At 39.0% G+C, this 1095005-nt stretch overlaps 22 protein-coding genes across 38 annotated transcripts in view; 13 read left to right on the forward strand and 9 right to left on the reverse strand.

Moving 5' to 3' along the window:
• Positions 1–59149, reverse strand: part of LOC307171056 (uncharacterized protein) — a 67823-nt gene extending 8674 nt beyond the window's left edge. Inside the window, exons 1-5 of the mRNA XM_079892432.1 lie at positions 58907–59149; positions 56438–56866; positions 55123–55539; positions 10840–11256; positions 9420–9836 (exon numbers count right to left, since the gene is read on the reverse strand). Coding sequence (XP_079748558.1) covers positions 9420–9836; positions 10840–11256; positions 55123–55539; positions 56438–56841 — 1655 coding nt within the window. The 5' untranslated portion in view covers positions 56842–56866; positions 58907–59149. The remainder of the gene's footprint in view (positions 1–9419; positions 9837–10839; positions 11257–55122; positions 55540–56437; positions 56867–58906) is intronic.
• Positions 59150–68553: 9404 nt separating this feature from the next.
• On the reverse strand, positions 68554–84485 carry LOC307171066 (nucleotide-binding oligomerization domain-containing protein 1-like; the record flags this gene model as incomplete). The annotated part of the gene is made up of 5 exons (XM_079892440.1): positions 84392–84485; positions 76357–76708; positions 74643–76269; positions 71471–71845; positions 68554–68974 (listed from the first exon to the last, which is right to left on the reverse strand). The coding sequence occupies exons 2-5, from the start codon at positions 76688–76690 to the stop codon at positions 68554–68556; spliced, it is 2757 nt and encodes a 918-aa protein (XP_079748566.1). The 5' UTR covers positions 76691–76708; positions 84392–84485.
• A 40855-nt stretch (positions 84486–125340) lies between these two features.
• Positions 125341–203305, reverse strand: LOC307163360 (uncharacterized protein). The gene is made up of 10 exons (XM_079879390.1): positions 202817–203305; positions 130523–131200; positions 129706–130032; positions 129250–129609; positions 129057–129149; positions 128483–128557; positions 126498–126526; positions 126332–126406; positions 126114–126182; positions 125341–125995 (listed from the first exon to the last, which is right to left on the reverse strand). The coding sequence occupies exons 2-10, from the start codon at positions 130581–130583 to the stop codon at positions 125939–125941; spliced, it is 1146 nt and encodes a 381-aa protein (XP_079735516.1). The 5' UTR covers positions 130584–131200; positions 202817–203305; the 3' UTR covers positions 125341–125938.
• LOC307163122 (uncharacterized protein) lies at positions 142923–189132 on the forward strand. Its single transcript, XM_079879012.1, has 3 exons — positions 142923–143165; positions 182313–183564; positions 188823–189132. Exons 2-3 carry the CDS (start codon positions 182318–182320, stop codon positions 188863–188865), a joined length of 1290 nt encoding a protein of 429 aa, XP_079735138.1. The 5' UTR covers positions 142923–143165; positions 182313–182317; the 3' UTR covers positions 188866–189132.
• On the forward strand, positions 192063–211359 carry LOC307171075 (uncharacterized protein; the record flags this gene model as incomplete). Its single annotated transcript, XM_079892454.1, has 10 exons — positions 192063–192089; positions 195750–195978; positions 196177–196435; positions 202956–202985; positions 205518–205617; positions 207817–207831; positions 208184–208297; positions 208354–208407; positions 211144–211167; positions 211348–211359. 10 exons carry the CDS (start codon positions 192063–192065, stop codon positions 211357–211359), a joined length of 864 nt encoding a protein of 287 aa, XP_079748580.1.
• Positions 194139–584912, reverse strand: LOC307162199 (uncharacterized protein). Its single transcript, XM_079877380.1, has 5 exons — positions 584783–584912; positions 584219–584457; positions 581783–583736; positions 562044–562140; positions 194139–194499 (listed from the first exon to the last, which is right to left on the reverse strand). The coding sequence occupies exons 2-4, from the start codon at positions 584274–584276 to the stop codon at positions 562071–562073; spliced, it is 2082 nt and encodes a 693-aa protein (XP_079733506.1). The 5' UTR covers positions 584277–584457; positions 584783–584912; the 3' UTR covers positions 194139–194499; positions 562044–562070.
• On the forward strand, positions 370209–386946 carry LOC307163250 (uncharacterized protein). The gene is made up of 3 exons (XM_079879261.1): positions 370209–370317; positions 380801–381089; positions 381830–386946. The coding sequence occupies exons 2-3, from the start codon at positions 381056–381058 to the stop codon at positions 382978–382980; spliced, it is 1185 nt and encodes a 394-aa protein (XP_079735387.1). The 5' UTR covers positions 370209–370317; positions 380801–381055; the 3' UTR covers positions 382981–386946.
• On the forward strand, positions 389135–715127 carry LOC307163209 (uncharacterized protein). Of its 2 annotated transcripts, none has more exons than XM_079879202.1 (3): positions 389135–389304; positions 702315–702569; positions 713428–715127. In XM_079879202.1, the coding sequence occupies exons 2-3, from the start codon at positions 702536–702538 to the stop codon at positions 714603–714605; spliced, it is 1212 nt and encodes a 403-aa protein (XP_079735328.1). In that variant the 5' UTR covers positions 389135–389304; positions 702315–702535; the 3' UTR covers positions 714606–715127. The 2 variants fall into 2 exon arrangements, with proteins under 2 accessions (XP_079735328.1, XP_079735327.1); XM_079879201.1 differs by lacking the exon at positions 389135–389304 and adding an exon at positions 689326–689395 and having other exon boundaries at positions 702311–702569.
• On the forward strand, positions 396467–411233 carry LOC307166514 (uncharacterized protein). 2 transcript variants are annotated; one of them, XM_079884932.1, is made up of 3 exons: positions 396467–396562; positions 397827–397929; positions 406914–411233. In XM_079884932.1, the coding sequence occupies exon 3, from the start codon at positions 406919–406921 to the stop codon at positions 409091–409093; it is 2175 nt and encodes a 724-aa protein (XP_079741058.1). In that variant the 5' UTR covers positions 396467–396562; positions 397827–397929; positions 406914–406918; the 3' UTR covers positions 409094–411233. The 2 variants fall into 2 exon arrangements, with proteins under 2 accessions (XP_079741058.1, XP_079741059.1); XM_079884933.1 differs by lacking the exons at positions 396467–396562; positions 397827–397929 and adding an exon at positions 406462–406572.
• LOC307162314 (uncharacterized protein) lies at positions 425689–438350 on the forward strand. Of its 2 annotated transcripts, none has more exons than XM_079877551.1 (3): positions 425689–425801; positions 426401–426507; positions 434732–438350. In XM_079877551.1, the coding sequence occupies exon 3, from the start codon at positions 434737–434739 to the stop codon at positions 436633–436635; it is 1899 nt and encodes a 632-aa protein (XP_079733677.1). In that variant the 5' UTR covers positions 425689–425801; positions 426401–426507; positions 434732–434736; the 3' UTR covers positions 436636–438350. The 2 variants fall into 2 exon arrangements, with proteins under 2 accessions (XP_079733677.1, XP_079733678.1); XM_079877552.1 differs by having other exon boundaries at positions 425698–425801; positions 426401–426511; positions 434800–438350.
• On the reverse strand, positions 442188–467927 carry LOC307162136 (uncharacterized protein). Its single transcript, XM_079877234.1, has 6 exons — positions 467730–467927; positions 466796–466963; positions 455900–457096; positions 455331–455444; positions 444408–445610; positions 442188–443948 (listed from the first exon to the last, which is right to left on the reverse strand). The coding sequence occupies exons 2-6, from the start codon at positions 466851–466853 to the stop codon at positions 443908–443910; spliced, it is 2613 nt and encodes an 870-aa protein (XP_079733360.1). The 5' UTR covers positions 466854–466963; positions 467730–467927; the 3' UTR covers positions 442188–443907.
• Positions 501077–505478, reverse strand: LOC307163292 (uncharacterized protein). The gene is made up of 4 exons (XM_079879332.1): positions 505233–505478; positions 502478–503646; positions 501919–502040; positions 501077–501775 (listed from the first exon to the last, which is right to left on the reverse strand). Exons 1-2 carry the CDS (start codon positions 505288–505290, stop codon positions 502529–502531), a joined length of 1176 nt encoding a protein of 391 aa, XP_079735458.1. The 5' UTR covers positions 505291–505478; the 3' UTR covers positions 501077–501775; positions 501919–502040; positions 502478–502528.
• Positions 587906–626112, reverse strand: LOC307171082 (sucrase-isomaltase, intestinal-like; the record flags this gene model as incomplete). The annotated part of the gene is made up of 47 exons (XM_079892466.1): positions 587906–588070; positions 588949–589110; positions 590582–590631; positions 590832–590920; positions 591585–591709; positions 591812–591868; positions 592080–592164; positions 593404–593552; positions 593818–593934; positions 594111–594145; positions 594266–594399; positions 594714–594852; positions 595496–595586; positions 595953–596069; positions 597703–597765; positions 598612–598731; positions 598903–599034; positions 599119–599244; positions 599440–599552; positions 601617–601713; positions 602041–602209; positions 602956–603110; positions 603707–603910; positions 604029–604178; positions 606020–606193; positions 606331–606380; positions 607181–607269; positions 607720–607844; positions 608058–608114; positions 611536–611620; positions 611748–611902; positions 612112–612228; positions 612435–612606; positions 614543–614660; positions 614755–614839; positions 615416–615529; positions 615734–615850; positions 615988–616119; positions 616736–616861; positions 618309–618421; positions 618617–618716; positions 619386–619557; positions 620458–620609; positions 620691–620800; positions 620932–621052; positions 621134–621228; positions 626085–626112. The coding sequence occupies 47 exons, from the start codon at positions 626110–626112 to the stop codon at positions 587996–587998; spliced, it is 5361 nt and encodes a 1786-aa protein (XP_079748592.1). The 3' UTR covers positions 587906–587995.
• Positions 638727–653134, forward strand: LOC307172178 (uncharacterized protein). 3 transcript variants are annotated; one of them, XR_013823673.1, is made up of 3 exons: positions 638727–638785; positions 640048–640303; positions 645742–649296. XR_013823673.1 is itself a non-coding variant. In XM_079894284.1 (3 exons), exons 2-3 carry the CDS (start codon positions 640246–640248, stop codon positions 652269–652271), a joined length of 1278 nt encoding a protein of 425 aa, XP_079750410.1. In that variant the 5' UTR covers positions 638766–638804; positions 640048–640245; the 3' UTR covers positions 652272–653134. The 3 variants fall into 3 exon arrangements, 1 of the variants encoding a protein (XP_079750410.1); XR_013823674.1 differs by having other exon boundaries at positions 638764–638804; XM_079894284.1 differs by lacking the exon at positions 645742–649296 and adding an exon at positions 651052–653134 and having other exon boundaries at positions 638766–638804.
• LOC307163435 (uncharacterized protein) lies at positions 659194–666586 on the forward strand. Its single transcript, XM_079879467.1, has 3 exons — positions 659194–659242; positions 661382–661637; positions 665318–666586. The coding sequence occupies exons 2-3, from the start codon at positions 661580–661582 to the stop codon at positions 666373–666375; spliced, it is 1116 nt and encodes a 371-aa protein (XP_079735593.1). The 5' UTR covers positions 659194–659242; positions 661382–661579; the 3' UTR covers positions 666376–666586.
• A 29917-nt stretch (positions 715128–745044) lies between the features above and the next one.
• Positions 745045–757508, reverse strand: LOC307163505 (uncharacterized protein). The gene is made up of 4 exons (XM_079879557.1): positions 757467–757508; positions 756882–756961; positions 748016–748334; positions 745045–747378 (listed from the first exon to the last, which is right to left on the reverse strand). Exons 3-4 carry the CDS (start codon positions 748071–748073, stop codon positions 746354–746356), a joined length of 1083 nt encoding a protein of 360 aa, XP_079735683.1. The 5' UTR covers positions 748074–748334; positions 756882–756961; positions 757467–757508; the 3' UTR covers positions 745045–746353.
• Positions 757509–769507: 11999 nt separating this feature from the next.
• Positions 769508–781330, forward strand: LOC307162981 (uncharacterized protein). Of its 2 annotated transcripts, none has more exons than XM_079878772.1 (3): positions 769508–769569; positions 776426–776653; positions 779880–781330. In XM_079878772.1, exons 2-3 carry the CDS (start codon positions 776491–776493, stop codon positions 781109–781111), a joined length of 1395 nt encoding a protein of 464 aa, XP_079734898.1. In that variant the 5' UTR covers positions 769508–769569; positions 776426–776490; the 3' UTR covers positions 781112–781330. The 2 variants fall into 2 exon arrangements, with proteins under 2 accessions (XP_079734898.1, XP_079734899.1); XM_079878773.1 differs by having other exon boundaries at positions 769522–769550.
• A 12175-nt stretch (positions 781331–793505) lies between these two features.
• LOC307163167 (uncharacterized protein) lies at positions 793506–810823 on the forward strand. 2 transcript variants are annotated; one of them, XM_079879113.1, is made up of 4 exons: positions 793506–793533; positions 800416–800561; positions 808088–808342; positions 809171–810823. In XM_079879113.1, the coding sequence occupies exons 3-4, from the start codon at positions 808285–808287 to the stop codon at positions 810349–810351; spliced, it is 1239 nt and encodes a 412-aa protein (XP_079735239.1). In that variant the 5' UTR covers positions 793506–793533; positions 800416–800561; positions 808088–808284; the 3' UTR covers positions 810352–810823. The 2 variants fall into 2 exon arrangements, with proteins under 2 accessions (XP_079735239.1, XP_079735240.1); XM_079879114.1 differs by lacking the exon at positions 800416–800561 and having other exon boundaries at positions 793513–793533.
• Positions 810824–817128: 6305 nt separating this feature from the next.
• On the forward strand, positions 817129–848743 carry LOC307162909 (uncharacterized protein). Of its 9 annotated transcripts, XM_079878654.1 has the most exons (5): positions 817131–817173; positions 819183–819439; positions 820401–820497; positions 821822–821870; positions 827256–829222. In XM_079878654.1, exon 5 carries the CDS (start codon positions 827261–827263, stop codon positions 828608–828610), a length of 1350 nt encoding a protein of 449 aa, XP_079734780.1. In that variant the 5' UTR covers positions 817131–817173; positions 819183–819439; positions 820401–820497; positions 821822–821870; positions 827256–827260; the 3' UTR covers positions 828611–829222. The 9 variants fall into 9 exon arrangements, 6 of the variants coding, with proteins under 6 accessions (XP_079734777.1, XP_079734778.1, XP_079734780.1 ...); XR_013821990.1 differs by lacking the exons at positions 820401–820497; positions 821822–821870; positions 827256–829222 and adding exons at positions 830697–830834; positions 839524–841288 and having other exon boundaries at positions 817129–817154; XM_079878655.1 differs by lacking the exon at positions 821822–821870 and having other exon boundaries at positions 827256–829216.
• Positions 848744–859432: 10689 nt separating this feature from the next.
• Positions 859433–873019, forward strand: LOC307162730 (uncharacterized protein). The gene is made up of 2 exons (XM_079878268.1): positions 859433–859466; positions 870976–873019. Exon 2 carries the CDS (start codon positions 870981–870983, stop codon positions 872535–872537), a length of 1557 nt encoding a protein of 518 aa, XP_079734394.1. The 5' UTR covers positions 859433–859466; positions 870976–870980; the 3' UTR covers positions 872538–873019.
• A 148186-nt stretch (positions 873020–1021205) lies between these two features.
• LOC307162170 (uncharacterized protein) lies at positions 1021206–1042124 on the reverse strand. Of its 2 annotated transcripts, XM_079877333.1 has the most exons (9): positions 1042071–1042124; positions 1040710–1040996; positions 1027659–1028826; positions 1025032–1025263; positions 1023260–1023355; positions 1022822–1023052; positions 1022729–1022751; positions 1022529–1022647; positions 1021208–1022189 (listed from the first exon to the last, which is right to left on the reverse strand). In XM_079877333.1, the coding sequence occupies exons 2-9, from the start codon at positions 1040765–1040767 to the stop codon at positions 1021954–1021956; spliced, it is 2163 nt and encodes a 720-aa protein (XP_079733459.1). In that variant the 5' UTR covers positions 1040768–1040996; positions 1042071–1042124; the 3' UTR covers positions 1021208–1021953. The 2 variants fall into 2 exon arrangements, 1 of the variants encoding a protein (XP_079733459.1); XR_013821871.1 differs by lacking the exon at positions 1022729–1022751 and having other exon boundaries at positions 1021206–1022189; positions 1022803–1023052.
• A 17365-nt stretch (positions 1042125–1059489) lies between these two features.
• LOC307162123 (sucrase-isomaltase, intestinal-like) lies at positions 1059490–1080271 on the forward strand. Its single transcript, XM_079877214.1, has 26 exons — positions 1059490–1059525; positions 1059610–1059691; positions 1061872–1061993; positions 1062112–1062315; positions 1064028–1064182; positions 1065370–1065538; positions 1065863–1065959; positions 1067603–1067715; positions 1067869–1067994; positions 1068079–1068210; positions 1068370–1068489; positions 1069004–1069066; positions 1069463–1069579; positions 1069950–1070040; positions 1071012–1071150; positions 1071470–1071603; positions 1071724–1071758; positions 1071940–1072056; positions 1072339–1072487; positions 1076660–1076744; positions 1076944–1077000; positions 1077103–1077227; positions 1078436–1078524; positions 1078692–1078741; positions 1079069–1079230; positions 1080102–1080271. Exons 2-26 carry the CDS (start codon positions 1059634–1059636, stop codon positions 1080174–1080176), a joined length of 2784 nt encoding a protein of 927 aa, XP_079733340.1. The 5' UTR covers positions 1059490–1059525; positions 1059610–1059633; the 3' UTR covers positions 1080177–1080271.
• The last annotated feature ends 14734 nt before the right edge of the window (positions 1080272–1095005 follow it).

A 1095005-nucleotide genomic window follows, 5' to 3' on the forward strand; every position in this document is an offset into this window, starting at 1 on the left:
TGTGTGCTGGTCTTAAAGTGTAAAGTAACCTATAGTTAACATGCTGTCGCTTGTCCTTAAAGGGATAGTTCACCAAAAAATATAAATTATGTCATTATTTACTCACTCTAATGTTTTTCCAAACCTGTATTCATTTATTTCTTGTGCTGAACAAAATATAATAATAATAATAATAATAATAATAATAATAATAATAATAATACATTTTATTTATAATGCGCCTTTCACATACTCAAAGCCTACAGGATACATAACAAAATAGTCAAACAATCAAACAAACATTGCAGTAAAAAAATAAGTATCAAAAATACACAATTTATAAATTAAAAGCTTAACTAAAAAGATGTGTCTTAAGAAGTCTCTTAAAACAATCCACAGAAGCAGCATCCCTGATAGACGCAGGTAATGTATTCCATAACTTTGGCGCATTACAGGAAAAGGCCCTTCCCCCCATAGTTTTTAACCCTCTGATGGTCCGCGGGGTCTTTTTGACCCGCAAATGACTTTTGCTCAAATTAAAAAAAAAAATTCCCTTTGTCCAAATGGTATGAAACCTTCTACGGCTCTCAACACTTTCTAGATCTACAAAAAAAAAAAAAAAAATTGGAATGATATCTGTTTTTATGTTAGCGTGACAAAATTTGTGACACTCGAGGTCCTCGCAATCAAAATAGACAAAATTCATCATCAAAATCAGAAACAACGCAGAACACATCGACAGAAATGACAGAAATAAAGTGGCACACTTCCACCAATTCAAAAAGCATCCACAATGCTGAATTATTTTGCTCACAACAAGCGCACACACACACACACACACACACACACACACACACACACACACACACAGAGGAATACATTTTTGAGACTATAAAAACTGTTCTCTTATCATTTGTAAAATAAAATCATCCAAAATGCAGTACCACCACAAAAATAAATTGGTGACAGACACATTGAAAATGTAAACACACACACACACACACACACACACACACACACACACACACACACACACGCATACACACACGCATACACACACAGGAACATTTGTAAGGCTATAATTTGTCAAATAAAATCATCCAAAATGCAGAACCACTACAAATATAAAGTGGTGTGGTGACACTGCACATCGACAATGTGTACTCACACACTCTCTCTCTCTTTATCTCTCAGACACACATACACAGACACACACACACACACACACACACACACACACACACAAACACACACACACACAATTGTGTGTGTCTAGAATCTAGAATTAGATTAAAAATAAATGATTGAAATAAATGATAAAATCTTAAGACTCCAACATTTCTTTTTGTAACATTTTGTTCAGGTTTGATTCTAATCATAATGTAACATTATTGAAAAACTGGGTTTTTTTTGGTACAAAAAAATGCTAAACTTTGACAAAAATATTTTATTTTTGTTATAATTGTGATTTTATAATATTTAGATATGAATCCAACTGAATCCAACTTGTGAAAAGATATCTTTCAGGTAGTCTAATAGCAAATAGCATATACTGGAGCTCTATAGCCATCTAGTGGTTAAAATTATAATTTGTTATTTTAAAACTGCATTTTCCAAAAAATGGGCAAAAATGTTAGCCTGACGTCGTCATACTCAGATTCTAGTCAGAATGTGAGTCTGATACTTCTCCATAGAGATTTGATTATGGGGTGTGTCTCAACCGAACCAGGAAAAAAAAAAAAAACTCTGCACTCAATTGGATAGACCTACAACCAATCAGAGCAACGGAGTAAATGACGCATGTTCTTCATTCATATTTTCAACCAACAAAATGTCGCGGCTCTCTGTTCCTCTTTTAAAATGAATGCGCTGCCGATATCTTCTATAACAGACGCGATGGTGGAATCTACACATGATATTTCATAAACAAAGTTCGGTAGGAGCACGTACAAATAATCAATCCAATATCAACTTGTCATCAAACAATACCATGTCTAACGTTACCCTATCTATCAGCATGAGGAAGCATATTCACTCTGTAAACTTACCTAACACTCCTTGACAGTTTTTCAGCATCCCTCCACCACCCCGAATCCTCACTCTTGTCTTGTTCTCTCACAACCAGGAATACGGGGGAGTATGCCACCGAGCCCACAGCCCTCTCCTCGGACAGCACGTCATATACGCATTTATTCTATCGACTTATTTGTGTGAAATCTTATATACGCATTTATTTTATCTGACTTATTTGTAAATGTGAACTCGTGAAATCTCAATTCTCCAGCAGCAGTCGTCTTTGTTGTAAACTAATTCAAATCAAGCGCTCTTTGGTGACGTGGATGATTACGTTACCGTTGCTCATCTGTCCATCATCGTATAAAGCCCACCCTGACAATTTGATTGGTCCGAACAATTTTTGTTCGGGCATAATAGCTCCTCAACGGAGCGAGTCCAGACCGAACTTCCCGACCAAAAAATGTTGTGGGCGGGGTTCGGGCTGGCACCCAGGCTACAAAAATGTTACATTAAACCATTTAAAATTATCCATGTTATCCCCATGAATGAAAGTTAGAAATCTGGGTCTTTTATAAAGTGAATTTTACATCAAATGCTGTTTGATATTGTAAATATTTATTTATTTATTTATTTATTTATAGAAATTTAAAAAATATCATAAATTCTCCAAAAACTGCACAAATGTAGAGTAAAAACATTAACAAACAGAATAAAATTACATTTGTAAAAAAAAAAAACTATTATCTTGTTACAAAATTAAATGTTATTGTCTGGGGTCTCTAGAGACCCCAAAAACCTCAAGTGTAGACATAAATAAAGACCATCAGAGGGTTAATTTACAACGAGGCTGACACAGACAGAGAGAGAGCCAGCAGAGCGGAGAGAGCGAGCAGGAATGGATGGAGTAACCAAATCACAGATGTAATCTGGAGCCAGCCCATGTACTGCTTTATAAGTTAAAATCAGAACTTTAAAATCAATACGTGACTGAACTGGAAGCCAATGCAGTTGCTGGAGCACAGGTGTAATGTGATGGCGTGATGATGTGTGAGTCAAACACGTGCGGCAGAGTTCTGTATATATTGCACCCTCTTAATAGAGTTTGCTGGTAAACCCGCAAAGATAGAGTTACAATAATCAAGCCTTGACGTGATGAAGGCATGGATAAGCCTCTCTGCATCAGGCCTAGAGAGAAACGGTCTAATGCGCGCAATGTTCCTCAAATGGAAAAAAGCAACCTTCGTTATGTTTTTAAAATGAAAATTAAAAGTTAGCTGGGCATCAAGAATAACGCCCAAGTTACAAGAAGGGGACAATTAGGTGTTGTCTACTGAGATTCTAAAATCCTTACATTTACTGACATTCAAAGGAGTGCCAATTAACAAGACTTCAGTTTTGGAGCAGTTTAGAAAGTTGAGTTTCATCCACCCTTTAATTTCCATCAAGCAGTCAGACAGGTTTGAAGAGGAAAAATGAAGATCAGGCTGAGAGCTGATATAAATCTGGGTGTCGTCCGCATTGCAGTGATAGCTCAGGCCATATTTCTGAATGATCTGCCCGAGAGGCAACATATAAACACTAAATAAAGTAGGACCCAAGATTGACCCCTGAGGGACACCCTGACACAGAGAACCAGTCTGAGATCTGTTTGAACCCAGATAAACAAACTGTGAACGACCTGAGAGATAAGATTCAAACCAGTTTAACACCGTTCCAGACAGACCGTCCACTTATGCAATCTGTCCAATAATATATTGTGACAAAGTATCGAATGCAGCAGTAAGGTCTAACATGACCAAAATGCCACATGCCCCAGAGTCAGCTATAACGAGGAGGTCATTCAGAACCCTGACCAGAGCAGTCTCTGTACTGTGTCCAGATAAACCCGGATTGAAATCTTTCTAATAGGCTATTCGTACGGAGATGAGTATGGAGTTGCCCAACAACCACACGCTCAAGCACTTTTGCCAGGAAAGGTAAATCAGAAATGGGTGGATAATTTGACATGTCAGTGATATCGCTACCAGCTTTTTTAAGAACTGGCGTAACTGCAGCCATTTTTAGAGCAGAAGAGACATTCCCAGTAATGAGTGAGGCATTTACAATGGTAGTGATGTGGGGTAAAATGACAGGCAGACAATTTTTTAAAACAGTCGTAGGGAGTGGATCAAATATGCAAGTAGTAGAGTTCATAGACAAGACAAGTTTAGAAATAAAATCAGAGTCAACAGCACTTAAACTTGAAAAAACAAGACCAGAGAGATTAGGAGGATGCAACTCAACAACCTCAGGAGCAACCTCACAAGCAATAGCGTTATGGATATTCTCAATTTTAGCTGTAAAATAATTGAGAAATGCATTACACTGCTCAATGGTGGAACAGTTAAAGTCACTCGGAGGTTTGATTAGATTATTGACTGTTCTAAACAGAACACGGGGATTAGAGATGTTGCTACTAATAATAGTAGAATAATATGCCCCTTTTGCAGCTTTGAGAGCATTTTGATACTCAATCTGATGCTGATTAAACAGTAATCTATGAACTGTTAGACCAGATTTGTTATATTTCCGCTCCAACTGCCTGCCTAACGCCTTCAATTTGCGCAACTCAGATGTGTACCAGGAAGATGATCTCTTAAAAGACACAACACGTTTCTTCAGAGGAGCAAACTCACCCAGAATAGATGTAAGAGCAACATTATACTGGTCAATAGAGGCTGCAACTGGTAAATCACCCATAGTATGACTAAGGAGATCAAGATCAATATCACTGATTTTCCTGAAACAGATAACATGTTCTTTTACAGTCTGCAAAGAAGGGGGAGTCAGATTGAACGTGAGGAGCTTGTGATCACTTATACATACATCAGTACACTCAAGTTGTTCTCCTGATAAATAAATACTATATAATAAATATATACTATATGACAATACTATAATAAATAAATATAAATAAATACTCCTGAAGTGCAGACCAGATCTAATATATGTCCGTGTTTGTGTGTCGGAAAGTCAACATGCTGAGTGAAGTTAAAACATTCGAGTGCATCCATCAGGCACACAGCATTATTGCAAGCCAAATTGTCAACATGAAAATTAAGATCACCAGTTAAAAGAATAACTGCACAGAGTGCACTGGCAAGTGTCAAACACTCAGTAAATTCAGAGAAAAATGCAGAGATAAGTTTGGGAGGACGGTAGATATTCAACACAAGAGCTGGTGAGAGACCAGTCAGCTTGAAAGCCAAGCATTCAAATGATGAAAAGCAAGGCAATGAAACCTCAGAAACCGCAACATCAGATCTATAAATGACAGCAAGTCCGCCACCGCGGCCGGTGGAGCGCGGCCGGTCAAGATAAGTGTAGCCAGGCAAAGTACACATATTTAGATTGAGATAGTCATTAGGCTGATGCCATGTTTCACAGAGGCAGAAGAAGTCAAGTTTTTTTTCCAAAACAATGTCACAAAGTGAAGCCGCTTTGTTGTTAATAGAGCGAGTGTTCAGATGTGCAAACCTGATTGTGTCAAGGCGGACACCACAGCTGGATGGAGTAGACTTCTGGAGGTAGGAGAAATTAGCCGAACAGACATGACGCAAAGATAAATGGCGACGATCCAGACGCCTCTGAGACCAAACTGTGTTTATATCTGCTCCGCTTGAATGCAGATTCCGGAGATGCAGATCTTGAATATTAAGATTCTTTCTTCTGTTAAAAAAAAAAGTTATTTTGAAGAATGTGGGTAACCAAACAGTTGCTGGTTCCCAATGACTTAATAAAAACTATACACTGGGGACCAGCAACTGTTTGGTTACCAACATTCTTCAAAATAACTTATTTTCAACAGAAGAAAGAAACTTATTCGGGTTTATAAGAGCTTGAGGGAGTATATTATGACAATTTTAATTTTTGCAAGCATGTAACCACTGACATCATAGATGGAAAAGACCATGTTCAAGCATGATTTACCATAGTTTATCATGGTTTACCATGATTTACCCTGTTCTAGCATAGTTTACCATGATTTACCATGTTCTAGCATGATTTACCATGACATACCACGTTCTAGAATGATTTATCAGGATTTTAGCATGATTTACCTTGATACACCACATTCTAGTATTATTTACTAAGATTTACCATGTTTCTAGCGTAATTTACTATGATTTACCACATTACTAGCAATTATGTGAAGTGTCAGTGAAAATGAAGTGATAAACACTGTCAAAATATGATTGTGTTATAATAGTTTTTCAATGTTAACTCAATAATGCATGCTTACACACACACACACACACACACACATACAAATACAAATATGTTTTCAATGTTTTTGGGATATGTTATTGAGAAAATATATTTAATTGTCTATAGGCATTTCTTTGTGATCTAATAATATAAAACTTCATCATAATCATAATAAAAAAATAAAAAATTAAATATATACAAATATCATACTAAAATAAAAAAAACATCATAATAAAAAAGTTGCTTTTTAAAGCATTTGTTTGTTTCCCAATACTGAAAGCAAATAAAAAGATCATGTGTAATCCTGCTGCTCCCTCTAGAGGACAACAGTGGATTTACAGCTTTCATCTTATAGTTGAAGTGATTGAATGAATGAATGGGAATTTGTTTTTTCATAGATAGTGCTCGAGGAGCCCTGTTGAATGAGACCATCAAGGTGTTTTTGGGCGATTGGGGCCGGGAGTTATGACCGTTCAAAGGCATATATTTCGGGGCTTTTATCTCTGGAATGCCCAGGGCAAATTACACCACATTTGAATAGAAGCTAGCCAAGGACGGGCCCTTTCCAACGAGCTCTCACACAAGGTTCGGGGTGCTCTGGGTCGGGAGTAATGGTCGTTCAAAGTCGGGGGTCCCGCGGACTAGCGATCCGCGGGGGGCGCGCTCCCGAGGCCCACGACGACACGTTTCTATCAAGAGCCCGGAGAGGTCCTTGCCATCAAAATTTGAGCGCGCAACGACTTTCCGTTTTCGAGTTATGAATGAATTTGTATTCGGGGGTGTGGCTTAAATGCCGTTTTACTTTCGTTTTCAGGATTCCATTTCTTAATGTGACACAATTGTCAGTAGTAATACTCCAATAGATGAGTTTTGACAAAATGTGATTTTGTCAAACCAAAAGCAAAATTTCAACTTTTTTTTTTGATAATTATTGATCTAGAGAGTCCAGAGAATTGTCCTAGACTAGTCTGGTTCCGATCGGGCGAAAAACCAGGGACTAGTTCGCAAAAGTAGGTTTTGGACAAAATTCGACATAGCAGAAATTTTTTCCTGCCTAAATCGAATTTGGAGATAGCCATTTTGTCCGCCTAGGTCAAACGGCCTAAGAGTTATGAGCGATTTTGTACTTTTGGTTGCTGTAGCGCCACCTATGGGCCAATCGGGGTCATACTCTGATAGGTTGTCCCCAAATTGAGGCCTACCATCTGGCCAGGTTTCAAGTCTCTATGCCTTACGGTTTGTCCTGCATGATGCGTTTTACGAATCCTTACAATTACAATAGGGTTTCAGCATTTCGTGCTTGAACCCCTAATAAGGTTTTTAAGAGTTTAGGGATAACTGGCACACAAGGCGGGGTTGGTCTCTAGACAAATGGTCTCCTACACCCAAAATGTGTCAACTCTGAATGTAAATTCCCATTCTTAGCAGATGTTTCCATGTGAAAATAGATGTTTCTATATAATGGAATGCAGCAGGGGATTCGGGCCTTTCTGTATTTCAGATTAGCCCTTGAGGCTGAGAGTAACGCCCGTTTCACACATACTCCGTGTGCAGTGCGTGTGCGGTGCGTGTTGCAGTGCGTATGCGGTGCAGGAGCAGCACGCGCTAAAGTGCTTTCACATAAGCTGCGTTTGCAGTGCGTAACTGATCCGCGGCTGTACCATAAACACATACTCACTATTTGTATTTCAAATCCAGAAGTTATCAGCACATTTTATTTAAAAAAAAAGTATTTTGTCAGCATTGCGATTCTCTTTGTACACATACACACTTTAATAGACGTATTCACATTTAAACACAATTTAAACAAACTATTATTCAATGCATTACTTCTATATAATTATATATTAAGTTGCTCAAGCAAGTGGTAAAATATTTAACCATGTAATTATATTAAAATCGCATACATTTTAAATTAAAACTTAAAATTGACAAAAACAGCAGACTCATACCCTTTCTTTTGCATAATTTAAATCTTTATACAATAAATATTGCATGACACAAAGAACTTGTTTTTCCACCTCCACGAATGAGACGAGTGTTGTTCATTATGTCGCCTTGTTGAAGTAAATTATAGTTTTCCTTGATTTACCAACGCTTTAAGTAAAAAGATGACTGTGAAAAATAGTAGTATTTCATTAAATGCAAAGTGAGATTATTACATTTTATTTAATTAAATGCATGCATTTATTATGAAATTACTACATTTTCATGTCAATCTGGTCAATCTGTATTAATTTTGACCACGAACCATGTGCTGTAACTTTAATTCAGCGCATGCAGCACAGCAAAAATAGACTCGGTGTGGAAACGATCTCTGCACTGCTGTATACGCACCGCATCTGGAACGGATCGACGGACTGCAACTGCGTGTAGTGTGAAACCTGTAACCTGTTAACATGGGTATGGAAAAAAATACGCACCGAATACGCACTGCAAACGGAGTATGTGTGAAACGGGCGTAAGACTCTCAGCTTCATGTATAATGTTGGGTTCGCATCTCTTCTAGATAAATCAACATGACCCAATACAATTGGGAAAAGAAATGAACAATGCATTGTATTTCATGTGTAAAAAATCTAAAGTCTCGTACAGAACGTGTTTTTCCATTCACTGCGCTACTTGTCCGTTGTTTTTCAATTTAATCATGCACTAGAGACGGACGTGTTTGACCGCTGCGCTCGCGTCTCGCACAGGCCCCGGGGCGTTCTAGGAGTGGGTGACTCGGGGGGCATTTTAAAAACTTATGTAATGTTAGTTGGTCACACTTGAAGTCCAGTGTTCATTTCTGAAGTCCACAGTGATTTGTTGAATTATGTGCTGAATTGTGTGATTCAATTTATGAATCTTTTTTTTTTCTTGCAGATTTTTTCTAATGGAATTGTATAAAATACTAGATACATTTTTTTTGCAATTTCTTTTAATGCCTTCTTTGTCTTTTTAATGCTTTCTATGAAAAATAAACTACTTAGTATCTTTTTATTCTATTTCTGACTCAAAGAACAAATTTGCAAAGGTTGCTTTGTCCAGTGTAGACAGCTTTGAGCTGTGACAGCGCGGCATGACAACGTAGTGTCCAGTGTTGAAACATTATGAGTGTCAGGGTCCTGTCCCCAAACTAAGAATAAGATCAACCTGAGAAAACTGACACTGTAAGTTGTTGTAGATTCTCTCACCTCAGCTGTGAGATGTAGGACAGACACTGAAGGAAACTCTTCACTTCACTCTCTTCCTCTGAACATCCTCTCAGCTCTACTGGTTTCTTCTCTGTCTGGAGTTTCAGCACTTCCAGGAGGACGGAGGTCTTTCTCTGTGAGAGATCTATGATCCAGACATCAGGTAACTGGAAAACTGACTGTAATGCTGGAAGGAAACTCCTGCCTGTTTGAGTCTCATAGTTCTTCACATGTGAGTAAAGATCCAGCAGGAAATCACTCTGTTTAATTCTGTTAGTCTCTTGATAAGGTAAAGATGTGCAGACTGATGATAACAGTTTCAGCATCTGCTCTCCTGTCTGTGTCTCAGTCTCTGCTGCTTTAGTCAAGAGTCTCAGAAGAAACCTGTTTTGAACACTTTCATTCAGATAAGAGAATCTGTAACAAAATGGAAAAGAGAAATGTGAATAAACAGAAATATTACAGAACTTATTATAGCTATGACGTGACTAAATAATACAAATTAAAATAATGTGTTGTTTGTCTCCTGTTTTCAGCTCACATTGTTGTAAACACTTGAAAAAAGCACATTAAATTAGTCATTATACTGACAGAGTAATTAACACTTTATAATTAATACATTTTTCCCCAAATATATTTAAAAAGTATTTACCATCTCACTTTTTCTTAATTCCTAAAGTGTTTAATTAATGGACAACATTATGTGTCCTGAAATGATCAACTTACATTTGAGACTATTTTTCTAAGCTCAGCAAAACAATGAACTCTATTCAAATGATCCATTATAAACTATTCCAAATCATTTTCATCTGTTTTCTTTGCTGTGTAAAGTTGTTAATGTCTCAATGATTTGTATTAAAATATTACATAACAGCCTACAGTTATATTCAAAGAAGAACATTTCTATTATTTTGATTATGACAATGGAAAAAACTGCTAAAACCAAACAATTAATGGAGGAAAATGTACTTTCAGAATGTAAGTGACAAAAGGAGAAAGACGCTATTTGGTTCAACAGTCGTGGACAGATTCTTCACCTTTTATTTTGTTCAACTTGATTATTTTTTATTGCAGTTTTTTTTACATTGTTCTTGGTTTTAATAGTAAAATTTCTAAACTTTTTAAGGACTGAATTTGTCCTTAATGATTGTAATATAGTATTTTATATGATGTGTGCATTGAATTGTGTTATGAATCTAAAACTTTCCCTTGCTGTATTAAAAATCAATATAGTAAATTAGCAATGTATTTCCAAATTACACCCCAATCCAAAACATGCATAAACAAAATACATTTTCTCATCAATGCCTTCCTAAAACATGTTTAATGATGAAAAAAATAAAATAAATAACATCATGAATATCAATGCCTGAGTCTCTGAGAGTTAAATCAACAATCAAAAGCATGTAAGATCAGGTACCTGAGCTGTGAGATGTAGGACAGACACTGAAGGAAACTCTTCATTTCACTCTCTTCCTCTGAACATCCTCTCAGCTCTACTGGTTTCTTCTCTGTCTGGAGTTTCAGCACATCCAGGAGGACGGAGGTCTTTCTCTGTGAGAGATCTATGATCCAGACATCAGGTGACTGGAAAACTGACTGTAATGCTGGAAGGAAACTCCTGCCTGTTTGAGTCTCATAGTTCTTCACATGTGAGTAAAGATCCAGCAGGAAATCACTCTGTTTAATTCTGTTAGTCTCTTGATAAGGTAAAGATGTGCAGACTGATGATAACAGTTTCAGCTTCTGCTCTCCTGTCTGTGTCTCAGTCTCTGCTGCTTTAGTCAAGAGTCTCAGAAGAAACTTCACTTCATCGCTGATATTCCTAAATTGAAACCTGTTTCCAAAAGAAAATTAAGATGTTTTATGTATAGCAATTTATCTTAAGGGACATTTTAATATTTAAATATGAATTAAATATAATGAATAATTGTGTGTCTGATTGGTCCAGTCGGCACATATGAATAGACATTTCACAAAAGTCTGAAAGAGGTCACACACACACACACACACACACACCAAACGAGAAGCGCAGCGATGGGTCTATTAAAATTGAAACACAGTTTTCTATGAGTGTACGAACACCGGCAGCATCACTCGACGTCTGTCCGCGGCGCACAGATACAACACTGTTCATAATCCTACCGCACCACTGAACATAGTTATTAATTCAAATACATTAAATTTGCCCAGAATTGTTGTTAATGTACATACTGACTTTACTCTGTGCTGCAAGATACATTTAGTTTTACAACTTGAATAAAGTCTAAACATGAATAAAGTCTAAACATATTGGAAAAATGTATAATAAATAAAGCCCTATCTAATCTTTTTTATTTTGCCCTGTTGAACCATTGCTATTACTAAACTAATGTATAGTACATTAATTTAATTGAAAGAAAAATAGAAAAAAGTTTGTTCACTTTTACAATCTTGTACTGTACATCACGTAAATATGTTATAGTTTTGTTGACTTTTAAAATTGAGCTTGTAGGTGTAACCCCTTTGAATTGTACATTCACATTTTTTCTTTATTTTTAGTCCTAAAGTAAATTTATTCGTAACTACTTTTGATTTATATACCACAAAGAAACTCCTATAATTTTGGTGCAGTACTATGATTAACCACTAGAGGGTGGTTAACTCTGCGGTATGTTGAGCGAGTCGATTTATATCGAATTCAGACGAAGAAGCCAGCTGAACATGCACGCACGAGGTTGCCAGTTCATCCTGTTACTGAGAGAAAAGGAACGGTCAATGCTTTTGAGTAGTGATGGTGAAATGAAGCTTTGTGAAGCACTGGGGATTTCCCCCTCGACTGTTTCGTAAAATGGTTCATTACTCGAAACTTTTCAACACGTTGCACATTAACGACATCTTGTGGTCAAAAGGTGGAAAAGCTGCCTTCCTGTCCCAGAAGACCTTTTTATTTTTTTTATTTAATAAATCACTTTGTGCTGTGTTAAAGGGATACTCCACCGTTTTTTCATATTAAACTATGTTATTCTTAACTAAGATGAGTCCACTCTTTCCAGTTAATATTAGTATGTTTAAAAAGTGCTCATTCGGTTAAAGTTCATTGAATAATAAGCACAATGTGTTACTGAATCGATTATACATGTTGTGTATTGTGAGTTTTCTGTGAGTTTTCTGTGACGCACGTGGAGCTAACTAGTGATTTGTGCACAGTGTATAATGTGGAAAGAGGTCTGCGCAACGGATAGTATTCTGATCAAATTGTCCCATGTGTTTCCAGGTATGTTCAACTCTTCAACTTAACCTGTATAAAGTGATCTAATTTATGTAATTTGGGTCTATAATGTATATTTGGATTGTACTTTTGAACATGTATCCTATCTTTATTTCTCATATTCTGTAATACATTCTATCGTTTTACTTCCAACTATTACGCTGTTATTATGCGGTTCTAAAGAGTATAATGTGACTGTGCATGATGTTTTGAGGGAATATTTGTTTGATTCGTACAAACATTCTTATGTTATTACTGATATGTTTGAAGAATACACATCCAGCCATTTTATTATTTTCTTTATTTTTCCTTTAACAACAGTAATGGATTGTTATTACTTTAATGTGTAGGCTACTACATAATGTTAAACATGTATACAAAGTGAGCCTCAGATCGCAAATGGACGCTGACGAGGCAAGACGCACTTGTTTTCTTCACTCTTTCCAGTTAATATTGTGTATAACGTGGAAAGAGGTCTGCGCAACGGATAGTATTCTGATCAAATTGTCCCATGCATTTCCAGGGTCAATAAATACAGTCATTTTGAAGCCATCCCACTGTCTGCTGTGTGGAATATTTTATGTACAGAACTGGATCTGCTACATAAAACTGGTGCCGTGACCTTGGATACAGCTGATCAGCCACAGCCGATCGCCGGGTGTTGTTCGTTTACGTGGAACTGTTGCTGTGTCTTCCCTGGATTTAGAAAGCCGGCCACAGTCGTCTGCCAGGTGTCAAGCCGTGGATTGAGTCCTGCCTTCCAGTGTCAGCTAATTAACTTTCCTTGTTTCAGTTATTTTCAAGTTCTCTTACATTCTTAACATTGACTTTTGAATCAGACGTTGAATCACTAAGACATTGAATCAAATAATTTTTTTTTGCTAGTGACCTGTATGGACAAGTATGATGTACAATTTGTCTACACCAGTCTTGGGGAGGGGTAGAGGTTTCATCAGCACTGATGGTGTCGTGAGACGTAAAGAAAACGATCAAATTTGCGATATCAATTTAGGCTTTTCACAAACGGCAGGAAAAGTCAACACTGGTGCTTCAGCCTTTACACCTGCCCCAATCTGTGATGATTCTCATTTGCAGATAACAGAGCTACTTGAGGAGCTTGGTAGCCAAATTTGCGATTGTATTTTGGACCGGCTCTTAGCTGATCATAGTCCTTCTGCTCTGGGGCATCAGACTATCCCTGAGACAGTTAAAAGCGAGCAAGCTAGCACTACACTTGATTTATCCAGGTTGAATCTGATTGTACGATCGGACAATAGGGGCCCTCGTATTTTCCGTGGTGATGGCACGGATAAACATACTGTTCATGAGTGGATAGAGTTAATGGAGGTTTACTTACAAAAGTGTGATCGGCTGAAAGCAGAGCATGACAATGAGGTTCTGAACCACCTTTTGGGTAGAGCTAAAAACATTGTAAAAGTAGGCCTAAAAAGTAATCCCTCACCTGACATGGTTATTACCCCTGAAACCATTTACAAAATGGTTTTACGTTATTTCAGTGAGAGCCCAGAGTCTTGCCTTCCACTGGCAGACTTCTGCTCTACAATGCCATGTGCCAAAGAAAGCCCTGTTGACTATTGGGTCCGTCTGAAAAATGCTGCTGAAGTCGCTGATAATTACCTGCAGAAACAGGGTAGTCAAATGAAGAACATTTCACAGGAGATTGCAATGATCTTCATTAGAAACTGCCCTAATGTTGAACTTTCTAGTGTGTTCAGGTACAAGCCTATCACAAAGTGGTCATCGGCAGAGGTGCAGGAAGCAATTGATGAGCATCAAAGAGAGCTGAGAATGAAGAAACCACATCTTCACTCTCTCACTGGCCATTCATTCCAAGTAGCAACTGCCGCCGTCAGCCATACAGAGACCACTACTGTGGACAACACTGCAGTTACCTCAGCAGCGTGCATCCCTAGTATCCATACCACAAAGCCTGAGATCGCCACAGTGCCTCCAAACACGGCCTTGACCGACACAGGTACATTAGAGCGAGTGCTCAGCATGCTGGAAAGGGTGCTTGACCGCACTAATGCACAGGCTGCTCCTGATAGACCGCAAATGCCTCCTTGGTCTCGTCCATCCAGGTGTCGTGTTTGTGGTGAAAGAACCCATTCCACACGGTCACACTGCATGTCGGAGAAAATATGTCTAAACTGCTTAGAAGTCGGTCACCAACGCAGGGATTGCCCTAAGAGAAGTGCCGAGTCTGGGAGTCGCTCCCAGATTCAGGGAAACTGACACACCTGCATTCGGGAGGGGATGGTGTGGGTGAAGAAGTTCAGACCCTCCAAGATGATGCGTCAAACATTTATGAGTCGTCTTGTAAGACTGTTACAAGTGATAATGTGGTTCTGTTTCAGAATGTGACACAGTTGGCACGGGCAGACAGCCTTTTCTATACTGACGTTCTAGTCAATGACAGCGTTCCTCTGAGAGCATTGTTAGACAGTGTCCCTATGTCTTGCACCATCAGTGAAGTTGCGGTATCTCGCTTACTGGATGCAGGTATGTCTTTGGATCAGTGTGAGATGCAGACCAGTATTATGCTGGTTGGATGCGGTGGTGTTCAGGTTGCACCAAAATGTATATATCAGCTGAAGATGAGAGTGTACAAGTATGATGTCAGTGTACCCACGCTGGTTGTTACAGGACAGCGGGATGATTTGATACTGGGCACCAACGTCCTTAAATTCATCTTGAGCCAGTTTAAGCAGAAACCCACATACTGGCGTGTCGTGAATAGGGCTGAATCAACAAAAGATGCTGAGGTTGAGCAGTTCCTTAATGTACTTTCTGGTCTTAACAGATGGAGAGGTGATGAGATGCCTGACATCATTGGCACAGCCAAACTGGTTCAAGCTTTCACGTTGCTGCCAAGGCAGGAGCACCTGGTGTGGGCCAAGCTCCCTCCTACAACACCTATTTCGGAGGGTAGTGCAGTGTTGATTGAGCCAACTAAGTCACCAACCCATAAGAAGGATGTCATCGTGGGACGCGTGGTGGTTTCTATGACTGCTGACAGGTGGGTGCCAGATAGGATGCTTAACCCAACCGACAAGCCAATCACTTTGAAGAAAAATTCTAAAGTAGTCAAAGTTTCTCCATGTGTGGCTTTGGAAGATTTGGAAATGGATGGGGAGCGACCCTTTGATACTGTTAAAGCTCAGAGTCAAACTGTGCATGACGGATCTCACAACCCAGACTTCCAGCATATCTTACAGAAAATGGGATTGAGTGACTTGGACATTGATTCTTGCGAAGCGTCACTTCAATGGAAATTTCAGTTATTGCGCTTGGTCCAGAAGTATGAACATGTATTCTCAAAGCACAAGCTAGACTGCGGGAGAGCTAAAGACTTTGTGCATTGCATCCATCTGTCTGACCACCGGCCTTTCCGTTTGCCCTATCGGCGTGTGCCGCCAGGGCACTATCAGAAGTTACGGCAAGTACTGTCAGAGATGGAAGAGCGTGATCTCATTCGTAAATCCAGCAGCAAGTGGGCCTCCCCCTTGGTTCTCGCGTGGAAGAAGAGTGGAGACCTACGTATCTGCGTTGATTACCGTTGGCTAAATTCACGCACTATTAAGGATGCACACCCTCTTCCTCATCAAGCCGATTGCCTCGCTGCTTTGGGAGGGAATGCATTGTTCAGCGCAATGGACCTTACGTCCGGCTTCTACAACATCTCCATGTGTGAGGAAGACAAGAAACTTACAGCCTTTACCACACCTCTAGGGCTCTACGAGTTCAATCGTCTTCCACAGGGACTATGCAACAGCCCAGCGAGTTTCATGCGGCTTATGATGAGTAGATTTGGCGACCAAAACTTCCTTACCCTGCTTTGTTATTTGGATGATCTTCTGGTTGTAGCTCCCACTGAAGAAAAGGCCTTGGAAAGGTTGGAGATGGTCTTCGAGAGATTGAGTGCTCACGGGTTGAAGTTGGCGCTAAAGAAATGCTACTTCCTTAGAAGGAGCGTCAGGTTCCTCGGCCATGTTGTGAATGAGAATGGAGTCGCGACTGATCCTGACAAAGTTGCTGCCATTACAGCTGTCACTGAAAAGGATCTCATGATGGATGATGGGGTCTCACCTTCCCAAAGAAAGATCAAGTCCTTTTTGGGTATGGTCATGTATTACCAACGGTTCATCCCCACCTGTTCCAGCATCGCCAAACCGCTCTTCACGCTAACCGCTGCAACCAAAGGGAAAAAGGGATTCTCAAGGGGTGGTGCTGTTTTTAGGAAACTCAGCTCGTCAGATTGGACTAGAGAATGTGTCATATCCTTTGAACAGCTTAAGTCGGCTCTTGTGGACTCTGTAGTGTTGGCGCACCCCGATTTCTAAGTTTACATGTTACCAGTTCATAGTTCCTGATTCACTGGTCAGTGAAGTCTTGCGAGAAGATTCTATCCACGATGAGGCAGGCCATCAAGGTCAAAGGAGGACGTTATCTTTGGCTAGACAGAGATTTTCTTGGGTTGGATTGGAGAGTGACACCCGTGACTATGTGAGACGCTGTCAACGTTGTGTGGTCAGCAAAACCCCTGAACCAGAGGGAAGGGCCCCTTTATAAAGCATCCGAACTATCCGTCCACTAGAATTAGTCTGTATATACTTCTGGTCTGCTGAGGATTCTTCTGGCAAGAGCGTTGATGTACTTGTGGTAACGGACCACTTCGCGAAAATAGCTGATGCGTTTCCGTGCAGGAACCAGTCAGAATCTCAAGTCGCTCGTCAATTATGGGACAAATTATTCTAGGTTTATGGATTTCCACTAAGAATCCACTCAGACCAAGGAGCAAACTTTGAAAGCAGGTTGATTAAGGAACTGTTGCAGATTTCTGGCATACAGATGTCACGAACCACGGCATATCACCCGATGGGCAACGGCCAAGTCGAGAGGTTCAATCGCACCTTGGGTAATATGATCAGGGCATTGCCTCCGAGAGCCAAACAGGACTGGCCGCAAATGCTGCAAACCCTGACGTTCGCTTACAACTGTACTGCCCATAAGTCAACTGGCTTTGCCCCATTTTTCCTTATGTATGGTCAAATTCCCAGGCCGCATCAGAGCCCTCTGATGTGAATGTTGAGGAAGTTGAATGTGGCATGGAAGAGTCAATACCACCAGACGGAGAAGTAGTTCAGCCTTCATTTGAAATGGCTCACACAGTCAGAACAAGGGCTGGCAGATTGATAAAACCAGTTTATAGACTGATTCAAATTATGACCCAGAAAACCCTCCTACATAGCCCTTCGCTCAGCCTTCTAAAGTTTAAAGCTTTTTAAGTGGGAGTTGAGTTCCCCTGTCAGAATTATTCATCTGGGGTACAATATTAGTGGTGTTCATTCGAGTATCTTTTACACACATAGACATTTGAGTATCACACACACACACACACACACACACACACACACAAGGGATCCAGAAGGACTATTGAGATATTGTTTTATTTTATTTGATTCCTGGACTTCACATTCAACTTTGGACTCCATATGAACCATTTTTTTTGTTGGTTCATGGTGTTGAGTGGAAACCAGTTAATTGTTATTAATCTAAGCGCTGCGTTCGACACTATCGATCACAAAATACTCTTAGATAGACTACAAAACTACACTGGTGTTCATGGACAGGCATTAACCCTCTGGGGACCAAAAACGCGCCCGCCATTTTTTTTTTAGCAATGCAAAATAAACACTTAATTTTCTTTCATTTTCGAGTAATACATCAATCGATCCTGTTCAGTTTCTATTTTTTTTCTGTATACTCACAATAAAAATAAAGTGTTTTGCTTTTTGACAAATAAAGAAAAATTAAACTGATGCGATTTCTGCCTTCTCTCTGTCAGTAAACTCCCATTTGAAACGCGTTCGAAAATGATCTATAACTCCGCGAAAATTCAGTCAAACAGGCAAACAGACCCACGGGCATAAAGCTTGAGATCGCATCTTTTAAATTAAGTAATTTATATAAAAAACAAATATTCTCAGCTTCTGTAATCTGTATAAAAAGAGAGCGACTCCAGTCGAGCTCATTACGAGCCATTCAAAAGTAATTTGACCACTCCCCGGAGAGCGCGTGCTATTCAAATGCAAATTCTGAGAACCATTTCAGTCTGTGAAACGCCCCCACATCAGCTGTAAACAAAGCGTCGCGATCGAGTGAGGCATACTATAACCTACCTTATGGAGAAAAGATTCCTCAGAACAGTGCTGATATGAGGAGCAATATCTCCTGATATGAGGAGCAGATCCCGCTGAGGAGTGAGGTAGGCTGTTTTCTTTTCTCAAGTGTTGATGTGGAATAACGTTATGGAATAACGTTAGTGTAGGCCTATGTAAACCGCAAAAAGATGAATCGCATTTCTATAATATGACTCGCATTTCTGTGAGATGAATGAAGGTGTAAGATTAATAAGGGAATATGATCAATATAACTCAAAGGGGATTGAATTACAGGGAATAAGAATCGAATTATTATGCAAATTATTCAGAATTAATATTTAACACTTTACCAACTATTCGTCCACCGATAAGTTGAGATTAGGGTATTTTATCAATTCTGGACAGAATATTATCCCGTGGCCTACGGTAATAATATCACAAAGTTATGATAACTGATTAATATGAGCAAGGTAGCAAAATCTACAGTTTAAGGCAGTAACTTGTAAGCACACAGCACAAGACGCTTGTATGTAAAATCAACCAAGACTTTATTGAACTACTCTAATACACACAAACTAAACTAATGAGAACACACAAACATTCATTCAAATAGTGACAGATAGTGATGTTATTAACGGAGTGTGAATGGAGTCCCAAATGTCTAGCGTTAGACACTATTTCTTGACCGCAACCTGAGAGAATCAACCTACTAGCACTTTAATCTTAGTTCGTTTTCTTAATAAGATTTGCACCAGTTCAGCCAGAATTAGGAGATATTGTGTACTTGCGTTTAGATGCTCCTGAGCGCGTGCGTTCCCTGTGACGAAGTTGCCGGAGAGGGAATCTCTTCGGCGCTGATTGGCTGGCAGTCGGTCGATGATGCGTTCTGAGGGACAACACTCGATGGTGAGTGGTTGGTTGGCATTGCCGGGTGGCGCTTCGTTTCGCGGGATTTCCTGGATTGCGGGTTGCTATGCAACGGAGTTTCCTCTGAATCTGGAGCGACTCTGAGAGGGGTTTCTTTGACGAAGTTCAACGAAGGATCTTACGGAAGAGTTGATGAGTTTTGCGTGAGCTCTTGGTGGTTTGAAGAGTATGTAAACATACACGCTGGACGATGGAAAGGTCAGCAAGAGCAAAAGTCACTGCAAAAGCGAGGCACAAGGCAGGCAAAAAGCAAGGCAAAAAGCAACGCATAGCTGCTTGTCATTGGGTTATAAGCGTGTCCATCTGACCCGTCCTTCCTAGTGCGACAGCCAATCAGATATTGTCTTGGGCGGGACCTACGCCCCGTTCTCCGGTTCTTGCATGTAATTAGCGTAATGTCCACGTGATCGTGTGTGCCCAAACTCCTCAGAGTTTATTTAAACGCTTTAATAAGCAAACTTAATAGTTTAAATATGGTGCATCCTACACACATCTACTTTATATCAAAATTCTAGAAATCATTTACCCATCAAGTAGGTACCAAAATACATATTCTTCCCATAGTTGAGGTGGGAGTAAATAAGGATTTAGCTGTGATAAGTGTTTAACACACAAAATTAACTTGAGTAATATAAAGCATACATACTACAGAGAATACACATGTATGAGGCAACTTCTGGTGATTAGTTCCTATAACTGAGGTAGAAAACCTTACAAATAGACTGTAATGAAAGTTAAACACACAGAAAGAACTCCACAGGTTACATAAAATATACATGATACTTAAGATATATGTGAGGTAAATACTGGTGATCAGTTCAGCTTATTGGAAGCAATTTTGAGACCGTTGTTTGTATTAAACCATAAGTGGGTTAATTTCGGTCTATTGGTTTTGGAGGCAAAAGTCTCTGGAATTTACGACTGCAGAAAGGGGGGTGTCCCCTGGTTTAGGGTTTGTGGTGATTCTGGGCCATAAGAATGCTTTAGCATCCTTCGTTTCCTGATAAGGCTGTGGATTTATGCATTGGGGTCACCACAGGGTTCTTGGCCATTTGGTCTTAAGTTTGTGGAACAAAGAGGAATCTTTTCCTGCTGTCCTGGCATCGCTGGTTTGAGATTAGACACGCACAACAAGGGAAAGGGGGGTGACATCTCCTTTAGCCATCTTGGCACCATGACTGTGTTTTATGACTTACTAATGGTTCACTGGGGAATCGTTCCGAACTGTGGAATGTGGTGTTGGGTTCATTTGAAATGGACTGTTCAAGGATAATCCTAAATATTCCCCCTTTCGGTCGGTGATGTTCCAGGTGAGGACATCGGCGAGCGCTGGATAAAATAGGCAGAGAGAGAGAAACAACCACACATACAAACACAACACAACACTCCATCACTTAGCTGAGTTCTGGTGCAAGATTTCGCTTTTGAGAATATTGTGGGCCTATGGCGCGACAGGTTAACAATTATGATGATGATGGTGGCTTTTCTTGATTACCCTAGTTTTGGTTGTGCGACGCACGGGTAGACGCGTAATCTCAATTGAATTGGTCGAGTTTTCAGATTCGGGATCTGGTTCTGCTCGCTCTTGGTTGCCAGCGTTTTTGCTCATTGAGTCTTGTTCTACATTAACCCTTTGGTAGAGGTAGGGATGGCTCGATACCACAATTTTGGTTTCGGTACGGTACCAGAACCTAATACCTCGGTATCGATACTAAATCGATACCACAGGTGACAAATAACCAGCCTCAAAATTTAAGTGAATTGAAACAGTTTTATTAAAAAACACTGCTTGAAACTCTGCTGCACCGAATGTGCAAACAAAAAGTTATCCAAATGTTTAAAAAAAAAAATGTATAAATAAAAAACAGTCAGGGAACTTACAGTAGGTTAAATTTTGATTTAAAAAAAAAAAAGAAAAAAAAGAAAAGGACACCTGAAATGATACAATTAAAATAAGTTAATATCTATTATCTATAATAATTGATTAATATAGAATAATAATAGAATAATGAAATGAAATGTAAACCATTAGCTGTCATGCATCAACAGAATTATCAACATTTATAGCATTTATTCATCTTGGTTTGATTACTGTTTGGTTTGGGTTCATATTAGTTTAATGCATAAAGTAATGTTAACATGCTAAACATGTATTAGTATATTTAAATAATAATTACGGATTGATCTATTCTAGATTAATAAATGCTATAATACTGTCAGGTCAGGTTACCTAATGAATGTTGACAAATGTAGCTTAAATGTAAAGTGTTACTCTAACATTCATATTAGTAATATCCATATTACTACTATTACTCTCTCTCAGCTGATTCCTCAGTCGGTCGCCACAGCAGCAGTGATAGATATGCCTTTCATTTTACGATCACCAATACTAAAATTAATATCACTTATCTCTTTATTCATTCAAATTCAATTAATATATGATTGTTTGAAAGGGCAAAAAAATTATGAGAACTAAACTTCATTGGTTCTAGCGTGTCATGAAAGCACATTTGAGCTTTCGTGTTTACCGTGTCATATTTAATTGATAAGCTCTGTGTGCGCTGTGAATAAAAGTCTAAATTAAATCAGTTGAATGATGGACTCACGTGTCGATCTCTGAACTCTTTGAACAAGTCAGGATGATCAAGTGACAAGTGGTCAACGTTAGCCAGATTTGATGTGTTGCGTCCCGTGGCAAATTTAAAGCAGCGTTTGTACAGTGGTGCATTGAGGTCTGTTGCTTCACCTTTCTCATTACTTTTGTAGGCAAAGTAATGCCATATTTCACTCCTATTGCTCTCTTTATTTATTAATTTCGGGCGTGTAGAATGAGCTTCATCTGTTTGATCCATCGTGTTCCTCCGTTGTCACCGTTTGCCGGTTTTGCGTGACCCGCGTCAGTTTGGGTAGCGCACTGCCGCCTAGCGGTGAACTTCGAAACAGCAGCGCATCAAATACCGAAGTGAGCAAAATTATGATATTGTACCGTTTGAAATATAATATATACCGGTATTTTTGCAGTACCGGTATACCGCGCATCCCTAGGTAGAGGAGGAAGGACCATAAGCATTTATGATGTAGCTAACGACAGTAGAGGTGCACAGAGCGGTGTCTGTGGCCGACCAAGTCCGAACTATGGGAGAACTGACTGGCGGAAGACAAGCGTTTACCTTTAAGGCCGTGTTGATGGGGGTCAAATTAATCAGCTGAGTTCCATCCTCCTTGATCCTTTGTTTCGACTCGGGATCAAGGTTAACGGAGTGCTGTTTGAAATTTTTCCTAGATTTCCGCGTTCCGTATGAGATTCGTTGCCTGATAGGTGATCGAAAGCTAAATCATCGGTATGGAGGATCTACGTACAACTGCATTGTTATAATTCCTTAATCGGTTGCGAGAGTGCCATAACGGGTAGTTCACGGGACACTGCAATCCACGTTTTTGCACAGTGGACGTAGTGAGTCAATCCTATCGGCAGGCCCTAGGCAAGTTTCTGTAGGTTTAAGATTGTTTAGGTGAGAGGAGTGGAGAGTGGAAGAGAAGGAAGGGAATAAAGAAAGTGAGCATTAGTAGTGACTTCTAGTAATTACTTCTTGTTAGTGAGGCAATCTCAAAAGAGTGGGTGCATATCATTTGAACAACTCTGAGTAAGGTGTTTATGAAGACAATTGAGTGTTTCATTAAATGGGGTGTAGTGTGTGGTGTAATTGATCTGTGTCAGTCACTTTTGGTTTCCCCCTTTTCTTGTCTGTTGGAGCCCAAGTGCCCTTTTATCTGGTTTCGGTGGACCCAACGTAGGACTGGCTCATTGCGCTTTTGGCTCATCTTGATTCGGTATGCGACAGGTGAGAGCTTGTCCACGATTTCATGGGGTCCTGTCCAGCGAGGCAGGAACTTCTTTGACAGGCGATGGGGACCCGATTGTTGTGACTGCACAAAACTGTAGTACCACACTTTGTCTCCGATGTTGAATTCTTGGTGAGAGGCCTTCTGGTCGTAATAGGCTTTGCGACCTTCTGCACTTTTCTGTAGTTGTTGTTGCGTAAAGGCAAAGGCGGTTCTTAGATGGCGATGCAACTCTTCAAGATACTGGTGGGTGGTATATGCCGTGACAAGGCTCATGTCACCTGACTGGTAGAGCAGGTGGAGCGGCAGTGTCATTTGCCGTCCTGTCATTAGCTCAAAGGGTGGCACCCCGGTGGACTTGTTAGGAGTTGCTCTGATAGCCATTAGCACTAGCGGGAGCTTGATATCCCAATCCTTTTGGTTCGCAGACACATACTTCTTTAGCATGCTGACCACGGTTCGGTTGGAACGCTCCACTTGCCCAGAGGCGATAGGGTGGTGGCTGATATGAAGCTTGGCCTGTATGCCCAGGAGTTTCCAGACTTCCTGCATGATTTCGGCAGTGAAATGTGTTCCGCGGTCAGAGTTCACTCTCAGCGGCAGTCCAAATCTTGAAAAGATATGGTTCATTAGGAGGCAGGCCGTGGTTTGAGCTGTATCATTGGGAGCGGGAAGGCACTCTACCCATTTGGTAAATTCACAGACGACGGTGAGGAAATATTTGTTACCCCTTGTTGACCTTGGTAGGGGTCCGACCCAGTCGATTTGGAGGTCCGACCATGGGAAGGACATTCCTTTTCGCTGTAGTGGTGCTCTGTGGTTCGGGTTCGCAGGTTGGAATTGACAACACACCAGGCACCCTTTTACATACTCTGCTACATCCTGCTGCATGCCAGGCCAGTATGCCACTTGTCTTAGCGTTTCATAAGTGGCTTTGGCGCCGTGGTGTCCGGCACATGGTGCATCGTGGGAATGTGTGAGCATCACCCCCCTTTGGCACTGAGGGACAACAAGCTTGGGCGTAGTGAGTTCATCAGGGGCATATACCAGTATGCCATGTTTCAGATGTAGCATGTGCAGGAGTGCATTAAGATGCCGGAGGTCAGAGGAAGCAGCAAGGTCAGAGGTGGTTATGGGGTTTGATTGTGGGTCAGAGAGGTGATTAACCTGTTAAGCTGCAACCCCACTTTTGAAAAATCCCCAGAAATGACATACCCAAACTGAAACAGATACAGTTCATGAACCCTTTGCATTAAAAGCACAAGTATGATCTCATTTGAAAGCTGACACCTGGCAGTTTATTGTAAATGTAGAATTAATTATTGTCATAATGACAAAAATTGTTATAAATAGCTTCAAAGTTTTGTAAAATTATTAGAAATTAATTTTTATGAAACATCCTCATGAAAATAAAATTGAAGTTGGCACTGGAGCAATCTAGAAATGCACTACAGCTAAAGCCATATGTCTAAACATTCTATGTTTAAAATCTGAAGATAATAAGTCCAAAACTCTGTATTTAGTTAAATGTTTTTCAAGACCATGTCAAATGACTTTATTTTGATTTGACGCTAAAATGCTACTGATGTTTATTGTCATCTTCTAACCATCTATCCAGTATATTGTCTCTATTGTTTTGTGGTGCAGACGATCCCCATTCAGTCTCAGTCTCCCCCTGCACACATTCACACCTCTCCAGCCTGGTTATGGCTCGAAATATGCATTTCTTTTGTCTGCATTATAGCTACTAACGACTGGCTATTCACAGGCTATTCATAGGGTTTCAGTCCCTAATTTCTTTTCTCAAAGTTTATCTCACATTTTAAACTGTATCAAATGCATTTCTTGAATAAAGACACATTTCAGGTAGCATTCAAAAAATAATAAAAGTATAACTTCTAGGTAGCAGGTGCACCTAGGGCTAGCTAGCATGTTAGCTTAGCACACCATCAATACACGACAATTTATGAGATTAAAACCATGTTTGTGCTCTAAACTTACTTTTTAACGCACGTTGAGTATTTTAAATAATCTTCTGTGATCTAATTTGGCTTCAGATAAAAAAAATCAGACAGAAAATATACTATTGGATAGTGTTCTGCACAATGATAGTCTATATAGATTAGCATTACATTATAAATATAATCTATTATTATGAAAATACCTGGCATGGCTTGAAAAACACAGGTAACTCAAATATCAGTGCAATCATGTTTATTGTCTTCAAAACATCTGTATCTGCATGTTACAGCGCGATCTCTTGTTAGCTTTGTGTGTATCAGTGACGTCCTGGAATGTCACATGGTCATGGCTCTTCTTCATGTTCCATATATGGACTATTATTGTGCATGTAGCGCCCTCAGGCTATTGGTATGAATTAAAAAACACAGTATCGGAATACCAAATGCTCATAAAGATTACATCGACGCATTTGGGTATAAATTCAATAAATATTATTCCTGTCTATAGAAATATGATGTAAATCTATGAGAATCTATCAATATTTCTCCAAATCTGCACATTTTTGAGCTAAAGCCCTGAGGGACGTTGTTTTGTGTATCGCTGTCATGACGACAGCACGGAGTTTTTTATGAATGAAAGCGGCTGACGCGCATAATTCATATTAAAGGTATCGACTCATTTTTTCATTTCATAACTCCTGACACAAATTAAGACATAACTGTCACTATGAGTTTCTCAGAATACAATAGTGGTCAAATACTGAAACTTGAGTATTAATATAACATTAAATCTGATAGTAATTTTGAATTAAATAAATAAATAACGCTTCAGTGCGCGGGCGCACTGGCAACGGTTAACAGGTTAACAATAGTTTGGATTGCTGCATCAGAAGTTTGGAGAGTTATTATGTCGTCATTGGAAATTTGGGGTGAGATGCTGATTTGGGAGGAGGCGGGGTTTTGCACGGCTTGTGTGTGCTGGTGGCGTGTGATGACAGAAACACATGGGCTGGGTGGGAGGGGCTTAAAAGTCCAAGGATCACCATGTAGCGCGCCAGCTTTGGCAAGGGCATCAGTTTGGTCGTTGTAGTCTTTGTCTTGCCCTGGTTGCCGTGAGTGACCGCGGACCTTTTTCCAATAGACGAGCATGTCGTGTTTCGTGACTATGTCGTCGCATGCTTGGAAGAGATCTTGATGCTTGACAGGTTTGTTGTTGGATGTTTTGAACCCATTCTGTTTCCATATTGGTATGTGGCATGTGAAGCTCAGTCGAGCATAGTTTGAGTCAGTACAGATGAGGAGTTCTTTGATGTCGTGAGACACAGCAATTTGGAGGGTGATGAGGATGGCTGCTATTTCTGCATATTGTGATGTGTGAGGGCCCAGTTGGAGCCGTTGTGGTGGGCAGGGGTTGTCGTTGAGCCAGACCACACCTGCTCCCGCCTTGAGGTTACCCTGGTGATTATATGAGCAGCCGTCAACATATGCTGTGGGCATCCCTTGACATACGTTCTCCTCAAAGTATCTGTGGTTGGTTTGTGCTGGTTGTGGAGGTTCTTTAGGTTCAGGTAATACGTTTGGGGTGTCGTCGGAGCAGTTTTGACAGGCTGCCAGTCCATTGCCTAAGGATGATTTGTGGTTTTGGGCATAGCGTGCTTCGACGTCACGTCCTTGGAGTGTCATCAGCCATGTGGCTATTCGAGCGTTGGTGACCACACCGTCTCTGATTCGCTGGCTGTTAAGGAAAGTTACAGGTTGGTGGCATGTCTCTATGATGACCTTTTGGGCACCAATGTAGTTTGAGAAACGTTGAATGGCCCACACCGTGCAGAGCAAAGCCTTTTCACAGTCTGAGTATTTGGACTCTGGTGGAAGCAGCGTCTTGCTAGCATAGGCGACCACTCGCTTATCTCTGTCGTGGAGCTGGTATAGGCCCGCACTGAGACATTGGCTGGAGAATCCAGCTTCCAGGTGAAATTCTTTCCCTGGGTCAGGGTAGGCCAGACATGGGGCAGAGCAGAGGCGTTGTTTTAGCTCACTCATGGCCTGGTCTTGAGCTTCTGACCACACGAATGGTTGGTCCTTCTTGAGAAGGGAAGTGAGTGGACGTGCAATGTCTGAGTAGTTCTCTATGAATTGTCGTGAGTAATTGCATACGCCTAAGAAGCTGCGAAGTTCTGATACATTAGTGGGCGTTTTGATGTTCTGAATTGCTTGGGTGCGGCTCGACTGTGGCTCGATACCTTGAGGTCCGATGCGCAAGCCCACATAGTTTACTTTGGTTTTACACCACTGTCCTTTGTGGAGAGCAATCTTCGCACCTGCATTTGTTAGTTGGTTCAGCACATGATCTATCTCCTTCAGATGATCAGCGACATTGGTACTCTTCATGAGTACATCATCCACGTAGATAAGGTTGCCTCTGGTTCGTGCATCAGGGCATGCTTTGTTGAGGAAGATATTGAATTCTGCTGGTGAATTGGCATACCCAAAGGGGCACCGGGTGAAGGTGTATTGTCGGTTCCCAAAGGTGAATGCCAGTTTGTGTTGGTCCTCTGGGTGCACAGGAATTGTCCAGAATCCTGAAGCGACGTCCAGAGTTGAAAGAATTGTTGCACCTTTGATTTTTGGAATTTCTTGGTCCAGCTGTGTCATGGGCCATCGTGATAAGGGCACCTGTTGGTTCAACTTACGATAGTCTATGGTGGGCCTCCATTTGCCGTTGGGTTTCAGGACTGGCCATATGGGGGCTGAATAGGTGCTGTTGCAAGGACGGATGACTCCGTTTTTCAACATTGAGTCGATGATTTCCTGCACAGGCTCATATGATGCAATGGGAATTTTGTACTGCCGTACAAAAGTTGGTGGTGCACTTGGGTGCGTCGGTATGCGTACCGTGTGGATGTTGGTGAGTCCACAGTCCAAAGAGTCTTTTGCAAAGGAGTCTTTGTACTTATACAGGACTTTGTGAAGTCCCTGTCGGTCAGTGTCATTGTGGAGGGCGTCTGCCTCGTTCAGAATTTGTTGGAGCTGAGCGTTGAACCCTGCATACGGCTCTTCCACTGTAGGGTCGTCGGAGAGGCCCTTGACTGTGGTGATTACCGGTTTGTTTGGTTCTGTCACAGGTTGTGTTGAGATGGTGTACACAGCGAGGTGTGCGTCATCTGTAAGTTCTGATCTGCAGACGTTTTCTTGAGACACTGGCAGGATGGAGGTGATGGCAATGGTTTTGAGGGGTGCAGTGAAAACTCTGTGGTCAATGCTTTCTTCTGGCAGTAAGTGGGCTGGTATGTGGCCTATGACAGGTACAGAGAGCTCAAAGTCATGGAATGTTTGGCTGATGAGCCATCCGAGGTGACTTGCTCTGGGGATCTTGATGTCGTTGGCGGTACAGTTTGTTGAGGGTTTTGAGCAAGGTCCATCTGCGGGTGACATTTCACTCACTTCACCTACACTTCAAACTCGACGACAGAGAAGGAAGGGTCACAATAAGAGGCCTATAACTAAGGGTATTCCCAGCGAACTAGCTGGTTTGTTAAAACACATGACTATCTAAAAATATGATCTTGAATAAAGAGTCTTGTCCATAGCTGGTTTTCTCAAGTCACATGAGGGAACAGTGACAAGGGTCTTTGTCCACCAATACAAAGGAACTGTTGTATCTTCGGAGAGCAAGCTGATGACTGGACAGTAATCACAGGACCCATGCAGTCATGTGCCTTATAGTGAATATGACGAAGATTTCTCAATTCGGACTATAAAAAGAGACTAGGACGAAATCAAATTGCTCTTCCTTGCAATCTACAATCCAGAACCCCTGCAATCTGGACAGCAAGAAGCTGTTAAGCCTAGCTAGCATTTCTCTGTTAGTTCAGTACTCTATGGTAATCTGTAACAAGTGTTCTTTTCAATTTTGATTCTTTTTAATAAATATTGTTAAACATTTATTCTAAATCATCTTGTCTGGACCTTGGATTCTTGAGTACTTGCCTCCTTCTTTCCTCTGGATCAGCGAGATCCTAACTTAAAGACACGACAGGAGGGTAAGCATTATTTCTGATATATGAATAATCAGTGTGTGCTTTTGATTGATTGATTGCCTAGCCAAAGAGGCAGCTTACAATAGGGTTATTGTTGTAGAGCGAACACGGTTGAAGAGTACCTAAAAAGGTAGATTTATACTACGAAGGGTAAATTTATTATATTTATAATCCTTATTATCTTTATAATAAAATACGAATTTGTAGAGACTATTCGCTTAACTCTTAATAGCATGACTAAAGGATAGGCTCTTTAGTTACCGCGGGATTATTTATATATCCAGGTAGGACGTAAAATAATTTGGAACGGTATTAATCATGATATGATCGTGATATGATCGTAAACTATTACATGGGGGCTCGCCGGTCTTTAATATAATAAAACCCGGAGCAAAAAAAGATATTAAATCAATCACTTGAGTGACCCAGAAGAAAATTCGCAAATAAAATAGAGGATGCTCTATTAAATAGAAAAAGCGAAACCGCGCGGCAGAACCAGTGAGTATCTGTAAAACATAGAGAGAATTCCTTAATAAAGGGAGACAGTTTTCCTAGTCTGCATTTCCAATAAAAAAAAAGAGACCCAAATGACTCAAATGGCTCAACTACCAAATGATTTAAATGTATGTCAAGCTCCTCAACAAGCATCCGTATACCAAATCACTATAACTAAACGTGATAATTTTCAAAGGCAAAAAGCTGCTAAAGAAAAAAATGAAGAATGGTATATAGGAGACTATGAGATAAATAATGGACAGGAATTCATCTGCACTTCAGCAGCAGATGTGAGGGCTATAATCGAAAGAATTAATGGCACTAGGTTGAAAGGAGACAAAATTAAAGTTTATTTTGAACTTGGTTTGGAAGTAACATATAAGCCAACCACAGACCCTAGTATAGAAGTATACTATGGTAAGACAAGAGTGATGTATGATGGTACTGTGATGCCTCAGAGAAAGCGCAGGGATTCTCATGATACAGAAATTTATTTTTCTGATGTAGAAAAACCTGGCCCTAGCGCTCAAAAAAGATTGGACTTTCAGGAACCTAGTCCTGGCCTTCAATACATACCGCTGGCAAATGAATTAGTTCATACTTTAAATAGTATGAATAAAACTGTCCACATTAAAAATAGAGGTGGGGATACAACCACCGAGGGTGAAGAAACTGAGTGGGATGGTGAAGAAAGTGTAGTGTATCAGTGGGATGAACCGATTCCACAAAGAAGTAGAGTTAATCTAAAAAATTCTAGACCATTGTAGAGTAGTAGTTATGCTCGGGAACATATAGATCTAGCAGGAAGAAAAACTCTAACGAAACCAGGGCATAATCTGAAAGAAAAAATCAAAAGAGAAGAGCCCGAATACATGCAGATAATTTTCCTAGCTGCGACAGGCCCAACATCTGATGAAATTTTGGATATGCCTGACACGAGCATAAAAGCTAAGCAGGATATGATCGCAGAACAAAAAGACTCTTGTCAAAAAGCTCTGTCTTTATTACTCCGCTTGACCCTGTCAGAGAACAGAGGAAGAAGTGGAAGGGACCCCATTATGGGTGATATATTTGAACTCAGAAGAGAGGTTTTAAATGAATCAAAAAACCCTATATATTATAGGAGACCATTACCTGAATTTCCAACAAGAAATAAAATAACAGGAGATGATAACCTATACTGTGAGGAAGAAAAGGAAAAGCATAGGCCCTGAGGGGGTCTAGGCATAGATTTAGCCGAGATAGCAGCCTCCTCTGTGATGAAAATAAAACAAGAAGAAAGAAGCCCTCAGATGAGGGGGACTTATAGAGAACAATGTGACTATTATGACGAATCTGTGTCCAGTGAGTCTGTTTGCTTGGAAGATGATTATGACCAGGGGCATGAAAGAAGAAATAGGGCCAGAGCTAAACATACAATAACAGCCACGGAAATAGGGATGTTCAATGGAATGAAACTAGATCCGAAAGATAACATGAGAAGTTGTCAGAAGATAGTGGACCTAGGCAAGAGGCTTAATATTCATGATGAGGATATAGAGCTGATGATTAATCAGCTATTGAGTTTAAATATAAGAATTAATGATGTTTCCTTACACAAGAGAAACATTTCAGGGGAAACTAAAAAAGAAACGTATGACAAAAGACTGAGAGAAATAAAAAGCACAGGACTATTAATATTCTGCAAAAATAGAGCTCATGACGGAAAGGACCCAGCGCAAACTGTGGAAGAATTGCTGCAGTTTGAAAAAGATCAACACTTGAAATTTTGTGGACATGAGACTAAATGGGAGGAATTACAGACTTTTGCGGTAAGGTATGATAGGAGGTCCAAACATGAGGCAGAGAAAAAAGGTAATCAAGATTCTAATTACCAAGGAGAAAGTAAACAGCAAGGTCTGAGACGGTCTGAGAGACTCAAAGCCCAAGGCCATTATGCTCAACAAGGGCCTAAATATGTAGCGCAGCCCAAAAGTTTCAGGGAACAAAGGGACCAGTTCAGACCTAATGACTTCCAGAGAAGAGGCAGATCTCAGAGCAGAGGAGTGCAGAGAAAGCCTAACTTGGAACAAAGGCCACCATTCGTTAAGAATGCCAGTAAGCAAACTAGCTCCACATATGTCTCCAAAGAAGAATGGGACAGGTTGACTCCAGAACAACAAAACAAAATCAGAGAACAGAGAGCCAAACAAAAAGCGACTGTAGAAAAATCATACAGTACTGGACAGTCTAAACCTAAATATGTGAGAAACAACAAGCTTGAAAAAGCACAAAAATAGGACCTCCCTGAAGGAAAAGCGACCATCCAATCTGATCTAGTTAAAGAACATGAAGGTTTCTTTTATATAGATTACAATGGTAGGACATTCATTCTCGATACAGGTGCTGAGATCAGTTGCCTTACTGACTTACCTGAGGATGCCATTAAACAAAAAGGCATGATGAGGGTATACAGTTTTAATAAAGCACAAGGTCCAATTGATACTGACTGGTATATGTGGAAAGACATAGCCATTATTCCTAATCAATCAGAGAATCTGATGACATTACAAGATGCAACTAAAATTGTAGGTAAAATTAATAAAGAATTAACAGTCAGATGGATGAAAATGGTCGACCTCAAAGGGGAAATAGACAGAATGGTGCGAGAAACCATGCTTGATAAAAACAAATTGAGAGAAATCCTTGAAAAACATAAAGGAGGAGCAGCTAAATTTAAGAATGATGTAGGCCTTTTAGGTAAAGAATATGAGTATGAAATCAAGGGAGGTGTGCATAAACCACAAAGACAATACCCAATTAATAAAAAAGCTTTACCTGAAATTGAAGAAACTATCAAAGAATTCGAAAAATTAGGAGTAATTAAAGAAATAGAAAACCCGATCACTAATTCACCGCTTCAGGCCGTGATTAAACCAGATAATTCTTACCGCGTCGTTAATAATTTCAAATCTTTGAATAAAGTATCAGAACCAGACAGGAGATACTTAATTAATGCAAAAGATGTAACTAATGGTTTACCTAAGGGTATAATTTTGACTAAAATTGACCTAGCCAACGGTTTCTGGACAGTTCCATTAACTGAAAATAGTATGGCTAAAACTGCGTTTACCTGCCGATCAAAAGCCTATTGTTACACAAGGCTCCCGCAGGGCTATTTAAATTCCGCAAATGCTTTCCAGTCTATAGTCGTCACGCTAATGACAGGTTTGCCGGTAACAGTTTATATTGACGACCTTTTAATTATAAACGATGATCCAGGTGAACACCTGAAAATATTAGATGAAGTGTTTACTAGATTGATAAATGCAGGTTTTAAGCCCAGTTACAAAAAGATCGAAATAGGTAAAGAGGAAGTGGATTTTTTTAGGCTTTGCTACGACAGGGATGGATAGAGGACTCTCAAAAACTACCAAAGAAAAATTGGAGGATTTGAGACAAAACAGCCCGAAAAGCCTAAAAAGTTTACAGAGTTTCATGGGACACATGAATTTTATCAGGGATCTGATACCAGGATACGCTAAACTAGCTAAATCTCTTTATGGAGCCACAAAAGGAAATGAATTTAATTGGAGCAATGAATTAGAAAACATTAGGCTACAATTAATTGATTTAGCATTGACCTCAGGTAAGATAGCGAGACGAGAACCAGATCAAAAATTAGTAGTAAGTGTTGAAAATACTGCGGATGAAATAGAACTGGTATTGTATAATGAAAAAGATAGGAAAAATCCAATACAGTTCATGTCATACCCAAAACCTGCTAATCAGCTGAAACAAGAACCAAAATCAGCAGCTGACATCTTAGCTAGTATTGCTAAATGCTTGATACCAATAAAAACACTAGCCCTTGAGCAACAAATAATTGTAGAATCAAAAGGTGAGGGCATCACTCAGCTAGTGAGGGAATCTAAAAACCTAGTGAGCGAAGCACCTAAAATTCATCAATTTACATGGGCAAAGTGGAGTAAATTGCTGCAGGATACTCAAATAATCTTTGGACAAAGTAAACTTAACAAAAAAGACAAAATAACAGAAATCCCTAAAGGGGCTAATATTTGTTATTTTACAGATGGCTCTAAAGAAAATGAGGAAGTTTGGTGGGGCTTCATTAGAAAAGAAAAAGGAAAAATAGTTTTCAGACAAAAGGGGCAATTGTCTAATGAAGACTCAGCACAACTGGCTGAAGTAAAAGCCGTGGTGGAAGCCCTAAGGCATATGAAAGCAACAGAAACAGAAGGAGCCATTATTGTATCGGACAGTCATTATGTTTACAAAGCACTGACAGAATATGTTGCCACTTGGAAACTGAATGGCTTTTGCACTGCTAAGGGAAAGCCATTAAAACAGGACAGTTTATGGAAGGAAATAGCAATATTATTGGAGGAGGTTAAACCGCAGGTGCTGCACCAAAGCAGTCACACAGTGCAAACTACATCGGCTGCAAAAGGTAATGCTGAGGTGGATAAGTACATTAGACATAAGACAGTTAGAACAACAAAAATTATTAAAGCTATCACTAAGATAAGTGAAAATAATATTGTTGAAAAACTGCATATAGATTTAATGCATCCCAGCTTAGCTTATATGGCGAAGTATTGTAAAGCCACAGGACTTAACATACAAAATCTAAAAACGACCTACCTGAAAATCAGGAAAAAATGTCCTGAATGTAGAAAAGTCATGACCAGCAGGTTTAATGATTATGGAACAATAAAAACAAATAAAGAGAACGAGGAAGTGTCTCTAGACTGGACCGGACCACTCAGACCAATGACGAAGCTAAAAAACTGTTATTTCCTAGTAATTGTAGATAGTTGTTCTAACTTTTTGCAGATTTATCCATGCAAACAAGCTACTAGTTCCGTAGTTGTACAAGCACTAAGAGAATGGATAAGGTTCAGAGGACCACCAAATAAAATTAAGGGTGACAATGCTCCAAATCTGACAGGAAAGGAAGTGGAAGAATATTGCGATAAAATCGGAGTAAAATTAATTAAAAGTGTGAAGTACACACCGGAATCTAACGGGATAGCGGAAAACGCTGTTAAACAAATTAAACAATTTTTCATCAAGAACGAACACGTGGGAGAATGGGATACTTTGATTGATCAATGTACACATTTTCTAAATTACAGAATCAAACCGAGTGAACTCAAAATTGAAGATCAGCCTGAGCAGGAAAATTATAGCGCCAATTCATTTAAGGTAGGCGACCAAGTAATAATACTGCATAAAATCAGAGGTAAAAGATTTAGACATAAAACTGGAACCGTGGATACGGTTACAAAAGTCACTTCAAACACAACTGTACAATTAGAAAATAACGGAATTTGGTCTTTGAGGGACTTAATTAAGGCATAATCATGAAGAAGGTAGTATTTGAGTCCATTATTGAATCCAAAACAGGATGGGTCAGGTGCCAAAATGAAGCATATGCACTGCTAAGAGTTAAAAAATGGCATGAAAAATGTCCTGATGGTACCATTAGTAGATTGATACCATTCACAAGCTGTTGTATTTGTGAAGCAACAGATGTAGCAGAATTACTCTGGGAAGGTCCGAATGAGTCTCGACCAACCAAAATGAGCTTAAAAACACTCCCTAGCATGGGAGAACATAACCTTTTTTCCTGGTACAATCCGGAAAAAAGAATCGGCCACTGCGCCTTGGGCGAGATTTCAGTGTGCGGAAACTGCAGACTAGGTAAACAAAGATGGGTCATTCAAAAGATACAACGTGGAGAAACCAATTGTGTCTGTTGAACCTGTAATTTATGTGAAGAAAAACTTATTTTACTAGGCTCGAAATGTTCATGTACGTTTAGAGATTCTAAACTAGAACTATGCGAGAGATGTGAAAAGCTAGAAGAACGGAAATGGGTCCAGACTGTCAGTAAGAAAGAAGTCTGGTTAACCCGGAAATCGAAATTAGCTATGGGATGTGTTTCCCAGGGTAAGATAATGACCTCATGGGTTAGCAATCCACTCCAATTAATGGAAGTGGATGAACAAGCATGGCTATATCGATATTGTGAATTGTCAGGACTTGGTAATCCTTATTATACAGACACCCTGGAGATTGGATCCGTAATTAGGCCAAATACTGGGACAAATCACTTGTTTAGATGCGTGGGAAAGAGTTATCTCACATAATCTAAATGAACCAAAGCGAACCATCTTTGTAAAAAGACAGGGACAGTATGAACGCAGCTCAGCCGAACAATTGATTATTACGGAAATTAAAAATATGAACTTCCTAATTGAACAACATAACTGGGAAACCAGAGCATGGGAAGTGGGAGTAAGGGAGACTGACATAACTAGGATGTCCAGAAGTCAAATTATCATGACTGGGCAAGCCCGTTATAAAATTAAATATGGAGAAAACGATGCATCTATGATTAAAAAACTGATGGTAAATCTCTGTTGTACCAGGAGTTATATGGGCATTGGATTTGCCATACAGGGTCTTAATATTAATTGGGTGACAGAAGTTAAACCTATTAAACAAAAACTTCAAGACTGGCTGCGCAAAAAACACTTCTAGGGTCAGACAGGCAATTCTTTGTTCTCTCACCAACAGCAACATGGCTAGAGGGGGAAAGGGCCGGAGGCTGAAATCCATATACAGACGAGTCCACGAGGAAAAGACTGAGAAATTTCAGGAAGTCATGGCAGGAATAAGTATGGCTTTCATTCTCCTTATATCCATATTGGCTGGATTCGGAACAAAGGAAGGGTCACAATAAGAGGCCTATAACTAAGGGTATTCCCAGCGAACTAGCTGGTTTGTTAAAACACATGACTATCTAAAAATATGATCTTGAATAAAGAGTCTTGTCCATAGCTGGTTTTCTCAAGTCACATGAGGGAACAGTGACAAGGGTCTTTGTCCACCAATACAAAGGAACTGTTGTATCTTCGGAGAGCAAGCTGATGACTGGACAGTAATCACAGGACCCATGCAGTCATGTGCCTTATAGTGAATATGACGAAGATTTCTCAATTCGGACTATAAAAAGAGACTAGGACGAAATCAAATTGCTCTTCCTTGCAATCTACAATCCAGAACCCCTGCAATCTGGACAGCAAGAAGCTGTTAAGCCTAGCTAGCATTTCTCTGTTAGTTCAGTACTCTATGGTAATCTGTAACAAGTGTTCTTTTCAATTTTGATTCTTTTTAATAAATATTGTTAAACATTTATTCTAAATCATCTTGTCTGGACCTTGGATTCTTGAGTACTTGCCTCCTTCTTTCCTCTGGATCAGCGAGAATCCTAACTTAAAGACACGACAGGAGGGTAAGCATTATTTCTGATATATGAATAATCAGTGTGTGCTTTTGATTGATTGATTGCCTAGCCAAAGAGGCAGCTTACAATAGGGTTATTGTTGTAGAGCGAACACGGTTGAAGAGTACCTAAAAAGGTAGATTTATACTACGAAGGGTAAATTTATTATATTTATAATCCTTATTATCTTTATAATAAAATACAAATTTGTAGAGACTATTCGCCTAACTCTTAATAGCATGACTAAAGGATAGGCTCTTTAGTTACCGCGGGATTATTTATATATCCAGGTAGGACGTAAAATAATTTGGAACGGTATTAATCATGATATGATCGTGATATGATCGTAAACTATTACAAGTTGTTGAACAGTACATACACAGCACGAGATGACACTTCCATGAGAGGTGTGGCTTCTAGAGTTAGTCCCAGTTTTAAGCAGTTACGGGAAGGCTCGAAGAAGCCCAGATTGTGGTTGAGGTTTTGGCCAGGTCGCATGTTGAGGCGGACACTGACACTCTTGGTGTAGGCAGGTATCGTTACCTCCTGTTCATTGGTCGTGGCACATACTTCTGGTATGGTTTGCCCAGATTGGAGATTCTTGAGGTTGACTGAAGTGCTTATTTGGCGAGACAAGGGAGCCCATATAACTTCATTCAATGTGTCCACATAGGCATTGATTCTGACCATAATGTCTGCTCCGATGTAGATATCGTGTGGCAGGTCGGGGACAACGAGGAAGTAGTGACTTAGGTGTCTGTCGTGTCAGGTACTGACATGCCTTGAATGTCTATAGCTGTCATCTGTTGAAAGCCATTTGAGCCTGGTTCTGTGGTTTTGAATGCGCACAGAAGAGAAGTTTGACTCTTGCCATGTGGCACCAAGTTTGAGACTTGCCTTGGTCTTGGGCTTGCGTTTTCGCTCAGTGAGCTGGAACCAGTGTCTGTGACTTGACAATGCGCTTCTGTGGAGCATTGTGAGTGAAAGGGAAGGGGCTCCCGAACTTGGGCCCATATCTTTAGTTGCTTAAAGTCTATTAAGGGCTCAAAGCGATTCAGCAGGTCTTTGCCGATGAGAAGAGGGTATGTGTCCAACGGCGAGATGTACACAGGGTGTATAAGGCTCATTGGTCCGACGGTCAGGTGGATTGGGGCCACCTGCTCCAACCGCAGTCCCGTGTGGGAATAGGCTTGAACGTTGAGTGCACACTTTTGAAGTCTGAGGGTTCCACTGGTTCTTTTGGTTCTTTCTTGAATTTCTTCTAAGAGCTGAGTGGACATTAGGGTGATGTCGGCTCCCGTGTCTACTAGGGCCTCTAGTTTGACATGGTGTTCTAGTGTGATGGAGAGGTAGAACTTCCTTGCCACACCTTTCTCGATGAGGTCACCCAGAAGTTGAGGAACTGGAGTTTGGGTTGAGACAGGTAGAGTGTTGTGGTTTGTTTGCTGTTGCTCGCAGGGGTGACAGACAACCAAGATGGCGCTTTCTGGTACTTGAGTGGTTCCATCCTCCTCTGGTTGTTGGAAGTTTCCGTGGTATGAGTTGACATGTGTCGGATCAGGTTCTGAATCGGTTGCTAGGCATTCAGGTTCAGTCTCTTGTTTCCTTGACAATGGGGTTATGGCAGCTTGACTTGTCATGTTTTGAGGGTGGTGAGTGTGAGAGAGGTGGTTATTGCTCTGGTTGATGTGTACCAGGTGGTCGCTGTTCCCTTGCTTCGCCTCTAGTCACGCTGAATCTGACTTGTCTTTCTTTTCCCATTTCCTGTCCTCTTCATTGCGTTTGAAGAATTCTTTCATGAACATCTGCATCATTTCTTGTGAACTGATACCTGGTGCAGTCTGCTGTTCTTGTGTGGACTCAGTGTGGGCTTGGTCTGATTGATGCCTGGGTGGATTTCGTCGTCGACCCCTTGGGCTAGTTGTTCCTGGGGGCGTGTGTCGCTTTCCTTTAGACGTCCAGTTGGCCTCCCATGAACCTTTTCCTTTTGAGTTTCCATATGACCGTGTCTGGTTCCATGAATTATCCCAGCGGTTTTCGTGCGGCCATGACTGGTCCCATGATTTCTCCCAGTGGTGTCCAGACGTGTGTGGCGGGTCTCGTTGCTTGTGCCAGTGATTGTTTGGTTGTTTGGGTCTGACACTGTCATGAGAGTCCCGTTCTTTTCTGAAAGAGGATTGTCTCTGTTCTTTAGATGGCAGCTTGGTGCTTTCGTGATGCTGGGTGCCCTCTAGGGCTAATCCTTGATGTTGAGTGTTGAAATCACAAACTGCTGGTGGTTTGGTTCCCTTTTCTGAGGCCATCTTTTGTTTGCCATAGGCTTTGTGGGCCAAATCCCTCAACTGTTGTGTAGTCATTGTGCGAGGACAGGCCATGACGCCTAGGTGGTGGCTTACTCCAGGGTGGAGGTTTCTCAGAAAGAGGGTTTTAAAGTTCAAGTCCTCTTCCATGTCAGGTTCATTACGTGCACCAAAATACGCTCGTCTGAGTCTGTTGTAAAAGGCTTGGGGTGTCTCATGCCGACCTTGTTTGGTTTCTAGGGCGGCCACCAGTCCTTGGTCTGCCTCTGGGTCTGCAAATTCTTTAATTAGGGCTTCTCGGAGGAGGTGGAAGTCTGACTTGGTGTGTGTAGGCTGTCTATCCAAGAAACTTCGCACCTCAGGACTGGATGTTGTTCGAAGCAAATAAAGTCTGTCTCTGTCTGTCACATTGGATCTCATTTCCAAGTGGAATTCAATATCTTGCAGGTAGGCCTGGACATCTTGATTTCCTGCCACATTTGGGGTGAATTTGTTGATGTTCCTGGCCAGTTTGTCAAGGTCCTTGAGTTCCAGGCCATGTGCAGCTTCGTAGTCGGTTCGGAGAGGCCCCCTTCTCTTGTCAGCAGGGTAGCGCTCCTCCATGACAGCTGGATAGGGCTTTGGTGGTGATTCTTCACTTTTCCTTTGATGTGGCAGTCCCAGGATAGGGGACGCAGCTCTGCTGGGCAGGGGTGAGACCAGAGGACGCCTTGTCCTGGTTGGCTCAGGGTGCAGCTCATACGCATGCTTGAGTTCCTCTCTGATTGAGTCGGATTCTTCTTTTACATAGTCGAGCTGTTGAGTCAAGTCGCTGATCTGATTTCGTGACCTTTCAAGATGGTTTTCAAGGGCCTTTATTCGGCTGTTCTTGTCTCTGAAGTCAGCCTTGGCTTTTTCCAGTAGCTGCTCTGCATACTGTAACTTGTTGGCCAGATCATCTTGGGCAGCCTTAGCTTGTTCTAATTCTCTGTTGGTGGTTGTCAATGTTTCTTGAAGCCTTTCGATTTCCTCTTTGGCGCCTGGCTCCACCTCATCGGACCCTTCCTGTTGGTCCTGTGCTTCCAGTTCTAACTGCTTGATGCGTTGTTTTGCGCGAGTCAGCTGCTCCTGGAGGTGAGCTTCTTGCTCATCGCTCAGCTTGAGTGAGGCTATCAGCGTGTGACTTAGGGAGCCAGTGATCTTTGCTATCTCTTTGTGGTTGTAGCTGCGAGTTGGATCCTGTGTTGTGATGTCAGAGATGTTGGCATCCAGTTGTTCTTGCGTGTGCTGTCGTAGGTTGTTGGCAGCCTGGGGCAAGAAGTTGCATGTCACGATACTTAACCAGTTCTCTAAGTCTTCCCAGTGGGTGGTGTGATCATCAGTGCGAGACATGTTGGCACAAGGTAGGGAAAACCTGGAAAAGAGACTGGCACAGATCTTCTGAAAGTGTGTGTGAGCTAAGTATGTGATGGGTGGTTAAGTGTGGTTTGCTGGAACTGTGGGCCTCCGTTGACATGTACTGCTACTTGTAGTCTCTGTGGGAGAAAAGAGTGCATACAGCTTGGAGGATACAGCTGAGAGGAGGGAGAGTGAGCAAAGACCAGACAAAGCAAGGTGATACTCAAAGACAGATAGCAATCAGGGCTGTGAAACAAAGAACTAAAACTAAAATAATAGTAATATTCTCAAGGAAGGGAAGAATATATTTTTTTTTTTGTAAATAATTCAATAGAGATACTTCAATGAAGGTCAAATTGAAAGGTACCTGGAATCTCTTAATTCTGTGTATTATTGTTGTTATAACTTCCTCCTGGTAGAAAGAAAGTGTTAACGACAATAATCGTGCTCCTTCTTATAGGATCGACACCATACACCTGTTACATGCTCTTTTTTTTTTTTTGGAATGCGTTAAGTGAGCGGTAGTCGTTTATTGTTCCTCCTATCAATTTATTTATTAATTTATTTACTTATTCGGCAATTTATTCGACTGTGTAGGATGCCAAAAATGTAGGGTAGCGTGCGGTGCAAGGAGGGTGAATTCACACGACTGTTAAAACTGAACAGAATGTTTGCAAACAATTTCTTTCGAAAACTTCCTGTAATTACTCATTGATTCTCACAGGTTCAGTTCCAGAAATATCATGGGTAGAAGAGAGAAGAGCAGAAAAGACAAGGAAGGAGTTAAATGCAAGTGAGGGAAGGGATACTGACTCAATTAGCATGTGGATCTAGTTGACCAATAGTTATGCTATGGTAATATGCTAATCCACTAAACCTTACTGCGATTAAAGGCTGCTTTTATTTGGTGCACACCTAAATAAAACAATGTAAAAAGGGAGTTGTTTCCACTTTATCATTAAACTCGCAGAGTGTTTTATCTATACATTTATGTCAATAAATATATACATTACTGCTCCCACTGAAGATAGGAGAAGGGAAAATGGAGCGGAAGGGAAAACAATACTGGCAATAGGAGATTTTGAAAACAAAATTAATCAAAAAGAAAATAAAAATAAAAGAAAATAAAAATAAAAGAAAATTAATGTAAAATTAAAAGTAAATAAACAAAATTTTAATTATTGTCGTCTCTTTATTTAAAACAAATGAACGATGAAGTTCCTCGTTATTTATTTAAAAGAAATGAGACTAACAGTGTAATCCAAGCGTTAATAATAATTAACATGCAAAGGAACCGCTTATGACGGTATAGAATGAGAGAGAAAACAAATGAAAGTGGGAAATAAACAAAGCAGAGTAAATAAATAAAATAAAATAAAGGGGAAAAAAAATGAAGGAAAAATAAAATAATAATAATAATAAAATAATACAAAAATGAAGAAAAATAAAATGGCTGATCTAATTGGTAACTGGTTTACTTCAACTTTGAAGGTCAAGATTTCCTATTACACAATTGAAGAGCTATTGCCAATGTAATGCTTAGGGTATTGGTGATTACGATTAGCCTAGATTTAACTCTAGTTAATTGTAGATTCGTCACAAATTCAATACTTTTGAGTCAATATTCCTTTAATGGGGAGAGGGAGGTGAAAAAGAGTAAAACATAAAATGGTGTAGTAGAATTAATTAGATAAGATTAATTATGTTACTAACCATGAAAATCTGAACTTAGATTTTCATCTTATGATAAGCTTTTTATTACACTTCCCATTTCTATGTCTGATGGTGACTAACTTTCCATTCCAGATCTAACAATAAAACAGGATAACTTTTACTTCCTTTTATTTAGGATGTAGCCACCAGACGAACTTTCGATATGATCTAACCTTCTAACAAACTTTTGACTCAATGTAACCTGGGTCGAATGGAACTTTTAGAAAGGACTCAATGTTCTGTTTATTTTGACTGTATTGTGAAATGATTGACTGAAATATTAACCCCTTACAATGTTTTTGATATTTTGCTGATGTAGCTAACAAAGGGTAATGACAAGGGGGGGCTTGCTTTAAACAATTCAACCAATCATATTGATAGCGCATGACATGTTAGTCATGATGATTCTATTTTGATATGTCTGGCTTTACCCTATAAAGCCTATTGTATTTTTATGTTGGGCCGAGAATCTCTGAGTATTGCTCGAGAAATCTCCCGGCCGTTTTGAATAAACCATCTGAGGGGCATTTACTGAAGTCTGTCTCATTTGTTTTTATGCTGCGCAGCAAAGAAGTTAGGTTAGTGAACTCAGCCAGATGTCGATTGAAGACGCAAGAGCTAGAGTATAAAGGGTATTAAGTGTCGATTGTAGACGCTCTGTGTCGATGAGTAGACGCAACAGTTTTATTTATTAAGTGTCGATTAGTAGACGCTCTGTGTCGATCAGTAGACGCAACAGTTTTATTTTAGGTAGTCAGATTTAAGAATTTTCCATCACAATGGGAATGTTCACAGATTGTTAGAGTGGAGATGTGAAAAGGTTAAATCATTTCAACATTGCTACACAACACACTGCATCCAGCTTCAGCGAGCCACACCAATGCTTGCGCTAACCTACGAGGCTAATGGCTTTAGCATAGACTTCCGTGAACACCTGAGTTGTTTACAACAGTGCGCGCATGCGCACTTGAGGGTCAACCCGAAAATCTTTTAAGACTTCCGTGTCACGGCTGTTACTATGGTGACGCACAGCCATACAGTTCAAGACGCACGTGGGTATGTCTGCATGCAGACAAAGTTCAAAACATTACATGAAATGGCGGCGCATTTCTGTATTACACAGACACTGGGCGCTTATTCTTTACGATATAGCGCTCAATAAATCTCAGCTCTTTGTGAGTGAGGCAAAATATTTCGTGCACTGCAGATGCACTGTTAAAACAATAACGTTATTGCGATCTCGGCGGATCGGAATTCTTCGTGTCAGTTTCTGTGGACACGCAACACAGCATGCAGGATTTACTGCATCAATTTACTTGATCAAGATTAACAAAACTCCCATTCAAATCAGACTCGGACACATAGTGTTTCACGAGTAACAGTATCTACTTCACCAAGTGAGTCAATACAAACAGGTACATTAGTTAGCTACTCTAATGTCAACCTAGGGAGACAGCTTAGTTGATTTAATATTGGAACACGCAATAATTAATCAATCTAGCTATAACAAGGCCTTTTAGGAAGAAAGTAAGGAACACGCTTACTTCTGCCCTGGTGCGCTGTAAGGCGACTTTCTTTTGTCTCAACAGACAATCTTAAATTCATTTACTGCAGTTTCAACAATAACAACAAAACACTTATACAAACTAAACGTGAGTTTAGATTTCCATTCATTCACACAACGCCCTGTTATGCGCTCTTAACGTCAACAATAAAATACTCGTTTTCCTGTGTCTCTAATCTATCTTTCCGGACCAATAGATTAGATACAATCACAAATGACTTGTTTTGTGCTTACAATTTAGTTTAAACTGCCAGCATTTTTCTCCACCATAAATATGTAAGATTAATAAGGGAATAGGATCAATATAACTCAAAGGGGATTGAATTACAGGGAATAAGAATCGAATTATTATGCAAATTATTCAGAATTAATATTTAACACTTTACCAACTATTCGTCCACCGATAAGTTGAGATTAGGGTATTTTATCAATTCTGGACAGAATATTATCCCGTGGCCTACGGTAATAATATCACAAAGTTATGATAACTGATTAATATGAGCAAGGTAGCAAAATCTACAGTTTAAGGCAGTAACTTGTAAGCACACAGCACAAGACGCTTGTATGTAAAATCAACCAAGACTTTATTGAACTACTCTAATACACACAAACTAAACTAACGAGAACACACAAACATTCATTCAAATAGTGACAGATAGTGATGTTATTAACGGAGTGTGAATGGAGTCCCAAATGTCTAGCGTTAGACACTATTTCTTGACCGCAACCTGAGAGAATCAACCTACTAGCACTTTAATCTTAGTTCGTTTTCTTAATAAGATTTGCACCAGTTCAGCCAGAATTAGGAGATATTGTGTACTTGCGTTTAGATGCTCCTGAGCGCGTGCGTTCCCTGTGACGAAGTTGCCGGAGAGGGAATCTCTTCGGCGCTGATTGGCTGGCAGTCGGTCGATGATGCGTTCTGAGGGACAACACTCGATGGTGAGTGGTTGGTTGGCTTTGCCGGGTGGCGCTTCGTTCGCGGGATTTCCTGGATTGCGGGTTGCTATGCAACGGAGTTTCCTCTGAATCTGGAGCGACTCTGAGAGGGGTTTCTTTGACGAAGTTCAACGAAGGATCTTACGGAAGAGTTGATGAGTTTTGCGTGAGCTCTTGGTGGTTTGAAGAGTATGTAAACATACACGCTGGACGATGGAAAGGTCAGCAAGAGCAAAAGTCACTGCAAAAGCGAGGCACAAGGCAGGCAAAAAGCAAGGCAAAAAGCAACGCATAGCTGCTTGCCATTGGGTTATAAGCGTGTCCATCTGACCCGTCCTTCCTAGTGCGACAGCCAATCAGATATTGTCTTGGGCGGGACCTACGCCCCGTTCTCCGGTTCTTGCATGTAATTAGCGTAATGTCCACGTGATCGTGTGTGCCCAAACTCCTCAGAGTTTATTTAAACGCTTTAATAAGCAAACTTAATAGTTTAAATATGGTGCATCCTACACACATCTACTTTATATCAAAATTCTAGAAATCATTTACCCATCAAGTAGGTACCAAAATACATATTCTTCCCATAGTTGAGGTGGGAGTAAATAAGGATTTAGCTGTGATAAGTGTTTAACACACAAAATTAACTTGAGTAATATAAAGCATACATACTACAGAGAATACACATGTATGAGGCAACTTCTGGTGATTAGTTCCTATAACTGAGGTAGAAAACCTTACAAATAGACTGTAATGAAAGTTAAACACACAGAAAGAACTCCACAGGTTACATAAAATATACATGATACTTAAGATATATGTGAGGTAAATACTGGTGATCAGTTCAGCTTATTGGAAGCAATTTTGAGACCGTTGTTTGTATTAAACCATAAGTGGGTTAATTTCGGTCTATTGGTTTTGGAGGCAAAAGTCTCTGGAATTTACGACTGCAGAAAGGGGGGTGTCCCCTGGTTTAGGGTTTGTGGTGATTCTGGGCCATAAGAATGCTTTAGCATCCTTCGTTTCCTGATAAGGCTGTGGATTTATGCATTGGGGTCACCACAGGGTTCTTGGCCATTTGGTCTTAAGTTTGTGGAACAAAGAGGAATCTTTTCCTGCTGTCCTGGCATCGCTGGTTTGAGATTAGACACGCACAACAAGGGAAAGGGGGGTGACATCTCCTTTAGCCATCTCGGCACCATGACTGTGTTTTATGACTTACTAATGGTTCACTGGGGAATCGTTCCGAACTGTGGAATGTGGTGTTGGGTTCATTTGAAATGGACTGTTCAAGGATAATCCTACAAAGGGTACATATTTGTAAAGACTGTTTAGCCTAAATATGAATCGCGCGTCTGTGTGTGAAAGAATAAACTGCTTTGCTATAGCCTACTGAGATGAGTAAAAATCGACTGAAATATGTTGAAATAAAATATATTTGTATAAGCAACGTATTAAACAGTTTTTAGGCTACTGTAGAATATACTGCCACATCAAATAAGCTTTTGTTTAGCAATTTCTGCTCATATCTAACGTTTTATATATATATATATATATATATATATATATATATATATATATATATAATAGCCTACTATTTTTGTCAAAAATAAAGTCATAGACTAAGATGTTAGATGTTCCAATGTTGGCTGTATTCAAACTAATGAATACATATGATAAAATGTAGGCCTATAATCTATATATTATTTTTTTTTACAAAGAAAGAGTACACTTGAAATATTGTTGAAATTGTAATTATTGTTGTAATTGTAACATTTTTAATAAAATAGCAAAACATATTTACAAGAGAGATGTAAGCGAAATCTTAAATGGTCAATGTAAGTCTAAATACATCTTTTGTCCTTGCATTGTGGCTCAGTCAGTGTCACACCTGGCTCATTAGGCAGAGTCATTATGCAGAGTGGGTGGGACATTGTAATCTAAGGTGTAAACTATTCCTCCCCCTCGCATATTGGCTTTCCAAGCAAAACCTGTTTTACACCATTTAAATCAATGTATTTTTTTTTTTGTGAACGATAAAGCAAGACTATTTTCACATCATTTTGAAGCTAGAACTCAAAGGGACAACATCCATTAGTCAAAAGTCTTGTGGACACATATTTAGTATGTGTTTTGTGGTCTTAATTCAGCAACTTTCATTTTTATTTTATCCAATAACCACGCATAAACATTATTCTCTAAAAAAAATACAAACATCTACATACACGTTGCTCGCATATTATGGTAGCCCTGTTTGTGCTATATAGAGTGAATTTACACCTTAGCCATTAACATGTTTATAAATAACTGAAAAAAGCACAAATGTCAAGGCATGTCAGAACATCTCAAGGACCCCAAAAACAGCTTGGTCCCCAGAGGGTTAAGCTAGTTTAGATGGTACTTATCAGACCGCTACCATTTTGTCTGTTTAAATGGGGAAAAATCGAAGGTAACATCAGTAAACTGGAGTGCCGCAAGGATCTGTGTTAGGCCCTCTGCTATATGCTGCCACTTGGTAATATTATAAGAAAACATGGAATTAGTTTCCACTGTTATGCTGATGACATTCAATTATATATTTCATCACGACCAGATGAAAACAATAAATGATCTAAATTGACAGAGTGTGTTAAAGATATAAAATACTGGATGACGTGTAATTTTCTGCTATTAAATTCAGATAAACCGGAGGTATTACTTATTGGTCAAAAAAACTGCCCACAAAACCTCTTACAATACAACTTTAATTTAGAAGGATGTCCTGTTACTTTATCCACTACAGTAAAAGACCTGGGTGTTATATTAGACTGCAACTTGTCTTTCGAAAATCATATTTCATATGTTACAAGAACAGCCTTTTTCTACCTTAGAAACATTGCTAAGCTACGTAATATGCTATCAGTTTCTGATGCAGAAAAGTTAGTTCATGCATTCATGACCTCAAGACTACATTACTGTAATGCTTTATTAGCTGGTTGTCCTGCATACTCAATAAACAAGCTACAGTTAGTCCAAAATGCAGCTGCTAGAGTTCTTACTAGGTCAAGAAAATATGATCATATAACACCAATTCTATCATCTCTACATTGGTTACCTATAAAGTTCCGTATCAATTACAAAGTATTACTAATGACCTATAAAGCCCTAAATGGTTTAGCTCCTGGGTATTTAACGGAACTTCTATTGCCCTACAATCCATCGCGCTCTTTAAGATCACTAAATTCAAGGCTTCTGGTCATTCCTAGGATATCTAAGTCCACTAAAGGAGGGAGGGCGTTTTCACATTTAGCTCCTAAACTCTGGAATGGCCTTCCTGATATTGTTTGAGGCTCAGACTCGCTGTCCCAGTTTAAAACTAGATTAAAGATGCATCTCTTTAGCCAAACATTCACATAATACTTACCTTTTATACTACAGTTGAATCAGATTGAATGCATTAATATTATAAACAGCAGCTATGCTAATTATTTCCCATCTGCTTTTCTGTTGTTATCTCGGGACGCTAGTCCCGAGATAAATAGAGATTGTCAGCTCCAGTTTGTATCCAGCCTCCCATGGAAACTACAGATGCCCCAACACCAGTGCAGAGACGACTCGAAGCCTGTGAAGAGACGACTCGACGCCTGTGAAGAGACGACTCGACGCCTGTGAAGAGACGACTCGACGCTGGCGATATGTTTATGCCCTAAATTAATACATGATTAACTAACTGTATTTTTCTATCTACTTTAAAATCCTCCTAGAGCCGAACCCAGGCCTTATTTAACCTCTGTTGGGTAAATTACACTTAATACTTATTCTGTTGTCCCCGTTACATAGGCATAAAATGTGCGCAGATTCAAACGGATTCAAAATACAGTGAAGTGAAACTGATCGAGAAGTAGGTACAGTAAGTGAATATCTTTAGGTTACTTACGTAACCCGGTTCTCTGATAACATTCGCTCGGTATCTCACTATGGGAAACGTCGCTGGGCGTGACAGACCTGGAAGCACCAATCACACCACGTCTGTCAGTTGACAGACCAATCACGATCACAGTGATGTGGGAGTCCAGCCTCCCTTATATATATACCACTGCCGATGGTCCCTACTCCATTCTCTGCATATCTCTTCCCCGTGCACTGCAATGAGGGAAGTGTGGCGAGATACCTCACTCATGTTATCAGAGAACCGGGGTTACGCAAGTAACCTAAAGTTCTCTTTCAAACATTCGCTCGGTATCTCACTATGGGATATAGACAACTCCCGTATTGCAGATATGCTGTCTGAAGCAGGCCGTTCAACCAACTCAGTGATGTATGTAACATAAACACCATAACGAGCGTATATTTTTTTTTTTACACACTTAGGACGGAATGAGCCAGTGATGGCTCAGTGACATCCAGTCTATAAAATCGGACAAATGTGTGAGGCGAAGCCCAACTTTCTGCAGCACATATGTCCTGAACTGAAACACCCTTAAACAGTGCCCATAAGGTAGCCAAACCTCTGGTAGAATGAGCCCTCAGCCCTTCCAGAGGACAGAGACCCATGCCATTATAACTTGATATAATAGCTTCCACTACCCAGTGGGACAGGCACTGATGCAAAATAGGATAGTGACGTAACGCACGGACAGGGCACAAGCAATGAAGCCGCGCATCCTCTGACAAGGAAAAAGGTTGCGGATGGAAAGCCAGTAAATCCACATGTTTACAGGCGAGAGCTGACTCACTAACTTTTGGCACAAACGCTGGATTCGTTTTGAGAGTTACTCTCGAGTAATCCATAGCGAACTGCATACAGGAGTTCACTAACCCGCTTTGCGGTCGAAAGAGCCTATAATAAAGCAGCCTTTAGTGAAAGGAGCTTTAATTCAACACTCTCTATAGGCTCAAAAGGGTGCTTAGATAGTGCGTTAAGGACCACAGACAGATCCCACGGCGGAATCAATGGCTTTGAAACCCTGTTCAAATGTTGTGCACCTCTCATAAACCTGCATACAAGCGGGTGTTGACCTATAGTGTTTCTGTCAATCCCCACATGACACGCAGAAATTGCGGCAAGATAAACCTTAACAGTTGAAAAGGCTCTGCCCTTATCCAAAAGTTCCTGCAGAAAACATAACACATCCGCGATAGAACAGAGAAAAGGGACTTTGTGTGCACCATCGCTTAAACACACTCCATTTCCGATCATATGCAGAGCGCGTTGAAGCTGCTCGTGCGTTCTGAATTGTTTCATTCACCATCGGAGGCAAACCCTTCACACTCAAGTTTAACCTCTCACGGGCCAGGCCCAAATAGCCACTTTGTTTGGGGCTGGGTGAAAAATCTCCCCGCGCGCTTGTGAGAAAAGGTCTCTGCGCAACGGGAGAGGCCATGGCTGGTCGTAAACGAGCTGAATTATCTCCGTCAACCACAACTTCCCTGGCCAGTTCGGGGCAATCATTATTACTGAGTGACCGTACTCCCTTACCCTTCTTAAAGTTGGAACGATCAGACTCAGTGGAGGAAATGCGTACAGTAGTGCGTTTGGCCACAGGTGCACCAGAGCATCCACACCCATAGGCGCACCGTCTCTCGCCAGAGAGAAGAATAGAGGGCACTGAGTGTTTTCGTGTGAGGCGAAGAGAACTACCGCAGCTCGGCCGAACCTCTCCCACAACTGGCTCACTACCTGAGGGTGGAGAGTCCATTCTCCATACAGAGGATTTCCTCTGGACAGGAGATCCGCCCCCACATTCATTATTCCTGGGACATGGGTTGCCCGTAGTGAATGAAAATGCTTCACGCCCCACACGATTAGTTTCCGTGCCAGACTGTGAAGCAGATGGGAACGTGTGCCTCCCTGGTGATTTATGTATGCCACCGCCATTGTGTTGTCTGATCTGATCAAAATGTAGTGATTCCTTAGAAACCGCACAAAATGTTTCAGTGCCAGAAACACGTTAACAGTTCCAGGAAGTTTATGTGTGCGTTTTGTAGCGAGACGGGCCATTTCCCCTTCGCACACTGCACCCCAACCTGTGAGCGACGCATCCGTTGTAACCACTTTTCTCAGAGAAACTGCTCCCAGCGGAGTCCCTGACTCGAGAAAAGAGTGATCTCTCCACTGACGAAGCGCGCGCATGCAGAATGACGTCACTATCACTTTGCGGTTGAGGTGGCGTTTTGGACACAAGCCCTGTGCCGCCGTCCAGTTCTGAAACTCCCTCATTCGCAACAGACCCAGTGGAATGACAGAAACTGTTGAGGCCATTAGCCCCAGAAGACGTAAACACAGTCTGAATGAAACTCCGTTTCCTTTCTGAAAAAGGGATAGACAGCCGCGAATTAACCTGATGCGCTCCTCGGACAGAAACGCTTGATATAGGTCCGAGTTCAGTCTGAGACCCAGGTAAATTATCTCTTGCGTGGGCACCAAGCAGATTTTTGTCTCGTTTATCTTGAAGCCTAAGCTCTCCAAATGAGACACGAGCATTTTTGTCTCTTTATCTGCCTGTTGCCATGACAGCGCGCACAGCAGCAGATTGTCCAAATATGCTGACACTCTTAGACCCATTATTCTCAGCGGTGTGAGCGCTGCTTCCACACATTTGCTGAAAACCCTTGGAGCTAAAGACAAGCCGAACGGAACTGTCAAAAACTCGAGGAATTTTCTGTGTGCCGGGTAGATGCTTATGTGAAAATATGCATCCTTCAGATCGACTGACGTAAGCCAGTCCTTGGGATGAATAATTTGAGATGACGTCTTTAAGGCGAGACACGGCAGGCAAAAACATCGTTTTTTTTTCACTGGTCAATTTTGAGATTTTGGGTTATTTGTCTTCAATAACATGTATTCTTTCAGATTTGGGCTGAAAAAAAGGCAAAAAACACATTTAGGTCTTTATTTTACTACACTTTGTATGTTTGAGTGTGCAGATTTCGCCTAAATTCATCAAAAGTTGGCGTTCTAAATCATCCCGCTGCTCCGCAATCGCTCTCTGTACCCCTTCATCTCGTATACCATTGGAAAGCTCTCTTTCTTCTGTACAATGCTGTTGGATCCAAATATGGTCATTTTCTGTCTATCAGCAACCAATCATGAAAGTAAAACAGGTGATTTAACTCGAAATGCGCAATCTCATTGGCTGATGCCTATTTCTGACAACGTGATTCGTCCAGAATCGTCACGTGACGCGCTCTGACATTTCCGCGGTAGTTCAAAATGTCGAAAGATATGCGTGTAAAATTCTCTCCGAGAAGTCGAAAACAGTTGTCATTAGCTAGAAGATACAAGGGATTACCAACAAAGACAAAAGATGATGAAATGCCATATGGGTCTTCACAATTTTTTTCATGAGAGCCGCACTGATAGGACAAGTCAGTAGGAGAGCCATACGTCGTCCTTTCAGTTTCGGTTCTCAATTGTTCTCAAACAAGTGTTTACATGTTCTCTCGATAAATCACCTCTTTCAATCCGATCGAAATTATTTGTAATAGAGCTGACACTTTGAGTTTGTAATGGGTTATGTTATAGCCCTACTTATTTTTAATGTTTTTAAGAAATATCTGCAGTGAGTGGCTGCATGATAAAAAATATTTTTTACAGCCATGCAAGCCACAAATTAAAACTTGGCGGGCCGCACGAGGCTCGCGAGCTGCGCAATGAGTAACCATAGTGCGTCGATGCGTTACGAACAAGCTGTAACATTTTGAACACATCTAAATGTAAGTCAAAAAGACACATTACATTTCAAAGCACTTAAAACCCACAAGCCAAATCCTGAAAACAGTCCACTCAGTCAGCTGATGGTGAAGGTAACCAACCAGGCTCCCTTCAGCACTGGTTCAAAACAACTCAACAGAACAAAACTAATTATGAATCATTCAAAATATCAATATTTAGAACATTGGAGAAAGCAAACAAAGTAGACTAAATTGATATTTGACAGAGTATCTGCACACTGTCAGAGAAGAAGAGACAGATCCTGACTAAATGCAGGCTCAGTGACCACCAACTGGGTCAGACAGAGATGCACTTCCTCCTCCACTGGGAAAAAATATCTTCACTAAGTGATTTACACCTTGGACAAATAGCCAAAAGAATAAAACTTCCCAAAGTTAGCACCAGAAAAGAAGCTGGAAGTTCTAGAGGGTACAGCAGCTCCACTGACATATGATATGTATCTGCCTGAGGGACTGTGATATACCGGTATTTAGTTTTTCCATTCCACCTGTGTGATGGACTGTTGATGTGTTGTTTTGGATGTTATGATCAGTGATGGATGAAGCAGTAATGAGTTTTGGATGTTAAAAAGTGTGATACATGGATTTTACTTGAACCTAAAGCATATTTTGTCTGTAATTCATGGCTTTCAATAGAAATTAGTGGAGTTTTGCCATAAAAATCTTTAAAGGCCGTTTTCTCAAAATGAGTTTTTTCTTGCACTCCTAGTGACGATTTTCCACTTCTGTAGCACCTACGTACACCAAACTTTACAGTCGTATTCCTAACTATATTGTGAAGATTTGTTCAGAGGGATTTGTTGATATATCATTCTTGGCCTGATTTATATGACATTTTATGCCTAAAAAGAGGGCGGAAATAAATTTTTTAAGGCTATTGGCAGTATTTTCTGATTTACAGGGTAACAAAAGGAGATATTCATAATCCCCTCTGAAAATGTCTTTTCATTGAATATATCAACAAAATGCAAAAATAATTTTGAACCTTGTTTTTTTTCAATGGTCAGATTCGTCACTTCAAAATATATGCAAATTAGCGCATATTTAATTAGATATGGCCTCATTAGCATATTTAAAAATAAAATTACAGAAAACTTGCAATGCATTTTTTTCGTCTGCTGTGACGGCCAGTCTATGGAGAGTTTAGTTGCCGCCCTCCGGCACATTTCCAGTAGGTCGAGCTCCGCCTGAGTTGGGGAGGGTGAACCTTCGCTTAACGTGCTGCCTAGCCGGGAGGGATTCGGCGGGAGGATTGAGTCGTCGTCATCCTCCTCACCATCGTCCTCCAACAGACGAACGATGGCCTCGTCATCATCATCGTCTTCCTCTCTTACCTTCGTAAAGGATCCAAAGAGGGGAGGAAGTTGGGGGGAGACTTCGTCCATAAACTCGCCCCAGCTGCATGACGCAGGGGGCTGTTTAGTCTCCAACGCAGGCGGCGGAGAAAAGCAGGGATCTCCCTTGTTAGTGGCCGCGAAGAGAGAACAGTGAGGACAGCCCTCGGGGTTCGCGAGGGCTGCCTGAGCGTGTCTCACCCCCAGGCATGCGATGCACAAAGGATGATTATCCTTGCCTGATATCATTGAACCGCATGCACACGGACGTGAAGTTTCTGCTTTCGGTCCGCCGCTTGCAGAACTAGTAGTTGCCATAGCAAAAATAGTAGGCTATCCAAGCTCACCACAACGTGCAACTCAGAAAAGGAATATCTAAGAGAATTTGCCGTAACACTTTAATTCTCTTAGTAGACCAGAATCAAATCAAATCACTGTTATAGTGAAAAAGACCCGCTAACAAAAACAGCTGCGTTCGGTGACGTACCTTGATGGCTCGTCTCAGAACAGTTAAACAACTATTTTGAAAAACAGGTCCTGCTGAAAATAGCTTCCAATTTTTGATCTTCACGGGGAAGAGAACGAGAATGGAGTAGGGACCATCGGCAGTGGTATATATAAGGGAGGCCGGACTCCCGCATCACTGTCGTGATTGGTCTGTCAACTGACAGACGTGGTGTGATTGGTGCTTCCAGGTCTGTCACGCCCAGAGGCGTTTCCCATAGTGAGATACCGAGCGAATGTTTGAAAGGGAACCAAAAGATCAGGTACCTGAGCTGTGAGATGTAGGACAGACACTGAAGGAAACTCTTCACTTCACTCTCTTCCTCTGAACATCCTCTCAGCTCTACTGGTTTCTTCTCTGTCTGGAGTTTCAGCACATCCAGGAGGACGGAGGTCTTTCTCTGTGAGAGATCTATGATCCAGACATCAGGTGACTGGAAAACTGACTGTAATGCTGGAAGGAAACTCCTGCCTGTTTGAGTCTCATAGTTCTTCACATGTGAGTAAAGATCCAGCAGGAAATCACTCTGTTTAATTCTGTTAGTCTCTTGATAAGGTAAAGATGTGCAGACTGATGATAACAGTTTCAGCTTCTGCTCTCCTGTCTGTGTCTCAGTCTCTGCTGCTTTACTGAAGAGTCTCAGAAGAAACCTGTTTTTAACACTTTCATTCAGATTAGAGAATCTGTAACAAAATGGAAAAGAGAAATGTGAATAAATAGAAATATTACAGAACTTATTATAGCTATGATGTGACTAAATAATACAAATTAAAATAATGTGTTGTTTGTCTCCTGTTTTCAGCTCACATTGTTGTAAACACTTGAGACAGAGCATCAAATTAGTCATTAAATACTGACAGAGTAATAAACACTTTATAATTAATACATTTTTCCCCAAATATATTTTAAAAGTATTTACCATCTCACTTTTTTACTTAATTCTTAAAGTGTTTAATTAATGGACAACATTATGTGTCCTGAAATGATCAACTTACATTTGAGACTATTTTTCTAAGCTCAGCAAAACAATGAACTCTATTCAAATGATCCATTATAAACTATTCCAAATCATTTTCATCTGTTTTCTTTGCTGTGTAAAGTTGTTAATGTCTCAATGATTTGTATTAAAATACTACCTTATAGCCTACAGTTATATTCAGAGAAGAGCATTTATATTATTTTGATTATGACAATGGAAAAAACTGCTAAAACCAAACAATTAATGGAGGAAAATGTACTTTCAGAATGTAAGTGACAAAAGGAGAAAGACGCTATTTGGTTCAACAGTCGTGGACAGATTCTTCACCTTTTATTTTGTTCAACTTGATTATTTTTTATTGCAGTTTTTTTTTTTTTACATGGTTCTTGGTTTTAATAGTAAAATTTCTAAACTTTTTAAGGACTGAATTTGTCCTTAATGATTGTAATATATTATTTTACATATAGATGTGTGCATTGAATTGTGTTATGAATCCAAAACTTTCCCTTGCTGTATTAAAAATCAATATAGTAAATTAGCAATGCATTTGCATGAGTCTCTGAGAGTTAAATCAACAATCAAAAGCATGTAAGATCAGGTACCTCAGCTGTGAGATGTAGGACAGACACTGAAGGAAACTCTTCATTTTACTCTCTTCCTCTGAACATCCTCTCAGCTCTACTGGTTTCTTCTCTGTCTGGAGTTTCAGCACTTCCAGGAGGACGGAGGTCTTTCTCTGTGAGAGATCTATGATCCAGACATCAGGTAACTGGAAAACTGACTGTAATGCTGGAAGGAAACTCCTGCCTGTTTGAGTCTCATAGTTCTTCACATGTGAGTAAAGATCCAGCAGGAAATCACTCTGAACAACAGGATCACCAAAAGGGAAGGTTTTGTAACTGCACACAGACGACAGCAGAGTAGAGAATCTTGTTCCTGTAACTGTGATATTTTCTACAGCAGCAACACTGAGATTCAGCAGGAATTTCACTGCAGTCTCCTTCATTTCTTTATTATAAGAGAACCAAAACCTGATAAAATACAGAGAACCAAAAATCTCATTAATTTATCACAACATACAGCATTTATAAATCAACTATATAATACACAAAAACAAGTATAAGAAGAAACATAAGCACAACATTTCTATAAGAGGACAGAATCTAATGACATTTATTACACTTTTTTCCAAGGTCCATTTACAGTATAACGTGTAGCGTCTGGACTGAATCACGATGACCGATTCAGTTCTAAACTTCAGAAAGCTTTTAACCTTTTTGGACTTCCTGTAAATCACAGGCCTAGCGCTGATGCGTCTGGATCAACTTGCCCCCATTGTCACTTTAGTGTCCTGGCAGAGGCTGAACAGAAACACCTTCGTGAGCTTCAAAAAGATCTGAATCAACTCAACTTCCCTCTCACGCCTAGCCTGATTAAAACCAGACCATTCTCAGTAGTCATCCCAGAATGTATATGATATATTCCTGTGTGTATGAATGTCCCCAGCTTATATTAGCCTAGTTACAACTGTCTAGTTGTGTTAGTTAAACTCTAAGTGCTTATAGTCAAGTGTAAGAATGTTTCTCTGCTTTGATATCTTCCAGAAATATCTTTCTAGGTATTGAAATATTCCTCTGGTTACGCCTTAATTAACGATATTTAGTGTGTTACAATAAAATGTATAATACTATTTTTACCATCCTTTGGAGTAAAAATGAGCAATTCTGACATCATCACTAAACATGCAGATTAGACTGTCAGAAGGAGACGAAGAAACTCTCTCCCGCTAAACGTTCCTAACTACTATTGGTAATTTCAGCCAAAATAGGTGAGGACTGATTTATCTTTAAAGGACGATGACAATAGCTCATTTTCACTCATTCCTTCTTCCCTGTCCGTTCTTTTTCCTGTCCTTCAGATGAGACAACATCTTCTTGATTTTCAGCAACTTTGCTTTCAAGTTAATCTTTTAAACTTCCTGTGAACGACGCGCCCTCAAGAAGAACCCAAAGAACACTTCAAGCTCACGAACCACACACCGAGGATCCACACACACACACACACACACACACACACACACACACACACACACACACTATGCACCAAAGAATAAGTGCAAGTATTATTTCCATCGATATTTAGATGCATTTAAGATTGTTTGCTCCTGTCTTAAGGAGATTTGATTCTTTGCTGGCTCTCATAGATGAACTGTTTGTGATATTTGCCATTCCTTGATCTCCTCTCTCTTTCTGTCTTTACTTTTCATTATTCTGTATATATGTATTCTTTGTTTAAGTGTAGTCATTTGTATTGATACCTTCATTAATTATAATCCCTTGTAATGAATTATCCATATACATGCATACTGTGTGTGTGTGTGTGTGTGTATATATATATATATATATGTATGTATGTATGTATGTATGCATGCATGTACAAATACATAAATATTATAAATATGTAAGTATAATTTGCTTTGAGGTTTCTAGAACCAGTTTAATTTTCCTGACTATTTTCAGCTTCTCTGTGACCCTTACGGCGCTGATCCACTTGTCCGTGCGACACTTCTGTCGCGCCGCGCTCCACTATATTCCTATGGGTGACGTCAAGCGACTTTGTCGCGCCCGCAAAGCATTCCGGGAAGGCGGCGCTTCATTTGAAAAAATGCTGCGCGTCAAAAAGCTGGCCGATGCCCATCTTTATGCAAATGAATTCCGTCAGACGCGACGCGTCTATCCAATAGAAGTAGAGCATATGGAGACGGAGGGAAGTCTCTCGCAGGTCCTCTGTTCTGATACGCTACATTTCCCGCTGGGTCAAAACCACGCCCATAGCGGTAAACCCCCATCAACGTACCAATGTGGGGAGGCGTCGCGACACCACGCGACAGTCGTGTCGGACAAGTGGATCAGCGCCGTTAGAATAACAGTTTTTTTCAATCAATTTGACACATTTCTGCACCCAAAGATAAATACAAAGCAATTCATATTTTCTAATGATCCATAATAGTACACAAAGACCTACTCCAGCTTTTTTAAACGTGTTGAGCAAAAGGCTGTACAATATCTCACCTCAGCTGTGAGATGTAGGACAGACACTGAAGGAAACTCTTCACTTCACTCTCTTCCTCTGAACATCCTCTCAGCTTTACTGGTTTCTTCTCTGTCTGGAGTTTCAGCACTTCCAGGAGGACGGAGGTCTTTCTCTGTGAGAGATCTATGATCCAGACATCAGGTGACTGGAAAACTGACTGTAATGCTGGAAGGAAACTCCTGCCTGTTTGAGTCTCATAGTTCTTCACATGTGAGTAAAGATCCAGCAGGAAATCACTCTGAACAACAGAATAATAATAATAATTATACCGCTTTTGATCAAAAGGGAAGGTTTTGTAACTGCACACAGACGACAGCAGAGTAGAGAATCTTGTTCCTGTAACTGTGATATTTTCTACAGCAGCAACACTGAGATTCAGCAGGAATTTCACTGCAGTCTTCTTCATTTCTTCATCATCATAGAAGCTAAACCTTAAAAAATACAGAGAACCAAAAATCTCATTAATTTATCACAACATACAGCATTTATAAATCAACTAAATAATACACAAAAACAAGTATAAGAAGAAACATAAGCACAACATTTATATAAGAGGACAGAATCTAATGACATTTATTACACTTTTTTCCAAGGTCCATTTACAGTATAACGTGTAGCGTCTGGACTGAATCACGATGACCGATTCAGTTCTAAACTTCAGAAAGCTTTTAACCTTTTTGGACTTCCTGTAAATCACAGGCCTAGCGCTGATGCGTCTGGATCAACTTGCCCCCATTGTCACTTTAGTGTCCTGGCAGAGGCTGAACAGAAACACCTTCGTGAGCTTCAAAAAGATCTGAATCAACTCAACTTCCCTCTCACGCCTAGCCTGATTAAAACCAGACCATTCTCAGTAGTCATCCCAGAATGTATATGATATATTCCTGTGTGTATGAATGTCCCCAGCTTATATTAGCCTAGTTACAACTGTCTAGTTGTGTTAGTTAAACTCTAAGTGCTTATAGTCAAGTGTAAGAATGTTTCTCTGCTTTGATATCTTCCAGAAATATCTTTCTAGGTATTGAAATATTCCTCTCGTTACGCCTTAATTAACGATATTTAGTGTGTTACAATAAAATGTATAATACTATTTTTACCATCCTTTGGAGTAAAAATGAGCAATTCTGACATCATCACTAAACATGCAGATTAGACTGTCAGAAGGAGACGAAGAAACTCTCTCCCGCTAAACGTTCCTAACTACTATTGGTAATTTCAGCCAAAATAGGTGAGGACTGATTTATCTTTAAAGGACGATGACAATAGCTCATTTTCACTCATTCCTTCTTCCCTGTCCGTTCTTTTTCCTGTCCTTCAGATGAGACAACATCTTCTTGATTTTCAGCAAATGTGCTTTCAAGTTAATCTTTTAAACTTCCCATGAACGACGCGCCCTCAAGAAGAACCCAAAGAACACTTCAAGCTCACGAACCACGCACCGAGGATCCACACACACACACACACACACACACACACACACACACACACACACACACACCACTCTTGCTCACCACCAAAGAATAAGTGCAAGTATTATTTCCATCGATATTTAGATGCGTCTGAGATTGTTTGCTCCTGTCTAAAGGAGATTTGATTCTTTGCTGGCTCTCATAGATGAACTGTTTGTGATATTTGCCATTCCTTGATCTCCTCTCTCTTTCTGTCTTTACTTTTCATTATTCTGTATATATGTATTCTTTGTTTAAGTGTAGTCATATGTATTGATACCTTCATTAATTATAATCCCTTGTAATGAATTATCCATATACATGCATACTGTGTGTGTGTGTGTGTGTGTATATAGTGTGTATATATATATATATATATATATATATATATATATATATATATATATATGTATGTATGTATGTATGTATGTATGTACAAATACATTAATAGTATAAATATGTAAATATGTAAGTATAATTTGCTTTGAGGTTTCTAGGAGCAGTTTAATTTTCCTGACTATTTTCAGCTTCTCTGTGACCCTTAGAATAACAGTTTCTTTCAATCAATTTTACACATTTCTGCACCCAAAGGTAAATACAAAGCAATTCATATTTTCTAATGATCCATAATAGTACACAAAGACCTACTCCAGCTTTTTTAAACATGTTGAGCAAAAGGCTGTACAATATCTTACGTCAGCTGTGAGATGTAGGACAGACACTGAAGGAAACTCTTCACTTCACTCTCTTCCTCTGAACATCCTCTCAGATCTACTGGTTTCTTCTCTGTCTGGAGTTTCAGCACTTCCAGGAGGACGGAGGTCTTTCTCTGTGAGAGATCTATGATCCAGACATCAGGTAACTGGAAAACTGACTGTAATGCTGGAAGGAAACTCCTGCCTGTTTGAGTCTCATAGTTCTTCACATGTGAGTAAAGATCCAGCAGGAAATCACTCTGATAATCATAATAATATGAATTATCATCATAAACATCCCACTCTTCATGTGGGAAGGTTTTGTAACTGCACACAGACGACAGCAGAGTAGAGAATCTTGTTCCTGTGACTGTGACATTTTCTACAGCAGCAACACTGAGATTCAGCAGGAATTTCACTGCAGACTTCTTCATTTCTTCATTCTCATCATAATTACCAAACCAAAACCTGAAAAAATAAAGAGAACCAAAAATCTCATTAATTAACATTTCTATAAGAGGACAGAATCTAATGACATTTATTACACTTTTTTCCAAGGTCCATTTACAGTATAACGTGTAGCGTCTGGACTGAATCACGATGACCGATTCAGTTCTAAACTTCAGAAAGCTTTTAACCTTTTTGGACTTCCTGTAAATCACAGGCCTAGCGCTGATGCGTCTGGATCAACTTGCCCCCATTGTCACTTTAGTGTCCTGGCAGAGGCTGAACAGAAACACCTTCGTGAGCTTCAAAAAGATCTGAATCAACTCAACTTCCCTCTCACGCCTAGCCTGATTAAAACCAGACCATTCTCAGTAGTCATCCCAGAATGTATATGATATATTCCTGTGTGTATGAATGTCCCCAGCTTATATTAGCCTAGTTACAACTGTCTAGTTGTGTTAGTTAAACTCTAAGTGCTTATAGTCAAGTGTAAGAATGTTTCTCTGCTTTGATATCTTCCAGAAATATCTTTCTTGGTATCAAAATATTATTAACAAAATATAAACGAACAAAATAATTTAAAACTCCGTACTATGGAGCCCCTGAGGGGACCTTTCAGGGAAACTTTTGCGTTACAATTTCCGGTTTGCGTTCAATTTGCATCACTGCCATCTACTGTAAATAAGAAAACAAGAGCATGGATGTGGATGCACATGAATGAATCGAAATCTATTTTAAATTAGGACTTCAATATAAAGACATATATAAGATAAGATATAATATAAGATATAAGGCCCACTACCCCATCACACCTTTTCTGACATGTTTTGTAAACATTATAAACATTATAAAATACATTAAAATCAACACATTTACTCAAAGGCTAAAATTTGTTGTTGTTTGACATGTTAAGTGTCTATTTTAGCAAAAGTCCCCCAAGCAAGGTGCTACTAAAGACAAGACTTAGAGACATATTTTAGTCACAATTCAAATAATTGTATTAACTTTGAATAGACTTTTAATAAACTTTGTAGTGTATTGATAAAAAAAATTAAACAAGTAATAATCTTCTGCTACTGAGATGAAAGAAACATTTTTTTTTAAGAAGTAAAGTTCACAAGATTGCTATTTATCTTGATCAAACTGTTCCGTCATCAGCTATAATAAAATAGAATAAAATAGTCATCCTCTGCTGCAGTTGTACGGATTCTTAACGCAAATTGTGTCATGTAATTGTGTCATGTAGCTTGAGGCTACCTGTTGTGCTAATGCACCTGCTGCAGGAGCTTTCTATTGCATACAATCATTTTTTAAAAATAATTCGCATTTAGAGTTCCAAGAATAGTTTTTTATTGTTTGTTTTCTAACAAGACTTAAGATAATAACTGGATTATTCATGTATAGTGGCATGAGAGAGGTTTACATGGCCAAGCATTATGCCAGAAGAAAGGCTATAATGGCTGATTTCAAACAAAAGAATAAGGATAAAAGAATAATGAAGATTAAGTCTCATACCGGCAGAGCTGTGAAAGGTTGGTCGATTTAAATGAAAAGAACATGAATGGGTCCAGTTCTCCTTGCCAGACATTAGTCAGAGACTGCAAATGGGTGTTGTAACAACAATGACTTATGTTAGGGAATTAATTAGCTCAAATTAGCCTTAATATGAATATGCATATGTTGCTTACATGAATTAAAGAATTACCAAATAGGGAATTGGTCAAAACTTCGGCTTATATCAGAGGTTACACAATTACTTGTAGTACTCACTGATATAGACGGGTAGAATATGTTCAATTTGGGGAAATTTTAGATATAAGTTGAAGAATGTTCATTTATTGTACGAACTGTATGTCCAGCACACAAAATGTACAATATCTGAACGGAAATCTCACGTCTTTAACACTGATAGACAATTTATTTTCTGTGGCCACAAGAAAACAACTATCTTAGTGCTTTAGACCATTTGAGATGTCTTTCAATAGTAAAATTTATCGTAGAGCGTTGAGAGGTAAAGATCTGCACTACTCAGGGACTCAGTATTGAAACAAACAGGCAAACTTAATTCAAATGATTTAACAAAGTTTATTCAAACGAGCTACTGGTTACATGTACTAATTTTAAATCACACAGGAGTAAATATGCATAAACAAAAACAATATACGATCGCAAATAAGGGATACAACAAAATAAACGTAGAATAAAAGGTTAGAGTAGGGGAAGGAAAAAGGAGAATATAAGAGAGAGAGAGAGAATTTTAAGAAAGGGTTTTGTGTGTGTACACTGAGAGCGTGGTAAGGAGAGGTGTGTGTGTGTGTGTGTGTGTAGGAGCACGCCTTTAGCAGCACGTGGCCGTGTGTTTATGTCTAGGAAACACGTGAAAAGGTGGGCGTGTATGTGTGTGTGTAGGTGCAGATGTGTGCGTCGAAGAGTGTGTAAAAGAGAAATGAGAGATAGGTAGAGACAGTTCAGTCAGTCACAACAAGACCCCAATAGGCACAGCAATATTAGACACTTTAAACAGCACTTCAGGTTGGAAATTAAGGTCTACGTTACGTCTGAGTTGTAGATCGACCCTCTTTGTGTGGTCTCGTCTGTGTTGGACGGAAGCGGAGTCACGTGATTACAGCGTCTAGTTGCTATAGCGACTTGAAGCGAGCGGAACTCAGCAAAATGATCTTTAGCTTTAAGTTGGTATCTTGGGTTGGTTGAAGGAGACTATCAAAACTGAAGTAAGGTAGTTTGAAGAAAATAAAACTTGGAAGAAAAATGAAAATAAACGCGAACGAAGCTTCCAAGGATGGAAGAAGGCGTGTCGTCTCTCTCTCTCTGGCGATGTGCACTGAGATCAGAGAAGCGCGGCATTTTGAAAGGGGTTAAGCCCAGCCTCTTTAGGTGCATGACCCAATCGCCTGGAAGGGCGATTGTGACTACCTCCTGACGTTTTGTGGAGGCTCACGCCCCTTCCTAATAGTTAAGGAGAAGCTAAATTTGTTCCTATCGTTAATAACACTGGATTTAATAAAATAATGCGTCTTCGGAGATTTTGGGTTAAAGATTCCACACCGTTGGGATTTATGGAACACAATGATACCACGAATGGTATCTCTATGACATAGTCACCCGCGGACACATGATTTTTCGCGATTATAGTCACATCAAATGGATTACAAATCAATAAAACTATATAGGCATAATATTTGGGACAAGGGATCATGCATACATCAAGAGAATACATTTTAAACATTTCACAAGATGATTTTGATTCACACGTGGTAGGATCTGTGTGTGTTTCCTTGCGTGTGTGTGCTGGAAGAGTCACTGAAGGTTCATCCTGCTGCGTTGAACTTTTGTCCCCGAGCACGGGGTGAGAGAGTCTATGTGTGTGGTGTTACTAGGTCTGATTAGATTAGCGGTCGAACAGAGTCTGGTTGTTTTCTTACGTGTTGCCTGAGGGTCTACATGTAAATGAATGTCTGACAGAGAGTCCCTAGGGTCCTCTTGAGATTGCTTTTATTGGTCAGGGGGGGTTGCTCTTGTTGATCAGCGGATGTTCGCGGAGCCATAAACTAGAAGTCAGCAGTAAGGGATCTCTGTTCTCAGCTAGATAGTTAATGATTTAGGTCATTCGTAGGCGCCGTTGGGTCTGGGGTCCAGGAAGGAAGGATCTTAAGACAATAGAGGTGTTTGTGGATTAGGACACCAATGATTTAATTTAGGTCTCAGAGCAAAAGGGGATTTGAAGACAGGCTAATTTCAGTAAATTAACATATAGAGAGATAGAGCTGGTGATCTGACCATCTGATGTGCGTTACAGTGTTTACAGGGCAATAAAATATTTGATGAGAATCTTGTTTGCCTTCTCTGAAACTTCTCCAAATTCTCCCCTGACATGGTCTCACAATAGGCTTCATAAAATGCATAATTTTAGAGATATCATTCTCAGATTTGAAATGTAGCATGACCACAGTTGTGGCTAAACTTTAGTTGTGGTTATAAGTTGCTATCCTAAATTCACATAATATTTTTATACATTTAATACATATATTCTTAATATTTGTTGTTTTTGTTTTTATGTTTGAGCTTATATATCTCAATATTAATAACTGTCTGGTTAATTTTGAGTATTGAACTGTAAACTCTCAAGGGTTTGCTTTCTAAATATATGTTGGTTATGTGTCTATTCAGAATGACTTATGAGCAGCAACCTTTTTATTTTGGGTATGTCATGTATGCCTCACTAGCCAAAATTGGGGGTGAGAGGTAACATATAGGCTATGCGTATTTTACTTCCCCTTACTAGCCAAATCCTTAAATGAATGGTATCAGAAAACAACAAGAAATGAAAAATAAGTAACCACTTATAATAAAAAAAATACATAGTAGCCTATAAAAAAAGCCCATTGTGCCCTTTATTACAAACAACCTTTAGCCTATTTTAAATGTCAAGCCTAAACAAATTTATTTGAATCGAAACTGAAACTATACCGCAAAGTTGGGTTTGCGCATCTTTCGTTCTGTCAAAAGTTTAATAATGAACAGGAATTAATAATAATTTAATAATGAACAGGCTGCGATGTCAAGTTAATGCCAGAAGTGAACCGATGTTGTCGTCATACATACATCATCCATATTTCCACATTTGTATTAATGACGCTATAATGCAAACCAGAAATTGTAACGCGTGCGCACGCGAAAGTTTCGCCGTCCGTATTTTTTTATTTTTTTTTCAAAGGTCCCCTCAGGGGCTCCGTACTAATCATTGTAAAAACTATAATTTTAAATTAATATAACGCATATCTTTCCATAGATACAGTGAAGTGAAATTGATGGAGAAGTAGGTACAGTAAGTGAATATCCAAAAGTTCAGGTACCTCAGCTGTGAGATGTAGGACAGACACTGACAAACTCTCTCCCGCTAAACGTTCCTAACTACTATTGGTAATTTCAGCCAAAATAGGTGTGGACTGATTTATCCTTAAAGGACGATGACAACAGCTCATTTTCACTCATTCCTTCTTCCCTGTCCGTTCTTTTTCCTGTCCTTCAGATGAGACAACATCTTCTTGATTTTCAGCAACTTTGCTTTCAAGTTAATCTTTTAAACTTCCCGTGAACGACGCGCCCTCAAGAAGAACCCAAAGAACACTTCAAGCTCACGAACCACACACCGAGGATCCACACACACACACACACACACACACACACACACACACACACACACACACACACACACACACTATGCACCAAAGAATCAATGCAAGTATTATTTCTATCGATATTTAGATGCGTCTAAGATTGTTTGCTCCTGTCTTAAGGAGATTTGATTCTTTGCTGGCTCTCATAGATGAACTGTTTGTGATATTTGCCATTCCTTGATCTCCTCTCTCTTTCTGTCTTTACTTTTCATTATTCATTATTCATTTAAAGGTGCCATATAATGGAAAACTGTATTTATCTTGGCATAGTTGAATAATAAGAGTTCTGTCCATGACACTGACATAACGTGAGCCTCAAACACAATTGTTTCCTCCTTCATATGTACATCTCATGTTTGCAAAAGACCGCTGAAAAACGGGCGAATCCCAACATAACACCGACTGTGATGTTGCAGTCGGGATCATTAATATTTATGCCTCCAAAATCTGTATATACCAGCCCATGTTCTAGGCCAGGCAGTGTTAACGTGGACCTGCACAGCCGAATCATCAGAAGTTCTGCAGGTATTGTGAAGAAGTGAGCAATGACATTAGTGAAAATGGCAGATCATGGATATATACTGTATGTTATGTTGCAGGCTGTGCAGGGGATGTGAGCACTTTTCACACTCTTCCCACAGAACAGAACTGTCAACAGGCATGGTTGATGTTTATCTACAACCGCACCATTTTAATTCACAGTTGTTAGTTTGCTCTGACCATTTCACCGCTGACAGTTTTTCTAACCTGGGACAATATCAAGCAGCCTTCATTCAGCCTTTGATACTGAAGGCAATTCCAACTATACTGCCATTACAAACTCCACCGCAAGCAGTAACGTTAGTGATTTTATTCACTTCTTGACTGTCAAGTAATTTGTTTAAATCGAAAGTTTCTTAGTAAGCTAATAACATTAACAATAATTTACCCTGTGTTGTTGAGATTGAACGCAAGATGCTAGTACAGTAAAGTTAACCTTAGCTAACTAGCAAGCTCCAAGTAACGAGCATAGATAACTAAACAGTATGACGACCTATTTACACAGAGGTTAATATTATTTCAGGCCTGTGTTATCAAGAAAATCTACAAAATACAACTGTAGACACATCTATGTCAATCCTTTTGTTAAGTAGCCTATATTTCATCAACAACACATAACTCAGGAGCTAACTAGGTTAGATTGGTTTCTTACAGATAGCTCACTCGCTTCTAGCTAACGTGACCTTCTCCACCACTTAAGTTGAAACGATTGTCATTTAACAATGCATCTAGTCAATTTGTTAAAATATTTTTTGTTTGAGAACTTAAGTACGATTATTTTTCATGTTTGTATTTCAGAGTACATCACAGCTCCTGCGTACAAATCTGTGAAACAGCCAATCAGAGCAAAGCTCAACATTATTATTCATGACCCATCCAAATAAGGTAATAACAGCCCATTTCATTCTAGGGACAAATCCTAGGGTTATAAATGGACATGTAAAACCGTATCTGGAGAATTGTTGCCCTTACCTAAGCCACATACATTCTATGGTATATATATATTTATATATTATATATAACCTAACCCCTAAATATATATAAATATTTCCTTTTTGAGCTCATTTGGTACAAATGTTAGTTGAGGTTTCTAGAACCAGTCACTTTAATTTTCCTGACTATTTTTCAGCCACTCTGTGACCCTTAGAATAAGTTTTTGTTTTGTTTTTTAATCAATTTTACACATTTCTACATCCAAAGGTATACAAAACATTTTTTTTTTTTAATGATCCATAATAGTACACAAAGACCTACTCCAGCTTTTTTAAACGTGTTGAGCAAAAGGCTGTACAATATCTTACCTCAGCTGTGAGATGTAGGGCAGACACTGAAGGAAACTCTTCATTTTACTCTCTTTCTTTGAACATCCTCTCAGCTTTACTGGTTTCTTCTCTGTCTGGAGTTTCAGCACTTCCAGGAGGACGGAGGTCTTTCTCTGTGAGAGATCTATGATCCAGACACCAGGTAACTGGAAAACTGACTGTAATGCTGGAAGGAAACTCCTGCCTGTTTGAGTCTCATAGTTCTTCACATGTGAGTAAAGATCCAGCAGGAAATCACTCTGTTTAATTCTGTTAGTCTCTTGATAAGGTAAAGATGTGCAGACTGATGATAACAGTTTCAGCTTCTGCTCTCCTGTCTGTGTCTCAGTCTCTGCTGCTTTACTGAAGAGTCTCAGAAGAAACCTGTTTTGAACACTTTCATTCAGATTAGAGAATCTGTAACAAAATGGAAAAGAGAAATGTGAATAAATAGAAATATTACAGAACTTATTATAGCTATGATGTGACTAAATAATACAAATTAAAATAATGTGTTGTTTGTCTCCTGTTTTCAGCTCACATTGTTGTAAACACTTGAGACAGAGCATCAAATTAGTCATTACTGACAGAGTAATAAACACTTTATAATTAATACATTTTTCCCCAAATATATTTTAAAAGTATTTACCATCTCACTTTTTCTTAATTCCTAAAGTGTTTAATTAATGGACAACATTATGTGTCCTGAAATGATCAACTTACATTTGAGACTATTTTTCTAAGCTCAGCAAAACAATGAACTCTATTCAAATGATCCATTATAAACTATTCCAAATCATTTTCATCTGTTTTCTTTGCTGTGTAAAGTTGTTAATGTCTCAATGATTTGTATTAAAATACTACATTATAGCATACAGTTATATTCAGAGAAGAACATTTCTATTATTTTGATTATGACAATGGAAAAAAAACTGCTAAAACCAAACAATTAATGGAGGAAAATGTACTTTCAGAATGTAAGTGACAAAAGGAGAAAGACGCTATTTGGTTCAACAGTCGTGGACAGATTCTTCACCTTTTATTTTGTTCAACTTGATTATTTTTTATTGCAGTTTTTTTTTTTTTACATTGTTCTTGGTTTTAATAGTAAAATTTCTAAACTTTTTAAGGACTGAATTTGTCCGTATAATAAATATATTTTTTAAGTATTTACCATTTTACTTTTTACTTCATTCATAAAGTGTTTAATTATGGAACAACATTATTATGTGCCCTGAAATGATCAACTTACATTTAAGACAAATTATCTAAGCTCAGCAAAACAGCGGACTCTATTCAAATACTGTCACAGTTCGCAGGTTTGCCTGTTCTTTCTGACTGTGACTGTGTCTGTGTGTGTGTGTGTGTGTGTGCGCGTGCGTGCGTGCGTGTGTGTGCGCTGTCTTTGGTCTGATTGCCTGTCAACGTTGCCTAGCTACCAACTGAGCTGACGAGCTAATCAGATCGTTATCGTGTCCTATTTATAGTCTTGTGTTTTCCGTGTTCATTGTCAGATCGTTTCTGGTGTTCACGACTTGTCACCTTTGTGTTTGATTCCTACTCCAGTTTGGATTCTCTCCGCTCTGATCGTTCTGGGATTCTTCTCTGCGTTGATCAGCGGGTTCCAGCCCATTGCTGTCTCCTCGCTGCTAAAACCTGATACCATTCCTGCATCACTGCATCTGACCATCCTGCCTTGCTTATTTTTCCCTGTTTACCCAATAAACTGTCTATTGCATTCGCAACTGGATCTTGTGTTCTCTCACCTGACAATTATAAACTACTCCAAATCATTTTCATCTATTTTCTATGCGGTGTAAACTAGTCATTAATGTCTCGATGATTTGTAGGCTACTCATCCTTCCCTCGGGTAATTTTGACCCGGAAATTGTGTTTGAATTATTATATATATATATATTTTTTAATTGAGTGTTCATCGGATGCACTTGAACCATGAATACAAAAATAAATAAATAAATAAATAAATAAATAAATAAATACATTTTATAGATTTGAGGAGTTTTGTGGTTAAAAAAAAAAAATAATCCTTATACTCGCCGCGTCCGCACGAGCGCATAGGTGCGCACGGCAAAAATGATGTCATTGCGGTGTGTGCGGTCGTGCGCGTTTGGTGCGCAAGACACCCTTTCGCTTGGCGGTGTGCACAGCTTTTTTTGTAACAGCGCTCGTGGCTCCGCATCTGAAGATGCACGACTTTGAGCCGAATCTGGCCGAGCATGTACGTCTCTTTATCGCCAGAAGAACTTTAGAGGCTGGACTCGATTTATGAGACGAAGAGAACAGGAATTCAAAGGTGGGTTTTATGTTTAACCAAATAGAAACATCAGCAACATGACAAAAGCGAGTGTAAATAGCTTAATTAGGTACGAATCCAGTCAGTGAAATTAGCCGTCTGCAAATATATTTTAAAGCAATTGAGTTTCTGTGTTGTAAGTAGGCTTTTAAAAAATAAAAGTTTTTCTAAAAATTCCTTGTGAAACATTAAAGTAGACTAGTGCGATCAACAGTGCCAATTTTCTTCAGATTTTATTTAATATTTCCAAAATTATTCAAAAATAATGTTTTTTTTTTTACTCAAAAAATGAGATGCCTACTCTCAAATAAACGAGGCCTACGATTTATCAGATGCAAATAGAAATATAAAACCAGTCCTAATTGAAAGAGAACAAGTTGACAAAAAGATTGAATCCAATATTGGGTGATAATATAGCATAAGTGATTTATAAGCTATTTTTTGCAGTCCGGTCATTTTTGACCGGGAAAACCACAGGGGAAATTGGGTTGTGAACACCACACAAGGGTTAATGATGAAAAAAGAAATAACATCATTAATATCAATGTCTGAGTCTCTGAGAGTTAAATCAACAATCAAAAGCATGTAAGTTCAGGTACCTCAGCTGTGAGATGTAGGACAGACACTGAAGGAAACTCTTCATTTCACTCTCTTTCTTTGAACATCCTCTCAGCTCTACTGGTTTCTTCTCTGTCTGGAGTTTCAGCACTTCCAGGAGGACGGAGGTCTTTCTCTGTGAGAGATCTATGATCCAGACATCAGGTAACTGGAAAACTGACTGTAATGCTGGAAGGAAACTCCTGCCTGTTTGAGTCTCATAGTTCTTCACATGTGAGCAAAGATCCAGCAGGAAATCACACTGTTCTGGGTTATTATGTCTCGCGTCAAAAAAGGAGCAATTGCACTGAGATACTTTATGGAAGAATTCTCGAAAGATTGTGATTTGCTTCAGTGGTTCTTTCCAAATCTTTAATCTGCAACACAGAAATCATATATCAATAACAATAATAATAATTTTTAATTATAACAATTAAGCAAATTAATAAAGAAATACATTACTATGGCAATAATTCTATTGTGCTATAAAATAAAGGCATTTAATAATAATAATAATAATAATAATAATACAATTTAAATGTACATCAGTAAAATTATAATACTAATATTTATGTCCTAATTTCTTTGCTTTCAAATGTTAAACTTTTATTTTGGTGGAGACCTTAGAGCTTCTCTTTAGTTCATAACAAATCTCATTGCAGAAAGTTTCAACATGTTGCCTTTTTAAAAGCATGATACAAGCGACCCAAACTTACAGCACTAGCAGAGAAGAGTTAGTGTGAAGACGATTTTTACTGACAATAGACTCTTGGCAAGTATTAAAAGTCGGCAAGTGTTAAAAGTAAGCAAGAAATGGAAGTTGTGACCGTTTTTTTCCCCATATTGTGACATATTTCCAAGTGAAACGGGAATTGCTTGTTGGATTGTTGTTGTTTGCTACTGCTTTTACCTCGTGTGAGTGACAGAAGTTTATTTTCCCGTCCTCAACACTGCAATGTTCCATTTTGATTTCATGGTGACTTAAACTTTGGACCCTGGCTGAGATGCTAAGCGTGTTCTGCACACAATCGCTGATGGCACCGTCCGCTAGCTTGTGCAGTCCTGACGTTTTTCTTGCATTTTGCTTTGTAGGCTGTACCATAGCACATGGGGTGGCCGCAGACTGTTTTACATTGTTTCTAGCCTCCTGCGTGGATGTCGAAAAGTAAAAGGCTTTAAGAGGGCCACCTTTATTCGTAATTGTTTTTGTGCTAAATTTAAAGTCCTTAAAAATACAATAATGTGAACCTTAATTCAGCGAATGACCTCTCGTTGCATCTATCCCCCCACTTAATGGTTAAAAGGAATAGTCAAACATTCGCTCACTTTTAGTGAGGCACAGCAAATTATTACCATAAATTCATTTATGGAGTCAGATGAAATAACGAGTAAATATATATATGATTAATGTATTTAACCAACCAATACTTTGCATGAGTGAGGACAGAACACGTGAACCTTCCCCGTGTATTGGCGAACCGGCATTGGACCAATATATCGGGCCTTACAGCCTTTTAAACTATATAGACTACTTCTGAATGAGCACGTAGTCAGCTATAAATGATAACGGCAGCCCCCCCACCCATCATTTAATTGTGACTTAAGAAATGATCTTTTGTATAATATATTTCCTTTTTTCTTGCATTTTGCGCTGTACCATAGCACAGGGGGTGGGGGGTGGCTGTTATCATTTATATCCTCTTGCATGGACGTTGATAAGTATATAAAAGGCTAACACAGCACAAAATGTAAGAAAAAAAAGGAAAAATATTCAATATTATTAAAAAGATAATGTCTTAAGTCACAATTTAGCAAAAGTAAAATTGAAAAAAAAAAGGAGAGGAAATGGCAATTATCCATTGATAAAGTAACTGGGGGGAGAAAAAACTATTTTTTAATGGACAATAGCCCAATAATAAACCATTAATCCGCTCTAGTTTGGACTGCAACGCTATTATTTACCTCATCTCGGATAAAGGGCTTCTGCATGCAATAGAAAAACCTTACATGCACTTTCCCAACATTTGTTTTAATATTCTTAAAAGTAATGTAAATTAAGTTTACAAGTTGCAACAAGTGTGTTTTTTGCTGTGGGTTTATGGGGTGGCCTAGAATAGATGAGCATTAAACATTGAAATAGGAAATACATTTCAGATTTCAATATTAATAAAAAAAAAAGAATCTTACACCATTAATTAATTAATTAATTAATTAATTAATTGTAACTGCAGTGTAAATACATTCATGAACTGAATTAAACAGTCTGTGATAAATTCAAATTTAGATGCAGCTTTTAGGAGTAAAAGCCATGGCCATTGTATCTCAAGTGAAAGAAATGACTGGAGTAAAGTTTGTCAGTTAGTCTGTGGAGTCAGTCTCTTGGCAGGCTAAAAATCTGAGATACTGTGTCTCTAAATGTAGTCCAAGAGTTGTTGGTTGACTAGTCGAATATCATGATCCTTCCTTACTAAAGTAGGGGTGTAAAGATACACTCATATCGCGATTTGGTAAAATACACAATACTGTAATCACAATACCAGTTAAATGTCGCTCTGTTACTGAAACTTAGCTTTTTTTCTCACGCAGTATAAACGCTTTCAATGCAGGCATTCATTGGATCTCTTAAAAGTCATGCCAACAACAACTCTTGCGCTGCTCACTGTTTCCCTTTTCTCCCTCTATAAATACACTTACATAAGAATAAACCATCTAAAAAGCTTTGAATCATCATAATAAAACTACAAATCTGATATGGTGATTTAAATGATGTTTGTGCTTTCACTGTGAGGAGTATGTGCTTCAGATGAACAATGCAATCAATCATCACAGTTTTAACGTGTCAAAATAAATGTTTCCAAACGTTAAGAGGTTAGTTAATACAAGTTAGGAAAATGGACTTTAAATAGAGGGACAGAAATCTCTCAGGTTTCATAAAAAATTTTGATGAATGAAAATCTTATGGGTTTAAAACGACACAGGGGCGAGTGCATGATGAAAGAATAAATATTTAAAATATATTATAATAAATAAATATTAAAAAAGTTATTTATAATACCTTATAAATAAGGTAAGCTCAGTCTTAACTATATTGCGAATGATTTTCACATCCACGATACTTTGTCACATTTTTTTTTAAATATTGCTATATATCATTTCACCCCTATTCCCTAGTACCTGATCTTGGGTGAGCAGCTGAGCATCACGTTCATTCCTGTGTCAGTCACGTTACAGTCCTCCAGATTCAGATAAACCTCTTTATCTCTGGACTGAGTGATCACGTAAGCCAAAGCACAACACTGATGAGGGTCGAGGTCCTCTTCAGGCTCAAGCTGATGGTCCATCTTCTCCAGGAACATTGAACATGCTTTAGGAGACTGGAGCTCATACAAGCACTGACACACATAGAGAAGATCAAACTCTTCACTTTCACTCTGAGGTTGGAGGAACGTTTCCAAAAACTTCTCAATGAACCAGTCAGATGTTTTCTTTATCTGATCCTCTGGGAAGAGGCATTTGATGAATTTAATGTTGTGTTCTCCCAGAAGTCCACATAGGAAGGGAAGAACATGTTTCATGTGTTTATCCTCTTCAGTCTGACAGAGTTGTAGGACTTTCTCAATTTCATCTGGATGTAGAAGAAGCCACAAAGCTGAGAAGAATTCCTGCATTGTGTTGTGGAGAAAAGCACAGTACGTTGTTGCAGATGTAGGCGAGTCTCTTGTTGTGATCATCTTCAGAAAAGCACAAAATATGTCTGTCTCATCACGAGTAATAAGGTTCAGGGTTTTCTGCATAGTTGCATTGAATGCATTTTCCATCAAGAGATGAACCTGATCTTTGATCTCTCTCAGGTATTTATCTATTTGCTTAATTGTTTTCTTTCCATGTGTCATCACAGCAACACGGAAAATGTGGATGTACATTTCTGTGACTGTGCGTGGATGGTTGAAAATTTTGTCATTTTTAAATTGAATCAAGTCTACAATCATGAATGCATACATTGGCACATGGCTGAGACTGAACAGCTCTTGATTCTTCAAAACAACATCTAGAAATACAGGATCGTGACCCAACATCTTCTGATAGTAAGCGTTGATAGACTCTTCACTGAATCCTTGGACATACACTTTCCGTGTCGGCCAGTCGAAGAAAAGTGGATCATATTCCACCTCTGATCTGCATGTTATTATAATCTTGGCATCAGGCAGGAGCTCGTGGTTCATGATCTTCCATAAGGTGGAATTTTCTTCTAAATCGACGACACCATCAAATACAATGACAACTTTCTCAGAGTTTTCCTCAATATCTTGAAACACGTCCTTTCTGTCTTTTTCCATTGGTTTTAAATATGCATCAAAGAAAAAAGACTCCAAATTGACAATGCTAGAACTGTGAGCCAAAACACTTTCATCAAAGTAAAACATGTAGTCCAGCTCTCGGTCATCTTTCTCTGCCCACAGACGCAACATTTCCTGGACAACTGTAGTCTTTCCTATTCCAGGTTTGCCTATGAGGAGGATGTTCTTATCTTGGCATCTCAGCAGATTCACAAGTGAAAGCGCTTGTTGCTCAGTAGGAATGTAAGAGATCAGCTTTTTGGGCCGTAGCTTTTTGCATTTTTTGTTTTTCCATTTTATTTTGCATTGAGGAGTTTTCACCACAGAGTCTGTCTCTAAAACAACAGGTATAAAATGGAAATTGACTTGTGCCTTGTCATTCGGATATTTACAGCAATCCCTTTTCAGAATCCTTTTTGCTTTCTTCTTGAGCGCTGTCTGGTAGTTTTGACAGGGCTTTGTTCCTAAAACAGCAACAAAAACAAAGATTTATATTGAGATGTGTTCACTTACTGTCTTTTTATTGAAATGTTTTTCATTTATCTACTCACCAAATGAATAGCTGACCTCTTCATCTTCCCATCTGAAGGGAAAACAGCTGATCCAGGAGTGCAAATCAGGATGTAATGTCCTCTTCTTAGTGACATCCAAAACCCTGAGTAATTCATAGCATGCCATTTGCCCTTTGTTAATGACCCAATCCAATATACATCTAGCTTTATCAAACTCTGTCCTCTCGGCTTTGAGAGCATCGACCTCATGGTCATTGAAAACACTCTGCTGATAAAGATTCTCAATGATCAGAGGAAGGTTCTTCATATGGGTCACCAGATTTCTCCTGGCGTTTTTGAGGAACTCAATTGCAGATTGCCGTGCACATGCCATGCTGCAGGCATTTCAAACCTGAGGTACAAGACAGAAGTTTAAGCATTTTCATGCAACAGTATTACAAGTCTCAATAATATTTATTAGCCAAGAACTGGAGAAATTGGATCCACCAATTTTAACTGTATCTTATCGCAAACGGAATCTCGTGAAAAAAATAAGTTTGACACTTTTCAGCACGTTGCTGTCAGTAGTGATGTGACATTTGAACCGAGGCGTCGGAGCGTGTGTCGAGAAAAAGTGGGCGTGCCAGATGAAGCCGCGATTCGAGGCTTGTGTTGTTAACGTGAAAATCACGTGACTAATGACAAACGAGGCCTCGGTTTGTGTGGATACGTCATCGGTTCGGTCTGAGTTTCGCTTCAGGATAAAAGGCGGTTCGAAACTCGCGCCACCTTGTGGGTGTTGCAGGAGTAGTAGAAGCAGTTGTAGTAGTGTCAGAGAGTCAGAGAGTTAGATGATAACTGTTGTGTCATATGTGAGGGCTGTATATTATTAGCCTACATTATCAGGTTAGAATAGTTAAAGTAGGCCTATATTATTATTATAGTAGGCCTAGCTATATTATAGTCTTGTTATATTAATTAGATAAGATTATTTGGATTGCTCTGGATTTTTGCATCTGGACTGGACTGCTTTTTGATTTGGATTGCCTTTTTGGATGTGTTTGCTTTTTGTGACTCTTCTTTTTCCTGGTAATGGACAAGCAAGAAAGAGGAGATCCTCCCCTGTCTGGGCTCAACAGAAGCATCAGTGTCCTCATTTGTACCACTGCCATTTTTACGTTCCCCTGCATCCCCTGTTCCTTGTGAAAGGATATTTTCCAAGGCTAGAGAGATTTTGTCCAAGAAGAGGAATCGTCTAAACCCCAACACACTTGAAATATTTCTGTTTCTCAATAAAAAATCTATTGTAATCCTTCCTTCCGGACCATTCTGTTGCAGTTTACTTTAATCTGTTATCTATAATCTGCTAAATGAATAAATGTACTTTATTACACCCCCTCTAACATAAGCACTGCACTCAACACAGTGTCACTGTTGTTGTTCATACTGTCACTATCCAAACAATTTATGAATAATTAATAAACTGTGTGTGTGACTCTGCACAAGTAAATTCAGACAGAGAAAGATACATATTTTATAATATACACAGTAATGGACAAATGTCTGATCATGTCTTTTTATTATTGCAAATGAAAGGTTACAGACATCAACAGTGAGTAGCCTACAAAATAAATAAATAAATAAATATTTGTATTTATAAAAATATTTTTATAAAATATACATTTAAATAAAAATATACAAATAAATATAAATAATTATTTGTATATTTACATTACAAATAAATATTTGTATTTCTAAAAGTATTTTATAAAATATACATTTTTTTATTAAAAAAAATATATTTTTTTATAGAGGGAGGGAGGGAGGGAGGGAGGGAGGGAGGGGGGGCGTGGCTCTGAACACTGGTTCAGAATGAATGAATTTGTCTGCTATTTCTTTGCACAGTAGCTAGGTGTCACTAGTGAGCAATGCTGAATGAAGCTTCGAGTAATGAGCCTTTGGCTGAAGCAATGGACTGCGAGGTCTCAGTGGTTCAGGAAGCCTCATTTTGCCATCACTAGCTGTCAGGGTTCTGGTAGATGAAAGTAACAAGGACTCAAGTACAGGACAATGGGTATTAATTAGGTAAAAATTTAACACAAAAACTACCCCATGGGGAAAAACAAGACAGGTGGCAAGACTTCAACTAGAATCGGCATGGACAGGAAACATCAGACAAGATTTAGACGATAAACCAGCACAGGACTGGAAACACAAGGAGAATAAATAGGGAGAGCAAACAAGGAGGTAACGAGGGAGGAAAGGTGGGGCAAATTAATCAATAATCAGGTAACAAGATGGGAGGGGCTAGACAATCACAGGAGAGCACATGGCACACGGAAACATACATGACAAGCCATGTGCTCACACTAAACATGACAAAAACACAAGCACATGGCCAGTAAAACAAATCACAAGCCATGTGCTCACACAAAACGAGACATGAACACGCAGCCAATGGGAACACTCATAAGTTCACACAAAACATGACATGAAAGCACCCGGCCGATGTAAGCTACACAAAACACAACACATGTGGACAGAAGAGCGTACGGTTCGATCGAACTTGAAACCGCACGCTCACACGACAATACAGAGCACACGAGAACGAGCAAAAGCTCATCCTGTGCGCTCATAACAGAATACAAACACGCGGAGCATGAATGTCTGAATTCCCACAACACAACACAGGAGTGTCAGGGCTCTGTCACAAAACCAAGAAATAGACTAGACAGAAGTGACAGAACCCTGACAGTTGCAGGAGACGATTAAATCAAGGTATTCAGCACGTTTACGTTTGATGATGTTGACAACTTCACGACATTAAAAGAGCTGTTTGCCAAATACTGCAAACCACGGAAAAACCTGACATACCCGAGATATTTGTTCTTTATTAAAGCACAAGGTCGATTGATGCTTATGCGACGGACTTAAAGAATAAAGTGAAGGATTGTGAATTTGGAGAACTTACAGATTATACTTATACCGGACCGGATTGTTTGTGGTATTACAAATGACCAGATCAGATGCAGGAAAAAAAATACTATGGAAGTCAATGGGGTCCATCAACTGTCTGGTTAACGACATTCTTAAAAATATCAATATTGTCTTCAGCAGCAGAAGAAAAAATTCATGCAGGTTTGAAACTACTTGAGGGTGAGTAAATGACGACAATATTTTAATTTTTAAGTGAACTATTCCTTTAACCCTACAGAGGGAAGTGGATATTTGCCGTTCCAGTGAAGTGAGTCAAAACCTATTAAAATCACTGCAAGAATAAACAGAAATTCCCATGCACAAAATTCACAAGCAGAAGAATGTGAAAAAGGAAAAAGAATGTGTTCAGCCAAAGAAAGATTAAACCTTAGGAGAATGCACAAGAAGTGGATATAAACACAAGCCAAAAAATGCCCTGCATACAGACAGATATGCAAAGCCTGCATATAAGCGCACAAACAGAGAAACAATGTACTGTAGAATTCATGGATTCGGAGTTATCAAGCAGGGAAAAGCAGGATGTCCAAAAACAGGCTAATCGTGGTGATCTTTCGTAGTGCACTTTTTATTATTTTACTGATTTGGTGTTATCACTTATCAGCTACTAACGCAATATGAAGAAACTTATGAGCATCATATGATACAGTATCATTGAAACAAAGTATGTTGTTATGGGAAGGAGGCGGGAACCGTCGAACATTTAAACAAATTAGTAATAAAACAAACACAAAACGAAAGTAAAAATGGCAGCCCCTCACGGACGACTGCCGCACACACATAAACAAAACAGAACTAAAAAGTCCAGGACTGGTCCTCTCTCGTCCTTCACTGTCGTCGCTCTCTTCTTTTTATGGTTTCGTAGCTCCTGGTTCTGTGAGAGATACGAGACCGTGTCGGGCGCGCAGGTGACGCTCATTCTCTCACGGCCCTCATCCTGCTTGCCCAGTCATCTATACAATGTCATGATTAGGATTTTGCGAAGATGATGACGGTTGCGGCGGAGAGAGCATGCTCTTATGTGCGCCGTACCAGAGTTTGTTTGGAACCAGACCGAGACCAGTTGTTTGGTCCGCACCCGAGTGCGATTGCTGTATTCACACATGGCCAAAAGATCCGCACCAAGGGAGAAACAAACTTGAGTTCGATTCAATCGAACCAAACAAGACAGGTGTTAATACACCCTTAGACACAGGTGCAGATTGTAATGTCATATCAGCGCGAGAACTGGATGCACTAAAGATCGACAGAAGTTACATGAGAGAATCACGATGGAGACTAGTGACGTATCCGGGTCAAAAGATCAGGCCCTTGGGCCAGCAATGCCTTGAATGCCAGTACAAAGTCATGGGCTGTGTCCGAAATCACACTCTCTTGAGTGGGTACTTATTTTAAATAAGTAATTACTTCACGACTGTTAATAAAGTATATTCTATATAGTAAGAATGTGTGTAGTATGAATGTAATATAGACGTACTACATCTACCATGTTGTCATTATCATGTGACCTACCAGCGTCGGTTGCGTCACTTCACTGCCGCCATCAAGTCCTCTACCGTGGCCTCATGGGATAGTAAAGTTTCCATCGTATGCACACTTCAGAATCTTGCTGGAAGTAGTAGGTCATCCGGGAACTTTTTGCCTACTCTTTTATGAGTACTGTGAATTCGGACATACTTCTTTTGTCACATACTGTTTTTCACCTGCTATATAGTAGGGAAGTATGTGATTTCGAATGCAGCCAAGCTGTACACTCTTGAATTTCAGGTCATAGAGCAAAATGCCAGTGCAACTCTGGAAGAGAAGAAAATCATGCAACACATTGTGAGTAATAAAAAGGATGTATGAAATAAAAAGTGACACCTCAAAAGGTATTCTCAGTGAATTTGAAGATTTGTTCACAGGACTGGGTTGTGTTCCACATTCAGACAAAGCCTGGGGTCATGCCAGTGATTCACAGTGGCCTTAAAAAAGGACACTGAAAGAGAACTGAAACTTATAAAAGAGATGGGTGTCATTAAAAACAAAATAGACTGAGCCCACAGATTGGGTAAATAGTATGGTAACATTAGTAAAACCCAACAAGATTAGGGTCTGTATAGAACCTCAAGATCTAAACAGAGCAATATGAAGGGAACACTATCCTCCTAAAATGCTTGAGGAACTTGTTGCAGAAATGCCAAGAGCCAAGATGTTCTCTGTGGTGGATGCAAATCAGTAATTTTACAGATCCGGCTGGATGATGACAGTTCTAAACTCTGTACATTTAACACACCATAAGAGAGGTACAGGTTTTACAAGGCTTCCTTTTGGGATTTCATCAGCTCCAGAGCGGTTCCAAAGGTGTTTGACTCAGCATCTGGAAGGAGTTGTTAATGTAATGGATGACATTCTTGTGTGGGGAGAAGACAAAGCCTCATATGACAGCAGACTGAGGAGGCTGTTAGAGAAACTGAGAAGCATAAACCTAAAACTGAACAAAGACAAATGCAAGATTGGCCAAAGTGAAATATTCTAAACACATAAGTCATGTGCAGAGCAAAGACGGACTGAAACCTGACAAGGAAAAAGTGAGAGCTATTCTTGAGATGCTGGAGCCACAGGACAAGTCAGCCCTGCAGAGGTTCTTAGGCATGTTGCATTACTTAGCAAAGTTCATCCCAAATCTTTCAGAAGTGATTGCACCTCTCAGAAAGCTGCTGGAAGGAGAAACTCTGGCACTGGGAGAGTGAACAACAAGACAACTTCAATCTCCTGAAAGTGCTAGTGAGCTAAGCAACAGTGTTGAAATGTTATGATGTGAGCCAGCCAGTTACCTTGTCTGAGGATGCCAGCTCAGAAGGCCTAGCTGTGATTCTTCTATTCTGTGAAGAAGAATACAGTCACTTTTCCACTGTCACTTCTGGGGCTTCCTCTGGGCCAACGGCCAGGTTTTTTTGGCCCGCCAACTGGAGCTTGAGCAGTAGTTACGAAGTCAGAGACAGAAGCACCACAGATGATCTCATATACCAGCTAACATCAGCATTAAAGATTTTTAAAATCATTTTAGCTTAAAACTCACAGACAGCAGCGAGTGCTTGAAATAACTTCTGTTTATGATACGATGTGATTCTGATCACCGCATAAGGCAGAAATATTTATGTGTGATGCTGAAGAGAATACTTTACACGCTAACCATTACCATAGTAAACATGGTAATTGCGATCGCTTGAAGAAATCAGACAAATCATATAGGCTATCACAATCGTGTATTTATTTTATCTGTCAGTACGTCTCGTCTCTTTATACCGAACAGTGTGATCCATATGGTCTCCTCTTTCTTTTGTGAAATAACGGTAAATACCACTTTATTTCTGTGTGAGTAATGTGCAGACATGACAAATTTATTCATTATGTGTCACTTTCTTATTCTAAAACTATGGTAAAACATTTTAAATATTTAAGTAAGCAACAAAAATCCCAACAAACAGCCGCTTTTATCATGTTCGTTTTGCAAACTCTCTAGTTTCCAGTGATTTCTTGACAGGTGAAATGACCTGTACTGAACTGTGTACTAAACTGGAACAACTTCAAGTATACTTGAAAAAAAGGTTTGGAGAGAGAGGGAGGACGGGATTGGGAAAGGTCCACGAGCCGGGACTCAGATTCGGGATCCATAGACACTTGCCCACGAGGCTATCAGTGCCAACCATAAGTGTATACCAAAGTGCACACTTTGTCTTCAATAACAAATGCACATTAATAGACAAATAATAGGCTACTAAGCTATACTTTGTACAAAATGCTATTGTATACTATAATGTATTTTGAAAGTATACTTTCAATGCATTGTTACAATGATCATTTCCAGCACACAGTTAAAATATACCTCAAATATATTTTTAATAAAGTGCAAAAAATAAACTGAATTTTCACTTCAAGTATATTTTTCTAAAATGTCTATTTAGAAAATATACTAAAGTACAATTATTTTAAAGTGTGTCAAAAGTTGTATTGTGAAAATGGGTAAAAGCATGATGCTAATATACTTTTAATATATGTAAAGATAGCACAAAGATTATTGTACAAAAGTATTGTACTATTTAAAGATAGTACAATCAGTACAATAAAGATACTAATGTACAATAGTACAATAAAGATACTAATGTACAATAGTACAATATAGTATATTTGCAACGTACTATTGAAAAGGGGAAACTATTTCAAATACAATAAAGTATACTTTTATTATAAAGTATACTTTTATACAATAAAGTATAAGTTTATTGTTACATACAAGTTTTGTTAACGTTTAAAAAGAAAAAAATGGGAGATGTCTTCACATGTATGATGTGTAGCCTCCATGTTGTAATGTAATGCAGTGAACGCTGTGAGGCGCTATTGCATCACCATCTTCATTATAGGCAAACACGAGTAACAGCCACTTCCGTTCAACCACGTGCGATCTCCTGTCATCAATACATTACAGTAGTATTTATTATTATGAAATTATATTTAATTATTAAATGATCATGCAACTGTTGTAAATTGAATCTTTAACTCAACGTTGTCATGTAAAAAAGTCATACTTCTAGATTAAGTTCCATAACCCTCAAATACACAAGATCGCCTCGAGATCAGTCTCCGATTCACAAACAAAAACGAAACCGAAACCAAAACACAATTGGTCTCAATGAGGACTAGATTAGTTCGTATTTCATGTTGTTTAATTCGCGTAATTTCTTAGTTTCACAGTATATTCTCAAAAGGCTCTGATGGTGAACAGACGAAGACAATAATATGGTTAAGCCATGCGACGCGATTATAGAGACTATGTTAAACATGCCTTCAAAGACACAGGCTATAGTTCGGCAATCCATGAAAGCATACAGAGAAATAAATTAAACGAACTTTCATGAATAAACTAAAGATGCGATCTATGCAGTACAAGCAATGTGCGGATTACCAATAATACACTTGGAAGAGTTTTTAAGTGTTCATTGATCAGACAAATGAAATCGAGTTATGAAATAGAACTGATTAAATTAGATTCCAGCGACACATGGTCCATTTAAAACATCAAACGAAGCAATGCTAACAATTTGGACTGAATATTAATTACCTGCCATGCACCTCTACAGCAACTTAGGGGTACCAAAACTGTACAGGAAACTCCACCAGAGTCTCTGCAGCGTTTGTTCTTCTTCTTCTTGCGTGTTTATGGCGGTTGGCATTCAACTTTTATCTGCTTTACCGCCATCTGCTAGTTAGGAGTGTGGGTCAAGAAGATGGCAAATATATTCAAATATTAGGCATAAAAAATATTGAGTTGTGTTGAATGACTCTTGAATTTCCAAAAATATATGTGGTCTTTTAGATTTTGTATTGGAAATTGGATTTATTCACCAATTTGTTGCATTCGTGCTAAAATTTATGGAAGCATTTGGGTGAAAAGTGTTCAATTTGAAATGTAATATGCTAAATGACAATGCAATATGTAAAATGGGAATGCATTTCTGTATTTAAATTTACATTTTCCATTACATTTGTGCAAAGTTTGGTGCAAAATGAAAATTTAATTATATAATTGCATACACTAGTTTTAATATGTAAATTGAATACATGTTAACGCTTTATAAGTTGCAAAATGAAAATGTATTGAAATGATTAGATATGTATAACATGTTCAAGCAAAAAATGTAGCAAAATGATCATTTAAATGTTATTTTTTTTAAATTGCATTTACACTATACGATTTTCATTAAATATCCCGAAATGAAAGTCGCAAAATTCAATGTGCAAACTGAAAATGCATTCCGAGCCGATCACGTCCCCCTCCCACCCAGTCAATCACTATTATAATCACTAATGCATCACCATCTTCATTATAGGCAAACAGTTTGTAAGTTTGTTAGTGTTCTTTAATCAGACTGGCTTTAATATACCTCTGATATAAAATATAACCTCTGTTATGAAATAAAACAGAAATATGGAAATAATGTTGTGCCTGTTACAGTAGCTGTAAGGTGAGCTAGTACATGGCTACATGACTCCTAACCCTAACATCTTACACACACCTTACATTTTATTATGGCCATACATGGCCTAACATGCTTACACACAAACAATGTTTGTGATCAAGTTCAATTTATAATGGCAAATTACTATGACTGAGAGTGACAAACACACTGAGACTGAGAGTGACACACACACAGACACACACATTAGTTATATTGAAAAGTCAGTGTTGAATTAAAAGCTTTCAAAATCCTTTTTTCCTTATTTCATAATGTTACATCTCACCCTAGGGTATGTTACAGGGTATGTTATTTCACTCATCGTGTTTGAAACTAAACCATGCATTCCCTGTTTGTGTTGCAAAGATAATAGCATGTCATTTGATAGCAGACTAGTTTGAATCACATTTTGAGCACACAGACTTAAAATTACTTCAAGATATAGACAGAATGGTCAAAAATGTTACAACCACCCCTGGTCTCCCCTACAGGAAACTGTTTCTGCAGCGCTTCCTTTCTCACAGTATTATTAATGATTCCTTATCTTTCACGAAACTGCAAATTACCAATAACTTTTCCTGAATCATCAACATTTATTTTCTGCAGATGCTGATAATAGCAGGACATTTAATCATAAGCAGGCCCATACATAATCTATGGACTTTTTCCTTATTTATTTGAAGACAATCTGAAGAATGGCTCTATATGGTAATATGTGTTAAACTGAACTAAGAGGACCTGAAGGGTAATAATAATGTTCAGCATGACACATTATTGCCCAAACAGTGAATTTTTACATGCATCTACACACACACACACACTCACGGTTCAGTGCCAGGCAGTGCTTGTCCATTTCTCACAGGTAACAGGTAAGTCAATCTCTTCATTCATTTAATTATGGGTTACTTCTTTATCCTGAAATAAAACTTTTTAGACAGATCAGTAATGAGTATATACATAAACTCAGACGGTTCTAGAGAGGGACACTGTAACCTTCACTTATTGTTTTTTCTCATTTTAAATTAAACAGAGAGGAGTAAAAACAAGAGTTTGCAATATTATACGCAAGCGTTCAAAGCATATTCATTAATGTTAAGACTCTTAAAAAGAAACTTCTGTGTCAAAATCACTTTATTGTAAATGATCTGCTTAGTGTAGAGTAGTTCTTATGATGTAAACAAAACCAAATGATGCAAGATATATCATAATGATGTCAGGAGACGCTAAAGGTGCAAGACCTAAACAAAAACAATTGGATAACCCTTTATTTGTTTACATCAGTATAGCCTACACATAAAAAAAAACACATGTTTATTTTATGTATATTAATGTACACAAATATTGACCTTTAATAGAATATCGTTTATCTTTTTTTTCTATCTGTAAATAGCATTAAATAAAAATACAATACTCTGAATACCTTAGATTTCATTTGTATCGTATTTAATGAATTGCAAAGAGCACTTTGTATGTTAGTGCAAATTTATCTCCATGACATTGACTCAATATATTATTAAAAACGACAGCATCATGTAAGTTAAATATTATGTTTTGCAGCTGCAATGTGGGGATGAGGATGATAGATGAAGGATGAAGGAACTTTGCGCAATGAAAAGAGTAGAATAATCTGATCTGGGAACTAATGCAAAGTTTAAGATATTACATCCCAGTCCCATTTTCAAAAAAACGACGACTGCCTTATTCATTCTAGAGGCAGAACTAATATTTTCATTACCAACCTTAGCTCCTACAGCACGGAGAACATCCTCAGTAGAGGTATTCGCCTCCGACGCACACCTGAAACCATTCCGGAGGGTGAGAGGCGACGCTCCCCCCGCTGCCTCACACACACACACACACACACCACGTGATATAACCTTAAAACTACCCTAAAACCTAGAACCGTGCTCGGAGATGTGAAAGAAAAGAAAAACACTTCATAAGAGAAAGAAAAAAAATAGTAATAATAAAGAAGGAAAACAAAAAAAAATCAGCTTGAAAAAAAGCAAACACTCTCCTACAGAGACAACAGCAAGTGATGAGAGAGAGAGAGACAACAGCAAGTGATGAGAGAGAGAGAGACAACAGCAAGTGATGAGAGAGAGACAACAGCAAGTGATGAGAGAGAGACAACAGCAAGTGATGAGAGAGAGACAACAGCAAGTGAAGAGAGAGAGACAACAGCAAGTGATGAGAGAGAGACAACAGCAAGTGAAGAGAGAGAGAGACAACAGCAAGTGATGAGAGAGAAAAACAACAGCAAGTGATGAGAGAGAGACAACAGCAAGTGATGAGAGAGAAAAACAACAGCAAGTGATGAGAGAGAGAGACAACAGCAAGTGATGAGAGAGAGACAACAGCAAGTGATGAGAGAGAGAGACAACAGCAAGTGATGAGAGAGAGACAACAGCAAGTGAAGAGAGAGAGAGAGAGAGAGACAACAGCAAGTGATGAGAGAGAGAAACAACAGCAAGTGATGAGAGAGAGAGACAACAGCAAGTGATGAGAGAGAGAAACAACAGCAAGTGATGAGAGAGAGAGACACAACAGCAAGTGATGAGAGAGAGAGACAACAGCAAGTGATGAGAGAGAGAGACACAACAGCAAGTGATGAGAGAGAGAGACAACAGCAAGTGATGAGAGAGAGAAACAACAGCAAGTGATGAGAGAGAGAGACACAACAGCAAGTGATGAGAGAGAGAGACAACAGCAAGTGAAGAGAGAGAGAGAGAGAGAGAGACAACAGCAAGTGATGAGAGAGAAAAACAACCGCAAGTGATGAGAGAGAGACAACAGCAAGTGATGAGAGAGAGAGACAACAGCAAGTGATGAGAGAGAGACAACAGCAAGTGAAGAGAGAGAGAGAGAGAGAGAGAGAGAGAGAGAGAGAGAGAGAGAGAGAGAGAGAGACAACAGCAAGTGATGAGAGAGAGAGAGAGATTTTTTTGTTTGTTTTAGCCCACACTTTTATTAAGTCAGTGACAAAGACCCATCATTGCATCATCACAAAAACAATCAACACAGCAAAAAGCTCAAAGTTAAATCCCCCTCAAACACAGCACAACAAACCTCATTGAAACACCACTGCAATATAAAGGTTCCCAAATCTTGCATCTCCTTATAATACTTAAACTCAACTGAGATCCTAGATCTAAGGAATGCCTTAAACAACAGTACACTATCCTGGCAATGCATATTTTGAATCATGTTTTTCCTTGAAATATATATTGCCATTTTTGCTTGGCCAACTATAAAGTTTATCAACTGCCATTTGAATCTCTGCTTGCGGTTGTATCCTGCCCCATAGATGAAAACCTTTGGTGTGAAACTTTCCTTAAAACCCAAAAACAATTTTCCTAGTAAATCAAAAAGTGGTTTCAGCCTGTTACATTCCAGAAAACAATGATAAATTGTTTCTCTGAGCCCACAAAAACCACAACCTTCATTGACATTTGGCTTAATGACTGAGACAAAAGCATTCACAGCAACAGCCCCCTTCAGGATTCTCCATTGTAGATCTCCTGATTTTTTCATCAATGGTGGTTTATACAAGGCCCTCCAATGTGTTTTAACTTCATTTCCCACATCAAATTTCTCTCTCCAGACATTATCCATTTTCTCACACAGTGTTGACTTGTACAATATTGTAACAAAACATTTATACATCACTTTTCCACTTAATTCATCTAATAGTAAGTCCTGAAGTCCATTCAAATTTAACCAAATACCAGACATCTCCTTTAAATCTGGTGTAATCCGGTGTTTGGGAAATGGGTCTCTCATATCAGGAAGCAAAAGTCCTTTCTTATATCTTTCAAGAAGTAACAACTCCTCTGCTGTCAGTTTCTTTCTCCATAACTCCATTAATGTTGAGGTTTGTCGCATAGATTTTTGTCCTAATAACGATGCTACAGCCGTAACGTCTTTTAATTCAGATCCAGCCACTTTAATTATATGACTCATCTTTACCGTCTGGGTGTCACACAGCCTCTGAGAAAGATTCGGCACTTGATCTGTTATGTCCAAACGGGCCCCCTTAACTAGAGGCTCCTCCAACAACCAGAACAGGGAAATTGCATTTTCTGGTCTTTTAATGATGAAAGATCCCCAAACTTTGAACAAACCAAGATAAAAATAAGATAATCCACTCAAATGTAGCTTTTTGGTATCCGTGAGGAACAAGGCAGTATCTAGTCCAAGTCCATCCACTCAATAAAAAATAAAAACGCAGTCTTACCTTTTCAATTTCTGGCAAGTCCCTGATGGTTGGGATGGCACCTTTTCCCAAACGGAGCTTCGAGGCCAAGTTCGCCTGATATTGCCCCAAATTTGTAAAAGATTCCGGTGTAAAATGTTTAGCACACACACCTAACGATACGCCACTTGAAAGAGTTGTTGGGACAGCTTCATTAAAAATGAATTTCATCCACTGTTCCCTGATAGTTTCGTCCGTTTTTGGTAGATAAAACACATTTGCATGTTGTTTGTGGCAGTCACCCACAGAGCATCTCAGGTGTGCACTCGATTTCTCCATCTTTCTCGAGTCGACTAAACTGAATCTGAGGGGGAGAGGGGGAGAGGGGCGGGCTTCCCGCGGCATAGGTTTGCGGTGTCCATATTTGGTATATCCTCCCCCGTCTTGACGTCAAGAGGGGAAGAATCTCGTTTTTTCGTGCGCGTGCACGTGGCCTATTTTACAAACCCCGAGGTAAACAAACGCTTCACTTTTAAATATCGGCTTCCCGGCCAGTGTATAATCATTATGCAATCATAACATACATTGATTCTCGTGGAAAAGTGAAATTTCTACATTATGACTCCTTTAATTACAGAGGTCCAGGGGTAATACTAATCCCGTGCGGATAGGGCTTTAGTCTACAGCTTTCCTGGTAACCTTGAGTAAATTAACTTGTCTAAGAAAATGATTCATAAAACATAAATATCTGTTGAGCCTGTTTACTTTCTTCACTGACACAAGAAAAGAGAAACACAAGAACTGCAACTGACTTCCAGCATTAATCTTCATTTCTGTCCGCGCACACACTCTCTCCCGAGTATTTATGGTGGCATCATAACTAACAGTTAACTGGTTTTTCCTAAACTTCTGACACCATGTTATGTGAGTGGAAAGCATGAGACGGACACAGGGAGTAACATATCATAACAAGCTTTACTTCATGTCTGTTCATCATTTGTGAACAAATGTGTCCGGGTAACACCAGAGCTTAAACAATTATTTCCTTTCCAGAACACTCCTGAGGTATTGGAGTCTCGACCGTAACACAGATGATCATCTTCCCACAGTGAGAACATCACTGAACCACGAACTCTACCTCAGTGAGCTTAATGCCCAAACATATGAGGCAACGATCGTGACCATCAGCCGGCGCCAGGAAACACACGGGTGGAACGACATCTTGAAAAAGACGCAGTGTCACACGTGTATAACGCTCTTTCAGGGAACTGTATCTCTCTTTATAGTGCTGAAGCGCACAGGGGGAATGGCAGCAGCACTCACTCTTTCAAGCTGAATAAACAGCAGAATCTCTCAGGCCAGATCCCAATTCATCGGTGCATCTGATGTGACGTCGAACTTTACAGTCTGAAAGAGACTCATTCTTTAGCGGATGCTCTCATGTGAAGTGTCACTGTATACAGCAAACTGAAGATGCTCTGTACACTTCACCTCTATTGAAGACAATAGTGTCATTATCCAGCTCAAATCAATTCAATTATTCTGTGTTCTCATATAAAAGGGTCGAGTACAGTTTGATTGATAGTATTTTCAGAATATTAATTAACTGAGCAAGCCGAATGTGACAGTGGCAAGAAACCAAAGCTCATATATTTTTATATATTTTTGAACATTGTTCATGTTGCAAGTGATTTACAGTAAATATATATGTATATAATATATAATATGCAAATATACCGTATAACTGTTGAGCTAAGTGAACCTGAAGGTAGTTATGGTGAGATTAAGCTTCAGCCTGATGTGTGTGAAAGTGTTTGATTTCTCGAGGTTTTGAATGCACACAGCGACACCTGCTGGTCAATGCTAATATTGTGCAGAACAAAAATCCTCAGGAGTCTGACAGCACCAAAATGTGTTACATGGTTCATGATATTTTAACATATACACGCATAAACACATGTATAAATAAATAAACAAATGAGTTATTTGCAAACATCCTTTGCACTAAAGCTATTTGTTTATGTAATAAATATGAGTGTGTTTTTTTTTACCCTTTTATTTTAGTATTTAAATGTATTGTGTTGTCTATGAATGTGAACCACCAAAGTAGCCGAAACTAATTTAAATTTAAATAAATAAAACTTTAAACTTGAAGTGAATGGAGAGTCAAATGCAGAAACTCACAGAAGGGACTATGAGCAGAAATGGACAGAGATCACCACACCTGATCTTGAGTGATGAAACATCTTCATATACCCATACGCTCATGTAATATATGTACATAATATTACATTTCCATGCATGAGAAATAGGAACAATTTCATTTTGGAAATATTTCACATAATGTGAGGGGGAAAAACATGCAGAAAACCCTTTCGCGCCCGACAGAAATCTGCCAGTGAGATATTTAAGCCTTTAAAACTATTGTCTGTATCTTTCCACATGTGCAATTCTTCTTCTGTAATTCCTAGAGTAAATATGTGATTCTCTCCATAGGATGACAAGGACTCTTGTGCTCCTGAGAATTATGAAAGAAGAGGAAACATGTGAAACTAATGCCATTCACATGAATTCTGCAGGGATCAGATAAATTCAGAAGTGTTTTCTTACTGATAAATGAGTATTCATGATTACATTATTTACAAAAGGATGTTTGTGCAAAAGAAACCATTCAAAATACACCACATATAAAGTATAACTATACAGGCTTCTGTCTAACATTGTTCACACTGCTCAGTTCACAAACAGGACAGAATGTAATGATACATTTATGGTATATTATGTGGGTATATTATCAGTAATAAAATACTGATTAAAAAATGTAAAACATCAGCCATTTAAATCAATGCGATTCATAGAAGAAGGCCATAATACTAATGTTGTCCAATAGAGGGAGACACAGGATAACACATCCTTTAAGATCTCAGTTTAAAGACTGAAAATTGCTCAATAAATTGACTTGTAGTAAAAATTTGCATATAAGTTCATTATCGTTTCATAAAGTTGAATAACGCCCAATATAATAAGTTAGCAAAAACTGTCATTTCCAAAATACTTGCAGACCATTCATTTATCTTAATGATATTGACAACATATTTGTCAAGTTGCCATGAATGAATGAATGTCCAATTGAAGAAGAGACACTATATTATTTGTCTATTTTAATATAGTATAATGCATATAATAAAACTGAAACTTAAGGACTGTAATAAATGTTGGAGAACAATTGATTATTAATTTTTCTGATAAATCTTCTTCTTCTGAAAATGCTTCTCCTGAAAACTCCCCAGAAATTGAACATGTTGAAGACGGATGGTTGAATGCATTGAGTGTAACGAATGATGATGAAACAGAAAACAGAAATGTTAATGTGACAGACAAAGTTGAGATTTTTATGGACGATCTTGTAGTTGAACACCTCCAGAGGAACCATGCAAAGAGAGCTCGCAAGACGGAGAAGAAGGAGAGAAAGACGCTGGCGAAGGTCTTCCACTAAGACTCAACCCCCTCGAGACGAACTGATTCACCGTGCACAGCAGTTAATAAAAATTATCAGACAAGTTGAAAGATTAAATAAGAAAAATAATAGACATTGCATACAGTTTTATGGTTGAAAATGAAATAAAATGGATGTGTTGAATTTGCAGGGCGAGCTCAAACTAAAGCCTAGTCTGAGCTTGGCCTGCGAACTTTAGGGTCATAGGAAGGGAGTGTATGTGTGTAGCTATAGGTACATGACATGTTTAAGGGTGTTAAAACCACATGTGTTTTTGAAGAGAACTTGGAGCATCTCTTGCTTCACAGATAGAAAAGGTGTGAAGCCGAACAGGGGAACTTTCCATACAGAGATTTTGGTGTGTGTGCTGCATAAGATAAGGGTGATAAGATCTGTAGATAATCTGAATATGTGCTTTCACAAGCTCACGTTAATGAAGGGACTCGGATAAGTCCCAAGCATTACCTTATAAGGGAATTAACTGTACTAAGATGACAGCCCATAGATAGAAGGCGGCCCAAAAAAGAGTTAGTATAAAAAGCCTTTGTAAGGGTTTTTTTCGGGTCCGCAATTCGGGTGAAGACACTCACATGTTTATGTTATTTTTGCCTTTAGAATTTTTGTCTTTGTATTTTTCTGATTCTTTTTAATAAAACAAGGTCATGTTGTGGTGATTCGTAAAACTTGTTAAACAAGTCTCAGAATAATTTTTCCTATTATTATCTCATGAATTTAGTAATGAAATATTAATGCTAGCAAACGCCCAGTGCATTCGAACTCAAGATTGATCTGGTTAGAGGCTCCGCCGAGGACCCTGAATCGACATCAGACATCCCTAATCTGAAAGGTAAGGGCAATGTTTAATTGCAACAGATTATGATTATGTCCGAGAATGATTTATATGTTACAGCGGTATAAAAATTCAACAGGACTCATATTGTATTTGAAAAGAGACATGTCCATTGTATAACTATATCATCTACACAAGCCATTGTTTGGATCTCGATGATCGGATCAAGTTAAACTGCATCATCTCATTTTCCCTCTGTGTCGTTGCCCACAACGCTTCCCTGACAGGGCTTTAAAATAGCAAACAGAGAAAACAAAAGGCATGACTTATATCGCATCCAGCTAACCAACTCCGTTCAGCTCCATGATCCTTGTTTTTTCTTCATTTGAGCGCCTTGAAAATTTTTTTTTTTAAAGCGACTGTGGTGAAACAAATACGGTGAGTCATGTCTCCTGTTATTGTCGAGCCCGATCTCACGGGAAAACGTACAAATTCTACGAGGTGGCTTATTCGTACGAATTCATACGACCTGACTCGTACGAATTAGTACGAATTTTGCAAAATCTTACATATTTTACGAATTGGCCAATTCGTATGAATTCATACGAATGACCTACCCCTGACCCCGCCCCTAAACCTACCCATCACATGGGTTTAGACAAATCGTACAAATTCGTATGAGTGAGGTCGTACAAATTAGTACGAATTAGCCAACTTTTTATCATTCGTACGAATTCGTACGAATTGGTCGTGAGATAGCGTTGTATTGTCACTTGCACTGCCTGCTACATGTACAGTGTAGACTTCTCTGTCTGCGAAGAAAGCTTCACATGTCATAAATGCAGGGAGATAGTCAGGCTGACGGAGAAGATTTCAGAACTAGAGACACACACCCAATCCTTTAATCGAGGATAGTAAGAGTGCAAGGGCTTTAGATACTGCTTTGGTTGCGACTATCTTAGTGAACTGTGTACATTAAAATTAATTAAAATTAACATTAAAGAGGTGTGTGAACTCGCAAGTACGATGTCAGGCACTGTAATTTGCTCTGGCCCCCTTCCTGTTCGCAGGAGTGATGAGACACTTAGTAGATTGTCCTCACTCAATGGCTGGCTGTCTAAGTGGTGTCCGCAAAATAATATGGAATTCATTGACAATTGGAAAAGTTTTTGGGGCAGACCTGTTGACCTATTGAAAGAGATGCTTCCAGAGGTCATAGATCCTCTTCTTAATATCATTAAGGGTGTATTCACACCTGTCTTGTTTGGTTCGATTGAATTGAACTCAAGTTCGTTTCGCCCCTTGGTGCAGATCTTTTGGGCAGGTGTGAATACAGCAATCGCACTCGGGTGCGGACCAAACAACCGTACCGAGACTCAGCTGAAGAGGTAGTCTCGGTCCGGATCCAAACAAACTCTGTGATGGTCTAAGATGTGAACATGACCCGACCCAATTGCAGAAAGCACTACACCTTTTTTGACAGGGTCAGATTTTTACTATGTAATTTGGGGTGATGAAATGCCTATATATTAGGGGAGCAAATGGATCGCAGTTGATCCGTGATCCGTATGGACCAGCTGGCCCACCGTTCGGCACGCATGTGATTCGCGGATTAACTGCTGAATTTAACCTGTTAACCGTTGCCAGAGCGCGAGCGCACTGAAGCGTTTTTTTTCATAAATAGTTCAAAGTTACTATCAGATTTAATGTTATACCTTGACAAACTATACATCATTACAAAGATATAAGACTCAAGTTTCAGAATTTGACCACTATTGTATTCTGAGAAACTTATAGCGACAGTTATTTCTTAATTTGTGTCAGGAGTTATGAAATGAAAAAATGAGTCGATACCTTTGATATGAATTATGCGCGTCAGCCGCTTTCATTCATAAAAAAACTCCCGTGCCGTCGTCATGACAGCGATACACAAAACAACGTCCTTCCGGGCTTTTAGCTAAAAAATGTGCAGATTTGGAGAAATATTGATATATTCTCATAGGTTTACATAGGGCTGGGCGATATGGCTGAAAACTGTATCACGATATAAGTGTTTCATATCGGTCGATATCGATAATTATTGAATTTTTTTATAACATATTTAAAATAAGGACCAGTCCAGGAGACAAATATATTACATTTAAAGATTTATTATTTTAAACTTAACCTACCTCTGATTATAATCCCATCAGTTATAAAGGCAGAAATGTCAACACGACCATGGAAAACTCAAAAGTCTAAAATCACAATGAACACTTAACAATTATCTCTTAACATTACGGTGCAAAATTAAAGAATACGTAAGAAATGCTTTATAAAGGGGTGGGCGATATGGCAAAAATATAATATTACGATTTCTTTCTATAAATTCTATAAATCTATTTCTTTCTAATTTTCTATAAATTATACATTGATACTTATTAAAGCTATTAATAAAGTTATTAATCAAGAGCAGTGAGTGATTTTCTCTTTACATTTTGTTGTTTTATTAACATTAAAGGGATAGTTCTCCTAAAAATTATAATTTTCATAATTTACTCTCTCACGTTGTTTTAAACTCGAATAAGTTTCTTTCTTCTGTTGAAAATAAAAGTTATTTGGAAGAATGACCAACAGTTGATATACCCCAGTGACTTCCATAGTATATTTTTTCTCCTATGGAAGTCAATGGGGACCAGCTACTGTTTGGATAGCCACATTCTTCAAAATATTAATATTAGAAAATATTAGAAGGCAATTAATACAGGTTTGGAACAACATTAGAGTGCGTAAATAATGAGAACATTTTTATTTTTGGGTGAACTATCCCTTTAAGGACAAGCGGCAGCGTGTTTACTATTACTACTGTCTCTTTAAGAGCTGCGCGCAACGCGTCTATTATACACGCATTTGACAAGCAGATTTTCTCTCAATTTTCTCAAGTTTGCTTTCACTTTAGACATATCCGACTAGTTTATGTAAACCTTGTGTGTATATAACAGTATTAGCAAAATAAGACTCGAAAGATAACTTAGTATTCAGGCGCTGGTAAGACAGGCTTTTAGTGCATGTGAGCTTCACATGTGTGCGCTGAGAAACGCACACGCTAGAACAGCATCAGCACGCGAGTAACAGAGAAACTGACGACGGTCTTGCATAATCTGCAGATGACATTGGTCTGACCACGGTCAGACTTTAAGTCAGGCGAGCTGACTTTTCCTGTTTTATCTAGTTACTAGAGTGAGTGCCTTTGTTCATGCAATCAAACTTGCTTTGCTGGTTTCTTCAGACGGAAAAAAATAAATAAAAAATTATCGAACGTTTTATCGAACGCATTTTTTATTGATATTGATTACGTGTCTATCGCGATACATATCGTTATCGTTTTATCGCCCAGCCCTAGGTTTACATCAGATTTCTATAGACAGGAATAATATTTATTGAATTTATACCCAAATGCGTCGATGTAATCATTATGAGCGTTTGTATACTCTGTTAATGCGTTTTCAATTCATACCAATAGCCTGAGGGCGCCCTCGCCGCCCTGTGCACAGTATTAGAACATGAAGAAGTGCCATAATCATGTGACAATCCAGGAAGCCTCGAACACACACACAGCTAACAACAGATCGCGCTGTAACTATGGCTGTAACATGGAGATACAGTCGTTTTGAAGACAATAAACATGTTTGCTATGATATTTGAGTTACCTGTGTTTTTCAATCCATGCCAGGTATTTCCTTAATAATAGATTATATTTATAATGTAATGCTAATCTATATAGACTATCATTGTGCAGAACAGTATACAATAGTATATTTTCTGTCTGATTTTTTTATCTGAAGCCAAATTAGATCACAGAAAATTATTTAAAATACTCGATTTGCTTTATAAAGTAAGTTTTTAAGCACAAACATGGTTTTAATCTCATAAATTGTCGTGTATTGATGGTGTGCTAAGCTAACATGCTAGCTAGCCCTAGGTGCACCTGCCACCTAGAAGTTATATTTTTATTATTTTTTGAATGCTTACTGAAATGTTTCTTTATTCAAGAAATGCATTTAAAACAGTTTAGAATGTAAGGGTGAACTTTGAGAAAAGAAATTAGTGACTGAAAACATATGAATAGCATGTGAATAGCCAGTCATTAGTAACTATAATGCAGACAAAAGAAATGCATATTTACAGCCATAACCAGGCTGGAGAGGTGTGAATGTGTGCAGGGGGAGACTGAGACTGAATGGGGCTCGTTTGCACCACAAAACAATAAAGACAATATACTACATAGATGGTAAGAAGATGGCAATAAACATCAGTAGCATTTTAGCATCAAATCAAAATAAAGTCACATGACATGGTCTTGAAAAACATTTCACTAAATACAGAGTTTTGGACTTATTATCTTAAGATTTTAAACATAAAATGTTTAGACATGTGGCATTAGCTGTAGTGCATTTCTAGATTGCTCCAGGGCCAACTTCAATTTTATTTTCATGAGGATGTTTCATAAAAAATAATTTCTAATAACTTTACAAAACTTTGAAGCTATTTATAACAATTTTTGTCATTATGACAATAATTAATTCTACATTACAATAAACTGCCAGGTGTCAGCTTTCAAATGAGATCATACTTGTGCTTTTAGTACAAAGGGTTCATGAACTGTATCTGTTTCAGTTTGGGTATGTCATTTCTGGGGATTTTTCAAAAGTGGGGTTGCAGCTTAACAGGTTAACCATCATAGAGTGAAAGTTTACAATTTGGACATGTTTTGTCTTGCCAATTTACATATTCAAACAATTTTAAACGCAGAAGAAGAGGTGAAGATCGGGACTCGCACCCGAAGCACGAGCATTCAGAGAGAGAGAGTGAGAAAGGCGGGTTTCAGATAGCGCTCAAACACCGAAATTGATTCCTCTTTTGCATTTCCTAAAGCTGATTTATCTAATGGCTTGGACCATTATTCATCAGCACAGCCTGTATATCATTATAAGACAAAGTGGACAGAGCATTAAACATAGGGCTGGGCGATAAAACGATAACGATATGTATCGCGATAGACACGTAATCAATATCAATAAAAAATGCGTTCGATAAAACGTTCGATAATTTTTTATTTATTTTTTTCCGTCTGAAGAAACCAGCAAAGCAAGTTTGATTGCATGAACAAAGGCACTCACTCTAGTAACTAGATAAAACAGGAAAAGTCAGCTCGCCTGACTTAAAGTCTGACCGTGGTCAGACCAATGTCATCTGCAGATTATGCAAGACCGTCGTCAGTTTCTCTGTTACTCGCGTGCTGATGCTGTTCTAGCGTGTGCGTTTCTCAGCGCACACATGTGAAGCTCACATGCACTAAAAGCCTGTCTTACCAGCGCCTGAATACTAAGTTATCTTTCGAGTCTTATTTTGCTAATACTGTTATATACACACAAGGTTTACATAAACTAGTCGGATATGTCTAAAGTGAAAGCAAACTTGAGAAAATTGAGAGAAAATCTGCTTGTCAAATGCGTGTATAATAGACGCGTTGCGCGCAGCTCTTAAAGAGACAGTAGTAATAGTAAACACGCTGCCGCTTGTCCTTAAAGGGATAGTTCACCCAAAAATAAAAATGTTCTCATTATTTACGCACTCTAATGTTGTTCCAAACCTGTATTAATTGCCTTCTAATATTTTCTAATATTAATATTTTGAAGAATGTGGCTATCCAAACAGTAGCTGGTCCCCATTGACTTCCATAGGAGAAAAAATATACTATGGAAGTCACTGGGGTATATCAACTGTTGGTCATTCTTCCAAATAACTTTTATTTTCAACAGAAGAAAGAAACTTATTCGAGTTTAAAACAACGTGAGAGAGTAAATTATGAAAATTATAATTTTTAGGAGAACTATCCCTTTAATGTTAATAAAACAACAAAATGTAAAGAGAAAATCACTCACTGCTCTTGATTAATAACTTTATTAATAGCTTTAATAAGTATCAATGTATAATTTATAGAAAATTAGAAAGAAATAGATTTATAGAATTTATAGAAAGAAATCGTAATATTATATTTTTGCCATATCGCCCACCCCTTTATAAAGCATTTCTTACGTATTCTTTAATTTTGCACCGTAATGTTAAGAGATAATTGTTAAGTGTTCATTGTGATTTTAGACTTTTGAGTTTTCCATGGTCGTGTTGACATTTCTGCCTTTATAACTGATGGGATTATAATCAGAGGTAGGTTAAGTTTAAAATAATAAATCTTTAAATGTAATATATTTGTCTCCTGGACTGGTCCTTATTTTAAATATGTTATAAAAAAATTCAATAATTATCGATATCGACCGATATGAAACACTTATATCGTGATACAGTTTTCAGCCATATCGCCCAGCCCTAATTAAACATCAAACAAAAACGGATTGTGAAAGTTAACAAACCAGGCACTATGAAAAACAGATTATTCTGATTTGACACAGACTGTGTTTTTGCAAACAGCTGTTAAACATGAAGAATGCCTATTTTCCACTTTCCCGACTGAAGGACTCGGGATGACAGATAAAGACTTTGCTGTGAACAGTGTATCTAGCAGGTCAAGATGACACAGGTTTCAGTCTTCTAGTGTCCGACTGTTGAAGATATATGCATTTCAGGAGTAGCATTTCAGTAACAAACCCATTTTCTCAGAACTGCAGAGACTTAAGCCACTTTCAAGAAACGACTGAAACGCTTCTTTTTAACCCTTAAACAGGCAAGAGTAGAAAATGATAAGCAAAAAATGATTTCATGTAATTTTTTATATCATCTGGACTTAAGTAAAACATATCCAAAAGAATTTTTGAAATATTTGATATATTTTGGATTTTATGAGTTGTGACTCCCAGGTCACGTTGCCTGCTTAGGGTATAAAAAAAGGACCAAATCTATAACTGTAACTGCCATTGCATGTTTAAAACAATTATATCCTATACTTCTCCTGATCTAATGTTGACAAATTATATATCACTCGAAAGCTTACGAACTCAAGATTCAGCCTGTGAAAACTGTTTTGAAATCTGACCCTGCGTTACCATAAAAATGGTACTTTAACCCCTTAACTGTCACCCCCTTTTTGAGAATGGACATTAAAATGCACTATTCAAACTTAAATGGTTGTAATTTAAGAATGCTTTTGGGTGTAGACCTAAGTTTGGTCTTGTTTTAAAGAAAACACTCTGCAGATTATTGCTGAAGTGAAAGCACTTAAAAAAAATGAAAGTATGAAAAAGTTATGGAAGTTTAAATTTACAGTAAATCAAATATACTGTACTTAATATTCTTTTATATGAAATATCTATTTTACAAAATATTTTTTACTCTAAAATTAATATAAAATCAAAGCCATATATCTAACCATGTTTTGTTCCAAATTTGAAATCACAAAATTTTAAGTTCCTATGAGATTCTGTTTAGGCGTAATACCAGAAATAGCCACCGGGTGACATACATTCCATTGAATTTAATTGTATGCATTCTGCTGTAACAAATTAATACATTTCTGTCCAAATATCACTTCTGTCACAAAATATCAAACCTTGAGACTCAGACCTTTCTGACAATATTTTGTCAAGATTAGAAAAGGTTTTGATCATAAATTATGAAACATGATTACGCCCAAAAGGGGTGGAGCCAGAGAAAATAATTTAGACTACCGTTTCTATGGTAACGCATCGTCCAATTTCAAAGCGGTTTTCACAGGATGAATTCTGAGTTTGTAAGCTTTCAAATGATACCTAATTTATCATAACTACTAAAATATGTGATGTAATAAAAAAGTGATAAAAAGATATTATATTTTAGAGGATAATATATATATTATACTTTTTAGAGGATAATATTATTTTATCATTTTTTATTGACAAATACTAGATTATATGTTTTATTATGAACTTTTAGCATGAAAACCAAAGTTTCAATTATTAAAAGTGTGTGCATCGACTTTTTGTGACAAACGCCAGAACTCCTGTTATGATGTAGATTTTTTGAGGTGCACTCTTGTCATAAATCCATCTATTACTGTTCCTACATAATTCGTAACAAAAAACAGAGCTAGAATATCTATTTAGGAGTCATAGACCTTTCCAACGATATATAGTTTGTCATGATTAGATTAGGATTTAATTGTAATATAGTTAATTAAAAACTCAAAATACACAGATAGTCAAAATTAGAGTTAATCCCTTTTTTATACCCTAATCAGGCAACGTGACTCAGGAGTCACATATATTTCAAAACGTGCTAAATAACAACATGAACAACATATTAATTAATTTTCTTCTTCAGCACTTTAAGACAATGTTCACAATTAATGTTAGCAGTATTATTATTATTTTTCCAGAAGAAAAGTAAGTTTAATATATATTTACTTTCCTCAAAATCTGAATGTCCTGCACCACCGGTAGCCATGTTGGATTTAGGTCAGGCTGACTAATTTATCACAAAAAACTTGAAGCAAATCATGTGACAAGCATACTCAAGACAGACCAGGCTGTGATAAATGATAAAAGGATTTGATGAAAAAATCGGTTCTTATGCCCCAAAAAAGACAATAAAAACTATGTGACTCGTGAGTCACGTTGCCTGTTTTAGGGTTAAGGGTGTCACGATCGAAATTAATGCTCAATCTCGATTATCGAATCAAAAAATGGAATCGTCGATGCTGCCACGCCCCCATGTCACGTCAGCTCGGCTTGCCAAGCGAAAAAACAAAACAAAAAAAAACACACGTGTTGAAGTGCTGCGAGTCAGCTGCCAACTCTCACGCATTCACCGTGAGACTCACGCAATTGACACTTTTCACACACTCTCACGCCACACATCCATTTTCTCACGCACAGAAAAATCGCGAAGCAAAGAGGACACGGAGACCGACAGACTAGACAGAGCAGGTTACTTATGATATAAAAAAAATCTCAGCTCTCAGATTCTGTCAATTTTAGTAAGAAATTCAAACAATAAATACCGTTTTGGCGCTTGTAAATGTTACGTGACAGATCCCTAGCGGTACATGAACCCATCATCTCTACTAGCTGATAGTAAAAAAGCACGAACACTGTTGAAAGATAGATACAGTACAACTTACCGAAATGTATATTCCTCATACATAATATCGATCAATCTGTGTTTTTCATCAGCGTGAAGAGGTCAATAATATAGCTGGAGAACAATTATGTCACATTTACCTCAGGAAAGCCATTAGAGAGTATTTTGCTAAATATGTGTTCTATATTACATATTTATTATATTTTTTACTTATATCATTAAATAAAGTTGTTATTATAATAAAAAAAAGCATTATATTTAATTATTTTTAACCTTAAATAATAGCCTACCAGCTGATAGGGCTCTCTGTATGTTTACAGCATTAGGTGAGTTGTTTTTTTTCTTGACACAAATGAACGCCTATCTTGTGTAGCCTACCTAATATTTATCCAAATGAGTTGTAGCGTCTGGACCAATCGGACACACACAATTCATTTATTTGACGAATAATCCAGCAAACTCACTGTGAAACTTTCACCAAAACTTAACATCCCAAATGATGCTAACACACTGGCAGGATGGTGTCTTATTACAGGAAACACAGGGGGGTTTACGACCAAAAGGTATGTGGCTGCATGTGTAAGAGAGAGACAATGGGGGGACAGAAACAATCTTCCATGCAAACTTCGCTGCATTAATCAGAAACTAACTGATCTAGAAATGAACGTGGATCCCAGAAACTGTGTGAATGATTGTGATGTTTTGTGTCCTATAATGTATACACCATGGTATGTATTTTATTATACAACATTGTAACTTTACCTGTATCATGGCTCCTATCAAATTAATCCTCATTTGATAACTCACGCTTTGATGTACATCACCTTCTCTTAGAATGCAGTGTGGATTTGTTATATCTAGCTGAGTATTAATGAACAGAAAAAGAGGGCTTGAGACAGCGTTGTAAATCTTTCCCACAAAGGAAACTCCCGCCAGAAATTCCCTGTTTCTGATTGGTTCAAGGCGTGCCTTTTGGTTAAGCTTTAAAAGGCCCTTCCGTTAGTCCTGCCTCTCTCTCTTCTCAACGCTTCTCATCCGACAACAAGGCAGCTTCTGCTGTTACTGGGGGAGGGGCTGGACCCCTTCCCCCCCCACTTGGGCCCAGCTCCCTGGGCCCAAACAGGCCTGAGCAATGCCTGCCATGCTTTCATACTCCAAAAAGGGAGTCAGACTTTTCTTCAATCTAAAAAACAACTGCAACTTTACCATCACTGACTCAACGATCCACTCCTGGTCTTCAAGCCAGGACAGCAGGCTTCGACTCACAACAGCCATGTGCTCGAAGCCACCATGCTTTTCTTCAAGGCCATAGACCCAATCAACGAATCCAATCCAATCCAAGAATTTTCCACGATTGCAACTGCCATGCAAGTATTCTTTGATGAGATTGCTATGAAATAAGCTGATGGTTCTTTCATTTCTTTCCATACTGAAATAGGTCGTATTCCATAGTTCTATTTCCTGTTTCCGGTTCCACATCACTCACGCATTTACCTATGCATGTATGTATGGATGTATGAATGTATTTATGTTTGTTTAGTGTTAGTTATGTTTGTGATTTAGTTAATAAAACTTGTGCACAATTATGAATTTGGTTTCTGATCCTCTGTTTGCATACAAAGTCCCTTTTACGATTTTGATCTTGCTACATGCTAATTGCTGTACATAAGGAATAATTATTTTTCAGTGACCATGAACAATACATTTTCCTTAGAATAAATGAATAATCAAAGAGTTCGTTGGAACTGATTAATTGATTGTAATATTAATTTGGCTTACCTCAAAGTTAATCTAATTAACTGACCAAAATATTAATAATTAATCATAATTGGTAATTATGGATTATTATTAATATTTCCCCTTTGAGCTAATATTATTACAGAGTCAATATTAAATCACAATAATTGAATTGAAATAATCAAAAAGCGTAGCTTACCAGAAATTGTACTATGTAAACATTGTAACATGTTGTCACTAAACCTAATAAAATTCAGTTTAGTTACTAAAATGTTAGTGACAATCACAATACACTTATTGTGATGCATTTTTTTTTACAATCAAACAAATTGAGAATCGAATCGAACGGTGACTTTAGAATCGAAAATGTAATCGAATCGAGGACTTGGAGAATCGTGACACCCTTACTTCTTTTACATCAACACTTGACCCATTAATACTCACACTTACTATTCTATATTACAATACACATTATGAGCTCATGAGAGGGAATCACCATATTTGTAACAAACATCTCAGGAAAGGAGACATATTAAACAATTGCAGAGGTTTTATTAAGAAAATTAGCATTAATTAGATTAGATTAGATTAGATTAGATTCAACTTTATTGTCATTACACAAGTACAGGTACAAGGCAACGTACAAGGTACAGGTAATCATTAAAAATAAAATAAAAAGATGCTAAAAACAGGAATGAACAGACAAGATATCAGACTAACCAAATCAGCTCCATCACACAGAACAGAGAGAGATTATACAGTCTGTCTATTAAAGCAGTTTATATATGAAGCACAAGAAAATTTAATCTAAACTTGGTGTCACTCTTTCTTCAGGGTGATCAGAGTTTTTCTTTGTTTCCTGAGAAGAAGAGAATAAAACGATGAACAATCCTCTGTAAGTTTTTGCTATTGTAAATATTGCTGCAGATTGGCTCTAAACTCACCAGTATTTTATTCTAAAATTGTCGGCATCTCTATTTCCTCTGGGTGCTTCGAGTCCTTCCTCCCTGCAAAATAAAAGCATTGACTGACCTCTCGTATGTGTTTTTATCATGATTGCAGATTGTTCCAGATCAGATGAGTGTGAATCATCAGATTGTGTGCGGCTCAAAACTCACCAGCTCTTCTTGCACAGATGATCTGAAGAAGAATCACAGTAGGAGCAGCAAACACTGCCATCTCAACAATAGTCACAATCACTGCAGGAAACATGAGAGGAAGAAGAGAAACTGTACATGACTGAAGTCAAGGGTATTCAACTATCAACAGTTATTGATGAAGCTTTTACAGACTGACTGATAGTTTTAATGTTATAAAGCTGTCAGTATAAATGAACGTGTCGTACCTCTGTATAATGATCCAGCATTCACACAGACTTCAGTTTCTCCTGGATCTGTGGATCACGTCTGTTAGTTCAGTTTAACACATAATGCCACATATACACAACATCATCATCACATAATACTCAAGCTTCACACGGGATTTTCATTTTAGCGGGGCTCAGCTCCCAATGAGTGTATGATTTAAAAACGGTAACACTTTAGTTTAGGATCTAATTCTCACTATTAACTACTTGCTTATTAACATGCATATTACTGGGATATCGGCTGTTTATTAGTATAAAGGCAGAGTTTTATAATCACTGAGGTCCCAAATGTGAGGCAGTTCGGGGGGTTCGGTTTAGATTTCTCTGATCTACATATGTGCAGTGTAAGATGTTTTGAAGGCCAAAAAATTGGATAACAATAGCTTTAAAATCATTTCAGTGTGAATTAGATTTTTTTCTCTCCTCATCTCCATCACTCTCTTTTTCTCTTTGTTTTTTATCTTGCCCTGTCTCTTCCCCTCTGTAATAAATGTTGGAACTGGAGAACAAATGATTATGAATTCTTCTGATAAATCTCCAGAAATGGTATATATTAAACACTATCTGCTTTGAATGTAACGGATGGAGATGACCCAGAAATAAGAAAAATAAAAAAATAAAAATTATCAAGACGAGTTGGATGATTAAATGATGATTGGATGATTAAATAAAAAAATAATCCACATTAAGAACAGTTTTATGGTTGAAAATTAAATAGATGGCTCAAAAGAGGATGTATTGAATTTGCAGGACAAGCTCAAATTACTTAAAGCCCAGTATGAGCTTGACCTGCAAACTTAAGGGTCATTGTTAGAGGTGTTGTGTGTGTGTGTGTGTGTGTGTGTGTGTGTGTGTGTGTGTGTGTGTGTGTGTGTGTGTGTGTGACATGTTTAGGTTGTTAGGGCCACATGTATTTTTAAAGGGGAACTGTGAACATCATTTGTGTAACGATGCAGGTTGAAACAAAGAAGGAATCAGGATCCACGTGCAGCAGCTTTATTAGATTAACTCAAAACTTGACAGACTTCGACTAGAGAACAGGACTCAGGAACAGAACAAACAACATTACAAAGTCAAGAACCCACCAACACTGAAACAAAACACAGGGTTTAAATATAGTGGCAAACAAGATAACAAGGGGGCGTGTCTAATCAGAAACACCTGGGGAGACTAATGAACAAGAAAAACTACAAGGGACTACAAAACATGGCACAGGACAGGAGATGACAAAAGTCCACACAAGACAAGGGGAACCGTTACGGTGCGTGTCCACTACAGCGGCAAATCTCCGCTCAGTGCCGCTGGCAACGCTATAACGTCTCCGCTTTGGGGTGTGTCTGTTGCGAGTGTGTTTAATCTAAGTTTTTTACAACACACACACAGTATAATCATCAGCGATGCACGCGATTACATTTAGAAATAGACAAGCTTTGTTTCCAAATGCCCCAAGCAAAGATATCCTTTCAGTTTTATAAACTTTTATAAAACCAGCCAATATAATCACAATAAACACATCCAAAATAAAATCTTTAACATATATAACAACTGCAAAGCGTCTAATTTGTAAACAAAATGATTTACGCACTAAATGCAGCATAAACTCCGTCACAATTTGCATATTTTTTAAATCTCAAGACAGACACAGTCACATCCCGAACCTCACAGCAATTGGCTGTCGACCGCGTTTTTCGCTTGATATTTGCATAAAGTCGAGAACTGCCCAACCTTTTGACGCTCTCGGTCGCTCTCAACGCTTTCTCCGGTCCGCTGTCAATCCCAAAATGCACTGCGCGAGCGTAAAGCTCAACTTCCATAGGAATGAATTGAAAACGCTTGCTCCGCTCCGCTCGCACCGCGCCAGTGGACACGCACCGTAATTCACAAGGTTTCCTACATGTGCGTTCTGTGTGCATGTGTGATGCTGATGTTGCGCGATGTTATTCATGCGGCGGCCGAGTGCATTTGAATCGGCATGTCAGACTGAAAATCACGTGAAAATCAGCCAATTCTTGTCACTAGCCGATCAATCAGTTTATCTCTAAAAGATTAGCATTAAAAGTATAATGTTCAGATAGGCTATGCAACAAATTATTATAATGTTATTTCATAACAATACTCATATTAGCAAATATTTAATATTTTATATAAATATTTTTTTTAAACTTTTTTTCCGCTTTTTTTCCCAACTTGCTGCGGCCCCCACTTTGAAAACCCCTGTATTAGCCTACTCCATAACAAACCAAAATATGGTAGGCCTACAACTAATTGGAATACCTTTACCAATCACCACGAGGTTCACTCGTCACACGTGTGATCCAAATACATCAAGAAAGACGATAGTATAAAGCAGTGAATCAGATCGATGCACACACAACAACATGGAGCTCTTCTGTACAGTGAAAATGCGTCTCTGGTCGCGCGCACGCATCCAAAACCAGTGAATAGTATCGCGAGAAGACAGAGATTTCTTAAAGGAGTCACAAACATTTTTAATACAAAATAGAAACAATGTATATTTATACTACTTCGCCACATTTAATTTCTACACCATGTTTAGGCTATTGTATTATGGCCTATTATTACTGCTTTCATATTCTCATTCCATTTATATTAAGCCTACTATCCACTTTAAAAAAAATAAGTTTCAGGACATTTTATCTTTTTTTCTTCTTATAATTCACTCCATCCGTATTTTTTATGTTTGAATTCTAGATGTATATTCATGTAAATTCGGCATAACTTGTTTTAATGGGCGCGCGCGCTGAACATTCGAGTAGCATTTAAACAGGAGCGGCGGGAGTTACCATGGAAACGGGGCGGAAACTCAACTGACAAGCTGCAAAAACTCTTTTCACGGCTTTCAGGCAAGTCTATTCCCTAAAGTTACACAAATAATACACACAACTGTTCCTGACACTTTCTTATCTGTTGAATATTTCGTTTACAGAAATAGTTTAGTGTCTTCGAAAAAGTCTGTTAGCATCTTAGCCGTTAGGCTAGCTATAACCCACATAGCAACATTGTGAGGTCCCAGATCCGGCCCACGCCTGGCACATGTGGAAAGATGATCTGGTCCACATGCAGCGTGGAATGATGGCCCTTGGGCGGACCGCTCCTGTTTGCCAGATCTGGGCCACAAGCAGGCCATAGCAATGCCACATGTCAGCCAAAAGCAAAGAAATAAACCAGAACTGGACCTTATCTGAGCCACAAAACCTGTGTATATTAAATATGGAGTCATATCAGCCTTAATAAGCCTGTTAACAAGCAGAATCACTGAAGGAAAGAAGAGAACAGAAAAAGAGACGAGCAGAAACACAAGAACTACAACTGACTTCAGACACAGTCTCAGATGAAATCAACTGAAGAGAAAAGAAGACATTAAATCTGTGAAGATCTCAGCAGAGGAGGATTAAACAACTCCACAAACAGCATTACCAGCTTCACTTATTACTATTTTGCAAACAGGAGCGGATCTGGCAAACAGGAGCGGTCCGCCCAAGGGCCGTCATCGCTGCATGAGGGCCAGATCATCTTTCCACATGTGCCAGATGTGGGCCGGATCTGGGCCGAAACAATGTTGCTATCTGGGATATGACGTGATAGTATATCCCAAAGTTTGTCTACTCTTCTGCTACACACTCAAATAGGCATAGCTAGCTATAGGCAGAGCAGGCGATTGCCTAGGGCCTCGGGCTTTGAGGAGGGGCCTCTATAACCGTAACATCCCTTATAGTCCACCAGTCAAGACGGGCAGAAATACTAGCCTCATTGTTCACTGGATATTGTTGAATTGTCACTCATCTGCAGTTAAACCAATTAATGTTTCCGTTTCAAACTAGCGGATGCCGGCTTCTGAAAGTTTGCGTAACGAACGCATCCATCAGCTGCTGCGAAGCAAAAGCCTAAATAGGCACGCAAGGAAGCACAGCTCGTAATGCAGGTGTGTGAGTTGTCGTCATCTATTTTTGAGTGATTGCAATGTATTCTAAATATAAACTTGTGCTGTAGATCAGCGTAATTTCTGGAAAAATCATTCACCGCTTTATTACGAGTTTAAAAGAGCTAAACTCCACACCAGCTTCACTTATCACTATTTTGCAAACAGGAGCGGATCTGGCAAACAGGAGCAGTCCGCCCAAGGGCCGTCATTCCTCGCTGCATGAGGGCCAGATCATCTTTCCACATGTGGGCCAGATCTGGGCCGAAACAATGTTGCTATCTACTTTTTCCTCACAAAAAGAGTACATACTTTTAGGGCGTAGTATAAGTAGGTGAATTGAGCATTAGAGTAAAAATAGGTGAAGTCGGCCATTTTCTCTTCAGTTTCATCTGAGCTGTTGAGGTGAATGGCAGGACAAACTTTCTCCGGTCAGACAGAAACTAAATGTTGGCAGAGATAACTATTTTTCTTTAAGGCCAAAAATATATATATTTTAAAAAGATATTTGAATCAGTTTATTTCATATTGGGGTCATAAGACACCCAGACTTGATGAATAACTTAAGTTTTATATGTTAAACTTGTTGCCGAGCATTACGAGTGTACGGCTTATTTTGTGTTTCTCTCTTTTGTTGTATATTTGTTTTGTTTACTTTTACATGTATGTTTTTTGATAATTTTGTGAGTGGATGAGCAGTGTTTTATGTCTGTTTGGTGTTTTTCATGGATCTACAGTGAATGCGCTGCATGGATGAGCTCAACATATCGTCTTCATGTGACGCTTTCTGGGAGAATCGAGTGAAAGAACCGGATGTCATGATTCTGCCTTCTTGTCTTTGATTTTCTCTTGTCTTGCGGCAGAATCATGACAGGCCCATGTTTCATGTGCTTGCGTTGTCTCGTCCCCTAGCCCCGCCCCCCTTGTTATCCTCGTTTTGTCATTATTGCTTTACCCATTATCACATGTGTTCCTGATTATTTGTTCCCTATTTAATCCCCTCATGTCTGCTGTCTTGTGTCGGTTCATTGTCGATCAATTTCATACTTTGTGTGATCACTTTGTGAGTATTCCTGTCCAGTGAAGTTCTGATCCTGTATTTGTTGTTAATTTGTAGTCTAGTTACGTCAAGTCTATGTCATAGTCTAGTTAGTATTCATAGTCCTGTCTTGTCCTGTTTTGCCCCCTCGTGGGCTTTGTTTTCCCTGTTATTTGTACAATAAACTGTTCCTGTGACTACTGTCTGCAATTGGGTTCATCTCCACATCATCCACATAACACCGGAGTGTTATATGAACACACTACTCTCACTGTTTATACTAAACATGTCCTAGAATATGCATAAGTACGCTAATTGGGACACACCATAAAAGTCCATGAAATGAAATAATAATTATACTCTTCAGCCACTATTAGATTGTCTAAACGAACTTAAGTCATGGCTTTCAAGCAATTTTTTAAACTTAAATGAAAATAAATCTGAGTTTATTATTTTCGGCCCCAAGGAAAACTGTGTTTTTGATTTTGATCTGGGCTTTCTCTCCCCTTATAACACAAAGTGTGCCAGAAATTTGGGTTTCCTTTTTGACTCCAGTTTAAAGTTTGATAAACAGATTTCAGCTGTTGTCAAGTCATGCTTTTACCAACTTCGCCTTCTCAGTAAAGTAAAGCCGATTTTATCTAGGAGAAATTTGGAAACAGCTATTCATGCATTTGTTACATCTAGGCTAGATTACTGTAATTCTCTGTATTATGGTATCTCTCAGGCTTCCATCGCTCGTCTACAGTTGGTCCAAAATGCTGCTGCTAGACAACTTGAAGGGAAGCGAAAGTATGACCACATAACACCCATCTTAATGTCGTTGCACTGGCTTCCAGTAAAATATAGGATTGAGTTTAAAATTTTATTGTTTGTCTATAAATCTCAGAATAATTTGGCTCCTCAATATTTAACGGATCTTTTGACTCCGTACACTCCATCCAGAAACCTGAGATCCTCCGACCTTGGCCATCTTACAGTCCCTAAAGTTAAACTTAAAAAACGTGGTGAGCGTGCTTTTGCCGCTGCTGGGCCGAAGCTCTGGAACTGCCTTCCTCCTTCTATTAGGCATGCTCCATCTATCTGTAGTTTTAAATCTCAGCTCAAGACTCATTTATTCACCTTGGCTTTTAACACTCTGTAGTTTGTCTTCCTGGATTTTTCTTTTATTCTATTGAGTGCCTTTTTGTCTTGTCAGGTATTTATGTATGTATAGTGGTTTTATTTTTGTGTCTCTTTTATTCCTTGTAAAGCACTTTGGTCAACTTCGGTTGTGTTTTAAATGTGCTCTATAAATAAATGATTGATTGAAAATGATTGATAAACATGTCCTAGAATATGCATAAGTACGCTAATTGAGACACACCATAAAAGTCCATGAAATGAAACTAAAACAACAACTCAATGTGACAATCATACTGTAGAATATGACAGTCATATTTTGATGAGTTAACACTGAAGATAGCTCTAGCATTATGCACTGGAAAGCACTGATGTGAGAAAGACAGTGATGATGTACCTTTAGAAACGTGTGTGTTTCTAGATGAGGGATCCTGAGAGTGTGTGATGTGGACTGGATTCACTGCAGTCGTTGAATCAGCTTGAGCTGTGAAGATGAATGTTAGTTCAGATCATTAATACTGTACAATATGACCATCATATTATAACTTTGATCATCACTTTACATAAAAAGTTAATATTTTTGCTGTCAAGTTTCAATTCCTGTATTATTTCCAGCCTCACGTTTTGGACTGTTACTTCACTGCAGTTCATTAGTTTGAAGCAATGCTTTGAGTTACTCTTCTGTGAGAGTCAAAGAAGCTTTTGTTCCCTCAGTTTGTTCTGGTTCAGTGATACTGATAGACCTTAGTGTTACTGACATTATGAGGGTCTTCTAACACTGTTTTCTCACCTGAATACTTGACAGTGTATCTGACTGAAGTCTTGAGTTGATTTCTCTGAGTAAGCTGACATCTCCACTCTCTGTTGTTATCTTCATTCAGGAGTGTTGTAGTCAGAGTGATGATGATACAGCGATATTGATCTGATGATGATAATATCTGATATCTGGAGTCTGTCTTCAGATCAACACCAGTCTGATTCACCCACAACAGCTCAACTCCCTCAGAATGGACCAGATCATCACAGGGAGATCCAGTATATGAATACAACTGACAGGAGAGAGTCACAGAGCGGCCTGGACTGATCTCAGTCTGTGGTGATGAAGATGATGATGATGATGATGATGATGATGATGATGGAGACACTGAAACTGAACACAAGACACAAATCACAGACTCTTCAATCATCATCTGAGTTTAAAGGGAGAATTTTAAATTGACCACATAATCATAAACTTACCATGAAGAACATGCAGAAAAACAAGTGCATCAGGTCCTTGTTGTCTGTCGTTCACATATTGTCTGCAGCTGTAAAATCCATAATCTTCTTCTGTGACGTTCTTGATGTTCAGAGAGCAGTCAGACTCCAGACTCAGTCTCTCATGTCTCTCTGTGTCTTTCTTCTTTATGCCTTTAGTAATCAGTTCAACTGCTGCTGAATGTCTGAATCTGTTATAGTAGGTCCATGTAGTTTTAGATTTGCAGTCAGAAAGAGCAGTATTACAGGACAGACGCACATTTTCACCAGAACTGATGAACACATGATCATCATCCAGTCCACTGATACCTGAAACACAGTATATATCAGAGATCATTATATGTTAATAAATGAAAACTTATAAAACGGTTAGTTCCAATCCTTGATTCTGATTGGTCAATAGCTGTGCTTTATTCACGATAAAACACGGCTATGACCGCTTCACCCATTGGTTCCCTTAGCAACACCCTTAGCAACCACACGTATCAACATAAACATAGAAGTAATACATTTTTTTACTTTAATATTGTGTGGTCACTGTTTTATAAAAGCAATAAGGCAGGAGAGGCTGTGCTGTATCGTGAATAAGTAATGGCTGAAGGGCGTTGTTAGGCACGACGCGAAGCTTTCTACTTTCACGGTACAGCACTTGCCTCGAGTACCTTATTGTTTTTATAAAACAGTTACCACACAATATAAAAAAAAAATGTATTAGTGCAACTTTCATGAACTTAAATCAATAAAACCATTCCTTCCACTATTCCTTCCACTTGAAAAAAAAATAGTCTACTAAAATTAAAGGAGAACTCCGGTCAATTTTAACATTGAGCTCATTTTTTTGTAAATTTGGAGTGCTGTCAATACAGATAACAACGACAAAAATCGGTGTTGCCTACACAGTGTTATCCTCTTTTTAAAATTTGCACCCTGTTGACTTCAATGGGGCAAGTTTTAAACCTGCTTTTAGGCTCTTAACATCCTTGATGTGTCATTACAAGTGCACAGGTCATGTGAGTGATTCCTTCAGAGTGAACACGGTGAATCTGACTGCAGTAGATGTGAAAGATATGTATAAAAATGATGTTATTTCAGCCAGCGCACATACCTGTATTTTCCTGTATTAGGGCAGAATAGTCTTTATCAGAGAGCTGTTCAAATCACTGACACACTCTTAATATGAAGATAATTCTTCATCATCAGATGTTTGAGTGACACTATGTCCAGTATCAGGAATAATACAGTATGATCTGTGTGTATCAATACACAACTCTGAGATCACAACGTGAATGTGTGCAAGAATAAACTGAGCATGTTCAAATGAACTCTTTCCAGACTAATTCCACTAAATGTCTTTAGAGAAAATACAGATTTCTTTACCTGTGAGAAGTGAAGAGAGAATGATCAGTCCCAGCAGACACAGATCTCACTTATCAGCCATTTTGTGTTTCTGTCAGTCTTTCTCTTCATTATATATAGTTACAGCTCTTCCTTTAAACATCATCAGCTCCTCCTCTGGTTATTCACTTCCTATGATCTCATCAAATGAGTGTTGAAATTCTGCTAGAGTTGCTGTTTAGTGACACGATGCCACAGTGAAGTGTTGCTTTAAGTTAGGGCTGTAGTCAAGACCACCTTTGTCGAGTCCAAGACCAAAGAGGTTCTAGACCAAGACAAGACCGAGTCCAAAAAGGTTCGAGTCCGAGTCAAGGCCGAGTCCAGGACAGGAAAAAAAAGTCTGCTAAAAATATAGCCTATAGAAATTAAATCATTATATACTAATGAAATAATGAATGATTTTAATTTTATTTAAAATAATTGACTAATTCAAAGAACAACAAAAAAATAATTATATAGGCCTAAAGGCGCACACACATTCGTTTCGACTGTCTGATCAGACTCACATTCGGTTCTGTCAATCATACACACGATGTCAACCAATCAAACTGCATGTGGAAGGCCGAGCCAACTCACACACACAGACACACACTAGAGATGCAGATAAACCGCGGATCGGGCGGATGACGTGATGAAAAATAATATTTTAATTAAATTCGGGCGGGTGGCAGTTGAACCAGTCAAATGAAAAAAGCCACTAAGCCAGTGGTTCTCAATTCCAGTCGACCCACTGCTCTGCACATTTTGTATGTCTCTCTTATCTGAAACACTCAGTTTAGTTCATGGAGTCTTTCCTAATGAGCTGATGATCTGGTTCAGGTGTGTTAAATAAGGGAGACATACAAAATGTGCAGAGCAGTGGGTCACGAGGACTGGAATTGAGAACCACTGCACTAAGCAAACCTGCAAGCTATGAGCCCAGCTGTCAGTACTATTGGAGGAGGCCTAAACATCTCGTAGATGAGACTGCCTGGGTTATTTTGTTTCGATATTAGCTATATTTTAAAACAGTCAGTCATTGGAGTGGAATAGGCATTTAAAAGAAGACAGATTATGGAGTGATATGACTCAGAAATTACATCGGGCAATGTTCAGATGTCATTCAGCGAGATATTCAGAAGAACGCAAGAGCTAAACTTCTACAAGCTCAATAACATCCACACACACACACACACACACACAGACACACACAGACACACACACAAAAAGGTAAGAAAAAAAAGTTGGAAAACTTTGCCCATTAATTAGGCTGCGTTCACACTGCAGGGCTTAATGCTCAATTCCGATTTTTTGAAAAAAATTGATTTTTATGCAAGGCTGTTCACATTTCCAATTAAATGCGACCTTTTGTGATCTCCTGTGTGAACGTGAAATGACCCAGAACTGACCCGCATGCGCAGAAGAGTACTCAACGGTCAAAGACGTCACTTGTTTGCAGAAGTAGCTAAACTTCAACTAAATGTGATTCACTCACACACACACACGCACAAAACACACGAGCGCGCACAGCGACCGTTACACAAGAGCCAGACAGCAGCCGCTGACCTATCTAATATCAGCACAAATAAGTTAACATAACGTTACTCTACTCTTAAGGTGATGATACACAGGGCAACTTTTTGAGCAATGTTGCTGGGCAATCTTGTCGAGCGATTGTTGCTTGGGCACTTTCCCACTGAAAATGGGCAATACATTTCTATCTGGATAATTTAGATTGGGTGTGGGTCCTGTGTCTCATCTGGTTGCCCGTTGATGGCAACATTGCCCAGCAACATTGCTCAAAAAGTTGCTCTGTGTATCATCACCTTTATTCACATTGGATATATCATGATGGTGGCCTTGGGCTTTTATTTATCTTTTTAATTAACGGGCTCATCGAGGTCGACCCGTTCGGCAGATTTACCTCAGCTTGACGAATATGCAGACCGTTTTCAAACCGACGACTACTTCAACGCAGAATTATGACGTTTGTCGCGTATCAATGACGTGCGGGTCGGATACATGCGACTTGGCCGTTTAGACTGAAGTCGCTTTTCAAAAGATCGGATACGTATCGGATTTGGATCACATACCCAAGTGGCCTGGGTCGCATTTGAAAAGATCAGATCTGTGTCGTTCAGACTGCCATGAAAAGATCAGATACAGGTCACATAGGGGCAAAGAAATCGGAATTGGGTCGTTTCAGCCTGCAGTGTGAACGTAGCCTTAGATGTGCAAGGCAAGCAGGCTAGTTTTCGGGTTGTTATTAAACAATTAAAAATGTGAATATTCACGTTGCTCTAGCGGTGGACTTTCAGCGAGTTTATTTAAACATTTATTTTTTAAAGAGCCGTTTGTGAGGCAAACGAGCCGGCTCACGAAAAAGAGCCGAAATGGCCATCGCTAGTTATTGGGTCGGTGGCCAGTGTTTCACTTTCCCTCCAATAATATTTTGTTTTAATATCGCGGCGACGTATGTGTGCTTACTGGGAACATAATAAAGACACCTGGACTCGGTCGAGACCAAAAGCCATATTTGGCAAGACCAGCGGCCGAGACCGAGACAAGTCCGAGACCATAGAAAAACGGTCTCAAGTCCGGACTCGAGTACTACAGCCCTGCTTTAAGTGTGTGTGAAACGTGAGAAGTGCATATACTGGGAACCACACTGTCTCAACACACATCTGCTCTGAACAGTTTATTGGCTACTTTTGCACACGAGAGAATTACTGTTAGTCTCACTTCTTTCTTTTAGCAGTTTCCCACATCTATCTATCTATCTATCTATCTATCTATCTATCTATAGCAAGGTAAAAGTGACATGGCCCCTTTAAGAGCGTTTCTTTGTGGGCGGAGTTGTGCACGCGATTAGATTTCCGTGTGCTGTTTAAAACCGGAAGAGCAGTTGTTTGCGTGGGCTACTGGCTTTGCTTTCCGTTTGAGACTTTAAAGAAGGTAATGGTTGTTGCTACTTTCACTCCACATTCTGTATTTATTGTTGCCCCTAAGTAGTGATTAGAATTAGCATCGAAGCTTCAGTGTCATATGTAACATCACTAGTAGTGATGGTGAAATGAATCTTTGTGAAGCAATGGGGCTTTCCCCCTTGAATGTATAGTAAAATGGTTCATTACTTGAAGCTTTTCAACACATTGCACGCTAATGACATCTTGTGGTCAAAAGGTGGAAACGTCTCTGTCAGCTGAGAGAGCCAGTGGGGGCAGCCCTGGCCTCTCTAAAGAGTGACGTCACCCCTCCTACAGCCCTGGAGTATGAGGCAGTCCAGGACGCTTTAGATGTTCTTGCCCCTTTCCGCCAGGATACAGTAGAGCTTTCGGGAGAGAAAAGGGTGTCTGCCTCCAAAGTGATACCTCTGATGAAGATGCTTAATCACGCTGTAACGAGCAAGCTAGAAGGCCTTAATTCAGATTTAACAAGGCATCTGGGTGACAGCCTTGTGCGGAGGGTCAGGGAACATGCAGTACCTTTAGAATCAGTAAGTGTGATGACCATACCCACGTTATTGGATCCCAGATTCAAAACACTGGAATTCTTAAGTCAAGGAAAATCTTATCAAGATTAAAATCTGAATGCGCTTCTGTAATCAGAAGTTCTGGTCTCCATTCTGCTTCCACCAACACACCCCCAGCTCGGCTGCCAGCCTCTTCAGAAGCAGGGCAATCTTCACACCACAGCAAGTAGTGTATGCCTTTGTTGTGTGAATTTTCACATTAGTGATTAGTACTGTGAACCATTGTTAATGGATTTTTTTTTACTTTGTACCTTTATTATTAGGTGACCTTTGGCCTCTGCTGGATAGCACGGTTGATCACAGTAGAAGGAGCTCAAGTGCAACAGCAGATGCTACTGTAGAAGTGGACCGATATTTATCAGAAGTGAATCTCACAAGATCTGAGGATCCACTAGTATATTGGGCTCAACATAAGCATCAGTCTCCTCATTTATATCAGCTGGCACTGGCGTTTTTATGTTCCCCTGCATCCTCTGTTCCATGATCTTTTCCAAGGCTGGAGAGGTTTTGTCCAAGAAGAGGAATCGTCTAAACCCCAACACACTTGAAACAACTCTGTTCCTCAATAAAAATCATTTATAATCCTTCCTTCACCCACCCCAACCTGCAGTGTTGCAGGTTGCTCCTCTATATCCCCAGTCCCATTTTATACCCAGACAAATGTCTGCTCAGGTCAATTGGTTCAGTATTGATTTATCTGTCTGCTGTTTCTTTGCACAGTCGCTATGTGTCACTAGTGAGCAATGCTGAATGAAGCTTTGAGTAATGACCCTTTTAGTGAAGCAATGGGCTGCGAGGTCTCAGTGGTTCAGGAAGCCTCTTTTTGCCATCACTAGGGAAGTGTCTCTTTATAGTGTGAGTCGGTGATGATGTGATAATTTTTTTTTACCCTCAACATAGCATAGCCTAACCCCATCGCTGCTAGCTTACCTCTTCTCTGCTCTGCGTCAATAACAAGCTCTGTTCTCAGAATAGGTTAAACCAGATTTGAGGAAGTGAAACATGGTGTCGAAATGTTCAGCGTTTCCTTGTAGCTCAGAGTGTGGTAATGGACTCTCTTGTCTAGTGTTTAGTAATGTTATCATCCTATGTCCCCCCTATTTTTTATTTTTCTTTATTTAAAAATCATAAAAAAAAAAATAATTCCTTAAAATAGCAGTTACTGCCAAACGTACGTTTTCTGTAATATTGACCAAGACATAGTCCTGTTCTGAATCGTCTGTTTCCACATCGACAGTCTGGTTCAGAGTCATCCTGATAGAAATCACTCTTAGTAAAAACGGTACAAAAGCTGTCACTGGGCCAGAACCTTTTCAAAAGGTACCTTTGTACACAGATACTAATATGTACCTTTAAGGTGCCAATCAAGCGGCAACCTTCCGGTCTCTCTTGTGAAGCCGATACAGAAGTAACTAGAACTGCAGTTCATCGTCTGGCCACTAGAGACAGGCTGCAAAAGAGAGTCAATGCCATATATCCCCCATGTTAAAATGCCCAACTTCACAGCAGAAAAAAATATGTTTACAGCCTGGAACAAAAATTGGTTTTGGTCTAAATAACTAATCTTGCCCTTCATGAAAACTGTGAGGGGGGTGAATTTATTTATAACTTATCCATTTAAATGATATTAAGCCTTAAAGTTCTGCTTAATTAAGGGCGTGGCCACTTGAGTGACAGGTGGATTGCCGCTGATGTCAGCCTGTTACTATCAGCAGTTTGTCTGCTGTACGGATGGACGATATTACTTATTTTGTTTTCGATACGATACCGATACTTTCAAGGCCAGTATACCCACTTAATTATATTTGAAAGGCATTTTAACATTCAATACGCCTTAATTGGAATTTATTAGATTTTATTTTGATTTACACATGGTTAAATGTTTACTTGTAGTGGTAACCATGGAAATCTACTAAATATTATAGGCCTATTTGAACTATGGTCACTGTAATGTTCATTTTCATAAGGGACTGCCAGGGACAGGCTTGCACCCATAAAATGCAACCTTTTTATTCTGACAGTGTATGTTTATATTAAAATTAGTTACAGAATAGAACATCAGTATGAACTTTTAACATTTAATTAAAAAAAATGTAATTGCACAAACTGTGTAGGCTACAATTTGTTTATTGTGAAATAGCTCAAACATAGTTTTTTCAGTCTTCTTTTAAGCATTGTTCTGGGAAACACAGCCCTGTTTGAATGCAATATCGTCAGTGTGTGAACGCTCTCTGTGTTTGATTGGTTCTGACTGCGTGTGTTCAGTTCAGATGAGCAGGGAAGTGGTTCTCCTACACAATTATTCACTAACATAGGTTATTCATCCAGTTCAATGCATATTGTACACGTTAGCTTTATTGTCAAATAAACAAAATCACTGGCAAAAAATAAACAAAAAAAACATTGTAGTATCGATATATATATATTTGTGTATCGATACTTTTGATACTCAACGTCAGTATCGATATATTGATACTTCATATCGATACGCCATGCCTAGTCTGCTGTCTGTTAGCGTCACGTCACCTCAGCTAATTCCAGCCGCTGAACTCAGCATCTCTGCCGTGTTTGTGCTTTTTTCGGGATTATTTCATACAATTTAATACACCCATTACTTCGCCCACACCTTTGGACTCCGTTGGACTTCCAGTTGTAATATATTTGGAGAAGGCATTCGACTGTGTTCCTCGCGGCGTCCTGTGGAGGGTGCTCTGGGAGTGTGGGGTCCGGGGCTCTTTGCAAAGGGCTATCCGGTCCCTGTATGACTGGAGCAGGAGCTTGGTTCACATTGCTGGCAGTAAGTCAGACTTGTTCCCGGTGCATGTTGGACTCCGGCAGGGCTGCCCTTTGTCGCCGGTTCTGTTCATAATTTTTATGGACAGAATTTCTAGGCGCAGCCAGGGGCCGGAGGGGGTCAGGTTTGGGGACCACATGATTTCATCTCTGCTCTTTGTGGATGATTTTGTCGTGCTGGTCCCTTCAGACCAGGACCTTCAGCATGCACTGGGACGGTTTGCAGCCAAGTGTGAAGTGGCCGGGATGAGAATCAGCACCTCCAAATCCGAGGCCATGGTTCTCAGTCGGAAAAGGTTGGCTTGCCCACTTCAGGTTGGTGGAGAGTTTCTGCCTCGAGTGGAGGAGTTCAAGTATCTTGGGGTTTTGTTCACGAGTGAGGGAAGGATGGAACGGGAGATTGACAGACGGATCGGTGCAGCTTCTGCAGTAATGCGGCGATGTACCGGTCAATCTACGTTCCTACTCTCACTTATGGTCATGAGCTGTGGGTCATGACCGAAAGGACAAGATCCCGGATACAGGCGGCCGAAATGAGCTTTCTCCGCAGGGTGGCTGGGCGATCCCTTAGAGATAGGGTGAGAAGCTCGGCCACTCGGGAGGAGCTCAGAGTAGAGCCGCTGCTCCTCCACATCGAGAGGGGTCAGCTGAGGTGGCTCGGGCATCTGTTCCGGATGCCTCCTGGACGCCTTTCCGCTGGAGGGATTATGTCTCCCGGCTGGCCTGGGAATGCCTCGGTGTCCCCCTGGAAGAGCTGGAGGAAGTGTCTATGGAGAGGGAAGTCAGGGCATCTTTGCTTAGACTGCTGCCCCAGCGACCCGGCCCCGGATAAGCGGAAGAAGATGGATGGATGAATGGATGGATGGGTTTTCCAGTTGTTTTCCTCTGTGAATATGCACTCATGGATGTCTGACAACGTTGTTGCTTTTTGGAGTTCAGATTTAAAAGTGTCTATAGATATAGAGGCTACACTCGTTCTGCGGTACCGTTGCTCTCATGGGACAGATAGACTACATATGCTTATTTATATTTTTAGTGTTAAATAAAAAGTACCGTCAGATGAAATCCTGCAGGTGTCAGTTCATCCATTCAGTAGATGCACATCCTTGAATGAGTGCGGATTTCTAGCGTATTTACTTGAACTTCTGAGGTTATCTATGGTTTGACCCATTAGAGAGAAGGCCAAAATCAGAATTAAAAGTGGACTGAATAATAAAGCTCTCAACGAACTTGATGAGTGATGCCGAGCTGACGGACCATAGACTGTAAAAAAAGAGTGACTGACATGTACGCACATAAATCACTGTCACACACACACAAGCTCAGATTAATATTTTAAGTTACTGCATAATACATTTTCAACTAGCAGAATAGTACAGAATCACGATACACAGTCTCACTTGTAGCTATGTCTTTTAACTATTATAATATTTCGAAGGGCAAAAACAGGAACTTTAACTATTGGCTTTACATCATCAGCTGTCACTTTAGTGCGAGGCCTTTGGCACATAGCATTAGCTCCTTAGCCTGAGCTAACTCGATCACGTTGAGCTAGGCGGGCGTGGTTTCAGCAACAGGTCAATACCAATAGTCTCAGCTCACCCACGTCCCGCCTCTTTGTCCATTTTCTGTTATCCGGGAGTGACGCGCTGCCAAGATGGCGACGGCCCACTTTAGGCTTCAAAAACACTCTTCAGAAACCTACGGGTGACGTCACACACACTACACACATATTTTTTTTTTTACAGTCTGTGGTGACAGTATGCATGCTTTAGGCATAAAGATGTACCTTTTGAAGAAAAAAAAAAAACTTTTTTCTGAGAGTTATTAACATTGTCTTGATCAGAGTCAGTGTTGATATATTCATGATCTCCATCATCCATATATCTCATCATTATGGTCATTATGGAGATTATAACAGAAGTAAGTGCTGTTTCTCATCCAGAGGTGGACAGTAATGATTTACTAGAGGACTGTACTTAAGTACACTTTTTGAGTGTCTGTACTTTACTTAAGTATTATTTTTTCTGGAAACGTGTTACTTTAACTTCACTACATTTCACTACATTAACTTAACATTAACTTAAACCTTCACTACAAAGGTTTCATTCATCATACATTTGAAAGACAAATATCACACTTTTTACTCCATTACATTTCTGTCAAGGTCCTTGAATATAAAGTAGTTATGTTAGTCAGGGCATGATTTTTTTCATCTCTAAAACGTGATTGGATTTTTGCGGGTTACAGACAGCCTATCAGTGATCACTCATAGGGTCATATGTCGTGAAGTTCAGGGATTGGTACGATTTCCCTCTACTAGTGATCTTTTAATGTTCCCTTGTACATTAAACAGTCTGTATACAAGTAACTTTTTGTGATATATATATATATATATATATATATATATGAATAGAGTCCAGAAGTATAGCCTGAAATGTGTCTTTTTAAAAGAGTGCCTGAACCTCACTGTTTTCCTCTGGGATTGGGTCAGGAATTGACTGAATAATCTCATCAACCCTCTGCTGGTAGATGCTGGAACAACACCATCATGGCAGTAACATCATTTATTCATCAGCAGCAAATGTGATAAAGGCAATGCTTCATGTACATTTTTAGTGTTTATGTGTGTTTAAAATCTGCAAAATAAAGAGAAATAGGACTATCACATATGCAAAACCTCAGATGATCTCTTATAGATCATTTAACTGAGAGAGTTACTCAGGAGAATAGAGAAAGCTCAGATATGCAAGACTCTGAAATGGACTTCAAGTGCAGCATTCAGTGTGATTTCCAGATGATGGTGATTTTGCAGGATGATTTGAACACGTTCAGAGAATAGCTCTGTTCTCAGAACAGGTTAAAGCGCTGATAAAGCTGTGAAGCAGATTTGAGGAAGTGAAACATGGTGTCCAAATGTTCAGCGTTTCCTTGTAGCTCAGAGTGTGGTAATGGACTCTCTTGTCTAGTGTTTAGTGCTGTTATCATCCTAGGTCCCCCCTATATTTTTTTCTTTCTTTTTAAAAAAATATAAAATCAATAATATTCTTTCTTTCTTTCTTAAATTAGCAGTTACTGCCAAACATACTCCTGTTTTCTGTAATATTGACCAAGACATAGTCCTGCTATGAATCGTCTGTTTCCACATTGTCTGGTTCAGAGTCATCCTGATAGAAATCACTCTCCGAAAAAAAAAAAGTACCTTTAAGGCGGCAACCTTCCGGTCTCTCTTGTGAAGCCGATACAGAAGTACCTTAAACTGCAGTTCATCGACTGGCCACTAGAGACAGGCTGCAAAAGAGAGTCAATTCCACATTGAGGAAGTGTCTAAAGCAGAGGTCTTCAATCCTGCTCCTGGAGGGCCACTGTCCTGCAAAGTTTAGTTCCAACCCTAATCAAACACACCTGAATCTCTTCAGAATCGCTTGAATATTCAAAGAAAGGTGTGCTGAAGCAGGTTGGAACTAAACTCTGCAGGACAGTGGCCCTCCAGTAGCAGGATTGAAGACCTCTGGTCTAGAGACTGTGAAACATGGTGTCTAAATGTTCAGCGTTTCCTTGTAGCTCAGAGTGTGGTAATGGACTCTTGTCTAGTGTTTAGTGCTGTTATCATTAAGAACGTGCTAGGTCAGTCTTTTTTTTGTCTTTATTTATTTTATTTTTTTTGAAAATAAGTAATATTTTTTTTCTTCAAATAGCTTTGTAGACGTACTTCTGTTATCCAGTGGCGGCTGGTGGGTTTTAAAATAGAGGAGGCACACACAATTTTACCGGTCGGATGTTTTAACTACTTTAAAATGGCTTTTTTGGTCACTTATATCTGAATATTTATAGAAAACGACACAGACATCAAGACAATATGTCAGCTAGTCCTGTCACTTGAAGCAAAAATCCATCCTTCTGTCCTTTTAAATGTCCGTGTTAAAGAGCACTTTCAGTGGTTTAGTGAAGCTGATTGCTGTAGCTTATATCCGACTTAGGCATGGGGTCAGAGATGAGGAACGATCCCAGCTTTTTCCCTCTCAACTTCCAGCACTTAGCCATCTCGGCACCATGACTGTGTTTTATGACTTACTAATGGTTCACTGGGGAATCGTTCCGAACTGTGGAATGTGGTGTTGGTTTCATATGACATGGACTGTTCAAGGATAATCCTACAGGACTATGAGGGTACATTTCAGCTTACAAATATGAATATTTTGTTCTCAAATTCAAATCTACAAGCTCTTGAATTTTGCTACTCTTTTACCTTCATACAAGTATTAATTTAAAACATGAATTCTAACTTTGAAACTTTCCAGCAAGAGCAAGTTTAGTTTCGTCTGTTTTTACAGGAATGCAAGAGACAAAAACTTTTCTTTTAACTCATGATTTTTCATGCTCTTTATTGTCACATGTGAAAAAAAGAAAGGAATAACTGACATTTAATAGCGTGACATATACACACTGCAAAGTAAAATTTTAGGATATGTTATGACAATATAATGTGAGCAGAAACTGATGTAATTCTCAGACGGACGTCTCTCTGTAGAAGAAACAGCTGATATACAAGCTGAAGCAAGAGGATCATTTCAGCATGAGCTTCTGCATGAAGATGAAGGTTTTCAGACAGAAATCCAGCGGATAAACAGACTCCAGTCATGGAAGAGGCTTGTGAGACACTAGATTGAGTCTGGCCTGTATGAAAACACATCAGGGCTTCAGTCTCTAACTTTACTGTAGCTGTGATGATATAGATGAGATCCTGTGCTCTGACCAGATGATGATTCACAATAAATCTCATTCATATTCACAGGACATTCAACAAATATCTGCTCGTTCACACACAAATATATAATTCCTCCAAACACCAGAGAGATGAAATCTTCCCGTCTGCTCCTGATATGATGAGCTCATGATCTGTATCATTAATGTTTATGTGTGAAGGTCTTGTTCTTGTTCACAGAGGCATAAAGTTCATCTACGGTTGATCTTCTCTTCCTCTGATGGCAGCATAAGTCACTGTATCATCATGATCCTGAAAGAACAGATTCTGTCCATCAATGTTTGAACCCCAGCGATTATTATTATTATTATTATTAGAGCATGAGCTTCATTTATCTGAGAGTCAAACTCATGTGCTGGTATCTACTCACATTGAGTGATTTTACTGGCTTTGTATTGGAAGAAGTGACCTCAGAATAAGTCACATCATCTGTCTGCTCCTAAACATCAATGCAAACGTGCAGAGAGTCAAGTTTAACACACAGAACAGACATATCTCTCACTATAATATGTAGAATAACACAAAAGCTTTTAAATCACATTATTGAACAGACAGTGAACGTAATGTTGGATGATTTAGTGGACTCACATTGGCTCTTGCAGCGGGAGGAATGGACATGTTGATCGTCTCATACGTCCCTTTATGATCATTCTCATCTTTGACCTTCAGAACAAACAGTTAAACTGCATGAATGACACTTTATTGAGCTTTAAAGACAGTAATCAAATCTAAATCACTGCATTACTGAACTCACCACAGAGTCGCCAGTCCCTCTTTTATTATCTGAAAACAAGTGCCTCATGAAATATGAGTATGATAAAACACATATGTACAAACACACAGAATGTTAACAATAAATTTTTATTCAATCATTTAAGTGAGTGATAAAAACGTCTCAGTTCTTTACGTAACCTCGGTTCGCTGAGATAACAGGAACGACTATTGCATCTTTGCTAGATGCTATGGGGGAAACTCCTTTTCTCCGAGTTTTGAAGCCTTTAATTCAAAAACAAAGTGCCACTGCACATCTATAACAGTGCAGCGATCTGAGCGTGTCTATTGGCTGGTCAGTGGGAACTGCAGTAACCTATGGCAAAGCAGCGTGTCTGTGCGAGCCAATCACGGCACATCCTGCGAAGAGAGCACAGAGCCTGTCGAAAGAGGTGGGGCATCTGCCTATAAAAGCAGCTCATATTCACCATAGGAATCAGATTTAATTTGACTGAAGCGAGGAACGCCAGTCATGTAGCGACATAGCATGGCTGTCTACGTAATACTCGTTCCCGTTATCTCAGAGAACTGAGGTTACATAAGTAACCGAGACGTTCCCTTTCTAAATGTTTAACCGTATTGCGTCTTTTATTAGACACTATAGGGATCCAATGGTTCAATCTACCACTGTCACAGAGCGCAGGTTGTGTTGTGCCCATAATAGAAGGCGTTGGGCTAGTCTGTACAGAGGCTGTGACCTGAGTCCACCTTGGTGGTTTATGTAGGATATTGCCGTCATGTTGTCTGACGGGACTAAGACGTGGTGTCCTATTAGGTCTGATAGGAAGGTTTTGAGGGCCAGAAAAAAATGCATAATTTTCAGGCAGCTGATATTTGTTAGAAATTAATTGTTCCTCCGACTGGGCCGAGATGAGCCAGTCATCGAGGTAATTCAGGATGCGTATCCCCTTTTGTCCCGGGGGGAAAACGGTCTGTGATGGGGGCTATCCGGATATGAAAGTATGCTGAGAAAAACCAATCCCCTGGGAGTACTTGGGAGGGGATATGTTTTAAAGTTAGCAACTTGAACGGCCGTCCTTGGCATTTAGGAGGGAAACACTTAGGCTGGTGGGGGCGCTGTCGATGCTCAGGCGATACTTGGAGGACTGCCATTGGTATGAAGAGCTGAACTCACTAAGCCAGAGTACGTGTAAGCCCGCCCGGCGAGGGCTGAAGGGGCCTTTGGGCCGGTGTGAGCTCGCTTGTGTCCGATCGTCCAGTCCTCTGACCCTGCCGTTTCTTTCTCCGAGTTTCCTGGAAACAGGAGAGCGTGAGGGTCGGGATCTCTGAAAAGAGATCGGAGAGACACACTCTCGCAGTGAGAGCAGCTTGTCTCGGTGAGCGTGGGATTTTCCCAGACTGGCAACGCACTCACTGTGCTCAGTGAAGGGCTCTGCACGTGCCGCAACCACCACGCGACATTTGGGAAATTTCTAAACTTGTTCTTTTAATATGCTCGCCGGATAGCCGCATGGGAGACGTTTAAGTCCTTTGGCGAATATGAGCTGCTTTTATAGGCAGATGCCCCACCACGTTTGGCAGGCTCTGTGCTCTTGCATTAAAATGACACGCTGCTTCGCCATAGATTCATGCAGTTCCCACTGACCAGCCAATAGACTCTACATTTTCAGACTGTACCATCTTCCTAAATATTCTTAAAAATATATATTTTGTTATATGTTATGTCTGTGCAGTGGCACTGTGTTTTTGAATTAAAGACTTAAAAATACAGAGAAAAGGAGTTTCCTCCATAGCGTCTAGCAAAGGTTTCGAAAGGTAATGATTGTTGTTTCACTTGATAACTCTGTGATATTGACTTTACAGGAATTCTCAGCAGGAATAAACTTCTGTTTGAGAATTTCATATAATCCACATGTTTCTATGATACTTACAGTCTGAACATGATGTGTTTGTTTGCTCATCTGAACTGTTTTTAATTGTTGTAAAGGAGTAAATCTGAAAACTCACCAGCTCTTTTTCTGCAGATCAGCCAGAGAAGAGCAAGAAGGAGAACAGCGACTGCAGCGACAGAAATCACTATGACTGAAGAAGAGATCGAGCACAGAGTCAGAGACGGACAGGGCAGATTGGGGACAATTATAGACAAAGACAAAAGCCATCGGCACCAATGCAACAGGAATGTGATTTCAAATGATTCTGACTGTAGATTTGTGCCCTATGATTGATTTGTTTATTTACATTTATGCATTTGGCAGACGTTTTTTATCTAAAGCGATTTAGATTGCATTTCATAGTACACATTTTTACATTCTATCAGTTCTTGCTTTCCCTGGGAATCAAACCCATGACCTTGGTGTTGCAAGCACCAGCGCTCTACAATTTGAGCTACAAGAAAGCTAGGAGAGCTAGGAGTGCTCAAACAAAAGAAAAAAGACATTTCATAAATTCTTACATATTTCATTATATATATTGTGGTAGAGTGTCTATATGGTAACATTCAAATTTTCTATAGAATTATGTTAGACAAAGCTGCTCTGTGAATAACATCATCAATGGCTTAAAAGCATCAGCATCATTCTACCTTTTGTTGAGGTTTTGGATGTGTTTATAGTTGAGGGATCCTGAGAGTTTGTGCTGTGAACTGGAAGCACTGCTGTCGTTGAATCAGCTTGAGCTGTGAACGATTAATGTTTATTCATACTGTACAATATTACCATTATATTTTAACTACACAGGATAACTTCTGACACTGATTCATGAGACAGTTTTCTCACCTGAATACTTGACAGTGTATCTGACTGAGGTCTTGACTTGATTTTCGTGAGTAAGAAGACATCTCCACTCTCTGTTGTTATCTTCATTCAGGAGTGTTGTAGTCAGAGTGATGATGATACAGCGATATTGATCTGATGATGATAATAATATCTGATATCTGGAGTCTGACTTCAGATCAAAACCAGCCTGATTCACCCACAACAGCCTAAATCCCTCAGAACTGACCCGATCAACACAGGAGGATCCAGTATATGAATACAACTGACAGGAGAGAGTCACAGAGCGGCCTGGACTGATCTCAGTCTGTGAGGATGAAGATGATGAAGATGATGAAGATGAAGATGATGTAGACACTGACACTGAACACAAGACACAAATCACAGACTCTTCAATCATCATCTGAGTTTAATGAAGAATTTGCCCTTTTTAAATTGACCACATAATCATAAACTTACCATGAAGAACATGCAGATAAACATTTACATCAGGTCCTTGTTGTTTGTCATTCACATATTGTTGGCAGGTGTATAATCCATAATCTTCTTCTGTGACGTTCTTGATGTTCAGAGAGCAGTCAGACTCCAGACTCAGTCTCTCATGTCTCTCTGTGTCTTTCTTCTTTATCCCTTTAGTAATCATTTCAACTGCTGAATGACTGAATCTGTTATAGTAGATCCATGTAGTTTTAGATTTGCAGTCAGAAAGAGCATTGTTACAGGGCAGATGCACATTTTCACCAGAACTGATGAACACATGATCATCGTCATCCACTCCACTGGTACCTGAAACACAACACTGTAAAAAATTTGCTGTAGTTTTGCAGCTGTTTGCCAGTAACTTACTGTAGATTTAAATTTATGTTATTTACTGGCAACAGTTTGTTCAAAGTTAAATGAACATTAAACATTAACAAGTCTTTGTCTTTAAAGAATAAAATTATAAAATAACAATCTAATGCAAAGCATTCTGGGAACCAGAAATCTTCATCAACCTTTTTCTGTTTTTTTCCTTCAGATTTTGGTTCCCAGAATGCTTTGCATAAGGATGTTTTTTTAGTTTTATTCTGTAAAGATAAAGACTTGTTAATGTTTAATGTTCATTTAATTTTGAACAAATTGTTGCCAGTAAATAACATAATTTTAAATCTACAGTAAGTTACTGGCAAGTAGCTGCCAGTAATACTGTAATTTCTACAGATTTTTCTAACAGTGAAGTAAAAAGCATAAGCATAACTCCACTAAATGTCTTTAGAGAAAATACAGATTTCTGTACCTGTGAGAAGTGAAGAGAGAATGATCAGTCCCAGCAGACACAGATCACACTTATCAGCCATTTTGTGTTTCTGTCAGTCTTCCTCTTCATTATATATAGTTACAGCTCTTTCTCTTCATTATATATAGTTACAGCTCTTCCTTTAAACATCATCAGCTCCTCCTCTGGTTGGTAACTTCCTCTCATCTGACAGACTGAGTGATGAAACTCTGAGAAGTGTTGCTTCACTAGAATTCAAGTGGATTTCAGTACAAATGTATTTTTCATTATTGCTTATGTAGCAAGTGGCTCGATTTTTAGAGACTACACCAGCTCAAAATAACGAGGAAAACCGATCCAAATAAAGACACACAAGTAAGTTTCCTTTCAAAAAAATAATATTTTATTAAAGCTAAAATAGTTGGCCAACAATCTTTTAAAACTGGAAGTGAACAATCAAATCGGTCATTGGTTGAATAAAACAGAAAATAGGAAAATTAACAATCATTGCGGGGTCTGAGGCTTCTTATGTGAGAGTGGGCGAGTTTGACAGCACCAGATACACAAAAAGACCCCGCTTATCACAATCACACCCACAAAGTTCACTGCAAATAATGACACAGCAATAATGCCAAGCCTTGGTGAAGTAAAGCCCAATGTGGAGCAAAGAACCAGCTCGCTTCAGGAAGTGCTCAGCGCCTACACACAAAAAAAAGAAACAAAGAGAGGTCACATTAGAAAGAGAATAAATCAAACTAAATAATCAAATGTAACAAAACAAAAACCAATAACACAAATTACAACATACTCAACATACAAAAGAACCGTAAACTTTAAAGACAGAAACAAAAAATGATACTGACACAAAAGTATAACGATCACACCAAACTCTTTCTTAATATTGCACAATGGCCGAAAACACCGCATGGCGTGGCGGTAATCGATGCAATTGATGGAGACTGTTACAAAACAGTAAGAATCACTACACAGCGATCGGTGACAGTAGTAAAAAACATAAATACACAAACATAAACACACAACGAAATAATATCAACCCGACCAAAGAAAGTCCTTCAAGTCCACATGGCCATTAGACTGTGACGGGACACAAAGCATCAGCGTGACTCAAAGAACAAAGGTTTGGGCAAGAGCTGTGTTAAGGAGACTGCTCTCACTCAGCCTGTCTAAACACATGCAAAAAGGCAACACAACAGACATCTATTAAAATATATTAAAACACAGAGACCAAACAATGCACCACACACCACCAGCCTTAGAGCCCAACGTCACACTAAACGTCACGTAAAATCACATAATGTCACTGAATAACACTGAGATCAAACAGCTAAGCTACATGCTAAAAGCAAACACCTCCAGCCACGAAAGGAAGAGGTGGGCTTTCCACCGTAACTGAACACAATGAACAGGCTCTACTTTTGCACACGAGAGCATTACTGTTAGTTTCACTTCCTTATTTTAGAATTTCCTGCATGCAGTTCAATTCTATAAATAAAATTATTAGTAATAAAATTGGTTTACCACTGAAACGTTATCCAATATCCATGACTCCTCAATTCTTAAACATTTTTTAAAGTATTTTAAAGTAATTATTAACATCAGCTCCAGTTTGGTGAAACAGAAAGTATGTGCACATGAGCGTCTCTAAAGCAGATATCATGTCTTCTGGAAGAGTTTCTACACATGGATTATAATGTTCTGCTTTACTCTCTCCAGTCATGAGAAAATATATCAGATCCAGACTCTTTTATTAACAAAAGTACCTAAAAGGGACAAATTAGTACCTAAAAGGAACAAAAGTGTACCTTTTGAAAAGGTACAGCCCCAGTGACAGCTTTCATACCTTTTTTTCTGAGAGTGTATTTAGCTAATTTTTTAATCTATAGTATTCTATACTCTCTGCTCGTCTTCACATTTATAAATGTAGTAGCCTAAAACATGTTTTTTTTTAGGGCTTTAGGGCTTTAGCCCTTTAGAGCTAAAGAAGCCCTGAAACCCTGTATATCTATATTATCTGTATTAGTATTATGGTTGTTATTAATAGTGAAAAAATCTAAAGCTTTTGAGACTATTATTTTGTGTATAATAGTCTACTAACCTGTCTTCAGAACGGCTGCTCGATTTAAGAATATGTGAGGGAGTTTCTAGATATGTCACACCAGCTCACCTGGACAGATGACGTCCTAAAGAAAGTGTTTGGGCTTGGAATGGATGATCCTCTGTACCAGCCAACTTCAGCCGCTAAACCTTGTTCATTCACACAATACTTGGATCATGTGCTGTTGTTGAATGTTTCAGCTTTCACCGTGGGTGATGCTGATAATTACACAGCCACTCAACCACCATCACCAGCCATCTTCCTCGCCACACCGCCTGAATGTCTTCACGTCATACCTGCCCAGCCTGAGCTTCATGTCATGCCCTCGTCTTCAGCCAAGATGGCTGCCAATGCCACACCACCTGAGCCCTCAGCCAGGATGGCCGCCACCACGCCAATACCTGTTCTCCGTTCTGTCCCTAGACCTGTTCCTGCCCCAAGGACTGTCCATCTTCCCAGATCTGTTCCTGAGCTTGAATCAGTTCCTGAGCCTATTCCCAAGCCGGAATCTGTTCCAGAACCTGAGCCTGTTTCTGAACTACCACCCAGCCTCCCTCTCCCACCTCGTCCTATCATCCATCTCTCATCCCTGCCTCCACTGCTTCCTGTCAGCCCCTCAGCTCACCCTCAGTCCATCTTCGGTTAGGTGGGTTCGCCACAGGTCTGCCAGTCGGCCACTCCATCAGGGTCGGTGGATCGCCGGTCTCCGACCTCCGTGATCAGGACTCCACTTTGGCCCATCAGTCCACCAGCTCCGTCGGGCTCCCTCATCCCCCCGGCGTCAACTTGGTCGTTCGTCAGCCTGCCCTCGCCTCGGGACAACACTCCTCTGGATTCGTCTCGTCCCTTTGTCCCCCTGGCTCAGTTGGGCTCCTCTTTCCCTCCAGCTCCACCTTGGTCCTCTGTCGCTCCGGCTCCACCACAACCTTCTGGATCCCCACCTGTCCCTCAGTCGCCAGAGCCATCGGCATCAACATGTCCCTCCAGATCCTCAGCATCGCTTTGGCTCATCGGCTCTCCGGCTCCATCCGGGTGTCCTCTTTCACCTGCTCCGCCTCCGTCAGTCAGCCCCCTGGAGTCGCCAGCTCTGCCTCCTCCATGGCTCATCCCTCCGTCTGCTCCTCCCTGGCCACCTGCACACCCTGCTCCACCTGGTCCCACCTGCACACCCTGCTCCACCTGGTCCAGCCTGCTCCGCCCTGGTCCCACCTGCCTTCTGTCTGCCCTGCTCTTCGTCTTCCTGAGCCCGGTCACGCCTTCTGGGAGGAAGGTTTCAATATGAGGTTTCATATTGTCACACACCTCAGCGGCACTACACTTCCCAGCATCCCTCATGTTTCCCACCTGCACACTATCAGCCATCACCTGATCACCCGCACTTCATCAATCACCGTGGACTCTAGGGGTGTGAACCGACACTGGTCTCACGGTTCGGTTCGATTACGATTATCATGTCATCGATTCAGTTCAATTCGATATCACAATGCATCGCAATGCACCGCATCCTCCATTTTAAATTTTTCTTCAAAAGTAATGTGCGGGCGTGTGTGTGCTCGCCTGTTCAAACAGTGACATTCCAGTTTAAGTTTCAAGGGAGTAAAGCTTGTTTATGCCATTAAGAAAAGGAAAATCTGTCAAATAAATTTTGTTTTAAAGAAATGTTCATTTAAAAGCAGCGCTCATTAATCAGTGTATTTTGTTACCATTAAAGATGCACGCATCAACCGTCGCCGAATCCGCTGTTGAAGGTGATGATCATCCATTTATAATCACGCATAACAACACAGAATAATTGTAATGTGACCATCGGGAGCAGATACTTAAATCAGAGAAAGTTATTGGGGCGGGTCAGGGCGGATGATTTATTTTTGGCTGCGGATTCGGCGTTGGAGCTCATCCGCGCATCCAGGCATTAAAAGCTCGGGGTGAAAACGGCTAACGTGGTTTATCAAGTTAGTGGTATTACCACCTGCATATTCTATTTGTGTGTGACATGAGCGCACACAGCGCGTCTTCTGCAGGTCGTGCTTACCAGGTTGTTCATAAAAGCCGAAATGTGCCCAGATGTAGGCTTTTAAAGTAGTTGGAGCATTTTTAATTACTCGCACTCTCGTCTCACCTCCCTCTGCCATTGTATGCTACCACGACAAAGCTCGTACGCGACAAATGACGTCAGAAAAGCGTTAGTACATAATAATCGGTTATGGTCTATTACTGAACCGATACCGAATCGTCCTCGTCTGCATCGCGATGCATCGTAGAAACGATTAATTTTGACACCCCTAGTGGACTCTATTATCATCACAGCTGTCTGTCATTGTCTCGTTATCATCTGTGTATTTAGTTCCTGCTTGTCTTCAGTTCAGTGTCCGGTATTGTTTGTGCATAGCACACTGTTTCGTGTTGTTGGATCTTTTTGTTAGTTGTTTAATAAACCTTTATTAAATTATCTTCATCTTCGTCTTCAGTGAATTTCAGCGTTACACATATGAGCAGTGTGCCGATGCTAAAATCCAGAATCACAGGAGCTGATGATGCACAACCAACAGATGCTTTTATTCTGATCGTCATATAATGATCAAGAGTGAACCCAACACAGATTATGAATTATGACACTCGTCCTGTTGATCAAACACATCAGACATATTTTATGAATTGCTTATGAATATATTACATATTAAACAGAATTATGGGCCGCTGGTGCTTGAGTCATTATTGGTGTTTCTGTATAAAAGACGGACAGTAATGAGGTTGGAGTATTTGGATGTGTTGTCAAGGACACAGTGAGCTTCCCCCCTCCCATCTTTCACTTTAAATCACTTTAAATCACAGGTCTGGTGTCTATAAGTCTACAGATGGCATTGGCTATCAGACCGTTGTCTCCTCTGTTGTCTCTACACACACACACACACCAGCGGCTGCGATCTCTTCTCCAGCTTCAGACTCTTTCAGGGTGAAGGGACACAGGAGAGGACACTGACTCCATTAACACACACTGTCCCAGACAGGGCCGGCCCGAGGCATAAGCGAACTAAGCGGCTGCTTGGGGCCCCCTCGCCACCAGGGGGCCCCCAAGCGAGTTTTTTTTTTTTTTTTTACATATTAATTAAATTAAACAAGTGACATAAATTAATGAATGGATTAATAATTCAAGACAAGAAAATTCTGATTTCCTGATCAATATACCTGCCTACAACTGCTGCTGTGTCTGCAGTGTTTGAGTCATATGCGCATAACCTCGCGTGCATAGAAAATTTGTGCGCAAAGTCACGGTAATGTTAAGCCATTTCACACAAATTTGATTTGATCAATGATTTATCCTTTAAATTTAATGATATTCAGAACAGAACAAGAATAAAAAAATAACTATAAACAAGCCAAAACGAAATAATTTAAAGCGAAAGTGAAAGCGGATCATTAGAATCAAACTGTTTCAACATTCGCGATGGATTTGGATGGTAAACTATTCTTTATTATAGGCTTCTTTGTACTTCACCCACGTTCCAATATCGAGGGAAAAAATCATCCTCTTCACAAGCGCAAAAATGTGCTTGAAATCCAATATCGAGGGAAAAAATCATTCTCTTCACATGCGTAAAAATGTGCTTGGAAACATCACAGTGGAGCGGTGCTTAGGATACGCAGCGCTGAATGGTACGAATTGTAGGCTACTACTGACTATTTAAAAAGAGCAGTGTAATTTTTATATGTTAGTTTTGTTAGACTATTTTATTATTATATTTTATTACGGCTATAACGAACAGGCTGCGATGTCAAGATTGCAGTGCTGGAATATGTTGTGTGTGTGTGTGTGTGTGTGTGTGTGTGTGTGTGAGGCGCAGGCGCGAACAGTGGAAACATAAACACATACTCCGTCATGTTCATATAAGACATCATTCAAACTGCAAAGGGTTGCGAAACGGTGGAGGATATTTTGCAAATAATTTTTTTTTATATATATATATATGTTTTTTGACAGTTTGTTTTCAGAAGTTTCAAAGAGTTAGTAAAAGAGTAAAGAAAAAGTTAAAACATTTTTATTGAAGTATCTATTTTTTATTAAGTAGGCTATTTATTTTGTATTAATACATAACCTCATTGTATTAATTTATAATGTGGCATTATAGAGTGACATTGTGTCAATAATCGTCAAGCACAGGTGACTCCGCGTGGTGGGAGGGGGCCCCCAAATCAAATTCTGCTTAGGGCCCCCAAAAGGCTCGGGCCGGCACTGGTCCCAGACTCTATATATTGTCCTCTGTGTGGGATAATGTCCCTATGTCACATTAGCTCAGATATGCCCCTGTAGTTGTGTTAGTTTTAACTTAAAACTTCTTGTCAAGACAACCAAAGTATGTGTAGCGATTTTCATCTCCATGTTTCATTTTCAAAGTTAACTACTAACATTTGACTCTTTAAACTAGAGACAGTTTCACCCGGGCAAATAAATTACAAAAGTTGCAATGAGAAGAACATAAATCTCAACATACAAATATCAAACATAAAAAAATGTACTTGATTCTACAATGTTAAGTGGGTGAAAAAAAAACCTCCTTAATCTCGCCTTCGTGGACATAAATGGGCACCCACAGGAATGAATGGGAAAAATTGTAATTCAGAGCTTTTTTTTTTTTGTCAAATAAAAATCAATAGATCCAAAACAAGGCATATCATACATACACACGAATGAAGGGGTGGTCCTGTACAACATTCTTAATGTGGCAAACACTCAACACACAAACAAAGCATTCAATGAGCCGGTTTTTTTTTTTTTTTTTTTTTCAAATAAAAAGTCACTCACAGATGCAAAAACAAAGAATTTGATGAGCCAATGACTGACCTTTTTTTTATGTTCCAATCAACCACCAGTGCACGCGCACATGCAAACACACACATGCGCACAAGTGCATACACATAATAACTATGATTATTGTTTGTTCTTACCTGTTTATTCTTACCTGTTTGGTACCAATTAGTTTTTTGAGTTATTGAAATTTGATGTGTTTTGTTTGAAATAAATTATAAATGATCTACTACTTTGTCTTTTCCTTAATTTGTCTAAGCATATTTTGGCATCTTTGTATAGTCTCACCTAACACAGATTTATTTATTTTTTAAATTACAGTTTTAACTTGTGATAAAGTCAAAAACTTACCAGGTCAAATTAGTTAGAACAGTGGTTTATAGAGTTCAGCCTATATGCAGCCATTGAGCCATCTAGTGGCTATTGATATTATTGCTTTTTTTTTTGTTAATTTTATACCAACATAAGACACCAGATTTCACCAGTCACCACATTTTTAGGTTTTAGTTATCTGAATTTACTGGAATGATTTTTTTAATTTACTGAAGTTAAAGAAATATTAAATATAACATAAAAATATGGTACATTTAGAGGTTAATAAATTCAAAAATACCCCCAAAATAAATTAAAAACACCATAAATTGATATTGTTTTTATTTTATCGAAGATAGTGATATAACATTTTTATTTATTTTTTTAATGTTTGGATCACACCTGAGACTTCTGTGCCCACATTTGTCTACAAACACGGATTTAAGGGCTGTAATGTGAAGAGTGTTCATGTCTAGTTCACTCAAGATAATAATCATAGTCATCCCTAATAATCTTTGTTCAAGATCGTTTTACATTCACATAAATTGCATCACACTGTTTTTACTTTACTTTACTTTGGATAATCAGACTAAATACTAAAAGCTGATTTAAATATATTTAATTAATTATACATATTGCCCATGTTGATACATGAATCTATACATAAATGTTAACACAGATACATATGAATGCAGTTTGCCACTGGAAACATAATTGCCACTGATCATTGTCAGTTTCAGCACATAAAAACTGTTACATGTTAAAGATCTGATTACTTTATGACAATGAGTTATCATAAAACCAAACCATGTATCAATTCAGTACTTAATTAACTTTTAACTTAAACTTTTAACTTAAAACAAAAGTTTTTATTTTGTATTATTGAGGTTTTATCCGGTTATATTGTGAGAAGCAACAGTATTATCTTTCAATAGAGCAGTTTAACAGGCTTTTTATCATGTATCCTGACTCAAAAAAAGAACACCTTATATAAAGAATTTATAAAACACAGAACAAAAGAAGCTGACAATAAATACAAAAGATATAAAAATAAATTAACCACTATCATGAGGATAAGTAAGAAAGATTATTATAATAAAATATTAAATGATAATAAAAATGATATCAAGGGTATATGGAAAGTGCTAAATAATATTATAAGGAATGGACCAATGAATAAAAAATACCCTCAGAATTTTATAGATAATGAGAGGACTTTAAGCAACATGAAAGATGTAGTCAATGGGTTTAATAATTTCTTTGTAAGTGTGGGAGCAAAGCTGGCCGATGTAATTAAAAATCCACAGACTGAAGGTGATGTGGAGGCAGTGGATTATTTAGACAGTAACCCTAACTCTATGTTTTTGAAACCAGCTGAGGAAATTGAGATTATTGAAATTGTTAACAATTGTAAGAATAAAAAATCAACAGACATGAATGATATTGATATGGTTTTAATTAAGGATGTTATTGGTGCAATTGTTAAACCGTTAACTCATATTTATAATTTGTCTTTCAAAACAGGTGTATTCCCAAGCAAAATGAAAATTGCTAAAATCATTCCTCTATATAAATCTGGAGAGAGAAATTAGTTCACGAATTATAGGCCATTGTCTTTACTCTCTCAGTTCTCTAAAATATTAGAAAAATTGTATGTAATTAGATTGGATAATTTTATTGAGAAGCATGAATTATTGGTTGATAGTCAGTATGGATTTAGGTCAAACAGATCTACATCAATGGCATTAATGGAGTTAATTGAAGACATTACCAGTGCTATAGATAACAAACAATATGCAGTGGGAGTATTTATTGATTTAAAAAAAGCTTTCGATACAATTGATCATCGTTTGTTAATCAATAAACTGGAAAAGTATGGCATCAGAGGAGTTGCATTAGATTGGATGATAAGTTACATAACTAACAGACTACAATTTGTTCAAATGGGGGATTACAGATCGGAGTGCTTGGGTATCACCTGTGGAGTACCACAGGGGTCAATATTGGGTCCAAAATTATTTATTATGTACATAAATGACATATGTAGGGTGACTAACCTCTTAAAATTTGTGATTTTTGCTGATGATACTAATATATTCTGTTCAGGGGAAAATCTAAATCAGCTTTTGGAGGTGGTCACATCAGAAATTAATAAGTTAAAAATATGGTTTGACTTAAATAAATTATCATTAAATCTAGATAAAACCAAATTTATGCTGTTTGGTAATCGTAAAACCGACACACAAGTAAAAGTTATGATTAATAATGTTGAAATAGAAAGAGTGTATGAAAATAAATTTTTGGGTGTGATTCTTGATCATAAAATTTGTTGGAAACCACATATCAAATATGTTAGAACAAAAGTAGCGCAGAGTATTGGAGTAATGGGGAAAGCAAGGCATGTATTGAGTAAAAAAGCACTTTTTATTTTGTATTGTTCACTTGTGTTGCCTTATTTAAATTATTGTGTTGAAGTATGGGGCAACACCTACAAAACCACCTTACAAACATTAAGCACAATACAAAAAAGAGCAATTAGGATAGTAAATAAGGTAGGATATCATGAGCATACTAATTTGCTATATTTAAAATTGCACACTCTAAAGTTTAATGATCTTGTTAAATTTAAGACCGCTCAATTAATTTATAAAGCAATAAATAAACAGTTGCCTGGAAACATACAACAGTTATTTACAGATAGGATTGGGGGTTATAACTTGAGAGGGGATTTAAATTTGAGTCAACATATGACTCGGACAAAACTCAAAAGTATGTGTATTTCGATTAGTGGGGTGATTTTGTGGAATGGTCTGAGCAGTTCGATCAAACAAAGTGTTAATATGTTGCAATTTAAAAAAAGGTACAAAAGTTTTATTTTTGATAAATACAGAAGTGGAGAGGGTGAATGATAATTCATTATGGTTGTAAATACAGCTTGAAATGGTATTTGTTTATGTTTTTTTTATATATATATATATATTAAGATAAAGCATTATTTAAATTTATGTTTAATTGTTTTATTATTTAAAACGTTATGTTTGATTTTTCTTGTTTAAATGTGAATTGGTATGTGTAGTTACTGGGGGTAGGTCTTGATAAGCCTAGGGCTTCTACCTATCCCTTTTCGAACAGGTTGATTATCATGCTAAAACTTGTTTATTTATTTGTATGGATATTGCATACGCATTGCTGTCTTTTTTTAATTTTATTATTATTATTATTTTATTAATTGTTCGAAATAAAGATTTCATTCATTCATTCATTCATTCATTTCATTCATTCATTCAAATAATGTGTTTCTAACAGCCAACTGTAAATTGACACTTAAAGCTCATTTCATTGCTGTCAGCAGACTGAGGGGATTTGTTGCCTACTATATACGTTTATTTCTGTCTTTATGTTTTCATATGTTTTTCTTGCAGTTCTTTTCTACTTTTCTGGATATCTGCCGTTATTTTAATGAAGAAACAAAATAATGTTATAATTATGAATTAGCATCAGTCGATTTACAATAGACAGACAGATTGATATAAATGCTTAAATGCCTCAATTAGTATATCAAAGACAATATTTGCTCAAAACCTTTTCAGGCATATTTAGAGTAATAATTATTTGATGACATATTCAAAGACTGTATTTAAAGATCATAGTGCAGACCCAAAATACTCATTCATTGTAAATTTAAATCCTTATTCTTTGCCACTATCCTTCAAACCACTAGGTTTTACCCATTTGTCAGCAAGAAGTTTTTAATAAATTATATAAAAGTGCAGGTCAGAATAACTATGTTGTTTCATTTTTACAAATATATCTCTACGTTGAATGACGATGGGACATTATTTCTCCCATATGTTGTCATTTTGTTTTCACAAAAGCTATTTGAAACAATACAGTTTACGACACAAATGCATCACAGTGTCAAATGTGTTTTAGCGAGTGAGAATGTGTTTAGAGGTTTGCAAAAAGAGTGCAGGATATTTGCAAACAGCGTCGAACCGCCTGAACTTGTTTAAGGTCTTGCAGAAAGAGTGATTTATTCAACAAATTGGTTTAGGCTATTGAGAATTTTGCTCAGGGAATGGAGTCTATTGTCTTAGCAATTGTGAAAAATTGAAAAATAGACACTTTACATTTAAGGTGTTTTCAAGGTTTATACATTTTTTTAAATATATTTTTACATGCTTGTACTGTGTTAATGTTATTAGATTAGATTAGATCAACCTTTATTTGTCTCACAGGTGAGAAATTTCAGCATTTACAGCAGAAAGTAGATAGCATGGAATACAGTAAAATAATAAGTGACATTAACATAATACTAACAATATCAAAATTCAAAATAAATTATACAATGCTAAAATTAAAAAAAGACTATGTTTTTACACCTATAAAACAAGTGACCAAATATAAAAACAGTGCAAGTGAATATATGCATAGATGGCGTGCTTTTCCTTAAGACTTAAAACAGATAAAAACAAATAAAAAACAAATTAACAACGCAAAGTGACATTGTGCATTGATTTCCACCCAGTCTCTGAGTTGTGGTTTCTGTTTAATGCTTAACAGTGCTCGGCCGCAGGAAGAAAAGATCTTCTAAATCTCTCCTTCACACAGCGTGGGTGTATCAGTCTGCCACTAAAGGAGCTGCTCAGTGATGGTATGGCGCTTTTCCATTACCAGGACCAGCGCAACTCGACTCGGCTCAACCCAGTACCAGCTCAACTCAGCTCCACAATAGTACCTGGTCGTCATAGTGACGCCGCAGGAAACGTAGTCAGTAAAATGATCATATTGCAGTAGGCGAAATTGAAAAAATAAGCACTCGTTTCCCATATATGGAAATATATTATGTAATTGCAATATATTCCCATATATTTTTGTTCCATAAGGGTGAAATGACAAGATCGGAGCTTTTTTGTTGAATGTTGTACACCTCCCCATCTCAACACACTTTCAAGATTATCAAGTTTATAAATGACCTAAAAACAAATTGCTAGGTGCCTTTGTAAAGACATGCTCGCTTATTGCTGCAGTGAGGCTGTAAACGCTTCCACTGTGAATACTCTCGCGAGGCTGACGCGGAGCTCAAGCTTGCGGTGTGAAACTGCCGTTAGGAAGTGCTTTCTCTTCCCCTTTAAGCATTCGCGCTTCACTGTGAAAGCAGACGGGAAGCACGGGATCTTTCACTCTCTCATACACATTTGCTATTTACTGTGTCTTTGTAACATTATCACAGTGTAAATCGTGTTAAAACTTTGTTGGTAAATACTTCATGACGTGTATCCGTGTAATTAGCGATCTCTCGTTGAAAGTGGCGCTTTTAATCGTGATACGCCTATCTCTTCATTCGCGCGTGTGTTTGTCCATTCAGGAGTGAGAGAGCAGGACTTCCGGTGTGTTTTGCTCATTTCGCCTGTTACTACTCTTCTTTAAAGGTATGTTTGTACTCTTAAAGGTTATAGAATTTGTTTTAGTTTTAAGTTTCAATGTGATTGAATAACAGTCTAAGATATAATATTTGTTTGACTAACATCATCAGTTAGGGGAGAGTGGGGCTGGATGGCACACTTTTCACTCTCTGTCATATTTCTCAGTCATGCTGTATGTTAAAATAGCCGAACCAGTAACAACTGAAAGGTTAAGATCTCAGCGTATGTGTATGTGTGTATGGTGAGTGGCACTGAAGCTAACTTCCCCTGGCCGGATTCTCTTAAGGCATCTCAGACAGTTGTTATATTTATAAAAATACAACATATACTAGTATTATTATAATATGATGATATATTAGGGGTGGAACGGTACACAGAAGTCACGGTTCGGTACGAGTTAGGTACAATGGAGGGAAAAGCAAAACAAAAATGCAGAAGGCCATTTTTTTTTTTTTTATTGTGTAGGCTATGTCTCAGGCTGTACCTCCAAAGGAAAATAAATGTCTTAAGCCTTGTATTTTTTTAAATACATTGTATTAATAAAGTAAAGGCATAGAACCAGTTTGTTTGTAGTGCATTGACAATAGTTTTATATAATTAGTTTATTAATTCAATTAATAAAAAGACAAAAAGACCTTGAGATATGTTTGGTAATTGTACCTGAATGAATTTAAAATTAATTAGCTATTTTTCAGATCAATATATTTGTTTTCCTTAAAAAAAAATATTCTCATCTTAATTATAAATAATTTATTTCTGTATAAAATAATACTACCATTAAAAACACATTTGATTTTATTTTTTAATCAATGTAGAATGTGTAACTTAAAAATAAACAGATTAGTGCTCTGTTTGAGGACAAGAAATGAAAACCAATGCAATATGATGAAAGTCCAAAAGATAGGACCCACAGACTGTTTTTAAATGGGGTTGGATAAATATTTTTTGCTTTTAAACTGTGTGTGTGTGTGTGAGAGAGAGAGAGAGAGAGAGAGAGATTTTGGTTGGGTGACAGTTGTAGGTTACAGTTTGACAAAAGCACAATGTTGTGTTTTATTGCGGGTGTGCACAAATATAAGCAAACACATTGCAGTTTGAATGATGTCCTGTATGAACAAAATGACGGAGTATGTTTTTGTTTCCACTGTTCGATCGCGCCCGCGCCTCTCTCTCTCACACACACGCACGCACGCAACATATTCCAGCATTGCAATCTTGACATTGCAGCCTGTTCATGCCACAGAGCTTCAGAGCTAAGGTGGAGCTACAGATTAGGTGTCCCTAAAGAACCCGCGTATCTAACAGTAGTTCCGCATTACATAAATTAATTTGCACATGAGTTATATTTATTTTTATACCATGTATTCTCCGTGTATATTCATGCACCTAACCGTGACGCCCGTACCGTTTCGGTTCAATACGAATACATGTACCGTTCCACCCCTAATATACAGTTGGGCAAAAAGTATTTAGTCAGCCACCAATTGTGCAAGTTCTCCCAGTTATAAAGATGAGAGGCCTGTAATTTTCATCATAGGTTTACCTCAACTCTGAGAGACAAAATGAGAAAAAAAATCCAGAAAATCACATTGTCTGATTTTTAAAGAATTTATTTGCAAATTATGGTGGAAAATAAGTATTTGGTCAATAACAAAAGTTAATCTCAATACTTTGTTATATACCCTTTGTTGGCAATGACAGAGGTCAAACGTTTTCTTTAAGTCTTCACAAGGTTTTCACTAGGGTTGTTCCGGTTCCGATACCAGTATCGGAAATACCGCCGATACCAATAAAAATTCTGGCATCGGTATCGGCGAGTACTTGTACCCATGTACCTATCCGATACCAATTTCTTAAACAATACCTAGTTATGCACGCTAGCTTTGCTTAACGCGGCAAATCGGAGATCAATTCTTCTTCGCTGCTCTAAACAGTGGTTGCTTGTGGCAACACAAGAAGTTGTGCTGTTGCCACAAGCAACCACTGTTTTTAGAGCAGCGAAGAAGAAATGAAAACGCGCGCTAGCAGTATGTCCGCTGTTTGGCAGTATTTCAGACTGGACTGTGGAACATATACATATTCATATACATATACACATACACACATAAACATATTTTTCCTCAATTTAAGTTGAGAACAGTGATTCAATATAAACTCTTGAGTCTTAATTTAAATATATCTTAAATGCAAAATGTTATAATCGAATTATCACCTATCAGTATCAATTGTTATCAAGTGATAGCCTGTACATTGGTTTATTGAGGCATGTAGAATGTACACTGTTATCATTAAAGTTGAAATAATTTTGTTTTCAGACACATTCCTATTTTTATTCCAATTTATACACATCAGTAATTACCTTTGACCAGGTGCAATAATTACATAGGCTACTGACTGAGTCCCAGTTACCAGTTTTGAGAATATATACTTATATCAAAAATAAATCACATTGTCACAATCATTTCATTAGAAGAGGTAAAAAATATACATTTTATTCCAACTTTATGGGCAACAGTGTATAAGAATACGAATCATTACACTGACTTAGCTATTATTAGAGCTGAAAAATTAATGTTGGCATAAGTCTTTCCTTTGATAGATATCATCATGAACTTTTTTTAATATATATATATCATCATGAACTTACCAATGGCAAGGTGCAGCCGATGACCAAAGAACTGCAGCCGAGACCAGCCTTTGAGGGAAACAGCCTTGACAATGTTTGCCCCATTGTCTGTTGTGATGCACACCTGTCGGTCTTCCCTAAGGCCCCAGGATTTGAGTGCATCCTCCAGCCCCTGGCTGATGATTTCCCCAGTATGGTCCTCTGGAAAGTACACTGTCTGTAAACATTTGCTGTGTAGAGCCCACTCCTCGTCAATGAAATGAATTGTGAGACTCATATACGGCTCCGATGTGCGGCTAGACCAAAGATCGGTGGTAGTGGCAAAGTATTTTACATCCTTCAGATGAATTTCCAGCTTACGACGGCATTCATCATAAAGCTGTGGCAGCGCCGTCTGAGAAAAGTATTTTCTACCAGGGAGCTTGTACCTGGGGTCTAACACTTTGATCAGTTTCCTGAAGCCGTCTTTTTCCACTGTGCTCAGGGGCATCATATCTTTAGCGAGGCAATAATTACTAGCGCTCGTTATATTTTTGCTCCACTTTGATTGTTTTTCATACGGGGCAATGGCTGCAAAGCACAACTGGTTGGATTGTTGTTTAACAGAGCCGCTCCCGCTAGCGATGCTAACTGGCGACGTAGTGGTCTTGCTTGGCTGTGTGTGTGGTGTCGTGCCAGCTTGAGCCCGCAGAGTCACACTCTGAGTAATTACTGGGGTGGTGCCGTCTCAGGTGATGGAAAAGATTTGTTTTATTCCCCGTCCTGGCTGGTACCAACCGCCGGCATATTTTGCAGACCGGCTTCGCCTGCTCCTGGTCGCTTTTGCCATATCCAAACCACATCCACACAATTGACGTCGTGTTACCTTTTTTTTTCAACAATGTCTTCGGTCTCGAGTGATGTAGTGATGTCGCCTTCACGTTCGGCATTATTTTCGCTGTCCTCAACTTCAGTTTCGCTCATTTTTTCTCTGTCTCCTTCTGTTTACTGTAGCCACGCTGCTCACTGAGAAGTGGGCGTGTCCTACCGGCATATGGCAGCCGGCAGACTGATACTGTTGTTGTTGCGCTTACTTTTTCATGTGATATCGAATAATATGTCCCAAGCATATTATCGAAATCGTTCAAAATTTTATCGCGATCCCGTATCGAGATCGAATTATCGCCCAGCCCTATGCACACTAGAGTTTTGTTTATTAAACAATTAGACTATAACATTTATATGTTTGAAAACTGCTGAACTGACCCCAAACCAGCCCAATTTTTGTCCAAAACGGGCCAATCTGGGGCCCAGATGATGTCACTTCCTGGGTGTCACAATTAATAAATTGTTTAGAGGAAAATCAGTCCAGAAGTTAACAGGGTTGAGTGAAACAGGTTGGACACAGATAATGCTAATAAAAACTGTTTGTTTAAAACCAGTTAAAGCTGTGGTCAGTCTACACTTTGAGCATGTTGCAAACACTGCAACGGTGTGTTTCCGGTGTCCCACATTCACATGCGTAAGAATGGATGTCAGTGGAAGGAAACATTTATTGCAGGGTTTCTCAAACTCGGTCCTGGAGGGCCACTGTCCTGCACAGTTTAGCTCCAACCCTGATCAAACACACCTAGCTGTGAGTTTCTAGTGATCCTGAAGACATTGATTAGCTTGCTCAGGTTTGTTTGATCAGGGCTGGAGCTAAACTGTGCAGGACAGTGGTCCGAGTTTGAGAAACCCTGGTTTATTGTAACCGGGCCATAATAATTACGTTTTTAGTTTAATAAATTTAATATCAATCTAAATGTTGGTGTCAAAATTATTACACTTTTGTAAATTTTTTATGTATTAATATTACATTAGATAATTGTTGTTGATCAAATATATTTAACATTTCTCACGACTGAAATATGGTATTTGTGTATAATGTTTTAAAAATAATAATTGAAGATCATTGTACCTCATTCATGTACATTTTCAGGGATGTATAATTTATAAAAGGCCATAAAGATGATTGTAATATTTATAGAAGTTGTTTACTTTGCTACATTATGGTTCACTGTTATGTCCATTCACTTCATATCTCTTGGAATTGTTTTGATGTACTAAAAATGAAATAATTTTTTCTCTTTGATTTTAGACCTGATGGAAAAGAGCGAGGAGAGTGAAGAACTGAGTGAAGTAGAGGAGAAACATCATGTCAAACCTGGAGGAAAACCTTTGAGTCGCTCAAAGACTAAACAGACATTTTTTAAGAAAAGAAAAGACAAGAAATATTTCACCTGCACTCAGTGTGGAAAGAGTTACACATGCAAACAATCTCTTAAGATTCACATGAGAATTCATACAGGAGAGAAGCCACATGTATGCCATCAATGTGGGAAGAGTTTCAGTCAATTATCACACCTTAATGTTCACTTGAGGATCCACACCGGAGAGAAGCCGTACACATGTGATCAGTGTGGAAAGAGATTCACACGCAAATTTAGTTTTGAGATTCACATGAGGATCCACACCGGAGAGAAGCCGTTCTCATGTGATCAGTGTGGAAAGAGTTTCAGCCAATCAGCATACCTTAAAGGACACACAAAAATCCACACAGGAGAGAAGCCATTCTCATGTGATCAGTGTGGAAAGAGTTGCAGTAAATCAGCATACCTAAAAGAACACATGAGGATCCACACCGGAGAGAAGCCGTTCTCATGTGATCAATGCGGCAAAACATTTATTAGGGCATCAGAGCTGAAGTCACACCTGAGAGTTCATACGAAGGAGAAGCCGCATTCATGTTCTGTGTGTGGAAAGAGTTTTTCACAGCGGCAATCTTTGTATACACATCAGAAAATGCATACTGGTGTGAGAGAGTACATGTGCTTTGAGTGTGAGAAGACTTTTATTTCAGCAAACAAGTTAAAACAGCACCAGAGAATTCACACTGGAGAAAAACCTTACAAGTGTTCACACTGTGACAAGAGATTCAGTCAGTCATCAAATCTGAAATCACATGAGAGGATCCACACTGGAGAAAAACCTTATAAGTGTTCACACTGTGACAAGAGATTCATTCTGTCAGGCGATCTGAAAAAACATGAGAGGATCCACAGCAGAGAGAAGCCGCACACGTGTGATCAGTGTGGAAAGAGTTTCTCATTTAAAACTCACTTGAAGCGACACATGAAGATCCATACAGTGGAGAAACCACATCAACACAGACTAAAATCACGGTGAGTAGTTCATCTTTATGTGCTGAGAAACAAAACCTGGAATCTTGAAGTCAGTTTGGCTTGTGTGCTTTTCCTGCAGCAGCTTCAACATTAAAGCAACACTAAGGAAGAATTTTTACCTTAAAGGTGTACTGTGTAAGAAATTCTCCCATCTGGCGTTGAGATAATATATCGCAATCAACTCTCTCTCGCGCCACGCAGTTCAAAGTACGTATTACAGGTACGGTAGCCTTCACAAAAGGCGAAAACGTGAAAGGCAGAGCAGTAGGCAGTATATCCTGTATGTCCCTTACCGGCTAACGTATTTCAAGATGGCGAATGAATATGGAGCATCTTCCACCGTTTATGCATTTATAAATGTAAAATTTCAAGCCTACAGGAATACTTCGAATTGATGGTGGTGGTAAATATTCATGAAGAAGGACACGTTTGTGAACGGTCAACACATATTTTGATAATGAACTACTAAAAAAGTTACACACTGGACCTTTAAAATAATTTTTCCAAAATCGTTTCAGTGGTTCATCAAGTCGTAACGGTGAAAGGCACTTATGCCTCCGCTTTGCGGTCCTTTATCTGCTATAACCACGCTATGTAAGATTGCCAGATGGGGTCGTGTTTCTGTAGTTCCAATGAGACAATTCCGCTTCCAACCTGTAGGGTGACCGCAGAGGAAAAGTTCCATAGTGTTACTTTAACCCTCTGGGGTCTGGGGTGTTTTTGGGTTTTAATTTTTGAGAGAATAATGTTTATGCATGGTTATCGAAAAAACTAAAAATTAAAGTTTCTGAAATAAGGCCACAAAACACATACTAAATATGTGGCAATAAGACTTTTGACTAATGGATGTCATCACCTAGTGTTTTTTCTTCAAAATGATATGAAAATCATCCTGCCTAATCATTCACATAAAACGATACATTGATTTTAGTTTTGTGAAACACTTTTAGTTTGGAAAGCCAATATGCGGATGGGGCGTAAACGCTCCAACAGCATCATGCATATTTAGTAGTTCACACCTGGTGAGACTACGCCCTTGCATACTTAATGAGCCATTCATTCAGGTGTGTCACCTATAGCTAACTTAAATATACAAGCTTCATAAAAATGATCATTCTAGAAGAAAATTTCAGATGGCATTTAGAGGCTTTTGCATCTGAACTCTTCATATATACACACACACACATATATATATATGCATGCACATACATACTTTATAATCTTTTCAAAACTAGTCAACGTCTTTCAAAACTAAAGTATACATTTTATCATACGTATTTCAAAGTAAAGGATTCATTAGTTAGTTGATGACTTTATTTTTGACAAAACACATACAGTATATATTCCTCATCTCAGTATAGCAATAGAGTTTGCTAAAAGCTGTTCATTCAATACAGCAGTATTTGAAAATCGATCATATTTTGTAAAATTACATTTATATTTGCATTTATGTCAAAACCTAGACACTTTTAAACATCAAAAGGACATTTATTAATATGTATTCGTGTCAAAATGACAAATAAACAGATTTTCCTATTCAATTTTGCATGGAAACGCTTCCAAGACGCTTGCGTATCGCGTGAAAAATAGGCGTCGGTTCTATTTCTAGCATGCACGCGTTTTCCACGCGGCTCGTGCCGCGCCTGAGACGCGCGTCTCACACAGGCAGTGTGCAAACTCTAAACTGTTAACATGGGAGCCGAAATAAAAACGGACACGCCACGCAGCTGAGACGCTTACGCCATGCATCCAGTGTTTCACCGGCCTTATCCAGCGGATCTGGGCGTTTCACAGGTTTGTATGGATCGCCTCACATTTGCGTTTGAATAGCGCGGTCTCCGTAGGCGGAGTCACATTAAAACTTAATTAGCTGAGATGAGAACGACTGACATCTCTCTCTTTGCATACATATTACATAAACTGTGAATATTTGTTTTTTATAAAAATTACTTCATTTAAAAGAAGATAATTCAAGCTTCATGCCTGTGTGACTGTATGCCTGTTTGACTGAGCATTCGCTGAGTTACAGTTCATTTACGGACGCGTTTCAGAATTGACTTCACTGACGGAGAGTAGGCAGAACTCGCATCATGTTTATTTTTCTTTATTTGGCGAAAAGCACAACACTTTGTTTTTATTATGAGCATACACAAAAAAAATACACACTAAACAGGATCGATTGATGTATAACACAAGCATATAAGATAAAAATTAATATATATATATATATATTTTTTGCACTCATACGGAAAAAAACGAGCCTATCGCGCCGGCGCGATAGCCGACCCCAGGGGGTTAAGGTTTAGGCTTTATTTTTCATGTGCACTTAGTCCATAGAAATTTTATTTACTGCTATAAATTGACACGTTTGGTAGATGTTTTCACACAGTTGCCCTCATTTACAAAACGAGCGTACTACAGAAAATTGGGCGCACGGTTTCCATGCAAAAAATCGCCATTTATTGATCAATATGGACGTGAGCATAGGCTATGTTTAAATCTCACATCAGGTCTGAGATTGTGTTATTGTAAATGCAGTCTGGTGAGGAATTGTTATGGGAGCATTTACTGTAGATTACTGTGACCCATTAAAATACCACAATATTTTTTTGTTTGGCTTTGCATGCACAAATAGCAACATCAACAAAACATTAGGATTCACACACACACACATCGATTCTAGCATTGCTAAATTGACATTTCAGCCATTCATCAGCAAACTAAAATACAGGCTACCAAACTTAAGTTACACAAAAATTATGTTTATTCAGCCAGCGCTCATACCTGTATTTACATCCTGTTTTCTGTCGAAGTCCAAAGTAATCGATTGTCGATTTAGTACCTATGATCACGCGCGTGAACTCGACAATCGATTACTTTGGACTTCGACCGAAAACAGGATGTAAATAGAGGTATGAGCGCTGGCTGAATAAACATAATTTTTATTCATATCTTTCACATCTACTGCAGTCAGATTCACCCGTGTTCACGCTGAAGGAATCACTCACATTGGCTGTGCACTTGTAATGACACATCAAGGATGTTAAGAGGCTAAAAGCAGGTTTAAAACTGGCCCCATTTAAGTCAACAGGGTGCAAATTTTAAAAAGAGGATAACACGGTGTAGGCAACACCGATTTTTGTCGTTGTTCTCTGTATTGACAGCACTCCAAATGTACAAAAAAATTAGCTCAATGTTAAAATTGACCGGAGTTCTCCTTTAAGGTAACAGAGATTGAATACCAGAAATTTTACCATGTAAACATTGTAACATGTTGTCACTAAACCTAATAAAATTCAGTTTAGTTACTAAAATGTTAGTGACAATCACAATACACTTATTGTGATGCAATTTTTTTTTACAATCAAACAAATCGAGAATCAAATCGAACCGTGACTTTAGAATCGAAAATGTAATCGAATCGAGGATTTGGAGAATCGTGACACCCTTAGTACACGTACCGAGTTTCAGCTCCCTAGGACCTATGGAACTCGAGATATTGGGGGGCTCACCTCAGGGGAGTGGCACTCCAACAACTCATCTGTATCTTTCCAACAACTCACCCGGCCATATTTTGGTGCCTAGTGGCGCTAGAGACACGGTACCAAGTCCAATCGACCAGCTGCGGCACAATTGCTATGCCCACAATACTTGAGCTCATTAGGGGAAAAAATAAGTCAAGTCATCTTCATTTATATGGCACTTTTAACAATGGAGATTGTTTCAAAGCAGCTTAACAGAGATAAACGTATAATTTATGGTAACAGATATTGTTTTGGCTTTATAGCGGTTCTTTAATAAAGTTATTTTCCAGCTTAAGTTAATTTTGATTGATTCGCTTCTGTCGCAACGATCATTTGTTATTAATTTAGGGGCCGCTAAGATGACACCATTCTCTCTACAAAGACTTTAAACGGGAACCTGTGATAAACGTTGATGGCGTTCACATGCGCATTTAGAATTGGTTCAATAGTTATGTGCGTTTGAATATATGTGTGCAGGGTTGTAATTCCCTACAAACCAAGCCTAAACAAAGTACTGGTCTTTCCTTATAAATTTTGATTCAGAATTTTATTTTATTTTATCACTTCGGGGTAGGTACGCGAAACAAATTTTCCGACAACGCTTTATCTGTAGAGTGGTAAAGGGATCCTCCATAGGGAGAGACTAGTTGGCACTTCAGCAGTTGGTTTGTCATCGGGTCCAGGCGAAGGTCCTTCATCAGATCTTGATATGGCCTGGATCTGTCAGGCTGCGGGAAAACCTCGGGATAAACAAAGACACTAAAATTAGCATAGATGCCATTCTTCTTATAATGTAACGAGTACATCAGGATTTATGGGAAGTGTTCCCGGTTCCAGCTGACCTAATCTATGCAGCCTAACATTGAATTATAGAAGTCTATAATGTATTATGTGAATGCTAGGTCAAAGAGATGTGTCTTTAATCTTGCTTTGAACTGTCAGAGTGTGTCTGCTTCCCGGACAATGTTAGGAAGACTGTTCCAAAGTTTTGGTGAGCGCATATGGCGTAATTTAGATATATTTTTAAGATGGAAAAATGCGGTTTTACAGATAGTAGACGCGTGACTTTCAACTGAAAGATTGGTATCAAAGAGCACACCCAGGTTCCTAACCGACAACGAAGACTTAACAGAGCAGCCATCAAGTGTTAGACAGTATTCTAGGTTATTATGTGAGCAAGTTTTTTGTCCAATAATTAGAATCTCTGTTTTTTCAGAATTTAGAAGTAGGAAATTACAAGTCATCCAATTTTTTATATCAGCTATGCATTCCGTTAATTTTGTGAATTGATAAGTTTCGTTAGGTTTTGAAGAAATATAGAGCTGAGTATCATCGGCATAACAGTGAAAGCTAATGCCATGTTTCCTAATGATATCTCCTAATGGTAGCATGTACAGAGTGAACAGCAGCGGTCCTAGTACTGAGCCTTGTGGTACGCCATACTGAACTTGTGATCGATAAGACATCTCTTTATTTACTGCTACAAACTGATAACAGTCAGATAAGTATGATTTAAACCATGCTAGTGCAATTCCACTAATGCCAACATAATTTTCTAGTCTATTTAAAAGAATGTTGTGGTCAATGGTGTCAAACGCAGCACTAAGATCGAGTAACACTAATAGAGAGAGATACAACCACGATCGGATGATAAGAGTAAATCATTTTTGACTCTAAAGAAAGCTGTCTCAGTACTATGGTACGGTCTAAATCCTGACTGGAAATCCTTGCAGATATCATTTCTTTCAAGAAAGGAACACAGTTGTGAAGATACTGCTTTTCAATTGACAGAAAAAGCAGATTCGAGTTAGGCCTGTAATTGACTAATTCTGTATGATCAAGTTGCGTTTTTTTAACTAGTGGTTTAATCATAGCCAGCTTAAAGGTTTTTGGTACGTATCCTAGAGACAAAGATGAATTAATGATATTAAGAAGAGGATCTATGACTTCTGGGAATATCTCTTTCAGTAGCTTAGTCGGTATAGGGTATAACATACATGTTGTCGATTTAGATAAATTAACGAGTTTGCAAAATTCTTCCTCTCCTATAGCAATAAATGAATCAAATTTTTCCTCAGGGAGACTAAAATGCACTTCCTGATGCGATACTGGTCGCAAAGTTATAATTTTGTCCCTGATATTATCAATCTTATAAGTGAAGAAATTCATCAAGTCATTAACTTCTTGGGTTTAGGCTTTCTTTTTCGTTAGTTTAGCCACTGTTTCAAATAAATACCTATGATTATGTTTATTTTCTTCTAATAGGTTTGAAAAATAAGCAGATCTAGCAGCTTTTAAAGCCTCTATGTAAGTAATCGAGCTCTCCTTCCATGAAATCCGAAATACCTTTAGTTTTGTTTTCTTCCTGTTACGCTCCATTTTTCTGGCTGCTCTCTTAAGCATGATTAGCAAGATAATTGTGTAAAATAGTCCATTGAAAGTAACTTTTGCCATGTGAGACATTTACATTTATGCCCCTGGCAGACGCTTTTATGCTCTCTATTGTACAGGCATGAATTTGATTTTCCTTCAGTACAACACTTGCAAAAATATAAGAATTTGTTGACAGACGGCCTTTTCACAACAAACGTCAAACAAATAAGCTCAGAGGCCAATCAGCTTGTGTCGTGTAGGAAACTATGGGATTTCTTACAGATCATATGTCAAGCCTGCATCATCTAGAGTTTCATGACCAAACAAGTGATTTATAACACAAATCATCTTCATGACATTAAAATAGATCATAATCGTGCATAGCAGTTGTTGGCCAGATTTGATGGGATTAAAATAACTATTATACTCCGTGATCTTGACTTTGAGCTTCACTTTTCATTTTACGTTTGTCTCTCATTTGAAATTTCACATGATTTAATGTTTCTTTTAGACCTGATGGATGTGAACAAGAAAGAAAAAAACAGAAGCCAAAGAATCTGTCTCCTGCCCTCAGTGTAAAAAACGCTTCAATGTAAATCAAGTCTGAAGATTCACATGAGAGTTCACACTGGGAAGAAGCGGCTCAGGCTTTCGCTCTGAAATCACATCTTCTCATTCTGAAGAAAGATCATTTAACTCTGATCAGTGCGGTAAACAGTTTCATTGGGCTTCAGTCCTGAAGAAACACCAACATGGCGATTCACACAAAGAAGAAGATTAATTCGTAATATTACACCAGAAAAGACACGGCAGAAGATGAACTGAAAGACCACCAGAAAATTCACACTGGAAAACTCATTTGAATTTCAGGGTTCTGAAGAAGAGACCATAACATTTTTGAGAGAGAAATTGTTCTGATATTAATAACTCGTTCTTTGTTGTTTTTTATCAGAACATCTAGTTTATCTTCCACTTCTACTCTTCCATGCAAATACAACATACACTTTCATGTATCTTTGAAACTGGACACTTTTCTTCTAGGGGTGTGCATTGGCACTGCCCTCACGATTCGATTCGATTACGATTCACCAGGTAACGATTCGATTCAATTCGATTCTACGATGCATTGTGATGCATCAAAATTCTACTGCACACAACAAGGCAAAATTTTCATCAGTCATGAGGCAATACAAGCAGTCAGATATTGAACAACAGATTTTATTGGCTGCTATGTGTGTATTATCACTCTCCTGTATCTTTGACATAAATGTCATTAAATAAAATAAAATTGAATGGTATACAGGGTATTGGATATGGCATTTTCAAACCTGAAAAAGAAAGCATAAATCACTGCTTTCAGTGCTTTGAATGAGAAATGTTTCTCTTCTCTCTGCTTGAGAACCATTTGAAATTAAATTTCAACTTTATTGTCCAACTCAAGGCCAGAAAATAAACAGTGTAGGGTGTAACGGTTCACAAAATTCATGGTTCGGTTCAATACGATACACTTGTGTCACGGTTCGGTACGTTTTCGATACAGCAAATTTCCTTGATTTTTTTTTTTATTCTTTTTTTATTAGAACTAACATCATAAAGTATGACATTTTTTTTCTTTGAGCAATGATGGAGCAATAATTGACTCTCCGACATAACGTTACTTGAAAGCATTATAGCCTACTATTCCTGCCAAACTTCCAAAGTTGCAGTTAGTGTTACTACAGTAAATCCATGGTGAATATTGCAGATCTGTGGACACTGGATAGTTCATTCATGTCACAATGTTTCTTCCTGGTTTCCATGTCAGCGCTGTTTGATCCGTTAATAACGGAGAAATGTGAATGTTTCTCACTAGATCTCGCAGCGGTTATTACTTTAGTGGCGAGTTCAAATGCTTTCTTTACTGGATCTCTTAGCGCTGTGTAGTATAAGATCGGCTCGCGCTGCGTTGGTCCAAACTGATAAACAGTCCGTCACGAGTAGGTCAGTTTCGTTCCGCTTACATTGCGTTTGCCATTTGATGTTGTGGTCGCGCCAGCGTCTACATTATGAGCATGCTAGCGACGCGCTTACATTTGAAATAACCTTTCGGTTTGAAAATGCGTGCCTTGTACCGAACGGTTTAGTACGAATACGCGTACCATTACACCCCTAAAACAGTGACATAATCGATTATGGCACTTTGCCACATCGATGCTGAATCGTGCATGCCCCGCATTGCGATGCATCGCCGAATCGATTATTGTTGACACCATTATTTTCTTCTCTTCTTCTCTTGAGATGCTCTGGCTCTTATAAGTCAGTAAAGAGAGAGATCTGTTTCATCCACTTTCACTTTTACTTGAATCAGGATACATTTTAGTTCTGAAAGCCATGAAATATTGTTTCAATTTTGTCAATAGAGCTTTTAAATGCCTAATGTAGTGAACAGCAGACATGATGGCACCAGAGGTCCATACTTCACAACAGGAGTCTCTTTGTCTTACTGTGATTAAGAAGACATAAGGATGTGATAGGACCCTCAAAGACAACTAAAGGATTATGCTAATCTCAGGACTGCCAGAGGTGACAACATCAACGACCCGTTGATCGCTAATCTAATCACCGGTTGCCCATTGTTCATGGATCTTCACCTCAACTCCATTCCTGAGACCTAGGTGTGAACAACCATGGACTGCCCAAGGCCCCCAAACTGGCTAGAACACGGTAGGAACAAAGAACCCTAAGAAAAAGACAAATCTTTTTACACATTGGTTTAGAACCACAAAAAGGGATAGGAAACTGTAAGGAAGATGTCCTACATATCTCCTTATTCATCCAGGGAACTGTGCGCTCACAGTGGAAACTGCACCTGGAATAACAGCCAATGTAATCTCACCCACTAACACAGTAATGGACATCTGGATACATCAACCAATTTACATCACGTTTGGACTTCAAACACATCAGTTTACATCACTTGGAATGCAACGACCCAATCACACCACTACAGTAGTAGAGTTTCTGACCTAAAGAGGGAAGGAACAACAGCACAACCAAGGTTTTACTCTTGCAAGTAAACCTTCCCCCGCATGGACCTTCAAGCAGCTCAACCGCTTCAGTTGAGGACTCCAGCATTCAACACCTGAGCTGCACGACTCTTGCCTTTGTAACCTCTAGACTGCAAAGGATCCTGCGGATCGACCACCGCCTGACCTACAGTTCTCCGGATTACACAAGGAACCGCAGCGAACCTCCAGCACTCTGGAAAGGGATCCAGTTTACCCCCACTGCGAATGGAAAGACGTAGCCCATTGCCGGACTGATCACCCGATCACGTGGAAAATAAATACAAGCTAACCAAACCTCTTCCCAAAGGCCTGGGCTTTAGGTTGTTGCTACATTTACATTTACGCATTTGGCAGACGCTTTTATCCATACATTGGATTGCAAGGCACACATTTACATTTACATACATGGGAAAACAAACCCATGACCTTGGCGTTGCAAGCGCCAACGCTCTACTGTTTGAGCTACAGGATAGCTTGGTACTATATTAGGTTTTTTCTTTTGTAGAGACTGTATCTAGGGTCTGCATATACAGATAGATACATCAGACACATTATCTGTATTCATAGTAAATGCTTGTTTACTATTTTCATACCAGCATCTAGAAAGACCTCAATTGACTTCATCCAATCCATTGCTCATCTACTTAACATTCATTGTGAACATCCATTTGTGTAGTTGTTTGTAGTTTCTGTTTGATTATTGATTACATTTTCTTAGTAGTTTAGTCATTTTTCGTTAGTAGTATTTAGTTAGTGTGATATTTTACTCTTGTGTATCTCTTTGTCAATAAATTCATCTTTATTGCAAACTGTGTCATTCTTGTGTTGATAATCAGAGGCTCTACAAGCTCGCCAGAATCTCACTAAATCCTTCAGATTGATCAAATGATGAACTTCCTATAATTTATATAATTCTAATTATTTCAACAATCTTCCATGATTGTTTTTTTATTGTCAAGGTAAAATTCCTTGGTGGGTGCCCCGTAATATAGGAAGGAATCATCTGACACTCTCACACTCGCCTTAGGTGATACGTGACCAAAAACTCTCAATGATAATATTTAAGACCATAAACCACTACACTAACACATAATATTTCACTGCACACATGACTGACAGTGAATGAGATTGCTGTCTGTCTACATTGTTTCACCCTTGATATCCAGTATCAACAGAGAATTTTTGTTTTACCATACAATGAGAACATCATAAAAAGTGAAGTGTTCTGAATACTTTCTGAATGCACAATATCATTTTTTATTTTATTTTTTTTTATGCATAAATCTGTTAACTTTGTGTTTAGCAGGCAGAGAACCCAGATGTGGATAGTGCAGCACAGAGCATCATCTCTGCTCTAACACAGACTCTTAATCAGAGTCCTGTAACACCACGTTCATAAATTCAAGTGCAGGTTCAGGGGCAGCAGCCAGCGGTACAAGAACAAAGACAGACAACTAGTTTCCTGTTGATCAGGAAATGTCCAGGTGCATGTTGCTGGCCATACAGAGCATGGAAACCCTTACCAATATTTTTAAAGCTTTCATTTTCAGTCATGTACATAGTCAAACCCCTACACAATTCAAATTTGTTACCAAGTTAAACAAAATTATTTGTATGACTATGTACCTACTTATTTTATGTTGAAAAAAAAAAAATGCAATTATTAAATAAAATAATTTTCCTTGTAGGTCCTTTCCTAGCATTTTCCAAAGACATGCAATCTACGGGGAAAAAAAAGAATAAATGTAGCAGAACACTTACCAATACTTCAAAAGGGTTTAAACCTTTTGATTTAAATGTATATCTTCTGGATAAACATTCAGAGACTACCCCTCCACCTGTACACAAACTCAAGCTTGTTCAAGCAGGGCTTGGAAAAAGGACTATCTCAATTACAATGGACATGAAACATTCAGAGGTAATGTAGTCTGTCTTTTTGTACAACTGGAAAATATATAAAGTTTATACTAGAATCATTAACACTTTACAATAAGGTTCATTAGTTAACATGAACTAATCATGAACTGCCCTTATAAAGCATTTATTAATCTTTGTTAATGTTAATTTCAACATTTACTAATGCATTATTAAAATGTTGTTAACATTAGTTAATGCACTGTGAACTAAAATGAACAAACAGCTGTATTTGTATTAACTAATGTTAACAAAGATTAGTACATATAGTAACACGTGTACTGCTCATGGTTAATTCATGTTAGTTAATACGTTAACTAATCTTTAACTAATGAACCTTACTGTAAAGTGTTACCCTAGAATCATGAGTTCTTGTACAAATATTATAAAATACATTTAGTTTCTTGACATTTTCCAATAGTTTTCCAGCATGCTGTATGAAGCATTCCCAAAAATGGAGGGTTTGAGGGGAGGATGGATGCTTTACAAGGCTACTGGTGACTAATTACCACTTGAGTAATTATGTTTTGGGTTATAAAAAATTAGTCATGTTAATTTGATCTTTGTTTTTAGGGGATGCGGTGTAAGACATTATTCCTCCATACTCAGAAGGTTATACTGGGTCCCAAATCAAATCTGCTTCTGCATCTGGAAAAACTATGCTGTACGTAGTTCCTCTACAAGAGGAAATTGACCTTAATCCTCTCCCTACTGATGCCAGAGAATTAAAAAAAAAATGCCTAAGGCTACTTGTCAAATGTGCAACAAAAGCATGCCCCTGCAGGTGCTGGCGCTCCACATTCAGGTTTGCAAGTCGCATGATTCAACATCTTCAAATGAAGAGGTACTGGATTAATGCTGTTTAATTATTTGCTGGTTTCATGATGGTTTTGGTGCATGCATTTTGACTAAATGTTTAATTTGTGGTTATTAATTTAACATTCCATGTTGACTTAATAATATATATATATATATATATTACTTTGTTCAGCTTCAAAAGGATACCAAAAGATTTTAGTGTATCTTTATGTCAGCAGATTGCTGATCACATGCTTATGATGAACTACTTTGTTTTAATTTCTCTGTTATTGGAGCAGACAGATGTTCAGTTTGTCTCAGAAAGCAATTTGGATGAGATGAAACTAGAAAATTCTCCATCTGAGGTAATCTAGCCCAAATACATTTTTTCTCTAACCCATGCTTTTATATTATTTAACTTTATTGTTGTTGTTTTTGTTTGTAGTCTGTTTTACCATGCCCAGTATGTCAACTGAAGTTTCATGTGGACAGTCTTGAACTACATGCCAGCCTATGTGGAGAACAAAATTTATGTGAGTAACACAATCTTTAAGAAACATATTTCTTGAAAAAATATATGTTATAAACCAACCACAAATGCTTTAATGCTGCACATGCCACTGGTGAAAAACAAATTAACAATTTATTCTGTCCACATTACAGTGGAGTCTCCAGATCACAGCTCTTTTATGCATGATGATTCTTCTTGTATTACTGACAATACAGGCAATTCAAGCTCTCAACAAGTATTATGGTAAACTCTTCATTTAGTACAGACTCAAAAAAAGTTTCATTGAGTGTTACAGTGTATATGTTGGTTACCATCTCAGTATCTCCTGACACAGTCTAGATGATCCTCTGAAGCTGCTTGCTAGCCGAGTAAATTCAGAAAACCAGTTCCGCATTTGTGTTTCACGGGACAATCTTCTAGAGAGGGGGCTCAAGCAGTGGCAAAGACAAAAGAAAGGAAATCCTGTCAACCAACTAAAGATAACCTTCATGTGGATTACTGACCAGGGGCATAAGCCACTACTGCTTTCAGAGCAGAACGCGTTTCAGATTGTTTTTAAATTTGACCATGATTGTCAAGAGCGAATGCCACAGCACATATGCTACCCAATAGTGAGCGCTTGCACTCAAACAATTACTTTTCCGGTAGCGCACATGACTACGTATGAAGACTTTAAATGCATAATTGTACAAGCCGTAAAATCAGGGGAAGCATTTAGCAGGGTTTAAATATCCTGTAGTGCTGGATTTGAGTTGTTTCATAAAGCATATATTTTAGTGTTAGTTTTTTTTTTACTTTTCCAATCTCAACCTGTTGGAGGTCTGCACAACTTTTATATGTTGTATTTTCAATTTTTTTTTTTCTTTATTCTGAAATGTTTTAAAAGTGAGCCTTTTAAGAGTTCTGTATCTGAAATTATTATGCAACTTGCAATTGCAGTTTAATATTTTTTGTTGGAGCTATTTTGCACTTTGTTTATTTTAGGCTTAAGTTATAGTCTAATTTATTTCTTTTCTTTTCTTGCTAAAGGTTAACTTGCTTTATTTTGCATTTATGCTTATTTTCTTGTTTATTTACATTGTCGTTTATTGGTCACGTGGTGCTATGTTAATTTGCATAAATAGGTCAAGGTGGGAGGAACCAGGAGGGCTGCGAGGGCATATGGTTTTTTACCACAGCGTGAGAGAGGCAGCAGGAAATGTCTGTGAGCTTGCTTATATGTGTGAATAAACCTCCTCGAACTCATCTTTTGCTATGGACATTAGTTTATTTTGGTACCTCTAACCATGCGTAAAGCCTAACCCATGACGTAGCCTCAGTGGCCATTTGAGAAGTTTGGCATTATTAGTTTTGTTTAAGTTTATGGACAAATAGCCACTACATTAAGTAAAAAACCCGCCCCTGGATGTATATCGTTGGTTTACCTGGAAATTGGACTCGTTGTTTGCTGGATTATCCTTTTGAAAGTGGATTACTCACCTGGATGCTTGAGACAACGCTGGGCCTAGGAGTGGCGGAGGCGCGGGCTAGATACAGCGCAAACGTCAAGTAATCCGACCCATCCGACAGTGTAAAGCTTCCTGGACACCGTACTGGATAACGGTGACGCTACTGGAGCGCTGGAGCTGCATTTACGGAGTGGAGGATTGATGTTTGTTGCAATTGGATTCGCAAAAGCTGGCCCAAAGCCTTCACAGGTGACGCGCACGGCCGCGCGCAACAACAATCACTGCGCGCATTCAACTCCGTGCGCAAAGGCAACCACCGCTGCAAACAAAGTTCCGCAAGGTACGTGCTTTATTCAACCTTTGCAAATAACTGTGTGTGCACCTGGCCAACATCAATAGAAAGTGAAAATGTCTGACGTTGCATCCAAAGCCACAAGTGACACGGCGCTTTCGATAAGGAGGCGCACAAGTTTTACTGCTAAAGGAATGATGTTTTTCATGCAAACGTGTCAGGAAAAGAGATCGACGAAATGCAGACAAGCCAAATTGTGCATGAATCAAATGGATAAATTGATGCATTCTGCAGACAATATTGATGCAGTCAAGTCTCTTTTGGATCAAATGATAACATGTGTTAATGAGGCAAAACAACATCATTTGTCATTTGTGTCACTGAACATACCTCAGGATGAAAAGGAAAAACAAGATAAATATTTTGAACAAAAGGAAAATCTGTTTTCAAACTTTATTGATGATGTCAAAGGGTGGTTATCAAATGCAGGCCATTCATATGAACTTTCAATCAAACCACCTGATAATCAAACTGATATTAGGCCTGAGGACAGTGTATCCAATAAAGGTTCTGCAGCGCGCTCAAAAGCTGGCTCTAAACTGTCAAGAACTTCATCCAGTGCATCTGCAAAAATATTAGCGCAAGCAGATAAAGCAGCATTACAGGAGCGCATGGCTGCTCTAAAACAAAAGCACATTTTGGAGGCGCAGGAGGAACAAATAAGACTTGAACAAGAGGAATCAAGAAGGAAACAGGAAAAGGACCAAGAGGAATTACGGAAGAAACGGGAATGTTTAAGGAGAGAAAAGGAACAACTTGCTCTGGAGGCAGAATTAAAGGTGACAAATGCAAAATTGAAGGTTCTGGAAATAAATTCAAAGTGTGGCTCTAAAGTGTCAAAATGTGCATCTACAACATCAGATGGCATGAACTCTTACTTGGAAAGGTCAGAAATTCCAGGAAAATATGAACTAAATCCAAATGCTGAACGTTTTGTGCCCACCAATGAAAACTCTGAACCTTCCTCCAGTCGTTTATTAAATTCTGTCCCTGTTGGTGTTAAACCCAAACATGTTGTAATACAACCACCCATACCTAATGTCATTCCTGTTTCTCAAAGACAAAGTACACGACCACTGGTTTTGCAAAATGCTCATGATAATAATCAATCCACCAACTCTCTGGACATTTTGAACATCATGCAGCGTCAAAATGAAATTACTGCCCTGTTGGTCCAACAAAACACAGCCTCTGCTCTGCCTATGAGAAATATACCTGTATTTGATGGTGATCCCCTGTATTTCAAATCTTTTCTCAGAGCCTTTGAAAATTGTATTGAGGATAAAACTCAATTTCAGTGATTGTTTGTACTTCCTAGAACAGTACACTAGGGGGCAACCAAGAGACATTGTAAGAAGTTGTCAGCATCTGCCCTCTGAACCGGGTTACCAAAGAGCAAAAACACTTTTGATTGAACATTTTGGCAGTGAACACAAAATCTCTTCTGCTTATATGGACAAAATCAACAACTGGCCCTCAATAAAACCTGAGGATGTTAACGCTCTGCAGTCATTTGCTTTGTTCCTTCGAGGTTGCTCCAATATAGTACATCATATAAAGTACATGAAGGAGTTGGACATGCCAGCTAACCTCAGGACAATCCTAATGAAACTCCCATACAAACTGAGGGAAAAGTGGAGAAATGTGGCATGTGACATACTGGAACAAACTGGAAGCAGAGCAGTGTTTGTTGATTTTGTAAATTTTATTGAAAAACAAGTCAAAATTGTTTCAGACCCGCTGTTTGGAAATATTAATGATGTTTCCCCAGCCAGCCACACAAAGCTATCCACTCAAGTTAAGCAGAAAAGGAAAAGTGGTACCTTTGCCACCAGCATCAATGCAATAAAGGACGGACATAAAGAAAAGGAAAACTTAACAGCTCACAGTAACCAGCTCAAATGTCTGTTCTGCCATTTCACCAATCACACTCTGGAAAAATGCTTTCAGTTTAGAAGAAAGACACAACAGGACAAGATTCACTTTCTAAAGGAGAAAGGTGTTTGTTTTGGGTGCTTGAAATATGGACACACAAGCAAAGACTGTAGGAGTCGTCTGGATTGTGAAGTGTGTCACAGGAAACACCCATCTGTCCTGCATGTGGAGAAGGAGGATACTTCAAGGATAACCTCCAAAGAAACTGTGAGCATTGTACCCGAGCAGCAGCAGACGTGTGGTCATATTGGGGCTGGTGAAGAGGATACTGCTGTTCTCTCCATTGTGGCTGTGCAGGTGAAAAGTCAGAAAAGTAATAAAGTTGTGCACACTTACGCTTTCTTGGACCCTGGGAGCTCTGGTACCTTCTGCACTGCAAGTCTGGCTGAAAGGCTGGGAGTATCAGGTAAAAACTGTAACATACTATTAAGGACAATGGGACAGACTAAAACCATTAATACCACTGTGATAATTGGTCTGGAGGTGTCTGGTTTTGACACCGAGGATTTTATTGAGCTGCCATCTGTTCTGACACAAACAGAAATGCCTGTATCCAAAGTCAATGTGCCATGTCAGGATGATGTTGCCAAGTGGGCGTATTTGAGTAGCATTAGGCTACATGAAGTAGATGCAGATGTGGACTTGCTCATTGGAACTGACTCTCCCAAAGTTTTGGAGCCATGGGAACTAATAAACAGTCAATGTGGTGGACCGTATGCAGTGAGGACCAGAGTTGGCTGGGTCATAAACGGGCCTCTTCGTGTTGGAGACTCTGGAGGTGCTGGTGTCAAATCAGGATGCACTGTTGTAACTGCTAATCATATATCTGTGGAGCACTTGGAAAATATGTTGATGCAGCAGTACAATCATGGCTTTGTTGAAAGAACATATGATGAACAACTTGAGATGTCAAGAGAAGACATTAAATTCATGAAAATTGTGAAGGATACAACAGTGCTTAACAATGAACATTATTGCATTGACTTACCTTTCAGAGTTGAAGATCCTGTTTTGCCAAATAATCGCTGCATTGCATTACAAAGACTCCAAAGCCTGAAGAGGAGATTTAACAGAGATATTTTATTCAAAGCTCAATACATTGATTTCCTCAACAACATGTTGGAGCAAGGATATGCAGAAAAGGTTCCCACAAATGAGCCCACTCCAAAACAAGGAAAGGTGTGGTACATTCCCCACCATGGTGTACATCACCCAACCAAAGGTAAATTGCATGTTGTGTTCGATTGCGGCTGTACTTACAAAGGTACATCATTAAACAGCCAGCTCCTGCAGGGCCCAGACTTCACTAACACGCTTATTGGTGTCCTCCTCCGGTTTAGAGAAGAGCCCATCGCTGTTATGGCTGACATCAACGCCATGTTCCATCAGGTCCGGGTCCCACACAAGCATGTCAACTTCTTGCGCTTTTTATGGTGGCCCAATGGAGACGCTACAACGGAGCCAGAGGAATACAGGATGTGCGTGCATTTGTTTGGAGCTGTATCCTCTCCAAGCTGTTCAAACTATGCACTGAGAAGAACTGCTGAGGATAATGCACTGCAATACTCACCCGACGTCCTCAGCACAGTCAAAACAAATTTCTATGTGGATGACTGTCTCAAGTCCACTGTGACAGAGGAAGATGCAGTGAAGCTCATACATGGACTAACATCTCTCTGTAAAAAAGGTGGCTTCCATCTCCAAAAGTGGGTCACAAATAGCCAAAATGTGTTTGCACTTATTCCCATCAATATCAGAGCAGTGGGTTTGGAGAACATGGATTTGGACAGGGACCAACTCCCTGTGGAAAGAGCTCTGGGGATGCAATGGTGTGTTCAAGGAGACACGTTCAGCTTCAGGACGGCAGTGCAGGAACGTCCACACACCAGGAGGGGCATCCTTTCTGTGGTGAGCTCTCTCTATGATCCACTGGGTTTTCTGTCTCCTTTCATAATCCCTGCCAAGTTACTGTTACAGGAGTTGTGTAGAATGAACTTCAAATGGGATGAGCCAGTCCCCAGTGCCGTCTCCAGACATTGGTCTGAGTGGCTCTCTGAACTTCAGCATATGAGTGGATTTAAAGTGGAACGGTGCATTAAACCCAAGAACTTTGGAACACAAGTGAAAGCAGAACTGCATAATTTTTCAGATGCCAGTCAATCAGGATACGGCACTGTTTCATACTTGAGATTGGAGAGTACTGACAGTGTGCATGTTTCATTCATCACAGGCAAGGCTCGTGTTGCTCCTCTAAAGCAACTAACCATCCCACGCCTTGAGCTTGCTGCAGCTGTGCTTGCGGTTCGAGTGAACACAATGCTGTTGAAGGAGCTACAGTTGCCATTGCAAAGGTCATTTTTCTGGACTGATAGCACTACTGTTCTCAAGTACATCTTCAATGAAACAAAGCGCTTTCACACATATGTTGCCAACCGTGTCAGCACTATAAGAGAAGCCACGGACAAAGATCAGTGGAGGTATGTAAACACCAAAGATAATCCTGCAGATGAAGCATCTCGAGGACTAAGAGCTCAGGAGTTTGGGAAAGGAAAATGGCTAAAAGGACCAGACTTTTTGCATTTGTCTTCCACCGAATGGCCAAAACTCGACTTGGACTCCTCCTCCATCCCATCTGATGATCCAGAGGTAAAAAGGGAACTTAAAGTGAATGCTGTTACAACACACAGTGACAATCCCCTCAGTCGGCTCATTCACTATTTCTCATCCTGGAGAAAGCTTAAAACATCAGTGGCCTGGTTGTTGGAGCTGAAAGAAAGACTTTTACTTTTGAGCCGAAAGAGGAAAGAATATGTGGTCAAGCAGAATGAAAATGTGGAAAAGGAGCTTAAAAAATTCAAAGCCGCACTTGGAAGATCCAGCTTGACACCAGAGCGCTTGGAGGAAGCCGAAAAGGCAATAATTCAGTTTGCACAAAACCAAAGATTCAGCACTGAAATTTCCTCACTAAAACACGACCCAAAGACTGTTTCCAAAGACAGCCCTCTGTATCGCCTCGACCCCTTCATCAAAGATGGCATTCTCAGAGTTGGTGGACGCCTGTCTAAATCTGCCCTGCCGTTGGAGGTAAAACATCCTGTGATTCTGTCGAAGGATCTGCATGTTTCCCAGCTCATATTACGTTACATCCATTACCAACTTGGACATGCTGGACGCAATCACATGCTGCACAGATTGAGACAGAAGTATTGGATTATTAATGCCAACTCTGCGGCCAGGAAGATTCTCTCACAATGTACAGTGTGCAGAAGGTACAGAGGAAAACTTGGAGAACAGAAGATGTCCGATTTACCAGAGGAACGAGTTGTGCCTGATAACGCACCCTTTACAAATGCGGGAGTGGACTATTTTGGACCACTGGATGTGAGGAGAGGGAGAACTCTGCTGAAGCGATATGGAGTGATATTTACCTGTCTGAGCAGCCGCGCAATACATCTGGAGGTGGCGAACTCCCTCGACACAGACTCCTGCATCAATGCTGTGCGAAGATTTATCTGCAGAAGAGGACCTGTGACAAGTATGAGGTCAGATAACGGCACAAATTTTGTTGGTGCGAAGAAGGAGCTGAGGCAGGCTCTGGCTGCTTTAAATCACTCTAAAATTGAAAGGACTTTTGTGCAGGAAGGAGTGACGTGGAGTTTTAACACCCCAGCTGCATCTCACCAAGGTGGCGTTTGGGAGCGTCTGATTCGCTCTGTGCGCAGCGTACTTACCTCTGTCGTTGGACATCAACTGCTGGACGAGGAAGGCCTGCAAACACTATTTTGTGAGGTAGAAGCAATACTCAATGACCGGCCAATAACTAAGGTCTCAGAAGATCCCAATGACTTGGAAGCGCTCACTCCAAATCACATTCTCCTGCTGAAAGGCAAGCCCATTCTGCCACCAGGTCTGTTCGAAAAATCTGACCTGTACATTAAGAGGAGATGGAGGCAAGTGCAGTACGTTGCGGAGCTTTTCTGGAAAAGGTGGATATCAGAGTATTTGCTTGTAATGCAAGAAAGACAAAAATGGACAAAGCAAAAAAGAAACTTCATCCCAGGAGATATTGTTGTAATCGCTGATGCTACAGCTCCAAGAGGCTCATGGATGATGGGCAGAGTTTTAAGTACCACAGCTGACTCAAGAGGACTGGTCCGCTCTGTGAAGGTCCAAACGAAGACCAGCATCCTGGACAGACCAATAACCAAGCTCTGTCTTCTCTTGGAGGCTGACAATTGACTATGCATCTCATTCTCTCTCCTATCTCTGTTTTCTATCTATTTGTTTTTTGCTGGCATGGAAAATCTGAAGATGCAAGATTCAAGCTTAGTGCTTAGGTTATAATCAGGAAATAGCTCTTTGTGCTAAAAGCTAAGGTTAATTGTGGGTAAATTACCGTCACAATTAGGGGCTGGGTTGTTGGAGCTATTTTGCACTTTGTTTATTTTAGGCTTAAGTTATAGTCTAATTTATTTCTTTTCTTTTCTTGCTAAAGGTTAACTTGCTTTATTTTGCATTTATGCTTATTTTCTTGTTTATTTACATTGTCGTTTATTGGTCACGTGGTGCTATGTTAATTTGCATAAATAGGTCAAGGTGGGAGGAACCAGGAGGGCTGCGAGGGCATATGGTTTTTTACCACAGCGTGAGAGAGGCAGCAGGAAATGTCTGTGAGCTTGCTTATATGTGTGAATAAACCTCCTCGAACTCATCTTTTGCTATGGACATTAGTTTATTTTGGTACCTCTAACCATGCGTAAAGCCTAACCCATGACGTAGCCTCAGTGGCCATTTGAGAAGTTTGGCATTATTAGTTTTGTTTAAGTTTATGGACAAATAGCCACTACATTTTTGTTCAAATTGAACCCACTCTGTTATAGAGCTCTCCTTAAATAATGCTATATCTGTTTTAAGGTGCTAATGTTACATTTCATTAAGTTACAGGTTTTCAAAGGGAACCTTTGCCTCTACAGTAGGTATCTGCATGTTAATTCAAATAAAAGTATTTTAAAAGTCTTTGCTTTTGTTTTATTTGTGCACCTCACTTATCACATTACTTTTTTTATTTACAAAAATTCTACAGTGTGCTATGGACAGTTTAATACTTAGATATTACAGTCTGATACTTTAAGCTTCAAAGTGCTATTCAACAAGCTGCTGCACAAAATGTAACACCGATAAGTAGATATCTTGGCCAAAGTCTCTGGACTCTGAGACTGGATTAATGGTTGTCCTGAGACGTGCCATTTCATACTCTGATAGCAGAGACTCAGTCTGAGGGACCACTACTCCAGTGTTCTCCAGTGGGTAAGTCTCATCTTGCAGCAAAATGTCAAGGTCCTGGATAAAAAAAAAAACACACTAGACAAAACATACATTGTATTTTGTATATTGATTTTTTTTTTTTTAAAAACAATTATTCACTACTATCATACCTCTATGTTTGATGAAACATCGACTGCATTCTGTGCAATTCCTATTTCCCACAACTGATTGGTCGAAAGATTTTGCTCCATTCTGATCGAATGGTCATTTCATGCATCTGTAAAAGTATTCAGGTCTTTTTGGAGGCGTGGAAGAAACACATAATGGGCACAAAAAAGGTGAATGGAATTGGATGGATAAAGAGAGCCACTGTCTTCCAAACCATGTAGAACGTCACAATACACGTCTGAAACAGACATCCAAACGTCTTTCCACAACCGTTCAATCCTAAAAGCAAGCCAAAAACAACCTTTTATAAATTAAAAAAAATATATTAAATGAAGTTAATTACCCATCCTAAAAAAATAAATAAAACACCTTTGATTATGAACGATTTTGCCTGAAATGAAGCTTCCCCTGCCACAGCCTTTAACTGTGAACATCCACCTTGCAATGTCCACATTTTCTACTCCTTGGTATGCTCCTACCCTACATGTTAAGACAGATAGTAAAAAAACGACAAGAACATCTCTGATGTTGGCTTGAGAAAGCCTGGCCAAAAAGTTCAGTAAATTTAATGTTTAAGTTTAAATGCTTGATGAGGGTTTTAAGACGATGCTAGATATATTAGATAGATACATACCGTGAGGGAACTCTGTGCTTCCCTACTGCCTCAAGGAAGAAACCTAGAGCAGTCTCTGCCCTGTTGTTGGTTGCAGCCCCCAGATACATGACCTGATGAATAACACATTTTGTAAAGTTATTAGCATCTACAAAATTGTATGACTACAACATATTTACACTTATTTAATGACTATAGAATCTACCACTTACCTTTCTTGAGTAGCCATCTATGCCCCCAAATATTACTAAGCCATATCTGAATTTAACAAAAGAACATCTTATCCACACAGGTACCTAAACAGTTTTTAAAACATTATAAAATATATTGATGTACAAGTAACATCTACAAAAACAATTTAACCTACCTGATCAGCTTGTGGTTGGTGTCCAAATGCACGAGGGACAGAGGTGCCTGAACCGAATAGGATCTTCTCACAACATGTCCAAGTTGTGACATCCTAGCAAGGACTCCAGCTGAATCAACTATTCATAGGGTCCAGACTCTGCTCCACTAGACCCCGAAGCCGCCGCCAGGCGCCACCAGCCAATAATTTCGTAAGCCAAATTGAGCCGCTATCTGATAAAGTTTGGCTGAGCCGGCTAGAATTATTTGCATCAAATAATAATTCTATCACATAGAGACATACACACACGAAATATATAAATGTCACAGGTCGGGGTGGGCCAAACCAGACTGCCCCCACCCCTAACCCACTATCACCCAGAGGAGCGTATCAAAGGAGGAGGCAGGAGGCAGGAGTAAAAGGAATAACAACTTTATTTTGTATTAAAAAGCAATTAAGAAGTCCTAGTCTAAAATTCCTTGTCCTCTCCTTCCCAGGGACCCAGCAGCACCGCCGCGGGTGTGAACCGGCGAGACTCCCAATGGGAGAACGTTGGACAGGGGGGTATCACGGGTGAGTAGGGAGGACGGAGATCACTTCCTTCACAGACTGGCGTCAGACTCACAGTGGGAGAGCGTTAGACAGGTGAATATCACAGGTGAGTATCACAGGTGAGTAGAGAGAACGAAAACCACTTCCTTCACAGACTGGCGTCGGACTCACAGTGGGAGAGCGTTGGACAGGTGAGTATCACAGGTGAGTAGAGAAACGGAGATCACTTCCTTCACAGACTGGCGTCAGACTCACAGTGGGAGAGCGTTAGACAGGTGAACATCACAGGTGAGTATCACAGGTGAGTAGAGAGAACGGAGATCACTTCCTTCACAGACTGGCGTCAGACTCACAGTGGGAGAGCGTTGGAGAGGTGAGTATCACAGGTGAGTAAAGAGAACGGAGATCACTTCCTTCACAGACTGGCGTCGGACTCACAGTGGGAGAGCGTTGGAGAGGTGAGTATCACAGGTGAGTGGAAAGAAAGGAGACCACTTCCTTCACAGACTGGCGTCGGACTCAAAGTAGGAGAGCGTTGGACAGGTGAGTGGAGGGATCAAGGCTCGGCTGCAGCAGACTCCAAGTCGCACGCGGAACGGGGCTTCACTAGGACAGACAGAATCAACTTCAACGGCAGTGTACAGTTCTCACGTGTGTTGCAGGGGACAGATAACTTCACACCATGCAGGTAGGCTTAAGGTTGCAGCAGACTCACAGTCGCAGGCTGAACGGGGCTTCTCTAGGACGGACGGAATCAACTTCAACAGCAGTATACAGTTCTCACGTGTGTTGCAGGGGACAGATAACTTCACACCATGCAGGTAGGCTTAAGGTTGCAGCAGACTCACAGTCGCAGGCTGAACGGGGCTTCTCTAGGACAGACAGAATCAACTTCAACAGCAGTGTACAGTTCTCAAATGAGGTGATGTTGTCTCGCAGAGGTTCTTCTTTCTAGGCACCGCACGTAGATGTAAGCAATCTCACTCAGCTCTCATGGTAAATAGTAGATCCCCAGGGCACATGGGCAGTAGCGGGGCAATAACAGGTATTCTTCCACACACACACACTGCAATCCAACTCTAAACATGTATTCGTGAGGGGAAACGTCAATTTACACACTGCAATTCCACTCTTCTAGTGCACATAAGGCCAGCACTCACACACAGATCCTGGTCTACCGGACTGATGATCGCCAGGGGCGGACAGAACACTCGAGAGATTGGTCTTCACGGTCACAGACGGACTTCACTCTGCTGGACTCCAATCGGGAAGAGGAGATGAGGAAATCAACAGGAATCAATATTTCACTCGGTGAAGGGTGTACACATGCTCCAAACACTTCAATCCAATACCCAATTTAGTGTAAAACACATGCAGTTATGAGATTCAGTCTGATAACTACTCATCTCTCTCTTCCCCAGCTCAGTCAGCGAATTTCATTCCTCTTGACCGTCCCCGAGTCCTCTCAAATAACACTCCTTTTCCTTCAAGACAACCCCTCAACTGCAGTTCCATAAACAAATCCCCACGGGAGAGAAGCCACCAACAATCAGGGGGAAGAACAATCCAGATCAACGGGGCAGAAGAACAGCGCAACACCACACAGCACCACCAGCCTTCTCTTCCTTGTGTGTTTTTATCCTGTCAAGAAGCGGGAGTGGTCTCAATCAAACACTCAGCGTGAAGTCCTTACACCTGTCACCAATCTGCCGTTTAGTTGTCATGACGACAAACACTCATACAGGTCCGGGGACGGTGTTGCGCTGAAGACGTCCCAACGGGAACAATTCTCCAGAGGGGAATTGTTCCGGGGCTGTTTGTCACCCCGTGACATAAACAATACACAAGATCTATTTTCCCACTGGATTCATCACAGCACAGTCTTGTGCTCGTTGCTACGATACACAGACTCACAGTGAATTGACGACCAATTAAAATTGCTCGTTTTCCGTACAGAAGAAGCGATGCATTTTTTTCTCGCACTGAGGTGAAATGGCGGAAAGCAGCAAGCAAGGTAATTTTGATCTCACTTCTCACATAATTTCCTAATTCCTACTTACTTTTTTTTTTAACTTAGGGACTGTTCGTTTTTTATTTAAGGGGCTACCGGAGGAGTTTTGAGATCTGTAGTAAAAAAAATACATGACCCTCCCTTCGCCAGCAATAATTTTTTCTATGACCCTCCAAAATGATTGTGAAAAAAGGCATGACCCTCCCCGATAATTTATTGATTAGCCTACTTCTGGTTTGCGCTTGTGTAACGGGTGTTTGAGACGGTTAACCGATATTAATATGTCTTAGGCTAGTAAAATAACAGAAGTCTAAATTCGTCTACAGGAGCTGGTGGTCAGTAACAACACAGAAACATAAGTTTAAATTTGGTGCAGGTACCATATATTGCAAAATAATTAAACAAAATATTTACAAATAGAAATAATGAAAGGAAAGAAAAAGAAAAGAATCCCAAAATATTTACAGACTGCAGTTGAACCGGTTTGTAGTTAAGTGCACTTGGTAGTTGTTGTTCAAGTATATACTAATATAAATTACAGCAAATACACACACACACAAAACCCAAAAAGAAAAAGAACTGTCCCAGCAATAGATGGTATACAAGACCAGCGCGACAACCCACAAGGGTTTTATGGAAGTTTGTAGTGATAAGTCCATAAGTTATTGTTCATCATGTGAAGGATGTGTATGTGGGGTTGAAGCACTAGTCTATGGAGAAGTGTGTGGGGGACAGGCTGTGGACAACCTTCCTACCAGACCAGTAGGATGGCTATTCAGTGGATGCTACACGGATGGCATCACCCCGCAAGAACAATTACAGTGCTTTACAACTATAGAACAAAAAGAGTTAAATAAACTTTTTAAATAAACTAGATCAAGAAAATATGATCATATAACACCGATTTTATCATCCCTACATTGGTTACCTATAAAGTCCCGTATTAATTACAAGGTATTGCTACTGACTTATAAAGCCCTAAACGGCTTAGCTCCAGTCTATTTAACGGATCTTCTATCGCCCTATAATCCATCGCGCTCTTTAAGGTCACTAAATTCGAGGCTTTTGGTCATACCTAGGATATCTAGGTCCACCAAAGGAGGGAGAGCATTTTCACATTTAGCACCAAAACTCTGGAATAGTCTTCCGGATACTGTTCGTTGCTCAGACTCGCTCTCCCAGTTTAAAACTAGATTAAAGACGCATCTCTTCAGCCAGGCATTCATATAATACTTTTAATCCTACAGTTAAATCCGACCTCTAGTTCATAAACGCCAGAGGAGAACTGGCCCCCGACTGAGCCCTGGTTCTCCCAAGGTTTTTTTTTTCTCCATTAGGTCACCTGATGGAGTTTTTCGGTTCCTTGCCACTGTTGCCTTTGGCTTGCTCAGTTGGGGATATTTGGGGATATTTAATTTAATTAATCAATCAACGATACTATTGATCAGCATTACCAAACGTAGACGTTCCACTAGAAACAAACATTGATGTATTGTTCTAATTTATTACTGTGAAGCTGCTTTGATACAACCTATGTTGTGAAAAGCGCTATATAAATAAACTTGACTTGACTTGATGGTAGGCTCCCAGCAATAGAAATTCGGCTCGCCATCATTCGTCTCCAGACAGAGAGAAAAAACCTGGCCTGTAGTACAACAACAGGACCAGTAAATAACAGGGCTAAGTTGAAACTAAGCATCAGCTCATTCCACACTCAGATATCATTTTCATGTGCACACAATTCTAAATTATTACAAAATGAATCAAATGTACAAACTACAAATAATAAACATTAAGGGCATGACAACACAATAAACAGTACAATGTTAAAGTTGTATTGGCTGCACAAAGTTCAAATAAATTCAACAGTACTATAATCAGATTTCCTTACTACATATAAACACACTTACTGAAAACAAATATATTTGTAACCCACAAATGCAAATGTCACAAAAGCATAAAATTAATCAAAACCAGTTGGTGAATATTTGGCTAATATGTTAGCTTTCAGCATATAGTTCATTCATTCAGAGTACTCACCAGTTCCTCTAAGTAAACATATGGCAATCTGGTGACGGTGACAATCCCCTGCAGCCACTAAGTTATTCTAAAAGTTACAATGATGTGTTTAACTTAAAAGAATAAATCAAGCAAAAGAGTGAATTGTTTGTTGAACACAAACCTGTCCACAGCTGCCGATCAGCTTCCCCACACCTCTGAATGAGGAAGAAGCTGCAGCCTAATTAAACTTGTGCTCTACTGCGCGATTGGCCAAGCACAGTCACATGACTGGGGTGGCATGAGATCACTTCTTAAAGGGGCAGCAGAACTAATAATATATTACCAGATTTCAACCTGGGTTACACTTGGCAAAGATGTCCAGATAGCCATTGTTTTTTTACAACCATAAACTCCTGCTTTCTCATCTTACTAGGGCTGTAACGATAGACCAAACCTACGATTCGGTTCGTATCACGATTTTTGATTTTAGATTAGAAAAAAATCTTGTTTTCGCTGCTGATGCGGTGGTGACACGTTCAACATGTGGGTGGCGCTGCCAATAAAGCATCTAAAAGCTGTCACAAAGAACCAGCAAAAGTAATGATTATGAATATGTCAAATATAGCAAGGAGACATTTTAATTGTTTATTAATAAACAAGTGTTTTCTGTGTCAACTGCAAAGATGAAGAACGATGCTGACTCGCGATCTTCGCAGTAGTGAACGCGCCAGAGAGAAATGTACATTTCATACGGATTAAGTAGAGAGCAGTCTGTTTTCTTTCGTTTTGAATTGTTCTGTTTAAAAGTAGACATTTCAAGCTTTCTATATATTTCTCAGGTCTATGAGGCAAGTACCTTACGCTGAGTTTTGGTTCATTTATGAGACGAGAGTCCAGTTCACTCTCCGGCGCCTCCGTGTCATGATTATCTATTTTCTACTATATTTACTTAAATCCAGGCAATTGATTGATGAAACATTGATTAAAATTCAGATACAATTAATAAAAAAACGAAATTCACTTTAAAGAAAGGCTTTGTGCTTTCTGTTTGAGGTCTCTGTGAAAGTTTTAAAGTCGCTCTCAGAGCGGTCATGACCGTAACGGAGAACTGTCACGCCCATAACATTGTTTTTTTCCTCATAAAAGCTAACACAAAAAATAATATAAAAAGAATATTTTATGTTCTGTGGAGGCCGACCCTTCTTCATCCGGTGGGTATATTACTATTATTATTTGCGCAGTGTAATTCATAGAATTACTAAAAAATATTTTGCCACCTAAAAGTTAAAGATTTTTTGTGTCACGTCACATGTGTATTTCTCTCATATTAAATATAAAACGCATGTGTAGACTGATATTTTTCTAATGTCTTGACTCCTTTATTAAGGGAGTATGATATAAACAGACGTTTCAATATATTGGTATTAAATGCATTTTCTGAGAATTCATATTTCAAGTTTTGACTGCAAATGTCACGTCCATAACGCTGGAATTGCCCAATTTTATCGAATTTATCCTCAACTAGTTTTTTGGTCTAGGTCTACATATTTTATTATTTAATTAAAATATAACCTATTTGAGGTTCCTAAAACAATTAATATGCCAAGCCTAGTCAAAGTTTAGAGGTAATATTAAATAGTCATTCAAATACAATACAGGATATGATCTATCAGCATAATTTATACTAATCAACTAATTAATTAATTACTGTAATTTAATTACTTTTTATTCTAAAAGTAAAATAAAGAATTACTCTTTAAAAATAGTACAGTAATCTAATTACGCAGTTGAAGATGTAATTAGTAGCTTGTAAAAGTTACGAGAATACAGTCTTTTGTAGAAGTATTTTTATTTCAGTGTTTTTTCTTTAGTAAGGAAATGTCGAACTGCCTCATGGATCTAAACATAATAGAAGCTTTCTACTTTTATCTGGGGTTTCAACAAAAGGAAATTCTACAGGTGCTAATCTACCCCGACATGCCTTCACTATTTGTCTTAGGACGCTACAGAATAAACTGAGCCGGACTTTACAGGCCAAAACACTTTTCAGACTGGATGGAGGTGATCCTCCTCTGCTTATTCTGACTATTTTGTGCTTCACTTGAAAAAGTTCCTTTCACCTTTAGTAAGGGGGGGTGAAATGCTCATTTGGGGGGGGGGGGGGGGGGGGGGGGGAATGCTCATTTTCACTCAATCTCCTGTTAATCATGAGTACCTATAGAGTAGTATTGCATCCTTCATATCTCCAAAAAGTATTTAGTTTTATTATATTTATAAAAGAAAGATAGGCTGTACCGAGTCTTTCCGGAAAAAACGAGCGGCTGGAGGCGGGCAGTGTGGGCGAAGCTAAAGCTGTGCTAACGCGCCGAGCTAACAACACACAGAGACATTTGTTCAACAGTTTTACTCACCGCCTGCGACCGTGAACCTTTATCATTGTGACTGCTCCATCCTTAAGCATTAGACGATCTGCAAATCCGTCGATCTGGGCTTTGTTTATAAAACAATCATCGTCGAAATGCAGGGAACAAACAGTCTCTGAAAAAACAAACTACATCCACTGGTCCCTTAACGCTGGGTTCTTTAGGAATCTGTGCAGGGTTGTCTTGCCCTGGCAACCAAAAACCCACTTCTTTGGTGACATTGACTTCCAAAAGCTGAGCAGAGCGCTTTGATGAGGTACTGCTTTCGCTCTCTTCTCTCTCTGTCTGGTCTACGAGTGCGCGCGCGCCCGCGGAGAAGTGCCCTTAGGACCCATATAAGGAAATTCCGCCCCAGCTGACGTCACGAAGACCCATACTCGAAAAAAACTTTCCGAAACTTGTGACAAACCGGAAGGACAATTTTTGGCACAGAAATACTCCTTCAAACGTACAATTTAGTTTTTGAAACTTTGTCCATGTTTAGCATGGGAATCCAACTCTTTAACAGTGTAAAAAACTCAGTATGCATGAAATAGCATTTCACCCCCCCCCCTTTAATGTTTGATATCTGTGAGTGGAATTGATAGGAATCGATCCCAAGTGTTGCTGTTGCCGTTTTCATGTTTACCTTTATTTCTTTGTCGACATTTATCTTTGGCAGATTACATTTACTTATTAAAATTGATGTAGACACTTTATATTGCCCCTGTATGAGTAATGAACGTGGGAAATATCAAATCATGGTAATATAGATAAATATGAATTAAGTTTGTCACAGGAAACGTTACATTTTCTTTATTTTTTTGAGTTTTATGACCATTGTCAGTTTCTGTACAAACGAATATGTAGGCTAACATGTTAATGATGGAATTACTTTATTGCAATTAATAGTTATTATAAAGTCAAACTATATTTAGATTCACATATTATGGTGTTGTAGTTATTTACATGAAGAGGTTCATAAAGAGAGGTTATTTAATTATTTTGTTTTATTATTGATGATTTATGTTACACTGTGAGATATCTTTCAATAGAGCAGTTTTACAGGCTTTTATCATGTATCCTGACTCAAATAATGTGTTTCTAACAGCAAACACTCAGAATAAAGTGAGATGATCTGCTGATGATCCTGAATGGCTTGTTGAATGAGTGTTGATAGTCTGAGGCTCATCAATATTAACAGATCTGCTGAAAACACTCTATATTTCATGACAATAGTTCCTGTTTTCACCTCATTTATTATGCTGATGTCTTCAGATCTCCTGTAAATTGTCACTTAAAGCTCATTTCATTGGTGTCAACGGACTGAGGGGATTTGTTGCCTACACTATGTAGCTTTAATAAATTCTAGTATGGTAGTCTCAGCAAAAGCGTATAACAGAGGGATTTATTTGTTCTGTAAGGCACTGTCTCCTATTCTCTCTACTATGAACACAGTATAAGGGTCCTCCAGGCTACAAATGTAGGCCTACATGTGGTAGGATTGCCAGAAACTGACCATATGGCCTTGTTATTCAGTGTATCATATTAATATATGATGTAAGGTATACACTATCTTATTGGTTAACTCACTGTAACTCCCCTCATATTTTTGCTATATCTTCTGAGACAAAGATGCTAATAAACTTGAGAGATACCTTTTCTCCCTCAGCGCTGGGTTTGGCATTGTTAATTCAATCTAACAGTAGCCTATGTTTATTTCTGTTTATGCTTTCAACTGTTTTTCTTACCATTATTTATATTTGGAAGAATTTAATTAAACCAACTCAGTAACTTATATATGTTTTATTTTGGCAGATCAACTCCTCCCACTGTAATTCATCATCAGTGAAGCTCCTCCCACAGCAATCACATCATCAGTGAAGCTCCTCCCACTGCAATTCCCCAATAAATGCTGTAAATTCCCATCAGCTACAAGTGAAGACGAGCATCAGAGCATCAGGAAGAGCTGAAATCTGCAAAGACTGAGTTTATTAAAGAGGACAGTGAGAACACGAGTGATCCAGAACCCTGCAGAATGAAACACACTGAAGATCCTGAAGAACAAAGAGGTTGGTGTTTATTCTTCATTCATTCAAATGATCTCCGGCTAGTTTGCAAAATTGGTCTAGATATGATGTCAATACTCCTAAGTAAAGCGCGTGGTTAAAAATACCTGAAACACTTTCATGATTAAGAAAAATTAAAAAGCGCGATCACTACCTTTTTCAGCTTTTTTGTACTATGGGCCGTCGATTGTTGATGACGCGCAACGGTCCTGAGCGCTAAACTAAAAAGAACAAATCAGAGGCAAGCGTTCTCGGGCAGTTCGACACACTCTTCTACAGTTCATCATCGGACCCACCTAGAAAGCTAAAATGCCACCTTGCTTTTAAACGGTGTGTGTGTGAGAGAGAGAGATTTTGGTTGGGTGACAGTTGTAGGTTACAGTTTGACAAGAGTTTACAGTTTGACAAAAGCACAATGTTGTGTTTTATTGCGAGTGTACACACATATAAGCAAACTCTTTGCAGTTTGAATGATGTCCTGTATGAACAAAATGACGGAGTATGTTTTTATGTTTCCACTGTTCGATCGCGCCCGCGCCTCTCTCTCTCACACACACACACGACATATCCCAGCACTGCAATCTTGACATCGCAGCCCGTTTATTATAGCCCTAAAGAACCCACGTATCTAACAGTAGTTCCTCATTACATTACATTAATTTGCACGCAAGTTTTATTTATTTTTATACGTGTATATTCATGCACCGAACCGTGACGCCCGTACCGTTTCGGTTCAATACGAATACATGTACCGTTTCACCCCTAATAGCTACCCTAGCTACCTTACCCTGGACTGCTGCTGATATGAAGTGGAGTTCCTTACAGCAAACACTCTACCTTTCAGTAAGAATTGGTAAACAATTGCCACAGCCACACCAATGCGTGTGCCCTACTCTCTCCTCCTTCTCCTCCTCACCTACGGCTACGAGATGACTATCATCATGTGAACCTTCCTCCGTATTTACGACACGTTCAGGCTCGAACTGCAAAGGGTGAACGGCTGACATTTTGCTCGCTAATTGAGGTAATACTTTAGCTTGATAACGTTAGTGTTTACGCGCCTTGTGTTTGTAGCGGCACTGGGAGACCAGTCTACGTCACGGCCCAGAATGCAATGGGTAAAAACAACAATGGCGACTTACAGGTAAAAACTTTATTTTAAAATATCTCGCTAAACGAAAACATTGTGTGTTATTATATCACGTTTGTGGCGCAAATGGTATCTCTAACCCAATAAGGCTAAGTTGTCAAACTAGCCGGAGATCCTTTTCATGATGCTGAAGAACATTCATGTTAGAAACATTCAAGCACATTATCACTTTTAAATAAACAGTTAAACTGTGACATGGCTGCAAAAGTTTATTTTTGAACAAATGGTCAGTAACGGAAGTTTTTTTTGTGTGTGTGTGTGTATTTTTACTAACATGTATAACACATAATCATCATTTCAAAATATAATACAAATTTACAATCTCCTCTGCTTTACTGCAAAACATGTACCGGTATGTTCTTTCTCGCAGTGAAATTCACTTGAGCTTGTGTTTTTTGTGTCCCACTTTCACATGCATGTAAAGTCAACGGAAGGAGAAGTTCAGTGTGAACGGCCCTTAATTAAAACATTTTAGTAGTTTTTAACATAATTAAATGTCTAAAAGTTGGTGTTAAAATATGTCAGTATTGTGTATTTTAATGTTCATATCATGTTAGATAATTGTGTCATTGATCAAACATATTTAATAGTTCTCACTACAGAAACATGGGATTTGTGCCTATAATGTTTTAAAAATATAACTGGAAGATCAGTGTAGCTCATTCAGGGAAAGTTTCAGGGATGTATAATTAATTAATAAAAAATATAGAAATTATTGTAATATTTTATTGCAGTTGTCTGTTACATCTGAGATAATTTTAATCTTCATTCACTCCATATTTCTCTCTTTGAACTATTTTGATTATTTCGAAAATTTTACAATAATAGTTTTTCTGTCATATCAGACCCGATGGAAGAGAGCGAGGAGAGTGAAGAACTGAGTGAAGTGGAGGAGGAACATCATGACAAACCTGGAGAAAAACCTTTGAGTCGCTCAAAGACTAAACAGACATTTTTAAAGAAAAGAAAAGACAAGAAATCTTTCACCTGCACTCAGTGTGGAAAGAGTTACACAACCAAACAAAATCGTGATGCTCACATGAGAGTTCACACTGGAGAGAAGCCGTTCTCATGTGATCAGTGTGGGAAAAGTTTCAGTCATTCTTCACACCTTAATGTTCACATGAGGATCCACACCGGAGAGAAGCCATTTAGATGTGATCAATGTGGAAAAACATTTCTCTGTGCATCACACCTGAAGTCACACCTGACAGTTCATATGAAGGAGAAGCCACATTCATGTTCTGTGTGTGGAAAGAGTTTTTCAGGGTTTCAAAATTTACATAAACATGAGAAAATACACACTGGTGTGAGAGAGTACATGTGCTTTGAGTGTGGGAAGACTTTTATTACAAGGATACATTTAAAACTGCACCAGAGAATTCACACTGGAGAAAAACCTTACATGTGTTCACACTGTGACAAGAGATTCAATCAGCCAGCGCATCTGAAAAGCCATGAGAGGATCCACACTGGAGAAAAACCTTACAAGTGTTCACACTGTGACAAGAGATTCAGTGTGTCAGCAAATCTGAAAACACATGAGAGGATCCACACTGGAGAAAAACCTTACAAGTGTTCACACTGTGACGAGAGATTCAATCAGCCAGCGCATCTGAAAACCCATGAGATGAACCACACTGGAGAAAAACCTTATAAGTGTTCACACTGTGACAAGAGATTCAGTGTGGCATCAGCTCTGAAAAGACATGAGAGGATCCACTCTGGAGAAAAACCTTTCAAGTGTTCAGACTGTGACAAGAGATTCAGTCGGTCAGGAGATCTGAAAAAACATGAGAGGATCCACACTGGAGAAAAATCTTATAAGTGTTCACACTGTGACAAGAGATTCAGTGTGTCAGCAAATCTGAAAAGACATGAGATGATCCACACTGGAGAAAAACCTTACAAGTGTTCACACTGTGACAAGAGATTCAGTCTGTCAGCTAATCTAAAAAGACATGAGAGGATCCACACCGGAGGGAAGTCGCACACGTGTGATCAGTGTGGAAACAGTTTCTCTTTTAAAACTCACCTGAACCTACACTTGAAGAGCCATTCAGCGGAGAAACCACATCACCGCAGTCTGAGATCACGGTAAGTAGTTCATCTTTATGTGTTTGTTAAAAGCTGCTTTTCCACTTTTGGAAAAGGTTCCAGTTGTGTTTCCACTTGAGCCTGGTACGGCACAGCACAATTACAAACCCTGAACTCTCAGCACACTTGGCTAACTGTGCCGAACCGTGATGGTTGAATGTGTGTAGTAGTGGTGGAAATTTGGATTCTTTCCAGAGATTCGTTCATTTTCAGTTCGTTCACCAAAATGAATCGTTCATTGATTTGTTCACTGACAATTTCTTCATATTACATAAATACACCAGCAGGGGGCGAAAAAGAGTGTCTTATGTGTTATGTCTTAAGTCAACAAACGTAAATTTACTTGACAAAAAAAAAATTATTTGGCTTTATTAAAATGTTTCTCATTTACTTATTAAATTGATAAAATAAGTCAAAATCATCATAAATCTGGGATTATGTTAAACGTTGAGTTATGTTCTATGTTAAATATGAATATATAAACAATCGTATGTGCCTATGCATTTATACAGTTTTGCATCCGCTTTCTGCCGATTGCTGAATGAGATTGACTCGCATGCTAATGACCGACCTACCCGGTACTCTCCCGGTATTAAGTATTATCTCCTCAATATTATTAACTCATCTTTATCTTTAGGTCATGTTCCAAGAACATTTAAATTGGCAGTTATAAAACCACTCATTAAGAAACCACAATTAGATCATAATAACCTAGCAAATTATAGACCCATTTCAAATCTTCCATTTATGTCTAAAATATTAGAAAAAGTTGTGTCCGCCCAACTTGGCTCTTTCTTGCAAGAAAATGACACCTATGAAAAGTTTCAGTCAGCATTCAGACCGCATCATAGCACAGAAACTGCGCTCGTTAAAATCACAAATGATTTACTTTTAGCTTCTGACCAAGGCTGTATCTCAATACTAGTTTTACTTGATCTTAGTGCTGCGTTCGATACTATAGATCACACAATACTCTTAGATCGACTACAAAATTATACTGATGTTCAAGGACAAGCATTAAGCTGGTTCAGATCATACTTATCTGACCGATACCATTTTGTCTATTTGAATGGAGAAAAATCGATCATAACTCCAGTAAACTATGGAGTGCCGCAAGGATCTGTGTTAGGCCCTCTGTTATTCTCAGTATATATGCTGCCACTTGGAAATATTATAAGGAAACATGGAATTAGTTTCCATTGTTATGCTGATGACACTCAATTATATTTCATCACGGCCGGATGAAAATGCTAAATTATCCAAATTGACAGAGTGTGTTAAAGATATAAAAGACTGGATGATGCGTAATTTTCTTTTATTAAATCCAGACAAGACAGAGGTACTACTTATCGGTTCAAAAAACCACCCACAAAACCTCTCACAATACAACTTTAACATAGTAGGATGTCCTGTTACTTTATCCTCTACAGTAGAAGACCTGGGTGTTATACTAGATTGCAACCTGTCTTTTGAAAATCATATTTCATATGTTACAAAAACAGCCTTTTTCCACCTTAGAAACATTGCTAAGCTACGTAATATGCTATCAGTTTCTGATGCAGAAAAGCTAGTTCATGCATTCATGACCTCGAGACTAGATTACTGTAATGCTTTATTAGCTGGTTGTCCTGCATCCTCAATAAACAAGCTACAGTTAGTCCAAAATGCCGCCGCTAGAGTTCTTACTAGATCAAGAAAATATGATCATATAACACCAATTTTAACATCACTACATTGGTTACCTATAAAGTTCCGTATTAATTACAAGGTATTGCTACTGACTTATAAAGCCCTAAACGGCTTAGCTCCAGTCTATTTAACGGATCTTCTATCACCCTACAATCCATTGCGCTCTTTAAGATCACTAAATTCGAGGCTTTTGGTCATACCTAGGATATCCAGATCAACCAAAGGAGGGAGATCATTTTCACATTTAGCTCCAAAACTCTGGAATAGCTCAGCCTTGCTCAGACTCGCTCTCCCAGTTTAAAACTATATTAAAGTCGCATCTCTTCAGCCAGGCATTCGTATAATACTTTTAATCTTACAGTTAAATCCGGTCTCTAGTTCATAAACGCCAGAGGAGAACTGGCCCCCGACTGAGCCTGGGTTCTCCCAAGGTTTTTTTTTTTTCTCCATTAAGTCACCTGATGGAGTTTTAGGACACCATTAGGTCACTTGATGGAGTTTTTCGGTTCCTTGCCACTGTTGCCTTTGGCTTACTCTGTTGGGGATATTTTGGGGATATTTAATTATATTTTATCAATCAATAAATTCCACTAGAAACAAACCTTGTTGTATTATTTTAATTTAATACTGTGAAGCTGCTTTGATACAATCTGTATTGTGAAAAGCGCTATACAAATATACTTGACTTGACTATTACACGCCCCTTCACAGCCTGAACTGGAATGCTATTGGCTGACACTACACAAATGAGACCTAACCAATACTGCCATTTTTTTGTTTATTTTACAGTTTTTAGAGAAGTGCATGACATGAATCAAACGTAATAAATTCATTTTTGATAAATAATACAAAATAGGGGTGTACATGGTTAACTGATTAACCGATTAACCGTTAAAAATTGCGTAACCGAGTGAAACATTTTGCTCGGTTAAGTGGCGTCAATGGCGTGCATTGAATTTAGTTGTAATACATTTTTGCACCACCAGAGACCGCTAGACCAGTTTTCTAATATGAAGCGGTCAAAGAAAGCGCGCGTCCGAGAGTGAAGGCTGTGCGCGAGCCAGAAACATAGTATCCGCGCCACTGATCGCAGCACAATAATATCTGTCTGCAGAGCCGCAGAGCCACAGCTTTACCCCAGCAGTTTTACCCCGCGCATGCGCAGTTTCATCACAACAGTTTTACCTGCAGAGTCCGTTTACCGTTACATTAACCCATACAATTTGTATTATGCATTTCCTAAACATGTACTTGCTAATCAAACACTTTATATGAACAAACTACTAATCTATAAAACACAATCGGTCTTCCGACCTTTTACTATTGTGTTGATATGCGCGAGGGAGAGAGAGCAATACAGCGCTCGTGTTGTTTGAAGGCGGTGAGAGTGCGCGCACGCGGCCGGGGCTCTCTCTCTCTCTGTTTGTTCTTGCGCCCTGTCCACTGATCTAAATAATTAGTTGTTACGACGACTTATTTGTTCCCTTGTTTTAATAAATCGTGGACACGTTGAACTAATTCCCTCCCTCATTTTGATTTAACGAATTACAACGTGGCCAAAAACAGTTTGATACTATTAGTGAATGCTAAAGACCTATTTTTGTGAATTGGTGAATATTCAGGTGAATTATTTCGTGGCCACGAATTAATAATAATTATTAAACTGTTTTTCTTACCTGTGAAGATAGCTCTTCAGTGAAGGCCGACTATTCTCGTACAGCTTTTTATTCCTTTTTTTTGGTGAATTGTTTCGTGGCCACAAATTAATAATACCTCAGCACGTTTTACAAGACCCTTCTCGATCGCAGCGGCAACGAGCACTTTGATCACTTGATTTAAAAAACAAAACATTTCAGCGCTTTCAACATATTAACCGCTAAGGGCCTCGGTTAACGGTTAATGAAAAACTTGAAAACGTGCAGCCCTAATACAAAATGAACACAAAACACCAGTGCTTACAGTCAGAGCCGATCCCGACCTCCCTGGGGCCCTAAGCAAAATTCTGTTAAGGGGCCGTCTTACTGTGAGCCAAAACCATTTGCCATTGCTACACAGTCACACCTGACACCCCAGTGCTCCCACTACATCCCTCCTTTAACTAGGACTAATGAAAATGTAATTCCTTATATCAGAAATAGACATTGTTACTAGGAAAAGTACATTCTTAATATCAAGGATTCACATTTTAAATAGTGCAAATTTAATTATTCATATCAAAAATGTGAATGAATAAAAGCTAAAATGTCTTGCCATAGCATGTCACTGTGTTTAAATGATAAAAACAATACTTGATACTTGATGGTTAATTTTTTACTGAGGGTTGTGCATCCATATTGACCAGTAGGCCTATGTCCAGCCAATCAACATTTTAAATGCAATATAGCCTATAAATCAGTAGTCAGTGTCAATACATTGCTTTCCATCTTGCTTTATTGCAGAGTTGTAACTAAACTGACTTGGAGACTGGATAATCATTGTCTTGTTTTAAAGGTCCCGTATTATGCCCCTTTTCACAAGATGTAAAATAAGTCTCTGATGTCCCCAGAGTGTGTATGTGAAGTTTGAGCTCAAAATACCCAACAGATCATTTTTTACAGCATGTTTAAATTGTCATTTTTTGGGGCTCAGAAAAACGCGCTGTTTTAGTGTGCGCCCTTTAAATGCAAATGAGCTGCTGCTGGACGACACAGGGGGCGGAGCTTCATGAGCTCGCGCTCAGTCTCTCAGGACAATTTCATCTCACGGAATGATGATAATATCAGAAACTCTCAGTAACGGTGTTCCTTTCGAGTCGGACAATAATGCCTACAGAGTCAGAGTGCTGTAGCCTATAGAGATGAAACGGGTATAGTTTAGTAGTTTAATTACGGTTATTATAACGTATTTGTCATCTGCTTGTAGGCTATGTATCCATTATTTATTAATAGCCTACAAGTCTGCTGTCTGAACGATGATCAAACATGTACTGATGAGTTTAATAAAGTTTATTGTACATCACACAAAAGATGAAGCGTCAGTTTTACTTCAGAAAATCACTGTAAGAGCTGAGTAAACACAGTAAGTTATTAGAAGTGCGCAAGTACATAAACGAATTTCGGTAGAGTTGAGGGAGCATTCCTGTGGGCGGAGGTTAGTCAAAAAACGGTTTTAATGACGTCATTAAAGAAGGAAGTAGAGGGATGTAGTCCAAACGGGCCGTTCGATGTAGTCGACTTCTGTTAAATAAAATATCTCGCTTGGCATTGAACTTTGAGCTTTATAATTTTACAGATATTATTTATACTCTAACAACAACATTACACACTAACTAAAGTTTGAAACATGGGATCACGAAGAACGGGACCTTTAAAAGTATGTGCACCCATAATGAGGAGTGCCATCACGCCCATATACTGTACTGGTCCCCACAGATGTGTTGCTGGAAAGGGCGCGTTTCATTTCGTGCACGCGCATATGAACGCGCGGCGCGGATATTTTTTCCGAGCTGCAGTTTATAAACACACCGTTGCCCTTTGTCGTATATCAAACGTATTAAATAGTTGTATTTCACTCTCACTTTTTTTCGTCAGGTACAAAGTCAAAGAACACACCCCTGGAAGTGGCCGGCGTTAGCAAGCAGGACACAGAAAGACCAGAAGATACACTGCCCAGCTGGGTTAGACAGACAGAGACTAGAGAGAGATGCATATCAACTTAACTTTACTGTTCACTGCTGACATCAAACTTGGAGAGGAGAGAACACAAGTCTGCCTGATCGCTGTTCCCGCAATTCACTCTCATGGTGTTTTTTTTTTTCTCTCTTTTTGTGAACAGAAGGATACTGCTTCATTTTCTCAACGATGTTTCTCAACGATTTTGAATTGAATATTCTGTTTTTCCAAAAAAAAACAACAAAAAAAAACAACTTATGGTGACTACAGCCACATAAATGTAAATAGTTTTTTTGTTTCTTTATATTTTTTCACCGACTTTTATTACAGGTGTTCTAAAGCCTTTGAGGAATCAATATTTGATGTAAAATCCCTTATTCATTATGGTTCACTCTTTTTATATAATAAAAAACAAAACATTCAAACTTCCGTTTTTGTATTTTTTTGGTGATATATCACATCAGAACACATACAAGTGTCTCAAGAAGTGTATTGACACTGCATCCACCTTGTAGCTGAGAGTCTATAGAATCCAGAAATATGACTTTCTTCACTCTGCTATGAAAATTGACCCTTCCAGAAGCCACAATATTAACATAGTGCCAGGCGGACTTAAAACCCCTTAGACCTTGAAGGGTTAAACCATGACTTCTGACAAGTTTTGTGGATAGAAATGGACATTTAGAGACATACAAATACGTTAATGCTGCACGCAATGCTGACACTACAAGGCCAGATGCTGTCCTTGTAGCCTATTTCTCAGGTCTGTCTTCAGAAATAAATGTTGACAGTAAAATGTCCATCATTTAACGAATTTTAAAAACAGATGTATAATACAAATTTTCTTTCTGACATTTTGACAGAAAAAAAAAAAACACAAGCAAGAACAAAATTTAAACGTGTCAATTTTCATTTTACAATTATCTTCTCTCTCTGTGCGCACATCTGTGTTTGTGAGAGAGAGAGAGAGCTCACGCAGCACTGATACAACGGTACTTTTAAATCCATAAGTAACTAACTCGCTAGTTTTAGTACAAAATAAACATGTAACATAATTAGGTACTTTAGTTATTATTAACACAACAACACAACACACGCAGGCTACGTTTCTCAAAACTGAGAATTAATAAATTAATTAAATGCCTGTTCCTCCAGACTCGCGCTTATCAGTCATCCACAAATCACAGCACTTTCATAATCTCTTAGCCTTAGCGATTTCAATTTTATTTTAGATTTATTGTTCAGCAATACTTGAGCATTTTATAATTTGCATGGCTGAATGATATCTTCCTCTTATCAAGTGACCATGAATGACGGAGTATTTTAAGTTAATCCATGCGATCAGTCCTGTGTGATCATCGAATCCAGAGGATTTCACTCAATATAATATTTCAACTTTCCACATCCACCCCAGGCCGTTTAACTTCAGGAGTCAGAAGAACCGTGACTACTGTACTGTCCTCGCTTAAAGGTCCCATTGCATGGATTATTTTTATTATTTTATAATGTTTCCTGGGGTGCCCTTATAATGTTAGTATGATTTTTAAATCAAAATTCGTTATAATTTAGAAATAAAAGGCCTATTTCCTAGCCTGATTTTAGCCTCTGATTTGAACGCTCTGTTTGAAGGGGCGTGTCTGCTGTGAGACTTCAGTGTAAACGCCCACTGCTGTGATTGGCTGCTGTGAGACTTCAGTGTAAACGTCCACTGCTGTGATTGGCTGCTGTGAGACTTCAGTGTAAACGCCCACTGCTGTGATTGGCTGCTGTGAGACTTCAGTGTAAACGCCCTCTGCTGTGATTGGCTGCTGAGAGACTTCAGTGTAAACGCCCACTGCTGTGATTGGCTGGCATGCTTGCATGTGAAATATCTTGCATTACATGTGGAACTCTCTCGAAAACTTTTACTATTACAGTTATTATACGTTTTTACTATTAAAGCTATCGGGATTATCAGATCGTGAGAAGTTTAAGTATTTAGATCTATTCCCATCACATAAAAGGTTGCAGTGATGAGCATTGAGCAGATGACAGCCTGTTGATCGCGTGAAAAAAGATCTTATCATTGCAACGCAGTTTCTGCACTCTCACTAATGATTTCACCAATGCAAACATGAGGTAAGTACAGTAGCTTCGTTGTGCAGTGTAAAAGCGTCATTGATTTCATAACGAGTTGTCCAGATAAACTCACGCTGTGTGATTGACAGCTTGGGTGACTGGAAAGGGATTGTTCTTTGATCGCTTTCTCTATATATATTAATCACAGTTTAAGTGAGATTATTTAGATAAGTTAAAGTTAAGATTAGTTATAAGATAAGAGAAACGACGTGAAGTTGATCGTTTAGTCACTGGCTTGATTTACTGATGCATAAACAGTATTGAACGACTTTGAGAGAAAGATTATCTGTCTGAACTTGAACAATTACACATCAGAAATTCACATAACCCACTGGATCTTCAGAGGCTCGGATGAAGGAACTAAAAAAAATCCTTTGTTTTCATTTGTACATCCAAACACTGAGCAACTGCCATGCTTCGCTCCTTTGCAAGCCATGAAGTCTCGAGGAAAAACCAATATCGCGCTCGCGCAGTTCAAAATTATTTTTGTGAGCAAAGAAGAGAAAGGGGAGGTGACCTTTCCCCTTATGACGACATAAGGGAATATTTCTAGATTTGCCCGTCTGAGCTTTCATTTTCTCAAAAATAACCAGGGCTTGGTTTCCACCAATCAAAACGTTTAGCCACTGGGGGACCATAGGCAGGCTAGGGAAACTCATATTAAAGGATTAGTTCACCTCAAAGTTGAAAATTGTGTCATCATTTACTCACCCTCAAGTTGTTTCAAACCTGTATGAATTTCTTTCTTCTGCTGAACACAAAGAAAGATATTTTGAACCATGGCAGGAGAGGGGGGTGACACCACTTTATTTCCAGCAATATGAATGTTTAGGCCAGAAACTAAGTCCATGCCCAGTAAAGGGGTGCCGTTCTCAACAACATAGATGCTAGTACTGGCCACCGCATCTCCGTAATATACATGTGCACACAAGCATCCAAGAACAGGCAGTGCTGCTTTAGAGTAAGTCACCAGTTTCACACGGGGGGGGGGGTCGTAAAGAAGATGTACTGAAATGACGCTTATAAAGGTGATGAGGGAGGATGGAAACAGCAGAACCCGTGTCGACTGTGAGCTCAAACGGGACAGGGCTCACTCCCTCAGTTCCAATGGCCACAGTGCATTTTATTTTCTCACACAGCGGTTTCCCTTCCACTTCAAGCACATGCACAATTTCGGGGACCTCCATTTCAGGGGCATCAAGTACTTGCACTTTTTTTTTTCTGAACGGCAAACCCTTGCAAAATGTCCCACTTTTCCGCAACTCTTACATTTAACTTTGGCAGCAGGGCAATTTGGAGCATTAGCCAAGTGAGAGCCAGACCCACAACGAAAGCAACTGCGATTTGTCTGTGCAGTATACTGTGATCGTGTTTTACTCACATGATTTCCGTGGTATTTCTGGTTTCGTTGTGGCTTGCCACGCTGAGCAGATTTAATCTCGTGCACTGGTGCCACATCGAACATTTGCGCGTCTCCGTTTGGCCAGCTAACAGCAGCGCATCCTTCAGTGTTAACTGTGGCTGTAGCAAGAGACGCTCCCGAATACGTACAGAGGACACTTTTTCCACTAATTGATCCCGGATCATCTCCTCCGTACGATCGCCGAAGTCACAGTGTACACTGAGTTCACGTAAAGCAGCTACAGAATCCTTTACTGATTCATCCGGCCATTGGGCGCGTTGTCTGAATTTGTGTCGTTCGACTACTACATTCGTAGCCGGCTGGAAATGTTCTTCTAAAGCTTTGAAAGCATCGGCAACAGTCCGACCTGTATCAGGCAGCGTGTAGAAAACTTTTAACCCCTCGGCTCCCAGGCATTGTATTAAAACGGCGCGCTTCCTCTCCTCCGGCCACCGATTTCCTGTAGCATCGATGGTGACAAGATAGTTTTCAAACATCTTCCGCCAAGTATGAATTGGTACCGAGGGATGACCTGGGCATGGCAAGAACAAAGCAGGCGTAGGTAAACTGAGAGCTGCCATCCTCGTCGCCAAAAATGTTGTATTTTATACTAGTACTAATAAAAGGAAAACGCAGCTGAACAAGTGTGCAGAAGCTCAACACTCCATCCTTTTACTCTGCTTCTTTTTTTACATCAACACTCCAAGTTAATACCGACCCCTAGAGGCAGAGCATATTAACCCAGCATAACATTTTAAGCCAACACAACAGCTCTTAACTACAGACCCTTTCCAAAAAATTTGAATATGATGGAAAAGTTTATTTATTTCCATAATTCCATTCAAAACATTAAACTTCCATAGATTATAGATTCAGGGCCCACAACTTAAATGATTTCAAGTATTTAGTTGTTTATTTGTACATAATTTGGGCTTCCAGCTCATAAAACCCACGAAAACAGGATTTAAAAAAAATTGAATAGTGTGAAGAAATCAGCCCAAATTTTACAGGGCATGAATGTTTTAAACTGAGTGTCACACACTATTCCTCTACTAAACTCAAAGCACCTGCACAGGTTTTCCCAGGTGTCATTAAATTGCTTCACTTTGGTTCAATTGTCTCAGTCGAACTAAAAGATTTGGTGATGCTGCTTTTAGCCGCTACGCTCCTCGCCTCTGGAATAATCTTCCAGAAGAAATAAGACGTGCTAGAAATATAAATTGTCTAAATTAAAACTCTAAATTAAAGTCATATCTCTTTAGCCTGGCCTTTCTATAATATTTCTTCTTCCTCTTCTTCTTTTCTTTATTTTTATACATTTTCATACATTTTTATTTCATTCTTGTATTTTACTTGTACTTGTATTTTTTATTTTATTTTATTTTTGTGCCTGTAAAGCACTTTGAACTAAATTGACTTGTTTGGAAAAATGCTATATAAATCAAATGTGCTTGCTTGCTTATAAGAGCCAAAGCATCTCAAGAGAAGAAGAGAAGAAAAGTGTCCAGTTTCAAAGATACATGAAAGTATATCTTGCATTTCCATGGAGGAGTAGAAGTGGAAGATAAACTAGATGTTCTGATGAAAAACAATGAAGAACGAGTTAAACATTTATATCAGATTCATGTCTCTCTTTAAAGTGTTATTGCCTCTTCTTCAGCTCCTGAACTTTCCCTTCAAAAGGTTTTTTTTCCAGTGTGAATTTTCTGGCACTCTTTCAGTTCATCTTCTGTAGTAAAGGACTTCAGCACTGAAACACACACCGCCGTGTCTTTTCTGCTGTAATATTACTAATGAATCTTCTCCTTTGTGTGAATCTTCAGGTGTTTCTTCAGGGCTGACGCCCAATGAAACAGTTTACCGCACTGATCACAGTTAAATGGTCTTTCTTCAGAATGAGAAGCAGAAGTGATTTCAGAGCGAAAGCCTGATCCGCTTCTTCCCAGTGTGAACTCTCATGTGAATCTTCAGACTTGATTTACATGTGAAGCGTTTTTTACACTGAGGGCAGGAGACCTGAAGCGGTGACAGATTTTTTGCCTTCTGTTTTTCCTTTCTTGTTCGCGTCCAACAGGTCTAAAAGAAACATTAAATCAAGTGAGATTTCAAATGAAGCTCAAAGTCAAGATCACTGATGAGTTCAACAGTCATTTTAATCTCATCAAATCTGGTGAACAACTGCTGTGCACGATTATGATCTATTTTAATGTCATGAAGATGATTTGTGTCATAAAACACTAGTTTGGTAATGAAACAATGTAAATCTGGTGAGCATCAGCATGTTAAAATTCTAATATATGTGATGAGAGATGATCAATAAATATTTCAGATTCTACAGAGATTCTAGTCCTCAGAAGGACTAGATTCTTGTCTCAGATCATTTCCTCATTACTTTCAGTCTACATCTCTCTACCCCTGCAACACCAACCCCCCCACCAGTCACTTTCAGGTGAAACCTGCGCTCACTTTCTCCCTCCCATCTTTCCTCTGCCGTGCCATCTTCTTCTTCTCATCTCTAGATGTGAAAACCGCAACGGATACCCTATGCTCCACTCTAACCTCTTCTCTAGACAATATCTGCCCTCTCTCCTCCAGGCCAGCACGCGCTACTCCCTCTAACCCCTGGTTATCTGAGGTTCTTCGTGAACACCGGACCGAACTCAGGGCAGCGGAGAGGAAATGGCGCAAATCAAAAGACACATCTGACCTGAGTATGTATAAATCTCTCCTCTCTTCCTTTTCTGGTGATGTTCATGCTGCAAACTCTTCCTACTTCCACAACAAGATCAACAGCTCCTCCAACACACGATCACTCTTCAAGACATTCAACTCTCTCCTCTGTCCACCTCCACCACCACCCACCTCCTCTTTAACTGCTGACGACTTTGCGAACTTCTTCACCAACAAAACAACAACTATCAGCAGTCAGTTCTCAGCTCCACACACACAGGAACCCAGACTGACCCCTTCCACAGCCAATAACCCTCTGTCCACCTTTTCTCAGCTATCCGAGGAAGAAGTATCTACACTTCTCCTCTCCAGTCATCCTACCACCTGTCCTCTAGACCCCATCCCCTCACACTTTCTACAAGCCATCTCTCCCACACTTCTACCAGCACTCACACACATCATCAACTCATCCCTCCATACTGGCACTGTCCCTACTGCATTCAAGCAGGCTCGGGTTACTCCACTGCTTAAAAAACCAACACTAAACACATCATTTGTAGAGAATTACAGACATATCTCTCTCCTACCATTCATTGCGAAAACACTTGAAAGAGCTGTTTAACCAAGTAACATCCTTCTTGTCTCTGAACAACAAGCTGGATGTCAACCAATCTGGCTTCAAGAAAGGGCATTCTACTGAGACTGCACTACTGTCGGTCACAGAAGCCCTACGGATCGCAAAAGCTGCTTCCAAATCTTCAGTCCTCATTCTCCTGGATCTGTCTGCTGCCTTCGACACTGTGAATCATCAGATCCTCATGTCCACCCTCTCAACACTGGGCATCACAGGAACTTCACTCCACTGGTTTGAGTCCTATCTCACAGGTAGGTCCTTCAGGGTCGCATGGAGAGGCGAGGTATCCAGAACTCATCAACTGACCACAGGTGTTCCTCAGGGTTCAGTTCTTGGTCCCCTCCTCTTCTCCATCTACACCACATCACTGGGACACATCATACAGGCACACGGCTTCTCCTACCACTGCTATGCTGATGACACACAGCTCTTCCTCTCATTTCAATCAGATGATCCCACAGTAGCTGCACGGGTCTCAAGCTGTCTGGCGGACATCTCCACATGGATGAAGGAACATCACCTGCAGCTCAACCTGGCAAAGACTGAGCTTCTCGTCCTCCCTGCCAATCCGTCTCTACAGCACGACTTCACTATCCAGCTAGAATCATCATCAATCACCCCATCAAGGTCGGTCAGAAACCTTGGAGTAACGTTTGATGACCAGCTGACCTTCACAGATCACATTTCAAAGACAGCTCGATCATGCAAGTTTGCACTGCACAACATCAGGAAGATCAGGCCTTTCCTAACTGAGCATGCAACACAACTTCACGTCCAGGCCCTGGTCATTTCTAGGCTTGACTACTGCAATGCTCTTCTGGTTAGACTTCCAGCATGTGCAACCAAACCTCTACAGATGATCCAGAACGCTGCAGCTCGTCTTGTCTTCAACGAGCCCAAGAGGGCCCACGTCACTCCTCTGTTCATCTCTCTGCACTGGCTACCTCTCGCTGCTCGCATCAAGTTCAAGGCATTGACGCTTGCTTACAGATCTATCACAGGCTCAGCTCCCTCCTACTTTCACTCACTCCTACGAGTCTACATCCCTACCAGAAGCCTACGATCGGTCAAAGAGCGACGTCTCGTGGTTCCATCACAGAGAGCCACAAAATCACTTTCCAGAACATTCTCATTCACAGTTCCATGCTGGTGGAACGCTCTCCTCACCCTCATCCGGAATACAGAATCCCTGACAACCTTCAAAAGACAGCTGAAAACCCATCTCTTCTGTGAGCACCTAACCGCATAGATAAAAAAATGTTAAATTTTTTTAAAAACACTCCCCTTTCCCTCTAAAACCTCACTTATCGGGCTTATGCTACTCTGAATAATGCCTGAACTTCGTATCTTGAGCACTTCTTGCGTTGTTTTTGTTTTTGCTTTTGCCTCTTCATGATGACTCGCTTAATCTAGTCCTAATTTGTAAGTCGCTTTGGATAAAAGCGTCTGCTAAATGACTAAATGTAAATGTACAATAAGTACTAAGTACTAATAAATAACAATAATAATTGTGACATTGATCCTCTGTCAACAATGGTTGCAAGGAACACACGATGAAGATGAAGATCAGGTATAACGTCTTTAATAATCCACTCAGAAGGTAATACAAACAAGATAGGCAAATGAAACCAAACACTCTGCAGAAAAGTGACTTGACAAATGAGAACTGAAAAGACTGCCACTTAAATACAAGGCAAATGAGGGTAAAATGACAAACACCTGTGCAGAACAAATGAATGACCACGACGGCAGATAAGTGGCGGGAAAACTAAGACAAAGGTGAACATGTGACAGAGAAAACAAACTAAAAGTCCATGAAAATGAAACTAACTGAACAGAACTGTGACATCTGTAACTCAAGATCTTCAGATCGCGCAGTATAACATGATAATCAGTTTTTGTCGAAGTCACAGCAACAAACAATTCTTCTTCAAATGTTTTTAATGATCAAAACCAACTTAAATGAACAAGGGCTGCAACTAATTCATGAAATTAATAATAACCAGCAGATGTCAGAAACAGAAAGCTGATTTACATTCATCTGTTTAGTCACATGATGTCCGGTGGACAAAGTATGGAAGCCTGTTTCCATCACAGCTGCGCAAATAATGTAAATATGAAAGTCACAATAATGAGAAATGTTGTTCAATAATTATGACTTAGTATCTAATAATAATTAGAAACTTTCTCGTAATAACTTAGCATTGCATAATAACGAGATGCTTTCTCATATTAAGGACTAAACATCTCATAATGAAAATTGTACGTAATAATGAGATAATTTCTTATAATTATAACTCAGTATCTCATAATAATGTAAAAAATGTGAAGCAGATAGCAAGCAACCACCAAGATGTCCTGTTGCTCATCATGGCTGTTAGGAAACTAACTTACACAGGAGAGACTTTAATGCTCAGCACATAAAGATGAACTACTTACTGTGATCTCAGACTGTGATTGTTTTCCATTTGAGTGAGTAACTGAAGATAACTGAAGGAAACTCTCTCCACATGGATCATGGTGATCCGGTTTCTCCACTGTGTGGATCTTCATGTGTCGCTTCAGTTCACTTTTAAAAGAGAAAATCTCTCCACACTGATCACACGTGTGCGGCTTCTCTCTGCTGTGGATCCTCTCATGTTTTTTCAGAGATGATGACCGACTGAATCTCTTGTCACAGTGTGAACACTTGTAAGGTTTTTCTCCAGTGTGAATAATCTGGTGCTCTTTTAAATGTTCAGCTGTAATAAAAGTCTTCTCACACTCAAAGCACATGTACTCTCTCACACCAGTGTGGATTTTCTGATGTGCATGAAAATATTGCAGCCGTGAAAAACTCTTTCCACACACAGAACATGAATGCGGCTTCTCCTTCGTATGAACTCTCAGGTGTGACTTCAGGTGTGAAGCCCTAAGAAATGTTTTTTCACATTGATCACATGTGAACGGCTTCTCTCCGGTGTGGATCCTCATGTGAATATTAAGTGATGATGATTGTGTGAAACTCGTCCCGCATTGATCACATGTGAACGGCTTCTATCCAGTGTGAACTCTCATGTGGCACTCAAGACTTTTTTTGGTTGATAAACTCTTTCCACACTGAGTGCAGGTGAAAGATTTCTTGGCTCTTCTTTTCTTTAAAAATGTCTTTTTAGTCTTTGAGCGACTCAAAGGTTTTTCTCCAGGTTTGACATGATGTTCCTCCTTCACTTCACTCAGTTCTTCTCTCTCCTCCTTCACTTCACTCAGTTCTTCACTCTCCTCCTTCACTTCCATCAGGGCTGAAATCAAAGAGAAAAAGTTATTTAATTTTCAGTACAACAAAAATAATTCAAAGAGAGGAATATGAAGTGAAAGGACATAAAAAGAGCTCTGATGTAATAACAAAAACTACTTTCCATAAATGAGGTACATTGATCTTCTAATAATATATTTTTTAAACATTATAGACACAAATCCCATGTTTCTGTAGAAAGAACTATTAAATATATTTGATCAATGACACAATTATTTATTGTAAAATGTAATTTATTTTACTTAAAGCTTTTTAATTATTACAGTCCAGTCACACTAGACTTTTAATTCCAATGACTCCCATTCATTCGCATGTGAACGTGGGAAACCAGAAACACAAGTTTCAGTTCAAGTTGGAACGCCAATTCATTATTGGTCATTTATATCATAGTTTAAATAGACTCTTGATTACTCTATATAACTCTTTACATTATATTTTACTGGTTCTTTTGGATTCCAGTGTCACTTAGAGTTTCACCCCGGCCAATAATGCTGATCTCACGGTCACAAACTCATAAGTCTGATTATTAGTCGAAGGTTATGACTAATATTGGGCGGTAAACCGGTTTCAGTTTCGAGACGATATGTATTTTTCATAAACTGATACCGGTGCGTTGCTGAAACAGCTGCTGTCTCTATTCAATGGCCATGAAGAGCGCTATGTAGAGTGTGTAGAGACCGGACCGCTATTAAATACATACCCTTCTTACACTAACATTAACAACTTTATAACACAACAATAAATAACACAAAAACGAACTCTCTTTAATACTGCAAATACCATGTAGAGCATTTGATTCCCGAGATGCAGAATCACAGAATCCAGTCACTAATGAACTTACTGTATAAAACAGAACGTCACAGAATTGTGGGATGAATAAATCAAAAGTGGGTCTGTACAAATAATCAGATATAGATACAGACTAGTGACTGTGAATATTTAAGCTCAAAAAGACTGCTAATGAAATATGAAGTGTGTATGTTCTGCCGTGTGTGTGTGTGTGTGTGTGTGTGTGTGTGTGTGTGTGAAAGAGCGCTGCAGTTTCTTCTTCTACACACACTGAAGCACGCGTGACACTCGCGGTGATTTCAGCGTCTGCTATCTCCTTATACATGAACTTCATCCGCAGAGTCACTTCATGAACATTTCACCATTTAATTACTTAAAGGGGGGGTGAAATGCTATTTCATGCATACTGAGTTTTTTACACTGTTAAAGAGTTGGATTCCCATGCTAAACATGGACAAAGTTTCACAAATAAAATTTGTACGTTTGAAGCAGTATTTCTGTGCCAAAAATTGTCCTTCCGGTTTGTCACAAGTTTCAGAAAGTTTTTTTCGAGTATGGGTCTTCGTGACGTCAGCTGGGGCGGAATTTCCTTATATGGGTCCTAAGGGCACTTCTTAGCGCGGGCGCGCGCGCACTCGTAGACTAGAGCAAGAGAGCGAAAGCAGTTCGCCCATCAAAGCGCTCTGCTCGGCTTTAGGGAAGTCAATGTCACCAAGGAAGTGTGTTTTTAGTTGCCAGGGCAAGACAACCCTGCACAGATTCCCAAAGAACCCTGGGTTAAGGGACCAGTGGATGGAGTTTGTTTTTCCTGAGCATCAACGGACTGTTTGTTCCCTGCATTTCGACGATGATTGTTTTACAAACAAAGCCCAGATCGATGGATTTGCAGATCGTCTAATGCTTAAAGGGGGGGTGAAATGCTATTTCATGCATACTGAGTTTTTTACACTGGTAAAGAGTTGGATTCCCATGCTAAACATGGACAAAGTTTCAAAAACTAAGTTGTACATTTGAAGGAGTATTTTTGTTCCAAAAATACTCCTTCCGGTTTGTCACAAGTTTCGGAAAGTTTTTTTCGAGTATGGCTCTGTCTTACGTAAGATAGGGCGGAATTTCCTTATATGGGTTCTAAGGGCACTTCTCCGGTAAGATCGCGGCCGCGCGCGCACTCGTAGACTAGAGCAAGAGAGTGAAAGCAGTTCGCCATCAAAGCGCCCTGCCCGGCTTTTGGGAAGTCAATGTCACCAAAGAAGTGTGTTTTTGGTTGCCAGAGCAAGACAACCCTGCACATATTCCCAAAGAACCCAGCGTTAAGGAACCCGTGGATGGAGTTTGTTTTCCTGAGCATAAACGGAGTTGTGTAACTGTTAGACTGTTTGTTCCCTGCATTTCGACGATGATTGTTTTATAAACAAAGCCCAGATCGACGGATTTGCAGATCGTCTAATGCTTAAGGATCGAGCAGTCACAATGATAAAGGTTCGCGGTCGTGCGTTGGAACCGGACGGTGAGTAAAACTGTTTGTTGAACAAATGTCTCTGTGTGTTGTCACTAGCTTGGCGCAGCACAGCTAAGCTTCGCCCACAGGGCCCGCCCCCAGCCGCTCGTTTTTTTCCGGAAAGACTCGGTACAGTCTATCTTTCTGTTAAAAATTTAATAAAACAAAAGACTTTTTGGAGATATGAAGGATGCAATATTACTCTATAGGTACTCAAGATTAACAGGAGATTGAGTGAAAATGAGCATTTCACCCCCCCTTTAAGGATCGAGCAGTCGCAATGATAAAGGTTCGCGGTCGTGGTTGGAACCGGGCGGTGAGTAAAACTGTTGAACAAATGTCTCTGTGTGTTGTTAGCTCGGCGTGTTAGCACAGCTTTAGCTTCGCCCACACGGCCCGCCTCCAGCCACTCGTTTTTTTCCGGAAAGACTCGGTACAGCCTATCTTTCTTTTATAAATATAATAAAACTAAAGACTTTTTGGAGATATGAAGGATGCAATACTACTCTATAGGTACTCAAGATTAACATGAGATTGAGTGAAAATGAGCATTTCACCCCCCCTTTAAAACTATAGACATTTGTCGTATCATATACAGACAGGAACTCAAAAGTCTTTACGACACCCTGTCAAAATAAAAGTTCGGTTTAACTTGAAATAACAGAATAGAGGCTTACTATCGTACATTAGAGTGTACTTCGATTAATAGTGATGATGATAATAATAATAATAATACAAACTCAAAGGTCTTCATTGAAATTACAGAAATTGCACACAGTAAAAACATACTTTATAATGTAGAGATCAGTTAGTCTATGATTAAAACCGCAAAGACTGTATTAAAGATTGTTTCTGTCTTCCCATTGTCTCTCTCTTGCGCATGTGGCCACATTCCTTTGCCCCATAAAACCAACTTATCTGATCATGGTAGGACCTTCTTGCCCTGTTTGGGGGATGGGACCACAGATCCCAGAGTGAAGTTTAAAGATTATTTTGTACATATACCAAATAGTTGTGTCTGAGTCGTTACAGATTCCTTTATCCATGAAGCTCTTCCCGAATTGATCACATGTGTAAGGTTTCTTTCTGGTTCTTCCATCAGGTCTAAAAGAATCATGTGACATTTCAAATGAGAGAAAAAATGTGAAATAAAAAGTGAAGCCACAAGTCAAGACCACTAACGAGTTCAATAGTCATTTTAAACCAGTCGAATCTGGTTTGAGGATGGTTCCAAACATGACAGAATGTTTCAGGAACATCATACTAACCTTTAAATAACATTATATTAACATTCAGGAAACTGGACATTTGTATGTTCTTGGAATGTTACAAATCAACGTTCCTGGAATGTTGAATTTTAAATTAAGTTGAAAGGAACATGTTTGAGGAACATTTCACATTTTAAAACACATACCTCTAACATTAAAAAACTGGCCATTTTTTACGTTCCCAGAACCAACATTTGGTTCTGAATATTTGGAGAATGTTCTTATAAAAAACTACTTACCGTGACTGTGGTGATGTGGTTTCTCCACTGCATGGATCTTCATGTGTAGCTTCAGGTGACTTTTAAGAGTGAAACTCTTCCCAGACTGATCACACGTGTGTGGTTTTTCTCCAGTGTGAATTCTCTCATGTGTTTTCAGATCTCCTGACCGACTGAATCTCTTGTCACAGTGTGAACACTTGTAAGGTTTTTCTCCAGTGTGAATTCTCTTGTGTCGTTTTAAACTGTCCGCTGAAGTAAAAGTCTTCTCACACTCAAAGCAAATGTACTCTCTCACACCAGTGTGAATTTTCTGATGTGTATATAAATTACACCGCTGTGAAAAACTCTTTCCACACACAGAACATGAATGTGGCTTCTCCTTCGTATGAACTCTCAGGTGTTTCTTCAGGTCTGATGCCCTAATAAATGTTTTGCCGCATTGATCACATGTGAACGGTCTCTCTCCAGTGTGGATCATCATGTGAATCTCAAGGCTTGATGATTGTGTGAAACTCTTCCCACACTGATCACATGTGAACGGCTTCTTTCCAGTGTGGATCATCATGTGAACATCAAGGTTTGCTGATTGTGTGAATCTCTTCCCACACTGATCACATGTGAACGGTCTCTCTCCGGTGTGGATCATCATGTGACATTTAAGATATTGTTTGCTTGTGAAACTCTTTTCACACTGATCACAAATGAATGGTTTCTCTCCAGTGTGAACTCTCATGTGAACATCAAGACTTTGTTTGCTTGATAGACTCTTTCCACACTGAGTGCAGGTGAAAGATTTCTTGGCTCTTGTTTTCTTTAAAAATGTCTTTTTAGTCTTTGAGCGACTCAAAGGTTTTTCTCCAGGTTTGACATGATGTTCCTCCTCCACTTCACTCAGTTCTTCACTCTCCTCCTTCACTTCACTCAGTTCTTCTCTCTCCTCCTTCACTTCACTCAGTTCTTCACTCTCCTCCTTCACTTCACTCAGTTCTTCTCTCTCCTCCTTCATTTCACTAAGTTCTTCACTCTCCTCCTTCATTTCACTAAGTTCTTCACTTTCCACCTTCACTTCACTCAGTTCTTCACTCTCCTCCTTCACTTCCATCAGGTCTGAAATCAAAGAGAAAAAGTTATTTCATTTTCAGTACAACAGAAATAATTCAAAGAGAGGAATATGAAGTGAAAGGACAGATATTAGTTTTATGTGTTAGAATAATCAATAAAGTTTGTTTGAATTTTAAAGGAACCGTATGTAAGAAATGTATTTCAATTAATCACAAAATGGCCCTGATATGTCACTAGACATTAAGAAATCATGTTCATTTCAAATACTTATATCACTGACAACAGTAGTACGGCCATGATATTGTCATTTAAAAAGTGAAGTTGGAGCCCTCAACTGATGTTGATGTTGTCATTTTGTGTTTTGGCCTGATGCCACACCCTCCACCTATCTACCAATCACGAAGTCAGTAGTGTTTCGGCATCCGGGTTGCCAGCTCTGCTCTAGTTACCACAGCTGCAGCTACAAACGTGTCGGATAAAAAATGTCTAACATTACGAAGTCTTTTAGGTTTCGTAATGTTAGACATTTTTTATCCGACATGTTTGTAGCTGCAGCTGTAAAAATAAAACAAGGATTTGTATAGGATATGCCTTTGAAAGATGGAGACGGCTGAAAACAGAGAAGAATTGTTGGTTTGGAAGCACTAGGAGCAATTCTAAGTAAAATAACTTTTTGTAACGTCCATAACACCAATGAAAAGCACATTGTAGCTGATGATGTGAATAATTTGGCCCACTTGGAACGTTTTGTAGCCTACTTGTTTTTCATGCAATTTCTACAGCCAAAAATAGTAGAATGTCATGTAATCTTTCACATCACATATTTTACACCGCTCTACAATAATTTGAAAGTGATTGCAGTACCAGTTTTGGCCACAATCTTACATACGGTTCCTTTAAGTGTTTAGAGAACGCATGTTAAGCTAAATTCTTCATTTAGACCTAGAGGTTCTATTGATAATATCACCACCTCTGGGTGGGGGTGTGATTTTCTCAATTCCCCAAAACTTCAATGATGCAGGGGAACCATGATTGGCCTGCTTATAGTGCCTCGCCATGGCATATGTTAAGTTCTGAGTATGAATTGCTGTTTTGTGTTGAGCTATCCTTAGTTTAAGTTGACATTTTGTTTGACCTATGTAAACCAGTCCACAGGGACACTTTAGAAGGTATAATATGTGTACTGTTACAATTGATAAATGAAGAAATAGAATATTTCTTACCGGTGCGGGGATGTGAAAAATCTTTCGCATTGGTCCAATTGGAGCATTGTGCACAGTTGCCACGTTTATAGAAACCCAGGGGTGGGCTGAGGAGCCAAGTAGTCGAGGGTGGGGTAGTCATATCTGAGTGGACCAATCGGTCGCGAATGTTACGAGAGCGTCTGAAAATGAACCTGGGCGGCTCAGCGCAGATGTCTTTAAGTGTCGGGTCACTGTTAAGAACATGCCAATGCTTGCGAATAATGTTTTTTATTCTTCCTGCTGCTGGAGTGTAGCTAGTGGAAAAAAAATATTTTGATGTCGTGTGTGGCTTAAGTTTTTTCTTTAACAATGAAGCGCGGTCTGTATTTAGAGCCGTATCCCATTGTGACGTCCTTGTTGGTCCTTCCTTGTTTTGTATGTGTGCGTGTGTTTTGTGTGATTATGGTTTGCAGGTGGATGGCTGATTGCGGCGTGATTGGGAGCACCGGTGCGCAGGTTCTTCGTGCTCTACAAAAGCTGTCGGGTTCTTTTGGCAAGGAGGCTTCTATTCTGGTTCGGCGTGGGACCTGGTGGGGGTTCCTGGTGTTTCACGTCGTTATTGATGGCTGTGGACGGCCGAATTTCGGTTTAAGTCTAATAGTGTGAAATAAAGCGTAGCTTTGAGCAAATTAAATGCATTCGTTCCCTCCTTATTTGTGGTGATTCGTTAGAATCATAACAAATGGGGGCTCGTCCGAAATCTTTATTTGGTCGTTTTTTTTTTCTTTTTTCTCCTCTTCGTTAACGTTAAGTTTGGTAAGTAGACAACAGTGTGTTGTTGATTTGTTTTTGGAGTTGTATTGATTGGGATTGGTTTTGTCGAGATTATTTGATATTTCTAATTTGTGTGTTCCTTGTTATAATATGGTTTGGTTAGTGGATTGGTGAATTTATTTAGTTTTGTTAAAATTAGTAGGAGAGACGAGTGCATTTATTTTTGAGTATTATCTTTTGTCCACAGCTGTATGGGATTTAGTGGGAGGCCTGGGGACTGACTTCACTGTTAGGATTTAGTGACATTTCCTTTCGGGGTATGTCTGTTTTTTTTTTTAGTTTGTTATTTTTGGGCAGATCAGTGGTTAGAGCATAGTCTCGGGAGCACGCCGAGGTTGGAGGGAATCGCCGATTTAATTGGTTGTTCTGCTCGACTTGCGGTATCAGGTGCATAAAAACCCGCCACTGTAAGCTTGAAGTTTAGGGTCTACTTAGTTTTTTTTTTTTTTTTTAGGGAGGGTGTGAAGTTGGATCTCCAGGGTACTTTTTTTTTTTTTTTGTGGTTGTGGAAGTACAGTAAATGTCATTTTTTAAAAGAGTTTTTTGTATGGAATTATTGATTTTAAGGAATCAATAAATATGGCATCTATTGAAATAAGTGGATTTATTGAAAGTCCCTCTGAGCAGGGTTTAAATTTATTAACGAAAGATCAGTTGATTGAAGTTGCAGCGCATTATGATATTAGTCTTTCCACGAATGATAAAAAATTAAAAGAGAGTATTCGAACGGTTTTAAAAAGTGCACTTATAAATGAAGGGTTTATGTCGTCTGTAGCGGGGTTGGTAGGGTCACCGGTAACTATGTCTCCGTCTGTAACGCTGTCGTTTGAACAACAAAGAGAATTAGTTCTTCTCCAAATGGAACAGCGTAAAATGGAATTTCAGATGGAAATTGAGAGGAGAAAATTAGAGCAGGAGACCGTGTTGGCACAGCAGGTTTTAGAAAGAAGAAAATTAGACATGGAACAACAGCGTCTTGATCTTATGAAAGAAGGTAAGGTAAAAATGTGGCGTGAAGGTGATCTACATGAGGTAGTAGAGAGTGGTCCATCTTCTAATTTTAATGTGGCAGCGAATTTGCGGTTGATGCCTTTGTTTGAGGAGGAAGATGTAGATACTTTTTTTGTGTTATTTGAACGTGTTGCGGACAAACAAAAATGGCCTGAAACCGAGCGCACCTTAATGTTACAATGTGTTCTGATGGGTAAGGCGCAGAGAGCGTATTCTGCTTTGAGCTGGTCTGATAGTCAGAATTATGAGAAGGTTAAAAGTGCGGTTCTTAAAGCATATGAAATGGTTCCAGAGGCATATCGTCAGAAATTTCGTGGGTTGAGGAAACGTTCTGGTCAGACGCACGTAGAACTGGCACGGGAATTAGGATTATATTTTACACGTTGGTGTAATTCATCTGCGGTTGAGTCGTATGAGGAGCTTGTTAATTTGCTTGTGTTGGAGCAGTTTAAGAACGTACTGCCAAGTCAGACGGCTGTTTATATTGCAGAGCGTAAGGTGTCTACCGCGGCTGAAGCAGCAGTTTTAGCAGATGAATATTCGCTGATACATAGAACCTGCGTTGATGTTGGCCGCTTGGGAAATGAATACACCGGGAAAAATTTTGCGCCGTTGAATCTGACTTCAAATATGTCTACATCCTCACGTTATGTGGATACGAGATTGGTTGCTAAACCCGACTTGGTTCTAAGTTGTAACTATTGTCTCGGTCAGGGTCACTGGAAAAAAGATTGCCCTGTACTTAAAGCTAAAGATCGAAATCGTTATGGTGTGACCAAGCCGTCAGCATTGGCTGCTGTAGTACCCATGATTGGTGGTTCAGTTCCCTCTTGTTTTACGTCGGATGTGGGAGAAGTTGACAAAACTGGTTGTTCAAATCTGGAGTTTTTACCTTTTGTTTCTGATGGTTTTGTGTCCCTTCCACAGGGTGAGAAAATTCCGGTGAAGATTTTGCGAGACACTGGCGCTTCTGTTTCGTTTATTCTGGGATCTGTATTGCCTTTCTCAGATGAGACGTTTACTGGTGATTCACTGTTGATTCGTGGAATAGGCATGACTAAAATGTCTGTACCTTTACATAAGGTTGTTCTGTATTCCCATTTAATTCAAGGTGAAGTTGTATTGGGTGTGAGACCAGCTCTTCCAGTGCAAGGAATTTCAGTGATTCTGGGCAACAATCTGGCTGGGGGGCGGGTTTGGAGTGATGTGTCCTTACCTTTAATTGTTTCATCTAAACCTGTTTCTACTGGGGATATTAATGTAAGTGTGCAGAGTTTATGTGATGTGTTTCCAGCATGTGTGGTTACGCGTGCGGCTACGCAAGCAGCTGCGACTACGAAGAGTGCGGAACCGTCTCGGGCTGATGACGGCATCTTGTGGCCACATACTCTTCTCTCTGTGTCTCAGGGTGAGTTGATTAAAGAACAAAAGGCAGATTCTACTCTGGATGTTCTATTCTCACAGGTAATAACCGACGACAGTGCCGCACAGGGGTATTTTGTTCGTGGGGGAATTTTGGTAAGAAAATGGACACCTCAAGCCAGGGCGTTCCTGGAGGAATCTGTGGTCCAAGTAGTAATTCCAACGCTGTTTCGTTCGATGGTACTGAAACTCGCGCATGATGACTTATCTGGACATCTTGGAGTGAAGAAGACTTACAATCGTGTTATGCATAATTTCTTTTGGCCTCGACTGAAACGCGATGTGTCCAAATATATACGAACGTGTCATACATGTCAGGTGATGGGTAAGCCCAATCAAAATCCGAAGCCGATTCCTTTACGGCCGATTTCTGCTGTGTGTGAACCATTTAATCACCTCATAATGGATTGTGTTGGACCTTTGCCTCGGTCTAAATCAGGCAGTGAATATTTGCTGACTATTATGTGTCAGGTTACGCGGTACCCTGCTGCCTTCGTGTTAAGGTCAATCACGGCAAAATCCGTGATTAAAGCATTGTCTCAATTCATGTCGGTTTTCGGAATACCTAAAATCATACAGTCAGATCAGGGTACTAATTTCACTTCTGGTGTGTTCGAGGAAGTTTTATGTCAACTTAATATTAAACATAATATATCAACGTCGTATCATCCGCAAAGTCAGGGCGCGTTAGAACGCTTTCATCAATCTCTTAAGTCCTTATTACGTGCGTACTGTACGGAATTGGATCGAGATTGGGAGGAAGGCTTACCCTGGCTTATGTTAGCGGCAAGAGAAGTGACTCAGGAGAGTACTGGGTTTAGCCCTAATGAACTCGTTTTTGGGCATACCGTTCGTGGGCCGTTAGCGGTTTTGCGAGATGGCTGGGTACCTAAGGAACCACCGAAAAAGTTGACCGAATATGTGGATGGTTTCAAAAGGCGACTTTTTGAAGCGGTTAAAGTGGCGAAGGTGAACCTGGAGCAGGCACAATCTAAAATGAAACGCTTGTATGATCGTAGGACGGAATCTCGTTCTTTTTGTGTTGGTGATCAGGTATTGGCCTTGTTGCCTGTTGTTTCATCTCCGTTTAAAGCTAAGTTTGCCGGTCCTTACGTAATTTTACGACGGGAATCTGATGAAAATTATGTTATTAGTACACCAGAAAGAAGGACTAAAACCCGCTTATGTCATGTGAATTTGCTAAAATCTTATTATGTGCGGGAAGAACAGGCATCATCTCATGAAACCGATTTGGTTGCTTTGTCGGTGGATCTGAGCTCATCAATGGACGGGTCGCTTTTGACCGATTATGAGGAGGCCGTAGAACCTGAAGACTGTGTTCTGTGTCCTCGGTTAAGTAACTCGGAGACTTTGGAAGATTTGTCAACATTCCTAGAACATCTTCCTACTGAAAGGGGTCTTGAGTTGGCTAAGTTAATTCAGGAATATTCGTCCTTGTTTTCCGACGTTCCTTCGCAGACGCATGTTGTACAGCATGATATTGATGTGGGTGATTCCCCTCCGATACGTCAGCGCTTTTATAGAGTACCGTGGGAGAAAAGGAAACAACTGGAGTCAGAGGTTAAGTATTTGCTTGATAATAATCTAGCCGTTCCATCACTCTCAAGTTGGTCATCTCCTTGTTTGTTAGTTAAGAAAAAGGATGGGACATCTAGGTTCTGTACAGACTATAGGAAATTAAATGCAATTACTAAACCAGATTCGTTTCCGCTCCCACGTATAGAGGACTGCGTGGATCGGGTGGGTACAGCGAAATATCTTAGCAAGTTTGACTTGTTAAAAGGATATTGGCAGGTCCCGTTGACTGAACGCGCTCGTGAAATCGCTTCTTTTATTACCCCAGATGGGGCATATTCCTATAATGTTATGAGTTTCGGACTGCGAAATGCCCCAGCCACCTTTCAACGGTTAATGAACCGCGTGGTGGCTGGGCTTGAGGGGTGTGCGGTTTACTTGGACGACTTAGTCGTGTATAGTGATTCTTGGGAGGAACATTTATTCCGAATTCAGGCTTTGTTTGATCGCCTGAAAGAGGCTCGGCTAACTGTAAACCTAGCGAAGTGTGAGTTCGCTCAGGCTACAGTGACATATCTTGGCAAGGTCGTCGGTCATGGTATGGTTCGACCAGTAGATGCAAAGATTGAGGCCATTAATAAGTATCCACCACCCTGTACGAAGCGGGAGTTGATGCGTTTCTTGGGGATGGTGGGGTTCTACCGAAATTTTTGCAGGAATTTTTCGGATGTCGTTGCTCCATTGACTGATCTGTTGAAAGCGTCACGTACATTTGTTTGGAGTTCAATCTGTCAAAATGTGTTTGAGAATGTTAAAGCGTTACTTACTAGTGATCCAGTCCTGGCCGCTCCCCAGTGGGATAGATCGTTTAAAATGCATGTAGATGCTAGCAAGGTAGGGGCGGGAGCTGTCCTTTTACAGGATGATGATGAGGGAGTTGAACGCCCAGTATGTTTCTTTTCGAGAAAATTTTTGTCTTATCAGCTGAATTATTCAGTTATTGAAAAAGAAGCATTGGCGCTGGTTTGGGCACTTCAGCATTTTGACGTGTATGTGGGAGGGGGTGGGACGTCCGTTGTGATTTATTGTGATCATAACCCTCTTACGTTTTTGACGACTCTTCAAAATCCTAATCAGAGGTTGATGCGCTGGTCATTATTTTTACAGCCTTATAATTTGGAGATACGCCATATAAAAGGAACCGAAAATGTTTTGGCGGACGCATTGTCCCGGGCACCTGTGTCTTAAGAGTTAATGTACTACTCTGTCTTTGTTTATTATTGTGCTCTTTTCTAGGTTCCAGGTTGGGGAATGTTGATGGTACGGAAGCGAAGGAGAAGTGTTCTGATACAGGATCCTCAATATGCTTGGATACATAGAAGTTCCTGTGGGGTTTACAATATAAGTACAGAGTTTTTTTAAGGGGGAAGGTGTGACGTCCTTGTTGGTCCTTCCTTGTTTTGTATGTGTGCGTGTGTTTTGTGTGATTATGGTTTGCAGGTGGATGGCTGATTGCGGCGTGATTGGGAGCACCGGTGCGCAGGTTCTTCGTGCTCTACAAAAGCTGTCGGGTTCTTTTGGCAAGGAGGCTTCTATTCTGGTTCGGCGTGGGACCTGGTGGGGGTTCCTGGTGTTTCACGTCGTTATTGATGGCTGTGGACGGCCGAATTTCGGTTTAAGTCTAATAGTGTGAAATAAAGCGCAGCTTTGAGCAAATTAAATGCATTCGTTCCCTCCTTATTTGTGGTGATTCGTTAGAATCATAACACCCATGCTTTAGTAATGTCAGAGTTATCATAACCTCGTTGTTCGAAAAGACACGCTAGATGGGCTGCCCTATTCGGACGGGACTAGTTTTCCAAACGACGTTTGAGTTACAATTGTGTTTATTACCGAGGTAGGAGTGTCTGTGTTTTACATGTGGGCGTTGCAGAAGATCACGTGTTCAGAATGCGTGGATTGCGTATGGTCATATGACCAATCAATGGCAAGATGGCGGCGAAAAAGAAAGTGACGCGACACTGGAGTAGGGAGGAAACATTATCTTTAATTTCTGTTTTATTTCTTCACAGTGAACCGAACACATCTACAATCATTATCGGTGCGCAAAAAGCAGAAACTTGAACACTGGCGCGATAGCGAGAGATTGTACGGTAGTTCATGTTGACCAAAACACACAAGAAAAAGCGTTTTGGAAAAAAACAGACATTCGTATTCGGACGGGATTAGATTTCTCTGAGGACCGCCGAGTTTGACGAAAAACAGTAGGTAATTTGCTCTGGAATTTTTACAGAGGTCGTGTGAGAAAAAGACATACATGGCAGATTTGGACAGGATTAAAATCTCAAAGTACGTCTGTGAAACAGAAATTTCTCTAACATCCCCCTGTGAAACTAGTCCCGTCCGAATCAGCCCGGTCTCACCCCAAAACGTCACATACTGACGCGTCTTGACCATAGGGCAACATACGACGAAAAGGGTACCCCTAAAACGTCCATATGAGACGAAGACATAAGCGCACCAGCAGCGCCTCTTAGCGGTACCCTAACGCATACCTAAACCTACCCATAACCCGAATCGTCACATATGGACGTTTTAGGGGTACCCTTTTCGTCGTATGTTGCCATATGGTCAAGACGCGTCAGTATGTGACGTTTGGGGGTGAGACTGTGTTGTCCGAATAGGGCTTTAGACATAAATTCACTTGTGGTACTACAATTTCTTCTGCCTCGCAGGAACTGGCCCACTGGTATATTGCAAACCAGATGAAGCGAGTGATTACTGTCAGCTCTTAACAGGGTGTTCCTGCTGAGAGGTTTGCAGAGAGATTGTAGGATATTATTTGCATCCTTAGAAATGGTAAGGTCTAAGAAATCAATGGACTGCTTGTTAAATTCAATAGTAAAAGACAAATAATCTGTAGTGGAATGTACATGAGTCAAAAAATGATTTAACTCATTAGGTGTGCCCTTCCATATTAAAAGAACATCGTCTATGTATCTGCGCCAGAGTGATATTTTGGAATGGAACGGGTTATTTTCAGTATTCTGTATTTTTTTCTTCCCATAGACCCATCACCAAACAGGCATATGAGGGTGCAAATGAGGACCCCATTGCAGTCCCCTGAAGTTGTAAATAGAATTTGTCATAGTATTTAAAAAAAAAAAAAAAAAAAAGAATAATCTCGACAATATTTACAAGAAATTACTGAATTATATTAAATTAAATATTAAATTATAACATTAAATTATACTTGGTTTGATGTTGACAATCAATATTAAAGTTTCTCAAACCTCCCTCTACTGAACATTTGTTGAAATGTTCCCTGTACCCATTTCATAGTTGAACTGCTTATCTAAATGTGCTTGAATGTTTCTAACATGAATGTTCTTCAGCATCATGAATGAATGAAGAATAAACACCAACCTCTTTGTTCTTCAGGATCTTCAGTGTGTTTCATTCTGCAGGGTTCTGGATCACTCATGTTCTCACTGTCCTCTTTAATAAACTCAGTCTTTGCAGATTTCAGCTCTTCCTGATGCTCTGATGCTCGTCTTCACTTGTAGCTGATGGGAATATACAGCATTTATTTGGGAATTGCTGTGGGAGGAGCTTCACTGATGATGTGACTGCAATGGGAGGAGCTTCACTGATGATGTGACTGCAGGGGGAGGAGCTTCACTGATGATGTGACTGATATGGGAGGAGCTTCACTGATGATGAATTACAGTGTGTGAGCTGTTCTAGCAAAATCAAAAATATATCAGTTTGTTTTTATACTCATGGACAACAGAATATAAATAGTGTAAAATCGTCCATGTATAAACAATGGTAAGAAAAACAGTTATAAGCATAAACAAAGGTAAATCTACAGATTTGTCTCCAACAAATCCCCTCAGTCAGCTGACACCAATGAAATGAGCTTTAAGTGTCAATTTACAGGAGATCTGAAGACATCAGCATAATAAATGAGGTGAGAACAGGAACTATTGTCATGAAATAAAGAGTGTTTTCAGCAGATCTGTTAATATTGATGAGCCTCAGACTATCAACACTCATTCAACAAGCCATTCAGGATCATCAGCAGATCATCTCACTTTATTCTGAGTGTTTGCTGTTAGAAACACTTTGAGTCAGGATACATAATAAAAGTCTGTAAAACAACTCTATTGAAAGACAATACTGTTATTTTTCACAATATGACATGGATAATACATAAATAATACAAAACAAACACTGTTGATATCTGCAAAAAAATGTCTTACCAATCGCTTTTTTTACCATGTGTTCCTATAGGTGTCTAGTAGCAGCACCTCCCAATTTATCCACGGCCAAATCCTCGGGGAAACGCCTGGAGAGGCTATCAAAGTCGGGGTGCCCAGACGGCCTGGAAAAAAATAATTACTTTTTTTATTTCAATATTACCTTTTGAGATGTCTAACTAGGTGTTTTTAGGGGTGCTGAATCTATCCCAGCCATTAGTTTTGAGTAAAAATGACTCCAAGTCCATACAAAAACCACATAAAAAATGGTTTTATTGAACAATTACAAAACAAAACTTACTAAATCAGTTTAAAATTTAACAAACCTCATCCAACTCCTCTTAATGGGTGGGCTTTTGATAAATGGCATTATGGTTTTGAAATTTTAGTTCAAAAGCCTGGTTATAGTGTTTCAGCAATCGAGAAAAACTGTAAAAAGACTGTTTTTATTAAAGCACAGTACCTTGACTTCTCCAGTAGGGGAAGTATGTTTGCAATATACTTTTAGTCCATTTCACACCGGTCAATATACTTTTGGTCCATTTCACATTCTCCTTTAATACAATTGCACTCTAGCTTATACTGGGAGTCCACCTGACTTTTTCAGTCTTTTAAAATTAGAATGAGATTGAGCAGGCCAAATCTCACTCATTGTGGTTAGACGGAGTTAGTTTTCAGCACAAACAATTGAGTTGTCAGGGTTTTAATGTCATAATTGGTATCATACAGGGCTGTACAGTGCAACATATTTGTCGCACATGCTACAGAAGAAATCAGTCTGTGTTGACAACTTTCAGGCTACTGGTGCTACAAATCTTTTAACCTCTGTAGCACCAGTGCTACGTGCAAAAAAGTTAACGTACAACTCTTCTCGCCTGCTCATGCACTATTTCTTGCCTCCGGTACCCTAACGTCTGGGCCATCTTCTCTTTAACAGTTTGCCTGTTATTTATTATCTGAAGTTCAGACAAAAGAGAAACTCTTTCCAGTTCCAGGCTTTTCTGGTGTCTCACCATTTGGTAAGGGTGGGAAATAGTTCAACTCTTCTCTTCTAGGCCTCTTCAAATTCTTTGCAGGGTAGGAGTCCTCCCGAGATTTGGGTTTAAAAGAATTCAGGAAGAGCTCAGCTGCTGTACCATGTGCCTTAAGTAGAGTGCGGTAGTTTGCTATCTTAACCCTGATTCTTTGTTACCAGTCACAACCCTCCCCAAAGGGCCCTTGTTGAGTTAAGGAAGGGTGTTTTCTAATCAATGCATCTGCAACATCTTTGCAGTCGGAACCGGCTTTGTAGCTGTAAATTGCCTCAGCTACAGTAGCTTTTCTAAAATGTCTGAAAGCATTTTGGTGCCAACTGTAAGTGTAGTTTGGCTGTTTGCAAACTCAATGTTTGCCCTCTGCAATTGACACTCAGTGTCGTACGAAAAGAGTGGGATTTGGAAGCTCACTGCTCTTTTCTTAAACAGTCTTTGTGGCTAGGCAGAGCAGTGTCATTTCAGCAATTCTGTTACTTAATTAACTTTTTTTAAAAGTTTTTATTTTGTATTATTGAGGTTTTATCCGGTTATATTGTGAAAAATGACAGTATTGTCTTTCAATGGAGCAGTTTTATGGGCTTTTATCATGTATCCTGACTCAAATAATGTGTTTCTAACAGCAAACACTCAGAATAAAGTGAGATGATTTGCTGATGATCCTGAATGGCTTGTTGAATGAGTGTTGATAGTCTGAGGCTCATCAATATTAACAGATCTGCTGAAAACACTCTTTATTTCATGACAATAGTTCCTGTTTTCACCTCATTTATTATGCTGATGTCTTCAGATCTCCTGTAAATTGACACTTAAAGCTCATTTCATTGGTGTCAGCAGACTGAGGGGATTTGATGATTGTGAATATGTACATTTATTTCTGTCTTTATGTTTTCATAGGTTGTTCTCACAGTTTTTACCACTTTTCTGGATATCTGCTGTTATTTTAATTGTGAATTAGCATCAGTTGCTTTACAATAGACAGACAGATTGATATAAATGTTTAAATGTGTCAAACAGTAGGCTACATGGGTCAAAGACAAATATTGCTAAAAACCTTTTCAGGCATATTTAGGAGAATAATTATTTGATTACATATTTAAAGACTATTTTAAAGGCTGTATTTAAGGATCATAGTGCAGCCCCAAAATACTCATTCATTGTACATTTAAATCTTTATACTTTCATTCAAACCATTAGGTTTTACTGCAAGAAGTTTTTAATAATTTAAAATCTAAAAAAAAGAGTATGATCACTTAATCTTTTATATATTTCAATATATAAAAGTAAAGGTCAGAATAACTATGTTGTTTCATTTTTTTTTTTTTCATTTTTACATAAATATATCTCTAAATTGAATGATGATAAAACATTATTTCTCCCACATGTTGTCATTTTGTTTTCACAAAAGCTATTTGAAACATTACAGTTTACGACACAAATGCATCACAGTGTCAAATGTGTTTTAGCGAGTGAGAATGTGTTTAGAGGTTTGCTAAAAGAGTGCAGGATATTTGCAAACAGCGTCGAACTGTCTGAACTTGTTTAAGGTTTTGCAGAAAGAGTGATTTATTCAACAAATTGGTTTAGGCTATTGAGAATGTGGTTCTCTTAGAACTTAGCAATTGTGAAAAACTGTAAAATAGACACTTTACTTGCATTTAATGGGTTTTCTGTGTTTATAAAAAACCTATTTGATTTAAAAAGTGTATTAGATACAGACACTAAAACTTGACATCAGGTATTTGATCTAATTAAAACAAACTCAGTAACTGATTTATTTTAGATTTTGGCAGATCAGCTCCTCCCACTAAAATTTACCATAATTGAAGCCCCTCCCATGTATATCACATCATCTGTGAAGCTCCTCCCACATCAGTCACATCATCAGTGAAGCTCCTCCCACAGCAATTCTCCAATAAATGCTGTAAATTCCCATCAGCTACAAGTGAAGACGAGCATCAGAGCATCAGGAAGAGCTGAAATCTGCAAAGACTGAGTTTATTAAAGAGGACAGTGAGAACATGAGTGATCCAGAACCCTGCAGAATGAAACACACTGAAGATCCTGAAGAACAAAGAGGTTGGTGTTTATTCTTCATTCATTCATGATGCTGAAGAACATTCATGTTAGAAACTTTCAAGCACTTCATCACATTTAGATAATCTCAGGAGCTGTGAGAGTTTTATTTACTATAATAAAGAAACTTTTTTGTTTTCAACAAATGGTCAGTAAAGCGAGGTTTGAGAAATGTTCATATTGAGTGTCAACATCAGGTCAAACTGAATAATATTATAGCCTTTTTATTTCACATTTATATCACTATTTTCTGCAACCATGTTACCAAAATGTCAGAGATTTCTCATTATAGTTTATAACATTGTGTTTTTTGATCTGTATGTATGTATGTAAGTGTAATGAACTGTAAACAACAAATTATATCAAGTAAATTAATTGGAATTATCTGGAAGAATGGCTGACAGTGTTGCAAATTAAACATAAATTAATAAAAATAAAATAAAATCTCATTGATAATTACTGATGAAGTTGTATTTCTCATAAATTAGAGAAATTATACATAGATTCTTCTCACAATAACTTTGGTAACAGGGTTGATGATTATGACCAACAAGACATTTTCTGTAAAAACTGAGGGTGCTGTTATGCTTTTGCCAATCCAAAGGGAGATTTTATTTAACAGAATTCAGAGAACTACAACAAACTGTTCATTTGGACTGCAACACGTTTTTTTTTAAGTCATAATGTTACTCATGCAAATAATCTCTGCCCACGGAATACGAAAAAAGAGGACAAGGCATGGTTGAGCTGCGCTAGAGACAATTAAGAGTGTTGTCGCTATTCTTTTCCTTTTATAACCTCAACGTTTGTCTGTGCGCTGCACATTTCATGAAGGATGAGAGTAAAATGCAGACTACACACAAAAACTTCTCCCGAAATAGAGAAGTTCCCACTTTGTCATGACAATCTGTTATTTATCGAACACAACTTGTAAGTATGTCTTATTATTTGGTGTTGTGTTTTCTATTAACTGTTCCAGTTATAAGTTTTATGTAGTTGTTATGCTGTAAGCAAAGCTTTGCCTCTGCTAGCCTAACTAACTTTACAGTATTGATGTAGTGTTTACTGGAGCTTTTGTAAGACTTTATTGAAATTACATTAAATTATCTGTGATTTTGTGATTGATTAGAGCAAATTTAGACAAATATCGCAGGGGTAGGACATTTCCCGAACATGCTATAAGTGGTGCTAATCACAACACAGTGGGCCAGCTGACCAATCACAGCACATTTCATTTTTCAGAAAGAGGGGCTTCATCGAATACAGAATAAACTGTTCATTACAGACAGTTTGGGGAGAAGAGGAGCTGCAAGAATGTAAAATACAACACATTCTCATACCTAAGGCGTCACTTTTTGTCACTTTCAACCATGCTTCAATATCTGACGCTCAAAGCACCCTTTAGCGTCCATATGTGACGCTTCGGTTATGGGTAGGTTTAGGCGTCATGTAACTGACGCTTTCGGAAGCGTCAATATCTGACGCTCAAAGCACCCTTTAGCGTCAATATGTGACGCTTCGGTTGGGTAGGTTTAGGTCTGTGGTAGGGTTATGCGTCTCATATGGACGCTAAAGGGTGCTTTGAGCGTCAGATATTGAAGCATGGTTGAAAGTGACGCCTTGGGTATGAGAACGGGTTGTAAAATATGTGTTTTTTGAGCAAACAAGCAATCAAACTTATTTTTGTAGACCCCAAAAAACGAAATCTGGACTCCCAAGATGTATTTTTGTTTGTTTTTTGGCAAATTGAGTGACGTCCTCGATAATGTCTGCTCACACATCGTTAAAACAACAGTTATGATATTATGGTAAATATTCTACACCCTATATGTGAATTAACTTCTATTTGTCACACTTCTTAAAGGGATACTTCAGGATTTAGCATTAAGCTTTGTATTAGTAGAAAACCTGTAGTATTTTCGAATTACCATGCTTTCTACCCTCATATCCCCCTGAGACAAGAGATTTATGTATTTTTTGTCTGGAAAAAATCCTCCGATGACACAAAATGACGATTTTTGTGTCATCGGAGGATTTTTTCCAGACAAAAAATACATAAATCTCTTGTCTGATTTAGGTGTTGCCGACTTTATACTTTATTTTTTACATTTCTTCTACATAAATGACCTATTTTAAATACACATTCATCTTTCCAGAGGTGAAGTATCCCTTTAACTTGATAAGAATTTGCAGGTCAAACTTTCCTGGCACCAGAAATCAATGGAATGAAACGCTGTGTGACCGCCCACTAATAATTACAAAGTTTTTAGTAAAATTAAGTAAATATCAATCTAAAAGCTGGTGCCAAATTTATGGCAATGCTGCATAATTGTTAAAGGGCACCTATTATGCAAAATTCACCTTTACATGGTGTTTGAACATAAATGTGTGTTGGCAGTGTGTGTACACAACCACCCTATATTGATAGAAATCCACCCAGTGCTTTATTTTTAAAATTCCCATAAATCATAAGCAATGTCTCAGAACAAGCCGTTCTCAGATTCAGGGCAAGGTGACATAGATTTGCACAAGCTCCTCCCACGACTTTTGACGGACACTGCAGTTTTAGCATAGACCCGCCCTGAGTGAGCTGTACACGGTTTAACGCTGTTTCAAAGCCGGAGAGTATGTCTCCTATAAGTGATTGAGGTGTTTTGTTACTCAGGGTATAGTGTCATATAGTATAGTATCATATATCATATCATATAGGGTATAGTATAGTATCATGTGTAGATTCCGCCATCGCGTCTGTTATTGACAGCGCATTCATTTTAAAAGAGGAACAGAGAACCGCGATCAAGGCATTTGTCGATCGGAAACATGAATAAAAAATTACTACGTTGCTCTGATTGGTTGTAGATCTATCCAATTGAGTGCAGAGGCATTTTCTTTCCTGGTTCGGTTAAAACACGCCCCATAATCAAACCTCAATGGACCAGTATCAGACTCACATTCTGACTAGAATCTGAGTATGACGACGTCAGGCTAGTGGTTTTGCTCACACACTGCCAACACACATTTATGTTCAAACACCATGTAAAAGTGAATTTTGCATAATAGGTGTCCTTTAATAACGTTCAACCAAGGGGAAAAAGGCTTCTGGGGGGCGTTTGGCTCAAGGTCATGGAGCAAAGGACCCTAGGTTGATTTTACTCCAAACCATCCCTTTAAGGGGGACGTTTTCCCCCACTCTATCCTATTGTAGAAAGAGATGGGAGATTATAATTAACATTCTGCAACAATAAAACATAGACCATTAAAAATGTCATGGCAGTAGGTTTGAGCAGCTCTTCATTTAGATCTCATTACTGATTTACACCGGCATTGCTGACGATGACCTCATTAAGATAATGTTGCACAATTGAAATGTAAGATGATAACGCATAAGAAAGATAATGCAGCCTCGGTTGTTTTTGATTCTTTCGGAAGTCTACCGGAAGTTAAGTTGTTTTTTTTTTTTATCTCTTTTTGAATTATTTTGATGAACTGAAAATGCAATTAACTTGTTTTTCCCTTTCATGTCAGACCCGATGGAAGAGAGCGAGGAGAGTGAAGAACTGAGTGAAGTGGAGGAGGAACATCATGTCAAACTTGGAGAAAAACCTTTGAGTCGCTCAAAGACTAAAAAGACATTTTTAAAGAAAAGAAGAGTCAAGAAATCTTTCACCTGCACTCAGTGTGGAAAGAGTTACACACGCAAAGATGGTCTTGATGTTCATATGAGAATCCACACGGGAGAAAAGCCACATAAGTGTGTTCAGTGTGGAAAGAGTTTCACAACCAAAACAAATCTTAATGAACACAAGAGGATCCACACTGGAGAGAAACCATACACATGTGATCAGTGTGGGAAGTGTTTCAGTCAATCAGGATCCCTTAATAGTCACATGAGAATCCACACTGGAGAAAAGCCACATATGTGTGTTCAGTGTGGAAACAGTTTCCCATTTAAACAAAATCTTGATGTTCACATGAGAGTTCACACTGGAGAGAAGCCGTACGCATGTGATCAATGCGGCAAAACGTTTATCTGTGCATCACACCTGAAGAAACACCTGACAGTTCATACGAAGGAGAAGCCACATTCATGTTCTGTGTGTGGAAAGAGTTTTTCACGGCTGCCATATTTACATGCACATGAGAAAATTCATGGTGTAAGAGCTTATATGTGCTTCGAGTGTGAGAAGACTTTTACTTCAGCCAGCAGTTTAAAACTGCACCAAAGGAACCACACTGGAGAAAAACCTTACAAGTGTTCACACTGTGACAAGAGATTCAGTCAGTCAACAAATCTGAAAAAACATGAGAGGATCCACACTGGAGAAAAACCTTACAAGTGTTCACACTGTGACAAGAGATTCAGTCTGTCATCAAATCTGAAAACGCATGAGAGGATCCACACTGGAGAGAAGCCACACACGTGTGATCAGTGCGGGAAGAGATTCACACTAAAAACAAATCTCAGCGAACACATGAGGATCCACACAGGAGATAAACCTTACAAGTGTTCACACTGTGACAAGAGATTCAGTCGATCAGCAGATCTGAAAACACATGAGAGGATCCACACTGGAGAGAAGCCGTTCTCATGTGATCAATGTGGCAAAACATTTCTTAGGGCATCAGACCTGAAGAAACACCTGAGAGTTCATATGAAGGAGAAGCCGCATTCATGTTCTGTGTGTGGAAAGAGTTTTTCAGTGCTGCTATATTTACATGCACATCAGAAAATCCACACTGGTGTGAGAGAGTACATGTGCTTTGAGTGTGAGAAGACTTTTACTACAGCGAACTGTTTAAAACGACACGAGATTATTCACACAGGAGAGAAACCTTACAAGTGTTCACACTGTGACAAGAGATTCAGTCACTCATCATCTCTGAAAAGACATGAGAGGATCCACACTGGAGAGAAACCTTACAAGTGTTCACACTGTGACAAGAGATTCAGTCACTCATCATCTCTGAAAAGACATGAGATGATCCACACTGGAGAGAAACCGCACACGTGTGGTTGATGGTGAGATCAGATCATCCTGGCTGTTGTCAGACTCTTTGTGCATACAGAAATCTCACTGGATTATTACAATTAATGGCAAAAAGAATGTTTGGAAATGTAAACTGATATTTCCTACTGACACACTACAGCAAAAGATATAAATAACTGACTTAAAACCTTTGGTGGTATTAACATGCCTAAGACTTTTGCACAGTACTATATATATACACATTTCCTAAGTTTGCCACCTGAACATAAACACAAAAATTGACTCGATTCTACAATGTTAAGTGGGTGAAAAAAAACCTCCTTAATCTCGCCTTCGTGGACAAAAATGGGCACCCATAGGAATGAATCGGAAAAATTGTAATTCAGAGTTTTTTTTTTTTTTTTTGTCAAATAAAAAATCACAATGCATATCATACATACACACAAATGAAGGGGTGATCCTGTACAATATTCTCAATGTGGCAAACTCACACACAAATGCACAGACACACACACAAACAAAGCATTCAATGAGCCTATAGCTGTTTTTCTTTCAAATAAAAAGTCACTCACATACAAAAACAAAGAATTGAATGAGCTAATGACTGACCTTTTTTTTAATGTTCCAATCAACCACCAGTGCACACGCGCACACACACGCGCGCGCACAAGTGCATGTAAACATTATAACTATGATTATTGTTTGTTCTTACCTGTTTATTCTTACCTAACACTTACTTTTTTTGAGTTATTGTTATGTTTATTCTTACCTGTTTGGTACCAATTAGTTTTTTGAGTTATTGAAATTTGATGTTTTTTGTTTGAAATAAATGGTAAATTATCTACTACTTTGTCTTTTCCTTATAGCATGGTCATATTTGTCTAAGCATATTTTGGCATCTTTGTATATTCTCACCTAACACAGATTATTTTTTTTATTTTTTTAAATTACAATTTTAACTTGTGATAAAGTAAAAAACTTACGAGGTTAAATTAGGTATAACAGTGTTTTATAGAGTTCAGCCTATATGCAGCCATTGAGTGCTACAGCCATCTAGTGGCTATTGATATTATACCAACATAAGACACCAGATGTCACCAAAGTCACCACATTTTTAGGTTTTAGCTATCTGAATTTACTGGAATGATTTTTTGTTTATATACTGAAGTTAAAGAAATATTAAATATAATATCAAAATAAGCATACTTTACAAAGAAAAATGTGGTACTTTTATAGGTTAATAAATTAAAAAATCCCCCCCCCCCCAAAAAAAAAAACACCATAAATTTATCATTTTTATTTTATCGAAGATAGTGATATAACCTTTATTTTAAAAAAAAGTGTGGATCACACCTGATACTTCTGTGCCCACATTTGTCTACAAACACGGATTTAAGGGCTGTAATGTGAAGAGCATTCATGTCTAGTTCCCTTTCAAGGGGACTCGCGATGCGTCAATGACGCTTTGGGAACGCTTCTGCGTGATTGCGTCTGAAGCACTTGTATCAACTAGTCCAGTGGCGAGAGTGGGCGTCACGGGCGGGTGACATGACGACCAGGAAAGGATAAAGGACATCCGGTTTAAAACCGCGCTAGCTTCTGTGCCTCAGCAAGCGCTCTGTGTTATACTGTCTGTGTTATTGTTGTCTGTCACAAGCATAGATATTATGGCGAACAAAAAAACCTTAGATTGTGTGTTCCTCCCTGCCCTCTGTCTTTACGGGTGGAGATACACACGATGTATGTGTTGTTTGTTTGGAACGGAGCATGTTCTGTCAGCGCTCAAGGGTGCTGACTACGAGCATTGCGAGTTACTATCGTACTCGCTCCGTCACTTGTCACTCTTTGAGGAGGGTGTTCAGGGTGTTCAGGTTCCTCGCAGTACCGACCCCGTGTTGCAGAGGCAGCACGGAAGTTGGTCTTGTGGGTTCGCAAACGGATCTTGCTGAGAGGTTAGAGACAGGCTCCACCTTTTCTCTGCTTTTTATCTGGGGGATCCAGCGTTCTCTCTCTGGGATGGAATCCCGTGGCGCGGCTTCTTCCGTCCTGGTTAGAGAGCCCGGTGTCTCAGCAGTCTATCTCTGAGGAGGTAGAGTGCTGAGCATCGATGCATGTCCACAACCACAAGCATATAATATATATCTAGACAGGAGTATGGGGAGCAAACAGCTTTGGATTGTGTGTTCCTCCCTGCCCTCGCTTCATTACGAGTGGGGACACACGCGATTCATGTGTTGTTTGTTTGGGAGTGGAGCATGCACGGTCAGCTCTAGTAAAATAAGGGGACTGACAGTGTTCATTCATAAATTCCCGACGTGTAACATTTGCCCTATCGAGAGTTTAGCTCTGCTCCCGATGGCTTTCTTCTCGAGGGAAGAAAGTCAATAAAGATTATTTGGCTCGGATCTCGCGTTTGCTGAGGCAGCGCGTAGATTACGGGTCTGCAATAAAGATTCTGTTACTCGATCTCGCGTGTGCTGAGGCAGCGCGTAGATTACGGGGTCTGCAATAACAATAATAGTGGACTGGCTACGTTAATTCATGAACATTACCGACGTGTGTTCACTATCAAGAGTTTCCCCATGCTACTGCTTATTTAAAGACTGTAATAAAAATCCAGTGGTTATACAAATGCAATGCATTGATTAAAGAGATACATAGTGTATTGCAAGCTACGAATTTAGGATTATTTTATTGTATGTTGAAACTATTTTTATATATAAGCTTATATATAAATATATATTCAGCCACAGACTATATTAACTTGTCTGTTTGATCCTTTGCTGTTTGATTCTGAGGAATTACATAAGTGGGCTGCATTTAAATGAGCTTATCTGACTTTCATTAGTTAGATTCATGTATAAGTTCAGCATTTCATCCAGACAATGGTAAAATTATGTGCTGAGCGTCGAGTTAAGGGAATTGAAGATTCTCCATCTCAATCTCCTGTGTATAATGAGTTTGGTGTTTATAACTTCGTAAATGGGGCTGCTGGGCGGAGCAGCACTAGCCATTAACAAACTCCTTGTACAGGCAGAGTGTCATTTCCTGTGCTCCTCCTCAGAAAGATTGGGGACCAGAATGGCATTCTCAACAGAAGCCTTTAAAGCAGAAGATGGATCTGAGGACTGTTTTTCTGTAAAAAAGGCTTTGGCCAAGGTCCTGATGCCACTGGTGTCAGACCTCTGGGGGCAACCCCGACCGGGGTGGAGCGGTGTACACCTCAGTATACGGTGCCTGCCACCCTTGGTGCCTTGGGGCGCAGCGGTCTCCAGCGAGCACATGGCTCAGTGTCACCACGACACCGTGTCAAACTCGCACCCTCTTAGGGGGGTTCAAAAACAGTAAGTTTGGTTGTTTCCTGCCAGGATGCTTCAGGTCACCGAAGTTGCTGTTACAATAACATCAGAGGGCACCCACTGATGTATAAACCCACTTCGTACGATCAAGATCACGCGGCGGTGTCTCCGCGCCTTGGTTATATGGAGGAAATACTGGTTCCTATCTCACATGAGCAGTCATGCACTGTGAAACAGTTCGAGAAACTGTTGGGCCTCATGGCAGCAGGTCCATTGTGATACCCTTTGGCCTACGGTACATGAGACCCTTGCAGTGGTGGCTCAGAACCAGAGGGTTCTCCCCGAGGGGGAAACCCACTTAGTACGATCAAGATCACGCAGCGGTGTCTCCGCGCCTTGGTTATATGGAGGAAATACTGGTTCATTTCCCAGGTTCCGGTGTTGGGAGCTCTTTGCCATCAAGTTGCTATCTCGACAGATGTTTATCCCACCGGCTGGGAAGCGGTAATGGGAGGCCGCTCATCCCAGGGCCTGTGGAGGAGTCATCTTTTTTGGCACATAAATTGCCTGGAGATGATGGCAGTCTTCAATGCGTTGAGACATTCCTCCCAGACCTGAGGGACCTTAATGTGCTTGTCCATACAGACAACACATTGGTGGTCTCTTACATAAATATGTTGGAGCAGATATCCTGTTGAGGTAGGGGCTGAGGCCCGGGGAATGGAGGCTCCACACCGAGGTGGTGGAGCACATTTGGGGGGTTTATGGTCAGGCACAAGTGGATCTCTTCGCGTCTCAGGATACGACGCACGGTCCACTTTGGTTCTCCCTCACACACCCAGCTCCCTTGGGGCTGGACGTTGTGGTATGGACATGGCCGAGGCTACGTCTGTACATCTTTCCCCGATTACTCTGCTCCCAGGAGTTCTGGAGAAGGTCCGCCGGGGTGGATAATTATACTACTAGTAGAACCGTACTGGCCGAGCCTACTGGTTCTCGGACCCGGTGTCTATCCTCGACGGCTCTCCCTTGGAGATTCCAGTCAGGAGGGACCTTCAGGTTCTCAAATGCTCTTGTCTTAGTTGTGCAGTATTCACACAGACAGGTTCTGTTTCGTATGGCGTATTGGGCATTCTCGTTCCCAAAGCGTCATTGATGCATCGCGAGTTCCTTCGAAAGGGAACGTCTCAGGTTACGACTGCAACCCTAGTTCCCTGAGAAGGGAACGAGACGATGCGTCACTTTGCCATACTTCCTACATCCCTGTGATCGACTTGCTTCGGCCCTTTTCGAAGCTAGCGTGGTTCTAAACCGGATGTCCTTTATCCTTTCCTGGTTGTCACGTCACCCGCCCGTGATGCCCACTCTCGTCATTGGACTAGTTGATACAAGTGCTTCAGACGCAATCACGCAGAAGCGTTCCCAAAGCGTCATTGACGCATTGTCTCGTTCCCTTCTCAGGGAACTAGGGTTACAGTCGTAACCTGAGACGTTCACTCAATATAATAAACATACTCTTCCCTAATAATCTTTGTTAACGCCTCGTGACTAAACAAAGGGCGCCAATGTGAGTGTGTACACCGATGCGAAAAATGCCACGCGTAAAAGCGCCATTTTTTAAAAAACGCCTCGGGTTTGTTTTTTTGGTTTGACGCGCCGTGTCAAAAACTATCCAACCAATGAGATTGCCGCTTTTGCTCACGTGTCTGGAGCTTCTGAAGTTACAATAAAACACAACTTGGGGGCGCTCAAACACAAAACGGTCTTGCCGAGCACACATACGTAACGGTGAAGAAGATATACGCCAATAAATACGCCTACACTGCCAGGAAGAAATAAGACGAGGAAGATGCAAGGCAAGATGATTGTAGAGCTGCTGGTCTTGATGGTGTTAGAACATAAAGAACTATATGACAAACGCGACAGCGACTACAAAAATCTTGATAAAAGAGAACTATTATGGAGTGGTATTGCAGAGCAAATGGGCCTTGATGGCGAGTTTCATTTCACTTAATTGTCTTTCATGTACCTAGGCTTTACATTAAGCACCATCTAATGTCAGGGAATGAATTTGCATGTTCACTCAGCTCATCGTCAGCGAAAATCGCTTGGGTGTGAACACAAAAAACGTGTTGAAAAATGCTGGCGAATAACGCGTGCCAATATTCGTCCCGGTGTGTACAGCCCTTTACGTTCAAATAAATTGCATCATACTGTTTTCACTTTACTTTACTTTACTTTGGACAAACAGACTAAATAATTGTAACTGTTACAGTTGATGCTGAAAGCTGATTTAAATATATTTAATTAATTATACATATTGCCCTATGTTGATCTATACATAAATGTTAACACAGATACATATGAATGCAGTTTGCCACTGGAAACATAATTGCCACTGATCATTGTCAGTTTCTGCACATAAAAACTGTTACATGTTAAAGATCTGATTACTTTATGACAATGAGTTATCATAAAACCAAACCATGTTTCAATTCAGTTACTTATCTGCAGTGGTTGATGAAGATGAGTGTCAATAGTTTGATTTTGTATTATTGAGGTTTTATCCGGTTATATTGTGAGAAATGACAGTTTTGTCTTTCAATAGGGCAGTTTAACAGGCTTTTATCATGTATCCTGATTCAAATAATGTGTTTCTAACAGCAAACACTCAGAATAAAGTGAGATGATCTGCTGATGATCCTGAAGGGCTTGTTGAATGAGTGTTGATAGTCTGAGGCTCATCAATATTAACAGATCTGCTGAAAACACTCTTTATTTCATGACAATAGTTCCTGTTTTCACCTCATTTATTATGTTGATGTCTTCAGATCTCCTGTAAATTGACACTTAAAGCTCATTTCATTGGTGTCAGCAGACTGAGGGGATTTGATGATTGTGAATATGTACATTTATTTCTGACTTTATGTTTTCATTGGTTTTCCTTGCAGGTTTTTTTTTTTTTTTTTACCACTTTTAGATATCTACCGTTATTTTAATGAAGAAAGAGAATAATTGTTAAAATTAGAGATAAAGAATTGTGAATTAGCATCAGTTGCTTTACAATAGACAGACAGATTGATATAAATGATTAAATGTGTAAAACAGTACATGGGTCAAAGACAAATATTGCTAAAAACCTTTTCAGGCATATTTAAGAGAATAATAATTTGATGACATATTCAAAGACTGTATTTAAGGATCATAGTGCAGCCCCAAAATACTCATTCATTGTAAATTTAAATCTTTATACTTTCATTCAAACCATTAGGTTTTACTGCAAGAAGTTATTAATAATTTAAAATCTAAAAAAAATAGTATGATCACTTAATCTTTTATTTATTTCAATATATAAAAGTAAAGGTCAGAATAACTATGTTGTTTCATTTTTACATAAATATATCTCTAAATTGAATGATGATAAAACATTATTTCACCCACATTTTTACATTTTGTTTTCACAAAAGCTATTTGAAACATTACAGTTTACGACACAAATGCATCACAGTGTCAAATGTGTTTTAGCGAGTGAGAATGTGTTTAGAGGTTTGCTAAAAGAGTGCAGGATATCTGCAAACAGCGTCGAACTGTCTGAACTTGTTTAAGGTCTTGCAGAAAGAGTGATTTATTCAACAAATTGGTTTAGGCTATTGAGAATGTGGTTCTCTTAGAACTTAGCAATTGTGAAAAACTGTAAAATAGACACTTTACTTGCATTTAATGGGTTTTCTGTGTTTATAAAAAACAATTTGATTAAAAATTTTCTTAGATACAGACACTAAAACTTGACATCAGGTATTTGATCTGAAACTCAGTAACTGATTTATTTTAGATTTTGGCAGATCAGCTCCTCCCACTCAAATTTACTTAAATTGAAGCCCCTCCCACATCAGTCACATCATCAGTGAAGCTCCTCCCACATCAGTCACATCATCAGGGAAGCTCCTCCCACAGCAATTGTCCAATAAATGCTGTAAATTCCCATCAGCTACAAGTGAAGACGAGCATCAGAGCATCAGGAAGAGCTGAAATCTGCAAAGACTGAGTTTATTAAAGAGGACAGTGAGAACATGAGTGATCCAGAACCCTGCAGAATGAAACACACTGAAGATCATGAAGAACAAAGAGGTTGGTGTTTATTCTTCATTCATTCATGATGCTGAAGAACATTCATGTTAGAAACATTCAAGCACTTCATCACATTTAGATAATCTCAGGAGCTGTGAGAGTTTTATTTACTATAATAAATAACCTTTTTGGTTTACAACAAATGTTCAGTAAAGCGAGGTTTGAGAAATGTTCATATTGAGGGTCAACATCAGGTCAAACTGAATAATATTATAGCCTTTTTATTTCACATTTATATCACTATTTTCTGCAACCATGTTACCAAAATGTCAGAGATTTCTCATTATAGTTTATAACATTGTGTTTTTTGATATGTACTGTATGTATGTATGTATCTAGCAGTGTGTTGTACATGCCATGTTCCTCCGGGCCTCTGAAAGGCCGTGTAAGGGTCAGTCTGCTGTATATCATGTTGAGATGTGCTGGTATCTCCAGTCTCTAGTTCTCTGCATCTGTTATTAGACACACAATGCTTTGTACAGTCTCACAACATCTACTCTTTTAGATGAAGGTCTTACCGAACGTAAGTTAATGTCATAGGCTTTATTCACACCCCATTTTACATTTATTTAATAATTTACATATTCCAGGAAAAAAAAAAAATCTGAAAATCCTTCCTAAACCAGACAACTCAAGAATAATCAAAACACTATTGTGACTATATTTAATTTCATTCGAATATTATTTACCACTCACTTCAGTGTCCCATATGTGTTTTTTCTTTAATTATAACGATTGATATCATTCCTTCTAATATTACTGTCCAATGTCTGATTCAAACATGCCCATCCTGCATATATGCTTGGACTCATTCCTTTAAAATACTATACAGTCCAGAACTTACTCAAATTGAACAATTCTTCATCCTCTGCCAAATTACCAATAAAATCTCATGTTATTTTATAAGCTTGTTATGGCAGATCTTTTGTCTTATAAAATACTCTGGAATTTCTTTAGGAATCTCCCAGGTAATTATTACTTCATCGTTTTTACTTCATCTTATCAAGACTAAAGGTATAGGATCATATTTTACCCATTCTGTGTCATTTACTGTACTCTTACTATAACGCCCTAATTATGAGCCTTTTATCAGACCCTTGATTTTACATCTTCCAGCACACCACACAGTCCAAACTGTATTATCATCTGATCAGTTACTGTATTTTTATCCGTTATCTCTCTATCTTTGAGTCTTAATTTCATTTCATCGAAAATTTTAGCCTTAAACATTCATCTTTGTATTTGTTTTTTCATCATAGTTATTTTCACATTTCCAATTTCCTACACGTTCAGCCTCTCCAGTTCATCTCTCCAGCTTTTCAAGTCTGATTCCGAACTTGATTGCTTAATTCTCTTAATATCTTACTACATATTATATGTAATTTCCAATTGTATTTCATTTAGCACTCTCATACGATTGTCATCTAGACATTCTTCCCAAAACTTATCTGTTTTAGTTCTAACTTAATACAACTTATTTTTTCTTTACTGAATACTTTTCACCTCCTAAAGTTACTTCAGCTTTGTATTGGATTCACTATACCATTTTAAACTAGGAATTGGATTTCTTAATTTCTGCAAAGTTTCATATAACGTATACTTTTCTTTTGTATACTACTCCTTGCAATCTTCATTAAATGTCTTACATTTGCATTTTTTCCACCTATCATAATGATTTATTAGGTTGTAAATCAATTGTTTTTTTTCTTTTAGATCCTCCATATTAATATCTTTGTCTATCACAAAAGTTGCATGCATTTTCTAGTCACACTGTAAAAAATGAATCATTAAAAATATTATGTATATTTTATTAAGAAAATTGTGGTTAGGGTTTTATTGAAAATATTGAGAAAATTTCACTAATAACACCAAGAGATGCATTTTCCTATTTTTTTTTTAAGGAAACATACACAATTTTAAGGCTTGAATTGAGGAACTGATAAACCTCATAAAATTAAGGAAAAGGGGCTACCTATTTATTTTAAGAGAATTAGCTCATTTATGCGGTTTTATTTAGAGACACCATTGTTTGTTCCCAGCATGCTTTGCACATGGCTGGAAATGGAGAGTAAATCTTGAAATTAAGTGTTATTTCATGTGTTTTTGAGTAAAGGGAAACATCTGTTAATGTTTAATGTTCAGGTATGTTTGACATTTGAAAGAGTTTCTATTATGTTAAAGTTTTGATCGTTACCATTGTGCAGAAGAGTAGGGCTTATGGTTAGGTTGTGAATAACTGCTTTTTTTAAATATTCTGAAGCAAATTGTTACATACATGTAGCAATAACTCTGCTAATGATAGTGCAGTAACACGTTTGATTCTGTGCGGTTCTAGCAGTATACGGTCTTTTTATAAAACAATATATCTCAAAGTTAAATATAAACAGGTCATATCCATTCACTTGACTTCACACAATTTTGAGAATAAAAAATACTTCAAATAAAAAAGCACATTTTCACTAAAAAATTGTGTGTCATAGACTAAATAAATTAGGGTGTTTTACATGATTTATTCAGGTAGATTCCATGAATGAAATCAAGCTTTAACTACTCAAAAATATTATGTGTAATATTGTTACCATAATTTAGTAAATAGAAGTAACATTTTTTTACAGTGCAGGATCTATATTTCTCACCTTTTTTCCACAGTGTCTTGATTTTTTATAGTCAAATTCTTATTAAAATTTTGACTACAACCCAGAGCACCACCATGACTACTTCTATGTTTATCAGTGTTACCACAATAATTGACTCAAACAAGCCTTTCTCTTGTCACTGTGTTATTCTGGGACACCTCTGTTAGCCCAACATCTCGATTCAGACTCTATCTCCTGAAAGATATAACAAAGTTGAGCTCTCTGTAAGACATCTCTTAGTCATTAATCATTCGGCTCCTTCTTAAACACTCTTCAGTATTTGCTTCTGAAGCTCCAAGTTCTTGTTTTCTGTGTTAGAAGTTTTTTCTCTCTTTAAACTGGGCTTTATTCCCCTTCTAAAACTCCACTAACACATATTCCCCTTCCGTCAAGGGTTTTCTTAATTCGTATACTTACAGTGTTAGATATCCAAGCCATTGCCAACAAATTTACATTATTTGTTTACAGCCTCATTTGCTTTCTCTGCCATGTCCAGTCTCATTTCATATTTAGCTTTGTATAATATATGAGTGGTATTGAACACTTTTACTCACGTTCAACTTTGCTTATTTTATTCTCTTTAACTTTGCTCCATCCAGAGACACACTATCAGTAGATTTATTACCCCATAAGTCTGCATTCCTGCTGTCACACACACACACACACACACACACGCTAGAATGAGTTTGTTCTGCTCCATTCTAGGATCTTTAACGCAGTTATCACAAATATAGGTAAGAGATTTCTTTATATCGTTTTACTTTTTTTAATTAAAAGAGCATGTTAGAAGTATTTTATACTCTTTAATTAGTTATTTTACACTGTTTGTAAGATGCAATGTTTTTTTTTCCCCAAAGGTAATTCTACCTTCCTTCCTTTCTTATTCCACTAATATCAAATTCTTCTTACTCCAAAGCTCATTTTCTAATAACCACTGTATGTTTATCAACTCTTTTTTATATACTTTATCTTTCTTAGTAATTAAATCCTTAAAAGGTTTAGTTGATAATAATAATATGTCTAATTAACATTGTGCCTTTCTCAAGCTCAAGGACGCTTCACGATAACAGTAAAGAACAAACAATCAGTTCATACTTAGATGGACAATATACATTTGCCCAGTCTAAGAAATGAGCGATTGCAGTTGCATATCATATTACAATTAAAATACAAACAGAAATAATTACAAAATAATAACAGAAACAAAAACAACACTATTTACAGTTATATTAGTAATACTATTAGTAACACTATTTAGTAGTTAACTTCTTATCTTTCTCTTTTTGATTTACATTAGTTATCTCAATCTTTTCATCCCATCTTATGTCCTTATGATTTGCTCTAAAGAAACTTTTTAAAGTTCCTACTGCACATTTTCCAATTACATTACTTTCTGGTACATATACCGCAAATCTTTGTGCAAAACAGTTTGTTTTCCAGATAACCTCTAACTTTCCTCTAACAAAGTATGTTATATTATCAAGTCTAATATTCACGGGTCTAACCCATTCTGTCAGTAACTCCTGTAAGGTGGGTACAGTTGCCAGATATGACGAAAGAAGACCAGGAGTCGTGAAGTTCAATCAAATAAGTAAAAATTTACTGAAGAATAGTTTGCAGTTAAATTTGTAGAGCCAGCGTCAAAGTCTCACGAGGAGGTCGCAAGCTAACTCTACCTTACACAAAAATCATACACCAATACCTTTTCCAAAGATATGCATTCCATAAACATTCACTTCTGATTGGCTAAGAGAACATTAAGTCTAAACAATAATCTGTAGCAGATAGAGAAGTGGGCATATCGTCATTAATCAGCACAGTTGTCGCCCAACTCCAAGATACAAGTCCACAGTGACCTCTCCAGGGGCCTCAATCTATCAATCCAGCTTTCACGCTCACGGTCGGATGTACTAACAGTGAAATTAACGTGAGAATGTGCGTTCCTCCACGCCAATTTCATGTCTGGCATACGTACATTTCTCATTGTTTTTGTCCGTTGGCGACTCTTACAAGCAATGAAGTGAAGTTGCAAACATTACACAACGAATTGTTCTACAAGTGTATCGCACCACCACCTGTGGGAAGCATTGCTATTAATTTGCAATTTATAAAATAATTGACATATAATGTCACACGAGCCTTATGGGAATATTCTATCAATTACGCAATTAAGTAAGAACATATAAAAGCATATGCAGATTATACAACCCTTAGTCTATGGCAATGTCAGCTTTGGTTTAAAGGGTCATGAAACCCCCCTCTTTCAGCTCAAGTCTAGCTCACAATCTTTTTGAAAAATGCAACTTAAATGGGCGTGGTGGCTGTGAGAAGAAGGGAGGGGAGTGGGTGTGGTCAAAGTCACTAAAAATCAGTGGTAAAACGTGAGGAAATGCTAGATTTTTTATAGCTGGCAAAGTTAAAGTCTAATGAAATACACTGACACCTTATTTTTGTCCTTTCAAAAGTAACTGAATGCCCTGCTACACATAATAACCTACTACAGTAATCATAATTCTATTTAAAACATATAAATGTACATTAATGTGTATAATTATGCCATTATAACATATATATTTGTTTATATACACACTATAAATGCATATATTTGAAATAATAAATTTTCCGCTTAAAAAAAAAAAAAAAAAAAACGTTCCGTAGCCTACAGATCTACGCGCCCCCTAAACCCACATAATAAAGATGGACAGTGTCATAGAAATTTGCACAAACTAAGCATACGTTCCATACAATTGAGGTATTATCGAAATATCAAAATTTTAATAACGAGTGATTATTTAACAAAAGGCAAGTAAAACGGTCAGGGTTACATTTTAGACACACACACACACACACACACACACACACACACACACACACACACACACACACACACACACACCTCTGAAGCGATAGGAAAAGTCCTCGGAACCGCATCACTCGCAAGACCGAAACCTGCATTGGTGTAGACAAGGTCGAAGTCCACCTTCACTATTTATTAGCAAGGTAACTTAGATCAGCAGTTTAAGACATTAAATTCCTAAGCACATAACACAAGTAACACTTCCCTTTAAAATACAAACAAGACTTTATTGATTATTCTAACACATAAAACTAATATCTAACACAAATATCAGCTCTTTTTATGTCCTTTCACTTCATATTCCTCTCTTTGAATTATTTCTGTTGTACTGAAAATGAAATAACTTTTTCTCTTTGATTTCAGACCTGATGGAAGTGAAGGAGGAGAGAGAAGAACTGAGTGAAGTGAAGGAGGAGAGAGAAGAACTGAGTGAAGTGAAGGAGGAGAGTGAAGAACTGAGTGAAGTGAAGGAGGAGAGAGAAGAACTGAGTGAAGTGAAGGAGGAGAGTGAAGAACTGAGAGAAGTGAAGGAGGAGAGTGAAGAACTGAGAGAAGTGAAGGAGGAGAGTGAAGAACTGAGTGAAGTGAAGGAGGAGAGTGAAGAACTGAGTGAAGTGAAGGAGGAGAGTGAAGAACTGAGTGAAGTGAAGAAGGAGAGAGAAGAACTGAGTGAAGTGAAGGAGGAGAGTGAAGAACTGAGTGAAGTGGAGGAGGAACATCATGTCAAACCTGGAGAAAAACCTTTGAGTCGCTCAAAGACTAAAAAGACACTTTTAAAGAAAAGAAGAGCCAATACATCTTTCACCTGCACTCAGTGTGGAAAGAGTTTCACAACCAAACAGCGTCTTCATGTTCACATGAGAGTTCATACAGGCGAGAAGCCGCACACGTGTGATCAGTGTGGGAAGAGTTTCACACAAAAACAACACTTTCAAAGACACATGAGGATCCACACCGGAGAAAAGCCATATGCATGTAATCAGTGTGGAAAGAGATTTACACACAAAGACAGTCTTGAGATTCACAAGAGAGTTCATACAGGCGAGAAACCATTCATGTGTGATCAGTGTGAAAAGAGATTCTCAGACAAACAAAATCTTAAGTGTCACATGAGAATTCATACCGGAGAGAGACCGTTCACATGTGATCAGTGTGGAAAAAGCTTCATAAAATCATCAAACCTTGATGTTCACATGAGGATCCACACTGGAGAGAAGCCGTTCACATGTGATCAATGCGGCAAAAAAATTCTTAGGGCATCAGAGCTGAAGACGCACCTGACAGTTCATACGAAGGAGAATCCGCATTCCTGTTCTGTGTGTGGAAAGATTTTTTCACGGCGGTGTCATTTACATGCACATCAGAAAATCCACACTGGTGTGAGAGAGTACATGTGCTTTGAGTGTGAGAAGACTTTTATTACAGCTGAACATTTAAAACTGCACCAGAGAATTCACACTGGAGAAAAACCTTACAAGTGTTCACACTGTGACAAGAGATTCAGTCAATCAGGACATCTGAAAAGACATGAGAGGATCCACAGCAGAGAGTTCCCTAGCTAACATACGTTTTTTAAAGGGAACTTTCTCCATATATTCAGAACAAAAAATATTCTCCAAATATTCAGAACCAAATGTTCGTTCTGGGAACGTAAGAGGAATGTGTTTTAACCCTCTGGGGTCTGAGGTGTTTTTGGGGCCCTTGGGATGTTTTGACATGCCCTGACATTTGTGCTTTTTTCAGTTATTTATAAACATGATTATGGCAAAGGTGTAAATTCACTCTATATAGCACAAACAGGGCTACCATAATATGTGAGCAACAAGAATGTAGATGTTTGTATTTTTAAGAGAATAATGTTTATGCGTTGTTATTGAAAAAAATAAAAATGAAAGTTGCTGAAATAAGACCACAAAACTCATACTAAATATGTGTCCACAAGACTTTTGACTAATGGATGTTGTCGCTTCGAGTTCTGGCTTCAAAATTATGTGAAAATAGTCTTGCTTTATCGTTCACATAAAACAATACATTGATTTAAATTGTGTAAGACAGGTTTTGCTTGGAAAGCCAATATGCGAGGGGGGCGTGAAGGAGGAGTAGTTTACACCTGTGAATACAATGTCCCACCCACTCTGCATAATGAGCCATTCATTCAGGTGTGACACTGACTGAGCCACAATGCAAGGACAAAAGATATATTTAGAAGAAGACTTATATTGACCATTTAAGATTTTGCTTACATCTATCTTGTAAATATGTTTTGCTATTTTATTAAAAAGGTTACAATTACAACAATAATTACAATTTCAACAATATTTCAAGTGTACTCTAGACCCATGCACCTCATTTATGCAAAGTTTAAATTAATTCATAGACGGTTTCATCGAACGCTTGCGCGTTGGCTCGTTGGCTCGAGGTCATGGTGCAAAGGACCCTAGGTTGATTTTTACTCCGAACCATCCCTTTAAGGGGGACGTTTTCCCCCACTCTATCCTATTGTAGACAGAGATAGGAGATTATAATTAGCATTCTGCAACAATAAAACATAGACCATTAAACATTTCATGGCAGTAGGTCTGAGCAGCTCTTCATTTAGATCTCACTACTGATTTACACTGGCACTGCTGACGATGACCTCATTAAGATAATGTTGTAATTGAAATGTAAGATGATAACGCATAAGAAAGATAACACAGCCTCTGTTGTTATTGATTCTTCCGAAAGTCTACCGGAAGTTAAGTTTTTTTTCTCTCTTTGAATTGCTTTGATGTACTGAAAATGCAATTAACTTTTTTTTCCCTTTCATGTCAGACCTGATGGAAGAGAGCGAGGAGAGTGAAGAACTGAGCGAAGTGGAGGAGGAACATCATGTCAAACCTGGAGAAAAACCTTTGAGTCGCTCAAAGACTAACAAGACATTTTTAAAGAAAAGAGCCAAGAAATCTTTCACCTGCTCTCAGTGTGGACAGAGTTTCACAACCAAACAGCGTCTTCATGTTCACATGAGAATCCACACTGGTGAGTAGCCGTTCACATGTGATCAATGCGGGACGGGTTTCACAATCAAACAACATCTTAAGTATCACATGAGAGTTCACACAGGAGAGAAGCCGTTCACATGTGATCAGTGCGGTAAGAGTTTCACAATCAAAAAAAATCTTAACGAACACCAGAGGATCCACCCTGGTGAGAAGCCGTTCACATGTGATCAGTGTGAGAAGAGTTTCACAATAAAAAAAAATCTTAACGAACACAAAAGGATCCACACTGGAGAGAAACCATTCACGTGTGATCAGTGTGGGAAGTGTATCAGGCAATCAAGATCCCTTAAGATACACATGAGAATCCACACAGGAGAAAAGCCACATATGTGTGTTCAGTGTGGAAACAGTTTCCCATACAAAGCAAGTCTTAATGTTCACATGAGAGTTCACACTGGAGTGAAGCCGTACGCATGTGATCAGTGCGGCAAAACATTTCTTAGTGCATCAAACCTGAAGTCACACCTGACAATTCATATGAAGGAGAAGCCGCATTCAAGTTCTGTGTGTGGAAAGAGTTTTTCACAGTCTCAAACTTTACATGCACATCAGAAAATATTAACATGCCTAAGACTTTAGCACAGTACTATATATATATACACAAATCTTTTTGAATGATTTATTATCAAGTTATTAATCAATAAATAGTTTTTCCTCTACACATTACACTATAACTAAGTTAAATCTCACTTGAAGAAGACAATTTGCCAGTGTGATTACTGAAATGTTCTTTTCATGTACTCTCTGTATCATGGTTCCTTGTTGTGGACTCTTATTTTGAAATGTAATTTCTGTTCTCCTTAAATCATTACTTCCCTTTTCCTGTTTAGTTCCTGTTTGTCTTGTTTGTTACCATAGTGATTAATCATTTCCAGGTGTGCCTTGTTAACCGCTTGTTATCCTGTGTATATATTCTCCAGTGTTTCAGTCCCGGGGCCTATACCATGAAGCCGGTTTAGGTGGCTAGCCAGCTGTGTTTCAGTTTAGTTTCCGCCAACCCTGGGTTTTAGGTACTATGAAAGTAGCTTGACTTTAATCGGTGTTCGTCGCCATGGTATCTTACGCTGCACGGCTAACCTGCTCCGGGGCAGGTTATGTTCTGGATTCAAGATCTCAGACTGAAGTTTGACCAATCAGCTGAGAGCAAAGAAACATATAGGTGACGTAACTTATTCCCAGTGTCCTGGGATCCTGTGGACATCTCAGCGCAAATTGTTAGACGAGCACTTCGTAGAGAGAGTTTTTAGCCAGACAAAATCCCCTTGCCTTTCCTGATAGTTACTTGTATGAAAGATAAAGATTTTCCGTGGAAGGAATGTCTTATCTTTGCGAACTTCTTGAGCCGCACATAAATAATTTAACACGTCGAATTCATGCACTTACTGTACCGCAAATGGTATTGCGTCGTGTGTTTTTGCAAGTGGTTCATAGCCTACTTGCACGGTGGGTGACGCACAGAAGCTAGGGGAAAACACGGTTTGTCGAACCATTCGCAGTGGTCCTCTCTCTGCAGGAGTACATGAATAGTTTAATTAATAGTGTTCCCCGGACATTTATCGACCATGTCCATAAAAGAGGGCTTTTATAAAATTGCCGGTAAGATATATTGATAGGGTGACATCACATGAACAATTTTTATTTATTTTTTCAAAAAGCTAATTTCACAAATGTACTATACAATATAATACATATTAAGAATTATTTTAAATCTTTTTTTATTATTATTCTGTTAATCTTATGATTAACAGAGTCATTGCAACATGTATGCAGTCTATTGCTCCAATCTCCACTGCTCTAGGGGAACATGAGGCAGATTATGTTAATAGGAAGTCCTATCACAGCCTTAATGTTCAGGTAGAGATGATGTGAATATGTGAGATGATTATTTTCTGTGAGATGAATCTTTAAATTAATAGTAACATTAACATATATAACAATGATCTACTAAACATTTCATCTGCAGACGACTTCACAAGTTTGGATGCCAAATGGCCTGGCTCCAGTGCTTGTCTCACAAATTTTCCCGTGAGTCTGTGTTGTCAGCGCTTTGAGGAAAGCAAGTTAAATTTGGTATAATACAAAACTGTTAATTTGAATTGAAATAGAAAAACCTACACAAAAACCCCCTATCATGACCCTCAGACCGGGCCACAGCACCGCTTCAATGTGGCCCTCAGTAAAACCAGAGTGAAGATAGAGATGACCTTTGGCATCCTAACGGCACGTTTCAACTGTGTTCGGCGCTTAAGAGTCACCAGAGCGGGCATCACAGATAGTGGCTGCATGTGCCATTCTGCACAATATAGCCACCAGTAGAAAGGAGCGAGAAACACCACAAAACCAACTTCTCCCCGATGAAACTGACCAGATCACACTTGACCACCCAGCTGGTGCAGATGTAGATGCAATCACCATACAATATTACACTTAGTAAAAGCACAATGAAACTGCAGATAGGTATCAAACTGTTTTATTGGTTTTGTGGGATGGGAGGGAGAAAGAAAGAGAGCAAGAGAAAGTTGCATTAATAAATATTCATACTAAAGTGTTACTTGGTTAAATAAGTTCACATACTGAGATCAGTTTTATCCAGCTGTTTGATCTCCAATTTTTTTTCATCTCACAGTCCAGCTCCTTTAGTGAACAGTCTAGTTCAAGACTCCTTTAGTGTGCAGTCTAGTTCAAGTCTCCTTTAGTGAACAGTCTAGTTCAAGTCTCCTTTAGTGAACAGTCTAGTTAGAGTCTCCTTTAGTGAACAGTCTAGTTCAAGACTCCTTTAGTGTGCAGTCTAGTTCAAGTCTCCTTTAGTGTGCAGTCTAGTTCAAGACCCCTTTAGTGAACAGTCTAGTTCAAGTCTCCTTTAGTGTGCAGTCTAGTTCAAGACCCCTTTAGTGTGCAGTCTAGTTCAAGACTCCTTTTGTACAGGGCCCTGACTGAGTCTGTTTCCACCTGAAACATAATTCCACCACAAACATGATCATTACAAGTTTTCTGGAGGCTCATCAAATCACAAAAAGTTCCTTGACTTCCTACAAACACAGGACTGACTGTAATTTATGTCAAGGGTTTAAAGCACTACCTTGTTCACATTTCTTCTGAAGCTCATTGAGGTAGAGGCCTCAGTTTCTGGGGCAGGTTGTGAAAAATCCTACAATAAAAGAGATGTGTAAGAGCCAGTCCCTTTTTTATGCCACACATTCAAATGTTTGCCATAATAAAAAGCCCAGTTCATTCACATCAGCAACTGTCTGAGAACACACAGACAGAGTGTCTTCATTTCCTCCACCCTAATAAATAAAAATAGGCCAATGTAAAGCATAACTATTGTAAACTCATCGTCTTAATCATACACTCGATTTAATTCTATCATATGGAACCGATCCAACCGATATAGATATCATTCCACAAAGTGATGATGTTACTGACCATTACATGGTAACTTGCATATTACGTACTGCTGTAATATGTCATGCTGCGCCGCGTTATCGACCAGGCAGAACAATCCTTCCATCCACCATAGATCATTTCTCAAATTGCTTATCTGATCTATCTCAGCTGCTGCCTGAACCCAAACAAACAGATGAACTAGAAGAACTAACTAACACTATGAGCACCATTCTCTCCAGAACATTGGATATTGTCGCACCCATTAAATTAAAAAAGTTAAACATTAAAGCACCATGGTACAACAATACTACTCATGTTCTAAAGAGAGAAACCCGTAATTTAGAGTGTAAATGGAAACAAACTAATTTAGAGGTATTTAGAATCGCGTGGAAAGACAGTATGTCACGTTATAAAAAGGCGCTAAAAGCGGCCAGGGCTGAGCATCTCCGCAAACTAATTGAAAACAACCCAAGGTTTTTATTTAACACCGTGGCTAGACTAACAAATAAACAAGCGTCACCTGATCAAAATATCCCGTTACAGTTTAGTAGTAATGATTTCATGAACTTCTTCACCGAGAAAATAGAAAGCATCAGAACCACAATTGTAAAGGTTCAATCTTCAATCGCGCCTTATAATTCAGCCTCAATTATCACCCCGCAAGAACAATTACAGTGCTTTACAACTATAGAACAAAAAGAGTTAAATAAACTTATCACTTCATCTAAAACAACAACATGTTTATTAGATCCTATACCAACTAAACTACTGAAAGAAGTGTTACCTGTAGTGGAAGAGCCTCTCCTCAATATTATTAACTCATCTCTATCTTTAGGTCATGTTCCAAGAACATTTAAATTGGCAGTTCTAAAACCACTCATTAAGAAATCACAATTAGATCATAATAACCTAGCAAATTATAGACCCATTTCAAATCTTCCATTTATGTCTAAAATATTAGAAAAAGTTGTGTCCGCTCAACTGGGCTATTTCAGTCAGGTTTCAGTCAGGATTCAGGCCGCACCATAGCACTGAAACTGCGCTCGTTAAAATCACAAATGATTTACTTTTAGCTTCTGACCAAGGCTGTATCTTAGTTAGGCTGTATATTAGTTTTACTTGATCTTAGTGCTGCGTTCGATACTATAGATCACACAATACTCTTAGATCGACTACAAAATTATACTGGTGTTCAAGGACAAGCATTAAGCTGGTTCAGATCATACTTATCTGACCGATACCATTTTGTCTGTTTAAACGGAGAAAAATCGATCATAACTTCAGTAAACTATGGAGTGCCGCAGGGATCTGTGTTAGGCCCGCTATTATTCTCAATATATATGCTGCCACTTGGAAATATTATAAGGAAACATGGAATTAGTTTCCATTGTTATGCTGATGACACTCAAATATATATATCATCACGGCCGGATGAAAACGATAAATTATCCAAATTGACAGAGTGTGTTAAAGATATAAAAGACTGGATGACGCGTAATTTTCTTTTATTAAATCCAGACAAGACAGAGGTACTACTTATCGGTTCAAAAAACCGCCCACAAAACCTCTCACAATATAATTTTAACATAGTAGGATGCCCTGTTACTATATCCTCTGCAGTAAAAGACCTGGGAGTTATACTAGATTGCAACCTGTCTTTTGAAAATCATATTTCATATGTTACAAAAACAGCCTTTTTCCACCTTAGAAACATTGCTAAGCTACGTAATATGCTATCAGTTTCTGATGCAGAAAAGTTAGTTCATGCGTTCATTACCTCGAGACTAGATTACTGTAATGCTTTGTTAGCTGGTTGTCCTGCATCCTCAGTAAACAAGCTACAGTTAGTCCAAAATGCAGCCGCTAGAGTTCTTACTAGATCAAGAAAATATGATCATATAACACCGATTTTAACATCACTACATTGGTTACCTATAAAGTCCCGTATTAATTACAAGGTATTGCTACTGACTTATAAAGCCCTAAACGGCTTAGCTCCAGTCTATTTAACGGATCTTCTATCGCCCTATAATCCATCGCGCTCTTTAAGATCCCTAAATTCGAGGCTTTTGGTCATACCTAGGATATCCAGATCCACCAAAGGAGGGAGAGCATTTTCATATTTAGCTCCAAAACTCTGGAATATCAGTATCTTCCTGATACTGTTCGTTGCTCAGACTCGCTCTCCCAGTTTAAAACTAGATTAAAGACGCATCTCTTCAGCCAGGCATTCATATAATTTTTTATCTTATAGTTAAATCCGGTCACTAGTTCATAAACGCCAGAGGAGAACTGGCCCCCGACTGAGCCTGGGTTCTCCCAAGGTTTTCTTTTCTCCATTAGGTCACTTGATGGAGTTTTTTGGTTCCTGTCACTGTTGCCTTTGGCTTGCTCAGTTGGGGATATTTTGGGGATATTTAATTAAATTTTATCAATCAATAAATTCAACTAGAAACAAACCTTGTATTATTTTAATTTAATACTGTGAAGCTGCTTTGATACAATCTGTATTGTGAAAAGCGCTATACAAATATACTTGACTTGACTTGACTTGTAAAGCAGGTTATGTTTGGTGTTGTCTGCAGCATACTAACCTCTGTGTGGGAGACTGTGTGTATGTGTGCTGGCTTCAACAGGGACACTGTATTTCCCTCTACTGCAGAACATACAGTCAGTCATATTTAAAACTTAAAAGTAGTAATGTATTGCACACGTACCCAGTGTTACTTGCTTAGAGGAGCCAGCACCAGGGTCAGATTGTACAGCACCTGTAATCCCATCCATAATCGGCCGTCCCTTATTGCCTATACTAAGAGCCAACTCCTCCGCCAGTGTATTCTGGTTTTCTGAATTTAACTCTTTATTTCTGTTTGCTGCAAACAAGTGTTTGTGATAAAATGTTCACAAAAGTAATAAAAGGTTGTGGTAAATACTCACCACTTTGAATTATATTTTTATATTTTGTCTTTATCTGTTGCCAAGAACATTTGGAGTTGGGGTTGCATCTAAAAATCAATGAATATTAATCTTAGTACATACATGCACATTTTTAATATATTATAAAAATAGGCTATAGGCTATATATTACACATATAGGCTACACATACACATACATAAGTTTACATAAATATAGAACGTATTTGTTTAACTTACACATTAACAATCAGCAATCTTTCTCCAACAGTCTTCTCTTGCTTTGGCAGCAGAGACCGTATTGTTTCGAGCTTGAAATACATATTTAAATTCATCGTAATTCTGAATGATTATCTCTTGCTCCTCCACGGAAAAATATATCGCTCTCGCTTTACTACCCGCGATTGGTTGTTCAGTGTCGACGTCACTCTTTTATGTGCACGCGCGCGTGGAGTAATCATAGCTTAAGGATCAAAGCCTGAGTTGACAGAGAAAGTTGATGAGCTGCGTCATGGTACCAATAAAGTCTGATTGCATTGGTTTGGTTTTGTCAACTCAAAACTAATCCTGTAACCCCGAGTTTGTTCAACTACCATCATGGTACAGGCCCCTGACCTATTCCTCAGCTGGATCTGTTGCTCCTCGAATTGAAACTTCCAGAATTTCTGAGGTAAATTTTCCAGGATTATTATCATCAAGTAGGGCTGAACGATTAATCGCACTTTCCATGTAATCGCACTTAAATCGAGATGGCTTATCGCGATTTTAAAATCACAAAGGCTGCAATTATTTTTTATGTGCAGTTTGTCATTGATGTACAGTAGTGATGCGCGGGTTGGCTTTTTTTCCAACCCGCGGGTCCCGCTTTTATGAAATTATTTGGCCCGCCCCAACCCGCCCCAACCCGCCCCGCCCCGCCCCCCACTGTATCTATTTTTACAACCCGCCCCGCCCCGCGACCATTAAATAGACATACTAGGCATTGTAATGTACAAAAAAACAGCCTTTATTTCAGCCTGAAAGTGCTTGGAAACATCGCCATGTAAACTGGCAATAACAGACGATTCTGAATATGAACCATAAATCAGGTCATATTAATAAGATAATGATTTAAACATTTTCAATATTTACAAAGCAGCGTTTGTATTCATCTAATTCATCATTCACCTTATTTTCTTTTAATTATGTAAAATCCCGACCTCAATTTCTCCCGCACCTCATCTTCCATCTTCACTTTTATTTCTCCGTCTTTGTTGTTGTGGCTGGCGGCGGGAGTTGCTTGGTGCGAGCTGTGTCACGTGACGCCAAAGGTTTGGGGAAATCACGCAAGTTGCATTGCTACGGCCTTATCAAAGAACCTAAAATTATTTAATATAGGCTGGACATTGCATGCAACATATATGGATTTTTATTTTATTTTGTTTTTAATGACCCGCCCTGCAAATAAAGTGACAATTTCTTTACCCGCCCCAAGCCGACCCGCGCATCACTAATGTACGGCTCTGTAAACGCTGCTCCATCACTGTGAGTTTGAGTCACTTATAACGTGCATTTGAAAAAAAAAACAACACGCATCAAACATCTTTCCAAAACATGAGAATCATTTATGAACCTCTTGTCCAACAACAGACAACATTTAATAACATGCATTTACTCCAAACTCATTTCATAACGACAGCTGAGCTCCTCCTTCTGTGAGATGATGTGCCTTCTTACACAGAATAAGGCAGTCGTGTATTTATAAGTCATGTTTAATCAAAGTGTTTCAATCTTCTGTTTATTCAGCTACAGCGATAAGGATTTCCTGGAATGATGCGCATTATTGTACTTCTGTGGCAGGGCATATTTAGCGTGTTTGCGTGAGAGTGCCCTCTGGCATTCAAATGGGGCAGTATTTCCTACCAATCAGCCGCACTCCACTGACAAGCTGCGCATAAAATAATCGCAAATCGCGTGTGATTTTGTTGCAATTAATCGTTCAGCCCTATCATCAAGATAGTATTATTACTCACAGCGTCTTAACCCTTTAGGCGCCAAGTTTTTTTTTGAAAAAATGCTGGATTTTGACATAAAAATTTCAAAAGCTTGTGGCTTGAAAGGGCTTAAATATAGAGATCTACTGTAAATTAGAAAAATGTTGGGGATGACTGAAAGTTTATATGGGGTGTAAATATACTAATCTAATTTGCATATTATGACGTCATCAGGGGGCGGCCCTCTTCAATTTCATAATATTCAGGAAATAGTAGATATTGAACTGATGTTTGAACTTATTTGCATGTTTTATTTTTATTTATCCTCATTCCAAATGATGAGAAAAGAGGAAACCAACAATAACAGGAGAAAGTACTAAATTATTACTATACTATATAGTAAAACGCATGTGAACAGTAGCCTACTTTTTGATCAGTTCATCAGTAATATTCAGGAAATAGTAGATATTGAATTGATGTTGGAATTTATTTACATAAGAGGAAACCAACAATACAATAGGAGAAAGTACTAAATTATTACTATATTACAATACTTTAGTAGTAAAACACATGTGAACAGTAGCCTACTTTTGGATCAGTTCATCAGTAATATTCAGGAATAAATATATATAGAGTGTTTTTTTTTTTTTTTTTTTTTTTTTTTTGTCTTTTTATCCTCATTCCAAATGATCAGGAAAAGAGTACACTAAGCTTACGTCCACCCCTGCCACCCCCATCCCCGTTGGGCAAATGGTCAAAATGATCTGTTTGTGCTTCGTGAACACTCGCACCTTGCACGGCGGCACCATTGCGCGGCAAAGATGTACCGGGAGATGCGCGCGCGTGCGGCACGTTGCGCGGCAAAGATGTACCGGGAGATGCACGCGCGGCAAAGATGTACTGGGAGAAGCGCGGGCAGCACCATTGCGCGGCAAAGATGTACCGGGAGAAGCGCGGGCGGCACCATTGCGCGGCAAAGATGTACCGGGAGAAGCGCGATCATTAGACGGCCGATCGTCATTTCCAAAAGGCAAATATTCCTCTTCAGAGTCAGAATCGGCGAATAACATTTGAACACATCCTCACGGACCACAGTACAAGTTTTTATTAGCCATTTTCTCTCACAAATCTCACAATTTACTCAGACGCTCTGAACTGAACTGCTTCCGCATCAATGACACGATCGCTCACTTGCTCTGCTGTTTCCTCCAACACTTTGAATAGGAACATGACGTCATTTTGGTCTTGAATCGAAGTATTACATGTCTGCCATCTAGTGGTAGGGAATACAAATGAGATATTACACCATATTAGGATCTACAGCCTGTTTTATTAAGTATGACGTCTTGTCGCAATTTTGCGACTTTGGCGCTTAGAGGGTTAAAGTACACAAGTCTGAAAGTGTACTCACGGTGTGTGTAAGCTGATGAGGGCGTTTCACAGGTTCGCATGGATCGCCTCAGATCATTTGTGTTTGAATAGCGCGCACTCTCCGTGGGCGGGGTCACATTAAAACATAATGAGCTGAGATGAGAACGACTGACATCTCTCTCTTTTCGTACATATTACATAAACTGAGAATATTTGTTTTTTATAAAAAATACTTTACTTAAAAGAAGAGAATTCAAGCTTCATGCCTGCGTGTCTGTATGCCTGTTTGACTGAGTATTCGCTGAGTTACAGTTCATTTTCAGACACGTTTCAGAATGGACTTCACTGACAGAGAGAAAGCAGAACTCGCTTCATGTTTATTTTTCTTTATTTGGCAAAAAGCACACCACTTTGTTTTTATTGTGAGTATACACAAAAAAATACACACTTAACAGGATTGATTGATGTATAACAAAAGTATGTCAAAATCAAAATCAGGGTCTCTTTTGCACTGATAAGGAAAAAAGTGAGCAGATCACACCAGCGTGACTGCCGACCTCAGGTGGTTTAAAATCAATCCTAAATCTAACTGGGAGCCAGTGTAAAGACCTGAGGACTGGTGTGATATGTTCATATTTTCTGGTTCTGCTCAGAATCCTGGCGGCAGCGTTCTGTATGAGCTGCAACAGTCTTGTGGTCTTTTTTGGGAAGGCCAGTGAGGAGTCCATTACAATAATCCACCCTGCTGGTGATGAAAGCATGAACAAGTTTCTCTAAGTCTTGTCTGGAAACAAAGCATCTAATTCGTGCAATATTTTTCAGATGATAGTATGCTGATTTAGTTATTGATTTGACATGACTATTGAAACTAAGGTCTGACTCTAGTGTCACACCAAGATTCCTTGATTTTTAGTTGTTTGACCCCTAGAGTGAAGGTATGCGTTCACCTTGAGAACTTCATCTTTGTTTCCAAACACAATGACTTCAGTTTTGTCTTTGTTGAAACTTCCACTCTTCTTCCTGACTTTCACAGGAGCAATATCATCAATTACACTTTTAACTTTTGAGTTAAAAGAATCAAGGAGAAAATCAACAGAGTCTGCAGATATGCTTGGTGTTAAGGACATAGCCTTCATAAATAGTACACTAGTGTTCTCATTTAAGCATCTCTTCTTGACAGACACAGATCTAGCTTCAATGGCAGGAGAGATCAATATATCAAAGAAAATACAGAAATGATCAGACAATGCTACATCCTTAATAACAATCAATGAAATGTTTAGACCCTTACTGATAAGTAAATCTATAGTGTGTCCACGATTGTGTGTGGGTTCATGTACATGCTGAGTCAGATAAAAAGTTTTTAAAACAGTTTTGATTTCTTTTGCCATATTGTTTTTAAAAGGTATCTATGTGAATGTTAAAATCTCCAGCAATGGCAAAACAGTCAAACTCTGAGGTAATTGTTGATAACAGTTCTGTAAAGTCCTCAGCAAAGGCTGGAGAGTATTTTGGAGGCCTGTAAATAATTTTGGAGGCCTGTAAATAAGTAAAATGTGTGGAGCACCTTTTAACACAGTACCCAGATATTCGAAAGACGGATAATTCCCAAATGATGGGGGCAAAAGAGTGGGATAGTTTGGTTCCAGCATACACCAGTTCTTCCATTCTCCCTGAGAAGCACAGAAGTGGAGATGCTGGAGAGAGGGATAAAGTGTCTGGTGAGAGGGGCTGTTGCTCAGGTGTTATCAGAGGCTGTGATATGCTGTCCTGGCTTCCCTGGCTGTTTTCCAGGAAGTCGTCCTTGGGTGCTGAATCTTGGAGCATTTCTAATATGTCTGTCTGTGGTGAGCTCTGTGGGCAGGGCTCAGCTGAGATTGTGTCCGTGAGCAGAAGTTGTTGTTGCTGAGTGGTGTTATCGTTGTCCTTGTGTGATATGTCAACCGCATGTCCATTTTGTTGCTGAAGTGAAGTCCTGTGGTCATTCATACTGTGTCCAGGTGTGTGTGTGCGCCAGTCAGATTGAGTGGATTGGCACACACTGCAGAAGGATGATTGAGGGAGAAGTAGATATTGTCCTTTAGCACTCTTGAACCAACTTTGTTTGGGTGGTGGCCATCTTGATTAAACAGTTGTCTCCGACTCCAGAAAAGATTGAAGTTATCAATGAAGTTCACTCCTTTTATATTGCAGGTTTTTTGCAGCCATGTATTAAGCCCAAGCAACTGTGAAAACCTGTTTGTTCCTCTTGCTGGGAGTGGTCCACTGATGAATGTTTGAACTTTCGGTCTTTAAAATGTTTCAAAAAGTTCATTGGAATCCTTCTGACTGCTCTTTACGAATATTATTCTTCCCCACATGAATGATGAGTCGATTTGCAGTCTTATGTTTCATCAGAATGTTCTGAAGTTCCCTGTTTACATCAGAAGTTGTTGCTTGTGGAAGTAAAATGAAACCATTCTTTGTTGATTCGAAAAAACTTTCAAAACCAAGAAATATCTTTATTTTATTGTAGTTTAGATGTTTATACTTGCAAACGCCCAGTGAAACGGATCCAGGACTGAGCTGGTTTAAGGACACCGCCGAGGACCCTGAATTAACGTCTAGCATCTTTAACCTGTAGGTAAGGGCAATTTATAATTGTAACAGGTTATGGGAATGTTTTAGAATGATTTATAAGGTTACAGCGGTATACAAATACAACAATCCTCATAAGATTCCTAAGTTTGAGTTTACTTGTGAAACTGTTCCCACACTCACCACATGTGTATGGTCTTTCTCCAGTGTGGATCATCATGTGTCTCTTAAGGTTTCCTTTATCCGTGAAGCTCTTCCCGAATTGATCACATGTATAAGGTTTCTCTCTGGTTCTCCCATCAGGTCTAAAAGAATCATTAAATCATGTGACATTTCAAATGAGAGAAAAAATGTGAAATAAAAAGTAAAGCCACAAGTCAAGATCACTCATGAGTTCAATAGTCATTTTAAACCAGTCGAATCTGGTTTGAGGATGGTTCCAAACATGACAGAATGTTTCAGGAACATCATGCTAACCTTTAAATAACATTCTATTAACATTCAGAAAACTGGACATTTGTATGTTCTTGGAATGTTACAAATCAACGTTCCTGGAATGTTAAATTTTAAATCGAAAGAACGTTTGAGGAACATTTTACCTTTTAAAACACATTCCTCTAGCTTCAAGAAAACTGGACATTTTTATGTTCCCAGAACCAACATTTGGGTCTGAATATTTGGAGAATATTTGTTCTGAATATATGGAGAACGTTCTTATAAAAAGCGTCTGTTAGCTGGGGAACTACTTACCGTGACTGTGGTGATGTGGTTTCTCCACTGTATGGATCTTCATGTGTCGCTTCAGGCGAGTTTTAATAGTGAAACTCTTCCCACACTGATCACACATGTGTGGCTTCTCTCCAGTGTGGATCCTCTCATGTATTTTCAGATGTCCTGACTGACTGAATCTCTTGTCACAGTGTGAACACTTGTAGGGTTTTTCTCCAGTGTGAATTCTCTGGTGCTGTTTTAAATTGCCCGCTGTAATAAAAGTCTTCCCACACTCAAAGCACATGTACTCTCTCACACCAGTGTGGATTTTCTCATGTGTGTATAAATGTTGCAGCTGTGAAAAACTCTTTCCACACACAGAACATGAATGTGGCTTCTCCTTCGTATGAACTGCCAGGTGTGTCTTCAGGTCTGATGCCCTAAGAAATGTTTTGGCGCATTGATCACATGTGAATGGCTTCTCTCCGGTGTGGATCCTCATGTGTATCTCAAGGCTTGATGATCGTGTGAAACTCTTCCCACATTGATCACATGTGAACGGCTTCTCTCCGGTGTGGATTATCATGTGAACATCAAGGTTAGATGATTGTGTGAAACTCTTCCCACACTGATTACATGTGTGTGGTTTTTCTCCAGTGTGGATCATCTCATGTGTTTTCAGATTTGAAGAGTGACTGAATCCTTTGTCACAGTGTGAACACTTGTAAGGTTTCTCTCCAGTGTGGATCCTCTCATGTCTTTTCAAATCTGCTGACTGACTGAATCTCTTGTCACAGTGTGAACACTTGTAAGGTTTTTCTCCAGTGTGAATAATCTGGTGCAGTTTTAAACTGTCTGCTGTAGTACAAGTCTTCTCACACTCAAAGCACATGTACTCTCTCACACCAGTGTGGATTTTTTGATGTCTATGTAAAGTTTGCAGCAGTGAAAAACTCTTTCCACACACAGAACATGAATGTGGCCTCTCCTTCGTATGAACTGTCAGGTGTGTCTTCAGATTTGATGCACTAAGAAATGTTTTGCCGCATTGATCACATGTGAACGGCTTCTCTCCAGTATGAACTCTCATGTGAACATCAAGACTTTCTTTGTATGTGAAACTGTTTCCACACTGAACACACATTTGCGGCTTTTCACCAGTGTGGATTCTCATGTGTCTCTTAAGGGATCTTGATTGACTGAAACTCTTCCCACATTGATCACATGTGAACGGCTTCTCAACAGTATGAACTCTCATGTGAACAACAAGATTTCGTTTTGATGTGAAACCTTTTCCACACTGATCACATGTGAACAGCTCTCTGGTGTGGATTCTCAGGTGACGCTCAAGACTTTGTTTGGTTGTGTAACTCTTTCCACACTGAGTGCAGGTGAAAGATTTATTGGCTCTTCTTTTCTTTAATAATGTCTGTTTAGTCTTTGAGCAACTCAAAGGTTTTTCTCCAGGTTTGACATGATGTTCCTCCTCCACTTCACTCAGTTCTTCACTCTCCTCCTTCACTTCACTCAGTTCTTCACTCTCCTCCTTCACTTCACTCAGTTCTTCACTCTCCTCCTTCACTTCACTCAGTTCTTCACTCTCCTCCTTCACTTCACTCAGTTCTTCTCTCTCCTCCTTCACTTGACTCAGTTCTTCACTCTCCTCCTTCACTTCACTCAGTTCTTCTCTCTCCTCCTTCACTTCACTCAGTTCTTCTCTCTCCTCCTTCACTTCACTCAGTTCTTCACTCTCCTCCTTCACTTCACTCAGTTCTTCTCTCTCCTCCTTCACGTCACTCAGTTCTTCTCTCTCCTCCTTCACTTCACTCAGTTCTTCTCTCTCCTCCTTCACTTCACTCAGTTCTTCTCTCTCCTCCTTCACTTCACTCAGTTCTTCACTCTCCTCCTTCACTTCACTCAGTTCTTCTCTCTCCTCCTTCACTTCACTCAGTTCTTCACTCTCCTCCTTCACTTCACTCAGTTCTTCACTCTTCTCCTTCACTTCACTCAGTTCTTCTCTCTCCTCCTTCACGTCACTCAGTTCTTCTCTCTCCTCCTTCACTTCCATCAGGTCTGACATGAAAGAGAAAATTTTATTTTTTTTTAATTAGCATGACAGAGGTTGCCTATAAAACATGGAATGAACCAAGAAAAGCTTAAAATTGAATGGAACTGAGAAGCAAATCCAAGGAAACAATGAAATCAGAGAAAGACTGCAATCAAAAAAATGTACTAAAGAGCAAACTGCACACACCAGCTATGGAATAAAATAACATACACACATACACACATACCCGTTCAAAAGGTTTGTGGTTTTTTAATGTTTTTAAAAGTAGTATCTTCTGCTTGACAAGGCTGCATTTATTTGATTTAAAAAAAAAAAGTAATATTGTGAAATATTATGACGATTTAAAATGACTGTTTTCTTTTTTAATATATTTTAAACTAATTTATTCCAGTGATCAAAGCTGAATTGTCAGCATCATTACTCCAGTCTTCAGTGTCACATGATCCTTCAGAAATCATTCTAATATGATGATTTTATGCTCAAGAAACATTCATTATTATTATCAGTTGAATTACAACAGTTAGTTATGTTTACATTTTTTTTCAAAATTATTTGATAAATAGAAAGTTCAAAGAACAGCATTTATTTAAAATAGAATATTTTCTAACATTATAAATGTCTTTACTGTCACTTTTGATCAGTTTAACTCATCCTTGATGAATAAAAGTATTGATTTATTTTATTTCTTTCCCCCAAAAATAAAACTTTTGAACGGTAGTGTTTAATGTTACAAAAGCTTTAGATTTCAGATAAATGCTGTTCTTTTGAACTTTCTATTTAATCAAAGAATTTTGAAAAAAAAAAAAAAAAAAGTAAAAAACTGTTTTCAACATTGATAATAAACATATGTTTCTTGAGCATCAAATCATCATATTCGCATGATTTCTGAAGGATCATGTGACACTGAAGACTGGAGTAATGATGTCCAGGAAGCAGACACACTCTGTCAGTTCAAAGCTAGATTAAAGACACATCTCTTTGACATAGCATTCACATAATACATTATAGACTTCTATAATTCAATGTTTGGCTGCATAGATTAGGTCAGCCGGAACCGGGAACACTTCCCATAAATCCTGATGTACTCGTTACATCATGAGAAGAATGGCATCTACGCTAATTTTAGTGTCTTTGTTTATCCCGAGGTTTTCCCGCAGCCTGTCGGATCCAGGCCGTATCAAGATCTGATGAAGGACCTTCGCCTGGACCCGATGACAACGCAGTGCTGAAGTGCCAACTAGTCTCTCCCTATGGAGGATCCCTTTACTACTCTACAGATAAAGCGTTGTCGGGAAAATTCAATTTGCATACCTACCCCGAAGTGACAAAATAAAATAAAATTCTGAATCAAAGTTTATAAGGAAACACCAGTACTTTGTTTAGGCTTGGTCTGTAGGGAATTCCAACCCTGCGTACATATATTCAAACGCACTTAACTATAGAACCAATTCTAAATGCGCATGTGAACATCAACGTTTATCACAGGTTCCCGTTTAAAGTCTGTGTAGAGGGAATGGTGTCGTCTTAGCGGCCCCTAATTTAATAACAAATGATCGTTGCGACAGAAGCGAATCAATCAAAACTAACTTTAGCTGGAAAATAACTTTATTAAAGAACCAGTATAAAGCCAAAACAATCTCAATCCATTGTCTCAGTTTTTACTGAAAAATAGTGTGTTAACCACATTCATCAACCCTGTTACCAAAGTTATTTTTAAGAAATATAATTAGAATAACGTCTATAATTTTTCAGATTAGTTAAAAAGTTAATTTACTTGATACTTGTTAATTTACTCTCACTATACTGAGAAATATCCAACATTCTGGTAATTCATTTGATTTTTGGAATTCATAAAACATTTGGTATATTCCAACATGGTTGCAAAAAAAACATGTGAACCATAAACCAGGGCTAAAATTATACTTAGTTTGACCTCATGTTGATAATCAATATGAAAGTTTCGCAAACCTCCCTCTACTGAACATTTCTTGAAAATTCAGTACATATTCAATAGTTAAACTGCATATCTAAATGTGATGAAGTGCTTGAATGTTTCTAACATGAATGTTCTTCAGCATCATGAATGAATGAAGAATAAACACCAACCTCTTTGTTCTTCAGGATCTTCAGTGTGTTTCATTCTGCAGGGTTCTGGATCACTCATGTTCTCACTGTCCTCTTTAATAAACTCAGTCTTTGCAGATTTCAGCTCTTCCTGATGCTCTGATGCTCGTCTTCACTTGTAGCTGATGGGAATTTACTAGCCTGGTTAAAAACAGACAATTCTCAGTAGTAACTGAGTTATGGTCTGGCAAAGCTTCTTTAATAACTCATTTCCAAAGGGGCGTCACCAACGGACGTCGCTCAAATGCCTCTGGGCACAATTGGATAGACCTAAAACTCCTAAAACCAATCAGAGATTGTCATGTGTAAAGCCATATGCTGCGTCCCAATTCACCTATGTTACACTACGCCATAAAAGTATGTACTCTTTTTGTGAAGAAAATGTATTTACTTTTGAATGAGTAGCAAAAAAGTAGGCAACTTTGGGACATACTACTTCGTCACCTTTATTGGACGGATCTGTCACGTGCATCCTGTCACTTAAACTGCCCTGTCAATCATCTAGTCACAGTTAAAATCCTCTATTAAATCTAATTTAATTTCCTACCGTTTCGGAGAGAAATGTAGTAGCACGTTCATCTGCCAGTGGGTCTTTCATGGAGACTGTCCTCATGTGTTTGCAATTTGAATATAATAATGCATTTAAAAGTTGGTGCGCTTCACCAACGGACGTGGACGTCGCTCAAATGCCTCTGGGCGCAATTGGATAGGCTAGACCTAAAACCAATCAGAGCGATCGTCATGTGTAAAGCCCGCCTCAACGTTTCTCGGCATGGGGAAATGGACTTGAATGAGCTCTTTGCCAGACTACTTACAGAGCAAATCTAAATTTGCCAGAAGTTGTCAGGGTTTTCCCAGGCTAGGAATTTACAGCATTTTTTGGAGAAATGCTGTGGGAGGAGCTTCACTGACCATGTGACTGATGTGGGAGGAGCTTCACTGATGATGTAATTGCTGTGGGAGGAGCTTCACTGTCCATGTGACTGCTGTGGGCGGAGCTTCACTGACTGAACTGCAGATTGGTTCCAGGAGATGATCTGCAAAAATCTAAAATATATCAGTAACTAAGTTTGCTTTTATACGGTCAAAGAGCAGATGTCAAATGCTGTGATTTGAAAATACCAAAAGATTTAGCTTGCCTAATCTCAACCAGTAGAGAAATCCAAAGTTTTGGAGCTAATGAAGAAAAAGCCCTGTCTCCCATTAATTTTAAACGAGTTGAGGGAACAGTTAAAAGACCAGATTCCGAAGAACGAAGATCACGTTTTGGAGTATATGGAGTTAAAAGCTCGGTCAAGTATTGAGGTGCTAAACCATGCAGTGCCTTGTAAGTAAGCATCAAAATTTTGAAGTCCACCCTAAACCTAACGGGAAGCCAGTGCAGAGACTCCAAAACGGGAGTAATATGGTCTCGTATATTAGTTCTAGTAAGGATTCTGGCAGCCGAATTTTGTAAAACCTGCATTCTGTTTAAGGTAGCTTTTGACACGCCAGCTAACAAGGCATTACAGTAATCAATACGGGAGAACACAAAAGTTTTTATCAATCTCTCAGCAACAGTAAACGACAGCATTGGACTGTACGCAATCTGGCAATATTTCTAAGATGGAAGAATGAAATTTTAACAGTATTCAGAACATGTGGCTCAAACGTTAGATTGGCATCAAAAATTACTCCTAGATTCCTCAATTTTGTTTGCAACTCCACATTTGAGCCATCAAGAGCTAGAGCGACCGACTCTGCTTTGCGTAGATGGTAGGGTGAACCAACAAGCATAATCTCATTCTTTTCACTGTTAAGACAAAGAAATTTATCCGTCATCCATTCCTTCATCTTAGAAATACACTCAGAAAGAAAATTAACAGGCACAATTTCATTAGGTCTAAAATGAATATAGATCTGGGTATCATCTGCATAAAAGTGAAATTTTAGACCAAGTGATCTCAAAAGCTGGCCAAGAGGATAAACATAAATTAAAAAGAAGAGGGCCCAAAATTGACCCCTGGGGGACGCCAGACTGCACAACATTAACCTCAGATCTAAATCCACCCATGGCAACGAACTGCTTCCGATCAAAAAGGTAAGACTTAAACCAATTAAGAACAGTATTTGAAACCCCAAAAACAGTTTCAAGACGAGTAATTAAAATTGAGTGATCAACAGTGTCAAAAGCGGCACTGAGATCATCAAGTAGGATCAAAACTGAAAGACAGCCAGAATCTGAGGCGATTAACGGGTCATTGGTGACCCTAACCAGAGCTGTTTCAGTACTATGTAATTTACGAAAGCCTGATTGCAGAGGCTCAAAGAGATTGTTCTCAGTTAAATGAGAAATCATATCCCATGGGATAAGTCACATTTGGGAAAGAGAAAAAAAATAAATTTAAATAAAAAAGATCCAAATAAATTAAACTCAAATAACCTCAATTCGCACCTTCATGCAAATTTATAACCAAAAATCACAATCCACACAATAAACAAACAAAAGTGGATTAAATAAATCCTCCCAATCCCAGCAGTTGGTGGTTGTAAAGGAATTGACAGTAGATAAGAGTGGTGGCAATAACCACCCACAGTACTCAAGAACACAATTAACTAGCCTAAAAAAAAAATACAATTAAAGAAAATACAATTAAATCAACCAATATAACAAATAAACAATTCAATACCCAATCATCTCAGCACACGCACACACTTCCATACACACAAACACGTGTTCACAAAGAGCTCACTCAAACACGCGCTCGATCGCCTCAACTCACACTCATATGACTCGTTCCCACAAAACGTGCTCACACAAACATGCGCTCACATCAACGCACACTCATATAAAGACTCGTTCACATAAAACCTGCTCACACAAACACGCGCTCGCATAAAGCCCCGCTCACACTACCGTGCGCGTCTAAATCACGGTAGTCCGTGGGAGTTGAGCGCGCACCCTCGCCAGTCTCCACAGCACCACCGGTCGCAGTAACGAGCCGCTACACAGCAGCAAAACAACAGCGGGCAGATTTCTATAAAATATATGATTGCAGCAACATATCAATGCGGTAACATACCTTGAAATATGTTAATGCAGTTGAACATCCACAGGCCCACCGCCCACGGCAAAAGTTAAAAGGGGATTTCCAACTTATGCAGGTCTACGACACTTCATACGCGCTCAATGCTTGATGCATTATTATGCGACACAAAAGAATGCAGTCTCTGCATACCATGCCGGAGGGAAAACGGAAGTAAAAGGAAATCTCCGTGTTTTTAAAGGGGCCGTGAGCTTAACTTCCGCCCAGCTCCATCCACTCACACAGAACGGTAAAACCCTAAGAGAGTCACCCCATTACATTCGCATGATCCTTACAATGTTTGAATATGTCATCAAGTGTCAATTTACAGGAGATCCAGGGCCGCCGGAAGTAATTTTGAACAGGGGGTGCTGTGAAATTTTTTATTTATTTATTTATTTTTTGACAAAAAAAAAACTATGAGCCTATAGGCCTATTTAAAATACATTTTAAAAATAAATACATTGAGATTTACTACTTTATTGTCATATACACTTCAGTGCACACAGCCAGGGTCTGAAACACACAGACATCAGTTCTCAGGTGAATATATGCGCTATTAATCTGAAGCAGAAGCAGAATCAGAATCAGAAATAATACTTTAATAATCGAAAGAAATAATCAAAATAATCAAAAGAAAACTAAATAATTACTTTCGTTACAACTCCAGATACATAGCCTATACATAAATGCAACATATTTAGATACAACAAATAATATTACAGCAACATATAATATTAATCAAACTTAACAATAACACTATAACAATGCAATCGATTTGGTCAGCGGGCATGAGTCCTGCACGTTTATGTCACACGCAACTCTATTAACTCCAAAATCCTTTTACGCACACCACAAGGAAATAATCTAGAACTTAGCAATTGTGAAAAACTGTCAAATAGACACTTTACTTGCATTTAATGGGTTTTCTGTGTTTATAAAAAAAAACTATTTGATTTAAAAATTGTATTAGATACTGAAACTAAAACTTGACATCAGGTATTTGATCTTATTAAAACAAACTCAGTTACTGATTTATTTTAGATTTTAGATTGAAGCCCCTCCCATGTCAATCACGTCATCAGTGAAGCTCCTCCCACAGCAGTCACATCATCAATGAAGCTCCTCCCACAGCAATTCTCCAATAAATGCTGTAAATTCCCATCAGCTACAAGTGAAGACGAGCATCAGAGCATCAGGAAGAGCTGAAATCTGCAAAGACTGAGTTTATTAAAGAGGACAGTGAGAACATGAGTGATCCAGAACCCTGCAGAATGAAACACACTGAAGATCCTGAAGAACAAAGAGGTTGGTGTTTATTCTTCATTCATTCATGATGCTGAAGAACACTCATGTTAGAAACATTCAAACACTTCATCACATTTAGATCTTCTCAGGAGCTGTGAGAGTTTTATTTACTATAATAAAGAAACTTTTTTGTTTTCAACAAATGTTCAGTAAAGCGAGGTTTGAGAAATGTTCATATTGAGTGTCAACATCAGGTCAAACTGAATAATATTATAGCCTTTTTATTTCACATTTATATCACTACTTTCTGCAACCATGTTACCAAAATGTCAGAGATTTCTCAATATAGTTTATAATATTGTGTTTTTTGGTATGTATGTATGTATGTATCTAGCAGTGTGTTGTACATGCCATGTTCCTCCGGGCCTCTGAAAGGTCGTGTAAGGGTCAGTCTGCTGTATATCATGTTGAGATGTGCTGGTCTCTCCAGTCTCTAGTTCTCTGCGTCTATGTTATTAGACACACAATGCTTTGTACAGTCTCACAACATATACTCTCTTAGATGAAGGTCTTACCGAACGTTAGTCAATGTCATAGGCTTTATTCACGACCCCTTTTACATTGCTTTAATAATTTACATATTCCAGGAAAAAAAATATTCTGAAAATCCTTCCTAAACCAGACAACTCAGAATAATCAAAACACTATTGTGACTATATTTCATTTCATTCGAATATTATTTACCACTCACTTCAGTGTCCCATATGTGTTTTTTTCTTCAATTAGCAAAAAGCTTTTTTTTTTTTTTTTTTTTGCTTGATTTGTATCATTCCTTCTAATATTACTGTCCAATGTCTGATTCAAACATGCCCATCCTGCATATATGCTTGGACTCATTCCTTAAAAATACTTTACAGTCCAGAACTTACTCAAATTGAACAATTCTTCATCCTCTGCCAAATTATCAATAAAATCTCATGTTATTTTATATGCTTGTCATGGCAGATCTTTTGTCTTATAAAATACTCTGGAATTATTTCCCCATACTTGTGCATTGCCACATCTTCCAGCACATCACACAGTCTAAACTGTATTATCATCTGATCAGTTATTGTATTATTCTCTATTATCTCTCAATATTTGAGTCTTAATTTCATTTTCATCTGAAAATCTTAGCCTTAAACATTCATCTTTGTATTTGTTTTTTCATTATAGTTATTTTCACCTTTCCAATTTCCTACACGTTCAGCCTCTCCAGTTCATCTCTCCAGCTTTTCAAGTCTGATTCCGAACTTGATTGCTTAATTCTCTTAATATCTTACTACATATTATATGTAATTTCCAATTGTATTTCATTTAGCACTCTCATTACGAGTGTCATCTAGACATTTTTCCCAAAACTTATCTGTTTTAGTTCTAACTTAATACAACTTATTTTTTCTTTACTGAATACTTTTCACCTCCTAAAGTTACTTCAGCTTTGTATTGGATTCACTATACCATTTTAAACTAGGAATTGGATTTCTTAATTTCTGCAAAGTTTCATATAACGTATACTTTTCTTTTGTAAACTACTCCTTGCAATCTTCATTAAATGTCTTACATTTGCATTTTTTTCCACCTATCATAATGATTCATTAGGTTGTAAATCAATTGTTTTTTCTTTTAGATCCTCTATATCAATCTCTTTGTCTATCACAAAAGTTGCATCCATTTCCTAGTCAGGATCTATATTTCTCACCTTTTTTCCACAGTGTCTTGATTTTTTTATAGTCAAATTCTTATTAAAATTTGACTACAACCCAGAACACCACCATGACTACTTCTATGTTTATCAGTGTTACCACAACCATTGACTCAAACAAGCCTTTCTCTTGTCATTGTGTTATTCTGGGACACCTCTGTTAGCCCAACATCTCGATTCAGACTCTATCTCCTGAAAGATATAACAAAGTTGAGCTCTCCGTAAGACATCTCTTAGTCATTAATCATCCGACTCCTTCTTAAACACTCTTCAGTATTTGCTTCTGAAGCTCCAAGTTCTTGTTTTCTGTTTTAGAAGATGTTTTCTCTTTAACTTGGGCTTTATTCCCCTTCTAAAACTCCACTAACACATATTCCCCTTCTGTTAAGGGTTTTCTTAACTCGTATACTTAGTGTTAGATATCCAAGCCATTGCCAACAAATTTACATTATTTGTTTACAGCCTCATTTACTTGCTCTGCCATGCCCAGTCTCGTTTCATATTTAGCTTTGTATAATATATGAGTGTTATTGAACACTTTTACTCACATTCAACTTTGCTTATTTTATTCTCTTTAAATTTGCTCCATCCAGAGACACGCTATCAGTGGTTTTATTACCCCATAAATTTGCATTCCTGCTGTCACACACACACACACACACACACACACACACACACACACACACACACACACACACGCTAGAATGAGTTTGTTCTGCTCCATTCTAGGATCTTTAACGCAGTTATCACAAATATAGGTAAGAGATTTCTTTATATCGTTTTACTCTTTTTAATTAAAAGAGCATGTTAGAAGTATTTTATACTCTTTAATTAGTTATTTTACACTGTTTGTAAGATACTGTTTTTTTCTTCCAGTTGCATATTATATTACAATTAAAATACAAACAGAAATAATTACAAAATAATAACAGAAACAAAAACAACACTATTAACAATTATATTAGTAACACTATTTAGTAGTTAACTTCTTATCATCTTTCTCTTTTTGATTTACATTAGTTATCTCCTCAACCTTTTCATCCCATCTTATGTCCTTATGATTTGCTCTAAAGAAACTTTTTAAAGTTCCTACTGCACATTTTCCAATTAAATTACTTTCTGGTGCATATACCGCAAATCTTTGTGCAAAACAGTTTGTTTTCCAGATAACCTCTAACTTTCCTCTAACAAAGTATGTTATATTATCAAGTCTAATATTCAGTCAGTAACTGCTGTAAGAGTTGTCAGACCCAGGACCAGATATGATGAAAGAAGACCAGGAGTCGTGAAGTTCAATCAAATAAGTAGAATTTTACTGAAGAATAGTTTGCAGTTAAATTGGTAGAGCCAGCGTCAAAGTCTCACGAGGAGGTCGCAAGCTAACTCTACCTTACACAAAAATCATACACCAATTATACCTTTTCCAAAGATATGCATTCCATAAACATTCACTTCTGATTGGCTAAGAGAACATTAAGTCTAAACAATAATCTGTAGCAGATAGAGAAGTGGGCATATCGTCATTAATCAGCACAGTTGTCGCCCAACTCCAAGATAAGTCCACAGTGACCTCTCCAGGGGCCTCATGTATCAATCCAGCTTCCACGCTCACGGTCGGATGTACTAACAGTGAAATTAACGTGAGAATGTGCGTTCCTCCACGCCAATTTCATGTCTGGCAAACGTACATTTCTCATTGTTTTTGTCCGTTGACGACTCTTACAGGCAATAAAGTGAAGTTGCAAACATTACACAACGAATTGTTCTACAAGTCTATCGCACCACCACCTGTGGGAAGCATTGCTATTAATGTGCAATTTATAAAATAATTGACATATAATGTCACACGAGCCTTATGGGAATATTCTATCAATTACGCAATTAAGTAAGAACATATAAAAGCATATGCAGATTATACAACCCTTAGTCTATGGCAATGTTAGCTTTGGTTTAACGTCCATCTTTATATCAGACCATTTCTTTTTAAGGTCATTTACTTTCAGATCCCACCGCATTGACGGCATCAGCCAAACTCTCCCACTCATATTTTTTCCTTTTGTTATTAATTCCAGAGGACAAAGTTCCAAATAAAATATTTTTTCTCGTTTCTCGTTTTTCTCGACTGGGTGGGGCGTTGTGCTTGTGCATGTGCACTCAATTTTACGTTAACTGGGATGTACAAAGAGAATATGTGTGGGATCCTTCGTACGCAGAGATTCATACATCTGTTTTTTTTTTTTTTGTGCGTACACACATTTACAGCTTTGTCCATACGCAATGTTTTAGTATGAATTCAACCCAAGTCTTTGTACATGAGGCCCCAGGTCTGAGAGTGGTGTCTTCGAGTCCATAGATCTTCCATCACAGGGTTAAGAACCTGCAAAGAATGTCAAACACTACCGAGCAACAGTCCTCTTCAAGGCTGAAGAAGGCCTGAGTTCATTATCAGAAAAGCAGCACACCATAACAAACTGATAACACATTTCACTCCTTAGGAAAGCAGGAAGGACATTAATCCCTTTTACTCCCTCGAGAAATGCACATGAGGAAATGCACTTAACAGACATGCTGAGTTCCTGACTCTTCACACTATCTTCTCCCCTCCAGGTCTCATTCAGTCATGCAAAACACACACACCTACTGTCTCCAGTTGTTTTATGAGAGGTCAAAGAAAATACTTCTGGTGCGAATGGTGAAGGAGTTTCATTCCCGCAGCAGCAGAACAGTCAGAATAAAGAAAACAATGCCTGTTCTTCTGATGTGGGAAGATGCCCCAATAAAGATCGTTGATAACATTTATCTTTATCCCCCAAACCCAGGCGTGACCACTGGGCACGAGAAAGGGTCCAGCAAAAGCTGAATAAATATTTGGGTGCTAGATGTTTATTGTTCTTTTGTTCCACTTGGGTATTTAAAGGGAATTGGCAAACCACTCAAGGAAGCAACTTCCCACACTGTTGCTGTGTGTCTCTATTGCCAGGTATGCTGACTCTTTTAAACTATTTCTGATATTGCTTTTTGAATGATGTCTCTATTATATGCTGATCAGTTGTGTATTATGTACTCTTTTTAATTCTTTTTATTGGATGTTTAATTCTGCCTGGCAAAAATAAATGTTAACCTTGACTTATTCTGCATTCTTCTGAAATCATTATTTCTAGTAGATTAAAAGTGTAGTCTGGTGTTTCCGCAAATCTTTGTCCAGGATAGATCAAACTGAAGGCACTTTGAATGGACCATGGGGCACATCTTAAGACCTTCCGATTTCTGACTATTCCCTGCTGATTTAGCATGTTGTACGCTGCAAATATTATAAAAAGTTACACCTATGAGTCTGCAGTGAGTGGCCGCATAGAGTAAAATAGTTGCACTGCACCCTCTGACTCCGACGTGACGTCTCAAAGTGACACTAGGTCCGTAATGAACGAATATTTGAAATTATGAGATGCCCAGAATAATCCTTGGTCTAAATTAAATCACAACTAATCCGAGGATCAGCTGTTAAGATAGAAAATTTGAAAAACAAAACAAAGAGTCACTTAAATTTGGAGTCAGATTAAATTATTCATGGAGTCAGAATTAAAATTGGAAATCAACTGTTTAATAAATTAAAGTGATTTTTCCAGAAGCGCCCGTAAAGACATACACGCTGAATTCCCTTCGAACCAAGACACCGGACACTGTCTTTGGGCCGGTGATTGGAGCTTACACATTTTACGCTCTTTATTTAATATCCTCACATTTGGATATAAGAGTGTATTATCCTATTGTTGCTCAAATAAGTTTGGGTTTTTGCATTTTATACTTATCTTTAGTTTAATGCCCCTTTATTGTTTTATCAGTATTAATTCGTCTATTCCTTTATTTATTTATTTATCTAATTTATTTTCTCTTGCAACCTGGTAATTATCTTTTACTCATAGCTGCCAGTTTCTTCACTACAGAAAGAAATGTATTTTCTGGATTTCCCCAGCTTTAACACTTTATACGTATTGGTATATTGCTCTTCTTATTCCTTGCTTTTAATTGATAACCAGTTACATCTACATCTATAGCTCAACCTCAAGAAAGAGCCTTCTCCTCATCTCTTCCTTGAAGTGTTTTTTTTTTTCTGCCTATTCACTACAACACAATTTATTAGTCTTTTATTGTAGCATGCATTAGTCCATCTTTCTGACTAAATTCAGGAATTATATCGCTCATAATTCATAAGCCCATTTACTTTTGTATCTTTCTAACTCTCTGCTATCCGCTCTTTCATGGATTGTTAATTCCTTTGTTTCCTACAGATACCTAAGATCCTATCTCTTTTCTGGCCGCATCTGTGAACTACGGCTCCAATCATTTTTCTTTGGGTTTCCTAACTCCAGCTTTCTGACTGGATTCCTCTCCTAACAGAAGTCAAAGGTCTCCTTCTATCATCCTTCCTCTGCTTTGCTTCTACACTCTCCTAGTTCTCAGATATCTCTGAGTTTAAGAGCTTTATTGCTCGCTGACCTTTGTATTATTTCCAGCATTCTCTTTATTGCAGATGTTTAATGGTTTTATTTTTATTTTGTCTCTCTCTATTCTTCTCTTAAATTCATAACCTACTTAAAATACGATTGTTTCATATTATTCAGTTTTCCTGACTTTAACCATCCCTCTTTTCTTGAGCTATTTTTGAAGCAGGAGTGATCGGCTGTTTTCACTTGCCCATAAGTCTAGTCTCTGTCAGGAACTTTCTCCTTATCCCAGTTTCTTATCAGCGCTCTTTTCACTAATAGGATTCCTATGTAGTTCCTTTAACTTCTACTTTTGAATTTTCTATTCTTTTCAACTGCAATTTTTCCCCTTTTTTATTCCGTAGTGTTTTTCATATCCCTAACTTTATTTTCACCTTCTGTATTTATTATAGATGAATATAACTCATCATTTTCCTGCTCTCCGTCTGAGCTGTTTTCAGAAGTCCTAGACCTGTGTCTGTCTCTCTATAACTTAGAGACTGCTGTTACGGCAGTCATTGTTACTTTTATTTTATTATACGTATGTTTAAACTCCTCTCTATTTCTGTTATTCAACAGGTTTATTTTAAAAGATTCCTCTTCTGAATTCTCTATTATTCCTGTTATTATTCCATTAATCACAGTTGTTACTGAATGTTCAAACTTTCATGTCCCCATTAAGGTTAAATTCATTATTATAACCTTTCTACTAATTTCATTTTGAATTGAGGACGACATTATTAATTCAGCTTTAGACCCAGAGCATTTAGTTATGCTACACAATTCCAGTGGGGAATTACACCAGAATTATTCTTACTGTCCCCAGGGATTTCACTTTTAATCTCCCTTTTTCATTTTCTATCTCTTTTAACGCCTGTGCTCCTAACAGGTTAAAACTGCACTGCAGTCACTTTAATTAAAACCTTATTTTAATTATTCTCAGGTTAGGTTAAGTAAGTCAAATCTGTCCTAAATAATAAGCATTTTGAATTTCCATACTTACAATATTTAGATCACAGAAGACTTCTCTGTGGTCAGTTCAGCTCAATCTTTTGTAAAACAGAGACTTATGGCAGGCGAGCTTCTTAATTGTATTCATCGAATACAGAAATAAACTGTGTGTTAAAGACAGATTGGGGAGAAGAGGAGCTGTAAGAATGTAAAATATGTGTTTTTTGAGCAAACAAGCATGAAAACTTATTTTAGTACACCCCAAAAACTAAATCAAGACTTCATTTGGACTCCCAAGATGTATTTTTGTTTGTTTTTGGCAAAGTGAGTGACGTCCTCGATAATGTCTGCTCACACATCGTTAAAACAATAGTTACGACATTATGGTAAATATTCTACACCCTATATGTGAATTAACTTCTATTGGTCACACTTCTTAACTTGATAAGAATTTGCAAGTCGAACTTTCCTGGCACCAGAAATCAATGGAATGAAACGCTGTGCGACCGCCCACTAATGATTACAAAGTTTTTAGTAAAATTAAGTAAATATCAATCTAAAAACTGGTGCCAAATTGATGGCAATGCTGCATAATTGTTAAAGGGCACCTATTATGCAAAATTCACCTTTACATGGTGTTTGAACCCTATATTGATAGAAATCCACACAGTGCTTTTTTTTAATTCCCATAAATCATAAGCAATGTCTCAGAACAAGCCGTTCTCAGATTCAGGGCAAAGTGACATAGATTTGCACAAGCTCCTCCCACGACTGTTGACGGACACTGCAGTTTTAGCATAGACCCGCCCTGAGTGAACTGCACACAGTTTAAAGGGATACTTCAGGATTTAGCATTAAGCTTTTTTTTTATCAGTAGAAAACCTGTAGTATTTTCGAATTACCATGCTTTCCCCCCTCATATCCCCCTGAGATGAGAGATTTATGTATTTTTTGTCTGGAAAAAATCCTCCGATGACGCAAAAATCGTCATTTTGCGTCATCGGAAGATTTTTTGTCCAGAGGCTAAAGACTCCAGCCAGTAGGAGGAGCTGTCCCGCATGTTCTCAACCCGACCATAGAGGGATCTCACTCACAGAATGTACAAGCAGTGTCAGCCATCTTTTATTTGGAAGCTAAGCTATCGGGTTCTTATTCTGTGGAGAAAGCTGAGTAGTAGGGTTTACCATACATTTTTCCCAGACATGTCCGGCCGTTGAGATCGTCCAAAATGTCCGGGATTCAGCTTTTGCTTTCTGTGGTCGCCATTCATTGTTTACATGCACACCTTTTGTTTCAATCTAACTGAATTCATTCTGATTGGTGAATCTGAATGTAGTGTTTACATGAACGCTAAACAAGTGATCGGTTGATGTGCGTTTTACCATTGCTAAGAAAATTCCCGCTCCTCCGTGAGAGACCGGTGCGTCTCACAGGTGCCCTCAGCCTCGTCCTCCTCGCCACAGTAAACATGAGGACTGGCGACTATAGAACGCAAAACCCGAAACCTGGACATTTTGGGCGATCTCAAAAACCCGAGGAGACTCACGGAGATTAGTAGCTTAGCTTTGTTGTTTACAACTGCTCTCTAACCGGTAGGCGTGGCTTGGGAGTGGCCTCCTAGGGCAGTGAAGCAAGTGCATTCTGGGAGTTGTTGTCTTTCATCCACATGAGCCAAAAATACATTTTCTGGGTTTTCTCAGTCTAGAAGGCTCCAAATTCATCTTTCCAGAGGTGAAGTATCCCTTTAACGTTGTTTCAATGCCGGAGAGAATGTCTCCTATAAGTGACTGAGGTGTTTTGTTATAAGATGTAGGAATGAACATAGCCGTCTTCATTTACTTTTGTTGTTACTCGAGGATGGTTACTGGTCACAGGATTAATGCAAGGGAGAGCAAGCACTTTATTACAGTTCATCTGAGTCATTTAACGGGTACAAAGTTTCAAAGTTTATTAAACACCCCCTGAAAATGTGTGAATATATTTGTTTACTGTTAGATGTAACGACTGTTTTTGTGTAATTCTCCATGCAGCAAATATTCTCTGGCTCTGTGGGCATTATTGTCCGACTCCGTGTCGAAATGAACACCGCTACTGAACCGCTATTATCATTCCATGAGATGAGATTGTCCTGGCTCTGAGCGTGAGCTCGTGAGGCTCCGCCTCTCTGTGCTGGCAGCAGCAGCTCATTTGCATTTAAAGGGATACACACTAAAATAGCATGTTCATGTATCATGGCAGTAGGTCTGAGCAGCTCTTCAATTAGATCTCACTACTAATTTACACCGGCATTGCTGACGATGACCTCATTAAGATATTGTTGCACAATTGAAATGTAAGATGATAACGCATAAGAAAGATAACGCAGCCTCGGTTGTTATTGATTCTTCCGGAAGTCTACCGGAAGTTAAGGTTTTTTTCTCTCTTTGAATTGTTTTGATGAACTGAAAATGCAATTAACTTTTTTTTATCCTTTTCATGTCAGACCTGATGGAAGAGAGCGAGGAGAGTGAAGAACTGAGTGAAGAGAGTGAGGAGAGTGAAGAACTGAGTGAAGTGGAGGAGGAACATCATGTCAAACCTGGAGAAAAACCTTTGAGTCGCTCAGAGAGTAAAAATAAATTTTTAAAGAAAAGAAGAGCCAAGAAATCTACAACCTGCACTCAGTGTGGAAAGAGTTTCACACTCAAACAAAGTCTTAAGCGTCACATGAGAATCCACACCAGAGAGCAGTTCACATGTGATCAGTGTGGAAAGAGTTTCACAACCAAACAGCGTCTTGATGTTCATATAAGAATCCACACTGGAGAAAAGGCACATACGTGTGTTCAGTGTGGAAACGGTTTCACATCAAAACAAAATCTTGTTGTTCACATGAGAGTTCATACTGGAGAGAAACCGTTCACATGTGATCAGTGTGAGAGGAGTTTCACAATCAAAAAAAATCTTAACGAACACAAGAGGATCCACACTGGAGAGAAGCCATTCACATGTGATCAGTGTGGGAAGTGTTTCGGGCTATCAAGATCCCTTAAGAAACACATGAGAATCCACACTGGAGAAAAGCCACATATCTGTGTTCAGTGTGGAAACAGTTTCCCATACAAAGCAAGTCTTGATGTTCACATGAGAGTTCACACTGGAGTGAAGCCGTACGCATGTGATCAGTGCAGCAAAACATTTGTTAGTGCATCAAACCTGAAGACACACTTGAAAACTCATACGAAGGAGAAGCCGCATTCATGTTCTGTGTGTGGAAAGAGTTTTTCAGTGCTGCTATATTTACATGCACATCAGAAAATTCATGGTGTAAGAGAGTACATGTGCTTTGAGTGTGAGAAGACTTTTACTACAGCGGGCAGTTTAAAACTGCACCAGAGGAACCACACTGGAGAAAAGCCTTACATGTGTTCACACTGTGACAAGAGATTCAGTCACTCAGAACATCTGAAAATACATGAGAGGCTCCACACTGGAGAAAAGCCTTACAAGTGTTCACACTGTGACAAGAGATTCAGTCGGTCAGGACATCTGAAAAGACATGAGATGATCCACACTGGATAGAAACAGCACACGTGTGGTTGATGGTGAGATCAGATCATCCTGGTTGTTGTCAGATTCCTTGTGAATACAGAAATCTCATTGGATTATTACAATTAATGGCAAAAGTAATGTTTGGAAATGTAAACTGATATTGTATAACATAAAGTAATGTTCTTCTTAAATCATTACTTCCCTTTTCCTGTTTAGTTCCTGTTTGTCTTGTTTGTTACCATAGTGATTAATCAGTTTCAGGTGTGCCTTGTTAAACTCTTGTTATCCTGTGTATATATTCTCCAGTGTTTCAGGCCTGGTTTGTCGGTTGTTGTCTTTGCAAGCAGTTGTGTTCCTGCTCTTTTAATTATGTTTCATGTTTCATGCGTCTGCGCCTGCATTTGACCCTCTATTTGGATTGGCTTTGTTTTTGTTTTCAATAAATTCTGCTGCAACAGGATCACCTCCCCACTGCGCATAGACACGTCGAAACAACGTTTTTTCCACGTCGTTTTTGCACGTCCAATTTTGCTCCCCTGAAAGTCTTTTTTTCCGACGTCTTCCGCACGTCTAATGTTGACGTCCGTCCACAAAAGTTTGTTTGTGGGAAGAAGGAAGGAGACGGGGTCGGCTTGCTGTGGATCGTGTGTTTTATTAGATACGTCTTTTAATCATGCTCAAACAAAACAGCGGCTTCTTTAGGCTTCTCCTCATGAGACCACACACACACTTCTTGTTCTTGCTTTCCTTGGGAATCAAACTCGTTATCTTAGCGTTACAAGCGCCAATGCTCTACTGTTTGAGCTACATTATCACACCTTTGTATGCGTCTCCAGTTATCACCTGATGCTGAGACAATCAAATGGAGTTTTTGGAAAATTATCTTAAATAATTATCAATAATCTGTAGGCCTATTCATATGTATTAATCATGTTGATAATAACAATGTTGATATTTGAGGAGCACTTTTCCAAAACGCTATAAATCCATTTAAATAGTTTTCAGGAAAATTACATTTTTTACCTAGAGCCACACATTTTGTGAATATTCAATTTATCCTGTTAAAATGTTTTTTTGGCTCAGTCTAAACATGTTGAACAATGATTATTAACTCAAACAACAAAATTGTTGATGATAAATTCAAAGTTTTTTTTTTTTCAAAACGCTATAAATCCATCAATTTTTTCCAAAAATGTATGGTTTGTCTTAAAAAATCATCTGGAGGTCCTGCGGCGCGAATGAGGTGTTTGGCGCGGCGCAGACAAGCGAATGAGGCGAAATGAGCGTCTGGCGCGATATGCGCGAGTGATTTGAGGGTGAGAGAGCGAGAGAGAGTGAGATAATTCTGTTTAGTCCAGAGGATATATCGCGTTTAGGCTAAATATAGGTTCGGCGCTAATCGCGGTTTGGAAAGAAACTGCATCTTGCAGTACATTTTAAACAAGGAAATAGCGATTTGGCATGAAACGTGGATGGAGCGAATAGGTTCAGTTCACAGCAAAATTACATGACAAATTCTTTTTTTTAAATGCCGTTTATCGCGTTAAAAAAAATAGTACATAGTAATAATCATGTAAATTTCCTGCACCTGTCATAGACGTCCAAAAAAATTACCCAGTTCAAAGGTCCAATGTTGAACGTCAATATGACGTCCAAGTTGGGTCATGGTTGGACGTCCAAATACTGGACCTAGTTTGGACATCGAAAAGATGTCCAGAATTGGTCATGGACCGACGGACCCAATATAGACATGATCTGCACGTCTATCCGACGTCCAATGTTTAGTGGGTCTCTTCGTCCCTGCCTAAACCTAACATCTGTATTTGATATCTGAGAGGCGACTGAAGGGTCTGGCTCATGCCAGGAATGCAGTAACAGTGCTTGCTCATTTAGCCCGGCCTCCAGAGATGACAACGTTATCTCATGACAATACGTGTGTATTTTTATGTAAAGTGTAGTTCTACCACACGTACATTTACTTATGTTTTATACACACAGAAACGTATAATACTGACGTATTTACAACACTAAAACGTAAAATATTTAAGCATTGACAGCACAGAAATGTAAATTATTATATGAACAACTCCAGACGTACAAATTTGTACGTATTCCTATTTATGCATATTCAAATCGTGGCATTAATGTTTTGACTCGATTGAAGTCAATTGTCTTATCAATTAGGTTTTCAGTCGCATTTATTAAATGCAATTAACTCAAGAAATAATAACATTTCGTGCCTTCTGCTGCAAACTCGTTTCGCAGAATTAGCCTACATGGTGTTAAACAAGAATACACTTTAAAACCTTAAAAATACCTTCTTTAATCGTTTAACCTTTTTGTAATATTTCGTTTATTTACCGTGAGAGACAAAAGGCGTTTTCTCCTATAGAAACATAATACACCAAACCACAACATAAATTCATAAAAGACATACATTTTATTATTATACATTATTTTATTAGCTTGATGTAATCCAAATCTTTAAAATACATTTGTTTACAAGAAACAGATCCAAATTCAGGCCAAATTCAAAAATTGTGCCCTCAAGAAGCGTTACGACATGTTTTACAGTGATATCGACCGCTCATTGGCTCTCGCCTGCTTCGTCACAGATTGCGACATGCTGCATTTCAGTCGGTGAACTACATTTGAAATGGAGAAGCATGCGCGCCTTCACACAGAGCGAAGCAGGATTAACATTTGGAATTACTTAATTTAAATTCTGCTCTCATACAAAACTATTATATTCTGCCAGAGAGGACTGCGACTGCAGCACATCGTCATGTGAACGACTTTTTGTACCGGTTCTGACATTTTCGCAGTAAATAAATGACTGTGATTACACGGCTGTTGTTTTTCCTCATAATTGTAGCCTACGTAGTTTTAAGAAATGGTTATGGGTAGGAGTAGTGGCTCAAAATATATTTTAATGCTATATTGTTAATAAAGCTCCATTTCCCTACATGTCTTTGTCTATTACATTTTATCCTTTTTATATTCTGTACAAAATGGGTTGGCCTATGTTTAGGTTTGGGAGTAGGGTTGTTCTTCAAAATGTAAAATGTGCGGCAGCATGCGAGTTATGATTAACTAAAATAAAAGTATAACTCGATTTCAGACGCATTCTGAGTCTGACAATGTCATTCGGTTCATTTGTTTATTATTCATGGATGAACTAACATGAACTAACCATGAGAAACACATTTGTTACTGTATTTGTTAATAATAATACACCTGTTAATTGTTTGTTCATGTTACAGTCAGTGCATTAACTAATGTTAACAAATACAACTTTTGATTTTAATAAGTTTAGTAAATGCTGAAATTAATATTAGGCTAACTAAGATTAATAAATGCTGAAGAAGTGCAGTTAATTATTAGTTCATGTTAACAAATTTAACTAATAAAATCTTACTGTAAAGTTTCATGATGGCTAACACTTTAATGCATACATACAATTTACAACATCAACATAACTAAACATGAATTCCTCATAATTACCTTCTTGATTCTCACTGTTTTGTTTGGAAAAGTAAATAATATTTAGTAATATTATATAATAATTTCCCTGTTTTCATTTGATGTGTTATGCATTCTAATTGTATCAAAGGAAATAAAGGATAAAAAAACAAACAAAAAAACAATGAACTCTTCTTCTTTTTTTGTGTGTGTTTGTGTGTGTGCCCTTTTTGGTCCCTCTGCCCCGGCCCCTGAGGAGGTCTGTGCACGCCACTGTTCATTGGTGAATAATGTGAAGAGGACTGTGGTCTCCAATAGACTTGGGATTAAACACCATCTCCACTGTTTTCTTCATATTAATGCTAAGAAAATGGGTGTCACACCACTGGACAAAATTCTGAACCTCACATTTATATTTAACTACATCTGATGTATCTAATATGAGCAGGGCCGGAGTGGGGCCACTTTTCAGCCCGGGAGTTTCAGGCCTCAAGACCGGCCCACTTTTTCCATGGTGGAATTCCAAATTAGCACTTTTTCCAAATTGGATCAATTAAGCAACAGTTCAGCTCTTACTATTGTGTAGTTTGTAATGGTTAAACATGTAAAGGTTAAATAATAATTCACTTAGACTTTATAAGAAGCAATTGCGACTTTGTTTCACACAATTCTGACTTTATATTTAGCAATTCTGACTTTATAACATGCAATTGCGACTTTATATCACACAATTCTGACTATCTCGCAATTCTGACTTTGTATTTCGCAATTCTGACTTTATATGTCGCAATTCTGACTTTATAACACGCAATTGAGACTTTATTTCACGCAATTCTGACTTTATAACACGCAATTGAGACTTTATTTCACGCAATTCTGACTGTATGATGTAAACTCGCAATTGTGAGATAAAAAGTCGCAATTATCTTTTAAAATGTTTTATTCTGTGGCGGAAACAAGCTTCCATACCTCCTGGCCTCTTCCTCCCATCCATCCTCCCTGACGCGTACAGTTACTGTAGGGCCGGCCCAGCTATCGGTCGGCGCCGGCGGTGCCGCGGTAGCCCAATATTTACCTGAGAAAACGTTTTGGAAAAGACGGGCTATATGGACCCAACCAACTCTATAGGAGGGGAGGGGAGAACTCACTCACATGGTACAACCCATGCAGAGGCTGCGCGCTGCTGTGTCAGAATGCGAAACGTGTAATGTAGCCTAACTAACGTGACATTGAAATGTGAAAAGAAAAAAAAAATCCCTCGACCGGCCCAAAAGTGAAGCGGCCCACCGGGATTTCTCCCGATTCTCCCGATTACACACTCCGGGCCTGAATATGAGACACAGGATAGCTGTATCATCAGAGAACTGAATCATATAATTATCAACAGTACTGCATGTACAGTCATTGGTGAATAATGTGAAGAGGACTGGAGAACTGACTCATCAGTACTGATGGTTAAAGGTTCAGACAACGTTCTGTTCACCCTAACCGGTTGACTAAAGTCTGGTCAGAAATGAGTGAATGAATCTCTTATTAACAATGGGGTTGACATTCATCTGGTGCAGCGTTTTCAAACGAATGTGAGGCTGCAGAGTGATAAAGGCCTAACTAAAATATACAACAGTCTAGCATAGACCCTCGAATTCTCAAGATGTTTAGGTGAACTAAACTGTTGATTGCATCATCAGTGCCTCTCCGATGTTTGTATGTGAACTGATAAGGATCTAACTGTGGGCCTACATCTAGCTTTACTTTGCTCATAATGAGCTTTTCCATGCACTTCATCAAAAAATGGTAAGTGGGTCATATTTGTAGTTGAAATGTAACATAAATTTTGAATTTGGTGCCTTCTTGACCGAGGAAAGACAGAAAGTAACTTTAGGGTGCATTTGTATGGAAGACAACAACTCCCACAATGCACCACATTGCACAGCTCCGCAAGCCACTCCCACTAATCCAGAACATGTCTCCAGGTGTCCATATGCGGTGCGAAACTAGGATGGTTCCCAACACAAACGTCCGTGTCCTTGTCTGATTCAGAGATTTCGTCCAGGAGAAATAGGCATCGTTGAAATTCTTTGTAGCAGACGGACTCTATCTCTGTGAGAGCACAGGCACCACCAGTCCGCCCCAGCTCGAGCCAGTCCGGGCTCCTCATCCGCGACAGGTCTTCTGCCTCCTGTTCCTCCATCAGCATCCACTGCTCTTTGCTATATCGCGGCTCGTTAAAGTAGACACGAACACCTGATTCGAGCATCAGACTTTCAAAATCCTCTTCTTCCATATCATATTGAGTACCCTCCCCCATATTCATAACTTCACATCTGGCTCCATAGCGCCTGTTAGCTTAGCTTCCAAACAAGATGGCGGATATTGATTTTATGGAGCCAGATGTGAAGTTACGACAATGGCGGAGGGTACTCAATATGATATGGAAGAACATTATAAGCAGGAACTGCAACACTGAAATCCGTATTTCTCCCGTCTCAGGGGAAAATGAGGGAATAATCCACGACTATTCAAAAATATGACTGGGTTTCTAACGATACAAAGCTTAATGCAAATGGGTGAAGTGTCCCTTTAAGTTTTAAGTGGTCAATAATCCTAAATGCCTGATTGTTTTTTGCTCTTAATACAACCCTTTACCTCCTTTGTAATATAAGGCTTATTATTGGGAAGACTTTTATATTCCGTTTTGGGATCACAGCGTCAGAACAGAATTGTATGTAATCTGTGGGAACTTCTGAGGAAAAACTAAAGAAATGTCCCAGTCTGTGCATAAAACACAGTCTTTCAGTGCTTCTACACTGTCTTCTGACCATACATTGATAGATTTAACCAGAGGTTTGCAGCTCTTTAGGGCTGTCTTCGAAATAGGGATCAAGTATGGTCAGAATTTGACAGAGGTGATAATATTATGTCATTTTGTGAGAAATTACACTATTGTCTTTCAATATAGCAGTTTTACAGGCTTTTATCATGTATCCTGACTCAAATAATGTGTTTCTAACAGCAAACACTCAGAATAAAGTGAGATGATCTGCTGATGATCCTGAATGGCTTGTTGAATGAGTGTTGATAGTCTGAGGCTCATCAATATTAACAGATCTGCTGAAAACACTCTTTATTTCATGACAATAGTTCCTGTTTTCACCTCATTTATTATGCTGATGTCTTCAGATCTCCAGTAAATTGACGCTTAAAGCTCATTTCATTGGTGTCAGCAGACTGAGGGTAATTGTTGGTTACAAATATTACTTTTATTTATTTGTTCAAATGCTTTTCTTACAGTTCTTTACTACTTTCTATATATTTGCCCTTATTTAAATAAAGAAACAGAATAATGTTAGAAATAGAAAAATAAAAAAATATTTAGGCATATTTAGAACAAAAATCATTTGATGACATATTCAAACATTGTATTTAAGGATAATAGTGCAGACCCAAAAATACTCATTGTCATTTTAAATCTTTACACTTTCCCACTATCCTTCAAAACACTAGGTTTTACCCACTTGTCAGCTAGAAGCTTTTAATAATTTAAATCATTTTAGTATGAACTCTTAATCTTTTATGTTTTATATAAGCACAGGTCAGAATAAATATGTTGCTTAATTTTTACTTAAAGGAGCTGTATGTAAGAAATGTATTTCAATTAATCATAAAATGGCCCTGATATGTCACTAGACATTAAGAAATCATGTTCATTTCAAATACTTATATCACTGACAACAGTAGTACGGCCAGGATATTGTCATTTAAAAAGTGAACTTGCAGCCCTCAACTGATGTTGATGTTGTCATTTTGTGTTTTGGCCTGAAGCCCCACCCTCCACCTATCTACCAATCACGAAGTCAGAAGTGTTTCGGCATCCGGGTTGCCAGCTCTGCTGCTCTTACCACAGCTGCAGCTCCTTGTAGCAGCCTACGTTCCTGCTGGATCCTGCAGCTTATCTGGCAACCTCGAGTCAGGGGGGAGGGGGAGCGGATACACTGCTCTACAGTAATTTGAAAGTGATTGCAGTACCAGTTTTGGCCACAATCTTACATACAGCTCCTTTAAGTATATCTGTTATGCTAACATTATTTAACCTATGTTTTGACTTTTTTTACAAAAGATATTTTAAACATTAAAATGGACAGTTTACTTGCATTTAATGTGTTTTCCTATGTGTCCTAACATATTTAGTATTTTGTAAACATTTAATAAAAATTGTAGAATAAAAAACTATACATACATTTATCATCATGATTTTATAGAACTGGGTTCTTATAATAAACCCACTGGAATAAAAAAGTTTTAACTTATATAATTTACACGTTATGTAATTAAGTGCAGAAATGAAAGTAATCTTACCTGAAACTGATATTACAGTAGCCAGTCTTAACAGTTTACGTGATTTGGATCTTCTTGTTGATTTCATTTTTTTATTTCTTCGCAGTGTACCGAACACATCTACATCCATTATCGGTGCGCAAAAAGCAGAAACTTGAATATCGATGCGATAGCGAGAGATTGTACGGTAGTTCATGTTGACCAAAACACACAAGAAAAATCACAGACATTCGCATTTGGACTGGATTAGATTTCTCTGAGGACCGCAGAGTTTGAGAAGCTCCACCCACAGCAATCACATCATCAGTGAAGCCCCTCCCACTGTAATTCCCCAATAAATGCTGCAAATTCCCATCAGCTACAAGTGAACGTGAAGACGAGCATCAGAGCATCAGGAAGAGCTGAAATCTGCAAAGACTGAGTTTATTAAAGAGGACAGTGAGAACATGAGTGATCCAGAACCCTGCAGAATGAAACACACTGAAGATCCTGAAGAACAAAGAGGTTGGTGTTTATTCTTCATTCATTCATGATGCTGAAGAACATTCATGTTAGAAACATTCAAGCACTTCATCACATTTAGATAAACAGTTCAACTATGAAATAGGTACAGAATTTTCAACAAATCTTCAGTAGAGGGAGGTTTGAGAAACTTTCATATCGTCGCTGTCCGATGAAAACCGCGTATGTCCATTTTGCCAATTTTGAGATTTTTCGACGGATAGAATGTCCAGGTTCATTTCCGTATACAGTATGCTTCACATGTCTAAATGACCAATGAAAAGTTGTGAAATCATGTCATCTGATTTTCACGTATATCCATTTGGTGTCAAAGCTGTCAATCATGCCGCGTATCTCCCGCCCAGTGGCGGCATCTCGCCGGTCTAAGCGTCTCTGGAAGCTCAGCATTGGATAGCCGAATAACTCTGTGAGGTAAAGTATCAGCAAACGTTTGTTTTGACAACTGTTCAAGTTTATTATATATTCGCAATATATTTACAACTGTTATTTACCGGTAAATGGTCTAGACGAAGTAATTGTCACTGTTTATTGTGGAGATGTAAACGCACGGGCCTGTTAACTTAAGCAATACTTTTAAGGTAGGCTAGTCTAATATTTCTCTGACTAATAAATTACTGACACAGTAAAGGGTAGATTTAAATAAAGAGTAACTAATTTTAAATAAAGAAAAACAAAATTTAAATAAAGAAGAAACTAAATTTTTAAAAAGAACAAATGAAATTTAAATAAAGAAAAATGACATTTTAAGAAAGAAAAAACGAAAATTAAATAAAGAAAAAAACGAAATTTAAATAAAGAAAAACGAAATTTAAATAAAGAAAAACGAAATTAAGTTAAATTAAAAAAAAGATTAATTTAGACTTATAACGGGTAAAAAGGCTAATAGCCTACATGTTGGGTCCGTGTACTTTTTCGTTCATTCATTATTCTATTTCGGAATGAATGATGAAATGTAAAAAAAAAGGGTGCAGCTTGTTTTTTTGTTTAAAAGAAAAAAACAGAAATGGCTATTTTTTTTTTGTACATAGCATAGCCTACTTTGTTATGATTTTAGTATCATAATGATTAATAAATGCACGCACAATTATCCGTGAACTTGATTTGAAGCCTTTCAACTTGTGTGTGCAAAATTCAGAATTAAATGAATGTGCAGCAATTTGTACAAATAGAGTCTGTAGGTCTACTATATTGTTGAAAGTATGAAAAGTGAACAGCACGAGTAATAGGATACACAATTTGAGACGGATCAGACATGATTTTGACCACTTCATTAAGTTTGGTTTTGTAGAAAGCCTTTCTTTAAAGTGAATTTCGTTTTGTATAAATTGTATCTTAATTTTAATACATTTTTCATCAACCAATTACCTGGAGTGGATTTAATAAATAAGAAGCAAATATATAGCAGACAATATAATCATGGAGGCGCCCGCGCGGCCACTTGCATTGCACGTTAACTGGAGCTCATCTCATCCTAACTTAACGAAACTCAGTGTATGCCTCACACAGACATGAGAAAGACATCAAATACACAAAGCTTGAAAAGTCTTTTAACGAAATAATTCAAAACGAAAAGAAAAAGGCTACTCTCTGATTATGTATGATTGATCATATAGCCTAGCCTATTTTGTGAATTGTTCATTCCCGGTTGGCACACATTTTGCCTTTACAAAAGTGCCGCTCTAGGCAATTGCCTAGTTCGCCTAAATGGACGCGCCGGCCCTGAGCAATGAGTGTATTGATTCATTGTCCCTTCATAGTTTGCAAGAGACATTTAATAAACTGAGCGTATTTAATAAACTGAGACGTAGGCTATTTAATAAACTGAGCGTAGCCTATTCATCTGTCAATATGAAACGCGACTTGGCCATTCTAATTAATGATCGGAAGAACGCGTATCGACCACCGTTACTGTAAAATATGCACGTATGTCCATTTAAACTCGATTTTGGTCAAATGTCGATTATATCATTACACTGGCAAGAATATGGTTACATTTAAAGATGCCGTACCAAGTATGACAACGCTACGTTCAACTGATTTTGAAATTAGGTGTTTTTTTCACTTCCTGAAAAGTAACCGTTTTGGACATACGTGAGTTTCATCGGGCAGCGACGATATTGATTATCAACATGAGGTCAAACTAAGTATAATTTTAGCTCTGGTTCACATTTTTTATTTATTTTTTGCAACCATGTTGGAATATACCAAATGTTATTATGAATTCCAAAAACCAAATGAATTACCAAAATGTTGGATATTTCTATAGTATACTTCAGTATAGTGAGAGTAAACTGTATCAAGTAAATGAACTTTCCATGGGTTGTAAGTGTAACTTAAGCAAAATATGATTCATAGTTACTGATAAAGTTGTATTTTACATATAGACGTTATTCTAATTATATTTCTTAATAATAACTTTGATAACAGGGTTGATGAATGTGGTCAACACGCTACATTTTCTGTCAAAACTGAGACAATGGACTGAAATTATTTTCTTGTCCTCCCATCATGCAGCAGAAAGAGTCCAGATGATGTCACTTCCTGAGTGTCACAGTTTTAAGAAATACTCTGTTTTTAAAAGAGGAAAATCATTTTTTTAATAATTTTTTTATTTATCCTTTATTTCACCAGGATAGTCCCATTGAGATATTAAATCTCTTCTTCCAGGGAGTCCTGGCCAAAATGTTGCACAAAAAGTTTAATTTGGTAACGCTTTAGATTACAGCCCGCAAAGTACACGTATTTATGACAAATTTACAAACGAATTCTGTAATTATAGAGTACCTATAAAGTCCTTACTTGTAAGTATAAGCAAACAATATGTAAAGTTTTGGTAATAAAGGGGGAACAACCAGGAGATTTGATAAATTATTTATACTGTAAGTATTTTACAACTTTTTAGAATCTAAAACGCTCCCGATAATTCTAATAAAACATTTCAATTCAACACTAGTTAAAGTCAGTCTAGACTTTCAGTATGTGAAGTTTCTACGGACACTTTAAACTTGAACTATAACAGAGAAATTCACTTGATCTTGAGTTTCTGGTGTCCCACATTCACATTAAAAAAGTCTTTAGTAAAATAAATACGGAAGCATGAAATATATTTATGTTTTAAAAGTAATAATTGGAAGATCAATGTACCTCATTCATGGAAGGTTTCAGGGATAAAAATTTATAAAAATGCATCAAAATGATCATAATATTTAATAGCAGTTGTCTATTAGTGAATTATTTTGATGTACTGAAAATAAAAATTAATTTCTTTCATGCCAGACCCGATGGAAGAGAGCGAGGAGAGTGAAGAACTGAGTGAAGTGAAGGAGGAACATCATGTCAAACCTGGAGAAAAACCTTTGAGTCGCTCAAAGACTAAACAGACATTTTTAAAGAAAAGAAGAGCCAAGAAATCTTTCACCTGCACTCAGTGTGGAAAGAGTTTATCAACCAAACAAAGTCTTGAGATTCACATGAGAGTTCATACTGGAGAGAAGCCATTCTCATGTGATCAGTGCGGGAAGAGTTTCACACAAAAAGAACATCTTAATGTTCACATGAGGATCCACACTGGAGAAAAGCCGTACGCATGTGATCAGTGCGGGAAGAGTTTCTCAGATTCATCATCCCTTAAGATGCACATGAGGATCCACACCGGAGAGAAACCGTTCACATGTGATCAATGTGGAAAAACATTTCATAGGGCATCACACCTGAAGACACACCTGACAGTTCATATGAAGGAGAAGCCGCATTCATGTTCTGTGTGTGGAAAGAGTTTTTCACTGCTGCTATATTTACATGCACATCAGAAAATCCACACTGGTGTGAGAGAGTACATGTGCTTTGAGTGTGATAAGACTTTTACTAGAGCGGAGAATTTAAAAGAGCACCAGAGAATTCACACTGGAGAAAAACCTTACAAATGTTCACACTGTGACAAGAAATTCAGTCACTCATCACATCTGAAAAGACATGAGAGGATCCACACTGGAGAAAAACCTTACAAGTGTTCACACTGTGACAAGAGATTCAGTCGATCAGAACATCTGAAAACACATGAGAGGATCCACAGCAGAGAGAAGCCGCACACGTGTGATCAGTGTGGAAAGAGTTTTGCTTTCAAACACTACCTGCAGAAACACATGAAGATCCATGCAGTGGAGAAACCACTTAGGCTGCTTTTACACTGCAAGTCTTAATGCACAGATCAGATGTTTTGACCATATCTTTTTTTTTTTTTTTTACCTTTTTCATTCACTATGTTTAATTCACAAAATTTGCAACAAGGTTTTATTTGTTAACATTAGTTGAAATATTGACACGCAATAAACAATATATTTCTTACATAATTGTTATAATTGACACTCTTATGATTGTAGCCATGTGTATCTAAGCTTCTCTGTTGGACAGTTGGACAGAACATTTCTCTGTGGTCTGATTTTGTTATAAAAATAGAAGTCAATTTATTGATTATAAAGCCTTTGACACAAAACGACCAATTATTTCCAAGTTTGTTGCCACAAAATTTTATTTTATTATGTATTATGCATGTATCAGTTATTATGGAAAAGAATATCTTATTCTCGTGTGCTCTCTTCCACTCAAACGCATAAACACACAGTTCAGATACACTCGCGTGTTGTCAGCGCTGCTCTGATGATTTTATCAGTAAAATATTTAAGCAACTTAAAAAGCCATGACGTTTCTCACTAGCGATGTGAAGATAATTATAGTTTTGTTATTAGTTGACGCTGCTGCCGAACATGAAGAAAGTCCAGTGTGGCTGTTTGCTTCTGTTAGGAGAAAGTCAGCAGTAAAAGACACTTAGAGTTGAAAAGTTTTGGCCGAGGCCAGAAGATAGTGTTCAGATCCAGCTGTGAAGGGCTGCAAAATGGCAACAAGGAGGCAAAATGAAATAAACTATAATAAAAATATGAATATTTATCTTCTAATATGCATGAGACTGAAAGTCAGAGAAAGGAAAAAGTTTGTTTAAAAGGTACAGTAGAGCTTAATGTCAGGGAGAGTCACGGATTCAGTTACGGGTAACAGAAAAGTTTATTTTGCTCTCAATGAGCCCAGAAAAAAATAACAGGAACACAAAAGAAAAGAGGAAGTCCAAATAAATGTCCACTGGGCCAGGAGAGAACTTCTCAAAAAGGACCAATTAAAGCGTCACCAGTGACGCAGTGGCCAAGTCAAACTGAGATCCCTGATGAGAGTGATGAGCGTACAGAGAGGGTCTGGGGTGGTACATCCGAGTCCCAAAAGAACAGAGAACGCCTGGGCAGGCAGTCGAGGAAACCAGGCCTGGCAGGACAAGAGGGAGAGAGTGGAAGCAGGACAAAAATAAAGATGCAAACAAACAAAACAGCACTTGGAGTCAGGCAAGACAAGGCGATTATTAAAGAGAGATTATTAAATTAGAGATAATTAAAGCTGCAGTCGGCAAGTCTGGCAGATTGAGTGGACTTAGCCAAAAGTTTGAATGTTTACAACTCTCATGCCCCTCCCCCACTACCAACGAGCACCCGCCCATCGTCAGTGCGTGTGTAACGTTACCTGATTTTCTGTGAACGCGTCTGTCTCTTCAGCATCGATCAACACCATGGACACGGAGGTAGGCTGCCCTGGCTAATCTATCCATAGATAGCAATAACTGAGGAATTGGAAGCTTGTTAGTAGATTTTCTCTCCGCCATCACGCTTCGTACAATCTTCAGGCAAACTTCAGGTGTGTCGTGTGCATGTGATATATTGTTTATGTGTGCGAACCGCGAGCAGCGAGGGAGAGGGGATCTGTGGCGTGTGCATGACCTGTGATTGACAGTCAGATCTCACACCCCCCTGCGCTGATTGGACCCGATGATCCGGGAGCGGTGGATTTTTGCAAAACAAATAACACGCTCCAGGTGGAGTTAGAAGCTCAGGTTTTTTTCTAAAACCACCTTATTTATGTTGTTCTGTCGGATTATAGTGTCAATTTCACTGAATTTGATCAAAAAAATGTTGCTGACATCAGCTTTAAGGAAAACAAGTGGGGGGGGGGGGGGGGGACACCACAATGACAGCGGAGCACATGGCGAGCTGTCAAAACAAAGCACATGTACTCAAAGACAACAAGGCACACAGGCACAGAGAAAAGACAAAAACACAGCAGATCAGACTCAAGTCATGACACTTAAGACAGTGAACAAGCAGGTTAGAGATAAGGACGTCAGTTGCAGGATCAGTTTCAATGGCATCAAAAACAGGAGGAACAAGGAATTTACCAGACATCCTAACAGACAACTAAATGATGTTTTATTAACAAGGTTCGGGAGGAGCAGGTGCAGATTATTAACCCAATTAGCACAAGTGGAGATCAATCAGTAATCAACTCAGGACAATATAAATAACAGCAGAACCCACCTCTGTTCCTTGACAGTTTATCAGCATCCCACCTCCACCCCATCTCCTCACTTTTAGTTCCATCTCCTCACTTCTAGTTCCATCTACTCTTACCAACGGGGGGCGTACTCTGGGTTCGGGCAGAAATTCCGAGCTCGGAGCCCTCCACCCGGACAGCATGCCAAATACGCATAACCTTTACCGTAATAATTATATGTAGATGTGAACTCGTGAAATGCAGAAACAGCTTTTGATATTGAATGTTATAATAAACTGAAAGATAAACCAAATGACATAGTGATTAAGGGAAAAATATTCAGGAAATATTGAGGGCCCAGACTGTCCCAGGTACAGAAATGATTAGTTCCCCTCTCGGGTCTTTGAGTCTGAGTCGTTTGATCATCACGTGGACATCATCAACGAAGAGTCAACCGAAGACTCGAGAGGTGAACTTATCATTTCTGAAACTATAGGATGTGCAGTCAACATAAAAAGAACAAATCGTTCATGATCGAGCCATCACTATTCACAATGACAAAACATCTATAAACCAACATAATTACACAAAAATAACAAGGATTACACGCCGCTTCTCTTTATTCCAGCTGCTCTCTTTATAAGCTATGGTGAGATGGGGACACTAATAATTTCAGTTTATTTAGTAAAAACTGTGTTGTTTAAAGGGGAGGTATAATGCCCTTTCCACAAGATGTAAAATAAGTCTTTGATGTCCCCAGAGTGTGTATGTGAAGTTTTAGCTCAAAATACCTCACAGATATTTTTATATAACATGTTAAAATTGTCACTTTTTGAGGGTGAGCAAAAACACAGAGTTTTTGTGTCTGTCCCTTTAAATGCAAATGAGCTGCTGCTCCCGGCACAGGGGGCGGAGCTTCAACAGCTTGTGTCCTTGTACCTCACACACACACACAGAAAATTAAAAAAAAAACTTTCAGCCTTATATGTTCAAACCGCTGTCAGACAAAGATGGAGAGACTCAAGAAGAAGTGACAACATGAAGAAGCAACAGGTGTGGGTGAAATATTATTTATTAGGCAAAAGCTATTTTGAGAAAATTAATGGAAAAACATGGAAAGCTCAAAAAGCAATCATATCAGGCTACTTCACGGCTTTCAGAACTAAAATTATTCCTGATTCAAGTAGAATCAGCAGAAAATAAAAGTGAACTATAACAATACGCAGTTGATAAAATGCGTAATGAGTCTCTGATGTTTGTATGCGAACTGATGAGGATCTAACTGTGGGCCTACATCTAGATTTACTTTGCTCATAATGAGCTTTTCCATGCACTCATCCCAACAGAAGTGAAGGCAATAGGCCTAAGATCATTATTCTCCTGTGGGCAGGGCTTCTAAGGGACAGGTATAATAATGGCCTTTCTCCATTGTGTTGGTACAGTGTGAGACTGTAGGGACCTCTGGATAATGGGACATCAGTTTGTAACGGTGGCAGCCCCAGATCAAATTTGACTCAATAAATTTAAATTGTTCGGGCGCCAGACAAGTAAAACTTGTCAAGTAAAAAAAAAATATAATGAAGTTCAATTTCCCCGAAGATAACTCAAACCACTGTTACACAAAAAACGAAAATAAATTCCTTCAAATACCCACAATAATGTAGAATAGGGCTTAAATGACACAGCACAGTCAGAGATTGAAGGGTTTGGTCAAAAATATGTATATTTTAAGAAAACATTTTTGCAAAGAAATAAAATAAAATAAACTACACAAAGTAAAATTTTCACAGAGTTTGTATTTTTTTTCTTTACCTCACATGACAAATAACAAAAGATTGTAAGGCAAACAGACAGTAAGTAGGTTGCTGTTCAAGTTCAGTTCAAGATTTCACAAACAACAACAAAATCACGAGTCTCCTTGATTCACCATAATGTCTTAAAGTTCGTTCTTTTTTTTCAAACTCAGTTTTTCGTGTTCAGTTTTCCAACAAAAAGAAAAAACATGAAAAAAACAAAGAAAAATAAATAATCCAAACGAGTGTTTGGGTATGGGTGTGTGCGTGTGCAATGAGCGTGTATGTGTGTGTGGTGGGGGCTGCGTGAAGCAGTCTGTGTAGCGGCCGCAAATCCCGGGCCGGAGAAAGAGTTTGGAGACTTGGCGTGAGTTTGGAAACTTGGCGTGAGGTTAAAAGATGATGGACATCATCACTAGTACCTGAGGCAGGCGAGCGAACCAGGCTGGATTGTGTTGCACCAGGCAGGCGAACGAACCATGCAGACGCAGTAGAGCAATTTCTCCGTCACTTTAGCGATCGCACCCAGTCAGCGCATGCACAGAGATTCCAGCAAAGAATATCGACGACCTTCAGGTAGCGTGTGTCCCACTCCGATAACAACCTACACGTTTGTTTTGTTTTTACTCGCTCCTCCTCTTCCGTTTCTAGCTCTCTTTTATATTAAATTTCCTTATTGGTTTCCGCCCATTAGAAAAAATGAAAAGCTGATATGGATTTCTTCCATATCGCCACACTCTCCCTCCCTGGAGAAGACAACCCATGGTTGTGGAAATGTGAATCATATTTAAAATCCAATGAATTCCTCTTCATCAGAAGATTCATTGAATATCTGGCGGAGCCTTTTCTTCTCTTGGCATTCCAGCTCTTCAGCCGTGGGAAAGAATGGTTTCAGGTTGCACACATGCACTATGCGAACATCTTCGCCAGTGGACTCTAGCGCTATTCGATAGTTCAATGGACCCACCTGCTTTACGACACGGTAAGGGCCTTTCCATTTTTGAGCCAATTTTGCAGTGAAGTGGTGTTGTGCACTAGACTGGGGAAAGGTTCTCATCCACACACGATCCTTTTCCTTGTATGTGACATCTCGTCTTCTTTTATTATAATTCCGAAGCTGTCTCTTTTGTGCTTTTTTACAGCATTCCATGGCCTTGGTCTGAAGCTCAGCTAGGTGGTGGACTGTATCGTAGGATGTGCAGTCTGGAGTTAGATTCTTGCCATGTAACACCTTGTCCATGGGACTTTGCAGTTTCCTCCCCAAATGAAGCTCTGCCGGGGTCATCCCAATCGTTTCCTGGACAGCTGAATTAATAGCGAAACGGAGTTCCGGTAAGTATTGGTCCCATTTTCTGTGATTGTTGTCCACATAGGCAGAAATCATGCATTTGAGCGTACGATTAACCCTCTCTGTCATATTTGTTTGTGGATGGTATGATGTTGTCAATTTAGGTTTGATACTCCACTTTTGACAGAGTTCTCTGAACAGTGATGACACAAATTGTGTACCTCTATCCGACAGAATGAAGTCTGGCACCCCCCAACGGGTTAGAATTTCCTTCCGAAGAAGTAATGCAACAGTCTCAGCTTTAGCGTTGCGCATGGGGAAAAATTCCACCCACCGGGAGTAATAATCTACAAAGACTAAGAGGTACTCATTTTGCTGTGTGCTGCGTGGCATTGGCCCCATAATGTCCACTCCAAGCATCTCGTTGGGACGGGTGGTGGTGACTTGTTGTAGTTTGCCCACAGGTTTCTGATTTTCTCCCTTAAGAGTCTGGCATTTGACACACTTTTTAACGTGGTGTTTTATGTCAGTCCACATTCCAGGCCAGAATGCAACATCATGGATACGCTTGTAGGTCTTATAAATACCTACATGACCGCTCCAGGGATTAGAGTGGTAGTGGTGTAGAATGGACGACACAAGGCTGGTAGGAATGTAGACTCTGTAATGAACTTGATTGTTCGGCAGGTGAGTTTTGTGATAGAGTTTATCTTCCACTATCTCATACTGATCTTTAAAAGAGGAATCATTTTCTGCTAGTGCTTTAAGTGTGTTGGTGATGACAGGGTCTTTGTGCTGTTCCTCCCAGATTGTGGCTGGAGATATCGGAAACTCAGCATTCTCCTGTTGGTGTTGGTTGGTGTACAGGTTACAACTGATGTGAATCCGAGACAGAGCATCAGGTGCCATATTTAGTTTTCCTTTGCGATATTCAATGATAAAATCAAATCTCTGAAGTTGCAAGGCCCACCGGATGAGGCGACTCGTGGTTTTTGTGGAAGACATTACCCATTGTAACGCTGAGTGGTAACAGTGAACAGTTTGTGCTCTAGGTAGTGCTGCCATTTTTCCAGGGCCCAAATTACAGCCAAACACTCTTTTTCGGTGGCTGTGTAATTGGTCTCTGCTTTGTTCAGGGTTCTGCTGGCATAAGCAATAACTTGCTCCAATCCCTGTTCCTTGCGCTGGGTCAGCACAGCACCCAAACCAGTGTTACTGGCATCCGTGTAGACAGTAAAAGGTAGTTGAAGGTCAGGATGGCCAAGAATGGGTGGAGAGGTAAGACAGCATTTTAAATGTTCAAAGGCTTGCTGACATTGTTGTGACCAGAGGAATGAATGCCCCTTTTTTTTTAGTGCATTGATGGGTTCAGCGATCCTGGAGAAGTTTGGTACAAACCGGTGGTACCACCCGGCTAACCCCAGGAAGCTCTGGACCTCCTTGATGTTGGTGGGCACAGGGTATTCCCGTATAGCCTCCACTTTACTTGGGTCTGCAGCTATGCCTTGGACGCTGACAACATGCCCCAGAAAAGTTATTTTCTGAAGACAGAACTTGCTTTTTTTAAGTTAATGGTGAGGCCAGCCATTTGCAGCTTGTGAAGAACAGCCTGGAGGTCAGAGAAGTGCTGGGCTACAGATGGTGAGTAAATAATTATGTCGTCAATGTAGACAAAGCAGATGTTTCCACGCAATTCTCCTAGAACATTCTCCATTAGTCTTTGGAAGGTTGCTGGGGCATTTTTTAACCCAAACGGCATAACGTTAAACTGAAACAGTCCTGATGAAGTTGTGAAAGCAGTTTTTGGTTTACTTTCCTGATCCATGTTTACTTGCCAGTAGCCACTGTTAACCCTCTGAGGTCTGAGCTGTTTTCTGGGCCCTGGAGGTGTTCTGACATGCTCTGACATTTCTGGTTATTTCTGTTACTTGTGACATTTTCATGGATAAAGTCTGATTACACTGTATTCAGCACAAACTCTGCTACAATAATATATCAACAGCATGTATGTAAAAGTTTGTAGTTTTGAGATAATGACATTTATGCGTGGTTTGTGAAAATACAAAAAAAAATTCTCACTGAAATAAGGCCATGAAACCCATACTGATTATTTCTTCACAAGACTTTTGAAAATTGTATCACGTAGCCTAGAATATTTGCTCCAAAACAATGTGAAAATCACCCTGACTGCTCATTCAGAGAAGACAATATATTGATTTAAAAATTTTACGACGTGTTTTGTGTTAGAAAGCCTTATGCGGCAGCTCATTAATATGTAAGCTTTTCTCACCTGAGAAAGACAAAGAACCTCCCCAACGGCCCTATTAGGAGCTATCCTAATATAGCTCCTAATAGCCCTGTCATTCTGAGCAACCTTGCACAATACTGTAAATGAGGAGATTTAAAAAAGAATGGCTTTTAAATTGTTTGGATTTATTTACAACACAACATAACCCAAAGATACACAACAAATGCCAAAAAAACACTTCAAAGACAGACCTTTGTGCCATTCCTAAAAACATTGTAGGCTACATACCTTTAATTTCCAAGGTGTTTGATTTTCACTTTACCATGTTCATGTTCCAGAGACTCATGTGAATGTTGAAGTCGGCAGGACTCAGTGGCATCTGGGCCCTGAAAAAAATGAACATACTGATATCAAGAGAAAGGCCTGCACGATTTTGGAAATAAATATTAGATTTTTCTGGTTAAAATTGCTTTTTAAAGTTCACAAAATACACACACACACACACACAAATGTTTCCAACAATATATAATATAATGAACACAAGGTTTGTTGTGCCTTGTAGGCATAAGCTATGCGCAGTGCTGGGTAAAATAATAATAACAATAGATAGCAGTATAAATCTTCCAAAATATTTCAGTAACAACCAAGCTAGAGAAAAATATATTGATTATCATGTTACTTCAAATGTTTCCATTCGTTATAATGATATGAAATGAGATAATAGTAAAAACATGAAGCCGTTTGGTGCGTTTTGCTTTTCAAATGTTCAAATGATACATTCAAACGCGATCGCGCTGCAAAATCTGATACATTCAAACGCGATCGCGCTCAAATATAAAACATTATGGTTACCATACATATCTACGTTTGACCAGATATCCACAAACACAGTAGGCTTAACAGTAAACATGGGTCTAAATATTATAATATTCCCCATATATCTAGCAACAGTTCAACTGCAATGTGACATTTATGCAACAATAACAAACTAATATGTAAAAATTTCTTACCTTAAATCTTTCTTGTCTACAAATCGCGTTCTTCTTCTTCTGAGGTAGCCTAAATCCAATGTAAGCTCTGGCGCGTCTTTCAAACACAGTAAGGAGTAAGTTACGAAGTCTCTGCTTCTTTGTTTTGAGGTGATGAGGGCGTTTTACAGGTCTGCGTTTCTCCGCATGGATCATTTGCATGTCAATCGCTCGTGCGCTCGTAGGCGTGTTCAAATTAAATTTAATGAGGACGCGTTTGAGAAACTGTACATGCCGCTGCTTTCGTATGGATTACTTAAAAATAGAATATTTGTTTTTTATATTATTTACATACTTTAAAAATAGAGATTCCAAGCGTTGTATAGACATGCGTTTCAAGTCTGTGTGACAAACATTCGCTGAGTTACAGGTCATTTTCTGTCGCGTTTCAGAATGAGTTTCACATTGAGAGAGACGGCAGAACGCGCATCATGTTTATTTTCTTTGTTTTACGGAAAACACAACATTTTGTTTTTATTATGAGTGTACACAAATAAAAGACGAGATTTAACAGCTTTGAATGATGTACAACACAAGTATGTAAAATCAAAATCAACAGAGTATTTTGCACTGAAAAAAAAAAAAAAACGAGTAGATCACGCCGGCGTGATTGCCGACCTCAGGGGGTTAAGGTCAATGGTGGAAAAGATGGCTGCTCCAGATAGTGACTCCAAGATCTCAGTGATGTTGGGTAATGGGTAAGCATCATTCTCTGTAATGGCATTAACTTTTCTGTAGTCCACACAAAACCTAAGGCTTCCGTCTTTTTTAGGGACCAAGACAACAGGTGAGGCCCATCCAGAGTGTGATGGTTCTACGATGCCGGCAGTCAACATCTCTTCCAGTTGCTCTGTAATGACAGCTTGTTTGGCAGGTGTTGTGCGGTACGGTCTTTGTTTTATAGGTACTTGGTGGGTAGTATATATGTGATGCTGTGTAACTTCAGTACGTCCCGGATGAAGGGTACAAACTTGAGGGTTTGACTCGAGGATCTGCCGTAGCTGTTGCTTGCCTTCCGGAGGTAAGTGGGCATCCTGTACAGCAGTGTCAATTAGTGTCTTTTCATCCAGGTAGGCTGGTTGAAACACGTTAAGTTGAGGAGGAGGAACAGAAGATAGTAAGGAGAGGCTGTTGGGATTTTTATTTCCCATCTTTCCCCTTGGATGTTGGGAGCTGATAACTGGTACACTGGCATTGGTTGGCTGGAAAGGATAATACTCTTTAGGATTGGACTGAAATGAATACTTTTGATCTGCCACATTGATCTGCATCCCACTGGATGATTGGCATGTTTATCCAACCTAAAGGAATTTCTGCTTCCCCATTGGCTAGGTAGAGCGGACCCTGGGTCCATGGATGGAGTTTTTGTGAAGTGAGTTCCTTCCAGAGATTCTCATGTAGAAGGGTGTAGCTAGCCCCAGTATCAACAATGGCTTTTCCCTTCCAGGTACCAATGCAAAGTGGTATCACTAATTGTTGTGGAACAATTGCAGTAGGTGGTGGTTTCTTACCAGTTGTTGGTGACTTGTGGGGAAAGGTGGCAGACACAGAGCGATTGCCAGATGGACCAGTACCTTTAGAAGCTGGAAATGTTGTCCGCTTGCTATTGGAGGAAGAGTGTTGGCTGGTGGACTGAGGTGACTGGGACTGAGAAGAAACAAAGTGAGGACAGCTGCCAGGTGAGTGATGGCCTTTACATCGCCAGCATTGCACTAAAGGCTTCTCCGCCGGGCGGTTGGAAATAGGTCTTTGAGGCATGGATAGGGGTTGCTTAGAGCTCAGACGTTTTTCATATTGCAGTTGTTGTTCGTAGTCTTTTTCCAGCTGTTGGCCCAATTTCACAAGTTCGTCAACTGTGTTCACCCGACTGCGAATCTGACTTGCAAGGTAGGGGTTCATATTTTTCAAAATCATTTTCACCAATTCACTGTCCGTCAAGGTGGGCTTCCACCTTTTGCAGAGAGCTCTGTATGTAAATGCAAAGTCTCTAATGCTCTCTCTTTCTCCCTGTGTTCTTGTCCTTACCCTTTCAGCCAGCTCGTCTTCATAATCCTCTGAGAGGAAAGCAGAGAGGAAAGCAGCTTCAAACTCTTCCCATGTGGTTATTGAGGATCGTACAACTTCCCACCAGTCCCTGGCAGTACCGTAAAGGACAGTGCGGAAAGTGGCCAGGATGTCAGCATTAGTAAGAGGATGTAACGCCAAGAAATCCTGACATCGAGTTAGATAGAGCAAGGGGTCCACATCATCTGACTGTCTCCCAAAAGTAGGAAATGTAATCTTAAGATGGTCACTCTTTACAACAGGAGCAGGAAGCATTGGAGGTGTCACTGGTGATGTAGGTGAAACTGCAGTGGTCAGAGGCAATGGAGCAGTAACTGGTGATACTGCAGATGAAACTGGACTGGTCAGAGGTAAAGGTGAGTAATCTCTTGTCTGCAGGTCAGTCAGTTGTTTCTCTTGTTTTTCGAGTCTTTTCTCAAGTTCAGTTTGCAAGCTTTTTACAGTTGCACACAGTGTGTTGGTGGTTTGGGTGCACTGGGTGAGCTCTGTAGACAACTGGTCATAATTTCTTTGATGGGTTACCAGGTAGGATTTGATGTCTTGCTGAAGCTCCACTTGAAGTTGGTCAATCATGAACCGTACTTCAGACACATATGTAGTCTTAGCTTTGTGAAGTTCATCAGAAATCATAACTTTAAGTGATTTAGTGAGTTGATCAGTCTCTTCCTTCACATGCTTCTTACTTTCAGAAATGTGGGTGAGCACTTCTTGTTGGTTGTGCTTGAGTTTATCAGCAAGGTTAGAAATCAGGCTGTTGTGATGTGCAGACATGGTTTTAAGTTCTTTGGCAAGTTCACCAATGGTTTTCTCATGGGTTTGCATATGTTGTGTCAACGTGTCCCAGTTTCCTTTAACTTGAGTGAGTTGATGCATTCCTGTTCCAGGAGTTGATAGGATGCCAGGCAAGTCCTGCTGTGCCACTGAAGATAAAGATGAAGGCTCAGGTGATGTACATATCTGCATGGAGTCGCCATTCGGTTCCTGCTCCCAGGTGAAGGGTTGAACAGGAGTACTGCCAGCTAGTGGTGAAGTTGCAAACCTCACATGGGTTCCTGGGAAGTCAGTGGTGCTGGCTTGAGTAGGAGTGAAGTGGAGAGGAGCACGAAAGAGTCCAGGTGAAGAAAGTAGAGGACGGGGTGCTGGAGGCCAGACTGGGGTAGCAACATCTGGTGCCGGTGGTTCCATCTCCACAAAAGTGGATGGAGAGAGAGGAGTGGCAGCCATGTTGATTGTCAGTGTATGTGTAGTTAATGTAAAAATGTAGTGAAATGCAAGTTGAGTGGGAAAAAAAACAATGTTGTTTGAAAAATAAATTGCAACAGAATACTCTAATAGTTCAGTGTGAAATGTCTGTCCAATTGTCCAATTCACACTACAATTCACTTAATTTCACAAATCAATAATTAGATTTCAAATAACAAAATTGTTTCCACAGCTTTCACATTATCGGATCAATCAGTTTGACAGCATTTCAACTAAGGAGTAACACGAGTTATATTTAACAATGTGCAAGTTCACAAACAAGTAGTATTTCCCCCACAAAACAGTTTCAGTTCAGTATATAGCCTATATATATATATTCCACAATTTCACAAACACAAAAATAGACAGTTTCAAGTGACAATAACCACCCTTTAATAAGTAATCCTTTAGGGAAACTCAAATTCAAAGCTCAAGTGACCAGTTTAAGTGGTCACGGTTAACGTGTTTAAATGCTTAAGTTTCAATTCGTCAAGTGCTTATGTTTCAAGTCCCTGTTCGGGCGCCACTTATGTAACGGTGGCAGCCCCAGATCAAATTTGACTCAATAAATTTAAATTGTTCGGGCGCCAGACAAGTAAAACTTGTCAAGTAAAAAAATATATAATGAAGTTCAATTTCCCCGAAGATAACTCAAACCACTGTTACACAAAAAACGAAAATAAATTCCTTCAAATACCCACAATAATGTAGAATAGGGCTTAAATGACACAGCACAGTCAGAGATTGAAGGGTTTGGTCAAAAATATGTATATTTTAAGAAAACATTTTTGCAAAGAAATAAAATAAAATAAACTACACAAAGTTAAATTTTCACAGAGTTTGTATTTTTTTTCTTTACCTCACATGACAAATAACAAAAGATTGTAAGGCAAACAGACAGTAAGTAGGTTGCTGTTCAAGTTCAGTTCAAGATTTCACAAACAACAACAAAATCACGAGTCTCCTTGATTCACCATAATGTCTTAAAGTTCGTTCTTTTTTTTCAAACTCAGTTTTTCGTGTTCAGTTTTCCAACAAAAAGAAAAAACATGAAAAAAAAACAAAGAAAAATAAATAATCCAAACGAGTGTTTGGGTATGGGTGTGTGCGTGTGCAATGAGCGTGTATGTGTGTGTGGTGGGGGCTGCGTGAAGCAGTCTGTGTAGCGGCCGCAAATCCCGGGCCGGAGAAAGAGTTTGGAGACTTGGCGTGAGTTTGGAAACTTGGCGTGAGGTTAAAAGATGATGGACATCATCACTAGTACCTGAGGCAGGCGAGCGAACCAGGCTGGATTGTGTTGCACCAGGCAGGCGAACGAACCATGCAGACGCAGTAGAGCAATTTCTCCGTCACTTTAGCGATCGCACCCAGTCAGCGCATGCACAGAGATTCCAGCAAAGAATATCGACGACCTTCAGGTAGCGTGTGTCCCACTCCGATAACAACCTACACGTTTGTTTTGTTTTTACTCGCTCCTCCTCTTCCGTTTCTAGCTCTCTTTTATATTAAATTTCCTTATTGGTTTCCGCCCATTAGAAAAAATGAAAAGCTGATATGGATTTCTTCCATATCGCCACAAGTTCATCTGCACATGTTTTTAGTAGAAAAGCAGAGATGCCACCTGGACCTGTGGCCTTGTTTACACTGATTTGCTTGAAGACCTTGTTGATGGATTTAGGGTCAATCTCAAACCTATCAGCATCATCAGTAACAATACTGTCAAGCACCATATCACATTCAACCGAGAAATCACGATTGTCAAACCTCTTGTAAAAATAATTCAACTCATTTGCTTTTGTCAGTTCATCTATGACATGCAAGGGTTTCCCTGTCGGTTTCATATGTGTTGCTATCCTCATTGAGTCCCAAAGTTTTTTAGAGTTCATAGTTTTGAAGTTTTTCTCTATCAACTCCCTATGATGTTCCTTTGCTTCTTTGAGCTTTTGGGTCAACTCCTTTTGTACAGTTTTAAAGGAGCATTTCACCCGTGGGAACATTAATCTTTATTGAAAGTGGGTCATATATGTAGTTGAAATGTAACATAAATTTGGAATTTGGTGCCTTCTTGACAGAGGAAAGACAGAAAGTAACTTTAGGGTGCATTTGTATGGAAGACAACAACTCCCACAATGCACCACATTGCACAGCTCCGCAAGCCACTCCCACTAATCCAGAACATGTCTCCAGGACGCCGCTGTCCATATGCGGTGCGAAACTAGGATAGTTCTCAACACAAACGTCCGTGTCCTCGTCTGATCCAGAGATTTCGTCCAGGAGAAATAGGCAGCTTTGAAATTCTTTGTAGCAGACGGACTCTATCTCTGTGAGAGCACAGGCACCACCAGTCCGCCTCAGCTCGAGCCAGTCCGGGCTCCTCATCCGTGACAGGTCTTCTGCCTCCTGTTCCTCCATCAGCATCCGCTGCTCTTCACTATATTGCAGCTCGTAAAAGTAGACACGAACACCTGATTCGAGCATCAGACTTTCAAAATCCTCTTCTTCCATATCATATTGAGTACCCTCCCCCATATTCATAACTTCACATCTGGCTCCATAAAAGCAATATCCGCCATCTTGTTTGGAAGCTAAGCTAACAGGCACTATGGAGCCAGATGTGAAGTTACGACAATGGCGGAGGGTACTCAATATGATATGGAAGAACATTATAAGCAGGAACTGCAACACTGAAATCCGTATTTCTCCCGTCTCAGGGGAAAATGAGGGAATAATCCACGACTATTCAAAAATATGACAGGGTTTCTAACGATACAAAGCTTAATGCAAATGAGTGAAGTGTCCCTTTAAGTTTTAAAGGAGAACTTGGTAACTTTTTTAACTTAATAAAACTGTCTAGAATTCATTTGGATGGTTAAACAACCTGTTCTGGTGATATTGGTGACTTTCCCCGCTCCCCCCAGCGTTCCCAGGCGGAAAACCAACCTTGCAACTTAGGGACTACCGTCCCGGCAAGATAGAAATGGGAAGTCTCGTGACAAGCGAGAACGAGAACGAGCGCGAAACACGAATTGCTTTACGGCAATTCGACATAAACACACACGCATGTATGATGTATTACCAGATTACTCACCTCGGTAGACATAGCTCCACACGATACAGTTGGCTTGCTCCGATCAAAACAAACGCACATGAGCAGCGGTAGAGAGGGGGAGGAGGCCGCCGCAAGTGAGTTTTTTACGACCGTGTTGTGAAATATACGCCCCCCCACAGCTGTAGGGGGAGCTCGTGGGGAAAACATGCGACAACAAAAGGAAAAATCAGCGAAGAAGTGACTAGAGTTCGCTAGAGTTGCCGAGTTCTCCTTTAAGTGGTCAATAATCCTAAATGCCTGATTGTTTTTTGCTCTTAATATAACCCTTTACCTCCTTTGTAATATAAGGCTTATTATTAGGATGACTCTTATATTCCGTTTTGGGATCACAGCGTCAGAACAGAATTATATGTAATCTGTGGGAACTTCTGAGGAAAAACTAAAGAAATGTCCCAGTCTGTGCATAAAACACAGTCTTTCAGTGCTTCTACACTGTCTTCTGACCATACATTGATAGATTTAACCAGAGGTTTGCAGCTCTTTAGGGCTGTCTTCGAAATAGGGATCAAGTATGGTCAGAATTTGACAGAGGTGATAATATTATGTCATTTTGTGAGAAATGACAATATTGTATTTCAATGGAGCAGTTTTACAGGCTTTTATCATGTATCCTGACTCAAATAATGTGTTTCTAACAGCAAACACTCAGAATAAAGTGAGATGATCTGCTGATGATCCTGAATGGCTTGTTGAATGAGTGTTGATAGTCTGAGGCTCATCAATATTAACAGATCTGCTGAAAACACTCTTTATTTCATGACAATAGTTCCTGTTTTCACCTCATTTATTATGCTGATGTCTTCAGATCTCCTGTAAATTGACACTTAAAGCTCATTTCATTGGTGTCAGCAGACTGAGGGTAATTGTTGGTTACAAATATTACTTTTATTTATTTGTTCAAATGCTTTTCTTACAGTTCTTTACTACTTTCTAGATGTTTGCCCTTATTTAAATAAAGAAACAGAATAATGCTAGAAATAGAAATAAAAATGTGTGAAATTGCATTAATTGATTTATGATAGACAGACAAATTATTAAATGTGTCAATTAGCATATAGATAAAAGACAAAAAGGGTTTACAGCAAAAATAAATAAATCAGGAATATTTCGAACAAAAATTATTTGATGACATATTCAAACATTGTATTTAAGGATCATAGTGCAGACCCAAAAATACTCATTGTCGTTTTAAATCTTTATACTTTCCCACTATCCTTCAAAACACTAGGTTTTACCCACTTGTCAGCTATTTGTTTTTAATAATTTAAATCATTTTAGTAAGAACTCTTAATCTTGTATATATATATTTTATATAAGCACAGGTCAGAATAAATATGTTGCTTGATTTTTACACAATCTGTTATGCGAATGTAATGGGGTGACTCTCTCTTAGGGTTTTACCATTCTGTGTGAGTTGATGGAGCTGGGCGGAAGTTAAGCTCACGGCCCCTTTAAAAACGCAGCATGGTATGCAGAGACTATGGGATCAAATTCCCGCCAAATATATAGCGGTCACGTATAAAAAATAATAAGCGTGAATCAAAAATTTAAAAACACATGTAAAAATATATTGCACAAACTGAAAAAAAGAATGCAAAATGATCAGAATAGCAAACAACGTGGTCACGGATGAAAATATAATAAGCGTGAATAAAGAAATAACAAGCATGAATAAAAACTTTAAACACATTAAAAGTTATTTTGCACAAAACTTAAACTTATGGTCATGCTTTGTTAAAAAGTATGGTTTTATTACTGTGTACTTTGTGCTTTCTTGCATTTTCTGCTCATATTTTACTCTTTTGTACGCTTGTGATGTTTTTCTCTTCGCTCTTCTTTCTATGTTCTGCGCTTGCTCTTCCAAATGTTGCAGTTCGAGTTTCATGTAAATTAGGGCGGGCTTAAGCGTCACCATTGGTCCACTAGTTCTAGATTGACAGATACTCCTCTAGCCAATCAATCGAAGAGGGGAGTTGACGTCACACTAATGCGACTCGTGGTACAAGCTGTTTATGTTTGTACAATTTCTTCAATTCCATTATAATATACTAAAATGTTATTTTTCTAATACTTTTATATACTGTTCAATTTCTTATTTGTGCTTTGATATGTGCATTTATTAAATTAATTATTTTCGCTTGGCATACCAGCGTGATTGCGTCACCGCCATAGACTGTAAAAAAAATAGGTCACCGCACACTTCAGTGGGTGGTGCGCGCCCGTGAAGCACTTCATTCTGAGTAAATATAACAACAAAGAAGCACTGCTGCACTCTCTTTTATTTCATTTTTACATTTTTATTTCATTTTTATTTTTACAGGAGTGCTACACTTACAAGGGAAGACGGCAGTTCAATTTAACTTTACAAAGACTTTCAAGCAGTAAAGCTATCTGAACTCTGGACATAAATAATTAAATTCATTTTTTTTTAGATACATGAGAATGTTAATGTGCACACTGGTAATTGGTGTTAAACAATAGGTATTACTTGGCTCATGATGTCAATATGTTAAGGCTGCTGTAAGCGAAACATCCTGCAATTATGAAACACTACAATTCGTCGCAAAAACGAAGTTAAAAACGGCCATTGTCTGAAGACTTTAGGACTTTGACCTGTCGCCGCTACGCATTGCCTACCTTTTTTTTATTAACCTCGCCAAATTTGACAAGATTATTGAAAATGATTGTGTTACAGAGAAGATATAGAGAAACCAGTTGAATTTAATACAGTGATTTATTACAAACTTACTGTGTTTACTTACATAGCTACATAATTGCATATTACTTTAGAATTAATGTTTTAAATATAGCTTAAAATTTGAATACAGCAACATCTCCATCAGCGATAGGTAACGTTGTTTCTAGAGTGCCGCTGTCCTGCAGAGTTTAGCGTCAACTCCGATTAAAAACCTCACCTGTCTTAAATATCCTAAAGACGATGATTAGCTGGTTCAGGTGTGTTTGATTAGGGTTGAAGAAGCTAAACTCTGCACCCAGGACCGACATTACACATCCTTGTTATTGATTAAATATGAAAGTAAAACGGCCAGTAGGTGGTGGCTGCTCGGAGAAGATCGACGCTCGCGGTGCCAGGTCAAGTGCATTAGAGGTGAATGATGGATCATCAGACAGGCATAACTGTAACAGGTCGTTGTTAGGATGACGAATTTAACTATACCATATTGCCAGGTATACGTATACCGGCAACAGTTTGAGTTGCAGGCACACATGCAGTTTAAAGGTGTCCTGTTGATGGTCGTCTTCCCCTGTATAACATAGACTGTAAAAAATAGCTGTATAACAAGTAAGCATCAGTAGCCACGAGTCGCATTGGTGTGACGTCAACTCCCCTCTTCGACTGATTGGCTAGAGGAGTATCTGTCAATCTAGAACTAGTGGACCAATGGTGACGCTTAAGCCCACCCTAATTTACATGAAACTCGAACTGCAACATTTGGAAGAGCAAGCGCAGAACATAGAAAGAAGAGCGAAGAGAAAAACATCACAAGCGTACAAAAGAGTAAAATATGAGCAGAAAATGCAAGAAAGCACAAAGTACACAGTAATAAAACCATACTTTTTAACAAAGCATGACCATAAGTTTAAGTTTTGTGCAAAATAACTTTTAATGTGTTTAAAGTTTTTATTCATGCTTGTTATTTCTTTATTCACGCTTATTATATTTTGATCCGTGACCACGTTGTTTGCTATTCTGATCATTTTGATCAGTTTGTGCAATATATTTTTACATGTGTTTTTAAATTTTTGATTCACGCTTATTATTTTTTTATACGCGACCGCTATATATTTGGCGGGAATTTGATCCCATAAGAGACTGCATTCTTTTGTGTCGCAAGAGCAATCTATTATGCATCAAGCATTGAGCGCGTATTAAGTGTCGTAGACCTGCATAAGTTGGAAATCCCTTTTAACTTTTGCCGTGGGCCTGTGGATGTTCAACTGCATTAACATATTTCAAGGTATGTGATTGATATGTTGCTGCAATCATTCTTTAATAGTGCCGTTTTTTAATGATGACTCGTTTACATAGTGTGATCAAGGCAGTATTGGTGGTTTGTTCACCGTTCTCACCGAGGGCCAGTCAATTGTGCTGCAGGTAAGTTTATATGCTATTTTGTAAGTTGTTTGCTAACCAGAGATTTAATTTTAGATAGTGTGAATGCGTGGTTAATGACCAAATTGAGTAGTTATTTTACAGACATCTGCCCGCTGTTGTTTTGCTGCTGTGTGGCGGCTCGTTACTGCGACCGGTGGTGCTGTGGAGACTGGCGAGGGTGCGCGCTCAAGTCCCACGGACTACCGTGATTTAGACGCGCACGGTAGTGTGAGCGGGGCTTTAGGCGAGTGTGTGTGTTGATGCGAGCGCGTGTTTGTGTGAACGCGTGTTTGTGGTGGTGTTTGTGTGTATGGAAGTGTGTGCGTGTGCTGATCATGATTGGGTATTGAGTTATTTATTTGTTATATTGGTTGATTTAAAAAAAAAAAATTTTTTTTTTTTTGAGGCTATTAATCGTGTTCTTGAGTAGCCTACTGTGGGTGGTTATTGCCACCACTCTTATCTACTGTCAATTCCTTTACAACTACCATGGGCTATAAACTGCTGGGATTGGGAGGATTTATTTAATCCATTTATACTTTTGTTTGGATTGTGATTTTTGGTTATACATTTGCATGAAGGTGTGAAATGAGGTTGTTTGAATTTAATTTATTTGGATCTTTGTTTTTCTTTTCTTTTTTCTTTCTCTTTCCCCAAATGTGACTTATCCAATGGAATATTGATATCGACTGTTCAAGATCTGATTTTACAGGTGGCCACTTTATGACATCAGTATTCTTTTCTTTTTGTGTGAAAGTTATTGTATTTCTAACTTGTACATTTTTTTTTCTAGAATAATTTTTGTATAATTATATTTTTACATCTCATTGAGTGTCAAATAAAGATTGTACACATCTCTGCTTGTTCTTTCCATTTATTTGGAAACCCTGTAGTTGGGAGCATTTGCTAAACATTCTGTATCTAAGGTGGCAATTGCCTCTTGCATTAAATGGACAGTTTACTTGCATTTAATGTGTTTTCTATGTATATAAAATCACTTTTAAACTGTATTTGATGCAGACTAACATTTGACATCTGCTCTTTGACACTATAAAAATAAACTTAGTTACTGATATATTTTTGATTTTGGCAGATCATCTCCTCCAACCAATCTGCTGTTCAGTCAGAGAAGCTCCACCCACAGCAGTCATATAGACAGTGAAGCTCCTCCCACAGCAATTACATCATCGATGAAGCTCCTCCCACTGCAATTCCCCAATAAATGCTGTAAATTCCCATCAGCTACAAGTGAAGACGAGCATCAGAGCATCAGGAAGAGCTGAAATCTGCAAAGACTGAGTTTATTAAAGAGGACAGTGAGAACATGAGTGATCCAGAACCCTGCAGAATGAAACACACTGAAGATCCTGAAGAACAAAGAGGTTGGTGTTTATTCTTCATTCATTCATGATGCTGAAGAACTATGGGATCAAATTCCCGTCAAATATATAGCGGTCGCGTATAAAAAAATAATAAGCGTGAATCAAAAATTTAAAAACACATGTAAAAATATATTGCACAAACTGAAAAAAAGAATGCAAAATGATCAGAATAGCAAACAACGTGGTCACGGATCAAAATATAATAAGCGTGAATAAAGAAATAACAAGCATGAATAAAAACTTTAAACACATTAAAAGTTATTTTGCACAAAACTTAAACTTATGGTCATGCTTTGTTAAAAAGTATGGTTTTATTACTGTGTACTTTGTGCTTTCTTGCATTTTCTGCTCATATTTTACTCTTTTGTACGCTTGTGATGTTTTTCTCTTCGCTCTTCTTTCTATGTTCTGCACTTGCTCTTCCAAATGTTGCAGTTCGAGTTTCATGTAAATTAGGGCGGGCTTAAGCGTCACCATTGGTCCACTAGTTCTAGATTGACAGATACTCCTCTAGCCAATCAATCGAAGAGGGGAGTTGACGTCACACCAATGCGACTCGTGGCTACTGATGCTTACTTGTTATAGCCTACAGGGGAAGACGACCATCAACAGGACACCTTTAAACTGCATGTGTGCCTGCAACTCAAACTGTTGCCGGTATACGTATACCTGGCAATATGGTATAGTTAAATTCGTCATCCTAACAACGACCTGTTACAGTTATGCCTGTCTGATGATCCATCATTCACCTCTAATGCACTTGACCTGGCACCGCGAGCGTCGATCTTCTCCGAGCAGCCACCACCTACTGGCCGTTTTACTTTCATATTTAATCAATAACAAGGATGTGTAATGTCGGTCCTGAGTGCAGAGTTTAGCTCCTTCAACCCTAATCAAACACGCCTGAACCAGCTAATCATCGTCTTTAGGATATTTAAGACAGGTGAGGTTTTATCGGAGTTGACGCTAAACTCTGCAGGACAGCGGCACTCTAGAAACAACGTTACCTATCGCTGATGGAGATGTTGCTGTATTCAAATTTTAAGCTATATTTAAAACATTAATTCTAAAGTAATATGCAATTATGTAGCTATGTAAGTAAACACAGTAAGTTTGTAATAAATCACTGTATTAAATTCAACTGGTTTCTCTATATCTTCTCTGTAACACAATCATTTTCAATAATCTTGTCAAATTTGGCGAGGTTAATAAAAAAAAGGTAGGCAATGCGTAGCGGCGACAGGTGTCAAAGTCCTAAAGTCTTCAGACAATGGCCGTTTTTAACTTAGTTTTTGCGACGAATTGTAGTGTTTCATAATTGCAGGATGTTTCGCTTACAGCAGCCTTAACATATTGACATCATGAGCCAAGTAATACTTGTTTAACACCAATTACCAGTGTGCACATTATTCTCATGTATCTAAAAAAAAAATGAATTTAATTATTTATGTCCAGAGTTCAGATAGCTTTACTGCTTGAAAGTCTTTGTAAAGTTAAATTGAACTGCCGTCTTCCCTTGTAAGGGTAGCACTCCTGTAAAAATAAAAATGAAATAAAAATGTAAAAATGAAATAAAAGAGAGTGCAGCAGTGCTTCTTTGTTGTTATATTTACTCAATGAAGTGCTTCACGGGCGCGCACCACCCACTGAAGTGTGCGGTGACCTATTTTTTTACAGTCTATGGCGGTGACGCAATCACGCTGGTATGCCAAGCGAAAATAATTAATTTAATAAATGCACATATCAAAGCACAAATAAGAAATTGAACAGTAGCCTATATAAAAGTATTAGAAAAATAACATTTTAGTATATTATAATGGAATTGAAGAAATTGTACAAACATAAACAGCTTGTACCACGAGTCGCATTAGTGTGACGTCAACTCCCCTCTTCGATTGATTGGCTAGAGGAGTATCTGTCAATCTAGAACTAGTGGACCAATGGTGACGCTTAAGCCCGCCCTAATTTACATGAAACTCGAACTGCAACATTTGGAAGAGCAAGCGCAGAACATAGAAAGAAGAGCGAAGAGAAAAACATCACAAGCGTACAAAAGAGTAAAATATGAGCAGAAAATGCAAGAAAGCACAAAGTACACAGTAATAAAACCATACTTTTTAACAAAGCATGACCATAAGTTTAAGTTTTGTGCAAAATAACTTTTAATGTGTTTAAAGTTTTTATTCATGCTTGTTATTTCTTTATTCACGCTTATTATATTTTCATCCGTGACCACGTTGTTTGCTATTCTGATCATTTTGCATTCTTTTTTTCAGTTTGTGCAATATATTTTTACATGTGTTTTTAAATTTTTGATTCACGCTTATTATTTTTTATACGTGACCGCTATATATTTGGCGGGAATTTGATCCCATAAAGAACATTCATGTTAGAAACATTCAAGCACTTCAGCACATTTAGATAAACAGTTCAAGTATCGAATATGTACTGAATTTTCAAGAAATGTTCAGTAAAGGGAGGTTTGAAAAACTTTCATATTGATAGTCAACATGAGGTCAAACTAAGTATAATTTTAGCTCTGGTTAATGGTTCACTTTTTTTTTTTTTTTCTTGCAACCATGTTGGAATATACTAAATGTTATTATGAATTCCAAAAACCAAATGAATTACCAAAATGTTGGATATTTCTCAGTATAGTGAGAGTAAACTGTATCAAGTAAATTAACTTTCCATGGTTGACAGGGTTGTAAGTGTAACTTAAGCAAAATATGATTCATAGTTACTGATAAAGTTGTATTTTACATATAGACGTTATTCTAAATATATTTCTTTTTTTTATGATTTGTACTTTATTGATTTTCTCATTTGCAAACAAGAAATTATATAAACCTGCATGTACTTGACATATAAACAAACAAACAAAAAATCTGATATATGCATAAAACAACACAGTTAACCAATAAATGGTAACAATATAATAGCAACAACATAAATAATAAATAAATAAATAATAATAATTAGAACAGTTTGAAAACAAAAACAAAACAAACAAACAAAAAAAAAAAAAAAGAAGAGAAAGGGGTGTTGCCAACATAATAAGTTCCCACTATAATCTAAATCATATTTACCATGACCGTTATTTTTTTTATTTTTGTCCTGCCACTTGTTGCTACTACTGTGGGTTACAGAAATGCAAAAACTTCCCCCATTTATCAAAATATACATCAATCCTCCCGTGCACACTATAGGAGAGTTTTTCAAAGGCTGCGACCTGCCCTAAATCTGAAAGCCACTCAAAAATCGGAGGCCTTTCCGGAAGATTTCCAGTTTTTTACAATAACACGTCTGCCCAGCATAATGCAGCTCTGTATCCACTGTGATTAATTTTTTTTTAACATGACTTAAAGGCCTAGGGTCACCAAGAATGTATAAACTAGGACAGAAATCATACTGAGTCTGTGATATCTTTAAAATATAGTCATGTATCTCTCTCCAGAAATACTGGACTTCTGAGCATTGCCATAAGACATGAAATAGGTTGCCTTCCTCTCTCTGGCATCGCCAACATTCAGGATCATCCTTAAAACCTGCTATAAACAACCTTCTGGGTGTCCAGTAGAATCTGTGTAAAATTTTGAATTGTATGAGACGCGTTCTAATATCTCTAGACATCAATTTTAAATTACCAATGATCCTCCCCCATTCCTCATCTTCAAATGAGCATCCCAAGTCTTTTTCCCAATTTATCTTAACCGCAGAGCTAATATTTTGGCCCATCTGACTAATAAGTAATGAATAATATTTAGATGCCTCGTGACCAGTGCCCACAATATTCCGGATCATCTTGAGAATGTTTTTATCCCTGGGAACATAAGAGGGGGAGGCAAAAATGCTTTGGAGAATATGTCTCATCTGAAGATATCTCCAGAATTGATCATTAGACAAGATGAATTTTTGTTTAAGTCTTCCAAAAGACATCAATGCATCATCCTCAAAAAGATCTTCCAGAACATTGATATTTTTATCTACCCATTCCTTCCAAAACACAGGTGTTCCACTTATTAACAACTTTGGATTGGCCCAAATAGCAGACGAAGGGCTTAGAAAGGGTTCAACCCCTAAAATACAAGAAGTTTTCTTCCAGACTGTTTGTAGATGGGAAATAATTGGATGATTGCGCACTGATAGTGGTAGTTTTGTTATCAGCAAGGACTCAAATGGTAAATGTGGACAAACAGATTTTTCCATGGCTAGCCATGGGGGAGCTCGCTCTGGAGGTAACATCCATTGTCCCAGGTGCCTCAAACCAAATGCAAAATGATACCTTGGGGAGACCTAGTCCTCCTCTCTCAACTGGTAGCTGCAATTTCTCTAGCCGCATTCGAGGCTTCTTCCCATTCCACAAAAACTGTTTGCATATCCTATCAAATATACTAAAATATTTTGAATGGACACAGATGGGCAGTGAGCTTAAAACATAATTCATTTTAGGTATGGAGTTCATTTTTAGTACATTCACCTTGCCCAAAAGGGAAAGAAAAAGTGGTGCCCATCTCGCTGTGTCAGCTGAAATTTTTTCTACAAGGGGGTCAAGATTGACTTTAGCAATATCCTTCAACTGATGGGGGAAAGTAATTCCTAAATATAGAATGCCCTTGTCAGGCCATTTAAATGCACAGGTCTGAAACAATGACTTTGGACAATAAGCAGTCAGGGGTAAAGCCTCTGACTTGGACCAATTGACCTTGTACCCAGAAATCTTTGAGACTAATTATATTTCTTAATAATAACTTTGGTAACAGGGTTGATGAATGTGGTAAACACGCTATATTTTCTGTCAAAACTGAGACAATGGATTGAGATTATTTTCTTGTCTATTTTCTTGTCGTGTCATCATGCAGCAGAAAGAGTCCGGATGATGTCACTTCCTGAGTGTCACCGTTTTAAGAAATACTCTGTTTTTAATCATTTTTTTTTTATTAATTTTTTATTTATCCTTTATTTCACCAGGATAGTCCCATTGAGATATTAAATCTCTTCCAGGGAGTCCTGGCCAAAATGTTGCACAAAAAGTTTAATTTGGTAACGCTTTAGATTACAGCCCGCAAAGTACACGCATTTATGACAAATTTACAAACGAATTCTGTAATTATAGAGTACCTATAAAGTCCTTACTTGTAAGTATAAGCAAACAATATGTAACGTTTTGGGAATAAAGGGGGAACAACCAGGAGATTTGATAAATTATTTATACTGTAAGTATTTTACAACTTTTTAGAATCTAAATCCCGATAATTCTAATAAAACATTTCAATTCAACACTAGTTAAAGTCAGTCTAGACTTTCAGTATGTGAAGTTTCTACGGACACTTTAAACTTGAACTATAACAGAGAAATTCACTTGATCTTGAGTTTCTGGTGTCCCACATTCACATTAAAAAAGTCTTTAGTAAAATAAACACAGACGCATGAAATATATTTACGTTTTAAAAGTAATAATTGGAAGATCAATGTACATCTTTCATGGAAGGTTTCAGGGACAAAAATTTATAAAAATGCTTCAACGTGATCATCATATTTAATATCAAGTGTCTATTACTTATTTTTGATGTACTGAAAATAAAAATTAATTTCTTTCATGTCAGACCTGATTGAAGAGAGTGAGGAGAGAGAAGAACTGAGTGAAGTGAAGGAGGAGAGTGAAGAACTGAGTGAAGTGGAGGAGGAGAGAGAAGAACTGAGTGAAGTGAAGGAGGAGCGTGAAGAACTGAGTGAAGTGAAGGAGGAGAGAGAAGAACTGAGTGAAGTGAAGGAGGAGAGTGAAGAACTGAGTGAAGTGAAGGAGGAGAGAGAAGAACTGAGTGAAGTGGAGGAGGAACATCATGTCAAACCTGGAGGAAAACCTTTGAGTCGCTCAAAGACTAAACAGACATTTTTAAAGAAAAGAAGAGCCAAGAAATCTGTCACCTGCACTCAGTGTGGAAAGAGTTTATTAAGCAAACAAAGACTTGAGCGTCACATGAGAGTTCATACTGGAGAGAAGCCGTTCACATGTGATCAATGCGGGACGAGTTTCACACAAAAAGAACATCTTAATGTTCACATGAGGATCCACACCGGAGAGAAGCCATTCACATGTGATCAATGTGGAAAAACATTTCTTAGGGCATCACCTGAAGTCACACCTGAGAGTTCATATGAAGGAGAAGCCGCATTCATGTTCTGTGTGTGGAAAGAGTTTTTCACTGCTGTCATATTTACATGCACATCAGAAAATACACACTGATGTGAGAGAGTACATGTGCTTTGAGTGTGAGAAGACTTTTATTACAGCGGGCAGTTTAAAACAGCACCAGAGAATTCACACTGGAGAAAAACCTTTCATGTGTTCACACTGTGACAAGAGATTCAGTCAGTCAGGACATCTGAAAACACATGAGAGGATCCACACTGGAGAAAAACCTTACAAGTGTTCACACTGTGACAAGAGATTCAGTCAGTCAACAGAACTGAAAAGACATGAGAGGATCCACAGCAGAGAGAAGCCGCATGTGTGATCAGTGTGGAAAGAGTTTTGCTTTGAAACGCTACCTGGAGAAACACATGAAGATCCATGCAGTGGAGAAACCACTTAGGCTGCGTTTACACTGCACGTCTTAATGCACAGATCAGATGTTCTGACCATATCTTTTCTTTTTTGCCTACCTTTTTACATGCACTATGTTTGTAATTCACAAAATTTGCAATAAGGTTTCATTTGTTAACATTAGTTGAAATATTAACACACAATGAACAATATATTTCTTTCATAATTGTATCTTTGGTAAAGTTATTTAATACAAATACAGTTTTGTTCATTGTTTGTTAATACACAGTTTTTCATGTATCATCAGTTTTTCAGAGAGTTTTACTGTCCTCTAGTGGAAAACGCCAGCACAAACACACACTTCATTCATTCTTTTTATGACTCTTAATTCATTTTTTTTCTGACATAAATAAATATCAAAGTGAATAAAGTGTATTGAACGAACACTCTAATGATTCTAGCCATGTGTATCTAAGCTTCTCTGTTGGACAGTTGGACAGAACATTTCTCTGTGGTCTGATTTTGTTAAAAATAGAAGTCAATTTATTGATTATAAAGCCTTTGACACAAAACGACCAATTATTTCCAAGTTTGTTGCTACAAAATTAAATTGTATTATGTATTATACATGTATCAGTTATTATGGAAAAGAATATCTCATTCTCGTTTACTCTCTTCCACTCAGCACTGCTCTGACGATTTTATCTGTAAAATATTTTAGCAACTTAAAAAGCCATGACGTTTCTCACTAGCAAGATGAAGATAAACATAGTTTTGTTATTAGTTGACGCTGCTGCCGAACATGAAGAAAGTCCAGTGTGGCTGTTTGCTTCTGTTAGGAGAAAGTCAGCAGTTCTTTGTAAAAGACACTCAGAGTTGAAAAGTTTTGGGCCGAGGCCAGAAGATGAAGTGTTCAGATCCAGCTGTAAAGGGCTGCAAAATGGCAACAAGGAGGAAACAAATATGATAATATTTTAAACAAAAGAAAAACTCCAAGGCACTCTCCTGGAATATTAAAAATGCCTTTATTTTATGGCATAGTCAAAAAAGACTTTTAAAATGACTCCAACGCGTTTCAGCACACTGGCCTTCGTCAGGGAATCAAACAGCTGTAAAGGGTTACAAGTGTCTTTATAGTGGAAAAACCCCAATGATCAACTCCTCCCACTAGAAACAAAGCTACAAAAAAAACTACAAACATGGATGTCTGATACAACATGTCACCATAATAGCATTTAAAAAAAAAAAATAAATAAATAAATAAATAAATGTCATCACTGTAATCACTGTACTAATGTTGTCCAGACCAAAACTTTTAAAGACTGTATCTCTCAGAAAGAGTACACTATCAATCATTTTATAAACTGCAAAACCACATTTGTTATTTACAAGTTGGAATGCACAGAATGTAAAGTCTTTTACATTGGTAGAACAAAAAGACGCTTTCAGGATAGATTGGCAGAACACAAATATGCTATTCGTATGAGTAATCTCAACTATCCTATGGCCAAGCATTTTCTACAGCATAATAGTAACCCATCAATTTTACAAGCCTATGGAATTGATCATATCCCCATTTCGATAAGAAAAGGTGATAGACAGTACCAACTCAATCAAAGGGAGGCTTTCTGGATTTTTAAATTACAGGCCACTAAATATCCGGGTTTAAATGATGAGCTAGATTTAACGGTTTTTCTGTAAAGCCTTTTGTAGATTTGACATTATTTACTTTCACCAATGTTTTTTTTTTTTTTTTTTTTTTTTTTTTTTTTTTAAATGCTATTATGGTGACATGTTGTATCAGACATCCATGTTTGTAGTTTTTTTGTAGCTTTGTTTCTAGTGGGAGGAGTTGATCATTGGGGTTTTTCCACTATAAAGACACTTGTAACCCTTTACAGCTGTTTGATTCCCTGACGAAGGCCAGTGTGCTGAAACGCGTTGGAGTCATTTTAAAAGTCTTTTTTGACTATGCCATAAAATAAAGGCATTTTTAATATTCCAGGAGAGTGCCTTGGAGTTTTTCTTTTGTTTAAAATCTACTCTACCTCTTCCAAAGAGCACCTCTACCAAGATAAGTGAATCCGGGAAGCGCTCCTGATCTACATGTTTTAAATATGATAATATGCATGAGACTGAAAATCAGAGAAATTAAAAAGGTTTGTTTAAAAGGTACAGTTGCGCTTAACCCTTTCGCATGTACGATCACACCGGTGTGATCAGTCTAGGCTGCTCCCTGGAGCGTACGATCACACCAATGTGCTTTCGTGCGTTGGCTGGCACTGAGCCAGAGACAGGCGCGCTCAGAGCTGTCATAAATCACAACTTTTCAGTGTTTTCATCCACATAATGTTTGTTTTAGGTTTCAGACATATAAGTAGTAAAAAAACAATACATTTAGAGTTTGTAAAATACACACTGATGTCAAAGGAAGAGGCAATAATAATCCTTTCCATTATAATTAGTTTTATTCATATCAGATACACATTGTGTAAGTAACTTTAAAGTTTACTCTATTCTTCTCCCAGTTCACCAGCCACTTACTTTTATGTATTTCGGGAGAAGTGGATGAATTCACGTGTTGTAAATCCAACAGATCCAATTCTCTGAACTGCGTCTTCCTAAAAAAGGAAAAATGACATAAAAGCAGATCATCATTCTTTCAACTCTGTTGTTGTTGCGGTGTGTCACGTGACACGCAATGACGCGTCACCATGGAAACCATAAAGTGACACATTCTAAATAATGGTCGCCTTGAAAAACTCACGCTGGAGGGTCAGCCAGAATATTTTAAACTTACGTGTGAAAGGGTTAATGTCAGGGAGAGATACAGATTCAGTTACAGGTAACAGAAAAGTTTATTTTGCTCTCAATGAGCCCAGAAAAAAATAACAGGAACACAAAAGAAAAGAGGAAGTCCAAATAAATGTCCACTGGGCCAGGAGAGAACTTCTCAAAAAGGACCAATTATAGCGTCACCAGTGACGCAGTGGCCAAGTCAAACTGAGATCCTTGATGAGAGTGATGAGCGTACAGAGAGGTTCTGGGGTGGTACATCCGAGTCCCAAAAGAACAGAGAACGCCTGGGCAGGCAGTCGAGGAAACCAGGCCTGAGAGAGAGTGGAAGCAGGACAAAAATAAAGATGCAAACAAACAAAACAAAACTGCACTTGGAGTCAGGCAAGGAAGGCAATTGCAGTACATACAACAACAGTCTGACAAAATCATAGACAGTATATAAACTGGACACAGCGACCCCATTGGATTCAACATAGACAAGTGAAGTCAATTAGAAGCGCTCACTTCCTGATGGTCGAGCGACTGCGCAAACTGAGCTTGACGACGTAGATGTGACGTGAGCAACCCGTCTGTCTTCTAGTAGCTGTGTCAAGAGAAATCTGAATCATTCCCTTCCGAATCTTGCAGAGACGGAGAGTGTGAGTAGGAGGTGTCCATGAGCTAGGAGCAGGAGAAACTTTTGCTAAGTATTCTGATTAATTACTTTGCCATTTTGCCTCCACGTCCCCCCGATTGCCCGCGAGCTTCTCTCCTGTCCATACGGTAATCTCTCTACTGTGCGACAGAGAGTCACGTGGTTATGACGCAATCGTTAGCCTACTTTTACAAAAACTGCTTCTACAGGGCCATAACGTAAGATACAAGGTAATGGAGCCTTTTATACATTTTCGTGTTTCTTTAGAAATAAATAATGGACAAATGGAGTCTTTAAACGCCTCAGATGTAAAGTTATTCGCTGTCAAAGTGACGCCAAAATGAATGGGAGTCAATGGGATGCTAACAGCAGGTGATGGTCTGATAGCCAATGGCGGCGCCCGGGGAAACTTCAAAATAATATGAAACGCTGCCCCCCTGGACAAAATACTTATTTTCTTCTTCTTTCAGAGTTTTATGGCGGTTGGGAAACCAGCTAAGGTGCATTTACCGTCACCAACTGGACAGGAGTGTGAAGCATTAACCGAGTGAATAATCAAATAATTCTGATTAAAAAAATAAAATAAAATAAATTATATGTTAAACTTTATTCTGTTAACCAATCCCGTTTCCCTTAGATACCTCATTAAGGCACTATAAACCCTTGTCTCTTTATGTGCGTTTTGAAATATGCTATTTACTGACAATGTATTCCAGGGGTCGGCAATTAACTTTGGCCGCGGGCCAATTTTTCTTTTAGCCAGTAGATGGCGGGCCAGCTACACGGAGTAGCCCTATGGGTACAAATTAAATACTCTTAACTATTAATTATTAATTATTATACTCTTAACGTCTACATTGCATATCAATGAAATCATTTTAAACAGATCAAGTACTATTGTGTAAACATATTACAGCTATTTTAATAAAGGTGTGAATAGCAATGCCTAATTTGCTTACAGTCCGACTTTTGAACTTTATTCCTTTTTTATTATTATTATTTATTCGGGACACACACATACACACCTATGGTTTAAGGAGGTCTGCGTGGGACTATTTTTTTTTTCTCTCTTCTTTTCGTCCCGCTCCCACAAGGTTCAATTCAGCAATTAAAATACACTCTGTGTTCACCCGCATTATTTCCCGACCTGACGAGTCCGCAAAATTTAGATCTAGTTTCCAGAATCTCACATTCAAATGTCTCTAATGGAAATTTGAGAGATTAAGTAGCCTATAACAGTTATAAATGCTTTGTGTTCGTGTCAACATAAAATATTATTTTAACATTGTAGGCTACTGTCAGCAGAGGAAAAAAATGTCACAGAAAAAAATAATGAAATATAAATAACATAAATTAAATAGGACAAAGCCTATCACTCAAATTGTTAAGCAACATAAACGAAAACCATATTGCCCTACTGACAAATGAAGCATGCTATTTTCTGCCAACTATTTCAAACATCCTTGCAAAAAAAGAATGTTGTTTATTATTTATTAACAATGGTTTCAGTACCAAACAGCCTGGTGGTCAGAATGAAGTGCGGATACGCTGTCAAAAGATGTCGGGAGTGGGCTATTGTCAGTCAGGCCGCCCGCTCCGTCCTAAGTATAGGTAGGCTACAGAGTTCCGACCGCTACCGTCTTTATATTTTAAAATTGAATCCCGCGCCGCATGATTCATGCGCGTTTTACACAATATGCGGCGGTGAAATCGCCGTGCGGCTATGGCTTTTCTCAAGTTTTCTCAGTTTTGTGCAGCATTTAGTGCAAATATTTTTTTATCAGGTAGGCTAATACATATTATTTATCAGTGTGTTATAGGCTACCCGAGTAAATAATAAGTAGAATCCGGCGTGCCAGAAAATATTGCTGGCGGGCCAGTTTTGGCCCGCGGGCCGCCTATTGCCGACCCCTGATGTATTCTGACAAAAGACTGAACACATGTGGATCTAAAATAGGGGAGATTAATGAGGGTTTAATTGGCAACAGGTGTGACTTAAAATCAATAGATAATTAAGTAAAAACAAGTGGGAGGGGAAAACGCCACAATGACAGCGAGCTGTCAAAAGAAAGCACATGTACTCAAAGACAACAAGGCACACAGACACAGAGGAAAGACAAAAACACAGCAGATCAGACTCAAGTCATGACACTTAAGACAGAGGCACATTTTGATGCAAGAGAAACAAGCAGGTTAGAGATAAGGACATCAGTTGCAGGATCAGTTTCAATGGCATCAAAAACAGGAGGAACAAGGAAATTACCAGACATCCTAACAGACAACTAAATGCAGAAACAGCTTTTGATAATGAATGTTATAATGAACTGAAAGATAAACAAAATGACATAAGTGATTAAGGGAAAAATATTCAGGAAATATTGAGGGCCCAGACTGTACCAGGTACAGACATGATTAGTTCCCCTCTCGGGTCTTTGGGTCTGAGTCGTTTGATCATCACGTGGACATCATCAACGAAGAGTCAAACGAAGACTCGAGAGGTGAACTTATCATTTCTGAAACTATAGGATGTGCAGTCAACATAAAAAGAACAAGTCGTTCATGATCGAGCCATCACTATTCACAACGACAAAACATCTATAAACCAACATAACCGCCGCTTCTCTTTATTCCAGCTGCTCTCTTTCTAAGCTATGGTGAGATGGGGACACTAATAATTTCAGTTTATTTTGTAAAGACTGTGTGTTGTTTAAAGTGGAGGTATAATGCCCTTTCCACAAGATGTAAAATAAGTATTTGTATGTGAAGTTTTAGCTCAAAATACCTCACAGATATGTTTATATAACATGTTAAAATTGTCACTTTTTGAGGGTGAGCAAAAACACAGTTTTTGTGTCTGTCCCTTTAAATGCAAATGAGCTGCTGCTCCCGGCACAGGGGGCGGAGCTTCAACAGCTTGTGTCCTTGTACCTCACACACACACATGCACAGAAAATGTAAAAAACTTTCAGCCTTATATGTTCAAACCGCAGTCAGACAGAGATGGAGAGACTCAAGAAGAAGTGACAACATGAAGAAGCAACAGGTGTGGGTGAAATATTATTTATTAGGCAAAAGCTATTTTGAGAAAATTAATGGAAAAACATGGAAAGCTCAAAAAGCAATCATATCAGGCTACTTCACGGCTTTCAGAACTAAAATTATTCCTGATTCAAGTAGAATCAGCAGAAAATAAAAGTGAACTATAACAATACGCAGTTGATAAAATGAGTAATGAGTCTCTGATGTTTGTATGCGAACTGATGAGGATCTAACTGTGGGCCTACATCTAGATTTACTTTGCTCATAATGAGCTTTTCCATGCACTCATCCTAACAGAATCACAATAGGCCTAAGATCATTATTCTCCTGTGGGCAGGGCTTCTAAGGGAAAGGTATAATAATGGCCTTTCTCCATTGTGTTGGTACAGTGTGAGACTGTAGGGACCTCTGGATAATGGGGCATCAGTTCATCTGCACATGTTTTAGTAGACAAGCAGAGATGCCGTCTGGACCTGTGGCCTTGTTTACATTGATTTGCTTGAAGACCTTGTTGATGGATTTAGGGTCAATCTCAAACCTATCAGCATCATCAGTAACAATACTGTCAAGCACCATATCACATTCAACCGAGAAATCATGATTGTCAAACCTCTTGTAAAAATAATTCAACTCATTTGCTTTTGTCAGTTCATCTATGACATACAAGGGTTTCCCTGTCGGTTTCATATTTGTTGCTATCCTCAATGAGTCCCAAAGTTTTTTAGAGTTCATAGTTTAGAAGTTTTTCTCTATCAACTCCCTATGATGTTCCTTTGCTTCTTTGAGCTTTTGGGTCAACTCCTTTTGTACAGTTTTAAAGGAGTATTTCACCCGTGGGAACATTAATCTTTATTGATAGTGGGTCATATATGTAGTTGAAATGTAACATAAATTTGGAATTTGGTGCCTTCTTGACCTGTGTTTTTTCGACTTCCTGCTCAGCTACTGTTCGGACGCTCTTGCTTACTGCTCTGCGCTTTGCTCTATCACTTTTACATTTTATCTCCTATATTTTATATTTTATTTCCTTTTATCATCTAATTTTAACTTCAGCAAACAGCACAGTGCTCAGACAACAAAGTTTGGATTACTACAAAAACGCAGAATTCTTTTACCCGACCAGCTTACATTCCGGGAAAGGAAAACACAACTGCCTACATTCATACATTCAAGAATCTACTTGCTGCACTAACTGCCACAGACTTTTACAAAGGATTGCAGTTCTCGAAACAAAGTTACTTACGGGACCACCAAACCAGACGGAGCACACAACAGAGCTTCGTCATGGACACCCTCAGCATACCGGTGAGTCCCATGAAACTAGTGCTCCTCGACAGGTAGAGAAACAAGCCGATCGACTTACTAATCGATGGCACAAACAGGGAGCGAGACCCAAAGGCACTCGAGACACCAGATTGTCACGAGCATCACATATTGCCGCAGTAGCATCCTCTACCCCAGATACAGCTCTGACAAGGATTGCAAACATTGGTCTTCTTCCACCGCCTATACATCTTGAGAACAGATTTGAAGTACTAATGAATGTAAATGAGGAATCCCCAAATGTGATGAATATGATCGAACACAGACTGAATGGGCCAGTAGCTAACACTGATGCTAACTGGCACTCAAGGTCGAGCAGACAGCGGCACTCAGCTCAGAGCGCTGCCGAGCCCAGGACTCTGATAGTGGGGGACTCGATAATCAGAAACATTAGCGGCAGGGATACAACTACATGCTGCCTTCCACAAGCAACAACTTCTGATGTAAACAGGGAACTTCAGAACATTCTGATGAAACATAAGACTGCAAATCGACTCATCATACATGTGGGGAAGAATGATATTCATAAAGAGCAGTCAGAACTCCTTAAGAAGGATTTCAATGAACTTTTTGAAACACTTAAAAGACTGAAAGTTCAAACATTCATCAGTGGACCACTCCCAGCAAGAGGAACAAACAGGTTTTCACGGTTGCTTGGGCTAAATACATGGCTGCAAAAAACCTGCAATATAAAAGGAGTGAACTTCATTGACAATTTCAATCTTTTCTGGAGTCAGAGACAACTTTTTCATCGGGATGGCCATCACCCAAACAAACTTGGTTCAAGAGTGTTAAAGGACAATTTCTACTTCTCCCTCAATCATCCTTCTGCAGTTTGTGCCAATCCACTCAATCTGAACGGCACACACACACATGGACACAGTATGAATGACCACGGGACTTCACTTCAGCAGCAAAATGGACATGCGGTTGACATATCACACAAGGACAATGATAACACCACTCCGCCACAACAACCTCTGCTCACGGACACAATCTCAGCTGAGCCCTGCCCACAGAGAGACATATCAGAACTGCTTGAAGATTCAGCACCCAAGGACGACTTACTGGAAAACAGCCAGGGAAGCCAGGACAGCATATCACAACCTCATATAACACCAGAGCAACAGCCCCTTTCACCAGACACGCTATCCCTCTCTCCAGCATCGCCACTACTGTGTTTCTCACAGAAAATGGAAGAACTGGTGTATGCTGGAACCAGACTATCCCACTCTTTTGCTGCAAGCCCCCAGATACCAACCAAAAAACGACAGGCACCATTACCACCCGCACCAAAGCCTGCGGGCCCAGCTCGCTCCCCCTCCTACTGTGAGAGCTCTTCGGCCTCTGCCACAACGCCAGGGCCCACACCCTCCTCCATCTGCTCGAGGTGAACCAAAAACAACCGATACCAGCTCTCAGTGATGTGTTTTGGGTCCCCGCTCTGATAACAGTAACTTTCTCAAATGTTTACAGAACAAGCGGGAACCCAGTGTGCCTGTATCTTTCTCTATTGCTGTTCTATTACAAGATAGAAAGTCTAAGGCCGTTCACTTAAAAATAAATCACTTCTAGTCAACGATTTAATAACCACAAACAACCTGGATTTTATGCTTCTAAATGAAATCTGGCTAGAAGACAGCTGCAGTGCAACAGTCCTCAATGAAGCAGCCCCTCCGAACTTTACTTTTATGAGTGTCTGCAGAGCTGTTAAGAGAGGTGGGGGTCTAGCTGCTCTTTTTAAAGATATCTATCAATGTAAGCAAATATCATTTGGGAATTACCCTTCTTTCGAATATCTGGGTATTGTGTTGAAAGGTGCTCCACGCATTTTACTTATCATTATTTACAGGCCTCCAAAATACTCTCCAGCCTTTGCTGAGGACTTTACAGAACTGTTATCAGCAATTACCTCAGAGTTTGACTGTTTTGCCATTGCAGGAGATTTTAACATTCACATAGATAATGCAGAAAACAATATGGCAAAAGAAATCAAAACTGTTTTAAAAACTTTTGATCTGACTCAGCATGTACATGGACCCACACACAATCGTGGACACACTCTAGACTTACTTATCAGTAAGGGTCTAAACATTTCATTGATTGTTATTAAGGATGTAGCACTGTCTGATCATTTCTGTATTTTCTTTGATATATTGATCTCTCCTGCCACTGAAGCTAGATCTGTGTCTGTCAAGAAGAGATGCTTTAATGAGAACACCAGTGTACTATTTATGAAGGCTATATCCTTAACACCAAGCATATCTGCAGACTCTGTTGATTTTCTCCTTGATTATTTTAACTCAAAAGTTAAAGGTATAATTGATGATATTGCTCCTGTTAAAGTCAGGAAGAAGAGTGGCAGACAAAAAGCACCTTGGAGAAACTCAACAGCAGTGCAAAATATGAAAAGACAATGCAGAAAAGCAGAGCGCATGTGGCGGAAGACTAAACTTGTAGTCCATTATAACATCTACAAAGACAGCCTTCATGCTTTCAATATGGAACTAGGCAAAGCTAGACAGACTTTCTTCTCAAATATTATAAACAGCAATTTAAACAACACACGCACTCTTTTTGCTACTGTAGAGAGACTGACAAACCCTCCAAGCCAGATTCCCAGTGAAATGCTCTCAGAGAACAAGTGTAGTGAGTTTGCTTCTTTCTTCTCTGAGAAAATCAGTAATATCAGAAAGATGATCAGCACATCCTTGAGTTGCACTGAGGTCAGACAGATCAAACCACCTGAGAAAGTAGTTACTATGTCTGATTTCAAAGAAATTGATGGCAAAATTTTGGAAGAAACTGTACAGCACCTTAAAACATCAACATGCGCTCTTGACACACTTCCCACATCATTTTTCAAAAGTGTGTTAAACAGTTTAGAAGCAGATCTCCTAGAAGTGGTAAATGTCTCACTTCGCTCTGGGAGTTTTCCATACACCCTGAAAACTGCAGTTGTCAAGCCCCTCCTGAAAAAGAGCAATCTGGATAAGACCATATTAAGCAACTATAGACCGATCTCAAATCTTCCTTTTATAGGCAAGATCATTGAAAAAGTTGTCTTCAATCAGCTGAACAAATTCTTAAGCTCGAATGGATACTTTGACAATTTTCAATCTGGTTTCCGACCGCACCACAGCACAGAGACAGCGCTCATAAAGATAATAAACGATATTCGCTTAAATACTGATTCAGGCAAATTATCAGTGCTGATACTACTCGACCTCAGTGCTGCATTTGACACTGTCGATCACAACATACTTCTTGACAGGCTGGAAAACTGGGTGGGGCTTTCTGGGATAGTCCTAAAATGGTTCAGGTCATACTTAGATGGGAGAGGTTATTATGTGAGTATAGGAGATCATAAGTCTGAGTGGACATCCATGACATGCGGAGTACCTCAAGGCTCAATTCTTGCACCACTCCTGTTCAACCTGTATATGCTCCCAATGAGCCAAATAATGAGAAAGAACCAAATTGCTTACCACAGCTATGCAGACGACACACAGCTCTACTTAGCCCTATCGCCTAACGATTACAGCCCCATTGACTGCCTGTGCCAATGCATTGATGAAGTCAACAGTTGGATGTGTCAAAACTTTCTTCAGTTAAACAAAGACAAAACTGAAGTCATTGCGTTTGGAAACAAAGATGAAGTTCTCAAGGTGAACGCATACCTTCACTCTAGGTGTCAAACAACTAAAAATCAAGTCAGGAATCTTGGTGTGACACTAGAGTCAGACCTTAGTTTCAGTAGTCATGTCAAAGCAATAACTAAATCAGCATACTATCATCTGAAAAATATTGCCAGAATTAGATGCTTTGTTTCCAGACAAGACTTAGAGAAACTTGTGCATGCTTTCATCACCAGCAGGGTGGATTATTGTAATGGACTCCTCACTGGCCTTCCCAAAAAGACCATAAAACAGTTGCAGCTCATACAGAACGCTGCCGCCAGGATTCTGAGCAGAACCAGAAAACATGAACACATCACACCAGTCCTCAGGTCTTTACACTGGCTCCCAGTTACATTTAGGATTGATTTTAAAGTATTATTACTGGTATATAAATCATTCAATGGCCTAGGACCTCAATACATTGCAGATATGCTCACTGAATATAAACCCAACAGATCACTCAGATCACTAGGATCATATCAGCTAGAAATACCAAGGGTTCACTCTAAGCATGGCGAGTCCGCTTTTAGCTATTATGCCAGCCGCAGCTGGAACCAGCTTCCAGAGGAGATCAGACGTGCTCTTACAGTAGTCACATTCAAATCCAGACTCAAAACACTTCTGTTTAGCTTTGCATTTACTGAATGAGTACTGTGCCAATATTCGTCCGACTGTTTGTACTGTATTTTATTTTATTTTTCTAAACTGTTTTAATTATTCTTATTTCTTTTATTATTTTAATTTCTTCTATGTAAAGCACTTTGAATTGCCATTGTGTATGAAATGTGCTATATAAATAAACTTGCCTTGCCTTGCCTTGCCTTGAGGAAAGACAGAAAGTAACTTTAGGGTGCATTTGTATGGAAGACAACAACTCCCACAATGCACCACATTGCACAGCTCCGCAAGCCACTCCCACTAATCCAGAACATGTCTCCAGGACGCCGCTGTCCATATGCGGTGCGAAACTAGGATGTTTCCCAACACAAACGTCCGTGTCCTCGTCTGATTCAGAGATTTCGTCCAGGAGAAATAGGCATCGTTGAAATTCTTTGTAGCAGACGGACTCTATCTCTGTGAGAGCACAGGCACCACCAGTCCGCCCCAGCTCAAGCCAGTCAGGGGCTCCTCATCCGTGACAGGTCTTCTGCCTCCTGTTCCTCCATCAGCATCCGCTGCTCTTCGCTATATCGCGGCTCGTTAAAGTAGACACGAACACCTGATTCGAGCATCAGACTTTCGAAATCCTCTTCTTCCATATCATATTGAGTACCCTCCCCCATATTCATAACTTCACATCTGGCTCCATAAAAACAATATCCGCCATCTTGTTTGGAAGCTAAGCTAACAGGCACTATGGAGCCAGATGTGAAGTTACGACAATGGCGGAGGGTACTCAATATGATATGGAAGAACATTATAAGCAGGAACTGCAACACTGAAATCCGTATTTCTCCTGTCTCAGGGGAAAATGAGGCAATAATGCACAACCATTCAAAAATATGACTGGGTTTCTAACGATACAAAGCTTAATGCAAATGAGTGAAGTGTCCCTTTAAGTTTTAAGTGGTCAATAATCCTAAATGCCTGATTGTTTTTTGCTCTTAATATAATCCTTTACCTCCTTTGTAATATAAGGCTTATTATTGGGAAGACTTTTAGATTCCGTTTTGGGATCACAGCGTCAGAACAGAATTATATGTAACATGTGGTATCTTCTGAGGAAAGGTCCAGGCTTCGCTCACTAGAGAAATGTCCCAGTCTGTGCATAAAAACAGTCTTTCAGTGCTTCTACACTGTCTTCTGACCATACATTGATAGATTTAACCAGGGGTTTGCGGCTCTTTAGGACGGTCTTCGAAATAGGGATCAAGTGAACAGTATTATGGTCAGAATTTGACAGAGGTGATAATATGCCACTGTAGTTATTTTGCTGTAGTGGAGGATAAAGATGAGTGTCATTAGTGTGTTTTTGACTTTTTTTGACAAGAAATTACAGTATTTTCTTTCATTAGAGCAGTTTAACAGGCTTTTATCATGTATCCTGACTCAAATAATGTGTTTCTATCAGCAAACACTCAGAATAAAGTGAGATGATCTGCTAATGATCCTGAATGGCTTGTTGAATGAGTGTTGATAGTCTGAGGCTCATCAATATTAACAGATCTGCTGAAAACACTCTTTATTTCATGACAATAGTTCCTGTTTTCACCTCATTTATTATGCTGATGTCTTCAGATCTCCTGTAAATTGACACTTAAAGCTCATTTCATTGGTGTCAGCAGACTGAGGGTAATTGTTGGTTACAAATATTACTTTTATTTATTTGTTCAAATGCTTTTCTTACAGTTCTTTACTACTTTCTATATATTTGCCCTTATTTAAATAAAGAAACATAATAATGTTAGAAATAGAAAAATAAAATAAAAATAGGAATATTTAGAACAAACATCATTTGATGACATATTCAAACATTGTATTTAAGGATCATAGTGCAGACCCAAAAATACTCATTGTCATTTTAAATCTTTACACTTTCCCACTATCCTTAAAAACACTAGGTTTTACCCACTTGGCAGCTAGAAGCTTTTAATACTTTAAATAATTTTAGTATGAACTCTTAATCTTTTATATATTTTATATAAGCACAGGTCAGAATAAATATGTTGCTTAATTTTTACTCTGTTATGCTAACATTATTTAACCAATGTTTTGACTTTTTTTTACAAAATATATTTTAAACATTAAAATGGACAGCTTACTTGCATTTAATGTGTTTTCCTATGTGTCCTAACATATTTAGTGTTTTGTAAACATTTAATAAAAATTGTAGTATAAAAAAACTATACATACATTTATCATCATGATTTTATAGAACTGGGTTCTTAGCATAAACCCACTGGAATAAAAAGTTTTAACTTATATAATTTACACGTTATGTAATTAAGTGCAGAAATGAAAGTAATCTTACCTGAAACTGATATTACAGTAGCCAATCTTAACAGTTTACGTGATTTTGCTCTTCTTGTTGATTTCATTTTTTTATTTCTTCGCAGTGTACCGAACACATCTACATCCATTATCGGTGCGCAAAAAGCTGAAACTTGAATACCGACGCGATAGCGAGAGATTGTACGGTAGTTCATGTTGACCAAAACACACAAGAAAAATCACAGACATTCGCATTCAGACGGGATTAGATTTCTCTGAGGGCCGCCGAGTTTGACGAAAAACAGTAGGTAATTTGCTCTGGAATATTTACAGAGGTCGTGTGAGAAAATGACAGACATGGCAGATTCGGACAGGAATAAAATCTCAAAGTACGTCTGTGAAACAGAAATTTCTGTAACGTCCCCCTGTGAAACTAGTCCCGTCCGAATAGGGCTTTAGTTACTGATATATTTTTGATTTTGGCAGATCATCTCCTCCAACCAATCTGCAGTTCAGTCAGAGAAGCTCCACCCACAGCAGTCATATGGACAGTGAAGCTCCTCCCACAGCAATTACATCATCAATGAAGCTCCTCCCACTGTAATTCCCCAATAAATGCTGTAAATTCCCATCAGCTACAAGTGAAGACGAGCATCAGAGCATCAGGAAGAGCTGAAATCTGCAAAGACTGAGTTTATTAAAGAGGACAGTGAGAACATGAGTGATCCAGAACCCTGCAGAATGAAACACACTGAAGATCCTGAAGAACAAAGAGGTTGGTGTTTATTCTTCATTCATTCATGATGCTGAAGAACATTCATGTTAGAAACATTCAAGCACTTCATCACTTTTAGATAAACAGTTCAACTATGAAATCGTACTGAATTTTCAACAAATGTTCAGTTGAGGGAGGTTTGAGAAACTTTCATATTGATTATCAACATGAGGTCAAACTAAGTATAATTTTAGCCCTGGTTTATGGTTCACATTTTTTATTTATTTTTTTGCAACCATGTTGGAATATACCAAATGTTATTATGAATTCCAAAAACCAAATGAATTACCAAAATGTTGGATATTTCTATAGTATACTTCAGTATAGTGAGAGTAAACAGTATCAAGTAAATGAACTTTCCATGGGTTGTAAGTGTAACTAATTATATTTCTTAATAATAACTTTGGTAACAGGGTTGATGAATGTGGTCAACACGCTACATTTTCTGTCAAAACTGAGACAATGGATTGAGATTATTTTCTTGTCGTGTCATCATGCAGCAGAAAGAGTCCAGATGATGTCACTTCCTGAGTGTCACAGTTTTAAGAAATACTCTGTTTTTAATCATTTTTTATTTATCTTTTATTTCACCAGGATAGTCCCATTGAGATATTAAATCTCTTCCAGGGAGTCCTGGCCAAAATGTTGCACAAAAAGTTCAATTTGGTAACGCTTTAGATTACAGCCCGCAAAGTACACGTATTTATGACAAATTTACAAATGAATTCTGTAATTATAGAGTACCTATAAAGTCCTTACTTGTAAGTATAAGCAAACATTATGTAAAGTTTTGGGAATAAAGGGGGAACAACCAGGAGATTTGATAAATTATATAAGTATATTAGAACATTTTAGAATCTAAAACGCTCCCGATAATTCTAATAAAACATTTCAATTCAACACTAGTTAAAGTCAGTCTAGACTTTCAGTATGTGAAGTTTCTACGGACACTTTAAACTTAAACTACAACACAGAGAAATTGTGATGTGTGAACTCACTTGATCTTGAGTTTCTGGTGTCCCACATTGACATTAAAAAAGTCTTCAGTAAAATAAACACAGACGCATGAAATATATTTATGTTTTAAAAGTAATAATTGGAAGATCAATGTACCTCATTCATGGAAGGTTTCAGGGATAATAATTTATAAAAATGCATCAAAATGATCATAATATTTAATAGCAGTGGTCTGTTACTGAATTATTTTGATGTACTGAAAATAAAAATGTATTTCTTTCATGTCAGACCCGATTGAAGAAAGCGGGGAGAGTGAAGAGAAGGAGGAGAGTGAAGAACTGAGTGAAGTGAAGGAGGAGAGTGAAGAACTGAGTGAAGTGAAGGAGGAGAGAGAAGAACTGAGTGAAGTGAAGGAGGAGAGTGAAGAACTGAGTGAAGTGAAGGAGGAGAGTGAAGAACTGAGTGAAGTGAAGGAGGAGAGAGAAGAACTGAGTGAAGTGGAGGAGGAGAGTGAAGAACTGAGTGAAGTGAAGGAGGAGAGTGAAGAACCGAGTGAAGTGAAGGAGGAACATCATGTCAAACCTGGAGAAAAACCTTTGAGTCGCTCAAAGACTAAAACGATATTTTTAAAGAAAAGAAGAGCCAAGAAATCTTTCACCTGCACTCAGTGTGGAAAGAGTCTATCAAGCAAACAAAGTCTTGATGTTCACATGAGAGTTCACACTGGAGAGAAGTCGTTCACATGTGATCAATGCGGGAAGAGTTTCACACAAAAAGAACATCTTAATGTTCACATGAGGATCCACACCGGAGAGAAGCCGTTCACATGTGATCAGTGTGGAAAAACATTTCTTAGAACATCAGACCTGAAGACACACCTGAGAGTTCATACAAAGGAGAAGCCGCATTCATGTTCTGTGTGTGGAAAGAGTTTTTCACAGCGGTGTAATTTACATACACATCAGAAAACACACACTGGTGTGAGAGAGTACGTGTGCTTTGAGTGTGAGAAGACTTTTATTACAGCGGGCAGTTTAAAACTGCACCAGAGAATTCACACTGGAGAAAAACCTTACAAGTGTTCACACTGTGACAAGAGATTCAGTCAGTCAGGAGATCTGAAAACACATGAGATGATCCACACCGGAGAGAAACCTTATAAGTGTTCACACTGTGACAAGAGATTCAATCAGTTAGCAAATCTGAAAACACATGAGAGGATCCACACTGGAGAAAAACCTTACAAGTGTTCACACTGTGACAAGAGATTCAGTCGGTCATCATCTCTGAAAAGTCATGAGAGGATCCACACTGGAGAGAAGCCGCACACGTGTGATCAGTGTGGAAAGAGTTTTGCTTTCAAACACTACCTGGAGAAACACATGAAGATCCATGCAGTGGAGAAACCACTTAGGCTGCGTTTACACTGCAAGTCTTAAAGCTGCCGTCGGCAACATTTTTTTGATCATATTCAGTGAAATCGACACTATAATCCGACAGAACAACATAAATAAGGTGGTTTTAGAAAAAAACCCGAGCTTCTAACTCCACCTGGAGCGTGTTATTTGTTTTGCAAAAATCCACCGCTCCCGGATCATCGGGTCCAATCAGCGCAGGGGGGTGTGAGATCTGACTGTCAATCACAGTTCGTGCACACGCCACAGATCCCCCCCTCCCTCGCGCAGACGCGCACATTACAATATCACATGCACACACCACGCCTGAAGTTCGCCTGAAGATTGTACGAAGCGTCTAAAATCTACTAACAAGCTTCCAATTCCTCGGTTATTGCTATCTATGGATAGATTTGCCAGGGCAGCCTACCTCCGAGTCCATGGTGTTGATCGATGCTAAAGAGACGGACGCGTTCACAGAAAATCAGGTAACGTTACACACGCACTGACGATGGGCGGGTGCTCGTTGGTAGTGGGGGAGGGGCATGAGAGTTGTAAACATTCAAAATTTTGGCTAAGTCCTAGCCTGGGTGCCAGCCCGAACCCCGCCCACAACATTTTTTGGTCGGGAAGTTCGGTCTGGACTCGATCCGTTGAGGAGTAATTATGCCCGGCTCCCAAAAGGCCGAGCCAATCAAATTGCCAGGGCGGGCTTTAATCGATGATGGACAGATGATCTGCGGTTACGTAATCACTCACGTCACCAAAGAGCGCTTGATTTGAATTAGTTTACAACAAAGACGACTGCAGCTGGAGAATTGAGATTTCACGAGTTCACACTTACAAATAAGTCAGATAGAATAAATGCGTATATGAGATTTCACGAGTTCACACAAATAAGTCAGATATGCGTAGTATATGATGTGCTGTCCGAGGAGAGGGCTGTGGGCTCGGTAGCCATACTCCCCCCGTATTCCTGGTTGTGAGAGAACAAGACAAGAGTGAGGATTCGGGGTGGTGGAGGGACCGAGGGATGCTGAAAAACTGTCAAGGAGTGTTAGGTAAGTTGACAGAGTGAATATGCTTCCTCATGCTGATATAGGGTAACGTTAGACATGGTATTGTTTGATGACAAGTTGATATTGGATTGATTATTTGTACGTGCTCCTCCCGAACTTTGTTTATGAAACATCATGTGTAGATTCCGCCATCGCGTCTGTTATAGAAGATATCCACAGACCACAGTGCATTCATTTTAAAAGAGGAACAGAGAGCTGCGACATTTTGTTGGTTGAAAATATGAATGAAGAACATGCGTCATTTACTCCGTTGCTCTGATTGGTTGTAGGTCTATCCAATTGAGTGCAGAGTTGTTGTTTTTTTCCTGGTTCGGTTGAGACACGCCCCATAATCAAATCTCTATGGAGCAGTATCAGACTCACATTCTGACTAGAATATGAGTATGACGAAGTCAGGCTAGCTAAGTCCACTCAATCTGCCAGACTTGCCGACTGCAGCTTTAATGCACAGATCAGATGTTCTGACCATATCTTTTTTTTTGCCCACCTTTTTACATGCACTATGTTTGTAATTCACAAAATTTGCAATAAGGTTTCATTTGTTAAAATTAGTTGAAATATTAACACACAATTAACAATATATTTCTTACATAATTGTATCTTTGGTAAAGTTATTTAATACAAATACAGTTTTGTTCATTGTTTGTTAATACACAGTTTTTCATGTATCATCAGTTTTTCAGAGAGTTTTACTGTCCTCTAGTGGAAAACGCCAGCACAAACACACACTTCATTCATTCTTTTTATAACTCTTAATTCATTTTTTTTTTCTGACAGAAATATCAAAGTGAATAAAGTGTATTGAACGAACACTCTGATGATTCTAGCCATGTGTATCTAAGCTTCTCTGTTGGACAATTGGACAGAACATTTCTCTGTGGTCTGATTTTGTTAAAAATAGAAGTCAATTTATTGATTATAAAGCCTTTGACACAAAACGACCAATTATTGGAAAAGAATATCTCATTCTCGTGTACTCTCTTCCACTCAGCGCTGCTCTGACGATTTTATCAGTAAAATATTTTAGCTGCTTAAAGGTCCCGTATTATGCCCCTTTTCACAAGATGTAAAATAAGTCTCTGATGTCCCCAGAGTGTGTATGTGAAGTTTGAGCTCAAAATACCCAACAGATCATTTTTTACAGCATGTTTAAATTGTCATTTTTTGGGGCTCAGAAAAACGCGCTGTTTTAGTGTGTGCCCTTTAAATGCAAATGAGCTGCTGCTGGACGGCACAGGGGGCGGAGCTTCATGAGCTCGCGCTCAGTCTCTCAGGACAATTTCATCTCACGGAATGATGATAATATCAGAAACTCTCAGTAATGGTGTTCATTTCGAGTCGGACAATAGTGCCTACAGAGTCAGAGTGCTGTATAGAGATGAAACAGGTATAGTTTAGTAGTTTAATTATGGTTATTATAACGTATTTGTCATCTGCTTGTATGCATCCATTATTTATTAATAGCCTACAAGTCTGCTGTCTGAATGATGATCAAACATATACTGATGAGTTTAATAAAGTTTATTGTACATCACACAAAAGATGAAGCGTCAGTTTTACTTCAGAAAATCACCGTAAGAGCTGAGTAAACACAGCAGGCTAAGTTATTAGAAGTGCGCAAGTACATAAACGAATTTCGGTAGAGTTGAGGGAGCATTCCTGTGGGCGGAGGTTAGTCAAAAACGGTTCTAGTGACGTCATTAAAGAAGGAAGTAGAGGGATGTAGTCCAAACGGTTTTCAGACATAGGTTTCAGACATATAAGTAGTAAAAAAACAATACATTTAGAGTTTGTAAAATACACACTGATGTCAAAGGAAGAGGCAATAATAATCCTTTCCATTATAATTAGTTTTATGCATAAGTTAACTTTAAAGTTTACTCTATTCTTCTCCCAGTTCACCAGCCAGTTACTTTTATGTATTTCGGGAGAAGTGGAGGAATTCACTTGTTGTAAATCCAACAGATCCGATTCTCTGAACTGCGTCTGCGGCACAAACTAAGATGGCGGCGCCCATCGCGCATACAGCTCAACTAACGCGATCGTTATAAAGGTGTTTAAACAACAAAACACTTCCACTTGCATATATTTGACAATCGGAATATCAGATATTTTGTGCCATATCTAACAAATTTGTGAATATTTTGAATAAAAAAGGAAAAATGACATAAAAGCAGATCATCATTCATTCAGCTCGGTTGTTGTTGCGGTGTGTCATGTGACAAGCAATGATGCGTCACCATGGAAACCATAAAGTGACACATTCTAAATAACGGTCGCCTTGAAAAACTCACGCTGGAGGGTCAGCCAGAATATTTTAAACTTACGTGTGAAAGGGTTAATGTCAGGGAGAGATACAGATTCAGTTACAGGTAACAGAAAAGTTTATTTTGCTCTCAATGAGCCCAGAAAAAAATAACAGGAACACAAAAGAAAAGAGGAAGTCCAAATAAATGTCCACTGGGCCAGGAGAGAAATTCTCAAAAAGGACCAATTAAAGCGTCACCAGTGACGCAGTGGCCAAGTCAAACTGAGATCCTTGATGAGAGTGATGAGCATACAGAGAGGGTCTGGGGTGGTACATCCGAGTCCCAAAAGAACAGAGAACGCCTGGGCAGGCAGTCGAGGAAACCAGGCCTGGCAGGACAAGAGAGAGAGAGTGGAAGCAGGACAAAAATAAAGATGCAAACAAACAAAACAAAACTGCACTTGGAGTCAGGCAAGGAAGGCAATTGCAGTACATACAACAACAGTCTGACAAAATCATAGACAGTATATAAACTGGACACAGCGACCCCATTGGATTCAACGGAGACAAGTGAAGTCAATTAGAAGCGCTCACTTCCTGATGGTCGAGCAACTGCACAGACTCAAACTGAGCTTGACGACGTAGATGTGACGTGAGCAACCCGTCTGTCTTCTAGTAGCTGTGTCAAGAGAAATCTGAATCATTCCCTTCCGAATCTTGCAGAGACGGAGAGTGTGAGTAGGAGCTGTCCATGAGCTTGGAGCAGGAGAAACTTTTGCTAAGTATTCTGATTAATTACTTCGTCATTTTGCCTCCACGTCCCCCCGATTGCCCGCGAGCTTCTCTCCTGTCCATACGGTAATCTCTCTACTGTGCAACAGAGAGTCGAGTGGTTATGATGCAATCGTTAGCCTACTTTTACAAAAACTGCTTCTACGGGGCCATAACGTAAGATACAAGGTAATGGAGCCTTTTATACATTTTCGTGTTTCTTTAGAAATAAATAATGGACAAATGGAGTCTTTAAACGCCTCAGATGTAAAGTTATTCGCTGTCAAAGTGACGCCAAAATGAATGGGAGTCAATGGGATGCTAACAGCAGGTGATGGTCTGCTAGCCAATGGCGGCGCCCGGGGAAACTTCAAAATAATATGAAACGCTGCCCCCCTGGACAAAATACTTATTTTCTTCTTCTTTCAGAGTTTTATGGCGGTTGGGAAACCAGCTAAGGTGCATTTACCGCCACCAACTGGACAGGAGTGTGAAGCGTTAACCGAGTGAAGCAAATAATCAAATAATTCTGATAAAAAAAAAAAAATGATATGTTAAACTATATTCTGTTAACCAATCCCGTTTCCCTTAGATACCTCATTAAGGCACTATAAACCCTTGTGTCTTTGTGTCCTTTTACCTCACACAGACATGCACAGAAAATGTAAAAAACTTTCAGCCTTATATGTTCAAACCGCAGTCAGACAGAGATGGAGAGACTCAAGAAGAAGTGACAACATGAAGAAGCAACAGGTGTGGGTGAAATATTATTTATTAGGCAAAAGCTATTTTGAGAAAATTAATGGAAAAACATGGAAAGCTCAAAAAGCAATCATATCAGGCTACTTCACGGCTTTCAGAACTAAAATTATTCCTGATTCAAGTAGAATCAGCAGAAAATAAAAGTGAACAATAACAATACGCAGTTGATAAAATGAGTAATGAGTCTCTGATGTTTGTATGCGAACTGATGAGGATCTAACTGTGGGCCTACATCTAGATTTACTTTGCTCATAATGAGCTTTTCCATGCACTCATCCCAACAGAATCACAATAGGCCTAAGATCATTATTCTCCTGTGGGCAGGGCTTCTAAGGGACAGGTATAATAATGGCCTTTCTCCATTGTGTTGGTACAGTGTGAGACTGTAGGGACCTCTGGATAATGGGGCATCAGTTCATCTGCACATGTTTTTAGTAGAAAAGCAGAGATGCCGTCTGGACCTGTGGCCTTGTTTACACTGATTTGCTTGAAGACCTTGTTGATGGATTTAGGGTCAATCTCAAACCTATCAGCATCATCAGTAACAATACTGTCAAGCACCATATCACATTCAACCAAGAAATCATGATTGTCAAACCTCTTGTAAAAATAATTCAACTCATTTGCTTTTGTCAGTTCATCTATGACATGCAAGGGTTTCCCTGTCGGTTTCATATGTGTTGCTATCCTCATTGAGTCCCAAAGTTTTTTAGAGTTCATAGTTTTGAAGTTTTTCTCTATCAACTCCCTATGATGTTCCTTTGCTTCTTTGAGCTTTTGGGTCAACTCCTTTTGTACAGTTTTAAAGGAGTATTTCACCCGTGGGAACATTAACTTTATTGAAAGTGGGTCATATTTGTAGTTGAAATGTAACATAAATTTTGAATTTGGTGCCTTCTTGACCGAGGAAAGACAGAAAGTAACTTTAGGGTGCATTTGTATGGAAGACAACAACTCCCACAATGCACCACATTGCACAGCTCCGCAAGCCACTCCCACTAATCCAGAACATGTCTCCAGGACGCCGCTGTCCATATGCGGTGCGAAACTAGGATGGTTCCCAACACAAACGTCCGTGTCCTCGTCTGATTCAGAGATTTCGTCCAGGAGAAATAGGCATCGTTGAAATTCTTTGTAGCAGACGGACTCTATCTCTGTGAGAGCACAGGCACCACCAGTCCGCCCCAGCTCGAGCCAGTCCGGGCTCCTCATCCGTGACAGGTCTTCTGCCTCCTGTTCCTCCATCAGCCTCCGCTGCTCTTCGCTATATCGCGGCTCGTGAAAGTAACCACAAACATCTGATTCGAGCATCAGACTTTCGAAATCCTCTTCTTCCATATCATATTGAGTACCCTCCCCCATATTCATAACTTCACATCTGGCTCCATAAAAGCAATATCCGCCATCTTGTTTGGAACCTAAGCTAACAGGCGCTATGGAGCCAGATGTGAAGTTACGACAATGGCGGAGGGTACTCAATATGATATGGAAGAACATTGTAAGCAGGAACTGCAACACTGAAATCCGTATTTCTCCCGTCTCAGGGTAAAATGAGGGAATAATCCACGACCATTCAAAAATATGACTGGGTTTCTAACGATACAAAGCTTAATGCAAATGAGTGAAGTGTCCCTTTAAGTTTTAAGTGGTCAATAATCCTAAATGCCTGATTGTTTTTTGCTCTTAATATAATCCTTTACCTCCTTTATAATATAAGGCTTATTATTGGGAAGACTTTTATATTCCGTTTTGGGATCACAGCGTCAGAACAGAATTATATGTAACATGTGGTATCTTCTGAGGAAAGGTCCAGGCTTCGCTCACTAGAGAAATGTCCCAGTCTGTGCATAAAAACAGTCTTTCAGTGCTTCTACGCTGTCTTCCGACCATACATTGATAGATTTAACCAGGGGTTTGCGGCTCTTTAGGACGGTCTTCGAAATAGAGATCAAGTGAACAGTATTGTGGTCAGAATTTGACAGAGGTGATAATATGCCACTGTAGTTATTTTGCTGTAGTGGAGGATAAAGATGAGTGTCATTAGTGTGTTTTTGACTTTTTTTGACAAGAAATTATAGTATTTTCTTTCATTAGAGCAGTTTAACAGGCTTTTATCATGTATCCTGACTCAAATAATGTGTTTCTATCAGCAAACACTCAGAATAAAGTGAGATGATCTGCTGATGATCCTGAATGGCTTGTTGAATGAGTGTTGATAGTCTGAGGCTCATCAATATTAACAGATCTGCTGAAAACACTCTTTATTTCATGACAATAGTTCCTGTTTTCACCTCATTTATTATGCTGATGTCTTCAGATCTCCTGTAAATTGACACTTAAAGCTCATTTCATTGGTGTCATCAGACTGGGGGGATTTGTTGGTTACAAATATTTCTTTTATTTATTTGTTCAAATGCTTTTCTTACAGTTCTTTACTACTTTCTATATATTTGCCCTTATTTAAATAAAGAAACATAATAATGTTAGAAATAGATAAATAAAAAATATATAGGAATATTTAGAACAAAAATCATTTGATGACATATTCAAACACTGTATTTAAGGATCATAGTGCAGACCCAAAAATACTCATTGTCATTTTAAATCTTTACACTTTCCCACTATCCTTAAAAACACTAGGTTTTACCCACTTGGCAGCTAGAAGCTTTTAATCATTTAAATTATTTTAGTATGAACTCTTAATCTTTTATATATTTTATAAAAGCACAGGTCAGAATAAATATGTTGCTTAATTTTTACTTAAGTATATCATCAAACATTATTTAACCTATGTTTTGATTTTTTTTACAAAAGATATTTTAAACAATAAAATGGACAGTTTACTTGCATTTAATGTGTTTTCATATGTGTCCTAACATATTTAGTGTTTTGTAAACATTTAAAGGGTACATAACATGCACAGTTTCACCTAATCTCATGTTAATCTTGAGTACCTATAGAGTAGTAGTGCATCCTTAATATCTCCAAAAAGTGTTTAGTTTTATTATATTTATAAATGAAAAATTCAGCTTTCCGATTCTCTCCGGAAAAAGCCGAAGTCCTGGAGGCGGTGCTATAGAGTCAAGCGGTAGTGCTTGATTTCCAGCAAAAGACAGAAATCTGATCCAGTTGTACTTACATGAATGGGGTCTTTTATCACTGGGACCACTCCACGTTTTAATGGCAAACGATTTGCAAATCCAGCGTCGACCTGAGCCTTGTTAATAAAACATTCGTCACTGAAATGACCAGAACACACAACCGCACTTCCTACACTCCGTTGCTGCCCCGGAAAAACAAACTGCATCCACTGTTCCTGTAACACTAGGTTCTTTGGAAAGCTGGACACGGTAAGCTTTCCCTCACATCCAAATACACACTTTTTTGGAGACATTCTTGAACAAATCCTATGCAGCGCTGGCGCCGATGATTTCCTGTTGAAGCGCGTTGATGTGCGCGGTCTTGCTCTCCTCTGGTCGACGTGCGCGCGGGCGCGCTTTTCCGAGAGAAATGCTCATATAAGGAGTTCCACTCTGATCTACGTCATTAGATCCACGTTCGAAAAGAACCCAGCCGAAACTTGTACCAACCCGGAAGTAAGATTTTAGGCACAGAAATTCTCCGTTATTCGTCCAAAATATTTTTTTAAAACTTTGCCCATGTTTAACATGAGAATCCATCTCTTTAACACTGTAAACAACTCTGAATACATGAAACACCATGGTACCCCCCCTTTAATAAAAATTGTAGTATAAAAAAACTATACATACTATCATCATGATTTTATAGAACTGGGTTCTTATAATAAACCCACTGGAATAAAAAGTTTTAACTTATATAATTTACACGTTATGTAATTAAAGGAGAACTCCGGTCAATTTTAACATTGAGCTCATTTTTTTGTACATTTGGAGTGCTGTCAATACAGAGAACAACGACAAAAATCGGTGTTGCCTACACCGAGTTATTCTATTTTTAAAATTTGCACCCTGTTGACTTCAATGGGGCAAGTTTTAAACCTGCTTTTAGCCTCTTAACATCCTTGATGTGTCATTACAAGTGCACAGGTCATGTGAGTGATTCCTTCAGAGTGAACACGAGTGAGTCTGACTGCAGTAGATGTGAAAGAAATGTATAAAAATTATGTTATTTAAGCCAGTGCAAATACCTGTTTACATCCTGTTTTTCGGTTGAAGTCCAAAGTAGTCGATTGCCGAGTTCACGCGCGTGATCATAGGTATTAAACCTATGCGTGTGAACTCTGCAATCGACTACTTTGGACTTCAAAAAACAGGATGTAAACAAAGGTATTTGCGCTGGCTTAAATAACATCATTTTTATACATTTCTTTCACATCTACTGCAGTCAGACTCACTCGTGTTCACTCTGAAGGAATCACTCACATTTTCTGTGCACTTGTAATGACACATCAAGGATGTTAAGAGGCTAAAAGCAGGTTTAAAACTTGCCCCATTGAAGTCAACAGGGTGCAGATTTTAAAAATAGAATAACTCGGTGTAGGCAACACTGATTTTTGTCGTTGTTCTCTGTATTGACAGCACTCCAAATGTACAAAAAAATGAGCTCAATGTTAAAATTGACCGGAGTTCTCCTTTAAGTGCAGAAATGAAAGTAATCTTACCTGAAACTGATATCACAGTAGCCAATCTTAACAGTTTACGTGATTTAGCTCTTCTTGTTGATTTCATTTTTTTATTTCTTCGCAGTGTACCGAACACATCTACAATCATTATCGGTGCGCAAAAAGCAGAAACTTGAATACCGACGCGATAGCGAGAGATTGTACGGTAGTTCATGTTGACCAAAACACACAAGAAAAATCACAGACATTCGCATTCAGACGGGATTAGATTTCTCTGAGGACCGCAGAGTTTGACGAAAAACAGTAGGTCATTTGCTCTGGAATATTTACAGAGGTCGTGTGAGAAAAAGACAGACATGGCAGATTCGGAGAGGATTAAAATCTCAAAGTACGTCTGTGAAACAGAAATTTCGTCCCCCCTGTGAAACTAGTCCCGTCCGAATAGGGCTTTAGTTACTGATATATTTTTGATTTTGGCAGATCATCTCCTCCAACCAATCTGCAGTTCAGTCAGAGAAGCTCCGCCCACAGCAGTCATATGGACAGTGAAGCTCCTCCCACAGCAATTACATCATCAATGAAGCTCCTCCCACTGTAATTCCTCAATAAATGCTGCAAATTCCCATCAGCTGTAAGTGAAGACGAGCATCAGAGCATCAGGAAGAGCTGAAATCTGCAAAGACTGAGTTTATTAAAGAGGACAGTGAGAACATGAGTGATCCAGAACCCTGCAGAATGAAACACACTGAAGATCCTGAAGAACAAAGAGGTTGGTGTTTATTCTTCATTCATTCATGATGCTGAAGAACATTCATGTTAGAAACTTTCAAGCACTTCATCACATTTAGATAAACAGTTAAACTATGAAATGAGTACAGAATTTCAACAAAAGGTCAGTAAAGGGAGGTTTGAGAAACTTTCATATTGATTGTCAACATCAGGTCAAACTAAGTATAATTTTAGCTCTGGTTAATGGTTCACTTTTTTTTTTTCAACCATGTTGGAATATACCAAATGTTTTATGAATTATGAATTCCAAAAACCAAATGTATAACCCAAATGTTGGATATTTCTCAGTATAGTCTCAACATTTTAGCAATAAACTTTTTTTTAGAAATCTTTTTTTGTTGTTGTTGTTGTTGTTGCAATAAACAGTAAACTTTATCAAGCAAATTAACTTTCCAGAATGGCTGACAGAGTTGTGAGCATAACTTAAGCAAAATATGATTCATAGTTACTGTTAAAGTTGTATTTTCCATAAATTATAGACGTTATTCTAATTATATTTCCTTAAAAAATAACTTTGATAGAGAGCAGAGCGGGAAATGAGTTTGCCAAACTCGAACTGGAACACAGGGAAACTCACTTTATTTAACTTTATTTAATTAATAAAAAAAAAAAAAACAGCAAAATGGTAATATTTTATAGCAGTTGTCTACTTTAATGTTCTTTCACTTAATTTATTTTCTCTTGTATTATTTTGATGAATAATAATATTTTTGTTTCACTTCAGACCTGATGGAAGAGAGTGAGGAGAGTGAAGAACTGAGTGAAGTGGAGGAGGAACATCATGTCAAACCTGGAGAAAAACCTTTGAGTCGCTCAAAGACTAAAAAGAAAGTTTTTAAGAAAAGAAGAGTCAAGAAATCTTTCACCTGCACTCAGTGTGGGAAGAGATTCCCAAGCAAACAACACATTGAGATTCACATGAGAATCCACACGGGAGAAAAGCCGTTCACATGTGATCAATGCGGGACGAGTTTCGCACAAAAACATCATCTTAATGTTCACATGAGGATCCACACTGGAGAAAAGCCTTGCGCATGCGATCAGTGCGGGAAGAGTTTTACACGATCATCATCCCTTAAGATTCACATGAGGATCCACACCGGAGAAAAGCCGTTCACATGTGATCAATGTGGAAAAACATTTCTCTGTGCATCAGCCCTGAAGACACACCTGAGAGTTCATATGAAGGAGAAGCCGCATTCATGTTCTGTGTGTGGAAAGAGTTTTTCAGTGCTGCAATATTTACATGCACATCAGAAAATCCACACTGGTGTGAGAGAGTACATGTGCTTTGAGTGTGAGAAAACTTTTACTGCAGCAAACAGTTTAAAACGGCACGAGATTATTCACACTGGAGAAAAACCTTACAAGTGTTCACACTGTGACATTAGATTCAGTCAGTCAGCAAATCTGAAAACACATGAGAGGATCCACACTGGAGAAAAACCTTACAAGTGTTCACACTGTGACAAGAGATTCAGACTGTCATCAAATCTGAAAACACATGAGAGGATCCACAGCAGAGAGAAGCCGCACACGTGTGATCAGTGTGGAGAGATTTTCTCTTTTAAAAGTCACCTGAAGCGACACATGAAGATCCATGCAGTGGAGAAACCGGATCACCATGATCCATGTGGAGAGAGGTTCCTTCAGTTATCTTCAGTGACTCACTCAAATGGAAAACATTCACAGTCTGAGATCACAGTAAGTAGTTCATCTTGATGTGCTGAGCATTAAAGTCTCTCCTGTGTAAGTTAGTTTCCTAACAGCCATGATGAGCAACAGGACATATTGGTGGTTGCTTGCTATTGGATTCACATTTTTCACATTATTATGAGACACTGAGTTATAATTATAAGAAAGTATCGGTTTCACTTTATTTTGATGGTCCCTTTAACACATTCTGTTGACTATAAGTAGCGTCGCACCTACATGTCTACTAACTCTCATTAGAGTATTAGTAGAGTATTAGTAGACTGTTAGGGTTAGAATAAGTTGACATGTAGTTGCAAAGTTACTTATAGTCAGTAGAATGTCTGCTGGAGGAGCATCACAATAAAGAGTTAGTAGATATTAAGCAGACACTCTACTAATACTCTAATGAAAGTTAGTTGACATATAGTTACAAAGCTACTTATAGTCAACAGAATGTTCAAAAGGGACCATCAAAATAAAGTGTTACCAAAGTATCTCATCATTACATAAAATTTTCATTATGAGAAAGTATCTCATTATTATGACATGTTGATGCTCACCAGATTTACATTGTTTCATGACCAAACTAGGGACTTATAACACAAATCATCTTCATGACATTAAAGGAACACTTCGACTTTTTGGGACTTTAGCTTATTCACCGTATCCCCCCGAGTTAGATAAGTCCATACATACCTTTTTCATCTCCGTGCGTGCTGTAAGTCTGTTTGACGCACCCACCGCTATCCTAGCTTAGCACAAAGACTGGATGTAAATGGCTACAGCTAGCATACTAATCCCAATAAGTGACAAAATAATGCCAACATTTTCCTATTTACATGATGTGATTTGTATAGTCACAGTGTGTACAAATAACAAGGTCATATGAGACACAGACATTTTTTAAACGTTTAAATACTGGGAACTATATTCTCAGAAGGCGAAGCACTGCTACTTCTGCGGAGTGATTAGCGCAGCACCCGAGAAGTGCTGTGGTGAGGAGCAGAGAGTTCACTCAGAGTTGGAGTAATAGAGTCAGCAATTACTAGATAGTAAATGCAAAGTTTACAATCATGGGTGTTCGCTGTATTGTAAAGAGCTGCGACAATAAACAGGGGAGACCAGGTAATACCATGATGTTTCATAGAATTCCAACCAAAAACGCTGACCTGATGAATCAATGGCTACTTGCTCTGGATTTAACGTTAGATCCAAACACACTTGTAGACATCATAAAGGACTATCGCGTTTGCTCAGAACATTTCACTGAGAGCGACTATTTTGAAAAAATGGAATTTGCCACACGGACCATGAAACGGCTCGTTTCCATGTCGGTTCCACACGGCTCCATGTATCCACTGTAATGTTAGTATTGTGTCGTCACAAACGCGCTCTATCGCCCCAGTAACGTAACAAATAAGCGGCGGGGGGCATGAGCAGTTTTCATTTTTGAGAAACAGTGACCTTGTTTGTGAAATAGTAGGCTACTCCTGTTCTAATTCTCCCCTCGACCTCAGTCTGTTCGGCATCTTGTCTATCAGCTTCCAAAGTTTGTAACTCCTCGTCTGTGTATTCTGGCTCAAAACGATATGGTTCTGGATCTTGGTTTGATACCAAATAAAAATCCTCTGACAATTCCTCAAAGTCAGCCATGATCACGAATCATGTTTGCTAGTTAGTCACGTTGGTTTTGTTGACGGAACGGCGCTTCTCGGGTGCTGCGCTAATCACTCCGCCCAAGTAGCAGTGCTTCACCTTGTGAGAAAATAGTTCCCAGTATTTAAACGCTTAAAAAATGGCTGTCTCATCTGAACTTGTTATTTGTACACACTGTGACTATACAAATCACAGCATATAAATAGGAAAATGTTGGCGTTATTTTGTCACTTATTGGGATTAGTATGCTAGCTGTAGCCATTTACATCCAGTCTTTGTGCTAAGCTAGGCTAGCGGTGGGTGCGTCAAACAGACTTACAGCACGCACAGGGATAAAAAAGGTATGTATGGACTTATCTAACTCTGGGGGATATGGTGAATAAGCTAAAGTCCCAAAAAGTCGAAGTCTTCCTTTAAAATAGATCATAATCGTGCACAGCAGTTGTTGACCAGATTTGATGAGATTAAAATGACTATTGAACTCATCAGTGATCTTGACTTTGAGCTTCACTTTTCATTTCACGTTTGTCTCTCATTTGATTTAATGATTCTTTTAGACGTGATGGACGCGAACAAGAAAGGAAAAACAGAAGCCAAAAAATCTGTCACTGCTTCAGGTCTCCTGCCCTCAGTGTAAAAAACACTTCACATGTAATTCAAGTCTGAAGATTCACATGAGAGTTCACACTGGGAAGAACTTTCGCTCTGAAACCACATCTTCTCATTCTGAAGAAAGACCATTTAACTGTGATCAGTGCGGTAAACTGTTTCATTGGGCGTCAGTCCTGAAGAAACACCTGAAGATTCACACAAAGGAGAAGATTCATTAGTAATATTACAGCAGAAAAGACACAGCAGTGTGTGTTTCAGTGCTGAAGTCCTTTACTACAGATGGTGAACTGAAAGAGTGCCAGAAAATACACACTGGAAAAAAATAAAAAATAAACATTTTGAAGGCAAAAGTTCAGGAGCTGAAGAAGAAGCCATAACACTTTAAAGAGAGACATGAATCATTGTTTTTTATCAGAGCATCTAGTTTCTCTTCCACTTCTACTCTTCCACGCAAACACAAGATATAATTTCATGTATCTTTGAAACTGGACACTTTTCTTCTCTTCTTCTCTTGAGATGCTTTGGCTCCTATAAGTCAGTAAAGAGAGAGATCTGTCTCATTTGCTTTCACTTGTACGTAAATGATGTTTTATTAACAAGGTTCGGGAGGAGCACGTTCAGATAATTAACACAAGTGGAAAGCACTCAGCAATCAATGGTGAGAGGTATAAATACTCAGCAGTCTCACCTCATTCCATTGACAGTTTTTGCAGCATGTAGCCAGACAGTATCGTCCTAACAGGTCCGAATCAAGCAATTCCCGTCCGATGAATAATCTCTCGTCTTTGAAGAACCTCTGCCGCAATCCTCTGACCAACATCGCGGGCGTCAGGCTTAACAAAAGGGATCATAACCGCGGGTGAAACATCCGCGATCTCCTTCCGCGTATTTCTCTACACCGGTCCATACAACAATTCCCGCCATTAGAGAAATGGTTAGTAAGGCAATGCCGCCCTCTTCACGCGAGGGAAAGGGTCTTCCTCCTTCGCCAGGCCGCCACAGCTGGCCCTAAAGTAAGCCGCGCCGTGCCGCGCCGCAGATTGAGTTCCGGCCAGTCCATACTCAACGTTTGCCGGGTCAACTCAGTGAGTGCTCAGCTCGGCCCCTTTTCGTGTCTGTCTTGGTTGAGCTTGACATTGCTTCAGTTGTTTGAGTCACGAGCCAGTCATGCCATCTGTATACAAATTTGATCGGGGGAATGCAGGTTTTAAATTGTTTCCGTACAAATGATTTACTGTCATACAGTAGGTCGCACGTTACGTGCAGATTGTTCACAGAATCATTAAGAACCTATCGTTAACACTGTCCTGCAATTTATCTGCAAAATCTCGTAAAAAAAAAAAAAAAAGGCTATACAAGCAATGTGTTTCATGCCAAGAGATTAGTAATCCTTAATTGAAACACAGTTAAATAAATACAAGATGCCTACATTTATGCAAGCTTCGTCTTTTACCATTAACCGTCTCTTTTGTACTTAACTAAATAAACTTCAGATAATCAAAATTGTTCTAAACGCAAACTATTATCATTGCTCGGTCATTTAAACTTCAATGTGCATTTCATCTCGCCTCCTTTTTCTCGCGTCTTTGATCTAAGCACAAGAAAACGAGCGTCGGTCCGCTAAGCCCCACTCTCCTCCTCCCTTTGTTCAGCCACACACCGCAGGAGCTCAGTTTCTCCAGGTAAGTTTATTCACTGCTGCAGCAGTGATGTCTCCTCTGGTCCTGGAGGAGCTCAATTTCTCTGGTAATTTCTCTAATATTGCAACAGTAATGTCTCCTCCGCTCTCACTAGAGCTCTGTTTCTCTGGCTAATCTTCTCCACTGCCGCAGCAGTGATGTCTCCTATGCTCCCACTGGAGCTCTTTTACTCTGGCTAATGTCTCCACTGTCACAGCAGTGATGTCTCCTATGCTCCCACTGGAGCTCTTTTACTCTGGCTAATGTCTCCACTGTCACAGCAGTGATGTCTCCTATGCTCCCACTGGAGCTCTTTTACTCTGGCTAATCTTCTCCACTGCCACAGCAGTGATGTCTCCTATGCTCCCACTGGAGCTCTTTTACTCTGGCTAATGTCTCCACTGCCACAGCAGTGATGTCTCCTATGCTCCCACTGGAGCTCTTTTACTCTGGCTAATCTTCTCCACTGCCACAGCAGTGATGTCTCCTATGCTCCCACTGGAGCTCTTTTACTCTGGCTAATGTCTCCACTGCCACAGCAGTGATGTCTCATGCTCCCACTGGAGCTCTTTTACTCTGGCTAATCTTCTCCACTGCCACAGCAGTGATGTCTCCTTTGCTCCCACTGGAGCTCTTTTACTCTGGCTAATGTCTCCACTGCCACAGCAGTGATGTCTCCTATGCTCCCACTGGAGCTCTTTTACTCTGGCTAATCTTCTCCACTGCCACAGCAGTGATGTCTCCTATGCTCCCACTGGAGCTCTTTTACTCTGGCTAATGTCTCCACTGCCACAGCAGTGATGTCTCCTATGCTCCCACTGGAGCTCTTTTACTCTGGCTAATCTTCTCCACTGCCACAGCAGTGATGTCTCCTATGCTCCCACTGGAGCTCTTTTACTCTGGCTAATGTCTCCACTGCCACAGCAGTGATGTCTCCTATGCTCCCACTGGAGCTCTTTTACTCTGGCTAATGTCTCCTCTGCCACAGCAGTGATGTCTCCTATAATACTTGATTAAACAAAGTAAGACTGACCAAACCAAAAAAGGTCACTTCATCTACATTTTTAACCTCGCTTCGCAAATCCAACCATACCAGTCAATTCTGGCATATCTGCAATGGAGAAGTTCTCAGGCTAAATCTCCTCTGGAACCCCTGTTCTTAGATGAATCCAAAAAACCCGTGACACGTTTTTGGTTCCAGAAACACCTCAAATCCGTTCTCCAACAGTCAGGCGTTCAAGCAAGAATTTTTCAAGTCACTCATTCCGCATCGGGGCAGCAACTTCAGCAGCCCAAAAAGGCCTCTCCCAACAGCAGATTCAAGCCCTTGGGAGATGGTCCTCCGATGCTTTCCAAAGCTACATCAGGACCAACCGGTTCCATATTTAAAAAGCTCACCAAACCCTCATCGAGTAAAAAAAAAAAAAAAAAAAAAAACCTCTTTCTCTTCTTTACTGTCTCCTCTTTCTGTCCAGCGAGCATTGGTCTCACAGCGGACGGAGTGAGAACTTTCCCAGTGGAGCACTTACGTTTTCTCTTTCATCCAATGATGCAGTGTGAGAAAATCTCCTGGGCAAGCACTCACTTTCCTGTTTCCTTTCCGTCCAGCGAGCATTGGTCTCACAGCGGACGGAGTGAGAACTTTCCCAGTGGAGCACTTACGTTTTCTCTTTCATCCAATGATGCAGTGTGAGAAAATCTCCTGGGCAAGCACTCATTTTCCTGTTTTCCTTTCCGTCCAGCGAGCATTGGTCTCACAGCGGACGGAGTGAGAACTTTCCCAGTGGAGCACTTGCGTTTTCTCTTTCATCCAATGATGCAGTGTGAGAAAATCTCCTGGGCAAGCACTCATTTTCCTGTTTCTTTTCCGTCCAGCGAGCACTGGTCTCACAGCGGACGGAGTGAGAACTTTCCCAGTGGAGCACTTACGTTTTCTCTTTCATCCAATGATGCAGTGTGAGAAAATCTCCTGGGCAAGCACTCACTTTCCTGTTTCCTTTCCGTCCAGCGAGCATTGGTCTCACAGTGGACGGAGTGAGAACTTTCCCAGTAGAGTACTAATGTTTTCTCTTTTCTTCCAGTGACGCAGTGTGAGGAAATCTCAGAGGCAAGCACCCACCTTCCTGTTTCTGTAAACTACAACCGCTCCCCGTTTACAGACCAACAGGGGACGTCAGCCGGGCAGGGAGCCACCATTACGGGCCTTCCCGGTCAAGCATCCAGGCCTTCTTGAGATACCAGCCCGCCAACTCGGCACTCATTTGGGGGATCTTTAGTCCGGCGGCTGTCCTCTGCTTTAGCTTTGGGGGGAGTACTCTGGGTTCGGGCTGAACTCCGAGCTCGGAGCCCTCCCTCCGGACAGCACGCCATATACGCATTAAACTTACCCATTCAATTATATGTAAGTGTGAACTCGTGAAATGATGTTTTATTAACAAGGTTCGGGAGGAGCACGTTCAGATAATTAACACAAGTGGAAAGCACTCAGCAATCAATGGTGAGAGGTATAAATACTCAGCAGTCTCACCTCATTCCATTGACAGTTTTTGCAGCATCCCTCCACCACCCCTTCTCCACACTTCTAGTACTAAACACTTACATACGGGGGGAGTACTCTGGGTTCGGGCTGAACTCCGAGCTCGGAGCCCTCCCTCCGGACAGCACGCCATATACGCATTAAACTTACCCATTCAATTATATGTAAGTGTGAACTCGTGAATGTTTGTAATTGCATCATGTAATGATTGATTAAACTTTATAATTTTTATCCAACACCTCATTTTTATTCTGTTTTTTTTTTTCTTTTTTTCTTTTTTTTCTGGTGATTCTGTTTGAATCAGGAATAATTTTAGATCTGAAAGTCATGAAATATCCTGATATGATTGCTTTTTGAGCTTTCCATGTTTTAATTTTCTCAAAATAGCTTTTAAATGGCTAATTAATTATATTTCACCGGCACATGACTGGGACGTTTCACCCTTGATATCCAGTATCATATATACATTTCAAAGAGTTTGTTCTAGTCAGTTTTATGTTTCATTCACACCATGAGGCTTCATGAAGTCAGAACAATTACTATGAACTTAAAGGTTAAAAAAAAGGTTGGGAACCACTGATCCATGTTAATTTGTGATAAATAACGGTTTTGTCTTTCACTAGAGCCGTTTCACAGGCTTTTATCATGTATCCTGACTAAAATAATGTGTTTCTAACAGCAAACACTCAGAATAAAGTGAGATGATCTGCTGATGATCCTGAATGGCTTGTTGAATGAGTGTTGATAGTCTGAGGCTCATCAATATTAACAGATCTGCTGAAAACACTCTTTATTTCATGACAATAGTTCCTGTTTTCACCTCATTTATTATGCTGATGTCTTCAGATCTCCTGTGAATTGACACTTAAAGCTCATTTCATTGGTGTCAGCAGACTGAGGGGATTTGATAATTACAAATACAAATGTATTTTTTGGTCAAATGCTTTTCTTACAGTTCTTTACTACTTTCTAGATATTTGCTATTCTATATTTAAATAAAGAAACGGAATAATATTAGAAATAGAAATAAAAATGTATGAAATTGCATATATATTAACGACAGACAGACAGATAGATACATTATTAATTGTGCCAATTAGCATATGGATACAAGACAAATAGCCTAGAGTATACAGCAAAAAAAAAAAAAAAAAAAAAAAAATATATATATATATATATATATATATATATATATATACACTCACCTAAAGGATTATTAGGAACACCATACTAATACTGTGTTTGACCCCCTTTCGCCTTCAGAACTGCCTTAATTCTACGTGGCATTGATTCAACAAGGTGCTGAAAGCATTCTTTAGAAATGTTGGCCCATATTGATAGGATAGCATCTTGCAGTTGATGGAGATTTGTGGGATGCACATCCAGGGCACGAAGCTCCCGTTCCACCACATCCCAAAGATGCTCTATTGGGTTGAGATCTGGTGACTGTGGGGGCCATTTTAGTACAGTGTACTCATTGTCATGTTCAAGAAACCAATTTGAAATGATTTGAGCTTTGTGACATGGTGCATTATCCTGCTGGAAGTAGCCATCAGAGGATGGGTACATGGTGGTCATAAAGGGATGGACATGGTCAGAAACAATGCTCAGGTAGGCCGTGGCATTTAAACGATGCCCAATTGGCACTAAGGGGCCTAAAGTGTGCCAAGAAAACATCCCCCACACCATTACACCACCACCACCAGCCTGCACAGTGGTAACAAGGCATGATGGATCCATGTTCTCATTCTGTTTACGCCAAATTCTGACTCTACCATCTGAATGTCTCAACAGAAATCGAGACTCATCAGACCAGGCAACATTTTTCCAGTCTTCAACTGTCCAATTTTGGTGAGCTCGTGCAAATTGTAGCCTCTTTTTCCTATTTGTAGTGGAGATGAGTGGTACCCGGTGGGGTCTTCTGCTGTTGTAGCCCATCCGCCTCAAAGTTGTGCGTGTTGTGGCTTCACAAATGCTTTGCTGCATACCTCGGTTGTAACGAGTGGTTATTTCAGTCAAAGTTGCTCTTCTATCAGCTTGAATCAGTCGGCCCATTCTCCTATGACCTCTAGCATCAACAAGGCATTTTCGCCCACAGGACTGCCGCATACTGGATGTTTTTCCCTTTTCACACCATTCTTTGTAAACCCTAGAAATGGTTGTGCGTGAAAATCCCAGTAACTGAGCAGATTGTGAAATACTCAGACCGGCCCGTCTGGCACCAACAAACATGCCACGCTCAAAATTGCTTAAATCACCTTTTTTTCCCATTCTGACATTCAGTTTGGAGTTCAGGAGATTGTCTTGACCAGGACCACACCCCTAAATGCATTGAAGCAACTGCCATGTGATTGGTTGATTAGATAATTGCATTAATGAGAAATTGAACAGGCGCTCCTAATAATCCTTTAGGTGAGTGTATATATATATATATAAAATGTTCAGCTGCTGCCATGTTCTTTTAATGCCTGCAGGATTGCATCTTAAGGATCATAGTGCAGACCCAAAAATACTCATTGTCATTTTAAATAACATATTGATGTAATGTATGTCCTTGGAAAAGGTATAATTGGTGTATGATTTTTGTGTAAGGTAGAGTTAGCTTGCGACCTCCTCGTGAGACTTTGACGCTGGCTCTACCAATTTAACTGCAAACTATTGAACTTCACGACTCCTGGTCTTCTTTCATCATAGCTGGTCTTGGGTCTTATAACTGTACACTCCTTACAGTACAATGGGATGGTTCCCAACACAAACGTCTGTGTCCTCGTCTGATTCAGAGATTTCGTCCAGGAGAAATAGGCATCGTTGAAATTCTTTGCTGCAGACGGGTCTGTAGCGTGAGTGGGTCCCACCCCCTGGAAAAATTAGGAATGAGTGTATGTTCCTCTACAAAGATATGGGATTTTTACATCATTATAAGCAGGATCTGCAACACTGAAATCCGTATTTCTCCCGTCTCAGGGGAAAATGAGGGAATAATGCATGACCATTCAAAAATATGACTGGGTTTCTAATGATACAAAGCTTAATGCAAATGGGGTAAGTGTCCCTTTAAGTTTTAAGTGGTCATTGATCCTAAATGCCTGATTGTTTTTTTTTTGTTTGTTTTTTTGCTCTTAATACAACCCTTTACCTCCTTTGTAATATAAGGCTTATTATTGGGAAGACTTTTATATTCCGTTTTGGGATCACTGCGTCAGAACAGAATTATATGTAACATGTGGGAACTTCTGAGGCAAGGTCCAGGCTTCGCTCAGTAGAGAAATTTCCCAGTCTGTGCATAAAAAACAGTCTTTCTGTGCTTCTACGCTGTCTTCTGACCATACATTGATAGATTTAACCAGGGGTTTGCAGCTCTTTAGGGCTGTCTTGGAAATAGGGATCAAGTGAACAGTATTATGGTCAGAAATTTGACAGAGGTGATAATATGCCACTGTAGTTATTTAGCTGTAGTGGGATGTGTTTTTGATGTTTTATTTATGTCATTTTGTGAGAAATTACAGTATTTTCTTTCATTAGAGCAGTTTTACAGGCTTTTTTGTCATGTATCCTGACTCAAATAATGTGTTTCTAACAGCAAACACTCAGAATAAAGTGAGATGATCTGCTGATGATCCTGAATGGCTTGTTGAATGAGTGTTGATAGTCTGAGGCTCATCAATATTAACAGATCTGCTGAAAACACTCTTTATTTCATGACAATAGTTCCTGTTTTCACCTCATTTATTATGCTGATGTCTTCAGATCTCCTGTAAATTGACACTTAAAGCTCATTTCATTGGTGTCAGCAGACTGAGGGGATTTGTTGGTTACAAATATTACTTTTATTTTTTGTTCAAATGCTTTTCTTACAGTTCTTTACTACTTTCTAGATATTTGCCCTTATTAAAATAAAGAAACAGAATAATATTAGAAATAAAAATGTGTGAAATTGCATATATTGTTCTTCCAGTTTCACCTCTGATATTATAACAAATAGTTATTACTAACTACAAATGACACATTCAACAGTGTAATTAGATTAATGTAATAATGACTATCTTTAGAAAGTATTGGTCTACTTATTACTAATTACTAAATCCCATAAACCTCAACCACTTGAACAATACAAGGAGAGACAAGAAACTGCACTTTTAATGCTTTCAAATAAACAACATACAATTGCATGAATTATTCTTGAACTGACCAAAGTGTGTAGAGGGAGAAGGCTACATTAAAAATATACCTTTTAAAAATGTATGTTAAATATACAGAATTGTTCTATAGTCTAATGCAATTACATCAGATTTTACTTTAAATTACAGAAGAATTAAGAGTAATCCCTTTAATTAAATGACAGTATCTAGATTACTTGCTAATTAATTACACCTAACACTGTATAACTAATTAAAATGTAAATGTACGCATTGACTCGAGCAACTATTTTCTCCCTAGCTAACTCTCTGTCCTTCGCTGCTGGAGCTGATATTAAAAAAATAATAATAATGTTCGTACTCTCCATATGCTTGCAGAAGCTATATATATGAAGAAGAGAAATATGAAGACCTCTTTTTGTCTGGCGCTGTTGCCATGGTGACTCAATATCTGCGATCCATTGATAATGGCTTTTTATAGTTGAAAAATATATTTTAAACATTAAAATGGACAGTTTACTTGCATTTAATGTGTTTTTTTTTTACATCTGGTCTTTGACCTTATAAAAATAAACTTAGTTACTGATATATTTTTGGTTTTGGCAGATCATCTCCTCCAACCAATCTGCAGTTCAGTCAGTGAAGCTCCGCCCACAGCAGTCACATGGACAATGAAGCTCCTCCCACAGCAATTACATCATCAGTGAAGCTCCTCCCACAGCAATTCTCCAATAAATGCTGTAAATTCCCATCATTCTACAAGTGAAGACGAGCATCAGAGCATCAGGAAGAGCTGAAATCTGCAAAGACTGAGTTTATTAAAGAGGACAGTGAGAACATGAGTGATCCAGAACCCTGCAGAATGAAACACACTGAAGATCCTGAAGAACAAAGAGGTTGGTGTTTATTCTTCATTCATTCATGATGCTGAAGAACATTCATGTTAGAAACATTCAAGCACTTCATCACTTTTAGATAAACAGTTAAACTATGAAATGGTACAGATTTTCAACAAATGTTCAGTAGAGGGAGGTTGATATTGTCAAATGTTCTAAGTTGCACGGGTCCCACACTTGAAAGCGGTTCCTTACTTCTGAATTGAACACAAGAATGAGACGTAAGTTGCCTTTTCTCAATTTATTGTAGAATTTTCAGTAGGTGAAAAACCTTTAAAACCACACACAACAAAGCAGTGTAAATATTTACAGCAATGCACATGAATTAAACCACCACAATTTCACATTGTACATAATTTATACGGGTTTAATTTAGTAAGCGTTAGCACAATACTATTTATTTTTATTAATACTATTTTACACCATAGCAAATATGTTTTCAAAGAGCTAGCTTTTATCACCAGATTTGTATTTCATTTGAAGGGAATTTAACCATGTTTACCATAATAAATATTCTAACAAATGAATTGATTTCACATTAAGACAGTGAATTTTAGACAGAACATTAATTTTAGCAAACTGAATATATTAATAATTTCTTGATAATATACTTTTTTTAATGATTGTTAACAATACTAGGCGTTTAGGTTCAGCAATTTAAACACTAACCTAATCACAGATACCAAAATAACAATGATAAATACCCAAGTCCATAACATGCACATTTACACGAAGCCACCAAACGCAGTTATTACTGCTTAGATAGCGCAACGCAAACATTTCCTCTTACCGGCAGTCTCTTCAGAATCAAAACCATCCCGTTGTCATCAAACCAAGTATAATTTTAGCTCTGTTTTATATTTGGTTTGCAAGTTTTTGAGATTTTTAGTTTCTTTAGAAGAAACTGCAGCGCTCTTTCACACAGACACGGCAGAACATACACACTTCATATTTCAACAGCAGTCTTTTTGAGCTTTAATATTCACAGTCACTAGTCTGTATCTATATCTGATTATTTGTACAGCCCTACTTTTGATTTATTCATCCCACAATTCTGTGACGTTCTGTTTTATACAGTAAGTTCATTAGTGACTGGATTCTGTGATTCTGCATCTCGGGAATCAAATGCTCTACATGGTATTTGCAGTATTAAAGAGAGTTAGTTTTGTGAGTTATTTATTGTTGTGTTATAAAGTTGTTAATATTAGTGTAAGAAGGGTATGTATTTAATAGTGGTCCGCTCTCTACACACTCTACATAGCACTCTTCATGGCCATTGAATTGATACAGCGGCTGTTTCAGCAACGCAACCAGTAAAATATAATGTAAAGAGTTTAATAGTATAATGAAATGTCTATTTAAACTATGATATAAATGACCAATAATGAATTGGCGTTCCAACTTGAACTGGAACGCAGCGAAACTTGTGTTTCTGGTGTCCAACGTTCACATGAGAATGAATGGGAGTCATTGGGATTAAAAGTCTAGTGTGATTGGACTGTAATAATTAAATAGTTTTAAGTAAAATAAATTACATTTTACATTAGATAATTGTGTCATTGATCAAATATATTTAATAGTTCTTTCTACAGAAACATGGGATTTGTGTCTATAATCTTAAAAAAATATATTATTATCAATGTACCTCATTTATGAAAAGTACTTTTTGTTATTACATCAGAGCTCTTTTTTATGTCCTTTCACTTCATATTCCTCTCTTTGAATTATTTTTGTTGTACTGAAAAGGAAATAACTCTTTCTCTTTCATGTCAGACGTGATGGAGAGTGAAGAACTGAGTGAAGTGGAGGAGGAACATCATGTCAAACCTGGAGAAAAACCTTTGAGTCGCTCAAAGACTAAACAGACATTTTTAAAGAAAAGAAGAGCCAAGAAATCTTTCACCTGCACTCAGTGTGGAAAGAGTTACACAACCAAACAAAGTCTTGAGACCCACATGAGGATCCACACTGGAGAGAAGCCATTTAAGTGTGATCAGTGTGGAAAGAGATTCACAGACAAAAAAAATCTTCAGATTCACATGAGAGTTCATACAGGAGAGAGACCGCACACGTGTGATCAGTGCGGAAAGAGCTTTAAACAAAAAGTACATCTTGATGTTCACATGAAGATCCACACTGGAGAGAAGTCATATGCATGCAATCAGTGTGGAAAGAGTTTTACAACCAAACGAAATCTTGAGATCCACATGAGGATCCACACTGGAGAAAAGCCGTACGTATGTGATCAGTGTGGAAAGAGTTACTCAGAAAAACAAACTCTTGACGTTCACATGAGAATTCACACTGGAGAGAAACCATTCATGTGTGATCAGTGTGAAAAGAGATTCTCAGACAAAAAATATCTTAAGCTTCACATGAGAGTTCATACAGGAGAGAGACCGGCCACGTGTGATCAGTGCGGGAAGAGCTTCACACAAAAAACTAACCTTGAGAGACACATGAGGATCCACACTGGAGAAAAGCCGTACGCATGTGATCAATGTGAAAAGAGATTCACAGACAAACAAAAACTTCAGATTCACACGAGAGTTCATACAGGAGAGAAGCCGTTCACTTGTGATCAATGCGCCAAAACATTTCTTTGTGCATCACACCTGAAGTCACACCTGAAGGCAGTTCATACGAAGGAGAAGTCACATTCATGTTCTGTATGTGGAAAGAGTTTTTCAGTGCTTTCATATTTACATAAACATCAGAAAATTCACACTGGTGTGAGAGAGTACATGTGCTTTGAGTGTGAGAAGACTTTTATTACAGCTGCACATTTAAAACTGCATCAGGGGATTCACACTGGAGAAAAACCTTACAAATGTTCACACTGTGACAAGAGATTCAGTCGATCAGCAGATCTGAAAAGACATGAGAAGATCCACAGCAGAGAGAAGCCGCACACGTCTCTCTTGTGTAAGTTAGTTTCCTAACAGCCATGATCAGAGCCGGACAGTAACGGAGTACATTTACTTGAGTACAGTACTTAAGTACAATTTTGAGGGATCTCTACTTTACTCAAGTACATTTGAGAGGCAAATATTGTACTCTTTACTCCGCTACATTTCTATCCTTAACCGTGAGTACCCGTTACTTCTTCTAAAAAAAAAAAAGAAAAATCTCGGAAACCCTCAATTTGTTGTTTCCCTCTCAAACGTGATTGGATTATGCAGGCGCCACTGATTGGGACAGCTTATCAGCAATCACCATCAGCTTTCCGCCAAAGTCAACTCCATGGTCAGATTTAGATGAGAGACGAAACCATGGATGAAACAATGGATGAAGACGCAGCAGGTCCATCCCGGGAATGTGCCAACCTGTGGCCCCACCTCGCCAGACTATTTAAATTTTCTGAACAAGTTAATGATAGTTTTCGCTTCAAGTGTTTACCAAAATTGAACTTGTTTTAGCGCCCGCCAAAGTGTCGCTCGCTCGCGCAGTTCGTTTTGCTTTTGTCCAGTCCGGCGCCTCATACACATGCGCCCTGTCACAAGCGCAGCAGTTCATCTACTTTACTCACCGATCAAATAAGACTTTGGCGGGACAGAAATTCACTTTGGCGGGCGCTAAAACAACCCACTAAACATTGGACGTCGGATAGACGTGCAGATCATGTCTATATTGGGTCCGTCGGTCCATGACCAATTCTGGACATCTATTCGACGTCCAAACTAGGTCCACTATTTGGACGTCCAACCATGACCCAACTTGGAGGTCATATTGACGTTCAACATTGGACCTTTGAACTGGGTTTTTTTTTTTGGACGTCATTTGGACGTCTATGACAGGTGCAGGAAATTTACATGATTATTATTTTTTTAAACGCAATAAACGCCATTTAAAAAAAAAAAAAGAGTTTGTCATGTCATTTTGCTGTGTACTGAACCTATTCGCTCCATCCACGTTTCATGCCAAATCTCTATTTCCTTGTTTAAAATGTGCCGAACCTATTTTTAGCCTAAACGCGATATATCCTCTGGACTAATCAGAATTATCTCACTCTCTCTCGCTCTCTCACCCTCAAATCACTTGCGCATATAGCGCCAAACGCTCAATTCGCCTCATTCGCTCGTCCGCGCCGCGCTGCGCTAAACGCCTCATTCGCGCATTATCAACATGATTAATACATATTCGAATAGGCCTACAGATTATTTATAATTATTTAAGATCATTTTCCAAAAACTCCATTGATCGTCTCAGCATCAGGTGATAACTGGAGAGGTGTACAAAGGTGTGATACTCTAGCTCAAACAGTAGAGCATTGGTGCTTGTAATGCTAAGATCATGACTTTGATTCCCAGGGAAAGCAAGAATCAGAGGTGTGTGTGTGTGTGTGTGTGTGTGTGTGTGTGTGTAGGAGAAGCCGCTTTTTTCTTTTTTTTTTTTTTGAGCGCGTTTTGATTGAGCGCACTGAGCGCGATTGTTGTTTGGAAAAGACGCACAGTATCTAATAAAACACACGATCCACAGCAAGCCAACCCCGTCTCCTTCCTTCTTCCCACAAACGAACTTTGGACGGACGTCAACATTAGACGTGCGGAAGACGTCGGAAAAAGACGTCATCTGGCGTCACAGTCTGCACCTTCAAGGGGAGCAAAATTGGACGTGCAAAAACGACGTAGAAAATACGTCGTTTCGACCTGTCTATGCGCAGTGGGAAGTTCAATGCAGGAAAATTCATTAATTTAACTGAGTAGTAGGCTACATGACCATGCACTCGCACAAATGCGACCACATCAAATTTTAACTCGCACATTCTCAAAAAATGGTCGCAGTCTAGAATCCTGTGATTTGATTGATAAAAAAAAGAGAAACTCACATGTACACACAATTGTTAACTGAATTTTCTTTTCTGACATTACACATTAATGTAAGCTGAGCATTTGCTTTGATGTTCTTGAGTATGCGGTGTGTTTAACACAGTCAGTTTCAAATGTGGGTGCAAAAAATCCATTTGCCATTTGCGTTGCCATTGTGCTATTGCCTTGTGGGCAAGTGAGAAATGTTAAATAAAGCAACATGGTAAAAAGATGAAAATGACTTGATTTTACTTTCAATTCCTTTACATTCTCCAAGGTATTAACATTAACATTTTTCATAACTCCATGTAGGACGTTTCTGTACATAAATGTAAGCACTGTGGCAGTAGTAATGCAATATTTAGAAAATGTACTCTTGTACTCTTGATACTCAAGTACTTTTAAAAACAAGTACCTGCAGTACTTTTACTTAAGTAGACATCTGACTGTAGTACTTTTACTTGTACTTGAGTAAAATTTACCAAGGGGTATATGTACTTTTACTCAAGTAATGAAGCTGTGTACTCTGTCCGCCGGACATCTTGGTGGTTGCTTGCTATTGGATTCACATTTTTTACATTATTATGAGATACTGAGTTATAATTATAAGAAAGTATCTCATGATTATGAGATATTAACAGGGTTCCTACAGGTTTCTTCAAGTTAAATTCAAGTCTTTTTAAGACATTAAGACCATTTATATAAAAAATTAATACCTATTTCACGTCCCTACCAGCAAAGAAAAACAAAATCCTTAAACTTGTGTTCATATATTTTTCAAATGTGGAATGGGTAAAAGATAAGCCAAGCAGGTGTGAAAAATAAAAACATTTCAGTAGGCCACAAGAAAGTTTGCCGAACAATGTTAAGTTGTTTTTTAACATTAGCTAGCTACTTATTCCATGTTGGGAATATGGGGAACTGAGAGACCCCTGAACAATAAACATCGAAAATCAGAACTCAACAATAAATTAAATTAAGAAACACAGTCAACTCCTTAGCTCTTCACTCAGGGCAGCAATCTCTTTATCAAGGACAGCCAGTTCCGTCAACTTCTCCTTATGGCCTCTCCGCAGGAGGTTGGATCTGGAGATCAGGTCAACCATCTTGCTTCCTGCCTTCCTTTTAGCCTCCTCAGCCAGCCTGTCCGCATCCCTAGCCAGACCCTCACACACCTCTTGTATGCGTCTCCTCTTCACCTTTAGCTCCTGAAGACAGTCCTATGACTCTTTACTCTTAAGAGCCTGGGATTTTGCCTCCCTTTTCTTTCTCTCTGTGTCAAGATGGGCACGATATCTGGTCCTAGCTTTTGCTACACTCTCGAGTAGCACTTTACTGAGTGGAACCTAGGTATAGGATTGGGAAAAGAGAACCAGAGACAGTGACAAACTCAAGAAGAATGTTGATTCTGTCAACTTTTAAGTCAACAGCATTTTACTAGTCCAGGCAGGGGTCATTCTTACCTGGGTAACACCTGTTTGTTGTGTGATATCACACACCAGCCTCCGTGTGACCACAGTGTCCTCTTGAATATTTTCTGACTCCACCTCTTTGTTGATAGAGAATCCACGTTCAACCGTAGCTTGGCCGTGGGAAAGGAAGAGCAGCGTCTTGCAGAAGCCCCACAGCTCTAGATAAGGTTCCATGGCACTCCTCAGGAAGATGTCCAGCCTCTTCTGTATGGGAGGAAAGGAGAGGAAGTCCTCACTCCGGCTCTCCAAGGATAGGAAACTGTCAGAGTGCTGCAGTATGACATCCCCTATGACAAAACAGATGAGAAAAAATATGCAGGGGGGGAAAAAAGAAATAATTAGGCTATAGGGCATTACCAGCCAATGATTTGCCTTTCTTATTCCTACCCGCAGAAGTATCAGTTAGCTGTTTGTTCTGGAGAAACCTCTGAACCAGCCCTTTCATGTGCTTCCTGCATCTTTCTGGGTCTCTGTACATTACTGATGGATCCAGGCACACCATCTGCCTAACAGTCAGATACTTGAGGGGGCTCTTGTCCTGCACTTTCCTAATGATGCTACACAGTCCCTGCATGCACTCTCTCCTGAACTCTAGCACCCTGAGCTCTGCACCTTTAATGCTCTAGAGAGAGGTAGCCATGAATATAGAACATGTCTTCAATGACCTGGTTCAGCCTAAACATTTGTAAAATAACCTTTTTAAACCATCACACTACCTTAAGGACTGACTCTGCACCTAGACCAGGGGTCGGCAACCCAAAATGTTGAAAGAGCCATATTGGACCAAAAAAACAAACAAAAAAATCTGTCTGGAGCCGCAAAAAATTAAAAGCCTTATACGCCTTATAATGAAGGCAACACATGCTGTAAGTGTCTATATTAGCTTTATTAGCCCCCTATCAAAATGATAAGTAGGCTACAATGAGCATTCATGATTAAATGTTCGTTGACAGAAATGTTGAAATTAAATATTTATTATACACATTTTTACAACGTTGAAAAACTTTAACCCTTTCACACGTAAGTTTAAAATATTCTGGCTGACCCCCCAGCGTGAGTTTTTCAAGGCGACCGTTATTTAGAATGTGTCACTTTATGGTTTCCATGGTGACGCGTCATTGCGTGTCACGTGACACACCGCAGCAACAACAGAGCTGAATGAATGATGATCTGCTTTTATGTCATTTTTCCTTTTTTATTCAAAATATTCACTAATTTGTTAGATATGGCATGAAATATCTGATATTCCGATTGTCAAATATATGCAAGTGGAAGTGTTTTGTTGTTTAAACACCTTTATAACGATCGAGTTAGTTGAGCTGTATGCGCGATGGGCGCCGCCATCTTAGTTTGTGCCGCAGAGACGCAGTTCAGAGAATCGGATCTGTTGGATTTACAACACGTGAATTCATCCACTTCTCCCGAAATACATAAAAGTAAGTGGCTGGTGAACTGGGAGGAGAATAGAGTAAACTTTAAAGTTACTTACACAATGTGTATCTGATATGAATAAAACGTGTCTAATTATAATGGAAAGGATTATTATTGCCTCTTCCTTTAACATCAGTGTGTATTTTACAAACTCTAAATGTATTATTTTTTTAGTACTTATATGTCTGAAACCTAAAATAAACATTATGTGGTTGAAAACACTGAAAAGTTGTGATATATGACAGCTCCCTCTGAGCGCGCCTGTCTCTGGCTCAGCGCCAGCCAACGCGCGAGAGCATATTTGAATTTAGCAGTTGATCACGTCATGCTATGGTCATGCACTGACCATTCTAATCACACCGGTGCGATCGTAAGTGCGAATGGGTTTTAAGAATGTTTGTCATGTTTTTCCTCCAACAGAAATTATATTAAAACAAAAAATATTTTTTCCATTTTCATATTTTTGAAAAAGTTCCAGGGAGCCACTAGGGCGGCGCTTAAGAGCCGCATGCGGCTCTAGAGCCGCGGGTTGCCGACCCCCGACCTAGACCAATGCTGATGTTTGTGGGCTGAGCCAGATGGTCTTGTCTGTGACATCCAATTTGGTCAGCTGCAGGGCAGTGATATCATGGAGGACTTCTCTCTTTATGAAGCGTCTGAGTAGACTCTGTCAAAAGACAAACACAAAAATGTCCGGTGCGGCACATTAATCACCGACATCAAATTGTCTGATTTTGATGCACAATGTATTGTGAATGAATTTTAATTAATCAACTTTAATTAATCAACTAACATTTGTTTTTTTTGCAGGAATAACATTCATATACTTTTAATGTGTCAAAACTCTTTGGGGAAAAACTTGTGATTTTGAGTATGTGTCTATGGGTAAAAATAACATAGTTATGGGAAGTAAAACTAGACAGTCTGTTAGAACAAATTAAGTCATCTTTAAAACCTTGTGATAAGTAATCACAAGATCAAAGTTTGCTTTACCTAGTAACAGAGGGGTTTGCATATGAAGAACCAATCAAATAGTGGGGAAATTATGTAATGCAGCATGAAATTTATGCCATACCCTGATTCTATAAAAACTGTTGTATATGTATTTTTCGGTGGGATTCTCAATGAAATTTGTCTGAGATCCTCCGGCCTTGCTTCTTGGGAGAGATTCCCTGAGAACTGCTCGGGAAGATCTCCTGGCCGTGATTAAAGCATTTAAAGGACATTTGCAGATCTGTTTGTCAATTTATTCCTGCGCAGGAAGCTAGTTTAGGAAGGAAGCTAGTTTAGGAAAAACAAGTTAGATTAGGTAAGATTCAAAGTGAGGACGTCGCCAGGAGACGATACTCAGAAATCAGCTACCCGAGTAGGGACGTCGCCAGGAGACGAGACTTAGGTAGTTAGGTTAAGTTAGAAAGCTGGTGATCTATAGAGTGGGGACGTGAAGAACGGGAACCAATAAATAGAGCCAGGTAGTCCGGTGATCTATAGAGTGGGGACGTCAGGGACGGGAACCAATAGATAGAGCCGGATAGTTAGGTTTAGGAGAAAAATATCCACGACATTTTGGCGAGCCAGCCAGGAGTCCTCGGAATTCTCCCTCTGTCGGATGGAGGGGAGCGAGGAACCACGTTGTCTTCACTCTGCCAGACTGCAGAACCCTGTTCGACAGAGGGAACCATTCCAGTCGGGCTAAAAGGACCTAAAGTATTAAGGTAGGACAAACAGACTTGACATTTTTCCTTTAAAATGCTTCTAAATTAATTAAAAGGTTTAATTAAATTTTGCCTTTTCTGTTAAGTAAAATTTTGAAGAAAACTGGTAATCACATCTAAAAGATTTAAGTGATTAAAAAAGATATGTTTTTACCTTGTCTATTAAGGGCAATGAATGATTATGGTTAAATTCAACCAAATTAGTATATGTTGAGTATTTTATTCGTTGTTTTTGAGAGTGCGCCTAGAAAGCTGTCAATGAAACTTTGTTCTGCAAATAGCAACTTGTCATGCTGGAAACCAGATCCAGGAGGGGAAAATACCCTGAGATGCTGTAGTAATGGAACTTGCTTTTTGTTTGAAATTTTGTTTGAAAAGACTTTGATTTTGATTGAAATAAAGAAAGATAAAGAGAGAAATGTTGAAATGTGGAAACAAGATAAATAGAATATTGTTATCCTGAGATTTATGAATTTTTACATTTTGAAATCAATTTAGAAATTGTTAAAATTATAAATCATAATAATAGGAATATGCATTCTGTGATAATTAGGAAATTTTGAGTAATGAAGAAACTTTTATGAGTTAGACTTAGATTTATTAAAGTAGATGAGATATATAAAACTGAGCAATAGAATTTAAGCAATTCACTGCTTTTGCTCTTGAAGTGATGAAAAAATAATAAGATAGTAACTGCACGTGTTTAAATGTTATACTTTCTATATGAAGGCGTCTAGAATTTGTATCCCGTTATCCCTGGGAGACAGTGTGAAAAAATGGTTTTGATCTAGGAGAACCTGAGAGTCAATGGTTTATGGTTAACTAAGATAATTTTTGTGCATTGTGCATAGTATGAGAATGAGATTGGGTGACCAACTTTAAATATAATTTGTGATTTGAACAAGCACATAACTGACATCTTAGAGTCATTTTATTTTAGTTTCTGATAAAAGAGAAAAGAAAGAATTATTTTAATTTACATTATACACTGTGTTATAATTAGAGAAGTTTTCCTGCTTTTTCCTGCATCTTTGCAAAGAAGAAGTGCTTGCTTTTTTTCCGCAATGAAGGACTAAGCTTTTTAATAAATTGAAGAATTGCTGTGTTGTAAACCAGAAGAGACTTTTGGAAATGAAGCTGTTTAATTTGATTTTTGCGGTTCTCTGAGTGTTCAAGATTTCAGACAGCTACCTTGAAAACTGGGATGACTGCAGAAAAATAAAAGAGGAAGTGGGGCCTGCAGCCGCCCTCCTGAAAGAGGAAGTTGAGACTTCTGAGAGGGGTCAGCATGGGGAGACTGATTCAGCCTGCAAAGGTGACAGTTCACTTGAGACTTTTCCTAAAGACAATTTTGCCATGCATTATGAAATTTTGTGGCAGGAGATGCAAAAGCCAGACCGATGAGAGAGCCATCACAGCCTGACGATCCAATGTACCAGCCTGAAGTTCAACTGAATGACAGTCCACACAGAAAGACAATCAGCCGTGTGGGCTAGGTGCTGCATTTTCAATGATCACTACAGAGACCGTTTCAAATTTAGTTATTATTTAACTTGATTGTTTTGATTATCCACTGGTTTCAGCAATTCTTCATATTTCTTCATATTCTTCTCTGTTTAAACTAACTCTTTGAATCTGCTTTCAGTAGGTACCAGTCAGTAACAGCCCTTCTGCAGGAAGTTCAATAGCGGAAGTTAACATGAGGCTGGATATGGCAGTAAGAGTTATTTAAAAGATTGACTATGCAGAATTCTATGGAAAAGAAAAATACAATATAGGCCACAAGGCGTCTAAAGAGAAATTATGGCTAGAAAAGCAAAAATATTGGTCACTCCATTTCATTTAAAGGTAATTTTCTAGATTCAATAGAAACAATGTTTTCTAATTCTAAACATTTGAAATCACATGCTGTCATCATCATGGGTACGAGATGGAAATGTTATTTTCTTTTTGTCCATGGATCAAAGATTGTGTGAAGATGTCTAAATCTTCTTTTAAATAGCTTATGAGCAACAACAAAAAGTTTGAAAAATTGAAATTGTGCAAAGAATGACAAATTGCATTTGAGAAATTAAAACTGATTCTCTCAACTGCAATTGTAGATCTATATGATTATTATTAAAAGTGTTTAATCTATTTGATTTTTGAAAAGCTAGGTTTACGTCCACTGTGTAAACTAAAACACATGACGACTGCATCGGACAATTGAAAATTTATATCCTAACGTTCAGACACTGTTGCAAGGGGAATGCCACAGTGTGTCTACGTTCAGTAGTTTCTGTCGTCGTCGAACTTTGTTACCGTTCAGATTTGGTGGTATTCCACTCCTAATAATATATGTTCCCCATTCAGTTCATAAACTGCTATGGCAGACAAGAATGAATGAATGTATGAATCTCTGGCCAGAGAGGGGTGTGTGAAAGTGTGTGAAAGTGAGTGTGTGAAATATGGTGTTCTGAGAAACACAAAGACAAATAAATTATGTCAATCAAAACAGCTGTATCTAAATTTATAAAATACGCCCACAGGTTAAAATATACCCAACAAAATAACGACCATGGATGATTTTGACTAACTATCCTGGTCTGGGTTTATTGTTATGGCAGAAATAAACAATGCCACACCTGTGCAGCGTATAACTTTGGGAAGGCAGAGAGCAAGCTTGCCCTGTCCACCCCATATTTAACTTTTTACTTTTTACAGAATGTCATGATGGATCTCATCGAACAGAACTGATTCCGTTCCAAATGTATAAAAATATTGTCTTGTTACTGTTTAACATGAAATTTTACAGGTCTCATCAAAAAAAAAAAAAGGACGACCGGCCGGATAAGCAGATGAGTCCGGCGACATGATACATGATGTTGTAATTAACCAAAATACTTAAGATCTCCATTCACAGGTTGTTCTTGTGGTTCACTCCACAAACGAGGTCCCATCTGGGGTGCGGTGACACCTCCGTCCAAGCATCTCGACTTAAACTACACCAACCAGCCCTCAGCAACCACACGCCAACGCCAACAGCAACCCCACACAGCAACGACAACGCACAGCGTCAAGTGAGGGACAAAGGAAGTGCTAGTAACTTTCCTCCCTTGCCAACGTTGGATAGACCTTGCAACAACTCGCAAAGAGTTATCAAGGTGAAGATGGAACGTCCATGGGGCAACGAGATGATCAACACATCTGGAGGAAGATGTGAACCAACTGATGGTTTAAGCTTAGCATAATATTTATTTTGTGTGATGTTTATTGATGTTGTATTTGTTTCAATCAGACTGTAGGACTGTATGATTTAGATCTCATGATTTGAACAATTACTGATTAATTAGAAAATATTTCAGGTATATGTAAATTGAGAAGAGGAAAATCTCTTAATTCTGTAGAGTATAAGGACTCTAAATAGGTACATTACTGTAAAGATAAAAATAATCTAGGGACTATTTTTGAAGAAACTTGGAGGTTTTAGAACCCTAATTCAGATATCATAGATGCTAAAAAATTAATAGTTGTAATAGTTGTTCTCTAATAAGAGAGGATAAGTTACTTTGCCGGACTAGGTCCGAATAGATAATTGGGTGAACTTCTATAGCGATTAATTAATGACTACATTAAATATTTTTTAGGTGTTTCCATTTGCTAAAATAGCAAAAGAAAAACTTTCAAAAGGAGATTGATTTTGGGAAACATATTTAATTTCTGAATTATTATTAGTTAGAGAAGTTACCAGTGTGATTATTGAAATGTTCCTTTCATGTATTGTCTAATGTCTGTATTTGATATCTGAGAGGTGACTGCGGGTCTAGTCTATCTAGGAATACAGTAACAGTGCTTGCTTATTTAGCCCGGCTTCCAGAAATGAAATATGAAATTGTTTTGTTGAGGAAGGTCTTCAACGTGTTAAAATTATTATGTAGGGGGCATAAAGTTAAAACCAAGACCAAGAACAATGTAACACAAACATGTTAAATTTAAACTAAAATGAATCTAAACAGTTAAGACATTTCAGTGAAATAGAATATTTGCTCATAAAGCAAAATTCTAAAAAGCTTTCTTAATTCAGAATGAAGTTACAGATTTAATGATCTGGATCAATTGATCCATTTTGAACTATTCCGCATTGCCAACAAACAGAGGCAGGACATGTTATGTCTATCAGTTAATTCTGGAAAAATAGGATTTTAGGATAGGTAATTAATGATTAAATAGCATATCAGCAGCTAAAGCTATTATCATGGCAAGAGCTTGGGTTAATTTTAAAGTAATGACATTGTTTGAAACAAAATAATACAATTATTGATATTTTTGTTAAGGATAAAAATGAAAGATTATAGAACTTGGTTGGTTAGATTTTATTACACAGATCCTTAAATAGATCTTACTAAGTAAAACAATCGCCTGCTTTAATTAAAAGCTAACAAAATAAGGTTAAGAAAAATCAGCAGTTATCAGCCTGTTAAAGGCCTAATAGATCAATGAGATTCAAAATCCAGAGAAAGATGATAATTAAACTTGACTCAAGGTCTACTAGAGTTATAAAGGCAATGTACTATGGTATAGTGTTTTAGTGTTTTACTAAAGATATAATTAGATTGCTTGAAGATAGAATGTTTGGAAGAAGATGAGAAGATGGTATGTGTATGTGGAAGATGGTATGTGTATGTGGTAACATTGGAAATAGGTGGTATTTTAATTACAACTTAGGATGTTGATTGAAGGAATATTTGACAGGTATTATAAAGTAAAAGATGGAACATGGTGTGATTAGAGATATCAGGTGGTATTATAGTCACTGACTTATAATGGGATGATTTGGGAAAGGTAAATTAGATTGCAGGTAAATCATGCAGGTATGGAAAATTGATTAGAAGAATTAAATTTAATATTTGGTCGTAGAGTATGATTACGACCAGAGAGGGGAATGTGAATGAATTTTAATTAATCAACTTTAATTAATCAACTAACATTTGTTTTTTTTGCAGGAATAACATTCATATACTTTTAATGTGTCAAAACTCTTTGGGGAAAAACTTGTGATTTTGAGTATGTGTCTATGGGTAAAAATAACATAGTTATGGGAAGTAAAACTAGACAGTCTGTTAGAACAAATTAAGTCATCTTTAAAACCTTGTGATAAGTAATCACAAGATCAAAGTTTGCTTTACCTAGTAACAGAGGGGTTTGCATATGAAGAACCAATCAAATAGTGGGGAAATTATGTAATGCAGCATGAAATTTATGCCATACCCTGATTCTATAAAAACTGTTGTATATGTATTTTTCGGTGGGATTCTCAATGAAATTTGTCTGAGATCCTCCGGCCTTGCTTCTTGGGAGAGATTCCCTGAGAACTGCTCGGGAAGATCTCCTGGCCGTGATTAAAGCATTTAAAGGACATTTGCAGATCTGTTTGTCAATTTATTCCTGCGCAGGAAGCTAGTTTGGGAAGGAAGCTAGTTTAGGAAAAACAAGTTAGATTAGGTAAGATTCAAAGTGAGGACGTCGCCAGGAGACGATACTCAGAAATCAGCTACCCGAGTAGGGACGTCGCCAGGAGACGAGACCTAGGTAGTTAGGTTAAGTTAGAAAGCTGGTGATCTATAGAGTGGGGACGTGAAGAACGGGAACCAATAAATAGAGCCAGGTAGTCCGGTGATCTATAGAGTGGGGACGTCAGGGACGGGAACCAATAGATAGAGCCGGATAGTTAGGTTTAGGAGAAAAATATCCACGACAGTATCCACTATTTTTTACACATACTAACCACAAACTCCACATTGTCAAAACATATCAATTGAGCCCAATCAGTGGTGATTATAATGTTAGAGAGCAACTCACCCCCCTACCAGAGTCTTACTGCACCTACATTTCCGTTTTGAAAAATGCGGAAAAAGGAGGCGTTTGCTAGCGGACCGAGGGACGCACGGGGGGAGTGGGGGCGTATTTTATACTCCACAGCAGCAGTATGGCTGATGTCAGCCATACTGGCTGAGCCAGTAGCGATGCCTGATTCAAATTCAAGTAAAGTTTTAACCTGAAGAGGGCACCACACTAACGGTATTTGGTAGAAAATGTACTAAAATGTCCTAAAATACCAAAAAATAATTACCAGACATGTAGATATCACTATTAGACACTTATTTATACAGTTTATCAACAAAGAAAAATGATTTGGGGGTGAGTTCCACTTTAAGTAAATTATTACCATCATCAACTCACTCAGGTCCTTCGGAAGGAATGGAAGCACAGGCTCATCTGTCTGTTATTTTTTCAGGAAGGGAGTGAAGGTCCTGGCGAGTGCCGTGTAGAACTGCAATTTGGCCAAGATAGGATAGGATGGATGCTGGATAGGATGCTGACAGAGAGAGGCAGACAGAGAGGCAGGACATTTCAAGTTTCTCTGTGGAGGAGCACGAGACGCGACGCTCTGCTTCTTAGCTGAAGTACTCGGCGGCTGGGACTGCCCTCGCTCAGCAGAGGTCTGACTCAACCATAAATGCCTCTCCGTGGCCACCAGGGCTGCCATAGAACGGCTGATAGATTTTGCCGTCTCCTTAGTGGCCCGGAGAGTGAGATCTGCTGACTGCCTGAGCTCATTGATGGTTTCCATAGAGCTCATCTTCAGCATGAGGCTGGAGTGACGAGTTTCCAGTCTCCTGAGTTCCAACACTTTCAATATCCAGCTCCTCAGAACTGGATAACTGAAGCTGCTGAACCTCATGTGCCTGAGCCTGGGCGGAAGTAACCGCAGTGCGTGCTTCCAAACCCGGGACAGACGCAATGCTCACAATCAGCCCCCTCGAGAGATGACTGGGCATGCTGCATTCCCAAACAAGCAACACATAGTTGGTGTGAATCCCCACCTGTGATGTAACGTGTACAGGGGGGAACACACTTTCTATAATGCTGCTCGCTCGTCACTTTTTCTTTCTCTTGGCTCATTTTTGTTTTTTTTAATATATATGGGGATATATATAGTGAAAACTCCTGCCTAGTAACAACTAGAAACAGACAAACACGAAATAGACAGTTTTCAAACACACACGAGCGCTGCTCAAGTAACAGAAGCTGTTTCGCTTGTGTTTTCAGGGGTACTTTATAGATTCCTGGTCGGTGACGTTCCGTCTCGCCATTGACTGATTTCATTCATGCTTCAGACACACTGCGCTGGAGGCGTTCCCACCGCGTTACCATGCAGCGGTAGTTCCCTGAAGGGGAACTTTGGTTTTCATGGTAATTTTTTTTTACCAAAATATATAAACATATACAAATATACAATTATTTTAAAGTATTTAAATGGTGGCTGTCATTTAACAGATTTATTCAAACATACATTAAATATTGAAGAACAGGTTAAGTAAAAAAATAAAAAAAATAATGATGATAACATTCAATACAGTGCGTGTATTTAGCAAAATGTACTTCTCTAATATGGGATGAAAATAGTATCTAAACAATTAACACGTGCAAGCACACTTATCAATGAACTTGATACATGTTGCAGAAATGTTTACATGTTTGATGCTTGATACATGCTTGATACATGTTTACAAGCAGAATCACTGAAGGAGAAACTGTAATTTTAAAAGCAAAAATTGAAGTCACCATTATGATGATCAGTGTTTGCTTCAGTTGGGCTCTTGCCCCTAAATCATTCACTTTAGATTTTGTTTGGCTGTTGTATCTGAGTTATAACTGACAGATGAACAAGGAGAAAAAGTGATCTGATGGTGTTGGTTGTGATTTTACAATAATTATTTCACAATTATTTGACCTGAATCTTTGAACTCATATAGAGCCACATTTCTGAATTAGGTTTACTTTATGTAAACTTTATGTATTTTATGTTTAGGTTTGCTTTGACTTTTCGGTGTGCACAGTAATTTAAGTCCAATAAGGTATTTATGACTATTTTTCACATCCTTAAAGGGGGGGGGTACAATGGTGTTTCATGTATTCAGAGTTGTTTACACTGTTAAAGAGATGGATTCTCATGCTAAACATGGGCAAAGTTTAAAAAAATATATTTTGGACGAATAACGGAGAATTTCTGTGCCGAAAATCTTACTTCCGGGTTGGTACAAGTTTCTGCTGTTTTTTTTTTCGATCGTGGATCTAATGACGTAGACCAGAGTGGAACTCCTTATATGAGCATTTCTCTCGGAAAAGCGCGCCCGCGCACACGTCGACCAAAGGAGAGCGAGACCGCGCACATCAACGCGCTTCAACAGGAAATCATCGGCAGCGCTGCATAGGATTTGTTCAAGAATGTCTCCAAAAAAGTATGTATTTGGATGTGGGGGAAAGCTTACCGTGTTCAGCTTTCCAAAGAACCCAGTGTTACAGGAACAGTGGATGCAGTTTGTTTTTCCGGGGCAGCAAGTGTAGGAAGTGCGGTTATGTGTTCTGGCCATTTCAGTGACGATGACGAATGTTTTATTAACAAGGCTCAGGTCGACGCTGGATTTGCAAATCGTTTGCCATTAAAACGTGGAGCGGTCCCAGTGATAAAAGACCCCGTTCATGTAAGTACAACTGGATCGGATTTCTGTCTTTTGCTGGAAAGCTACCGCTTGACTCTATAGTTCCGCCTCCAGGATCTCGGCTTTTTCCGGAGAGAATCGGAAAGCTGTATTTTTCTTTTCTAAATATAATAAAACTAAACACTTTTTGGAGATATTAAGGATGCACTACTACTCTATAGGTACTCAAGATTAAAATGAGATTAGGTGAAACTGTGCATGTTATGTACCCTTTACATTTAGGTTCTAAAGCCAATAATTTTAGTAAACATTTGATTATTCTGTTTAACTCTTTATATTTTACTTGTTCGTTCAGAGGTTAATGTCACTTAGAGTTTCCCATTAACGCGGATCTCATGGTCACAAACTCTGACTCAGAGGTTAGGGCAGCTTGATTATGCAAAAATCATAATCACGATTATTCTGGTCAATATTGAAATCACGGTTGTTTAACGCGATTATTGGTGGGGTCCTCAAAACAGTTACAGAAGACAAGTAAACAGTCAGCAATACAATAAGAACAAATAAACTAATTACAAACAAAACCGAAAAAAATACAATAGAACAAAAATACAAATTAAATAAATAGTGCTTTAGGTTTTTCAGAAAGATGAACTCAGATAACATCAAAATCAAAACAAAAATGTGTCACTGAGCACAAAACCAAGTATCTGCAATGACCATCCCAGTCCCAGACCTGAACCCTATAGAAGAGCAGAGGGCTGAACTGAAGAGAAGAAGCGCCAACATGGATCCGGGAATCTGAAGGATCTGGAGAGATCCTGTATGGAGGAATGGTCTCTGATCTCTTGTCAGGTGTTCTTCAAACTCATCAGGCATTATAGGAGAAGACTCAGAGCTGTTCTCTCTGAAAATAGGAGGTTGCAAAATGTATTTAATAAAAGGGGGCAAATAATTGTTCCCAACATGTTTTGGAGAAAATTGAATTACCGTACTTCAGTGAAAGGTTAGATTTTTACTAGCTTTTTTTAATTTTTAAGATTTATTTTTTACAGCCATCTTTCATCATATTTACCAAGGGGGCAAATAATTCTGACCAGCACTGTGTGTATATAATGTGATAATCTGTATGTGTACATATCTCTTTTATAATTATAATTACACAATTACTTTGTTGAAAGAAAAGTTGTGGCAATGTACTGTCAGTTAAACTTCAAACTACTTTATTGGCATTAATGTTTCATAATATATAATACATAAAAAGAACTATCATAGAGGAATGATTAAAATAAGTCATATGTAAGGTGCCATTGATGTTTACAGTAATTTTGCAATATACAGTGAAGTAAAGTGCAGCAGAACGTGAAAATAAACTTTAAATAAAATACTATGTGCAGGACTGAATTTATTTAGATTATTTATCATTGTGTAAATGTGTATTCTAGTGAGGACTTTAATTTTGAAAAGCAGTCACTGACAACCTCTTTGTTCAGCAAGCAGGAAGTACTAGTAGTACTGCAATAGTTCAGCAAAATGTGGTAGCTGTGTGACATCTCTAAACATTACCTTTCTTTTCATCTTTTAGACACAATGTCTGTAAGTACACAGTGTTACATTTATTGTGTGATACATTTGAGAAGGTTATTTGATATTAAGATATATATTTTCTTAGTTTAATTATCCTTGCGTTATTGTCAATCTGTTATTTTCCAATTTCATATTTAGTGATTGTATATTTTGTACATTTATACAGTTGAATACATAAATAATATTGTACATAAGTACATAATTGTATAAGTTGTATGATCGTTTTCAGTTTCAGTTTTCAGGGGGAAATCTGCGTGCATATGGTGACGCAAAAGTGTGTGAAATTCAATGTAGTGTGCACTCCAGGCGGCAATGTGAAGCACTGATCGGTGCCTTCACTGTCTAGCAGACTTTTGCGTTTTTACCGTTTATATGGAAACGCGACGGTGGAGCGTTTTTAACCCTTGTGTTATGTTGCTGGTCAATTTGACCCGTTTAGATTTTATAGTTGCTGGAAATACTGGTTAAACTATGTTTTTTTTTTTTTTTTGATATTTTGTGATATTTTGTGACTTTTTTTGCATTTATCATCATGAACATGCATGCAAAGTTTCAACATGCTGGTGTTTTACTGTTCCTTTCGTGATGTTTGACCCGCATATTTTAATGCTCTAGTCTAAGGCAACTGTACGGACCCAAAATAATAATATTTCTTGGTTATACTTTGTTATTTTATTTTTTTACTACCTTATGAAGCAAAAAAAAAAAAAGGTTTTCCACACTTATTTCAATACAGAAAAATATTTTGTCAGCCACAGATGGTAAAAATGACCTATCATTTCTTTTTTCAAGCTACCTGAAATAATATTAAATCTTTTTTTTTTTTCGATATTTTGTGACTTTTTTGCATTTATCTTCATGAACATGCATGCAAAGTTTCAGCATGCTGATGTTTTTTTTTTTTTTTTTGACATATACAAACAAAATTACTATTACGTTTGTGATGTTCGCAGGTCAATTTGACCCCCATAGGCTATTCAAAAGCAACTGTACAGACACAACATAAAAACATTTATTTTATGTATGTCAGGGCATCAACTCCAGTTCTAAAGTGTAAGTGTATCTAAAAGTGCTCTAACCCAAACCAAACACACTTGAAAAAGCTAAATCATGGTGTTCAGAATTAATTGCAAATTACAAATGAAAATCTTTGACAGACGCAGATAGTAAAATAAGCTCTCATTTATATATTCAATATATCTGAAATATCTTGAGACTTCAAAAATTTGCTTAGATTAATTGATTAATTGTTCAGTTATGATGTTCTAAGCAAAAAAAAAAAAAGTATATTCAAATATATATAAATATAATGTATACTCAAAACAGTTTTAGAAAATGGTTAAAAAACATTTTCATTAAATCATATCTTCAGATATATATTTTTGGGAATATTTGACAAATGTTGATATTAAAAGTTTACAGTTTGTACCTGAATCTTTGTTGTTTTTCATAGTGTGATTTTTGAGGAATTGTATTGAATCCAATGCGGGTCAATTTGACCCGGACCATAAGGGGAGTGCACAGAATTCCAACATAACACAAGGGTTAAGATTTCCACTCTGGAGGGTGGTTTCACTTTTTTGCGTTTTTAAGCCCCAAAAAAACGCCGTCGCCGTCTAAACGAAAGGCATATCTGATAAAATATTTTTACGTTTTCACCCGCAAGCCTTCTCGTGTTCTCCTGATTAATTCGGTCCGAGAGTAGAGATAAAACCCCAAGGCACAAAGGTCAAATGCTTTTCTTACATTTCTTTACTACTTTCTAGCTATTTGCCCTTATTTAAATAAAGAAACAGAATAATATTAGAAATAAATAAAAATGTGTGAAATTGCATATATTGTTTAACGATAGACAGACAGATACATCATTAATTGTGGCAATTAGCATATGGATAAAAGACAAAAAGTATACAGCAAAAAAAAAAAAAAATTAGTAGGGGTGTAACGATTCATCAACTACATCGATGTATCGATTTATATTCTTAATGATCCAACTACATCGATCTGTGCTTCTCGCAAGTTATATCGATCTAGACATACATCGATCTAACATCGTTTTAAAAGGTAATGAATCGATTGTATCGATACTAGGAAATAACGCATTGGATTTAAGCACGTCAGACTTTATAAGGATGTTTTTTTCTTAGCACTTTTAATGATAAAGGCGTTAAAAGTTACTCGATTCAGTCTGCCTATCTGTGACGTGATCGCCATGCGTGACGCATCTTTCCCTCAGAAAAACGGACTTTCCTGTCCTCTCAACCGCTATACTGCAGTAGCGCGCACTCTTCCATTGCACACGCAAATGCAGCGGCGCACGCTGCAGGCTTATATCGTTCACTAGCCTATATATAAAGCACAAAATAAACTACAAGCATGTAACGTCGTTACGTTTTAAATTAGAAAAAAAAACGTGTTGTCCAGATTCAGTATTTGTGGTTAGATGATGTTGTCAGGCTATATGTCCGTGTCATTATTCTATCATTATTTTCATAACTTGTAACGAAATAAAGTCTCTCACCTCAGAAAAACGAAATCCCATGTCCTGTCATCGTTATACTGTGCTCGTAGCGTGCACTCTTTAATTGCACGCGCATAATTAATTGATACCTGATTCCCTTTCAATAATTTTTGGCTAAAAAGTCACTGAATCGATTTCAAGTCACTGAATCGTTTCGGATCGTATCGTTCTAAATGAACCAATATCGTCCTTGAATCGTATCGACAATTATAAATCGCGAAACGAATCGAATCGTTGTTAAAACGAATCGTTACACCCCTAATATTTAGGCATATTTAGAACAAAAATCATTTGATGACATATTCAAACATTGTATTCAGGGCTTGACATTGACACCCGCCAACCCGCCAAATGCGGGTGGATTTTGCTCATGGCGGCTCATGTTGCTTAATTTTTACACAAGTATATCTGTTACGCTAACATTATTTAACCTATGTTTTGAATTTGTTTAAAAAATATTTGTTAAACATTAAAATGGATAGTTTACCTGCATTGAATGTGTTTTTCTATGTATTTAAAATCACTTTTAAATTTTATTTGATATAGACACTAACATTTGACATCTGGTCTTTGACCCTATAAAAATAAACTTGTTTGAGATGCGCCTTGCCTCGCCTAAAATGTATGCGAGAGTAGGAGCGGCTGCAGTGAGAGGAGGAGTGAAAAAAGCGCAGGCAAGCCGGACAGATCTCTCTTCTCGCAGAGGATCTGACACCTGTGAGATCAAAGGCGGATATCACGGGATTCACGCTCGTGCACATATCGTGTTGCTAATAAACTGGATGTAATTCAAGCTCTGTTGCTTTTATATGAAAATAAATAAAATGAACAAGACACCCATAGTACTTATTTAATTCCATTCCAAATACATGTTTATCAATATTTTTTTCTTTAATACAGACATGTGTTTTTATTTATTCTATTTTTTTATAAAAATGTAATTGCATAACCCATAGAGATTGCACTAGTTTGGGAATATTCACACATAACATATGCACATAAAACATGAGATCAGAGTTTTAAAATCAAACATTTTAAAAGAGAACAATACATCACGGTTGTTTAAACCAATGTGTTTTGGTTCCCTCCCGTGGACCCACCACCTGCTGGAGGGGACCGTAAGGGGCCGGTGCTAAGTGGATCGGGCGGCAGTCGAAGGCGGGGGCCTAGACAACCCGATCCCTGGACGCGGAATCTAGTTCTAGGGACATGGAACATCACCTCTCTGGCGGGGAAGGAGCCTGAGATTGTGCGTGAGGTTCAGAGATTCCAACTAGAGATAGTTGGGATCACCTCTACGCACGGCTTGGGCTCTGGAACCACACTCCTCGAGAGAGGATGGACTCTTCACCACTCTGGAGTTGCCCAAGGGGAGAGGCGGCTGGTGTTGGTTTGCTTATAGCCCCCCAGCTCAGCCGCCATGTGATGGAGTTCACCCCGGTGAACGAGAGGGTCGTTTCCCTGCGCCTTCGGGTCGGGGATAGGTCTCTCACTGTCATTTGTGCCTACGGGCCAAACGGCAGTGCAGAGTACCCGGCCTTCTTGGAGTCTCTGGGAGGGGTGCTGGAAAGTGCTCCGACTGGGGACTCCGTCGCTCTACTGGGGGACTTCAACGCCCACGTGGGCAGCGACAGTGGCACCTGGAGGGGCGTGATTGGGAGGAACGGCCCCCCTGATCTGAACCCGAGTGGTGTTCTGTTATTGGACTTCTGTGCTAGTTACAGCTTGTCCATAACGGACACCATGTTCAAGCATAAGGGTGTCCATCAGTGCACAGGGCACCAGGACACCTTAGGCCGGAGGTCGATGATCGACTTTGTGGTCGTTTCATCCGATCTCCGGCCGTATGTCTTGGACACTGGTATTCATCCCTCCTGGGATGGTGCTGCTCTTCTCTCTAGTAATATGGCTCATAATCTTAGAGCTCAAACATGACAAATTGGGCACCAGGTCAGGAAGCAGACAGACTGGCTAAACCAACCGTCTGCTAGCGGCCTCGCGTCACCCAGGTCAGATAAATCCCATCACATAGAGCCTCTTTCACCTAGCTATCATCATATAGAGACTGTGTCTGTTCCCCTAATTTGGAAATCCAAAAAATGTTTAAACCTATCTAAGGTTAACAATTTAATTGATGTTCAACAAATAAATAACAGCTATAATACAGATGAGCAAATGCTACTCATTGTTAATGATATGATTTCAGATAATAACCTAGATGTGCTGTGTTTGACAGAAACCTGGCTAAAACCAAACGATTACATTACTTTAAATGAGTCCACCCTGCAAGATTACTGTTATAAACATGAGCCTCGTCTGAAACGCAAAGGGGGTGGTGTTGCTGTAATTTATAGTAATATTTTCAAAACCACGAAGAAATCAAGTTTCGAATATAATTCTTTTGAAGTGTTAGTGCTTAATGTAAAAATATATAGTATAAATCATAAATCACGTTTGAGATTTGTGCTGGCTACTGTATACAGGCCACCAGGGCACCATACAGACTTTATCAAAGAATTTGCGGACTTTCTATCAGAGTTAGTATTGGCTGCAGATAAAGTACTAATTGTTGGGGATTTTAATATACACATCGATAATGAAAAAGATGCATTGGGTTTGGCATTTAAAGACATTGTAAACTCAATTGGAGTTAGACAACACGTGTCAGGACCTACTCATTGTCGTAATCATACTCTAGATCTAATATTATCATACGGAATAGATGTGGATGCCGTTGAAATTCTGCAGCAGAGCGATGACATCTCAGATCATTATCTAGTCTCGTGTAAATTACATTTAGCCAAGGCTGCAAAGCCGACTCCGTGTTACAAATATGTTAGACCTATCACTTCTGCCACTAAAGATCGCTTTATTAATAATCTTCCTGATCAGTTTCATCATTTTAGCATCCCGGATAGCTTAGAAAAACTTGATATTGCAACAGAAACTTTTAACTCTCTCTTTTCCAGCACTTTAGACACAGTTGCTCCTTTGCGCTTAAAGAAGATTAAAGAAAATAATCCAACGCCGTGGTACAACGAGCACACTCAGGCCCTTAAGAGAGCAGCCAGAAAAATGGAACGAAACTGGAAGAAAACAAAACTAGAGGTATTTCGCATTTCACATTTCATGGAAAGAGAGCTCGATTGCATACAGAGAGGCTTTAAAAGCTGCTAGATCTGCTTATTTTTCAACCCTATTAGAAGAAAATAAACATAATCCTAGGTATTTATTTGAAACAGTGGCTAAACTAACGAAAAAGAAAGCTTCAAACACAGAAGTTTCCAGCACAGCAGTAACGACTTTATGAACTTCTTCACTTATAAGATTGATAATATCAGGGAGAAAATTATAACTATGCAACCGTCTACTACAGTATCGCATCAGGCAGTGCATTGTAGTCTCCCTGAGGAAAAATTTGATTCATTCGTTGCTATAGGAGAGGAAGAATTTACTAAACTCGTTAAATCATCTAAATCGACAACATGTATGTTAGACCCTATACCGACTAAGCTACTGAAAGAGATGCTTCCAGAGGTCATAGATCCTCTTCTTAATATCATTAATTCGTCTTTGTCTCTAGGATACGTACCAAAAAACTTTAAGCTGGCTATGATTAAACCGCTTGTTAAAAAACTGCAACTTGATCTTTCAGAATTAGTCAATTACAGGCCGATCTCGAATCTACCTTTTCTGTCAAAGATACTAGAAAAGGCAGTATCTTCACAACTGTGTTCCTTTCTAGAAAGAAATGATATCTGCGAGGATTTTCAGTCCGGATTCAGACCATACCATAGTACTGAGACTGCACTCGTTAGAGTCACAAATGATTTGCTTTTATCATCCGATCGTGATTGTATCTCGCTATTAGTGTTACTCGATCTTAGTGCTGCGTTTGACACCATCGACCACAACATTCTTTTAAATAGACTAGAAAACTATGTTGGCATTAGTGGAATTGCACTAGCATGGTTTAAATCATACTTATCTGACCGTTATCAGTTTGTAGCAGTAAATGAAGAGATGTCTTATCGATCACAAGTTCAGTATGGCGTACCACAAGGCTCAGTACTAGGACCGCTGCTGTTCACTCTGTACATGCTACCATTAGGAGATATCATTAGGAAACATGGAATTAGCTTCCACTGTTATGCTGACGATACTCAGCTCTATATTTCTTCAAAACCTAACGAAACTTACCAATTCACTAAATTAACAGAATGCATAGCTGATATAAAAAATTGGATGACTCGTAATTTCCTACTTCTAAATTCTGAAAAAACAGAGATTCTAATTATTGGACAAAACACGTCCTCACGTAATAACCTAGAATACTGTCTAACACTTGATGGCTGCTCTGTTAAGTCTTCGTCGTCGGTTAGGAACCTGGGTGTGCTCTTTGATACCAATCTTTCATTTGAAAGTCACGTGTCTAGTATCTGTAAAACTGCATTTTTCCATCTTAAAAATATATCTAAATTACGTCATATGCTCTCATTGCCAAATGCGGAACAATTAGTTCATGCTTTCATGACATCAAGGCTAGATTATTGTAATGCTCTACTGGGTGGTTGCCCTGCACGCTTAATAAACAAACTACAGCTAGTTCAAAACGCAGTAGCCCGAGTTCTTACTAGAACCAGGAAGTATGACCATATTAGCCCAGTTCTGTCAAAACTGCACTGGCTCCCTATTAAACATCGCATCAATTTTAAAATATTGCTGATTACTTACAAAGCACTAAATGGTTTAGCTCCGCAGTACTTGAGCGAGCTCTTAACGCATTATACTCCTTCACGTCTATTGCGATCTCAAAATTCCAGCCAGTTGATAATACCTAGAATATCAAAATCGACTGCTGGCGGTAGATCCTTCTTCTATTTAGCACCAAAACTTTGGAACAGTCTTCCTAACGTTGTCCGGGAAGCAGACACACTCTGTCAGTTCAAATCTAGATTAAAAACACATCTCTTTGACATAGCTTTCACATAATACATTATAGACTTCTATAATTCAATATTAGGCTGCATAGATTAGGTCAGCTGTAACCGGGAACACTTCCCATAAATCCTGATGTACTTGTTACATCATGAGAAGAATGGCATCTACGCTAATTTTAGTGTCTGTGTTTATCCCGAGGTTTTCCCGCAGCCTGCCGGATCCAGGCCGTTTCCAGATCTGACGAAGGCCCTTCGCCTGGACCCGATGACAACGCAGTGCTGAAGTGCCAACTAGTCTCTCCCTATGGAGGATCCCTCTCCCACTCTACAGATAAAGCGTCGTCGGGAAAACTCAATTTGCGTATCTACCCCGAATTGATAAAATAAAATAAAATTCTGAATTAAAACTATAAGGAAACACCAGTAATTTGTTTAGGCTTGGTTTGTAGGGAATTCCAAACCTGCACACATATATTCAAACACACATAACTATTGAACCCGTTCTTAATGCGCATCTGAACGCCATCAGCGTTTCTCACAGGATCGCGTTTAAAGTTTGTGTAGAGAGAATGGTGTCGTCTTGGCGGCCCCTAATTTAATAACAAATGATCGTTGCAACGGAAGCGAATCAATCAAAACCAACTTTAGCTGGAAAATAACTTTATTAAAGAACCGCTATAAAGCCAAAACAATCTTACGTTAAATTATACATTTATCTCTGTAAAGCTGCTTTGAGACAATCTACATTGTTAAAAGCGCTATATAAATGAAGATGACTTGACTTGACTTGACACTCGGGTGAAGAGAGGGGTGGAGCTGTCAGCTGATCACCACCTGGTGGTGAGTTGGATCCGATGGCAGGGGAGGAAGCTGGACAGACTCGGCAGACCCAAACCTACTGTGAGGGTCTGTTGGGAACGTTTGGCCGAATCTCCTGTCAGAGAGATCTTCAACTCCCACCTCCGGCAGAGCTTCGACCAGATCCCGAGGGAGTCTGGAGATATTGAGTCCGAGTGGACCATGTTCTCCACCTCCATTGTCAACGCGGCCACTCGGAGCTGTGGCCGTAAGGTCTCCGGTGCCTGTCGAGGCGGCAATCCCCGAACCCGGTGGTGGACACTGGAAGTAAGGGATGCCGTCAAGCTGAAGAAGGAGTCCTATCGGGCCTGGCTGGCTTGTGGGACTCCTGAGGCAGCTGATGGGTACCGACGGGCCAAGTGGAATGCAGCCCGGGTGGTTGTGGAGGCAAAAACTCGGGCCTGGGAGGAGTTCGGTGAGGCCATGGAGAAGGACTATCGGTCGGCCTCGAAGAGATTCTGGCAAACCGTCTGGCGCCTCAGGAGGGGGAAGCAGTGCCCTACCAACGCTGTTTACAGTGGAGGTGGGCAGCTGTTGACCTCGACTGGGGATATTACCGGACTGTGGAAGGAATACTTCGAGGATCTCCTCAATCCCGCCGTCACGTCTTCCATTGAGGAAGCAGAGGCTGAGGGCTCGGAGGCGGACTCGTCCATCACCCAAGCTGAAGTCCACCCTGAGTACCTCAAGTCTCTGGATGTTGTGGGGCTGTCTTGGCTGACACGCCTGCAGCATCGTGTGGCGGTCGGGGACAGTGCCTTTGGACTGGCAGACCTCTTTTCAAGAAGGGGGACCAGAGGGTGTGCTCCAACTATAGGGGGATCACACTTCTCAGCCTCCCTGGGAAAGTCTATGCCAGGGTACTGGAGAGGAGAATCCGGCCGATAGTAGAACCTCGGATTCAGTAGGAACAGTGTGGTTTTCATCCCGGTCGTGGAACACTGGACCAGCTCTATACCCTCTACAGGGTGCTGGAGGGCTCATGGGAGTTTGCCCAACCAATCCACATGTGCTTTGTGGATTTGGAGAAGGCATTCGACTGTTTCCCTCGCGGCATCTTGTGGAGGGTGCTCTGGGAGTATGGGGTTCGGGGCCCTTTGCTAAGGGCTATCCGGTCCCTGTACGACCGGAGCAGGAGCTTGGTTCGCATTGCCGGCAGTAAGTCAGACTTGATCCCGGTGCATGTTGGACGCCGGCAGGGCTGCCCTTTGTCGCCGGTTCTGTTCATAATTTTTATGGACAGAATTTCTAGGCGCAGCCAGGGGCCGGAGGGGGTCAGGTTTGGGGACCACACGATTTCATCTCTGCTCTTTGCGGATGATGTTGTCGTGCTGGCCTCATCAAACCAGGACCTCCAGCATGCACTGGGACGGTTTGAAGCCGAGTGTGAAGCGGCTGTGATGAGAATCAGCACCTCCAAATCCGAGGCCATGGTTCTCAGTCGGAAAAGGATGGTTTACCCGCTTCAAGGTTGGTGGAGAGCTCCTGCCTCAAGTGGTGGAGTACAAGTATCTTGGGGTCTTGTTCACGAGTGAGGGAAGGATGGAACGGGAGATTGACAGGCGGATCGGTGCAGCTTCTGCAGTAATGCGGTCCCTGTACCGGTCTGTAGTGGTGAAGAAGGAGCTGAGCCGCAAGGCGAAGCTCTCGATTTACCGGTCAATCTACGTTCCTACTCTCACCTATGGTCATGTGCTGTGGGAAAGCGGCCGAAATGAGCTTACTCCGCAGGGTGGCTGGGCGATCCCTTAGAGATATGGTGAGAAGCTCGGTCACTCGGGAGGAGCTCAGAGTAGAGCCGCTGCTCCTCCACATCGAGAGGGGTCAGTTGAGGTGGCTCGGGCATCTTTTCCGGATGCCTCCTGGACGCCTTCCCGGGAAGGTGTTCCGGTCATGTCCCACCGGGAGGAGACCCTGGGGAAGACCTAGGACACGCTGGGGAGACTATGTCTCCCGGCTGGCCTGGGAACGCTTCGGTGTCCCCCAGGAAGAGCTGGAGGAAGTGTCTAGGGAGAGGGAAGTCTGGGCATACGTCAGCATGACATCAGAGCAAGGCGGAACGCACTCTGACACATTTCTAACCGGCATGCATCTCGCGCTGATCACCGGTGATCGGTTCTGCGCAGATTTTGCTCATCTCAAACAAGCCTATTTTTGTTTTGTTTTTTTGCAGATCATCTCCTCCTACCAATCTGCAGTTCAGTCAATGAAGCTCCGCCCACAGCAGTCACATGGACAATGAAGCTCCGCCCACAAAAATTCCATCATCAGTGAAGCTCTTCCCACAACAATTCCCCAATAAATGCTTTAAATTCCCATCAGCTACAAGTGAAGACGAGCATCAGAGCATCAGGAAGAGCTGAAATCTGCAAAGACTGAGTTTATTAAAGAGGACAGTGAGAACATGAGTGATCCAGAACCCTGCTGAATGAAACACACTGAAGATCCTGAAGAACAAAGAGGTTGGTGTTTATTCTTCATTCATTCATGATGCTGAAGAACATTCATGTTAGAAACATTCAAGCACTTCATCACTTTTAGATAAACAGTTCAAGTATTGAATAGGAACTGAATTTTCAACAAATGGTCAGTAGAGGGAGGTTTGAGAAACTTTCATATTGATTGTCAACATGAGGTCAAACTAAGTATAATTTTAGCTCTGGTTCACTTTTTTTTTTTTGCAACTATGTTGGAATATACCAAATGTTTTATGAATTATGAATTTCAAAAACCAAATGTATTACCCAAATGTTGGATATTTTTCAGTATAGTTTCAACATTTTAGCAATAAACTTTTTAGCAATCTTTTTTTTGTTGTTGCAATAAACAGTAAACTTTATCAAGCAAATTAACTTTCCAGAATGGCTGACAGGGTTGTGAGCATAACTTAAGCAAAATATGATTCATAGTTACTGATAAAGTTCTATGTCCCATAAATCATAGACGTTATTCTAATTATATTTCCTTAAAAAATTACTTTGATAGAGAGCAGAGTGGGAAATGAGTTTGCCAAACTCGAACTGGAACACAGGGAAACTTGTATTTTTTTATTTATTTAACTTATTTAATTAATAATAAAAAATAAATAAAAAACAGCAAAATGGTAATATTTTATAGCAGTTGTCTACTTTAATGTTCTTTCACTTAATTTCTTTTCTCTTGTATTATTTTGATGAATAATAATATTCTTGTTTCACTTCAGACCTGATGGAAGTGAAGGAGGAGAGTGAAGAACTGAGTGAAGTGAAGGAGAAGAGTGAAGAACTGAGTGAAGTGGAGGAGGAACATCATGTCAAACCTGGAGAAAAACCTTTGAGTTGCTCAAAGACTAAAAAGACATTTTTAAAGAAAAGAAAAGACAAGAAATCTTTCACCTGCACTCAGTGTGGAAAGAGTTTCACAGTCAAACAAAGACTTGATGTTCACATGAGAGTTCACACTGGAGAGAGGCCGTTCACATGTGATCAGTGTGAAAAGAGTTTCACAAGCAAACAACACATTGAGATTCACATGAGAGTTCACACTGGAGAAAAGCCTTGCACATGCGATCAGTGTGGGAAGAGTTTCACACAATCATCATACCTTAAGATTCACATGAGAATCCACACTAGAGAAAAGCCGTTCACATGTGATCAATGCGGGATGGACTTCACACAAAAACAACATCTTAAGTTTCACATGAGGATCCACACGGGAGAAAAGCCTTGCGTATGCTTTCAGTGCGGGAAGAGTTTCACACAATCATCATCCCTTAATGTTCACATGAGGATCCACACCGGAGAGAAGCCGTTCACATGTAATCAGTGTGGCAAAACATTTCTCTGTGCATCAAACCTGAAGACACACCTGACAGTTCATACGAAGGAGAAGCCGCATTCATGTTCTGTGTGTGGAAAGAGTTTTTCATCGCTGCCATATTTAAAAGTACATCAGAAAATGCACACTGGTGTGAGAGAGTACATGTGCTTTGAGTGTGAGTCGACTTTTATTACAGCGGGCAGTTTAAAACAGCACCAGATTATTCACACTGGAGAAAAACCTTACAAGTGTTCACACTGTGACAAGAGATTCAGTCAGTCAAGAAGTCTGAAAAGACATGAGAGGACCCACAGCAGAGAGAAGCCGCACACGTGTGATCAGTGTGGAGAGATTTTCTCTTTTAAAAGTCACCTGAAGCGACACATGAAGATCCATGCAGTGGAGAAACCGGATCACCATGATCCATGTGGAGAGAGGTTCCTTCAGTTATCTTCAGTTACTCACTCAAATGGAAAACAACGTGACGTGAACAAGAAAGGAAAAACAGAAGCCAAAAAATCTGTCACCTCTTCAGGTCTCCTGCCCTCAGTGTAAAAAACGCACATGAGAGTTCACACTGGGAACTAGTGGCTCAGGCTTTTGCTCTGAAATCACTTCTGCTTCTCTTTATGTAGAAAGACCATTTAACTGTGATCAGTGCAGTAAACAGTTTCATTGGGCGTCAGTCCTGAAGAAACACCTGAAGATTCATACAAAGGAGAAGATTCATTCGTAATATTACAGCAGAAAAGACACGGCAGTGTGTGTTTCAGTGCTGAAGTCCTTTACTACAGAAGATGAACTGAAAGAGTTTAAAAGTTTTAAATAGCCTACATTACTTACAGTTTGCGTCGTCGTTGTTGAGCCCAGAATAGTCCACACGGCCTTATCTTGTACAAAAGTTTTCTGGCAAAGCCAGCATCATACTGCGATTGTTCTCAACTGTCACTCATCCTTGAAATGTGGAGAACACACGCTTGAATTAACACTGCCGTGACTGGGACGTCCGCAAAAAATAAACTGCATCCATCTTCCCCTGACGTCTGGATCTTTCAGCAGCATATATTATTCAAACATGTTGTTTGTCCACAGCCAGGAACAACAGCACATCTGCGTGATATCGCAATCCTCTTGTAAACAGACCCACTCGCTGCACGTCGACTGAACAACACATGTGAAGCGCGTGACAGTTGCGATGATGAAATGAGGCTGCGCTTGAAGCGTAGTTGTCTACGCTGGATGCGATCATATGCAAACGACTGATACGTCACTTCGTACCGTGACGTCACTTCATACCATGGATCCAGAAAAGGCTGTATTTAGAGCTTGATTAAATAAATGATTTGTTTATAATGGGGAGGACGTCTTAAGCTATGAAACTTGCAGGACGTTTTAATGGTACAAAGACCTCTTATATACCAAAAGATCAAGGCAAATTTGGTTTCTCATGTCATGACCCCTTTAAAATCACAAATGATTTACTCTTAGCTTCTGACCAAGGCTGTATCTCAATATTATTTTTACTTGATCTTAGTGCTGCGTTCGATACTATAGATCATACAATACTCTTAGATTGACTGCAAAATTATACTGGTGTTCAAGGACAAGCATTAAGCTGGATCAGATCATACCTATCTGACCGATACCATTTTGTCTATTTAAATGGAGAAAAATCGATCATAACTCCAGTAAACTATGGAGTGCCGCAGGGATCTGTGTTAGGCCCTCTATTATTCTCAATATATATGCTGCCACTTGGAAATATTATAAGGAAACATGGAATTAGTTTCCATTGTTATGCTGATGACACTCAAATCTATATTTCATCTTGGCCGGATGAAAACGCTAAATTATCTAAATTGACAGAGTGTGTTAAAGATATAAAAGATTGGATAAAATTTTCTTTTATTAAATCCAGACAAGACAGAGGTACTACTTATCGGTTAAAAAAAAAACTCCCACAAAACCTCTCACAATACAACTTTAACATAGTAGGATGTCCTGTTACTTTATCCTCTACAGTAAAAGACCTGGGTGTTATACTAGACTGTAACCTGTCTTTTGAAAATCATATTTCGTATGTTACAAAAACTGCCTTTTTCCACCTTAGAAACATTGCTAAGCTACGTAATATGCTATCAGTTTCTGATGCAGAAAAGTTAGTTCATGCGTTCATGACCTCGAGACTAGATTACTGTAATGCTTTATTAGCTGGTTGTCCTGCATCCTCAATAAACAAGCTACAGTTAGTCCAAAATGCCGCCGCTAGAGTTCTTACTAGATCAAGAAAATTTGATCATATAACACACACATTCTATCATCACTACATTGGTTACCTATAAAGTTCCGTATTAATTACAAGGTATTGCTACTGACTTATAAAGCCCTAAACGGCTTAGCTCCAGTTTATTTAACGGATCTTCTATCGCCCTATAATCCATCGCGCTCTTTAAGATCACTAAATTCGAGGCTTTTGGTCATACCTAGGATATCCAGATCCACCAAAGGAGGGAGAGCATTTTCACATTTAGCTCCAAAACTCTGGAATAGCCTTCCTGATACTGTTCGTTGCTCAGACTCGCTCTCCCAGTTTAAAACTAGATTAAAGACGCATCTCTTCAGCCAGGCATTCATATAATACTTTTTATCTTACAGTTAAATCCGGTCTCTAGTTCATAAACGCCAGAGGAGAACTGGCCCCCGACTGAGCCTGGGTTCTCCCAAGGTTTTTTTCTCCATTAGGTCACTTGATGGAGTTTTTCGGTTCCTTGCCACTGTTGCCTTTGGCTTGCTCAGTTGGGGATACTTAATTTAATTTAATTAATCAATCAACAATTGATCAGCATTACCAAACGTGGACGTTTTACACTAGAAACAAACTTTGATGTACTATTTTAATTTAATACTGTGAAGCTGCTTTGATACAATCTGTATTGTGAAAAGCGCTATATAAATAAAGTTGACTTGACTTGACTTGACTATATGACAAACGCGACAGCGACTACAAAAACAGGTATTTCTGTTTTACATTAAGCGGCATCTAATGTCAGGGAATGAATTTGCATGTTCACTCGACTCATCGTCAAAATCGCTTGGGTGTGAACACAAAAAACGCGTTGAAAAACGCTGGTGAATAACGCGCGCCGATATTCGTCCCAGTGTGTACGGCCCTTAAGGGTATCTGTTGGTTACAAATATGTAAATTTTTCAATAGCCTACATTATTTGTGCTATTTTCTGTATTTTCAGAATACTATATTTTAATTAGCGGTGGGAATCTTTAGGCACCTCACGAATCCGATCCGATTCTGAGAGTCACGATCCGATTACTTTTTTTCTTATTAATTAGTTTACCAGCTTTTTATTTATTTAATCACATGTGTAATTATTAGTACTTTTTAAAATAATTACAATTGAAATTTTAATTGAAATTAATTAATTTAGCTTGAAAGCATTAAAGCAAGTAGTAAATAATAAAGAGGAACAAATAAACATATTACGTACTTTTAGTATGCAAGATTATCTAAACGTTTTCCAGTCAAGATCTGTGAGTGATTTTTCTCTTTCTCAGCTTTACTGTTGTTTGATTGTTACTATGACATCATGGACAGCAGGAGATATTCACTAATGCACTAATGCAATATAAGATGTGGTTTGTCTGTTTTATCCCTTAAAGGTATAGCGGAGGATTTTTTCACTTCCGGGTGGAATGCCTATACTATTGGTCCTCCTAATTGAATTAATCAAACTTTTCAAAAAGTGGAGAGGGCGGGTCTTATCTAAAATTCGGAAAGATCCTCAGCTATACCTTTAAGACATAACTGACTGTCTTTCACTAATTTCGCGTCAGAAATCATTTTGAGATTTAGTCGGACACTCTCTGGTTCCCGTAGTAACCGCTCACGTGGTGTTTGCATACTTTATCACAGCTGAAGTGAAATAAATGCAATATTTGCCAAATAATACACGGATGTTTCAGAGACATTTTCATTCAATACTTTATGTACTGCTTCATACAGCGTCTGTTTGAACAAGAATAAAGTTCAACATAAGCTACTCTCAATGAAGTGGAGTCTACGTTTTTTAAGCAGTTTTAATTTGATAACATCTTGTGAAAAGGGGCATAATAGGTCCCCTTTAATAATTAAAGTTTTTTTGTAAAATAAACGAAATATCAGTCTAAAAGTTGGTGTCAGAATTATGACAATGTTGTATTTTTTTATGTTAAAATTACGTAAGATAATTGTGTCGTTGATCAACTATATTTAATAGTTCTCACTATAGAAACATGGTATTTGTGCCTATAATGCTTTGAAAAATAATAATTGGAATATCAATGTAGGCCTACCTCATTTGTCATGAAAATTTTCAGGGATGTATAATTGATTTATAAAAATGCATAAAAGTGGTTGTAATATTTTATAGCAGTTGCTTTCTGCTATTACATCAGATCTCACCTTTATGTCCGTTCCAGGGTTTCATTTTCTTAGGAGTGCCGTCAAGTTTACTCTCTAGTCGGTAGTCGGTTAAAAAAAAAAAAAAAGTGATCTCTAAATTAGGCTATTATAGGCAGTGGACTAAACGCTACTACAGTTAGCCATCTCATTCCAAGATCTTTTTGTGTGAAGTGAACAAATCCCTCACACTCAATTTTTCATAACTGTCACAAAGAACCAGCAAAAGTAATGATTATGAATATGTAAAATATTGCAATGAGACATTTTAGTTGTCTATTAATAAACAAGTGTTTTCTGTGTCGGCTGCAAAGATGAAGTCTGACTCGCGATCTTCGCAGTAGTGAACGCGCCGGAGAGAGATACACATATCATACGGATTACATCGTTTTATTTTGTTTTGAAGGGTTCTGTTTAAAAGTAAAGATTTCTGTAGATAATATATATATATATATATATATATATATATATATATATATATTATTATTTATTTTTTTTAGGTGTGTGAGGCGAGTAGGCTACCTTATACGTTAAATTTCGGTTCATGGATGATAGCTTAACGTTAGCTCCAGTTCAGGCGCTGGCGCCTCCATGTCGTGATTAGGCCTATTTATTGTCTGCTATATTTAATTTTTATTTATTAAATCGAGAAAATTTGATAATGAAACACTGATTAAAATTAAGATACAATTAATACAAAACGAAATTCGTTTTAAAGAAAGGCTTTGTCTGTCATTCTGACAATGTCCAAGGAGGTACCACTGGATATATACGAAGAGTTCAGATGCAAAAGCCTCTAAGTGCCATCTGAAATTTTCTTCTAGAATGATCATTTTTATCAAGCTCGTATATTTAAGTTCAGCAATTTCACTTAAATGGCAATGAAAATAACCTATTAAAGGAAATTCACTGAAAAAAAAAAAAAAAAAACATTTTGAAGGCAAAAGTTCAAGAGCTGAAGAAGAGGACATAACACTTTTAAAAGAGACATGAATCTGATATTATTTTAACTCGTTATTCATTGTTTTTCATCTGAACATCTAGTTTCTCTTCCACTTCTACTCTTCAATGCAAACTCAAGATATACTTTCATGTATCTTTGAAACTGGACGCTTTTCTTCTCTTCTTCTCTTGAGATGCTTTGGCTCTTATAAGTCTGTAAAGAGAGAGATCTGTCTCATTCTCCTTCAGTTTTACTTAATGTTTGTAATTGCATCATGCAATGATTGATTAAACATTATAATTTTTATCAACACCTCATTTTTACCTCTATTTTCTGTTGATTCTGCTTGAATCAGGAATAATTTGAGATCTGAAAGTTATGAAGTAGCCTGATATGATTGCTTTTTGAGCTTTCCATGTTTTAATTTTCTCAAAATAGCTTTTAAATGCATAATAAATTATATTTATATTTATGACTGACACTGAATGAGATTGCTGTCTGTCTACATTATTAACAGTTTCACCCTTGATATCCAGTATCATATATACATTTCTAAGAGTTTGTTCTAGTCAGTTTGATGTTTCATTCACACCATGAGACTTCATGAAGTCAGAACAATCACTATGAACTTAAAGGTAAAAAAAAGGTTGGGAACCACTGATCCATGTGATAAATTGATAATTTGTGATAAATAACGGTTTTGTCTTTCACTAGAGCAGTTTTACAGGCTTTTATCATCTATCCGGAGACAAATTCAGTGGTCCAGGAGCCGAAGGCAAATTGAACTTTTTGCCCGGTTCAAGTAGTTCAGTGAAGTTGGCAATTCACATATTCGAACTTCCCGGATCAATAACTCATAAAACACAAATTTCAGTTATTTACAATCACAGTAACATAGACAATGAGCTACAACCTAAATTTCCTAAAAATGAGCTTTATAATATAAATTGATCTCTATGACCAGGCAGTTGAGAGAGTCTCTGCAAAGTGCAATATAACCCAAAAAACGTTAAATAGTCATTAATTTCAATAAAAATCTCAGGCTTCTTCAGTTGGTGCTGTTGTGGTTTCAATCTTTTTGGGAAATCATTTCTCAGAGATCTTTGATTCCAGAAATATTAGATTTTATTTCACAAACAAAGCCGAACAGGTCCTGCAGAACTCCAGCTCAGTGTCAGCTTCTCACGTATATACCTACAACCCTTCCAAAAATGGTAATACATTCTATAGATATTTTGAGAAATATTTTGTACCATGTGACATTACTGAAATAGAATTCTCTGTTGCATCAACATTCTGGCCGTTCAGGCTTCCAAAGTAAAACCCAAAGACAAACACAGAAAGGAAATAATAGTGTACAAATATATAGCTAAATTACTTATTTTCCCAATAATAAAATCTTCAACAGTGCGCGCCCGTGATGCTTTGGAGGCCGATCGCGCCGTCTCTTCCCTCATTGAGTTTCAGCGTCAAGTCTTCTGAGGTGAGGAGAGCAGTTCACAGTATTTCTCATATTTACACAACCATCACACACACTTTATACAGTTTGATTAAGCGACAGGCTCATTTCTGTATTGTTTTCATCGATCACAGCGATACTTGTGCGTCTTTTCTGGCGTCTTCCTTCTGAAATAAACATTTAGTGCAGCAGCAGCGAGCATGAGGAGAATATGTTGAGTTCATTCAGACCTGAGCGATTTTGTGTTCGTTTGTGTGATTGTCTCGATGTTTGTGTGAGAAATGTTACTGAATGTCAAGTCAAGAGTTACAGTTTGAGATATGAGAGGGGAATTGATAGGAATCGATCCCAAGTGTTGCTGTTGCCATTTTCATGTTTACCTTTATTTCTTTGTCGACATTTATCTTTGGCAGATTACATTTACTGTAATCTAGTAAATATACATCCATGGGAATATAGATACATTTTAATGAAGTTTGACACCAGAAACGTTACATTTTCTTTTATTTTTAAGAGTATTATGATCATTGTCAGTTTCTGTACATACAAATCTGTAACATGTCAATGACTGAATTACTTTATTGCAATTAATAGTTATTATAAAGTCAAACTAATTTTAAATTTACATATTATAGTTTTGTAGTTATTTGCCTGTAGAGGTTCACAAAGATAGGTTATTTAATTATTTTGTTCTATTATTGATGATTTATCCATCTTAACACAGTATTGTTTTTCACTAGTAGTATAGAGCAGTTTAACAGGCTTTTATCATGTATCCTGACTCAAATAATGTGTTTCTAACAGCAAACACTCAGAATAAAGTGAGATGATCTGCTGATGATCCTGAATGGCTTGTTGAATGAGTGTTGATAGTCTGAGGCTCATCAATATTAACAGATCTGCTGAAAACACTCTTTATTTCATGACAATAGTTCCTGTTTTCACCTCATTTATTATGCTGATGTCTTCAGATCTCCTGTAAATTGACACTTAAAGATCATTTCATTGGTGTCAACAGACTGAGGGTAATTGATGATTATACATTTATTTCTGAGTTTAACAGTTTTTCTTATCATTATTTTTTATTTGGATGAATTTACATTAAAATATTAATGTTTTTCTTTATTTCTGCATATTGTAGAATATTTTTATTGATTATTAACTGGATTAAGTGAAATCTATGAGAATATTATCAAAGACATTATACTATTATATCTGGCTCAGGGCAGAAGCATAAGAAAAACAAATGTATTGATTACCTTTGAGTGTATATATATGTTTGATACTGGACTCTGGAGTTGCTTTTGCAAAAGCACTCGACTTAGATTAAATAATTTCTTGGATAGTAACGTTTTTTGGGGGGGGGGCATTTTTAATGAAGTGACAGACTCCACAACAAGATGCCTATATTTGAATGAAGAAGGAGCATCATTTTTGGGTTATGAATTGAATGAGTATCAGTTACTTTATGATAGACAGAAATACTTTTTTACAGATGTGTATTTAGTTTAAAAACACTCACTAACTGATATATTTTTTGTATAATATTATTTTAATTTTAATATAATTTAATTTTTATATTTTGGAAGATAAGCTCCTCCCACATCAGTCACATCATCAATGAAGCTCCTCCCACAGCAATTCTCCAATAAATGCTGTAAATTCCCATCAGCTACAAGTGAAGACGAGCATCAGAGCATCAGGAAGAGCTGAAATCTGCAAAGACTGAGTTTATTAAAGAGGACAGTGAGAACATGAGTGATCCAGAACCCTGCAGAATGAAACACACTGAAGATCCTGAAGAACAAAGAGGTTGGTGTTTATTCTTCATTCATTCATGATGCTGAAGAACATTCATGTTAGAAACATTCAAGCACTTCATCACATTTAGATATGCAGTTAAACTATGAAATGGTACAGATTTTCAACAAATGGTCAGTAGAGGGAGGTTGGATAAATTTGTATATTGATTGTCAACATCAGGTCAAATTATCTCCCTTATTTACACTTATTTTATATCTGGTTCGCTTTTTTTGCTACTATTTTAGCAAAATGTCGTACACCTTCTAATATAGTTTACAACATTGTGTTTAAATACAGTGTATATATTTTAGATTATTATTTTTTAAGCAGAAAACTATCAAGTAAATGAACTTTCCAGAATGGCTGACAGAATTGTAATTAAATTACTTTGTGCACCGATAAGACAGAGCATGCAGAAAACCTCCTTCTACACCATTGGATTCAGACGTTGGGACAATTGTTTTACCTTGTTAAAAAATCCTAACAAATACTGAGAAATAATTTTATTTGAACACCATAGGCACTATTGTATAAATGTTAATATTACATTAAATAGTACACAAAGTAATTGTGTCATTAATCAAATATATTTAATATTTCTCACTTTTGTGTCTATAATGTCTTAAAAATAATAATTGAAATATCAATATACCTCATTCATGCAATTAATTAATGAAACCATATTATTTATCATAATATTTTATAGCAATTGTCTACTGGAACTTTCTGCCATTACATCAGGGCTCACTTTCATATTTTTCTCTTTGAATTATTGATGTGCTGCAAATTTGATTATACCTTTTTCTTTCTTGTCAGACCTGATGGAAGTGAAGGAGGAAAGAGAAGAAATGAGTGAAGTGGAGGAGGAACATCATGTCAAACCTGGAGAAAAACCTTTGAGTCGCTCAAAGACTAAAATGGCCCTTTTAAACAAAAGAAGAGCCAAGAAATCTTTCACCTGCACTCAGTGTGGAAAGAGTTTATCAAGCAAACAAGGTCTTGAGATTCACTTGAGAGTTCACACTGGAGAGAAGCCGTTCACATGTGATCAATGCGGGAAGAGCTTCGCCTTAAAAACAACATCTGAACAAACACAAGAGGATCCACACTGGAGAGAAGTCACATATGTGTGTTCAGTGTGGAAACAGTTTCAGAACCAAACAAAGTCTTGTGCGTCACATGATGATCCACACCGGAGAGAAGCCGTTCTCATGTGATCAATGCGGCAAAACTTTTGTCTGTGTATCAAACCTGAAGACACACCTGACAGTTCATACGAAGGAGAAGCCGCATTCATGTTCTGTGTGTGGGAAGAGTTTTTCACTTCTGCCATATTTACAAAGACATCAGAAAATCCACACTGGTGTGATAGAGTACATGTGCTTTGAGTGTGAGAAGACTTTTACTACAGCGCAGCAAACGCGAATGTCCCGAAAATGGGAGAAATTGAAACTAGCTGTTTGACAGCGCTACACTTAAGTGCAATAAAATTCTAACTTTTACTAGAGTGGACAGTTTAAAACTGCACCAGAGAATTCACACTGGAGAAAAACCTTACATGTATTCACACTGTGACAAGAGATTCAGTCTGTCATCACATCTGAAAACACATGAGAGGATCCACACTGGAGAAAAACCTTACAAGTGTTCACACTGCAGCAAGAGATTTAATGATTTAAAAAGTCTGAAATCACATGCGAGGATTCACACTGGAGAAAAGCCACACATGTGTGTTCACTGCAGAACTAGTTTCAGACACAAATCAACTCTTAAGCGTCACATGAGAGTTCACACTGGGTAGAAGCAGCTCAGGCTTTCGCTCTGAAATCACTTCTGCTTCTCATTATGAAGAAACACCATTTAACTGTGATCAGTGCAGTAAACAGTTTCATTGGGCGTCAGTCCTGAAGAAACACCTGAAGATTCACACAAACGAGAAGATTCATTAGTAATATTACAGCAGAAAAGACACGTCGGTGTGTGTTTCAGTGCAGAAGTCCTTTACTACAGAAGATGAACTGAAAGAGTGCCAGAAAATTCACATTGGAGAAGAAGGTCATAACACTTTTAAGAGAGACATGAATCTGATGTAAATGTTTAACTCGTTCTTCTTTGTTTTTCATCAGAACATCTAGTTTCTCTTCCACTTCTACTCTTCAATACAAATACAAGATAAATTTCCATGTATCTTTGAAATTGGACACTTTTCTTCTCTTTTTCTCTTGAGATGCTTTGGCTCTTATAAGTCAGTAAAGAGAGAGATCTGTCTCATTCTCCTTCACTTTTACTTAATGTTTGTATTTGCTTCATGTAATTATTGATTAAACTCTTTACCCTCTTTACTCGAACGCTGTTTTGCCCAAGTGTACGTCGTATTTATCAATCTTTCACTTCCTCGAGTAATCTGCGCCTTTCTACGCCTTTCTCCGCCCCCTACCACAATTTATGAACGTCCACAACTGAACGGCCTAAGCGCAGCTGAATGAAGTTAACTGATGACAACATTAAAAAGAATCAAACGTTTAGCGATCATGAAATAATACAATAAATACATGATAAGATGTCAACAAGCAGGGAGATAATGAAGATCAGTAGTTCTACTCAAACTACTTGTGCACGTAGGCTATGGAAGATTGGTCAAATCTAGCAAGTAGGAAAGTTTAAGTGGGTGACGTGAAAATTTGTAGTGAACTCACCTAGAGAGAAATGCACATAAATACATAATCAGAGAGTAGCCTTTTTCTTTTCGTTTTGAATTATTTCGTTTGAAGACACTTCAAGCTTTGTGTATTTGATGTATTTATCATGTGTGTGTGAGGCATACGCTGAGTTTCGTTAAGTTAGGAGAATGAGATGCGCTCCAGCTGACGTGCAATGCAAGTGACCGCGTGGGCGCCTCCATGATTAGTGTCTGTTATATTTGCTTCTCTTACTTATTAAATCCAGGCAATTGGTTGATGAAAAATGTAATAAAATTAAGATACAATTTATAGAAAACGAAATTCACTTTAAAGAAAGGTTTTCTACTAAACAAAACTTAATGAAGTGGTCAAAATCATGTCTGACCCACTCCATATCCATCTCTTGATATAATGCATCCTATCTTACTCGTGCTGTTCACTTTTCATATTCAACATAGATGGAAAAAAATAACATTATAATATTTTAACAAATATGATACTAAATGAGATTATTTAATGGCTACAACAGTATAGTAGGCCTATAGACTCTATAGCCAAAATCAGCGGTCAAATTGCTCCCTTGTGATTTGTAAGAGCACTCTTCCCTTTGATTAGCCTAATTTTGATTTTAGTAAAGACAAGAACAGCTTAATAAAAAATATATTGAGGGGCAGCGCTAGGGCTGGTTTTTAGTAAAGCCCCAAATATTTTGTTCAATTGTCTTTCTCACTGAGCAAAGCAATTAATCAGAAAAACAAATGTGAATAAGATTACAGCGGCCGTGATTACCTAATCATGAACAGTGCATATTAGCCTACATTTTTATTTATATTTTTCCCTTTGCATTGAAGGTACTTTTGACGTGCTTTTGCAGCGTTGAGCATTGTAGCCAATCACAGACATGTCTGTTGATCACATCGGCCAATCAGAGGCGTTTAAATGAGTCGCTGTGCTGAAGATGTGTTTTGCGCGAGCTCACCGAGTTCACGTTCGCAAACCTGTCATTATTATTGGCAATAAACTTAAGATGCAAATAAGAGATTCACTTGATATTATTATTGATGCTGCTCTGATGCACTACATTACGCAACGCTCTGTTTGTTGTTAGGAAGACTAAAAGTTCAGCGGTCTAGCTCATCAATGTCAAAATGATTAAATAAGTTAACGAATGCCTGGTAAAATGTAAGTATATATTTTTTTTTATATTTGACTGTTTTACAATAGAAAAGTTCAACTACCGAGTCAAGCAACGTATATTTTGGGCTTCGTGTGCACATCTAAACGATCAAATATGTCAAAATGGCTTAAATGGACGTAAATAGTTAGGAGAAAATATGATGCGTAATAATGATTAGATCTGCATTTGGTCTTAAAGGGGCAGCAGTCTAATAAACCTGCTGACGATTGCTCCATTAATGTGAATCAAAAAACAAAAGGCAAAGAGAAAATCAGTCGCAGCTCTTGAATTAATAATTTTGGCTTTTATAAGCTTTAATCTATCTATGATAAACTATGCAGTGTTATTTTAAATCTGACTTTATTAGATGTCTTTTTAGCCCATATTACTCCTGAACAGTAATGCCGACATTACTGAAATTAAAGCACTGGGTATATAATTTGTATATTTGTTTAATTCTATACTTTTTTTGTTTGTACTTTGTTTTTGATGTCCTATGTCTTCTGAATATAAAACACAAAAGCCTGCACCCTCTTCTGCATAACATGCATGTTTTATTTGTTTTGTTAAAGCATTGCTTTTTCTTTTGCTATAGATATTTATTTTCATTTCAAAATATAAAGCAATATTAAATGTGTTCATAATAGTTTTTTCCCCCTTTTTTTATATAACAAAAAGAACCGATAAGAATACCGTTAAAGTACCGGATCGATAAGGAGTATTGGTAAGAGTAATACCGTTAAAACCTTAACAATACCCATCCCTATTGGCAGCAACGAATCAAAAGTTATGGCCAATTTAACTGTGATTTAAATTCAGTATATATACTTCTGCCATATGTTGCCACCCCTCAAAAATTCCTGCCCCCCTCTCGCCACCCCATAAATATTTTTCTAGATCCGCCCCTGATTATAGGAGAAGACTCAGAGCTGTTCTCTCTGAAAATAGGAGGTTGCAAAATGTATTTAATAAAAGGGGGCAAAAAATTGTTCCCAACGTGTTTTGGAGAAAATTGAATTACCGTACTTCAGTGAAAGGTTCGATTTTTACTAGTTTTTTTTAATAAGATTTATTTTTTACAGCCATCTTTCATCATATTTACCAAGGGGGCAAATAATTCTGACCAGCACTGTGTATAATGTGATAATCTGTATGTGTATATATCTCTTTTATAATTATAATTACACAATTACTTTGTTTTGAAAGAAAAGTTGTGGCAATGTACTGTCAGTTAAACTTCAAACTACTTTATTGGCATTAATATTTCATAATATATAATACACAAAAAGAACTATCACAGAGGAATGATTAAAATAAGTCATATGTAAGGTGCCATTGATGTTTACAGTAATTTTGCAATATACACAGTGAAGTAAAGTGCAGCAGAACGTGAAAATAAACTTTAGATAAAATACCATGTGCAGGACTGAATTTATTTAGATTTTTCAGTGGATTTATCATTGTGTAAATGTGTATTCTAGTGAGGACTTTAATTTTGAAAAGCAGTCACTGACAACCTCTTTGTTCAGCAAGCAGGAAGTACTAGTAGTACTGCAATAGTTCAGCTAAATGTGGTAGCTGTGTGCATTACCTTTCTTTTCATCTGTTAGACGCAATGTCTGTAAGTACACAGTGTTACATTTATTGTGTGATACATTTGAGAAGGTTATTTGATTTTAAGATGTATATTTTCTTAGTTTAATATCCTTGCGTTATTGTCAATCTGTAATTTTCCAATTTCATATTTAGTGATTGTAAATTTTGTACATTTCTACAGTTGAATACATAAAAAATATTGCATAAGTACATAAATGTACATAAGTTGTATGGTCGTTTTCAGTTTCTGCAGATTTTAATGATATAATTACTTTATTGTAATGAATATATTTATCATAAAACCCTTAAATAGGCTATAGCAGTTTAACAGTCTTTTATCATGTATCCTGACTCAAATAATGTGTTTCTAACAGCAAACACTCAGAATAAAGTGAGATGATCTGCTGATGATCCTGAATGGCTTGTTGAATGAGTGTTGATAGTCTGAGGCTCATCAATATTAACAGATCTGCTGAAAACACTCTTTATTTCATGACAATAGTTCCTGTTTTCACCTCATTTATTATGCTGATGTCTTCAGATCTCCTGTAAATTGACACTTAAAGCTCATTGCATTGGTGTCAGCAGACTGAGGGTAATTGTTGGCTTTTAGATGTTTTTTTTTAATTACAGTTCTTTGCTACTTTTCTAGATATCTGCCATTATTTTAACGAATAAACAGAATAATGTTAGAATTAGAAATAAAAATTGCTGTATGATAGACAGACAGATATAAATGCTCTCTCTCGCTCTCTCTCTCTATATATAAATATTTATTTATTTTTTATAATTTTTGTTTTCAGTCATATTTAGAACGAGAATCATTTGATGACATATTCAAACACTGTATATTAGGATCATAGTGCAGCCCCAAAATACTCGTTCATTTTCATTTTAAGTCTTTCTCCCACTATCTTATCCCAATATTCTTCAAACCACTTATTTGTCAGCAAGCTTTTAATCATTTAAAAAATAATGACATTTAGTCTGATCTCTTCAGAAAATAGTCAGAATAATTATGTTGTTATATTTTTACATACAGATGTTACACTGAATGATGATCCAAAATTATTTATACTAAATTCTGACATTTTGTCTCCACAAAAGTTATTTGAACATATACATTACATATACATTACATTGTATACATTACACTTGCATTTACTGTTTTCTATGTATACAAAATCACTTTTGTAAATTTAATATCAATCAGACACTAAAATTAAATATCTGGTCTTTGACCCTATTAAAACAAACTCATTAACTGATTTTTTATTTTATTTTGGCAGATCAGCTCCTCCCACAGCAATTACATCATCAGTGAAGCCCCTCCTACTTCAGTCACGTGATCAGTGAAGCTCCTCCCACAGTAATTCTCCAATAATTGCTGAGGTTGGTCTTTATTCTTCATTCATTGAAACCAGCTTCACCTGCCGTGTTAATTGTCAACATCAAACCAAATATAATTTTAGCTCTGTTTTATATCTGGTTTGCAAGTTTTTGCAGCCATGTTACAGAAATGTTGGACATTTCTTAATATAGTTTACACTTTTTTTATTAATTTTTTTAAGCAATAAACAGTAAACTGTATCAAGTAAATTAAATTTCCAGAATGGTTGACAGGGTTGTAAGCTTAACTTAAGCAATATCTGATTTAAGTTGTATTAAGTCAAGTCAAGTCAAGTTTATTTATATAGCGTTTTTCACAATACAGATTGTATCAAAGCAGCTTCACAGTATTAAATTAAAATAATACATCAATGTTTGTTTCTAGTGGAAAACGTCCACGTTTGGTAATGCTGATCAATAGTATTGTTGATTGATTAATTAAATTAAATATCCCCAAATATCCCCAAATATCCCCAACTGAGCAAGCCAAAGGCAACAGTGGCAAAGAACTGAAAAACTCCATCAGGTGACCTAATGGAGAAAAAAAAACCTTGGGAGAACCCAGGCTCAGTCGGGGGGCAGTTCTCCTCTGGCGTTTATGAACTAGAGACCGGATTTAACTGTAAGATTAAAAGTATTATATGATTATTATATGCCTGGCTGAAGAGATGCGTCTTTAATCTAGTTTTAAACTGGGAGAGCGAGTCTGAGCAACGAACAGTATCAGGAAGACTATTCCAGAGTTTTGGAGCTAAATGTGAAAATGCTCTCCCTCCTTTGGTGGACCTTGAATTTAGTGATCTTAAAGAGCGCGATGGATTATAGGGCGATAGAAGATCGGTTAAATAGACTGGAGCTAAGCCGTTTAGGGCTTTATAAGTCAGTAGCAATACCTTGTAATTAATACGGAACTTTATAGGTAACCAATGTAGTGATGATAAAATTGGTGTTATATGATCATATTTTCGTGATCTAGTAAGAACTCTAGCGGTGGCATTTTGGACTAACTGTAGCTTGTTTATTGAGGATGCAGGACAACCGGCTAATAAAGCATTACAGTAATCTAATCTCGAGGTCATGAATGCATGAACTAGCTTTTCTGTATCAGAAACTGATAGCATGTTACGTAGCTTAGCAATGTTTCTAAGATGGAAAAAGGCTGTTCTTGTAACATATGAAATATGATTTTCAAAAGACAGGTTGCAGTCTAGTATAACACCCAGGTCTTTTACTGTAGAGGATAAAGTAACAGGACATCCTACTATGTTAAAGTTGTAGTGTGAGAGGTTTTGTGGGCGGTTTTTTAAACCGATGATTAGTACCTCTGTCTTGTCTGGATTTAATAAAAGAAAATTACACGTCATCCAATCTTTTATATCTTTAACACACTCTGTCAATTTGGATAATTTAGCGTTTTCATCTGGCCGTGATGAAATTTTAGATTTGAGTGTCATCAGCATAACAATGTAAACTAATTCCATGTTTCTAGGGCTGGTCCGAATACCATTTTTTGAGCTTCGAAGCTTCGGTAGTAATGAACAGCGAATAATCGAAGCTTCGGAGAGAGGGTGCTGAACATATTATTCTCTCTAATAAATGCAGGAACCTCTATGTGTCTGTATGTCCGTTTGAATTTTGATTATTTCGAGAACTGTTCATCAAATCGACTTCACAAGAGAGTGCAGTGTCGCATTTGGTGCAATATAGATGGACACGAGACGTGACACGTTCAGAATTAATAAACAGTAAACTACAGAACAGCGCGAGCGGGAAGCGGCGCACCTCACGCGGGCAGGGCTTATATACTCCGAGAACGGACACTGCACTAGTGGTATAAAACGCATATACACAGGTCTGTTAACTTAAGCAATACTTAAGGTGGTCTAATATTTTTCTGACTAACAAATTACTGACACAGTAAAGGGTAGATTTAAATAAAGAAAAACGAAATTTAAATAAAGAAAAAACGAAATTTAAATAAAGAAAAACGTGTCAAAGCAATGCAGCTTATCCAAAAACACAAGCTCAGGCATGCACTTGGGTCCATGCAAACTCCGCTGTTCTGCGTTCTAGCTGGAGAACAGTCCTGTTGCTGGAACAGGCGTCGGTTCTATTTCTAGCATGCACGCGTTTTCCGCGTGGCTCGCGCCGCACCTGAGTGTCTCACACAGGCAGTGTGCAAACTCCAACCTGTTAACATGGGAGCCGAAAAACGGACACGCCACTCAGCTGAGACGCTCACACCACGCAGCCAGTGTGTCGTCGGCCTTATTCAAGCGCGAATGAGAACCATTTCACGGGGGATCCCAGGTGTGAAAAAAAAAAAAAAAAAAAAAGAATATTTGAATGTCAAATTATCAAATCGAATACCAACCCACCGAACGAATATGCGAATATTCGGGTCCAGCCCTACATGTTTCCAGCAAGTGGCAGCATATATATTGAGAATAACAGAGGGCCTAACACAGATCCCTGCGGCACTCCATAGTTTACTGGAGTTATGATAGATTTTTCTCCATTTAAATAGACAAAATGGTAGCGGTCAGATAAGTACGATCTAAACCAGCTTAATGCCTGTCCATGAACACCAGTGTAGTTTTGTAGTCTATCTAAGAGTATTGTGTGATCTATAGTGTCGAACGCAGCACTAAGATCGAGTTAAACTAATATTGAGATACAGCCTTGGTCAGAAGCTAGAAGTAAATCATTTGTAATTTTAACGAGCACAGTTTCTGTGCTATGATGCGGCCTGAACCCAGACTGAAACTTTTCATAGATGTCATTTTCTTGCAAGAAAGAGCACAATTGAGCGGACACAACTTTTTCTAGTATTTTAGACATAAAAGGTATATTTGAAATGGGTCTGTAATTTGCTAGATTATTATGATCTAATTGTGGTTTCTTAATAAGCGGTTTTATAACTGCCAGTTTAAATGTTCTTGGAACATGACCTAAAGATAAAGACGAGTTAATAATATTTAGAAGAGGTTCTTCCACTAAAGGTAACACTTCTTTCAGTAGTTTAATTGGTATTGGATCTAATAAACATGTTGTTGGTTTAGATGCAATGATAAGTTTATTTAGCTCTTCCTGTCCTATAGTTGTAAAGCGCTGTAGTTTTTCTTGAGGAGCGATAATTGAGGCTGAATCATAAGACACCATTAAAGATTGTACATTTACAATTGTGTTTCTGATGCTTTCTATTTTCTCAGTGAAGAAATTCCTGAAATCATTACTACTAAATAGGGGTGTAACGGTACGTGTATTCGTACCGAACCGTTTCGGTACAGGGCTTTCGGTTCGGTGCACGTGTGTACCGAATGACTGAATGCAATTTTTGTGTGCGGAACATAGGTACATTTTCGTGTTTCCACACGAACATATTAAGTGGCGGAAGTCTCCGCGTTCAGCGCAAATCCCGCCCTGCAGCTGATTCTAATGTTTTTTCCTATAAGACATTCTCTGGTTTTACCAGTGTTTTACCCGTCGTCACTGTAACAATGAAATAGACTGCAGGCCGAAAAAAAGCTTTTCCGCTTCGTGTGCGCCGCCGCACTCTCCGTTCCGTGGCGTGCGCGCGCGCGCGTGTGTGTGTGTGTGTCGACGACCCGCTGCGCTCTCTGCTCAGTGTTCGAGTCCGTGTTTGCGATGCGCGTTCTGCTCTGTGGTTAACGGCCCAAACACTCCAATCATGTACCGATCACGCACTGGAAAAGCAAAGTCCGCTCAAATAAGGTGAAATTTCTCAGTAGTAACTTAGATTTCTGTTTGCTGAGCTGGTATAGTTATGCTGGCAACAATGGTAAAATGACCTGCTCTGATCACATGCTCTGGTAATAATAGCTTTGTACTATAGCTTTGGACTATATTTTATTTAGATAATTATTAAAAAAGTGGAAAAAAAAAATCTTAAATTGATTATGTTGATTGATTATTGAAAAATAATAAAACATTAATATATTTGTTTAATATTATTTTAATATAGGGCTATTTTCTGTTCCTGCACTGTAATCATAGTTATTTATTTATATTTTTCATTATATTTTATTATGTGATATTGGTTTAAGACTGAGAGTATTTTATTTAGTGGAGAACTTTGCAGCAGTATTTTATTTCTTATTCTTTTTTTATTTTATATCTATTTTATTATATTTTATTAAAAAGTGTTTAAAAAAGTGTAAACAAATTGTTAAAAAAAGTTTATAGTAATAAACAACCTGCAATTTAATGTTTGCATTTCTTTCCCTTACTGTACCGAAAATAAACCGAACCGTGACTTTAAAACCGAGGTACGTACCGAACCGTGATTTTTGTGTACCGTTACACCCCTACTACTAAACTGTAACGGAATATTTTGCTCAGGTGACGTCTGTTTATTTGTTAGTCTGTTAGTTAAATAAAAACCTTGGATTATTTTGGTTATTTTCTATTAGTTTGCAGAGATGCTCAGCCCTGGCTGCTTTTAGTGCCTTTTTATAACGTGACATACATATTTATAACGTCTTTCCACGCGATTCTAAAGACCTCTAAATTAGTTTGTTTCCATTTACGCTCTAAATTACGAGTTTCTCTCTTGATAACATGCATAGTATTGTTATACCATGGTGCTTTAGTTTTCTCTCTAACCTTTCTTAATCTAATTGGTGCAACAATGTTTAATGTACTAGAGAAAATGTTGCTCATAGTGCTAGTCATTTCCTCTAGTTCATCTGTTTGTTTGGGTTCACTAATCAGCTGAGTTAGATCAGGTAAGCTATTTGAGAAATGATCTATAGTGGTTGGAAGGATTGTTCTGCCTGGTCGATAACGCGGCGCAACGTGACAAATTTCAGCAGTACGTAGTATGCAAGTGACCATGTAATGATCAGTGACTTCATCACTTTGTGGTATAATATCTATATCGGTTGGATTGGTTCCATGTGATATAATTAAATCCAGCGTATGATTAAGCCGATGAGTGGGACCAGTGACGTTTTGCTTGACCCCAAATGAGTTTAATAAAACTGTAAACGCAGCCCCTAACGCATCATTTGTGTTATCGACGTGTATGTTAAAATCTCCAACAATTAATGCTTTATCGACATTGACCAATAGATCTGACAGAAAGTCTGCAAACTCTTTTAGGAAATCAGCGTAAGGCCCAGGCGGTCTATATACGGTAGCCAAGGCTAGAGATAATAGGGATTTCTTTCTTACATCTAAGAGAGTAACATTTAGCACAATTACTTCAAACGAATTAAACCTGTGACCTGTTTTCTGAGTAACATTAAGAATATCTCTATAGATTGTTGCAACACCGCCGCCAGAATATCTCAGAAAGTGCACTATCGCGCTGCGCTGGACTTCCCGTATCAGCTCTGCTTATGAAGCCGCGGTCTAATCCTGTTAACATGAAATAAGCCTGCTCCCGAGCAGGTTTAAGTTTGCGCACATGTTGCTATGACAGCAAGTCCAGGATGAGCGTCGAAGAACCAAACAATCCAAGATCATGCCAAATCGCCAACAATCAAATCCAGCTAAGTGAGTTAGCGCCGTACGAAGAACGGACCCCAGGAATGTGTGTGGAGTTTGGAGCTTATTTTGAGTCTCTGCTGTTGAATTTGGCAATCAGCATCATCTTAACATTGTCCTCGCTTAGGCTTCGTCTGTGCTGTGTCAGAAGAGAAGAATAGTGGGGAAAAAAGTCTCTCCACATCCACTGAAGTAGTGGGGAGATGTTGGTACAGTGGGGCAAGTGTTGGCATTCGATCTTCCCTTGCAGCCCACCACTCCACTGCACTAACCTCGCCTGCACCACTCTTGTCCATACAGGTGTAGCGATGTCACTCCTCTGCAGACACCTTGCTCAAAGCAGGGACAACTTGGACATAACTCTTCATATCAGGTTTTAAGCCAGATACCTTGGCTGGATCAAAGATTGGGAGGGCTTTAAATAGTTCAGTGGAAGGATGTCTCTCCATCACAGCCTGAAGCTTGGTAGAACATTAGCCGCTTTCCAACCGGAGGAACCTTTTCACAGTTCCTAGAACTATTGGCTGAAGTACCCGGATGTCGGCGTGTTCACACCGCAGGAACTAGGAACGATTTTAGTTCTAGGAACTCCATTTGGAGGAACTAATTTAGGTCCTACTTCAGAGTAGGGTCTAAACCAGCACCAAAGGAACTACCCGTGACGTTAGTGTACACTGATTGACCGAACGCACGTGGAACACCAGCCATTTTTAAAACAGCTATCGTAAACACACAGATTACAGCCTATTTACTCCAGAAACTAGATACAAACATGGAAAACAGTGATAGGTGGGTCTCTAAACCTTTATGCTGAAGTGAAAATCCAACACAACTTTGAGGGGACCAAGTCAAACATGATTATGTATTTCTGCTCAGCTAGCAACATTGGACATCAACCACACGGCATAGGCTAATAACCTTTTTTTCATATACTGTCTACTTTCTATAACAGTTCTATCTAATAACAGATCGCTAACTAATAAACACAGAGAATGCGTTGCATGCTCTGTCGTTCTCAGCGCCACCAAAATAAAGGTCCGTCGCGCCGTCACAATAAAAGTCACCGTGCTTGCGTCATTCCCTTACCCCTCCTACCAGTTCCTATGGCCACTTGGCCAGTGCGAACGCAAACAGCAAAACCGAGTTTCCGGGGAGAGTAGTTTCTAGAACTGTTTAGAAGTGGACAGTTCCTAGAACTAAGTTCCTGTAACTACTTGGTCGGAAAGCGGCTATTGTGCCATTGCTTCTTTAAACATCTCAGAACAAGTGTACCGCTCATCGTCATTTAACTCCTTCATCTGCTCTCTGGTGCGGGGACGCCAGTCCTCAGCCTCTGCGGTGCGCCCATACTCAAACAACATGTTGAGGTCCTCTAGCTGACTGAAGATGGTAGCAGCCACGGGTCTGGAGGTTTCTTCAAGCTTGACCAGGGTGGCAAAGTATATCAGAGCTATGCTCAACAATAGCCGCTTTCCGACCAAGTAGTTACAGGAACTTAGTTATAGGAACTGTCCATTTCTAAACAGTTCTAGGAACTACTCTCCCCCAAACTCGGTTTCACTGCTTGCGTTCGCACTGGCCAAGTGGCCATACTGTAGGAACTGATAGGAGGGGTAAGGGAGTGACGCAAGCACGGCGACTTTTATTTTGACGGAGCGACGCACCTTTATTTTGGCGGCGCTGAGAATGCCAGAGCAAACAATGCTCGCATTCTCTGTGTTCATTAGTTAGCGATCTGTCTAACAGTACTGTTTAACATGTTATTAGATAGAACTGTTATAGAAAGTAGACATTATATGAAAAAAAGGTTATTAGCCTATGCCGTGTGGTTGATGTCCTGTGTTGCTAGCTGAGCAGAAATACATAATAATGTTTGACTTGGTCCCCTCAAAGTTGCGTTGGATTTTCTCTTCAGCATAAAGGTTTAGAGACCCATCTATTACTGTTTTCCATGTTTGTATAGTTAGTTTATGGAGTAAATATATAGGCTATAATCTGTGTGTTTACATTCTAGCTGTTTTAAAAATGGCGGGTGCTGGTGTTCCGCGTGCGTTCGGTCATTTTTATTAATTCAAATAATTATTTGGCGTTCCAACTTGGACTGGAATGCAGCGAAACTTGTGTTTCTGGTTTCCCACATTCACATGCGAATGAATGGGAGTCATTGGAATTAAAAGTCTAGTGTGACTGGACTGTAATAATGAAATAGTTTTAAGTAAAATAAATTACATTTTACATTAGATGATTGTGTCAATAATCAAATATATTTAATAGTTATTTCTACAGAAATTTGTGTCTATAATGTTTTAAAATAATTATCATCAATGTACCTAATTTATGGAAAGTACTTTTTGTTATTACATCAGAGCTCTTTTTTATGTTCTTTTACTTCATTTTTACCCTCAGCACTGGCTCCCCCCAGGGCTGCGTGCTGAGTCCCCTCCTGTACTCTCTTTTTACCCATGACTGTGTAGCTACACACTCCTCCAACACCATCGTTAAGTATGCAGATGACACCACTGTGATAGGCCTGATCTCTGATGACGACGAGTCGGCCTACAGAGATGAGATACATTCACTGTCTCTTTGGTGTCAGGAGAATAATCTACAACTCAACGTCAGTAAGACAAAGGAGATAATTGTGGACTTCAGGAGGAAGCGGCAAGGAGAACATGCTCCCATTTTCATCAATGAGTCTGTAGTGGAGAGAGTCAATAACATAAAGTTCCTTGGGGTTAACATTAGCGATGACCTGACCTGGTCCATCCACTCTAATAAGGTGGTTAAGGAGGCCAGGAAACGGCTCTTTTTCCTCCGACGGTTGAGGAGATTCGGCATGGACGCAAGAATACTGACCAATTTTTACAGATGTACTATTGAGAGTATTCTGACCGGATGTGTCACAGCATGGCACGGCAGCTGTACCTCTCATGACCGTAAGGCACTACAGAGGGTTATTAAAACAGCAGAGCGCATAACAGGGACTGACCTGCCATCCATGCAGGATCTTCATAACGAGAGGTGCAGGAGGAGAACAAAAAGGATAATTTCTGATCCTAGTCACCCGGGCCATCGATTGTTCAGCAAGCTGCCATCGGGCAGGAGGCTCAGAAGCATCCAGACCAAGACCAACAGGTTCAGGGATAGCTTCTTCCCCCTGGCCGTTAGGCTATATAACTCGTAATACACTTCAACTGATATAGACTGTCTTTTATATAGTTTATTATTATTGTATTTACTGTTAGTATATTTATTTATTTATTCATGTGGATGTGATAGGATGTTTTTATTCCAGATAGGTTTTTCAAATTTTATCATTGTATGACAATGTTGGGTGGGGGTGGGATCTAAGCATTTCGTTACATAACTTGTTATTGTAATGACAAATAAACTACCTTGAACCTTGAACCTTGAACCTTGATTTTCATTATTTTTGTTGTGCTCAAAATGAAATAACCGTTTCTCTTTGATTTCAGACCTGATGGAGAGTGAAGAACTGAGTGAAGTGAAGGAGGAGAGTGAAGAACTGAGAGAAGTGAAAGAGGAGAGTGAAGAACTGAGTGAAGTGAAGGAGGAGAGTGAAGAACTGAGTGAAGTGAAGGAGGAGAGTGAAGAACTGAGTGAAGTGAAGGAGGAGAGAGAAGAACTGAGTGAAGTGAAGGAGGAGAGTGAAGAACTGAGTGAAGTGATGGAGGAGAGTGAAGAACTGAGTGAAGTGATGGAGGAGAGTGAAGAACTGAGTGAAGTGAAGGAGGAGAGTGAAGAACTGAGTGAAGTGAAGGAGGAGAGAGAAGAACTGAGTGAAGTGAAGGAGGAGAGTGAAGAACTGAGTGAAGTGAAGGAGGAGAGTGAAGAACTGAGTGAAGAACTGAGAGAAGTGAAGGAGGAGAGAGAAGAACTGAGTGAAGTGAAGGAGGAGAGAGAAGAACTGAGTGAAGTGAAGAAGGAGAGCGAAGAACTGAGTGAAGTGAAGGAGGAGAGCGAAGAACTGAGTGAAGTGAAAGAGGAGAGTGAAGAACTGAGTGAAGTGAAGGAGGAGAGTGAAGAACTGAGTGAAGTGAAGGAGGAGAGTGAAGAACTGAGTGAAGTGAAGGTTGAGAGCGAAGAACTGAGTGAAGTGGAGGAGGAGAGTGAAGAACTGAGTGAAGAACTGAGAGAAGTGAAGGAGGAGAGTGAAGAACTGAGTGAAGCGAAGGAGGAGAGTGAAGAACTGAGTGAAGTGAAGGAGGAGAGTGAAGAACTGAGTGAAGTGATGGAGGAGAGTGAAGAACTGAGTGAAGTGGAGGAGGAGAGTGAAGAACTGAGTGAAGTGAAGGAGGAGAGTGAAGAACTGAGTGAAGTGAAGGAGGAGAGAGAAGAACTGAGTGAAGTGAAGGAGGAGAGCGAAGAACTGAGTGAAGTGAAGGAGGAGAGCGAAGAACTGAGTGAAGTGAAGGAGGAGAGAGAAGAACTGAGTGAAGTGATGGAGGAGAGTGAAGATGTGAGTCGCTCAAGGACTAGAAAGACACTTTTAAAGAAAAGAAGAGCCAATAAATCTTTCACCTGCACTCAGTGTGGAAAGAGTTTATCAACCAAACAAAGTCTTGAGACCCACATGAGGATCCACACTGGAGAGAAGCCGTTTAAGTGTGATCAGTGTGAAAAGAGATTCAGATGCAAAGAAAATCTTCAGATTCACATGAGAGTTCACACTGGCGAAAGGCCACACGCATGTGATCAGTGTGGAAAGAGTTTCAAACAATCATCATCCCTCAATGTTCACATGAGGATCCACACTGGAGAGAAGTCATATGCATGCAATCAGTGTGGAAAGAGTTTTACAACCAAAGGAAATCTTGAGCATCACATGAGGATCCACACTGGAGAAAAGCCGTACGCATGTGATCAATGCAAAAAGAGTTACTCAGATAAACACACTCTTAATCTTCACATGAGAATTCACACTGGAGAGAAACCATTCATGTGTGATCAGTGTGAAAAGAGATTCTCAAACAAAAATTATCTTAAGCTTCACATGAGAGTTCACACCGGAGAGAGACTTATCACGTGTGATCAGTGCGGGAAGAGCTTCACACAAAAAACTAACTTCAAGATCCACATGAGGATCCACACAGGAGAGAAGCCGTTCTCATGTGATCAGTGTGGAAAGAGATTCTCAGGCAAACAAAAACTTCAGATTCACACGAGAGTTCATACAGGAGAGAAGCCGTTCATATGTGATCAATGTGGCAAAACATTTCTTTGTATATCACACCTGAAGACACACCTGACAGTTCATACGAAGGAGAAGCCGCATTCATGTTCTGTGTGTGGAAAGAGTTTTTCAGTGCGGTCAAATTTACATAGACATGAGAAAATTCACACTGGTGTGAGAGAGTACATGTGCTTTGAGTGTGGGAAGTCTTTTATTACAGCTGAACATTTAAAACAGCACCAGGGGATCCACACTGGAGAAAAACCTTATAAGTGTTCACACTGTGACAAGACATTCAGTAACTCATCATATCTGAAAACGCATGGGAGGATTCACACTGGAGAGAAACCTTACAAGTGTTCACACTGTGACAAGAGATTCAGTCGATCAGCAGATTTGAAAAGACATGAGAGGATCCACAGCAGAGAGAAGCCATTCACGTCTTTATGTGCTGAGCATTAAAGTCTCTCCTGTGTAAGTCAGTTTCCTAACAGCCATGATGAGCAACAGGGCATCTTGGTGGTGGCATGCTATCTTATTAAATTTTTTACATTATTATGATATACTGTGTTATAATTATAAGAAAGTATCTCATTACTACGTAAAATTCTTATTACAAGAAAGTATCTCATTATTATTAGAACATTTCTCATTATGATGACTATACTTTGTCCCACGGACATCATGTGACTGAAAGTTTTTAAACACAGGACAAGATGTAAATCTCCTTTATGTGAGAGCACGTTCCAATTACATCCTTGAATCCTTGATCTTGACATTTGCAGATATTTTGATATTGCAGAATAGGAATTATGGGAGGCAGTTTGTCATCAAATATGGGAGAGTAGGCACGTCATCGGAGTCATCCGGTGGGCTCCCTCTTTTTATGTTTCATTGATGAACCCACCACATCACAGGAGGGCTCAACGGTGATACCTGGCGTCCCAGTGATGTTGGCCTGTTCCTGGTAACTTTTACATATCCAACATCGCAATTGCAACTTTATTTCACGCAATTCTGACTTTATATCTCGCAATTCTGAGAAATAAAGTCAGAATTGCGAGATGTAAACTCGCAATTGTGAGATAAAAAGTCACAATTATCTTTTAAAATGTTTTATTCTGTAGCCGAAACAAAGTTTCCATACCTCCTGGCCTCTTCCTCCCATCCATCCTCCCTGACGCGTACCGTTACGGTAGGGCCGGCCCAGCTATCGGTAGGCGCCGGCGGTGCCGCGGTAGCCTATCTGAGAAAACAGCTGTGTCCCAATGTGAAGGCTGCATCCTTCGAAGGACTGAAGACTTCAAGGATGCAGCCTATGCGTCCTCCGAAGGACGCACCATGTAGCCTCCATAGGATTTCCTAATTGCGCAGCCAGGTGTTCCCGATTACCGCTCCTGGCAACAGTGCGAGAGTATGCTGCCATCCTGACAATTCATTTGATATACTATGGAGCCAGAACTGGCTATTGTCATTTTTATGTTTTATATTTTACTGAAGGACATGGCATTAAGGATGTTTCAGGTCATACTTTCGGCTTAGCTGAAGATTCAAATGTTCATTTATATCTTACCTTGATGCGATTTTGTAGGCTAGTGTATTCTTTTTATTATGCACATAAATGGACCATGGTAAATATATTTACACAGGTTTTTAACCCCATTTGAATATAAAAAGTCCAGTGCGAATGTTACTCCCGCTTTTCATCGGGAGCTGTCAGTCACTGTTGCTAGGCGACAAGAACAATCGTTCGTAGGCTAGACCGGTCCGAGTGCTTCAGATGCGCCCTTTGAAATGGGACGGAGCTGTAGTTATCAACAATTTGTTAATATTGTGACAATAAGCCTACATTTTGTTACTTTAATTTTCAAAATAACCAGTGGTGGTATGTAAGGAACTACATACTTCGTTAATACTCAAAGTAATTTTCCCACACGGTATATAGTTATACACACAAAAGTATATAGTTTAAATGTATCAACCTTGAAAATATTCAGAAGTAAAATGCAACATGCAGTAATAGAAAAACATCATGATGCAAAACATCATAAAAATCCTGACAAGGTTTTTTTTTCCTGCAGAATTCCTTTACTTTTACTCTTGATACCTTAAGTACATTAGAGTATGCAAGATAATGAAAATAATAATAATAAAAAAATTGCTTAACTAAGTTTTAAAATATATGACTAGTAGTTTTTCGCCAATGTGGTATTAGTGGTTATTAAAAGTACTTTAGTGTAATAAAGTATCTCAATATTTATTCCATGAGTCAGCCCTGCAAACCTGTTGGTAGACAATTTAGTGGATAGTGAAAATATGCAGTCAAACACTCTGGAGAGCATCCCAGATGATGTCCCACCAGCAGAAGCCTTACCAGGGTCTCTATTGTGGAGCCCATCCCGGTCAAGCAGCAACACCAGGGTCTCCCACTCAGCTGAATAAAAGTCTACATAATTTTTCTTATTTTATGTACTGTAAATTTAAATGTTAATGTTGATTTTGATATGTTTAACGTATGTTGTAAATAGTTGGGTGGAAAAAAAGGTATAGAAGAATTTGTTTAATGTAGAAATTGACTATCATCACAAAAATAAATAATGTCCAGAGCAATGAATTCTCTTTTATTTACACATTTAAAGTTGCATATAAATAAATAAATGTACAGATTTTTTTTCCTTTTAAAAAATATAGGTGAAAAAAAGTTAAACAAGAATATAGATGTATATTTCTCAATAATTCTTTCAAGAAGAGAAAGCCTGTCCATTCTCTCCCTACTCTCCAGTGCTCTCCTCGCCTCTGCAGTCCCATGTCTTCTCTAATCAAGTAAAAAAACTCATCATCTCTGTCTCGCCTTCTTCTGTCACGCTATACCAGGACAGGAGACCAGAATACAATTTAAACTCAAACTTTATTTATACACATGTGCAACCCCAAGAATCCCTGGAGGCAACTGAATATAAAGGCTGGTGATGAGGTAATGATGAGGAGATGGGATTCAGCTGCGGTGATGAGGGAAGTGAGTGCAGGTGTGGATCCAGGGGGATGCTGGGAAATGTAGTACGTGACAGGGCCAGGGAAAACCAGGGAAACCGTGACATTACTCCCCCCTCCCGGAAGGCGCGTCCTCGCGCCTTTTAGCATGAGTGGGGGGGAAGCCAGGGCGGGATCGGGACGGAACCAGAGTGGAGCCAGAGCGGGGTCAGGGTGGAACCAGGGTGGAGCAGGCAGAATAGGGAGCCAGGGCGGAGCAGGCTGTGCAGGCGGCCAGGGCGGATCAGGCTGTGCAGGCGGCCAGGGCGGAGCAGGCTGTGCAGGCGGCCAGGGCGGAGACGAACCCTCAGGTGGCCACGGCGGTGAAGACCCTTCAGGTGGCCATGGCGGAGAAGACCCTTCAGGTGGCCACGGCGGTGAAGACCCTTCAGGTGGCCACGGTGGTGAGGACCCCTCAGGTGGCCATGGCGGTGAGGACCCTTCGGGTGGCCAAGGCGGTGCGGACCCTTCGGGTGGCCAAGGCGGAGAGGACTCCTCGGGCGGCCACGGCACAAGAACAGACACCGGCTCAGGAACAGGAACAGACACTGGATCAGGCTCTGGAACAGACACCACCGGCTCAGGAACTGGAACAGACACCGGCTCAGGAACTGGAACAGACACCGGCTCAGGAACTGGAACAGACACCGGCTCAGGAACTGGAACAGACACCGGCTCAGGAACTGGAACATACACCGGCTCAGCGGCTGCCATCTTGTCAGGGGACACAGGCTCGGCGGCGGCTATCTGGTTTGGAAACGTTGGCTCGGCAGATGTGACCTGAACAGTCTCTGGATCGACAGGCGTGACATGCACAGTCTCTGGATCAGCAGAAGCGACGTGAACAATCTCTGGCTCACTAGAAGTGACGTGAGCAGGTTCTGGCTCTGGATCGGCAGACTTGACGTGCACAGGCTCTGGGTCGGCAGACGTGACGTGAACAGGCTCTGGATTGGAAGACGTGACGTGAACAGGCTCTGGCTGGGCAGACGTGACGTGAACAGTCTCTGGCTCAGCAGAAGCGACGTGAACAGGCTCTGGCTCGGAAGACGTGACGTGAACAGGCTCTGGCTGGGCAGACGTGGACCGTGAAGAGGGCTCGGTGCTGGGCAGATCCAGCGATGAGGGCTCTGTGCTGGGCAGATCCAGCGGTGCAGGCTTTGTGCTGGGCAGGACCAGCGGTGAAGGCTTTGTGCTGGGCAGGACCAGCGGTGAAGAAGGCTCTGAGCTGGGCGGAACCAGCGGCGAAGAGGGCTCTGAGCTGGGCAGGACCAGCGGCGAAGAGGGCTCTGAGCTGGGCAGGACCAGCGGCGAAGAGGGCTCTGAGCTGGGCGGAACCAGCGGCGAAGAGGGCTCTGAGCTGGGCGGAACCAGCGGCGAAGAGGGCTCTGAGCTGGGCGGAACCAGCGGCGAAGAGGGCTCTGAGCTGGGCAGGACCAGCGGCGAAGAGGGCTCTGAGCTGGGCAGGACCAGCGGCGAAGAGGGCTCTGAGCTGGGCGGAACCAGCGATGAAGAGGGCTTTGAGCTGGACGGGACCAGCGGCAAAGGAAGCTCTGAAAACAGGTCAATTAAGTCCTTCTCGTCCGGACTCTGGCTGAGGACAGGAACAGGAGATACTGGGCGGAAAGTCTCTGGCTTGACGGGCACGACGCTGTCAGTCACAGGTGCAGCGGGCATAACGCTCACAGTCTCAGGGGCGGCGGGCACGACGCATACTGCCTTGGTCTCGGCAGCTCTGACGTGAAGTGCGGGCTCGGCTGGACTGGCGTGAAGTGCAGGCTCGGCTGGACTGGCGCGAAGTGCAGGTTCGGCTGGACTGGCGTGAAGTGCAGGCTCGGCTGGACTGGCATGAAGTGCAGGCTCGGCTGGACAGACGTGAAGTGCAGGCTCTGGCTCGGCTGGGCAGACGACTTCTTTACCATGTACTAGACTCGGAACTTGACTTGAATCAAACTTGACTAGGCTGGTGGGATGTGGAGCATACCGGCGAGTTCCCCGAACGGACATCAAAGGGGGGTCGATCAACTTGGATGCCAGATTGGCACTGTTGGAAACCAGCTTGCGTGCTCTGGGCCAAACAATCCCCGCAACAGATGCCAGGTGGACACTGAGCGCCTGCTCGGTGGGTTTAACTGGTTTGCCGAGATGAGTGATTTTGGTGGGAAACGCACACTCAGGGAAAAAACTGTCCCAGCAGACAGATATTGCCTCTCTCCAGTTTAGCCCTGAAAGATCGGGGAGTGGTCGAGGGTCGATGTATCTGGCCCCGATCTTGTAACAAGCTTTTATGGTCTCATCACTCAGGTCACAGTCAACAGCCAGTGAGCAAAACTTATTAGTGAACTCAAAAAGATCACAGCTTTCCTGAGCTATCGCCGCAATCCGATCCCAGCACATTCTGAAGGAAAACGTGAAATGTTGCGATGAGGAGGGAGGTGACCTTCAGTGCCGTTGGAGCTTGCACGGTGTGTGGCCGGGTATTCTGTCACGCTATACCAGGACAGGAGACCAGAATACAATTTAAACTCAAACTTTATTTATACACATGTGCAACCCCAAGAATCCCTGGAGGCAACTGAATATAAAGGCTGGTGATGAGGTAATGATGAGGAGATGGGATTCAGCTGCGGTGATGAGGGAAGTGAGTGCAGGTGTGGATCCAAGGGGATGCTGGGAAATGTAGTACGTGACAGGGCCAGGGAAAACCAGGGAAACCGTGACATCTTCGTGGTGCTGGTGCTGGTGCGGATGCTGCCCCTGGCTCCTCCTCTTCTTGGTCACACACTGCTGAACTTAGCCCTGGTCTGTCCTCAGGGATTGAGGCAATGAGGACAGAGGGGATGGTGCAATGCCTCTGTCCCAACACCTCATCCATGACGACAAACCAGGGCCAAGTTTCAGCAGTGGGTTTCCCACTCACACCCTCTCCTGTCCCAGGACACGTGCAATCTAAGGCAGAGCAAATTAACCATGGCTTGTTAACAACAACAGCACAATACATTTCAGCAAAGATGTGTGTATTATTATATATAATTAGACCCATATAAAAATGGGTCTGGGGTATGTAGCTCCCATACAGGCACAAAATAATATATGTGCCTGTATGGGAGTTACATTCTACAGACCCATTTTTCCCTGAATTGTTCTAAAAAAGCAGAAAAGGGTACTAAACACAGGGGTGCAATCTTAAGTGCATTGTTAACACTGCAAAATATGACACATCAAGACATGCAAAATATGCTTAATATTTCTGTAGGCCTATAGTCAAATTTGGTTAAAAAACAAATTTGGGGGTTGGTTGTTTTAGGCTTTGGGTATGGGTGCACTTAGGTTTTAAAAACAAACCAGGGAGCATGGACTTGGATAAAACAAACGCAATATGCAAGCTTTGTCATGCTGCTATAAAATATTCAGGTAACACAACCAATTTACGAACGCCCCTCGTCAGACGCCATGCAGAAATGACATTGAAAGAGAAGCAACCGAAACCTGGCGACCAGAAGCAGACTACACTGGATAACAAACTTCCATCTAACTCAGCTCGAGCTCTAAAACTAACGGAGTCGTTGGTTTTTTTCATTTGTCATGATTTGCGCCCCTACAGAGTTGTTGAAAACCATGGTTTGAGGTATATGGTAAACACAATGGAGCCTCGCTATGTGATCCCGACTCGCAAATACATTACCGAGGTAGCTGTGCCCAGGATGTATGAAGAGGTGAAGCAAGTTGTAAATACATCTCTTGGCTCAGCAGAAAGAGTGGCCCTTACATGCGACGGCTGGACATCGAGGGCGACTGAATCGTATGTTACGATCACGGCGCACCACATCAATGAGGACTGGGAACTGATTTCTCATGTTTTGCAGATGAGCCATACTAGCAGTAACATCGCTGAGGTGTTGGAAGATGCATTAGAGGAATGGGACATAAAAAGCAAGGACCCCGCCATCGTCACAGACAATGTGTCAAACATGACCGTTGCAGCGCAGCTAGCTGGTATGCTAAATATTTTTAGCCAGCCATGTACTGTGTGAAAAACAAAAACTGCTAAATCTGCCTCACCCACAAACTGCTCACTGACGTAGTTACCAGATGGAATAGTACACATGACATCCTAGAACAGCAGCCAGCCATCCATGCTGACCTCCTCTCAGCTGAGGGGAGGAAGGAACATAACAGCTGCTGAAGAAGTTGTCACTGCTATGAAGCCCATGAAGGTAGCTACACCAGTCATGTCAGAAGAGACCACTCCAACACTTTGATGATCTACAAAACAGTCCAACTAATTCCAACTTGACAAAGGAAATCAAATCTGGCATGTGCCAGGATCTCAACAAGAGGTACTTGAACAAGGAGGCGCTTTATGTGGCCGCAGCTTTGGATCCGAGGTTTAACCCTTAAAGACCGATATAGCCGCCCGCGGCATAAAATAACAATTGTTCTAAAATGCTTATTATCTTTTGAGTCGCTAATCCAATCTGTATGCTTTAAAATGCACCGTAAAGATCTCAGCTGTCCCGTGTTATCACGGTTGTCTCTATTGGTTATTCAGTGGTTATAACCATTGGTTATATATTGGTTATTAGTGCCGGTTATTGTGTCATCAAAATCTGCAGCAGTGATTCGTCAAGGAAACCCATGTGGTTTCTTTCTCTGAGCCAAAAAGGAACGATTGTTGATGCTTAGTCCCACCCCCATGCCCAGATTCGTCCAAACGGTCATCAACTTAACCAATAAACATAGTGATTGGTGTTTTTAACAACCAATCACGTTTCTTTATAAATTTGAACAAACACAATGCATTGAAAACTATACATGAAAACTAACGGATGCAAAGTTTTTGACCATAGCGCAAAACACGAAAGAGCACAAAACACGAAAGAGCATAAAAAACGAGAGAGAATGAGTATGTCAAAACAGCAGTACAAATCGGAGGATGTGTTAGAATTGATTTTTTTAAACGAGTCGTTAGACGATGACCTCGTGGAACCTTCCGATTCAGAAGATTGTTTTAATCATTTGCACTGTTTATTTATCTATTTGTATTTAGTTTGTGAAGATTATTTGCACTGTTTATTTCTTTGTGTATTTAGTTTGTGAAGATTATTTGAACCATTTCTTCATTTGCACTGTTTATTTCTTTTTGTATTCAGTTTGTGAAGATTATTTGAACCATTTGTTCATTTACACTCTGTATATTGTATTGTTAGTATTTATATTGCAAAGTTGTCACTAGTTGTTATATTGTTTGCATTTGTTCATGTTCAAATTATAAAATTGTTTTCTGAAGAAAAATGTTTGCTTCAGTGTTCTGTTGTAATATAATGTCCCGGGTTACGTATGTAACCCTAGTTCCCCAAAGTGACGGACGCTGTGTGTAATCACAGTGGGAACGCCTCCAGCGTAGAGCGTCTGAAGCATGAATGAAATCAGTCCAATGACGAGACTGAGCGTCACAGCAAGTGACGTCATCGACCAGGAAACTATAAAGCACCCCTGAATCCACAAGCAAAACAGCTTCGGATCTTACTGAAGCAAGCGATCCAAGGGGATGCCGGGAGCATGGCAGGACACGCAGCGTCCGTTCCTTTGGGGAACTAGGGACGTTTCCCTTCAGGGACTACCGCTGCGTGTAATCACAGTGGGAACGCAATACCCACGTCCCCATGCGAGCAAGTCTCCGTCTGTGTAATCAGGGCGGACAGGCTGACGAAAGAACTTGCGCCCCAGGAGTGGAGCTAAAATCGAGACTATAAAATCTGACGAATGTGTGCGGTGAGGACCAGCCTGCCGCATCACAAACATCCTGAAGAGAAACTCCTGAAAGGAGAGCTTTAGAAGCAGCCATACTCCGGGTAGAGTGAGCCCATACAGCCAAAGGTGAAGGCTGACCGGCCGACTCATAAGCAAGTGAGATGGCCTCAACCACCCAGTTGCTCATCCTTTGCTTAGATGTGGGGCACCCCCTATTGGGCTCCACAGGGCAGCTCTGTGGACAGAAGCATCTAGAGCCCTAACTGGGCAGAGCAAATTAAGTTTCTCCTGGTCCGACGTCAGAAACGGAGGAGGACAAAAAGCCTGCAGTATGACAGGTCTAACTACAGTAGTTGGAACCTTTGGAACATAACCTGGCCTAGGATAGAGGAAGGCCTTAGCCATGCCAGGTGAAAATTCCAGGCACGAGGGAGCAACCGAGAGTGCTTGAATGTCTCCAATCCTCTTGAGAGACGAAATAGCAAGCAGAAAAACTTAAGTACTTTTGAGAGTAAGGAACTTCTCGGAAACCTCTTCAAGGGGCTCTAAGGGAGCCAGGGAGAGACCCTCTAGAACAGTGGCCAAGTCCCAGGATGGTACCCTCGTGTGTACTGCTGGCCTCAGCCTCAAGGTGCCACGAAGAAAGAGGGATATAAGTGGGTGTCTCCCAAGAGAAACTCCACTCGAAGGAGCGTGGTAAGCAGCCAGGGCCACCACGTACACCTTCAATGTGGAGTGGGATAACCCCGTGGAGAGACGGGCCTGCAGGAACTCCAGCACTGTACCAACCGGGCAGTCAACTGGGTCCTGTTGGCGCTCTCCACACCAAGCGGTGAAAAGTTTCCACCTCGCAGCATATAACTTCTTCGTAGCGGGAGCTCTGGATTGGAGAATGGTCTCAACGACCATCATAACAACGACAGGATGTCTGCCCCCCGATTCAGATACCCCGGGAGATAAATCGCTCTCAAAGACAGAAGTTTCCCCTGGGACCATAGAAGAATCTGGCGAGCTAGCCTTTATAATGGGCCCGACCGCAGACCCCCCTGATGGTTTATGTAAGAGATGTATGCACACCAAAAAATAATTTCACATGGTGGCCCCTCAGGTCTGGGAGGAAGTGTTTCAGAGCCTGAAACACGGCCAACATTTCTAGATGAGAGATGATGGTCCTGCCACAGACCCTGAGCTGGGCGACCACTCATGATCGCCCCCCAACCTGTGAGAGAGGCATCTGTTGTTAGCGTTACACGACGACAAGGAGCTCCCAACACAGGACCTTGGGAAAGGGACCAACGATCTTCCCACATAATCTGGGCGCGAAGACACCGTCGCAAACTCATGATCATGAGGAGCGGATTTCCCCTTGGGGAGAATCCCTTGGTTCTGAGCCACCACTGAAGCAGTCTCATGTGCAATAGGCCAAAAGGAATAACGTTGGACGCTGCTGCCATAAGACCTAACAGTCTCTGGAACTGTTTCACAGTGAGTAACTGGCCTAGCTTGATCTGATTTACTGTAGCGAGAATCGAAGCAATACGAGCAGGGGAAAGTTGTGCCTGCATCGTCGTCGAATCCCACACCACACCGAGAAAAGTGGATCTCTGTACTGGAGAAAGCACACTCTTCTTGGCGTTGAGCCTCAACCCCAATTTCTTGATGTGAGCGAGAACGACATCTCGATGCCGAACCGCCTGAGACTGCGATTGAGCTAAAATCAACCAATCGTCGATGTAATTTAGAATGCAGATGCCCTGTAAGTGCAGAGGAGCTAGAGCTTCATCCATACATTTCGTGAACGTTCGGGTGACAGTGCTAGGCTGAATCGAAGAACCCAATATTGGTACACTTCGCCCCCGAAAGTGAACCTTAGGAACTTCCGATGTTGAGGAAGAATAGACACATGGAAGTAGGCGTCCTTCAGATCTATCGTGACAAACCAGTCCTCGGACATGATTTGTGACACGATCTGTTTGAGAGTGAGCATCTTGAACTTGAGCTTCCCTACAGTGCGATTTAACAGACGCAGATCTAAGGTCGGACACAACCCCCCGTCTTTCTTTGGAAACAATGATGTACTGGCTGTAATAACCCGACTCCCTGCTGGGAGGAGGAACCCGCTCTATAGCTCCTTTTTCCAGAAGAGTCATAACCTCCTGTTCCATTACCAGAGCCTGCTCGGGGCCCACCACAGTTGGAAGAACCCCTCTGAATCGAGGCAGATGAGACCTGAACTGTATAGCGTAACCTCTTTCGATCGTGTGCAGGACCCACTGAGACACATTGGGAAGATTTTTCCACTCCACTAGAAAATCTACTAAGGGTACCAGCCTCTCGAGGCTGACCTCTGGTTGAATATTCTGCGTGACAGACACAGCGCCATTTAACGGAGCACCGGCAGGGAACAACTGGTCTGAGCACTCCAGAGCCCTCCTTGGAGGGGACGAGCATCCCACGGGAAAACACTCGCCGGGCCCTTCTACGCCCTGTTTCGGCAGGGTTAGTAGAACAGACCCCTGAGGGCACTGAGAGAGACGGGGCACCTTTAAAGGAGGTGAACACAAGTCTCTCTCGATGGCGATAATGACTGTCCTCAGATCAGCCCTACCCCGCGAAGGTCGCGTCTGAGAGCGCCCTGACTCGTCCCTCCAGTTTCTTTGTGGAGGAGCACGAGACACGACGCTCTGCTTTTGCTGCGCTCTCTTAGCTGAAGTACTCGGCGGCTAGGACTGCCCTCGTTCAGCATCCCCAGGAATTCTAACTTTAAGGGGAATAAATTTATGAAAAGCAGCCGCATGCTTTTTCTCCTCTTGAAATCTCTCTGTGACAGAATGTAAAGTGTCACCAAAGAGACCTGTAAGCGACATAGGAGCATTTAACAGAAGAGACTTGTCTTTTTCTTTCATAGAGGTCTGACTCAACCATAAATGCCTCTCCGTGGCCACCAGGGCTGCCATAGAATGGCCGATAGATTTTGCCGTCTCCTTAGAGGCCCGGATAGTGAGGTCTGCTGACTGCCTGAGCTCATTTATGGTTTCGATAGAGATCTGCCCCCCCCCCCCCCCCTCCCCTCGCTAGCATCTTTAAGCAGATCGGCCTGATAAGCCTGCATAATAGCCACAGTATGCAGGCAAGCGGCCGCCTGGCCCGCCGCCGAGTAAGCCTTCCCCACCAGCACGGATGTATTTTTTAATGGTCTGGTGGGAAGAGCCGGTGCTTTAAGCGACGATGCCAATTCGAGAGAAAGATAGCTCGCAAGCGTCTCCTCCGCCTTCGGCATCGTCATATAACCATACGCTTTAGCTCCCATAATGTTACCATAAGCGTTAGATTGATTGGTGTAAATTCTGCTAGATACAGGTCTGGCCCAGGTCTTCGACACCTCAGTGTGAAGATTTGGGAAAAAGGGTAAACACCGGCGAGAAGGCTGTGTGCGTGATGGCAGAAATCTTTCATCTAATTTGCTTTTAGGTCTAGACTCCTGCCTATCAACTGGCCAATCGATGCTGAGTTTTTCAACAGCACGGGACAAAACATTGATAAGCTCATCTTCAGCATGAGGCTGGAGTGACGAGTCTCCAGTCTCCTGAGTTCCAACACTTTCAATATCCAGCTCCTCAGAACTGGATAACTGAAGCTTTTGAACCTCATGTGCCTCAGCCTGGGCGGAAGTAACTGCAGTGCGTGCTTCCAAACCCGGGACAGAGGCACTGGATCTCATCGGTGAAAGCTGAGATAGGGCGGGGCCCGTCTCAACATCCTCAGTAAGATCCATCTGCGAACCCCACAACGAGCGTCTCCACTCTGCCTCGACAGAAGCGGGACCCAAGCCGCGGGGAGCGCGCAGCGAACCGCCCTCCTCGAAGAGCAATCGCCGGAGCGCAATGTTCTTAGGGGAAAACGCTCGCAATGAGCCCCCTCGAGAGCTGACTGGGCATGCTGCTTTCCCAAACAAGCAACACATAGTTGGTGTGAATCCCCACCTGTGATGTAACGTGTACAGGGGGGAACACACTTTCTATAATGCTGCTCCCTCGTCACTTTTTCTTTCTCTTGGCTCATTTTTGTTTTTTTTAATATATATGGGGATATATATAGTGAAAACTCCTGCCTAGCAACAACTAGAAACAAACAAACACGAAATAGACAGTTTTCAAACACACACGAGCGCTGCTGAAGTACCAGAGGCTGTTTTGCTTGTGGATTCAGGGGTGCTTTATAGTTTCCTGGTCGGTGACGTTCCGTCTCGCCATTGACTGATTTCATTGATGCTTCAGACGCACTGCGCTGGAGGCGTTCCCACCGCGTTACCATGCAGCGGTAGTTCCCTTCAGGGGAACTTTGGTTTTCATGGTAATTTTTTTTACCAAAATATATAAACATATACAAATATATAATTCTTTTAAAAGTATTTAAATGGTGGCTGTCATTTAACAGATTTATTCAAACATACATTAAAGGGGGGGTACAATGGTGTTTCATGTATTCAGAGTTGTTTACAGTGTTAAAGAGATAGATTCTCATGCTAAACATGGGCAAAGTTTTAAAAAAATATTTTGGACGAATAACGGAGAATTTCTATGCTGAAAATCTTACTTCCGGGTTGGTACAAGTTTCGGCTGGTTTATTTTAGATCGTGGATCTAATGACGTAGATCAGAGTGAAACTCCTTAAATGAGCATTTCTCTCGGAAAAGCGCGGCCGCGAGCACGTCGACCAGAGGAGAGCGAGACCGCGCACATCAACGCGCTTCAACAGGAAATCATCGGCGCCAGCGCTGCATAGGATTTGTTCAAGAATGTCTCCAAAAAAGTGTGTTTTTGGATGTGAGGGAAAGCTTACCGTGTTCAGTTTTCCAAAGAACCCAGTGTTACAGGAACAGTGGATACAGTTTGTTTTTCCGGGGCAGCAACGGAGTGTAGGAAGTGCGGTTGTGTGTTCTGGTCGTTTCAGTGACGAATGTTTTATTAACCAGGCTCAGGTCGACGCTGGATTTGCAAATCGTTTGCTATTAAAACGTGGAGCGGTCCCAGTGATAAAAGACCCCAGTCATGTAAGTACAACTGGATCAGATTTCTGTCTTTTGCTGGAAATCAAGGACTACCGCTTGACTCTATAGCTCCGCCTCCAGGACCTCGGCTTTTTCCGGAGAGAATCGGAAAGCTGTATTTTTCTTTTCTAAATATAATAAAACTAAACACTTTTTTGAGATATTAAAGATGCACTACTACTCTATAGGTACTCAAGATTAACATGAGATTAGGTGAAACTGTGCATGTTATGTACCCTTTAAATATTGAAGAACAGGATAAGTAAAAAATAATAATAATGATGATAATATTGAATACAGTGCGTGTATTTAGCAAAATGTACTTCTCTAATATGGGATGAAAATAGTATCTAAACGATTAACACGTGCAAGCACACTTATCAATGAACTTGGTACATGTTGCAGAAATGTTTTATCCATGCCTTTCAACTTGCGTGTGCAAAATGCAAAATTGAATGAATGTGTAGCAATTTGTACAAATAGAGACATTTTTGTGAATACAAATGTTTTCCTTTGTATTAGTGTATCATAATTTGCGCATTCAACAAAGAAAATGTGCATGTGTGACGCGTGCATTCATTGACGTCTTTTCTGAGTCGATCTCATTTGATTCATTTGGATTTTGAGACTTTCTTTTCGCGGTTTTTAAGCATTTCACAACCCACACACAAACAACTACAAATGAATAGGCCTGGTGCTAATTATTAATGTGTGCACAACTACCCATCTATTTGACAAATTCACAAATGTGCGTCACTACATTTAAACTAATACAATACAACTTGTGTGTGCAAAATCCAAAATCACATGAATGTGCAGCATTTTGTACAAATAGAGACATAGTTGTTAATACAAATCTTCGATTTTGTATTAATGTAGGTCAGAATTTGTGCATGCAACAAGTAAGATGTGTATTTGTGGATGAGGTGACATGCGTGCATTCATTGAATCGTTTCTGAGTCAATCCTCTTTGATTCATTTGGATTTTGAGACTTTCATTTCGCGGGTTTAGCCTTGCATGATCCACACACAGATGTCTGAGAAAACCTGCAACCACTAGATGGCAGTATTCTGCTAAAACAGACAATGGCAGTGTAATCAAGCGTTCTTCCCCATTTAAGACTCTTAATGTGAGTGATATTGAAGCACCAAATTTAGTACACAATATAGGCCTAAACTTATTAATAAAGCATACTTTATAGAGGCAAACAGATTGCATCAGATTATGGACAACACCCATAGAAAACCATTATAAAACGCTTAACGTGCAATAGAGCGTTGCATGTTCAGTAAGGTGTATTGGCTACTGAGTTTAAATATCACCGTCATTACTGCATTGACGTTAAGCTTTTTCTTTATAATATGCTCTATGGGAGGAAAACTATATAGCCTACAGACAAGAGCCTATATGAACGCGACGCGCGACGTTTCACGTTAAGAGGTTAAGATTAAGAGATTCAGGTCAAATGATTGTGACATAATGATTATGAAAAACATAACCAACACCATCAGATCATCTTTTCTCTTTGTTCATCTGGCTGTTATAATTTAGATACAGCAGCCAAACAAAATCTAAAGTAAATGATTTAAGGGTCAAGAGCCCAACTAAAACAAACACTGATCACCATAATGGTGACTTCAATTTTTGCTTTTAAAATGACAATTTTCTCCTTCAGTGATTCTGCTTGTAAACATCAGGAGTCTTCAATGTTGGGCAATAAAAAATAAAGAGTTATTAATTCATCTTTGACGTCTGTCTGTTATTTAGATATTTTTGTTGAAACATTTTTTTTTTGTAAATTTTACTCATTTTAAATGGTTAACTTTTAAGGAATTAATTTGATTAATTATTACTCAATTCTAATTTGTTTAATTTAATTAATAATATTGCTTGTAATCTGTGGCCACAATTTTATTGAGGAAATATAGCGTTATTCATTTTTACAGTGCTTTGACTTTTCGGTGTGCACAGTAATTTAAGTCCAATAAGGTATTTATGACTATTTTTCACATTCTTAAATTTAGGTTCTAAAGCCAATAATTTAAGTAAACATTTTATTATTCTGTTTAACTCTTTATATTTGACTTGTTCGTTCAGAGGTTAATGTCACTTAGAGTTTCCCATTAACGCGGATCTCATGGGCACAAACTCTGACTCAGAGATTAGGGCAGCTTGATTATGCAAAAATCATAATCACAATTATTCTGGTCAATATTGAAATCACGGTTGTTTAACGCGATTATTGGTGGGGTCCTCAAAACAGTTACAGAAGACAAGTAAACAGTCAGCAATACAATAAGAACAAATAAACTAATTACAAACAAAACTGAAAAAAGACAATAGAACAAAAAGACAAATTAAATAAATAGTGCTTTAGGTTTTTCAGAAAGATGAACTCGGATAACATCAAAATCAAAACAAAAATGTGTCACTGAGCACAAAACCAAGTATCTGCAATGACCATCCCAGTCCCTGACCTGAACCCTATAGAAGAGCAGAGGGCTGAACTGAAGAGAAGAAGCGCCAACATGGATCCGGGAATTTGATGGATCTGGAGAGATCCTGTATGGAGGAATGGTCTCTGATCTCTAGTCAGGTGTTCTTCAAACTCATCAGGCATTATAGGAGAAGACTCAGAGCTGTTCTCTCTGAAAATAGGAGGTTGCAAAATGTATTTAATAAAAGGGGGCAAATAATTGTTCCCAACGTGTTTTGGAGAAAATTGAATTACCGTACTTCAGTGAAAGGTTAGATTTTTACTAGTTTTTTTTTTTAATAAGATTTATTTTTTACAGCCATCTTTCATCATATTTACCAAGGGGGCAAATAATTCTGACCAGCACTGTGTATATATAATGTGATAATCTGTATGTGTATATATCTCTTTTATAATTATAATTACACAATTACTTTGTTTTGAAAGAAAAGTTGTGGCAATGTACTGTCAGTTAAACTTCAAACTACTTTATTGGCATTAATGTTTCATAATATATAATACACAAAAATAACTATCACAGAGGAATTATTAAAATAAGTCATATGTAAGGTGCCATTAATGTTTACAGTAATTTTGCAATATACAGTGAAGTAAAGTGCAGCAGAATGTGAAAATAACTTTAAATAAAATACCATGTGCAGGACTGAATTTATTTAGATTTTTCAGTGGATTTATCATTGTGTAAATGTGTGTTCTAGTGAGGACTTTAATTTTGAAAAGCAATCACTGACGACCTCTTAGCTCAGGAAGCAGGAAGTACTAGTAGTACTGCAATAGTTCAGCTAAATGTGGTAGCTGTGTGCATTACCTTTCTTTTCATCTGTTAGACGCAATGTCTGTAAGTACACAGTGTTAAATTTATTGTGTGATACATTTGAGAAGGTTATTTGATATTAAGATGTATATTTTCTTAGTTTAATTATCCTTGCGTTATTGTCAATCTGTAATTTTCCAATTTCATATTTAGTGATTGTAAATTTTGTACAGTTGAATACATAAAAAATATTGTATAAGTTCATAAATGTACATAAGTTGAATGGTCGTTTTCAGTTTCTGCAGATTTTAATGATATAATTACTTTATTTATCATAAAACCCTTAAATATAGCAGTTTAACAGTCTTTTATCATGTATCCTGACTCAAATAATGTGTTTCTAACAGCAAACACTCAGAATAAAGTGAGATGATCTGCTGATGATACTGAATGGCTTGTTGAATGAGTGTTGATAGTCTGAGGCTCATCAATATGAGCTGAAAACACTCTTTATTTCATGACAATAGTTACTGTTTTCACCTCATTTATTATGCTGATGTCTTCAGATCTCCTGTAAATTGACACTTAAAGCTAATTTTTAATATCAATCAGACACTAAAATTAAATATCTGGTCTTTGACCCTATTAAAACAAACTCAGTAACTGATATTTTTTTGATTTAGGCATTTCAGCTCCTCCCACAGCAATTACATCATCAGTGAAGCCCCTCCTACATCAGTCACGTGACCAGTGAAGCTCCTCCAACAGTAATTCTCCAATAATTGCTGAGGTTGGTCTTTATTCTTCATTCATTGAAACCATCTTCACCTGCCGTATTAATTGCCAACATCAAACCAAATATAATTTTAGCTCTGTTTTATATCTGGTTTGCAAGTTTTTGCAGCCATGTTACAGAAATGTTGGATATTTCTTAATATAGTTTACACTTTTTTTTATTATTTTTTTAAGCAATAAACAGTAAAATTTCCAGAATGGCTGACAGGGTTGTAAGCGTAACTTAAAGGGTACATAACATGCACAGTTTCACCTAATCTCATGTTAATCTTGAGTACCTATAGAGTAGTAGTGCATCCTTAATATCTCCAAAAAGTGTTTAGTTTTATTATATTTATAAAAGAAAAATACAGCTTTCCGATTCTCTCCGGAAAAAGCCGAGCTCCTGGAGGCGGAGCTATAGAGTCAAGCGGTAGCTTTCCAGCAAAAGACAGAAATCCGATCCAGTTGTACTTACATGAACGGGGTCTTTTATCACTGGGATCACTCCACGTTTTAGCCTAATAGCAAACGATTTGCAAATCCAGCGTCGACCTGGGCCTTGTTAATAAACATTCGTCACTGAAATGGCCAGAACACATAACCGCACTTCCTACACTCCGTTGCTGCCCCGGAAAAACAAACTGTATCCACTGTTCCTGTAACACTGGGTTCTTTGGAAAGCTGAACACGGTAAGCTTTCCCTCACATCCAAATAGACACTTTGAAGAGACATTCTTGAACAAATCCTATGCAGCGCTGGCTGCCGATGATTTCCTGTTGATGTGCGCGGTCTCGCTGTCCTTTGGTCGACGTGTGCGCGGCCGCGCTTTTCCGAGAGAAATGCTCATATAAGGAGTTCCACTCTGATCTACGTCATTAGATCCACGGTCGGAAAAAAAACAGCCGAAACTTCTACCAACCCGGAAGTAAGATTTTCAGCACAGAAATTCTCTGTTATTCAGCCAAAATATTTTTTTTAAACTTTGCCCATGTTTAGCATGAGAATCTATCTCTTTAACAGTGTAAACAACTCTGAATACATGAAACACCATTGTACCCCCCCTTTAAGCAATATCTGATTTAAGCAATATCTGATCAATAGTATTGTTGATTGATTAATTAAATTAAATATCCCCAAATATCCCCAACTGAGCAAGCCAAAGGCAACAGTGGCAAGGAACCGAAAAACTCCATCAGGTGACCTAATGGAGAAAAAAAAAACCTTGGGAGAACCCAGGCTCAGTCGGGGGCCAGTTCTCCTCTGGCGTTTATGAACTAGAGGTCGGATTTAACTGTAAGATTAAAAGTATTATATGATTATTATATGCCTGGCTGAAGAGATGCGTCTTCAATCTAGTTTTAAACTGGGAGAGCGAGTCTGAGCAACGAACAGTATCAGGAAGACTATTCCAGAGTTTTGGAGCTAAATGTGAAAATGCTCTCCCTCCTTTGGTGGACCTAGATATCCTAGGTATAACCAAAAGCTTTGAATTTAGTGATCTTAAAGAGCGCGATGGATTATAGGGCGATAGAAGATCCGTTAAATAGACTGGAGCTAAGCCGTTTAGGGCTTTATAAGTCAGTAGCAATACCTTGTAATTAATACTGAACCTTATAGGTAACCAATGTAGTGATGATAAAATTGGTGTTATATGATCATATTTTCTTGATCTAGTAAGAACTCTAGCGGCGGCATTTTGGACTAACTGTAGCTTGTTTATTGAGGATGCAGGACAACCGGCTAATAAAGCATTACAGTAATCTAGTCTCGAGGTCATGAATGCATGAACTAACTTTTCTGCATCAGAAACTGATAGCATGTTACGTAGCTTAGCAATGTTTCTAAGGTGGAAAAAGGCTGTAACATACGAAATATGATTTTCAAAAGACAGGTTGCAGTCTAGTATAACACCCAGGTCTTTTACTGTAGAGCAGGGGTCTCCAACCCTGCTCCTGGAGGGCTACTGTCCTGCAGACTTTAGGTCCAACCCTGTTCCAACACACCTGCCTGTAATTATCAAGCAACCCTGAACAGCTTGATTAGCTGGTCCAGGTGTGTTTGATTGGGGTTGGAGCTGAAATCTGCAGGACTGTAGCCCTCCAGGAGCAGGGTTGGAGACACCTGCTGTAGAGGATAAAGTAACAGGACATCCTACTATGTTAAAGTTGTAGTGTGAGAGGTTTTGTGGGTGGTTTTTTAAACCGATGATTAGTACCTCTGTCTTGTCTGGATTTAATAAAAGAAAATTTTTATTAAAAAAATCCAATCTTTTATATCTTTAACACACTCTGTCAATTTGGATAATTTAGCATTTTCATCTGGCCGTGATGAAATGTAGATTTGAGTGTCATCAGCATAACAATGTAAACTAATTCCATGTTTTTAGGGCTGGTCCGAATACCATTTTTTGAGCTTCGAAGCTTCGGTAGTAATGAACATATTCTTCTCTCTAATAAAGGCAGGAATCTCTATGTGTCTGTATGTCCGTTTGAATTTTGATTATTTCGAGAACTGTTCATCAAATCGACTTCACAAGAGAGTGCAGTGTCGCATTTGGTGCAATATAGATGGACATGAGACGTGACACGTTCAGAATTAATAAACAGTAAACTACAGAACAGCGCGAGCGGGAAGCGGCGCACCTCACGCGGGCAGGGCTTATATACTCCGAGAACGGACACTGCACTAGTGGTATAAAACGCATATACACAGGTCTGTTAACTTAAACAATACTTAAGGTGGTCTAATATTTTTCTGACTAACAAATTACTGACACAGTAAAGGGTAGATTTAAATAAAGAAAAACGAAATTTAAATAAAGAAAAACGAAATTAAGTTAAATTATTTTCCACAATGTCAAAGCAACGCAGCTTATCCAAAAACACAAGCTCAGGCATGCACTTGGGTCCATGCAAACTCCGCTGTTCTGCGTTCTAGCTGGAGAACAGTCCTGTTGCTGGAACAGGCGTCGGTTCTATTTCTAGCATGCACGCGTTCACAGGCAGTGTGCAAACTCCAACCTGTTAACATGGGAGCCGAAAAACGGACACGCCACTCAGCTGAGACGCTCACACCACGCAGCCAGTGTGTCGCCGGCCTTATTCAAGCGCGAATGAGAACCATTTCACGGGGGATCCCAGGTGTGCAAAAAAAAAAAAAAAAAAAAAGAATATTTGAATGTCAAATTATCAAATCGAATACCAACCCACCGAACGAATATGCAAATATTCGGGTCCAGCCCTACATGTTTCCAGCAAGTGGCAGCATATATATTGAGATTAACAGAGGGCCTAACACAGATCCCTGCGGCACTCCATAGTTTACTGGAGTTATGATAGATTTTTCTCCATTTAAATAGACAAAATGGTAGCGGTCAGATAAGTACGATCTAAACCAGCTTAATGCCTGTCCATGAACACCAGTGTAGTTTTGTAGTCGATCTAAGAGTATTGTGTGATCTATAGTGTCGAACGCAGCACTAAGATCGAGTTAAACTAGTATTGAGATACAGCCTTGGTCAGAAGCTAGAAGTAAATCATTTGTAATTTTAACGAGCACAGTTTCTGTGCTATGATGCGGCCTGGACTGAAACTTTTCATAGATGTCATTTTCTTGCAAGAAAGAGCACAATTGAGCGGACACAACTTTTTCTAGTATTTTAGACATAAAAGGTATATTTGAAATGGGTCTGTAATTTGCTAGATTATTATGATCTAATTGTGGTTTCTTAATGAGTGGTTTTATAACTGCCAGTTTAAATGTTCTTGGAACATGACCTAAAGATAAAGACGAGTTAATAATATTTAGAAGAGGTTCTTCCACTAAAGGTAACACTTCTTTCAGTAGTTTAGTTGGTATTGGATCTAATAAACATGTTGTTGGTTTAGATGCAATGATAAGTTTATTTAGCTCTTCCTGTCCTATAGTTGTAAAGCGCTGTAGTTTTTCTTGAGGAGCGATAATTGAGGCTGAATCATAAGACACCATTAAAGATTGTACATTTACAATTGTGTTTCTGATGCTTTCTATTTTCTCAGTGAAGAAATTCATGAAATCATTACTACTAAACTGTAACGGAATATTTTGCTCAGGTGACGTCTGTTTATTTGTTAGTCTTGTTAGTTAAATAAAAACCTTGGATTATTTTGGTTATTTTCTATTAGTTTGCGGAGATGCTCAGCCCTGGCTGCTTTTTGTGCCTTTTTATAACGTGACATACTGTCTTTCCACGCGATTCTAAAGACCTCTAAATTAGTTTGTTTCCATTTACGCTCTAAATTACGAGTTTCTCTCTTGATAACATGCATAGTATTGTTATACCATGGTGCTTTAGTTTTCTCTCTAACCTTTCTTAATCTAATTGGTGCAACAATGTTTAATGTACTAGAGAAAATGGTGCTCATAGTGCTAGTCATTTCCTCTAGTTCATCTGTTTGTTTGGGTTCACTAATCAGCTGAGTTAGATCTGGGGTGCGTTTCCCGAAAGCATCGTTGGCCAACTATGGTCGCAAGTTCATCGCAATGTCCATTGAACTCTATTGGTAACGACGGAACTTGCGACCATAGTTGGCCAACGATGCTTTCGGGAAACGCACACCCCAGGTAAGCTATTTGAGAATCTATCTATAGTGGTTGGAAGGATTGTTCTGCCTGGTCGATAACGCGGTGCAACGTGACAAATTTCAGCAGTACGTAGTATGCAAGTGACCATGAAATGATCAGTGACTTCATCACTTTGTGGTATAATATCTATATCGGTTGGATTGGTTCCATGTGATATAATTAAATCCAGCGTATGATTAAGCCGATGAGTGGGACCAGTGACGTTTTGCTTGACCCCAAATGAGTTTAATAAAACTGTAAACGCAGCCCCTAACGCATCATTTGTGTTATCGACGTGTATGTTAAAATCTCCAACAATTAATGCTTTATCGACATTGACCAATAGATCTGACAGAAAGTCTGCAAACTCTTTTAGGAAATCAGCGTAAGGCCCAGGCGGTCTATATACGGTAGCCAAGGCTAGAGATAATAGGGATTTCTTTCTTACATCTAAGAGAGTAACATTTAGCACAATTACTTCAAACGAATTAAACCTGTGACCTGTTTTCTGAGTAACATTAAGAATATCTCTATAGATTGTTGCAACACCGCCGCCACGACCAATCAGACGGGGCTCGTGCTTATAACAATATCCTGGAGGAGTAGACTCATTAAGACCGAAATAATCATTAGGTTTAAGCCAGGTTTCAGTAAGGCAAAGTACATCGAAGCTATTATCTGTGACCATTTCATTTACAATAACCGCCTTAGGTGTGAGCGATCTAATGTTAAGAAGACCTAGCTTTATAAATTGTTTTTGTTCACTAATATTGAGATTTTCTGGTTTAATCACAATTAGATTTTTCCTGGATCCTACAGTAGATTTAAAGTTTGACCTCACTAAACGAGGAATAGACACAGTTTCAATATAATGTTCTACATTGGTACTTATATCAATTAAGTTTGGACAGCAAAGAGTGTGATTTGGACTTTGACTTACTAGTCATATGGTGTGTAACGTCTTGGAGATGGTTGTCCGACAGAAGAGCCGATCCGATTCTGCTGGGGTGAAGGCCATCAGCACGGAAGAGCCTAGGTCGCTCCCAGAACAGATTCCAATTATTTACAAAGAGAAGTCTCTGTTCATTACACCATGACATTAACCATTCATTTAGAGCAAATAATCTACTGAACCTTTCTTGTCCTAGTCGGTACGTGGGAAGCGGTCCAGACACAATGATCGTTGTTTCAGGCGATGTGCTGCGTACCGTCTCGATCAGGCTCCTGTAGTCCTTCTTCAAAACCTCCGTCTGCCGCAACCTGATGTCGTTCGTTCCCGCGTGCAGCACGACAGCTCCGACGCGCTTGTCACTGTTCAGGATCTCGGGGACCTGCGCAGCGACATCAAGAACACGAGCACCAGGAAAGCAGTGAGTGCGCACCTTACCTCTACCTGAGGTAGCGTGGACATGCTGGATGATGGAACTGCCGATGATCACAGCGTTGCGTTCCGTCTCGCGTAGAGGGGAGAAGCGGTTCCGGGTGGAGATCTCGAAGGCCGGGAGGGGCGGAGAGGTCCTAGCTCTGGTCCTTGCTCGCGTCTTCCGCTGTGGAATAACCCAGGGTCTATGGTGTTGTGTCGGTGCCGGAGTGAACGAAACCAGGGATGATCGCGTCCTGGCTGCTCGGGTCCTGTGCAGAGAAACACACGGAGTAGACGAGGTCGGAGTCAAAAGGTTACTAACCACTGACTTGTGAACATCGGTGCGTGATGTTTCAAGCGCGGATTGCCGATCTCGCAGCTCGGCCTGCCTCTCTTGTAGGTCGCGGATCTGTCTCTCCACCGACTCAAGCTCTAACTGCACAGCATGTAGCTCGAGGGTGTCCTCACCTGCACTCAAAGGTAACGTTAGACACACATCCGTTTTTTTTTTTTGTGTAGACACAGTCGATTGCCGAGTTCACGCGCGTGATCATAGGTATTAAACCTATGCGTGTGAACTCGGCAATCGACTACTTTGGACTTCAACCGAAAAACAGGATGTAAACAAAGGTATTTGCGCTGGCTTAAATAACATCATTTTTATACATATCTTTCACATCTACTGCAGTCAGATTCACTCGTGTTCACTCAGAAGGAATCACTCACATTTTCTGTGCACTTGTAATGACACATCAAGGATGTTAAGAGCCTAAAAGCAGGTTTAGTACTTGCCCCATTGAAGTCAACAGGGTGCAAATTTTAAAAATAGAATAACTCAGTGTAGGCAACACCGATTTTTGTAGTTGTTCTCTGTATTGACAGCACTCCAAATGTACAATAAAATGAGCTCAATGTTAAAATTGACCGGAGTTCTCCTTTAAAACGTTTATAATAAATATAGTACTATTAGCCTATCAATATTACTTTGAGAAGTACGTTCGATTGTACAAAAGTACAATAGTAAAACTATTTCTGTGATCATTAATATTCATCAAGTTAAACCAAACTTTTATTTTGACGGGTTTTTGAGTGTATCTGATGATGAAATGCTGAACGTCGTGTAATCAAATCTGCGGCACTCATTTACAGAGACTCGCAAAACTATCAGACTTTATTAGCAGTCTTTAATATTCACAGACACTAGTCAATATAACGTTAGCGATTTGATATTATAATCGGCAGTGAGGCAGAGAAGTTATTTCCGCTTTGCGCTGGTATTGCGGTAGCAATAAACACAAATAAACACCACCCAGCACTGTTCTCATCATGATTACTTTTTATTATTTTTCAACACAAAGAAAATAAAACTTTAAATAAACTTGCCAAGAGCACTCCTCTTTCTATTCGTGTGGCGAGCGGATTTGAGATGTTCCAGTGCCGTCTGTCGTCTCAACGGAGTGTTGACAGGCTTTACAAAACATAACTCCGCCATATTCATAAAAATCGTTTGCAAATTCTTTTCCTTAATTCCTCCGCGTTCAGTTTTATTTTAGATATTTTCAACTTTCACTCTCTCATAAAATGTAAACATCAATCAGCGCAGCCTACTACCCCCTCACAATCACGTGCGCACGCAGGTTGTAGCCTGTCAATGACGGACACTACAATCCAGGGAAAACTGCGTAAATCTGCGGAGGTTTCTGCGGGCGCGGATTCCGTGTGGGCCTGGTCATAACCTCCAACTAATAATCAGACTTATGAGTTTGTGACCGTGAGATCAGCATTATTGGCCGGGGTGAAACTCTAAGTGACAATCCAAATGAAGCAGTAAAATAAAATGTAAAGAGTTAAATTTAATAATCAAATGTCTATTTAAACTATGATATAAATGACTAATAATTATTTGGCGTTCCAATTTGAACTGGAACGCAGCGAAACTTGTGTTTCTGGTTTCCCACGTTCACATGCGAATGAATGGGAGTCATTGGAATTAAGTCTAGTGTGACTGGACTGTAATAATTAAATAGTTTTAAGTAAAATAAATTACATTTTACATTAGATGATTGTGTCAATTATCAAATATATTTAATAGTTATTTCTACAGAAACAAGGGATTTGTGTCTATAATGTTTTAAAATAATTATCATCAATGTACCTCATTTATGGAAAGTACTTTTTGTTATTACATCAGAGCTCTTTTATGTTCTTTCACTTCACATTCATTATTTTTGTTGTGCTCAAAATGAAATAACCTTTTCTCTTTGATTTCAGACCTGATGGAGAGTGAAGAACTGAGTGAAGTGAAGGAGGAGAGTGAAGAACTGAGTGAAGTGAAAGAGGAGAGTGAAGAACTGAGTGAAGTGAAGGAGGAGAGTGAAGAACTGAGTGAAGTGAAGGAGGAGAGTGAAGAACTGAGTGAAGTGAAGGAGGAGAGTGAAGAACTGAGTGAAGTGAAGGAGGAGAGTGAAGAACTGAGAGAAGTGAAGGAGAGAGAAGAACTGAGTGAAGTGATGGAGGAGAGTGAAGAACTGAGTGAAGTGAAGGAGGAGAGTGAAGAACTGAGTGAAGTGAAAGAGGAGAGTGAAGAACTGAGTGAAGTGGAGGAGGAGAGAGAAGAACTGAGTGAAGTGAAGGAGGAGAGAGAAGAACTGAGTGAAGTGAAGGAGGAGAGTGAAGAACTGAGTGAAGTGAAGGAGGAGAGTAATGAACTGAGTGAAGTGAAGGAGGAGAGTGAAGAACTGAGTGAAGTGAAGGAGGAGAGTGAAGAACTGAGTGAAGTGAAGGAGGAGAGTGAAGAACTGAGTGAAGTGAAGGAGGAGAGAGAAGAACTGAGTGAAGTGGAGGAGGAGAGTGAAGAACTGAGTGAAGTGGAGGAGGAGAGTGAAGAACTGAGTGAAGTGGAGGAGAGTGAAGATGTGAGTCGCTCAAGGACTAGAAAGACACTTTTAAAGAAAAGAAGAGCCAATGAATCTTTCACCTGCACTCAGTGTGGAAAGAGTTTATCAACCAAACAAAGTCTTGAGACCCACATGAGGATCCACACTGGAGAGAAGCCGTTTAAGTGTGAACAGTGTGGAAAGAGATTCAGATTCAAAGAAAATCTTCAGATTCACATGAGAGTTCACACTGGCGAAAGGCCACACGCATGTGATCAGTGTGGAAAGAGTTTCAAACAATCATCATCCCTCAATGTTCACATGAGGATCCACACTGGAGAGAAGTCATATGCATGCAATCAGTGTGGAAAGAGTTTTACAACCAAAGGAAATCTTGAGCGTCACATGAGGATCCACACTGGAGAAAAGCCGTACGCATGTGATCAATGCAAAAAGAGTTACTCAGATAAACACACTCTTAATTTTCACATGAGAATTCACACTGGAGAGAAACCATTCATGTGTGATCAGTGTGAAAAGAGATTCTCAAACAAACAATATCTTAAGCTTCACATGAGTGTTCACACCGGAGAGAGACTGATCACGTGTGATCAGTGCGGGAAGAGCTTCACACAAAAAACTAACTTCAAGATCCACATGAGGATCCACACTGGAGAGAAGCCATTTATGTGCGATCAGTGTGGAAAGAGATTCTTAAACAAACAACATCTTGAAATTCACACGAGAGTTCATACAGGAGAGAAGCCGTTCTCATGTGATCAGTGTGGAAAGAGATTCTCAGACAAACAAAAACTTCAGATTCACACGAGAGTTCATACAGGAGAGAAGCTGTTCACATGTGATCAATGCAGCAAAACATTTCTCTATGCATCACACCTGAAGACACACCTGAGAGTTCATACGAAGGAGAAGCCGCATTCATGTTCTGTGTGTGGAAAGAGTTTTTCAGTGCGGTCAAATTTACATAAACATGAGAAAATCCACACTGGTGTGAGAGAGTACGTGTGCTTTGAGTGTGGGAAGTCTTTTATTACAGCTGAACATTTAAAACAGCACCAGGGGATCCACACTGGAGAAAAACCTTATAAGTGTTCACACTGTGACAAGAGATTCAGTAACTCATCATATCTGAAAACGCATGAGATGATCCACACTGGAGAGAAACCTTACAAGTGTTCACACTGTGACAAGAGATTCAGTCGATCAGCAGATTTGAAAAGACATGAGAGGATCCACAGCAGAGAGAAGCCGTTCACGTCTTTATGTGCTGAGCATTAAAGTCTCTCCTGTGTAAGTCAGTTTCCTAACAGCCATGATGAGCAACAGGACATCTTGGTGGTGGCTTGCTATCTTATTACATTTTTTACATTATTATGATATACTGTGTTATAATTATAAGAAAGTATCTCATTACTACATAAAATTCTTATTACAAGAAAGTATCTCATTATTATTAGAACATTTCTCATTATGACTATACTTTGTCCCACGGACATCATGAGACTGAACGTTTTTAAACACAGGACAAGATGTAAATCTTTATGTGAGAGCACGTTCCAATTACATCCTTGAATCCTTGATCTTGACATTTGCAGATATTTTGATGTTGCAGAATAGGAATTATGGGAGGCAGTTTGTCATCAAATATGGGAGAGTAGGCACGTCATCGGAGTCATCCGGTGGGCTCCCTCTTTTTATGTTTCATTGATGAACCCACCACATCACAGGAGGGCTCAACGGTGATACCTGGCGTCCCAGTGATGTTGGCCTGTTCCTGGTAACTTTTACATATCCAACATCGCAATTGCAACTTTATTTCACGCAATTCTGACTTTATATCTCGCAATTCTGAGAAATAAAGTCAGAATTGCGAGATGTAAACTCGCAATTGTGAGATAAAAAGTCGCAATTATCTTTTAAAATGTTTTATTCTGTGGCCGAAACAAAGCTTCCATACCTCCTGGCCTCTTCCTCCCATCCATCCTCCCTGACGCGTACCGTTACGGTAGGGCCGGCCCAGCTATCGGTAGGCGCCGGCGGTAGCCTACCTGAGAAAACAGCTGTGTCCCAATGTGAAGGCTGCATCCTTCGAAGGACTGAAGACTTCAAGGATGCAGCCTATGCGTCCTCCGAAGGACGCACCATGTAGCCTCCGTAGGATTTCCTAATTGCGCAGCCAGGTGTTCCCGATTACCGCTCCTGGCAACGGTGCGAGAGTATGCTGCCATCCTGACAATTCATTTGATATGCTATGGAGCCAGAACTTGCTATTGTCATTTTTATGTTTTATATTTTACTGGAGGACATGGTATTTAGGATGTTTCAGGTCATACTTTCGGCTTAGCTGAAGATTCAAATGTTCATTTATATCTTACCTTGATGCGATTTTGTAAGCTAGTGTATTCTTTTTATTATGCACATAAATGGACCATGGTAAATATATTTACACAGGTTTTTAACCCCATTTGAATATAAAAAGTCCAGTGCGAATGTTACTCCCGCTCTTCATCGGGAGCTGTCAGTCACTGTTGCTAGGCGACAAGAACAATCGTCCGTAGGCTAGACCGGTCCGAGTGCTTCAGATGCGCCCTTTGAAATGGGACGGAGCTGTAGTTATCAACAATTTGTTAATATTGTGACAATAAGCCTACATTTTGTTACTTTAATTTTCAAAATAACCAGTGGTGGTATGTAAGGAACTACATACTTCGTTAATACTCAAAGTAATTTTCCCACACGGGACAGCAACACTACAAAATTGTTATTTTACAATATGATGCATTGTTTTACATTAAACTACACAAAAGTATATCGTTTAAATGTATCAACCTTGAAAATATTCAGAAGTAAAATGCAACATGCAGTAATAGAAATGCAAAACATAAAAACCCTGACAAGGTTTTTTTCCTCCAGAATTCCTTTACTTTTACTCTTGATACCTTAAGTACATTAGAGTATTCAAGATAATGAAAATAATAATAATAAAAAAATTGCTTAACTAAGGTTTAAAATATATGACTAGTAGTTTTTCGCCAATGTGGTATTAGTGGTTATTAAAGGAGAACTCCGGTCAATTTTAACATTGAGCTCATTTTTTTGTACATTTTGTCGATTGCCGAGTTCACGCGCATAGGTTTAGTTACCTATGATCACGCGCGTGAACTCGGCAATCGACTACTTTGGACTTCAACCGAAAAACAGGATGTAAACAGGTATTTGCGCTGGCTTAAATAACATCATTTTTATACATATCTTTCACATCTACTGCAGTCAGATTCACTCGTGTTCACTCTGAAGGAATCACTCACATGACCTGTGCACTTGTAATGACACATCAAGGATGTTAAGAGCCTAAAAGCAGGTTTAGTACTTGCCCCATTGAAGTCAACAGGGTGCAAATTTTAAAAATAGAATAACTCGGTGTAGGCAACACCGATTTTTGTAGTTGTTCTCTGTATTGACAGCACTCCAAATGTACAAAAAAATGAGCTCAATGTTAAAATTGACCGGAGTTCTCCTTTAAAAGTACTTTAGTGTAATAAAGTATCTCAGTATTTATTCCATGAGTCAGCCCTGCAAACCTGTTGGTAGACAATTTAGTGGATAGTGAAAATATGCAGTCAAACACTCTGGAGAGCATCCCAGATGATGTCCCACCAGCAGAAGCCTTACCAGGGTCTCTATTGTGGAGCCCATCCCGGTCCAGCAGCACACCAGGGTCTCCCACTCAGCTGAATAAAAGTCTACATCATTTTTCTTATTTTATGTACTGTAAATTTAAATGTTAATGTTGATTTTGATATGTTTAACGTATGTTGTAAATAGTTGGGGGGAAAAAAAGGTATAGAAGAATTTGTTTCATGTAGAAATTATGACTTATCATTACAAAAATAAACAATGTCCAGAGCAATGAATTCTCTTTTATTTACACATTTAAAGTTGCATAAAAATAAATAAATGTACAGATTTTTTTTTTCCTTTTAAAAAATATAGGTGAAAAAAAGTTAAACACGAATATAGATGTATATTTCTCAATAATTCTTTCAAGAAGAGAAAGCCTGTCCATCCTCTCCCTACTCTCCAGTGCTCTCCTCGCCTCTGCAGTCCCATGTCTTCTCTAATCAAGTCCAAAAACTCGTCCTCTCTGTCTCGCCTTCTTCGTGGTGCTGGTGCTGGTTTGGGTGCTCGTGCTGGTGCTGGTGCGGATGCTGCCCCTGGCTCCTCCTCTTCTTGGTCACACACTGCTGAACTCAGCCCTGATCTGTCCTCAGGTATTGAGGCCATGAGGGCGGGGTTGGTGCAATGCCTCTGTCCCAACACCTCATCCATGAGGACAAACCAGGGCCAAGTTTCAGCAGTGGGTTTCCCACTCAGAGAGCAAATTAACCATGGCTTGTTAACAACAACAGCACAATACAACAGCACAATACATTTCAGCAAAGATGTGTGCATTAATTTTCTTATATATATAAAATTAGACCCACATAAAAATGGGTCTGGGGAATGTAACTCCCATACAGGCACAAAATAATATATGTGCCTGTATGGGAGTTACATTCCCCAGACCCATTTTTCCCTGAATTGTTCTAAAAAAAGCAGAAAAGGGTACTTAACACAGGGGTGCAAGCTTAAGTGCATTGTTAACACTGCAAAATATGACACATCAAGACATGCAAAATATGCTTAATATTTCTGTAGGCCTATAGTCAAATTTGGTTAAAAACCAAATTTGGGGGTTGGTTGTTTTAGGCTTTATAGGGTGAGTGATATTTCTTATAATACACAAGTGAGATAGACTAGTGCAAATATTACAAATAGGTCGTTAAACTAATAACTTTATTACCACAAGTTTTGCCTAAAACTACCTGACAAATGAAGCCATGCAATGATGACGACGGAGTTAAGATGAAGTTTATAATAAACTTTAACTGTGGTTTCGCTAGCTATTTGAGTAAATGAAAACATAATACTTACATTTAAATGTGAATTTGCTGTCCCAGGGTTTCTGCAGGGATCTTCAATTTAAATGTAATGCCTTTTTAATGCCATTTTTTTATTTTTAATGCCATACACGAACCATGACTAACCAAGGATATTATGTATAATATAAATTAACTTGATTAATCACACGTTTTTTCCGCAATTGAAAAACTTACATTTGTTTAGGTTTATATATTTTATAATGTAATCATTTCACAGTTAATCTACAAATGAATGTAGAGACAACATAAAGGCCAGTCTCACTGATACTAATACAGCTATTGATATCTGGATAAAAATGATTTCTCCCCCCTAATTTTAAACATTATAGCCATGTCGGCGCGCTGCACTCTCTGCTCAATGTTCTGCTCTGTCGTTAACGGCCCAAACGCTCCAATCATGTACCGATCACCCACTGGAAAAACAAATTCCGCTCAAATAACGTCAAATTTCTCTGTAGTAGACTTCTGTTTGCAATAGCCCTCAAATTTCAGGAATTCCCCTCGCCGCAGCCTATGCTCAGCTGTCAATCAAGCTGTCAATCAAAGTTAACGCCCTTATTTGTCATACATTTTATATCTAAATACGATCTAAACTAACAAGTTAGAAAAAAATTTACCCCCCCCCCCTCACAGTTGTCAGGCACTCGGAACCTATAGAAATATACAATAAAAGTATTTTATTAACCTGTAAAAACATGAATTTATGCTGTGAAAACGGACATTTTAACATGGGGTCTATGGACATTTGTTCCCTTTTGGGACCTGCCCCTAGCAGATTTTCAATGTATTGCAGTTTTTCGCACTTCTGGGTAGGCTTAATTTTTTCAGATTAGAATGTTGCCTCTTGGGCGAAGCAGATAGTCCGTCGGGTGGCCAGGGCGAAACAGACAGTTCATCAGGCAGCCAGGGCGGATCAGATAGTCCATCGGGCGGCCAGGGCGGAGATGACCCTTCAGGCGGCCAAGGCGGAACCCTTCCCTCAGGTGGCCAGGGCGGAGCGGACAGTTTATCGGGCGGGCGTGACGGAGACGAACCTTCAGGTGGCCAGGGCAGAGCAGATAGTCCATCGGGCGGCCAGGGCGGAGATGACCCTTCAGGCGGCCAGGGCAGAACCCTTCCCTTAGGTGGCCAGGGCGGAGCGGACAGTTCATCGGGCGTCCGTGACAGAGACGAACCTTCAGGCGGACAGGGCAGAGCAGATAGTCCATCGGGCGGCCAGGGCGGAACCCTTCCCTTAGGTGGCCAGGGCGGAGCGGACAGTTCATCGGGCGGCCGTGACGGAGACGATCCTTCGGGCGGCCATGGCGAATACGACCCTTCGGGTGGCCACGACCCCTCGGGCAGCCACGGTGGAGACGACCCATCGGACGGCCACGGCGGAAACAACCCCTCGGGCGGCCATGGCGGAGACGACACCTCGGGTGATCACGGAACAGAAACAGGCACCCGCTCAGGAACCGACACCGGCTGCTCAGGAACAGACATAGACACTGGCTCAGGAACAGACATAGACACTGACTCAGGAACAGACACAGACATCGGCTCAGGAGACGTGACCTGAACAGTCTCTGGATCGGCAGACGTGACCTGAACAGTCTCATGATTAACAGACGGGACCTGAACAGTCTCTGGATCGGCAGACGGGACCTGAACAGTCTCTGGATCGACAGACGGGACCTGAACAGTCTTTGGATCGACAGACGGGACCTGAACAGTCTCTGGATCAGCAGATGTGACCTGAACAGTCTCTGGATCGACAGACGGGACCTGAACAGTCTCTGGATCGTCAGACGTGACCTGAACAGTCTCTGGGTCGGCAGACTTACTGTGTCTCCTCCAAGCATGCAGTACTGCTACAGCATAAAAGAGGAAGACAGCCTTCCTTGCCGTGGCAGGACTAATGGTGGGTATCCCCGGGACGATCTCTGGGATGATCTCTGGGATGACAGCGGACTGCACGGGGACAACCTCCGGAACGACAGTGGGCTGCACGGGGACCACCTCCGGTACCACAGCGGCCTGCATGGGGACGACCTCCGGGACGACAGCGGGCTGCACGGGGATAACCTCCGGTACCACAGGAACCTGTACGGGGACGACCTCTGGGATGACAGCGGGCTTACGGGGTTAACCTCCGGTACCACAGCGACCTGTACGGTGACGACCTCCAGGACAACAGCGAGCTGCACGGGGACAACCTCCGGTACCACAGCGGCCTGTACGGGGACGACCTCTGTGACGTTAGAGAGAAGGGAAGTCTTCCTCCTCCTCCATCGTTTCTTATGGCGAGGTGCAGGCTCTGGGCTGGACAGGACCCGCGGCGAAGGGTGCTCTGGGCTGAGCATCACCGGGCCATTGTTGAAGAAAGACCGGAGCGGAGAGTGGGTCCGGGGCTCACCTCTAGTACTTCCTTCCCTGCGGGTTCCACAAGTCCCTGAAAATCTGGCCAGACGGGTTCCCCTAAAAGACTCTCTGTCATTGATGGAAGGGGGTTTAGGGGATTTGAGCGCCATGGCCTCCTCAATCTGGCGGGCCCATAAAGCAAAGCCCTGCAAAATATTCATGCTACTGGATCCATTTGATGACAGAGTCATTCTGTCACGGGACAATACAGAGAAATGGGTGGATCCAAATGTAGCAATATTATAATCAGGGCAATCCAATTCGTCGTCATCCATGCAAAGGTCAAAATCCAAGTAATCAGAATCGTAGTCATCCATGCAAGGGGGGACGACCTCCGTGACGTTAGATAGAAGGGAAGTCTTCCGCCTCCTCCATGTTTTCTTATGGCGAGGTGCAGGCTCTGGGCTGGACAGGACCCGCGGCGAAGGGTGCTCTGGGCTGAGCATCACCGGGCCATTGTTGAAGAAAGACCGGAGCGGAGAGTGGGTCCGGGGCTCACCTCTAGTACTTCCTCCCCTGCGGGTTCCACAAGTCCCTGAACATCTGGCCAGACGGGTTCCCCTAAAATACTCTCTGTCATTGATGGAAGGGGGTTTAGGGGATTTGAGCGCCATGGCCTCCTCATTCTGGCGGGCCCATAAAGCAAAGCCCTGCAAAATATTCATGCTACTGGATCCATTTGATGACAGAGTCATTCTGTCACGGGACAATACAGAGAAATGGGTGGATCCAAATGTAGCAATATTATAATCAGGGCAATCCAATTCGTCGTCATCCATGCAAAGGTCAAAATCCAAGTAATCAGAATCGTAGTCATCCATGCAAGGGTCGAAATCCATTTTAATCAGTCCAAAAACAAATACACAAAATAAACAAGAAACAAAACAATAACAGACTTATAACAGACCTCAGAAGTGTAGCGTGACATACAACAATTAATCTGTGACATGAACTGAAACAGACAGGGTATTTATACACAGACACTAACAATGTGATAGGGAACAGCTGAGTGCAATCACGAGTGATGGGAACAGACAAAGGATTATGGGAATTGCGGTTCCAGAGTGAATGGTGACAGGAAGGGAAAGAGACCTCTACTGGACACCCGGGGAAACACAAACCAGACACTGTGACACCTTTATCCGTGAAGCTCTTCCCAAATTGATCAAATGTGTAAGGTTTTTCTCTCTGGTTCTCCCATCAGGTCTAAAAGAAAAAGTAAATCATGTGACATTTCAAATGAGAGAAAAAATGTGAAATTAAAAGTGAAGCCACAAGTCAGGATCACTGATGAGTTCAATAGTCATTTTAAACAAGTCAAATCTGGTTTGAGGATGGTTCCAAACATGACAGAATGTTTCAGGAAAATCATACTAACCTTTAAATAACATTCTATTAACATTCAGGAAACTGGACATTTGTATGTTCTTGGAATGTTAAAAATCAACGTTCCTGGAATGTTGAATTTTAAATCGAAATTAAGATGAATGAATGTTTGAGGAACATTTTACCTTTTAAAACACATGACTGTGTTTAACCTAACATCAATTTTTTACGTTCCCAGAACCAACATGAATATAGGTGAATATTTGGTGAATATTTTTTGTTCTGAATATATGGAGAACGTTCTTATAAAAAATATCTGTTAGCTGGGGAACTACTTACCGTGACTGTGGTGATGTGGTTTCTCCACTGTGTGGATCTTCATGTGTCGCTTCAGGTGACTTTTAATAGAGAAACTCTTTCCACACTGATCACACATGTGCGGCTTCTCTCCAGTGTGGATCCTCTCATGTGTTTTCAGACTTGAAGACTGACTGAATCTCTTGTCACAGTGTGAACACTTATAAGGTTTTTCTCCAGTGTGAATTCTCTCATGTTTTTTCAGATGATCTGACTGACTGAATCTCTTGTCACAGTGTGAACACTTGTAAGGTTTTTCTCCAGTGTGAATTCTCTGGTGCCGTTTTAAACAGTTCGCTGTAGTAAAAGTCTTCTCACACTCAAAGCACATGTACTCTCTCACACCAGTGTGTATTTTCTCATGTCTATGTAAATGGCACTGCCGTGAAAAACTCTTTCCACACACAGAACATGAATGCGGCTTCTCCTTCGTATGAACTCTCAGGTGTTTCTTCAGGTCTGATGCACAAATAAATGTTTTGCCGCATTGATCACATGTGAACGGCTTCTCTCCAGTGTGGATCCTCATGTGAACATCAAGGCTTGATGATTTTATGAAGCTTTTTCCACACAGATCACATGTGAACGGCTTCTCTCCGGTGTGGATCCTCATGTGAACATCAAGGCTTGATGATTGTGTGAAACTCTTCCCACACTGATCACATGTGAACGGCTTCTCTCCGGTATGAATTGTCATGTGACACTGAAGATAGTGTTTGCTTGTGAAACTCTTTTCACACTGATTACAAATGAATGGTTTCTCGCATGTATGAACTCTCTTGTGAATCTCAATAAAATGTTTGGTTTTGTAACTGTTTCCACACTGAGTGCAGGTGAAAGATTTCTTGGCTCCTCTTTTCTTTAAAAATGTCTGTTTAGTCTTTGAGCGACTCAAAGGTTTTTCTCCAGGTTTGACATGATGTTCCTCCTCCACTTCACTCAGTTCTTCACTCTCCTCCTTCACTTCACTCGGTTCTTCTCTCTCCTCCTTCACTTCACTCAGTTCTTCTCTCTCCTCCTTCACTTCACTCAGTTCTTCACTCTCCTCCTTCACTTCACTCAGTTCTTCACTCTCCTCCTTCACTTCACTCAGTTCTTCACTCTCCTCCTTCACTTCACTCAGTTCTTCTCTCTCCTCCTTCACTTCACTCAGTTCTTCACTCTCCTCGCTCTCTTCCATCAGGTCTGAAATCAAAGAGAAAGTTATTTCATTTTCAGTTCGAGAGGAATATGAAGTGAAATGACATAAAAAGAGCTGATATGTGTGTTAGATATTAGTTTTATGTGTTAGAATAATGTAATGTAATGTTAGCATTAAAAATTATACAATAGTTTCATAATGCTGATACCAAAGTTTAAAGTTCAAGTTCCGTTTATTTCTAAAGCACATTTACTAAAGGCCGCCGGCCGACCAAAGTGCTATACAATAATTACAATATAGATACACAAGAAAGAAACAATCAATAATCACTTAGAATCGATAAAAACAGGATACATTACATGTTAAAAGCCGAGACAAACAGATGAGTTTTGAGAGCAGCCTTAAACTCAGATAAAGTGGAAGCCATTTTAATTTGGGTCGGGAGATTATTCCACAAAGTGGGGCCAGCCACTTCAAAGGCTCTATTTCCCCTTTTTTTTTCAAGCGGGTTCTGGGAATGTGAAGGAGGAATTTGTTTGAAGTCCTCGCTTAGGAGTGTACAGGTGGAGTAAGTCCGTCAGATAAGATGGTGCAAGATTATTTAAGGATCTGTAGACAAGTAATAGAATTTTATATTCAATTCTATACTGAACAGGTAACCAATGTAGAGATCTCAGAAGGGGTGTAACATGATCACTTTTTTTTATATCCCTTCAGGAATCTAGCTGCTGCATTTTCAAGATTGATATTTAATTTATTTTACATAAAACGTTTGAATTATTACAGTCCATTCACACTAGACTTTTAATTCCAATGACTCCCATTCATTCGCATGTGAACGTGGGAAACCAGAAACACAAGCTTCGCTGCGTTACAGTTCAAGTTGGAACGGCAATTAATTATTGGTCATTTATATCATAATCTAAATAGACATTTGATTACTCTATTTAACTCTTTACATTATATTTTACTGGTTCATTTGGATTCCAGTGTCACTTAGAGTTTCACCTTAGCCAATAATGCTGATCTCACGGTCACAAACTCATAAGTCTGATTATTAGTCGAAGGTTATGACTTATATCAGGGTTCTTTCTGCATAGATAATTATGAGGCTGCCGCCTCCGGCTCTCGACAAAACTCGGACGGTTACCGCTCCGCTTGTGGCCATTCTCAAACCGTATAGTGCTGCGCGGATCGCGGATAATCGGGTAATACAAGTAATACAAACATTCCATTCCAATTAATCGAGGGTGGATGACAGATAAATCATTATAATGTGTTGAGTTTAATAAAGACACGGAACTCTCATCACGGTAAAACGCAATGAACGTGCGTGACTCTTTCACTTTCGTTTTCAACAACGTAATTCTCTTCATGGAAAACCAATCAAGGAAAACATATCAGGCTCGAGTAACGCTTGTCAGGGACCATAGACTGTGTCCGAGATACGTGTGTTTTGTTCTCTTTTTTTTTGTTAAGGGAAAAGTGAGAGAGAATTGTAGGCAATTGTGTATACTGATAAATGATCTGATGTTCTCCTATTAACAGAATGTTTAATGATGGAATACTGAAAGCAAAACCTGTTCTTCCTGTATTAGGATCTTTAGATACATCCCTATACAGTATACTGGGACAAATGCTTGATATACAGTTTGTAGTCTACCTTCAACAATAGCTACAATGTTTCCAGATTCTTTCATTACCTCTAGCATATCAAAATCTATGAGTACTGCAGGAAACAACCAAGGTGGAGTTATTGATAATGTCAACCCTTCTTTTTAGTGTTTTTTATTTTTATACTGTTAACAAAAAAAAGTGTATGTTACAAATACTACAGTATACAAGAAAAGACAACAAATGTAACACTAGGGGGATTCATGTAGAACTACATAAGACACATTTACACATTTTCTAAGTTTTAACTGCTTTTTTCTTCATAGAAAATCGGATTGATCAATATAAAGCTCAATAGGCTATATGCACACGGAGGTGATGACGTACTTCCGCTAAATTCTCAGCCAGCTAAGCCATTTCTGCTACGGCTGAGGTGATTGTTTACCAAGCGATAACGATAGCGATAGCGTAATGTCTAGTAAGAAATCGTTTAAATTTCAGCAAACCAACAGCAGTACAGCTGAGCACTGTTGTGTGCCTCTGTGTCAAGCCTCAAGTAAGTACAACACAGTACTTAGTTTTCACACATTTCCATCTGACGCGGAAATCAGGCGAAAATGGCTTGTCGCTATCCGGAGGGACAACTTCACAGTTTGTCCCCACACCCGAGTATGTAGCCGGCATTTTAAAAAGGAGGATGTTCATGAGCCAGTGTCAGAGACAGGGAGACGGCTATTAATCAAGGGAGCTGTTCCAGCATTGTTTGAGTTGAACAATTAGGCCTACACCCTTCCCACTTCAAGACTGGGGGTATGGGAGAGGAGAGAGCGACCGCCGGTGTCGCGGGATGACGCTGCATGCGGGGAGGCTGACATCCTAATGGACCACGACTACGCTTCGGCTCCAGATCCCGCAGTTGTCGATTTAGCCCTTGATGACAACATGTCTCACAGACAGGAGAACCTCAAGCTGAGGGAACAAGTCGAGAAGCTGACATTGAATCAGCGCTTTGGGATTAATCGTTTTTCTGCCTCAGACAAGGACATACGTTTTTTGTCACACTGTTAATTTGTACAATTAATTTCATTTGTACATTTAAATTTAAGTTATGTTATAATATTTTATTCTTTTGATGTCTTTATAATTATTCTATGTAGGCTATTCCAAACTTTGGCAATATTGCATTATGTAGGCTACAGTCATGCCAATAAAGACATTTTAACTGAATTGAAAGAGAGAAAGGCTAATTGAGTTATATATATTTGAAATGCTTCCTATTAATTTCATAGTATACACTGAGTACGTTTACAAACTGTCAATATCCGGGTTAAGGTCACTATTTGGGTTTCTGAAACATTCTGAATAACCCGTTTACATGCGTGAGCAGAGAGAGTTACTCCTGTATACATGGAATTTGTAATCAATTGGCAATATCCCGATGTAAACGGTGACGCACGGTTAGCGTCTGGACGTACCATAGACAGTATATACGTACAGACAACCTTAAGACGCAATATGCGTCATTTCTGATTCTTCTTTCTGTATCCAAAGACAACAACAACAGCAGCAGCAGCAGGCGGATAATGAATAGTTCGGGGCAGATAGCGATCACCTTTGTTTGCGCTTTCCTCCTCGCTCCAAAAGTGTGGTGCTGTGCTGCGTCTCGCCATGTTTACCTCTACTTCTTGTTTACTTCCGGTATACTGCACGCGGGTTTCTGTATGCGCCGTCTCTACTCAAAAGACAAAGATTCCTTGCGAATAGAACATGTGCAGAACACAATTCAATCTTCCTTTTGATGGGGATATGCCGATACGCGTTTACATGACCAAATATTCGGGTTAGAAAAGGGGTACCCCAGGGATCAAATCCGGGTTTTTTGAAAAACCGGGATATGAGCATATTCGGGTTTTTGCTGGTGTTTATATGGCCATCTCGACCGGGTTATTGCTAATATCCCGGGTTTGAACAGGTTATTGGCTGCATGTAAACGTAGTCACTGATACAAGATTTAAATGCTAATATCTGAATAGTATTTATTTAGATTTGCATCGTATGACCTACTGATGAGATTCTGGGCCTTAATAGAGCCTTCGCTGCCATCTATGGTCAGTGTGACACAAGCACAGAGAGTTGAGTTTACAGAGCCAAGTTCCACTGTAGTAAGTAGTTATTTACATGGACCATACAATACAACTTAACAAAGATCATGGTTAATAGAAGTTGAGAGAAATATAATGTATACTGTATTTCTTTTGAACAGATTCATTCCCTGCAGCCCGTTGATGAGATGTTCTTGTCTCTCAACTACCTTGCACTGGGTTCAAAACAGCGTGACGTTGCTGACCGGTACGGAGTCCACCAGTCCATAGTCAGTCGGACCATCACAATGTGGAGCAACTTTCAGTACACTGTGCTAGGGTCTGTGAGGATCTGGATACCAGAGGAGAAAATAAGGGCACATCTGCCAGCTGATTTTAAGGACTATGCAGACACTACAGTCATCCTGGACTGCACGGAGCTGAGGTGCCAGTGCCCTTCATCACCTCTTCTCCAAAGTGAAATGTTCTCAGCATACAAGTCCCACTGTACTCTCAAAGGGCTGCTTGGAGTGGCTCCTCGTGGGGTGGTCACATTTATCTCTCCACTGTACGCTGGTTCCATCAGTGACAAACAGATCACGCGGGTGTCTGGAATTATCTCCCTTTTGAGACCTGGGATGGCCATCATGGTTGACCGAGGTTTCCTTGTTGATGACCTTGTGCCTTGCAAGATTTATAGGCCAGCATTTCTCTCTGGAAGATCCCAGATTGATGATGTTGAGCGCCTCATACGACGACGGAACACAAGTTCTTTGACACAGAGATTCCACTTCGGCTTTTTGGCAACATTAATCAGCTATATACTGTTGCATGTCTTCTGAAGAACTATGAAAACGGGCCTCTTCTAAAGGCTTGGGCAAAGAAGCCAGAGTAGAGAGCCACTTGTCTGTAAATAGCCATTTATTTTAATTCAATAAAAAAAAAAAATTGTCAATATGTTACAGAAGTTGCAATGTTACAAGAAGTTTTTCAGCCACTTTGTTATAATTGTTCACTTTCAGAAATGTATAAAATTGACCAGAGTGTGTCTATAGAAATCTATCTAATCAGAATCGACACCAGTACTGAGATGTTTATTTTGTTAACTTTGTTAACTAAGGATGTATTTATTGTTTGTTCACCTATATAAATGGTCATACGTAATTTATTTTAAATTTTTGTAAGTACTTTCTTTAAATGTTCCTTTGTAAATTACTGTTTAGAAATTTCATTTTATAGTACCTCATGTTATTTATGAACTCCCTACTGAATTATTTGCATGTTATATGTACTTTAGCTCATCAGTGTTTTTAAGCCATCTGTTATAAAAGAATAATACTTTCATGCACAGTGAATTATATTTACGGAGTAATAACCTTTGTTTAGGGCTACCAAATTACAAACAACAGTTATAAAATACTATTTTTAGGTAATGAATTACCTAAAAAAAATCTTAGGAAGAACATGTACATATGTAATAATCTATTTATTGAATTACATGTTCCATCTCATTACATTAGTATACAAATACAACAAGAAACTTAGTAATAAATATGTACACATTAGTATACAAATACAACAAGAAACATAGTAATAAATATGTACACATTAATATACAATTACAACAAGAAACATAGTAATAAATATGTACAAATATTTTGCAATGGACTGAACTGATAAGAGCTGTAGATTAGAACTGCCAGTAAGAGAAATAGAGAAAAGAGAAATTAACTGCATTCTGTAAAAGAAGTGTGACAGGCTATCAGAATCTAATTATCTAGGCAAGCATAGAGATAACACACACAAAAAAAGAAAGTGTCAATTTTTTTTTCTTTCATTCTTATGGTGATTTCATTGTCTCTGGGAATCCTCTGAATAAACATGTCTTCCTGTGTGTAGACAACAAAGTCACACCAGTCCAAACCAGAAATCAACATCTGGCCCTGGATCTGCCAAAAGTACGGATGAGATTTCCTTAATGTGTGTGTGCCCTCACTGATCTTAATATGTGGGAAGTCAACATAGTGCTGTGCAGGGTCAGAGACGTTCGGATCCATGTGCAGATACTTTATTGAAACACACACCCAAAAAGAACAGAACACAAGCGGTAATATAGAAACAATCAGGGGAAATCCAGAACTCGGGGTCGTTACCAGGCAAGGGTCGGGGCAGGCAGCAAACGTTCATACAATAGTCCTTGGAAACGGGCTAGGATCGAGAAACCAGGAATTCTAGGAAATAACCAGGAGATAGCTCAGAGTTGTACGCCGTGGCAGAAACAAGACCTCGCAGGGAACAAAGGGGAGCAAGGTCCAGATAAAGGAAGCTGAGTGAGAACAGGTGGCAGTGATAATGGGGATCAGACAGGGATGGTAGGTGATGAGTGTGATGAGACCTAGAACTCAGGGGAGAGTGATCTAGAGAGACCAGGAGGAGGCAGCGTGGAGCGCACCGACACACATAGCTTGCTACATTGGGGCATTTAATTTCAACAAGGCCAAACACTGTCTGCCCCTTTGAATCGTACACGATGCCATCAGGTGATGAGCCCATCCAGGGTGTGTCAGGATGGATAAGGAAGCCACAGGGATAGTAGGGAGCCAGTGCAGTGTTGACAAAACTGGGCTAATATGGTCATACTTCCTGGTTCTAGTGAGAACTCGAGTTGCTGCATTTTGGACAAGCTGTAGTTTGTTTATTAAGCGTGCAGGGCAACCACCCAGTAGAGCATTACAATAATCTAGCCTTGAGGTCATGAGCGCATGAACTAATTGTTCCGCATTTGAGAGCATATGGCATAATTTATATATATTTTTAAGATGGAAAAATGCGGTTTTACAGATACTAGACACGTGACTTTCAAATGAAAGATTGGTATCAAAGAGCACACCCAGGTTCCTAACCGACGACGAAGACTTGACAGAGCAGCCATCAAGTGTTAGACAGTATTCTAGGTTATTACGTGAGCAAGTTTTTTATCCAATAATTAAAATTTCTGTTGTTTTAGAATTTAGTATTAAGAAATTACTAGTCATCCAGTTTTTTATATCAGCTATGCATTCCGTTAATTTTGTGAATTGGTACGTTTTGTTAGGTTGTGAAGAAATATAGAGCTGAGTATCATCAGCATAACAGTGAAAGCTAATTCCATGCTTCCTAATGATATCTCCTAATGGTAGCATGTACAGAGTGAACAGCAGCGGTCCTAGTACTGAGCCTTGTGGTACGCCATACTGAACTTGTGATCGATAAGACATCTCTTAATTTACTGCTACAAACTGATAACGGTCAGATAAGTATGATTTAAACCAATTCCACTAATGCCAACATAATTTTCAAGTCTATTTAAAAGAATGTTGTGGTCAATAGTGTCAAATGCAGCACTAAGATCGAGTAACACCAATAGAGAGATAAAACCACAATCGGATGATAAGAGCAAATCATTTGTGACTCTAATGAGAGCAGTCTCAGTACTATGGCACGGTCTAAATCCTGACTGAAAATCCTCGCAGATATAATTTCTTTCATAGTAACATAGTTGTGAAGATACCGCCTTTTCTAGTATCTTTGACAGAAATGGTAGATTCGAGATCGGCCTGTAATTGACTAATTCTGTAGGATCAAGTTGCGTTTTTTTAACAAGCGGTTTAATCATAGCCAGCTTAAAGGTTTTTGGTACGTGTCCTAGAGACAAATATGAATTAATGATAGTAAGAAGAGGATCTATGACCTCTGGGAGCATCTCTTTCAGTAGCTTAGTTGGTATAGGGTCTAACATACATGTTGTCAGTTTAGATGATTTAATGAGTTTAGCGAATTCTTCCTCTCCTATAGCAATAAATTAATTTATATTTTCCTTAGGGAGACTACAATGCACTCCCTGATGCGATACTGTAGTAGACAGTTGCATAGTTATAATTTTGTCCCTGATATTATCAATCTTATAAGTGAAGAATTTCATAGTCATTACTGCTGTGTTGCTTGGAAACGTCTGGGCTTGAATCTTTTTTTTTGTTAGTTTAGCCACTGTTTCAAATAAATACCTAGGATTATGTTTATTTCCTTCTAATAGGGTTGAAAAATAAGCAGATCTAGCAGCTTTTAAGGCCTCTCTGTAAGCAATCGAGCTCTCCTTCCATGAAATGTGAAATACCTCTAGTTTTTTTTTTTTTTTTCCGTTGCGCTCCATTTTTCTGGCTGCTCTCTTAAGGGCCCGAGTGTGCTCGTTGTACCACGGCGTTGGACTATTTTCTTCAATCTTCTTTAAGTGCAACGGAGCAACTGTGTCTAAAGTGCTGGAAAATAGTGTTAAAAGTTTCTGTTGCAATATCAAGTTCTTCTAAGCTATCTGGGATGCTGGGATGAAACTGATTAGGAAGATTATTGATAAAGCAATCTTTAGTGGCAGAAGAGATAGGTCTAACATATTTGTAACACGGAGTCGGCTTTGCAGCCTTGGCTAAATGTAATTTACACGAGACTAGATAATGATCTGAGATGTCATCACTCTGCTGCAGAATTTCAACGGCATCAACATTTATTCCGTGTGATAATATTAGATCTAGAGTATGATTACGACAATGAGTAGGTCCTGACACGTGTTGTCTACCTCCAATAGAGTTCAGAATGTCTTTAAATGCCAATCCCAATGCATCTTTTTCATTATCTATGTATATTCAAATCACCAACACTTAGGACTTTATCTGCAGCTAGTACTAACTCTGATAGAAAGTCCGCAAATTCTTTGATAAAATATTTATGGTGCCCTATTGGCCTGTATACAGTAGCCAGCACAAATCTCAAATGTGATTTGTCATTTACACTATATATTTTTACATTAAGCACCAACACTTCAAAAGAAGTATATTTAAAACTAGATTTCTTAGTGGTTTTGAAAATATTACTATAAATTACAGCGACACCGCCCCCTTTGCCTTTCAGACGAGGCTCATGTTTATAACAGTAATCTTGCGGGGTGGACTCATTTAGAGTAATGTAATCGTTTGGTTTTAGCCAGGTTTCTGTCAAACACAGCACATCTAGATTATAGTCAGTAATCATATCATTAACAATAAGCTCTTATGAAGTAAGGGATCGAATATTCAGCAACCCAAGCTTTATCATTTGCTCATCTGTATTATAGCTGTTTTTTATTTGTTGAACAGCAATTACATTTTTAACCTTAGATGGGTTGAAAGTTTTTTGGATTTCCAAATTCGGGGAACAGACAGTCTCTATATGAAGATAGCTAGGTGAAAGAGTCTCTATGTGATGGGATTTATCTGACCTTGGTGACCTTCTTTTCAACAGGTCAAGTCTGCCCCAATAACTTTTCCAATTGTCTATGAATTCTATATTATTTTGCAAACACCACTTTGACAGCCAGCCACTGAGTGATCACAATCTACTGACTCTCACATCACTCCTGCGAACAGGAAGGGGGCCAGAGCAAATTACAGTGCCTGACATCGTACTTGCAATATTTGTACTTGTTTAATATTAATTTTGGTGATCTCCGACTGGCGGAGTCGAACATCATTTGTGCCGGCGTGAATAATAATCTTAGAGAATGTAGGCCCATTATGTGCTGAGTGACGCTATCAAGTACGCTGCCGTTCCATTTGTAGAATGACTGGACTTGCGTCCTCCCGTCCTCGAGAGTTTGTTCTGAGTCGGCAAGTCCAAACTTGCCAAGTCCAAACTCGGAAGTGGTCTTTCTTCAGAATTAGAAGATGTGATTTCAGAGAGAAAGCCTGAGTGAAACTCTTCCCGCATTGAGGTCTCTCTCCGGTGCGGATGCTGTCGTATTGGCAAGAGGTCCAGAAGTGAATTCTTCTGATAAATCCCTCAAAATGAGATCTCTCCTAAATATTTTACATGTCCTGATTCGAAAAGGACCCTGAATTAACATCTAGCATCTTTAACCTGCAGGTAAGGGCAATTTATAAGTGTAACAGGTTATGGGTATGTTTTAGAATGATTATATAAGGTTACAGCGGGATACTAATACAACAATCCTCATATGATTCCTAAGTTTGTGTTTACTTAAGAAACTGTTCCCACACTGACCACATGTGTATGGTCTCTCTCCAGTGGACCATCGTGTGTCTCTTTCCTTTATTGGTGAAGCTCTTCCCAAATTGATCACATGTGTAAGGTTTCTCTCTGGTTCTCCCATCAGGTCTAAAAGAAACATGAAATCATGTGACATTTTCAAATGAGAGAAAAAATGTGAAATAAAAAGTGAAGCCACGAGTCAAGATCACTCATGAGTTCAATAGTCATTTTAAACCAGTCGAATCTGGTTTGAGGATGGTTCCAAACATGACAGAATGTTTCAGGAACATCATGCTAACCTTTAAATAACATTCTATTAACATTCAGGAAACTGGTATGTTCTTGGAATGTTACAAATTAACGTTCCTAGAATGTTGAATTTTAAATCGAAATTAAGTTGAAAGAATGGTTGAGGAACATTTTACCTTTTAAAACACATTCCTCTAACATCAAGAAAACTGGACATTTTTTACGTTCCCAGAACCAACATTTGGTTCTGAATATTTGGAGAATATTTTTGGTTCTGAATATATGGAGAACGTTCTTATAAAAAACGTCTTGTTAGCTGGGGAACTACTTACTGTGACTGTGGTGATGTGGTTTCTCCACCTTGTGAATCTTCATGTGTAGCTTCAGGTTACTTTTAATAGTGAAACTCTTCCCACACTGATCACACGTGTACGGCTTCTCTCCAGTGTGGATCCTCTCATGTATTTTCAGACTTGAAGACTGAATGAATCTCTTGTCACAGTGTGAACACTTGTAAGGTTTCTCTCCAGTGTGGATGCTCTCATGTATTTTCAGAGATGATGACAAACTGAATCTCTTGTCACAGTGTGAACACCTGTAAGGTTTCTCTCCAGTGTGGATCCTCTCATGTAATTTCAGATATCCTGATTGACTGAATCTCTTGTCACAGTGTGAACACTTGTAAGGCTTTTCTCCAGTGTGAATTCTCTGGTGCTGTTTTAAACTGTCTGCTGTAGTAAAAGTCTTCTCACACTCAAAGCACATGTACTCTCTCACACCAGTGTGGATTTTCTGATGTGTATGTAAATTACCCCGCAATGAAAAACTCTTTCCACACACAGAACATGAATGCGGCTTCTCCTTCGTATGAACTCTCAGGTGTCTCTTCAGTTCCAATGCCCTAAGAAATGTTTTGCCACATTGATCACATGTGAATGGCTTCACTCCAGTGTGGATCATCATGTGACTATTAAGGCTTGATGATTTTATGAAACTTTTTCCACACTGATCACATGTGAACGGCTTCTCTCCGGTGTGGATCATCATGTGAACATCAAGGTTTGATGATTGTATGAAGCTTTTTCCACACAGATCACATGTGAACAGTCTCTCTCCGGTGTGGATCCTCATGTGACGCTTAAGATATTGTTTGTCTGAGAATCTCTTTTCACACTGATTACAAATGAATGGTTTCTCGCCTGTATGAACTCCCTTGTGAATCTCAAGACTTTGTTTGGTTGTGTAACTCTTTCCACACTGAGTGCAGGTGAAAGATTTCTTGGCTCCTCTTTTCTTTAAAAATGTCTGTTTAGTCTTTGAGCGACTCAAAGGTTTTTCTCCAGGTTTGACATGATGTTCCTCCTCCACTTCACTCAGTTCTTCTCTCTCCTCCTTCACTTCACTCAGTTCTTCTCTCTCCTCCTTCACTTCACTCAGTTCTTCACTCTCCTCCTTCACTTCCTTCAGTTCTTCTCTCTCCTCCTTCACTTCACTCAGTTCTTCACTCTCCTCCTTCACTTCCATCAGGTCTGAAATCAAAGAGAAAAAGTGATTTCATTTTCAGTACAACAGAAATAATTCAAAGAGAGGAATATGAAGTGAAAGGACATAAAAGAGCTGATATTTGTGTTAGATATTAGTTTTATGTTAGAATAATCAATAAGGTTTTGTTTGTATTTTAAAGAGAAGTGTTACTTGTGTTATGTGCTTACGAATATAATGTCTTACTGTGCGTTCACACCGGACGCGAATAGCACATCAAATTTGCGCCTGGCGCGTCTAGTTATACACTTCGACCACTTTGTGACCATTCGCGCATCAAGAGCGAAATTGACGAGTAAAAACAAAAGTTTGAAGCGACAGTTTCAAAAGTTTCGAAACCCGTTGGCGGCCATCTTTTTACAAGATGTCTGATGTTGATCGATAATTTATCAAGAGAGTCACTGCTCTGTATTTGCTCTGGACAGCAGAACAGCTGCGTAGGGATCATCGTCACCGTATTTGGGTCCACCAGACCCTTCGGAGACGAACCCAGTTTGGCGGGTTTCACCATTTGCTCCAGGAGCTGCGCCTGGATGACGGCCACTTTCAGCGGTACATCCGCCTGTCCCGCGCCCAGTTTGATGACCTGCCGTCCCGCATAGGAGCGAGGATCACCCTCCAGGACACCAACTACAGGCGCTCTTTCCGAGCTGCGGAGCGCCTTGTCCATCTGTCTTCGGTTAGTAAATGTATATGATATTTTAAATACAGTATATTCAGTATGCTAACATATGCTATGCTATCAATGATTTTTTAAACTGTGGTAAGGATACCACTGTTGGTGCTCTTTCTAGTGATACTCAGTTAACTGCTATAACCTAACGTTAGACATTAACCTAGAAATTAAAATATTCTCTTGGCAGACGTGATACTGTCGTGTCTCTCTGTAATACAGTGATCTTTCTAGTGATTAACTGCTATAACTGGCACCCCCCAACTCAGGCTCCCATTTCCACAACTACAAGAGAACGTTCTCCATTGTTCTGCTTGCAGTTGTGGATGCGAAGTATCGCTTCCGGGTGATCGATGTTGGGGGGTACGGCAGGACCAGTGACGGTGGGATTCTGTCAAACTCTGCCTTTGGACAGGCTCTCCGGCTGGCACACTTCATCTGCCTCCTGACCACCCTCTACCTGGTGCTGAAGACAGAGGACCCCAGCGCCATGTCTTCGTGGCTGATGAGGCGTTCCCGCTGTGGAGGAACCTCATGCGGCCCTTCCCTGGATGCACGCTTCCTCCAGAGAGGCATGTCTTCAATTACTGCCTCTCCAGAGCCAGGCTGGTGGTGGAGAACGCCTTTGTCATCCTCTCCTCACAATGGAGGATGTACCACCGCAATGGAGGATGTATCGGGTTGCAGCCAACAACTCCTCCAGGGAGGCACTCCAGGTGAGGGAGGTTTTCATAGAACACTTCTCGGCAGAGGGAGCAGTACCATGGCAGCTGACGGAGTAGCATTTGAAGTCCTCCTCATGACTTCCCCACAACGGCTCTTTTAAGAGCCACCCACAAACCTATAAAGAGCATGGCTGCGTTCGAAACTGCATACTCAACGAGTAGGTACTTAATTTCAATAAGTACTTACTTAACGAGCGCTAAAAGAGTAGATGCTTTATAGCCAGATCTCGTTAAGTATGAATGCAAGCCGGACATCATCCGCCATGTTGACGTTATCATGTGACCTACGACGTGTTATCGCACGCGCAACAACTTAAAAGATATGAACGACATGTTTATTTCATCTATCTGTAAATATCTTTATTGATTAAACTTGCTAATTTTGTGGTCTTTTTGAATAAACTGCTGCCCATTTATTTTGTGAATACATTTAGGGTTGATTTAAGTTCTTATATTTAACCCTACTAATGTGTCTCATCGTTTTATCCTTAACGATATTGTTTATTTTTATTACAAAATCCAAAAATTGTCAACTCTTGAATATTTTGTTAATTTTTTTATTTTATATCCAAACATTTTCGACCACAAGCAATTACTGCTTTGTTTTCCTCTTTTTCTTGTTGAATTTAACTCTCGTTTCATCCCTCAGGCCTGTAAGTAACAAAAAAAAAATGCATTTTTAAAAATGTATTATAATGAATTAAGAAAATATATATTAAGATAGTCAACCTTGTAGGTTCTTTTTTCCCCATGTATAACATATATTATTATGTTTGCAAACCCATATATATATATATATATATATATATATATATATATATATATATATATATATACACACACACACACACACCCCTAAAGGATTATTAGGAACACCTGTTAAATTTCTCATTAATGCAATTATCTAATCAACCAATCACATGGCAGTTGCTTCAATGCATTTAGGGGTGTGGTCCTGGTCAAGACAATCTCCTGAACTCCAAATTGAACGTCAGAATGGGAAAGAAAGGTGATTTAAGCAATTTTGAGCGTGGCATGGTTGTTGGTGCCAGACGGGCCGGTCTGAGTATTTCACAATCTGCTCAGTTACTGGGATTTTCATGCACAACCATTTCTAGGGTTTACAAAGAATGGTGTAAAAAGGGAAAAACATCCAGTATACGGCAGTCCTGTGGGCGAAAATGCCTTGTTGATGCTAGAGGTCAGAGGAGAATGGGCCGACTGATCCAAGCTGATAGAAGAGCAACTTTGACTGAAATAAACACTCGTAACAACCGAGGTATGCAGCAAAGTTTTAGCCACAACATGCACAACCTTGAGGCGGATGGGCTACAACAGCAGAAGACCCCACCGGGTACCACTCATCTCCACTACAAATAGGAAAAAGAGGCTACAATTTGCACGAGCTCACTAAAATTGGACAGTTGAAGACTGAGAGTCTCGATTTCTGTTGAGACATTCAGATGGTAGAGTCAGAATTTGGCGTAAACAGAATGAGAACATGGATCCATCATGCCTTGTTACCACTGTGCAGGCTGGTGGTGATGGTGTAATGGTGTGGGGGATGTTTTCTTGGCACACTTTAGGCCCCTTAGTGCCAATTGGGCATTGTTTAAAGGGCACCTATTATGCCCCTTTTTAGAAGATGTAATATTGGTCTTGGGTGTCCCCAGAATGCATTTGTGAAGTTTCAGCACAAAATACCCCACAGTTCATTTATTATAACCATTTGAAAATGTCATTTTTGGGGCCTGTTTTAAAAAGAGCTGTTTTGTGTGTACCACTTTAAATGTAAATGAGCTGCATATCCCCGCCCTGCTGCTGGACCTAGATGATGAAGAGAGTCCGGCACAGAATAAACACGAATGAGAATGGACTAAACGTCTCGGAATGGTTATTTGATACATTTATGTACTTACAAAGTTTTAATCGCGTCCCTTTTGCCATTATGGATGTGCAACACACACACACACACACACGAACTGTGATAACGTTCGCGCAATTTTTTGAAACTACACACACACACACACACTACTGTGAAGTACAAACGATTTTTTTTATTTATTTCTTAAGGGGAGGGAGATAGACGTTTATTTAGCCTACTGTCTATGGAGATAGAGCAGACCTTAATTTATTTACATTTGTAAATGCTGCAAAAAAAATGCCTACGTGACATAAAACTGTCTGACGTTGTTTGTTGAGACATCCTATGACGACGACAATAAATAGCTTTAGACGCATTTATTGTTGAACTGGCTGACATCGATTGAAATGACTATTTGCTCAAAAATCATAAAATACACTTACTTTTTCTGGAGGTGACGTTGGATCGCGAATTAGGCAACGATCCACACTCTAGGATTAACTTTGACCCTCGTTAACAGTCAGTCAGAAAATGAATCTCGTATTTAGGAAGTTTAAGTGGTGCCTTTTCTTCATAAATAAAATCCATCCGCTGCGTTTTCAGTGGCTCTGATGTCAGTGAAGACTAGTATGTCCATTCTTACATCCCACATCACACTTCTTAGGAGACATTACCGGCTGTCGTTGAAACAATGGAGGATGCAGATCACCGAGGGCGGGGTCTATGCCAAAACCAGATGTCAATCAAATCACGTCGGTGGGGCTTAGCTCATTTCTACGTCACAGTGAGGAAAATCTAGAACAGGGTGTTCTGAGACAGTGCTTATGATTTATTGAGATAGTAAAAAAACTACTGGGTGGATTTTTATCATTCTAGGGTGGTTTTGCTCACACACTGCCAACACACATTTATGTTCAAACACCATGTAAAAGTGAATTTTGCATAATAGGTGCCCTTTAAATGCCACGACCTACCTGAGCATTGTTTCTGACCATGTCCATCTCTTTATGACCACCATGTACCCATCCTCTGATGGCTACTTCCAGCAGGATAATGCACCATGTCACAAAGCTCGAATCATTTCAAATTGGTTTTTTGAACATGACAATGAGTTCACTGTACTAAAATGGCCCCCACAGTCACCAGATCTCAACCCAATAGAGCATCTTAGGAATGTGGTGGAACAGGAGCTTTGTGCCCTGAATGTGCATCCCACAAATCTCCATCAACTGCAAGATGCTATCCTATCAATATGGGCCAACATTTCTACAGAATGCTTTCAGCACCTTGTTGAATCAATGCCACATAGAATTAAGGCAGTTCTGAAGGCGAAAGGGGGTCAAACACAGTATTAGTATGGTGTTCCTAATAATCCTTTAGGTGAGTGTATATATATACATATATCATAACATCAGTAACTTGACAGCCCTACCTAGAACGTTTTCCTCAGCGTTTGTAATGTCTGCACAAAGGGCAGCTGTGCTAAGATTCACCTTTGGAGAAAACGGTTGATTTTATATGCGAAAAATTTAAGTATCATTAATATGTCATATGAAATAGCTATGCATGAATACACTCTCGATGTGTATATAGTGAACATATCTACATTTTCATTCAAACAATAAATAATAATATAATAAATAATAGCAATAATTAGTACGTCACCAAGGTAATTCTCACCTACTCTTTTGGATTCGTACATACTTTTTCGCTCACCTCTTTTTTCCCCATACTAAATAGTAGGGAAGTATGCGGTTTCGAACGCAGCCCATGTCTTTCTAAAAACATTTTTCCTCCATTATAATATTTAGCATCTTTTTCCAGGTTGTCAGCCTCAGTTCCAGGCTGTCAGGTCCACAACATGCACATGTATTAAGTTTAAATTCTGAGTCACTAACCTTTTCAAAATTACAGGTTTTCCATGTTTGTATACAAGGAAAATGATTGATTTATTTTTTAATAAATAAATGGAGCCAGCCTCCAAAAGTAATTAACCTTTCTTTTTTTTTTTTGTTGTTGTTGTCTTTACATTACAATGATGTTTCATATAATCTATATTTAGATATGGAATAAATAACATTAAATACAAAATTAATATGTCTCGTATATTAAAAATCAAGTTATGTGATAAAAGATTTGCTTTGATTTGCATAGAACCACACCAGGCATTTAGTCAGATTGTAAAATAATTTATTAAGGCCAATTATATAAAAGAAATAATACGAACAGAAAAAAAAAAAATTGTAGAGACAGGAATAAAAAGGACCTCGCTTGGAAGCTGGAAAAGCCCCAGGGAACAGCATGTAGGAGAAGAGGAAGGAGAGCATTCTGCGTTTCCTTCAGAGCCTGCTGCCTCTTTTTTTTTTTTACTACTCTGCAATTGTTCCAAATTTAGCACAGTGTAGCTATTTTCCATTGCCTATGTAAATAATCTAATTTTATAATTGTCCTTAAGATGAGGCAGCATGCTCTGTACATAAGGCAGAAGGCATAGGAGGAAGTGCTCGTCTGCGGTTAGTGGCGGTGGGGGTGGGGGGAGGGTATTGGAGGTCGCGCCGGAGGTTGGACCATCCGGTGACCGCTCACAGGGCCACCGACGAGCTCTCCTTGGCCTGTAAAAAAAATAAAAATAAAAAAAAATACAACACGGTGCAGTGAGAAGGCATGAAGTGAAGGTTTAAAAATTGCATTTAAACGACAAAATTGTCTAGATATTGTGAGAATAATATCTGTGCCTGTGTGAGTGACATAGACAGTGCTTAAATGCAAGTGTGATATTGTTTTGAACTTGATTTAAAGGGATACTCCACCGTTTTTTTCATATTAAACTATGTTATTCCCTTAACTAAGACGAGTTGATACATACCTCTCTCATCTCAGTGCGTGCACTTCATCGCTTTGGCGCGCAGTGACACTTTGATAGCAATTAGCTTAGCCCAGTATATTCAATGGTATCTAACAGCAATGAATTTAGAAGTGACCAAACACATCAACGTTTTCACTATTTAAAGGGGGGGTGAAATGCTATTTCATGCATACTGAGTTTTTTACACTGTTAAAGAGTTGGATTCCCATGCTAAACATGGACAAATTTTCAAAAATTAAGTTGTACGTTTGATGGAGTATTTCTGTGCCAAAAATACTCCTTCCGGTTTGTCACAAGTTTCGGAAAGTTTTTTTTACGAGTATGGGCCTGTGTGACATCAGATGTGGCGGAATTTCCTTATACGGGTCCTAAGGGCACTTCTCCCAGAAGGGCGCGCGCGCACGCACCCGTAGACCAGAGCAAGAGAGCAAAAGCAGTACGGCCATCAAAGCGCTGTGCTCGGCTTTAGGGAAGTCATCAGCTGCGCTGCCCAGTTCGACGCCGGATTTGCAGATCTTCTAATGCTTAAGGATGGAGCAGTCCCAACGATAAAGGTTCACGGTCGTGCGTTGAAACCGCAGGCGGTGAGTAAAACTGCTTCAAATGTCTGTGTGTTGTTAGCTATCGCGTCAGCACAGCCAGTAAACAACATGATCACGTATAGTTAATGTTGTCGTGATGCTTTCGCTCCGCCCACAAGCCACGCCTCCAGCCGCTCTTTTTTTCCGGAAAGACTCGGTACAGCCTATCTTTCTTTTATAAATATAATAAAACTAAAGACTTTTTGGAGATATGAAGGATGCAATACTACTCTATAGGTACTCAAGATTATTAGGAGATTGACTGAAACTGAGTGTTTCACCCCCCCTTTAAATACAGTTACACGAATAGTTACACAACCAAGTATGGTGACACAAAATAAAACGTGGCGCTTTTCTAAGCGGGTTAATAAGGATAACTATAATGTATGGCGGAATAGCACTTTTGGCAGTAGTACTAATATGAAAAAACGGTGGAGTATCCCTTTAACATTAAGTAATTAAAGTTATACTTAAGATATACATAGATAAACATTCAAATGAACAGTAGCTAAAATGTATGCAAATGATTGGTTGCATAGATTGCAATGGATTTGTGTCTGCATTTACAAAAACAATGATTATTAGAAAGGGGACTAATGTTTTGTGCATGTAACATGTTGAAATATTGTTTGTACTATTGCCTTCACACACCTCTAGGTTCAGCAGCAGGGGCTGAGGGACCAGGGACTGGGGAGACAGGAGAAGAAGAGGGGGTTCTTTGACCACCCTCTCTCTGATATGACTCTGTCAAGACAATATTAAATGTTAATACGACACATTAGTAACTCAGAGATTACATTTCTTCATCTGTAAACATGACAGCATATATGCCTTGTAATGTGTCTTTATTGGAAACACACCTGTCACTGTCTCCCCTGATTGTTCTTGGGGGTGTCCCTGGTCCTCGAGGTGGTTGTCCTCTCGGATACGGGGTCGAGGAATCCCAAGATCTGAGAAAACTTCCACCTCTTGCTGCTGACCCACTACTCCTCTCCATCTCCTTCAGGTACATGTCCCCGAGGCTTTTCCACTTTTTACGGCAGACATCCTCTGAATAATCACATTATCTTGTTAATGAAAAGTAGTTGTAAACTAGCAGCACAGCAGCTTGCTAGCTGGTTAGTAGGTCAATAACGTGACTCAAAAGTGAAATTTGTATATCTTACAACTTACCAGGTTGTTCAATCTCCTCACTAATCTTCTTCCAAGTGAGGTCCTTTTTGTTCCTGTCTCAAGTATGAACTTGAGTCATATAATTCCGGGTGACCACTCACAGCTAAAAATTAGTTTCTCCTCCATTTTGATGAGTGACTTCAAGCGGGAGTTTGTTATGCTATGTCACTTTATGGCACGTGAAGCAAGCAGGCTCCTGATTGATTAATGTGGCACGAATTGACACAGAAGTTCAGATTTTTCAACTCGGCAGGCAGACGCGAATTTGCGTCAAACGCATGAATGCACAAAAAGCACTACATAAAATCATTTGCGCTTAACGCGCCAGATGCTCAGTTTGCCCGAACTTGGCGCCCAATTTATACTCCAGCCCAATTTATACTTCTGCGTGGAACTTACTCCGTAGCTACGTCGTAGACTGTGTTTAGTGCGCGTACCCTGACGCGGACGCAAGAGTTGTGATTGGTCTGCTAGAACACCTCCCTCGGGTTTCACATGGTCCCTCTGCATGAGTAATTGCGCGTCAACGCGGACAACAACGCAGAAGTATAAATTAAAACCAACACGTTGCATACAACGTCGAACTTACTCCGTAGCTACGTCGTAGGCTGTGGTTAGCGTGCGTACCCTTCGGTTCCAACACGTTGCATACAGCGTAGAGGCTCCGGCGTAGGTCCGACGCAGAAGTATAAATTGGGCTTCATTCGCGCCGCAGGAATTTTTTACACGCGTAACGCATCGTTTCATTGACTTAACATTGAAATCACTCGTGCTTGACGCGCTATTCTTGTCCGGTGTGAACGCACCATTAAACTGCTGATCTAAGTTAATAAATAGTCTTTTCACTAGTTTGGATATTTATATTATTTTTAAGAGATACATTAATCTTCTAATAATTATTATTATATGATATACTAGACATTATAGACTAGACATTATAGACACAAATCCCATGTTTCTGTAGCAAAGAACTATTAAATATATTTGATCAATGAAACAATTATCTAATGTAATGTTAGCATTAAAAATTCTACAATAGTTTCATAATGCTGATATCAATGTTTGGGTTGATATTCAATTTATTTTACATACAACTTTTTAATTATTACAGTCCAGTCATACTAGACTTTTAATTCCAATGACTCCCATTCATTCGCATGTGAACATGGGGAACACAAGTTTCGCTGCGTTCCAGTTCAAGTTGGAACGGCAATTAATTATTGGTCATTTATATAATAATCTAAATAGACATTTGAATACTCTATTTAACTCTTTACATTATATTTTACTGGTTCATTTGGATTCCAGTGTCACTTAGAGTTTCACCCCGGCCAATAATGCTGATCTCACGGTCACAAACTCATAAGTCTGATTATTAGTCGGAGGTTATGACTAATATAATTAATGATTAATTAATACAACTTATACAAATAATCAGATATTGCTTAAGTTACACTTAAAACCCTGTCAGCCATTCTAGAAATGTAATTTTCTTGATACAGTTTACTGTTTATTGCAGCAAAAAAAGGGTAAACTATATTGAGAAAAATGTCCAACATTTATGTAACATGGTTGCAAAAACTTGCGATCCAAATATAAACCAGAGCTAAAATAATACTTTGTTTGATGTTGATTGTCAGACAATTGATATTAAATTTTCTCAAACCTCCCTCTACTGAACATTTGTTGAAATGTCCCCTGTAACCATTTCATAGTTTAGGCTAACTGTTTATCTAAATGTGCTTGAATGTGTCTAACATGAATGTTCTTCAGACTCATGAATGAATGAAGAATAAACACCAACCTCTTTGTTCTTCAGGATCTTCAGTGTGTTTCATTCTGCAGGGTTCTGGATCACTCATGTTCTCACTGTCCTCTTTAATAAACTCAGTCTTTGCAGATTTCAGCTCTTCCTGATGCTCTGATGCTCGTCTTCACTTGTAGCTGATGGGAATATACAGCTGAGTGTTTGCTGTTAGAAACACATTATTTGAGTCAGGATACATGATAAAAGCCTGTAAAACTGCTCTATTGAAAAAACACCGTTGACACTCAGGTAAATAACTACCCTACTAAACCATAAAATGTCCACATGAATCTAGTTAAACATTCTAATAACTACATTCATTGCAATAATGTAATTAGATAATTAACATGTTACAGTTTTCTATGTGCAGAAACTGACAATGATCAATTATCATAAAACCTTTATTAAAATAAAGAGCACCACAAAACAATAACGTTTAATATGTATGTCAAACTGTATAAAAATTATTTAATTTTTACGTTTAAATTGTCTCACGTGGCTACCTATAGGCTCAATGTAAAGTATTTAGCGATTTCTTGTCCAGTCTATTTTAACACTGCAAAGTAAAGAAATACCAAATTTAATCCAAATGTAAAGAGTAACGTTAGAAATAAAACGGCAGCAGCAACACTTGATATTGAGTCCCATTCCCCTCACAGATCTCAGACTTTGACTCGACATTCAGTAACAGTTCTCACACAAACATCGAGACAATCTCACACACACAAACACAAAATCGCTCAGGTCTGAATGAACTCAACATATTCTCCTCATGCTCGCTGCTGCTGCACTAAATGTTTATTTCAGTAGGAAGACGCCAGAAAAGACGCACAAGTATCGATGTGATCGATGAAAACAATACAGAAATGAGTCTGTCGCTTAATCAAACTGTATAAAGTGTGTGTGATGGTTGTGTAAATATGAGAAATACCGTGAACTGCTCTCCTCACCTCAGAAGACTCGACGCTGAAACTCTCTCTCTCTGTGTGTGTGTGTGTGTGTGTGTGTGTGTGTGTGTGTCTTCTTCTTCTTTGGTGTTTATTGGCGGTTGGCAGCCTAGCTTATTGGTGCATTACCGCCACCAACTGGAATGGAATATGGATCAAGTTATTTGCTTTTATACAAAATATAAATAAACATAAAAACCAAGCAAAACAAATAAACAAACTGGAAAATAAAACATAATAAACAAAAGAAAAAACGCTATATTCTTTTTATATAATTTACTTTCTTTAACAAATTTAATAATTTCATCATACAACTTACTGTTTCCCTTATATATTAATAGACCTGATAAAGAAAAGGTCATGATGTTTTTCTTTCTTCAATGATTGAATAAGGTGACATCTCTCGTTATTATATTTCCTACAATGGATTAATTACATGCTCAACTGTTTCTTGTTGGCTACAGTGTATGCATTCCCCAGTTGGGTGTTTTCCCATTTTATATAGTGTACTGTTAAGTCCACTATGACCTATTCTCATCCGAGTTATGATACTTCCTTCTCTTCGATTCCTGCTCTCCCTCCTCCCAGCACCAACTTGATTTTGTATATTGTATAAATGTCTACCTGTTTCATTATCATCCCAATATACCTGCCATACTGATTGTACATACTTGTACTGAGTACTTTAGCTTCTGCTTTACTTAATGGGACTTGAAAATCTACTTGCTTTATTCTTAGAGTTTGTTTAGCCAGAATATCCACCTTCTCATTTCCTTCCACACCAACATCAGACATCCCAACCTACAAAAGTTCATTTCAGGGAGGTATTCATTTCAATCAGATGCTCTCTATCTTACGTGCGCACACACGCACACACGCAAGGTCTCTCGCTCCCTCTCCCTCTCTGCTGTGCACGCGCGCTCTGGCTCGCTCGCTCTAGATTCCGGGAGATTTTAACTCATTTGCGGGTATCAGGGAGCCGCTATCAATATGCGGGAGACTCCCGGAACTTCCGGGAGACTTGGGATGTCTGCAACATGAGCAGGAACCCAAATGAAACCTGTAGAAATACCCACAACTTTCATATTATACATCTTACAGAATATCTCATTGATAATATCCATCCTAACTAATGACCTGCCAGATTGTATACTTTCAAGTGATGAGTAGCTATCTGATGCAATGACAGTGTTTTTTATTTTCTTCTCCTCTATCCACTACAGGGCTTGTAATATTGCCAGCAGTTCATATACTGACAAATGATTGGTTACTCTTTTCTTAATAAAACAATCTCTCATTGGAAAATATACTGCTGCACCTGCAAATCCTGTTTCAGGATCTTTGGATCCATCTGTAAATAAAAACACTGATTCTGGATAATGTTCCTTAAAATAATTCTGGACTATAAACAATGTTTGAAGTTGTACCAAATTATCTTTCAATTCCTGCTGTATATTAAGGTCAACATTTAACCAAGGAGGAATGGAAGAAATTGAAACTGTATTACTGTACTGTAATTGGTGTAATCCTATATTTCTTGCCTTTGCATTACCTATCCATCCAAAACTAGTATAATTTGTTTCATTATGTTCCCAACATTCTGTTATGACAGGATGCAACTCATTATGTCCCCGGAGATTAACCCAGTATGCCATCATTCATTTCAATCTTCTGATTCTTAAAGGCATTTTTCCCATTTCCACCTGCATCAGTGATACCGGAGATGTTTTAAATGATCCACTGCAGATTCTCAGAGCCTGAGCTTGCAAAACATCTAATCTCTTGAGGTTTGATTCTGCTGCTGACATGTAAGCTATACTTCCATAATCAAAAACAGATCTCATGAGTGCCCAGTATATATTTTGCAAAGATGATCTACTTGCTCCCCATTCCCGTCCTGATAAACAACAGAGTATGTTGATGACCTTTTTACTTTTGTCGTTAATTTTATTCAGATGAACTTTCCATGTCAGTTTTCCATCAAACCAAACCCCAAGAAACCTAACAGCTTTTACCTGCTCCAGAGGTTGCCCATTTATTTTATTTATTTATTTATTTGATAGGGACAATGCACATTAATGAACATCTGCATTGAAACAACAAAAACAGACGTAAACATGCCAGATTATAGCCACAGGGCTAATTTACATCCGTAGTCCCTTGGCAAATTACAGAAATACAGTTTTAAAGAAATACAGTTTTAAAGTTTTAAAGAAAGGGGTAAGATTTTATGCCGCCTTGAGAAGCAAATGACGTGTGTTTTTGTTACTGATAATTTAAATCCCCATTTATTTGCCCATTTTTCCACCTCTACTATTCCAGCTTGTATTTTTTTTATTCACAATTGCGGCCTCTAATCCACAAAGCCCCGTCATCTGCAAACAAAGATTTTCCTACATTATGTTCAACCTCAACCACTACTTCTTTATTGGTCTGTGCTTTCCTAATGTCTGACTCTAGACACAATACAGAGTCCATTGTGTTACGACCCCAACGAAACCCACTCTGATATGGAGATAAAAGAGCTTTACTTTCTAGGAAATATGTCATTCTCTCTGTGATCATTCGTTCCATGATTTTACATAAATGGGAGGTCAAGGCAATGGGTCTGTAACTAGAAGGATCTGATGGGTCTTTCCCTGGTTTAAGAACTGGTACTATTATTGCTTGTTTCCATACCTGTAACGGTCACCAGCTGGAGTGCCCTTGCTCAGAGATGCAGGGCACTCCTGTCAACTGGCACTCCTGTCAGGGCACTCCTGTCAACTGATCAGGTGGTGATCAGTTGACAGCTCCGCCCCTCTCTTCACCCGAGTGTCCAAGACATACGGCCGGAGGTCAGATGAAACGACCACAAAGTCGATCATCGACCTACGGCCTAGGGTGTCCTGATGCCACGTGTACTGATGGACACCCTAATGCTTGAACATGGTGTTCGTTATGGACAAGCTGTAACTAGCACAGAAGTCCAATAACTGAACACCGCTCGGGTTCAGATCAGGGGGGCCGTTCCTCCCAATCACGCAGGCTGAGCCCGGCCGGACCCCGTGGGGGGAGGCCCGGCCACCAGGCGCTCGCATACGAACCCCAACCCCAGGCCTGGCTCCAGGGTGGGGCCCCGGCTGCGCCATCCCGGGCGACGTCACGGTCCTTTGATTTAATCTCTTCATAAGGGGTTTCTGAACCGCACTTAGTCTGACCCGACTTCAAGATTTCTTGCCCTGTTCCCTGGATTACTCTTTTGCCTCTGGTCCCTGCCTGTTTTGTTTGTTTCTTTGTTTGGACTGCGTGCCTGTGTACGACCCTTGCCTGTTCTTTGGATTACTCTGTTTATTAAAAGCTGCATTTGGATCTAAACACTCTGGTCTCCGAGCAGTATGTAACAGAAGACTTCACCACACCCAGATCCAGCAGCTATGACCTCCAGGAATCCAGCAGTACGGATCTCGCCTGATTTTCCCAGCATGAGCCGGGAGTTCGCTGGACAGATCGCGGCCTTGGCCCTGGATAGCCTCGATCTGTTCCAGTACACCTGGGGGTTTGTTCCTCTCGCTGCCTCTTGCTCTCTGGGTGACGAGGCAATTAAGTTGTGTTACCGGCTGGGGGCTGAGGAGGTCGACCCGAGGGAGCTCCCCGATCTCTCCGATCTGGATTGGAGAGAGGCACTCTCCAGATGTCTGGAGAGCTTCCTTCCGTGGCACGCCATGTCACCGTCTGCACTTCACACCAGTCCAGCCGAGCCTGCACTTCACGCCAGTCCAGCCGAGCCCGCACTTCATGCCAAATCTGCCAAAGCCAAGGCAGTATGCGTCATGCCCGCCGCCCCTGAGACAGCAAGCGACATGCCCGCCAAGCTAGAGCCTTTACTGCTGGTCCCGTCCAGCACAGAGCCCTCTTCACCGCTGGTCCCGTCCAGCACAGAGCCCTCTTCACCGCTGGTCCTGCCCAGCTCAGAGCCCTCTTCGCCGCTGGTTCCGTCCAGTTCAGAGCCCTCTTCATCGCTGGTCCTGTCCAGCTCAAAGCCCTCTTCATCGCTGGTCCTAACCAGCTCAGAGTCCTCTTCGCCGCTGGTCCTACCCAGCTCAAAGCCCTCGCCGCCGCTGGTCCCGTCAAGCTCAGAGCGCGCTGATCCTGAGCCAGAGCCAGAGCTTCACGTCAGTCCTGCCGAGCCAGAGCCAGAGACTGTGTACGCCACGTCTTCCATGCTTGTGTCTTTGGACAAGATGGCCGCCGCATCCTCTGAGCCCGTTCCTGTACCTGAGCCCGTTCCTGTTCCTGAGCCCGTTCCTGTTCCTGAAACCGTTCCTGTTCCTGAACCGTTGGAACCGCCTTGGCCGCCTGAAGGGTCGTCTCCGCCCCGGCCGACTGCACTGCCTGATCCGCCCCGGTCGCCTGCACTGCCTGCTCCACACCGGTCGCCTGCACTGCCTCCTACGCCCTGGTCGCCTGCACTGCCTCCTCCGCCCTGATCGCCTGTACTGCCTGCTCCGCCCTGGTCGCCTGCACTGCCTGCTCCGCCCCGGTCGCCTGCACAGCCTGATCCGCCCGGGTCGCCTGCACAGCCTGATCCGCCCTGGTCGCCTGCACAGCCTGATCCGCCATGGTCGCCTGCACAGCCTGATCCGCCATGGTCGCCTGCACAGCCTGATCCGCCATGGTCGCCTGCACAGCCTGATCCGCCATGGTCGCCTGCACAGCCTGATCCGCCATGGTCGCCTGCACAGCCTGATCCGCCATGGTCGCCTGTCTTGCCGCAGTCCCCAGGTCGTTATCCGCTCCACGGGCCTGGCCCTCCATCCCACCCCCGGGTCCGCCTCCGCTCCACCTCCCTCCTGGACAGTGTTAGGAGCGTCTGGAATCCGCTCCTTAAAGGGGGGGCTATGTAACGGTCACCAGCTGGAGTGCCCTTGAGAGCCACCAGAGGGCACTCCACATAAGACTATTATCACTCACAAACTACATTTCCCATAACTCACTGCCCGGACTCATCACTTATCACTGATCACATTCACCTGTACCTCATTCACTGATTGCATTCACCTGTGTCTCATCCTGTTAGTCTCAGTCTATTTATACTATGTTCATTCACTCACCGCAAAGTCTTGTTTAAGTGTTGCACTGCATCTCTGAGCGTTTTCCCTGGTTTCATGTATTTTGGTTTTTGGATTTCTTGCCCTGTTCCCTGGATTACTCTTTTGCCTCTGGTCCCTGCCTGTTTTGTTTGTTTCTTTGTTTGAATTGCCTGCCTGTGTACGACCCTTGCCTGTTCTTTGGATTACTCTGTTTATTAAAAGCTGCATTTGGATCTAAACTCTCTGGTCTCCGAGCAGTATGTAACAATACCAAAGGGAGTTGTCCAGTATCCCAAATTTGGTTAAACCGTTTTAATACTATTTCCAGTGTTTTCTGTCATTTGTGCCAACATTTTATAACACACTCCATCTTTCCCCGGAGTAGTCTGTCTAGCACTAATGATTGCTCTTCTCAACTCAAACATATTCAAAGGTAAGTCTAAAGGATTTTCTGACATCTTTTGTTTTTTCTTTAAAATATTAGGGAATTCCATTAAAGGTGCTCTAAGCGATGCCGGGAGTCGTAACTTCTTGTTGACATTCGAATTGTTGTCAAACAAAACGGAGGCTAGCTAGACCCTCCCTCCTCCTCATCCCGTCTCCTCCCTCCTCCCCTCCCTTCCGGCATAAAGGAAAGTCAAAGTAGTCACTACAAAGTTAAGTTTTACTGATACTTCATTCAATGTTCAAGTTAGATAAAGGGTTTTATATTGCAGAACAGAATGCAGAAAAAGAGAAACATTATTTTAAAATCGTTTCGCCACCTGAAGCTATAACTATAGCTCTCATACAAGGACGCAATAATAGCTAGATAATGTAGCTTCGCGTTTCCCAGTGAGCATAAACAACAGCGGCGGCGTAAACAAATTTAGTCAAAGTTGTCAACAGCCTATAAATGAACATTCAAATTCATAACAAACAGTGAATGAAAACAATCATTCACACAAATTGTCGCCCTACTGTGAATTTGCTTGATCATTTACAAAAGAGATGTATCGCTAGCTGCTAGAAACATAACATTATATGTTGTATTCACCAAAGTTTTCCTTACTTTTGCCTGGGCCCTTTTATACAAGATCAAAGTATCCTGAGAATGATGTTTTTTGAGTTGCCTGAATGCCTTATGTCTTGCTTTTATAGCTTCTTTACAGTCATTATTCCACCAAGGTACATAATTGGTACATCTTACTCCTGTACTTTTAGGTATTATTTCCTCAGCCGACTGAATTATTTCATTAACTAGGTTATTATTAAATATATTTACATCCATCTCTTATCACAAATTGCTTGAAAAACTTCCCAATTTACTTTCTCCAGTTTCCATCTAAGAATTCTCTTTTCCTTTTCATAGCATATCTTTGTGCCAATTTTAGTCATTACCGGGTAATGGTCACTCCCTACTGTAGTATGTTTGATCACACTCCATGTGCTAACCCCAAATCTCTGACATTTAAAACATCTAAGTGGTGGGGGTATATATAGCCTCACGTCGTAACACATATATCCAATCTAGACCTTATTCGGGAGTTTTCCTCATCAAAAGTGATCATTATTGAAAGACTGTCAGTTGTACTTCCATTCCTGTTTATTTTTAGACGTCTTACTTCACTCACATTTGCATTTTTTATATTTCTTTTCACATCTTCTACTGAGACGTTTACCGGAATCCCTGTCTCACACAAAACATGTCTTGCAAATTTTAAATCAATATATTGTCTTATCTGACCAAGCAGTCAGGATGATTTTCACATAGTTTTGGAGCAAATATTCTAGGCTACGTCATACAATTTTTGAAGATAACTGAAGGAACCTCTCTCCACATGGATCATGGTGATCCGGTTTCTCCACTGTATGGGTCTTCATGTGTCGCTTCAGGTGACTTTTAAAAGAGAAAATCTCTCCACACTGATCACACGTGTGCGGCTTCTCTCTGCTGTGGATCCTCTCATGTCTTTTCAAATCTGCTGATCGACAGAATCTCTTGTCACAGTGTGAACACTTGTAAGGTTTTTCTCCAGTGTGGATCCTCTCATGTGTTTTCAGAGATGATAAGTGACTGAATCTCTTGTCACAATGTGAACACTTGTAAGGTTTTTCTCCAGTGTGAATTATCTGGTGCAGTTTTAAATGTGCAGCTGTAATAAAAGTCTTCTCACACGCAAAGCACATGTACTCTCTCACACCAGTGTGAATTTTCTCATGTATATGTAAATGTTGCAGCAGTGAAAACCTCTTTCCACACACAGAACATGAATGCGGCTTCTCCTTCGTATGAACTGTATGGTGTCTCTTCAGGACTGATGCCTTAATAAATGTTTTTCCACACTGATCACATGTGAACGGCTTCTCTCCGGTGTGGATCCTCATGTGAATCTCAAGCCTTGATGATACTGTGAAACTCTTCCCGCACTGATCACATGTGAACAGTCTCTCTCCGGTGTGGATCATCATGTGACGCTTAAGATATTGTTTGCTTGTGAAACTCTTTTCACACTGATCACATGTGAACGGCTTCTCTCCGGTGTGGATCCTCATGTGTTGTTCAAGACTTTGTTTGGTTGATAAACTCTTTCCACACTGAGTGCAGGTGAAAGATTTCTTGGCTCCTCTTTTCTTTAAAAATGTCTGTTTAGTCTTTGAGCGAATCAAAGGTTTTCCTCCAGGTTTGACATGATGTTCCTCCTCCACTTCACTCAGTTCTTCACTCTCCTCCTTCACTTCACTCAGTTCTTCTCTCTCCTCCTCCACTTCACTCAGTTCTTCTCTCTCCTCCTCCACTTCACTCAGTTCTTCTCTCTCCTCCTTCACTTCACTCAGTTCTTCACTCTCCTCCTCCACTTCACTCAGTTCTTCACTCTCCTCCTCCACTTCACTCAGTTCTTCTCTCTCCTCCTTCACTTCACTCAGTTCTTCACTCTCCTCCTCCACTTCACTCAGTTCTTCTCTCTCCTCCTTCACTTCACTCAGTTCTTCACTCTCCTCCTTCACTTCACTCAGTTCTTCACTCTCCTCCTCCACTTCACTCAGTTCTTCTCTCTCCTCCTTCACTTCACTCAGTTCTTCACTCTCCTCCTTCACTTCACTCAGTTCTTCTCTCTCCTCCTTCACTTCTCTCAGTTCTTCACTCTCCTCCATCACTTCACTCAGTTCTTCACTCTCCTCCTTCACTTCTCTCAGTTCTTCTCTCTCCTCCTCCACTTCACTCAGTTCTTCACTCTCCTCCTCCACTTCACTCAGTTCTTCACTCTCCTCCTTCACTTCACTCAGTTCTTCACTCTCCTCCTTCACTTCACTCAGTTCTTCACTCTCCTCCTTCACTTCACTCAGTTCTTCACTCTCCTCCACTTCCTTTAGGTCTGACATAAAAGAATAAGTTATTTCATTTTCAGTTCAACAAAAACAAAAACAGGGTTCCTGCAGGTTTCAGTTAGTCAAATTTAAGACCTTTTTAAGACATTTTAAGACCATAAAGATTGAAATTTAAGACCTACACGACGCATTGCCAAAAAATATTCAAATCAAAGAATTCATTTTATTTCAATGAATTCAGTAATTGAAAAAGCATTAACTTAATTTACAGATAACGCAATCACATTAGTAACCTTCCAGACCCAACAACGCCGTGTCAGAGAAAAATAACAGAATCAGATATAATTTTTTTTATAGAAAATTGTACTTTGCATATTATAGGCCTACTGTAAAAACACATAATTAGTTGATTTTAGTTGATCATAACTAGAGATGAAATGGCATGAACATTTCATTTAATTATTATAGTGCCAAAAACTATCACGGTTATCACAGAATCCTGTTCAAAAAGTACTAATACTACACAATGAAATCAATTCACCAAGTTTTATGTCGAAAAACAGCAAATAACAAATAAAATTAGCATCAATACGCACTAACATAAACATTAAAATAATATGATTAAAAATGATAGCCAGATTTTAAAAGTGTCTTGCAACATGTTATACTAACATGTACAAGTTCAAATAAAGTTGACAAAAAAGGTGTTTATAAAAAGATAAACCTCACATATTTTTTGACTCATTCTTTTTATAAAAAATTATTTTGTGACATTTACAATACACTTTAGCTTATCTTTTATTATTAATAGTAAAATTCGGTCCGATTTCCCCGTGGCGTCTGTCGTTGCTATGCAACTCCACAATGACAAAAAAGTTTTAGTGGCTAATGGATTTCCACCGCCGAAAAACGCTTGCTGTTGCTCTGTTACAAGATTTATTTACAGAGAAGAGAAAAACACCCGTAGTGTCTGGGTGCACCCGCATTCTTCATGTCTTTTTTCATGTCGCTGCGCCTGGAAAAAAACGAGCGAGTCGCTTCAATTATAAGCGCCTACATTTGAATGAACTTGAGCGCAAAAAAGACGCGATATGTGAACTGCCTCTTGGCGAGCGACTTCGATACTTTTTTGCTACTTTGTAATATCTTTATGCGGCCAGCGTTTCTGGAAATTAACTAGGGTAAAATCTTTTTTAAGACCTGACTAAATGAAATTTAAGACCGCGGATGAAAATCTGGCTGTTTTTAAGACGTTTTAAGGCCTTAAATTTAAAGTTCAGAATTTCAGACATTTTAAGACTTTTTAAGACCCCTTAAAAAAAAACAATATGAAGTGAAAGGACATAAAAAGAGCTGATAATTGTGTTAGATATTAGTTTTATGCATTAGAATAATCAATAAAGTTTTGTTTGTATTTTAAAGAGAAGTGTTACTTGTGTGTTTTCACTAGTTTGGATATTTATATCCGCTGCAGAGCTGATACTGAACGCTGGACGAGTCATTTGCTCAGCCGTGATAAGCGATTCTTTCAACATTCTCTATGAATGAATTAATAATTCCCTTTGAGCTAAATTGACCTATCAGACCCTTACAATGTAATAACTAAAGTACTTTCCATAAATGAGGTACATTGATCTTCTAATAATTATTTTTATTAGACATTATAGACACAAATCCCATGTTTCTGTGGCAAAGAACTATTAAATATATTTGATCAATGAAACAATTATATAATGTAATGTTAGGGCTTTCAAAAGATTAATCGCATCCAAAATAAAAGTTTGTGTTTACATAATATACGTGTGTGTACTGTGTATAATTATTTTGTATATATAAATACACACACATGCATGTATATATTTTTTTTTATATATATAAATTACAAATTTTTCTTAAATATATACAAGCATGTGTGTGTATTGATATATACAAAATAATTATACACAGTACACACACATATATTACGTAAACACAAACTTTTATTTTGGATGCGATTAATCGCGATTAATCTTTTGACAGCCCTAAAAAATTCTACAATACTTTCATAATGTTGATACCAATGTTTATATTGATATTTCATTTATTTTACTTAAAACTTTTTAATAATACAGTCCAGTCACACTAGACTTTTAATTCCAATGACTCCCATTCATTCGCATGTGAACGTGGGAAACCAGAAACACAAGTTTTGCTGCGTTCCAGTTCAAGTTGGAACGCCAATTAATTATTGGTCATTTATATCATAATCTAAATAGACATTTGATTACTCTATTTAACTCATTATATTTTACTGGTTCATTAGGATTCCAGTGTCACTTAGAGTTTCACCCCGGCCAATAATGCTGATCTCACGGTCACAAACTCATAAGTCTGATTATTAGTCAGAGGTTATAACTAATATAATTTATGATTAATTAATACAACTTATACAAATAATCAGATATTGCTTAAGTTACACTAACAACCATGTCAGCCATCCTGGAAATTGAATTGAATTGATACAACTAAACTATATTGAGAAATGTCCAACAAAAATTGAAAACCAAATATAAACCAGAGCAAAAATTTTACTTCGTTTGACCTGATATTGACAATCAATATGAAAGTTTCCCCTTTACAGAACATTTGTTGAAATGTTCCCTGTATCCAATTTCATAGTTTAACTGTTTATCTAAATGTGCTTGAATGTTTCTAACATGAATGTTCTTCAGCATCATGAATGAATGAAGAATAAACACCAACCTCTTTGTTCTTCAGGATCTTCAGTGTGTTTCATTCTGCAGGGTTCTGGATCACTCATGTTCTCTGTCCTCTTTAATAAACTCAGTCTTTGCAGATTTCAGCTCTTCCTGATGCTCTGATGCTCGTCTTCACTTGCAGCTGATGGGAATTTACAGCATTTATTGGGGAACTGGAAGAATCACTCCAGTGGGCGTAGCTTCACTGATCATGTGACTGCTGTAGGAGGGGCTTCACTGATCATGTGACTGCTGTAGGAGGGGCTTCACTGATCATGTGACTGCTGTAGGAGGGGCTTCACTAGTGATGTAATTGCTGTGAGAGGAGCTGATCTGGCAAAATCAAAAATATATGAATTACTGAGTTTGTTTTAATAGGGTCAAAGACCAAAGACCAGATGTTTAATTTTATTGTCAGATTGATATTACATTTACAAAAGTGATTTTGTATACATAGAAAAAACATTAAATGCAAGTGTAATGTTTCAAATAACTTTTGTGAAGAAAAAAAAAAATCTGAATATAGGTGTAGGGCCCTATAATTTCCGCGATCACGGAATCGCGGACGGAATCGCGGAATTGGCAAATTAACGCGGAATCTAGTGTCAACGCGGAATTTCGCGGAACTTTAGATATTTGGAATAAAATTCTGTTTTTGTGTGGGAGAAAAACGTATGTCTGAGGAACATCGCATATTACTGAAAGAACGAGCAGAGAGAGGCCCGGTCGCGCGCGCGTCTTCAAACTGTCTTGCTCTCTCTCACTCCCTCGCGCTTATTAATCTAAATCAATTGAGAATTGACACAATGGTAAAAGATCGGAAGAACGAAGTTTCACGTGGAGTATTCGGATATTTTTTTTTCCTGAATTAGGCTACCGCTGGGTGTGAATTGTGAAAAAAAAATACTTTTTTACCTTGCCTTCTTCTCTGAAAAGCGTTCCGCCCATTCAGCTGACATAAAAAACACTTTCAATAAACTAAACAAAACCTATCCAATGATGAAATGTTTTCTGTGTTGACAAATCTTGTGCGATGTCCTAACTGCCGGGATAATCACACAACGCGTACAAGTCTGCTAATGATACGTCCGATTCGCGAACTAATGACTCCTTTGAACCGATTCACTTTAATGAATGGTTAAAACAACTGATCTGTCCTACACTGAATCGGTTCGGTGTATAACAAAATCGGTAACACTTTACAATAAGGTTCCATTTATTAAAATCTAGTTAACTAGATCAGTTAACATTAACTATTAATAAACTGCACTTCTACAGCATTTATTAATCTCTATTAATGTTAATTTCACCATTTAGTAGCCTACATTATTTAAATGAAAAGTTGTATTTATTAACATTAGTTAGCTTAATGCACTGTGTGAAGTAACATAATAAAAATGCAGGGTTAGGGTTAACTAAGATTAACAAAGATTAATAAATACAGTAACAAATGTATTGCTCATGGTTCATGTTAGTTAGCCTAATACATTCACTAAAGTAAACAAACCAAACCACATTTAACACTTCTTAAAACGAGAATTTTGTTTGTTACCTCAATAAATTTAGGGTCATTCTTATTTTATTTGTGTACATTTTAATCATTAACATTAAAAACACTCTTTTTACGACTAAAATAACAGTAAAGGGTAAAAAAAAACCTGAATTCCCAAAAATTAAAACGGAAAAAACGGAATTTGCAAAAATTAAAACGGAAAAAACGGAATTTGGGAAAAAATAAAACGGAATTTGGGAAAAAATAAAACGGATTTTATAGGGCCCTATAGGTGAAATAATGTTGGATCATCGTTCAGCGTAACATCTGTATTTAAAAATGAAACAACAATTATTCTGACTTTAAAAAAAAAAAATGTATAAAAGAATAAGAGATCATACTAAATTTTATTATTTTTTAAATGATTTAAAACTTGCTGACAAAAAAAGTGGTTTGAAAGATAGTGGCAAAGTATAAATAATTAAAAATTAATGAGTATTTTGGGGCTGTGCTATGATCCTTAAATACAGTGTTGAATATATCATCAAATGATTCTTGTTCTAAATATGGTCTATGACTGGAAATTAAACATAGATAGATAGATAGATAGATAGTTGTTGTTTTATTTGCTATATAAACCCCTTTTTGTCTTTGACCCATATACTAATTTGCAGTTAAGCATTTATATCTGTCTGTCTATAGTAAAGTAATTTGTATTTCTAATTCTAACATTATTCTGTTTTTCATTAAAATAATGGCATATATCTAGAAAAGTAGTAAAGAACTGTAAGAAAAACATTTAAAAGCATAAAAGACAGAAATAATCAGTCATATAGTAATCAAAAATTACCCTCAGTCTGTTGACACCAATGAAATGAGCTTTAAATGTCAATTTACAGGAGATCTGAAGACATCAGCATAATAAATGAGGTGAAAACATGAACTATTGTCATGAAATAAAGAGTGTTTTCAGCAGATCTGTTAATATTGATGAGTCTCAGACTATCAACACTCATTCAACAAGCCATTCAGGATCATCAGCAGATCATCTCACTTTATTCTGAGTGTTTGCTGTTAGAAACACATTATTTGAGTCAGGATACATGATCAAATGTATTTTTTATCCGATAGGGATCAAGCGACACTGTTACTAGACAGCGCTAAGAGATCCAGTAAAGAAAGCATTTGAATTCGCCACATAAGTAATAACATCGCTGCGAGATCTAGTGAGAAACATTCACATTTCTCCGTTATTAACGGATCAAACAGCGCATGGAAACCAGGAAGAAACATTGTGCCATGAATGAACTATCGGTGTCCACAGATCAGCAACATTTACCATGGATTTACTGTAGTAACACTAACTGCAACCATGGAAGTTTGGCAGGAATAGTAGGCTATGATTAGGGGTGGTTAATCTGTCTGATTTCCCGATTCGATTCGATTACGATTATTGAAGTCCCGATTCGATTACAGTCGATTTTCGATTATTAACGATTCTCGATTAGCGATTATTGATTTTCTATTTCACAACAGTAAACGAAAATACACTACAAAGTGATTGCAGTATTAAAAAAAGTCAGCTGCTGAATTAACTCTTTTATTGAGTAACAACAACTCAAAGCACTTTCTGTGTCGTGTAGTTATAACTTCAGAATTATTTGTATGTAGCTTATGTTCTGTAGAACACAGAAATGAATACATCACACTCATCAAGTTGAACTAAACAATAACAAATAAATGAAAGGCTTATTTCCTTTAGGAAGTAGATCAGATCCAACATACTGTAGAAATTGGACAATTTTCTTCTAGAAAGACAAGGTGTTCAGGTGGAGGAAGACTGCAGGTTGCAGTCGAAACATGTCAAGGTAAAGAAAAAGTTTTTTCTCCACCTGAACACCTTGTCTTTCTAGAAGAGAATTGTCCAATTTAATCATTAAGAAGACAAAATGAACATTTTTGAACAACTTACTGTAGCTTCAATTAGTAACATACAAAGCCACTCTTATACACAACTAAATAATAAAGAGTTATGACTTGAAATGTTTGCTGTATACTACAATCAAAAACAGCTTATACAAAAAAAGTGAATGAACATCAAAATGTAACTTTTTGTGACTGAAATTGCACATATTGCAGTATAATTAACGTACGTAGGCTATAACAGATCGGTTTACACAGTGTACTGATGTGAAAACTAAATACAGAAAGCAGCTCTCATACAAAAATACTAAATAGGTAACAATGAAATTGCCAATTTTACATACGTTAGCTTTTAACGAAGAAGGTGCCGTTCGAATTTGGCGCTCAGCCATCATGAGTCTGTTATGTATACGCGACAGTCGCGACTCTGTTATGTGCGCGTCTCTGTTATGTGCACGCCACAGACTGTCCGCGCACTGCACGTCCGCTTATAGTTCTGCCTTTTGCGTTCTGTCAATATTACGTTATTAGAAAAAAATATATAGGCTATATTTTTTTTTTAGAAAATCTATTTTTTGACATTTGTGAATCAATTCAGAATCGTCCACGTCCGCATCGCGATGCATCGAAGAATCGATTTTTTCCCCCACCCCTAGCTATAATGCCTTAAAGTAACATTACGTCGGTTTTATTTTGACATTATGAATACAATTGCTGCCGTCAAATGTTAATCTGAACTAAAATAAACCTTTGTTTATAACTACTACAATATTACATTTCATTTTTTCCAAGGAGCTGTTTTGTTTTATATGCTCATAAGAAGAGTCAATCATAGCTCTAGAATTGCTCAAAGTAAAAAAAATATCATAGCCTACTTTATGATAGTTTTAATAAAAAAATAATAAAAAAAATTAAATCAAGGAAATTTCTCTGGCATTTCTTTCTTTTTGCTGTATCGAAAACGTACCGAACCGTGACACAAGTGTATCGTATCGAACCGAATCGTGAATTTTGTGAACCGTTACACCCCTATTTCTTATAGTTATATAATGCCTCATTTATGTGTAATTTGTTCAATAAAAGCATGTCAAAAATTATCTGATTTGATTTCTTTATTCAGTGGGAATAGGCTATTCAATGTTTAGGTTCGTAAAGAACCTATTAAAGCACTAAGACATGGGAACAGTATAGCTAACATTCACATTTGAATATTTATCGCAAGTCATATCGTCATCGCAATATTAACCCTCTGGGGTCGACAAACGCGCCCGCGCGTTTTGCTGGATTTTCTTCACATTGTAGCACAATAAACTTAAATTACTCCGTCATTTATGGTCATACAGATAAAAGAAATATAAAAAAAGAATCTGTGAGATGTCTACTTTTGTATGTGTCCACTTAGAATCAAATCAAAACATTGTGCTTTTTTAAAATAAAGGAAATAAACAGGGTGTGCTTTCTGATCTCCAGTTCACGCGCCAGCGCCTCCGTGTCGTGATTATCTATTGTCTGCTATAGGGGTCGACCGATTAATCGGTCGGACGATTAATCGGCCGATTTTTTGCATTTTTAACATAATCGGCATCGGCCAATATCCAGTATATCAAGCCGATTATTAGGCGGGCGCATCTGTGGGCAGCCTAGTGTTGTTGTTGTTGTGGAACACGTGTTCAACGCATGCTGCGCCTAGGGTCATTCTCCAGCAGAGTGAGCAGACCTCATCCAGTGCCTAAGGAAGGAGCTAAGTTCCTTGGAGAAAACTCCTTTATATTTAATTAAAACCTTTTGATATGTTACTGCCAACTTCGAGAAAAAATATGAATAGGCGACATGACGTTCGGCTACTTTGGATATTGAAAGCGTAGTTGAGGTTGCATATCACAGCAGAAGGGTTGCTATCATGTCACAATAAGTAAGCAAGAATTTTGCAATTACAGACCAGGGTTTTTCCTGGCTCAAAATGAGGCGGAGGTGGTAAAATCCTAATAATGTATTCTAATAATTAAATTAGTATTTTTCGTAGATCATCATATAGCCTAATGTGTTTCCCACATTATTTTAGTGGGTTGAGCTCTGTACCTCTAGGGGGGTCCGGGGGCCTGCCCCCCCGGAAGAAAATTTTGTACATTTTAAAGATAAATTAATTTATCTGGTGCACTTTGAGTCATCCAAATCCACTGTTAAACCCGCAAACCACCCATATTCTTTGATTTAGATATCTGCATCTGATCATCACATTACAATTATTCAAATTCTCAGTGTTAAGCATGATAACATGGTAACATATCACACTGAAGTTGGCTGATTAAAAATTAACATTTATTTAAAATAAAAGTTCTTCTTTTGGCAAAATTACATTTCCTTAATAGCCTAAACAGATCTTTACTCCTTTCAAACTTAAATTGTCAATGTTTCATTACATCACTGTTTGAAAACACTCAGAATAATTTTTTATATAGGGCATTTTTTCCATAATTTTATTAAATGTATGCTCCATCTTTCATTTCAAATTCTTAAATTTGATCAATATTCAATTAAAATAATAAGACACTAGGCTGTTACCAATCAAATTAAACGAGATTATTTTAAATATTTTTGAATATACAAATAAGGAATGTGCTATGCTACTGCTACTGCTTTTTTGCTATGCTCTGAAAACGGACGTTAGAAACGTGACGCTAGTCAGCAGTTAACTTTAGCATACCGTTAGCTAGTAGCTGGATTAAACACTGTTAAAATGCTGGCCAAACAGTGTAACGTTAATGTGTGACTGTATTTCACTGTAGACTAGGGCGGAACGGTACATGTATTCGCATTGAACTGAAACGGTACGGGCGTCACGGTTCGGTGTATAAATTTACACGGAGAATACATGGTATAAAAATAAATAAAACTTGCGTGCAAATTAATTAATGTAATGCGGAACTACTGTTAGATACGCGGGTTCTTTGGGGACACCTAATCTATAGCTCCGCCTTAGCTCTGAAGTAGGCTGCGATGTAAAGATTGCAATGCTGGAATATGGTGTGTGTGTGTGTGAGAGAGAGAGGGAGAGAGGGGCGCGGACGCGATCAAAAAGTCGCGTGTGTTTAAAGTCGCAAAGTGTTTACTTATATTTTTGTATGTGTGTGTGTGTGTTGTATGTGTGTGTGTGTGTGTGTGTGTGTGAGGCGCAGATGCGATCGAACAGTGGAAACATAAAATCATACACCGTCATTTTGTTTATACAAGACATCATTCAAACTGCAAAGTGTTTTAAGTTACTGTTAATTTAAATTTTAAGGAAAACAAATATATTAATCTGAAATGTAGCAAATTAATTTTCAATTCATTCAGGTACAATTACCAAACATATCTCAAGGTCTTTTTGTCTTTTGTAGGCTGCAAGTGCAGATTAGTCAAGTGTTCAATAAATGTTTTTGTTGAGAAATCTAGTCTATCTTAAGTAATTATTTGTGTTACATTTTATCTTTCAAATAGAGGTTAAAAACAAGCACATAATCGGCCAAATATCGGCCAAAATAAATCGGCAACATTAATCGGCCATTGGCCGACCCGGATTTCAAAAGATTGGCATCGGCCTGAAAAAAACCTGTATTGGTCGACCTCTAGTCTGCTATATTTGCTTCTTATTAAATCCATTCTTATTAAATTATTCTTTATTAAATCCAGGTAATTGGTTGATGAAACATTGATTAAAATTAAGATACAATGCTTTTATCATGACTGTGATATGAAGAAGTTCGGGAATGCTAAGAGACAGCTATCAGCTCCACAGGATAGAGTGCCATGGATATAAAAGGAATATGGACATTTCATTCTACCGAACTACACGCAAGTGCAGAATTACAACTCACAGGTCAGTTTATTAGACAAATTAAACTTGTGAGGTAACACAGCGCTGTTTCATTGGTCTAACATTACATGAGCACACTAAACTGCATTTGAATGTGTTGAAATGTAACGTTATGTGTTAGTTTGTCTGTAACGTTATGAGACTAGCAGTAAGCTAGATCAACATTAGAATAACATACAGATCATATTATAACATTTTATCATTGTTGAACTATATAACATTGATTAGTTTTATGTAAATGTGCTCACCTGTTTAATCAAGTAGAAGCGGTCGAAGTCTTGGACGTGGAGCTCTCGTTTATACTGTCTATGGGAGCTCTAGGCATCTCGAAAACACCGCGCTGATATTGATTTCCATTTTAGTTCTCTTTTTTATCCAAAGTCTGCTTGCCATGTTCCATAATGTTTGAACGAAACAACAACAGCGTGCAAATAGACATTGCTAACTACACAGTTGTCTGCGTCTGTCGCTATGGTTAATCAGAGGGCTCTGCTCATAGCTCTGGTTACCATGGCAGTACAAGCGGAAACCAGGGACAACGTGGATATGACGCCATTGACTGGACAAAACGGAAATAAAGAAACGTCTAAAAATGAAATTAAAATTTCTCCTGGTTTGAAAGTTGTTGGAAACAGTCGGGATAATGTAAGTACACAACTAAAAAATATATATAACATAGATAGGCTATAGTGATTTTTGCTCATTTTAAAGCAAAAAAGTTACTGTGGCTTTAAGCAGCTGAACAAGAATACGTCCGTGTTCCGATTGTTCTCATCTCAGCTCCGCCGAGACAAAGTAGAGATGCCATTTCAAAAATCTTTCATTTATTGTCAGAAATATGCTTTCAAAATCATCACTTTCATCAAATTTTATGTGACATAATTTCCAGTAGGTAACTGACTGCAAACAGACACATCAGGACACAAGCGATCACTTGATTTATTTGAGATTGATTCCCATATCAATTCCCCTCACTGATTTCAAACTGACTTTGACTTCCGACTTGACGAAACAGTCCCACAAACGAACATAAAATCGCTCAGGTCTGAATGAACTCAACATATTCTCCTCATGCTCGCTGCTGCTGCACTAAATGTTTATTTCAGTAGGAAGACACCAGAAAAGACGCACAAGTATCGCTGTGATCGATGAAAACAATACAGAAATGAGTCTGTCGCTTAATCAAACTATATAAAGTGTGTTTGATGGAGTGTAAAATATGAGAAATACCGTGAACTGCTCTCCTCACCTCAGAAGACGCTGAAACTCAATGACGGAAGAGACGGCGCGCAAAAAAAAAAAAAAAAAAAAAAAGAAGAGACGGCGCGCGCGTTGACGTCATCGGCCTCCAACGGTGGATGATTTATTTTTTTATTATTTATTAACAATTTTCCAGTAACATTTGACATTGAAAACATAGTAATGTATTCCAACAAAAGTTAACCTTTAGCAATGATTAAGAACAAACAAACTGTTCCGAGGGATTTAGAATAACAGAATAATAAAAAAAAATCCAGATAAAACAACAAATAAAATAATAATAAAATACAATAACAATTATATCAAAGATTAAATAATAATAATAATAATACATAGACAAAAAATGAATAAGTAAATAGCTACTTTTTGACTCAAGTAGGGGGTAGGAAAGCTCAAAGATTATATCTCATTTTACAGGTGATTCAAAACCTTATTTAAAATCTGGTATGTTTTAACTGCTTTTTTGTTTTGATTTAATTTACAGAGGGATTCAGCTAAACTTTTTAATTCAGAGTAAAATGCAATAAAATTTGGGTTTGAAGCTGTAACTTTACACTTATGAATATGACCTTTTCCAAGCAAGCACAGGATTTTAATAGCATTATTTAAAGGAACAGAACCAGTGTTACATGACAAAAACAGGACCATTTCTTCAGTAATGTCAATAAGGTTATTAAAGGATGTAAAGATCAACATTGAAATCTCATTCCAAAATGGTACTGTAAAAGGACATTTAAAAAACAAATGAATCACCGATTCATTTTCAGATCCACAAAAAGAGCATTCTGGGTGAATATCCATAAATTTAGATAAAAATAACTTGCAGGGGTAAAAATTATGAAGGATTTTAAGGTGAATTTCTTTGACTTTGTTTGGTATCACACACTTATTGTGAATAGACCATATGTTAGATAAAGATAAAGAAGGATATATCCGTTATGAAGACACTGCTTTAGGAGAAATACTACTGATAGAGAGTAATGTTCTTCTGATATGAATATTATTGCATTTTTTATCTAACAAGTCAATACCATCTATCATTAATCGAGGAATATCTTCCTTTAAAGGAGAGAATTGTAAGGATGATTTGATAAGCTGTAGATGTTTAGGCGAAAAAACTTTGATTATTCTCAAAAATTCTCTTTGAGTAATATTAATATTAATAGTCCCATCCGTGTTTATAAATTTTGAAATTCATATTATATTCTTATCTACACATTCTTTATTAAATAGCGTCCTGTTTTTATATAGGATATATTGATTATTCCATACGATGCATTTGTGAGGTGAAAAATTGTGTTTAAAAGCCATTTTTCATGAATCCAGTGCTTGCTTGTGAAAATCTGATAAACGTATAGGTAACTTATTACATTTAAAATTACAACTTAGCAAAAACTTTAAACCACCACAATAATAAGTTTGGAATGAAAAACCAGGGAGCATTTCCTCCAAGCATACATTGTTTGACCCAGTTGATTTTAAACACCTGATTGAGAGTTGTGAAATCAATAGCATTAAAGCCTCCCTCAGCATGGTCCCTAATCATCGTTTTCCTTTTGGTGTATTCAGTCTTGTTTTTCCAAATAAATTTAAATAAGAGAGAGTCTATTGACGTTGCTGTTCTTTTGTCCACATATAACGATAAAGCCGGGTACACCAATCTTGAGATTCCTTCCGCTTTTGAAAGCAATGTTCTTCCTTGTATAGTTAAGTCCCTTTGAAGCCATCTGTTAAAAATGTTTTTTTTTTTTTTTTCTGTAGCTTAGGGGTAAAGTTGTCGTCCAGTCTTTCCTTCACTGATTTTTTAATTGTTATGCCGAGATATTTCACTGACTGCTTGACCTTAATACCATTGATAACAGTTTTGTTAGAGTCATGAACAGCAAGTATTTCACTCTTGTCTGTGTTGATTAGGAGGCCTGAAGCTTTTGAAAATAGATCCAGTCCTTTCAAAACACTCAAAACCTGGTTTTCATCTTTAAGAAAAATACAAGTGTCATCTGCTAACTGAGATGTTAAAATAACATCATCACCTATTCTTATACCCTCAACATTGATACAATTTACAGTATGAAGGTTCAATAATTCTGCTGCAATTAAAAACAAAAAGGGGGAAATAGGGCAACCTTGTCAAATACCTCTACTAAGTACGAAACGCTTAGATGTACCTTCTGCTAGGGAAACACTACTGTTTATATAGTTCTGACCATATTCTTAAATTTAAATCCAAATCCAAATTTATCTAAGGCTGTATATATAAATTCATGTTCAATAGAGTCAAATGCCTTATAGAAGTCTAGGAACAGAATAATGGCTCCTTCTTCAATAAGATCAGAGTAGTCCATCATATCCAATATTATTAGAAATATGTCTACCCTCAACCCTCTATGCATGGTGTTGCCCTTAGGCAACAAACCACATTTTTGGACCTCACCCTCACACCACCCCTTTAATTGTTTTATATATATATATTTTTTAATATATAATATCACCTGACATGTCTGTTCAATGAAATGAGGGGCTGAAGTGGGTGTGACCTTTTTTTGGGGGGTGGAGCTGTGCTTTAATGAAGCAAAACCACATGCTACAGAGTGCCACCAATTAGTAAGATAAATATCACTTTTTAACATGTTTAAGTTAAAATATTGTTTTATTAAAAAATATATGCATGTGCATCGGTATTTAAAGAAGTATGTTTGATTGTTTAAAGATTTATTTTGTTTTTATTTATATACTAAAACTGTGTTTTTTTGTTCGTTGCCTCAGGGCAACACTGTGCAATGAGGGTACTAAAACTCTATGTAGGTTTTCTACATAGGTGGAATAGGGAAAACAAGCAATATGTGCATTAGAAGGTTTATTTTGACAAACATCAATCACAAATGGTTTCAACCTATCACAAACATCATATAATCAACAAAAACAACTATTACTACTAATTACAACTAACACCCCCCATAACACTATGTATAAATGTTCATATTCATATGAACATTTACACCAGACACTACACATACATATGGGGGGTGTTAGTTGTAATTAGTAGTAATAGTTGTTTTTGTTGATTATTTGATGGTTGAAACCATTTGTGATTGATGTTTGTCAAAGTAAATAATTTTCTAATGCACATATTGCTTGTTTTCCCTATTCCACTTATGTAGAAAACCTTTGAGTTTTAGTACCCTCGAGTACACCCCGGTACACAAGGTGGCGCTGCGCAAGTATTTACGCGCTTGTCAAAATCATACAAAGAAAACATGGATATTTGTCATATAGTTCTTTATGTTCCGACACCAACGAGACCAGCAGCTCTAGGCAAGGCAAGGCAAGTTTATTTATATAGCACATTTCATACACAATGGTAATTCAAAGTGCTTTACATACTATTAAAAATAATCAGAAGAAATAAGAATATACAAAACAGTTTAAAATAAAGAAACAAGAAAGAACTAAAAATAATTAAAACAGTTTAGAATAAAGAACAGTTTAAAATAAAGAAACGAGAAAGAACTAAAAATAATTAAAACAGTTTAGAATAAAGACTAAAAGACACAGTATAAACAGTCGGACAAACAGTGACACAGTGCTCATTCATTAAATGCAAAGTTAAACAGATGTGTTTTGAGTCTGGATTTGAATGTGACTAATGTAGGAGCACATCTGATCTCCTCTGGAAGCTGGTTCCAGCTGCGGCTGGCATAATAGCTAAAAGCAGACTCTCCTTGCTTAGAGTGAACTCTTGGAACTTCTAGCTGATGTGATCCTAATGATCTGAGTAATCTGTTGGGTTTGTATTCCGTGAGCATATCTGCAATGTATTGAGGTCCTAGGCCATTAAATGATTTATATACTAGTAATAATACTTTAAAATCAATCCTATAAGTAACTGGCAGCCAGTGTAATGACCTGAGTACTGGTGTGATATGATCATATTTTCTGGTTCTGCTAAGAATCCTGGCGGCAGCGTTCTGTATGAGCTGCAAATGTTTTATGGTCTTTTTGGGAAGGCCAGTGAGGAGTCCATTACAATAATCCACCCTGCTGGTGATGAAAGCATGCACTAGTTTTTCTAAGTCTTGACTGGAAACAAAGCATCTAATTCTTGCAATATTTTTCAGATGATAGTATGCTGATTTAGTTATTGCTTTGACATGACTATTGAAACTAAGGTCTGACTCTAAAGACACACCAAGATTCTTGACCTGATTTTTAGTTGTTTGACCTTTAGAGTGAAGGTATGCGTTCACCTTGAGAACTTCATCTTTGTTTCCAAACACAATGACTTCAGTTTTGTCTTTGTTTAACTGTAGAAAGTTTTGGCACATCCAGCTGTTGACTTCATCAATGCATTGAAGCAGAGAGTCAATGGGGCTGTAATCATTAGGCGATAGGGCTAAGTAGATCTGTGTGTCGTCTGCATAGCTGTGGTAAGAGATTTGGTTCTTTTTCATTATTTTGCTCATTGGGAGCATGTACAGGTTGAACAGGAGTGGCGCAAGAATTGAGCCTTGAGGGACTCCGCATGTCATGGGCGTCCACTCAGACTTATGGTCACCTATATTCACATAATAACCTCTCCCATCTAAGTATGACCTGAACCATTTTAGAACTGTCCCAGAAAGCCCCACCCAGTTTTCCAGCCTGTCTAGAAGTAATTTTTGTGATCGACAGTGTCAAATGCAGCACTGAGGTCGAGTAGAACCAGCACTGATAATTTGCCTGAATCCGTATTTAAGCGAATATCGTTTATTATCTTAATGAGCGCCGTCTCTGTGCTGTGATGCGATCGGAAGCCAGATTGAAAATTATCAAAGTATCCATTTGAGTTTAAGAATTTGTTCAGCTGGTTGAAGACAACTTTTTCAATGATTTTGCCTGTGAAAGGAAGATTTGAGATCGGTCTATAGTTGCTTAATATAGTCTTATCCAGATTGCTCTTTTTCAGGAGGGGTTTGACAACAGCAGTTTTAAGGGAATTTGGAAAACTTCCATAGAAAAGTGAGGCATTTACCACTTCTAGGAGATCTGCTTCTAAACAGTCTAACACACTTTTAAAAAAAGATGTGGGAAGTGTGTCAAGAGCGCAGGTTGATGTTTTAAGGTGCTGAACGGTTTCTTTCAGAATTGTGCCATCAATTTCTTCAAAATCAGACATAGTAACTACTTTCTCAGGTTGTAGTCTGATCTGACTGACCCCAGCGCAACTCAAGGATGTGCTGATCACCTTTCTAATATTATTGATTTTCTCAGAGAAAAAGGTAGCAAACTCACTACACTTGCTATCGGAGAGCATTTCACTGGGAATCTGGCTTGGGGGATTTGTTAGTCTGTCGACAGTAGCGAAGAGATTTCGAGTATTATTTAGGTTTCTGTTTATGATATCGGAGAATAAAGTCTGTCTAGCTTTGCCTAGTTCCATATTGAAAGCACGAATGGTGTCTCTATAGATGTTATAGTGGATTACAAGTTTTGTCTTTCGCCACATGCGCTCTGATTTTCTGCATTGTCTTTTCATAATTTGCACTGCTGTTGAGTTTCTCCAAGGTGCTTTTTGTTTACCATTCTTCCTGACTTTCACAGGAGCAATATCATCAATTACATTTTTAACCTTCGAGTTAAAAGAATCAAGGAGAGAATCAACCGAGTCAGCAGATATGCTCGGTCTTAGGGATATGGCCTTCATAAATAGTACACTAGTGTTCTCATTTAGGCATCTCTTCTTGACAGACACAGATCTAACTTCAATTACTCTACATTAATCTTGCCTTGCATCTTCCTCGTCTTATTTCTTCCCGGCAGTGTAGACGCTACTTGGTGTATATCTTCTTCGCCGTTACATATGTGTGCTCGGCAAGACCGTTTTGTGTTTGAGCGCCCCCAAATTGTGTTTTACTGTTACTTCAGAAGCTCCAGACACGTGAGCAAAAGCGCCAATCTCATTGGTCGGATAGTTTTTGACGCGGCGTGTCAAACCAAAAAAACGAACCCGAGGCGTTTTTTAAAAAATGCACTTTTACGCGTGGCGTTTTTCATGTCGGTGTGCACACTCACATTGGCGCCCTTTGTTTAGTCACAAGGCGTTAAATGTCGGCGTGTGAACAGGCCTTGAGACTGTAAAAAGAATTGTTCACCCCAAAATGAACATTCTGTCATTTATTCACTCAAAAGTTTAAAGGGGTCATGAACTGGATTGTTTTATTATTTTATAATGTTGCCTGGGGTGCCCTTATAATGTTAGTATGATTTTTACATAAAAAATTGTCATAATTTATAAATAAAAGCCATTTTTCCAAGCCTGATTTCTGCCTCAGATTTGAACGCTCCGTTTTAAGGGGCGTGTCTGCTGTGAGACTGCAGTGCAAACGCCCACTGCTGTGATTGGCTGACATGCTTGCAATGAAATAGCTAGTATTATATGAACTCTCTCGAAAACTGTTACTACGTTTTTACTATTACAGCTATCGAGATTAACAAATCGTGAAAAGTATCGTTTAAAGCATTATATTTAAATCTATTCCATCACATGAAAGGTTGCAGCATGATGAGCCCTGAGCAGATGACAGACAGTCTGTTGATCGCGTGAATAAAGATCTTATCATTGCAACGCAATTTTTGCACTCTCACAAATGCTTACACCAAATCACAATGCAAACACGATGTGAGTACACAGTAAGAGCTTCGTTGTGTAGCCTAGTGTAACAGTGTCATTATGTCATCACGAGTTTGGTAAGTGTCCAGATAAGCTCTCGCGGCTCGCGCTGTGCTGTTTGATTGACAGCTTGGGCGAAAGGGATCGTTCTTTGATCGCTTTCTGTAGGCTATATAATTTAATAACAGTTTAAAAAAAGATTATTTTCATAATACTACGAGAAATTATGTGAAGTTGATCGTTTAGTCGCTGATGCATAAACAGTATTGAACGATTTTAAGAGAAATATCTGAACTTGAATAATTACACAGAAATCACTGATCGCAGATCAGGCATTAGAATACACATGGTTACTTACATGTTGCTGGCAGATCCGTCGGGAAATTGTGATTGACTGATTTAATAAAGTTTAACCATGCTGGAATCCGAAGGAAGCTTATGCAGACGGTCTTCTTCCACAAACAGGAACTGCACAATATTTAGTAAACGGCATGTTTATTGCTTGTAAGTAGCTCGATCCGGTAGCAATCATCATGTCGTCCTATGTTATTTAGCATGTTTGGGCGAATCGGTGGGCGGGGCTAAACAGGCCGTGTTGAAGTAGGCGTTGATCTTCTTTTGTGGAGGCGGTGTTTTATCCTCTTTGATGTCATAGTTCCCCACTTTGAAAAACGAGTCGTTTGCTGAGCCTGATGTCTATAAAAGCTTTTATTGGACTAACAAGGTAGTTTTCAGTTCTGAAACTTACAGGATATTATTATAGTATGATGATCTCTTATATGTCAAAAGCTCAAGGAAAATTTGATTTCTCAGTTCATCACCCCTTTAAGTTGTTTTAAGTTGTTTCACACCTGTATACACTATTTATTTATTCATTTTTTTTGCTTTACAAAAAGGAAGAATATTTGTAGCCTAACAATTCTGGGGCACCACTGACTTGTGCAATTTTTTGGTGCCTCAAAACTGTTAGGTTACAAAAATTCTTAAGAATATCTTCCATTGTGCATGATTCCATTGTGCAGAACATGACAGCATTTTGCTTCATTCCAGGAGCTTTGGGACCCTCCCACAGGAAAAGGGGTAGAGAGGCTGGTAGTGTGACTGCTGCCACCTGGTGGTACACTGCAATCCAGGGGCAGCACTCAATTACTCGGCCCCTAGTTGTTGCATCAAACCTGACTGCCACTACAGGTGGCTCAGTCAGCACACCAGCTTCTACCCCTTCTGAGGAAGCCAGGAGCAGCCAGCAGTCAAGAAAGAGGCGACGGGACAGCCAGGCTCTTCTTGACTTTTTAAAAGAACAGGCAGAGAGGGAAGAGGAGAGGGAGAGAGAAGCAGTGGTGAGAGAAGAGGAGAGAGACATACCTGTGTCTGTTTGAAACACTTGTTAATAAATTCTAAATTAATGTTTTATTTAAATAAATGATTTGAAAAAAAAAAAAAAAAAATGAATGTTTCGATTTCAACCCTGGCAAATCATTGTTTTAGCAACAATGTATTCTGATCGGTTCCCTGGTCGGCCCCTCTCACCCACTGCTGCATTCTCACTATCCTCGCTGTCTTCTTGTCCTTGGCTTTCCCCCTCCTCCTCCTCCTCCTCCCCCTCCTCCCCCGCCTGATGATGTTCCGTGCTTGTGCATGATGCCTGTTGTGTCGGGCTTCAACTTAGCCTGTTAATCAAAAATCGTGTAGAAAATGTGTGTATTATCATTCATGACAGTAATATTTGGTTTATCTTCTGTGTGTGTGTCTGTCTGACATAAAAAAGAATGTTCTTACTTGCGAAAGGCTGGCGGTATGGGGTCATGATTGCAATAGGATGCTGCAGGCAAGGGTATCCACCATCTCCCAAGAGACAGTACCCAGCTGGTGGACACAGAGCCTGGATTGCCACTATACACATCTATAAATGTGCCTTTGGCATCACATGTGCCCTGTAGAATGATGGAAGGGAAGATCTTTCTATTTATGTTGCATATTTTTTGTGGCTCTGCAGTAGAGATGGGACGATTACCGGTTTCACTATAAACCACGATAAAATGTACTGACGGTTAGTAATATCATTTAAAATGTAATTATTATTAAAACCGTGTTTGATTATCGCGATTTTAATAACTCACTATTAATCCTGTTCAGCCAGCAAAAATGTCTGATGCAGGCGCAGCGCGCAATGTTGTTGTTGTTTTTGTTTTTTTTTTATTCGAGAAGGAATGCAACTTAATCGAGGATGGTCACCCTGTCTGCAGAACATGCACAAGAAAAAGTCGCTGCAATAGAAACACTTCAAATCTGCCATCAGTGTGACCATCACCCACTGTTGTATAGCGAACGCAAGGCAAGTTAACTTTGACCTCAATACCAAAAATATGTCTGGGAAATAATTGGGCACAAAATGTTGTTTTGAGTTGAAATATTTAATCTCACTCACTTGAAATAAACGTGAAGCTTCCTCAAAGAAAAGTTTGCAGCAAGTGGCTTTGGGCCAAAGACGAACAAACAAGTTCAAACAAGACTATTAAGAGTGACATTTAATGGATTATTACACCGATTTTTTTTTTTTTACCACATAATTATAGGGACATTGAATTGAGAATAATGTTTTAAATCTTACCTGTATATAAAACCATTATGTACAATGTACAAAACAATCGTCCAGATAAGATGATCACAACAATATTATCAAACTCTGTAAATAATAAATCAACTCTGATTTCATTTTCAATACAATTAAAAACGGAGACTCAAGACGGCAAGTTGTATTCGAATGAAACGAGAGAGCCGTTGCGATACATGGATGTGAGCCGTTATAAGGCGTTGCTATTGACGACGGTCATTATATGGAAGGAAATGCCACAGAATATAAGCTTGCTTAAAAAAGTGCATAGAGCTGCTTGTTTTATTTGTTGTTTGTTGATTTTCAAATCTAAAACTTGTTGAAATGTCTTCAGTGTGAGCATCATCTCTTTTTTAACACTTTCATCTCGTTTTAACAAAACCGTGATAATATTAATAATCACGATAATTTTGGTCACTATAATCGTGATATACAATTTTCAATGAACAGTCCTGATGTGGCACCCGTTGATGGCACCAGAAGCACAGCGGAGTGCCTCATGGCCAGCAAGGCGAGCAAATGCTGATATATCAGATGCTCTATCAGTCAGCGGGACCTGCCAGTATCCCTTAAGAAGATCCAGTTTGGTAATAAAAACAGCAGAACCAATGCTATCTATGCAGTCTTCCATACGGTGTAATGAAAACGAATCTGAGACCATAACTGCATTAACCTTTCTGAAATCTGTACAGAACCGGGGGGTACCATCTGACTTCGGTGTCAGCAAACATGGTGAACTCCATGAGCTACAACTAGGTTTTGCTAAACCATTTTCTAACAGGTAACTAGCCTCCTTCTCCATCAACTCTCTTTTTCCAACAGCACACCTGTAAGCATGCTGCTTGATTGAGATGGCAGAGCCAACATCAACATCATGCTGTAGCACATTTGTACGGGAGGGTATGTCACTAAAATGCATGGGAAATGAGTTGAACAAAGCTTCCACGCTGCGTTTCTGCTCCCCTTGATCATTCTCCCTGGAATGATAAGCTTTCAACATGTGAAGCGCTTTTTCTTCCTGCGCTCAGGGGTGTGGATGACATAGTCGGTTTCTGAGACTTTTCCCTCCACCACATATGGACCTGAGATGCAAGCAGAAAGAGAAGAACCGAGCACAGGCAGTAATACCAACACCAGGCTGAAACTTAAACTCAACAGTTTAATAGTTTTTAAAAATAAAAAAGAGGCAGTTGTTTAATATCATATTAAATTTTATTATAAATATAAAGTGAAAATATTCAGAGTAGGAACATATTAGTTTGTTAATACTAATATAATACATAAAAAAAAAAAAAAGAAGTTAATTCAAGCATGTAGGCCTATTGCGTGCTGAGTGACGCTATCAAGCTGATGTTCCATTTGTAGAATGACTGGACTCGCGTCCTCCCGTCCTCGAGAGTTCGTTCTTCTGAGTCGAACTTGGCAAGTCCAAACTCAGAAGGACGCAAGTCCAGTATCTGCGAACTTGGTATTGAGAAACGGCCCTACTCTTTTATGAATACTAAGGATTCGTACATATTTACTCACTCGCTTACTGCTTTTTCCATACTATATAGTGGGGAAGTATGCGGTTTCCATAGACAGTATAAGAAGTGGACAGAGCCATCTCATTGGAACTCAATTGAGACAAGTGAAGCCCATTTTTAGCGATTTTTTAGCACTTCCGTTCCTGACGCGCAGACTCAAACTCAAACTAAGCTTGATGACGTGAGCAACCTGTCTGACAGATGTAAATCTTCTAGTAACCGTGCGTGCAAACTGCCAACGTTAATCTTGCAGAGACGGCGAGCTTGAGCAAAGAGTTCTTTGGCCTGAGTGAGCAGGAGTAAGTATTCTGATTAATTATTTTGTATAGTATTTAATTTAAAATGTAACGCCAGGGCTTCTCCCTTGATGTCCCCCCGATTGCGCGCGAGCTTCTCCTCCTGTCTGTACGGTAATTTCTCTACTGTGCGACAGAGAGTCGAATGGTTATGACGCAATCGTTAGCCTATTTTTACAAAAACTGCTTCTACGGGGCCATAATGTAACATAGAAGGTAATGGAGCCCTTTATACATTGTCGTGTTTCTTTAGAAATAAATAATGGACAAATGGAGTCTTTAAACGCCTCAGATGTAAAGTTATTCGCTGTCAAAGTGACGCAAAAATGAATGGGAGTCAATGGGAATGCTAACGCAAGTGAGTTCCGCTACAAGTTGGCGGCACGCGGCCGGCTTCAACTTCCGGTCGATGGATTACCCGCCTGGCGGTTTCAGGCTCAGCCTCTTATTTGTCTCTCTTAACAGGATAGCCCTTCCTTTAGAAACCTCCCTAGATCCCCCTTGAGGTGGGGAGAAGCATTACAGCATAAGAAATGGAACAGTTTTTCAGAACTGTTACAATGGGTCGGTCATGAACAATTCGTTCATTTCTGGCAGGACCACTACAGTCGAATATGATTGACAATTAGCACACAGTTTGGATTGGCGGTATGGTTCCGTTCTGGGTGATAACTCCCTGCGCATCCATGCAGCCCAGCATGGATAAGAGCAAGGAGAGCAGCAATAACCCCCCTTGGGGTAAACAGAACAGAACCAACATGAAAGTTTGCAAATATATTTAATTATAATTTGAAAGTACAACATATTTCGAGAATTTTTCTTATTCAAGGGGAATCAGAATGCCAAATCCTGACTGGACGAGAGGAGCTGGGGATGGAGAAGGGTAATTAGCTCCTGAGAAACATGATAGCTCCTGATAATACTGAAGGAGCTTATATATATGTATGCGGTGATAGGCATCATATTCCTATAGGTAGATGTGGATCAGCTGAGAGTCAGCTGATGCAAGCTTGACTAAGGTAACCTGCCAGAACTAACGCTACGCTTGATTTTTAATTAATTTTTTATATGACTCAGGAATGACGTCATTGTCATTGGCATTCAATGGAAGATTATCAAAAAATCGTCAAATACTATTCATATTATTATTTAAAGGGGTGATGAACTGAGAAATCAAAATTTCCTTGAGCTTTTGACATATAAGAGATCATCATACTATAATAATATCCTGCAAGTTTCAGAACTGAAAACTACCTTGTTAGTCCAATAAAAGCTTTTATAGACATCAGGCTCAGCAAACGACTCGTTTTTCAAAGTGGGGAACTATGACGTCAAAGAGGATAAAACACCGCCTCCACAAAAGAAGATCAACGCCTACTTCAACACGGCCTGTTTAGCCCCGCCCACCGATTCGCCCAAACATGCTAAATAACATAGGACGACATGATAATTGCTACCGGATCGAGCTACTTACAAGCAATAAACATGCTGTTTACTAAATATTGTGCAGCGCCTGTTTGTGGAAGAAGACAGTCTGCATAAGCTTCCTTCGGATTCCAGCATGGTTAAACTTTATTAAATCAGTCAATCACAATTTCCCGACACGGATCTGCCAGCAACATGTAAGTAACCATGTGTATTCTAATGCCTGATCTGCGATCAGTAATTTCTGTGTAATTATTCAAGTTCAGATATTTCTCTTAAAATCGTTCAATACTGTTTATGCATCAGTGACTAAACGATCAACTTAACATAATTTCTCGTAGTATTATGAAAATAATCTTTTTTAAACTGTTATTAAATTATATACAGAAAGCGATCAAAGAACGATCCCTTTCCAATCGCCCAAGCTGTCAATCAAACAGCACAGCGCGAGCCGCGAGAGCTTTTCTGGACACTTACCAAACTCGTGATGAAATAATGACACTGTTACACTACACAACGAAGCTTTTACTGGGTATTCACATCGTGTTTGCATTGTGATTTGGTGTAAGCATTTGTGAGAGTGCAAAAATTGCATTGCAATGATAAGATCTTTATTCACGCGATCAACAGACTGTCTGTCATCTGCTCAGTCAGTGCTCATCATGCTGCAACCTTTCATGTGATGGAATAGATTTAAATATAATGCTTTAAACGATACTTTTCACGATTTGTTAATCTCGTTAGCTGTAATAGTAAAAACGTAGTAACAGTTTTCGAGAGAGTTCATATAATACTAGCTATTTCATATGCAAGCATGTCAGCCAATCACAGCAGTGGCCGTTTGCACTGCAGTCTCACAGCAGACACGCCCCTTAAAACGGAGCGTTCAAATCTGAAGCTGAAATCAGGCTTGGAAAAATGGCTTTTATTTATAAATTATGACTATTTTTGATGTAAAAATCATACTAACATTATAAGGGCACCCCAGGCAACATTATAAAATAATAAAACAATCCAGTTCATGACCCCTTTAAAAGCTCTATTGAGAAATTGTAAACATGGAAAGCTCAAAAAGCAATCATAATATGCTACTTCATGGGTTTCAGAACTAAATTATTCCTGATTCAAGCAGAATGAGCAGAAAATAAACACAGACTATAACAATGAGATTGATAAAATGAGTAAAGAGTTTAATCAATCCTTACATTAATCAAATATTAAGTAAATTAAATGAAACATTAAGTAAAAGTGGAAGCGAATGAGACCAATCTCTCTCTTTACTGACTTAAGAGCCAAAGCATCTCAAGTGAAGAAGCAGAATAGAAGAAAAGTGTCCAGTTTCATGAAATATATGTTTCTAGTTTCCATGAAAGTATATCTTCCATTCGCATGGAAGAGTAGAAGTAGAAGAGAAACTAGATTTTCTAATAAAAAATTATAAAGAACATTTTAAAAAATAATATCAGATTTATGTCTCTCTTAAAAGTTTTATGGCCTCTTCTTCAGCTCCTGAACTTTGCCTTCAAATGTTTTTATTTTCCAGTGTGAATTGTCTGGCACTCTTTCAGTTCATCTTCTGTAGTAAATGACTTCCAGCACTGAAACTCACACTGCCATGTCTTTTCTGCTGTAATATTACTAGTGAATCTTCAGGTGTTTCTTCAGGACTGACGCCCAATGAAACTGTTTACCACACTGATCACAGTTAAATGGTCTTTCTTTAGAATGAGAAGATGTGATTTCAGAGCGAAAGCCTGAGTGAAACTTTTCCCGCATTGAGATCTCTCTCCGGTGTGGATGCTGTCGTATTGGTAAGAGGCCCAGAAGTGAATTCTTCTGATAAATCCCTAGAAATTAGATCTTCTTTAACCTGTAGGTAAGGGCAATTTATAATTGTAACAGGTTATGGGAATATTTTAGAATGATTTATAAGGTTACAGTGGTATACAAATACAACAATCCTCATAAGATTCCTAAGTTTGCGTTTACTTGTGAAACTGTTCCCACACTCACCACATGTGTATGGTCTCTCTCCAGTGTGGATCCTAATGGGTCTCTTAAGGTTTCCTTTATCCGTGAAGCTCTTCTCGAATTGATCATGTGTGTAAGGTTTCTCTCTGGTTCTCACATCAGGTCTAAAAGAAAGATTAAATCATGTGACATTTCAAATGAGAGAAAAAATATGAAATAAAAAGTGAAGCCATAAGTCAGGATCACTGATGAGTTCAATAGTCATTTTAAACCAGTCGAATCTGGTTTGAGGATGGTTCCAAACATGACAGAATGTTTCAGGAACATCATCCTAACCTTTAAATGACATTCTATTAACATTCAGGAAACTGGACATTTGTATGTTCTTGGAATGTTGAAAATCAACGTTCCTAGAATGTTGAATTTTAAATCGAAATTAAGATGAATGAACGTTTGAGGAACATTTTACCTTTTAAAACACATTCCTCTAACATAAAAACATGGACATGTTCCCAGAACCAACATTTGCTGAATATTTTTTGTTCTGAATATATGGAGAACATTCTTATAAAAAATGTATGTTAGCTGGGGAACTACTTACCGTGACTGTGGTGATGTAGTTTCTCCACTGTGTGGATCTTCATGTGTCGCTTCAGGTGACTTTTAAGTGACTTTTTAGTGAAAGTCTTCCCACATGATCACACGTGTGCGGCTTCTCTCTGCTGTGGATCCTCTCATGTGATTTGAGATGTTGTGACCGATTGAATCTCTTGTCACAGTGTGAACACTTGTAAGGTTTTTCTCCAGTGTGAATTCTCTGGTGTTTTTTTAAACTGTCCGCTGTAATAAAAGTCTTCTCACACTCAAAGCACATGTACTCTTTCACACCAGTGTGAATTTTCTCATGTCTATGTAAATGACATCGCCGTGAAAAACTCTTTCCACACACAGAACATGAATGCGGTCTCTCCTTCGTATGAACTGTCAGGTGTGTCTTCAGGTTTGATGCACAGAGAAATGTTTTTTCACATTGATCACATGTGAACGGCTTCTCTCCGGTGTGGGTCCTCATGTGAATCTCAAGGCTTGATGATTGTGTGAAGCTCTTTCCACACTGATCACATGTGAACGGCTTCTCTCCAGTGTGGATCCTCATGTGAACATCAAGGCTTGATGATTTTATGAAGCTTTTTCCACACAGATCACATGTGAACGGCTTCTCTCCGGTGTGGGTCCTTATGTGAATCTCAAGGCTTGATGATTGTGTGAAACTCTTCCCACACTGATCACATGTGAACGGCTTCTCTCCGGTGTGGGTCCTCATGTGAATCTCAAGGCTTGATGATTGTGTGAAGCTCTTTCCACACTGATCACATGTGAACGGCTTCTCTCCAGTGTGGATCCTCATGTGAACATCAAGGCTTGATGATTTTATGAAGCTTTTTCCACACAGATCACATGTGAACGGCTTCTCTCCGGTGTGGGTCCTTATGTGAATCTCAAGGCTTGATGATTGTGTGAAACTCTTCCCACACTGATCACATGTGAACGGCTTCTCTCCTGTATGAACTCTCTTGTGAATCTCAAGATGTTGTTTGCTTGAGAAACTCTTTCCACACTGAGTGCAGGTGAAAGATTTATTGGCTCTTTCTTTCTTTAAAAATGTATTTTTAGTCTTTGAGCGACTCAAAGGTTTTTCTCCAGGTTTGACATGATGTTCCTCCTCCACTTCACTCAATTCTTCACTCTCCTCGCTCTCTTCCATCAGGTCTGATATCAAAGAGAAAAAGTGATTTCATTTTCAGTACAACAGAAATAATTCAAAGAGAGGAATATGAAGTGAAAGGACATAAAAAGATCTGATAATTGTGTTATTAGTCGAAGGTTATGACTTATATCATTTATGATTAATTAATTAATACAACTTATACAAATAATCAGATATGGCTTAAGTTACACTTATAACCCTGTCATCCTGGAAATTTAATTGAATTGATACAGTTTACTGTTTATTGCTTAAAAAAATCGAATAATAAATATAGCTGCAAGCAGCAGTTACCGGGGCCAAGCAGAATAAGATGACAAGACATGCCTGAAAGTGTCAGACCAACTGCAACAATGAGCAATTAAAGACATTTTAAGAGGATTTTAGGCAAAATGGCTGAAAAAGCATAAACAGTAATTAAAAATATGATTTAATGGATTATCACTTTCGACCAATAGGTGGCGCAGTTACAAAACTGATGTGATGTGGTCAGAGTGAAGTGACAATGACACATACAAAGTTTGTTGTCAATATGTCAAGGCATTGCAGGGATAAAGCCTGAATAGTCCTTTTGGCATCATGCCTCAAATTTGCTGCTGCGGTATACGAAAACGGTTTCGTCTATTGACACGAAATCCATAAATTTTAGTCGGCACAGTCTGGAGATGATACGATTCGATTTTGGTGAAAATCGGACAAACGGTCTAGGAGGAGTTTGAACAAGTAGGTTTTGAATGAAAATCAAGATGGCGGACAGGAAGTTCGACCAAATAAGGAAAACTTGGTATCTATGTTCTCGGCTTGACTCAAGGAATCTATTAAGACCAGTGGCATTTCAATAGCCAGATTTATTCAAAAGTTATTAGCCTTTTTGGAAATTTTGTTATAACTTTTGACCACTAGGTGGCACTGTTTCAAAACTTCTCAGGTTCTTTCAGGACATCATGCTGATGACCCATACCAAGTTTCGTAACAATCCGTTCATGCATTCTTAAAATACAGCATTTTAGCACAAAATTCAAAATGGCCGACAGACAAAATGACCGATATGGTAAAATTGGATATCAGTCGACTCGACATGTTGCCCTGAATCTAACGAGACCAATTTTATGATTTTTTGACAAACTGTTCAGAAGTTATAGGCAAAATTAGCCATTTTTTAAATCTCCGGACCAGTAGGTGGCACTGTGCAGAAATGCAGCATGTAGCCTCAGGTCATGCTTGTGATGACATGTACCAAGTTTGGTCTGAATCCGATAAAGCGTTACGGAGATGCAGCCTTACGACTGTTCGCAAGCGCTACGTAAAATTAATTTGCACAGTATTAGAGAACGGTTTGATCAATTTTTATAAATTCCATAACTTTTTGACAGCACGGTCTGTAGATGATCTAGTTCAATTATCGTGAAAATCATATCATAGCGTTAGCCTCATAGCATAATTGCCTAAGTCATTTTTTTTTTTTTCAAATATGACTTAGGCAATTATGCTATGAGGCTAACGATAGTTTAACTGTTTATCTAAATGTGCTTGAATGTTTCTAACATGAATGTTCTTCAGCATCATGAATGAATGAAGAATAAACACCAACCTCTTTGTTCTTCAGGATCTTCAGTGTGTTTCATTCTGCAGGGTTCTGGATCACTCATGTTCTCACTGTCCTCTTTAATAAACTCAGTCTTTGCAGATTTCAGCTCTTCCTGATGCTCTGATGCTCGTCTTCACTTGTACCTGATGGGAATTTACAGCATTTATTGGAGAAGTATAGTGGGAGGAGCTTCACTGATCATGTGACTGTTGTGGGAGGAGCTTCACTGATGATGTAATTGCTGTGGGAGGGGCTTCACAAATGATGTAATAGCTGTGGGAGGAGCTGATCTGCCTAAATCAAAAATATATCAGTTACTGAGTTTGTTTAATAGGGTCAAAGACCAGATGTTTAATTTTAGTGTCTGATTGATATTAAATTTACAAAAGTGATTTTGTATACATCCAAATGTATAAAAGAATAAGAGAACATACTAAATTTCATTATTTTTTAAATGATTAAAAACTTCTTGCTGACAAAAACGTGGTTTGAAGGATAGCGGCAAAGTATAAAGACTTAAAAATGAATGAGAATTTTGGGGCTGCACTATGATCCTAAAATACAGTGTTTGAATATGTCACCAAATTATTCTTGTTCTAAATATGGTCTATGACTGGAAATTAAACATAAATATATGTATGGATAGATAGATAGATAGATAGATAGATAGATATAATATATAAAGATAAGAGAGAGAGAGAGAGAGAGAGAGAGAGATTGTTGTTGTTGTTTTTGCTATATAAACCCCTTTTTGTATTTGACCCATATACTAATTTGCACAGTTAAGCATTTATATCTGTCTGTCTATCGTAAAGCCATTTGTATTTCTAATTCTAACATTATTCTGTTTTTATTTCGTTAAAATAACGGCATATATGTAGAAAAGTAGTAAAGAACTGTAAGACAAACATTTAAAAGCATAAAAGACAGAAATAATCATTCATATAGTAATCAAAAATTACCCTCAGTCTGTTAACACCAATGAAATGAGCTTTAAGTGTCACTTCACAGGAGATCTGCAGACATCAGCATAATAAATGAGGTGAAAACAGGAACTATTGTTATGAAATAAAGAGTGTTTTCAGCAGATCTGTTAATATTGATGAGCCTCAGACTATCAACACTCATTCAACAAGCCATTCAGGATCATCAGCAGATCATCTCACTTTATTCTGAGTGTTTGCTGTTAGAAACACATTATTTGAGTCAGGATACATGACAAAAGCCTATAAAACTGCTCAATCCTGGTGAAAAAAAATGCTAAGTATACTTGCAGGCAGATTAATTTAGTACACTTCAAGTGTGTTAATGATTAGTTGACTTGAAGTCAACTAATTTTGTACCAAGTATATTTTAGTTGTAATTAAACTGTAGTAGAGCACAACTTTAAGTACATGTGTGTGCTAAATTGGAACTTAGTATACTTAATCAAGTATACTTAGTATTTTTTACTTTATGTAAAAAGTATACTTTAAGTAATTTGCACTTTAAGTACATCCCTGTAGGGACTAATTACATGCCTGGTTAGTGATATTAAAGTGCACTTTATTTGTGTAACAAGTACATTACAATTTCATAATGAGTGTCTTCAAAACAAACAAGATATATCATAAGTGTATTACATTTGAGTAAAAAGTATATGCTCAATGATACCTTTGGTTTATTCCAAATACTACAAATTGTACACTTTGTCTTTCAATAACAAATGCAGATTAATTTTTAAAAAAATTAAATGGCCTTTAATACTTTCTGAAAGCAATTTATGTCCAAATATAAAGTGAACCCTGGTGGAAAAAAGTAAACTTTATCGTATTTGAAATATATTCCCTTTTTCAATAATACATTGCAAATATACTAACAAAAATTGTACTATCTTTACCTATTTTTACAATACAACTTTTAACACGTTTTAAAATAATTGTACTTTAGTATATTTTCTAAAAATATATTTAAAAACAAGCATACTTTTAACATATTTCTAAAAAGTGCATTATAAGTACATTGGTATTAAAGTTACAATTTTAAGAAATATGCTTAACACAAGCATACTTTTAATACATTTCTAATAAGTGCATGCAAAGAACACATTATCGTTCGGAATCGTAACACATTTAGAAGAATCCAGCAGAAATCCACAAGTATCACTATTTGACCTGGATTTCGCCGACGACATTGCCCTATTTGAAAACACCCTGGACAGAGCACATGAACAACTCACAACAACAGCAAAGTGGGCCAGGAGAGTAGGCCTTGAAGTCAATATAGTAAAAAAGAAGGTAAAACAGAAGCACTGAGTAACCAAGAATATGCTGGTCTGGACATGGCAATACACAATCATCAGCATATAGAGCTAGATGGACAGACCATCAAATGGACCAATAACTTTGACTCCCACATCGCCTCCAGTGAATCCGACATCAAAATACGAAAAGGCCAAGCATGGGGGGCCTTCTGGAATAAGAAGAACATATTTCAGTCAAGAAGTCTTCCAATTAGACTCATGATCAACATATTTGAAGCTGCGTGTGTCTCAATCCTGCTCTAGGAGACCAACTCAACAGTTTTGCCACCAACTGCTACAGAATCATGCTCGGCATAAAGCGTCTGGACAAGAAAAGCAATAAAGAGATTCATGCAAGAGTCATTTTTGTGCTTCACGGACCGTTTATCAGTTTGGACCAATGCAGCGCGAGCCGATCTTGATCAAGCGACACTGCTACTACACAGCGCTAAGAGATCCAGTAAAGAAAGCATTCAAATTCACCACTGAAGTAAAAACATCACAGTGAGATCTAGTGAGAGCATTCACATTTCTCTGTTATTAACGGATCAAACAGCGCTGATGTGGAACCCAGGAAGAAACATTGTGCCATGAATGAACTAGCCAGTGTCCACAGATCAGCAAGATTCATCACGAATTTACTGTAGTAACACTAACTGCAACCATGGAAGTCTGGCAGGAATAGTAGGCTACAATGCATTCAAGTGACGTTACGTCGGTTTTATGTCGACATTATGAAATATAAAAAAATTAATCAAGGACATTTGTCTGGTATTTCTTTCTTTTTGCTGTATTGAAAACTTACCGAACCATGACACCAGTGTTTCGTATCGAACAAACCATGAATTGCCAAGCTACACCCCTATACGAGCTATATATCTTTATAATCATTTAATTGTCTGCTTTTAAATGATCTAATTTAAAACTAAAATAAATGTTCTGTTTAAGTAATCTGTATGAAAAGAGAGAGATGTCAGTCGTTCTCATTACAGCTCGTTATCTGCTAATGTGATCCCGCCACGGAGAGCACGCGCTATTGCAAATGCAAATCATCTGAGGCAATCCATGCAAACGTGTCAACGGCCACATCAAGTCGATAAAACACACCAAGGTTAATCAGATAAGTGTGCTTCACATTGTGACGCAGTGAGGAATAATAATAATTCTGGAAAATGTACCTCAGAAGTGCTGGTTTATTTTTCATTTTGAGGAGCAACGGATCCAGCTGAAGATTGTGAATAGTAAGTGCTTTATTTTTAAGTGCTTTGTTCTAATCGCGATATGGAAAAGTGTATGTTAACCGCAAAAAGACTATTTAAATTTGAATCGCATTTCTGTGTGTGAATGAATGAACAGCTTTTACCAAACTATATTGTATATAGTTTTTTGTATAAGCAATGCATTAAACTGCAAATTAACATTTATATGCCCTAATATATCATAAAAACGATATGTTACTGACGAAATATGAAAGACAACATTTTGGATAGATTCTAAAGTTTTTACTGTAAAATAGACTACTGCCACAAATAAGTTTTTGTTCGCCAATTTCTGCTCATATCAAAATTGGAGAACAATTAAGAAACACTTGATTATTTTCAGAAATATTGTTAATTTTCATTGCTTAAAAATTTGAAGGAATATTCGCTGTGGGTATACCATTGTTCTACTAGCAATTTTTACAAAAAAACAAAACAAGGCCTATTATACAGCTACATGGCAGGGTGAATGCAAATGTTTATCAGAACCTCCTTCGGTAACATGTGGTTCCTTCCCTGCAAGCATCTCCCAATCAGCCTGCAATTTCATGCAAAACAACGTCCCCTGTCACACTGCAAAACAGATAAAGCAGTTCCTTGAAGCTCAGAAAAATGAAATAATGAAATGGCCAGCCCAGAGTCCTGATCTAATCCCGATTGAAAATCTTTGGAAAATCCTTGGCGACAAAGTCTAAGAAACCCACTACAGTTACCGAACTGTGGAAGAGACTGGAAGAAGAGTGGACCAAGATCATACCAGAGCAGTGTGAGAATCTAGTGATGTCCTGTGGCCGCAGATGTGCTCAGGTCATTTAAAGCAAGGGCCTCTACCCTTCCTACTAAATTCTGACTGGTGTAAGCCTCAATTTTTTGCTGTAATGCTTTATTTTGTGCTGCAATGGTTATTGTTCTCTAATTTTGATTAGGGGTGTGCTATAAAATCAATACAGCAATATATCGCGATTTTTATATTCAGGATATATATTCCAGCTCAAAAAATTTATGTTAAAAAAATAAATCATGTTTTAAACGGGGTTTGAACCGGTGTGAACTACAACCTCCATTCCTGTAGATGTTGCAGTACGGCAGCTTTAGTTTCCTTCAACTTGCTGGGTGCCACCATAGAGCGCCACTTTCGGTAGTGAAAGCTGGAAGCGGCATGGCAGACTTAGCCGACAAAATTGCTTCGGCCCCTTCACAATAAAAAGCCAATGTGTGGGTGCACTTCGGTTTTAAAAACAAACCAGGGAGCATGGACTTGGATAAAACGAGCGCAATATGCAAGCTTTGTCACGCTGCTATAAAATATTCAGGTAACACAACCAACTTACGAACGCACCTCGTCAGACGCCATGCAGAAATGACATTGAAAGAGAAGCAACCGAAACCTGGCGACCAGAAGCAGACTACACTGCATAACAAACTTCCATCTAACTCAGCTCGAGCTCTAAAAATAACGGAGTCGTTGGTGTATTTTATTTGTCGTGATTTGCACCCCTACAGTGTCGTTGAAAACCGTGGCTTGAGGTATATGGTAAACACAATGGAGCCACGCTATGTGATCCCAACTCGCAAACATATTACAGAGAAAGCTGTGCCCAGGATGTATGAAGAGGTGAAGCAAGTTGTATATACATCTCTTGGCTCAGCAGAAAGAGTGGCCCTTAAATGCGACGGCTGGACATCGAGGGCGACTGAATCGTATGTTACGATCACGGCGCACCACATCAATGAGGACTGGGAACTGATTTCTCATGTTTTGCAGACAAGGGAAATGCATGAGAGCCATACTGGCAGTAACATCGCCGAGATGTTGAAAGATGCATTAGAGGAATGGGACATAAAAAGCAAGGACACCGCCATCGTCACAGACAACACGTCAAACACGACTGTTGCAGCACAGCTAGCTGGTATGCTACATATTAAATGTTTTGCGCATACATTGAATTTGGCTTCACAGCGCGCACTGCAACTAACACCAGTTGCCCGTTTGCTGGGAAGAGTGAGAATAACCAACTTTTTCAGACGCAGTACCAGAGCTAGCCATGTACTGCGTGAAAAACAAAAACTACTAAATCTGCCTCACCACAATCTGCCCACTGATGTTATGTGGCCACAGCTTTGGATCCGAGATTTAAGGCCCTGCCCTTCCTTTCAGAAGACCAACGCCTGGACATCTATGCTACAATCCTTGCAGAAGCTACAGGGAGCAAAGCATTACAGGTAAGATAAACAATCCCATATACTAAAACATACTGTTGTCAAGATTTATAAACATTTAAAAATAGTCATTCAATTTTTCAGTATTAAAATTACATACCAGTAAAAGATAGGCAAACATCTATAGTAAAGTGTATATAGTATAGTTTGATAAATTGAATTAATTCATTGTACTGGACTTGTTTAATTTGCTTTGCTGTTTATTTAAGCAGAATGAGCTCGGAGTGGACTCAATGGAGACAAGGGAGACAAAGACTCGTGAAATGTGAATGTGGTGCCAGAAGAGGATGAGGATGGCAATCAAGGTCCTGTGCAAAAAGACATTTCTGGTGTACCATCCAAAATATCCAGGCATTCTCTAGCTGAAATATATATATATATATATATATATATATATATATATATATATATATTCTTTTGTCCTTGCATTCTTTCTTGTGGCTCAGTGACACACTTGAATGAAAAGCTCATTATGCGGGTCATTATCATCTTGGGTGTGTACCACATCATTATTCATGATCATTCACGCCCCCACGCATATTGCCTTTCCAAAACAAATGTGTCTTACAAAATTTAAACCAATGTATTGTTTTATGTGAATGATTAGCCAGGATGATTTTCAGATCATTTTGAAGCAAAAACTCTAGGTGACAACATCCATTAGTTAAAAGTCTTGTGGACACATATTTAGTATAAGTTCAAATAGTAGGGCGTGCAGAATTGTGACATCTGTAACTCAAAATCTTCAAATCGCGCAGGATAACATGAATAATCAGGTTTTGTCAAAGCCACAGCAACAAACTATTTTTCTTCAATTGTTTAAAATGATCAAAACCAACTTAAATAAACTAGGGCTGCAACTAATTAATTAAATTAATAATAACAAACACATGTCAGAATAGAAGAGATACTTTCTCATTATGAAAATTTTACGTAATAATGAGATAATTATAACTCAATATCTCATAATAATGTGAAAAATGTGAAGCAGATAGCAAGCAACCACCAAGATGTCCTGTTGCTTATCATGGATGTTAGGAAACTAACTTACACAGGAGAGACTTTAATGCTCAGCACATAAAGATGAACTACTTACTGTGATCTCGGGGTGGTGTGGCGCAATGGATAAGACACATGCCTTTGGTGTGAGAGACCCGGGTTCGAATCCACTGTGAGACACCAATGTGTCCCTGAGCAAGACACTTAACCCCTAGTTGCTCCAGAGGCGTGCGACCTCTGACAAATATAGCAATTGTAAGTCGCTTTGGATAAAAGCGTCAGCTAAATGAATAAATGTAATGTAATGTAAATCTCAGACTGTGACGATCCATGTGGAGAGAGGTTCCTTCAGTTATCTTCTTTACTCACTCGACTGAAAACAGTGGTGATCTGGTTTCTCCACTGCATGGATCTTCATGTGTAGCTTCAATTGTCTTTTAAGGCAGAAAATCTTTCCACACTGATCACACGTGTGCCTCTCATGCGTTTTCAGATTTGCAGACTGACTGAATCTCTTGTCACAACGTGAACACTTGTAAGGTTTTTCTCCAGTGTGTGTTCTCTCATGTGATTTCAGAGTTATTAACTGGCTGAATCTATTGTCACAGTGTGAACACTTGTAAGGTTTTTCTCCAGTGTGAATTCTCTGGTGCAGTTTCAAACTGTTCGCTAAAGTAAAAGTCTTCTCACACTCAAAGCACACGTACTCTTTCACACCAGTGTGAATTTTCTGATGTACTTTTAAATTGCACAGCAGTGAAAAACTCTTTCCACATTCAGAACATGAATGCGGCTTCTCCTTCGTATGAACTGCCAGGTGTCTCCTCAATTGTGATGCCCTAAGAAATGTTTTTCCACATTGATCACAAGTAAACGGCTTCTCTCCGGTGTGGATCCTCGTGTGATTCTTTAGCAGTGATGATTGTGTGAAACTCTTCCCGCACTGATTGCATGCGTAAGGCTTTTCTCCAGTGTGGATCATCATGTGAACATTAAGATTTTGTTTTTGTGTGAAGCTCGTCCCACACTGATCGCATGTGAACAGCTTCTCTCCTGTATGAAATCTCATGTGAATCTCAAGACTTTGTTTGGTCTTGAATCTCTTTTCACACTGATCGCATGTGAACGGCTTCTCTTCAGTATGAACTCTCATATGAACATCAAGACGCGGTTTGGTTGGGAAACTCTTTCCACACTGAGTGCAGGTGAAAGATGTCTTTGAGCGACTCTAAGGTGTTTCTCCAGGTTTGACACGATGTTTCTCCTCCACTTCACTCGGTTCTTCACTCTCCTCCTTCACTTCACTCAGTTCTTCACTTTCCTCCTTCACTTCACTCAGTTCTTCACTCTCCTCCTTCACTTCACTCAGTTCTGCACTATCCTCCTTCACTTCACTCAGTTCTTCACTCTCCTCCTTCATTTCACTCAGTTCTTCACTCTCCTCCTCCACTTCACTCAGTTCTTCACTCTCCTCCTTCACTAAACTCAGTTCTTCGCTCTCCTCCTTCACTTCCATCAGGTCTGACATGAAAGAAAAATATTATTATTCATCCAAATAATACAAAGAGATAAAAAGAAGTGAAAGCACATTAAAGAAGACAACTGCTATAACCGAGTTCAAATTTCAAAGATGGTAAACTATGTATAGAGTAGTTAGATCAAAATAAGCCTAAAATATGAGCTCTCATTAGAGTCACAAATGATTTAATGATATGATATCATCCGATCGTGGTTGTATCTCTCTATTAGTGGTACTCGATCTTAGTGCTGCAGATATACTATTGACCACAACATTCTTTTAAATAGACTTAAAAATTATGTTGGCATTAGTGGAATTGCACTAGCATGGTTTAAATCATATAGGCGGCGAGCTACATAGGCCTACCGTGCACCCCCCCCACCTCCCAACAAAACCATACTTTTTTGAAAGGTCTGGATGTGTAGAATATGAATCTGAATGTTAACATTGAAAATTTTGGGTTGCACTACCTGTTTTAGCCCTGTGAATAGGGAAACCCTAAAAAACGATTTTAAGCGATTTTAACACATCGAGATTGTCCTAGTCAATCAGAACAGCTTTTAGGTGACCCAATACACACTCAAACTTAACATATGATGACTTAGGTCAAATACCTACCATGCTGCTTATTGGTAGGTGTCTAAAATTAACATAGGTAAGGCTTTATGTCGATATAATGAGCCCATTTCAAGGCCACGACCTAGATTCGCCTATCATGCACCCCAACCCCCTCCCCTTAAAAAAAATCATGCTTTTCTGAAAGGTCTGTATGTGTAGAATATGAATCTGAATGTTAACATTGACATTGTTGGGATACACTAACTGTTTTAGCCCTGTGAATAGGGAAACCCTAATAAACGATTTTAACACGTCGAGATTGGCCTAGTCAATCAGAGCAGCTTTTAGGTGACCCAATACTCTTACTACACTAAATTGATAATTACTTTAAATAGTTGTTTTTAATTATTTTTAATTTAATATAGTTAAGGCCTTGTATGGATATAATCGATCAAGGACCATTTCCATAGCATCAGTTAATATGCTAACGTGCTAACATTCCAACATCCCAACATTCAAACTCCTCACCCTCCCCATCTTTATTTAATATAATTGACCCCTCTTACTACATTGATAGTTACTTTAAATAGTTGTTTTTAATTATTTTTAATTTAATATAGTTAAGGCCTTGTATGGATATAAAATAATATCCTTTATAAAATATATTATGGATATAATGCAAGATTAGCCAGAATGAAAGAAATACGTGACAAGAGATTAACTGAACCACTGGAATCTGCTCACAGAATGAATGTAACCTGTGAACTTATACCAGACACCATTACAGAAGGTGATGGATATCACAGAGAATGCTACCAAATATTTGATACAGAAAATAAATACAGTGGGGCAAAAAAGTAATTAGTCAGCCACCAATTGTGCAAGTTCTCCCACTTAAAAAGATGAGAGAGGCATGTAATTTTCATCATAGATACACTTCAACTATGAGAGACAAAATGAGAGAAAAAAAGTCCAGAAAATCACATTGTAGGATTTTTAAAGAATTTATTTGCAAATTATGGTGGAAAATAAGTATTTGGTCAATAACAAAAGTTAATCTCAATACTTTGTTATATACCCTTTGTTGGCAATGACAGAGGTCAAACGTTTTCTGTAAGTCTTCACAAGGTTTTCACACACTGTTGCTGGTATTTTGGCCCATTTCTCCATACAGATCTCCTCAGCAGTGATGTTTTGGGGCAGTCTCTGGGCAACACGGACTTTCAACTCCCTCCAAAGATTTTTTTATGGGGTTGAGATCTGGAGACTGGCTAGGCCACTCCAGGACCTTTAAATGCTTCTTACAAAACCACTCCTTTGTTGCCCGGGCGGTGTGTTTGGGATCATTGTCTTGCTGAAAGACCCAGCCACGTTTCATCTTCAATGCCCTTGATGATGGAAGGATGTTTTCACTCAAAATCTCACGATACATGGCCCCATTCATTCTTTCCTTTACATGGATCAGTCGTCCTGGTACCTTTGCAGAAAAACAGCCCCAAAGCATGATGTTTCCACCCCCATGCTTCACAGTAGGTATGGTGTTCTTTCTCCTCCAAACACGACTTGAGTTTTTACCAAAAAGTTCTATTTTGGTTTCATCTGACCATATGACATTCTCTCAATCCTCTTCTGGATCATCCAAATGCTCTCTAGCAAACTTCAGACTGGCCTGGACATGTACTGGCTTAAGCAGGGGGACACGTCTGGCACTGCAGGATTTGAGTCCCTGGCGGCGTAGTGTGTTACTGATGGTAGCCTTTGTTACTTTGGTCCCAGCTCTCTGCAGGTCATTCACTAGGTCCCCCCGTGTGGTTCTGGAATTTTTGCTCACCGTTCTTGTGATAATTTTGACCCCACGGGGTGAGATCTTGCGTGGAGCCCCAGATCGAGGGAGATTATCAGTGGTCTTGTATGTCTTCCATTTTCTAATATTTGCTCCCACAGTTGATTTCTTCACACCAAGCTGCTTACCTATTGCAGATTCCGTCTTCCCAGCCTGGTGCAGGTCTACAATTTTGTTTCTGGTGTCCTTTGACAGCTCTTTGGTCTTGGCCATAGTGGAGTTTGGAGTGTGACTGTTTGAGGTTGTGGACAGGTGTCTTTTATACTGATAACAAGTTCAAACAGGTGCCATTAATACAGGTAACGAGTGGAGGACAGAGGAGCCTCTTAAAGAAGAAGTTACAGGTCTGTGAGAACCAGAAATCTTGCTTGTTTGTAGGTGACCAAATACTTATTTTACAGAGGAATTTACCAATTAATTCATTAAAAATCCTACTATGTGATTTTCTGGATTTTTTTTCTCATTTTGTCTCTCATAGTTGAAGTGTACCTATGATGAAAATTACAGGCCTCTCTCATCTTTTTAAGTGGGAGAACTTGGACAATTGGTGGCTGACTAAATACTTTTTTGCCCCACTGTACCACAAATCCTGTAGAGTCCAATATACACAAAATTTAGAAAAATTGAGAAGTGCAAGCACAGAAAACAAGGCCAAACAAATCCAAATAGTAGAAGCTCACGGTGAGACATTTGGTGCTGTATCTCGAGTTATTGACAAGGAAATCATCGGCAGCAACAAAATGATGAAATTGACTGATCTGACCAAAATCTACATAGCTCATCTAGGATGCACAAACTTGCCTCAGCACCAAATGCCTCACCGTGAGCTTCTACTAGTTGGATTTGTTTGCTTGCACTTCTCCATTTTTCTAAATTTTGTGTATATTGGACTCTACAGGATTTGTGGTATTTAGCTTCTGTAGCAAATAGATCCTTTCCTCTAATTCTGCGAAGCAAATTTTCATCAAATTTTTGTTCTGCAACTTTGAGGACTGTTCTCCACCCATCACACTCAAACTCTCTTAACCCCTCATTCGTCCATATCCCTTTCTTTTGTACCTTCTTCCGTGTAATTGAGTTGCAGAATATACAGTCAGGTGTGAAGAGCACCTTGTCACCAGTTGAGGCCCTCTGACTTTGCCTTGAACTTGCTGCTAATAGTTCAGGCTTCTGGTCGAGTCTTTTGAGATTCATGGTGAATCTTTGGTAGCATTCTCTGTGATATCCATCACCTTCTGTAATAGTGTCTGGTATAAGTTCACAGGTTACAGTCATTCTGTGAGCAGATTCCAGTGGTTCAGCTAATCTCTTGTCACGTATTTCTTTCATTCTGGCTAATCTTGCATCAGAATCTACGTTTGCCCATAATTGCAAGAGTGGTCTATATACAAGACCAGGGACATGCACAATGCATCTGGACTTTGGTTTTGTCCCATGACATACCCTATGCCTTGAAGGACCTGCAGTCACTTGGCCCACTGACTCATGTCTTTACTCAGGCATAACTGAGCAGTTCAACTATGTTGAAGAAACCAACTACATAACCGACTAGATTATCTATGTGTGTGAGGTGTGTGTGTGTGTGTGTGTGTGTGTGTGTGTGTGTGTGTGTGTGTATAAGCTACTGGACGTCTAAAATTTCCCTTTGGGATGAATAAAGTATATATCTATCAATCTATCAAATGTAATCTAAAATAATTAAAAACAAATATTTAAAGTAAGCATCAATGTAGTGTAGTAAGAGGGGTCAATTATATTAAATTGTAAACTAAAATATTCAAACATCGAGCAATTCAGTGAAACAAATTTCTTGCTGTATAGGCAGAGGATGCAGACTTGGGGTATCTGTCTGTGTGAGTAAGAACAGTCTTTCAGGACAGTCTGCCTGACACAGAGGAAACTGTTAATGAAAATTAAAAAAATATCTTATTTTGTCATTGGATGAACAACCCAGACAGGTTTCTGATTTGTCAATGAAATTACTTCGATGGAAAGGGTAATGAGGGTTGGAATGTTAGCACGTTAGCATATTAACTGATGCTATGGAAATGGTCCTTGATTGATTATATCCATACAAGGCCTTAACCATATTAAATTAAAAATAATTAAAAACAACTATTTAAAGTAATTATCAATTTAGTGTAGTAAGAGTATTGGGTCACCTAAAAGCTGTTCTGATTGACTAGGCCAATCTCGACGTGTTAAAATCGTTTATTAGGGTTTCCCTATTCACAGGGCTAAAACAGTTAGTGTATCCCAACAATGTCAATGTTAACATTCAGATTCATATTCTACACATACAGACCTTTCAGAAAAGCATGATTTTTTTTCAGGGGAGGGGGTTGGGGTGCATGATAGGCGAATCTAGGTCGTGGCCTATACATGAAATGGGCTCATTATATCGACATAAAGCCTTACCTATGTTAATTTTAGACACCTACCAATAAGCAGCATGGTAGGTATTTGACCTAAGTCATCATATGTTAAGTTTGAGTGTGTATTGGGTCACCTAAAAGCTGTTCTGATTGACTAGGACAATCTCGATGTGTTAAAATTGCTTAAAATCGTTTTTTTAGGGTTTCCCTATTCACAGGGCTAAAACAGGTAGTGCAACCCAAAATTTTCAATGTTAACATTCAGATTCATATTCTACACATCCAGACCTTTTAAAAAAGTATGGTTTTGTTGGGAGGTGGGGGGGGTGCACGGTAGGCCTATGTAGCTCGCCGCCTAATACTTATCCGACCGTTATCAGTTTGTAGCAGTAAATGAAGAGATGTCTTATCAATCACAAGTCCAGTATGGCGTACCACAAGGCTCAGTACTAGGACCGTTGCTGTTCACTCTGTACATTCTACTTGAGAGATATCATCATAGACAGTATAAGAAATGGACACAGCACCCCATAGATTTCAACAGAGAAAAGTGAAGTTAATTAGAAGCACTCTCTTCCTGATGGCTGAGCGTACTGCACAGCCTCAAACTTAGCTTGACCACGTAGATGTGATGTGAGCAACCTGTCTGATAGTTGTAAGTCTTCTAGTAGCTGTGCCAAGAGAATCCCTTCCGAATCTTTCAGAGATGGAGAGCGTGAGTAGGAGCTGTCTATGAGCTAGGAGCAGGATCAACTTTATGACTCTTTATGGGCGTCTCCCTTGACTTTATGCCTCCACGTCCCCCCCGACTGCCTGCGAGCTTCTCCTCTTGTCTATACGGTAATGTTTCTACTGTACGACAGAGAGGCATGTGGTTATGACGCAATCATTAGCCTATTTTTATTTATTTAAAAAAAAAAAAATTTACGGCTTCTACGGGGCCATAACGTAAGATACAAGTTAATAGAGCCTTTTATACATTGTCATGTTTATTTAGAAATAAACAATGGACAAAAAGAGTCTTTAAAAGCCTCAGATGTTAAGTTATTCCCTGTCAAAGTGACGTAGAAATTAATGGGAGTCAATGGAATGAGGAATCAGCAGGTTCCCGGGTGCTGGATTACCCTCTTGGATATCATTAGGAAACATGGAATTAGTTTTCACTGTTATGCTGATGATACTCAATTCTATATTTCTTCACGCCCCAACGAAACTTACCAACTCACAAAATTAACGGAATGCATAGCTGATATAAAAAATATTGGACAACTAGTAATTTCCTACTTCTAAATTCTGAAAAAACAGAGATTATAATTATTGGGACAAAAAAACTTCCTCATGTAATAACCTAGAATACTGTCTAACACTTGATGGCTGCTCTGTTAAGTCACGTTAGAAAGTCACGTGTCTGTAAAACCACATTTTTCCATCTTAAAAATATATCTAAGTTACGCCAATTAGTCCAAGCGTTCATGACATAAAGGCTAGATTATTGTAATGCTCTACCGGGTGGTTGCCCTGCACGCTTAATAAACAAATTACAGCTGGTTCAAAAACGCAGCAGCTCGAGTTCTCACTAGAACTAGATTAGCCTGGTTCTGTCAACACTGCATTGGCTCCCTATTAAACATCGCATAAATTTTAAAATATTGCTGATTACTTACAAAGCACTAAATGGTTTAGCTCCGCAGTACTTGAGCGAGCTCTTAACGCATTATAGTCCTTCACGTCTATTGCGATCACAAAATTCTGGACAGTTGATAATACCTAGAATATCAAAATCGACTGCTGGCGGTAGATCCTTTTCCTATTTAGCACCAAAACTTTGGAACAGTCTTCCTAACATTGTCCGGTAAACAGACACACTCTGTCGGTTCAAAGCTAGACTAAAAACACATCTCTTTGACCTAGCTTTCACATAACACATTATAGACTTCTATAATTCAATGTTAGGCTGCATAGATTAGGTCAGCCGGAACCGGGAACACTTCCCATAAATCCTGATGTACTAGTTACATAAGAAGAATGGCTTCTACGCTAATATTAGTCTCTCTGTTTATCCCGAGGTTTACCGCAGTCCGCCGGATCCAGGCCATATCCAGATCTGATGAGGGACCTGCTCCTGGACGTGACAACAGTGCAGTTCTGAAGTGTCAACTAGGCTCTTCCCTGTGAAGGCCTCCCTCCACTCCCTTTATGTCTCTACAGATAAAGCGCTGTCGGGATAATTCCGGTTCATTTGGCTACGTAGAAGCGATAAAAATTCTGTATTATAAATTTTAAGGCCAGATAACTAGTATGTTGAGAGTTGATTTGTAGGGAAAGAGCACATATATTCAAACGAGCATATCTTTAAACTTAATTCTTAATATGCATGTGCACGCCATTAGCGATCTCACAGGTTCGCGTTTAAAGTCTGTGTAGAGAGAACTTTTAAGAGAGAAGAGTTTCCTGTTAAAACGGTGAGCCAAAACAATCTCTGTTACTGTAATTTTCTATTATCAGTGTAAAGCCGCTTTGGAACAATCTACATTGTTAAAAGCGCTATATAAATGAAGATGACTTGACATGAATGCAACTGCGAATTTTATCGTTGAGCTTGTTCTTTTTTAACAGGCTCTAAGGAAGGAAAATGCCCTTAACATGAAACTTTGCGTGTCTGTATATAGTTTTTCTCCCATAGAGCCTATCATAAAGAAAAAGCTTAACGTTAATGCAGTAAGACAGTGATATAATAACTCAGTCGCCTATAAACCTTATTGAACATGCAACGCACTATTGCACGTTGAGTGTTTTACAAAGGTTTTCTATGGGTGTTGTTCATGATCTGATTTAATCTGTTAGCCTCTACAAAGTATGCTTTATTAATAAGATAAGGCTATATTGTGTACTAAATTTGGTGCTTCGATGTCTCTTTGTTAATCCACGTTCAGAGTCTTAAGGGATACTTCACTGATTTTTCATATTAAACTATGTTATTCCCTTAACTAAGACGAGTTGATGCATACCTCTCTCGTCTCAGTGCGTGCACTCAATCGCTCTGGCGCGGGGGGACACTTTTATAGCACTTAGCTTAGCCCAGTTCATTCATTAGGATCCAGACAGAGATGAAGCTAGAAGCGACCAAACACCTCCACGTTTTCCCTATTTAAATACAGTTACACAAGTAGTTACATGACCAAGTATGGTGACACACAATAAAACGTGGCACTTTTCTAAGCGGGGAAAAAGGATAACTATAATATATGGCGGAATAGCACTTGGGACTCGGGAGCACTTCGACTCGGCACAGTAAAAAGTCACGTTGGTTCTAATGACAGAAGTAAGAGACAGGACAGGAAGACAGGGGATTGAGGAAAAAAAAATACAGCATTGACATGAGGAGAGGTGAGGAGAAAAAAAAGGCAACCCCCAGACTATGCTCCTGTAAGGACTACAGTTTGGGAACAGGAAAAAAACACCTCAGCAACATTAGCACATAATCAGCACACTACACTGCAACATGAACACACAAGACTTGCAACAGGGGAGGGGAGGGGAGGGGAGGGGAGGTAACCCAGCACAGGCAAGCAGCCATCCGGTTCGGCAGCCATTCTCGGCGCTGGCACTTTTGCACAATATTCTAATTTTTCGAGTTTCACCTGTACATCAAGATATATCGTAGATCAAATTGTCTGGCGATGAAGAGAGTAGGCTATTTCAAAATCACTGTATCATAATACCATCGATATGATGGACAAAATTGTATTGTAGTTTCGAGTTTACCAGAGTCCTATGCAATTATTCTAACTTAACAAAATGCTGCAAAGTGTCCTCTTTGGTGTTATGGAAAAGGTCACCCTAATAGTAAAACATATCTGCAACATTTTTTAAGTTCATGAATAATTGTGCTCGCACATGTTTATCATTTTGATACTATATTCATCCCATATTCTCACTCCAAACATGGAGACAATCACAAACGAACACAAAATCGCTCAGGTCTGAATGAACTCAACATATTCTCCTCAGGCTCGCTGCCCACTATTTGTCCGATTACCCACTAAAGTGGGCAAATGACCGGTTGAACCATGCTGAACACTGCCCAGCCCCTGCAATTGCAATGTATTAACTGGATCATCACCATATGTGGTGTATCTTACATGTATCTTTCCCAGAATCCAACCAGCCATTTAATAAGCTCAATAACTTGCCGGTCAATAATCTAGAGTTAAACCATGGGATTTTGTGTACTATGCAAGATTTTACTACTATCTGCCCTGACGTCTTTTTACCACCCCATTAAGATGTAGGCTATTGGTGAATTCATCTCAATCATACCTGATTCATGAATGTAATAAAGTTTGATCTAGGTTACCTAATCTGCCTTTTGTTTTTATAGGTAGTGCTCATGCACCAGGTTTTTCTGGCCTCTGTCTAGTTACGGGCCATTTGCAAGTTAGTTTTCAATTGATTTCTTTTTCTCATTTCATATTGTGAAATACTGGCGTCTGCCACCAGAGAGACGGACGCTGAGGAAAAAGCATTATAAATGTATTTTTATTTGTCGTTTTGGTCTAACATTTAAAAAAAAGAACATGAAAAGTGCTTCTCCACATTTTTTGGAGACAACTGTCTCCATTTGTTTATTATGCAACAAAGATTGCTAAAGTCAACAGATAAAACTAACAGACCTAGCAATACATAATGATGCTGCCATCTTTCTAAAGTAATTTTGTCCTTCTTGTAATTTGGCTCCCCAGACAGCAACATAATGTCGGCTCAGATCCAGCCCACATCTGGTAGCACTAGGTTGCTGTCTGGGTCTAAATCTCAGGTGAAAATGGTCTTTTAGACCCACCTCTACAACATTTTCATCTCCTTACCGTAACATTAAAACTGGATATATTTTAAAAAATTGAAGAGCTGGAAAAAGTGTGAAGGACTTGAAAGTTTTTTTGAAAGAATCAATGTAAGAATTTTGCACTTTGCACTTGAAAGAATTTTACTCTCAAAAGGATGTACGAACCCTGAAATCAATAATGTAAAAACATTTGTCTATTTCTGCCACAATACCATGGTTACACTGAGCATTACTACATTAAATCCACAGTGAATATTTGTGATTTGTGGACTTTGTAACATAAACGACTCTGGGTAAATGCGAATTAGCTCAAGGATATAGGGAATTTTGGAAATATTAATAATCATAACTCATGGTCATAATTATTCAGAAATCGCATGTACATTTACTTTATCAATTATCGAGATTACCTGGTTCTGTAACTGGTCTGGTCATCAATCATTTGTCCAGCGAATAAATGTAAGATTATCACAGTTAAGAAGGGGTATCTATTTACAAACTCCAAGAAAGTTTATCTTCTGGCCACGAACATCAAACTTTCTGAGTTTATTAATTAAAACTACTCAATGTAGTCTATAATATCGAGCTTGTAGCTTAATTAGATCTTTTGTTTCATTGACTTTATAAAAGCGGGCTTTCAAACACAGAGACAGTTAAAGTATACATGGATTTTAATAAATGTAAAAGAGATTATATGAGCTACAAATACAAACGTACGTAAAAATGCAAACAATAAAACAAACAAACTTTTAACCAAACAAGAACATACATGATCAGAATGAATGAAAGAAAGAAAGGAAGAAAGATATAGAGAGAAGGGAAAAGCTAGTAATTATTACATACAGAAACCTGAGAGCCAGACACGTGAAAAGTGTGATGGACTTGAAAGTCCTTGATTAGTGCTTGAATTTTACTCTCAAAAGGATGTACGAACCCTGAAATGAATAATGTAAAAACATTTGTCTATTTCTGCCACAATACCATGGTTACAGTTAGCATTACTACATTAAATCCACAGGGAATATTGGTGATTTGTGGACTTAAAAGCCATATAACTTAAAACTTCATGAACTTGTTTGTTCAAGGCACAATGTTTCTCCTGGTTTCCAAGTCAGTGCCCATGATTTACACACTCTCAACTCATCCTAGGTGTGTATGACATTCTTCTTTTAGATGAATACAATCTGAGTTATATTAAAAAATGTCCTGGCTCTTCAAGACTTTATAATGGATTATAATGAATTTCCATTCACTTGCAGTCTAGATCCCTGTATAGTAGTGCTGCACGATTAATCGTATCGCAATCGCAATCGCGATGTCAAGCCTACGCGATTATATGACGCAAAATGCTGCGATTTTATATTAAATAAACAAATTAGCGCTGTTAACGCACTTAGTAATGCAAATGCTTTTAAACCATTCATGCGCGATAAGACATAAAATAACGAGCTGCCTGTGAATGTCCTCCTGACACACACACACACACACACACACACACAGATAGACGCGCGCCAGTATCAAGTTCTCTTTCGCGGTAGAACGAACAACACACATGTATGCCAAAATGAACGCGCTGCCTGTGAATGTCCTGACTGTGACAGACAGAAAGACTCGCGCTAATATCGTGCGTGCGCACAAAACAGCATGACAGAATACAGTTCTCTTTCGAGCTTGAACGAACAATAACACTCAGTCACAATTATGCCAAAATGTCTTTTTGTCGAGTGTCTTCATAACATAAGAGTAGTCTTATGATGAACATGAAGAGTTGTGATGACTCGTGAACAGAGGTGTCAAAAGTATTCACATTCATTAGTTCTTATTCGATCTACGTCATCAATGTTCGCGGCGGCCATGTTGTTGACATAGAAACCACGGCTACTGTCAGCCTGTCAATTGACCAGCGAGTCAGCGTCGTATTATACATGGCATTATCGCTTTTTTTTTTTTTTTTTTTAACAGCGCGATGGTGTGTTGTGTAATACCCGCTGTTCTAACAACAGCAATAAGTACCCCGGAGTTAGTTTTTATGATATACCGACTGTCAGAAAACGTGAAGGGAAGGAGACAGAGGAGTTGAGCCAGCGCAGGAGAGACTTTCCCCAAAGTCTGTTCCCATCATTTGGATAAATATTAGGTGGGCTACACAAGATAGGCAGTAATTTTTCTCAAGATAAAACCAACTCACCTAATGATAAAAATACAGAGAGAGAGATAATGCGTTTTTTATTATTATTATAATAACTTTATTACATATTTATTATATTTTTACTTATATCATTAAATATAGTACACATATTTAGCAAAATACTCTCTATAACTGTTACCTCTTTTTTTCTAGCCAACTAACTTGCTATAGCCTATATATTATGGTCATTAAACCAAATGTTATGTGACATAATTGTTCTCCAGCTGTTTTATTGACGCCTTTGTTTGATTGATTGGTCTATATTATGTATGAGGAATATATATTTCGATTTCGGTAAGTTATACTGTATCTTTCAACATTGCTCATTCGTGTTTATACTAGCTAACGTTAGATATGATCGATCCACGTGCCGCTAGGGATCTGTCGCATCACATTTACAAGCGCCAAAACGGTATTGTTTGAATTCTGTAATAAAAGTGACAGAACCTGAGAGCAGAGATATATTTTTTTTATAAGTAACTGTCTAGTCTGTCGGCCTCCGTGTCCTCTTTGCTTCGCGATTTTTCTGTGCATGAAAAAATGGATGTGTGGCATGAGAGCGTGTGAAAAAGGTCAATTGCCTGTGTCTCACGGTGAATGCATGAGAGTTGGCAGCTCTGATAAATATCCGGATAAGTTACGGCTGGCAATAAAGACAGATCTTTACTTAAGACTATTGGGTCTATTTGATATGGGTCCACACCAATCAAGCTTATTTTCTCTTGATACCGACGAGATGAAGCCATTAGGCTACTGCTCCGCTCAACTGAAATCTGCGTGCGGCTAAGGGCAGGACAGATGTCATGTCAACAATATGGCCGCGGTTAGCTACTTCCGGTGTTTGCGAATAAGGCCTTTACTCAAGTAGAAGTATAGATACTAGGGTTTAAAAAGACATCTGTAGAAGTTGAAGTATCAACTCAAGCTTTTTACTCAAGTAAAAGTATAAAACTGGTTTCAAAACTACTTAAAGTATAAAAGTAAAAGTAATGTAAGGAAAAAAATGCCATTAAGGACAAAAGCTTAGGCCGCGCCACAGGGGCCTATATAGTGCACTACCCCAGCTCCTCAAAAAAACAAATATTTCTAAAGGCCATATTTGACTATAATTATATTAAAATGTTGATGTTGAAAAATTTGGGATGATGCACTAGGCTACCTGTTTCAGCCGTATATATGACCATAGAAAATTAATTTTCTAAATAAATAAGCTAAATAAGCGAAGGAATCAGGAAATTAATAGGGTAATGTATTAAGGTTTTTAGTCTATAATGACCTTAACAATACGTAAATTAATTAATTCTGTAATGTTACAAATAACTAATAAAGACATGGTGGCAGTTTAACATAGACTTAACTTTACTACGCTCATAGTGCAATGTAATAGTGCAATACTGTCTTGTTCCTTGCTTTTTGAAGAAGCCAAACACATGTCTGCATCTTTCATTAAAGGGATATAGTTCACCCAAAAATGAAAATCATTTACTCACCCTCAAACTGTTTCAATCCTGTATGAATTTCTTTCTTCTGATGAACACAAAAGAAGATATTTTGAAGAATGTCGATAACCAGACAGTGGATGGACCCCATTGATTTCCATAGTAGGAAAAAAAAAATACTATGGAAGTCAATGGCTACAATCAACTGTCTGCTTATCGACATTCTTCAAAATATCTTCTTTTGTGTTCAGCAGAAGAAAGAAACTGGTTTGAAACAACTCGAGAGTGAGTAAATGATGACAGAATTTTCATTTTTAACTAAGTGAACTAATCATTTAACAGAAATTAACTGTTGGCATATGTTTCACATCAGTACTGTCCAGTTTGTCCTGTTGGACACGACACACAGCAATACTGTCAAGTGTCACTTGTGACCATTGCTCTGAGCCATGTTTCAGTGTCCTAAGAGCACTGAAACTTCTTTCAGTCCAGCTGATGAGACTGGGATGATTTGATCAACAGGCCTCTCATTTCAACAAGACCAGCCTTCAACAGACCAAGCCATGTTATTTTTTCATGTTTTATGGGGACTTTCCATAGACATAATGATTTTTATACTGTACAAACAAACTGTGCATTCTGTGTATTCTATTATAGACTAACCTTACCTATCACAGAAAACTGTCTTCATTTTTACATTTTAAAACAAAAGTCTGATTTAAAGCGGTTTTCTGAAAAAAAAAAAAAAAAATCCCCAAAAGGACAAGGATTTCGGATATTGACATCTTTGTGGGGATATTTTGACCCTATAATGTGGAGTTGCACACACACACACACACACTCTCACTCACTCACTCACTCTCTCTCTCTCTCTCTCGCTCACACACACACAACACTCACACTCTCTCTCTCTCGCTCGCTCACACACACACACACACACTAACGATTATGTTAGTGTTATGTTACGATTGTCATTATATTGTAAAACGTCTGTCCCATCAATATTTGACGCGATTTGCCCCGTATTCTTGAACTGTTGATTTCTCCCTCGCTTACCGCATCTAGATTTCCTTAGGACTCGGACGAGTTTTGGCGCTTCGCACAACCAAATGTGACTACAGCCTCTCACAAGTTAGAAAGAAAAGAAAACACAAAGCCAATCAGTTTAGCGATGTGTGTTCAGGAGGCGGGACTCAGATCTATTAACCGTTTGTGTAATTGGCCAATTTTTTTTAACGAGGACAAGCCGGAATGAAAACAAGCCGAAATGAACTAGGAGTAACGAGGCTATTTTTAAAATGTAAGGAGTAGAAAGTACAGATAATTGCGTGAAAATGTAAGGAGTAGAAGTAAAAAGTCGTCTGAAAAATAATTACTCCAGTAAAGTATAGATACCCAAAATTTCTACTTAAGTAATGTAACGAAGTATTTGTACTTCGTTACTTGACACCTCTGCTCGTGAAAGAATGTGAGATCCGCGTCTCTGACAGCGGCTGGTCTTAAAGGGACAGTACACAGTAGCCACTAATTATATCTGTCGCGAAAGTTATTCTTTTTTTTATATTCTTTTTTTTTTCCTTTTTTTTTTTTTTTACCCCTGACATGTATGGTTATATGTACTCTTGTATGTAAATTATGTTTTGTTAAAAAATCTGTCGCTGAAGTTAATCAAAGAACAAAGGGAACAGAGAAAAACACTCACTGCTCTAGACTAAAGAACTTTTTTCTTTAGACTGATTATCACTAATCTGTGTGTGCATTTATTTTCCTTTAGAACCAAGCAAGTTGACTCATGAAACCATTTGTTTATTATATCGCATATCGCAATCGTAATCGCAATATTGACCTCAATTATCGCAATATGACATTTTCCCCAAATCGTGCAGCCCTACTGTATAGTGCTTTATTTCTGCTTTACATGAGCGCCACCTACTGTCAGAGAGCGAATTTGTGTTTTTTGCATTGATTTAAACTAATAGACAAATTAAATATTCCTGTTGGTTGAACACGAGTTAATCGATACCAATCAATCAACAAAGTGTCCTGTACTCACCACACACCGGCTATAGGTGGAGAGGAGAGATTTGGCTATAGAGTGAAGTGTGTCTAACTTACACAGAAGAGACTTTGTTGCTCAGCACATGAAAATAAACTACTTACCGTGATCTCAGACTTGAGGTGATGTGGTTTCTCCACTGTGTGGATCTTCATGTGTCGCTTCAGGTGAGTTTTAAAAGAGAAACGCTTTCCACACTGATCACACGTGTGCGGCTTCTCTCTGCTGTGGATCCTCTCATGTGATTTCAGATGTGATGAGTGACTGAATCTCTTGTCACAGTGTGAACACTTGTAAGGTTTTTCTCCAGTGTGAATTCTCTGGTGCCGTTTTAAATGTTCAGCTGTAGTAAAAGTCTTCTCACACTCAAAGCACATGTACTCTCTCACACCAGTGTGCATTTTCTGATGTCTATGTAAACTATCCAGCAGTGAAAAACTCTTTCCACACACAGAACATGAATGCGGCTTCTCCTTCGTATGAACTCTCAGGTGTTTCTTCAGGTCTGATGCACAGATAAATGTTTTGCCACATTGATCACATGTAAATGGCTTCTCTCCAGTATGGATCTTCATGTGTTCTTTATGGTGTGAAGATTGACTGAAACTTTTCCCACATTGATCACACTTAAACGGCTTCTCTCCTGTATGAACTCTCATGTGAACAACAAGATTATGTTTGCTTGAGAAACTCTTCCCACACTGATCACAGGGGAACGGCTTCTCTCCAGTGTGGATCCTCATGTGATGCTTCAGGTAACTTTTAAAATAGAAACTTGTTCCACACTGATCACACTTGTAAGGTTTTTCTCCAGTGTGGATCCTCTCATGTGTTTTCAGATTTGCTGACTGACTGAATCTCTTGTCACAGTGTGAACACTTGTAAGGTTTTTCTCCAGTGTGAATTCTCTGGTGCTGTTTTAAACAGTTCGCTGTAGTAAAAGTCTTCTCACACTCAAAGCACATGTACTCTCTCACACCTGTGTGGATTTTCTCATGTGCATGTAAAGATTGACGCAGTTAAAAACTCTTTCCACACACAGAACATGAATGCGGCTTCTCCTTCGTATGAACTGTCAGGTGTGTCTTCAGGTCTGATGCCCTAAGAAATGTTTTGCCGCATTGATCACATGTAAATGGCTTCTCTCCAGTATGGATCTTCATGTGTTCTTTATGGTGTGAAGATTGACTGAAACTTTTCCCACATTGATCACACTTAAACGGCTTCTCTCCTGTATGAACTCTCATGTGAACAACAAGATTATGTTTGCTTGAGAAACTCTTCCCACACTGATCACAGGGGAACGGCTTCTCTCCAGTGTGGATCCTCATGTGATGCTTCAGGTAACTTTTAAAATAGAAACTTGTTCCACACTGATCACACTTGTAAGGTTTTTCTCCAGTGTGGATCCTCTCATGTGTTTTCAGATTTGCTGACTGACTGAATCTCTTGTCACAGTGTGAACACTTGTAAGGTTTTTCTCCAGTGTGAATTCTCTGGTGCTGTTTTAAACAGTTCGCTGTAGTAAAAGTCTTCTCACACTCAAAGCACATGTACTCTCTCACACCTGTGTGGATTTTCTCATGTGCATGTAAAGATTGACGCAGTGAAAAACTCTTTCCACACACAGAACATGAATGCGGCTTCTCCTTCGTATGAACTGTCAGGTGTGTCTTCAGGTCTGATGCCCTAAGAAATGTTTTGCCGCATTGATCACATGAGAACGGCTTCTCTCCAGTGTGGATCCTCATGTGTTCTTTATGGTGTGAAGATCGACTGAAACTTTTCCCACATTGATCACACTTAAACGGCTTCTCTCCTGTATGAACTCTCATGTGAATCTCAAGACCATCTTTGCGTGTGAAACTCTTTCCACACTGAGTGCAGGTGAAAAATTTCTTGGCTCTTCTTTTCTTTAAAAATGTATTTTTAATCTTTGAGCGACTCAAAGGTTTTTCTCCAGGATTGACATGATGTTCCTCCTCCACTTCACTCAGTTCTTCACTCTCCTCGCTCTCTTCCATCAGGTCTGACATGAAAGAAAAATTATTAAATTAAATTTTCGGTACATCAAAATAATTCAAAGAGAGAAATATAAAGTGAAAGGACATGAAAGTGTAATGGTAGAAAGTAGACAATTGCTATAAAATATTATGATAATTTGATGCCTTTTTATAAATGTATTATCTGTCCTTGAAAACTTTCCATGAATGAGGTCAATTTATCTTCCAATTATTATTTTTAAAACATTGACACAAATCCCTAGTTGCCGTCTGTAGAAATTTCACATGCTCAAAGTGTAGAGTGTCAACCTTACTGTAAGAAGAATGATGATATTTGACAAATACAACTTTATCAGTTACTTGGTGTAAACTATGTTGAAAATGACTACTGAACCAGATATAAAATAAATGTAAAATAAAACAGATAAAATAGTATTTAGCTTGATCTGATATTGACAATCAATATAAAAATGTCTCAAACCTCCCTTTACTGAACATTTGTTGAAGAAAACCCAGAACATTCTGACCGTTTCATAATTTTACTGTTTATCTAAATGTGATGAAGTGCTTGAATGTTTCTAACATGAATGTTCTTCAGCATCATGAATGAATGAAGAATAAACACCAACCTCTTTGTTCTTCAGGATCTTCAGTGTGTTTCATTCTGCAGGGTTCTGGATCACTCATGTTCTCACTGTCCTCTTTAATAAACTCAGTCTTTGCAGATTTCAGCTCTTCCTGATGCTCTGATGCTCGTCTTCACTTGTAGCTGATGGGAATTTGCAGCATTTATTGGAGAAATGCAGTGGGAGGAGCTGATCTGACCATGTGACTGGTGTGGGAGGAGCTTCATTGCTGATACAATTGGTGTGGGAGGAGCTTCACTGATCTGCCCAAAATCTAAAATATATCACAGGCAGGGCCGTATTAAGACAGTGTGGTGCCCCCAGTGTGTCGCTTTTATTTCGCTTTTCCTTTTTTATTCAAAATATTCACAAACTTGCTTACCATGTCATCAACTAGCCTATCTGATATTCTGATTCTCAAATACGTGTAAGTGAATGTGTTTGGTCGTTTAAAAACCTTTAAATAATATTGAACTAACATGCAGTGGCGTACCGGACACCCCCGCGGTGCGTGGGGGCCCCGCCTCTTTGGAGGGCCCCGCCCAGGCCCTTCTAAAAGGCGTTCACACACCACATAGGATAGAACGTGTTTTTGCTTTGAAAAACTCAAGACGCGGCAAATGAATTTGAGATGAATTTAGAATGCCGTGTCATGCTGGAGAAACGGCATGCAAAGCGTGAAGGTAGTGCAATGATTGAAAAAGTACGTGAAAAACTCTTAATAATGCTAAATAATTTTCTAAAACAGCAATCAGGGAAAATCAATTTTCTCTTACATTTGACTTGTCATTAACACTATAGCCTACAGTGATGCGCGGGTTGATCCGAAATGAGCGTGTGCCTGCGGTCACCCGCGGTTACGAGTCATCCAAAAATATTTTTAATGATATACGGGTCGGGGTCGGTCGGGTCGTTTGAAATAAAGATGCCAATTAAACCTTTGTAATTTATATATTACTTGTCACAAATGAGACTTCCGCGGTTCCTCCTGCTCACCACCAGAGGGAACCCTCTCCTGAATATTAAACCATTTGAACTACATTTCCCACATACCTGGCACTGATTACCTTGCACCTGATCTTCATCAGTGGACTATTTAAGGTGCTCTCAGACTCTGCCTCATTGCGAAGTTTTGTATTTACCCTGGTGATCAACTCTGAGCGTTTCTTCCCGTGTTTTGTCTTCCTGTGGATTACTTTTGGACTGTCTATTCAAATCTTGATTCTTTGCTGCCTGCCCTGGACTATATTCTATACTGGACTGATTTATGTAAGTTTGCTGCCTGCCCTGACCTTATGCCTGTTTCTGGATTACGAGTTGCCTTATCTCTACTGTTGTGTTTGCTGGTGATTGACCCTGATTGTACGACCAAGATTATAATAAAACTGCAAATGGATCCTCACTCTCCTGAAGCTTCATTACAGAAAACTTCGCCAACACACGATCCAGCAGCTCTGGTTCAAATGTCCACGGAGATTTCCACTCAAGCTAACCAACTCGCCATTCATCAACATCAGCTAACCCATTTAACTACAGTAACGGAGGAGCTCGTCAAGACGCTACAGAGTTTGCAAATGTCACTTACAAACCCAGCCCCTTCTCAACCAAACGTGAGTGTGGACGCTTCTCCACCACCTTCATTCACAGTTAACCCACGTCTGGCTCTTCCTGATAAGTTTGATGGTAACCCAACTAAATGTAAGGGATTTCTACTGCAATGTTCATTATTCGTTGATCAACAACAAGCTATGTATAACACCGATGCCAGCAAGATTTCCTTGGTATGCTCACTCCTCACTGGCAAGGCGTTAGAGTGGGTGACGGCGGTTTGGAGAGCAGATGGCACTGCTTTTCCATCGTTTGGCATCTTTCTTCAACGATTCCGGGAAATATTTGAACACCCAGAGGGAGGTATGAGAGCTGATGATCAACTACTCGCGTTGAGCCAGGGCAGGAGTACCGCAGCAGAATATGCTTTGACATTTCGTACTCTAGCAGCACAAACCGACTGGGTGGAGAGCACGCTTAAACTGCTCTTTCGCAAGGGACTCAACTTGGAGTTGCAATCCGAACTGGCCTGCCGAGATGAAGGGAGATCACTGAATCAATTCATCGAGCTAACCATTCAGATTGACAATCTGATTCGTTCACGTCGTCCACTCAGAACGGTACCAACCAGCACACAATATCCAGTTACTCTTTCTCAAACTGAACCCATGCAGCTCGGATATACTCATCTGACTCCGGAAGAAAGAGAACGCCGCATACGTCAACATCTCTGCCTCTATTGCGGTCAACCGGGCCACCTGAGGGCTTCCTGTCCCACAAGACCACCTCTTCGTAACTCCTCTTCGGTGAGTCCTTGTGTTCAAGCACATCACTCCAGTTCTTGTATCAAAGTACCTATAGTATTATCTCTAGAAGACAATCATATATCCACATCAGCTCTATTAGACTCAGGAGCAGCCGGAAACTTTATGTCTCATGAGTTTGCTCAACAACAACAACTCCCACTAATCTCTTGCAACTCTCAATTGGCAGTGGAAGCGCTAGATGGACGGCCTCTCGGTGATGGAAGGGTTCTGCACACCACCGTGGACCTTCAACTACAGACCGGGACCCTTCACACTGAGATAATTCGTTTCTACATCATCACATCACCTCATAACCCGGTTATTCTTGGACTCCCCTGGCTACGTCAACATAATCCCCTCATTTCATGGAAGGAAGGTCGGATCATCAAATGGGACCCGTCATGTCACTCCAACTGTTTAACTGGCAACCCTTCACTCTCCATTCAGACCGTTACGCTAAAGGACGAACCTGTTATTTTCCCCACTCTTCCCATTGAATATTCTGACCTCATCGAGGCTTTTAGCAAGACCAAGGCTATGGAACTTCCTCCTCACCGCTCAAGCGACTGTTCCATCGAACTATTACCAGGGACAACACCACCTAAGGGTAGAATTTTCCCCTTATCACAACCCGAATCAGAAACCATGAAGAACTACATCGAGGAGGAACTGTCAAAGGGGTTCATCAGAGCATCTACGTCACCTGCAGCCTCTGGCTTCTTCTTTGTTAAAAAGAAAGACGGTGGTCTACGCCCTTGTATCGACTACCGGGGTCTCAACGACATCACAATCAAGTTTCGATACCCCTTACCTCTGGTACCAGCTGCCCTAGAACAACTCCGCAATGCCAAGTATTTTTCCAAACTAGACCTCCGCAGCGCCTACAATCTCATTCGCATCCGGGACGGTGATGAATGGAAGACGGCTTTTTCTACCAGCACTGGGCACTATGAATATTTGGTTATGCCTTTCGGGCTGTCCAACAGTCCTTCCGTATTTCAATCGTTCATCAATGACGTCTTTCGGGACATGCTTGATCGTTGGGTTATTGTTTACATCGACGACATTCTTATCTACTCCAACACCTATGAGGAACACGTGCAACACGTAAGAACAGTATTACAACGACTCATTGATCACCAGTTATACGCCAAAGCAGAGAAGTGCGAATTTCACCAGACTACCACGTCATTTTTGGGCTACATCATCAGTCAGGAGGGAGTCGCCATGGACGAGAAGAAGGTCAAAGCCGTTCTAGACTGGCCACTACCAGTAACCCTAAAGGAATTACAACGCTTTTTGGGATTTGCTAATTTCTACCGACGCTTCATCAGAAATTTCAGCTCGGTAGCCTCTCCCTTAACCTCTATGACTAAGAGAAATTCATCACACCTCACCTGGTCAACTACAGCACAGGAGGCTTTTGCAGAACTCAAGTCACGTTTCACATCTGCCCCCATCCTCCATCACCCTGATCCAGAACTCCCGTTTATTGTTGAGGTGGACGCTTCAAATACGGGCATTGGAGCCATCCTCTCACAACGGCACGGATCCCCATCCAAGCTCTATCCTTGCGCCTATTATTCCCGCAAACTTAACCCAGCCGAACAGATCTATGACGTCGGAAACCGGGAATTGTTGGCCATGAAAGCAGCTATGGAGGAGTGGCGTCATTGGCTGGAGGGGTCTAAACATCCGTTTGTGATTCTAACTGACCACAAGAATTTGGAATACTTACGATCTGCCAAAAGACTGAATCCCAGACAAGCGAGGTGGGCTCTCTTCTTTACACGATTTGACTTCACCGTTACCTATCGTCCCGGTTCAAAGAACACCAAAGCAGACGCCTTATCACGCCAACACGACTGTTTAACTCCCATTAAATCCAAGGAAACCCTTCTTCCAGAGTCATTAATCGTGGCCCCAATTCAGTGGGACATCATGACAGAGCTCACTCAAGCCAATTCACAAAAGACCCCTCCTCCCGAATGCCCCCCTGACAAAACTTTTGTACCTCAGGATCTCTGTCAGAAAGTACTACAGCAAGTTCACTCCTTACTCAGCTCCGGTCACCCTGGAATTGCTGCCACTGTTAACCTGCTTCAGAACAGCTTTTGGTGGCCAACCTTGCGGGCAGACACAATAAAATTCATTAACGAATGCATCACCTGTAACACAAGCAAACATCTCAGACAGTTACCATCTGGTCTACTGCAACCATTGCCAGTTCCCCACCGACCATGGTCCCATCTTGCCATAGACTTTATTACCGATCTCCCCAAGTCCAACGGGAATACCACAATACTCACTGTCATAGATCGCTTCTCCAAGGCCTGCCGTTTAATTCCACTTCCCAAGCTGCCTACAGCATTTGAGACTGCTGAACTCATGTGCAACTTTGTGTTTCGCTTCTATGGTCTTCCTGAGGACATTGTGTCGGACCGAGGGCCCCAATTCACATCCAGAGTATGGTCAGCATTCTTCCAACAACTCAACATCAACGTTAGCCTCACTTCAGGATATCACCCACAATCGAATGGTCAAACAGAACGTCTCAATCAGGAGATCACCCGGTTCCTCAGATCCTATTGTCATCAGAACCAAGCAGACTGGAGTCGATTCCTCATGTGGGCTGAGTATGCACAGAACTCACTCCAGAAGCCCTCCACCGGACTAACTCCATTCCAATGTGTAATGGGCTTCCAACCTCCCCTATTTCCATGGTCAGGGGAACCTACCGAGGTACCCTCTGTCAACGACTGGCTCCAGAGAAGCGAAGACATCTGGAATCAGGCTCACACCCACTTGCTACATGCTGTCAGGAGACAGAAGTTGCAGGCCAATCGTCACCGCCGCCCCAATCCCGAATATACTCCAGGTCAATGGGTCTGGCTATCCACTCGAGACCTACGTCTCAGACTTCCTTGCAAGAAACTCAGTCCCAGGTATGTGGGTCCCTTCCAAATTGTTAAACAGATTACACCAGTTTCCTTTCGTTTGGCATTACCCTCTAATTATCGTATCTCTCCCACTTTTCATGTATCACTTCTCAAACCCGCTGGTGGTCCGAGAGCGGAGGAGGAGGAGCAGACCAGTGACCAGGGCCCCTCACCCATCTTGGTGGACGGCGAGGAGGCATATCAGGTTCGAGATCTACTCGATTCCAGACGCCGGGGCAGGGTCCTCCAATATCTGGTGGATTGGGAGGGGTACGGACCGGACGAGCGATCCTGGGTTAATACAGAGGACATAATCGACCCCACACTCGTGACTGAGTTCCATAGGATGCACCCGGAAAAACCGGCCCCTCGACCTCGAGGAAGACCCCGGCGTCGTTCGCCTCTTCGCGTCAGGAGCCGCTCGCAGGGGGGGGGCTCTGTCACAAATGAGACTTCCGCGGTTCCTCCTGCTCACCACCAGAGGGAACCCTCTCCTGAATATTAAACCATTTGAACTACATTTCCCACATACCTGGCACTGATTACCTTGCACCTGATCTTCATCAGTGGACTATTTAAGGTGCTCTCAGACTCTGCCTCATTGCGAAGTTTTGTATTTACCCTGGTGATCAACTCTGAGCGTTTCTTCCCGTGTTTTGTCTTCCTGTGGATTACTTTTGGACTGTCTATTCAAATCTTGATTCTTTGCTGCCTGCCCTGGACTATATTCTATACTGGACTGATTTATGTAAGTTTGCTGCCTGCCCTGACCTTATGCCTGTTTCTGGATTACGAGTTGCCTTATCTCTACTGTTGTGTTTGCTGGTGATTGACCCTGATTGTACAACCAAGATTATAATAAAACTGCAAATGGATCCTCACTCTCCTGAAGCTTCATTACATTACTAGACACTATTTTCAATGAAATACATAGGTCTACACTAGTGCTGCACGATTAATCGTATCGCAATCGCAATCGCGATGTCAAGCAAGATTATATGACGGAAAATGCTGCGATTTTATATTAAATAAACAAATTAGCACTGTTAACGCACTTATTAATGCAAATGCTTTTAAACCATTCATGAGCGATAAGACATAAAAGAACGAGCTGCCTGTGAATGTCCTCCTGACACATAGATAGACGCGCGCCAGTATCAAGTTCTCTTTCGCGGTAGAACGTTCAACACACATGTATGACAAAATGAACGCGCTGCCTGTGAATCCTGACTGTGACAGACAGAAAGACTCGCGCTAATATCGTGCGTGCGCACAAAACAGCATGACAGAATACAGTTCTCTTTCGAGCTTGAACGAACAATAACACACAATTATGCAAAAATGTCTTTTTGTCGAGTGTCTTCATAACATAAGTGTAGTCTTAGTCTATGATGAACATGAAGAGTTGTGATGACTCGTGAAAGAATGAGGCGCGTATGAGATCCGCGTCTCTGACAGCGGCTGGTCTTAAAGGGACAGTACAGTAGCCACTAATGTCGCTAAAGTTATTCTTTTTAATTTTTCTATTTTTTATTATTATTTTTCTTTACCCCTGACATGTATGGTTATATGTACTCTTGTATGTAAATTATGTTTTGTTCTTGTTAAAATGCAATAAAAAAAAAAATCTGTCACTAAAGTTAATCAAAGAACAAAGGGAACAGAGAAAAACACTCACTGCTCTTAAAATAACTTTTTTCTTTAGGCTGATTATCACTAATCTGTGTGTGCATTTATTTTCCTTTAGAACCAAGCAAGTTGACTCATGAAACCATTTGTTTATTATATCGCAATCGTAATCGCAATATTGACCTCAATTATCGCAATATGACATTTTCCCCAAATCGTGCAGCCCTAGTCTACACTTTATTGGCTGAATAACTGGAAAGAAGTATGATGACGCACGAGCTCAGTCTGCAGGTAGAGATGGAGGCGGCAAGAGAAAAGGTGAAGACTGGGGAGTGGAAGCTGTGGGAGTGTGGGAGACATTTGCCGAAATAATGAAAGATGATGACCAAAGTGCTGGTTTTGTCATGTGTACTTCTTGCGATGCTATTTACACATTTAATAGCCACAAAACTGGCACGACCAACCAGGCACGGCGCCAGGATTTCAGTTTTGGATAAGCCAGACCAATTGTGGGTGGGCCTTAAATTAAAAACGTTAAATAAAAAAATAAAAAACGTTATCCAATCACTGCTTAACTTAATAAAAAAAAGATTGACTAATATAGCTGTTATTATCTGTGCGTGCGTATACATAATATAGATTTTAATAGCTTGATGCTCTTTAAATATTTTGTTGCATTGTTAAAAGTTTCGGTGCATAGGACGGACCTATCCGCGATCGCTCTCCATGGTTCTGACCAAAGAAGAGCGCTTTGGAATCTCCATTACGCATCATACCTGGGCTGCATTTTCCGAAAATATTGTCTATTAGCGCGCTACGAAGACTCTTAAGGTATAACTTAACTAAAGGTATACTACCACTAATGTATAGGCTATCATTGCTAGGCGTCTTCAGGGCTATTATCATCCACTCGCGAGGCAGAGCCGCTGAGAGGCAGAGGCGCTGGCGCCCTCTTAGCAACGGCGCTGTTTTTGGTAAAACATGATTTTGACGACGTTTTGTTTTATTGAAAACTCTTTTTAAAAGATTTTCGTTTTGTATTATTGTATCTTAATTTTGATCAATGTTTTATCAATCAATTGTCTACTTTTAAACGAAAATATTCAAACCAAAATAAATAGGCTACTCTCTGATTATGTAATCCAAATGAAATGTGCATTTCTCTCTGGCGTTCATGGCGAGTCCGAATTGTCAACTTCATCTTTGCAGCGACACAGAAAACACCAGTTTATTACTAAACAATTAAATGTCTCCTTGCTAATTTAGACACATTCATAATCATTACTTTAACCGGTTCTTTGTGGCAAGCTTTATGCGTGCGGTCATAACGCTTATTATCCATAGGCTATAGCCTATTTAAGTAGGCTAATTAAATTAATATAATAAAAGGGGCGATTTGTCCACGAATGGCTTAAATGAACAACTACTAGTCGACTAGAAAAAAAAATAATTAGTCGGAGGTAGCCCTTATTCCACATATTTTCGAACCAGCAGGCCATTCTGGGTTGAGCGAGCGACCCTGCGGAATGAGTGAGCGGAGCGGAATAGGTTCAGCTCTCCGCTCACGAGCTCGGAACAAACCCGAACCTCACTGTCTGCTGAACTTGCACAGAAACATCAAAATAGACATAGCCAGCTTTTTAAAATTGTTGTTAAAACTAAACATTTAGACTATTTACAAATTATGAGCTTATTGACGATTTTTTATAATTCTTGACAAAATTAGAATAGCCTAGGCTATATTCTTTTTTTTCCCAACGACGCAACGATGAGCATTTACTACTTTTAAAAAATGCGGGTCAGGAAGCGGGTCGGGTACAATATTTTCTTTTTCTTTTTTTTGCGGTCCGAGTTGCGGCGCTGTACTCTCAGGGCACAGACATAAAAATCCCATATGAGACCATACCGCTCAAAAGGTTAATCATGTGGCGCCCGAATGCATTATTCAGACATCCCAACCTACAAAAGTTCATTTCAGGGAGGAACATTATAGACACAAATCCCATGTTTCTTTAGCAAAAACTGTTAAATATATTTAATCAATGACACAATTATCTAACATGATATTTAAATATACAATACTGCCATATTTTGACACCAACTTTGAGATCGATATTTATTTTACTATTTACGTTTTAATTATTAATGGCCGTTCACACTAGACTTTTCCTCGCACTGACCTCCATACGCATGTGAAAGTGGGACACCAGAAACACAAGCTCAAGTGAATAACCCTGTGAGAAATAACAATTCATTCATTATTTGTATTGCTAATCCTAACATTATTCTGCTTCTTCATTAAAATACAGGTATCTAGAAATAAAGAAAAGAATATAAATAATCTAAATTCTTCCAAATATAAATAATGGTAAGACAAACAGTTAATAAAAAACACAGAAATACATGTACATATAGTAACCAACAATTACCCTCAGTCTGCTGACACCAATGAAATGAGCTTTAAGTGTCAATTTACAGGAGATCTGAAGACATCAGCATAATAAATGAGGTGAAAACAGGAACTATTGTCATGAAATAAAGAGTGTTTTCAGCAGATCTGTTAATATTGATGAGCCTCAGACTAACAACACTCATTCAACAAGCCATTCAGGATCATCAGCAGATCATCTCACTTTATTCTGAGTGTTTGCTGATAGAAACACATTATTTGAGTCAGGATACATGATAAAAGCCTATAAAACTGCTATATTGAAAGACAATAGTGTACTTTCTCACAATATGACATGGATAAAACATCAACAACACAAAAACAATCACTAATGATCTTCATCAACCACTACAGATAAATAATTACAGCAGCGCATAATATGTCCACAACTACATTAATCACTAGATCATTAAAATAACAATGCACAGAATTGATTATATATATATATATATATTAGGGGTGTAACGGTACACAAAAATCACGGTTCGGTACGTACCTCGGTTTTAAAGTCACGGTTCGGTTTATTTTCGGTACAGTAAGGGAAAGAAATGCAAACATTAAACTGCAGGTTGTTTATTACTATAAACTTTTTTTTAACAATTTGTTTACACTTTTTTAAACACTTTTTAATAAAATATAATAAAATAGATATAAAATAAAAAAAAAAGAATAAGAAATAAAATACTGCTGCAAAGTTCTCCACTAAATAAAATACTCTCAGTCTCAAACCAATATCACATAATAAGATATAATGAAAAATATAAATAAATAACTATGATTACAGTGCAGCATTACCAATCCCAGCTTGTAGGCCTGCTCATATTTAAAAATTAAGGCTGGGAATCGATAAAAAAAAAAAAGAACTAATTAATTGCACAATTTGCTGTAATTAATTGCAATTCCTCCAAGCTTGTAATCATCAATAATTAAACTTATAATCACCTAATTAAATGAAACACGGGGAAAAAAGGAACAGAAAATAGCCCTATATTAAAATAATATTAAACATAAATATATCAATGTATTATTATTTTTCAATAATCAATCAACATAATCAATTTAAGAAATTTTTTTTTTTTCACTTTTTTAATAATTATCAAAATAAAATATAGTCCAAAGCTATTATTACCAGAGCTTGTGATCAGAGCAGGTCATTTTACCATTTTTGCCAGCATAACTAAACCAGCTCAGCAAACAGAAGTGTACTACTGAGAAATTTCACCTGTTTTGGGTGTTTTGAGTGTTTGGGCCGTTAACGACAGAGCAGAACGCGCAGCGCAAACACGGACTCGAACATTGAGCAGAGAGCGCAGCGGGCCGACACACACACACACACACACACACGAAACGGAGAGTGCGGCGGCGCACACGGAGCGGAAAAGCTTTTTTTCGCCCTGCAGTCTATTTTATTGGTTTAGGTTACAGTGACGACGGATAAAACACTGGTAAAACATTAGAATCAGCTGCAGGGCGGGATTTGCGCTGAACGCGGAGACTTCCGCCACTTAATATGTTCGTGTAGAAACACGAAAATGTACCTATGTTCCGCACACAAAATATTGCATGCAGTCATTCGGTACACACGTGCACCGAACCGAAAGCCCTGTACCGAAACGGTTCGGTACGAATACACGTACCGTTACACCCCTAATATATATATAATCAGGGCTGGGCGATTTAAATCGCGATATTGTTATGCGCATCTCATCAGTAAAGCCGGTTCCTTGATTAGTAGTAAATCACCATCACCTGCTTTCAGATGGAGCGGCATTTACTACAAAGAGCTGTAATTAACTGACAAGCTGAGCCATATCGCATCAATATCGCGGACGTATCGCCAGCGATATTTAATGCGATATGGCTCAGCTTGTCAGTTAACTACGGCTCTTTGTACACAGCAAAACCTCCAGTGTTAAATAAACACTCCTGGGAGTGTATGAGTCCACACTTAAGAGTGTTGAAGTTAATGAGATAACTAAGCGATTAATTTAGTGATGATTGAGCATTATTGAAGACACCTGATGTTAACAAGTAGAATCGCTGAAGGAGAAAATCGCAAATTGTAAGTTACCATTATTGTGATGGGTAGTTGCTTTGGTTGGGCTCTGACCCTTTTATGTGTTCTTTAGATTTTGTTTGGCTGTTGTATCTGAGTTAAAACTGCCAGTTGAATAAAGAATCAAAAGTGATCTGATGGTGTTGGTTATATTATGACAATCATCATTTGAACTTGATCACTGAACTCATTAAAATCCTTCTTTCTGACTTTGATTTATGTTGTTGGTTACAGCATAACTGTGAATCTGAATAAATGGCCAGAATTTTTGATATAATATAAAGGATTTCTTAAAAGTTGTATTAAAAAAAAATTATTCTTTTAGGCACACACAGATGTCAAGATTCAGTCTATGCATCTCAACAATGGTGAGGAGCAGAATAGTCAATGAGGAAAAGTAAATTACATAGACAATTCAGATCATAATTTATTCATACCGCAATGCATGATGGGAGCCATTAATGAGTTGTGATTGGTGGCAGCCACTGCAACATGCTTTATTATTGTCACCATTGTTGAGATTCACAGGCTGATTATTGATGTCTGTGTTTTAAATGAATTTATCTGAAAGTCTTTTTGATCAGAACAATGTTTATTAAATATTTAGAATTATAAGTAAAGTACTGATAATCATAGGCTGAAGAATCACAAAACTGCTGCTAACAAGTTAAACCAAACTAGGGGGGGTGAAATGCTATTTCATGCATACTGAGTTTTTTACACTGGTAAAGAGTTGGATTCCCATGCTAAACATGGACAAAGTTTCAAAAACTAAGTTGTACGTTTGAAGTAGGGCTGAAACGATTAGTCGACATTGTCGACAACGTCGACAATAAAAAATTGTCGACAAATATCTTTGTTGTCGAGTAGTCGTTTGATCCCACGTGACCTAATGTAAGGGCCTGCAATATCGCGATTTGACCGCTACGGTGCTGTAGCGCTAGAGTGTAATGCAGCCGTTACAAATGCTATTGCGGTAGAAGAAAACACAGCGCGAATTATGACGGAGTGCAAACGAATCCGAACTAGCAAGGAGTGTAAAGTTTCACAAAACTGCAAACCAAGAATGCTGTCGTATGCAATACATGCAAGGCGGAACTTGCTTTTCACGGGAGCACAACATGCATGTTAAAGCACTTAAAGAGGAAAAACCCGGCACGAGACGAGCCGGTGAGAGGTGAATATTCTCCAGCTGAAGCTAAATAACTAGCAGTAAATCTCTTTTTAGAGAATGCAATACTACTAATAATAGCAATAATATTAACAATAATAATATAATTACAGTAATGTGATGATTTATTTTTGCATAGAATAAAGCTTGATCGAGCTTAGGAGTCAGGGCTGTTTTTATTATTGTAACGTTAGCTCTATTAGGTAACGTTATTACAGTATTATCCCTTGCCTGTATTTTGTTACATATTCATGAAGACATACAAAAGGAGATGTTATGAAGAATATCATGTCAGTTAACTTTTTATACTGTAAATTAAAAGGTGAATGAGAATGTCTCTGTCAGCTCAGCTCAATTGTCATATCAATTAAAAAAAAAAAATTCTTATAGTAATTGTTTGCAGTTTAAGTGTGTCTGTAATGCAGCTGATAATTTTTTTTGTTTATTTTTTTCTATTGAAAGAGAACAGAATATGTTGTGTGTGATTTGAGTTGGACAGAAATCTGAAAACTTAAAGAGAATGACCTGTTTAGTTGCTCAAAGTTCATTAAAACAACCATTTCAAAAGCTGAAGTGATTTTCTTTTTTTATATTATAGTTAGAATATGTATAACTCAGTGTTTTAACTAATTGAAAAGTCTGAATAATCGTTCCAAACGTACTGATTAGTCGGCGAAATAATCGATGAATAGTCGATTAATCGTTCTAATAATTGTTAGATTAATCGATTATCAAAATAATCGTTTGTTGCAGCCCTAGTTTGAAGGAGTATTTTTGTTCCAAAAATACTCCTTCCGGTTTGTCACAAGTTTCGGAAAGTTTTTTTCGAGTATGGCTCTGTCTTACGTAAGATAGGGCGGAATTTCCTTATATGGGTCCTAAGGGCACTTCTCCGGTAAGATCGCGGCCGCGCGCGCACTCGTAGACCAGAGCAAGAGAGTGAAAGCAGTTCGCCATCAAAGCGCCCTGCCCGGCTTTTGGGAAGTCAATGTCACCAAAGAAGTGTGTTTTTGGTTGCCAGGGCAAGACAACCCTGCACAGATTCCCAAAGAACCCAGCGTTAAGGAACCCGTGGATGGAGGTTTTTTTTTCAGAGCATAAACGGAGTTGTGTAAGACTGTTGTTCCCTGCATTTCGACGATGATTGTTTTCAAATCCCAGATCCACGGATTTGCAGATCGTCTAATGCTTAAGGATCGAGCAGTCACAATGATAAAGGTTCGCGGTCGTGCGTTGGAACCGGACGGTGAGTAAAACTGTTTGTTGAACAAATGTCTCTGTGTGTTGTCACTAGCTTAGCGCATTAGCACAGCTAAGCTTCGCCCACACGGCCCGCCCCCAGCCGCTCGTTTTTTTCCGGAAAGACTCGGTACAGCCTATCTTTATGTTAAAAATTTAATAAAACAAAAAACTTTTTGGAGATATGAAGGATGCAATATTACTCTATAGGTACTCAAGATTAACAGGAGATTGAGTGAAAATGAGCATTTCACCCCCCCTTTAATATGTTTCATTTTTCGGATCACAGCATGATTATGTCAAAACATAACCAACACTATAAGATAACATTTTACTTTGTTCATTTAACTGTTATAAATCAATAACAGCAGACAAACAACAGTAAATATTAAAGTAAACATATAATGGTCTAGAGCCCAACTAAAGCAAACACCCATCACCTTAATGGTAACTTACAATTTGTGATTTTCTTCTTCAGTGATTCTGCTTGTTAACATCAGGTGTCTTCAATAATGCTCAATCATCACTAAATTAATCACTTAATTATCTCCTCAGCCCTAAATGCCGCTTCATCTGAAAGCAGGTGATGGTGATTTACTACTAATCAAGGAACCGGCTTTACTGACGAGATGCGCATAACAATATCGCGATTTAAATCGCCCAGCCCTATTTATAATATTTTAATTCAATGTCTCACTTGGCTCATTATAGGCTCAATGTAAAGCATTTAGCAGTATCTGTTCCAGTATGACACTTGATTTTTGATTCATTTGATTTTCACTTGATTTATTTGAGATTGATTCCCATATCAATTCCCCTCACTGATATCAAACTGACTTTGATTTCTGACTTGACGAGACTATCACACAAACGAACACAACATCGCTCAGGTCTGAATGAACTCAACATATTCTCCTCATGCTCGCTGCTGCTGCACTAAATGTTTATTTCAGAAGGAAGACGCCAGAAAAGACGCACACGTATCGCTGTGATCGATGAAAACAATACAGAAATGAGTCTGTCGCTTAATCAAACTGTATAAAGTGTGTGTGATGGTTGTGTAAATATGAGAAATACCTTGAACTGCTCTCCTCACCTCAGAAAATAATCATAGGCTCATAATCATTCATGATTTTCTAATCTCCCTCTGCACAGCTCACTCAAATATTCTGGTTATTGGTGATTTCAACATACACGTGGACTCCCATAACTGTAAACTGGCCTCAAATTTCAAACAAACCTTGGATTGTCTTAACCTCCAACAGCTTGTGGATGCCCCCACACACAATAGGGGGCATACACTGGACCTTGTCATTACAGACTCCCTCTCAACGCCATATTACCTTCAGAAACATCAAGAACTTGGACGCCACCTCCCTCAGTCAACATCTCCAGCATCTCTCCCCCTCTCCTCACTCATCAGCTGACGACTTAATGGACTACTACAACACCAGCCTCACCTCTATTCTGGATTGTCTTGCTCCATTAAAAACCCGGACAGTCACGTTTACCCGCTCTGCCCCCTGGTTTACAAACGAGCTGAGAGGGATGAAGAGGTCTGGCCGTGTCCTGGAGCGTGCCTGCAAAACATCTGACCTGACGGTGCATAAGTTGGCCTACCGGGAACATCGTAGGGCTTATGCCAAAGCACTCTCCAAGGCTAGGTCAGAACACTACTCAACACTTATAAACAACAACCCAGGTAACTCCAAAAAACTGTTCTCCACAATAAATCACATCATCAAACCACAGATCACCTCATTCTACAGTCCAACCGATATAAATTGCAACCGGTTTCTTGATTTTTTTACATCAAAAACTGACATTATTCGCTCTTCATTTCCACTTCTAAATAGCACTTCACTAGACCTGCCCGCAACACCCATCGCTCAAACCCTATCACAACTGTCCCCCACAACGCAGCAGGAGGTCGAGAACATCATCTGTAAATCCAAAACATCCACTTGCCGCCTTGATCCCCTCCCATCTCCTCTGCTTAAAACTCACACTAACTCTATCAGTTTCCTCATAACCAAAATAATAAACATGTCCGTAGAGACAGGCTATGTTCCCACCTCCCTCAAAACTGCTCTCATCAAACCCCTCCTCAAAAAAACCCACCCTGGACCCTACACCACTGTCGAATTACAGACCAATTTCTAATCTCCCATTCATTTCCAAACTCCTGGAAAAAGTTGTTTCCACCCAGCTCCATAATCATCTCAAATCCAACAGGCTATATGAGAAATTTCAATCTGGTTTTCGTCCCTCCCACAGCACAGAAACAGCTCTTATCAGAGTCACCAGCGATTTGCTGATGGCTTCTGATTCCGGTTCCACATCCCTCGTCATTTTTCTCGACCTCTCTGCTGCGTTTGACACTGTAGACCATCACATTCTCCTGCACCGACTTCAGCACTACACAGGTCTCTCTGGTACTGCCCTGAAATGGTTTCACTCCTACCTCACTGATAGAACCGAGTATTTAGCTCTGGGGGATGTAAAATCCAGACCCCACACTGTCACCTGTGGGGTCCCCCAGGGCTCCGTACTCGGTCCAACCCTCTTCACCATTTACATGCTCCCCTTGGGTCGTGTCGTCAGCAGGCATGGAGTTAATTTCCATTGCTATGCTGACGACACACAACTCTACCTTCAAGTCACTCCCTTTAGCTCCCCCTCTGCCACGGCTGCCCGCCTTAGCTCCTGCCTGGAGGAGATAAAGGCGTGGATGAGTCAAAACTTCCTGCAGCTAAATGGCTCCAAAACAGAGGCCATTCAAACTGGAACCGTTCATCAACTCCGCTCCTCTCCAATCACCACTGTTTCACTCTTTGGACACACCACTCCCTTCTCTCCCTCTGTTACTAACCTAGGGGTAAAATTTGACCCCCACCTTTCCTTTGACAGTCATGTCACCTCCATTTGCAAAACTGCATTCTTTCACCTCCGCAATATTTCCAAACTGCGCCCCTCCCTTTCCCTTTCTGCTGCAGAGAAGCTCGTCCATGCTTTTGTCTCCTCCAGGCTGGACTACTGTAATGCACTCCTCATCGGGATTCCTGGCAGGAGCCTTCAAAAGCTCCAGTATGTTCAGAACAGCGCTGCCAGGGTCCTGATGAGGGTGCGAAAACATGAGCACATCACCCCCATCCTCCGTTCACTGCACTGGCTCCCCATTCAGTCCCGTATAGAATATAAGGTTCTCCTTCACACCCATCACTGTTTGCACGGTGCGGCCCCCACTTACCTCACTGAGTTGCTCACACCGAATTCATCAACTAGAACCCGGTCAGGCCAACAGCACCGTCTGGTCATGCCCAGGACACGGCTCAAAACAATGGGCGACAGGGCCTTTCAAGTCGCTGCTCCCTGCCTGTGGAACGCCCTCCCAGACCACCTCAGGTCCCCGCAGACAGTGGACACATTCAAAAAAGGACTAAAAACCCACCTTTTTACACAGGCTTATTTTAACAGCTAATGCTTGTTTTTAGTCCCGTCTTTTAACATGTTGTGTTTTTATTGTATACTGTATTGTTTTTTATTATGTTGTACTGTAGCACTTTGAGATTTGGTGTCAAATGTAAATGATCAGTGCGTTTAATTAATCAAACCGAACTGAATACCGAACTGATTTTCACGCTGGGGTCATACATGATGTAGTCATACATGTAGCTATGATACTTACTATGATACAGCTTTGGCGTATTTTAATATTCATAGTGGGCTTAACAGTAATAGAATATTCTGATATATGATATAAAGTGACCAGACGTCCGAGATCAAAAATGGGAACATAATCCCCGAAAAGGGGGGAAAAACTGGGACATTTTGACTATCAATCTGAATGAAAAAAAATAATGTTGTGTCTTCAAAAACAAAACGGGGACGGAGGTAGTTTTTTTCTGTATTTGGCCAGGGACAGGCAACCAAAAACGGGGACTGTCCCCTGAAACTGGGGACGTCTGGTCACCCTTTGATACTTGATGTAGGCTATGTTATTTTGCAAATCACACACTATAAATATGATAGAGAAGCAGAAAGATAGAATACAGTCAGATATTTCAATAAGGAACAATATATGATTATATTATATTAGTTTCTTCAAAGCTTTATATTTGTCTCTCTCTCTCTCTCTGTCACAGACACAGACACACACACACACACACACACACACACACACACAAAAAAAATAGTGAAGCTACCACCAAAATACTAAGTTACTATAGCTAAGCTACAAGTAGTGACTGCCCAAAACTGATAATACAGTCTGTGTCACTTTTGTACTCACTGGCCAATGTTATAGCCTACCAGTAATATTTGTTTTATTTATAATACAATAGCATTCTTGTGTCAGTTGTAATCAGAGTCAGTGTTATGAATGATCAAGTCTCAGTTCATAGCCGGTTGAACACCGGCTGGTAAAGTAAACATAGCCTAGCTAAGTTAGCTGGCTACGATTTCATCACAGTTATCAAAGATCCTTGCTCCTTATCAACTCTCTGGTAATATTCTATTCACAAAATACTACCAAAAGTACGGTAAAGTTAAATCTTACTTGTGAAAAGTAATCCCCCGAGCCCTATTTGCGATGGTCCGCCGATATGAGAAGGAATATGTAGTGATGTGATGTTCGGCACCGAGGCTTTGAAGCTTGTATCCAAAAAACATCTCACATTGAAACACTGCATCGGAGCTTGATTCGTTTCGCCATAACCACGTGATCTGTGACGTCCGAATCTTCGTTTCCACACACAGTCACGTGACTGCTTCGTGTTCAGATTCAAAAATAGCGCGAACCCCTTGATCAGGTTTCGAGTGTCATGCCCTTCGGTAGTAGTAAATAAAAAAAGAAATAGACTTAGCCCTCCAACTGTTGAACAAGTCCTGTTCCTTAATAAAAATCTTTAATTTATTAAATACCCACAAAATAAAATGTCAGCTCGCCAGTTCACAAGCACTTCACCATTCCACAATAATCTTATTTTATTTTGATTATGCCTTCATGAGCCTTGCCTATCGTAGGATTAGGACTGAGGCTAAAGTTGTGAATAAAGGCCCGTTCACACCAAGGACGATAACTATAAAGATAACGATAAAGATATAATTCTAAAAATCGTTCTCCATATTAAAGAATAACAGAGTTCACACCACAAGACAACTATAACGATAAAGATATGAGGAACGATATCGTTGGGATCACTTTCAGAACGATTTTTTTTCAGCTGTCAAACGATAAAACACTGACAGTCAATCAGAATCATTCTAATTTAAAGGTCTCGCGCATTTAAAATGGGGCGCGCGCGCGCGTGCTTAGAATAAAAAGACCGTTATCGTTCGTTGGTGTGGACGCATATATAGTTATCTTTGTCGTTATCTTTATAGTTATCGTGCTTGGTGTGAACGGGCCTTAAGGCTGTATTTGTTGGGGCATAAAACACCATCGAGCGTATTTGTTGATCAAAGCAGATTCATAAGAACTGTTTCTGTACAAGTGAATTAGTCCCATTCATTATTATTTTTATTTTTTTCATAAATTCATTCATACAGTTGTTTGTAGGCTAATACATTGTGTAAGAACTACATCAACACTAACACATGAATTATGAGGATTAATTGTATTGCTTTGTGGTTTACAGAGCACAAATAGATTTATTAATGGAAACAAAAAATGGATGTGTCTTCTGGGACAGAAAGGCAGCTTTTCCACCTTTTGACCACAAGATGTCGTTAGTGTGCAATGTGTTGAAAAGCTTCATGCCTGTTCATGATTTGAAGTAGGGAGAGCAGGGCACAGCCTAGCATTTGTTTATTTTTTGCCCACATTAATTTTACACGTCTAGTACAATTATGTGGTTTTGTTTTATTAATACAGTGTATATTTATTTCTTGATTTACCCCAAAAGAATGGAAGTGGAGTGTGACAAACATGACAATCTGGGGCTCAGGTCAGGAAGCAGACAGACTGGCTAAACCGACCGTCTGCTAGCGGCCTCGCGTCACCAAGGTCAGATAAATCCTATCACATAGAGCCTCTTTCACCTAGCTATCATCATATAGAGACTGTGTCTGTTCCCCGAATTTGGAAATCCAAAAAACGTTTAAACCCATCTAAGGTTAAAAATTTAATTGATGTTCAACAAATAAAAAACAGCTATATTACAGATGAGCAAATTCTAAAGCTTGGGTTGCTGAATATTCGATCGCTTACTTCAAAAGCACTCGTTGTTAACGATATGATTTCAGATAATAACCTAGATGTGCTGTGTTTGACAGAAACCTGGCTAAAACCAAACGATTACATTACTTTAAATGAATCAACCCCGCAAGATTACAGTTATAAACATGAGCCTCGTCTGAAACGCAAAGGGGGTTGGTGTTGCTGTAATTTATAGTAATAGTTTCAAAACCACTAAGAAATCAAGTTTTAAATATAATTCTTTTGAAGCATTGGTGCTTAATGTGAAAATATATAGTGTAAACGATAAATCACGCCTGAGATTTGACATCTCAGATCATTACCTAGTCTCGTGTAATTTGCATTTAGCCAAGGCTGCAAAGCCGACTCCGTGTTACAAATATGTGAGACCTATCACTTCTGCTACTAAAGATTGCTTTATCAATAATCTTCCTGATCAGTTTCATCATCTCAGCATCTCAGATAGCTTAGAAGAATAAGATATTACAACAGAAACGTTAAACTCTCTCTTTTCCAGCACTTTAGACACAGTTGCTCCGTTGCGCTTAAAGAAGATTAAAGAAAATAGTCCAACGCCGTGGTACAACGAGCACACTCGGGCCCTTAAGAGAGCAGCCAGAAAAATGGAGCGCAACTGGAAGAAAACAAAACTAGAGGTATTTCGCATTTCATGGAAAGAGAGCTCAATTACTTACAGAGAGGCTTTAAAAGCTGCTAGATCTGCTTATTTTTCAACCTTATTAGAAGAAAATAAACATAATCCTAGGTATTTATTTGAAACGGTGGCTAAACTAACGAAAAATAAAGCTTCAAGCACCGAAGTTTCCAAGCAACACAGCAGTAATGACTTTATGAACTTCTTCACTTATAAGATTGATAATATCAGGGACAAAATTATAACTATGCAACCGTTTACTACAGTATCACATCAGGCAGTGCATTGTAGTCTCCCTGAGGAAAAATTTGATTCATTCGTTGCTATAGGAGAGGAAGAATTTACTAAACTCATTAAATCATCTAAATCTACAACATGTATGTTAGACCCTATACCGACTAAGCTACTGAAAGAAATACTTCCAGAGGTCATAGATCCTCTTCTTAATATCATTAATTCGTCTTTGTCTCTAGGATACGTACCAAAAAACTTTAAGCTGGCTATGATTAAACCGCTTGTTAAAAAAACGCAACTTGATCCTACAGAATTAGTCAATTACAGGCCGATCTCGAATCTACCTTTTCTGTCAAAGATATTAGAAAAGGCAGTGTCTTCACAACTGTTTTCCTTTCTTGAAAGAAATGATATCTGCGAGGATTTCCAGTCAGGATTTAGACCGTACCATAGTACCGAAACAGCTCTCGTTAGAGTCACAAATGATTTGCTCTTATCATCCGATCGTGGTTGTATCTCTCTATTAGTGTTACTCGATCTTAGTGCTGCATTTGACACCATTGACCACAATGTTCTTTTAAATAGATTAGAACATTATGTTGGCATTACGGGAAATGCACTAGCATGGTTTAAATCCTACTTATCTGACCGTTATCAGTTTGTAGCAGTAAATGATGAGATGTCTCATCGATCACAAGTTCAGTATGGCGTACCACAAGGCTCAGTACTAGGACCGTTGCTGTTCACTCTGTACATGCTACCATTAGGAGATATCATTAGGAAACATGGAATTAGCTTTCACTGTTATGCCGATGATACTCAGCTCTATATTTCTTCAAAACCTAACGAAACTTATCAATTCACAAAATTAACGGAATGCATAGCGGATATAAAAAATTGGATGACTTGGAATTTCCTACTTCTAAATTCTGAAAAAACAGAGTTTCTAATTATTGGACAAAAAACTTCCTCACGTAATAATCTAGAATACTGTCTAACACTTGATGGCTGCTCTGTTAAGTCTTCGTCGTCGGTTAGGAACCTGGGTGTGCTCTTTGATACCAATCTTTCATTTGAAAGTCACGTGTCTAGTATCTGTAAAACCGCATTTTTCCATCTTAAAAATATATCTAAATTACGCCATATGCTCTCATTGACAAATGCGGAACAATTAGTTCATGCGTTCATGACCTCAAGGCTAGATTATTGTAATGCTCTACTGGGTGGTTGCCCTGCACGCTTAATAAACAAACTACAGCTGGTTCAAAACGCAGCAGCTCGAGTTCTTACCAGAACCAGGAAGTATGACCATATTAGCCCAGTTCTGTCAAAACTGCACTGGCTCCCTATTAAACATCGCATCAATTTTAAAATATTGCTGATCACTTACAAAGCACTAAATGGTTTAGCTCCGCAGTACTTGAGCGAGCTCTTAACGCATTATAGTCCGTCACGTCTATTGCGATCTCAAAATTCCGGTCAGTTGATAATACCTAGAATATCAAAATCGACTGCTGGCGGTAGATCCTTTTCCTATTTAACACCAAAACTCTGGAACAGTCTTCCTACCATTGTCCGGGAAGCAGACACACTCTGTCAGTTCAAAGCCAGATTAAAGACACATCTCTTTGACCTAGCTTTCACATAATACATTATAGACTTCTATAATTTAATGTTAGGCTGCATATATTAGGTCAGCCGGAACCAGGAACACTTCCCAAAAATCCTGATGTACTCGTTACATCATGAGAAGAATGGCATCTACGCTAATTTTAGTGTCTGTGTTTATCCCGAGGTTTTCCTGCAGCCTGCCGGATCCAGGCCGTATCCAGATCTGACGAAGGACCCGATGACAACGCAGTGCTAAAGTGCCAACTAGTCTCTCCCTATGGAGGATCCCACTACCACTCTACAGATAAGGCGTTGTCGGGAAGTTTTGTTTCGTGTTCCTACCCCAAAGCAACAAAATAAAATAAAATTCTTTATCAAAATTTATAAGGAAAGACAAGTACTTTGTTTAGGCTTGGCTTGTAGGGAATTCCAAACCTGCGTATATTCAAACACACATAACTATAGAACCCATTCTAAATGCGCATGTGAACGCCATCAGCGTTTCTCACATCTTCGCGTTTAAAGTCTGTGTAGAGAGAACGGTGTCGTCTTAGCGGCCCCTAATTTAATAACAAATGATCATTGTGACGGAAGCAAATCAATCAAAACTAACTTTAGATGGAAATAACTTAACTCTGCTGTAAAGCCGAAACAATCTCTGTTACCTTAAATTATACGCTTATCTCTGTAAAGCTGCTTTGGAACAATCTACATTGTTAAAAGCGCTATATAAATGAAGATGACTTGACAACATGCCCCATAGGATGTAACATGTGCGGGGCACATCGTAACATGACCATATGACAGATTAAAATGTTATCTGACCTAATAAAAAAATATACAAGAAAACTAAATTTTAATTTTGTCAATAAAATACAATTATTTACTTTTTCATATACAATAATGACATTTTTTAATAATTAAAAATAACCATTTTTTGAGTATGACAAACAAGGGCCTGGGTTTTACCTGGGTAATATTGTATTTCCAATAAGACATTTAAAATACATTGAAATACATTTTTTAATTTTTACATAAAATATACAGTCAGTTCTGACATTTCTAAATATTTTAGACAATTTTGTTCTTGTTACGCCTGATAGCAAGGCTTCGAAGCTTGTGTCGAGAACATCTCACACAGTGACATTTTCGTGACATTTGTGATTTATTTGATCAAAAGTTATGTGAATCCTATCATTTTTTATTTACATATAGAAATTTAATTTTTGGCTTTCATGAATGTGAAAAGAAAAAAAAAGAAAAAAATTATAAACCATATTTTTCTGTTAGCCAAATATCACAATCATAACTATACATTTTCTAAATACAAACCTCTTTTTTTAAGCAAAACGGAATATTGAATTTTAAAAAACTAAAATTATATATCAGTACAAGGCACTGTAGAGATGCATGTCTATCCTTCACAGCATTGCTTTCATTCTCGTTAAAAATCAATAGATATGTTGTCTTATTTTTAGCGCAATTTTCCTACGGACAAAATTGCGATTGTTAACTCATGATTTCTGTTCTGTCTGTGCGCACCAATCTTGCACTTCTATCTCCTCCTCAACCAGACCACCTAGAGACTTCGGGTTTTCGGCATTATGTTAAGGAAGGTCTAATCTCGGGAACGCACACAAAAAAAAAAAAAAAAAAAAAAAAAAACACATAAGGGACCGTTCGGTATTTATGGAAGGGGCCACCGGAGGAAAATAGGGGAGGGTCATGTCTTTTTATTCTTTGTTGAGGGGAGAGTCATCCAACTTTTTTTAGTCTAGGGGGAGGGTCACCCAACTTTTATATTCATTAAAACAGCAACATTTCAAAGTGGCTTGTTTGGTGCTATTTTTTTCCATTTAGCTCCATGTTGATCTCGCGTTATCAGCCCCCCTTCGATATCAGATGGGTCTGACCCAACAAAAATCCAGTTTTGCGCTGTTTGACAGTGTGTATACACTTCAGTTCGCGCTTAGAAAAAGTGCTGCATGTCAGAACAGAATGCCAAAGAAACGTTTACCCGGCAAAGCTTTAAAGCACGAGCAAATAATGAACTTTTGTTAAGTGCACAGTGTCCTGTGAGTGTAACTCTACCGCTGCATTAACATGTGATGTGAACGTATGTCGAGTTTTACAGTATTGGGACTGAGGCGCCAGAACTGCTGATAGAATGTGCGCTGTAGGGCGATACTGCATATTTTAGTTTCCATTCTTATTTTGTTTCCACGATGTGTAAGATGTAGGGTTACCACCAGCCGCGGCGCTACCATTGGGCCCGGGTGGGCATTTAGGTTCGGGCCCACCCATTTTCTATAGCCTATGGTTTTGTACGTTTCTTCATTCGGATCTATTTGCGATGATCGATCCAAATTCTAAACAAACAGTTTACATGCTTCGTCCTTGTTACATTATTCATTAAGATAATAATTAATAAATGCACGCATAATTATCAGTGAACTTGATAAATGTTGCAGATATGTTTTACATGCTTGCACAAACAAATGCCTTTCAACTTGTGTGTGCAAAATTCAGAATAAAATGAATGTGCAGCAATTTGTACAAATACGGAGTCTGTAGGCCTACTGTGTTGTTACCATTAAATAAGCTCATTTAGTTTCATTTTTTGTTAAAATATAATAATGTTATTTTTTCATCTATGTTGATTATGAAAAGTGAACACACGAGTATACGCAATATCGAGAGACATGGAGCGGGTCAGACATGATTTTGACCACTTAATTAAGTTTTGTTTTGCAGAAAACGATTTTTTTAAGTGAATTTTGTTTTGTATAAATTGTATCTTAATTTTAATTTTTTTTTTTTATCAACCAATTGCCAAATATAGCACACAACACAATCATAGAGGCGCCCGCGTGGTCACTTGCACTGCTCGTAAACAGGAGCGCATCTCATCCTAACTTAACGAAACTCAGCATATGCCTCACATACATGAAATATATCTTAAGAAAGCTTGAAATGTCTTTTTAACAATTTAAACGAAAAGAAATAGGCTACTCTCTGGTTATGTAATGATGTGCATTTCTCTCTATAGGCGTGTTCACTACTACGGAGATGGCGATCGTCAACTTCATCTTTACAGCTGTTGTTGCTGTTAATAAACTAAAAATAATAGGGTTATAATTTTATTAAACAATAAATTAAATGAAAATTTTATTGTATTAAAAAAGCAACAAAAAAATCCTGTTTATCAATATTGTGTGTGTGTTTGTGTGTCGAAATAATTTGTCCGCAGCTGCTCAAAAAAAAAAAAAAAAAAAAAAAAAAAAAAACAGTGAAAAACCCCACTGTCAGTGTTTTGTAAGGAACAGGCAAATATGTTCAATATAGCAGGAGACATTTCAATTGTTTACTAATAAAACAGTTATTTTTTATGTCAGTGTCGGCTAGACAGATGAAGTTGACGACTCGCGATCTTCGCAGCGCTACCACATCTTTAAATCACTATTAGTAGGCTATTATTTAAGTTAACATAAAATACGTAGACCTACACCACAAAAACTAGTTGAGGATAAATTCGTTAAAATTGGGCGATTCCAGTGAATGGACGTGACATTTGCAGTCAAAACTTAAAATAAAAATTCTCAGAAAATGCATTTATTTGAAACGTCTGAAAGCAGTCAAGACATTAGAAAAATATCAGTCTACACATGCGTTTTATATTTAATATGAGGGAAATACACATGTGACGTGACACAAAAAAATCTTTAACTTTTAGGTGGCAAAATATTTTTTAGTAATTCTATAAATTACACTGTGCAAACCAAAATATATATACCCACCGGATGAATAAAGATCGGCCTCCACAGAAAATTACATTTATATTATTTTTATTTTATTTTTCGTGTTTGCATTTATGTGGGAAAAAAAAAAAAAAAAATGTTACGGACGTGACAGTTCTCCATTCACACGGACATGACTGCTCTGAAGCGACTTTAAAAATTGCACAGAGACCTCAAACAGAAAGCACAAAATTGTATCTTAATTTTAATCAATGTTTCATCTGGATTTAATAAATAAGAAGTAGCCTACTAGGCTAACTATAGTAGAAAATAGATAATCATGACACGGAGGCGCGGGCGAGTGAACTGGACTCTTGTCTCATAAATGAACCGAAACTCAGCGTAAGGTATGCTACTTGCCTCATAGACCTGAGAAATATATAGAAAGCTTGAAATGTCTACTTTTAAACATGCAGAACAATTCAAAACGAAGGAAAACAGACTTTCTGCTTATGAAATGTGCATTTCTCTCTGGCGCGTTCTGAGAAGATCCCGACGCATCGTCAACTTCATCTTTGCAGTAGACACAGAAAACACTTGTTTATTAAAAACAATTAAAATGTCTAGCTATATATGACATATTAATAATCATTACTTTTGCCGGTTCTTTGTGACAGCTTTTAGATGCTTTATTCGCAACGCCACCCACATGTTGAACGAGTCACACCGCATCAGCACCGAAAACATGATTTCTTTTTTCAAATCTAAAATAAAAAATCGTGATACGAACCGAATCGTAGGTTTGGTCTATCGTTACAGCCAGATGAGAAAGCAAGAGTTTATGGTTTAAAAAACAAACAAACAATGGCTATCTGAACATCTTTGCCAAGCGCAAACCAGTACAGAATTAGGCTAATCAATAAATTATCGGGGAGGGTCATGCCTTTTTTCACAATCATTTTGGAGGGTCATAGAAAAAATTATTGCTGGCGAAGGGAGGGTCATGTCTTTTTTGACAACAGATCTCAAAACTCCTCCGGTGGCCCCTTAAATAAATAACGAACAGTCCCTAAAAAGATTTACTATCTCTTAGTGTTGTGATCCCATGACGTCAGAAAATTGCGCTAAAACACTCACTGAGTTTTTATTACTTGTTTCAAGTTGGCTCAACTTGTTTTTATTTTTTATTTGTCTTGACAAGAAGTTTTAAGTTCAAAAGATTACCTGGTACTCATTAGATGAACTAAAGTATTTATGTTGATATTAACCGGAGTGGATTAGTTGAGTTAACTTAAAAAGTTTTTTTTTAGTTAGCTCAACTATTGTATTCTAAACCAGAAATAAAGACAAACCACATTCTCTTGACTTTAGAGTTACCGCTTTATTACTACATTGGTAAATAAAGGTAAATAATCATGCGATTGCTCTTTCCATAGACTGGTGTCCGAGTCTAAGCCTAGTTCCAGGTGATTGTGAAAGGCTTTTCAATGGTGTGAGATTGTGATGTTGCATCAAACTGCAACTCCTGAACCTGAGGGAGAGGAAGAGAGAGAGTTTATGATGAAGTTTATCAGACAGAATGAAAGCTAATCTACACACTCATGGTCAACAGTCACTACACAAATCTGCTTTAAATGAATATTTCACCCCAAAATGAAAATGTGCTGGAAATGTACAGGTCCTCTAAGATGTAGATGAGTTTGTTTCTTCATGGGAACAGATTTGGAGAAATGTAGCATTACATTACTTGCTCAGCAATGAATCCTGTTTTATTTATTTTTATTTAACCTTTGATTAACCAGGTAAATCAGTATTCTGATTAATTATTTTGTCATTTTGCCTCCTCCTCCCCCCGATTGCCTGCGAGCTTCTCCTCCTGTCCATACGGTAATCTCTTTACTGTGCGACAGAGAGTCGCGTGGTTATGACGCAATCGTTAGCCTATTTTTACAAAAACTGCTTCTACGGGGCATAACGTAAGATACAAGGTAATAGAGCCTTTTTGTACATTTTCGTGTTGCTTTAGAAATAAATAATGGACAAATGGAGTCTTTAAACACCTCAGATGTAAATTTATTCGCTGTCAAAATGAATGGGAGTCAATGGAATGCTAACAGCAGGTGATGGTCTGCTAATCAATGGCGGCGCCCGGGGGAAGCTTCAATATTTTATAAAACCCTGCCCCCCTGCTTCTTTCTTCTTCTTCTTCTTCTTCTTCTTCTTCTTCTTCTTCTTCTTCGATTTTCTGGCGAGGTCCAGTCCAGGTCTCTTCTTTTATAGTCTGAATTCAGACGTCTTCATCATAGTTAATATAAGGCACATTACTGCTATTTCAATATCACATGTACAACTGCTGGTCCCAGCAAGTGTAGTCCTGCTATTCCTGTACAAGCATGACTATGCCTAGTCAGCGGCTTGTTCTCCGAAGATATAATAGTTCCTTTGTATTTGTGGACAACGACCCTTGTCCCTGCTCTCTCATGTGATTTGAGAGAGACAGATGAACAGCAACCTCTTTATTCAGAACAATATTTTTAGATGGTTAAATTTGTTAGTAACCAAGTCAGCTCGTCGGCTGCATCTCGAGTTACAGACTTCTTATTGTGACCCTTTCTGCGTTGACGTCGAGTTGGAGGTGCAAATGAAGCGAAGGAAGTGCCACTCTCAGGTGGAGCTCCCTCAACTCCCAAAACACTTTCTAAGTTCATTATTCATTATATTATACTTTTGACAAATACAAATAACATGACCTACTGATTCCTCTAATCCACAATACTCACATAATCCTGTTGGATGATTATTTATTATTTGTAAGGTTTTATTCAGCATAGTATGCCCAACCCTTAATCTTGTTAAAATATTTTCCTCTTTGGTGCTTCTTTTAGTTATCCTCACTCCCAGCTAACACAAATACGTGACTATTACGTAACACGAACACCCGTTTTATCGATCTGCAGTGTAAAACAAACAAAATCAAACGAAGATTACAACAGAAATGCAAATTAACACATATTTGCAAAAAGAAAAGTGAAATATGTTCTGCAATAATATTGGCATGTTATGCAATTCATCCTCATAACACATCTGTAGCTTGTCAGATGCAATCAAATGGATGGTAATAAAATGCCATGATGCCATCACAATGTGTAATGACGTGAGTGAAGTTACGTTTCTTAGTTTTCCTCTCTGTTTGCCATGATTTCGCAATCGATGAATATTAACTTGTGGGCGTTTCACGGACTATTTATGGGCAACTATGGGCGTGACATGAAGCCGCAAAAGCTGCGCTACATTTAGAAATGATTGTGCAGCGTTTTAATTGGAAAGTTAGTTTACATATTTATATAAACAATAACCATTGGGGAGCGTTCTATAGTTGGTAACTATTTCTATGTTAATATTAAAAATGTCTATGTTTTTAAAAATAACTATCCTGCAACCTTCTGGGAACATTATATTATTGTTGGAAAAAAATAAAAAGAGCATTCCTAGAATAATATTATTTAGTTCCCAAAACAATAAAAAGACAGGAACCCCAAAACTAATGTTACGGGAACGTTCTGTGTTTGCTGGGAAGCCCCAGAAGCAAACGTAATACTTGGCTTTCAGAACTGAAAATTATGGAATTATTCCTGAAGCAAGAAGAATCAGCAGAAAATAAAATTGGACAATAACAGCAAGCTGTTGATAAAATTATAATGAGTTTAATCAATCATAACTTAAAGTACAAAAATGTATAAAAATTAAAACTAATGAGACTGATCTCTGAAAAACAATGACCGAGTTAAAATTAATATCAGATTCATGTCTCTGTTGAAAGTGTTACGGCCTCTTCTTCAGCTCCTGAACATGAAAGTGTTTTTCCGGTGTAATTTTTCTGGTGCTCTTCTTCTGAATGAGAAGGCAGAAGTGATTTCAGAACGAAGGCCCGAGTGAAACTCTTCCCGCATTGATCACATGTGTAAAGTTTCTCTCCGCTGTGGATCCTCATGAGATTCTTCAGACTTCATTTACATTTACACACATTTTTCCTTTCTCGTTCGCGTCCATCAGGTATAAAAGAAACATTAAATCAAGTGAGATTTCAAATGAGAGACAAACGTGAAATGATATGTGAAGCTCAAAGTCAAGATCACTGATGAGTTCAACAGTCATTTTAATCTCATCAAATCTGGTCAACAACTGCTGTGCACGATTATGATCTATTTTAATGTCATGAAGATGATTTGTGTTATATATCACTAGTTTTGTCATGAAACAATGTAAATCTGGTGAGCATCAGCATGTTCTTCATCATGAAGAATGAATGAGGAATCAAGAATAAACACCAACCTCTTTGTTCTTCAGTATCATGATGTTTCATTCTGCAGGTTCTGGATCACTGGCGTTCTCTCCGTCCTCTCCTTCCAGATGCTTTCTGGCAGTTCTGCTAAAAACAAACAAGTTTCATTTCTTACAGACATGATGAGAGAGGAATAATTAATATTTTAGACACTGAACTAAGTACTAAAGCTAATCACATGTTGAAAAAACAATAATGACCGTGATCATGTAATTTAAGATTATCAGGTTTTGTCGAAGCCAACTTTTTTTTTAAATACCTAGTAATGCAACAACCAATTGATGAAATTGCTGCAGGAAAAGCCAAGTTCAAGTCCAAATGCTTCATATTCAGCGCTTCAAATAAACTCTTAAGCATACAGTTTAACACGTCGTTCAGATGCATGTGCTGTTTACTCTGATGTGGTATTCCCTTTGTGTAACTTATTAACCTTTATTTAACCAGGCAAATCACTGAAGAACAAGCTCTTATTTTCACCAACAGCTTGACAGGAGAGTTAAAATCACCAGAAAGACATTCAAACATACATTATAAAACACACACATACACACATTCATTTAAAACATTTACAAGCTGTGATAAAAACACTCCCTAGTAGAGCTTTAATTCTCTGCCTGAGCCCGAGCCCGGACCGAGCCCGCGGGTCGGATCGGGTCGATATTTCCCGCCACTGTCCTCGGGCCGGGTCAGGTCGTCCACTCGCAGTCTCGCACATGTGACGCATCACACCTGCGTGCTGTAGGCTATTCTGTTGCTATTCTAAGTTGCTATTCTAAGTGCGACATGGATCTTGAAGAAGCAAAGAAAAAAGTTAAAACAGGAGAATTAACTTTGAGCAAGTTTGGAGGAAAATCAGAGGTATGGACACATTTTAAACTAGTCGTGGGGAGTGACAACAGAATGTGTTGGCTTTGTCTCGTGCATTAAATGCTGCTCGCCTATGACAGCAAAAAAAAACAAAAAAAAAACGGGGACTTCGACGATGAACAGACAAGTAGTCTTGCCATGACAGAAATTATTATAGTAGTCAGCTCAGGCCACAATATCCGCTTTTGTTACTTTTCCGATCCATTCAACTATTTCTGAATAAACAAACAACGCAGTTTACATGCTTCTTCCTTGTCACATTAGGTCGATTCATTAAAATAATAATTAATGAATGTAGCCTACGCACAATTATGAACGTGATAAATGTTACAGATATGTTTTACTATGCACAAACAAATGCCTTTCAACTGTGCAAAATTCAGAATTAAATGAATGTGCTGCAATTTGTACAAAAAGAGTCTGTAGCCTACGTGTTTTAGCCATTAAATAAGCACATAGTTTCAAGTTTGTTAAGTTTTGTTTTGAAGAAAGCTTTTCTTTAAAGTGAATTTCATTTAGTATAAATTGTATCTTAATTTTAATAAATTTTTCATCAACCAATTGCCTGGATTTAATACATAAAAAGCAATATATTAGGGATGGTAAGATTAACCGATTCGCATCGGTGCATCGGCATAAAAGCTAACGATGCGATGCATCGAAATAAGTGTGCATCGGATAAGTTGGCATTTGTATCGCGATGCATCGTTTCTAACATATTTGCATCGGTAAAAAATGATTTATTAATTTATATTTATTATACTTCTACTATTTATAAAGTGATCAATCATTTGTGACCAATATTTTATTATGTAACTGCTGCGTCCACAACGAACGCGAATAGAGCATCTGGAGCTAGGTTTCCATGTTAAAAAGGCGCGTTGACGCGCGTCTGGTGGTCTTGCGGCGCGATAGACACGTTTAGCACGGCGCGATGGACGCGATTTCCCCTTATTCGCGTCTCATCACCATCACTCAACTGTTGCTCAAGCGCGTTCTCTCATCACCACTGCTGCAGCTGCTACGTGAATATGACGCATCACAACACTACGGAGTGCGAGGCGTGTCATGAGAGTCACCTACAACCTTAAAGGAGGATGTATATATATATATATATATATATATATATATATATATATATATATTTGCATTTGAATACAGTTATGAACGTTTATTTTTTATTATTGTTTGTTAAAACAGCATCTTCTTTCAGCTGAATTTTTTTTTTTTTTTTGTGAAAACCAAATCTTTTGTTTTGTGAAAGAGCCATTAAAAGTCAGGCACTTAAGCTAGGCTACTTTATGATTTGCTGTATTTCTGATATTTATTTAAAAATAAATATAAGTTAACTATCTATAATTGCATAGCATCATATTACATTGAATCACATCGCGCTGAATTGCATTGAAATCGTATCGCACTGCATCGTAATAGTAGTGAATCGTATCGCATTGCATCAGTAGCTGCTTATATGTATCTTTAATGTATCGTATCATTGGCTATGCATCGAGATGCGTATCGTATCGGCCTAGTTATGGAGATGCCCATCCCTACTATAGCAGACAATATAATCATGATGACATGGAGTCGCCGGCACACGCGCTGTCACCGAATTTACAAATGCACATCTTGCTTGTTGCTCACACACATATTGTTGAAATAACAATATGTTGAAGTAAGATTATTACTTCTTCTTTTAATCTTTAAGAATATTTGATTAAATGCTGAATGTTGTGCTTGTTCAATTTAATACAATTAAAACTTTAATTGTGATAATTAAAATAATTGAATAGGCTATTGAATATTGAGTGGCCAATTTTTGCTCATTTATTAATAGTATTTATATAATATGTATAACTGCGCAGCTCCCCCCTGTAGCCTAAATGATCTAGCACAGCAGCACCTGCTTCAAAAAAATTATGGCACCGCCCCTGGTTATAACGGCCCACATATTAAAAATGGTCGGGTTTAAATCGGGCTCGGGCTCATAATTACAGTGAACGTGTCGGGTCGGGCCGGGCTCGGACACAACATGCTCGGGCTCGGGTAGGGTCGGGCTTTATTTGTTGGGCCCGATTTAAAGTCTACTCCCTAGTAGTTTTATTAAGTTTTATTGAAATATTGTAATTTCAATGACTTTTGTAGCACATTCTTATATTTAATGGTTATATCCTTATCAGTAAATGTAAGAAAGTCATGTGTGTATTTCCATTTTCCTTAAATGTTTAGTCTCTGTTCAACTTTACAGAACGAGCTTCAGGACCTCAAAGTGATGAAGAGCAATAATTCTGACCAGTGTTGGGGGTAACGAGTTACAAAGTAACGGATTACAGTAACGATATTACTTTTTTGGGTAACGAAGTAAAGTAACGCATTACACTAAAAATATCAGTAACTACACTACTTTACTAGACTATAGGAACGCGCTTTCCTGCGTTACCCAAGCCGTGTTTGCCTGTGTGTAAAGTTCTGTCTGTTTAAGTGGCGCGTGCATGTCTGTGTGTGTGTGCTTGCCTGGGGACCATTTGCCATAGAGATCGATTTGAGTGACGTAGCTGCTGGTGCGAAGGAGAGGGAGATGGAGACGGAGACGGAGACAGGGGGTTTCGGCCAGTGGCGATATTCTCATTACTTTCAATTTATTGCTCGAAAGGACACAAATATTTGTGTGAAATGCACTCTATGCCCAGGTGACAAGTATCTTTCAACTGCTGCCAACTAAATGAGCAACCTGTCCAAGCATTTGTCAGCCCAGCATGGCAATACAAAACTTTGAAGGAGTCACTCATCAGCCGACCCCGCCTAAACAAGCTAAGCTTTTCTCAAGTCTTGGAGTGCAGCAGGTTACACAAAACGAAATGAACAGGCTAGTTGCAGGGTTCATTGTAGAAGACATGCTTCCCCTGTCGACCATTGAATCACCCAGGTTCAGAAAAACACTAGAAAAAATACCCGCGACTCGCAAGCCAACGTCCGACAGGAAAACATTTTCCCATTATCTGGATAAGTGTTATTCCGACATGGAATCGAAGCTCAAAAGAACTTTCGAGTCCCTGGATCATGTGTCTACCACCGCGGACATTTGGTCCGCCTACAACAAAAGTTATTTAGGAATGACGTTGCACTGGATAGACAGCATTAGTTTTAAAAAGTAAATTTCACATATGGAATTAAGTACACTACTTCACTAAGTTAAATGAAAGTAACAAAGAAAATAAGTAATTTTAACTTGGCTATAGGAAAAGGCTGAATATCTATTTAGTTGAAGTTTCCTTTTCAATACATTTCACACAAACAATATAACATTAAATTAAGAATTTACTTTGTTTTTTAATTATTAATTATTCTTGCCTGAACTTTTTCATGTAAATTACATTAAAAAAAATTCTGTAGTATTTACTTCACCACAAAATAATTTGTATCAGTGCCGCCTTAAATAATAGCTTGCAGTGCATGCTATAGGCCTACAGTTTAATAAAGCTGATGTAGGCTATCCCAAATTTATGAGGCTATAAAAGCTGTTAATTGAACTGTAGCCTATATGTTTGTCTAATCAATGTACTATTTCATATCACAGGCGATCAAAGAGAGATTTGCATCTGTCTTGGACAGCAAGGATGCTCTTACGGCTGCTGCCACAATGCCCAAATTCAAGCTCCGCTGGCTCAAAGATGAGAAGAGAAGAGATGCTGTTAAAACCATGCTAATTTCTAAGTGTCGTGCCCGGATTCCTGAAGAGCCACAGATGAGACAAGCAGTTCAGAGACCAGCCACCTCCAGTCACAATGACTTTTTTGAATTTGAAGAGGAGTTTTCGTACACCGCAGAGAGTGAAGTCATGGAGTACTTAAAATTGCCCGGATCTGACTGGGAGGTTCTCTCCAGGTTCCCCAGGATTAAGGAAATTGCAAAGCAGTACAACACTCCAATACCGTCAAGTGCACCGGTTGAAAGGCTTTTCAGCCTGGGCAGTGTTGTTCTGACCCCAAGGAGGAACAGGCTGTCAGATAAAAGATTCGAAAGACTTGTACTTATGCGATACAATCATTATTTTGAAAAATGAATTGAATGGAACTTTTTGTTGCACTTTCTGTTTTCACTGTTGCACTCTTGCACTTTCTGTTTTGTGCATTGTGATAATTGCAACGCACAATAATTTATTAATAGGTTCAAGAGTTTGTGACTTGTTATGTTACCGCCTCTGGAAGCCACATCTCCAGGAGGCAGAGGAGAGCGAGCTAAGGGGAAAATAATGTTTTTGGGATGACGCAAATTTTCTGTTTATTTAATTAATTGCATTTTCTGTTTCCTTTTTATGGGCTTAAGTATATTTTAAATTAAGATTTTATTTTATGGGATAAAGTGACCTTTATTTTTATATTTTTCTGTCATGGGATGTGCAGAGATGAACCCAAAAGCAGACGAGGTGCAGACACTCAAGATTTATTAATACACAAAAACAGAAAACAAAACCCACGAGGGGGCAAAACAGGACTGAAGACAGGTAACTTTGACTAAGACTAGATAACAAACAATGACTAAACTCTGACTAGACGATGACGGGAAACGAACTCACAAAACTGATTTAACAGGTCACTGACAAAGTACTCACAGTCTTAAACAAGCAACGTCTCACAAGGAATAACAGGCAAAGTTAGATAATGTACCGACACAGGACAGAAAACATGAGGGGATTAAATAGGGAGCAAACTAATCAGGAACACAGGTGATAATGGGTAAAGCAATCAAGACAAAACGAGGATAACAAGGGGGCGGGGCAGAGAACGAGACAACAAAGCACATGGCCCAAACAAATGGCCATGTGCTTGTACACAAAACATGGGTCTGTCATGATCCTGCCTCAAAACAAGAAAGATCTAGGACATGAAGGCAGGATCATGACAGAACCCTCCCCCCAAGGAGCGGCTTCCAGACGCTCCCTAGAGGGAACATGAAACACGGGACAAGACCGACTGAGACAGAGACACAAACCAACAATACATGACAAAAACTAATAAAAGGCAGACATGAATACACAATGACAGGATTAGGGTGACATAATAAAAATAAAAAACAAGGAAGAGGAGGCGGAGACAACACAGAGTTCATGGGGGAATGTCCAGGGTGGGTGGGTGGGACTGTGGTCTTGGGTGGACAGGACGATGGCTGAGGGCGAGGGGACCGGGCAGACTTGGCTGGGGACACACGAGGAACAGTCTTGGGGGAAACAGTCCGGGGTGAAGTGGTGACAGAGGGAACAGCTACAGCCGGCAGCGGAGCGAAGACAATGGATGAGGCAGGTGGTAAGGGAGTGGAGAAGGATGTAGACTGTGATGCTGGGACAGGGCTGGACACATTAGTTGGGACAGGACTGGACACAGACATCCTCCTGTCAGCTGGGACAGGACTGGACCCATCTGCTGGAACAGGGCTGGACACATCAGCTGGGACAGGGCTGGACACATCAGCTGGGACAGGGCTGGACACATCAGCTGGGACAGGGCTGGACACATCAGCTGGGACAGGGCTGGACACATCAGCTGGGACAGGGCTGGACACATCAGCTGGGACAGGGCTGGACACATCAGCTGGGACAGGGCTGGACACATCAGCTGGGACAGGGCTGGACACAACAGCTGGGACAGGACTCTCCAGAATCTTGGCTAGACTGGACAGATACTCGGACAAGACTCTTGCAGCGATGACAATCGGCATCTCGTGGCTCGCCGAAACCGACCGCAAAACAGCCTTAGCAGCTGAATCGGCCGCTGCTCGCTGAACAGCGCTTGCAGAAGCTGGCTCTGGAACAGCGCTTGCAGAAGCTGGCTCTGGAACAGCGCTTGCAGAAGCTGGCTCTGGAACAGCGCTTGCAGAAGCTGGCTCTGGAACAGCGCTTGCAGAAGCTGGCTCTGGAACAGCGCTTGCAGAAGCTGGCTCTGGAACAGCGCTTGCAGAAGCTGGCTCTGGAACAGCGCTTGCAGAAGCTGGCTCTGGAACAGCGCTTGCAGAAGCTGGCTCTGGAACAGCGCTTGCAGAAGCTGGCTCTGGAACAGCGCTTGCAGAAGCTGGCTCTGGAACAGCGCTTGCAGAAGCTGGCTCTGGAACAGCGCTTGCAGAAGCTGGCTCTGGAACAGCGCTTGCAGAAGCTGGCTCTGGAACAGCGCTTGCAGAAGCTGGCTCTGGAACAGCGCTTGCAGAAGCTGGCTCTGGAACAGCGCTTGCAGAAGCTGGCTCTGGAACAGCGCTTGCAGAAGCTGGCTCTGGAACAGCGCTTGCAGAAGCTGGCTCTGGAACAGCGCTTGCAGAAGCTGGCTCTGGAACAGCGCTTGCAGAAGCTGGCTCTGGAACAGCGCTTGCAGAAGCTGGCTCTGGAACAGCGCTTGCAGAAGCTGGCTCTGGAACAGCGCTTGCAGAAGCTGGCTCTGGAACAGCGCTTGCAGAAGCTGGCTCTGGAACAGCGCTTGCAGAAGCTGGCTCTGGAACAGCGCTTGCAGAAGCTGGCTCTGGAACAGCGCTTGCAGAAGCTGGCTCTGGAACAGCGCTTGCAGAAGCTGGCTCTGGAACAGCGCTTGCAGAAGCTGGCTCTGGAACAGCGCTTGCAGAAGCTGGCTCTGGAACAGCGCTTGCAGAAGCTGGCTCTGGAACAGCGCTTGCAGAAGCTGGCTCTGGAACAGCGCTTGCAGAAGCTGGCTCTGGAACAGCGCTTGCAGAAGCTGGCTCTGGAACAGCGCTTGCAGAAGCTGGCTCTGGAACAGCGCTTGCAGAAGCTGGCTCTGGAACAGCGCTTGCAGAAGCTGGCTCTGGAACAGCGCTTGCAGAAGCTGGCTCTGGAACAGCGCTTGCAGAAGCTGGCTCTGGAACAGCGCTTGCAGAAGCTGGCTCTGGAACAGCGCTTGCAGAAGCTGGCTCTGGAACAGCGCTTGCAGAAGCTGGCTCTGGAACAGCGCTTGCAGAAGCTGGCTCTGGAACAGCGCTTGCAGAAGCTGGCTCTGGAACAGCGCTTGCAGAAGCTGGCTCTGGAACAGCGCTTGCAGAAGCTGGCTCTGGAACAGCGCTTGCAGAAGCTGGCTCTGGAACAGCGCTTGCAGAAGCTGGCTCTGGAACAGCGCTTGCAGAAGCTGGCTCTGGAACAGCGCTTGCAGAAGCTGGCTCTGGAACAGCGCTTGCAGAAGCTGGCTCTGGAACAGCGCTTGCAGAAGCTGGCTCTGGAACAGCGCTTGCAGAAGCTGGCTCTGGAACAGCGCTTGCAGAAGCTGGCTCTGGAACAGCGCTTGCAGAAGCTGGCTCTGGAACAGCGCTTGCAGAAGCTGGCTCTGGAACAGCGCTTGCAGAAGCTGGCTCTGGAACAGCGCTTGCAGAAGCTGGCTCTGGAACAGCGCTTGCAGAAGCTGGCTCTGGAACAGCGCTTGCAGAAGCTGGCTCTGGAACAGCGCTTGCAGAAGCTGGCTCTGGAACAGCGCTTGCAGAAGCTGGCTCTGGAACAGCGCTTGCAGAAGCTGGCTCTGGAACAGCGCTTGCAGAAGCTGGCTCTGGAACAGCGCTTGCAGAAGCTGGCTCTGGAACAGCGCTTGCAGAAGCTGGCTCTGGAACAGCGCTTGCAGAAGCTGGCTCTGGAACAGCGCTTGCAGAAGCTGGCTCTGGAACAGCGCTTGCAGAAGCTGGCTCTGGAACAGCGCTTGCAGAAGCTGGCTCTGGAACAGCGCTTGCAGAAGCTGGCTCTGGAACAGCGCTTGCAGAAGCTGGCTCTGGAACAGCGCTTGCCGAAGCTGGCTCTGGAACAGCGCTTGCCGAAGCTGGCTCTGGAACAGCGCTTGCCGAGGCGGGCTCAGGAACAGCGCTTGCCGTGGCGGGCTCAGGAACAGCGCTTGCCGTGGCGGGCTCAGGAACAGCGCCTGGGACAGCGCTTGCAGTAGCGGGCTCTGGAACAGCGCCTGGGACAGCTAGAGATGAAGAGCGAGAGGCTCCCCTTCTCCTCTTCTTTCTCCTTGGTCGCGAAGCTGAATCCGTAGCTGGACTAGCGACCAGTTGGAGAAGTTCTGCGGAGACAGTAACTGGTGCAGGTAGGGAAGTCTCAGGCAGCGTTGACTCGGTGGAGGAAGACTCAGACGGGGAATCCCAAGAAACCCGTCTCCCTCGTTTACCACGGAGCTCAAAAGGTGGAGAAGAGACCTCGGGAGACGAAACAGTACCAGCCTGAACACCCTGGGCAACAACAGCCAGGACGCGATCCTCTGGGACCACTGGCAGCGAGGCGGAAGGTGGAGACCTCGAGGATGAAGCTGGCTGCTCCTCCCGGGAGAAACAATCCCAGAGACGGGCATAATTCTTAAGGATCCACTCACCCTCAGACGAGAATGGGAGGTTGACCCTCTTTCTGTCGGTGGAAGCCGACAACCAGCATTGTTCATTGAACTTCATTTGTTGCTGGAACTGGGAGGACACACTGTCTGCTGGGTTCTTCTTTGGTCGGTACATTCTGTCATGGGATGTGGAGGAGATGAACCCAAAAGCAGACGAGGTGCAGACACTCAAGATTTATTAATACACAAAAACAGAAAACAAAACCCACGAGGGGGCAAAACAGGACTGAAGACAGGTAACTTTGACTAAGACTAGATAACAAACAATGACTAAACTCTGACTAGACGATGACGGGAAACGAACTCACAAAACTGATTTAACAGGTCACTGACAAAGTACTCACAGTCTTAAACAAGCAACGTCTCACAAGGAATAACAGGCAAAGTTAGATAATGTACCGACACAGGACAGAAAACATGAGGGGATTAAATAGGGAGCAAACTAATCAGGAACACAGGTGATAATGGGTAAAGCAATCAAGACAAAACGAGGATAACAAGGGGGCGGGGCAGAGAACGAGACAACACAAGCACATGGCCCAAACAAATGGCCATGTGCTTGTACACAAAACATGGGTCTGTCATGATCCTGCCTCAAAACAAGAAAGATCTAGGACATGAAGGCAGGATCATGACATTTTTCATTGACTACTTTTTTTTTTTTTGCCATGAACCTAATAAAAAGCTGGTTTTGTTCTCAGGAGAAGAGTTTTGTTCTCATGTTTCCCAAAGCCTGTGTTTTGAAGCTTGTGTGTTGACCCCATTTTAAAATGACCCAACTATAGCCTCCTTTATCCTGTTGTTTGTGGATTTTACAATGAGGCATATTTCTTTGTGCAGATGGGGATATTGTTCTTTCATATGGTTTTACATGCCATTTTGTATACATTTATACAATAAACACTGTGCAGACAGGTGATGATAGGGCTATGTCAAAGTAATAAGTAGTGAAGTTACCAGTTACTAGTTACTTCTGTAAATTGTAATGAGATTACTTTAATTACTGCGTTTGAAAAATTACTTTTTTTGAGTAACTACCCCAACACTGATTCTGACTAAAATATACATTGGTTTATTCTACATTAATCTACATTGTTCATAGAAGATTAACATGAAGGATTTAAAACCTACAACCTACATAAACCTACAGCAGATTTACAGCACATTCTTGCGGGTTGATCTGCGTATGCGTCGCGTCTGAACGCGTTGTTTGTGTTTGGAGCTCCATCGATTTGATTCATAATCCGTGATTTTTCTCTTTAAACTCAGTTACAACGAACATTTTCTACTTTTCCTCAATGAGAAGCACTGCTGCTCAAATCTCATAGTTACAACGCGGACTGTTGAGTGGATTGTTGAGCAGACAACAGTCTCAAGCGTCTCAAGCCGATTTGTGATCCAACACCAGTTTTCACCAGTGGGTCATGGCTGAGCGCGTCTTCTCTACACTCACTTACAAACGAACATTTTCTCGCCTATCGTGCGTCTACATTACCCCCGTACTACTAAAAAGACAGATTATATCCAAGACTTCAGTCATAAATTAGTATTAATATTGATAGCATCACTGGTAGCGTCGTTGCTAACGTATTGTTCATCTGTTAATATGGCGAATATATCAGATGTATGTTGTCTACCTTTTGATGCAGGTGAGGACACATTCGAGCTGCATGCGGTGCAGTCTGAGCTGGAAGCTGTAGAGAAGCAGATCTGCGACCTTTTAGAGAAACAAGCCGAGCTGAGAGACCGGCGTTTAGCTCTTGAAACAGCACGCGTCGATGAGAGACCAGCGTTTAGCTCTTGAAACATCACGCGCCGATGCACACAAATCAGTGACTAACATTAGTAATCCGCTCACCCCGACCTCGTCTACTCCGTGCGTTTCTCAGCATTGGTCCCGAGCACCCAGGTCACGATCAGCCATGGTTTCATTCACTCCGGCTCCGATACGCCAACACGAAGCCTGGGTGGTTCCGCAGCGGAAGACGCTTTCCTGTCACTGCTTTCCTGGTGCTCGTGTTTTCGATATCGCTGTGCGGGTACCCGAGATCTTGAACGGTGACGAGCGTGTCGGAGCCGTCGTGTTGCACGCGAGAGTGAACGATATCAGGCTGCGGCAGACGGAGGTTCTGAAGAAAGACTTCAGGAGCCTGATCGAGACGGTACGCAGCACATCGCCTGATATAACGATCATTGTGTCTGTACCGCTTCCCACGTACCGACAAGGGCATGAAAAGTTCAGTAGATTATTCGCGCTAAATGAATGGTTAATGTCATGGTGTAATGAGCAGAAACTGCTCTTTGTAAATAATTGGAATCTGTTTTGGGAACGTCCTAGGCTCTTCCGGGCTGATGGCTTGCACCCAAGTAGAATCGGAGCAGATCTTCTGTCTGATAACATCTCTAAGATGTTAAATACCGTTTGACTAGTAACCAAAAGTCCAAATTACAGTCTCTGCTGCACCAACTTAATTGATATAAATACTAGTGTAGAACATTGCATAGAAACTATGTCTATTCCTCGTTTAGTGAGATCAAATAATAAATCTACTGCAGGATCTAGGAAAAATCTAATTGTTATTAAAACAGAAAATCTGGCTATTAGTGAACAAAAACAATTTCTAAAGCTAGGTCTTCGAAACATTAGATCACTCACACCTAAGGCAGTTATTGTAAATGAAATAGTCACAGATAATAGCTTCGATGTACTTTGCCTTACTGAAACCTGGCTTAAACCAAATGATTATTTCGGTCTAAATGAGTCTACTCCATCAGGGTACTGTTATAAGCATGAGCCCCGTCTGATTGGTCGTGGCGGTGGTGTTGCAACAATTTATAGAGATATTCTTAATGTTACCCAGAAAATAGGTGTCAAGTTTAATTCGTTTGAAGTACTTGTATTAAATGTTACGCTCTCAGATGTAAGAAAAAAATCCCTATTATCTCTAGCTTTGGCTACCGTATATAGACCACCAGGGCCTTACGCTGATTTCCTAAAAGAGTTTGCAGATTTTCTTTCAGATCTATTAGTCAACGTCGATAAAGCATTAATTGTTGGAGATTTTAACATACACGTAGATAATTCAAATGATGCGTTAGGGGCTGCGTTTACAGATTTATTAAACTCCTTTGGGGTCAAGCAAAACGTCACTGGTCCCACTCATCGTCTTAATCATACACTCGATTTAATTTTATCATATGGAACCGATCCAACCGATATAGATATCATTCCACAAAGTGATGATGTTACTGACCATTACATGGTAACTTGCATATTACGTACTGCTGTAATATGTCATGCTGCACCGTGTTATCGACCAGGCAGAACAATCCTTCCATCCACCATAGATAATTTCTCAAATTGCTTATTTGATCTGTCTCAGCTGCTGCCTGAACCCAAACAAACAGATGAACTAGAAGAACTAACTATCACTATGAGCACCATTCTCTCTAGAACATTGTATATTGTTGCACCCATTAAATTAAAAAAGGTCAGAGAGAAAATTAAAGCACCATGGTACAACAATACTGCGCATGTTCTAAAGAGAGAAACCCGTAATTTAGAGCGTAAATGGAAACACACTAATTTAGAGGTCTTTAGAATCGCGTGGAAAGACAGTATGTCACGTTATAAAAAGGCCCTAAAAGCGGCCAGGGCTAAGCACCACCGCAAACTAATAGAAAACAACCAAAATAATCCAAGGTTTTTATTTAACACCGTGGCTAGACTAACAAATAAACAAGCGTCACCTGATCAAAATATCCCGTTACAGTTTAGTAGTAATGATTTCATGAACTTCTTCACTGAGAAAATAGAAAGCATCAGAACCACAATTGTAAACATTCAATCTTCAAACGCGCCTTATAACTCAGCCTCAATTATCACCCCGCAAGAACAATTACAGTGCTTTACAACTATAGAACAAAAAGAGCTAAATAAACTTATCACTTCATCTAAAACAACATGTTTATTAGATCCCATACCAACTAAACTACTGAAAGAAGTGTTACCTATAGTGGAAGAGCCTCTCCTCAATATTATTAACTCATCTTTATCTTTAGGTCATGTTCCAAGAACATTTAAATTGGCAGTTATAAAACCACTCATTAAGAAACCACAATTAGATCATAATAACCTAGCAAATTATAGACCCATTTCAAATCTTCCATTTATGTCTAAAATATTAGAAAAAGTTGTGTCCGCTCAACTGGGCTCTTTCTTGCAAGAAAATGACATCTATGAAAAGTTTCAGTCTGGTTTCAGGCCGCACCATAGCACTGAAACTGCGCTCGTTAAAATTACAAATGATTTACTTTTAGCTTCTGACCAAGGCTGTATCTCAATATTAGTTTTACTTGATCTTAGTGCTGCGTTCGATACTATAGATTAGGGGTGTGCGATACGACGATTTTTGATCGTGGACGATTAAAATGTCTCCATGGTCTGCTTTTTAAGAAATATCGTAGTATCGTGCATTCTATCAGTTGCTGTTCTGGCGCCTCTGTCCCACTGAACAACGCGATGTACATTCACATAAAATGTTAACGCAGCGGAACGGGACACTGCAGTTCACAAAAGTTCATAATTTGCATGTGCAATAATGACTTGTCTGTTAAACATTTAATTCACGCGCTGATGCGCGTTTCTCAGTGCGTAGGCTACGTTAAGTTACATGTGAAGCTACATGTCTACCAGCGCCTGCCCTGGATACTGGACTAAGTTATCTTTAGAGTCTTATTGTGCTAATACTGTCAAATACACAAGGTTTACAGAGTCGGTTATGTCTAAAGTGAAAGCAAACTTGAGAAAATTGAGAGAAAATCTGCTTGTCAAATGCGTGTATATTAGACGCGTCGCACGCAGCTCTTAAAGAGACAGCTGCCGAATAGAAAACATGCTGCCGCTTGTCCTTAAAGGGATAGTTCACACAAAAATAAAAATTCTCTCATTATTTACGCACTCTAATGTTGTTCCAAACCTTTATTAATTTTCTTCTAATATTCTTCTAATATTAATATTTTGAAGAATGTGGCTCAGTAACTTTTATTTTCAACAGAAGAAAGAAACTTATTCGAGTTTAAAACAACTTGAGAGAGTAAATTACGACAATTTGAATTTATAGGAGAACTATCCCTTTAATGTTAATAAAACAACAAAATGCAAAGAGAAAATCACTCACTGTTCTTGACTGATAACTTTAATAGTTGCTTTAAAGGAGAACTTGGTAACTTTTTTTACTTAATAAAACTGTCTAGAATTAATTTGGATGGTTAAACAACCTGTTCTGGTGATATTGGTGACTTTCCCCGCTCCCCCCAGCGTTCCCAGGCGGAAAACCAACCTTGCAACTTGGGGACTACCGTCCCGGCAAGATAGAAATTGGAAGTCTCGTGAGAAGCGAGAACGAGAACGAGCGCGAAACACGAATTGCAAACGGCAATTCGACATAAACACACGCATGTATGATGTATTACCAGATTACCCACCTCGGTAGACATAGCTCCACACGATACAGTTGGCTTGCTCCGATCAAAACAAACGCACATGAGCAGCGGTAGAGAGGGGGAGGAGGCCGCCGCAAGTGAGTTTTTTACGACCGTGTTGTGAAATATACGTCCCCCCACAGCTGTAGGGGGAGCTCGTGGGGAAAACATGCGACAACAAAAGGAAAAATCAGCGAAGAAGTGACTAGAGTTCGCTAGAGTTGCCGAGTTCTCCTTTAATAAGTATCAATGTATAATTTATACAGTGAAGTCTATGTTTTGTTTTATTTTCATATTTGTTCATTTAATTACTTTCTTCAATGCTACTGCTAAATACACCTACTGTAGCTGAAAACATAAAGCACTGTTAATTTAATTTGTATATTAAGTTGTGTATGTGTAATGTGTATCTTTGATCTTAATATTTAATAACAGAAAATAATGACAAATATTTTTATCTTTGCCCCTGTCTGCCATTCTTTTTTTATTTTATATTTTGTTACCTAAGGCTTTGTTTTTAAAATATGGACATTAGTTTGGCTGTAATGCTCAGTCACAAAATAGTAAAACCAACAACCAAGAATCGTGATAAAATCCTGAATCGTGATTTTTCTGAAAAAAATCGTGATATGATATTTTTGCCATATCGCCCACCCCTACTATAGATCACACAATACTCTTAGATCGACTACAAAATTATACTGGTGTTCAAGGACAAGCATTAAGCTGGTTCAGATCATACTTATCTGACCGCTACCATTTTGTCTATTTAAATGGAGAAAAATCGATCATAACTCCAGTAAACTATGGAGTGCCGCAAGGATCTGTGTTAGGCCCTCTATTATTCTCAATATATATGATGCCACTTGGAAATATTATAACGAAACATGGAATTAGTTTCCATTGTTATGCTGATGACACTCAAATATATATTTCATCACGGCCGGATGAAAACGCTAAATTATCCAAATTGACAGAGTGTGTTAAAGATATAAAAGGATGACGCGTAATTTTCTTTTATTAAATCCAGACAAGACAGAGGTACTACTTATCGGTTCAAAAAAAACGCCCACAAAATCTCTCACAATACAACTTTAACATAGTAGGATGTCCTGTTACTTTATCCTCTACAGTAAAAGACCTGGGTGTTATACTAGATTGCAACCTGTCTTTTGAAAATCATATTTCATGTTACAAAAACAGCCTTTTTCAATCTTAGAAACATTGCTAAGCTACGTAATATGCTATAAGTTTCTGATGCAGAAAAGTTAGTTCATGCATTCATGACCTCAAAACTAGATTACTGTAATGCTTTATTAGCAGGTTGTCCTACGTCCTCAATAAACAAGCTACAGTTAGTCCAAAATGCAGCCGCTAGAGTTCTTACTAGATCAAGAAAATATGATCATATAACACCGATTTTAACATCACTACATTGGTTACCTATAAAGTCCTGTATTAACTACAAGGTATTGCTACTGACTTATAAAGCCCTAAACGGCTTAGCTCCAGTCTATTTAACGGATCTTCTATTGCCCTATAATCCATCGCGCTCTTTAAGGTCACTAAATTCGAGGCTTTTGGTCATACCGAGGATATCCAGATCCACCAAAGGAGGGAGAGCATTTTCATATTTAGCTCCAAAACTCTGGAATAGCCTTCCTGATACTGTTCGTTGCTCAGACTCGCTCTCCCAGTTTAAAACTAGATTAAAGACGCATCTCTTCAGCCAGGCATTCGTATAATATTTTTAATCTTACAGTTAATTCCGGTCTCTAGTTCATAAACGCCAGAGGAGAACTGGCCCCCGACTGAGCCTGGGTTCTCCCAAGGGGTTTTTTTCTCCATTAGGTCACTTGATGGAGTTTTTCGGTTCCTTGCCACTGTTGCCTTTGGCTTGCTCAGTTGGGGATATTTTGGGGATATTTATTAAAATTTTATCAATCAATAAATTCCACTAGAAACAAACCTTGTTGTATTATTTTAATTTAATACTGTGAAGCTGCTTTGATACAATCTGTATTGTGAAAAGCGCTTTACAAATATACTTGACTTGACATTTAACGTCTATGAAAACAGAAACTGTAACTAATGTGTCATATAAACAGAGATGAGTTCTAAAACATTATCAATAATTCTAATAACATGCCAGATGAGATGGACTTGGTAATTGCGATGATGTATTCATTGTTTTGTTTACTTTTCTGACAATATATATATATATATATATATATATATATATACATATATATATATTCCAGCAAATATTCCAGCATATTCCATTCTCTTTACTCTTAAGTATAACACATAAATATTTTAAAACTGTAGTTTTAAATCTTTGTTATAAATATAAAAATATAAAATATAAATATAAATACACCAATATAAAAACTGGTTATAGTGCTGATTTAAAAATGTTAAATAAAAACATTGGTTTGCCAAGTATAAGTTTTCCTACACTTTGAAACATTTAGTTCTACAAAAGGGGACAATCTTTGAAAGATGAACAAATCATGGTTTTTGTCATCACATTAAAAATAATATTAAAACTGGATAATATTTTAAAAATTGAAGAGCTGGAAAAAGTGTAATGGACTTGAAAGTCCTTGATTAGTGCTTGAATTTTACTCTCAAAAGGATGTACGAACCCTGAAATTAATAATTTAAAAACATTTAACTATTTCTGCCACAATACCATGGTTACAGTTAGCATTACTACATTAAATCCACAGGGAATATTTGTGATTTGTGGACTTAAAAGCCATATAACTTAAAACTTCATGAACTTGTTTGTTCAAGGCTCAATGTTTCTCCTGGTTTCCAAGTCAGTGCCCATGATTTACTCACTCTCAACTCATCCTAGGTGTGTATGACATTCTTCTTTTAGACGAAGATGTCACGGGGTGACTAAAAAACGGAACCTTATGTGTGAAAATTGTGGACGGGGAGCGCTTCCAGGTAACACGAGGCCGGGAAAACACGGAAGCAGCGAGAAGCAATGGAAGAGAGTTGATGAGCGCGATTGAGCACGATTGCTGGCAGCTGGGCAGCGGGAAGGATCCTGAAGGGGCGATTGGACTGAGTGGCAGATAAAAGAAGCAAAGGCGGGAGGGGGGAGGAGCGGAGGTGTGAGGCGCGGCCGCGGCCGCGGATGTGGAGGGAGGCCGCGGGAGAGAGAGAGAGAGAGAGAGAGAGAGAGAGAGATTGAGAGAGAGAGAGAGATTGAGAGAGAGAGAGAGAGAGAGAAGGGGAGAGAGGGAGAGAAAGAGAGAGACAGAAGACTTCGGCTGGATTGCGGGTGTAAGCCTTGGTTGCACCGTGAGTCTGTTGAATTGCAGTTTTATTATGGAAATGAGCACGAGTGAAACCTTACAGTTTGTGGTGAATACACGAGCGTGGGAATTGTGTTTCTGCCGTTCACTCGCAGTCACAGCTGTCCATTAACCTCTTCTCTGCCTGAGCCCTGTGAGTGTACATCTACGCTGGGGAAATACTATTAACCTCTTCTCTGCCTTAGCCCTGTGAGTGTACAGCTACGCCGGTGAAATACTATTAACCTCTTCTCTGCCTGAGCCCTGTGAGTGTACAGCTACGCCGGTGAAATACTATTAACCTCTTCTCTGCCTGAGCCCTGTGAGTGTACAGCTACGCCGGTGAAATACTATTAACCTCTTCTCTGCCTGAGCCCTGTGAGTGTACAGCTGCGCTGGGGAAATACTATTAACCTCTTCTCTGCCTTAGCCCTGTGAGTGTACAGCTACGCCGGTGAAATACTATTAACCTCTTCTCTGCCTGAGCCCTGTGAGTGTACAGCTGCGCTGGTGAAATACTATTAACCTCTTCTCTGCCTTAGCCCTGTGAGTGTACAGCTACGCTGGTGAAATACTATTAACCTCTTCTCTGCCGGAGCCCTGTGAGCGTACAGCTGCGCTGGTGAAATACTATTAACCTCTTCTCTGCCTTAGCCCTGTGAGTGTACAGCTACGCTGGTGAGATACGTAACCCCTTTCTCTGTCTGAAAGTGCTGAGATACCCGAAGAAGAGAACGCTGAAAAAGAGAACGCGGAAGCTGTGAATTATGTTCATTCCTCTCTCTGTCTGAAACTGCTGAGTTACGTTCATTTATGTCCATAGCTCTCTCTGTCCGAGCCCCGAAGAAGAGAACGCTGAAGAAGAGAACGCGGAAGCTGTGAATTATGTTCATTCCTCTCTCTGTCTGAAACTGCTGAGTTACGTTCATTTATGTCCATAGCTCTCTCTGTCCGAGCCCCGAAGAAGAGACGCTGAAGAAGAGAACGCGGAGGCTGCAAACTATGTTCATCCCTCGAGTCCAGTGAAGAACCTGCTCCCCGAAAAAGAGAATACACAAAGAGACTTTTTAAGATTGTTTTTATTTATTTAATAAAGAATATTTATTTTGAATTCTGTGTCCGCCTTTCCCTTCGTGCCCACGGTCAGCTCCTCAGTGGCGGTACGCAAGCGAGGGGTGGGCGGCCCGCTGGCGCTCCACCCCGACCTGTGACAAATACAATCTGAGTTATGAGTTCATAGAACATCCGACCGTTTTTACAAGGAGGACAGAGCAGTGTAGAATAATGGTTAAATATGTGAAAAATAATGCGAATTTTTAAAAACAAAGCATGAACACAGTTACAGTACACCTCACAAACAAAATCAAGCCTTCAAAAAAAGGTGTTTTACCACCCCTTTAAAAAAGGTTGCAAAATGTGACCATTGCAGTCTAGAGCCCTGTTTAGTGCTTTATTTCTGCTTTACATGAGCGCCACCTACTGTCAGAGAGCGAATTTGTGTTTTTTGCATTGATTTAAACTAATAGACAAATGAGATATTCCTGTTGGTTGAACACGAGTTAATCGATACCAATCAATCAACAAAGTGTCCTGTGCTCACCACACACCGGCTATAGGTGGAGAGGAGAGATTTGGCTATAGGGAGATGTGTGTCTAACTTACACAGAAGAGACTTTGTTGCTCAGCACATGAACATAAACTACTTACTGTGATCTCAGACTGTGTTGATGTAGTTTATCCACTGCATGGATCTTCATGTGTCGCTTCAGTTTAGTTTTAAAAGAGAAACTCTTTCCACACCGATCACACGTGTGCGGCTTCTCTCTGCTGTGGATCCTCTCATGTTTTTTCAGAGATGATGAGAGACTGAATCTCTTGTCACAGTGTGAACACTTGTAAGGTTTTTCTCCATTGTGGATCATTTCATGTGATTTCAGATGTGATGATCGACTGAATCTCTTGTCACAGTGTGAACACTTGTAAGGTTTTTCTCCAGTGTGAATTATCTCATGTTGTTTTAAATTGCCTGCTGTAATAAAAGTCTTCTCACATTCAAAGCACATGTACTCTCTCACACCAGTGTGGATTTTCTGATGTTTATGTAAACTATCCAGCAGTGAAAAACTCTTTCCACACACAGAACATGAATGCGGCTTCTCCTTCGTATGAACTCTCAGGTGTTTCTTCAGGTCTGATGCACAGATAAATGTTTTCCCACATTGATCACATGTGAACGGTCTTTCTCCGGTGTGGATCATCATGTGTTCTTTATGGTGTGAAGATCGACTGAAACTTTTCCCACATTGATCACACTTAAACGGCTTCTCTCCTGTATGAACTCTCATGTGAACATCAAGATTATGTTTGCTTGAGAAACTCTTCCCACATTGATCACAGGGGAACGGCTTCTCTCCAGTGTGGATCCTCATGTGTCGCTTCAGGTAACTTTTACAATAGAAACTTGTTCCACACTGATCACACTTGTAAGGTTTTTCTCCAGTGTGGATCCTCTCATGTGTTTTCAGATTTTCTGACTGACTGAATCTCTTGTCACAGTGTGAACACTTGTAAGGTTTTTCTCCAGTGTGAATTATCTGGTGCTGTTTTAAACTGTTTGCTGTAATAAAAGTCTTCTCACACTCAAAGCACATGTACTCTCTCACACCAGTGTGTATTTTCTCATGTCTATGTAAACTATCCAGCCCTGAAAAACTCTTTCCACACACAGAACATGAATGCGGCTTCTCCTTCGTATGTACTCTCAGGTGTGACTTCAGATCTGATGACCTAAGAAATGTTTTGCCGCATTGATCACATGAGAACGGCTTCTCTCCGGTGTGGATCATCATGTGACGCACAAGACTTTGTTTACATGAGAATCTCTTTTCACACTGATCACATGAAAACGGCTTCTCTCCTGTATGAACTCTCATGTGAACATCAAGATTATCTTTGCTTGAGAAACTCTTTCCACACTGATCACACGTGTACGGCTTCTCTCCAGTGTGGATCCTCTCATGCCTTTTCAGAGGTGATGAGTGACTGAATCTCTTGTCACAGTGTGAACACTTATAAGGTTTTTCTCCAGTGTGAATTCTCTGGTGCAGTTTTAAACTGTTCGCTGTAATAAAAGTCTTCTCACACTCAAAGCACATGTACTCTCTCACACCAGTGTGGATTTTCTGATGTTTATGTAAACTATCCAGCTGTGAAAAACTCTTTCCACACACAGAACATGAATGCGGCTTCTCCTTCGTATGAACTGTCAGGTGTGACTTCAGCTCTGATGCCCTAAGAAATGTTTTGCCGCATTGATCACATGTGTACGGCTTCTCTCCGGTGTGGATCCTCATGTGTCCTTTAAGGGTTGAAGATTGACTGAAACTCTTTCCACACTGATCACATGAGAACGGCTTCTCTCCAGTATGAACTCTCATGTGAACATCAATACTTTGTTTGGTTGTGAAACTCTTTCCACACTGAGTGCAGGTGAAAGAATTCTTGGCTCTTCTTTTCTTTAAAAATGTATTTTTAGTCTTTGAGCGACTCAAAGGTTTTTCTCCAGGTTTGACATGATGTTCCTCCTTCACTTCACTCAGTTCTTCACTCTCCTCCTTCACTTCACTCAGTTCTTCACTCTCCTCGCTCTCTTCCATCAGGTCTGACATGAAAGAAAAATGTATTAAATAAAATTTTCAGTACATCAATATAATTCAAAGAGAGAAATATAAAGTGAAAGGACATGAAAGTGAGCCCTGATGTAATAGTAAAAAGTAGACAATTGCTTTAAAATATTATAATTTGATGCCTTTTTATAAATGTATTATTTGTCCTTGAAAACTTTCCATGAATGAGGTAAATTTATCTTCCAATTATTATTTTTAAAACATTATTGACACAAATCCCATATTTTAAAATAAATGTAAAATAAAACAGATAAAATAGTATTTAGCTTGATCTGATGTTGACAATCAATATAAAAATGTCTCAAACCTCCCTTTACTGACAATTTGTTGAAGAAAAAACCTAGAACATTCTGACCATTTCATAGTTGAACTGTTTATCTAAATGTGATGAAGTGCTTGAATGTTTCTAACATGAATGTTCTTCAGCATCATGAATGAATGAAGAATAAACACCAACCTCTTTGTTCTTCAGGATCTTCAGTGTGTTTCATTCTGCAGGGTTCTGGATCACTCATGTTCTCACTGTCCTCTTTAATAAACTCAGTCTTTGCAGATTTCAGCTCTTCCTGATGCTCTGATGCTCGTCTTCACTTGTAGCTGATGGGAATTTGCAGCATTTATTGGAGAATTGCTGTGGGAGGAGCTTCACTGACCATGTGATGGATGTGGGAGGAGCTTCACTGATCTGCCCAAAATCTAAAATATATCAGTTACTGAGTTTGTTTTTATACTAAATGGCACTCACAGACACACGCTCATGCTCTCTCTCTCTCTCTCACACACACACACCCTCATGCTCTCTCACACACAAACACATATTCATGCTCTCCCTCTCTCACACGTTAATGCTCTCTCTTTCTCTCTCTCTCTCACACACACAAACACACGCTCATGCGCTAAGTTAGCTAAGTTAGCTGGCTATACGATTTCAGTAATATCAAAGATCCTTGCTCCTTATCAACTCTCTGGTAATATTCCATTCACAAAATACGACCAAAAGTACGATAAAGTTAAATCTTACTTGTGAAAAGTAATCCCCCGAGCCCTATTTGCGATGGTCCGTCGAAATGAGCAGGAATATGTAGTGATGTGAAGCACTGTATCGGAGCTTGATTCATAACCGCTTCGTTTCCACACACAGTCACGTGACTGCTTCGTGTTCAGACAGATTCAAAAATAGCTCGAACCACTTGCAGGTTCCAGTATTGTGCCTGTTAGTGCTATTCACTTTCACACAGAGTTGCTGCTAAAAATATTCTACACTGCACACTCTTCATATCACAGTCCTGCAAAGATGGCAGAATTTACTCACATTTGCTGTCCTGCATAATGAGAGCAGTTTTAGACCAAACACATGGTGACTGCGTGCGACCTGGACCGCATCAGTGAATGCTGAGATATTTTACTAAATATATGTATCCTGTCAGAAGAATTGCGCGATAACTTCATTATTTATTTTTCCATCTGAATCATATCAGTGATCTTTTGTGGGGTTTTACGCATGTGCAGTTGTTTTGGGCGTTGAGGGAGGTCCACCTGAGAGTGGCACTTCCTTTGCTTCATCTGCACCTCCAACTCGACGTCAACGCAGAAAGGGTCATAATAAGAAATCTGTAACTAAAGATGCAGCCGACGAGCTGTCTCGGTTACTAAAAAGTATAACCATCTAAAAATATTGTTCTGAATAAAGAGGTTGCTGTCCATCTCTGTCTCTCTCAAATCACATGAGAGAGCAGTGACAAGGGTCGTTGTCCACAAATACAAAGGAACTATTATATCTTCGGAGAACAAGCCGCTGACTAGGCATAGTCATGCTTGTACAGGAATAGCAGGACTACACTTGCTGGGACCAGCAGTTGTACACGTGATATTGAAATAGCAGTCATGTGCCTTATATTAACTATGATGAAGACGTCTGAATTCAGACTATAAAAGAAGAGACCTGGACAGGACTCACTCGCTCTTCCTTGTGTGGCGGCACGAGAGCAGACAAAAACAGAGGAGGTTATAGTCTGGGTGGAACCTGCCTCAAAAGCACCGACTACGCCACCCTGGGACTTTCACCCAGAGAATGATTTTCTTTATTTCCTAATTGCAATATTACTAATACACTTAAGGACAGAGACGGTTCAATTTTGAAAATGAGCAACAAACTTTATTTCAATAATTTAAAAACACAATTTAGAACACATCCATACTTGCTGCTGAGGCTTACCAGTGGAGGAGAAGGAAGTCACGAGGGCAGGAGGGAATCCCGGGAAAAGTCACCCACGTGAACACATACAAAGTTCTACACACACATAAGCGCAGCCAGGGGCTGGAGGGGGTCAGGTTTGGGGACCAAACGATTTCATCTCTGCTCTTTGCGGATGATGTTGTCGTGCTGGCCTCATCAAACCAGGACCTTCAGCATGCACTGGGACGGTTTGCAGCCGAGTGTGAAGCGGCTGTGATGAGAATCAGCACCTCCAAATCCGAGGCCATGGTTCTCAGTCGGAAAAGGGTGGTTTGCCCGCTTCAGGTGGGTGGAGAGTTCCTGCCTCAAGTGGAGGAGTTTAAGTATCTTGAGGTTTTGTTCACGAGTGAGGGAAGGATGGAACGGGAGATTGACAGGCGGATCGGTGCAGCTTCTGCAGTAATGCGGTCCCTGTACCGGTCTGTCGTGGTGAAGAAGGAGCTGAGCCGCAAGGCAAAGCTCTCGATTTACCGGTCAATCTACGTTCCTACTCTCACCTATGGTCATGAGCTGTGGGTCACAAGATCCCGGATACAGGCGGCCAAAATGAGCTTTCTCCACAGGGTGGCTGGGCGATCCCTTAGAGATAGGGTGAGAAGCTCGGTCACTCGGGAGGAGCTCAGAGTAGAGCCACTGCTCCTCCACATCGAGAGGGGTCAGCCTCGGGCATCTGTTCCGGATGCCTCCTGGACGCCTTCCCGGGAAGGTGTTCCGGGCATGTCCCACCGGGAGGAGACCCCGGGGAAGACCTAGGACATGCTTTAGGGACTATGTCTCCCGGCTGGCCTGGGAACACCTCGGTGTCCCCCCGGAAGAGCTGGAGGAAGTGTCTAGGGAGAGGGAAGTCTGGGCATCCCTGCTTAGACTGCTGCCCCCGCGACCCGGTCCCGGATAAGCGGAAGAAGATGGATGGATGGATGGATATTTATTTCTTGATTTACCCCAAAAGAATGGAAGTGGAATGTGACAACATGCCCCATAGGATGTAACATGTGCACATCGTAACATGACCATATGACAGATTAAAATGTTATCTGACCTAATAAAAAAATATACAAGAAAACTAAATTTTAATTTTGTCAATAAAATACAATTATTTACTTTTTCATATACAATAATGACATTTTTTAATAATTAAAAATAACCATTTTTTGAGTATGACAAACAAGGGCCTTGGTTTTACCTGGGTAATATTGTATTTCCAATAAGGCATTTAAAATACATTGAAATACATTTTTAAATTTTTACATAAACTATACAGTCAGTTCTGACATTTCTAAATATTTTAGACAATTTTGTTCTTTTTACGCCTGATAGCAAGGCTTCGGAGCTTGTGTATCTCACACAGTGACATTTTCATGACATTTGTGATTTATTTTATTAAATGTTATGTGAATCCTAACATTTTTAATTTACATATAGAAAAACAATTTTTGGCTTTCATGAATGTGAAAAGAAAAATTATATATTTTTTTAGAAACCGTATTTTTCTGTTATCAAATATCACAATCATAACTATATATTTTCTAAATACCTCTTTTAAGCAAAACGGAATATTGAATTTTAAAAAACTAAAATTATATATCAGTACAAGCCACTGTAGAGATGCATGTCTATCCTTCACAGCATTGCTTTCATTCTCGTTAAAAATCAATATGTTGTCTAATTTTTTCAAGTTGGCTCAACTTGTTTTTATTTTTTATTTGTCTTGACAAGAAGTTTTAAGTTCAAAAGATTACCTGGTACTCATTAGATGAACTAAAGTATTTAAATTGATATTAACTGGAGTGGATTAGTTGAGTTAACTTAAAAAGTTGAATGCGATAGGTTGCCTTGTTTTTTTTTTTTTTAGTTAGCTCAACTATTGTATTCTAAACCAGAAATAAAGACAAACCACATCCTCTTGACTTTAGATTTACCGCTTTATTACAACATTGGTAAATAAAGGTAAATAATAATGCGATTGCTCTTTCCGTAGACTGGTGTCCGAGTCTAAGCCTAGTTCCAGGTGATTGTGAAAGGATTTTCAATGGTGTGAGATTGTGATGTTGCATCAATCTGCAACTCCTGAACCTGAGGGAGAGGAAGAGACAGAGTTTATGATGAAGTTTATCAGACAGAATGAAAGCTAATCTACACACTCATGGTCAGCAGTTACTACACAAATCTGCTTTAAAGGAATAGTTCACCCCAAAATGAAAATGTACTGGAAATGTACAAGTCCTCTAAGATGTAGATGAGTTTGTTTCTTCATGGGAACAGATTTGGAGAAATGTAGCATCACATTAATTGCTCAGCAATGAATCCTGTGCAGTGAAGAGACTCCAAACTGCTGATAAAACACATCACCATAATCCACGAGTGATCCACACCACTCCAGTCCATCAGTTAAACTCTTGTGAAGAGAAAAGATGAAACAAATCCATCAAGACATTTTAACCTCAAACCACTGAGTCTGGTAAAAATATATAAAAAGAGTCCATAATTCATAATAACGCTTCCTCCAGTGAAAAAGTCCATCACGTGTTGTCCTCTCACATCAACATCCACACACATATTTGTTTTGGACTGTTCTGGCTTGTAAATGGTACTTGATTATTCCTCTCCTGTTATTGAGTTATCCAATTTTTGAGTATTCCTTTCCTGATTCAGACCAGATGACTTTTTCATTGGAAATAGTGTTATTACGGATTATGGACTCGCATTTTAACCAGAAGTAATGGTTTAAAAGTTAAAAAGTCTTAATGATGGATTTGTTTACTCTTTTCTCTCCACAAGACACTAATGGACTGGAGTGGAATGGATCACGTGTGGATTATTGTGATGTGTTTAATCAACAGATTCACCGCACATGATTCATTGCTGAGCAAGTGATGTAATGCTACATGTCATTTGTATGAGTGTTTCTGACAGTGATAAGCTGAAGTATATGTTTGCATGAAGCGTCTGACCTGAGCGTTATATGTGAATGGCAGGTCGACGTCAGGTTGTCCAGTCACGCGCATGGTAGCACGAGTGACGGGCGCTGTTACACCCCACACCTTCACCAGACCCAGAGTCAACCTGTCGGCCTCGGCCAGACCGTCTGTGGGAACCATGCTGGTCAGAACACCCTATACATATAAACACACAGATGTTACACACATATCAACACACAGATGTTACACACATATATAAATACACAGATGTTACACACGTATAAACACACAGCTGTTACACACATATCAACACACAGATGTTACACACGTATGTTACACACATGTAAACACACAGATGTTACACACATATCAACACACAGATGTTACACACATATATAAACACACAGCTGTTACACACATATAAACACACAGATGTTAAAACACACATCACAGATGTTACACACATATAAACATCACAGCTGTTACACACAAACACACAACAGCTGTTACACACATATAAACACACAGATGTTACACACATATAAACACACAGTTGTTACACACACATATAAACACACAGATGTTAAAACACACATCACAGATGTTACACACATATAAACATCACAGCTGTTACACACAAACACACAACAGTTGTTACACACATATAAACACACAGACGTTACACACATATAAACACAGTTGTTACACACACATATAAACACAGATGTTAAAACACACATCACAGCTGTTACACACATAAACATACAGGACAGCTGTTACACACAAACACACAGGACAGCTGTTACACACATATGAACACACAGATGTTACACACATAAACACACAGCTGTTACACACATAACACACAGATGTTACACACATATAAACACAGCTGTTACACACATATAAACACAGCTGTTACACACATAAACACACAAGACAGCTTGTAGGAGCCTAAATGCAGTTAACTGATAAATAATTTTAATTTATGCGTTAAATAGTAATTTACATGATTCATTTATGTGGAGGAAATTGAAGGGAATATTTACAGTATTTACAGGTTGATGCAGTTAATATTTACAGTAATGCAAGGAGTTAATTTTGTAATTATCTAAAACGTGTGTGGATAATTTAGAGTGCATTTATATTACATTGGTGATATTTTGGGAATAGAGGACTGTTATCGCATGTTTGGAATACTCTCGCGAGAAGGGTAAAGTTTTCGGATTGAACAGTCAGGCAAGCAGAGAGTGGAGCCTCACAGTTTATTTACCTTTTTTTCTCTATCTCCCTTTCTTTTTTTGTCGTTAATTAATCATTTCATTTTCTGTAATATTCCTGTGCTGATGTTTTTGTTGCTAACTGAGTAAACGGACACATTTTTTTTCACGAGTGGTCCTGTGGATAATTGATGTGGATTCGGACGATAAGGGAGTGGACAAAGTGTCACGCTAGGGCTTCATTCAGTAGAAACCTACACAGCTATTACACACATATAAACACACAGATGTTACACACATATAAACACAGCTGTTACACACATAAACACACAGGACAGCTGTTACACACGTTACACACTTGGATTCCCTATTGGATTTAATGAACACAATCCAAATAAATCTGAAAGAACTGCACACATAGCTTTCTTCTAAACAAATGAACGTACCGAAGACGCAGTGAAAGTTGTCAAGAGGAAACGCTTGTTCTGAACAGTATCTGTAAGGAGAAAGAAGCAAAAAAAGGGTTTTAGGATGATGTACAAACTAAATTGAAGATACATATTCAACCCCCCCCCCCCACTCCCCCCCCCCACACACACACACACACTCTCTCTCTCTCTCACTCACTCACTCACTCACTCACTCACTCACTCACTCACTCACTCACTCACTCACTCACACACACACATAACTCACCAATTCCCTCTCCGTCATCCCAGAACAAGGATCCATGTGCTGAACCTCCATCATCAAGAGCAACAAGAAGACCCAGAGGATTCAGACGACTACAAGAAGAAAAAACACACAAAACAAAACAGTGAACATTACATTAGTGTTGTGACATCACAATAATAAACATATTAACACCTACATTTACATATTAAACTGTCCTTATTATGATATTTTAAAGGTTCCTAGTGTTGTATTGGAGTCTCCTATAACAGGTTCACAAGCAACATCTCAGTGTCTGAAACGCTTCAGTCAAGGATTCAGTCTCTCTAAACCCCGCCTCTCTGACAGCTGCTCTGCTCTGATTGGTCAGATGACCCAGTCTGCTGTGATTGGTCAGAAACCAAATGCTCATTATCATATCTGAATCTCAGCTCTTGATACACAGTGATATAAAACTCCTTTTATCTGCACTTTGATCTTTCAACTTTGCAGACATTTTACATTCACAAAGAGCTCTATTACACACTGAATGAAAGGGAATATCTGAAAAAGCATAATATGGGTTCTTTAATACTTATTCAGCGATCAGAAACTTGGTCATCTTGATGAACAACAATGTGAACTCTTAAAGACACAAAGAGAGAGTGGAATATGGGTATGTAAAAGAAAATGGACTGTTTGTCTAGCAAGAAACCTTTTGAAAGTGGAAAATAAACTCCTATGCAACTCTAGAGAAATGTCAGAAGTCTTAATAAAGATGGCGGGCAGCTTCTTGACCTGTAGTGTGTGTTGCTCTCTGCTTTCTGCCAGGGCAGGATGTGTCCTCCTCTCACGTGCAGGTTAATTTTCCATAATGGTGTTTCCATATCCACAAACTGTCCTCGCACTCCAACAACTTCACCCTGGTGGACCAATCACACACCAGCAGAAAAGAGAGTGCCTTATGACTGATCTTTCATTGACCTGCAACAGAAATCTGGCATGCTTGCTGATGAAATGCTTACCGTGTGGTAATCGTACCAGCGAGCGTTTGGCACGTAGCCCCTGACCACAGTAACACCCTTCACAAAACAAAACCAATGGGACAGCAATTAACAACTACACAAACAACACATGTGTGTCAGTACAGGGGCATCATTTAAGTTTATGTGAGCAACCTCAAAACTCATAAATGACTAATGGAGACTCTGACTTGTAGCATTAACACAGTGGAGTTGTGTTTGTGTAGCATGAACACAGTTGTGTTTGTGTGTGTGTGTGTGTGTTCAGTACCGGGTCCAGTGCAGGTGTGATCAGAAGAGCGGGACCCCAGAGGAACTGTCTGTCGATCTTCCATGTGTTTTCATCTGTGACAAACCTGCAATACAGAACATGATTTCTTCAACACTGGACATGATCTCATCAACACTGGACATGATCTCTTCAACACTGGACATGATCTCATCAACACTGGACATGATCTCTTCAACACTGGACATGATCTCTTCAACACTGGACATGATCTCTTCAACACTGGACATGATCTCTTCAACACTGGACATGATCTCTTCAACACTGGACATGATCTCTTCAACACTGGACATGATCTCATCAACACTGGACATGAGCTCATCAACACTGGACATGATCTCATCAACACTGGACATGAGCTCATCAACACTGGACATGATCTCATCAACACTGGAACACTTTTTAAGAAAATGTTTTTTTGCATATGAACATGATGAATTTTTAAGGTTGAGAGCAATACACAGACAGAGAATCTGGCCCAAGTTCTGATTAGTCATTCCCATGATGCTTTGGGGGAGATGTAATTTGAAACAAGAGGGTGGACTGAAGATAATGTGATGAAGATACACAATATTGGCAAAAGTTTTGGGATGAATGCCTTTACATGCACATGAACTTTAATAACATCCCATTCTTAATCCGTAGGGTTTAATATGGATTTGGCCAGCCCTTTGCAGCTATAACAGTTTCAACTCTATTGGGAACACTTTCCACAAAGTTTAGGAGTGTGTTTATGGGAATTTTTGACCATTCTTCTGGAAGCGCATTAGTGAGGTAAGACACTGATGGTGGACGAGAAGGCCTGGCTCTCAGTCTCTGCTCTAATTCATCCTAAAGGTGCTCTATCAGGCTGAGGTCAGGACTCTGTGCAGGACAGTCCAGTTCCTCCACACCAAACTCACTCATCCATGTCTTTATGGACCTTGATTTGTGCACTGGTGTGCAGTCATGTTGGAACAGGAACATCGCCAAACTGTTCCCACAAAGTTGGGAGCATGAAAGTGTCCGAAATGTCTTGGTGTGCTGCAGCATTAAGAGTTACTTTCACTGGAACTAAGGGGCCAAGCCCTGAAAAACAACCCCACACCATAATCCCCCCTCCACCAAACTTTACACTTGGCACAATGCAGTCAGGCAAGTACCGTTCTCCTGAAAACCGCCAAACCCAGACTCGTCCATCAGATTGCCAGTCAGAAAAGCGTGAAGGTCTTAAAGGGATAGTTGATGTGATGTTCTGCTGAACATCTTGCTCATGGTTTTGGGTGATTTTCATGTGTGTTTGAGTGAACTCTTGAGAAACACTCACTCGTGCAGAAGGGGTCTGACCACAGTGTTTCCATGAGCGTGAGCTTCGTACATCAGTGTGTACAGGTATGGCAGGAGGGTGTAGCGAATATTCAGCACATCACGAGACACAGCAGCAAACTCCGATCCCCAGGCCACGGGGTCCTGCCTCTGTCAAAGATCAGATCATCATCGTTCAGTACTTCTGAAGAAAACATGAATGGATTCTCACACAAGCTTCATTAGCACAGTGATGAAGGATCTAAAAATATTATAATGTACTGAAAAACATGAGAGCTTTTAAAAGGGAAAAGACCTCTGACACAATACATTCATACTAATATCATACCTATAGGCTTAGAATAAGATAATCAAGTTTTTGGTCCAGAAATCCTCAATCTGTCCATAAACAGATGCTGGGAGTGTGTGTTCTTACTGGCATGTTAATGGTGTTGTGGTTTCTGGAGAACGGGTAGAAAGCTCCGAGCTGCATCCAGCGCAGGCACATCTCGTATTCGGCATGGTTAAAGAAGCCACAGATATCAGCGCCGGTCTGTAACGAAAGTGATAGAAACACAAATATAGTTCTCTGTAAAACAGAGCATTCATAAATAAAATCTAGAGTCAGTGTAGTGGCTGCATGCTAGTGTAACCCAAATGAACAAAAAAATTTATTTGAAAGGAAATAAAGCACAAATGATAGATCAATAGGACGAGAGAGGCACTTACGTAAGGGATGCCAAATATGCTGAACTCCATCATGCCTGAAAGATAGAAAGGGAGGGAGGGAGGTTTTGGTTTTCATTCATACAGATATTAAGTTTATACACTGAACTGTACAGTAGAGACCAAGAAGCACCAAATAATAAGCATCATCATCATACCTATGATGGACTTCAGAAGCTGGTCCCAGCTGGAGTAGTTGTCTCCCAGCCAATGTCCTGCCCAGCGCCCACTAGACGGGTATGTTGAGCGGGTAACAACCACTCCTCTCTTTCCAGTGGTACTAAGCAAAGCACTGTGAAATACACATAGCATAATTTCAACACTGACAAACCCGGCCCTAAGTTCAGTCAGGTTCTCCTCCAGTGTGTGGAACCATTGACGTTTTAGCCTAAATGTAAATATGTGATATTGTGTGATTTTTTTGTTTGTGTTTGTCTGTAATTGTTTGTGTCAGTTACTGTTTGTGTTTTGGACCATATGAGTCCTTAATAAAGCTTTGATAATAATGATATTATGATGATGATAAACACAAAAAGCAATCAAAACTCGTATCAGAAGAACCAAGAAATAAATATAGTAGTGAATATGGAGGAACAGAAAACTCACTCATAAGTGGGTTTGGTGTGAGACCATCCGTACAAGTTGTGGACATCATAATGCGTGACGCGTGTGCCATCATCGAGGATCTGCTCGCTGTTCATGCACATAGTCTTATGGTTTGGACCTCTATGCATGGACTCCAGTGCTGGGAAAAGATCACACACATACAGATTCATTTTGGACAGAAAGTGCTAAATACTAGTGTAAATGTTGGGAAGCTGAGGTATCGCTCGCTTGCACAGAGATGCCGGCGTGATTACTATATTCCCTCATTTTTGGTCATACAGATAAGAGTAATACATCGCTCAAAATAGTCATTTATTTTAATTTGAGGAAACTCACAATAACAAGAAAACATTGTGCCTTTGTAAAATAAAGAAAACATCAGGATGTGCTTTCTGCCGTCTCAGTTTCCTCTCGAAATGAGCTATACTGCAGAGATGACGTGTCAGCATTGTCAACTTCATCTTTGCGCCCAAAAACTGGTTCATTAATAAATAATCTAAATAATCTTCTTGCTATTTTTTCTGACACATTCACAGTCATGATTTTTGCCAGTGCTTTGTTTCAAGCTTCATGTGTGTGCTAGAGTATATCTTCACTCCCAGAGTATATTAAAGTAATTAAATTAATATAAGCAAGCGCTTAGTCAATTAATGATTTAAATGAACGACTACCGGTCGACTAAAAAATCTTCAGTCAGGAGCAGGCCTAGTCAATGTTGACTATGGTGTTGTAAAATCTCTGGAGCCAAGTATTCATGCCAGGATGCGCTCATAAGAACTTACGGGGCATGTATGGAGGATTTTCCAAAGTTTGATCCCCTAAACACTTCTCTCCGACGGTGCCATGCACAAAACTGGCCGGCTCATTCATGTCCTTCAGAAAGCAAAACACAATGACAGTATTATCATCCAATCAATCCAAAGGGGATAAATGTGATGATATGCAAATGAGTGTAGAAATGGGGCGTGGCTATGCTAAACCTTCACTTGTTCTTGCACAGCTCAACATGACTCTGACAAGATGTATTCATGAATCAACATACTTGTTAAGATTTCAACAACATTCTTATCATTTTCCTCAATTTTGGAGGAATTTAATTATTAAGGATGTGTTGTTTTAAGAGCAACAATGGCGTGTAATAGCACAGATGTCCTCAAAGAACATCTTGTACAATTTTAATTCATAAAATTGCTTTACTTTTCATTCCAACATGAAAAATGACAAAAACAAAGCACTCACGATCCAAAGTCCATCAAACTTCATGACGTTGTTGTAATAGTCTTTAATCTGCTCTCCCCACCACTCTGCTGTACTTTTCTTGAAGAAATCAGGGAACGCCACGAACGCTCGGAACAGCTGAAAGTTTAAATGAAAGAAACATTAGGTTGGACAAGATGCTTTAACCATTTCTACAAGCAGATTGCATGTTTGCTAATTTTTTTAATCAGTAATGTACTTCTTATCTGTTCTGATTGGCTGAGTTTGAGTTTGTTTACCACAGCATAGCACTAGTATGTGCTCATTGGCTGATGCTGTGTCTTCTACATGCTGACTGGTTGATAATATCTATGATATCACACTCATCTCGCTTGACTCCCCATTGTACTGATGATTTCAGTATGAATAAACTTGAATATGGGGGAGCAAAAAAAAAGGTGTCCGGTTCTCTGATTAAACAGTGATAGAAATAGAAAGAAAGCGATATATATATATATATATATATATATATATATATTAGGGCTGTCAAACGATTAATCGCGATTAATCGCATCCAAAATAAAAGTTTATTTTTACATAATATATGTGTGTGTACGGTGTATAATTATTTTCTATATATAAATACACACACATGCATGTATATATTTAAGAAATATTTGCATGTATATACTGTGTATATATATTTATATTATATATAATTTATATTATATATAAATATTTTACATATAAATAACACATTTTTCTTAAAGGGTACATAACATGCACAGTTTCACCTAATCTCATGTTAATCTTGAGTACCTATAGAGTAGTAGTGCATCCTTAATATCTCAAAAAAGTGTTTAGTTTTATTATATTTAGAAAAGAAAAATACAGCTTTCCGATTCTCTCCGGAAAAAGCCGAAGTCCTGGAGGCGGAGCTATAGAGTCAAGCGGTAGTCCTTGATTTCCAGCAAAAGACAGAAATCTGATCCAGTTGTACTTATGAATGGGGTCTTTTATCACTGGGACCGCTCCACGTTTTAATAGCAAACGATTTGCAAATCCAGCGTCGACCTGAGCCTTGTTAATAAAACATTCGTCACTGAAACGACCAGAACACACAACCGCACTTCCTACACTCCGTTGCTGCCCCGGAAAAACAAACTGCATCCACTGTTCCTGTAACACTGGGTTCTTTGGAAAACTGAACACGGTAAGCTTTCCCTCACATCCAAATACACACTTTTTTGGAGACATTCTTGAACAAATCCTATGCAGCGCTGCCGATGATTTCCTGTTGAAGCGCGTTGATGTGCGCGGTCTCGCTCTCCTCTAGTCGACGTGCTCGCGGGCGAGCTTTTCCGAGAGAAATGCTCATATAAGGAGTTCCACTCTTATCTACGTCATTAGATCCACGATCTAAAAAAAAAACAGCCGAAACTTGTACCAACCCGGAAGTAAGATTTTCAGCATAGAAATTCTCCGTTATTCGTCCAAAATATTTTTTTAAAACTTTGCCCATGTTTAGCATGAGAATCTATCTCTTTAACACTGTAAACAACTCTGAATACATGAAACACCATTGTACCCCCCCTTTAAATATATATGCATGTGTGTGTATTTATATATAGAAAATAATTATACTCCATACACACACATATATTATGTAAACACAAACTTTTATTTTGGATGCGATTAATCGCGACTAATCGTTTGACAGCCCTAATATATAAATATATATATATATATAGAAAAATAATAAAAATGGAACAAGAGAGAAAGAGGCAGTTACCTTTACTTGAGTATCCCAGTCCAAGGAATTGTCCACATCCACATTGGGATAATCAGGCCACACCTATGAGAGCAAATCAACTGCTAAAATCAGGGGTTCAGGATCATTCCTGCTTTCAGTACATGTCCACATCATACAAAACATCAGATGAACAGGTTCTCTAATCAAAATGCTCCAAACAAATAAAAAAAATCTCTTCAACTAATGTTGCGTTCCAGATGAAGTTTCCCACTTTAACCTCATTTAACCCCAAACTCTGAATCTGATTTCTTCCGCCACATTTGAAAATAATCAACAGAATTTTGCTTCATTCATCATCAAATGAAACTTCTGACTGAAGTATGGGTTGATTAATTTGCCTTTCAGTGGTTATTCCCAAGTAGGAGTTGGGAAACTTCCATTTTAGGACCTGGAGAATGCAGCATAACAAAACATAATAATGACATCTCAGGATAATGACATCAAGGAAGTAATGATATTTTTGAGGGAAAACGACAGTAAGTATTAGCAAAGGATCTGATGAATTCAGTGCTGTTTTGTGCTATTATTTGATTTGTTTTACTACAAAACATTCATCCTGTTTGAGAAAATTATGGAAATTGGTATGATAATAAAAATGGCATGAAGTAATAATAATAATTTACAAACTCAGTTTTTTGTAGGCTGACTGTCAATCCCTCACTGAGCAATGGCAAACTTTCTTTATTTCCATATCCTGTTGCATAGACAATCATATTATACTTAAACTGCAACACAAGCAAATCAATGTTTTAAAAGCTACAGAGTTCAAGATACCACAGAACATGAAGCGCCCCAAACTTAGTCAGTCAAACATAGTCAACAAAACTATGAGGTATTGACTCAGTATACATCAATATATGCTGCTCTTTCTCTTTGCGGTTGTCATACCTTTCCCCACACAATGTCATCGCTGAGCTTAGGAGGCCATTTGATGAAAACGTCTTTTTCAATCCCGGTATCAAACGCAGGGTAGGAGCCTTTAGTCTCATTGGCTGCTATTGCCGGGTCCTGAAGCACACAAACAAATAAAGCATGTAGTTTTGCTACAGAAAGCATTTCACTGCATGTTTCTGGCCATACTGATGTCAGACTACATCCATCTATATTTATAAGCTCTGTTCTCATTCCGACATCTTTTACCCTTTTATGGAAACAACAGTAATTAAGAATTGTTGGTACCAAAATGAAGATATAGCGCATCCCCTCAGCCCTCATGCGGTCCACCAGAGCAGGCAGTCCCTTGAAGTTCTCCTTGTCCAGAGTAAAGTCCATCTGCCTCTCCATGTAGTCAATGTCTGCATATTGAACATCCTATGAGGGATCAAAGGTCAGATATTATGATCATTACATTTAATGACCAAAGACATCAGAAGTGTAAAAGATGAGGTCACTTACATAAGGAATTTTAGCAGCTTTCATGTCGTTGTAAAGATCTGCGATCTCCGCATCATTGGCGTAACCGTAGCGACAAAGCTGGAATCCAAGCGACCAATAGGCTGGAAGAACCGGGCGGCCGATCATCTGTCAAACAAAACCAAGAGATAAATATTTTACATTTGATGCACTTACATTTTAGAACATATATATTCAAGTGGCTTAAGATGGTGGTTCCCAACCATATTCCTGAAGGCCCCCCAGCACTGCACACACACACACACACACACACACACACACACACACACACACACACACACACACACACACACACACACACACCTCAGTGTACTGTTGAACCACAGCTTCTGGAGTGGGTCCCATCACCATGTAGAAGTCCAAGATTCCTCCGATGGTGCGGTAGGTCAGAGCTGGAGTCGGCAGGATGGTCACATCTAAGAGCAAAAAAAAAGAGAAAAGCATGACATCATCCATGTGACTCTGTCACAATACTAAAAGTCATGATACTAAAAGAAAACAAATGAATTTAATAAGAAAATACATTCAGATAATCTAAGTCCACGAGACAATGTGTCTAAGCATAAGCACTAACAGAAACAATAACTGACAGTGAACTGAGAACTCAGAGGAACTTAAATCTACACAGACAATGAACAGAAAAATAACAGGTGTGCTCAATTTAATCAGTAACCATAGTAACAAACAAGTGGAAACAAGAAACAATGCTGAGCAAACTAAAAGTCCATAAAAATGAAAGTAAGACAAGATAACTAAATAAGTGTGACTTTCCGCCGCACTGGCATGTCCTCGCACTGTAGTATGCAAGAGGAGGAGGTTCAGAAGGTGCACGAGGAGTTGCTGAAGGGATGGGAACAGGCAGGCAAACAGGAGTGACCGGGGACAAACGACAGTGGTGGAGTCGATGGAGCTGGAGACCTGGGTGCAGACGGTGCGTTGCTGGAACCAGGCGACATCTCAGGCTTTGGGGGCAGACTGCTTTAGTGCGACTGGGCTGCAACCACAACCCCGGAAGTGCAACTGGGGTACCAGGGCTGCAACGGAACCGGTGCGACTGAGGACTGACGCTGAGCCTGAGGGAAGGTGGAGCCAGACTGAGCTGAAGGAGTGGAGGATCGGAGCGCAGCGGACAGCTCACATGTCCATGGTGATGAGCTGGATATGTCTGACCTATGTGGAGCCGGTAGGCCAAAAGGGCCCCGTGGAGTCGTGAGCCCGATGGTCCCCAGAGATGCCCTGGGAGGAAGGAGTGAAGGCAGAGGAGTCAGGACAATGGGGTTGAGATACAGGATCAGCGCAGCCAGGGGATCCCCCAGTCCAGTTGGAGAATCCATACCGCAGATAGCAGGCAGAGGATGACGACAAAACTGACTGGAAATGACGGAGACTGGGCTGGATCTGGAAGAGGAGGCGGGAGAGGGAGGCTGGGCGGGACCAGACAATCTAAAGATGGTACTTCTGAGAAGGAAGGGATTAACAGGGGCAGAGAACAGTCCTCTCCAATTTCCAGAATTTTATCCACAGAGTTCAGAGTGCACTCACTCACTCCGGTGAGGGTGTGGACAGGGAACCCCCCAGGTCAGACTTGTGGTGCTCAGACTCCGGGTCGATGTTAGGCTTGGGTGCATTTTGTAGCGCTGGCAGCTCCATCACGCCAGGCTCTGGCAGCTCCATCACTGGGGGCGCTGGCTGTCGCACCACACAGAGCGTTTTCCCTGGTTTCATGTCTCTTGGTTTTTGGATTTCTTGCCTGTTCCCTGGATTACTCTTTTGCCTCTGACCCCTGCCTGTTTTGATTGTTTGTTTATTTGTTTGTTTGGACTGCCTTCCTGTGTTTGACCCCTGCTTGTGCTGATTACGATTCTGGATTACGTTTCAAATAAAGCTGCAATTGGATCTCTACCTTTGTGTCTCAGAGCAGTTTCGTGACACTCTCTCCAGTCCAGACATCTGATAATGGCCTCCCTCCAGCTAGGTCCTTTGATGTCTGGGAGGTCTACAGGCTAGTGGTAATTCTCCCCGGTCCAAAACAGGGATTTTAGTATCTAATCATCGTAATTAGTGGCGGCAGAATTCCACGGTAAAATCCAAAAAAGTAAGTCCCTTTTGGGCAATGGCAAATTTCCATTTTGAGGTCGGTTATTCTGTCAGAATACTAAAAGTCCAAAGATTAAGATGAGTCAAGAGATTCCAAAACAAATAAATTTAATAAGAAAATAAAGTCCTCGAGACTAAGCATTGTGTCTAAGCATTCAGAGATTCGAGTTTTTGTTGTCTACAACGATGCCGGTTTCAAAAACTTTGCAGTCACTTTGAAACCTGTTTTAAGAACTTCGTGTTTTCAGGCACCCAATGCGCAGTTGTTGTGTAAACGAATGGCCAAAACATATCAAAGGTTTTACGTTTTTGGTTACTCTTACAGCATTCAGCACAGGTTGTGTCCAGTGGGTCACACATGTTTAGTGTGTGTTTGTACTCACCCATGGCATTGCTGTTGAGCAGGAGGACGCCATGAGCGTTTTTTGATTTCTCCAGACCCATGTAGAAGGGATGGACTCCATAACTGTTCAGTTTATACTACAGATGGGCAGAAAGAGATCAGAGTTTGAGTTTGTGATGTGATTTCAGTTCTGCTCCAGACAATGTAGTGTCAATGAGAGATTTTTATTTGGCTTAAGAACAATGCAAATCCCATTTCTCTGAAGCCTACAGAAAGCAGAATGACCCGAAAATTGAAGATATCAGGGTGAAAATACACCTGTATGAGCAATAAAATAACAATCAATAAGCGCAATATCAGACGCAATATTATTTACTTCATTCCTGAATGAATCAGCCGTTTGTGAGTGCAGATGACATTATATATCAGGCTTGTAAAACATCAGCACTGGTTCGGACACTCACCCCTGGAGGCTGGTCTTTGGCAAACAGGCCGTATGTGTGAAAGTTGAGGTCATGATTGTAGCTGGGGTGCTCGGTTTCACCAACACCATAGACATAGTTTGAGGGGAGGCGTGTGGAGATCTGAAGGAACTGATCGGAGAATGTGAACCCTGGCACAGCAGAGTCCCATCTAGAGGAGAAGAGATTTAGCAGAACTTTGAGAACACTGATAAATAAGTTCCTTATATTAAGAAGGCAAACTGTGTTTTATAGTCCAATATATTTATTTATATTTAATGCATTTTATTTAAAATATATTTAAAATATAAAAACACTAATTTGTTTTAGCCAAAAAAATAGATTCAGTTGATAAAAAGTATACCTTGAATGTAATGCGTCTGCAAAATGCATGAATGTAAATGACATAAGTCCGTCTCAGACATTTTTTTTTTGTTATCTTTGTTCACTTTCATGGACTTTTAGGTTGTATTAGTTTCTACAGTAGTTCCTGTTTTCCTTTGCCACTAATGAGTTGTCATGGAGATTCATTAATTAATCACATTGTCGTTAAATACCCTCATTTGTCTCGTATTTAAGTTATAGGACCCTATCTTAAACACGGTGCAATGCAGCCCCAGGCGCGATGCAAGTGTGTTTTGCTAGTTTCAGCCCAACGCAGTTTTCATTTTTCATGTCCTGCGCCACGTTGTTTAAATAGCGAATGCATTTGGGCCCATTCGTTCACCCATGAGCTGCTGGTCTGAAAACGAGGTGTGTGTTCAGGCGCATTGATGATGCATTGCTAATTTGAGGAATTGAAACAGACTGAGCCATTGACCAACTGAAACCTGCTCTAAAGTCAATGGCGCAGTATTTATTTATTTTTGTTATTTAAAGAGCACTCTGTTATCAGAGTAATTGAGGTGTATTACTCACATGATTTCTTCTGAGCTCTTTCTGATGATTTGGATCCCGAATGGCTTGTTCTGGATCTGAACCCTGTACAGTCTGTTGTTTTCCTCAGTCTCTGGGGCGGCCGGCAGCTCGAGGGGAACGGGGACCTCGAAGCGAGCGTTGGCTGGGTCAAAGATCTAGATCAATAGGACCAAAATCAGTGGTACTCTTGATTTCAGTCCTAAATATCTTCATCTATTTACTTAACTCCTGATTCTTAAAATCATCATTAGAGAATGGTGCTAGTAACACCAAGGTTATGGGTTCCCAAGAGAACACATTAACAAAGTATACCTTAAATGCAATGTAAGTCGCTTGGATAAAAGCAACAATCCCACTTTATACTAAGTGGCTTTAAGTATGTACTTACGCTGAAATTAATAATTTGATACAATGTGTACATACATTTTACTTATTGTGTACATACATGTTTTTACATTGTACTTATATTTTGAAAATACCTGCTTTCAGCTGTTATTGATGTATGTAATTACATTTGTAATTACACTGTTGACCCATCCCTTACACCTTAAATATACTCATACCACACACACCTGTCCCTAACCTTACCCGTATCCCATCTCAATAGTGTTTTACAATACAACATGAAAACAATAAGAATATTGTACATAGTACTTAAAGCCACTTAGTGGGACCAAAGCATATGCCAAATGCATGAATATGAATATTAACTCATTGCATTGGTCCTAATCCTACATTTAGAAAAGCATACCTTCCAGCGCAGGCTTTTTCCACTCAGGAATGTGATTTCCACACGGAGCTTGTTGATGTCTCGAGATTGAGAACGTTGAATTGGGAAATTGGTATTGCGCTCTATATCTACAATGATGCCGCTTGCTGTTTCAACAATGTTGCTGGTGACGTAGCCGTGGGTCTCGGCGTAATAACACCAGGGCGCGTTGGGAATACTTGAAGGCTATGAAAGATGATAAAAACATTTGGAGCAGATGTTGAATCACGTTCTAACAGTAACAGGATAGACACACTTCAGCTCAAACAGTGTCTATGCATATTGAATGTCTTTGCTCTCTGACCTCCCAGATGCAGCCGCGGGCTTCACATTTGGCCTGATCGGAACCCGCTTCAGGGTAACAGTCGAAGTGCCGAGTTTTTGGGTGTTTGGCCTCCCAGTTGACTGTGTAGTCCTTCCCCAGTTCCAGCTCCAGATTTCTCAGATACATCACCTAGCAGATGATGATTTATATAATGCAAAGGACAGTATGTATGTGATTAACAAAAATGACAAATACCGTTGCGTTTCAATAAATGAAAGTGGCACGTCTGGTATAGGACCAAATTCATGTTGTCATTCCAAGGGCTTGAGCTCTGGGAGGAAACAATGCCCTTCATCATAGCCTAATGTGTGTGTGCTCTTGAAAGCATCCCTGGACACTCTCTTGGAATGACAGCATCTCTCCTGGGACCCAAGGGAAACCTGCTATGTGTTAAAGGGGACATATAATGAAAATCTGACTTTTTCTGTGTTTAAGTGCTATAATTGTGTCCCCGGTGCATCTACCAACTGAGAAAATGTGACAAGTGAAACCCAGCAACTTAGTTTTGGTAAGCCTTTCTCTGCAAGCATGTCAAAAAACAAGCCGATAAAATTTCTCTCCCCTTCTGACGTATAAAGGGGATCTTATTATAATATTACCAGCCCTTGGCATGGAGTACTTTCCATAAGATCATCTCTCAATGCAAATCAAAGCAGCTATTAGGCTAACTGAAATAAAACCATGCCAATCTCTAGGTATGGTGAAGGCTATGTGATGATGTGGGGCTATTTTAATTCCAAAGGCCAAGGGAACTTTATCAGGATGCATAGTATCCTGGATCCATGAAGTAACTGGCCTTTAAAAATAAAAATCTGCCTGCCTCTATGGGAATTTAACATAGGGGTGTCCAGACTTATGCACCCTGTATTTTAAGGAAAATCATTTATGTATTTATTTTTAATTAAGGCATTAAGTTCAATTTCCAAAAGATGATTTTTTATTCCTCTTTTTAGTCAACTTTAGCATGGGTGTCTAAACTTATGCATAGCACTGTATGTCACCTTCAAACACAAGTCAATCTCCATTCTGGGGACATGGTTCATCGGACTGGGTCACAGTACAAATTATGTTATGTCGGCTGTTTTGTTTAGAGACGTTCTCCGAATGTCAAGTTAGCAAATACATTTCGGAGAATTCTGTGAAGCCACTTGAAGGATGTACATTTTCAGATGGCTTATTGTTGAGAAAACCCTGGCTTTTAATGGAAGTAATAGATATAAGTTTCTGTTAATTTATATGCTTTTTAGCTTCTGTTTTTGACTTTAGCTGCAATGCATGACGTATGTTTGCATTATGCTGTATTATTTACATTACATATAAAATAAATATATTTATAAAATAAATATAAGAAATAAACATTCTCATTACTGCATGAATTTTTTATTACAATGCAGAAACATTTCAAACATTATTTTCATTACAAAAAAGTGTAAAATACAACTATAAGCATAGTTCATGGTAGTATTTGTCGCGCTATATTTAAATTCTTTAGATTTTTTTTTTACTTTTTTCATTTAATTTCTTTATTACAACAAATAAATAAAATGTAACAAAAACTTAATGACCCTAAAATAGGCTTCATTCATCTTTCTGTAAACAATATTTCTTTTTATAATTTCTTTCTTTTGATGTTTGAAGCAAACCATCACAGCGATTTCTGGTTTTAATTGAGTGGCTTTAAACTATACTAACTGAGGTTTCTGTCAATTTATCTGCCTGTTAGCTTTTATTTTTGACTTATAATACAATCAAATCTGAAGATGCAATAACATCCTCCAAAGGGATGTTAACGTGAACATTAAATAAAAATGGACCCCATTTACTTTATATTCATGGTCTCATTGTGCATTAGACCTATTTCTGTAGGATGTTAAATAACCCATTTCAACCAAAATCAGTAAAATTGGCCACAAACACAGTTTCATGTTGACTTTGGTGGTGAATAGAAAGCTCTTTAAAACTATGACTACCTTCTTGGTGGAATCGTAGTGAACCTGGGACTCGGACAGAGCGTCAGTAGTGATGCCGTCCGACACGAGCACAGAGGCGGGAGCAGCGCTCACTCCCATCACTGTGATGTTCTCAAACTTCAAGCTGTTCGGATCTGTGTAGCCATTGTGGGCAACGTGCATTGTCAAGACATCCTGATCCAACAGAAAAATATCACATATTACTACAGATTACAGGAATAGATGCCATTTACAAAGATACTTCAATGACTACAATGTAATGGCATCCAAAAACAAACAAAAAATAGAAATGTGACTTTAGGATGATGTACATTAGCCACAGAAAACTGGTAATGAATGTGGGAGCCGGATGAAACAGTATCTAAGAAAAAGAGAGAAAGAAGTTATGCGAGACAAATCAACTTTATATATGAGAACCTGATTTTTTCAAGAAACATTTGGATAAATCTAATGATTTAGTCTCTATAATAGGGCTCAATAATAAGGATAAATCTGTGATCAATTAGAAAGTTTCAGGTCAGTGTTTTTTCACTACATCTCATGTTCACGAGTTGTTATGCCTTGCAGACGCAAACATTTGTTTTTCTTTACACTGTTAATTTATTGAACATTTTGATGTTGCAAATTCTGATTCTCATTTTAAATGGTACATTTCTCTATCTTGCTAACATAGGTGATGTTTTGTTGGAGTCTTGGATGCATTTAAGCAACATGTGGGTATACATTTATATCCGTCATGGGGTTAAAGTATAGCTGTTCTTCCAAATTTAAAATCTTTGAATGTCATATAAATACATTTTGGGAAACACTTTACAACAGTGTTCCATTTCTTAACATTCGCCAACTACATTAGTAATTTTAATATTTTAATATTAAAATCAAAAGTTTTGTCTGTCAATATTATTTAATGAACCTGAGCTAGCAGGAACCAGCAATGAAAATTTGTAATATTATTAACAAACATTAAAAAAAGATTAATAAATACAGTAACAAATGCATTTTTAACACATTTTGTTCCGATCAAAAAAGTTAAAACATAAGAAATATAAGTAGAAATCTGAACTTCAGACATTCTTGTTATTGAGCCCTGTACAAGGTCGGTTTTTGTTTCTGACAGTGAACTGAACAACTCTGAATCAAAAGCAAGTCCCTGTAAAATACCTCGAGAGTCTCCGTCATCCCAGAACAGCTCGCCTGACGCAGCCTCGTTGTCATCGAGAGCGACGATCAATCCCATGGGAAGACGCCGGCTGAGGAAACACACAACTTTCACCAGAAACTCAAGAGCAGACAGAAAACAGATCCTCTGAAGTTCAGATGGGATTGTTGTTGGTGAATAACCTCAGGAACGAGATGAATGAAAACAGAGGAACAATCAACAAAACCCACACATCTAAATATTTATCATCCTAACCTCACATTGCAATATTAACCATGTTATAGTGATGCTGTGAATCATGTTACAACTGCTCTGAATAGTAGTCATTAATATACTATGGTAATTCAAAGAAGACTATAACACACTCTCCAAAAAATAGCAGACACTTGGGCGTTAGATGTGTTTTATGTAAGTGGACGGAGCTGAAAGACTCCCTGAGAGCAGATTGACTGTGTTCTCACGGACAGAGTTTAGTGACAGTACATGGTTTAATACGAGTCAGTGTATTTTTAGGATAAATCTCCAGGTTTCCCATTATTACCTGTATGTAGTAGTGACGTCTGGTCTCTGTACCGGCAGAATGGCTCCTCCTCTCAGGTGCAAACCAAGTTTATCAGCGGGCAGGTTCAAGGAAACCTTTGCTTTACGATCTGGAATCCTTATCTCCTAGAAAACAAAGTGGGGAAAATAATTATTTGATGCTGATTTTGTAAGTTTGCCCACTTACAAAGAAATGAAGGGTCAATAATTTTATTGTAGGTTTATTTTAGCGGATATAGACAGAATATCAACCAAAAAATCCAGGGGATCAAATAATTATTTTCTCCACTGTATATATATATATATATATGGGTTTGTGGTGCTAAAGGATGGTCTCACCGTCTCAAAGTCATACCAGATGGCATCTGGGATATAGGCCTCAACAGTTTCTACACCCTAAAACAAGCAAACATACAAATAAACAGGAACAAACATTATTTTGATAGTTTAAAATTGAGCATTATTCATTAAACTGGTGGTCATTTTTTGAAGACAGATATAGTCCTCTTGTCTTGGCTTTTCAAGATTCAGAAAGAGAGAATATGAGCGAGATTTTGAAGAGTTAGGCAAGGCAAGGCAAGTTTATTTATATAGCACATTTCATACACAATGGCAATTCAAAGTGCTTTACATAGAAGAAATTAAAATAATAAAAAGAAATAAGAATAATTAAAACAGTTTAGAAAAATAAAAAATAAAATACAGTACAGTACAGAAAGTCGGACGAGCAGTGGCACAGTGCTCATTCAGTAAATGCATAGCTAAACAGATGTGTTTTGAGTCTGGATTTGAAAGTGACTACAGTAGGAGCACGTCTGATCTCCTCTGGAAGCTGGTTCCAGCTGCGGCTGGCATAATAGCTAAAAGCGGACTCGCCATGCTTAGAGTGAACCCTTGGTATTTCTAGCTGATGTGATCCTAATGATCTGAGTGATCTGTTGGGCTTATATTCAGTGAGCATATCTGCAATATATTGAGGTCCTAGGCCATTGAATGATTTATATACCAGTAATAATACTTTAAAATCAATCCTAAATCTAACTGGGAGCCAGTGTAAAGACCTGAGGACTGGTGTGATATGTTCATATTTTCTGGTTCTGCTCAGAATCCTGGCGGCAGCGTTCTGTATGAGCTGCAACTGTCTTATGTTCTTTTTGGGAAGGCCAGTGAGGAGTCCATTACAATAATCCACCCTGCTGGTGATGAAAGCATGCACAAGTTTCTCTAAGTCTTGTCTGGAAACAAAGCATCTAATTCTTGCAATATTTTCAGATGATAGTATGCTGATTTAGTTATTGCTTTGACATGACTACTGAAACTAAGGTCTGACTCTAGTGTCACACCGAGATTCCTGACTTGATTTTTAGTTGTTTGACCCCTAGAGTGAAGGTATGCGTTCACCTTGAGAACTTCATCTTTGTTTCCAAACGCAATGACTTCAGTTTTGTCTTTGTTTAACTGAAGAAAGTTTTGACACATCCAACTGTTGACTTCGTCAATGCATTGGCACAGGGAGTCAATGGGGCTGTAATCGTTAGGCGATAGGGCTAGGTAGAGCTGTTAGATGATGTGTTATCTAACATAGTTCATAGTTAGATGATGACAGAAAGAGAAGCAGCAACGAACCGAAAGAAAAGATGAGGGAAAATACTGTACACTTCAGACTGTGCCACTCAAATGTCATATTCATACAGTGCATCCAGAAAGTATTCACAGGGCTTCACTTTTTCCACATTTTGTTATGTTACAGCCTTATTCCAAAATAGATTAAATTCATTATTTTCCTCAAAATTCTACAAACAACACACCTGTGGCGAGCAGGATGAGGCCGAGGGCTGTGAGAGAGCAACGGGAGGCCGGTGGCGTGATTACTAATGAGCGACACTGGTCTCGTATCTCGCACGGAGGAGCGGAGGCATAAAATGAGGAGCGACAACAGTGAAGATCGAGAGAGGCCAGGCCTGGATTTAGGTTTTGTTTTATATTTTATTATATGTGACAGCAGTCGTCCGTGAGGGGCTGCTGTCTTTTACTTTCGTTTTGCATTTGTTTATTTATTTATTAAAATGTGTGTTAACATTCGCCAGTTTTCGCCTCCTTCCCATAACAACGGACTGCGTTAAAACCCCATAATGACAACGTGAAAGAAGTTTGAAATCTTTGCAAATTTATTACAAATAAAAAACGAAAAAAAAAAAAAAAATTGCATGTACATAAGTGTTCACAGCCTTTGCCATGACACTCAAAATTGAGCTCAGGTGCCTCCTATTTCCACTGATCATCCTTGAGATGTTTCTACAACTTGATTGGAGTCCACCTGTGGTAAATTCAGTTGATTGGACATGATTTGGTAAGGCACACACCTGTCTATAGAAGGGCCCACAGTTAATAGTGCATGTCAGAGCACAAACCAAGCCATGAAGTCCAAGGGATTGTCTGTAGACCTCTGAGACAGGACTGTATCAAGGCACAGATCTGGGGAAGGGTACAGAAAAATGTCTGCAGCATTGAAGGTCCCAATGAGCACAGTGGCCTCCATCATCCGTCAATGGAAGAAGTTGGGAACCACCAGGACTCTTCCTAATGCTAAGCCTGGTCAAACTGAGCGATCAGGGGAGAAGTGCCTCAGTCTTTCTCCTCATGTTTGTTTGAGCGGCGCCCTCTACTGTACATGTGTGAATTTGCATTTCCTTCAGCCTGAGGCTAATTATTTCACATTTGGTGTGAAAGGGTCTTTACATTGGCCCAAAAATATACATTTTTTGTTATAAAAAAAAAACAAGCCCAGCCCAAGTGAAATTGTAATGCATTACTTTTCAAAGTAACTTTCCCCAACACTGCTCCTCAGTAAAAGGCACATGACAGCCCGCCTAGAGTTTGCCAAAAGGGACCTAAAGCACTCTCAGACCATAAGAAGCTAAATTCTCTGGTCTGATGAAACAAAGATTGAACTCTTTGGCCTGAATGGCAAGCATCATGTCTGAATGAAATCATCACCTGGCCAATACCATCCCTACAGTGAAGCATGGTGGTGGCAGCATCAACTGTGGGGATGTTTTTCAGTGGCAGGAACTGGGAGACTATTCAGGATCGAGGGAAAGATAAATGCAGCAATGTACAGAGACATCCTTGATGAAAACCTGCTCCAGAGCACTCTGGACCTCAGACTGGGGCGACGGTTCATCTTCCAACAGGACAACAACCCTAAGCACACAGCCAAGATAACAAAGGAGTGGTTACAGGACAACTCCGTGAATGTCCTTGAGTGGCCCAGCCAGAGCCCAGACCCGATTGAACATCTCTGGAGAGATCTGAAGATGGCTGTGCACCGACAAAATCAAACTACAAAATCTTTTAGTTAGGAAATCTTAAACCCCTCCATCGACTTCGGTTATCAACTCGCAGGTCTGTTACCAAGACACCATCCAACCTGATGGAGCTTGAGAGGTTCAGCAAAGAAGAATGGGAGAAACTGCCCAAAAATAGGTGAGCCAAGCATGTAGCATCAAACTCAAAAAGACTTGAAGCTGTGATTGGAGCCAAAGGTGCAACAAGGTATTGAGCAAAGGCTGTGAATACTTATGTACATGTGATTTTTGTTTTGTTTTTTATTGCAAAGATTTCGAACAAAGTTCTTTCACGTTGTCATTATAAGGTACTGTTTGTAAAATTTTGTGGAAAATAATTAATTGAATCCATTTTGGAATAAAGCTGTAACAACAAAATGTGGAAAAAGTGAAGCGCTGTGAATAATTCCCATATGTGTGTGTGTGAGAAACGTGTGTGAGTGTGAGCGTATATGTGTGTGTTCACTCACAGGATCCAGCACAGGTGTGATGAGAAGATGTGCTCCCCACATGAACTGTTTGTGCACTGCCCAGGTTTCACTGTCGGAATAGAACCTGCAGATACACAGAAGCATATACACAATACACAAAATTCATATACACAAATGCATATGCATATTCATATACACAAAAGCAACACTGGAACTGTTCCGTTGTTGTTTGCACATGCTTCTGAACTCACTCATGCATCATGGGCCGCACTACAGTCTCTCCACTGACGTGGGCCTTGTAGAACAGCGTGTAGAGGTACGGCAGGAGGCTGTAGCGGATCTCCAGGTAATGCCTAGAGCTGTTCACCAAGAGAGAGTCAGCGCCGTATGATGCAGGGTCTTGGTCCTGTTAGAAAGGGACAGAAAACTAGTCAAGAAGAGCCAAGAGAGAAATGGACACATGGATCCTGATAATTCTCCGACTAAAAGGTGAAATCTTATTCATCTAATTTCACCAAGAATATAATTTTACATTCATCCTCATTTGCCCTCTTGAACTCTCACTCCAGAGGTCGAGATTGAATGTTTCTGGTTAGTTTAAAGAGCAGCACACACTTTGAACCCTTGAGCGTTGTGGTTACGGCTGAAGGGGTAAAATGCGCCGACTTGCATCCAACGTCTGCAAAGCTCCTCTGACGAGTCGTCGAAGAACCCACAGATGTCTGCACCGACCTGCAGAAGAACATCATTAGATTCAGGAAAAATCACTATTTATTATCTCATGTGTTTCTCCAAAAAACTAAGCAATTAAATGGAGATCAAATGGAGATTCCAGAGTTTTATATATGAAAAAGACACCAGCAATCTAACAAATGTCTGCATAGAGGAGATCAAAAATGTCTTGGAAAAGACGTTTCATTTGGAGTCAAACCACTTACGTAAGGGATTCCAAAGAGGTTAAACTCCAGCATGCCAGGTATCGCCCACTTAATGTCATTCCAGGTGGCGGCATTGTCACCCAACCAGTGCCCAGCGTACTTGCCCACCCCGGGGAAGGAGGAGCGGGTGAAAACCATGGAACGGTTCTTCCCAAACACTGCTCTCGCTGCCCTGGAAGCAGAAACACAATATTAGAGTCAGTGCCCATCCTAGACTTCTGGGGGCCCTAAGCAAAACTTTGTCCAGGGGCCGCTGCCTATAAAACCTCCAAAATGACCCACAACCAATAGAAAAAAGATACAAAAGAAAAAAAATTGCCTACTACTAATAACGTTAAAAGTAAAACACTGCATATTCTTTACCGTATGAATTAAATATAGGTCTACACTGATTCTTATTATAGTTACTAAAGTTATTCAGCAAAGAGAAGTGGATGATTTTGTTTTTGATTAACATTAAATGGCAAACAGCAGCAGGTTTATTAGGCTGCTGTCACTTTAAGACCAAATGCATAACTCTTATACACTAACAAGCATTTGATTACTCTCCCAACTTTATATGTTCACTTTAGACAAAACTGACTGCGTTTAAGTGAAACTTGAACTTTGACGTATTTTTGTATTTGCCTGTTTAAGCGCACACTTAGCCAAAAAGTAGCCAATACTTCCCTCCGTCTCAGAACGCACGCACAGAAAGCCACCTGGGCAACACCGTATCTTGTGCAGCTCAATGCGCTTTTAACTCTTTTTTTTTGTATTAAACATGTCCAGCAGGAGACTGTATATTATGACGGACACGTTACATGATTTGACTGATTTGGATGTTACGTAGGAAGGGTGACAGCGCTCCACTTTAAAGGGGTGGTTGATTATGATTTCACTTTTCTAACTTTAGTTAGTGTGTAATGTTGCTGTTTGAGCATAAACAACATCTGCAAAGTTGCAATGCTCAAAGGTCAAAGCAAAGGGAGATATTTGCTTTTAAAGAAATCCCTTTTTAAGGGATACACCCTTAAACTACACCACATTCCTCCCGGGTTAGTGACATCACCAACCCTAAAATTTACATAAACCCCGCCCCCAGAACACGATTTATAGATGATCAAGACAGAATATGCTAATCAATGACTAGAAGATAACTACACAAAGCTACATGAATTCATCAACTAAATATTCAGAATTGTCCTGTTGCATTCTACATGTTGTCACTTCTTTTAGAGTCTCTCCATCTTTCTGACTCCGGTTTGAACATAAAAGGCTAAACGTTTTTTTGAAATTTTCAGTGCATATGTGTGTGAGGTAAAAGGACACAAGCTGTTGTAGCTCCACCCCCTGTGCTGGGAGCAGCAGCTCATTTGCATTTAAAGGAACAGACACAAAACGGTGCGTTTTTGCTCACCCTCAAAAAGTGACAATTTTAACATGTTATATAAAAATATCTGTGGGGTATTTTGATCTAAAACTTCACATCAGAGACTTATTTTACATCTTGTAAAAAGGGCATTATACCACCCCTTTAAAGGAAAGGAATGGAATGTTGTACAGTTTTCACTGTAGTTAAAAAAAAACCGAAACGGAGATTCTACTAGTCAGCCCTAGTCATTAAATCATCTTTGATAGCAATGGGGCCCCTGGTGGTTCGGGGGCCCTACGCAACTATCGCACTTTGCGTAAAGGATGACCGGCACTGATTGGAGGTATATGGAGCGCTGGCACCACAGTCAAATGACATCAAGGAGGGTATTGGAAAGACACAATGCCAAGTAGGGTGGCCAAGGAAAGCATATGACAAAGACGTAGGCAGGAGTAAGGCTGAATGAGGGAGGGGGTGTAGAGGAACGAAAGTAGAGATACACTAAGACTGAAAACATTAACCTCCCTCATATGACCACCCAGACCATTTATGAAATGATTCATAAACATAGTTCAGAAATTGTCATGGTTGTAATGTCACAACCATAAGCACATTAATATATGACTATCCACTGGTAAATACAAAATTGTTGTGATGTTAATCCGTATTTATCATTCTGTCAAGACTGGAAAGCAGCATCAGTCAATCATAACAGAGATTATTTGCATACAGAGTGTGAAAAACCAGTACTTACTTCTCAGTGGCCAGGACCATAGAGTATCCATAGAGACTGTGGACATCATAGTGGTTCCCCCAGTTGTGTTTAGCATCCATACATAAGGTCTTACTGAACATCAGGTTATCAATGATACCTTTAGAATCCAATGGAAATCAAGAGGATGGAGGTTTACAGATGGTTAGGAAATGCTGATATAAAATCTAGTGGTAGATGCATTTTAGACTCACGTGGGGTGAATGGAGGATAGTTGAGTTTGTTTTCAGCGCAGCCTTTGATGCTTCCCTTTACGAAATTGGCCACCTCATTCATGTCCTTAGAAAAAAAAAAACAGCAATTAGTTCAGCACTTCCTAATTCAGGCAACTCATGTTCTCAAGATTAAAGCAAAACCTTCTAGGGAGGCTTCAACATCAACATGAAATAGCATTCGTAACCATTTTACTTTCATAATGTGATGCATTTCTGAATCAGAATATACAGTGAGAAAAATTGTAGGGCAGAACTTGATTTTATCATCAGGAATCGATTGGATGGCGTAAAATGCGTTTCTTCAACACCACTAGCTTCTTGACTGTAATAATATTTGAAACATGATGCATTTTCTCTAAAGCTACTATGAAATATGAACCATGAAAGTGCCATACAAATGAATGTGAATTTAATTGAACAGGAGTTTGATGAATTACTACTGTAAGTAGGGTCAATTTTGCGAATGAGCGGGCCGGAGAGCGTTAAGGGTTAACACATATTGATACAGTGACATATATAGTATTGACTTGTAGGAAGTTGGAGATTGGAATCAGAACATTTTTCATGACCTTCCCACCAGGTCGTAAAATGATCAGGTTCAATATTTGGTAACAGGTAAGGATCTCTGCGGGTTACTTACAATCCAGAGAGCGTCATGCTTGACTTCTTTGTAGAAACGTGAAATTTCATCAACCCACCAATCAATGCAGGACGGGTTAGTGTAGTCAGGGAACAAGGTTTCCCCTGGCCAGACCTGTGACCGGAGAGAGAGGGGAGAAGAATGTGATTAATAAACAATGTTGGAATGAATGAATGAATGCAGATGACCAACAACAATTACTAAAACCAAACATCATGGAAATCATTGAAGTTCAGATATTTTTTTATAAAGAACCAGTTCTCAATCCCAAACCCTACTACCGATTACCCAACCAGGAGTATGTTTGGAGGATCGTACCTCTCCCAGTAGAGGTGTTTCCCCGTCCGCTTCAGTGACCCAAGCTTTAGCTGCATGACCCCTGTCAAGGGCTTCATAAGCTCCATTTATCCTTCGACCGGTGGACACGGCAGGATCCTACCAAGAAGAACATGTTCTGAGGTGTTCAACTGGACAAAATCCAATTCAGCAAGTGGTTGAAATGAATAACCTTGTTTTGGCCCACTGTCCAAAACCCAGAACTAACGTGCCAACATATAAAATCAATGGCTCACCAATATGATGATGTATTTCTGCCCTTTCTCATGCATGTAGTCAGCAAACTGAGGCAGCTCCGCAAACTTCACCGTATCATAGGTGAAGATCTTTTTGTCCTCCATGTAGTCAATATCAGTGTACTGGACGTCCTAGAACACAAAATAATGATGATTCAGCTTTGAGTCTCAGTGAAGTTTCCTTCTCTAACTGAATATCCTGTTTCACTTCAGCGTCTACCTATGGAAGTTACACTCTTAAACATACAAGTTCTTTATTGCTATTGATTATTCCGTGAAGAATCCATGTAATCTTTCCATCGCACAAAAGAGTCTTTATAGTGGAAAAGGTTCTTTAGACTATTAAAATGTTCTTTACACTAAGAAACAAATGGTTCTTTTAACAAGGTTCTTTGGGGAACCAGAAATGGTGCAATGCAAAAATTGTAGATTCACTGTTGTCTGTTTGGATTTTTCTGGAAGGCTTGACTTCCATCAGATGATGTTGAGATTCTCCTGCAGGTAATTTTCTAATATAGCTAATATCCTGACATGCCTTCTTTGTTCCAATGACATCAAACATTGAGTGCAGTGCATCTTTCGGCAATCAGAGCCCCACCATCAGGTGCTAAACTCTTCTAAATGCATGTTTTCAGGTGAAATGCACATTATTCACTAAGCTGTGCTCTCGATTGTGGCTTTGAGGTACTGGGTGGAATCAAGTTTTTCAGGAGAAAGCGAAGAGCCTCCTTCTGTTCCTGGCACTTACATACGGAAGACCAGCCTGTCGATTTCTCTCCACGACTCTCTTGATCTCGTCCAGGCTGCCGTAGTCCCAGCGAGAGAGCTGGAAGCCCAGAGACCAGTACGGAGGGATGAAAGGCCTGCCGATCAGCTGGAGAGACATGAAGCCGTGTTAAACACGTTGAACATCAGCGTGGGGCCTACAGGATTTCACTTCAAATCTCGTCACGAGCTACATTCAGTTGGCATTAGTGAAATTTTGGTAAGAGGTTCATGGCATGATCCGATCAGGGTTTATTTTGCAATAATGACCATCTGACTGCTTATTACTGCTATTTGCCAATAAATAAATAAAAAATACATCAATGGACCAGTGTTATTTTAGAATAATTGATATATTATTTTAGTTTTTATTATCATTTAAAAATGTAAAAATATATTTTTTAAATTATGTTTTCAGTCTCTTTTTAATTTTAGTTAAAGTTTTAGTAAATTTGTTGCATGGCATTTTTTATGTCTAAATAGTTCTTAAATATTAAAATTTTAGCTGAAATATATATATACATTTTTAATGGTTTTAGTTTTACATTTAGTTTGAGTAAATGAAAATAACTGGAAATGACGTCACAAAGGGTGGTTGCTGGCGAAGAAGATGAAGGTATTCCTACACAAAGTTTTAATAAACCAACAGACAGGCGAACTTAAACAACACACACTTAACATGGACATTACCAGACAATGAACAAAACAGAGGCAGGAACTTAAATACTCAGAGATGATTAACTAAACGGCGAACAGCTGTGATGATTGTGTTGATGTCCATGGTGACAGAGGAGTGGTGGCAAATAAGAACAAGGAACACGAGACAGGAACGACAACAAACTAAAAGTCCTTGAGCTAAATATAACTGAATATAATGATGACACATGAAATATTGATGTGATTTGAAATGTTTTTTTTTTTTTTTAAGAAATAAAAATATTTTGACCAGAACAATAGTCACTTACGCAGTTTAGCCAGAGTTGTGTAACAAATTATATTTTATATGATTTGAATTCATAATAGTTGTATGATATTTGTAATAAATGACATAAAACTTAGTTTGACCACATAATGCCACAAATGACCAGAATCAGAATAAAGCATTTCAGAACATTTTTCAAATAATTATTTTCAATGTAAATGTAATAGAAAATAAACATATTATAAATGTTTATAATTCACAATAGAATAGTTTTAGCAGTCAATATATACATAAAATTATTTGACTGCAGAATACTATGACTGACCAATAAGAACCAGGTATTTTTGTAGACTACAATAAATTCTAATATTTAGTTAAAAATATTTCCAGAGCAAAATATGTACCAAAACATAAAAATGTGGAAGAATAAACAATATGTACAATTTATTAATGTACAAACTATCAATTTTATATTTTTTAATTATTATTTCTATGAGCTTTTTGCTTTTAATCCGATTGGAAACTGGAGAAATAATCAGGAAATCACCGCGTGTGTACCGTCCTGCACGCTGTGTCTCTAACATGAAATTTCCAAGTGTTTACACTGGTCACTGGTGTTCTCATTTACACCCACCTGTGTGAACTCGTCCACCAGTGCCTCTGGTGTGTCTCCAAGCAGGATGTAGAAGTCCAAAACCCCTCCAATAGTCCGGTAGGTTACGGCCGGAGCCGGCTGGATTGTCACCTCTGCACACAGACAGACATGAACAACTGAAACTTCTCTCATTTGCCAACCTCATTCCAAACACTCAAACACATCCAAACGCACTATACATGCTGTGCACAGTCATCTCAAATCATGTAATTAACGATTATGACTTTAGTCCATGGTAAAACCATCGCAATGACACAATACAACTACTCAAGAGAGACTCTGTTTACCCATAGCATTGCTGTTCATGAGGAAAACACCCATGGATTGGCCACTGGCATCTTCCAGACATGTGAAATAGGGGTAGTGGCCATACAGGTTGTGGGTGTCCTGGAGGAGGAAAGACATTAAGGTTTGTAATGGCAAATTTCAGACTTTTAATCAGTTAATTAGACAATTTGGGACATTTATGTATCATGATCTTCAAACACAATTTGCAGGATAATCCTACACAAGAAGAAACTGCTCTGCACTGTAAAAAAACTTTTTGTTCTTCATGTGAAATGTTTAAATTAATTGGTTAAATCATATTGAAAACTAGTTAATATGACAAAATCAAGCTGATTACATATGGTTATACAAACAACAACAAAAAGATTAGTTAGAATTAAAGGAAAAGCTCACCAAAAATGACAACTCTGTCATATTTTAAGTTATTCACTGAAAATCTTGAAATCCACCCTAGACCTTCTTGGATAATTAGTGCTAAGTAGTGAGTTGTTCTAAATGATTCCTTCATTAATTAGACTGATCTGACTTTTAATTTTAATATCAGTCAAATGACTTCAGGAGGTTTGGAATACGGTGCATGAGTTGTATGAACTTCTTTTATGATGCTTTTGCATCCTTTTTTGAAGCTTGACATCCTCAGTCCTTCAGATTGGCCAGGATATTCTCCAAAAACGTACCTAAAACTTTGTATTTCACTGAAGAATTTAAGACATACTGGTTTGGAATAGTGAAAATGTTTGTGCGAATGATCTAAATGTTTTGACTCACGCCGTTGGGAAAAGCATCTCTTGTGAAGATAGGCCAGGTCCTCCAGTTTGTGTCATGGCGGAAGGTCTGATGGACATGCTCTCCGAGTCCATAGATGTTGTGAGAAGGGAGTTTAGCAGAGAGCTGAAGGTACTGATCATCAAAAACCAGCGGCCCAATGGTTGTGTCAAACCTGACAGAGCCAGAGGGGAAGAGATGAAGTTTAATCACAGTTCAGTTTGTGGGTAAATGTCATGAAACCTGACTGTAACTTAAAAATGATCAAACTAGACTTGAACTCGTCTAAGAACTAGGAATCAGGACTTACTCTTTACCTGCCTGTGACATGACGGCAGACAATAACAAAATGAAACAAAGCAGTTTCCATCAATATCGGCGAGGCAAAGACTGATTGCTTTACAAAAAGCTTGATTGCATTGCTTCAGGCTGGATTCCCTGTCTTTCTGTCTTTTTGGTGCTGTGATTGCCCCTCGTTTAGTCAAAGAAACACTCTCATACCCCTTTTCCACCAAAAAAGAACTGGTTCAGAACTGGTGCTGGTTCAAAGTTGGTTCAGCTTGCGAACCTTCTCAGGACCTGTTTGTTTTTCCACTGACTAGAGAGCCCAGCGAACGACGGCGTTACGTCACTGTGTACGTTGCCATATGTCTTAGCTTTCCCAGAAACGCTTGCGCCAACTTCAAGCATAACAATTACAATGGCGGACTACATCGTCTTTCTGCAAATGATTCTCTTGGCTTTGTGATCCTATATTGGGGTCAGAAGAAGACGTTTAAAACACATTTGTGCTGCTCGTCTGGATTACTATAGACGGAGGTTATGTTCGAAAAGAAGTTCGACAATAACCCCGCCCCTGACGTGGTAAAAGAACGGTTCTAGTCCAGCAAAGAGTTGGTGCAGCTTTGGAACCAATTTTCCTGGTTCAAAACTGTTATCAAAACACAAAGAACTGGTTCGCGAGTAGGCACCGGCTCCGATCCGGCACCAGCACCAGCACTGCCTTGGTGGAAAAGGGGTACCAGAGTATCAATATTTGATCTGTGTGTGAAAAGGTGAAAAGCTCCCCACTCACAGGAGTTTCTCAGGAGATGTTCTCCAAACTTTCAGTCCAAAGGGCTTCTGGATCAGCTCCAGTCTATAGTTTAGGGGTCCGGTGGGAGGGGTGGAAGGCGCTTGAACATGCTCGTGAGGAACCTCAAACCTGGCTTGCTTTGCATCAGTGATCTGGTAGACAAAGAGAACATTGCACGCCATTATAGACGTCTTTACGTTGACACCGAGCCTTACATCAGTTTTTAAACAGACCTTAAATCGAAGACGGTTTTCTGTCTGCATTTCAGCGTAGAAGGTCAACTCTTTAATATCAGCTCCAAATAGAGACGGAGCATCCATTCGAGTCAGCTGGGCCTCAATATCTACAGCAAAACAAACATTTTCCATCAGGTCTTGGCGAATTGTTTGCTCTACTTGCTCTACTCAAACACAAACTTTTCAAAGCAAAATGGAAAGCAGATTTGCACAACATCTTGTTTCAAGCTGAACTCACGTGTGCTGTCAGGCCTGCTTTCACTGACCACGCTGTAGCCGTGGTTTTTGGAAAAGAAGCACCAGGGGGCGTTAGCCTCACTCGCGGGGCTCCAACAGCAAGCTCTTTCCAAACACTTTTGCTGTAAGGACACACAGTAAAAATTTAGCAAAGCATGCTGGGAGTTTGTGTGGAATGTAGGCCATATCAATATGCAGTTTACCTCGGAAGCGCCGGGATCTGGGAAACAGTCCACTCTCTCGCCATGTGGGATGTTGGGACATTCTGGAACGATGTTTCGATCTGTGGATCGAGATACTTTAGTGGAAGATCAAAGATTCACATTTATCACTGTAAAATGAACTATTCCTCGAGAACTGCTGCCCCACAGGACAATATGTGTGCCCTTGGTTAACCAATTATTATTTTAATTTTTATTAAGTTAAAAATTTTTTGTCTACTATCTCTGTTAAACATTAGACAGGTCATACCTACTATAGGCTAATGGATAAAATATTGAGCCTCCTAATTTTGTAATTTTGCTATTTTTCTTTTGTTACAGTATAGGGGGAATTAATTTTTTTATTTTAAAGGTGCCCTAGAATGTGAAATTGAATTTATCTTGGCATAGTTAAATAACAAGAGTTCAGTACATGGACATGACATACAGTGAGTCTCAAACACCATAGTTTTCCCTTTCTTATTTAAATCTCGTTTTTGAAAAACACCCCTGAAAAACAGGCGAATCTCCACATAACACCAACTGTGACGCAACAGTTGGGATCATTAATATGTACGCCTCTAAAAATTTGCATATGCCAGCCCATGCTCAGTGCCAGGCGGAACTGCGCAGCCGAATCATCAGAAGTTCTGCAGGTGAAGAAACAAGCAGGAGGAGGATCATAGGGAAAATGGCAGATCTATCTATAATCGGATACCGCTACAGTTTAATTCGAAGTTGTTAGTTGCTCTGCCCGTTTCACCACGGACTGTTTTTCTAACCTGGAACATATATCAAGCAGCCAGGCTTCTCTTGGCGTCTCAAACGGACGAAGGGGGCAATTTCAACTAACGTTATATTCCCGCAAGCGGTAAGTAGTGATTTTATTAACAATAATTTACACTGTGTTATCTAGATCCAGCGCGATATTGTTTTTTCCTCGAGAGACATCGTGGCTTGCAAACGAGCGAACGAAGCATGGCAGTTGCTCAGTGTTTGGATGTACAAATGAACACAAAAGTATTTTTTTAGCTCCTTCATCCGAGCCTCTGGAGAACCAGTGGGTTATGTGAATTTCTGATGTGTAATTGTTCAAGTTCAGACAGATAATCTTTCTCTCAAAGTCGTTCAACACTGTTTATGCATCAGTAGATCGCGTTGCAGTGATAAGATCTTCATTCACGCGATCAACAGGCTGTCATCTGCTCAATGCTGGAATAGATCTAAATACTTAAAAAACTTCTCATGATTCGTTAATCCCGATAGCTGTAATAGTAAAAACGTATAAAAGCTGTAATAGTAAAAGTTTTCCAGATAGCTCTACATGTAATGCCAGATATTTCATATGCAAGCATGTCAGCCAATCACAGCAGTGGGCAACAACACTGAAGTCTCACAGCAGACACGCCCATTCAAACAGAGTGTTCAATCCAGGGAATGAAATCAGGCTAGGAAATATGCCTTTTAGTTCTAAATTATAACAAATTTTGATCTAAAAACATACTAACATTATAAGGGCACCCCAGGAAACATTATAAAATAATAAAATAATCCATTCTACGGCACCTTTAATTTTTTTTTATTTGATTTAATTAGATTATGTTATAAATAAGTTTTATTCTGAACTGCTATCCTATTTTTCTCTTTTAGAACTCTGTTAAACATTAAACAGGTCATTCCTACTATATTGGATACAATATTAAACTCACAATCTCTTGGCTTTCGGATCGATTGCTCCTGTCTGCTTGCTCCTGAGTGGTTTGCGTCTTTAAGCTCCGTATAGCTTTCTGTTTTCAATCTAGATTTACTATCATTCCTTGTTGTTTATATTGCTAAATATAACTTATTTATCACCACACATTAAATTACTCATCACCACACATTAATCTGACATCGCTAGCTTTTATCTAAATTGTTATCACTAGCACAACACGCTAGTATTTCGCTAGCCTGTTAACGCGCCGTCCGTGCCTGCCATCTTTTTTTCTTGCGCGCACTCGCGCCTTTTATGAGTCCATCACACAACTGTGGTGAGTAGGATCAGTAAACAAACACAGTGAGTCATGTCTTCTTGTCCTGTTATTGTCACTTATATAGCCTTCTCTGTCAGCACAGAGGGCTTCACATGTGATAAATGCAGGGAGATTTCAGAACTAGAGACACACATCCAAACTTTAATCAAGGATAGTAAGAGTGCAAGGGCTTTAGATACTGCTTTGGATGCGACTAGCTTAGTGAACTCTGTACATTGTTCGGTTCCGGCTGAAGTAGAGCCCATGCAGCAGGGCAACTGGGTGACGGTGAGACGCTCTTCCGTTCCGATTACAACATTAAACAGATTCTCCCCACTCAGTGAAACACCCACTGTGAATCCTGTTGAATATGCCCTAGTTATTGGTGATTCGATCACACAGAACGTGAAAATAGAGACACCAGCCATCATAGTCACATGTTTGCTGGGAGCCAGAGCGCCTGACATCAAAGCAAATTTAAAAGTGCTGGCTAATGGGTTCATAGACAATTGGAAAAGTTTTTGGGGCAGACCTGACCTGTTGAAAAGAGATGGTATTCATCCCTCCTGGGATGGTGCTGCTCTTCTGTCTAGTAATATGGCACATAGTCTTAGAGCTCAAACATGACAATCTGGGCCTCAGGTCAGGAAGCAGACAGACTGGCAGACAGACTGGCTAAACCGACCGTCTGCTAGCTGTCTCACGTCACCAAGGTCAGATAAATCCCATCACATAGAGCCTCTTTCACCTAGCTATCATCATATAGAGACTGTGTCTGTTTCCCGAATTAGGATATAAAAAACTCCCAAACCCATTTAAGGGTAAAGATTGAATTGATGTTCAACAAATAAAAACCAGATATAATACAGATGAGCAAATGATAAAGCTTGGGCTGCTGAATATTAGATCCCTTACTTCAAAAGCACTCATTGTTAATGATATGATTTCAGATAATAAACTAGATGTGCTGTGTTTGACAGAAACCTGGCTAAAACCAAACAATTACATTACTTTAAATGAGTCCACCCCGCAAGATTACTGTTATAAACATGAACCTCGTCTGAAAGGAAAAGAGGGAGGTATTGCTGTAATTTATAGTAATATCTTCTTCAGAATTACTGAGAAGTCTTGTTTTAAATATAATTCTGGTGAAAAAATGGTGCTTAATGTAACACTATCTAGTGTAAATGATAAATCCTGCTTGGCATTTGTACTGGCTACTGTATACAGGCCACCAGGGCACCATACCGACTTTATCAAAGAATTTGTACTGGTACTGGCTGTTGATAAAGTCCTAATTGTTAGTGATTTCAATATACATGTAGATAATGAAAAAGATGCATTGGGATTGGCATTTAAAGACATTCTGAACTATATTGGAGTTAGACAACACGTGTCAGGACCTACTCATTCTCGTAATCATACTCTAGATCTAATATTATCACATGGAATCAATGTTGATGCCATTGAAATTCTGCAGCAAAGCGATGACATCTCAGATAATTATCTGGTCTCGTGTAAACTTCATTTAGCCAAGGCTGCAAAGCCGACTCCATCTTACAAATATGTCTACGAAAAAAAGAAGCGTGATGTCCACACACTGAAAATAGCTGCTTCAAATTAATTTATTAATAGCACAACGTTTCGACCATCAGGTCTTCATCAGGCACAATGAACCATAACTTCTGCCACTAAAGATTTCTTTATTAATAATATACCTGATCAGTTTCATCTGCTCAGCATCCCAGATAGCTTAGAAGAACTACTTATAACTCTCTTTTCCAGCACTTTAGACACAGTTGCTCCTTTGCACTTAAAGAAGATGAAAGAAAATAGTCCAACGCCGTGGTACAACGTGCACACTCAGGCCATTAAGAGAGCAGCCAGAAAAATGGAGTATAGCTGGAAGAAAACAAAACTAGCCGTACTTGCATACAGAAAAGCTTTAAAAAGCTGCTAGATCTGCTTATTTCTCGACTCTCTTAGAAGAAAACAAACACAACCTTAGGTATTTATTTGATACATTGGAAAAATTAACAAGAAGTAAAGTTTCTACTTCTGAAGTTTCCAAAGAACATAGCAGTAATGATTTTATGAACTACTTCACTTATAAGATTGATAATATTAGGGAGAAAACCGTCTACTACAGTATCGCATCAGGCAGTGCATTTTAGTCTCCCTGAGGAAAAATTTGATTCATTTGTTGCTATAGGAGAGGAATAATTTTCTAAACTCGTTAAATCATCTAAATCGACAACATGTATGTTAGACCCTATACCGACTAAACTACTGAAAGAGATGCTTTCAGAGGTCATAGATCCTCTTCTTAATATCATTAATTCGTCTTTGTCTCTAGAATATGTACCGAAAACTTTTAAGCTGGCTATGATTAAACTTCTTGATTATTAAAATCGCAACTTGATCCTAGAGAATTTGTCAATTACAGGCCGAATTCGAATCTACCCTTTTGTCAAAGAAAAGGCAGTATCTTCACAACTATGTTCCTTTGTAGAAAGAAATGATATCTGCGAGGATTTCCAGTCAGGATTTAGACTGTACCATAGTACCGAGACTGCTCTCATTAGAGTTACAAATGATTTGATCTTATCATCCGATCGTGGTTGTATCTCGCTATTAGTGTTACTCATTCTTAGTGCTGCATTTGACACACACTATTGACCACAACATTCTTTTAAATAGACTTGAACATTATGTTGGCATTAGTGGAATTGCATTAGCATGGTTTAAATCATACTTATCTGAACGTTATCAGTTTGTAGTAGTAAACGAAGAGATCTCATATAAATATTGCGAATTTGCATCAATGGCCTCGTAACCCCATTCCACCCCAGCCTTGAGGAACCAAGTGAATGCTAGGATGAGCCACCAGATGGAGCTGGACATGCTGGAGACCTACAACATCATGAATAGGATGGTGTAACCTTTCTTTTTGGTGCGTTGAACCACCATCTGGAACTCATTATCAAACTGCTCATTGCAAACCACTTTGTCTTCCAGAAGGAATCCGGCAATGTAAAAGCAATGGACACCATCGTATGACACCCTGAAAGTAGTATAATGGGTCTTTCCGGGTAACTAAAGCATTTCATGTCAACTAAATAAGTGAATAAAGAGGACACGCAGCACAAAAGATAAATCCCGAGCCAAATTTACGTGAACTTCTGCTCGTCATCACTGAAGTGGAATTTTTTATTATTATATATATAGTCATATTGGTCAGCTTTGCATAGGTAATGTAAACATATGGTACACAACAAATTCTGAAGAACTAACATCAGAGTCAAATGTTCATACATACATACATACATACTACTACTACTACTACTATCACTAATAAATTTATACTACATATTAAAACGCATATTTGTTGATGTATTTTGTTGTAAAATAATAATATAATACATTCATAAGAATCAATAACTTTAGCTGATATAATGATATAATTGTTGTTGTCTTAATATAATCATAATAACTAAGAGACAAACTCAGGTATACTTTAGTGCACATAGTGATAATTTACTTTAATTATGATGTGAAACATGGAATAATGCTCTTACCTGAAGCACTCAAAGCTATGAGAAGACAGAGAGACAGGTAGACAGTCCAGACCGCCATTGTTTCTCAATGAACACTGAAACTCTGCATAGAATTTAAAACAGAATTATACATAAATAATTGTTATAATGGTTCAGATATGTATTTTTGTGACACGAACCAGTTCAGTAGATCAATGTGAATGTCTGGATATTGCGCTGTGGATCTCTGGTTTATCTTTATATACTGGAGGGGAGTTTGTTTATCAGCACCTGCTCATGTTCTCACATCTCACATGTGAATTAATCCTGTTTTATGTGAGTTCTTGGTGTGTAAAGATATTTTTCATCTATTCAGTAGTGTAATTTTAATTGTGTCAGTGTACAAGTTTTTTGTGCATGGTTCATATATTTCACACACTCTTCATAAGATGCTCTTCGGATCATCTCAAATCATGCAGGAGAACATGATCATCAGTTTTATACAAACTTCTGGAGCTCGTGCACTTTTAGTGCTGCTGTCATTGCAAGAAAAGTGGGAAAACCATATGAATTCTGAGATTCATGCTGATTTTTCAATTTTATTTTCAGTTTTATGTGGATAATATAAAATTGCAATGAAAATGTATTAAATTTGAAAGAATACAAAAAATTATATTTTCTTAATTAAATCAACAGAACTGTTACGTTTAAAGCTGGAACTGTAATTTCTGTGACACTAACCTTGTTGTATAAGCATTTTTACAAATGTGATAGCATTGTGTAAACAGCATGTGAGCAGGGTAATCAACATTACCTTGAATATGAGAGTCACATGGAGGATACAGAGGAATCATATATTTATTTTATTTATTTTTCCTAAGCTCAAGAGACTTAGTTGTGATTCTCATAAATCAGAAAAAGAGTCATAGCTGAGAATGTGGTGGAAGGAACATAGAACATTTTGTCTTGCTGTAATCTCTTTCAAGTCTTCATTCATATTCATATTTTATTGCTCGGAGGTTGCTCTTTTTAAGCTCAGGAGACTTAGATGTTGTGATTCTCAAATATCTCTCATTTTAGTAACAGTCTCAGATGTTTCTCCTAAGATTCCTTATGAGAAATAAAAGTAGACACAACTGAGACACAATTTTTGAGAGAAAATAGTCCAACATGTCTTCTAAACTTTAGAGGAGACAAATATGTGAGTGTTAGAGATTTTTAAGTGAAAGTCTCCATTTGATGTTAAAGCAACCTAATTTTTGTTTAGGAAAGACATATGAGATGTTAAAGAGACATCATTTTTGATTTTTCTTTCCTTTTTCTTTCATTTACAGACCGTATTTATAAATGATGTAAAAACAGATTTTTTTTTCAAATTGATCATTTATTTGCCATATGTAAAGCTTCCGTTATACCTTTCAGTTACAGGACATAAAAATCTAAACAATATCTATACAATATTATATCATTTTTAAATTATAAATAGTTTCTTTATGTAAATATATTTACTATTATATAGATATCTTTGAGCCCCTAACTACCCCCTATAAACCTTAAACGTGAACACTTTTCAGCCTCTTCACAACTTCTTTACTAAATTAAAGTAAATAAAGTAATTTTAGTCCAAGTTAACCACAGAAGGGTTCAGTGTAACAACTATCTATCACTTCAAGTAACTTCAAATCTTTAAACTTAGCTGGTTTCTTTACAAAACGACCACTTCTAGTCATGAATGGTTTCTCAACTAAAACAGTCTCTGGCAACTTCTCTTCGTTTGTAGACATGTCTTTCTTGCTCACGTTGCACTTGGTCTCTTTGCAGATGTGAACTTATGCTCTCCTTCTCAAGCTCAGGAACAGCTGAATCCACAGACAATGATGCATGTCTCACGTGTTTGACATTACTTTTGATCAATGATCCATCTTCTGAATTCACAAGTTCAAATGAGCTGTCTGACGTTTTGCTCAGAAGGACACACCTAGCACTTTTAAAACCCATATTCTCCTTATATGTCTGATGATGTGTTTTGACTTTCTGTGTGCTCTGTTCTTGTAACAGTAAGACATCTTAATTTTTAGAAGCTCCTCTTTCCACACTTTATTTTCACACTTGCATTGCATGTTTAAAACGTCTTTTTCAGATATCGATGGAACCATTAAATCTTCCCGTTACTCTTAGGATAATACAGCGAAGTGCAGATGTCCTTGATACCTCCATTCTTGGGAAACGTTTTAAACGCTTGAATGTGTGCTATTGTCAGTCACATCTTCTGATGGATAGCCAAAGCGAGCAAACATTTTCCTCAGTTCTGCAGTGACTGTTTATGAGGAGATGTCAGCTATCACCACTGCCTCAGGACAGGAAAAGTAGTCAATAACAGTAAGAACACATTCACCTTGTATTAGTCCTACTAAGTCAATTCCCCGTTTAGTCCATGGCTCAAGTGGTTGCAGCACTTAAAAAATATTATATATTATATAATATTATATATTATATTATTAAACCTATTTCAAGATTTGCGTTCTCGAGCACCAGCCACTGCTGTTGTGCGAATGAGCGGGCCGGAGCGCGTTAAGGGAAGTGAATCAATCAAGACTAACTTTAGCTGGACAATGACTTTATTCTAGAGCTGCTGTAAAGCCAAAACAATCTCTGTTACTTTAATTTACTATTATCACTGTGAAGCTGCTTTGAATCAATCTATATACTGTAGTTATATAAATGAAGGTGACTTGACTATTCTTTCAACATCCAAGTCCATGTTGGGCCAGCAAAGCTTACACATCAGGTTCTGCTTTGTTCTTACTACGCCATGGTGTGTCTCATGAGCGAGTCCAAAAGCCTTTTTTACTAAAGAAGAGGGAAGCACAGTTCTACCTTCTACAAGTCCATCATATAGTGACAATTCAGTCGCACAACACTGATACAGAACTGACACTTCTGGAACTGGACTTGGCCACTGGTTTGTGTGAACTGCTTGAATCAGATGCTGAAGAAGTAGTTTAATCACATCATTTGTCCATAACTGTAAGTCATGCGTCTGCACCAGCAATATTTTCTTCATTAATTCCCCAAATCTTAAGTGGTTTCAGTCTTTGGCAAGGGAGGTCTGGATAGAGAATCAGCAACGGCGTGATGGAAGAGGAGTGTCGCCTTTTCAGGACTGAACGTGTGAATGAGAGGTTAATGATCAGTCTGTAATGTAAATATTCCTCCCCTTAGATTTGTTCTGAAATGTTTAACAGCCCAAACACAGCCGAGAGCTTCACGCTCTTTTGGGAATATCGTCTCTCTGTGGGAGTTAGGGAACGACTTGTATAAGCGACTGGTTTGTTGTGTCCATCTTCTTGCCTTTGAAGCGGTAAAGCCCCGAGGCCAACAGGGCTAGCGTCGCTCATCACATGTGTTGCTGCTTTAAGTTGAAGATAGGCAAGACAAGGTTCGCTTGTCAGAGCTTCTTTCATGCTGTTGGATGACTGTATGTTTGCCGATTTAGGAATAAATGTCATTAGATATCCAGATGTATCCAGATACGATCTCAACTGACTTACATTTTGTGCCTTGGGTTCTCCACACACAGCCTCCACTTTCCTGGGATCAGGTTTAGCTAGTCTGAAGGAACACTTATCTTTGTTCAGTTCAAGTCCTCTTTCTTTGAATCTTTCAAACACTGCTCTCAATCTTTCCTCCAGCTTACTGCCAGTGTCAGCACACACTACTGCATCATCCATGTACCAATCTACCCCTGGTGATCCACAAAGTATGGAGTCCGTTGCTCTTTGATAAGCCCCGGTGCACTAGAAAGGCCAAAATGAACTTTTTGGAAACGGTAGCACCATCTGTGTGTGATGAAGTTTGTTGACTACTCTGCTGAATCAACCTGTCAAAATCCTTTCCTGGCATCCAATTTAGCAAATACTTGCATCGCTTGAAGGATGCTGTTAACTGTAGGGAATGGATTTCTTTCACGAATGACTGCTTTATTGACCTCTCTTAAATCAACACACAGTCTCACCTCTGTTGAGTCTTTCTTTGGTATCAGTAAGAGGTTGGAGGTCCATTATACACCTTCATTGACCTCCTCATTAATTCCTTCTTCAGTCCTCTTATCGAGCTCTTGTTTGACAGCTTCAGTCATGTGATATGGGACTCATCTTAGTCCTTGTGCCACAGCTGATATTTTCTCATCGACAGTGACTCTGTGAAAATATCCTGACACTTGTTGCAGTGTTTTGAACAGTGACTCTTTGGCCAGTTTGCTGAACCTGCCTGGGGAATTTTCCACTTTGCTGACAGACAACACCTGTTAAACTCCCAGCTTAAGACATGCATTCCTCCCCAGCAGTGGTTTTACCGTCCTTTAATCACATACAGTAGATGGTGTATTTTATGATTCTGTCTTTGTATTTTAAACTAGCATCAAAGGAACCTACGTATTTAAAGGGAGTATCTGCAAAAAATCATATGTTCCTTCGTCTGGCACAGAGTGATGCCTTTCTGTGCGAAGATAGTCTCGTACCGTTGCTCACTGATGACATTTTTTTTATATTCCACTATCATTTTGATTATATGGCTTTGCACTTTTATAGTCTCTTTACCTTCTGAGTCGATGGAAACAAACTCAAACTCATCTAAATCATCCGAATCGGACTCATGCACAGTTCCTGTGAGTTTCTCTTTAAATCCTGGCTTGTCTCTCTTTTTATCCATTTTCTGATCTGCTTCTTTTTTCCTACAAGTCCTTGCAAAGTGTAACATTTTTGTTTTGTTTTTACAATACAGGCATTTTGCTGTCTTTGCTTCGCCTTCATTTGAATGGTGCGTGGCAAACCTGCATCTGTGACATTTCTTATCTTTGTCTGCACGCGATTCTTTTCTGTTTACTCTGTGTTTTAGCATGCGTTCACTGAGTGCAAGTGTGTTTCTCCCGCCTCGTCAGACTCGACGCTTACGGGCGGGTTGCCAGTTTGAGGACACGCAACAGAAGAAGCGCAATTGACAATGAAAGCCGAGGAGACTTACACACTGTAAGTTGATGAGTTGATTTATCCGTGTTTTAATAAGCTCTCGTTCATACAGATGTTTAGATGGATACAGAGGCTTTTTATGTTGTGTGGAATCTGGAATCTCTGACCCAGTTTGTTTGATGACTGCGATACTGTGTTTTCCTGCTATCTGGCATCCCGGGGTGTGGAAATACTATTGGCTGAACTGGCAGTGAGCGGAGTCACACAGACCAAAACAAAAACAGACTGACAAAACGGACCGTGTAAAATAATAAGTAAATAACTGGCAGTAGAAGTGTTTTTCAGAGAAACGAGTGTGTGAACTCAGCATGTTTCCTAAATATCTGCAAACATATTATGATATTCTATGCTTTAGTAGAGTGAAGAAGTTATAATAGCACCAATGAAGTAGCAATAGCAGTGATGCTATGTTGTTTTGATGCGACGTTTCAGCTCATAACTCAATGAAATATGCATGGATTGTGAAAAATCGAATATCTTTATTGACAGCAGATTATCACGATTACAAAGAGCCCAAACACAACATAATCCATTGCTTTGATCACGACATATTCCTCACGAAGTTATGCATACTTGGCTAAAAAACAAGTCTCTCATCCTTCCGGGGTGCAAAGTGTTTTCCAATTTTCCCGGAACCTTCCGTGCTCGTTTTCAAACGTGGAATAACACAAAATATGTATCATCTTAAAGTTTAGAATCTCAGCTTTTTAAAGCATCCAACTCTGAACGAGTGCTGACTAGTCTCTCTAAACCGGAGTGTACCGCCCGCGGGCGCCACCTAGCTGTGAAAATATTCATTATCATATTTTTCAAAAATATTGCCTTGATTAACACAAAATTGGTGTCATTTGAAAGCTTAGAGTCTGAACTTTGCAGTGAATGTAGCCAATTTGAAAAACTCCTAGAGTTATTTGCTGATAAATAGATTTTTTTTTTCATAATCTATAAAATACTTTTTTGTACTATGTACTGCAATGTGTCCAAAACATCATACATCTCAAGAAACATTCAAAAATCGTTGAAAATGGCACTTAATTTTTTACAGCATATTATTACAATTAAAATGAGCCCAAAATTAACTTAATCCAGGGGTTTTCAAACTTTTTGTGTGTGTGGACCACTATTTGTAATCAAGAATTTTCGCGGACCACCTCATAATACACATAATAAAATATGTCTACACAGAGTCCTACCTGAATTAATCTGCACCTCTAAATAGGCTTACTAGCTCTAAAACTATCATTGGTCATTACATCAGTACAACAGGCTTGTTAAAAGAAAGTTTACTGCACACAAGGCTGCCACATATTTAATTTATTTATTTACTCAAGCGCCCGAGGGCATGATCAGGTTCATTTGAACAACAGGCTTATTTCCATAGCAATGGAGTATGAAATCTATACAGTAATAAGAACACTGGAATATAGTCAACATTTCAAAACCTTTGGTGATTTTAGGGGATTATTAATCTTCAGAGTTTTACAAGTCCTCAAAAAGTACCTAGGCTTGAGTTTGTCCACTTAACAGCACATCCGCAAAACATTTCAGAAACGCGAGATCAAGAAACTAACTGGAAATTAAAATAATAACAGGCCTTATTCATTCCATTTATAAACATTTCGTTTCATATAAACTGCCTATGCCTAACTGTGCGTTCACACCGGACGCGAATAGCGCGTCAAATTCAAAAAGGGATTATGTCAAATTCGCGCCTGCCGCGTCTAGTGATACGCTTGACCACTTTGTATCAATTCGCGCGTCAAGAGCGAAATTGACGCGCGTAAAAACAAAAGTTTGAAGCGAAATTTCGTCCGGTGTGAACGCACCATTAAAGGCTATGCGTGTGATGTGATAATGAAAACATATTTGCCTCTGCCCTTTTCTCTTCAGAGAACCTGTTGCTATCCACCGAACCAATGTTGTGGTTCTAACAGCACTGAACTTGAATGTCACGGCCGAACACCACTAGGCTTTTTTAGTAGCCTAATCACACAATAACTTGACAATTTAATTAAAATGTTACATCAATATAGGCCTACATATTCTTTTTACTTTTTTTAATGTGAATTTCCTGGTAAAATGAAGGTCAAAAAAAAATATTATTTTATATTTAATTTTGCCTTTCCACGGACCACCTGCAGTACCCTCACGGACCACTAGTGGTCCGCGGACCACAGTTTGGGAATCGCTGACTTAATCTATTGCTTTTATGACAAGATATTCTTCCTGGAGAAACAATTTTAAAAATGCCCATGGGGGTGTCAAGGTCTCAACAAAAAGGCTATCTTGGTTCCAAATGCTGTAACTTTTGATTCCTTTATCCAATCACCACAACATTTTATCCAAATGCAGCTAACATGTAGCTTCACCAAAAAAGAATTTTCCTCCTACCTTATTTCCTTCCTGAGTTATTAAATGTCAAATAAGAAAGATATGCATTATCATTATAAAAATTATATATATTTTTTGTCTTTTATCTGCAGTTTCTCGGCAGGAGAATGTCTGAATATTTTCAAAAAAAATTAAAAGTGTTCTTTCAAACGATATCTACCTTTTGACTCTCCTTGCTATAGTTTTGAAGTTATGAGTCTTTAGTTTTGTGTGTGTCACTCAGACAAAACAACTCTAAAAATGCCTTCAGGGCTTAAGGGGTTAATATATCTATAAGTTCAACACAATTCTGTTCAGTTTATAAGCTGTCAGATGAGACCAAACATGTTAGGACATACTAGTAGATCAATAGTATGTAGTGGGAATACAGTAAGTGTGTTTGTCCTGTGAAGCAAACGGCACAGATGTGTGTTAGAGGTGTAAGAGACACAACAGTCCTCAATCTGCATAATGACGATTCCCTCGCATCTGATTCACAGCATTAGCATACTGTGATGATGAGGCCATTGTCCCTCATTTAATTCACATGAATACTTTTAAAGTGACAACGGCTGTACTAGGGCAGTAAATAGGCTAGTTCAGTGGTTCTCAAAGTGTGGGGCGCGCCCCCCAGGGGGGGCGCAAGGTTACTGCAGGGGGGGCGCGGGAGATCAAAAAAAAAATAAAAAAAATACAGCCGTTACGTTACTACGGCGTTCAAGTGCGTGAAAGCGGTAGTGATAGCGGCAACCAGAGCCATAGAGAGAAAGAGTTGCGACACTCTTTGATGTCGCCGCTATGGCTGTCACGTGGTTCATGTAAGCCCCAATAGTTCCAAAACATACGCTGGCTGTCATGTTCTTCTATGGGACAGACAGCAGCGATTGCATTATTGAACGGTAAATATAAAATAAAACACACACCCAAGTACTTTTTCAGCTGTTATTGCATTTTGTTAATATCAGTTTTGCATTTGGAGATAAGTTTTAGGCTATATTTTTGGAGGGAAAAGCTTAGTGTTCATGTTCGCATGGGTAGTAGCCCTGGCTTTAGCGGCTCTAACTTAACTTTTCCATATCATTCATCTGATGATGGACGTCTCATGATATTTATTTTAGCACAACTGGGCTGTATTAGGCTATTGATTCCCGTGATTTTGCTTATAAATTTTGATTCAGCCATTAGCCTACCTTCGTGATCACGCAAAGAGGTCTGCCGTGGCAGTCCGTTCAGAGTTCGCTAAGAAGCTAGCTCACTTCTTCTGATGAAAGTGGCCACCCCAGGACCACAACGTGAAACATTATCATGTTAAGACTAAGAATATTATTTTAATATTAAGCCATACACATGATCAAAACTATAACAGATTAAAAACGAATTTAAGCATTGCTGATACAAATGAAGGTTTTCAAATAAAATATTTTTATTAAACAATGACAGACAACAAAAATGTGTGCTTGTGTGAGTGTGTGTGAACAAGAAAAACAAAAACCAGGGGCAGGTGATCCATGAAACAGACAGGACTGGTGATGGCCATAACAATCCTAGAGGTCCAGCATTGTTCTCACAAGCCGCTTCACTCAAGACAATAAAACATAATGAAAAGTTAGTATATCCCAAAAAATTTAATTAAATAAAAGTTGCTATAAAGGTGGCAGCGATTCCTTACCGAACTCTTAGCTGACGAAGTCGCGCTAGCTAACTAGCTAGCAGGCAGTGCTTGAAAATTGGTTGAAACAACCAACATAAAATATAAATAATTACGCTGTGCATGTACAAATGAAGACCAGTATAAGCATCGCAAAGGGCCTCTGATACAAAATAGACAGTTGACAATTCAAAAGAGGTCGATATTTCAACAACTTAACTCTGGAACAACTCGACGCGCAGCAATGTAAGTGAATGGTGTCCAACGCCAGATTTTTTTAAAGGTTTAAATTTCATTTGTCTCAGCAGACTGAGGGTATTTTTTGGCTACAAATATGTACATTTATTTCTGTTTTTATGCTTCCAACTGTTTTTCTTACCATTATTAATATTTGGGAGAATTTACATTACATTATTTTTGTTCTTTTCTGTATTTCTAGATATTTGCCTATATTTTAATGAAGAGGCAGGATAATGTTCAGGTTAGCAATAAAATAAGTTGTGTATGGGCATCAGTTACTTTACAGTAGACAGACAAACAGACATTAATGCTTAGATGTGATATTTAGTATAAAAACAAACACAGTAACTGATTTACTGAACTTGAAGCAGCGCTGAGAGTAATTTAAAAGAGAGTCGTCTGCTCTCTAAATTGCCATGAAGCTCATTTCATTTCAACAGAGGGTAATTGTTGGCAACAAATCGTCCCCTTGGAATTATAAGGTTCTATCTGCGTTCTGAGCAGTTTTGAGATATTGAGCTTCAAAGTTTTTGCATTACATATAGGAAAATGTATATGGGGAACAAGTTTCTTTCAAACATGAAAATAACAGGGACCCTAAATGTATTCTAAATATACAATATCAAAATCCTCTCAAATTTGTAAATGGGGATTTTTGGAATGGGTCAAATGCAGATACTTCTAATTCTAAAAAAACACTTTTCGCTTAGAATTATAAGGTTCTATCTGCCAAAACATTATTTGAACACTAAATATAAAATTATTAATGTTGTAACAATGTCTCAACATGTGTTAGAAAGTAAAATTTGATCCTTTCTTATTTCATATTTTTAGCACTTCCATGTATTTAGGACATTTCAAATTAAGCAAGGTAGGTCTAAATATTTTGTCCAGTGCAGATGTTAATTTTTGGTACCAATTTGGTGGGTAATTAAACACATTATTGCAGAAATTGTTACTTTAATCTTTCTTTTGTTTAGACAAAAAGCAGCTACTGTAATACATTTGAGCAGGACTTTATTCCACCTAAAGTGGGCCAGGTAAAATGGCTTTCTCTCTAGAGACATCAGTATGTCTGAAATAACATGCTAATGTTTATTGTTGTAATTAAGACCCCATCAATTCAATTGTTGACTATTTCACCTTTAAGGCTTAATATTGTAAAAATTAAGACATTTTAAGACTTTAAAAACTGCAGGAAAACAGACATGCATCAGCAAATTAATTCATAAAGTTTAATAATCATTGAAAAATGATTCACTGACTATATAATCACAAAAAAAGGTCTCATTTTTTTCATTTTTTCAAGGTCTCAAAAACTCATTTTTTTAAAACACAGAACTATAATACTCTCTGTGACTCATTTTTTAAAACACAGACTTATACTCTCTATGACTCATTTTTTGATTGGTCCTCTTCTGTCCATTCGAAGTGCTGATGGGCTCACACAGATAGAACCTATAGAGCCAAGTTAGAGTTCGACTTTGTAGATAGAACCTTTTTGTTTTTTCAATAAAAAGTCCCAAAATGTACACAACTTAAAAAAAAAAAAACATCACATAATGTAAATAAGTTGTCACAGAATAAGAATATGTGAATAACTCAATTTTGACAAAAATGTCAGATAGAACCTTATAATTCCAAGGGGACGAAATATGTACATTTATTTCTGTGTTGATTCTTTCAATTGTTTTTTTCTGGCATTATTAGTATTTTGAAGAATTTACATTACATTATTTTTGTTATTTTTTCCCCCACACATGCTCCTCCCAAAGCAATCACATCATCAGTGAAGCTCCTCCCACTGCAATCACATCATCAGTGAAGCTCCTCCCACTGCAATCACATCATCAGTGAAGCTCCTCCCACTGCAATCACATCATCAGTGAAGCTCCTCCCACTGCAATCACATCAGGCTTGTTCTACTTGAACCGGCACTGCAAAAGTACAGAGAGAGTACAGATGTCATAAACTGATCGGTCTGTGCTTCATGTAATTATTGAGTAAACTCATTACTCATCAACAACTCATTGTTATTGTCTGATTTTATGGCTAAATTATTTACCGTTTAACCCTTGATATCCAGCTCCACATATACATTACAAAAAGTTTGAAATGTAGATTTTATATGCAATGAATTATCATGTATGCATTTGATATTATTATTATCAATACCATTATAGACTATGTGGAGTGGTTTTAAGGTTATGTGGACTATACTAGTTATTTTTAGTCTGACTAATATCCCGGTAGGAATACGTTTAATAAATATGCAGACAAGCATGCAATTTTTATTTTTGTACCATCATAGTATTAAAACAGCAGGATGATGAAATCATGACGGGTACAATTCAGCTGACCATGTAATTAATGATAATCAGCAATAAGTTAGATTAGAGAAGAATAATACATCAACGAACATGATAATATATTCAGCACCTCAAACCTCAAAGCCATATTAATATATATTAATATAGGTTTAGGAAGGATGGTTGGAAAACAAGCATATGTGAAGAAGTAGAAACTGTGAGCCATGCACTAATGGACTGTTTATCTCATCGTACAGAAAGAAATCTCATGAACTCAGAGCTGTATATAATTTCAAGTTATTTACTAAAATCATTACTTTGTACTAAGGACTATGAGACAAAAAAAACTTGTTCTCATTTTTTTTTGCACCGGACTGGACTATATTGGAATATATATAAGGATAGAATCTGTTAAATCTATTAATTCTTCAAATGAACTGAGGAGGGCAGCAATACGCCATTGTAGCGACTATAGTCTGCCGCAAATATCAGAAGAAGAAGAAGGAGAAGAAGGTGAGGAGAGCAGTTCACGGTATTTCTCATATTCACACAACCATCACACACACTTTATACAGTTTGATTAAGCGACAGACTCATTTCTGTTTTGTTTTCATCGATCACAGCGATACTTGTGCGTCTTTTCTGGCGTCTTCCTTCTGAAATAAACATTTAGTGCAGCAGCAGCGAGCATGAGGAGAATATGTTGAGTTCATTCAGACCTGGGGTGCGTTTCCCGAAAGCATCGTTGGCCAACTTTGGTCGCAAGTTCCGTCGTTACCAATAGAGTTAAATGGACATTGCGATGAACTTGCGACCATAGTTGGCCAACGATGCTTTCGGGAAACGCACCCCTGAGCGATTTTGTGTTCGTTTGTGTGATTGTCTCGATGTTTGTGAGAACTTACTGAATGTCAAGTCAAGAGTTAAAGTTTGAGATCTGTGAGGGGAATTGATGGGAAACGATCTCAAGTTTTGCTGTTGCCATTTTAATTTGTAGCCTACCTTTATATTTCTTTGTTGACATTCATTTTTTGCAGATTATATTGTTACAATTTAAATATATAGAGCAGATAATTATACACACTTTATATTGTTCCTGTATTGAGTAATGAACGTGGGGAAAGTTCCGTAATGGTGCCTTTTAAATACTTAAATAATGTTTTTTTATTGAAAAAAAAAAAATCTTAAAATCTCACCTAATGCTGTAAACATTTTATTGAATTTCGTAATAAAATAAAAGAGAATCTGAGAGCTAAGATTTTTTTTATATATCATAAGTAACCTGCTCTGTCTAGTCTGTTGGTCTCCATGTCCTCTTTGCTTCCCCTGCTAGTGTCTTGTGCTAGTTAGCAAATCTTCAAAGAACCATATCAACTGTTAAATAACATAATATTGGGGATTAAAATAATATCAGATTTGTCTAATTTAAAATAAACACCAAAAATAGAGGTGAATAAGAAATTTACTTTTGCTGTCGTTAAATAAATGTTCAGTGAAATCTTCCAAGGATTTCTAAATTTTGGCGCATTTTTTTTTCTCGTGTTGAAATGGCAACTAGTAAATACACTAAGTTTCTAAATGTTAGCATGTGTGGAAGTATTTAAAACAAGGGTGTTTCAACTAGCCCTGCCTTAGGTTGAGCCCCCTCTCCCCTATGTTTCTGTAATTTATATTTTTTCTTACCATTATTTATAATTGGAAGAATTTACATTATTTATGTTCTGTTATCAATTGGTATAAAACCAAACTCAGTAACTGATAATTTTTTTATTTAGGCAGATCAGCTCCTCCCACTAGTTACATCATCAGTGAAGCTCCTCCCACAGCAATTCATCATCAGTGAAGCTCCTCCCACAGCAGTTATCCAATAAATGCTGTAAATTCCCATCAGCTACAAGTGAAGACGAGCATCAGAGCATCAGGAAGAGCTGAAATCTGCAAAGACTGAGTTTATTAAAGAGGACAGTGAGAACATGAGTGATCCAGAACCCTGCAGAATGAAACACGCTGAAGATCCTGAAGAACAAAGAGGTTGGTGTTTATTCTTCATTCATTCATGATGCTGGAGAACATTCATGTTAGACACATTCAAGCACTTCATCACTTTTTTTAAATGGTTATAGTTTTCTTTATTATTATTGTTATTATTTTTTGTTTTCAACAAATGGTCAGTAAAGGGTTTGAGAAACTTTCATAATGATTGTCAAAATCAGATGATTGTAAAATTTTATTTTACATTTATATCAAGTTAAACATTTTTGCAGCCATGTTACCAAAATGTTGGACATTTATCAATTTAGTTTATATTTATATTTTTTGGAAATTAAAACAAATATTCTCCTGCAATGTAATCTATATGAAACTAAAGAGATGTACAATTTCTCCTGGCTCAGCAAATTATCATTATCGTTAATGTGATAATTGTACAGTGGATACAATTGACGCCTGTACCGTTTCGGTTCAATACGAATACATGTACCGTTCCACCCCTAGTCTACAGTGAAATACAGTCACACATTACACTACTGTTTGGCCAGCATTTTAACCATGTTTAATCCAGCTACTAGCTAACGGAATGCTAAAGTTAACTGCTGACTAGTGTCAAGTGCAGCGAAGCGATGTTTCTGTTATTCTAACGTCTTCGGAGCATCCAAGAGAAGCACAGACATAACAGTAGCACCGAAATGAAGCACAGAAATGCGCGTTGATATTTCGGTCCGGTAAATAACGGTCGTTAAAGGAGAACTCCGGTCAATTTTAACATTGAGCTCATTTTTTTGTACATTTGGAGTGCTGTCAATACAGAGAACAACGACAAAAATCGGTGTTGCCTACACCGTGTTATCCTCTTTTTAAAATCTGCACCCTGTTGACTTCAATGGGGCAAGTACTAAACCTGCTTTTAGCCTCTTAACATCCTTGATGTGTCATTACAAGTGCACAGAAAATGTGAGTGATTCCTTCTGAGTGAACACGAGTGAGTCTTCGGTTGAAGTCCAAAGTAGTCGATTGCCGAGTTCACACGCGTGATCATATGTATTAAACCTATGCGTGTGAACTCTGCAATCGACTACTTTGGACTTCAACCGAAAAACAGGATGTAAACAAAGGTATTTGCGCTGGCTTAAATAACATCATTTTTATACATTTCTTTCACATCTACTGCAGTCAGACTCACACGTGTTCACTCAGAAGGAATCACTCACATTTTCTGTGCACTTGTAATGACACATCAAGGATGTTAAGAGGCTAAAAGCAGGTTTAGTACTTGCCCCATTGAAGTCAACAGGGTGCAAATTTTAAAAATAGAATAACTCGGTGTAGGCAACACCGATTTTTGTCGTTGTTCTCTGTATTGACAGCACTCCAAATGTACAAAAAAATGAGCTCAATGTTAAAATTGACCGGAGTTCTCCTTTAAGGCACCAGTGCCGTATTAGCTCCGGGTCTGTCTGTAGCTACCCAACCCTAGCGACAACGACGCTAGCAAAGCAAAGCCAGTCCTTCACTAGCATATAGTTGGTCTCTTTTTTTATGCATTTTATGCATCTGCATTGAGTGACAACTCTCTCAAATATAAGACACACAAACAGAACAAATAAAAATCTCAGATTCACTGTCTGTAAATTCTTGCTTACTTATTGTGACATGATAGCATCCCTTCTAGTGGTCGACCGATATATCGCCGAGGCCGATATATCGGCCGATATTTGGAATTTTTTAGATATCGGCATCGGCCGATAAATCTTTCCGTTTGGCCGATATATTTCAAAACAGTTTGTGACTGTACATTAGCGCTTTTTTCCACTGACGCGAACAGAGCGAGCGTGAATGAACTGAATACACTCGCTCTGCTCCGCCCAGCACCGTAAGACAAGCCACTCAGAAGTGAAGCAGACATCTGACAGACACAGTAAATGACCATTCGCTTTCAAACCTGACGCTACATTGTGTTACACACAAAAACACTCCGGCGTGCAGCAGAGTCTATTCAAACAGTACCGTGATATGTCAGATCCGCAGCCCAACGGTAGCTCCAGTGGGGGTCACAGATGTGATATAAACAAATTCAAACAAAACTGAAAACATTTTACCTCACAAACAGTCAAAAATCCTGTGACTGGCTGTTCCTCAGATACGCGCGTTGTTCTCGGGTTACATTTAAACTAGACGCTGTTTTCCAACGGACTCGCGTGCGCGGAAAAGCTGGGTCGCGTGCATTACAGATCAGTTGGCCGCGTGAGGTGGATGAGAGGAGAACACTATGTAATAATATTACATTTGAAAATAAATCCTTGAAAATGTTATTCACTATCTACTGTATTTATTTATCCATGATTGGCGTAATATCGTGTGTAGTATACATTTTCATATGTTCATGTATGTCATGCAAATACATGTGACGGCTTGCAACGTTTTAAAGAAACAAACAAGCAAAACTAAACACATAAATCATTATTATTTAAATATAGGACTTGAAGTAAAACAACCTTAAAAAAAGGTTGAACTATTTAAACTATTTTAAAGTAAATAGTGTAAATAAACTATGTGAGATTTATATTTAACTATGTTGTACATAAAATGTATGTAATCTCACATACACATACTATTTTGTCATTAATTTATGAATATTGTTTAGATTGGTTCATTAATGATAAATGTTATTTGTAACCTGCAGTAAGCAGCAGTAATTATTTATGTGACTGAAAAAATGACTGTAAATAGTAAAGCAGACAAGAAGTTGCACTAAAACTTTATTTATTGAAGTGTTACCTTACCTTTTTGTTTACATTTTAATTTCTTAGTAAATATTTTTTATTGCAAAAAGAATTTTGCATAAATAGTATGTACAATAAATGTTCATTTAGTTTCACCAGTATTCTTTGTCTCTTATTTACTGTATTCACATGTATTGTATCGGCCTCATATCGGCCAATCGGCCAGATTTCTTTCTCAATATCGGCATCGGCCATTAAAAATCCCATATCGGTCGACCACTAATCCCTTCTGCTGTGCTAATGCAACCTCAACTACGGTATCAATTTCAAAGTAGTCGAACGTCATGTCGCCTATTCATGTTTTTTCTCTAAGTTGGCAGCAACATATCAAAAGTTTTTAATTAAATATAAAGGAGTTTTCTCCAAGGAACTTAGCTCCTTCCTTAAGTACTGGATGAGGTCTGCTCACTCTGCTGGAGAATGACTCTAGGCGCAGCGTGCGCCAAACGCGTTTTCCACAACAACAACACTAGGCTGCCCACAGATGCGCCTGCCTAATAATCGGCTTGATACACTTGGATATTGGCCGATGCCGATTATGTTAAAAAATGCAAAAAACCGATGAATCGGTCGACCTCTAATCACAATATAACAGCTAAATATAAGGATCAATGAACTTACATTCATGCACGCACATTTACCACTCGTAGAAGATGGCGGCAGAAACGAAACTGAGAGAAAACTGAAACCGGTCTGGCGGAATGCACGTCAGCGCGCTATTCGTGCGTAACAGCGTAATACACATTAAAGGGCTACTCATACCAAATATATAGTAGTAGCTTTATGTAGTAGTAGCTTTATTGTCACTAGTCACAAGTACCAGCGAAATTAGCCATCAACCTGTCCATACAAAACATACATACAATATGACAAGGAGGTAGACAGGACAGGAAGACAGAGCATTGAGGAAAAAAATACAGCATAACATGAGGAGAGGTGAGGAGAAAAAAAGGCAACCCCCAGACTATGCTCCTGTAAGGAGTACAGTTTGGGAACAGTAAAAAAAACACCTCAGCAACATTTGCACATAATCAGTACACAACATGAACACACAAGACTTGCAACAGGGGAGGGGAGGGGAGGGGAGGGGAGGGGAGGGGAGGGGAGGGGAGTGGGGGATGGAGGTAACCCAGCACAGGCAAGCAGCCATCCGGTCTTGCAGCCATTCTCGGCGCTGGTCACAGACCCGTCTGTCAGACTGGTGGTACAAAGCGTCGAAGGCGAGGGATTGGGGGTGGGGGGGTGATTGCATATCTGTATATATGTAAGAGTTTGTGTATGTGTAGGCCTGGAGAGTCGCTACGCCTGGCATCCTAATCTAGGTGCCTCAGTCCGCAGGATGTCATAGCGATACACAGCAGTTGCCATGGAGACAACCTTGGTCAGGTCCCAGACAGAGTCAACAATCAGCAGGTGTCTGTGGGGAGTGGGGGAAGGAACGCAAGAGCGTCTTGCTGCAGTGCTCATCCGGAGGAGTTGTTGTTCCAACAGCAGGCCTCGGCCAAGGCCACTGCTGATAGAGGGGGGCCGAAAGCAGATAAGATTGGGGTTGTTTGGTCTCTGGACGAGTAGCCGCATTCCAATTTCACAGCTCCTGGTCCATCTTGGTCTTCGAGACGATCCACTTTCCTTTCCAAAGCTGTGAGCTTCTCCATGATGTTATCCATATAGTGGTTCATATTCACAGTCTGAGTGCTGACAGCTCTGCCCACTGCTTCAATCATCACGGGCAGCCTTGTGGGGTTTTGGACAGCTGTCACCGTCTTCTTAATTCCTCGATAACCCAGGGCAATGCCTAATCCAAACAGCAGAAAACCTGTTATCATGGTTCCGAATAGGTAGATATCTTCAATGTCCTCCACGGAAAGAGCCGCCAGACACACAACTCGCCACTTCTCCCACGCGTCCATCGTGTAGCCAGCTGCGAACGTCCCGGCAGGGCAGTTAGGTTCCCCCGAACCCAAGCTTCTCGTCGAGAAGATGGTGTCAATTGCGTTGAGAGACCAGTTGATCAAATCCATAATTTCTTAGTTTGTAGAGCAGTGTAGAGAGAGTCTCTCAAAGTACATACAAGACAGTAGACGAGACGAGAGCAGCAAAGCAGGGGAGATAAGGGACAGGAGGAGAAGAAAATGCGACCGCCTTCGTTGAGAGCCAAATTTTATTGTAATCTCATACATATATGCAATTCCGTGAGATCACTACGATTAGAATGATACCAGACATGGTGTACAGAATATGGGAATACAGATATGCATTTCTAATGTAGGATTCTGAGCATTTTAAGAGTCAATTGATTTCTATGATAGAACATAGAAAATCTCAATCTGCCATGGAAATTATACACACATAAAAATACATATCAAAAACATGGCTATTGGATCGCATGTGTGGAAGTGTCTGTTTCAAAGTCCACGAGTGTGTTTGTGTGTGTGCGTTGGAATGTCACGAGTCTGTAAAGTCACGGGGAGTTCATGCTGAACTGGGGGGGATTCCAGCCACACTGGCGCTGGTGAATTACCCCCGTAGGGAATAATAACCAGAGATCGTCTTCCTAAGGACAAAGAAGATGTGTTCGACACCCTCATGATTCACTTAATTTGAAAAGCAGCTGGCCGGATGTCATTGTTGCTACACTCTCTTCTAATTATTTTGCTGAAAATAAAATAAAACCTTTTTCTTTGATTTTAGACCTGATGGAAGTGAAGGAGGAGAGTGAAGAACTGAGTGAAGTGAAGGAGGAGAGTGATGAACTGAGTGAAGTGAAGGAGGAACATCATGTCAAACCTGGAGAAAAACCTTTGAGTCGCTTAAAGACTAAAAAGACATTTTTAAAGAAAACAAGAGCCAAGAAATCTTTAGCCTGCACTCAGTGTGGAAAGAGTTTCACAACCAAACAGCGTCTTGATGTTCATATGAGAATCCACACTGGAGAGAAGCCGTTCACATGTGATCAATGCGGGACAAGTTTCGCACAAAAACAACATCTGACCAAACACAAGAGGATCCACACTGGAGAAAAGTCACATATGTGTGTTCAGTGTAGAAACAGTTTCACAACCAAACAAAGTCTTGTGCGTCACATGAGGATCCACACCGGAGAGAAGCCGTTCACATGTGATCAATGCGGCAAAACTTTTTTTAGGACATCACACCTGAAGACACACCTGACAGTTCATACGAAGGAGAAGCCGCATTCATGTTCTGTGTGTGGAAAGAGTTTTTCACTGCTGCCATATTTACATGCCAGGGCTCCAGACTGCGACCAAATGGTCGCATTTTGCGACCAAAATTTGAGAGTGTGCGACTAAATTTTACATCCAGTCGCACATGTGCGACCAGTAAATTTCATCTCGTTCATAGTGGGCGACAACCGACGTCGCGTCTGCGATGCTTTGTTTACGACATCACGACAAGAAGACTAGCATGTTTAATTTTTTAACGGTCCACCATGAAGGGTTCCGAGTGAATGAGTGTGTGCGCGCGAGTGAATGAGTGTGTGTGTGTGTGTGTGTGCGCCCGCGCGCGAGTGAGCGAGCGAGCGAGAGAGAGTGAGAGAGTGTGTGCGCGAGTGAGTGAGTGAGTGTGTGCGTGCGTTAGTCTATGTGCGTGTATGTGAGTGAGTGCGTGTGTACATGTGCGAGTGAATATGTGTGTGAGACGGCTCGAGATGACTGGTCGTAAAGCAATGTGTAGTCTGACAATGTTTCTTGTCCAGGACATGACAAGATTTTTAGGAGTCGAAATCGTGTAATCTGATACATTGACTATAGTAACAGACAAAAAAATTGCGTATTCTGAACCAGGCATAACTATAACTATGGTATACTGTGGTTATGAAAGTAGCCTACACATCTTTTTACAGCACTTCAAAACTATATCCTATTAAAATGTTTGTTTTTTTAATGTGTCGACCAAAACATTTTTGTTCATCCTTTAAAGATTGTCTCTATTTATAAAACTGAAAGTTTCAAGAAGTAGGAAAACTCACACTTATTTTTTTTTTAAAAGAAGACTAAATTACCATTGTAAACAGCTGCTGAGGGTGCTTATTGGCTATTTTCACTCCCTAATATCTATTTTGTCACTCATTTTGCTTTTGAAATAATATTAAGACATTATGAAGGATAATAATTCAATTTAACTTTATCTATACACCTCAAATTTAGCTCAGTGCTTTGTCATCCCACAGTGCTACCAAATACTTTCTGTCGAACTTAGAGCCGCGGCCCTCAGATGTTAGTCTGGAGCCCTGTGATCTTAAAATAAAACTGCACCATAATTTCTGTACGTTAAATCTATTTATTATCAAAGCATTTGTCTGTAATAGTTATTTAGGGGGAAAATGTGAAGGTGTGCACCTAAATTTTCTGCTTGCGCTCCTAAAATTTTAAGTCAGGGGCTACAGCGCTCCTAATAAAAAAAGTTAGTCTGGAGCCCTGCATGCACATGAGAAAATACATTCTGATGTGAGAGAGTACGTGTGCTTTGAGTGTGGGAAGTCTTTTACTACAGCAAACTGTTTAAAAAAACACCAGATTATTCACACTGGAGATAAACCTTACAAGTGTTCACACTGACAAGAGATTCAGTCATTCAAAAAGTCTGAAAACACATGAGAGGATCCACACTGGAGAAAAACCTTACAAGTGTTCACACTGTGACACGAGATTTAATGATTTAACAGGTCTGAAAACACATGAGAGGATCCACACGGGAGAAAAGCCTTACAATTGTTCACACTGCGACAAGAGATTCAATTACTCATCATCTCTGAATACACATGAGAGGATCCACACTGGAGAAAAACCTTACAAGTGTTCACACTGTGACAAGAGATTCAGTCACTCATCACATCTGAAAAGACATGAGAGGATCCACACTGGAGAAAAGCCACACATGTGTGTTCACTGCAGAACTAGTTTCAGACACAAATCATCTCTTAAGCTTCACATGAGTGTTCACACTGGGAGAAAGACCATTTAACTGTGATCAGTGCGGTAAACAGTTTCATTGGGCGTCAGTCCTGAAGAAACACCTGAAATATTCACACAAAAGAGAAGATTCATTCGTAATATTACAGCAGAAAAGACACGGCGGTGTGTTTTAGAGAGACATGAATCTCTCTTTTAAGAGAGACATGAATCTGATATTAATTTTTAACTCGTTTTTCATCAGAACATCTAGTTTCTCTTCCACTTCTACTCTTCAATGCAAACTCAAGATATACTTTCATGTATCTTTGAAACTGGACTCTTTTCTGTTCTTCTTCTCTTGAGATGCTTTGGATTTTATAAGTCAGTAAAGAGAGAGATCTGTCTCATTCTCCTTCACTTTTACTTTATTGTTTGTATGTGCTTCATGTAATTATTGATTCAACTTTACTCATTTTACCAAAATTGTATTGCTTGTGCCCCAGCTTGATTTTTTTTGTGATTTTAATATGCAAATGACACATTTCAGAGGTGTTTTTGGGGTCCTTGAGATGTTCTGACATGCCCTGACATTTGTGCTTTTTTCAGTTGCTTATAAACATATTAATGGCACAAAAAAAATACACACTATTTAGCACAAACAGGGCTACCATAATATGTGAGCAACAAGAATGTACATGTCTGCATTTTTGAGAGAATAATGTTTATGCGTGGTTATTGAAAAAACTAAAAACGAAAGTTTCTGAAATAAGACCACAAAACACATACTAAATATGTGCCAATAAGACTTTTGTCTAATGGATGTCATCGCCTAGTGTTTTTTCTTCAAAATGATGTGAAAATCATCCTGCCTAATCATTCACATAACACAATACATTGATTTGAATTTTGCAAAGCACTTTCTGTTTGGAAAGGCAATATTCGAGTGGGCGTCAACGATCATGCATATTTAGTGGTTCACACCTGAGGAGACAATGGGGCCCGCATACTTAATGAGCCATTCATTCAGGTGAGTCACTGAGCCACAAGAATGCAAGAGCAACAGTTGGAAGCATCTCAATTCTTTTTTATTTTTCCACAAATTGTGCTTGCAAATTGGCCTATAATATCCAAGGAAAACATGTCTAGTAATTGTGCAGTTAATTCTCATACTGTATTTTCAGTTTTGGAATATTTATCCTCTCCCCAAATTTGTCACTAATAAAACACAATAAAAATTATTTAAAGAAAAGGCTTATATTTACCTTTTAATAGTTTGTTTACATCTACCTTGTAAATATCTTTTTTTTTTAATTAAAAAGGTTACAATTACAACAACAATTCAAGTGTAATCTTTCTTTGTAAAAACTAAAGTATACGTTTTATCATACATATTTCAAAGTTAAGGATTTGATTGATTATTTGATTACTTTATTTTTGACAAAACATACTATATTTAACATATGAGCAAAAATTGGCAAACAAAAGCTTATTTGAGGTGGCAGATATTTTACAGTAAAAATGTATAATCTATCCAAAACTAATCAACGAAATGTTGTCTTTCATATGTCTGTAACATAGGTCTTTCATTTTTATTATAAGAAATATAAATGTTAATTTGCAGTTTAATACGTTGCTTATACAAATACATTTTATTTCAACATATTTCAGTCGATTTTTACTCAGTATAGCAATACAGTTTGCTAAAACCGAAACATTCATTCACACACAGAAACGCCTGACTGTAAAGTTGTTTTTATGAAATATTAGGGCATATAAATGTTAATTTGCAGTTTAATACGTTGCTTATAAATAGCCTACATTTTATTTCAACATATTTCAGTCGATTTTTACTCATCTCAGTATAGCAATACATTTTGCTAAAACATCATCATTCATTCACACACACACAGAAAGGCGATTTAAATTTAAACTGTCTTTTTGCGAGCTGTGGTAAACAGCGCGCATCTCTGCGGCTGCCGTTCATTCATTCACACGGAAACGCGATTAACTTGAGAAGGAAAAAAATCTTACTACAGTATTCCTCACTCAGTAGGATCCTCGCTCCTCGCAATACCCACACTCTGAGGTAGATTCTCCATTATTATTATTCCTCACAGCGCTGCCAGATGGTGTAAACACGTAGGCTACAATGATATGATTAAACTTGTGTTTTCTCGAGCTGATATGGGGGGCGTTCACAGGTTTGCCTCAGTAATTTGCGTTTGAATAGCACGCGCTCTCCGTGGGCGGGTTCACATTACATTTGAATTAGCTCTAATGAGCTCGACTGGAATCGCTCTCTTTTAATACAGATTTCACAAGATGAGAATATTTGTTTTTTATATAAATTACCTCATTTAAAAGAAGAGAATTCAAGCTTCATGCTTGTGTGTCTGTATGCCTGTTTTACTGAGTATTCGCTGAGTTACAGTTCATTTTCGGACACGTTTCAGAATGGATTTAACTGACAGAGAGAAGGCAGAACTCGCATCACGTTTATTTTTCTTTATTTGGCAAAAAGCACAACACTTTGTTTTTATTGTGAGTATACACAAAAATAATACACATTTAACAGAATCGATTGATGTATGAAACTTGCTTGTAATATCAAAGTCAACAGAGCAAAATTAATTTCTTTTGAACTGAACTGAAAAAAAAGCGAGCCTATCGCGCCGGCGCGATTGTCGACCTCAGGGGGTTAAGTACTTGTTGTTACATTGTGTTATACTAAGTACTTTCTTACATAATTACAGTGTACCAAGTCCGTAACACGTATGTAACAGACTCGGCTTGTTACACATGTGTAACAGTAGCTGCCTATTACATGTGCGTAATTACAATCTGTAAGTTCAGGCTGTTCCATAACTTAGTTACATGTTAAGTACATTTTGTTACATGTTATTACAAAGTCTATTACTAAGTAATTAATTAAGTAATTACTCTGTATCAAGGGCACCGTAAAATAAAGTGTTACCGCAATGGTCTACTAGTACTTTCTGCTATTACATCAGGGCTCACTTTCATATTTCTCTCTTTGAATTATTGATGTGCTGAAAATAAATTAAACCTTTTTCTTTTATGTCAGACCCGATGGAAGTGAAGGAGGAGAGTGAAGAACTGAGTGAAGTGAAGGAGGAGAGTGAAGAACTGAGTGAAGTGAAGGAGGAGAGTGAAGAACTGAGTGAAGTGAAGGAGGAGAGTGAAGAACTGAGTGAAGTGAAGGAGGAGAGTGAAGAACTGAGTGAAGTGGAGGAGGAGAGTGAAGAACTGAGTGAAGTGAAGGAGGAGAGCGAAGAACTGAGTGAAGTGAAGGAGGAGAGCGAAGAACTGAGTGAAGTGAAGGAGGAGAGCGAAGAACTGAGTGAAGTGAAGGAGGAACATCATGTCAAACCTGGAGAAAAACCTTTGAGTCGCTCAAAAACTAAAAAGACCCTTTTAAACAAAAGAGGAGTCAAAAAATCTTTCACCTGCACTCAGTGTGGAAAGAGTTACACAGCCAAACAAAGTCTTCAGCATCACATGAGAATCCACACTGGAGAACTGTTCAAATGTGATCAATGCGGGAAAAGTTTCACAACCAAACAGCGTCTTAAGTCACACATGAGAGTTCACACTGGAGAGAAGCCGTTCACATGTGATCAATGCGGGACGAGTTTCGCACAAAAACATCATCTGACCAAACACAAGAGGATCCACACTGGAGAAAAGTCACATATGTGTGTTCAGTGTGGAAACAGTTTCACAACCAAACAAAGTCTTGTGCGTCACATGAGGATCCACACCGGAGAGAAGCCGTTCACATGTGATCAATGCGGAAAAACTTTTTTTAGGACATCACACATGATGAAACACCTGACAGTTCATACGAAGGAGAAGCCGCATTCATGTTCTGTGTGTGGAAAGAGTTTTTCACTGCTGCCATATTTACATGCACATCAGAAAATACATACTGATATGAGAGAGTATGTGTGCTTTGAGTGTGGGAAGTCTTTTACTACAGCAAACTGTTTAAAACAGCACCAGAGAATTCACACTGGAGAAAAACCTTACAAGTGTTCACACTGTGACAAGAGATTCAGTCGGTCAAAAAGTCTGAAAACACATGAGAGGATCCACACTGGAGAAAAGCCTTACAAGTGTTCACACTGTGACAAGAGATTCAGTCACTCATCACATCTGAAAACACATGAGAGGATCCACACTGGAGAAAAGCCACACATGTGTGTTCACTGCAGAACTAGTTTCAGACACAAATCATCTCTTAAGCTTCACATGAGAGTTCACACTGGGAGAAAGACCATTTAACTGTGATCAGTGCGGTAAACAGTTTCATTGGGCGTCAGTCCTGAAGAAACACATAAAGATTCACACAAAGGAGAAGATTCATTAGTAATATTACAGCAGAAAAGACACAGCGGTGTGTGTTTCAGTGCTGGAAGTCCTTTACTACAGAAGATGAACTGAAAGAGTGCCAGAAAATTCACACTGGAGAAGAAGGCCATAACACTTTTAACCCTCTGGAGTCTGAGCTGTTTTCTGGGCCCTGGAGGTGTTCTGACATGCTCTGACATTTGTGCTTTTTTCAGTTATTTATAAACATGTTAATGGCAAAGGTGTAAATTCACTCTATATAGCACAAACAGGGCTACCAAAATATCTGATCAACATGCATGTATATGTTTGAATTTTTAAGAGAATAATGTTTATGCGTGCTTATTGGAAAAAAATAAAATGAAAGTTGCAGAAATAAGGCCATAAAACACATACTAAATATGTGGCAATAAGACTTTTGACTAATGGATGTGGTCGCCTATAGTTTTTTCTTCAAAATTATGTGAAAATAGTCTTGCTTTATATTTCACATAAAACCATACATTGATTTAAATTGATGTAAAACAGGTTTTGCTTGGAAAGCCAATATGCGAGGGGGGCGTGAACGAGGAGTGGTTTTCACCTTAGATTACATTGTCCCACCCACTCTGCATAATGACTCTGCATAATGAGCCATTCATTCAGGTGTGAAACTGACTGAGCCACAATGCAAGGACAAAAGATATATTTAGAAGAAGACTTATATTGACCATTTAAGATTTTGCTTACATCTATCTTGTAAATATGTTTTGCTATTTTATTAAAAAGGTTACAATTACAACAATAATTACAATTTCAACAATATTTCAAGTGTACTCTTTCTTTGTAAAAAAAAAAAGATTATAGGCCTACATTTTATCTATGTATTCATTACTTTGAATATAGCCAACATTGGAATGGCTAACATCTTAGTTGATGACTTTATTTTTGACAAAAATAGTAGGCTATTTTATATATAGAAATTGCTAAACAAAAGCTTATTTGACGAGGCAGTATATTCTACAGTAAAAACTGTACCCAAATCTACTAAACAAAATGTTGTCTTTCATATTTCGCCTGACTGTAACGTTGTTTTCATGAAATATTAGTGCATATTGTTAATTTGCCGTTTAATACGTTGCTTATACAAATAGCCTACATTTTATTTCAACATATTTCAGTCGATTTTTACTCATCTCAGTCTAGCAATACAGTTTGCTAAAACAACATCATTCATTCACAAACTCGATATAAATTTAACTTCTGGCAAAGATGAAGTTGATGATAGGCTTTTGACTCGCGATCTTCGCAGTGAACGCACCGGAGAAATGCACATTTATTAGGCTACATATTTTGTTTTGGATGGTTTTGTTTAGAACCAGCTTTCAGACCTTATGTTGTGATTGCCTATATTTACTTTAAATCCAGGAAATTTGTTAATGAAAAAATTATTAAAATTAAGATACAATTGATACAAAACTAAATTCGTTTTAAAGAAAGGATTTGTACTTTCTGTTTTGAGGTCTCTGTGAATGTTTGAAAGTCTTTTAGTGCTTAGAGCGCTCGCGTCCATCATGGAGAACTGTCACATAATATTGTTTTTTTCCTCATAAATGCGAACACGAAAAATAAAAGACAAAAGACTTTTAAGTAAAACTTACTCCGAAATTGTGTCCTCGGCGGAATTCGCTCTTCAAAATGCTGCCGTTCGTCGTCTGTTATAATCTTCCTCTGAGGAAACAACCCGGTATCGTGCATTCTTCCTCGCTGTCCAGAATCATCTGAAGGGCGTCTTCACCGGAGAAACGAGCCATACTCAAAACGCGATGAACTATCAGTAAGTCTCATGAAGAAACTGTGTTTTTATGGCATTGATGGGGGGGCGTATGCGATGCATACTAGATCAGGTAAACTATTTACATGTGAATTGCGCCGGGGGCGGGGCGGCAGCAGCTGATTATAAAGATAATGAGGCAGAAGGGAAAACGGTACCTCTCCTTGCTTTCAGACAGATTACATGAGTTGAAAACATTTGTTTTTTATATAAATTACTTCATTTACAAGAAGAGATTTCAAGCTTCATAAAGACATATCTCACGTGTCTGTGTGAGAAGTATTCGCTGAGTTATTGTTCATTTTCGGACGCGTTTCAGAATGGACTACACGGAGAGAGAGAAGGCAGAACTCGCTTCGTGTTTATTTTTCTTTATTTGGCGAAAAGCACAACACTTTGTTTTTATTGTGAGTATACACAAAAATAATACACACTTAACAGGATCGATTGATGTATAACACAAGCATATAAGATAAAAAGTAATATTTTTTTTTTTATTTTTTTTTTCACTGATAGGGAAAAAAACGTGCCTATCGCGCCGGCGCGATAGCCGACCTCAGGGGGTTAAGAGAGACATGAATCTGATATTAATTTGTAACTCGTTCTTCATTGTTTTTCATCAGTTTCTCTTCCATTTCTACTCTTCAATGCAAACTCAAGATATACTCTCATGTATCTTTGAAACTGGACACTTCTCTTCTTCTCCTGAGATGATTTGGCTCTTATAAGTCAGTAGAGAGAGAGAGATCTGTCTCATTCTTCTTCACTTTTACTTAATGTTTGTAATTGCTTCATGTTAGGGGTGGGCGATATAGCCTCAAAATTATATCACGATATTTCAAGAATATTTGCGATAATGATATTTATGACGATATAAAAAAAAAAATTGACAATTTTTCTTATTACATTTATCTCACCTAAATGTTTGCTCACTCATTGTGTTTTTACAATTGGGTAATTTTGTATTTCAGAGTTTACACAACACAAGGAAGCTTGATTTCAATCTTTGAATTAAATTGAAAAAAGTAGCAAAACATATACAAAATAATAAAGATACAAATAAAGAGAAACGTTTTTGGGTAGGTCTAACACTATTCAGAAATACTACAGAAACTGAATAAGGTAATCAAATGTAAAATAACACTAGTCCTGACTAAATTAAATTAAAGGCTATTAGGCTAATTCTGATTCCTTACAATGAAAGCTATCTTTTGTTGTTTTGACGACAACATTAATGACAGACACATGGCTGCTGTCACTTTTAGAGCTAGTGCCCGGATCCATTACTGTTATACTGTCTGTCACACTGTCACGCACGTTTTATGGTTATTTCAGACATAACCGACTGTTTACGAATATACTAACCATGACCGGAATTTTTACACAATTTTGCGTGTTTTTTCCCCCGTTAAAGCAATATAATCCGCGAAATAGAACTTTTGTTACTCGCGAGCTGTTTGTGAGGCGGCTTTACTGTATGCACGCAGAGTAAACATCTCTCAGAGAGCGCGCGAGAGTACTGAATAGTTTAAAATCGCAAATGTTTAAACTGATAAGACTTAAAAAGAAGTGAAAATGATAAACTTTAGTTACGATGCAAGTGACAAAAGACAATTCCGTCATGTCCTGACTGCTAAACACAAGAGTGTGGTATCGACGCTTGACTTGTGCAACCCATTTTGAAAGCGAGAGAGAGAGAAGACGCGGCACCGCTGAAAACTCACACGGTTGGTAAAATCAATATTTGCGGGGGAATTTCCCGCATTATAAGTGGTAGACCTGCGGGAATTATTAAAATACTATTGAAGGAGCTCCTTTTTAGGTACTAAATCGTCATTGGAGGCTGACTTGCTGCTCTCGCGCTCAGACAGGTGTTGTTATTGTGCGTGCTAAGGAACGTAATGCGCCATACGTCATTGCATCGCTATATCAGTGATATCGCGATATGACACTTTTTTATCATGTAAAAATTTATACCGGTATTATCGTGGACGGTATGATATGGCACACCCCTACTTCATGTAATTATTGATTAAACTCTTTACTCGTTTTATCAAAATTGTATTGTCCATTTTAATTTTCTGTTTGAATCAAGAATAATTTTATTTCTGAAAGTCGTGAAGCATTGATTGCTTATTGCGCTTTCCATGTTTTAATTTTCTCAATAGAGCTTTTAAATGCCTAATAAATATTTCACTGCACACATGACTGACATTGAATGAGATTGCTGTCTGTCTACATTATAACCTTTAATATGAACATTGTTTGTAGGACAATATTGATCAGGATATTAAATATATTTAATATTTAAAAATAATAATTAAATACTCAGATTATACCATACATCGCCATTTAGCCCAAAAATTCAGATTTATTTGGCAATTGGCTATTTCCCAACACTACCGGCTGAAGTTTTAGCTAAACTTTAGGCTAATGATAGCTACATTATTATCACTGTTAAATTGTTATTTAACAATTAGCCTACATTTAGTCCTGGATTAATAATTCAGTTTGTTGCCCCCCCCCCATTTTATTTAGTACCAGCCGTCACATGCCGTGGACATGTCATTTTAATGCTAATAATGCATAATTATGAACTGTAAAGTATACCAACATGTTTGCAATAAAACATTTATAATGATGAAATATGACCTGTTAATGCACTGACCACGCACAGCTTACAGGGTGGGATGCTGTTTTCAACTTAGAAATTTTCAGCTGTTTCAGGGTACAATTCAGCACAAGTGGATCTATGGACCTATGGAACTCAAGATATTGGGGGGCTCAACTCAGGGGCACTCACCCATATCTTTCCGAAAACTCACCCATATCTTTCCAAAAACTCACCCGTATCTTTCCAATAGCAATAAAACATTTATAATTATGAAATATGACTAATAATGCACTGACCACGGACAGCCTAAAGAGGTCCCATCAAATAAGTTACATGTGGGCCCTTCCTGTACCCACCTGTAACTTATTTGACTGGACTCCTGTAGGCTGTCAGTGGACATGTTATTTTCAGTGGTGGAAAGTAACTAATTACAAATAATTTCGTTACAGTACTTGAGTAGATTTTTAGATTTTTTCTACTTTCTTGAGTATAATTAAATTGTGGTACTTTTACTTTTACTTGAGTAGAATTAAAATAAAGTATTCAACTTCGCTACATTTATTTTTTACCAAAAGTACAGAGTACTTTGACAAAGGTGCAGACGGAGCAACAGAGCGAGCTTACATTTCACAAACACTTTTCACATGACTGCGTGCGGTGGAGGCTGAGCCCTCAGCCCTGCGCTTCAGCCAATAACAGACAGGTCTGACTCGGGTGCAAAACCAATCAAAACTTCCAGTTCAGCTGGGGGGGCGGGGCGTTCAAACCGCGCTTTGACATTTAATCACTGGAGCTTGTGTTTAGAATCCGTATTGCTAACGTTTCAATATTTTATTGAATATAAGTGAGCTATACTCATATTCTGATTTTAAAATGTAATTGTGGCAACTCCTGAAATGGGTCATCCCATTGGTATTACCAGAGCATTGAGCAGTTGAAGTAAATAAAAAACTCATAACATGGACACCGTTATTGCTTTGACGGAGCAAGAACAATGTAAGTGTCTTGAAAACAGTTAAAGCTCATTTCATTGGTGTCAGCAGACTGAGTGTATTTACAAATATGCACATTTATTTATGTTTTTATGCTTCCAACTGTTTTTCTTACCATTATTAATATTTGGGAGAATTGACTTTACATTATTTTTGTTCTTTTCTGTATTTCTAGATGTCTGCCTATATTTTTAATGAAGAGGCAGGATAATGTTCAGGTTAGCAATAAAATAAGTTGTATCATCAGTGAAGCTCCTCCCACTGCAATCACGTCAGGCTTGTTCGACTTGAACCGGCGCTGCACAGACCGATAGGTTTATGACAGAGTACAGAGAGAGTACAGATGTCATAAACCGATCGGTCTGTGCTTCATGTAATTATTGAATAAACTCATTACTCATTTTATCAACAACTCATTGTTATGGTCCGTTTTTATGGCTAAATTATTTACAGTTTAACCCTTGATATCCAGCTTTACATATACATTACAAAAAGTTTGAAATGTAGATTTTAAATGCAATGAATTATCATTTATGCATTATATGTTATTATTAATACCATTATAGACTATGTGGAGTGGTTTTAAGGCTATATGTGGACTATACTAGTTATTTTTAGTCTGACTAATATCCCGATAGGAATACGTTTAATAAATGTGCAGACAAGCATGCTGTTGCTCCGCTTTAATAGCAATAGCAGGAGGTTCCTTCAACAAATAACCCAGGAGCAGTTTCACCCAGATCTACAGCTTATTTTAACAGTAACTCACTGTCAGCAAAGCCAATAAAGCTAATGTAATGGTCAGAATAACCAACTCAACATCTTAGTTCGTCACTAAGCTTCGCTACAAACTGAAAAGAAATGAAATGATGAGTGAAAAAGAAATAATAATTAATAAGGATGATTTACAGGTTCTCGACTGGACCAAAGATTTTACGTGGGCTCATTATCAATTTTACTTTTGTACCATCATAGTATTAAAACACTAGGTTAATGCAATCATGACAGGTACAATTCAACTGACCAAATATGAAATTAATGATAATCAGCAATAAGTTAGATTAGAGAGGACTAATACATCAACGAAAATGATAATATATTCAACACGTGTTTCAAAGGGTGTTAAATACATTAAATTGGTTTATGTGATCATCACCTAACATGCATGATTTCAGTGCACAGAAAACATAAAATCCATATTGATTTTATGTTTTCTGTATGCACTAATAGACTGTTTATGTCAGAAAGAAATCTCATGAACTCAGAGCTGTTGGAAGCTGGAATTTCAAGTTATTTATTAATCATTACTTTGTAGCCTACTAAGGACTATGAGACAAAAAAAAAAAAAAACTTGTTAAATCTATTAATTCTTCTAATGAACTGAGGAGGGCAGCAATACGCCATTCTAGCGACTATAGTCTGCCCGCAAATATCAGAAGAAGAAAGAGGAGAAGGAGAAGGAGAAGGAGGAGGAGAGCAGTTCACGGTATTTCTCATCTTTACACAACCATCACACACACTTTATACAGTTTGATTAAGCGACAGACTCATTTCTGTATTGTTTTCATCGATCACAGCGATACTTGTGCGTCTTTTCTGGCGTCTTCCTTCTGAAATAAACATTTAGTGCAGCAGCAGCGAGCATGAGGAGAATATGTTGAGTTCATTCAGACCTGAGCGATTTTGTGTTCGTTTGTGTGATTGTCTCGATGTTTGGAGTGAGAACTGTTACTGAATGTCAAGGTAAAGTTTGCGATCTGTGAGGGGAATTGATGGGAAACGATCTCAAGTTTTGCTGTTGCCATTTTATTTGTAGCCTACCTTTATATTTCTTTGTTGACATTTATTGTTTGCAGATTATATTGTTAAAATTTAAATATATAGAGCAGATAATTATACACACTTTATTGTTCATGTAATGAGTAATGAACATGGTGGGTGGTGATGGCGCAGTGGATAAGACACAAGCCTTTGGTGTGAGAGACCCGGGTTCGAATCCACTGTGAGACACCAATGTGTCCCTGAGCAAGACACTTAACCCCTAGTTGCTCCAGAGGCGTGCGACCTCTGACATGTATAGCAATTGTAAGTCGCTTTGGATAAAAGCGTCAGCTAAATGAATAAATGTAAATGTAAACATGGGGAAAGTTCAACATAAATGATAAATAGATATAGTACAATTGATATAATATCAGATAGCCTAAATATTAATGACGTTTGAAACTGGACATGTTAACTAATCTATATATAATACTTAATGCTGCTTCTCTTTTTTAAAGTTTTATGGCCATCATCAGTTTCTGAACACTCAAAATTAAAATATGTTATTGATCTAATTACTTTGTTGCAATTAATATAGCATAACAGATCCAAGATGTCTGTTAAAGAGTGGTTCAAGGTTTATCAGATGAACACAGTAGTAGCTGGGTATCGTTTGAGTTTGCGTATCGTTTGGGTTTTTTCCAATAGCCTACTGGTGCCAAATCGATACTTTTAAACTGGTACCGTTGCCTAAACGGTTCCGATACTTCCGCCTCAAAGCAATGGTGAATGACATTAAATAATGGCTTTTTTATTGGGGAAAAAAATGTTTTCTTAAAATCTCACCTAATGCTGTAAACATACAGAGATCCCTATCAGCTGGTAGTTAAGGTTAAAAATAACTCCAATTAAATAATGCGTTTTTTATTATAATAACAACTGTATTTAATGATTTAAGTAAAAAATATAATAAATATGTAAAATAGTACACATGTTTAGCAAAATACTCTCTATAGCTCTTTTTTTCTAGCCAACTAAAATGCTATAGCCTATATTATGGTCATTAAATTATAATAATATAAGATATTATGTATGAGGAATATACATTTCAGGAAGTTGTACTGTATCTTTCAACATTGTTCATTCGTGTTTATTTACTATTAGCTAGTAGAGATGATGGGTTCACGTGCGCTAGGGATCTGTTACGTCACATTTACAAGCGCCAAAACGGTATTATATCATAAGTAACCTGCTCTGTCCAGTCTGTCGGTCTCCATGTCCTCTTTGCTTCGCGATTTTTCTGTGCGTGAGAAAATGGATGTGTGCTGTGAGAGTGTGTGAAAAGTGTCAATTGCGTGAGTCTCACGGTGAATGCGTGAGAGTTGGCAGCCCGGCCTGCACAACTGATATTCAAACCCTGCTAGTGTCTTCTGCTAGTTAGCAAAGCATTAAAGAAACATATCAACTGTTAAATAACACATTGGGGATTAAAATAATATCAGATTTGTCTAATGTAAAATAAACACCAAAAATATAGGTGAAAAAATAACATAAGACATTTACTTTAGCTTTGGTTAAATAAATCTTCCAAGGATTTCTGAATTTTGGCGCAATTTTTTTTCTCGTGTTGAAATGGCAACTAGTAAATACACTAAGTTTCTAAATGTTAGCATGTGTGGAAGTATTTAAAACAAGGGTGTTTCAACTAGCCCCTCGTTAGGTTGTGCCCCGCTCTCCCCTATGTTTCTGTAATTTTTTATTATTTTTTTTACCATTATTTATAATTGGAAGAATTTACGTTATTTATGTTCTGTTATCAATTGGTATAAAACCAAACTCAGTAACTGATAATTTTTTTATTTAGGCAGATCAGCTCCTCCCACTAGTTACATCATCAGTGAAGCTCCTCCCACAGCAATTCATCATCAGTGATGCTCCTCCCACAGCAGTTCTCCAATAAATGCTGTAAATTCCCATCAGCTGCAAGTGAAGACGAGCATCAGAGCATCAGGAAGAGCTGAAATCTGCAAAGACTGAGTTTATTAAAGAGGACAGTGAGAACATGAGTGATCCAGAACCCTGCAGAATGAAACACACTGAAGATCCTGAAGAACAAAGAGGTTGGTGTTTATTCTTCATTCATTCATGATGCTGAAGACCATTCATGTTAGACACATTCAAGCACTTCATCACTTTTTTTAAATGGTTATAGTTTTCTTTATTATTATTGTTATTATTTTTTGTTTTCAACAAATGGTCAGTAAAGGGTTTATGAAACTTTCATAATGATTGTCAAAATCAGATGATTGTAAAATTTTATTTTACATTTATATCAAGTTAAACATTTTTGCAGCCATGTTACCAAAATGTTGGACTTTAATCAATTTAGTTTATATTTATATTTTTTGGGAAATTAAAACAAATATTCTCCTGCAATGTAATCTGTATGAAACTAAAGAGATGTACAGTTTCTTCTGGCTCAGCAAATTATCATTGTCGTTAATGTGATAATTGTACAGTGGATACAATTTTGTAGAAACAGTAATATTGTGAAATATTTGTACAATTTAAAATAGTTGTTTTCTATTTGGATATATTTGGCACAAAGGTTTGTGACTGTTCAAGTCTTTGTCTTTAGATCAGTGTGTTAAATAATGTGCTTTTTTGTAATTTCTTTTGTATCTTTGGAGTATGTTGTGTTGTAAATAAATCCAAACAATCAAAAAGCCTTTCTTTTTTAAATCTCCTCATTCTTTGTGCAAGGTTGCTCAGAATGACAGGGTCTGATAGCTCCTAATAGGGCCATTAGGGGAGGGTCTTTGTCTTTCTCAGGTGTGAAATACATAAATATTCAGGATGTTCACGCTTCCTCGCATAAAGCTTTCTCACACAAAACATGTCTTACAAATTTTAAATCAATATATTGTTTTATCTGAATGAGCAGTCAGGGTGATTTTCACAGTTTTGGAGCAAATATTCTAGGCTATGTGATACAATTTTCAAAAGTCTTGTGAATGAATAATCAGTATGGGTTTCATAACCATGTTCATTGTTAGTTCACAGTGCATTAACTAATGTTAACAAGATGTTAATGAAGTATTAATAAATTAGTAAATTGAAGTATTGAAATTAACATTAACAAAAAATTGTAAATAATGTATACATGCAGTTCATTATTAGTTCATGTTAACTAATGAAACGTTATTGTAAAGTGTTACCAAGACATTAATACAAAAAAGTAAAGTATTAAAGAGAATAAAGAAACAACATGAATTAAGATGTTTGTGACTGTTATCCAGATGTCATGCCAAATGTGAGTAATAAACAACAAGTGTTTAATAATTTAACAACATACACAAATGGCAAATTAACACTGGGTGCTCATTAAAATAGGTCTATTCACTATTTAAAGAACAATCTCGATGAGACCAGTGCAGAGCCGATCCTGAACTCCCTGGGACCCTAAGCAAACTTCTGTTAAGGGGCCCTCCTACCTGACCCGTGAGCCATGGAAACCATTTGCCATTTTGCGCTATACAAATAAATTTGAATTGAATTGAATTGAATATGTCCAGCCAATCAACATTTTAAATGCAATATAGCTTATAAATCAATAGCCAATGTCAATACATTGCTTTCCATCTTGCTTTATTGCAGAGTTATGACTAAACTGACTTGGAGACTCATTGTCTTGTTTTAAATATGCGCCTATAATGGCAAGTGCGCATTTCATTTCATGCACGCACATATGAACGCATGTCAACGCGCGATGCGGTTATCTTTTCCGAGCTGAAATTTATAAACAAAGACCGTTCGTTGCCCTTTGTCGTTTATCAAATGTAATAAATAGTTGTATTTCACTCTCACTTTTTTTGTTGTTGGGCGAAACAGACCAAAAGACGCATTGCCCAGCTTAGTAAGACAGACAGACAGACAGACTAGAGAGAGATGTACATCAACTTAAATTTAAGATTGATTTGCCTCCATATTCCACTTGCTTCATTTCTAAATGAATCTGTCAATATGAACATATCATTTGAATGAATGATTCAATTAATTGCTCATTTAGACATGGACTTGCCGCCACCTACTGGTGGTTTTATTTTCATATTTATTAATCCATGACAGGCCGGTACCAAACAAAACAGACTCAGCTAAATATTGTTTAATTTTTGTTATCTAACAAATAACAATTTTTTTTTTTTTGTCAATATTGCACACCCCTAGTAGGGCTGGGTATCGATTCAGATGTTTCAATTCGATTTCGATTCGCAAACTTTCGATTAGATTTCGATTCAATTTTCGATTTCGATTCTAAATTCGATTTCGATTCTAAATTCGATTCTCAATTCGATTTTGATTCGACTCAATGAATATATATTTAACACAAATCCTATATTTATAAAAAAGAAAAAAAAAGAAAAAAAAGAAGAGAAGTGAACATAACTTTACAAGTGGTTAATTAATAAAAATAAATTAAGAGCTACAAACCTGTATATTACACTTTTTATTTTAGGTACACTTGGGTACATTAAAACAGAATCATATTTACCTGTGCCCTTCCTGTCTAACAGGTAGGACATATTCAGAAATTGAATAAAGTTATCAAACAGTCTGCGCTGCATTAATTATAAATTATATATAGACTACTCCTTATTAAAGTTACAAAAGTTATTTAGTCAAGAGCAGTAAGTGTTTTTCTCTGTTCCCTTTTTTCTTTGATTAACTTTAATGACAGAGATAATTAGTGGCTAGTGTGTACTGTCCCTTTAAGACCAGCCGCTGCTGACGGAGACGCGGATCTCACACGTGCCTCATTCTCTCACGAGTCACAACTCTTCACATTCATCATAAGACTACTCTTATGTTATGAAGATACTCGACAAAAAGACATTGTGGCATAATTGTGTGTGTTATTGTTCATTCAAGTGCGAAAGATAACTCTATTCTGGGCTGTTTTGTGCACATGCACGATATCAGCGCAAGTCTTTCTGTGTGTCACAGTCACGACATTCACAGGCAGCGAGCTCTTTTTTGTCTTGTCGCGCATGAATGGTTTAAAAACATTTGCATGAATAAGAGCGGGATCATGTAACACTAGCCAAAGGATGACAAAAATGAACAGATGCTGCAGTGTGTTAAAAGCCCAAATTTGTTTATTTTATAAAAAATTGCAGCATTTTGCGTCATACAATGTAGGCTTGACAGCGCGATTGCGATATGATTCATCGTGCAGCACTAGTTGAGGTTATTTTATGATTAAGATAAAACAAACAAATCTTTTTAAAACAAAAAATCATTAGCTATAAAATGGAGTTTGCAAGCCTATGAACAGTGGAGGAAAACTAATACTGGCTTTTGGGTAATAGATAAATAAATATGGAAAAAAAAATCGATTCGTGTTGTTTGAGAATCGATTTTGAATCAACCACATTTTAAAAAACGATTAATCGAAAAAAATTTTTTTTTTTTTGCCAAGCCCTAACCCCTGTCTAGGCACTATTGTATAAATGTTAATATTACATTAGATATTTATGTCATTAATCAAATATTTAATAGTTCTTACTTCGGAAACGTGATTTGTGCTTATAATGCCTTGAAAATAATAATTGAAAGATCAATGTACCTCATTCACTCAATTAATTTATGAAAACACCAGAATTATGATATTTTATAGCAGTTGTCTACTAGTACTTTCTGCTATTACATCAGGGCTCACTTTCATATTGCTCACTTTCATATTTCTCTCTTCAAATTATTTTGCTGAAAATTAAATTAAACCTTTTTTCTTTGATTTCAGACCTGAGTGAAGTGAAGGAGGAGAGTGAAGAACTGAGTGAAGTGAAGGAGGAGAGTGAAGAACTGAGTGAAGTGAAGGAGGAGAGTGAAGAACTGAGTGAAGTGGAGGAGGGACATCATGTCAAACCTGGAGAAAAAACTTTGAGTCGCTCAAAGACTAAAAAGACATTTTTAAAGAAAAGAAGAGCCAAGAAATCTTTCACCTGCACTCAGTGTGGAAAGAGTTACACAGCCAAACATAATCTTGACATTCACATGAGAGTTCACACTGGAGAGAAGCCGTTCACATGTGATCAGTGTGGGAAGAGTTTCACAACCAAACGAAGTCTTGATATTCACATGAGAGTTCACACTGGAGAGAAGCCATTCACATGTGTTCAATGCGGGAAGAGTTTTGCAGGAAAACAACATCTGACCAAACACAAGAGGATCCACACTGGAGAAAAGCCACATATGTGTGTTCAGTGTGGGAACAGTTTCACAACCAAACATAGTCTTTTGCGTCACATGATGATCCACACCGGAGAGAAGCCGTTCACATGTGATCAATGCGGCAAAACTTTTTTTAGTGCATCACACCTGAAGAAACACCTGATAGTTCATATGAAGGAGAAGCCGCATTCATGTTCTGTGTGTGGAAAGAGTTTTTCAGTGCTGCTATATTTACATGCACATCAGAAAATACACACTGGTGTGAGAGAGTACGTGTGCTTTGAGTGTGGGAAGTCTTTTACTACAGCAAACTGTTTAAAACTGCACCAGAGAATTCACACTGGAGAAAAACGTTACAAGTGTTCACGCTGTGACAAGAGATTCAGTCAATCAGAACATCTGAAAACACATGAGAGAATCCACACAGGAGAAAAGCCTTACAAGTGTTCACGCTGTGACAAGAGATTCAGTCATTCAACAGATCTGAAAACACATGAGAGGATCCACACTGGAGAAAAACCTTACAAGTGTTCACACTGTGACAAGAGATTCAGTCAATCATCAAATCTGAAAAGACATGAGAGAATCCACATTGGAGAAAAGCCACACGTGTGTTTGCAGAACTAGTTTCAGACACAAATCATCTCTTAAGCTTCACATTAGAGTTCACACTGGGAGAAAGTCAGTCCTGAAGAAACACCTGAAGATTCACACAAAGGAGAAGATTCATTAGTAATATTACAGCAGAAAAGACACAGCGGTGTGTGTTTCAGTGCTGAAGTCCTTTACTACAGAAGATGAACTGAAAGAGTGCCAGAAAATTCACACTGGAGAAAAAGGCCATAACACTTTTAAGAGAAACAGGAATCTGATATTCATTTTTAACTCGTTCTTCATTGTTTTTCATCAGAACATCTAGTTTCTCTTCCACTTCTACTCTTCAATGCAAACTCAAGATATACTTTCATGTATCTTTGAAACTGGACACTTTTCTTCTTCTCTTGAGTGCTTTGGCTCTTATAAGTCAGTAAAGAGAGAGATCGGTCTCATTCTCCTTCACTTTTACTTAATGTTTGTAATTGCTTCATGTAATTATTGAATAAAATCTTTACTCATTTTATTAAAAATTGTATTGTCCATTTTTATTTTCTGCTGATTCTGTTTGAATCAAGAATAATTTTATTTCTGAAAGCCATGAAGCATTTTTTGCTTATTGTGCTTTCAATGTTTTAATTTTCTCAATATGCTTTTAAATGCCTAATAAATGATATTTCACTGCACACATGACTGACATTGAATGAGATTGCTGTCCATCTACATTATTAACAGTTTCACCCTTGATATCCAGTATCATATATACATTTCAAAGAGTTTGTTCTAGTCAGTTTGATGTTTCATTCACACCATGAGGCTTCATGAAGTCAGAATAGTTACTATGAACTTTAAACAACACAGTTTTTACAAAATAAACTGAAATGATTACTGTGTCCATCTCACCACAGCTTTACACAACCAGCAGAAAGAGAGCAGCTCGAATAAAGATAAGTTATTTTTTATTTTTGTGTGATTATGTTGATGTTTATAGATGTTTTGTTGTTATGAACAGTATTTGGAGCATCTTTGATACACTTCCTGCTCTGCTACTGTTCGGACGCTCTTGCTTACTGCTCCGCCCTTTGCTCTATCGCTTTTACATTTTATCTCCTATATTTTTATATTTTCTTTTCTTTTATCACCTAATTTTAACTTCAGCAAATCAGCACAGTGCTCAAACGACAAAGTTTGGATTATTCAGAATTCTTTTACCCGACCAACTTACATTCCGGGGAAAGGAAAACAAAACTGCCTACACTCATAAGGATAAGAGAGAAAATGCCTATTCTGGTTCAATAATCTACTTGCTGCACTAACTGCCACAGACTTTTACAAAGGATTGCAGTTCTTGAAACAAAGTTACTTACGGGACCACCAAACCAGACGGAGCACACAACAGAGCTTCGTCATGGACACCCTCAGCATACCGGTGAGTCCCATGAAACTAGTGCTCCTCGACAGGTAGAGAAACAAGCCGATCGACTTACTAATCGATGGCACAAACGGAGCGAGACCCAAAGGCACTCGAGACATCAGATTGTCACGAGCATCACATATTGCCGCAGAAGCATCCTCTACCCCAGATACAGCTCTGACAAGGATTGCAAACACTGGTCTCCTACCACCGCCTATACATCTAGAGAACAGATTTGAAGTACTAATGAATGTAAATGAGGAATCCCCAAATGTGATGAATGTGATCAAACACAGCCTGAATGGGCCAGTAGCTAACACTGATGCTAACTGGCGCTCAAGGTCGAGCAGACAGCGGTACTCAGCTCAGAGCGCAGCCGAGCCCAGGACTCTGATAGTGGGGGACTCCATAATCAGAAACATTAGCAGCAGGGATACAACTACGTGCTGACTCTGATAGTGAGTCCCTCAAGGCTCAATTCTTGCGCCACTCCTGTTCAACCTGTATATGCTCCCAATGAGCCAAATAATGAGAAAGAACCAAATTGCTTACCACAGCTCTGCCCTACAAAGGCAAAAGACCTTAGAGTGTGGAACTGAGAAAAATTACTTTAAATATTTTTTGCTGTCCCGCTAAATTAATTATAGGTAGGACACTGGAAATCTGGCAAATAGATGTTTTAGTAATGAAAATTATACATAAAAAAAATCTTGAGCTCAAACTTGACTTTTGACCACTATTTTAAAGTTACTGTACTCTACCTTTGTATTGTTAGCAAAAAGTAAGAAGTCATGCCAAGTCAATTGTGCAGGACAAAGCTCTGAGGACATCAGAAGTTAGAGGGACTGATGGCAGCTGTAGTACACAGGCTACACCATAATTTTAATTTTAATGGACATTAAAACAAAGGCAGATAACTGTACAATCTGGTAGGAAGCATTATGTGATAGAACACCGGCACAGTAACTTCATATTGACGCGCGGCTAAACAAAGGCACAGTACCGTAACTCATAATTTGAGCGTTCCAAAACAAAGCCAAAGAGTGGTAACTGATGTTACGGTGTTCTGCCTTGGTTTTGTAATGGAAATTTTACATTTAGATGTGTTTTTTTACTTTCAGATGTGTGCAACTTGTGTTAAGAATCATATAAGCTAAATTACATTATTAAAGATATGTAACCAAGTTTTAGAAATGCATAAGTTAAGACAAAGCTTGAACAAGATGTTCTGTGTGATAGGGGATACTAACAAAGAGACAATGTGTACTTTAAGAGACCTTTTGTGTTCTTCAAGTGCGAAGTGTGAAAAGTATGTGTGCAGCTTTGATAGAAATAGAGATAAGTAAAATGTGTGAACAGCTGCAACTAATAACAGGAAACTTTTGTAGACATGGTATACTTTTGCAGACATGGTATTGTCCTGTCTAGATAGAATTTATGTGAGACAAGAGGTCTTGAACAACAACGTTTTCCTTTTAAGGTAACCAAGGCGATCTTTTGAGACAGACCAGGATGTGTTAAGGGTATATAAGCTGGGCAAAAAGGAGAAGTCAGCGCGCTTCTCATATCAGACTCTGACTGATGTGTGAACAGCCTTTCTTGCAAGAAATAAAGATTTTTATAACTTTTGAAATCTCCAGCTGTCTTCCAATTATTATTTAAAGTTGTGAAAGTAATTTCCACGAAAAATGGCGACGAGGATGGGATTCGCAAAGCTGATGACCTCCGTGGACGAAGCAATTGATTGAACATCCCAAAGACAAGAAGTCTCTGGCTCCGATACCCCAATGCTAAAAATGCAAGGGACGGGAGAATTGTGGACACCACGGCAGGCCTAGGTGGACGCGATCCCGAATAAAAGAACCAAGCTGCAAAAGCACGGTGAGGGAAAATTATTTACGTGAGTAAATAAGAAAATTATTTGCGTATTGAATATTTTTCCTAAAAGGGTCAGGAGTTTGGAATAAGCCTGAAAGTAATTTCCAAACAGGGTTTGAGAATAAGCCTGATAGTAATTTCTCAAATGCCATGTGTTAATTGTTTTCCCAGAAGGGCCAGAGTTTGAGAATAAGCCTGATAGTAATTTCTCAAACGTCCAGACAAGGTGCTGTTTGAAATAAGCCTGATAGTAATTTTCGAACATTTAAGAAGGCACTTGTTTGGGAAAAAGACCTAGCATCGACGGATGTGGGCATTTTGAAAGTCCTAAATTGACGGATTTAGGCAGGCGTGGTGGCCACGCTGGGGGGAAGAATTAACACAGTAAATATAGTGCGTGGTGACCACGCAGGGGAGGAATTTAAATACGCAAATATAAATACTGTTGAGTAAAATTAGTGCAAAAATGGGTAATGTTAATGATAAAGAGTTGGAGACAGTGGATTTCTCAAAAGGGAAATATTGTTCCATGACCAAGAAAAATGGAACGGGGTGGCATCATAGGATACCACAGTTAATAATATTGTACGGATTTAATGTGTGTTTAATGTCTGAGTGTAAGCCATCTGCAAAAGACAAAGGAAAATTGGACAAAAAGCAAGTCCAAAAATATACAGAAAAAGATAATTATGACTTTGATGGTTGAATTGTAGATGTATGGTTAAATGAGGCAATTACCAGACAAAGAAGACAGATAAATGCAGCATTAGCACCATTAGAGAGTGCAAATAGTAGAGAGACAAAGGCAGAGGAAGCCAGAAAAACTTTACTAAACTCTGTTTCTAATTCTTCCGAGGAAATGAGATGCATGAAAACCCACCTGGCTGAGGACGACCGCTGTCCGGCTCCCTACTCCCCCTACCAACCACCACCAGCAGTGGCCCTCCACGAACCACAAAGACAACCAGGAGCAATGGGAGGTCAAGATCCTGAAAAGGCAAAGAAGAAGAGGGAACGAGTCTGCAAGCAAGACCACCAAAACACCCATATCGAAGCCTGCTAGGTTCAATCACCCTGCCCTCTGGTCTTCCAGACTACACTCCTCCATCTCCAAAATTAGTAAATGTTCACCAACCCAAAGAGAAGCACAGGCCAGACAATCAAAGATAAGTATCTGAAAACTGTTTTTCTGGACGGTCTGGACCCTGAAATAGGGAAAAAGGTCAAAACGTCTTGTGTGGGGTACCACCAAGCGCGGCTGGAAGAAATTCGATGACACGCAACGCATCAACAAAAGCTGCTGAGAGACCAAGCCAAGAACAAACAGAAAAAGACTGACAAAGACACTCAACTGGCTCTGCTGAAGATGGGAGGGTTGATGATGGAAAATTACTCAAGAGGAGGAGGAAGAGGTGGCAGAAGAGGACGAGGCAGAGGAGGAAGAGGACGTGGAATGGGTGACCAACCTGCAATGGACCCTGAAGCTTGTTAAATTCTGGGCGAAAAGGACAATGGAGAAATAACTGTCCGGATCCTCCAAAGAAGAGAGGATTCCAACAGCCACCAGAGCCACAAGGAGATTGAAAGAAGGAGGGGGAGGGGAGCGACGGTGAAGGGTCTGACTCCCAGGTGGTAAATATGTCTAATCTTATCTCTTTTCTGCTCCTTGCAATGAAGAAAATGTGCTTGCTGTTTCTTGCAATGAAGAAAATTCGCTTGCTGACACTGAACAAATGTATAAAGCATTTGCAAAATTACCAATGATTGACATTAGTGTCGAGGGAAAGAAAATTAAGTTCTAAATTGACAGTGGAGTGACGAACTCAGGAATTAAAAATGAACAATTGCCTGATTTAACTGTATTATCTGGAAAATGGGCAACCTCCAGAAGTGCCACAGGGCATCTGGTAAAGGAACCATATACAGCAGATTTGTCTTGTCAGATTGGTGATCGCTCATTTTCTCATGCTTTTCTTGTAACTACTACCTGTCCTTGTAATCTTCTGAGAAGAGATTTGATGTGTAAACTAAAGCTGAATTTGTATTGTGATGACAGTGGCCTCACTGCTGATATGAATATGGTGCGAATGCCAACTGAAACATTATATGTTTTTGAATGGAGCACTCCTCAGTGTGGTCTGCAAAACAAAGACACAAATAGGATGCCTCCTGACCATGATTTCATGGAAGAAAGTGATTTGCATTGCACATGTCATGTTAGCAATGAGCCAGATGAAATTTTTGCTGAAAAATGGTCTGAACTAGAGATTGAGGAACTGAAAACCTCAGAGTTAGTTTGGTCAGATAAATGGTGTGCTGTGAAGGTTGAATTGACTGATAGCCAAGCATCACTGTATGATGTGGAGGGGGCCGTCCCTCACATCTCTTTAGCTAAACCACTGACTGCAGAGTGGAGAGAATTGGGGCTTTTTGTGAAACAATGTGACTCACTAAAAGATGGTGGCCAACCACTGACAAAAATGTGTGGCAATCTGAGAGCACAGGGTTTTACAAACAGTCACTAAGAAAAAATATTAATGGAATCAGAACTGTTGAAGTTATGTGTGATAGTACAATGAAGAAATTGATAAAATTATAAATCATAATAGTAGGAATATGCATTCTGTGATAATTAGGAAATTTTGAGTCATAAATAAACTTTTATGAGTTAGACTTTAATTATGTATTTATGTAGATGAGATATATAAAACCGAGCAACAGGTGCTCTTAAAGTGATGAATAAATAGTACTATATGAATTGCACGTGTTTTAAATATTATACTTTCTATATGAAGGCGTCTAGAATTTGTATCCCGTCATCCCTGGAAGACAGTGTGGAAAATGTTTTTGATCCATGACATTCTAAGAGTCAATGGCTTATGTTAACTGGGATAATTGTTAGATTTAATAGAAACAATGTTTTCTAATTCTAAACTTTTGAAATCACATGCTGTCATCACCAGGAGTACAAGATAGAAATGTTTTTATTTTTGTCCAGGGATCAAAGATTGTGTGAAGATTTCTAAATATTCTTTTAAATAGTTTGTGAGCAACAACAAAAAGTTTGAAAAATTTTAATTGTGCAAAGAATGACAAATTGCATTTGAGAAATTAAAACGGATTCTCTCAACTGCAATTGTAGGTCTATACGATTTTTATTTAAAAGTGTTTAATCTATTTGATTTTGAAAAGTTAGGTTTACATTCACTGTGTTAAACTCAAACACATGACGACTGCATCGCACAATTGAAAATTGATATCCTAACGTTCAGACACTGTCGCAAGGGGAATGCCACAGTGTGTCTACGTTCAGTAGTTTCTGTCGTCGTCGAACTTTGTTACCGTTCATATTTGGTGGTATTCCACTCCTATATGTTCCCCATTCAGTTCATAAACTGCTAAGGCAGACAAGAATGAATGAATGAATGAATGAATCTCTGGCCAGAGAGGGGTGTGTGGAGTGTGTGAAAGTGAGTGTGTGAATTATGGTGTTCAGAGACATAAATGATGTCAATCAAAACAGCTGTATCTAAACAGGTTAAAATATGACCCAACAGGGAAGAAAATATACCCAACAAAATAATGGCCATGGATGATTTTGGCTAACTATCCTGAGCTGGGTTATTGTTGTGGCAGAAATAAACAATGCCACACGCGCAGCGTATAACTTTGGGAAGGCAGAGAGCAAGCAAGCTTGCCCTGTCTACTCCATGTTTAACTTTTGACTTTTTACAGGATGTCATGATGGATCTCATCGAACAGAACTGATTCTGTTCCAAATGCATAAAATATTGTCTTGTTACTGTTTAACATGAAATTTTACAGGTCTCATCAAAAAGGACGACAGGCCAGACAAGCAGATGAGTTAAATGATGTTGTCACTAACAAAAATACTTAAGGTCTCCATTCACAGGTTGTTCTTGTGGTTCACTCCACAAACATGGTCCAGTGGACTGCGGTTGTGTTCTGAGGAAAAATCTTGCAACTATCAGCAAGGTTGCAGTGTGTGACACCTCCATCCAAGCATCTCGACTTAAACTACACCAACCAGCCTCAGCAACCCCAAACGCCAACGCCGACACCAACGACAACGCAAAGCGTCAAGTGAGGGACAAAGGAAGTGCTGGTAACTTTCCTCCCTTGCCGGCGTGGGAAGCCCATTGCGACGATTCGCAAAGAATCACCCTGGTGAAGATGGAACGTCCATGGGGCAACGAGATGATCAACACATCTGGAGGAAGATGTGAACCAACTAATGGTTTAAGCTTAGCATAATAATTAATTGTGTGTTATGTTAATTGATGTTTTATTCAGTTCAATCAAACTGTACGACTGAGAATTGATATAGATCTCATGATTTGAAAAATTACTAATTAATTTGAATATTTCAGGTACACGTAAATTAAGAAGAGGAAAATATCTTAATTCTATAGAGTATAGGGACTCTATATAGGTACATTACTGTAAAGATAATAAATAATATAAGGACTATTTTTGAAGAAACTTGAGGGTTTTAGAACCCTAATTCAGATATCATAGATGCTAAAAAAATAAATAAATAATAATAATAAAAAAAAAATAATAGTGGTAATAATTGTTCTCTAAAAAGGGAGGCTAAGTTTCTTTGCTGGACTAGGTCCGAATAGATAATTGGGTAGGTTTCTATAGCGATTAATTGATGACTAAATTAAATATTTTTAGGTGTTTCCATTTGTTGAAATAGCAAAAGAAAAAGAAAAACTTTCAAAAGGAGATTGATTTTTGGGAAACATATTTAATTTCTGAATTATTATTAGTTGAACGGCTTTATAGCATAACCAAATCTCCAACTTAAAGATTTTAATGATTTAATGAAGCCCAGAGCATTAATTAAATCAAATTGTGTAGGGGGCACAAAGTTAAAACCTAGACCAAGAACAATGTAACACTTTTGAATTTGAATTTAACACAGTTGAAATGTTCAATTTAAAAACCTAAAATGAATCTAAACAGTTAAGACATTTCAGTGAAATAGAATATTTGCTCAAAGCAAAATTCTAAAAAGCTTTTTTAATTCAGAATGAAGTTATAGATTTAATGATCTGGATCAATGTATCCATTATGAATTATTCCGCATTGCCAACAAATAGAAGCAGGACATGTTATGTCCATCAGTTAATTGGAAAACTGGGAAAAAAGGACTGTAGGAAGATAGGTAATTAAAGATTAAATGGCAAGACCTGGTTTGAGTTGAGTTAATTTTAAAATTAATGACATTGTTTGGAACAAGATAATACAACTATTGATATTTGTGTTAAGGATAAAAATGAAAATTATAGAACTTTTTGGTTAGATTTTATTACACAGATCCTTAAATAGATCTGACTAAGTAAAACAATCGCCTACTTGAATTAAAAGCTAGCAAAATAAGGTTAAGAAAAATGGTTAATCAGCAGTATCAGCCTGTTAAAGGCCTAATAGTTCAATGTGATTCAAACGTTAGCTTGATTCAAAGTTAAAAGGCAATGTACTATGGTATGATTAGTTTTTTTCTGAAAATAGAATTAGATTGCTAGAATTAGAATGTTGGGAAGAAGATGAAGTTGAGGTTACAGTGCCTGAAGATGAGGTATACGAGAATGAGAGCGAACATGAGTTTGACTAAGAAATGAAATGACCATGGGAAAAATTTACCTGTTGTAAATTACTATGAGTATGGAGAAGTAAATGTCAAATTGTGTGTATGTTCTTTGAATGAACATGGGGTGGATTGTAATGGAAATTTTACATTTAGATGTGTTTTTTTACTTTCAGATGTGTGCAACTTGTGTTAAGAATCATATAACCTAAATTACATTATTAAAGATATGTAACCAAGTTTTAGAAATGCATAAGTTAAGACAAAGCTTGAACAAGATGTTCTGTGTGATAGGGGATACTAACAAAGAGACAATGTGTACTTTAAGAGACCTTTTGTGTTCTTCAAGTGCGAAGTGTGAAAAGTATGTGTGCAGCTTTGATAGAAATAGAGATAAGTAAAATGTGTGAACAGCTGCAACTAATAACAGGAAACTTTTGTAGACATGGTATACTTTTGCAGACATGGTATTGTCCTGTCTAGATAGAATTTATGTGAGACAAGAGGTCTTGAACAACAACGTTTTCCTTTTAAGGTAACCAAGGCGATCTTTTGAGACAGACCAGGATGTGTTAAGGGTATATAAGCTGGGCAAAAAGGAGAAGTCAGCGCGCTTCTCATATCAGACTCTGACTGATGTGTGAACAGCCTTTCTTGCAAGAAATAAAGATTTTTATAACTTTTGAAATCTCCAGCTGTCTTCCAATTATTATTTAAAGTTGTGAAAGTAATTTCCACGACAGTTTATCATGGGCTTTTGGAAGTTACTGTTAAGACAACTCATTATTTTCTCGAAAAAACAATGGAATTGATTCAAGATACTCATCCACATGATAAAGGAGGTCTTGAATGTGCCAAAAATATAAATAACTAATTTTTGACCAAAAACGAAGTTACAGTCTTTTGCCTTTGCACGGCAGTGCTATGCAGACGACACACAGATTTACATAGCCCTATCGCCTAACGATTACAGCCCCATTGACTCCCTGTGCCAATGCATTGATGAAGTCAACAGTTGGATGTGTCAAAACTTTCTTCAGTTAAACAGAGACAAAACTGAAGTCATTGTGTTTGGAAACAAAGATGAAATTCTCAAGGTGAACGCATACCTTCACTCTAGGGGTCAAACAACTAAAAATCAAGTCAGGAATCTTGGTGTGACACTAGAGTCAGACCTTAGTTTCAGTAGTCATGTCAAAGCAATAACTAAATCAGCATACTATCATCTGAAAATATTGCAAGAATTAGATGCTTTGTTTCCAGACAAGACTTAGAGAAACTTGTGCATGCTTTCATCACCAGCAGGGTGGATTATTGTAATGGACTCCTCACTGGCCTTCCCAAAAATACCATAAAACAGTTTGCAGCTCATCCAGAACGCTGAGCAGAACCAGAAAATATGAACATATCACACCAGTCTTCAGGTCTTTACACTGGCTCCCAGTTAGATTTAGGATTGATTTTAAAGTATTATTACTGGTATATAAATCATTCAATGGCCTAGGACCTCAATACATTGCAGATATGCTCACTGAATATAAACCCAAAAGATCACTCAGATCATTAGGATCATATCAGCTAGAAATACTAAGGGTTCACTCTAAACATGGCGAGTCTGCTTTTAGCTAGTATGCCAGCCGCAGCTGGAACCAGCTTCCAGAGGAGATCAGATGTGCTCCTACAGTAGTCACTTTCAAATCCAGACTCAAAACACATCTGTTTAGCTGTGCATTTACTGAATGAGCACTGTGCCACTGTTCGTCCGACTGTTTGTACTGTACTGTATTTTATTTTTCTAAACTGTTTTAATTATTCTTATTTCTTTGTATTATTTTAATTTCTTCTATGTAAAGCACTTTGAATTGCCATTGTGTATGAAATGTGCTATATAAATAAACTTGTCTTGCCTTGATCATCTACCATTGACATCAACGCTCGCTCGCACTATCTCTTCTCTCATTGATTTACAGCGTCGAGTCTTGAGGCGAAGTTCACGGTATTTCTTATATTTACACAACCATCAAACACACTTTATATAATTTGATTAAGCGGCAGACTCATTTCTTTATTGTTTTCATTGGGCACAGCGATACTTGTGCTGCATTTTTATTTCTACTCTTTTCACTCTAAAGGTTTTATGATCACATGAGAGGTCAGTGGGGGTCAATGGGACATTTGCCCGCTATAGAGAGCCTAAGTCCCTCCCCTCCGCTTCCGGCTCATGGGACCTTATTTCATAAAAAAAAATATGTATGGTAGTCAATGGTGAGAGACAACTTATCTTTTTATTCCGTCTGAACTGTGCCCTGAATTACACATATGATGTTTGTCAATTTAAAAGATAATTATGAAAGTCAAGAAAGTCGCAGTTTGTCATAAAACAGAGGAGTAAGATTTAGTTTTATGTGAAAATCACTCAATGAACTACATCTCTTGTCTCACACTATGTACGTCACCAACATGGCTGTCACCTTAGCGCGTTTCATCTCGTTCTTCCAGAACGAGGAAAAAAGTATTAAAAGGGGTGAAAATCACTACAAGTCGGGTCAAGTTGAGAGCTACAGCTATGCAAAAGGAGACTTAGTCGGTTTCGTAAGAGCCAGTATGCGGGACCGGCAGTACAAGGTTTCGGTGAGTGTTAAACAGGTGTAACGTTAATGTCAGCTATAACGCTAACGCTAAGTGATAGGCTAATGCTCAAATTACGAGTTAAGGGAGATCAGCATAATTTAACCCTCTGGGGTCTAAGGTGTTTTTGGGGTCCTTGAGATGTTTTGACTTGCCCTGACATTTTTGCTTTTTTCAGTTGCTTATAAACATATTAATGACAAAGTTGTCATTACACTCTATTTAGCACAAACAGGGCTACCATAATATGTGAGTAACATGTATGTACATGTTTGTATTTTTGAAAGAATATTGTTTATGCATGGTTATTGAAAAAACTAAAACGCTTAACTAAAGATTCTGAAATAAGGCCACAAAACACATACTAAATATGTGTCCACAAGACTTTTTGCTTCAAAATGTTGTGAAAATCATCATGCCTAATCATTCTAGTAATTGTGAAGTTAATTTCCCTACTGTATTTTCAGAAAGTTTTGGAATATATCCTCTCCCGAAATTTGTCACTAATAAAACACAATAAAAATAATTTAATGAGAAGGCATATATTGACATATTAAGATTTTGTTTACATCTATCTTGTAAATATATTTTTTGCTATTTTATTAAAAAAGGTTACATTTACAACAACAATTACAATTTTAACAATATTTCAAGTGTAATCTTTCTTTGTAAAAAGAATACATTTTATCATACGTATTTCAAAGGTAAGGATTCATTAGTTTGAGTATTGGAACAAACACTATAAGAACATCTTAGTTGATAATTCAAAATACCTACTTTATTTTTGCCAAAACATCCCATACTATATATTTACATATGAGCAGAAATTGGTGAACAAAAGCTTATTTGATTGCCGACCCTGGAGGGTTAATGTTAAATGGTGTATCATTTGCTGTTCAGAGACAGCTGATACACAAACGTCACTAACACTAATTGGTACATATACAGTATCCTGCCCATTCTTGTTTTGCTGCTAATTAAATATATTACAGCATTCTAAGAAATGGTATGCTATTTTATTTTTACAAGTCTGTATGGGAGATGACGGCACTATTATTAGCTCTGCCTGTGATTGTGCACGGGGAGAGTTTAAATGTAGCCATGCTGCAGCATTGGTCATTTTCGCCATGTGGGAGATCAGTTCAACTGATGTGGAGTGCCAGTGGAAGAAGCCTCGATCTTCCAAAATCATCCAGCCGGTGTCTGAGCTTTACCCACAGCGTGAGGCAACATACAACCCCCTGGCCAGAGACATCACCTCTGAGGATGTGGACTGGTTCAGGACTGCGTTGAGGGGCACACAGTGTGGCATGGCATGGTTGTTGTCACCTGAGCCAGAGCCACGGCCTCAACATCAGGTCAATCTCACTGTGCCAGAGCTGGTGAAGGAGCATGTGGGTCGGGGGCTTGAGACAATTCTTGCTTCAATGCGACTGACAAAGGACCAGAAAGCTGCCATCCGTGCCACCGTGGGATAGCGGCGAAATCCCCAGTGGCAGTTGCACAGGCAGTTAAGTTAAGTGTCCACACAGCCAGAGGAACATGACCATCACAGAGGCAGTCCAGTCATCATCTTTCTGTCTACATATGAAGGGTGGATCATACGACTTGAAAGAGGATCACCCATACTGGCACCAGGTCCAAGGACAACTCTACATCACTGGCTGTAAGCAGTGGCGGTTCTACATTGAATTACACCCTGGGCGAGACCCCAATCCCCCCCCAATTTGGACATAATTTTTCTTACCCCATTGGCAGATCATGTTTTGCTTGTTTTAAGCACAAACTCAATTTTTATTTATTTCCCCAGAAAACAAGACTTAAAGGAGCTGTATGTAAGAAATGTATTTCAATTAATCATAAAATGGCCCTGATATGTCACTAGACATTAAGAAATCATGTTCATTTCAAATACTTATATCACTGACAACAGTAGTACGGCCAGGATATTGTCATTTAAAAAGTGAAGTTGCAGCCCTCAACTGATGCTGATGTTGTCATGTTGTGTTTTGGCCTGAAGCGCCACCCTCCACCTATCTACCAATCACAAAGTCAGTAGTGTTTCAGCATCCGGGTTGCCAGCTCTGCTCTAGTTACCACAGCTACGTTAGGGGTGTAACGATACATCGATATGGATCGATGCATCGATATAACGTCTAACGATACGATGCATCGATTCCACACTTAAAATATCGATATACACCTTTATTTTGACACTCTCCACATTCTCACGTAACATCCTTCCGCCAAAGCGCTCATTTTCGTTTACTCACCAACCGCCTGCCGGTGTGTAACGTTAATCTCCTCATCTGAAAAAGACGCCTGACAAGACTGACTAAACCCTAAACATGTTTTTTTCACAAAAGCCGGTATTGTCCGCTGTCAAGGCATCGCGAGTTCATGTTTTACAGCAGAAACAGACAAGCATTCGCACCCTTGTTGGTGAACACAACACGATAAGTCCGTTTTAGCGACTCAGCGCGCAGTATTCAGGTCAGATGTCACTTGAAAAGACGCGCTGGCTAAGAGGAGTTTCGTCAAAGCTGACTAAAAGTGATCGAGGATGGATAATTTCAATGAACTCGTGATATCTTCTTCAGGGCGTAAAAGGAAAATAAAACCTGAAACATTTTCACGGACCTTACTAAAGCAGCTCGTTTAGTGGTGAGGGGAAAGCTCTCTGTACTGCGTGTACGTTATCACAACAACAAAGTTTGTTAGGCGTCTGTCTATGTCAGCTGAGGAGATTAACGTTATGAAGATTAAGCGAGTGTTGTATTATTTATCATAGCAATTACTTGGTTTTGTTTGACTCAGAAAGATGAAATGTGAATGTATCTGCTCTGCAAAAAAACAACAACTTTTAACATATTAAAGCATACTTTCAATTAACTTTAATTTTGTAATTTACCTGTATTTTTTAAAGCCCATGGTGCAGGTTAAACACCACTGTCGATTAATGGGTACATAAAGCAGTCAAGATATGTATATAAAGTTAGAAATGTCTCCAAAATGGTGTTAAAGTCCAGTTTTTGTAGTTTTTGGTTAGTAACGGTTATTTTTTACGCAATTCGGCGATGACGTCACATGAGGCAGCCGTGGTGGAACGTAGCCTCCTCAGCCTTGCTCAGCTACTAGAACTAGTTCTAACACTGACTATGGCGTCTAACTGAGATGAGGAAGAGGTGGCAAGACCCACAGTTAACATTTATGATGGCCCACAGCCATATAATTTCGAACCGTTTAGACGTGAGAGGGCGTCTAAATAAATGCATGGTTAGAGGAGAATGACTGGAGAGTTGGTGAAGTGTCCTGGTGAGTTGCTACCATTTAGAAACCCAGCAATGACTGCTGGAGATAGTAGTCTATGAACAGCAGTGCATACAACAAACTTCTTTTTGCATTCAGTGAATAGCATGTTATTATTATTATTAATCAAAACAACCCAGCTGCAGTTTGATTGATATTACTTGGATGCACAATAATAATAAAAAACATGATTTATGAAAATGAACAAGAACGGAGTACTTGCAAATGACCACTTCTGTTATAAATGTCCCAATTGGGAGAGGGTGTGCAATTTTCAAAGAGTTTAATTAAACGTTCATGTTATATATTATGATTGCATTTGTGAGTTAATAAAAACGTAACTGGTTGTGTGAACATAATATCTAAATATCGATTAATCGATCGATATAGCCCTGAATCGAATCGAATCGAATCGTATCGTGGAATTTTTTGAAGTATCGGAAAATATCGTATCGCTGGCTGAGAGAATCGATATCGTATCGTATCGTGATGAACTGTCCGATTTACACCCCTAAGCTACGTAGCAGCCTACGTTCCTGCTGGATCCTGCAGCCTATCTGGCAACCTCGAGTCAGGGGGGAGGGGGAGGGGATACACCGCTCTATAGTAATTTGAAAGTGATTGCAGTACCAGTTTTGGCCACAATCTTACATACGGCTCCTTTAAAGGAATAGTTCACTTTAAAATGAAAATTCTGTCATCGTTTACTCACCCTCATGTTGTTTCAAACCTGTATGAATTTCTTTCTTCTACTAAACACAAAGGAAGATATTTAGAAGAATGTCAGTAACCAGACAGTTTCTGGATCCCATTGACTTCCATAGTATATATTTTTTTCCTACTATGGAACTATTTCCTACATATTTTCCTTTCTGTTCAGCAGAAGAAAGAAATTCATACAGGTTTGAAACAACATGAGGGTGAGTATATGATGACATAATTTTTATTTTAAAGTGAACTATTCCTTTAATATCTTATGTCATTTTACTACTTTAGTAAAATAACGTTATGCATCTTTATTTAAGAAATGTTTGATATTTGGACTGGAAACAAGACAAAAATATTAAGTAAGAAAATTTTTTGGGAGTTTTTCTGCATTTTTTGCAGTGTAATAACTGAACTTGTAACAGTTTTGTTGCAAAGCACAATATTATGGTGAAATTAGATCTTGTGTTTGAGTTAAAACTGAATTATTGTTAAGCATAGCAAGAATCATAGCAAAAAGGCTAACAAATAAGAGTTATACCCACCAATTAATATTGCCCCTTCATTCATGACATGGATACCGTAATCATACAGAGAAAACTTAGTTGCATACCTTTATCTTTCGCTTGTTTCTAAATTGGTAGCTTTGACCTTTCTTGTACATCTCTTATTTGGCACTCGACATCGACAATTTCCCCTGATCCCCCCATTCCAACTGTACCAGAAGTCAAGACTAAACCAATTCACCTTGGTGGTGGTGACCAAGTAATCGTTTTGTATTACCTATTTTTATTAGCCATTCAGACCATTCAGAAAAACAAAAATGTGCAGGAAATATAGAGGCCTGTATTTATAATATTCTGAATGAAATGTGCGTTATTTGGAAGAAAGTCGAGGTGTGACTGACTTAGATAACTATATGGATCATCATCCCCCTTGTCCGTTCCATTTGGGAGAGACCCAGAGGTGAACTGTCATCCGCGCCCACGCCTCCGCGCCCCCTCCCCTTTCCCCTTCTCAAACAAACAGCTTCTGTGCACGGCATCTTCTCAGCAAGAAGGGGCGCCTGCAGCTGCAGGGGGCGCAAATTTGCCAATTCCCCACACAGTGAAATGATAGATAGGCTAATAGAAAACCGCTTAGCGGCGCAGATTTATTTATTTATTTTTACTGCTCGTGCCGGCCGCGCCGCCCCCCCCCCCCCACACACCCCCAAAATGCCGCCAAATTGCTTACTTTAACTTTTGTAACTTTAATAAGGAGTAGTCTATATATAATTTATAATTAATACAGCGCAGACTGTTTGATAACTTTATTCAATTTCTGAATATGTCCTACCTGTTAGACAGGAAGGGCACAGGTAAATATGATTCTGTTTTAATGTACCCAAGTGTACCTAAAATAAAAAGTTTAATATACAGGTTTGTAGCTCTTAATTTCTTTTTCTTAATTAACCACTTGTAAACTTATGTTCACTTCTTTTTTTCTTTTTTTTTAAATAAATATAGGATTTGTGTTAAATATATATTCATTGAGTCGAATCAAAATCAAATTTAGAATAAAAAATCGAATCGAGAATCGAAATCGAATTTAGAATCGAAATCAAATTTAGAATCGAATTTAGAATCGAAATCGAATTTAGAATCGAAATCGAAAATCGAATCGAAATCTAATCGAAAGTTTGCGAATCGAAATCGAATTGAAACATCTGAATCGATACCCAGCCCTACTAGGGGTGTGCAATATTGACAAAAAAAAAATGTTATTTGTTAGATAACAAAAATTAAACAATATTTAGCTGAGTCTGTTTTGTTTGGTACCGGCCTGTCATGGATTAATAAATATGAAAATAAAACCACCAGTAGGTGGCGGCAAGTCCATGTCTAAATGAGTGATTAATTGAATCATTCATTCAAATGATATGTTCATAATGACTGATTCATTTAGAAATGAAGCAAGTGGAATATGGAGGCAAATCAATCTTAAATTTAAGTTGATGTGCATCTCTCTCTAGTCTGTCTGTCTGTCTTGCTAAGCTGGGCAGTGCGTCTTTTGGTCTGTTTCGCCCAACAACAAAAAAAGTGAGAGTGAAATACAACTATTTATTTCATTTGATAAATGACAAAGGGCAACGAACGGTCTTTGTTTATAAATGTCAGCTCGGAAAAGATAACCGCATCGCGCGTTGACATGCGTTCATATGCGCGTGCACGAAATGAAACGCGCACTTTCCATTATAGGCGCATATTTAAAACAAGACAATGAGTCTCCAAGTCAGTTTAGTCATAACTCTGCAATAAAGCAAGATGGAAAGCAATGTATTGGCTATTGATTTATAAGCTATATTGCATTTAAAATGTTGATTGGCTGGACATATTCAATTCAATTCAAATTTATTTGTATAGCGCAAAATGGCAAATGGTTTCCATGGCTCACGGGTCAGGTAGGAGGGCCCCTTAACAGAAGTTTGCTTAGGGTCCCAGGGAGGTCAGGATCAGCTCTGCACTGGTCTCATCGAGATTGTTCTTTAAATAGTGAATAGACCTATTTTAATGAGCAAAAGTAATACTTTACTTTTTTGTATTAATGTCTTGGTAACACTTTACAATAACGTTTCATTAGTTAACATGAACTAATAATGAACTGCATGTATACATTATTTATTATTTTTTGTTAATGTTAATTTCAATACTTCAATTTACTAATTTATTAATACTTCATTAACATCTTGTTAACATTAGTTAATGCACTGTGAACTAACAATGAACATGGTTATGAAACCCATACTGATTATTCATTCACAAGACTTTTGAAAATTGTATCACATAGCCTAGAATATTTGCTCCAAAACTATGTGAAAATCCCCCTGACTGCTCATTCAGATAAAACAATATATTGATTTAAAAATTGTAAGACATGTTTTGTGTGAGAAAGCTTTATGCGAGGAAGCGTGAACATCCTGAATATTTATGTATTTCACACCTGAGAAAGACAAAGACCCTCCCCTAATGGCCCTATTAGGAGCTATCAGTCCCTGTCATTCTGAGCAACCTTGCACAAAGTATGAGGAGATTTAAAAAAGAATGGCTTTTTGATTGTTTGGATTTATTTACAACACAACATAATCCAAAGATACACAACAAATGACAAAAAAGCACATTATTTAACACACTGATCTATAGACAAAGACTTGAACAGTCACACACCTTTGTGCCAAATATATCCAACTAGAAAACAACTATTTTAAATTGTACAAATATTTCACAATATTACTGTTTCTACGAAATTGTATCCACGGTACAATTATCACATTAACAATAATGATAATTTGCTGAGCCAGGAGAAACTGTACATCTCTTTAGTTTCATACAGATTACATATTACGAGAATATTTGTTTTAATTTCCAAAAAATATAAATATAAACTAAATTGATAAATGTCCAACATTTTGGTAACATGGCTGCAAAAATGTTTAACTTGATATAAATGTAAAATACAATTTTACAATCATCTGATTTTGACAATCAATATGAAAGTTTCTCAAACCCTTTACTGACCATTTGTTGAAAACGAAAAATTAATAAAAATAATATAATAAAAACTATAACCATTTTAAAAAAGTGATGAAGTGCTTGAATGTGTCTAACATGAATGTTCTTTAGCATCATGAATGAATGAAGAATAAACACCAACCTCTTTGTTCTTTAGTGTGTTCTTTCTGCAGGGTTCTGGATCACTCACTGTTGCCTTTGGCTTGCTCAGTTGGGGATATTTTGGGGATATTTAATTTTATTTATCAATCAATAAATTCCACTTGAAACAAACCTTGTTGTATTATTTTAATTTAAGGATGAATATTACCAAAATATATATTACTAATGTGAACAAAATCATAACAAAATTACCACTACTGAAAGCAAACTAATGTAGCTCCAACACTCCGGCCCCTAACTGTGCATTATCACAATTACTGAACTCTCAAAACGGAGCTACACACTATGTATTCTAACTATATCAGACACAGATGTCTTGCCGCACCTGCAAGGAAAAGAGAAAGAAAGAGAATGATAGAGGCAGACAAAGAGAAAGAGAGAGCCAGTTCATGTGATCACACTGCAGCAGCATCACGCTCCAGCCGCAGGCAGAGCTTCGTCACAGGCCTCTCTAAGATGCTGGTCTTCGTTTGGAGGCGGACAGAGCGCACAACCCCATTCACATCTGATCTGACATCCAAAACTTTCCCCATCATCCAAGATCCTCTTGAAGCTGTAGCATCTGCCACAAGAACAACATCTCCAGGTATAAGGTTTCTTCTTAGTGCTGTCCATTTTTGTCTCTGTTGCATCAATGGCAAGTACTCAGAAGTCAATCTCTTCCAGAAGAGTTCCGCCATGTAATGTATCTGCTTCCATCTTTTTCTGACATACAGATCATTTCTGTCAAACAATCCTGGTGGCATAATTGGTTTACCTTTCAACAACAGAATGTGATTCGGCGTCAAAGCATCCAGGTCATTTAAATCATCTGATGCCCTTGTAATAGGCTTATCATTCAATATTGCTTCAACTTCGCAAAAATAGTTTGGAGTGCTTCATCGTCCAGGGTCTGCTGTTTAAAAGAAATTCCTCCTTTATATTCGTGCAAAATTTTGAGTGATTGTGACATCCACAATGCCTATCAAAACATTAGGGAAATCACAAAAGATAGCAATAGATTCAGTGTGGGCGAAGACATTCAGTCTTATCTACAAATCTTTATCTGGCAAAATCGATATCCAAGTACTTTGTACTAGAATGACACGAAGAGGTTATGGCTAGTGGACGGATTAATGGGACGCAACATGGCAGTTTCCTGTGAAGCTCTACAGTTGCTTTCAAGGCAAAGGCAATAACATTAACCAAATACTTGTCGATTAACCAGCATGCCTGGATATATATATATATACTATATAACATTGATTAGTTTTATGTAAATGTGCTCACCTGTTTAATAAAGTACATAAATAGGAGCGGTCGAAGTCTCGGATGTGGAGCTCTCGTTTATATACTGTCTATGGGAGTTCTCGGCATCTCGAAAACACTGCGCTGATATTGATTCTCGTTTTAGTTCTCCTTTTTTATCCAAAGTCTGCTTGCCATGGTCCATAATGTTTGAACGAAACAACAACAGCGTGCAAATAGACATTGCGAACTACATTGTCCACGTCAGTCGCTTTGGTTACTATCAGACGGCTCTGGTTCATAGCTCTGGTTACCATGGCAGTACGAGCGGAAACCAGGGAAAACGCGGATATGACGCCATTGACGGCGAAAAAAACGGAAATAAGGAAACGGTCCGTGTCTTCGAATTAAATTAAAATTTCTCCTGGTTTGAAAGTTTTTGGAAACAGTCGGGATAATTTAAGTACACAACTAAAAAAAATGTGCTATTTTTAAAGCAAAAAAGTTACATATTGTGCCTTTAATGAAATATAATAGAGACTTTAAAAGAACAAGCCTGCTTTGCATTACTGAAACACGGTTTACAGAGGAGACTGACGATATAAACCTCGAGGGATATACACTAATTCACCGTGATAGTCAGAAATCATCCAAAACCATTGGAGGAGGATTTTGTATGTTTGTCAACAACACCTGGACAACAACATCACGGTACGTGGAACTTATTGTTCAACCCACTACGAACTATTATTGGAGTCATTCAAGCCACACTACTTGCCGTGAGTTTGGACAAATAACTCTTAGTCTATGTACCTGGGCCAAATTTAGCTTTTGCAGCCAAGGGCATTGCTGCCAGCTACAACATGGCACTATCATCGGATGACCCAATGTTTCTTTTGGGAGATTTTAACAAATGTGAATTATCTGCGTTTTTGCCGAATTTGGAACAGTACTTAACTTGTCCGACAAGACTGAGCAAAACTCTAGACAAATTTTTTGGTAATGTGGATGGTGCTTACGCACCAAGGTGACACCCACCATTAGGACGTTCAGACCATAATGTTATCCACCTCCTTCCAAAATATAGACAGATACTAAAAAGGACTAAACCTGTCATTCAGCAGGTTCAGTCATGGACTAAAGACTCAATTGAAAACCTTAGAGACTGCTTTGAGAGCACAGATTGGAATCTGTTTTTTGTACAGAGGCAGTGGTTCAAACAAAAAATGTTAGAATATTCCCAACAACAAACCTTGGATTAACAAACATCTTTAAATAAGAAAAGAAAAGAAAGGCTTTTTTAAAGAATGAGGGCAGATAATTAAATAAAGAAATTAACAAACCTGTTCACCCGAAGGAAAACTCGAAGTGCTATTATAAGACATCCTGTCATAGCTTTTTGGTACATAACGGCAACCGTAGATGCAACGCGCATTTGGAAAAGTGAGGCGCTGGAGAGCATTATTCGTTTGAATGCAAAATACAGTTTCACCACTAGATGGGAGAAATTCCCACTTAGTGTCCCTTTAATAAATGTGCTGACAAGCATGCTGTTGCTCCGCTTTAATAACAATAGCAGGAGGTTCCTTCAACAAATAACCCAGGAGCAGTTTCACCCAGGTCTATAGTTTATTTTAACAGTAACTCACTGTCAGTAAGGGCAATAAAGCTAATGTAATGGTCAGAATAACCAACTCAACATCTTAGTTCGTCACTAAGCTTCGCTACAAACTGAAATGAAATGAAATGATGTGCCGAAAAAGAAATAATAATTAATAAGGGTGATTTACAGGTTCTCGACTGGACCAAAGATTTTACGTGGGCTCAACAACCAAGGAAACACTCACGTACCCAAAATTAGTCAGATGCAAATGTAACCATTTTACTTTTGTACCATCATTGTATTAAAACAGCAAGTTGATGCAATCATGACAGGTACAATTCAACTTACCAAGAATTTGAAATTAATGATAATCAGCAATAAGTTAGATTAGAGAGGAATAATACATCAATGGACACGATAATATATTCAGCACGTGTTTCAAAGGGTGTTAAATACATTAAATCAGCTCATGTGATCACCTAACATGCATAATTTCATTGCACAGCAAACCTCAAAGCCAAATATATATTAATATAGGTTTAGGAAGGATGGTTGGAAAACAAGCATATGTGGAGAAGTAGAAACTGTGAGCCTGAACTAATGGACTGTTTATGTCATCGTACAGAAAGAAATCTCATGAACTCAGAGCTGTATTATTTAATTAGATAAGCTGTCGGAAGCTGGAATTTCAAGTTATTTATTAAAATCATTACTTTGTACTAAGGACTATGAGACAAAAAAACAAAAAAAACAAAACAAAACTTGTTCTCGACTTTTTTGCACCGGACTGGACTGATTATATATAATCGGTTAAATCCATTAATTCTTCTAATGAACTGTGGAGGGCAGCAATAGGCCATTGTAGCGACTATAGTCTGCCGCAAATATCAGAAGAAGAAGAAGGAGAAGAAGAAGGTGAGGAGAGGAGAGGAGAGGAGAGGAGAGGAGAGCAGTTCGCGGTATTTCTCATACACAACCATCACACACACTTTATACAGTTTGATTAAGCGACAGGCTCATTTCTGTATTGTTTTCATCGATCACAGCGATACTTGTGCGTCTTTTCTGGCGTCTTCCTACTGAAATAAACATTTAGTGCAGCAGCAGCGAGCATGAGGAGAATATGTTGAGTTCATTCAGACCTGAGCGATTTTGTGTTCGTTTGAGTGTTTGTCCGATGTTTGTGTGAGAAGTGTTACTGAATGTCAAGTCAAGAGTTAAAGTTTGAGATCTGTGAGGGGAATTGATGGGAAACGATCTCAAGTTTTAATTGTAGCCTACCTTTATTCATTGTTGAAACGATCTTAAGTTTTGCTGTTGCCATTTTAGTTGTAGCCTACCTTTATATTTCTTTGTTGACATTTATTTTTTGCAGGTTGTATTGCTAAAATTTAAATAGAGCCGATAATTATAAACACCTGTCATGGACTTAGGTAAAGTTGGTTTTATATTCGCACATTCGCACTTTCACGTCTCAATAACAAGCGCAATAAAGCACATTTTTGCAAAATAAAAGCAGCTACATGATCTTTAGGACAAAGATGGTGAACTACAACACTCTCCACAATTGATCAAAACGGGCAAATATTGTTTTAATGGCATACAAAGTTGCGACTGTTCACTGAACATTCAATGTGTGTGGTAAAGAAGATTAGGGACCGTCTAAAAAGTTCTATTTTTTTTTGTCATTGTGTGCAAACAGACAACTACATTTTTGCAAAGTACAGATGTACCAGCAAATCTCTCTCACATTATGTATTCTAATGCTATTGATTGTACTTTAGCAACAATAAAAAATGCATTATAATGATTGTATTTAGGAAACCTGCCTCACTTTACATAATGTACATAAATATTTTTAGAATAAAATTACATTAATTCACCAAAGGGATTTTTTACTATCCGAAGGTTGTAGCATGTTCCTAGTGACCAGACTGACTTACTACAGGTGAAATTTTGACAAAAAGTCCCCTACTGTATGTACAGTTGACAAATATGTTTTTTAAAAAATTACTGTAATTCACCCTAAGTATTTTTTCATGTTCCAAAGGCTGTAGTGCTTTCCTACAGACCAGACTGACTTACTACAGGTGAAACTTTGACAAAAAGTCCCTTACTGTACGTACAGTTGACAAATGTTTTTTTAAAAATTACTGTAATTCACACTAAGTATTTTTTCGTGTTCCAAAGGGTGTAGTGCTTTCCTAGTGACCACACTACAGTGAAATTGACAATACCTCCCTTAGTGTACAATTATCAAATATGTTTATGTAATGAGCATATTATTACATATGTTTATTACATATGTTTATGAAATAAACTGTAAATCACCTATAGTGTTTTTTTATATATCCCAAAGGTTGTAGTACTTTCCTACAGACCAGACTGACTTACTACAGGTGAAATTTTGACTATAACTCCCTTACTGTACGTACAATTATCAAATAAGTTTATGAAAAAAATACTGTAATTCACCTAAAGTATTTGTTCATGTTCCAAAGGCTGTAGTGCTTTCCTAATGACCAGACTGACTTTCTACAGGTGAAATTGACAATATCTCCTTTACTGTACATACAATAATCAAATATGTTTATAAAAAAAATTACTGTAATTCACCTAAAGTATTTTTTCATGTTCCAAAGGCTGTAGTGCTTTCCTCGTGACCAAGACTGAGTTACTACACGTGAAATTTTGACAATACCTCCCTTACTGTACGTATAATAATCAAATATGTTTATGAAAAAATTACTGTTATTCCCCTAAAGTATTCTTTTCATGTTTCAAAGGGTGTAGTACTTTCCTAGTGACCTGACTGACTTACTACAGGTGAAATTTTGACTATAACTCCCTTACTGTATATTCTATTATCAAATAGGTTTATGAAAAATTTACTGTAATTGACCGTAACTATTTTTCCGCGTTCCAAAGGGTGTAGTACTTTCCTAGTGACCTGACTGAAGTACTACAGGTGAAATTTTGACAATATCTCCCTTACTGTACGTACTATTGTCAATTATGTTTATGAAAAAATTACTGTAATTCACTTAAAGTATCTTTTCGTGTTCCAAAGGGCGTAGTGCTTTCCTAATGACCAGTGTGACTTACTCCAGGTGAAATTTTGACAATAGCTCCCATACTGTACGTACTATTGTCAATTATGTTTATGAAAAAATTACTGTAATTCCCCTAAAGTATTCTTTTCATGTTTCAAAGGGTGTAGTACTTTCCTAGTGACCTGACTGAAGTACTACAGGTGGAATTTCCACAATAACTCGCATACTGTACGTGCCATTGTCAAATGTTTCTGAAAAATTAACTGTAAATGACCGTAACTATTTTTCTGCGTTCCAAAGGGTGTAGTACTTTCCTAGTGACCTGACTGACTTACTACAGGTGAAATTTCCACAATAACTCGCATACTGTACGTACTATTGTCAATAAAAATTACTGTCATTCCTAGGGCCCTATAATTTCCGCGATCACGGAATCGCGGACGGAATCGCGGAATTGGCAAATTAACGCGGAATCTAGTGTCAACGCAGAATTTCGCGGAATTTTACATATTTGGAATAAAATTATGTTTTTGTGTGGGAGAAAAACGTATGTCTGAGGAAAATCGCATATTACTGAAAGAACGAGCAGAGAGAGAGGCCCGGTCGCGCGCGCGTCTTCAAACTGTCTTGCTCTCTCTCACTCCCTCGCGCTTATTAATCTAAATCAATTGAGAATTGACACAATGGTAAAAGATCGGAAGAACGAAGTTTCACGTGGAGCATTCGGATATTTTTTTCCTGAATTAGGCTACCGCTGGGTGTGAATTGTGCAAAAAAAAAAAACCTTTTTACCTTGCCTTCTCTGAGAAGCGTTCCGTCCATTCAGCTGACATAAAGAACACTTTCAATAAACTAAACAAAACCTATCCAATGATGAAATGTTTTCGGTGTTGATGACAAATCTTGTGCGATGTCCTAACTGCCGGGATAATCACACAACGCGTACAAGTCTGCTAATGATAGCCTACGTCCGATTCGCGAACTAATGACTCCTTTGAACCGATTCACTTTAATGAATGGTTAAAACAACTGATCTGTCCAACACTGAATCGGTTCGGTGTATAACAAAATCGGTAACACTTTACAATAAGGTTCCATTTATTAAACTCTAGTTAACTAGATCCGTTAACATTAACTATTAATAAACTGCACTTCTACAGCATTTATTAATCTTTATTAATGTTAATTTCACCATTTAGTAGCCTACATTATTTAAATGAAAAGTTGTATTTGTTAACATTAGTTAGCTTAATGCACTGTGTGAAGTAACATAATAAAAATATAGGGTTAGGGTTAACTAAGATTAACAAAGATTAATATACAGTAACAAATGTATCGCTCGTGGTTCATGTTAGTTAGCCTAATACATTCACTAATGTAAACAAACCACATTTAACACCTCTTAAAATGAGAATTTTGTTTGTTACCTCAATAAATTTAGGGTCATTCCTATTTTATTTGTGTACATTTTAATCATTAACATTAAAAACACTCTTTTTACAACTAAAATAACAGTAAAGGGTAAAAAAAACCTGAATTCCCAAAAATTAAAACGGAAAAAACGGAATTTGTAAAAATTAAAACGGAAAAAACGGAATTTGGGAAAAAATAAAACGGAATTTGGGAAAAAATAAAACGGATTTTATAGGGCCCTACATTCCCCTAAAGTATTCTTTTCATGTTCCAAAGGGTGTAGTACTTTCCTAGTGACCTGGCTGACTTACTACAGGTGAAATTTTGACAATAACTCCCTTACTGTATATACTATTATCAAATATGTTTATGAAAAATTAACTTTAATTGACCGTAACTCTTTTTCCGCATTCCAAAGGGTGTAGTACTTTCCTAGTGACCTGACTGACTTACTACAGGTGAAATTTCCACAATAACTCGCATACTGTACGTACTATTGTCAATTGTTTATGAAAAAATTACTGTAATTCCCCTAAAGTATTCTTTTCATGTTCCAAAGGGTGTAGTACTTTCCTAGTGACCTGACTGACTTACTACAGGTGAAATTGACAATAACTCCCTTACTGTATATACTATTATCAAATAAGTTTATGAAAAATTTACTGTAATTGACCGTAAATATTTTTCCGCGTTCCAAAAGGTGTAGTACTTTCCTAGTGACCTGACTGACTTACTACAGGTGAAATTTTGACAATACCTCCTTTACTGTACAATTATCATTATTACATGTGTTTATTACATATGTTTATGTAATAAACTGTAATTCACCTATAGTGTTTTTTATATACATATTCCAAAGATTGTAGTGCTTTCCTAGTGACCACACTGACTTACTACAGGTGAAATTTTGACAATACCTAATAATACTGTTTTACATAATAATATATATATAATAACTGTAATTCACTAAAAGGGGTTTTGTTTGTTTAAGGTTGTAGTACATTAATAGGGGCTACATTATTATTAACAGTAGTGACTGAACCTGTACGCATTGGTGCAGCAAATCTGACAGATAAAGAACAGCAAGATCATGGAGGCATTCAAGATACTGTACAGTGCACTGTTTTATTTCTATTATCTTTCTAATTGTTCCACTGAGATTATACATAAAAGTTGTACTTAATTCCTTGTGGTTAGAGTAATATTTCAATATCACCTCTTCAAAATTTTGCTGTTGTTGATCCTCTCTTGGTTTAAGTTGTTCTTATATTATCATAAACCCTTTAACTGATTGTTTTGTCAAGTACTTTTTACTTTACTATATTTTCTTTTAGTGAAGTGACGTAAAAGTTTAAGTAAAACAAATGTGTGTGTTTGAATACAATTTTTTCAAATGTTTCCAGTCAGGACTACTTTGGGTAAACAAAAATATTTAAGCAATTGAACATGTTATTTAATATTTAATCATTGCATTATGTAATTTGTTAACACACATAACTATAACTGTTAGTGGTTTGTTACATAATTAATCCTTGTCATGTTTACCAACGTGAACAGTGCCAAAGATGGTACCCAATTAGGGTGACCACCCGTCCCGCGTAGCGCGTGCGCGCACAGCGTTTGAAGCCCAATTCACGCGTCACGCAAATTGAGATCGTGTCACGCATAATCTATGCTTGCTCAAAAAAAAGTTGGTCGCTCTATATACTCGAGCCCCAAGCAGACAAACGAACATTACTTGGCATTTCAGCACGCTATTGTTGTCACACAAACCCCTCAGTTGAACTGCTGACTAGGTTGTTGTCAACTTTTTCGTTGTTGTCATGACAGCGCAAGCACGCGCATACCAGACACACTTGGAAGGAAGGAACTTTTAGATGCGCGCTTTCCAATTCGAAAAATTCGAGAAAGAGACTGAGTCTGAGAGGCAACGGCATCATCAATTAAAAAGAGAAGGTGTGAGTACAAGAAACAAGAATGGGGAAATTAATATTTGTGGCTGAAAGGTGTTGAGGGGGATACCGAGAGGGCTTTTTGTGACCTTTGCAAAACGTCCTTCTCAATCGGACATGGAGGGAGGGGAATACGAGGTGAATCGTTCAATTTTTTTTAAATACTTTTTTTTAACTGTTCCTGTGGTGTTGAGCAACTACAATTCCTGTTAATCCTATAAATTTATATTATAATTTATTAATTTATTTAAAGTAAATAAATTGTAATGAAAAATAAATAAAATTAAATAGTAAATCTTAAGTGGAAGTACATCTGTCAATTCATTGAATGTTCAAAATATTATGAGTCTTTATTTAGAAAAAAAATACACATTGGTTGGCTTATTCATGAGCATACATAAAAATTACACGTTTAGGAGAATAGGGCATTATTAATACTATGCAAGGTGGTATGTGCTTGAAATTTGTTAACCACTATCAGTGAGTCTGCCAGTGGGGCACCGCCGCGCTAGCAGTGTCCCACATTGTCCCTCAGAAACATACCCCTTGTCCCCCCTTGGGCTTATTAGCAGGTGGTCACCCTATACCCAATGTATGCTGCATTGGACTATCACCAGACAAGCTACCTGAAAAAGATGCCCAATGGTTGTGCTCACTGTGTACCTTAAACAGTGGAACATCATTAAAGAATATCTGTTGAAACTTCTGCTTTATTGTCCTTGTTGCAATATGGATTACCATTGTATATCTGTATTTTTTTGGACTTACAGTTAAAGACCCAAGGACCACATATGATTTATTAAGACCAGGAGTTAGAAGTGCATTCAATTTAAGACAAGAGTCAGAATTATAATAAATTAAAGGAAATTTTACTGAAGATAGTTTGCAGTTTCATCAGGCAGAAGTCAAGAATCACAAGGAGTGATTACTCCAGTGATCAAAAGTAGGCCGCTTCTCCTTACATTTACAAAAATCACAGCAATTATACCCTTCACCAAGGTCTAAGCTTGGTCATTGCTTCAGGTTGAATGATTCTGATTGGCTAATAAATAATCACACATTTTCTACACATAGATAGACTGAAGCATATCTCCATTAATTATGCGGCTGACATTCGGACCCTGAATTTAGGCACGTCGTGACCTTCCACACTTGTAGTGATTGTAATGAATAGTAATTGGACCAATTTTTGAGTCTCCAGTCTAGGACCAACTCTATAGCGCCACCACCAGTTCAAAAATTCTACATTAAAATGATTATAGCTTTTGAACCCTTTGATCTAGAAGTGAATGTAAATAGATGTAAAATGAAACTTAGTACACCTGATTCCACTCATTATGGTGATCACAATCAATATCTTACATTAAGACTCTGCCCATTACAGTAGTGGCCATTTTGAAAAGTACAGTGTTAAATTTTTTGTGCTACTCCTCATTCAAATTTTGTTACATTTTTTTGATCAGATGATCTTTGGACCAAGCCACACAGAAGTGACTGAACAGATTTTTTATTTTTGCTATCGTTCCTGATATACTTTTCTCCAAATTTGACTTGTATTTGTTGCCTTATGGTAGTTAGCTTAGCATGCTAATTGGTTAGCATGCTAACCTGATGCCATTCTTTCTAATGTGGCTCTTCAGCTATCAGGCTAACCATAAACTACATTAGCATTAAGCTAACTTAACTTGCTAACTTAACTAATCTGGTTAAAATGCCTTTGTGTGCTCATTCTTACACTTAAGCCTCTCCTCGGCAGCTTGGTAAGACAGCGTCAACTGAGTGGCGCAAGCTGCTAAACCACGTGCCACGAGCCCTGAACTATTCCGGTTGTGGGTTTGAATCCTGTGTGGCACATTTCCAGACCGCAAGAGGTATTGTGGTGTAAAAGTTGCTTCTGTTCCAGACATGGTATCTATATGTGAGCGAACTCAATAAATACAACATGCAGCGAATTTATACAAAAATTATTAATTTTGAATTGCTTATCACTTGAACTACTGGACCTTTTTTATCTTGCCAAAAACGCAACTTCCCAGTGGCGCAATGATATGAGTGACAGGTATCTGACCCAGAGATAATGGGTTCGAGCCCCGCGTGGGATGATTTAAAAAAATTGTGTGTCATGTCGATTCCTTTATTATTCAACGTTGTACTAATCTTTCTTCCTCTTGGATTAATGTATATCTTGTTCATTATATGTTCATTCTCATTTGAACTTCTGTTTATTTTGAGTTCATTTTCACCTATACTTCTAAACCAGCTCTTTTTTCTTCAATTTCTGCTGTTTTTACTATTACTGCTCTTGCTGCTGCTTCAGGGGCTTGGCCCCGTATCACTGCTTGCAGCTATATTTCCACTTGTTCCTTAACATGTAACCAAGAATACTAACACACACAGACACAGTTTCTTCAAGATTTGATTTGGTGAGGAGGAGAGTCTTCTCAAAACATTAATATAACATGTTATTTATCTCAAGGAGAGGATACTTTAAATCTAACTGTAAAGTGAAGACTTTAACTAAGAAATGGTCTCTCAACTATAGGTTTCAATGACTCCTGAGTAGGGGTGTCCATGGTTAACCGATTAACCGTTAAAAATTGCGTAACCGAGTGAAACATTTTGCTCGGTTAAGTAAGTGGCGTCAATGGCGTGCATTGAATTTAGTTGTAATACATTTTTGCACCACCAGAGACCGCTAGACCAGTTTTCTAATATGAAGAGGGCAAAGAAAGCGCGCGTCCGAGAGTGAAGGCTGTGCGCGAGCCAGAAACAAACATAGTATCCGCGCCACTGATCGCAGCACAATAATATCTGTCTGCAGAGCCGCAGAGCCACAGCTTTACTCCAGCAGTTTTACCCCGCGCATGCGCAGTTTCATCACAACAGTTTTACCTGCAGAGTCCGTTTACCGTTACATTAACCCATACATTTTGTATTATGCATTTCCTAAACATGTACTTGCTAATCAAACATTTTATATGAACAAACTACTAATCTATAAAACACAATCGGTCTTCCGACCTTTTACTATTGTGTTATGCGCGAGGGAGAGAGAGCAATGCAGCGCTCGTGTTGTTTGAAGGCGGTGAGAGTGCGCGCGCGCGCGGCCGGGGCTCTCTCACTGTTTGTTCTTATGCGCCCTGTCCACTGATCTAAATAATTAGTTGTTACGACGACTTATTTGTTCCCTCGTTTTAATAAATCGTGGACACGTTGAACTATTCCCTCCCTCATTTTGATTTAACGAATTACAACGTGGCCAAAAACAGTTTTTCTTACCTGTTAAGATAGCTCTTCAGTGAAGGCCGACTATTCTCGTACAGCTTTTTTTTGTGTGTGTGAATTGGTGAATATTCAGGTGAATTGTTTCGTGGCCACGAATTAATAATACCTCAGCACGTTTTACAAGACCCTTCTCGATCGCAGCGGCAACGAGCACTTTGATCACTTGATTTAAAAAACAAAACATTTCAGCGCTAGATCGCCTAAAAAAAAAACCGAACGAAATGAATGCTCTGCTAGTTAACTGGAGATGTTTTGTTTATTTGTATTGGTATTCGTGCCGCGAGATGTTTCAAAAGTGGTGGGGACAATATCGACCTTAGAAAATAGTGGTGGGGACATGTCCCACCCGCAAATTACGCCTATCTCGGGGTTGCGGTGCGCACACTATGGTTAACCGAGTATTAACCGCTAAGGGCCTCGGTTAACGGTTAATGAAAAACTTGAAAACGTGCAGCCCTACTCCTGAGACCATTGCTATCAGGGTAGCCTAGAAAAGCAGATGGATGTAGTGACACCTGTTAAAGAAGTCCATATTTCATCTCTGGAAGCCAGGCTAAATGAGCAAGCACTGTTACTGCATTCCTGGCATGGGCCAGACCCTTCAGTTACACCTCAGATATCAAATACAGACATTTAAAGGATATATGAAATAACATTTTCGATAATCACACTGATAATTTCTATAACAGAGTAAAATCTCATAAGCCTAGAGAAGTCATTCAACTCATTTGATATATAGAAGGAAAACTATTGATTAATACCTTGATTATAATCACTCATTAGATATACATTGAAGCAGCAGTGTGTTCCAGAATCCACTTCTTCAGGACTTCATAACAAAAACTTAACTTGAATAATTACAATAAGGGTGTTGCTTATTTATAACATTGAAAATATTATTAACCTAAAATATCTGCTTTTTTTAATCAATGAAAGAAATGTGTTGTACAAGGAACAGCAGTTCTAATACATACTTTTACCTAATACATTTATCAAAGTTAATTGAGTAGAGCGATCACTGGGAACATACTATAACCTTTGGAACATGAAAAAAGGAGAAATTACAGTAACTTTTTAATAATAATATGTTTGTACCATACTTACAGTAAGGTATTGGCAGTATTTAACATGTAGTAAGTCAGTCTGATCACTATGAAAGCACTACAACCTTTGGAATATCTAAAAAACACTATAGGTGAATTACTAAAATTTATTTTTAATTAATATTTGTATACTGAACGTACAGTAAGGGAGGTATTGTCAAAATTTCACCTGTAGTAAGTCAGTGTGGTCACTAGGAAAGCACTACAGCCTTTGGAATAGGAAAAAAAATACTTTACTTGAATTACTGTATTTTTTTCTTGAACTTATTTGTTTATTGTACGTACAGTAAAGGAGGTATTGTCAAAATTCCACCTGTAGTAAGTCAGTGTGGTCACTAGGAAAGCACTACAGCCTTTGGAACAGGAAAAAATACTTTAGGGGAATTACTGTAATTTTTTCTTAAACTTATTTGTTTATTGTACGTACAGTAAAGGAGGTATTGTCAAAATTCCACCTGGAGTAAGTCACTGTGGTCACTAGGAAAGCACTACAAGCCTTTGGAACAGGAAAAAATACTTTAGGTGAATTACTGTAATTTTTTTTCTTAAACTTATTTGTTTATTGTACGTACAGTAAAGGAGGTATTGTCAAAATTCCACCTGGAGTAAGTCAGTCTGGTCACTAGGAAAGCACTACAGCCTTTGGAACATGAAAAAATACTTTAGGGGAATTACTGTAATTTTTTTCTTAAACTTATTTGTTTATTGTACGTACAGTAAAGGAGATATTGTCAAAATTCCACCTGTAGTAAGTCAGTGTGGTCACTAGGAAAGCACTACAGCCTTTGGAACAGGAAAAAATACTTTAGGTGAATTGCTGTAATTTTTTTAAATTAATATTTGTATACTGAACATACAGTAAGGGAGGTATTGTCAAGATTTCACATGTAGTAAGTCAGTCTGGTCAGTAGGACCATACTACAACCTTTGGAACATGAAAAAAATCCCTTTGGTGAATTACTGTAAATTTTACATAAAACATATTTGCGTGTACAGTAGCCTATACAAAAGTACACTAAAACAGTCTAGGTGAATATGCAGCAAATATCAAACCTGAAACTATTTCCACCCTGGTTGGCAACTTTATTTATTTATTTTTTTACTTGACTATGTTCATGGTGCTGTCCACGTATGTGGTCCTGAAGGTCCTAAATGATCAAGTCTGCAACTTGGGTAAAGTTGATTTAATATTTGCATATTCGCGGAGTTCCGCGTTCAATATCTCGTGAGCTGAATATTGTTACTACACAAATAGCATTGTTTTAATATTTAAATCTTCTTCTTAAAACGAGAAAAGATCGTTTTGAGGAAAATTATGTTGTAGCTTCTGGTGTTTAATCTGTAGTTATATGTGATAGGTGTTTTGTGTAGCAACAACGTTTAGTTCACGAGTTATTGAACGCGGAAGTCCGCGAATATGCGAATATAAAACCAACTTTACCTAAGTCTTACATTGTCTTTGTCATGAGTAATGAATGTGGGGAAAGTTCAAATCTATAAATGATAAATAGATAAATATAATACAATTGAAAATATCACACAGCCTAAATATTAATGAAATTTGAAACTGGAATAATATTGAATAATATAATAAATATTGCTGCTTCTCTTTTTTAAAGTTTTATGGTCATCATCAGTTTCTGAACATACAAAACTAAAATATGTTATTGATCTAATTACTTTATTGCAATTAATATCACAGATAGCATAACATCTCCCAGATGACTATTAAAGAGCGGTTCAAGGTTTATCAGATGAACACAGCAGTAGGGTTGGGTATCGTTTGGGTTTTTTCCAATACTGGTGCCAAATCAATACTTTTAAAACGGTAACGTTACCTACGCGGTGCCTGAACCGATACTTTAAAAAAAAGAGAGAGCCGCAAAACGATGATGAATGACATTAAATAATGACTTTTTTTATTTAAAAATAAAATAAAAAAATAAATAAAATATTCTTAAAAGCTGTAAACATACAGAGAGCCCTATCAGCTGGTAGTATTATTTTAGGTTAAAAATAACTCAAATATGATGCATTTTTTTATTATAATAACAACTTTATTTAATGATAATAAATTTAATAATAAATATGTAAAATAGTACACGTTTAGCAAAATACTCTCTATAGGTTTTTTTCTAGCCAACTAACGTGCTATAGCCTATATTATGGTCATTAAATTATAAGAATATAAGATATTATGTATGAGGAATATACATTTCAGTAAGTTGTACTGTATCTTTCAACATTGTTCATTGGTGTTTATTTACTATTAGCTAGTAGAGATGATGTGTTCACGCGCGTTAGGGATCTGTCACGTCACATTTACAAGCGCCAAAACGGTATTTATTGTTTGAATTTCGTAGTAAAATTGAGAGAATCTGAGAGCTGATATTTTTTTATATCATAAGTAACCTGCTCTGTCTAGTCTGTCGGTCTCCGTGTCCTCTTTGCTTCGCGATTTTTCTGTGCGTGAGAAAATGGATGTGTGGCGTGAGAGCGTGTGAAAAGTGTCAATTGCGTGAGTCTCACGGTGAATGCGTGAGAGTTGGCAGCCCTGTGTTCACATATATAACATGCCCCGCCTGCACAACTGAGATTCAAACCCTGCTAGTGTCTTCTGCTAGTTAGCACAGCATTAAAGAACCATATCAACTGTTAAATAACATATTGGAGATTACAATAATATCAAATTTGTCTAATTAAAAAAAAAAACCACCAAAAATAGAGGTGAAAAAATAACATAAGAAATTTACTTTAGCTATGTGAACAAATAAATGTTCAGTGAAATCTTCCAAGGATTTCTGAATTTTGGCACAATTTTTTTCTCATGTTGAAATGGCAACTAGTAAATACACAAAGTTTCGAAATGTTAGCATGTGTGGAAGTATTTAAAACAAGGGTGTTTCAACTAGTCCTGCGTTAGATTGTGCCCCGCTCTCCCCTATGTTTCTGTATTTTTTTTATTTTTTTTTTACCATTATTTATAATTGGAAGAATTTACATTATTTATGTTCTGTTATCAATTGGTATAAAACCAAACTCAGTAACTGATAATTTTTTTTATTTAGGTAGATCAGCTCCTCCCACTACAGTTACATCACCAGTGAAGCTCCTCCCAGAGCAATCACATCATCAGTGAAGCTCCTCCCACACCAATTCTCCACTAAATGCTGTAAATTCCCATCAGCTACAAGTGAAGACGAGCATCAGAGCATCAGGAAGAGCTGAAATCTGCAAAGACTGAGTTTATTAAAGAGGACAGTGAGAACATAAGTGATCCAGAACCCTGCAGAATGAAACACACTGAAGATCCTGAAGAACAAAGAGGTTGGTTTTTATTCTTCATTCATTCATGATGCTGAAGAACATTTATGTTAGACACATTCAAGCACTTCATCACGTGTTTGAAATGGTTGTAGTTTTTTAGGGCCCAAGCCCTGAAAGGGCGAAGGCCCTATTGTTTCCGTAAGGATTTTTTTTTTTTTTTTTTTTTTGCCACTTTTGGGGCCCTTAACATGCTCAAAAACTCTTGAAATTTTCCACACACGTCAGAACCTGCGGCCATCAGGGCCGGACTGAAGCTGGTACCCGGGCGTGGCAGAGGGCCTTGACAGCGCCCCCTGGAATGGTGTCCGAAAACTTGGTCCATAAATCAAACACGCTTGCATGTAATGATATGAAACTCAGTACACATATAGATCTCATCGGGCTGAACAACTTTCATGCTCTAAGTTTTACAAAAGCCCAACAGGAAGTCGGTTATTATACGTTGTTTGGAAAACGCATACAATGGAATGTGAAATACTCCTCCTAGGGAATGGGCTTTATGCACAGCTGCACTACTTCCTGAACTTCAGGCAGGTCCTTTGTTTCCTGTCTGACATTATTGGACAAACTGATTAATCCAGGTGTGCCTGACCACCTGGATTAATCAGTTTGTCCAATAATGTCAGACAGGAAACAAAGGACCTGCCTGAAGTTCAGGAAGTAGTGCAGCTGTGCATAAAGCCCATTCATCCGATCGCCACCAAACTCGGTGTGAATGAAGTCAAGACATTGAGGATTTTTGATATCTCGAACGGTTTGGAAGTTTGTCATTTTCAAAATGCTTTGAAATCACCCTCTTATTTTTACCCCATTTGCTTCAAACTTTATGTGTATAATGTAGACACACGGCAGATGTAGACCTGTGAAAGGATTATTGATATCTTAGATACTGTTGTCATGGCAACGCATCAAACTTTAATATTATTTTTTTTATGCTTTTGAGACTCTTAGCATGCTTGAAATTGCATGAAACTCGACAGACACATCACATTTATTAGCCAGTAGATATGTGCAAAGTTTCAGAAACGGGCCTGGTGGAATGGCTCAGTAGCGCCACCTTTTGACCAAAGTGGGGGGTTAGATTCATCTACAGCAACAAAATTTGGTATGTATATTGTTCTCATCAAGCCAGACAACTTTCCAATTTACAGTCATTAAAACCGACCAACAGGAAGTCAGATATTTTGGGGTGATTTTTCACCCTTGAACAGGGTCTGAAAACTTGGTCCATAGATCAAACACGCTTGCATGAATTAATATGAAACTCAGTACACGTACAGATCTCATTGGGCCGAACAACTTTCCCTGGTCAAGTTTTACGCCAGCCCAACAGGAAGTCGGCTATTATGGGTTGTTTGGAGAACGCTTGCTCTGGTATTTGAAATAATCCTCCTAGGCAATTCTTTCAATTGACACCAAACTCGGTCAGCATAAAGTCAAGACATTGAGGATGCTAAATTGCGGACGGATTTTTGATATCTCAAACGGTTTGGCCGTGGCGAGGAAACGAATTTAATGAGCAGCGATGGAGAGCCCAAGCCGGTGACACCGCCACCACAGTGCCTTTAGTGTAACTGAAGGCACCAGGGTGGCGGTGCCTCTGGCTTGGGCCCGTAATCGCTGCTCGCAGCTATATTTTATTATTATTATTAATTTTTCGTTTTCAACAAATGGTCAGTAAAGGGTTTGAGAAACTTTCATAATGATTGTCAAAATCAGGTCAACTTAACCCTTTAGATGCCAGAGTTTTTTTCCTAAAACTTTTGATTTTGATATCTTAATTTCAAAAGGCTATATCTTAAAAGTGATAAAAGATAGAGATTTTCTGTAAATTAGAGAAATATTAAGGATGACCCAAAGTTTATGTAGGGATTACATTTTCCAATATAATTTGCATATTATGATGTCACATGGTGGCGGCCATCTAGGATTATAGAATTTTCATTAAAAGTCACATGTATAAAATGCAGCACTACTTTCCCCCTAAAATGTCCCTCACCTTCTGTATGCTATATTGCACAATACTGAATGCTCAGGTAAATAGTAAGTAGTAAACAAACTGTGTAAATAATTACTAATAAATGGTAGTTACAAACCGAATGCATATAGCGGTTGGCCTTTTGCTATAGAGATTTTCCATTTACTACATACAGTAGGCACTCTGATTCCATGTATGGGGCACATATAATATTATTCATATGACACACAAACACAAGTAGACAAGACCTGTTTAGTTCAAAAGCTCACTCGCCCCGTGTCACACCGCCTCTGCTCCTGCTACGAGCAGCGCGGCCAGATCTGTCTGTCATTGTCATTGCGACTCCCCACCCTGCCTCCACGTTGCCCCCTAACTGTCCTGTGAATACTTCGACCTCGTCTAACATACCCAGTGGCATTAGACAAAATCTCCACCACAATACTGTTGCCGCGATTGCGGAGAGGCACACGGTCAGAAGACAAAGTTACATGGCTAGCGCGGTAAAAATCTCCCGCCTCGTTCCCCACAACACTAACACGCCTGCTAAATTCGCGATGAACACTCCGACCCCGGGAAACATTGTTCCCACCATTGACGTTGGGCAAAGGATTCACTGTTTGTGCTTGGTGTAGGGCTATACTTTCACTTTCAGAATCACCGTCATCTTCTGAAGGCAGATATTCCCCTTCAGAATCAGGGTTCGCGAATAGAAGACCCAACACTTCATTGCGGGTAAACTTTATTGATGCCATTAGATAATAACAATAATATAAATAAAGTTTTATTCAGTGACGCATCTTGTCAAGTAAACTCGACTGTGGCGCCTAGAGGGTTAAATATTATAGCTGTTTTATTTTACATTTATATCAAGATACATTTTTTTGCAGCCATGTTACCAAAATGTTGGACATTTATCAATATAGTTTTTTTTTTTTTTTTTGGAAATTAAAACCAATATTATCCTGCAATGTAATCTGTTTAAAACTAAAGAGATATAGAGGTACAGTTTCTCCTGGCTCAGCAAATTATCATTATCGTTAATGTGACAATTGTACCGTGGATACAATTTCATAGAAACAGTAATATTGTGAAATATTTGTACGATTTAAAATAATTGTTTTCTATTTGGATATATTTGGCACTATAGTCCAGGCAAAATAGCGTTTTACAACAGACTAATTGTAAAATAATTTTTTGCAGCTTCGATCATTTCTATGAGGTGTCCAGAACAACATACTGAAAGTCCTAAGAAATCCTAGTTGAGGAAATATGTTAAATTCTCATCAATCCGAGATGTGTGCCAATAAGGCCATGCAACAATACATCCAAATGGGGCTATTTTTTTCCTTTACTCCTATCAAAATGAAACTTCACACAATGAAAGTACCCATGGAAAGTAAAAAATGTTGTATTACAAGTTTCTTTGAAAATGAATTTTAATATGCAAAAGAGCTATACACTAATCGAATATGACCAAAATACACCCAAATTGGCTTAATTTTTTCCTTTACTCCTACCACAATACAATTTTACATAGTAAAAGTATACATGAAAAGTAACTTTTTTTGTATTACAAGTTTTTTTTTTTTAAATGAATTTGAATATGCACATGAGCACCACACATTGAATATGTCCTAATTTGCATAGGCTGAAACACCATTCATATGTATGACAAATACATTGGCCCAAACTTCATCCAATCATCCTACTGCCAATGGGTGATGGCAATACTGCTTTTAGACTAGCCTCTAACCTGAAAAATGCCTGGCTTGGTAGTACCAGGGTAGCAACAACAGGGGAGTTTCTTTTTGGTGTTTTTTAACTTTAGTTTAGTTTTAGATTTTTCTTTTTTTTTCTTTAACTAACCTAGATATTGCTGTTGCTAGCTTCTCATAACACCGCAAAACTACTTTACAAACGGTTGAAGTCTGATGTGTGGCCCGCCTGGTCTGAAATACTTGCTAAATACAAAAAGAGAAGCAGTTTTGGTACCATACCATACCATCTTCTTCCACTTATCCGGCGCCGGGTCACGGGGGCAGCAGTCTAAGCAGGGATGCCCAGACTTCCCTCTCCCTAGACACTTCCTCCAGCTCTTCCGGGGGGATACTGAGGCGTTCCCAGGCCAGCCAGGAGACATAGTCTCTCCAGCATGTCCTAGGTCTTCCCTGGGGTCTCCTCCCAGTGGGACGCGCCCGGAACGGGAAGGAGGCATCCGGAACAGATGCCCGAGCCACCTCAACTGACCCTTCTCGATGTGAAGGAGCAGCGGCTCTACTCTGAGCTCCTCCCGAGTGACCGAGCTTCTCACCCTATCTCTAAGGGATCGCCCAGCCACCCTGCGGAGAAAGCTCATTTTGGTCACTTGTATCCGGGATCTTGTCCTTTCGGTCATGACCCAAAGCTCATGACCATAGACGAGAGTAGGAACGTAGATTGACCAGTAAATCGAGATCTCTGCCTTGCGACTCAGCTCTTTCTTCACCACGAGAGACCGGTACATCGACCGCATTACTGCAGAAGCTGCACCGATCCGTCTGTCAATCTCCCGTTCCATCCTTCCCTCACTCTTGAACAAAACCCCAAGATACTTAAACTCCTCCACTTGAGGCAGGAACTCTCCACCAACCTGAAGTGGGCAAGCCACCCTTTTCTGACTGAGGACCATGGCCTCGGATTTGGAGGTGCTGATTCTCATCCCAGCCGCTTCACACTCGGCTGCAAACCGTCCCAGTGCATGCTGAAGTTCCTGGTCTGAAGGGGCCAACACGACAACATCATCCGCAAAGAGCAGAGACGAAATCATGTTGTCTCCAACCTTGACACCCTCTGGCCCCTGGCTGCGCCTAGAAATTCTGTCCATAAAAATTACGAACAGAACCGGCGACAAAGGGCAGCCTTGCCGGAGTCCAACATGCACCGGGAAGAAGTCTGACTTACTGCCGGCAATGCGAACCAAGCCCTTAGCAAAGGACCCCGGACCCCATACTCCCTGGGCACCCACCACAGGATGCCGCGAGGGACACAGTCGAATGCCTTCTCCAAATCCACAAAGCACATGTGGACTGGTTGGGCAAACTCCCATGAACCCTCCAGCACCCTGTAGAGGGTATAGAGCTGGTCCAGTGTTCCACGGCCTGGACGGAAACCGCACTGTTCCTCCTGAATCCGAGGTTCTACTATCGGCCATATTCTCCTTTCCAGTACCCTGGCGTAGACTTTCCCAGGGAGGCTGAGAAGTGTGATCCCCCTGTAGTTGGAACACACCCTCCGGTCCCCCTTCTTAAAAAGAGGGACCACCACCCCGGTCTGCCAGTCCAAAGGCACTGTCCCCGACCACCACGCGATGCTGCAGAGGCGTGTCAGCCAAGACAGCCCCACAACATCCAGAGACTTGAAGTACTCAGGGCGGATCTCATCCACCCCATGTGCCTTGCCACCGAGGAGTTTCTTGACTACCTCGGTGACTTCAGCCCGGGTGATGGATGAGTCCACCTCTGAGTCCTCAGCCTCTGCTTCCTCAATGGAAGATGTGACGGCGGGATTGAGGAGATCCTCGAAGTATTCCTTCCACCGTCCAACGACATCCCCAGTTGAGGTCAAACGCTGCCCACCTCTACTGTAGACAGCGTTGGTAGGACACTGCTTCCCTCTCCTGAGGCGCCGGACGGTTTGCCAGAATCTCTTCGAGGCCAGCCGATCCTAGTCCTTCTCCATGGCCTCACCGAACTCCTCCCAGGCCCAAGTTTTTGCCATCACAACCACCCAGGCTGCAGTTTGCTTGGCCTGCCGGTACCAGTCAGCTGCCTCAGGAGTCCCACAAGTCAACCAGGACCGATAGGACTCCTTCTTCAGCTTGACGGCATCCTTTACTTCCAGTGTCTACCACCGGGTTCGGGGATTGCCGCCTCGACAGGCACCGGAGACCTTACGGCCACAGCTCCAAGCGGCCGCTTCGACAATGGAGGTGGAGAACATGGTCCACTCGGACTCAATATCTCCAGCCTCCCTCGGGATCCGGTCGAAGCTCCACCGGAGGTGGGAGTTGAAGATCTCTCTGACAGGAGACTCGGCCAAACGTTCCCAGCAGACATAGACATTTCCAGACTCTGCAGACCCAAGCGTACTGTACAGTTTTGGTGTCTGGCAAAATTATTTTAAAGAGCTGGAATGTCTGGAAAGTGTGTCTATCTGGTTTTTCATCTGTCTTCTGTGTGAGAGTGAATCGTTTAGTTGGTAAGAATGACTTCTGCCTGTAATCTCGTAATCTTAACAACAATACCAATCATTTGTAAATTTACCAGCCCAAAATTTAATCTCACCACGTTACTAATGATTAAGATGGCTATTCTGACTTTCTTCTGATGTTATCTGTGGAGGAATGTCATTAGGTAAGGCTTGTTCGCAAAAAAAAAAAAAAAAAAAAAAATTTAGAAAGCAACTGGAGGCTGTCAGGCTTCTGGAAGGATGAAGTAGGAGGCAAACTCGAAGATGAAGTATTCCAAGGTTTTAATTCTCAAATATAACAGATACACAAAAACAGGGAGCGTGTGCTCAGAACAGGAACCTAACATTAAACATTGACCGACACAGAAGACTGAAAGACAGGAACTTAAATACACAGATGACAACGAGTGAAGACAGGTGATGGTGATGAAGAACAATGACTAATAACTAAACACAGGTGACAGAGATGATGATGATGAAGACCAGGTGCAGGTGATGATGACTGGGAACTCTGGGAAGTGTAGTGCAGACAGGACGATGACAGACTGTGAATGTGACAGAGGCAAGATTGTGCAATCAATTCTTAAGGTCAATATAAGTCTTTTTGTGGCAAGTGACCCAGGTAAGTGTGGCAAGTGACTACATTACTGAATGGACATGAATGTGTTAGTTATTTGGCCGCTGTTTTTTCTACTTGTTACTTTATGGTTTCTCAGCCATAAGTCAATTAGGCCTAGTGTTGAGCTCATTTGCATATTTAAAATAGATTTTTCAAAGAAACTTGTAAAACAAAGATGTTACTTTTCATGTATACTTTTACTCTGTGAGGTTTGATTGTGATAGGAGTAGGGAAAAAATAAGTCCATTAGGGTGTATTTTGGGCATATTCGATTAGTATATTGCTCATTTGCATATTCAAATTCATTTTCAAAGAAACTTCTAATACAAAATGTTTAACTTTTCTTGTAAACTTTCATTGTGTAAAGGTTTATTGTGGTAGAAGTAAAGGAAAAGAATTAAGCCTATTTGGGTGTATTTTCGGCATATTCGATTAGTGTATAGCTCATTTGCATATTAAAATTCATTTTCAAAAAAACTTGTAATACAAAAAAAAATACTTTTTATGGGTACTTTCATTGTGTAAAGTTTCATTTTGATAGGAGTAAAGGAAAACAAATAGCCCCCATTGGGATGTATTGTTGCCTGGCCTTATTGGCACACATCTCGGATTGATGAGAATTTAACATATTTCCTCAAATAGGATTTCTTAGGACTTTTAGTATGTTGTTCTGGACACCTCATAGAAATGATCTATGCTGAAAAAAAATTCTTTTACAATTAGTTCTATTTTTGGTTCCAAAATGAGTTACTTTGCCTGGACTACTAGGGGTGGGCGGTATGACCAAAATTCGGTTTCACGGTATGACTAATTTTATTTCACGGTAACGATATATTTCACAATATAGTTATTTAAAGTCGTAGTTGTTCTCAAAAAATTGTCAAAAAGGGCTTTGTATAATAAATAAACACAAATACTTTAGAAATGAAAAGTACTTCACTTTGTTTGAATTTTCTTTTTCTTTTATTTGGTAAATTATTTCTTTGGTAAACTATTTTTAATAGCTAAATATAGTAAACAAAACACTCTCATCAACTTTTAGATTAACTGCCCCCAACTTATTGATATTAAAGTCCAACTGAAATCAAAATTGACCCTATTTACTTTGTTACCGCATATTACTAGTCTTGTGGTGAACAATTAATCCGTGCAAGTTAATACACAGAAAAAAATTGTTTGCCGTCGTAATCTTTAATCAAAGTCTGAAAAGTTACTTCCGGTCTGGAATGGTGTTCCTTCTCTGATGACGTAGGTTTGACGGCTTGGTTTGGGAAACGCTTAACCACCTCAAATAGTTAGTCTGTAATGAGCGAGAGATGGAGAGGAGGAGCGCTAGAGTAAAACCCTGCCCTCTGTTCAATATTCCTTTTCACTGGGAAATACGTCACAACACTGGAGAAAAGTCGTTTGCAAATTCCGGTTCACGCAGACTTTAAATACAACTCATAGGTGCAATTCAACTTTAAATAAAGTGTTGTTAAATATTTTTTCAATCTCATGTTATTGCTTTACTTCATCAATCAGTTTATAATATCTGAATATTTTATATTGAACTATTCTATTCATAATAAATGAGTTACTTCCTTTTGATTTGGTAGGATATTAGTAAATACTAGTTATGTTTAAATGTTTTCCCGATACATTTTTGCCATGTCTGCTTTTAAAGGGCTTGTTTTGCTCTTTTTGTGATATCTGGCAACCCGTCACCTAAAGCTTTAACCAAGAGAGGTTCAGAAGCGTCAAGTTCATAAGTGACTAGGAGAACAGCAGTATAAAAGCCGAACAGCAGCTACTGTTAGTGTTTACTAAGTAAGCTAGTGTAAATTATACACACCTTGTAACTGTGTCATTATTTTACATAGCTCGGTGAACACCGATACACCGCACTCCCTCTCAGTGCGTGCGTCTTTTGCATCAGTAAAATGCCATTGGTTAATTTGAGTGACAAGTTGTAATCATGCATTGAATCGAAGCAAGATTTTATCAGCTGTTTCAGTGGCCAATTGTTTGGAGTTAGAAATGTAAAACTCGCGCTGCATATTTAGTAATTTTGCCTCAGATACAGGATTAACATGTTATACATTTGCTTTAACAAGCAGGTTGTTCATTACCACGGCAACCGCTCTCGTGTCATACTGAATGCGAGTTTCATGTTTAAAAAATAACTATACATAAGAGACAGAAAGATAACTATACATTATTTAAGGTTATTTCTGTTTGTTACGATATTGATATATGAACTGTTGTTGTCAAGTAAGCTTCATGCTTTCCCCGTTGCGATCGTGCACTCCTCTAAACTGTAGCCTACGGGTACTGCATGTTTAGGTGACTGCTGCGCCTTTCCCCCCAAAAAATATCACGTTAACAACAACCCTTTAGAAAACGTAATTCCTTTGTGGATCCTCTTGATCTGCTTTCTCCATGTTTCTTTGACAAATCTCAGTGTCTCAGTCTCTAGCACGCTGCATGTGAGTTAACCACGCCCACTTATTTACATGTCGCGGTATCACGGAATGAAAAAATCTGTTACGGTTGACATTTTCTAGCGCGGTAACGATATATATACCGTCATACCGCCCAGCCCTATTTGGCAAAAAGGTGTGTTGACTGCTCAAGTCTTTGTCCTTAGATCAGTGTGTTAAATAATGTGATTTTTTTTGTCATTTGTTGTGTATCTTTGGATTATGTTGTGTTGTGTTGTAAATAAATCCAAATAGTAAATAAATTTAGTGTGTTTAAAGTACTTTAAACACTTGGGCCTACTGCAATATATTTGTAATATTTATGTATTTATCATTTTAATATTTTAGATTTTTTTGTATAATGTACCAACTTCTAATGTATTATAAACATTTGTCAACTATTATTAAAGGGGCATTCCACCCATTTGAACATTGTTTTTTATTTAAAGTGGGTCATATATGTAGTCGAAATGTAAAATAAATTTTGAATTTGGTGCCTTTGTGACCGAGGAAAGACAAAAAATAACTTCAGGACGCATTTGTATGAAAGACAACAACTCCCACAATGCACCACATTGCACAGCTCCGCAAGCCACTCCCACTAATCCAGAAAGCACATATCTGCCTATAAGAGAAATCACTCTTCCGTCTACAAGGCTAGCTACCACCAGAGCTTGAAATTCATTTCACACAAAATGTCTAGTTAGTTGGCGAACTCATTAGTGCATTACTCCTCGTTTGTATTTCTTTCGAAAAGGTGAATTATTGCATGGTAACTGGATGTTCAGTCAGAACATATGCGGTGCGAAACTAGGATAGTTCACAACACAAACGTCCGTGTCCTCGTCTGATTCAGAGATTTCGTCCAGGAGAAATTGTCATCGTTGAAATTCTTTGCCGCAGACGGACTCTATCTCTGTGTTCGTAGCGGTTCGTAGTTGCATAGTGAGATCACCGGCGCCACCAGTCCGCCCTAACTCGAGCCAGTCCGGGCTCCTCGTCCGCGGCAGGCAGGTCTTCTGCCTCGGCTGCTCTTCGCTATAATGCGGCTTGTAAAGGTAGCCACAAACACCTGATTCAAGTATCAGACTTCCGAAATCCTCTTCCTCTATATCATATTGAGCACTCTCCTCCGCTATTGTCATAACTTTACATCTGTCTCCACAGCGCCTGTTAGCTTAGCTTCAAACAAGATGGAGGATATTGCTTTCAGTTTCAGAGAGTAAAGTCCCACCCACTGATCTGTAATAGGTCTGTAGCGTGAGCGGTTCCCGCCCCCTGGGAAAGATGAGGAACTAGTGCTTGTAGTCTCAACAGAAATCCCCCCCTCTTACACTTCCTCCTACAATGACGCAAAATGACGATTTTTGCGTCATTGTAGGAGGACGTGTAAGAGGTAAATAACGGATTTCTCCCGTCTCAGGGGAAAATGAGAGAGTGATTTATGAATTATGATATTTTATAGCAGTTGTCTACTAGTACTTTCTGCTATTACATCAGGGCTCGCTTTCATATTTCTCTCTTCAAATTATTTTGCTGAAAATGAATGAAACTTTTTTTTTTTGGTTTCAGACCTGATGGAAGTGAAGGAGGAGAGTGAAGAACTTAGTGAAGTGAAGGAGGAGAGTGAAGTGAAGGAGGAGAGTGAAGAACTGAGTGAAGTGGAGGAGAAACATCATGTCAAACCTGGAGAAAAACCTTTGACTAAACAGACATTTTTAATGAAAAGAGCCAAGATATCTTTCACCTGCTCTCAGTGTGGAAAGAGTTTCACACGCAAACAAAGTCTTGAGATTCACATGAGAGTTCACACTGGAGAGAAGCTGTTCGCATGTGATCAATGCGGGACGAGTTTTGCTCAAAAAGCACATCTGACCGAACACAAGAGGATTCACACTAGAGAAAAGTCACATGTGTGTATTCAGTGTGGAAAGAGTTACACATCCAAACAATCTCTTAAGATTCACATTAGAGTTCACACTGGAGAGAAGCCGTACACATGTGATCAATGCGGCAGAACTTTTTTTAGGACATCACACCTGAAGACACACCTGAGAGTTCATACGAAGGAGAAGCCGCATTCATGTTCTGTATGTGGAAAGAGTTTTTCAGTGCTGTGCAATTTAAAAGCACATCAGAAAATTCACACTGGTGTGAGAGAGTACATGTGCTTTGAGTGTGAGAAGACTTTTACTACAGCGAACTGTTTAAAACAGCACCAGAGAATCCACACTGGAGAAAAACCTTACAAGTGTTCACACTGTGACAAGAGATTCAGTCGGTCAAAAAGTCTGAAAATACACGAGAGGATCCACACTGGAGAAAAGCCTTACAAGTGTTCACACTGTGACAAGAGATTTATTCAGTCAACAGATCTGAAAACACATGAGAGGATCCACACAGGAGAAAAGCCTTACAAGTGTTTACACTGTGACAAGAGATGTAGTCAGTCATCACATCTGAAAAGACACGAGAGGATCCACACTGGAGAAAAGCCTTACAAGTGTTCACACTGTGAAAAGAGATTTAGTCTGTCATCAACTCTGAAAAGACATGAGAGGATCCACACTGGAGAAAAGCCTTACAAGTGTTCACGCTGTGACAAGAGATTCATTCAGTCATCAACTCTGAAAAGACATGAGAGTTCACACTGGGAGCCATTTAACTGTGATCAGTGCGGTAAACAGTTTCTTTGGGCGTCAGTCCTGAAGAGACACCTGAAGATTCACACAAAGGAGAAGATTAATTAGTAATATTACAGCAGAAAAGACACAGCGGTGTGTGTTTCAGTACTGAAGTCCTTTACTACAGAAGATGAACTGAAAGAGTGCCAGAAAATTCACATTGGAAAAAAAACATATTGAAGGCAAAGTTCAGGAGCTGAAGAAGAGGCCATAACACTTTTAAGAGAGACATGAATCTGATATTAATTTTTAACTCGTTCTTCATTGTTTTTCATCAGAACATAGTTTCTCTTCCACTTCTACTCTTCAATGCAAACTCAAGATATACTTTCATGTATCTTTGACACTGGACACTTTGTTTTTTACTTTATGTTTGTAATTGCTTCATGTAATTATTGAATAAAATCTTTACTTATTTTATCAAAATTGTATTGTCCATTTTTATTTTCTGCTGATTTTGCTTGAATCAAGAATAATTTTATTTCTGAAAGCCGTGAAGCATTTTTTGCTTATTGCGCTTTCCATGTTTTAATTTTCTCAATATGCTTTTAAATGCGTAATAAATTATATTTCACTGCACTGACATTGAATGAGATTGCTGTCTGTCTACATTATTAACAGTTTCACCCTTGATATCCAGTATCACATATACATTTCAAAGAGTTTGTTCTAGTCAGTTTGAGGTTTCATTCACACCATGAGGCTTCATGAAGTCAGAACAATTACTATGAATTTTAAACAACAGTTTTTACAAAATAAACTGAAATGATTACTGTGTCCATCTCACCACAGCTTTACACAACCAGCAGAAAGAGAGCAACTCCAATAAAGATAAGTTATTTTTTATTTTTGTGTGATTATGTTGATGTTTATAGATTTTTTGTCATTATGAAAAGTATTTGGCGCGTCTTTGATCATCTACCATTGATGTCACCGCTCGCTCGCGCTATCTCGTCTCTCATTGAGTTACAGCGTCGAGTCTTGAGGCAAGTAGTTCACGGTATCCCTGCTATAGTGGGTAATCGGACAAATAGTGGGTCCGTGAGATGGTGGCGTGGCTTAGGAGCGGTCAGCGGGGGTCAACAGTCTCCCCCGGGAAAGAAAACTCCATTCACCCAATGGGAGAATGGACATATTGTAGGTTTTTGTGACTTAGTTGCCCTTATGTACCAGTGTAAAAGGCTCTACAGTCGGGTGGATGTTTAGCTCAGTGTCCCCCCCTATAGGTGTCCGAATACCCCCAATGCCCATTAAAGGGTAACTAAACCCTAAACCAACTTTTTTTAGTTAATGATTTGTAAGAATGGGGCTTTATTAGTGCTGTTCATTGATTCAAGTAACTTTTTTGACATTTGGGTATAAAGTGTTTTAATTCTACAATATATGGTGTAAAAACATCTGAGTGCTGCCCTCTTTGTGTTGAACGGTGGCTACTGCAGTTGAATTTTCCTATTGGATGTTTGCGGTACTGTGTGATGTAAGTGGTACTATGTGACATAAGCAGGTTCAAGCTCACCACGCCCTTGGTACGAGCTACCAAGTCCTTGGCGGTATAAAAACCATCTTGTTTTGTCAAAACCACTGTAGAGAGTCAGGAGTTGGAATTACGAGTATTGAAAACAATAAGCATAAAGTAGAAATGGGCTTCTCCACACAGCTCGCGCTGAAAAGCAACGCAGTGCCAAACGCTGCTCCTCCTGCATGGACTCTACCACCGCAGCGGCGTCTTGATGTGAGTGATCATATATATTTTAATCACAATTTATGGTTAGGCTAAAGTTAATCTTCTGGGGTCGACTAAACACGTCTGCGCATTTTGCAGGATTTTTTCACATAGCAGCAAAATATAAATATGCCTACAGAGAGCGCTTGCTATTGACATCAACTCTATAAAACTCATCAGATGCATGTACTTTACGTCGTCTTGCGACCCTGTGAGGAAGTATTTATTTTCACCCAGACACTTGTAACCCAGGTTACTAATAAAACAAGATGAAAGTAAAAAATAAGGAAGAAAGAAACAGAAAGAAATCACTGATTAAATGAGGTGATGGGCTCTTTAAGAGCTAGTGGCAGCAGTGAGCTAAGCCCCGCCTATCTGCTACCGATAGAGAGAGTGAGATGACGCAGTTACACGGAGCGATCTTCAAAACCCCTCCATGTAAGTGATTAATTCAGAAAAAAGTGATCAAATACGACAGAAAAACAGGATTTCTGATCTGATGCTATAATATGAAGGAGCTGATGCCAGAGTAAGGAGCGGATGAGACTGAGGCTTGTGAAACGGATCGATGCAGATATACATGGAAGATCAATGTGCCACAAATGAACTTCCTTGTTAAAACATATAAATTAATCGCCTTGGTGAGTTAAAAACTCAAACATTAACTTGACGTTTATGTAAAAAGTGCCGCGAATCTGATAAAGAGTCAATACAGTGTTTATATAGGCCGTGCGAGCCGAAGTGGATAGCACATGGGCTAAAGCTGACGCACGTGTGAGAATGCTAATGAGCTAATGAAGTATGCTATTTAAGTGTTAAAGTGTTATGTTTAATGTGTTATTTGAAGTGCATACATGTGATTTGACGATGAAATTGTTGAATTGAAGACTAATTATTGTTCTGCCTTGTGTTTTACAAGGCTGGGTTTTTTGTAAGATTCAAGTTCTTCTGTGATGAGTTCCTTGATTCGTGCTGGACGCACGAGGTGCAGATTGTATATGGCGAGCCACCCACGGAATCGTTTCTCTGTTGAACTGTGTTTTGAGCCATCAAACTGGTAGGAGAATCTTTTATTTTATTTTTGGACAATCGGGACTCGGACTCATTGAGATCATCTTGTTTTTCTATGTTTTCCTTTTTGATTTCTCAACAAAAAGACATTGATTGTGATCTTGAATCATTCTAAAAGAATCAACGGTTCTTTGAACTCATCGATTCAATTCATGAACTCTGGTTAACTGAATGATTTGTCAAATCTTGAGTCTCTGATTTACATCGGACAGACTATTAAGTTTTGAAAAGAAAGTGATTCAATTGCAACTGAAAGTGAAAGTTCAGAATCCCATTCTGTGTATTGAATCAAATTGATTGTTCATTTGATTTTGAGGTATTTGAACTATTGATTGCAATACTGTGTGTGAAAGCAATATCTATTGTTTCTTTATTTTTGTTGTGTTACAAGGAATTTGACACAGATTTATTTTATTTATTTTATTATATTGATCCAATAAGAGTCGAAAGTGTTCATTACTGCTGTCAAAATCTGAGTCCACGAATCTGAAAGAAATAACAAGAAGAGTGTGAATATTATCATTTATTGTATTTTAATTGTTTACCTTTGTGATTCATACAATTTGAGCAAAAGTACATTTTCTTCCAATACAAAATCAAACTGAACCAGAAGCAAGACTTTGTATTGACTGTTCACTCACCTGTTGTGCTGTCTTCCTCTCTTCAGTAGTCGAATCTACCTTCTGATCAATCGGCCCATATTGAATGTTACGCTAGTATGACACGCTACACTTTGGCGAGCCAGCCAGGAGAGAGGACGTAGCAGCTGCTGAGGTGAATAATCAATTAAAATAGCACATACAGTGAATCAGACAAAAATGGATGTTGTGGAATGAGAAAATGTCAATGTGCAAAATACAGTGATTGTCAGTGGCATAACATTAACTGAACTAGATGAAGCTCCTGAGGCTTATCTGCAGAAGTTTGGCTCTATTCGACAAAACTTACTAATTGATGATCCACGCTCTGAGTTTCATCATAACGCAGTAATAGAGTTCTCATGCAATTCTGCCATGTCCAACCTCAAGCCTCAGCTACCCGCTACCATCATAAGTCCCACTGATGCAGACACAGTGTTTCACGTGCGCACCTTGAGTAGCGTATACACCCCTACCGCTAGTAGCGCCACCACAGGGTATTTGGAGAAATTACAGGCAATAGCGGATGCCAGTGGAGAATCCCTTCAGGATGTGCTCCAACGAGAGTTGAATAAGATAAGTGAGATTAGAACTTCAGTTGATGCGCCGTCCAGAACAGAGCCTGAAATAGAGCACCATCCTTGTAAATCAAGTTTTCTGACACATGCCACTAGCACTCCTCAGCATCCAGTGTGTAAATCACTACCTCTACAGAGAACGGAATTTGCTGCAGAGACATTGACTCACCCTTCGAAGAACGATGAACTCAAAAACCCAGTCAAGGAAGCCATGGGCGCTGCATCACCGCATTGCTCAAGGGACCTCGATGACAGCACTACTGAGACAGTATCATTGAAATTGCCTATGACTGCTGTACACCCTCCAGGCATCCAGAAGGTGGTGATGGAACACATTATAAGAACGAATGACTCCTTGTCCTCACACAATACCCCGTTTCGCCTAAGAGTTTTCTCTGGAAGGAGCCCCCGTCCAAGCAATGAGCCTGATTTTGACACCTGGCGAGCAAGTGTTGACTACCTGTTGAATGATCCATCCCTTCCCGAGTCACACAAGACACGAAGAATTCTAGATAGATATCTATATCTATATAGATAGATATTATTAAACATGTGAATCCAGTCGCTCCATCGTCAGAGTGCCTTAAACTACTAGAGTCTGTCTATGGTTCAGTGGAAGATGGAGACGAATTATTGGCTAAGTTCATCAGCACCCTGCAGAATCCCGGTGAAAAATCATCTGCCTACCTCCACAGATTGCACGTGATCCTGAGTGCTACCATCAGACGTGAAGGTGTTGCGGAGGGCGAACGAGATCGTTGTCTGTTGAAGCAGTTTTGCCGTGGCTGTTGGGACAACACCTTGATAGCTGACCTGCAGCTTGAAAAGAGGAAAGTAGACCCACCTCCTTTTGCTGAATTAGCGACGCTCATTCGCACAACTGAGGATAAGCAGGCCTCTAAGGAGGAGAGAATGCGGAAGCATTTGGGTGTGAACAAGTATCCATCAGTTCCCCTCAAACTGAGGACGGCATCGCACCAACAGTCTGTTTACCCATTCAGCACATTTGAAGAGGATGTTGCAGAGACCCCAGATCCTAGGAATGCAGAGCAGAAGGCACCTAAGCAGAAAGGCAAGGTCCAGTGTCCTGACATGTCAGAAGTAGGCATTTTAAGGAAGGAAATTGCTGGCCTTCAAAGGCAAATAGCCGCCATGAAAGCAGACACCAGGAAGAAAGAAGGGGTGTGTACTGAGACAAATGAGTTTGAGGAGTTGAAAAGCCAGATAAAGGAGCTTAAAGTTCAAGTTGCTGCTTCTGGTGCACAGAGAAACCAACCTGCAAGATCCCCTCATCTCAGAAGCAATCTGAGCAGATCAAATTTCAATGAAGTCAGCAGAAAGGAGAATGAAGGACCAAAGTACACTGAGATGAGATCCAATCGTCCTCGGCCATGGTACTGCTTTCGCTGTGGAGACGATGGCCACCTGGCCGCTAATTGTGAGAATGCACCCAATCCATCTAGAGTTGAGGAAAAGAAGCGGAAGTTGAAGGAGAGTCAAGCCGAGTGGGATATTCAAAATGGAGCCGCAGCGGTGCCTTTAAATTAAAAGCAGTCTCTGTCGCAGGGCGGATGGGGACTGGAACTAAGAAGCAAAGCCCTAAGCAGCGACAAGTATTAAGTGAGCATGTCGGTGCTGGAACTCCTTCGAAGCTACCAGATAGATTAATAGGAATGAGATGCACGGCGCAAGTCGGAGTCGAAGGGAAGGAGGTAAGCTGCCTGTTAGATACAGGATCTCAAGTCACGACAATCCCTCTGTCCTTCTACAACAGTCACCTGTCGCACCATCCCCTGCAGCCATTGAATCGCCTGTTGGAAGTTGAAGGGGCAAATGGCCAGGCTGTTCCTTACCTAGGATATGTTGAATTGGCTCTGAGGTTTCCTCAGGAGTTTTTAGGAGCAGAAGCTGAAGTTCCAACGTTGGCCCTAGTAGTCCCAGACCTGACACATGTGCCCCAGATCCTCATTGGCACTAACACTCTGGATGTCTTGTACGCTGATTACACGCAAGGATCCACACTCAAAGCCAAGTCATGCTATCATGGATATCGGGCTGTGATAAGAGTCCTAGAGGCAAGACAGCGACGAGCTGGTGCGAGTGTCTTGGGCCAAGTAAAAGTGAAAGGAGAAATGCCTGAAGTAGTAGCGGCTGGAAGCACAGTTGTTCTAAACGGCTGTGTCAACATCATCGGGCCACTGTCAAAGACCTGGGTGACCGTAGAGCCATCAGCATCATCATCTTTGCCTGGCGGACTGTTAGTGGCTAGCTGTTTGCATTCCCTGCCTCTGAAGCGCAACATCCAGATACCGGTAGTGTTGAAGAATGAGACCCAAGTTGATTTAACAATCCCTCCTAGAGCAGTGTTGGCTGAAGTACACACTGTCCAAAGTGTGATTGAGGGAAGAGACACTGTGAGTGCTCCTGTGTGCAAAGTTGGGAGACCTGCACAAGCAAAGATTGTCCCTGACTTCGGTGACTCTCCCTTATCAAGTGAATGGAGGGAAAGAATAACTGATCTAGTGAGCTCCATGTCAGATGTATTCGCACTGCACGATTTGGATTACGGACAGACTGATAAGGTAAAACACCACATCAATCTCAGCGACAACACACCCTTCAAGCAAAGGTCTAGGCCTATCCATCCCCAGGATGTAGATGCAGTAAGGAGGCACCTCAAAGAACTCCTCGATGCAGGTGTCATTAGAGAATCGGAATCACCCTTTGCCTCTCCAATAGTAGTGGTAAAGAAAAAGAACAATGATGTACGTCTCTGCATCGACTTTAGGAAATTGAATTCACAGACCATAAAAGACGCGTACGCTCTGCCAAATTTGGAAGAAGCCTTCTCAGTTCTATCTGGCTCTAAATGGTTTTCAGTCCTCGACTTAAAATCAGGCTTCTATCAGATTGAAATGGAAGAGGCTGATAAACAGAAAACTGCATTCGTCTGTCCTTTAGGCTTCTATGAATTCAACAGAATGCCACAAGGGGTCACAAATGCGCCGAGTTCGTTTCAAAGGCTTATGGAGCGGTGCATGGGCGATCTCAACAGGAGGGAAGTATTGGTCTTCGTTGACGACCTCATAGTCTTCTCTAAAACTTTAGAGGAGCACGAAGCCAGACTCTTGCAAGTCTTAAAGCGTTTGAGAGAGTATGGACTGAAACTTTCGCCCACGAAATGCAAGTTCTTCCAGACGTCGGTCCGATATCTAGGCCACATAGTATCTCAGAATGGAGTTGAGACGGATCCGACCAAGATTGAAGCTCTGAAGACCTGGCCAAGGCCCAGAAATCTCAAAGAACTCAAATGTTTTCTTGGATTTGCGGGATATTACAGGAGGTTCGTCAAAGACTTCTCTAAGATCACAAGACCTCTTAACGACCTTACCATCGGATATCCCCCTCTGCAGAAAAACCAAAGGCGAGACCCAAAGAAAGTTGCACAGTACCGGGATCCTAAGGAGCAGTTTGGGGACCGGTGGACCCATGAATGCCAGTGGGCGTTTGATAGCATCATAGAGAAGCTGACTTCAGCTCCAGTCCTTGGATTTGCTGATCCCAGACTTCCCTACGTGTTGACCACGGATGCAAGCATAACAGGACTTGGGGCTGCCCTCTATCAAGAGCAGGAGGGTAGAATGAGAGTTATTGCCTTCGCGAGCAGGGGTCTAACCAAAAGCGAAACAAAGTATCCCGCGCACAAATTGGAGTTCCTCGCGCTCAAGTGGGCAGTCACTTCAAAATTCAGTGATTATCTTTATGGAGGAGAGTTCATTGTAATAACAGACAGCAACCCACTCACCTACATCTTAACATCTGCAAAGCTTGACGCAACCAGTTATAGGTGGCTGTCCAGCCTGTCAACCTTCAATTTCAAGATCCAATATCGTGCAGGCAAACGAAACCTAGACGCTGATGGACTCTCCAGACGTCCTCATGGCAGGCCCGTGGATGACCTTGCTTCCCAAAAAGAGCGTGAACGAATCAAACAATTCACTCTTCACCATCTGGCAGAATCAGAGCAACCAACAATTCTCCCAGCAGCAGTGAAAGCCCTCTGTGAGAGACACCAAGTGTATCAGAGCTGTGATGATTCTGACCCGTCATGCTTCCAACCCACTGTGTTTGAGTCACTGTGCAGTAATACTAGTGCAGTACCCCTGGAGTTCCAGCAGGAGGATGCCCATGGCCTTCCGATCCTTCCCCACATGTCTGAAGAAGAGCTGAGGGAACGCCAACGAGCTGATCCAGAACTCAAAGAAGTCATTAAGTACCTTGAATGTGGACAGAAACCTGAAGGAAAATTAGAGCCGGTAGAAGTAGTCTTATGGCTGAGAGAATGGAACAGACTGGAATTCAAGAATGGAGTGTTATTTAGAAGGAGACAGGATCAAGGAGGTGTGCTGTATCAGTTAGCATTACCTGTGGATCTGCGGGAGATGGTCTTGACAAGCCTGCACAACGACATGGGCCATCTTGGAATTGAGAGGACCCTGGATCTGGCTAGGTCCCGGTTTTACTGGCCAAAGTTGGCAGTGACTGTAGAGGAGAAGGTAAAGGCCTGTGAGCGTTGTTTGAGACGGAAGACCCCTCCCGAGCGTGCCGCACCCCTGGTGAACATAGTGACCAGCAGACCCCTCGAGTTAGTCTGTATGGACTACTTGTCGCTGGAGCCCGATCGGAGCAATATTAAAGATATTCTAGTGATCACCGATCACTTCACTAGGTATTCTGTGGCAATACCCACCAGGAACCAGAAGGCTCAAACTGTGGCCAAATGCTTGTGGGATAACTTCTTCATCCACTACGGATTTCCTGAGAAACACCTGAGCGATCAGGGACCCGACTTTGAGTCAAAGTTGATAAAGGAGCTATGTGGTATAGCAGGAATTCGTAAAGTGAGGACGACACCTTATCATCCCCGGGGCAACCCTGTTGAGCGCTTTAACAGGATGCTGCTTCAGATGCTAGGGACCCTGGATGAGAAGGGAAAGACCTGCTGGAAGGACTATGTGAAACCATTAGTCCATGCGTATAATTGCACCCGCAATGACTCGACAGGATTCTCGCCTTACGAGTTAATGTTCGGGAGGCAGCCTCGGCTACCAGTCGATCTGGCCTTTAGTTTACCTGCTAAGTCGTTCCCATCTCATTCAAGTTATGTCAGAAATTTGAAAGATCGCCTGCAGGAGAGCTACAGAGTGGCGAGTGAGAACGCCTCAAAGGTGGCAAGACGTAATAAGAAGAGATTCGACGAGCGAGTGGTCGCTTCATCCCTTGAAATCGGAGATCGGGTCCTGGTAAGGAACGTCAAGCTGAGGGGAAAACATAAGTTGGCAGACAAGTGGGAGAAAGAGGTATACGTTGTGATCAAGAAAGCTGTTGACTTACCAGTCTATACCGTTCAACCAGAGGGCAAGGATGGGCCGCTTCGCACGTTGCACCGAGACTTGCTACTGCCCTGTGGATACTTGCGAGAAAACACACCTGAGGAACCAGTAAGACCAAAGACACCTCGGAGGCCTAGAACTCGAGCAAACCCTGGTACAGAAGATCCCAAAAGTGTGACTGAGGATTCTGAATCAGAAAATGATTGTATGGATTATTACACACCCAGGTACTTGCCAAGTGTTGAAAACAGAATTCTCTCCAATTCCAGACCTCAAAAGCAGTCAGGTGGCGGAGTGACAGCAGAAGTTTCTCCTGAAATGAGAACTGTGATTAATACAGACCCTGAGCAACCTACTCCAGTGAAGTTGCAAGTGAGCTTACCTAACCTACCTGACGCTGGGGAGGGAATTCCACTGGATGAGCCTGAGAGAGAGGATGAGCCTGAGAGAGAGGATGAGCCTGAGAGAGAGGATGAGCCTGAGAGAGAGGATGAGTGGGTGATGGATCTCGTAAGAGCAGATGTGTTGAGTGACTTACCTGTTGGAGATGACCCAGGACTAGTGGAGCAGAGAGAAGAATCAGATGAACCGGCATCTAAGATCTCCACTGAGGATGATAGGACTGATGTCCTGCCGCAAAACAGTGTTGTTGATCAGAGAAACCCTCAGAGTGACCAGACAGTGGTTGACCAGTTTGGAGAAGGTGTCCTGAGGCGTTCGCAAAGGTGCCATGAGCCACCAAAAAGGCTACAGTACCCTCAATTAGGGAATCCTCTTTCCTTGGTCATACAGTCCTTACTGCAGGGACTCAGTACAGCGTTCACTGCATCACTGGAGGAGTCTGACTGCCTTTGGGAAGCCTCTCCGGAAATAGAAACTGGATCCCCCTCTGCTGTGATTTCACAGCCTGGAAGATGCAGTGGGACCTGCATATCTTCAAGGCGGGGAGAATGTAACCCAGGTTACTAATAAAACAAGATGAAAGTAAAAAATAAGGAAGAAAGAAACAGAAAGAAATCACTGATTAAATGAGGTGATGGGCTCTTTAAGAGCTAGTGGCAGCAGTGAGCTAAGCCCCGCCTATCTGCTACCGATAGAGAGAGTGAGATGACGCAGTTACACGGAGCGATCTTCAAAACCCCTCCATGTAAGTGATTAATTCAGAAAAAAGTGATCAAATACGACAGAAAAACAGGATTTCTGATCTGATGCTATAATATGAAGGAGCTGATGCCAGAGTAAGAAGCGGATGAGACGGAGGCTTGTGAAACGGATCGATGCAGATATACACGGAACATCAATGTGCCACAAATGAACTTCCTTGTTAAAACATATAAATTCATCGCCTTGGTGAGTTAAAAACTCAAACATTAACTTGACGTTTATGTAAAAAGTGCCGCGAATCTGATAAAGAGTCAATACAGTGTTTATATAGGCCGTGCGAGCCGAAGTGGATAGCACATGGGCTAAAGCTGACGCACGTGTGAGAATGCTAATGAGCTAACGAAGTATGCTATTTAAGTGTTAAAGTGTTATGTTTAATGTGTTATTTGAAGTGTATACATGTGATTTGACGATGAAATTGTTGAATTGAAGACTAATTATTGTTCTGCCTTGTGTTTTACAAGGCTGGGTTTTTTGTAAGATTCAAGTTCTTCTGTGATGAGTTCCTTGATTCGTGCTGGACGCACGAGGTGCAGATTGTATATGGCGAGCCACCCACGGAATCGTTTCTCTGTTGAACTGTGTTTTGAGCCATCAAACTGGTAGGAGAATCTTTTATTTTATTTTTGGACAATCGGGACTCGGACTCATTGAGATCATCTTGTTTTTCTATGTTTTCCTTTTTGATTTCTCAACAAAAAGACATTGATTGTGATCTTGAATCATTCTAAAAGAATCAACGGTTCTTTGAACTCATCGATTCAATTCATGAACTCTGGTTAACTGAATGATTTGTCAAATCTTGAGTCTCTGATTTACATCGGACAGACTATTAAGTTTTGAAAAGAAGGTGATTCAATTGCAACTGAAAGTGAAAGTTCAGAATCCCATTCTGTGTATTGAATCAAATTGATTGTTCATTTGATTTTGAGGTATTTGAACTATTGATTGCAATACTGTGTGTGAAAGCAATATCTATTGTTTCTTTATTTTTGTTGTGTTACAAGGAATTTGACACAGATTTATTTTATTTATTTTATTATTTTGATCCAATAAAAGTCGAAAGTGTTCATTACTGCTGTCCAAATCTGAGTCCACGAATCTGAAAGAAATAACAAGAAGAGTGTGAATATTATCATTTATTGTATTTTAATTGTTTACCTTTGTGATTCATACAATTTGAGCAAAAGTACATTTTCTTCCAATACAAAATCAAACTGAACCAGAAGCAAGACTTTGTATTGACTGTTCACTCACCTGTTGTGCTGTCTTCCTCTCTTCAGTAGTCGAATCTACCTTCTGATCAATCGGCCCATATTGAATGTTACGCTAGTATGACACGTGTGACACGCTACACACTGGCCCCATTATCCCTTGTGCGGCTGCTTCGCTAGCATCGTCGGATGCCCATCGCGATGCGGGAGTTAAGACCGCAGTTTGAGCCAGTGGCTCGGAATGATATGGCTCTGGCCTTGTGTCCACAAACAATTCACCCTCCTCCACTTCAGGTGAAGGTGGGGGAGAAAAGTAGAGAGCAGCTGTCAATTAATCCGTCACTGCGGGTCTCAGGAGACTGGCTAGGCCACTCCAAGACCTTAATGTGCTTCTTCTTGAGCCACTCCTTTGTTCCCTTAGCTGTGTGTTTTGGGTCATTGTCATGCTGGAAGACCCATCCACGACCCATCTTCAGTGTTCTGGCTGAGGGAAGGAGGTTCTCGTCCAAGATTTGACAGTACATGGCCCCGTCCATTAGCCCCTCAATACAGTGAAGTGGTCCTGTACGCTTAGCAGAGAAACGGCCCCAAAGCATAATGTTTCCACCTCCATGCTTGACTGTAGGGAGGGTGTTCTTGGGGTCATAGTGATGTAATGAATGCTTCTGCCCAATGTTTGAAGAAACTGGATGTTGTGTATCATTGTGCATTAAGTTTTTTTCACTGGTTGTGGTTATAGGACACATCATTGTATCCTTTATTATACAGCTAAATGGCCCTCTCTTTATGCAAGAAGGTACACTCACTGGCTATGTTTTATTTACAAGGCACTTCTTGGACTATCTCCTACTTATTTGAGTGTCCTTTTAAGAAGAAATCACGGCCATTATGGATTACGTTCAAATGATGTACTAAACTTGTTGGTCCCCCGTGTCAAAACAGAATTAGGCAAAAAAGCCTATGTTTGCAGCACCTTCTGCCTTGAACCTTCTTCAGAAATCGTTGAAAATGACTACCTTTATTTCTTATAGACAGTTTGTTTCAACTCTGAAGAATGTGGAGCAGGTGAAAATTGGTGAGTGTAACTGTTCATAAAGTTGTATTAAGCCTTATTCAGCACAGGGTCTTGTGATATGTATGTGTTTTTGATGTGTTTTTTATATGTTGGAAATTGTTCTTTGTTTTTTTAATGCTGCATCTTGGCCAGGTCTCTCTTGTAAAAGAGATTTTTAATCTTAATGAGTTTCACCTGGTTAAATAAAGGATAAATAAAATAAAAATAGTCAGCATTTCTCTTCCTCCAAACACGACGAGTTAAGTTGATGCCAAAGAGTTTGATTTTGGTCTCATCTGACCACAGCACTTTCTCCCAATCCTTCTCTGAATCATTAGATGTTCATTGGCAAACTTTTGACTACAGTTCTACACGGAGCATCCGAGGTTCGGGTTCGGGTCTATATTTGGTCAGCCGGGTCCGGGTCCGGTCCCAATCTATTACTTCGGGTCCCGGGTCTGTTAACATTGTGTGTAATATACCTGAGTCTTTTGGACTCGGAGAACACCGGGCCGTGATCAGAGTCAGTCAGCACTGCTTGTCTGTTTGTTGTAACTTGCCACTTGTAAAATTAGGATATGAAAAGTGTGAGCCAGGAAATAAGGATTAAAAAAACACAAATTGCGAAATTGAAAAAGCTCTTCAGGTTGCTCGAATGTGCCGTCTCAAGCGCGTCATGTTTCTATGACAACCAGAGCGGGACTTATTCCGCCAAGATGCACTTTAAAATTTTCCAAACACTTCTTTACTACTCTCCCATTTTTATAATAATTTGAATGAACTGTCTTGTTCAATCTTAAAGTTTTGTTGGTCAGACTCAGAGCACAGGGATTATAGCAAATAAATAATGCTAATGTAGCGGCCATGGCACTGACGACCGCTACTAAAATCAGGTAAGATAAGGTAAGAACAAATTGTGTGGAATATGTAACAATCGGGTCCAGCCGGGTCTGTGTCTTCCCGACGGGTTCGAGTCCAGCTTTTAAATATTATTATTAATATTTAATATTATTAACTCGTCTTTAACTTTAGGTCATGTTCCAAGAACATTTAAACTGGCAGTTATAAAACCACTCATTAAGAAACCACATTTAGACCCAAATAACCTAGCAAATTATAGACCAATATCTGTGTTAGGCCCTCTATTATTCTCAATATATATGCTGCCACTTGGAAATATTATAAGGAAACATGGAATTAGTTTCCATTGTTATGCTGATGACACTCAAATATATATTTCATCACGGCCGGATGAAAACGCTAAATTATCCAAATTGACAGAGTGTGTTAAAGATATAAAAGATTGGATGACGCGCAATTTTCTTTTATTAAATCCTGACAAGACAGAGGTAATACTTATCGGTTCAAAAAACCGCCCACAAAACCTCTCACAATACAACTTTAACATAGTAGAATGTCCTGTTACTTTATCCTCTACAGTAAAAGACCTGGGTGTTTTACTTGACTGCAACCTGTCTTTTGAAAATCATATTTCATATGTTACAAAAACAGCCTTTTTCCACCTTAGAAACATTGCTAAGCTACGTAATATGCTATCTGTTTCTGATGCAGAAAAGTTAGTTCATGCGTTCATGACCTCGAGACTAGATTACTGTAATGCTTTATTAGCTGGTTGTCCTGCATCCTCAATAAACAAGCTACAGTTAGTCCAAAATGCCGCCGCTAGAGTTCTTACTAGATCAAGAAAATTTGACCATATAACACCAATTCTATCATCACTACATTGGTTACCTATAAAGTTCCGTATTAATTACAAGGTATTGTTACTGACTTATAAAGCCCTAAACGGCTTAGCTCCAGTTTATTTAACGGATCTTCTATCGCCCTATAATCCATCGCGCTCTTTAAGATCACTAAATTCGAGGCTTTTGGTCATACCTAGGATATCCAGATCCACCAAAGGAGGGAGATCATTTTCACATTTAGCTCCAAAACTCTGGAATAGCCTTCCTGATACTGTTCGTTGCTCAGACTCGCTCTCCCAGTTTAAAACTAGATTAAAGACGCATCTCTTCAGCCAGGCATTTATATAATATTTTTAATCTTACAGTTAAATCCGGTCTCTACTTCATAAACGCCAGAGGAGAACTGGCCCCCGACTGAGCCTGGGTTCTCCCAAGGTTTTTTTTTTCTCCATTAGGTCACCTGATGGAGTTTTTCGGTTCCTTGCCACTGTTGCCTTTGGCTTGCTCAGTTGGGGATACTTAATTTAATCAATTAATCAACAATACTATTGATCAGCATTACCAAACGTGGACGTTTTACACTAGAAACAAACACTGATGTACTATTTTATTTAATACTGTGAAGCTGCTTTGATACAATCTACATTGTGAAAAGCGCTATATAAATAAAGTTGACTTGACTTGACTTGACTTAAATAATAGTATCTCGGGCCTGTACATGTGTCGTCTTGCGGGCGCTGCAGGATTTCAATCCATTGCGAGATACTATCTTGAGGCCACGAGTTACTATCTCGTGGCCTCAAGATAGTAACTTGTGGCCTCAAGATAGTAACTCGTGGCTGACAAATGGACCCTTTGTTATTAAACTGAAGCCTGTAGTGCAATACTTCACATTCTGTGCAATATTCTCTGTTTTAATATTCAGTGTGCAATATAGTTCACTGCAGTTCTGCTTCTATTTATTTACTAGTGCTGTAAATCTTGTAAATCTTGTTGGCTGCATATCCATAGTCCTTTATAATTCTTCTTCATATTTTATAGCCTATATTTATACTTTTTTCATGTATATACTTGTTTATTTACCAATTTCTATTATTATTTATATTCCGTTAAATGTCTTGATGTGCACATCAACTGTGACACAAGAATTGTCCCCCGGGTTATCAATAGCATCAATAAAGATCAAAGTTTTTCTGATTCTGATTTTAATTTAGCCTATAGTGGAGTGTGCAGACTGGTTCATTAATTATTGAAGTGTTTCACATCCTCTAAATCATCATATTGCCGACGATGTAATCCATAAACTTTCAATGTCTTCATTAACTGCCTTTTACTGACAATAATCCCTCGCAAAGCAAGTGTGTTCAGTATATCCTGGTAACGCATCCCTAAATTAAAATACAACTTTATCAAATGCTCTCTATCCATAGCTATTAGCCTACCAAGAAGTGCCTTAAGCGGGTGGCAGCTTTAGCGTAGTCTCCCAACCCCATACCTCTGTGTGAGTGTGTTAAATTACATGAAATGGTTGTTCTCAAATAAGTGATGAAGATGAGTGATCCCTTTTTGATGCCAGATAGCAGGAAAACACAGCGTATCACAGCCATCAAACAAACTAGGTCAGAGATTGCAGATTCCACACAACCTCAGTATCCATCTAAACATCTCTATGAACAAGAGCATATCAAAATGGATAAATCAACTCACCAACTTACAGTATACTGCTATGTTCCTGGATTCAGAACGATGATCAAAACACAGACTGAGTCCATCAACACCCCCAAAGCTTCACAACTCTCATTCTCGTGAGAACTCATACACAGTGAGAACTCCTGAAAAGAAGTATAATAAAGTTAAGAAGAATGGCTTTCTCATAATGTTTCGGTGCATATGTGTTCATTCAGGAAATCTTATTCTGTTTGTGAAGAACACAAGATTGTCACGAGTGTCACTGTCCGCTACACGCTGCATACATCTCTTAGGGACTGGAGCTCATGAACAGTTGAGAGAGTGTTTGTTAAATAGGCTTTTGATGTTATCCGATTATTTTTAGCGGGATTTTTACCAGTGATCCAGAACCTGCAGAATGAAACACCGTGACACTGAAGAACAAAGAGGTTGGTGTTTATTCTTGATTCCTCATTCATTCATTCATTCATTCATGACTCTACAGATCATGCTGATTTACACAGTTGCAGGTCAAGAAAAAAAAAAAAAACGTGATATGGAACTTTCTTCATTTTATTTCTTTCTTTAATGACGTGCAGTGCATGTAGCGCCCGCTATTGTACAGGCATGAATTTGCTTTTCCTTCAGTCCAACATATTTGTTTCATGTTTGGTATGGTGAGGACAGCAGATTAAATCATCAGAACATCGGTCCCATCTATAAAGAAACTAAATATGTCACGCTGCCTTAAAGGTACAATTTTGCATTAAAATATCCCATAATCTCAAGGCCAGTGTTATATATTTTGTTAAGTTGATTACTTACAATATCCCAAATGTTTCCAACTATTTTTAAATCATGAGAAAATTGCGATTTTAACCAAGGGAACGGGGCGTTAGAGCAGGGGTGAGCTGGGAGTCGCCAGTCAATGGCGTCATATCCGCGTTACCCTCGGTTTCCGCTCGTACTGCGTGGAGTCCTGGACAAATGCGGAAGTTGTAGCGTCTATCAAGCAACAAACGTTAGCTTGTTTCTTGCAGTCGTTATGGAACACAATTATTCTTTACCGATTGCAGCTGGTTCTGTCGACAAAGCATGCTTAATTTTATATTTTCCAAATGTAGCATTCGGTAATAGTTATGTTTATGTAAGGAAAGTATTATTGCTTTAGATTTGGGTTTAGTTTATTGACATTGTTTATCACGTCTGGGGTCAGTTCTTCGTACGTCGCTAACTCACTTAGCTGGATTTGATTGTTGGCGATTTGGCATGATCTTGGATTGTTTGGTTCTTCAACGCTCATCCTGGACTTGCTGTCATAGCAACATGTGCGCAAACTTAAACCTGCTCGGGAGCAGGCTTATTTCATGTTAACAGGATTAGATCCCGGCTTCATAAACGGAGCTGATAGTGATACGGGAAGTCCAGCGCAGCGCGATAGTGCACTTTCTTTCTGAGATATATATTTTTTCTCGTGATTCGTGAGATTGTCGTTTTTTCGTTTTTTTATGTTTAAAAAACAGTTTTAGGGTTTTTTTTTTTTTTTGTGGCATTTCCAAGCCACTTAAGACCCAATGTTGTAAAGCAGTTTTTTTAATTTTTTTTTTAGGCTATCATAATTTTTTATGAAGATCATAAAATCATGACCATGCCGATTACAGATATGTCACTCAGGCTTCACTAACGTGATTTGTACCATAGACTATAGGCTACCATAGACTGCCATCAAGGCCTCAATGAAGGGGATTATGTGAACAGAAAGGGGGTTCACAATGTAAATGTGCAGCCCAGTTACTATTGTGATTCTTAATATTCCAGATTAGTAATATTATATCAAATAAAAAAAAAGGCAGTTGACTAAAATCTTCCATATCACAAATGTGAAAGCAAAATGGCCAGGATCTGTGCATGACTTAAGAATTTTCAGAGATTCACATTTATGCACATTATTTGAAAGTGGTAAGAAAAGTTCCACAATTAAATATCAAGCTCACTGTATTACATACACTTATGCTGATCCTAACAGAACTGCATTTTTTCATAGGTGATTATGACATGTTCCTGCAGACAGGTGTTTTATGACCCCATTCCCTGACCCAAACCAGTTACAATGCAGCTCTAGCCAGGACAAGGGCACACAATGAAATGAACTTTGGCTAACTAAAGGGAAGATGTCAGTGTCTGAAAAGTCTGAGGGTTGCACACCTGACAGGGCCTGTGACATTGTTGCATGTGCCATATTACACAACACTGCCAAAAAAAAAAAAAACACTTTTCATTAAATGTTTAATAAAAGACAAATATGCTTAGTTCCTTGAGTTTTATTTCAGTTGTTCTTTGTAAAGAAAAGCCAGTGGTCAGGTGCCTGCAACAAGAGATATTAGACACATGCCTCATGCAACAAATAAAAAGGAAAAGTTGGCTATACACTGCCCACCTGTAGGCCTATGTCTCCTCTGTCTGTGCAGACTCTTCTGTAGGCCTTTCTGTAGATGTGGAATCCTGCAACTTATATTGCAGCCATAAAGAATACAAGTATAAATGAAGTAAAGTTATTTATGCACTTGCAGGCTAGTTCCTCCATATGACAGTTATCTGAGAGGGTTTATTCACTGTCCAGTGCAATGGAAACAAATGGACATTACAAAGTCTTATACTTTCTTTCCTTTGGAAAGTTAGAAAATGTCCACTTACTACACATATTTCAGCCACCACTTTCTTGGGAACAGATACAAGTGTTGGTGTATTATGTAAAAGTGCACAAAAGAGGAAAACACAATGTCATTACAATGAACTATACACTGGGGAAAAATGTGATCAATAACCCATGGCATAAATAGTTTATCAGTTTTCACTTTCACAAGTCAAAGCAATTCATCATTACTCAAGATTTAACAGTTGAAATGACTATATACAGCCTTAATTTAATGCAGCAAAAATTATTTTACAGTGTAGGCTACTAAGATCTTTTCTATTTTTTTCTCAGCCTTTTTCTTGTTTGCTTTTATAAACAGAACACCATTTATTTAACAGTGCCTTTTATAAAAGAGACTATAATAACTAAAAATTACCATTAGCCTATGTAGAATATTTTTGTACTATTTGACAATTTAAATTGTCTGCTACTTTTTGCCAGCCCTCTCTCCTGGCTTTTGCAGACTATGAGGTGTTCCCTTGCGTTTTGATTAAACATTAAAATTCCGAATAAACTTCGACTAATAGTTCTTGCTCTGCTGAGGAGAAAAACTGTGCGCGCTCTTTGGCCACGCTGAGCAGCCAATAGCAGCGTTGCTGATCAATGTTTCTACTATCGATACATATCCCCTTTTAACCAGCGCATGAACGCGCAATTATCTCAGGTAACTCAATCCAGCGATACTAATCATATCCGGCAAGTGTGTTCGAAGAACCGAGTTAGCCAGATCATGATTCGCACGATGATATCATCTTGGATGTGTCATTTGATCTCGGATGTAATAAGCAACGTACGAAGAACGGGCCCCTGGTGTTTATGGCCATGTAAATAAATATAGCATGTGTTATACATAAAGATTAATCAGTATTTTGGCAAATGATGTGGGTATGTTCGAATGTACTTTTACAACAATTGTTTAGAACACGTAAAACTGTGCCGCGTTATCACAACAATGAATTCGACATACAGTAACATCTATGATAACCAATTTAGAATTAAACCTTACTTTTCTTGCGGTTAATTCATTTTAATGAAATAAAAGTGTGATGAGGTTCAAGAGTCAGGAAGGAAGAAGACTGGGACTCGTACTTTATTAAATAAAGCAAAACAAACAAAAGTCGCACACAACGCGCATTCACCGTGGCAACCGCAACGGCACAAAACAGTAAAAAAATGAGAGCTCGGATCCACCGGTTTTCTTTCTCTGCGTCCAATTTTCTCTTCAGTCTCTCTCTCGTTCCAGCGCGCGGCTTACAAGCGGTCTCTCCACGCGGATCACAGCAATAAGACACAGGTGTTCGTCATTTGCACTTGACCTACTTGCGTCCCGCTCATCTCTTCTCTCTCCCATTACAGGCCGCGCTGAACCACGCCCCCCACGCCACAAAAAGCATGTCATTATAAAAATAGAACTTAGCCTCATCCATGAACATGATTTTTCGATTCCCGTCTGACTGATTTACATCCACGTTGGAGTTTAAAACGACAGTTCCCATCATTCCACGCTCCTTCACATCGTCATCAAGCTACGCCGTTGTTGTTGTTTGGAATGTAGCGCCCTCTAGCGGCAAAAAAAATCTTGCATATTGTACCTTTAACAGAGCCACCAAAATCAGAGACAAGGCATTGTTAAACATGAGTGTAACATCAACACCAAAACCTAAAGACTATCAACCTGAAGTGATCTGGTGATCAAGAGAAGGAGAAGTACATTAACTTATTCTCCTCAGTGCATGTTTCAGCAGCTGTGCCTATGATACTTTAATATCTCTATTAAGTTCAACACGATTCTGTTCAGTTTATAAGCTGTCAGATGAGACCGAACATGTTAGGACACACTAGTAGAGGAAGAAGTGTGTTTGTCCTGTGAAGCAAATGGCACAGATGTGTGTTAGAGGTGTAAGAGACTCAACAGTCCTCAATCTGCATAATGACGATTCCCTCGCATCAGATTCACAGCATTAGCATACTGTGATGATGAGGACATTGTCCCTCATTTAATTCACATGAATACTTTTAATGTGGCAACGGCTGTACTAGGGCAGTAAGTAGACTAGTTATACTCATATTTCACATCAATAGTTCCTGTTTTCAGGAATATTTTATTACTTGGGGTCAGTAAGATTTTTGAATGGTTTTAAAAGAAGTAGTGGAGTGCGGAGCTCAACGTAACACGGGGCTAGTTGTAACACACTTGTTTAAAGGGGTCATATAATGGTACATGCACTTTTACAAGTTGATTGTACTGAAATGTGTGTTGGCAGTGCCTGTACACAGCCATCATAAAATGATAAAAATCCATCCAGTGTTTTTTTTTTTAAATCTTCTTATATGTTTCCCCGTCTCTAATCAAGCTGTTCGATTTTGTGACGTCACAAAATCGACGCCCCTCCCACGATGGTTGATTGACAGCAGCGTTTCAACACAGACCCGCCCTCGTGAGCGAGCTGTCAATCATAGCCCGCGCCAACCGGCGCGTTCATTGCTGATAGCTGGAGCACTGAGTAGAATGGCGTCTAAGCGATTGTGTTGTTCTGTTCTTGGGTGTAATAACGAACACAGCAGTCATTTTGATGTTCCTAAATCCGTACAGCTGAAGACGCAGTGGCGGAGTTTGTTTTCGAAGGGAATTCCCCGCGATCAACGTCAATGCTTTCATGTTTGCGCGAATCATTTCACCAGACTGCTTTACAAACGAGGGTCGGTATAAAGCTGGTTTTGCTAAGAAGCTGCTCCTGAAAAAAGGATCGGTACCAACTATTCGTGTTCCTGCTGCACCTCCAGAATAACTGAAGTGAGTGTAACGTTTTATTAACCTTTATATTAATCTTTATATTAATCTTTGCAAAATGCTTGCTGCACGCTTCACGATGAATGCGGCTATTTTTACACTCAGGGTACATTACGGCATGTTTTCTATGCATGACGTTCTCAATATAATTCATAATCCCATGTTTATAATAAACAACGCGTTATGGTTATTGTGTTACAAACGGTGGATGCACAGAGCAGAGGGGCGGGGTGAGCAAAGCTCATTATCATTTAAAGACCCATGCACTCAAACGGCGTGCTGAAAACAGAGCTGTTTTTGACCAGGTAAAATTAGTGTTTTCTTACTGTTACGTCCCGTAAGGTCCTGTATTGGGGTTATTATTTGTAGTCCCTGTTTTTTTTGTGCTCTCTCTCTCTTTCTCTCTCTCTCTCTAGGTATGTGCTGGTGCTGTGACGTCAGTCTCGCAGCTGCAGCTGGTTATTGTTAATCAGCTGCAGGTATCAATCTCGCAGCTGCGGCTGGTTGCTGCTAATCAGCTGCAGGGATAAAGCCCTCAGGGCTGGAGTGAGGGGGAGAGGGAGTCTGATCGTGTTGGCGTCGTATCAGTGTGGGCCAGTGATGCGCGGGTCAATGTATAAACAAACCGCACCCGACCGACGTTTTCAACTAACCCGCCCGCAACTCGGACCGCAAAAAACGAAAAAGAAAATATTGTACCCGACCCGCTTCCTGACCCGCATTTTTTTTAAAGTAGCTATAATGCTCATCGTAGCGTCTTAATATAACTTAATATTCTAATTTTGTCAAGAATTATAAAAAATCGTCAATATAAGCTCATAATTTGTACTAAAATAGTCTAAATGTTTAGTTTTAAAAACAATTTTAAAAAGCTGGCTATGTCTATTTTGATGTTTCTGCGCAAGTTCAGCAGACAGTAAGGTTCGGGTTTGTTCCGATCAGAGCTCGTGAGCGGAGTGCATTTCTGAATATTCCGCTCCGCTCATGGTCGCTCGCCCAACCCAGATGGCCTGCTGGTTCGAAAATATGTGGAATAAGGGCTGCCTCCAACTATTTTTTTTTCTTGTCGACTAGTTGTTCATTTAAGCCATTCGTGGACAAATCGCCCCTTTATATTAAATTAATTACTTAAAGGCTAGCCTACAGGAATAAGCGTAATGACCGCACGCTTAAAGCTTGCCACAAAGAACCGGTTAAAGTAATGATTATGAATGTGTCTAAATTAGCAAGGAGACATTTAATTGTTTAGTAATAAACTGGTGTTTTCTGTGTCGCTGCAAAGATGAAGTTGACAATGCGGAGATTGCGGACTCGCCATGAACGCCAGAGAGAAATGCACATTTCATATGGATTAGCCTACATAATCAGAGAGTATAGCCTATTTGTTTTGGTTTGAATATTTTCGTTTAAAAGTAGACATTTCAAGCTTTCTGTAATATATAGCCTATATTTATCAAATCTGTGAGGCACAAGTTGAGTTTCGGCGCCCTCCAGTTCACATGCAGTGATCGCGTACCGGCGCCTTATTTTGTCTGCTATATATTTGCTTCTTATTTAATAAATACGGTCAATTGATTGATAAAACATTGATCAAAATTAAGATACAATTTATACAAAACGAAAATCTTTTAAAAAGAGTTTTCTATAAAACAAAACTTAATGAAGTCGTCAAAATCATGTTTTACCAAAAACAGCGCCGTTGCTAGGAGGGCGCCAGCGCCGTTGCTAGGAGGGCGCCAGCGCCGTTGCTAGGAGGGCGCCAGCGCCTCTGCCTCTCAGCGCCTCTGCCTCACGAGTGGATGATAGCCCTGAAGACGCCTAGCAATTATATATACCTTTAGTGGTAGTATACCTTTAGTTAAGTTATCGCAGCGCGCTAAGAGACAATGTTATCGGAAAATGCAGCCCAGGTATATAATGGAGATTCCAAAGCTCTCTTCTTTGGTCAGAACCATGGAGAGCGATCGCGGATTTACTTTTACAATGCAACACAATATTTAAAGAGCATCAAGCTATTAAAATCTATATATACGCACAGATAATATAACAGTAGGCTATATTAGTCAATATTTTTTTATTAGGTTAAGCAGTGATTGGATAACGTTTTTTTATTTTATTTTTATTTAACGTTTTTAATTTAAGGCCCACCCACAATTGGTCTGGCTTATCCAAAACTGGAATCCTGGCGCCGTGCCTGGTTGGTCGTGCCAGTTTTGTGGTTATCAAATGTGTAAATAGCATCGCAAGAAGTAGCCTACACATGACAAAGCCAGCACTTTGGTCATCATCTTTCATTATTTCGGCAAATGTCTCCCACACTTTGCTCTTTCTATTTGTGTATTTGCGGAGCTTCCACTCCCCGCTTCACCTTTTCTCTTGCCGCCTCCATCTCTACCTGCAGACTGAGCTCGTGCGTCATCTTCGCGCCAGTTATTCAGCCAATAAAGTGTAAATTAAATTTAAAACGTATTCATAGAAAATTGTGTCTAGAACTATATCAATTACAAAGGTTTAATTGGCATCTTTATTTCAAACGACCCGACCGACCGCGACCCGAATATCATTAAAAATATTTTTGGATGACTCGTAACCGCGGGTAACCGCAGGCACCCGCTCATTTCGGATCAACCCGCGCATCACTGGTGTGGGCTGTGCTGTGATCGACTGTCGAATCGGGTTGGCGGCGTGTCACCGTGTGTGCTGGGTGGTGCTGCCGCGATCTACTGTGGAAGCCGCGGGTGTCGGGGAAGGACGGTGTGCCTTAGATAAACAATTATTGCATGTCCCTGTTATTGTGTATTAAGTTTGTCCCTCTTTGTTATTTCACTGACTACCGTTTTCATTCATTCTTCATTATCTATTTTTCCTGCAAGTTGTTTAGCTGTCTTCTGACTGTCTCCGGTGGAGACCGTTTCTCCGTTTGCTGTAGATATATAATAAATATCTGTTAAAATTTGAATTCATGTGCCGCTTGCTTGACTTTCCACCCCGGAAATTAAATTAATTGTTGGTCTCACATCCTTCGGATGCAACTGGGACGTAATACTTACAATACTAATGAGAATTTTTAATTAAAGTATATTACAAACTTTTAATTTAGACCCTAAATAATCATATTAGCTTGTTCAAAAATGACATTATATGACCCCTTTAAACATGTTTCAGTAATGCAAAGCAGGTTTGTTCTTTTAAAGTCTCTAATATATATCATTAATGCCTCGAGTTCAAGCATTTTGTTCTTGTGTGATCGAGCATTAATTAGAGTAATTGTGGGCAGAGGAAAACGACTGCCGCGTAATATGAGTCTATTCCTGATTCCCCCTTTAGTATCTCTCTTTCTCCATTTCCTTCTCCTGCAGGTTATTTGTGGAGAATAGATGATTTTGTGGGGAATATCGCAAGGTCTCAGCGGAACTCTTGCATTGTAGCGAAGACTCAGTAGATCCTTTCGGCTGTAGATAGATCAGATCGCCGTTTCTCAGACTTCCCAACTCCGCATTGGCTTCGAGTGCAAGAGCACAATCGACGGCATATTTCAAGCTCCAAATCCAGACCAGTATAAATTTAAAGAACATATCTCCAAAGTTTTGAGAGTAAAACAGCTTCAGAAACCAAATTTAAAAAGCATACAGAGGCGAACATGCCAGCGTCTGGGTCAGCACTTGTGCATGCGCCCCACGATCATGTGTTTACAGTGAAGGTATATGAATTATCATGAATTCATGCATCAATTCATGCATGATTTATGCATTACTTCATGGATTAAAGGAGAACTCGGCAACTCTAGCGAACTCTAGTCACTTCTTCGCTGATTTTCCCTTTTGTTGTCGCATGTTTTCCCCACGAGCTCCCCCTACAGCTGTGGGGGGGGGCGTATATTTAAATGGTAAATGGTAAAATCTCCTCCCCCTCTCTACCGCTGCTCATGTGCGTTTGTTTTGATCGGAGCAAGCCAACTGTATCTTGTGGAGCTATGTCTACCGAGGTGGGTAATCTGGTAATACATCATACATGCATGTGTGTTAAATGTCGAATTGCCGTAAAGCAATTTGTGTTTCGCGCTCGTTCTCGCTTCTCACGAGACTTCCAATTTCTATCTTGCCGGGACGGTAGTCCCCAAGTTGCAAGGTTGGTTTTCCGCCTGGGAACGCTGGGGGGAGCGGGGAAAGTCACCAATATCACCAGAACAGGTTGTTTAACCATCCAAATGATTTCTAGACAGTTTTATTAAGTTAAAAAAGTTACCAAGTTCTCCTTTAATATATCATGAATCATCAGGAACTAAAACGAGTTCAAAGTCTTTCATTCATGATTCATGGATGAACAACACCTTAATTAAAACATTAACATTTAAAGACGAGTACATCATTTATGATTTATTATGCATGATCATTATTTCTTTGTTCATAAAAGAATTGGTCTTTACTATCTATTGTGGATAAAGCTATGGTTATGGTACATGAATCATCATGAATTCATGCATGTAAGACAACAAGAACTAGAACAGTATATCAATTAATGTGAGAACTAATGTTTTTCATTCATTCTGGTGTGAGTTATCAAGCATGTTAAGGTCTTCTTTATAGTAGCCTGCAGGTAAATGGACAGATCCCAAAATTGGCCAATCACAGCACAGAGCACATGACACCCGTTTCCATTTCCGTTGACACCCAAATATAGTACTCATCATTAACTAAGCATTAGCTTCTCCTCAACTAAAGTGGTGACTCTGTCCTTTGAAACACTGATGAACAATGTTATCAAAGATGGCATAATTATGACATGATTATGAACAGTTCAAGCCTTTGAACACAATGTACTGTGGACACAAAATGACTTTGATCTTAACTTTATTGCTTTATTCTTAAACAGTGTATACACCAGTTAAATCAACAGCAATGCCTGGGAAGAGCTGAGAAGGAATTCAGTGCATATAACATGAACTTTAAGTGCCTGTATACAGTGGGGCAAATAATTATTTCATCCCCTGCTGATTTTGTAAGTTCCCCCACTTACAAAGAAATGAAGGGTCTATAATTTTTGTGGTAGGTTATATTTTAACAGATAGAGACTATCAACCAAACAAATCCAGAAAAACACATTATATTAAGGTTGTAAATTGATTGAGTGAAATAAGTATTTGATCTTCAACCAACCAGCAAGAATTCTGCCTCCCACAGATTGGTTATGTGCCCATGTGGAACACAGATTAGTCCTATCACTTTAAGAAAGTACTCTTAATGTCAGTGGACACCTGTCCACAGAATCTGTATCTTCCATTCCAACCTCTCCACCATCATGGGCAAGACCAAAGAGCTGTCAAACGTCAGGGAACAGATTGTAGACCTGCACAAGGCTGGAATGGGCAACAAGATCATCGGCAAGAAGCTTGGAGAAAAGGAGACTTGTTGGTGTGATTATTCGGAAATGGAAGATTAATCAAAAATAACCATCAATCGGCCACTGTCTGTAGCTCCATGCAAGATCTCGCCTCATGGGGTACAGATGATCCTGAGAAAGGTGAGGGATCAGCCCAGAACTACACGGGAGGAGCTTGTTAATGATCTCAAGGCAGTTGGGACCACAGTCACCAAGCAAACCAGTGGTAACACACTACGTCGCAATGAACTGAAATCCTGCAGCACCCGCAAGAAGACACATGTACAGGCCCGTCTAAAGTAGAGGTCTACACGGGTCCAAAAATTTGTGCCCGAACCCGAAAAGACCCGTAATGTGCTACACCGAACCGACCTGGACCTGTCTATTATTTCAAAAGCTGGACCCGGGCCCGTGTAGATCCGAGAAATGCAATAAATGTGCTACCCGGACCCGAACTGGACCCGTCTATTATTTGAAAGGTGGACCCGAACCCGACGGGAAGACACAGACCCGGCTGTACCCGACTGTAGCCGTCGTCTCGTCTCTCTTACTTGTACCTGACTGACTGTGATGCATTACAATCCTCAGACAAGAAAGTTATCCATGTTATTCCTTTCGTTATTCCAAGCTTAATACATTCATTATTTCAGCTTCAAAAGTCCATTTGATGTCACGCTGACGGATGACAAATGCGACTTTGCATATTTGCATTTCGACTTGAGTTAACTTGCATAATAACTTAGACTGTTTGCCCTTTGAACTATAATAACGATTCCTCGATCAGTGCCATGGCCGCTACGTTAGCATTATTTATTTGCTATAATCCCTGTGCTCTCTGCGCCAAATCTGACCACCAAAACTTTAGGATTGAACAAGACGGTTCATTCATATTATTGTAAAAATGGGAGAGTAGTAAAGAAGTGTTTGGAGAATTGTAAAGCGCGTCTTGGTGGAATAAGTCCCGCTCTGGTTGTCATAGAAACATGACGCGCTTGAGACTGCACATTCGAGCAACCTGAAGAGCTTTTTAGCGCAATTTGAGTTATTTCCTTGCTCACACTTTTCTTATCCTAATCTTACAAGTTGCAAGTGACAACAAACACACAAGCAGTGCTGACTGATCACAGCCCGGTGTTCTACAAGTTCGGTTGACTCAGGTACATTACACACAATGGTAACAGACCCGGGACCAGAAGTAATAGATTGGGACCCAACCCGGACCCTGCTGACCATTTAAAATATAGACCTGAACCATCAACATCAACTCGTCGTGTTTGGAGGAAAAGAAATGCTGACTATGACCCCAAGAACAGCATCCCTACTGTCAAGCATTGAGGTGGACATATTATGCTTTGGGGCCGTTTCTGTGCTAAGGGTACAGGACCACTTCACTGTATTGAGGGGCTAATGGACAGGGCCATGTACTGTCAAATCTTGGACGAGAACCTCCTTCCCTCAGCCAGAACACTGAAGATGGGTCGTGGATGGGTCTTCCAGCATGACAATGACCCAAATCACACAGCTAAGGGAACAAAGGAGTGGCTCAAGAAGAAGCACATTAAGGTCTTGGAGTGGCCTAGCCAGTCTCCAGACATTAATCATACTGAAAAACTGTGGAGGAAGTACATATAGGAGGTTCGTGGACAAACGCCCAAAATATAAGCTGCCATTGGACACATAATGATTTGGAGGGATCGAAGGGTGAATTGGGATGACAGATGCCTGTTATTTAATGGGCATTGGGGGTATTCGGACACCTATAGGGGGCAACACTGAGCTAAAAAGCCACCCGTCTGTAGAGCCTTTTACACTGGTACATAGGATAACTAAGGGCAACTAAGTCACAAAAACCTACTATATGTCCATTCTACCATTGGGTGAATGGAGTTTTCTTTCCTGGGGGAGACTGTTGACCCCCGCTGACCGCTCCAAAGCCACACCACGGACCCACTATTTGTCCGATTACCCACTATAGCGGACAAATGTCCCATTGACCCTCTGACCTCTCATGTGATCATAAAACCTTTACACCGTGTCCTAACCAGACCTAACGATAAGATTCCAGCGACAAATAATTTGTCTGTCCACACTAAACACAACGCGACTGCGAGATGCGTCAAAATCAATCAAAACCCACAGCCAATCAGAACAGAGTGTGGGCGGAGTTTCGCGGCAAGTGGACAGTACCAGAGTAATCCTGATTGCACTCGCAAGAAAATGGATAAGTAGATAATCAAATTCACAAATGCCACACTTTTGTTTGTTGTTCCAGTGCAACGTCGCAGAAAAATAGAAACCGTTTCTAAAATAGAATCGCTGCGTGTCACCGTCACGGCTGGTTAGGACAAAAACTCTGATTAACATGGAAAATAACCTTTTATAGCGTGTCTCGGCGTCGCGTGTAGTTAGGACACGGTGTTAGAGTGAAAAGAGAAGAAAAAAAACGCAGCACAAGTATCGCTGTGATCGATGAAAACAATAAAGAAATGAGTCTGTCTCTTAATCAAACTGTATAAAGTGTGTTTGATGGTTGTGTAAATATAAGAAATACCGTGAACTGCTCGCCTCAAGACTCGACGCTGAAACTCAATGAGAGAAGAGAGTGGTGGCGTCATCGGTCAACAGTAGATGATCAAAGAAGCGCCAAATACTGTTCATAACGACAAAACATCTATAAACATCAACAAAACTTTACTCTTTCTGCTGGTTGTGTAAAGATGTGGTGAGATGGACACAGTAATCATGTCAGTTTTTGTAAAAACTTTGTTGTTTAAAGTTCATAGTAATTGTTCTGACTTCATGAAGCCTCATGGTGTGAATGAAACATCAAACTGACTAGAACAAACTCTATGAAATGTATATATAATACTGGATATCAAGGGTGAAACTGTTAATAGGGGTGTGCCGGTTTCAGAATTGGTGATGACGGTTATGGAGTGAGTCAAATGTGACGGTTCGTAACATAACCGCCGCCGCGGGTTCGTCTGTTATAGGACAACTTAGTTTGAATAAACGAGCAGACACTGATTAGCTACTTGAAAAAATAATAATATTTGTGTAGTGTTCAATGTTATCGATAGAGATACGCGGACGGGGTATTATTTCATCCGCAACCGCACTCATCATCCGCACCAACGTTTTTTGACCAAATTTCAAAGACGCACCCGCCTGTGTGATTGTTTTGCGGTCTATGGACGATGCCATGCTCTGCTGATGTGAGCCGCAAGAAAGCCCTTGTCTGTTCTAGAAAGGATGCAGAAAAGATATTTAATGCTAATGTAGCCTATGAGGCTTAGGCCTACGGTGAGTTTCATTCATTTATGATGAGATGCACTCTAGTTCACAATGCAATGCAAGTGAACGTGGCGCACCGGCGCCGGTTATTATATTGTCTGCTGTATTTGCTTTTTATTTATTAAATACATGCAATTGGTTGATGAAACATTTATTAAAATTAAGATACAATTTGTACAAAACGAAATACGCTTTAAAGAAAAGATTTTAACAATGCAATGCAAGTGAACGCGGCGCGTTTGCGCCTCAATGTCACGGTTAATATATTGTCTGCTATATTTGCTTTTTATTTTTTAAATACATGCAATTGGTTGATGAAACATTTATTAAAATTAAGATACAATTTGTACAAAACGAAATTCACTTGAAAGGAAGGCTTTCTACAAAGAAAAACTTAATGAAGTGGTAAAAATCATGTCTGACGATTTACAAAACAAAACTTGCGTTGGTAGGCTACTTGGCAAAAAATCAAATACAGTTGGAAATGACGTAGACCATTAATGAAACAGACTGTTAACAATTGTTTTTAATTAGTATTTAAACATTCTCTATGATAAAAAAAAATTTGTAAAAAATATTTTAATAACACGGTTTTGGCGGTTATAGAGATCTAATGACGGTGTTCAACTATAACCGTCGGTCTCACGGTTATATACTAACCGTCACACCCCTACCTGTTAATAATGTAGACAGACAGCAATCTCATTCAATGTCAGTCATGTGTGGGTGAAATATAATTTATTAGGCATTTTAAAGCTCTATTGAGAAAATTAAAACATGGAAAGCGCAATAAGCAAACAATGCTTCATGGCTTTCAGAAATAAAATTATTCTTGATTCAAACAGAATCAGCAGAAAATAAAAATGAACAATACAATTTTGATAAAATGAGTAAAGAGTTTAATCAATAATTACATAAAGCAAATACAAACATTAAATAAAAGTGAAAGTGAATGAAACAGATCTCTCTCTTTACTGAATTATAAGAGCCAAAGCATCTCAAGAGAAGAAGAGAAGAAAAGTGTCCAATTTCAAAGATACATGCAAGTTTATCTTGTATTTCCATGGAAGAGTAGAAGTGGAAGATAAACTAGATGTTCTGATGAAAAACAATGAAAAATGAACAATGAAGAACGAGTTAAACATTTATATCAGATTCATGTCTCTCTTAAAAGTGTTATGGACTCTTCTTCAGCTCCTGAACTTTGCCTTCAAAATGTTTTTCCAATGTGAATTTTTTTGGCCCTCTTTCAGTTAATCTTCTGTAGTAAAGGACTTCTGCACTGAAACACACACCGCCATGTCTTTTCTGCTGTAATATTACTAATGAATCTTCTCTTTTGTGTGAATCTTCAGGTGTTTCTTCAGGACTGACGCCCAATGAAACTGTTTACCGCACTGATCACAGTTAAAAGGTCTTTCTTCAGAGTGAGAAGCAGAAGTGATTTCAGAGCGAAAGCCTGAGCCGCTTCTTCCCAGTGTGAACTCTCATGTGAAGCTTAAGAGATGATTTGTGTCTGAAACTAGTTCTGCAGTGAACACACATATGTGGCTTTTCTCCAGTGTGGATCCTCTCATGTGATTTCAGATTTGATAAATCAATAAATCTCTTGTCACAGTGTGAACACTTGTAAGGTTTTTCTCCAGTGTGAATTCTCTGGTGCTGTTTTAACTTGCTCTGTGTAATAAAAGTCTTCTCACACTCAAAGCACATGTACTCTCTCACACCAGTGTGTATTTTCTCATGTCTTTGTAAATTTTGCAGCACTGAAAAACTCTTCCCACACACAGAACATGAATGCGGCTTCTCCTTCGTATGAACTCTCAGATGTGTCTTCAGGTGTGATCCACTATGAAATGTTTTTCCACATTGATCACATGTGAACGGCTTCTCTCCGGTGTGGATCATCATGTGAACATCAAGATTTTGTTTAGTTGTGAAACTGTTTCCACACTGAACACACATATGTGGCTTTTCTCCAGTGTGGATCGTCTTGTGTTCGGTCAGATGTGATTTTTGAACGAAACTCTTCCCGCATTGATCACATGTGAACGGCCTCTCTCCAGTGTGAACTCTCATGTGAACATCAAGGTTTGATGATTGTGCGAAACTCTTCCCGCATTGATCACACTTAAACGGCTTCTCTCCAGTGTGAACTCTCATGTGAACATCAAGGTTTGATGATTGTGCGAAACTCTTCCCGCATTGATCACACTTAAACGGCTTCTCTCCAGTGTGAACTCTCATGTGAATCTCAAGATTTTGTTTGGTTGTGCAACACTTTCCACACTGAGTGCAGGTGAAAGATTTCTTGGCTCTTCTTTTCTTTAAAAATGTATTTTTAGTCTTTGAGCGACTCAAAGGTTTTTCTCCAGGTTTGACATGATGTTCCTCCTTCACTTCACTCAGTTCTTCACTCTCCTCCTTCACTTCACTCAGTTCTTCACTCTCCTCCTTCACTTCCATCGGGTCTGACATGAAAGAAAAAGGTTTAATTTAATTTTCAGCACATCAATAATTCAAAGACAGAAATATGAAAGTGAGCCGTGATGTAATAGCACAAAGTACTAGTAGACAATTGCTATAAAATATTATGATAATTCTGGTGTTTTCATTAATTAATTGCATAAATAAGGTACATTATTCATATTATTTTTCAAGACATTATAGACACAAATTACATTTCTGAAGTGAGAAATATTAAATATATTTGATTAATGACACAATTACTTAATGTATTAACATTTATACAATAGTGCCTAGTGGTGTGCAAATAAAATTATCTCTCAGTATTTGTTAGGATTTTTTAACAAGGTAAAACAATTGTCCCAACGTCTGAATCCAATGGTGTGGTAGAAGGTTTTCTGCATGCTCTGTCTTATCGGTGCACAAAGTAATTTAATTACAATTCTGTTAGCCAAATAATAATCTAAAATATATACACTGTATTTAAACACAATGTTGTAAACTATATTAGAAGATGTCTGACATTTTGCTAAAAAAGTAGCAAAAAAAGTTTAACTGCACATCTAAATGTGATGAAGTGCTTGAATGTTTCTAACATGAATGTTCTCCAGCATCATGAATGAATGAAGAATAAACACCAACCTCTTTGTTCTTCAGGATCTTCAGTGTGTTTCATTCTGCAGGGTTCTGGATCACTCATGTTCTCACTGTCCTCTTTAATAAACTCAGTCTTTGCAGATTTCAGCTCTTCCTGATGCTCTGATGCTCGTCTTCACTTGTAGCTGATGGGAATTTACAGCATTTATTGGAGAACTGCTGTGGGAGGAGCTTCACTGATGATGTAATTGTTGTGGGAGGAGCTTCACCTATGATGTGATTGCTGTGGGAGGAGCTTCACTGATTATGTAACTGATGTGGGAGGAGCTTCACTGATGATGTAATTGTTGTGGGAGGAGCTGATCTGCCAAAATCAAAAATATATCAGTTTAGAGACCTGCACGGGTTCGGGTACCCGCGGGTACCCAACGGGTGACCCGCAAATTTTGCTCAAACGGGTGAGAAATATCCAACTCGGATACGGGTGCGGGTCGGACACGGAGGGGAAACGGGTCTAAACACGGGTTTAAAACAATCACGTGCAAACGTAAAAATATAAACGCATATTTTTAGGAACACATCTACCTGTATTTCAAGTTGATAAGATAATTTAAAATCCACATCAGTTTATTTGTGCCCACGCCCTCTCAGGAGTCTGTCTCTATACCTACTTTCACTTTTAAAAAAAACGTCATAACCTCGAGCGCGATCTGCTTGCAGTCGGCGAGATGGATGCTGAAGAGTTGAAGAAAAGAATAGCTAGGAGATTGTAAAGTTGTCGACAATACGTTATCAAAAATCAAGTCCAGTGTGTGGGAGAAATTTTGAGATATCTGAAGAAAGCAATATTGTGAAAGGCTTTGCTGCATGCATTTTCGTGTTGGATTGCCGCAAATGTGGAACTTCATCGAGGAAGCACGCAGATAACTGTGGTAATAACCAGTGTTGGGGGTAACGAGTTACAAAGTAACGGGTTACAGTAATGATATTACTTTTTTGGGTAACAAAATAAAGTAACGCATTACACTAAAAATATCGGTAACTACACTACTTTACTAGACTATAGGAACGCGCTTTCCTGCGTTACCCAAGCCGTGTTTGCCTGCGTGTAAATCTCTGATCTGTTTAAGTGGTGCGTGCATGCCTGTGTATGTGTGTGTGTGCTTCCCTGGGCACCGTTGCCATAGAGATCGATTTGAGTGACGTAGCTGCTGGTGCGAAGGGGAGCGGGAAATGGAGACGGAGACAGGGGGTTTCGGCCAGTGGCGATATTCACATTACTTTCAGTTTATTGCTCGAAAGGACAAAAATATTCGCGTGAAATGCACTCTATGCCCAGGTGACAAGTATCTTTCAACTGCTTAGGGCTGTTGCGGTGAAGGATTTTCCCTTGCGGTAATTTTGAGTGGCTCAATAGCGCGATATGCGGTTTTACCGCATTTATTAATTTATTAATCTTATAAAATAATATTTATTTATTTGTTGCTATATTAAGTGTCACAATGTGGTCAGCATGCACAAAAACGAGTACATTTTCAGTAACCAATAAACCGAAACTAAACAGCGTCTCTCCGCATTGAAAGCCTGTCACGCGCGCAGTTGTTACGGCAACGGACTGTCTTTGAGTGAGTCATTAAACCATTCATTCAACAACACGTTCAAAAACGTGTTCATTAAAAGATAGTAATGAAACAAGGTAAATTATTTTTAACTTTGATCTCCACTTTTCAAGGCTCCGCTGACCAGCAATGCGTGACTCACTGAGTTTTGTTTCCCGCGACCGCGAGTTCCTCGCGCTGTGGATGCTGACCAGCGCTGTCGGCTGTCGCTGATGCCATTCATGGTAAATAACCTTTATTTTAAACGTTAAAAGGATGACAGGAAAAATATTTAACTTTCCTTGGACAGGGCAACCTTTTCACGAATATGACTTGACCTCAAAGACAGACGCAGGTAATCGCACGCGCTCAGTCGATCTCTCTCATTCACTGTCTGTTTAGGCTTAAGTGCAAATCCACGAAGCCTCCGTACAAATCACTATGATAAAACCATGATCGCCACGTCTTATCATTATTAACTTATTTAACATTCCATACACATGCACGAAGTTCAAAACAAGAAGGGTAGCCTTATGAAAAAAGAAAACACGCGAATATCGCGGTTGCTGCGGTAACTTGAATTCCTCTGCGGTTGGCTTGTCAGTAGCGCGGTACTGCGATATTGCAGTTATCGCGACAGCCCTACAACTGCTGCCAACTCAAGTACTGGCCATCGGGACTGCCGGGAGATTCCCAGTGGGCTGACGTGCCTTTTGGGCCGACATCTCATACTTTTTTTCTTTTTCTGTTTTTTGTCTTAACGGACCATAAAACTTGTACATCGGCGGCCCATTCGTTTTGCTTAATTGGCGGTGCTGGGTTAAGTGCGTGCCGGTGTAATGTAGGCTATTAGTTAAATGTCCCGTTCTTCGTGATCCCATGTTTCAAACTTTAGTTAGTGTGTAATGTTGTAGTTAGAGTATAAATAATATCTGTAAAATTATAAAGCTCAAAGTTCAATGCCAAGCGAGATATTTTATTTAACAGAAGTCGCCTACAGTGAACGGCTTGTTTGGACTACATCCCTCTACTTCCTTTTTTAATGACGTCACTAGAACCGTTTTTTTGACTAACCTCCGCCCACAGGAATACACAAAACATTGATAATAATCATAAATGTTTCTTGAGCATCAAATCATCATATTAGAATGATTTCTGAAGGGTCATGTGACACTGACGACTGGAGTAATGATGCTGACAATTCAGCTTTGATCATAGGAATAAATCACAGTTTAAAATATATAAAAATAGAAAACAGTCATTTTCACAATATTACTGTTTGTTTTTTTTAATTGTTTTTTATCAAATAAATGCAGCCTTGGTGAGCAGAAGATACTTCTTTTAAAAACATTAAAAAATCTTACTTTTGAACGGTAGTGTATGTTCTTTAATGTTTGATTATAATTTGACTGTCTTCACAGCTGTTCAGCAATTGACCTTTTCATTTTATATGACTTAATTCCTGAATTCCTAATTGGTGCGTTTCACCATCAGTGTGCAATGCGCGTGACGTGTACGTTCGTTAATAAATAAACTGCAAGTGTCTTGCGGAAGAACATTGTGCTACTGTGCTACACGGAGCTACTTCTCTCCGTTAATGTCTATGGCGAGTCATGCAGGCACTGGGCAACTCCGCAGCCGAGCCAACCCCGGGATAAAATAGTCAGAATATAAACACTTATTATAGGCGTACCAAAAACACGGTTTGGAAAATGGATTCATTATGTACTCGTTCATTTTGAACATGAGTTACAGACTGCAGCAGCTGCTGATACAACGGCGTTCTGTTGCGCATTCGTGAATTTAACTGAGTAGTACAAATGCGACAACATAAAATTTTAACTTGCACATTCTCAAAAAATGCTCGCATATGCTACCATTTTGGTCGCAGTCTGGAACCCTGAAAGGTGATCAATACATTTGTTTTTCTTATGCTTCTGCCCTGAGTCAGATATAATAGTATTCGTCTTTGATAATATTCTCATAGATTTCACTGAATCCAGTTAATAATCAACACAAATATTCTACAATATGCAGAAATAAAGAAAAAAAATAATATCTTAATGTAAATTCTTCCAAATAAAAAATAAGAAAAACAGTTAAACTCAGAAATAAACGTACATATAGTAATCATCAATTACCCTCAGTCTGCTGACACCAATGAAATGAGCTTTAAGGGGCAATATTTACCACCTTAAATTGATTTCCAGGGGCATTTTCACCTATATATGGACATTGTTTCTAAACGTATTTAGAGGTATGCATCACCTTTTATGTCAAATTCTAACATTCAAATTAAATTATATTAGAATAACACAGTATCAATGTCAAATTAAATCATTAAATTAAAATCCATCCTTGCAGTGCAGAGGTGACACAGAAGCGGCATCAAAACTGGCATTAGCCTACTATATTTACACTTCATTTACAATTGCATAAATAAAGCTATTCAATATTTAAATATGAAATGATTTATAATTTTAACGTTTTAATTAAAGGACACTTTAAATATGAAACTAAAACCACCAGTAGGTCGGCAAGTCACTGTCTTAATAAGCGAGTTGTTGGAGTCATTTATTCAACCGATTTGTTCAAACGGCTGATTCATTCAGAAAAACAAGTGATTGTTCATTGAATCATTAAAATGATTGGCTCAAAACGTGGGTTTCAGTAAAAAAAAAAAAAAAAAACACTGCCGTCTGTTGGACCACGGCTTCATTATGAAATTCTCGTTGGCGATATAAAGTGAAAATTGACAATATTGTGTCCACAAAGTAACTCACAATGTTAACTTTATTGTTAATTTAAGTGTTGTATAAAATAAATAGCACATTTGCAGTTGTGCAAAGGAAAACGGCACTCTTGCTCATGTGATATTCTAATATAACAACATAATATGATATAAATATAAGACAAAAACTCATTTGGGGACATCTATAACTGCACTGACACATCACGCAGTGAAAGCAAGCATGAGAGACAAACGCGATGTCAGATCGCACTCGCAGTGCCTCGTACATAGTTAAAACAATGATTACAATATCATCATAGTTCATAGACAATATCGCACACTCCTAAGCACATAAAGAATGAACTTACATTTGAACTGACATTTACTCGTTTTCTTCTCTCCTCTCGCGTGCAGGAGACAGACGTAGGCTAATATGCTGCCGTAAGTGACGCGAATTGTCACGTGAACAAGCAAATCCGCCAAGATAGAATTAACAAATAATACGTAGGCCTACCTTTCATAAGTAAAAATAAGACATTTAAAAAAAAAAATTATAAATTTAAGACTTTTTATGGCCTTAAATTTAAACAATCAAATTTTAAGACTTAAGACAGGATCCGCGGGAACCATGTATAAACATAAACATAAACATAAACATAATCACACAAAAATCAATAAAACATAACTTATTTTTATTCGAGTTGCTCTCTTTCTGCTGGTTGTGTAAAGCTGTGTGTGGTGAGATGGAGACCATTTCAGTTTGAGTAATCATTTCAGTTTATTTTGTAAAAACTGCGTTGTTTAAAGTTCATAGTATTTTATATCATAGTATATACCACAGCGTAGGCTATACCTATATATATTGTGCTACTGGCACAAAAGCATCATTAAAAAGACCTGAAACAGTCTAGCAAATACATGCCCAAGTTGTCCTGCACACTCTTTTAGAATAACACCCTTTAGGCCGTCTGTAGCCTTATTTGGTTTAATCCTGCGGAGCACTTTGATAACCTCCTCTACCTCTATTCTCATCGGTTCAGATTCTGTCAGAGTAACATTATGCTCAATACCTGCATTATTGTCAAAACGTGAATAAAAAGCATTTAAATTATTGACAAAGTTATGGGGGTGATCATCAAACAGTTGTTTAATACTCTCCATGCGTCTCTGATATTATCTACTAGTTAAAATGAGTACCCTATTCACCTGTAGTGTCTCGCCTTAATTTCCTATATATATATATATATATATATATATATACAGTACCAGTCAAAAGTTTGGAAACACTACTATTTTTAATGCTTTTGCAAGAAGTCTCTTATGCTCATCAAGCCTGCAGTTAAAAACAAAAAAACAAACAAAAAAAACAGTAATATTATGAAATATTATTACAATTTAAAATAATGGTTCTCTTTTTTAATATACTTTAAAATGTAATTTATTTTTGTGATGCAAAGCTGAATTTTCATCAGCAAGTACTCCAGTCTTTGGTGTCTTATGATCCTTCAGAAATCATTCTAATATGATGATTTGATACTCAGTTATTATCAATGATGGAAACAGTTGTGCTGTTTAATACATTTTTTTGGAATACTTTTTTCAGGATTCATTGATGAGTAAAACGTTAACAGCATTTATTCATAAAAACAGCATTTATTCAAAATAAAAACATTTCTAACAATATAAATCGTTACCATCACCTTTTATCAATTTAACGCATCCTTGTTGAATTAAAGTACTAATTTCTTTAAAAAAAAAAAAAGTTATTGTTCCCAAACTTTTGAACGGTAGTGTATATTGTTACAAAAGATTTCTATTTTAAATAAATACAGTTCTTTTTAACTTTTTATTCATCAAATAATCCTGAAAAAAGTATCTCAGGTTATAAAAAATATTAAGCAGCACAACTGTTTCCATCATTGATAATAACTGAGTATCAAATTATCATATTAGAATGATTTCTGAAGGATCATAAGACACCAAAGACTGGAGTACTTGCTGATGAAAATTCAGCTTTGCATCACAAAAATAAATTACATTTTAAAGTATATTAAAAAAGAGAACCATTTTTTTAAATTGTAATAATATTTCATAATATTACTGTTTTTTTTTTTTTTTTTTTTTTTTTAACTGCAGGCTTGATGAGCATAAGAGACTTCTTGCAAAAGCATTAAAAATAGTAGTGTTTCCAAACTTTTGACTGGTACTGTATATATATATATATATATATATATATATATATATATATATATATATATATATATATATATATATATATATATAAGCTATATTGATAAATGTCCAACATTTTGGTAACATGCCTGCAAAAAAGTTTAACTTTATATAAATGTAAAATAAAACAGCTATAATATTTAATTTGACCTGATTTTGACATAAATTATGAGAGTTTATCAAACTTCCCTTTACTGACCATTTGTTGAAAACGAAAAATTTAATAATAATAAAAATAAAAACTATAACCATTTTTAAAAAAAAGTGATGAAGTGCTTTAAAGGAGAACTCCAGTCAATTTTAACATTGAGCTCATTTTTTTGGTACATTTGGAGTGCTGTCAATACAGAGAACAACGACAAAAATCGGTGTTGCCTACACCGAGTTATTCTATTTTTAAAATTTGCACCCTGTTGACTTCAATGGGGCAAGTACTAAACCTGCTTTTAGCCTCTTAACATCCTTGATGTGTCATTACAAGTGCACAGAAAATGTGAGTGATTCCTTCTGAGTGAACACGAGTGAGTCTGACTGCAGTAGATGTGAAAGAAATGTATAAAAATGATGTTATTTAAAGGGACACTATGCAAGTCTGAGTGTTTTTTTCTCTACGAGCTCCCCCTAGTGTCTGGTAGTATAATGCTTTCAAACACTCTGTCGAAAAAACGAACTGTTGTCCCTCCCCCCTTGCCACGAGCAACCCAGCTGATCAGCTGTCAACCTAGCTGAGCAGAGGAACCGGCTATTTCAAAACCAGTTATGTCTACCGAGGTAAGTGAAGCAATACTTTCTTTCCAACTGATGGCGATTTTTTTATTTATTGTGTTGTCATGCATACTAGTATTTTTTACCGGGAACAAACGATATGAACGAGGCGAACTACTGCTTTCGTGTTTGTTTGTTTGTTTGTTTTTGGGAGAATGGGCATGAGCATAAAAAAAAAATATATATCGGAGGCTAATATTTGTCTAAAGTTATATTAGCAAGGTCTATAAGTTCATCTGGTAGAATGATGGTTTACCTTTGCTTGTCTAAGAAAACATCAGAACGTTTTTTCTAGCTCGATCATGATATGTGCAACATTTTGCGCGTCTGATATTGCCTACTATCAGACGCGTTGACTTAGTGACATAAAATAAAAGTGTAAGTTACACAAATAAAACCGACAGAGGAACGGCCAAACAACTACAGAAATCAAACGTGTTTGCTATGACAATGCTAACATCAAAGTTATAGTATCTAGCGTACTAGTAAGCCCCTAACAGACAGCGATCATAATAAAAACCTTTACAGACAATAGCAAACATCCTGAGGTCACAATTACTTGAAATTTAAATATTAAACACAGTTTATTCCAAAGATACTTAACTTACAAGTGCAACAGCAGGATCAGCATCCGTTTTGCAGGCTTCTGTTTCTCTCAGTTCTCACCATTCTGAAAAAGCCGGTCCGATATATTTACTCGAGTCTGACTTCTTGTTCGGTCAGTCTCCCGTTTCCTCTTTCGTTGGTCCTCCGACAATGATTTCCTAGCTTTCTGCTTCTTTTTTACAGGCTCAGCCTCAGCCATAACTCAATCTATCGTTGCCCTTTGCTTATAGCTAGCCCGCCGGTGCTTGAATAGGGGCGTGTACGTGTGCAGTGCCGTCAAGCAATTCGTTACATCGCGAGACCTGATATCACGCGATACTTCCTGACACCGACCCGCGTCCCAAAGTTGCAAGTGAGTTTTTTCCGCTCTCGGGCACCAGGGGGGTGCGAAACCACCACCATTCAACCCGAAATAAGTAATATAACCATTCCACTGACTCCGAAGCTGTTCAGTTAAGGTTAAAAAGTTACCTAGAGCACCTTTAAGCCAGCGCAAATACCTTTGTTTACATTCTGTTTTTCGGCGTGATCATAGGTATTAAACCTATGCGTGTGAACTCTGCAATTGACTACTTTGGACTTCAACCGAAAAACAGGATGTAAACAAAGGTATTTGCGCTGGCTTAAATAACATCATTTTTATACATTTCTTTCACATCTACTGCAGTCAGACTCACTCATGTTCACTCAGAAGGAATCACTCACATTTTCTGTGCACTTGTAATGACACATCAAGGATGTTAAGAGGCTAAAAGCAGGTTTAGTACTTGCCCCATTGAAGTCAACAGGGTGCAAATTTTAAAAATAGAATAACTCGGTGTAGGCAACACCGATTTTTGTCGTTGTTCTCTGTATTGACAGCACTCCAAATGTACAAAAAAATGAGCTCAATGTTAAAATTGACCGGAGTTCTCCTTTAAGAATGTTTCTAACATGAATGTTCTTCAGCATCATGAATGAATGAAGAATAAACACCAACCTCTTCGTTCTTCAGGATCTTCAGTGTGTTTCATTCTGCAGGGTTCTGGATCACTCATGTTCTCACATACTCTTTAATATCTGCAAAAAAAAAAAAATGAATGTCAACAAAGAAATATAAAGGTAGGCTAATTAAAATGGCAAAAGCAAAACTTGAGATCGTTTCCCATCAATTCCCCTCATAGATTCAGTAACAGTTCTCACTCCAAACATCGAGACAATCACACAAACGAACACAAAATCGCTCAGGTCTGAATGAACTCAACATATTCTCCTCATGCTCGCTGCTGCTGCACTAACTTAAATGTTTATTTCAGAAGGAAGACGCCAGAAAAGATTAGTTACTAAAATGTTTTGACAATCACAATACACTTATTTGCAAGATAATTTTTTTTTAGAGTTAAAAATTTCAGTTAAATATAAAGGAAAAACAGCGCTGGAAAATCATGCAAAAAATGTCAGTAGGAAGACGCCAGAAAAGACGCACAAGTATCGCTGTGATCGATGAAAATAATACAGAAATGAGTCTGTCGCTTAATCAAACAGTATTAAGTGTGTTTGGTGGTTGTGTGAATATGAGAAATACCGCGAACTGCTCTCCTCACCTTCTTCTCCTTCTTCTTCTTCTGATATTTACGGTAGACTAGACGCTACAATGGCGTATTGCTGCCCTCCTCAGTTCATTTGAAGAATTATTAGATTTAACAGAATATATATTTAGTCCAGTTCGGTGCAAAAAATTTGAGAACAAGTTTGTTCTCATAGTCCTTAGTACAAAGTAATGATTTTAATAAATAACTTCAGCTTCCGACAGCTCTGAGTACATGAGATTTCTTTCTGTACGATGACATAAACAGTCCATTAGTGGCTCACAGTTTCTACTTCTCCACATATGCTTGTTTTCCAACCATCCTTCCTAAATCTGTATAAATATATGGCTTTGAGAATTTAAAATTATGCATGTTAGGTGATCACATGAACTGATTTAAAGTATGTGTTTAACAACCTTTGAAACATGTGCTGAATATATTATCATGTTCGTTAATGTATTTCTCTAATCTAATTTATTGCTGAATTGTGGGTATGTGAGTGTTTTCTTGGTTATTGAGCTTATTGTTAACATGAGTTTTTGCACATGCAAAGTTCATGTGTTTTTTTCTGTAAGTGTTTCCTTGGTTATTGAGCCCACGTAAAATCTTTGGTCCAGTCGAGAACCTGTAAATCCCCCTTATTAATTATTATTTATTTTTCGGCCCATCATTTCATTTCATTTCAGTTTGTAGTGAAGCCTAGTGACGAACTAAGATGTTTAGTTGGTTATCCTGACCATTACATTAGCTTTATTGCATTTACTAACAGTAATTTTATAAATAATTGCATTTAAATAAACTGTAGATCTGGGTGAAACTGCTCCTGGGTTATTTGTTGAAGGGATCTCCTGCTATTGCTATTAAATCGGAGCAACAGCATGCTTGTCTGCACATTTATTAAACGTATTCCTACCGGATATTAGTCAGACTAAAAATAACTAGTATAGGCCACATAGCCTTAAAGCCACTCCACATAGTCTATACTGGTATTAACCCTTGTGTTATGTTGCGGGTCAATTTGACCCGTTTAGATTTTCTAGTTGTTGGAAATACTGGTTAACCTATGTTTTTTTTCTTGATATTTTGTGACTTTTTCTCATTTATCATCATGAACATGCATGCAAAGTTTCAACATGCTGGTGTTTTTTGACATATACAAACAAAATTACTGTTCCTTTCGTGATGTTCGCGGGTCAATTTGACCCGCATATTTTAACGCTCTAAGGCAACTGTACGGACCCAAAATAATAACATTTCTTGGTTATATTTTGTTATTTTAGTTTTTTACTACCTTATGAAGCTAAAAAATTTAGTTTTCCACACTTATTTCAATGCAGAAAAATATTTTGTCAGCCACAGATGGTTAAAATTACCTATCATTTATTTTTTCAAGCTACCTGGAATAACATTAAACCTTTTATTTTTTTCTTGATATTTTGTGACTTTTTCTCATTTATCATCATGAACATGCATGCAAAGTTTCAACATGCTGGTGTTTTTTGACATATACAAACAAAATAAATGTTCCTTTCGTGATGTTCGCGGGTCAATTTGACCCGCATATTTTAACGCTCTAAGGCAACTGTACGGACCCAAAATAATAACATTTCTTGGTTATATTTTGTTATTTTATTTTTTTACTACATTATGAAGCTAAAAAAATAGGTTTTCCACACTTATTTCAATGCAGAAAAATATTTTGTCAGCCACAGATGGTAAAAATTACCTATCATTTATTTTTTCAAGCTACCTGAAATATTAAACTTTTTTTTTTCTTGATATTTTGTGACTTTTTCTCATTTATCATCATGAACATGCATGCAAAGTTTCAACATACTGGTGTTTTTTTTTTTTGACAAATACAAACAAAATTACTATTACGTCTGTGATGTCCATCATAGGCAGCTATTCAAAAGCAACTGTACAGACACAAAATAAAAACATTTATTTTATGTATGTCAGGGCATTAACTCCAGTTCTAAAGTGTAAGTGTATCTAAAAGTGCTCTAACCCAAACCAAACACACTTGAAAAAGCTAAATCATGGTGTTCAGAATTAATTGCAAATTACAAATAAAAATCTTTGACAGACACAAATAGTAAAATAAGCTCTCATTTATATATTCAAGATATCTGAAATATCTTGAGACTTCGACATAGACAGCAGGAAAAATGAGCTCAGATTAATTGATTAATTGTTCAGTTATGATGTTCTAAGCAAAAAAAAAAAAAAAAAAAAAAGTTGAAAAAATGTATATGCAAATATATATAAATATAACGTATATTCAAATTTTAAATAGTTTTAAAAAATGGTTAAAAAACATTTTCATTAAATCATATCTTCAGATATATATATTTTGGAATATTTGACAAATGCTGATATTAAAAGTTTACAGTTTGAACCTGAATCTTTGTTGTTTTTCATAGTGTGATTTTTGAGGAATTGTATTGAATCCAATGCGGGTCAATTTGACCCGGACCATAAGGGGAGTGCACAGAATTCCAACATAACACGAGGGTTAATAATAACATCAAATGTATCAATGATAATTCATTGCATTTAAAATCTACATTTCAAACTTTTTGTAATGTACAATATATGTGGAGCTGGATCTCAAGGGTTAAACGGTAAATAATTTAGCCATACAAACAGACAATAACAATGAGTTGTTGATAAAATGAGTAATGAGTTTATTCAAAAATTAATATCAGATTCATGTCTCTCTTAATAGTGTCATGGCCTCTTCTTCAGCTCCTGAACTTTGCCAGCACAAGAACAATGAGTTATTTAAAAAACTACTACTTTCCTTCATAAGAGAACTTAAGAAAATGAACATAAAATTATCATTATAAAGCCCATTCTTATAATTAATGTCATTAAGGAAAACGTAGATTGATCTCCATCTTTGAGTCGTTCTGAATCTCACACTGCTGGTCCTAAAGATGAACGTTGAAGACTTTGGATGATGTTTCTTTATCGTGTCTTTCGTTTGCCGCTGATTATGACTAATTTCTATGGAAGAGATGCTTTATCGTGTCACGTTTGAAGATGATCTAGTTAGACTAGATAATTGATCAAACTCTGATCAAACTCTGATCAAACTAAATGCAGTTAAACTAAATGCAAATTGCAGTTGAAACTGGAGTTTCTCTCCAGTGTGAACCGTTTCATGTTTCTGACAAACTGAATCTCTTGCTGCAGAGTTTTCTTTTTCACTGTGAATTTTCTGGCACTCTTTCAGTTACACTGAAACACTTTTTTTTGCCGTAATACTAATGAATCTCCTCCTTTGTGTGAATCTTCAGGTGTTTCTTCAGGACTGACGCCCAATGAAACTGTTTACCGCACTGATCACAGTTAAATGGTCTTTCTTCAGAATGAGAAGATGTGATTTCAGAGAGAAAGCCTGAGCCGCTTCTTCCCAGTGTGAACTCTAATGTGAATCTTTAGACTTGATTTATATGTAGGGATGTCCCGATCAGGTTTTTTTGCCCTCGAGTCCGAGTCCGAGTCATTTGATTTTGAGTATCTGCCGATACCGAGTCCCGATCCGATACTTAATACATAAAAAAAGAATAAAGAAGAGCGAAAAAACAGATCCAGGATGTTCCTTATTTTTTATTTAATTCACCTTATTTTAACATTCAACAACTCTGTTAACAAACAGAGCACTTCTGTGAGGTAGCTTGAACAATCAAGTAATACATAAATTCTTCACTTTTGGACTTTAGTGCAACAGTAAATATAAAAAAAGTCTAATATATAAACAAATAGCACCTCAACTTAAAATACCCGGCAGGCATGTAAACAAATAAAAAATAAAAGTGCTACAGTGTTTGCAAAGCCAGTAATGTGCTTTTAGGAACTACACTCCTAACTCTTACGCCGGTTTCACACTGCACTGTTAGCTGAGCGTGCAGTGCGTATTTTTTTCGCCGCCCATGTTACCAGATTAAACCAGGCTTTAGAGCATTCACACCGCGCGCAGAGGCGGCGCGGCAGTGCGTAGTAGAGCAGAGCAGCAGTGCCGCGATCGTTTCGGCGCCGAGTCTATTTTTGCTGCGCCGCTTTTGCTGAATTAAAGTGACAATACATTGATCATGGCCAAAATACACCGCAGTTTTATCCAAAAAGTGCATTGATGATATCTATTGTGTTTTAAACAGTCAATCAAATGACCAACAGCAATTTAAAAAGAAAACAAATGTCCAAAAACAAACTTGTTGCCATAACAATAAAATCAAAGATGAAACAAAAGTTATATAAATGAAATTATTAATAAAATAAGCTTCTTGACAAGTCTTTTCTCTTAAATGTATTTGAAAACGAAAAAAAGCAATGCCAACTTATCCATTATGGAGTACTCTGTCTGTAGCCTACACAACCCGCGGTTCAGCCGCGCGTGACAAACGCTGCCAGTGTGAAAGCAAAACGCACATGTCCTGCTCCTGCTCACCGCTCCTGCGCTGCTTACTAACGCGTGCAATGTGAAACCGGCGCAACTCTGTGCCACCGCATAAATATTGATGTGTTAAAAAATAATGAGAATATATATATCCGAGTCCTGATCGGGAGGTAACGTCCGATTCCGATCGAGTCTGAAAACACGTGATCGGGCCCGATTTCCGATCATGTGATCGGATCGGGACATCCCTATTTATATGTGAAGCGTTTTTTACACTGAGGGCAGGAGACCTGAAGCGGTGACAGATTTTTTGGCTTCTGAAATGAAAAGTGAAGCTCAAAGTCAAGATCACTGATGAGTTCAACAGTCATTTTAATTCCATCAAATCTGGTCCTCAACTGCTGTGCACGATTATGATCTATTTTAATGTCATGAAGATGATTTGTGTTATTAATCACTAGTTTGGTCATGAAACTCTAGATGGCGCAGGCGTGACGTAATCTGTAATCATTCACATCGACACGAGCTGATTGGAGCCACTGAGATGCTTGCTCAATATTTAAATGGTCTGTTTCAATGTTTGCTGTAAGCTGCTCAGAGATTTGCTGAAGAATTAAAGCATTGCTTTATCAGTAGGGGAATATTCGAGCACAGTGTGAATGTTTCATCAGAATCCACTGTTTCTATTTCAAATCTTTATGCACCATACACTTGCCTTTCCTGTGTCAAATGTATTTAAAATGACAAAATAATAATAAAAGCAAACCTAGAAAAAAAACAAAAAACAATTCACTTGGGTTTTTTATTTGCTTTAATTTGTCATGTTTTTATTCTCGCAATGTAAATCTGGTGAGCATCAGCATGTTCTTCATCAGGATGAATGAATGATGAATCAAGAATAAACACCAACCTCTTTGTTCTTCAGGATCATGATGTTTCATTCTGCAGGTTCTGGATCACTGGCGTTCTCTCCGTCCTTCTAGATGCTTTCTGGCAGTTCTGCCAAAAACAAACAAGTGTCACTTCTAACAGACTTCTAAACAAGTGTTTATACTTGATTCCTCATTCATTCATTCATGACTCTGAAGATCATGCTGATTTACAGTTGCAGGTCAAGAAAAAAAAAAAAAAAAAAAAACGTGATATGGAACTTTCTTCATTTTATTTCTTTCTTTAATGACGTGCAGTGCATGTAGCGCCCGCTATTGTACAGGCATGAATTTGCTTTTCCTTCAGTCCAACACATATTTGTTTCATGTTTGGTGTGGTGAGGACAGCAGATTAAATCATCAGAACATCCCTCCCATCTATAAAGAAACTAAATATGTCACGCTGCCTTAACAGAGCCACCAAAATCAGAGACAAGGTATTGTTAAACATGATCGTAACATCAACACCAAAACCTAAAGACTATTAACCTGAAGTGATCTGGTGATCAAGAGAAGAAGTACATTAACATATAATAATAATAATAATAATAATAATACATTTTATTTGTAAAGCACTTTTCATAAAAGAATCTCAAAGTGCTACAGAGACCACATTGAACTAATTAAAATCAGAAAAAAAAACAAGTGATAAAATACATAATAAAAAACAGCTAAAAGAGGAGTTTTTAGTGCAGAGTGAAATGTGAAAACTGACATTGTGAAAACTGAGCCTAAGGACAACTTAAGAATGCCTGCCTGAACAAAACAGTTTTAAGCTCTTTTTGTGCTCTTTTTGTCCACAGTCTGGGGTTTTCGCAGATGTTCAGGGAGGGAGTTCCAGATACGAGGGGCAACAGAGCAGAAGGCTCGGTCTCCCATGGTGCGGAGTCTTGAGCGTGGCTGATAGAGGAGGTTTGTGCTTTGGGACCGGAGGTTTCGGGTGGATGAGTGAGGGGTAAGGAGGTCTTTGAGGTATTGCGGGGCGTTGTTATAGATGCAGAGGTGGGTGATGAGGGCAATCTTGTATTGAATTCTTGAGGTTATGGGGAGCCAGTGGAGGTTCTGAAGAATGGGAGTGATGTGTTCGTATTTGCGGGTTTTCATTAGAGTTCGGGCAGCACAGTTCTGAATGAATTGAAGTTTTTGAAGGTGTTTATTTGGTATACCGATAAGCAGGCTGTTACAGTAATCAAGCCTGGAGGAATTTAAGGCGTGGACGAGTTTTTCTGCGTCAGAGAAAGTGAGAAAGGGGCGGAGTTTTGAAATGTTTTTGATATGAAAAAAGCAGGTTTTGTACAGATGTTTGATGTGATTTGCAAAGGTCAGTTGTGGGTCCAGCTTCACACCGAGGTTGGTAACAGTAGTTGAGAGGGGGATGTCTTGACCGGAAAAAGAGATAGTGGTTATGGGTGATGACTGGACCTGATGAGGGGTGCCGATTTGGATGGCTTCAGTTTTTGAGCTGTTCAACTGGAGGAAATTATGACTCATCCATGCCCTAATCTCCTCCAGGCAGTTAGAGAGGGCTAGAGATGATGGTGAAAAGGAAGCAGAAGATGATGAGGGAGCAGATAATGATGAAAGGACCGGGGTTGAGCATAGGTTTGAGTCGGTTCGCAGGTATAACTGAGTGTCATCAGCATAACAATGAAAAGAGATGCCGTGTCGGCTGATGACACGACCCAGTGGCAACATGTATAGAATGAAGAGCAGGGGTCCTAGGATAGATCCTTGGGGGACACCACAAGTGACAGGGGCTGTTCGGGACCTGGCAGATCCCAGGCGGACGTACTCTGTCCTGTCAGCGAAGTATGAGGTGAACCAGTCCAGTGTGGAGTGACGGAGACCAATGTCAGTATGGAGACGGCTTAGGAGGATATGGTGGTCGACAGTATCAAAGGCCGTTGAAAGGTCAAGAAGAATGAGCAGAGAGGGGGATCCAGAATCTGCAGAAATGAGAAGGTCATTGGTTACCCTCAACAGTGCTGTCTCTGAACTATGGGCAGTACGAAAACCAGATTGGAATGTTTCAAACAGTGAATGACGTTGTAGATGTTCCTGTAGCTGTGCAGCAACAGCTTTTTCAAGCACCTTGGACAGGAATGGAAGATGGGAGATGGGCCGATAGTTAGAGAGGCATTCTGGGTCGAGGTTGGGTGTCTTCAGGAGAGGTTTGATAACGGCAGTTTTGAGTGGGGGTGGGACATGGCCAGAGTTTAATGAATGGTTTATTATTTGTGTGATGAGAGGACTAATGGCAGACAGGTTTGATTTGATGAGTGCTGTAGGGAAGGGGTCCAGGGGAGAGGTGGAAGGCTTCATCTTTTTGATGAGACCCTCGACTTCGATCTGTGTGACTGTAGTGAAAGTGCTGAAAAGAGGAGGTTGTGAGCAGGCAGATGGCAGAGATAGAGCTGGGGAGCCAGAAAGCTGAGAACGGATGGAGTTGATCTTATCTTTGAAAAATACAAGAAACCTGTTGCAGAGTTCTGCTGTGGGTTCGGTATGGGTTTGGTTTTTGAGATTGAGGAGATGATTTATGGTGGGAAAAAAGCTGTTTGGAATTTCCTGGACTGTTATTGATAATGTTGGAGTAGTAGATGGACCGGGCTTGTTTAAGGGCCGCTGCGTAGGCCTTCTAGTGATGTTTGTAGGCCAGCTTGTGTACCACCAGGCCAGATGATTTGACACGCCTCTCAATGGCACAGCCACCAGCCTTCATCTTGCGCAGTTCATCCATGAACCAGGGGGCAGAACGGGAGAAAGACAAAGTGCGCCCCCTAGTGTGAGTAGGAGCATCAACATGCTGTGTGAGATTGAGACAGTCCAGTACATTTAGAAATTCAGCTGCCAGCGGGGAGGAGGGATTTTCAATATGAATGTTCATATCGCCAAGTATAATATTATTGGAGGATAGAGAGCAGAAGGAGGTGAAGAGGTCATGAATCTCTGCAATAAAGGATGGGTGAGGTTTGGGCGGCCGGTAGATCAGTACTGCATTTATCTTGGAGGGGGGTTTTGATTTGAAAGCCAGATATTCAAAAGAGGACACATCAGGTAGAGACAGAGGAGAAAGCTTGAGAGCATCGCGGTAAATTACCGCCAGGCCACCACCTCGACCAGTGCAGCGAGCCCTGTGCAGGTAACTGTATAGGTAACTGTATCTAGGGGGACAAGCTTCATTTAATGATGAAAAAACCTCAGGTTGATGCCAGGTCTCAGTGAGGCACATCAGGTCAATATCTTTCTCAAGAATATGATCATGTATCAGGCTAGATTTATTTGACAGGGACTGGACGTTAAAAAGTTCAGTTTTGATGTGGGATTTATGGTCAGTAGACCTCAGGATGGGGCGGAGCAGGCTGAGATCCACTGCTCGCCTTCCATCATACACAGCGTGCTGTAGTCTCGCGATGTTCCCGGCGATATTCCTTACCATGATGGCAGCGCTCTGATGACGTGTCCGCGATGCGACAGGAAGGGCAGCGGACCAGACGGATGAGACGGGGCCGGCATCGGGAGGCTGGATGTAAGTAAAATTTCTCTGCGAGTTTCCAGCTTTAAGCTGCGTTAAGGTAGCGGGTCCGTTCGCTGGATCAAGCATCGGCGATGGCTCCGGGAAGACAGGGCAGATCCATCGGCTGCATACGAACCGGGCAGGGGGAGAAAATCCGGGGCGCAATTCAGCCAAGGAGGAGGCTCTCAAGTGAGTTTTAAGTCGGGCAATCATACCGGCATGTTTCCCACGTCTTCTAGAACGCTTTCTCAGGGGTGGTGGGCACGATAGCCATCGTTGGTGTTCGGATCCGTAGGATCCGTTGGATCTGTTGGAGCGAGACTTTTGGTCGTGGTCCCTCCGAGGAGAGACTGTAGGCAAACGGCGCAGGTGATCGGGGATATCCGCCAGCACCGGTGTTAGCTGGTTCAACAGAGGGTGATCAGATGGCAACAGGGTCTCTGACCAAGCCCTGAGGTCGAGGAGGGTTTGGCGATCATATGCCAGCAGAGCGGATACATATCGGAAGGCAAAAAGTAGTAGGAGCAAAACAGACTCGACAGCAAAGGAGCGAGGCGGACGGCTTGCCATCACGGGCGCCATCTTCGCCATCACTCATCACTCATAAAAGGTATGATATCATATTCATACAGTATGATATCATATTCATACAGATTTTTTAAATGTTTTTAAAAGAAAGTATCTTCTGCTCACCAAGGCTACCTTTATTTGATAAAAACAATAAAAAAACAGTAATATTGTGAAATTACCATACTGTGATGATGAGGCCATTGTCCCTCATTTAATTCACATGAATACTTTTAAAGTGACAACGGCTGTACTAGGGCAGTAAATAGGCTAGTTATACACATATTTCACATCAAGTTCCTGTTTTCAGGAATATTTTATTACTTGGGGTCAGTAAGATTTTTTTAATGTTTTTAAAAGAAGTATCTTCTGCTCACCAAGGCTACCTTTATTTGATAAAAACAATAAAAAAAACAGTAATATTGTGAAATATTATGACAATTTAAAATGACTGTTTTCTATTTTAATATATTTTAAAATGTAAGTTATTCCCAGAGCCGGACAGTAACGGAGTACATTTACTTGAGTACAGTACTTAAGTACAATTTTGAGGGATCTGTACTTTACTCGAGTATAATTTTTGGGGAGTACTCATGACTTTACTCAAGTACATTTGAGAGGCAAATATTGTACTCTTTACTCCGCTACATTTCTATCCATAACCGTGAGTACCCGTTACTTCTTCTAAAAAAATAATAAATAAAAAAAAAAGGAAAAAAGAAAAAGCGAGCGACAGTGCGCGAGAGAGACCGAGTGTGTCTGCGCGCGTGACCAGCTCTCTCTCTCTCTCTGCTCGTTCTTTCAGTTAAACATGCGCCCTGTCACAAGCGGCAGTTCATCTACTTTACTCACCGATCAAATAAGACTTTGGCGGGACAAAAATTCACTTTGGCGGGCGCTAAAACAAGTTCAATGCAGGAAAATTCATGCGTGAATTTAACTGAGTAGTACATGACCATGCACTCGCACAAATGCCACCACATACAATTTGAACTCGAACATTCTTAATAAAATGGTCGCATATTTGGTCGCAGTCTGGAACCCTGTGATTTGATTGATGAAAAAAAGAGAAACTCACATGTACACACAATTGTTAGCTGAATTTTCTTTTCTGATATTACACATTAATGTAAGCTGAGCATTTGCGTTGATGTTCTTGAGTATGCGGTGTGTTTAACACAGTCGGGTTCAAATGTGGGTGCAAAAAATCCATTAAAACTCTAGCAGAGGTTTGTCAGAGCGTTGCCATTGTGCTATTGCCTTGTGGGCAAGTGAAACAAAGTAAAGAGGCACACTGAAGAAGGCACACGCCGAAACGCGTTTGTGCAAAATAAACGTTTTATATGCATAGTGCGGCCTCTTTACTTTGTTTCATATGTGTTACATATGAGGCCAGCACTCTGAAAATCTAAAAAAACATAGAGTGAAGCCTGCTCCTAACCCTATCACTTGTGGGCAAGTGAAAATGTTAAATAAAGCAGCATGGTAAAAAGATGAAAATGACTTGATTTTACTTTCAATTACTTTACATTCTCCAAGGTATTAACATTAACATTTTTCATAACTCCATGTAGGACGTTTCTGTACATAAATGTAAGCACTATGGCAGTAGTAATGCAATATTTAGAAAATGTACTCTTGTACTCTTGGTACTCAAGTACTTTTAAAAACAAGTACTTCAGTACTTTTACTTAAGTAGACATCTGACTGTAGTACTTTTACTTGTACTTGAGTAAAATTTAGCAAGGGGTATCTGTACTTTTACTCAAGTAATGAAGCTGTGTACTCTGTCCGCCTCTGGTTATTCCTGTGATCAAAGCTGAATTTTCAGCATCAGTCTTCAGTGTCATTCACTCGAATATGATGATTTGATGCTCAAGAAACATTTCTCATTATTATCAATGTTGAAAACAGTTATTTACATTTTTATTTCATGATGCTATGATGAATAGAATAGAAAGTTAAAAAGAACAGCATTTATTTAAAATAGAATATTTTCTTACATTATAAATGTCTTTACTGTCACTTTTGATCAGTTTAACTCATCCTTGATGAATAAAAGTATTGATTTATTTTATTTATTTCCCCAAAAATAAAATTAAAATTCTTACTGACCCCAAACAGTGTTTAATGTTAGTGTTTAATGTTACAAAAGCTTTAGATTTCAGATAAATGCTGTTCTTTTGAACTTTCTATTCATCATAGCATCATGAAATAAAAATGTAAATGTAAACTGTTTTCAACATTGATAATAATCATAAATGTTTCTTGAGCATCAAATCATCATATTAGAATGATTTCTGAAGGATCATGTGACACTGAAGACTGGAGTAATGATGCTGAAAATTACTTTATTCAGCTTTGATCACAGGAATAAATTACACTTTACTGTATATTCACATAGAAAACAGCCGTTTTAAATTGGAATAATATTTCACAATATTACTGTTTTTGTTTGTATTTTTAATCAAATAAATGCAGCCTTGGTGAGCAGAAGATGCTTCTTTTAAAAACATTAAAAAACTTACTGACCCCAAAAATTTGAACGGTAGTGTAAGGATATAATCTGTTAAATCCATTTCTTCAAATGAACTGAGGAGGGCAGCAATACGCCATTCTAGCGACTATAGTCTGCTGCAAATATCAAAAGAAGAAGGAGAAGGTGAGGAGAGCAGTTCACGGTATTTCTCATATTTACACAACCATCACACACAGATTGATATAGCGACTTGATATATCACACTTTGATATAGCGACAGACTCATTTCTGTATTGTTTTGATCGATCACAGCGATACTTGTGCGTCTTTTCTGGCGTCTTCCTTCTGAAATAAACATTTAGTGCAGCAGCAGCGAGCATGAGGAGAATATGTTGAGTTCATTCAGACCTGAGCGATTTTGTGTTCGTTTGTGTGATTGTCTCGATGTTTGGAGTGAGAACTGTTATTGAATGTCAAGTCAAGAGTTAAAGTTTGAGATCTGTGAGGGGAATTGATGGGAAACGATCTCAAGTTTTGCTGTTGCCATTTTAATTGTAGCCTACCTTTATATTTTTTTGTTGACATTTATTTTTTGCAGATTATATTGTTAAAATTTAAATATATAGAGCAGATAATTATACACACTTTATATTGTCCTTGTCATGAGTAATGAACATGGGGAAAGTTCATAAATGATAAATAGATAAATATAATACAATTGATATAATATCAGATAGCCTAAATATTAAAGGTCCCGTTTTTCGTGTGTTATTGAAGCTTTGATTGTGTTTACAGTGTGCAATATAACATGTGTTCATGTTTCGCGTGTAAAAAAACACAGTATTTTTCACACAATTTACTTATCTGTATACCGCTGTTTTCACTGTTCTAAGAACGGGCTGATGACTTCCTTGTTCTATGAAGTCCCTCCTTCAGAAATACGCAACGAGTTCTGATTGTGCCAGCGGTTCCTGTGTTGTGATTCGACAGCAGTTTAGCGCACGTTGCCCGGGAAGGTCACGCCATAACTTGGAGATGCATGCGCTCAGGGACTCGGGATGAAAATAACAGCGTCTCGACGACATGGCGACAAACACACTCTACAAACGCAACTCTTCCTCTTCTCCGTGGGAGCGCAACAAGACCACGCCCCCTTTTTTGTGTATTCCTGTGGGCGGAGGTTAGTCAAAAAAACGGTTCTAGTGACGTCATTAAAGAAGGAAGTAGAGGGATGTAGTCCAAACGAGCCGTTCACTGTAGGCGACTTCTGTTAGATAAAATATCTCGCTTGGCATTGAACTTTGAGCTTTATAATTTTACAGATATTATTTATACTCTAACAACAACATTACACACTAACTAAAGTTTGAAACATGGGATCACGAAGAACGGGACCTTTAATGAAGTTTGAAACTGGACATGTTAACTAATGCTGCTTCTCTTTTTTTAAGTTTTATGGTCATCATCAGTTTCTGAACATACAAAACTAAAATATGTTATTGATCTAATTACTTTATTGCAATTAATATCCTAGATAGCATAACATCTCCAAGATGTCTGTTAAAGAGCAGTTCAAGGTTTATCTGATGAACACAGCAGTAGGGTTGGGTATCGTTTGGGTTTTTTCCAATACTGGTGCCAAATCGATACTTTTAAAACGGTACCGTTACCTAAACTGTGCCTGAACCAATACTTAAAAAAAAGAGAGCCTCATAATGATGGTTAATGACATTAAATAATGGCCTTTTTATTGATTGTTTTTTTTTTTTTTTTTTTTTTTTTTTTCTTAAAGGGGGGGTGAAATGCTATTTCATGCATACTGAGTTTTTTACACTGTTAAAGAGTTGGATTCCCATGCTAAACATGGACAAAGTTTCAAAAATTAAATTGTACGTTTGATGGAGTATTTCTGTGCCAAAAATTGTCCTTCCGGTTCGTCACAAGTTTCGGAAAGTTTTTTTCGAGTATGGGTCTGCGTGACGTCAGCTGGGGCGGAATTTCCTTATACGGGTCCTAAGGGCACTTCTCCATGAATAGCGCGAGTGCGCTGTACCTCATCAAAGCGCTCTGCTCGGCTTTAGGAAAGTCAATGTCACCAAAGAAGTGGGTTTTTGGTTGCCAGGGCAAGACAACCCTGCACAGATTCCCAAAGATTCCCAGCATTAAGGGACCAGTGGATGGAGTTTGTTTTTTCAGAGCATCAAGGGAGTTGTGTAAGACTGTTTGTTTCCTGCATTTTGACGATGATTGTTTTATAAACAAAGCCCAGATCGACGGATTTGCAGATCGTCTAATGCTTAAGGATCGAGCAGTCACAATGATAAAGGTTCGCGGTCGTGGTTGGAACCGGGCGGTGAGTAAAACTGCTTCAAATGTCTCTGTGTGTTGTTAGCTCGGCGGGTAAGCACAGCTTTAGCTTCGCCCACACGGCCCGCCCCCAGCCGCTCGTTTTTTTTCCGGAAAGACTCGGTACAGCCTATCTTTCTTTTATAAATATAATAAAACTAAAGACTTTTTGGAGATATGAAGGATGCAATACTACTCTATAGGTACTCAAGATTAACAGGAGATTGAGTGAAAATTAGCATTTCACCCCCCCCCCCCCCCCCTTTAAAATCTCACTTAATGCTGTAAACATACAGAGAGCCCTATCAGCTGGTAGTATTATTTAAAGGGATAGTTCACTTTGAAATTAAATTTTGGCATGTTTTAGCTTACCTCAAGGGCATCCGAGATGTAGGTGTCTTTGTTTCCGCAGTAGTTTCAATTTTGATATTTTTAGGTCAAACCGTTCTTGTCTGTCAGTCATATAATGCAGGTTTATGGTCACTATCTCAAAGAGCATGCACAGAGAAGTCCAAATTAAACAATTCCCCATCGTAAGTACACATTGATGGCCTAACTGTGCGTTCACACCGGACGTGAAAAGCGCGTCAAATTCGCGCCTGCCGCGTCTAGTTATACGCTTGACCACTTTGTGTGCATTCGCGCGTCAAGAGGGAAACTGACGCGCGTAAAATCAAAAGTTTGAAGCGATTTACGCGCGTCAGAGGCGAAAGTTTCTAAACCTGTTGGCGGCCATCTTTTTTTAGATGTTTATCGAGCATAGCATTAATCGAGAGAGTCTCCACTCGTATGCTCTGGAGAGCAGAAACAGCAGCGTAGGGGACATCGGCGCTGTACTCGGGTCCACCGAACCCTCCGGAGGGTTTCAGGAGTTTCACAATTTGCTCCAGGAGGTAGGTTTGGTGGACCTAACGGTGAGGACGCTGACGAGGACAGCGTAGGCCGTATAAGCCTCGGCCTCGAGTGGTGGTCGCTGCCTGACGAGCCCGCGCTGTACAGCCCGGCGCGAGGTTCACCCTCGCCCGCACCCACCTAATCTGTCATTTATTTTTGTTTTGATAATAAATGGAGCCAGCCTCCAAAAGTGAAACCTGTCCTGTGATTTTTTTAAAAAGTTTTTATACACTAAATTGTGTTTGTTGTCTTTACATTAGATTAATAAAGTTTCATATAATCTAGAATAGATATGGAATAAATAGCATTCAATAAAAAATGAGTATTTCTCATATTGAAATCGAGTTTTTATGTGAAAGATTTGCTTTGTCGTGCATTTTAGTCATATTACAAAATAATTTATTGAGGCCAAACATAAAATAACATTATAAACTGTCACTTCACCACGTGACAGCAGCATGCAAGCAGGCTCCTGATTGGTTAACGCGGCGCGAATTGACGCAGAAGTTCAGATTTTTCAACTCGGGCGGCAGACGCGAATTCGCGTCAAACGCGTGAATGCACAAATAGCAGTAATAAAATAATTCGCGCGTAACGCGCTTAATGCGCCAGACGCTCAATTCGCGTCATTCGCGCGAACTTGACGCGCGAATGAGGCGAATTCGCGTCTACCGCGCCGCGCTAAACGCCTCATTCGCGCCGCAGGAATTTTTTACGCGCGTAAACGCGTCTTTGCATTGACTTAACATTGAAATCACTCGCGCCTGACGCGCTACACGCGTCCGGTGTGAACGCACCATAAGACACGAAACGAGTGGTTTGTGTGAGAAAACGAACAGTATTTATATCGTTTTTACCTCTTTCCATTAATACCAAAATATTTTTTGAATTTTTAAATTTGGGTCACTGTGACTCATTTTTCTGGATCAGGTCACATATTATGGTCATTAAATTATAAGAATATAAGATAATATGTATGAGGAATATACATTTCAGTAAGTTGTACTGTATCTTTCAACATTGTTCATTCGTGTTTATTTACTATTAGCTAGTTGAGATGATGGGTTTATGTACCGCTAGGGATCTGTCACATCATTTACAAGCGACAAAACGGTATTTATTGTTTGAATTTCGTAATAAAATTGAGAGAATCTGAGAGCTGAGATTTTTTTATATCATAAGTAACCTGCTCTGTCCAGTCTGTCGGTCTCCGTGTCCTCGTGATTTTTCTGTGCGTGAGAAAATGGATGTGTGGCGTGAGAGCGTGTGAGAAGTGTCAATTGCGTGAGTCTCACGGTGAATGCGTGAGAGTTGACAGCCCTGTGTTCACATATAGCATGCCCCGCCTGCACAACTGAGATTCAGACCCTGCTAGTGTCTTCTGCTAGTTAGCAAAGCATTAAAGAACCATATCAACTGTTAAATAACATATTGGTGATTAAAATAATATCAAATTTGTCTATTTTAAAATAAACACCAAAAATAGAGGTGAAAAAATAACAAGAAATTTACTTTAGCTATGTGTAAGATTAATAAGGGAATTAGGATCAATATAACTCAAAGGGGATTGAATTACAGGGAATAAGAACCGAATTATTATGCAAATTATTCAGAATTAATATTTAACACTTTATCAACTATTCGTCCACCGATAAGTTGAGATTAGGGTATTTTATCAATTCTGGACAGAATATTATCCCGTGGCCTACGGTAATAATATCATAAAGTTATGATAACTGATTAATATGAGCAAGGTAGCAAAATCTACAGTTTAGGGCAGTAACTTGTAAGCACACAGCACAAGACGCTTGTATGTAAAAATCAACCAAGACTTTATTGAACTACTCTAATACACACAAACTAAACTAACACGAAAACACACAAACATTCATTCAAACAGTGGCAGAGAGTGATGTTATTAACGGAGTATGAATGGAGTCCCAAATGTCTAGCGTTAGACACTATTTCTTGACCGCAACCTGAGAGAATCAACTTACTAGCACTTTAATCTTAGTTCGTTTTCTTAATAAGATTTGCACCAGTTCAGCCAGAATTAGGAGATATTGTGTACTTGCGTTTAGATGCTCCTGAGCGCGTGCGTTCCCTGTGACGAAGTTGCTGGAGAGGGAATCTCTTCGGCGCTGATTGGCTGGCAGTCGGTCGATGATGCGTTCTAAGGAACAGCACTCGATGGTGAGTGGTTGGTTGGCTTTGCCGGGTGGCGCTTCGTTCGCGGGATTTCCTGGATTGCGGGTTGCTATGCAACGGAGTTTCCTCTGAGTCTGGAGCGACTCTGAGAGGGGTTTCTTTGACGAAGTTCAACGAAGGATCTTACGGAAGAGTTGATGAGTTTTGAGTGAGCTCTTGGTGGTTTGAAGAGTATGTAAGCATACACGCTGGACGATGGAAAGGTCAGCAAGAGCAAAAGTCACTGCAAAAGCGAGGCACAAGGCAGGCAAAAAGCAAGGCAAAAAGCAAGGCAAAAAGCAAAGCATAGGTGCTTGTCATTGGGTTATAAGCGTGTCCATCTGACCCGTCCTTCCTAGTGCGACAGCCAATCAGATATTGTCTTGGGCGGGACCTACGCCCCGTTCTCCGGTTCTTGCATGTAATTAGCGTAATGTCCACGTGATCGTGTGTGCCCAAACTCCTGAGAGTTTATTTAAACGCTTTAATAAGCAAACTTAATAGTTTAAATATGGTGCATCCTACACACATCTACTTTATATCAAAATTCTAGAAATCATTTACCCATCAAGTAGGTACCAAAATACATATACTTCCCATAGTTGAGGTGGGAGTAAATAAGGATTTAGCTGTGATAAGTGTTTAACACACAAAATTAACTTGAGTAATATAAAGCATACATACTACAGAGAATACACATGTATGAGGCAACTTCTGGTGATTAGTTCCTATAACTGAGGTAGAAAACCTTACAAATAGGCTGTAATGAAAGTTAAACACACAGAAAGAACTCCACAGGTTACATAAAATATACATGATACTTAAGATATATGTGAGGTAAATACTGGTGATCAGTTCAGCTTATTGGAAGCAATTTTGAGACCGTTGTTTGTATTAAACCACAAGTGGGTTAATTTCAGTCTATTGGTTTTGGAGACAAAAGTCTCTGGAATTTACAACTGCAGAAAGGGGGGTGTCCCCTGGTTGAGGGTTTCTGGTGATTCTGGGCCATAAGAATGCTTTAGCATCCTTCGTTTCCTGATAAGGCTGTGGATTTATGCATTGGGGTCACCACAGGGTTTCTTGACCATTTGGTCGTAAGTTTGGGGAACAAAGGAATCTTTTCCTGCTGTCCTGGCATCGCTGGTTTGAGATTAGACACGCACAACAAGGGGAAGGGGGGTGACATCTCCTTTAGCCATCTCGGCACCATGACTGTGTTTTATGACTTACTAATGGTTCACTGGAGAATCGTTCCGAACTGTGGAATGTGGTGTTGGGTTCATATGAAATGGACTGTTCAAGGATAATCCTACATATGGTTAAATAAATGTTCAGTGAAATCTTCCAAGGATTTCTGAATTTTGGCGCAATTTTTGTCTCTTGTTGAAATGGCAACTAGTAAATACACTGTTTCGAAATGTTAGCATGTGTGGAAGTATTTAAAACAAGGGTGTTTCAACTAGCCCTGCGTTAGGTTATGCCCCGCTCTCCCCTATGTTTCTGTAATTTTTTTTTTTTTTTTTTTTTTTTTTTAACCATTATTTATAACTGGAAGAATTTACATTTTTTATGTTCTGTTATCAGTTGGTATAAAACCAAACTCAGTAAATGATATATTTTTTATTTAGGCAGATCAGCTCCTCCCACTAGTTACATCATCAGTGAAGCTCCTCCCACAGCAGTTCTCCAATAAATGCTGGACTATTCCCATCATCCTACAAAGGGAAGACGAGCATCAGAGCATCAGAAAGAGCTGAAATCTGCAAAGACTGAGTTTATTAAAGAGGACAGTGAGAACATGAGTGATCCAGAACCCTGCAGAATGAAACACACTGAAGATCCTGAAGAACAAAGAGGTTGGTGTTTATTCCTCATTCATTCATGATGCTGAAGAACATGTTAGAAACATTCAAGCACTTCATCACTTTTTTTAAAAGGTTGTAGTTTTTTTTTATTAAATTGTTATTATTTTTTCGTTTTCAACAAATGGTCAGTAAAGGGTTTGAGAAACTTTCATAATGGTTGTCAAAATCAGATGATTGTAAAATGTTATTTTACATTTATATCAAGTTAAACATTTTTGCAGCCATGTTACCAATTTAACTAAATTTAACCAATTTAGTTTATATTTATATTTTTTTGGGAAATAAAATAAATATTCTCCTGCAATGTAATCTGTATGAAACTAAAGAGATGTACAGTTTCTCCTGGCTCAGCAAATTATCATTATCGTTAATGTGATAATTGTACAGTGGATACAATTTTGTAGAAACAGTAATATTGTAAAATATTTGTACAATTTAAAATAATTGTTTTCTATTTGGATATATTTGGCACAAAGGTGTGTGACTGTTCAAGTCTTTGTTTTTAGATCAGCGTGTTAAATAATGTGCTTTTTTGTCCTTTGTTGTGTATCTTTGGATTATGTTGTGTTGTAAATAAATCCAAACAATCAAAAAGCCATTCTTTTTAACACTAGAACTCCCAAGGCGGTCATTTTGACCGTTTTTAAATTTTACAATGTAATAACTTTGTTAAAATAAAATAAATGTGGCTGTAGGACTCTGACTTTTCCTAAATATGTGTATATTTTATTCTGACACTGTTATTTTATTAAAATCATAAAACACACAACAGTTCTGACTATTTCTACCTAGAACTACCATAACGGTCATTTTGACCGCACGCGTTATAGATATCATAAGTCCGCTACATTGCAAGTTTCGCAGAGGGACTTCATCATACGACTGGCGAGTGAACTTCACTCCGACCACATGGAATCAAAAGCCATACAACTGGAGGAACTGCAAACAAAATAAAACCAAGGAGATGTATCAAATGTCACAACGTGTGTGGGAGCTGCACGCGAAAGGCGGTGTTTACCTGTGTGGTATGTGCGTAAGCGTCAATGATGCGGTATGTTTGCACCGTTCAAATGGGCAGTTAACCTGATTTTGTTCGTTAATATTTTTTGTTCACTGAAACTAATCGTTCTGAAGCAGTTCGTTTTCTTGTTTAGCTAATGTTCATGTTTTTTTCTTAGCCTGTTTGTGTGTGTACATTTTCACATTCATTTGAATTAAAATTGTGTGTCCTGTTTATCATTACCTATCATTGTAGATCCATTTATTTTTAGATTTTGTATTGATTATTGAACTTATTTACAAACAGAGCTGTACTAACTGTATGAAGCTTTGACGTTTCCTAACTTTTGTACGTGTCTATTCATGTGGTGAGTGCGGTGAAAAAAAATATTATTTTGATGCAAAATGTTCCTCAAATAGAGGCAGCACCTGTCGGGGCAATCTTTCTTTTGTGCTTGTTTTAAGGGCTATGACGACAGGAATTAAAAGCTTCATTGGAAAAGAGAAGGTTAACATGTACAATAGATATTACATGACGAAAATGACGTTCAGTACGGCCATATGAACGTCAAAGTATGAACGGTCAGAATGACCGCTATGGTCGTTCTAGTAGTTATGGAATTCCGGTAGTTCTAGTGTTAAATCTCCTCATTTTTTGTGCAAGGTTGCTCAGAATGACAGGGCCTGATAGCACCTGACAGGGCCATTAGGGGAATGGTCTTTGTCTTTCTCAGGTGTGAAATACATAAATATTCATGATGTGTTCACGCTTCCTCGCATAAAGCTTTCTCACACAAAACATGTCTTACACATTTTTAATCAATATATTGTTTTATCTGAATGAGCAATCAGGATGATTTTCACATAGTTTTGAAGCAAATATTCTAGGCTACGTGATACAATTTTCAAAGGTTTTGTGAATAAATAATCAGTATGGGTTTCATGTTGTCGATAAAGGCATAAAGAATAAATTAGACTATCTAACAGAAGTTAGCGGAGGATAAACTAGCCCTTACGCATCTGTCTGTCTCAAGGCAGCATGTGGGCTATCTTATTACACACGGCATCTCGCCAGAATTTAAAAGAAATCTGTCCGACAAGCTTAAGAATAACATGTTTTCACTTAACATTGATGAGGCCATGGACAAAAGCATGGATACGATTTAGGGTCGTCGCGGTTCGGTGCATGAATACACCGAGAATACACGGTATAAAAATAAATAACACTTGCGTGCAATTTAATTAATGTAATGCGGAACTACTGTTAGATACGCGGGTTCTTTAGGGACACCTAACCTGTAGCCCTGCGATGCAGGCTGCGATGTAAAGTATGTAAAGCAATGCTGGAATATGTTGTGTGTGTGTGTGTGTGCGTGCGTGTGTGTGTGTGTGTGAGAGGCGCGGGCGCGATCGAACAGTGTTATTATTGTTAATATTTTATTTGTATTTAGCCTTCATACAAACAAGAAATGTGAAATTGCCGTCAGATATTAATAATAAGACTCAACTTATTAATTTTAATATGAGTGAATTTGCACGTTCACTTGGCGCATCGCCATTAAACATTGCTTGGGTATGAACACAAATACGCGTCCAAAAACGTCTCGAAAAAGATGTCTCATGTCGGACAACATTTTCTACCAGCATGCACTGCTCCAAGTCAGACACAGATCGAACTGCACAGAGCTGTATGAAGTCGAACAAGCCTTTTCACTTGCTTAATTTCTAAATGAATCTGTCATTATGAACAAATCATTTGAATGAATGATTCAATTAATCACTCATTAAGACATGGACTTGCCGCCACCGACTGGTGGTTTTATTTTCATATTTATTTATCCATGACAAGCCTGTACCAAACAAAACCGACTCAGCTAAATATTGTTTCATTTTTTTTAATCTAACAAATAACAATAATTTCAATATTGCACACCCCTAGGCAGTATTGTATAAATGTTAATATTACATTAGATATTTATGTCATTAATCAAATATTTAATAGTTCTCACTTCAGAGATGTGATTTGTGCCTATAATGCCTTGAAAATAATAATTGAAATATCAATGTACCTCATTCATGCAATTAATTTATGAAAACACTAGAATTATGATATTTTATAGCAGTTGTTTACTAGTACTTTTGCTATTACATCAGGGCTCACTTTCATATTTCTCTTATTTTGCTGAAAATTAAATGAAACATTTTTCTTTGATTTCAGACCTGATGGAAGTGAAGGAGGAGAGTGAAGAACTGAGTGAAGTGAAGCAGGAGAGTGAAGAACTGAGTGAAGTGAAGGAGGAGAGTGAAGAACTGAGTGAAGTGAAGGAGAGTGAAAAACTGAGTGAAGTGAAGGAGGAGAGTGAAGAACTGAGTGAAGTGAAGGAGGAGAGTGAAGAACTGAGTGAAGTGAAGGAGGAGAGTGAAGAACTGAGTGAAGTGGAGGAGGGACATCATGTCAAACCTGGAGAAAAACATTTGAGTCGCTCAAAGACTAAAAAGACATTTTTAAAGAAAACAAAAGCCAAGAAATCTTTCACCTGCACTCAGTGTGGAAAGAGTTTATCTCACATTAGAGTTCACACTGTAGAGAAGCTGTTCACATGTGTTCAATGCGGGACGAGTTTTGCAGGAAAACAACATCTGACCGAACACAAGAGGATCCACACTGGAGAAAAGTCACATATGTGTGTTCAGTGTGGAAACAGTTTCACAACCAAACAATCTCTTAAGATTCACATGATGATCCACACCGGAGAGAAGCCGTTCATATGTGATCAATGCGGCAAAACTTTTTTTAGGACATCACACCTGAAGACACACCTGAGAGTTCATACGAAGGAGAAGCCGCATTCATGTTCTGTGTGTGGAAAGAGTTTTTCAGTGCTGTGCAATTTAAAAGCACATCAGAAAATTCACACTGGTGTGAGAGACTACATGTGCTTTGAGTGTGAGAAGACTTTTACTACAGCGAACTGTTTAAAAGAGCACCAGAGAATTCACACTGGAGAAAAACCTTACAAGTGTTCACACTGTGACAAGAGATTCAGTCGGTCAAAAAGTCTGAAAACACATGAGAGGATCCACACTGGAGAAAAGCCTTACCAGTGTTCACACTGTGATACGAGATTCAGTCGGTCAAGAAGTCTGAAAACACATGAGAGGATCCACACTGGAGAAAAGCCTTACAAGTGTTCACACTGTGACAAGAGATTTAGTCAGTCAACAGGTCTGAAAAGACACAAGAGGATCCACACTGGAGAAAAGCCTTACAAGTGTTCACACTGCGACAAGAGATTTAGTCGGTCAACAGATCTGAAAAGACATGAGAGGATCCACACTGGAGAGAAGCCGCACAAGTGTTCACACTGTGACAAGAGATTCAGTCAGTCATCAACTCTGAAAGGACATGAGAGTTCACACTGGGAGAAAAGTTATTTATCAGTGCGGTAAACAGTTTCATTGGGCGTCAGTCCTGAATTGAATAATTAAATAAAATCTTTACTTATTTTATCAAAAATGTATTGTCCATTTTTATTTTCTGCTGATTTTGTTTGAATCAAGAATACTTTTATTTCTGAAAGCCAAGAAGCATTTTTTGCTTATTGCGCTTTCCATGTTTTATTTTTTTCAATATGCTTTTAAATGCCTAATAAATTATATTTCACCCACACATGACTGACATTGATTGAGACTGCTGTCTGTCTACATTATTAACAGTTTCACCCTTGATATTTAGTATCATATATACATTTCAAAGAGTTTTTTCTAGTCAGTTTGATGTTTCATTCACACCATGAGGCTTCATGAAGTCAGAACAATTACTATGAACTTTAAACAACACAGTTTTTACAAAATAAACTGAAATGATTACTGTGTCCATCTCACGACAGCTTTACACAACGAGAGCAACTCACATAAAGATAAGTTATTTTTTTATTTTTGTGTGATTATGTTGATGTTTATAGATTTTTTTGTCATTATGAACAGTATTTGGAGTGTCTTTGATCATCTACCGTTGACGTCACCGCTCGCTTGCGCTATCTCGTCTCTCATTGAGTTACAGCGTCGAGTCTTGAAGCGAGCAGTTCACAGTATGCCCGCTATAGTGTGTAGTCGGACAAATAGTGGGTCCGTGAGATGGTGGCGTGGCTTAGGAGCGGTCAGCGGGGGTCAACATTCTTCCCCAGGAAAGAAAACTCTATTCACCCAGTGGGAGAATGGACATATAGTAGGTTTTTGTGACTTAGTTGCCCTTAGTTACCCCATGTATCAGTGTAAAAGGCTCTACAGACGGGGGGCTGTTTAGCTCAGTGTCGGCCCCTATAGGTGTCCGAATACCCCCAATGCCTATTAAAGGGTTACTAAACCCTAAACCAACTTTTTTTAGTTAATGATCTGTACGAATGGGGCTTTATTAGTGCTGTTCATTGATTCAAGTAACTTTTTTGACATTTGGGTACAAAGTGTTTTAATTCTACAATATATGGTGTAAAAACGTCTGAGTGCTGCCCTCTTCAGGTTGAACGGTGGCTACTGCAGTTAAATATTCCTATTGGATGTTTGCGGTACTGTGTGACGTAAGTGGTACTACGTGACATAAGCAGGTTCCAGCTCACCACGCCCTTGGTACGAGCTACCACACCCTTGGCGGTATAAAAACCATTTTGTTTGGTCAAAACCACTGTAGAGAGTCAGGAGTTGGAATTACGAGTATTGAAAACAATCAGGATAAAGTAGAAATGGGCTTCTCCACACAGCTCGCGCTGAAAAGCGACGCAGTGCCAAACGCTGCTCCTCCTGCATGGACTCCACCACCGCAGCGGCGTCTTGATGTGAGTGCTCATATATATTTTAATCACAATTTATGGTTAGGCTAAAATTAATCTTCTGGGGTCGACAAACACGTCGGCGCATTTTGCTGGATTTTTTCACATAGCGGCAAAATATGAATATGCCTACACAAATTGCGCTAAAAAGCTCTTCAGGTTGCTCAAATTTGCAGTCTCAAGCGCGTCATGTTTCTATGACAACCAGAGCGGGACTTATTCCTCCAAGACGTGCTTTACAATTCTCCAAACACTTCTTTACTACTCTCCCATTTTTATAATAATATGAATGAACCGTCTTATTCAATCTTAAAGTTTTGGTGGTCAGACTCGGTGCAGAGAGCACAGGGATTATAGCAAATATATAATGCTAACGTAGCGGCCATGGCACTGAACGAGGACTCGTTACTATAGTTCAAATGGCAAACAGTCAAAGTTATTATGCAAGTTAACTCAAGTCGAAATGCAAATATGCAAAGTCGCATTTGTCATCCGTCAGTGTGACATCAAGTGGACTTTTGAAGCTGAAATAATGAGTGTATTAAGCTTGGAATAACGAGAGGAATAACATGGATAACTTTCTTGTCGGAGGATTGTAATGCATCACAGTCAGTCAGGTACAAGGAAGAGAGACGAGACGACCGCTACTAAAATCAGGTAAGATAAGGTAAGAACAACTTGTGTGGAATATTTGACAAATGGGTCCAGCCGGGTCTGTGTCTTCCTGCTGGGTTCGGGTCCAGCTTTTAATAATAATAATAATAATTCGTTACATTTATATAGCGCTTTTTCTGAGACCTCAAAGCGCTTTACATAGATGAGGGAATCTCCTCAACCACCACCAATGTGCAGCATCCACTTGGATGATGCGACGGCAGCCATATTGCGCCAGAACGCCCACCACACACCAGCTTACTGGTGAAGAGGAGACAGTGATGAAGCCAATCAGTATATGGGGATGATTAGGAGGCCATGATGGACAGAGGCCAAGGGGCAAATTTGGCCAGGATGCCGGGGTTACACCCCTACTCTTTTTCGAAGGACATCCTGGGATTTTTAATGACCACAGAGAGTCAGGACCTCGGTTTAACGTCTCATCCGAAGGACGGTGCTCTTTTGGCAGTATAGTATCCCCGTCACTATACTGGGGCATTAGGACCCACACAGACAACAGGGTGAGCACCCCCTGCTGGCCTCACTAACACCTCTACCAGCAGCAACCTGGTTTTTCTCAGGAGGTCTCCCATCCAGGTACTAACCAGGCTCAGCCCTGCTTAGCTTCAGTGGGCAACCAGTCTTGGACTACAGGGTGATATGGCTTTTAAATAATAGACGGGTCCATGTCGGGTCCGGGTAGCACATTTACTGCATTTCTCGGATCTACATGGGTCCGGGTCCAGCTTTTTAAATAATAGACGGGTCCAGGTCGGTTCGGTGTAGCACATTCCGGGTCTTTTTGGGTTCGGGACCCTTGTAGACCTCTACTTTAGGGCCTGTACATGTGTCTTCTTGGGGGCGCTGCAGGATTTCAGTCCATTGTGACGTAGTGTGTTACCACTGGTTTGCCTGGTGACTGTGGTCCCAACTGCCTTGAGATCATTAACAAGCTCCTCCCGTGTAGTTCTGGGCTGATCCCTCACCTTTCTCAGGATCATCCGTACCCCATGAGGCGAGATCTTGCATGGAGCTACAGACCGTGGGCGATTGATGGTTATTTTATATTTCTTCCATTTCCGAATAATCATACCAACAAGTCTCCTTGTCTCCAAGCTTCTTGCTGATGATCTTGTTGCCCATTCCAGCCTTGTGCAGGTCTACAATCTGTTCCCTGGCGTTTGACAGTTCTTTGGTCTTGCCCATGATGGTGGAGAGGTTGGAATAGAATATACAGATGCTGTGGACAGGTGTCCACTGACATTAGGAGTACTTTCTTAAAGTGACAGGACTAAACTGTGTTCGACATGGGCACATAACCAATCTGTGGGAGGCAGAATACTTGCTGGTTGGTAGGGGATCAAATACTTATTTCACTTACAACCTTTATATAATGCATTTTTTCTGGATTTGTTTGGTTGATAGTCTGGTCTCGATCTGTTCAAATAAAACCTACCATAAAACTTATAGACACTTAATTTCTTTGTAAGTGGGGGAACTTACAAAATCAGCAGGGGATGAAATAATTATTTGCCACACTTTATACAGGCACTTAAAGTTCATGGTTCCTTCTCAGCTCTTCCCATGCATTGCTGTTGATTTAACTGGTGTATATGTCACCTGGTGACGAATAGGAACTACGATGAACGGAACGAGTTCCCTTGGGGAAACAGTTCCGGTGTAACACCAGGCCGGTTCCGGCCGGTTCCGGCCTGTCATGGCCGCCCATATTGATGAGTGTCCTGCGAAAAGAGAAAGCCCACTGTCTGCTGCCACCCACCTGTAGTCCCTTGTACCTTGCCCGCCATCTACTGCTGACTACTGCATTTCATCTGACGGTTATTGCCTTCTGCCTACCATATACTGCTCGTTGCTCCCCACCAAAAAGGTCCTGGTCCTCCGTCCAATCTCTGTCGTCCCGTGAAAGAGAGGTGACACTCAGTTATCTGATCCTGCCCTGTGAGAAGAGAAAACCCACCGTCTGTCGATCCCTACCTGTAGCCTCCTGTGTCCGATCCCTACCTGTAGCCTCCTGTGTCCTGCCCATTACTTACGTTTGTCTGCGGTCTGCCATCTGAAGGTCCTGGCCTTTGGACCCATCCGTCCCTCGTCCCTTTTCCCCCTCCCCCCCCTTCCATTGTGGTCCTGTGAGCAGAGTTTCCCAGTCCCTGCTGTTGCTTAACCGAAGGCATCCGTCCCTTGTCCCTTCCCCTCCCCCCGGTACCAATCCGTGCAAGGAGGTGATCAACTGGCGTAGGGCTGGGCGATATGGACCAAAAGTCATATCCCGATATATTTAGGCTGAATATCGATATACAATATATATCCCGATATTTTTTCCGCAAAGTGAGAGCAAATGTTCAGTCAAAGTCAAAGCCAAATATGACATGTTAAATAGTTTTATTGAAACCAGCTATTTCAGTAAACAGTTGCAAAATCAAATGAATAAATAATAAACAGGTTTCTTCACCTTAGGGCTGCACGATTATGACAAAAATCATAATTGCCGATATTGTTATTTGCGATTTATTAATTATGATTATCAAAGTTTACATTGAATATATATAAACAAATTTTGTCATTTAAAAATATAAAAAATAACAGTGCATTTTGGGGTTAATATGGAAACGACAGTTGCCATGGTGAATACACAATATTAACAATAACTGTTAATGAAACATGGAAACTGCTCCTGGTGAATAGAATGAAAATCATACCTGCATTACTTTTATTTCGTGTAATTTACAACGTAACGGCGTTGCATGCTCGTAGTTTATTTTGCATTTAATCAGTGAGGCGATACACAGCGCGCGCGCGTCGCCGCATTTGCGCCTGCGCTCCGAGCACAGGATAACGGCTGACAGGACAAGAAAGTCCGTTTTTCTAAGGTGAAAGACTTTATTTCAGCGTACACTTATGTCACTGCCTGGTAGTTCTTATTGTGCTGGGGTTTCTGAAGTAGTCATGATTCCCCTCTCGTAACATAACATGCTCTAAACACGCACGCAAAGTGGGAAAGGAGGAGCGGAGGCGCGGGGAGCAGAGCGCAAATTTGAACTATATCGATATATGCGATATGGTCTAATTTCATATCGCATTTAAAAATATATCGATATATATTTTTATATCGATATATCGCCCAGCCCTAAACTGGCGGCTGACCTGAGCCTTCCTCCACTGAAGCCCTGTTCTGATGAGTGGCCCCTATGAAGAGTTCTGTGGCAGTGACATTCCTTTAAAGTGTTTTTATATTCAATAAAAAGAATCAAGTTTTTACATCACGTCGTTGTCTGGCTTTTGGTGTGTCTTGGTGTAGCTCCTCCGGAGTGGTGGTTGTCCTCGGCCCTAGCGGCGACATATACACTGTTTAAGAATAAAGCAGTACAATTAAGATCAAAGTCCTTTTGTGTCCACAGTACATTGTGTGCAAAGGCTTGGACTTTCATGTTCATTTTCATGTCATAATTATGCCATCTTTGATAACACATTGTTCATCAGTGTGGACCAAGTCACCACTTTAGTTGAGGAGAAGCTAATGCTTAGTTAATGATGACTACTATATTTGGGTGTCAACAGAATTCCTGTGCTCTGTGCTGTGATTGGCTAATGAGCTAATTTTGGGATCTGTCCATTTACCTCCTGGCTACTATGAAGAAGACATTAACATGCTTGATAGCTCACACCAGAATTAATGAAAAACATTAGTTCTCACATGAATTGATAAACTGTTCTAGTTCTTGTTGTCTTACATGCAAGACCTTGTGATATTCCCCACAAAATCATCTAGGCTATTCTCCACAAACAACCTGCAGGAGAAGGAAATGGAGAAAGAGAGGTACTAGAGGGGGAATCAGGAATAGACTCAAACGGCGTGGCAGCCGTTTTCCTCTGCCCACAATTATGCTCGATCACTTAAGAACAAAATGCTTGAACGCGAGGCATTAATGAAATATAATAGAGACTTTAAAAGAACAAACCTGCTTTGCATTACTGAAACACTGTTTACAGAGGAGACTGGCGATATAAACCTCGAGGGATATACACTAATTCGACTGGACCGTGATAGTCAGAAATCATCCAAAACCATTGGAGGAGGATTTTGTATGTTTGTCAACAACAGCTGGGGAACAACCATCACGATACGTGGAACTTATTGTTCAACCCACTACGAACTATTATCAGAGTCATTCAAGCCACACTACTTGCTTTGTGAGTTCGGACAAATAACTGTTATCTTAGTCTATGTACCTGGGCCAAATTGAGCTCTTGCAGCCGAGGGCATTGCTGCCAGCTACAACATGGCACTACGTAACTCATCGGATGACCCAGTGTTTCTTTTGGGAGATTTTAACAACTGTGAATTATCTGCGTTTTTGCCGAATTTGGAACAGTACTTAACTTGTCCAACAAGACTAAGCAAAACTCTGGACAAATTTTTTGGTAATGTGGATGGTGCTTACGCACCAAGGTGACACCCACCATTAGGATGTTCAGAACATAATGTTGTCCACCTCCTTCCAAAATATAGACAGATACTAAAAAGACTAAACCTGTAATTCAGCAGGTTCAGTCATGGACTAAAGACTCAATTGAAAACCTTAGAGACTGCTTTGAGAGCACAGGTTGGAATCTGTTTTTTAATGATTTTAATTGTTGCAATGCTGACGATCATGAGTCTTTGAATGACACGATTACCAGTTACATACATTTTTGTACAGAGGCGGTGGTTCAAACAAAAAATGTTAGAATATTCCCAACAACAAACCTTGAATTAACAAACATCTTAGAGAAAAGACAAACATCAATAAGAAAAGAAAAGAAAGGCTTTTTTAAAGAATGAGGTAAGATAATTAAATAAAGAAATTAAATGTAAGATAAATGAGGCACAAATACAGTATAAAGGTAAAGTTGAAAATGAATTTAAAACTGGTGATATCAGAGACGCATGGAGAGTATTAAACAACTGTTTGATGATGACCCCCATAGTTTGTCAATCATTTAAATGCTTTTTATTCACGTTTTGACAATAATGCAGGTATTGAGCATAATGTTACTCTGACTGACAGAATCTGAACCGATGAGAATAGAGGTAGGGGAGGTTATCAAAGTGCTCCGCAGGATTAAACCAAATAAGGCTACAGACGGCCTAAAGGGTGTTATTCTAAAAGAGTGTGCAGGACAACTTGGGCATGTATTGGGGTGGTGATGGCGCAGTGGATAAGACACATGCCTTTGGTGTGAGAGACCCGGGTTCGAATCCACTGTGAGACACCAATGTGTCCCTGAGCAAGACACTTAACCCCTAGTTGCTCCAGAGGCGTGCGACCTCTGACATGTATAGCAATTGTAAGTCGCTTTGGATAAAAGCGTCAGCTAAATGAATAAATGTAAATGTATTTGCTAGGCTGTTTCAGGTCTTTTTAGATGATGGTTTTGTGCCAGTAGCATGGAAAAACACTACTGTTATCCCAGTACTTAAAACATCTTATGCCAGAGCTCCTAAAGACCTTCACCCAATTGCCCTTACATCTGTTCTGTGCAAGTGCTTGGAGCAATTATTATGTAAATAACTTTTTAGCACAAATGAATGGCTCTGTAGATCCATTACAATTTGCTTACATGCCCATTCGGAGCACAGTGGATGCCTCCCTGACCTTACTTCATAAGGCCCAGCACCATTTAGATAAAACAAATGCTCATGTCAGAATGCTTTTTATGGATTTTACATCAGCATTCAACACTGTACAGCTGCAAATCTTAAAAGAAAGATTGCGAGATTAAGGTGTATGTAGCTGGCTAATCTTATGGATTGAGAAGTGTCTAAGTAATAGTCCTCAACGAGTCTGTGTTAATGGAATCTCATCTGATTGTATAGTTTTAAACTCAGGGTTACCACAGGGATGTGTATTATCCCCTTTGCTTTTCTCTGTTTATACTAAATAACTTCTATGCAACAGGGATGACCTCACTTTAATTAAATATGCAGATGACTTGGTTTTAATTTCTTCCCAAACAGACAAAAAAATTCAACCTATTTTGGGTGTATTAAAAATCTTGTACAATGGTTTGACAACAGTCATCTACAATTGAACATTGAGAAGACAAAGGAATTATGCTGTGGGAATCAAAATAGGAAAGGTACAGCTGGCCTCCCATATGAACAAGTTATTATAAAAGGTGTCAAGATAAAGCAAGTCTAAAATTTTAAATATCTAGGTACAATCATTGATGATAAACTCTCATTCCAGGAAAATGTGGACAATACACATAAGAAAACAAGACAGCGTTTAGGTCTAAGAAATCTTGACATTGATAGGAGGATCCTAAATATTGTTTATAGATCGATGATCGAAAGTATTTTAACTTATAATATTGTTTCATGGTATGGAAATTTAACAATGAGACAGAAGAATAAATTAATACGAGTAATTAACGAAGGGAATAAGATTACTGGCCAAAAACAGAGTACATTGCAAGAGCCGTTTTCACATTTCATGGAGAAAAAGGCTTTAGCAGTATATTCAGACCCTCCACTCCTGCTTTGAGGCCCTTCCTTTGGGGCGTAGGCTGCGAATACCGTTTGCTAAAAAGAACGTTTACAAAAGATAATTTGTTCCATTGGCGGTGACAGTTTTAAATCAAATTCTTAATTGAGGTAGTTACTATAGGTGTATGAATGTATGTATACATATTAGGGCTGTCACTTTACGTTCGAAAATCGATTGCACAATCGATCGGACCAACCAACGCAAGTTTCGAAAACGAAAATAGGGAATCGATTTTAACGGTCTTTTCTCGGAGCGCGTCCAGCTCGTCATGTTATGCCCGCTGCCCGCAGCGAACGCGCGTCATTTGCAACTGCAGGCTCTGACAAACACGAATAACAGCAAATGATCCTTCTGCATAATGTGTCTCTTTTTACTACAAAACTGTGAATTTTCCCGGTATTCAGACAGTTTCATGCATTCAGATACAGATTCGGGCTACAGTCTACAAACGCCTACGTAGGCGAAATTTGTTTGACATTTCTAATCGTAAACACAGCCATGTTGAAGACTGAGGTAATGTTTTTCATATATGCTGCTATGGCAGTCCACTCTGCTTATTGCTTTTCGAGAATGTTGCACTAGTCATTGTGCGCGAAACTTTACGCCAATAAATCATCAGAAATATTGCTGACTTGAGCGCGTCAGGCGCGGCGCGCCCTCTTTACGTTCGTCTTAATGCCTGTTAGTTGTCCGTGGATTTGCCCATATTTGTCGTTTTATTTTTCAATTTTCGATTTTACAATCGATTCAATGAACACTTATGTCTCAAAAATCGAACAGTATTTTTTAACAAAAGTGACAGCCCTAATACATATTGAATTTATTTGTTTTAATCATGTTTGTCCCATGTGTTTTATTATGTGGTATGCACTGTGGTATATACTATGATATACAATTACTATGAACTTTAAACAACATAGTTTTTACAAAATAAACTGAAATGATTATCGTCTCCATCTCACCACAGCTTTACACAACCAGCAGAAAGACAGCAGCTCGAATAAAGATAAGTTATTTTTTATTTGTGTGTGATAATGTTGATGTTTATACTGTATATGTTTTGTCATTATGAACAGTATTTGGCGCCTCTTCGTTTTTTACTATTATTATTTTAATTAATGCCATGAACCAGAACAATACAATGAGACATTATCATTCAAAGTCAAAAAATACAATGTGATTAAAGTAAAATAAGATAAAACAGTTCCAGAGGACAATATTTTTTCTATAACAAACAACAGAAAAAGGGTGCTACTTTATACTCCATTTATACTCATTGTTATTGTCTGTTTTTATGGTTAAATTATTTACCGCTTAACCCTTGATATCCAGCTTCACATATACATTACAAAAAGTCTGAAATGTAGATTTTAAATGCGATTGTAGCAGGCTACAGCTGTCTGGCCAAATGGCAATTCATTTGCAGTGCTGTGAGTGGTGCTGGGCAGTGAACAGTGAGCCAACCGCGATGGTCGAGTCCCTATATAAATCGGGACCTTTCGTTTGACAAGCTACGTCATTGACATGCGACTGTTGTCCTGTCTACCTGCCGGCCTATCCGTCTGATGTCTGTCTTGGTCTGCCTTGGTCATCTATTCTATCCTAGCGTTACAGGTAGGAAAAGCTCTGGTTCTTTGTTTCCACTCTTAACTTTATGACTGGGGCTTATAGGGAATGTTTTAATTTTAGAATCCCCGTTGCTGTAGTAGCCCTGTTAGCAGCTAAAGTTGTGCCCGGTTATTGGTGATCAGAGCCTGGGGCTGTGACTGGATGCTGTTTAGCAAAGGTATGTGACTACGATAATTAATAGATAAATGTTACGGTGAGATGCGTTTATAAGTAGACATTTTTTGTATTTCAGGGAAGGCTTTATAGCCGGGGTGTAGCGGCCAGTGGGCGACATCAGCGCCGAACGCCTGCTGCTTTGCTTATGTTTTTAATGTCACGATTTGTTTGCGGATATAATATGCTCATGTCAACAACTGCGGCTGCCTGTTTTACCCGGGACCTAGAATAAGTGGAACCGTGGTTTGCTCACGTTAATCGGCAGCTTCCTGGTGATCTCGTTCCTCCTGTTATACCGTGAATTGGTTTCATTCAGCATCATATGGCCAGTTTCATGGTTTAAGTGTGGAGTGTTGGATGGACTGACACCACTAACTGTAATTATTTTGGTCTATATTTTATAGGCTCAGTGTTGTTTTGTTTGTTTATTTAAACTCTTGTATGGAGGCTTTTGTCTGCTGCTGATATACAAGAGCATTATTCTGATTTATTTGGGTTGATTATTTATTTGTTTTGCTTTGTCTACCCCGACCAAAGATCGTTAAGCCAGAGGGCATTTTTGCCCCATTGTGCTGGATGGGCTATGATATTTTGTTTGTTTAATTTGTATTTTGATTTGTGATTTAATTGCTACCCATATCTTTAACTCTAGTACCATCTTGGGTTTAACAGTGTTTTGCAATTGTTGTGTGTAGTTTTGGTTGATTTTCACGTGTTTGTCTTTTGTCTAGGTGCTGAAGACCGCCAGTGGGAGCAGTGCCCCTTGTGGTGGTGGGTCCCTTGGTGTGTGCAGTGGCGGTGCGTTCACCAAATGTGATCATTTCCCTTGTGGTGCGTGTGTGTGAAATTTATCACGTGTGAGTGGGGTGTTGTGTTATGGATGTTCATTGCTCGGGCCACTAGCCTCCCACTGGTAAGTTTCAGCCCTAGCTTCACCTCGTGTGTGTGTGTGTGTGTGTGTGTGTGTGTGTGTGTACATTGTGACTAGAGTATATTGTGTGTTTGTTATTTGATTTGGTGTCAATTACATTCTATTTGCTGTGAAATTCGTACTATATGTTTGTTGTGAAATCTTGAATTTTTGGAGTGACTCTGGTGTGTATGGCTCCATTGGTTGTACATTTTTATAAAAAGTAAAAGAAGAGAAATTAATAATAATAAAATTATATTTTTGTATTTGACCACTGTCTCTGGCTGATTCCTTCACGAACCTGAGTGCCTTGTTAGCGAAAAACCATTAAGTCTTTGGGTGTAAGTCCCATCGTGGCGTAGTCTGCTATTTGTCTGGGTCTAAGCCCAGCTATATATATTCCACCTGCCACACAATGAATTAGCATTGATGCATTTGAATACGTTTAATAAATGTGCAGACAAGCATGCTGTTGCTCTGCTTTAATAGCAATAGCAGGAGGTTCCTTCAACAAATAACCCAGGAGCAGTTTCACTCAGGTCTATAGTTTATTTTAACAGTAACTCACTGTCAGTAAAGGCAATAAAGCTAATGTAATGGTCAGAATAACCAACTCAACATCTTAGTTCGTCACTAAGCTTCGCTACAAACTGAAATTAAATGAAATGATGGGCCGAAAAATAAATAATAATTAATAAGGGTGATTTACAGGTTCTCGACTGGACCAAAAATTTTACGTGGGCTCAATAACCAAGGAAACACTCACGTACCCAAAATTAGTCAGATGCAAATGTAACCATTTTACTTTTGTACCATCATAGTATTAAAACAGCAGGTTGATGCAATCATGACAGGTACAATTCAGCTGACCATAAATTTGAAATTAATGATAATCTCATGAACTCAGAGCTGTCGGAAGTTGGAATTTCAAGTTATTTATTAATCATTACTTTGTACTAAGGACTATGAGACAAAAAAAAAAAAAAAAAAAAACTTGTTCTCAACGTTTTTGCACCGGACTGGACTATTAGGATATAATCTGTTAAATCTATTAATTCTTCAAATGAACTGAGGAGGGCAGCAATACGCCATTCTAGCGACTATAGTCTGCCGCAAATATCAGAAGAAGAAGAAGAAGAGTCTTCTGAGGTGAGGAGAGCAGTTTGCGGTATTTCTCATCTTTACACAACCACCAAAAACACTTTATACAGTTTGATTAAGCGACAGGCTCATTTCTGTATTGTTTTCATCGATCACAGCGATACTTGTGCGTCTTTTCTGGTGTCTTTCTACTGAAATAAACATTTAGTGCAGCAGCAGCGAGCATGAGGAGAATATGTTGAGTTCATTCAGACCTGAGCGATTTTGTGTTCGTTTGTGTGATTGTCTCGATGTTTGGAGTGAGAACTGTTACTGAATGTCAAGACAAGAATTAAAGTTTGAGATCTGTGAGGGGAATTGATGGAAATCGATGGGAATCAATCTCAAGTTTTGCTGTTGCCATTTTAATTGTAGCCTACCTTTATATTTCTTTGTTGACATTTATTGTTTGCAAATTTTATTGTTAAAATTTAAATATATAGAGCAGATAATTATACACACTTTATATTGTTCATGTAATGAGTAATGAACATGGGGAAAGTTCAAATCTATACATAAATGATAAATAGATAAATATAATACAATTGATATAATATCAGATAGCCTAAATATTAATGAAGTTTGAAACTGGACATGTTAAATAATATAATAAATAATGTTGCTTCTCTTTTTTTTTTTTTAAGTTTTATGGCCATCATCAGTTTCTGAACATACAAAACTAAAATATGTTATTGATCTAATTACTTTATTGCAATTCATATCCCAGATAGCATAACATCTCCAAGATGTCTGTTAAAGCTCCAATATGTAACAATTTTGTAATAAAATTTCCAAAAATAACTTGCACAGTGTGATATATTTCCTCCAGTTGTGTACTTACAATATCTCAAAAGTCTCCAAAGATTTTTTATTTCAGAGAAATTCCGATTTTAAATAACTGGCCGTCCCGGAAAAGAAATGTCGCCTCTCAGTGACGCAATGTCCGCTCTATCCTTTTTTTCCATGTGATCGGATATTCCACCACACCGGATTTTTTTTTTTTTTTTTACAACAACTTTATTGAGTTTTTTTTTTCTTATAACAATAAACACGTCTGACAAAGAAGAAAAATAAAATAAAATAAAAAAAATGTCCCACCACACCGGAATATCACATGGTCAAATGCGGAAGTGGTGGTTATAGCGTTATAGCCATAGACTGTATGGTTAAAGCTGTTATGGATCACGATTACTCTTTGGCGAGTATTGAAGTGCCAACAAAACGAAAGCGTCCATATTCGGATACACGCAGACTGTGTGACAAACGAAGGAATAAAACCCGGATAAATATTGGCCAGGCGTTTTCGAGATGGAGAGAGCTGCGCGAATCTTGGACTTGACAGAGACTCTGCTCTCGCGAGTGTATTGATAGACAGGTAAGACATGCAACTGTCAATAATAGCACTTATAAACAAAGTTATATTGCTCTTTGTACTTCGGTAAGGTTTTTTATTACGTGTGGTGACCGAGATTATGGCAGTACAATTAAATACAATCGGATATGTGTTGTTAAAAAAATATATTTAGTCATTACTTGCAAATGTTCGTTCAAATTTACTTTTAGATATTGGTTTGAACACGTTAAACAACACGGCATTAACCATAAACACGTAAAACTGCACAACATTAACTCAACAAATCATTTGACAAATACGTTAGCTGTAAGTTGTAACGGGATAATATAGCATAACATTTCACGTTCCTTGCAGTTCATTAATTATGATGACATAAAATAATACGATCAGACATACAGGTAATACAAAAACGAATAAATTACCTCATCCGTGATCATGATTCATTAATTACATTTAGATACATTGCTAGATGGTGAAAACGCATTAAAAACGACATCTCCCATCGTCACCTCCTTCATAGCGTCATCAAGCTTCACCTTTGTTATTGTTGAAAACTGCGCCCTCTTGTGGTAAAAAAAATCACATAGTGGAGCTTTAAAGAGTGGTTCAAGGTTTATCAGATGTGCACAGCAGTAGGGTTGCGTATCGTTTGGGTTTTTTCCAATACTGGTGCCAAATCGTTACTTTTAAAACGGTACCGTTACCTAAACAGTTCATGAACCGATACTTAAAAAAAAGAGCCTCAAAATGATGGTGAATGACATTAAATAGCCTAATGGCTTTTTTAAAATAAAATCTCACCTAATGCTGTAAACATACAGAGAGCCCTATCAGCTGTTAGTATTATTTAAGGTTAAAAATAACTCAAATTAAATATGTTTTTTATTATAATAACAACAACTTTATTTAATGATTTAAGTAAAAAATAATAAATATGTAAAATAGTACACAAGTTTAGCAAAATACTCTATAGCTCTTTTTTTAGCCAACTAACATGCTATAGCCTATATTATGGTCATTAAATTATAATAATATAAGATATTATGTATGAGGAATATACATTTCGGTAAGTTGTACTGTATATTTCAACATTGTTCATTCGTGTTTATTTACTATTAGCTAGTAGAGATGATGGGTTCACGTGCGCTAGGGATCTGTCACGTCACATTTACAAGCGCCAAAATGGTATTTATTGTTTGAATTTCGTAATAAAATTGACAGAATCTGAGAGCTGCGTTTAAAAAAAAAAAAATTATATCATAAGTAACCTGCTCTGTCTAGTCTGTCGGTCTCCGTGTCCTCTTTGCTTCGCGATTTTTCTGTGCGTGAGAAAATGGATGTGTGGCGTGAGAGTGTGTGAAAAGTGTCAATTGCGTGTCTGCATTGTTTATCCTTTTGATCTTTCATTCAAAAAATTCGCTAAATTCTAACCTTGCATTGAAGTAAAAGAATTGAAAGTTCGGGGTAAATCACATTATGAAATAAATGCTTTTCTCCAAAACACGCTAGCCACAATTATTGGCACCCTGTTATTAAATACTTTTTGCAACCTCCTTTTGCCAAGATAACAGATCTAAGTTTTCTTCTATAATGACTGCTGAGTTTGGAAAATAACTGACAAAAGATCAGAGACCATTCCTCCATACAGAATCTCTCCAGATCCTTCAGATTCACAAGTTCATGTTGGTGCGTCTTCTCTTCATTTCAGCTCACTCATTTTCTATAGTGTTCAGTTTAGGGGACTGGGACGGGCATGGCAGAAGAAGCTTCATTTTGTGCTCAGTTACCCATTTTTGTGTTGATTTTGATGTTTGTTTTGGACCGTTGTCCTGATGGAAGATCCAACCACGGCCCATTATAAGATTTCTAGCAGAAGGTGTCAGGTATTGATTTTTTATCTGTTGGTATTTGCTAGAATCCATAATACCATGTATCTGAACAAGATGTCCAGGACCTCCAGCAAAAAAATATGCCCACAACAGATCCAGCAGTATATTTAACCGTAGGCATGGGGTACTCTTCATCCCTGTTTGCACCAAACACATCTGGTGGATTTGCTGCCAAAAAGTCCTTTTTTTGTTTCATCTGACCATAGAATCCGGTCCTTTTGAAGTTCCAGTCGGGTCTGACAACTGAATATGCTGGAGTTTGTTCTTGGATGAGCGAGGAGGATTATAATCTTTAGTTGATTATAACTTCTTAATTATTGCCCTGATGGTCAAAATGGGGATTTTCAATTATTTAGCTATTTTCTTACAGCCACTTTCTGTTTTGTGATGCTCAACAATCTTTTGCTGCACATCAGAACTATATTCTTTGGTTTTACTCATTGTGATGGATGATTAAAGAAATTTGGCCTTTGTGTTTCCTCATATTTAAACTCCTGTGAAACAAGAAGTCATAGCTGGACAATTTCATGTTCCTAGTCACCCTGGTGTGCTAAAAAAGGTAAATATTAATGGGAATATACTTCAGAGATATTTTACTTAAAAATATTTATTTCATAATGTGATTTCCTCCCCACTTTCAAATCTTTTACTTAAATGAAAGGTTTGGTTTTTGCGAATTTTTTGAATGAAAGATCAAAAGGATAAACAATGCAGATTTATTTTTTTACAGCCATTTTTTATCATATTTACCAGGGGTGCCATTCATTCTGTCCACCACTGTATATAACATGCCCCGCCTGCACAACTGAGATTCAAACCCTGCTAGTGTCTTCTGCTAGTAAGCAAAGCATTAAAGAACCATATCAACTGTTAACCCCCTGAGGTCGGATGACGCGCGGGCCTGATTTTGGTTCTGATTTTGCCGTAATCGATAGATTCTCCTTATTCTCGCGAGATCGTACGTGACTCATATAGGGCCCTATAAAATCCGTTTTATTTTTTCCCAAATTCCGTTTTTTCCGTTTTAATTTTTGCAAATTCCATTTTTTGCGTTTTAATTTTTGGGAATTCATTTTTTTTTTTTACCCTTTACTGTTATTTTAGTCGTAAAAAGAGTGTTTTTAATGTTAATGATTAAAATGTACACAAATAAAATAAGAATGACCCTAAATTTATTGAGGTAACAAACAAAATTCTCATTTTAAGAGATGTTAAATGTGGTGTGGTTTGTTTACATTAGTGAATGTATTAGGCTAACTAACATGAACCACGAGCAATACATTTGTTACTGTATTTATTAATCTTTGTTAATCTTAGTTAACCCTAACCCTGCATTTGTATTATGTTACTTCACACAGTGCATTAAGCTAACTAATGTTAATACAACTTTTCATTTAAATAATGTAGGCTACTAAATGGTGAAATTAACATTAATAAAGATTAATAAATGCTGTAGAAGTGCAGTTTATTAATAGTTAATGTTAACTGATCTAGTTAACTAGAGTTTAATAAATGGAACCTTATTGTAAAGTGTTACCGATTTTGTTATACACCGAACCGATTCAGTGTTGGACAGATCAGTTGTTTTAACCATTCATTAAAGTGAATCGGTTCAAAGGAGTCATTAGTTCGCGAATCGGACGTATCATTAGCAGACTTGTACGCGTTGCGTGATTATCCCGGCAGTTAGGACATCGCACAAGATTTGTCAACACAGAAAACATTTCATCATTGGATAGGTTTTGTTTAGTTTATTGAAAGTGTTTTTTATGTCAGCTGAATGGGCGGAATGCTTTTCAGAGAAGGCAAGGTAAAAAAATTTTTTTTTTTTGCACAATTCACACCCAGCTAATTCAGGAAAAAAAAAATCCGAATGCTCCAGCTGATCCAGCTGATCTGTCCGTTCTTCCCGGTCTCTGTTGTGGTTTTTTGTTTGTTTGGAGCATGTGGGTCTGTTTTGACAGTTCATCATGTGCTTCTCTGTCATTTGCTGTGTCTCTCCCCGCCCCCTTGTTATCCCATTCATTACCTCGTTATTGTTTCACTCCCCTCACCTGATCATGTATCAATTAATTCCTTCTGTCTCCTATTTAGTCCCCTTGTGTGTGTTGTCTTATGCCAGATCGTTGTTTGAGCTATGTGTGATTATTGCTCCAGTTGCCTTGTCTTGTGTTCCTCTGTGTCGTGTTGGACCTTTTGCTAGCCTTTTGTTTCATTTTTTAGTTTTATTTTTCTCTACCTCCTCCTGACCTTCCCAGGTGGCTCAGCTGCATTCAGCCCTGGCCTTGCTCTCAGTCTCTGCTTGTGGATCATCTCTTTCACTGCCCTCCTTCACATACTACCTGAGAGTCGCCATTCTCCTGCCGCTTCAGACCGTCGCTGCGCTACACCGCCTGGTTCTGGTTCTTCAGACGTTATGTCGATCTACTTTTCTACTACATTTTATTTCAACATATTTCAGTCGATTTTTACTCATCTCAGTATAGCAATACAGTTTGTAAAACATTATCATTCATTCACACACAGAAACGCGATTCACTTGAGAAGGAAAAAAACTTACTACAGTATTCCTCAGCTCAGTCGGATCCTTGCACCTCGAAATACCCGCACTTCTGAGGTACATTTTCCATTATTATTATTACGATAGTATTATTCCTCACAGCGCTGCGAGACGGTGTAAACAAGTACAATGTGTTTTCTCGAGCTGATATGGGGGCGTTCACAGTGTTTGCATCGATTGCCTCAGTCATTTGCGTTTGAATAGCGCGCGCTCTCCGTGGGCGGGGTCACATTAAAAATAATTAGATGAGATGAGAATGACTGACATCTCGCTCTTTTCTTACAGATTACATGAACTGAGAATATTTGTTTTCTATATAAATTACTTAATTTAAAAGAAGAGAATTTAAGCTTCATGCCTGTGTGTCTGTATGTCTGTTTGACTGAGTATTCGCTGAGTTATTGTTCATTTTCGGACGCGTTTCAGAATGAACTACACTGACAGAGAGAAATCAGGACTCGCATCATATTTATTTTTCTTTATTTGGCAAAAAGCACAACACTTTGTTTTTATTGTGAGTATACACAAAAATAATACACACTTAACAGAATCGATTTATGTATGAAACTTGTTTGTAATATCAAAGTCAACAGAGCAAAATTAATCTCTTTTGAACTGATAAATAAAAAAGCGAGCCTATCGCGCCGGCGCGATTGTCGACCCCAGGGGGTTAACCCTTAAGTTATATTTGGTTTGGTGGCATTGCATTGGACTTAACGTCTTGTCTTGTGGTCTTTATGGCCTATGTGAAAGCATTTTGTTATTGCACTTTGTTACTGTTATTAAAAGCCTCTATTGTTCATGAAAGTTTGAAGTTTTACATAACATTTCTTTATAGTATATATGGCCACCCCACTCTAGCTTTGTGTCCCATCTTGGCCACCCCAGTAAAAATGTCCTGGATACGCCACTGGAAAAGGAGAAAGAGAGGTACTAGAGGGGGAATCAGGAATAGACTCAAACGATGCAGCAGCCGTTTTCCTCTGCCCACAATTATGCTCTATCACTTAAGAACAAAATGCTTGAACGCGAGGCATTAATGAAATATAATAGAGACTTTAAAAGAGCAAACCTGCTTTGCATTACAGAATCACGGTTAACGGAGGAGACTGACAATGTAAGCCTCGAGGGATATACGCTAATTCGACTGGACCGTGATAGTCAGAAATCATCCAAAACCATTGGAGGAGGATTTTGTATGTTTGTCACCAACAGCTGGGCAACAATCATCACGGTACGTGGAACTTATTGTTCAACACACTACGAACAATTATCGGTGTCATTCAGGCCACACTACTTGATTCGTGAGATCGGACAAATAAACATTTGAGTCTATGTACCTGGGCCAAATTTAGCTTTTGCAGACGAGGGCATTGCTGCCAGCTACAGCATGGCACTACGTAACTCATTGGATGACCCAGTGTTTCTTTTGGGAGATTTTAAAGGTCCTGTTCTTCGTGATCCCATGTTTCAAACTTTAGTTAGTGTGTAATGTTGTTGTTAGAGTATAAATAATATCTGTAAAATTACAAAGCTCAAAGTTCACTGCCAAGCGAGATATTTTATTTAACAGAAGTCGCCTACATCGAACAGCCGGTTTGGACTACATCCCTCTACTTCCTTCTTTAATGACGTCACTAGAACAGTTTTTTGACTAACCTCCGCCCACAGGAATACACAAAAAAGGGGGCGTGGTCTTGTTGCGCTCCCACGGAGAAGAGGAAGAGTTGCGTTTGTAGAGTGTGTTTGTCGCCATGTCGTCGAGACGCTGTTATTTTCATTCCGGAGTCCAATCACCTTTGTTTGGCCTTCCCAATGTGCAACGTGCGCTAAGCTGCTGTCGAATCACAACACAGGAACCGCTGGCACAATCAGAACTCGTTACGTATTTCTGAAGGAGGGACTTCATAGAACAAGGAAGTCATCAGCCCGTTCTTAGGACAGTAAAAACAGCGGTATACAGATAAGTAAATTGTGTGAAAAATACTGTTTTTTTTACACGCGAAACATGAACACATGTTATATTGCACACTGTAAACACAATCAAAGCTTCAAAAACACACGAAAAACGGGACCTTTAACAAAATGTGTTTTTGCCGAATTTGGAACAGTACTTAACTTGTCCGACGAGACTGAGCAAAACTCTAGACAAATGTTTTGGTAATGTGGATGGTGCTTACGTACCAAGGTTACACCCACCATTAGGACGTTCAGACCATAATGTTATCCACCTCCTTCCAAAATATAGACAGATACTAAAAAGGACTAAACCTGTCATTCAGCAGGTTCAGTCATGGACTAAAGACTCAATTGAAAACCTTAGAGACTGCTTTGAGAGCACAGTTTGGAATCTGTTTTTTAATGATTTTAATTGTTGCAGTGATGACGATCATGGGTCTTTGAATGACACGATTACCAGTTACATCAATTTCTGTACAGAGGCGGTGGTTCAAACAAATTCCCAAACAACAAACCTTGGATTAACAAAGATTTTGTCTTTCATTAGAGCAGTTTTATAGGCTTTTATCGTGTATCCTGACTCAAATAATGTGTTTCTAACAGCAAACACTCAGAATAAAGTGAGATGATCTGCTGCTGATCCTGAATGGCTTGTTGAATGAGTGTTGATAGTCTGAGGCTCATCAATATTAACAGATCTGCTGAAAACACTCTTTATTTCATGACAATAGTTCCTGTTTTCACCTCATTTATTATGCTGATGGCTTCAGATCTCCTGTAAATGGACACTTAAAGCTCATTTCATTGGTGTCAACTAAGTTGAGTTTAAACAACACAGTTGTTTAACTGATAAATGTTCTAAATCTAAATGTTGTTGAGTTTAACCCCCTGAGGTCGACAATCGCGCCGGCGCGATAGGCTCGCTTTTTTTTTTTATCAGTTCAAAAGAGATTAATTTTGCTCTGATGACTTTGATATTACAAACAAGTTTCATACATCAATCGATTCTGTTAAATGTGTATTATTTTTGTGTATACTCACAATAAAAACAAAGTGTTGTGCTTTTTGCCAAATAAAGAAAAATAAACACGAAGCGAGTTCTGCCTTCTCTCTGTCAGTGTAGTCCATTATGAAACCCGTCCGAAAATGAACAATAACTCAGCGAATACTCAGTCAAACAGACATACAGACACACAGGCATGAAGCTTGAATTCTCTTCTTTTAAATGAAGTAATTTATATAAAAAACAAATATTCTCAGTTCATGTAATCTGTAAGAAAAGAGCGAGATGTCAGTCGTTCTCATCTCATCTAATTATTTTTAATGTGACTCCGCCCACGGAGAGCGTGCGCTATTCAAACGCAAATGGCGGAGGCAATCCACGCAAACTTGTGAACGCCCCCATATCAGCTCGAGAAAACACAAGTTTAATCAGATCATTGTAGCCTACTTGTTTACACCGTCTCGCAGCGCTGTGAGGAATAATAATAATGGAAAATGTACTCAGAAGTGCGGGTATTTCGAGGAGCAAGGATCCGACTGAGCTGAGGAATACTGTAGTAAGTTTTTTTTCCTTCTCAAGTGAATCGCGTTTCTACATTTACATTTACATTTATTCATTTAGCTGACGCTTTTATCCAAAGCGACTTACAATTGCTATATATGTCAGAGGTCGCACGCCTCTGGAGCAACTAGGGGTTAAGTGTCTTGCTCAGGGACACATTGGTGTCTCACAGTGGATTCGAACCCGGGTCTCTCACACCAAAGGCAGGTGTCTTATCCATTGCGCCACACCACCCCCCTAGTTTCTGTCTGTGAATGAATGAATGAACGAACGGCAGAGATGCGTGCTGTTTACCACAGCTCGCAAAAAGACAGTTTAAATTTAAATCGCCTATCTGTGTGTGAATGAATGATGATGTTTTACAAACTGTATTGCTATACTGAGATGAGATGAGTAAAAATCGACTGAAATATGTTGAAATAAAATGTAGGCTATTTGTATAAGCAACGTATTAAACTGCAAATTAACATTTATATGCCCTAATATTTCATAAAAACAACGTTACAGTCAGGCAAAATATGAAAGACAACATTTTGTTGACTAGATTTGGGTACAGTTTTTACTGTAGAATATACTGCCACATCAAATAAGCTTTTGTTTAGCAATTTCTGCTCATATGTTATATATATATATATATATATATATATATATACAGTGAGGAAAATAAGTATTTGAACACCCTGCTATTTTGCAAGTTTCTCCCACTTGGAAATCATGGAGGGGTCTGAAATTGTCATCGTAGGTGCATGTCCACTGTGAGAGACATAATCTAAAAAAAAAAATCCAGAAATCACAATATATGATTTTTTAACTATTTATTTGTATGATACAGCTGCAAATAAGAATTTGAACACCTGTCTATCAGCTAGAATTCTGACCCTCAAAGACCTGTTAGTCTGCCTTTAAAATGTCCACCTCCACTTAATTTATTATCCTAAATTAGATGCACCTGTTTGAGGTCGTTAGCTGCATAAAGACACCTGTCCACCCCATACAATCAGTAAGAATCCAACTAGTAACATGGCCAAGACCAAAGAGCTGTCCAAAGACACTAGAGACAAAATTGTACACCTCCACAAGGCTGGAAAGGGCTATGGAGAAATTGCCAAGCAGCTTGGTGAAAAAAGGTCCACTGTTGGAGCAATCATTAGAAAATGGAAGAAGCTAAACATGACTGTCAATCTCCCTCAGACTGGGGCTCCATGCAAGATCTCACCTCGTGGGGTCTCAATGATCCTAAGAAAGGTGATAAATCAGCCCATAACTAGCCTACACGGGAGGAGCTGGTCAATGACCTGAAAAGAGCTGGGACCACCGTTTCCAAGGTTACTGTTGGTAATACACTAAGACGTCATGGTTTGAAATCATGCATGGCACGGAAGGTTCCCCTTCTTAAACCAGCACATGTCAAGGCCCGTTTTAAGTTTGCCAATGACCATTTGGATGATCCAGAGGAGTCATGGGAGAAAGTCATGTGGTCAGATGAGACCAAAACAGAACTTTTTGGTCATAATTCCACTAACCGTGTTTGGAGGAAGAAGAATGATGAGTACCATCCCAAGAACACCATCCCTACTGTGAAGCATGGGGGTGGTAGCATCATGCTTTGGGGGTGTTTTTCTGCACATGGGACAGGGCGACTGCACTGTATTAAGGAGAGGATGACCGGGGCCATGTATTGCGAGATTTTGGGGAACAACCTCCTTCCCTCAGTTAGAGCATTGAAGATGGGTCGAGCCTGGGTCTTCCAACATGACAATGACCCGAAGCACACAGCCAGGATAACCAAGGAGTGGCTCTGTAAGAAGCATATCAAGGTTCTGGCATGGCCTAGCCAGTCTTCAGACCTAAACCCAATAGAGAATATTTGGAGGGAGCTCAAACTCCGTGTTTCTCAGCGACAGCCCAGAAACCTGACTGATCTAGAGAAGATCTGTGTGGAGGAGTGGGCCAAAATCCCTCCTGCAGTGTGTGCAAACCTGGTGAAAAACTACAGGAAACGTTTGACCTCTGTAATTGCAAACAAAGGCTACTGTACCAAATATTAACATTAATTTTCTCAGGTGTTCAAATACTTATTTGCAGCTGTATCATACAAGTAAATAGTTAAAAAATCATACATTGTGATTTCTGGATTTTTTTTTTTTAGATTATGTCTCTCACAGTGGACATGCACCTACGATGACAATTTCAGACCCCTCCATGATTTCTAAGTGGGAGAACTTGCAAAATAGCAGGGTGTTCAAATACTTATTTTCCTCACTGTATATATATATATATATATATATATATATATATATATATATATATATATATATATATATATATATATATATACACTGCTCAAAAAAATAAAGGGAACACTTTTTAATCAGAGAATAGCATCAAGTCAGTTAAACTCCTGGGATATTGATCTGGTCAGTTAAGTAACAGAGGGGGTTGGTAATCAGTTTCAGCTGCTTTAGTGTTAATGAAATTAACAGCAGGTGCACTAGATGGGCAACAGTGAGACAACCCCAAAAACAGGAATGGTTTTACAGGTGGAGGCCACTGACATTTTTTCCCTACTCATCTTTTTGGACTGTTTTTCACCAGTTTTGCATATGGCTAGGGTCAGTGTCACTACTGGTAGCATGAGGCGATACCTGGACCCTACAGAGGTTGCGCAGGCAGTCCAGCTCCTTCAGGATGGCTCATCAATACGTGCCATTGCCAGAAGGTTTGCTGTGTCTCCCAGCACAGTCTCAAGAGCATGGAGGAGATTCCAGGAAGAAAGACAGCTACTCTAGGAGAGCTGGACAGGGCCGTAGAAGGTCCTTAACCCATCAGCAGGACCGGTATCTGCTCCTTTGTGCGAGGAGGAACATGATGAGCACTGCCAGAGCCCTACAAAATGACCTCCAGCAGGCCACTGGTGTGAATGTCTCTGACCAAACAATCAGAAACAGACTTCATGAGGGTGGCCTTAGGCCCGACGTCCTCTAATGTCCTCTAACGTCCATCACTGCCCAGCACCAGGGAGCTCGATTGGCATTTCCCATTGAACACCAGAATTGGCAGGTCCGCCACTGGTGCCCTGTGGTTTTCACAAATTTGAGCAGGTTCACCCTGAGCACGTGACAGACAGTTATGCTGCCTGTAACATCGTTCAGCATGACCGGTTTGGTGGTGGGTCAGTGATGGTCTGGGGAGGCATATCCATGGAGGGACGCACAGACCTCTGCAGGCTAGACAATGGCACCCTGACTGCCATTAGGTATCGGGATGAAATCCTTGGATCCATTGTCAGACCCTATGCTGGTGCAGTGGGTCCTGGGTTCCTCCTGGTGCACAACAATGCCCGGCCTCATGTGGCGAGAGCATGCAGGCAGTTCCTGGAGGATGAAGGAATGATACCATTGAAGGGCCACCACGCTCACCTGACCTACATCCAATAGAACACCTCTGGGACATTTTGTTTCGGTCCATCTGACATCACCTGGTTGCACCTCAGACTGTCCAGGAGCTCAGTGATGCGCTGGTCCAGATCTGGGAGGAAATACCGCAGGACACCATCCGTCGTCTCATTAGGAGCATGCCCCGACGTTGTCAGGCATGCATACAAGCACATGGGGGCCATACAAACTACTGAGTACCATTTTGAGTTGCTGCAATGAAATTTCAGCAAAATTGACAAGCCTGCTGCATAATTTTTTCACTTAGATTTCCGGGGTGTCTTTGAATTCAATCCTCTGTAGGTTGATCATTTTCATTTCCATCAAACGATGTGGCATCCTTTCGTTCATAACACATACCCAGTCCTTATTAGTATAGATATCCAGCATGATATTTTTCCCCATTGAGATCTGATGTGTTTTCAAAGTGTTCCTTTAATTTTTTTGAGCAGTGTATATATAACATACTATTTTTGTCAAAAATAAAGTCATCAACTAAAATGTTAGCTGTTCCAGTGTTGGCTATATTCAAACTAATGAATACATATGATAAAATGTAGGCCTATAATATTTTTTTTACAAAGAAAGAGTAAAGAGTTTACACTTGAAATATTGTTGAAATTGTAATTATTGTTGTAATTGTAACCTTTTTAATAAAATAGCAAAGCATATTTACAAGATAGATGTAAGCAAAATCTTAAATGGTCAATATAAGTCTTCTTCTAAATATATCTTTTGTCCTTGCATTCATTCTTGTGGCTCATGTCAGTGTCACACCTGAATGAATGGCTCATTATGCAGAGTCATTATGCATACTGGGTGGGACATTGTATTCTCAGGTGTAAACCACTCCTCGTTCCCGCCCCCCTCGCATATTGGCTTTTCAAGCAAAACCTGTCTTATAAAACAATACATTGATTTAAATTGTGTGTGAATGATTAGGCAGGATGATTTTCACATCATTTTGAAGCCAGAACTCGAAGCGACAACATTCATTAGTCAAAAGTCTTGTTGACACATATTTAGTATGTGTTTTGTGGTCTTATTTCAGCAACTTTCATTTTTATTTTTTTCAATAACCACGCATAAACATTATTCTCTTAAAAATTCAAACATATACATGCATGTTGCTCGCATATTATGGTAGCCCTGTTTGTGCTATATAGAGTGAATTTACATCTTTGCCATTAACATGTTTATAAATAACTGAAAAAAGCACAAATGTCAGAGCATGTCAGAACACCTCCAGGGCCCAGAAAACCCCTCAGACCCCAGAGGGTTAACTGTTTTTCTTATCGTTTTTTATTTGGAAGAATTTACATTAAGAATATATTAATGTTTTTCTTTATTTCTGCATATTGTAGAATATTTTTATTGATTATTAACTGGATTTAGTGAAATCTATGAGAATATTATCAAAGACATGATACTATTATATCTGGCTCAGGGCAGAAGCATAAGAAAAACAAATGTATTGATTACCTTTGAGGTGTATATATGTTTGATTCTGGACTCTGGAGTTGCTTTTGCAAAAGCACTCGACTTTGTTAGATACAATAATTTATTGGATAGTAAAGTTTATTTTCTGGCATCAAGACTTCAAGATTGATTTTTAATGAAGTGACAGACTCCACAACAATATGCCTATATTTGAATGAAGAAGGAGAATCATTTTAGGGTTATGAATTGAATGAGCATCACTTACTTTATGATGGACAGAAAGACATGATGTACAGATGTTTTACAGATGTGTCATTTAGTTTAAAAACTCTCACTAACTGATATATTTTTTTATTTTGGCAGATAAGCTCCTCCCACAGCAATCATGTTATCAGTGAAGCTCCTCCCACAACAATTACATCATCATTGAAGCTCCTCCCACTGTAATTCCCATATAAATGTTGTAATTTCCAATCAGCTACAAGTGAAGACGAGCATCAGAGCATCAGGAAGAGCTGAAATCTGCAAAGACTGAGTTTATTAAAGAGGACAGTGAGAACATGAGTGATCCAGAACCCTGCAGAATGAAACACACTGAAGATCCTGAAGAACAAAGAGGTTGGTGTTTATTCTTCATTCATTCATGATGCTGAAGAACATTCATGTTAGAAACATTCAAGCACTTCATCACATTTAGATAAACAGTAAAACTATGAAATGGTACAAATTTTCAACAAATGGTCAGTAGAGGGAGGTTGGAGAAACTTTCAGATTGATTGTCAACATCAGGTCAAATTATCTCCCTTATTTACACTTATTGTATATCTGGTTCGCCTTTTTTGCTACTATTTTAGCAAAATGTCGGACATCTTTTAATATAGTTTACAACATTTTGTTTAAATACAGTGTATATATATTTTAGATTATTATTTGTATTATTTTTTAAGCAGCAAACAGCAAACTATCAAGTAAATGAACTTTCCAGAATGGCTGACAGAACTGTAATTAAATTACTTTGTGCACCGATAAGACAGAGCATCCAGAAAACCTTCTACCACACCATTGGATTCAGACGTTGGGACAATTGTTTTACCTTGTTAAAAAATCATAGCAAATACTGAGAAATAATTTTATTTGAACACCACTAGGCACTATTGTATAAATGTTAATATTACATTAAGTAATTGTGTCATTAATCAAATATATTTAATATTTCTCACTTCAGAAATGTGATGTGTGCCTATAATGTCTTGAAAAATAATAATTGAAATATCAATGTACCTCATTCATGCAATTAATTAATGAAACCAACTCCAGATTTATCATAATATTTTATAGCAATTGTCAACTAGTACTTTGTGCTATTACATCAGGGCTAACTTTCATATTTCTCTCTGAATTATTGATGTGCTGAAAATTAAATTAAACCTTTTTCTTTTATGTCAGACCTGAGTGAAGTGAAGGAGGAGAGTGAAGAACTGAATGAAGTGAAGGAGGAGAGTGAAGAACTGAGTGAAGTGAAGGAGGAACATCATGTCAAACCTGGAGAAAAACCTTTGAGTCGCTCAAAGACTAAAACGACCCTTTTAAACAAAGGAGGAGCCAATAAATCTTTCACCTGCACTCAGTGTGGAAAGAGTTTCACAACCAAACAAAGTCTTGAGCGTCACATGAGAATCCACACCGGAGAGAAGCTGTTCACATGTGATCAATGCGGGAAGAGTTTCACACAAAAAGCACATCTGACCGAACACAAGAGGATCCACACTGGAGACAAGCCACATATGTGTGTTCAGTGTGGAAAGAGTTTCACACGCAAACAAAGTCTTGAGATTCACATGAGAATTCACACTGGAGAGAAGCCGTTCACATGTGATCAATGCGGGACGAGTTTCGCACAAAAAGCACATCTGACCGAACACAAGAGGATCCACACTGGAGAAAAGTCACATATGTGTGTTCAGTGTGGAAACAGTCTCACAACCAAACAAAGTCTTAAGATTCACATGAGGATCCACACTGGAGAGAAGCCATTCACATGTGATCAATGCGGCAAAACTTTTTTTAGGGCATCACACCTGAAGTCACACCTGACAGTTCATATGAAGGAGAAGCCGCATTCATGTTCTGTGTGTGGAAAGAGTTTTTCACGGCTGCCATATTTACATGCACATCAGAAAATACATACTGGTGTGAGAGAGTACGTGTGCTTTGAGTGTGAGAAGACTTTTACTAGAGCGAACAGTTTAAAACTTCACCAGATTATTCACACTGGAGAAAAACCTTACATGTGTTCACACTGTGACAAGAGATTCAGTCAGTCAACAGATCTGATAAAACATGAGAGGATCCACACTGGAGAAAAACCTTACAAGTGTTCACACTGTGATAAGAGATTCAGTCACTCATCAAGTCTGAAAACACATGAGAGGATCCACACTGGAGAAAAACCTTACAAGTGTTCACACTGCGACAAGAGATTCAGTTACTCATCAAGTCTGAAAACACATGAGAGGATCCACTCTGGAGAAAAGCCACACATGTGTGTTCACTGCAGAACTAGTTTCAGACACAAATCATCTCTTAAGCTTCACATGAGAGTTCACACTGGGAGAAAGACCATTTAACTGTGATCAGTGCGGTAAACAGTTTCATTGGGCGTCAGTCCTGAAGAAACACCTGAAGATTCACACAAAGGAGAAGATTCATTAGTATGATTACAGCAGAAAAGACATGGCGGTGTGTGTTTCAGTGCAGAAGTCCTTTACTACAGAAGATAAACTGAAAGAGTGCCAGAAAATTCACACTGGAAAAGAGGCCATAACACTTTAAGAGAGACAATAATCTGATATTATTTTTTAACTCGTTCTTCATTGTTTTTCATCAGAACATCTAGTTTCTCTTCCACTTCTACTCTTCAATGCAACTCAATATATACTTTCATGTATCTTTGAAACTGGACACTTCTCTTCTCTTCTTCTCTTGAGATGCTTTGGCTCTTATAAGTCAGTAAGAGAGAGATCTATCTCATTCTTCGTCACTTTTACTTAATGTTTTTATTAGCTCATGTAATTATTGATTATACTCTTTACTCATTTTATCAAATTGTATTGTCCATGTACCCTGGTATCCAGAGTTCTCACGAGAGCACAAGTTGAATTTGCTCAGCGAGTTACTCTGGCGTCGAGCAATGGAGCTCATTAAAAATGCCCCTCGATCTGAGCTGCACCAATCACAGCGAGTTATCTGATATAGGTGGGCCAGAGGGAGATGACGACAGCGCTGCGACGTTGAAGTCATTAGTAAACATTGCAAGATGGCTATGGATGAACACCTTTTGTTTGAAACGGCTTTGGCCGCTACAATGAAATATTTAGACTTGCCCCTTTCTCTAAAAGACGAACAGAAGACGGCGCTTAAATCGTTCCTTTTCAAGAAAGACGTATTTGCTGTTTTGCCGACCGGTTACGGCAAAAGTATAATCTACCAGTTAGCTCCGCTGGTAGCTAAGCATATGGGACTTAGTGAAAACCACTAGTGGTTGTGGTCTCGCCGTTGATCGCGCTTATGGATGGACCAGGTGAAAGAGGCGAAGAAATTTGGTCTTTCGGCCCTGCAACTTGGCAACCCGAAGAGGTACAGATCCGAAGCGGGCAATGCCAGATAGTATTCGGCAGTCCCGAGTCCTGGCTGTTAAAAAATAAGTGGCGAGACATGTTGGCAAACATGATTTATCAAGAAAACCTCATAGGGATTGTCGTGGATGAGGTTCATCTAATTTATAAATGGTAAGAGTCATTTTGTAAACTTCCTCTAACGAAAAGCAAGCTATTTAATATTAATACAGTAGCCTAATTTAAACAGGACGATATGGTTAGCTGCTAGCTGCAACCTGTTATGCCGTAAATTGCTACGTGCTACACACTCTACTCTGGCTACTTCCCAAAATGAAATCACAGTATGCTGAAATTCAAATAGCTCTTTAATCAACTACATTCTGTTATCAGTGTTACCCCAACGATTATTTAAGAAATATAGGCTAGTGCCTATAAGCATGGGTTAGGTAACTCTAATGTAGGTGTGAGAATTCTTACTCACGTAAATGTTGAATGAAACACTATCGTCCAATCACATACTTTTTAATAGGGCGAATTTAATTAATAGTTTGAGCTGATCTAATTGTTTTATCAGGTTTATTGTGACATGTAGTAATTATGTAGTTGTTATAACATTCAAATCTACTCTTATATGTTCACCAGGGGAAAGACTGAAAAAGGGGATACAGCCTTCAGGGAGTGTTTTTCCAAGGCTGGGCGAACTAAGATCTATTGTCAAACATGGTGAGTAAGAAAACTATGTGACACATGTCCCTGAACACGGCCTTTGCCCTTTGTCAGTAGGAACAGAAAAGGCCTTTGTGACTGGTATAATATTACTGTTGCAATACTAATATTCATTATTAGGATGCCTTTCCACCCTCTCAAAACACCATCCACCTTACTATCACCCTCTATTGATCTCCCCCATCACACTTATTGAGGTGTTTGCTCTCCCGTCCCCCAAGACGCCCCCTATTTGCTTTTATAGACTATTGATCACACCCATCACACCTATTGAGATGTTTATGCATTTGCATCTGATTTTTCAGGTACGCCTGTTCTGGCCTTGACCACCACAGGAGATCTGCATTCCAAAGCCATCATTAAGAAGCAGCTGCATCTGGAGAATGCCATTCAAGTCACCGTCAGCCCGAACAGGACCAACATTAGGCTTGGACTGATTAGATGTCTGCTTGTAAAATGGACTGCCTGGATTGGATCGTCAGTGAAGTGAGAGAGAAGGGCCTTAATATGTCTCCGGCAATCATTTACTGCAGAACACTAAAGACAGTTGGGAGAGTGTATTGCTATCTGAAAGCAGAACTAGGAAAACATTGTTGGGTGGACCGAGAACATAGGGCCGGAAATCTGCTCATTGGCATGTTTCATAGTCAGACTGTTCCTCAGAACAAAAGCAGAGTACTGTCATCATTGGGTGGAGATGGTGCCTGCAGAGTGGTTGTGGCAACAACTGCACTTGTAATGGGGTTAAACTTTCCCAACATAACTCATGTTATCCTCTATGAGTTACCAGAAGATGTGGAAGCTATTCTTCAGGAAGTTGGCAGGGCCGGAAGAGACGGGTCTCAGTCACACGCCATTGTCTACGCCATCAAGCGGCACACAAGATTAAATCAGGCTTTGAAAAGTGTAATTGACACAAGCATCACTTCCTGCTTTCGGAAAGCCTTGTTCTCTCACTTTGAACACCACACAGAAAGTGTTCAACCAGGACATTTGTGCTGCACTCATTGCCATTCAGTCTGTTCTTGTAGTTTGGAAGGTTGTGATGTGGCAACCCCTGCATATGAACTGTTAAAACAAGAGGTTTCTACAACTGGTAAAATCAGAGAAGTCACACAGGAGGAAAGGGTTTTGATTAGGGATCTTTTGACAAAGTATAAGAATAGCCTAATCCAGGAAGACACCCATCTCTACACAAACACATCTGATTGCACTAGATCTAAGATCTAAGTCGGTTTTCAACCCACTTGTTGACTGGACTCACAAAAGATCTAAGTCAGTTTTCAACCCACTTGTTGACTGGACTTTTCCCTAGCCAAGTCTGCGTATGTCTGGCTAACAGCTTTACAGAGACCCCTGAACCGCTGTCTATACGCCTCAGGCACTAGCTCATAGACCCGTAAAACTGCGCTTTTAACTTGATCAAAGCACAAACTGTCTTCCACTGACAGTGCTGCACAAGCCTCCTGAGCCTTGCCAGTCAACTTGCACTGAAGCAAAATGGCCCAAACGTCCTTTGGCCAATAAAGAGCAACTGAGATTCGCTCAATCGCGCCAAAGTAGCCTTCTACTTCTGATTCTCTGAACGCAGGCACAAGTGCTATGTTTTTACTCACATCAAAAGTAGTGTTGGATGTAGGGGTGACCCTGAATAGTCGAAGATTCGATGCTTCGATAGGAGGAGCCTGATTCGACTACCAATCTCACGGTCGAATCTTTGCAGAGGTGTTATGAAACGAGGATCATGCCACTTTGGCTATATGAGGGCGATCAATGTCTGATTTCACATAGAACTACCGGTTTTCTGTCAATACGTTAATATTCAGCCTATTATGATAATGCTGTATATAAAAATGTGCAAAGAAAGTTATTTTTTAATGTGCGTGAATAAATCAAAACACCCCGTGACAGATTTAAGTTTCACTCTCAATCCGTGACCGACAGAGGAGCGTCTTGGCGGCAAGGATTTAAATCTTTAACAATGTCTGGAATAGGAAAATCTAAAGTGTGGATGTACTCCTTCAGAAAGGATATTCTCTAAGGCTGGATTTAGCATCAGGAAAACCATGATCGCACTTCTGCCGGCCAACGTTAACAAGTTGGTTTTCCACAGGACATTCTAAAATGCTTAACGTGAAAAAAGCTTTTAAAACGCTTAAAAGGCACTTTAACGTGGCTTAATGCATGTACACAGTACACACTTTATTAAGAAACCATACTATGTGCAGATAAGCAGATGAACCCAGAATATGAACGCAATGCGTTCCTCCTATAGTAAAGCGTTTTCTTTACATAATTTGATATTTTAATTTAACTATTTTAGGAGATTAAGTTGTTAAATGTTTTTCACGTTAAGTGTTTTAGAATGTATTTTATCCGTGCGCACAATTTGAAAAGACTCCAGCGGACACAGACAGAGTGAAAGACTGGATTTGTTCTCTCGATCAGGTAGGGTACAAGTGATTTCAAAACTTTTCAGCCGGTTCTAATTAAATTTTTGGATGCTGTGAACATTTTTAGCTAAAAAGACTGCCACTCCAGTTTAGCATTTATTGTTGTTTCTGCAGTTAAAAAGACAAAGTTGAAAATTCTGGCTACTATCGTTATTTTAATAATTTCTTTATTTTAATTTTATTTATTGATCTGTCAGGGTTATCTAATCTAACTATTTGTGGCTTGTGTTTTGAATATGTTCCCCTGCACTTTAGGCATTTTGCACACATTTGCTCCTCATCTTGTGACTTGATTCTGATTTATTTCGTTTTGTAGGCTATTTCTATTTATTAGAAAGGTATATTCTGTTCTAATTTAATTTTGTAAATGAACTGTTTATTTTTCCGGTGCATCGATGTTGTGCTGTACTTCGAGCCTGCTCGCACAGGTAATTTAGCCAATTTAATTTGCATGTGAAGTGCAAATCCTGTCTGCAGTGTGGCCTTTCTGGAGTTATTTATGTTATTTCTTAGTTTTATTGATCCAAAATGTTTTTATAATTTTTTTTATATATCTTTGTGTGATTTTATGTACATCGCGGCTTTGAAATGTTAAAGCCCCGCCCCCCGCAACCCGCCCCCCGCCGGACTCACAAAAGATCCAAGTCAGTTTTCAACCAACTTGTTGACTGGACTCACAAAAGATCTAAGTCAGTTTTCAACCCACTGGTTAACTGGACTCACAAAAGATCCAAGTCAGTTTTCAACCCACTGGTTGACTGGACTGTCTCTGTTCTGCTGGGCTGACTGGTTGGCAGTGGTCTGCTCACGGATGTTCTATATTTTGCAGTGTGAAAATCAAGCCTTCTTATCCTCCAGGCACTGAGTGTTGACTAGGCACACCTGCTGCCACTCACTCAATCAGTTGATCAGGCACACCTGCGGCCACTCACTCATGCAACTGAGACACGGACTACTACCTGAGAGAGAAAAGAACAAAAACACACCCCAAACCAAACACATGTCCCTTAAGGTCGTAACAAAGAGGCAGGATAATGTTCAGGTTAGCAATAAAATAAGTTGTGTATGGGCATCAGTTACTATACAGTAGACAGACAAACAGATATTAATGCTTAGATGTGATATTTAGTATAAAAAACGAACACAGTAACTGATAGGGCTTGTTCGACTTGAAGCAGCGCTGAGAGTCATTTAATTGTTATAAAGGGTAATTGTTGACTACAAATATGTACATTTATTTCTGTGTTGATTCCTTCAACTGTTTTTTTCTGGCATTATTAGTATTTTGAAGAATTTACATTACATTATTTTTGTTCTTTTTTTTTTTCCTTTTTTCCCCACATCATCAGTGAAGCTCCTTGAACTTCCAACTTGAACCGGCGCTGCACAGACCGATCGGTTTATGACATCAAAGTACAGAGAGAGTACAGATGTCATAAACCGATCGGTCTGTGCTTCATGTAATTATTGAATAAACTCATTATTCATTTTATCAACAACTCATTGTTATTGTCTGTTTTTATGGTTAAATTATTTAGCACTTAACCCTTGATATCCAGCTTCACATATACATTACAAAAAGTCTGAAATGTAGATTTTCAATGCAATGAATTATCATTGATGCATTTGATGTTATGCATTTGAATACGTTTAATAAATGTGCAGACAAGCATGCTGTTGCTCCGCTTTAATAGCAATAGCAGGAGGTTCCTTCAACAAATAACCCAGGAGCAGTTTCACCCAGGTCTACAGCTTATTTTAACAGTAACTCACTGTCAGTAAGGGCAATAAAGCTAATGTAATGGTCTGAATAACCAACTCAACATCTTAGTTCGTCACTAAGCTTCACTACAAACTGAAATGAAATGAAATGATGGGCCGAAAAATACTAATAAGGGTGATTTACAGGTTCTCGACTGGACCAAAGATTTTACGTGGGCTCAATAACCAAAGAAACACTCACGTACCCAAAATTAGTCAGATGCAAATGTAACCATTTTACTCTTGTACCATCATAGTATTAAAAAAGCAAGTTGATGCAATCATGACAGGTACAATTCAACTTACCATGAATTTGAAATTAATGATCAGCAATAAGTTAGATTAGAGAGGAGTAATACATCAATGGACATGATAATATATTCAGCACGTGTTTCAAAGGGTGTTAAATACATACATTAAATCAGTTAATGTAATCATAACATGCATAATTTCAGTGCACAGAAAACCTCAAAGCCATATAAATATATATTAATATAGGTTTAGGAAGGATGGTTGGAAAACAAGCATTTGTGTGGAGAAGTAGAAACTGTGAGCCATGAACTAATGGACTGTTTATGTCATCATACAGAAAGAAATGTACTCAGAGCTGTATATAATTTTGAGTTATTTACTAAAATCATTACTTTGTACTATGGAGGATGAGACAAAAAAAAAAAAAAACCTTGTTCTCAACTTTTTTGCACCGGACTGGACTATATATATATATATATATATATATATATATATATATATATATATATATAAGGATATAATCTGTTAAATCTATTAATTCTTCAAATGAACTGAGGAGGGCAGCAATACGCCATTCTAGCGACTATAGTCTGCCGCACATATCAGAAGAAGAAGAAGAAGGTGAGGAGAGCAGTTCACGGTATTTCTCATATACACAACCATCACACACAATTTATACAGTTTGTTTAAGCGACAGGCTCATTTCTGTATTGTTTTCATCGATCACAGCGATACTTGAGCGTCTTTTCTGGCGTCTTTCTACTGAAATAAACATTTAGTGCAGCAGCAGCGAGCATGAGGAGAATATGTTGAGTTCATTCAGACCTGAGCGATTTTGTGTTCGTTTGTGTGATTGTCTCGATGTTTGGAGTGAGAACTGTTACTGAATGTCAAGTCAAGAGTTGAGATCTGTGAGGGGAATTGATTGAAAACGATCTAAAGTTTTGCTGTTGCCATTTTAATTGTAGCCTACCTTCATATTTCTTTGTTGACTTATTTTTTGCATATTATATTGCTAAAATTTAAATATATAGAACAGATAATTATAAACACTTTCTCCTTGTCATGAGTAATGAACATGGGGAAAGTTCAAATCTATACATAAATGATAAATAGATAAATATAATACAATTGATAATATCAGATAGCTTAAATATTAATGAAATTTGAAACTGGACATGTTAAATAATATAATAAATAATGCTGCTTCTCTTTTTTAAAGTTTTATGGCCTGGCCATCGTCAGTTTCTGAACATACAAAACTAAAATATGTTACTGATCTAATTACTTTATTGCAATTAATATCACAGATAGCATAACATCTCCAAGATGTCTGTTAAAGAGTGGTTCAAGGTTTATCAGATGAACACAGCAGTAGGGTTGGGTATCTTTTTTTTTTTTTTTTTCAATACTGGTGCCAAATCAATACTTTTAAAATGGTACCGTTGCCTAAACGGTGCCTGAACCGATACTTTTTTTTTTTTTTTAAAGAGAGCCTCAAAACGTTGGTGAATGACATTAATGGCTTTTTTATTGAAAAAAAAAAAAAAAAAAAAAAAATATATATATATATATATATATATATATATATATATATATATATATATATATTCTTAAAATATCACCTAATGCTGTAAATTAAATTTAATGATTTAAGTAAAAAATATAATAAATATGTAAAATAGTACACGTTTAGCAAAATACTCTCTATAACTCTTTTTTTTCTAGTCAACTAACATGCTATAGCCTATATTATGGTCATTAAATTATAATAATATAAGATATAACGTATGAGGAATATACATTTCAGTAAATTGTATTGTATCTTTCAACATTGTTCATTCGTGTTTATTTACTATTAGCTAGTAGAGATGATGGGTTCACGTGCCGTTAGGGATCTGTCACGTCACATTTACAAGCGCCAAAATGGTATTTATTGTTTGAATTTCGTAATAAAATTGACAGAATCTGAGAGCTGAGATTTTTTTATATCATAAGTAACCTGCTCTGTCCAGTCTGTCGGTGTCCGTGTCCTCATTGCTTCGCGATTTTTGTGTGCGTGAGAAAATGGATGTGTTGCGTGAGAGCGTGTTTAAAGTGTCAATTGTGTGAGTCTCACGGTAAATGCGTGAGAGTTGGCAGCCCTGTGTTCACACAACATGCCCCACCTGCACAACTGAGATTCAAACCCTGCTAGTGTCTTCTGCTAGTTAGCAAAGCATTAAAGAACCATATCAACTGTTAAATAACATATTGGAGATTAAAATAATATCAGATTTGTCTAATTTAAAATAAACACCAAAAATAGAGGTGAAAAAATAACATAAGAAATTTACTTTAGCTATGGTTAAATAAATGTTCAGTGATATCTTCCAAGGATTTCTGAATTTTGGCGCAATTTTTTTTTATCTATATAGTGTTGAAATGGCAACTAGTAAATACACTAAGTTTAGAAATGTTAGCATGTGTGGAAGTATTTAAAACAAGGGTGTTTCAACTAGCCCCTTGTTAGGTTGTGCCCCGCTCTCCCCTATGTTTCTGTAAAAAAATTTTTTACCATTATTTATAATTGGAAGAATTTACATTATTTATATTCTGTTATCAATTGGTATAAAACCAAACTCAGTAACTGAAAATTTTTTTATTTAGGCAGATCAGCTCCTCCCACTAGTTACATCATCAGTGAAGCTCCTCCCAGAGCAATTACATCATCAGTGAAGCTCCTCCCACAGCAATTCTCCAATAAATGCTGTAAATTCCCATCAGCTACAAGTGAAGACGAGCATCAAAGCATCAGGAAGAGCTGAAATCTGCAAAGACTGAGTTTATTAAAGAGGACAGTGAGAACATGAGTGATCCAGAACCTTGCAGAATCAAACACACTGAAGATCCTGAAGAACAAAGAGGTTGGTGTTTATTCTTCATTCATTCATGATGCTGAAGAACATTCATGTTAGAAACATTCAAGCACTTCATCACTTTTTTGAAATGGTTATAGTTTTTTTTATTATTGTTATTAATTTTTCGTTTTCAACAAATGGTCAGTAAAGGGTTTGAGAAACTTTCATAATGATTGTAACTTAAATATTATAGCTGTTTTATTTTACATTTATATCAAGCTAAAAAAATTTGCAGCCATGTTACAAAAACGTTGGACATTTATCAATATAGTTTATAGATATATATTTTTTGGGAAATTAAAACCAATATTCTCCTGCAATGTAATCTGTATGAAACTAAAGAGATACAGAGGTACAGTTTCTCCTGGCTCAGCAAATTATCATTAACATTAATGTGATAATTGTACCGTGAATACAATTTCGTAGAAATAGTAATATTGTGAAATATTTGTACAATTTAACCCCCTGAGGTCGGCTATCGTGCCGGCGCGATAGGCTCGTTTTTTTTTTTCAAAACTGTTAAATGTCTTCTTTTATTTGTGTACACTCATAATAAAAATAAAATGTTGTGTTTTTCGTAAAACAAAGAAAAATAAACATGATGCGCGTTTTGCCGTCTCTCAATGTGAAACTCATTCTGAAACGCGACAGAAAATGACCTGTAACTCAGCGAATGTTTGTCACACAGACTTGAAACGCATGTCTATACAACACTTGGAGTCTCTATTTTTAAAGTATAAATGATATAAAAAACAAATATTCTCTGTTTAATCCATATGAAAGCAGCGGCATATACAGTTTCTCAAACACGTCCTAATTAACTCTAATGTGACCACGCCCATGCGCGCACGAGGGATTGACATGCAAATGATCCACACGGAGAAACGCAGACCTGTAAACGCCCTCATTACCTCAAAACAAAGAATCAGAGACTTCGGTAACTTACTCCTCTCTGCTTTTCATCGAGTTTGGAAGACTGTGTTTGTGCTGTGCTGTGCTGTTTACCTTGGATTTACCTCAGAAGAATTAGAAGAACGCGATTTGAAGATGAGACGATTTTTAAGGTAAGACATGTTAAACTGGTGGTGCCAGTTTAAAATGTATGTTATGAAATGAGATTGGAGTAAAAACATGAACTAAGCCCAATATCATACATGTATATGTATCTATATATAGACAGAAACACGTTGAAGTGTGAACTAGACTGGTAGGCAACCTTTCAGTGCTAAATGTATACATGTTCGACACGAGGATGTTGCTTGGCTAAATGAAGTTTACACAAGACTAGATAATGATCTGAGATGTCATCGCTCTGCTGCAGAATTTCAATGGCATCAACATCTATTCATGTGATAATATTAGATCTAGAGTATGATTGCGACAACGAGTAGGTCCTCACACGTGTTGTCTAATTTCAATTGAGTTCAGAATATCTTTAAATGCCAATCCCAATGCATCTTTTTCATTAAAATCACCAACAATTAGGACTTTATCTGCAGCCAGTACTAACTCTGGTAGAAAATCAGCAAATTATTTGCTAAAGTCTGTATTGGTGCCCTGTTGGCCTGTATTAGTGATGCGCGGGTCGTCTCAGCCCGTGGGTCGGGTTGGGGCGGGTAAAGAAATTGTCACTTTATTTGCGGGGCGGGTCATTAAAAACAAAATAAAATAAAAATCCATATATGTTGCATGCAATGTCCAGCCTATATTAAATATTTGGGAATATCAATCTAATCATATTTTAGTAGGTTCTTTGATAAGGCCGTAGCAATGCAACTTGCGTGATTTCCCCAAACCTTTGGCGTCATGTGACACAGCCACAACAACAAAGACGGAGAAATAAAAGTGAAGATGGAAGATGAGGTGCGGGAGAAATTGAGGTCGGGATTTTACATAATTGAAAGAAAAAAAGGTGAATGATGAATTAGATGAATACAAACGCTGCTTTGTAAATATTGAAAATGTTTAAATCATTATCTTATTAATATGACCTGATTTATGGTTCATATTCAGAATCGTCTGTTATTGTCAGTTTACATGGCGATGTTTCCAAGCACTTTCAGGCTTAAATAAAGGCTGTTTTCATTTACATTACAATGCCTAGTATATCTAGGCTATTTAATGGTCGCGGGTGCGGGGCGGGGCGGGTTGTAAAAATAGATACAGTGGTGCGGGGCGGGCTGGGGCGGGCCAAATAATTTCATAAAAGCGGGACCCGCGGGTTGGAAAAAAAGCCGACCCGTGCATCACTAGCCTGTATACAGTAGCCAGCACAAATGTTAAACGTGATTTCTCATTTACACTAGATAGTGTTACATTTAGCAACAACACTTCAAAAGAATTATATTTATTATAAATTACAGCAACACCTCCCCCTTTGCCTTTCAGATGAGGTTCATGTTTATAACAGTAATCTTGCGGGGTGGACTCGTTTAAGGTAATATAATTGTCTGGTTTTAGCCAGGTTTCTGTCAAACACAGCACATCTAGGTTATAGTCTGTAATCATATCATTAACAATAAGTGCTTTTGAAGTAAGGGATCTAATATTCAGTAACCCGAGCTTTATCATTTGTTCATCCGTATTATATCTGTTTCTTATTTGTATGATATTTTCTGTTATAAATGCTTAATTTAAATAAAGTATAAAGGTTACAAGCAACAAATGATAAACAAGATGGATCCTTTTAGAAGCACATGTGTTATGAGAGGAAACATGGTATTTTGTCAACTCCGTCAGATGTCAACACCATCAGGATTTGTGTCTGACGGTGTTGACTCTTTCTAAGACGGTGTTGACAAATGCCATTATGTGCATTATTCCTCATTTTAGTGTAGTTTACTTAAATTATATTACTTACCAAACATTTGATATTACTGTTGCTCAGTTTTATGTGTTGAATTTCAACCAATTGCCATATAGCTTTATGTTTTGAATTGAAACTCATTTTCATAGCCTCTCGAGTACTTGATATGTAATGAGGTGTAGCTTATGATTACCCATCATTTGCAGCTTATGCTTATCCATCAGAAAAGTATACTGACCGCATAATGGTATGCATTTCAGGCTAGAATGTAGGGCTGGGCAAAAAAATCGATTTTTCGATTAATCGTTTTTTAAAATGTGGTCGATTCAAAATCGATTCTCAAACGCCACGAATCGATTTTTTCCCATATTTATTTATCTATTACCCAAAAGCCAGTATTAGTTTTCCTCCACTGTTCATAGGCTTGCAAACTCCATTTTATAGCTAATGCTGTGAGATTTTATGTTTGTTTTATCTTAATCATAAAATAACCTCAACTAGTGCTGCACAATTAATCATATCGCAATCGCGATGTCAAGCCTACGCAATGACGTGAATGTCCTGTGACACAGAAAGACTCGAGCTGATATCGTGCGTGCGCACAAGACAGCCCAGAATACAGTTCTCTTCCGTGCTTGAACGAACAATAACACACACAATTATGCCAAAATGTCTTTTTGTCGAGTATCTTCATAACATAAGAGCAGTCTTATGATGAACGTGAATGATGAGGCGCGTGTGAGATCCGCGTCTCTGTTAGCAGCGGTTGGTCTCTTAAAGGGACAGTACACAGTAGCCACTAATTATCTCTGTCATTAAAGTTAATCAAAGAACAAAGGGAACAGATAAAAACACTCACTGCTCTTGACTAAATAACTTTTGTAACTTTAATAAGGATTAGTCTATATATACTTTAGAATTAATGCATCGCAGACTGTTTGATAACTTTATTCAATTTCTGTAGGCCTATGTCCTACCTAGACAGATAAAATATATGCAAGTTTTTTTTTATGGGTTTATATGAGGATTTTTAACCTGTTTGATCAAGGCATGCGACTGTTCTGACTTGTCCAATTTTCAGCATAAATTTTTCATCTTGCATCAAAACCCTGTCTATTTATTGTATGTTTAATATACAGGTTGGTAGCTCTTAATTTCTTTTTATTAATTAACCACTTCCAAACTTATGTTCACTTTACTTTCTTTTTTTCTTTTTTTTTTTTTTATAAATATAGGATTTGTATTAAATATATAGGCTATTCATTGAGTGGAATCGAAATCGAATTTAGAATCAAAATCGAATCGAGAATCAAAATCGAAAATCGAATCGAGAATCGAAATCGAATCGAATTGAGAGCTTGAGAATCGAAATCGAATCGATTTGTAAAATCTGAATCGATACCCAGCCCTACTAGAATGTCTAGGGAGAAGCTATCAGTGGAGGAACGAAAGAGAAGGAATAGGGAGTATCAAAAAAGAAGGCGAAAAAAAACTGATAGCCAGCCTGAGCTGAAAGAAGAGTTGCTGAGAAATGAGAGGGAAAGATGGAGAAATAGGGTGAAAGAGGGCAAAATAAAAAACATCAGTGATTTGGAAGAAAGAGAAAAGAGGTATAAGAGAAGGTTTTGGAAACAAGCACAGAAAGAGTCAAGAGAACACAAGAACAAAGCACAGGAAGGCCAGCATCTAGACACCCCACCACAGACTCCTTTGGACATCAGTTTTGAGGAGCCAAGGAGTAGTAGACAGCTAGTTGCTGGTGAAAGGGAAATACGCAAAACTAGAAAAAGACACTCCAGAGAGATTAAATCACTGAAAGACATATTTGACAAGTTAAAAAAAGAGAGGGGCAAGCTGAGAAAGGGACTTGAACGTGGAAAATGTATTCAAAATGAGAAAACACGGGACTCACCTCGAACCAAAACAGAGATGATGGTTCAAGGGAGCCAACTCAGAAATCCTTTAATCAAAAGATCACTGCTCTTCCACCTTGCAATGACTGCAGAGCTGAGAAGAAATGCTCCTCGCACCCACAGAAGAGGCAAACTTGCATCCTAGCATCCAAAACTGTCTTTGTCTGTCCAAATTCTCAAGAAGTATTCCTATCCACAGGGTTCATGAGTTTGGCCTGACTTACAAAACACTGACAGAAAAAATACCAAAACAAAGGAAGCCTAGGTTCCTCCAGACAATATCCCTAAGTGTTCACAGTTTTTTGAAAAACAATGCAAGGATGACAACAGACAAGCAAGACACCATTACCAGGATAAAGGTAAAACGTCAAAGGATGATTCTGACCGACACGATGCAAAACCTTCACATTGCATTTGTCCAGCAAAACCCAAACATTAGACTTAGTAACTCATCCTTCTGTGCATTGCGTCCATTTCACATTACATCTCCAAGAGCCTCAGACCGAAAGACATGTTACTGTCTGTACCATGAGAATGCAACACTGATGCTTGAGGTCCTGAAGTCATTCAATGCTTTAACAACCAGCAAACTTGAAGGGAGTTTCCAACTTGTATGTTGTTCTCCAGCAAACAAATCTTGTCTTTTACGTACCTGCAACCGATGTCTGAACAAATGTTCAGTTCTTTCTCCAGAACAAGGGAAAACACAAGTGGAGTGGAAGCAGTGGAAGCGTATTGAGGAGCGAACAGAAGATGGAGCTCACTTTCACACCAAACTTGTGGAACACACTGGCACTCTTTCAGAGCTTATGATTTTCTACCAAGACAAACTAAGAAATGAGACAACCACCCATGTCCATTCAGTTCAAAATCAAACCAAGGAGTACAGGAATATGATAACAATTTGTGATGAATTCACTGTTATTGTTCATGCTGACTTCTCTGAGGCCTGGAAATGTAAATTCAGCTCAGAAGTACAATCCTGTCACTATGGGCAAAACCTCCCACAGCTCACACTTCATACAGGCATGTTCTACACCAAACATGAAAAGGCAGGATTCTGCACGGTCTCAGAGTCCAAGCGCCAGGATGCTGCAGCCATCTGGACCTATATGGATCAAATCCTGACAGCAATTCATGCAAGATTTCCAAAGATTAATACTGTTCACTTTTGGTCAGATGGTCCAAGCAAACAGTATAAAAATAAGAAGAACTTTCATCTCCTCTGTGCTGTCCCTCCCCAACTGGGATTCAAGAATGCAACGTGGAATTTCTTTCCTACATCACATAGCAAAGGTGCCCCAGATGGCATTGGGGCAACAGTTAAGAGGTGTGCAGACAGTATTATGCTGAGAGGCCGGGACATTGTGGATGGCAGAGCATTTTATGAGATGGTGTCCAGCAGCCTAAGTGGTGTCAAGCTACAATACGTTACCAGTGATGATTTTCAGTCCTATGACACTCTCCTCATGCCAGCCCTGAAATCCATCCCTGGAACAAGGAAGATTCATTAAGTTGTAGCTTAAGGGAACATCATCCATTGTAGAAACATTTCATGTTTTTGCAGTGAGTCACAGATTTGCCAGTGTTTCAGTCCTGTTACTCACACTTTGGGTGGCATCCGTCAGGACCCAGATGAAGGACCCAGACAGAGTCCTCTGGCGATGCTGATGGAGGCCATGGAGAAAGAGCCTAGCAGAGAACCTGAGGGCACAACAACTGGGATAGGCCCCGATGATAGGAGACTGGCTTGTTGTCATGTACAAACAGAACTGGTGGCTGGCTAAAGCCTTAACAATTGACCCAGAGCATCAAGATGTTCAAGTTTAATTTTTTCACCCTCATCGGCCAAATGTTTGTTTTCAGAAAAAACAAGGACGGCGGGATGTCTGCTTTGTGCCATTTACAGATATTCTAGTCAAGCTGAATGAGTCATCATCACCCGTCCGTACAAGCAGCACCAGGGAGATATATAACATATCAGCAAAGGTCATGGATTTCATAGAAGAGGAACACTTGAATCGTCTTTTGCCTGGTGTTTAAACTCCATCGACTGCCTTGAGAAGTCAATTGTTAATTTTTTTATGACAGTTTAGCAATATTTTAAAGGTTTAGCTGTCATTTTGACTATGGATGATTTGAATTAGTTTACATACTTTAATAAGCAGCATATACTTGAAAATGGTGTGGACTTTACAAAGGGGGTTCATTTCTTTTTCTATTGCCTGTAAAGTCCCATGAGATGAAAAATTGGTTATATAATAAGTTTTCTTCATATCTTGCAATGTTACAATATTTGTGAGAGTTCAATGGTTATTTTGAATGAAATATTTTTCTGTTTCTTACAAGTTTGTCACCACCGTCAGTTTTGTCAACACCGTTGATGCCTTGTCAACTCCGTCAGAATGATATATTGTTGTTTTTTTTTGGTTTTTTAAAGATGAGCTGTTTTGTTCCCTCAAGAATATTTGTTAATAAAATGGTTGCATTTTCAAAGTTATTGTGTAATTTGTATGCTTCTAAGTATCACTGTTCATTATGGCAATTAAATTATATATTGATTAATCCATACAACCTAAACCGCAATCATTAAACATTGACTAATCTAAATTTTAAAAGGTGATATGATTCATTTAAAAACATTTTTATATGATTAAGACAATTAAAAACTGCTAAGAGTCAAAATATCTGTGATAATTTAATTAAAAATAATTGTATAGACATTTCTATGTGTCTGATGGTGTTGACAAAAATCCAGTGCTGGATAAATTAGCAAACCTCTAATTTATAAAAAAAAATTAAAACTGGGAGATTGTTCCAAAACATGGTTACTATAGCCAAACCCTCATTTAACAAATATGTATACACTGGTTTTTAAAATAATGAAGATTTTTTTTTAGAACATCAAAACCTTTTTTGTCCCTGATCTCAAGAATCACTGGTACCTCATTCATGCAATTAATTTATGAAAACACCAGAATTATGATATTTTATAGCAGTTGTCTACTAGTACTTTCTGCCATTACATCAGGGCTCACTTTCATATTTCTCTCTTCGAATTATTTTGCTGAAAATGAAATGAAACCTTTTTCTTTGATTTCAGACCTGATGGAAGTGAAGGAGGAGAGTGAAGAACTGAGTGAAGTGAAGGAGGAGAGTGAAGAACTGAGTGAAGTGAAGGAGGAGAGTGAAGAACTGAGTGAAGTGGAGGAGGAGAGTGATGAACTGAGTGAAGTGGAGGAGGAGAGTGAAGAACTGAGTGAAGTGGAGGAGGAACATCATGTCAAACCTGGAGAAAAACCTTTGAGTCGCTCAAAGACTAAAAAGACATTTTTAAAGAAAACAAGAGCCAAGAAATCTTTCACCTGCACTCAGTGTGGAAAGAGTTTCACAACCAAACAAGGTATTGAGCGTCACATTAGAGTTCACACTGGAGAGAAGCCGTTCACATGTGATCAATGCGGGACGAGTTTCGCACGAAAACAATATCTGACCGAACACAAGAGGATCCACACTGGAGAAAAGCCACATATGTGTGTTCAGTGTGGAAACAGTTTCACAACCAAACAAATTCTTGTGCGTCACATGAGGATCCACACCGGAGAGAAGCCGTTCACATGTGATCAATGCGGCAAAACTTTTTTTAGGGCATCAAACCTGAAGAAACACCTGACAGTTCATACGAAGGAGAAGCCGCATTCATGTTCTGTGTGTGGAAAGAGTTTTTCACTGCTGCCATATTTACATAAACATGAGAAAATACATACTGATATCAGAGAGTATGTGTGCTTTGAGTGTGGGAAGAGTTTTACTACAGCAAACTGTTTGAAACTGCACCAGATAATTCACACTGGAGAAAAACCCTACAAGTGTTCACACTGTGACAAGAGATTCTGTCGGTCAAAAAGTCTGAAAACACATGAGAGGATCCACACTGGAGAAAAGCCTTACAATTGTTCACACTGTGACACAAGATTTAATAATTTAACAAGTCTGAAAAGACATGAGAGGATCCACACTGGAGAAAAACCTTACAAGTGTTCACACTGTGACAAGAGATTCAGTCGGTCAACAAGTCTGAATTCACATGAGAGGATTCACACTGGAGAAAAACCTTACAAGTGTTCACACTGTGACAAGAGATTCAGTCACTCATCACATCTGAAAATACATGAGAGGATCCACACTGGAGAGAAACCTTACAAGTGTTCACACTGTGACAAGAGATTCAGTCACTCATCACATCTGAAAATACATGAGAGGATCCACACTGGAGAGAAACCTTACAAGTGTTCACACTGTGACAAGAGATTCAGTCACTCATCACATCTGAAAATACATGAGAGGATCCACACTGGAGAAAAGCCACACATGTGTGTTCACTGCAGAACTAGTTTCAGACACAAATTATCTCTTAAGCTTCACATGAGAGTTCACACTGGGAGAAAGACCATTTAACTGTGATCAGTGCGGTAAACAGTTTCATTGGTCGTCAGTCCTGAAGAAACACATGAAGATTCACACAAAGGAGAAGATTCATTAGTAATATTACAGCAGAAAAGACACAGCGGTTTGTGTTTCAGTGCTGAAGTCCTTTACTACAGAAGATGAACTGAAAGAGTGCCAGAAAATTCACACTGGAAAAGAAGGCCATAACACTTTTAAGAGAGACATGAATCTGATATTAATTTGTAACTTGTTTTTCATCAGAACATCTAGTTTCTCTTCCACTTCTACTCTTCCATGCAAACTCAAGATTTCATGTATCTTTGAAATTGGACACTTTTCTTCTCTTCTTCTCTTGAGATGCTTTGGCTCAGTAAAGAGAGATATCTGTCTCATTCTCCTTCACTTTTACTTAATGTTTGTAATTGCTTCATGTAATTATTGATTAAACTCTTTACATATTTTATCAAAATTGTATTGTCCATGTTTAATTTCTGCTGATTTTGCTTGAATCAAGAATAATTTTATTTCTGAATGACATGAAGCATTTTTTGCTTATTGCGCTTTCCATGTTTTAAATTTCTCAATATGCTTTTAAATGCCTAATAAATTATATTTCACTGCACACACGACTGACACTGAATGAGATTGATGTCTGTCTACATTATTAACAGTTTCACCCTTGATATCCAGTATCATATATACATTTCAAAGAGTTTGTTCCAGTCAGTTTGATGTTTCATTCACACCATGAGGCTTCATGTATGGAAGGCATTTTCTGCCAAATTTAAATAAATAAATTAAATGATTAAAATTAAAATTAAAACCAGATTAAAGATTTCATTACAGAAAACTGTACGTAAAATATGTGACAAAATTGAGAATGAAATGAAATGATTCATCATCACTGTCAAATTGAAAAATAAAATGCAATTGGTGATTTCACATTTCATTTCCACTACAGTCTCGAGGCAAGACTGCCAATATTAAAATGAAAAGCCAAACGTGAAAACGACGCGTGCTGGTCAGGCTGGTTGTTTCCACGTTCTAATGTTGCGGCAGCTTCCCAGCAAAAGCTCACTAACAGATTTTGCCATATCTCGTCATCTCGATTACAATATAATCACATTTAAATAATTTCATGCACACGGGACGTCGACGACTTCACTTTACAGAAGGCGTGTTTCTAGCGACGTTACTTGAATAAGCCACACCCACTCATTAACATAGAATTTGCATGCAGTAATTACACAGTAATACCATGGTCATTGAACCAGGTTTTGGTTCTTTTGGCAGTGTAGGCAGGTGCAAATTCTGCTGGAAAATGAAGTCAGCATCTCCATAAAGCTTTTCTTATGAAGTGCTCTGAAAATGTCCTGGTAGACGGCTGCGTTGAGTGGACAGCACAGTGGACCAACACCAGCCGATGACATGGCTCCCCAAACCAACACAGACTGTGGAAACTTCACACTGGACTTCAAGCATCTTGGATTGTGTGCCTCTCCATTCTTCCTCCAGACTCTGGGACCTTGGATTCCAAATGAGATGCAAAATTTGCTTTCATCAGAAAAGAGGACTTTGGTCCACTGTGCTTTATTAAATCCAGAGTCAACCGTCTACCAGGACATTTTCAGAGCACTTCATGCTTCCTTCATTTTCCAGCAGGATTTGCACAGGCCCACACTGCCAAAAGAACCAAAACCTGGTTCAATTACCATGGTATTACAGTATAATTACTGTGCGATTTCCTGTAATATTCTAATTTTCTGGGATTTTGATTTTGTGGGTTTCATAAGCTGTAAGCCATAATCATCAAAATTATAACAAATAAAGGCTTGAAATATCTCACTTTGCATGTAATGAGTCTATATAATATATTAGTTTCACCTGTTAAGTTGAATTCTTGAAATAAATCAACTTTTTGATATTCAAATTTTATGACCAGCACCTGTATACATTTCAAAGAGTTTGTTCTAGTCAGTTTGATGTTTCAATCACATCATGAGGCTTCATGAAGCCAGAACAATTACTATGAACTTTAAACAACACAGTTTTTACAAAATAAACTGAAATGATTACTGTCTCCATCTCACCACAGCTTTACACAACCAGCAGAAAGAGAGCAGCTCGAATAAAGATACAGGGATGGTGGCGTGGCTTGGGAGTGGTCAGCGGGGGTCAACAGTCTCCCCCAGGAAAGAAAACAGCATTCACCCAATGGGAGAATGGACATATAGTAGGTTTTTGTGACTTAGTTGCCCTTAGTTACCCTATGTACCAGTGTAAAAGGCTCTACAGACGGGGGGCTGTTTAGCTCAGTGTCACCCCCTGTAGGTGTCCGAATACCCCCAATGCCCATTAAATATCAGGCATCTGTCATCCCAATTAACCCTTCAATCCCTCAGAGTCATTATGTGTCCATTGGCAGCTTATTTGTATGGGCGTTTGTCCACGAACCACCTATATGTACTTCCTCCACAGATTTTCAGTATGATTAATGTCTGGAGACTGGCTAGGCCACTCCAAGACCTTAATGTGCTGCTTCTTGAGCCACTCCTTTGTTGCCTTAGCTGTGTGTTTTGGGTCATTGTCATGCTGGAAGACCCATCCACGACTCATCTTCAGTGTTCTGGCTGAGGGAAGGAGGTTCTCGTCCAAGATTTGACAGTACATGGCCCCGTCCATTTGCCCCTCAATACAGTGAAGTGGTCCTGTACCCTTAGCAGAGAAACGTCCCCAAAGCATAATGTTTCCACCTCCATGCCTGACTGTAGGGAGGGTGTTCTTGCGGTCATAGTCCGCATTTCTCTTCCTCCAAACACGACGAGTTGAGTTGATGCCAAAGAGCTTGATTTTGGTCTCATCTGACCACAGCACTTTCTCCCAATCCTTCTCTGAATCATTAGATGTTCATTGGCAAACTTTAGACTAGAGTTCTACTCGGAGCATCCGAGGTTCGGGTTCTGTTCTATATTTGAAATGGTCAGCTGGGTCCGGGTCGGGTCCCAATCTATTACTTAGGGTCCCGGGTCTGTTAACATTGTGTGTAATATACCTGAGTCTTTTGGACTCGGAGAACAGATCTGTGATCAGAGTCAGTCAGCACTGCTTGTGTGTTTGTTGTAACTTGCAACTTGTACAATTAGGATAAGAAAAGTGTGAGCCAGGAAATAAGGTTTAAAAAACACAAATTGCGCTAAAAAGCTATTCAGGTTGCTCGAATGTGCAGTGTCAAGCGCGTCATGTTTCTATGACAACCAGAGCAGGACTTATTCCGCCTGTCACGGTTACCGTTGGTTTCTGCACTACATTACCCAAGATTCCCTCTAGCACACCTGCACTCACTCTCAGGATCATTAATCACCCGCACCTGTTCCCAATCATTAACCTCATCAGTCAACACTATAAAACTCTCACTGTGATTTCAGTCTTGGTCAAGCCTCCAACAGGAACAGACCATAATCCGTTGTCTCCGTTTCCTCTGATACATCAAGATACATCAAGATACATCAAGCTGTACTGTATACTTACCTGAAACACTCACCTGTATGTCCTTGTTGTGCTGTCTTCAGAAATCCAGTCTGAGTCCATGCTGCCTGAAATCCTGTGTTCCTTTGAGTTTCCAGTGTTTCATCTTAGTTTGCTTGCTGCCAATCCGCATCTGAAAGAGAAGAGACAAAGATTACTGAACTGAGATTGCTTTACGTCAACTTATCCAAAGTGAAAGTGCTTCCCTGCTTTTCACTCCACATCGAGTTTCCTTCACGACTTCAGCACTTAAATTGAGTGAATACTCACCTCGCACTCTGTTCATCTGTAAATAAAGCTGTGTTTGATTCACTTACCTCTGTCTCCTGGTTTATATCCTGACACCGCCAAGACGCGCTTTACAATTCTCCAAACACTTCTTTATTACTCTCCCATTTTTATAATAATTTGAATGAACCGTCTTGTTCGATCTTAAAGTTTTGTTGGTCAGATTCGGCGCAGAGAGCACAGGGATTATAGCAAATAAATAATGCTAACGTAGCGGCCATGGCACTGAACGAGGAATCATTACTATAGTTCAAATGGCAAATAGTCAAAGTTATTATGCAAGTTAACTCAAGTCGAAATGCAAATATGCAAAGTCGCATTTGTCATCCGTCAGCGTGACATCAAGTGGACTTTTGAAGCTGAAATAATGAGTGTATTAAGCTTGGAACAACGAGAGGAATAACATGGATAACTTTCTTGTCGTAGGATTGTAATGCATCACAGTCAGTCAGGTACAAGGAAGAGAGACGAGACGACGGCTACTAAAATCAGGTAAAACAAAAAAAAATATTTTTCTCAACTCGTGTGGAATATGTGACAATCGGGTCCAGCCGGGTCTGTGTCTTCCCGCCGGGTTCGGGTCCAGCTTTCAAATAATAGACGGTCCAGGTCGGTTCGGTGTAGCACATTACGGGTCTTTTTGGGACCCGTGTAGACCTCTACTTTAGGCGGGTCTGTACATGTGTCTTCTTGCGGGCGCTGCAGTAGTGTGTTACCACTGGTTTGCCTGGTGACTGTGGTCCCAACTGCCTTGAGATCATTAACAAGCTCCTCCCGTGTAGTTCTGGGCTGATCCCTCACCTTTCTCAGGATCATCCGTAACCCATGAGGCGAGATCTTGCATGGAGCTACAGATCGTGGGCGATTGATGGTTATTTTATATTTCTTCCATTTCCGAATAATCACACCAACAAGTCTCCTTCTCTCCAAGCTTCTTGCCGATGAATTTGTTGCCCATTCCAGCCTTGTGCAGGTCTACAATCTGGTCCCTGACGTTTGACAGCTCTTTGGTCTTGCCCATGATTGTGGAAAGGTTGGAATAGAAGATACAGATTCTGTGGACAGGTGTCCACTGACATTAGGAGTACTTTCTTAAAGTGACAGGACTAATCTGTGTTCCACATGGGCACATAAACAATCTGTGGGAGGCAGAATACTTGCTGGTTGGTAGGGGATCAAATACTTATTTCACTCAATTTATAACCTTTATATAATGTGTTTTTTTCTGGATTTGTTTGGTTGATAGTCTGGTCTCTATCTGTTAAAATAAAACCTACCATAAAAATTATAGACCCTTCATTTCTTTGTAAGTTGGGGAACTTACAAAATCAGCAGGGGATGAAATAATTATTTGCCTCACTGTATACAGGCACTTAAAGTTCATTGTACATCTACTGAATTCCTTCTCAGCTTTTCCCATGCATTGCTGTTTATTTATTTTACCGGCAAAGTGTGAAATCCCGGTATTGTATAGAATGCCTAGGCAATGTATAGAATGCCTGATGGTTTTTGGCAAACTGTGAAATGTAAGTTTTTTGTGAAAATGTTACATACTTTTCCTAGGCATTCTATACAATTCCTATCCATTATACAGAATGACCAGTACCATTTAGGCAAAGTGTTAAAAGGGCACAAAATGAGAAGCCTTTATTAATTAATACGCATTTGAAACTGAAAGAACAAAACTACGAAATAAAGCACAGGATATTCTTACCGGAAAACAATGAAAGCAGAACTGAAATTGAAGTACTTGTTACACTAAGAAAGGCCGGAGTAACACGTGGAATTGTACTCACTTTTCTTCTTCACACAAAGACACCTTATATTTTGGCACTTTGATCTTGTACATGAACAGAATATTGTTACCGGTAAAACACAAAGCAGAACTGGCATGACCTACTTGTTGCAGCAGGGAAGGCTACCCATACACATATTTTCAGAGTATATTTTGGAATATATGCAAATATTTGAAATTTGCCCAATAAATATATTTCACACTTAACATCATGTATTTTTGTTATATTTCAGAATATATTTCAATGTATTTGGAATATATGCCACATATATTTTTGACACTTTTGGGGACCCATACAGAAAAAAATACATTGAAATATATTCTGAAATATAACAAAAATATATGATGTTAAGTGTGAAATATATTTATTGGGCCAATTTCAAATATTTGCATATATTCCAAAATATACTCTGAAAATATATTTCAAATATATTTCTTTTGTGTATGGGTAGAGTGACATTTTGAATTGCACTTAATTTTCTTTTTCACACAAAGGCACCTCATATATTGGCATTTCGTCTTGCACATACACCTGACGAATCCTTGGCCGCTTTCTGTGGACTGAGAAGTAGCTGCAGATCGGAGAGGTATTTCGTGGTCAGGAACGTCTTCAATTCTCATTAAGTTCTTTGGACATACGGTGAATTGTGATCTGGCGTAGAGTTGCTTCAAGATTCCTTGTGCAGTTCCAAGTCGGTAAAAGCCATCTTCCGTCACATTCATAACAACTTCCAAGAGATTGCGTGAGTCACCCCGCCCTTTGTCGACGTCGGGAATCGGAACTCGCACAGTGGCACCCAAAGGCACAGGAGGAAATTTTTTGTTTTGTTTCTTTAGGAGAATGTTCACAGATGGCATGAACGTTTCGGCCACACTTTCGACATGTATGAGCATCGCTGGTTTCTTTTAAGCAGACGCAACAGATAGCGGAAGAAGAAGGATTTTCGGTAACCACGGAAATAGAAGGCTCTTCGATAACCATGGCTTCATCACTGTTTTGGTTTCCTCCATCATAGATTGCATTCTCATCTATGTCTTCTGCAGGGAGCTGTGCCTCTTGCATTGATTCATCTTGTGCCTCTTGCATTGATTCATCTCGTCTTTCTTCCTGCTGTTGTGTTGTTTGTACGCTCTCTATTATTTTTTCGAGCTCTTCCACAGTCTCTACGTCTTGTAAAACGTCGTCAGGCAGGGACGACATCGAGAGACCTACTCTAGCTTTGCAGCCGAACAGAGCTTCGTATGGTGACCTCTTAATCCCAGAATGAAAAGCTCTGTTCTTCATAAGTTGGACGAACTGCAATCCCTCACTCCAGCAGCTAGTTTTTTCATCTTGCATCCAAGCACACAGCATATTTTCAATGTCCTGATTAGCTCTTTTGACGCTCCCCTGACTTTGTGAGTGGCGCGGCTTACCATGGACGATCTTCAGGGTGGGCCAATACTCCTTTAGGCTGCTTACCACATTGTTTGCAAATTCCCTGCCGTTATCAGACTGTAGAATCGTTGGAGCACCAAGCAACGTAAATATGTCGACGAGCTTGTAGGCTACTTCTTCCGCTCTCTTTGATTTCAGAGCACTGAGAACTACAAACTTAGTGAGATGATCTTGGTACACCATTATAAACTTGTACTCTCTGTCAGGATGGGACTGAAAATCGATGAGATCGACCTGACAACGGGAGTTGAATTCAGAAAAAACCATTGGCTTGACCACAACACCTTTTTTAACACCTTTTTGCTGCTTCTGGCAAGGTTCACAAAGGTGAATGTACAACTCAATATCATGACGGGTAATGTTCTTATACTTGGGTGAAAGTTCTTTCAACATCCTGTCCCATCCTCCATGATCAATAGCCAAATGGGCCTTATGGAGTACGTCAAATAACTCGGGAGTCCGCGACGTAAAACTGAATAGCACTCGTACCTTCTTTAACAGGATAGATCAACTTAGTCTTATTCTCGACCATCATTACGTCATAGTGTTTCAACAGCCAATAGTCCCGTGGTTCCTTCTTAATGGTCGTCTTAGCCTTTTTCACATCGTCCACTAACTTTTGGTAACTGGTTTCGGTTAGGGAAACAGTTTTTAGCAGCATTGGCTCTTACTTGAGATAATTCATCGCAGAACCGTCGTTGCATGTCAGCATGATCAGCATGATTCCTGTCTTAGCACTACACTCCCTTCCGACATGGTGATACAAGAACCACGGGAAAGGATGACGGGAGAGCGTCTGTGGAACCTCAGCCGGATGCAAACGGCACCGCAAACAGTAAACAGCGGGATAAAAATGGCGGTATTAGACGTATTATATACTTTGCCGGCAGACAATCCGGCATTCTATAGAATGCCTAGGCAATGTATAAAATATCAATCATTTCACACTTTGACGTTCGATTTCGGGCATTCTATACAATACCTTTTATAGAATGGTTTAACCAATAAAGGATTACACACTTTGCCGGTAACATATACACTGTTTAAGAATAAAGCAGTAAAGTTAAGATCAAAGTCCTTTTGCGTCCACAGTTGTGTGCAAAGGCTTGAACTTTCATTTTCAGATTCATGTCATAATTATGCCATCTTTAATATCACATTATTCATCAGTGTGGACCAAGTCACCACTTTCGTTGAGGAGAAGCTAATGCTTAGTTAATGATGACTACTATATTTGGGTGTCAACAGAATTCATGTGCTCTGTGCTGTGATTGGCCAATTTTGGGATTTGTCCTTTTACGTGCAGGCTACTATGAAGAAGACATTAACATGCTTGATAACTCGCACCAGAATTAATGAAAAACATTAGTTCTCACATTAATTGATAAACTGTTCTAGTTCTTGTTGTCTTACATGCATGAATTCATGATGATTCATGTACCATAACTGTAGCTTTGTCCACAATGGATAGTAAAGACCAATTATTTTCTAAACAAAGAAACAATGATCATGTGTAATAAATCATAAATCATGGTGATATACTCGTCTTTTAATGTTAATGTTTAATTAAGGTGTTGTTCATCCATGAATCATGAATGAAAGACTTTGGACTCGTTTTAGTTCCTGATGATTCATGATATATTAATCCATGAAGTAATGCATAAATCATGCATGAATTGATGCATGAATTCATGATAAACCATAAAGACATGATCGTGGGGCGCATGCAGTGCTGACCCAGACGCTGGCATGTTCGCCTCTGTTTGATTTTTAAATTTGGTTTCTGAAGCTGTTTTACTCTCAAAACTTTGGAGATATGTTCTTTAAATTTATACTGGTCTGGATTTGGAGCTTGAAATATGCCGTCGATTGTGCACTTGCACTCGAAGCCGATGCGAAGTTGGGAAGTCTGAGAAGTGGCGAACTGATCTATTTTCAGCCGAGAGGATCTATTGAGTCTTCGCTACAATCTTCGCTCCGCCGAGACCTTGCGATATTCCCCTCGAAATCAACTATTCTCCACAAACAACCTGCAGGAGAAGGAAATGGAGAAAGAGAGATACTAGAGGGGGAATCAGGAATAGACTCAAACGATGCGGCAGCCATTTTCCTCTGCCCACAATTACTTTAACTAATGCTTAATCACTTAAGAACAAAATGTTTGAACTCGAGGCATTAATGAAATATAAGAGACTTTAAAAGAACAAACCTGCTTTGCATTACTGAAACACGGTTAACGGAGGAGACTGACGATGTAAACTTTGAGGGATATACGCTAATTTGACTGGACCGTGATAATCAGAAATCATCCAAAACCATTGGAGGAGGATTTTGTATGTTTGTCACCAACAGCTGGGCAACAAACATCACGGTACGTGGAACTTATTGTTCAACACACTACGAACTATTATCTGAGTCATTCAGGCCACACTACTTGATTCGTGAGTTCGGACAAATAACTGTTATCTTTGTCTATGTACCTGGGCCAAATTTAGCTCTTGCAGCCGAGGGCATTGCTGCCAGCTACAACATGGCACTTCGTAACTCATCGGATGACCCAGTGTTTCTTTTGGGAGATTTTAACAACTGGGAATTATCTGCGTTTTTGCCGAATCTGGAACAGTACTTAACTTGTCCAACGAGACTGACAAAAGTCTGGACCAATGTTTTGGTAATGTGGATGGTGCTTACGTACCAAGGTGACACCCACCACTAGGACGTTCACACCATAATGTTATCCACCTCCTTCCAAAATATAAACAGATACTAAAAAGGACTAAACCTGTCATTCAGCAGGTTCAGTCATGGACTAAAGACTCAATTGAAAACCTTAGAGACTGCTTTGAGAGCACAGATGGAATCTGTTTTTTAATGATTTTAATTGTTGCAATGATGACGATCATGAGTCTTTGAATGACACGATTACCAGTTACATACATTTTTGTACAGAGGTGGTGGTTCAAACAATTTTTTTTAGAATATTCCCAAACAACAAACCTTGGAATAACAAAGATATTGTCTTTCAATAGAGCAGTTTTATAGGCTTTTATCATGTATCCTGACTCAAATAATGTGTTTCTAACAGCAAACAAAGTGAGATGATATGCTGATGATCCTGAATGGCTTGTTGAATGAGTGTTGATAGTCTGAGGCTCATCAATATTAACAGATCTGATGAAAACACTCTTTATTTCATGACAATATATTCCTGTTTTCACCTAATTTATTATGCTGATGTCTGCAGATCTCCTGTAAATGGACACTTAAAGCTCATTTCATTGGTGTCAACTAAGTTGAGTTTAAACAACACAGTTGTTTAACTGATAAATGTTCTAAATCTAAATGTTATTGAGTTTAACTGTTTTTCTTATCATTATTTTTTATTTGGAAGAATTTACATTAAGAAGATATTGTTTTTCTTTATTTCTGCATATTGTAGAATATTTTTATTGATTATTAACTGGATTAAGTGAAATCTATGAGAATATTATCAGACATTATACCATTATATCTGGCTTAGGGCAGAAGCATAAGAAAAAACAAATGTATTGATTACCTTTGAGGTGTATATATGTTTGATACTGGACTCTGGAGTTGCTTTTGCAAAAGCACTCGACTTTGTTAGATAAAACTATTTCCTGGATAGTAAAGTTTATTTTCTGGCATCAAGACTTCAAGATTGATTTTTAATGAAGTGACAGACTCCACAACAATATGCCTATATTTGAATGAAGAAGGAGAATCATTTTAGGGTTAGGAATTGAATGAGCATCAGTAAATTTATGATAGACAGAAAGACATGATGTACAGATTTTTTACAGATGTGTCATTTAGTTTAAAAACACTCACTACCTGATATATTTTTTATTTTGGCAGATAAGCTCCTCCCACAGCAAACATGTCATCAGTGAAGCTCCTCCCACTGTAATTCATCATCAGTGAAGCTCCTCCCACAGCAATCACATTAGGCTTGTTCGACTTCATGCAGCTCTGCGCAGACCAATCGGCGGCTGACTTGAAGCAGTGCATACCGGTTAAAATTTTTGTCCAACTTGATACAGCGCCGACGCCACGTGACTGTGACGTATGCCATCAAAGTACCGCGAGAGCGATTCGAGAGTAGCCGGAGAACTCAGCCAGCGCAGCTTCTCAAGAGCGGCTGCACGAGGGACGACACAGCTGTTCCATGATTGGCCGGATTCACCGCATGACAACGATCACGTGCGTTTCGTGTTTATTCGAACACCTTTAGGCTCACAAATCATTTTTAATAACAGTAAACACTCTTTTCATGTCGTTGCGATGTTATATTGTGTCATGTTTATCAAATTAAAACTGATTAAAAAACGTAGACTCCACTTCATTGATAGTAGCTTATGCTGAACTATATTCTTGTTCAGACAGATGCTGTATGAAGCAATACATAGTATTGAATGAAAATGTCTCTGAAAAATCTGTGTATTATTTGGCAAATATTGCATTTATTTCACTTCAGCTGTGGTAAAGTATGCAAACACCACGTGAGCGGTCACTACGGGAACCAGAAAGTGTCCGACTTCATGTCTCCGTTTACAGCTCCTCCCCGCCTGTACGCGGCTACTCTCGCCGATCGGTTACATCCAGCCGCAGCCGATGTCGAACACACCTATAATCAGTGAAGCTCCTCCCACTGTAATTCATCATCAGTGAAGCTCCTCCCACAGCAGTTCTCCAATAAATGCTGGAATATTCCCATCATCCTACAAAGGGAAGACGAGCATCAAAGCATCAGGAAGAGCTGAAATCTGCAAAGACTGAGTTTATTAAAGAGGACAGTGAGAACATGAGTGATCCAGAACCCTGCAGAATGAAACACACTGAAGATCCTGAAGAACAAAGAGGTTGGTGTTTATTCTTCATTCATTCATGATGCTGAAGAACATTCATGCTAGAAACATTCAAGCACTTCATCACTTTTAGATATGCAGTTAAACTATGAAATGGGTACAGGGAACATTTCAACAAATGTTCAGTAGAGGGAGGTTTGAGAAACTTTAATATTGATTGTCAACATCAAACCAAGTATAATTTTAGCTCTGGTTTATATTTGGAGAATATTCATGTTAGAGACATTCAAGCACTTCATCACTTTTTTAAAATGGTTATAGTTTTTTTATTATTGTTGTTATTATTTTTTTGTTTTCAACAAATAGTCAATAAAGGGTTTGAGAAACTTTCATAATGATTGTAAAATTTTATTTTACATTTATATCAAGTTAAAAAATTTTGCAGCCATGTTACCAAAATGTTGGACATTTATCAATTTAGTTTATATTTATATTTTTTGGAAATTAAAACAAATATTATCCTGCAATGTAATCTGTTTAAAACTAAAGAGATGTACAGTTTATCCTGGCTCAGCAAATTATCATTATTGTTAATGTGATAATTGTACAGTGGATACAATTTTGTAGAAACAGTAATATTGTGAAATATTTGTACAATTTAAAATAATTGTTTTCTATTTGGATATATTTGGCACAAAGGTATGTGACTGTTCAAGTCTTTGTCTTTAGATCAGTGTGTACAATAATGTGCTTTTTTGTCCTTTGTTGTGTATCTTTGGATTATGTTGTGTTGTAAATAAATCCAAACAATCAAAAAGCCTTTCTTTTTTAAATCTCCTCATTCTTTGTGCAAGGTTGCTCAGAATGACAGGGACTGATAGCTCCTAATAGGGCCATTAGGGTAGGGTCTTTGTCTTCCTCAGGTGTGAAAGACATTAATATTCATGATGTGTTCACACCTCCTTGCATAGACCTTTCTCACACAAAACATGTCTTACAAATTTTAAATCAATATATTGTCTTATCTGAATGAGCAGTCAGGGCGATTTTCACATAGTTTTGGAGCAAATATTCTAGGCTAAGTGATACGATTTTCAAAAGTCTTGTGAAGAAATACTCATTATGGGTTTCATGACCTTATTTCAGTGACATTTTTTTTTTCATAAACCACGCAAAAACGTCATTATCTCAAAACTACAAACTTTTACACACATGCTGCTGATATATTATTGTAGCAGAGTTTGTGCTGAATACAGTGCAATTAGACTTTAGCCATGAAAATGTCACAAGTAACAGAATTAAGCACAAATGACAGAGCATGTCAGAACACCTCCAGGGCCAGAAAACACCTCAGACCCCAGAGGGTTAAAGCAGGCAAAGTTATTTATTAAGTTACATGTTTAAATATACAGACAGTGGAATGGAACAACATACTGTATAGAAAACTTAGTTGTAATGAATAATGCATTGTGGTGCAGAAAAGGTCATAAAAGCCTTTCTTGTAGTATGAGGTTATGCACCGGTGTGTGTAAGTGGCAGGGTTAAAGCCTTTCTTCTAGATCAACAGTTCCCTTTCCTTCTTATACCCTGAGCAAAGCATTGATAAACTTGAGTGGAATACCAACACTGAAACTGACCAACAGGAAACCAAAAGATGAGGCAAATGGGTGGAGATTACAGACATTAACATATTATCCTCAATGCATGTTTAACCAATAGTACCTAGATTGTACATTAGGATACTTTAATATCTCTATTAAAGGTCCCATTGCATGGATTATTTTATTATTTTAGAATGTTTCCAGGGGTGCCCTTATAATGTTAGTATGTTTTTTAAATCAAAATTTGTTATAATTTAGAAATAAAAGGCATATTTCCTAGCTTGATTTCATCTTCTGATTTGAACACTCTGTTTGAAGGGGCGTGTCTGCTGTGAGACTTCAATGTAAACGCCCACTGCTGTGATTGGCTGACATGCTTGCATATGAAATATCTGGCATTACATGTGGAACTATCTGGAAAACTTTTACTATTACAGCTATTATACGTTTTTACTATTACAGCTATCGAGATGAATTAATCGTGATAAGTTTTTTAAGTATTTAGATCTATTCGCGTCACATAAAAAGTTGCAGTGATGAGCATTGGGCAGATAACAGTCTGTTGATCGCGTGAAAAAAGATCTTATCATTGCAACGCAGTTTCTGCACTCTCACTAATGATTTCACCAATGCAAACATGAGGTAAGTACAGTAAGAGCTTCGTTGTGCAGTATAACAGCGTCATTGATTTCATAATGAGTTTTGGCAAGTGTCCAGATCACTACAAATCACTACTTACTGCTTGCTGGAATATAGTTGAAATTGCCCCCTTCGTCAGTATGAAACGCTGAGAGAAGCCTGCTTGATATTATCCCAGGTTAGAAAAACAATCCGTGGTGAAATGGACAGAGCAAACTAACAACTTCGAATTAAAGGTCCCGTATTATGCCCCTTTTCACAAGATGTAAAATAAGTCTCTGATGTCCCCAGAGTGTGTATGTGAAGTTTCAGCTCAAAATACCCAACAGATCATTTTTTACAGCATGTTTAAATTGTCATTTTTTGGGGCACAGAAAAACGCGCTGTTTTAGTGTGTGCCCTTTAAATGCAAATGAGCTGCTGCTGGACGACGCAGGGGGCGGGGCTTCATGAGCTCGCGCTTAGTCTGTCAGGACAATTTCAGCTCACGGAATGATGATAATATCAGAAACTCTCAGTAACGGTGTTCATTTCGAGTCGGACAATAATGCCTACAGAGTCAGAGTGCTGTATAGAGATGAAACAGGTATAGTTTAGTAGTTTAATTATGGTTATTATAACGTATTTGTCATCTGCTTGTAGGCTATGTATCCATTATTTATTAATAGCCTACAAGTCTGCTGTCTGAATGATGATCAAACATATACTGATGAGTTTAATAAAGTTTATTGTACATCACACAAAAGATGAAGCGACAGTTTTACTTCAGAAAATCACCGTAAGAGCTGAGTAAACAGTAAGTTATAAGAAGTGCGCAAGTAGCCAGTAGAGTTGAGGGAGCATTCCTGTGGGCGGAGGTTAGTCAAAAAACGGTTCTAGTGACGTCATTAAAGAAGGAAGTAGAGGGATGTAGTCCAAACGAGCCGTTCACTGTAGTCGACTTCTGTTAAATAAAATATCTCGCTTGGCATTGAACTTTGAGCTTTATAATTTTACAGATATTATTTATGCTCTAACAGCAACATTACACACTAACTAAAGTTTGAAACATGGGATCACGAAGAACGGGACCTTTAAACTTTTGCGGTATCCGATTATAGATAAACATCAATCACGCCTGTTGACATTTCGCCATCAATACGCCTGTATTCCTGTGGGCGGAGGTTAGTCAAAAAAAACTGTTCTAGTGACGTCATTAAAGAAGGAAGTAGAGGGATGTAGTCCAAACTGGCCGTTCGATGTAGTAGACTTCTGTTAAATAAAATATCTTGCTTGGCATTGAACTTTGAGCTTTATAATTGTACAGATATTACAGAGTTCCAGACTGCGACCATTTTTGGAGAATGTGCGAGTTAAAATTTTTTGAGTGAGTGCATGGTCATGTAGCCTACTACTCAGTTAAATTCACACATGGATTTTCCTGCATTGAACTTGTTTTAGCGCCCGCCAAAGTGAATTTTTGTCCCGCCAAAGTCTTATTTGATCGGTGAGTAATGTAGATGAAATGCTGCGCTTGTGACACGGCGCATGTTTAACTGAAAGAACGAGCAGAGAGAGAGAGAGAGAGAGCGCCGGTCCTGAATTTTTTCCTGAATTACCGCTGGGTGTGAATTGTGCTAAATAAGTTTCCTTATCTTCTCTGAAAAGCGTTCCGGACATTCAGCTGACATAAAACAACACTTAAATTAAACGAAAAAAAACTATCCAGTGATGAAATGTTTTCTGTGTTGACAGAAATCTTGGATGTCCATGTCCTAACTGCTGGGATAATCACACAATGCGCATGACACGTTCAATTCGCGAACTAATGACTCCTTTGAACCGATTAATTTGAATGAATGGTTAAAACAAATGATCATTCCAACAGTGAACTCAGGAGACGTCTGAATCGGTGTATAACTAATCAGTAACACTTTACAATAAGGTTCTATTTATTACATACATTACATAAAAAGTACAGTTTGCTTACTCAAGCTTAAGCTTTAAAATAAATAAAACCACTTGTTTTTTTGAAAAGCATATAACTACAACTACACACAGTGCCATCAAGAATCGATAAGAGAATCATTAAGGAATCGGATCGATAATCAGAATCGTCAGTGGCATTGATATTGATGAAATCTTATCAATTCCCATCCCTATGTGAAGACAGTAAAATTATAATCAAACAATAAAGAACATACATGTTTTTTAATAGTTTTTTTGAGAGTTAAAAGATTAAAACATTTTGCTAACATGAGGTCATGTCGTGTTACTGACAGTCTTTTTACATCAGTGCAAAACTAGGCTATGCAGATTAAGACCACTATCCATCAGCATGCATTGATTAATCCCATGGCATGTAGCAAAAAAAAAAAAAAAAAGGTGCGACCAAATCATGTGGGTGCGAACTGAGAAAGTTGGTAGCACCAGTGCAACCAGTGGAAAAGTTAGTCTGCAGCCCTGTACTATTTATACTCTAACAACAACATTACACACTAACTAAAGTTTGAAACATGGGATCACGAAGAACGGGACCTTTAAAGGGTTAGTTCACCCAAAAATGAAAATTCTATCAGTAATTACTCACCCTCATGTTGTTCCAACCGCGTAAGACCTTCGTTCATCTTCGGAACACAAATTAAGATATTTTTGATGAAAAATGAGCCAAGTCTGAATCCTCCATAGGCTGCTATGTGACCGAAACTTGCTGACCCAGAAAAGTTATTAAAGAGGTCGTTAATATAGTCCAAGTGACTCTAGTGGCTCAATCTTAAGTATATCAAGCGACGAGAATACTTTTTGTGCGCAAAAACAAACAAAAATAACGACTTTATTCCACTTTTCATTTCCTTCTCTCTGGGCCTCGTAGTGTTTTTGCGCTGCGCGTCTGTGTACACGTCATCACGCATCACACACATGACCGGCGTCGGCCAATAGTGAGCCTACGTGGTGACGTGTACACAAACGCGCTGCGCAAAAACACTACGCGAATCAACTAGAGGTCCAGAGAGAAGGAAATGAATAGTGGAATAAAGTCGTTATTTTTGTTTGTTTTTGCGCACAAAAAGCATTCTCGTCGCTTGATATACTTAAGATTGAGCCACTGGAGTCACTTGGACTATATTAACGATCTCTTTAATAACTTTTCTGGGCCAGCAAGGTCACATAGCAGCCTATGGAGGATTCAGACTTGGCTCAGATTTCATCAAAAATATCTTAATTTGTGTTCCGAAGATGAACGAAGGTCTTACGCGGTTGGAACAACATGAGGGTGAGTAATTACTGACAGAATTTTCATTTTTGGGTGAACTAAGCCTTTAAGTTCACTACCATTCATTTCAGTTTATAAGCTGTCAGATGAGACCAAACATGACATAGTTACATATAAGAACGATAAGGCCAAAATTGATATCATGATATATTTCTTTATTTCGGTCGATACGATATAATTCCGCTATCGATATGAACAACATAAAATTTATTTGCCAAGTCTCTGAAACCTCCTCCTATAAAACTATATATTTTAGAAATAAAAATGGTACAAATTAATTATTGTTAATATTTTATTTGTATTTAGCCTTCATACAAACAAGAAATGTGAAATCACCATCAAATATTAATAATAAGACTCAGTTTATTAATATTATTATGAGTGAATTTGCACATTTACTTGGCGCATCGCCATTAAACATCTCTTGGGTATGAACAAAAATACACGTCCAAAAACGTCTTGAAAAAGCTGTCTCAAGTCGGACAACAATTTCTACCGGCATGCAATGCTCCAAGTCAGACACAGATCGACCTGCGCAGAGCTGCATGAAGTCAAACAAACCTTTCCACTTGCTTCATTTCTAAATGAATCAGTCATTATAAACAAATCCATTGACTGAATGATTCAATTAATCACTCATTAAGACATGGACTTGCCGCCACCTACTGGTGGTTTTATTTTCATATTTATTTATCTATGACAGGCCTGTACCAAACAAAACCGACTCAGCTAAATATGGTGTCATTATTATCTAACAAATAACAAGAATTTTTTGGTCAATATTGCAGACCCTTAGGCAGTATTGTATAAATGTTAATAATACATTAGATATTTATGTCATTAATCAAATATTATAGTTCTCACTTCAGAAACGTGATTTGTGCTTATAATACCTTGAAAATAATAATTGAAAGATCAATGTACCTAATTCATGCAATAAATTTATGAAAACACCAGAATTATGATATTTTATAGCAGTTGTCTACTAGTACTTTATGCTATTACATCAGGGCTCACTTTCATATTTCTCTCTTCGAATCATTTTGCTGAAAATGAAATGAAACCTTTTTCTTTGATTTTAGACCTGATGGAAGTGAAGGAGGAGAGTGAAGAACTGAGTGAAGTGAAGGAGGAGAGTGAAGAACTGAGTGAAGTGAAGGAGGAGAGTGAAGAACTGAGTGAAGTGGAGGAGGAGAGTGAAGAACTGAGTGAAGTGGAGGAGGAGAGTGAAGAACTGAGTGAAGTGAAGGAGGAGAGTGAAGAACTGAGTGAAGTGAAGGAGGAGAGTGAAGAACTGAGTGAAGTGAAGGAGGAGAGAGAAGAACTGAGTGAAGAGAAGGAGGAGAGTGAAGAACTGAGTGAAGTGAAGGAGGAACATCATGTACAACCTGGAGAAAAACCTTTGAGTCGCTCAAAGACTAAAAATAATTTTTTAAAGAAAACAAGAGCCAAGAAAACTTTCACCTGCACTCAGTGTGGAAAGAGTTTCACAACCAAACAAGGTATTGAGCGCCACATTAGAGTTCACACTGGAGAGAAGCCGTTCACATGTGATCAATGCGGGACGAGTTTCGCACAAAAACCACATCTGACCAAACACAAGAGGATCCACACTGGAGAAAAGCCACATATGTGTGTTCAGTGTGGAAACAGTTTCACAACCAAACAAAGTCTTGAGCGTCACATGAGGATCCACACCGGAGAGAGGCCGTTCACATGTGATCAATGCGGCAAAACTTTTTTTAGGGCATCAAACCTGAAGACACACCTGACAGTTCATACGAAGGAGAAGCCGCATTCATGTTCTGTGTGTGGAAAGAGTTTTTCACTGCTGCCATATTTACAAAGACATCAGAAAATACATAGTGGTGTGAGAGAGTACGTGTGCCTTGAGTGTGGGAAGACTTTTACTACAGCAAACTGTTTAAAACTGCACCAGAGAATTCACACTGGAGAAAAACCTTACAAGTGTTCACACTGTGACAAGAGATTCAGTCTGTCAGCAAATCTGAAAACACATGAGAGGATCCACACTGGAGAAAAGCCTTACAAGTGTTCACTCTGTGACAAGAGATTTAATGATTTAAAAAGTCTGAAAACACATGAGAGGATTCACACTGGAGAAAAACCCTACAAGTGTTCACACTGTGACAAGAGATTCAATCACTCATCACATCTGAAAAGACATGAGAGGATCCACACTGGAGAAAAGCCACACATGTGTGTTCACTGCAGAACTAGGTTCAGACACAAATCATCTCTTAAGCTTCACATGAGAGTTCACACTGGGAGAAAGACCATTTAACTGTAATCAGTGCGGTAAACAGTTTCATTGGGCGTCAGTCCTGAAGAAACACCTGAAGATTCACACAAAGGAGAAGATTCATTAATAATATTACAACAGAAAAGACACAGCGGTGTGTGTTTCAGTGCTGAAGTCCTTTACTACAGAAGATGAACTGAAAGAGTGCCAGAAAGTTCACACTGGAAAAGAAGGCCATAACACTTTTAAGAGAGACATGAATCTGATATTAATTTTTAACTCGTTCTTCATTGTTTTTCATCTGAACATCTAGTTTCTCTTCCACTTCTACTCTTCATTGCAAACTCAAGATATACTTTCATGTATCTTTGAAACTGGACACTTCTCTTCTTCTCTTGAGATGCTTTGGCTCTTATAAGTCAGTAAAGAGAGACATCTGTCTCATTCTCCTTCACTTTTACTTAATGTTTGTAATTGCTTCATGTAATTATTGAATAAAATCTTTACTGATTTTATCAAAATTGTATTGTCCATTTTTATTTTCTGCTGATTTTGCTTGAATCAAGAATAATTTTATTTCTGAAAGCCATGAAGCATGTTTTGCTTATTGCGCTTTCCATCTTTTAATTTTCTCAATATGCTTTTAAATGCCTAATAAATTATATTTCACTGCACACATGATTGACACTGAATGAGATTGCTGTCTGTCTACATTATTAACAGTTTCACCCTTGATATCCAGTATCACATTTACATTTCAAAGAGTTTTGAATTGATTGGGCACAGCTACATACTTGTGCTGCATTTTTATTTCTACTCTTTTCACTCTAAAGGTTTTATGATCACATGAGAGGTCAGCGGGTTCAATGGGACATTTGCCCGCTATAGAGAGCCTAAGACCCTCCCCTCCGCTTCCAGCTCATGGGACCTTATTTCGGAAAAAAAATTGTATGGTATTCAATGGTGAGAGACAACTTATCTTTTTATTCTGTCTGAACTGTGCCCTGAATTACACATATGATGTTTGTCAATATAAGAGACGCTAAGTGATAGGCTAATGCTCAAATTTACGAGTTAAGGGAGATCCGCATAATTTAACCCTCTGGGGTCTAAAGGTGTTTTTGGGGTCCTTGAGATGTTTTGACATGCCCTGACATTTTTGCTTTTTTCAGGTTCTTATAAACATATTAATGACAAAGTTGTCATTACACTCTATTTAGCACAAACAGGGCTACCATAATATGTGAGTAACATGCATGTACATGTTTGTATTTTTGAGAGAATATTGTTAATGCATGGTTATTGAAAAAAACTAAAACGTTTAACTAAAGTTTCTGAAATAAGGCCACAAAACACATACTAAATATGTGTCCACAATACTTTTTACTTTAAAATGATGTGAAAATCATCATGCCTAATCATTCTAGTAATTGTGCAGTTAATTCCCATACTGTATTTTCAGAAAGTTTTGGAATATATCCTCTCCCGAAATTTGTCACTAATAAAACACAAAAATAATTTAATGAGAAGTCGTATATGTCAGGGTGTGGCAAAAAGATCCAAAAGCAAAGGTCTCTCAGTTCAGAGTCTTTAATGAACAACAAAAACAGCAATAAGATGATCGCTCAAAACTGGAACTCAAAAGACGCTCTCCAGGCAGACAGCTTCTCAGAGGATACTTTGTCAGGAGAGAAAACGTAGAACAGAAAAAACTTCTCACAGTAGGAACTTCCTTGTAGAAAGCAGCCCGAGCAGAGATAACTCAAGATGAGGCACACCTCAGCAGATAACAGGAGACAGGGCAGACTATAGCCGCTTTCACACAGAGATTCCGGAAAATACACGGATAAAGTGAGCCGGGATTTGACCCGGGTTCGTTTGATTTTGGGTCATTCACACTGCGAGTGATTTTCCGGAATGAGAGAGTGCGTTCACACACGACCCGTAAAAATCCCGTAACACGTGACATCGATGTGACTTGTAATGTCTCAGCAGTGTCTTAAGTTTATGAGCTGCGATTTCTCTCTTTAGAAACCACGCTTGTCCATTTTGTTCTCTGTTTCGATCATAAACTTGCGCATTACGTACCGTTTCACAGCTGGCGAACGATCGCGGCTTCAGCGTCATCACTACGACACGGCATTATTACGGCTTTTGTTCACACAGCGCGCGTTCCGGGACTGAACACGGCAATGTTACTAGGTCCCCAACCCGGCATCGATCCCGGCATCAATCCCGGGTCGTGTTTGCGTTCACACAGAAGGCACTCTGGCAATTTGCCGGCAATTTCCCGGGTTCAAAGTGCTGTGTGAAAGGGGCTTAAGGCGAACGCTGCTACACAAGACAAGACAGAGGTAAGACTTTTGCTGACAAAATGAGAGAGCATTACTCACACAATAATCCGACACAGACAAGAGAGCACAAACACCAGAAGTAGACCGAGTAATCAGACAAGACAAGACACAGGTGTGAGGCAAAGCAGCGCGAGCGCTGATTGTAATGATCAACAGGTGATGACAGAGTGTAAACATGGAAGTGTGTGTGTGCGCTAATGAATGAGTGAAATGAGTGTGTCAATGAGAGCGTGAATGAGTGTGTGTGGTAGTTTGAGAGTGAGAGAGAACAAAGCAACCCAGATCCTGACAGTATATTGACATATTAAAATTTTGTTTACATCTACCTTGTAAATATATTTTTTGCTATTTTATTAAAAAGGTTACAATTACAACAACAATTACAATTTTAACAATATTTCAAGTGTAATCTTTCTTTGTAAAAAGTATACATTTTATCATACGTATTTCAAAGGTAAGGATTCATTAGTTTGAGTATTGGAACAAACACTATAATAACATCTTAGTTGATAATTCAATATACCTACTTTATTTTTGACAAAACATCCCATACTATATATTTAATATATGAGCAGAAATTGGCGAACAAAAGCTTATTTGATTGCCGACCCCAGAGGGTTAATGTTAAATGGTGTATCATTTGCTGTTCAGAGACAGCTGATAAACAAACGTCACTAACACTAATTGGTACATATATCCTGCCCATTCATGTTTTGCTGCTAATTAAATATATTACAGCATTCTAAGAAAGGGTATGCTATTTTATTTTTTACAGGTCTGCATGGGAGATGACGGCACTATTATTAGCTCTGCCTGTGATTGTGCACGGGGAGAGTTTAAATGTAGCCATGCTGCAGCACTGGTCATTTTTCGCCATGTGGGAGATCAGTTCAACTGATGTGGAGTGCCAGTGGAAGAAGCCTCGATCTTCCAAAATCCTCCAGCCGGTGTCTGAGCTTTACCCACAGCGTGAGGCAACATACAACCCCCTGGCCAGAGACATCACCTCTGAGGATGTGGACTGGTTCAGGACTGCGTTGAGGGGCACACAGTGTGGCATGGCATGGTTGTTGTCACCTGAGCCAGAGCCACGGCCTCAACATCAGGTCAATCTCACTGTGCCCGGAGCTGGTGAAGGAGCATGGGGGTCGGGGGCTTGAGGCAATTCTTGCTTCAATGCGTCTGACAAAGGACCAGCAAGCTGCCATCCAGACAGTCACCGCGGGACAGCGGCGAAATCCCCAGTGGCAGTTGCAGAGGCAGGGTAGACTGGAGGTGCTCGAGTCTGGTCTCTTTATGAGTGAATCAGGTATCCTGGGAGCATCACCCGATGGACTTGTGGAGCCATCTGCCCTGCTGGAAGTTAAGTGTCCACACAGCCAGAGGAACATGACCATCACAGAGGCAATCCAGTCATCATCTTTCTGTCAACATATGAAGGGTGGATCATACATCTTGAAAGAGGATCACCCATACTGGCACCATGTCCAAGGACAGCTCTACATCACTGGCTGTGAGTTATGTTACTTTGTGGTGTGGACCACAAAGAAAGCAATCATCCTGTCCTTCCTCAAAGACCCTACCTGATGTGGAAATCTCCTCCTCCTGGAGAACTTCTACACCCAATACATGCTCCCAGTGTTGGCCAGTAGAGAGGTGGACATGTAAATATGTAAATGTGTAAATAGTTGATTTTTTTTATAGAATCAGTTCTTTTTTTTACAAGTTTCAAGTTCTTTGGGAGACTTTTGTAAAGAGAGAGATCTGTCTCATTCTCCTTCACTTTTACTTAATGTTTGAAATTGCTTCATGTAATTATTGAATAAAATCTTTACTCATTTTATCAAAATTGTATTGTCCATTTTTATTTTCTGCTGATTTTGCTTGAATCAAGAATAATTTTATTTCTGAAAGGCATGAAACATTTTTTGCTTATTGCGCTTTCCATATTTTAATTTTCTCAATATGCTTTTAAATGCCTAATAAATTATATTTCACTGCACACATGACTGAGATTGAATGAGATTGCTGTCTGTCTACATTATTAACAGTTTCACCCTTGATATCCAGTATCACATATACATTTCAAAGAGTTTGTTCTAGTCAGTTTGATGTTTCATTCACACCATGAGGCTTCATGAAGTCAGAACAATTACTATGAACTTTAAACAACAGTTTTTACAAAATAAACTGAAATGATTACTGTGTCCATCTCACCACAGCTTTACACAACCAGCAGAAAGAGAGCAACTCGAATAAAGATAAGTTATTTTTTATATTTGTGTGATTATGTTGATGTTTATAGATGTTTTGTCGTTATGAACAGTATTTGGCGCATCTTTGATCATCTACCGTTGACGTCATCTCGTCTCTCATTGAGTTACAGCGTCGAGTCTTGAGGCGAGCAGATCACGGTATGCCCGCTATAGTGGGTAATCGGACAAATGGATCCGTCGGATGGTGGCGTGGCTTGGGACCGGTCAGCGGGGGTCAAGGCTCCCCCAGGAAAGAAAACTCCATTCACCCAATGGGAGAATGGACATGTAACCAAGGTTACCAGGGAGTAACAGAGAAAAAAAAATATTGATATTATAATAATATAATAATGGGAGAATTATTGAAAACCATTCAATAAAAAGTAACATACCATACCATACCATCTTCTTCCGCTTATCTGGGGCCGGGTCGCGGGGGCAGAAGTCTAAGCAGAGATGCCCAGACTACCCTCTCCTTAGACACTTCCTCCAGCTCTTCCGGGGGGACACCGAGGCGTTCCCAGGCCAGCCGGGAGACATAGTCTCTCCAGTGTGTCCTAGGTCTCCTCCCAGTGGGACGCACCCGGAACACCTTCCCGGGAAGGCCAACCTGAAGTGGGCAAGCCACCCTTTTCCGACTGAGGACCATGGCCTCGGATTTAGAGATGCTGATTCTCATCCCAGCCGCTTCACACTCGGCTGCAAACCGTCCCAGTGCATGCTGAAGGTCCTGGCTTGATGAGGCCAACACGACAACATCATCCGCAAAGAGCAGAGATGAAATCGTGTTGTCACCAAACCTGACACCCTCCGGCCCCTGGCTGCGCCTAGAAATTCTGTCCATAAAAATTATGAACAGAACCGGCGACAAAGGGCAGCCCTGCCGGAGTCCAACATGCACTTGGAACAAGTCTGACTTACTGTCGGCAAGGCGAACCAAGCTCCTGCTTCGGTCGTACAGGGACCCCATACTCCCGGAGCACCCTCCACAGGCCGCCGCGAGGGACACAGTCGAATGCATTCTCCAAATCCACAAAGCACATGTGGACTGGTTGTGCTCCCATGAACCCTCCAGCACCCTGTAGAGGGTATAGAGCTGGTCCAGTGTTCCACGGCCTGGACGAAAACCACACTGTTCCTCCTGAATCCAAGGTTCTACTATCGGCCATATTCTCCTCTCCAGTACCCTGGCATAGACTTTCCCAGGGAGACTGAGAAGTGTGATCCCCCTGTAGTTGGAACACACCCTCCGGTCCCCCTTCTTAAAAAGAGGGACCACCACCCCGGTCTGCCATCCCAGAGGCACTGTCCCCGACCGCCACGCGATGCTGCAGAGGCGTGTCAGCCAAAACAGCCCCACAACATCCAGAGACTTGAGGTACTCAGGGAGGACTCATCCACCCCCGGTGCCTTGCCACTGAGGAGTTTCTTGACTACCTCGGTGACTTCAGCTTGGGTGATGGACGAGTCCACCTCTGAGCCCTCAGACTCTGCTTCCTCAATGGAAAACGTGACGGTGGGATTGAGGAGATCCTCAAAGTATTCCTTCCACCGTCCAACGATATCCCCAGTTGAGGTCAACAGCTCCCCACCTCTACTGTAGACAGCGTTGGTAGGGCACTGCTTCCCTCTCCTGAGGTGCCGGACGGTTTGCCAGAATCTCTTCAAGGCCAGCCGATAGTCCTTCTCCATGGCCTCACCGAACTCCTCCCAGGCCCCAGTTTTTGCCTCCACAACCACCCGGGCTGCAGTTCGCTTGGCCTGCCGGTACCCGTCAGCTGCCTCAGGAGTCCCACAAGCCAACCAGGCCCGATAGGACTCCTTCTTCAGCTTGACGGCATCCTTTACTTCCAGTGTCCACCACCGGGTTCGGGGATTGCTGCCTCGACAGGCACCGGAGACCTTACGGCCACAGGTCCGAGCGGCCACTTCGACAATCAATGGAGGTGGAGAACATGGTCCATTCGGACTCAATATCTCCAGCCTCCCTCGGGATCCGGTCGAAGCTCCGCCGGAGGTGGGAGTTGAAGATCTCTCTGACAGGAGACTCTGCCAAATGTTCCCAGCAGACCCTCAGCAGATGGCCTAGGGTGTCCTGGTGCCACATGCACTGATGGACACCCTTATGTTTGAACATGGTGTTCGTTATGGACAAACTGTAACTAGCACAGAAGTCCAATAACTGAACACAGCTCGGGTTCAGATCAGGGGGGCCGTTCCTCCCAATCACGCCCTTCCAGGTGTCACTGTCGTTGCCCACGTGGGCATTGAGGTCCCCCAGTAGAACGACGGAGTCCCCAGTCGGAGCACTTTCCAGCACCCCTCCCAGAGACTCCAAGAAGGCCGGGTACTCTACACTGCCGTTTGGCCCGTAGGCACACACGACAGTGAGAGACCTATCCCCGACCCGTATGCACAGGGAAATGACCCTCTCGTTCACCGGGGTAAACTCCAACACATGGCGGCTGAGCTGGGGGGCTAGCAAACCCACACCAGCCCGTCGCCTCTCACCATGGGCAACTCCAGAGTGGTGAAGAGTCTATCCACTCTCAAGGAGTGTGGTTCCAGAGCCCAAGCCGTGCATAGAGGTGATCCCGACTATCTCTAGTCGGTACCTCTCAACCTCACGCACAATCTCAGGCTCCTTCCCCGCCAGAGGTGACGTTCCACGTCCCTAGAGCTAGTTTGCGTGTCCAGGGATCGGGTTGTCGAGGCCTCCGCCTTTGACTGCCGCCCGATCCTCTCAGCACCAGCCCCTTACGGTCCCTCCTGTAGGTGGTGAGCCCACAGAAAGGCAGGCCAACGTCGCTCCTTCGGGCTGAGCCCGGCCGGATCCCGTGAGGGGAAGGCCCGGCCACCAGGCCCTCGCAAAAGAGCCCCAACCCCGGGCCTGGCTCCAGGGTGGGGCCCCGGCTGCGCCATACCAGGCGACGTCACGGTCCTCGATTTAATATCACTACTATCTCATCAGGGTTTTTTGAACCACTCTTAGTCTGACCCGTCGCCTAGGACCTGTTTGCCTTGGGAGACCCTACCAGGGGCATATAGCCCCGGACAACATAGCTCCTAGGGTCATTCAGGTACTCAACCCCTCCACCACGTTAAGGTGGCAGTTCAAGGAGGGAGAAGTAACATCATAAAAGAAAATTATTAATTTCATACTAACATATATTTTCATTTAGGTATTACTGTGACCAATGGTGATGAGTTTTGAACTTGAGATGAGCCAATGCGAGCGCAGAATCTGGCGCAGTGGAAAAATGTATTTCCGGGTTTTGCACGAGGTTTATGCACGAAGTTAGAGGCAGCTCTCTCTCGTGCACGTATAACTGATGAGCACGGTGTCACGACGCTCCGTCATGTGATGCTGTGTTGGTGCCTGTATTCTGGATTGTCCCGGCCTTTCAGTGGGTTCTGAGGAGGGTTTGGACTGGCGAGTCTCCCTTGAGTCGGTTCTTGGATCTTTCAGTTGAGGAAAAACAAGTCTTTGCACTGATTTGAACTGCGAATGGTAGGAAAAAATAACTTTCCTCATCTTTTTTTTTTTTTTTCTCGGATGGAGACCTTTTTCATCATCAACAGATAAAGGACAACAAACTTTTTCTATGGATTTTTCAAAGAACTCTTTTTTCACATTGACTGAACATTTTGATTCTATTCAATTGAAAAATCTTTGTTGTTCAGTTGGGTTGTATACTGTTTATTTGGGTTTTGATAATTGATACTGATTGCTTTCCAAAGACACATGTGTGTACAAGTACAATAAGTGAGTATATTTAACCCGATAGAGTTAAGGGAACGCAGTAAGCGTAGTAAGCTGACTTTACCTTGTTGAAACCCAAAGAGAAAAATTGAGACCTAAAGAAACAAAGGAAATAACAGCAATATTTGGGAAGTTACATTCTTGTGGAAAAAAATACATATCCATATTTTTATTTTTATTTAATTTTATTTTATTTGTTTATCAATTAATGTAATTCACCTGTTGAGTTGTCATACTGTGTGTTCAAACGAGTGTTCACTGTTGTTGTGGCATCTTTCTCAGCAGCGAATCTTTTTCTTCTGAAATGCTGGTCCATAGATTGGCATATAACAAGTTATTTATTAATCTACTAGTTAATAGCCAGAGAGTAAGTGCTACAGACATATAGTAGGTTTTTGTGACTTAGTTGCCCTTATTTACCCCATGTACCAGTGTAAAAGGCTCTACAGACGGGGGGCTGTTTAGCTCAGTGTCGCCCCCTATAAGTGTCCGAATACCCCCAATGCCCATTAAAGGGTAACAACCCTAAACCAACTTTTTTTAGTTAATGATTTGTGAGAATGGGGCTTTATTAGTGCTGTTCATTGATTCAAGTAACTTTTTTGACATTTGGGTACAAAGTGTTTTAATTCTACAATATATGGTGTAAAAAAGTCTGAGTGCTGCCCTCTTCAGGTTGAACGGTGGCTACTGCAGTTGAATATTCCTATTGGATGTTTGCGGTACTGTGTGACGTAAGTGGTACTACGTGACATAAGCAGGTTCCAGCTCACCAGGCCTTTGGTACGAGCTACCACGCCCTTGACGGTATAAAAACCATCTTGTTTTGTCAAAACCACTGTAGAGAGTCAGGAGTTGGAATTACAAGTATTGAAAACAATCAGGATAGAGTAGAAATGGGCTTCTCCACAAAGCTTGCGCTAAAAAAAAGCGACGCAGTGCCAAACGCTGCTCTTCCTACATGGACTCCACCACCGCAGCGGCGTCTTGATGTGAGTGATCATATATATTTTAATCACAATTTATGGTTAGGCTAAAGTTAATCTTCTGGGGTTGACAAACACGTCTGCGCATTTTGCTGGATTTTTTCACATAGCGGCAAAATATGAATATGCCTACAGAGAGCGCTTGCTATTGAGATCAACTCTATAAAACTCATCAGATGCATGTACTTTACGTCTTCTTGCGACCCTGTGAGGAAGTATTTATTTTCACTCAGACACTGGCCCCATTATCCCTTGCGTGGCTGCTTCGCTAGCATCGTCAGATGCCCATCGCGATGCAGGAGTTAAGACCGCAGTTTGAGCCAGCGGCTTGGAATAATATGGCTCTGGCCCTGTGTCCACAAACAATTCACCCTCCTCCACTTCAGGTGAAGGTGGGGGAGAAAAGTAGAGAGCAGCTGTCAATTAATCTGTCACTGTGGGTCTCAGGTGTACACCCCCTATGGTGCAGCTCGAATAAAGATAAGTTATTTTTTATTTTTGTGTGATAATGTTGATGTTTAGATGTTTTGTCGTTATGAACAGTATTTGGCGCCTCTTCGTTTTTTACTATTATTATTTTAATTAATGCCATGAACCAGAACAATCCAATGAGACATTATCATTCAAAGTAAAAAAATACAATGTGACTAAAGTAAAATAAAATAAAACAGTGCCAGAGGACAATATTTTTTCTATAACAAACAACAGAAAAAGGGTGCTACTGGTACTTTATACTCCATTTATACTCATTGTTATTGTCCGTTTTTATGGCTAAATTATTTACCGCTTAACTCTTGATATCCAGCTTCACATTTAAATGCAATTAATTATCATTTATGCATTTGATGTTACATACGTTTAATAAATGTGCAGACAAGCATGCTGTTGCTCCGCTTTAATAGCAATAGCAGGAGGTTCCTTCAACAAATAACCCAGGAGCAGTTTCACCCAGATCTACAGTTTATTTTAACAGTAACTCACTGTCAGTAAAGGCAATAAAGCTAATGTAATGGTCTGAATAACCAACTCAACATCTTAGTTCGTCACTAGGCTTCACTACAAACTGAAATTAAATGAAATGATGGGCCGAAAAAGAAACAATAATTAATAAGGGTGATTTACAGGTTCTCGACTGGACCAAAGATTTTACGTGGGCTCAATAACCAAGGAAACCCTTACAGAAAAAACGCATGACTTCACATGTGCAAAAACTCATGTTAACACTCTAGTACCTAAAATTAGTCAGATGCAAATGTAACCATTTTACTCTTGTACCATCATAGTATTAAAACAGCAATAAGTTAGATTAGAGAAGAATAATACATCAACGAACATGATATAGGCAATTCAGCAGGTGTTTCAAAGGGTGTTAAATACATACATTAAATCAGCTCATGTGATCACCTAACATGCATAATTTCAGTGCACAGAAAACCTCAAAGCCATATTAATATTAATATAGGTTTAGGAAGGATGGTTGGAAAACAAGCATATGTGAAGAAGTAGAAACTGTGAGCCTGGACTAATGGACTGTTTATGTCATCGTACAGAAATAAATCTCATGTACTCAGAGAGCTGTCGGAAGCTGGAATTTCAAGTTATTTATTAATCATTACTTTATCATTTAATCATTACTTACTAAGGACTATGAGACAAAAAAGAAAAAAAACTTGTTGACAAACTTTTGTATACAGTATATAAAGATAGATAGATAGATAGATATAGATAGATATATAGATTTATAATCTGTTAAATCTATTAATTCTTCTAATGAACTGAGGAGGGCAGCAATACGCCATTCTAGCGACTATAGTCTGCCGACTGCCGCACGTATCAGAAGAAGAAGAAGAGTCTTCTGAGGTGAGGAGAGCAGTTCACGGTATTTCTCACATTTACACAACCATCACACACACTTTATACAGTTTGTTTTGTTTAAGCGACAGACTCATTTCTGTATTGTTTTCATCGATCACAGCGATACTTGTGCGTCTTTTCTGGCGTCTTCTTCCTACTGAAATAAACATTTAGTGCAGCAGCAGCGAGCATGAGGAGAATATGTTGAGTTCATTCAGACCTGAGCGATTTTGTGTTCGTTTGTGTGATTGTCTCGATGTTTGGAGTGAGAACTGTTACTGAATGTCAAGTCAAGAGTTGAGATCTGTGAGGGGAATCGATCTCAAGTTTTGCTGTTGTCATTTTAATTGTAACCTACCTTTATATTTATTTGTTGACATTTATTTTTTGCAGATTATATTGTTAAGATTTAAATATATAGAGCAGATAATTATACACACTTTATATTGTACTTGTCATGAGTAATGGACATGGGGAAAGTTCAAATCTATACATAAATGATAAATAGATAAATATAATACAATTGATATAATATCAGATAGCCTAAATATTAATGAAGTTTGAAACTGGACATGTTAAATAATATAATAACGCTGCTTCTCTTTTTTTAAGTTTTATGGCCATCGATGATCATCTGTTTCTGAACATACACAATTAAAATATGTTATTGATCTAATTAATTTATTGCAATTAATATCACAGATAGCATAACATCTCCAAGATGTCTGTTAAAGAGTGGTTCAAGGTTTAGCCTATCAGATGAACACAGCAGTAGGGTTGGGTATCGTTTGAGTTTTTTCCAATACTGGTGCCAAATCAATACTTTTAAAGCAGTACCGTTACCTAAACGGTGCCTGAAACGATACTTCCGCCTCAAAACGATGGTGAATGACATTAAATGATGCCTTTTTTATTGAAAAAAAAATATATATATTCTTAAAAACTCACCTAATGCTGTAAACATACAGAGAGCCCTATCAGCTGGTAGTATTATTTAAGGTTAAATAACTCAAATTAAATATAATGCGTTTTTTATTATAATAACTTTATTTAATGATTTAAGTAAAAAATATAATAAATTTGTAAAATAATACACGTTTAGCAAAATACTCTCTTATAGCTCTTTTTTTCTAGCCAACTAACATGCTATAGCCTACATTATGGTCATTAAATTATAATAATATAAGATATTATGTATGATGAATATACATTTCAGTAAGTTGTACTGTATCTTTCAACATTGTTCATTCGTGTTTATTTACTATTAGCTAGTAGAGATTATGGGTTCATGTGCCGCTAGGGATCTGTCACGTCACATTTACAAGCGCCAAAACGGTATTTATTGTTTGAATTCCGTAATAAAATTGAGAGAATCTGAGAGATCAAGCGTAGCGTTAGTTCTGGCAGGTCACGTTAGTCAAGCTCGCATCAGCTGCCCCTCAGCTGATCCACATCTACCTATAGGAATACGACGCCTATCACTGTATACATAAGCTCCTTCAGTATTATCAGCAGCGATCGCGTTCTCAGGAGCGAATTACCCTCCTCCATCCCCAGCTCCTCCTCTCGCCCAGTCAGGATTTGGCATTCTGATTCCCCTTGAATCAGAATTAATTCTCGAAATATGTTGTACTTTAAAATTATAATTAAATATATTTGCAAACTTTCATGTTGTTTCTGTTCTGTTTACCCCAAGGGGGGTTATTGCTGCTCTCCCTGCTCTTATCCATGCTGGGCTGCATGGATGCGCAGGGAGTTCTCGCCCAGAACGGAACCATACCGCCAATCCAAACTGTATGCTAATTGTCAATCATATTTGACAGTAGTGGTCCTGACAGAACTGAGATTCAAATCCTGCTAGTGTCTTCTGCTAGTTAGCAAAGCATTAAAGAACCATATCAACTGTTAAAAAACATATTGGAGATTAAAATAATATCAGATTTGTCTAATTTAAAATAAACACCAAAAATAGAGGTGCAAAAATAACATAAGAAATTTACTTTTGTTATGGTTAAATAAATGTTCAGTGAAATCTTCCAAGGATTTCTGAATTTTGGCGGATTTTTTTTCCCGTGTTGAAATGGCAACTAGTAAATACACTAAGTTTCAAAATGTTAGCATGTGTGGAGTGTTAGCATGTGTGGAATGTTAGCACATGCATAAAGATTATTGCACACGCTTTTCGTCGACGTTTAACGCCTTGTAACTAAAGGCCGCCAATTTGAGTATGTGTTACCAATGAACAAAACGGCAGATGTAAAAGCGTTTAAAAAAAACGCCTTGGGTTCCTTTTTTTGGTTTGTTACGCTGCGTTAAAAACTGACCGACCAATGAGATTGTTGCTTTTGTTCACGTGCCTGATGCTTCTGAAGTCACAGTACTTGGTGGTGCTCAAGCACAAAACAGTCTTGCCGAGCACACATTGATAGAAGAAGATGACGAAGAGGAAGAGGCAAGATGAATGTAGAGCTGCTGGTCTCTTTGGTGTCTAAACGCCACACCAACAACTAAAATTTGTTAGCAAAAAGTGTGTGAATGGTTTTGGCAAGCACGTAAATACTGGCTCTCTTCCTCTGTGTGACAAGCGAGTGTCAGAAGCGTAAAGTTGCACAGCGCCGCCTTGCTTACCGAGGTATTTCTGTTTTCTTAATAAGCGGCATCTACTGTTAGGGATTGAATTTGCACGTTCACTTTGCGCATCGCCATTAAACATCTCTTGGGTATGAACACAAATATGCGTCCATTAACGTCTTGAAAAAGCTGTCTCAAGTCGGACGACATTTTCTACCAGCATGCACTGCTCCAAGTCAGACACAGATCGAACTGCGCAGAGCTGCATGAAGTCGAACAAGCCTTTCCACTATGGAGGCAAATCAATCTCATTAATTATTCACGCAACAAACATGATTCATACATGCGTAGACAATTTCACATGCATGAAACCTAATTCACGTACCCCCAAAAAAAATTGAAGCCCAGTGATTCCCAAACCTGTCCTGGAGTACCCCCAACACTGCACGTTTTCTTTGTCTCCCTAATCAAACACACCTGATTCAACTCATCAGCTCATTAACCCATGTTATAATGAGCTGATGAGTTGAGTCAGGTGTGTTTAATTAGGGAAACAAAGAAAACGTGCAGTGTTGGGGGTACTCCAGGGGCACGTTCAAGTTCAAAACGGTGCGCAACGTTTTACTACGGGTTCCGGGTTGAACGTCATGTTTCCTGGAAACGGCGTGCACCGGTGTGCAATGGGGTTTGAGATATGTTTTCTCTTGTTTGGTGGGTGTGTCAGAACTGCAGTCCAATCAGCAGCAACATGTATATAAAGCACTCTGTATTAAGTGAACTCGCACAATGGGTTCAAGGAAAGTAATTTACAAATGTGTTCGATGCAGCTCGGTATACGCAACTGAGGATTTTAGAAGACATGTTTGTCGTAAGTTTTATTGTAAAAATATAGAATATCAACATAATGATGTAGTTGTTTATATTTTTGGCTTCATTGCAAGTGTATGACATTTGGTATAGAAATAAACAATGGTAATACAGGGAATTAAAACAGTATGAACTACAAATAAAGTCAGTATGTGAAGCTAAATAGATGTGTTTTAGTCTGAATTAGGTAAGATGTGTGCTTCCATTTCAGTTTCAGCAATCTCTTCACTTGATTGGGATGTTCTCTTTTGTTCGGGCGGCAAGTGCAGTAACTGTAACATCGGGCATATTTTGTAGTATTAAACACATATTTATACCGACTTCATCAGGCTCCGAAAATTCTTCACAAAGAACACAAAGAATGGCCTTCTCAGCTGCCATAGTTGCAACTCTTGCGTCATCAGAACATTTGCTATCTGTCTCTGCCTTCGAGAAAATGGAAGCTCAACCGGGCTGATCTTGAATCTCCTCCTTATGACGTTATAAGGAGAAATGTTACCTCCCCTTTCTCTGCTTTGGCCGCCCATAGAATATTTCCCGCCCATGAGAAAATGAGCTAGTAAGTAGGAACGTGCGCGCGATTTTAGTTTGTTCACGAGAGATATCATGGCTTTTGCGCGAGCGAAGCATAATAATTGCTCAATAATTGGATGTACAAATGAACACCGAAGCCTTTTTTTAGATCCTTCATCCAAGCCCAGAAGAACCAGTGGATGCATTTAATTTTCTCTGGAAATGCGCGCGCCGACACAACTTCCCAAAGTTTTGTATGTCTGCGCCCAACATTTCACCGACGACTGTTTCCTCAACTTGGGTCAATACTAGGGCTGTCACTTTACGTTCGAAAATCGATTGCACAATCGATTGGACCAACCAACGCAAGTTTCGAAAACGAAAATAGGGAATCGATTTTAACGGTCTTTTCTCGGAACGCGTCCAGCTCGTCACGATACGCCCGCAGTGAACGCGCGTCGCACAGCAACTGTAGGCTCTGACAAACACGCATAACAGCAAATTATCTTTCTGCATAATGCGTCTCTTTTTACTACAAAACTGTGAATTCTGCCGGTATGCAGACAGTCTCATGCATTCAGATACAAATTCGGGCTACGCGTATTCGGGCTACGCGTCTACCATCGCCTACCTAGGTGAAATTTGTTTGACATTTCTAATCGTAAACACAGCCATGTTGAAGACTGAGGTAATGTTTTTCATTTATGCTATGGCAGTCCACTATGCTTATTGTTTTTCGAGAATGTTGCACTCCTGTTTGTCATTGTGTTCAAAACTTCACGCCAATAAATCATCAGAAATATTGCAGAATTCAAGCGCCCTCTTTACGTTCGTCCTAATGCCTGTTGTCCGTGGATTTGCCCATATTTTGCGTTTAAAATGGAAACGGCTTTAGACATGGAAAATCGATTTTACAATCGATTCAATGAACACTTATGTCTCAAAAATCGAACAGGATTTTTTCACAAAAGTTACAGCCCTAGTCAATACAGAGCTGGGCTTTCAGAACGTCTGAAACTAAAGTCTGGATCAGTACCAACTCTCTTTGGCTCAGCTACACACCTCGGACAAGTAAGTCAACTAATGATATATAAGTGTGTTGCTTTACTGTTTATGAACACTGTAACGCGAGTGTTATACACTTCTTTGTTATTTGGATAACCGTTTTCCTGTTGGTTATATCGCTCGCGTGATATCCGCATTTCAAGATCGCAGAGCCTGATGTAATTGTAATAGGATAAATTACAGACTTTACAGATCTCTGTGTACTAGAACATCTAGGCACAAAAAAACAGTTTTCCCCCCATGCTATCTCCAGCTTAACATGACTTCAGTATATGAGGACATGGAGAACTTTGTCATTAAAAAATAAGCCACATTACAGTCTTCTCTGAACTAGAAATATTACTGATATAGATGCTAATACAGCTTTAAATCAATAGCAAATCAGAGCAACATGAAAAGGCTACAGTAGGTTAGCGTTAGCTACATAACAATAACTGTAAACCATCCGAATAAAGTACCGTATCCAGCCATAATATTTTAAACTAACCATTCGGAAACGTCCTGCTGGAGCCGCTGAGTTGCAACTTCTTCATCCATTGCTTCTCCATCGGATTCTGGGTCAAACTGAAATGCTTGAACGACTGCGTGTCTTCGTGCCATTGCAATATATCCAACGTAAACATGCATGGTACCGTTGCCAAGATGGTCAAGGCCACACCCACCCTCCACCTTGCTCCTCCTCATTAGCATTTAAAGCTACAGACACCGAAACGCCCATCTGAAGGAATCTCATTCTGGGACTGGCTTGTAGTGGCTATAATTCTGCACCGAGGCTGAATTTTTGGAAAGAGATTTCAGATACAGTACTAGGGACCACTAAGCCCTATATTAAAACCAACAAAAAGTAGCATGTCATGGGTCCTTTAAAAAACGTTGTGCAACGTTTTGTCGGGGCTGAACGCAGCCCAGGACAGGTTTTGGAACCACTGCTTTAGCCAATCAGATTTAAGCTTATCAATCGACCAATCAGTATCACGTGAGGGCGGGCCTACCTCCATGTTAAGTAATCAGCTTTTGACCAGTTCATGGCTAAGCAGAGGTATGTGCAGTTGAACAGTTAATTTCTGTGTTTACTGAAGTTAAAGAAGTTAGAGATCAGTTGATGCAGTAGTTTATGAACTACTGTTTAGTCCACATGTGAACATAAACATTTATTGCATTTATTATACAGTATATTTTATTACGCATGTATGAATCATTAATTCAATTCAATTCAATTCAAATTTATTTGTATAGCGCTTTTCACAATACATATTGTTTCAAAGCAGCTTTACAGAAAGTGCATTTCAGAAATGTACATAGAGAAATACAGTTAGTTAATCATGTATTGATTTAGGGCATAAACATCGCCAGCGTCGAGTCGTCTCTTCACAGGCGCCGAGTCGTCTCTGCACGGGTGTTGGAGAATCTGTAGTTTCCATGAGAGGCTGGATACAAACTGGAGCTGACGATCTGTATTTACCTCGGGACTAGCATCCCGAGATAACAACAGAAAAGCATATGGGAAATAATTAGCGTAGCTGCTGTTCGCAATATTAATGCATTCAATCTGATTCAACTGTAGTATAAAATGTAAGTATTATGTGAATGCCTGGCTGAAGAGATGCGTCTTTAATCTAGTTTTAAACTGGGACAGCGAGTCTGAGCCTCGAACAATATCAGGAAGGCCATTCCACAGTTTAGGAGCTAAATGTGAAAACGCTCTCCCTCCTTTAGTGGACTTAGATATCCTAGGAATGACCAGAAGCCTCGAATTTAGTGATCTTAAAGAGCGCGATGGATTATAGGGCGATAGAAGTTCCGTTAAATACACGGGAGCTAAACCATTTAGGGCTTTATAGGTCAGTAGCAATACTTTGTAATTGATACGGAACTTTATAGGTAACCAATGTAGAGACGACAGAATTGGTGTTATATGATCGTATTTTCTTGATCTAGTAAGAACTCTAGCGGCGGCATTTTGGACTAACTGTAGCTTGTTTATTGAGGATGCAGGACAACCAGCTAATAAAGCATTACAGTAATCTAGTCTCGAGGTCATGAATGCATGAACTAACTTTTCTGCATCAGAAACTGATAGCATGTTACGTAGCTTAGCAATGTTTCTAAGGTGGAAAAAGGCTGTTCTTGTAACATATGAAATATGATTTTCAAAAGACAAGTTGCGGTCTAATATAACACCCAGGTCTTTTACTGTAGAGGATAAAGTAACAGGACACCCTTCTAAATTAAAGTTGTATTCTGCCCTACAAAGGCAAAAGACCTTAAGTCGCTAGAGTGTGGAACTGAGAAAAATGACTTTAAAGATTTTTAGTTGTCCCGCCAAATTAATTATAGGTAGGACACTGGAAATCTGGCAAATAGATGTTTTAGTAATGGAAATTATATACATAAAAAAATCTTGAGCTCAAACTTGACTTTTGACCACTATTTTAAAGTTACTGTACTCTGCCTTTGTATTGTCAGCAAAAAGTGAGAAGTCATGCCAAGGCAAAAGGCAGTAACTTCCACATTATCAATATTTAGTTGCTGATCACCATTAACAAAATCATTATAGTAACACCTGTATAAAATCTAGTGATCATGGCATTTATTTTGTATGATTTACAATTATTTATAGCCATCTACTTATTGCTATCCTGTGCTTTGGTTGCATTCTGATGGCATTATTAATACATTTGACATGACAACATACCTATAGTCCAGCGTTGACTCGATCGACCGCGTTTAGGGCGGGGCTGAAGGCGAAGTTTTGGCACTCTGCCAGCTAGTTTGCCAAGCTTTAATTCTTGGTTGTATTCATCTGATACGGCAATGTGTAACGTTTTTCTGTCAACTCTGCATAATCCTTCGCGATCGATATCGCACGTTTGTCGATGGAGCAGACCATACTAAATGTTCTGACCGCTCTGAGGACATCAGAAGTTAGAGCGACTGATGGCAGCTGTACAAAGTACACAGGCTACACCGTAATTTTAATTTTAATGGACATTAAAACAAAGGCATATAACCGTACAATCTGGTAGGTAGCATTATTTGATTGAACACCGGCACAGTAACTTCATATTGACACGCGGCTAAACAAAGGCAGAGCACCGTTAACTCGTAATTTGAGCGTTCCAAAACAAGGCCAAAGAGCGGTAACTGATGTTACGGTGTTCTGCCTTGGTTTCTCATGGGCTTTTGGAAGTTACTGTTAAGACAAATCATTATTTTCTCGAAAAAAAAACGGAATTGATTCAAGATACTTATCCACATGATAAAGAAGGTCTTGAATGTGCCAAAAATATAAATAACTCATTTTCGACCAAAAACGAAGTTACGGTCTTTTGCCTTTGCACGGCAGCATTGTAAGAGGTTTTGTGGGCAGTTTTTTGGACTAATAAGTAATACCTCCGTTTTATCTGAATTTAATAGCAGAAAATTACATGTCATCCAGTATTTTATATCTTTAACACACTCTGTTAATTTAGATAATTTAGCGTTTTCATCTGGTCGTGATGAAATATATAATTGAGTGTCATCAGCATAACAGTGGAAATTAATTCCATGTTTTCTTATAATATTACCAAGTGGCAGCATATATATTGAGAATAGTAGAGGGCCTAACACAGATCCTTGCGGTACACCGTAGTTTACTGACGTTATCTTCGATTTTTCCCCATTTACGCAGACAAAATGGTAACGGTCTGATAAGTATGATCTGAACCAGCTTAATGCCTGTCCCTGAACACCAGTGTAGTTTTGTAGTCGGTCTAAGAGTATTGTGTGATCTATAGTATCGAACGCAGCACTAAGATCAAGTAAAACTAGTATTGAGATACAGCCTTGGTCAGAAGCTAAAAGTAAATCATTTGTGATTTTAACGAGCGCAGTTTCTGTGCTATGATGCGGTCTGAATCCAGACTGAAACTTTTCATAGATATCATTTTCTTGCAAGAAAGAGCACAATTGAGCGGACACAACTTTTTCTAGTATTTTAGACATAAATGCAAGGCTCGAAATTGCGACCATTTTGGTCGCATATGCTCCTGAAATTTAATCTGTGCGACCTAAAAATATATTTGGGAGCATTTGTGCGAGTGCAAATAATGGTTGTGGTGCGACCTGTTTTCATTTCTCTAAAAAACGTTTGCAAATTACTTCACAGTGTGTATGTGCGCTGATACGCGATGGCCGGACCGTCATTCTATCCAACGCTATATAACCAATCCTGGGGTTTTTCCTGCATTGATTTTTTTTGGCGGCCGCCAAAGCCTTTTGATCGGTGCGTGAGTGACTGCTGCGCTTGACGAGAGAAAGCCCCGGCCGCGCGCGCGCGCACTCTCACGTCTTCAAACAACACGAGCGCTGTCTTGCTCTCTCTCCCTCGCGCATATTAATCAAAATCATTTGACACGATAGAAAAAGGGCGGAAGACCGAAGTTTCATGTGGAGCATTCTGAGATTTTTTTTTCTCCTAAATTACCGTGGAGTGTGAATTGTGCTAAAAAATAAACTACCGGGATAATTACACAACGCTTGCCGTATGCTACACGTCCACTAATGACACGTCCGATTCGCGAACTAATGACTCATTTGAACCGATTCACTTTAATGAATGGTTAAAACAACTGATCTGTCCAACACACTCACGAGACGTCTGAATCGGTGTATAACAAATCGGTACCACTTTACAATAATGTTCCACTTATTAAATTCTAGTTAACACAGTTAACATGTACTATTAATAAACTGCACTTTGTTAATTTGTTAACCATTGTTAATGTTAATTTCAACATTTGGGCTACTAATAGCCTACATTATTGAAATATTTTTTTTTTATTTGTTAACATAGTTAATGCACTGTGAAGTAACATTAATGAACAATGAACAGCTGTATTTTTATTAACTAAGATTAACAAAGATTAATACAGCATATTAATAGCAATAGAGTGCCAAGTGCCAAGCAAAAAATGCAGGGACAGGTGTGTGGCAAACAAATCAGGTTCAATTATTAAGGCTTTTAATCGGCAGGATACGTCAAATATAACCATACTGTCTATGAATATAACACCGCATACACCATCGCCAAAGAAGAGCTTGCCTTCACTAAATTTATGTCAAATGACAAATCATGTGCCAATATCATCGGGGTGAGATGATATAGAGCCAGAAGACCAAATTTCAAATCTTGGCCACAGGATGAAATAAAATTTGTTAATATATATTTTGTAGTTGTGGTGCTCCTTAATTTTTGGTGGGTGCTCCTAAATTTTTGCTGGTGCTCCTAACTTTTTGAAGTTGGGAGCACCAGTGCTACCAAGTAAAAAAGTTAATTTCGAGCCCTGAAATGGAAGATTTGAAATGGGTCTGTAATTTGCTAGGTTATTATGATCTAATTGTGGTTTCTTAATAAGAGGTTTTATAACTGCCAACTTGAATATTCTTGGAACATGACCTAAGGATAAAGACGAGTTAATAATATTGAGAAGAGGCTCTTCCACTACAGGTAACACTTGTTTCAGTAGTTTAGTTGGTATTGGATCTAATAAACACGTTGTTGGTTTAGATGCAATGATAAGTTTATTTAACTCTTCCTGTCCTATAGTTGCAAAGCGCTGTAATTGTTCTTGCGGGGTGATAATTGAGGCTGAATCATAAGACACCATTAAAGATTGTACATTTACAATTGTGTTTCTGATGCTTTCTATTTTCTCAGTGAAGAAATTCATAAAATCATTACTACTACACTGTAACGGAATATTTTGCTCCGGTAACGTCTGTTTATTTGTTAGTCTAGCGACGGTGTTAAATAAAAACCTAGGATTATTTTGGTTGTTTTCTATTAGTTTGCGGAGATGCTCAGCCCTGGCTGCTTTTAGGGCCTTTTTATAACGTGACATACTGTCTTTCCATGCGATTCTAAAGACCTCTAGATTAGTTTGTTTCCATTTACGCTCTAAATTACGAGTTTCTCTCTTTAGAACATGCGTAACACTGTTGTACCATGGTGCTTTAATGAGATTGATTTGCCTCCATATTCCACTTGCTTCATTTCTAAATGAATCAGTCATTATGAACAAATCATTTGAATGAATGATTCAATTAATCACTCATTTAGACACCGACTGGTGGTTTTATTTTCATATTTATTTATCCATGACAGGCCTGTACCAAACAAAACAGACTCAGCTAAATATTGTTTCATTTTTGTTATCTAACAAATAATATTTTTTTTTTGTCAATATAGGCAGTATTGTTTAAATGTTAATATTACATTAGATATTTATGTAATTAATCAAATATTTAATAGTTCTCACTTCAGAGACTTGATTTGTGCTTATAATGCCTTGTTGCAATAATTGAAAGATCAATGTACCTCATTCATGCAATTAATTTATGAAAACACCAGAATTATTATATTTTAAAGCAGTTGTCTACTAGTACTTTCTGCTATTGCATCAGGGCTCACTTTCATATTTCTTTCTCCAAATATTTTGCTAAAAATGAAATGAAACCTTTTTCTTTGATTTCAGACCTGATGGAAGTGAAGGAGGAGAGTGAAGAACTGAGTGAAGTGAAGGAGGAGAGTGAAGAACTGAGTGAAGTGAAGGAGGAGAGAGAAGAACTGAGTGAAGTGAAGGAGGAGAGAGAAGAACTGAGTGAAGTGAAGGAGGAGAGAGAAGAACTGAGTGAAGTGAAGGAGGAGAGAGAAGAACTGAGTGAAGTGAAGGAGCGTGAAGAACTGAGTGAAGTGGAGGAGGAGCGTGAAGAACTGAGTGAAATGAAGGAGGAGCGTGAAGAACTGAGTGAAGTGAAGGAGGAGAGTGAAGACCTGAGTGAAGTGAAGGAGGAGCGTGAAGAACTGAGTGAAGTGGAGGAGGAGAGTGAAGAACTGATTGAAGTGAAGGTGGAGAGTGAAGTGAAGGAGGAGAGTGAAGAACTGAGTGAAGTGAAGGAGGAGAGTGAAGAACTGAGTGAAGTGAAGGAGGAGAGTGAAGAACTGAGTGAAGTGGAGGAGGAGAGTGAAGAACTGAGTGAAGTGAAGGAGGAGAGTGAAGAACTGAGTGAAGTGGAGGAGGAACATCATGTCAAACTTGGAGAAAAACCTTTGAGTCGCTCAAAGACTAAAAAGACATTCTTAAAGAAAAGAAGAGCCAAGAAATCTTTCACCTGCACTCAGTGTGGAAAGAGTTTCACAACCAAACAAAGTCTTGAGATTCACATGAGAGTTCACACTGGAGAGAAGCCGTTCACATGTGATCAATGCGGGAAGAGTTTCGCACGAAAACAACATCTGACCAAACACAAGAGGATCCACACTGGAGAAAAGTTGCATATGTGTGTTCAGTGTGGAAACAGTTTCACAACTAAACAAAGTCTTGAGCGTCACATGAGGATCCACACCGGAGAGAAGCCGTTCACATGTGATCAATGCGGCAAAACTTTTTTTAGTGCATCAGACCTGAAGACACACCTGACAGTTCATACGAAGGAGAAGCCGCATTCATGTTCTGTGTGTGGAAAGAGTTTTTCACTGCTGCCATATTTACATAAACATGAGAAAATACATACTGGTGTGAGAGAGTACGTGTGCTTTGAGTGTGGGAAGACTTTTATTACAGCGGACAAGTTAAAACAGCACCAGATTATTCACACTGGAGAAAAACCTTACAAGTGTTCACACTGTGACAAGAGATTCAGTCGGTCAAAAAGTCTGAAAACACATGAGAGGATCCACACTGGAGAAAAGCCTTACAATTGTTCATACTGTAACACGAGATTTAATAATTTAACAAGTCTGAAAAGACATGAGAGGATCCACACTGGAGAAAAACCTTACAAGTGTTCACACTGCGACAAGAGATTCAGTCAGTCAACAGGTTTGAATTCACATGAGAGGATCCACACTGGAGAAAAACCTTACAAGTGTTCACACTGTGACAAGAGATTCAGTCATGCATCACATCTGAAAAGACATGAGAGGATCCACACTGGAGAAAAGCCACACATGTGTGTTCACTGCAGAACTAGTTTCAGACACAAATCATCTCTTAAGCTTCACATGAGAGTTCACACTGGGAGAAAGACCATTTAACTGTGATCAGTGCGGTAAACAGTTTCATTGGGCGTCAGTCCTGAAGAAACACCTGAAGATTCACACAAAGGAGAAGATTCATTAGTAATATTACAGCAGAAAAGACACGGCGGTGTGTGTTTCAGTGCTGAAGTCCTTTACTACAGAAGATGAACTGAAAGAGTGCCAGAAAATTCACACTGGAAAAGAAGGCCATAACACTTTTAAGAGAGACATGAATCTGATATTAATTTTTAACTCGTTCTTCATTGTTTTTCATCAGAACATCTAGTTTCTCTTTCACTTCTACTCTTCCATGCAATCTCAAGATATAATGTATCTCAAGATATAATGTATCATGTATCTTTGAAACTGGACACTTCTCTTCTCTTGACGTGCTTTGGCTCTTATGTCAGTAAAGAGAGAGATCTGTCTCATTCTCCTTCACTTTTACTTAATGTTTGTAATTGCTTCATGTAATTATTGAATAAAATCTTTACTTATTTTATAAAAATTGTATTGTCCATTTTTATTTTCTGCTGATTTTGCTTGAATCAAGAATAGTTTTATTTCTGCCGTGAAAACATTTTTTGCTTATTGCGCTTTCCATGTTTTAATTTTCTCAATATGCTTTTAACAGTTTCACCCTTGATATCTAGTATCATATATACATTTCAACAAGTTTTTCCCAAGATTTTCCCAATAGAGCTTTTAACCCTCTGGGGTCTGGGGTGTTTTTGGGATCCTTGAGATGTTCTGACATGCCCTGACATTTGTGCTTTTTTCAGTTGCTTATAAACATATTAATGGCAAAGGTGTAATTACACTCTATTTAGCACAAACAGGGCTACCATAATATGTGAGCAACATGTATGTACATGTTTTCATTTTTGAGAGAATAATGTTTATGCATGGTTATTGAAAAAACTAAAAACTAAAGTTTCTGAAATAAGGCCACAAAACACATATGCAATATGTGTCAACAAGACTTCTGACTAATGTATGTCGTCGCCAAGAGTTTTTTTCTTCAAAATGATCTGAAAATCATCCTGCCTAATCATTTGCATAAAACAATACATTGATTTAAATTTTGTAAGACACTTTCTGTTTGGAAAGGCAATATGCGAGTGGGCGTCAACCATCCAACACCATCATGCATATTGAGTGGTTCACACCTGAGGAGACAATGGGGACAATATAATCAAATAATATATTTTTCCACAAATTGTGCTTGCAAATTGTATAATATCCAAGGAAAACATGTCTAGTAATTGTGCAGTTAATTCTCATACTGTATTTTCAGTTTTGGAATATGTGTCCTCTCCCCAAATTTGTCACAATAATAAAATAATAATAATAATAAAACACAATAAAAATTATTTAAAGAAAAGGCTTATATTTACCTTTTAATAGTTAGTTTACATCTATATTGTAAATAATTTTTTTATTAAAAAGGTTACAATTACAACAACAATTCAAGTGTAATCTTTCTTTGTAAAAACTAAAGTATACATTTTATCATACATATTTCAAAGTTAAGGATTCATTACTTTGAATATAGCCTACATTGGAACAAACACTATAATAACATATTATTTGATTACTTTATTTTTGACAAAACATACTATATTTAACATATGAGCCAAATTTGGCAAACAAAAGCTTATTTGTTGTGGCAGTCTATTTTACAGTAAAAAATTATAATCTATCCAACAGTGTTGTTTTTGGCAGCCCTTTTAGGTTTAGTCTTAGTCTTAGTCTTTTGGACGAAAATGCTTTTTAGTTTTAGTCACATTTTAGTCACTTATAAACTTGATAGTTTTAGTCAAGTTTTAGTCGACAAAACAAGGATAGGAAGCGGCAGCATTGCTGATACTTTTTTAGCTCAAAACAGACAGATTTCACGCAAAATAGGCAGAAATTACATAAATTGTGAACGTCAGACTTGTAATCATTTTCGTTCCGTCTCGTCTCATCAACGAAAACTCGAAAACGTCTCGTCATGTTTTAGTCACCTTAGAGCCATTTTTAGCTGGTCATCGTCGCGTTATCGTCATTAAAAAAATGTGCGTCAAAGAAATAATTTCGTTATCGTCATCGTTGACGAAAACAACATTTGCTATCCAAAACTAGTCAACGAAATGTTGTCTTTTATATGTCTGTAACATGTCTATCGTTTTTATTATAGGGAATATAAATGTTAATTTGCAGTTTAATACGTTGCTTATACAAATACATTTTATTTCAACATATTTCAGTCGATTTTTACTCATCTCAGTATAGCAATATAGTTTGCTAAAAGCGGATCATTCATTCAAACACAGGAACGCGATTCATATTTAAACCGTCTTTTTGCGAGCTGTAGTAAACGGCGCGCATCTCTGCCGTTCATTCATTCACACACAGAAATGCGATTCACTTGAGAATGAAAAAAACTTACTACAGTATTCCTCAGCTCGGCTGGATCTGTTGTCCTCGAAATACCAGCACTTCTGAGGTACATTTTCCATTATTATTATTACAATAGTATTATTCCTCACAGCGCTGCGAGACGGTGTAAACAAGTACAATGATCTGATTAAACTTGATGTGTTTTCTCGAGCTGATATGGGGGCGTTCACAGGTTTGCGTGGATCACCTCAGATCATTTGCGTTTGAATAGCGTGCGCTCTCCGTGGGCAGGATCACATTAAAAATAATGAGCTGAGATGAGAACGACTGACATCTCTCTCTTTTCATACAGATTACATAAACAGAGAATATTTGTTTTAGTTTTGAATTAGATCATTTAAAAGTACACACTTGAATGATTATAAAGATGATTGCTGAACAATTAACCGAGTTTCTCAAATTTAATGACACGGGCGAGGTTTCTGACTCAACACTATGGGAAATCCTAAAGGCTGTCTTGAGAGGACATATTATTTCATATGAGTCCAGTCTAAAAAAAGCAGAGGGTAAAACGCCTTTTAGAAATTGATAATCGTCTTACTCGGCTGGAGGACACTTTCAGAGATTTATCAGACTCAGAAGTGCTTAACGAAATGACAGCACTTAAATTGGAATATAAATTGATTCTTTCGAACCAAGTTAATAATATGTTGTTAAAAGTGAAGCAAAAACAGTTTGTACTTGGGGATAAACCAGACATATTGCTTTCTCGCCAGCTGAGGGGGCTACAAGCCTCTAGAGCAATTCATAAAAACAAGAACAAGAATGGTGTCGTTTTAACAATTCCCGGTGAAATCAATGATAAATTTAAAGAATTTTACGAAAAATTATACAAATCAAAGGGTTGTTCTAACCCTTCAGCTTTGGCTGATTTCCTTCATTACATCTTCCAAAGTTGGGGTGCACAGAGCAGGCATCTTTGAATGCGGACATAACGGTAGAGGAAATTCTAGCTGTGATTAAATCTTTCCCCAGTGGCAAGGCGCCTGGCTCAGATGGTTTCGGGATTGAATTTTACAAAAGATTTGCGCAGGTGCTCTCTCCTTTATCCTTGTAGTGACTGAACACTTTACTCGATACGCCCAAGCTTTTCCAGCCAAAGACCAGAAGGTGGCCACCGTTGCCAAGATACTGTGTGAGTGCTACTTTGTACACTATGGACTCCCTGCCCGCATACATTTGGATCAAGGCCGCGATTTTGAAAGCAAACTGATCCAAGACCTTCTGATGATGTTGGGGATTCGTAAGTCAAGAACATCGCCTTACACCTGCGGTGGGAGATCCGCAACCAGAAAGATTCAATCGTACGCTCTTGTCAATGCTTGGCACACTCGATCCAAAGCAAAAACAAAAATGGAGTCAAAAGATCAGTCAGTTGGTCCACGCCTACAACTGTTCTCAAAACTACGCAACTGGTTATTCGCCTTACCTGCTAATGTTCTGCAGAGAAGCTCGCTTACCGGTAGACATCTGCTTTGGCGTGACCGAGAACAACCAAAAGACAAAGTCCATCAGTATGTTGCTAAGCTCAAGAAAGATCTCCAAAGAGCCTACAGTCTTGCAACAGAATCGTCAGACAAGAACCACCAAAGATACAAAAAAGCACACGACAAGCACGTCAAAGAACAAGTCCTTGACAAAGGTGGCAGGGTGCTGCTCTAAACTTTGGGGTCACAGGCAAGCACAAATTGAAATGCAAGTGGCGATCCTAGCCATATATTGTTATGGAGAAGCTACCCAACTTACCCGTCTACAAAATCAAGCCAGAGAGAAGCATGGGAGCAGAAAAGACTATTCATCGTTATCACCTGTTACCCATTGGTTACCTTGTGAGAATCCCTGTTGACGAAAGGGAAGTGGGGCCACAACAAAGACCTGTGACCAGAGCATTTCAGCAAAAGACAAAAGAACTGGTTCAGGCAAACAACCACGATGAAGACGTGTCCTCAGAATTAGAGTCGCACCGTACCTGATCATCCGGACCAAAGTCTTTCCACACTCTCAATTTGTTGCAAGTGTCCGTTTTGCAAATGTTTTGCAAGACCAAAACAGGCCTGCAACGTGTTTTTTTTTCTTCGTTCAAAACGTTACCGTGAGTAAACTGGAACATGTGTGAGTGTGTGTATGAGTGGGCCCACCACTGCATTTGCTAAGACTTGTTTCAGGACACTTGGGGTTTTTTTTTTTTTTTTTTTTTTTTGTAAAGTTCTCTGTGTATTTTCGATTGTTAGGAAAGAGCTAAGGGAGGGGGACTTTTAGACCACATAGTCTGGTGTAACAAGTGTGATTGCAACTATTGGGGTTTCTAGCTAAATTTAAAGGGGCTATTATTTAAGTGTTTGGGGAATCTTTTGGTTATTTATTTTTGTATATTCATTAATATTGAGTTTTGGGGAAAGCTTTTATATTCTATTTGCCAAATTCTTTTATTCAATTAAACAAGGGCGTTACCCTATTTTTTTGCTAAAATAAAAACCATCTCTGGGTCTCATTATTTTTAAATACTTTATTGTCAAAAGGTTTTACAACTCATCAGACACTTATTAGGTGCACCTTTGTGGTATCCACCTGAACTACACCGAACCCAAGCACCCCCATTCTCACGCAAGTAACTCACAGAGTGGTTGTACGGGTGCTACCCCTCCACTCCTGCTTTGAGGCCCTTCCTTCGGGGCGTAGGCTGCGAATACCGTTTGCTAAAAAGAACGTTTACAGAAGATAATTTGTTCCATTGACGGTGACAGTTTTAAATCAAATTCTCAATTGAGGTAATTATTATAGGTGTATGAATGTATGTATACATATTGTATTTATTTGTTTTAATCATGTTTGTCCCATGTGTTTTATTATGTGGTTACCCCTTTTCTACCAAAAAAGAACTGGTTCGGAACTGGTGCTGGTTCAAAGTTGGTTCAGCTTGCGAACCTTCTCAGAACCTGTTTGTTTTTCCACTGACTAGAGAGCCCAGCGAACGACGGCGTTACGTCACTGTGTACGTTGCCATACGTCTTATCTTTCCCAGAAATGCTTGTGCCAACTTCAAGCATAACAATTACAATGGCGGACTACATCGTCTTTCTGCAAATGATTCTCTTGGCTTTGTGATCCTATATTGGGGTCAGAAGAAGACAATTAGAACACATTTGTGCTGCTCGTCTGGATTACTATAGACGGAGGTTATGTTCGAGAAGAAGTTCGACAATAACCCCGGTCCCAGCCCCCCACGTAAGCATGACGTGGTAAAAGAACGGTTCTAGTCCAGCAAAGAGTTGGTGCTGCTTTGGAAACAATTTTCCTGGCCGAGAACCGGTTCGAAACACGAACTGGTTCACGAGTAGGCACCGGCTCCGATCCGGCACCAGCACTGCCTTGGTGGAAAAGGGGTAATTGTGGTATATACTATGTGTCAGGATTCTGTCACTCCTGTCTAGTTAAATTCCTGATTTTGTGACAGAGCTCTGACACTCCGGTTTTTGTCTAAGTTCCTTGTTACATGTGCGGAGCGTGGTGTGTGGATCCCGGCACATCAGTCTAGTTTGGTTTCGGTTCTGTGTGGGGATTCAGACATCCATGCTCCACGTGTTTGTCTTCTGTTGTGAGCACACAGGATGAGCTCACGCTCGTCCTTGTGCGCTCTATCTTGTCTTGTGTAACACACAGCTTGTGTTTTACACTGGCTGTGTGCTTTCATGTTGTCATGTTCTGTGTGAACACGTGGCTTATGAGTTCTCATTGGCTGCATGTTCATGTCTCCTTCTGTGTAAGCACGTGGCTTGTGATTAGTTTTACTGGTCATGTGCTTGTGTTTTGTGTGAGCACATGGCTTGTCATGTGTTTCCTTGTGCCATGTGCTCTCCTGTCGATTGTCTAACCCCGCCCACCTTGTTACCTGATTATTGATTCATTTTCCCCACCTGTCCTCCCTCGTTACCTGCTTTGTTTGCTCTCCCTATTTATAGTATTTATAGTAAAGATAGTAATGAAACAAGGTTAATTATTTTTTAACTTTGAGCTCCAGTTTTCAAGGCTCAGCTGACCAGCAATGCGTCGCACGGGTAACACTGAAGCAGAGCCCGTCTTATTAGACATTCTCTGACTGAAGCTTCACTTAATGGAGACAAATGGCATTGATTCAATGCGTGACTCACGGAGTTTTGTTTCCCGCGACCGCGAGTTCCTCGCGCTGTGGATGCTGACCAGCGCTGTCGCTGATGCCATTCATGGTAAATAACCTTTATTTTAAACGTTAAAAGGATGACAGGACAAATATTTAACTTTCCTTGGACACGGCAACTGTTGGATTACATATTTATTAAATGTTTAATTTAGTTTTTCCACTGCAATAGTATATAAACTGATAAAGTTTAGTAGACTGATTTCAGATGATTATTGAGTTTACAGCAAGATATTCCTGCCCGACCTGTTTTTCCTTTGTAAGTTAAATGAGTCAGATCACGGAGACGCTAACCTATTGTCTTTAATGGCTCTTGGAGCAAGAGCCACAGTCCAGACGTTGAATCGTTTGGCTGATTGGATTAGCACATATGCATTTGAGTGGTTATGCTGATTAAATTGAGACTGCCGGTCTGGGGCGGGTTCCTTAACCTGTATACTCATGTACATGCTTTGTTTGAATTTGTCTCCACCTTCAAAAGTCCCTCCTCCTAAAATGCCTATAAGACACCATGTAAATTTATATACTTTAGACTGTTTGGAAGAACTGCAGAAACGTCCTCAATAAATAATATAACTTCTTGAACGTATCCCAAACGTCTCCTGGTTTTGCTGAAAAAGTTTACAACACAACCTTTTCACGAATATATGACTTGACCTCAAAGACAGACGCAGGTAATCGCACGCGCTCAGTCGATCGCTCTCATTCACTGTCTGTTTAGGCTTAAGTGCAAATCCACGAAGCCTCTGTACAAATCACCATGATAAAACCATGATCGCCGCGTCTTATTATCATTATTAACTTATTTAACATTCAATACACGCACAAAGTTCAAAACAAGAACTGTATAGCCTTATGAAAAAAGAAAACACGCGAATATCGCGGTTGCTGCGGTTACTTGAATTCCTCTGCGGTTGGCTTGTCAGTAGCGCGGTACTGCGATATTGCGGTTATCGCGACAGCCCTACTCGATGATGTGTGAGGGGAATTGATCTGTGAGGGGAATTGATGGGAATCAAGGTGTTTTTTTTACCTTATCTCTGTTGATATTTATCTTTGGCAGATTACGTTGTTTAAATTGAAATATATTGAACATATACCTCTAAATACTTAATATTAGCTCTTTAATGAGAACTGATCTAATGATGATCTAATAATTTTATTGCAACTAATGCAGCTTTGAGAAAATCACACAATGTTTAGATTCATATGGACATATAATGGTGTAGTTATTTACCTGATTGTCATTCATGTTTCTGTATTATTGATGTTTTATCCATGTCATATTGTGAGCAATAACAGTATTGTCTTTCAATGGAGCAGTTTAATAGTCTTTTATCATCTATCCTGACTCAAATAATGTGTTTCTAACAGCAAACACTCAAAATAAAGTGAGATGATCTGCTGATGATCCTGAATGGCTTGTTGAATGAGTGTTGATAGTCTGAGGCTCATCAATATTAACAGATCTGCTGAAAACACTCTTTATTTCATGACAATAGTTCCTGTTTTCACCTCATTTATTATGCTGATGTCTTCAGATCTCCTGTGAATGGCCACTTAAAGCTCATTTCATTGGTGTCAGCAGACTGAGGGGATTTGATGATTACTATATGTATGATTATTTCTGAGTTTAACTGTTTTTCTTATCATTGTTTTTTATTTGGAAGAAGTTACATTAAGATATTAATGTTTTTCTTTATTTCTGCATATTGTAGAATATTTTTATTGATTATTAACTGGATTAAATGAAATCTATGAGAATATTATCAAAGACATTATACTATTATATCTGGCTCAGGGTAGAAGCATAAGAAAAACAAATGTATTGATTACCTTTGAGGTGTATATATGTTTGAAACTGGACTCTGGAGTTGCTTTTGCAAAAGCACTCGGCTTTGTTAGATAAAATCATTTCTTGGATAGTAAAGTTTATTTTCTGGCATCAAGACTTCAAAATTGATTTTTAATGAAATGACAGACTCCACAACAATATGCCTATAATTGAATGAAGAAGGAGAATCAGCATCAGTTACTTTATGATAGACAGAAATACATGATGTTCAGATTTTTTACAGATGTGTAATTTAGTTTAAAATCACTCACTAACTGATATATTTTTGATTTTGGCAGATCAGCTCCTCCCACATCAATTACATCATCAATGAAGCCCCTCCCACAGCAATTACATCATCAGTGAAGCTCCTCCCACAGTAATTCAGCAATAAATGCTGTAAATTTCCATCAGCTACAAGTGAAGACGAGCATCAGAGCATCAGGAAGAGCTGAAATCTGCAAAGACTGAGTTTATTAAAGAGGACAGTGAGAACATGAGTGATCCAGAACCCTGCAGAATGAAACACACTGAAGATCCTGAAGAACAAAGAGGTTGGTGTTTATTCTTCATTCATTCATGATGCTGAAGAACAATCATGTTAGAAACATTCAAGCACTTCATCACATTTAGATAAACAGTTAATCTATGAAATGGTACATAATGTTCTGGGTTTTCTTCAACAAATGGTCAGTAAAGGGAGATTTGAGACATTTTTATATTGATTATCAATATTAGATCGAGCTAAATACTATTTTACATTTATTTTATATCTGGTTTCCAATTTGCAACAACGTTACCAGAATTGTAGTCATTTTCAACATAATTAAAACAATTATTATTTTTTAGGAATAATCAGTAAACACCAAGTTACTGATAAAGTTGTATTTGTCAAATATCATACAAGTTATTCAAAGTTATAGAGATTCTTCTTACAGTAACTTTGGTAACAGGGTTGATGAATACAGTCAATGCTACAGTTTGTGTAAAAACTTTCATGTCCTTTCACTTTATATTGCTCATTTTGAAGAGAAATATTTTGATGTACTAAAAATTAAATGTAATAATTGTTTCTTTCGTGTCAGACCTGATGGAAGAGAGCGAGGAGAGTGAAGAACTGAGTGAAGTGGAGGAGGAACATCATGTCCAACCTGGAGGAAAACCTTTGAGTCGCTCAAAAACCTTACAAGTGTTCACACTGTGACAAGAGATTCAGTCAGTCAGCAAATCTGAAAACACATGAGAGGATCCACACTGGAGAGAAGCCGCACACGTGTGATCAGTGTGGGAAGAGTTTCTCTTTTAAAAGTGACCTGAAGATACACATGAGGATCCACACTGGAGAGAAGCCGTATGTATGCCATCAGTGTGGAAACAATTTCACATACAAACATTCTCTTGACGTTCACATGAGGATCCACACCGGAGAGAAGCCATTCACATGTCATCAATGTTGCAAAACATTTCTTAGAGCATCAGACCTGAAGAGACACCTGAGAGTACATACAAAGGAGAAGCCGCATTCATGTTCTGTGTGTGGAAAAAGTTTTTCACTGCGGGGTAATTTACATAAACATGAGAAAATACATACTGGTGTGAGAGAGTACATGTGCTTTGAGTGTGAGAAGACTTTTATTACAGCGAACAATTTAAAACTGCACCAGAGAATTCACACTGGAGAAAAACCTTACAAGTGTTAACACTGTGACAAGAGATTCAGTCACTCATCACCTCTGAAAACACATGAGATGATCCACACTGGAGAAAAACCTTACAAGTGTTCACACTGTGACACGAGATTCAGTCAGTCAGCAAATCTGAAAACACATGAGAGGATCCACACTGTAGAGAAGCTGCACATGTGTGATCAGTGCGGGATGAGTTTCTCTACTAAAACTCACCTGAAGCTACACATGAAGATCCATACAGTCCTATAGCCGGTGTGAGGTGAGCACAGGACACTTTGTTGATTGATTGAAATCTATTAGGTTGTGTTCAACCAACAGTAATGTGTAATTTGTCAGTTCAGATCAATGAAAAAAAAAAAAAAAGGATTTGCTCTCTGACAGTAGCTCATGTAAAAGCAGAAATACAGCACTATACAGGGCTCTAGACTGCTACTAAATTGTCACATTTTGCGACCTAAAACATGCATTTCAGTTTGAACCTAAAGATATTTGGCAAATTGTTATCAGCTCAATTCCAGATGTTCTGATCTATAAGACACCACAGGTTTTGATGACAGGCACCATTGTGCAGTCAATGTATCAAAATGAGTCTGAGAGTGAAATCTTTAAATATGTTTGAACTTTTTGAGGAGTATTTTGGAATTGAAGGTGTTATCCACAACAGTGTAATTCTCCTTGAATTACTGCTTACAAATGCATGGTGTGTGCAGCAATCGCTCATGTGTGGTGCTTCTCCAGCACAAAATACATTCAAAGGTATTGTCGGCTGGGCAACAAAAATTGAGTCACGCAACCAAATACATGAGTCATTCCACGAAACTGGTATGATTTGAGTCCCTCTGTCCTTTTTAAGTGTATTTTACCTATTGGGTCACCAAAATCTATTTTTAAAAGCTTTTTGTATAAATTGAAATGTTTCCTTTAATAAAGTTTAAAAATAATGACATGCATATTATCTTTATATTAGAAATTATCTTTGTCTATGTTTTTTCAGTTGACACCACCTATTTTGTCATGTCCCTCATATGAAAGTGTACTTGGGATATGAATAATATAATTATAAAAAAAGTCCATACATTTTACCATTCCCATGTCTGGAATCCTCTCAGGCGGAGGACTTCTAACATTCTGATTGGTTGCCGCCGAACCGCGTCATAGCTTATTACCATAAAGTTGACTTGACTTCAACTCTCCTCGCCGCTCTCACCGTCCAAGACGCGCCGCCGGCTCTCATTGAAAATGAATGACTTCCGGCCACTTTGACGCTCTCGTCGGTGGCAGTGTGAATGCACAGTAACACTTTTGAGAGACAGGAATCTGATATTAATTTTTAACTCGTTCTTCATTGTTTTTCATCTGAATATCTAGTTTCTCTTCCACTTCTACTCTTCAATGCAAACTCAAGATATACTTTCATGTATCTTTGAAACTGGACACTTCTCTTCTTCTCTTGAGATGCTTTGGCTCTTATAAGTCAGTAAAGAGAGAGATCTGTCTCATTCTCCTTCACTTTACTAAATATTTGTATTTGCTTCATGTAATTATGGATTAAACTCTTTACTCATTTTATCAAAATTGTATTGTCCATTTTTATTTTCTGCTGATTCTTTTTGAATCAAGAATAATTTTATTTCTGAAAGCCTTGTGCATTTTTTGCTTATTGCGCTTTCCATGTTTTAATTTTCTCAATAAGCTTTTAAATGCCCAATAAATTATATTTCACCCAGACATGACTGACACTGAATGAGATTGCTGTCTGTCTACATTATTAACAGTTTCACCCTTGATATCCAGTATCATATGTACATTTCAAAGAGTTTGTTCTAGTCAGTTTGATGTTTCATTCACATCATGAGGCTTCATGAAGCCATAACAATTACTATGAACTTTAAACAACACAGTCTTTACAAAATAAACTAAAATGATTACTGTGTCCATCTCACCACAGCTTTACACAACCAAAAGAAAGAGAGCAGCTGGAATAAAGGTAAGTTATTTTTATTTTTGTGTGATTATGTTGATGTTTATAGAAGTTTTGTCATTATGAACAGTATTTGGTGCGTCTTTGATCATCTACCATTGACCGATGACGCCACCGCTTGCTTGTGCCATCTCTTAGAACAGGGATGGGCAACTTCGGTCCTGAAGGGCCAATGTCCTGCAGAGTTTAGCTTCAACCCTAATGAAACACACCTGAACAAGCTAATTGAGGTCCTCAGGATTACTAGAATGTTACACGCAGGTGATTTTTTTTCAGGGTTGGAGCTAAACTCTGTAGGACAATGGCCCTCCAGGACCGAAGTTGCCCATCCCTGTCTTAGAATATAGAATATTTAGAATAGAATATAGAATATTTATTTATTTGTCATTGTAACAGGTACAACGAAATTAAGTACAGTCCTTGTTAAGTGCCAAAAATACTACTACTGCATACATATTAATACTAAAAACACATAGGAGACACACCTATGCAGACATCCACATATAAAAATTACACATGGCCCTTTTGACACAGATCAGTGGTGGGGACTATAATTTAGCAGCATTATTTAATGCACAATGTTTTTTTATCTGTTGGATAAAAGCTGTTTTGTAGTCTATTTGTTCTTGTTTTCATGGACCTATATCTCCTGCCTGACGGCAGTAGTCTGAACAGTGTGTGACCGGGGTGTGATGAGTCCTGTATGATGGTTTTGTCCTTTTTGATGCAGCGGGAGCTGTGAAGTTCTTCCAGAGAGGGGAGGGGGCAACCAGTGATTTTCTGTGCTGCCTTTATGACACCCTGGAGATTTTTCCTCTGTGCAGCTTGGAAACCACACACAGAGACAGTATGACAGGATGCTCTCAATTGAGCAGTGATAGAAGGACACCAGCAGTTTTATGGGGATGTTCCTCCTCCTGAGAACTCTTAGAAAGTAGAGTCTCTGTTGGGCCTTCTTCAATAGCTCAGTGGTGTTGACGGCACAGGTCAGGTCCTCCATGATGTTGACTCCCAGGAAGCGGAAGTCAGAGACCCTCTCTACACAGGTTCTGCCTATGAAAAGTGGCTGGATAACCGTTTTCTTCCTCCTGAAGTCCACAATGAGCTCCTTGGTCTTTTATTTATTTATTTATTTATTTATGTAAGTTTATTTGAATAGGGACAAGTATGTTACATACAGATGAAACGACCACAAAGTCGATCATCGACCTATGGCCTAGGGTGTCCTGGTGCCACGTGTACTGATGGACACCCTTATGCTTGAACATGGTGTTCGTTATGGACAAACTGTAACTAGCACAGAAGTCCAATATCTGAACACCGCTCGGGTTCAGATCAGGGGGGCCGTTCCTCCCAATCACGCCTCTCCAGGTGTCACTGTCGTTGCCCACGTGGGCGTTGAAGTCTCCCAGTAGAACGATGGAGTTCCCAGTCGGAGCACTTTCCAGCACCCCTCCCAGAGACTCCAAGAAGGCCGGGTACTCTGCACTGCCGTTTGGCCAGTAGGCACACACGACAGTGAGAGACCTATCCCTAACCCATAGGCGCAGGGAAACAACCCTCTCATTCACCGGGGTAAACTCCAACACATGACGGCTGAACTTGGGGGCTATAAGCAAACCCACACCCACACCTCTCACCATGGGCAACTCCAGAGTGGTAAAGAGTACATCCTCTCTCAAGGAGTGTGGTTCCAGAGCCCAAGCCGGGCATGGAGGTGAGCCCGACTATATCTAGTCGGTACCCCTCAACCTCACGCACAATCTCAGGCTCCTTCCCCGCCAGAGAGGTGACGTTACATGTCCCTAGAGTTAGTTTCCTGGGGCCGGTTGCACCAGCTGTGCGTAAGTTATAACTTAGCCTAGTTTTGACGTAAATGGACACTAAGTTACGACTTACGCACTTCTAAATATTTTTGCGTTGCACCATTAAACTTAGTTGAAGCGTAACTCTACGTTTAAACTAAATATTTACGGCAGCCTCCGATCAGGAGTAACGGATGGAATAAAATATCAAACACACTGAACTGCATCAATAAGCTATTCTTTTACCTGACAGACTTCTATTCTTAATAAATATATGATAATGCAGACATTTACACTCGCTTACATTTTAAGAGAGAGAACATTATGTGAAAAGATTACTTTGTTAGAGGCTATATCTTTAACACGAACCCATTCTAAACAGCACGTCGCTGTGTGCATCGGTCCATGTCCATGTGAAATATGAGTCATAATCAATAAACGTAATTTCTTATGCTTTTTGTATCAATATTTATTTATTGATCCTTATTCATTTCATTTCAAATACAGTTTCTGAATGTTACATATAAAAACACTTATGCTATTCAAGTATCGTATTTAATGGAAACTTATTTTTACCGTTAGTAACGTGAGGCAAAATAATGAAGGATAAACTGAAATTCACAGCATTTCAACACAACATCTGCTCACGTATTTGAAGGCTGCTATTGGATAACCGAGGCTAAACGTCATATTATGCGACTACGCATTACTTTACGGAGAGCTTACGACCTACTAGCTACGTTCTGCCTTACGAACAAATGGTGCAACGGAATAAAGTTCAGAGTTAGTTACAAACTAGCTAGTAGTTACTAAGCCTCTAGTGTGGACTTTACGTTCCAATTTAAGAAAGAACTTACGAACGGCTGGTGCAACCCTACCCTGGCTCCAGGGTGGGGCCCCGGATGCGCCTTGCAGGGTGACGTCATGGACCTCGGTTTTAATGCCATCATAAAGGGTTTTTAAACTGCTCGTATTCTGACCCGTCACCTAGGACCTGTTTGCCTTGGGAGACCCTACCAGGGGCATAAAGCCCCAGACCATTTAGCTCCTAGGGTCTTTTGGGTACTCAAACCCCTCCACCACGGTAAGGTGGCAGGTCAAGGAGGGCCGTGCATGTATGGGGGCCCATTCTTACCCTCTGAGTGCGGTCTGACAGAAAGTCCTTAATCCAGAGGCAGGTGGAGTGTGGTATTCCAATGTTGGACAGTTTGGACACCATTCTGTGGGGGAGGATGGTATTAAAAGCAGAGCTAAAGTAATTATGTGTTTTTTACAGTACAATTTTCTATAAAAAATAAAATAAATTATATCTGATTCTGTTCTTTTCTCTGACACGCGTTTTTGGGTGTGGAAGGTTACTAATGTGATTGCTTTATCTGTAAATTAAATAAATGCTTTTTCAATGACTGAATTCATTGAAATAAAATGAATTCTTCGATTTGAATCTTTTTTTGGCAATGTGTCGTAGGTCTTAAATTTTAATCTTTATGGTCTTAAAATGTCTTAAAAGGGTCTTAAATTTGACTTACTGAAACCTGCTACTGCTATAGGCTTGTATTGGGTTTGTTCATCTCATGTCTGAATGATGTCCATTTATATCCACAAAAGTCACAAGACTCTATCATTTAAGGGACTATTTATCAAAATGTTCTCATAGGGGAGCACACCCCTGGATCCCGCTTGACAATTATGTTAAACAGGGCATATAACTTGGCTTAGGGGCCCGCTTACCTCCCAGGGAAAAAAAGTTCAGGCTCAGGATTTTTTTCTACTATCACCCCTGATAATGGCTTTTTTTTTTTATTATTATTATTTCTTAAAATCTCACTTAATGCTGTAAACATACAGAGAGCCCTATCAGCTGGTAGTATTATTTAAGGTTAAAATGAAAAAAACTAATTTATATTTAAATATTTAAAAACTCTTATTAAATATAATACGTTTTTTATTAAAATAACAACTTTATATAATGATTTAAGTAAAAAAATATGTAAAATAGTACACATGTAGCAAAATACTCTCTATAGCTCTTTTTTTCTAGCCAACTAACGTGCTATAGCCTATATGTGACCCGCTCTGGCAAAATGAGTTGGAAGTTGCAACGTTCCATTTTAAGATATGGTCCGATTATGTGGAAAACAATGTTTTACTAAATTCGCTGGAAATGAACATTAATTTTCTCAAGTCATTTCATCACCTCTGAGCATTTCCCAGGTATCCCCTGAAACATTACTATCTCTGCTCTCCAAATATGGTTTTATACGTTGTATAGAACCAATCAAAAAGCTTAGAAATGTACACAAACGCTGATCATTTGTCATTGGGAAGCCCCGTTTCGACTGACCGGCACGCGATTGGTTCAGCCATCCTCCTGTCAGACTCGCAGCGCTCTAAATAAGCGGTGTGAAGGACAGCAGATTTCCTCAGAAAGATTATATTATTAATTTGAGAAATGTCGCTGTCAAAAGAGAGCAAAGTCGCCAAAAGCGTTGAATTCACTGGAGGCTTCTAACCTAAGCTCTGCTGCTGGTCAGCAAGAGTGGCTAAGGCTAGTCAGTGATTTTTTTTGGACGTGCTATCATTAAAAAAAAGTTTAGTGAAATCTTCCAAGGATTTCTGAATTTTGGCGCAATTTTTTTCTCGTGTTGAAATGGCAACTAGTAAATACACTGTTTCGAAATGTTAGCATGTGTGGAAGCATTTAAAACAAGAGTGTTTCAACTAGCCCTGCCTTAGGTTGAGCCCCCTCTCCCCTATGTTTCTGTAATTTTTTTTTTTTTTTTTTTTTTTTTTTTTACCATTGTTTAAAATTAGAAGAATTTACATAATTTATTTTCTGTTATCAATTGGTATAAAACCAAACCAAACCAAACTCGGTAAATTATATATTTTTTATTTAGGCAGAACAGCCCCTCCCACTAGTTACATCATCAGTGAAGCTCCTCCCATTGTAATTCATCATCAGTGAAGCTCCTCCCACAGCAGTTCTCCAATACATGCTGTAAATTCCCATCAGCTACAAGTGAAGACGAGCATCAGGAAGAGCTGAAGTCTGCAAAGACTGAGTTTATTAAAGAGGACAGTGAGAACGTGAGTGATCCAGAACCCTGCAGAATGAAACACACTGAAGATCCTGAAGAACAAAGAGGTTGGTGTTTATTCTTCATTCATTCATGATGCTGAAGAATATTCATGTTAGAGACATTCAAGCACTTCATCACATTTAGATAAACAGTTAAACTATGACCACATCACTATAATCATGTATTAATGAATTAAAGACCTGGCTCAACTCCAATCTTCTCAGTCTGAATCTGACTAAAACAGAAATATTAATCACTGGCCCTCTATCTCTAATAAAAAAATTAAGTAATATTCCCAGACTTGACCTTGAAGCTGCATCAATAATTCCATCTGCCACTGTCAAAAATGTGGGTATCATTCTTGACCCTTCACTGACATTCGACGCTTACATTAGTCAACTTTGTAAAGCGTCCTTTTTTCATCTGCGCCATATTGCCAAATATGTCATATGACATTGTCCCTATGTCAGCCCAAAAAACGCTGAAGCACTAGTACACGAGTTCATCACATCTCGCCTCGACTACTGTAATGTTCTTTTTTCTGGACTACCAGCACACTCACGTTTGCAATATATTCAAAACTCTGCCGCAAGACTAATGACTTACACTACAAAATCTGCCCATATCACTCTAATTCTGTTTAAACTGCACTGGCTACCCGTGTTATCCCGTATCACTTACAAAATTCTTCTGCTTACCTTTAAGTCACTCAATGGTCTTGCTCCAGCCTATCTCTCTGACTTACTTTCTCCTTATATTCCCCCTCGAACTCTCCGATCTTCTGGCTGTGAACTCCTCTGTGAGCGGAGATTTCGTCTATCGTCTATGGGTGGCAGGTCTTTCTCTGTTATAGCCCCTAAGCTATCCGTTGGCTCTCAGGATAACAACCACGTTGCATGAAACTTGCATGATAATACGTAGTATAAGTGTTTAAAACTTACTGTAATAAAACATTCTCTATTTAACAGAGACCGACACATGAAGAACACAACACAGACTACCTCTAACATCTCTATATAAAAGGAGGTAACACCTATCATTTTACAAAAATGAGACAGACATATTTGTTTCCTCTGCCATCCTTCGCCATAAGTCAAACCGTGGCTGGAAAAAACTGTTATAAAACCGCACCCTGTGTGAGATAATACTGTCCGGTCTGCCATAACTCAAGTTGTACATTGAGTGTTTAGGCCTGAACATGGAATGTGCAGGGTGGTGTGTGTCCCTGAGAATGTTCTTAGCTCTCTTCCTGCAGCGTTTTGTGTATAGTGTGTCCATAGATGGAAGGTCCGATCCGATGATCTTCTCCGCGGTCTTTATGACCCTTTGGAGAGCTCTCCTTTCTGCCTGGGTAGTGCTTCCAAACCAGACAGTGATGCCATTTGCTAGGATGCTTTCCACAAGTCCTCTATCGGCCTGGATGAGTGGATTGCGGCTAAGTCCTGCCTTCCTTAGCAGCCTGATAAAATAAAGCCGCTGTTGAGCCTTCTTCACTGTGACAGCAGTGTTTATGGTCCAACTCAAATTTGATGACACATGCAGGCCTAGGAACTTGTGACTCTCAGCTTTTTCTACCTCAGTCCCCTTGATGATCAGTGGCTTTAAAAAGGGTTTCTTTCTAAAAACCATGATTAATTCTTTTGTTTTATCTATATTAAGAATGAGTTCATTATCATCACCATAAGCCAGAATTTTGTCAACCAGCTCCCTGTAACCAGTCTCATCCCCACCTTTAATCAGGCCCAAGACAGTTGTGTCATCAGCATATTTAATAATAGCAATGTTGTTCTGGTTTGTGGCACAGTCATGTGTGTAGAGAGTAAAGAGTTTTGGACTGAGACAGCAGCCCTGAGGTGTTCCTGTGCTTAAAGTGAGCTCAGTTGAGATGTTACCTCCCATCCTCACTTTTTGTGGTCTTTCAATAAGAAAATCCAAAACCCAGTTACAGGTGGTGGTTGGTACCCCGAGGTTGACCAGCTTCTCAATTAGCTTTCCAGGTCGGATCGTGTTGAAAGCGTAACTATAATCCAAGAAAAGCATTCTTACGTATGTTCCACTCCAGTCCAGGTGTTGAAGAGTGAAGTGCAAAGCCATGGCCACTGCGTCGTCCACTGATCTATAAGGGCGATAGGCAAACTGTAAGTCAAAAGTGTCCGGAACCACAGAGTTAATATGTCTGAGTACAAGTTTCTCTAGTCTAGGCACTTCATGGGGACTGATCTCAAAGCGACTGGCCTGAAATCATTCAGGGTAGATGTGTCTGCTTTCTTGGGGACTGGTATGATAATAGACAACTTAAATAAGCGTGGTTAATAATATGATAAGTGACTTAAATAATGGTACCACTCCAAGTGTAAGAGACAGATTAAAAATGTCTGTGTACACACCTGCCAGTTGTTCGCCACAGACCTTCAAAACTTTTGGCGATACACCATCAGGTCCCACTGACTTATGGGGGTTTAGCTTCTCAAAAACCTTCCGAACCTGTTCTTGTGTGACCTGTAGCGCACAATCCTCAGTGTACAAACAAAGTTTTGAGGGAGTGTCCCAGTTCAGTCTATCAAATCTAGCATAAAAATCATTAAGGCAGTCTGGTAAGGTGGCATCTCTAGTCTCAGTCCTGTTTGTGCTTCTCTTATAATTAGTGAGAGACTGAATTCCCTGCCACATGTGTGTGTCATTTTGCATATAATGGCTTTCAAGTTTTTGGGAATATGCCTTCTTTGCAGCTCTGATGGACTTCCTCAAATCGTATCAGATTTCTTCCCTGTCCCCTGCTTTAAAAGCTACCTGTCTTTGCTTGATCTTCAAGCATATATCACCATTAAACCAGCGCTTTTAATTTGGAAAAACACGGACAGTTCTAGAAGGGACACAGATAGATGTACACCAGTTAATATAATAACTAACAGTCTCTGTGTGTAGTCATGAATATCATCTGAAGCATCCTTGAAGATATTCATGTCTGTAGCCTCTAAGCAGCCCTGCAAGTTCATCAGTGCACGTTCAGTCCAGATGTTAACAACTTTAGTTGTGACTGGATTGTCCTTGAGTCTTCTAATATAATAATTGGCTTTAACAGAATTGCTATATGGTCAGCTTTTCCAAAATGAGTTTTGGGCTCCGCTGTATAAGCATTTTTAATGTTACTATAACAGTGATCCAAAATATTATTTCCTCTAGTGGGAAAAGTCACAGACTGGTAAAATTTGGGAAGACTCTTCCGGACATTGCAGTGGTTAAAATCTCCCAGAATAATAAAAGCAGCGTCAGGATACATGTTACCATGCTCATTGATCACATTATGCAGTTTTTTTAATGCAGCCTCCTCCTTGGCAGAGGGGGGGATGTACACAACACTCACAACAATGCACTGCAGTTCTCTGGGTAAATAAAAAGGTCTACACATCAAGGTTAAAACCTCCACCTCCTCAGAACAATACTGTGAAATCACCTCACTGTCTGTGCACCAGGATTGATTGACAAAGATCGCTATCAAGGGCGTAGGTTTGGCCTCAGCTTTGGTGGGGACATCCCCCCTCCCCCGGAATTATTTTGTTGTAAGATACCAGTGCTTTAATGGCGATTTCAGACTGTTGGCAATACAGAATATCACAATACAGAAGTGAATCTACTTCATCTCATTATATTGTATCCTGACCCCAATACACCATCCTGTATACTGTCCCTAAAGAGCTAGTATAACTGTATAATCTCAAAAATGCACTCTCAAAAAATAAAAATAAAAACCTAAGACTGTGTAATGCTGAACAACCAAACGTTTTATTAACATAAATTATTAAATAATGAACAAATGAATAAAATACACACGTATCATAGTATGCATTCAACACAACAAATCCATTATTATTATCTATTATTATTATTATCCATGATTACAGTATTCCATTAATACTAAAATTGTATCTACTATATCAAATTCTATTGATATATTCTATTCTTAAATATTAAATTCTTAGGCTACACTCACTCACAAATACATTACATACATTACATAAATAGAATGTAGAAACGAAAAATGTCTCAGATCCACTGTTTATGTTGACTGCAAGATTCTAAGTTAAGGTCAGCTAATTAACATTCAGTGACTTGCTAACGTAGCATTCTATCATGATAGCGCGACTTCTATGAGTCTATCAGTGCTGTGCTGCACAGCCTAATCAATACTCTTAACCTGAAAGATTGCTGCTGCTAGGTTTAACTGTAACAACATCCTGGGTAACACATACAATCACCAATACTATTTTCCACAGTAGAATCTGCATTTGAAAGCCTGGTCAGTCACTACTACTGCTAGTTTATTTGTGTGACTAGTTATTTTGCCTACTTACACTCTGCTTTATGAAAAAGCTTCGTATGTCCCCTTTCTTCTTCTTGGGTGGCATAGCTGATCTATCTACAAAGTACAAAAAGTGGCAAAAAACGGAATATTAAAATGTTTTACTCTGGCCTTTGTATGTGGCAGAGAGACAGCCCTGGTAACTTACCGTCGGCGTCGTCGACACACGCGCGCGCGCGCACACACACACACACACACACACACACACACACACACACACCATCCGCTCGCTGCCAGTGCAAGCACAAAAGTAGTCCCGGCCCGCGCGTGTAGCCTGTCAGATACACCGCCGCCAATCAAATTACGGCGTTTCTTGTACTGTCGTTGTTTTGGCCGTTGGAATCGATCCAAATAGCAGCGCAAAGATCCAAATAGCAGTTCAAAGGAGCTTGCTAAATATTGGTGGGGACAAATTTGTCATCTCAAAATATTGATTGGGACTAGTACCTAGCGTCCCCCCCTAAACCTACGCCCATGATCGCTATTCCTCCCCAGCGGGTTTTGCCACATTCCACGGCGTTATGATCGGCTCTGTAGACCGTGTAGCCCTCTGGTGTTATGGACTCATATGGGGTTTTACAGTTCATTTTGACTGCTCTCCCTTAGCTGTTTCAGGGCCACTCGATCATACTTTATGTTTGTGTGTATAGCTGCCCTAACGTGACGCACGAATACAAACGATAATAACAAAAACAACAACAATTTGACTCGGAGAGCTCCGCAACGTTGCACACGAGGAAGCGCCATCATGTGCCAATAGAGACTTTAAAGGAGACATATCGTGCTTTTAAATCGTTCCTTTTTACATGTAAATCATACATTTGTGGTCTATATAAAGCAGATGCAATGCTTGGGTCTGAATTCCTCATTATTATAGCTCCACATGCCCCTTTTCTGATGTGCATCAGAGATCAACTCGTTTTGGTGCGGTTCATACTCCGCCCGCTCTCCAGTCTGCAGAGGTGACACTCAGTTCAACTCCACCCCGTTTGGCCATTTTTGTAGTTTGATAGCGGAGATACGATTATCTAGCGGCACAGAAACTTTTGGACATCCAAGATTTGTGTCAACACAGAAAACATTTCATCATTGGATAGTTTTTTCGTTTTATTAAAGTGTTGTTTTATGTCAGCTTAATGCCCGGAACGCTTTTCAGAAAAGATAAGGCAACTTATTTAGCACAATTCACACGGTAATTCAGGAAAAAAAAATCTCCGAATGCTCCACATGAAAGTTTGGTCTTCCGACCTTTTACCACTGTGTCAATTTATTTTGATTAATATGTGCGAGGGAGAGAGAGCAAGACAGCGCCTAGTTTGGAGACGGTGAAGTCTTTTTTACACTTTCGCCTGGCTCTGAAGAAAGAGATTTAACTGAAAGAACCAACAGGGTTGACAGGGCACAAGCGCGGCAGTTCATCTACTTTACTCACCGATCAAATAAGACTTTGGCGCTTTGGTGGGCGCTAAAACAAGTTCAATGCAGGAAAAACCCTGTTGTTGTTGCTTAAGTAACGTTAGTTATCCTTGAAGTGCTTTCGCGTTCGCGCACAGAAAACTGACTTTATGGGTACATTTCCGTGAAAAATAAAACTCAACCAGGCACTTCGAAGAGGTTCTGATGCTGGGAGATGGTGTAATGAAGCGTGTGGTTTACTACATCCAACAACCGAACATTTTGACTTACCCTCTCGTAACTTCTGCATCCTTGAGCTTGGACTACAAAATAGCAGCGAGAAATAATAATGGAGGATTGCTCGAAGTGTTGGGCCGGGAGTCGATGTCCTTATTTGGCAGTTCCGCTGCAAATACTGTGACGTCATTGTTCAAATAACGTCATAGATAACAGAAAAATCGGAACAGGTTGCAAAATATGACCAAAACAGAATATAAAGATATCAACGAAGCACCTGAAGAGACTAATTTCAACTTTTCTGTACTTCTAAACACTCCAAATATACAACAAAATGCAATTAAGGCCTAAAAAAGTGGATTTAGCATGATATATGTCCCCTTTAAAAGAACAAACCTGCTTTGCATTACTGAAACACGGTTAACGGAGGAGACTGACAATGTAAACCTCGAGGGATATACGCTAATTCGACTGGACCGTGATAGTCAGAAATCATCCAAAACCATTGGAGGATGATTTTGTATGTTTGTCACCAAGAGCTGGGCAACAAACATCACGGTACGTGGAACTTATTGTTCAACACACTACAAACTATTATAAGTGTCATTCAGGCCACACTACTTGTTTTGTGAGTTCTGACAAATAACTGTTATCTTAGTCTATGTACCTGGGCAAAATTTAGCTCTTGCAGCCGAGGGCATTGCTGCCAGCTACAACATGGCACTACGTAACTCATCGGATGACCCAGTGAAGTGACCCAGATGACTATGAAGTGTTCTGGTTCTAAGTTAGATATTATTCCGGCTCGTCTTTTCAAGGATGTTTTTTCTACCATTAGTCATATGGTAACCACTATCATAAACAGCTCTTTAGCCAAAGGTGTCGTTCCAGCTAGTTTTAAACATGCAATTGTGCAACCTATGTTGAAAAAACCTCAGCTTGATCCAGAAATGTGCAGTAATTATCGACCGATCTCTAAACTGCCTTTTATCTCTAAGCTTTTAGAGAAAGTAGTTTTCTCACAGCTCCAGTTTTATTTGAATTCTTTTGATATTTTGGACATGTTCCAATCTGGTTTTAGATCATTACATAGCACTGAGTCAGCTCTGTTGAGGGTTACAAATGATATCTTGCTAGCTCTAGATTCAGGCTCTTGTGTTGTGCTGGTTTTGTTAGACCTGAGCGCTGCATTTGATACCATTGACCACAGCATTCTTCTTGAACGGCTAGAATGTATGGTAGGTGTCAAGGGCACTGTATTAAAGTGGTTTGCTTCCTACCTCGGAAAGAGGACTTTTTCTGTAAATTTAGGAAATTTTTCCTCGTCATCTGCGCCTGTTTTGTTTGGTGTGCCTCAGGGATCTATTTTGGGACCTTTATTGTTTTCCCTTTATATGCTCCCCTTGGCCCTCATTTTTCAGAAGTACAACATTTCATATCACTGTTATGCAGATGATTCTCAGCTTTACCTTCCAGTAAGGCTTGACACCACTGCTCCATTTGATGTGTTATTGGAATGTGTAGATGATATCAAGAGGTGGATGACAAATAATTTTCTGCAGCTAAATGAGGATAAAACAGAGGTTTTAATTTTAGGTTGTCCGGCAGATTCCTCTCCTGCTCTGAAAGCCCAGTTAGGTCCTCTCTCAACAAATGTATGCAAACAAATCAAAAACCTTGGAGTGATCTTTGACTCTTCACTATTTTTTGATAAACAAATTAGTGCTGTTATTAGAGGAAGCTTTTTCCATTTAAGATCTATTGCAAAGTTGAAGAACATTCTTTCAAGCAAAGATTTAGAAGTTGCAATTCATGCATTTGTAACATCACGATTAGACTATTGCAACTCTCTTTATTGTGGTCTTCCTCAATCTTCACTATCTCGTTTACAAATTGTTCAAAATGCAGCTGCAAGACTTTTGACTGGGTCTAGGAAGAGGGATCATATTTCTCCTGTTTTGGCATCCCTTCACTGGCTTCCTATTAAGTTTCGAGTTGATTTTAAGATACTTATGTTTGTTTATAAGGCACTGTGCACCAAGATATATTTGTGATCTTATTGTGCCATACTGTCCTGCTAGGGCACTTAGATCTTCAAATCACTTGCTTTTAAATGTGTCACGAAGTCGCTACAAATTAAAGGGTGATCGGGCCTTTTCTGTGGCTGGGCGCAAGCTTTGGAATGCTCTCCCTTATCATGTGAGGTCTGCTCCTTCATTAGATATTTTTAAATCTACTCTGAAAGCACATTTTTATTCTTTAGCTTTTGGAAACTTGTAATTGTTGTTATTTATAGTGTAGTCCTGTTATGCACTATGTACAGCACTTTGGATCCATTTGTATTGTGTTAAAAGTGCTTTATAAATAAAGGTTGTTGTTGTTGCAGTGTTTCTTTTGGGAGATTTTAACAACTGTGAATTATCTGCGTTTTTGCCGAATTTGGAACAGTACACTTGTCTGACAAGACTGAGCAAAACTCTGGACAAATGTTTTGGTAATGTGGATGGTGCTTACATACCCAGGTGACACCCACCATTAGGACGTTCAGAACATAATGTTATCCACCTCTTCCAAAATATAGACAGATACTAAAAAGGACTAAGGTTCAGTCATGGACTAAAGACTCAATTGAAAACCTTAGAGACTGCTTTGAGAGCACAGATTGGAATCTGTTTTTTAATGATTTTAATTGTTGCAATGATGACGATCATGAGTAGCCTGGATGCCAGCCCGAACCCCGCCCACAACATTTTTTTGGTCGGGAAGTTCGGTCTGGACTCGATCCGTTGAGGAGTAATTATGCTCGGCTCCCAGAAGGCTGAGCCAATCAAATTGCCAGGGCGGGCTTTAATTGATGATGGACAGATGATCTGCGGTTACGTAATCAGCACGGCATCAAAGAGCGCTTGGGTTGAATTGGTTTTCAACAAAGATGACTGCAGCAGGAGAATTGAGATGTTTAGATTCCGCTATCGCGTCTGTTATAAAAGAAACCGACAGCGCATTCATTTTATAAGACGAACAGAGAACCGCAATCAAGGCATTTGTCACTTACTGCGTTGCTCTGATTGGTTGTAGCTCTATCCAACTGAGTGCAGAGTTTTTTTTTTTTTTTTTTTCTGGTTCGGTGAAGACACGCCTCATAATCAAAGCCCTATAGAGCGGTATCAGACACACATTCTGCCTAGAATATGAGTATGACGAAGTCAGGCTAGATCATGAGTCTTTGAATGACACAATTACCAGTTACATACATTTTTGTACAGAGGCGGTGGTTCAAACAAAAAATGTTAGAATATTCCCAAACAACTATTTTGGATTAACAAAGATATTGTCTTTCAATAGAGCAGTTTTATCGGCTTTTATTATGTATCCTGATTCAAATAATGTGTTTCTAACAGCAAACAATCAGAATAAAGTGAGATGATCTGCTGATGATCCTGAATGGCTTGTTGAATGAGTGTTGATAGTCTGAGGCTCATCAATATTAACAGATCTGCTGAAAACACTCTTTATTTCATGACAATAGTTCCTGTTTTCACCTCATTTATTATGCTGATGTCTTCAGATCTCCTGTAAATTGACACTTAAAGCTCATTTCATTGGTGTCGGCAGACTGAGGGGATTTGATGATTGCTATACAGTATGTATGATTATTTCTGAGTTTAACTGTTTTTCATATCATTATTTTTTATTTGGAAGAATTTGCATTAAGATATCAATGTTTTTCTTTATTTCTGCATATTGTAGAATATTTTTATTGATTATTAACTGGATTAAGTGAAATCTATGAGAATATTATCAAATACATTATACTATTATATCTGGCTCAGGGGGCAGAAGCATAAGAAAAACAAATGTATTGATTACCTTTGAGGTGTATATATGTTTGATTCTGGACTCTGGAGTTGCTTTTGCAAAAGCACTCGACTTTGTTAGATACAATTATTTCTTGGATAGTAAAGTTTATTTTCTGGCATCAAGACTTCAAGATTGTTTTTTAATGAAGTGACAGACTCCACAACAATATGCCTATATTTGAATGAAGAAGGAGAATCATTTTAGGGTTATGAATTGAATGAGCATCAGTTACTTTATGATAGACAGAAAGACATGATGTACAGATTTTTTACAGATTTTCATTTAGATTAAAAACTCTCACTAACTGATATATTTTTTTATTTAAACTCAATAACTTAAATATTTTTGATTTTGGCAGATCATCTCCTCCCACAGCAATCACATCATCAGTGAAGCTCCTCCCACATCAATTCTCCAATAAATGTTGTAATTCCCATCAGCTACAAGTGAAGACGAGCATCAGAGCATCAGGAAGAGCTGAAAACTGCAAAGACTGAGTTTATTAAAGAGGACAGTGAGAACATGAGTGATCCAGAACCCTGCAGAATGAAACACTGAAGATCCTGAAGAACAAAGAGGTTGGTGTTTATTCTTCATTCATTCATGATGCTGAAGAACATTTATGTTAGAAACTTTCAAGCATTCATCACTTTTATTTAGTTAAAGGGGTGGTTCGGGATTTTTGACATCGGACCTCATTTTTAAGTCAGCCTGGTTGTTATTCATCAGTGGAGACATTTTTTTTAAAAAATTATCCAGTCCTTATATTTGGATAGTTAGCCGATGCTAGGCTAGCGCGAGCCAATGGTAGATGTTAGCCAGCCATTAAAAAACGTTTTACCCACTCCACAGTGCACCAAACGCAAATCAATTATAACACTAGACTATCGATGCAAATGTCCGTTGAGAGAATAATGTTAGAAATCAAACTTACCTTTCGTCACATTGCATTAGTTATAATTTGTTCCCTGTAATCATAAGCTTTGTCTACAGCAGCAGCGGAGTGATATTGATTAACTAGGCAACCGAGTGAGCCGGTACGGGCCGGTACACACATGTAGTGCACACACTGTAGTGCGCTTCTGTTCTGTGTTTACTTTTTGCCGCATTACTAACCGGAGCAAAGTAAAATTCCGCAGCTGCTGAGAAACTAGTTCCTTTGGGATCATTGAGATGAAAGGTAAGTTTGATTTCTAACATTATTCTCTCAACGGACATTTGCATCGATAGTCTAGTGTTATAATTGTTAATAAGTGTTAATATTGCGTTTGGTGCACTGTGGAGTGGGTAAAACGGTTTTTAATGGCTGGCTAACATCTACCATTGACTCGCGCTAGCCTAGCATCGGCTAACTATCCAAATATAAGGACTGGATAATTTTTAAAAAAAAATGTCTCCACTGATGAATAACAACCAGGCTGACTTAAAAATGAGGTCCGATGTCAAAAATCCCGAACCACCCCTTTAAACTATGAAATGGTACAGATTTTCAACAAATGGTCAGTAGAGGGAGGTTGGAGAAACGTTCATATTGATTGTCAACATCAGGTCAAATTATCTCCCTTGTTTACACTTATTTTATATCTGGTTCACTTATTTTAGCAAAATGTCGGACATCTTCTAATATAGTTTACAACATTGTGTTTACACCATTGGATTCAGACGTTGGGACAATTGTTTTACCTTGTTAAAAAATCCTAACAAATACTGAGCAATAATTTTATTTGCACACCATAGGCACTATTGTATAAATGTTAATATTACATTAAGTAATTGTGTCATTAATCAAATATATTTAATATTTCTCACTTCAGAAATGTGATTTGTGCCTAAAATGTCTTGAAAATAATAATTGAAATATCAATGTACCTCATTCATGTAATTAATTAAAGAAAACACCAGAATTATCATACAATTGTATAGCAATTGTCTACTAGTACTTTGTGCCATTACATCAGGGCTCACTTTCATATTTCTCTCTTTGAATTATTGATGTGCTGAAAATTAAATTAAACCTTTTTCTTTCATGTCAGACCCGATGGAAGTGAAGGAGGAGAGAGAAGAACTGAGTGAAGTGAAGGAGGAGAGAGAAGAACTGAGTGAAGTGAAGGAGGAGAGTGAAGAACTGAGTGAAGTGAAGGAGGAACATCATGTCAAACCTGGAGAAAAACCTTTGAGTTGCTCAAAGACTAAAAAGACCCTTTTAAACAAAAGAAGAGCCAATAAATCTTTCACCTGCACTCAGTGTGGAAAGAGTTTCTCACGCAAACAAAGTCTTGAGCATCACATGAGAATCCACACCGGAGAGCTGTTCAGATGTCATCAGTGTGGAAAGAGTTACACAACCAAACAGCGTCTTGAGATTCACATGAGAGTTCACACTGGAGAGAAGCCGTTCACATGTGATCAGTGCGGGACGAGTTTCACACAACATCACCATCTGACCGAACACAAGAGGATCCACACTGGAGAAAAGTCACATATGTGTGTTCAGTGTGGAAACAGTTTCACAACCAAACAACATCTTAAGATTCACATGATGATCCACACTGGAGAGAAGCCGTTCACATGTGATCAATGCGGCAAAACTTTTTTTAGGGCATCAGACCTGAAGAAACACCTGACAGTTCATACGAAGGAGAAGCCACATTCATGTTCTGTGTGTGGAAAGAGTTTTTCACAGCGTCAAACTTTACATGCACATGAGAAAACACACACTGGTGTGAGAGAGTACATGTGCTTTGAGTGTGAGAAGACTTTTATTACAGCGGACAGTTTAAAACGGCACCAGAGAATTCACACTGGAGAAAAACCTTACAAGTGTTCACACTGTGACAAGAGATTCAGTCAGTCATCAAGTCTGAAAACACATGAGAGGATCCACACTGGAGAAAAACCACACGTGTGTTCACTGCAGAACTAGTTTCAGACACAAATCATCTCTTAAACTTCACATGAGAGTTCACACTGGAGAAAGACCATTTAACTGTGATCAGTGCGGTAAACAGTTTCATTGGGCGTCAGTCCTGAAGAAACACCTGAAGATTCACACAAAGGAGAAGATTCATTAGTAATATTACAGCAGAAAAGACACAGCGGTGTGTGTTTCAGTGCAGAAGTCCTTTACTACAGAAGATAAACTGAAAGAGTGCCAGAAAATTCACACTGGAGAAGAAGCCATAACACTTTTAAGGGGCTGTTTACACCTGGCCACTTCATGTGTTTTCTCAGATCTGATAGCTATCCGTGAAAAGACCAGGTGTAAATGCCCTCCGAAATGCATTCGAGACGGATTTGAATCTGATTGCTCAGACCATTTCAGGAGGAGGTTTGCGCCGCATTCCAGACGAAACTGGACAAGTGTAAATGCATCTGGTTGTTTAAACCACATATGTAAATTGTACTCCTCCCAAAAATGCTAAAAAAATAAACGTGTGAGAGCGTGTGATAGGCTTTATGTCATGTTATGCCAGATATGATGATGCTACTGCAACGCATCACCGCAGATGAGCAGCTGAGCATCTATTCATCAAGCCAACGTGCGAACTAACTAAAGAAACGAAATGATCTTCCAGGGCTGTTGCCGCTCTCTCTTATTGCGGTCATTGATTTAGAAATTTTAGCTGATGATCAATAAAATGCAGCTCATATCTGTTGCTTTCGGTGACGTGCGCTCCATTAAATCTGCATATAGCGCGGGCATTGAAGATCGGATTTAAATCCGTTTTGCAAAAACACATTTATGTGACCAGGTGTAAATGGAATTGTTTTGATAAATCAGATAGCTATCCGATCTGAGACAACGCATGAAGTGGCCAGGTGTAAACAGCCCCTAAGAGAGACATGAATCTGATATAAATGTTTACCTCATTCTTCATTGTTTTTCACCAGAACATCTAGTTTCTCTTCCACTTCTATTCTTCAATGCAAATACAAGATAAACTTGCATGTATCTTTGAAACTGGACTCTTTTCTTCTCTTCTTCTCTTGAGATGCTTTGGCTCTTATAAGTCAGTAAAGAGAGAGATCTGTCTCATTCTCCTTCACTTTTACTTAATGTTTGTATTTGCTTAAAGTAATGATTGATTAAACTCTTTACTCATTTTATCAAAATTGTATTGTCCATTTTAATTTTCTGTTTGAATCAAGAATAATTTTATTTCTGAAAGTCGTGAAGCATTGTTTGCTTATTGCGCTTTCCATGTTTTAATTTTCTCAATAGAGCTTTAAAATGGCTAATAAATTATATTTCACTGCACACATGACTGACATTAATTGAGATTGATGTCTGTCTACATTATTAACAGTTTCACCTTTGATATCCAGTATCATATATACTGTACATTTCAAAGAGTTTGTTCTAGTCAGTTTGATGTTTCATTCACACCATGTCAATAAACTGAAATGATTACTGTGTCCATCTCACCACAGCTTTACACAACCAGCAGAAAGAGAGCAGCTTGAATAAAGATAAGTTATTTTTTATTTTTGTGTGATTATGTTTATAGATGTTTTGTCGTTATGAACAGTCTTTGGCGCCTCTTCGTTTTTTTACTATTATTATTTTTTTTTTTTTTGTTAACAACTGTTTATTAAGTTTTCTTTTTTAAAGTCAAGAAAAACAAAAATACAACACAAAAATCTAGAACCCATCCCATCCCATCCCACCCCACCCCTGGTAGACTTCAAGAAAATACAAATCAGATACAAACATAGTTAAAAAAAAACATAAAAAATAAATATATAATATTAAAATAAAAAATAGAAAAAATATATATATACATACACATACATATACATATATATACATACATATACATACAAAAAAATTACATAGATGTTACAAAAGTTGACACAATATCAAAAGCAGCATGCCATAAATTCACAGTCTTAGAAATTTAGAAGAATCTTTTATTGATTATTAACTGGAATAAGTGAAATCAATGAGAATATTATCAAATACATGATACTATTATATCTGGCTCAGGGCAGAAGCATAAGAAAAACAAATGTATTGATCACCTTTGAGGTGTATATATGTTTGATACTGGACTCTGGAGTTGCTTTTGCAAAAGCACTTGACTTTGTTAGATAAAATAATTTCTTGGACAGTAAAGTTTATTTTCTGGCATCAAGACTTCAAGATCGATTTTTAATGAAGTGACAGACTCCACAACAATATGCCATTATTTCTTTACATCGAGCCTATAATGAGTCACATGAGACATTTTAAATCTGTACATAAATAATACTGTATCTATTACACTTGGAATAATATTACGTGTGGTGCTCTTTATTTAAAAAAGAAAAAGAAAAAAAGCTTTATGGTCTGTTTCAGTTTCTGCACATTTTAATGATCTAATTACTTTATTGTAATGAATGTAGTTATTGTTGAAGAATTTTCCTTGTCTCATGTAAATGTCTGAATGCTGTAATTCCCAGCAGAAAATAGGTCACATGGATAAGAGAATGGAAAAGTACCCTATAACTTAATTACTTCTTTGAGACCTGAACCAAAAAGAACTTTGAATTTGCAACAACATTATCATTAAATCAAACTTCATCAATTCTTCCAATAGGGCAGTTTTACAGGCTTTTATATACTTTATCATTTACTCAATCTGATTTTAACGGTTAAACACTCAGAATAAAGTGAGATGATCTGCTGATGATCCTGAATGGCTTGTTGAATGAGTGTTGATAGTCTGAGGCTCATCAATATTAACAGATCTGCTGAAAACACTCTTTATTTCATGACAATAGTTCCTGTTTTCACCTCATTTATTATGCTGATGTCTTCAGATCTCCTGTAAATTGACACTTAAAGCTCATTTCATTGGTGTCAGCAGACTGAGGGGATTTGTTGGCTAATATGTACGTTTATTTCTGTGTTTATGATTTAACTGTTTTTCTTACCATTATTTATATTTGGAAGAATTTAAATTATTTATATTCTTTTCTATATTTCTAGATACCTGGATTTTAATGAAGAAGCAGAATAATGTTAGGATTAGCAATAAAAATTGTTCAAAATAATTAATGAATTGGCACCAGTTACTGTAGGATGAATAGATAGACAGACATAAATGCTTATTTAACATGTTAAAGAATGACAAATATTTTTGCAACCTTTCGTTTTTTATTTTGTGGGTATGTGAGTTTTATGTGAGTCTTGTATTGTCCAGTCATGTCATAGGTACTGGGAGAGTTGTTTGTTGTGTAAGTGCGCCCTCTATTGGATAGAGGATAGAGTTGTGGTCATATACTGAATCTTCGCGCTCGTTTCTCAGTCTGCATTCTACTGGACCGAGAGGGGTAGGTGTTCACATCAGTGCGATGTAAGCTTGAAATATACTGGTTGTAACTTTAGCTTTAGTGCACATGGTAACTTGTACGTGCATTTTATGATGAGTGCACATACATTTAGTCGAGATGTGTCGAGAACTGCTGTTTTGAGTGCTTAAGAAATTGCTAACATGGCTTACCTCGTGGTTTGTTTTGCTGTGTGCTAGCGTTCGCCAGTCTATCGTCTTGTAATGCAGCCCACATGTTTCAGTTGTCCTTTTTCTTATGTTAGGCTGATTCTGAATGGAGATACTGTACAATCCTGAACTTTTGCTCTCTTTGAAATTGTACAGGACAGGTATATACTCCCAATACCTGGTTTAAAATATAATGTGTTCATTTAAAAGTTTTCTTGTATTGATTGGTGTTCAATGGCACTGAACAGCCCAGATGTAAAGCATGTACATTTTGCTTCATGCATGTTACTGTGTGTGAACTATTGAAAGGAAGATATTTCATGTTGCATAATGTTAATGTAAAACACAACGTTAAAACGTTATAGTTAATAACAGAAATAACACACAATATGACAGATACACATGATATACACAAGCCTAATGCGATATGTTTATTTTTCATGGTAATTTTTCTGTATTTTATTTTCTGATTTTTGAATGTGATTTAATACTGAGTCTGCATTCTACTTGACTGAGAGAGACTGATTCTGATTGAAGATCGTCAGTGCACCAGAACACAACGCAGTAGTCGGCGAAGTGCAGACCGTGCCAGCTACACTTAGAAGTGTCATTTATTATAAAAACAAAGTCAGTAATTGATACTTTTGATTTTGGCAGATCAGCTCCCCCAACTCTGGAATTCATCATCAGTGAAGCTCCTCCCACTGCAATTACATCATCAGTGAAGCTCCTCCCACAGTAATTCAGCAATAAATGCTGTAAATTCCCATCAGCTACAAGTGAAGACGAGCATCAGGAAGAGCTGAAATCTGCAAAGACTGAGTTTATTAAAGAGGACAGTGAGAACATGAGTGATCCAGAACCCTGCAGAATGAAACACACTGAAGATCCTGAAGAACAAAGAGGTTGGTGTTTATTCTTCATTCATTCATGATGCTGAAGAACATTCATGTTAGAAACATTCAAGCACTTTATCACATTTAGGTAAACAGTTAAACTATGAAACGGTACAGAATGTTCTGGGTTTTCTTCAACAAATGGTCAGTAAAGGGAGGTTTGAGACATTTTTATATTGATTAGCAATATTAGATGAAGCTAAATACTATTTTACATTTATTTTATATCTGGTTTCCAATTTGCAACAACGTTACCAGAATTCTAGTCATTTTCAACATAGTTAAAACAATTTTTTTTTAGGAATAATCAGTAAACACCAAGATAAAGTTGTATTTGTCAAATATCATACAAGTTATTCATAGTTATAGAGATTCTTCTTACAGTAACTTTGGCAACAGGGTTGATGAATACAGTCAATGCTACAGTTTGTGTAAAAACTGAGACAATGGATTGAGATTATTCTTGTCTTCCCATCATGCTTTAGAAATAGCCCAGATGATGTCACTTCCTGTGTGTCACAGTTTTAAGAAATTCTGTTTTTAAAAGGAGGAAAATTATATCAGGAGTAACTGGGTTGATTGAAACATGTAGGACACAGATACTGATAATAAAAATGGTTAATTTAAAACTAGTTAAAGCCGCGGCCACTCTACACTTTGAGCTTGTGAAATTTCTACACACACTGCAACGGTCGTGAAATTAAGTCAAACTCTGCAGCAGCTTTTTTACAAACATAAATTTAACATACCGGTATAACGAATAATAATAATTAGAGATGCACCGATTGATCGGCTGGTGACCGGAATTGGCCGATTTTCACGTGATCGGCCATGACCGGCGACCGGCCGGTCAGTCTGACATATGCCGATTTTATGCCGGTCAAATGCACTCGGGCGCCGCATGATTAACCTTTTGAGCGGTACGGTCTCATATGTGGGATTTTTATTTCTGTGCCCCTGAGAGTAACTTTACGGTGGTGCCACATTTACAATGTTCAGTAACATCGCATAACTGCCAGATTCAACTGTGCTTTCGCGCGTTGGCTGGCGCTGAGCCAGAGTCGGACGCGTTCAGCGCTGTCATATATCACAACTAAGCAGTGTTTTCAACCTCATAATGTTTATTTTAGGTTTCAGATATTTAAATACACATAAGCCCGAGTAAAACAATACATTTAGTTTGTAAAATACACACTGATGTCTGTGGAATCAGCAATAACAATCTATTCAAATATAATTTGCCGACATGTGTTATTCATATCAGACAAACATAGTGGAAGTAACTATAAAGTTTACTCTATTCTTCTCAGTTCACCGGCCACTTTCTTGCATTTATTTCGGGAGAAACTGATGAATTCACGTGCTGTAAATCCGACTGACAGGACAACATTGCGGCGCCCATCTCATGTTATAGATCAAGACACACTCACTTACACGTATTTGAGAATCGGAATATCAGATAGGCTAGTTGATGACATGGTAAGCAAGTTTGTGAATATTTTGAATAAAGGAAAAGCGAAATAAAAGCGACACATCTGTCATACAGTATTATTGTGGCTGCGGTGTATCGCGTGACGCGTCGCCATGGAAACATTAAAGGGAACGTTCGGCTTGAAAAAACTCACTCTGGGGGTGACAAGTTAGAATATTTTAAACTTACACGTGAAAGGGTTAAAGAAAAGATCGAAAATAAATGTGTGTGTGCTGTAAAGTGGTTAGAAAAAAATTAAATCGGAATCGGCTAAAATCGGTATCGGCAGGTCAAACTCAATGTAAAATCGGAAATCGGAATCGGCCTAGAAAATTGTAATCGGTGCATCTCTAATAATAATTAAAAAAATAAAAATAAGCAATCCACTCCACTTGAATGTTTGTGTTATTTCTCACAGGGTAATTCACTTGAGCTTGTGTTTCTGGTGTCTCACTTTCACAGACTCATGAATGGAAGTCAGTGGAAGGAAAAGTCTAGTGTGAACGGTAGTGCTGTAGCGGCTCGTCGACGTTTCAACATCAAAATTATGTCGACGTCATATTTTTTCGTCGACACTTCTTTTTTTTTTTTTTTTTTGCACCGTTCCCTGAGGTACAACTCGCCACACACACGTGGGAGACCGAAACATTGCAGAATGGATTAAATTGGCCAATTAGTCATTAATTAATTATCATTGGCCGTGAATAAAAAATAAAAATTAGTTCCCGCAAAAATCAGTATTGTATAGGGTCGGTATTGAAAAGTACATTTTTAATCTTACTTGAAATGCGATATCATATCCGCCGTGTTATTCTGTCATGTTTTCTCCCTTTCTTTCCAAACCACGACAAACGCCAGTCTCCTTTCTCTGCAGAATGCGATAAATCCGCTCAACCAATCACAGCGCACCATTCCACGCATTGTAAACAGTGACAGCGGCGCTTTGAATACACTCGGCATCCTAGTTTTCCTTATCTACTTTGTACTTTTTGATCAACAAACAAACAAACAAACAAACAAAAAAAGAATACATTTGACGGCATTGATGAACCTGTGGAAGAAACGTAAGCCATCGAAATCTAATCATTTACGTGAGGAGATTAAGAAGATGAGGAGATTAAGAAGATGAGGCACGCGGGAGGAGGAAAAATGCCGACTGTACCTTGTTCTCACACGACAGCATCAAACTTCTGTCACGCTGACACGTTGACCCCAGGGGATCTTTTAAAAAACGTTAAATTCTTGTACTCAAAGTAAAAAAAAAAGGAGCAGGACCAAGCCATTTTACAGCTGATCCCGTCAAAAAAGTTCAGGAGGTATTTCTTAGCGATGGTGATTTAGTGTATGTTTAGTCCAGTAATTGCCTGTATATAAGATTAGTATTGATCGAGTTCAGAGGCTGTCATGTGGATCAACTTACTTTGTTGTGTATTTTCAACAGTTTCAATATGAAAATTAACTTTTATATTGATTCAATGGATTAATTGCATTTTGAAAAAAAAAAGTGTCATGAATTTATGCATTTTTGGGAAAACATAATCTATTTTTATAATAAATCTTTGAAAATCAAAATCTGGATTTGAATTTTTTATTGAAACCGAAAATAGTGGTTTTCATCTTGCCACTTTTTTTGGTAAAGAAAACACATTTTTTACTCAAATTAATCAAAATGGACTTGTTACATTTATACTATATTATTCAGAAGTAAACATTGTAGCTGACAGAGTGTTTAAGTCAGAATGTTTATTTTTTTAAACCACAACCTTCCAAGTGCTTCTTTTACCGATATATTTAACAATATCTTTTGCATTTCTCATCCAAACAACGTCAAACTTGGCACTGCACTTACTCGTGCCCGTAGCAAGACACCTGACGATTTTGAAATCCATCGGACTAACAGTTCGAGAGATATGCGAATAACAGGCAGGATAATTAATTCCAATTAGTCGTTAGATTAGTCGACTAATCGATAAAATAATCGCCAGACTAATAGTTTAATTAATAATTGTTTACCCCAGCCCTAGTGAACGGCCATTAATAATTATTCATTTAGCTGCATTAGCTGCATAATTAAAACGTTTTAGGAAAATAAATATCAATCTCAAAGTTCTAGGCCTAATTTAATAGTTCTTGCTAAAGAAACATGGGATTTGTGCCTATAATGTTTTAAAAATAATAATTGGAAGATAAATTTACCTCATTCATGGAAAGTTTCAAGGGCATATAATCAATTTATAAAAAGGCATCAGATTATCATAATATTTTGTAACAGTTGTCTACTTTCTACCATTACATCAGGGCTCACTTTCATGTCCTTTCACTTTATATTGCTCTCTTTGAAGAGAAATATTTTGATGTACTAAAAATTAAATGTAATTGTTTCTTTCGTGTCAGACCTGATGGAAGAGAGCGAGGAGAGTGAAGAACTGAGTGAAGTGGAGGAGGAGAGTGAAGAACTGAGTGAAGTGAAGGAGGAGAGTGAAGAACTGAGTGAAGTGAAGGAGGAGAGAGAAGAACTGAGTGAAGTGAAGGAGAGTGAAGAACTGAGTGAAGTGAAGGAGGAGAGTGAAGAACTGAGTGAAGTGAAGGAGGAGAGTGAAGAACAGAGTGAAGTGAAGGAGGAGAGAGAAGAACTGAGTGAAGTGGAGGAGGAGAGTGAAGAACTGAGTGAAGTGAAGGAGGAGAGAGAAGAACTGAGTGAAGTGAAGGAGGAGAGTGAAGAACTGAGTGAAGTGAAGGAGGAGAGTGAAGAACTGAGTGAAGTGAAGGAGGAGAGAGAAGAACTGAGTGAAGTGGAGGAGGAGAGTGAAGAACTGAGTGAAGTGAAGGAGGAGAGAGAAGAACTGAGTGAAGTGGAGGAGGAGAGAGAAGAACTGAGTGAAGTGGAGGAGGAGAGTGAAGAACTGAGTGAAGTGGAGGAGGAGAGAGAAGAACTGAGTGAAGTGAAGGAGGAGAGTGAAGAACTGAGTGAAGTGGAGGAGGAGAGTGAAGAACTGAGTGAAGTGAAGGAGGAGAGAGAAGAACTGAGTGAAGTGGAGGAGGAGAGAGAAGAACTGAGTGAAGTGAAGGAGGAGAGTGAAGAACAGAGTGAAGTGAAGGAGGAGAGAGAAGAACTGAGTGAAGTGGAGGAGGAGAGAGAAGAACTGAGTGAAGTGGAGGAGGAGAGTGAAGAACAGAGTGAAGTGAAGGAGGAGAGAGAAGAACTGAGTGAAGTGAAGGAGGAGAGAGAAGAACTGAGTGAAGTGGAGGAGGAGAGTGAAGAACTGAGTGAAGTGAAGGAGGAGAGAGAAGAACTGAGTGAAGTGGAGGAGGAGAGTGAAGAACAGAGTGAAGTGAAGGAGGAGAGAGAAGAACTGAGTGAAGTGGAGGAGGAGAGTGAAGAACTGAGTGAAGTGGAGGAGGAGAGAGAAGAACTGAGTGAAGTGAAGGAGGAGAGAGAAGAACTGAGTGAAGTGAAGGAGGAGAGTGAAGAACTGAGTGAAGTGAAGGAGGAGAGAGAAGAACTGAGTGAAGTGAAGGAGGAGAGTGAAGAACTGAGTGAAGTGAAGGAGGAGAGAGAAGAACTGAGTGAAGTGAAGGAGGAGAGAGAAGAACTGAGTGAAGTGAAGGAGGAGAGTGAAGAACTGAGTGAAGTGAAGGAGGAGAGTGAAGAACCGAGTGAAGTGAAGGAGGAGAGAGAAGAACTGAGTGAAGTGAAGGAGGAGAGTGAAGAACTGAGTGAAGTGGAGGAGGAGAGTGAAGAACTGAGTGAAGTGGAGGAGGAGAGAGAAGAACTGAGTGAAGTGAAGGAGGAGAGAGAAGAACTGAGTGAAGTGAAGGAGGAGAGAGAAGAACTGAGTGAAGTGGAGGAGGAGAGAGAAGAACTGAGTGAAGTGAAGGAGGAGAGAGAAGAACTGAGTGAAGTGAAGGAGGAGAGAGAAGAACTGAGTGAAGTGAAGGAGGAGAGAGAAGAACTGAGTGAAGTGAAGGAGGAGAGAGAAGAACTGAGTGAAGTGAAGGAGGAGAGAGAAGAACTGAGTGAAGTGAAGGAGGAGAGAGAAGAACTGAGTGAAGTGAAGGAGGAGAGTGAAGAACTGAGTGAAGTGGAGGAGGAGAGTGAAGAACTGAGTGAAGTGAAGGAGGAGAGAGAAGAACTGAGTGAAGTGAAGGAGGAGAGAGAAGAACTGAGTGAAGTGAAGGAGGAGAGAGAAGAACTGAGTGAAGTGAAGGAGGAGAGAGAAGAACTGAGTGAAGTGAAGGAGGAGAGTGAAGAACTGAGTGAAGTGGAGGAGGAGAGAGAAGAACTGAGTGAAGTGAAGGAGGAGAGAGAAGAACTGAGTGAAGTGGAGGAGGAGAGAGAAGAACTGAGTGAAGTGAAGGAGGAGAGAGAAGAACTGAGTGAAGTGAAGGAGGAGAGAGAAGAACTGAGTGAAGTGAAGGAGGAGAGAGAAGAACTGAGTGAAGTGAAGGAGGAGAGTGAAGAACTGAGTGAAGTGGAGGAGGAGAGTGAAGAACTGAGTGAAGTGGAGGAGGAGAGAGAAGAACTGAGTGAAGTGAAGGAGGAGAGAGAAGAACTGAGTGAAGTGAAGGAGGAGAGAGAAGAACTGAGTGAAGTGAAGGAGGAGAGAGAAGAACTGAGTGAAGTGAAGGAGGAGAGAGAAGAACTGAGTGAAGTGAAGGAGGAGAGTGAAGAACTGAGTGAAGTGGAGGAGGAGAGAGAAGAACTGAGTGAAGTGAAGGAGGAGAGAGAAGAACTGAGTGAAGTGAAGGAGGAGAGAGAAGAACTGAGTGAAGTGGAGGAGGAGAGAGAAGAACTGAGTGAAGTGAAGGAGGAGAGAGAAGAACTGAGTGAAGTGAAGGAGGAGAGAGAAGAACTGAGTGAAGTGAAGGAGGAGAGAGAAGAACTGAGTGAAGTGAAGGAGGAGAGAGAAGAACTGAGTGAAGTGAAGGAGGAGAGAGAAGAACTGAGTGAAGTGAAGGAGGAGAGAGAAGAACTGAGTGAAGTGAAGGAGGAGAGTGAAGAACTGAGTGAAGTGGAGGAGGAGAGTGAAGAACTGAGTGAAGTGGAGGAGGAGAGAGAAGAACTGAGTGAAGTGAAGGAGGAGAGAGAAGAACTGAGTGAAGTGGAGGAGAGAGAAGAACTGAGTGAAGTGAAGGAGGAGAGAGAAGAACTGAGTGAAGTGAAGGAGGAGAGTGAAGAACTGAGTGAAGTGAAGGAGGAGAGAGAAGAACTGAGTGAAGTGAAGGAGGAGAGAGAAGAACTGAGTGAAGTGAAGGAGGAGAGTGAAGAACCGAGTGAAGTGAAGGAGGAGAGTGAAGAACTGAGTGAAGTGGAGGAGGGACATCATGTCAAACCTGGAGAAAAACCTTTGAGTCGCTCAAAGACTAAAAAGACAGTTTTAAAGAAAAGAAGAGCCAAGAAATCTTTCACCTGCACTCAGTGTGGAAAGAGTTACACAGCCAAGCATAATCTTGAGAGACACATGAGTGTTCACACTGGAGAGAAGCCGTTCTCATGTGATCAATGCGGCAAAACATTTATCTGTACATCACACCTGAAGACACACCTGACAGTTCATATGAAGGAGAAGCCGCATTCATGTTCTGTGTGTGGAAAGAGTTTTTCACTGCGTCAAACTTTACATGCACATGAGAAAATACACACTGGTGTGAGAGAGTACATGTGCTTTGAGTGTGAGAAGACTTTTACTACAGCGGACAAGTTAAAACGACACCAGAGAATTCACACTGGAGAAAAACCTTACAAGTGTTCACACTGTGACAAGAGATTCAGTCGATCATCACATCTGAAAACACATGAGAGTATCCACACTGGAGAGAAGCCGCACACGTGTGAACAGTGTGGGAAGAGTTTCTCTTTTAAAAGTCACCTGAAGCTACACATGAAGATCCATACAGTCCTATAGCCGGTGTGAGGTGAGCACAGGACACTTGTTGATTGATTGATATCTATTAGGTTGTGTTCAACCAACAGGAATGTGTAATTTGTCAGTTCAGATCAATGAAAAAAATAAAATAATAATTTGCAGAAATACAGCACTATACAGGGCTCTAGACTGCTACTAAATTGTCACATTTTGCGACCTAAAACATGCATTTCAGCTCGAACCAAAAGATATAAGACACCACAGGTTTTGATGACAGGCACCAGCAGTCAATGTATCAAAATGAGTCTGAGAGTGAAATCTTTAAATATGTTTGAACTTTTTGAGGAGTATTTTGGAATTGAAGGTGTTATCCACAACAGTGTAATTCTCCTTGAATTGCTGCTTACAAATGCAGGGCCGCATGTGCAGCAATCGCTCGTGTATTTATACTAAAAATGTTTGTGTATTTTACCTATTGGGTCACCAAAATCTATTTTTAAAAGCTTTTTTGTATCAATTGAAATGTTTCCTTTAATAAAGTTTAAACATAATTTTTTACATATTATCTTTATATTAGAAATCCTTTTTTTTTTTTTTTTTTTAAGTTGACACCACCTATTTTGTCATGTCCCTCATGGCCTTCTATGAAAGTGTACTTGGGATATAAATAATATAATTAGAAAAAAAGTCCATACATTTTGCCATTCCCATGAATATCTGTGCTTTTTTGCTGGTAATGTTTTTTTTTCGAAGGAAATTCATGTTTATTCATTAAAATCACATTATTTAGTTCCGTACCTCAGTAATCCCTCAACCCCGTTACACAAATCATTCTCCCCCATAAAATTAATGAAGATATCCTTATATGTGACATCAATAACAGGAAGTGACATCATAGAAGTCTTCTGAACAACATTGTGTGTAGACACAGGCAAGTTACCACCTTCTCTTATAACTATAACTTATATAGAATTGTGATATTGTGGTTGTCAAGCTCAACGACTCAACCCCGTTACATCAAATAAAGATAGAATTCTATTACTTGTGAAAATGAACTTTATTTCAACAATATACATGATTTCTTAATATCATGCATGCCATGTGCTCTCCTGTTATTCACTACATGTAGAACAGTGGCCATTTTCAAGCAAAAAATCACAACTCCGTCACACTCAACCCCGTTACTTTTTTGCCACGAAGCGCGTGCACATGCAAAAAAAAATGCTCGAACACACACATGCTCGAACACACACACACACACACAAAAAAAGCACACAAGTAATATGTTTTATTTTGATGACCTATTCAGTCAGTTTATAATGTTCTAATGTATACTACTGTACGTTATTGTTGTTTTTCCTGCAGTCGGGTTAATAAAACTGAGTTGCAATTGCAATTTATCTGTTGTTTTTCTTGGTTACATTTAATTTTGGTAAAAAAAACAACTATGTATATGTTAAGCTGTTTTTGTCTCTTCAACCCTGTTACCCTAGTCTCAACACCGTCACACCTACATTTTTATTAATTATTTTTTTAGGTTTATGAATAAGTCATTTAATGTTTGTTGAACTTAGTCTGAAATGTTCAGAGCAATCATAAGAATACTGATTTTAGTTCAAATTCTGAAGTTAAGCCACATCTTTGATCAAAAATGATGACGTTGCTGTCACAAAAAGTGCCCATTTCAGGCTTTAGTATAGCATGTGTAAAATTATATGTAAATTTTACATTTACAATTACTGAATTAGTGTGAGGGACATCTGATTAATAGGAAAATGTTGATTTCATTACAAATATATTTTATAATCATATTCAGAGAGCTCCCATAGTGTCCATAACGGTGTTGAAGACTAATAGTGGCCATATCCTAAAATAATTACCAATAATAATAGGGATTTGATGCCTGAGGTGGGAAAATATGTTTTTCTGGAAGTTAAATATGTAATTAATGTTGTGGGGTGTTCAGAAAAGCTCAAATGCATCTAAAACTCTTACTGATCTTACTGAACAACTTTGGTCACTCAAGGCCTTCAACTATTAGCGTCATTTGCTAGTCGGGTAGCAGCCAAATAGCATAATAGTTTAACATCTAAATTCATTGAACCTGTCTGCATTTTCAAAATTGTAAATGCATACTAGACCAAATGTCTTGTGTTAACAATGAATAATTGTAATACTGGAATTGTTAATCATTTACAATCAACATGTGTTGAATGTGTTTCTCTCCTTAGTGACACACTCTGCTATCTTCCATATAGCTGGAGTTATACCATACACAGGAGCACAGAAACGCCACACGGCTACAATATGTCTCACAGTTGCATTTGTAAATGTCTTATAAATCGCATTAATATTTTCCTACACAGTTTATATAATATATAATATTTTATTTTTATATGTTAAAAAGACATTATAGTTCGACAGTGTCACCTTTATGTTCAGGCTTTTATTTTGAAAAAGCGCCTTTCTTCTTCTTCGGAAAGTTCGGATGTTTTTTATGACGCTAAAACTTCCTGTTACTCTCTCTTCACAATGTGCTCGTGTGTCGTCGGAAGAACGGTAAAAACTTCTAATCACTTTAATTATCGTGTTCATCCATTTGAATCTTGTAAAGAAAGAGTTTATATTGTGATTTTATTTATTTTTGTTTTGCTCGTACATGTTATTTTTTAAGAGCTCTGTACTGTGATGGTGTGTCGAGCTAGAGAGCATGGTAGCTGATGGCAGAAACTCTTTGAATTAGCGCCCTTGGAGAAGCGGAATGAGGTATGAAGGAAAATGTGTGGAGTTTGTATTATCAAAAAGAGATTTTGTTTAAGGAAAAGAGAATGTCAATACTTCATTTGTTTATGGGTTTATTGCACATGTCATCAATATAAAAACATATTTCTGTGGCACAAGGGCTGGAAGGCGAGATGCATGCCTATCGAGGTTGGCTGCAGAGGATTTGTGGGGCGCTCCCTCCACAAAGCCTTTACTGTGCTGGGCATTGCAGGAACATGCATGTAAACACTCTAACACAATAGGAGTCTGACTTTCTAAGAGGGACATAGATCTGACTGTCATCTGCATCCACCCAGGATAACCCTTAAATACCAAAAATGCAAAATAATAAACAAAACAAAGAGTGTTCCGTCGGAAGGATTGTATACACAACCCAGCTGGATACACTCTGACTAACCGGAGTTCTCATTCATAAAGGTAACCATTCACAAAAATAATCACATACTCACCAACATTCCTACACCAAAGGATCGCGGACGAGACACCTAATTTATATCACGGTCAGCTCGTTTTCGACCGTAACAAAGTAAGATCACACTTGCGCAGATTGTTTGACTTGCAAGATTATTTATTAAAGTGAAAAATTATCCATTACAAAAGAATATAACAATGTCTAGGGGTTTAAACAATAAAGGAGAAATAATAATCCAAAAGGTGAGGAATGTTGATTAAGACTAACAAAAAAACAAAAACAAAAATGCTGGAGCACAAATGACTTCACCGGAGACTGCCGTTCCTCAGAGGAAGTAAAGTTCTTCTTCTTCTTCTTCTTCTTCTTCTTTGGTGTTTATTGGCGGTTGGCAAACCAACTTGTAGGTGCATTACCGCCACCGACTGGACTGGAGTGTGGACAGGATACATGCTTATAGGATTGACATAATGCGACATGTGTATGGCAATTCATGAGGAAACAGGAAGTAAAGTGAGATTAATTAGTCCATTTATTCTCTCCACCATCAGTGAAATCAGTCAGCAGGGGTGTACAATCAACCACACCCTCCCAGGTCATCCCACCTCCAGCAGGCAAGAAAAAAGCGCAGGGTTGTAACACTAACACAAAACGCAAAGTCACAAATTAGGTGAAAAACCTTCCTAACTGAGTGGTAATCAGTGGCATAAATAACGAGCCAGAACAATATCTCTAAAAATTACATTTAATCTCTCAACACAACAATTAAGCCTAATGTAAATGCAACAAAGGCATTCCCACATGTTTGTCTTTGAAGGGGAGGAGGACATATTTACGAAGGCCATCATCAACTTTAACGCACTTCAAACTCTCTGACAACTGTGAGAGAAGAAACACACCCAGGCTAGATGAACTGAGGGGATATGTGTAGAATGGCTCAACAGCATGGAACTGATAGTCCACCAAGTGCATATTACCTTCAAGCAAGATTATATTCTGAAGCAAGCCAATGTCATTACCTATTTTAATACAGTTATCCCCCTCTGTAACTTTAACACAAAATTGATCCGTGTGCAACTCTTTAAACTCCTGTATTATTCCTCTAACACCCTGTGGTAAGGGGCCACCAACATGCTCTTTCCTTAATACAGTTCCAGCTTTCACATTGACCCTTCTGTTATTGGTACGCTCAGACAAGCGACGGACAATCTGGGCAACTGGGAAATTTGCCCCCCTCACCATGCGCTTTACCTCACCAAGAAAATTCTCAAAAGGGAACCCAGATATCACATCAAGACAAGACATCATCGCTCAAATGAACAAGGCCATGCAAATTGTACACCAGAAAGCCCTCACCATAAAGTCTGCCAAAATGTTCAACAAATGACACAAGTAGTGTCTTTGCACAGTCACATATCCCTACATCCACCTCAGGATTAGCCAGCATAGCAACCGACAGCAACATAAAGTTGTGGTAGACTGGAGCAGCCAGAACATCTACGAGAAAGACAGGGCCTGTATACAACAAGAACTGTCGTAGCTCCGTAGCCTTCCATCTCCCTCTTTTCTCAAAAGCTCTAGGCTTTCTAGCAAACTCGCACGGACAAGCGAGTTGGCAAAGGCCCACTACACCACAGGTCAAACAACCGACATACAACCCCAAGACACACCAAATGATCTTCATCCAACATTTGCCTGAAACTAGCATCCGTTCTTAAGGTGCAGTCAGTCTGTGGAAAAGTCTTGCGATTTCTTATATATACACCCGTCTGTACACATTTATCACAAGCTGAATAGCCTGATTGACTCTTTATGCCTTTAACAAAAGCCCGGGCTGGAGCGTCACACACAACAGAACAGACTCGCAGAAAAAAACAGCTTTCCTTTAAACCAAAACCCAGACTGCTCCTCTCAGTCTGCTGCGTGGAGTCAACCAATCACAATGCGGCATGAATTCAACCAATCAGCATGTTCAGCAAACAAGTCCCACCCCCGGAAGTTCTGGAACTTTAAAAAAGTACTACCTCGCCAGCAGGGACTTTCTGAGGGGGAAATATTTACCTGTAACTTCATTTAGACCCTGGTTCCTGCGGTGTAAACACACAGAGTACCATCCCAAAGTTCCTAGTTCCTGGGTAAAGTTCCTGCGGTGGAAACGCACCATAAGTTACTTTGGTAAGAAAGCATTTCACCAGTTCACAAGGTTCTCAACATTATCTAACACACAAATCTATAATTGTGACATCCCATACACACAAACACCCATGTATGGAAATAGAAAAAAAATATGGCGATTTATACAGTACAAAAAGGCCAAAAGTTTGGACACATTACTATTTTTAATGTTTTTGAAAGAAGTTTCTTCTGCTCATCAAGCCTGACATCATCCATGTCATATTGTTGTCACAGTGTCTGGTTGGTGTTCCCTGGGTGTCCACTAGAGGTCTCTTCCCCATAACCTCACAACCACATCATGAACTGCATTTCCCATAATCCTTTGTCTGAACTCATCACTGATCATTGCACACAGCTGTTCCCACTAGCATATAGAGTATGTTCAAATCAAGTGTAAAAAAGTTAATAATTTGTTGAGATGTTTGTCTGGTCAGGACTGGGGAGCTGCAAGAGGAGCATTGTTGAGGTCTCATGAGGTCTTCCCTTGATTATGGCTGTTTATCATATATGGGAACAGCTGAAAGTCATTTGATTAGGTTGGACAGAGAACAATCACAAGGGTTGCGTATTTGTTGTGGAGCTTTTAGATCGTCTCCTGTTGCTGCTTTGCAGGTTGAGTCTGGAGAACTTCCGATTCGGTTAAGGAGAGTTAACCTGTTAAGCTACACCCCCACTTTTAAAAAATCCCCAGAAATGACATACCCAAACTGAAACAGATACAGTTCATGAACCCTTTGCACTAAAAGCACAAGTATGATCTCATTTGAAAGCTGACACCTGGCAGTTTATTGTAAATGTAGAATTAATTATTGTCATAATGAAAAAAATGGTTATAAATAGCTTCAAAGTTTTGTAAAGTTATTAGAAATTATTTTTTATGAAACATCCTTATGAAAATAAAATTGAAGTTGGCACTGTAGCAATCTAGAAATGCACTACAGCTAAAGCCACATGTCTAAACATTTTATGTTTAAAATCTGAAGATAATAAGTCCAAAACTCTGTATTTAGTTAAATGTTTTTCAAGACCATGTCAATGACTTTATTTTGATTTGACGCTAAAATGCTACTGATGTTTATTGCCATCTTCTAAACATCAATTCAGTATATTGTCTCTATTGTTTTGTGGCGCAAACGAGCCCCATTCAGTCTCAGTCTCCCCTGCACACATTCACACCTCTCCAGACTGGTTATGGCTCTAAATATGCATTTCTTTTGTCTGCATTATAGTTACTAACGACTGGCTATTCACAGGCTATTCATAGGGTTTCAGTCCCTAATTTCTTTTATCAAAGTTCACCTCACATTTAAACTGTATCAAATGCCCTTCTGGAATAAAGAAACTTTCAGTAAGCATTCAAAAAATCATAAAAGTATAAATTTCTAGGTTGCAGGTGCACCTAGGGCTAGCTAGCATGTTAGCTTAGCACACCATCAATACACGACCATTTATGAGATTAAAACCATGTTTGTGCTCCAAACTTACTTCATAACGCAAGACGAGTGTTTTAAATAATCTTCTGTGATTTAATTTGGCTTCAGATAAAAAAATCAGACAGAAAATATACTATTGTATGGTATTCTGCACAATGACAGTTTATATAGATTAGCATTACATTATAAATATAATCTATTATTATGGAAATACCTGGCATGGCTTGAAAAACACAGGTAACTCAAATATCATTGCAAACATGTTTATTGTCTTCAAAACGTCGTATCTGCATGTTACAGCGCGATCTCTTGTTAGCTTTGTGTGTATCAGTGACCGTCCTGGAATGTCACATGATCATGGCTCTTCTTCATGTTCCATATATGGACTATTATTGTGCATAATAGCGCCCTCAGGCTATTGGTATGAATTGAAAACACAGTATCAGAGTATCTAACCGCTCATAATGATTACATCGATGCATTTGGGTATAAATTCAATAAATATTATTCCTGTCTATAGAAATATGATGTAAATCTATGAGAATCTATCAATATTTCTCCAAATATGCACATTTTTGAGCTAAAGCCCTGAGGGACGTTGTTTTGTGTATCGCTGTCATGACAACAGCACAGAGTTTTTTATGAATGAAAGCGGCTGACGCGCATATTTCATACTAAAGGTATCGACTCATTTTTTCATTTCATAACTCCTGACACAAATTAAGAAATAACTGTCGCTATAAGTTTCTCAGAATACAATAGTGGTCAAATACTGAAACTTGAGTCTTATATCTTTTTAATGATGTATAGTTTGTCAAGGTATAACATTAAATCTGATAGTAACTTTGAACTATATATAAAAAAAAATGCTTCAGTGCGCCCGCGCACTGGCAACGGTTAACAGGTTAAGCTAATGTATGTGTACTGGGTCAATCTCCAGGGTCATAGCTGTGTTCACCCAGCAAAAGCTGTGTTGCAGGATTGTTGGGAACATCAGGAGTCTAACTACTATAGCTTTAGGTGGATTGGGGATATTAAAGCCCAGAATGTAGGCCTGACACAATTTAAGTTCAGTTCGACTGTACCATGTTCATCCATACCCCCATGGTTGTTTGTTATGCCAGTAGTGGACTTGCAGCTACAACTGGCATTGAAAAAGGAAAGTAGGGGTACCCCAGAATGACTTGTTGTTCAAAATTATTTTGAGCAGTTTAAAGAGCACCTTGTGCTGTATACTGATGGGTCTAAAGATCCCAACAATGGCAGAACAGGAGCGGCAGTGAGTATTCCACAATATAACATCAATATTAAAAGAAGAACTTCTGATTATCTTGCAGTGTATACTGTTGAACTCACTGCCATTGCTTTAGCTCTTAATTGGCTGCTTATGAATTGCATTGGGGACATAAACAGAGCGGTAGTTGCCTCAGACAGTCAAGCTGCATTATTGAGCATTAAAACAGGAAAGTCATGCAGACTAGATCTATTGTACAAAATTTACCATATATTGTTTCAGCTGCATAGTAAAGATGTTTGTGTTCAGTTTGTCTGGGTCCCTGCCCATGTAGGTGTTGATGGAAATGAAGAGGTGGATATTCTAGCTAAACAGGCCTTGAAATTGAATGTGGTTAACTTCAATGTCCCTCTGTGCAAAGCTGAAGGGAAATCTATTATTCAGAATAAAGTGATTGGGATGTGGCAAGAGCAGTGGGATACTAATGACACTGGCAGACATCTTTACTGTGTGCAAAGAAATGTGGGAGGGGGTAGGTCTAGGGATGGAAGTCGGAGAGAAGAGGCAGTGCTGACACGTTTAAGGATTGGCCATTCAGGTCTCAATAGATCTTTGTTCCGTATAGGGAAACATCAGACAGGAGAATTATTGCCGTCAGCCAGAAACCGTTGAACATGTCCTAATAGAGTGTAATAATTACATGGAAGAGCGTAGTTGTTTAACATCAGTCCTATATAAAGAAGGGAAAGCGCTTACTTTAGTTAATCTCTTAGGAGATGTATCTAAAAGTGTTAAAAATCAAGTTATGAGGTTTCTCAAAAATACGGGGTTGTTTTACCGTATTTAATATGTACATATTTATATCATAGGTATAGATGCGCATAGGTGAATAATTCCCTCTGACTATTCTCGACGAACACACTCCTGTCCGGTAGTTGGCGGTAAATGCACCTTAAGTTGGTTTGCCAACCGCCAGTTAAACTCTAAAAGAAAAAGCTGTTCCCACTCACATTGTATCTGTCTATTTATACCCTGTCTGTTTCAGTGTTTGTCATGGAGTCCTTGCTTAATGTCGGTTAGCACTTCTGAGTTCGTTTCCTGGTTTGTTTCTTGTTTTTGGACTGTCTCTGTATGGATTTTGACCGTTTGCCTGGCTGTTTATGATTATGGATTACCCCACTAAAGCTGCACTTGGATCTTACCTTTTGTGTGTGCATCACATGACAGTTGTGAGCAATAACAGTATTGTCTTCCAATAGAGCAGTTTTATAGGTTTTTATCATGTATCCTGACTCAAATAATGTGTTTCTAACAGCAAACACTCAGAATAAAGTGAGATGATCTGCTGATGATCCTGAATGGCTTGTTGAATGAGTGTTGATAGTTTGAGGCTCATCAGTATTAACAGATCTGCTGAAAACACTCTTTATTTCATGACAATAGTTCCTGTTTTCACCTCATTTATTATGCTGATGTCTTCAGATCTCCTGTAAATTGACACTTAAAGCTCATTTTATTGGTGTCAACAGACTGAGGGTAATTGATGATTGCTATACAGTATGTATGATTATTTCTGAGTTTAACTGTTTTTCTTATCATTTTTTATTTGGAAGAATTTACATTAAGATATTAATTTTTTTTCTTTATTTCTGCATATTGTAGAATATTTTTATTATTAACTGGATTAAGTGAAATCTATGAGAATATTATCAAAGACATTATACTATTATATCTGGCTCAGGGCAGAACCATAAGAAAAACAAATGTATTGATTACCTTTGAGGTGTATATATGTTTGATACTGGACATTGGAGTTGCTCGACTTTGTTAGATAAAATAATTTCTTGGATAGTGAAGTTTATTTTCTGGCATCAAGACTTCAAGATTGATTTTTAATGAAGTGACAGACTCCACAACAATATTCCTTTATTTGAATGAAGAAGGAGCATAATTTTTGGGTTATGAATTGAAAGAGCATCAGTTACTTTATGATAGACAGAAAGACATGATGTACAGATGTTTTACAGATGTGTCATTTAGTTAAAAAACACTCACTAACTGATATATTTTTGATTTTGGCAGATAAGCTCCTCCCACAGCAATCACATCATCAGTGAAGCTCCTCCCACAACAATTACGTCATCAGTGAAGCTCCTCCCACAACAAGTACATCATCAGTGAAGCTCCTCCCACTGTAATTCTCCAATAAATGCTGTAAACTCCCATCAGCTACAAGTGAAGACGAGCATCAGAGCATCAGGAAGAGCTGAAATCTGCAAAGACTGAGTTTATTAAAGAGGACAGTGAGAACATGAGTGATCCAGAACCCTGCAGAATGAAACACACTGAAGATCCTGAAGAACAAAGAGGTTGGTGTTTATTATTCATTCATTCATGATGCTGAAGAACATTCATGTTAGAAACATTCAAGCACTTCATCACATTCAGATTTTCAACAAATGGTCAGTAGAGGGAGGTTGGATAAATTTGTATATTGATTGTCAACATCAGGTCAAATTATCTCCCTTATTTACACTTATTTTATATCTGGTTCGCTTTTTTTGCTACTATTTTAGCAAAATGTCAGACATCTTCTAATATAGTTTACAACATTGTGTTTAAATACAGTGTATATATTTTAGAATATTATTTGTATTATTTTTTAAGCAGCAAACAGCAAACTATCAAGTAAATGAACTTTCCAGAATGGATGACAGAATTGTAATTAAATTACTTTGTGCACCGATAAGACAGAGCATGCAGTAAACCTTCTTCCACACCACTGGATTCAGACGTTGGGACAATTGTTTTACCTTGTTAAAAAATCCTAACAAACACTGAGAGATAATTGTATTTGCACACCACTAGGCACTATTGTATAAATGTTAATATTACATTAAGTAATTGTGTCATTAATCAAATATATATATAATATTTCTCACTTCAGAAATGTGATTTGTGCCTATAATGTCTTAAAAAATAATAATTGAAATATCAATGTACCTCATTCATGCAATTAATTAATGAAACCAACACCAGATTTATCATAATATTTTATAGCAATTGTCTACTAGTATTTTGTGCTATTACATCAGGGCTCACTTTCATATTTCTCTCTGAATTATTGATGTGCTGAAAATTAAATTAAACCTTTTTCTTTTATGTCAGACCTGAAAGTGAAGGAGGAGAGTGAAGAACTGAGTGAAGTGAAGGAAGAGAGTGAAGAACTGAGTGAAGTGAAGGAGGAGAGTGAAGAACTGAGTGAAGTGAAGGAGGGGAGTGAAGAACTGAGAGAAGTGAAGGAGGAGAGTGAAGAACTGAGTGAAGAGAAGGAGGAACATCATGTCAAACCTGGAGAAAAACCTTTGAGTCGCTCAATGAGTAAAAATACATTTTTAAAGAAAAGAAGAGCCAATACATCTTTCACCTGCAATCAGTGTGGAAAGAGTTTTTCAGGCAAAGCAAGTCTTGAGATTCACATGAGAATCCACACCGGAGAGCTTTTCACATGTGATCAATGCAGGAAGAGTTTCGCAACCAAACAGCGTCTTGATGTTCATGTGAGAGTTCACACTGGAGAGAAGCCGTTCACATGTGATCAGTGCGGGACGAGTTTCGCACAACATCACCATCTGACCGAACACAAGAGGATCCACACTGGAGAAAAGCCACATATGTGTGTTCAGTGTGGAAACAGTTTCACAACCAAACAAATTCTTGAGCGTCACATGAGGATCCACACTGGAGAGAAGCCGTTCACATGTGAACAATGCGGCAAAACTTTTTTTAGTGCATCAGACCTGAAGAAACACCTGACAGTTCATACGAAAGAGAAGCCGCATTCATGTTCTGTGTGTGGAAAGAGTTTTTCACAGCGTCAAACTTTACATACACACGAGAAAATCCACACTGGTGTGAGAGAGTACATGTGCTTTGAGTGTGAGAAGACTTTTATTACAGCGGACAGTTTAAAACGGCACCAGAGAATTCACACTGGAGAAAAACCTTACAAGTGTTCACACTGTGACAAGAGATTCAGTCAGTCATCAAATCTGAAAACACATGAGAGGATCCACACTGGAGAAAAACCACACGTGTGTTCACTGCAGAACTAGTTTCAGACACAAATCATCTCTTAAGCTTCACATGAGAGTTCACACTGGAGAAAGACCATTTAACTGTGATCAGTGCAGTAAACAGTTTCATTGGGCGTCAGTCCTGAAGAAACACCTGAAGATTCACACAAAGGAGAAGATTCATTAGTAATATTACAGCAGAAAAGACACGGCGGTGTGTGTTTCAGTGCAGAAGTCCTTTACTACAGAAGATGAACTGAAAGAGTGCCAGAAAATTCACACTGGAGAAGAAGGCCATAACACTTTTAAGGGGCTGTTTACACCTGGCCACTTCATGCGTTTTCTCAGATCTGATAGCTATCCGTGAAAAGACCAGGTGTAAATGCCCTCCGAAATGCATTCGAGACGGATTTGAATCTGATTGCTCAAACCACTTCAGGAGGAGATCTGGGCCGCATTCCAGACGAAACTGGACAAGTGTAAATGCATCTGGTTGTTGAAACCACATATGTAAATTGTACTCCTCCCAAAAATGCTAAAAAAATAAATAAACGTGTGAGAGCGTGTGATAGGCTTTATGTCATGTTATGCCAGATATGATGATGCTACTGCAACGCATCACCACAGATGAGCAGCTGAGCATCTTTTCATCAAGCCAACGTGCGAACTAACTAAAGAAACGAAATGATCTTCCAGGCTGTTGCCGCTCTCTCTTATTGCGGTCTTTGATTTAGAAATTTTAGCTGATGATCAATAAAATGCAGCTCATATCTGTTGCTTTCGGTGACGTGCACTCCATTAAATCTGCATATAGCGCAGGCATTGAAATCAGATTTAAATCCGTTTTGCAAAAACACATTTATGTGACCACGTGTAAATGGAATCGTTTTGATCAATCAGATAGTTATCCGATCTGAGACAACGCATGAAGTGGCCAGGTGTAAACAGCCTCTAAGAGAGACATGAATCTGATATAAATGTTTACCTCATTCTTCATTGTTTTTCACCAGAACATCTAGTTTCTCTTCCACTTCTATTCTTCAATGCAAATACAAGATAAACTTGCATTTATATTTGAAACTGGACTCTTTTCTTCTCTTCTCTTGAGATGCTTTGGCTCTTATAAGTCAGTAAAGAGAGAGAGATCTGTCTCATTCTCCTTCACTTTTACTTAATGTTTGTATTTGCTTAAAGTAATGATTGATTAAACTCTTTACTCATTTTATCAAAATTGTATTGTCCATTTTAATTTTCTGTTTGAATCAAGAATAATTTTATTTCTGAAAGTCGTGAAGCATTGTTTGCTTATTGCGCTTTCCATGTTTTAATTTTCTCAATAGAGCTTTAAAATGGCTAATAAATTATATTTCACTGCACACATGACTGACATTAATTGAGATTGATGTCTGTCTACATTATTAACAGTTTCACCTTTGATATCCAGTATCATATATACTGTACATTTCAAAGAGTTTGTTCTAGTCAGTTTGATGTTTCATTCACACCATGTCAATAAACTGAAATGATTACTGTGTCCATCTCACCACAGCTTTACACAACCAGCAGAAAGAGAGCAGCTTGAATAAAGATAAGTTATTTTTTATTTTTGTGTGATTATGTTTATAGATGTTTTGTCGTTATGAACAGTCTTTGGCGCCTCTTCGTTTTTTTACTATTATTATATATTTTTTTTGTTAACAACTGTTTATTAAGTTTTCTTTTTTAAAGTCAAGAAAAACAAAAATACAACACAAAAATCTAGAACCCATAACATCCCATCCCACCCCACCCCTGGTAGACTTCAAGAAAATACAAATCAGATACAAACATAGTTTAAAAAAAACATAAAAAATAAATATATAATATTAAAATAAAAAATAGAAAAAAAATATATATACATACACATACATATACATATATATACATACATATACATACAAAAAAATTACATAGATGTTACAAAAGTTGACACAATATCAAAAGCAGCATGCCATAAATTCACAGTCTTAGAAATTTAGAAGAATCTTTTATTGATTATTAACTGGAATAAGTGAAATCAATGAGAATATTATCAAATACATTATACTATTATATCTGGCTCAGGGCAGAAGCATAAGAAAAACAAATGTATTGATTACCTTTGAGGTGTATATATGTTTGATACTGGACTCTGGAGTTGCTTTTGCAAAAGCACTCGACTTTGTTAGATAAAATAATTTCTTGGATAGTAAAGTTTATTTTCTGGCATCAAGACTTCAAGATCGATTTTTAATGAAGTGACAGACTCCACAACAATATGCCATTATTTCTTTACATCGAGCCTATAATGAGTCACATGAGACATTTTAAATCTGTACATAAATAATACTGTATCTATTACACTTGGAATAATATTACTTGTGGTGCTCTTTATTTAAAAAAAAAAAAAAAAAGCTTTACGGTCTGTTTCAGTTTCTGCACATTTTAATGATCTAATTACTTTATTGTAATGAATGTAGTTATTGTTGAAGAATTTTCCTTGTCTCATGTAAATGTCTGAATGCTGTAATTCCCAGCAGAAAATAGGTCACATGGATAAGAGAATGGAAAAGTACCCTATAACTTAATTACTTCTTTGAGACCTGAACCAAAAAGAACTTTGAATTTGCAACAACATTATCATTAAATCAAACTTCATCAATTCTTCCAATAGGGCAGTTTTACAGGCTTTTATATACTTTATCATTTACTCAATCTGATTTTAACGGAAAACACTCAATAAAGTGAGATGATCTGCTGATGATCCTGAATGGCTTGTTGAATGAGTGTTGATAGTCTGAGGCTCATCAATATTAACAGATCTGCTGAAAACACTCTTTATTTCACGTCAATAGTTCCTGTTTTCACCTCATTTATTATGCTGATGTCTTCAGATCTCCTGTAAATTGACACTTAAAGCTCATTTCATTGGTGTCAGCAGACTGAGGGGATTTGTTGGCTAATATGTACGTTTATTTCTGTGTTTATGATTTAACTGTTTTTCTTACCATTATTTATATTTGGAAGAATTTAAATTATTTATATTCTTTTCTATATTTCTAGATACCTGGATTTTAATGAAGAAGCAGAATAATGTTAGGATTAGCAATAAAAATTGTTCAAAATAATTAATGAATTGGCACCAGTTACTGTAGGATGAATAGATAGACAGACATAAATGCTTATTTAACATGTTAAAGAATGACAAATATTTTTGCAACCTTTCGTTTCTTATTTTGTGGGTATGTGAGTTTTATGTGAGTCTTGTATTGTCCAGTCATGTCATAGGTACTGGGAGAGTTGTTTGTTGTGTAAGTGCGCCCTCTATTGGATAGAGGCTCGAGTTGTGGTCATATACTGAATCTTCGCGCTCGTTTCTCAGACTCTGCATTCTACTGGACCGAGAGGGGTAGGTGTTCACATCAGTGCGATGTAAGCTTGAAATATACTGGTTGTAACTTTAGCTTTAGTGCACATGGTAACTTGTACGTGCATTTTATGATGAGTGCACATACATTTAGTCGAGATGTGTCGAGAACTGCTGTTTTGAGTGCTTAAGAAATTGCTAACATGGCTTACCTCGTGGTTTGTTTTGCTGTGTGCTAGCGTTCGCCAGTCTATCATCTTGTAATGCAGCCCACATGTTTCAGTTGTCCTTTTTCTTATGTTAGGCTGATTCTGAATGGAGATACTGTACAATCCTGAACTTTTGCTCTCTTTGGAATTGTACAGGACAGGTACTTCCAATACCTGGTTTAAAATATAATGTGTTCATTTAAAAGTTTTCTTGTATTGATTGGTGTTCAATGGCACTGAACAGCCCAGATGTAAAGCATGTACATTTTGCTTCATGCATGTTACTGTGTGTGTTAACTATTGAAAGGAAGATATTTCATGTTGCATAATGTTAATGTAAAACACAACGTTAAAACGTTATAGTTAATAACAGAAATAACACACAATATGACAGATACACATGATATACACAAGCCTAATGCGATATGTTTATTTTTCATGGTAATTTTTCTGTATTTTATTTTCTGATTTTTGAATGTGATTTAATACTGAGTCTGCATTCTACTTGACTGAGAGAGACTGATTCTGATTGAAGATCGTCAGTGCACCAGAACACAACGCAGTAGTCGGCGAAGTGCAGACCGCGCCAGCTGCACTTAGAAGTGTCATTTATTATAAAAACAAAGTCAGTAATTGATACTTTTGATTTTGGCAGATCAGCTCCCCCAACTCTGGAATTCATCATCAGTGAAGCTCCTCCCACTGTAATTACATCATCAGTGAAGCTCCTCCCACAGTAATTCAGCAATAAATGCTGTAAATTCCCATCAGCTACAAGTGAAGACGAGCATCAGGAAGAGCTGAAATCTGCAAAGACTGAGTTTATTAAAGAGGACAGTGAGAACATGAGTGATCCAGAACCCTGCAGAATGAAACACACTGAAGATCCTGAAGAACAAAGAGGTTGGTGATTATTCTTCATTCATTCATGATACTGAAGAACATTCATGTTAGAAACATTCAAGCACTTCATCACATTTAGATAATCAGTTAAACTATGAAACGGTACAGAATGTTCTGGGTTTTCTTCAACAAATGGTCAGTAAAGGGAGGTTTGAGACATTTTTATATTGATTAGCAATATTAGATGAAGCTAAATACTATTTTACATTTATTTTATATCTGGTTTCCAATTTGCAACAACGTTACCAGAATTCTAGTCATTTTCAACATAGTTAAAACAATTTTTTTTTAGGAATAATCAGTAAACACCAAGATAAAGTTGTATTTGTCAAATATCATACAAGTTATTCATAGTTATAGAGATTCTTCTTACAGTGACTTTGGCAACAGGGTTGATGAATACAGTCAATGCTACAGTTTGTGTAAAAACTGAGACAATGGATTGAGATTATTTTCTTGTCTTCCCATCATGCTTTAGAAATAGCCCAGATGATGTCACTTCCTGTGTGTCACAGTTTTAAGAAATTCTGTTTTTAAAAGGAGGAAAATTATATCAGGAGTAACTGGGTTGATTGAAACATGTAGGACACAGATACTGATAATAAAAATGGTTAATTTAAAACTAGTTAAAGCCGCGGCCACTCTACACTTTGAGCTTGTGAAATTTCTACACACACTGCAACGGTCGTGAAATGAAGTCAAACTCTGCAGCAGCTTTTTCACAAACATAAATTTAACATACCGGTATAACGAATAATAATAATTAGAGATGCACCGATTGATCGGCTGGTGACCGGAATTGGCCGATTTTCACGTGATCGGCCATGACCGGCGACCGGCCGGTCAGTCTGACATATGCCGATTTTATGCCGGTCAAATGCACTCGGGCGCCGCATGATTAACCTTTTGAGCGGTACGGTCTCATATGTGGGATTTTTATTTCTGTGCCCCTGAGAGTAACTTTAGGGTGGTGCCACATTTACAATGTTCAGTAACATCGCATAACTGCCAGATTCAACTGTGCTTTCGTGCGTTGGCTGGCGCTGAGCCAGAGTCGGACGCGTTCAGCGCTGTCATATTCATATATCACAACTAAGCAGTGTTTTCAACCTCATAATGTTTATTTTAGGTTTCAGATATTTAAATACACATAAGCCCGAGTAAAACAATACATTTAGTTTGTAAAATACACACTGATGTCTGTGGAATCAGCAATAACAATCTATTCAAATATAATTTGCCGACATGTGTTATTCATATCAGACAAACATAGTGGAAGTAACTATAAAGTTTACTCTATTCTTCTCAGTTCACCGGCCACTTTCTTGCATTTATTTCGGGAGAAACTGATGAATTCACGTGCTGTAAATCCGACTGACAGGACAACATTGCGGCGCCAATCTCATGTTATAGATCAAGACACACTCACTTACACGTATTTGAGAATCGGAATATTAGATAGGCTAGTTGATGACATGGTAAGCAAGTTTGTGAATATTTTGAATAAAGGAAAAGCGAAATAAAAGCGACACATCTGTCATACAGTATTATTGTGGCTGCGGTGTATCGCGTGACGCGTCGCCATGGAAACATTAAAGGGAACGTTCGGCTTGAAAAAACTCACTCTGGGGGTGACAAGTTAGAATATTTTAAACTTACACGTGAAAGGGTTAAAGAAAAGATCGAAAATAAATGTGTGTGTGCTGTAAAGTGGTTAGAAAAAAATTAAATCGGAATCGGCTAAAATCGGTATCGGCAGGTCAAACTCAATGAAAAATCGGAAATCGGAATCGGCCTAGAAAATTGTAATCGGTGCATCTCTAATAATAATTAAAAAAATAAAAATAAGCAATCCACTCCACTTGAATGTTTGTGTTATTTCTCACAGGGTAATTCACTTGAGCTTGTGTTTCTGGTGTCTCACTTTCACAGACTCATGAATGGAAGTCAGTGGAAGGAAAAGTCTAGTGTGAACGGTAGTGCTGTAGCGGCGCGTCGACGTTTCGACATCAAAATTATGTCGACGTCATATTTTTTCGTCGACACTTCTTTTTTTTTTTTTTTTTTGCACCGTTCCCTGAGGTACAACTCGCCACACACACGTGGGAGACCGAAACATTGCAGAATGGATTAAATTGGCCAATTAGTCATTAATTAATTATCATTGGCCGTGAATAAAAAATAAAAATTAGTTCCCGCAAAAATCAGTATTGTATAGGGTCGGTATTGAAAAGTAAATTTTTAATCTTACTTGAAATGCGATATCATATCCGCCGTGTTATTCTGTCATGTTTTCTCCCTTTCTTTCCAAACCACGACAAACGCCAGTCTCCTTTCTCTGCAGAATGCGATAAATCCGCTCAACCAATCACAGCGCACCATTCCACGCATTGTAAACAGTGACAGCGGCGCTTTGAATACACCCGGCATCCTAGTTTTCCTTATCTACTTTGTACTTTTTGATCAACAAACAAACAAACAAACAAACAAAAAAAGAATACATTTGACGGCATTGATGAACCTGTGGAAGAAACGTAAGCCATCGAAATCTAATCATTTACGTGAGGAGATTAAGAAGATGAGGAGATTAAGAAGATGAGGCACGCGGGAGGAGGAAAAATGCCGACTGTACCTTGTTCTCACACGACAGCATCAAACTTCTGTCACGCTGACACGTTGACCCCAGGGGATCTTTTAAAAAACGTTAAATTCTTGTACTCAAAGTAAAAAAAAAAGGAGCAGGACCAAGCCATTTTACAGCTGATCCCGTCAAAAAAGTTCAGGAGGTATTTCTTAGCGATGGTGATTTAGTGTATGTTTAGTCCAGTGATTGCCTGTATATAAGATTAGTATTGATCGAGTTCAGAGGCTGTCATGTGGATCAACTTACTTTGTTGTGTATTTTCAACAGTTTCAATATGAAAATTAACTTTTATATTGATTCAATGGATTAATTGCATTTTGAAAAAAAAAAGTGTCATGAATTTATTAGGGCTGTACCAGAATATTCGAGTATTCGAATATTCGTTCGGTGGGTTGGTATTCGATTTTCAAATTTGGCATTCGAATATTCGTTTAAAAAATTTTTTTTTTTTTTTTTTTTTCACACCTGGCATCCCCCTAGAAACGGTTCCCATTCGCGCTTGAATGGGGCTGTCATGCGTTTTCTCAGATCGGATAGCTCTCTCTGATTTATCAATATGAACAATGAACACATAAATGTGTTTTTGCAAAACGGATATGAATCCGAACTTCAAATCCCGCGCTATAGGCAGATGTAATGGAGTGCACGTCACTAGCAACAGATATGAGCTGCATTTTACTGATCGTCAGCTAAAATTTCTAAATCAAAGACCGCAATAAGAGAGCGGCAACAGCCCTGGTAAGATCATTTCGGTTCTTTACTTTTAATGAAGTTGATTGTGTGTTAAAGCATCTGCGACCCACTTTCACTTTGATTTGCGATAGTTTGCACGTTGGCTTGATGAATAGATGCTGATCTGCGGTGACGCGTGCTGTAAGCGTCGTCATATCTGGCTATAACATGATATAGCCTAAAACACGCTCTCACACGGTTATTTTTTTAGCATTTTTGGCGAAATACAATACTCTTATTTTAGAGCGCAGAACAGCGGAGTTTGTATGGGCAGAAGTGCATGAGCTTGTAGGCTATAAGCTGCGTTGCTTTGACATTGTGGAAATAGAATAGAAACAATATATTAGCCTACCCTTTACTGTGTCAGTAATTACTGTGCTGCTGATTTCTGATTTGAGAGTTATTTGTTACTCAGAAAAATATTAGGCTGTGTTTTGTATCACTAGTGCAGTGTCCGTTCTCGGAGCCCTGCGCGTGAGGCGCGCGCGCGCTTCCCGCTCGCGCTGTTCTGTATTAAAAGTTTATTAATTCTGAACGTGTCACGTCTCGCGTGTCTATTGCACCAAATGTGACACTGCACTCGTGAAGTCGATTGGATGAACGGTTCTAAATGCAAGATAAATAATCTAAATGCAAACAGACAGACACATAGAGATTCCTGCCTTTATTAGAGAGAAGAATATGTTCAGCCCCCTCCCTCCGAAGCTTCGAATATTCGATGTTAATTCCTATCGAAGCTTCGAAGCTCAAAAAATGGTATTCGGACCAGCCCTAGAATTTATTGCATTTTTGGGAAAACATGATCTGTTTTATAATAAATCTTTGAAAATCAAAATCTGGATTTGAATTTTTTATTGAAACCGAAAATAGTGGTTTTCATCTTGCCACTTTTTTTGGTAAAGAAAACACATTTTTTACTCAAATTAATCAAAATGGACTTGTTACATTTATACTATATTATTCAGAAGTAAACATTGTAGCTGACAGAGTGTTTAAGTCAGAATGTTTATTTTTTTAAACCACAACCTTCCAAGTGCTTCTTTTACCGATGTATTTAACAATATCTTTTGCATTTCTCATCCAAACAACGTCAAACTTGGCACTGCACTTACTCGTGCCCGTAGCAAGACACCTGACGATTTTGAAATCCATCGGACTAACAGTTCGAGAGATATGCGAATAACAGGCAGGATAATTAATTCCAATTAGTCGTTAGATTAGTCGACTAATCGATAAAATAATCGCCAGACTAATAGTTTAATTAATAATTGTTTACCCCAGCCCTAGTGAACGGCCATTAATAATTATTCATTTAGCTGCATTAGCTGCATAATTAAAACGTTTTAGGAAAATAAATATCAATCTCAAAGTTCTAGGCCTAATTTAATAGTTCTTGCTAAAGAAACATGGGATTTGTGCCTATAATGTTTTAAAAATAATAATTGGAAGATAAATTTACCTCATTCATGGAAAGTTTCAAGGGCATATAATCAATTTATAAAAAGGCATCAGATTATCATAATATTTTGTAACAGTTGTCTACTTTCTACCATTACATCAGGGCTCACTTTCATGTCCTTTCACTTTATATTGCTCTCTTTGAAGAGAAATATTTTGATGTACTAAAAATTAAATGTAATTGTTTCTTTCGTGTCAGACCTGATGGAAGAGAGCGAGGAGAGTGAAGAACTGAGTGAAGTGAAGGAGGAGAGAGAAGAACTGAGTGAAGTGAAGGAGAGTGAAGAACTGAGTGAAGTGAAGGAGGAGAGTGAAGAACTGAGTGAAGTGAAGGAGGAGAGTGAAGAACAGAGTGAAGTGAAGGAGAGTGAAGAACTGAGTGAAGTGAAGGAGGAGAGAGAAGAACTGAGTGAAGTGAAGGAGGAGAGAGAAGAACTGAGTGAAGTGGAGGAGGAGAGTGAAGAACTGAGTGAAGTGAAGGAGGAGAGTGAAGAACTGAGTGAAGTGAAGGAGGAGAGTGAAGAACTGAGTGAAGTGAAGGAGGAGAGAGAAGAACTGAGCGAAGTGAAGGAGGAGAGTGAAGAACTGAGTGAAGTGAAGGAGGAGAGTGAAGAACTGAGTGAAGTGAAGGAGGAGAGTGAAGAACTGAGTGAAGTGAAGGAGGAGAGTGAAGAACTGAGTGAAGTGAAGGAGGAGAGAGAAGAACTGAGTGAAGTGAAGGAGGAGAGTGAAGAACAGAGTGAAGTGAAGGAGAGTGAAGAACTGAGTGAAGTGAAGGAGGAGAGAGAAGAACTGAGTGAAGTGAAGGAGGAGAGAGAAGAACTGAGTGAAGTGGAGGAGGAGAGTGAAGAACTGAGTGAAGTGAAGGAGGAGAGTGAAGAACTGAGTGAAGTGAAGGAGGAGAGTGAAGAACTGAGTGAAGTGAAGGAGGAGAGAGAAGAACTGAGCGAAGTGAAGGAGGAGAGTGAAGAACTGAGTGAAGTGAAGGAGGAGAGTGAAGAACTGAGTGAAGTGAAGGAGGAGAGTGAAGAACTGAGTGAAGTGAAGGAGGAGAGTGAAGAACTGAGTGAAGTGAAGGAGGAGAGAGAAGAACTGAGTGAAGTGAAGGAGGAGAGAGAAGAACTGAGTGAAGTGAAGGAGGAGAGTGAAGAACTGAGTGAAGAACTGAGTGAAGTGAAGGAGGAGAGAGAAGAACTGAGTGAAGTGGAGGAGGAGAGAGAAGAACTGAGTGAAGTGAAGGAGGAGAGAGAAGAACTGAGTGAAGTGAAGGAGGAGAGAGAAGAACTGAGTGAAGTGAAGGAGGAGAGTGAAGAACTGAGTGAAGTGAAGGAGGAACATCATGTCAAACCTGGAGAAAAACCTTTGAGTCGCTCAAAGACTAAAAAGACATTTTTAAAGAAAAGAAGAGCCAAGAAATCTTTCACCTGCACTCAGTGTGGAAAGAGTTACACAGCCAAGCATAATCTTGAGAGACACATGAGGATCCACACTGGAGTGAAGCCGTTCTCATGTGATCAATGCGGCAAAACATTTATCTGTACATCACACCTGAAGACACACCTGACAGTTCATACGAAGGAGAAGCCGCATTCATGTTCTGTGTGTGGAAAGAGTTTTTCACTGCGTCAAACTTTACATGCACATGAGAAAATTCACACTGGTGTGAGAGAGTACATGTGCTTTGAGTGTGAGAAGACTTTTACTACAGCGGACAGTTTAAAACGACACCAGAGAATTCACACTGGAGAAAAACCTTACAAGTGTTCACACTGTGACAAGAGATTCAGTCGATCATCATCTCTGAAAACACATGAGAGTATCCACACTGGAGAGAAGCCGCACACGTGTGATCAGTGTGGGAAGAGTTTCTCTTTTAAAAGTCACCTGAAGCTACACATGAAGATCCATACAGTCCTATAGCCGGTGTGAGGTGAGCACAGGACACTTGTTGATTGATTGATATCTATTAGGTTGTGTTCAACCAACAGTAATGTGTAATTTGTCAGTTCAGATCAATGAAAAAAATAAAATAATAATTTGCAGAAATACAGCACTATACAGGGCTCTAGACTGCTACTAAATTGTCACATTTTGCGACCTAAAACATGCATTTCAGCTCGAACCAAAAGATATAAGACACCACAGGTTTTGATGACAGGCACCAGCAGTCAATGTATCAAAATGAGTCTGAGAGTGAAATCTTTAAATATGTTTGAACTTTTTGAGGAGTATTTTGGAATTGAAGGTGTTATCCACAACAGTGTAATTCTCCTTGAATTGCTGCTTACAAATGCAGGGCCGCATGTGCAGCAATCGCTCGTGTATTTATACTAAAAATGTTTAAGTGTATTTTACCTATTGGGTCACCAAAATCTATTTTTAAAAGCTTTTTTGTATCAATTGAAATGTTTCCTTTAATAAAGTTTAAACATAATTTTTTACATATTATCTTTATATTAGAAATCCTTTTTTTTTTTTTTTTTTTAAGTTGACACCACCTATTTTGTCATGTCCCTCATGGCCTTCTATGAAAGTGTACTTGGGATATAAATAATATAATTAGAAAAAAAGTCCATACATTTTGCCATTCCCATGAATATCTGTGCTTTTTTGCTGGTAATGTTTTTTTTTTCGAAGGAAATTCATGTTTATTCATTAAAATCACATTATTTAGTTCCGTACCTCAGTAATCCCTCAACCCCGTTACACAAATCATTCTCCCCCATAAAATTAATGAACATATCCTTATATGTGACATCAATAACAGGAAGTGACATCATAGAAGTCTTCTGAACAACATTGTGTGTAGACACAGGCAAGTTACCACCTTCTCTTATAACTATAACTTATATAGAATTGTGATATTGTGGTTGTCAAGCTCAACGACTCAACCCCGTTACATCAAATAAAGATAGAATTCTATTACTTGTGAAAATGAACTTTATTTCAACAATATACATGATTTCTTAATATCATGCATGCCATGTGCTCTCCTGTTATTCACTACATGTAGAACAGTGGCCATTTTCAAGCAAAAAATCACAACTCCGTCACACTCAACCCCGTTACTTTTTTGCCACGAAGCGCGTGCACATGCAAAAAAAATGCTCGAACACACACATGCTCGAACACACACACACACACACACACACACACACACACACACACACAAAAAAAAGCACACAAGTAATATGTTTTATTTTGATGACCTATTCAGTCAGTTTATAATGTTCTAATGTATATTACTGTACGTTATTGTTGTTTTTCCTGCAGTCGGGTTAATAAAACTGAGTTGCAATTGCAATTTATCTGTTGTTTTTCTTGGTTACATTTAATTTTGGTAAAAAAAACAACTATGTATATGTTAAGCTGTTTTTGTCTCTTCAACCCTGTTACCCTAGTCTCAACACCGTCACACCTACATTTTTAGTAATTTTTTTTTAGGTTTATGAATAAGTCATTTAATGTTTGTTGAACTTAGTCTGAAATGTTCAGAGCAATCATAAGAATACTGATTTTAGTTCAAATTCTGAAGTTAAGCCACATCTTTGATCAAAAATTATGACGTTGCTGTCACAAAAAGTGCCCATTTCAGGCTTTAGTATAGCATGTGTAAAATTATATGTAAATTTTACATTTACAATTACTGAATTAGTGTGAGGGACATCTGATTAATAGGAAAATGTTGATTTCATTACAAATATATTTTATAATCATATTCAGAGAGCTCCCATAGTGTCCATAACGGGGTTGAAGACTAATAGTGGCCATATCCTAAAATAATTACCAATAATAATAGGGATTTGATGCCTGAGGTGGGAAAATATGTTTTTCTGGAAGTTAAATATGTAATTAATGTTGTGGGGTGTTCAGAAATGCTCAAATGCATCTAAAACTCTTACTGATCTAACAACTTTGGTCACTCAAGGCCTTCAACTATTAACGTCATTTGCTAGTCGGGTAGCAGCCCAATAGCAAATAGCATAATAGTTAAACATCTAAATTCATTGAACCTGTCTGCATTTTCAAAATTGTAAATGCATACTAGACCAAATGTCTTGTGTTAACAATGAATAATTGTAATACTGGAATTGTTAATCATTTACAATCAACGTGTTGAATGTGTTTCTCTCCTTAGTGACACACTCTGCTATCTTCCATATAGCTGGAGTTATACCATACACAGGAGCACAGAAACGCCACACGGCTACAATATGTCTCACAGTTGCATTTGTAAATGTCTTATAAATCGCATTAATATTTTCCTACACAGTTTATATAATATATAATAATTTATTTGTATATGTTAAAAAGACATTATAGTTCGACAGTGTCACCTTATCTGTTCAGGCTTTTATTTTGAAAAAGCGCCTTTCTTCTTCGAAAGTTCGGATGTTTTTTATGACGCTAAAACTTCCTGTTACTCTCTCTTCACAATGTGCTCGTGTGTCGTCGGAAGAATGGTAAAAACTTCTTATCACTTTAATTATTTATCGTGTTCATCCATTTAAATCTTGTAAAGAAAGAGTTTATATTGTGATTTTATTTATTTTTGTTTTGCTCGTACATGTTATTTTTTAAGAGCTCCGTACTGTGATGGTGTGTCGAGCTAGAGAGCATGGTAGCTGATGGCAGAAACTCTTTGAATTAGCACCCTTGGAGAAGCGGAATGAGGTATGAAGGAAAATGTGTGGAGTTTGTATTATCAAAAAGAGATTTTGTTTAAGGAAAAGAGAATGTCAATACTTCATTTGTTTATGGGTTTATTGCACGTCATCAATATAAAAACATATTTCTGTGAACAATTATAATATATTGTATTTCATTTTCTGCCAAGAATACTGTGGCCGCTACTTGTGTATAATGTTCCCATTTCCACGGTGGAGACCTTGGAAAGAAAGGTCAGCAGCTGTCTCAGGAGATGGTTAGGGTTGCCCAGGAGTCTCAGCAACATTGCCCTTTATGGAAACACCACAATGCTCCAGTTGCCTCTAAAATCCCTGGAAGAGGAGTTTAAAGTGACTCGGGCACGTGAGGTGCTGATGTATAGAGACTCCAACGACCCAAAGGTGGCCCAGGCAGGAGTGCTGGTGAAGACAGGGAGGAAGTGGAGCGCCCAAGCCGCTGTGCTGGATGCACAGGCTCGACTGCGGCACAAAGAGCTTGTGGGAGTGGTGGCCCGAGGCAGAGCAGGCTTGGGGATGTTCCCAACACCTCCTTGACTTAAAGAGTTGAAGGGGAAGGAGAAACGCAGCCGAATACAGGAAGAGGTCAGAGCTGCTGTGGATGAAGGAAGGATGAGCAGAGCAGCTGGAATGGGGCAACAGGGGGCCTGGACCAGGTGGGAGCAGGCCATGGACCGCAAGGTCACCTGGACGGAGTTCTGGCAAAGCGAGCCGCACCGCATAACCTTCCTGATTCAGGCAGTGTACGACGTCCTGCCTAGCCCAGCAAACCTCTTTACGTGGGGAAAAGCAGACACACCAACTTGCCAACTGTGCCCAGCTCGTGGAACGCTGGAGCACATTCTGAGCTCCTGCCCAACAGCGCTCGGCCAGGGTCGTTACACTTGGCGTCACAACCAGGTGCTGAAATCTATTGCAGACACCATCAGCAAAGAGATCAGCAAAGGCGGCCAAGGGAGCAACACCACTCGCTCAATCGCATTTGTTAGGGCAGGAGAACAGCCACAAGCAGGGAGGAAGGCACCAGCAGGGATCCTGGCATCAGCCAAGGACTGGACACTCTCTGTGGATTTGGAGAAGCAGCTGAAATTCCCCCAGCACATTGTCAGCACAACTATGAGGCCAGATATTACTCTAGTCTCAGAGAGCACCAAGAATATAATCATCATGGAGCTGACCGTGCCATGGGAGGACCGCTTGGGAGAAGCCCACGAAAGAAAGATGACCAAATATGAACATCTGGTCACAGACTGCCGAGCACAGGGCTGGAAGGCGAGATGCATGCCTATCGAGGTTGGCTGCAAAGGATTTGTGGGGCGCTCCCTCCACAAAGCCTTTACTGCGCTGGGCATTGCAGGAACAATAAGGAGCAGGGCCATCAAGAACACCACCGACGCAGCCGAGAAAGCCTCGAGATGGCTCTGGATCCGTAGAGGAGCACCATGGGGGCAAGCGAGAGCTACCTGAACACAAGTCGCGGTCTGATCAGCCGTGGCTGGGTCGCCTGGGCGAGGGTGTCTGATGTTGAAAGACCCGAAACACCCGAGGACCCCAGGTTACATCACTGATGATGTGTTCAGGTGCATCTGAAGATGTGTTTCAAGAAGAAAAAAGAAGCATATTTCATTTCATATTTCATATTGGTCATCTGTTGAAATGATTTGTATTGTGTGTAAACATGATTCATATGTGAACATAATTTGTACAAATTATTTGTGAAGCTACATAGAAGCATTTTGTATTCTGTAGTTTTCACGGTGTTCATGGTGCATGGTGCTCGTTGAGAGGAAGAAATAAAATGACACCCGATTGAAACTCTCTGCGTCTTGATGAATATATCCAAGGGGCCGCTACAGCATTAGCCATGTAGATGTTTGTTTTCCCCACAAATTTGTCTTTTTACCATGCTCTAGGTGAAAAGTAATTTGAGCCCATTTACAACCTGATCACAAGTCTGACTCCCCATCTCACTATTGTGGTATATACTATGTTTCAGGGTTCTGTCACTCCTGTCTAGTTAAATTCCTGATTTTGTGACAGAGCTCTGACACTCCCGGTATTTGTCTCGTTTTTGTCTGAGTAAGCGGTTTCGAGCGTGCTCGAGCCGTGCACTCGCTTGTCTACGTGCCTTGTTACATGTGCGGAGCGTGGTGTGTGGATCCCGGCACATCGGTCTAGTTTGGTTTCGGTTCTGTGTCGGGATTCAGACATCCATGCTCCGCGTGTTTGTCTTCTGTTGTGAGCGCACGGAATGAGCTCACGCTCGTCCTTGTGCGCTCTATCTTGTCTTGTGTAGCACACAGCTTGTGTTTTACACTGGCTGTGTGCTTTCATGTTGTCATGTTCTGTGTGAACACGTGGCTTATGACTTATCATTGGCTGCGTGTTCATGTCTCGTTCTGTGTAAGCATGTGGCTTGCGATTAGTTTTACTGGCCATGTGCTTGTGTTTTGTGTGAGCACATGGCTTGTCATGTGTTTCCTTGTGCCATGTGCTCTCCTGATTGTCTAACCCCGCCCACCTTGTTACCTGATTATTGATTCATTTTCCCCACCTGTCCTCCCTCGTTACCTGCTTTGTTTGCTTACCCTATTTATTCTCCCTGTGTTTGCAGTCCTGTGCTGGTTCGTCATCGTATTTACACTGTGTGTTTCCCTGCTATGTGCTTCAAGTCAAGTTTAGCCAAGCCAAGTCGAGTCATGTTTCCCCCCTCGGGGTAGTTTTTGTTTGTATTTTGTTTTATTTTTATTATTAAAATAAATCCAATCCACTTTATTTATATAGCACAATTTAAACAAACACAAGGTTTCCAAAGTGTTGTACACCACAACAATTAAAGACACAGTAGGATAAAAGTAATAAAATAAGATAAACACAATAAGATAAAAGTAATAAAATAACAAAATTAAATAAGAAAAGTCAAATCAAATCAAATAAATAAACTGCACTGCCCACACAACACATTTAAATCACATCAGTCACGATTACCTGGTGTTAAAAGTCAGAGTAAAAAGATGGGTTTTAAGCAGAGATTTAAAATGAAACAGTGAGGAGGCTTGTCTGGTGTGTAGTGGCACAGAAGTGCCACTACCACTAAGAACCATGACTGTCTTTTTTTCATTAAAATTTTAAAAGTTAAGAGACATCCAGGCCTTAATGTCATGTAAACACTCTAACACAGTAGGAGTCTGACTTTCTAAGAGGGACATAGATCTGACTGTCATCTGCATCCACCCAGGATAACCCTTAAAAACCAAAAATGCAAAATAATAAACAAAACAACAAAGAGTGTTCCGTCGGAAGGATTGTATACACAACCCAGCTGGATACACTCTGACTAACCGGAGTTCTCATTCATAAAGGTAACCATTCACAAAAATAATCACATACTCACCAACATTCCTACACCAAAGGATCGCGGACGAGACACCTAATTTATATCACGGTCAGCTCGTTTTCGACCGTAACAAAGTAGGATCACACTTGCGCAGACTGTTTGACTTGCAAGATTATTTATTAAAGTGAAAAATTATCCGTTACAAAATAATATAACAATGTCTAGGGGTTTAAACAATAAAGGAGAAATAATAATCCAAAAGGTGAGGAATGTTGATTAAGACTAACAAAAAAAAAAAAAAAAAATGCTGGAGCACAAATGACTTCACCGGAGACTGCCGTTCCCCAGAGGAAGTAAAGTTCTTCTTCTTCTTCTTCTTCTTTGGTGTTTATTGGCGGTTGGCAAACCAACTTATAGGTGCATTACCGCCACCGACTGGACTGGAGTGTGGACAGGATACATGCTTATAGGATTGACATAATGCGACATATGTATGGGAATTCATGAGGAAACAGGAAGTAAAGTGAGATTAATTAGTCCATTTATTCTCTCCACCATCAGTGAAATCAGTCAGCAGGGGTGTACAATCAACCACACCCTCCCAGGTCATCCCACATCCAGCAGGCAAGAAAAAAGCGCAGGGTTGTAACACTAACGCGAAACGCAAAGTCACAAATTAGGTGAAAAACCTTCCTAACTGAGTGGTAATCAGTGGCATAAATAACGAGCCAGAACAATATCTCTAAAAATTACATTTAATCTCTCAACACAACAATTAAGCCTAATGTAAATGCAACAAAGGCATTCCCACATGTTTGTCTTTGAAGGGGAGGAGGACATATTTACGAAGGCCATCATCAACTTTAACGCACTTCAAACTCTCTGACAACTGTGAGAGAAGAAACACACCCAGGCTAGATGAACTGAGGGGATGTGTGTAGAATGGCTCAACAGCATGGAACTGATAGTACACCAAGTGCATATTACCTTCAAGCAAGATTATATTCTGAAGCAAGCCAATGTCATTACCTATTTTAATACAGTTATCCCCCTCTGCAACTTTAACACAAAATTGATCCGTGTGCAACTCTTTAAACTCCTGTATTATTCCTCTAACACCCTGTGGTAAGGGGCCACCAACATGCTCTTTCCTTAATACAGTTCCAGCTTTCACATTGACCCTTCTGTTATTGGTACGCTCAGACAAGCGACGGACAATCTGGGCAACTGGGAAATTTGGCCCTCCTCACCATGCGCTTTACCTCACCAAGAAAATTCTCAAAAGGGAACCCAGATATCACATCAAGACAAGACATCATCGCTCAAATGAACAAGGCCATGCAAATTGTACACCAGAAAGCCCTCACCATAAAGTCTGCCAAAATGTTCAACAAATGACACAAGTAGTGTCTTTGCACAGTCACATATCCCTACATCCACCTCAGGATTAGCCAGCATAACAACCGACAGCAACATAAAGTTGTGGTAGACTGAAGCAGCCAGAACATCTACGAGAAAGACAGGGCCTGTATACAACAAGAACTGTCGTAGCTCCGTAGCCTTCCATCTCCCTCTTTTCTCAAAAGCTTTAGGCTTTCTAGCAAACTCGCACGGACAAGCGAGTTGGCAAAGGCCCACTACACCACAGGTCAAACAACCGACATACAACCCCAAGACAAACCAAATGCATGTAATCGTGAGGAAAATCAAGTACCATGTCGATACCAAATCCAGTCAGAGGAGACTGTGCTGCATGATGATCTTCATCCAACATTTGCCTGAAACTAGCATCCTTTCTTAAGGTGCAGTCAGTCTGTGGAAAATTCTTGCGATTTCTTATATATATACACCCGTCTGTTCACATTTATCACAAGCTGAATAGCCTGATTGACTCTTTATGCCTTTAACAAAAGCCCGGGCTGGAGCGTCACACACAACAGAACAGACTCGCAGAAAAAACAGCTTTCCTTTGAACCAAAACCCAGACTGAAGACTACTCAACTCACTCACTAGGTCCCTCAAGTACTTAGTGAGTGATTTGGGTTTGCAATCCCCTCCAAAAACGCCAATCATGAAGGGACATTTACCTACTTCCTTCAATAAACCTAGAATGTGCCACAGCTGCTGGTTATTACTCTTAAACAATGGGAGCCCGTCAAAGCTTAACTGTAACTGCAGGCAATGGTTGCTAGGGAGTTTCATCCACACATTTTCAAGAAGGCCTGTTATAGCATTCAATACACCAAAGTAAAAGAAGGCACCTCCTGCTACAGGTAGGATTTTGTAGTCGGTGAATGTTTTGAGGAGAGTCCTCCCATCTCTTGGCAAATTGGGGTGGTGAAAATGTAGGATAGACAACAAGGCAGTAAGTGCCACCATGGTGATATTAAACTCCAAAGCCCAATTGACCAAATCATCAGCCAGGGGTGCGTTTCCCGAAAGCATCGTTGGCCAACTATGGTCGCAAGTTCATCGCAATGTCCATTGAACTCTATTGGTAACGACGGAACTTGCCAACGATGCTTTCGGGAAACGCACCCCAGGTCAGATCTATGCTCAGAAGGGTCCTCTCTATCATCACAGTCGCTGTCAAAGTTCCAGTCACACATCAAGTCATTACTGTTGGCACAGTTTACAACAAGATCTAAGTCATGTACAGTTTGGTCATCAGTCAGATCATCGTCAACAAGCTTACTGTCGTTCTCAATACCTTGCAGCAAATTACACACTGATTTAACTGCCTTGCGTCTCAGATTAGATTTGAAAGAATGCATTTGATCAGACATTCTTACCTTAGAGCGGTGTTTATTTAAATCAAAAGCAAAAGCAAGATTACCTGAGGAAAAAAAGAAAAAAGATTAGCATTGTACAAAACCATCCATAATGTCTTTTTATATTAAAGCATTACGATTTCCCTTTTTTAGTCCAAGCCCAACCCAATAACCATTATGACATTACATGGGTCCATCAAGACATGTGTAATGCCGCGTTTACACCAAAATTACCCGCAACAATTTGTCCCAGGAACTTTTTTTTACCCCAGACCGGTTGCTTATTGCGTTTACACCGCGGTCTAAAGTACCGGGAAGATTATGCAAATTTTCTGGTGACGTTGAACTACGCGTGACTGCTCCTCTCAGTCTGCTGCGTGGAGTCAACCAATCACAATGCGGCATGAATTCAACCAATCAGCATGTTCAGCGCACATGTCCCACCCCCGAAAGTTCTGGAACTTTAAAAAAAGTACTACCTCGCCAGCAGGGACTTTCTGAGGGGGAAATATTTACCTGGAACTTCATTTAGACCCTGGTTCCTGCGGTGTAAACACACAGAGTACCATCCCAAAGTTCCTAGTTCCTGGGTAAAGTTCCTGCGGTGGAAACGCACCATAAGTTACTTTGATAAGAAATCATTTCACCTGTTCACAAGGTTCTCAACATTATCTAACACACAAATCTATAATTGTGACATCCCATACACACAAACACCCATGTATGGAAATAGAAAAAAAAATATGGCGATTTATACAGTACAAAAAGGCTAAAAGTTTGGACACATTACCATTTTTAATGTTTTTGAAAGAAGTTTCTTCTGCTCATCAAGCCTGACATCATCCATGTCATATTGTTGTCACAGTGTCTGGTTGGTGTTCCCTGGGTGTCCACTAGAGGTCTCTTCCCCATAACCTCACCACCACATCATGAACTGCATTTCCCATAATCCTTTGTCTGAACTCATCACTGATCATTGCACACAGCTGTTCCCACTATCATATAGAGTATGTTCAAATCAAGTGTAAAAAAGTTAATAATTTGTTGAGATGTTTGTCTGGTCAGGACTGGGGAGCTGCAAGAGGAGCATTGTTGAGGTCTCATGAGGTCTTCCCTTGATTATGGCTGTTTATCATATATGGGAGCAGCTGAAAGTCATTTGATTGGGTTGGACAGAGAACAATCACAAGGGTTGCGTATTTGTTGTGGAGCTTTTAGATCGTCTCCTGTTGCTGCTTTGCAGGTTGAGTCTGGAGAACTTCCGATTCGGTTAAGGAGAGTTAAGCTAATCTATGTGTACTGGGTCAATCTCCAGGGTCATAGCTGTGTTCACCCAGCAAAAGCTGTGTTGCTGGATTGTTGGGAACACCAGGAGTCTAACTACTATAGCTTTGGGTGGATTGGGGATATTAAAGCCCAGAATGTAGGCCTGACACAATTTAAGTTCAGTTTGACTGTACCATGTTCATCCATACCTCCATGGTTGTTTGTTATGCCAGTATTGGACTTGCAGCTACAAATGGCATTGAAAAAGGAAAGTAGGGGTACCCCAGAATGGCTTGTTGTTCAAAATTATTTTGAGCAGTTTAAAGAGCACCTTGTACTGTATACTTATGGGTCTAAAGATCCCAACAATGGCAGAACAGGAGCGGCAGTGAGTATTCCACAATATAACATCAAAATTAAAAGAAGAACTTCTGATTATCTTGCAGTGTATACTGTTGAACTCACTGCCATTGCTTTAGCTCTTAATTGGCTGCTTACTAATTGCATTGGGGACATAAACAGAGCGGTAGTTGCCTCAGACAGTCAAGCTGCATTATTGAGCATTAAAACAGGAAAGTCATGCAGACTAGATCTATTGTACAAAATGTACCATATATTGTTTCAGCTGCATAGTAAAGATGTTTGTGTTCAGTTTGTCTGGGTCCCTGCCCATGTAGGTTTTGATGGAAATGAAGAGGTGGATATTCTAGCTAAACAGGCCTTGAAATTGAATGTGGTTAACATCAATGTCCCTCTGTGCAAAGCTGAAGGGAAATCTATTATTTAGAATAAAGTGATTGGGACGTGGCAAGAGCAGTGGGATAGTAATGACACTGGCAGACATCTTTACTGTGTGCAAAGAAATGTGGGAGGGGGTAGGTCTAGGGATGGAAGTCGGAGAGAAGAGGCAGTGCTGACACGTTTAAGGATTGGCCATTCAGGTCTCAATAGATCTTTGTTCCATATAGGGAAACATCAGACAGGAGTCTGTGATTATTGCGGTCAGCCAGAAACAGTTGAACATGTCCTAATACAGTGTAATAATTACATGGAAGAGCGTAGTTGTTTAACATCAGTCCTATATAAAGAAGGGAAAGCGCTTACTTTAGTTAATCTCTTAGGAGATGTATCTAAAAGTGTTAAAAATCAAGTTATGAGGTTTCTCAAAAATACGGGGGTTGTTTTACCGTGTTTAATATGTACATATTTATATCATAGGTATAGATGCGCATAGTTGAATAATTCCCTCTAACTATTCTCGACGAACACACTCCTGTCCGGTAGTTGGCAGTAAATGCACCTTAAGTTGGTTTGCCAACTACCAGTTAAACTCTAGTAGAAGAAGAAGAAGAAGAAGAAGAAGCTGTTTCCACTCACATTGTATCTGTCTATTTATACCCTGTCTGTTTCAGTGTTTGTCATGGAGTCCTTGCTTAATGTCGGTTAGCACTTCTGAGTTCGTTTCCTGGTTTGTTTCTTGTTTTTGGACTGTCTCTATGGATTTTGACCATTTGCCTGGCTGTTTATGATTACGGATTACCCCATTAAAGCTGCACTTGGATCTTATCTTTTGTGTGTACATCACATGACAGTTGTGAGCAATAACAGTATTGTCTTCCAATAGAGCAGTTTTATAGGTTTTTATCATGTATCCTGACTCAAATAATGTGTTTCTAACAGCAAACACTCAGAATAAAGTGAGATGATCCGCTGATGATCCTGAATGGCTTGTTGAATGAGTGTTGATAGTCTGAGGCTCATCAATATTAACAGATCTGCTGAAAACACTCTTTATTTCATGACAATAGTTCCTGTTTTCACCTCATTTATTATGCTGATGTCTTCAGATCTCCTGTAAATTGACACTTAAAGCTCATTTCATTGGTGTCAGCAGACTGAGGGTAATTGATGATTGCTATACAGTATGTATGATTATTTCTGAGTTTAACTGTTTTTCTTAGCATTTTTTATTTGGAAGAATTTACATTAAGATATTTTTTTTCTTTATTTATGCATATTGTAGAATATTTTTATTATTAACTGGATTAAGTGAAATCTATGAGAATATTATCAAAGACATTATACTATTATATCTGGCTCAGGGGGCAGAAGCATAAGAAAAACAAATGTATTGATTACCTTTGAGTTGTATATATGTTTGATACTGGACATTGGAGTTGCTCGACTTTGTTAGATAAAATAATTTCTTGGATAGGAAAGTTTATTTTCTGGCATCAAGACTTCAAGATTGATGTTTAATGAAGTGACAGACTCCACAACAATATTCTTATATTTGAATGAAGAAGGAGCATAATTTTTGGGTTATGAATTGAAAGAGCATCAGTTACTTTATGATAGACAGAAAGACGTGATGTACCGATGTTTTACAGATGTGTCATTTAGTTAAAAAACACTAACTGATATATTTTTTGCTCCTCCCACAACAATTATGTCATCATTGAAGCTCCTCCCACAACAGTTACATCATCAGTGAAGCTCCTCCCACTGTAATTCTCCAATAAATGCTGTAAATTCCCTTCAGCTACAAGTGAAGACGAGCATCAGAGCATCAGGAAGAGTTGAAATCTGCAAAGACTGAGTTTATTAAAGAGGACAGTGAGAACATGAGTGATCCAGAACCCTGCAGAATGAAACACACTGAAGATCCTGAAGAACAAAGAGGTTGGTGATTATTCTTCATTCATTCATGATGCTGAAGAACATTCATGTTAGAAACATTCAAGCACTTCATCACTTTTATTTAGTTAAACTATGAAATGGTACAGATTTTCAACAAAAGGTCAGTAGAGGGAGGTTGGAGAAACTTTCATATTGATTGTCAACATCAGGTCAAATTATCTCCCTTGTTTACACTTATTTTATATCTGGTTAAATTTTTTTGCTACTATTTTAGCAAAAAGTCGGACATCACAGTGTATATATATTTTAGATTATTATTTGTATTATTTTTTAAGCAGCAAACAGCAAACTATCAAGTAAATTAACTTTACAGAATGGCTGACAGAATTGTAATTAAATTACTTTGTGCACCGATAAGACAGAGCATGCAGTAAACCTTCTTCCACATCATTGGATTCAGACGTTGGGACAATTGTTGTACCTTGTTAAAAAATCCTAACAAATACTGAGAGATCATTTTATTTGCACACCATAGGCACTATAGTATAAATGTTCATATTACATTAAGTAATTGTGTCATTAATCAAATACATTTAATATTTCTCACTTCAGAAATGTGATTTGTGCCTAAAAGGCCTTGAAAATAATAATTGAAATATCAATGTACCTCATTCATGCAATTAATTAATGAAACCAACACCAGATTTATCATATTTTATAGCAATTGTCTACTAGTATTTTGTGCCATTACATCAGGGCTCACTTTCATATTTCTCTCTGAATTATTGATGTGCTGAAAATTAAATTAAACCTTTTTCTTTTATGTCAGACCCGATGGATGTGAAGGAGGAGAGAGAAGAACTGAGAGAAGTGAAGGAGGAGAGTGAAGAACTGAGAGAAGTGAAGGAGGAGAGTGAAGAACTGAGTGAAGTGAAGGAGGAGAGAGAAGAACTGAGAGAAGTGAAGGAGGAGAGTGAAGAACTGAGTGAAGTGAAGGAGGAGAGTGAAGAACTGAGTGAAGTGAAGGAGGAGAGAGAAGAACTGAGTGAAGTGAAGAAGGAGAGTGAAGAACTGAGTGAAGTGAAGGAGGAGAGTGAAGAACTGAGTGAAGTGAAGGAGGAGAGAGAAGAACTGAGTGAAGTGGAGGAGGAACATCATGTCAAACCTGGAGAAAAACCTTTGAGTCGCTCAATGAGTAAAAAGACATTTTTAAAGAAAAGAAGAGCCAATACATCTTTCACCTGCACTCAGTGTGGAAAGAGTTTTTCAGGCAAAGCGAGTCTTGAGATTCACATGAGAATCCACACCGGAGAGAAGCCGTTCACATGTGATCAATGCGGGAAGAGTTTCGCAACCAAACAGCGTCTTGATGTTCACATGCGTGTTCACACTGGAGAGAAGCCGTTCACATGTGATCAATGCGGGACGAGTTTTGCACAAAAACAACATCTGACCAAACACAAGAGGATCCACACTGGAGAAAAGCCACATATGTGTGTTCAGTGTGGAAACAGTTTCACAGCCAAACAAAGTTTTGTCCATCACATGAGGATCCACACCGGAGAGAAGCCGTTCACATGTGATCAATGCGGCAAAACTTTTTTTAGTGCATCAGACCTGAAGAAACACCTGACAGTTCATACGAAAGAGAAGCCGCATTCATGTTCTGTGTGTGGAAAGAGTTTTTCACTGCTGCAACATTTACAAAGACATGAGAAAATTCATACTGATATGAGAGAGTATGTGTGCTTTGAGTGTGAGAAGACTTTTACTACAGCGAACTATTTAAAACTGCACCAGAGAATTCACACTGGAGAAAAACCTTACAAGTGTTCACACTGCGACAAGAGATTCAGTCGATCAGAAAGTTTGAAAACACATGAGAGGATCCACACTGGAGAAAAGCCTTACAATTGTTCACACTGTGACACAAGATTTAATAATTTAACAGGTATGAAAACACATGAGAGGATCCACACTGGAGAAAAACCTTACAAGTGTTCACACTGCGACAAGAGATTCAGTCACTCATCACATCTGAAAATACATGAGAGGATCCACACTGGAGAGAAGCCCCACATGTGTATTCACTGCAGAACTAGCTTCAGAGACAAATCATCTCTTAATCGTCACATGAGAGTTCACACTGGAGAAAGACCATTTAACTGTGATCAGTGCGGTAAACAGTTTCATTGGGCGTCAGTCCTGAATAAACACCTGAAGATTCACTCAAAGGAGAAGATTCATTAGTAATATTACAGCAGAAAAGACACGACGGTGTGTGTTTCAGTGCTGAAGTCCTTTACTACAGAAGATGAACTGAAAGAGAGCCAGAAAATTCACACTGGAAAAGAAGGCCATAACACTTTTAAGAGAGACATGAATCTGATATTAATTTTTAACTCGTTCTTCATTGTTTTTAATCAGAACATCTAGTTTATCTTCCACTTCTACTCTTCAATGCAAACTCAAGATATACTTTCATGTATCTTTGAAACTGGACACTTCTCTTCTTCTCTTGAGATGCTTTGGCTCTTATAAGTGAGTAAAGAGAGAGATCTGTCTCATTCTCCTTCACTTTTACTTAATGTTTGTAATTGCTTCATGTAATTATTGAATAAAATCTTCAATCATTTTATCAAAATTGTATTGTCCATTTTTTATTTTCTTCTGATTCTGTTTGAATCAAGAATAATTTTATTTCTGAAAGCCATGACACATTTTTTGCTTATTGTGCTTTCAATGTTTTAATTTTCAAAAAATGCTTTTAAATGCCTAATAAATTATATTTCACCCACACATGACTGACATTGATTGAGATTGCTGTCCGTCTACATTATTAACAGTTTCACCCTTGATATCTAGTATCATATATACATTTCAAAGAGTTTGTTCTAGTCAGTCTGATGTTTCATTCACACCATGAGGCTTCATGAAGTCAGAATAATTACTATGAACTTTAAACAACACAGTTTTTACAAAATAAACTGAAATGATCTCCATCTCACCACAGCTTTACACAACCAGCAGAAAGAGAGCAGCTGGAATAAAGAGAAGTTTTGTGTTACTAGGGTATGTATTACCCCAGACTTCTGTGCAGTATCCAAAATATGGGAGTATTAGGGAATTGTACAACATATGCAACGAAGAATAGTCTAAAACATCTTTAACTTTATACAAGACCCTAATACTTTTACAAACTTTACTCTTAATATAAACAATGTGATCTTTCCAATTCAATTCATCATCCAAAATAACACCTACAAATTTTAAATCATTAATTCTTTAAATATCAGTTCGTTCAATTGCTAATCTTACATTTTCATTCTTTTTACAATTACCAAAAATCATGTACCGGTATTTTGTTTTCTCCCAATTTAAACATAATTGTTTTTGTCAAACCATTTCTTAACTTTTCCCATTTCTGAACTTATATTTTCTGTAATTTCTGACATTTTATTTCCAGAATAAAAAATGTTGGTATCATCGGCCAACATCAAAAACGTCTCGGTTACGTATGTAACCCTCGTTCCCTGAGTACAGGGAACTCCAACGTGTCGTCGGGGGAGTTCCCTGACGAATTGGGATCACGCTAGGGAGACCAATTGCCTACGAGTGAATTAAAACGAGCCAATGAAATTGGCATGCAGGAATTGCATTCCGCAGCCCGCCTACCAGCGCGGGTATAAAAAGGCGGAAGCAACGCATCATAGTGCTTTTCGCTGAGGAGCCGAACAGTGTCCAGTCCTCTGCGAAGGTACAGCAACATGGCGACGGGACGACACGTCTCCGTTCCCTGTACTCAGGGAACGAGGGTTACATACGTAACCGAGACGTTCCCTTTCGTCCTGGGAACTCCAAGGTGTCGTCGGGGGAGTTCCCTGACGAATTGGGATCCCAAGTAAAACGCCATGGTGCTGGCCCCTTCCAGTGCCCAGCCAAGCTACCCTGCAGCAGTTTCTTGAATTAGTTGCGGGAGCTAGCTAGGGAATCACACTGCTGTTCCGCAAGACCCGCACAGTGGATTTGGATAACACTGGGAAAGCGTGCCCTGACCCCCCGGAGGGGGGGGGGAAGCTGCGGAAGCCCAGCCTGCCTAGAGAAGGCCAGGAATACACATGTGTACTAACCCATTTGGGGTAGTGAAACACATGGCAGTCCCTGAGGTAGTCCCAATCCGAGGGAAGTGGGAGCGTACTCAACAGGGACGACAGAATGAGTCTGTCAAGGGGAAGACACGGCTGAACTGCACGTGGCATTATGGGTCACCGTAGAGACCACTGAAAACACCCAGTCTACTAGCAACTCCTACTAGAGGTAGCAGACCTGGCGCCAGGCGGTCCGCCACGCCTGGCACCGGAGGGGTGACGAAGGAACTCACGAGGCTCACCGATGTAGGGCGCCAACAGAGCAAAAGTCGCACGTATCCGGCCGAGGCACGGAATGGCATAGCAAGCCGACACAACCTATTCCCTCGCACCACTGGCCGTAGTGAGTACTCGGGAGGAAACAGGTTCCACACGCAGGCTATAGAACCTAGCGAACGTTTTCGGTGTCGCCCAGCCCGCAGCTCTACAGATGTCTGTCAGCGAGGCGCCTTGAGCCAAAGCCCAGGAAGCGGCAACACCTCTAGTAGAGTGAGCCCGCAACCTGGGAGGACAAGGCTCACCCAGAGACTCATATGCTCAGTTGATAGCATTCACTAACCAGTGAGCTAACCTCTGCTTGGAGACAGCCTTCCCCTTCTGCTGGCCTCCGTAACAGACAAAGAGCTGATCTGAGGTTCTGAAGCTTTGCGTTCTGTCAATATAAACCCGCAGTGTGCGGATGGGACAGAGAAAGCTAGGGCTGGGTCTGCCTCCTCCTGGGGCAGCGCTTGCAGGTTCACTACCTGGTCCACGAAGGGAGTGGTAGAATCCTTGGGCACATATCCGAGCCGGGGTCTCAATACAACATGAGAAAGGCCCGGCCCGAACTCAAGGCACGATTCGTCGACCGAAAATGCTTGCTGATCCCCGACCCTCTTGAAAGAGGCCAATGCTAACAGGAGCACTGTCTTAATGGACAGGATATTAAGCTCTACTGTCAGCAAAGGCTCAAAGGGAGGACTTTGAAGAGCTCTAAGAACCAGAGCTAGGTCCCAAGAGGGTACAGAGTGCAACACACGATGTGGATTTAACCTCCTAGCACCTTTAAGGAATCTGATGATCAGGTTGTGCTTCCCCAAGGACTTACCTTCTACTGCATCGTGATGTGCTGCTATTGCAGCGACATACACTTTAAGAGTGGAGGGAGACAGCCTTCGCTCCAACCCATCTTGCAGGAAAGAAGCACGGCTCTGATCGGGCAAGTTCGGGGTTCTCCCGACGGGAGGAACACCAATTGACGAACAGGTTCCACTTCAACGCATAGAGGCGCCTCGTAGAGGGGGCTTTAGCGGAAGTGATGGTATCTACCACTGCTTGTGGCAGGCCATCTAGAACCTCCGCGTCCCGTCCAGGGACCAGACATGGAGTTTCCAGAGGTCTGGACGCGGGTGCCATAGAGTGCCCCGTCTCTGAGAAAGAAGGTCTTTCCTCAGAGGAATCGGCCAAGGAGGGGCTGTCGCGAGGAGCATGAGTTCCGTGAACCAAGTCCTGGTGGGCCAATACGGCGCCACTAACAGGACCTGCTCCTTGTCCCCCCTGACCTTGCACAGAGACTGTGCAAGAAGGCTCACTGGGGGAAACGCATACTTGTGCAGGTCCCGGGGCCAGCTGTGGGCCAGGGCGTCCGTGCCGAGGGTCCCCTCGGTCAGGGAGTAAAACCACTGGCAATGGGTTGTGTCCGGAGAAGCAAACAGGTCTACCTGTGCGACTCCGAAGACACTCCAAATCAGCTGGACCGACTGGGGATGGAGTCGCCATTCTCCTGGCAGGGGAGGCAACCGTGAGAGCTCGTCTGCCACACGGTTGAGCTCCCCTGAAAGATGAATGGCATGAAGCGACCTCAGATGCTTCTGACTCCATAGGAGGAGGTGGGAGGCGAGTCGCGACATACGACGGGAGCGTAGACCACCTTGATGGTTGATGTACGCAACGGTCGTAGTGCTGTCCGTTCGGACCAGTACTGCTTGTGTCTGAGAAACCCCTTGAGGCGACACAAAGCTATACGTTCTGCTTGCAACTCTAGGCAGTTGATGTGCCAATGCAGCTGGGGCCCCGTCCACAGATCCAAGACTGCATGCCCGTTGTACGTGGCCCCCCAACCCATGGCAGAGGCATCTGTGAACACTACAGCATGCCTGGAAACCTGGACTAGGGGCACTCCGGCCCGTAGAAACACAGGGTCCGACCATGGGAAGAAGGTTCGGCGGCAGCGCGGGGTAACTTTGACCCGGAGCATACCGTTCTGCCACGCCCACCTCGGGACTCGATCGTGAAGCCAGCGCTGAAGCGGTCTCATATGTAACAAGCCGAGCGGCGTTACTGCGGCTGCGGCTGCCATATGCCCCAGGAGCCTCTGAAACTGTTTCAGTGGAACCGCTGTCCAGCCTCGAAAGGACTTGAGGCAGGTGAGCACTGACTGGACGCGCTCCTCTGTGAGGCGCGCAGTCTGGGCGACCGAGTCCAGTTCCATACTGAAATAAGAGATCCTCTGCACGGGGCAGAGTTTGCTCTTGTCCCAGTTGACCTGAAGCCCCAACCGACTGAGGTGCCGGAGCACCATGTCCCTGTGATTGCACAACACATCTCGCGAGTGAGCTAGAATGAGCCAGTCGTCGAGATGGTTGAGAATGCGAACGCCTTGTTCTCTCATGGGAACAATGGCCGCCTCCGCGACTTACGTAAAGACACGAGGCAACAGGGCCAGCCCGAAGGGTTGGACTTTGTACTGATACGCACGACCCTCAAACGCAAACCATAGAAACAGTCTGTGTCGAGGAAGAATCGAAACGTGAAAGTACGCGTCCTTCAGGTCGATCGCTGCAAACCAATCCTGGGTACGGATGCATTCGAAAATGCGCTTCTGCGTGAGCATTTTGAACGGGAGTTTGTGCAGGGCCCGATTCAAAACTTGCAGGTCCAGGATTGGCCGTAACCCACCGCCTTTCTTGGGTACAATGAAGTATGGGCTGTTAAACCCGGACCTCATCTCGGCAGGAGGGACCGGCTCGATCGCGTCCTTCGCCAGCAGGACATCGATCTCTTTCCGCAAGACAGGGGCACCCACTGACTGCACACGGGTGCAGTGGACGCCCCTGAACTTGGGAGGCCGGCGTGCAAACTGAATTGCATAGCCGAACCGAATGGTGCGGATGAGCCATCGGGACGGACCCGGAAGCGCTAGCGAGCCTTCCAGATACCGTCCTAACAAACCCACCCGAACCACCGGCGTACCCGCGGAGGGGCAGCGAGGTGGAAGACAGGGACCCGGCTCTGGTGGCATTGTAGCGACCGAGAGCGGGGTCTGGCCGTTTTAACTTGACACCAACCTGCTTCCACCTGTGGGCAGACGGCAGAGAAGGCCCGTGGGCATTCTGCTGCGGGCTGCCCGGTGGCGAGGGGAGGGGGAGAGACGAGGAACGAGGCCCTGACTCCTCGTGACCTGGTCTCTGCGCCTCCGGGCCCAGCTGCAGACAGGAGCGACGCAGCCGAGGCTGTGTCACTGCTATCAGCGAGCTGGAGAGAGGGGAACGAGAGTGGTGCTGATCGTGGGCGGCGCGCACTGCCATTCTGACCCTCTCGGACGGAGGAGACTGGTCTTACTGGTCTGCCAGACTCGACCGTGAGGGGAAACGAGGAGCGAGGCCCGGGGGCATCGAGTACTGGTTTCTGCCACCTAACCCAGTGAGAGACGAGAGTGACAAGGCCGAAGCCCTCACTGTCATCTGAGCACTGGGGGCCCGTGAGTGACTCAGAGGAAGTGGACTGCTCAAATTTGGGTACCGCTGACTGGATGACCAGCGGCGGAACAGAAATGAAATTCTCCACCCGGCCCTCACCCGGGGGAAGGAGTGGTGATGACACACTCCCGAAGAGCAGACATCACATACTCCGGGTCGCTCCTCTCAGGATCGTTTCCCTTACCCTTTGCGGGGGGAAACGAACTCCGAGCGGGTGGTTTTGAGGTGCTTCTGGACCACCAGTGTGGACATCGTCTGACTGAGGGCCAGCGCTGTGACTAATCACGGTCAGTCACTAAGCACAGCTCCACCCCGAATCAGAAATACCTACATGCACTGAATGTGCAGGGGTAGTGAGAGAGGAAAAACTTCAGCAGATTTAGGCATGTTTGGCTTGCCATATTGGCACCAAAATGCTTCCATACTGTCAAAATTTTTCACACGCATCTAGGCACTTTACACCCAGGAAGTGTGGCTGTCAAGTCTGAATCTTCAGCATGAGAACCCACCATTACAGTAGGAACTCAGCATCATTTTCAGAGTATAACAGCCCTCTCTCCGATGTAGCGATCGACATCTGTCCTCCCCTGGGGCCCCAAATGAAATGATTGGTCCCTCATGAGAAGGACCAAAATCCCATTCAAAGCCTCGACGGCACACGGCACACTGAGCGGCTCAAGCCTTTACGAGAAAGGGGAGACGAACAACGTGCCGACGTGGTCATGCACTCATGAGAGAACATGAACCACCCATGAACGCAGTCTCAACACACTGATTAGGCATGTGAAACAGCGATCATGGCCGTCAACCAGGCATGCAAGACAGTGAACGTGGCCATCGCTGGCACACGGCACGCTGAGCGTTCAAGCCCTCAGGCAAGACGAACAACGTGCCGACGTGGTCATGCTCTCATAAGAAAGCATAAACCACCCACGAACACAGTCTCAGCATGTTTGCGATGCGCTAGAGGAGTGAGTGGTTCGTGCTCACTGTAACCCTCAGATCACCAATGTTATTTGCCAAAGTAGCCCTCCTCTGGTGCACCAGAAGAGAAACTAGATCAGGAAATAAACAAAGGGACTCACCTCATAGAGGCACGTGAGTCTTGATCATGACCACACATCTTGAGCGCCGAATGACGCGCGCTGGGTTGCCATGACAACCCCCGCTGTCAACCGGCACTCGACGGCACACGGCACGCTGAGCGGCTCGAGCCTTTAAAAAGGGGAGACGAACAACGTGCCGACGTGGTCATGCACTCCTGAGAGAACATGAACCACCCACGAACGAAGTCTCACACACTGATTAGGCATGTGAAACAATGAACGTGGCCGTCATATGAGGACAGGAAACGATCGCATCCAGAAACACACGAGTGAAACGTCATCCTGAAAAGGACGCGATCTTCACTCGTGTTGCTCTTTCAGGAAGAAAGTACTCTCTTTATTGTGCTGAAGCACACAGGGACCCAACGCGGCAACACAGTGGGGAAACTGCAAGCCCGCTGTGCACACTCAACCGTTTACCAGCTGTGAAAACAGCTTTTTGAATTAACAAGTGTGTAGACGCAGCCGGCAGACAGGAAATCGCGCGGTCGCTGAAGCGCCGTCACGCCAACACAGAGAGATCCCTTCCCGAAACAGCAGACTCGTAGAGCGTAAGATAGATACAATCTTAACGCTCATTCACTCAGAAAGGACACAATCGGTCGGCTCCGAAGCAAAAAGCACTATGATGCGTTGCTTCCACCTTTTATACCCGCGCTGGTAGACGGGCTGCGGAATGCAAATCCTGCATGCCAATTTCATTGGCTCGTTTTAATTCACTCGTAGGCAATTGGTCTCTCTAGCGTGATCCCAATTCGTCAGGGAACTCCCCCGACGACACGTTGGAGTTCCCAGGACGAAAGGGAACTGTAATACTTTAGACACTTCGCAGAGGTCATTAATGAACAAAATAAAAAGTAATTTTAATGTTATATTGTCCATTTATCTGTCTTTTTTACTGCAATACATCCTGCTGCTATAGATATTTGTACTAGTCATAATTGTTTCATAATTGTTAATTTTATATTGCATATATTTTTATATTGTTCATACTTATATTTATATTGTCTTTTTTTATGCTCGGGGCCTTGCAACGAAATTTCGCTCAACTGTATATTGTAAAATGTGCAGTTGAATGTGCAATAACGTCTGTCTAAGTCATATGCTATTACCAAATATGTAAATAACCCTCTAATGCATGAATTATGTTTTTTCATAAAAAAAAAAAATGTTAATCTTATTTTCTTGAAGAATTAAGATAACAGATTAACAAAAAAAAAAAATTTTTTTAAAAACCCACCCCCTTAGCAGATTTTATTTTGTTGCCTCAGGGCAACGCTATGCAGTATAGGTAGTAAATCACAGAGAAAAATGTAATATTGTCTCAACGTTTATTAGGAAAATCAAGAGGGAACTGGCACTCTTTTCAATTAATAATGGGTTTCAAATATTTAATTGTAGCATTTGGTCCATTTACACACATCAAACAGTGGTAATTTTCCTTTTAAAAACACTTCAAATATGTCTTAGCAAGTAAAAAGTATTTAATCTGACTAAAACTTATTTGTCAATCCATCAAACAGAGGTAGTTTTCTTTTTTCAAACACTGTAGAACCTGTTTGAACAGTTCACTTTCTCATTCTGTGTGAAACTTCAAGAAGCAGTTGGAAGTGCTTGTAAAGCAGAGGTGGGTGTTACACTTCCTGCATTTAGCTTTTGGAGTGCCTTTGCAGCCTGGAACTCTGCACCTCCCCTTCTTCTCATCCATGATGATCCAGTGGCCTGTAGCATCCATCCGCACATCTGGGACTGGGATTGGAGCAGTGAATCCCGGTCTCATCTTCTTTGCCTCATACTCATTTGAAATGCCACCACTGGGCCGGCCTCTTTTCTTCTCCAGGCTTTTCCCAGATTTGCAGAGTCCCTGTGCAATGTAGGATTTAAATGCATACAACGGCATGACCTCAGCATTTGTCAGGTCATTGCATTTACAATCCCGTTTGTACAGCAACCAGCAAGTCACCACAATCATGTCTAGAAAGTGGAAAACCAGACGGTGATACCACTTCTTCGACCTGATTTTTGTCCGGTATAGAGCTATAAGAGAGTCTAGGAGGTCAACCCCTCCCATGTGCTGATTATAGTCTCTTACAACAGCCGGACAAGGGACATCAATGACTGCCTTACTACTTCTGTCCCATCGCTGGACATGAGTGACTGGGTGTGCTCCCACATAATCGCTCAGTAGGGTCACTGAGCGGTTGTCATACCACTTGACTGCATGCAAAGTGGTATTGCTGACAAGTGCTGTCTTTTCTTCAAAAGACCCTCGGCCAGACCTTTTCAGCTCAGCATCAGAAATCATGTTGCTGCCTGGTAACCTATTGGAGCGAACAGTGCCAAGACAGTGCACCCCTTGACGAGCTAGCTCAAGTTGTAGTGGGACACTGGTGAACCAGTTGTCAAAGTAAAGCTTGTAATTTTTGTGTTGGGGCACTGGTTGAGCGAGGGGGAGGACAACATTTCCACTGGAACCTATATCTACCAACTGTGGGGGCTGCATTACTTTCCCAGTGTACACTTCAAAGTTGTGTGGAATACCATCAGAGCCAGCCAAGACCATTAGTTTATACCCCCATTTTTTGGGCTTCTTGGGCAGATATTGCTTCAGGCGATTTCGTCCCTTAAATGGGACCATTTGCTCATCAACGCTCAGCTTCTCTGACATGGGTATTGCCTTGATTTTAGAGACAAGATGAGTAATCAAGGGCTGGATCTTGAACAGCTTATCAAAATTGTCATCAAAACAAGCTGGTTGATCAGCATTATTATTGAAATGCAGAAATCTCTTGATATCTTCCCATCTGTTTAGAGTCATTGTATCTGCTACTTGAGAAACTCGGCTTGCAGGGCGCCAAAACATGCGTGTTGCTGGCAGTCCAAACAAGGACATGTACAAGACAGTGCCAAAGAACTGCTCCAGTTCGGATGTGGTTAGGTTAACCCTCTGAGGTCTGAGCTGTTTTCTGGGCCCTGGAGGTGTTCTGACATGCTCTGACATTTCTGGTTATTTCTGTTACTTGTGACATTTTCATGGCTAAAGTCTAATTACACTGTATTCAGCACAAACTCTGCTACAATAATATATCAACAGCATGTATGTAAAAGTTTGTAGTTTTGAGATAGTGACATTTATGCGTGGTTTGTGAAAATACAAAAAAAAATTCTCACTGAAATAAGGCCATGAAACCCCTACTGATTATTTCTTCACAAGACTTTTGAAAATTGTATGACGTAGCCTAGAATATTTGCTGCAAAACTATGTGAAAATCACCCTGACTGCTCATTCAGAGAAGACAATATATTGATTTAAAATTTTTACGACGTGTTTTGTGTGAATAAGCCTTATGCGAAGGGGCGGATTATCTCATTAATATGTAAGGCTTTTCTCACCTGAGAAAGACAAAGAACCTCCCTAATGGCCCTATTAGGAGCTTATCAGGGCCCATCATTCTGAGCAACCTTGCACAATACTGTAAATGAGGAGATTTAAAAAAGAATGGCTTTTAAATTGTTTGGATTTATTTACACAACATAATCCAAATAGACACAACAAATGGCAAAAAAGCACTTATTGAAAGACAGAGACCTTTGTGCCATTCCTAAAAACATTGTACATACCTTCAATTTCCAAGGTGTTTGATTTTCACTTTACCATGTTCATGTTCCAGAGACTCATGTGAATGTTGAAGTCGGTAGGACTCATCTGGGCCCTGAAAAAAAAATGAACATACTGATATCAAGAGAAAGGTCTGCACGATTTTGGAAATAAATATTAGATTTTTCTGGTTAAAATTGCTTTTTAAAGTTCACAAAATACACACACACACACACACACACACACACACACACACACACACACACACACACACACACACACAAATGTTTCCAACAATATATAGTAAATGAACACCAGGTTTGTTGTGCCTTGTAGGCATAGGCTATGCGCAGTGCTGGGTAAAATAATAATAAAAATATTTCAGTAACAACCAAGCTAGAGAAAAATATATTGATTATCATGTTACTTCAAATGTTTCCATTCGTTATGATGATATGAAATGAGATAATAGTAAAAACATGAAGCCGTTTGGTGTGTTTTGCTTTTCAAATTTTCAAATGATACATTCAAACGCGATCGCGCTGCAAAATCTGATACATTCAAACACGATCGCGCTCAAATATAAAACATTATGGTTACCATATACATATCTACGTTTGACCAGATAGCCACAAACACAGTAGGCCTAACAGTAAACACGGGTCTAAATATTATAATATTCCCCATATATCTAGCAACAGTTCAACTGCAACGTGACATTTATGCAACAATAACAAACATGTAAGAATTTCTTACCTTAAATCTTTCTTGTCTTCAAATTGCGTTCTTCTTCTTCTGAGGTAGCCTAAATCCAATGTAAGCTCAGGCGCGTCTTTCAAACTCGACGAAAAGTGAAGTGAAGTGTTTTGGTGTTTTGTTGTTGAGGTAACGAGCGCGTTCGCGTTCCATGTGGAGATTTGCATGTGAATATCTTTTGCGCGAGTGGGCGTGGCCAAATTAACTGTAATGAGCAAGCGTTTGAGAAGCTGGACATCTTGTTGGTTTTATACAAATTACTTAACCCTCTGGGCTTCTTCGCCCGAAAACGGGCGAAAACTTGAACGTTTCGAATTGTTTAATTTTTTTGCTTCATCGGATGGGGGTGAAACTTGGTGACTTTTCTTTTATTACCTATATGAACACACAAAAAAATCAAGGAGATGATTCTGATATGTTAAAGGGTCGTAAAAAAAAAAGTCACACTTAGCTTCCTCCCGCCCGAAAACGGGCGACATAGGAAATGAATGGGAAATACGAAAAAATAGGAAAACTCAGAGAAACGTTTGGTGGTACAAGCTACAGATCAGCCACTGTGCTGAAAAAAAGTGTACAGCAATGAAGGGGTGACACTCTAAAACATCAAGAGTGCAAAAAAGACACCCTCCCCCCCACACACACACACCCACACACACAAACACACACACACACACAGAGAAATGAACTGGTAAGACTGAAACAGCAAATTTTGCCCCAAACTATATAAAAATTATATAATCATAATAACTCCAAAACTATAGCAAGGAGAGTCAAAAGGTAGGTATCGTTTGAAAGAACTCTTTTTAAATTTTTTGAAAATATAAATTACATTACATTTGGACATTGTCCTGCCAAGAAACAGCGGATAAAAGACAATATATATATATAATTTTTATTATGATTTTGCATATCTTTCATATTTGTCATGGAATAACTCAGGAAGGAAATAAGGTAGGAGGAAAATTCTTTTTTAGTGAAGTCCCCCTACATGTTAGCTGCATCTGGATAAAAAAATAATAAATTTTGGATAAAGGAATCAAAAATTACAGCATTTTGAAAAGAGATAGCCTTTTTGTACAGTCTTTCACACCCCCTCATGGGCAATTTTTTCTCCATGAAGAATATCTTGTCATAAAAGCAATAGATTATGTTAATTTTGGGCTCATTTTAATTGTAATAATATGCTGTAAAAAATGAAGTGCCATTTTCAATTATCTGAGAATGTTTCATGAGCTGTATGATGTTTTTGACACATTGCAGTACATTATTTTATAGATTATGAAAAAAAGAGAAATTCTATGTATCAGCAAATAACTCAGCAATACTTAAGAGTTTTTCAAAGTGGATACATTCACTGTAAAGTTCAGACTCTAAGCTTTCAAATGACATCAACTTTGTGTTTATCAAGGCAAGATTTTTGAAAAATATGGTAATAAATATTTTCGCAGCTAGGTGGCGCCTGCTGGCGGCACACTTGGTTTTAGAGGGATTACTCAGCACTCGTTAGGAGTTAATAAATGTAATTAGATGCATTAAAAAGCTGAGATCCTAAGCTTTAAAATGATATATAACTTGTGTTGTTCCATTCAGTGGTTGATTAGTAATAAATTGTTTTCTTTCCGAATGGGAATAAATCAAATAAATAAATAAAAAAGCTATAGGCCGCCTATGGGCGGTTATAGGACATGACACAAATTAATACATTTTGAAGCCACTAGGTGGCGCTCTTCTCACTTGAAATATTTTTTTTTTTTAGGCCTGCACTCTAATTTGATGTGAAATGTTGCATTTATTGAAAAATAAAATAAAATAAATAAAATAAAAATATATATATTAATTCTAATGGAAAAAATAGCTCATAAAAATTACATAATTAATGCAAAGTATCATAAAAAATTCTAAAAATTCTATATAATAATCAGAAAACATTATAGAACAAAACAATATTTGATTGGTTATCCTAGGACAAAGTTAAGTACAATTTTAAGGCTTCGCCCGTTTTCGGGCGGGAGGAAGCTAAGTGTGACCCAATTATGAAGAAGCCCAGAGGGTTAAACAGAAAATATTTGTTTTCGTTTTGAACCCGATCATTTAAAAGTACACACTTAAATGTTTATAAAGGTGTATGGCTCATAAATGTGTGACAAGTATTCGCTGAGTTTTGTTTCAGTTTATAGATGTGCTCAAGAAAAAAAAGTTCACCGCGACGGAGAGGCAGAACGCACACCCTGTTTATATTCTTTATTTTACAAAAGCACAATGTTTTGATTTGATTGTAAGTGGACACATACAAAAGTAGAAATATCACAGATTCTTTTTTTATATTTCTTTTTTCTGTATGACCATAAATGACGGAGTAATTTAAGTTTATAGTGCTACAATGTGGAGAAAATCCAGCAAAACGCGCCGGCGCGTTTGCCGACCTCAGAGGGTTAAGTGGCTTGTTAGGATTAACCTGTACTGCATACAAATTTGACTGCTCTACAATAACGCAAAGTATATCATCAGTGTAGAATGTCTTAAAGTACTGATAAGGGGATAAGATGTCATCAGCTTTTGGAAGGCTGCCTTGCCATTCAGGGTATGAAGGGAAACTTGAACCATGGCTGGTTTTCCACTTTGGTTGCTGAGGGACATCCTCGCCATCATCATTCTCAGATTCATTTTCTTCTTCACTTCTCTCATTGTTTACTTCATCACCTTGAAAAAGAGAACATTTATTGTTGACTGAATTGCAAATTGTTTTATTGATAGAATTGCCTTCCTTTCCTCCAATTTCTTTTCTTTCTGAAATCCTGTTTCCTTCTGCAGTTACTTTACATAAGATTTGAAAATGCCTTTTATTTAGAATTTACTAAATATAAGAAAAGGGCTTTAAACATGTATTTTTCTGCCTCTCAAACCTCTTTCTGGGGTCCATTCTTCATCACTGTCACTTTCCTCAAGCTCACTGTCCTCACTAATAAATCCATTGTTGGGTATGATTCTGACTGATAGCTCCTTTCTACCATAAAATGTCCCTGCATCCATTTTCCTGTAAACATCAGTGCAGAAAAAGCAAAAACACTGATTTTGGCCTTCAAGAAAGACACATCTACCATTAGCATTGCTATTGCACTGAACACTAGCCTGTAAAAGTACAATTTAATTATTATTATTATTATTTTACCATATTGTGCACAAATAACATGTAATGATGTGTGATAACATCCAAACACATTGTCAGCAAAGACCTCCATAAAAAGTACCCCTTATCGCATAACGTTGCCCTGAGGCAACAAGAAGAAAAACTGAATTTCTAAACATGCTAAATAAAAAAAAAGTTAATAAAACTTGACAAACGGCTTCTCTACACCTTCATGCACATACATATATTTTTTATTTACAGTTCATGTCATTGTAAATAAGATTACTGAAGCAAATAATCTTACCTTCTTCTCACACCATGTGCTCCTGTGACCACATGTCAGAAAAGGAAGTCCCGCCTTCAAATGATGCTTGATAGTGACTCCCACACCTTATTGGACCATTCTATAGCAATCATTTGACCATTTTGATTGGTTGCAATTATTTAAAGAAACATGTACTGGAAATTAAACTTAAAAACACTTTCCGTTGCCTGAGAGCAACGCTATGCAGTAGAGGGATAAAAAATTGGCAAGTTTAAAAAATATTATTGTTCTTTTAATGGTTAAGGTGTAAATGCATTTTACTCTGGATAAACTTTTTACAGAATGCTTCACAACATTGTTTATTAATAACCATGAAAATATACTAACGCCTATGTTCATACAAAAGATAGAAAATGTAACAAATTTAAAAATATATTACATAGCACTTGTATTTACAGTATATCTACACAGTGTCAGAACTGAAGAATTAGTCTCACCCAAGAAAGGAAACACTTCAGACGGGTTTGTCCCCTTTGATATCAAGAGGTCCCTGATAGTTTGAGAGAAGGCAACAGATGGCCCACAGCTGATTGACTGAACCTGCCATAGAAAGAGGAACAAGCCCATCCCAAATGTGGTACTCCTTCACCCTGCGTATCGCCCTCTCAACTGAAATTCTCAGGTGGGCAATAGCCTGTGTTTTGTAGGTGTCCTCTGCTGAGCTGATTCGATGTTTTCAGTGGAGGGATGAGGAGGGTTGCCCCCACCTGTGACAGCATCTTCTCAATTTGGAACCCCTTGTCAGCCATTACTCCATCTTCTGGTTGAAGTAACTGCAAGATCTGTGATTGCCGAGTTATTTCTATATCGGTGATGGAGCCTATGTACAATTTAGATAAAAAATGTGATAACCCCACATGGGGCAATGCCAATTAGACCTTTAAAGGTGGTGTGGTTTTTATAGTTGGAAAATGTTTCCGACTATTATCACTTGAACTTGTCAGGCATTGGGGCCTGCACTTGCTCTCGCGTCATCCACAATGGTAGCGAGCCAAGAACCTGGTAAAGGTAGCTTGTCCATGTTAGGATGATGCGACTAACAGTAGACAAGCTGACCTCGAAGATGGATGACAAGGTTTTCTCCTGAAGCCCAGCTGCAACACGACAGAGAAACATGAACAGTTCGTCAATGAGCGGAAGTTTTCGCTGAGGGCTAGGTGTCTCTTGTGCTGTTCGCTGTGCCTTGGACCAGTACAAAAGCCTTGAAGCAGAAGGGTAAACTGACTCCCAAAACACAGTGAAGACCTCCTTTGAGCTGAACCTCAAAGGACTTCACGGACTTTATAACTTTACCTGAGTGCCTGGTTGAACCTCTTACACTTAATATGAGAACTGATCTAATGATGATCTAATAATTTTATTGCAATTAATGCAGCTTTGAGAAAATCAAACAATATTTAGATTCATATGGACATATAATGGTGTAGTTATTTACCTGAGTGTCATGTATGTTTTTATATTATTGACGTTTTATCCATGTCATAGTGTGAGCAATAACAGTATTGTCTTTCAAAAGAGCAGTTTAACAGGCTTTTATCATGTATCCTGACTCAAATAATGTGTTTCTAACAGCAAACACTCAGAATAAAGTGAGATGATCTGCTGATGATCCTGAATGGCTTGTTGAATGAGTGTTGATAGTCTGAGGCTCATCAATATTAACAGCTGAAAACACTCTTTATTTCATGACAATAGTTCCTGTTTTCACCTCATTTATTATGCTGATGTCCTCAGATCTCCTGTAAATTGACACTTAGGCCTAAAGCTCATTTCATTGGTGTCAGCAGACTGAGGGGATTTGATGATTACTATATGTACGATAATTTCTGAGTTTAACAGTTTTTCTTATCATTGTTTTTTATTTGGAAGAAGTTACATTAAGATATTAATGTTTTTCTTTATTTCTGCATATTGTAGAATATTTTTATTGATTATTAGCTGGATTAAGTTAAATCTATGAGAATATTATCAAATACATTATACTATTATATCTGGCTCAGGGCAGAAGCATAAGAAAAACAAAAACAAATGTATTGATCATCTTTGAGGTGTATATATGTTTGAAACTGGACTCTGGAGTTGCTTTTGCAAAAGCACTCGACTTTGTTAGATAAAATAATTTCTTAGATAGTAAAGTTTATTTTCTGGCATCAAGACTTCAAGATTGATTTTTAATGAAGTGTCAGACTCCACAACAATATGCCTATATTTGAATGAAGAAGGAGAATCATTTTAGGGTTATCAGTTGAATGAGCATCAGTTACTTTATGATAGACAGAAAGACATGATGTACAGATTTTTTACAGATTTTCATTTAATTTAAAAACACTCACTAACTGATGTATTTTTGATTTTGCCAGATAAGCTCCTCCCCCAACAATTACATCATCAGTGAAGCTCCTCCCACAGCAATTCTCCAATAAATGCTGTAAATTCCCATCAGCTACAAGTGAAGACGAGCATCAGAGCATCAGGAAGAGCTGAAATCTGCAAAGACTGAGTTTATTAAAGAGGACAGTGAGAACATGAGTGATCCAGAACCCTGCAGAATGAAACACACTGAAGATCCTGAAGAACAAAGAGGTTGGTGTTTATTCTTCATTCATTCATGATGCTGAAGAACATTCATGTTAGAAACATTCAAGCACTTCATCACATTTAGATAAACAGTTCAACTATGAAATGGTACAGATTTTCAACAAATGGTCAGTAGAGGGAGGTTGGAGAAACTTTCATATTGATTGTTAACATCAGGTCAAATTATCTCCCTTGTTTACACTTATTTTATATCTGGTTCAATTTTTTTGCTACTAGTTTAGCAAAATGTTGGACATTTTCTAATATAGTTTACAACATTGTGTTTAAATATAGTGTATATATTTTAGATTATTATTTTTTAAGCAGAAAACTATCAAGTAAATGAACTTTCCAGAATGGCTGACAGAATTGTAATTAAATTACTTTGTGCACCGATAAGACAGAGCATGCAGAAAACCTTCTACCACACCATTGGATTCAGACGTTGGGACAATTATTTTACCTTGTTAAAAACTCCTAACAAATACTGAGCAATAATTGTATTTGCACACCATAGGCACTATTGTATAAATGTTAATATTACATTAAGTAATTGTGTCATTAATCAAATACATTTAATATTTCTCACTTCAGAAATGTGATTTGTGCCTAAAATGCCTTGAAAATAATAATTGAAATATCGATATACCTCATTCATGCAATTAATTAATGAAACAAACACCAGATTTATCATAATATTTTATAGCAATTGTCTACTAGTACTTTCTGCTATTACGTCAGGGCTCACTTTCATATTTCTCTCTTTGAATTATTGATGTGCTGAAAATTAAATTAAACCCTTTTTCTTTTATGTCAGACCTGATGGAAGTGAAGGAGGAGAGAGAAGAACTGAGTGAAGTGAAGGAGGAGAGTGAAGAACTGAGTCAAGTGAAGGAGGAGAGAGAAGAACTGAGTGAAGTGAAGGAGGAGAGAGAAGAACTGAGTCAAGTGAAGGAGGAGAGAGAAGAACTGAGTGAAGTGAAGGAGGAGAGTGAAGAACTGAGTCAAGTGAAGGAGGAGAGTGAAGAACTGAGTGAAGTGAAGGAGGAACATCATGTCAAACCTGGAGAAAAACCTTTGAGTCGCTCAAAGAGTAAAAAGACATTTTTAAAGAAAAGAAGAGCCAATAAATCTTTCACCTGCACTCAGTGTGGAAAGAGTTTCACAACCAAACAAAGTCTTGAGATTCACATTAGAGTTCACACTGGAGAGAGACCATTCACATGTGATCAATGCGGGACGAGTTTCGCACAAAAACAACATCTGACCAAACACAAGAGGATTCACACTGGAGAAAGGTCACATATGTGTGTTCAGTGTGGAAACAGTTTCACAATCAAAGATAGTCTTGTGCGTCACATGAGGATCCACACCGGAGAGAAGCCGTTCACATGTGATCAATGCGGCAAAACTTTTCTCTGTGCATCAGACCTGAAGAAACACCTGAAAGTTCATACGAAGGAGAAGCCGCATTCATGTTCTGTGTGTGGAAAGAGTTTTTCACTGCGGGGTAATTTACATAAACATGAGAAAATACACACTGGTGTGAGAGAGTACATGTGCTTTGAGTGTGAGAAGACTTTTACTAGAGCGGACAGTTTAAAACTGCACCAGAGAATTCACACTGGAGAAAAACCTTACAAGTGTTCACACTGTGACAAGAGATTCAGACACTCATCACATCTGAAAACACATGAGAGGATCCACACTGGAGAAAAGCCACACATGTGTGATCAGTGCAGAACTAGTTTCAGCGACAAATCATCTCTTAAGCATCACATGAGAGTTCATAATGGGAGAAAGACCATTTAACCCTTCAAAGTCGACTGACGCTCTAGAGCGTCAAAGTGCGCATCCCTGACATATCTATTAATAGCTTCGGAATGGATTAAGGTATTAACTTACTTTTTTTTCTATGAAAAAGCTGACATTCGTCTGCGTAATAATGAGTAGACTGTGTTGACTTCCGCGAATGATAAGCCTTCCGTACTTGAGTGCAAATCTATAGCATTTTCCCGCAAAACGGAGAAGTGTTACTTCAGCCTATCTAATGATATATAATGCTGTTGGTGTGTGAACCAATCACAGACCAATATAAAACAAAAACTAGGAACATAAAAAAGCGAAGGGGGGGGGGGGGGGGATAAATCCCACGTCTTCCCAGACACAACCTTTTATATACGGTCTTTGAACACAACACATTTGGATTGTTTGTCAGATTTTACAGAGTTCAAACTACATTCTTAGAAAGAAAATCAACATGGCCAAACGAAGATTCACTGCAGAGCAAGCTACTGAAATGATGTTGAAACAAAGACTGATGTGCAAATACAGTGCACAGTGCCATCTAGAGGTTGTTTTTGGATGTGTTTGGTAAATTGACAGAAATTATAAGAAAATGTGAAGGGAACATAAATGTTCATTTTGAACTGAATATTCTGTTTTTCAAAAAAAAAAAAAGTATGGTGACTAGTCACAGAAATGTAAATAATTATTTTGTTTCTTTATATTTTTTCACAAAATTTATTACAGGTGATATATCACATCAGAACTCATACAATTTTCTCAAGAAGTGTATTGTCACTGCATCCACCTTGTAGCTGAGAGTCTATAGAATCCAGAAATATGACTCTCTTCTCTCTGCTATGAAAATTGACCCTTCCAGAAGCCAAAATATCAACATAGTGCCAGGCGGACTTAAAACCCCTTAGACCTTGAAGGGTTAACTGTGATCAGTGCGGTAAACAGTTTCATTGGGCGTCAGTCCTGAAGAAACACCTGAAGATTCACACAAAGGAGAAGATTCATTAGTAATATTACAGCAGAAAAGACACAGCGATGTGTGTTTCAGTGCTGAAGTCCTTTACTACTGAAGATAAACTGAAAGAGTGCCAGCAAATTCACACTGGAGAAGAAGGCCATAACACTTTTAAGGGGCTGTTTACACCTGGCCACTTCATGCGTTTTCTCAGATCGGATAGCTATCCGTGAAAAGACCAGGTGTAAATGCCCTCCGAAATGCATTCGAGGCGGATTTGAATCCGATCGCACTCAAACCACTTCAGGAGGAGCTCTGGGACGCTTTCCAGATGAAACGTTGTTCCCTGAAAATAATTGCAGATACAATCAGATAATCAGAGACAAGCATTCAACGGCCCTGTAGTATAAGTTGAGTTCATTCAGACCTGAGCGATTTTGTGTTCGTTTGTGTGATTGTCTCGATGTTTGCAGTGAGAACTGTTACTGAATGTCAAGTCAAGAGTTAAAGTTTTAGATCTGTGAGGGGAATTGATGGGAATCGATGTGTTGCCATTTTTTTATTTTTACCTAATCTCTGTTGACATTTATCTTTGGCAGATTACGTTGTTAAAAATTAAATATATTGAATAGATACTTCTAAATACTTAATATTAACCCTTTAATTAGAACTGATTTAATGATGATCTAATAATTTTTTTGCAATTAATGCAGCTTTGAGAAAATCAAACAATGTTTAGATTCATAAGGACATATAATGGTTTAGTTATTTACCTGAGTGTCATTCATGTTTTTGTATCATTGATGTTTTATCCATGTCATTTTGTGAGAAATTACAGTATTGTCTTCCAATAGAGCAGTTTAACAGACTTTTATCATGTATCCTGACTCAAATAATGTGTTTCTAACAGCAAACACTCAGAATAAAGTGAGATGATCAGCTGATGATCCTGAATGGCTTGTTGAATGAGTGTTGATAGTCTGAGGCTCATCAATATTAACAGATCTGCTGAAAACACTCTTTATTTCATGACAATAGTTCCTGTTTTCACCTCATTTATTATGCTGATGTCTTCAGATCTCCTGTGAATGGCCACTTAAAGCTCATTTCTACAGAGTACCTAAAAGGGACATGGTGAAAATATTTGGCATGGGAGGTAAAAATAGTCAAATCTTTTGCATTCCCTCGCAAAACTTCTGCATTCCCCCGAGAAACTTTGTGTGCCCTCTCAAAACTTTTACGTTCCTTCGCAAAGATAATTGCATTCCCTCACTAGACCTGTTGTGAGCTCGGACAAACACGTCTTGTTTAATTTCCCGCTGGCAGTGTTTCAGAGATCCGTACGTTAACAATGTGCCGTTCATGGAGTTCAGTAAAGTTGGCAATATATTCAACACTTGAGCTAAACTTTGTTCAAACACAAATGCCAGCTATTTTCAAATTATCTCTATGAGCAGCGGAGAGACACGTCCTAAGGGAAAGTCTGCAAAGTGCAAAACCCAAAAATAGTCATTAACTTCAATGTTAAACACTGTAGTGTCACCAAATTCAGTTTAGACATCAATGGTCTCCTTCTGTTCATACTACACATTTGATCAAACTATGAAAAATATTCAGTAACTTCACTGTAACAAATTCAGTTCACACATCACCGCTATCCTGCTGGTTATGCGTACAACACTTCCGGCTGCCTATTTCAGGGATGGAAATGCTCAAATATGGTGAAGCCCTTAGTCTCATGCTCACTGCTTAAAACACACATATATATAAAGCGCTTGGCTTTGTTACTTGAATAATAAAGTTTATTTTCAAGACTTCAAGAGGGATTTTTAAAGAAGTGACAGACTCCAGTTGAATGAGCATCAGTTACCGTAATTTATGATAGATAGACATAAATGCTTAGAAATGTCAATTAGTATAAAAACAAACTCAGTAACTGATATATATATATATATTTGATTTTGGCAGATCAGCTCCTCCCACATCAGTCACATGGTCAGTGAAGCTCCTCCCACATCAGTCACATGGTCAGTGAAGCTCGTCCCACAGCAGTTCTCCAATAAATGCTGTAGATTCCCATCAGCTACAAGTGAAGACGAGCATCAGAGCATCAGGAAGAGCTGAAATCTGCAAAGACTGAGTTTATTAAAGAGGACAGTGAGAACATGAGTGATCCAGAACCCTGCAGAATGAAACACACTGAAGATCCTGAAGAACAAAGAGGTTGGTGTTTATTCTTCATTCATTCATGATGCTGAAGAACATTCATGTTAGAGACATTCAAGCACTTCATCACTTTTAGATAAACAGTTCAACTATGAAATGAGTACAGGATTTCAACAAAATGTCAGTAAAGGGAGGTTAGAGAAACTTTCATATTGATTGTCAACATCAGGTCAAACTAAAAATCAGGTCAAATTAGCTCCTTTCTTTTACACGTATTATATATCTGGTTTGACATTTTTTGCAACCATGTCACCAAAATGTTGGACATTTTTCAATATAGTTTACAATGTGTTTTTAAAAAAAAACAAAAAACAACAACAACATTTAAGCAGTAAACAGCAAACTATTAAGTAAATGAAATTTTCCAGAATGGCTGACTGGATTGTAATCATAATTTAAGCAAAAGCTTTCTTATTTTTATTTTTTATTGTTACTAATAAAGTTGTTTTTCTCATAAATTATAGAAGTTATTGATAGAAATGTATACAGTTATATAGATTACTATTCTTACAATAACTTTAGTAACAGGGTTGATAAATAAGCACTGCACAGTGTGTGTAAAAACTGAGACAATAGATTGAGATTATTTTCTTGTCTTCCCACCATGCAGTATATATACAGTCGTGCCTAGAATTAATCACCCCTGGTAAATATGATCAGAAATGGCTGTAAAAAATAAATCGGCATCACACAAAACAGCTTTTGAATTAACAAGTGTGTAGACGCAGCCGGCAGACAGGAAATCGCGCGGTCGCTGAAGCGCCGTCACGCCAACACAGAGAGATCCCTTCCCGAAACAGCAGACTCGTAGAGCGTAAGATAGATACAATCTTAACGCTCATTCACTCAGAAAGGACACAATCGGTCGGCTCCGAAGCAAAAAGCACTATGATGCGTTGCTTCCACCTTTTATACCCGCGCTGGTAGACGGGCTGCGGAATGCAAATCCTGCATGCCAATTTCATTGGCTCGTTTTAATTCACTCGTAGGCAATTGGTCTCTCTAGCGTGATCCCAATTCGTCAGGGAACTCCCCCGACGACACGTTGGAGTTCCCAGGACGAAAGGGAACTGTAATACTTTAGACACTTCGCAGAGGTCATTAATGAACAAAATAAAAAGTAATTTTAATGTTATATTGTCCATTTATCTGTCTTTTTTACTGCAATACATCCTGCTGCTATAGATATTTGTACTAGTCATAATTGTTTCATAATTGTTAATTTTATATTGCATATATTTTTATATTGTTCATACTTATATTTATATTGTCTTTTTTTATGCTCGGGGCCTTGCAACGAAATTTCGCTCAACTGTATATTGTAAAATGTGCAGTTGAATGTGCAATAACGTCTGTCTAAGTCATATGCTATTACCAAATATGTAAATAAAAAATTGGCAAGTTTAAAAAATATTATTGTTCTTTTAATGGTTAAGGTGTAAATGCATTTTACTCTGGATAAACTTTTTACAGAATGCTTCACAACATTGTTTATTAATAACCATGAAAATATACTAACGCCTATGTTCATACAAAAGATAGAAAATGTAACAAATTTAAAAATATATTACATAGCACTTGTATTTACAGTATATCTACACAGTGTCAGAACTGAAGAATTAGTCTCACTCAAGAAAGGAAACACTTCAGACGGGTTTGTCCCCTTTGATATCAAGAGGTCCCTGATAGTTTGAGAGAAGGCAACAGATGGCCCACAGCTGATTGACTGAACCTGCCATAGAAAGAGGAACAAGCCCATCCCAAATGTGGTACTCCTTCACCCTGCGTATCGCCCTCTCAACTAAAATTCTCAGGTGGGCAATAGCCTGTGTTTTGTAGGTGTCCTCTGTGCTGAGCTGATTCGATGTTTTCAGTGGAGGGATGAGGAGGGTTGCCCCCACCTGTGACAGCATCTTCTCAATGTGGAACCCCTTGTCAGCCATTACTCCATCTTCTGGTTGAAGTAACTGCAAGATCTGTGATTGCCGAGTTATTTCTATTTCGGTGATGGAGTCTGTGTACAATTTAGATACAAATGTGATAACCCCACATGGGGCAATGCCAATTAGACCTTTAAAGGTGGGGTGGTTTTTATAGTTGGAAAATGTTTCTGACTATTATCACTCTCACCTGAGGGCAGTAGAGCTTGAACTTTTCAGGCAGTGTGGCCTGCACTTGCTCTCGCGTCATCCACAATGGTAGCGAGCCAAGAACCTGGTAAAGGTAGCTTGTCCATGTTAGGATGATGCGACTAACAGGAGACAAGCTGACCTTGAAGATGGATGACAAGGTTTTCTCCTGAAGCCAAGCTGCAACACGACAGAGAAACATGAACAGTTCGTCAATGAGCGGAAGTTTTCGCTGAGGGCTAGGTGTCTCTTGTGCTGTTCGCTGTGCCTTGGACCAGTACAAAAGCCTTGAAGCAGAAGGGTAAACTGACTCCCAAAACACAGTGAAGACCTCCTTTGAGCTGAACCTCAAAGGACTTCACGGACTTTATAACTTTACCTGAGTGCCTGGTTGAACCTCTTACACTTAATATGAGAACTGATCTAATGATGATCTAATAATTTTATTGCAATTAATGCAGCTTTGAGAAAATCAAACAATATTTAGATTCATATGGACATATAATGGTGTAGTTATTTACCTGAGTGTCATGTATTTTTTTGTATTATTGACGTTTTATCCATGTAATAGTGTGAGCAATAACAGTATTGTCTTTCAAAAGAGCAGTTTAACAAGCTTTTATCATGTATCCTGACTCAGATAATGTGTTTCTAACAGCAAACACTCAGAATAAAGTGAGATGATCTGCTGATGATCCTGAATGGCTTGTTGAATGAGTGTTGATGCTCATCAATATTAACAGATCTGCTGAAAACACTCTTTATTTCATGACAATAGTTCCTGTTTTCACCTAATTTATTATGCTGATGTCTTCAGATCTCCTGTGAATGGCCACTTAAAGCTCATTTCTACAGAGTACCTAAAGGGACATGGTAGAAATTTTTTGGCATGGGAGGTAAAAAAAGTCAAATCTTTTGCATTCCCTCGCAAAACTTCTGCGTTCCCCGCAGGGCTGGACTGGGACAAAAAAATCGGCCCGGGCATTTTTGCCCAGACCGGCCCACTATATGATCATAAACACCACCCATCTTTGCACGGCCTTAATTATCTTCATACCAACTCCTATTCATTAAAACCACTAATGCCATGTAATGAGTGAGTATAGGAACGAGTGAGAGTTTACAGATGAAATAAGTACAAATTTGACATTTATTAATACAGTCGAACTATACTCCACAGTGGTGAATCCTAAAACAAGCTATAAGCGGCTCTGGCATAGCAATACAAGTGTTTCTTACAGGATTTTTGTTAAAACTGTGGTGGGTGGACCTTGGTTGTTCTAGGGGGGTTCGGGGGCATGCCCCCCCGTGAGAAAATTTTGTGCATTTTAATGTTAAATTCATCAATCTGGTGCACTTTGAGAGTTCAAAATTAAAAGCTCCAACCCATATTCAGTGTGCAAATTAAACAAAGAAAAATTCAAACCTCTTTAAGTTACAGTGTCTATTTACATTACACCTACTATATAATAGTTATAATATTAATCCAATGACAGTAATAGCCATATTTTGTAAAACAAATGCACTAAAAAATAAAGGACACTTTCATAATTAGTTTTGTAACAATTTCTATACTTGAAAGAGATAAGCACATGATCTTTTATTTTGACGCAAACTGCATCAAGCTTTTATTTTCGCGGAAAACATGGTTTACAAACGCCTGTCATTAAATTTCTAGTGAATTGCGATAATCGTCAACTATGCAGATGTGGAAATAATCTGTAACTGGGTTATGGGTTCCTACACTCCATCATGACATAGCCTAAGTGTTTTGAAAGTAGTTCTGCTTACCGCAGGCTCTACACTTTCTCATCTCTCTCCTGATCCTCCGTCCTCACTATCATCATCTGCCGCTGGAGCTGACGAAGGTCAGAAAACATATATTTGACACATAAAGCGTCTGCTTTAAGGGCCTGGTTTTATTTTTTCACGCTATTTATCTGCACATTCCTTGCGTTTCTTCTCCATCTCGCAGACTATTCTGGCAGATATTACACACTGACACTGCTGCACGCTCGCTCACTCGTTTAAAGTTGTGATTGGCCCAGCCCAGTGTCAATCAAGGAAAGAACCAATGGGCCGCTGATCTACGTGTTTCATGGGCTGGTCTGTCAGAAAAAAAACTAACACTGACTTTTTTTGACCAATGCATTACACCGGCACAAACCCAAAACGCAAGCAAAACAAAACAAAATGAATGGCACTTCAGCACTGCGTTGTCATCGGGTCCAGGCGAAGGTCCTTCGTCAGATCTGGATACAGCCTGGATCCGGCAGGCTGCGGGAAAACCTCGGGATAAACAAAGACACTAAAATTAGCATAGATGCCATTCTTCTCATGATGTAACGAGTACATCAGGATTTATGGGAAGTGTTCCCGGTTCCATCTGACCTAATCTATGCAGCCTAACATTAAATTATATAGAAGTCTATAATGTATTATGTGAATGCTATGTCAAAGAGATGTGTCTTTAATCTAGCTTTGAACTGACAGAGTGTGTCTGTTTCCCGGACAATGTTAGGAAGACTGTTCCAAAGTTTTGGTGCTAAATAGGAAAAGAATCTACTGCCAGCGGTCAATTTTGATATTCTAGGTATTATCAACTGGCCTGAATTTTGAGATCGCAATAGACGTGACTGACTATAATGCGTTAAGAGCTCGCTCAAGTACTGCGGAGCTAAACCATTTAGTGCTTTGTAAGTAATCAGCAATATTTAAAAATGTATGCGATGTTTAATAGGGAGCCAATGCAGTGTTGACAGAACCGGGCTAATCTAGTTCTAGTGAGAACTCGAGCTGCTGCGTTTTGGACCAGCTGTAGTTTGTTTATTAAGCGTGCAGGGCAACCACCCAGTAGAGCATTACAATAATCTAGCCTTGAGGTCATGAACGCATGAACTAATTGTTCCGCATTTGTCAAGTACTGCGGAGCTAAACCATTTAGTGATTTGTTAGTAATCAGCAAAATTTAAAAATGTATGCGATGTTTAATAGGGAGCCAATGCAGTGTTGACAGAACCGGGCTAATATGGTCATACTTCCTGGTTCTGGTAAGAACTCGAACAGCGGACTCGTGGTAGGGTGATTGGAAAGAAGGAGTTTGGAGACTTCTGCCTATGAAAGTAGAGAGAAGGAGGGTAGAATGTGGATGTGAAGTCCATTGTTATAATTATTCATATGTATGCAGTGTCATAACTACATCTCTGACGTTTATAACAAACCAAACCGTTTGAAAATCAGTTGAAAACTGAGCAAGTTATGGTTATTTAAAAGTACATGCACCATGTTACGAGTGAGCGAGCACCCTGTCGTAAGATGGCCGCCGTGTGCGGATGTCGATCTCCATTTGCCAGCAGCGCGGACGAGACATCTAGCCTTTATTATATGATATCTATGGGTGGCAAGGCCACAACGAGTGACAAAGAAGAAGAGATAGATATGAGGGTGCCCATTGGGCACCTAGCGATAAGAAAAAAGTATAAGACATGAGGACTGGGAATGACCAGCTGGCGTCTCACTTTGTTGTTTGTCAATAAAATTAATTCTTCTGACCTGGAACCTCGACTCTGAGAAACTTCTTTGAGACCTGAATTTGCTATAACTTAATTACTTCTTTGAGACCTGAACCAAAAAGAACTTTGAATTTGCTACAACATTATCATAAAATCAAACTTGATCAATTCTTCCAATAGAGCAGTTTTACAGGCTTTTATATACTTTATCATTTACTCAATCTGTTTTTAACGGTTAAACACTCAATAAAGTGAGATGATCTGCTGATGATCCTGAATGGCTTGCTGAATGAGTGTTGATAGTCCGAGGCTCGTCAATATTAACAGATCTGCTGAAAGCACTCTTTATTTCACGTCAATAGTTCCTGTTTTCACCTCATTTATTATGCTGATGTCTTCAGATCTCCTGTGAATTGACACTTAAAGCTCATTTCATTGGTGTCAGCAGACTGAGGGGATTTGTTGGCTAATATGTACATTTATTTCTGTGTTTATGATTTAACTGTTTTTCTTACCATTATTTATATTTGGAAGAATTTAAATAATTTATATTCTTTTCTATATTTCTAGATACATGGATTTTAATGAAGAAGCAGAATAATGTTAGGATTAGCAATACAAATTGTTCAAAATAATTAATGAATTGGCACCAGTTACTGTAGGATGAATAGATCTAGACAGACATAAATGCTTATTTAACATGTTAAAGAATGACAAATATTTTTGCAACCTTTCATTTTTATTTTGTGGGTATGTGCGTTTTATGTGAGTCTTGTATTGTCCAGTCATGTCATAGGTACTGGGAGAGTTGTTTGTTGTGTAAGTGCGCCCTCTATTGGATAGAGGCTCGAGTTGTGGTCATATACTGAATCTTCGCGCTCGTTTCTCAGACTCTGCATTCTACTGGACCGAGAGGGGTAGGTGTTCACATCAGTGCGATGTAAGCTTGAAATATACTGGTTGTAACTTTAGCTTTAGTGCACATGGTAACTTGTACGTGCATTTTATGATGAGTGCACATACATTTAGTTGAGATGTGTCGAGAACTGCTGTTTTGAGTGCTTAAGAAATTGCTAACATGGCTTACCTCGTGGTTTGTTTTGCTGTGTGCTAGCGTTCGCCAGTCTATCGTCTTGTAATGCAGCCCACATGTTTCAGTTGTCCTTTTTCTTATGTTAGGCTGATTCTGAATGGAGATAGAATCCTGAACTTTTGCTATCTTTGAAATTGTACAGGACAGGTACCTGGTTTAAAATATAATGTGTTCATTTAAAAGTTTCTTGTATGTCCAATGGCACTGAACAGCCCAGATGTAAAGCATGTACATTTTGCTTCATGCATGTTACTGTAACTATTGAAAGGAAGATGGTAGGGCTGGGCGATTTAAATCGTGATATTGTTATGCGCATCTCGTCAGTAAAGCCGGTTCCTTGATTAGTAGTAAATCGCCTTCACTGCTTTCAGATGGAGCGGCATTTACAACATCTGAAAGCAGGTGATGGCGTTAAAACGTTATTACCCATAGTTAATAACAGAAATAACACGCAATATGACAGATACACACGATATAGCCTACACAAGCCTAATGCGATATGTTTGTTTTTCATGGTAATTTTTCTGTAGGGTATTTTATTTTCTGATTTTTTAATGTGATTTAATACTGAGTCTGCATTCTACTTGACTGAGAGAGACTGATTCTGATTGAAGATCGTCAGTGCACCGAGTGCAGACCGCACCAGCTACACTTAGAAGTGTCATTTATTTTAAAAACAAAGTCAGTAATTGATACTTTTGATTTTGGCAGATCAGCTCCCCCAACTCTGGAATTCATCATCAGTGAAGCTCCTCCCACTGCAATTACATCATCAGTGAAGCTCCTCCCACAGTAATTCAGCAATAAATGCTGTAAATTCCCATCAGCTACAAGTGAAGACGAGCATCAGAGCATCAGGAAGAGCTGAAATCTGCAAAGACTGAGTTTATTAAAGAGGACAGTGAGAACATGAGTGATCCAGAACCCTGCAGAATGAAACACACTGAAGATCCTGAAGAACAAAGAGGTTGGTGTTTATTCTTCATTCATTCATGATGCTGAAGAACATTCATGTTAGAAACATTCAAGCACTTCATCACATTTAGATAATCAGTTAAACTATGAAACGTTACAGAATGTTCTGGGTTTTCTTCAACAAATGGTCTGTAAAGGGAGGTTTGACATTTATTTTTATATTGATTATCAATATTAGATAGAGCTAAATACTATTTTACATTTATTTTATATCTGGTTTCCAATTTGCAACAACGTTACCAGAATTTGAGTCATTTTCAACATAGTTAAAACAATTATTATTGTTTAGGAATAATCAGTAAACACCAAGTTACTGATAAAGTTGTATTTGTCGTTATTCATAGTTATAGAGATTCTTCGTACAGTAACTTTGGTAACAGGGTTGATGAATACAGTCAATGCTACAGTTTGTGTAAAAACTGAGACAATGGATTGAGATTATTTTCTTGTCTTCCCATCATGCTTTAGAAATAGCCCAGATGATGTCACTTCCTGTGTGTCACCGTTTTAAGAAATTCTCTGTTTTTAAAAGAAGGAAAGTTATGTCAGGAGGAGTAACAGGGTTGAGTGAAACATGTAGGACACAGATACTGATAATAATAATGGTTAATTTAAAACTAGTTAAAGGAACACTCCGACTTTTTGGGACTTCAGCTTATTCACAGTATCCCCCAGAGTTAGATTAGTCCATACATACCTTTTTCATTTCTGTGCGTTCTGTAAGTGTTATTTATATATGGTCTCTGTCTCATATAGCCTTGTTATTTGTACACGCTGTGACTATACAGATCACAACATGTAAATAGGAAAATGTTTGCATTATTTTGTCACTTATTGGGATTAGTATGCTACCTTATCCATTTACATCCAGTCTTTGTGCTAAGCTAGGCTAGCGGTGGGTGCGTCAAATAACACTTACAGAACGCACAGAAATGAAAAAGGTATGTATGGACTTATCTAACTCTGGGGGATACTGTGAATAAGCTAAAGTCCCAAAAAGTCAGAGTGTTCCTTTAAAGCCGCGGTTGCTCTACACTTGAGCATGTGAAGTTTCTACAGACACTGCGACGGTCGTGAAATGAAGTCAAACTCTGTGGCAGCTTTTTTACAAAACATAAATTTAACATACCGGTATAACAAATAATAATAATTAAAAAAAATAAGCACTCCACTTGAATGATAAATGTTTGTGTTATTTCTCACAGGGTAATTCACTTGAGCTTGTGTTTCTGGTGTCCCACTTTCACAGACTCATGAATGGAAGTCAGTGGAAGGAAAAGTCTAGTGTAAACGGTAGCGCTGTAGCGGCGCGTCGTCATATTTTTTTACGTCAACGTCATATTACGTCGAAGTCATATTTTTTCGCCGACACTTCATTTATTTTATATATTTTTTTGCACCGTTCCCTGAGGTACAGCTCGCCACACACACGTGGGAGACCGAAACATTGCAGAATGGATTAAATTGGCCAATTAGTCATTAATTAATTATCATTGGCCGTAAATAAAATGAAGAGTTTGGTACCAAATCTTGATAAACGCCATTTAAAAAAAAAAAAATTGAGTTCCCACAAAAATCTGTATTGTATAGGGTCGGTATTGAAAAAGTCAATTTTTAATCTTACTTAAAATGCGATATCCGCCGTGTTATTCTGTCATGTTTTCTCCCTTTCTTTCCAAACAGCGACAAACGCCAGTCTCCTTTCACTGCAGAATGCGATAAATCCGTTCCACCATTCCACGCATTGTAAACAGTGACGGCGGCGCTTTGAATACACCCGGCATCCTAGTCTTCCTTATCTACTTTGTGCTTTTTGAAAAAAAAAAAAAAAAAAATTGAATACATTTGACGGCATTGATGAACCTGTGGTGGTTTCTGCCGTAGGGAAGAAACGTAAGCCATCGAAATCGAATCATTTACGTGAGGAGATAAAGAAGATGAGGCACGCGGGAGGAGGAAAAATAACTTTTATATTGATTCAATGGATTAATTGCATTTTGAAAAAAAAAAGTATCATAAATTTATTGCATTTTTGGAAAAAAATTATCTGTTTTTATAATAAATCTTTGAAAATCAAAATCTGGATTTGAATTTTTTATTGAAACAGAAAATAGTGGTTTTCATCTTGCCACTTTTTTTGGTAAAGAAAACAAATTTTTTACTCAAATTAATCAAAATGGATTTATCACGTTTATACTATATTATGTAAGGGTTAATGCCCGACGAGGTGTCCATCATCAGGTTTTAATGGACGACGGCGAGGCGTGAACCGTCCGACGCGCAGCGGAGGCCTCCGCAACGCAACGCGTTGCCTCCGCCGAAGTCCATTAAAACCTGATAATGGACACCTCGAAGGGCATTAACCCACTTATACCATGGTCACTTACGAAAGAAAGAAATATTTAATCAATTAATACTACTTTAATGTGTTTTAGAGTAAAAATCGTGAGGGTTTTTATTTATTAAGTCGAGCGCACTATTTAATATCTCCCGTTACAGGCGTGGCCACAGCGACCCGACCGCAGCAGTTGATCAGTGAGTTTGAGCCAGCACAATCATTTAGAACTGTCATCAGGCAAATTGACGGGACGCCTTTCCTAGGTGTACATTATCACTTTTTAATGGACACCCTGCAGCCAATCAGAATAGAGTATTCACCCAGACCATGGTATAATCAGGAATAAACATTGTAGCTGACAGTGTTTAAGTCAGAATGTTTATTTTTAAACCACAACCTTCCAAGTGCTTCTTTTACCGATATATTTAACAATATCTTTTGCATTTCTCATCCAAACAACGTCAAACTTGGCACTTTACTTACTCGTGCCCGTACAAGACACCTGTCAATTTCGACAGTTCGAGAGATATGCGAATAACAGGCAGGATAATTAATTCCAGTTAGTCGTTAGATTAGTCGACTAATCAATAAAATAATCACCAGACTAATCGTTTAATTAATAATCGTTTACCCCAGCCCTAGTGAACGGCCATTAATAATTAAAACATTTTAGTACAATAAATATCAATCTCAAAGTTGGTGTCAAAATATGGCAGTATTGTACATTTTAATGTTAATATCATGTTAGATAATTGTGTTATTGATCAAATATATTTAATAGTTCTTGCTAAAGAAACATTGGATTTGTGCCTATAATGTTTTAAAAAATAATAATTGGAAGATAAATTTACCTCATTCATGGAAAGTTTCAAGGACATATAATCAATTTATAAAAATGCATCAGATTATCATAATTCATGGTGTAGGTAGCAGTGTCATGACCCTAGAGTTTTATTTAATACCATTAACTCTGTGTTGAATCCATGCACCTCTGATCCGACAGAGGTTTCAGTTGTGGTTTCACATGTGGGAAATTTTTCGGTTATTTTACTGACAAAGGTTTCAGAGGTTTCACATGTGAGACATTTCTTGGTTATTTTACTGACAAAGTAGCATATCTGTCAGGCAAAACTGCAGTGCTAATTTTAGCGTGTTTGTGCCTGCTGCTCTGGTGCTTTCTGCTGTTTTTGAGGATTTTAAGCCAGTTTCGCTTACGCTGCTTTCTGAGGTAGTGCAACACATGAAACCCACCTACTGTCCGTTAGACATTGTCCCAGCCAGGATAGTGAAAGAAGTTTTTAATAGCGCCATTGGGTCGAGTTTACTCACTTTAATTAATTTGTGTTTTAGTCTAGGTTATGTCCCAGCTGCATTTAAACATGCTGTGGTCAGGGCCCTACTTAAGAAGCCAAATCTTGACCCTTCAGTGTTATCTAACTTTAGGCCAGTTTCTCATATGCCTTTTCTGTCAAAGGTTTTGGAAAAAGTTGTTTTTATACAGTTACAAGCCTTTATGCAGAAAAATTCTGTCCTTGAAAAAATTCTATCTGGTTTTAGATCACGTCACAGACACAGTACTGAGTCTGCACTGTTAAGAGTACATAATGATATTGCCTTGTCTGTGGATGCCAGGAATCCTGCTGTTTTAGTGCTTTTGGACCTCACAGCGGCGTTTGATACGGTGGCCATGCAGTCCTCCTCTCTCGCCTTGAGCATTGTGTTGGTATTCGAGGTTTGGCACTTCAATGGTTTAGCTCCTATTTAGCAAATAGGAGCTTCTCTGTTATGATTGGTGAATGCTCCTCGTCAGCTGCTCTTCTTTCTTGTGGGGGTACCCCAGGGTTCAATTCTTGGCCCAATCTTGTTTTCTTTATATACGTTGCCGTTATGGAGTATTATTGGCAGGGTTTTTCCTGGCTCAAAATGAGGCGGAGGTGGTAAAATCCTAATAATGTATTTTAATAATAAGGTATTTTTTGTTGGGCATCATGTAGCCTAATGTGTTTCCCACATTAATTTTTGTGGGTGGAGCTTGGTACCTCTAGGGGGGTCCGGGGGCATGCCCCCCTGAAAGAAAATTTTGTACATTTTAAAGATAAATTCATTAATCTGGTGCACTTTGAGTCACCCGAATCCACTGTTAAAAATAAATAATCCACCTGCAAACCTCCCATATTCTTTGATTTAGATATCTGCATCTGATCACCACATTACAATTATTCAAATTCTCAGTGTTAAGCATGATGGTAACATATCACACTGAAGTAGGCTGATTTAAAATGAACATTTATTTAAAATAAAAGTTCTTCCTTTGGCAAAATTACATTTCCTGTTTTTACATTTTTTAATTTTTTTGTACCTTTTATAAAGGGCATTTTCCCCCTAATTTTATTAAATGCATGCTCCATTTTTCATTTCAAATATCAATATATTTAATTAAAATAATAAGACACAGGCTGTTACCAATCAAATTAAATAATTTACATTGGAAAATTATAACTGTATTAAATGAGATTATTTTAAATATTTTTTAATATACAAATAAGGAATGTTGAAAAGAATATAGGCTACTTTATGAAACTAAACCGCCAGTAGGAGGCAGCAGGCGACCGTCTTAATGAGCGAGTCATTGAGTCATTCATTCAAACGATTCGTTCAAACGGCTGATTTATTCAGAATGAGGCAGTTTATGAATGGGTCAATGAATTTTTGACTCAACCGATTCGTTCAAAACGCTGAATCATTCAGTAATGCTACAAGTGTTCGTTGCTGTGAGTTGTGCGATGATTCTGCTGTGATCTTTGTTTGGAACTATTTTCGCTGCAGAAACAGAACAAAAACAGTCACTGCGTCTAAAATGTAAGTGACTTAATTTTAACTGTTTAATGAACTGTTATGAAATCAGTCTCGGATTCAGGCTTGATGGCATTCAGGAAAACAGCACTCTTGTCGTGTGTAGCCTAGGCTATATATTGTTTCTTAACAACATTCTTAACAACATTGTTGCAACATTGTTACCGTCAGTACATTAGGTAGGCCTATTATTATCAACTATAGGCTATCAATCGCCACTTACATTAAATGAAATAAAACAGAATCATCCTCACGTTTTCGGTGATTCCCTAGATATTTTTTATTTTTAAATAAAAAAAAATTTAATCAGGGTATTTGTTCGGTTGGACAAGTAGTACAATTCTCTCTCACTTTTCCCTTCAAAAAAAAACAAAAAAACAACACACACGTGTCCCAGACAAGCGTTATTGTCAAGCCTTTATGTTTTCCTTGATGGGTTTTCCCTGAAGAGAATTAACGTTACGTTGTTGAAAACGAAAGTAAAAGTGACGCACGTTCATTTCGTTTTACCGTGATGAGAGTTCCGTGTCTTTATTAAACTCAAAACATTATAATTTATCGGTCATCCACCCGCGATTAATTGGTTTGTATTACTTGGCCCGCCCGACCTGCGGATTATCCGCGATCCGCGCAGCACTATATACGGTTTGAGAATGGACACAAGCCGGTAACCGCAACTGAACCATCACGGTGGAAAAACTGTATCTGACCATGTGACTGTCCGAATTTTGTCGAGAGCTGGAGGCGGCACGAAATTTGACTGAGGCGGCCGCCTCATAATTCTCTATGCAGGAAAAACCCTGATTGGAAAGCACAATCTATCCTTTCACTGTTATGCTGATTGCAGATTTATTTGCCTTTAAAACCGAATGATAATGTCGCACTAGACTCCCTACTTAGTTGTATTGATGATATTAAGATGTGGTTGTCACAAAATGTTCTTAGTTTAAACAATGAAAAAACTGAGTGTATCATCTTCGGTAACCCAAACGGTTCAGCTGTGAGTTTGGGGGCTCTGGCTCCATACCTTAAGCCTGCTGTCAGAAATGTGGGGGTCACTTTCGATTGCGACATGAAATTTTACAAGCAAATCAGCAATATTGTCAAAATGAGTTTTTTCCAGCTTCATCTTCTAGCTAAAGTTAAGCCTTTTCTTAACCCTCTGAGGTCTACAAATGTGCCCGCACGTTTTGCTGGATTTTCTTCACATAGTAGTACAATAAACTTAAATTTCTCTGTCATTTATGGTAGGGGTGTAACGGTACGTGTATTCGTACCGAACCGTTTCGGTACAGGGCTTTTGGTTCGGTGCACGTGTGTACCGAATGACTGAATGCAATATTTTGTGTGCGGAACATAGGTACATTTCAAGTTTCCACACGAACATATTAAGTGGCGGAAGTCTCCGCGTTCAGCGCAAATCCCGCCCTGCAGCTGATTCTAAAGTTTTATCCGTCGTCACTGTAACCTAAACCAATGAAATCAACTGCAGGGCAAAAAAAAAAGCTTTTCCGCTCCGTGTGCGCCGCCGCACTCTCCGTTCCGCGCGCTGGCGGCCCGCTGCGCTCTCTGCTCAATGTTCGAGTCCGTGTTTGCGCTGCGCGTTCTGCTCTGTTGTTAACGGCCCAAACACTCCAATCATGTACCGATCACGCACTGGAAAAGCAAAGTCCGCTCAAATAAGGTGAAATTTCTCAGTAGTACACTTCTGTTTGCTGAGCTGGTATAGTCATGCTGGCAACAATGGTAAAATGACCTGCTCTGATCACATGCTCTGGTAATAATAGCTTCGTAGGCTACTATAGCTTTGGACTATATTTTATTTTGATAATTATTAAAAAAGTGGAAAAAAAAAATCTTAAATTGATTATGTTGATTGATTATTGAAAAATAATAATAAATTTATATAATGCTTAATATTATTTTAATATAGGGCTATTTTCTGTTCCTTTTTCCCCCATGTTTCATTTAATTAGGTGATTATAAATTTAATTATTGATGATTACAAGCTTGGAGGAATTGCAATTAATTACAGCAAATTGTTTTTTTTTTTTTTATCGATTCCCAGCCTTAATTTTTAAATATGAGCAGGCCTACAAGCTGGGATTGGTAATGCTGCACTGTAATCATAGTTATTTATATTTTTCATTATATTTTATTATGTGATATTGGTTTGAGACTGAGAGTATTTTATTTAGTGGAGAACTTTGCAGCATTATTTTATTTCTTATTCTTTTTTTAAATTTTATATCTATTTTATTATATTTTATTAAAAAGTGTTTAAAAAAGTGTAAACAAATTGTTAAAAAAAGTTTATAGTAATAAACAACCTGCAGTTTAATGTTTGCATTTCTTTCCCTTACTGTACCGAAAATAAACCGAACCGTGACTTTAAAACCGAGGTACGTACCGAACCGTGATTTTTGTGTACTGTTACACCCCTAGTTTATGGTCATACAGAAAAAAGAAATATGAAAAAAGAATCTGTGATATTTCTACTTTTGCATGTGTCCACTTACAATCGAATCAAAACATTGTGCTTTTGTAAAATAAAGAAAATAAACAGGGTGTGCTTTCTGCCTCTCCGTCGTGGTGAACTTTTTTTTCTTGAGCACGTCTATAAACTGAAACAAAACTCAGCGAATACTTGTCACACATTTATGAGCCATATATCCTTATAATCATTTAAAGGGGTGGTAAAACACGATTTCACTTTTCTATCTTTAGTTAGTGTGTAATATTGCTGCTTGAGCATAAACAACATCTGCAAAGTTACAACGTTAAAAGTTTAAAGCAAAGGGAGATATTTGCTTTTAAAGAAATCAATTTCTAAGAACTACAGAAACGGCTGATAGGGACTACACGACATTCCTGTGGGCTTGCTGACATCACTAAGCCCAACATTTACATAAACCCCTCCTCTGGGAACACAATACATAACGGGGGCGAGGCCATTTTATGTTGCTTTGGAAAAGAGTTGTTGTGGTAGTAGATTGTCGTTCTAAAAGTCCAGTGTAATCAGACTTTAGCCATGGAAATGTCACAAGTAACAGAAATAAGCACAAATGTCAGAGCATGTCAGAACACCTCCAGGCCCAGAAAACAACTCAGACCCCAGAGGGTTAACAGGCATGATCTAGAAAAGGTGATTCATGCTTTTATTAGTTCGAGGTTGGATTATTGTAATGCTCTCTATGTTGGTTTAAATCAAAGCTCTATTTCACGACTTTAACTTGTGCAAAATGCTGCCGCTTGGGTTTGAACAAATACATCTAGGCGTGCACACATTACTCCCATCCTCTACTCTTTACACTGGCTTCCAATGCAGTTTAGAATAGATTTTAAGATTTTGTTGTTCGTTTTTAACTTAACTGAGTACCACCACTAAGTACTTAACAGATTTTAACCCTGCGTGAGCACAGCCGGTCGTTACGGTCTTCAAATCAACTGGTTTTAGAAGTCCCAAGGTCGAAGTACAAGCGTTGGGGTGATCAGGCGTTTGCAGTTGCTGCCCCAAGACTTTGGAACAAGTTACCCCCTGATATCCGTACAACTGCAGATGAAACTCTTTTTAGGTCTAAACTCAAAATCCACCTTTTTCTTTTCTTTTTTTGATTTTACTGTTATGTATTTATTGTATTATATGATGTTTATTTTATTCTATGATGTGAAGCACTTTGGATACCCGACAGTTGTTGTAAAGCGCTATACAAATAAATGTTGATTGATTGATTATATTTTATAACAGTTGTCTACTTTCTACCATTACATCAGAGCTCAATTTCATGTCCTTTCACTTTATATTGCTCTCTTTGAAGAGAAATATTTTGATGTACTAAAAATTAAATGTAATAATTGTTTATTTCGTGTCAGACCTGATGAAAGTGAAGGAGGAGAGTGAAGAACTGAGTGAAGTGAAGGAGGAGAGAGAAGAACTGAGTGAAGTGAAGGAGGAGAGAGAAGAACTGAGTGAAGTGAAGGAGGAGAGAGAAGAACTGAGTGAAGTGAAGGAGGAGAGTGAAGAACTGAGTGAAGTGAAGGAGGAACATCATGTCAAACCTGGAGGAAAACCTTTGAGTCGCTCAAAGACTAAAAAGACATTTTTAAAGAAAAGAAGAGCCAAGAAATCTTTCACCTGCTCTCAGTGTGGAAAGAGTTTCGCACGCAAACAACATCTTAAGCAACACATGAGAATCCACACTGGAGAGAAGCCTTTCACATGTGATCAGTGTGGGAAGAGTTTCACACAAAAACAACATCTGACCAAACACATGAGGATCCACACTGGAGAGAAGCCGTTCTCATGTGATCAATGCGGCAAAACATCACACCTGAAGAGACACCTGACAGTTCATACAAAGGAGAAGCCGCATTCATGTTCTGTGTGTGGAAAGAGTTTTTCACTGCGGCAAAATTTACATAGACATGAGAAAATTCACACAGGTGTGAGAGAGTACGTGTGCTTTGAGTGTGAGAAGACTTTTACTACAGCGGACAAGTTAAAACGGCACCAGAGAATTCACACTGGAGAAAAACCTTACAAGTGTTCACACTGTGACAAGAGATTCAGTCAGTCAGAAAGTTTGAAAACACACGAGAGTATCCACACTGGAGAGAAGCCACACACGTGTGATCAGTGTGGGAAGAGTTTCTTTTTTAAAAGTGACCTGAAGATACACATGAGGATCCACACTGGAGAAAAACCTTACAAGTGTTCACACTGTGACAAGAGATTCAGTCGATCATCATCTCTGAAAACACATGAGAGGATCCACACTGGAGAAAAACCTTACAAGTGTTCACACTGTGAAAAGAGATTCAGTCGATCAGAAAATTTGAAAACACATGAGAGGATCCACACTGGAGAGAAGGCGTATGTATGCTATCAGCGTGTAAACAATTTCACATAAAAACATTCTCTTGATGTTCACATGAAGATCCACACTGGAGAGAAGACGTTCACATGTCATCAGTGTTGCAAAACATTCCTTAGGGCATCAGACCTGAAGACACACCTGAGAGTTCATATGAAGGAGAAGCCGCATTCATGTTCTGTGTGTGGAAAGAGTTTTTCACTGCAGGGTCATTTACATAAACATGAGAAAATACACACTGGTGTGAGAGAGTACATGTGCTTTGAGTGTGAGAAGACTTTTACTACAGCTCAACATTTAAAACTGCACCAGAGAATTCACACTGGAGAAAAACCTTACAAGTGTTCACACTGTGACAAGAGATTCAGTCTGTCAGGAGATCTGAGAACACACGAGAGGATCCACACTGGAGAGAAGCCGCACACGTGTGATCAGTGTGGGAAGAGTTTCTGTATTAAAACTCACCTGAAGCAACACATGAAGATCCATACAGTCCTATAGCCGGTGTGAGGTGAGCACAGGACACTTTGTTGATTGATTGATATCTATTAGGTTGTGTTCAACCAACAGGAATGCGTAATTTGTCAGTTCAGATCAAAGAAAAGAAAAAAGAAAAAAAGATTTGCTCTCTGACAGTAGTTCATGTAAAAGCAGAAATACAGCACTATACAGGGCTCTAGACTGCGACAAAATTGTCACATTTTGCGACCTAAAACATGCATTTCTGCTCGAACCAAAAGATATTTGGCAAATTGTTATCAGCTCAATTCCAGATGTTCTGATCTATAAGACACCACAGGTTTTGATGACAGGCACCATTGTGCAGTCAATGTATCAAAATGAGTCTGAGAGTGAAATCTTTAAATATGTTTGAACTTTTTGAGGAGTATTTTGGAATTGAAGGTGTTATCCACAGCAGTGTAATTCTCCTTGAATTACTGCTTACAAATGCATGGTGTGTGCAGCAATCGCTCATGTTGTGGTGCTTCTCCAGCACAAAGTACTGGAGTCTTTATTATAAAAATGTTTAAATGTATTTTACCTATTGGGTCACCAAAATCTATTTTTAAAATCTTTTTGTATCAATTGAAATGTTTCCTTTAATAAAGTTTAAAAATAATTACATGCATATTATCTTTATATTAGAAATTCTTTTTTTTTTTTCAGTTGACACCACCTATTTTGTCATGTCCCTCATGGCCTTCTATGAAAGTGTACTTGGGATATGAATAATATAATTAGAAAAAAGTCCATACATTTTGCCATTCCCATGAATATCTGTTCTTTTTTGCTGGTAATGTTTTTTTTTTCTATGGAAATTTATGATTATTCATTAAAAATCACATTATTTAGTTCCGTCCCTCAGTAATCCCTCAATCCCGTTACACAAATCATTCTCCCCCATAAGAATAATGGAAGTAACATCATAGAAGTCTTCTGAAAAACATTGTGTGTAGACACAGGCAAGTTACCACCTTCTTTTATAACTATAACTTATTGTGATATTGTGGTTGTCAAGCTCAACGACTCAACCCTCTTATATCAAATAGAATTCTATTACTTGTGAAAATGATCTTTGTTATTTCAACAATATACATGATTTCTTAATACCATGCATGCCATGTGCTCTCCTGTTATTCACTACCATGCATGCCATGTGCTCTCCTGTTATTCACTACATTTAGAGCAGTGGCCATTTTAAAGCAAGAAATCACAACGCCGTCACACTCAACCCCGTTACTTTTTTGCCATGAAGCGCGTGCACATGCAAAAAAAAAAAAAAAAAAAAAAACATACAAACACATGCTCGAACACACACACACATCAAAAAAGCACACAAGTAATATGTTTTATTTTGATGACCTATTCAGTCAGTTTAATTGTGACGGAGAGGCAGAGACGGTCTGATCCATTTGCAGCTATTTATTAAAGTTGATCTCAAACTGAGAACAGGAAGACAGAAACTCAATAGATGACAAAGGGCAATCCAGAATCGTAGTCAAACAAGCAAAGGTCAGAGGCAGGCAGCAAAGGTTCACAAACAAGTTCAGAGTCCAAGTACAAATACACAAGATCAAGTAAAAACACTTGAGTAGCAGGAGATACAAACTGAGACAGAGGTTTGGTAAAACAAGACTTCACAAATGAGAACAGAACAGTCCAGATAAAGGGGAGCTGAGGGTGCACAGGTGAGACTGATGAAAAACTAATGAGGTGATGAGGGAAATGCAGTCCTAGTATGCAGGAGAGAGGGACCTAGTGAAACCAGGAGGAGGCGTTGTCGTGCATCCCCTCCCCCCAATCCGCCCCCCCTCCCCAGCACAGTCGCCAGCACGATGAGCAGGAAGGTGAGAAGCCTCAGTTTCGCTGAAAGCCAGAGCGAGATCATGATACTCAGAGGGAATTTTCTGAAAATCCACTCCCTTAAGGGAAGTGTTGTGGAGTTCAGTACCTTGGACAGCTGCCTTGCAATTGGTCTGGCAAAATTCGGACCACCGGAAATTCTCCCCTCAGACCAGGAAATTTGGGGGTTATATCTCTCTAGCCATGGAAGTCCTAAAATTACTGGATGCCCCGGTGAGTGAATTGTGAAGAATTGGATGGTTTCAGAGTGCTGTTTCCCGAAGCTGAGCGTGAGGGGTTGGGTGATGTACTGAACCTCTCCAGACCCTAGGGGGCGTCCATCCAGGGCTTCCACGGTAACACCGGACTCATATGCGAGGAGAGTAACACGATGAGTTTTGGCAAAAGCAAGGTCGATAAAGTTTCCATCAGCTCCTGAATCAATCAAGGCTTTTATGTCTAAATCTTGTCCGTTAAATTTCAGAGAACTCTCCACAGAAAATAGTCTAGAAGAGCGATTAGAACTCACCGCAGCAGAATTCTTGAGAGCTGGATTAACCGGACAGGTGGCCTTCAGATGTCCTGCTTCTCCACAGTACATACAGAGATGATTACGCCGTCTCCTCTCCCGCTCCGCCGTGGAGAGGTGTGTGTAGCCAATCTGCATGGGTTCCGACTCCGCGCTGGGGAGAGTACACTCAAGAGGACTGGATCTGAGAGGTGTGTGTCGGGAGCGTAACAAATTGTCAAGGCGGATAGCAAGCTCCATAATTTGATTTAGAGTTTTACCGGCGTCGCGACACGCCAGCTCTCCTTGGAGGCTCGGGTTAAATCCCTTGCGATAAATGAGCTTAAGAGGTTCCTCCTTCCATCCAGTTTGGGCAGCAAGGGTACGGAAAGAGAGCGTGTAGTCCGCTGCGGTCGAATTTCCCTGGCGTAACGTGAGCAGTAGTTCACCTGGGTCCTTTCCTCCCGCTGAGTGCTCGAACACCTCTCTAAATTGAGTCAGAAATTCGTTATAAGAGGGGAAAGAGAGCTGACCTCCATACCAGAGTGCAGTGGCCCATTCCAGAGCTCGACCAGTGAGTAGGGAACAAATGAAGGACACGCGGTTCTCATCAGTGGAGTAGGACTGTGTCTGCTGGTCAAAATACAAGCTGCACTGCAACAGAAATCCCTTACAAGCAGAAGGTGAGCCATCAAATTTTTCAGGGAGGGATAATTTGGGTTGAATGGAGTTGTTACTCACGACAGGTGGTACAGAAGCGGATGCAGCTGGGTTAGAAGTTTGATTCTCAGTTGCGTTAAGCAGCGATAGGGATTGAACAGTTCTTGCGAGCTTCTCTGTGAGAGTGGTTAATTTTACCAGCTGTTGCTGATGGGCAGTGAGTACATTAGCTTGATTAGATACCTTGGAGGCCAGTCGACTGAAATCTGCTGGATCCTGATTTGGTGAAGTCTTCTGTGACGGAGAGGCAGAGACGGTTGGATCCATTTGCAGCTATTTATTAAAGATGATCTCAAACTGAGAACAGGAAGACAGAAACTCAATAGATGACAAAGGGCAATCCAGAATCGTAGTCAAACAAGCAAAGGTCAGAGGCAGGCAGCAAAGGTTCACAAACGAGTTCAGAGTCCAAGTACAAATACACAAGATCAAGTAAAAACACTGAGTAGCAAGAGATACAAACTGAGACAGAGAGGTTTGGTAAAACAAGACTTCACAAATGAGAACAGGACAGTCCAGATAAAGGGGAGCTGAGGGTGCACAGGTGAGACTGATGAAAAACTAATGAGGTGATGAGGGAATAATGAGCACGATGGAAAATGGGAAATGCAGTCCTAGTATGCAGGAGAGAGGGACCTAGTGAAACCAGGAGGAGGCGTTATCGTGCGTTCCGTGACAATAATGTTCTAATGTATAGCCTACTATGTTATTGTTGTTTTTCCTGCAGTCGGGTTAATAAAACTATTATTTAATAAAAATAAGTTGCAATTGCAATTTATATCTGTTGTTTTTCTTGGTTACATAATGAAATGCAGTACTTATAGAAAATCTTACAGTGAATTTGAGTTAAAAAAAACTAGTGAATTTGAGTAAAAAACAACTAAGTATATGTTAAGCTGTATTTGTCTCTTCAACCCAGTTACCATCTTCATCCCTGTTACCCTAGTCTCAACACCGTCACACCTACATTTTTATTCATTATTTTTTTAGGTTTATGAATAAGTCATTTAATGTTTGTTGAACTTAGACTGAAATGTTCAGAGCAATCATAAGAATACTGATTTTTGTTCAAATTCTGAAGTTAAGCCACATCTTTGATCAAAAATTATGAGGTTGCTGTCACAAAAAGTGCCCATTTCAGGCTTTAGTATAGCATAAGTGTAAAATTATATGTAAATTATATGTAAATCAGAATAAAGTGAGATGATCTGCTGATGATCCTGAATGGCTTGTTGAATGAGTGTTGATAGTCTGAGGCTCATCAATATTAACAGATCTGCTGAAAACACTCTTTATTTCATGACAATAGTTCCTGTTTTCACCTCATTTATTATGCTGATGTCTTCAGATCTCCTGTAAATTGACACTTAAAGCTCATTTCATTGGTGTCAGCAGACTGAGGGTAATTGTTGCTTAGCATATGATTATTTCTGAGTTTAACTTTTTTATTTGGAAGAATTTACATTAAGATATTAATGTTTTTCTTTATTTCTGCATATTGTAGAATATTTTGTATTGATTATTAACTGAATTAAGTGAAATCTATGAGAATATTATCAAATACATTATACTATTATATCTGCCACAGGGCAGAAGCTTAACTTAACTTAGCTTAACATGTATTGATCATCTTTGAGTGTATATGTTTGATACTGGACTCTTGAGTTGCTTTTGCAAAACTCGCAACTCGACTTTGTTAGATAAAATTATTTATTGGATAGTAAAGTTTTTTTTCTGGCATCAAGACTTGATGTGACAGACTCCACAACAATATGCCTACATTTTAATGAAGAAGGATAATCATTTTAGGGTTATGAATTGAATGAGCATCAGTTACTTTATGATAGACAAAAAGACATGTACAGATGTGTCATTTTAGTTTAAAAACACTCTCTAACTGATATATTGTTTATTTTGGCAGATAAGCTCCTCCCACAGCAATCACGTCATCAGTGAAGCTCCTCCCACAACAATTACATAATCAGTGAAGCTCCTCCCACTGTAATTCCCCAATAAATGCTGTAAATTCCCATCAGCTACAAGTGAAAACGAGCATCAGAGCATCAGGAAGAGCTGAAAACTGCAAAGACTGAGTTTATTAAAGAGGACAGTGAGAACATGAGTGATCCAGAACCCTGCAGAATGAAACACACTGAAGATTCTGAAGAACAAAGAGGTTAGTGTTTATTCTTCATTCATTCATGATGCTGAAGAACATTCATGTTAGAAACGTTCAAGCATTCATCACTTTTATTTAGTTAAACTATGAAATGGTACAGATTTTCAACAAATGGTCAGTAGAGGGAGGTTGGAGAAACTTTCATATAGATTGTCAACATCAGGTCAAATTATCTCCCTTGTTTACACTTATTTTATATCTGGTTCACTTTTTTTGCTACTATTTTAGAAAGTACAAAACATCTTCTAATATAGTTTACAACATTGAATTAAAATACAGTTTATATATTTCAGATTATTATTTGTATTGTTTTTTTAAACAGCAACCTGCAAACTATCAAGTAAATTAACTTTCCAGAATGGCTGACTTATGTGCACCGATAAGACAGAGCATGCAGAAAACCTTCTACCACACCATTGGATTCAGACGTTGGGACAATTGTTTTACCTTGTTAAAAAATCCTAACAAATACTTAGCAATAATTTTATTTGCACACCATAGGCACTATTGTATAAATGTTAATATTACATTAAGTAAAGGGGCCCTATTTTAACGATCTGAAACGCAAGTGTCAAAGCGCAAAGCGCAAGTAACTTTGTGGGCGGGTCTTGGCGCTGTTGCTATTTTCCCGGTGGGATAAATGACTCTTGCGCCCGGCGTAAATCTAAAATGGGTTGGTCTGAAGTAGCTTCATTATTCATAGGTGTGGTTTGGGCGTAACGTGAAATAAACCAATCAGAGCGTCATCTCACATTCCCTTTAAGAGCAGGCGCGCTTGTTCTAAAGCGGATTCCTATTATAAGGGCGGATTTGCCAGGCGCGCGAGGAGCGGTTCACAGCCGAGGAGAGCAACGCTCTCGTCAGGGACGTTGGGGATGACCCACCCAAATTAACTTCGGTTAAAAAGGCGTATGATAATTTGGGTAAATGTGTAAGCTAGATGTATGCTTTTATAATAAATTTTATATCTATCTATCTATCTATCTATCTATCGTAATAATGTATGATTTGCAAAAATGAAAACTGCTGCTTCTGTGTAGATGAGAGAATCAAAGTGTATGCGCGTTGTGCACACGCTACATTGATTATGGCCAAGCATGCGCCCTTAAAATAGCATATGAATAACATGCGCAACGCGCCACTGATTTTAAACCATTTTTTCCTGGTTAGTGGCGCAACTGTTTTCTAAACCTGCAAAATAGCATGAAGGAACGTTTGCGCTGGAACACGCCTCCTTTTTTGCGCTGAACCGCCCAGGGAGCGCAAGTTCATTCCCTAGTTTAGCGACGTGCTTCTGTGGAGGAAAAAACGCGCTTTGCGCGGATGCAAAATAGGAATGATACATGCGTCGGTGTACAAAGTCAATTGCGCTGGGTGCAAGATAGGGCCCATTGTGTCATTAATCAAATATATTTAATATTTCTCACTTCAGAAATGTGATTTGTCCCTATAATGTCTTGAAAAATAATAATTGAAATATCAATGTACCTCATTCATGCAATTAGTTAATGAAACCAACATCAGATTTATCATAATATTTTATAGCAATTGTCTACTAGTACTTTGTGCTATTACATCAGGGCTCACTTTCATATTTCTCTCTTTGAATTATTGATGTGCTGAAAATTAAATAAACCTTTTTCTTTTATGTCAGACCTGATGGAAGTGAAGGAGGAGAGAGAAGAACTGAGTGAAGTGAAGGAGGAGAGAGAAGAACTGAGTGAAGTGAAGAAGGAGAGTGAAGAACTGAGTGAAGTGAAGGAGGAGAGTGAAGAACTGAGTGAAGTGAAGAAGGAGAGTGAAGAACTGAGTGAATTGAAGGAGGAGAGTGAAGAACTGAGTGAAGTGAAGGAGGAGAGTGAAGAACTGAGTGAAGCGAAGGAGGAGAGTGAAGAACTGAGTGAAGTGAAGGAGGAGAGTGAAGAACTGAGTGAAGTGAAGGAGGAGAGTGAAGAACTGATTGAAGTGAAGGAGGAGAGTGAAGAACTGAGTGAAGCGAAGGAGGAGAGTGAAGAACTGAGTGAAGCGAAGGAGGAGAGTGAAGAACTGAGTGAAGCGAAGGAGGAGAGTGAAGAACTGAGTGAAGCGAAGGAGGAGAGTGAAGAACTGAGTGAAGTGAAGGAGGAGAGTGAAGAACTGAGTGAAGCGAAGGAGGAGAGTGAAGAACTGAGTGAAGCGAAGGAGGAGAGTGAAGAACTGAGTGAAGTGGAGGAGGAGAGAGAAGAACTGAGTGAAGTGGAGGAGGAACATCATGTCAAACCTGGAGAAAAACCTTTGAGACGCTCAAAGAGTAAAAAGACACTTTTAAAGAAAAGAAGAGCCAAGAAATCTTTCACCTGCACTCAGTGTGGAAAGAGTTACACAGCCAAACAAAGTCTTGATGTTCATATGAGAATCCACACCGGAGAGAGACCATTCACATGTGATAAGTGTGGGACGAGTTTTGCTCAAAAACAACATCTGACCAGACACAAGACGATCCACACTGGAGAAAAGTCACATATGTGTGTTCAGTGTGGAAACAGTTTCACAATCAAAGATAGTCTTGTGCGTCACATGAAGATCCACACCGGAGTGAAGCTGTTTACATGTGATCAATGCGGCAAAACTTTTCGCTGTGCATCAGACCTGAAGACACACCTGGCAGTTCATTCGAAGGAGAAGCCGCATTCATGCTCTGTGTGTGGAAAGAGTTTTTCAGTGCAGGGTAATTTACATAAACATAAGAAAATTCACACTGGTGTGAGAGAGCACATGTGCTTTGAGTGTGAGAAGACTTTTATTACAGCGTACTGTTTAAAAGAGCACCAGAGACTTCACACTGGAGAAAAACCTTACAAGTGTTCACACTGTGACAAGAGATTCAGTCACTCATCACATCTGAAAACACATGAGAGGATCCACACTGGAGAAAAACCTTGCAAGTGTTCACACTGTGACAAGAGGTTCAGTCACTCATCACATCTGAAAAGACATGAGAGGATCCACACTGGAGAAAAACCTTGCAAGTGTTCACACTGTGACAAGAGATTCAGTCACTCATCACATCTGAAAAGACATGAGAGGATCCACACTGGAGAAAAACCACACGTGTGTTCACTGCAGAACTAGTTTCAGACACAAATCATCTCTTAAGCTTCACATGAGAGTTCACACTGGGAGAAAGACCATTTAACTGTGATCAGTGCGGTAAACAGTTTCAATGGGCATCAGTCCTGCAGAAACACCTGGAGATTCACACAAATGAGAAGATTCATTAGTAATATTACAGCAGAAAAGACACGGCGGTGTGTGTTTCAGTGCTGAAGTCCTTTACTACAGAAGATGAACTGAAAGAGTGCCAGAAAATTCACACTGGAGAAGAAGGCCATAACACTTTTAAGGGGCTGTTTACACCTGGCCACTTCATGCATTTTCTCAGATCGGATAGCTATCCGTGAAAAGACCAGGTGTAAGTGCCCTCCAAAACGCATTCGAGGCAGATTTGAATCCTATCGCACTCAAACCATTGCAGGAGGAGGTCTGGGCCGCTTTCCAGATGAAACGTTGTTCCCTGAAAATAATTGCAGATACAATCAGATAATCAGATACAAGCATTCAACGGCCCTGTAGTAGAAGTTGAGTTCATTCAGACCTGAGCGATGTTGTGTTTGTTTGTGTGATTGTCTCGATGTTTGCAAGAGAACTGTTACTGAATGTCAAGTCAAGAGTTAAAGTTTGAGATCTGTGAGGGGAATTGATGGGAATCGATGTGTTGCCATTTTTTATTTTTACCTAATCTCTGTTGACATTTATCTTTGACATATTACGTTGTTTAAATTGAAATATATTGAACAGATACCTCTAAATACTTAATATTAACCCTTTAATTAGAACTGATTTAATGATGATCTAATAATTGTATTGCAATTAATGCAGCTTTGAGAAAATCAAACAATGTTTAGATTCATATGGACATATAATGGTGTAGTTATTTACCTGAGTGTCATTCATGTTTTTGTATTATTGATGTTTTATCCATGTAATTTTGTGAGAAATTACAGCATTGACTTTCAATAGAGCAGTTTAACAGACTTTTATCATGTATCCTGACTCAAATAATGTGTTTAACAGTTTAACACTCAGAATAAAGTGAGATGATCTGCTGATGGTCCTGAATGGCTTGTTGAATGAGTGTTGATAGTCTGAGGCTCATCAATATTAACAGATCTGTTGAAAATACTCTTTATTTCATGACAATAGTTCCTGTTTTCACCTCATTTATTATGCTGATGTCTTCAGATCTCCTGTAAATGGCCACTTAACGCTCATTTCTGCAGACATGGTGGAAAGTATTTGGCATAGGAGGAAAAAAAAGTCAAATCTTTTGCATTCCCTTGCAAAACTTTAACGTTCCCTCACAACACCTGTTGTGAGCTCGGACAAATGTGCTGTTTAATGTCCCGCTGGCAGTGTTTCAGAGATCTGTTCGTTAAAGGAACACTCCACCCATTTGCATTAAGCTTTGCAATGTTAGTAACCCAGTCATACTATTGAATGGTCGTGCAACATTTTCTCATTTTCCCCTGAGACGAGAGAAATCTGTATTTACCTCTTTACACTTCCTCCTACAATGACGCAAAAATCGTCATTTTGCGTCATTGTAGGAGGAAGTGTAAGAGGGGGGGATTTCTGTTAAGACTACAAGCACTAGTTCCCACTCTTTCAAACCCGCCCATAGGGGGTTGGACCTAATGCACTAACAGACCTATCACAGATCAGTGCGAGTGCGTTTGATTTCATCAGTAGAAACCTGCAGAAAACATGGATGAAGAAAGCTAAGTTAGTAGGGGTTACCATACACTTTTCCCCGGACATGTCCGGCCGTCGAGATCGTCCAAAATGTCCGGGATTCAGCTTTTGCTTTCTGCGGTCGCCATTCATTGTTTACATGCTCACCTTTTGTTTCAATCTAACTGAATTCACCCCGATTGGTGAATCTGAATGTAGTGTTTACATGAACGCTAAACAAGTGATCGGTTGATGTGCATTTTACATTGCTAAGAAAATACCCACTCCTCCGTGAGAGATATGAGACCAGTGCAGCAGGTCTCGCTCATCAGTAATCACAGTAATACTGTGGCGAGCAGGACGAGGCTAGCGCCGCGGGAGAAAGACGCGAGGCCGGTGGCCTGATCGGTTGATGTGCGTTTTACCATTACTAAGAAAATACCCGCTCCTCCATTAGAGATACGAGACCAGTGCCTCACAGGTGTCGGTCGTCAGTAATCACGCCACCGGCCTCGCGCCGTTCTCCCGCGCCCCTCAGCCTCGTCCTGCTCGCCACAGTAAACATGATGAATGGCGACTAGAACGCAAAAGCCGAATCCCGGACATTTTGGGCAATCTCGAAATCACGGGCAAACTCGTCACGGAGACTCACTCGTAGCCTAGCCTAGCCTTGTTGTTTACAACTGCTCTGTAACCGGTAGGCGTGGCTTGGAAATGGCCTCGTAGAGCAGCGAAGCAAGTGCATTCTGGGAGTTGTTGTCTTTCATCCACATGAGCCAAAAATACATTTTCTGGCTTTTCTCAGTCTAGAAATTCAAAAATAATTTCACATTTCTTCTACATAAATGACCTATTTTAAATACACATTAATCTTTCCAGCGGTGGAATGTTCCTTTAACAATGCGCCATTCATGAAGTTCAGTAAAGTTGGCAATATATTCACAGATCTGAACTTCCCGGATCAATAACTCTTGAGCTAAACTTTGTTCAAACACAAATGCCAGCTATTTCCAAATTATCTCTATGAGCAGCGGAGAGACGTCCTTAGGGAAAGTCTGCAAAGTGCAAAACCCAAAAATACTCATTAACTTCAATGTTAAACTCTGCAGTGTCAGCAAATTCAGTTTACACATCAATGGTCTCCTTCTGGTCATACTACAACACTTAGTATAAAATATGCAAAAGCACATTTTATCAAACTATGAAAAATATTCAATAACTTCACTGTAACACACCAAATTCAGTTCACACATCACCGCTATCCTGCTGGTTATACGTACAACACTTCCGGCTGCCTATTTCAGGGATGGAAATGCTCAAATAAGGTGAAGCCCTTAATCTCATGTTCACTGCTTAAAACACACGTATTGATTACATTTGATGTGTAGGCTATACTGTATGTTCAAAAGCGCTTGGCTTTGTTACTTGGATAATAAAGTTTATTTTCAAGACTTCAAGAGGGATTTTTAAAGAAGTGACAGACTCCAGATGAAGGAGCATCAGTTACCGTAATTTATGATAGATAGACATAAATGCTTAGAAATGTCAATTAGTATAAAAACAAACTCAGTAACTGATATATTTTTGATTTTGGCAGATCAGCTCCTCCCACATCAGTCACATGGTCAGTGAAGCTCCTCCCACATCAGTCACATGGTCAGTGAAGCTCATCCCACAGTAATTCTCCAATAAATGCTGTAAATTCCCATCAGCTACAAGTGAAGACGAGCATCAGAGCATCAGGAAGAGCTGAAATCTGCAAAGACTTATTAAAGAGGACAGTGAGAACATGAGTGATCCAGAACCCTGCAGAATGAAACACACTGAAGATCCTGAAGAACAAAGAGGTTGGTGTTTATTCTTCATTCATTCATGATGCTGAAGAACATTCATGTTAGAAACATTCAAGCACTTCATCACATTTAGATAATCAGTTCAACTATGAAATGAGTACAGAATTTCAACAAAAGGTCAGTAAAGGGAGGTTTGAGAAACTTTCATATTGATTGTCAACATCAGGTCAAACTAAAAATCAGGTCAAATTAGCTCCTTTCTTTTACATGTATTATATATCTGGTTTGACATTTTTTTGCAACCATGTCACCAAAATGTTGGACATTTTTCAATATAGTTTACAACTTGTTAAAAAAAAACAACAACATTTAAGCAGTAAACAGCAAACTATCAAGTAAATGAAATTTTCCAGAATGGCTGACTGGATTGTAATTATAATTTAAGCAAAAGCTTTTTTATTTTTATTTTTTATTGTTACTAATAAAGTTGTTTTTCTCATAACTTACAGAAGTTATTGATAGAAATGTATACAGTTATATAGATTACTATTCTTACAATAACTTTGGTAACAGGGTTGATAAAAAAGCACTGCACAGTGTGTGTAAAAACTGAGACAATGGACTGAGATTATTTTCTTGTCTTCCCATCATGCAGTATATATATATATATATATCGGCAATCGGCCATCACATATCGGTCGATCACTAGTTTTTGCTGATGTATCAATAATTGTAAAAATTTCATTGACATTTAAAATGACCCATATCATGAAATAAGGCTTTGATTACCCACCAATAATCGCGTTAAACAACCGTGATTTCAATATTGACCAAAATAATCGTGATTATGATTTTTGCCATAATCGAGCTGCCCTAACCTCCGACTAATAATCAGACTGATGTGTTTGTGACCGTGAGATCTGCATTAATGGCCGGTGGGAAACTCTAAGTGACATTAACTTCTGAACGAACGAGTAAAATATAGAGTTAAACAGAATAATCAAATGTTTACTTAAATGACTTTACAACCTAAATTTAAGGATGTGAAAAAAATAGAGTCATAAATAGCTTATTGGACTTAAATTACTTTGCACACCGAAAAGTCGAAGCATGCAGTAAACCTTCTACACCACCATTGGATTCAGACGTTGGGCCATTTGGGTGGACCTTGCATTTAAAATTTGTCTACCTTCTTCTATTACATCAGGCTCATTTGTATGTCCTTTCACTTCATATTTCTCTCTTTGAATTATTTTGATGTACTGAAAATTAAATTACACTTTTTTTCATTTTTTTTTTCATTTCAGACCTGATGGAAGTGAAGGAGGAGAGTGAAGAACTGAGTGAAGTGAAGGAGGAGAGAAAAGAACTGAGTGAAGTGAAGGAGGAGAGTGAAGAACTGAGTGAAGTGAAGGAGGAGAGTGAAGAACTGAGTGAAGTGGAGGAGGAACATCATGTCAAACCTGGAGGAAAACCTCTGAGTCGCTCAAAGACTAAACAGACATTTTTAAAGAAAAGAAGAGCCAAGAAATCTTCAACCTGCACTCAGTGTGGAAAGAGTTTCACACGCAAACAATATTTTGAGATTCACATGAGAATTCATACCGGAGAGAGACCGTTCACATGTGATCAGTGTGGGAAGAGTTTCACAAACAAACAACATCTTGAGCGTCACATGAGGATCCACACCGGAGTGAAGCCGTTCACATGTGATCAATGTGGAAAAACATTTCTTAGGGCATCATACCTGAAGACACACCTGACAGTTCATATGAAGGAGAAGCCGCATTCATGTTCTGTGTGTGGAAAGGGTTTTTCAGTGCTGTGCAATTTAAAAGTACATCAGAAAATCCACACTGGTGTGAGAGAGTACGTGTGCTTTGTGTGTGAGAAGACTTTTACTACAGCGGGCAATTTAAAACTGCACCAGAGAATTCACACTGGAGAAAAACCTTACAAGTGTTCACACTGTGACAAGAGATTCAGTCGATCATCATATCTGAAAACACATGAGAGGATCCACACTGGAGAAAAACCTTACAAGTGTTCACACTGTGACAAGAGATTCAATCATTTAATAAGTCTGAAAACACATGAGAGGATCCACACTGGAGAGAAGCTGCACACGTGTGATCAGTGTGGAAAGAGTTTCTATTATAATAGTCACCTGAAGCGACACATAAAGATCCATGCAGTGGAGAAACCACATCACCACAGTCTGAGATCACAGTACAGTAAGTAGTAGGGCTGGGTATCGTTCAGAATCTTTCGATCCGGTGCCAATTTCGATACCTCAGTTTCGATACCGATTCCTAACGATACTTTTTTCGATACCATAGCCATAATATGTTTTAAAATTAATTTCAACATCAACAAAAATACATTAAACACAAAGCTTTTATTTTCCACCTTAATTGTGAATCAAAACAGTTATCAAAATAAAAAAAATTCTGGTAAAACTGCTCACTCAGTAAGGCCATAATAGCCTACGTTTTCGTTTGAAAATTATATATTTTATTATATATATATATATATATATATATATATTTATTATAAATATAAAAATCATATATTTTTCTCTCCGTTTTGGCCTTCCGTCCACACTAAAAACCATTATGTGACGCATATTGTAGGCCTACCATTATACCAGTATTGTGCCTGTTTTGTGCTATTAACTTTTACACTGTTGCTAACTTATACGGTATTAAAATATTCTACATTGCACACTCTTCATATCAGAGTCCTGCAAAGATGACAGAATTTAGGCTACTCACATGCTGTCCTGCGGCAATACATGAGAGCAGTTGCGTTTTAGACCAACATGGTGACTGCGTGCGACCTGGACCGCATCAGTGAATGGTGAGATATTTTACTAAATAAAATTATCCTGTCAGAAGAATTGCGCGATAACTTAATTATTTATTTTTCCATCTGAATCATATCAGTGATCTTTTGTGGGGTTTTACGCATGCGCTGTAAGGTGAATTTGACGTTTCTCAAAAGTTTCTCATCCACACTGAAACGTCCGAAAACGCTAGTGTGGACGGAGAGCGTTTATAAATGAAAACGCCATTTTCAAATGTATCCGGATTAATGTAGACGTCGCCAAACATTAATAAAATGACTGCCTGTCAGTAGTCAGTCGGTCATCAGGGCAGAGAAACCACCATTGTGGCTGCTTGTCTAGTAGTCGAAGAGGAAGTGTAACGTCAACAGCACCGTGACCGCTTTCGGCTCATATCGCAGCAAACGCTGTCTGCGTGAAGTTTAAAAAAAAATGTTACCACACTTGAGACCAACCGTGACTCTCTGTGACTTCAACAAAACTGCAACAGTTTGATCCGTCCGCACCTCTCCGTGTGTGTGTGGGTCGGAGCTCCGCTCTTTGTCAATATACAGAGAGGACAGATAAGCTTGCGTGCTCAGATGCTTTTGGAACCGAAATTTGGCACCGAAAAATAAAGAATTTTTCGATACTCATAGGATCGAAATATTTTTTTCGATACCATAAAAGTATCGACGTTCGGTACCCAGCCCTAGTAAGTAGTCCATCTTTATGTGCTGAGCAACAGAATCTCTTCTAAGTTAGTTTGCTAACAGCCACGTTGAGCGAAGGGAGATTTTGTCGGTTGATTGGTATCTGTTAACTTCTGTTCACACCAATAAGAGAGTTCAGTATGATTTTCACATGCTATTTGTCTGTTCATAAAAATTTTGCTGCACATGTCCTGAAAAAGTGAGGCCAAATTTTGATCACCCTCTGGTGGTTGGATGCAGTATAGATCATCAACCTATGACCTGATATAGACAATATCAGTTTAGCATATCTTTACACGTGTCATATCTGCAGTGTAGCTCCGAAGAGGGGGGGGATTTCCTATAGACTGGACTAGACGTCTCTCGAGCTGTCACAATCTTTTTTTTTTGGCAGTCTTAGATCTTTCCATGTCACTGACAAAGTTGCCAGGCGCCGCCAGCATTTTTGGTCATTTTCGCAAAATTAAAAGATTAAAGAGATTAAAACTTTGAGCTTCACTTTTCATTTGACGTTTGTCTCTTATTTGAAATCTCACTTGTTTTACTGTTGCAGTCGCAGTCCTCTCTAGCAGTATATAATAGTTTTGTATAGGGATGGGGCCGATCCGATCCAGTATCGGGACCCAATACCAGCGTAATTCACATATCGGATTTTCCCGATCCAACCTGCGGAGATATCCGATATCCATGAGTCATGTCCTATTTTTTACAGTCTATGGTCATGTTTGCGCTCGCTTTAACGTCTGCTGAAATGACTCCAAAAGTGATTCCCGCCGGCTAGTCTGTTAGCTGTCTGCAAACTGCGGAATGGATTTCCTGAACGGAGGCGCGGCTCAATGAGACAAAGAGTTATGAGACACGCTCCCGCTCAGGAAATCCATTCCACAGTTTGCGGCTAGCCAACAACGTCCGCTGTGTGGAAATACTTCACACTGACTGGAAACACCGCAGAGCAAGACAGCAAAATGCAATGTTTGCAAAGCTGTAATTCAGAGTCCTTTGAAGCTCCCTCGCGTCGTACAACACAACGAACGCAATCAAACATTTAAAAAAGCACCACGTTACTGTGCATTCACACCAAACGCGAATAGCGCGTCAAAATCTGCGTCTACCGCGTCTAGTTGGACGCTTGAATATTTTGAATCCATTCGCGCGTCCAGAGAAAAATTGACGTGCGTAAAAAGCAAAAGTTTGAAGCGAAATCGACACGCGTAATCGAAAAGCTGTATGTGACCATAGGATGTGCCCCAAAGGTGACATTCATAACAGGGTTTTTCCTGGCTCAAAATGAGGCGGAGGTGGTAAAATTCTAATAATGAAAATGTGTATTTTTTGTAGATCATCATATTCCCACATTACTTTTGTGGGTGGAGCTTGGTACCTTTAGGGGGGTCCGGGGGCATGCCCCCCCCGTAAGAAAATTTGTACACTTTAAAGATAAATTCATTAATCCGGTGCACTTTGAGTCACCCAAATCCACTGTTACAAATAAATAATCCACCCGCCAACTGCCCAAAATATGATATTCTTTGATTTAGATATCTGCATCTGATCATCACATTACAATTATTCAAATTCTCAGTGTTAAGCATGACAATATGGTAACATCACACTGAAGTAGGCTGATTTAAAATGAACTATATTTAAAATAAAAGTTCTTCTTTTGGCAAAATTACATTTCCTTAGTAGCAAAAACAGAGGCTTTACTCCCTTCAAACTTAAATTGTCAATGTTTCATTACATCACTGTTTGAAAACACTAATTTTTTGTACCTTTATATAAAAGGCATTTTCCCCCTAGTTTTATACAACATACATTTTATTAAATATATCAATAAAACCTAAATCAATGTATTTACAAAGTTTTAATATTATTTTGGTCACCTGACGTCGCAACCGAAATTTAACCAAATATCAACGTCTTATGACGTTGCGTACCTGATGGGATTAATCTGTTACGTCTCATTTAGCAGATGCTTTTATCCAAAGCGACAAGTAGGAGAGCATTTAACACACACTCGGCACAATCCGGTGCGACGTGACGAGGTCCATACGGGTTCTGTTGTCTAACACGTCTTACTGCGTTACTTACAGTCGGTTAAATCAACAAGGAAACTTTACGCGTGATTCATGTCATCGCGACATACACTTGCAGTGCGTGTTTAAAAAAAGGATGTAGGCTAATGTCCTCTGCTTTTTTCTGGGGTTCATTTTACCCCAGACGGCCAAACAGCAAAGTGACTAAACAACGAACGAAAATTCGCAAGAGAAACAAGAGATTTGAAGCTCATAGGAGACACGCCCAAGAGATGATTTGCGCTGTGATTGGCTGAATGTTAGTTCACTCAAGTCTAAGTAACAAATCAGAGAACACGGGCAGAAATATTGGCGCTCGGTCAAAAAAATGCGGGGGACAGAATCACCTGTTTCTAAAAGGGTTGCTACTCCCCTGGGCTACGTACATAACATATCATTACTTGTCTGTTGAGAGAAGTTTATTTCAGCATCATATAAAATAAACAAAAATGATAATAATAATAATAATATTAAAGCAAACACAGCTCTGGTTTTGGAATAGTATCAGTATCGGAAGTGAAAAAATGTGGATCGGTGCATCCCTAGTTTTGTATGAGGTACAGAGCACAATCCAAGGATTGGCACACGCTGGGTAAAGGCTTTTCTGGTAACGGCGATAGGTGAGCCTAATAAGAATCAGTTCGGGAATTAAAGTCTTTTTTACAAATTAAAAGTCATGAAAATGTTTAAATTGTCTCTGTGACTTATTGGTGTGCAAGATTACAAGTGCTAAATTTAAGTGATTCATTTTAACTTATTCAAAGTTGGTTATATCATTCTCAGTGTCTGTTTTAACTTTTTTTTGTATAGCGCTTTTCACAATACATATCATTTTAAAGCAGCTTTACAGAACATGCATGTGTCTACATTAAAACTATATATATATATATTTCAGAAATGTATACGCAAATCACGCAGTTAGCAAACAATGCATTCATTTAAACAAAGTATTAATTTAAGGTAGAAACAATGAGCTCATTGAAGTAAAGAGTACATGTTGTTACGTCTTTTCTGCTGTAATATTACGAATGAATCTTCTCCTTTGAATGAATCTTCAGGTGTTTCTTCAGGACTGACGCCCAATGAAACGGTTTACCGCACTGATCACAGTTTAATGGTCTTTCTTCAGAATGAGAAGCAGAAGTGATTTCAGAGTGAACCTGAGCCGCTTCTTCCCAGTGTGAACTTGTTTGGCTTCTGTTTTTCTTTTCTTGTTCACGTCCATCAGGTCTAATAAAAACACATCATCATTCGTACTGCTTTTGATACTGCTTTGACATTTTTGTAATAAATAATATTTTGTGATTACATTTGTCTGTTATGTTTTTTTCTTTATAACTGTACATATTTTTAATAAATGATTATGTTAACATGTTGGAGTGGGCTTAGTAGCTAATTTCTAATGGTATATTGTTACTAAAAGTGTAATTTGTCTTCACGTTTCTGTTCATTACGTTTTATGTTTTCTTTTTATACTCTCTTCAAAATGGTTATGTTTTGGTTAGGGGTGGGTTAAATGATCTACAATTTATCTATACAATTTTAAATAATATATGTTAAAAATATTTGTAAATATTTAACTTTTTTTTCTGTAAATACGTAATATTTTTATGTTTCAGCATCTATCCAAATGTACAAAAATGTACGTTTTGCACCTGATAATGTTACGTATATTGAAATTATTACGTAATACTAATGAGTATGTAAATGGAAATATAGAAAAACTTGGGAAATGTACAGAGAACATGAGAAAAGCATCGATAAAATCTATGAAAATGTTGATATTACAAGAGGTAAATTTGAAAGAGAGATCGCGGACTGTAATGCAACGAGAATCCAGTCATCTGAACCCACAGGTACTGAGATTATTAAGAATACCTTTCATCACATACTGTTACTATTTACCACACGCTATTTGAAGTGATTGAAGAGTATAAGCGTGTTTGTTGATCTCCAGGAGCTGACGGTGTGAAGAACAGAAGCTTCAGAGCAGTTGATGTGTGTTTGATACTGCTGTGTGTTCTTCTGCTGACCGCAGTCATAGTGCTGTGTGTCACGTTCATATCCAAGAACGTCAACCTCACCAGTGAGAGAAACCTTCTCATATTCATCAATGAGAATCTGACGAGAGAGAGAGACCAGCTAAAGTGGGAGAAAAACTATCTTCAGTTGAGTCTTGGTAACATGGGTGTGTATCTCTGGTCATTTTAGTAGATGCTACATAGCAGGAATATGATATGGTTAGTATTCATAAGCAAGTGTATGGACCACATGAAAGGTTTCTACTAAATAAACCATAATATAAAAACCATTTAAAGTGTAAAATGTAAAATGGCGTGTACTTGCCATATAGTCTACTAGTTGTATGTGTATTCCTGTTGTGTTAGGTTTAAGTGACTTAAATAAAAATAAATATAAATTAACCTATTTAAATTTAATTTAAATTTACTAAAAAAGACATGCAAGTCAATTTTAAAATCCAAAGAAGCAACTCGACCAATCTAAAAATTGCTACATGTGATCATACAACAACTTGTTGGATATTTGCATTAGATGCTGTTAAATAGTCATTTCAAATGACACAATAAAAGTAATTTCTTTGCACTAAGTGTAACCAATCAGTAGGTCCAGGAACAAATCCATAGACCAGTTCACAAAGACATCGGTGTAACTTAGTGTAAATAGACATTCTGTAACTTATTCAGTTTAGAGAAGATTGAAATAAAGAGCTAGTTGAACTGGTTGTGTTTATACTGTAGATGGATGGACTTTCTATCAGTCCAGTCTTTACTTCTTTTCCTCTGAGTCGAAGAAGAGACTGTAGAGACAGAGGAGCAGATCTGGTCATCATAAACAATGAAAATGAACTAGTGAGTATGAAAGAGTTCATGTATATGTGCATTTAGCTGATATTGTCTGTTTATGTATAAATGTGCTGTGGTGTAACATTCCTAGGAGTTTGTTAACAAGAGTGTATTCTGGACTGGTAATGTTGGAGTCTGGATTGGTCTGAGTCAAGTGGAGGGCAGATGGAAATGGGTTGATGGCAGTGCACTGAACTCTAGGTGAGAAATCACTGAACTGATTATTATCTAATAAATTATTCTCACTGCCAGTATCATATTACACAGAAAGCAGCACTGAACATCTAATGTTGATCTGTAGTTTCAGGTTCTTGAAGTCTCCAGGTGGATATATAGGACAGAACTGTGTTCGAAGTGTTTATTCATCGTGGTATTCTGATTTATGTGATCGTATTTCTAGATGGATCTGTGAGAAGAATAATACTTTACCCACTGCACTGCCCTATAAACATAACACAACCTTTTAAAATACAAATTTAACATTAACATACTTTCTTGAATTGCTGATGAAATTTAAATATATTTCAGTATAGTACTTGACAAACACATATCCTTGATTAATTAGCCTATTATTGGACAACTCTTTGTTTTATGTTTATTCTGTAATAAACTATATTTAAACAAACAGAACTCATTGCTTTTAATACACATACATCTTTTATTATTAATAATTCAACTATTACTCTCTCTCTCTCTCTCTCTCTCTCTCTATATATATATATATATATATATATATATATATGAGAGCTCTTTTCCAAAACGCAATAAGGGCCATTTAAAAAAAAAAGAGTTTGTCGTGTCATTTTGCTGTGTACTGAACCTATTCACTGCTCCATCAACGTTTCATGCCAAATCTCTATATTTCCTTGTTTAAAATATACTGCAAGGTGCAGTTTCTTTCCAAACCGCGATAAGTGTCGAGCTTATTTTTAGCCTAAACGTGATATATCCTCTGGACTAATCAGAATTCTCTCTCTCTCTAGCTCTCTCACCCTCAAATCATTTGCGCGTATCGCGCCAGATGCTCATTTCGCTGCGTGTCCAGATGCGCGTAAACGCGTCTTTACATTGATTTAGCATGAAAATCACTTGCGCCAGAAGCTCTATTCGCGTTTGGTGTGAACACTCACATACACAATGTCATGTCGTGATTTGTTCTATGTAAAGTGGACAATGGTTCTACTTTTTATGGGTCTACTTTACTGAATGCCAAAGTATTTATTATGACATTATGATTTTTTAAAGACAAACCATCAATTTTTGGAAAAAGTTGATGGATTTATAGCTATTAAAAAATATATATATTTTCCTGAAAACTATTTAAAAGGATTTATAGCGTTTTGGAAAAGAGCTCCTCATATACATACATATATATATATATATATATATATATATATATATATATATATATATTAGGGCTTGCATAGACTAGTCGAGTAGTCGATAGATCGACTACTTCAACCACTATTCGACGCTGTCGGAAACAATCGACTACTCGAGCGTCCATTAACCATAAATGAATTAAAAATGTCGAACGTCACCAACAGACACCACGCGTCAGATGTGTGGAAGTATTTCATCAAGGATGACAAAAATATTGTAATTGGCCAACTCTGCAAGAGGCCGTTCACATATTGCGTCTAAAAACGTGTGGAAAGCGCGCGTGGCCGTGCCGCTGTCTCCTACAAGCGCTTGCGCTCCCGCGGCGTCTGTCGTCGCTATGCAACCAAACTGCGCTCTCCATGATGACGACGAGGAAGTATCATTCAGCAAAGGATTCATTTATTTCTAGCCCTTGCATTAGCTTTACTACTAGATATATTTCTGGAGATGAGAAGGAAAAACCCGCCTGGAAAAACTAGCGCACCATGTTTCTTTGCGCGCTCGCCGCGCGCCTACATTTGAAATAACGACCTTGAGCGTGGAAAAGACGCGATATGTGAACGGCCCCTAGAAGCAGACGTCTGAAATGAAAGGCAAGAACGGCTATTTATTTGGCTTTAGACTTGTACATGAAAATTTAAAAATGAAATGTCATAATTATAATGTTTTGAGAGTTTACTTATGTAATTGTTGCATTAGGCTATGAATTAATAAATGTTTATTGATAAGATCTAGCTATTTCATTTACAGTAGCATGAACGACGAGTAGTCGAGTAACTCGAGTATTGTTTTGATAAGAAATCGACTAGCAGAAATCAGTAGTCGTGCAACCCCTAATATATATATATATATATATATATATATATATATAGGCCTATATATATATATATATATATATATATATATATATATATATATATATATATATATATAGCTTATTGCATTGTGTTTTACGGTTTAAGGAAATTTCTGTAAAAAAAATGTAAATAATACATTTTTGAATTTTTTTTTTTTTTAATCATGGTAATATTTTATATGAATTTATATTAATGTTCAAATTGTATATATTTTATGCACTTTTCTTAAGAGTACAATTCTTCTGCTTGTGGCCGTCACAGTGCTGTATATAAAGTTATACAAGATGCTGGAAAACTGAAGAATTTGCAGGACCTGAAGTAGTAGGTCATCTGGGCACTATGCACTCGGACTACTCTGTTGGCGTACTGTTCTTCTCTTACTATATTACAGAGAAGTATTTGATTTCGGACCCAGCATGTGAACAGAATGTCAAATCATCTAGTTATCATGATGACAAAAGACTAGCAGGAACAGAACAAAGGAAAAACAGGAACCAATAAATACTACCTAAAAGTCCATGAAAGTGAAACTTAAGACGACACAAACATACTAAAGAAACCAAACTAAGAACCAGAACTGCTGCTGATAAACTGCAGCGTGAACAACAGCGTGCGATGTCTCATTGCAAAATGAACTCGTATCAGACGTGTGTTTGAACTGAAGCATTGGGAAACACTTAATACCATATAATTAAGGCGCAAATTCAGTTCTAAACATTATTTACATTGAGCTTATAATGAGGCATGTGAAACTTTTTAAATCTAAACTTAAATGATAAAAAAATATATATATAGAACTTATTGACTAATTACATCATGTGAATGCCTGGCTGAAGAGATGCGTCTTTAATCTAGTTTTAAACTGGGACAGTGAGTCTGAGCCTCGAACAATATCAGGAAGGCCATTCCAGAGTTTAGGAGCTAAATTCACATGATACTTACATTTTATACTACAGTTGAATCAGATTGAATGCATTAATATTGCGAACAGCAGCTACGCTAATTATTTCCCATATGCTTTTCTGTTGTTATCTCGGGACGCTAGTCCCGAGGTAAATACAGATCGTCAGCTCCAGTTTGTAACCAGCCTCTCATGGAAACTACAGATTCTCCAACACCCGTGCAGAGACGACTCGGCGCCTGTGAAGAGACGACTCGACGCTGGCGATGTTTATGCCCTAAATCAATACATGATTAACTAACTGTATTTCTCTATGTACATTTCTGAAATGTACATTTCTTGTACAAGGTCCTCCAGCTGCCCTTGGGGGAGGCACCTACTCCAAACACCTCTTGCCATTTAGACTCTTTTAAACTCATAAGAGCCTGAAAATGCAGTATCTTGACACACAATGTGTACAATGATTTTTTATGTTTTGCTGAAAAGTCCCAACTGAGGTGTCTTAAAAGTTAATAGTACACCCTCAGTTTCTTCCCAGCTTCCAGTCTCAGCTGCAATGTTTACTTCTGGAAAATCACATATATTCAGTTCTCCATTATACGTTTCTAAGGAGAGTCTGTAACTCTGTGGCAAAAACTCAACTATCCGAGTCAAAATTTTCTTTGCCACTCGAATAGATCTTATGTCCATTTTTTCAGCAAAAACCTCAGCTGATATCCATTCACCTTCAGGTATTAAGTGTCCAATTTTTGTAATTTTTGCAGCCCACAGACTTTTCCTGAGTGATAGGTCTTTAAAAATGTCCAGATTCAATGCAGAGTTAAAAAGCAATGGTTCTTCTTTCTGCCACAAACTTTGTGCATTGCTTGACTCCCGAGAAATCTTAAAAAGTGTCCATGCTTTTAGGAGTGATCTGTAAAACGATGTTAATCCTGCAAGATCCAACCTATTTATGTCCATCAGGAACAAGTGGCGATCTAGTCCCATGTTCCCTGCTTTCCTCAATAGGATGCACGCTATCCCAGCCCAGCTCACGTCCTTCCCATAGAGGAGTCTCTGAGCCACTTGAAGCCTGAAAGTCTTTAGTCTGGATCTGATGTCCTGGATCTGATGATCTAGGCCTTGTCCTCCTTCCTGTCTGGGCAGAGACAACACTGGAGCCTTCAGCCAATGCTGCCCCGACCAGAAAAAATCCACCAGACATCTCTGAATTTGTCTCACAAGTTCTTCTGGAGGTTCAAGGATCATCATTCTGTGCCAAAGGGAAGAGGCTACAAGGTTGTTACATATCAGCACCCTTCCCCTGTAGGACAGCTGGGGCAGCAGCCATTTCCAATGAGACAACCGCGCACGTACTTTCTCCAACAGGCCCTCCCAATTTTGCTTTCTATATTCAATTGTCCCCAAAAAAACTCCCAGATATTTAAAACCTGCCCTTCCCCATTGTAGACCACCAGGAAGTGGTGGACTATTTTCAATTTGGCCACACCACACAGCATCGCTTTTACACCAGTTAACTTTGGCAGATGATGCCTTTCCATAACATTCTAGAGCATGCTTTACCACATCAACATCTCCTTCTCCCCTAATTAAAACTGTTATATCATCTGCATATGCAGATAATTTGACAGATTGCTGGGAGTTTTGAAAGTTAATCTGTAGACCTGCTAAGTTTTTCCTTAATTTACATAACAGTGGTTCTATAATTATGCTATAAAGTTGGCCCGAAAGGGGACAGCCCTGTCTAATTCCCCTCTGTACTTTCACAGGGATGCTTAGGCCACCAGCCATTTTTATCATACATGTGGCTTCAGTGTACAATAACCGTATCATTGAAATAAAATTATCACCAAAACCAAAGGCCTTTAAAGCATCAAAGAGAAAAATGTGATCCACCCGATCGAAAGCTTTCTCTTGGTCTAATGATAAAAACCCCATTTCAATCTTGTTATCAAAAGCATAGTCATACACGTCTCTCACTAAATGTAGATTATCTACCATAGATCGATCTTTTATGCAGTAAGATTGATCTTCATGTATGATTTCATGCAGTACATTACTTAATCTTGTGGCCAAACATTTGGAAATGATTTTATAATCCGAACACAAAACTGAAAGAATTCTTTCAGTGACACTTTTTTGCAGAACTTCAAAGTAATCATGACCAATAACATTCCAGAAAGCCTTATAGAAATCAGCAGACAGTCCATCTATCCCGGGTGCACGACCTACAGAGAGCCCCATAACAGCAGCCGTGACTTCTTCATAGGTGAGTTCGGTCTCTAAAAAAAAGTTTATGCTTCGGGGTTAAAACCGGAAGGTCAAAAAGCAGTTCTTTTCTACATTGTTCTTCTGATTCCTCAGAGGTGTATAAACTTGAATAGAAGTCCACAGCAATTTTTCGCATCTCTGTTTGATCAGAAATATCTTGACCATTAGAGTCTTTTAAACAGTACATCAATTTTTCTTGTCCTTTTTTACGCTCTAGATTGAAAAAAAAAAGAAGTAGGAGCGTCCATATCTCTTGTTGTTACAAAACGACTCCTTACCAGAGCACCCTTCACTCTTTCATTTAAAATTGAGCTCAACAGGTTATTCTTTTCAGTCCACATATCTTTCAGGTTTACAGAGTCATTTGTAATCATACTTTGCTCAATACCAATAATTTCTTTTTCAAGACATTCCAAAGACTTTTTTATACAAAATGAAGAATGTGATAAATATTGTTGGCAAAAATTTCTTATTTGTACCTTCCCGATTTCCCACCATTGAATGCAATTTTCATAACAATTCTTCTCACTCTTCCAAGACTCCCAAAAAGACTTAAAATTGTCCAAAAAAAAGTATCTTCTAATAATTTATTATTAAAATGCCAATAATAACTTTTATGCATTTTTTTTAATAAAGTACACTCAATAGTGACGAATTTATGATCAGACATTGAAGTGGGAAAAATAGTTGCATTTGTAACTCTATTCCTCATGTTACGTGACGTATAAAGTCTATCCAACCGTGCAGCAGAAACCGTCTCATTACTAATCTTCACCCATGTATACTGACGCGTTAACAGATTATACTCTCTCCATACATCAGATAGGTTTAGATTTTTAATCACATTGGCTAAGCACAATGCACTCCTTAAATGAGGTTCCTCACCGTTCCTGTCCTTTGTAAAATCCAATGTACAATTGAAATCTCCCCCTAAGATAATGAGATCTCATTCATGTTGTTGTCTTAAAAAAACCTCTAATTTATTGAACAATTGTATTCTCTCTGCACCTATGTTTGGAGCATAAATATTCACAAAAAGAAAAAAAAGATTACTAATTTCTGCCCTCACAATCAGCAATCTCCCTGGAACAACTTCATTTTTTGACAAGATTTTCACTTTAACTACAGGGGAAAAAATTACTGCCACTCCAGCACTCAAATTGGACCCATGACTAAGAACTTTCTCTCCTTCCCACCATAGGCCCCATTCAGCCTCATTACTTTGATCACTGTGAGTCTCCTGTAACAAGACCACACCTATATCTTTCAAACGTATAATCTCTGAAAGTAACCTATTCTTTCTCCCATCTCTCATCCCATTAACATTTAGAGATCCCACCTGCAAAACTTCCATGAGAAAGAGAGAGAGAAAGAAAGAAAAAGTACAGAGAAAAAAGGATTTAGCAGTTCTCATTATTATTGCGTTTTGCCTTTCCCCTCGTTATACGTTCCTTCCCGGTTTGTTTTCCTTGTCTAATAACAGTTATGTGCTTTTTTAACCGAAACCTCTTTTGCTGTGAAAGTTCTTCAATGCTATTTGTTTTCCTTGCCCATACAACAGAGGCAATAAACTTTTCAAGATCTGGGAAAAAGTCACTAACTTCTACACCTGTTTTTCCTTTTGTTTCATCTAAAAAAGAATTGATCTGTTCAAGAGTGTACATATCTTTTTCAGCCACTTTTGCCATATCAGATGTATCGGACCACTGCTCTTCATTTCTCAAACTAGCATCAGTACATTGGGACATTTCATCTAACTCATCAGTCATATTTTCTTCAGAAACACCTACTGGTATTTCTTTGAGTTCACACAATTCTTCATCACATCCCTGACCTTCACTGTCATCAGTTACATCAGTTATATTCTCAGCAATGGCGATGTTTATGCCCTAAATCAATACATGATTAACTAACTGTATTTCTCTATGTACATTTCTGAAATGCACTTTCTGTAAAGCTGCTTTGAAACAATATGTATTGTGAAAAGCGCTATACAAATAAATTTGAATTGAATTGAATTAATTACATCATTGCACAATGAATTATTAGAAAATATAACTATATTTAGATTCATGGACATATTATGCTGCTGTATTTATTTGCCTCTAGAGGTTTGTTTTATTATTGATTATTTATACGTGTTATGTTATGAGAAATAACTGTATTGTGTTTCAATAGAGAAGTTTTACAGGCTTTTATCATGTATCCTGACTCAAATAATGTGTTTCTAACAGCAAACACAGATAATAAAGTGAGACTCCCAAGACTCTTCTCAGGCCTACTGACTGGACTACAGAGAGAGGCACTGTTCGGCAATTTGCTTTTTCACATCATTGTATATGAGACTTGCAACATCAGAGAGAGAGAGAGAGAGAGAGAGAGAGAATAAAAAGGCAATATACAGTTCCCTCCACTAATATTGGCACACTTGGTCAATATGAGAAAAGGCGGCTAGGTTGGATAATCTAACTTGGATAATCTTTTCACTTTTTTTTTTGCCTCTGTGCCAACTTTTTTTTGTAGTGTGTTGCAGCCAATTTGTTTATATTTACAAAATACAATTATGTTGTTCAGTGAAAAAAATTGGAGAACTTTTCTTTGTACTTTTGACAGTTAAAAAAAAAAGGTTCAAGAGAATTAACAAATCCCAGATTGGGAATTTTATTGCATTTTACAATATGTCCCAACTTTTCAGGAAATGGGGTTGTACAACAAAAATGAACCATCACTGAACTTACTTGAGCTGGACTATGACCCTATTTTCTTCCAGATGTGCCGTACAGCTGAAACAAACTTTATTATTTTAAAATGTATTATTAATTGCATTATTTTCCTGTATGGTGGCCAGGACTCTGAACGAAAAACGGAAAATTGAAAAGTGCAAATTCTTCTGCAAACGTCCAACTCCCTTACCCGATAGACCATGGCAGCGCCTGGGTGTAGATTTATGGGAGTTCAAAGAGAAAACACTACATTGTACTCTTGGACTATTACTCCAGATAATTTGGAGAATAGAATGTATTTGATTTATTATTTTACATCAATGAATTCGTCTTCAAATAAACAATTAGGATGGAGAGGCATTTTTTTTCGCATTGTTTCTTATTGTGGACGGTCTAGACGGTCTATTGTTGACCTCTAGATGTCAAGCTGCTCACAGGGACTGAGGAGTAATTCTACATTAGCAAGTGTTTATATAGATCAGTTCATTCATTTATTATGGCTTCATTTGGATCTATTTTGATCTATGTGTATTAATTACGGTCATAGTCCAGATACACTCTTACACGATCAAGCTTCTGAATATCAGAAAAATTTAAAACTAAAGTCCATCCGTACTGATTATACCACACACTCCAGACATCAGTGATATTGAAGTCACGTCCCTTCCTCTGGTTTGATGCTGTAGTTACTCCAAGAGTCCTCTTTAACCTCCACATCCCAGCAGTGTGTTCCTGAGTTAAAACCCTCTGAACCCACAACACAGGGACCAAAGTTAAACCTCTCTGGATTACCAGGAACGGGTTTATTGTTCTCACTGTTTCTCACACTGGTCCGATCATCAGACAGGACGAGATCTGGATTTGCAGTGATTGGATCCAGAATCACAGGAGCTGATGAGACACAATCAACAGATGCTTTTATTCTGATCAAGAGAGAACCCAACACAGATTATTATGAATTATGACACTCGTCCTGTTGATCAAACACATCAGACACATTCCTCAGCTGTTATAGTAAAGATGCGCTTGATAAACTGATATTGACAAAATCAATCAAAACTGAACTGTAGAGATCTGCAGTATCACCCTAACTGTATATGTCAAGTTCTTTTCTTGTTTACGGCTCATTTTGGTGCTGTAGCTCATATGGTAATTCACACATAATGCTAAAATCTTTAACTCTCCACCCATCCATCATTTCCAGCTCAGATCTCCTGCAGTCAGACTCACTGTTTTGGACGATGTCTTGCATCTTCTTCCAGACTCTGAACGGCAGGTTGCCCAAGTATTGTGGCACATGAATCAAAGCTCCAGAAGGCATCTGTGGATCCGGCTGTGAGATCTGGACTCTGGAAGAACATTCAGGAGTCAGAACTGCAGTGGCTTTGGATCAGAACCAGAGAAACCAAAGACAGGAGCAGATCACTCACCTTTCCATTGAGACTGGAAACTCCTGAAGAACAAACACACCATTTATCATCAAGAACTCAAATCAATGATCAACCAATGATCTGAAAACAGACCTTCAGAAAGCAGACGTCATTGGCTTTCATCATCTCCTCCATGTCTTTGATTGTGTGTGAAAGAGCTGAGATGTGTGTGTTCATCTCCTCCAGCTTCTCCTTCATCCTCTGCTTCTTCTGCTCCTCTTCCTCCCTCAGTGCAGTGATTGTAGCTTCTTCTTCATCTCTGAGAAACTGATGAAGCTCCTCAAACTGCTGTTTAATCTGACGCTCTGTGTTCTCAGCTTGAGACTGAAATCACATCGCATTCACTTCAATCATCTCAATCGACATACATCAACCCTTCACATCATTCATATTCAAGATAAACTTGGATACTCGACATATAACGGATTCAAAAGCAGATCGCTGCTTGTTATTTACATAAATAATAAACTATCAAATCATAAAATGATCCTACAGCTGTGATTAAATTGACTCTTGTTTCGGTTTCCTCACCTTGATGTGTTGAACTCTTTTCTCAAACTCTCCTTTCTTTTTTTCATTGCGTTGAAGTTTCTCTTGTAAGGACTTCAGTGCTGTATTGAGCTCCTCCTAGAATTGAACAAAAAAAAAACATTAAAAATACATAAAACGACAGATTACAGTGAAGACAATTAGATAAGGCAATACAGTGATATGGTCACATAATGCTGTGAAACGGTATTTGCCTTCTTGATTTCGGTTATTTTGGTAATCAAGTAATTGTCAATTATTCTGACGATTAATTGAGTAATCAGATCCTTTTTTTTGTAGTAATAAAAATAGACCTAAGCAAAAATTATTATGCGACTAAAACGTAATTTTTCCCTCTCACGAGAAGTCATTCCAAAAATCATGGAAACAAATGTTGGTAGGTTTATTTATTGCAGCCAACACACTATCCATTATTATTAATCGAAGGAGATAGGCGTGTTATCCGAGCATTAATGGTAAGGAAAGACACTTAAACTTTGAGTGGCACATATAGCCTACTGTATGAGGTGTTTCTGGCCATTTCTCCCTCATTTCTGCATCAAGGTCTTGGTTACGCGTATTCCTGTAATTATTTTGTCTTTTATGAATTTAATAAAGAACTCTGTCTCGTCTTCTGTCCAAACACACCGCGTCATTGCGTAAATGAGCAAAAACTGTTTCCATTGCAGTTTTGCGAAATATTTCTTTTTCGAATTGCCTGAAAAACCATCTCAAGTGAGCGTAAAAATTTTTTTGTGATAAATGGGAGTTTTCGCGAAAATTGCGTGTTTCCATTAAGCATATTTTCAATTCGCAATTTCAATTTGCGCAATTTGAAGGGTAATGGAAATGCGGCTACTGACTGTGAATGCAGATTGCACATTTGTATTATTATATATTTTTTGCATTTGTAAATCTTATGACAAAATGTTTAAATAAAACTTTGAAAGATTAATGACCGAAATAATTATTTATTGCTAGGTTAAGTAAGGTTATATGATAATGTATAATTTACTAATCAGAAAATAATAGACTGAATGTTAAAAAAATGGCCACATTTTATATTAGGTGTCATTAAATATTATGTGCTTATGTGTTCATTTCGTATTGCAGAATATTTGTGCTGCTATTGAGATGGGATACAGGTAAGGTTAAAGGGGTGGTTCAGGATTTTCGACATCGGACCTCATTTTCAAGTGAGCCTGGTTGTTATTCGTCAGTGGAGACAGTTTTCAAAAAAATTCATCCAGTCCTTACTTTTGGATAGTTCGCCTATGCTAGGCTAGCGCAAGTCAACGGTGCACGTTAGCCTGCCATTAAAAACAGTTTTACCCACTCCACAGTACACCAAAAGCAAATAAATTGTAACGCCAGACTATCGATGTAAATGTCTGTTGAGAGACTCAATTACTGGAGGGCCACAGCTCTTCAGTGTTGCTCCAACTCTAATTAAACACACCTGATTCAGCTATTCAAGGCTTCAGGATTACTAGAAACTTCCAAGCAAGAGTGAGTTGGAGCTTAACTGTGCAGATCTGTAGCCCTCCAGGAATTGAGACCGCTGTGTTAAACTGTATTCTGTGTTTTATGTTGTATTTTGTTTGAAGATGTACAGCTATTCAGTATGAGACACAAAATCAGAAATCAGGATGGTGCCAAATACTTTCACAGTACAGTATGCCATATGAAGTTGAGTAAATATTGAATGCATCAATGTAATATCTGTGTTTGACTAATTATTGATCTTTACATGTGAAACGAGATATCTGTCTTACCTTATATGATGAAACCGCTTCACCAATGGGTCTGAATTTATGATTGTTGTGTACTTTTGAATCTCTGCACACTAAACACACAGGCTGTTTGTCCTCCAGACAGAAGAGTTTGAGTTTCTCAATGTGTAAAGTGCAGATCTCCTCAGATCCCGATGAATGCCTCTTGTTTCTCTCCTTCAGCGACGACTTTTTTAATGGCAGATTACCTGGAGGAATATCTTTTGAAGGTTTCCTGCAGAAAGGACACTCCTGAGTTATCTTGGTTCTCCAGAACGGTGTAAGACACTCATTACAGACACTGTGACTACAGGATAAAATAACAGGATCCTCTGAAGATTTCACAGCATACGGAACAAATTTAATAATCTTCACCTGCTGAAGCCATTTTCACTGTATAATATGCTTTCACTTTCTGAATGATTGTTACAAAAATGTACATCACAAAGTTCAGCTTGGAGTTGTCAAAAGTACCGATGTGACGATACCAGCATTTCCCTCTAGCAATGTGAGCACTGTCGAACAGATTCTTAAAACACCTCTGATTGGCCCACTCAACATGCATGTCTGTGATTGGCCATTGTGTTGACATGCTCAACATATATGTCTGTGATTGGCCATTGTGTTGACACGCTCAACATATACAGTGGGGAGAACAAGTATTTGATACACTGCCGATTTTGCAGGTTTTCCTACTTACAAAGCATGTAGAGGTCTGTAATTTTTATCATAGGTACACTTCAACTGTGAGAGATGGAATCTAAAACAAAAATCCCGAAAATCACATTATTTTTAAATAATTAATTTGCATTATATTGCATGACATAAGTATTTGATCACCAACTAACCAGTAAGAATTCCGGCTCTCACAGACCTGTTAGTTTTTCTTTAAAGGGTAACTAAACCCCTGGTCAGAGCCTGACTCCACCCACTGGCAAATTTGAAAAATGCTAGAAAAGTAGGCAGAGCCCAGTGGAGAGGGGGCGTGTATCTGAGACGTATCTCTTTGCAGGCAAGGGCGTGGTTAGCTGGTACCCTCTGACATCACCGGCCACCATAACTTCCAATAGGAAAATTCAACTGCAGTAGCCACTGTTCAACCTGAAGAGGGCAGCACTCAGATGTTTTTACACCATATTTTGTAAAATTAAAACACTTTAAACACAAATGTCCAAAAAATTACTTGAATCAATGAACAGCACTAATAAAGCCCCATTCTTACAGATCATTAACTAAAAAAAGTTGGTTTAGGGTTTAGTTACCCTTTAAGAAGCCCTTCTGTCCTCCACTCATTACCTGTATTAACTGCACCTGTTTGAACTCGTTACCTGTATAAAAGACACCTGTCCACACACACAATCAAACAGACTCCAACCTCTCCACAATGGCCAAGACCAGAGAGCTGTGTAAGGACATCAGGGATAAAATTGTTAGAAAATGGAAGAAGTTCAAGATGATGGTAAATCTCCCTCGGTCTGGGGCACCATACAAGATCTCACCTCGTAGGGCATCAATGATCATGAGGAAGGTGAGGGATCAGCCCAGAACTACATGGCAGGACCTGGTCAATGACCTGAAGAGAACTGGGACCACAGTCTCAAAGAAAACCATTAGTAACACACTACACCGTCATGGATTAAAATCCTGCAGCGCACGCAAGGTCCCCCTGCTCAAGCCAGCTCATGTCCAGGCCCGTCTGAAGTTTGCCAATGACCATCTGGATGATCCAGAGGAGGAATGGGAGAAGGTCATGTGGTCTGATGAGACAAAAATAGAGCTTTTTGGTCTAAACTCCACTCGCCGTGTTTGGAGGAAGAAGAAGGATGAGTACAACCCCAAGAACACCATCCCAACCGTGAAGCATGGAGATGGAAACATCCTTCTTTAGGGATGCTTTTCTGCAAAGGGGACAGGACGACTGCACCGTATTGAAGGGAGGATGGATGGGGCCATGTATCGCAAGATCTTGGCCAACAACCTCCTTCCCTCAGTTAGAGCATTGAAGATGGGTCGTGGCTGGGTCTTCCAGCATGACAACGACCCGAAACATACAGCCAGGGCAACTAAGGAGTGGCTCCGTAAGAAGCATCTCAAGGTCCTGGAGTGGCCTAGCCAGTCTCCAGACCTAAACCCAATAGAAAATCTTTGGAGGGAGCTGAAAGTCCGTATTGCCCAGCGACAGCCCCGAAACCTGAAGGATCTGGAGAAGGTCTGTATGGAGGAGTGGGCCAAAATCCCTGCTGCAGTGTGTGCAAACCTGGTCAAGAACTACAGGAAACGTATGATCTCTGTAATTGCAAACAAAGGTTTCTGTACCAAATATTAAGTTCTGCTTTTCTGATGTATCAAATACTTATGTCATTCAATATAATGCAAATTAATTACTTAATCATACAATGTGATTTTCTGGATTTTTGACATATCCACTATTAACTATGACATTTGCCTCAATAAACTCCTGATTTACTGCTTATTAATTGTTAGTAAGGTAGTTGTTGTAACATTTAAGTTTAGGCATGGGGTAGGATTACTTAGTCTTTCAATATTATGTAAAGTACCCATGGGATCTTGAAAGCTATTATTAATCAGAAGAGACTTTGTTTCTCAGCACACAAAGATGAACTACTTACTGTGATTTCAGACTGCGGTGATGTGGTTTCTCCACTGTATGGATCTTCATGTGTCGCTTCAGGTGAGTTTTAAAATAGAAACTGGTTCCGCACTGATCACACGTGTGTGGGTTCTCTCTGATGTGGATCTTCTCATGTATTTTCAGATGTGTCGATTGACAGAATCTCTTGTCGCAGTGTGAACACTTGTAAGGTTTTTCTCCAGTGTGGATTTTCTGGTGCACTTTTAAAACGCCCACTGAAGTAAAAGTCTTCTCACACTCAAAGCACACATGATCTCTTACACCAGTATGAATTTTCTGATGTGCACGCAAATATAGGGGCAGTGAAAAACTCTTTCCACAATCAGAACATGAATGTGGCTTCTCCTTCGTATGAACTGTCAGGTGTCTCTTCAGGTTTGATGCCACAAGAAATGTTTTCCCACACTGATCACATGAGAACGGCTTCTCTCCGGTGTGGATCCTCATGTGAGCAGTGAGGTGTGCTGATTGTGCGAAACTCCTTTCACAATGATCACATGAGAACGGCTTCTCTCCAGTGTGGATCCTCTTGTGGTTCTTAAGCTGTGATGATTGTGCGAAACTATTCCCGCACTGATCACATGTGAACGGCCTCTCTCCTGTATGAACTCTTACATGAAGCTCAAGATGTTGTTTGTTTGAGAAGCTCTTTCCACACTGACCACACGTGAACATATTGTCTACACTGTGGATTCTCATGTGAACATTAAGACTTTGTTTGTATCTGAATCTCTTTCCACATTTATCACATGTGAACCGCCTCTCTCCAGTGTGAGCTCTCATGTGTTCTTTAAGGTGTGTTGACGAATTAAAACTCTTACCACATTGAGTGCATGTGTAAGGCCTCTCTCCGGTGTGGATCCTCATGTGTTGATTAAGATTTGGTTTTTGTGCGAAGCTCTTCCCGCACTGATTACATATGTGCGGCTTCTCTCCAGTGTGGATCCTCATGTGACACCCAAGTTTATGTTTGCTTGGGAAACTCTTTCCACACCGAGTGCAGATTAAAGATTTCTTGGGTGCTCTTTTATTTAAAATATTATTTTTAGTCTTTAAGCGACTCAAAGGTTTTTCTCCAGGTTTGACTTGATGTTCCTCCTTCACTTCACTCAGTTCTTCACTCTCCTCCTTCACTTCCATCAGGTCTGAAATGAAAGAAAAAGAGTTCATTTAATTTTCAGTAAATCAAAATTCAAGAGAAAAAATTAACGGACATAAAGTGTAAACTATTAAATACATTTGATCAACAATTATCTAACATAATATCAAAAATATACAATACAATACAGCTGTAATTTTGACACCAACGTTTATATTGCCGTTTAATTTGTTTTACTAAAAATGTTATTATTAATGGCATCCTTCCAATGACTTCCATTCATACTCAAGTGAATGTTGGACAATAAGCGAATTTCGCCGCATTCTGTTTCAGGTTCTGTTGAAATTTCACATACTCAAAAATCTAGTGTTAAATGTACCATTTTTTAAGCATTATCTGTGTCCGACAAGTTTCACTCAACACCAGATATACAATAAATTTAAAATAAAAGAGCTTAAATAATATTTTGTTTAACCTGATGTTGACAATCAATCTGAAATTCTCAAACCTCCTTTTCCTGAACATTTGTTGAAAGCCAAAATTTTGTTTAAATGGGGCCTATTATGTCCCTTTTTACAATAGGTGAAATAAGTGTCCTCAGAGTTTGTATGTGAAGTTTCAGCTCAAAATACCTCACAGACCATTATTTATAGCATGTTAAAATTGCCACATTTTGGGGGTGAGCAAAAACACACCGTTTTTGTGTGTGTACCTTTAAATGCAAATGAGCTGGTGCTCCCCACTCCCTTTCAAGAAGAGGGTGGAGCTTCAAGAGCTCATACCAGTAACAAAACCGGACAATCTCACGCAGTGAAAATGTCAGAAACTGTCAATAGCCAGTTCAGCCTTATATTTTTGAACCGGAGTCAGACAATGATGCCTACAGAGAATATACAGAAAGTATTCACAGCCTTATTCCAAAATGGATTTAAAACAAAACAAAAATCACATGTACATGTACCTTTGCTCAATACTTTGATTAATTACACAGATTATAAAATCTAACCAGTCCTCAAACCCTGTTGGGGACAAATGTGGGCAACATAATTTTGATTTTTTTTTTAAATACTTCCCTTGATCTGAGCTGTACAAGACTTGGCTACTTTTCCTAAGTTTGCCACTTGAACACACACACACATACACACAAAAAAAAGACTCGATTCTACAATGTTAAGTAGGTGAAAAAAAAAACCCTCCTTAATCTTGTGTTTGTGGACAAAAATGGGCACCCATTGGAATGAATGGGAAAAATTGTAATTCAGAGCATTCTTGTTTTGTTTAGTTTTTTTGTCAAAAAAATAAATAAATAAATAGATCCAATACAATGTATATCTAACATACACACAAATGAAGGGCTGATCCTGTACAACATTCTCAACATGGCAACAACTCACACTCATACACACACAAACACAAACAATGCATTCAATGAGCCTATGACAGAGCTGGGCTTTTTTTTTTTTTTTTTTTTTTTTTTTTTTTTTCTCACACATACAAAAACAAAGAATTGAATGAGCCAATGTCTGACCATGTTTTTTGGTATGATCCAATCATCCACCTGGCTCATCACCCTCACGCACACACGCAGGCACACTTCAGAGTCAGATTAAAGTGCTACAGCAAGGTTTGTTGATACTTCGAAAACAAAACGTTTCTGCAGCATATGCTACCTAAACCTCAGTGGCAGTTATTTTATCAGTTCACTCGGAAGGAGCACAATGAGTAAGAGGTTTAGTGCAGCAGAGACCCTGGATATTCTCCTGGAATCCAGTGGGGAGGAAGGAGACCTGCCAGACTGCGGTTTGGAGTCATCAAATGATGAACGATCTGAAACAGATAGTCAGACAGAGTTTGACCAGAATTATGAGGACACCGATGGGGAAGACTCTGAGGAACAGGCTCCTGGTGAAGTAACATGTATCTAAAAATGGGGAAATCGTCTGGACTGCTACTGCACCTACCCAGACACCAGGGAGAGCACCTGCAGAGCAAGTGATGAAGATGATCCCTGGGCCAACACGATTTGCCTGTTCGCGTGTGGACAACATAAGGTCAGCTTTTGAGCTTTTTTTTTCTCTGGAAACTCAAGAGACACTGGTTGACATGACAAATTTAGAGGGGAAAAGAGTGTATGGGGAGTCATGGAAAGAGGTGGACTTAAAGGCCTACATTGGTCTGCTATTGCTGGCCGGTGTCTATCACAACGGCCTACCACAACGAGGCCACAATGAGCTTGTGGAATGCAAACACAGGGAGAGCCAGTTTTCGTGCTACAATGTCTCTGCAAGCCTTTGAAATCATGACAAGGGTCATCAGGTTTGACGACCGAGACACAAGACCTGCCCGTTGGAGAGACGACAAACTGGCTGCGATACGAAAAATCTGGGACAAATGGGTCGAACGTCTGCCTCTAATGTACAACCCAGGCCGAGAAGTCACAGTAGATGAATGCCTGGTACCTTTCAGAGGACGCTGTAGCTTCAAGCAGTACATGCCAAGCAAACCAGCCAGATATGGCATCAAAATCTGGGCAGCCTGTGATGCTAAGACCAGTTATGCCTACAATATGCAAATCTATACTGGCAAGCCAGCTGATGGGCAGCGAGAAAAAAACCTGGCAATGCGCGTTGTCCTCGACATGTCAGCAGGTCTCCAAGGGCACACCATCACGCCCTTGGCCAGGAGCTCCTGAAGAGGAAACTAGGCATGCTGGGAATGGTGAGGAAGAACAAGCCTGAGCTCCCATGGTGACGACAAGGGGCAGAGAGAAATTCTCTTCAGTGTTTGCATTTACCAGTACACACACACACTTGTGTCTTAATGTCCCTAAAAACAAACAAAAATGTGCTCTTGATGAGCACAGTTCACAAGGAAGCCACAGTCAGCACAGGTGAAGAGAGGAAGCCGGATGTAATCCTGGATTACAACAAGACTACGCCTCTGGAGCAACTAGGGGTTAAGTGCCTTGCTGTGAGACACCAATGTGTCCCTGAGCAAGGCACTTAACCCCTAGTTGCTCCAGAGGCGTGCGACCTCTGACATATATAGCAATTGTAAGTCGCTTTGGATAAAAGCGTCAGCTAAATGAATAAATGTAAAAAAATGAAATGTAAGACTAAAGGTGGAATGGACAGCCTTGACCAGGTATTTTACTACTTTTTTTAGTACCTACTTTTTTTAGTTTTTAGTACCTACCACAACGAGGCCACAATGAGCTTGTGGAATGCAAACACAGGGAGAGCCAGTTTTCGTGCTACAATGTCTCTGCAAGCCTTTGAAATCATGACAAGGGTCATCAGGTTTGACAACCGAGACACAAGACCTGCCCGTTGGAGAGACGACAAACTGGCTGCGATACGAAAAATCTGGGACAAATGGGTCGAACGTCTGCCTCTAATGTACAACCCAGGCCGAGAAGTCACAGTAGATGAATGCCTGGTACCTTTCAGAGGACGCTGTAGCTTCAAGCAGTACATGCCAAGCAAACCAGCCAGATATGGCATCAAAATCTGGGCAGCCTGTGATGCTAAGACCAGTTATGCCTACAATATGCAAATCTATACTGGCAAGCCAGCTGATGGGCAGCGAGAAAAAAACCTGGCAATGCGCGTTGTCCTCGACATGTCAGCAGGTCTCCAAGAGCACACCATCACGCCCTTGGCCAGGAGCTCCTGAAGAGGAAACTAGGCATGCTGGGAATGGTGAGGAAGAACAAGCCTGAGCTCCCATGGTGACAACAAGGGGCAGAGAGAAATTCTCTTCAGTGTTTGCGTTTACCAGTACACACACACACTTGTGTCTTAATGTCCCTAAAAAAAAAAAAAAAAGTGCTCTTGATGAGCACAGTTCACAAGGAAGCCACAGTCAGCACAGGTGAAGAGAGGAAGCCGGATGTAATCCTGGATTACAACAAGACTAAAGGTGGAGTGGACAGCCTTGACCAGGTATTTTACTACTTTTTTTGCATTGTTTACTAATTTTCCAATGACAAATTGCTTGTGGTTTATAATTGGTAACAAATGTATGAATTGCTAAGTGAATAAATGTAAATGTACTTTTGTCAGTATAGTGTTTGATTTTTATTCTTTTTCTGTGTGTATTATTCAAGATGATCACTGCTTACACTTGTAAGCGAAAATCCAACCGTTGGCCCATGGTTGTGTTTTCCAACATGCTGGATGTGTCGGCCCTGAATGCCTTTGTCCTGTGGTCAGAAATCAATCCTGCCTGGAACGCAGGAAAGAACTTCCGAAGGCGGATCTTTCTGGAAGAGCTCGGGAAGGCTCTGGTGTCTCCACAGATTCAGAGAAGGAAGAGCGTTCCCAGTGGAGTGGCCACTCTGAGAATGCTGAATCAGATCAGACAACCCTCCTCAGAAAACATCCCTGGCACATCCACAGCAACTCCCCCAACCAAGAGAAAAAGGTGCCATGTCTGTACCTCTAACAGGAAAAACAAACAGCACTGTATGTGGAAAATGCAGAGAATATATCTGCAAAGAACATTCGGTTACAATTACCTGCTGCCACAAGTGCATGTAAATAATGTAAATAACTATTATTGTTTGTTCTTACCTGTTTGTTTGTTCTTACCTGTTTATTTTTAGCTAACACTTTAGTGTTAACATTAGTTATTGTTATGTATATTCTAACCCGTTTGGTACCAATTAGTTATTGAAATTTTATGTTTTTTATTTGAAATAAATGATAAATGATCTAATACTTTGTCTTTTCCTTATAGCATGGTCATATTTGTCTAAGCATATTTTGGCATCTTTGTATAGTCTCACCTAACACAGATAAACTTATGAGGTCAAATTCGTTTTATACAGTGGTTCGTTTAGTTCAGCCTATATGCAGCCATTGAGTACTACAGTCATCTAGTAGCTATTGATATTATTGTTTTTTTGTTAATTTAATACCAATATAAGACACCAGATGCCACCAAAGTCACTTCATCTTTAGGTTTTAGCTCTGAACTTAGTGGAATGATATTTTTAATGTAGTAGTTAAAGAAATATAAAATATAACAAAAATAAGCATAATTTACATAGAAAATATGGTACTTTTAGAGGTAAATAAATTCAAAAATACCCCAAAAATAAAAATAAAAACACCATAAATTGATAGATTATATTTTATCGAAGACAGTGATATAACATTTATAATAAATAAAAAATTGGATCACACCTGAGACCTCTGTGCCCACATTTGTCCACGAACACGGAATTAAGGGCTGTAATGTGAACACGGTATGTGGGTTAAAAACATTCTCCGAGGTGCAATTTCACAAACAGCGTGAGTGAATAACGGTGCTGCGTCTTCTCTCTCTCATCTCTCAACATAGGTTGCACAAGGCAAGCGTCAAGCGCACTGGAGGCTGGTGATACTACACTCTCGCGTTTAGGAGTCGGGACATTACGAAATCGTCACTTGCACAATGGCGCAGCATTGCATCATAACTAAAGTTGATCATTTTCACGTCTTTTTAAGTCTTACCAGTTTTTTCAATGTAATTCAAAGATTGAAATCAAGCATTGTAAGAACGCAATGGGTGAGCAAAAAATTTTTTAAATTAAAATAAAAAAAGTCTAAAAATAATCATATTTTTCAAAACTACTACCTTGATCAACTCAAAACAGGTGTCATTTGAAAGCGAGTTTAATCAATTTGATAAACTCGTAAGTAGTGCTGAGATATTTGCTGAAAAATAGAAAAAAAAAATCAATGTATGAAATACTTTTTTTGTGCTTCATACTGCAATACATCAAATACATCATACAGCTCAGATTGTTGTGTGTCATATGTTATTTGAAAGGTCTCAATGAGTAGAATACAACAACTTCAACAAGCATATTTGTTTTGTGCTTTTGACTAACTTGAGTTAGGTTTTGTACATTAAGCCCTTCAAGTCTCATATGTAAATCATACACAGATGCTGAATTGCACACATTCCACAATTGTGGAAAATGGCACATCATTATTTACAGCAGATTGTTACGATTAAGAGCCCAGACTCACCATAATCCATCACTCAGATCTAAAGATATTCCTCATGGTCTTCTAACACATGAAGCTGCACAGGCACACATTCAATTTAGTATATAGATGGTGCATTGATGTGACGTTTAACATAATCCATCACTCAGATATAAAGATATTCCCCATGGAGGTCTAACACAAAATAAATCCCACAGGTGAACGTAGCCATTCTGAGGAAGCACTCGCTTTGCATTTTAGAATTTAACTGCATGAAGCATGCACATATCGTAGAAATTATTATGCTATTTTAAAGGCTCATAATGTCATTTTGGAGTCTCCTATAACATGTTTACATGCTTCGAAAGTCAAAAAAACAGTTTAATTTTCTCAGAATATACACTGCACATCACCACATTTTTCATTTTTCAAACATATGTCTTATCTTTCCGGGATGCAATGTGTTTTCCAATGTTCCCGGAACCATCCGTGCTCGTTTTCAAACGTGGAATAACACAAAATATGTATCATCTTAAATAATCTCAGCTTTTTAATGCATCTAACCACTTTGATCATCTCTAAACAAGTGCTGACTAGGCGAAAATATTCATTATCATATTTTTCAAAACTACTGCCTTAACACAAAATATGTGTAATTTACAAGCTTAGAGTCTGAACCTTACAATGAATGTAGCCAATCTGAAATATTTGCTGATAAATAGAATTTCTTCTTCTCATAATCTATAAAATACTTGTAATGTGTCAAAAACTTCATACAGCTCATTAAACATTCACAGATGGTTGACAAAACACACATAAATTTTTTACAGCATATTATTACAATTAACCCTCTGGGGTCTGGGGTGTTTTTGGGGTCCTTGAGATGTTCTGACATGCCCTGACATTTGTGCTTTTTTCAGTTGCTTATAAACATATTAATGGCAAAAAAAAATTACACACTATTTAGCGCAAACAGGGCTACCATAATATGTGAGCAACAAGAATGTACATGTCTGCATTTTTGAGAGAATAATGTTTATGCGTAGTTATTGAAAAAACTAAAAACTAAAGTTTCTGAAATAAGGCCACAAAACACATACTAAATATGTGGCAATAAGACTTTTGACTAATGGATTTCATCGCCTAGTGTTTTTTCTTCAAAATGATATGAAAATCATCCTGCCTAATCATCCACAAAAAAACGATACATTGATTTTAGTTTTGTGAAACACTTTTAGTTTGGAAAGCCAATATGCGGATGGGGCGTAAACGCTCCAACAGCATCATGCATATGTAGTAGTTCACACCTGGTGAGACTACGTCCCTGCATACTTAATGAGCCATTCATTCAGGTGACGTGTCACCTATAGCTAACTTAAATATACAAGCTTCATAAAAATGATCATTCTAGGAGAAAATTTCAGATGGCATTTAGAGGCTTTTGCATCTGAACTCTTCATATATACACACACATATATATATATGCATGCACATACATACTTTATAATCTTTTCAAAACTAGTCAATGTCTTTCAAAACTAAAGTATACATTTTATCATACGTATTTCAAAGTAAAGGATTCATTAGTTAGTTGATGACTTTATTTTTGACAAAACACATACAGTATATATTCCTCATCTCAGTATAGCAATAGAGTTTGCTAAAAGCTGTTCATTCAATACAGCAGTATTTGAAAATCGATCATATTTTGTAAAATTACATTTATATTTGCATTTATGTCAAAACCTAGACACTTTTAAACATCAAAAGGACATTTATTAATATGTATTCGTGTCAAAATGACAAATAAACAGATTTTCCTATTCAATTTTGCATGGAAACGCTTCCAAGATGCTTGCGTGTCGCGTGAAAAATAGGCGTCGGTTCTATTTCTAGAATGCACGCGTTTTCCTGAGACGCGCGTCTCACACAGGCAGTGTGCAAACTCTAAACTGTTAACATGGATGGGAGCCGAAATAAAAACGGACACGCCACGCAGCTGAGACGCTTACGCCACGCATCCAGTGTTTCACCGGCCTTATCCAGCGGATGTGGGCGTTTCACAGGTTTGTATGGATCGCCTCACATTTGCGTTTGAATAGCGCGGTCTCCGTAGGCGGAGTCACATTAAAACTTAATTAGCTGAGATGAGAACGACTGACATCTCTCTCTTTACATACATATTATATAAACTGTGAATATTTGTTTTTTATAAAAATTACTTCATTTGAAAGAAGATAATTCAAGCTTCATGCCTGTGTGACTGTATGCCTGTTTGACTGAGTATTCGCTGAGTTACAGTTCATTTTCGGACGCGTTTCAGAATTGACTTCACTGACGGAGAGTAGGCAGAACTCGCATCATGTTTATTTGTCTTTATTTGGCGAAAAGCACAACACTTTGTTTTTATTATGAGCATACACAAAAAAAATACACACTAAACAGGATCGATTGATGTATAACACAAGCATATAAGATAAAAATTAATTTTTTTTTTTTTTTTTTTTTTGCACTCATACGAAAAAAAACGAGCCTATCGCGCCGGCGCGATAGCCGACCTCAGGGGGTTAAAATGAGCCCAAAATGAACGATCTATTGCGGTGGTCACAAGATATTCCTCATGGAGGAACAATTTTAAAATTAGGGGGTGTCAAGGACTGAACAAAAAGGCTATCTTGGTTCCAAATGCTGTAACTTTTGATTCATTTATGCAATCACCACACAATTTTATCTAGATGCAGCTCACATGTAGAGACTTCAGAGTCTAGAAATGTCCTCGTACCTCATTTCCTTCCTGGGTTATTCCATGTCAAAAAAAAAAATGCATAATCCATATATTATATATATATATATATATATATATATATATATATATATATATATATTTAGTGGTGGGCCGTTATCGGCGTTAACGCAGCGAGACTCTTATTGCGCGATAAAAAAAATATCGCCGTTAATCTATTCCCCAAGTTGGGTTGGGAGATGATGACGCAATCTACCCGCGGCCGCGAGGTAAACCCGGCTGCAACGCATATTCGTCGTCATCTTAAGTAAACACGGCTGAAAGTGAAAGCTGCAACATCCATTATTTGGACTTGGTTCGGATTTAAGCCGTCCGACAAACAGCAGCAAACTATAGACAGAGTGTGTGGGGTAACGGTTCGGTAAGTTAACACACGACTAATCCGTTCTACCACCTCAAATTCAAAACGAAACATGATATCACTGAATACCAGCGCGCGCGTATTATTCTCATTCCAATATATCTTAGTGGTGTAACGTTAACACATAATCTCTGTCTACACCCGATTTTAAGAATCGTTGTTGTGTTTCTTTTTAACTGAAAAGACATCAGTTAGACAATATTATCACTTTAAATTTGGGGTTTCATAAGCTCAAAGCTATAATAAACATTAGACCTACTTAAGTCTCTGCAGCTAGTGTACTTAAATTTTATTTATCTGCAAAATTATGTTGTATACTCACAGTTTTGCACAATATATGTTCTCAAAACTACATATACCCTTTAAAAAAATACATTTAGCAGTTGTTTAGCAGGGTCTGTGTTGTTACCTGTTCTGAAATGGTTTTATTATAATATACTGTATATCGTTATCGCAAGAGGCTGCAATGTATATCACAATATAGATTTTAGGCCATATCGCCCATCCCTAATTGATAGCCTATAGTAGTTGATAATAACATAGGCCTACCTAATGTTGCCTATGGACGGTAACAGTACAGTAGTAACCTTTTACAGTCTATGAGTAGAACAGCTTTCTCAAGCAGTTTGTGATGCATTTTGGAAACAGGAGATGAGCCCCTGGTCTAATGCGCCACCTGGCTTGAGAAACCCGTTCACAACGACTTACTTTTATAGTCATTATTTGGGTAGCACACATATTCTGAATGCCTTCGGCAGAATTCAAATGAGCCATTTTAATCTAGATTAATTTCAAAATTAATCTAGATTAAAAAAATTAATCTATGCCCACCTCTAATATATATATATATATATATATATATATATATATATATATATATATATATATATATATATATATATATATATATATATGAGAATGTCCAAATGTAATGTAATGTATATTTTCTAAAAATGTAACAAGTGTTCAATCAAACAATCTCTACCTTTTGACTCTCCTTGCTATAGTAGTTTTGGAGTTATGAGTCTTTATTGTTGTGTGTGTCACTCAGAAAATACAACTCTAAAATGCCCTCAGGGTTTACAACATGACATCATGACTTTGCGTAAACATACACGCCACTTTCAAGTCAAGTGGCGTGTTATCTATACGCATTTTGAGCTATCCGCGTGCATGTCCACGCCGAAACGAACCGTCATCTTCCGCGTGTATGTCTACGCCGTTAAACGTCCGAGTGATTCCGCGTGTATGTGTACGCCTCTAAATGTCCGAGCGAAACTAAGCAAAATGTATATCTACATCTGGGGAGCGATATTTTTTTTTCCTAGGATGGTAGGGGAACACTCATAAATGGTATTAACCCCAGTGACGGGTAGGTTTAGGGACGGGGTTGGGGTAGGTCATATTTATACAGTAATATAACGTTAAAGGGATAGTTCAGGATTTTAGACATGAATCTCTATAGCTTCCCCATAAGCAGTGTGGTGCATTGACCATGACTTACCCCCGACAGCGTCCTGTGAGCCGAGCTCCGGTCCAGTTTTGGTCAAGATGAAATTAGTCCGGCAAGTTTGCTGGGGTCACGGCAATAAAGCTTTTTTCTTCTCAAATCAATATGTGTTCAAAAGAGTGATACATTTGCAGCACAAAACCGCTGTCTATGGAGAGGTCAGACCTCGTAATGGCTTGGCACTATTTTCTTCCCCCGTCATATCACTGCGCGCTGCCGCTACCTACAGCCAGCTGGGAGCCGCGCACGTGTCACTTTGTTTACAGCTCGTAAAGAGAACGATAACATGTCTGACTACAGCAGCGACGATGACAACATTGACTTCGACACACAGCCAAAAGGATATCTTTACGAACCTGAATACACAGATGACGAGTTACGCCAGATGGAGTTAGAAAGGACAGAAAGAGAGAGGATGGACAGAGAAGTTGAACAAGTTGAAGCTGGAGTCCGCACCATTTTCTACAAAGCTTGTACAAACTGATCGCTCTTGGTGAGTAGCTATGTTAGCTCGTTCGTGTAGCTGTTCTGAGCACGTAAACACTGCTGTAAACACTGCCGAACAACTGAAAAAGTGGTGTGCGCCTGCGCAGCTCCCAGCTGGCTGTAGGTAGCGGCAGCGCGCAGTGATATGACGGGGAAGAAAATAGTGCCAAGCCATTACGAGGTCTGACCTCTCCATAGACAGCGGTTTTGTGCTGCAAATATATCACTCTTTTGAACACATATTGATTTGAGAAGAAAAAAGCTTTATTGCCGTGACCCCAGCAAACTTGCCGGACTAATTTCATCTTGACCAAAACTGGACCGGAGCTCGGCTCACAGGACGCTGTCGGGGGTAAGTCATGGTCAATGCACCACACTGCTTATGGGGAAGCTATAGAGATTCATGTCTAAAATCCTGAACTATCCCTTTAAGTCAACGGCGTTGATAAACACGCTGAAAAGCGATTATGCGTGTTGATAGCACACCAAAAATGGAAATACGAATTGGCGTGTCATACATACGCCATTTCATGAGATCAGTCTGGGGTTTAAGGGGTTAATAAACTGCAGTCTGGTGTAAAAGGATTCGCTCAGACAAAAAATGTGGTCTTCACTCTTACATCCAACAACAAAACACCTGAATTTTGCATAATAGGTGCCCTTTAAACATTTTATTTCACGGCTGTTAAGATTTTTGTTCTGCTACAGCCATCTAAATGTGATGAAGTGCATGAATGTTTCTAACATGAATGTTCTTCAGCATCATGAATGAATGAAGAATAAACACCAACCTCTTTGTTCTTCAGGATCTTCAGTGTGTTTCATTCTGCAGGGTTCTGGATCACTCATGTTCTCACTGTCCTCTTTAATAAACTCAGTCTTTGCAGATTTCAGCTCTTCCTGATGCTCTGATGCTCGTCTTCACTTGTAGCTGATGGGAATTTACAGCATTTACTGTGGAATTACTGTGGGAGGGGCTTTGCTGATGATGTAAATGCAGTGGGAGGGGCTTATCTGATTATGTGACTGATGTGGGAGGAGCTTCACTGATGATGTGACTGATGTGGGAGGGGCTGATCTGCCAAAATAAAAAATATATCAGTTACATCTATCAGTTCGCTGTACCTGAATACTACTGTTAGGCTTTATAACTTTGTTAGATAGTATTCACCTATGCTTGAAATTTGTGTATTTGTTCTTATTTTAATATTGAATTTTCACTTGTCTTAAATAGTGTTTGAAGCAATGTAATAATTTAGCCTAAATGTAAAGCAACACTATTGTGTTTACGGTAGAAATGAAATAAAGATTAGAAATATTCATTGTGTAAGTTGGCAAGACAAAACACATGCATAAGATAAACCTTCACTCTATGATGGTTAAACTTAGTGATTAATACACAAATCAAATCCGTGCCAAACCGTGGGACCTGGTCCGAACAGATCACGGATCAACTACGATCTGTTGCACCCCTATTTATGTCTATCATAACTGATGCTAATTCACAACTTCTATTATTGCTAACCAGAACATTGTAAAATTGTTAAAATATAGACAGATATCTAGACATAAAAAAATAAATAAGTTATCTTCCAAATATAAATGATGGCCATAAAAACAGTTAAAAAGATGAACACTAAAATAAACTTCCATATTTGTAGTCAACAAATCCCCTCAGTCTGCTGACACCAATGAAATGAGCTTTAAGTGTCAATTTACAGGAGATCTGAAGACATCAGCATAATAAATGAGGTGAAAACAGGAACTATTGTCATGAAATAAAGAGTGTTTTCAGCAGATCTGTTAATATTGATGAGCCTCAGACTATCACTATCAGCAAAACTTGAGATCGTTTTCAATCAGTTCTCCTCACAGATCTCAAACTTCATCTCTTGACTTGACATTCAGTAACAGTTCTCTCACAAACATCGAGACAATCACACAAACGAACACAAAATCGCTCAGGTCTGAATGAACTCAACATATTCTCCTCATGCTCGCTGCTGCTGCACTAAATGTTTATTTCAGTTGGAAGTCACGCTGTGATCGATGAAAACAATACAGAAATGAGTCTGTCGCTTAATCAAACTGTATAAAGTGTGTGTGATGGTTGTGTAAATATGAGAAATACCGCAAACTTCTCTCTCCTCACCTCTTTCTCCTTCTCCTTCTTCTTCTGATATTTGCGGCAGACTATAGTCGCTACAATGGCGTATTGCTGCCCTCCTCAGTTCATTTGAAGAATTAATAGATTTAACAGATTATATCCTTATAGTTCAGTCCGGTACAAAAAAAGTCGAGAACAAGTTTTGTTGTCTCATAGTCCTTAGTACAAAGTAATGATTAATAAATAACTTTAAATTCCAGCCTCCAACAGCTCTGAGTTCATGAGATTTCTTTCTGACATAGTCCATTAGTCCAGGCTCACAATTTCTACTTCTCCACATGCTTGTTTTCCAACCATCCTTCCTAAACCTATATTAATATATATTTATATGGCTTTGAGGTTTTCTGTGCAATGAAATTATGCATGTTAGGTGATCACATGAACTGATTTAATGTACACTGTTAACTATTTTCTTGTATTTTTACAGTACAGTACTGGCAGCAAGGTTGCCAGCAAGTTACTATATTTCGATTTACAGTAACTGTACTGTAATTTACTTTACAGTACACAAGATCAGTACTGTAAACTACAAAACAGTACTTTACTGTATTTTTACTGCATTTTTGTAATGTTTCTGCTTCTGCTGTAATTAATTATACAGTATTGTACTGTAATATATTGATACATTATTGCTAAATATTATAATTTTCAAATTACTAATAATGATAATATTATATTTATATAATGTTATTACAGTATATACATTTCCAGGTAATAATATTATAATGTAACTTCAGAATAACTGCAAATCAATCAATCCAAACAATGTTATTGTCAAAAAAAAATTTATTAATCGATTACACTATTGTGTATTTGTGAAAAAAACATTTCATTTAAGAACATTGCATGTCCAGTACACCAGCACTTTACAGGTAAACAGCTTTTAAAGGGATAGTTAAAGGAACACACCGACTTTTTTGGGACTTTAGCTTCTTCCCCGTATCCCCCAGAGTTAGATAAGTCCACACACACCCTTTTTCATCTCCGTGCGTGCCGTAACTCTGTCTGACGCACCCACCGCTAGCCTAGCTTAGCACAAAGACTGGAGGTAAACAGCTCCAGCAAGCATACTGCTCCCAATAAGTGACAAAATAACGCCAACATTTTCCTATTTACATGTTGTGATTTGTATAGTCACAGCGTGTACGAATAACAAGGTCACATGAGACACAACCATCTTCTAACCGTATACATACTGGGATCTATATTCTCAGAAGGCGAAGCACTGCTACTTCTGCGGAGTGATTTGCTTGCAGCACCTGAGAAGCTCGGTGGTGAGGAGCAGAGTTCGCTCAGAGTGTTGCGCTAATCACTCCGCACTCCACTCCACTGTGTGAGTATGTGTCTGTGAGAATGTCTTACAATGTTTGTGTAAGTGAGTGTACAACGTGTGCAAATATGTATGCGAGTGTGTGACTGTGTGAATGAGTGTGAATATTAAAGGGTTAGTTTACCCAAAAAAATTCTGTCAGTAATTACTCACCCTCATGTTGTTCCAACCCCGTAAGACTTTTGTTCATCTTTGGAACACAAATTAAGATTTTTTTATTAAATTTGAGAGCTGTCTCACTCCTTGAGCCACTGTAATCACTTGGATTATTTTAAACATTGTCTTTTCTATCTTTCTGGGCTGGCAAGTTTCAATTCCATAGAAGCCTATGAAGGAGTGAGACAGCTCTCAAATTTAATAAAAAATATCTTAATTTGTGTTCCAAAGATGAACGAAAGTCTTACGGGGTTGGAACAACATGAGGGTGAGTAATTACTGACAGAATTTTCATTTTTGGGTGAACTAACCCTTTAATATGTATGGGTATGTGTGAGAGTGTGTGTGTGTGTGTCTACATAAATAGTAAATTGAAGGGGAAAACCACATACTTACCAAGCATAATGAGCCTGGGTGTGTCTGGTATCACCTGCTGTGCCTCAATGTCTGCCTGGGTTGCAGTGACCTAAACATATTAAAACAACATGAAGCAAAGTACAGAATATGAAGCAACTACATAAAACATGAGTATAACTCGTCAAATATTGTAAGTGTTATTTTTCTCTTTAAAAATAGTTTTCCACAGCATATTTTTTAATTATTTGAATTTTTCATCTTAATAAAAATATCTAGAATATTGTCATTGCACAAAAGTATAAACATTTCCATGGCACTATAGGAAAAATAAACAATAGATGTGTTTGAGATAGAGCAATACTTACATCTGCCAGTATGAACAGGGACTCCATCGCCTCTCTGAAGAAGGCCATCAAGAGCAGGACAACTGAAGTCGCCATCAAGTCTTGATCTTGTAGTGTCCTTGAGTCATTCTCCATCTCAGTTAGCAGAGACTGAATCTCCCCTCCCCACTTCAACTTCTGATGCTGGAAGTAGTTGATGATTCGCCTGCCTTTATTCTGTATTGCCACGGTCAATCTTGAGAGAATGTCAATCCCAGTCAGCTTTTCAAAGTGACAAAGGAGCCATCTTTTCTGTAAAAGAAAGGGCCACTCTTGCATAACATCGCTGAGCCTGGGAGGAGGAGGAGTGGAGTTGATGAATTGGCGCTGCTGTAGGTACGTTATGTGCATGAGGTCATCAACCTTCACGCTCTCTGCCCCTCTGGGTCCTTCCTTTCTGTACAGTGTTACCAACATCTGCCTCTTGACCTCAAGAGAATCTAGTGTCTCTCCCTCAGGTAAGTTAAGAGGTTGCCAATTGATGCAACCATAACTGTCTACTTGATTGTGGGTATTTTTGGGCTGGGAGGTATCGCCATCATTCTCGTTTGTCCTCTTCAGTCTTCTAACTCTAGAGAGCGTATTGCCCCTGTTGACATGTTCCACTCTTGTTTTGATCTGATTTAGGATGGAAGTGTAACCACAACATAAGGGCTCTCCCTCATCTGTTACATCACCAAGAGTTTTAGGATACTGAGCAACAATATTCTTGGCAATCTGACAACATTCAGCTCTAGTAGGGTTTTGGCAGTGTATCCGGATTGTGTCCACAATAACTCTGATCATCTGTAACTTGTCAGAGTGGGCTGCTCTTTTCTCCGTAGAAATGGCCTGTCGGAGAGTTGGAGCCATCTTCTCCCAAGGCACATGGAAAGTGGTGATCCAGTTAGGTGGACACTGGGGAGGGTATGGCACAAGGGAAATAGTGGAGGGTGGAGATGGCAATTGCAATGGAGAAAGAATAATTGATTGTGGCTCCAGGGCAGACTCTTGAGAGAAGACAAAAATAGAGAAATTAAAATGAAGTCAATAAATGAATACATTATGTGCATCTGCAACACCCTGAGCCATGTCTTTAAAATGTGCACTGTATTTGTTCTCCCTATTAGTATCATTTGTATAATCATCACAATAAATACTACAGGCAGGGTGATTTAACCATTATGTTAAAGGGCAGAATTGAATAATATGTTAAAGAGCAGAATCTACCCAATATATTCACATATACATCTGATAATTCTTTGGCTGTAGAGAAATGTAACAAACATATTGTCATCAGTGTGAACACACTGGTACATCAGAATATCATATTGGTAATGTCGTCATCTAATTTTATCCTTGGTTCTGCCTCAGCCACATACAATAATGATGTTGCCACTAAGATATAAATTAAAGCATTGCACTTGTAACCAGTGTTTGGAAACGTAACTTTTGAAACTATTTTGTTACTTGCTCTTAATAGCAACTAGCTAGTAACTTCACTAAATTAGTATTTTCACATTACTCACTTAAAATAATGCAAGATGTCAAGTACAGCCATCTCATAATGATAGCATTACTATTATTGTAAAGAAATCGTCATAATTCAGCATCACACAGCCTTAAGTAACAATCTGTTGTTAATCTAACTTACATCCAACTAACAGTGATTATAACTAAGCTGATCTTGTGGTGAATACATAAATTACATAGAAGCTAATTTTTGTTATGTAGTTTCTGTTATATTTAACTTAAAATTTGAAATTGATCAAACCTCTCCTCTGAAAACCATCTATGAGTTTGCGACACTGTAGGGGTGTCAATATGTCATTTATGTCGTCTTCCTTCACATAAATCAGATCTGAAACTTCTTCTACTCCAACAACCAAAAGCAGTCGCTCAACTAATGATTTCATGCGTTCCTCATCCAGGTTTGGTAGTACTGCTGTGATAGTGTCCACAATTGTTTCAGGCATTTTGTTTCAGGCATCAACACCTGCAAAATTAAACACAGATAGCGTGATGAAGGGCAACCACTGAAACACCACACAAGTCATAAATTGGTAGTGGGTAGTAGTCAGCTAGACTGTCTATGTCTACACAGATGTAGTCCCCCTGTAGAGACAGGTAATGAACCCCAACATCAACCAGTAAAACAGACTGGTGCTTCTCCACAATCAGATGAATTCTGCTTTGATCGAGTAAAATTAATGCAATTTTTCCAAACACAATTCCATGGTCACCATCTGCCACTGCCACAACTAGACCCTTACGATATTTGGTATTCTTGTGCACTACAGCAGACAACTCTGAAGTGTTTTTCCTGTTGGCCAATGTCCTGCTGACTGCCTGCTGAATCCCATGACTGTAGAGCCTCTCTTCAAATTTGCTTGCTAGTCCGACAACTTGAATGTTTGGAAGAAACAGCTTCCCTGTGCTTAAGTATGCCTACAGTAATTGGTGCCGTTCTGCTAGTGAGCTGCACAAATTTTTGAAGTTGTGCAGTCTCCTTGCACACTGTTTAAAATAGCAATGCTTGCTTTCAAAACGTAGAGTCCAAAGTCGAATCAGAGGGCCAAAATGTAGAATGAGGTCTGGATAGTGCATTAAGTAGTGATGTTTGGCTTTTAGTGGACAGTCAGGGAACATGGCACTTCTGAAGTGTATATATTCTTCAATGAGAATCTTTAAGTACGCAATCTGGTCATGGCTGATTTTTGGTGCACAGATCAGCTCAACTATTTCCCTCAGTCTTAAGCACAGTTGCCAAACTTGGTTATCAATTGGATTCTGAATACGATCCCCAATGTGAAGATGAAGCAATCGTAAAAAGCACAAGTTCTGCGCTGCGTGACCCCCAAGGTTCTCCCTATCTTTCTTAACTTCACAAGGCTTGTTGTTCCGATCACTCCCTGAATATGTGAACTGTGAAATGCACACTGGACATATGTAAAGTGTTTCTCAACATTTACAAGATGTCTAATGTACATTGTCATGTCATAAGAGACTACCCCTTCGAACAGGTCATGGCCCAAACAGGGTGGGAGACCTGGACTGCACACATGAAAGTGTTTCAGGTTGTTGAAAACAGAATCAAATTTGATTCCGTTGACCATAGCTTGGCCACCACTGAGCTGCTCAACACTCTCTCTGTAGTTTACAATTGTCCTTTTGGGGCCAACTTTTTCAAGGTTGTTTCTGAAATGTGGCTGTCTATCAAGCAGTAACGACAAAAGTAATTGCTTCTGCTAAAATTCTCTGTGAATCCTCCGATACAATGTGATCCAAGATTGTCCCCAGATATGGCTATCAGTGCTCCTTTCAGATGGCTACCATCATTGGTTTCAAAGCCCAGCTCTTCTATATCTTTCAAATCAGCTACAACAGGGGAGAAAATTTTCTGTTGCCCAAAGAAACGAAAGTCTTCCTCCCTGCAAAACAGTACCAACTGCATTTGATCAGTACATGAACGATTGTGGGGTAAATATTTCACCAAGAGTCATGTACACAGCCAATATCTTGTGCTTCTTTTTACCAGAACCAAGAGGATTGGCAACCTCAAATGAATCCTGATACAGAATTATTGACAAAGATAAGGGGGATTCATTTAACAACGTATTGTTTTTGGTGTTTTTTCCATCCAGCACATCTGTCAAAACATCTGTCTGAGAATGCGACATCTGCTTCATCTTTGTCTGTCTATACTGGTCTTTCACTACATACTGAAAGAAACGTTCCCTGCCAGCTTCATCTGCATCTAGATAGACCTTAGTCGGCTCAACGTAGTTGAAAGACTTCTTGAAAAATGATTTTCTTGTTTGGTTAGATTTCATGGGCCCTTCATGCACTCTTTAAAGAGATCTTTCTTTGACACATCCTCAAGTATCTGACTAATTTCACTGTCCTGCAGGTTCAACATAGTTAACTTCTCATGAACCTTTGAGAGTACGGTTGTGGCAAGGCGGGCTAGATTCCGCCCTGTGATTTGTGTTGAGTGACGGGGGTGACAGCCTATCGGCAGCCACCCCTGGCTTACTTAAGGCGGAGTTCAGGCCACCTGGGCATACGTAATCGTCACGGACGTTGTTGTGGGTGCGTGCGCAGTTCCGTGGGAGGTATGTACCTAGCTGTTTGGCTAATGTTGTTGCTAATGCATTCCCACGTTAATAGTGAATGTGTACATGTTTTAGCCAGGTTACTGTTCAAATCAATGCGACGTTGCTTTTGGGTGCAGGCTGTCCCTATCCGAGGTATGTTTATTCTGACAGACTAACGTTTGTTTTGATGTGATTTCCAGTAAACCCATGTTTCTATCATAGCGCGGCTAATGTGTTTGAGCAGATGCAACATCTCTGTACACTTGCGGGTTGCCTATTGTGAACGAGAGTGCGTGTGAGTAACTGAATCTTCTGTGGGCCTAGCGATCTACCATTGGGTAGGTAAATCTAACCACTTGCATAACCTGAGGTGGGTGTTTTTTTTAAAATTCATTTATTAATTGTTTTCATTTCTTTTAGTGCATTAAACCATTTGTGAGCGGTTCATCACTGTGGACCGGGGGCAAAATGCCCCATTGACAACGTCGCTAAGACGGCACTGTTTTGTTCTGCTGCCATTTAATATCACTGTGACCAGCGTGATTCATTAATTGTTTTCATTAGTTTATATTGTATCTGTATTTGGTTGTAAACGCTGGTGGTATTAGTGTGTGGCTAGTTTTCGAGCTGTCTGTCCATGCATGACGTAGCTACATGTGATGGCATAATCTAGCCCTACTGAATGTTTATCACCACCAGCCGTTTGGTTGTCTTTGAGCTCTTCGCCCTGTGCGTTCCTCAAAGACTGTGAAGGGAGTAACTTTTTGTTTTTGTTTTTTTTGTAATCCTGGATTCAATTGTTGTGATTTAATGTTTAATTGTATTTTTTTGTGGTTCATTTTACTCTTGTTCATAGCCTTTGGCGGCTGTAACGTGGCCATATTGTGAACCTTCTAGGTCACCACCAGCCAGGTTAACTGTGCCCAGTAATTTGCAGAGTGTCGATTTCTTTGTTGAATTTGTTTTATTATAATTTCATACGTTTGCAGTCAATTGTGAAGGTATATTATATTGTTGTTTTTTGTTTCTTTCAGGAGCTGAAGGCCCGCCCCGTGCAGGGAAGCTAGCTGTCTGTCCTCTTTTGGTGGTGGTTCCTTCACAGAGTGTTTTGCCGTTGGCACCTGTGTGTCTTTCACCTAGTGAGAGTGAGCGTTGTGTGGAGTGGAATTTGATGAGTGGTGTGATCTTAGGACACTCACTGTCCAGCTAGCTCCCTGCTGGCAAGCCTCAGCCCAAAAGTGCTTTTGTGTTCTTTATTTTTGTTTTCTTTTCTTTATTTCTGGCCTGGTGCACACGTAACAGTGCAAAACTTTTGTCCACCTCAAAGTTTTTATATATTAAATTATTGTTGATAAAATAAAAAAAAGTATTTTTGTATTCTGATCCACGTCTCTTGTCGTCTGTGGTCACGAACCAGCGTGTCTTGTATAAATTTCCCCGTTTAGTGAAACGGGGTGGCGTAGTCTGCTCTCCATTTAGTTATACTTTTCCTCATAAGTGTAACCGTAATTTACCCGATCCATCACCTCGCCACACATACTTCATGCCTGAGTTGTGCGTCTCTTGAAATTCCTCTATGATTGTTTGAATAGTGGTAGCAGGAAGGAGCATTTTAGCTTGCATTTTAAGGATAAAAGAGAGCTAAGTTGTTCAAAAACTGACTTTGGTCAGGCACAGCATCCTGCTCTGCATCTTGCACACTAAGCACAGCTTCAGGGAACATTTCTTCAGGCAATGTGGACTGCTGGTTTTGCTGGCTGTCAGGTGCAGTATGACTAGTTTCTTGGTACGGAAATGTATGGGTTCTACTCAAATGAGAGGAAAAGGATGACCAAAGGAAAAGGTTGATGTCTTCTTCTTTAATCTAACTTATTGCTGATTATCATTCAATTCAAATACGTCAAATACAATTGTATCTGTCCTGATTGCATCAACTTGCTATTTTAATACTATGATGGTACAAAAGTAAAATTTGTTACATCTGCATCTGACTAATTTTGGGTACGTGAGTGTTTCCTTGGTTATTGCACCCACGTAAAATCTTTGGTCCAGTCGAGAACCTGTAAATCACCCTTATTAATTATTATTTCTTTTTCGGCCCATTTCATTTCAGTTTGTAGCGAAGCTTAGCGACGAACTAAGATGTTGAGTTGGTTATTCTGACCATTACATTAGCTTTATTGCCCTTACTGACAGTGAGTTACTGTTAAAATAAGCTGTAGATCTGGGTGAAACTGCTCTTGGGTTATTTGTTGAAGGAACCTCCTGCTATTGCTATTAAATCGGAGCAACAGCATGCTTGTCTGCACATTTATTAAACGTATTCCTACCGGGATAATAGTCAGACTACAAATAACGAGTATAGGCCACATAGCCTTAAAACCACTCCACATAGTCTATAATGGTATTAATAATAACATCAAATGCATACATGATAATTCATTGCATTTAAAATCTGCATTTCAGACTTTTTGTAATGTATATGTGGAGCTGGATATCAAGGGTTAAACTGTAAATAATTTAGCCATAAAAACAGACAATAGCAATGAGTTGTTGATAAAATGAGTAATGAGTTTATTCAATAATTACATGAAGCAAACAAACATTAAGTAAAAGTGAAAGCGAATGAGACATATCTCTCTCTTTACTGACTCATAAGAGCCAAAGCATAATAAAAATCATTATACAGCCTATTCATATAATTAATGTCATTAAGGAAAACGTAGACGGATCTCCATCTTTGAGTCGATCTGAATCTCACACTGCTGGTCCTGAAGATGAACGTTGAAGACAATAGATGATGTTTCTTTATCGTGTCTCTCGTTGGCGCTGATTAGGACAGATTTCTTTGGAAGAGATGCTTTATCAAATCTGGTCAACAATTATGATCTATTTTAATGTCATGAAGATGATTTGTGTTATTAATCACTAGTTTGGTCATAAAACTCTAGATGGCGCAGGCGTGAGATTTGCAGAGATTTGCTGAAGAATTACAGCATTGCTTTATCAGTAGGGGAATATTCGAACACAGTGTGAATGTTTCATCAGAATCCACTGTTTCTATTTCAAATCTTCAGGCACTATTCATTTGCCTTTCCTGTGTCAAATGTATTTAAAATCACAAAATTATTATGAAATAATAATATATATTTTTTTGCTTTCTGGTCGTTCTGCTAAAAACAAACAAGTGTCACTTCTAATAGGCATGATGTGAGATTTCAGTTTATCACAGCTTTCCCTTGACGCTGTTCAGATGCCTGTGTTGTTTACTCTGGCTTGAGATGTGTGTTTCCCATTGCATAACTTACATTTATAGGCTATATTCTTATCTGTAAAGAAAGTCATATGATGTTAGTTTTTCCATTTTGCTTAAATGCTTGAATGTCCTGAGAGTGAAACTGTCTTGTAAAACTTCCTTTAAAGACTGGCTATAAACACGAGCAGCTTCAAACATTTTCCATCCCGCTAAAAATAAGCGAATAACATCTAAAGCCTATTTAACAAACACTCTGTCAACTGTTCATGAGCTCCAGTCCCTAAGAGATGTATGCAGCGTGTAGCGGACAGTGACACTCGTGACAATCTCGTGTTCTTTACAAACAGAATAAGATTTCCTGAATGAACACATATGCACCGAAACATTATGAGAAAGCCGTTCTTCTTAACTTTATTATACTTCTTTTCAGGAGTTCTCACTGTGTATGAGTTCTCATGAGAATGAGAGTTGTGAAGCTTTGGGGGTTTAGATGGACTCAATCTGTGTTTTGATCATCGTTCTGAATCCAGGAACATAGTAGTATACTTAAAGTATACACTCACCTAAAGGATTATTAGGAACACCATACTAATACTGTGTTTGACCCCCTTTCGCCTTCAGAACTGCCTTAATTCTACGTGGCATTGATTCAACAAGGTGCTGAAAGCATTCTTTAGAAATGTTGGCCCATATTGATAGGATAGCATCTTGCAGTTGATGGAGATTTGTGGGATGCACATCCAGGGCACGAAGCTCCCGTTCCACCACATCCCAAAGATGCTCTATTGGGTTGAGATCTGGTGACTGTGGGGGCCATTTTAGTACAGTGAACTCATTGTCATGTTCAAGAAACCAATTTGAAATGATTGTGACATGGTGCATTATCCTGCTGGAAGTAGCCATCAGAGGATGGGTACATGGTGGTCATAAAGGGATGGACATGGCCAGAAACAATGCTCAGGTAGGCCGTGGCATTTAAACGATGCCCAATTGGCACTAAGGGGCCTAAAGTGTGCCAAGAAAACATCCCCCACACCATTACACCACCACCACCAGCCTGCACAGTGGTAACAAGGCATGATGGATCCATGTTCTCATTCTGTTTACGCCAAATTCTGACTCTACCATCTGAATGTCTCAACAGAAATCGAGACTCATCAGACCAGGCAACATTTTTCCAGTCTTCAACTGTCCAATTTTGGTGAGCTCGTGCAAATTGTAGCCTCTTTTTCCTATTTGTAGTGAAGATGAGTGGTACCTGGTGGGGTCTTCTGCTGTTGTAGCCTATCCGCCTCAAGGTTGTGCGTGTTGTGGCTTCACAAATGCTTTGCTGCATACCTCGGTTGTAACGAGTGGTTATTTCAGTCAAAGTTGCTCTTCTATCAGCTTGGATCAGTCGGCCCATTCTCCTCTGACCTCTAGCATCAACAAGGCATTTTCACCCACAGGACTACCGCATACTGGATGTTTTTCCCTTTTCACACCATTCTTTGTAAACCCTAGAAATGGTTGTGCATGAAAATCCCAGTAACTGAGCATATTGTGAAATACTCAGACCGGCCCGTCTGGCACCAACAACCATGCCACGCTCAAAATTACTTAAATCACCTTTCTTTCCCATTCTGACATTCAGTTTGGAGTTCAGGAGATTGTCTTGACCAGGACCACACCCCTAAATGCATTGAAGCAACTGCCATGTGATTGGTTGATTAGATAATTGCATTAATGAGAAATTGAACAGGTGTTCCTAATAATCCTTTAGGTGAGTATATATATATATATATATATATATATATATATATATATATATATATATATATAAGTATGATGTTATGTTCACTTAAAGAAAACTTTCAGTATTTTTGCAGGATAAAACTTCTAAACCAGTTTACTGAGAGTTTACTTCAAAGTGTACTTTCATGAACTAAAAAAATGCATTACTAGTATTATTTTTTTTGTTTATTTAAAAGGGACACTCAAAATGTAAATGGGCCAGAGTTAGCTAAAGCATAGAAATATCATTTTTGCAGATATTTAGGAAACATGCTAAGTTCACACACTTGTTTCTCTGAAAAACACTTCTACTGTCAGTTATTTACTTATTATTTATAGTCAGTCTGTTTTTGTTTTGGTCTGTGTGACTCCGCCCACTGCCAGTTCAGCCAATAGTATTCCCACACCCCGGGATGCCAGATAACAGGAAACACAGTGTATCGCAGCCATCAAACAAACTGGGTCAGAGATTGCAGATTCCACACAACCTAAAAAGCCTCGGTATCCATCTAAACATCTCTATGAACAAGAGCTTATTAAAACACGTATAAATTAAAGGGACAACAGGCAAGTCTGAGTGTTTTTTCTCTATGAAGCTCCTCCTAGTGTCTGGTAGTAAAGGAACCGGCTATTTCAAAACCAGTTATGTCTACCGAGGCAAGTAAAGCAATATTTTCTTTCCAACTGATGGCGATTTTTATTTATTTTTTTTATTGTGTTGTCATGCATACTAGTATTTTTACCGGGAATGAATGATATGAACGAGGCGAACTAAGTTACTGCTTTCGTGTTTATTTGTTTTTGGAAAAATGGGCATGAGCATAAAAAAATATACATCGGAGGCTAATATTTGTCTAAAGTTATATTAGCACGGTCTATAAGTTCATCTGGTAGATTGACGGTTTACCTTTGCTTGTCTAAGAAAACATCAGAACGTTTTTTCTAGCTCGATCATGATATGTGCAACATTTTACGCATCTGATATTGCCTATTATCAGACGCGTTGACTTAGTGACATAAAATAAAAGTGTAAGTTACACAAATAAAACCGACAGAGGAACGGCTAAACAACTACAGAAATCAAACGTGTTTGCTAATGACAATGCTAACATCAAAGTTATAGTAACGTTATCTAGCGTACTAGTAAGCCCGTAACAGACAGCGATCATAATAAAAACCTTTACAGACAATAGCAAACATCTTGAGGTCACAATTACTTGAAATTTAAATATTAAACACAGTTTATTCCAAAGATACTTGCAACAGCAGCCAGGTCAGCATCCGTTTTGCAGGCTTCTGTTTCTCTCAGTTCTCGCCATTCTGAAAAAGCCGGTCCGATATTTACTCGAGTCTGACTTCTTGCTCGGTCAGTCTCCCGTTTCCTCTCACGTTGGTCCTCCGACAAAGATTTCCTAGCTTTCTGCTTCTTTTTTACAGGCTCAGCCATAACTCAATCCATCGTTGCCCTTTGCTTATAGCTAGCCGGTGCTTGAATGGGGGCGTGTACGTGTGCAGTGCCGTCAAGCAATTCGTTACATCGCGAGACCTGATATCACGCGATACTTCCTGACCACGACCCGCCGGCCCAAAGTTGCAAGTGAGTTTTTTTCGCTCTCGGGCACCAGGGGGGTGCAAAACCACCACCATTCAACCCGAAATAAGGAATATAACCATTCCACTGACTCTGAAGCTGTTCAGTTGAGGTTAAAAAGTTACCTAGAGCCCCTTTAACTTACAGTGTGTAAGTCTGAAACAACGATTTCTGATATTTTGAATTTGGACTGCAGTACCTTTTCCCACCACTAGATTCTTACATACTGCACCTTTCAAATAGTAAACTACTAGTATACAGATGTTCACTTGTAGTACAAATGAACAAGTTGTGCACTTAAAGTTTACAACTGTCAACAGTACAGTTCTACACTTATTAAATATATTCTTTTTATATAGTAAAAATAGGCCAATTTAGTCCCAAGCAGTTTTTAAATAGTACACTTACAAGTTTACAACTAGTAGATTGACATTAGTACACTTAAAATATATACTTGAACATTACTTCATAAAATAAACTATAGTCCTTATAAGAAGTATATTTCTTTTTCGTTAGTGAAGTCAGAGATGCTGTCGGAGCAGTCCAGTGTGCTTCACTAAACGACAGACTCGCACGCAGTGAATGCATGCTAAAACACAGAGCAAACAAACAAGAATCGCGTGCAGACAAAGATAAGAAATGTCACAGATGCAGGTTTGCCACGCACCATTCCAGGTTCAGCAAACTGGCCAAAGAGTCACTGTTCAAAACACTACAACAAGTGTCAGGATAGTTTCACAGAGTCACTGTCGATGAGAAAATATCAGCTGTGGCACAAGGACTAAGATGAGTCCCATATCACATGACTGAAGCTGTCAATCAAGAGCTCGATAAGAGGATTGAAGAAGGAATTATTGAGGAGGTCAATGAAGGTGTATAATGGACCTCCAAACTCTTACTGATACCAAAGAAAGACTCAACAGAGGTGAGACTGTGTGTTGATTTAAGAGAGGTCAATAAAGCAGTCATTCGTGAAAGTCCCTACAGTTAATAGCATCCTTCAAGCGAAGCAAGATGCAAAAGTATTTGCTAAATTGGATGCCAGGAAAGGATTTTGGCAGGTTGATTCAGCAGAGTAGTCAAGAAATCTGACAATCTTCATCACACACAAAAACTTCATTTTGGCCTTTCTAGTGCACCGGGGGTCCGGGGCTTATCAAAGAGCGACGGACTCCATACTTTGTGGATTACCAGGGGTAGATTGGTACTTATACTTATACCAACACTCCTCTTCCATCACGTTGTTGCTGATTCTCCATCCAGACTTCCCTTGCCAAAGACTGAAACCACTTAAGATTTGGGGAATTAATGAAGAAAATATTGCTGGTGCAGACACATGACTTACAGGCACAAACAAGTGATGTGATTAAACTACTTCTTCAGCATCTGATTCAAGCAGTTCACACAAACCAGTGGCCAAGTCCAGTTCCAGAAGTGTCAGTTCTGTATCAGCGTTGTGCGAATGAATTGTCGCTATCTGATGGACTTGTAGAAGGTAGAACTGTGCTTCCCTCTTCTTTAGTAAAACAGGCTTTGGGACTCGCTCATGAGACACACCTTGGTGTAGTAAGAACAAAGCAGTTCCTGAGGTGTAAGCTTTGCTGGCCCAACATGGACTTGGATGTTGAAAGAATAGTCAGAGATTGTAGCATGCATGTATACATCGCAGCATGTATAGTCAAGTCACCTTCATTTATATAGCGCTTTTAACAATATAAATTGTTTCAAAGCAGCTTTACAGTGATAATAGGAAATCAAAGTAACAAAGATTGTTTTGGCTTTACAGCAGCTCCAGAATAAAGTCATTGTCCAGCTAAATCAAGGACATATCAAGGACATCTGCACTTTGCTGTATTATCCTAAGAGTAACGGGAAGATTGAACGGTTCCTTCGATATCTGAAAAAGACGTTTTAAACATGCAATGCAAGTGTAACATATAAGGAGAAAATGGGTTTTAAAAGTGCAAGGTTTGTTAATTTGTTTATTTTTAAGGATCCCATTAGCTGAAAGTCTATGCAATCAGCTAGTCTTCCTGGGGTCCGTTCTAAAAAAAAATTACATTACAACAACAACATTTCGATAATCACATTTAACACATATACACATTTCATATATATACATACATACACTAACACACACTCGTACATACATACAATCTAGTTCATAACAAAACGAAACATAAATACAATATAATTTACAATTACCTTAATCATATAAAAACCTACATCAACACATAACACCTTAGACTTCTTTTAAATGACAGCTTATTACAAAGCTGATGAACTTCAATGGGAATGTTATTCCAGTTGACAATAGCTCTATACAAGACGGTTTTCTTCATAAAATTAGTTTTTGGATAGGGGTCATTATATGACCATTATTTGCCTTTCTGGTGTTATGATTGTGCACAGAATTACAATACACTATTTGATTAACCAGAGAAATAGGCATTTTCATTGTCAATGTGTTATATATCATAGTGCTTAAAGTAACTGTTATTCTTTGGTTTAAAGTGAGCCATGAAAGAGTATACATCTGATCTCTACTTGTTTTAATTGAGCAACCCAGAACAAGTCTTGCTGCTTTATTTTGCGCAACCTGAATTTTTGTCAAGTCCTTTTTAGATGCAGAGGACCACACCTCAGTGCAGTATGACAAGTGACATAATATTAATGACTCTGTTACTATTTTTAAAGTTTCCTGATTCACATAATGACAACATTTTTTAGTTAATGCAATACCGCATCCCATTCTGTTAACAATATTTATATGTGAGCTATCCTTCTGAGCTCATTTGAACTTGTGAATACAGAAGATGGATCTTTGATCAAAAGTAATGTCAAACATGAGACATGCATCATTGTCTGTGGATTCACCTGTTCCTGAGCTTGAGAAGGAGAGCATGAGCTCACATCTGCAAAGAGACCAAGTGCAACGTGAGCAAGAAAGACATGTCTACAAACGAAGAGAAGTTGCCAGAGACTTTATTTACTTTCATTTAGTAAAGAAGCTGTTTAAGTAATACGTTTAAACATTAACAAGGGAAGACTTTTAGTATAGTGTATGAGTTCCCACGAGAACGTACAAGAGTTGGATGAGAGTTGTGAGAGGTAAGAAAAGAGATCAGGAGTGATAAACATGCAGTGATAGACGTTTTTATTTTGTAAAGTGGCTGAAAAGTGTTCACGTTTAGGGTTTATAGGGGGAGTTAGGGTCTCAAAGATATCTATATAACAGTAAAATATATTTACATAAAGAAACTATTTATAATTTAAAAAGGATATAATATTGTATAGATATTGTATAGATTTTTATGTCCTGTAACTGAAAGGTATAACGGAAGCTTTACATATGGCAAATAAATGATCAATTTTTTAAAAATCTGTTTTTACATAATTTATAAATACGATCTGTAAATGAAAGAAAAGGGAAAGAAAAATCAAACATTAGATCTCTTTAACATCTCAGATGTCTTTCCTAAACAAAAATGAGGTTGCTTTAACATCAAATGGAGACTTAAAAATCTCTAACACTCTCATATTTGTCTCCTCTAAAGTTTAGAAGACATGTTGGACTCTTTTCTCTCAGAACTGTCTCAGTTGTGTCTACTTTTATTTCTCCTAAGGAATCTGAGATTATATGAGACACTGTTTCTAAAATGTTATTATTTGGATTTATAGATTATTTGAGAATCACAACTAAGTCTCCTGAGCTTGAAAAGAGCAACCTCCGAGCAATAAAATATGAATATAATGAAGACTTGAAAGAGATTACAGCAAGACAAAATGTTCTATGTTCCTTCCACCACATTCTCAGCTATGACTCTTTTTCTGATTTATGAGAATCACAACTAAGTCTCTTGAGCTTAGGAAAAATAAATAAAATAAATATATGTTTCCTCTGAATCCTCCATGTGACTCATATTCAAGGTAATGTTGATTACCCTGCTCACATGCTGTTTACACAATGCTATCACATTTGTAAAAATGCTTATACAATAGGTTAGTGTTACAGAAATTACACAGTTCCAGGTTTAAACGTAACAGTTGTTGATTTTATAAAAAAAAAAAAATATATATATATATATATATATATATATATATATATATATATATATATATTTGTATTCTTTCAAATTTAATACAACATTTTCATTGCAAAATTATATTATCCATATAAAACTGCCTGAAAATAAAATGGAAAATTGTATAAAACTGATGATCATGTTCTCCAGCATGATTTGAGATGATCCAAAGAACATCTTATGAAGAGTGTGAGAAATATATGAACCATGCACATAAAACATGTAGCCTACACTGACGCAATTACAAAATTACACTCCTGAATAGATTAAAAATATCTTTACACACCAAGAACACACACAAAACAGGATTAATTCACATGTGAGATGTGAGAACATGAGCAGGTGCTGATAAACAAACTCCCCTCCAGTATATAAAGATAAACCAGAGATCCACAGCGCAATATCCAGACATTCACATTGATCTACTGAACTGGTTCGTGTCACAAAAATACATAATTGAACCATGTAAACCTTGTAACAATTATTTATGTATAATTCTGTTTTAAATTCTATGCAGAGTTTCAGTGTTCATTGAGAAACAATGGCGGTCTGGACTGTCTACCTGTCTCTCTGTCTTCTCGTAGCTTTGACTGCTTCAGGTAAGAGCATTAATCCATGTTTCACATTATTGTTATATTAACATGAATTGTAGCACACCTGAGACTCTGTAATGACTAATCAGAAGAATGTCTAATACAGTATTTGCACTAAAATAAACCTAAGTTTGCTTCTTAATTATTATAGTAAATTAAGACAATAAAACAACAACAATTATATAATTATATCGGCTAGTTTCTTATGAATGTATTTATATTATTATTTTTGATAATAAAATACATCAACAAATGTGTGTGTTAATCTGTAGTATATTTTTATTATTATCATTATTATTATTATTATTATTATTAGTAGTAGTAGTAGTAGTAGTAGTAGCTGTAGTAGTAGTAGTAGTAGTAGTAGTGGTACCACTATTACTATACTGCTACTAGTTTTTTTTTTTTTTATATATATAGTATTTCTTTCTTTTTAAGAGGAAACGCATCCTGTTGGAAATAAACGTTGTGGTGATAAGGCTTTTCTTGTCTTCTACTAATGTTGTTGTTCAACTAATCTAAAGTGGTAATGTCAAACGAAACAATAAATCATTAAATCTCGGTTAATTCTCATCAAGAACTTCTGTAGACATTTGACAGAAATGAAGTCAAGCTAGTTAGTAATAAGTGAAGCTGGTAATGTTGTTTGTGGAGTTGTTTAATCAGATTTTGAGAGATTTAATGTATTTTATCTTCAGTTCATCTAAGGCTGTGGCTGGAATTTAGTTGTAGTTCTCGTGTTTCTCTTTTTTTTTCTCTTGTTTCTCTGTTTTTCAGTTATTCTGCTTGTTAACAGCAGGTGTTCATCAGTGTCTGAATTCACTCATTTGTTTTCATTCACTGTCAAGTGGACTATATTAGTGAACTAATATATATTAGTGATTGAGGGTATAGGGTGTGTTTGCAACACAGCCTCTGAGTGTCGAATTCACAGTAAATTCCTGTAGGCTACTTTCAAGAAAAATTACCCAGAATGCATTGTTTTCCTCTGGCCAATAAGAAAACAGTATGCTACTGTCAAAATGTGGCTGTTTTTTACAGCAATTTTTAACAGTGCAATAGAATAGAATAGAAAGTATTTCTTTGCAAACAAGTCTTCTTTAGAAGTTCAAAATTTAAAAAAAGTTCTAAAATAGAAGTATTATTCAAAGAGAGAAAAAAAGACTTAACATCTTAAGTCATTTTGCTTTTTAAGTAAATTTATCTTGATTTAAGAATGTTTAGATATTTGTACTGGAAAACAAGACAAAAATATGACGTAAGAAAATATTTTTTGCAGTGTATTTTGAACTTTTATTTTATCTGACCTGACCCCACTGAAAAACAAACAAACAAAAAAAAAAACGATTTTGTACATTTTTCAGAAACAAGAATTAGGGCCCTATTTTAACGATCTGAAATGCAAGTATCAAGCGCGAAACGCAAGTAACTTTGGGGGCGGGTCTTGGGCGCTGTTGCTATTATACCGGCGGGATAAATGACTCTCGCGCCCGACGCAAATCTAAAATGTGTTGGTCTGAAGTAGATTCATTATTCATAGGTGTGGTTTGGGCGTAACGTGAAATAAACCAATCAGAGCGTCATCTCACGTTCCCTTTAAGAGACGGCGCGCTTGTTCCACGGCGGATTGCTATTATAACAGCGGATTTGCCAGACGCGTGCCAGCAGCGCGAGGAGACCGACGTTCTCGTCAGGGCCGTAAAACACAGAGAAGTGACATTGTATGGGGATGGAGAAACCCACCCAAATTAAAATCTATCTATCTATCTATCTATCTATTGTAATAATGTATGATTTGCAAAAATGAAAACTGCTGCTTCTGTGTAGATGAGATAAGCAAAGTGTATGCGCGTTGTGCACACGCTACATTGATTATGGCCAAGCATGCGCCCTTAAAATAGCATATGAATAACATGCGCAATGCGCCACTGACTTTAGACTAGGTTTTTCCTGGTCAGTGGCGGAATTGTTTTCTAAACCTGCAAAATAGCATCAGGGAACGTTTGAACGTTTCTCTTTGAATAAGGTTTATTTTGTCTGCCCCCACTGGAGAAAAAAAAAATACATTTTTCATAAACAAGACTTAGTATCTTGAGTCATCTTGCTTCTCATCAGTGGCAGCTTCAGGGTGTTTTTTTTTTTTTTTTTCTTAAAGGGGTTCTTAACAGATTATTATTATTTTTCAGGTTTGGAACCTGACTACACAGTCAACTGGGAGGCCAAATCTCTAAAATCTCGGGACTTCGACTGTTACCCTGATGCGGGTTCCGATCAGGCCAAATGTGAAGCCCGCGGCTGCATCTGGGAGGTCAGAGAGCGAAGACATTCAATATTCAAAGACATTGTTTGAGCTGAAGTGTGTCTATCCTGTTACTGTTAGAACGTGATTCAACATCTGCTCCAAATGTTTGTATCATCTTTTATAGCCTTCAAGTATTCCCAACGCGCCCTGGTGTTATTACGCCGAGACCCACGGCTACGTCACCAGCAACATTGTTGAAACAGCAAGCGGCATCATTGTAGATATAGAGCGCAATACCGATTTCCCAAGTCAGCGCTCTCAATCTCGAGACATCAACAAGCTCCGTGTGGAAATCACATTCCTGAGTGGAAAAAGCCTGCGCTGGAAGGTATGCTTTTCTAAATGTAGGATTTAGACCAATACAATGACTAAATGTACCATTTATATTCATGCATGTTACAGATGCTTCTAGAGTTTCAGAGCGGTTACTTCCTTTGGCAATAATGTGGGGTAACACTTTATTTTGCTGGTCCCTTTTGAACATTCTGTTACTTTGCAACTACATGTCAGGTAACACACATTAGAGTATTAGCAGGGTAGGGGGTAACGCATTATAAGTAACTTGAGTAGTGTAATCAGATTACTTTTTAAAGTAACTAGTAAAGTAACGCATTACTTTTAAAATAAAATATCTTCGTTACTTTTTCAAATAAGTAACACAAGTTACTTCTTGTAGTTCTAGACTAAATGTGAGCATGCATTTACTCATCTCGTATTCCTCAAAATGAACAAAAACAGTGAAATACAAACTCTGAATATAACGCAAACCAGCAATAATTAAATATTAAATTACACAATTAAACTTTATGTATATTCTGTCATTATTTACTTACCCTCAAGTTATTCCAAACATGTATGGGTTCCTTTCTTCTGTTGAACACAAAAGAAGATATTTTAAAGATTGTTGGTCATAAGACAGTTAACGTTAGCCATTGACTTAGTAGGAAAAAAATACCATGGAAGTCAATGGCTACCATCAACTGTCTGGTTACCAACAATCTTTAAAATATCTTCGTTTGTGTTCAGCAGAAGAAAGAAACTCATACAGGTTTGGAACAACTTGAGGGTAAGTAAAAGATTAAAGAATTTTTATTTTTGGGTGAACAAATGATGTCCCTTTAACCAATGTCTTTGCTGCTGACCTTCAATAATCCAATTCAACCATACTAGTATGCGAAAATGACTTTAGATAAACATCACTTTTAAAAAATAAAAAAATAAAAATCCTATTCTTCTTCAATCCAGAATGGCAGCACAGATGTTTGTTTGAGCTGCGCCCCCTACTGTATAGACGTAAATTTACCTGTTTATTTAACTTTTTTGGCCCTATTTTAATGATCTAACCGCATGGTCTAAGTTTCGTTTTGTTTTGTTTATTTTATTTATTAAGCACTTTTACACAACTGACCATTGAACAAAATACTGTACAATATCTAAAACACATAAAGACAACCATAAAAACACAACACTAAAACCACACTTAAAATAACAGCTAAATAAACCCATCAGTTTTAATACACAGACAACTTCTATACCCCATTAAATGCTAATGCAAGGAGGTATTCCTTAAGCTTGTGTTTAAAAACACTTAATGTGAGTGCCGATCTGAGAGAAAGAGGTAAATCATTCTAATGTTTTGGCGCTATCGCTACAAAATTTCCCATGTCCATTAATACATTTTAAATGGGTTTCTATTTAATTAACACCAAAATTTTTGATTAAAATTTATATGAATATGTCAGAGAAAGTGTCTATTTTTATTTGCTGTCACTATTCTCGGATGTCACCATTTATAATCACAGTATAAAAAATATTTACATTCATGTATTTGGCAGATGCTTTTATCCAAAGCGACTTACATTGCATTTAAGGTATACTTTGTTAATGCGTTCTCTTGGGAACCCATAATCTTGGTGTTACTAGCACCATTCTCTTATGAGGATTTTAAGAATCCTCATTAAGAATCCAAATTAAGTAAATAGATGAATATATTTAGGACTGAAATTCAGACTACGACTGATTTTGGTCCTATTGATCTAGATCTTTGACCCAGCCAACGCTCGCTTCGAGGTCCCCGTTCCCCTCGAGCTGCCGGCCGCCCCAGAGACTGAGGAAAACAACAGACTGTACAGGGTTCAGATCCAGAACAAGCCATTCGGGATCCAAGTCATCAGAAAGAGCTCACAAGAAATCATGTGAGTAATACACCTCAATTAACATGGTAACATGGAGTCCAGAGAGCTTCTCTTGCCAAAAATCTGGTAGTTTTCCTGTAGTTTCAAAAACTTGAGCATGTCCTTTATATATATATATATATAAATATGTTACAGCCCTTGCCATAACACAAAGAGGGTCAACACGGAAGGCTCGGTCCAATGTTTTTTTTTATTAATAAACAATAATCATAACATAAACTTCGGGGAGAAAAGAAATAGGGAAAACAAGCGCCACTCGACCACCGCACCAATCCAACCTCCCAGATGTAACAACGGGGCTCCTTATATCCACACTCCTCTTACATGGTCCACAGGTGTAGAGAATAAGCTCCTAATAAGACACAAAATACACTTCCAACCACTAGAGGGCAGACAGACATTAGGAAAGGAAATAGTAACCAGTCAAACTACATGCACATGTAACAATATAAAAAAGTTTTTTTTATCAATCAAGATTTTTTAAAAACACAACTTAACATTGACGTGACCGGACAAACTAATCTGAAAAGACTGTGGGCCCTATTTTAAGGATCTAAGCGCATGGTCTAAAGAGCACAGCCCAAGTGCACTTAGGGCGTCTGAATCCACTTTTGCTTGTTTAACGATGGGAAAAATGCCCAGCGCATGATCTAAAAGGGTTGTCCACCGGATTCCACCATATCTTTATGTACACAATAATAATCTTTTACACTGTTGTACTTTTATTTTTAATATTTGGCATGTTTGTGTGCTGCATTGCGCGGGGTGTATGACAGGTGTAACTTAAATATGAGGCAAATGAGGGTAATTACCGACTATGTGATGAATTATTGAATCTCCATGACAACTCATAAGTGGCATTAAATTAAACAAAGCAAACCAGGAACTAATACAACATAAAAGTCCATGAAAGTGAAAAATATAGACAAAGACAAAGATAACTGAATGTCTGTGACATACATATGTCATTTACATTCATGTATTTGGCAGACGCATTACATTCAAAGTATTCTTTTTATGAACTGAATCTAATGTTTGAGTTGAAATTAATTAATGTTTTTATATGTTAAATAAAATGCATTAAATAAAAATAAATATATAGGACTATAAAGCACAGTTTGCCTTCTTAATATAAGGAACATATTTATCAGTGTTCTCAAAGTTCTGCTAAATCTCTTCTCCTCTAGATGGGACTCTGCTGTGCCAGGGTTCACATTCTCCGATCAGTTCCTTCAGATCTCCACACGCCTCCCCTCAAACTATGTCTATGGTGTTGGTGAAACTGAGCACCCCAGCTACACACATGACCTCAACTTTCACACATACGGCCTGTTTGCCAAAGACCAGCCTCCAGGGGTGAGTGTCCGAACCAGTGCTGATGTTCTACAAGCCTGATATATAATGTCATCTGCACTTAACGGCTGATTCATTCAGGAATGAAGTAAATGATATTGCGTCTGATATTGCGCTTATTGCTTGTTATTTTATTGCTCATACAGGGGTATTTTCACCCTGATATCTTCAATTTTCGGGTCATTCTGCTTTCTGTAGGCTTCAGAGAAATGGGATTTGCATTGTTCTTAAGCCAAATAAAAATCTCTCATTGACACTACATTGTCTGGAGCAGAACTGAAATCACATCACAAACTCAAACTCTGATCTCTTTCTGCCCATCTGTAGTATAAACTGAACAGTTATGGAGTCCATCCCTTCTACATGGGTCTGGAGAAATCAAAAAACGCTCATGGCGTCCTCCTGCTCAACAGCAATGCCATGGGTGAGTACAAACACACACTAAACATGTGTGACCCACTGGACACAACCTGTGCTGAATGCTGTAAGAGTAACCAAAAACATAAAACTTTTTATATGTTTTGGCTGTTCGTTTACACGGCAACTGCGCTTTGGGTGCCTGAAAACACGAAGTTCTTAAAACAGGTTTCAAATTGTAAGTTTTTGAAACCGGCATCGTTGTAGACGACAATAGCTCAAATGTCTGAATGCTTAGACACACTGTCTCATGGACTTTATTTTCTTATTAAATGTATTTGTTTTGGAATCTCTTGACTCATCTTAATCTTTGGACTTTTAGTATCGTCACAGAATAACCGACCTCAAAATGGAAATGGCAGCTCAGTTGGCTGCCATTGCCCAAAAGGGACTTACATTTTTGGATTTTACTGGGGATTTCTGCCACCACTAATTACGATGATTAGATACTAAAATCCCTGTTTTGGACCGGGGAGAATTACCACTAGCCTGTAGACCTCCCAGATATCAAAGGACCTAGCTGGAGGGAGGCCGTTATCAGATGTCTAGAGAGAGTCTACCCTCGATCCATCCTACCACGCGACCCAGTGCCTAGCTCGCAACGACCCTCTGAGCACCACTGGTCTGCCCTGGGGGGTTCCCTGTCCACACCCGCACTGGAGTGAGTGAGTGCACTCTGAACTCTGTGGATAAAATTCTGGAAATTGGAGAGGACTTTTCTCTGCCCCAGTTAATCCCTTCCTCTTCAGAAGTACCGTCTTTAGATTGGCTGGTCCCGCCCAGCCTCCCTCTCCCGCCTCCTCTTCCAGATCCTGCCCAGTCTCCGTCATTTCCAGTCAGTTTCCAGTCTGCTATCTGCGGCATGGATTCACCAACTGGACTGGAGGATCCCCTGGCTCCGCTGATCCCGTATCTCAACCTCAGCCCATCGCCCCATTGTCCTGACTCTTCTGCCTTCACTCCTTCCTCCCAGGGCATCACTGGGGACCATCAGGCTCACGACTCCACGGGGCCCTTTTGGCCTACCGGCTCTACATAGGTCAGACATCGCCAGCTCATCACCATGGACACGCGAGCTGTCCACTGCGCTCCGATCCTCCACCCCTTCGGCTCAGTCTGACTCCGCCTTCCATCAGGCTCAGCATCAGTCCTCAGTTGCACCAGTTCCATTGCAGCCCTGGTACCCCAGTTCCACCTCAGGGTTTGTGGTTGCAGCTCAGTCGCACAAAAGCAGTTTAACTCCAAAGCCTGAGATGTCGCCCGGTTCCAGCAACGCACCGTCTGCACCCAGGTCTCCAGCTCCATCGGCTCCGCAAGCATCGCTCGTCCCCGGTCACTCCCGTTTGCCTGTCTGCCTGGTCCCATCCCTTCACCAACTCCACTTGTTTGTTACTATGGTTACTGATTAATTTTGAGCACACCTGTTATTATTCTGTTCATTATCTGTGTAGATTTAAGTTCCTCTGAGATCTCAGTTCACTGTCAGTTATTGTTACTTGGATGGACTTGGATTATCTGAGTTTATTTTCTTATTAAATTCACAATTCAATTCAATTGTTTTCTTTTAGTATCATGACTTTTAGTATCGTGACAGAGTTACATGGATGATGTCATCCTTTTCTCTTTTTTTGTTGCTTGTTTTGCTCTTAGATGTGACCATCCTGCCGACTCCAGCTCTGACCTACCGCACCATCGGAGGAATCTTGGACTTCTACATGGTGATGGGACCCACTCCAGAAGCTGTGGTTCAACAGTACACTGAGGTGTGTATGTGTGTGTGTGTGTGTGTGTGTGCATGTGCAGTACAATTCAGGAATGTGGTTGGGAACCACCATCTTAAGCCACTTGAATATATATGTTCTAAAATGTTAAGTGCATCAAATGTAAAATATTTATCTCTTGGTTTTGTTTGACAGATGATCGGCCGCCCGGTTCTTCCAGCCTATTGGTCGCTTGGATTCCAGCTTTGTCGCTACGGCTACGCCAATGATGCGGAGATCGCAGATCTTTACAACGACATGAAAGCTGCTAAAATTCCTTATGTAAGCGACCTCATCTTTTAAACTTCTGATGTCTTTGGTCATTAAATGTAATGATCATAACATTTGACCTTTGATCCCTCATAGGATGTTCAATATGCAGACATTGAGTACATGGAGAGGCAGATGGACTTTACGCTGGACAAAAAGAACTTCAAGGGACTGCCTGCTCTGGTGGACCGCATGAGGGCTGAGGGGATGCGCTATATCTTCATTTTGGTACCAACAATTCTTAATTACTGGAAATTAAATGTTGTTTCCATAAAAGGGAACACAGCTTATAAATATAGATGGATGTAGTCTGACATCAGTATGGCCAGAAACAGTGAAATTTATTCTGTAGCAAAACTACATGCTTTATTTGTTTGTGTGCTTCAGGACCCGGCTATAGCAGCCAATGAGACTAAAGGCTCCTACCCTGCGTTTGATACCGGGATTGAAAAAGATGTTTTCATCAAATGGCCTCCTAAGCTCAGCGATGACATTGTGTGGGGAAAGGTATGACAAACGCAAAGAGAAAGAGCAGCATATATTGATGTATACTGAGTCAATACCTCATAGTTTTGTTGACAGTATAGTTTTCTCTGCTCTGCAGCACAAGTTTGGGGTTCATTATCCTGAGATGTCATTATTATGTTTTGTTATGCTACATTCTCCAGGTCCTAAAATGGAATTTTCCCAACTCCTACTTGGGAATAACCACTGAACGGCAAATTAATCAACTCATACTTCAGTCAGAAGTTTCATTTGATGATGAATGAAGCAGAATTCTGTTGATTATTTTCAAATGTGGCGGAAGAATTCAGATTCAGAGTTTCGGGTTAAATGAGGTTAAAGTGGGAAACTTCATCTGGAGCGCAGATGAAGTTTTTTTTTTTTATTTGTTTGGAGCATTTTGATTAGAGAACCTGTTCATCTGATGTTTTCAGTCATATACAGTATGACATGGACATGTACTGAAAGCAGGAATGATCCTGAACCCCTGATTTTAGCAGTTGATTCGCTCTCATAGGTGTGGCCTGATTATCCCGATGTGGATGTGGACAATTCTTTGGACTGGGATACTCAAGTAAAGGTATCTGCCTCTTTCTCTCTTGATCCATTTTTATTATTTTTCTATATATATCGATTTCTTTCTATTTCTATCACTCTTTAATCAGAGAACCGGACACCTTTTCTTTTGCTCCCCCATATTTAAGTCTATTCATACTGAAATCATCAGTACAATGGGGAGTCAATCGAGATGAGTGTGATATCATAGATACTATCAACCAGTCAGCATGTAGAAGACACACCATCAGCCAATGAGCACATACTAGTGCTATGCTGTGGTAAACAAACTCAAACTCAGCCAATCAGAACAGATAAGAAGTACATTAGTGCTTAAACAAATGAGCAAACATCCAATCTGCATCTAGAAATGGTTAAAGCATCTTGTCCAACCTAATGTTTCTTTCATTTAAACTTTCAGCTGTTCCGAGCGTTCGTGGCGTTCCCTGATTTCTTCAAGAAAAGTACAGCAGAGTGGTGGGGACAGCAGATTAAAGACTATTACAACAACGTCATGAAGTTTGATGGACTTTGGATCGTGAGTGCTTTGTTTTTGTCATTTTTCATGTTGGAATGAAAAGTAAACCAATTTCATGAATTAAAATTGTACAAGATGTTCTTTGAGGACATCAGTGCTATTACGCGCCTTTGTTGCTCTTAAAACAACACGTCCTTAATAATTAAATACCTCCAAAATCGAGGAAAATGATAATAATGTTGTTGAAATCTTAACAAGGATGTTGATTCATGAATACATCTTGCTTGTCAGAGTCATGCTGAGCTGTGCAAGAACAAGTGAAGGTTTAGCATAGCCACGCCCCATTTCTACACTCATTTGCATATCATCACATTTATCCTCTTTGTATTGATTGGATGATAATACTGTCATTGTGTTTTGCTTTCTGAAGGACATGAATGAGCCGGCCAGTTTTGTGCATGGCACCGTCGGAGAGAAGTGTTTAGGGGATCAAGCTTTGGAAAATCCTCCATACATGCCCCGTAAGTTCTTATGAGCGCATCCTGGCATGAATACTTGGCTCCAGAGATTTTACAACACCATAGTCAACATTTACGAGGCCTGCTCCTGACTGAAGTTTTTATAGTCGACCGGTAGTCGTTCATTTAAAACATTAGTTGACTACGCGCATGCTTATAATAATTTAATTACACTCTGAGAGTGAACTAAACCACAATGAGACTTTAATATTTTCAGCGCTCTAGCACACGCATAAAGCTTGAAGCAAAGCACTGGCAAAAATCATGACTATGAGTGTGTCAGAAAAAATAGCAAGAATATATTTTGATTATTTATTAATGAACCAGTTTTTTCTGAGTCAATGTCGGGTGCAAAGATGAAGTTGACAATGCTGACACGTCATCTCTGTAGTATAGCTCATTTATTTCGAGAGGAAACTGAGACGGCAGAAAGCACATCCTGATGTTTTCTTTATTTTACGAAGGCACAATGTTTTCTTGTTATTGTGAGTTTCCTCAAATTAAAATAAATGACTATTTTGAGCGATGTATTACTCTATTATCTGTATGACCAAAAATGAGGGAGTATAGTAATCGCGCCGGCGTCTCTGTGCAAGCAAGCGATACCTCAGCTTCCACACTCCACACAAACACTTGGATAAGCGCCCAGTAATCGTTAACTTTAGAGCAAGTGGACAAGTAAAGTTGCTTCTTAAATGTTTCAAATGATAAGCCATATTTGAGGTCGATGGATGATAGGCGAACATTTGGATTTCCTGACCGACACACTGTAATTACCACAAGAACCGCTGTTAATGAACTCTGTGTGACTTCACCACTTTCTGTAGAGTTTTTTTCACACATAACACATAACACATAACATTTTGGTTGACTAAGCCTCTTCTGGCCGATTAATGTTTAGTCAACTATTCCCAACATTTACACTAGTATTTAGCACTTTCTGTCCAAAATGTATGTGTGTGATCTTTTCCCAGGACTGGAGTCCATGCATAGAGGTCTGAACCATAAGACTATGTGCATGAACAGCGAGCAGATCCTCGATGATGGCACACGCGTCAAGCATTATGATGTCCACAACTTGTACGGATGGTCTCACACCAAACCCACTTATGAGTGAGTTTTCTGTTTCTCCATATTCACTACTATATTTATTTCTTGGTTGTTCTGATACGAGTTTTGATTGCTTTGTGTGTTTATCATCATCATTATCATCATCATTATCAAAGCTTTATTAAAGACTCACATGGTTCAAAACACAAACTGTAACTGACACAAACAATAACAGACAAATACAAACAAACAAAAAAATCACACAATATCACATATTTACATTTAGGCTAAAACGCCAATGGTTCCACACACTGGAGGAGAACCTGACTGAACTTAGGGCCGGGTTTGTCAGTGTTGAAATTATGCTATGTGTATTTCACAGTGCTTTGCTTAGTACCACTGGAAAGAGAGGAGTGGTTGTTACCCGCTCAACATACCCATCTAGTGGGCGCTGGGCAGGACATTGGCTGGGAGACAACTACTCCAGGTGGGACCAGCTTCTGAAGTCCATCATAGGTATGATGATGATGCTTATTATTTGGTGCTTTTTGGTCTCTACTGTACAATTCAGTGTATAAACTTAATATCTGTATGCATGAAAACCAAAACCTCCCTCCCTCTGTTTCTATCTTTCAGGCATGATGGAGTTCAGCATATTTGGCATCCCTTACGTAAGTGCCTCTCTCGTCCTATTGATCTATCATTTGTGCTTTATTTCCTGTCAAATAACATTTTTAGTTAATTTGGGTTACACTAGCATGCAGCCACTACACTGACTCTAGAGTTTATTTATGAATGCTCTGTTTTTACAGAGAACTATATTTGTGTTTCTCTCTATCACTCTCGTTCCAGACCGGCGCTGATATCTGTGGCTTCTTTAACCATGCCGAATACGAGATGTGCCTGCGCTGGATGCAGCTCGGAGCTTTCTACCCGTTCTCCAGAAACCACAACACCATTAACATGCCAGTAAGAACACACACTCACAGCACCTGTTTATGGACAGATTGAGGATTTCTGGACCAAAAACTTGATTATCTTATTCTAAGCCTATAGGTATGACAATAGTATGAATGGATTGTGTCAGAGGTCTTTTCCCTTTTAAAAGCTCTCATGGTTTTTGCACATTATAATATTTTTTGGATCTAAAAATGTTTTTTTTAGATCCTTCATCACTATGCTAAGCTTGTGTGAGAATCCATTCATGTTTTCTTCAGAAGTACTGAACGATGATGATCTGATCTTTGACAGAGGCAGGACCCCGTGGCCTGGGGATCGGAGTTTGCTGCTGTGTCTCGTGACGTGCTGAATATTCGCTACACCCTCCTGCCATACCTGTACACACTGATGTATGAAGCTCACGCTCATGGAAACACTGTGGTCAGACCCCTTCTGCACGAGTGAGTGTTTCTCAAGAGTTCACTCACACACACATGAAAATCACCCAAAACCATGAGCCAGATGTTCAGCAGAACGCTCATGTTGACAGAACATCAACTGTCCCTTTAAGACCTTCGTTCATCTTGTACTCCTCTCTTTCCCTCAAAATATACACAACACTATATTACCAAAAGCATTGGGACACCCCTCCAAATCGTTGAATTCAGGTGTTCCAATCACTTCCATGGCCACAGTTGTATAAAATCAAACATTAGGCATGCAGACGCTTCTACAAACATTAGTGAAAGAATGGGTCGCTCTCAGGAGCTCAGTGAATTCAAGTGTGGTTCCGTGATAGGTTTCCATCTCAAGAACAGTGCATAGAGCTTCATGGAATGGGTTTCCATGGCCGAGCAGCTGCATCCAAGCCTTACATCACCAAGTGCAATGCAATGTGTGGGATGCAGTGGTGCAAAGCGTGGGATGCAGGGGTGTAAAGCGTGGGATGCAGTGGTGTAAAGCGTGGGATGCAGTGGTGTAAATCGTGGGATGCAGTGGTGTAAATCGTGGGATGCAGTGGTGTAAAGCGTGGGATAGGGTTAGAGGAATGCAGTGGTGTAAAGCGTGGGATGCAGGGGTGTAAAGCGTGAGATTCAGGGGTGTTAAGCGTGGGATGCAGGGGTGTAAAGCGTGGGATTCAGGGGTGTAAAGTGTGGGATGCAGTGATGTAAAGCGTGGGATGCAGTGGTGTAAAGCGTGGGATAGGGTTAGGGTTAGAGGGATGCAGTGGTGTAAAGCGTGGGATGCAGTGCTGTAAAGCGTGGGATGCAGGGGTGTAAAGCGTGGTATGCAGTGGTGTAAAGCATGGGTGTAAAGCGTGGGATGTAAAGCAGCCGCCACTGGACTCTAGAGCAGTGGAGACGTGTTCTCTGGAGTGACGAATCACGCTTCTCTGACTTCTCTGGTTTGGCGGTTGCCAGGAGAACCGGTACTTGCCTGACTGCATTGTGCCAAGTGTAAAGTTTGGTGGAGGGGGGATTATGGTGTGGGGTTGTTTTTCAGGGCTTGGCCCCTTAGTTCCAGTGAAAGTAACTCTTAATGCTGCAGCACACCAAGACATTTCGGACACTTTCATGCTCCCAACTTTGTGGGAACAGTTTGGCGATGTTCCTGTTCCAACATGACTGCACACCAGTGCACAAAGCAAGGTCCATAAAGACATGGATGAGTGAGTTTGATGTGGAGGAACTGGACTGTCCTGCATAGAGTCCTGACCTTCTTTAGGATGAATTAGAGCATAGACTGAGAGTCAGGCCTTCTCATCCACCATCAGTGCCTTACCTCACTAATGCGCTTCCAGAAGAATGGTCAACAATTCCCATAAACACACTCCTAAACTTTGTGGAAAGTGTTCCCAGTAGAGTTGAAACTGTTATAGCTGCAAAGGGTTGGCCAAATCCATATTAAACCCTACGGATTAAGAATGGGATGTCATTAATATGGCCATCTGTCATATCACCCTGTAGCCCAAGACTGGTTGCCCACTAAAGCTAAGCAGGGCTGAGCCTGGTTGGTACCTAGATGGGAGACCTCCTGAGAAAACCAGGTTGCTGCTGAAAGAGGTTAGTGAGGCCAGTAGGGGGTGCTCACCCTGTGGTCTGTGTGGGTCCTAACACCACAGTGCAGTGATGGGGACACTATACTGTCAAAGAGCACTGTCCTTCGGATGAGACGTTAACCCTCTGGGGTCTGGGGTGTTTTTGGGGTCCTTGAGATGTTCTGACATGCCCTGACATTTGTGCTTTTTTCAGTTGCTTATAAACATATTAATGGCAAAGGTGTAAATTCACTCTATATAGCACAAACAGGACTTCCATAATATGTGAGCCACATGTATGTACATGTTTTCATTTTTGAGAGAATAATGTTTATGCATGGTTATCGAAAAAACTAAAAATTAAAGTTTCTGAAATAAGGCCACAAAACACATACTAAATATGTGGCAATAAGACTAATGGATGTCATCGCCTAGTGTTTTTTCTTCAAAATGATATGAAAATCATCCTGCCTAATCATTCACAAAAAAACGATACATTGATTTTAGTTTTGTGAAACACTTTTAGTTTGGAAAGCCAATATGCGGATGGGGCGTAAACGCTCCAACAGCATCATGCATATGTAGTAGTTCACACCTGGTGAGACTACGTCCCTGCATACTTAATGAGCCATTCATTCAGGTATGTCACCTATAGCTAACTTAAATATACAAGCTTCATAAAACTGATCATTCTAGGAAAAAATTTCAGATGGCATTTAGAGGCTTTTGCATCTGAACTCTTCATATACACACACACATATATGCATGCACATACATACTTTATAATCTTTTCAAAACTAGTCAACGTCTTTCAAAACTAAAGTATACATTTTATCATACGTATTTCAAAGTAAAGGATTCATTAGTTAGTTGATGACTTTATTTTTGACAAAACACATACAGTATATATTCCTCATCTCAGTAAAGCAATAGAGTTTGCTAAAAGCTTCAATACAGCAGTATTTGAAAATCGATCATATTTTGTAAAATTACATTTATATTTGCATTTATGTCAAAACCTAGACACTTTTAAACATCAAAAGGACATTTATTAATATGTATTCGTGTCAAAATGACAAATAAACAGATTTTCCTATTCAATTTTGCATGGAAACGCTTCCAAGACGCTTGCGTGTCGCGTGAAAAATAGGCGTCGGTTCTATTTCTAGAATGCACGCGTTTTCCACGCGGCTCGTGCCTGAGTGACTGAGACGCGCGTCTCACACAGGCAGTGTGCAAACACTAAACTGTTAACATGGATGGGAGCCGAAATAAAAACGGACACGCCACGCAGCTGAGACGCTTACGCCACGCATCCAGTGTTTCACCGGCCTTATCCAGCGGATGTGGGCGTTTCACAGGTTTGTATGGATCGCCTCACATTTGCGTTTGAATAGCGCGGTCTCCGTAGGCGGAGTCACATTAAAACTTAATTAGCTGAGATGAGAACGACTGACATCTCTCTCTTTACATACATATTATATAAACTGTGAATATTTGTTTTTTATAAAAAATACTTCATTTGAAAGAAGATAATTCAAGCTTCATGCCTGTGTGACTGTATGCCTGTTTGACTGAGTATTCGCTGAGTTACAGTTCATTTTCGGACGCGTTTCAGAATTGACTTCACTGACGGAGAGTAGGCAGAACTCGCATCATGTTTATTTTTCTTTATTTGGCGAAAAGCACAACACTTTGTTTTTATTGTGAGCATACACAAAAAAAAAAATACACACTAAACAGGATCGATTGATGTATAACACAAGCATATAAGATAAAAATTAATATATATATTTTTTATTATTATTTTTGCACTCATACGGAAAAAAACGAGCCTATCGCGCCGACCTCAGGGGGTTAAACCGAGGTCCTGACACTCTGTGGTCATTTAAAATCCCAGGATGTCCTTCGAAAAAGAGTAGGGGTGTAACCCCGGCATCCTGGCCAAATTTGCCCCTTGGCTTCTGTCCATCATGGCCTCCTAATCATCCCCATATAATGATTGGCTTCATCACTGTCTCCTCTCCACCTGTAAGCTGGTGTGTGGTGGGCGTTCTGGAGCAATATGGCTGCCGTCACATCATCCAGGTGGATGCTGCACATTGTGGTGGTTGAGGAGATTCACCCCTTCCATGTAAAGCGCTTTGAGTACCTAGAAAAGCGCTATATAAATGTAACAAATTATTATTATTATTATTATTATTATTATTATTAAAATTCATGTGCATGTAAAGGCAGACGTCCCAAAACTTTTGCCAATATTGTGTATCTTCATCACATTATCTACAGTCCACCCTCTTGTTTCAATTACATCTCCCCCAAAGCATCATGGGAATGACTAATCAGAACTTGGGCCAGATTCTCTGTCTGTAATTGCTCTCAACCTTAAAAATGATGAGATCATGTTCATATGCAAAATGCATATGCATATATTTAAACCCAGGTTTAAACTAATTTAAATGTCCTTAAAGCAAGATAAATGTACTTTGTTCAGCAACTCATGTTTTCATTTCATGCTCTAAACTCGCTTTCTGTGTTTTCCTCTCATGAGCTGCATCATGTCCAGTGTTGATGAGATCATGTTCTGTATTGCAGGTTTGTCACAGATGAAAACACATGGAAGATCGACAGACAGTTCCTCTGGGGTCCCGCTCTTCTGATCACACCTGCACTGGACCCGGTACTGAACACACACACACACAAACACAACTGTGCTCATGCTACACCTCCACTGTGTTAATGCTACAAGTCAGAGTCTCCATTAGTCATTTATGAGTTTTGAGGTTGCTCACATAAACTTAAATGATGCCCCTGTACTGACACACATGTGTTGTTTGTGTAGTTGTTAATTGCTGTCCCATTGGTTTTGTTTTGTGAAGGGTGTTACTGTGGTCAGGGGCTACGTGCCAAATGCTCGCTGGTACGATTACCACACGGTAAGCATTTCATCAGCAAGCATGCCAGATTTCTGTAGCATGTCAATGAAAGATCAGTCATAAGGCACTCTCTTTTCTGCTGGTGTGTGATTGGTCCACCAGGGTGAAGTTGTTGGAGTGCGAGGACAGTTTGTGGATATGGAAACACCATTATGGAAAATTAACCTGCACGTGAGAGGAGGACACATCCTGCCCTGGCAGAAAGCAGAGAGCAACACACACTACAGGTCAAGAAGCTGCCCGCCATCTTTATTAAGACTTCTGACATTTCTCTAGAGTTGCATAGGAGTTTATTTTCCACTTTCAAAAGGTTTCTTGCTAGACAAACAGTCCATTTTCTTTTACATATCCATATTCCACTCTCTCTTTGTGTCTTTAAGAGTTCACATTGTTGTTCATCAAGATGACCAAGTTTCTGATCGCTGAATAAGTATTAAAGAACCCATATTATGCTTTTTCAGATATTCCCTCTCATGCAGTGTGTAATAGAGCTGTTTGTGAATGTTAAATGTCTGCATTTTACAAGATTTTGTCTCCTGAAAGAAAGAAGCGATTCTGAACTGCATGAAACAAGTCTTCAGTAATTCCAGTCTTACTTCCAACTCATTTGCATAATGCAGTCTGTGATCTTCATTGGCTGAACAGCGTCTCTTTGCCCCGCCCTCAAACACTGTAGTTGTATCTAAAGCCCAATTTATACTTCTGCGTCGAACTCACGCCGTAGGCTGTGTGTAGCGCACGTACCCTTCGGCGTACCCTGACGTGCACCTCTACAAAAATGTAACAACGCGTCAACTCTACGAGGACGCTGTGATTGGTCTGCTAGGACTGCTCCCTTGGGTTTCGCATGCTCCCTCTGTGTAATTGCGCGTCAACGCGGACAACGACGCAGAAGTATAAATGAAAATCAACCCATTGCATACAGCGTAGAGGCTCCGGCGTAGGTCCGACGCAGAAGTATAAATCAGCCTTAAGACTGGAAGAGTTTGGTTCATGTTGTTCATGTCGAGAAGAAGCTGTTTTCTGCTGAGAAAGCAAATCCACTTTGATGAGATTGATACGGTAAAACCCACGCCATCATTTTTGTTCATATACTGTACCTGTGTATCAAGAGCTGAGATTCAGATATGATAATGAGCATTTGGTTTCTGGCCAATTACAGCAGACTGGGCCGTCTGACCAATCAGAGCAGAGCAGCTGTCAGAGACGCGGGGTTTAGAGAGACTGAATCCTTGACTGAAGCGTTTCAGACACTGAGATGTTGCATGTGAACCTGTTATAGGAGACTCCAATACAACACTAGGAACCTTTCAAATATCATAATAGGGACAGTTTAATATGTAAATGTAGGTGTTAATATGTTTATTCTTGTGATGTCACAACACTAATGTAATGTTCACTGTTTTGTTTTGTGTTTTTTTTTTTCTTCTTGTAGTCGTCTGAATCCTCTGGGTCTTCTTGTTGCTCTTGATGATGGAGGTTCAGCACATGGATCCTTGTTCTGGGATGACGGAGAGGGAATTGGTGAGTTATATGTGTGTGTGAGTGAGTGAGTGAGTGAGAGAGAGAGAGAGAGTGTGTGTGTGTGTGTGTGTGTGTGTGTGTGTGGGGGGGGGGGTTCTGAATATGTATCTTTATTTTAGTTTGTACATCACCATAAAACCCTTTTTTCCCCTTCTTTCTCCTTACAGATACTGTTCAGAACAAGCGTTTCCTCTTGACAACTTTCACTGCGTCTTCGGTACGTTCATTTGTTTTGAAGAAAGCTATGTGTGCAGTTTTTTCAGATTTATTTGGATTGTGTTCATTAAATCCAATAGGGAATCCAAGTGTGTAACATGTGTGTAACAGCTGTCCTGTGTGTTTATGTGTGTAACAGCTGTGTGTTTATATGTGTACAGCTGTGTTTATATGTGTGTAACAGCTGTGTTTATATGTGTAATAGCTGTCCTGTGTGTTTATATGTGTGTAACATCTGTGTGCTTATATGTGTGTAACAGCTGTGTGTTTATATATGTGTAACAGCTGTGTGTTTATATATGTGTGTAACATCTGTGTGTTCATATAGGGTGTTCTGACCAGCATGGTTCCCACAGACGGTCTGGCCGAGGCCGACAGGTTGACTCTGGGTCTGGTGAAGGTGTGGGGTGTAACAGCGCCCGTCACTCGTGTTACCATGAGCGTGACTGGACAACCTGACGTCGACCTGCCATTCACATATAATGCTCAGGTCAGACTCTTCATGCAAACATATACTTCAGTTTCACACTGTCAGAAACACTCATACAAATGACATGTAGCATTACATCACTTGCTCAGCAATGAATCCTGTGCAGTGAATCTGCTGATTAAACACATCACAATAATCCACACGTGATCCACACCACTCCAGTCTATTAGTGTCTTGTGGAGAGAAAAGAGTAAACAAATCCATCATTAAGACTTTTTAACTTTAAACCATTACTTCTGGTTAAAATAAGAGTCCATAGTCCATAATAACACTATTTCCAATGAAAAAGTCGTCTGGTCTGAATCAGGAGAGGAATACTCAATAATTGGATAACTCAATAACAGGGGAGGAATAATCAAGTACCATTTACAAGCCAAAACAGTCCAAAACAAATATGTGTGTGGATGTTGATGTGAGAGGACAACATGTGATGGACTTTTTCACTGGAAGAAGCATTATTATGAATTATGGACTCATATTTTTACCAGACTCAGTGGTTTGAGGTTAAAATGTCTTGATGGATTTGTTTCATATTTTCTCTTCACAAGAGTTTAACTGATGGACTGGAGTGGTGTGGATCACTTGTGGATTATTGTGATGTGTTTTATCAGCAGTTTGGAGTCTCTTCACTGCACAGGATTCATTGCTGAGCAATTAATGTAATGCTACATTTCTCCAAATCTGTTCCCATGAAGAAAACAAACTCATCTACATCTTAGAGGACCTGTACATTTCCAGTACATTTTCATTTTGGGGTGAACTATTCCTTTAAAGCAGATTTGTGTAGTAACTGTTGACCATGAGTGTGTAGATTAGCTTTCATTCTGTCTGATAAACTTCATCATAAACTCTGTCTCTTCCTCTCCCTCAGGTTCAGGAGTTGCAGATTGATGCAACATCACAATCTCACACCATTGAAAAGCCTTTCACAATCACCTGGAACTAGGCTTAGACTCGGACACCAGTCTACGGAAAGAGCAATCGCATGATTATTTACCTTTATTTACCAATGTAGTAATAAAGCGGTAAATCTAAAGTCAAGAGGATGTGGTTTGTCTTTATCTACCTTTTGCTACATTAGAATTTCTGGTTTAGAATACAACAGTTGAGCTAACAAAAAAAACAAGGCAACCTATCGCATTTAACTTAGTTAACTCAACTAATCCACTCCGGTTAATATCAACTTAAATACTTTAGTTAATTTAATGAGTACCAGGTAATCTTTTGAACTTAAAACTTCTTGTCAAGACAAATATATATATAAAATATATATAAAATATATAAAAAATATATTTTATATTTTATATTTTATATATATAAAAAAGTTGAGCCAACTTGAAAAAATAAGACAACATATCTATTGATTTTTAATGAGAATGAAAGCAATGCTGTGAAGGATAGACATGCATCTCTACAGTGGCTTGTACTGTTATTATTTTAAAATTCACTATTCCATTTCAATTAAAAAAAGAGGTTTGTATGTATAGTTATGATTGTGATAGTTGGCTAACAGAAAAATACGGTTTATAAAAATAAATATAATTTTTCTTTTCACATTCATGAAAGTCAAAATAAAGTTTCTGTCCTGAAATGGTCTGCTTGCACACTATACTTTAGTAGGCTTCCCCATCCTAAAAACATCGAAACCCTCACATTATAAATTGACACTAAAAGTTACTCTTGATCAATTAATTTGGATGTAATGTCTAAGTAACAACATTGTACATATGTGCTGAATTTTTTTAAGAGTGTTTGGACTATCCTGAGCTGTGATAGAGGTTTACCTCATATTGAGATATACCTAAAATGTGTTGTGTGTCATGACTCAAAGTCAGCTACTGTGGTTAGACCAAGTAGAACACTGGTGGTTCTGCAACACCAAATAAATAAAGGTAATTGTGCAACACACTTTACAATTTTGGACCTCTTGAGTTAGAATGACCCATATACAAGTATGTGCCAATGAAATAGCCTCAACCTCACCACACCTGTAATACCCCTAGTCATTCTTTCAAAACTTGACATCAGGCTTTCATTAATAAAAATTTTTACACATACTCCTTGTTTCTGTTCAGACCACTGCAAAATTATTATTTTCTCTGGTTTTACTTTTTATAGGTATGTGTTTGGGTAAAATTAAAATTTTTGTTTTATTCTAAAAACTACTGAAAACATTTCTCCCAAATTCCAAATAAAGATATTCTCATTTAGAGCATTTGTAATGCAGAAAACAACTGGTCAAAATAACACAAAATATGCAGTGTTGTCAGACCTCGAATAATGGAAAGAAAATAAGTTAATATTCATTTTTAAACAGCACAATATGTTGTTTAATGTTTTACTTAGGAAGAGTTCAGAAATCCTTCCTCCATCCACAGCTTGATTGACTTGATTGCTGTGTGGCATGGACCATTGTCCTGCTGGAAAAAACAATCCTCAGAGTTGGGGAACATTGTCAGAGCAGAAGGAAGCAAGTGTTCTTCCATGACAACCTTGTACCAGGCTTGATTCATGCGTCCTTTACAAAGACAAATTTGCCTGATTGCAACCTTACTGAAGCACCCCCAGTTTTCAGCTTTGTCCAACACCTGGTCATCTCATGGTTAGACGGAGACCTGGAGAGGCTTACAAGCCACAGTGTCTCGCACCCACTGTGAAATTTGGTGAAGGATCGGTGATGATCTTCAACAAGGCTGAAATCGGGCAGTGACAGAAACAGATTTGGCTTTGTGAAGGACACACGAATCAAGCCACGTAAAAGGTTGTCCTGGAAGAAAACGTCTCGGGTTATGACTTTAACCCTTGTTTCCTGAGAAAGGGAACGAAAACTGCGTCAAATGACACTTTGGGGGAACGAGTACCCACTATGCCACAACGAGCCCTGCCTGTCCCCATGTGAAGCTGCGTACAGGCACACTTAGGACAAGAGCGCAAGAGTGCCAAGTGTAGATGGAATGTCAAGGCTATAAAATCTAATGAAAGTGTGAGGGGTTGCCCATCCTGCTGCATCACAGACTTCCTGGATCGGGGCACCTGAAAGGAGGGCTCTAGAGGACGCCATGCCTCTGGTCGAATGAGCCCTCATTGAGCGCCGTCCAGGAGAAATTATGTCTGAGAACCATACTCGGGCCGGCCACAATAGGGCTACCAACAGTAGACTGATCCCGTTGCGACGGACCCTCTCTAGACCTCGCAGCCTTGGCCACGTCTGTACCATGGCATCCAACCCCAGCGGGGCTGGATGTGTGAAGGAGAACCACAGCGGACAGTGGGTAGTCTTTTGAGACGCAAATAGATCCATTTCCACTGGGCCAAACCTCTGACATATTGACTCCACCACGTCGGGGTGGAGTCTCCATTCCCCGGGCCTCAGCAGATGTCTGAGCAGATGAGCAGATGTCTGCTCCCTGATTCTGATTCCCCGGGACGTATGTTGCTCTGAGAGACAACAGTTTCCCTTGGGACCACAGGAGGATCTGATGCACCAGTCTGTATAAAGGGCGAGACCTCAGACCCCCCTGAAGGTTTATATAGGCCACCACTGACATACTGTCTGACCTCACAAGTACATGAGGACCTTTAAGGTCTGGCAGGAAGCTCCTCAGAGCTCGGGACACCGCCAACATTTCCAGGCAATTTATGTGCCAGGAGGAATGATGGTCCTGCCCTAGGCCTCTCATAAAGCGGCCGTCCATTACTGCACCCCAGCCCGTGAGGGAGGCGTCTGTCGAAATGGCTTTCCGGCGACATGACGCTCCCAGCATGGGGCCTTGGGACAGAAACCACATAGAGAACGAAGGCATCTCTGCGAAACCCTGATCATGCGGAATGGGTTTCCCTTCGGGGAGAACCCCTTGGTTTTCAACCACCACTGCAGGGCCCTCATGTGCTGCAGGACGAATGGAATGAAATTGGACGCTGCTGCCATGAGACCTAACACTCTCTGGAAGTGTTTGACAGTGATGGCTTGGCCTAGCTTTATCCTGGTCACCGTGGCCAGGATGGATTCGATCCGTGCAGGAGATAATTGTGCCCACATCGTGACCGAGTCCCACACCACTCCCAGAAACGTGGTTCTCTGGGCTTGTGCCAACACGCTTTTCTTCGTGTTGAGTCTCAACCTCAAGCTCTGGATGTGGGCGAGAACGACATCTCGATGCTGAACTGACAGCTCTTGTGACTGGGCCAAAATCAGCCAGATGTCGATATAGTTGAGCACCCTGATGCCCTGGAGCCTCAGCGGTGCTAGAGCTGCATCCATGCATTTGGTAAATGTGCAAGGGTAGAGAGCTAGGCTGAACGGAAGAACCCGATATTGGTATGCTTCACTCCCGAAAGCGAACCTCAGGAACTTCCTGTGAGATGGAAGGATGGAAATGTGTTAGTATGCGTCCTTTAGATCTATCGTGACAAACCAATCCTCGGACTGAATTTGGTTCACGATGATAGGAATGGTGAGCATCTTGAACCTCAGCCTCCTCAGAGACCAGTTCAAGTGCCTGACATCTATTATTGGACGCAACCCCCCATCCTTCTTGGGAACTCTCGAGGCTGGCTTCAGGTATCAATCGGGATTCGCTCTCGACCCCCTGAAGCGGATCTCCGGCAGGGTTCGACCGAAAGCAATTGCTGCCTGGCCGCAGGCCTGTGGGGTGGACAGGGCTCCGCGGAGGAGACGACCTGGATCGCTCCGCCATGGGTGGGGCCGCCTGCAGAGAACCTAGGCTGGCTAGGATCTCTATGACAAAGCCTTTTTAGCCTGCAGGACGGCCCTCAGGTTGGGGCTCCTTGAGGGGGGGCTCTAGACGCGTCACTCTCTTTTTGCGCCTGTCTGTAGGCGGGGGAGCTGGTGGATGGCTGTGGTTGCCTACTAGGGGCAGACTTCTTAGATTTGGTGCGGCGAGGGAGGTATTGTTTGAAGGCTGCAGACTGCTTCTTCGCCTCCTGAAACCTGTCGACGACGGTATTTACGGCATCGCCGAACAGGCCAGAAGGCGAATTCGGGGCATCAAGGAGGAAAGCCCTTTCTTTCTCATTGATGCCCGATAAATTAAAGGGATAGTTCACTTTAAAATGAAAATTCTGTCATCATTTACTCACCCTCAAGTTGTTTCAAACCTGTATGAATTTATTTCTTCTGCTGAACACAAAGGAAGATATTTTGAAGAATGTCAGTAACCAAACAGTTAACTGGAAACATTGATTTCCATAGTAGGAAAAAAAAATACTATGGAAGTCAATGGTTCCAGTTAACTGTATTCTTCAAAATATCTTCCTTTGTGTGTGTTTAAAGGCTTTGTGTGCATAGTTTTGAGCACTTTTTTTCAGGAGTAAAGCATATGGATGGAACAATTGAGCGTTTTTCCTCTTCGTTTTGTACTTTGTAGACGATCCCTATCTGCTGTTTTACATTACAAAATGTATAGATATACAGTTAAGCCATTTAAAACACAAACTACACTGTGTGTTCTCGTCTACAATTTAAAACAGTTTGAATACAACCTGTTTTTCGTTCATATGCCAAAATGTTATTAATGTATTGAAGTGTTTCGGAGATGAATATCTGACAAATGTCAAACTTCCAACGTCAAACCAACTTTATATCGGTGAACTGTTACTGGTTTGAGATCTGTGAGGAGAATTGATTCGATCTAAAGTGTTGCTGCTGCCATTTTATTTCTACTCTTTTGACACATTTGGATTAAATTTGTTAGTTACATTAAATTGTTAAAATGAACTGCAACAGATACTGCTAAATACTTTACATTGAGTCTAAAATGACTCACATGAGACATTTTAAATCTATCCATAAATAATATTCTATCTATTACACTTGGAATAATGTTGCTTGTGGTGCTCTCTATTTGTAAAAGTTTTATGATCGTTTTCAGTTTCTGCACACTTTAATGAACTAATTACTTTATTGTGATGAATGTAGTTATCATAAAATCAAACTTTATCAAGTTTTCCAATAGAGCAGTTTCACAGGCTTTTATCATGTATCCTGACTCAAATAATGTGTTTCTAACAGCAAACACTCAGAATAAAGTGGTGTTGGTTGAGGAGAGATCCCCTGATATGATTGTAAAGCGCTTCAGTAGTACATATGAAAGCGCTATATAAATGCCTCATTCATTTATTCATTCATTCAAAGTGAGATGATCTGCTGATGATCCTGAATGACTTGTTGAATGAGTGTTGATAGTCTGAGGCTCATCAATATTAACAGATCTGCTGAAAACACTCTTTATTTCATGACAATAGTTCCTGTTTTCACCTCATTTATTATGCTGATGTCTTCAGATCTCCTGTAAATTGACACTTAAAACTCATTTCATTGGTGTCAGACTGAGGGTATTTGTTGGTTACTATGTAGGCTACATTTATTCTTTAGTCTTTCTGCGTTGAACTGTTTTTCTTACCATTATTTATATTTGGAATAATTTCTTTACATTATTTATATTATTTTAACAATAAGTATAAAACTAACTCAGTAACTGATATATATTTTTTTATTTTGGGCAGATCAGCTCCTCCCACTAAAATGTACCATAATTGAAGCCCCTCCCATATCAATTACATCACCAGTGAAGCTCTGCCCACACCAATTCACATCATCAGTGAAGATCCTCCCACTGCAATTCTCCAATAAATGCTGTAAATTCCCATCAGCTGCAAGTGAAGACGAGCATCAGAGCATCAGGAAGAGCTGAAATCTGCAAAGACTGAGTTTATTAAAGAGGACAGTGAGAACATGAGTGATCCAGAACCCTGCAGAATGAAACACACTGAAGATCCTGAAGAACAAAGAGGTTGGTGTTTATTCTTCATTCATTCATGATGCTGAAGAACATTCATGTTAGAAACATTTAAGCACTTCATCACATTTAGTTAAACAGTTCAACTATGAAATGAGTACAAACGTTTTATTTTTGGCTTTCAAAAAATGGTCAGTAAAGCGAGGTTTGAGAAATGTTCATATTTATTGTCAACATCAGGTCAAACTAAATATAATTTTAGCTTTTATTTAACATTTATATCTGGTTCACAAGTTTTTCAAAATCAACTAAGTAACAGGGTTGAGTGACACATGTAGGACACAGATAATTCTCAAAAATAGTTCATTTAAAACTAGTTAAAGCCGAGGTCAGTCTAGACTTTCATACAAAGATAAATTTAATATATAAAAAATAATAATAAATCCAAAATATAATAATAATATACAATCTGCTCCACTGGACTGCAAAAAGCTTTCTTGTAATTCAACTAAGAGGACACAGTGTGACGTTTCTGTGGCAGAAAGAGCGGGAATTGAGTTCGCCAAACTCGAACTGGAACACAGGGGAACTCGCTTTATTTAACTTTAATTAATATAAAAAAAAAACAACAGCAAAAAGGTAATATTTTATAGCAGTTGTCTACTTTAATGTCCTTTCACTTCATTTTTTTTCTCTTGTATTATTTTGATGAATAATAATATTTTTATTTTATGTCAGACCTGATGGAAGTGAAGGAGGAGAGCGAAGAACTCAGTGAAGTGGAGGAGGAACATCATGTCAAACCTGGAGAAAAACCTTTGAGTCTCTCAAAGACAAAAAAAAACATTTTTAAAGAAAAGAAGAGCCAAGCAATCTTTCACCTGCACTCAGTGTGGAAAGAGTTTATCAACCAAACAAAGTCTTGAGATTCACATGAGATTTCATACAGGAGAGAAGCCGTTCACATGTGATCAATGTGGAAAGAGATTCCCAATCAAACAACATCTTGAGATTCACATGAGAGTTCACACTGGAGAAAAGCCGTTCACATGTGATCAGTGCGGGATGAGCTTTACACAAAAACATCATCTTAAGTCTCACATGAGGATCCACACTGGAGAAAAGCCTTACGCATGTGATCAGTGCGGGAAGAGTTTCACACGATCATCATCTCTTAGGATTCACATGAGGATCCACACCGGAGAGAAGCCGTTCACATGTGATCAATGTGGAAAAACATTTTATGGTGGATCACACCTGAAGACACACCTGAGAGTTCATACGAAGGAGAAGCCGCATTCATGTTCTGTGTGTGGAAAGAGTTTTTCACGGCTGCAAACTTTACATAGACATGAGAAAATTCACACTGGTGTGAGAGAGTACATGTGCTTTGAGTGTGAGAACACTTTTACTACAGCGGAGAATTTAAAACTGCACCAGATTATTCACACTGGAGAAAAACCTTACAAGTGTTCACACTGTGACAAGAGATTCAATCACTCATCAAATCTGAAAACACATGAGAGGATCCACAGCAGAGAGAAGCCGCACACGTGTGATCAGTGTGGAACAAGTTTCTCTTTTAAAAGTCACCTGAAGCGACACATGAAGATCCATACAGTGGATAAACCGGATCACCATGATCCATGTGTAGAGAGTTTCCTTCAGTTTTCTTCAGTTACTCACTCAAATGGAAAACAATCACAGTCTAAAATCACAGTAAGTAGTTCATCTTTATGTGCTGAGCATTAAAGACTTTCCTGTGTAAGTTAGTTTCCTAACAGCCATGATGAGCAACAGGACTTTTTTTTAACATTATTATGAGATATTGAGTTATAATTAGGGTTGCAAAATTCTGGGAATTCTGGGAAGATGGAAACTTTCCATGGGAATTAATGGGAATTTAAGGGAATTAACAGGAATTTATGGGAATAAACGGGAATAAACTGGGAATTTTCAAAGTTGAAGGTTGTCTCTTCATAGGGAACTTAAATATAGTTGAGGAAAGTATATTTTAGCATAAACTTGACTAAAACAAACAGATGCCATTCAAATACACTTGAATATCCATGCCATTCCTCAATCACATGCACATAGCACACTGCTTACTGCATGGCTATTGAGACCACACCCCCTACTGGCACTGTGCATGCCTCCATCACATGTACAGAAGCTCAAAGCACAAGACTATTGTGATTTCAAGACTATGGTCCTAGGCCATTCAATGGCCTAGGACCTCAATACATTGCAGATATGCTCACTGAATATAAACCCAACAGATCACTCAGATCATTAGGATCATATCAGCTAGAAATACCAAGGGTTCACTCTAAGCATGGCGAGTCTGCTTTTAGCTATTATGCCAGCCGCAGCTGGAACCAGCTTCCAGAGGAGATCAGATGTGCTCCTACAGTAGTCACATTCAAATCCAGACTCAAAACACTTCTGTTTAGCTGTGCATTTAATGAATGAGCACTGTGCCACTGCTCGTCCGACTATCTGTACTGTACTGTATTTTATTTTTTATTTTTCTAAACTGTTTTAATTATTCTTATTTCTTTTCATTATTTTAATTTCTTCTATGTAAAGCACTTTGAATTGCCATTGTGTATGAAATGTGCTATATAAATAAACTTGCCTTGCCTTGCCTATTGAAAGCACACATTTGAGCCTGTGGACTAAACAAAGTGAAGTAAGTTTTGATGATATCATGGGGAAATATATTTATTAAATGTTTAAATTGCAAATATCACATACAAATGTATTCGTCTAGTAGATTGAAAGCTGATAAGTTAGATGCTAAATAGAGATGCACCGATTACAATTTTCTAGGCCGATTTCCGATTTTTCATTGAGTTTGATCTGCCGATACCGATTTTAGCCAATTCCGATTAAATTTTTTTCTAACCACTTTACAGCACACACAAATATTTATTTTTGATCTTTTCTTTAACCCTTTCACGCGTAAGTTTAAAATATTCTAACTGATACCCCCACCCCCACAGTGAGTTTTTTCCAAGGCGAACGTTCCCTTTAATGTTTCCATGGCGACGCGTCACACGATACACCACAGCCACAATAATACTGTATGACAGATGTGTGCTTTTATTTTGTATTTCCTTTTTAATTCAAAATATTCACAAACTTGCTTAACATGTCATCAACTCGCCTAACTGATATTCCGATTCTCAAATACGTGTAAGTGAGTGTGTTTGGTTTTTTAAAAACCTTTATAAATAATCTCGATCTATAACATGAGATGGGCGCCGCAATGTTGTCCTGTCAGTCGGATTTACAGCACGTGAATTCATCAGTTTCTCCTGAAATAAATGCAAGAAAGTGGCCGGTGAACTGAGAAGAATTGAGTAAAATTTATAGTTACTTACACTATTTTTGTCTGATATGAATAACACATGTCGGCAAATTATATTTGAATAGATTGTTATTGCTGCTTCCACAGACATCAGTGTGTATTTTACAAACTCTGAATATCTAATATGGAATATTTCCAAAATTCCCCAACTTAACTTCCCATGGAAATTTACCGGAAATTTTCCACCCCTTTGCAACCCTAGTTATAATTATAAGAAAGTATCTCATCATTACGTAAAATTTTCATTATGAGAAAGTATCTCATTATTATGACATGATACTCACCAGATTTATATTGTTTCATGACCAAACTAGTGTTTTATAACACGAATCATCTTCATGACATTAACATAGATCATAATCGTGCACAGCAGTTGTTCACCAGATTTGATGGGATTAAAATGACCTTGACTTTGAGCTTCACTTTTCATTTCACATTTGGCTCTAAATTTGAAATCTCACTTGATTTAATTTTTTTTTTTTAGACCTGATGGACGCGAACAAGAAAGGAGAAACAGAAGCCCAAAAATCTGTCACCGCTTCAGGTCTCCTGTCCTCAGTGTAAATAACACTGCACATATAAATCAAGTCTAAAGATTCACATGAGAGTTCACACTGGGAAGAAGCGGCTCAGGCTTTCTCTCTGAAATCACTTCTGCTTCTCACTCTGAAGAAACACCATTTAACTGTGATCAGTGCGGTAAACAGTTTCATTGGGCGTCAGTCCTGAAGAAACACATAAAGATTCACACAAAGGAGAAGATTCATTAGTAATATTACAGCAGAAAAGACACGGCGGTGTGTGTTTCAGTGCTGAAGTCCTTTACTACAGAAGATGAACTGAAAGAGTGCCAGAAAATTCACACTGGAAAATAAACATTTGAAGGGAAAGTTCAGGAGCTGAAGAAGAAGCCATAACACTTTTAAGAGACATGAATCTGATATTAATTTTTTAACTCGTTCTTCATTGTTTTTCTCTTCCATATAAACTCAAGATATAATTTCATGTATCTTTGAAACAACACTTTTCTTCTCTTCTTCTCTTGAGATGCTTTGGCTCTTATAAGTCAGTAAAGAGAGAGATCTGTCTCATTCTCCTTCACTTTTACTTAATGTTTGCAATTGCATCATGCAATGATTGATTAAACGTTATAATTTTTATCAACACCTCATTGTTATTGTCCATTTTTATTTTCTGCTGATTCTGCTTGAATCAGGAATAATTTTTGTTCTGAAAGTTATGAAGTATCCTGATATGATTGCTTTTTGAGCTTTCCATGTTTTAATTTTCTCAAAATAGCTTTTAAATGGCTAATAAATTATATTTCACCCACACATGACTGACACTGAATGAGATTGCTGTCTGTCTACATTATTAACAGTTTCACCCTTGATATCCAGTATCATATATACATTTCATAGAGTTTGTTCTAGTCAGTTTGAGGTTTCATTCACACCATGAGGCTTCATGAAGCCAGAACAATTACTATGAACTTTAAACAACACACAGTTTTTAGTAAATAAACTGAAATGATCTCCATATCAACACAGCCTAACTCAACCAGCAGAAAGAGAGCAGCTGGAATAAAGAGAAAGTGGCGTGTAATCCTTCTTGTTATTTTTATAGGTGTTTTTGACATGTTTGGGTGACGTCATCACTAGCAATGTTTTATCCATATCAGGTTTTCAATCAGGGGTCCTTGGAGTGAAAAAGGTTGGGAACCACTGATCCATGTTAATTTGTGAGAAATAATGGTTTTGTCTTTCAATAGAGCAGTTTAACAGGCTTTTATCATGTATCCTGACTCAAATAATGTGTTTCTAACAGCAAACACTCGGAATAAAGTGACATGATCTGCTGATGATCCTGAATGGCTTGTTGAATGAGTGTTGATAGTCTGAGGCTCATCAATATTAACAGATCTGCTGAAAACACTCTTTATTTCATGACAATAGTTCCTGTTTTCACCTCATTTATTGTAATTATTGATGAATAAGTATTTACATAAATGTGATGCTTTCCTAGTTTCTCTCTACCTACATGCAAAATAGTTAATTTTACAATATTTTAAATAACATGATTTTAAACCTAAATGTGATTGATTTATTGTGTGTACACAGAACATTTTAAAATAAAGCCATTTTATTTTATTCAGGTCATATTTGCTGTTGAGTGAAAGCAAAAATGAGTCAGGTAATTGTCTCTGTAATTAAATACGGTCTGTAAACAACTTAAAATACCAGTACACATTCAAGGGAAAAGGCAAAAATAATAACAGCATCAAGAAACTAAATCTTGCCAGAAAAGAAAGTGCTTAATGATATGTTGCCTGGTACGAGTTCCTTCTTTAATGGCTATACTAATTGCAGTGAGGAGAGCCAAGATGGCAGCGGTGTGAATAGTCACGTTATTTTAGCGTCCAAGTAGTTTTGAGGAGTTTAAAGTTAACAAGATGAGATTTGAATTTTGAGTTTGTAATGATCAGTTTATGATTATTTCCATCGATTATTTTTGGCAATACTTTACTTTTGACTTGTTGCAATGGGCAAAAAAAGGAAGAATCAGTCCTTTCAAGAAAGCGCTATATTAGCTGGTCACCTCGTGGAAGAGAGAAGTTTCATTAATGTTGTTCAAATGTTGTACAAAGATATTGATAGCTGTATAATTTTAAATTCACGAACATCACCAAGATTTCCCATTCTTCGCGGAATAAGACAGGGTTGCCCTTTAAGCCCATTGTTATTTTTAGTGGTTGTAGAAACATTATCTATTGATATTTTGTGTAATGATAACTTTGTTGGTCTTAGTGTCTTTAACAGAGAGATTATACTTAAAAGATAAAGAGCAAGTTTCTCCAGTATTAACTACAATTAATGCCTTCTCTAATGCTTCTGGACTCAAACTTAATTTATCCAAGTGTGAAGTTATTTGCTTATTTGACCATGTTCTGAAATTGAAAATATACCAGTTAAAAATGAAGTGAAATATTTGGGGATTCATATAACGAAAAATTTAATTAGTAGACAGTTTCTGAATTTTTCTTCACGTTTATCCAAAACTAAATTTATCTTTAATAGTTGGCTGCAAAGAGATCTGTCAATTTTAGGCAGAGTCTTCTTATCCAAAGCAGAGGGATTATCCAGATTTGTGTACCTTTCCCTGTCTTTAGCTGTAGATAATCACACCTCCACAAATATTGATAAGATTTTTCTTGATTTTATTTGGAATAATAAATCTCACAAATTGAAGAAATATATGTTAGCAAACAAAAGAAGTGAGGGTGGGTCTTGGAGTCCTGAACTTTGATGATACCAACAACACATTCAAAATTAATTGGTTGAAGAGATGCTTGCTTGGGTCAGACACCATGTGGTATTTTATCCCAAATAACATATTTAAAAAGGTAGGTGGCCTTTCTTTTTTGATGAAATGTAATTACTCCACTGGTAAATTACCCATTAAATTGGCTAGTTTTCATCAACAAGCTCTGTTAGCTTGGAAATTGGTTTACAACCACAACTTTTCCCCCCATAAAACCATCTTATGGAATAACTCGGATATTAAAATTAGAAATAGATCATTCTTTCTTGAGAAATGGTTTAATAAAAACATAATTTTTATTGCAGATCTATTCAACTCTAATGGTGATTTGTTATCCTATGAGAGTTTTTTGAATATCTATATACCAATATCCTGTTCCGTTTAAAGAATTTAACTCTGTTATAAAGGCTATTCCAAGTGGTTTAAAATGTCTGATGAAAGCTTCCCTTACCCATGAGGCATGTTCTAAACAATTGTCTTTGTTATGTTTGGATGGTGTTTCGCTTTCAACTCTCTCAATCTAGGAATCTATATACTCCAAAAGGAAAATTCTTTTGGAACTCTATAATAGATACAATTCAGTGGAAGAAAACATGGTTACTACCATTTAAATATTGTATACCCAATAAAATGAGAGAAGTGCATTTTGAAATTCTGCATAATATATACCCTTGTAACGCACTAACTCCAAATACTGTGATTTAGCGGAGGTGTTACGTCTTATACTGTCATCTGTTTGGAGTTGTTGTTGTTGTTGTTGTTTTCCTCGTTTTCCTCCCGTACGCTCTTTCTTTTGTTTCACTTTCACTGTCAGCAGGACGATGCGGCTACCTGATTGGCTTATCCATCTGTCAATCATCCGGGCGATGTCATCGTCATCATTGCTGTTGGATGATGAGTCAACGCGGCTACACCAATGAGGGCGCGCCATGTGCCTATAAAGAGCGCACCTGTGTTGGAGGCGGGAGATGACTTTGCGCATGCTAGAGCTCTCGCTTGTTAGTTTGCCTGACCTGTACCATTAATTGGATTGATGTGTTCTTTGAGAACTCAGTAACGAGACCTCTGTAAGTGAGGCTCATTTGCGCTGTTTTTTTTCCTTGTGAGTATCACCATTTATTCTGTCTGGTGGTTTGATCTACTGTTAAATGGGGGAAGATAAAAGAACAGCTTAGATATCACGTGATATACATATGCCACACTGAGAGATCAATTTGTGTTTAGAACACCAGTTTAGTGACTTGTGCCACTCCTTGTAAGTTTTGTTTTGTTAGTAAGAATAGTTTATTTAGGGCGTCTTTTTGACGTTGAAGATGTTTTGTTTGGTTCTTGCTGGACGCTGATCTAGTCAGATTACATTGTTTTTTTTTAAGTTTTTTAGTAAGACTGGTTTTGGTTTTACTTAGTTCTTTGATTTGGCACAAATCTAGTTCTTTTCTCTTTACCTTTCTTTATTATAATCTAACTAATTACTTTGAGGTGTCCTTCTCATGTTGAGACTCATTGTAATAAATCACTTCCCTAAAACTCAATCGGGTGATGTGTTTGATGTTTTCCAGTACACGCTCATTATTTTAATGTTACATTCCTTAATCCCTCTAGATTAAATAAGGTTGTAACATTAATGGGGGCTCGTCCGGGATTGTTATTTATAACTTCTCCCGATAAAATAAATATTGTTCATGTACTGGAAAATTTTGTAATGGTACAGGTCATGGATTGTTTGAATTTGTAAGTTTGTATCGTTCATGTCGTGGAATATAGTGTACTGGATAGGCATAATAATCATGACTTCATTTAACTTACAAACTTTTGTTGAGAGTCCAACTGTAGAGCAGTTTGAGAAATGCAGAAAGGATGATTTATTATCCATTGCAGGTCATTTTCAGATTCCGGTAGTGAGACAGGCTCTTAAGAGGGAAATTAAAACTGCTGTGTGGAATCGTCTAGTGGAATTAAAGTTATTAGTAGGGCCTTTGTCAGACGAGTTAGATGGTGCGGAGGGTGGTCCTCTTGATCGTAATTTAACGGATCAAGACAGTGCGCGAAGTGAGGTTACTGATTCTGTGTTTGGAACTGAGAGGCGGACCGGTTTATCGCCGTTTGAACCATTTTCACCTGTCTCCCCCTCGTCTAAAGAAGATACGAAGTTAAAAGTGCGTTTAGCTCGTTTACAGATGGAAGCTCAAGATAAAGCGCATAACCGACAGGCGGATTTGGATATGCGTCTTAAAATACGCACCCTTGAGATTGAGGCAGAGAAGCAAGTAAAGATGCGGCAACTAGAGTTAGACGCTATGAGAATTGTTGGTGGCGTAGCTGT

Source organism: Squalius cephalus (assembly GCF_949319135.1).
Source record: "Squalius cephalus genome assembly, chromosome: 1".
Taxonomy (NCBI): domain Eukaryota; kingdom Metazoa; phylum Chordata; class Actinopteri; order Cypriniformes; family Leuciscidae; genus Squalius; species Squalius cephalus.

Excerpts from the sequence above, each read along its gene's own strand:
- LOC307162730 (XM_079878268.1), top strand. The coding sequence starts at position 870,981 with ATGGAAGTGAAGGAGGAGAGTGAAGAACTGAGTGAAGTGAAGGAGGAG.
- LOC307163122 (XM_079879012.1), top strand. The coding sequence starts at position 182,318 with ATGGAAGAGAGCGAGGAGAGTGAAGAACTGAGTGAAGTGGAGGAGGAA. Across the intron at positions 183,565-188,822 it reads CACCGCAGTCTGAGATCACG|GTACAAAGTCAAAGAACACA; the intron begins GTAAGTAGTTCA and ends TTTTTTCGTCAG.
- LOC307163505 (XM_079879557.1), bottom strand. The coding sequence starts at position 748,073 with ATGAGTGATCCAGAACCCTGCAGAATGAAACACACTGAAGATCCTGAA. Across the intron at positions 747,379-748,015 it reads AGATCCTGAAGAACAAAGAG|ACCCGATGGAAGTGAAGGAG; the intron begins GTTGGTGTTTAT and ends CTTTCATGTCAG.
- LOC307162199 (XM_079877380.1), bottom strand. The coding sequence starts at position 584,276 with ATGAGTGATCCAGAACCCTGCAGAATGAAACACACTGAAGATCCTGAA. Across the intron at positions 583,737-584,218 it reads AGATCCTGAAGAACAAAGAG|ACCTGATGGAAGAGAGCGAG; the intron begins GTTGGTGTTTAT and ends CTTTCATGTCAG. Across the intron at positions 562,141-581,782 it reads CAACACAGTCTGAGATCACA|CAGAACTGCCAGAAAGCATC; the intron begins GTAAGTAGTTTA and ends GTTTGTTTTTAG.
- LOC307162136 (XM_079877234.1), bottom strand. The coding sequence starts at position 466,853 with ATGAGTGATCCAGAACCCTGCAGAATGAAACACACTGAAGATCCTGAA. Across the intron at positions 455,445-455,899 it reads ACCACATCACCACAGTCACA|ACCTGATGGGAGAACCAGAG; the intron begins GTAAGTAGTTCC and ends TGTTTCTTTTAG. Across the intron at positions 443,949-444,407 it reads ACCACATCACCACAGTCACG|ACCTGATGGGAGAACCAGAG; the intron begins GTAAGTAGTTCC and ends TTTTTCTTTTAG.
- LOC307163209 (XM_079879202.1), top strand. The coding sequence starts at position 702,536 with ATGAAACACACTGAAGATCCTGAAGAACAAAGAG. Across the intron at positions 702,570-713,427 it reads AGATCCTGAAGAACAAAGAG|ACCTGATGGAAGTGAAGGAG; the intron begins GTTGGTTTTTAT and ends TTTTGGTTTCAG.
- LOC307166514 (XM_079884932.1), top strand. The coding sequence starts at position 406,919 with ATGGAGAGTGAAGAACTGAGTGAAGTGAAGGAGGAGAGTGAAGAACTG.
- LOC307162314 (XM_079877551.1), top strand. The coding sequence starts at position 434,737 with ATGGAGAGTGAAGAACTGAGTGAAGTGAAGGAGGAGAGTGAAGAACTG.
- LOC307172178 (XM_079894284.1), top strand. The coding sequence starts at position 640,246 with ATGAGTGATCCAGAACCCTGCAGAATGAAACACGCTGAAGATCCTGAA. Across the intron at positions 640,304-651,051 it reads AGATCCTGAAGAACAAAGAG|ACCCGATGGAAGTGAAGGAG; the intron begins GTTGGTGTTTAT and ends CTTTTATGTCAG.
- LOC307163250 (XM_079879261.1), top strand. The coding sequence starts at position 381,056 with ATGAAACACACTGAAGATCCTGAAGAACAAAGAG. Across the intron at positions 381,090-381,829 it reads AGATCCTGAAGAACAAAGAG|ACCTGATGGAAGTGAAGGAG; the intron begins GTTGGTGTTTAT and ends GTTTCACTTCAG.
- LOC307163167 (XM_079879113.1), top strand. The coding sequence starts at position 808,285 with ATGAGTGATCCAGAACCCTGCAGAATGAAACACACTGAAGATCCTGAA. Across the intron at positions 808,343-809,170 it reads AGATCCTGAAGAACAAAGAG|ACCTGAGTGAAGTGAAGGAG; the intron begins GTTGGTGTTTAT and ends CTTTTATGTCAG.
- LOC307162170 (XM_079877333.1), bottom strand. The coding sequence starts at position 1,040,767 with ATGAGTGATCCAGAACCCTGCAGAATGAAACACACTGAAGATCCTGAA. Across the intron at positions 1,023,053-1,023,259 it reads AAAGAGTTCAACACATCAAG|TCTCAAGCTGAGAACACAGA; the intron begins GTGAGGAAACCG and ends ATGTGATTTCAG. Across the intron at positions 1,022,752-1,022,821 it reads ATGACGTCTGCTTTCTGAAG|GAGTTTCCAGTCTCAATGGA; the intron begins GTCTGTTTTCAG and ends TTTGTTCTTCAG.
- LOC307163360 (XM_079879390.1), bottom strand. The coding sequence starts at position 130,583 with ATGGCTGATAAGTGTGATCTGTGTCTGCTGGGACTGATCATTCTCTCT. Across the intron at positions 130,033-130,522 it reads TCTCTCTTCACTTCTCACAG|GTACCAGTGGAGTGGATGAC; the intron begins GTACAGAAATCT and ends GTTGTGTTTCAG. Across the intron at positions 126,527-128,482 it reads GATCTGCAGAAAAAGAGCTG|ATAATAAAAGAGGGACTGGC; the intron begins GTGAGTTTTCAG and ends ACTTGTTTTCAG.
- LOC307162981 (XM_079878772.1), top strand. The coding sequence starts at position 776,491 with ATGCTGGACTATTCCCATCATCCTACAAAGGGAAGACGAGCATCAGAG. Across the intron at positions 776,654-779,879 it reads AGATCCTGAAGAACAAAGAG|ACCTGATGGAAGTGAAGGAG; the intron begins GTTGGTGTTTAT and ends CTTTGATTTCAG.
- LOC307162909 (XM_079878651.1), top strand. The coding sequence starts at position 819,382 with ATGAGTGATCCAGAACCTTGCAGAATCAAACACACTGAAGATCCTGAA. Across the intron at positions 819,440-827,255 it reads AGATCCTGAAGAACAAAGAG|ACCTGATGGAAGTGAAGGAG; the intron begins GTTGGTGTTTAT and ends CTTTGATTTCAG.
- LOC307163292 (XM_079879332.1), bottom strand. The coding sequence starts at position 505,290 with ATGAGTGATCCAGAACCCTGCAGAATGAAACACACTGAAGATCCTGAA. Across the intron at positions 503,647-505,232 it reads AGATCCTGAAGAACAAAGAG|ACCTGATGGAAGAGAGCGAG; the intron begins GTTGGTGTTTAT and ends CTTTGATATCAG.
- LOC307162123 (XM_079877214.1), top strand. The coding sequence starts at position 1,059,634 with ATGGCGGTCTGGACTGTCTACCTGTCTCTCTGTCTTCTCGTAGCTTTG. Across the intron at positions 1,071,604-1,071,723 it reads GCTTCTGAAGTCCATCATAG|GCATGATGGAGTTCAGCATA; the intron begins GTATGATGATGA and ends TCTATCTTTCAG. Across the intron at positions 1,077,228-1,078,435 it reads GAGAGCAACACACACTACAG|TCGTCTGAATCCTCTGGGTC; the intron begins GTCAAGAAGCTG and ends TTCTTCTTGTAG.
- LOC307163435 (XM_079879467.1), top strand. The coding sequence starts at position 661,580 with ATGAGTGATCCAGAACCCTGCAGAATGAAACACACTGAAGATCCTGAA. Across the intron at positions 661,638-665,317 it reads AGATCCTGAAGAACAAAGAG|ACCTGAGTGAAGTGAAGGAG; the intron begins GTTGGTGTTTAT and ends CTTTGATTTCAG.